At 37.9% G+C, this 1,153,433-nt stretch overlaps 4 protein-coding genes across 6 annotated transcripts; 1 reads left to right on the forward strand and 3 right to left on the reverse strand.

Annotated features, from left to right (window-relative positions):
- Positions 1-268: 268 nt before the first annotated feature.
- Positions 269-14,277, forward strand: RIOX2 (ribosomal oxygenase 2). 3 transcript variants are annotated; one of them, XM_080363685.1, is made up of 9 exons: positions 269-701; positions 2,024-2,143; positions 3,369-3,497; positions 6,452-6,555; positions 9,814-9,916; positions 10,593-10,758; positions 11,279-11,367; positions 12,601-12,711; positions 14,032-14,277. In XM_080363685.1, the coding sequence occupies exons 1-9, from the start codon at positions 270-272 to the stop codon at positions 14,191-14,193; spliced, it is 1,416 nt and encodes a 471-aa protein (XP_080219811.1). In that variant the 5' UTR covers position 269; the 3' UTR covers positions 14,194-14,277. The 3 variants fall into 3 exon arrangements, with proteins under 3 accessions (XP_080219811.1, XP_080219812.1, XP_080219813.1); XM_080363686.1 differs by having other exon boundaries at positions 14,035-14,277; XM_080363687.1 differs by having other exon boundaries at positions 10,596-10,758.
- A 777-nt stretch (positions 14,278-15,054) lies between these two features.
- CRYBG3 (crystallin beta-gamma domain containing 3) lies at positions 15,055-108,925 on the reverse strand. Its single transcript, XM_080350358.1, has 21 exons — positions 108,734-108,925; positions 93,699-93,777; positions 81,186-81,622; positions 61,675-66,655; positions 60,228-60,343; positions 59,023-59,170; positions 51,961-52,100; positions 50,505-50,619; positions 49,287-49,322; positions 48,075-48,208; positions 46,119-46,245; positions 41,497-41,639; positions 40,382-40,508; positions 39,370-39,402; positions 35,400-35,509; positions 34,728-34,854; positions 24,951-25,090; positions 21,553-21,676; positions 19,224-19,382; positions 18,474-18,633; positions 15,055-17,026 (listed from the first exon to the last, which is right to left on the reverse strand). The coding sequence occupies exons 1-21, from the start codon at positions 108,856-108,858 to the stop codon at positions 16,938-16,940; spliced, it is 7,650 nt and encodes a 2,549-aa protein (XP_080206484.1). The 5' UTR covers positions 108,859-108,925; the 3' UTR covers positions 15,055-16,937.
- A 13,163-nt stretch (positions 108,926-122,088) lies between these two features.
- On the reverse strand, positions 122,089-140,153 carry ARL6 (ARF like GTPase 6). Its single transcript, XM_080344889.1, has 8 exons — positions 140,090-140,153; positions 136,942-137,092; positions 134,423-134,484; positions 132,617-132,685; positions 130,057-130,151; positions 126,192-126,321; positions 124,772-124,827; positions 122,089-122,280 (listed from the first exon to the last, which is right to left on the reverse strand). The coding sequence occupies exons 2-8, from the start codon at positions 137,062-137,064 to the stop codon at positions 122,255-122,257; spliced, it is 561 nt and encodes a 186-aa protein (XP_080201015.1). The 5' UTR covers positions 137,065-137,092; positions 140,090-140,153; the 3' UTR covers positions 122,089-122,254.
- Positions 140,154-155,856: 15,703 nt separating this feature from the next.
- EPHA6 (EPH receptor A6) lies at positions 155,857-641,163 on the reverse strand (the record flags this gene model as incomplete). The annotated part of the gene is made up of 19 exons (XM_080364048.1): positions 155,857-155,971; positions 158,852-159,001; positions 161,997-162,190; positions 172,588-172,737; positions 209,851-210,060; positions 221,411-221,468; positions 237,368-237,494; positions 262,760-262,945; positions 271,573-271,698; positions 275,467-275,537; positions 279,538-279,646; positions 289,789-289,951; positions 290,377-290,424; positions 310,871-310,995; positions 389,746-390,081; positions 397,985-398,140; positions 524,280-524,943; positions 608,195-608,259; positions 641,061-641,163. 19 exons carry the CDS (start codon positions 641,161-641,163, stop codon positions 155,857-155,859), a joined length of 3,156 nt encoding a protein of 1,051 aa, XP_080220174.1.
- Positions 641,164-1,153,433: the final 512,270 nt, after the last annotated feature.

Raw genomic sequence — 1,153,433 nt, forward strand, 5'->3', positions numbered from 1 at the left:
CTCAGCTGTAGGGTTTGAGCTTCTGCGAGCAATGGCTCCCAGTTGAGCCGTTTGGAGTTTGCTGAGGTTTGAGAGAGGATTGGAGGCCTTCTGTGGGCTTTCCTTTTTCTGCTGCTTGAAACAAATAGTGAGCATCTGGAAGCAGAGCCATTCCCAGTGTACTCTGATATCCTACTGGAGAAGTCAAAAGGAGCTGCTTTGGGCCCACGAGCTCTTGAGGTTGTGTTTCTGATGGACTGTTTTGGTCCTCTCTCCTCTTGAACAGGAAGATGCCCAAGAAAGGAGGGAAGCAAGTTGAAATGGGAAAAGAAATGCAGACACCGTGTAAACGAGCAAAGGTGGAAGCAGCTTGTTCTCCATCAGTCATGAGTTTTGAGAGCCCAGACAGCCTCTTCGGAAGCTTGATCTCTCCCATCAAACAAGAGGTGTTTTTCAGGGAGTATTGGGAACAAAAGCCACTGCTCATTCAGAGAAATGATAACCTGATGGCTGCTTACTACCAGTCCCTGTTCCAGTTCTCGGATTTGAAGGAACTGTGCGGCCAGGGTTTGTACTATGGGCGAGATATAAATATCTGCAGGTGTGTGAATGGTAAAAAGAAGGTTCTAAATAAAGAAGGCAAAGTGAATTACATGCAGCTGAAGAAGGACTTTGACCAGAAGAAGGCAACAATACAGTTTCATCAGCCTCAGAGATTTAAGGTTGGATCATTTCATTGAATATAATTAATGCATGTTGTTTAATATAATATATTTTGCTTGAGTCATGCTACATATAGCTATATCTCTGTCCCAAATAAATCCAGGGAAAGCAGCTGACATCGATGACCTGCTAAAATCTTTACATGACCTGTATTAAATAATGGTGTATGCTTTTGGACTGCCCTCCATGTTTCAGTGCTCTGCAGTAAGAAAGAAATCTGGTACATGCTCTAAAATCAAGTATTCCTTTAAAAAAATCTGCTTTGTCACAGAAAAGTTTAGAAAAAACTTGAGTGCACAAAAGTAGTGATTATCTACCTGTGTCTGCTTAAATTATCCCTTCTGCCCCACTGTTTCCTTGTGCAAATAAGAACTTTTATACTGCTTTCCTTTAATGGAGGGCTAGGTGTGAAACCATGTAAAAGATTGGATACTCCACCTTTCTTGCCAATGGATTGGCTTTGAATTGCACCACAGAGCTGTACCACCTCATTTGAGCTGGGTGTCCACTCTCTGTTCTTTTTGATGCCTTTGCAATCTTCATGCATGAGAATGAGGCAGTGCTGCCTGCACAGTTCTGTAAAGGACTCAAATACTTGTAGGTATTTGGATTTAGGTAGTTCTTTTTTTGTCCCTGGGTGTCAACACAATTTAATTGTGAAGTTGACTGTAAAAATGCAAATACACAGCTGAGTCCTGAGTATGGTGTCTCTGGCTGATCTCATATTGACTGTAGCTGTAATGTCCGGTGGCAGGGGCATCTGCAGGTGAAGTTGAAATGTTGCATGGCTTATGCTGAAATCTAGAGCTTGAGCCTAACATACATAAATTCTGATTGAAGTTGCGCTTGGAGGGATCTGGTAGTTGTCATCTTCTGATATGAGAGCCATCCCTTTGGTACATAGCCTGTCACATGTTAGATGTGGATGAGTAAAGTTTCTTCTTGAATATGCCGAAACAATTGGTGTCACTGGAAAAAGATCTCTAACCTTTGCATGTTCTCTTTGATGCTAGCCCATATAATGCAAGTCCTGCATGTGCTTATTGTCTTAAGATGTTTTGTGGTTCATGGCACAGGGAAGACAACAAACATCAGCGCTACGCTGGGGCAGCAGACTTCTTGGCTTACTGATTACTTCATGGCAGATCCCTTTTGTGCCTACAGTGCTTGCTTTCAGCAGGAACACTCAGAGCATCTGCCTCCCTGTGGGAGGTGATTTTTCACTAGAAAAACGTCCCTGTGTGGTGGGGAGGCTGTGGGCTGGGCAGTGGCCTGGCTTGGCTGAGCTCTTCAGTCGTAACAGCATCATTTCTTTTTAAAGGAGGAGCTGTGGAAGATTCAGGAGAAGCTGGAGTGCTACTTCGGGTCTCTGGTTGGGTCTAATGTTTACATTACTCCCCAGGGGTCACAAGGCCTTCCCCCTCACTACGATGATGTTGAGGTAGGATCACACAACCTCGTCTGTGAAGCTATGTGTGGGCTTTTGCTACTGACAGTGGGTACCTGTACGTGCACTTTCCCCCCTCGCCTCTCATAAAATAGCTTATTAGAGAAAAATGGTTTTTTTCTGCCAAAAGCTTATGGCAATTGATTGCAAGTGTTTATAGTAATTTTGCATGTATAATTCAACTGAAAAGGTACTAATAGTAATATATAATGGTAATGTAGTGTAAACTGTGCTTTCCAGACCTGGTTATTTTCATTAGATGAAAAAATAATTTGTTTTCCCAGCTGCAGATACTTTTTAGCACCTGTTTTTCATTTTCATTTCATTCAGACACCCAAGAACCTAGAAGTCCTTTTTACTATACTGTAAGTACTTGCTCTTTCTTCAGCTGGACAGTGGAAGCAGACTGGTTCTGCTGGTTCCTGTTTGTGAATTCTACTGTTTTTAAGAAGTTACTGATATGATGAAGTCTGGTGGTCCAAATGCATTTTAAATTAGCTTCTAAAAGAAACATTCACATAGACACTGCATTAAAAAAAAAAAAAAGGTGGGCTATCCCACTTAAACAAAACCAAAAACCCCTTTACATGTATTTTTTGTTCTTTATTTTTTCTCTTTCTATTAAATATATCTGCAGTTTCATTTTCCTTATGTTTGTTGTTCTGCTGCCCCACAAACTGCATGTTCTGGTGTATGTCATCAAGCCCCAGCTTACAACATCCCCTAGATATTTCTGATGCTCTGTTTGTTGGTGAATGGTAATAAGACCCCTCTCACCTGATATTTTGAATACTTGTGCAGCAGACATTACTTTTGAATTTGTTGTCTAGCACCTGTTTAGGTGACTGGAGAGAAACAAGGATTTCCAAATGCCTGCCTTAGGATATAGTGGATCACACTTCACAACTCTTCCCTCTGTTATCTCCAAGTAGAGCTTAAAGCAGTAGTTCAAATGTAAATTTGTGCATTGTAGACATCTAAAAATTAATGCGAGAAGGATCCCATTTGCCATGCTGCGGAGTAGCTGAGAATGGGGAAGGTCAAATCAGTTCCTTGTCAGAAAACCAACCTGTGTCACTTCTGTTTGTTTTCTATCCCTGATTTCTGGTATGGTTCCACAGACTTTCCAAGTAAGAAGATGACACAAAATTTCTGATCAGTTGGATGTGTGAGGGGCAGCAAGGCTTCCTTATGCATTTGGATTTATGGTCTTTTGCAGGTGTTTATCCTTCAGCTAGAAGGTGAGAAACATTGGCGACTTTATAAACCAACGGTGCATTTAGCTCGGGAATATAATGTGGAATCAGAAGATAGGATTGGGAATCCCACACATGAGTTCATATTAAAGGTATTCCAATTTAACTGCTTTACAAGGTCTGGGCTGTGGTTGACAGAAAAGTAGTCATGTTTAAAGCAGTCTGTTTCTTGGATGAAATATTGTGAATACTCATGGCTGTGAAGTTGAGGGGTGGGCTGGAGAACAAAACATGGAGCACAATAAATACTGGTGATAGTTGCCTAGCCTATCCTTTTTCAAATATATTACTTGCATTAACATTTAAATAACGGACTGAGAAACCAGTTATTCTCAGAAATTCTCCAATATACTTCATTTTTTGCACCCTGAATCCTGGGTTGTGTTTGTGGAGTTGTGTGCAGAAAGGCCATTTGGTTTATATATAGTTATGAAAAATTTTTATGCTTTTATGTGCTGTCTATGATCAGTCAGCTTAATCCTTCTACGCACTAAGACTTAACTGCTTTACTGAAGTTTGTCACTGATCTGCTGAATTAGATTTGTATATTATCCTCGGCTGATAAACAAAAGCATGAACTAAACCCCATATTAACTTGCTGTATTAAATGTTTGTTCTTTTTCCAAACCTGAAAATAAAGTGTTTGGCTGGTTTTTTTGTTATTTGGAATAAAAAGAGCATTTCCTGAAGATTAGTGAATGCAGCTCCTGTGACAGCAGGGCATCTGTTACTCGTCCTGCTCTCGTTTACATGCCTGTGCTTTTGAAGCGTGTTATTTATCCAGCAGACAGGGCTGCTCTGTGTTGGAAGCCTCATTAGTTTCTCTGCCTTGTGGCCTGTCGCAGGGCTTCTCTCTGCAAGGTCTCTGCTCTTCCTGGTGTTCAGACCTGCCTTTGGGTGTAGGTAGTTCAGGAATAGTGTATGACACACTGGATATGATACTGACATCACTAGCAGTGTAGTTTGACAGATGGCAATATTCAATTGTCATGATGTATTGGGTGATGCCTAGTAAATTACAGTTCCCTTTTTAATTTCTGGGACATTTGGGGCTAGACTTCAATGTCTTTGATTTTTATGGAATAATGTATTCCTCAAGCCATTTTACTGACAACAGTGAACTGAAAATATTGGCCTCTGAAAGGGCTTAAAAATGATCTAAGTTTTTAATTCATTTATCTTCTGTTTGATGATCTTCCTTTCCCGTGACCCATTTCTTCTGAGTGGCTGCTGTCAGATTTTGGTTGTCTGTCTGGAGCTGTCTCTGACAAAGATGCTGTCAGATGCCTCTTATTTCCTCACTAAACATCTTTCTCGAATATTTTCTTTCTCCTTTTTTTGCATTTCTGTCTGCCATCTACCATCCTTGGGCAATTTAGCAAACAAACTAGTTAGAGGCTGTATTGGTGGTATCCCTTTACACCAAAACCAGGTAGCTGATTGAGAGCAAAGGCACGCTGGTTTGTGTGTAGGGTCCCAAGCTGCGGTGTGTCTTGGTGGCACTGTCTCATTTTGTGGCCATGGCTGGTTTGCTGCTGATGTCAAGCACAGAGCTTATTTGGTAGCTGGCTATCTAGCTGCCTTCATGTAAGATTTTCTATTTAATTTGTTGGTACTTCTCCTTTGTCTGCCCCTCCTTTCTCCAGTTCAGAAGTAAGAAGGCAGCAAAGTGATCAGATCCGTGTTGTCTCTTGTCAAATGCTCTGTCCTTCCCTAATCTGAGTGTTGTCTGTGAAGATTCTGATTATTTTAATTGAAGAGTGTGGTGCGTGCTGGCACATGTGAATGATGTTGATGAGACTACCCAGCAGATAGTATCAATAAGAGTTGGACTTTGCAATGAAGACTGCTTGGAAAAATCATGATCCTTGCTCCTTAGTGGTAGGTGTGGGGTGCTACAGCATGAAAGAATTTCTTTTACAGATTAGTTTGTCATCATTCTGGTGGATGTTCTTGGCTCTTACTGTATGTAACCAAACCTCCCGTTTGTCTTTTTTTTTTTGGCTGGGATTGTGAAACATAGCAAATGTAGAGAATTCAAAATACTCTTAGTTAGTTAGTGTAGTCCTTACGCTGGTACGTAAGCCAGTTTATTAATGGCAGAGAGAGGCTTGCTTCAGAACAAGTAAATAGTACATAACTGATCTATGATGCTTTGCAGCTTGTTATAAATAGATCTTGCCAAGTCTTGTGAAGCCTCGTAATCTAAAGAGACTTTTCAATTCAGTGAAAAATCAAGTAGTAGTCACTTGAAATTTGTCTATATTAGACAGTTTGGTAGGTGCTTGAAAGTAGGTGACATGACCAGATTTAAGGAATGGTAAAATTAAAATGGAATAAAATTTCATCATTGTTTTATGAATTTTCTCTTTGATTGTGCCACCTCACTATATACATGTTTATAGGAGAAGCCATAAGTAACCCATTTTTTCCTTCTTGGAGGCAATTTTGCGTGCTTTGTACTTCTCTCTTATCCTGACGTTCCTAATCTAAATTTTTCATCAGTGTAGAGATTTAATTTAGATAGGTGAGAAGAAAGATAGAGAGGAGACAGGTTGAATTTTTTTTTAAAATGTTTTAACTGAAAATTTCAGACAACAGTATTGTAACAGATTGCCATCTTTATAGAATATTTGGCTTTTCTTGCAGATTACTGGCCTTTTCTTTTGACATGATCTGACAAACATGTTGCAGTGGTCCTCCGCTAGCCTGCTGTATTGTCAGCAGGTTCATCTCAGCAGCTTTTTTGTCCCCTTAATGCAGCTGAGTTGGAGTGTGCATGTTCTATAATGTTAAAAGCTTGCTTCCTGTTTTCAGATACGTTTATAGTAAATATTGATAGTAAGTTGGAAAGTTTAAGGTATCTGACTTCTGGCTTAGAGTGCTTTATGTTATTAAAGCCTGCAATGGAGGATCTCTCTATTGTGTAATTTTTAAAAATATATGTTGTTACTCGGTCTGTTCAGAGAGTATTTTCTCTGTTTTGACTACAATAAGGTTTGACCAGGTGCCCTACATTTATCAGTTCTCTTTCTGTTTCTTGCAGCCAGGTGACTTACTGTACTTTCCAAGAGGGACTATTCACCAAGCTGATACTCCTCTTGGGATCTCCTATTCTACACATGTGACCATCAGTACCTACCAAAACAAGTAATTATTCTTTGCTTTTTTTTTTAGTGTGATTTTTCTTAAAATGTCTTTCCTCTGCCAGATGATGTGTGTGAATAGTACAGACCTGAAGTTGATATTTCAAGGCAGTGATGTACTGTTCATTACAATGTGGCTATTATTTTTAATAATCTCTGCTTAGCCCTTTTCTGTAGTCATTCTATTTAGCTCTTGTGTGGTTTGTTTTTCTGTGAGTAATACAGGCATGTCACCCTCCCCCCAGAGATGTGGTGACGTAGAATATATGCAGGTACCCCACTATTATTTATGTGGCCTTCAGTAAGAATCTAAGCTAGTGTCAGGTACCAGTAATTGAAGTTTCGAGATTTGAGAGGAAAAGGGGAGCAAGACCCCTGTTGTTTGAAGCAGCCTGTTTACCAGGTTTTAATGTAGCAAGATGCTTGCTTTTTAATTGTTGATTTTATTATTTACCGGATGTAGGCTTTAATGTGGAAGAAAATGTTACAACCGCAAACTCACTGTTGTGTTTAAAAAAAATATCTCACTGGTGGCTAAGTTACTGTTCATTCCATAACCCAGATAAAGAGTCACAAGTTACTCCTTTTGTCATGTTTTCTTCTGAGTCACCCACACATATTCTGACAGACTTGCTGCAAATTCTTCCTTTGCAAATATTTTCTCTTTATCTGTGTTTTTCATCTCCTACCCTGTACATGGGAGTCGGGTTTCCTTTGACACACAGCTGAGCCTTGTGCCCACTGAAACATTGTCAGCACACAGGGAAATGCTGCTGCCACATAATTAGTCTCTCACACACTGGGTTTGGAGTCATTGGCCCAAGTTAGGAATTGGGAAGTTTTTCTGTTAGCAGGGCAGAACCATTTTGGTCATGTTCTAGATGATGGTGAGATGAATCTCTAACCACCAGCTGTACCATTCTGGAAGCCCAAGACGTTGGTACTGCTGGTAACTCTTAACATGGCCAGTTATCCAGGTTGGAGAGTGGGTTAAGATGAAGCTGCTCGAAGGTGTGACTCTTCATGAAAGTTGGGTTCAGCTGATTTTAATTTACACTCGTGCTCTTTTATTTGGAAGGCAAAGGAAAAAAAGAAAGCTATTTTCTGTAAGCATGGACTGCTGTTGTAAAAAGTGTTTGACTTCATTTGTTATGGAGGAGGCAATATTAGTGCTGAGCCACTTTGGCAAGTTTGATGGCACACTCAGGTGATCAGCAGTGAGCGGCCTCCAAAGGGATGTCCTGATCCTCCTTCCTTCCCCTGCCTTTTTTGTCCAACCGCTTCCTTGTGTTGACCTGATGCTCCTGTCGCTCTGGTTTAGTGAACAGAACAGACACAAGGCTGACACTAGAAGCAGTGGGGGTTTGGTTTGTTGATGAAGGCTGGACTGGAATGAAGTTTTACAGACCAGTGTCTAGGAGTCTTCCTGAATGTGCAGAACACGGTTTGTCAAGCCTGAGCCATACAAAGTTACTGGTCAAGTAGTGCTGATAGGCAAGAATTGGGATCCATATAACAGGGTCATTGGAGGCCTGACAGGCTTGTGTGGAGTCAATGCAGTTTCTCCATGACAGTGTTAGCCAAATGCCAGTCCCAGTGAGTTACTTCGGAAGCTGTGCTGTTGGGGAGCGTGTGCCCTGGGTGCTTGTGTCAGAATGAGGAGAGGAAAAAGGAAAAGCTTGGAAGAGTGCTGTTCTTCTAAGGATAAATGTGGAATCATCATCCATTAAGGTTATTTGTAATGAAGTGTAAGAGCCTGCCTCTGCACCTGCTTTTGGCATGCTTAGGTAAAATAGGCAGCAGTCCTGATACAGGCAGGTACTTTGATTTGGCTTGCAGGTGGAAGTATGATTTGGAAACATTTCATTGGAAAATTGAAAAGTGCTCCTTGAAAATGGCTAGGCCTTATTATGGATGATGTTTGGGTTCCTTGTGATCACTCTGGAAGTGGCATGTGCAGAAGGAGCTGGTAGGGGGAGGAAGCATCACTTTCAGGGATTTTTAGGCACTGAGACAATGGCGTGCTGGATGATAGTTCCTCTGGGCTAGATCCCAGCATGCGGAGAAGTGTGTGTGTCTAAGTTCATTATAAGTAGGGCAGTTTGGAAAAGCAATGAGTAGCTGAAGATAGTTGCTGACAGATGGAGATTTGGGAAAAAAGAGGGGAAGCAATAAGAGGTATAAGATGTCTAATTCTATTTATCGGCCAGAGTCCTTCTCTCCCAGTGTGCAGCAGACAGTGGAACACTTGAGACAATGAAAAATAATATAAATGAGACTATTAACAAGTCATACTTTTTTTTTTTTTTTAAGCTAAAGTATTGTCTAGAGATGAGTGCTGAAAGCGGGGAGTGCTGAGGGACAGCAAGAGCAGAGGGTGAAGTTGGAGGACAGGCCCTGCACTGCTGCCTGCCCTAGCTGGGTGAGAGCCTGCTGGCACTCTTGGATGCCGGGCACTTGCCCTCGTTTGTCCATTAAATCAGCCTCTGAGGGTGTGGTAGGGAGAGAGGCTGCAAGTGGACAGGACAGCATTTTGGTGGGAGGGGCAAGCTTGTTGAAGTGGTTGACTCAAGCTAGGCCAAGAAGGTGCAGGCAGTAGTTCTCCATCTCCTCAAATTTATTCTTATAATTGGGTAACAGAAGCACAGAGAACAAAGGCTGAATTTTTTTAAAGTATGTAGGCTAAGAATGGGGACTTAACACAAACGAGACACCTTTGGTATGGCTAAAATCCCTGTAGAAAAATGTAGGGGTCTTGTTCCTGGGGTCACAATTAAACTTATAGCAAAGGTAAAAGCTGATGCCATGTTGGATTTGATAACCCTGGGTACATTTCCTCCTTCAATGTAAGTGCCTGAAAAATCACATTAATTGACACAACCCCACACACTTTGTTGTGTGCAGTGAGGCCATATGTGCATGCAGTTGGCCATTAATGTACCTGGTAGGAACTTCTTTGTTCACTGAGGTGAGCTTTAAGCTGAATCTCCTGGTAAACAGCAAACACCTGAACCAAAACAAACTGGACCCTTCTCAAGCCAGTTCTTTCCCTCTGTAGGAGTGCCATTGACCCGAAGCTAGTGAGGACACACATACATGATGAGAGTGATCTATTGCGTGAGATTGCAGAGTGGTGATGGAAAAAAACAGATTTGGAATTGGAGCACCGAGTTTCCAGCCCTTGACATCAGTGAAGATGTCTGTTTTATTTCAGTGCAACTATTTCAGTAATACACTTTTTTTTTTTCTTCCTGTCCTTCAGCTCTTGGGGAGATTTCTTACTGGATGCAATTCCTGGCCTTGTGTTTGATACAGCAAAAGAAGATGTGACGTTGCGGACAAGCATACCAAGGCAACTGCTTATGGTAAGTAGGTGGGACTAAGGCAATAAGAGTGCATCCAGCTGAAACTTCAGCACTGAGGCAAGTGTGTATCATCTTGTTGATCTGCTCCGAAAGCTCAGTGCAATGGCATTATCTTGTCTAGCAGCACAACCACTTCATTTTTGAAGACTTCGTGATGACTGTTCTGAGATTTGCTCCATCTGAAGCATTGACTAGTTCATTACGCTACCTTTCTTTTGTATCACAGTGTCCTTGTATGGCTTGTTTCCTTCTAAAAGTAATGGTGTTTGCTTTGGAGGTGTCAGAGCAACATAGTTCTTGTCAGGCCAAGCTTTTGAATCCTTAGAAGTCAGCAAAACTGTAAATTGTTCTGTAACCTCTTTGTGGTAGTCCAGTTGTACTGGTGAACATCTCATCAGCATGCAGAAGAACAAGTCTCTCAACTACACTTGCAAGTCTTTTTAGCACTGCAGGTAGGCCCGGAGTGAGGGAAAGTGACCATCAGCTTTGGTGTGTGTCAACAGCTCATGGGGAGTGTGTAAAAGCAACAAAACTTGTTGTTTTGGGGCTAAACGTTAACGTTTGCAAAGATAAAAGAGGAGTGTCCAGATTTTCACTGCATTACTGCACCTCTTTCTCTTTAGGCTAATCTGTTTAGCTTGAATTCATGTGAGAGCAACTGTGTGTGAATATTTAGCAGGTGGATATAGCTGACTCGACAAAGAAACTGAGTAGCCTTCTAAGGCAACTTGCGGACCGCCTGGAAAACACCAGAGAACTGAGATCATCTGACATGAAGAAGGATTTCATTATGAACCGGTTGCCACCTTACTTGGGATGCGACTCTGATCCTTTGATGCCAGGTAGATTTCGAAGTTACCATAACTGGCTCATGTGATGATAGAGCTGTCACTAACTCTGCCTCCTATGACTTCGGTATTTGATAGTAGGCAAAGATTACAGTCTAGCATCAGCCTCATGTTGTGCTAGGCTCTACATGTGCATTTGCACATCTCGATTATTCCCCAGTGTCTAGTGGAAGAGTTGGCACATCTCTCTTAAGAGTGAATTAAAAGGTTATCCTAGACTGAAATTGGCAGCTTTAATAAACTAGTATGTACTGAGATGTTTAAACTGGTAGAAATTGTCCTTATGCTCTAGTGGGCTATTACAGTTACTTTTAGACTCTAAAGGTGAAAGGATAAAAAAAACCCCTCCCTTTCCCCTTCTTCCGCAATCCCTGAGTTTGAGAACATATGGGTGTAGAAACAGAGGTTAACAAAAAAATCTAGCCACAAGAGAATGAGTAGTGAACAGAGGGCTCAATTTCCACTGTTTGTCTGTTTTGATTTTTTTCTAATAGATTATTTATTTTTTTTGTAGGTGGGAAATTGCCAAAAATAGACAGCAAAATCAGACTGCAGTTTAGAGATCATGCTATCATTACAGTGGAACCAGATCAAGAGAACTCTGTAAGTATAACAAAAGCCACCCTTGTGTGCTTGGGGTAGGGTGGGGAGTATGAGGTGTGTAAGCCATCGCTCTGATGTACTGGTCTAGCAGGGTCATGCAGTTATACTTAGTTGGATCCTGCATCCCATTAGGGCTTGTGAGGAGATCATGCAGTTGAGCAGCAATATGGCACATTCCTGGCTTCTGGAGCAGCGTACAGAACTAAATTTAGCCTGTGATTCTGCATGGTAGGTGCAGATGAGGTCAGATGGGCTACATCATTACAGCTGCCAAACGGCCTCTATAGCTTTTCATGGTTTTGTTTGTTTGTTTAATACTTTGTATCTAAAAGCATAAATAAGTTATAAAAATAGGTTCCCTCAAGAGAGGGAGTTATCTTGGTTGCTGCATCTACTGGCTGTATTCAGCTTTAGTCTTCACCTCTGAGTTATCTTTGTACTTAAACGGGTGCCAGTGCTACTACTAAATCATTCCTCAAAACAGATGCTGGCATCTTGGATTATCTTGTGTCCAGACTGCCACTTATCTATGAAAGTTTGTTAGTATGAAGTTGTAGAAGTCCTTTCTGTTGTTTTAACTAAAAAAAAAAAAGTCAAAACAGAAAAGAGGGGCTATCTTGTACAATTTTTTTTCCCTCCAGGAAAAACACTGTAACTTTCTGATTTTTCTCCGCTATTTTGTTTGTGTTCACATTGCTGTGAGAGTGTGGGGGTTTGGGACACTTTTTGGCAACTTTTTTGCTGCCTCACCTTCCGTTGTCCTGCAGATAAACCTTAAATGACAGCCCAAGTGCAAAGATGTTTCTCAACAAATTCTGAGAGGTGTGCCCACAGAGCTCTGAAATGGTTTGCCCATCTGTGATGGAGTGAGTGAGTGAGCACAGTGATTTTTAAGAGACTGATCAGTGTCATGATGGAAATCTATCAATGCACATGCCTTTATTAAGATTTCCTAAGAGATACACCTTAAATGGCATGTTTTCTATGCAGCTTCAGTCCTGTGAGTCTAGCAGAGGCGGTATTAGGGCAGAAGATTATAGGTTGCAAATACATTTTCAAAGCAATTTTGCAGACTCCCTTATTTCTGTAGTAGATGGCTGTTGGATCATTCTGTTAGGAAGGTGAATTGTTCTCATTGATTGTCCAGTGGACTCCAGAATTAAGGAGCCAACATTGTCACTTGAGATGACTTTGAGGGTGTGGAGTAACCATATTCTTCCTGCTGTGTTTTAGGATGAAATTCGCAGGGAGATGGTTTATGTGTATCATTCCTTAAAGAACAGGAGAGAAACTCACATGATGGGGACAGAAGATGATACAGCTAGTGAGGAAGGCACAACACAGGTTTGTTCCCGTTCACACGTAAATGCACAACAAAAGTGAGGTTGCCCTGTTCCATTTTGCTATGTTCGATGAGCTTGATGGAGATGGTAGCAGAGGCCTGGGTTCTGCTCTGTTCCTCAACACCCAAAGCATTTCTGCCCCTTCCCTAAGTACCTGTGTGAGCTGAGGCTGCATCACAGAGACAATTAATAGCAGAACTAAGTAATGTAATCTCATGCTTAAATGTTTGAGATGTTAACAGGATTTGTTATATGTGCCTTATGTCCCAGCTAGCAAAGCTACTGCAGTGGCTAGAAGTATCTCTTCCTTGTGTGTCCTTCAGCACAGCCTCTATTAAGGCTACTGGATACACCAGCACAAGGTGAGGACTGGCAGGGGTCAGTGCACTTCATGTGCCATGTTGATACCACGTCCATCCTTTTTTAGATTCTGCATCCACTGGATCATAATGCAAGATAAGGGTATTCCTTGTAGGGTGGGCTGGGTCAGTACTAGGAGTAAAGAGTTTATCACTCAATTGTAATATTGTGAATATGTTTGCAGATGGTTTGTCTCCATTCTTACTGAGGGTACATACAGTGTGCTTTTGTTCAAATTCAAAATACTCCTGAAGAGTGGCTGTGAGCTTTGGAACTTTTTGTTCCTCTTTATGCTAGTAAGATGCTCTACCTTAGGTCTGTGACCTGAAACTCTACACTGTAGAGGCAAAGCAGAGCATAGCCTGTTCTTGGCTTAGTAATTACAGCAAGGCTTTTTGCCTGACAGTTCCTTACCTTTTAAGATAAATCTCATTGGTCCTCTAGAGCAGAGAATGGGGGTAGCTGAGGTCACCCACTGGCACCTGTGAAGTATGTGCAAATCACAGAATATACCTTCTTGCCCTTAAAATTGTCCATCCCGTGTAATGGAGGCCCTCTGGGGTTTGCCAAAGTATGTCCAAAGACTGCATGTGCCAAATAGAAAGAAACTTCTATGGCCTTCCAAAATATAACAGATAGCATTAGGCTAGAGTGTAAATTTAAAGTTACTCCATGCTTCAGCATGGAAACCAGCTGAGAAAGCCCCACACTGTAAGCCTCCCTACCTCGTAAGTTGTGCTAAAACATGTAAGAGATGTCAGCTATTTGTCTAGTAAGAAAACTGGCAGGATGATACCACATCTTTGCTTGATGATACTCTCAGAAATCGCAGGGTGAGGCGGGAAAGGAGCAAATACCTGATGATCTGTATCTACTGCCCAGCACACTAGTGTGTAATAAGGGACACTGCACTTAGCCAAAAGATACTTTTTTTTTTTAAATTACATTTTTTTTCCCCCAGCAGACTCATGGACTGCGGTTTCCTTTGTCGTATTTGGATGCATTGAAGCAGATTTGGAGTAGCAGCACTGTTTGTGTGAAAGAGCTTAACCTTGTCTCAGATGAAGAGAAAGAAAACCTTGCCTTGTCCCTATGGACTGAATGTCTACTTGAAGTTATCTGATTACTTTTTGAATGAGCTGCACTTCATCTAGTATGTCTGGCCATTAAGAATCTCTTGAGAGAAAGGCTCATTAAATTACTTTTTTATCCATCTGGCTTTTGGTTTGTATTGCTGGCTAACAAAGCATTGATACATACATATATATATATATATATACACACACACACACTCTGCTACTTTCTGGTGCCAAATGTTACTTTCCTTAGCTTTTGGAAAACTGGCATTGCAAGCAACAGGAAAGCTGCTCCTTGTCCAGTGAGCCACAGCTCCATGGCTGTGGATGCCCCCAGTGCTGTGGTATTCCCTTTTCTCTGGATATACACCTTGGTAGAGAGGACAGCTACAGGTACACATGGAGCAGGACACTGAGCAAACACCAGTAATGTCTTCTTTCATTTCTAAAGTTCACCAGCAAGAAAAACAGTTTGTTCTGTTTGACCTGAGAGAACAAAATGTTCTCAGTAAAAGCTGTGCATGTTGTTTCCCAAACAGGTAAGACTTTGCCCAAGAAAACCACTTTCCTCTTCTATGCAGCTACCTCTGGAATAAACAAACAATAGTATTTAACCTCAACCTGTTCCAGCACCAATTCAGTGTGAAAGTAACCCAGACCTGTAAATGGAATCCATATCTTCAATGCTTACTTGAGTGGGGTTTGATGGGATTAGTGCAGTTATTTTAATACTTGAACATCAATGTTTAATATGCAAACTCATGTAGCAGCGCAGTCACATACTCAATATACTTTTATCCCATTTTTCTCCATTTGTTTGGAGATATTTTGCAGGAAGAATGTCCTTGATGTCTGCTAAAAACTGTGGGGTTTAGTTTAAGAAGAAAACAAGCAGCAAAATGTTCCTCCTAAAAAAAAACTTTTATACAATTAAAACATACATGTTTAGCATTTTACATTCCAGATCTCTTAAGTACAAAAGCCTGCTTTACTGAGTCCTTCTTCGTTTAAAAGGTTAGAACATTTTACACAGGCTTTTAAAATTTCAGATGGATAGCAAGTCACATATAGAACATTTGATATACTGACTTACATACAAAAAGCTAAACAAGTGCTTCAGTTGGAAAAATATATACATATATTTGAAGGTATGTTACTTAAACAGTAGATTTATGATAATTTTAGAATGTAAAATAGTAAGTGCAAGTAGTTTTTCTTCTTAAATAGTACTATACAGAACTCCATTTCATACAAAAATAGACATCCATATATTTTTTTTTCCTGTGGCAAATTTAGGGTTATGTGTTTGTTTGGGGATGAATCCTTTTTGAATGCACAACTGGAATAGTTACAACTTTGGGAAACTAAAATACTGGCTTTAGCAAACCTAAACTCTTTAAATAGTTATAGAAATACATAACCCTGAATATACAAATAAGGAAAAACCCCTACATTTTCAATGGCGTAGATCAATGTAGTGACACTGAAATCAAATCAAGTTACCAGTGAGTGAACTAAGGGACCTCTCTTCCATGGCAGGTGCCCACAGCCCTACACACATCTGCAGTTCCCTCTGTATTTGTCAGTGTTGTCTGAGGAACCTGCTGTTTGAGGCTGCAACAGCTGCAGCGTGGCCAGGTCCCTGGCTCTGGCTGTCTCAGGTGACAGCTGGTGTGCTGACACTGCAGCAAGCAGAGGCAGGGGCAGGGACAGGCCCAGCTCTGACCCTTGCTCCGAGTCTTCAGCCTTTGGGCTAAGACATAGATGGTGATGAGCCACAGTAACATTTAACATGCAGTTACGCTGTTCTTTTAACACGAAGCAAGCATTGAAATGCAGGCTGCTAGCACCTTTGAAAATATATACTAAGGCAAAATATTTTCTGAAGGAAGATATGTTTTCAAGATGAAATTACATTGTATTAAATTAATCTATATACATCAAAACAAAATACAGCTAGAGTTAAAATCACGACTGCTCTAAAAGCATGTAGCCCTTGTAGAAGTCTAGCCTGACCCAGGACTGTTTATTCTCTTCTAATACATGCACATATGGCTCCATGTTAAATGTGACCTTCAGTGATAACTCCCAGTTTCATGGATTGGGAACAGGCCACGGGTCAACAAAACCAGTTCCTGAATCTGGAAATTTGGTATTGCTGAAAGTAATAAAAGCAACAGCCTACCAGTAACATTAGGGATGTGCAAGTTATTTTTTCTACTGCTCGATCTTACATGCTGAGCTGGTAACTGCAGTTCAAAGTTGTCTTAATGAACAAAATAAATTGCATTTTAGCAAGACATGATTTCAAGTTCAGGATCGCTTGGAGCCTGCACCGTTTCACTTGGGATACAATAGTCCAACCCAACATTTTTCAGGCTCATTAGTGCATTAATTCCTCAGTGAGCTTCCATCAGTTTAAGAGGAAGGTAAAGACAACACTTCTATAGAGCCTTTCCCATATTACCATATTATCTCTTGCCATTTGCATCCTGCAAAGCTTATGTCTGGTCTTTTGCATTCACTGTCAATACTTCAGATGAAGAGTAATGGTGACTTTCAGAGAAGTGGCTTCTAAAGAATCAGCTTCCCTGCAGAAAGACATCAGATCAACCTCCCATCTTCCAGATTTGTGCAAAATTCAGTTATTTTAGGAGTTGGTGCTTGGCTTGAAGGAAAGTAGAGAGGAGTTGCTGCTTAAGGTTCCAGTGGTGTGTGACTTCAGTAGTGTGGGTTTTTTGTCTCCTCTAGGTGTTAATATCCCAAAGTCCATCTGCGTGGTGGGTTTTACTCACAATATTTCAATATCCCATTTTTGTGACTGTTTGTCATCTATTGGCTGATTCATAATGATGTGATTCTTGTCATAATAATTTCCTCCTTAAAAATAAAAACAAAATCATGAAGGGAAAATTTTTAAAAGAGATGCTCAGAAAAGTCTATGCATAATCTTTAAAAAAAAAATGTAACCAAGTAGGAGAACTAGTTGAAAAATTCTGTGAGGTAGGGGGCTGATGTCCACCCCCCTGCTTCTGTGTCTCCTTCAAATGGTCACTTGTCAGCCTAGGCCCTGAGGCGCTCCCTGAGTTAGGAAGCAGAGTGCACCACAACCTGGAGTCCTCAAATGTACCGTTGTGTGCAGAAGCAGCAATGCTAAAGAGATTTTGCTTTTGGCAGATTCCAAGCTCCTGCTGCATGTCCAGGTTTTTAAGGCACATACTGCTACAGAACTACAGAGATTCATAGATACACGTGAGATCATTTGTTGTAGCATACTCATTGCAAGAATAAACTCAGAAGTCTTTAAAATGAAATTTCTCTCCTTTGAATACATATAGCATAAAAATGACTGCATTTTTTTAATCATTAAACTATAAATAAAAATCCATGAAAAACAGGTGTTCCAAAGAGCTACCAAGTGGTTTCTCACGACCTCAGCCATCAGCATTATCTTTTGCAGTGACCTGGGCAGCACAGCTTCCTGGTAATGTAAGAGTTGCCAGTAGTATTACCAGTTGTATTTAATGGCTTTGTACTAAATATTTATTAATTAGTCATGGTGGTCAAACTCCATAATTCTGGAAGCCAGGAATGCTCTGTGAATTCAGCATCAGGGGCTAAGAATTCATTATTGGTAAGTTTGAGCTGCAGAGGTCAGATGTGTAACAGCCAGTGGACATTCACTGACAAGGCTGATGGCTTCACCTGTGGGATGTGCCCTTACCCTGGGCTGGAACCCCTGCAGGGCTGCCCGGCCACTGATTTACCCAGGCTTTCCATCTGAGAAGACAGCACCATAGAGCCCCCAACCTCACAACCAGCCACTGTAGCCACTGCCCTGATACCTTTCCCTACAGATAAACCCCTCATGCCAGCAGCAGGGCTTGAACAAACTGTGTGTGAGGAACAGGCGTTCTCCAGTGGGGCAGTTCTTCAACAATAGATAACTTCAGCCATGGGAATTTTAACCAGCCTGAAAACATGAAGAGGGAGCACTTTTCCTGAGCCACCCTTATTCCGTGGTTGCTTTTCCTTCACCGTTGCCTTTTGTAACTTGTATTTCTTGCCCTCAGCACTCCTGAAGTCTCTCAAGTAGAGTCATTGATCTGATAAAAATAAACCTCTGGGACCAAGAGAGTAAATTTCCCCTCACCCTGTTGTTTCTTGTCCCACTGTGAAGCAACTGGACATAAACCTAACAGGGAAGACAGGATTTGGGATGTAACCTAAAGTACAAAAGAGTTGGAATACTGCAGTTAACTTCCATGAAAAAACGCACTTAGAACATGTAAGGTTTAGTGGGTTTTGTTGTCGTTTTTCAAAATACCTTTAATATCAAGCACCAGTTGGTCGCTGAGGTATGAACTGATGGTTCCATCCTCATTGAGTCTCCACTTCTGTCTGTCCTTCCCGTGTTCAGCCCAGAGCACGACTTTGGCCCCAGGCACGTCTCTGCCACCAATGACATCCAGACATGCATTGTTAGCCTAAGGAACAAGATGAGAAGTGAGATGCAGGCCACAAAGCCTCCATTTTGTGTCTGACTTGTGTCTGTTTCAGGCACCGAGCGAACTGCAGCGACGATGCTATAGCTGGTAGCAAGCCTGGCAAGCGAGCTCAGAACAGGTTATTCAGCGATTGAGCAGCTGCTTGGTCAAAGGTGGTAGTCTTTGTTACTTCACGTGCTTCTCACGTTATATCATCAGCTTTTTACATTAATAACAGCCTATCAAAGAACAGCATTAATACCCAAATTACTTTCTTTGCATATTACTTTGCAGAGAAATTCTTAACTCTTTAGAGGTAATAAGCTTAAACTTGTGACTTCAGACAGGTTTCTTTTTCCAAGAACACCAGTCCCATTAGACAGATGTGAAAAGTTGTCCAGCTTGCCAAAGCAGACGTCGCATCTGTCTATACATAGCAAGAGGATGTAGATTATCAGAGTTTTGGTTTAAGATGTGTGGGAGAGGCCAAAAACTATTTTGGTGTTAATGCTAGCCAACAGTAGAAGCGAGCAACAGTAAAAGGACTGCAGGTGGTACAACCCACCCCCTTCCAGCAGCTAGAGACTCACCTTGGATTTGAAGAGTCCACGACAGTAGTGCCAGATCTGGGTATTCTTGCCATTATACGGCGCCGCGCACACTGATGTTGCTCTTATATCTGCCAGGCTTCCAGCGACCGTCAGATATTTACCTTGGGCTTGGTTCTTCACTCTGACATACACTGCCGGCTGAAACAGTGAGAAGAAAGAGAGTTACAACACTGAGACTAAGAAAGTCAATGTGAGAATGCCTCTCCTCCATCTTATATCAGATTTCTAAGGTATATGTTACAGTTCCAGTTTCAGACAAGGACGTGCAATAGTTTTTTTGTTGGAAAAGCAGCAATGGCAGATAGTTGTGGTTTTTGTAAACATTTAAAAAATTATTTATGTCTATAGAATTAATTGCTGTGATATGCAAATATCTCTAGTTCAGCACATTTCACTCATTCCAAGGCCAGTAAATGGGCTGTACTCCACAAACATTTTATTCTCAGGACACAAAACTTACTGAGACACGTATTCAGCAACTTCAACCCCCATCAACTGGAATATATAGCAGGGAAGCTACTCTATCGCTTTTAAACACACAGGGAAAACAGAGTACTAGCTTGGCATCCCCTTTTTACTCAATAAGGAGATTTTGCAGGGCTACTACAAGGTTCAAGCTTTTGCTCTGCTTTTCACTGATTTTGGCGCAAATGAAGAGCAGTGAGCTACAAAGGGCAGCTCTGCTGGAACCCCAACTCGAGCACAGCTTTTCCTTCTGGGAGTTTTAAATCTCTCCTCTTTTTTTTTTTTTCATATTAAAACAACCCCTAAGGTACAGACAATAAAACCTCTCTCCCACCAAGCATGCATAAACTCATGGGTATTAGTATAATGTATGGTTATTCTTTACAAGGAAGGGATTATATTATGAAGTCACTGAGCAAAATTTGTGTGTTTCATTTTGCCCGAGTTACAAATGTTTCGCTTTTTCTTGTACTACCTCTTACACTGGCAGACTTGCCTGTTTTTGTAATTTGTAATGGAGCCAGAAGGAAGAAACAAAGTGGCGTAGGTTTGTAGTATTACTCCAGTCTCAAAAAAAAATAAATGAGCATATGTCCACAGAAGTATCAAACACAGCTAACTGACTGCACAGCCTCAAGGAAGCCCCTCAGTTTGCAGGAATTTAAACCAAACAGAACCAAACAAATAGTCACACAAACCCCAAAAGCCAGAAGTCCCAGCGAAGTAGCTGAAGTAGGTCTTGCAACACTACTCACTGTCGCAGCGTAAAAACAAAATAGATGCTACCAAATACAAAAGCTCCTCAGATTGCTGGCTGAAGAGAATTTTTCAGCTCAAATTATTTTCGTTATTATTTGCAAAAAAGAGTGGGATCTTTTGGTAGTTACCACTTGCAAAGAATTCTACGGAGCTGTCAACTTCTTAGACTAAGAAATCACAGGGGAAGCGGAAAGGCAGCTTTACTTTTCCACGGAGTGGGTGGGACAGGTAATGCATAACTAATGCCGAAGATGATTATTTTTGTTCACTGTAACCCTTCCCCAGTTGAATCTAGTGTTTAAAAAAAAAAGTGTCATTTTCCACTAGGTGGAAATGAGCTGTTCTGCGAGAAGCAGAGCTAACAAAAGTCTTTTCCAGTGGAGTTACTGCTCCCATTCCCTACTACTCTCCCCTGTCCTTTTCCTACCCCACTTTGAGTGGTTTGGAGCTTGTGGGTGTCACTGATGACCTGATGCCTCTGGGAAAGGCAGAGCAGCAGAACTGTACCTGCTTTTCTTTGAACGAGGGGCATTGATCTCAGTCTTGCTTCTCCATGTACCTTTCACAAAGCTGCTAAGAACCCTGTGGTTTTGAGACCTAGGCCTTTGAATTAGGTTGGAATGGGCACTACTTGGGGTGAGGCAGAGAGGGAAAACTGGGTGGGGCTACATAAACTTTGCTTATTTTGGAAATCCAGGCTACAGCACAATAAAATTTGTTCTTGCTTCCATTTATGTTAATTATGAAACAAGCTAATGTAGAATTGGCTCTCTCATTATTATTGTTATACAGCAAAAATGTAAAAATAGAGCATCTACAGAATGTGCTAATGAGCCATTCAGAACAACAAAACTTGGCTCCAAGAAACTAGAAATTATTCCCTTTTAGGAGCCTAATATAGATCTCCATAATTGCCACTGGAGAAATTTGCTGCTTCAGTAATCTTCCAGTAGGTCCCTCTGGCTCTCATAATTTGGCCTCATTGAAGGAGTACAATGCACACCATTATACTTAGTGCTAGAACTGATCCTTGTGCACTAATCCCAGTCCAAAAAAATATTGTCCTTGTACACTGTTACAGTACCTGCTTCATGGGACGAAGGGAGCCAATGACTTTCCAGCCGCTGTGTTCATTCCAGTTTGAAATCTCACTGGGCTCCAGGAGAATCTGCTTCCCTAAAAAATTACATCCTTCATATGCAATCCACCTGGATACAGAAAACAGAACACAGAAGACTACATGTTAACCATAGCTAAACTAAACTACGGGCCTGTGTTCAGGGCTGTGCTCTTGAAAGCCCCCAAACCTCTACACAATAGTGCTAATATCAAGCCTGTATTACTGTGGCACAAAATGCCATCAATTTCAGTGGTTTGTGACCTGGTTTGTGTTTGTCTGCCTAAAACTCGTGAACTCTACTTCTTAATTATGAAAGGATCTTGTCCAATGCTGTCTTTGTTATAATTAAAGCTTTCTGTAGCTATTCCACTTGTCTGAAAACACATACAAAATATTTACTCTGAAACCTATATATTGCCATAACAGACTTTTCCTGTAGCGAACACATCTGATCAATGGACACAGCAAAATACTTTGTTAACACAGAGTTAAAGCATTGGCACATACAGATCCCTTGTTATCTAGACATCTGCTCCATAGATGATGTGTTGCTGCTTACAAAGGCAGCCTCAGAATCACAGATCGGTTTTGTTTATATCAATAGGCCATTGTTGTGCTGGCTGGCAGTGAATCCTAAATGCTTGACTCATTAACTCATCTGAACACAAAGCGAATCCTGGTTTCCCCATGTTACCTGTTTTACAGGTCAGCTGCCAGGAACACTGAGTGATGGCTGCACTCTAAGTCAGTGTAGAAACATCCACTAACAGTGCTCATAGCACCTGTAATTTACTTTTCTCCCTATAGTGCATAATTTGGAGAAACTGACAGCTAGCCTCACTCAGGACTCCATGGAGGATAAAATGTGCCAGCTGTGAACTGCCTTGTGATGAGGCTGTACCACTGTTTCCTCAGATTAAGTCACACCCCTCCTGACCGTTCAGAGCAGCCTGACCACCACTGCGTGTTCCTTATTTTTCTAACACATTCCTGACCGTTTTCTTATGATGCTTTCTGTGAAGTCACTGAGAATTCACTGTTAACATTCTCCTCAGATCATCGAACAGTCTCATTGGAAATACAGCTTCTGTTGCCGAAGGAGACATTTATAGGAAACAAGGAGGAGAAGGACTGTTACAGCACTAACCACCTGAAGCCAGGTTGGACTTCTGACACTCAGCGACACAGGCAGAGCTCATTTCAGCTCTCATGCAACCAGTGGCCTCTGCTGTGCCACCTTTCCTACACCTTGGGGGTCCTCAGCCCCCAGCCCCTCTGCCAAGCCACAGTCCAAGCCTGCACCATTTCTGACTCAGGTGCTCAGTTGGCTCAGGAAGGATCCTCATAGCTAAGCCTGGCAGCAAGATGCTGTTGCTATGTATACATAAACCTTTGTAATTTGTCTAAGGCTGACAGCAGGCTTTGGAGCAAGAAGCCAAAGAAACCTCTGTATTTGCTTTCCTGAGCTCTTGATCACAGGCAAAGCAAGTAAACCCTCTAGGACATCCCACAGACTTCCTACGATCACCTGCCACCCTCAACCTTTAAGCCAGCTATCTGCAGTGTGGGACGGGGACAGGCCAAGGAGCTCTGCTTCCCGGAGAGCACCACAGGAGCTCAGAGAAAGCCCAGCCTTTCTGCCCTGCCCCTTCCCACAGACGGGGAACGAGCTAACCTGGCTTGGATGCTCACAAATGAGCAGGAAGATGCCAAAGGGCCTGGATCGCTGCACTCACTCTCCTGTGCTTTTCTACTCTGTGGTCCCAAAGCCATCACCCTTTATTTACAGCCACATGCACAAGCAAAGCGATTTAATTTCCAGTTGCACAGCCCTGATGAGAGGGCAGAGAAAGCTCATAAAGAGATGTTCCCCACTAGGAAACACTTTATACTGTAACACCTCCACAGGTTTACACACTCCCACCAGAAATAAGTCAGGTGCTCCTCACAAAGAAGGCCTTTCCTCCTCCAGACCAGCACAGAGTGCATGGGAAGAGTGGATGCTGTTCTCAGCCTCAAAGGGCAGTTGTTGCTTGCCACTCTCACCAGGGCACCTCAAGACAACAGCACCAGCTGAACACTTTTCTATACATTTTCAGCAAGGGTTCATGATGGAAGTGGCAGAGATGACAGGGACTAGGGTTTCCAGTGAACTGGCAGAGCTTTGTGGGGAAGCTTATATTCACTATGGGCCCACAGCCAAAGTCAACAGCTACTGACTGCTCTTGAAGAAAGGGAGGTTCAATCTTTAACCAACCTTTCAAGGAAATGGTTGCGTGAAATTCCTGAAAGAAATACATCCATGGTGCTCTGGAGCATTAGCTAGGTTAGGCTTAGCCTTTGTACCAACCTCAAAAAAAAAAAAATCAGAGGAGCACTCAGTAGTCTTGTTACAGATATCCATAGAGGGGTTTGGACTTCTAGGTGGTAGACTTGAAACATTTGAAAAATTCATTGTATGAATCACCACACCTAAACTGTGAACAGCCTACACTAAATTCTTTGCCCAATTAAGTTCAAATTCTGTGTGTTTTTTTGTCATCCCTTAAGACCTCTCAAGAAAATTAAAACTTACAAATTTAAAAATAAACACAGGAAATGTGAGTTGCATTAGAAGAACAGCAGTGACCAGTTAGTCTCAGTTGCAGGATGAGGCTCTGCAAGTTATTTGTTATTGCTGTGGATGTGGAGGATGAAAACGTGGCTGAGACAGAACACTTGGGAATTTCTCCAAAAGGTAAAGGGGGCAGATGTGGAAGAAGTTAGAAGGTCACTTCTACAGATGTAAAATGGTTTTCACAGAAGACCCTGGGTGTGTGTTCACACTCACAGAGAGGGGTTAAACTAATAACAGAAGAAAATTACTGTTCCAGCTGTCAGAACTGCCCCCAGCTTCTCTCAGATGTTGCTGCCTCTTTGGCAGCTGATCAGCATGTCAAGCTTCACTGAACCGCTGCAGCGGTTTACATTAAATCACTGCACTTTATAGCTGGTATTTTACAGCTGGTTAATAAAGGCAGTCCAAGTTTACTCTGCCTGTCTTTGTTAAGTCAGCAATCAAAACTTATTTACTTTTGGTTCCTGGCTCAAACAACAGGCTCTATTGTTCATTACCGTATAGGGATAGAAGACAATTCTTACAGGGAGAAATACACCCTTTGCCCACATTTTTGTTCATTTTGGGTCCTGATACAAAAAGTGGGTCTAGCATTCAACTGCATTTTTGCATTTTGTATTGTCTCAAAATAGAAATTAGAATGTAAAACACATCCTATGTAAAGAAGCAGTAGTCAGGAGAAAATGCACGTTCAGTATTAGTTCCTGTAATGTAAATCTGTCAAGAGTATTGCTCTTATACTTACAATCCACTTCTCACCCATACAGACTGAGTGTAAAAATGAAGGTCCTCATTCAAAACAGAATTGACGGGTTCACTGAAGTGCAGCTCTCTGCCCTTGCAGCATTCCAGAGCGAATAGATTGATGGAGGGCTCAGCAAAAACCTCAGAGGGAAAGAGAAAAGAAAAAGCAAAGTTTTACTAGGAATAGTCCAACTTCAGTTGTTAGGCATGATGCACATATTTGGCCACTTCAGTTTAATTTCCACGTGCTTTTGGGTTAGATCATGCTCCCTTAGCAAATGTAACAGCAAAGAAAAAATGTACATCCACCAAAGCAGCACACAGAGCTGAAACATACTGGATTTATCAGTGGCTTTGTCATCAGAGTATAGTGCCCCACTGACACAGGCCAGACACATGGAGTTGCTTTGAGATGCAGAGGCACCTCTGTTTGAATTTGAAAAATCTCTTTTTGATCCGATCTGTACTATCAGGGTCTTGATTACTTTTCACAAATGTAGCCTATTTATTTATTGATGTAACAGGTTACAGCAGTAGTTTTCAGGTGTGATCTGCAGATCACACCTAAAGTAGTGAGGTAAATCACAAGTCCATTGTCCACAGACTTCAATTAGCAGTGGTTCACTGGAAAAATCTTAGAGATCTACAAATTCGAAAAGGTTAAAAACATCAGAAATAAAAACATTCTCAGTGTTTTAACAGACATTCCTATTTTGATTCTGGCAATCTTGAAGAAACAGTCTCATCTAGAACTGAAACATTTTTCACTTAATGTCCTTTTCTACAGCCAAGAGATTGCCTATGAAAGGAAATAAAAAGATCAGTTTGCACGAAAATGTGGTACAGCTGTAAGATCAGCAGAAAAGCACAGAAGGAACAGATTTAAATACACAAAGTCTGTGACCTAGTACAGGCAACACCTGTACAATTTTTCAGCATAAGGGAACTTTCCCCATAAGGGAAGTATCACAACCAAAATCATAAGCACTTGTAATTTATATCTTGATGCAGCTGGTAAAAGAAGAGGGAACAGGTCGAAATAACTGCTTCAATTAGCAGCCTCTCCAGGGAAGGCACCATGTTCTTAGGAGATGTTACCCCAAGATAGCTGGCCCAGGCAAAAGGTAGGATCTATTCTGCAGCAAAGACATGGCCTCAGGTGGAATGAATGAAACAAAATATTGAATTCAAGCTGACACAGGCACTGAGTAATTAAGATAACTTAACTTTCATATTTGAAGAGGCACATGTATTGTAGTGAAGTGTCTCTGAAGAGCTCAGTGGTGATTCAGGGCTTACAAATTTACTGGCACTGACTTTGTGCACTTGATATGTAGCCAGTTGTTCAAATCCTGCCTCAGAGAAATTGCTTCCCTGTGCCATGGAAGGGACAGCCAGTGCAGGGACAACGCCAGTTGTGCAACACTCCATGGACAGGGAGTTTGCTGAGACATTTTAAAGAAGAGGAGGGGATCATCTGCCTGGAGAGATTTTTAAAGCCCACTGCACTCCTTAAAAACTAACGTTACAAACCAGAAAGAGATTAAAACCCATAACATTTTTGTTTTGAAATGCCATTTTTTCCCACCTGCCTTCTGCTGGATGAGGTGGATCAAATTTACAGTGTGCGTCTAAAGGCTAAAAGCAGACCTAGTGTAGGCAGCTACTTCTCAGGTTGCTTTGCTCAGCAAGGCAGTGTCATCACTCTCCACTGAGACCAGAAGCCGTGTCCAGAACAGGTCCAACAGGAAGAGTTTCCACAAGTGCATTAGTGAGCATGGGAAACACCATTTGGCATCCTTGTTGCTAGACACCGTTACCAAAGTCTACAATTTGTCCTGCTGTTGCAACGTTCAGTACCTTAAGACACAGGGATGCTACACAAGATTGACCAAGTCACCTGATACAGCGTATCCATTTATACACCAATAATCAGAACAGCAAACTGGTGAAGTCAATTAAAATGACTCTCGCTCTCAGGTGGCTGGGACTGTTTGAACCTAATGGGCCTGAGAAAGCGCTGTCTGGTTTCTCAGAGGCTGTTGGTGCACAGCAGATAACACATCTGTGAGACACACACACACAACCCATCACAAGGACCGATACCACCTTTCCAGTGAGACCTCAGAAGGACTCCACCAATCTTGGCACAGATGTGAAGCACAGAAAAAAGAAAACTCGCTGCTGTCTCAAGCGCTGAAGCTCCCCTATTTCCATAACCATATATAGAGCAATGAGCTGATCACTCACTTTATATATACCGTTTTACACCAACAGCTGGCAGCAGTGACTTGGCCTGGTTTTTTTCTCAGATTTTGTTTTCATAGCTCCATGGAAACTATCAACAGTAAAAAACAAGGTTTTGAGGCTATGCTGTTACACTTACTACGGAGGCATCTTGCTCCCAACCCTTCCTTGCGGAACACTGAGAGGCCCTTTCACCCATTTTCAGGCTGAAGAGTCATCACTGACAGATAAGTGTGAGCTTTGACAGGATCAGCTTTCTTCACTGAGGCCCAATCCTGACAGGCCAGAGAGGAACGGGGCTCTCCAGGAGCCAGAGGAAAAGCAACTGGGCTGAGAACACAAGAGGGGGCAACCTCAGACTGTGGGGTTGCTTTAGGTGGACCCCAGTCCCCAGTTTTGAAAGATGAGCTAAAGACATCTACATAGTAAGTTTGCAGATGACTCCAAACTGTGCGGGAGTGTTGATCTGCTGGAGGGTAGGAAGGCCACACAGAGGGATCTGGACTGGCTGGATCGTTGGGCTGAGGCCAATTGTATGAGGTTCAACAAGGCCAAGTGCTGGGTCCTGTACTTGGGTCACAACAACCCCAGGCAGCGCTACAGGTTTGGGGAACAGTGGCTGGAAAGCTGCCTGGCAGAAAGGCATTTAGGGGTGTTGACTGACAGCCGACCAAACACGAGCCAGCAGTGTGTCCAGGTGGCCAAAAAGACCAACAGCATCCTGGCTTGTATTGAGAATAGTGTGGGCAGCAGGACTAGAGAAGTGATTGTGCCACTGTACTTGGCACTGGTGAGGCCCCACCTTGAATCCTGTGTTCAGTTTTGGGGCCCTCACTACAAGAAAGACATTGAGGTGCTGGAGAGAGTTCAGAGAAGGGCAACGAAGCTGGTGAGAGTTCTGGAGCACAAGTCTGGTGAGGAGCAGCTGAGGGAACTGGGGCTGATTAGCCTGGAGAAAAGGAGACTGAGGGGAGACGATATTGCTGTCTACAACTACCTGAAAGGAGGTTGTAGCATGGAGGGTGTTGGTCTCTTCTCCTGAGTAACAAGTGATAGAAGATGAAACAGCCTCAAGTTGTGCCAGGGGAGGTTTAGATTGGATATCAGGAAAAAGTTTTTCATGGAAAGGGCTGTCAGGCATTGCCCAGGGAAGTGGTGGAGTCACCATCTCTGGAGGTGATTAAAAGGTGTTTAGATGAGGTTCTTGGGGACATGGCTTAGTGCTGGAGTTAGGTTAGGTTATGGTTGGATTCCGTGACCCTAAGGGTCTCTCTTCCAACTGAAATGATTCTACAATTCTGTGATTTACCCACAACTGCCAAGTCATTGCCATTTCTAGGTCAGGATTACCTTAGCTTCCTTTCATGGTTATTTCAAGGAAAACACCTGAAATGTCATCCTTTGGGGAAAGCTTGCCGATTGAAGAATGACAAAGCACTTAGATAATTACTTAACCTGATCTTTGTGCATTGAGGAACTTATTGCCTTGCTCAAACCAGTACCAATGAAATTTCAAGAAGTTTTGCTTGTCCTGTTTTTTAATGCCACTGTCCATGGAGAAACTTGAAGAGATTTAATATATTCAAGAGGCCGGTGATTAAGGAAGGCTATATTTACACAGCATTTCAAGGATAAGCAGCCTTGTGAACTGTTAAATACAGTGATATTCTTTACTTAACAAGTGTGGTAGTCTATGGCTAGCACAGCATGTGATGCCATGAACATGACACTGCTTTTTTCCTCTCTACACTGTGATTTCAGAGGCTGAACAGTAGGCCAAGGCAATCAACTCAACAAAAATCTCTCACACAGTTCAACTCATCTCAGGTTTTCCCCTCAGTGACTTCTACCTATTTTTAGCAGAGAGAACTTGTGCACCGCAAATTTTTCACAATTCAGAACAGAATTTTACGCTTTACCAGTTCAGAAAAAGGTGAAGTGTTTGTTATGAAGGAAAAATCAGTGCAAGATGAGCTTCCTTTCAAATGCCTTTTGTTTGCAGCGCAACGCTTAGGTGCTTGACCTACTGAAAGGCAACAGTGTACAGACACAAGGCAGCTAACCAAAAGGTGCTACAACTGAAAATCAAGCACACAAGGGAATTTGCATGCATGTTCTTAAATACAAACAATTATTGTTTCAGATATGGATAACACAGATAATTTTTCATAATGAATTTTGTGAAAATTATTACTTTATCTCTCTTGAGGAGGGCTCACCCCAAATTATAATTTTCATTACACTTTTTTTTGCAAATTTAGATGCGAAAGCCTAATAAAGCCAAGACAAGAAATCCACAGGGCTGGACTAAAGCATGCCTGTAACCCAGTAATGGCCAGGGCTGGTGCATTTCCCCACTTCACATCCCCGCTGACCTGTTGCTATGCAAACAGCATTTGCCAGAGCCTCAACTGGAGGAGCCTCCACAGCTGTATTACAACATCCTTGGGAAAAATCTTTACTCTTCAGTCTTGGCTAACTCCTCATTTGCAACTGTCTTTACTGAAGCTGTACTCACCGGGCTACTCCCTTCAGTGTGGGATGGACTCCTGGCTGAGAGAGAGAAGCACAGCGCTGGGCGGCAGGAACACCCACACTCCGGACACAGCTACACAAAATGACTCATTGCCTGACCCTGGGAAACACCAATTAATATTTTGTATCTAGTTTCATTATTTCCCCTCACTGGAATGCTGGGGAGATTAGTTAACACCTGTGTTTAACTTAGAAAAGATAATCAATATAGAAATACAGGAATTATCATGATTGTGCAGTGCAAAGGTAAGGAATGCCTCAAAAGGGGGAAAAAAAAAACAACAAAAGGGTGTCGTACAGCCTGCAACCCAGATCTCATTTTTGTTTTTAGAAACTATAAGAGTGGTTTAACTTTAGGCCTGAAGTTAACATTTCAGAAGGAAAGCTAATTGCTCACTGCAACAATCCTGGATACTCTTGTCCACAGAAGTCACGCCAAATATTACAGGGAGTTTAACAAAAAACATGCTCGAGAAAAGGCAGCACATTCCTGTTTTTAAGAACATCTTGTCATGGTTTCTATTCCAAAAGCTTAACCTCTTCAAGCAACAAACACTGGGCAAAAGCCTCAGTGAGCAACCCTGGCCCTGTAAGTGACCCAGCTGACTTCACCCGCTTTCCTGACACCAGGCGAGTGCCCATACTTTCCTCTTCATGAATTCATGGCAATGCAAAAGGCAAGTCCTTGCTGATGCAGGCACAGATACTTGCACCACTGCAGCAAATGCAGCACCCCCTAACCCATGCTATGCTCTTACCTGCCCTCAGAGTGGCTATTAACAACACCAGCATGTTTGATCCACAAGCATTTACTGAAGAGTGCTTTGGGATTTTTAGATGAAAGGAGATGATGAGAGACAAGTTACATTAGTTCAATGTTCCTAACACTACTAATGTTAAGTGTGTAACTGCCTGTTCACTTAAATACTTTCTAGCATATTTTCTCCGCTCATAAAACAGTACACAAAAAGGAGTCATTGGTCTTTTAGACCAATTCCATTAGGGAAGAGGCCATGTCACATGTCGCTTTTCAACACGCCATCTAGATTAATACATGGGTATTGTGATACTATTTTTCTTCCCAGAATATCAAAACCTAATGACATTTTCCCATTATCAAGGTACAGATATGTTTTGTTCTTTCTTTATATCCTCTTATTAATAGATAGCTTTTCCTAAATGCTCCCAGAAGGACAAAACTGTCCAGCTTGAATTAGAGTGAAATGGTACAGCAGCAGAAAAAACACAGGCATGGTCTCCTAAAGATTTAGTTTGAATATTATACACTTCTGAGAATAAACCAAGATGGGAAAGAGGTTCCTAGAAATAAGGGAACGCCTTCCCCACTCTCCTCACAAACCTACACTTTGCTGCTTCCTGAACAAACAGTAGAGGAAACTGTTTGCAAAGATGTGCTTAAGTCCTCTGTGATACTAGTGCATAATAAATGGGGAAATAACCAAAGTGGAACCATGTTAATTTGAATTTCTTGACAAATAGGTGATAGTGTGTGTGGAAGGGGTAGGGACAGCATGTCATACTTAAATAATGACAACTTCACTTTTCAGCAAAGAACCCATAAAACACCCCTCCAAGAAGTAAAGGTTAGAACAAAAGCTAGCCAACCTAAAATACTGTCACCATGGTGAAGAAATCAGACCACTGCTAGCCTGAGTCTGTTTTCTTATCCAAATTCATTTTGCATTACCTTGAAAGTTCTGGGCTTTTTTCTATATGAATTGGGCCAACTCAGTGATATAGAATGAGATTTTTCATTTGGTTATGTAGTTAAGCTCAAACAAGCAAACTATATTTCTGGCAATTTTCAAACTAAAAACTCAGAAGCTTACGTTCCTAAAAAAAAAAAGAGAAAAGAAAAAAAAGAAATCCTTATTTTTTTTCATTTACAACATTTACCATGTTTGTTTGCATCAAAGGTGTGTTTTTCAGAGAACAAACTATTGCCTCAAATCCTTTCCTTATCTTCAATTGGTTGATCTATTTTTTAAAAATATCAGTCAATCTTCGCAGAATTTCTGAGCTGTTCAGTTTAGATTAAGGCATTACTGTTACCTTACTCTGTCACAAAAATCCTACTGCCACCTTAGTGTTGTTCCATCAGGTCACAAAAGCACACCCATGCTGTGAAGAAGCACTACACACACGTAACTTCAGTCCTCAAACTCTCCTTCCAAAATGGAGAGACCAGTAATCTCACGGCAGCTGATAACATCCAAAAAGCCCCTCAAAGTTGATGAAGATTTTAAATGAAAACTCAGAAAGTTACACTGAAGGTATTGCTACATGCAATGACAAAAAACATTGCTAAGTGTTCCTTTCAGTGACCAGAACAGACAGGAACAGAAAGGGCATCTTGATTCAGGGTCAGATGCAGAAATCAGCATGGAAGCCCAGCCAAGCTGTGCATCCCGCAGGTGTCAGTGGCCTGTGCTGACTGCTGTGCTTCAGAGCTGATTTGGAGTTAGCCCCACACAAAGAATCTTACATTCTTACACACATCCCACAGATAAAGGCCCAGAGTTGACGCTTCACTCAGCTGTACAATATCAAGGTTACATATAGTTAATTATCATTACAATCTTGCGAATCAGAAGGGGAATACTCAGAACCTGTGTCCTCATTTCCTCCAGCAGATTAGTTCTCTTATCCCCAAACGACTGGCTGAAACAATCTGCTTCTAAAATATACAGCTGGACCGCACCTACATCAGTCAAGGGATCTGGACTGTTTTCAAAGGCTGGTAATGAGCTAGCCTTAGGAGTCCTTTGTACTGCTAAAAGCATTTTTTTTTTTCCCCTTTGCCAGTGCCACACATGGGCCCATACTTCTAGTCAACATCTGGGACACAGAAACCTCACACAGCGAAGCAACACACAGCTCCCCTCAGCGTGAGAGTCCTTCCAACAGTGACACTTGTAGCAAATATATCTTGCTTAAAGAAGTGCACAAATGAGACAGTGCACATTCAGGGCAAAACATTTTCCCTCTTACATGTGAGCTATCGAGATACATACCTTAGGTCCAAAACTGGGCTGGTATTTAGAGCTGAACAATGGAAGGGGCTCGCAATGTCACAACTGAATTCAATACAGCTCTGCAAAAATTCCACTTGGGAATACACTCACTGCTCTAGTGAATGAGCTAACAGAAATATCTTGTAATAAAAAGGGCTCTGTTCCAAGAACAGTGCCTTGCGGACAATGCACAGAATTAGCTACGGCTGTTTCTGACCACCGACCAAACTCACTGCTGCTGCATGCTGAACATCACGTCTGTGCTGCACAACGCCTGCAAGCACCGTCACACAGCGTTGTGGGCTGATGAGGGCATTTCTATTTGTAAAACAGGTGTGGTTCAATAGCATTTTACACCATTTAGTGCCTCAATTTTGTGAAATACAAGGCCTCCTATTTGCAAAGGAGGAACTGAACTAAGAGGTGCAGGGCACTTAGCACAGGAAGATGTGTGTAAGCATCCCACACGCAGTCTGCCAAACACGCTTCTCCCAGGGCTTGGCCCTCCACAATCATGGGCTGCCAGTAGCTTCCTACAGTGCCAAACTGCAGTTACTTCCCTGTGAGATTACAGGCTGGGGGATTTGGAGGAGACCTACCATTTCATGTCAAAACTTCGCTCTGATTTAGCAGAGCGCAGTCCAAAAGCCTAACGTGAAAAAAGAGTTCTTTAATCTGAAAACCAGGCTCTCAGCAGATGGGAAGCTATAGCTTCACTGAAGTCACTCTATCTACGTAACCCAGTATGAAGACCAGCTTTGAAACCTGAGCTGTACATCCTTCCCACCACACCCATAGCTGCTTTTTTTTTTTTAATCCGTTCACAAATAGGAAAAACGACATTAATACTTGAAGAAAAATGAACTGAGCCATCTTAACGTCTAGTTTCTTAATAGTTACGTGGAAGGACAGATGTCACATAGACTGTGTGTGTGTGATCAGGGAAGGAGGAAGAGTTTTAGAGAAGTTGGTCAGTGCTAGAGAGGCATGGGAAGAACAGCCACTTGCTTCTCTTTTACTGAGTTAGCATTATGGGCAGCTAATCTTTTATGCTCTTGCATACCAGAATACTAGGATATAAGACAAAAGCACAGACATGACAGCAAGACTCCAGAGACCTATGTCCTGTATGCAGGGTTACGAAGTTGTAAATATCTTTTACTGGATAGCACAATGCATTCCTGTCCAGTCTCCTGACAACAGAGGACCTTGTATGTCACCTTACTGCTACAATAGGTCACTTGACTGCAAGTTGAGTGCTTGGGTAGCACAATCAACGTGACCTGAAAGTCACACAAAGACTATATATACACATGTAATAAGTACTTGTCCTGTGTCTCAGAGGTCACCAAGAGCAAAGATGGCCACATGAGCTTTGGACTGGACTGTGTGATGTGTCATACACAGCTCAGGCCACATGCGTGGGTATATTACACCACTTTACTGAACTGTGATTTGAGAAGCCATTAGGAGGTGAAAACCTTTTAAATATTTCTGTAAAACAGTAAATTAAAAAGATTATGGCAAGTATATGCTACCTCATAACTTCAATTTTCATGTCTTTTGTGTGTAGCTTGCTTTAAGACAGAACTTTCACTGTGGGCTTAATAAAAGAAGTCCCACATGCTTAGACAACGTGACAAAATCCACGTTTCTCTGCGTACTAAGCTTGCTGAACTGTATAATACTGGTTAGAAAAATGCCAACCAGTACTACTCGTACTAAAGAGAACAACTTGGAGCCCAGAACACCCAAGAGCGTGTGCCTACAATCGACCACATGCATGCATGCACGCAGCCTGGCTTGATCCTAAACCAAAAAATCCCATCAGCCAAGAAAACAAACTTCACTCTTTTCCCCGAGTGGGAGTCTGTTTAGTGCAAGCACTTGCTTCAGACATCTGACTAGGAAAAGAGTTCCAAAACTTTTTTTGTTTGTTTGTTTCCCAATAAAGTCCTTACATATTGAATAGGCTTGAGGGATTTGATTGTAGCAGTCGGGCAGCCACAGGAACTGAGGTCAACGTAGAGGCCTTCTTCCAGCACACAGTGATTGTCAGCGATTTCCCCTTGGTAATACAGGAGCCAACTGCAAGAATAACGTAACAGAAAAGATTAGCTGCTCTAGCTGCTTATTAACAGTAAGGGTTTGTTGTTTTTGTGGTTTTTTTTTTTTTTCCCAAGATTTAATATTTGCTAGGGAAATGAGGAATAACAAATTTGTTTGTTCTTGTTAAGCTTAAAAGTAAGGCGGCTTGAAAGGCTATGCAACAAAGCAACCAAAGCAGCAAAATCCAATCATGTGGTACAGAAATCTCCGTTCCAGAGTCAAACGACGCAAGTGGAATGCAGACACTTTTACTGTACCAAGTTCTGAAAATCTGGAATAAATTCTAACTGGAGTTAACAAAAAGAATCACAGTAACTGTGCAAACTTCCCACAAGGAAAGCAAAATGCATACTACCCAAAATCAACGACAGGACGACAGTTACTGAGATGCATTGCAAGACAAAGCGTCTAAAACATGATGGAATATGATGGGTGTTATGCACTTTCAGCTGCCTGAAATTTAGCAGCGTTTATAAAAATTTTCATTTTACTTAAAATGGTGGCATGTAAAACAACAGACTTACCATCCACGAAGAACCTTAAAAGAACATGGTATGAATGATGTAAAATCAGAAACTTCTGCTGTGAAATCTATACATGCTCCTTGGAAATGTGTATTACTGAAAGCTTTGAGCTACAAGAACAAAACAAAACAAAACCAATGACTCGTAGGAAAACTAACACATTATAATTTATGTAAACAGAGAAGTGCTCTTAGAGAAGTATCCATTCAGTTCACAAAGATACAATAAATAAAATGAATTCTCATTTAAGGAATCCTTTACAGCTGCATTATTTTTAGAAAGATCAAGTGTTTTATGGTCTCTGGGACCAGTACAGGATGCTTCCCAGTGGTGTCAAGCATAAGTTCAACTGCAGCAGGAGAGGGCCTAGAGAAAAAGAGAAGGCTAGGACTGAGGATGTTATCTTCCATCCGAAGTACCCCTGAACTGCAGCTCAGCCTTCCTACCGTTCAGCAATCCAGTGTTCAAAACAGGATGGAGAAGTGTTGGTCAAAAGCTACAGGGCTACTGTTGACAAAGTGCCTTGAAATCTGCTGTGACCACAGTGATCACAGGTAGCTTCCCATTTAAAAACTAGCAGGAGAATTTCTGCACAGCCTGGTAGACGTGCCAGAAACTTGTGCAGTTCAGCAAAGCTGTTTTTACAGGTCATGGTGAAGAACTTCAAGCCCCATTGTACCACATCCCACCAGTAAGATGTAAGATGATCAACTCACTCTGAAAAAGCAATAAAGTTGAAGTGTTGCAGTAACAGAAAAAAAGAGGAAAAAAAGTCGTATGATATAGCCTATGATCTATAGCAAAGCCACCTAGAATTCTGTGCCCTTGGGCCGCCACTGTGTAACTGAGGTGAATTTCGCCTTAAAGCCTGAAAGAGAGACTGGGAAAGAATGAAAAATGTAACTGTATCAAGAGAACAGCTCATATTCTGTAACAGAAGAAAAACACGATGGCTGTTGCAAGAGCTGCTTTCCCCTTCATGCCCCAAATCGCCCTACCTTCCTGCCAAAGAAAATAAATCAAAAGCTTTTGCCAGTACCAAGCAAGAGCGCCAAATATGAGTATCAGCAAATGATTTTACGGAAAAGCTCAGTCTATGTTTTTAAAAGAAATGAATATGTTTCCTGTTAGAAAGAACAAGAAAGGCCTAACCTGGTCTTGCACACTGTAACTGCAAATTGGAGAACGCAAATCTGGTACAATATCATGAATAAAGGGTAACTGACTTTTCTGTAAATATAATTGCTACATCACAAAGTATCTATTTAAGCTGTAATTGTATGGTATTTTCTAACCACTTATCTCAAATCTCTTTATAAACTAATATATATATGCACACTGTCTTTCATAGGTCAGATGCTATGCAAGGCTTTTAAAAGATTGATAACTCATTTTTATACAGAATACATCTAATAATGAATGATGGTGTTAATTTGACAAAAGGTGGGGTGAAGTGCTGATTCCTCAGTGAAAACATGCATATCTGCAATTAGTCTCAAACTGCAGCTCTCTCTACTTTGTCAGTGTTTGACATTACTATATGAAGTTTTGCTTCCTGAAAAGTCAATGGACAGCATTTTAAAATACAAGTTATGGCAGCAATTATCTCTGCTTCCTAAATCATCTGTATAAGTCAGCTGCTATTGAAAGAGGCTTTGTTCTTGCTTGGCAAAACCAAGTTTTATTTTTAATGAATAAAATGAATGACTTTTTGGAGTTGGTGATTTCAGCCATTCTTACGTTATATGTATTTTGTTTACTAGGGAGCCTGGCAGGAAGAAAAGGTCAGAGGAGTTACTGAGACATTTAAGAAAATGTAATTGCTTTTCAATTTTTGATTAGCAACTAAAACCAGGATTGAAAAAAAGACACACTCTCAAAGAGTGAAAACAGTTCCCTTAGCTCAGACATATGTTTATTAAAGGTGGGAGAATGTATAATCATTCAAAATAACCAGTATATGGGGCTTTTGGTCAAACATTAGGATGCATAAGGATTTGCCAGCTCATAAGCACCATGTTTATGAGTTCCAAACTAAGAGACCGTTGCACACATGAAAACTTTTATTTAACTTTGAATGGGAATTTTTTTGTATTTATCCAAAAGACTGTCCTTTCCTTATCCTAAATGATGAAACGTCTTTCCATAAAAACTTACTCAAGTATTTTCTGTCCTAAAAGAACTGTAGCAACATGAATGATATTCCTCCTTCCCCAGCTTTAGGGCAGAATCCTATGAAAATCAGTGTAGTGATAAGTCAGGGTAGTATTTTTTGAAAATGGCATTAAGATTTCTGTATATGAAGGTGACTGTGCAGATACACACACAGATGTGTTTGGTTTTTTTTCCCCACACATCACTGGAAATAAAAAAAACTGTAAAAGCACAATTTATTGAAACTTCCAACGTTTAAATTGATCTTAAATGTCTGCAAAAGTGGATTAAATCACTCAAGAATAGTTTTTGGGAGATCCTGAAAAAGTAGGAAGGTTGAAGACAGAGAGAAAATTATTTTAACTGTTTGGATCCCACTGTTCTCCTCTGAGTTGGTTATTTTATCTGGTATCATTTACCAAGGCCTTACTGTGAACATACTTGCCAGTGTTTGAATTTGGCTGCAAACTACCATATGAATAGGTCTGGCAGGAAATCAGTGTTTAAGACTAAAATAATACACCAATTATGTCTTCAAACAGGAAACATTTCCTGTAGTCCTGGGTTAATAATAAAACCGTAGAACTAGAATACTTGTAGAAAAAGAAGGGTGTGGTCAACCTGCCAAGTAACACAATGTATTTCCCATGGCCCTACAGCTATTGTAGCCATCAAACAAGAAAGAACAAAATTGTGTCCAGATGACAAAATTCTTAAGTTTCAACAAACAGAACCATTGAACTCTAAAGTCTCTTGAGTCTGAAAAAAATGTCATGTTTCTTGAAACAAAGTTTTCCAAATTTGCTTAATTAAGAGTATGTCATAGAGCAGTATAACCACTTAGATCCTCACCCATGCTAGCAGCACACTCCAGGGTAGAAAAAATAAATCAAACAACTAATGCAGGCAGGCAGGAGAGCCCTGTAGGGACAGAATGTTGCAGGAAACACAGATCATCCTTGGTAATGAGCAGAAACACTTAGAGAAGGTTTCTGGTTTTGAAAGATACCACAAAGGTACATTAATAGACATAACCTTGTAAGACAGCAACCGAAAGTGCAAAGCCCCAAACTAACTTGTTCTTGAGACTAAAAGTGAATTACAGGGACCTCTTTCTCCTTATAAGTTGTCAGCAAGTCAGACACAATTTCCAGGGAAATAGTTAGAATGTATCATAGAAGAAATTTGTCACGGCTATGTTATAATCATGATGTGTTCAGTTACAGTTATATGTTACTGTAAGGAAAAGGGAAGCATGGAGCAAGTCGTGTCTGCTGCTACACAATTGAGAGACTATGAAAAGCAGAGCTACCAGCATCCGAGACTGAAAAAACCCAGCTTCCCCAGTTGATGCATCTGCAGGTTTGAAGCATGCAGTTCAATTTTTTGCAGTTTATACTTTCTTCTTCACCTCATACATAAACAAGATAGCGACACATCAGATATAACGCAAAATAATGGAAAGAATATATGCCACAAAGGATGAATGCATGTAATAGCAAATTTCCAGAAACAGGAAGGAAAGAAGAGGAAAATAAATAGCTACAATGGCCCAAAGTCACTCAAAACCTACTGAACTGCTTGCATTTTTCAGAACAGAATACCAAAAGGCATAATCTGGAATAAAAGCAAAAAGTAGAACATTAGCAAACTTAACCTTTATATATCTACTTGTTTCCTCCATCAATGCTCTGCTGTCTGGAGATGATAATAATGAGATATCATCTTAAGTAATAAAGCAAGACATTCAACATTACCTGTATTTAATTATTAAACATATTTTAGTACTAGAGACTGTTACATAATGTCAACATACCAAATGTGGAGGCTCACTCGTTCCAAGTGGTTCCTGCAGTAATAAATACATATACATGCATATAAGTAAAGGAAATTAATTACAATTAGTTTCCTAGAAGACAAGTCAAGTTCCTGAAATTTGTTAATTACAAACTTCCCATGCTCTTGGCACAGTTCTCCTCCCCAGTCCCTGCCATCAGCTACCTGTGAGCTCACGACTACCTGCCTGACTGTTCAGTCCTTTTTCACAGAGAGAGCTTCCATCAGCATTAATTAGTTCACATAACATGGATTAGAGCCCATGTAAATGTCTATTTATTTTTGAGTCTACTTGTTGAAAAAAGATAGAATTAAAAACAACAGAATACTGGGATGCCTCTTTCAACACATTGTTAAGGAAAGTTTCTATTTCCTAACAATGCGCTCTTCAAAATAAGGTTAAATGTTTGTTCCTTCCCTATTTTCACTGCCGCAGTATCATTTAGTACACACTCATTACTGAGGATTGCCTTTGTTTTGCATTATAGTTTTGACAGCCCTGGCACTAACCTATTTGGGCAAGTTGCACTACCTTGGACTTAGTAATGGATTAAAAATATTTCCTATCTTTATTCACTGGGTGTATTACAGATATTTTAGCATAAAAATTAGGGGGGAACAAACCTCTATTATACAACAACAATATGGGCCAGAAATTCTGAAGTATTTTTATATCTATTATCAATTCAGCATTATAAATTACTACGTTTTAAGGCAAATTAAACTTTCCAGGTCAGGTTATTATTTCCATGAATGCAGTCTGCCAAAGGGAAGTTCTTCTTATGAAGTTTCACCAACAGTTTTCTCAACAGATAAGAAAGATCCAGATTGTCCACTTCAGTCTCCATCCTAAATAGACTTATTGTCTCTTTCCAAGTAAAGAGACAAATTGATTAAATAGCATAGCCTCCACAATAACGCTATTGTATACCCTGATCTCCAAAGGTATCATTTCTTTTAAGTTTTGCCCTTAACAAATTCTGGTAACTCACCAACTTAATAGGTCGAATTGACATGATGATTTTACTAGATCCTCCCCAGTCAAAGAAACATTTGTATTTTCCTTTCTCCAATACATATTGCTCTCCACAGAAATATTTCTGCTGATATGCGACCCACCTGGAGAATGACATAAAAATTAAACTGAAAACAGAAAAATGTGCTGTGTAGTTTGATAAACATACTAGTAAGTTAAACAGAACAATATTCTTTAGAGTTTTCTTGATATGCCCATCTGACAGACAGTGTACCACCAAACCCAACAAGAGGCACAAAATTTACATTGCAAACATCACTTTGACAAACAGGCAGCTCTGGGTGGCTGCTTTTCTATCAAATATACATTCAGCATGAAATGATGCCTTGCTTCTAAGCCCAGAGGAAAGACACTTAAGTGACAAGATTTTGAATCTCTCTCAGCTGAACCTTTACCTGTTCAGCACCCCTCACAGATAGGGCTGCACCATCAGTTAATGCTGCGTGTCTACCTCAACAGACATTGCAGGCGGTCTAATTACCTTCCTTATTTATTGCAATTATGCTCTTTATTTTCCTCATGAACTTCAAAAAGTCAGCTAAGTCCACCCTGTAGGCTGTATCAGCTTCAACCATTTATTCTTCCACACCTGTTGGTTTAATGCCCTGCTTCTAGTTCGGGTAGTTCTCTAAAAACTATTTTAATTGTCAGTGCCAGCAGCCCAATGTTGTTACAAATAAGGCACAGCCCATCCTTTCTGTACAGGCTCCACCTGTCCGAAACGGTATCCCAGTTCTTAAGACAATAGAAATCCCTCTTTTCATGACAGCCAAAGCTTCCTTCCTGCTACCATGAAACTACAACAGTCTGTGTGACCTCTGGAGGAACACCACAAGCTTTCTCTAGTAACAAGGAGGAACAGATCCAAGTCAAGGTGTAGCCACGAGATTTAGAGAAAACTAAGATTTATTTTTTTTCTTCCACTTACCAAGAAAACAGAAAGAAACATTATTCTGCCCCCAATGTTTACCATCTGTATCATGTGAAATATATTTTGTCAAAAGATGTACCCAACTCCAACTGTGCAGAAAAATACTTAATAATTTCATTCAGATATTTCAGTGGACTTACACTCCACTCTTCACAAGAACCGATCTTGTCTCTGGACCAAATCCAGCCAGTTCCAAATCAGGGATTTCTTCATTGACGATGTCTAACGCTTTACCATCTTCATCATCAGACTGAAAAAGCGACACTGACGACTCTATAAAATCCTAAGAGGCAGCACAGGAATTAGAAGACAGGTTGTCAGAGCTCAGTGACACTTCACAACAAAATACTCTGGAAGAGAGCTATAGCCTGGAAGTCAGTGTTTTATAAGGCAGTGAAGTAGCTTAGGTCCCTTGTGAGGATCTATATTTTGGCACTGAAGCGCCTAGCTGGAAGCATGGCACTCTGATATGGCTTTCAGCAGTTTCCACTGGAGAGAGAAAGAACCTGCTGCCCCTGAGTACCATCCTTTCCTCTATGAGGATGACGGAGAGCGCAAAGATGCCTGTGTAGAAAGAGAAGGGTTGGGGACTTAGCACTGATCTTCTGACAGCTTCACAAATGACTACTCTAAGCATTACCATGACTATAGTCTTCAAGTTCTGCTTTCTCATCCCTTCCCAGCAACAAGGCAATAATCATGGAGAAGATGAGATTGAGTAAGGTCACCGTTCCAGCACAAAGGGGTTTGTAGTTTTTGGATACATCCGTTGTATGACTAGTCACTATAGCTATAAAATAAATCCCACACAACACTGTCATGTGCTCTCTTATATAGCCATGTGACATTGCTTATGCTTTCAGCTAGCACAGTTGCTTGACCAGATTACTTGGACGCCTTCAGATTATGTGAATTTGGGTTTCAAATCTCCAGTATCTTAACCACTTAGCAATTTAAGCACACAGTTCAGTCACTGCTTGCAGAAATAGAAAACAACAATCCATTCACTTTCTTCCTTTAACTTCTAACAAAAAACCCCCACAAACTCGATTCAATTTCAGTGTTTCTGAAACACTCAGCAATGTTATAATAAGTTGAAAATAAGCAAGTCTTGCAAACAAGAGAAAAGACTACCAAGCAAATACAGGAGCCAATGCAGATTCACCAACATATTAAGGACACCATCACAGGAATTATTGCACTACATACATGCTGCTGAGAGCAGCATGCTGAAGGCTACACTGAGAAAACAAAGACTTAAAACAATCAAAAAACACTTAATTAAAGCCAGGCCAAGCATGCAGCCAGATTCATTTGGTCAGGTTCACCTGACTAAACAGGCTCTTCATAAGACAACATGCCTTTGTATAGGATTCAATCATAATGAATAAAGAAAACCAATTTCAGAATGAACACTGACGTGGCTCACCCTCTCTGCATTGTTTACAGGACACTAAAAAGTGATGGAACAAATGCTGTAGTAAAACTGGTTTTCCTACTGTGTTAACCACCTCCTTTCATTTATTTAAAAAGTTGCAACTACTTCAGGTATACACTAGAAATTCAAGTGGCAGGTCTGGTAAAATCATCATGAACAAAAACTACAGCTTCAGACTACTATTTAGAAAAACAAAACAAAAGCCACACATAAACTAGCACAGTGTTAAAACAAATGAAAACCAGCTACCCTTAACAGTCCTAAAGCAAGGACTTAGTAAGAGTTCCTGAAAATCCATTTAGACCAAAACTGCACATAATTTATTTGACTAAATTCAAATTACTGAAACATACCCACAATTGTAATTACATTTAAAACATGTTTCGAATTCAGCCATCAATTTTTCCTTCCTAAATTTTCACGACAGCTTCTTTTACAATAAGCAATAGGAAACGAAAAAGGACTTTCCCACCAAAGCAAATAATTTTCGGCTTGAAAACAGTGGGAAAGCTCTGAAGGCAACATGCTCAGCTCCACTGAGACTCAGCAGCTTTGCTCTTTCCCTGATCATGACAGCCACGGGCAAACTCAGCTTCACAGGTTCTCTCACCTGACACTAGAGAGAAGAACTAAATGCCCGAACCAGCACACAGTACAAACTGCTGTGCACCCTCCAGAATGAGCCCTGTATTTGACTTCAGTGTGTCCACTATAGATGCTGATAAGAGAGCTGGGAGTACACTGGAAGATATGATTCTACAAGTTTTTCTATCTCTGCTTTCAAAACACTTCGTGAATCCACGCATTAGAGCTTGTGACTGTTCACAGCAGAAATATTTAAGATGGATGAAAAGTGAAAGCACTTACAGTATGCCTACATGCATGTACATCTTCACCAGTGGATGGGGAGGGGCGATTTGCAACAATCCCTCTTTTGTGCGTGATGTCTAACCTTTCTGATTTGTCAGGAAATTAAATTCATGCCTCAGCTCAACTGTAGTCCCTGGTATGCATACAGAAACGCTGGCTGGATTTTCCTAGCGCTAATAAGCTCCGGTGGAACCTGTCATGTTGAGAGTCACAGGGCAAAAACATTTGAATAGCTTTGCATAGAACTAAGCCAGGACGACAGAGCTAGTCCTGACCCAAGCTAAGCAGCATACTGTACCCAGCCTGGCTCTCTGCAGAGCCATTTACGTGCTCCTGCACCACGCTCTCTGCTCTGGGAGCACCACAAAGACACTGGATCTGACTCTGCCTGGAGCTGACTCAGGTACACGGGGCTCATTAGCTTTGGCTTCAGGCTGTGGTGAGCCAGGCTAAATTGTTTTCAGATCTGGGCTGTCCGTAAAGTCAACACAATCAAGGTCACCTGGTATCATGCCCCAGCAAAAAACCAAAAAATCAAACAAAAAGGTCTGGGCTGGATTGGCCCCTACATGAGGCCACACCAGTGAGGACATAATAAAGGTACCTAAGCTGACCATGAATAATTCAACCTGGCCACACTTCACAAAATCTTTAATCATCTAAAGACGCTCTTGAATTTGTCTTTCTAAACCAGAATTTCTAGGGAAGAGCACTGAAGATCTGATATCCAGCAACATCCCTGAAGAGTCCAAGAACATTCCAACCTTTACTGCACTTCTCCTGACAGAATTCCTGAGATTACAGGGAAGAGCTAGTAAGCTTGCTGTGCAGCAAGGGGCCTTAAGTGCACAGAAACTAGTTTTGGATTTTTGCCCAGGTCCCCTTGTAAACAAGAATTTGTGACTCAAATGTTTTAAAAATCCAGACACAAAGTCACAAAGGCAGCATATGGCAAGCCTGAACACTGACCTATGTATTGCACATCAGAGAGAGGTGGCCAATCTGTTGGTCAGGCTGAACAACAAAATGCCAGTGCCATTAGTTAGTTTTATTGGCAATGAGCTCATTGCCTTTAGTTATGCTACAATTTGAGCAAAGGTATTACTTATGCTTTTATTATCAATATGTACATATGGGTGTATATTTATATGTCAATTTGAATGATATACAAGTGTGAATGATACATGTTTTTAACATGTTAATGAGCATCCTGACTGTTCTAGGTGTGAGTCAGATGAAATACATGCATATACACGGAAGGTCATCTCTGCTAGGTACGTGCACAACTTTAAGCTTGTATTTATGTCCTTTGCTGAGAGGAAGATTTTAAAAGATTAATTTAGGTTACCCAAGTATCCTATGTATAACTTGAAAAGAAACTAAGGTTAATCAGTAACTGAACAGGATTCTGCACATTCAAAACAAAGAGTTAGAAGAACATCTTCTCAGAAACATGAAAACAAACTAGCGAAGGACATTTTTCTTCAATTTAGTTTATTTTCCTCTCTTTAAGTTATATGACAGATTCCGACTATAAAAACAGCTTTTCCTAAAAATCAAAATTTCAAATTGTGAATTTAAGCATGGCTTTTTTGTTACCATTGAATTTTTGTCTTGTTCTTATATAACGACTGTTGAGACAATGAGGTTACTCTAAAAGTTTGTCTACAAAATTCCTGCTTCAGAAATATAAAATCTCATCAGGAAGACTGGGTAATCTCAAAGCGAACACACTACTTCTCAAAAGGAGCCACTCTTTCCAGTTGTATTTAGAGCTCACAGAACTCCTATTATAAAGAAAAAAAATCCCCAAATCCAAAAGCAAAAACCCTCCAAACCAAAGGAAATGATAAAGAGGTTCTAATTCCATGTTTTCCCATCACTGGAAAGTCAAACTTTGTATCCAATACTGGAGTCTGGTATAGTTTTTATTATTATTTCATCTTTGCCCCCACTGATCACATTTTAGTAGCAGGGATTTTTTCACCATGATTGTTTTTGCTGCCAAAATTTTCTGGCACAAAAATCACAGAGACAGAGGGTAATGCTGTTTTAGGGCTTGTGACAGCTGCTGTGTTGAAAAGCTATTTTTATTTTAATAAAGAACTATACTGTACAGTTATGCATGTTAAATATTTAAGAAAATTCTGTTCCAGAGATGCAAACAGTTTGAAGTGCAAAAGTAAGATGCTTGGAAAATCTGGCAGGAAAACAAGGAATTCTGCACTATACATTCTTTGTATAAACTTTACAAAGGCTATTTAGAACCTGCTTCTGCTTTACATTGTATACAGTGCAGTCTACATTTCAAGCAAGTCGGAAAAGAATGAGAGTGAACTTGGGCAAAAGATGGAATGTCCAAACCCAAGACAGCTGTAACATATATGAAGAATAACCTTCCTCTTTATGTACAGAACTGTGCATAACTTGTGTGAAATTCATAAAAGTACTTACAGCCTGAAGGAACCGGAAAGACAGGAGGACACTGTCAGTTCCCCCCCATGAGCGTCTGTCTTCATAATCTCCCTCCTCCAGCAAGTACTGATGGCCTTTGTACCGCTCCTTATCATAGGCAACCCATCTACAGCAACCACACAACAGAGGAAAGAACTAAAAGTAGAACAACTGCATACGATTTCCCATAACAAATAAAAGAGGAAGAGAACATCCTAAGAACGCTGAGTATCACAGACTCTGCTAAGAAACAAAACAATGCTTGTTTGAAATCACAACAGGCACCCATGAAGTGTTCTTTGTGGATCGAAATCCCACCATGTGATTCTTTCTCCAACAACAGTTTATTTGTGTAACACTTCTCCATGTACCTCCTTGCAGTCAGCCATAGTCCCGATACCAATATTCGGTCCTACAGAGGCCAGTATGCATCTAGCGGCCAAAACACTTTAAGTCACCAATTGTCAATTAGAAAAACCAAACAGAAGATCCCTTCTATAGCTTAATAAAGGACAAGATTCTACGCTTGCTGGAGCTGGTAACAGAATTAATGGATTGCAGTAGAAAAAAATGTCACCTGCTTATTTTGTTTCCTGCTCTAATCTACAAACACAGCTATGAAGAGACAAGTGAATTGAATATATACTATATATTGCACATGGAATATATTTAACACTGAGGAAATAAAACTTCATGAAGTATTTTAACAAATAGATAAAGCTCAATTAAAAGAAACCCATGACATAGACTTTCAAAGCTCTAATGGATCTTAATTTGAAAAAGTGCTTTCCCTCCCCAACCCTTATTTCTTTCTTGTAAGCATTTCTTTCATGAAAACTTCCTTCTAAGTACTGCTGTATGAATTCTGTCAACACTGAAATTTATCAGGCAGGGATAGCTTGACTTGTAGTACCATTTGCTTTACATTAACTCAGCTGTTTAAGTTACCACAGTATTAAAAATAAAAGCTGCCACAACAGACAGAAGGATTATTTTTAATAATTTGAGGCTTCCCAGATAGTGAATACATAACGTATTTATGAACAGATCATTTGAGTATTCACAATCAAGTTTATGTTGAATTTATTGCTTGTACAATTCTGACAACAGCCTGAAAGGATGTATGTTATTGAATTTTTACGCTGAAGTATTAACACTGAAACCCCCTAAGAAAAGAAATAAAAGTTTCTGAAAATTATTTTTATCGCTGAGCTTTTTGGCACAGGCAACCATCCTGCACGCTGTCAAACAGCCCTATCCTTGCTGGGTGTCGGGAGAGGCTGAAAAAGCACAATGCGTGGGGTTGGCAGCCCTGTGGAACAGCTGGCTCTGAGCCCACCCTGTGCACAGCCCACCCAGGGACTCTGTGCCACAGCCCTTTCCATACTATGTGTGTGTGCAGGTACCACAGAGGGAGAGGCAGGGCAGAGCAGAATCAACCCGAGGCCTCAAAGGAAAAATAAGGGTGGAGTCTTAATTCCAGATAAGGTGTGACAGGTGGCAAAGGAAAACCATTAAGACAATAAAACAGTTTACAGATTTCAGAGGCATTAAAATCTGAAACTGAAGACTGACCACACCTACCCAAGGCCACTTCAGTTAATTAAATAGAGACTATCAGAAGTGTAAAGCAATATAAATTAAAGCACTGTATGAATGCTCTCATTAAGGAATCAACTGGCCTAGTTTATTGGAATCCAAAAGGTAAACGCTGTCTACACATCTGTTTCACACTTAAGTTTTATCTTCCTATATTCTCTTAGATCGAATAAGCCATATATATGGACAGGTGGTTTTATCCAAGGCAAATAACTGAAAAAAAGAAATATATATTCCTCTCTTTTCAAAATATTTTACCAGTGAGAGATTCTAATCACCCCTTGGTTAGCACTTCTTAGTGTTTAGTTATGATTTCCTATTTTAAAGCAAATAAATATAGAAGTGAAACATACTTACACTCCACCAATTACACGTATTGATCCAATTTCCTGAAACTCTTCTTCACTACCAAATAGGGCTGGGACAGAACCGATATTTTCTGAAAACTCTTTGGACCATCCTCTGAAGTGCATTTTCTCATATATTATTATCTGGAAAACATGATGTTGAACAATGCCTTGAGTATGCCCTACACAGTAATTTGAAGTTTGGGTATGTGTACTGCTACAGCATGTGGAAGACAGCTTTCTTCCCCCTCCAACAAGCCATCACTATGAAAAAAAATACAGCATTGCATTCCTCAGCCCTTCTGATTCCTAAGTGCCCCAGAAGCTGAAGAAACTATATTTGAATTTATATAGGCCTGTCAGGCTATTTGCAGACATTTCTACAGAAGGATGCTTATTCACACAATTCTGTTTATACAAATGCACTCTGCAGCTATGTGACTGTGATTTATCCTGTAATCCTGTGTCTGGGCAATGTATATTAGCCTGCAGTGAATCCTACCTGGTCACAGCTAGACACACTGAGTTTAATCCTTCAAAATTAGACAAGAGGTCTTTCTCTGTACTCTGCTGAAGTTATTTCAGTGACTGTAGCTAACACTCCCTTGAGGTTTCTCAGCTGCTGTATCACACAGATCAGCTATTAATATTCATTGCAATATTTATTAGTAAAACACTCGAGTCTTGCAAGTACTTGTATAACTAAAAGTTAATGTAAAGCATGAGCATTTTTGTGGATAACTAGAAAAAGGATGGAAAATGAGTGATAACTCTGGATTAGCTTTCTGCTCCTCAAATCAGAGAAGGGCCACGGTCTCACTCATATTGGGATTGGGTGTAGGAAGGAAGGGTCTTATTCCTGCCCCCTTCCACCTCCATCCTTTTTTTCAAACTTGGTATGTTAAATGTGAAAATCTCTCCTGGTGCCTTTCCATTACAGTGACTAATGTGTCTATCAGGAAAATACATTGTATTTTGTAAAAGCTTTACAATTATTCTATAGCAAATTCACGTTCTCCTAATATGTAAAAAAACAAGCTACTGCTACTTTTACATCTCATGGAACCATGGAACACTAGTAAGAGCATCAGTGAATTTTTCTTCAGCAGCAAACACTGAATACTTAATCAAACCACATACCCAACAAAAATAAAACAGCTTAAATAAAGGTTTTATATTTCAAATGTGTTCACATTTTATTCTCAATGTCCTCAGTGCTTACCTTGACATCCATTGGCATTTGTACCTTTAGTCCACCCTAAAAAAAAAAGATGGGAAATAAAAAAGATTTTATATCTATTTATATACAAAACTTCAAGTTATGCTTTGACACGTATTTTATAGGACTATCAGAGTGTGAAGTCTTTGTAATTATATTCGCTATTTTCAGTATTGGCCAATTCAAACCCTAGTTTAAATACTCTCATAATTCATAAAGGCCAGAGACACTATAAACCTGACCTACAAACAAACTGGTGTGTTGCCAAGCCTGTAGGGGTGCAATCAATTAAAAAATATTCCTTGTCTATTAGAAATCTAAAGCAAATATTTACTATGTGTTTTTAAACTAATTTATACTGACGAATTTTAAGAATTAACTTTTAAAATTTTGCTGTATACATTTCAAGTTTCTTAAGCACAAATAGTGGAACACTAAGAAACACCAAAAGAGAAAAAAATATAGGCTGACCTATTAATGTCTACAGTCCAAGAGCAAATACAGTAAATGCATTTTCTCTGGAAGTGTTAGTGAATGACACTCTGTGAGAGAATAAGACACCTGCTTCCCATAAGTAACTAAAACAGCAGCTGCTAGGTCTTACTCCTTTGTATCTTTTAAACTCTCTTTCCATAGGCTTGCTATGTATATACAGTAGAATAACGTGTTACACACTTCCACATCTCTTTCATATTTAGATCTACAGGTTGTCTATCAAAACAAGAACTAGCTGCACCTCCCAATACTTCTGTGTGATGTGTGGTCACAGGAATACTACTGGGTAATAAAATCCTCACCTGGTCTTCCACCCCCAGTAGACTCTAGCTGTAGCATTAAAAAAGAAAATAAACAACTTCTGAAGAGCTTTTTAAGTTAATGAATTTGTGTTGGCTGCAATACAACTAAGAGCCTTTTAGTTCTGTCTTATTTGATCTCCACTCAACAACAGCAGTTTCCCAGGAAGATGTTCTAGTGAATCCTCTGTGCTCCCTCTGACGACGTGGTCTTACTTGGGCAGATGCAGAAGCCCAGCAAACAACAGTAACCACCGTGCCATTACAGCACCGCAAATATACCGTGGCTTTAGATGAGCATTACATGTACAAAGATTAACCCTGAAAGGGCGTTAGAACCTAATTTATATTTAGACTAAAACCTTTGTGGGAGCAACAATAGGAAAAGGAAGGCATACAACTTATTAGGGAATTGTGAAGTCCTCACCATTTTTAAGGGACGCAGAGATTTTACATCTGCTGAAGGAATTTCAGATGGTGAATTGCCTTCTTCCAAAACCTTCATCTCTCCCTTGTAATTGAAGTCTGAATAAGCAAGCCATCTATAACAATAAGGACAAAGGACTTATTAATCTCATTAGATAGATTACAAATAAGAATATCTTATTAAAATTATTTTCCTTCTTGTAAGAGCTAAACAATGTGTTTTAGATACTGCCAGCACATCAAAACAGAGCTATATTTAAACACACTGGCAACATCAATGCTAAGATGATCTCAGATACTTTTTCTCAGTTCAAACTAAACATAAATGAAAGAGAATAAAATTAACTATTTCTTCACTTACTTTTAAGAAACCAGTTTGTTACACTATGAGTCTACAAAACCTATGCCAGTGCAAGACAAGACATTTGCATCAAATTTTACCTAGCATTGTCACCATTGCAATTAAATGTTTCTAACATCAATCTCACTTCATTTTTTTCAGTGGAAGTTGTTAAAATAAAATGATTTACAATACTCCTTTGGAAAGCAGGCTATTGTAATTTTAACATGAAGATTAAAAATGCTGACACTCCTTCAGACTTCTTTAAAATAAGGAAGAAAGCTGAATGTAGGAGCTGGACACAAGGTTAGTATACCAAATAAGGAACAGAGAAGGAGTCATGGAAAATTATTTTCTTAAAAGTACACACACACCATAAGCAGTTAAAAGTTATACTAAGTTCTATCCAAACTAAGACAAGACTCTGTTTACAATTCCTTTACCACCTCAAACTTGATAGACAAATCGTGAGATTGTGGGAAGGAATGCTTGACTCACGTGGAAAGACAAGCTCAAGACTTGGAACAAAATAACTGATGTCATTCTGCAATGATTTACAAGAAGAGGCACAGAACTCTCAGACTTCAGGAATTGTGAAGTGTGGGCCATTTACCCAGGAAACAGATTACTGTGCTCAATGCAGGAAACGCTTGGCTACCAAGGGCCCTGTATTGTATTGCATCACCTCTCCAGAAAATCAGGATATGGCTGTAGCTTGAGAAATGCTTGGATGATGTAATATTCATTTTCTGGTATTCAGCCATATTGTTATAGTAGGGTGGGTGACTATGGAGACAGTATCTATTATCCAATGAACTAAAAGCTAATTATAGCTGAGCTGCCTCTTCTATTTATAAAGCTACTCAAGGACAGAGTTACAGAAGACTTCTACCAGCAACTAGAGGAAAAATGCCTTCAAAAATTTGGTTCCAATACTAGGACCCATATAGCATTACGCTGAAGTGTAGAACTAGGAATATCTAGTGTATGTTTTGTATTTATGATTTATAGCAAAACTTCCCAAATATTGTTCCTATTGCTGACTGACTTTCATCCCATAATGTTCCTCCTCCTCCTCACTGTTGCCAAATTGCTATTAAAAAGGTCCAGTACTCACACTCCTGATTTGACTTTTATATAAGGGTTTTTCTCAACATCCAGTTCTTCTAAATTGGCAACTGCACTCTGTATGCAGATTGGAAGTGCCTCTGTACCGCCAGCTGCCAGGCAGAACTCTACCTCTGGAATGCCACAGTCCTGCGGAAACAAATCAAAGGGTCAGGCTTATACACAACTTGCAGAGTTGGCCCCATCACAGAGGGGGAATGACCAGTAAATGTTTCCTTTTTTCTCCCACCCCGTCTTCTCACCCTTCAAACCTAAATCCAGGCTTCAAATGACGGAAGGATTTTTTTTTTTTTTTAAAATGAAGACTGGAATTTTTAGAAAAAGCTAAAGGAAGTAAAATTCCAGCTCCCACTAATTTACACCTGTTGGGCCACTTTCAAAAAATTCATTTTAATACTCTACAAGTACATGATCTGACAGACAGACAAACCATGCATATAATACTGCTAACTTTTTTTTTAAGACAGTGCTTCCATAGCACACATATAGATACATATGATGCACGCAAAACCGAAACTTCCTGGAAATGTCTACTGCATTCCCTCCTCCATCCCTCAGTCATAATTAGGTTCTGTACTGCATTCTGTACAGCCGTGAGTTCAATCTTCTGTCACGCTAAACAAATCTACAGCATTTTAGACAAAGAACAGTAGTAGAAAATATTTGTTTTGTTAAGTAGATACTTTATCAATTTCCTGTTCCTACAGAGCAACCTCTGTTACCTTACTGAAGGTCTTCTACTGATAGACGCCATGCTGGAGAACAACTTCTTGAACACAAGATCTTCTCTAGAATTTGCAGATATTTTATTGAACCACAGTCATTTCATAATATTTATATAAAATGCATTTCCGACACTTTCTACCCCAGCATTTATCATGAATCTGTGAGCATCTTCTGTTACAGTGAAAGGCAGCTCTTGTGCTTATAGAGTTTGCCCAGCTGTGGTTGGAAACCTCTAGTTCTCAGTGACATCTTCACTGAGATGTCACTTCTCCTTATCCTCCTGATCCATAGGCCCATTTGTGTTAGGTCAAAGGGCTTGGATAGCATTAAGAGACCCTGAAACTCCTAAATGTGGCTGGACGAAGATGCCCCTTGCATGTGTGCTAAAAGGGATGAGAAGCTGTCCCCGAGGGTGCCCTCAGAGAAGCTCCTGGTTACTGGATTTGTTGGGGACCCATGCAGGGTCACATCGTAAGAGATCCCACACATGGTCCATAGCTTCTGCCAGACCCAAAAGGCAAAAGACAAGAGCTTGCAGAGCAAGCCAGCAAATGGGCACAAAAGCTCTCGAAGTTCCAGCATCACGTCTCATGACAACACCTGCACACTCTCCTTTTTCACAGAGGCTTTGCGTGGAACTTTCAAATGATGGAGTAACATGCCACCTAGAAACACACCTCTTCTTGGTTAGCAAAGTTCTTTCAGAAGTCATTTAACTGTCAGCAATAAATGTGGCAATTATAATAGATGGACTCCAGGGTATTATTTCACCTTCCTCCAAGACCTGACGCAACACAGTATACCGTTTTGGCAACTCTCCTTCATGCACAATCGTGTTTCCTCTGTATTGTACCTTGCAAACAATGCACACTGTTTGTTTTCACAATAATAACTACAATACCAGAATTTTTATTTTCAGATGAGCAAAACCAGAAAGACTAGGTAAAAAGACTTTCTGGTACAATGCTAATTCATGGCAAAATGTTAAGTAACACCATTCCTCAACTCTAAGGGTATTATTGCCAGACAAGTTTAAAGAACACCTCCTCACAGTTTTCACATGCATATGAACTGTATCAAATTACAGTTAAGAAATATTTGAATTTTGTTTATATTTCTAATAATACCTGAACAGTGATACAGCTGAAATCTGTAAATCCGACAGTAAAGATTGATACATAAAATCAGAAGATGCACTTATAAGAATTCCACAAATAATGACGCTAGACTCTTAAAGGCTTCAGATAAATTCTGAAGCAAAGTACCTACAAGACTAGACAAGCAGCAAAATAAAGTATCTTTGCCTGCAGGCTCAGACAGAATATGAGACAGAGTATGTTTCATTTTAATTTAGCAGGAGGTATTTTTTCTTCATTTGAAGATTAGAAAAAGCCAGTCTGTATTTTCTTTTCAAGTTTGCTTTCTTGACTCTGAAGTTCATAAAGCAGGCTCCGCCTCAAGAGTTAAAGAATGTAGCAATTCTCCAAAGGGTAGGTAAAGCACAGTACTCACAAGAGAATCTCTCCCATTTATCACACTCTCTCTCCAGCCAAATTTTGACAGTCATTAAAAACCTCATTGTAATGGCATTTTTGTGTGCACTAGATTAAGTCTATAAAAACCTTTCATGAAATGTTCCATAGTAAAGTGAGGTCTTAATCAAAAGCAATTCAAGTATCTATTTTTAAAGGTAAAAACATGTTCAAGCAAGAAGTACATTACGTTTTAAAATCACAAATATACATTTTGTCTAAAATATTGAGTTCAATTTAAATATATTAATTTACAGATTGCAGAAAATGGTAAAATCTAGTACTGCTATATGAGATACTATTTATTTGTAGATGTACACTCAAGTACTATGTGATTTATTTATGTAATTTAAGCATGTAAACTTTAGCTTGGTAAATATTTGCCCTAGCATGTTTGTATTTGCCTGAGCATATTTAATAGGCATCCTTACTTTCAGAGGCTTCTTAAACATTCCTAATAAAGCCATCAGCTTTAGAAATTAAACCAAAATGACACAAATAAATATGATAGCACTCAGGTTGAGAACTAGACCCTTCAGTCCAAAGCCCTTTCATTTGCAAGGCGTCAAGATTTTCAAATAAGATACCCACATGCATAACTACTACCATGCAAAACTATTACCACAGCATTTCAGACCAGATACAAACCAAAGTTTTCTCCCAATACTCCCCCAGCCCTCCACCCCCATCACAAGGAGCCAAAACTCAAGCTGTATTCATTATCCTACTGAGACACAAGACAAAAATAGACTAAAAAGCACCACACACAGATTAGATAGTTGTGTTCATTTCCAGTGGTAACACACAACCAGCAAACGCTCAGGTAGGTCACAGCCTCCAGGCATCCCACTTCCACTATTCTGTGATCTCCTCCTACCTCCACACCACCATCCTGGAACACCCGTGCTTCCCTCACCATCTTTTAGGAGCGGACATGTTTACAAAAACACATACTTGCACTAGCTTGCAGAGAACAGGCACTTCAAAAACAGCAACAGGACCTCAGCAGAAAAGTTGTAGTCATTATCACTTAAAAGAAAGCATTGCGCCCTAAAGATATGTAAATTCTCTCAGTTTTGGTCAGTCTGCTCCTCTAACAAAGATGAGAGTGACTTGCAAAACACCTCATCAGAAACTACAGAGACTACTGACCTTGCAGCTTCAGACGTTTTGAAGCCTGCACAATTAGTTTTAACACATATGGAGGCTGTTGGATAAAGTGTCCTTTAGCTGAACATTGCTCATCATACACTAAAATGATTATGTAACCAATATGCAAACATCTAACCAATAGGCTCTTCAATGAATGTAGTGATAAGATTTTGTATATACTGGCTGTTACTCTTCTTGCTGGTGTGCTGGCTTTATTCCAGCATCCAGACTTGCATAACTCTTTCATAAACAATATCTTGTCTCTTTGTGCTACAATTTGCCTTTTTTTTTTGCACACCAGGTGACAGAACCCTGTTTTTGGGAAAACTAGATTAAGGCTTCTTCTGAAGAGGGTTAAACTGACCCTCAAGACCTTAGCATTAAATATTACTCTTCGGTGGCATCTCTTTTTTTCCAGTCCAATCAAGAGCTCCACCGTAAGTGGAGAGCCTTCATAAGAGACTCAGAGCCTTCAACCCTCTCTAGGTGGTCTTGGCTATTCACTGTTCTTCCAGATCCAGGGTTACAGCCCTAATAGCACCAGCAGGGTTAGATAATTCCAGCACTCCTAGGTCTGTCTTCTCCTTGGAGCTGTAAGCTGTGGTGACTGAATTGATCAAAATAGCCTATTCAAATGAGGTAGTGTTTTATGTCAACAACAGAACAAAGAATGACTAAGGTCTGGCTTCTTAAGCTAAATGTCAAAATTATGACAGAAGAGTCTATCGAAAACCAGGACTAATTAGTTCTGGTATCCACATGATTGCTTTTTAATACAGTCTAGACACATATTAGTTTTGATACATAGTTTGTCCTTAGGATGTGTCAGCTTTTGCAGCATTTTTTATTTCAAATCTTACTCTCTGTTGGTCCTCCAACCTTTTATACTTGTTCATAATTCTTTCTCCCTGTTCTCCTGCTCTGTACCACTCTTGCTACCAGTCCTTGCCACCAAACCACAGAACTCAACAAGACTGGTAGTAAAATAAAATAATATTAAAGAAATTAATGATTACTGTCCTGTAAATACAAGCTAGCAAATGAGACCATCTGAAGCTGCTGGCTGTCTTCCTATGGCATCTAACAAAGTAGTCCCTTCTTGAACTAATAACTTCTTTTCACCTAGCAAACCATACGAACAAAAGAAACAAACCTTCATGTAATACTGTGAACATTCCCACTACAAAAGAGCTTTTCTTAAGGAGAGTCCACAAGGAATCCAGTTATTCCCTGCCTAACCATCGTGCAGACAGAGATAATAAACTGCTGTTTCAAATCTCTTGTCACCTTGCAAAATAGTTGTTTACAACCTTATACTAGAATGGAAACATCAACAACTCTTCTCAGCTCTTATTTTTGGGAAAGTAGCATTTAGCACCCCCTTTGGGATTCTAGAAACAGAAAAGGTTCTTCAATTCTGTCAGATCAATATATGCATTTGCAGGAGACCAAGGAACTGACTTGGCTAAACAGCTTGTGCTGCAGAAGCTGCAATGAACCTGCATGTGGAGGCAGATTTTGCTAGCTTAGGCTCATGTTGACTTGCCTTGGTGGAATTCAGACCCCTCATTACTTTGAATAGGTCTTGGCTTTACTAGCTGCATGATCTGTTTGTTCCTTTGAGATCTTCCCCTCTGCCCCCCAAAGTTCCTTCAAATTAAACACACATGGATACTTCTAATGCATATCCACAGTAAGTCAAGCCACAAGCTAACCACAAAGCTAACAGAACCTTTGCTTTTTGCAGATGCTTGAAGCCAAATCAGAGCACAAAGCTACAGGCAGACTTTCTCAGCAAACTAACATCTGCCAGTAAAAAAAAATAATATTAAACATACCTCCTACAGTTTCTTTAGTAAACATCTCCTTTTCTCTTCTTGGCAAGCCATTTTCTGCTCACATATTTAGCCAATTTTCAAATCTGATAACTCATGGCATCTGAGCAGCCATTAAACAAGCACCTTAAAAAGCCACTTGATGAATCACAAGACAAGCCAGGACAGCCTGGACACACAGACACTATGACAAAACGAGGCAGTAGAAAAGCCACTGAGCTACCCAGCCTATGAAAAAGAGAACGACAGTAAAACATACCATCCTGCAGATCACACACACACAAGCTGCCTGAAAAAGAAACATCTATTTGTCAATTAAAATTAATGCCTACATTTTTCACAAAACTAAACCAAAACAAAAAACCCCAAGGTAAGGACTTTGGCAAACTACCTTCTAAAAGTAGTTCCACAGCAGCTGAAGTACAACCTAAAAAGGAGGGATGATGTAATGAATCACGGCTTAGATGACAAAGCCCAGCTTAGTGAGTTGCACACCCACACTGGCTCCATACAGCCCTACAGACTAACTGCAAAAGTCTTCCCAACCAACCATACCTGCTAAAGATTTAAGTTACAGGAGAAACAGTGTTGATTACCGAAGTAATATACTGTAACAAAGCTTTCTGTCTGTGCTCTACACAAATGAACCACATACTGGCAGAAGAAAAACACTCAAAGCTACTTAGCCACGTTACAAAGATTTTTATGCGGCATGATGAAGCTAACCACAGTCTTTCCATCTAAGGCTCTTCTCTGCTACTCACGACACACCCAGCTTCCCTCAGCTTCAGATCACAGTTCCACATGTTATTGTGGTATTTCTTTAATTATTTAGCTGCCTTCCATATTATTGATCAATATTCATATTCCACATTGGTCAAATGCTTTTAATTTGTTTAGCTCAAATAAATGTTAACTTCATTTTTCATGCCCTCAGCCAGCCTCTTTTAAATTTATCTTTAAGTCTGTCAGAGAATGAAAATATATTTCTAACTGTTATGACATTATGCCCCTGTACTGACGACAAAAAGTTATAAATTTTAAAATAACCTCTACACCTGCAGAGAACAGAGAAACACCACTTTTTTTTTTCTGAAAAACTTTCACATTGTGATACAGATAATAATTCCCTTGCAGTAAAGGGCCACTGCCCTGTGAATAACTGGAATGTTATGCTAAACAACAAGAGCACCAAGTCATCTTAAATCACAAGATCTGGTAAATATATTCCACATTCACTGAATAACAATGGATGCATTGTACTCAGTTTTAGGCATTTGATTCCTGTCTTTTCAACAAAATGCCTTTTAAATTTCTGGCTGTAGGCAGAGCCAGATGCTGTAGGTGTACCACTTGTCCATGTGGAACCCCTACAGATGGCACAGAGCTGTAGAGGGAGCAACAATAATTTTTTGGAGGCTACGCTGTACAAATGGGATTGAAAACCCAACTACCACACAGGCACAGTAGTTAGTTTAAGCTTAGATAAACATTTCTTCAATAAATATTAATTGATTCAATTTAATTCCAATTAACTGGACAGGTAAACATCTAAAAGGAAGGGAGTCACTGTATCAGATAAAGGTGGTGGCAAAGATACATAATCCATCTGGTCATTACCTTCAGAAGAAAGGGAAATTTATCACAGCAAAAGCCTTGGAAATTATCTTGAAGGCAAAAAATGTGACTCATAGCAAATCTGTATAAAATCAGAAACATACCATACACACATTCTCTATTGCTAGTAATACACCACTATTGCCAACAAAAATTATTTATGTATTTATGTATTAACAAAGTCTATACCTTTGTTATATGTTTGATTGAACCAACTGTGAGGTTTCTTCGACGTTGTTTCATGCCTGGAAGATCCCAAAGGTGATCCAGCACAGTCTCTCCTTCTTCTAGTACATATTTCCGACCCTGGAACTTTGGCTTCTCATAAAAAATCCAACTGTAATAAGGATATCATGAACTCAGTTGTTGCTCTTGGTTAAGACTGTCCTTATACAGCACATTTGCTGGAAAGCTCAGTAATGAGCTCTTCTTATCAAGCCAGCTATTGGACCTTTCTTACGCTATCGCTCAGTAGTCACATTCACTTTAGATAGATACAGGGCTTGTACTTCTGTGCTTTAAAAGTAGAATAAACTGTTCCCCTCCAGGATGTAGCCTAACATAACTTAAAATATTAACTGTATAAAAATACAGCTAAACCACTATGTAAGTAAAAAGCCTTATTTTACCACAACAAATATATTAACTGGGACAACAAAATACGTCTGGTTCAGGCAGATACTATGCAAGACATAAAACATATACATACTAATAATGGCATTCCATATTTCTTAGGGCATGAAAGAAATGTATGGAAAACCAAACAAGGCTGCCTTAAAACTGCATAAATGTGACATGCATTGTTACTGTGGCTGACAGAAACATTCACTGCAAGCAGCACCAATTAAATTCCAATGCAACAACTGACATGGTCCCAGCCCCAGCTTCCCAAAGCAAACCTAGAAACGCTTGGAAAATCTTCCTTAAAGGTAATTGTATATCCTTCTGCATCCACATTCCTCTAAATGCTACATTACAAACAACAGTTGAGATTGCTTATTTTATAGTCCTTTTTCAACACCTACTGTTTAATGAAACTGAACTGTAAAAAAAAAAAAACCAAAACATTTCCTTGGCATACACGTGATTCTAGTCATGATTATGGCTATACTGTCTCAGCACTTCAGGCAGGAAGTCTAAACTTACTTGTGGTTCTATTAGAAACTTTCAGTTTGAAGCTAGCTCCCAGGAGAAACAATATATTTTGGTTTTGTACTGCAGCATTTGAAGCCTTGTTTCATGTTTTTTTCATTGTATCAGTCTAATTATAAAGAAAGAAAGAGACACTCTTGCAGATCAGACTTATGTCATAAATAAAAGAAATGAAAATACATGAGAAACATATGCACAGTCTTTTGGAAAGACTCTCTTTAAATATGACCTGGATTTCTTACCATCCTCTAATTATCCTAAGTAAGGCTCCAATGGGAAAGATCCAGGACGTGGTATCTAGCACATCAGAATGAACTTCTTGTTTACTTTTATCGCCATAAATATCATAAATAATAATCTGAAACAACATACAATGCATACAACTGAGGGCTAATTTCAACATGCAGTGCAGACAGTTATTTTTCATTTGGAATAAAACCTATTCCACTTTGTGCCCACTCAACTGATACACTACGCAGTTTCTTCTTTTATGAAACACACTACTGAACTAAAACAGCAGTTGCTAACAGAAATACAGTAAAATTCCTAGTTGCAGGATTTTTAATAATATTATTTCATTATTAGCATATGCACCATTAAAATACAGAAAACTAGACTAACAAGTTCAAATGCTTACCATTCAAAAATTTTGCTATAACAACTTATTCCATATGTCATATTGATCTATGTGACACAAATTCTGCTCACCTTTCCCGGTCTTGGATTGTATTTGAGACTTGCCCTGTCAATGAGGTTCTGAAATTACAAGTACATGGAAAACAACTATTAAGATCCACAACAGTAGCACAAACCACTATTCCTATAAACATGCAACTGTCACTAGCTGAAACAATCAAGATTTGTTTCACTGTCATTCAGAGTTGGTGCAAATGGTTTAAGAGAATCAATCAGCAGAAAGCAGCAAGTGCTAGAAAGGAAAAAACTACTACAGAAGGTGTAACCTCTGAAAATGTATTACCCTTTCCCAGCAATCAATAAACTGCATGTCTTAACAGTGGTAAAACCAAAACAGACCTCTAACACAGACTGAAATCCTCCCAACATCATGGAAGGACTTTATTCTTCAGTAGCGCATTTAGTCTATGCGGTCTTTTTAATTTCTAAATATTGGAAGAACAGTTTCCACAGCCTCATCTGCCATTGCTTCAAATAAACTAAAAAAAAAGAAATGCTAATCTATGGAAGTGGCTGTCTTAGTTTCTTGCTATCTGACCTGCTATTTGTAGAATACTCTGTGATGGAACAACCAAATAGTCCAGTAAGCAGATATTTATATTTTTTGGACAATACAGCTCTACTAATCTCAGAAGTGCAAGAAATGAAAAAATCATTTTCATATAAAAGGCAATTTCATAATCTTCACATAGAAATGTCCCTAACATGGACAAGTCTCTGTTTTGCTGTTATACAGACTCACTATTATGCATATTTTCCTACTGTATTTTCCATTAACATCTTCTGTTTTACAATCAAGTCACTTTTATCTGTGTGCTGAACAAAGAATACTATGGTTTTAAAATTATTTTATCAGATTCTTTTTTTAAACTATGATCTTAAACAGCTGAACTAATTTTGTTTGTGATAAAGAATTAACCTTAAAAAGGGAGGAAGGGGAATAAGGAGACAGCAATCTTGAATCTGGACTAATCACTTGACATGACATCTTACCGCTGACACTTCTCCCAGTTTTGGCATGGTGTTGTCCTGAGGCCAATGAATCTTTGGCTGTAACATATCCTGGAGAATGCTTCCAAACCTGGTTCCCTTTTCAGAGGAGCAATTGCTGGCAGATTGCAAATACTGGTAGTACACACTTGTTGAAGGACACTTCAGAGCAGCATCAGCTTTCTGTGAAACTGGCTTACAAGGTGTTTGACTGAGAGAAGCCTCATCTGGAAACAGTTCTGGTTGCTCCTTAGGGTCAAGCTGTTCTTCTGAAAGCAGAGGTGATTGTTCAGGAAACAAAGATCTAGTTTGGTCATTTGATTGAAGGGTTGTTTTTAAATTCCCTCTCCACTGAGTGGAAAGACATTCTTCTTGTCTCTCAACATCAAGCATATTTTCTTCATATGATGATTCTTCCTCCTCCTCGTCCTCCACTCCCTCCTCCTCCTCGTCTTCTTTACTGAACTGAGTAGTGAACTGTAGTCGCTCAGAAACCGACTGAAGAAGTGATAGCACAGAAGCATGGTCCATGTTATCTTTAGACACCCCGCTAGGACGGCCTTCTGGCGACACATCTGTGGAAAGTAAGTCTTCTTGGGAGCTGTCGTCTTCGTATATTGGAGACAAAGAGAAAGGATATACTCTATAGCGCTTGGCCTCTACACTCAGAAATGACGCTGAGCTATGACTATCTGTTGCTTCAGTTAACTTGTTATCCTTCCCATAAAGACAGGCTGGCTCATGTTTATTCTTCGCTCTTTCACCCATTAGATGACCTATATTATCCAAAGGCAGAATAGAAGAAGAAAGCAAACCAGTTTGCATATCATCAGTTGAGACAGACTTGTTCTCAGTTTGAAGGGCATTTTCATAAATGATAGTAAAAGAATTGTTTTCCCACTGTTCAATTTGTGGAGAAAAGGCCGTAAGATTCGTCGATTCCTTCACATTATTGCTACAGTCCAGATCATTTTCTTCATGCTGATCGTTTCTCTTCATGTCTTGATCCTCCATTTGTACCTGCTTCAGATTCTCATTATTTTGGACAAAAATGGTGTTGAAGTAGCTTTTCCCTTCGCTGTCCTCTACAATCACAGACAATTCAGGTACAATGAACTGTGTTCGTAATCCATCATTAACCTCTGCTATCTCACTTGCCCCTTCTGCTAGTTTTTCTTCACTCTCCACTGCCTTCGAATCTTCTAAGGTTGCTTGTACTTCTGCAGGCACTTCTTCTGCAGCCCCTCTTCCCCAGTCATCATATGGACTGTCCTCTGCACAGCCTTCCAGAAAACCCCAAGGACTGCTTTTGTCTTTTGATTCACTGTGCATGCTAGTACATTCTTCATCAGGCATAGAAGATGACAAATAAATGTTTACAGTTGGCAGCAATGTGCACTCTGGCACACTTGTATTATTGTATGAATCTTTTGTCTGCAATGACGGAAGTATCTCTTCAGTCACAGTTGTGTCTCTATGTATTAAAGGTGAAGATCCATTAGTTTTGCTACTAGTTGCTGCTACTCCAGCTTTGCCACACAACTCTGCTGCAGCCGGATGTTCACACGTCTTTCTATCATACTTCTCTGTGGCTGGTGTCATAAGATCTGATTCTGGCTTTGTGAAACTACCAGTGGGTAGAAATCCATTTGTTTGACTTATAGATGCATTATTTGGTATCTTTTCATCTCTTTGGGACCAATCTATGCCATTTTCCATACTATCTGGAAGTAAAGGAAGACCTGAGCAATCTGCCTTTTCACGGTTTACAACTACATGCTGAGTTTTCTCCTTCTCTGTTGGTTCCTGTGTTTTGGCTGGTAACTTCATATCCACGTTTAAAATCTTTGGGGTTTCTGCCTTAGGTTTAGGCTCAATCTTTTCAAAAGACCTTTTGCTTTTGTTGCCTTGCCACTGATTGGATGCCAGTTTTTGTTTGGCTGAATAAATGACTTCATCAATTATTTCTTTTGCTTTTAGTGCTAGTGCACTATGTAGGTCAGTTTTATCAGGGAAGGAAGATACTAGCTTTTCATCTTGACTATTTGTATCCACTGTTTCATGTCCTGTAAATGAAGATGGGCCTCCTCCACTGCTCTCATTAAAATGTTTTAATGACTGCACAGCTGACTGGGTTTCTTCTGCTTCCAGCTGTCCAGTTCCCGCTTTTCGATCGTTTAGAATATCTGTATTTATTAAACCATCCTTGCTCCTGCAAAGCTGGCAGACACCAATGGCTTGTTTTGCTATTATTTCTTCTATAGCCAAGTGTAAAACTGAGTCCACAATTTCCTCAGCCTTTTTAAACAAAACAGCCACATCATAGAGTTTAGTCTGTTCTTTTCCCTTCACATTATCATCTTCACATATCTCCTCAGAACAGAGCTCATTTGACTCTGAAGGTACAGCAGTTGTTTGATCATCCATCACAGAAGGGGCTTCTGAAACAGCAGAAGCACGGCGACCAAGACTCACCTGCCCCACAGCATTTCTGTTCGCACCCTCAGTACAGAATGACTGTGATGCCATTTCCAAAGATTTCAAAGGATGGACAGGTGATGGCATTGCCTCTGCCAAGACACCGACATCAGCCTGTTGATCGGAGGAGCCCTCCTCTGCCTCATCACCAGCTCTGGGCCTGGAAGAATAACTGTTCCCTTGAGCAATGTCCAGCTTTTCCAAGGCAGGAACGGAAAGGCTGGAGGCTCCTCCGGATCTCAGAGCAGGTGAAGAGGGCCTGGGGATGCAAACGCCCCTCACACCTACTCCAGCAGCAGAGAGAGGAAGCATAGCTGGAGTAAGCTCAGGTTCCAGAGAGCCAGCCAAGCATGAAGCTCTCTGGTCTCCTGAGCAAGGTGGCACCTCAGTCGTTCTGTCCTCAGGGATTATTCTCCTGAACTCAGCAGGTGGAAAAATAAAGCTGTCCTGTTCAGAAGCAGCATGCCATCTAGCATTCTGGCCATTTTCATGGCTAGTGGCAGGAAAAGGCATTTTTCCTTGGCTGCCAGACAAATAATCTAGTCCTGTGGGTGATATCCTAGGGTTATTACAGTTTTCCTTCTCGGAAGAAAAATTAATACACCTATCTTCAGAAACAGGTGCAGATTTAGAAATTATGTCTACATCAATAACTTTTTCACATATAAAAGCAGAATGGTTGGTTGAAGGTCTTTCTCCATATCTTAAGACAGAATGAGAAACTTCCTGAATGCTTTCTTGCGACTTAGAAATACTAGAGTAAAGTTCAGAGACACAATCCTTATGCTTAGAAGGAACGAGAGCAACCTCAGTCGTACCAGTCTTGTCAATTTTAGAAGCAGCAAGAGTATTATTGTCTGTCCTGTCAATGCTGACTGAAGGGCAAGGTACAGGCTTTGCTGTGTTATCTTCTTTGAGTGTAACTAATGCTTTGGCACCAATGCCTTGAACAGTTTCAAGGGAAACACAACCACAGTCGTGGACAGGAACTGGGCTTTCCAAGATGCTCATCTCTACAGGCTCAAAGGATTTGTTCTTCTCACAGTCAAGATCGGGACAAGAAGCAGTCTCTCTCACATCTTCTAAACTGACTTCTCTTTTCCCTATAGTTTTATTTCTGATCTTGCAACTAGGATGAAGAGAAGTTGAACAACAGTCTCCATTTTCAAAAGAAGACTCAGAAGAAACAGAGAGAGGTGCTGTCAGCTCATTGAAATTAGATTTGGTACTCTCACACCTGTGTATGCATGATGAAACATTGGCAAGGCTTTCCACTGCATCCTCAGGTAAAACCTTCATTGTTTCCACACTCTCAGTTTCTAGACAAGGTAAACCAGTCTGCAGCATGGCAGTATCCTTAGAATTCTCCACATGGATGAACTGGTGATTATTTTGTACATGTATTATTTTCCCTAACTCATACAGTTCTTCATTACAAGTCCCCCTGCCCATGACTGTATCTTCACTGTTTTTAATAGATGACACCGAAGCAGTTAGATTACCTGCAGCTATGCATTTTTTCCCCCTGGACTCTGCACTTAGTGAAGTGGGTACTTGTTCAATAGAAGGTAAAAGTGCAGTAGCAATACAGTTCTGTGAATTGTGCTCTCTTTCCACAGTAGCCACAATTTTCTGTGTATCACTTTGTCTTGGATCATTATTGTCACTTGCACTAACTGTACACTGATCTGCTTGTTGCTGAAATGTAGCGCTACTGGAATGATGCACCTGGACATCCAATGTTCTCTCCGAGTGACTATCCATTTGATGATTGCAGCAATATTCTCCCTTACTCATCTGTAGTTCTTCATTAACTGTCTTATATTTTGATTTGAGTGAATGTAGACAATCATCCTGCATTTCTTTTGTGGACTCCTTATTAGCTGCTTTACTACAATTATTTTCTTCATCAGACTTAGAAGTGGCACTTTTCTCTTCCTGAAACTGAGCTTCTGCTCCTCCCAGCAGTCCAGCTTCTTTTCTAACCAAATCTCTTGTAGAACTTACGTGAAGCAAAGTAGAATTAGTTAGGATCTCATTGTTTCTACTGTTAGATGACAGTAATGAATCTAGTGAATATGTCCTTTTAACTGTTGTTGCAGCTATCGTAGGTGTATGTTTTAAGTCTATCTCATGAGATGACTCAGTAGGTGGAGTTTTGGTCTTTGAAGTCTTTGAAGTTTTTTCATGTTTACTGCTACCCAAGCAATGCTGAGTTTTATGAGACTTTGCCATTCCTATTTTAGCTGCAGAAGAATTTACTATGACATCATCCTTGTGATCTTTAACCTCATCTTCCCCATTTTCCTTTAAGTGTTCTGACTTTGGTGAGACAGTTGTTTGGATTTCTCTATTTTCTTTGACCATTGAACCATTTCTGTTCTCAGTACTTTCTTCTCCTTTTCCAGCCATTTCCAATTGATTCTTCAGTAGCTGCCTAATCCTCGCAGAACCTCGATATGTCGCATAAGTGACCGCAGGTGCTTCTGGCTTCCGTTGCATCTGCCTGTAACAAGGATCATCATTATCAGCACAAGACAGACTAAATAGCTAGTGTGATGATAAAAGTTAACACAAACTGTAGATGCACAACATTGTTTCCTTCCATAGGTTAGCACAAACTATAGATTGCATGCAATACTATTTTCCTCCTTTTTCTGTTCTTCCTATATGGATTTGTGTGACAGATGATGCATACGCTACCTTTTACTGAAGAAAAAACAACTTAAACTACAAGCAAAAAGCAGATGTTGCTATAAAAAAAAGTCTATATTTTGCTTTCTACTAGACAATGGAATCACTATTTACAAATGCCACTGCAAGTCAACACTTGCAGTGACAGAAATAAGTATACTTTTGTGAAGATGTTATACCCTACTAAAGCAGGCCTACACTTCAAAACCAAAAAAAAGTTACTGTACTAATATTCATTAAAATATTGAATTGAAATTTAAATTTTTACCCAGGCTCTTGCTAGATTGGTAAGGAACAAAACTAAGAGAAGCAAAAGAAAGTGAATGAAGATTAGGTAAGAATGATGACTGCTTGAATGCTGGAAGAAATACTGAAATAAGAAGCCTAGAAATGCGACAAGGACTTGGTAGATCTATCCATTCATCAGTCTCACATTTAGTAGCAAAAAAACCTGAATGCAAAAACGTACAAACAAATAAAATCACGATGGAAAAACATTGATCCTGATCCTTCACTGCTCTTTCTGATACACTAATGATAAATTGAGAGCCTGTCACTTTCAATTTTCTGAAAAGGCAGTTTTTCTTCTTCTTTAAAACTAGCAGACATGACAAATACTCACCTTTCTTTCTAATGCTTCTGTCCTTTCCCCCTACTTTTTTGTTGGTTAAAGAATTATCAGCTTTTTCATTCATCCCCTTAGGATGAAGTATATGCTCAGACTGTGCTCAAACTCCATTCTGCCTCAGCCCCCACCAAAACTCAGAACCTTTCAAACTCTTATCCAGTCTGACCCTATTGTCTGATAACCTGGTGGCTGGAAGTGGCCACTCATCTATCTGGGAAACTGTCATACTTCTTTCAGAAGAGTCTCTTTAAAAGAAGAGTTAGCTAACATTTTGATTTCTAAAATAAAAGCATTGCAACAGGTAAAAAGAATCTTTAAAGCATTTTAAAAAGCTCTGCAGCTTACCATTAGTTCACATTTGTTAAAAAGTTATTACAGCTCTAGATTTGAGGACAAATAATTCAAGTAAGAAACAGAACAAATTTACTGTGGAAAATTGAACAGCAAAATAAATACTTTCATTTATTTGAGTATCATTGAGTTACTATAACTTCTAATACTGTCAGTATAGATTTTGAGTGTGTATTCTCTCAGTGGGTACAGAAGAATACAAAAAATGGAGTGGATTTACCAATCTAAAATAGAATCTCTTTTCTGTCAAGGTTTTAGAGGCCCCGATTCTTACTTCAATATTAATTTTATTTTGAAGAGGGAACATAATAGTATTTATAAGCACAAGTGAACTCCCATCTTGTACAGTATTTGGACATGAAAAGAGTATAAGCAAACTAAAATTGAAAATATTCATATCCATAAACATCAAAACACTGATTTATATGCATGTTTTACACTGCCAGGTACATTTAGGCTAATGCCAATATATTTGGATATGGGAACACAGATATCATGAGAACTTCAAAATTAAGTTTTTATTTGGATTAAATTCATTGTAATCCCTGATGAAGGCTATGGCACATGGAAGTCATATATAAGCACCATGTCTCCCAGGCATTTGCAAATTTAGATGCCTACATTTAGTCTTGTATATCACTGGTTTGGTTTCCAGAGATACTAATAGTGGTAGCTGCTAAACACCCGCCCCCGCCCCCAATCTGTTTAGGTTGCTGTTTTCAGCATTCACACCTCTTCAAAGAAACATACACGTTTCTGAGTGGAAGAAGACAACACACAGCTGCAGAAAGTGTAGTAGAGAAAAAAATGCCAAAAATTGTTTTTGTTTTCCTTAAAAAAAGAAATTACATTATCTTCCACTTCCTTACAGAAAGCTTTCTTCTACAGTGGAAAATAGTTTCCAAAGCTCTAGTGATCCTAAAAATCTTAGGGGAAGGATTTGCTGACTTCTATAATACACTATATTCACTCATCAGTCACAGCCATAGTAAAACTAAATCTTAAGAATATAAGACCTGATCATGCTCTCATTCAGAATCAACCTTACTGAGTAACCTCTCCTATTTCAGCTGAGTCACAATGGGATCAAAATGTTTTAAATAATCACTATTAAGCTCTTACAAAATCCATCAGCTCTTCCATGCTTTGGCCAACCTTGATTCTTGAAAATGAAAACTGTAATGATATGTGTTCTAAGTGAGCACAGTAACCGTATTGCAAGGTACCAAACACATTTCCACTACAATAAAGGCATTACTTTGAATAAATGGCTTGATAACAATTAACTTGTATTGAGCATTTTTCATTCTGCTGTTGATATATTGTCTGATACACAGTGGGAAGAATTCAGAATTTATCTAATAAACACATGGGAAAAACTAGTGCTCTGACAAACCTGGAAAATATCCTTCTGTTATCTCCCACACAACTTTGCCTTCAAATTTCTCCCACAAACTCAGCAATTCTTACACCCAAAGCATCCAAAAATGGGATGATTAAGTTAATTTTACAGAATATTGCTACACAGGGATGACAAGGAGAACCCAAGAACCCAGCATGACAGGGGCCCATATTCACATTGATTTGAGCCACAGATCCTAACAAAAGTTTACACCATTTATAACACATGAGGAGGCAAAACAAACACACTCAGAAAACTCTCTTTGCCTATGCCTTTTAGCATTTCTCTCAATTCCTTTTGCTCACCATTTGTCATCTGAGGGAATTTTATGCTCTGACTGATCAATGTGAAGTCTGAGCAACACTCAGAACAATCTGCCCTACAGAGCACTGTGCGCAAACCCAGTCCTGAGTAATACTGGCTACAGCACCACTTCAGCCTCATCCTGCAGTTGTTCTCTGCCAGTGTCTCCTAACACACTGCTCTGCTTTCATAGAATCGTAGAACCATTTTTGGTTGGAAAAGAACTTTAAGATCATTGAGTCCAACTGTTAACCAAGGACTCCAAGTCCACCACTATACCATGTCACCAAGAACCTCATATAAGCATCTTTTAGACCACCTCCAGGGATGGTGACTCCACCACTTCCCTGGGCAGACTGCTGTAGTGCCTGACAACCCTTTCCATGGAAAAATTCTTCCTAATATCCAATCTAAACCTCCGCTGGCACAACTTGAGGCCATTTGCTCTTGTCCTAACACTTTCTACTCTGGAGAAGAGACTAACACCCTCCATGCTACAGCCTCCTTTCAGGTAGCCAGAGACAGCAATGAGGTCTTCCCTCAGCCTCCTTTTCTCCAGGCTAAACAGCCCCAGTTCCCTCAGCTGTTCCTCATCAGACTTGTGCTCCAGACCCTTCACCAGTTTTGTTGCCCTTCTCTGAAGTCTGGCCAGCACCTCAATGTCTTTCTTGTAGTGAGGGGCCCAAAACTGAATACAGAATTCAAGGTGGGGACTCACAAGCACTAAGTACAGTGGCATAATCACTTCCCTAGTCCTGCTGGCCACACTATTCCTGATACAAGCCAGGATGCTGTTGGCCTTTAGGCCACCTGGGCACACTGCTGGCTCATGTTCAGCTGGCTGTTGACCAACACTCCTAAGTCCTTTTCTGCTGGGCAGCTTTCCAGCCATTCTTCCCCAAGCCTGCCTCAGACTCGCTTCTACCAAGAATTTCTGCAATGGATGCTATTCTAAGAGGGAACCAATCCTTCCTCTGCAGACATGGCAACTTCAGGATCTCTGACCTTTGATAAAGAATTTGCTGCTCACCTTATTATAAAAATTTTGCCAAGAGACCTGTAAGTCCTAATGCATTTACTTTTAGAGCACTCAGAAGCATGTTCAATCTGAACGCTCACATGTGACAACAAGAGATTTAAAAAATGAGAACCCATGTTCCTGTGTAGCAGCAGTCCAGATCTAAGTCTTATGAAACACATTTAGAAGCAGGCTCTGTCACAGAAAATCTTTTGAAAGTGTCACTAGAGACTTGTCTCATAGACATCATAAAGTAACAATTCATTTCTGATCACCAAAAAAATACGTCAGCTCAGAGCTTACCTTAAAAACTCTTTGCAATTTTTTTTTTTTTTCCAACTCATATGAGGATACAGATGAAAGCCTGATTATACACAGAACCCAGTGTGTATTCTGTCACATACTTCAAACACTGGGAGATTCCTCTTTTCCCTTCTTCACAGGAAGCTATTCAATTCCCTATAAAGCCTTAATTCAAGTTCACAAAAGACTGTTTGACAGCAGCAAGAGAGGATGTCAACATGAGTTACATTAAATTTGTCAAAAGTACGTGCTTATAGAGATTTTATTCTGAAAGAGGAATAAAAAAGTTCAAGGGGAGCTAAGTCAAGGAGGAGAGGGGAACATTTTCTACCATCTCATATGACAGACACCTTGTGTAACTTACCCATAAAGTGGCATTAGTTATAAAACAATCTTGTTAGTTTCGAAGCCCTGAAGCAGGAGTGAACCTGCTACCCTGAATGCCTCATCTCAGCGCATCCACAAAGACTACGTTATTTGCATCTCTTTCAAGTGTATGTCATCAAAAAGGTGACCCCTCCCATTGTTCGTACTTGTGCCAGGCAACAATGCAGAAAGCAGACAACCCTGGACTGTTTTCAAAGAGATGGAGAAAGATCACACAGTGTGACACAGCACTACATGGGTACAGCATCTCAGACCCCTGGGCAGCATAGCTTCACTTGCACAGCACAGCGTCCACACTAGAAGGACTTTATAACCAGCATCACCGCTTAGCTCCAGGCTCATGAGCTCAGGCCCAGCACTGCTAAAGTGCAATCTGACTGCTGGCTGGCCTGTTTCTGCAGTATGCAACACTTGGCTCTCCCAGTTGCCACTTTTTTCTCATACCTCACTCTCCCAGATATTTTCTCCAGAGCCCTGCAGTCTCCAGCTTTTTCAAGCATCCACGTGCATGTTTTCCCCTAATCTCCTCTCACAGACACCTCAGAAGAACTCCCAGAGCAGAATGATCTGCAGGCTACAGGCTGAAAACCACTGATCTAAATCGGTATTCTCTCTTGTGGTTCCTGTCTACCCCTCCCTGACGATTTTAAAATTATGCTATTGTTTATTTTAATTTTTTCCACTTAGTTTTTTTTTCTACTGCATACTTAATTGACAACTTCTGAAAAATTATGTTAAGGTCCTTTGTCTGGAAACAACTGTCTTTAAAATCACATTGAAAAACCTCCTGGTAGAATCCAACTTACTCAGCTAGCTGGTTTATACACTTTGTCAGATCTTCTTAAATGGAAAAACTAAAAGCCCTATTTAAAAAAAAAAAAACACTGTGGGCTAACTGAGAAGTTGCCATATACAACTTAGATGAAAAAAAAAATTAGTTTTTAGCCAGAAGGGGTAGCTTCATGATTTAAATCTGAAGTTTGAAATACCTAGTGTCCTGGGACTTCACAATGTACATTTCAAAAGATCAAAAGTTTGGCTAAACAAAGTGATTTGCACACTGTTGATTCTGCAGAAAATTTCAAAGCTAATGTTCCATGAGGACAATGAGGAGACAATGACAATTTTAATAAAACCAAATGTAGCCTCTGTGACCTTGGAAGGAGTGCCTTTCCTTCCTCTTGCCTTTCATGGTGCTACTTCTTGATTATCTTCTGTATCTGAGAAAGCAACCCTACTCTTTGAGCCTGAAGGAAGAAAGCACAGATTGAAGACGACTCAAAACACTGGCAGTTGCAAGACCATGACCAACATGAAGGGCCTGAGATGGCTCCTGGTTGCCATCCCTCCCTGGTACCCAGTAGCAACTGACCTTTCTGCCTCATACCTGTGGGAAGTATCCATGCACACTCGCCTGCCACCTGCACCCCCCAGCACCCCATGTAGCTCAGCCAGTTCCCCCTCTGTCACACTCAGATATTCCGCTGCTCAAATGCCTTTGACATGCTCCTTCCAGGGAGCATGGACAAGCATGGGCTATGCTGCCTCTGCAGCAGTTTGCCACGTGCTGCCTCACGCTGAAGTGCAAGGAGGGGTTGTAAGATGCTGCAAATCCCAGTGAAAAGCAAATCACACTGACAAGCTGGATGACAGAAAGTTACCTTGTAAAAGACAGCCTTGCCTTCAGGCACAGAGTTGTAATATAGGCTGGAAAGGACTGTGGGAGATCATCCGATTCAAACCCTGCTCCAAGCTAGGCCAAACAGATCAGGGTGCCTGGGGCCTTGTCCTACTGCTTCTGAGCACCTCTGAAGATGGGCCTTTGGGGCAGGAGCCCTGTGCACACACCCCAGGGTTTGATGACCCTCCTCACGGTGAAAACACGTTTCCCAATATTCTGTGTTACCATTTCCTCTCACCCCAACAGCACATGTCTCTGAGAAGAGTCTGCCTCCATCTCCTCTAAGGCCTCCAGGAGAGACCCGAGGACAGCAGTAAGGTCTCCCCTTAGCCTTCTTGAGGCTGAAGAAAGCCACTCCTCTTGGCCTCTTCCTCATATGTAATGAAGAATGAGAGCTAGGACATCCCTCTACTCTCAAACAAGAGTGTAGCTTCAGAGGTGTTCAAGAAAAGAAAGGGTTTGACTTCCAAGATGCCAGAAACAAAGAGATTATCTTTCCCTTTCACGTACACTGATGCTGGGGGGAGTCAGGCAGATGTATCAGCAGGAGATTGTCATGGGATCTGCATGTGAGTGTATCACAGGTGCTGCCTGTGCTCGGAAGAGGCAAACAAAAGGGACTACATGTTCTAACAGCCCAACTGGCTAATTAAAGCAGGTACCCACTGATGCCATCCGACGCTACCTGCCACCCCAACAACAGTGAAGATGAAGGTGTGAGGATGAAACCCTTATTGATAAGTAAAGGCCTAGGAGGCCTTGTAGGTAGCGCCTTGACTTCAAAATCCCACTGCAAAATGCTGTTTCTAAGAAACAGTCTCTGTTAATTGAACACATCGCACAGCTGAACAACTCTATTTAAAAAAAAAAAAAAAAAAAGTTCAGTGGAAAAAAACAAAAATGACCCAGTGAATTAATTTTCAGTTTAATTAATTTAGCTCTAATTTTGTATCATGCATCTGTTATGAATTACTCTTAAACTAAGAAGCTTTCATCCTTCAGAAACACAGAAATCTTTGCTTTGGTGCCAACAGGAACCTTTCCTTGGCCCACGTCCCAGCTCTGGGCAGGTACTCTCTGGCAGGCAGGCCTGGGCCTGCATTTCTCCTGCAGCAGAGCCCTGAAATTCACCCACACCACTGCTGGAACTGGTGGTGAAATCTCAGCGCAGCACCTACCTTGGCAAGGTCTCAGTTGATCCACATAGGCTTGGGCTCCTGTCAAAATTCGAAAATCTGTAAGTAGTGCTAAAGGGGAATTCGTTCAAATTAAGGTATGCACAGAGATGTGTCTGGAAGAAAAGGTGTACAAATAATGAAGCCCTCTTTTTTAGTGACCTAACACTAAATCCAGTTTAAGTTGGGTAATGACCTAATAGAGAGCAGTGTAGGGGAAAGGGACCTGGGGGTCCTGGTGGACAGCAGGATGACCATGAGCCAACGCTGTGCCCTTGTGGCCAGGAAGGCCAATGGCATCCTGGGGTATATTAGAAGGGGGGTGGTTAGCAGGTCGAGAGAGGTTCTCCTTCCCCTCTACTCCACCCTGGTGAGACCACATCTGGAATATTGTGTCCAGTTCTGGGCCCCTCAGTTCCAGAAGGACAGGGAACTGCTGGAGAGAGTCCAGCGTAGGGCAATGAAGATGATCAAGGGAGTGGAGCATCTCCCTTATGAGGAAAGGCTGAGGGAGCTGCGTCTCTTTAGCTTGCAGAAGAAGAAACTGAGGGGTGACCTCATTAATGTTTACAAATATATAAAGGGTGAGTGTTATGAGGATGGAGCCAGGCTCTTCTTGGTGACAACCAATGGTAGGACAGGGGGTAGGGGGTTCAAATGGGAACACAAGAGGTTCCACTTAAATATGAGAAGAAACTCAGCAAGGGTGACAGAGCACTGGAACAGGCTGCCCAGGGGGGTTGTGGAGTCTCCTTCTCTGGAGACATTCAAAACCCGCCTGGACACATTCCTGTGTAACCTCATCTGGGTGTTCCTGCTCTGGCAAGGGGATTGGACCAGATGATCTTTCGAGGCCCCTTCCGATCCCGAACATTCTGTGATTCTGTGATGAGAGTTTGGGCATAACTCTGCAATCACTGCTGGAGGCCTCCCTCCACAGTCCATCAAGAGAATTTAGGGGCAGGATGACCCTGATCCTTCTCCAGGACAGCCTTTTAAATCAATTTTGGGCCGTATTTGGCTGTCCTAGAAGGTTAGAGCTACCCACATAACTTACACTCAAGCGATAGCAGGTCACTTTTGGCAATGACTCCCTGTTCACCCAAGCACCAGCAACTGGACAATGCTGCACTTCCACAGTCAGTTTCTGAAGGCAGAAGCCAGGAAGCCACCAGGAGATGAATTACTGTGTCCCCATTTCCTCACCCCACGATGCACACTCCTGCCCCCTCCTCCTCCTTGTGCTGCTTCACGTGCCTCCATAGCAAATGGTATCAGGGAATTTAGACCAACGGATCTAGGTGCAAACTGCAGGGCTTGCAGGCATGCAGGGCACGTGCTGACAGGACCACCCAGGGTCCACAGCTGTCCTAGTGTCCCCCAGAGATACCACCAAGGCAACCTCTTCCTACAAAGAGAAGCAGGCTGACAGGCTGTGTATTACTATAGAAGTATGTATATTTGTCTGTGTCATGGGAATCTTTATGCAGGTATTATTGTAATAGAAGTAATCAACAGAGTGCTCTTATTTTCCTCTTACTGTCATCACCCAACAGATGCTTTCAAAGATGGATGGACACTGCCATGCTGTGTGTACACTTACAGTTTTAAATGTTCAGGTTCTGTACGTAAAATAGGTCCTGGGTAGGCAATTAGACAAGGACACAGGTCTGACCACAAGATAAGTATGATTTCAACAAATGCAGCAGCAGCAGCTTCACCACTCTTCTGCATCATTCTTTAGTAACTACTTGGTGAGACCATCACCTGGGATTAAGTGATTAAATTTCCATTCATTTATTTTTGATTGTCTGCCAAAGGCATCCATACGGAAAGATGAATGCTACCACTGCTGACTGAATCAAAACCACAATACACAATCCATCAGACAAATTAAGGACTATGTTACTGTATCACCACAAGCCTGCATCTGACCAGTAACACAAAGGTGAATGACAATCTCTGAAACACATGTTAACCAGAACTATGTAGACCTGAAGGATTTTATCAGATGTATTTCTAACAGAGCAAAATAAAAGGACAGGGTTTTTTGCACCACTAAGATGGGAAATACTATGCCATTAGAGGTATAATAATAGGTTTACTGAACCTTAAAAAAAACAAAAACCAAACAAACAAAAAAAACCACCCCCCAAAAACCCCAAACCAAACAAACAACCCCACACAAAACCCAACAATGTATAATATAGGAGAAGTGTAAACAGCCTGAAATTTGTCTCTCTTCAAGGCTACCTCCCCTTTCTGAATGAAATAGTTTGCCACGCTTTCCCTAAACTATTAGGAGGACTCAGTTCCTTGGTAGGGTGAGAAGTGTAAAAGCAGACTGTTTTGAGTTTTTGCTTTTGAAATCATCCCCTTTCCTCTTTTACCTACAGTTAGAAAAATCTTTGCAGCTGTGGTATTGAGAGTTCTTATTCACTTCCAAGTCCACAAGGTTCATAACAAAAGGGAGAAGTCAGGATCTTAAGTATTTTCTCAAACTGAGGTATTAACATCTTAATCAGCAGTCAGGTTTTTAGAATCAAAACATTTAGAATGGGTACAATTTTTATTTTCATCTCCTCAACCATGTTCAGCAATGCAATAAGGCTTCTTGCTAAACTCCAGAACAAGCCATGCAGTTTCACAAGTACTATTGTTTTGCACATCACTATATGCAACATCCAGGTATTGATAATGGATACTACAAAAAAAAAAATCTACTAGAAGACAGGCAAATGGTAAGTAGTCAGTAGAACAGATCTGGGTCATTACTTTTTTTTTTTTTTTTTTCTGGGGAAGAAAAAGAAAAATTGTCAAAGTTATTTTCTCAGTCATCTGTAGAGCGTACTGCCAATTACCACGACTAGTATTCTTGAGAAGGCGGCAGGTGGGTACTACCGGAGTCCATTCTTGGGAATCTTAGAGAAACAGCCTCAATTTTGCAGCCAAATGATTGCTTGTTAGTGAAAGACAATATATTAGTAAGTAAAATATTTAGATTCTAGGAAAGAAAGAATGTGGGCAAAGCCATGTTTTATATTTGTCACCTACTTTATGAAATCTCTTTCATGTAGACTTTCAACAGAGATAAATTAGGTGAAGTGCAACCCTGCTGTTCTACGGTTTTACTTCTAGGGCTTATTTCATCAATTAAAGGTTGGCTATTAACATCATTAGGAAGGAGTGCAAAGGCTAAAACTAAACATGAACTTTTCACTTTTATATTTAATGTTCTGCCAGTGTGGACTACTCTACACACAAGTTGTCATCTTACCTAAGAAAGAGATTTTCCACACTTAGTAGCAAACATCTCATTTCGCATTTTTTTCCTCTTACAGCTGAATAAGCATTACTTTAAAACTGTATTTTATATTTTACCAACCTCACCCCTTCACCATTAACCTTCTATAGAACAATACCAGCCCAATTGATTGCTTCACTTCTCAGTGGCAAGGAAATCTTCAGCCATCCCAGACAAATGGAAGACTAAGGGTTGTGCTAACTGGAGACTAAGCCAACCCAACTCTCCTCACTCATCTTCCACGCTGCAATTATTATGCTACTGCCCACAGTAACTGTTATCTAGAGACTGCACAATTTATCATGGTTTTGTTCTCTGTGCTCCTCCTTTACCACTTGCCACTGTATGGATTAAAGGAGCAGAAGCCCTTGAGGTACAATCACCTCTGAGCCATTCAGCCAGGGTGACAGAGGAATAACGTGACCTGCACGTTTTGTCCATCACAAACACGTACGCCACAGACTGAGGTCACGAATTCCACTTTCTTTGGCTCAAGGCCTGGAAACTTGAGTCTTTAGCAAGTGCCAGGCCTCCCACTGAGGGCAAAATTAACCTCAGCCTACAGGTCAGCATGGCCCAATTTCCTCGTATTTTGCAAAATATTGCTTTAAGGATATGAGGTTAATGAAGTTGTCTGGGTAGAAGCATCTACCACATTTGGTAGGTATTTTAGTTCTGAAAGGTGTTAGTTTTGGTTTTTTAATTTGTTTGGGGTTTTTTTTTTTTGGTTGGTTGGTTGGGGTGTTTTTACAACTCTAATGGGGATTATGCAATATAACAATTGTCCCTCTTTCACTTGCCATTGCAACCCCCTCCCCTAACCATACATACCCTCTAATTCAACATTTGACAGTAGTTTAGAATTAACAAATTCATGCAAATGTTCCTCATGACAGGGGAAACAGTTGTAAGATTAATAACGCAGTGGTCTTAAGGATTTGTAAAGCTCTCAGCTTCAATTTGCCTCTACATTAAATGCTAAATTTGAAGTTTAACATAACAATCAATGGAATCAATAGTACTTTTGAATCTGTATGTATCACTAGCATTTGTCTTTTGGGACCAAATCTTCAAGAGATTAGCTAAAGTCTACTCTCACACCATCCCTTCCCTTCATGGTATCCACTGACCTTCCTGTTCCTTTGTCCTTCATCTTTCCCTGCCTTCATCATTATTTGTGTGCACCCACTTCCAACTACTTCTTAGGACTTTCTACAAAACTATCTAGCCACTACTCAGTAATCAGGAGCATTTTACAGTTTAACTATGCCAAGTGAATACCAGTTAGTTAATATTTAGTAAAGAAGCTAGCTAATGCTGAAAAGAAAAAAAAAAACTGCTCTACATTCCTTAGACTTTTATAAACTAAAAAAGAAGAAATCTGGCATAATCACATCCATAACTGAAAAAAAGAGGTATCCTAAATTCAAACTTTTTAAAAAGTAAACAGAGCAAACCTCTGCTTCTAGATTGTTATTTCAATGTCTCGTTACTAATTGCTTCAGAAACAGAGTTCACATTGTGTAGTCAGGCAGAGAAAAACATACACAGAAGTTACAGAGATTGTCTTTCCAAACTCTGTAAGCTTTTATTAATGCTGGACTTATTAATCCACACTGTTCTGAAGAATTCACAAGAAGTAAATGAAGACTGAGACCACCTGACCCCCTAAACTGTGCATATAGACTGCCTAGCACCTTACCAGTTTACTGCTTAAAGACTAACTTTGTAAGGGCTGACCATGGCTGCCTCTCATCCACTTATTGCAGGCTCCAATTGCCATGTTTAGTTGACCACATATTTGGCCTTCAGTTTATCCTCCAAGATTCGTGTTTGTCTGAATAGACAGCAGAGACTCAGTGTAAGAGGACTGACTTTGTTGGGGAGGAGAGTAAGAAAAAAAACCTGCATAGAGGACAGATTACCACTGCAAACTGAACAGCACAACTATTAGCTGTGCGTTGAGAGAGCAAGAAAGACAATAAGGAAAAAACTACATGGAATGGAGCAAAAAGTGAAAAAGATCTACTAATGCCTTATGTCTTTTTTGACTAAGCTCTCTTTGAGGCAAGGAGTGACTTTTTTCTTATCTCTGCATAGCTCTTGGCTATGCAACAGCACACGACTTACCTGCCCATTTCCAGAGCATACTACAGAAACAGCAAAGAGCATCAAGAGAGTGATGCAGCCAGCCTGTCCAATGGGTTTTAAAAAATGCAGAGTCAGTTCAGGAAACAGACTGAGTAACATAATGCTCCTAGGTCTCTCCAGATAACAACTAAGGGGAGGAGAAATTTTCTTCTATATCGATCAATGAAGTGGGGGTGCTGGGCTGCGACACGTCATTTTGGAAAAAGGGTCAGTCAGGTGTGTAGTACCATGATAAGAATCTGTAATAAAAACCAGTCGACCACGTCATGGACCAGAGTACTCATGAGAACATAACCATTATTATTATTAATTACAAACACTTGTACTTTGGCAGTGGAAATACAGTCTCAAGTTCAGAAGAATGGGTATCACATCTCCTATTCATATCCTGATCAGCCATTACATTTATCATATAAAGGTGAAAGACAGATGCTTCAAATCATTAGACCATTGAATAATAAATAAGAACAGAGTGCTGGAGACATCTCAATATGGAAGTGAAATTCATTAAGCAACTACTTTGGGAATCTCTGACCTCCTATATGGAGGTGAAACACTTCACATGCCATGGATAAATATACTGAGTACAACTCAAATTAGTTTTAGAACTTAAAAGTAAAAAAAAGTGGTTCTTCTCAGTACATCCTCCCATTCTGTAGTACACACAGGAGCATTGTGATAGAATTATTGGTTACTCACATCATTACTTTTGGCTTAAGTTTCAAATAAATACCCTGGGCAGTATTAAAAATCTGAGTAAACATTACTTACAGATTCATTGCCTGTGGACAAGTTCATATTCTAAATACCTATCAAAAACTGGACAGGCAGCACACACATACATACATACATACCTACCTAACTCCAAACCTGTGCTGTACTGGCCCACATACACTCAAATATTCAACAGAACAGCTACAAATGGTTTCGGAATACTATTACCTATGATTATGCCATGATCAGAGGGATTTTGTTACATATAGTGTGGACCACAGCCAGTGTTCCTGCTTTTCTACTCTCATTGGTGCCCTTGGCACCATTTTTTTGGAATTCTCTTTTAGAAATATTAAACGACTGTTAAGGATGATGCATATTTAAGCTAATCGAGTATTTTATATAACCTTCTTTAAATTACAGGAAAACCCCAAAGACAAAGGGTAAACAAAATGCATAAGCAAAAATCACCAAGTCAAATAAACCACGAAAGATCTTTTGAAAATGAGGAAATCTTACTTGCAGAAGTAAAACCACTGAACTAGTCAGATACAAAAAGGACAAACATCCAAACCTTTATTTAGCTACACTGTGGACAGAAATAAGCTCCTTACACTTTCTTTTTTTTTAAGTAGATCTACAATACTGAACATATTTCTAAATGCCACATCCTTAGCCTTTCTTAATGCTTAGATGCATAGTCATGAGAGTCCTAGAAAATCTTCTTTAAAGTTGTATTTTGTCACAGTTGACTTCTCATTTATTAAAGGTAGTTGCACAATGTAGTTTTCACAGTGTCGAGTCAGGGACACTCCAGTCATCCTTAGAAATTACAGTCATTATTCACACAGCAAAATTAGGCAAGGTAGATCTGTGCACACACAAACAAACATTAACATATTTAATACTGAATTATAAAACTTACTTTTGTGCATCTGCAGATCGTTTCCAGCTTCCTTGCAGATCCTGTGAGATATCTTTTCCAATATTATTTAAGTTGGTATCATCTTTATTTATAGAATCCTCTTTTATTCTAGCTGTAGAACAGATAGGTTCTTCAATTTTTGGACACTTTGGCTGCATGTCCTCTGGAAGGGTATTTGTGTTCTGTAAATCCTTTTCACATCTGTTGGGCTCATTTTGGAAGGTAGAAGGTTTAGATTCTACTGAAGATGATTTTGTTGCAATGTTAAATAAGCTTCCAAGAAAATGAAAAAAACCTTCTCGGGGTTGCTTGTCTTTATCGGCTGCTTTGGTTCCAGGAGTCAAACTAGGAAGGCTATTAGCCTTTTTCAGCTCCTCCTGGATTTCAGACTTGCTAAGTTCTTCTGTGGAATGGTTCTTCTCTTCATTTTGACAAACCTAAGATAAATACAAGAAGTGCATAAGGAAAATGTTTCCTGTCATCTTCATACATTTCCCAATTCCTCAATTTGTTCCCATGCATTGTATTCCTTTCAGGACATCTGTTGTTTAAAGGTTCATTTTAAGATCAAAGCCCTGTACTCTCTTTTTGTACTAAAAAGGTCCCTATTCTACAAAAAGCCAAAAGGACTACATAGGCCAGAAGACTCACAAAGCAGCTGCTGGAGAAGAAAAGTACAGAAGGACAGATGGGGAACAATTGCTTCAATTGGCAGAAAAAAAACCCAAGGAAGAAACAAGGAACCATTTTTCACGCTTCAGACTCTAATCTGCCCAAAAAGCACAGCTTTACAAACAAATCTGTATAAGCTTGTGAGAGGAACAGTTTTCAGCTTGCAAATATATGAGGAGCACCATAGCAAAACACAAGCATACTGTAGCCTTAAACAGAGTAACCTCCACTTGCAAAAAACCTGGGAGAATCAAGAGCAAGATTTGGATAAACCAAACTCAATTCACATGCCAGAAATTAATCCTACCCGCTATCCTTAGCAACCCCATGTTGCACCCTTTGGCCAGCTTTCCGTCAACTCCACAGGCAATTAACTGCACGGCTCTATTTTCCAACCTGTTTGTAGTCTCAGCTCCACGGTTCACCACGCTCAAACTGCAGAGTTTTCCACACAGCTGAAGTCCTACACACGGCTACTCCTGCACTCATGGCCTTCTGAACTGCCTGTCACCTAACTGAAAACAATTAGTACTAAGGTAGGGATTCACCTCATGTAAACCACCTCTTCATTTCTTCCTTCAACTCAGCTGAGCATCTATCTTCAGGGGCCAGAAGCCTCACCAATTTATGCCCTTGAACTTCCTTGGTGCCAGCTTCTCTTACCGATCCAAGAACTGCTGCTCAAGCCCATGCTACTTCTGCCAAGACCACCTGCCCCAAAATATGATGCAACTTCACTGGCAGGCTTCACAAACACCACATGTAACCACATTTTCAGCCTCACAATCTAAAATTGCTTTTTCCCTGGACCTCCCTCCCATCCTCACCCTTCATTAGTGGGTGTCATTTGCTATTGCTGCCTATTATATCTAAACAGTACAACACTTCTAATTTCAATTCCTGTTTCAAGCCAATTTACTAAAAAAGAATAAAGTTAACCCAGCTTTTCTTAAATACAATCTATTCTGCTCAACAGGAGTGGGGAACGAGAACATTAACAAAAGTCCCATGCAAATTTTAGTTGTGTCAATAATATCTTAGGATAAAAGTAATTGATTCAAATTGGATAACACCTACCCATCCAATCTAAGCAGAAAGCTACTATTTGCATTAGGTCGCTAATCCTATTTCAACTTGAAGATATATTTGTTTCAAGTAACCTAAAATAAGCAAGTAGGCTTATTTGTTAATAATCCATCTAGGATCATGTTAATGATGAAAAAACTGTTCTAATGAACACAGTTTAATCCTTAGGGAACAGCAATTTCTTAAAAACTTGCAAGTTATACTTTGTGATACTGGAGCAGTGGTCTTTAATCTTCTATCTTCAAGCAATATATTTTCACCTTTTCCATATAAAGAGTAGATGCAATTACTTAATATTAAGTGATCAGACATATGTGTTGAAAATTGAATTGTTTATGTGAGGATAGAAACTGAATGGCATTAATTTGTCCTTGGGAAATCCATACAACCTCTATTTTCTTCACATAGGCAAGACACTCAAACAAGCACATTAAACCTTCAAGTAAACTTTCAAAAGCGGGCTAAGTCAAATACCAGCCTTTTTCATCCCATCTGTGACAAAGCCCACCTGTCCCCGCACACCACACTAATCAATAGCTGATGCGTCACAAAGGGATGTAGTCACCCCTGTAGTATTCAGGGATTTACTATTTGCAAATACTTTACAGGTCAACTCTACTCAAATACACTCCTGGAAATGAAGATGACAACACTGCAGCTTAGAGATGTATGGTAGTGCTGGCTGGGATCTTCAGCACTAGGCAAACTATGAAAGTAACATGCAAACCTGGGATGAATCCCTTGAGCAATTAACTCAGTTTCATAGGAACTAAGTACTTTGCACAAGTAAATACAAAAAAGAAATTACGACAACAAAAAATCCCCAAATTTTATAATATTCATACATGAATGACTCACCATAGCCAACTTCAAAATTCTACTGTCATAGTTTCTTTCTTCACTTTGATACCTCAGCATTCTTCAACACCAGTTTTTGATTCAACTTTGAGTGAGGGCATTTCTCCCTTGTTCTGTGATTAGTATAATTCACGCAAATTTCTCAGATTTAAAAGAGCATCTCAGTGCAGGAAGTGCACACAAATCTTATTTTCTCTGCAGATAGAACCATCATGGGCTATAAACATTTATATTATTACAATCTCTATAAAGTTAACAGCTAAATGCTCGACCAGAGAAGAAAATATTACATTCAAAACTTGTCAACAGTTCAGTATCCTGGGGTTTTGTTGTTTTTTGGTTGGGGTTTTTTGTTGCTGTTTGTGTGTGTGTTTAGTGGTGGTGTTTTGTTTTCGGTTTGGCAATTTTCCTTTTTTTTTTTTTTGGTGTGTGTTTAAGTCATTTGTATTCAGGAACTAGTGCTCAGGAACTGAGACTTCAAATATGGCTAAATCTCTACATGTGAAATTCTTCCACTAGCATCTCTGAGACATAACGTTTGTAAAGACTGTGCTGCTTATTTGTGAGCATAATTCATGCCCTGCATGAAAAGCTGTTTTGTAGTCTCTGTTTCCAGAAACAGAAATCTATTTAGACTTTCCTTCCTCTTTAACCTTCCTTTCCTTACTTAACTTTTGGTAAATCAAAAGAACAGGAAGTTTTAATATGAAAGTGTCCTTCCATACCTTTAACCATAAATAGTGTCTTGCATTAAAAAAGCCCCGGAGAATATTTACACTGTGCTTACTTGAAGATATACGTGGGTAATTAAGTCCCAACACAGAAACTATGCAAATATTTCTTCCTTTCAATATAATCAACCCTACACTACATATATTCTCCCTTCTACTCCACTTTGGCTTTGCTATGAAAGACAGCAGAAGCTATTGGTGTTTTATCATTTACCAATAAAAATCTCAATTCAAAGTTTAAAGCACTGTTTAGGCATTTGACAAAAAAAAAACCCACCTCTTCCTGCTACAGATTTTGGAGTTTGTGTTTTAAGATCATGCTATATTCAAATTACTGAGACAAAAGCACATGATCTGTGAAGCCAGTAAGCTTTTAACACAGCAGAAGCCTTCAGGCACAAGCACCTGACAAACACAGTAGCATGATGGCAATTCCACGAGGCAACAACACTGTAACTTTCACTTATTTCCTATGCCTCTCTCTGAGCTTGTTTCTGACAGAAGCCCCCAGCAAATGCTATGGGGAAAAAAGGCAAGGGCGTTGGGTATACACAAAGTAATCCTTTCCCTGGTATATCCCACCAGTTTCCAAGAGTCAGGGCTTTTAGTTGACGTTGACAACAGCAGTTGCATCTGTTCCCCAGTTAGGCTTGAGCAGCTTGATATTCGCAACACTGGAATAATACCAGTGACTCTTGTATCAGTTACATTTCATATAATTGGTTAAAAAAGGAAAAAAAAGTCCTCCTCCAGTGTCATAGAATCATTTTGGTTCAAAGAGAACTTTAAGATCGTCAAGTCTAACCATTAACCTCACACTGCCAAGTCCACCACTAAACCATGTCACCAAGAACCTCATCTATTCATCTTCTAATCACCTCCAGGGATGGTGACTCCAACACCTCCTTGGGCAGACTGTTCCAGTGCCTGACAACCCTTTCCATTAAGAAGTTTTTCCCAATATTCAATCTACACCTCCCTTGGCACAATTTGAGGCCATTTCTCTTTGTCCTATCACTTGTTACCTGGGAGAAGAGATCAACACCCTCCATGCTACAGCCTCCTTTCAGGTAGTTGTAGAGGGTGCTATGGTCTCCCCTCAGCCTCCTTTTCTCCAGGCTAAACAGCCCCAGTTCCCTCAGCTGCTCCTCATCAGACTTGTGCTTCAGGCCCCTCACCAGCTTTGTTGCCCTTCTCTGAACTCTCTACAGCACCTCAATGTCTTTCTTGTAGTGAGGGGCCCAAAACTGAACATAGTATTTGAGGTGCAGCCTCACCAGTATCCAATCACAGGAGGACAATCACTCCCCTAATCCCGCTGGCCACACTATTCTCAATACAAGCCAGGCTTACCATGCAAGCAATAGTTTTTAGAGTAAAACCCACCTGTCAGATCCCATTGAGATCCTTGCTGATGCAAGGAAAAAAGGTTTCCTGCTGTAGTGTCTTTCTGCTCCTTTTGTATATGGACTGTCATCAGTCTTCCCCTTGCCTCCCCCTTTCCCACTCTCTGTGAGCTCTCCTGCTTGTGACACGCTTCATAAAGCTTTAATTCCTCTAGCAACTTGTTACTCAGAGTTTCACTGGGTAAGCTCTGGGTAACCTGGCTTGACCTTATAGCTGAGCCTACTTTAAGCAGGAGGCTTGGCTAGATGACATCCGAGAGTCCCTTCAACCTGAATTATCCTATGGTCCTGCGACCTCACGTGCTGGCGCAGAGGGGAAGCTTGGCAGAGCGTGAAACAAGGTTACGACTCAAATCAGGTGACTGAAGAGACTGCAGCTATAACTGATGCCGTGTCTACTGCGCACTCAGGTAGTGCGGTCCCACCTTGCTGAAGCAACCGCTGCAGAGAAGCTTGGCAGTTGGGACTCAAAAGACAAGCCCACAATGTCTTTTCTCAAGTATGATTCTTATCTGAGCTAATTTATTCATCGTTAGACTAGGTATATTTTCCAGGCTGTAATCTACTCCTGACTGTAGCACAGACATACACCTAAAGCGTAATTGCACCCACGCAGTCAGAGGCACAGGGCTTGCTCCCGGTGTGAACAGACCCCCGCAGCGCAGAGAGCAGCTCCAGCAGCACAACAGCCCCCTGAGGAGGGATCGCTCTGCCAGGTTTGCCTCGCCTCCCATACCAGCTGGGAACAGCCACCCTGGTCCCCGCCGTCCCACAGCAGTTGAGTGGCAAAAGTTCAAATTGCCAGAGGTTCTCATTCGGCAGGAGTTACTGCCTGCCAAGAATACAATCTCTTTTATTGCCCTAATGAGTGAATGAAATGAAAACATTAACAGCATTAAAACACAGATCTCCGCGAACAAAGAATTAGCTTCCAGCCACAAGAGCCAGACGTTTCTGATGTCGCTCCTCATGAATGAACACTCATTACAAAGCAGAAACTCCAGACAGCTGCGTGGAGACCTCTCACTGACCGTCTGTCCTGCTGTGCTGGGACCTGCGGATGGAGGACATTCTGGGGATCATGTGGGTACGCTTGTGCCCTCTAACCAACCCATCTCACCTGCGGCTGTGAGAAGACAATCAGCCAGCAGAATTTTAGGATCATCACTGAACCACCCCAGGGACCTTCGACAAGCCTCAACATTTAACCCCAACACTTCAATTTACTCATCTGAGAAACAACTTTAACCCAGAATTTCTGTTTGCTAGCATATAGGAGGAGTTTAATAGTTTCAGATTAAAGTCCTGGGTGCACAAAGTAGCATGTTTAAGCATTGCTACAACTAATCCTGGAAAATTAACCATGTTCTAGCTTTAGCTTTGACCTTTCAACATAGCTAAGGTGGCTGCATTTCATTTAACAAATCTGAGCATCCCGTTTAATCTGAACAGCAATAGTCTGTAAATTTTATATGCTAAACAAGATCCACACTGAGATAACCTGAGTTGCAGGCAGACCACTACAACCCCACAATGAGGCACTACTGAATGTTTTTCAACACATTTCATTTCTCTAGGAGGCTAAAGTATCTGGCATTATCTCCCACTTGTTTGCAATGGGTACATTAAATCCACATATGAAATAAGCTTTTTTATTTTTTCCAGCTACTGTGAGGAGAAGAAGTTAAGCATTCTCAACCAACAGGAGTCAATACATACAGAAACCTAACGAAACCAACCAAACATAGTGACACGTAGACTAGGAACAAGACTTGTATAAGAAAATTGGAAAAGTATGAAGAGAAATTCAGGAAAAATTACTATAAGAAATCAAAATACTCGATAGATATTCCTCGATAGAATTCCTAGAAGTCCACTGTTGCTAGTGTTAATGACAAAACCAGATTCCAAATACTTGCGGTTGAAGTAGGTTTTTCCTTTTTATGCCAGCAAAGTGGTGATGAAGAAGACGCAAAGAGTTACACCATTGTCAAAAACTATTAAGTCTTAATTAAAATAATACCTTTTAAATAATCAGAAAAAGAAAAAAACCCACAAAGATAAACAAAGACAGCCTTGGGGTTTTGAGGGGGTTTAAGTCAAAGGTGAGTTCTGTATCTCTACACATAAATGATGCTTTGAACCTCTGAATACTTTGGTTTTTTTTATACTGTGAAGTTTTCCTTCCGCATCCTCCTTTCTCTGCTTGTTTTGACATGAAAAAAAATCAGGTCATGACAACCCTCAAAGACAAGAATAGCTAGAAGATTAATGAAATTGTAGCATCTTCATAATCAGGAGTAAAAGTTAAGCAAGAGGAAGGAACTTCTAGTTGAACTGTATCAGGTTTGCATTTTAAAAAATAAACCTACTTAAATTCAATGACTATTTAACATTTGGAGATGCAACTGCATCTGTCCAAAGTTCAGCAATGGGACTTTAAAAACTTGTTTATCCATTTGAATTCTTGAAACACCAAGAGTCCTTAATGTAGATTTAATTTGTCAAATGAGGAAAGAAAAGATGAAACAAACTTTCTCTGAAACTCTAGTGTTCACCTAAAATCTGCGGAAGTATCTAGACTCACCCTCCCTGGCAACAGAACAAAAAACAAGGCGTTAAGAGTAAACACTTCAAATGAATAGATAGAGAAAAAGGAGATGCAGTTTGAAATAAAGTTTCTGCTAAGTCACCTTTATGGGGAATTGTAAACTCTGTGAAAGTATCTAGAATGACAAAGTGAACTTCATAATTTAAATAATTCTGTTTACACCATTTGCAGAATTACTTCAGAATTTTTCCCTCCTGAATTTTCTCCTGAAGTTACTGTAAAGTTCTTATTTCAGTTTAAAGATTCCTGTGTAGTTTCATCTAGGTGTTTCTGCTCTGGCAGGGGGATTGGACTAGATGATCTTTTGAGGTCCCTTCCTATCCCAAACATTCTGTGATTAGTCAGTTCTCAGTATGTAACCATCACCTTATTTCTGCAAGGTCCAGTAAGGAGCCAGAGAGAAAAGAATTAAATTGTCTATCTTATTTCTGCTATTTCCTCTAAATTTTCCCCAATATTACACTTTCATTGCCTTTTATGGAAAATGTTTTCATAAACATTAAATATTATTCCTCTCTCTTACTTGACTATTCCCTGGCATTTGAAAATAAATTAAAAAACAAAGGTGAATTTCATCTATTCAATGAAGAAGCTATTGCACAAGCAGGCAGGACACCCTGTAAGAATAGCTACATATTTGCAGCAAGTTCATGGAACTTTTTTTTTAATATATATAACTTATGTGATTTCATACATTGGATGAAAAATGATGTGACAGAGAATTACAGAACAAGTTAGGCTGAAAAGAATGTGGCTGGGGAGGTCACGTAGGCTAAGCTCCTGCTTAAAGCAGCTCCAGTTAGAGCAGGGCTTCATCCAATTGCATTTTGAGTAATTCCAAGGATAAATATTCTGCAACTTCCTTGGGCAACCTGTTCCAATATCTGACCACCCTTACAGTAAAGGGGGAAAATAAAAGAAAAAAGAAAAAAAAAAAAAAAATCAATGAATGGAATTTCCCATGTTCCAACCTGCACCCATTGCCTCTTGTCCTATTTTTCACAACTCCAAAAAGAATCTGGCTCCATCTTATCACATAATTGCAGTCTTTGACATCAAATTTTAATACTATGTCTACTGCTTAAACACAGCCGTCAGTATGGTACCTTGAAATTAAATTCATGTGAGAAAGCGGGGCTACAGAATGATCTCTTCCCCATGTTCACAGTATACAGGAATACTTGTCAGATGACAATTAGCAACAAGTTTAATTTGTAGCAAGGAAGCTTTAGATGGGACATTAAGAAAAAGACTTTCTAATTATAAGGTTTACAAAAATCAGTAGAACAGTTGTCTGGTGAAGTTGCAGAGATCTTAGAGATCTCCATCCCTGGAGGTCTTTGAGAACAAGTTAGACAAACTTCTATCAAGTATGACATGATACAAAGATCTCACCTTGGGGCAGAGGAGTAAACTAGATAATCTTTGCAGTAGTTTCTGCCCCTGTGTTTTCTATGAAGGTTGAGACTGCCTCTGGCTAATCCAGGTGGCTAGCACCCAGGCTCAAGCCTATGGGCCAAATTATAAAATATTTAATGCCATTAAAATACTTAAGTCTAAATTATATGTTTGGTGTATTGTATTTGTACCTACTTTCTCAAACTTTTGCATTTGCCTGACAGAGCTCACATAGTAATTCCTGAGTTGAGATGCTTAAAAATTCCTTCCTAATCAGTTACAGGAGAATGTGCTATTTCCCCCATACCATGACAGGAAGGATACCTGGGGATGATAGGCAGACAACTGACAGCTCATGCTGTCACAGCAAAGCCATCACTTGGATGAGAACCTCAGGCAGAGTACACCTGGGACCTAAGCCATTCACTAGTACTGGAATCAACCCCAAGCGCTTACCACCACTGGTACTGCTACAGTACGGTAGTACAGGTAGAAGCCCGTTTAGGTTTACGCCACAAGCACATCCAACAAGAGTGTTGTGTGATTTCTTCAAAACTGTACTAATATGACATTCCTAAAGTAGCAGTGTCAGCTTATTTGGCAGCTGTTCCACACAATCCAACTAATAACTATGTCCCAGTCGTAAACCTCTGTTTCAAGGGCACAACAAAAAGCAAAAGTATGTGAAACATACTGCTGCAGGAAGCACTGTTGCAATATTCCTTTTAAAAACAAAGTCCCTGTAGCACTAAAAGTGAGGTTGATACACTAACATGTACTGGACACTATGTAATGTAGATACCCAGAACACTAAACGTGAAGGTGCAAGACCTATTTACATCCACACAACCATCTGTTCAACAGTCACATTGCTGAAAGAAGCATTTACTCAGAAAGAGCACTGTTTACAGCTCTAATTCAAAGAAACAGAAGCAAACCAAAACCTGTAAACAAATGGTGGTGGGTGGTGACGTACTTTCTATCAATGAATTAATAAATATGCCAAATATATTTCCATAATGTTTTCTCAAAAGTGATCAAATGACAATTGATAAAGTCACCATGACACAGAAAGATTAGGCTTCATATTTTCATAAGGTATTAAAATATCTTTTCCTCCTGTTATGAGCTAAATATTTAATCAGAGGGAAAAAAATAGCAGGGGTAAAGTACAGAACTGCTAACTAAAGTGCTCAGAAGAGCCAAACGGCTACCACAGCTCAGCACATTTCCCAGCTCCACTCACCCAGTCAGCTATAATTTAGATGTCTGACCTTTGCTGCTAAATCAGACTTACAGTTCCCCTGCTATTTTGCCCCTGGCCTCCTGCTGAGACCTCCAATGAATATACGAAATCACAGCACGTAAGTCTACGTGTAAGTCTATCAGAAACATGATAGCTCATTAATTTGGTGAGAGGCAGAGACAATATGGTTTCAACTTTATTCACCACCCACCCAAACTGACTAGGTAGCAGCACAGTTCAGAGACATAGGCATGTACGGAAACCTGCCCAAGCCTGATCCATGTAGGTATATAGGTTTAGACATTCCTCACAAAGTATACTTTCCATAACAACAAAGTATTTCCTTTTAGCGCATAGTAACCTTGATGACTCAATGAATAAAACTGAAATGTCTTTCAATACCATACATTACCCCTTTCAAATGAGACAGTCTCAGTTATCTCCAACTGTTCAGCTGCATTCTAGTGATCTTTGTACAAGACAGCTTGTTTTGGTCAGTGTCAGGCATTGGACAGGATGGTGTTATCAAAATGCTACTCTGCATAGGAGGGACCAGTGGTAAGGAAAAAAAGAGAAAAATATTTTCTTCCCCCCAAAAAAACAGCAGGGAAGGGAGGGGGAGAGGAGTAGAAAAAACTTTCTGCACCTTCTCTGAATCTGTTTTTATTATCTAGTTGTAATTCCAGTGCATACAAGATATAAAATTCTTGTGCTAAAAGTACCCACTACTATGCATACCAAACTGTTCAAGAGTATCAAAAGATTTTTGATCAGCTTAAAAAAAAAGGAAGTAAGTTAGACAAGAAGCCCTCAGTGCAGTTGAACAACAAGTACATTCTAGTAATATGAAAACCACACCTTTCTTTTAAAGCCTATACAAACAACAGGTATTATTTCAAAGATAATGTAATGTACACTGTAACACTTTAAACTTATAAACATAGGTCAAAGACAATATAGTTGAATAAAAAGTTATGGCAAGACAAAGAAAACAGATCAGATATCAGGAAAAAAACTTCACAGCATGAATATTGGCACCAACTTTTAGTACAGTACTACAGAAACATAAGTTCTGAGTAGAAGACTTTAGTACAACAAATTTACATTCAGCTGGAAAGATTCCGAGTTTGGGCTCTTTTAAATACAAAAATAAATGAGATTTCATTTTTGGCAAGAAAGAGACACTTAAACCTGCCATGCTCCCTTTGCTCCACCTTCACATCCTGCTTGTTCCTTGAGACTTGGCCCTCTTCGTACTTCCTTTAAGAAATTCCTGGTCTTGAAGTCCTACGCACATATGCTAAATAATCCCCCTTCCCCAGTCACAACCTTCTTTGAAAGGAAAATCTGGTTTAGAATTTTTCATTTGTCTAACATAGAAAAATAAGAATTTTTTAGAATGCACAAGGATTTCTTCCATTATAGTAGGATCTCCCCCAATTTATCAGAATTCTTACTGATTTTATGCCTTGAAATGCAGGCAGAAAGTCATGATTTATAGTAACAGGAAGACATCCAGTGGCATTTTCCATGAGCTCAGAACTGACAGGGCTGGCTTCTGAACAAATGTCACTGCATGTTTCCCACCTTGATGTAGATAAACTACGTTCAACACAGAACTGAATGGAGGTAACAACTCTGTTGGATTGAAACAGGTCTTTGTAGAGGCAACTGCACTTCAGCAAAGCCCAAACAGGTTGTCCCTGGATACTAAAGATGCAACAACACAGACTGTAGGCCATACAAGAAGACCACCGGTTCCTTCTCTGTACATTGTTAGCTCTTGATAAATGCAACACAGGATAGAAATCTCAGATTCAGCATGTTAAGAAACCTACTGCACCCCCAAACAAATGTGGCAGATCAGTCACGGCCCTTTCAGGGAAGTAGCCACAATATTATATGCATTAAATTAAAAGTACTAGGAAAAGGAACAAAAAAACCCCAAGCAACAGTGCTTACTGAATGAATCACTGAAATGGCTCTGTGCAGGGCATGATTTGGCAGCAGCAAAGAGTTGTTATCACCAGGTCATGTCCTGTACATAATTATTTATGATATTTGACTAAATCTAAACACAACTTTATAGGCAACCACCACTTTGTGTCAAGTGACATAGAAGAAAGCCTTGATCACAGAGAAGCGTGTCCTTTTTTTTTTTTTTTCAGTAAAATGCTGACAGGACAAGACAAGCATGATTAACACGGATAACACTGGTAAAGAACAGCCAACACACATACAAATGTCAGCAGAAAAGTCTTAACAGTACTTTGGCTGGCTACCAGTGGCAAACACTTGCTGCTTAGATTTTTGTAAGTTATACAGAAATAGTGCTTTAGAGGAATGTCTGAAACCACCTGGCATAACAGACCCTCACCCAGAATATGGCAACCAGGTGCTAAATCACAGTGCAGGAATACCTCTAACATCAGAACACAAGCAAGTAGTCACAAGCAAAGGTGGCAGGCTATAGCTTAATTAAATATTAGTAAATAAAAATCATACCTTCGAAAATGCAGGTAGAGTTGTGCTTTCCTTTTGGTTGCTCTTTATGTTTATGGCTTCATTTCCTTTGTTTTCAGAACTGAAAAACAAACATTTTTTAACACTGAGGACCTGCATTATTCAAATCTGAGAGCCAACATGTTATCATTCAAATTCAACACAAGAGAGCATTAACTTGAAAGGACAGAAGAAAACATTTTCCAAACCATAGCCCATATTCTGGACATATTGCAACTGAAAAAGCCATGCCAAAAAAAGCTGAAGATGGAAGCAAAATGCATGTTTCATCTCATACAGAGGTTTTCAAACTCAAGCCTTCAGAAATGGCACACAGTGTTCCAGCATGTCCAGCTGAAAAAATGCCAGGTTTTCTGTGCATATGTGCTATTTTCTGCTGGAAAAATGATACTATAGTTTATCAATCATCTGCTACCGCAGCATTCATTGCCGTAGCACAGCTACGAGGTACCCCCAGTCCTTCTACTGAGGATGGTGATTGAGTTGAGCATACTCAGGGCAGATGGAATCATCACCAATTGTAGCTACTACATTTAACATGTCTTCACTGAACATACCTAATGAGCGTTTGCAGGCAAATTCAGAAGAAATTTTAGAAAGGAGACAACAGGCATGTTGTTATTACCAAGGCAACACCCACTGCTCCATTTTGAGAGTCAGAAGTCCAAAGTCATGTATGTCCTTATTGCCAATTTACCTTGGCCAAAATTTTCTTAAGAGTCTATCTTTGGAATTAAGGGCATCATTCCCCACCCACCTCCTGCTCCTGATTCTTAAGTGATCCTTAAGTAGAATCCAGCAGACATTTTAATCAAAGCCTTTATGCTACATGCAAATTAAAAGCAAAAACATATCAAGGGAAACATTAGATGATGTTAATGACAGACATCACTCCCAGCATTGCATATCACAAGCTGAAGAAAAATAACTTCATACCAATATATCATGTGAGACATGCTCAGTATTGCAATGAAGAGATAATCACTTAAGAAACCCTGTCTCAACAATTTTAGAAATTTAGCTTTGCTACTGACAAATGCACAAGCCCTTATTTCTGAATTTGTATGAAGAGATGAATGCCGTTTAATAAAAATTTAAAAAATAATTATTTTCATTTTAGTTAAATTCTGCCAGGATTTAGAGAAAGGATTTAGATAAACTGGTTCTCCTATCACTACTCAGTAAGACTTCTGAAAAGAAAGGTTTTCTTCCTATTGTGGATTAAGTGTCTGAGTTAAATATATGTTGATATATACACAAAATACAAAAGGCCAGTGTGATTAAATGTGAAGTTCCCCTTTCAGCTGCTCAGAGACAACATTCCCTGACAAAAAGTAGAACAGAACTCTTCTGCAATTAAGTTTTTCAAGATCTTTCAGGTCTTTTTAGATGCAACAAAAGAAAAGCTCCTTCCTCTCTCTTATAGATACTCTTCTAGTTGAAAACCATGTACTTTCAGATCACCTCAGGTTCTCTTTCATAATTCATCCATAAACACAAAGATGCTTTTTCAGGGAGAGCATCAGACAAAGTCTTGGCTGTTCCTTGCTTCCCTATAAGACAGAGCAGATGAATTAATATTCTATCCTATTAATTTATTCTGCTGTTAATGTTCTTCATGAAGAAGATGCCACAATCGCTTCTGGGCAACCTGGCACTCTATGTAACCTGTTTTCTCCCTCCTAGGTTGTTTGGTTTGAGTTTTTTTTTATTTTTGTTTGTTTGTTTTTAATTAATATTAAATAAATACCCTTATCAGATCTGCATAGCTTTTCCTGATGATGATACACTTGACATGAGCAGGTTGACCTCCACCAAATGTTCTTCTTGGCTTCAAGTATCTTTATGGAACTGCTCTGCAGACCACAAATGAGATCCTTGCTTTCATTCAGTATCACCAGCATACTATTCTTTTATCACTTTGTTTTGCTCATATTCTTCCCTTCACATCATGTTTTTTCCCCAAATTTTTTTCACTTTCCTGCTTCTTGTTTATATTTGAAATACATGCCTGTATATTCTTTTAGCTAGCCAGGCATGGACAGATTGCTATGAAATTCCCTAGTGTACGTACGAAAACTGAAAAAATGCAGTTCAGCAGATAAGCATCTTAAAAATAATGAGTTTAAAAAAAAAAAAAAAAAAGGTATCAAAACTTTACTTTCCAATATAAAATTCACCTAAACCTGGAAGCCATTCTATATCCTTTCATGGTTTATATTCTAGCATTTCTACATTCTTGAACCTTTTTACTTTAGGGTGTAGCTCCTCAACAAGCTGACTTTGTCAGTAGGACCAGCTTTACAAATCTCCATACCTTCCTCCTCAACCTCAGCTATCTCTTCCCATCCTTAACTCAGCCAAGCAGGGCTCCCAGCAGGGTCACAGTCTTGGATAAAATCAAGGAGGGGATCAGAAGTTTCCACCAGGAAAAACCCAGACCATGATTCCATCTAGAGTGCAATGACATGTAACCAGCACAAGGGAAGGGGCACTGAATGCCACCCAACAGCAGGAGCCAGCAGGCACGCACCGCTGCAGCTCACTCTGCCAATGACGCTGCTTTCTGTGAACCACTTCCACCCTCAGCCAGGGCCCCATTTTAAAAGGACCTTTGGAACCAAATGACTCGTGCTGATTGAATGAGATCTACATCAAAAAAAGCTCGCTTCGCTGGAAACAGGCTTCTTGGCTTGCTTAGGATTAAATTGTTTCATTTTTCCCAAAGAGTCAAGATTACCTTCTACAGCCTAAACACCACAGATGCTGGTGCCACATGCGGTACTTGGGACTGGAGAACAGGCTCACTGGGCTTAAATGATGCACCTTATCACTTCTCACTATCAACCCCCCTAAAATCTTAAGGGCTTTCCTCCCTCTCATCATTGCATTAATCATGTAACAGTCACTAATGACACATTTGGGAACACTATACAGTGTTTTCTGCACAAATTCTCTGAAGATAAACACAAAATAGTAAAGTTCATAGGCCCACAAACCACCTTACACTCCCTGTTAATAAAACAAACAAACAAAACCAAGGTGAAGCGAATGTAATTACACCATACATTCTTATGTTGCAACATAAGCCCATGTTGTCCATAGGGGTCTATACTCAGGGCTGCAGTGAACACAATTATTAAGATATAGCATTCACAATTAACATTGATTCTTAGGCAAAACATAAGACATTCAGCATTTATGCTAAAACCTACCCATTCTTTTTTTTTTTTTTTCCCCCAATATGCTTATGCAATCCAATTGTTAGTATCTAGATGTTTTACAACCTGTATTCTAAGGTTTTTTGGTGGTGTTTTGTTTTTGTGGGGGTTTTTTGTTACTTTTTTGTTTGGTTGGGTTTTTTTCCTCTCTCTCCAAGACAAAGTCTGCAATTAAAAACTGTTACAAATGTTGCCTCGGTGGCTACATTATATCACACCACCTAATTGTTACACCTTTGCTAAGAACTGAAAACAGACTAGTAGTATATACAGGTTCTTCATGAACTAGGTATTGTCACCCCCCACTTTTGGTTATATCTGTATTATTAAAGTTTGGCTCCACTCATCTTCATCCTTGCCTTGAGCTTTTCTGGAGTGGTGCATTTTCTGAGTGCTTTGCCATGGCAGGTACCAAGCATGCCATCTCCAGTCCAGCACATCTAGAGTTAGGCTTGTGCTTAACCACCCACACGGTTTTGCTGGATCAGCCAGCTTTCAGAGAGCATTTCAGCATTTGCCCTTGCTAGATTAGGAAGATGAACCTCCCAAGTCTTCAATTATATGGTTGACAAACTATTGTTTTACATTATACACCCAGCAATAGGACTCTACTACTCCAGGTTTTGAATTTGTTTCGTACTTGCTTTTAAGTAGTGAGAGAGAATAGCATGATCCCAGGAATATAGAAAACACCTCTGCTTTGCCAGCTTGCTTCCATGAACTTAACTATGCAGGCAGTCATGTACAAATTGTCACAACTACTCATTTCCGTATTTACACAGATTTTACTTTCATTTGATAGAATTAAAAAAAAAAAAAAAGCGTGGAAATATTAAATAATGCTCTGAGTAATAACAACATTGTCAAAATTAAGACTAGAAACTAAGCCTCTCAACCACTTCCAAAATATGTAATCTACTGCCTTCCTGCTGTTTCTGCCAGACATTCCCCTTTCTCTTACGTATGAGTATATCCAATGTGGTTGGGTTAATCTCCAGCGAAGGCAGAGGGATCTCTCCTCCTCCACTGTCTTGCTGCTATTCCCTACAGTCTTGCCAGTATGCCTAACCTGATTAGCATCACTCCTGTTCTTTAAATAATCAAAATTAAACTCAAGGTTCAAAAGATCCCGTTCTGTATCTTCTGCATAAACCTTTCTTTGTGTGATTTTCCAACACTTTCGCTCCTCTGCTGCTGAAAATCTGTTTCAACCTTTCTGTAATAACTTGGACAGGTGGTGTTTGAATCAGAGGCATATTTGTGGTCCAAGTTTTTAATCATTACACTTATGCAGAATTGGTTAGAGATTCTTACATGGAAGACAAACGTTCATATTCTGCACTGCTGCTCAAAAAGTAGACATACATAAGCAGAAGTACTCTAACTCAGGTTAGGAGGGGTTATGGTCAAGAAAAATATCGATTTAATGGAACAAATTTAAGCACATGGTTTGAGAGATAATTTTCCAACTGCCTCTAAAACCATAACAATTACAATCAATCACATTTTCAAAAGGCCCTCATGGCATCTCCATATGGTGTGAGAAGTCTGCTTCCTCCAGCCTCATTCTTCGTAACAATCCCTCGGAACTTGCAAATTAAAAGCCCATCCCCTTCTTCCTTTATTAATCAACCCCACCCATGTTATGCACACATCAGGCTGTGAATGTGTTGTGTCAGATAAAAAAAAAAAAAACACACTACGGCAGTGTGCAAAAGCAATAGAGCACAAACACGCAAGTTTTGATGAGACTGACCAGATGCAGAGCTCATCAAACTGAAAGTAACCACTGTGACATTTTAACAAGGAGAAGGTACAGGCTGCTAATTACTCTTTGCGAAGGCAGGAATTAATGGCCATTCTCCTACGGAAACAGGGACAGCTGGCTAAAATTCAACTCAGAGAGCACTTCTGGATGTCTACCCTGCCTCTTTCTCCCTCTGCTTAGCGGCAAAGTCTCTTCCAATGCAGCAGCTCCAGCATTTACTTCTCATGCGGTTCAGATGTCATCTCTCTTTCTCCCTCTTCATGGACAGATGACTCCCCAGATACTCAAACCCTCTTTGCTACTGCATTAGGCTAGCATTATTGTTTTTAACTTCTCTTCAGATTAACTCAGAAACCATTTAGCTATTTAATGTGATGATTTTTCATAGAATAGTTCGGGTTGGAAAGGACCTTCAAAGGTCATCTAGTCCAATCCCCCTGCAATAAGCAAGGACACTTTCAACTAGATCAGTTGCTCAGAGCCCTGTCCAGCCTGGCCTGGAATGTCTCTAGGGATGGGGCATCTAACACCTCTCTGGGCAATCTGTGCCAGTGTTTCACCGCCCTCATTGTAAAACATTTCTTCCTCATGTCCAGCCTGAAATCTCTCCTCCTTTAACTTAAAACCATTATCCCCTGTTCTATCACAGCAGGCCCTGTTAAAAAGTCTGTCCCATCTTTCTTATAGGTGCCTTTTAAGCACTGAAAGGCCACAATAGGATCTCTCCAGAGCTCTCTCTTCTCCAGGCTCAACAACCCCAACTCTCTCAGTCTGTCCTCACAGCAGAGCTGTTCCAGCCCTCTGATGATGTTTGTGGCCTCCTCTGGCCCCTCTCCAACAGGTCCATGTCTTTCCCATACTGAGGCTCCAGAAATGGACACAGGACTCCAGGTGGGGTCTCACCATAGCAGAGGGGCAGAATCACATCCCCTGACCTGCTGGCCACGCTACTTTTGATGCTGCCCAAGATACAATTGGCCTGCGATGTGATCGCAAATTGCCAGCTCATGTCCAATCTTTCATCCACCAGTAACCCCAAGTACTTTAAAATCCATCCGTGTGAGAGTCTCCCTGAAGAATGCGAATGAGCAGAAAACCATGAGTCTAATAATACTATCAAATACAGATGTGGAAGACCAAAATCTCCATGAAGTTTCAGCATATTACAGGCATTCTCAAACCACATCCACAGACCAGTAGTAGTTAGGAAGTTTTCATCATACATGTGCAAAGAGCCACAGGTTAGCTAGTATTGGTTTCTTCTCTATTCCAGCTTCCAAGTGGTAATTAAAAAGATGACTGCCAAAAATTCAGACCTTTTGAGTAATATTATTTCTATATGTACCAGTTCATCTAGATTAGGAATTTCCACAAGGGCAACCTGTGTCAAGCCTTTAATACCTGACCAAAAGACAGGAGTTTTGATTAAAAACCATCAAGCAATGGAAAATCTACCACATTTATAAATAAGACTTTTCCATGTAACTGCCATTAAATTAACTACTTCAAATTAGGTTTACTAGTCTGATTTGTCAAGCCTCATCTCTCAGATACAGGATCAACCTTCCTCTATATGGGACAGATTACAAAGGCCTTGGGTTCAAATATCCTCTTCAAGTCACAGGTCTTCTATGACACGAAACACTTAACTCTCATTTCCCTTGCAGTTATATAACTTGAGGCAGAGTCATTCCTCAAGCTGTAACCCTGTCATTTCAAAACCTTCTCTTAGACAAACTAAATACTATTGAGCTACTTAATTTTATCCTGTGAGGGAGGTTTTCCAGACATCAAATTGTTCTAAAGCTCTTCTCAGAGCCCTTTTTCATAACGAATTGTGGACACGACAACTAGATTCAGTACTCTAGTAAGCAAAATTCATTCACAGAATACACATACTTTGATATTTATACATCTAAGAATTATGTTTTCTCTCCAAGCTGCCACTTTGCTTTGGCTGCTCATGTTCAGCTGATTGTCTACCATGGCAACTTGGTCAGCTTGGTTGTCATCTACATGGCGATGCCCATACTTTTCACTCTACTTATCTGCAAGCTTCACAGGCTACAGGTTTGTCCTCTTTCAAATTATTAGTGAATATATTAAATAAATTGATTCAAAAACACATACTTTTCATTTTCTTCAAGTACATCAAGTAGAAAATTATTTTGCACATCTGGTCTTTTTACATCCCTCCATATGTTGATTCTTAGTCCACTGTCGTTACACTTAAAAGTATTTTAATTGGAGCACCAGCACTAAATCAGATGCCTTAAAAGAGTCTAAGGAACTACTTCAGCAGTTTGTCAACTGAAGCTGTAATCTCATAAACAAAACTGAGCTTAACATTCCCATGCTCCACTGATGCTAGGATCAACATGACATTTATTAACTTCTCAGGAGCCTTACTAAATCAACTTTTCAATCCTTCCCCTTTAGTCTGACCGAATACAACATACTTAAAAGTAAAATACCAACACTTTACTCTAATGTCACATTTGTGAAGCCACTCATGCGCTGCGCGGTCAGGAGAACTATCAGAAGCTGATCTACAAAGACAAGTCAGACAATTTCTTAAGAGTCAAACTTTTGGCATGTATGTTGAATGACATGAGCAAGGATACGCTAAACATTTGTTAAATGAAAATGAAAGGAAAACTTTAAAGCCCAGTGGCAACAAGATGCATCTTAAATTTGTAGATGAAATTTATGAACATGCCCAAAACCTTCCTTCTGCATCAAAGGACAGTTTAAATACATTAGTATTTTAACAGAAAATAGTAATGAATAAAGAGCTCTTTCCTCCATTCCCCTTTGCCCCAAAACAAATTATTTCCTTTTCTGAAAAGCTTCAAAATGAAAAAAAATCATCCAACTTTTCAGCAAGATTCCTGAGGCTACCACTGTTCCTGGGAAACCAAATGGTAGTAGCAGTGACAAAGTCTTCTCCTAGTCTCCGGCAAGGCTGTCGGGGCTTGTCTTAGAGAGAGAGGGAGTATTTGAACAGAAATTTGTATGTGAAGTTTCTGGCTTTCATTTCTGTGCTTAAGCTTAGGCCACACACATAGCAAAGGAGCAGTAAAGACATTAAGTTAAATGGAAATTATAAAAACAAGTTAGTTTGAAATTAGAGGGTTAAAGGAAAGCAAAGCTGCTATGCCTTTTAAAATAAATACAAAGGGAACTGGAGGAAAACTAACAGAAAGCAGAGAAAGGTAAAGAAGGAGAAAATGGAACCAGAAGGAGGGGGAGGCAGGAACTTAGGCAATGCAAGAGGTGTTACAATCAGCTGATTAATTTAAGTGTTGGAATAGCACAGAATGTATTATATTCAATTAAACTATTCCACTTCGAAACTGGTTTGATTACAGACAGCATTAAGCAATGCAGATTGTTTTAACTGAAACAATTTTTCCTCTCAGACCTGTTTATGCTGCTTATTTACATACTGTTCTTTGCTTGTGTAGCAAAGCTAGGTCAGCTTCATTTTCTGCATTAGCAGCACTGTGTCACATAGACTATGTGACCTAAACAGCATATGTTAGTATAAAACAGAGATTTTTTTTTTTAAATCCTCTTTCAAAAAGCAACTAAAACATAATGGAAAATAAAATGGTATAAAATCACAGATATGCCACATTTTACAATGAAAACGTACATGAAAAATGCAAGAACCAAACCATGTCTTTACACTGAACGTGTACCTTTAAGTTTAAGGGCTAGAACTAAGTGAAATAAGTACGATGGCCCACGATCATCCTTGCTGAATAACTTAATCTGTTTTACATGTGAGGGAATTGAACAGCCATACAAAGGCTAGGGGAAAGAAATATAAATGTTTCTGAGTGAAGCCTACTTCGATATTGGACAGTAGGATTATACCAGATTACATCAAGGTTTTTCTTCTGGCATCTGTCAAGCATAGTAACCAACATTAATGTAGAATCTGTTCTATATTTGCCAGTCGGTTTAGGTTTCCAACATTCCTATGAAATAAATGTTACTGGCCACTAGCACATAAACTTGGTACAATATCAGAAAGAGATTTGTAAATTATTTAAGTTTATTAAGGCTAAAATTATTGAATTACTAGATAATGGAATAGACAACCCATCATACAACTGTTTTCAAATGGCACATTTGCAGGGTTGGGGATCAACAAGAGTACTTACAAATGGCACGAAAATAAGAGATATTAAAAAAAATAATCCAGTAAAGCTTCAAAGCAGCAGCAACTGCTGTCCTCCCAATAAGCAGAGCATAACAGAATTTTTAAAAGATGTCATTAAGAAAAAGCACTCAGGAAAAAACAAGCAACGGAGACTGGTGTCACCAGCAAAATGCAGTGAGTTCTTCTAGCCAAGCTGAAGTGGAAAACTCTTGGTAGAGGCACACAAGGCTACAAGTTCAACACAATAAAATACTTCTCTAGTTCTCCCATTTTTTACTCACAAAATAAACACTGGGAACTATCCTACAGACAATTTCCAGTCATTATTAAGGTTTCCTCCTTTGTGTTGAAAGCACGCATTTTCCATTCAACCAAAATAAACGCTACAAATTTAGCCATCAAATTTAATTGACGACTTTTAAAAGTCTGTTGTCACTGCAATTCTTTCTGCATTTGGTCTTTGTGCGTTCAGAAGAAATACTTCCTCCTCCATTTTTCCGTACACAGCACTGCCCACAGGTGAAGAGCAGATCCACAATGTTCATACACTGAGGCCCCAAGACCTCCACACTGCTTAAGCAGATATACTGCCTTCAGTAAAATATTTCAGCAATTTAAGAAACACTGGAACACTGAAAAACCAAGACTCTGCTTCAAAATAAGGCAAGTCACGAAATCACATTAACACAACAAAATTAGAGGCTGTATTTCATGTTGCAAAATTGATATGAGAAACTGAAATGACTAAGGAAACCCATGTTTCTGATCTTAAAAGTATTAACATCCCCTGGAAAGCCTAAGCAACATAGTGCTGTGCTACTTTCTGGAAGTATAATAGTATATACTGAGTCATATGAAATCCAAATACCCCTCAGAAAATAAAAGCAGCAGCTGGATTTCCATCTGTTTAAGATGTTTCAATAATCGGAAATACAATCCGCACAGTAACATATCTCTGAATTTTTTTTACGTGTGTGTGTGTCCCTTTTTCCACCTGTGAGCCTTTTCTTCATCATGGAAGATGACTTAGGAGTTTTCATCTTTGCAAAATTGTTCTTTGAAACCAAAGACCCGTAGTTGTTCTGGAAATATTTTTGTATTAACTCTAGTACTTATGCCAATACTTGGAAAGGAGACAGTGCTGTTAACATTTAAAATAGTGGAAAAAAAATATTTTCCTTTGTTTCTTCCAAGGAGAACTACCATTATAACTAATACTCTAGTAACATTTCCTTTGCAAAATGTCTCCTCCATACATGGCTAAATGCTGGGCTTGCTCCTTCTGGTCTCAGCCCCATGAGATGTCTATAGGTATGTACCTAATTCTAATCAAACAAGCAGTTCCATTATAGTGCACAGAACTATTTACCTATTTAATTACAGGCAACGAAGCTGGTACTCTGCTGAATCAAGGCCTTTATTACTATTTTGAATTACTCTGCAATAAAAGTCATAATAGGAAAATCCAAGAAGCAAAAAGAAACAAAAAAACAAAACCCCAAAATAACAAGTCAACAAAAAATATTCATAATCTATCTTGCTTAGATAAGCCTTATTTGAATTCTTCTGTGTGGCTGGAGTATTCCCCTTGATGGTTCCACGGGCATCCCTGACAACAACAGATCCTGCTCTGCCATTTGAAAGAAAAAGTTTCTTTATTAGAAAGCAGAAACTGATTCTTCCAGCAAACAATGGATTTCTTCAAAGATGCTAACAGTATCTGAATCAAAACCAGCCAAGAGGTAGCAACTTCAGAAAAAATAGGTTTAAAATGTATTACTCCCCTTTCAATCAATTACCAGCAGTCCCCAAATGCACCGTTTTTTACAGGGACAAGAATACATGTTCTTTGTAAACAGCAACAATGACTGGCAATCCCCGAGGAAGAAAGAGACTCTCTGATCTCTCCTCAGGCAGAATAAACAAAGTTCTTCCATCTCTGAAAGCTCTTAGTTAGAAACTAATGGATTAACAGAACAATAATCTCAGCCTGGGAAAAAAAAAGGGGGGGGGCGAGGAGAAAACACAACAAAAAAACAAGCAACAAAGCCCTCTAAAACAAAACAAAAGATTGCTCTTCCTGTTTGATGTATCTGGTACACTTCAGTGATGCAGAAGGAACATCTGGACAAACCCCACAAATGCCCACTTACACTGGCAGTTAATTGACCGACCAACCAACCAACAGCACTTGGAGGGACAAAAGATAAACCTGAAATGAACCTGCTAAACAATATACAGAATAACTAATAAAATATGCCCATAGTTTAAATGAGGAGTTGAGGGTAGCTCTGGGTTAAAGTGACCAGTGAAAATTGTCACACCTCTTTAGCAGCTTCTAACATGACCTGAAAGGTCATGTTTACTTGCAACACAACAATTGCTCAGCCATGGAAGCTGCGTATTTCTGAAAGAATCCACAGTGGACTGACTTAGACTCTAAAAGCTGCATCTTCATTCAGATGGACTACAGAAACATGTATTTAAAAAAAAAATAAAAAAATCACTCTCATTAGAATAGTGAAAATTCAATGGGATTTTTTTTTTTCACCCTGGGGATTTAGACTGCTCCGAGACAAACACCACGGTAACAAATAATCAATTTTGTATTATTGAAAATAGCAAATAACAGAGTAGAGCATAATGACTACCTTAGATAGAAGTTAATGATAAAGAATTGGATGAAAAGCACCAAAGCCTTCGTTCAAAGCAGCCTCAACTCTGAAGAACACACTTATGCAGGCAAGCGTTTGGTGGGAGATACCACACATTTGCCTACGTTTTATGTAAAAAACAAGCCCTTTTACACATGTGCTGTGCTTTTTGCTGCCACGAAACTCACAACTAATCTGCGTGGGTTATTTTTTCCACAAGCAAGCAAGCCTGCAGCAATTCTCATGTTCATCGAAGCTACAAATTGCTGTGAGGGCAAGTTATTAATATAAGCTCTTCATCAAATGAGGTTCTCAGAAGCGTCTAAGGCACTGATTAACAAACAGTGTAATTCCTTCCTCCCCTTCCTCCTATTCTAAACCAGGGCCACGGTAGGTTTGGGTTTCGGTTTTCCAAAGCTAAGCCTGAACAAGGTGCCTGGAGCAAGAGAGGGTGAAGAGCTCCACACCCCATTTAGCTGAGAGGCAGCTGTGGGAAGGGAAGGAAAGGAAAGGAAAGCTGGGGGCTTCCACCCAGCTGCTGCTCCCGAACTTGCAGAAGCAGACAGAGAATGACTTTTGGACATACGTAGTCTTATTTCTGCACATTTTTAAAATTTAGGAAGCCATTGCATTCTGCACAAGCATTAAGCATGATGTGCCTCTCCAGAGGTCAACACAGATATACCAGGGATATACTTGGCCCTGCACAACATACTGCTCCTTCTCCTGCCCCCTTTACTTAGGTGTCCTGCTTTTCTGAAACCCTGTCCTAGGTAAAATATCTGCACACCAAAGTTTCTTTTTATGTATTTCGGATTTGATCTCGTTAATCTGAACAGGAAATTTAAACCGTGCTGGTGTATACATTTCTCATAACACTTCACAGAAGACGTATTCCCCAACTTGCCTCATGTACTCCACACCTTAACAATAAACATACAAAGCAGCCTCGGCCCCCCCTCCCCACGCACACGCTTTGTTCAGCGATCCATTTTTCTACACAGCCAAGTTCACTAAATAAACATGACCAGCAAACCTGTGGCACTCATCCCAGCCCAGCGCTGTTCAATGTATGCAATTACGCTCATCTGTGAAGAAGGCTACCGGTGGAAACCAAAGACGAGAACATCAGCATTCCTGACTAACGTGCCACGCCACAACCCAGCGCAACAAAAAAAGCTCCTTAACATACCAAATTAGACTCTTCAGAGCAGAGGGTTTTTGGTTTCTCCCACTCCAGAGCAGAATTGTGGCTACCGCCCTGCAGCTAACCGTGCCAGGAGTTTGAGAACAAGGCCAAGAGGCCCGAGCTGTTTCACATCTACATGGACTGTCCCAGCTTCCTAATAAAGGAAAAGCTCTTGGCTGCAGGAAATGAAACTGTGATTTAGATAACGATAACAGTCTCCAGCCCCAAGTTAAGCGGCACAGGTCTACCGTGAGTGCTACCTACAGATAGGTCATTTAGTGCACAAACCACTGAACTAGCATCACCCTGCTCCTTAACAAAGTGACCGCTATGCTTTTTTGTTTATTCCAAACCACAGTCGTGGGGAGCTGGCAAGGAAGCATCTGGTGAAGCCTCTCCTATTGCCTCTTCAGGTCTCCAGACAAATGCAAGCCTTTTCCTTCTCCTATATATTCACTCTCCCTGTCAGACATTACAGTCACGATACTCCTGCAACTGTAAAGATGCTCTTGCTTCAGCAGCCTTGCTTCCGATTTTATTTTTTTTCCAGGAAATAAAAAGCAATGTTTCATGCTCATAAAAGGCTGGTGGATATTTGGTGATGCACTGGTGTGTCAAATGCTTACAGTAAAACAAAACCCCAAAAAGTAAAAGCCTTCAGGGTGCATTTATGAGACCAGTTGAGATGAACAGTGTAAGACAGCAATACACTTTGGATTTTTCATGATTGCTGAGAACATACAGCACAAGATCCTAAAGTTTTTCACTGAAAGAACTACTGTGATATCCACTGTCTACCTGATGAAGCTGTACTGACTTCTCTTCCATTTTAAACATGAACCTGCGCAGTATCAAGAATGACTCAAAAATTAAAAGCAACATGATAAAAGCAAAAAATAAATACTACACCTGAGGAAATAAGGCCCACTCAGTCGCTCAACTAGGGCAAATATTAGGCTGCGTGAGAATCTGAAGGAAACTTTATCTGTGCTTCTTTCCTATGTACACACAGAAATCAGCCACTAGACCAAAAAAAAAAAAAAAAAAAAAAAAGGAAGAGGAACAAATACACAAGAAGTTTCCAAACATTTTCATCTTGTAACATCTCCCTGCACTAAAAAAGAATTATTAATAACCGGGTTTCCATAAGCCACAGATTTTGCATTGAAACTTAGACACATCAGTAATATTTATATTGCATTAACATCTGATTTACACCAAGCCAAAAGAAAACACCAAGTGTCAAAACTGAAAAGAAAAAAACAGACAAACGAAGAAGCCAACCCCCTCACAGACTTTCTGCTTTCAGTTTCCAAGGAAGGGGCTGAAACACGAGGAACAGGCTGAGACAGCCCCACCGCCCTGAGCAGGGCAGGGCAGCAGCCCCGGAGCCGCCTTATCCATCGCTAACGCGTCTTCCACACAGCGCTCCGCCGTCTGACCGACTTCAGCTGAACTCCGCCGGGCCGGGGAAAGCGGTTTCGCGGGGCGCCGGCGCTCACCCGAGGGCCGGGCAGACACGCAGCAACAACCCCTTCACGTCCCGCCGCCCCAGCGCCAGGGCGGGGACCTGCCCCGCACCGCACCGCCGCGTTAAACACATCCCCACCGACACCACCCGCTCCGACCGTGTCAGCAGTCGGAACATCCCCCCGCTTCCCACACACACACACTCGCCCCCGGTTCCAAACTCCGTGTGACAAGCCGCCGTCCCGGCTTGGGGCCGCCGCTCTCCACGGAGCGCAGCGCGGCCGCGCCAGGCCCACGACCGGCCGAGGCGCCTGGCGGCACCTCAGCGCCGCGGCCGCAGCCCCAGCGGGACGTCCGGGCCGGGCCTCCCCCGCCGCCAACACACCCGCTCCTTCGCCCTCCCTCACCCACCGGTGTCGCACCATCTCCGGCACGGTCCCACGTCCCTCATGGCTCTCCTCTGCCGGGGGCAGGTGGGACGGGGCGGAGGACGGCAGCGGGCGCCCGACCGCGCCGCACCGGTGTGGTCCGGTCCCCCACGTACCTGTTCGCGCCCGCCGGCCGCCCCGGCGCCGCTGCCCCCTCGCCGGGTGAGCTCCTGACGAAGAAGCGGGAGAAGGTGCTGTGCCAGGAGGGGCCGGCCCGCCGCCGGCTGCCCCCGCCGGACATCTCCGCTGCCGTCCCGAACGGGACACTGATGGGACGGGAGCCGCCGCCAGCAGCCACCCGGCACCGAGTCCCCGCGGCGGCGGCAAACACCTCCCTTCTCTTCCGAAGCGGGCGGCCACCGCCCGCCCCCGGGGAGGAGCCGCCGCTCCGCCCCCGCCCGCCCCTTCCCGCCGGCGGGGCGGCCGCGGCGGCAAGGGAAGGGCCCCGGGTTGGCGGGAAGGAGCGTCCAGGGGCGAGGGGCGGGAAGGACAAAAGTTGCGCCCGGGGAAGGCGGGAGGCTGGCTCCGGCGGGGAGGCTGGGGCAGGAGAAGGGAGGTTCACCACTGCCTCTGCTCCGGCACCGTCCTTCCTTTCGGGCAGGCAGATCCGGGACTGGCTCCGCCGGCAAAGGCGCGGGGAGGCAGTTTTTGCCCTGGGGTGAGCACAGGGCTGGGGGAGGAGAGCGATGGCTACAGGGAGCGAGTGCCACCAGCGCACGCTGCCTGCCGCCTTCTCCCGTGGAGGGAGGGTTGGGTTTTGCGTTGTGTTTTTATTTCTTGTTGTTATTTGTTTGTTTTCTTTTTTAATTAACGTGGCATAATTAGTGTGAACAAAGATAAAAGATCAGAAGAGAAAACTAACGCTGTAAGAAAAAGGACCGACAGCTTTGAGAATTTCCACTTCTGACTGCACATACCAACGATAGCTTACGTGTGCCAACTCTGACCTACTACACATGCATGTCAATGCAGAACAAGTAACGAGCTTTGCACTGTCCTAGGCCAAGCACCATCTGGCTGCCACATAAGGTATATGCCTGTCATGCCAGCACAGTAAAACATCTGCATCAGATGAAGGTACACAGCAGCAGCACTGTGGCTGTTTTACCACTCAACTCCCTTGCTTAGTTTGGGTTAATTTTAGACCATCCTTGCTGACAACAACGAGTGATTTGGAGAAAGGGGATTCTGCCACCTTTTAAAAATATTTCTTCCTAGAAAGGAGTTGTATTTGGAGGTGGTGTTTTTTGTGTTTGGGGTTGTTGGTTCGTTGGGTTTGATTTTTTTTGTTTGTTTTTTGTTTGTTTTGGGGTGTTTTGGTGATTGTGTTTGGTTGTTTTTGGTTTTTTTTAATTTTTAATGTGTTTTTTGTTGTTGCTTTTTGTTTTTTAATACTGAAACCTTCATTTTTCTCTGAGGACTGTGGCACCCCTTGACTTAACATCCGACTATCCCTACCAACAGAGACGACCTTGCCATTGCAACAATCTGGTGATAAATATTATCTCCATTTTATAGATGGAAGTGATGCACAAAATCTTAATGATTCACTGAGTGTGAATTACTGGTAAAATAGATTATCCTTGATGTCAGGATTTAAAATACACAACCACACTTTCTTCTTGCTCAGCTGCTGTTCTTTGTGACTGCCTAAATGTCACACCTTTTTATCGACTGCTTTTTGCATCATGCCATCTCACAGAATCACAGCGTGGCTGAGGTTGTAAGGGACCTTGGAAGGTCACCTGGTTCAACTTCCCCCTCCTCAAGCAGGGCCTTCTGGAGCAGGTTGCCCAGGGCCATATCTTTTGAATATCTCCAAGGATGGAGACTCCACCGCTCTGGGTGACCTGTGCTAGTGCTGTCTTATTTTTTTTGTAAAATCCTTCTCCATTCATTCACCTCAAATCACCCCCTCAATACCTAAAGCCTCTTTTCCCATATTGTTTACCACTGTGCCACAGTATCAGCCTGCTGTGGCTGCAGCTTGAGGTAAATGTGAAGCTGGTACCCTAGGCCCATCTGCAAAGCAACAACAATAAACCAGCCTGGAAATAAACCGCTGGCTACTTTGCTGTCTGCTTGCCACTGCCTCAGCTATGAGCAAAATATTTCAGAATTGCACAGACAGCTTCCCCTCATATTGTCCAGGTCTTACATAGCTTTCACGTGGAGTTTCAAAACAAAGACACAGGTGGATATTGGATGTGTACTCAAATCTTTACCAGTCTGTCTGAGCTGGGACTAGTAGCTTTCTTATTGTATAATTGCCAGTCACAAACCTTATTCAGGGGATGAGCACTTAAGTACACAACAAGATCCTGCCTAGTTTTCAGTGTCCAGGCAAGAAGCAGACAATTATCTCAGTCACACTGATGTCTCAAAACTGACACTAAAATATTAAATGTTTCATTCCAGAACAGTATAGAGAAAAAAGAAACTACTTTTTGTGAGTACCTACACAGAGTAGCCCATTCTCAGGGAAATGATAATCAGGGTTAAAACTACAAAATGTAACAGCAGCCCCCATGGAACATTACAGAGGAGACACTCTCTCTGACATACCAAATAAAAGTAATTAAGGCTCCAAAACCAAATTAGAAGAGTGGCAATTTATTAAAAGCAATTAAATAGGGCTGCACAAACAGGCTGCAGGGAAGCTTAGGCTCTCATTCACACTTATTTCTTTTAATTCATCTTTGCCATGTGCATCTCACAGATTCCCTACCTATTGCCTGAGTAAGGCCTAATCCCTAAGCTGTAGCAAACCTGAATATAATAATTAGCATTTATAAAGCATCCGGTATCTTCAAAGGATTTAAGCATTCATTAATCCTCATAACCACCTCAGGATGTACTTAAGTATAATATGGTGAGTGGTTTGCACACACAGAGTCAGTCAAAACATCTAGCTGCATCCAAAATCTGTTCACACTCTGCCAGAATAGCACCCGGAGGGGCACCACAGTGCAGCAGGAGGCACTACCAGGGCTGTGCTTGTCCAAGAACAAAGAGCCAACCTAATCAGAAATGCTAATCCCAAACAATAACATTTTATACTCAAATCTGTTTCTCTTTTCTTCACTGCATGTAAAAGCGGAAAATACAGAAATGTACCAAAAGGCATTTCTACCAGAGGCACATAAGTAAATTCTAATCAAACTAGTAAAACTATATGAATATAAAAGATGAATGTGGCCCAGGTTAGATAATTACTTTTTTTGCGTTCCCTGGAGTAACTGAGTACCACATGACTTAATAGTAATTTTGACAAGTTTAAAATAATAAAATGGGAACTGCTATCAGACTTGCTAACAGGAACCCAGCTTTAGCCATCTACACCTTCCACAAAGGGAGAAAAGTCAGACTTTTACCCAAAGATGCAATATCTACCATGTGGCAGGTGGCCTCGCATATTAACACAGCTGTCAGCATGAACAGCAGCACCAACACATGCACGCCAAAACAGATGGGGGAAACAGGTTCCTTTCCGCCTCAGATTAGAGTACTCACATGTGGCCCATATGAGGTAATATTGCATCGCCCAAGGCAGTGAGAAACCTTTAAAACACAGTTGCAGAGGGAAACAATGGCACAGAAGAGGAAAACATCTAGCTGAGGCTCTCAATATGTTTTTTTCTACTTCATTCTGCCCAGAGTTCCACTTGAATCAGTATCTCAAATGAGGGGAGAGTGCTGTACCTATTTCAGATCCACTCATTACTGCAATTCAGATTATAATGGTTATGCATAAGAGAAACCTCCCCCTTCTCCTCACTGCTTTAAAGTGAGCAGATGGTGAAATTTTAATACTGCTTTCTGAATTTCCTCCCTTTTATGGGTCTCCAAAATCTTGAGTTAAATCTATTGTTTTGTTTGGATACCAAAAATGAAAGGAAGTTTTCATCCCACTGGTTTATGAAGAGCCCTCCTCTCACACCCAGTTTTAGAACTTTTCTGAAGTCATGACTAGGAGAAAAATGTAGTCTTAAACCACCAAACTAAATATTTTCCCTGCAAGCAGATTTTAGCACTATTAAATGGAAAAAAAAAATTCTCAAACTGTTTGCATTGTTGGACTGCTACAGTAAGAAATGGTCTCATGTTTTGAGGTACAACCCTGCTAACCAAAAGCACAGTTCAGTTTTCTGCTTCATACATGTCTAATGCACTTATCTCTAAGAATATTTTGTCTGGCTTGGCTACTTTTTCTTGTTAATAGGCAATCCCATTTTCCAAGCTCTTACAGAACATCTACAGGTTGATGTGGCACAAATAGCAATAGTATTTTAATAATTGATGGTCCCTTACCTATCTTTTTCCTTTCCAATATGTAATAAATGATGGCAAGGTTTCTAATAGGTAGCATGAAACAGGAATGAATACACATAATGCACTCAGCATGTAATATTTCCTACACATTTTTGAAAATGTTAGTTGTCCAGATGTTGAAACAAATACTGACAACTTTAAAATCTCTATGTTTGTTCTAAAATGAAGGCAAACAACAGAACTGAAGGTTTGGATCTTGAATATGCTATTATATAGATGAAGCATGTTAGAAAGGATTTCTAGTATATATTTTCTATCTAGTTATGACCTTCTGCTGTGAAGTATGCACTGCAAAGCTTCCAGCAATCCTCATCCTTTAACTGTGAACACACAGTTCCTCCTCCATTTGATTTAGTGAAAATGGTTTATAAGAGAGCCACAGGGTCAGCTGCTATTGTTCAAATGCCTTAATGTCTGGAGAAGACAGCTGGAAATGACTCATGGTGTTAACTGCAGTTACTGAGAGCTGTAACTGTGTTCTTTATTATTTTGGCTAAGATTTAGACACTGTGCCACCTATGGCCAAAGTTTAATGTACTAATTAAAATCTTTAAATCAGCTTTTTCAAGGCTTCCTCTATTTGTTTTCCACACTATAATTTGTGATATTTACATTTACCCAGTAGCTAAGTGCTAAAAAGCAAACAAATTGTAAAGAACAAAATAAACAACACACCTACAGAACCTCTTTTAAAATAGGCTTTCGCTGCACTTGGGCATGGCACAAAAAGCATTCAGAAGCCTCATACTACAGTGGTACGGTATGCACTTAACTACTCTAGAGGAGGACCAAAGTCCTTTTCATTAATGCCAACATAATTGATAACTTTCAGCTGATTAGCACAGCTTGTCTGGAAGAGTTTCAAGACATTTTTGATAGCACCTCATATCAGTTACACTTGTGTGAATACAAAAATGAAGCTCACTTGTGCTTTTTACCAATGCTAAACATTGCAAAACACCCTACCCTAACTGGAGCTCAAGAAAACATCCATTTCATATAAGGAGGTCTCTGTAAAACCATCCTGCTTCAGGTTATGCTTCTTTGTGAAGCTGATCTGTCTATTCACCAATACTCTTACTAGAAAAAATATGGTTAAACAAAGTGCTTTGGTAAGCTAATTTCATCCAACTTCTAACATATATTGCATGCCTGGTAAAAAGCAGCACAAATAATTTAGTGTCCAGAAGAATGCAAGGGCTTTTGAAAGGAGGTGTCTTACATGCAAATAAAGGAAATCCATGAAGTACATAACCAGCAACTTGTGCACTGTAATTCATTTAACACTTTTCCATCTAGGATGTCTTTTGAATAGCATATTTTTAGTTAAATAAAGAAATATACACATTTCTGTAAAAATCTACACGCTTTCAAATATCAATTCAAATTACTAATATCCTGAATGCTTGCCCTATTTCCACGCAACTACGTTTTTCAATCTGCAGATTACTAAGCAGTTTTGGATTGTGGTGCAAGCCTACGTACAGTAAACTTAAGCCTCTGGAGAGCAGATGTGCCTTTTTTAGTTACCTTTCAATGATTTCTTACAAGTAGTCCCTGGACCCCAAGGCTTCCTAGAACCACTGACTCCAAAACACTGTCAGAGACACATCAGTTTCACCCCTTTGTCTGTCCTGCTGGATTTCATAACACAGAACATTTTTTAACCCAGTGATCTGAGCCCTTTTTAAAACATTTTTCAAACATTTGAAAATTATTTTATATATGTATATACATATATATATGTGTATATCAAAAAATAAACCCTTACCACATTCATCTCAAACACATGTATTGATATATTTCAAAAGGAAAAATTATCTTCAGTGTCCAGAGAAATACACTACAAAACATTCTGTACGTAAAAATGACTGTAAGTACACCAGTGTCTAACAAACAGAATTCTTACAGATTTGAGCCAAACAGGATCATAAGAGCTTTTGGCTGAAAATGTTGCAGAATCCCATCTGGTTTCATGGAACAACTTGTCTTCCTCTCCATTTAAGCTTCTAGAAAGAAATTAAAAACAGAAAAAAAAAACCTCACAAAAATAAAACAAACCAAAACAACACGACCTTTTCTTATGTATACAAATTATATCTGTAAGTTATTCCAAACAGGCAGAAAATACTTCAGTCTTATTACAGAACAAACAGAAAAATAGTGTAATTCTTGGCATGCAAGTTTCACATAACAGTAAACAGTATGTATACCATACAGAAAATTGGTAAGAAAGAAATATTAAAGCCTAAATTTGTAGGAATACAAGTGAAGTCAGAGAAGAAAATATTTTTCAGTGGAATAAACACCATCATAAGGAAACGTGTGCTAATGAGAATATAAGTCTGGAACTCAGTCATTTTATCTGATGCTGTTCTTCAGAAATATTTTCTGGATGTAATGCACAGCTTTAGTCCAATAAAATATGAGTAATAAGACTAAAGGGGTTTCCCCACAACGGAAGGCAGCATTATATAGGATGCACTTAGTGTGCAGTTTTTTTAAATTTTGTTCGGGGTGTGCTGAACTGCTGCTGAAAAAAAAGGTTCACATTATCTCTTCATTAAATCAAATCCCTGAATAAAGCTGTAAACTTTTCTTTATATTAGGAACTGATCAAACTGCTTCTGTTCCATATTATGCCAACATCATATCAACTGTCATTCATTTAACAACTTAGGCATTACTACAGCCTTGAAGAAAGCACACAGATATTTTGCATCCTGCATAAATCAATGACATTATAATACATTACCTGAAATGATGGCAGCACAATCACCTTGAGGAAAGCATGGCACTTAGTACCTATAAAAGGGGTTTTTTATTTTTTTTTGAATAATTGCATGACATACCAGAACAGACAGTGAACTAAGTAGCACTTGAACAGTTATGAAATGAGTGAAAACAAAATTTGATATTCAAAAATATTCGTACAACCTAAACTTGCTGATTTTGGAAATGTGTCTGTTCATTTCCAGAAACTATAATGCTACAACACGAAAGGTCTGTACAGATGCTAATAGTGCTAAATCAGCAATGAAGTGGCTATTCTGCAATTATTTTCTAATATAAAATTTATTGTTCTTATTTTATAATGGTACCAATTAAAGAAATACTAAGGCTCAAACCTTAATTTTAGTAAGTAGCAATACTTTCTAACCACTAGATTGGATTAGTTTACAGATCAATTCAGCCTCCTTTGAAACTGCTGCCAACATTTTTTTTAGAGAATTAACTTGCTCTTAATTTAAACCTCAGCAGAAAATTTAAAAACTAGACAATTATTGATGGGTTCTAGGCACTTCAGAACAGGGTAACACTTTCCCTTCAAAAACTATCTTAAGAATGTAAGAGGTCCCCTAACAAAAGGGGTGGAGACAAGGGGGAAGTGATACAAGAGAAAAGCAGCAGCTTTTCCAGCAGAAATATTCTACCCTTGAGAAGAAACCCTTCATCTATTCTTACTACTCTAAAGCAGGAATGTACCTGGTGGCCAAAATCACTTCACATACAAAAATGTTAAATTTGGACCAAGTTTCTTCTATGTAATTCATTGATATAATAAGAAATAGTGGAAAGAATATTGAAATAATGTTATCATTGAAAAAAACCACATACTTTCTGGTTAATTGAATCTATTTGTTACTTGTTACATCAATTTTTAGACACTGTTTTCCCTAGTCAGTTTATGCTTATAAATGTTGGTGGATAAGATTAAAGAATACAGAAATTTACCTGCAGAGTAAGATTTTACGTAAAAAAAAAATTGCGAAGTTTTTCCCTAGTAGCACCACTGAACCTGTGTGATCATAAATACAGACAATGCCAGAAACAGCACCGATGCCTGACAGTCAATATTAACTCATTTTACTCATGACTGCCTATTTTTCACAACTCACATTATGCCATTTCCTCTAAATTGGAAGTGCTACTACTTAATCCCTGTCTAAAGGTTATATCCTTGATTTGTGGAATAAACTTTCCCAGTTCTGACTGGACCATACTGTAAATTTGTACATTTACTAGATACTTCACTGGAAGTATTCCTGGGGAACTTTGGTGTTCAGAGACCTCTTGCCAAGTTCTGCTATTCTTTTATATGGTTTCAACTCCATGGTTTTAAAACTTTGGGATTGTGTCCCTCTTAAGTTTGTACAGGCATGCCCACACTAGTGTGTTAGTTCAGGTCACAAAGGTACTTTAAAGATCATCCTCACTGACAGTGCTTTTGTTTCCATCACAAAGTAGGCTGGGAGTATGCAAACCTGAATTCTTTAGGGATGAAACTAACTGGAAAGCTCAGAGGATGCCCAATGTGCTCCATCAATTAAGAGGCCCTCAGTCTGGGGTGGAGCAGAAAAGAGTCCAGCTGAAGGAAACTCAGAATGAGTGGAGACATTGGGTCCTCAGCACCAACTATCATGCTCTACAACAGCAGTTTGATGGGACCGCTTTCCTTACTAGGGAACCTGTATTGCCAAGTATCCACTTCCAGCATTTATCACACTTACTTCATTCAGCCTCAAGAGCCTTGGGTCTCTTTAATATTTTTTAGCATTAGCATGACTCTACTTCAGCCCAAACGAGCTTCTTCCATGCATCCCAATTTCCTTGATTTCTTCCCTTTACTGAGACCTGTTAGGCAACTCTTCAGTAAACTAAACTGGCTCAAATAAACATCTTGGTAGGCCTACAATCTACTTACTGATGTCCAAAGACAAAGTTGTATTTAAAAAAAACCTGCCTGACATGAAGTTTCTAAATTTACACTTCTTTTACTAAACAAGATAACCTAATCTTCAAAGGTGGCCACTGAATCACAGGGAATTAACTTGCACCCCCCTGTGAGTCAGTGACCAAGTAATATGATTGTACTACAATTAAGTTCATCTTCTGATAAACAATTCGTAGAACATAAGACAAGAGATATTAAAAGCCTAGCTTTCATTTTAAGGATTGATTTTGAAAAAGTTTAGTGGGAGTGGGTTTCCTGCTATCATTAGAGAAGTGGAAAAAGTAAACATGGCTGATTTGTTGGGGAGATCCTGGCATCCCCCAAAAGAGAACCATACCTTACCACATATGCACTGTACTTCTGAGAATAAGAACTTCATATGGCTAGAAATATTCAACCAATTAAGCAGCAATCCAACTGATTTAACACTGGTAAATTAATTACAAAGTGCTGGTTCACACCAACACAGATGCTTTCATGATGTAATTTACTGTGGCAGGAGCTACAGAGCCTCAGAATGGTTAGAGAATATTACTTAAAAAATCTGGCATTTGTTCTGAGACAGCATTTTAAGTCCTAAGTTCTAATTAACTAGTACACATAATATTACTTTTGCACAGTAACAGTGCATTTTACAATTTAAGCAGTCAAGCATGGGCTATGCAATAATAATAATAATAATAAAAATCAAGGCATATGAAGTTAACCTTTCAAAGCAAACTTTCCTGACCTTTCTGAAAGAGAAGGGTTGAAGCCTTTCCTCAGTAGTCCCCTTTTTTGCTCTTTTATTCTAGTCTTCTGTGACCTTCTCTCATTAGCTATTTTGTTTCTCAAAAGAAACAACAGTGGAGGGAGCTGCAAAGTTTCACTAGCAGAGTACTCATCAAAAGTTAAAAGGAGCAGCCAGAAAGTTTACAAGCAAGATTTGTAAGATTTTCTGTAAAACAGAAATCAGGTAAGCCAGAAAGAATTATAGAAATGGCTGACAGAGATTCATCATAAGGAAAGTGATTTCCTGAACAAGTAAAAAGGAACTTTTAAGATTAAACTGTATTCCTTGGCATAAGTGTTTGCTTTTAAGGATCCTGAATCATCGTTAATTTTACTTCTTATTAGCAGCAAAATGTTATTTCCTAGTTAGAGCTTCTAAGGGATGAGCTGCTTTGAGAGACAGAGGGTTGCATGGCTGTTTTAAGGAAGCATTGAAATGCAGCATTCCCATTCCAAATCAGAATGCCTTCCTGTAGACAACTATGCAATGCAGCTGAGCTGTTACGTCTAGTCTTTCACAGCATTTTCTCTTTCTTATTAGTAAATAAAAAAGAACAAGCACATAGCAGTTAGAGGGCTGAGATTAAAACTGCACTTGTTTAAGAGAAAATTGCCCAGGAGTGTTCAGGCCATGGAGACTCTCAGCACACCTGCAAGTACTTAGAGTTTAGACATAAAGTTCCCATGGACTCATGTCCCAAGTACCAGAGATGCAAGGCTAGAAAGAATTGAGATTCACACATTTACCTGATAGCCCCTGTTTGTAAAGAAGAGATGTAGATGGCAGTACTTTGTATGTGAGAGTGTTTGCCTCAGATTTCCACTGAAAATGCTATAGTCTTATGCATTACCAGGCATATTTTAAGGAAATTCATAAATACATAGGAATGCAGTGTGCTTAGTGCACAGAAGCAACAACACATATCATTCATAGAATCATAAAATCATTTAGGTTGGAAAAGACTTTTAAGACGGTCAAGTCCAACCATTAATCTAACATTGCCAGGTCCACCTCTAAGCACTTCCATAAGAACTTCATCTATATGTCTCAAACACCTCCAGGGATGGTGACAACCACCTCCCTGGGCAGTGGGGTGTCAAGACCAGACTGAGTCTCTTTCAGTCACTCCATTGCCTATCAAGTTCCCATTTAATGCACACACCTACAGCAACATGGAGAAAAAGGGAATATTCTGCAAGTGTCATTTAAACCTCCAAAAGCACTTGTCTGCTTTGCCTTTAAAGTGCAATGAACTCATACATGCACATTATTTTGGAGCATCCAGGTAGAACTCATTACTCTAATTATTTTAACATCCTAAATGTAATGGGAGAACAGCATTGAAGACCAGCAGCCACTGAGCCCTCAGAAAAGGACTCCAAAGCAGCCTTTTTGTACAGATCCATTGTGCAATGTGATTTTTTGTACCAAATTCAACATTATTAGAGCAGCTCAAGGCTGTAGCAACTGTGTATGTTATGGACCAATGCCTGTGAACCATGGGGGCGAGGAGGAGTGAACATGAAGACACCTCTGCAGCAGTTTTATGTTTAAAGAACAATCACAAATGTTCTACGAGAGAGACAAGTAACGGCTGAAGCAAAAATGGAGGGGAAAAAAAACCCCAAAAACCAAACAGGGTTGTCCCCATTCCCACACCTTCCAACAGGTCTCCATCCAGCCCAGTGTCCTGGTAGGAGAGGAACAGAAAGAGCTCCTGAAGAAAAGCAGTAAAACAAACAAAACAAAAAAAGAAGGGAAACAGTAATCAACATAACTGCTATTTTCAAAAAGGCCTTATTAACCACACCAGAAAGCAAAGAGTAAAAAACAATATGGTACTTTCCTCAGATCTGTGGGTGGAAGAACAAAGCAGCAGGTTCAAACAGCTTCCCATTATAGTAAATGCAATCCATAAGGTAAACATAGTACTTTGCTAGTCCAACATAAACAACAAAAATAATCATAAAGTCATCAAGGTCCAGATTATTCAACAAAGTCAGAAATGCAGATAGACTTTATGTAAAAACTTAGATTTTCTTTGGTAGAAAAAAAAAATAATGCCAACTTAAATATTTCATTTAAATAAGCCATATAAGTGAACAAAAATTATGAAATACTTATACTCAGCAAAATTTGTTTCCAGTATTATTTTTGTTACCACATTATCCAATGCAAAGTAAATCAGAAAATTATCTGCCCCATAATTCAGTTAGAATAACATTTCAGAATGCTATATGATTTTTCCTCCTTTGCATTTACTTTTGTATAGATATTGAGATTCAGAGTTGACACAGGGCCAAAGATGTCATAGAAAGAGACATGAAAGATGAATACTTTCATGACAAACTGATCTGTCAGAATTACGGCATCCTGTAACAAAGATTTTTTACAGTAAGACTTCATTCCCTCTAGCAAAGCATTGGAGTTAAAATTAACTGTTTAATAATAACTGAAAGCACATTTAACTGCTCTACCATTTCAGGCAGGTCCCTTGGCTCCAAATATTCCTCTATTAAGTGAGCTCTAGAAGGCATGCTTACAGAACATCTGTGTGTTTTATATGCTAATAAGGGAGGAAAAAAAAGCTTTTGGAAGACCTACATATTACATTTCCCACAGGAATCAGCTAATCACTCAGTTTAATACAGTCTTCACCCTTCCCAGTGCCAGTCTGCTTGTTTCTTGGATAAGGGAGAAGGGATTAAAGGGGAAGAGGTGGCATGACACAAAGTTCTTGGCATTGGCTTAATTTGTTACCTATGGTACATCTTTGAAGTCAGAAAGTTTATTAAAAATTATTCTTGACAGTAAACCAGTTATTATACACAGAGGTGTAAGACACATTTCATATTAATGATCTAGCAAATTAGTGAACTGTCTTTTAACTGTGTTTCCAAAATATAACTTTCAACCATATGTTCCTCAAATATCTGGAAGAACAGCCTAGTTTATTAGAAAGTGTAACAAAGATATGCAAATAAAAAAAAGCAGCTTGGCAAAAGAGATACCATTTTATTAGAGTATACAGTGCTATTTCCATTGGAAAATGGACAAATTCCAAATGAAACTAACAGGAAAACAAAAATCTCTAAGATGTAAAGACCATCAATGAACATATTTAAGTTAAAAAGCCCAAACCATGGCATGTTGTGTATTTGAAGTTTTATTGATGGGAATGCAAATATAACCATGGCATATCACAAAACCAATTAACAACATTTCATTAAAAGCAGTTCCTTAAAAACATCTGCAATCATCTGTAACAAATACACTGAATACACTGAAGTCAAAATGTTCTTGCAGTAGCCTGTTGTAGATGGTTACTAAAAACCCAACATCAAAATTTACAATTAAAAAATTGCAGAAATACCTAAAAATGGGCACCTAAAATCAGCTCATGCAGCTGTATTTCAGGAAGTGCTGATTATTCCTTCTTAGGAAAATAAATATTCCCATTTGGTCAAAAGGTGTCCCCCCAAAAACAGAGGGCATTTCCTGACGGTTAATTACGTCCTAAAACTCAAACGAATGCAGATGTTTATTGTTAACACAAATTTTTTTTAAAAAAATACGCTCTCCGGTCATAAGATTCCATTTAATTCATCAGTGTGCATACCTGAAGTGCTATGTTGCCTACATTCGGTTTTCTTGGAAGAGATACTAAAAGGACACGAATCAACACGGTGTATTTCAGCTGAACCATTCCTTTTATTTAAATCATTCTTTCTTTCCAAGGAACTCATACACCTACTGACAAAGTTTGTAAAAGAATGCCATCCATCTTTTATTTCTCTCTCATGTCTTCGTTGCTTGGATCTGATCTGTTAATAAAAAGAAACAGTCTTAATACAAGTAAGATTAATTCTTGCTGTATTTTGCTTTTTGAAAACATAACCCAGCATGTCCAGGTTACAGAACTACACCCATAGATATTTTGGTGTAGTTACAATAATGGGGGACAGTGCAGTTAGAGAGCTGTTTTCAACTTGCTCTCTCATCCACTTCTGAAATTCCTCCACAGCCAAGTTGCTTTCCCTGAATGTTGCTAATTAAATGGGAAGACTCTTCCACATAATTCAGTTTTCATCTTTTTCAGGGTTATAAGGCAACTTTGATGAGACTAAGGCCTGGAAGTTACGAAGTACATATTTCAATTCCTTCTACACATTTCAGCTTCCACATAAGTAAACATGAACTAACTCCCCAACAGCAAGGGATTTAAAGTTTGGTTTTTAATAACTCTCATGAAAACTTCTTTGCTATGAACAGCCACACTTCTCCACACTGCTGCCCGACTGCCACTTCTAAATTCACTTCCGACATTGCCTTAGTTAGCAAAAATATACTGCATCCCCATTGCAAATTGTGGAAATCAGCACAATTTTCCCCACTAATAGGGAATGTGAGTTCAGTTTAAACTGTTGTGAGACAGATTAGTTTCACTCTACTGAAGATGTGTTGGTTGCGATAGTAAGCCATTACAAAATGGGGAAATATGCAAACTTGGCCTTCTCTAGGGAAAAAAGGCAAAACCTCCTGTCCCTCTCTCCTCAAACCTGTGAACTACCTGTAATGGGTCTGCAAAAGGTAGATAAGGAAGCATGGCTGTTTACAAGAACTGTGCATTCACTAACCAGGTGTCATTTCCTTCACTGAATTTTATGGCACCCTCAAGTGCCATAGGGACCCTCAAGTGGTCTAGGAATGATCAGGAGAATCACAGTAAAAAATTTCTTTTAATATCGAAGCCTTCACCCAATAAAAGTATAATTGCCAAACTGCATGTGCTTAGGAAACAACAGTTTAAATCCAACTCCTCTTTAGCTTCTGAGGACACTGAGCCAGGGAGTTAAAAGCAATTCTTTTAGATAAAGCCCATTGATTATCAGCTCAGAAAATTAAGTTTAACAACCCATGAGAAGTGAATACCTATGAAGTGAATAGCTATGTGAGTGACAGCAGAAGCACCTGCTTACCGTGCTTAAAAATCTACATATACAGCATCAATATTTTGTCAGAAAATAATTAGACAAGCATTTGACATTCTTTTAAGTAGTTCGAAGCTATGTACAAAACCATCAACTCAAAATTTGGGTCAAAACTTAGAAGGTTTCTCAAAGACAAGCAGAAAATCACAGCAAAATATTACAAAACCAGAATGATATCTGAAACTAGGAAGTAATATCTGATTTGGAATCTCTCTATGATAGGATGGTGGAGGATGTACTGCTTTTCTTCTGTAGGGTAGTAAATCTCTTTGTAAAGATAAATTATTGGCTAGTATGCCTTCCTCAGAAAACATGACCAAATGTTCCTGTAGTCTGTAATAACACAGCAAAATAAGCCATCTCATTCTAATGAGCAGTAAGGATTCTAATTGGAAACGACAGTCTGGTATCCACAGATAAGTGGAGATATACAATATAGCTACATTTTGAAGGAAATGCAATCAGCGGCACCACCCCTGGAGCATCGCTGACATTGTGCGGCTGCCACAGCACAGAATGCCCCGGGACAGAGACACTGTCTTGCAGGTTCTCACTCTACTACGCTACCTAATACACTCACAATGTAAGCATGGTAAATTAGGGAGCTAAAATTAGGATGAGTCTGCCAAAACAATACCACACGTCACTATTATATACATATAGCAGTATACCGGAGGAGGAAAGAGACCAGATCCTTACAAACATACAACAGAAGGATAAACAGCATCCATACCAAGTTTGTCATTAATCTGTATATGTAAAACATCATCTAAGATGGATCTGATACTTTTTTTATGTAGCTGAGAATGTCTGTGTATGCTATATCATTATAATGTAAGCTGTTCTTATTTTGGCTCTAGATTAAAGAACTGAATAATCAAAACTAGTGGATTTGTCTGTGTACTTTGCTTATTTTTCTAGCCTGCTTATTCACCATTTCCTGAGACATAATATTAAGATATGTAAAACTCAGACAGGAAGAATAAATTAAAGAAAAAAATGAACTACCACAATAATAAACTGAAGTTCAGAAGCACCTGGCATTGTTATTGTCTACAAGAAATGGTGTTCCGCTGTTTGCAAGGGTATGCATTAACATTTCATAGCACACACTTTTGCCAGAGAAACTGACATGGTCTTTTAATGTACATTGAGGAGGTAAATGAAAGGCAAATATGAGACAGAGCATTAGTACTCACTGTGTAATTTGATCTGACAGCAGAAGTGGACAGAAAGAAAACAAAGGAAATAATAAGGGAAAAACCTTATAAAATGAAAAAGTTTAACAGAATGAAATACAGCAAGAGAATTACACATGATATACCTTGGAGCCAATCCACACCTTCTTGTAATCCTTCTCCTTTAAGAGCATCACTGGCACTGAAAGAAACAAACCAAGTTATGAAAACATTGTGAAAATACCAGTTTTAGAGGAGTCATTGCTATACCTGTAATTTATAGAATTACAAAGTAACATCAAGTACAGTTTCCTTCACATGGAGAAGGCTGCTTCGCAAATGACATATTCTAGATATCTTCCCAATATGGAAACACCATTTCAAGATATGATCTATTTTATTGCCAGTTTCAAGGCAGAGGAATCATTCCTAGAACATGAGGCGTTCTGGAAGAGCTCCGACACAAGGCAGCCACATTGTTCTGCAGCACCTCCACGTAGATATCTAACTCCCTCCTCAGAAAATGGTAAAAAGATATGTCTACTGTTTACAACAACAGCAATGAAGCAGCACCTTTCCTCCACCCACTCAGTTCCTGTATACAATGAGGATGTTGCCAGTACTGGAGAAAGAAAGTATAGTGCCTAAATAGATCATGGCAACAGCCAGCCTAGGAGTGTCTCTTAATGTATATTAAGATTAAGCTACACTGGGAACAGTGTAAATCTACCCTTTGAATCACAAGGGTGTAACTGTTTAAAGGCCCCTCATTGTGCAGCTTACAAAAACTAGCACCACAGTGAATGTGGACTGTTACTGAGGTTAGCTATAAAATTATCTTTCAAGTAGCTTGGCAATTCATCAGTGCAATTTCTATGACAAAAAGCAGTGAGCCCAAAACAACACCCCAAGTTTAATGTTAAAAGGCTTAAGATGAAAATTGTGGTTTTCAGCAGCATTTAGCTGCTGCTTTCATATTTATTTATAATATCTGAGGATTTGAAAATGTACATCCTTCAGAAAGACAGATACTAACTCCTATAACTAAAAAAAAACCCCAAATATCACAGGGTACAATGAGAGTACAATGTCACTTTGAGTTCACACAAGAACAGGTTACTAAGGGGCCTTTCAACAGTAGTTTACTAAAATATCTGCAGAGTGGAAAAAATTCTAAAGGTTTTATTGTTGATATTCTGAAACCTGCAAGGCACACTAGCAGAAGAACTCTGATAACAATTCTACGCAATTTCCCAGACAAAAAATAACAGCAACTATTCTTCTGATAAGAAAGCTGCTTTCTGATTTCACTGCAAGTCCTCCATTTAATTATTTGTGTAATAGTTCTATTCTGAAAATTTTCAAATCACAGTCTACATGAATGCACTGTGCCTTTAAAACAAGTTTCATAGTAGGTATTGTAATGTTACTACTGTTTCCACATGTGGTGTCACAGCATTTTATCTGATCTAGTTTGTTATATAATATTGAGTGGCATGACAGAACTAAAATCTGAATGTAGAAATTAATACTAATTAAAGGATAGAAATAAAAAGGGAAATTTACCAGATATGCCAGGGCTTGTCTTTGATGTTTTCTAATGACAATAACTGAGATACTTTCACAGATGATATTGCATCCCTGAGGTCCATCTTGTTAGCGAAGAAGAGAATGGGCAGTCGACGGTGCTTAACATCTAGGCATAAGAAGAAGTAAAACTATCATGACATCATGCAACACTTATTAATCTCTGCAGGTAATAAGCTACAAAAAAATACAAGAAGATAGTTTACTCACCTGTAACTGCACTTCTCTGAAGGTTGTATCCTACCAAGATGCAGACTGTTGGGGCACGTGGCCTCTGGTTCATGCTTCAAGAACACTCAACATTTCTGGCAGGCTTTGGGATCTTCCACCCCCTCTACCACTAACCTTATACATACATTTAAAGCTGTAGGTATATATTGCTAGTGAAGCTGAGGAACAGGAGAGCAAACTGCCTACAAATACTGAACATCTCTGCTTACTGAAGACTGGATGTATAAAACACAAAAAAATTATTTGTGTTCATTCATATCCTCACAAAAGCAGTTGCATAAGGGTAGTCTGAATTATCCTTTAGTATCCTGGAAAACATCCATGAATTCATAAAATAGGAAAAAAAAAATGCACACGCCTGGATGTCCCTTATCCTACCTTAATTTGAACAAAGACTTCTTTTATAGAAGCTCTTCTCAGCTAGCAGTGAGAATTACAGACAAAAACAAGTAGCCTGACAATTTCTGGCACACTTAAACATGTAAAAGCATAAGCCTCTCTGATTACCACAAGGACTAGCGAGTCATTGAGAAGGAAACCAAGTATATTCTCCTCAGCCTCGCAGATGTAGAGCTCCTGAAACATTACCAGCTCTAAGAATTTTTCACATTATTTAAACAAAGGGTGAGTTACAGGATTAGAGAAAATCTAAAATTGAGTCTATCAATCAATTCCTGACAGGAAAGGAACTTAAAACCCCCCTATGATGAAAATTGCTATACAGGCTTTTTTTTAAAATAGTAAAAACAGAAGCTTATTTCACACAGGAAATAAACTAAGTATTTATTTAAGAGCTTCAAATATAAGCTACCTGGCCCCTTCTTGAGTAGGGAAACAAAACAAGAAAAACCCAAAAAGTGTCAACGCTGAAGTGGTTCCAGTCTTCTCAGTTGTGTTCTTTTTAAATCCTCTATGAAACATTTCCACAAAATCAGTGGAGATAACAATATTGCCACCGCTACTCAGAGATCATGAGTGCTGACTGAAATGCTGACAATTTTCACAATGATTTACTCTACTGGAGCTCTAACACAAATCAAAGGCCTCAAAATACAAGAAAAGAATGTAATTACAACTCTCTTTCGATTGCATAGTTGAATAGCTTTTCTGTCCTGACTGAAATTTCTACACTAATCTATAGTATAATTCAATGAACCCTGCTACCCACAGGTTGCAGGTCATGAATACATTAAACCCACAAAAATTAGTTGACATCACATATGCAAAGAGCCAAGTTAATAAAGGAATTTTCAGTGCTTTTTTAAAGCAATTTAAAAGTGGTACAACCTACCCACATAGACTCATAAATGTATATTTAAAGTTGTTTGCTAAATAAACAAATGGTTGCAGATACTTAGATTATTTCCCACCTTATGACATTATTTCCTATTATGCAGTATTTCCCTCTGCTATGTTTTTTACGGTTATTAATGGAAAGCTAGTATTTCCTAGTTGCAAATATTTATAACACATTAAAAAAATAATCAACTGTACACTAGAAATGCATGATGTGTAGTTTTATACAAGTAATTCAAATTTCTAGAAATTTCATTTTATTTTAGAAGCATGTGCTTGAGGTCAAGTGACCCAAAGGTTAATATCTAAACAAGTAATCTATAGACTATCATCTTACAAAATGCTGAAGAATGAATCTTGCTAAAAAAAATAACATGATAACAGTGATCATTAAACAAGCCCTTATTTGTAGAGTGCATTGTCCACTACATAAGTAAAAATAATTTATAGTTCTGATTCATAAAAATTTCCCAGATAGTATAACTTCTAACCCCATTGATGCTTCACATTACACATTCCCTTTCACCAGAAAACCTCAGGTAAACTCTGAGAAAAAGAGAGGGAACTGTTTTACTGAAGGATCGCTAAGATTTTCAGAGGCAGGAGTTGATTCAAGGTTGTTATCCTGCATCCATTTAAACCTTAAATAAACATGTAAATTTAAACCAGTCCAGGAGGTTCACAAAGGCAGAAGCATAGATAGGGAGAAAGTAGGGTATGCAGGAAGAAAAGCAGAATAGTAATACAAATGAAAATATTGATATAGTAAACCTGTTATAAATTGATTCGGGTAATAGCTACTTTTATCAAACATTACCACTAGAAGAACTTTTTATTCTCTTTGGTTCTCTTAGATGTGACCTATCAAAATCCAAAGCAATACAACAGAACACTCTTGCTGCACTTGAGCTAAGCTCCCTCAAATCAGAAATACAAAACTGCCCTTTCCTGGTTCTAGGGAATGTACTAGGTGGTCACAGTGTTGTGATCTCTCAGAACTAGAAGACACAAACACATCAACAACTGAACAGCACTGACCTGCTAGATCAGCATTAATAACCTATTAATGCCTACATGAAAAGTCCCACCTAACCTTGCATCTCCTCAGTTTCAACATTTTCACTCTTTTGCCTTCTAATAAACCAGTAACTTAGTACAGCAGGCTTTACCTCCCACCCTTGGTCCATTTTACCAATGGAATCACCTTTTACTGTGGTTAATACCTTTGGTACAAAGTTTCCTGGTTTCTAAATAATCCACCTGCAGCCTCTGGCTCAGCTCATCCTCTCCTTTGACCTTTGCAAGACTGTCTTTTCACCATCTGCATTTGAAGTGGCCCATACCCTTGAACATGGAATTAGGAGGGCCAAATCAGCTCACATACACTCTACTACAGCTTTTTGGTTGAAGAACTAATCTATTATATGCAGTCTGCATGGAAAACAAAAACATAGTAACATAATTGCCCCTTTCATGGGTTAGAAACACAAGTCAGCTTCTCATTTCTTACTTTCAGCATGGTGAGCCCTTAAGACTCTACAAGCTTAATAAATAAATAAGAAAATACAGGATTATTTCACTTCTAAATTTTACGCATGTAGTTTTATAGTCTGGTTAATCAGAGCAACTAACTAAAGTGCTCAAAATCAAAGTCAAAATTGCTTACAAAAAGATTCCAATAATGCTGGCTATATGGAAGAGGAAAGAAGCGAAGTATTGGTTGATCTCAGAACTTAATTTAAAATGTGTCCCCTCATGTAAAAAAACCCAAATCAAACACCCTATACCTAATCTCACAATCATGAATTGTCTCATATTCTCTTCTATTCCATGTATCCTTTTATAGGCAATTGGAACTGACTGGTATAATTATCCATCCTTATTTATGAAGTGTAATAACAAGAAATACAACAAAGATGAAGAAAAGAAATTAAAAGTAATGCTACAGGAATTAGCTGTCTTAATGGAAAAAAATGGACAGGGAGATTCTTTTTTGTATGTGTTTGTCATCATATACAGTGTCTCCAGCTTCGAAAGCGTCCAAGTCGATTTTTCCTCAAACAATGCACCTTGTGCTCTATATTGACTAATGAGAGACCAATCCAAGTCTTCGCAGGCAACTGAAGTATGATCAGTTTGCAAATGTGAATAGGCATTAAAAAAACCCCAAACTTACTGAAGACTATCAGTGTTCCAGTATTCATGAATGGCTAAAATACTTGTAAAGTACTCAGAATGCAGAATGTGTCAAATAAGAAGGGTTTCCTTAAGACAACATAACAAATATGGAGACAGAAGGGGAAAAAAGCCTCCTTACCTGGATGATTCAGAAGAGTGTTAAGTTCTTCTTTGGCCACAACCATTCTTAATTTGTCACTGCTATCAATAACAAAAATAATGGCTTGGCCTTCTCTGCATAACATAAAAAGAGCAAAGAGGCAAATCATAGGTTCTCTTAAACTGTCATTAAGAAAAGACTTCAGAAGAAACACCAAAAAAAAAGCAAACAAAACTGATTTTTTCTCCTCTAATTTTTGTTCTTGTTATTTACCATTAGCATTTGAATCCAGTCTTATTTCTGAAATTCAACCTTTTGGTAACCTGCATTTCTCTTTTTTTTTTGAGACATGAGGTTGTTAGCTGCACAACTTATACAAGGTTCCATCTACACGGACCCTTCAGAAAAGCTTCATTTATCTACTGAGGCTGAAAAATGAACTTTGAAAATGTAACCAACTGCTATTCTGACAGTGCAGTCAGACAGACATGTTTTTTGTAGAAATTATTTATTTCCCACACTAAACCAAGTTTATGTAGAGAAAGGTCAGTTACCTTTTTTGAAAAAAAACTGTTTGCAAAGCTCTTTAACAACTAAGCATATGCAGATTAATTTAGCTTTTATAAAAGTATGCATAAACAGGACTTTTTTTTGTTTTGAAAAACAGGTATAAACTTTCAACTATTTCAAATTACTAAGATTTTTTGCTAGCAATATGACCACAATCACAACATGCATACATGCTGTTCAACTCCTATTTCAGGATATTAGTGATATTTTATGACTTGATGTTTCATTTATTGAAATTTATTTGAAAGAAAAATACAGTCTGACCAATTCAGATGAACATTTATAAACACACACAAGAAGTATTGTTAATTTACATTTTAATGCAGTATTCAGTTCTCCTTCGTTTTAGGTTTCTCGGAGACACCATTGCATTGTTCACTCTCTAGCACCATCTACCTTTGTATTTTGATAAGAAACAGTCCTAGACCTACTGAAAACCAGAAATAACTTGACCAACCTAAGATTGTGTGAGAAGGCCCATTCTTTTCTGAAGCACAGTGGAACTTTAACAGCAAATAAAGATTTTCCTTATTAGCTGAGAATGCTTAGGTATTTTTCAGGTTTCGTGGTGTTTTTTGTGTGTGTGTTTTGTTGTTGTTGCTTTTGTGGGTTTTTTTTTTTTTTTGTTTTTGTTGTTGTTGTTTTGTTTTTTTTGGTTTTTTTTTTCCCCTAGAGGAATCAAAAGTCCCAGCATGTATTTACTATCAAAAATAACTTCAAAACCAAGTAACAGTAATAGGGACACAACATAAGTTTACATTTAAGACAAGTGTACTTTGAGGACATCCTAGAAGATAGCTTCAAACCAAAGAAAAGTACTTCAAGTACTCTGAAGCAACTGCTTAGACACAAATACTTCATCAGATTGGATTGCCATTTTGCAATTCTTGCAAAATTGTATCTTCCTTAACTTTATAAACTGAACAGTTATATCATTCTTAGAAGTTAATCTTAAATACATGACTACTGTACCAGATCAGGAACAGAGGTGGATACAACCACACATTTCTCTGTCAGCATGACCTAAGAAACTTCCCTTACTGTTAAGAGGAAAAAAGCAGTTTATGCAACACAAGGGATAAGTTACTGTGTTAAATACAGCAGTCAGAAAGATTACTTACTTATGAAGCACTCGGCTGGCATTCTGAGAGCAGCCTAAGGGCATCAGTTATTGATGAAAAGTTTTGGGAGACATAAGTCTAACACACTTTAACAAAGAAGATCTCCTACCCACATAACAAGTTTTCAAATTGCTAAAACATTTTGCACAGAAAGGAGATAAACTGTTAATCCTCAATTAAAGACTACTTTAAGCTCTATCACATTAAATACTAATATTTAATCAATATTATAATATTCAGAATTTATCTGTTCTATTTCTCCAAGCTATTTCTGTGTTGTTTACCACGGTTCACCTTATTTAGATCAGCAGCAGGTATTACAAAATAACAATGAGAAAATTTAAATGAAGATTCACATTTCATTAGAAGCTAGAAAAACAGAAAATTGTGCCTATTACCAATAAGGCTACCATAGTGTTATGAAGTACAGTGAATATACAGCTTAATAATAATATCTAAGAATACTTGGTCAAATTTTTAGTTACATGTGTCTTACTCTTTGAGGTTAATTTCCCTCGCCTCTAAAAATCTCAGCCATCAGCCACTATCTTTTGGCACTTAAGTCACTTACCTACACAAGAATAGAAAAATAGGAAACTTAACTCATCTCTGTCCTTTCTTACAGGATTTTTTTTCTGTTTTCAACATTTAAATTCCACCTCCAGTAAGCTCCCTCAGTCTTTGAGTCAAAAAGACCCCAAAAGGATGCTGATTAACAAAAATATAAATATTTTCATTTTTTAGAATGGAAAGAAAAGTTGTATTTATCCAGAATGACCTTCCCAAACACCAGGTGTAAGTCTTCTCTGAATAATTTCTAGCCACTAGGTACTATCGTACTTCTGTTTAAATAACATACACAACAGCTAGTATGAACAACAATGCTTTAAAATAAGTGATAGGCTTACTTGTAGTAATGTTCCCAGAGGTTTCTGTATCTCCCTTGACCTGACATATCAAACACTGTAAAAGACAAACTGCAAAGAAAAGAACTGTATGAGGCATAGAAACAAAGAACAAAATCCAAACTCAAACTGTTTTATTTGCCACCCTGGAAAAGATTCCCAAAGGAACTCCGGTTACTCTATCTACCCAGTTTTGCCATCTTATAGAAATATTTCACAATGGAAAATGTGTTTATTCTCTGAATAAAAACTAAACCAATTATAAAAAGTTAAATCAAATACAAAATAAGCTCCCATTCAGCCTCTCTTTTTATCATGTTAGTATTGAATATTATTTATAATGTTGAATAAATGAAATTCAGATGAGCCATTACTTAAAAACCATAGCCTGTCTTAAACTCTGTCCCTAGACAGGCACCAATAGCATCCAAAGGTTTCTGTATGCAAAATAAAAGGCTTAAAAAAAAAAAAAACCCAAAACGCCATAATTCTACCTTCAGAAACAAAAATCACATTCCTGTAATAACAGGTTACCTCAGACGACAGAGCTACAAAGGGTAGTCTTTGCAACTTTGATATTTCACCCAAATGCTAAATATAGCAAGTCAACTTAAAGAACATTATGAAAAATTCTGATCCAGTCCTGAAATGTCTACAGAGGCAACACTGAATTCCTTATTAGGCTTTCCTGATTCGAGTAGTCCCAAAAAGCTCCCCAAGTAGAAGCCATACCAAAATCAGGAGGTTTAGAGAAGGAAGCTCTCCAAACATCCTTTCAGCTCTATATCCAGGCATCATCTGATTCCACACTAGCTGCTCTGCCATGTATAAAGTTAGTAGCAACCCCAAACAATGTTTTGATTGTAACAATAGATCAATAGTTTTTTGGTTTGGTTTTTAGTCATTCTACATGGTGCATTTGCAGGTCTTCTCTCTTACTACAGGATCAGAATAAAGGAAAGCAATATAAATAGTTTCACATTCTCACACAGCCAAATCCTAAACGTGTCTTATGTGCTTTACTGAGACAGAATACGGTTGTTGAGCCTCCTATAAAAATATGAAACCTATCAATCCCACATGTCAGCTCAAGGAAGAAACAATTTTCTCACAGACCTCTCGTCATCCAGTGGGGCATGCTGCATGTTTTCAAGAACGACTGCACCCATTAAAAACATGTTGTGAAGGTTACATAATAATAAAATAGCATCTAATGTTACCTCCTTAAAATATCTTCGTCTCATAACATTCTTCAATCTTAGCCTTCATTCAAAGAATGATTTCTTCCTCCTTTTCCTGACCTTTGCCCCTGTCATCTTTACATTGCTATGATTGTAGGCACATCTTTCATTTAATGAGATTAGACTGCAATCTCTTCAGACTTCCTCCAGTGAGAGTGCTTAATGGAATATAGGTTACCATCTAAGCAAATGTCTCTCCTCAAGTCTGTAACAGCACTCTATTCTAAAAATTCTTAACAGACAGAAATAAGATGCTTATGCACACTATTGCAAAACTGTATTGGTTTTTTTTGTTTTGTGTTGGGTGTTTTTTGTGTATGTGTTGTGTTGGGTTTGTGTGTTTATTCTCAAACACAGTTTTATAGCAGCACAAAATATACAGAATATATGCTAACACTGTCAGTCCTGGATCATGATTAGGACTCCTACGTACTACAGCATTTGAGTAAACTGCATGTCATGTCATTATACCACCACACATTATACATGCAAGTAAAAGAGGTAATTAAGTCCAACTATTGTATATTAATTACTACTGCTAAATGGAGAAAATGAAAGAAACAACTACCTCGATGTCTTGAATTTCTCTATACTGAATCCTATTGTTGGAACGATGTCCTGAGTCTGAGCCTTTAAAAGAAAGTACAAATTTTACAATCAAGTTAGAAAATGTAAATACTGAAATATATTTGAAACATGAACACATTACAGATCTATTTTTCCCCAAACTGTGCAATACAAAGACTTTCTACAAATTCAGATACTTTATACTGAAAAAGTTCCTAAATTCAAAACATCAGGGGTTTATATTTTCTAGGAAATACAGTGAATGCATTGAAGTTGAAGCCTTAAGAGTTAGATTCTACCCTTTACATTAGTCCTTGTTTACTATTATTAGTATGGGTGGATATTACCTATGAAATAAAAAGTACAGAGGCTAAGATGGAAGATAATAGCTTGAAGATTATGACTGAGGTCAAAGTTCACAATATTTGTGCACTTTGGAAATCACAATGTGAACCCAAATAAGTCTACACAATACCCCAAGCCTATCAGATAAAAGAGGGTATAGTTCTATCAAAATAGTAGACTGGCCATATCCCCAGCTTCTATCCACAGGCTGGAGGAGCCTATTTGACTTTGGGAATTATACAGCAGACATTACACAATGGCCTCAGCATAACTCTATCCAAACTACCAGACCACTGGAAGAAATCACCATTTACCACAGAGGAACAGCCAAAACATAAAGCATTATTAATAGATCAGTCTGATAACCAGGTTTACTGTTGAGCTAGCCAAGGAACTTACCAGCTAAGTTGGTACAACAGAATAGCTCCTTTAAGAAGCATTGATACTGAGCAGGGAAAAAGGTCACATTCCTTTGAGCTGTCTGGGAAAGTGACATGCAATCCTTTTACAGACTTTCTAGAGCCCCTTATTAAAAAAAAAAACTATAAGCAGTTGACTCTTCGCATTCAACAGAAGCAAGCTTAGCTTGTTCACCTGCAGCTTCAATATGAAAAGGGCATTCCACCATCATAAACAGTTCAGCCAGTAGTTCCTGTCACCAAGGGAAAATTTGTGCAGAGTAGAAGAGGTGTTATTTCTTTAACATTTATTTCAAATGGATTTTTCAAGCCCAGAAGAAACAACTGCAAACAGATGGAAAAACACTTGTTCTTGCCAGATATCTAATACATTGCTTCCAAGGCAAAGTAGCAGTTCTTCTTAAGAAGACTGGGTTGATCTAGAGCCCAAAATCACCTGTCCATTGAACTTACTAAAAACAAATTAATCAATTCTGATCTCATGACATTTGTTGCACATTAGAGAATGTCAAGTCCTGCAAGGATAGGACTTACACAAGTTGTATGCAAAGGTACCCACATGTGACACAAAGCATCACATTAAATAAAAACATTCAGAAGTAAATTCTCATTATACGATTTACAGTAAAGCAAACAAATTCTATTTATTCTACTTGTGTGATTCTTTTTGCACCTTCTCTGATACCTATTATTGTGATAAATCTTGAAGTCTGTGTTAAACTTTAGTTAGGAATCCTTTAGTACTTAAGGCATGACATAAAAGTCCTGCTACAACAAACGTCTCAAAAATTACTTAAATATATAATTTGGCTGGTACAAATTTTAGCATTTCCTCAAAATGATGATTGGCAGCAGACAGTAAGCACTTCATAGTCTTTCTTTATAAATCTATTTAGTTTTCAGCAGAAGAATAATTGCCAGGAATGGAAGAGTAGCAGACTCTTTACCATGTTGCATTTTTTAAACAATGTCCAGTGGTACTCTTCAGGAAAACTTCAATGGAAATTAAAAAACAAAAGTTGTGTCCTGATGCAAAAGATGCATATAACCAAGAAGCACAAGCCTCTGGCTTTGCACATGCCAACCAAAATTCATCTATTTCTGTTCTGTAAACATACCTAGAAACAAGGTAATCCTGCTTTAAATTTTGCTCAGAATAATATGCACTCTTAGTGGCCTGAAACACTTTTCACTGGATTAATGGACTTTAAGTATAAATGCTACTTATTTTTACAGGTATTGTGCTTTAAAAATGCTTAAGGCACCACTGTGTGCATCTTCACGTTATTTCCTATTTTATTATTTATTATATACTTACTAGTTTTCAGGAAGAGATTAAAATAAACATGATGAATTTAGAAAAGTACAAATTCCTATACAACTGTATTAATCTCAAATGTTTGACACATCACTTGTAACTGCAATCCTGTAGCAATTATTTAAGTGACTTATGAAAACTGTCTCAGATCCTGATTTCAGCCATCATAAACCCTTCCTTATTATGTGATCTTAGAAAAAATGTGCCACACTGACAGTGTTTTTTTGGGAAATGTTTTCATAATATGCATGTGGGTGCTTACATTTAGTTTTAGTTAGTTGGAAACTCTTAAAACAGATTTGTTTAACTATACTAAATAAAAAAATCTCTTCACATCTTTTCCATAGTAACATTTAGTATAACAGCATGCAAAACTAGTTTAAACAAACATCAGCTCTGCAGTAAAAACATCAACCGTGTACTAAATAGGCTACTTACATTTGAAGGTTTAAGTTTATTTATGATAGTTGTTTTGCCGCTATTGTCCAAGCCAAGGCACAAAACGTGAACTTCCTTTTTCTTCAGCCCCAGCCATCCCGCTAGCTTGTCAAACAATCCCATAATTCTGGTTCAAGTACACAGGGATCACCTGTTGTTCAGAAAATCAGAGAAGGAGATAGCTGTTGAAAAAGCTCGACATGTACGGCAGCGCTGGCACAGTAGGTGGGCATGGGACTAAGCAGTTCTTAAACTTTTAAAAGGACAATGTGAATAAGACACCATACAAACACTGTCACAGCAGGTTTCCTTGGTACACTAAGCAAATGGAGTGTAAGCTGATTATGGCGAAGAGGCCTTGATACAAAAGTAGATTGGCCGTTTATAGCCCTGTCTATATAATGCAATGTCCTTGATTCACTGGGTAGCAACGTTGCCATCATTCTGAGCAGTGCAATCAGGAGCACAACTGCAACACCCCCTTACCTTCCACCAAACTGAAAAAAGGGAAGACCATTACATTTTGCTTCAAATTGTCAGTAGTCCAGTCAGTCATTATAATTTAGATGACACAGCAAAACAGTATTTCCCTTCTTCAGCACCTGCTATGTGATTTAGTGAACCCCAAAGCAAATAAAGTACCCTCTGTCAATTCAATTCAAACTCTAATTGTAATAGGCTTTGTTGACATTAACGCGTATAATTAGGAACTAATTCACTACAAATAGAAACTGAATATAATAGATCCAACAGACACAAAACCAGACACCATAACGTTCACCCACACCTCAGGTAGATGCCAAACTCCTACTCCTGCCCAGACACCGATTGAAGTTACCTGGCAGCAGCATATTCGCAGGAGCTTACAACACGTGTTCCCTTGTGGTACCTGGCTGAACACACTCTGCAAAGAGGATAACCCTTGTATTTCAGCAATCAGACAGCTGAAATATTTGTGATACATTCAATAATAAAGCATTTAATTAATGCCAGAGGAATTCTGTGGAGTGGTGAAGGCTGTTTTTTCCTCATAATAAAGAAAAAACACACAGCACTGGACAACTTAGATTGTGATCTTAATTACCCCAGAAAATCATGGCAGAATGAGGAAGAGGAAAAAAGATCAATGATAAATATTTGGTTTCACTTCTTCATTAACTGATTACAAAAGGATGATTAACTGCATTTTAATAGAAATAATTTTTAAATCTTTGAATTTAATGAAGTCACGTAAGCCATCACCATTGTTTACAATGTATTTTTCTAATTTTTTAATACATGTCCTTTTAAAATCTCTATCTAGTGCATTTTGATTCAAGACTGGTAGCCATCTACAGAGTGCCTATGTGTGTAACAGCTACACAGAGTTGTCACCAGATTAAAACAGGTCCAACATGAGGTATAGTAATTCCTTCAGAAAAACAAACAAACAAACAAACAAAACAACAACAACAAAAAAAGCTTTTTCTTCTAACTCTCCATGTTTTATGCCCCACTCCTTTTTTAATATACATACTACTCTGAAAGCAGATAAAGGCTTACTGTTCATTATCAAATTAATCTGACAAACCCTGCTCCAAAATGCATTACTTTCTAGTCCAATCAAGATCCTTATCTGCATACTCTAGACCAGTGGCATCAAACTCATTTTCACGGGGGGCCACATGAGCCTCACAGTTGCCTTCAAAGGGACTAATGTAATTTTAGGACTGTATAAAAAGTGTGAAAATTAGTTTGAAACCTCTACTCTAGACAATAAGGTCAAAAAAACCCCTTACAGGTACACTTAGAAAAGGATTAAATGCAAGCATTTAAAAGATATTTCTAGGGATTTACTTTAAACCCCAAAGCCTAAATACACATACTTTGACAACAGTTCTAGAAACATTTTAATTACAGCCATTTTTTGTAGGAATTTTTTCATAACAGTTGGCAAAGTCATTATTTAAGAATATAACGAGGAAAAACGTATCCCTGACTTCTTGCCCTGCCCCTCTTCTCCCATTATTTTCCTCAGTTGTGGAGAGTTACAGCAGTTACAGCTGACACAGGTTCCTTTTTTTGACAGCTGATATTTAGTCTACAATGCTATATACCACAGGCTAGACAGGCACTCAAATTATTAAAAGTTTTGTCCAAGAACTTGTTATCAGAGTCCATAAAGCTTTACTGAGAACTGTAAGCCTGTCCGAAGCATGAGAGATTAACGCTTGTCGTGAGTACCCAGGCTGCAAAACTCTCCAAGATAAACCAGTCATGTAAAGCGTTTAGAGAAGTGGGGAGCCGCTGCCAGGCAGAGGTGCCTGGGCACGCACGGTTGCCTCTCTCTAGGGGCTGCCCAGCAAGAGATCACAACACGCTGTTCCAGTTATCAGCACGCTGAGCTGAAAGCGACAATCTGGAGAGTGACACATTAGTACATATCGCAGCTTTGAGTTTTTGAGTGGAATAGGCGGCCTGCAGAGGTCCCTTCCAAATTGAACGCCACTCTAAGTCAGGGGTGTCCAACTCGTTTGCACCCGGGGCCACAACAGCCTGGCGGTTGCCTTCAAAGGGACGAATGTAATTTTAGGACTGTATAAATGTAGATATTTATAAATCCTTATATAAAAGGCAACCGCGAGGCTGATGTGGCCCTCGGAGTAAATGAGTTGGACACCCCTGCTCTAAGCCCATTTAATTAACGTGGATCGCCCAAACGTAAACGTTGAGATACCAGGGCTGTCCGAGCCACGCACAGGAGACCCTTTCAGTTCAGCATCATTTAAAAGTCTAGCTACAGTTTCTCTCTATTTTTTTTTTTCAGGACTCCCGAATCCCACCGCACTCGGGGTGAGCGGGCAGGGAGCCAGGGCCCAGCACGACCCCAGCAGCGCCGGGAACCACAGCCGGGAAGCCCCCGGGCGACTGGGCTCCTCACCGCTGCCAGGAGGACAGACGGGGCTTCACTTCCCGCCGCCGAGCCCCCCTGGGCAGCACCCCTCGTAGCGGGCGCTCACGCCCCGGGCAGGGCGACAAAAGGCAGCGGGTGCGAGTCCCCTCGCCCAGGGTGGGGCACGGCTCCCGCACACGATACCCCACAGGAGGTCAGGCCCAGGCAGCACCCCGCAACTCCGGCTCCCGCCCTCCCCGCGGCCGCAGCACCGACCTCGGCCCGGGAGAAGTCGGCCGGGCCCGGCCGCCACGAACCGCTGCCGCCTGCGCCGTTGCCGAGGAAACCGCCACCCCGCCCCAACCAATCCCTGCCCAGTCGAGGCGTTGCTCCGCCTCCCCGCCCTCAGGAGCCCCGTCTCTTCCGGCGACGGTACCGGCGCGGCGGCCGCTGCCGGGGTTGAGGGGGCGGCGGGGTCTGGCGGGGTCTGGCGGGGTCTGGCGGGCTCGGCCCGGGCTGGCTCTGCCCGGGTCGCTCCCGGAGCCCCGGCTCGGGAACCTCGTCATCTCCGACAGTTCTGCGTGTTCCTGTGTCAGCTGTGCCCGGGCGCCTGTCTGGTACACCGGGCCGGCGTCGCAGGCTGATCACGCCTACGAACCGCGTTCGAGTCCGTCATGCTCTGCGTCCCTGGCTGTTTGTATCCCCACCCGTCTGCTTCTCTAGCGCAGCAGAGGAAGGAGCGCTCGGTCAGATAAAGCCTCTTGTGAAGAAAAAGCCCAATAAAACCATCACCAAGGGTGTCCGTTCCAATCTCTAACATTCCGTGGTTCTGTGTGTGATTCTGTGTCCATAGTAGCTCCTGTTCCTGCCGCGGGCAGTTTGGTGGAGCACAAATGTTCAGGGAAAATGTCACGCCCAGCTGGCGCTTTAGGTAATTACAGCAACTGGGTTTTGGGGAGGGGGCAGCTTGTTTAAACCGGACACAGTGCCTAGAGATACACTTTGGTAATTTTTTGCTGTGTAGCGCAGTTCAGTCAGGTGGGTTCTACGTCTGCTGTACAAACCTTAAATTACTTAGGTTGTCTTGAATTGGAAGGGACTCACAAGGATCATCGAGTCCAACTCCTGTCCCTGCACAGGACAACCCCACAGGTCACACCACGTGTCTGAGGGCCTTGTCCAGTCTCTTGAACACTGTCAGGCTTGGGGCCGTGACACCTCCCTGGGGAGCCTGTTCCAGGGCTCCACCATCCTCTAGGGGAAGAACCTTTTCCTAATGTCCAACCTGAACTTCCCCTGGCACATCTTCTGCCATTGCCTCGGGTTCTGTCACTGGTCACCAGAGAGAAGAGATCAGCACCTGCCCCTCCTCCTCCCCTTGGGAGGAAGCTGTAGCCACTATGGCGTCTCTCAGTCTCCTCCAGGCTGAACAAGCCCTGTGACTTTAGCCGCTCCTCATATGGCTTTCTCTCCAAATCACCAATTTCGTAGCCCTCTTCTGGCCACTCTCCGGTAGCTTATTTACTTTTTATCCCGTGGCACCCAGAACTGCACACAGTGCTCCAGGTGAGGCCGCACCAGTGCAGAGCAGAGAGGGACAGTCACCTCCTTCGCCCGGCTGGCAATGCTGTTCTTTAAATGAGCTCCACACAGGACCAGATATAAACTAAAACCCAGTCTCTTTTCTACCATATACTTAAACTTAGCTGCCAAAGTTGTTCTCAATTCTGTGAAAGTGCATGCTGTGACTTGCTATGTGCTCGCAGGTATCAAATGCAGAAAAGGCTCATCCTGTTTTTTACTTGGAACAGGAGCATGAGTTTTCCTCACTCTCACACTTCTATGGAGGTACTCATAGGATGTAAAAGGTTATTCCTATACCATTCCCTGTGTCCAGCTCAGTACCTGACACTGCAGACCCTAATGAGACCCTACATGGCCAAGCAGAAGTTGAGGCAAGGAAGAGCTCAGCATGCTGTTCCATACACATCCCTCACGGGCCTGCAGTGCAAGCCAACGAGCTGGAACAACTCGGTCCCTCCCACTCTCCTCACTGCAGTCTGATAATTCCCATAATTGCAGATTTTAAGTGTATCTTTGGGTTTGCCCTTCACCTCTGAACAAAGATAAGCAATGAGTGAGGGGTAGAGTGCACAGTTCTGCCTCTGCTTCTCACAGGGAGGTCTGTACAGCTCCTTGGCTTGAAGAAGCAATTTTCCTTCATGGAGCTTCACCCCCGTTTTGAAAAACTCTAATGTTTAACCTATGCTGAACATAGCTTTCAGTCTGCTACCTCACCTTCTGCCATGGGCAGAGAAGTGGAAATAACTGTTCGATAGCAATGTGGACAGTTCTCGCTAAGTTAGAAGCTCCCAGTTAAAATGCACTTGTCATTAAACTTCAAAAAAATAAAAAACCTACAAGCATTTTGTCTATTGCTTGGCTTTCTAATTCTCATTGTTGCTTTCATTATTATTAAAGGTTTGAGGTAAATTGCAATAATGATTTCCCTATACCCAAAAAGGTTCCAATTAAAATATGAGATTCCCTCGTAGTAACATTATGAGTCATTAAAAGAAAAGCAAGTAGCCTAAATCTCACAGTGAAATTCTGGGTTGAAGCACTTTCTAAAAATGAATTGGGTTGTGGGGTAAGTCGGTGTTAGGGGAGGGTGTTGTCTCCTACTTTTTATACTGAAATCAGTCTGCATCTAAGAACTAGTTCTAAACTCAACAAAGAAGAAAGAATGGCAGAGGCATTTCTGTAACCATATCTAAAATGCAGTATTCATTCTTCATCATAGACACCATGTTAAACCTGATGGTCCCTAGCAAGAAAGCTCTTCCCATGTAAAATATGCAGGATGTAATGGACTGTGGACATCAGACATTCATTTCCTAATAATCTATATATGCTTCTGTTCGGTTATGTATTGGATGCATATTATGTTAAGAAATGAAAGGCTAATTATAAACTTTCTGAGGTAGGGTCTGATTACTGTATATGGCATTTACTTCTTTGTGAATCACTGTGTAGTATCCTGGCATTATTTACATAATACGATCAGTTATAAGACTGCATTTGTCAGTGAGAGTTTGGAAAAACACTAGAGAAGGACTTGCATGAAAGGAGTTGCATGGCTCAGTGAACCACCATAAGGAGCTTGAACAGTACTGCAGAATCTTAATAGCACATCGAGATCTGTTTAAAATTCAGATTCCCTGTGTTTCTGAAGAAGGAGAGAGGGCTGCTGTTTGGAACTTTTAATGTGCACAGTTTTTTCCTGATGTTGTTAACTGTATGTGCATTTTGATAAGGCATTTATCAGAGCATAAAAGCTCAGTGGTAAGCACAGAAGAGGCCACTATGATTAAGCATTCTTTAGCTGAAAAAAAACACCACCACCCTGAAGCATCTCGAGTGTTAGAACATTTTGCTGGTCCATCTTTATTAGTACACCACGCTGTGTTAAGCAGCTGGGGTTTTTTTGCATGATCATGTATGACAGGCTTCACTGTGTATCATTATATTAGTAACTTAAGGCAAAACAAACACCATTAACTCAAAAATAACCACTAGTACTGTAACTTTTATTTGCTAATAAATATCTTAATAAACAGGCTTACCCCATCCGTAAGACCTGATAATGCCTCTTAGGAAATCATAGAAAAATAAAATACAATAATAATCAGTAACTTGTACTTTGTACAAAAATCTTATTATGTTGCTCAGCAGGTAGCTTTGCCAAACCCCATATTCTTTCTGCAAAGAGATGGCATATGTAATGCAATTCACCTTAAAAACAGCCTAATGTTGAGAGCTGAGCATTCTATTAACACTATTAACTTGTAGGCATGCCAGCACATGAAAATTTACATGGAACATCATATTATCATAGGAATAGAATAATAATAATAAAAATAAGATAACACTACTTTTCAGTAACTAATAACAACTTTGCTTCAAATGTAAATTCCCCTTGGGACTGCAAATCAGTATATTAAACGTTTTATTACATGGCTATTTCTACAATACTGTTATAAACTGGCAAAAAGGCAGAAATAAAAATGCAGTGGGAACACATATGGGAGGTACATTACATGAAGAAATGTCATTCTGAACAGTGAGGCAGTCCCAGGGGGAAACCAACAATACCAGCTGAGAAATGTTCAGTCTCCCAGAATGAGTAGATGGTGCTTGCTCTGTGCAATGCTACACGAGTTCAGACCGATGAAGACACAACCCAGAGGTACGGTGCCACGGCTGCTTTTCTGTGAGACGAATGGCGAAGCCTGAGCCACAGGTAGTTGTCATTATTAACATACGGTTCGGTAAGAGGAAAAGAAGCAACAGCAAAACAAATGTTATCTGGGGGTCTTTAAAGACAAGGTGGGTTTCAGACTACTGGTAAGGATATGAGATCTGTGCTGAGGCCACGGTTTGTTTGTAAAATAGTTTGTGAGTATTATGATTATACTGTTACTTTTGCAGCCATCTACCTTTAAAGTTTTGACATGGCTGCTTATATATATAATCTAAAGTGTCTGTCATCCAATAGTTATTCATATATACACATACATTGATACATTTTATGGCTATGCTAGAACAGCAAACTATGGAGAACAGTCATATTTAATTGTATACAATCTAATTTCACAGAAGAGACAGAGATTAAAACCCCTTTTAATTGAGATACTTTTAAAACCAACACACAGAAATAGTGACTATCCTGAGAAAACATACCAACCATGTTATAGGAATATAGATAAATTGTCCGAGCAGCCAGGGATCAGGTTAGAAAAAGTAAAGCCCTGATAGAATTAAATCTGGACAGGGACATCGAGGGCAACAAGAAAAGCTTCTATAGGTACATTGGTGCTAAAAGGAAGACTAGGGGAAATGTGGGCCCTCTCTGGAAGGAAATGGGAGATCTGGTTACCCAGGATATGGAGAAGGCTGAGGTACTCAATGACTCTTTCTCCTCAGTCTTCATGGGAAAGTGCTGTAGCTACACCACCCAAGTCACGGCAGGCAAAGGCAGGGACTGGGAGAATGAAGAACTGCCCACTGTAGGAGAAAAACATGTTTGAGACCATCTAAGGAACCTGAAGATGCACAAGTCCATGGGACCTGATAAGATGAATCCATGGGAACTGGCAGATGAAGTTGCTAAGCCACTATCCACCATATTTGAGAGATCGTAGCAGTCTGGTAAGTTCCCACTGATTGGAAAAGGGGAAACATAACCCCCATTTTTAAAAATGGAAAAAAGGAAGACCTGGGAAACTACAGGACAGTCAGTCTGATCTCTGTGCCTGGCAAGATCATGAAGCAGATAGATCCTCCTGGAAGCTATGCTAAGGTACATGGAAAATAAGGTGGTGATCAGTGACAGCCAATATGGCTTCACTAAGGGCAAACTCTGACTGACAAATTTGGTGGCCTTCTACAACAGAGTTACAGCATTGGTGGATAAGAAAAGAGCAACTGACATCATCTACCTGGACTTGTGCAAAGCATTTGACTCTAAAGTCTTGTCTCTAAATTGAACAGACATGGATTTGATAGATGGACCACTCAGTGGATACAGAATTGGCTGGATGGGTGCACTCGAAGAGTTAGGCTCAATGGCTCAATGTTCAAGTGGAAACCAGTGACAAGTGGCATTCCTCAGGGGTTGGTGCTAGGACTGGTGCTGTTTAACATCTTTGTTGTTTAACATCTTTGTTGGGATTGAGTGCATTCTTCGCAAGTCTGCTGACAACACCAAGCTGTGTGGTGCAGTTGACATACCGGAGGGAACGGAATGCCATCCAGAGGGACCTGGACAGGCTTGAGAGGTGGGTCTGTGAGAACCTCATGAAGTTCAACAAGGCTAAGTGCAAAGTCCTGCACATGGGTTGGGGAATTCCCAAGCACAAATACAGGCTGGGTGAAGAATGGATTGAGAGCAGCCCTGAGGAGAGGGTCTTAGGGGTGTTGGTTGATGAGAAATTAAACATGACCCAGCAACCTGCACTTCCAGACCAAAAAGCCAATTGTATCTTGGGTTGCATCAAAAGGAGCATGGCCAGCAGGTCAAGGGAGATGATTCTGACCCTCTACCATGCTCTGGTAAGACCCCACCTGGAGTTCTGCATCCAGCTCTGGGGTCTCCAACATAAGAAATACATGGATCTGTTGGAGCAGGTCCAGAGGAGGGTTATGAAGATGATCAGAGGTCTGGAGCATCTCTGCTGTGAACACAGGCTAGATAGTTAGGGTTGTTCAGCCTGGAGAAGAGAAGGCTCTGGGGAGACCTTATAGCAGCCTTTTAGTACCTAAAGAGGACCTACAAGACAGCTGGAGAGGGACTTTTTACAAGGGCATGTAGAGATCGGACAAGGGGTGATGGCTTTAAACTGGAAGAGGGTATATTTAGCTTAGACATAAGGAAGAAGTTCTTCACCATGAGGATGGTGAGACACCGGAACAGGCTGCCCAAAGAAGTTGTGGATGCCTCATCCCTGGAAGTGTTCAAGGCCAGGTTGGATGTGGCTTTGAGCAACCTGGTCTGGTGGAAGGTGTCCCTGTCCATGGCAGGGAGGGTTGGAATGAAATGATCTTTAAGGGCCTTTCCAATACAAACCATTCTGTGATTCTACGATCTTCCAAGAGAAAAATCCAAGCTAATTTTTGGAAGGTAGTAAAATATTTTTTTTGCATCTTTTCTGTAAGTGAAAGTGGTTTGTATTTAAAAAAAAACAACAACCCTGATGACAAAATTAAAACAATGAAAGTTGCTTTGCTAGAAAATAAACTATTGCCTCTCAGTATATACGGTTTCACATAAGCATTTAAAGATTTTTTTTCCTTGTTAAACTGCAGATGCAGTCCTGAGAAGTGCAGAGTACCTGTTGTCATTACCAAAGTCAATATGGGTTGTACCACACCAAAAAGAACAAGCCCTTTTTGTTAGTGTCCAGGTTTTCAGACACAGCATCACCGTGCGTGATGTAACTGATACCATCACAGAATTTTGATATTGGCCTCAACAGAAGCAGTCACAAGGCTCTAGGTAAGAACAACATACACTGAAGTACTGATTGGATCCAGTTCCTTCACCAGAGTTAACCAAGAAACTTTATGTAGAGAAATTGGAGGAAGACATTGCTGCAAAAGAAATTATATTAAAATGCTACACTGACAATTCAAAGCTAGCTGCTTCTTGGGAAGAGGCAGACGGGTTATCATAGCCATAAGCTTCAAAATGCTTATGCATTTACATGTTAGGAATTTTAGAGTAGGATGTTTTTCTTGAGATAGGGAACTAACAAAACAGTCCAGTAAACAGAACCACTAGGAGGGCATTAGTTATTTTATTTGCTACTGTGCCTTTCATTAACTGGCAAATCTCCAAATTTACACTGCAATGCACTAGGAGTATAGAACAGCTTGTTCAAAGAGGCAAATGATCAGATAGAACTGTTACTATGAAGGGGAGATCATATTGCATAATGCCATATCTTTATGAAAAAGGACAGATAAATCCTATTTTTTGTAGGTTCTGTTTGTTTGTTGGGGATCATGGTTTTATCCTGAATTTAAGTGCAGGAATTTGGAGAATTTTCTAGCAGAAACCAACCAACCAACCAATCAACAAACCCCACAAACAGACCAATCAGCCAGAACCAAACCAAAACCAAAAAAGAAAAAAAAAAACCTCAACCAAACAAAAAACCTCACCAACCACCACAACAAACAAACAGAAAACATTGATGTTAAACTCTCTATTAAATAATTTTAAATACTTATTACAAACTCAGAGATGGTGGCCCATTCCAATAAAACAGTGCAACAACCACCTTTCATGCCTTGCAATTCAGGTCCACCATGTTGAAGGTAACCATAATCTATTTCATCACATCCCTGAGGTCATAGCATTGTCTTTTATGCTTAGTGCACTCTTTTCCCCCTTATTAAATGAGGCCATCTGTTCCATGCAAATCTGTAGAAACTCTTAATCCAAAACCTGTTACAGTCTGTTGACATCTTACGCATTTAACTGATTTTGGATCAAGCCCTGAATGACCAACCTACATCTCAACCTGAAACTCTCAATGGAGAAATTAAAACTAGCAAAAAAGTTTTAGCAATACATTTGAATGACAGGACAGTGTGTGTCCTAATAAGTGCTGGTTCTCTTAACAATTCAAGCATGACAGTAGCGGAATGCAGGGAAGGAGAATTTGTTTGGAGACCTGAATGCTACATAATGTATGTATAACATAGGGCTTCATCTCACTGCCAGTGAAGTCATAACAAACTCTCATGAATTTCGATCACAGCAAGACCATGCCTATTGATACCGAAACAGTTAATTCCTCAGTTACATCATTGTCCCAGGAATTACTCCATCAAGAAGTTAATTAAAAATTTTCAGCAGGAGTTGGAAATACCAGGTGTTTTAGAGCAGATCTTTTCCAAGACAAAAATCGAACTTCTAAAGTTGGCATTTAGTAGCTAAAATAATGTACAGATTTGAAACATTTGCTGCACTTTGTCTTTCTCAGCTAACCCTATTGTACATAAAGGGACTGTAATGGTAAGTTATAAAGCTCAGAGCATTCAGCTTCTTAAAAAATGGTCCATAATCTGAGGAACTATATACAACCATAGCACTCATGGATGAGCAGTGTGTGCTACTGAATACAGTATATGATGATAGAAGGTATTTGTGAGTTGTAAGTGCATGGAACTGCCTTATACTTGTTGTTATTTTTCCTTAGCACAAGATGGACTACAGGCTCTAATCTAAATGATGATAATTTTACCAGTTTTTTTCGTAGGTGGGGCCCTGGAAAACCAGCAACTAGTTTATTGCCTATTACTGTTGTAGAGGAGCCTCAGAGCATTACACTGTGATGATGCTATGAAAATACTCCCTTGAGTGTTTCAGGGGGCACTTTTTCATCATTCACAACCAGAAATTAATATTTGGATTCCAATGCAGATTTCCGTCAAATTCGATTTTCCAGATCCTAGGTTCAAGGTTGCTTTGTACACAACCAAGGCTTCAGGCATCACACAGTTCATAATATAGAGGGCTAGATTTCTCTTTGATTTGTGAATTTTCAGTCCCAGGGTTTTGTCTTATCTGCAGCTCAACATACATGCTGCTGCTTGGCAGTTTTTCACTCAATTGTCAATAAAAAGAAATTTATTCACAAATTTGTTATCAGCTTGATGATGCACATGTTAGAGATGAATATTCCTCAAAATGTGTAGTATTTCCCAAATGAAGAAAAAGGTCAACAATATCTTCTCACATATGAAGAACAATGTGCGGAGAAGGTTTTGTCATAGTATCAATGAATATACTGGACTGCTGAAGGAAACCATGTGTGGTACTGAAGTTGAAAAAAATGACAAATATATCTTATGCTGCCTTACAAATATTTTACAGGGACTTGGATTTGCAAGTCTTTTATGCCTAACTCTGCCCATGTAAATAGTCCCATTTCTAATGAGCCTCCTTATCTGAATTAAGCCATACAAACATGGAACTGTTTATAGATTGAGGAATTTCTGAATATGGCACAGTGGCACAGTACATACATCATTACTGAGACACATGTTTAATTACCTGCTAGTCAAAGTGCTCAGATGCTTAGATATAGGTCAAAATTTTGGACAGGAACAAAGTAGAACAAGTGTGAAAACTTCCAATGATTTTGAGACTGATCTTTTAAATGTATTTTTTCCCATATCTTCAGTTTCGTGACTTGGCATTTTTTATTCCAGTTTAATTACATAGGTGTGAAAAATCAGACAATATGCTAAAACCTTCTGGGAGAGAAAGGTACTTGGGAAATCTCTTGCAGGAAAGAAAGGTTAAGAGATACTAATGTAGAATATTTAAAGAAACATACACACAAATCGATTTCACTGAACTGGCATTATATTATTTCACATATAAGATATGGAAATATATTTTAACTCTAATCTGTTTTTTAACTTCATGTTTTTTATCAGGCATTTTTGTTAGTTTTTCTTTCTAAAATTTAGCACATCTTTTTAGATTATAAAATGGCATATCCTTACTCATATTCCCTTGAAAATGTCTCTCATTTTAACCTCACAAGTGTCTATAAGTGGCTATTTAAAATAAAATAATTCATATACTGTTTAAATGTATTTGGTGACTTCAGCAGATGGACTCAAGCTTTTTATAGCATGGACTACCTCTTACTGGAGATGCTGGCTCATGGGTACCTTGCTTCCCCTTTATGATCACTGATGATTTCTACCATAATTAGTCATACAGAGAAGAATCAGTAGAAAGGGGTTTGGTGTGGTGGCAGAAGAAGCGTCAGCATCAGGTGACCAGGCAGCTTTCTGTAAGCCAGTTTGAGAACGCTTTTCCTGCCTGTGGAGAAACAGAGTCTGTCCCTTTCCAGATAAGAAGCCAAGGAAGTCTGGGAAGTACTATACACATACAGTGCATGCCATTAAAAATTTTAAAAGTCAATGGGGCAGATCAACCCCATTATTGGGAGTTACATAATTAATCCTGTAGGTTTGAAAAATCTCAGATATTATGATACATGTTATATTTACAATTCTTTCTGTACATATAGACAAATATTTTATATCCATAATGTGCTTAACATATCCTGGTCCATAATCTGAGGAACTATATGCAACCATAGCACTCATGGATGAGATGAGCAGTGTGTACTACTAAATACAGTGTATGATGGTAGAAGATATTTGTGAGTTGTAAGTGCATGGAACAGCCTTATGCAACACTTTTCTTTCTTTCTTTCTTTTCCTTTTCCTTTTTCTCTTTTTCTTTTTTTTTTTTCTTTCTTTTTTCTCTTTCTTTTTCTTTTTCTCTTTTGGTTTGGTTTGTTGATGCTCCCCAGCACAATATGGACAGTTCTTCCTGTTCACCTTATTGTAGGCTTTAGGCATTTTTTTTTTTCCCTTTTCAGTGCTGATTCATTTGTCTCTCCAGGAGATTTCAAGGTCACTGTCTTACTAATTTTTAGCTCAGCCCAACACATCTTTCCCTCACTCTCAAAAAATAATAACAGTGCCATTATAAAAAGAAAAAAAATAAGATTATCTTTGCCATTTATTCAGGAAAGATCAATTACACTTGGCGAACAAATAAGAGAACTGTTTAACAGAATACAGTGCTCTTCGACCATGTGCAAGTGTCAGAAGTGAAGTACCTCTATTCTTAATATTTTTCCTAGAAGATGCAATGGAAGACAGACTTTTTATTAGTACTTTAACTTTTGTTACTCTAAAAGATGTGTTGGAATGAATTGGGAGCCCTCCTTTCCACTCTCTGTGGAACATATTCCAAGACAGACTGACCCCATGACAGGGTAATTACAGGTGCCTTGTGTTCACAAGAGAAATTCTCAGCTGCCAGAATGTGTCCCATAGAACCATTCCATCCGCTCAGTTAAAACAGTTTAACACATGTTTCAGTTTGCAATGGGGCCAGCTGAAATTTAGCAACTAGTCCTCAATACAAGTATGTTCTATGCTGCTTTACCTTGGTGGCTGATGCGGTCCTATGGGGTCATTCTAACATGGATATTGCTGTGGTTAATAGAGTCTTACTAGGCATCTCTGCAGTCCTAGCTATTCCATATAGTAAATCTCTACTGTGTCTGAATAAAGGGTATCTGTATGTTACTTATGACCCACCTTTGGATCCTGTATGAATCTGAAAAATAAATTCATGGAGCCCAGTATTAGGCTCGTCATATAAAAAACGGAAAATGGAAAGTCAGTCTTAAATTACAGAAGAATCAAAGTACTACAGTGTATGAGTTCCATGTCAGAATAATCCAGATAATACCTGATACAATTTTGGACAGAGAATGCTTTGTCCAGAACAACTAGTCTATTTGCATTTATAGTTGAGTGCACTATTTGCAGCTTAAAAAATTGCCTTATGCTGAAAAGTCTTGGCTGATGTCTTAAAGCATAGCATGTGTCTAAGCTTTTATTGGACAGACACTGAATTTACATTCATGGGGAACAAAAAGGGTAACTTTTGTTTAAGAAAAAATGAAATTACATAGCTCAATTCTCTTTATTCCATCTAATGGAGTCCCATTGCTTCTCAGTAATTCCAATGTGCAAACCCCTCCTGAGCAAAATCTTCTAAACCTTCTGCTGTTACTTGTTCAGTTTTAACACCAGCACAAATTCTCTCTTTTCTCATAGGTGCAGCATAAGGACTAGATACAATCAGTGCATGAGATTCATCTGACCAAACACAGATGCCTGGATATGAACTAGTAATTTTGGTCTCTTTGAATGCAGAGAAACAGGTGCCTCTTTGGCACAATTCATCTAACCAAGAAATAAATAATTACATTTGTCAGATGACTCGCATCCTACAAGGGCCCACTTCTCCTCATAGATGAAAAGGGAACCTCACATGACTAGCTCAAATGCAGACCTCCAAGATTAGGTGAGAAGAATTCCTCCCAGTAGGTCTCCGGGCTCTAAATGATAAGTGCATGGACATCCAAGTTGCTCGTCAGTCAACTTTAGAAGCGCTGCTGTTGGCACATGATGGACAAGGGCAGTGCACTTGTCAGCCAAGAGACACTAACATGGTCCTGCTCAGCAGTCAAGGCCATCACTTAAGCTGTGTTTTAGGCGCTTAAGTGATATGCAAGTAGTCATAGCAGTACAGATAGACAGATTATATTCTAGATTAATGAGAATCAGATCTGTGAGAAAAATCTACACATGAATATCACTTGTAAATAACTTTGAACGATTTCATTTCCTTATGTCCACATTTTAATGCCTTTTTTTTTTGGCTTGCATATCATGCATACGCACTTCATTTAGTGGACTTTCAATGACTACTTTTAATCATGAAGCACTCCGCAATATGGCCAGATTCTCAAAGACAGCTTACTAGATTTGCTTCAATTTGTTATATTTAAACTCTAACTGCACATTGCAATATACAGCAAAACTAAATAGAGCTAATTTTCACCTGAAGAAAGTATCCTCTGTAACAAAGAAAGTTGCTCTGATTTCACATATACATTTGTGGCCTGCACGGAATTAAGCTCACATTTGGAAAATAACATCTATTGTTTTTTTGGGTTTTTTTTAAATGAAAAAATCAGGAAAACCAAAACAAGAGTAGGCTTGGAATTGGAGCAAGAGCAAATAAAATGTTTCCAGAATGGGGAAAATGTAAATTTGATCAAGATAACTATTATGGAAGTGTCATACTGCACCACAAGAGCAACAAAAAAATCAAGCTGTATAAAACCACAAAATCCTGGATTTACAATGTTTTTAATAAATGCCCTCATCCAAAGGATACCTTGTTCTTTCCTTTCTTGTTACCCAAACTCTTGGTTATATAAAAAATATATCTGATTAATACATGTTTTAATATTGTTTTTTTTTCTATTGAAAATATATTTTCAGTAGTATGATAAATTTGGAAATTGATGTCCATGAAATATATCTAGGTTGTGTGCATGTAATATACCGCTCTGCATTCACACTACCAGTAATGAAAAAAACATGCGAAGGAGAATTTAAAAGTGCACATACATGGTTTGGATTAGTTATGAGTAATTTTGAAACCCCATTGACAAATAACAGACTCATACCTCCTTGGCAGTGTATTTAATTGTGAGAGAGACTCCTTGCACAGATGTCATGTTGTTGGCCACGGAAGCAATGACAGGCAAAATGGATAACAAAATGATAAAGGAAAATCAACTCCTAAATTATGCTGCGATGATAGTATTTTTTAAAAGGCTTCAGGTAAGTGTGGTTTTCTTTCCATAAGAGAACTTTTACAAAAAAATTATTCAGATGTGGAACTGGGGCAGAATTTTTCAAGTGAGAGTCACAGAAAAGAACAAATGCTTTTTTTCCCACTGACGGCCTGTGATCTTGCTAAATGTACATGCTTGTACAGTCCTGCTGAGTTCAATGGCACTACTCATGCTGGCAAAATTACCTTTGTAGCTAGAATAGGATTGGTACTGCTCTTAATTAAACAAGACCATTAAATTAGCATTGCAGAACACAAGTGAATCCTGATCTTTAGAAAACTTGTTCCTAAGTTAATTCCTTTTTTTTTTTTTTTAATGAAAGAAAGGAAAATTTACTTGGTGCACTACTGTCATCCCTCTTAAACTAATGCAATTATTCCAACGTAAAGTGACAACAGAGAATCAGGCCTAGCATGTCTTACTGTGTGAACTGGTTGGAAGCATAATCTTCTCTAAGTTGCTTTCTGATTTTCCTTCTTCGCCACTTGTATACAATGGCAGCCTTTTCCAAGAGTTAGGAAATACATTTTGATTTACAAGCTGTAAATTAAGCAGTAAATATAATTATGATTACATAAAGTATTTAGTTCATTTTGATATACACATATATTATAATAATTACCCAAACGCACGTTTTAACAGAAAAGTTGTAAAGCTTGAGTATATTGGAATGACACGTAACTCAAAAACATCCTCCAAACTATGTATAAATCAACAAAAGCATCTGCATCCAGTTTACATGTGACATGCATGTAGATCTGCGCGTGACTTCTACAGCACACAGACATGCGCTTGTTCCCCTGTTTCCAGAAGCGCATATCTCATGCAAATGTTTGGAAATGTAGCCCCGCACGTCTGTGTAAGTTGTCCGAATAAAACATGAAAGCTGTAATTCTTAAGAGAGGTACAAATATTACGTTAGGCCTTTGCAGCCATTTTCTTGCATGTAAATATGGCTATTGAAGAGTTCTAAAGGTAATGGTCATCAATTTCATTTACACTAAATGAAGATCCAGCCCACAGTAACCAGAGCTCCATTTCAACAGAGTCTGCTTTTTACTTCTAAAGCAGTTAGAAGTAGACTCAAGGCAACATATTATTACACTGCTGTCCTACACCTCCTCTTCTGCCTACGTACAAGAAGACCAAATACCGCAGCGCGTAACTTCCAGCATTAATTGGTTGTACCACTGCCCTCCACTGGAGGATGATATGGCTGGCCTGCTCCCACAGGAATTAGCACATCACCCTACTGTTGGCTGGCCCTCAAAGGTCTACTACCACTGGTGGAAATTATGCTTAGTTCATGCCTGCATTTTTGGAACAGAAAGCTTTCTGAAGTCTATGTGGCCACGATACAGTTGACAAGCATGTTTTACACGTGGTTATGGAAACGTTACAATCCGTTTTCCAGTGAATACTTGCCACGTAGTAGAAGCAAATGCTGAGTACCACCAAAAAAAAAAAAAAAAAGAGTGGTGAAGAATTCCAAGGATGAACACGTTTTCCAACCTAATCTAAAATTTAAAGCATAAAAAGTGTCAAGTGCTAAAGTAATTAAAAACCAAGTACCTTAAGATTTCAAAGAGATTTCTTTCACTGTCCTCTCAATTATTCACACAACAGAAACTCGCTACATAAAATCATCAGTCATTTCTGCAAACAATACTAACATTTTGAGGCACCAACTTACCAGCATTTAAACTATTATAAAGTAATGTAACAATAGGACCCATCCATTTGGATTTAATTAAGAGATAAAATAAATATATATGCCAAACTTCTTCTTGATTGCACATTTGGTATTGGAAGTTACATGGTCACAGAACATGAAAGAAGTCAAATACTTTTTGATCTACCAGCAAACTCTAAATACATCGATAAAGAAGCCACACCAGGCCAAATAGATTACTACTTTCAAGTAAGTTCATGAAAGTTTCCCGAATACTGTTAAACAAAGTTACACGTCCATGCTGAGTTATTCATCAATGTGTAGCGAGAGTCCTGCAGTAGGCCAGGATTTTATCGACAGGTAACTGGCAGAGGAGCTATGCAGTGTGATTAAAAATTCCTGTTTGGAAGCATTAACATAGAAGTACTTTTATAATCTGAACAGGAGACTGCAGTTCTTGAAGTTGGGAAGAGCAGAAGGGAAGAATGAGATTATTTTCCATTTTAGAAATGCTGAGGCACAAAACACAGTTGATTCTAGTACTTTCATACATGAAATCCTTTCTCCTGTATGTGCATCATTTGTAACCGCAAAGTCTGTAAACTGCTGACTATTCGTCTCTGGTGTCCAATGAGTACAACTCCAATTCTTCTAATGTCACTGCAAGATAAAAAGTTTCATCGTGGATGCAAGTATAGTAAAGTCTCTTGCACACAAAAGACTACAAATATATGATGAATTGCTCTACTTCAGGACAGTTTATTTTCCTGACTGGAACATACGAGAATACTGCAAATGTTCAAGTTTTATGCACCTGTCAATTCCAAATTTGTATAAAGGCAGCCATATAAGAAAAAAAATCTTAAAAATGTTGTAGTTAGAGCACCGACATCTGTTGTGATACTAATGGTCAAGTAATTTTTTCAACTCTTGAGGAAGAATCCAAGAGGAGGGTTCTAATAGCCCATTTTTAGCAATATGTTAGTAGCAAATGTTTTCCACTTCACTTACAAAGGAACAGGGCTGATACACTCACTTTTGCAGTCCTGAGGCTGAAATATCAATAACAGAGGCTGTGCTTCGGATGATTTGGGTGGTGAGAGGTGGTCTCAAGATCAGAATAGCACTGAATCTTAGAGCTCCACCCAGATTTCCCTCCATCTCATCTAGACCAGCACCCTGGAGGTGGTAGGTCACCCACAGAGCCTGACTCTTTGGCAGGAATGAAATCACCAGCCCTCAGCGTCTGGCACCATCCACTAGTTCCATTGTTCTATAAACATCAACAACTTCAATATGCTGAGAAAGATCACAGAGGTGGTGAGGGCAGGAAACTTCAGATATGCCTTGTTTAATTGTGCAAATCCCACACTGGGACATAGCATAGATACCACTTCTTTAGATACCCTCAAAAACTGTTTGACGATACAGCTAATAAAGGAGCCTGGGGGATGAGGCATGACCTTTATGAGTTTCAGGTTTGCAGTTCAAGATACCTGGCTCTGTATCCTCCAGATGAAGAGCAAGTATTATGTACTTGGGCTTCGCATCCACATGGGGGATGATACATAACGCTTAAGGTCAGCAGGGACTATGCAAAAATATTGAGCATCTTAGAAGCTAAAAAGGGTCAGCTAAAAGAATAAACCTTTACAGCAGGGAGTGGTGTTAGAAATGCGGGAACGATGCATAGCACATATCAAGGAAGGCCTGATAAAACTGAGAAGGATGCCAGCAGCCTTAGGGTAACAGAGGTTGTTTGAAGAAAGAATCTTTCAAAAAGCTGAAGTGATATCTAAAGAAAGAAAGTAGGAAAGATTATAACCTTAGGCAGATTATCTTTAAAAGCACGGTAAAGCTAAAAAAAAAATAAATAAATAAACCAACTTGAGGAACAACCGGAAAAAGACATCTAGTAATAAGACTCATAATACATTTTTTTGCAGGATCACTGGGGTACAAGAAACCTGCCAGAGTGCCTGTAGAATCTAATGATGATTTGGGTATAAAAAAGCACTGCAAGACTGGCCACTTCCAGAAGACTGAACCAATTATTTGAGTTAATATTCACTGTGGAATAAATTGAAGTGACTCCCGTGCCAGAACCTTTATGAGGTACTTGTCAGAGGATCTGTCTGAAGTTGAAGTGACTGCAGGAGAGGCTCTATAACAAACTTAAAAACCAAGCAACAACCCACCTCAAGAATAAGACTATCTTTAACAAAGAGTTTTAAAAGACTTAAAGGAGGAAGTAGTGGGATTACTAACAGGGGTGTGAGAGAGTGATGTTTCAGCTCTGTTCCACTTGCTTAAAAATTTCTTGGTGCCTGAGGCATGGAGAGTGCTGCCAGGCAAAGTAACAAGTTTTCAGGGGAGATGTGGGAACTACGGACCTGTGAGCCTGAAATCATTACAGTGCATAACAGAAACTATAGTAAAGTACAGAATTATGGGATACCTGGATAAGTTATCTACTGGAATCACTATGGCTTTGCAAAGCGAAACTCTATTTTATAAAATTATTTGTTTCCAACGGAGGAGTCAGCACACACATGGATGAAGGCATTTAATTTGATACACCCTACTTGGATTTAAAAATCTTTAGAGAGGATTCCTCATCAAAGCTTTATAAGGAAAATAAGGAGCTATGGCGTAAGAAGGTGTTTATGTGACTAAATAACCAGTTTAAAGAGAGGAGGTTAGGAGTAAGCTCCCAGGATTTGCAATGTAGTCATGAATGAAAACCTGCAGGGTAAATGGTCTGGAGAAACAGGTGAGCACAGAGGCAAAGAAGTCAGTTACTGAGACTGAATTGTTAGAGCAGTAATGGAAAGAGCCAGCTGCAAAGAGTTTCAGAAGGATCTTATAAGACTAAGTGACTATGCCATAAAGCAGCAGATAAAAGTCAATGTAGGTGAATGTAAAGTGATACACATGGGAGAAAACCAGTCCTAACTTCACACGTAAAATTACTGAGTTTTAACTGACCACTACTATTATTAATACAGACAGTCTCAGCGTCAAATAAAAGATTATGAATTAATGGGAAGGGAAAAGAGAACAAAATAGAATGTATTATGCTACCATATTAATCCATAGTTTGCCCACACTCCTATATACTGGGTGCAGTGTTTTCATTTAAAAAATGATCGAGATGGTTGAAGGACAGCAAGCTGTGGAACAGCTTCCATGAGGACTGACATGGGGTTGAGGATTTTCACAGCAAAGTAAAAAAATATCTTTACCACTGATTTCAGTGGTCTAGATTAAAACTGATTCCCCAAAAAACATTTAAGAATGTTCTCTGCTTGACCTTTGGCAGTGTTTGGTATGGTCACAGAATGAAATGTCAGTTCTGCATCTCTTAATCACATCTTTCTCCTGCATCGTTTTGGTAAATCAACTGTATTTGTCTTATTAGCTTAGATAGGAAAGGAAATGAAAGCACTGTTCCATACATGATGATAATTACATCACTGCAGCATCCAAAGAAATTCAGATTGATTAAGTCACTGTAGGGATAATAGATTGCATACTTACTCAATACTCATTCTTGAAACCATATCCAAAGTTGTGAAACCTGCTGCCATGAAGTTATTTTTATACTGACCCATTTTTATGGAGTCCAGCCAGTCACTGACTGAAACAAACAAAGGATATTCTGGAACTTCACCAGGTGAATCTGGCATTCTGTAAAAACATAATGTAAAGGTTACCAAAGCAGTACAAAATATGACACTTGGTTACTCTGGTAGACAGAAGGCAGAAGGAATGAGAGAGAAGCCTGTGCTGTAAAGGTCAAATCTTAACTGCAGATCTCTTTAACCTGTTGTCTAAAACTTAGAAAACATGTTAGTCTGCCAAGTTACACTACTTAAACAATATATTCTTTTAAAGCTCTGCAGCTCTGTAAAAGAACAAGGAACAGACCTCTCCTACTGTTCTTCTCTTTGTTCCCATAAAGCATTTCTTTACAGATCTTACATCTTCAGGATGACAATAATTTGTAGATACAGGAGCCAAAGTAGAGGACAAACAAAATTTAGCAGGAGACAGAATTTAAAAATACTAAACCACTGTAAGATTATTTTAACATTTCTCTCCAAAAAAAACCCCAAATGGCTCCTTATTGCTATACCATTGTGCAATGGGAACACTTTGATTACAGTGTTCAAAACCTAAAAGAAGCAAAAAAATTAACATTTTATATCTTTGCTTTTATATAGAATTACATAGAGTAGCAAATAAAAACAAAGGAGCTAATTTAATCAAATTTCTGTTTCAGTTGTTTTCCTGAATATTATCACAACTGAAACAGGTGGGAAAAAAAAATATTCCAATTTTGGCGCATACATTTCCAGTCTTCTGTTGTGTACTACACTGATGAGGGCTCACAACTTCCATTGACTTTGTACATTTTATGTAGAGAAACTGTAGGAACAGAATGTAGAAAAAGCACACTACTATTTATAAAAGCTTTATGATAGCCTCTAGGAGAAAGATGTAATTTATTGAAAATGAAAATTTAGGCAGCAAAAGCCAGCCAACATTAACTGAGGGAACATAGCTTATGTATACTTGGGAAGTGACACACCCTAGTATCTTAACATACTGAGTTTCAACCACACATATTCAAATACATTAAACACACTGATTTTCATTCACATTATCAAAATAACAGAGAGAGAGACTGCAGGATAGGAGAACATTATTAAGTAGAAACCTCAATGAAACACCTACCTAGGTTCCTTCCAACCCGAATTACTCTATGACTGTATAGAATAACTGCCAACCTCGTAAGTTAAGAGCAACACAATAATAATTCAGATTGACTGCATCAAGCATTGCCAGGTGAATGGAAAAACTTTCCCAAGCAGGTGAGCTCAATAAGAGCTCGACTGCAAGAAAACAGGGACAGCAAGATACCAGCCTCAATCTTTTCCCTGTTGCTCAGCCCCTCTTCAAACCATATTAAAAAACATCTTAACCCACTGAGGTTCTCAGCAAGACCCACCCAGGCATTGAGAACCCTTTAGAAACACAGTGGGGGTGTCTCCATGAAAGCACCTGTATCTTAAGGTGAATTTCAGCTACTGAAGACACTGAGGCCACCTGGAGCTTCACTGCTTTCAGATGATATCCAGGGACAGTATGGATTAATAAGCCCACAAAAATTGAGAAATTCTTCCACCACAGGCTTGCTTCTCCTGTGGCTGCATTAATTTCTGTAATATTATGAATGAAAAAAACTTTGGACAACACCATCAATAATAATTTTTTTGTGGAGTGGTAATAGCACCATCTCTTATTTGGTCATTGTTGCCATTTTTCTGCAGATAAATACAGATTTAACAATCTAAGACATAACTACTTTCTGTGGGGAATTACTCCTGGGCAGTTCAGAAATTGCTTGGGCACTGTCAGATGGAGAGACAGGCTGTTGAACAGAGAAAAAAATTACAAAGAGAATACTAGCATATAGGAGAAGAGCCAAAAAAAGCGAACGAAGAGATTCACAAAGATTAAGGATAGACAACACACAAACAGAACTCAAACAAAAACCAAACCAAAACAAAAAAAAAGAAAAATACCTAATATAACCTGCATGACTTGAGGAAAAAAAAAAATGTAATGGAATCATTGAATACCAGGCCGGAATGGACCAAAAGGATCACCTGGTCCAGGCCTTCTGGCAAAAGTACAGTCTAGAAAAAGTGGCCCTGCACCCTGCCCAGCTGAATCTTAAAAGTGTCCGATGTTGGGGAATCCACCACTTCCCTGGGGAGATTATTCCAATGGCTGATTGTTCTCATCATGAAACATTTCCCTCTGTGTCCAATCAGAATCTCTCCAGGATTAACTTGTACCCATTGCCCCTCATGTTTTCCATGTGACTCTTTGTAAAAAGGGAGTCTCCATCTTCTTTGTAGCCACCCTTTAAATAATGGAACATGGTGATAAGGTCTCCCCTAAGCCTTCTTCTCTCAAGGCTGAATAAGCCCAGTTCCCTCAGCCAGTTCTCATGTCATGGCTTCCCAGTCCTTTGATCATCTTTGTGGCCCTTCTCTGGACCTTCTCCAGCCTGTCCACAACTTTTTTGCATAGCAGGGACCAAAACTGAACACAGTGTTCCAGCTGTGGCCTGACAAGCACTGAGTAGAGTGGGATAATGACTTTCTTGTCTCTGCTGGTGATGCCCTTGCTAAAGCAGCCCAGCATCCTGTTGGCTTTCTTTGCTGCAGCAGCTCGGTGTCCACTCATGTTGAGCTGCTTGTCCTCCAGGACCCCCAGGTCCCTGTCCACAGAGCTGCTCCCCAGCCAGGTAGATCCCAGCCTGTGCTGCACTCCTGGACTGTGTTCTCCAAGGTGGAAGACCTTACACTTGTCCTTGTTGAACTTCATAAGGTTCTTTTTAGCCCTCTTTTCCAGCCTGTCCAGGGCTATGCAGGGTGGCTCTCCCTTCCAATATGTCCCTTCTCCACTCTGTTTAGTGTCATCGGCAAGTCCTTATACAACAGTTCATTAACAATAAAGCAAACCTTAAAAGAGGCTTAAAGCTATTTGAACCCACATAACTTCATGAATTTAGAACTCTTCTGCTCTCTCCCACTCCTACTTAATGCCTTAAAACATCTAATGATAGCCACCATCTATTACAAAAAAAAAGTACCAAAAGGAGTCTTACACAAGTACATCCTCCACTAAGGTATGAAGGGTGCTAGGATTGCGGATCAGTTTGTCTAGAAAGTTGACAATGTCACCAAACTTTGGACGGTGGTTCCTCTCCTTTTGCCAGCAGTGAAGCATTAGTTGGTGAAGAGAAGCTGGGCAACCCATGGGTGCTGGAAGCCTGTAGCCTTCTTCAATAGACAGTATAACCTAAAGAAATACAATGCATACGATCACTGGATATTAAATGCTGAAAGAACAGTGTAAAGTTGACAATTAGAAACCAGTGATAATTAATGGCAGAGGCACCCTCACTTTATGTATTGCTGGGGCTTCACTCAGGAATCAGGACTGGCAGGAGTGTGACCAGAGGAGATGCGAAGTGTTTTGTAGGCATGTGAAACACAGCAGGCACTTTTTTAGGCTCTCTGGACATCCTCTTCAAATAGCCAAGAAAGGAGGAGGAGAGGAAAGAACTAACCAGTATCACCATCTTTTTTACCCACCTGCGTTTGATGTTGTACTGAATGGAGTCACAGGACCACAAACCAGCCTTGTATGGCTGCTGCTTATTGGGATGCTCTAATATTTATGTCCTGACAAAGTGTTAGTGTGTGGAGAAGTGACAATACAGGGTGTTTCAAAAAGATGGACCCAATTTGAAATCACTATATCACATTTGTAAGTTTATACAAAGGTTATAAAAAGGTTAGTAAAACTTGGCAACTCATTAAACTGTAAATTTTTGTGTAACATATTGCCATTGTGAAACATACTGCTTTGAAATTGGGTCCATCTTTTTGAAACACCTTGTACAATCAAGCACTCCAAATGCACACTGTAGCACCTGGAGACTTTACTTGGTGTTTGCTTGCTGTTTCTGCTGATGTTAGAGTATGATTCATTCAGGCAATGTCCCACACACCAAGTTACAGTGAAGAACAACACTATTTTGCACAGCCTGTCTCAGAAACCTGGATGCCCAAGCTGTTTATGACTTAATAGAAATTAATAAAATTGTGGTGTTACCATATACCCTAAAGTGAGTACAACTTTCCGATTCAGCAGATGTGGAAAAATGTGTTTGGTCAGGATTTGGAAAGAAACAGATCTGATACCACAGATAAATCATTTGTATGAAAAATAACATTTGATTAGAGTTGAAGAGAGGCTTGTTTTTAGTAACACTGGTAACAAAAAACACGGTCTGAAAGGGACATTATTAGCCCTGTGTGATAGGAGGTAGAAAAAGTGTATAAGGTCCTGGATTCATTCTGTGTAAGATTTTTAAAAAGAGAGGAAATGTTACTAGGTTCTGCACTGAGTGGTGGCAGCAGTGCAGATGATGACAGGAATGACATAGTCAGGACTTCTTTTATATAGAGTAATGGAAAGACAGTAAATGGATGATCAAGAACACAGCTAGGAAAAAAACCAACCCTATCACACACACACAACTCTTCCACTTAAAAATCCAATCAATGCTAAATGTTCTCTAAAGTACAAATAATTGTATACAAAATTTGTAATAACACAGTGCACTTATGAGAAACATACCTACTGCATTTCTACCCATTCTGCTTTAAGGACACATTTATCATTTTCATACCAATATGTGTACATACTGCAGACTTATTAATGCAGCTGGAAGGGGGTACATTAAACTGTTTACAGCAAATCAATGTTTTATAGCGCTAGCTGTAGCTTCAATATATTACATCTTATTATCCTGGAATATATCCTTGTTCTCTTTTTGAATTCTGAATTAATGTTGTTGGCTCTGTTTAGCAATGCCTAATACTTATGCTGCAAGCATGATGCAAATAAATAAGAGTCATGAAGCTATATTAGGACCTTAGGCATGGCATGGCATGGCAGAGAATGGAACAAGCCTCTTGCAGCTGTACACAGCTGGGCATTTGAGTTTTATAAAATCAAGTGACTTGGTCCTACAGTGTGTAGCCCTCTTATACCCTGGCAGAAACACCTATGCGTGAAAAACAAGTGTTTGCAATGTGCCAGGGAACTGGATTTGCACAGGGGAAGTTTCAGACCCATCCGTGACAGCACCAGGAAGCCGAGGCAACTCCAAAGGCACCATCACTCGCCATAGGGATCTCTGAAAATTATGTGCCTGTTGAGTATTGACAGACCCCATACATACAGATGGGACTTGCCATCCAAATGCTGAGGTGGTATCTAGAGGTAAATTATATGTCAATATATGCATCTAGAGGTAAAATATATGTCAATCTTTCCATTTGCCTTTCCGGCTGCTTGTTTACGTCCCTGGGATTTACCTCAATGGTTCAAAATCTGAACAGCCAAAGTGGCTGCCATAGGAAAAAATACCATCATATTGCCTGACAAGTATTTCCTCCAAAGCCTTGCCTCCTAACAATGAATATGCCCCCAGATTGCTCCTGTTACAGACTCAGGATGAGTGAAATTCAACCCCATCTACATGACATTTTAATCACAAAACTGTCAAAACTCATGTATTTCAAGTAGTTTGGCAAAAGTGGCTTCGTAAAACGTAGGTACTTGTTACAATGTGGGGTATACCTTAGTTGATACTTGTCACTGAAGAGGCAATCTTTAGCAGCCCAGAAATGCAGATATTGTAGTCTTTACATTTAGCTGTACCTGTTGCAAATGGTGGGTTCAGGAAATGTAGTTTGTTTTCAAGGCAAAGCGAAAGTTTCTCTACTTTTTTGAGACATATAGCATTTGCTCAACACAACAATAGAGAGTTGATGAGGTTTCCCAGAAATAATCTATTCAGGAAAGTACCTAAAAGCAACTGCAATTTTCCAGACATTATATTTTCTCTGACATACTGTACTTTGCTACATCTTTGAAAAAGAAGTTACAGTGCATTTTGTTTCCTCTCTTGTTCAAAAGGAACACTTCAGTATGAAGAGAAATGCCAGCTGGTACTGGGATAATTATAATTTCTAATTAATACCAGCACATTTTAAAAATATACTGCAAATATTCCCTCATTAGTATCCCTTGTGAGGCAAGTATTATTTTTAGAATCTAAGAAGCAAGAGTAAAGATGTGATAAGTGTCTAATACTGCAATGGGAATCAAGTCTTAAAGGAAGTAAGACAGCTTTTTAGTTCCTTATTTATTTATATATTTATCTACCTATTTATTTATTTGATCTTCTGCTTTGCTGCTTGCATAGCACTTATCTCTGAACAGAGGAATTAGATATCCATATATCTAAAAGGGAAGAAGTATCACTTTTTTTTTGGTAATATAAAATAGTACATAATATGTAAAGATTATACATGTTAACATCTTGTAAATGACTTTTCCCTTACCAGTTTAAGGTTGAAGAAGCACCACATTAGTCATGAAATGGTCTAAACATCTGTATGTACAAGAAGGGTACAGCAACAGCTCTAGCAACTGGCGGAACTCTTTCCACATTGGCAAATCGATGTCCCATCTACTTCAACCTGAAATAATAGCTTAGTTTCTATGCAAATGAAGCCCTGTGTCTGCTAACAAAAAGGCTGATTACTGCTCTCTAGTTCTGGTTTTGTGATGGAACACTTGATGGGTATCAAAAGGAGGAAAGCATGCAAATATTTTGTGCTGCCATCAAACACCGAGAAAGAGGCTGTAGGTTTATTTTCAGCTCTGAGTATGGTTAAAACTCTTTAGAAGGTCTTGTGGGTCAGTATTAAGGTGAGTAAAATGGGCAGGGTGTATTTTTCTAAGTAACACCTTTTGGCAGGTAAGAATACAATCTATAAGGGCAAGGGAATATGTTTTACAGTTATTATAGCTAGTTATTTCCATGCTTCTTAATGCTTAGGCTTTTATTTTTATAAAGGGGACCATTCTTTTTATATATTTTTGTACACAGATGATATTAAACACTGGAGCCTGTTAAATATGTTTTGTCATTTTTGTTTAATGTTACACATTGCTGTCAAGGTGGAGACAGAGTTAATATTGAATATTAATTATGATACCAAAATAATCTGAAAAATACTTATGGACTTCTACATAAAATTTATGCATGTTTAGTTTCAAAATAATTTGAAATTGGCAAAAATGGCATCTGAAAATTAAGCTGTAATCTTTCTGATAGTTTCATTATTAGCAGTAACATAGATTTTTGCTTTTGAAAGCTAACTGACAGATTTTTTAATGAGACTGAGACAGAAGAAAGTCCAGAGGGACATTGTCCCTGTGTTCTGCTGACATCTGAAATATCTGCCAGGAAGGAGAGGCAGCTGCTCATGCCTCATGATACAGAGCCAATCCTAGGTGCCTGCCAAGTGCTTTGATATCTGTGGTTTGAAATAACTATATTAGGCTAAGTTATTTTTATATTAAAATAAACTTTCATAAATTTAAGGACTTTGATTCTGCTTGCTACAGTAGTTTTCTTGCATATTGATTACAATCCACTAAGTATTTTTTCTTTTTATTTTTTTGAATACTGTAGTTCGGCAACATGCACTAAATTATACAGTGGCCTCTAACAGGTGTCCCAGTAGGCTTCACTCACAGCTGTTCTACAAACCAAATGCATGGAATATAAATCTTCCTTTCCTCACATGAACATTAGCAAGCCAGGCTCTTAGCACAATCTGTTCATCAGTACACTAGTTTCATTGGAAAGTTCAATATCTCAGCTAATGTTTATTAATTAAGCAATAAGACGTGACAGACTGTGCAGCAGCCCTAATTAATGGACACCTCTGGTGCCTGCCACACATCTAAGAAGTGCATTAATCAGCACCAACACAGGTCGGAAGTGACTTACCACAATAATAAAATGGTTATTTACTTAAACAAGAACATTTCTCAAAGTTAATAACATTTTTAAGCCTCTGCATTATACTGTGTACAGTGTTAAAACATTTATGAGAGGCATTTGCAAATTCAGTTGCCTAAAGTTCAGCTTCCCAATCCCTGCTTAGGAATATAAACAGAGAATGCTGGATTTGCAGAGGTGTTGAGTCTCTCTGGCTTGCTCTGACCTGATGGGTACTCGTGAAGAGCTGCACTCTCTGAAAATCAGATGGGGTTTACTTAAGATGGCAGGTATGAGTTTAACACCGCCCTTCACATCAGCTGGGTCTCTCTGCTACCTGTGCTGGCTCTGCGTGATTTGATTGAGGGCTCAGACAGGAGACCCTGGTGCCTTCAAACAGGCACCACACCAGCACTGAACTCACCTCTCCTGGAATTGCCTCCCTTTTGGTAGGGGTGAGCATATCATTGGCTTCTATGCTACACATGCAAGAAGTCAACATTTAAGTGGCAGCCACTCAAAACATCACTTACTTAGCCATGGTCTAAAAAGGTGAATTATTTTCCCAAAGTTGTTGAATTAGAAAAGCAATTTGTAAGGTGGAATGTGAAATAATAGATGTGGCTCTGTGGAGTTTATACTTGGAAAACTTCTGGTACTTCATAAAAACTCACCCAATTAAATAAATATTGCTAACTAGAGAAGAGTTTTATTATAATCAAAACACAGTAAGTGTTATAATGTTAATGTTGCCAGACATTTTGCTGTAGCAGAACCTCTGACTATACTTACATAAGGCCTTATTAATGGTTGTCTGCATAATGTGTCACTTCTGAATCTGTTTAGTGTGTGCCCCTCTCTATTACTTTCCCAGCCATATAGTATCTCTGATCTTTGGGGAAGTCCTATTATTTCTGCAAAATAAGCTTGTGTGAGTTCAGGTAATTTAATGCACTAAAATAAATGTCCCAATACCCAACAAAGCTTTGCAATATGTCAAATAACTTGAAATTTCCCAATGACATTTAGAGTCACTAAATGTATTTAGAAGGTCACAGGGGCTCCCTGTTAACATTTCAGCACTAAAAGCCTGTGGGTAGGACTCTTGGTAAAAGGAATCCTTTCTGCTGTGTGTTGTTGGACTGCAGGGAAAATCCCCAGGAGTCAGCACCATTTGCATAGGCAGCATCCTTAGGGCCCGCATCATTATTCTGTACTAACATATACTTCTGTTTTGGATGTAGAGGTAATTAAATGTTACCATCTTCATGCTGTAGCAGAATATTTAATATACTCTAAATGAAGGGGTTGCTTTATGAATTCTCACTGGTGGCATGTCCTTGAGTAGATATGTCGTAAGGTCTGATAGAGGGGAAGAGGGCAAGCTGCAGCCAGCCTTGAAGGGAGAGGCAGCTGGAATGAAGTCGTGCTGTGAAATACTGTGACCTGGTGACTTGGACTCTATGTGAGGGTCCTACTGGTCATTCCAACCCTCTTCCCAGGAGACGAATAGTGGAGCTAAATGGACCTGATATAATAGAAAGCCTCTATCTCTTGTCCCATTCCCAGTTAGAGGTAACAGCAGTGGGACGGTCAAGAGCTGGGCTGGTGCTGGACCCACCTGTGAGGAGAAGGATTATGATTACAGAGTAAATAAGAGAGATGGTGGCAGCTGAGTTCCTCATAGAGAGTTGATCCAACACCAGAAAAATCACAACTGGAGTAGAGACTGAAATTCCCTGTGTTGGACCACAAGATCACATCACAATGGAACATGGTGATACAGCAAAAAAGCATCTTCCTTCCTCCCACCACCTCGAGCTGCAGTCACTACCAGCTACCCATCACCTGCAGCTGGATAAGCAGGCTGGCAAGATGAGGGGCAGAGGCAGAGTTACAGAGAGATGACATTGCAGTTGGAAGCACTGGAACTGCACAGAAGCCAGGCACCATGGTAGGACTGACTTTGTTCAGAAGTACCTCTGGCTTTATGGGCTTCTTTAATCTCTAAAAAAACCAGACATGAATGGGGTGCTGCAGAGAGAAGGGAGAAACAAATAACAGTTATATAGTGAGGAAAGCCAGGCAAAAGACTATTGCCCACAATACACTCAGAGGATGTGCCAGTGGCAATTGATGGGGGCAACAGAAGAAAGGACTGTGAGCCATTGCTGCTTTTATGATTAGCACAGTCCCTCAACCAGGCGGTGCTAATGGGGGTGGAAAGGAAAAAGTAACTGCCCAGTGAGGTTTGCTTGTAAAGGCACACATGGACATTGTACTTACTATTCAGAGTGTTGAGTGGACAAGAGGCAATAGGCACGAACTGAAAACCATGAAATTCCATCAAAATGTAAGAAAATACTTTTTTATTGTGTGAATGACTGGCACAGGTTGCCCAGAGAGTTTGTAGAATCTCCATCCTTGGAAACAGTCAAAGCCTGACTGGAGACAGCCCCGACCAAACTGCTTTAGCTGACTGTGCTTGAGCAGGGGGCTGGAGTAGACAATCTTCAAAGGTCCTTCAGCCTCATCTGTTGTGCAATTCTGTGATCTGCTAGTACCTTTTCTACCAGTATCTTGTTCTGTTCAATCTCCCTGTAAAAGAAAGCTCACAGCGAAACTAATCATTGCATCTATTAGTTTGGCAAGGCAGAAAAATTGAGGCAATGTGTGCATTTTCATACAAAGTGCATTCCATGCAATGCAGAGTAATCAGATTTTGCAACAGCATACTAATGATGAACAGGCAGCTATTGCTATGGCTGTGTTTCGCTTTGCTTCTGAACAGATTAGCTCAAGAATACTGTCCTCTGCTATTGCAAGGCTGATGTCCCAACTCCTTAGCATTCAGCTCCTAAACCACCTGTGAGAGTCGGTCTGAAAATGGAGCAGTATTTGCCTGAACATTGCCATCAAGAACTTAGAGAACTGACCCCCTGACAGAAAGAACGCATGGACAATGACTTGGAGAGAGGCTCGAGGAGAAGCATTGTGTTGCACTGGTTTCTCCGATATGAGGTGGCTGCTACTAATAATGACTGCTGTGTGGACTTCACCTGCTGCTTCAGCCAAACCAGCCCCACCTCCTGAAAGTTATTGTTCTGAGGGTCTCTTTGACCCAGGGACAATAGGTGCCGTCCAGAAGATGTGTTCTCACCTGCAGCCTCAGTCACACGTGTCTCCCACCTGCTCCCCCAAACAATGGCCAACAAAAAGGAGCATGCCCAGAAGCTCGTCAAGGGTCCTGAGGTCACCCAATGGACCAGAGAAAGACCCCTGAATGCCGGACACGTAAGTGCTGGCAAAAGAAAGCATGAATCTTTCGAGCCTGCACAGTTCAAGCCTGGGTTGCGAAATCAAGGCAGAGGCTGGCCTCAAACAATGGGAGCAAGAGGGGTGAAGAAGCATAAAAGATGACTCCAGAATGGACACCATTGGAGATCTTCCCACCAGAGGATCCCGAACCACGACGGAGGACCGGCAGGACTCTACAGGACTGGAGACCAGAGGGACGCCTCTGAAGCTTTACTGCTGATAAACGCAACCTCTTTTCTCATCTTTACTTTTACTTTTTCCCTGTTTCTTTTCCCTTTTTCTTTTTCTTACTCTCTCTCACTATCGCGTGCTGCTTTATGGACAAATTAATAAAGTAACACTGTTTGATTGAATTACAACCCCTTGGCATTTTGGTTACCTTAATTTTGTGCTTCAAGATCAAGGTAACAGAACCATCACGAGTCCATCACCAAATGGACCGTGACCCCACCACATCTTAAAATGGTGCTTTTTAAGGAAAACAATGGCAGTTTGCCTTAAATTAGTTTGCAGACTATGGTAGTTCAGGAGCTGATAAGTACCTCTCAGTTCAGACAAGAAAATAACTGGGGTACTCATACTGTTAGTCAGAGCCTGCCTGTTCATCCTCTTTTATTAATTTTGTACACATTGGCCCACTTGAATCAGATTAGATCAGTGGTGTAAGAATCAGCAGCTGGCAGAAGTATAGTTAGTTGTAGGACATAGAGACTAATATACATGAGAAATCTCTAACACAGGTCATTTTACACTGTGCCACATGGAAAAAGTAGCCTTAATTCAGTTGTCTAAGCATAGGTATCTAATTTTAGACTCGCTAAGGTATCCTGCTTGGCCTTCAATTGTTGCTGCAGGAGAACTCTGCTCCCCCGCACATCCTGTGTTAGCTGCACGTGGAAATCTTAGTTACTCTAGGGCATCTCAAATGCCAATGGATTACTAGCTGTGGGAAACAGAATTGAGCCTGCTGGGTTTATCTGCTCATTTCACAGTATATCTACAATCTGTTTATATTTCAGATAGTACCAAAATAACATCTGCACGGAGTTCTACCTTAGCTCAGTGGTTGCTTGCTCTCTTCAGATGGGCAGCCAGTCACCACTGCCTGGTCAATCAACAGAAACATGGCTCAAAACCAGGCCCAACACACATCATCCCACACCTGGTGTTAATTAAGGGGCACAGCAGGAAGCAGGGCTGCTGGCAGGTAGGTATGTGGAGGAGGGTGGTGATTGTAGGCACTGCTAGAGTGGAATGATGCACAAGAGAGGTGGTCTAATTCCCAAGGCTAAACTCACAAGAGAAATGCTGGAGAGAAGTTGGATTGCAGTACTGGTGAGGCTGCAGAGGACAAATCTAAAGGAAATAAAGCTTTCTTTATTTTGCTAGTCTTCTCTTTTTGTGTGTGTGTATGTGTGGTTTTTGTTTTGTTTTGTTTTTCTCTTCCTGAGACACTTAGAAATGTTTTTTGGTTTTTTTTTTAATTAAACTCTCTCAGATCCTTATCCCCAAATGACTGATCAGCCTTAACAAGCAGCCAGACTTGAACAGCTGAATAACTTAGCAATGATATACAACCAGTCATCTGGGAAAAATCTTGTCAGCTCTTCAGAACCAATGCAGAGGTATTCTAGGCAAATATATGAAAAAGGTTATGATGGGTTGCCTGATATTCTGCATTTTGACATAGAGATAGATGGCTGATATGAAGACTGAGTATACCAGTTCGAGCTGTCAAGAGGATCCATCAAACAAGAGAATTAGTGAAAAATTGGAATTGTGGTGAGAAAAAAGCATTTCCTGTTTCCCATGCTTCATCTGCTAGGACAAGCCCTCAATTTTACTAGAAGCAAATGTGTCTTTTTAATTGGGAAGGCTTATTCAATGGCAACGTTTGCAAAAAAAAAGTCAGAGTAAAGCATAACTTTCTTATGAGGAAGGACCATTGTCCTGCACTGTGGTTAAGCCTATGCATAGTTTTTAAGGAAAACAGAATGCATTTAATTCCTAGAAAGAAGAATTGGCAAATACATTTCTCATGGCAGCTTGACTTGTTTGAGAATTTAACTGCGTAAGCCCATTGAAGGGTACTGCTAGACTACGCTGGAGACAATGGGCCAACTTTATAATCAGAACAGTTCCAGTATTCCCTCAAATTTTCATTTATAGCTTGACTGAGAACTGCATCAACTTACATACCCAATGCAGATTCCCAAGGATTTGGGTGAAAGCCATGTATAGTCAGAATCAGAACCTGGCAAGCTGGCTGTGACTCTTTGTAACATGTCTTTAACCCATGGGAGGAAGCTAGGTAAGGTTTAGTTATAGTGGGCTAGGTCTTCAGATTTCATAAATTGTCACCTAGGACTTCATAGAGTCATGCTGATTTAAATAATATGAGGTTCCACCCTATAAAGTGAATGAGAAAGCAAAACAGGGCAGGATGTGACAATCATTTTCAAGGCGCATTTCAACAACTCACGGATTAGTCCTCGTCAGTACTTACATCCTGGTTGGACATCTCCCAGTACGGTCTCTCACCGTAGGACATCACCTCCCACATTACAATCCCATAGCTCCAAGCGTCGCTTGCTGAAGAGAACTTCCGGTAAGCTATAGCTTCAGGAGCGGTCCACCTGATGGGGATTTTTCCGCCCTGCAAAATATGTTGACAACTTATCAATATGACCAGAATAAAGCATATATTTAAAAGAGAAGAAAACAAAAGATATCCTGGATACTGAATTCTGCATTCTGCCTTCTGTCAATTTGCCTTGTCAACTTGCTGCAAGTGGAAAAGATGAAATATACCTTCTTCAGAATTTGATAAAAATTTGGTTTCATTTGTAGTCTATTTCACCAAGACCAGTACTTTGTGAAAAAAAGAAATGTCAGTTCAAAGAACAGAAAGTGTTCTAGATGATTCATATTTGTTCAGTCATATTATTAGTCAGAACATGCCTTTTGATTGAAAACATCCCAAGCCTGAAATTCCTAGCACATTGACATTCAATCTCTTTTTCCTTACATGGAATAGAAACATCTATTGCAAAATACAGCACTGAAAGCACTTAACAAAATCGTGTAAGCAGAAAGGAAACGATAGCCTTTCTATTATTTTTTTACTCCTGATAATCTTTTTACATTTTTGTTGTGCCCTTTAAATATCCAGGTAGACAGCGTGCTTCTAATAGGCGTTTCCTTAGGATATTGAATAATTTCATTCTTCAGCTTTCAACTTCCAAGTCCAAGTGCTACCACACACACAATATCTGTAAGAATTCAATCTACAAACCTGACTTGCTCTTTACTAACCACAGTATACAGAAATTTTCTCTGACATTAGTAATTTATACAATTGAACCTGGTTGGTCTGTTCTCCCATAAATAGTTAATGTATGTGTCCTGGTTTTGTTAAAAACAAGACTAGTTCCTCTTTCAGTGAATTCTCCTTTCAGCGAAGTTCTTCTAAGTAACTGCAGTTTTCCGAATTTGGCTGCTTGTTTTTGCAGACAGCAGCTGATAACGTAGCAATGGTATGCAAGGTCGCTGATAAAAATGCACGTCCCTTAAGTGAGAGGGGTGTATTTACAAGGAGGGGCAAACTGAACAGGTGACTAAAATTGACCAGATAAGTATTGCATTCCATCCACGTCACACACCCTATAAAAGTGGGAGATCACGAGGGTCTCACTCCCTTCCACTATGGCTGGCATCTGAAGAGGACCCTGCCTGTTGTCCCTGCAATTTGAGGCCTGATTCCAGACCCTGCATCCCTAAATCCAGTTCCAGTTTACTGTGGAGTCCAGCCCAGTGTCCAGTCCACTCCTGGTGCTGGCTCTGCAGCCGCTGGAGCAGAGCCAGCTCTGCTGAGCTGTGCTAGGAAATTCAAGATTGGTTTTGTATATTCTGTATTATTTTCTCTATTTTATTAGTAGCATTAGTAAAGCATTTTTAATTTTTTCCAACTTGCAAGGCTCTCTTTTCCTCCTATTGGGGGAGGGGAAGGGTAACAGCGAGCATCTGCCATGTTTTATTGTCACCCTGCATTAAATAGTGATAGTATGAAACCTATTTTCCCTTTTCACAACATAGTATTTCTTCTCCAGATACATTTATACTTTCAAGAGCATACATATATTATCATTCTCCATATATAACTCCTTAAATAAGTACAGTGAGAGCAGTATGCTTAAGATGCCACTAGATGGTAGAAGGAGGCAGCCAGTAGAGCTGAGCTCACTTAGCAGTAATTGCATTCAACAAGCAGTAATAGATTCTGCTCAGCATTATAATTGTATTTCTGACAGAAACAAAATAAGAAATGAACTGGAACATCCATTTGGCAATTGAAGAGAAGCCACAGCTAAACACAAGTATGTAAATCTCGGTTAATTTGCTTTGGATATACAAAAAATTGTGTGCAAGTTGTTGAAGTCTAACTTCAACTGACTGAGAAGAGGCTTCTCCTACCAAAAAAGTGTTCAAAGGCAAAGCTCTGTGTCTGTGGTGATATGCCAGTCAGATAACTTCTCATCACTGAGTCTCACCTGCTGGTGAAAAATCTATGGTTAACGTTTATGTTGTATGATGGTTAAGATGTCTATTGTATGCTGTTACATTTTTTGTAGCTGCATTTTTAAAGCCTTTGCTTGTTCACTTGTGGCTGAAGTCAGTGGCAAACTGCATCCTGACTTTAGGAGTAGTAAGGTAAAGGTAACAGTTTATTTTGTATTTTTGCCCAAGCACCTCCTTATCCCCTTTTCTTAATCCAGTAACCTGGTAGTGAGATCACCCCCCGGCATGTCAGAGATGCAAAGAACTTTACCATCCCACCTGCTGCCATCTCTGAGCCTGCCCTAGCCAGCACCGCAGGGTGTGATGATCTTGGTTTCTTCCTGGTATGGCACTTCCACTTAGGAAGCAATTACAAATGTTTTTGGGTGAGAGAATGGAGATTTGTGATAGGACATTCTCCAAGGAAAGAGCAGCCTAATCCATTGACTCTTACCCAGGCAATATTTAAAACCTTCTAAACAAACTGGATAAGAGCATTTGGTGTTTGTTCTCATGGTCTGGTTGCAATGGTGTCTTGGGGAGATATGAGAGTCCAAGTTTCCTGAGGCAGTGGAAGACTGAGATATTCAGTGCCCCAAATGTATGCTGCACACTGGGCTGCCCAAACAAAAGGATGTCTCTTCTGAGAAACAGACCGTTTTAGGGTCCAACTGCAGACTATAGTTCAAAATGTCTCATCACACAACAGAGTTATCCTTTTTACTGCAGTCTACAGTTTCCTCACAAGCAGAGGAGGAAGTGTTGGTGCTGATCTAATCTCTCTGGTGACCAACAACAGAACCTGAGGGAATGGCAGGAAGATGTGCCAGGGGAGGTTTAGGCTGGACATTAGGAAAAGGTTCTTCCCCCAGAGGGTAGTGGAGCACTGGAACAGGCTCCCCAGGGAGGTGTCACGGCCCCAAGCCTGACAGTGTTCAAGAAACTGGACAGCGCCCTCAGACACATGGTGTGAATTGTGGGATTGTCCTGTGTAGGGACAGGAGTTGGACTCGATGATCCTCGTGGGTCCCTTCCAACTAAGGACGTTCTGTTAACACTTCTGTGAACACTTCTATACTGGATCAGGTTTAGTCCTTTATTTTTAAACATTTTATAGCCAGATGTATGTAATTCTATCCTTAGACCCCTGGCTTCTGCAGAGTTCTGGGGATAATCAATATTTGCCTGGCATAAGCCACAGGCTCATAGCAGGCATTTAACTCCTGCTTTGGACATGGGCACATGCACTTTTTAAAAGGTAAACAACATTCCTGCTGATTTGTATAACAAGAGACACTGCCCTGGCAACCCTAAAAGCTCTTCCTCAGCAGCAGCTTATCAGTTGAGGCTGAGAAATGATACAGAAGATGATACACTTGTTCCAACACAAGAGTTCACTGTCTAAACCTCATCTTAGCAAGGAATCTCCCTTGCTGTCTTTCACTTTATGTCCACTCAAGATACTTTCTGGAGTGCCATACCAGCATTAGAGAGAGAAGATGCAAAAGAAAAATTCCATATTTTCTTTCCTTATCACAAATCTTGGGAGATGACAAGAAAAAAAAAAAAATCTACCAGTTTAGATGGTTGTGTTACTGTAAGACTTTGTTTATAAAGACAAACTGATGAATCAACAAATTTAGTATGAGCCTACATTTCTAATTTGGAGAGTTATGAATCATTTATTATTTATTTGAATTCTAATGAAAAGTCTTATGTTAATAATTAAATCAAGTTGCAGCAGGGGAGGTTTAGATTGGATATTAGGAAAAATTTGTTCACAGAAAGGGTTGTCAAGCACTGGAACAGGCTGCCAAGGAAAGTGGTTGAGTCACCATCCCTGGAGGTGTTTAAAATACGCATAGATGAGGTTCTTAGGGACATCATTTAGTGACAGTGTTAGGTTAATGGTTGGACTCAATGATCTTAAAGGTCTTTTTCAACCAAAAAGATTCTATGATTCTATAAATGGCTACTTGTAGGGAAAACACAAATCCATACATGCAAATAAAAGGTATTTGGATATTTATAGATTTTACTTTAAATGTCTATAACATAATAAGGATAACATAATAGGAAAATTATTTTTTAAAGTGTGTTCTTTTCATAAGTCTGATTAGGTATTCCCAAATTAGACTGAAAAGAGAAAAAAAGAGGCCACATCTTGAGGAGCCTTTTCAGCTAGATTTGTGAGTATTGGTTAAATATAAACGAGTTTTAAAGAATCTGATTAGACTCTGTGACTAGTTTTATGATGCAGCTTTACTGACTGAGCCTTTTTCGACTGAACCAGTAGTGCCTCATTGAGTGTGAAAATGAGAATGGAGAACAGAGTCTTGACAAAATTCAAGGCAGTTCACATTCAAGGGCATAAGATGTGCTCAGTGTTGTAATGTAAAACAAAATTATTTTCTGCTAGCTTTAATGACAAAGTGAAGCAATACCTCTAAAATTTTTACAATTGATCCATCTTATGTATGAGGATGGATACATACAAATGTAAATTTCAATACTTAATTATGTTTGCAGAATATATTTTTATGCAAAAAAAGTGGGCTTATTTATTTGAAAGCCATTCAAAAGCAGAGATTGCACTATGACTACCTTAAGAGATGTATATGACAGAACAGTAGTAATAGCTGCTCATGCATAATAAAAGAACACATAAGGTTTAAATTAGCTGAAAATATATTTCCTGTTTCTGATTAGAGCAATAAACAGTGTTACTGATATTGAACATGCCTTTTTAAATTTTGATCTAACTGGGAAAATAATAAATGCAGTACATACTGTTTACACAATGCCCCACCTTCAAATTAAGATAATTTATAAATCATCTACATTTTATTACTGCAGTAATGAAATCTGTCACAGCTCCCTGAATCAGAAAGCCCTTATGCAAGCCCATTTTGATTTTATGTTATTCACTCTCTTTTGGGGGGTGGGGGGAAGGAGCAGGAGGTGTGCTAGGAATCAAACTGTATTTCTGCTTCATCTCATACATTAATAATGATATCAGTGATAAGCTAATTTTATTTTCACATAGTAAAAGAACACTAACACTGCTATTCAAATAATTAGAATTTTTTCCCATATGCTGCCAGCTGAATAGTGTCTATCTCCTGATTCTTTTCTTGATTGTAATTTAATAAGCAATTTTACTATTCAGTGTCAAGGGTCCCCTTGGGATTAGAATATTAGGCTCACATTGCTTAGCTTGTAGAACTGTTTAGAGATCAGCCCTTGAAATGAAATTTACTCCCTCACCCACCCACACATGCTCACTCTCCCTACAGAGTTGGCAACAGCACAGTTCACCACACATTTAAAGGCAGAACTGGAACTACATGTTGCAGAATGCCTTATTCTTTACCTCAAGCTATGCACGAGAGAGAGATAGTCTTCCTAAAATGGCATCTCTTTTTGAGCTTACAACAAAAAAACTGCTTATGATGTCTTTTGTGAAAACACCCCAGCAAGGCAACTGACAGTGACATTACTTATGGTCCAATGGGCCACAAACGCTATTCATTCCTCTGCATTTTTGCCATCTCCCATTTGATTTTTTTTTTAATTTTACATGTAAGACATTTTTTAAAAACAACAGTCATTAGCAGTTTCTTGAATTAAATATTTAAACATATTTTAAAACTCCAGCAGAAGAATGTCGCTGGTAGCTATGACTCGTATTTCTATGAAGATGAAGGTTAGGATGTAACAGCAAGCTCTAAATGTGTGATGCAAAAAATGACAGAGGGCACAGAACTGAAGAAGGAAGCCTGTTAGATGCCCAGAACTTCTGACATACTCTGTTAGCTAATTAAAGTGAGGAGGGATACCACTGAGAACCTCAGATATGAAACTGAAGGTAAGATGTATGAGCTCCCACTGGATGTGCAAAGACAGCGATACATGTAAGCAGCCAGAAGCAAACACGGTACATCAGGCTCACAATGTCCCAGAACTAGGAGTGATGTGAAACAATGCCTGTTTCTGCTGAAAAGCCTGTTCTGTTTTTTTCTTGAATGACAGACATGTCAGAGGGACTGTTACAGAGCTGGCTGCAGCTATACTAAATGCTGAAGTCCAAATCCATCAGTTCCAGACGCAAAGACATCTAGAACTGTCTATTTCTTGGACAAAAGTTACTGAACTATGTGCACCATTAGTCTAATCTGGCACAGTATTTCCTATGCATCTGTCAGTTACTATTCCTTTATGCTCAGTGTTACTGAATCGTGCAATAATTTCCTATGACATGAGTGTAGTAGCTGTCTTTTTCTCCACCCCAAATGACAGAAATGAGAAAAAAAAAAAGAAAACATCTAAGTGAAGAGAGACAATAATAATGAGAGATATTAGTTTTAAATACTGGACATAATTCATCATTCTGTACGAAAGCCCTATGCCACTTTACTGGAGCGATGCTTTTATTTGAGCATATGAATCAAATTTTTCATGTGGAAAGTTATAAATAGTTAGAATTTAGCATCCTCAAATAATAATTTAGAACTATTCAGTATTATTAACAGTCTTCTCTGGTGTCTATTGGAATACCAGAGAAACCATGTGGCAAGATAACAAAACTGCTCTGAAAAGGCATTTCAGAATTTGCTCTCATTATACCCTATTCCAGTCAATTCTACCAGTCTTTCATTTCCCTCAGAACTGAAATGAACAAAACCCCTTGATTTTCAAAAGGACTGGATTTTCTTTTAATCTCTGGGAAAACAGTCATTTTCTTTCAAATATCCTGATTAATGATGCTAAACATGTGGAACTTGATTTTTCACCCCTTAAGTTAGCTATCACTTTTTTCAGAAAAAGCTATTTATAATTTTGACAATGTCATTTTATGAATATTAACCCCTATCGTATGCATGTATTTGTGTCTTCAAAAAGGGGGAAAGCTGTTGATGGATGGAAAGAATCAGCACTTAAGATACTGGCAAAACTATAACATCCAAGATAAGACTTTTGTCCACAGATCATCAGAAACACTTAAGGTTAACTGGCATTAACATTAGTGGGATGCTTCTCCAAAATACTTCACCCACCCTATCATTCTGTCTCCCTAAGGGTCATCAGTAAGATGAATAGATTAGCAGTATCATACACACAAAAAATCAGAAAAACAAATATATCATATCTCATAATCTTTTAGTTCAAAAATTAAAGAATTAAAATACTACTTTGTTAAAAATTGAAGAATTCTGAAATAAAGAATTCTCTCTGAAACAGCTGTGATTCTCAGTAGTAGCAATAGTAGCATTTCCTTTGAAACAAAATACTTCAACATGCTGTCCCTTGCCTGATTTTCACTTGGGTTGAAAGATAATAAAAAGTCTGATAAAAATGCACAGCTTTGACCCTCAAAATCCACAAAAGTGAAATGGTAGTGAATATTTCTGACCACTTACATCTGTCCTGCATTCATGTTTTCTTGACAGTGCAATTTAAAGAACTTTATACAATGACAAAGACACAGCAAACTACCTAATACAAGTGTTGATACCATTGTCTCTTGTTTGTCTAAGTGGACTACAGACATCTTTTCTTGTTAGCCGTGATGCCTTCATCTACAGGGTGCTCACTGAAAGGCCAGAGGCTTTTACCCATTTATTTTAAGAACGTATATTTGTTTTGTTTTTAAACAAAGTAGTTCATTCCGGATATTGAGCAAAAGGAGTCTGTGGCTGAAAATGGGCAGAGGCCCCACTCTTCCAGAGCTGAAAGCTCAGTGTGCTTTTTTGAGGAAGGAGAGAGAAGGAGAAAAGGAAGAAGGGAAAGACAGAAAAGAGAAAAAAAGAGATTCAACTTTCAGAAGTTAACTGCTTTACACATCAGCTAGAGCTGTCAGAGAGCAGCAAGATCAGGACTGCTCCTTATGGGTGGGGGAGCCAGGAGCAGCTGCCACCTGCCCTCACAGAGTCTACCCCGTGGTGCCTGGGAGGACAGGCAGGGCAGGAGGGAGACAGCGACAAGTGCTATTGACAGTCCCATGAGCATCAGGCAAAGGCAAGGTAAGATGCCAAGGCCAACATGAACCCAGCAAATCTGAACTCCAGCCCAACAGCGCTGGGCCTGGCCTGCTGCAGTGTCTCTGGAGCAGAGATTGATGGACACAGGGTCCTGAGTCCATGGGCACTGGGGGACAGCCAGGCCAGTGAGGACTGGTGGTGTCCTCAGAGCACTAGTAAGAAGCAGACAATTGTACAAAGACAGATAAACACAAATGTTTTGCCAAACCTCCTTGAGACTGCTCTTCTAAAAGGTAACATTGAGACTGGTGGGGCCGAGGAATCTCATAATGTTTTAGAGAGTGGGACTTTGCATTTCCCTAGGGTTATGAATGCACCAGTGAATTTTACAGTATTGGGTGCCTGGCCCTCAATAACAGAGAAATCTCTTCCTTTTCTGAAATTAAATATCAGAACCATGCATCTCTACCAAATCCAGTCCAGAAACTATAGCATTAGTTAACAGCAATGGCAGGAAAAAATGTCAGTTTTCTTGAAACTAATATTTCTGGCAAAGATCTCTCTCTTTCAAGAGCATCAATTTCAAGCTATCTGCCAGATGTGTCAGCACAACTCACATTACAGCCGTAACCGATTTCTTGAAAGTTACTCCTACAGAGTCCCTCAATCTGTACATCCAGAGCCTATCCACTTTGCTTACACAAGTAGTCCTACTGAAGTCTACGGAAAAGGTGAAAAGAATTTGTTCTGAGATGCTTATTTGAAGGATGTCTTACGTTGCACAACTTCATAACAAATAAATTTGTTACAATGTCCATTCTTACTAGAGAACCGAGTTACTGAATGCAAATATTTCTCTAAAACTAAGTAATTTAAATTGAAAAAAATGTTACTGGGCACTATGCTTTCTTAAAAGCATCAACAAAGACTTGTCTCTGAAATGATGGCTCTGACTTGCCCAGGGCTTCATGAAGTGTTTATTATTGGATCAAAGCAAACCGTTACCATGCGCTAGGTGAACACTTCATGTCATTATCATTAGCAATTTCACAGCTAGTGATTTCCACACACATATTTAGTTGACATGCACAACAAACGGTTCCCATATCTCAGTAATCAAGTGGCCTCTCTCTGTTCTGCCATAATGCCTAGATTATTTATCCTTTGCTGCTGTGCCCCTGAACCCCTGCCATAATTCCCTTCACACTATGCAATTTCAAGTGGCCAATAAAAACTCAGAAGCATATGGAAACTTGAAAATGGAGGACAAAGTGGAATGGATTTAAATGTATTATTACATTTTTTTTTTAAATGAGGAAACATAGCTATGGGATGTCATGGACTCTAAAAATACAGCCATCTCCAGAAGTAACTAGACAAACTTACAGAAGAAATATTAATGAGAGATATTATATATAAAGACCTACCTCTGATTTAAAGTCTTTGATCCACTGACCACTAAAAGCTCAGCAACCAAAATTGTGAATGCATAATTGCATTGTGCACTCTCTTATTGTAGTCTTCCTTGGAACCTGCTACCTGCTTGTCATTTTGGAGACATGCTACTGAGCTCACAAGCACTGCAGCTGAGTTTGATCATTATTCCCTTCCTATAATTTCAGTTCACTTGCAGGTAAACTATAACCACATGGTATAATATTGTAACAGGAAAAATGTAGATGATGAACAAGTTATCAACTTTTTTTGGGGAAGTTAAAGTGTTAAAAAGTTAAATTCAAAGACGGGCACCTGAAGTGAGGTGTTCTTTGATGTGAGACAGTATAACTGTAGATGGCTATCTGAAGGATCACAAGACATTTGGTTTTTTGTTGTTGATTCTATTACTAGATCTCCGTGTCTTTGTCCAGGACCCCAAAGTTTATGACTAAACCCTCTGACAAAAGTAACTAAATAGTTCTACTGTTAGTAAGTTTTGGCAACAGAAAAGGGAGATAAACTGAGGAGATAAACTGGCAGACTGCTATCTGTAAAAGTACTGCCCTGGGAGACTGGGAGCTGGCTACTGAGGAAGTGTATGGAGGTCTTATGTTTGCTCCATGGAGGGATGACACTACCTTGTAAAGATTTCAGTCTCTTATCTTTCATCATCAATAAATAATACCACTTAGAAAAAAAGGGTAATAAAAGTACAACCAGGCTGTTGGGGAGCATGCAAGTTTCATGTCTCTGAGTCCACACATAACTGCATTAAAATAGTTTTTATACATTGCAGAGGAGCTGGGAGAACAGATGTTGATGAAACTGAAACAGCTGAGTCCAGAGCCATGGGTCAAGAAGCATGACAGGGGCCAGGGACCTGTCAAATACTGGGCACCATCTCCTGCCTTCCCATCTGGGGATGCGGGGGGAGGAAGGCGAGGAACAGCTTCCTGAGGACAGGTTCGGCAGTGAGGCTTGGCAGAGAAGAGGACGGTAACAGCCATTTCTCCTGCGCTGGACCAAAATACTCCCAGTGCTGGTTTGCAGAAGAAATGAAGTGTAGGAGCCACAGCTGCGCTGCCGGCACATCTGTCTGTCAGCCAACCCACCAGCAATTTCAAGACAAGCGTGGAAGACATCAAAGGTTAGATTAGATCACCTAAACATGGTGTCTCCAGTCCCTTTAGGCACTGTCAGTTGCGCACTAGCTGTCATTTTAGGAAGATGCAGGTCTCCCACTGTCTTGTTTCTGCCAGTCCTCTGCAGAGATCTCAGGCTCGTGATATCTCAGAGGGCACTGGACCTCTACATTTAGGCAGCTGATTCCTTCCTGATTTCCTGCATATTTAATGAAAAACAATATCTAAGGAAAGGAGAGAGATGACAGTATTTCTGCTGATGGAAAGGCAGAAGGGCGCAGCTGATCCTCTGGACCAGCCAGCAGCTAAAGGGCAGTAGCTCAGCGGCCAGTCAGGCTGCACAACGTTGGGCACAACATGCTGCCACTTGTCCAGTTGGCAAACTAGGCAAATATTGGGGCTACTGGGGAAGTAGATATAGGGATGTGGAAGTGGCTTGTGAGTAATTTGATACTGTATGAGGCCATGGGGACATGGGAGGGATCGGAGCTTTATCAGTGAAGTGAAACTGGTAGAGTACAGTGAGAAGCTGGAGGTACTGTGAAGGTGCATTGGGAAGACTGTGAGAAGATCAGAAGTTATGCTATTGAGGCTGCATAAGGACATAGGGCTTCATTAATTTCCTTATTGTGAAATAAATTTTTCCCTATCCTCTGACCAAGGAAAATATCTTGTTACAGCAGAAGTTACAAAGCATATTACCAAAAAATTGCAGAGAAATGAACACACAAGTAGTTTTCAGTACAAGTTAGTGGCCGCTTCACAACACAGTTTATCTGATATTTCTATTTGGTTTAGTGACATACTGGTATTGTCCACAGATCACTGCAGCATGGCAGCATGCAAATTGTTGAATAACAGGATAACCGTCTGTTTTGCGATAAATAGTTTAGCACATAAATGTGGTTAGGCCTTCCTGCAGATATACATGTTCAACTACCTCTCTGTCAATCGTTTGAATAAAGGACACTGAACTTCAAGATAGTTTGACGGTAGATCCCGTCAAATTAATGACAATGAGGATTTAATACATAGCGTTTATACTAGTGCAATGTTGGTTTACAGACACGGAGAATATACTTCTGATGTTTAAAATAGTGAAATTTCTTAGTATTGCACTTCCTTGACTTCTGTACTGCTTTTCTATATCTTGATAGATTTTAATTTAGGCTGTTTATGAATTGTGGCACTAGGATACCTTTTGTCCTATAAGTCAGTTGAATTTACTCCTTGTATTCCCCAGATGGTATAAACTTTTGAGTAATACACTAATAGATTACCTTTTTTAGATGATGCATCATCATCATTTGACTGATTATAATAAAGAGAGAATAAAATAATAACATAATTTATCATCCCTGTACCTTGCTCAGGGGATATCTTACTTTATCATATAGTATATTAGTTGCCACTTCCATGATATATTACAGTAAGACATCATCAGAAAGAAACATTTTGATGAAGTACTACTTAGCAGTAGAGACTATTATCTAGGGATAAACAGCCCTCGGGGGTACTTTGTTTAACACAATATTGTAATACAAAGGTAAGAAGATACATGGCATAATGAGAGATGTGATTATTCTCTGACATCAGACTTGCCACTGGCGCTAGACCAGATGTGGTTTTTCTTGGAATAGTAATTTATATAAATTGCTGTACACCCTCTAAGCTTTGGTAACTTTTGCATTACCTTTGTGAATTCACCAAAAAGCTTCATCAAAGTAGCTGAAACTTGTTTTGACTTTTTAGTGTGTCTCTATAGATAAAAAAAACCCCAATGTGTTCATTTCACAAAAAAAATCTACCTAGTTCCGAATAATGAAAAATGAGACTTTAGTTTTAATTTAGAAATGTTAATTTAGCAGAGGTAGATTGGCAAATTATAAACGTTTTTTAACCACAAATTCATGGAGAGAGAGAGCCATTTAAATAATTTTTAGCATTCAGACTTCATGCAAATTAAACATACACATCTTGCCCAGTTATGGAAAAGCTGGCTAAACTTCTACCTTAAGGCACAGATGCATGACAGTCATGTTTACATAGCCAGCCTGCGTAATATATAAGAGCAATTTCTGCAGGAAGTCCCTTTTTGTGCTATAAAAAAAATCATACGCACGTTTTTCTTTTTCAGTCACCTCAGTTACATTTATGTACTGCAAAATGAATATATTCATGTATATAGGAAATGGGTTTCCAAAGCTCTTCTGTTGGACAGCAAAGCAATATGCTACCAGCACAGCTGTGTCTGCGGCATCTGAAGGGAAACTCCTTCAGATTACAGCACTGAGGAAAGGAGAGTAAATGAAAAGTAATTAAGCAGAACTTAATGACGTTTTAAGAAAAAGCATTTTCCTACTTTGTCTATAGATAGTTGACAATTTACTCTTCAGTTTATGGCTTTGCTGCCCTTGGTTTCTGGATTATGACCTTGTCTACTTAAGGAAATTAAGGCCATCTGGTTTTGATGTCAATGAAGTACGAAGTTATGGAATACTAATGCATGGGTTCGATTCCTTCTTTTTAAAATCTGCTGTGTAAAGTGCTAAAGTTCAAGCCTATCTTCAAAAACAGAAATACATATAACTTCAACAACCAGAATGCTAAACAAAACACTACCTATTTTCCCACTCACAATGAAGTGGTGTACATTTTATAGCACATGCATCCCTCCATTGCTTTTTTCAGTGTAGACTGGTGATCATTCTCAGTAACTCCTACCAACCCACAAGTTCCCTTTGAGGAGCTTGAATCTTGCAAAGGATGGGTATCATACTTACACCTGGTAAAAACAGACAAGATGAAAAACTTGTCACATAAACTCAGCGTCCAGTGATTTAACACCACTAAACAACACTGAAAAGAAGCAACCCTCCTTTATCAGCTATTTCCAGAACACTACTTGATTTATTTCAGGTACGAAAGGGCTCCCTAATTACAACATCAACAATGTGCTCTGGGAAATTGATCTAGATGAATCATCTATCCTCCTTAACAAATTTCCACACCTTTTGGCATACTCTCTAAAACTTTTCCTTTGGCCAGGCCATCAATTATCTCCACAACATGTACTCTTACATCTAATGAAAGGTAGACTAGGATGCACTTTTGGCATAGCTCAGCCTAGCATAAAAAAACCCCAAAGCAATGTCCCTCTATCCCCAATCACACAATCACCTAGAACGTAAAAATCAATTCAAAGTAAAAATCAGGCATACAAATGCACTGTTTTCTTCCTAGGATGGCTTGCTCTTTGCTGCACCCCCCAGGTCATGCACAGGGTACTCACTCACCAACATGGTCATTCTCTTTGTTGTCACGTATGTTGAGTCTGTGTAATTGAGTTGCTCACTGGGCCCTCACATTTCAGTGCCTGGATTAAATGTTTTTCTCTTCATATCCTTTCCTCTGTTCTGGTATGATGTGCTACAACTGATCTTTAATTATGGATCTTCTGCTGTTTCTGAAATACAAGTGGGCTGTAGGTAAAAGCCAAAGATCTTACTGCTTCTTCTGATTTATCTTGGCTGAGAAGAAGTACATCTCCACTCTTTATCTGTCTGGGGTCATAGGACTCAGTCCATCATCTTTCTCTCTTTTTCCATGGTTTCAGGCATTTCTCTCAGTGGTAGTATCTCAATCACTTCTTTTGGCCAAGCAAGACTGCAGAAAGGCTTTAACTGTATTTTCTAACTTTTTAATTGGTTTTCTATACAAACTTGAATTTTGGTGCCAACACCAGTTTATGCCTGTGTTTTTTTTTTTTAATAGAAATCCAGCACTTCAGCAAGTTGTGTTTGTGCATTGTCTCCTTTTCAGGGTGCTTATCATGCACCTGTCTATTCACATCCTCACTTTCTGTTTATAGATCTTGATAGGTTGCTGCCACCATATTTGATGCACCATGTGAAGAGGTGTTAATGTGACAAACATTCATGTTTTTCAACATTGCTTCAAAGACCTGTATCAGAGAACATGCAATTGTAGCTATCTTCCTAGCCATCCACAAACAAATAGATGTTGCCTTGCTTTCTCCGAACCCTCTTTTTCTGAAGCTCATGTTTTCCACACCATATTCCCTTTGGGATGCTAGGATGATCATGATCTCATTTATCTATATGAAGTTGTTGATGGCATATTCTTGGTCTTTCTAGCCCTCCCTCTCCATTTCATTCACAGTTTGGAACTAAGATAAACAAAGAAACAAAAAACCAAGAATCACGGAAAAATGAGTTTTCAGCTTCTCACAGCTATACCAAATTAATGGAAGCAATGGATTGATTTTTTTTTTTTTTTTTTTTTTAATGTGTATTGCTTTTACAATAAACAGAAACAGTGTGTCCATGGCTAAAGCCATGATATTTTATTGCACATTTGGTCTTTTTAAAGGGTTGAAACTGCCTTCTTTAGCTTTATGGTAATCCCAGCAAAGGTACCATGCAAAAATCTTGATTCAGAATAAAAAGCTTGGTTTTGTATTGTTCCCCAGTTGTCTTCACAATTACATAAAAGCCTATAAAGCATTTGATGGAAGTACACTGACCAATAATGATTTTTCCAAGCACTGTAACCAAATGAGGAAAAGTTGTTTTTCACACTTCGTATTTGATAAGTATTTCCAAAAACAAGAGGTATTTTGCTGAGATTTGTTAAACATTAAAATGGTGCAATAACACTGCTTGGCCATTTTGCTCTTCAGAGTGCTTTTTGGCTCATAACCAATCATTCTCATGGCAACCCTCTGAAGAAGCTACTGTCTCCATTTAACAGTAGCAAAAACAGAGACGGAGGTTGAAGACTATCAAATATGCTGAATATCTGCAACTCCCACTGGCAATAACTGGATTTCTAGATGTTCACTGTTACAGAAAACAGGTTGTAAATGATTTATGATGGGTAAAACTGCATGATAAAAGAGGAGGAACCTCTGAGATAAAGTTCCAGCTTATGCAATTGCTCATTTCCTGGACTGTGTCTTTGTCTCACAGTGGAGAGAGCTTTACAATGGATTTTGTACTTATGAACATAAAAGAACAAATTAATGGTCAACTACTATGAATGATTATATAGACAACTCCTCCTTTGCAGTCTCTTCACTTAAATAAAAAATCAACATATTGATTTGTAAAAATGAAATAATTACAGACATAGAGCAACCAGTTCTGTTTCAATACAGAAAAATCAGAATTATTCTCACAGTATGCACCTCACCAGGAAAGGATGAAGTATGGTACATAAGGAAAGGTAGTATCTCTAATAATTCCGCCTTGAAGCAATCTTTAAAATACTTACCAGTCCTAGCATTATATTCCATACACAATTGAGAAATGCTGCTAAAGCTATTAAGAAACAGCAACATATAAATCTCTTGCCTGTTAGAGCATTAATCATATTCACTATAATAACTCAAACCTTCTCCTCAGTACAACACTGCAGTGCATCTACCAAAGTACAGTGGTGTTGCTGTATCTCTGATCTTCGTGAACACTACAAAACCAGCAGAAAGGTACTTAACCTCTAAGAACACACAATCTGTTTATTTTTCTCTCTTTTTTTTTTTTTTTTTGGCTTAGCTCACAAGATCAGAAAACAACCTAATAATAACTTATCTTTTTTTGTTATTCAACCTGCATGTTAACTTTCATAATGAAAACTCAGTTTCACATTTTAGGCTTGCATTTATGTATTTTTTTTGTTGTTTGTTTTTATTAAATTTTGTTCCTCTTGTCATTAATTTGATTAAACATGTGTCACCACTACTAAGCTGCAGGAACAAAATGTTGGCTTTAATGTGTTGCTCTGGGACTTGTCATCCAACCAAATTCACAGATGTTCCAATGAACACACAGCATTTGGTCCATTTCTAGGATAAACATCATTGTTTACTTTATGTACAGCGTCATGATCCTGTATAAGTAATGAGTAAGATCAGTTAAGTCCCCTCACCTACTCTGTAGCTCTAAATTTTTGATTAGCTGATGCAAAGCAGGAAGAAAAAGTGAAAAATTAGGGAAACAGGAAAAATCCTTGTGGTCTCTATGCCTCATCATGAAAGAGCTGCTTCTTTGAAGATTCCTTTGTAGTTTTGCCTATTGTGACAAAATGTACATTTTATTATAAACAATGAAGTAGGCAGAAGTACTTAGAAGTGGGAAGAACTGCAAAATTATATTTAGTAGCTGGATAGAAATGATATTATCATATGGCTCAAAAGTGTGGGAACAACCCTCCCAGAATATTCAGGAGGTATTATCAGCTTCTGTTATGTTACTGAAATATATTGACCTGTAAAAACTTAATAGGACAGAAAATTGGGATTTGGTATTTTGCAGCAGTCTGATAAAGGAAAGAACACATGTGCATATGTGAAGTAATTGTTCATGAGCAATAAACAGCTAGCTCCATGGACATGTGAGCAACACAGAAAATGCAAATAAAAATGTGTGATGCTTATGAAACCTACAGGAACACTTAAACAGCTTTGAGTTGCTGCTCACATGGACTATAAAACTGGTGTTGTGTGCATATTAGCTATGAAAAATAGCCTTTTCCCACAGAAAATGTACTAAAATACACATCTCTCTAATAACAGAATAAGATCTTGGGTGGAGATACATAGGTTCCCCATAAATGCTTGTTCCAGTTTTGTCCTCCTTGAAAAAATTATGACACAAACTGCAAAAGTTCACTATTTTTTAACAAATATTTTTGAGGAGGATTTTTTAAGAGACAAGTTTTGAAAGGTTTCTTACTGTTACAAGAATTAGGACAAGAAGAAAGCATCAGTATTTCAGTCCCATGATTATTCCATCAGTTGATTCTTCTCCAAAAAAGATAACTCAGAGTAAAAGCATACATACTGACAAGTGGGATGCTACCAGTTTGTGGAGCCCAGCCTGTGTGTCTGCTGTAATTGAATTTGTACACACAAATTGGAGTGTGCAGTGTTGCTATTCCTCTTAATGGGATAGACTTTCTGAGCAGAACTTTTAAAGCCTGAGTTAAATTCTTATTCTATTTTAACAAGTCTTCAGTATGTAACACCAATCTTTACTTAGGACTTCATGTGTTTTATACATTTTTACCACATATATTACCAAAGAGTTGATGTATAGGTGGCAAATACAAATACCTTTTACTATTGGTAACAAATAAATCTGTGCAAAAAGCCCAGGACAATACAGTACACTACAGACAGAAACCCAAAAGCAAAAACTCTACAAGGTTGAACAAAACCAATATTATGATTTTTATGTATTTGTGGTATGCAGGATGGTATTATGTTGCCTCTATAATAATTTTTAACTTTAATTTCAAATCCTTATGTTTCAGTCTTTAAAATTTGAGGGCACTACAGAATTATTCATGTGGAAAGTCAAGTGAAAAAATGTGGCAGCAAAAGGCTTTTTCTTGCATTTCTCTAAACACCTCATAATACAAAAGATCTTCAACTCCAGTGTGGTATACACAGGACCAGAAACAGGTACCTCTGCACAGAGGAGATACAGTTTGTTGCATTGCAATCTGCAACTCTGAGAAGAACTTAAGGATCACTCATATAATAGCTTGATTCCACAACACCTGGTCAAATGGCAAGGCTGAACTGATTGTTGCATGGACTTTAAAAAAATAAGCAGCAAACACATTACTTGGCCAACTGCTTTGTAATGGAGAAAGAGTAGCTACCTTTGCTCTGAGGTTCCACACTGGTACTATCAAGGATATGAAATAAAAAGAAAAAAAAAAAATCACATGCAAAAAGACAAAAACTATACCAAGCAACAGTCCTCATCCTCTTACAACTGGGAAACTGGCAGGAACTGAGGAATTTCTTTGGGACACAACATGCACATGGAAAGAAGTGTCTGTGAGTCAAATACTCTCATTTGTGTACCTTATTTATGAATGAAAGTACCTTTCACCAAAACATAACATCTGCAGCAATGAAATAAGATTTCTGATGTGACTGAATGTGTATGTAGGGCATTTCAGGTAATGCAGATGGATAGCGTAGCAGGTTCTAAAAGGTATCACACCACATAGTCAAACAGGCTTCTTGTATAATTTTGCTATCTTAGGTAAATATAATAAAAAGTGTATTAAAATAAGTAGGTTCCTATAAATGAAACTACAATATACTTTAATTGGGACTTGGCTCTGGCTTCAGGGATAGCCTGAGAAAATGCATGCTTGAAGAAAATACAGAGCTTCACTGCTTCGCTCTCTGAGAACTTTTCTTAGACATCCAGTCAGGAGGAGTAATAATAGGTCTTTATAGAAGACGATACAAGAAAAAGGTAACAAACCTCTATATGACAGTTATTTTGTGTATTTTTTCATTATTTTTGTTTATAATTATTTATTGTGGAGAAGGGAGGTGAAAGCCCTGGGAGAGGGGCTATATTACCTGCAGTTCTACTTCTGATGGAGGCCCCTTGGCTTGGGGTGCTATTGACTCTGCTCAGGGAGAGATGTGCTGGGAGAAGGTATTATAAGATGTGGCAGGCAAGAGACAGCCTTGAGAAGTTCATGCTGAGCTGGAAAGATGCGTACAAAGGAACAGGCAGCCAAAACTCAGATTGGAGAGGAAGAACTTCTAGAGATGAAAAGGGGTTGGTACAATTCATAAAGTCATTGACTAAGCCGAACCTGCAAGCAAGGTCTACATCTTTACGTCAAGTTCTGGCTGACTCAATCCTGTAACAAACTTTTCCTCCCCAATTACCACTCAGGACTTAAAAGTAAAGCTCTGAGAGGAAGGAAATCTAAAAGAACTCTCTGCTGATACTGAAATATTTAAACACAGAAACACTGTATCCACTGCATGTCAGATTACACTGTAGATGATTCTGTCACCTACCCATAGCAATGCCATACTACTATTCTGTGGAGGATGGTTAATGCCAACAATATATACAACTCCCCCTCATTATCCTTTCCTAATTAAGAAGCAGATGTTACTTATGGTCTTATTTGTGATGGAGGCCAAATGTTCTAGATGCAATTGGAAAGCAGCAAACAGATATTAAAAACTCAGCAAACTACTAAAGCTGTGGATCCCAGTATATTTCCTTTCAAGAAGAGTGTAGCTGATCTGCTAAATAATTTCTGAGCATGACAGTTTCATGAACCTTTGGCAGCTGCCATTCAGAAAAGACTTTGAAAACAAAATCTGCACACATAGTGTGCATTAATTTCATTTAATAATTTACAGTGTTTATGGTGTGGGCTCCTCCCCACCTTTATTTATTGTATGAACTGGGCAAATTTCAAAAGCAACATGATAAAATGATATATATGCCTCTCGTTAGTCACAGTTCTTAGGTGTATCTTTCTACTTGCTCTCTCTTTCCTATACCTCCTCTTACTGTAATGTTGCTATACCATGATCAAGAGACTAAAGGGATCCCACAAAGATTTTCAATCTTTCTGATAAAGAAAAGCGCAAACAAACAAACTACTCCAGGAAATTTATTGCTTATAACAAATAATCCATTTATATGGTATAAAGTGTCTCTTCCTGTTTTAGCTGGGAACACCCAGCATCAGCACATCTTCAACACAAAGCAACGCGGTGCAGAGATGAGCTCTTGAGAAGCAGGTAGGCTAATCCATCTGTCATGCCTCACTGATGGGACAGCACTACAAAAACATAGTCAGAAATGGTGTTGATTTACTGCAGCGCAAACTACAAGAGCAGGTCAGGAGCTTTTCAGATTAGCGCCTGGAATAAAGTCCCAGTTTAACAAGGCAATTCAGCACCTATCCATCTGATCCTAAGGCCAAGGGAAACTGCAGTACTCCTGCTTCCATTCTTATCCAGAACAGTTTGCTAAAGGAATATTGGTTTTTTACATTATACAATAAACTAAAAATTCTATAAAACAAAATTTTAAAGCTACAGTCAAGCACTCAAAAATTAATAAAAGACAGAATTAAATGTAATAAGCTTCCTTGACATCCCTGGATGCTTTCAAGGATGGCCTGTTAACTACCTCCCTGTTTTACAAGTGCCAATGTTTAGAAATAACTAAATAACTTAATAAAATGTAAACTAGTCTATATCTTTTTCATTTACAGTAATAAGACTGAAGCAGTTGTTACTCAAGACAGATACACACAGACTCTCTCAACTTCTGGCAATATGTTTCCATTCATAATCAACATCCGTACATTTGAAAGACAAGTATCTTGAGTAAACCAAAGCTCCAGCACAAGAGCTGTTTACTTTTAAAATACACTTAAATTACTTCAATTCCTGTAACGAAGTACTAAACTTATAAGGAAAAGATGACTCAGAGAAAATTATACCAAAAATTGGAACAAGGGAACAAAGACCAAGTTAAACTTCACATCAAAAACATTTACTTAAAGCTGCCATTGAACATATGATTTGGGAACTTGAATTAATTCTTCTAGCTTATTAAAGAAAAGGTTGAAGGGAATCTCTTCAGGTTAGATAGTTTTATGAAGCTAATGATGTTATCAATATTTTGCTGAAAAATTAAATAACCAATTCAGAAATGTGTTTTAAATAAATACTTTAAGCATAATATGAAAATGCAGTTACAATGGTTGTGCAATGTTAATTCATTGATACATACCAAATCTGGACCAGACTGCTGGATACCATGCTTCTCCAGGAAAAAATGAGTATGAGCAGAGAACGCCAGTATCTTTATCAATGATCTGGATGAAGTGATGAAAAGCACCCTCAATAAGTTTGCAGATGACAAGTTGGTTGGGAGTGTTGATCTGCTGACGTGTAGGAAGGCTCTACAGAGGGATCTGTACAGAGGGATCTGGACTGGCTGGATTGATGGGCTGAGGCCAATTGTATGAGGTTCAACAAGGCCAAGTGCCGGGTCCTGCACTTGGGTCACAACAACCCCAGGCAGCGCTACAGGTTTGGGAAAGAGTGGCTGGAAAGCTGCCTGGCAGAAAGGGATCTGTGGGTGTTGACTGACAGTCTGCTGAATATGAGCCAACAGTGTGCCCAGTTGGCCAAAAAGACCAACAGCATCCTGGTTTGTATCAGAAATAGTGTGGCCAGCAGGACTAGAGAAGTGATTGTCTCCCTGTACTCGGTGCTGGTGAGGGCCCACCTCAAATACTATGTTCAGTTTTGGGTCCCTCACTACAAGAAAGACACTGAGGTGCTGGAGAGAGTTCAGAGAAGGGCAACAAAGCTGGTGAGGGGCCTGGAGCACAAGTCTGATGAGAAACAGCTGAGGGAACTGAGGCTGTTTAGTCTGGAGAAAAGGAGGCTGAGGGAAGACCTTATCACTGTCTGCAACTACCTGAGAGGAGGTGGTAGCGAGGTGGGTGTTGGTCTCTTCTCCAAAGTAAAAAGCAATAGGACAAGAGGAAGCAGCCTCAAGTTGCTGCAGAGGAGGTTCAGATTGAATATTATGAAAGCATTCTTCACAGAAAGGGTTGCCAGGCATTGGAGCAGGCTGCCCAGGGAAGTGGTGGAGTCATCAACCTCAGATGAGTTTAAAAAATGTGTAGATGTTGTGTTTAGGGACATGGTTTAGTGGTACATTTGGCAGTTCTAGGTTACAATTATTATAGTTCCAGTCAGCAAGTGATATAAAACAAGATACGATGAAAAGAGAAAATAGAGGAAACAGTAATAGTTAATGCACCAAGAGTGAAAACAGAGGCAGATAGATATTAGAGTAGAAATGAAAGCAGAGTTAGTGATGTGGTGTTATGGAAAAGAACGACAAGTCTCATCTCAAAATGCACTTCAGCTCATTTTGGAAAATCAATGCAAAAATGTCAGTAGTCATGGCCACATTACTAAGAAGAAAATTCTTCCAAGTAGTTTCAAATCTTTATATGCCCTTCTTTATTTCCAAATACTGTACATTTCTTGGTGAGGTCAATTAAGCATGTTCATCTAATGGCTTCCTTGCAAAGAAAAATTATTTTAAGAAAGGAGTGAAATTTCTCAGATTTCCTTTTCATGCAGTAATACAGAGTGCATCACGCAATACACGTATATGACCTCATTAATGTTTATAAATATGTAAAGGGTGAGTGTCACGAGGATGGAGCCAGGCTCTTCTCAGTGACAACCAATGACAGGACAAGGGGCAATGGGTACAAACTGGAACACAGGAGGTCGCACTTAAATATGAGAAGAAACTTCTTCTCAGTGAGGGTGAGAGACACTGGAACAGGCTGCTAAGGGAAGTTGTGGAGTCTCCTTCTCTGGAGACATTCAAAACCCGCCTGGACACATTCCTGTGTAACCTCATCTAGGTGTTCCTGCTCCAACGGGGGGACAGGACTAGGTGATCTTTTGAGGTCCCTTCCAATCCCTAACATTCTGTGATTCTGTGAATTTTTGGAATTACTTTAAATATAATAAATACGGAGTTGTTTGTTTTCTAGTATTCTGACAATGAAGATACACTTTATGTCAGGAGACAGAAGATTCTGCCACCTTTTTAAGCTGCTGATGATACAGCCACAGCGGGGCAGTCAAGGCCAAGACATACAGTTTGCTTCTCGAATAAGTCCGAAGTGCAAAGAACAGATCAAATATCTTAGTATCTAAGGGCAAAATCCCACAGTGCTTAGTCAGGCAAAACTCCTGTTGAAGCCAATGGGAGTTTTGCCTGAATAAGTACTGAGTGAAGACTATGATGTTTGACCTAGATTTATCAGAGTCACACAAATCTAGGTCTAACATGTTTTTAAGACCGACAACCACTGTGCCACAATATTCCTGCAGCATTCTGTTCAAAGGAAAACACAGTAACAGTAAGCTATGAATCATCTGCTGCACCCCCTATGTATATAAAGGAAGGCAACAACTTGCAGCTGGGCAAGGAGCTGCTATCTTGAAAATCTGCCAAAGTGCAAGACTGAAAAAAAAAAGTTTACCACTGTAAAGTTTTGGAAATCCGATAAATACAGAAAAGTGCGCAAGTGAGATTCCCAAGAGCTTCTGTGTGATTGAAAATAATCTGTCTTTCACTCTTGTAAGCAAACCAACTCATAAGCAAACAGGCAACAACAAATAATTCCTTTCTGTAGTTATCCTTCTCATTTATGGCAAACTGCAATTCCTACATGGTCAGCGGAAATTTCTCTAGCTGATTTCAACGGGGATTAATTTAGGTGAATAACTAGGTCAGTCTTGTTTCTAAGTTAACATTTCTATTACAGAAATATGAAAGTAGATTAAGTATAATGTATATGTATATCTTGCATCAGAAACTTCCTTCTGTAATTACAGAATCCCATTTACAATAACTTTGATGTCATATACAAGAGAAATATTAGAATTAGTATCAAAGTGAGAAGAAAAATTCATAAGCAGGATAGACAGGCATGTTTTTGACTTCCTTCTTCTATCTGAAGCAAGGATCAAAAACTCTGACACCAGTAGCACTTGAACCAGAGAATCTCCCTGAAGGGTGAGGGGGAGACAGTAGAATGTGTGTACCACACATCACAACACACAAGCCAAAATCATACCAAGCTATAACTCCATCCTTTCATATTTAACTGGGTCTACCCTTTGCAAAATTCCCTTATATAAAGAGCAGTAGTTAAACAATGTGAAAAGATATTTCTTTTTCATCTGAGATCTCTTCCATCATTAATGAATCCTAAACCTTCTGAGCTGTGCAATATTACCCAGAGAAGTGAATAGCTGTACTATTCAGCCAGATAATAGCTTGATACCATCTTTGACTGTGAAATTAAACTTAGGATTTTTAAAGAGCAGGTCCTTGAAAATGAAAAGCCCAGAACTTCTATCAAGTGTCAGTCTAGGACTTTTTAATCTTACAAAGTAAATACTAAAACTCACAGTCAAAGTTCAGTCAGTTCCAGGTTTTGCCACCAGATTTGGAAGAGTGGTATCACTTGCTTTGCCTTTGTTAAACTTTCAGGTGAGGTAATGAGGTGCCACAGAAACAAGAACATACAGCTTATTCTCTTCAATGAATACAGCTATAGAGAAAGTGAAACTCACACTCCAGAATACCACAGCGCAGAAAACTACTGCAGAGATTTTCCTCAGTGGAGATGTTTCAGCATCTCCATGACACTGATGCATTTCTACTAAAGGCCCCGCTTCATCTCTTTATGGATGACTATCTTAAACAAACATTAGGTTACAAAAAAGAAAAACAAGAAAAAAAAATCAGTACTAATTCTCTTTACTTTCAAAATTGTCAGGCTTTCTGTCCTCCTTTGTATTCCTGCAAGCCCTCTGCTCCTCTCCCTCATTTCTTTATTGCCTCCTTTTGGTGACATTATATATTAATATTGATCCTCCTTCAAAAAAAAACCAAACCCACAAATGAACAAAACACCCAAAAAAGTCCTTCCAGGTGGAAAGAAAGGAATCTTGTTTTTCCCCAGATCTGCATCTTGAAGACTGGATTTCAAAATTCCAGGCTAAAAATTAGGGTTAAGTCCTTGCTATAATAAATTAACAGAATTTGTTTTCTATGTTAACCATTTATTTTCATGAAATAAAAACATAAATAGTGTCTCTGAAATTTTAGTGCCTCTTTCTAATGTGGCAAATTTGAAATTGATAAAAGTCATTAGGAAGCACAAGACTAGCCAGTCACATGCGAATACAGCATAGGATATTTCCTCAGGAACAAGACCAAAAAATCCCACAGAGAAAAAACAGCACATCCAAATGCTGGATCTTTATCAGACAGGAATTCCCAGTTCTAAAAAATAAATAAGACTAAATCATGGTCTACCAGTGTTCCTGAGAATTTCTGGTCTCTTCCAGTGTCATAACTGTTTGCTCTCCAGTTCACACAGCAGGCTCAGTGCAAAACACAATACAGCAGGAGAAAATGGAGACAGAAACATAAGCAATCTCCTGTAGCATCTGAAGACACAGTATGAGCCTCCTCTCAAAGCTCGTTCCCTGTGTGCTTTGAAATATGCATCTGACCATGCCTGACAAACTGACTGCTTTTAAATAAGCAAGTCTTACAGGTGGGATATTTGTTTTCTACTACTCTTACATGGGACTAGAATCAGGAATTAATTTGACTATACTCATGAACATAACACAAAGGAATTACATCTTACTGTGGAATATGTCAAGATTTAATTATGAAGCTTTACAAAATCCTGGTGAAGCCAACTGCTTCAAATCTTTGACCTGCTTCAGATTTTCAACCCAGAAGTTTTATATGGCTAGATGTAGAAAGGTTACTTTTTACTGCAGTGTTTCATGAGGAAAATAAATTCCCATGGAGAGTGGTGCAACAAATGAAAAGAAAACCAATCATCCAGGTCTTATTTCCTTCCACCTAACAACGGCTAAATAATAGAGTTGGAGCACAGTTGTTTGGATCACTGGAGCTGAATGGTTTTATTTTCCCAATGAACCGCTTACCTCTTCTGGCTTCAACAACACACAGCAAAAAAAAATAATTAGTTTCTTCTTTGAAAGGTATGAATAATTTCGAATGAGGAAAAAAACCAACCAACCAAACACCACCACACATATGACTAAGCTACATTCTTTTTCAAAGCTTTGGGGTGGGGTGGTTCTGCTTGTTCTACATATCAAAATACTATAACCTACAGTAATTATTGTCAGCTGACGTTCTGCTGAAAGCAACAGTTCTGACCATAATGGAGTGAATTTAAACTCATTAAACAGTATTTCAAGAGCTCTGCATACTGCAGGTATGTTCAAATGTATTTAACACACCAGGGATATTTTATGGTACACCTTAACTTGTTCAATACCTTGAATAGTAAAACACCAATGTGGTCCATTATTAGCAACAGCCTAACAAAACAGATGTTCAGGACTGTATTCATTCACATAATTAGCAACAAAGCAGTAACTCTGATTTTATGTCAGTACTCCTACATTTTTAATCTTAAGTGTGGATAGTATCATTCTAAGTGAATGAAGGAATTGGTAAAAATGTATAAGTATGTTCTGCATGTTTACAATAGCTTCAATTATCATTTGAAAATGGCAATTCTGATTAAAAATTTAAACACTTATAAATGCATGCAATCAAGTCCATATGCAGCTAAAAACCCAGCTGTGTTTGAAATCAGATTAACATTGTGATAGCGGTTAGCTTTTAAAATATAATCTATCAGCAGTATGAGGAATTAACAATAAAATACTATGACTGCTTATATTATGAAGTATATAGTACATACATATATATTAGCCTACTGCTTAATTTTATTAGACTTATTTTCTGGAAAGGAGGAGAGCAGTGAACACAAAAAGAAGTTTCCAGGGTTCTCAGCTCCAGCTGAAAGTTCAATAACTTTGGTGTCTTGACAATTTGTAATCTTTCTGAAAACATCACCAGTAGCTCTCTGAACTTCATAGTCTTCACTTAACTGTTCTTTCAGAAATTATTTTCAAGTGCATTGTCTTTTTCCACCCTTCTCTGTCCTTGTATATCTATTTAAGATTTGCTCAGAGAAGTGGCATTGCCTATTTTATGGGTTCAATACCAAGAAGTTTTGAATCTTATACCAAAGACACACTTACCGTTTATGATTGCGAGATAACACTATCTGTGGGAGGAAAAAACAAATTGCCTCTTTTTTCTTTGCCCTACACTAGCTATATAACAACAAATAATGAATCATCAGTTTTCCCCCAAATAACTTTCTAGATGTTCTATCAGTTATACAATACCAGCCTTGGCCATGTTAAAACCAGGCAGTGCTTTGACACACTTGATGAATAATTAGTCATTCTAGGCTATAACAAAAGTAAAACATATTTATAATTTTCCTCTGGAAGGTATTATTTAAGCCCTGCAGGGAAATTGACCCTGTCTCTGCCCTCCCCAAAGTACTAACAGATCATTAGGTACTCCCTAAGCAATGGCAATTATAGTTCTGAAAATAAAGAGGTTATTTGTTACCTTAATTTCAAAATACACATTATCTGGAGAAAAAAAATAAACAAAACCCAAAAAACTAAACAAACAAAACAATCCTAACACTTTGCAGCTTTATGCAGACATTTAATGACAACTTTTTGTAGAGATAAAGAGAGACAATCAGCAGGCTATTAAATACCCCGAAGACAACATTATGGTCACAAACAGCCACCTTTTGAAGGATGCCAACTCTAGATGCTCCCCAAGCTTATCCTCATTTATTTCCTAAACAGTAATCTCTCTTTACAGTCATGTTTCTTTTGCATACCCTACCAGCAAGGACTCAGTGGTGCTGTGACCACCTGTGCAGAAAGAAGATTAACAGCAAAATGGATCTGCTGAAAGAGTCTCTTCCCTTTGCACAGGTAAGTCATTGTACAGCTGCTTCATGTCCCTGGCAGGCCACACACTGTCCAGCAAACAGATACTTTTCATATCCGTTAAAAAAACCAGTATCTCCTAGTAATGAAACCTGGATTTCCCAAAGAAGAGAAAATTGCATATTATGGGATTAAACTACAAATTGGAAAGCAGCTTTTTAAACACAGATACAGGACACACAAAGTTACATCAATTGTTTTCTAAAGTTTGTCTTGAACCTAACAAGAAAGAATGAAATACAGAATCACGGTCCCATAAACCCCCACCTAGCCTTTAAAGACACATATTTTGTTTAGCATTTCTTCATATCTGAATTAAAAAAATAAAGCCAGGTGTTATTTTGTTATTTCCCTATGGTATGTGACAACTACAAAGCAAAATCAGAAATCCAGGACTGCAGAAAAATGTAACAACTAAAAACACTTTTTTTTTTTTTTTTTTTTGTCTTTTGAAAGGAAACTGGGGATTGATTTTATTTTAAAAGGCAAATCGTATCACCGCACTCCAAAGTTAGGTAACGAAACATGAATTAACTCAAACTACATTTTGAGGTCAACATCCTAACATTCAAGATCTAGATGAACTTAATCTTTCGTATGTTGACTCAGAAAAGCTCTTGGCCTGGTGTTTTTCATTTGCTCTATTATTGCTTGCTTTGATCATAGCCAAACTACAGAGAAATTGCAGGTGCATTTTTGTAGGCTAGTTTTCTCCTCAATTCTGTTCCATGACCTTCTGTTGTGCTAGCTGTTATTTAAGCTGATCATTAAGATCCACTCCAGTGTCTTTTCCTTACAATTTTTTTTGAACAAAGAGGTTTTTGCACCAGTCATTTTTATCTGTAAAAATTACCTTGGCTAATTTTTGTCACTATTTGCAGTGCTAAAATACTAAATGATAGTCTCTGTCACCTTACATTCTCTTATCCTTTCTGTTCTCTGCAATATTTCCCCCACAACAGTGATTTTACTTACATTTTATATTCTCTATTCCGTTTCAGTAGTGACACATAAAATGTTTTAAACTTCTGCAAAGTCGTATGCTTGCCCCGGTCTGCCTGTTTTTACTGCTGTACACTACTTCTCAAAATTATTCCTAGAGTTTTTCTGTTGGATTGTACTCAACTACATAACAGTTTCCATTCGGATGATGATACCTGCAGTCACATTTTGTCGTTGCTTTCACTAACAAATGCATTTGGCAGAATTACACTACTTAAAAGCAATGTCTTACTGAAAAATCTTGACCATGGGATGATTTGTTTTGCACCCATGCAGCGCGTGGCACAGAATGTCACTGTGTGAATCCTGCATAGCTGCTTTTGTATGAGTTGGGGCATGTTTATCAGACACGTGCAGTTCTGATTCAAGGACTTCTATAAACAGACATCCTGCATATCCACAGACAGTTTGTTTTATTGGTTCGAGCTACTCTGACTGTCAGAAGCAAGAATTGCCATACTGAATCAAACCCACGGCGCTCTAATCCTTTAACCTGTGGCAGTAACAATATCAGGTGATTCAGAGAAAGGTGCGAAAACTTGAAAATAATCTACTCTGCCACTTCTCTCTTTCACATTTGTTTTCTTCCTGCCCTCCTTCCTTCCCTAAGCTGGAACATGAGATTTCATATCTCTTTAAAACTGTTATTGAGTGTAGTAACTGGATATTATTTCTTCCTAAGAATATTCAACACCATCACTTTTTTTCTTTTTTTCTTTTTTTTTTTTAATAAATCTTTGTAAAATCTTGGCCCAAATGGCTTTCTGTGATAATCAGCTCCATGGTTTAACTACACACTGTGTGATACAACTATCTCACATCTTTAAAATAGTTTTGAATTTCCTATCTTTTAACTTAATTGGAAATACCTTTATTTCTGTACTTTATGAAACAGAATTGTATATTTCAGACTTTGACCATTCATTATTCAACATACTGTCTTTCCAGTGTTCATTTAGGCCAAAAATTTTAGCCTGGATATAAGAATTACTGATATGAATATTCTGCATTGCTCTTGTCATCTCTTCAATAGACAGGTACATTTTCCTGTTAATCCTCTTGAATAGCGGCTGGTTTAAATGCTATTCACAGTCAGAGCTAAACAGATCTCTTCTGAGTGTTGGGATACCCTCTCAATGCTAATCCCTATGTCTTTCCTTGCTACAGCAGTTACCATAAGTTCAGTAAAAAGACATATGCAGTGAATCAACAAAAAATACTCCAATAGTGGAGTGGGTTTTCAGCCTGGAGTATATCAGCCCCTGAGAGTCTGTGGAATACTTTACAAAAAAACCCACAAATGAGAAGTTTCTAACAAAGTCTGCATCACCACTGGACAAATTTCAGGAACACATGCACTGAGGAAGGTTGACAACCACTGCACCAAGATATGCCTTACTGTTCTTAGACAATATTATTCCAACAAATAATCAGTACAATCATGATCAGTATTATATTTTACAAACAGATTCATAATTTCTCTCCTAGATGCTCCTTCCATGGCACTGATGCTTTAGGTCTCTAAGAAGTTCATTCTCAATCCTACTCTATAAGTCATTTTTAAATGCACAGTTCCGTTTCTCAAAAACACTCTTACAGATGACCAGAGAACCAATCTGAGAAATAGCAAAGCACATACGTGCAGAGTTTAATAATCAAATTTGTTACTATGAAAATGGGAGGAATCAGACACAAGAAGTTGAAATCCAAGCTAATAGAAAGCCAGAGCTTACAAATCACCAAAGAGGCAGCAATTTTTAGATTGATTACAGTACAATTTCTTCTTTTCATTGAAAATTAAATTAGCTTGTGATGAATGATGGGATGACGCTTTGAAAGTCATATTAGGAATGGAGTGCAAAATAACACTTTTTTTAACAGACAAGATGTTAGGGCATACTTATGTTGAGTTCATCAACATAATGATTTTGAACATGATAAAGTGAAATGCAAAATTTCCAACTGTGCTTCTCTGCCAAATGTATATTTGGAGTTACTACTTGGGGTGGTGAGGCAGGAAAACCAGGGATGAGAGAGCTATTAAGTTTTACAATTAAATTCAATCATTTAATTTAGAAATCTCTCTAAAATTAAGCTGCTTTTGATCTTCTAAATGCAAATTTTCATGCTTTTTTCCCCTCATACATTCTCAGAGTTCAAATGACAGCTGTTACAGTGAGGTAGAGAGTACTCATGGAAGCAGAACATTAGACAAAACATAGAGAGAGAATGTACGGAGAGACAATTTTATATTTATGTCTCGGTGTTGTCTTTGACCTTCCACCTAAAGGTCTGCCTTTGTTGTAGTTTTTGTTATATTCTGTTAAAATTTCTATTGTTACTAGCTTTCAGGAAGCTTAAATAAACCAGAAGACCTCTTAATTTAACTTAGGATCATGGCTAGATAAAAGTTAAACAAAGCATCTAAGAGAGTGGATGTATTAAATTGCTTTGACAAAGACACATATCCTCAACTTCAGGGGCTACTATAAGTAAGTCTAGTAAATAGCAGCCACCATGCCCTATACTGAATGAGTGAGTTTGGGACTTTCTGTTCCTTTTAACATGTAATTACTCATTAAAAGTCGTCACACCTCACACTGTTAGAGCCCAGAAGGTAACAAGTCTTTTTATCAACACACTCCTTCCTTACACCACTTCCTTTACCCGCTGCCTCTTTGCCCTTGAGCATAACCCGAGCACATTTTATCTTTGTCTAGGCAAACACAACAGAAGACAGAGGCCTAAAGGGAGCACATGCAGGTCCTCCAACCTCACGCATCCTCTTAGAGCAGGGAATGGGTCTAGCTGAAGCTGGCAACTCATGTGAAGGTGATTCATCTCACCACCACTTGATACAAATCCCATCACACACTTTAAGTACTGCATCTCCCACACACTGGTGTAGGCTGAGCACATTGGCACAGCTCTAACTTGCTTCTTGACTTCTTACACACGCTCTGAGAAATTAACTACTTTTTCAACAGTGTTCAGGCAAGGTACCCATACCAGACCTCAGCCCAGCAAGATGAATTTGCAAAAGTTGAGGAGAACAAGTATTACTATTCTCACAGGGCATTAACTGGTTATAAACCCCATAAGCGCCCTCATTTTTTAGCCAGTCTCTGGTGAGATCAAACATAAAAGAACCTCTAGATAAGGAAAACCTTGGTGGGATTCTACATCATATGCCTGGTTTCAGGCTGAGAACCAAACGTGGTCATGATGCATCAGTAGGTTTCTCTCAGTTCAGTGATGACAAAATGTGCTGTTGTCACCTCACATACAGAATTAGCTGTTTGACAAGAGCTGTGGTCAACTTTATATCACCAGTTAGTTTTCAAAAAAATAGGTTAATACAGAACTTTAGAGTACACAACCTCTTTTTCTGAACAGCTGCCAATAATCAATTAATTACATTGTTTCCAATCACATGGATTTCTAAATATCTAGGTAATGCACTTGTCGTAGCACTCAGGTTGTTCAGAAACTACTGTTTGACATTCCACATTAACTAGAAAATTATCTGCATCTTGTTTCACTTTTTAGCTAGTTAAACCCTCTCCCTGCCACCCTCCCCCCATCAAGCCATTATTTTCTGTACAAGTAAAAGCAAATGGAAAATGTCTTGACATATGTAAATTATGTAACAATATATAATAATATAAAGTCATCATCCTGATCCTCCCAAAGTTTTGCTTCTTGGCAGCATTTATACAGATTGCTGGCATCAATCTGCTTTACTTCTCTAATGAATCTAATAAGCTAGAAATCTCCAGAGATCAAGTATTTTATCCAACTGGCTTGAGAAGAATCAGACCTGTGAAGTTCATCAAATGATTCACTAGATGCAATGTAATAAACTAGTATTCTGGAAGTAAGAAAATATTTTCCATATTAGGGCTGAATTCAGAAATACAGCTAATAAGAGAGAAATCTAGAATATGTGTCATATAATTCATTAGTAGCAGCTTTTTCGCTCACTAAAAATAATATTTAATACAGAATATTAAGGTGTCACCTTTAACAGAAATACCAGTTTAGTCCTTTGTAAAGTAGTGCTACAGATTCTGTTCTGGTTATCTAAATATGTACACATTTTGCTAAATGTAAAAAGTTTTCCTGGAGACACATGTTTCTTTTTGAAATACAGGTGAACCCTGACTATGTTTTAAATTAAATTAATTTACATCATATAACAGTCTATCTAAAAGGAGACATGCAAGAGCCTAGATGTCCTCTGCATTGGCAGGAATGCTTGTTTATATACTAGAAATGCCTTTTTATGAGGTACTGTTGCCTTGGAAACCACTACTAAAAATGAAAATTTTGTCTTCATGGGAAAAACCCCCATGCTATTCAGTTATTTACCTTATATTTTTCCTGTTCAGTTTGAAACTCAAAGATTGGCAGTTGGATGTTACTAGCGCTTAATTCCTCCTTCCTATTATAAAATTATATCTTGCTGTAACTTTTGTGATTCCCCATAGCAAACAGAGGCCAATCTCTTATTTCCTACCAACCCTCTTATAAAGAAACACATTTACATTCCTTCTCTTGAGAGGCTGGATGAAAAAAAAAAAAACAAACCAAACCAACAAAGCTTTCATGGAAATCAGAAAGCTGTTTTCTGAGATTTTGATCTTTTAATGTATTGTTTAAAGCATCCAACAGCTCTTTGACCAATGTCAGTCCAAAATTCTTAGGAAATGTAATGACCTTTAACGGCATTTTTTTATGTGTTTCTCAGCTTTGCCATCACTACTTAATTGAATATAATCACCTAAGTAGTGTTTTAGTGTGAGCACAGAATGGAGCCATTTTCTAGGTGGTTTCCTTTCCAGATTTTCTGTCAGTGTTATTGCTTTTCTCAGACCTCAGTTCCCAATTTTTACCCTGCATGTTGGAGGATGTGCCAATAGAAAGGATGCAAGATCTATTCTAAACCAGTGAGAAAAAGGAAGATATGTATATTAGATGACAACGGGAAGACAAAGCAAAACATGCTGATCATGACTCAAGGCTGCCTCTGCTCAGACATGGTAAATTCACAAGTTAAGAGGGATTTTAGGCTTATTTCTGTGAGGATGTGACCTGTTTTGCCACAGAGCATGACTGATTTATAAAAGTTATTTGTCTTTTGACTCAATTTACCATTTTTATTCCTGGGAATACTTTCACACAGTATTGACCACTACATCACAGATGTGTGGATATAAAAATCCAATTTTGGGCCGCTGATTCGCTTAGGTTGTATAGTAGCTCTTGTTTCCAAATCAAACATCCAATTGTGCCATTCAATTTCTGACATAAAGACTAAGACCAAAAGGGGAGAAAAAAGAATCACAGTTTCCTCTGAGCACTGACAGACAGTGTTGTAGTAGGAGGTGTGTAGCCACGGGTGCTGGGCTGTTATAATGAAAAATCCCTGTGGAAAGGAAATGCGAATTCTATAAGCACCAAAACTTTTGTGAAAACACTGAGGCTTTAACCTTCATATGGCACAAGCAGAGTATGGAACTTAATAGATGCTATAAAAACCTCTAGCGATACACATAGCCTGCTGTTGTGAAGATGTTCATGATGAGAAGGCCAATGACATAATGATGGTCAGTAAAAGCTGCAAGAAGACATGAGATCCAGAATGGGGTTCTATTCTTTTCTGTTACCATGGAAGACTGCTTAAAGTGGTCCTCCACCACCACTGTGATAAAAATTTCTTTCTTTCCCCATCCTTAGGGCCATAATTGTGCTGTGTTCCTTTAAAAACATGACAAGACTATTGGAATCCCTACAGGAAACATCTGCTGGACCTGCTCAAGGGGAGCAAGACTCAGAGGACAGAGCAAATGACAGGCAAGAACATCCCACAGGAAGCTTGGCTACCAGCAGGTCATACAGAATGAACATAAAACAGGGATTGGAGCAGTCAGTCTTCCCACACAGATGAGGAAAAGGCACTTTCCCAAGGACCAGAGGTGATTGAAGAGAACCGGGCAGATTCAGCCACAGTGATTGAAAGTATGGATGTGAAGACCCATTTGCAAGAACAGAAGGGGCTGGAGTTGAAGGAATGAGTGATTTAACATGCTTTTACTTTCTATTATGCCTGACTCTGCTCCTTCATATTTACAAATGTTCTAGTTCAGATTATAATGAAATGTACCATATTCCCACATGAGTTTCCAAGCTTTTTGTTGGAGTTCATGGTCTAAGCAGATTCACCTTAGGTTCTGCCACTGGCCATCAGCCTCTGTAACATCCCCTCCTTATTCGCAGTATCTTGATGGACATGCTATAGACACCTGCTTCTGGTATAGTGTGTGGTTGCAGCCTTGGACTGAAGCAATTTTGGCTCTAAGGAGTTCCACCTACAACAGCTGCCTCATAGACTTTGACATTAACCAGCTAGATGAACCGATAAAAAAAAATAGTGAGCATTTCATCAAAGCCTGTCCTACCTTGTAAGAAAATCCATCAACACAGATATATTGCCCCTCACCAATATATATATATATATATATTTTTAACAACATAGCATTGGCTGATTAAAAGCAGCTCTGGTTATGATGAAAAGGGCAGACACTAAGTATTCTGAAAAGCTAATTGTTCAGTATTGGTATCTATCAGAAACTTACAGGACAAATAATAGCTGAAAGCCTCAAATTATCATTTGGTATCTTTTCTGAACCTAACTGGGAGAGACTGCATGGCAATTTCCAGTGCCTTCCACCAGCTGAGCTGATTAGCCCATGATGAGTGCTGAGCAATGTAAATTAACTTGCCAGTCACTGGGGCATTTGCTGCAAGCTGAGCATGCTCACACAGACAATTAGCAAAGCTCAGCCAACATGTGATAACTTGTTAAGTTGCATTAATATTTATTTTCCTTTCCAAGCCTCATACTAAGAAGCAGTGTGAAACAAAAGAAGTTTTAAGAAATAAAGCAGGGAAATCTCTTCTATAAAGGAAAAAACTGTGACTTTCTTTTTTTCCTTCCCTTCTTGCTTATTAACACTGATTCATTAATCTTGATAGAAAGCCTTGCAAAGTGACTTGTTTTGCTCTAGTCAGCTGGCAGTTTTGCATAGACCTAGTTCTAAGAAGTGGAATTTACAGTGGAATTTGTCAGAACATCCTTATTTTGGGCTTAAACCAAAGATAATAAAATGTAATATATAAAAAAGATCTGTAATCCCATTACAATAGCTATATTGGATTCAATAGATACACTAGAGTACTCACTACAATACAGTTAAATTAGACAAGTTCCTCATTTTGGTTATACATCACTTCTTACAGTGAAATAGAAAAAAAAGGTTGAAATAGGTCAAAATAAATTATTTAATGCTAATTTATTATCTCTATTAGAGTTCTGTCACTGTGCCCTATCATGGGAACATGCAAATTCTAGACATTTTGTGAGACTACTAATGAGAATGCAGTCAAACTCTGAAATAATTTCAGATAGATATGAAAGTTACTTGAAACCAGCTTAGAATTAGATAAGATTCTTAATGTTGTGGTAATCATCATAATAGGAACATAACTGAATATTTTGGTATGGCTAAAAAAATCTGCATTTGAACTTGTAATTTTATTAACACCAACAGACTCCTTCCCCTACTTTCTTCATACTACAGGTGCAATTTACTTCTTTCTTCTTTCATGTTCAAAGATTCTCACTTCAGTGGAACACCTCCACAATAGCAGAAACAAACAAAAAAACCCCACAACCCACCCAAAAACCATTTTTGCAATAACTATTTACATAAAGAATTTAAGTATTAATGAAATGAAACTTAACCCTTGAGAGAAACGTCCTACATAACCTGTTAGAAGGGAAGCTTAAGTGAAATAAAAAAATAAATTTATGAATAGAGGCTTGACACTATGCTTCCAATAGCAGAACTGGTGAGATTTTCTCCTCCCCACCCCCCTCTTTAAAAAATATATCTTTGTAAATCAACACAAGTCAGCAGAAAAAAACACCAACAAAGCCCCAAACCTAAACAAGAATGGAAAAGGTCTCCCACTTATACTTGCCCATTTGAAAAACAAAACAAAACAGGGCAACCTCCCACCAAACAAAATTCCCCCTCCAAAATGAAAAAAGAAAACAACAAACCCCAACCAAAACCCCACAACTATTATTGCTAAAGTTTATTTTACATCTCTTACACAGCCAAAAATCAAAACAACTTCCCTGAAACACATTGGCAATGCTATTACACCACATGGAGTGGGAATGGAACAAAGTGCTATTCCTGTGGCACAAACAAATCTGAAACCAGAATAAAAAAGGCATCAGCTGTTCAAATCAGATAAAACAAACTTACACTTGTTGTGTAGGCAGCTTCAGGATCGTCCTCTAACACTCGTGACAAACCAAAATCAGAGACTTTACACATGAGGTTGCTGTTGACCAAGATATTACGGGCTGCCAGATCACGGTGCACATAGCCCATGTCCGAGAGGTACTTCATGCCAGATGCAATCCCTCGCAGCATACCAACCAGCTGGATGACTGTGAAGTGGCCATCGTGCTTCTGCAAGTAAAGATGCAAGTTCAAAGAACACAGCTAGTTTTGAATAATTTCATACTAGTGATATTAAGTACAGGTCATATTCAAAATATATTTGTAACCCATCCAGCCAAACTGCCTGCTGCATCTTGTTTTTTCAAGTATTTAACCTGGTCAGCAGTACAAGCTATCCTATCTCTCAATCTCTCATTGTGTAGTTTATCCCTCTTTTCTTCTGTATTTTCAAACTCCCTACAATCTTTCTACTGACAGCATATAATGTTTTTTATCCTCAATTACTAAGAGCACTTTCCCCAAACGTTGCTTTTTAATAAAAGAACCACAATGCACTGAAAAAATCCTCTCCATCTTTTACTCCATGGCCTCAGGCAACAGAAAACCCTCTTTCTGTTGCCTCAGCCTTGATTGTCTGCATGTATTGCTGTTAACTCACTTTTTTTTTTTTTGTGGGGTTGGTTTGTTTAAAAATAAAAAATTAAAGAAGTTTGGGGCTTCACCTCACATCTTTTCTGCACCTAACACCATATAATCTCTGAACAGTTGATTAAAAAGGAGAGGTGTGCTGAAATTCAGAGGTTATGTATCTTTTCCAAAGTCTTCCTGACTAAGCCCACTAAGCTCAGAGCCATTAATGTATTAAGCTGATTAACACCTGCTGAAACCTAATGGAGTTGAACATGTAAATAAGAATTACGTTGTTGACCATGCTCATCCATCTGGTCAGTCTTGGTGGGCCTCAGTTTCCCCTCACCAATATTGAAGTTGATGCTCCTGTACTTCCTACATCAGAAGGCTCCTGAACTATATGACAGTGGGGACAAAGTGAATACCCATACAGAAATCTGATTGTCGGCTCTTTGCCTGGATTAGCTCTACCCTATCTACCATTGACAGCAGACTGCTTGCAGCAGTATTTGTGTGACCTCAGCTGGCAGGCATTTAGCTTCTCATGGATTATTCAGTGAGCCAGGCTTTCATGTTAGAAGGAACAGCCAAACAAAAACAAACAGCTCTTCCCTGCAAGCAAGTTAACTTTCCATTTTCTCTTTCAACACCTTCAGCACTGGGCTACAGAAAAGCAGCAGTGTTCTGATCAGTATTCAGGACATTTCTGTTGCTTAGCTCATACATTTAAACAAGATGATTTTTGTAGGGGAGAAGGTTACAGTAAATTCAATAAATTTATTAGATTCAGCAAAGCAACAGGCTGAACTGTATGGATATGTTTAACTTTATCCCTGATCAGTAAAGTATTTCAGTGTTTTCATCACGGTTCAATGATTAGGGGTCTGTTTCCCACTAGTAAGGATATGAACACTTGAAGAAATTGGGAACTACTCCTCAAATGTAATTAAGGTTACAAAAAATCCCACAAACAAACGACAAAACCCCAGACATGGATAAGTTTGCAGTCACTTGCTTCTCATGTTATTAATCTATCTTCTGAGATGAAGCAATACTAGACCAAGAGCTGCCTCTAATATAGATTGTACCTCTACTTAAGTCAAGAAATTATACATTATTAAATGATAAATCAATTAGTGTGCAGAACAGGCTTCAAAACTGAAAGTTGTCTGCCTATGTAGAAGTTGGAGGAACTAGTTCCTAAAGCCACTACTATTCAGTTAAACTCTGTTGGGTACAAACAGAAAGAAAAAAACCCAAACAACACAGAAATAACATGAATTCTGCAACTTGTAGAACTTGCAGAGCGTCTTGAAACTTTTTCAATTCCTTTTGTAAAATTAACTGTAAGAAAAGCCCAAGCACAGCAGTATATGAAAACCTGCATGACAGGCAACATTCACCAGTTACTGACCGGTGTTAGGTTATGTCAGGTTATAACACAGCAAGACAGAAAACAAAAATAAAATAGTAAAAGGAAGATCTGCAAGGTTGCTACAGCTGCTATTCTAAGCCAACATACCAGAGTGCAAAAATTCAGGTACTAACACACCTTGTCAGCTAGAACACCTCACAGATGCACCATATTTCCCAGCAACACTTGCATTTAAGGAGGCACTTCCACCAGTAGCCAAACACCACAGGCATCTCACAGGCTTCTCCAAAACAAGCATGTTTAACAATGCTACTTTGAAATAAGTTATTTATGACTGATTCATAGCAACTTTTCCCCTCGAATCTTCTCACTGGTCCTCTTGTGTCAGTACTCTAAAGTCTTTTTGTCTCTAAATTCCCTGTGCAATAATGTTACTCGTATAAGCAATCCCCCTTCCTTTGTTGTCTCTGTCAAAGCCACTTGTAAGCAGTTACTTTGGCAGACAACATTCAGCTGAGGGTCAAGACACAATTGTTATAACCAGACATCCTACAAACAGCCATCCCCTGCTATGGGCCTAGGACATTCTCTATCATAGGCTCCTACCACAAGGATAAAGGGAACCTCCCAGAGTCCAAAATGTGCCAGTGATAGATATTTTAAATAAAAATTTTCCATCTAGCAATAAAGCAAAGAGAGGCAAAAGAGAATGTTACATATTTTAAGCCTCTTCCAATAAAGGAAGGACATGAACTCTATCCAGTATTCTATGTAGTGAAGCCAAAAGAAATTTGGGTTTTGCCTTTCATTTAATAATTTTGAATGTTCAACTGACTCAAATGTATTAAGCTGGTTGCAAACAATTGATACTCTTCACACTTATGGATAACTATTTTTAGCTAACTGTAGAATTAAGATTTGGAACAAAGCACCTATGACTTACTTTTGCAAAACAATCAAACAAGTCCCCCATGCAACAAAGCACCAAACAAAACCAGCCTCCCAATCCTCTAGACTTCACCTCCTCCTTATCATTGTTAACAGCTCCATTCTTTCAGCAAACCTCAGAGTCATCTGCAACACCTCCCTTAACCTTTTGTCTCCTTGGATCACAAGCATTCATTCTTCCCTTTTAAAATACTTGTACTTTCAAATCTAGACCATGCTTGACTGATTTTTCATAAAACATAACCATTTTCTGCTCTTTCTAAATCTCAGTATTTGCCTTACCAGTATAGTAGAAATGCCTGAGTTAAAAACAATCTCATGCTTTTGCCATTCTCTCCCTCCTTCTTTCAAATTTCTTTGGGCTTCTGCCTTGCCACAAAAGGTTCAAGCTTCTTATCTCCACCTTTGAAGAAATGACAGATTTGCTAACATACCAGATGCAATTTTATTCTGTCCTCCTCCTCCCTCTGTATATTTCTCTGAATCCTCTTCTGCATCTGTTCTCCTCTGTCCCTTCTCATGTTTGGCTTTATATAATATCATTGCCAGCCTTGCAGTTGGAACAACTATATTTTTCCTGACAGCAAAACAGTCTTCTCTCTCTCAAGTCTCTCTATAATTACTTCTATATCAGTTTCCATGCCAGTTGTATTCCCTTACAAGCTATACGCCATTATTTTCCAATATATCAAAATATTTGTCTGATTTAAGCTGATCAGGACAGAGATTATGGGCCATATTTAACCCTTGGAAAATTCAACTAAATTGATGAAATTACACCAGGTATGAATCTGGCCTCATATTTTCAGCATCTGTAAATGCCCCTGAACATCTGAGTCAAGCCAATCCTTTGGCAATTTTCCATTATCTCGTTTCATTCACTTGTGATATAGGAACATAAACCACTCATCTGCATGATATGGCAGTTGTTATCCAGGGCTTTATGCTGATCCCCATGGCTTAGATTCGAAATATGCTTTTGATAGGATTCCCACTGGGGTGTTAGGGGTGCTAATGAATACTGGCAGTAATTCAGATCTCAGTGGACTTCCCACATTTATCCTATTATCCCATCAAATTTTAATCAGGCTTTAATGGCTTTGCTAAATAAACTTTTCTTGACGGCTGAGTATAGATGCAATATCAGTTGCCATTGCATTTATGCAGTCCTGAAAATGCCCTGCAAAAAACATTGTTTTTTCATTCAGTTGCAGTTTGCTTTGCAAACTTCTGTGCATGAAATATTCTCTTCTTGTTACAGAACTTTCAATAGCACTGATGTATAATGGGCCAGTGAAGAGGGTCAGTTACTGTAGGGGAGGAAGGATGATATCCTAAATTTCTCTAATTGCTTTTTACGCATGAGTTTCCAGCTCTAGCGGGCCCTTGGTCAGTGCTTTTTTGTGAGGCCACAGAATTTTTCTTCTTCATAAGATTTTTTCCATTTTACTACAGAGTAACTTTTTGGAGGTGTGGTGGTTGATTTTTTTCTGTGTTGTTTCTGGACTTTTGTCTATTCCAAAATCCACTTCTTTATTTGCCCTTTAAGTCAAAGCACTTTTATGCCCTTGTATTCTGAGAAATGTATAGGACTTGCTACAAGTCTAAATATTTTACCGCAGACGATTCAGATTATATTTTAGATGGAAAATAGCATTGAAAATGGTGTGTCCATGTCTAACTTAAATCATATTCACCAGTGACAGTTCCTACTGGTCACTACACGAAAGATGCAGTTTTTGCAATGCATTTATTGTTACTATTCTACCATTTAAAGAAAATGGTAGAACTTCATCAGGATAAACCTTCCAAAATTCAAGTTTCTACATGGTATTTCCTGGAAGTATAACTCATGCTTCATACTATCATGTGGATACACTCAGGTTTGTATTGCTGGTACTGAATAAGGTCAACAGTCAATTTTTTTTTAAAATCAATTGTTACCAGGGTTCCATACAATTAGTAATACTTAATTTCATTAAATCTAATAAATAAAAAAATGAAAATAATTCAGTTCATTTTAAACACTACTAAGTGATCCTAAACAAGAATCTAAGTGTCCCTTCAACCATTCAAAATATGGGAAATATTATTATTATTGAAATGTTGCAAGATGAAGAACTTCCAAAGCTTATTTTAGGATTCAACAGCCGTATTTATCTAGCTGCTCATAAAGGTCTCATGTTAGAGAGTTTTAAAGCCTTACTAAAGTCAAGATTTATTATATCAACTGCTTCTTCCACACCCACAAAGCCTGTGCCCTGTTACAAAAGGAAACCAGACTGTTTGACATAATTTGTTCTTGACAAATCCATGTTACCTTTATCTCTCTTTTATCTTTGAGGTGCTTATAAACACTTTTTTGATAATTTGTTCCAGAAATGTTACAGCAGTTGACATTAAGCTGGCTGGTCTGTAATTTCTTGGATTATCTTTTCCCTTCTTTTTAAAGACATGGATGACATTGGCTCTGTTCTGATCTCCTGATTTCTCATGTATTCTCAACAAATTCACAAAGAGCACAGTGAAGGTGTCCACATTACCTATGAATTTCTTTTTGGCTTCAAATACAAGATAGTTTGTAATAAATTTCTTGTTGCTCAGTAGGAAGAATATCTACAGTGACTAAAAATAACAAGCATTTCCAAAAAAACTTCTCACAGCTGCATCAGAAATAGTTTTCTACCTCCTTTTAGCAGGTTAAAACATAGCTTGAGAACAAACACGGGCTCTGTAGTATCAGTGACAGCTTCTCAGCATAATCTTAGATGATGTAGATACATGCTGCTTACAATTTTACTATTAAGGTAATGAATTAATTCAAACTCTGTTTCTAATTGCTCGATCTGGTTTTTGGCCTTCCAAAATATTGGAATCAGCAGTTTCCAGTGCAGGTAGGTTTTCTTCTTCACAGATTTACTTTTGAAAGCAAAATTCCACCTTTTTTTTTTCTACCAAGAGAGGAATGTGCCTTCAGTAAATAAAAATGCACGTGACTGCTATGTGTGAAAACAAAAGGAGGAATATTAGTTATGAGCTCTAATGTTTTGCCTCTCTGGATGAAGATAAATAATAATGGGAACCATTAAACTTAGAAAAGGCCATCTGGCCTCTTTTTCCCAAAGCTGACTCTGTCTAGTGAGGCCATGTTAGATGGATATATAACATATACTTTACAACATTGTTTTGTAGAACTTTCTACAAGTCTTCATTTTTCTCTTTTCTCTCTTTCCCCCAAACTCACTAAATGTAGGTGTCTGCTGCAGTGTCTAAAATCTAGTTGAAAAAAGGGTGAGCCTGATAGTAAAGCTGCTCTGAGAATAACTTCATCATTATTACTGCATCAAAGAGCAATATATCATAATATTTTCTCCTCTAGTAACATTTTTTCCACACATTTTTACACTTATCTTAGCCTCTGCTAGACAGACCTCAAGGGATTAAAATTTGGTGATGAATTCCAGGGTTTCATTTGCTATACAGTCTGCTGCAGTAAGTGCTCCAAGGTAGTTAAGCATACTTCTTATAGAATCTTTAGAAAATATTTTCTTTGGAAGAAAAAAAATAGTTTATGGCATTTTTACATACTATGCATGCCTGTAAATAAATATAACTTTTTTTACAAGTATTTTAATTTTCAGAAGTGAAAATCACAAGTGAAATCAGTCATAAGTTTTTAGGTAGGAAGAGGAGCAAAAACTAACAATGAAGAAAGCAAGGTGACCCTGTGATTACCCTAGGTAAATTAATCCCTTCCTCCTACAGCTCAGAGATCCACAAAACTGGGCAAGACTGCATCATCTTTCAAACGTAAACATCTGTCTCTTCAGGGCAAAGTTAAGGGAGTATGTCGCAAACCCTGAGGAACTTTTTTTCCAACACTGAACCCTGGAGAGTGCACATTCCCTTTCTAACAAAGAATGGTGAGTAAACAGAGTGCAGTGGATACAGCTGATAAAATATTTTAGTATCAGGCCTGCTACAGGACTTGCTGCAATACCATGAGTTCTCATCTGATTAATACTACTGCGTTCTTGGTTCTCACCTCACTGCAGCAACTGTTGATTAGCACACCTCGGACACCATAATAAAACACTGACAGCAGTCTGGTAGTCTACAGCTATGGAAAAATACTGAAAGAAGTTAAAGTGCTCTGGTGACATTTTTTTCATTCATTTTACATTATTCCACATAGCCAATCACAAACAAGCAACCTCCAAAGTCACCTTCTAGCAATGTCCCTTTTCTGTGGCTGAAATCCATGCCTATACTGAATGATGCACAAGGAGGGTGAGTGCAGATTGCAGCCAGGAGGTGCTCTCCAGACACTATTCTGTGCAACTGAACCCAAGAAGAAATAGCCCCCCCAAGCACACAAGTCACCTAGCCTCCCAATCATCCTGTTCCTCTCTGTGTGATGCTAAATTCAATTTTTTTAGCCAAAGACTGCCCTTCAGATGGAGCCGTGAAAACAGGAGATGAGATTTAACTCTTAATAGGTCCATAAGTCTGCAAGGTGACTACTTAAAGAGTGGGCTGAGGCGGGGAGGGTATATCAGGGTGAAAGCACCAACCTCAAGGCAAAGTAATTTTAGAGGAATGATTGCAATCATCTGACAGTCAAGACTGGGAGAAATGTTTCAGTGTCACAGCATAAACAGTGAGGGAGGGAAACTGGGATTCAGACCTGGGTTATATTACTGCATCACCCTCTAAACTGCTGCATGGGCTTGGGTGCAATGTGACACTCATCTCCATTTTCCCTCAGCAAAATGGGATTGCATTTATGTCAGGTATGAAGCCTGCAGGATCACCAAGCAGTGGTTCAATACCCATCTGCTTTACTTAATCATGGCCATGCTCAGAGAACAGGCATCTCAAACTCATAGCAGCAGGAAACTTCTTGCCAGAAAGGTTTTAGGGTTTGAAGGCTGCTTTTTTTTTTTTTTTTAAAAAAAAAGTTTTATTATGCATCTCTCTTGGTTGTCTTTCTTTTCATATCTCCTACAGTCTGTATCAACAAGCGTGATCAAACATATCTGCAACTATCTTGTGTAATTACTAAGTATATCTTTCTATCAATAGAAATAGCTGCCCTTTCAACTTCTTGTGTGTTTATTATTTTCCTTATATGCTTGCAGAATAAGTGATCTCCATGACACAGGCAGGTGACTGAAACATAAAGACAATATGTCCCATCCAAAGTCTGTGTGTGAAGCTGATAACAGGAACAGGTACCTGGATCTCCTCAATTCCCAAGCTGAAGTATTAGCCACTTTCTTTCCAAGCACAGATTACTTCTATCGGGCAGCTGTTGGAATAATACTGAAACAGGAGCCTGTAGCCCCTGAGAAAATACTAAGCTGGAAGCTCACCTCCTTTTTCAGATAAATCTCTCCAAGTGTTTCAAGAAATGAAGTCACATATACCTTATTTCTAGTCAAATGAACATTTTTTGACAGCAAATTTTAGGTATACTTTTGTGGTATGATTATCTTGAATGCTTTGATCTGATATGAGAAAAAAAGGCAACTGAGTTTCATCTTATGGAAATGAACTTTATATAATTGCAACAATAATGCAGGATTTCTGCAGAAAATTTAGTGACAAGTGTCTCCAGCAATTTAGGATGTCTGATGGTGCACAATTTCCGTAATTAATTACTGTCATCTTACAGAATTGGTTCTAAAGCTGCTGCCTTTCCACTAAAAATATATCTGAAGCATCTTCATATTGCAAATGCATGCCAAATTTTTACCCAAAAGCTCAAAGTTAGCAACTAGTATACAGGATATTTTGTGGGGTGGTGAAGACATGATCTAGCTGAGCTTGCTCTTTAATTAACACAAATAGCAGAAAGTAAGGCACTAGTCTGGGGACTTGGTCACATAACTGCAACCAAAATACAGCACTAAATAAGATGAAGGATGAATGTAAGCTGCTGGCCTGGGATTCAGGGGAACTGATTTCATTTCTACTTGCTGCTGTGCATTTTGTGCACAATACTGTGCAGATCACTTAAAATCTCAGTGCTTTATTTCCCTATCTGTAAAGCAAGGAAGTAAAGGATATTGAAATGTTAGGGTTTAGGAGTTTTACTTGGAGCTTATGACTCGTGGCACAACTCGTACTGGCATGAAAGCTAATATCCCACCAAGGCTGTGGGGAGGGTGATGGCAAATGTCTTCCATGAGGAACTTTTCTTCTGGTATACCCTCACATGTTCATCACAGAGTCTTTCTTTGAAATTGCAAGACTGAGCCATTCCTGCAAGCATTTGAAGAAGGACAGGTTGGAGAGACGTGCTGGTTAATTTTTGCAGGTTGTGGTGTGGGGGGAAATATTTCTTATGGTGAGAAATGGATTTTGTTCCCCCTCTGTAAAAACACTTTGCAGTGTAACAAGTGATTCCTTTAAATAATAAGAAAGATAGACTATCTTATATTCCTTCTAAATCTCACTACATAAGAACTGTTATATTCACTGAAAAGAATTTATTAGGATTGCTAAAGATAAACCATCTCTGCTTCTTTGTATCTTCACAAAATCTTTTAAAAGTGTAGACTTATGTCTACAGGAGACAACTATTATTAATGAAACAGCTGGATTTATTTTTAAATAGGCTACTTTGCAGCCATTTGCTCTGCTAATTATCAACAGAATTGCTGATGATATATCTACAGTACTTTGGGATGCTGAATATTATCTAAAGTCCTTTTAAAAAGCATTTTAGAAGAATAAACCATATCTGAAGTTGTGAATTGAAACTGTAAAATAATATACATGGAAACCAGCTGCAGAAATGATTAGCTCGCATTTCCCCTCAGCAGTTTTGCCTACAAATATATCTGATGCAATGTAAGAAGTATTGCTTCACAGTAACATCATAATTTTGCTGAAGTCAGTTTTTATTAAAGTATCCTAATAAGTAGTAACTATTCTGATAAATAAATGCATGTGAAGAATAATTGGACTATAGATATCATACTAGAGCGATTAAGAGAAAGGTAATTCTCATGAATTATTTCAGTATTTCGTTTTATTGTCTTCGATGACATGCTGCACACATGCATGCATGTACATGCACAGAGCAGAGTTCCAGGCCCAGGCAAGTCTTCCTGAGGCACTGATGAAAAATTACAGACCAGGGAAGCCCCAGGTACCCAAATCAGTGTCAGTCTGTGTGCTGTAGGTAGATAAGACAGATGAGCCAAAAAGGCAAGATGGGTGATTTCTAAAACCAACCCAGTTTCTAAGAAGAACTTGATGATATCAAACTCTCCAGAAAAATAACCCAATTTTGAGAGATCAGCAAATTCTCACCAGAAACTGCGGTGCTGGTATGTTTCTGAAACATAGCAGGTATCAGCCATGTGTCTTGACAAAGGAAAATAAATTTATTTGAAAGGGTTGCTGAAGAGGACATTAAGAAATGTTAGAGAAAAAATACTACAAAATAATCAAAACCAAAAGGAAGGGAGAACCAGTGTCTAGAAATATCTAAGATAATGGCTCTGATGTGCTTTCAGAGTAGTATCCTCTGCTCCAGATGCTCTTCTCATGTGGCTACCCCTTTTCCCAACTGGCTGTCAAACAAGTTTGTTTGTTCTGTATGACTTTCTTTTTCTCTCCCTGATTCAAGTCTTTCTAAAGTGTCATTTGGTTTTTTCCCACCTGCTTATTCACTCTTTTTCTCTTAGAAGTTCCTTCTTGCTGCTATCAAAGCACCCTTGAATCATCTATATTTTTGTTCAAAATGTTATCACAGCTCTGTGTTGAACAGCTTTCCTTTGCACTCGGCATACCCTTTCAAGCAAGTTCATGAATCCATAGTCCCCCTACTCCCTGCCCTGTGCTTGGCTACAACCCCAGCTTTACCATTCTGCAAGATGGCAATGGCAAGGCACTGGGCTAGTAAGGGCTGACATTTAATTTTTAAGGCAAATTTGAAATACTTGACATTCAAATCATTCATGTGGGGTCTTATGAGCATTTCCAGGGGTTCTGTTAACAAAGAGACTAATTTAGGATAAGTTTAGCTTAGGGGGTGCATTCTCCTTTTCTTAGAAAAATTAAATACAACTGTGCCAACAGATGGTTCATGATTTCTGTATCCCTTCTTTAATGTTTGTTAGTGACCTCTGAGTGTTAATTAATGCCAGGAGATTTCACCCATGAACTGTTTTCTAATTCAATTAGTTAAATGTAAGTAAACATAAATAATTATAAATCAATTACTGAGTCTATTCTATACTTCACCGAACAAAAAAATCATAACCAAGTATTTTTGAAAGTGATTGAGAAAAATGAATGGCTTCCATAAGACTAGGGATTTGTGTTTCTATTTACCTTTTCCTTCATAAAACACTATTTGAAATGCATTTTGCTAAATATGAGAACTGCTTCAGTATAAGAAATCAATTATATTCTTAAGTTTAAATCTTTTTTTCCAGCCATGCTCTAATCTATCACTGTACCTCAGAAATGTACCCTGGGGAAAATTCTTCTAGTCTTCACTGAAAATCCATGAATAACATTATGTAGAAATTAATTTATGATAAATTATTTAAAATCTTAACCTAGAATCGTGTCTTATTCAAATGTCATCAGAAAATGGCACCTCACCCGCAGAAAGGAGTCAAGGGATCCATTCTCCATGTACTCAACAACAATCATTACTGGTCTGCCTGCAAAACAGCGAAGAAACACATTAGGATTACAGACGTATTGTGTGGCTTTTATAAATCCAGGTGTTATGCAGAGATTATTCACATTGGTTAAATATGTTACATATTTTCAAAATCCTCATGTATATCACAGACACAATTGCCTGTGTTATTCTTTAAGAATTGGTTTTTTTTTTGGTGTTGTGCTGGATTAGCTGAATGTGCCTTGTTTGGTCCAGTGTACTCTCCCCTTAAAAAGGATCAAAGAAGAATCTACTATTTCCAAATAGCAACACTTGCTGTGTAACATTTTGGAATATATTTGAGTTGAGGCAAAAAAAAAAAAACCCACCAAAACAACCTCACAAGAAATTAAAAACTCTCAAAGAAAAAATCTCAATGATTTAGGGGCATACAGATAGACAGAAAGAAGGAGATGTCAGAAACAAAGCTCTCCTAGATTTGGTGTGTGTATTAGGTGTGTATAATCCTGTAAAACGCCAAATTCATATGTTTGTACATACATAACATATACATCATATCACTGAAATAAAAATTTTCCTTAATTAGCATAACTTTCCTGTATGGTTCCATGGTGGGATCATATCTAAACTAAAGTAGAATAACACATTACATTTATTTCTTAGAAGAATATACAAATCTGAATACAAACTTTTAAACTGGGTACTTAATTAAATACCATTTCACTGTTGATACCCAGGAATAAACTAGGGCTCTAGAACTGCTTGACAGGGGAGGCCCAATTAGCATGCTAATCAGGCTATGCAGCAAGAAGGTTTTTAGAATTGTTAATATTACAAAGGAGCCATTTTAATACATGCAAAAGTAATCTAATGAATAAGTATGTTACTAAGATTGGGAAGGAAGTAAAAAGTCTTTAAATGGCAAGCTTTTCTTTCCCTGAGACTGCTGGTCTCTTTCGGGGTTTGTGGGAAACCAGAGGTATGCCAAGTGGTGACACCACAAGTCTGCCCATTTCACTTTCTCAATACAACACTAGCAGTTCCACTGCCTCTTTCATGACCTTTTTCTTTTTCTGCCTCTCAAATTATGTTTGTGTTTTATTTGGATGAGGGGATGAGAAACAAACACAGTGTCCAGGCTGAGAAGGGCGTTATGATCCCTCCAGCACAACCGTCCATTTCTGTACATGCTTTCTGCTTTTGGTTAACAGTGGAAGTGTTAAACTATCCCCAGTATATAATTAGCCACAGCCAGGTGTTTCTCCTGTTACAGCTAACCTTGAATTCAAAACAGTGAATGAGTCACTTCTCTGTTCTTTTCCAGCATGTCAACTTGGAGTTCCATGTACCCCGGAACATAGTTTAGTCTAGCCTTTCATATGTTCCTTACAATATTCTCACATTTCTTCTAATAAAATTTAGGATTCTTGCTGTATTCACCCTCATGTTTAGGTCTTCATTGAATAAAACAGTGTTTCATAATGTCGGTGCAGTAGTACATTTTTTTTTTTTTCTGTCTGAAACTTCTCAGATGCCTTAACAGTCTTTTTGGATAGACTTTCTGAAGTGTGAAGAATTATCAGCTTCTTTTTTTTTATTTGAATATTTGTTCTCAGCTGTAGATGTGCATCTGCCACCAAATCAATTTATATTAATCTGTGTCCATTGGTTATACCCCAGTTTTGCACTATAAGCTTAAATGCAACATCATTTTTAAGCTCCTAGAGATCACAGCATTTTAAAAATTAATGATGTTTACCTCAGCTTGCTAATGATGACTAGTCGTACAGCCTAGTCTCTTTAATTTCAAGCACGTGAATGATCTAGATTCCCTTACTTTTACTATCTGCTTATTGTCAAGGGGCTGACATCTCCATGTGAACAGAATACTCTAGAATCTAGAGAAGTAATCAAATGGCAACCTAATGCTAGACGATCTTACTAAATGCAGAACTCTCTCAAGCAAGTAGTAATTTCTAAATCATTGCAGACAACAGCATCTTGCAATAAATATGGATGTAAAGATGGTTTTCAGATGGTATATTTGATCAGGCATACGTTATTGAGAAATTTATCTTTTTGGGTAAAACAGCAACTAAAACAACTTTATGGAAGATTTGCATTTGAAGGGAACAACAAATAGAGCTGTTACACTTCAAAATAGTGCCCCTAGTTTCCCATTAGTTGTCCTTTGGTGCCCTGCACTTTTTGGAAGCTATTTTGTAAGGCTCTCTAGAGGTTCATAGGCTCTTGTTACATATTTATACTCCTCAGATTCACATCCTTCAACACAAATTATTTTCACACTTATTTCGTAAAAGTAACTTTTAATTCTTCTACGTTCTCTCACAAAATATTCCCTCCCCCCTAAAAAACCCACAACAAACTGTACTTCATTGTGCTCAAACCAATAGTATGAACCTCTAGGTAAAGTAATCATCAAATGTATCTATATGTATTTACCTGTGGATTAAAAAAATATTTCAGTATTTTTTACTGGACAATATTTATGAGTTTTTAAACTGCTCAGTGTGTTCCTTTAATCACTTGAAATGATACACTTTAACACAAAACCAGCTTTTGCACATGACAGCACAGGAATGGCATGATCTGGTAAATACACCAAAATAAGTAGCATTTGTCTTCAAACAGGTTGCTGTATATTGGTATGGAATGTATCATTAAGTATTCAGGAATTTTGGTGAACAACAAATTTAGTCATTTAGGCTGATAGCATCCCACAGACTCAGCCTGTATCCCTCTTCATCTTACCTAAATCTCAAATGAACTGGGTGCAAAGTTGTGTCAAGACACCACAAAAATGAACCCAGCTCCATTGCTTGATTTCGTAAAGCAAAAATATTAAATCTGGAGCCTAACACTAACTTCTCTTCTTTTATGTGCCAACACTTGATAAAAGCCTTCCTATTTTGGCTGCAAGTTTAATGTATCACTGAAGATATTTATATATTCCAAGCTGGACTGTGACAGGCAATACAGTGAGACTTTTACTCAGTATTGTATTTGCCTTTGGAGTATCTGTACATCAAAAATGTCTCAGCTGTTGTTTCCGTTGCTTGAAGACACAGTAAAAACTCTGCTACACAGCAGACTCCAGTGAGTACATATATTATCAAAACAGGTTCTATTCCAAACAAACAATCTCTGAACATTTTATAAATGTAAGTATATCATCAAGGACATGCAAGGTAGGACACATCTTGATTTCAAAGGTGTGGTAGGGAAAACAAATTCAGAAAATCAGTGTCCCTCTCCATCTAGTCAGTATAGGATACCAAGACAGGCTGTGTTTGGTTACCAATACAAAATGCTGTATTTTCTTCTCCAGCTCAGTACCCTGTAGAGACACCTAAGTGATTCCACCATGTATTTAGTGTTGCATGAACAGAGTTTGTAGTTCATGAATGTTTGAAGGAATGGAACTGGCAGTCAGCTCTGGAGAAGCTGGCGAAGACATGAGGAAAAAAAATAGGAAGGGAAGGGAAGGGAAGGGAAGGGAAGGGAAGGGAAGGGAAGGGAAGGGAAGGGAAGGGAAGGGAAGGGAAGGAAAGGAAAGGAAAGGAAAGGAAAGGAAAGGAAAGGAAAGGAAAGGAAAGGAAAGGAAAGGAAAGGAAAGGAAAGGAAAGGAAAGGAAAGGAAAGGAAAGGAAAGGAAAGGAAAGGAAAGGAAAGGAAAGGAAAGGAAAGGAAAGGAAAGGAAAGGAAAGGAAAGGAAAGGAAAGGAAAGGAAAGGAAAGGAAAGGAAAGGAAAGGAGGGGAGGAGAGGGGAGGGAGAGGAGAGAAGAGGAGTGGAGAGGAGAGGAGAGAAAGGAAGGGAAGGGAAGAGAAGGGAAGGGAAGGGAAGGGAAGAGAAGGGAAGAAGAGAAGAGAAGAGAAGAGAAGAGAAGAGAAGAGAAGAGAAGAGAAGAGAAGAGAAGAGAAGAGAAGAGAAGAGAAGAGAAGAGAAGAGAAGAAGTAGACTATAACTTAGATTATGAAAATGTATGTTGCTTCCATTGTACTAACAAAGATTAATTCTTCATCCTCAAAGCAAGGACAGGAATGAAAAAAAGGAGGGGGGCTGAGAAATCTTAGAGATAGAGAAGCAAACTTTGATTATTTTATCGCAGGTTAGGCTAATGCAATTCTGGAAGGCATTGAGTTATTTTCCTATATTTATGATCGCTTACACATATGAAACACAGACATCTTTATGTGAAGAAACAAGTTTAAGGATCAACAGGAGTGGGAGGTGGTATAGATGGGAGTGGGGAAAGCCCTTGGGGCTCAGAAGGGCGGCAGAGGCTGCAGATCAGAGGGAGCCGTGGGGAATGAGCACCTGCGAGAACTCGCTCCTGGCCTCAGGGGACTCTATAGGCACCAAAAGGCATCTGTGACCGATGACAAGTCCCCTTGCCAGATAGCTGTGCACCCAAACTCTAGTTTAAAGACTTCACCAATTCAGGTGAGTGTCGTCACATGGATACAGGCCGAGGCACTAGACAAGCGTCTGAAGAAGAAACGGGTTAATTTTACAGTCAAGATCCACATAAGGGAAGGGATGGAAAAAGGACACTGAAAAGGTGTCAGCTTTGGCTGAGAACTTGGAATAAAAGACAGAGGTTGAGAGCATCTAGGAGCTAAAAACTGCAGACACTGCTGGAGGAGAGCACACAACTTCATGTTTGATTTGGGAGTGGATAAAATATACAAAGGTCTGAAGGTAGATTCAATTAGCAAATCAGCCAAACAAATAATTCTTGCAGCAGCTTTAGATACCCAGCAGTGCTGGAATAGGGAGTATGGAAAGAAAAAAGCCTTTTAAAGTAAATAATTATATAAATACTGTTCTGGGGCAATAGGTTTTAAACCTAAATATGGCTTTCACACACTATGTATATCACATTTAACATTTGCAATTGCTTAAAAAATTTATTGTTTTACTACGTACTTAACAATATGTATTTATACATTACATATATTGATATCATAGCCACATTAACTGTTTTCATAATTCTAGGAAACTATAAATATTCTCACACTAGAACATGTGTCTGGGATATTGGCTAAAGCAGTTTCCCCTCCTTGCACAAGGAGTAATTCTGGTTCTAACAGATCCATTTCAGGCTCTCAGCATCTCAGAAAGCCCGATGAAAAAAGCAAGAGCAGTATCAGTGCTTTGCATAATCCACAGAAAGGACAAGAATTTCATTACTCAGAACTTAGATGAAGCTGTAGAAGGTGCGGGGATTATTCATTGCCTTGAAGCAAATACTATCTTGTGACAAGTATTTGACTAGTTTTGACAAAATGTTTTTTAATTTTTTTTCCTGAGAAAGTTCTTTCCCACTCAGTTGTACTGTAATGCCATTCAAAGAAAACCAGCATAAATGACAAACATTCTGTATTGATGTAATGCCACCTCAGAATATGTTACAATTTTGTATATTCTATTGATCAATCTGCTTGACATTTTCTTTAATAGGCAGAAATGCAAAAAAGGAAAAAAAGCTGTATATTGCAGAATAATGTAAAATACCAATTACACTTGAAACTCACATTTTTAGTTCTATTTTTTTTTCCCACAACACTAGATTTTGATGGCATGTAATTTAATTGAGAGGTAGAGTGATGAATAAGGAGGACAATTTGAAGTGTCATATCAATGACAAAATATTCAGCTTGTTGTCTTCTGTTGTCATTTAAAATAATGCAGCAAAGCCCACTTTAATGAATTTTTTATGTAAGATTAATCCTCCAAAAAGAATGCAGTTAGCACATGCTCATTTCTACAGTCTTATAGTGAAATCTTTAACACCCACCATGGGAATAGATCTTTTAACATAAACAGGGGATATTTATTCTTCCACTTAAAACAGCAAAGGCTTTGACTATGCTCCCTAGTTCATATAAGAAAATACTGCTCCATCACTTCTTTAGGTCAGAATTCATGTGTCCAGGTAGCCTCTGAGAAGTCACTTGTATCAGGTATTTTTTCACTCCGAATCCATGTTCTGCTCTTATTTCCCCACTAACTTATCTCTGCTAAAGCTAATGAGATAAGACTAACACAGCATGCACTCAGCATGCAAAGTGCCCACAGGCAAACCCTGTGTCTCTCACTGAAATGCAAACCCTGTGTCTCTCACTGAAATGCCCAGGGCTTGGAGGGCATTCCTAGATCTCACACTAGGTCTGTTCTTTATGTATCATTTCAAATAGCGTCAAACTCATTTTCACCGGCAGCCACATCAGCCTGGTGGTTGCCTTCACAGGGGCAAATGTAATTTTAGGACTCTATAAATGTAACTACTCCTATATTTTACAGTGAAAATGAATTTGACACCCCTGAAACAGAAAAACTGAAAAACTGCTTGCTGTGGCACTGCACCTTCTTCATTCCTCCTATTAATGATGATGCAGTTGTATGCATCAGAGGAGAACTAATTTTAGAAAACAATGAAAAAAAAAGTTTCTCCCATAACATGAAATTAAGAAAGGAAGGAAGGACGGACTAATGAATACACAAAAAGCAACTGAAAAAAAATCTGTTGGGTTTTTCATTGTTAGCCCTCATCAATACTCATGAAGCCAATGGGAATTTTGCTGCAAGCCATCTCACTTGCATTAATGACTTGCATCCTGAAAAAATAGAAGTTGCCGTTCCAACCCCATTCTTGAGACTTTAGAAGCCAGAGTTTGCAAACAATATAAGACTAACATATATACATCCTGCTGTTACAGGAAATCACATAGATATAACCTACTTATCTTGCTGTTACTGCTCTTCCTATGTTTCTGTATCTATCTTTTAATTAGTTTAGTTTAGTCAAGGGAAGATACCTTTTCAAAATCATTTGATAAAAATGCAAAATACATGAATGAGCATAAGTTACTGTTTTTTATTTGGCAAATTAGGGCCATATAGCTGTCACTACTAGCTGAAAATGTTTATCTGTAATTTTATGTTGAAAACTTTTATACTCACTACCTGGTAACCCACTGGAAAGAATTTATGCCCTTTGGTATGACTTGGAAGCCAGGAAAAGTCTGTATGTATACTTGTAAAATACCTTCTCAAATCCTCTGGCCTAACTCTCCTGCAACAACAAGCAGTGGGAACAGTTCTCCTGTTTTTCATATGGCAAGGGGAGAATGTGCTTTTGACAACAGAAGTTTTAACAATCTCTGGCATGCTGCTTCTGCATCTCCTAATCCACATCAATCCCCCAGTGTGCCTACAAAAGATATTCTGGAAGGTTCTGAGAAAAGTGGAACTTTAACAAGAACACAGTTGCACCATTTCCGTTATTTGTTTTCTTATTCTCGTCTTTCCATAAGAGAAGCAAATGGAGACCAGTAGAGGGTAAAAGCAGAACAAGTAGTTCATCACTAGTTGGAAGTTGGGTAGATAGAGGCTAAAATTATACCATGGAAATACAATAACTGGCCTCAATTTTGATATTTTCTGCATTTATACTTTCCAGCCATGTATCTTAAAAAAAAATCTGCATTTCTTCAAGTTTCCATGTGTTGGATTGGTTATCGGTATTATCTCTTTCTACATACTTATTAGCAGTACAAATACAATATGGATGAGAAAAAAAACCTGTTTTTTTCCTGTTGCTTATGTTTACATGAATATTATAAGCAAAAATAAAAAAGAAACACCTTCATCATTAGGGTGAGATGGCTTAATAGAATTCAGATGTACACATGGAGGGGAACAAGAGCTGGTACACTTGGAGATCAGCTCTGAAAGCTGCTATATGAACTTCTCTAAGTACATCTAATGCATCTAATTTGAGAGTCTTCGACTATTTTTCAAATACTAATCTACAAACAGATAAATCCATGGTATGTATGGTGAAAAGAGAAGAGGAGGCAAAGTGACTTGGCTGAGGCATCACAAAAACCAAGTCTTTAGCCTGCAAGAAAAATCTGTGGAAACCACCATATCTGCAGAAACTATGCACAAAGAGGCTTTGAATTGTCTACATGGTTCCCTGATCTTGAGAGGGCAGTGTGCCTGCCTGGGCCCTTGGGATAAACTGATGTACCTTAAAAAATAATTTTAATTACAGCATTTGCCCAAGAACTTCCACAGTTCATTGCAACAGCTGTTTGCATCAGAATCTTGGTCATGTAGCCTGGACGCATTCTATTATCTCCATGCCTTGTAAGGGCCACCTTATACTGATGTGAAAGAGGTTTTAAGAGATGATAAAATCACAAGTCAGAACAATGAACACAGCTCAAGGATTGCATTTTGACCACACTATCTCAAATACTAGGTTATATCATCTCATTTTAAACCACGAAATCCCAGCGGTAGTCTTAGTGTATAACTAGGAAGGAGAATGTAGATTAGTTTCTTTGCAAGAATAAGCAATTTCTTAATGACCAGCCACAAAAAGAATTTGGCTGTTCTGTTTTAATTTAATTATGTTTGGGGCTGGGTGGGAAGTAAGTTTCCATAGAAGTTATTCTGGCATAAGTTTTATATTACTTGAAATTTGACTTAGAGCCCTAAAAATTCTAGCATTTTCACTTTAACACTGAATCAAAGCACAAATAAAACTCCAAATCTATAATAAATAACAGATTCTGTTCAGATTCAGTTTAAGAGGGATACTTTTGCCCAGTTAGATTATCGAAAATAATTCACCTCACTTTTTTTTTTTTTTTTAATTACTGAATTTCAACATATTTCACTTAATCTAATGCATTTCACACTTAAGTTACTCGTAACAATTTCAGTGCTCCTTCCACTCTACATCCTCTTGTGCAAAGAGCAAGGGATGTTCTTTGGTTCAAAATTTTTCCACAGAGTCTGACTGCATCAAGGATCATTTGCCCTATTGACCCCAGAGCATGTAAAAGAATTTAAACAGAATTAAGTCTGTGTATCAGGGGCTTCTGCACTTCATCATACATAACAGGTACTTATGGAACATAAGAAACAAAGCTTAATCTCTATTGTGAATTTTCCTATTATCATAGGTACGGCATATTTAGAAGCTATAAGCTACTATAAGTAATAAGTATAAGTAATAGTACTATAAGTACTATTTTAATCCTGTTCTGAAATGTCAGAGCATTTTTTGATTATTCATTACTATTCCTGACTCTGTTCTTTATAAGATTCTGTCATGCCTTGCGCTTTAGAATATCCTTTATGTTTTGTTTGTTTGGTTGTTTTTTTATCCATTTATGATTTGAGTACATGTGTTTTGTGCCTATGTCCCTTTGGTCTACATAAACTTTATACTTCTGAGATATACAAAACTGATGCTCTACCACCTCTTTCATTGAGTATCTTGCTGCTTTCTACACATGAGAAAAGCCTAATTTCTCATTTCAAGGAGTGGAGGCCACATATCAGTACTCCTGTAGTTTCTGAAATCCACAAATGAACATATGTGAGTTTCTAAACCAAAAATTAAGAAAACAAAACATCAAGAGTCAGGGCTCCAGCACATAAATGAGGCACTGGACCTAACACTGTGACATCTTTGTGATATTATGGTAATTTTTTTCTGATTTGTCTTCAAGGTTTTGTACCTTCAGGACATGAAGACACACACAGTCAAGCTTCTCCCTTCAGCTCTGATTTTGATCATGAACAAAAAACAAGAGTTAAAATGAAGATTGGTCAAGCAGCAAATTTTAGATGCACAGGTATTTAGACAAGCATGTACCTCTTGGAGAAATAAAAAAAATATGGAAACTCATTCTCATGTGAAGAAGAAAACCAAAAAGCATTCATCTCCCATAATTTAACTCCTGTAGCTGTGGAGACATCTCTATAGCTAGCAATATCTAGATTTTTTCCGAGAAAGAAAATAGGCATTTCAAGGGAAGGTGTCAAATGTTCATAACTCTGTGTCACAAACAGGTCATATGAGTCAGTCCAAAATTTTCTAGTCTTCACCAACTGTATAAGGCACCTGAACAGGCATGTTAAATATCAGTGTGTAAAATCCAGAGTTAGGCAAACTATTTCCGATACATGGTATTTGGACCTGGGAATGGTACTTCAGCAAGTTGAATTTGCTAAAGGTACACTGGTTTCCCACCTAAAACAGACCAATGAAACCTAAACATTATTCAAGTTAACTATTCCCTCCTCTGCCACCCCACAAAAAGTCAAACAACTCTGAATCTGTTTTCACATCCAATGCTTTATTCCTAGGCCAAAGGGGAGTTCAGATTTATTTTTTTCCCTTTGAGCTTCAGACAAAGAATAACTGTGTGTAGCTTATTTACAAATACATTTCTGTGTGTATCCATCAGGCTCCTCCAGCTCTCCTTTTCCTATCTTTCTGGTCCTGTTATTAATGAACAACAACTTGCTTCAATTCACATGCTTGTTACAATAAATCACCACATTTTCTCTAGTCAAATTTTTTAAAAAATATGCAATAGTAGTGTATATTATGTAAAAATGAGCACACATGCAAATAAACTTTCCTGAACTTCTAGGGCTAAAATGTTTGGAATTGTTTCTGATTACTATCTGAGCATGAAATGAGCTATTTAGCAAGGTTAGAGAATGAAGACCTCCTTTTATCACATCCTACACTCAGAGCTTAATGCCAGTTCTACAGTTCAAGCTAAACCTTAATGGACCAGCACAGAAATAAGAGTTTCTCTCACTATTCATGTTACTTACTGCTCATCCATATTTTGGCTCTGTAGTACTTCCCTACCTGCCTAACAGAAAAGTCTGTATACATTTGAATGTCTGTCCTCAGAAAATACATGCCCTTATGTATTAGTTGCAGGGTTTATAGGCTAGACATACCAGTGAAATAGCACCGAGGCTGGAAAAAATAAACTGGAAGAGCCATTTGGCTCTGATATCCTAGAAAATATATATGCAATAAAAGAATCAATTTGTTAGTCACTGAGAAAGGATTAGCAATTTTCATTGAACAAAAAATACAGCAGTTCAGGTGCTGGAACCCAGAATAGGAGAAAATGCATTAACTGAAAAAAAAACCAGAAGTTACTTTTCTCATTATTGGAGTACCATAAATATAGCTGAGTTTCACGATGAAGAATTGCTCCTAAATGGTTCTTGTTGACTAATTTTGTTCAATAAGGGCCTGTCAATACAATTTGCTTTCAATTGTCAGTTTATACAATATCAAGAATAATGGGCTAACTCAGGTGCACTTGGAAATTGTAATAAAATATTAATTTTGGAGAAATGAAAACCAATAATCATGTGGTTTAGTATTCTACAGATATGTCTGAATTTTTTGAGGAGCTCTCTGTAATAAATGTGAACATTACAATGTATATTAGGTAAACAGTCATAGACAATCGGGCAGTAAAACACTGAAAAGGGGATGTCCTCTGTATAATGTACTTTATGTGGAGGAGGAGTTCTGTCATTATCTAGTCCAAGACAGCAGTCAGCACTGTCCTGTATCACTTCCAAGTTTCTGGAAAGTAAGTGCATCCTCTTTTCTTGCATATAATCTATTTTCTGAGGTTGACAGAGGTGGATTGTTTTATCAAGCCCATTTTCTTTGCTTCCATTTTCCTAAAAGGTAAAAGAGCTGGATAATTAACCCTTGCAAAATAAGTGGTAGGAAGTAACTGATGCTTATACTTCATTAAAAATGTCACATCAAGATACTTTCACAGAAGCTTCCGAGAGGTGATGTGTCAATGAAATAGGGGGCAATGATCCAGCTGCTGACTACATGGGGAGATCAGAGGAGTCACAATCAAATCACACCACTGATGTTCATAGATGGGTGTGCATAGAGAGAATAATTTTCATGTTTTTCGCCCTCTCCTGCTAATGTAGTTTGAAGGCTGAATAGGATGAAGGGGATCTGGGAGGTTTGCTTAACAGGAACTTCTACATTGTTTCTCATAACCTGACACACATCTGTAGTTGCTCTTGTCAACAGAAAAAACTCAGGAGTTTAGCTTGAAAGAAACAGTAGGAGAGGTATTTGCTTCCCCTCCCTTTCCAACTCAGCAAGCTTGGCAATCTGTCTGACACTCTTCAAAGACAGAAGCATACTGCCGATCTTAACTTCTGCCAGGCAATACGGGTATGCATTTACATAACAAACCCTTTACATGTGACTGAAATCAAGAGCTGCCCATAGACGGCAAGAGTATTAAGCTAAGAATTACCCCAAAATGGAGAAAAGAACACTGTACTTAGTTTGGAAGAGCTGGAATTTGAAGAAATAAATGCAGTACTGGCAATTTAGATATTGGGGTCTTTTTTGACATGTGTATATATGTGTATGTATGTGTGTATGTTTAATTACGAAGGAAGGAGTAAGCTTCCACAGCTCATGCCAGTTTAAGTATGATAAGGAGTGCAAACTGTTCAGTGGTTCAAGAATTCTATGTAAGATATGCAAGGATATCACTTGAGAAAAAGTACTTATTGCTTACGTGAATCTACCTGTCATTATAGATCTACATCAACCGAGTTGTGAATTTGTCCTGCTAACAGGTGGGATACCTAGAAACTAAGTAATTTGTAACATAAATGATAGCTAAATCAAATGGAGGCTTTTGTATGAAAATGGGCTTGTTTTTGCAGAAGTCTAGGATAGGTATTTGAAGGCCTGCTGAAAGCTTTGCTTCTAGTGAAATGGCTGTATGGCAGTGACAGACTTTTGATGTAACTATCACATAAGCACTATTGCATTAGCATAGTTATGTCTAGGCTTAAAAAAACACTCACATTTGAGGCAATCTATTTATGCAGAAAGATGTAATGCCCCATGCTAGCAGCATAGATTAATCTTTAGGTTAGCTAAATGAGGATACCTTTTACATAAGTGAACCTCAGCACAGCGCAAGAGCAGACATCAGATTACACAAAACTGAACATCAGCTGTCAGTGCAACCATAATACACTCCCCTGATTATCAAGTGAAAGGGAGAAAGGGAAAAAAGGAAACCAACAGCTACATCACCCTGCCAAGCTGCTTTCCAGATACTTATTTATGGTGGGTTTTCTAGTTTAGTTCTGTGTTTCACTTAAAACATTTGTGGGGAATTTTGTAGAAAAAACATGCAAATGTATTTTGTCTTTAGTAAGGGATAAATTTTCTGACTGTTTTGAAGTAAATCTGCCACTTAGCTTGGAGTTAAAGGTTTCTGTAAATAAAACCCACCTCATTATCTTTGTTCCTAATGACCTCAATCACAGAATAATGAAGGCATTTTAAGCCTTCCATGCAGTTAAACTCACTGAAATCTTACACATAAGCTATATGTGAAGCAATTAGATTACAACTCAGCAAAGTTATTAAATATTAAGTACTTCTGCTAGGCTAATGAAAGCTACTGAGCCGTATGAGCCCAGCATCTCAGATAAGGGAGGTGGGGTCGCTGTGCTGCTGAAGGCAGCACTGGATTGTGCTTTGCCCCGGTACCCCCACACAAACAGCCACCCTGGCACTGCTCACGACAGCATCAGGACTGCCACGGGCAGTTGTTTTTGCCCACCTGCTGCCATCCTAGCAGCCAGAGGCTGCCACGATAACACAGATATCACTGCTTAAATATTATACCTTCTTGGAGCACTGTTGCCTTGGGTATCTTGGTTCCTTGGTAAAGCAATACTCAGGAAAAAAGGTCAGGTGTTTAGTGCAGTGGTTTTTGATACAAAGGAACAAAGGGTGCGTCCCTTCTCTGTGCTAAAGTGATTAAGGATTCAAGGATAAACCTATATTTTCCACTGAATCATGCACAGTAAAAGATTCAGTTCTGAGTCTCTCACATCATGGATCAGTACTCTCTTCAACAGATTTTTCTATTTTCTTTACAAAAAAAGTAGTACATGTATGGGGTTTTTGCTCAAGTGTACAGTAAAGCCAGTTTCAGCAATTTGAAAAGTTATCATTAAATGGAATGGCATCCTCTGGTCATCTCTGTAAGAGAGAGGCAATTCAGAATTAAGATTTTGCTTAATGTAAATACAAATATGACAAAGTAAAAAAGGAAGAGTTAAATAGCAGCACTACAGATAAGAATGTTGGGGTACATTTGTTAACAGCAATTTCTGACTTGTCACTTGACCCATCTTGTCTGTTGGATTTATTACAGTTCTTCATTGGCTTTAGACTACCTGACAATCCTTACTTTCCAGAAGATGTGCATTCTCTCCCTTTACGTGGGGTTGCTGCTTGGATAATTTGTTGTTGTTGTTGTTGACATGATCAAACCATAACATTTATTTCCATTACCTTACTAAGGTATATGTTGCACATCAGGTACCTGCATTTCAATTTTTTCCCTATTTTGAGTATTATTTCATCAGATTGAATCATAATTCTTAGTAAAAGACATTTAATAACAAGAAATTATGAACCAGTTTTATTAAACAAATCACATTTAAGAGTTATGATTTAAGTAAAAAAAGGTGATTAAAAGCTTTACAAGCACTCAGAAAACAACAGTTCTGAGTACTTTATAAAATGAACTTTTAAGTAGGTATGTAGGTGAGAAGTCAGTTCAGGAGTGCAATTAAGCCATTTGTAATTTAATACAATCAATGATATGCTATACATAGTACTATGTTGAAAACAGAGAATTTTATGCGGCCTGGAGTATTTCTATTTCCACAGTTGTTTGGTTATAGATACTATCCCAAGGAGAAAAAAAAAAGTATTTTACAATCTGTTGACAATAGACACTCAAACAGTCATAAGAAAAGACATCAAAGTTGCTGAGAAGCTTCTGTTCAACGAAAGAAAGTAAACAATGAAATAAAAGCACTTTTAAAAAAATCACCTTGTGTTAATGAGTCCTACCATTATTGCAATACATAAAATGGAGCACAGAGAAGTAGAACAGTTTCTTTTGTATAGAAAATCAATAACATTATGCAATTTTTCAGTTTTCTCCCTACTTTTACCATAAGACATTTTTCTTCTTTAAAAAAACCTGAAAGTAATATTATAGGTGAGATGGCCTGAAAGGATACAAGTGTGACATTAGCCCACGTATAGATTAATTTTACATAGAAACATGTGGTGTGGAAAGGAACAGAACTGAACTTTGATTCGGTTTTAACTATAATTAAGATACATGTATTCATTCTTAATTTATTAGCGTTGATGGAAGATGGTGCTTAATGGCTCCAGAAGAGAATGGACAACACATACAGCCTTTCTGGGAAAAAGTGCCTCTAACCTGTCCTACTTCCCCGTTTCAGCCCAGTATCTGACAGCAGCCCACCCACTCGGCATGGGGGTCTCATTCTTAGCCTACACTCAACCTCAAACCAACCTCTGGAGTCCCTCATGCCATCACACAGCTGTGGCTCTGCTGGGGACGTCACCAGAGGCGGTGTGGAATACTGTGCTGGCAGCACAGGCAACGGGGTTTTCTCACGCATTTTAAGACATTCATACTAGTTCAAATTGTGATAAAAGATATTAAAAAAATTTAAGGCAGCTTTCACAAGCCACAAGTTGCAACTACAGAAGCATATAAAGGATTCAAACACTATATCAGTACATGATTAAATTTTGCCTTTCCAAATTTGTTTTGCTTCCATGTTTTAGCAAGGGAATTTTTAGGCAAGAGTCATAGAGTTACATAAAATCTAGGATTTTATATAGACATTTTTGAAGTTATGACTCCCTGGTGTGCATGGGCATGCTTCATGGGGTGCATGGACAGAAGATACCAAGCCTTCTCTTTCTATATATAGGCTGACCACTTAACTACAGATCAGTTTCCCTCACAGTTTCTCCTATGCATTGATTGAGGAAAAGTAATTTATCTTTTCCATTTACTTTCAGTTCAGCTTTTTATTGGAAGGGGCATCTAATCTCCCTGTCTGACCAATACCATTTTTTTTTTTCCCTAAGATGTGTGGAGAGATGGGGCAAAGGGTGAAGGGAAAAATCGATGTGGGGGAATAGGGTGGGATACCTACCAGAGGAAATGCTGGGGGGTAAAGATCCACCCCCTGACACTGGATGTGAGGCCAGGATGCTATTTAAAAATCCCGCCCTCAGGAATCTCGAAAGAGACTTCACCCCAATGGTCGGAAAGGATCCTTTCAAAGAGATAAAAATTATCATTAATCAAATGACTTGTTCTTTGGCTGATAAAAGAAGTTGGCTGTTTAAAGAAAGAGTAACCAAACCTGTAAAAAGTTAACCGTGGTTTCACTGGAACAGATATTATAAAAAACAGAGAAAAGTTTATATTTGTGTGGTTTTGTTTTTGTTTTTAACCAGGTCATATAATACACAGATTTAACCAGAAGGAGCTTGTTTTCTGCATACTTTACAAATGGAGAATTCCAGCACTTCTAGGATGAATGGAAAAATTTGAGATTTTAAAGGCAAAATACACCTGTTGGATATTCATAATGCATTCCTGATGACTCTACTATACACACATTTTCCAGTTTTGTACGTAAATCAAAGAGAGACTGGTAGAGTTGAAGCTATACCATCAAATCTGTGTTTTGTACCAGCATCTTAAAGCCACCTGACAAAAGTCATGTCAGGCAAGGAGAGAAAGGGAACCAGAATTTGCAGCTATATTACTCGCTTCTGTGTCAGGGCAGTCAGAGCTTCTATCACGTCTCCCATCATCTGTCAATATACTGATGCAGGCAAAAGCCAGGAGTATAGACATGGCCCCTTTCTGCTTTGCTCTCATCAGAAGCTTTACACATTTTACGCTTTCAATAGAATAAACTCTATTGCCTAAATGTACAGCTTTATTTCTGGAGACAGAGATTATCTCATCCACCCCTTTTAAAATAAGTACTTGTGACATATCTATTGTAGTGATGATAAATAAGGACTCTATATCATTTGATCCACTGTTTCAGCTTTCAGCATATGTACAGAGATCTAGGGGCATCATTTCAGCTAGCTCATGTTAGTGTTCAGTGAATGCCAGCGTCAAAGACTAATATGAAATGAGAGCTCTACACATCAGCTTAAAAGCCCAGAGTCAAGATTCTCCCACCTTGCAATAAATTTAAATCAACAGCCAGAATGATTTTTTGCATTTTTACAAGTATAATCAAGCAAACATCCTTCCAAAAATTTAGGCAATGGTAAGTTTGTTTACATCACCTTACAAGTATTTAATATATGCTCTTTTAAGAGATATAAAACATGTTAATATTGATATACGATGAGAAAAAAAATGCCCCTCTTAAAATTTATGCAACAGTTGGTATTTTTTTTTAACTAATAAAAATGTAGTGAGGAATATTTAGCCTCCAAACACACATATGTATTTGCTGGACTTAAAGTAGTGTAAGAGATCTTTGGATTTTTCTCTTGTATTTTTGAAGAGTACTACTGTTTCTCCTCAATACACTTGCCCTTTAAATTTGTTATTAGACTTGCTGCAGTCTGTGGAAAAATAATTCATTTAATTAGTGTTGTGGATGCAGCAGTTTTATAACTGATGGCTAAAGATAAAGCATAAAGGTTTTTCCTCTGGCCACTCCAGTAAAGCATTTGGCATTCTTGCAAAAGTGTTTCTAAATTCCATGGCTTTAATTTTAAAATATTTTCAGAAGCAATCATGGATAGAGAGTCTAGAATGCAATACAGAGAAATTCAATTTTAAAATGGGAAATTGTCCCATTAAGTCCAAGATGTTTGGTACTAAAGAGTATCTTAAAATGTGAAGGCTAAATAATGAACAGATGAAGACTTCTCAAATAAAACTTTGCTTCTCTGTTTCAAAATATGAATTATACCAACCATAAAGTAGGCCCGCTGTGAGTCACATGCCATATGCGCAGACCTTCACAAAAGCCAAACAGCTTGAGCTTCACCGTTGACATTTTCCTACATTTAAATGGTGTTAAATTGCAAATAACTCATTTCCTTGTAGTCTTACAATAACGTTGTTATAGAAAGTAATGAAGGTAAAACCAAACTTATTTCACTTATTGTACATATTCAGAGAGAAAAACAAGGAGCAGGGAATTTTGGAGAAATACAACCTGTGAATATTAAGAAGAGAGCTAGAGGGCTAAAATTATTAAGGCTTTATAAGCAGCAAATTTCTAAAAGAATACATAATTCTTCTTTTTCTCTCACACACTTAAAAGGTAGGATTCAGTTGCGTAAGCATAAATGCTTTGTGTCATTTGAGATGCTCTAGAAAACCTGAGACATGCACACTCGAGGGGCAGACATGATCTGCAGATCTTTGAAAGTGACCGCAAGAGGCAAAGCAGTAGTTAGGTATCTAAGAGTAGGCACCTAGTGTCATTTTAGGCAACTGAATCCCATCCAAATAGTCTACTGTCACCTCAAAAATGTCTTTCATTAAGTAGAATACAGCATTACAAGAACAAGACCTCATTTAATCTCTTCTAAAAGCCCACAAACAGCTTCTGAAAAGGACAAAGTAGGTAACCTTCAGCCCTGATCAGTAACCATTGACATAAATGCAGACAAAGGAGAGGCTGAAAGTTCATTCATCCTAAAACATGCATGATCGTAAATTAAAATTCAGCATATGCCCCACAATGAACAAATAGGTGTTTTTGGTATTATCACCTGAACAACGTGATTAGAGTACGAGAATCTGTTACATGCCTATATATGTGGAAGTTGATTATTATTGCAGGTAGCTGAGAAAGAAAATTAATTCTCATAACTCCCATCAATCACCACCAGAAGGACAGAAGTTTGATAAGAACTTTGGGCATTTACAGTAATTTAGAAGTTTTACTCAAATTTTTACTTGTTTGGATAAACATTCATGAAATATTTGAAAGAAAATCTGCAATTGTATTCAAGATAGAAAGGAGGAAAGGTCTCTGCTAACACAACAAAGAAGAAAGGAGGTGGGAGCATGGTATTAAAGACAAAAACCTTCTCAGAAAGATTATAAAATTCTGTGTGGAAATCAATGAAGAAGAATTGCATTTCATTCTATCTGAACTTTTTTTTTAATTGGACAATGAAGATGTGCTCTTCCCTCTCTCCACCACCCTCCCCCCCCCCCCCCCCCCCCCCCCCCCCCCCCCCCCCCCCCCCCCCCCCCCCCCCCCTCCCCCCCCCCCCCCCCCCCCCCCCCGCCTTTTTTTTTTTAAATTTTATTTATTTCCAAATTGGAAACATGCTTTGCTAAAAAAAAAGTCCACAAAAAATGTGCCTGCTGCTTTTTATCCCTCTGCTTTATGCTCCAAATTGGAAAAGCAATATTTGTTTTTCAGAGGTGTATGCTAGCAAAATAAATCTTAATGCTTGACTTAAATAATCTCTTACAAGCAACCACACTGGACGCTTTCAAGATGCTGGGATATTATTTCTTTAGTTGACAAACTTTCTCGAGAAATGCCATTCTTTCAGTGCACATCATACAGAGACTAGTGCTTTGCACCCATTCTGTTGTTTTGCGCAAAAATTAACACTCATTATTTTTGCAGTAGGTGCAGTTACACCAATGGGAAGAACTTTTGGTATAAGGTATAATTGGTTCTAAATTGAGAGAAGGAGACATGAATATTAAGCCATGATTCCTCAGTGCCCTGAAATACAACTGTTCTTTAACAGTTTACAGGCATGGTCTTATTGAGAAAAATAACCCACCTTTCCCTCCTCCATAGTTATGACATATGAAACTTATGCCACCTTAGCATGGGAAACTACATTAGTTACAGATATTAATTGGAAAAGTGCATTAAAATAGTAAAAATAGATGGCAATATTCTGAAAAGCTGACAGCTCATGAAGTATACACCATTTACTGAGTTCTGTGATACCAGCTTATAACTCAGTGTAAATTCTTCTGTTTCACAATTATTACAGCTAAGTGCTTGCGCTCAGAGGCAGCGGGGGAGGGCTGAATCAATTAGCCTGCCTTCCTTCTTCATCTGTTGTTCCAGGGGGAATATCATATCACAAATGGTAGAATTTGATAGGGAAGACACTGGTACAGCATCCTAAACTGGTGTGGTTTTAGTGGCATATTATCACACAGAGCAGAAAGGCAAGAGTAGATAGTTGGGTAAAGGAAATACATCTGCTTAGTTCAGCTCTGGAGCACATACATTAATTCTTACGCATTTATTAGCACTTGCATCACAGCATCACGGCCAGCCAGAAAGAACAGTCATTTCTCTCCACAACAAAGGCACATCCTGTGGCCTAGGGCTAGCAGCATTGTAACTGTGCTGAGGAGTCCTAGATCTACAAAGGAGAGAAAGTTCTGCCATGCGTCAATACAAGTACTGGCGAGATGAAAGGATGGATGGGTGGATGGATGGATGGATGGATGAAGAGAATGGCACCAAACACACCCAGTGCAATACTGTGGAACACAATGGACTAGAGTGAAACACAACTTGTGTTTGAATGGGGAGGGGTGGAGGAACTATACTGAGAAGCACATAAAAGGAACTAAGTAACTTGCACTTCAAAACTCTGAGGGAGTGAGCAAGCTGAGGAACATTAACCAGCCATCATCTTTGCTGCAGACATAGAAACTTCCACCAGAGTACCCTCAGAATTTTTCACAGAAATGGAACACAGTTTTCTTCTGTCAATGACAGTACAAACCCATTCACATCCATCTGCTGACTTGAGTGCAAACATTCCCACCAGTTTCGTTCCCATATACACTACAGTGCCAGCACAGCACCAGCCACCAACAGGGACCCACATCCCACACTTTGCTCCTCGTCAGCTGGTGGCTTCTTTGCCCCACTACCATCAGCAGCACTTGAGATGATGCCATGGCAGCCTCTGGGCACACAAGACTTGCAGAAATGGGATCTGAAGCTGTTAAATTGTGCAGGTACAGGCAGACAGGGCCGTGAGGTTGTTCTGTTTGTGCCAGGATCTCTGAGCCATGCTGGGGGCAAAGTAAGTGCTTTTTTTTTTATTCACTATAGCAATTGTACTTAGTGCAACTTGTGAGATTTGCTTTTAAAAGGGAGAACATTTCTAGAGTTTCTGCATTGTGTCTAATGACTTGGCTGAAGCAGGTTATCAGAAAGCCTACTGTAGATGCAGACTGCTCTTCAGCCCTGTTATTTGTTGTTGGTTCTTATTTATTACACTTTAGACTGATCCAATACTTTTGGTAGGTCAAATTCACCATTTCAGGTGCTGTGTCTTTTCAGGCATCTAACAGCTTCAAAGTCAAAAGCAGCCCTTTGGCAGCTTAATTTAATAAACTGGAAGGAGAAGTTCTAGAGAGGTCACAATTACTGTCAGTTATTTATTTTTATTAGTGCCATCTCTTTGATAGTACCATCAAAAGAAGACTTAAGTTCGTTATTCCTTTCCTATAGATTTTCTTTAGAATTTGAAAAAGAAAAAAAAAGAGGAAAAAAAAAGCACAGTGTATTCAATGTTAAAAAAGTGGCTATTCATTTCTATATAGTCAGTTGTCTTGATGATTTTCTTACAGGGATTGTAAAATATAGCTAAGAGAAGTTCTTAGGAACTCTACAGATGAAGGCTTTGTGGAAGTGAGTCAAAGGGCTATAATGAGCTTTTTTTTCAGTTTGGCAGGAAGCAACTGAATGAATTCAGCATGTTTTCACTCCTAACTGCACCCTCATGAAGGCAGAACTGTAACATTTAGTAATGAAAAACTAAAGAACAGAATGTAGAAAGAGTTTTCCTGTTTCTGAATAGGGGAATTACCCAATGTTATCACTCAATGTCTGGCTGAGGGATGGCTTCTGTTATGAGCACCTTCCATTCTAAAATAAAACCTGCTTTTTATAGTTACTAGTGTTTCCTCAGGGAAGCTAGAAGAAGGCTGAGAGCATTTTTTCCAAAATTATTTGTAATATATCCATTACAGAAAGCACTGAAAACTGGTCGACTTTTCTCTCACATGATTTTATTGATTTATCCTTCCTAGACCACCTGGAATTGCACATTACTTGATAATCTTTTATGAGGGAACATGTGGAAGGTTTTAATGAGGAATAGCTTTATAAAACTTTGAAATTATGATGTCATATTCTGTAGAGCATTCAATATGCTTGACTTGGAATGGAAAAAAAATAGATCAGACACATGGCTAAGATTTAACCCTGGTGAATTTGTTGGACCATGTTTTCAGTACCTTTGGAAAGCACAGATTTATACAATTAATTTTAAGTGTTTTAAATGCACTAATTTGGAGATTTAGGATAGGCTTTTAATAAGTTATTTTAGAACTTTTTGACACACACAAGCAAAAATGATAGTGTTATCCCTAAATTTTTACCTCCATAAATTATATGTCTTAGGATCACTAAACAGTGTTTTGCAATACATATCATAAAACATTAGAGCACAACAACAAATAACAATAATTAGTGTGCTTACCCCTACTGAAATCACAGAATAACATAATGTTTGAGATCCTAAGGGACCTTTGGGGGTCAGCCAGTCCAACCAAATCATGGGGAGATTTCCATTACTTTGCAAATAATACAGTGAAATCTTTTGAAGGCTAAATTTTGCCCTTGGATACCTAAGTCAGTACAATCAAAACCTCTATGAAATGCATTTTGCTCTGCAGAGGGAAATGTGTACTCTAACGTTCAGCAGATTTTCAAAGGGTAGTCTAATTTCGTTTCCCCACATTCCACTCGAGTAAATGACATCATTTCAGAGCACTCACAAATAATTCTGTCACTTTCAAAAACTTGTAGGTCTTTATCTGCCTTTGTTTGAGCAACTTTTAAAGCAGTCTGAATTTTTAAACTCACTATTTTAAAATCTAGACCTTGGAATCTTAACTCAAACGAGAGAGTACCATTAGAATATTTAGATGTCCTAAATATGCAGCCAATATAAAACTCAGAATGTTCTTCATTTACTAAATAGACTTTGACTAATTTAATTAGAAACAGTAATTTCCTGACGTGTTCTCAAGAGAAATTATATCATTTATGCTAGTAGATTTAGCAAGATACCAAGGTGTATGAATAGAAGAAACAGGAAAACAAAATATAAACTACTGTTGGAGGGATGCAGCAATGTCTCTATTACAAAACGAGGGTGCTCTTGCTAGTCCTTAAGATTGGAGATTAACTATACCGAGGGATCACTTCGGTCTTAGGATGTGCTGTGGATATATACTGCTGTCCAGACACCTGGAACAATCCAAAGCTCCTTTTGTCTGCCTCTGAGTTACTACCTCACTTCACTGGGTTTCAGCATCTCACTTCAAAAGATGACCCACATTTAACTTTAGTTCTGTGGCTTGAAAAATGGAGAAGGATCACAGGAACTTGTCTGCAACACCATCCATCAAAGCATGACCAGTTGCTTAATTTTTTGGGCTGCAGTTACGTAGCCATTGTTGGTGATTTCATCTAAGAATAAACTGCTATGCGTTTAAAATTGAATTCGGCTCATCTCGAATTATGAGTATTACTCATGAAAAGTAAATGGATTTTCTGAATATTTGTGAGCAATCAAAACACACTTCAGGAAGAGCTCTCTAAGAAATTGTCATGGTTTAATTGCAAGGTGACAATAAACCATGTCAGATGCTCTCTGTTAACCCTTCACCCTCCTCGCATAGGAAAAATGATAAGGAAAAGGAAGGGAGACTTAGACTTGCAAGCTGGAAGAAGTTTTAAAATGCTTTACTAATGCTACTAATAAATAGAGAAAATAATACAAAATATACAAAACCCAGTCTTGAATATCCCTGCTAGCAGTCCCAGGTCTCAGGCCTCGGATTGCAGGGACGGCAGGCAGGGTGCTCTTCAAATGCTGGCCATGGCTGAAGAGAGCGAGGCCCTTGTGATCTCCCTCTTTTATAGGGTGTGTGATGTGTATGGGATGGAATACTCAGTTGGTCAGTTTCAGTCACCTGTTCTGTCCGCACCTCCTTGCAAATACACCCCTCTCAATTATGGGATGTTAGTAGAATTCTTAGTTGTTATAGCAATAAATCTAAACATAAGCCTCTCCTGCATTCCATTGGCTGCTCTTATGAGTTTCGGAGCGCTGTGTCTGAGAAAACATGTGGCTAAATTCAGAAAAGTGCAGTTACTTAGAAGGTACTTTGAAGAACCGAGCTGAAAGGAAAAATCCCTAAAAGAGAATTGGTCTTGTTAACAAAACCAGGACAGAATTTGAACAAGCTTCATCACATATTTCTCCTCAATAGTCTTAAAAAATGGAATATAGGATGCTTAAAATTTCTCTTTTTGCTCTATCTTAGGGAAGTTGTGTGCACTTGAAAATTTTATTTTGGAAAAAAAGGGTCATTTTTTTCCCTGCTGTTCTGCATAAGTTTATCTCAGAAAAGACTGAAGAGTAACATCCTACTGCACAACATCCCCAGCAGGACAGCTCTTTTTCAAAAGTCAGCTGCCGTCATTCTCAGGACAGCAATTGTATCTTGCCTACAGTTAGGTGATTTTTCTGAGAAGTGCATCAGTCTTTCAAAGTACTCAATGAGCCCAGATTCACAAACGGCTCTTAAAGAGAGCCATTAGATCGCTGGAAACAATAGGATGCAGTAGCCTCCTGCAAAAAAATGCTGTAACCAAAATATCTGTGGTGCAGATGTGCCCTAAGAGCACACATGTGGAGGACAACTCTAAGAAATCCATGGAGCAGAAGATTGTGCTTTTGTTGAAGAATCAGCTTTCAGTTACAAACAATGGAAAAAGGTACTAAAACTTCCTAAAGAGCTCTTTTTAAAAGCTTTGGATCAGAAATACTTATTAGAAAAAAACAGAAGAGAGAGGAACACTAGAAATACATCTATCTGGAAGAAGGAAAAATATGTAGGGAGATATGTGTGCTTCGCAGAAAATAAAAGTGCAAGCAAAAGGGGGGGACAGAAGGACTGATGAAAGATCTTAGCACAGAGGTTTGGAGGAGATTTGGATATATATTTCCCTGTTTTGGATCGGCCTAGCTGTGACAAACAACTGTATATTCAACTTAATCAATCCATATGTTCTGGCTAGCTTGTAACTTGTTTTTTTCTTAAAATAAGAGCTTTAATAATTTTATTAGAAATGCAAGGAAATACAAAATGAACATGCTCTATGATGTTTAGAAGAAATAAAGATTACAAAGCCTAGAATAATTTTTAGTATTTTGTAATTCTAGGACTGTGCAACGATTTTGAAGGGCCTTATCTGAGATTTTTAATATTCAGCAATAAACTGCATTTAAAGTATTAGGAATTACTGTAAAGATTTCTTAACTCTTATTAGTCATATTAATATTTATATAAGACTGGGAATTTCCATTAAAAAAATACTTAAGGTTTAACCGGCCTTATACAGTGAAGTACACTCATGTACTTCAGTGAACCTGAGCCTGCACCTGCAATGTGTATTATGAAACACATGAAGGAATTTTAATGTTAACTCTCCTTCCTTTTCTGCTTTTGCCCGGAGGCCAGGGGAGACTTAGTGTTGGCTTTGTTTGATCTAGTGTGGGGACAGAGGCACTGCCATGACACCAGCCCTGCTGGATTTGTGATGGCCTTGTGGAAACACTATACAAACGCATAGGTTTGTCTCTTTTAGTATCCAAGCAATATTCTGGGGAAGAGCAGAGAAGCTTTCTGGCACCCAGCCTCAACACAACAATCTGAAGAAGGATTTGTGTGTCTGAAACCATTTCTCTTATCTTCTCTACCGACAATAAGTGATAATAATGAAAAAGAATGTTTTTCTACAAATGCTGCTTTGCTTATTTTCCGTATGAGGTGTTTGCATGATAGCATAATGAGTAGTTCAGGTGTATGGATTATTTATTTCCATGTTTTTTTGGGTTTACTTTTCAGCTTCATTTTAACTCTGATTTTCCTTAATTTTATCAGTTTGAGAATAATAAAAAGCATCTACATGTTCTGGCCTCATTTCTGAGAAGCAGACCACTATAACCTAGTTCTTGGTAAAATATTTTAAAAGGTCTGCCCTGCCATATCAAGTCCCCTAATCTCTGCTCTGGACTTAAATTTATGGGGGTCTATCTGTAAACGTGAAGAAGATGAAAACTTGGAAGGGCAAAACTGCTGTTCAGGTCTTCAACCTTAATTAACATAACCTTGAGATCCTTGTGAAAGACAATGCTTTCCTATGAACCTGAAGTGCTGGAGTTCTCCTAGCTCTTGGTTGGCAGAAGGTAATAAATCCAGATTTAGGAATATTTACTCAGAAAGAGACTATTTTAGGAAATCCCATATATACCAAGTTTTGGCTTTACTTATGACTTCTCTGGGAGAAAAAGCAAATGTTGAAAGAAGCTTACAATTCCTAGGGAGGAACTGATGGAAGTTACAGAATATTTGAGTAGAATATTAGCATCTAATCTAATTTCCCCTGTTGCTTCTAGACAAACAGGCAATTTGGGGAAAAAAAAAATGAGGGAATTGTTTGAAAGGACTTCTACAAACGTTATAGCCATTTATTTTGTGATGTGTTAAATGCCTATGCATACTGAAGTTCTGGTTGCTGAGAAGACTTGGTGTGACAACATTAATATGATAAAGGCTTTTAACAGCAATAACAACTGTTGTGTTGAATCACCTTTGTAGTCTTAATGGAATAGTAATTGGAAATACCATTCTTCTGTTATGGGATAAGACAATCTGTGTATGTTTAAGCTGTCTCTTAAATAAGAATTTTTTCAGTCAGTGCTTAAACTGAAACTAGCTTTAGTACAATGCTAAGCAAGAACTCTGAAATTTTTATGTATTTATAGTTATGTATGATACCCAGAGCACTATTCCAAGTATTGTATGCTGCATTGGATTTAACAATCATGCATGTATTATCAAATTAGATGGAAACAAAATACTTTAAAATTACAGTGTTCGTAAAAGAAAAAAACAAGCCTGCAATATTGGCCCAAACCTTTGTGATTAATTTTGTTCACCATGACTTTGGGAAATGATTAACCCATTAGTAATTAGCAATATAAATTTCATTTCAGTCATCTTTTGATTAGCCAGGTTTGGTGATTTTGGAAGGAAAGATTCTGAGCAAAATTTGAGCAGTCCTATGACGTGGAATTCATCATTTAAGGCAGGAACCTCCCATGTTGATGAAGTTTTATAAATGGGATCGTTAAGAACTTCCAGGGGCTTTTAAATTTTTAGATGTCCTTTTTCATGTTATTTCCATAAAAAGGGAGATAATAGGTTTTAATTTTGTACTGCAAGTTTAACAATTTCAGTGAGTTTTAATTTTGTGAGTGAAATAGCTTTTAATGGGTGACATTTGAAGATGAATGAATTCATGCAGCCTGCTGTATATTTGTAGTTCTGCAATTAAAGCTCTGATTATCTACTCTTTTAGCCTTGCTAGCCTGTAACAGTATGAACAAGGAGTAGGAGATAAATGCTTTCCACTTTTAGACAGTAATTAGTATCATTGAAAAAAAAGCTTATGGTTTTTAGTAAAGAAAAACACTTAGGGCTGAAGCTCCAAAAAAGTCAATTGACTAAAAGTTATTTTTTGTTAAGCAAATGTAGAGTATAAATTCAGGGTGAGGATTACTTTCACAATTCACATTTCACTAACATAAATGAAATTAAGTACAAAGTTTTGATTTTCTTCTTGGTTACAAACACCAAGTGACTCTCTCAAATAAGTGATGCCAAGATTAGAAGCAACAATAGTCTTACCATTATCTTGACCTCAGATGAACTCTTTAATTAGAAATGTATTATATATTGCTTTACATTTACAAATCTATATGCCAGATAACAAAACCTCTACGCCTATGCTCAGTGAAGGTGTCTCAGCCCACACCTGATAACCCATGTTAGAAGCCAGGTTCTAGGCAGCTCCTGTACCTATCTGATGGGCTTTGGCATATGCACAGGCATTCTGCTTCCTTTTTTTGTAAAATACTACTGACCCAAGAGAATTAGTTGTGCTTGTTACTGATTTCTTTGTGGATATCAGTGTATTCAGAGGATTTTTTTTTCTCACATTCAAAGACCACTTGGTGTTAAGGGTGAATGCCATGTAGTAAAACCTCTCTCATTTGATCTTCCCTGTGCTAGTTTGGCAACAGTGATTCTGGCAAGAATAATTTTGTGCAGTCAGTGACTACATATGCACGAAGTCATAGTTTTCAATTCTTATAAAGGCATTTATTGAAAATTGGAATTGCCAGTCCTATATAAAAGAGCAGAACAGTGTTTTTATGCTGAAGAATGTCCTCAACTACAGCTGGGAGGAGAAAAGCAGAAAAAAGAGTAGAGACCCCTTTCCAAAGTGGCAAGCTACTATCAGTCTAGGGAGAAATTAACAAGTTTGTGTTGTTTCAGGAAGAAAGGAAATAAATTACGTGAATTCAAGCAACAGTACAGTAGTTTGTTTCAGATTTCTATTATGAAAGTTCTGTACTACGCTTCTCTAAATGAAATATTGAAATGAAGTAATTATCAGTTAAACTGATTTACTTTCAAATTTTATTCTGCAGAAATTACCTTGTTAAAGTTTAGTAGAAGAATGACAATATTTACCGATTTACGTAGTCATGAATCTATTCTGGAATGTCAGACTGAATATATGTGAGACTTAAAATGTGTTTACAGGATTGCCATTAGTGTTTTGTGCCTAAATTAAGAATATGATTAAACTGAAAACTCTTGTACTGGTTTTGCTGGGATTGAGTTGATTTCCTTCACAGTAGCAAGAATCTCTTACTTTTAATATCTAGCACCATCTTTGGTTTGTATTTAGTATGAGAATAATGTGATAACACACTAAACTTCACACACCTTTGCCTGGCATAGAATTATTTTTTTCTTTCCAGTAGCCAGGCGGTGTTTTGAAGCTGGTATGAAAAGAATGTGTTGCCAAGGAGACCAAGGAATTTTTCAGATTCCCAGCTGCAGGTGCACATAGCAGCTGTGAGGAAGCACAGACAGGACAGCACCTAGACTGACATCCAGGCTGGCTAATAAGATATTCCCTACCATTAGCATCATGTTCTCTATATAGCTGGAACTGTCTTTTCTGCCTTTCTTTTCTTTGGGGATACACTGTTCAAGACTGAGGTGTTCTCTTTTCAAGGACAATTGTGTTCAGCATGAACTGCTGTCCAGGTCTTCATTCTTCCAGGATCAGCTATATGAGACCAGTGTTCATGATCACTGCTTGGGATTGCGCTGGGTATCACCAGGTTATCAACAATTGCCCTGTGCATCACTTGTTCTGTATGTGGGGCTTTTTCCTCTTCTTTTGCTGTCCTGTTAAGATGTTCATATCTCAAGCCACGAGTTTCACTCCTCCATTTCGATTCTCTCCCCCATCCTACTTGGGTAGTGGGGGGTGAGCAAGCAGCTGCATGGTCCTAGTCACTCACTGGCATTAAACCACAACAGCTCTATAAACTCACACCATCTAATTATAGTGTTTATTTTTTTTTTCTTTTTAAACATTCTTCTCTTTCAATTGTGTCCCCCTTAACAGTTATCCCTCTTAACGGTTTATCATCTACTCCTTATTTATAAGCAGTGGCAAGGGTATGTTTATCTGTGAAGAAATGAAAGATTTAAGAAGCGGTATTTTTTACAAACTGTATTTCCAACCAAAACTTCAAGAGTCTGGAATGGATCCCAGACAGTTTGCATCTACATTATTGATTCATCTGGAACCTGAAGTATGTATGTATTAAGAATCAGAAAGATAATTATACTCTGTGAAAAGGATACAGCAAGACTCACAGTAGGGAGGAAGTAAAGAAAGGAATTTGGAGGTCAGGAATACAGAAAGAACATAATGATGGGCTGAGTTAATAGATTCTCAATAAACAGTTTATAGATGAAAACTCTATCAAAATGATGGCAATACATTCTGTGAATGCTGATGACAGTGCTAGAAGAATGGTGGATACAGAAATAATTTATCTGCCTTGGTTGGCGCTGCAAGGCTGAGTGAGATCAGGAAGCAAAATGTGCGGGTGTGTGTTCACTGCAAACCTCTGTCATTAAAGTTCTCACTTGCTTTCCAGACCAGAACACAGAAAACACATGGCACTTTTCAACAGATCATAACTCAAACAAGTCTGAACAGATTTTCATTGCATTATATGATTGTTCCACTTCCAGATTTCAAAGATTTCTTGCTAATTACTGAAAACTATTACTTTCAGCTGCTTTTACGTCTGTACACTGGAAAACTAATCTGCACATGGGAAGCATGGCCCAACTTGCAATATTCCATGCAAGTGCTTTGATTCCTGTGTGAGAAGGATGTGTCTGGTTTGTGATGAAGAGAAACTCTTCCTTACTCACAGAAATCTCTCTGAAGTTTGCTAAGACAAACTGGTATTACCTCCTTCTCAAGAAGTTCCTTTCCTGTTGTCTTCTGCTCTCTTTCTGTCCCATCCAAAGCATTACAAGTGCAGTTGTTTATAACAATCATTGCATTAGAAAGATGATGTTGTAAATAACCAAAGGTTTATTTTCCTCATATCCAACTCTCATGTTCCCACAAAATATCAGATCTTTTATATGAGAAAATTACCAATCCATACTTTAATTCTTCTTCTTCATATGAATCTGCTGCTAAAGATATCTCACGCTTGTTGTCTTCCATTAGAAATTTAGGTATGGCCTGTTAAGCTGTAGTAAAGACAAACTCTTGAGGCAGAGATTTATACAAGAGATCGTGGGTGATATCTGGACAACCACTACCATAACTACCTGATGAACTAGCAGTTCCCTGGGGCTGATGGTCTCCCTATTTTGGGGTGACAAGACTGATCACAAGGCTCTTTCTTACTCTAGTTCAGGTAAATCTACGGACTATAACTTGTCCTTACATATTAACCTGTACCACATTGCTGGCATTCTCCCTTAAACTAATTACTGATGTTGGCCTTGATGATTTTAAAGGTCTTTTCCTACCTAAATGATTCTATGATAAATGACTTTGTAAGTCTCCACAATAACCTCTTCCTATATGTAAAGCAGTAGGCTTATCCCAAGAATGAGAGAAACGCAAACAAAACTGTGAGGGTGAATGGGAACTCTTCACCCACAAGGAAATTCTAGGCAACATGAAGTTAATACACTGAGATTAAATTTGTGTCAAATTGAAAGCACCAGGGATGTATTATTAGTTTGATGTACACATGTAAGTTTGAGTTTAGTTAAGCCAGTGAGAACAGCAGCTGTTTCTCTTAAAAAAAAATAATAACAAAGTAACAATAGGGATTTAACAGTCACCGTTATTATGTCTCCCATCTTTCATCTTTTGACCTCATGGAGAAGCTGTGTTCCTTGGTATCAGACATGAATCTAGACCAAACATCTGCCACAGGACAGAAACATAATATTATCTCTATTATTTTGGTATCTAATCTAGATTTCTCCCATAAAAGTACAGTCTTAGTGTAATATCTTAACTCAAAAGATCATGAAACAGGGAAAACTTGATATGATATGGCTTCTACCCTAAGCAAGACACATCTGTTAGCTTATTTTCAAGAACCAACTGTAATCCATGAAAATATAGAAATATATTCCCCTAACTATGACAGCCTTCCTGGTATAAGTTCTTATTTCAATGCAGCCTACAGTAGCTTTATTGCCAGTCTTTCATTCTTTAGGTGACTGGTAATACAAGAACTGCAACTGGAAACTAAGAGACTAATGGCAGCACAAAAGAAAGAAAGGTAGTAAGTGAAGTACTTTAAGGCAATGAGCCATCAGTCCTGACTGCATTACATCACAATCCATACAAGCGATGTGATTTAACTCTTTCTTTAGTACTTTCCTCAAATTTCCCCAGGCTAGAGTATCACAATTGAGCTGATAAGGTGTAAATAAGGACTTTCATTTCCTACTTTCAGATGATGTAAACACTCTTGTGATTTGAAGTTTGGCAGATATGTGCTAGATGCACAAGACATTCATCCACAAGAACGCTGTTAAAGTTGTAATTCTTTTGTTGCTCTGTGGCAGGAAAATGCCCACTGATGTTTCTATACCATGGCCAAATTCAATAAAATTAATTTATCGTGGCAGTGAAGAAATGAGTTTTAAGTTTGATTTGATTTTTGTTATTGTTGTCTGTACTAATTCAGTTGCCTTATCTTCCACACTTCGTAACTATCATGCCCCAGATGAACAACTACTAAATTCCTTGTGTCTGCACAATGACTCATTGTTTCAGGATTTTCTAATTCCATCAATATTCTCTCCAATTTTATGGCTTAGTTTATTTATTCTGTCTTGGCAATTCAAAAACATTACCCATTTATTTTTCTGAGATTTTTACCATTCATACCTGATTTTACATGCTTTGCAACCTCATCCTTAACAGCTCCATGAGGAACTTTCAGAGAAATCTATATTTGCAAGAAATTTATGTTATCATTTGAAGGTCTTGTCTGAATTTGCAAAATAGAAGTTATTAAGAAAGAAGGGTTAATTTTAATCAGCTATTGCAATGAATATAGCGGTACGATTTTTTGAAGTGTTTTGGCTTTTCTGGTTTTCTAATGAACCAGACATGATAACATGTGAATTAAGCAATGTTCACTGGCATTTAACTAAGCTACATCTCCCAGAAATTTCACTATGCTGGTACTGTGGAGATATTTCACAAGCATATACTGGGCAGTACAGGTGGATGTGTGTGACTGCATATGACAGTCATGATGATCCCTGAAACATATAATGACCACCTGTCTGTATCCTGTAGATGGAATTAACTGAAAAGATGAAACAGAACACACAACTATTGCACGTGGTAATAACAATTTGATTTGCAGTTCACTCTTTTGCTGCTGGTCTGCATATGTTTTTAGAATAACAAAAAGTTAAAAGAGTTGTAAGTATCAAGACTTAAATCAGCTTCAGTTTTACTTGATCAAGTTATGCCTCATGAAGTTTACCACAGCACAGTGGATTAAAAAGGAAAGAGGACTCAGTCAGACTAACTCCATTCATTAGAACCAGAAATAATAATTAAAACATTTCCAAATACAGGATGGCAAAGTGGTATGTGACAACCTGCATATATTTCTCAAGAGCAAATACCACACCAGCCTAATTTCTGCCCACGATAAACAGCTCTCACAGATAGGAGTGGCAGTAATATCATATATGTGTATCCCAGATGGGTCACAGTCAAGAGAACGAACCACTGTTTCCTATTCAGATGGAAGTACTGCACATTCAGGGTAATAACAGCTGGGGAACTGTCCTCAGTGGTTCATTGGAAAGATAGGAACAGTATGGTCCAAGGTTTTGCTACTGTTCTGTTTTCTCCTTAATGAGTGTGATACAGGAACTGTGTGTTTCTAAATCTAAGAAGAAACAGCAAAATGGAAGGAGCTTGTGAAGATAAGGTTCAGAAGGCAAATTGACTTAGCATGCCAGGGAAATGTGTGAGAAAAGATAGAACAAAATTCTGGAAGACAAAGCAGGTCAATGGAGGTGGCAGTAAACAACCACATGAATACATCCTGGAGGAAAGACTGGACAGCCAAACGCTTCACAGAGAAGGATCTATAGGTAATAATAAATCAAAATAAATCCTAACAATGGTTGCTATTGAAAACCACACATATTTAAATACGAGTAACAGAGTTTACATTTAAAACAATTATTTCCTGTTTGCTAGTGGAAGGTAAGGCTCATCATCCACTGCATCCACTCTTGAAAGCCATACTCTGAAAATATATTAATTGTCTGGAAAGAGTCCAAAGGAAAGCATTAAGAATGACCACAGATCTAGCAAACATATACTATGAAGAAAGACTTGAGAAAACCTGGGTGATTTACTGAAGACAGTAGAGACATTAAAATGGTCTACAAATGTAAAATAATGTTGCAAAGAGGAAAAGCATAAACTCGTCCACCACAGACAGGAGAAGAGTTAATGGCTTTAAGGTGCAGCAAAAAAAAAATAAAAAAAAATATTAAAAAATTCAATTTAACACAAAAAAGGTTAAGTTAAACATTCAACAGATTGCCCAGGGAGCCTGTGGAATCTTCACCAGCAGAGATTTCTAAGAATAGGATAGGCAACCATCTATCCAGACTAGTTTAACTATAATTGATTCTGCTTTGGGGCAGGAAGCTGGACAAGATGACCTGTCTGTGTCCTTCACGGCCCAATATTGTGAATTACAAAAGAATGATTTGTTGTTGAAAAATAGTACAAATGTTATTGAATTTGGCTTTTAAAAGGACACAACCCTGTTTCAGTTTTGGGCAGACTGTAATATTTTACAATTAGGTTGAAGCTTACCAAATAATGGTTCTGATATAATCTGACTTTACTGGGCTCTAAAATATAGCAGAACTCTTAGCTATCACTATCAATTATTCTCAAACTCAGCATGTCCTGGTATTAATTTCAGTGAGAACATCTCACTTCTCAGCCAAGATTTAGCAATAACAAAGTTGCAATGGGCCTTTATCAATACTCAGTCACATATTTACTAGTGTGTTATCGTCTCTATAAAGAATAAGAAATTAATGTAGAGTTACCAAAACAAATTAATCAAACACAGCTTGTGAATCAGGATTATGGATTGCTTTATATATACTCCTTAACCCCCTCACTCCTTTAACCGTCAATTGCAATTGTCATTTATAATCATTCTCCTCATTGCTTATATGGTTTTCCTGAACAGGCAATGAATCAGCCATGTTGTTGCTGCAAACCTGTTAGCACAGTGCAATCTTGTTTCCCCCTGTTATTCATTAAATTTTCTGATTACAGTTGTTAAAAAAAGCCCCCACCCTTCATATATCATGTATGTCAGAGGTGTCAAACTCATTTTCAGTGTGGGCCACATGAACCTGGTGATTGCCTTCAAAGGGCCAAATCTAATTTTAGGACTGTATAAATGTAGGAGTAGTTGCATTTATACAATCCTAAAGTCACACTGGCCCCTTTGAAGGCAATTGAGAGGCTGATGTGGCCTCTGCTGAAAATGAGTCTGACACCCCTGACCTACACACTATAACTATCTTACCCTTTAAGTTATTGTACCATATTCTTCTCCACTTTCATGCTGGAGGAAGAAATTGCGTACTTTATTCAGAAGATATGTGGAAACGCAATCACTTGCAGTTAATAATGATGCTAATTATGCAAATTGATGACCATGCCTTTCCTTAAAAACGAAAACAAATATTTGGCTGTTTCTTATCTACAGGACTACCTTTTTATGGCTGTTTGTAGGAATGATTTCTGTCACCTATTTTTCCACTGGAACCATATCTCACATCAAAGCACCTAAATATCTTTGAAAGTCAGGTACTACGTGTCCGAATACAGACATCTGAAGGTAAAAGATCTCGTTTCTCAGGTGTAACCTATAAAAGTAGAATTAGTTTAGTTTAGTTATGTTAGATACTGTATCATGGTCAGATGAAGCCACTGCTAACAAATATTAGCTGTTCAACTGTTTGACCAAATGGTATTTCTTCATTGCTTACTGTCCTGTGAAAGATGTTACAGTAGAATTGGCTCTTATAATGTATAGCTTGCCAGCTGCAAAACAGAAAAGCAGAATACAGAAATGTAACTGATTTGAACTGCAGGAAACCATAATGGCCCTCTGATTTTTGAAAAAAAAAAATAAAATCTCAGAATGTAATGAATGAAAGAAAAATTTTATTTTTAGGGGATAAAATCTGATTTGTTTTAAGTATGAGTCATTCAGAACAAACAACTATTGTGTATTCTTAATTTTTGCCAGCAACCTGTAACAAACAGAATGCATAGTAGTTTGTTTGCATTATTCGAAATATCTACATTCATGCATGCATGTATGCATAAAAATAACTCAGTACTATAAAGATTAATTACATTCCTGGAATACAAGTTCATGAAGGGTAACCTGTTTTGCAAGAAAACTGCAGATACTTTGTTTTCTTTATGTCGCAGCAGTCTTTCAACTCTTTATTTTGGATGATATTTTAATAAATTGAACTAGTAAATTTGGGTCATAGTGTGGGTGGTGATCGTGGTTTTTGCATTAATTTGCTGGCTACAGCAACACTGAATTCACTATTGTCTTGTGATATTCATGTATGAAACAGGATACAAAGGAAAATAAAGGTAGTAAGCCAAATTCAAATTTGCAGCTCCACTTACTGAACAACTTATAACACAACTGAAATTCTGCTGTTTTGTGTATTTTATGTGCACAGCTACCATATGTTTAATCAGAAAATTTAGCTTTATGTCTAATGCCATGTAAAGTCCACAGGCTAATATGACACACATACAGTCTCACCACCACTCTGTGTCACAGTGGATTGTCTATAAGCAGAATAGAAGATATTCAGGGATGAGTAATGTCTTCAAATCCCGCTGTGCATCTGTCTTACATAAGGCAGGTGCAAGTGCCTGCCAGCGTAAGGGGTGGGTATGAAGCCATTTTGGCCCCCTATAAGTACATCTGTCCCTGCAGATCACAGAATCACAGAACGTTAGGGATTGGAAGAGACCTCGAAAGATCATCTAGTCCAATCCCCCTGCTGGAGCAGGAACGCCTAGATGAGGTTACACAGGAAGGTGTCCAGGCGGGTTTTGAATGTCTCCAGAGAAGGAGACTCCACAACCCCCCTGGGCAGCCTGTTCCAGTGCTCCATCACCCTCACTGAGAAGAAGTTTCTTCTCATATTTAAGTGGGACCTCCTATGTTCCAATTTGCACCCATTGCCACTTGTCTTATCACTGGCTGTCAGTGACATCTCAGTGATGTACTGACATTACTGACAGAAGTAAATGTCAAGATTTGAAACTGGTTACACTGTAGGTTACAAGCAACATTATAGTGCTAACATGGAATTATTAACTTTGTATGTTTTGTGTTGACCCTAAAGGTTTTACTTTTCAGAAATCAATTATAAATACTGTAATGTAGGTCATATTTTTTGATGTATAAGCTATCACAGTGTAGCCTATTTGAAATAGTCACAACTCTTAAAAGGTCAACATCTAAACTTTGCACAATCACATTTCTTGGGAGTACGATTTTGCCATCCATGACCAAGGTAAGAATGATGCAAACACTGCCACAAAAATTTGCTCAAGCCTTTTGCAAAATATGTCACCTTTCAAAATGAATTCTGAATTCCATTTATCGTTCACCACCCATTAACAGGTTGGAGGAAAGGGCAACATTAGATTCATGACACTAAGGGCTCAAAGGCCTAGAAGACAATGTCTTGTCTAAAAAAATAAAAAAAAGATCATTGTTATCTCCTGCATATGGTAAATTTGGTAAATAACAAATGGGTCAGTTATGACTCTTCTTGCACTGAATAGGTTTTATGTAGTCATTTAAAAAGAAACTCAATGATTAAAGCTTTGAATTTGGTCTGCCAGATGACTGACTAAAGATTTCAGAACTGGGATGGCATTCACAATTTGAAAATCACTAAAGCAGAACAGTTGAAGGTGTCATTCTAAACTGAGACTTGATGTTATGCTGATGTGAGCTTACATGGACCCAAAAAATCTAGGTGGTGTCTTCATTTGTCCTCCATCTGTGAAGTGATTAATTTGAAAATGATTCTGCAGAACAATAATATACATAATATTGATAAGGAAAATGAATGCCTTAAAAAATTCCTCTTGTACATGTGACAGGTGCAAATGCTCCAGTAGTCAAAGTTCATAAAAGGAAAGCAAATCCTTACAAATTAATTTTAACAACTGAAAGTTATTTAGGGTAAAGTCTGAGAGGGAGGGGAACAAAATTAATATTATGGCTACAATAAAGCCTTTGCATGCATTGATATCTTGTATTGACACAGTATTACAGAGTACTGACAAAGCTGTGTTTTAAACTATTCTGTACAATACCATCAAGCTAAACAAACTATAGATTCCAACTTGGCTAGTGTAACACCAGTGATTTCTTCCAGTACAGTTACAAGAGTCAGAGACCACCTTTTCATGTCTCTTGTAGATATAGTTATGTTGGCAGGTGTTTGCTGTAAGCATAGCTTTAATTTACTTTACAGACTTCCATAGAAAGTCTTCAGCACAGACTTTGACATGATGTAGAAGTGGAAGATGCATCTTCTATATACCACAGATCTCTACGTTAGTTACATAAGTTCGCGCTGGAGAAAGAAGTTTTATTTTTCTTATACCTGTTTATGAAATAGCAGCAGCTTGGATAATGACAAACAGCTCAGCTGAGCATGCCCTGACACACCCCAGAAGAACTCCCAAAATTATCACTGTGCTAATATGACCTGAACGGGAAACACAGATGTTTATATCAAGTACCTAAGCATCTCTCATAAATTTGCTATGCAATTAGCAGCCTTTTATGGCAAACCATGCAAGGAATGGTGTTGCTAAAACAAACCAAACAGGAATAAAGTTTCCCTTGTGACTTCTGATTAGCAATATAAGCGAACAACCAGATCCAGATTCTGTGCTATGGCATATTTGCCTTGGCCTGGCAATTGCCCTTGAAATGAACTCTCTGCTCACAGAAAGTGTGTGCGACAGCAACTGTTCTGCCTACTGCTCTCTGTGATTAAGGATCACAGTTAGGACAAGTAAGAAATGAAGCAATGAGAAAAGGGGGTTAAAACTCTGTTTCAGACCTACTTTTGTGCAGGCTTAGTTTAGCATTTTTTCATCCTGTACAGTACATATTCCACAGCAATTTCAAAAACAGTATCATTTGAAAGTTAACATCTGCTTAGCTGGTAGCACCAGATAAAACCTCTCATTTGCAATGAACGGGCAAATTTGTTATTGCCACAGTCAATAGCTATTGACTCAGTAGAGCACTTCTGCTTATTACAATCAAATCCTTTTTCTTTTTTTGTTCAATAGTCAATGACACTGTAGTGGAAGGTACTGCTTACAAACTGATGCAATATATATCAGTAGCTGCTAGAAGTCAATGACTGATCTTTACGAAGACGAAACCATGTGCTAAGAACAGCATTACACATCTATTAATCAATTTTAGTGCACCCAATGTGCCTTTATCGGTTAGTGGAACTGTAATGTACCTCAGATAAATAGATTCTGCTGTTATTAATCTAAGTTTTAACACAAAACACCTTTTAATCATGCTATCATTGCATAAATAATTTGGCTAGGACAAGGTTCTGTCTGACTTTTACAACACTTCTTTTACTTATAGGAAATTCCTGTCCTGCATTGGCTTGTACAATCCTAGATTTAGGATTTAGTGGAATGCAAAGTAACTGTTCTGCTCCCAGCTGAAGCCATGTTATTTTCTAAATACCACAGGTGGGGCAGGATAAATGCAAGGCAACACCCTCAAGACAAACTGGCAAAACAGAAGCATAGCAGAGTGTGCGTGTCCATTGCTCAGCCTGCCTCCTACTTCATAACTGCAGTACAGCAGTACTGCAAGACTTTGTTCTTTACACTTTATGTAACTTGCACTTTCCATGCCTCAGGGTGAAGTTTGTTGACAACTCATGTATCTTTTAATTCTATGATTATTGATGTATAATTGTTTTATTTTTTAAACCTTCCTGACCTTCAAACTTTCAAACTTTCTCTATGTATTTTATATCTGAGATGCATATTTTTATAGGACGGTGTGACTATAACAGTAACGCTCACTATTTTTATATTACTTCTAAGCAAACATTGCAAAAACAATACCAAAGTTTGTTGACTCTTTAAAGAAAAGCAGAACTGCTAATGATGATTTCTTGACTTATAGTTGTCTATAATCACTTTTCCTGTAGAACAGGAAAAAAGACTCTAATGTTGGAGCACTGATTTATCTGTTTGTTTCTCTTTTCTTAATGCAATCTTCATTTCTTTCTAGACTGATGGTGAGACATTACAGAAAGAAAATTTATAAATGTGGCAAAGATTAAACAAGCATGCCATTGCCAAATGCATTATACTGTACTCTGTGTGCACCATCTAATTGGATTTAAACAATGTTCATAAATCACAGTCATTAGCCTTTTCAGAAATGAGACAAACACTACTAGATCCACCACGTGAATCCTAGCCATACCGGTGATACTGGTTCATAAACTGCCCATGCTGGTGAAGGCTGGTGGAAATAAATTGCTGCTATACTGCCCATTATAAAGCAAGGAGATAAATTCAATTAAGTCCCTACATATTTACATCTCTTGACAAAGATGTCCAATGCTGCTCAACCAGTATTAACTTGTGTTCTTGTTTGTTGTAAGCAGAACAGTTACTGATGAGGGAGTAATGGAGGAGACTATGTCAGATATTTCCAGAAGTCCACAATGTAATGGATTTTGTTAGTTCAGTAAACAAATTTTCCTAAATAATAATGGTTTTATCTGTGGAATACTGTGTGAAGAAAAAAAAATACTCTTAATCTTAATTTAGAACCACAGAGAGACAGATTTGAATAAAGTCATCCCATAAACCTATTGAAATTCCATTCTAATGACTTGAGTTCAGGCACTATACTTCCCTCTTCATTCCAGTACATTGTTTTAAAAACTTAGCTTTTAATATTCTAACAAGGTAAAACCAGGAAATACTCATAACATATTTATTGTGTTTACTGTGATGGTAAGAGACAATTGTTTTATACAGACAATAATTGATCTGTAAAAGAAAAACATAAGTACTGCAAATAAGCAAACAACATGGCTTAGTTGAGGCAACGATTAGTTTTGAGAAGAGCATATCTCATCAGTTTTTTAATTCATCACTGCAAAATGTTGGCATTAAAGAACTTACATGCATGTAAATAAGACTTCATAATCAAATGATATTTGAGCATTTCAGAAAAGCCCATAACCCTGCTAAAAATGCCAGATTTCAGAGGCAAGGGATATCGCTTTGTAGCTGCAACACGTATAAAGAGTAAGACATTTCACAGATTATTCTGGAATTTTAGTGAGTAATTTCCAAGTGTACAATAAGGTTACAAGAGTTTACATTTTATTTCTCTAAAATAGGAAACCGATCTTTTCTGGTACCAAAATAGTAAACCACAACAAAATAAAGAGTGCTTGTGTGAAAAGAAGACTTATAACTGCTACTTTGCATTATTATTTGACTTAATTGTAAACTCAGTTACATTTATGATTTCCTCTACTGTATTTCACTTGCCTATAAGCCAACTCTACAGGCCTATTTCATAAGAATCTTTAAAGACTTTATTTGAATGAGGAGGATTTTTAGTTTAAAAAATAAACATTAAATATTTCTAATGGAAAATGTATAGGCTGTGCATTTCCTATTATGGTCCCAAGCTCTACAGTTTCTGCTGCATTTTATGATTTGGATAATTTTGGAGAATTGCCATCCATTTTGAACATGGAAGCAATACTTAATTTTGATGCTAAATGACACAGAATGGGAAAAACAACAAACAGCTATTAATAGTAACTTACTTTTTGTAACGACTCCTTCAAGGCGAATTATATTTGGGTGATCAAATTGTCCCATGATGCTAGCCTCTCTCAGGAAATCTCTTCTCTGCCTGTCCATGTAGCCACCTTTCAGAGTTTTAATTGCAACAGGTATCTCTCTTTTTCCTGGTGTTTTAAGACGTCCACTGCATACTTCTCCAAACTCACCTTAGACAGATAAAATATGTGTTAGGTCATTCACAGTGACTGAAGGACTATAGTACAGTTTGTATTGCTGAACTTAAATGCCTTATTTTTTAAAATAACCTTCAATAGCTGTCTTAAAACCTGACTTTTTTAATAGTTCAGAGTTACATGTAGTCATCAATGAAACAAACACAAAACTATTCAAGAAACTCACACATCCTGTAGAAGTGGGAGGAGAAATAACAGATGGCATATTCAAGTTCTCGAGTTTCATCACATCCCAGAAAAGCAAAATATTCAGTATTACTTCACAACAAATAATCACCTTTCCTTTGTGCCATACCACGAGATCACGGGGACTTGTACTTTCAATGCAACTGCCAAACCATCTGCCCTCCACAGTGTGGTTCATCTTGCTTTACTAACACTTTGAACTCCTACATCAATGCTTGTGAAATAACTGAGCATGCTATGAGGAAGGAACGTAATGACACTTAGATTTTTGTTCTAATGTTGGCAAAACACCTAAAATATCTATTTATAGCAATATCTATCTATGGAGTGTCATCCACTATGACCTGTATAAAAAGAAATGCTGTGAGAATATAAGAATATCTGACTATCCTCCAATTGTAGAAAGCGTTTAAAATGTACTCAAGGCTATCATGCCCCAGAAAAGCACTTGCACATGATTTACTTACATGGACTCACACACCTGCTTGAAATGAATTACATATTTCACTCTTCAAAGGCTAACAATTTCAGCAAATCAGGACTGAACTGAGTAACGAGAGGAATCTCAAAGCTTGCTTCACACGATATTTTCCTGGGTATTTAAGTGCCTTTGAAGAATGCATGTCTCCTTACGTTCCCTTTACACATTTACTAATTAAGTTTATATGAAAATCATAGCTTCCCTTAGATCTTTAGAGGAAACAAGTTCTTACCACCTCCATTGACTGCTGTTTGAATTAGTTTTCCTTAAACTTCAAGGGCAGAACAAAAGAAAACAAAATAAGAGAGCTCGAGCCTGTAACAATGTGTCTTCAGATATGAACTGAAGCTAGGAGAGGCCTTAAAGGTAGAAGCTTCACTTCAGAAAATGATCACTCCCTATGTTAAAGGATTACAACGGATATTGTCATACAAGTTTTATTTTGTTAGAATCAGTTGCTTTCACTAAAACAAAACAAGGTTTTATTAGCCAATACGATCCAGGAAGAGTGGAGGGATTAAAAAGCCAATTTCATAGCTTGTCTTTCATTTCAAAACAGAGACATCCTCAGGTGTAAGAGTACAATTAACAGATGCTGAACATATCCTCTGAATAACTTAGCAGCTTCTTAAACAGCTACCAAAGCCAAGTGTCCTAGATTTTATTTCTCCAAAAAAACCACCACCCATTTGTTTTATTTCTACTTAATTTTTAAAAATAAATGAAAGCAAATGCTTCCCCGAAGATGTATGCATATGTGTGAAAATATATGTCATCAGACTAATGCTCTGGGAATTTTGACAAAAGGTGAAGTTGGGTAGGAATTTTCCTATACAATTTTGCTCCTTTAGCTCTTAAAAAGGCTCTCCTTAAAAGTTTGTTTGTCTGACTACTGCCCCTGAAAAAGTAGCTAGTTTGGACTTTTAAAGGTCTACCATAAAACAAAGTCATGAAGCCTGAGTGATTTGGAGGAAACATGGTATATCAATCTTCTATTCTGTGAAACATCCAGAAGTGCTAGAATGTATCTCTAAAGTCATGACCTTATTGCACCTGACTGGCCTTTCAAACTTAAATGCCTAAAATGAGAAAAATTTCCAATTTCTTTCTTTTGAAGAAAGAGCAAAAAGCAAAAATGCTAGAGCCTCAATATCGAGTTTTAAAAAGATATTTCATAATCAATATATCTGCAGAACTGCAAAATCTCATTTTTGAGAATAATTTGGAGAGCATAGGTTATAGAATAAATCATTTTGCTATTATAGGATTATACAAGAGTACTACCATTTGAGAATTTCGGAAATAATGGCATTAGTACCTCAGGGTCTGTAAAGGACTGTTCACCAAGTGTTTTAAAATGGATTAAACAGAAGGAGGCAAATGAAGGACTTATAATCCCAAGATTTATTATCTGTACAACATCGTGTCTTTTCCCTGACCTGTTTCTTCCTCCCTCCCCCCCCCCTTTTTTTTTTTGATTCATGATTTGTAGAGGTAGAAAGAAATTTCTTTCCCCTTGGATATTGGGATTGACAAACTGGTGAACATAAAGACTAACCGCAATTTTTTGTGATGTGATGTCAGACAGTAAGTGATCATCAGCTCACAGAACAGACAATTGCTGCACTTAGAAACCTACGGTATGTGTAATAACTTCTAGTTTTAGTTTAAACTAGACAGAGATCAAGCATACGAAGCATTCAACTATTTACACTGAGAAAGAGTTTGATGAGATTTCATCCCAGAGTATTTTTCTACACTTTTGTTCAGATAAAGAATTTTGAATGCTTTTAAAGTCAAAGGGGAATGTATTCAAGAAAAGTGTTTTTTAAAATATAAGTTTTATTGCTCAGGTTTGAAGATAAACAAGACAAATGTTGACCTCGCAGCAGTAAAGGTTCATGACTGCATGTGTAATAAGTAGAAGCTAACAGCCAGATGTCAATGAAGTTGACATCTTTCTTTGCTCCAGGGAAAAAGCCGGTGATAACTACAGAAAAAAAGAGAGTTCATTGTCTGCTCAGTTTTAATAAAGTGTAAATAATCCGTGGTTTAATCGCATAAACCCCACATCTTACTGTATGGTATACAAAAGCTAATTGAGCAGTCTAGGAACTAACCCTGCGCAAACCACACATTGCTTTTCTCATTCAGTCATAACACATGTGTTATTTAAAATGAAACAGAACAGTCACTTAAAAGTCTGATATGCAGTCTGGTATTACTCTATGGGATCAAAACAAATGTCTTACAACACAGACAGTTGCTGTTGATGCAACTGAAATGTCACAGCACCAAATACAGTTCAACTACTTTTTCCCAGTTTTAGTCATTTGACCTTTGGGAGAACTGGCAAAGAATACAGCGTACTCAGTGCAAAATCGAAGACTTGGCCTCTTACCTGAGTGTCAACATTTTAACAAAGAAGATAAGAGGATAATTGTAACTTTTAGGACAGATTTGACAAAGTACATACGGGAATTCCTTCCATGAAGAGGCAATGAAGCCTTAAACCAAAGAGCAAGAAGTGATGGAGCAGAAAAAAGTCTCATGGACAGGACAAAATCAAACAATATACCATGTCAGCAGGTGCAGCAAACTCAGTATGAAGAGTGGCTGAAAGGGATCATCTGAAAATAATCTACAGCAATGAATAGATGGCACATTGTGGGAACTGGCAAAAATGCACCCATTGATCTTTACAATGAATCAATGTGAGATCTCATGGAATAAAAGTGATTAAAAAAAAACTCGACCAAGAGTTTTGAATCCAAAAATATAAAATATCAAATTAAGCAACAGTAAAACTTTGCTGTAAGAACTGGATAAAATAAAAGGGATTGGATTAATCAATTTAATCACCAAATAAACAATAACTATTGCTGCAATGGGAACTTTACTCATACCTGTTTATTTGATTTATGTTATCATGAGAAACATCAGCTAAGCACTTCCAAATAGGTTCTCTTTGCCTTTGATATTGCAATCTGCTTGCTATTATGGACATGTGATCAAACTACAATTTCCATTTTGGTTCTAAACTGTTTCCCCTACTGCCTTTACCCTCCAGTTTGAACCAAGATATCAGAAGTTATTTAAAGATTAAGAGACCATTAATGGCTATTAACCTGGATAATATTTCATTCAATCAAAAGGTCTACAAAATAGTACTTTTTCAGATGAACCAGATGTAAGGCAGAAGATGAGGGGAAGCCACTCACCTTGGATCTGGATTTATGTTCAGATATTGTTGCTTTAATGCAGATTTCTTGCATCTACACGTCGAGTAAGTAAAGCATGAATAATTTAGAAAGGACTTTGCAAAGGACTGTATTTTAGTTGCTTTATTTGCACCAAAGCACCAGAAGGAAGGAGAGTAATTCAGAGAGTTTGCAGATGTACTGAAACACCAAAAGCATGCCAAAGGCAATGACTGGGAGAGCTGAGATCAAAGTTTTAATTAACTGGCTCCGTATAATATAGTGGCTGCTTTCAAAACCACCACCTCAGTAAATGTCCACTAGGAGGACTTGAAAAAGGATTTTGATGAGAGATTGCAGTAACTCATTTTCTACCAAAGCAATCTCACGAGCTCAGCATCCTTTCTTAACTTGTTGCTGCTTTGCATTTGTTATTATCTGCCTAATGATATGAACTTGCAAAAGGAATGTTTATTAAATCTACAACTGAATGCACAAATGTTCTCTTTTTAATTTGGCTATGATGTCTTTGACTGTCTCAGGCCAAGTGTTATCTTGATCTTCACAGCTACTAAAGGCTAGTTTCCCAACTGCTGTTACTGCTTGAAGATCTTGCTACTTTGTCAAGTTGACCATCTTTTCCCACCTTCTCTGAACTTATTTTTAGCATCTGATGGGCAAACATCATTATGTGGAGCAGTCAGTGTGTAAGCAACAATTTTAGATACTTGCTCTTCTTTTAATGTCACATAGTACTACCCCTATGTTACTGGTGCTTAGCACCAAAGGAACAGACTGAATTGTCTGCATAACGTGGCTAATACATGATTGCAGAGAAATCCCAATGTCTTGTGCAGCATTCAGATGTACCTGTGCAACAGAGGGTGACAGGTAAATACATTCAGTAGCTCTTAGATTTTGCATTTCTAAGCAGAGACTGAAACACAGGACAAAAATAATTAATACAAAGCCTTTTTTTTCACATCTATAGTGGATGTGTATCTGAGGTTAAGTGGAGTGGTTAGAAGATTTTAACTTTCAGTGATGCTGTAACCAGAAATCAGATTATCAGAAGTTTTAGTTGAAAATACTACTTCTGATTTGATGGTATCATCCTCAGATAGATGCAAGAGATTACTCAGCAGCAAATAATATGATGTACATTTCCAGCTGACTTTATCCAAGATTATAATTACCATATACTTCAAAAGATAACTTGAATACAGAGTTGGGCAAGCTGAAAAAAGAAGCTAGAAAAAATACTTCCCTTGAGTGTCAAAGCCATCTGCACTGCAACTAGTGAATCGTCAAGAGCTTTTGGACATGACAGTTTCCACTGCAAAAGTGAATTTGAACCTGCTTTCAGGAAAAGATTGTTTTCAAAAATCTATTGAGCAGAAATGCTAGGAAGAAAGTTTCAAACATTTGTAATGTTTCACTTTGAGATTTTCAAAACTAAAACTTTTAGTTCTTGAATACAAATATTTTTTTCTTTTGAAAAATTAAAGATATTAAAAATTAAAATAATTGATCAAAATAAAATGTTCAAGCAAAGCAAATTTACAAATTGCATCTATTAATTCACTTCTTACATTTTATAAAACATTTTGATTTTTTATTTACTTAGGTGACAATTACAAACATCTTCTAAAATTATTATCTTATGATAAGAAATCCATTTTATAACCATTTGCAGAGTTTAATACAGAATCAGAGAGGCACAAAGAAAGGCTTTAGGACTTCTGTGAATTATAATATGTTACGTCCCCTAGCAGCTATTGAAGAACTCTGTGAGAATTTGTACTCTGTGCCTCAGGCAGGGTATTTAACCTGTATCTTGTCTGCATGGAAACGGGTTTAAATTTCATTACAACCAGTTTGCAAATCCTGCTAGGCAAGTATCTTTGAAGATGGCAGATTACCCAAGTAATTTTAGAAGATAAAAAATATAAAAATAAAATATGTCAAAGCAGGCAAAGATTCACTCCCATGCATACAAGAAAAGGGAGACACAAGCTGAGTAAAGAATTTTCATAAATGAATTAAGTTGAGAATAAGGACACAATTTTCATCTAAACTAAAATCAATAACCTCAGTCCTTGTCTGTTGCATTCAACTCCTTTGAAATCAGCAGTTATACTAGCCCTGAATGTAGTTCAATATGGTTTATAATCTACAACATCAATATCTATAGTATGTCTGAAGAAAAGGAAGAAATAAAAGAAATCAGATAGAATGTTTTCTGCAGCAGTCAGCTCTCTGGGGGCTCTCTCAAGATCATAATTCCAATGGTGCACAGTGCCAGCTACATATTACTTAGCTTAAGCAATCAGGTGAACTCTAAAGTACTCTGGTGATATGGACTGCAGCAGGAAACGGAATTTTTTCTCATACTTTCTGGTCGATACTTTCTCTCCCCTGTTCATTAACAGACCAGGTTTTATTTTTGTTTTATTAGTTGCATGATATTTTCTAGTGCATAAAACACACGTGAGCAACACTAGAGACATTGCCATTGCTATCAGTGTAGAAATGAATCATTAAATGAGGGATCTCAACTGAAAGATACGACACTTTTCTTGACTGACTAAGATATACGAAACAAAGATAAAAAAGAAGGATCACAGTGTCACACATGTCTTCTGAATGTAATTTTCCTGACAATACCAGGTAGCATGAGTTCTTTCAAAGTCTCACTATAAGTAAACTGATTTTTTTTTTCCACTGACTCCTTTCCACAAAATGTGCTTCTGATTTTTGCAGTCTGTTGTACTGTGAACTATTTTATTATTTTCTTGATGGCATTTTAGTTGATGGAAGTAAATAAAGGGGAAAAAAAAGGCATTTGTATGTTATAATACACTTAGCAAGTATTGCAAAAGAAAGCCAAGAATGAACAGTGCAATGATGGGCACTAGAGTATGGAACGTACTAATTGTTGCTACTGAAATAAAATTACAGTGAGGTGAAACCAAAACATCCGTGTGGTCAGTATTACAAGTACTTTTAAAACAGTAGTTTACAAAACTCAGTCACTCTTAATATCTTACGCACACAGAGAAATATCCATATTGTATTAACTGAAGACAGGTAAAGCGTTAATGCCTTTCACAGCAGAAAATGAAATTCCAGTGCTGGAATTAGAACTCAGGATTCTGTTCCTATATTCATCAAAATTTCTGACACAGACTCTTAGCTCTCCCACTTTCTGTAGGGGATGAGAAATGATTAACGCTCCTCGGGAAGTGGGGTGTGCGGGTAACAACAGAGAGGATGTAATGCACCACAGGAACTTCAGACTCTCCTTGCCAGTCTGTTTTTTGTTTTAATCTGTTATAATTGTGAGAAATGGTGGTAGGCCTTCTGAATGACATGTTGATCACAAGCTATGCATTGAGATCCACTAGTTAGGGATCTACTAGTTAGGCCCTTTTCTAGCCTTGTCTCTTTAAGTCCTCAGTACACTACAGCTGGGTAAAACAGAAAGCAAGCCATCTCAGGATCTGGTCAATAGTGAAATACTATCTGCCCCAGAGAGTCAGAACCCAAGTTACAAGAAATGGTTTTACAAGACTCTGATCTTTTCAAGTATTCCGCTTTTGTTGTGTTAACTGCAAAGGTGTGTTTTCTGAACCACTGAGCTGCCGCCAGGACCTCCAGTGAACTCCAGACAGCAGCCATGAGCCTTTATCTGACAAAGGCTTTCCAGAAGTGAACGTGTGGCAACACTTGCACAGCAGTTTCCTGAGTAGTAAAACCTGATAATTAAACAAAAGCTAAGACAGGGAGATAACAGTGCGCAGAATAGACATGCCTATAAACATAGCACATAAGCAAAGGGTAAGATCCCTGAAAACACAAGGTGGCACGTTATGTCCCTTAGAAAAAAAAATATACATACAGGATTAATGAGTTTCTGCAATTTATTATCAACTAGCTGTGAAATGGCCCACAGCCCAAATGAGATATTCTCAACTGAAGGTAAACAACCTCATAGGCAAGAACAGGGTCTAAACCAACTTCTTAGATGTAATTTTAGTCTGTTCCCACCATGCACTTGGGCAAAGACAAACAAGGATGTAGGAAGAGAATATGCAGGTTTTTTTCCCATTCATCCTGCTTCCTAGATCCACAGCACCTTTCATACTATCTAAACCTTTTCATCAGAGCTTCGTTTTTTACCCTCGCTGCCAATGACCCTCCTCTACACAGCTACAGGAAAGCCTGTCCCAAGCCAGCCTCTCCTCTTCCCGCTTGTACTCCTCTTATCCTCCATTAGAGAATATTTTTTTGCCAAGTCTTTTATACTCTGATCTTATCTCCCCCAAGAAATAGATTCTGATCTAATCTCCCTCTCAGTGACAGAGAACATGTGACACTATGGCAAATGCTGAGTGACGTAGTGTTTTGATTATGTTTGGAACAGAGGAAAACAAAACCAACCCCATCAAAAAAACAACTCTACTCCAAAAATTGGTAAAGCTTAAAAAAAAGTTTGGGATAAATCTATTACTTCGGACAATCTGCCTCTCAACTCCTTATTTGAATATACCCACATTTAGAACATAAGACAAACGCAGTATCTCATGTACACCACACCTGAGAGTGAACTGGTGCTATCAGAGAAATATGTCCACATTTTGTACTACACTTGACCACTTGCATTATCCTGGTAGCTTGAGAAAAGCATCCTATCCATGCTGAGACATTTTTTAAAGTGGGTGTACTATTACCTGCCCCAATAACTCTCTCAATACGAATTCTCGAAGGATCTATCTCCTTTGCAAACTCATGGACAGCAAGAGATGGATCTTCATATGTGTCTGGATCAATATATGTTTTGATCCCCGGGAACCGTACTGCAAAAAAAAAAAAGAATACTAGGAATCAAGCATACTTTGACATTCAAGCACCGCAATAATATGGTTTTCTAATTTACTTTTTTTTTGATTGATTAGACAATTGAAACAATTGGAAACAACACACTGTATCTTCAACATTTTAAGTTCCAGAACCCAGTAATGACCCCAAATTACTAATGCTTGCTACTGATTTCACAAAAGCTGACTGCAGAATGCACGAATTGTCCCCATTTGCTGGCAGCACTAGGCTTTCAAAGATTGACTAGACACAGACTTAGCATTTCCTTTCATCATTCAAGTGGCTTTTTAAGGTGAGACGTTAAAGACATGGGTGTTAAAGAGCACTTGAGAGACCTGGGGCTGTTTAACCTGGAGAAAAGGAAGCTGAGGGGAGACCTTATCACTTTCTACAACTACCTGAAAGGAGGCTGGAGCATGGAGGGCATTCGTCTCTTCTCCCAAGTAGCGAGTGATAGGACAAGAGGAAATGGCCTCAAGTTGCACCAGGGGAGGTTTAGATTGGATATGAGGAAAAAATTCTTCATGGAAAGGGTTGTCAAGCACTGGAACAGGCTGCTCACAGGGCAGCGGTTGAGTCAACATCCGTGGAGATATTTAAAATGCATTTAGACAAGGTTCTTAGGGACATGCTTTAGTGCTAGTTAGTTTATGTTTGAACTTGATGATCCTGAGTCTTTTCCAACTGGAATGATTCTATGATTCTATGATTATAACTCCATAGACAGAGGACAAGCCTCTGCCAACCCAATACTAACAAATGCTTTCAAAAGTACTGGCTGAAACTGTGAGCAAGGTCCTGCTGGACTCTGCTCAAACCTCTTGAGATGTTCTAGGAGACCAAAAGCATGGATACTTCTTCAGGATTGCTGCAGTGCGCTGATACATCAAACATCCTTTCAGCTTGCAATGACAACTAATAAATGGTATTAGTGTAAAGAATGAAGAAAATACTGGTACTAGTTTCTCTGAAACAGGTCCCAAAGTCTATCCTGTCCCACAGGAAGAAAAAATCAAAGACATTTGGTAAACTCAGTCTTTGCTATTCAACTGATAAGATAGCGTCAAACTCTTATGCTGTTTTCTCTTTGTGTCACCTGAATGCAAGCACCTCCTGAGGTATAGCATTTCAGACAGGAAAATTAAGAGGACAATAAAGCTTTTGGAAACTCCTCCTTAAGAAAAACTAACAGCCCTAGCTAAGTTTTAAGGAAAATGCTATTTTGGGTAAGACTTTTCTTATTGTAAGCATTTCCTTTCCAAATGCTTTTGACTGGTTTAGTCTGAAGAGGCTCCTTAGTGTCTCTGCACTTACCTGCCATCCTTAAGAAATGCTTCAAGTACAGCTGGTAAATCTGGAAAATGCAGCAAGTGACAAAAGAAAATATGAGTTCTGAGCTGGTCCCTTGAAAGAGTGTCTACAGAGACACCAAGTGAGGACTCAAAGATATGGGGAAAAGAAGATTCTGAAGACCAACAGTGATTACTGCCAAAGCAGTTTATATTCCCCTTTGCTGCTGCTTGGACAATTTAGGCAATCTGTCCTTTACTTTGAAAACAGTGCCTTCTAATTCACTCCTTTTATTTACAGGCAGATGGCTGAACATTCCTTTTGTGAAACAGGTCCAGTCTTTGAGATCCTTTTCCCTGAGGATGGGTCCTGGAGGACTGTGCTGCTTCATTCTCTTCTGATCAGCTTGAACAATTCGTGAGCCAGGTGCAATATAGGAACAAAAACATCCAAATCCATTTACAAGGCTCTAATAATTTCTGTCTGCTTCCTTGGAGATGACCGTGGCAATAGTGGGTTGATGCCAGATTGCTTTGGCAGGGTCCAGCAAGCCATCATTTTCTGGCACAGCTAATATCCCTTGTGTTCTCGAGTATGGCATGTCCAAGAACTTACATTGTTTCTCTTGGACTATCTGGATGGGAAAATTTTTAGGCTGCTGCCATGTGGTGATTAAGTTCTGGAAAACTTTCAATTCATTAACAGAAGTTGACGTAGATAATTCATCAACTTATCAGGATAAGAAGAGGGTACTATGGCTGGGTCCAGAGGACTTATTTTAAAAGAATTAAGTGTGTCTCAGCCTTCTTCCTGTTAACACTTGGTAGCTGAGTCTAAAGCAGCTCATTATTTGGTGAGCCTAAATGCATTAGGTGAAGAACACATGTTCAGGATATATTAATATGGCTGGGCTTCACTAAGTAGCGTGCAAAAACTATATGGACAACTGCCAACAGAGTACCCACACCATACAGAACTGGGGAGGATACCAGGCATCATGGGATGTCATGTTACCAGCAATATCACAGACCCCTTTCTAACTCCCTTCAAAGAGTTTATTGCCTGAAATCTTCTGATTCACGCTGAGCTCCCAAGGGAGAGGGGAAGGAGGAATGCAGCAGAAACAAGGCATGTAAAGCATGGACACGACAAGTCTGGAAAACAGGAACAGGTGACGCTAACCGGTGCAAGTTTGCAGTGGAGCTTCTTTTAAACAGCTTCAGCCAGTCTAGGAGTGGCCACTTTCACACTGATCCCAGCAGAGACTGTGCAGCTCCACATATTGTTTCAAATTGAGATACTGAATACCAAATCGATAGGTAGTCAGCAGTCAGAAAAACATTGCTGCTACTACGAAGCAGCTTCTGATGGAGGCGCTGACTGCTCAGTGTAAAGGACAGAGTATTATTGGCAATACAGTCTTAGCTGCTGGGGTAAATCACAGTAATTCCTCTTTACCCTTGGTTCTATGGAGCACATACAGGAGTAGAGACTTGCCCACTCAAGTTTGATGCTGAAATAACTGCAAATGAATGAGAAGGCTCTGAGATGAAGCTTTGTGTCAATGTGAAATACAGTCATCATTTACCCTGTCCTGAAAGACACTGAGTGAGGCTTTGCTCAAATTCAGTCATGGTCTCAGAAGCATATATCAAACTTTCAATCAGGAAATTTTTCATCTTCTTTCCTTTCTGATGATGTTTGGAAACAAATGACAAACAAATCTTCCTAGAAAGTATCTTTTTATCGAGAAATGTGCCCTCTTCCTTGACAGGAAGAGCCACTTGCCTGGATATAGTGGTGAAAAAAGATTTTACTTCTGGTGACTTAGCTTCTGTCTGGATCACAGTATTTCCAAGGATGTTATCAAAATGACAAAAAAAATGATAAAATGTAATGCCCTTTTATAAAAACTTTAAATAGCTACTCCAACATAAATCTGTGAGGTTAGCAATTTAAACCCTGTAGCTAAACTAAACTAAATAAACTAGTATGCTCCTCACAAGAGATTGCCAGGATTTTCTCTAACTGTACTGATCAGTGAGCAGGAACATGAAGGAAGGCAACCCATTCTACTTTTTATTTCTTGGATGGCTGGAAGTGTAGATCCCTAAAGCCAAAGAGAACTGGATACAAATAAGCCACACAGCTAGCAAGAGCAGAATTTTGAGGCAGAGATTCAATATGGTCCAGACCAACGGAGGATTGTAAGAAATATATGTGAAAAACTGATAAATATTTTTAATAGAATAGCAAAAAACCTTATTAACTAGACTGAAGTCAGTGAAATTGTTCAACAGGACATACAAATAAAAATAAACACCCTTGATAGTGCAGACAATAAGGAACTACTCAAATGGTCAGATTAAAACATCAAGGGCAAAAGCTGTACAGAAAACAATGAACATTCTTCATTTAAAATTAGATAATATGTAACACAATGTTGAACTACTTACAATCTCCATTTTGCAAATGAGCCCTTCTTTTCTCTTCAGATTTCATTTTGGCCTTTATATACCACTGGCATCTTTTAAGAAAAACAAGTGAGGTTTTAATTAAAAAATACTTGTAATGCATAAAATAAATGTACACTAAGTTTCATCTGCACTTTTATGAAAGCCAAAATTCTTTGCATTTGGAATACATATTTAGTTGTGAATCCAAGGAGAGAAATAAGCATGAAGAACTACAAACTAGATACAAATAAAAATAAATCATAGTTGAATGATTACCATGAAAATGACTACTTAGGTTCAAGTTTGATGCAATATTTTATTTCCAAGTCTGTCTCCTCCAAAGAATCCTGACACTTTAATAAATTATCGCTTCCTGCATTGTTGTTTGTTTGCATTGGTTTGTGCTAATTAAACCTTACCCTACTAACTTTCACATCCAGTGGGTCAAAAAATGCATATTTTCTTTATAAGAGAATAGTTTCTATGACTTCACTATGTTTCAGGAATGTTTTTTTTTTCCCTGAGTAGCTCTGTGCAGCCTGAGCCAGGCACTATCTCGTGATTTCCTCTAAGACAGCAGGCATCATATAGGATATATAATACATAGCCTGCTATGTGAATATGATGATTTAACATCTGTTGGTGTGACTGCTATAAAATTGCAAATCCTTGGCAAACACCAACAATCTTTGTGGATGCTCATGAATTGTGAGCAACTTTACCTGCAAATGCAAGGGTATCTTGGAGAAAACTGCCACATGGCAAACTTTCAGGTTCCTTGGAATGAAATCTGCCCCAGCCTGAATGCTGCCTACCTGCAGGGCTATTAGTGCTGATTAAGAGGGTCACATGATAGGAGCGACTGTTTCAGTCAAGAAAAAGCAAAATATTTGCTCTCAGTCTTAAGGCTCTTTCTCACTTACTGAACGGCCTAAGAAGTATGACTTAGAGGGAAATCTTTTGGTCTAAGGGCTAGGCTAAGGGCTGTTGGGGCACTGACATCAGTGAAGAGCAGCAGTGTCTGTGGACATGTGGTTTGGTGTACAGACATTCAGCTCCAAGACCAGACTGAAGAAAAATGACTAGCCTCCGTGTGTTCACTACCAGACTTATTAAGTAAAACAAACTATAATTATAGATAGTATATCCAGTAAAATACTAATAACAGAGATATCAGAAATATGTGAACATGAACACACGCACTTCATTTCAATGATTCATTTAAACTACTGAAACAGAGTACGATCACTCATAAATTCATTCATTGCTACAGAGGAGATGATGAACACCTGAAGGGCAGAAACTTTGGAAGCTGTCATAATTGGCTGTGATTTGTAAGGCCCTTGTTTTCATAGTTATGCACCCTTACAGAAGGAAACAGCAACCAGCAGATTCTCAGCTCCTGTGGGAATCTTCAGACTGTACACTGGTTGCTGGGACCACTAAGTGTGCCAGTGCCATTTTTAGGACCTGAACAACTGGTCTGTAGGGTGCCAACTGCCAAGAACACTGAGCACAAGCTCTTACACTTCAAATGTCTGACAGAGGGAATAGTCAAAGAAACAAGGTTTTAACCCTCTGAAGTATGCATATGGCCCCAACATTTGACTACAGAAGCCAGTGAGTAATCACCAGCAGAGGAACCTTCCAGCTCCAGGTCTCCATTCCCTGTAAGTGTTGGCTACAGAACAATTGGAGGGGAATAATTTCTGTAATGATAAGGATAAATCATATTGAGCTTTAACACTGCATTTTCTGGAATTCAGCCAAGACCCTTGTCTCACTGCATATCCCGCACTTTCAAGTCACTTTCATTTTCATTTTTCTATTTGTGATCGACAGCTCTGCTTCCTGCTTGCTCTTGGTGGATAATCACTCAGCGAAGTGCAGAGGCAGGTGCTCATTTAACCCAACCTCTCCACTCTGAATAGACTCATCAGCAGCCCTGTGACTCGACAGCTCATCAAATTGCTAATTCCAAACAGTGAAGCAGAGCACATCTGTAGGGTACCAATCCCATTTTTCATGCAGAAATTTGCCTCCAATCCAAGAGTAAATTGAGTATTTATTCAAAATTTTCTTGCTCTGTCTTCTGCTGAATATACTCCTATTGCTGCATTCAAGGAGCACTTAAAAATGAATTCATATCTTACATAATTGAAATGGTCCCATTGAGTAAGATGTTAGAAAGCTAAGAGAATCACTGATATATTTAACATTAGCAAACAGGAAGAATAAACCTGGAAATAAACTCATTTCCATTTTTTTTTTTTTTCATTCCTGATTTTAGTGCATCTTTTTTAAAGGAAGAGTTTGTGTTATGTTTCAGGATTCCACATAAGGATTCCACACAATCATTTCCACTGGTAGGACTTCACTTTCTTTTCAAATGAGGGGTAATGCTATACCAACAAAACAGAAACTTAATCACAAATCTGAAAGTGCAGCACTATTTATTGAAATCAGCCCCATCTGTGACCACCATTATCACATTCAGAGGAGTCAGTATAACATGTTTTCTCTAATGTGTTAACACTGACTCTAAACCAGGACAGGAATATTGCAGAATCCCATCCCAGTTCTGGATTTTTTTCTGTCCCCAAGCCAGGTAAGAAAAAAAAACTCCATAGAGAATCCTCTTCACATAGAGGCTCTTCCACTGGATGTGTTTTTGCATCTGAAAGAGGGCGAGGGGAAAAGGGTAGAGAGGCGCCAGAGCCCACACAACCCCCATATGGAGGTTATTTCAGGAGCTATGAGCCAAACTCATTTGTTCAAAGGCCCAGACCTCTACAGAATATCAGTCTGGTTTGGAGTCTTCTTGATCCACGGCAGAATTGTAGTGTCACTAATGTCTCACAGAGGAGACAGGAATATAATCTCTTTGTCCTTTTGACTTCTGCTTTGCTTGCCGGCGGAAGCAGGTGAACTCCTGAAATCACACAGGAAACACCCAAAGGCTCATTGAAAATGGAAACAGGCACCATGGAACCAGCTACGTCTGTGAGAATCCAAGCATGTGAATGGACTGATGTTCCAACATCTATGTGCATTTTTTAGCAAGTCCAATTAGAATTTGTGAGATCCCATAAAACATTTGGTGTGTAATTGAGCATGGCACCTGGCCATTCAAATCAAAATGCTTTCTCATCCAATTTGCCTAATGGCATTATTTGATCCTGAGCAACACATCAACTGAAGGAAGGTAGACAATCAGTGCTGTACTAAAAGAACTGAAAGTAAAAGAATCAGGGTAGTTATAAAAAACAATCATTGTCCAGACTGGTGAATTCCCCTACCACTGCAACAGTACTGCTGTAACATACACTTAATTGGGATATCTTCAATCCAATTTAAAAAAGAAAAAAAAAAGCCAAAAAGCAATAACACAGGACCTTAAGAAAGCTGTTTTGTTTTCATCAGTGATATCACAGGCAGTAGAATCATATTAGTATTTTGGAGTAAAGTTTTCCTTAGTTTAATTTCATTATATAATTACTATATTTTCTCTTAACAGACGCAGAAATGTGCATATGAAATAAATACAAAATTGTGCATGATTTTTCCTACAAAGTTAATATAGTGCAAGTAATGAAATATTGTCCACTCAAGTGCCTTTAGCAAGCTACACTGACAACCACAAGACATCAAAAATTCCAAGGTTACAGTCTTTGCAGCTTTGCAATTGACAGTTAGGAGATTTTACAAAAAAATACTGTGTTTTTTTAATTATTTTTTGTCTTCTTATGTCAGTCTTGAGGGCGCAGGTACATTGTATTTTTAAATTCTTGCTCTCCAGGGAAGAGGACCAGAAACTTATTTTAAAAGCAATCAGGCTATTTCCTGATTTCACATAGTTGCTAAGCTCCTCAAACTGGGTTTCTATGAAAAACAACACTAACAGAGAACTGTGAGTATGAGCAGTGCTGAAAAAAGAGGACATTCACCCTGCTATGCCTAACCCTTATTTTACCACTGAAAATCTGGTGAATGACTTAGCTATTATTCTCAAATTCTTAGTTTTGGATGACTCTAACCCTGAGTAAATGAGAACACTGTAGTATTAATTACCTCCCAGTGATCAGGAAGAACAAAGTGAGGATGACCAAGAGAGTGAATCCACCAACAGCAGCAGTAGCGATTACAAGAATTTGTCCCTGCTCCGCAGCCATATCAGAAGCTGAAAAAGAAGCACAAAGAAAAGAGGTTAATGATCCATATCCCAGGCTTCTTGAAAAACGGATGCTAACATTCCACTGGTCAAATACTGCAATTACTCTGTAATAGTTTCTTCAGTGCTTGGAATGGACAACAGATGCAAATGCGCCTGTTAGGTGAAAAAACATAATCCATGTCTCGGCTATGATGAAAGGGAGAATACGTTCACAGGTTTTTAAAAACAGGAGCTGCAATTATCAGGCAGTTTTCATTTACTAAAGTTTGAATATAACAGTGTTTTTGGCACAAAACTAGAACGTATCTTTCTTTAGCTTTATTTAGCTTTATCTTGCACCTGCTTCAGAACTCCTCTTCATCCAACTGTCCCAGTTAAGTCAGCAGCAGTGCTACATATGCAAGATATATTAAACTGGCTTCAGGAGAGGGCAAAATAGAAAAAACACACTTAATGTGTAGCCTCACGCACTCTTCTGTATGTCTGGTGTTTATTTTAACTGTCACAAAATGCATATGGTTTTACCTATTGTGCTCTGGTGACTGGCAACACTGTAGTTGAAAACATGAAAAAAAATTATTTTGTTATGCCTTGTTTTTTTCTCTGTACTTTTTGTAGGAGGTTTACGAATTAAAAAAAGACCACTTGAAGTTATCCAGTTTCTAGGCACCTGCCCTTTTCATTAACTTATTCTGTATAATATCAAATCTCTACACTGACAAAGTACCTACTTACAGTCTGGTTAGTCCTCACTGTCCAAGTACTATATAAGCAGAAAAAGAATTATGCTCAGTTTTATCCTATTCCTGTCTTTTTACTCCAAGGCTTTATTTCTTAAACTGAGTTACACTTGAACATGTCCACCACATGATGTTTACCTAATTCTTACTTTGTTTCCATGAGAAACCTAACATTGTTCTGAAAGGAGAACACATACTTCTATTCAAAAACCTCTGACAACAGTAGTAAACGTAGAAAAGAAAATAATTTTTACATTTATCAGGAATGTAACTTTGATTTTTTAAACTTGCAAACTGTTCTATAAGAAAAATCTTCAGATTTCTTTAGGCACCAGATAATTAAAACTTAGGGAAGTCACCTAGGTTGCTGCAGAGAAAGCTCAGCAGACTTTATTTTCTTACTTTGCAGTAGATGAAGCCCAACACAACGCACACATTGCTGCCCAAAGCCTTATACAATGCTGTTTCCAAGAAAAAGATTTGGCTTCTAAATAATATTTGTGAGTGGTTTAGAAATTAGCACTGTAAACTGGCTTTGTAATAGTAGCAGAGCAAATAAAACCAATAGTGATTTATGTCAAATTTTCAGCAAAAACAACTTGTTAAATTTCTGCCATTATGTTTCTGTCCCTATAATTTAATGGAGATATGCACAGGCAGTAAATTACAAGGCATTCAGTATCACTGTTCATAAGCTCTCCACAGACAAGTTAAATACATACATCTTCCAGTAAATGATGTAGCAAATACTCACTGAATAAGTAATCTCCAAAATAGTGATATTATAGGAGTGGATTCTAGTTCTGCATTGTGTTACGTTCCACGGGGTCAGATTTAGTTGGGAAAATACAACATAACAAATACCGTGTCACCCAAGTAACAATGAAAATAATAACAGGCTCTCAAGATCAAAAACTGGATATTATTTTCAGATTATCAGGGGTTGTGCTAAATGTGGCAAAGATTTACAGCTGGGCATGGTTAGAAGTTGTAAATGGAGGAGGAGGCTTTAGATGAGACTCTTGCCAATCTCTGCAATGGAAGCAAGAGGACAAACTGCAGCCCTCTTTTTTCTTTAATAGGAAAAAGATGTGCAAAAATAGTGAATTCAGGAGGAGAAAATCAAACTCGGCTAAATTAGTTGTGGTTTTCTTCAACAGACATGCATTGCCAAGGAGACAACCCAAGGCCTTTATTCATGACTAATTAAATGTGCAAATGTAGGGACTTATTCCATGGTCCAAGGAAGAACTCTGCAGCTCTTGAGATGAGGGAACTCATGTGTCCTGGATAACTTGTGTTGAATATAACTACTGTTTCTTAGTGTTTTAGCTAAAATAGAATGCAATATATCAGTTTAATAATATATATTTTCTATCAGGAACCAGAGTCAAATTAAGGAAGGGGAGAAATTACAGACTCTGTTAGTTCTTTCCACCTCTAAGCAACATGATTAGCTGAGACTGCTCATACTTAAAAAGTGATCATTCTGCTTCTCTTGTTCATATTTTACTGTGTTGCCAGAGCTTCCAGAGTCTGATATATTAGGATTTTATTTTCAAGTAGCCAAATAACTGTGAGGGGCTTTCAAGCCTGAAACTTACCAATGACCTTAATTTACTTGTCAGATAAAAATGTCAAATGACAGACAAGTATAATTGGAAAATGCGGATTTGTTAAAAACTGACAGAGAGACAGGTAAGGCAAAATGATGGAAATACTTATTTTTGCTTGAAGTGATCCTTCTAAAAATCAATAAAGGCACAGTGCTGTGAACAACACATATATAAGCACCTGCATGTGCATACACAGACTCCTCACACGTAGGTAAAAGGTTCCATAATCCACTATCTAGGCAGTGAAAAGATATTAATCAGTGACACTCAAGAATTATAAATTTTACAGCATTTTGCCACTCTAAATTAAATTCAACATGTCCCTTACTCTCTGTATTGTTTCATTTTGTTTTAATTTCTCCAGCTTTCTCTTAAGGTAAGGCTTAAGTTGTAAATAACAAGACCTTTAATATGTATTTTTTTCTGTTATACATGTTCTTGGACTTTTTTTGCCATATCCTGCTTTTTCCTCCTTCATTTTTCCTCCAGCTCCAGCTCCCCATTCCCTGTAAGTGTTGGCTACAGAACAATTGGAGGGGAATCATTTCTGTAACAATAAGGATAAATCATATTGAGCTTTAACACCACATTTTCTGGAATTCAGCCAAGACCCTTGTCTCACTGCATATCCCGCACTTCCAAGTCACCGTCATTTTCATTTTTCTATCTGTGATCAACAGCTCTGCTTCCTGCTTGCTCTTGGTGGATAATCACTCAGGAAAGTGCAGAGGCAGGTGCATATTGGTGTATGACCATGTGTTCCACCTTAGGACTGTTCTTGATTATGCAAGACAGAAAAATTCAGTTCAAAAAACAATTATGCTAGGTTGCAAAGCCAAGGAAGTTCCCATGACCTTATTTCATTTCTTTGTGTACACATACTAACTAGAGTGTTATATTTAATCATAAAGTAGTATACAACAAGGAAAAGGGAGGATTTATTACTTATTCCAGCAGAAGATTACATAGTAGACTATAATGTTTGGGTGTCAAAACTCTTCAAACACATTGTAGTTGCAATTAATGTGATTAGTCAAAGTGGTGATCTGATTTTAAAGCTGCAGCATGTATCATACATGTACCCAGAAGTGTATTATCCAATTAAAATCTTCACTCCCATTACTCTTCATGCTAAATTCAGGTTATATGCCCAAAATGACATCTGAAATGTCTATCTGCATTGTTTCAGCTTTCTTAACACCATGTCCAGAAGTTCCTTCTGCATTCAGTCTCATGTCAGTTCTGTCCCCACCATCCACTCTTCACATCCACACCCTGTCTCAGCACCACTCTCAGTTCTTGAACCAAATGTGTAGAGAAGGAGCTGGACTTCCCTGCCTCTCTGGGCTCAAAGAATATATCCCGAGTCTTCTTCACTTCCTCACTGGACAGACTGGAAGAAATAGTGCAGACGTTTTAGTCATGGTGCAAGAGGATGAAAGACAGAGCATCTTCCACCTCTGTTCTCCTTTCTCTTCTTTGAGCAAATTTCTCCAAAATATTTTAAAAGGTTGTGTATTTGGTATAAAAGGGCTAGAAGCCCTATTGACATCTGTCTTCTTTTTCTTAGCTACATCCTTTAGTTATTTCAATTTGATATCTATCAGGCAGCAGACCTTCCAGCAGACTGAAAGATAACAAAGTGACAGAAAGACAGCTAGACAGATAATAGTGATTTGCTGTAAGACAGATAAGTGCGAACAGTGAGAACTGGAGCTCTAATAGACAGGAGCTGGCTGTCAGATGGATTCACAAGGCATTGTAAACAACGGTGCTTAAGAAGAATATGAAAGAAAAATATAAAGTCTAATTAGGATAACCTTTACATTTTCAGAAGTGCTGCAGTTCTGTGCGCCAGTGAACTGATGGGCTCCAGTCTATGTGGGAAAGGGAGAAGGCAATGGACAGGCAATCTTAAAAATTACTTTTAAAAGGGAAAAATAATGTCAATAACAGCATAAGAATGCAAAACTTCTTGGTGTGTGTTCACCTGAAAAGGCTTCTTTCAAGTGCTGCCCCTAACAGTTGCTTCCTGACCAGTGTATGAACGGAAAGCCTGTGCAAGCAGTTTGAGATGTGAGCAAGCATGTTGCTCCTGTTTAGGAAACACAGAGGAAAAGTAAAGTCTCTGGGGCTTCTTCTGGGCACATACAGTAGAGAAATCAGGTAGGCCAAAGTGAACAGGTCCTCAGTACAGGGAAGACATGGACCTATTGGAGAGGGTCCAGGAGGCCACAAACATGATCAGAGGGCTGGAACAGGTCTCCTATGAGGACAGGCTGAGAGAGTTGGGGTTGTTCAGCCTGGAAAAGAGAAGGCTCCAGGGAGACTTTATTGTGGCCTTTCAGTACTTAAAATGAGCCTGTAAGAAAGATTGGGACAGACTTTCTGGCAGGGCCTGTTATGATAAGACAAGGAGTAATGATTTTAAACTAAAGGAAGGGAGATGCAGGCCAGACATGAGGAAGAAATTTTTTACCATGAGGGTGGTGAAACACTGGCCCAGGTTGCCCAGAGAGGTGGTAGATGCTCCATCCCTGGAGACATTCCAGGCCAGGCTGGATGGGGCTCTGAGCAACCTGATCTAGTTGAAGTTGTGTCTGCCCACTGCAGGGGATTGGACTAGATGAGCTTTGAAGGTTCCTTCCAACTCAAAACTATTCTATTCTATGAAATCTGGAGAACAAATGGCTGAAAATATAAAACACAGTAAGGAAATACTTCAAATGAGATGTTCTGAGGTATCCAGCGCTGACTACTACTGAATGAACAGTAGGACTAGGTAGACATGGGCAGAGATCCAAGAAGACAATTTCTAAATATGAGATATGTGCCACATCATTTGTTTCAACCAGAAATTTAATTTACTATTGTCAAAACATCAACCATTTTAACAACAACAACAAAAAAATCTTCTTTTTGCATTGGTAATTCAGTGTATTTCTAAAGATCCTAGGGACAACTTCTCTGTTGTGGCATGAATCACAGCACGTGCTGGAAACAACATTGGACCTCTATCAGAATCAATGATTCAGAACCCCCCTCTTGAAATTTGGAGTTCTTGAAAGAATGGAGCTCAAGGTTTAAATCACATCTGGTGGCAAATCCAAACCCACGTGATTTGAGTCTGAAAAGTTAAAGATGGATTTTGTGGATGTGGGCAGAAGAGGAAGAATGTGAGAATTCAGTAGATTTGGCGATACAAGCAAGTTATCATCTGTGCCTGTGGTAAAGAAATTAAAGTTATTGTTTCATCAACATCAGATTTTCAGGCCAATTCATTTTTCACAGTCCTCAAATTTATAAAATACTCAATCAGATATTTTATTAGCATTTCTGAATTTTTTTTTTTTAATTGTTAATATGATTTATGTGAAGCATGCAAAACTCTACATTGCTTTCAGATTAAAAATCATCATGTGCTTATATTTATCACCCTGTTTAGCCCAAGCACTAGTCCACACTGCACACATTCTACTTTGCCCCTTACGTCTCTTCTGGAACAAGCCAACTAGTTCCCTTTCAAATTTTTTTTTCTAGTGATGGGAAAGCTGACATGGTTTCAAAACAAGCCCTGCACAAGAGAGCTACATCACGAAAACACTGCACTGCCTAACGGCTCTAAAATGTTCAATATTTTACCAGTTCCTCTAGGCACAAGGGCCTCTGAGGTGATATAGTAAAAAGCAGTCCTCCAGGAAACAAAACAAAACAAAACAAAAAACTTTGGATCATCAACTTTTTATTTAAAAAAACCCCAACCAAACAAAAAATGTCTTCCATAAACAGCTAGTTAGAAGAGAGAGAGGGAAAAATAGTGAAGGAGAGAGAAAACATATTTGCTCTGGGTGAAATGATTTTTTATTCTCAGAGTGCATTTTATTTTATCCTAGGAAGGACCAGAGTTTTTTTGTGGTACCCCTGATACATAAAAACAGGACCTATGAACGATGTTATGCTTCAATTTATAGGCAGAGTAGTGGTACACGTATGTGCTAGAATGCATGAAATCCTGCAAGTTTTGCCTGTAAGGTGCTGAAATAGGGAGAGTGAATAAAATAGCAGTAAGTAACATGGTCAAAAGCAGTAGTTACAATGCTTTGCAAAGGTATTGTTTCCCAGTAGCAACCTCTTAGCTTTAACAGCGAAGAAATGTCCGACAACATCCATTCATCCATTCTTGCTTCCTTTAAGAGACTTTTTCTACCTTTTCTAGGTAACTCCTTTTGCTTTCATGAAGGGAGTACAAATTTTACACTTTCAGATGTTCCATTTATTGGTTTCTGCAGCAGGGAGAAGAGTTCAACAGCAAGATGCTTCCCGCGCAACGGCTGCCTCAGTCTGCCGGTCAGAAAGTAAGGGTGCTTCCCAAAAACCAGATGAGCATTGCATGATTAGGTACCTGGTTTGTCATTGCTCCTAAGAGCTTGCCTTTCTTCTGCTTCATGCTCCATCATTAATAATTACATCAAAAAGTCTTGGTGTTCCTAGTAAGGATGTACCTAATTTTGCCCTATATAACTGAAGTGGCACACATAGTGTTTCAAATAGTAAACTGGAGATGTTGTGACATTGATATACACATCTCTCAATTGATGAACCATTGCTTTTTTACCGCTTGTCTATCACTTTAAAGAAAAATCCAAATTTTGGATTGCCCACTTTACCACTACTGAGTAACAAATTATGTCAATATTTAAGCAGGGTAGATGGAATAATCTTGTATGTTCACCTGCAACTGGTCCTGGAATCCTTCTTTAGATGTTAAGACTATAACGTGTACAACTAACTGGTAGAGCTGAAGGATGTTACTAGCTAATGTCAGTTGAGAAGGGTTTTTGTCAAATACATTAAATATTTTTTTATCATTTTAATGAGACTGTTAGTTGATAAATTTTCTGTTGACAACACAGACTTTTAAAAGACTATTTTTCCCAGCCTTCTGACAAAAACATTAGATTTATATAAAATTAGTATAGCTCACGTGAAACTAATTAAAATCTGACTAACAGAAAGATCAGCAAATGTAATTGCAAATGTGGAATTTTCACCAAGTAAGTTGTTTCTAATGGGTAGAGATGGAGAGAGCGGCAATGGTCTGTACTGGTCTAATATTATTTGGCATCTTTCAGAAAAATTGAGAAGAATACATATTAAAAAATCAGAAATTTTTCAGACGAGCTGCATGCTGCCAGAGTAGTAAATGATGAAAATAGATTCCTTCACAGCTTGACTTGGACTGGTCTGTAAGATAGATGCATGCCAGCAAGGGCAAATTGACATTTACATGTACTGATATAACTATGCAGTCCAAGTCTCAGCACAACCCTCCCCAATCCTTCCATCTAAATGTAGGTCAGCATCTTGGAATACAACTGTACTAGCAAACACATTGCTATGTTATTCAGCTGTGTATGACAATGCTCTAGTTCAGGCAGCAAGTGCTTGACCTGTAAGTGAAAGAAAACTGAATTATAAGGAGGTAAGCGGTGTTAGGTCTGTTTACAGCATCATAAACAAATTTAGTTTTCCAGTTTAATTCAGTATCAGGTTCAGCTCTGTTGTAATACTTCAAAAGGGATGGTAAAATTTTGAAGAGCTACAAAATGATTCAATGTTTAGAAAAACTGTGGGTTTTTTAGTGTGAGAGCGCATTTATATCACAGGAAATACAAGAGAATTCTTAAAAATGGCATATTTAGGTGAGGAAGCACCTTTAGGTGAGGAAGAGACTTCTGATAGTATTTAGCTTTTTAATTTGGCACAAAAGGGTCACAAGGCACAAGCTAAATGAAAATAATCAGGCTAAACATAACATGCAAGTTTTTAATGACAAAGTTTAAGCATTGGCATTAATATGGTGAGCTCCTCACTACTCAAAGACTATAAATCAAGACTACTTGTATATGTTACATGTTACATTTCAATCTATTTTCATTAGGTGTCTGGAAAAGTTACAATTACAGACATTTGGCCCATGTTATGAGAGGGGTACAAAGAAATGATCATAATGATCTGATACTGCCTCAAAGTTTAGAATAGGCCAAATTTCAAAATACTGCTGTTAGGAAGTAAGATATTTGGAGTTGTAACAAGGCAACATTTGATTGGTTGCTAAGTACTGCTGCCATTGGAAATAATATTTACCAGCAGGCTCTGACATTGCTTCTTAATTTTTTTTTCCCCTTTGAAATCTAAAGAAGTACTGTATAAATATTTGAATAAGACCACAGTCCTTTGAACTACCTTTTAAATTAAACTGCAGTCTTTATCTAGCTCCAGGTACCATTTCCAACAGTGGCAGAATTTCTCTTGACCTCCATCTCAGTTGATCATAAAGAAAAAATTCTTCCATCTACATTTCCTTTCAATCACACAATGATTTATAACAAATCAAACACTTCTAGCCAGGCACAAGCTTAAGCAATAAATGTTGGTAAACAGCAAATATGTAATGTCTATTTATGTTTCATTAGCAAGATTCACACTGAGTGCTTAGAAGTAATAGAGGTAATAAATGTTTAAGAGTGTCGTGAGCTCATCATGCAGCCCAAGGGCCAGTTGCATGAGCACAACTGAGAAGGAGACATGAGGCTGGGAGGAGTGGATGGAATCTCAGTCTCACTCCCAGATGTTTCTATCAACAGTGCCAATGAGAGAAATGTTACTGGGACCACAGTCTTCCTGATTTAGATGGGCAAGTCACATTTTCACAAACACGACATAGGGACATAGAGGTTTAAGTAGCATTTACTTTTTATGTGGGTTATGTCCCTGGGTGCCTAAAGACTAGTATTTATTGCATCGGAAGATGTGGACAGGACATATTGGAATTCTTGAAAGCACCCAAGTTGCTAAACACCTATTCAAAGCAATTGGCTTAAGTACCCAGAAAATTTTTAAAAGTCAAATTGGGCATTAAGCACCTGGAAATCTATCCCTACAATATTTTTGAAATAGAAGTTAAGAAGCAATGAAAATGGAACACAAACCCATGGGTGCTCTTGAAAACACTTATGTAGTTTTGAGTTTGTATTTTAGCTTAAGCAACATGAATTCTAAAACACTAATGAAAAGCATGGTATACATAACCGGTTAATTAAAGTAATTTCATTAATGAGTGTTTAGTGTTGTATCTTCTACACTAATTTTATCTCAAATGCTTGTAAATACCTTGTTTGCAGTTTCTTTGAACATGGAGGGTGATACGTGTCTTAAATATAAAATTGTTCAGAGCATGAACATCATACATAGCACCAAGGCTTTTTGCATATTCTGTAGGAATATGTGGGCTTTTTACTTCTTACTGGCAAATTTAGCAGGCTTACTGAGTGATGGAAATGCATATACTTCTTTTTAATTATTATTATTTTTATTTGTAGAGTCTGTGAGCACTGAAAACTACGAGAAGAGACTCCATCACTGTGGAGTCTTGGAGCTGTGTTCTTGGAGCTGGCATGAAGCTGCCAGACTAACATAGAGCCTGACTAAGGGTATTTCTAGATGTCAAAAGCAAGACTTTATTTAAGCAAAGAAAGGATCATAGAATCATAGACTATCTCAAGTTGGAAGGGACTCATAAGATAGTTTTGCAGAAGAAAACATTCTTCTTTGCTGTTATAAATCCAGAAGTCTGAGGCTGAGGCTTACTTGCTTTTTATCATACAGCAGTGGTCATCTTGCGATAAGCAAATGGAATGGATTCAGCCATTCAAACTCTCAGTGTCTCACTGTTTTAGAATTAGATGCTACTTCTATTGTATTTGATTTTTTTTCCTTCAGTAAAACTTACTTTCATCTCCAGTTTCAAATTCAAACTTCTGGCTATAGCCGCTGTATCCTGCTGCCGTCCTGACTCTGATATGAAATATATACTTGGTGGCTGGCTTGAGACCTGTGACGATAACACTTGGAGCCTTGGACCTTGTGGAGGAATAGCTGAGCTGCTCATGCTCCTGAGGGACAAAAGAGGGGAGAAATGATATCAAGTTGAGTGGTACAAACTTTGCAAAAATGATATAGCAGAACTGAAGCTCCACTCTCTTCTCATGAATGTAAAACGTGTTTATAAAAGGAGGTGCAGGTATGGATTTCCATACTTCAATTTTGTGCTGTAGTCATAATGTACAATACGGCCTTGACTTAGATTTCAATTTTTTGTCTTAAATCTTGCTTATAAACATATCACATCTTTGTGTCTTGGGTTAGTAATTATGCTGTAGTCTAACCAATATGGAATTAGTACAAGACTACATCCACAGAAAATGACAGCTGAATGGTAGCTTATTATTTTTGGGCACAATGGACAAACTAGGAGGTCATTAAATACTAGTAAGCCATGAAGTAAAGATGTGGGAGTATTCAAATACCCGCTACTCACTTCTACCCGCAGGTAGTGCCAAAATGCCGGCGCTATCCGTGGGTAGACCTGTGGGTAAAAGAAAATAAAAATTAACTTTTTCTTTAAAGTCTGTATGTTCAACTGCTTCAGTGCTGTTGAACTTAATTTGTCTTTCCAGGTAGCTTGAATGCAGTTGCATGTGAAATTCCCTTTCACACTCTATAAGGAGAAACACTCTCTACAAAATTCCCCTGCTTATCTCCTAGCAGCTGATCCTGGGCATTTGCTGAGAATTCCTGACTCTTGCAGAGATTGCTGAAAATTATGGTGTGCAGAGATTACCAGCAATTACCACTGCAGACCAGCTGATGTGGTACGGTGACCAGACACATTGATTGTTTGCAAAAACTAAGTGCTGCTTTGCTAGAGAGGTCATTGACAATATCTTTACATGAGAGGATGACTTAAAAGAAGAGAGAGGTTATTCCCTGTCATTAGCTACTGTCACTTGATAAATCAGTAATCTGTAACACTTTATATGGTGCCTTAAGGTTAGCTTTATTTCATTGCAGCAAGATTTGTTGCCAAACTGACATATAAGCAGAAATGTCCTTGGCATATGCTTAACAATCCAACTGTGATGCCGATAAAGCACCATATACATTTATGATATCATGCAGTAATATTAGAGTATATGTAAGTTATTCAAAGGGTGCTTCCAGCCTGTTAAGAAGGACACAATCTGGTTGACAAAAGAGATATAACCAGGAGAAGAATAGTTTTCAGTTAGATTCTGTTGGACTTTTAACGTCTTCTGAGGAACATACATATATTTTTATATAGAACAAATAGATTTATATGAAACATGATGAATCAACTTAAGTCATGATGTAACAAAGTCCTATTAGCATAGAGCAGCAAGTATTTCGGTATTCCCCCAGTAGGCCTAGAAGGAGACAGCTAAGAAAAGCAAACTAAAAAATGAAGACATTAAAATAATGTAATGACTTTGTTAAGTGAAGAAGGAAGGCAACAATGACCAGCATCTAAGATAATTTCATTTAAACTTCAAACAGTGGAAATACTTTGAGAAACTATAGTAAGAGGAAGTGTTGATTTATTTTTGCAAATTCCAAAACAGCAAGAAGTGTATATTTAAATTGAAATAGTAAGACACAGTGTACATTTAATCTTATGGACGGACACCACAATTAATATGCCACCTAATGACTTCTATAACTATCAGAAGATTTCTTCCAGTTACTTGAAATGTTATAACTTCACATTGAACAGGTTAGCGGATTTTAGACATACTTTATTAGAAATGACAGAAAATACCTATTTTCCTTTGAAAGAAGGCCAACCTGTTAAAGTGATGGATATTTTTTTTTGCGATTAAGCCTGTGTCAACTTGAAAAATAGCATATATGTGACAAAAAAAGGTATAATAAGTTAATACTCAGATTTGTAAGGAAATAGAGAACTCCTACACATACAGAGGAGTTTTCATACTACTTTACTGATATTTCAATAACAGTGTGTCATAATTAGCTAATTTTTATTCTATAGTGTTGGTATATGTGCAACTTCCAGGCACTTCCATGTGTAGAGGTGTCATATAACTTAACATGTAACTTGGCCAGGGTACGAAAACTTGGAGAACAAAAGACCTGAATTTATTTAGGAATGAAGCTACTGAGTAGAAGTGTGTACATTTCCATCTCAAGAGACCAAGTCTTGCAGCATAAGCTAGCAACCAGCTCAAAATCAATCAAAGAATTAGGAAAACAAACCAAACAAACAAACAAAAGAAACCACCTGATTTTGCACTATCCTAAGACCACACTGAATCATAATTATGGCCTGGCATTTGTGATCTTGTTTGTTAAATACAATATCAGCATAAGACTCACTTCAGTCCAGGTGAAGACATGACATCCAGTGAAGGAAACATTCTGGATATGTTCATTAAGGGTTATGTGAAGAGCAAATGCTTGTTTTGTACAGGGATTAGTATGCTTCAGTTCAAAGTTTTAGTGACTACTACGTGCTACATCTGTCATGGTCCAGATCACAGGTGGGCAGAGAGCTTGTGCTCTGGAATGCTCTGGAAATTTTCATTTAGGCTCGCAACCGGTAAGATAAGGCAAAGACTAGCACCTAGAGCAGGGGTGTCAAACAGCTACATGTATACAGTCCTAAAATTACATTTGGCCCTTTGAAGGCAACCGCGAGGCTGATGTGGACCCCGCTGAAAATGAGTTTCACACTCTGACCTAAGGGATTTCACTGAATGATGTAATAGTTGCAAACCATTTCCCTTCTCCAGACAACCCTACTGCTTGAAAACAAGTTTTAAGCATTTAACAATTTACTGCTTTTTCTGACCTCCTGCAGAGACTGCAGAAATAAAGTTTCAAAATAACTTGAAGGAACTGTAAAAAGAAGTCATTTCCTTCAGAGGGGGATGCAAATGGAAATTTTGTCAAGAACTGGTGGAGACTCTCCAAGATTCAATGGTAAGATTTACTCCCTGAAGCCTGCAGCATAAGGCTAGTGGCAGCAAAGAACTGGGAATAACCTCTGAAAAAAAGCAATCTGAGCTCTATCTGTTATGTTTTATCTGTTATTACAAACTAACTACTGCCGTGTAAAACACAGCATTTAGGACACATTGGCTCCCTAGCCAGGGATACGGACAGACAGTTATCAAGTATAATTTGTTTTATTTTTAGTTGGTCAAAGATAATGAGTGTGACAAGGACTGTGGTGGAAACATTTAATCAACAAAATGGGTCCACCTGCCTGTGTGGGCAGGCTGGGGCTAACAGCAGCTTCCTGAGACTCAGGCATCCCTGCCTGTCCCTTCTGGGTGGTGGAAGGTATTCTGGTCACCTCCAAGGGTTGTCTGGCTTGCTGCCCACTCACCACCTGCCTGGGGCCATCTGTGAGAGGCCCTGAGGTGTCCCATCTCCACACCCTCCCATCTCCTTGCTTCTTTCTTATCTGCAGCCTCTTATGCCACCCATCACAGTCGGAAAAAAAATGTTTAGGAGCACACAATCATAAAAGTGCTACTGCTGTCATATGGGAAAGGGGGTAGGATTTGTTATTACAAGTGAAAGAGGGGAAATGGAACCTATCGTCTTGGTGTGTTTGCAAAAAACACACCTGAAGTTGTACCTGAGCAGACAATTGCTCAAACTCAAGACAAAATGATTAATAGCTATAAACTCCACCCTGTTTTATGTGAATGCTTCATATAAAGAAATCAGCCTTTTTGGACTGGATTCATATATAAGACAATTCTTCAGACAGTGGATGTTTTGCCATTACTGCCTTCTTATGACAACAAAGTCTACCTGGAAAGCCAGAGCTTTCCACAGAGACACAATTTGAGGTTGATGGGGTGGCTTTCAAGGTTGGTCAGTCCTTCTGCCATGATCTTTCCCAGGGAGGCTAAAGACGGTCTCAGAATAAAACAATACAATTCTAGTCTGCAGAGAAGTATGAGATACTTTGTTATATTCTTGCCACAGACAATATGCACTTACTTTTGAATGGATTCTAGCTTCAAAAAGTGAAGTTTAAACTGCAAGAATTCAATGTACTTCCTGGATGTTAGTGCATGCTTTTACCAGATTCTGATTTTATGTTTTGGGAAAATTTAGACATCTATTTGCCCTTCTGCCATGCACCCTATTTCCCATCAAAATGAAGCATGGTTTTGTGGGCTAGAAGGAGCCACAGAGATCTGTGACAGATCTCTGACCTGGACAATGATGGGACGAGGATCAATGGGAAATATCAAAGACTACTCTGTTCTGTATTTCTTGATAACTGCAGAGGACTACCACAAAATCTGCCTACTGTAAATTTGTCTTGGTGAAAATCTGTAATGAAAACATAAATATAATACAAATGTCAAGTGATGCCCATGTTATTATACAGTATAATACAGAGCCTGTAACTAGCTATCAAAGTTAAACAGAATTATATTATGAATTTTGAAAATCTCTCTGGCTAAAGAAAATGTATTTTTCTTTTGTGTGATTCTTATCAGTGGATTCAGTTCTGACTATGACAATGTTCACAAATCCTTAACAGTTCAGTCTGTGCCTGAACATGAGCACTTTTTCTGCACTTTTCAGAAACTCTGCATGAGTTTCTGAATCTGTATCTATCCTAATTTTATATTGGGCTTTATAGTCAAGATATTTTTTTAATATCTAAGGAAACAGACCAACTGAATGGAAGTTACAATGGAGCTAATGGTCTAATTGATTTAATGGAGTAGCAGGATCAGAATATAAAAAAATAATGAAAAGCTTTCCACCTTTGAAATGCAACAGAATAGCTGGATCCATCCCATGAACATATGCTATAATGAAATATTTCCACTGTGTGATATCACAAGATTAAATGACAGTTCCTTATTATGCTTCACTGAAAGTAGTGTTAGGTTAACAGTCGTACTTGATGATCGTAAAGGTCTTTTTTAACCAAAATGATTCTATTATTCAATGAGTCTATTCATGAATGTCATATCCAATATCCAGATGTTACATTATCATAATGAGTATTAGCATTTTTCTCATATGCTCAAGAGAAAGGAGATTCCCTCTGATGAAATGAATACTTGTAAACAAACAGATATACCTCCATATGCCACACCTATGTGAACATGCTGCTCTCCAATTTTATCCTCATCTTAATTCAGAGGAAAACAGCACAAAAATGAAGACCTTGTACACATATATGAAATAAAATATTGATAAAGAAAATGTGATGACCTTTTATCACTTTAGACTCATACTGCATTTCAAGAGTTTACATTCTGATGCTATGGGTGAGAAAAAGTATATAAAGTTTAAAATGTTTAATGCAAAAAAAGATTAATGGAAATAAAAGCCGAAATACAGAATTTTGCTTATAGTGCCCAAATAATCTTTAAAAGGTTAACTTTTCCAGTAAAGCACTGATAAAAATCAAAGCACGTTCAGGCAGTCAAGATTTGTCACCGTTAATATTTGAGTGGGAAAGAGAACAATGGCTCTAACCAAAATAATACCAGTTCTTATTTTAGCAACTGCAAAAGTTAACCAAATATCATTTTCTACAATTTAGAACATACAATGGGAGCTCCAGGAGTTAACGCTCTCTTGCAGTTCACTTTAACTTATTTTATGAACGACAATCGAGGTATTGAGTTCATTGAGTCCCATGAGTAACTGAAAAGGCTTCGTAAACTGACACTGGTGAAAGGGTTTTCAAAGGCTTTTGCCAGCTGAGAACATACTTATTGTGTACCTACAACTTCCAAATGTATGCGTGCAGAAAGAATCCAGGGAGATAGTAACTGAATTTACTATCAACTGCTTGCAAATACATTTTCTAGTTTATATCCATTGTCCTCCAACATGAAAATTCTGTACTTAAGCTGTATAATCCTGCTTAGCCTTTTTGGAATGCTATCACTTAGCAGAAAGAAATACTAATAGAGATTCAATCTCTACACCACAGAGACCAGGTCTTTCTCCTGTGCACTAAAGCACAATGTCAAAGCTGAATAAGTACCACATTAAAGAAGATTCAGAGTTCCATGGCTCAGATATTATCAACGTTTAAATAAAAGCACTGATAATAAAAAAGAATCTTTTTATGAGACCATTTGGTAACATTTTTCCTCTTTCCTAGATATATCAGTTTGAAGGATATGCCTACAGAGGAAGCATCATTATTTTAAAGGAATGGTCACAATTCTGGGAGATAGGCATTTTTATTAGTCATAGCTCTGGTCCATCATGAAATGAAATCTCCAACCCCTTCCTTACTTTTCTCATGGATTCAGCTATGATGGCAACTAATTGCCTCCAGGGTCAGCTGAACTTTAATGTTGCAATACACATTAGAATAAAACAGTAGGTAATTACTAGGTATAGCCAATATGTGATTAATCAGTTTAAAGATAAATAACAGCTAACTGTGGAGTTTGTACATACTGTCTGTGTTTTCCAATAAAAACATAGCTCCCATAGCTCTAGTTTAATGGAAATTGTCTTTGATTTATACTGTCTATATTCCTCTCATAACTAATTTGTCCCCAGTAAATGTCAAAAATTATTTTATTTCTTTGCAATAAAATATTTCCATAATATGATGGCTGAATGCCTATTGCCCCTAGTCATATATCTCTCTTCTCATCTTACATAGATTGTTGTAGATGAAGGGTAATTACACTGAAATCAGTAAAATTAACTAAACCTGGGAAACTCTGTCTTTGAAAGCTTCTTTATTTTTACTAATTTTGTGTACGATTTTCTTTTAGATTACTACTTTGACCTGTAGTATATCTATTAACATAAATTACATCAGTAATATTTGGAAGATATTAGAGAAAAGACTTACGGGGTCAAAAATGTGCTTCTAACATTAACTAATATCTTATTATGATCAGATCAACAGGATTAGGTAAATTCTCATTGCAATATAGAGTGATAAAAAAAATTACAAAAATAGAAATAATAGTCAAAGATAACATTAATATTCTTCAAAAATATTTCCTAAAAATCTTGTAACTTTTGTTTCCAGCTGACCAATGAACTCAATGTAAATTTAGAAAAGTAAGTACAAATATCTGAACAAAGATGAAAATTCTAACAGGAGAAAGTAGGGCCATAGAGAAAATTGCTTCAGAGAAGAAACCTGTAGCATTTTAAGGCATCGACCACTTCAGGGTGTAATCTTTTGCCTTCCCTTTTTGACCTCCCTTGTGATTAATCTAAAATGCTGAAAGTTTGGGGAGCTGAAATACTAGTGTGCTTTACCTGTCTGGCCTTTCAATATTTTATATTTTGATTGCCTGTCAGTCAACTCATCACTTTCTCCATACATAAAGTGAAGCTGTCAACAAGAAAAGGGAAAGAACAGATAACCAATCATAAAGAAAATACAGAAAGGTCAAAACCCAGCCAAACCTGATTTTAATTGGGTTATATAACTGGTAAGGCAGAAATGAGTTGATGCGAGGTGAACCATGAAAAAGAGAAAATTAAATGAGGAGAGATGAGGACAGCGTGACTCTAAACCAGTGTTAACTTTCTCGCCAGCCTAATGAGGGAAGAGGTGGGCTGAGCAAAAGCTGTGTGGTTGACATGGTGGGCCCAAGGGAACACCAAGTGGGGAGGCAGCACACAGGACACTGCTGGTCATACTGACAAGGAGATTAAATCGAAAGGAATAAAAACAGGTCCGTGCCTTAAGTTGGTGATGGAACAAGGTGCAATTCAGAATATAATAAAGGGAGCTGGGGAACATGACTTGAATTATCAGATAAGAGCAGATACTAAATTCCATCTTTATAGCAGTTAAGAGCTACTCTGATAACATTTGTTTTCTAATTAAAAATATTTACCAGTGAAAACCTCTGCACCAGTATCTCCAGGAGTCTTTCTAACTTCAGCATATAAAAATGTCAGCCTCTCCAGTTGTCCCTGAAGATTTTTCTTATTTTTTCACTCATTTTAATTTTATTTTCCTCTGCTCTGTCTTTTCCTGCTGGGAAGAAGCAATGAGCCACTGCAAGCATGAACTAGTTTCCTAATGTTAAAGATCAACTCAACTAGTATTTACAAGCATTGCTATCTTTGGACAGCAAAGCAGAGTTTCCTCTGAGATACCTAACACTAAGGTGTACTTCATAATGAGATAATAAACCCACTGACAAATACAGCTCTACAGGAAACAGACATAATCCTGCAAAATTTGAAGATTGGAAGCCTTCTGTGACTGTTGTGAAGCAAGCCCAGAGAACTCTGTACAGCCAGCCGGTGGGCTAATTCCCAAGTCATTCATTTGGTGTATAAGATTTATAGTTCAAATTTCTGAATCGAGTCCTATGTATGCCACTGCAGACTTGAGACTCCACATAAGCAATACAGGTTCTTTCTCCCCATGCTCACCTTTAACTCTCCCTCAGAGTCCAGCAATCTGCAGATTAGTGGGTTTCTGAATTAAATAAAATTGCTTCATTATGTCTTACAGCTCACGGACTTTTCTTCCACAAATTTACTTAATTATTTTTTTTAACCAATTTTGCTTAGGGCTTCCAAAACATTCTTAGGCAACAAGTTTAATTATAAACTCTTTTTTAGAAATACTATTTTATTATTTTGTTTCACATCTGGTTCCTGATTACTTTGTTGAATACACTTTAGTTCCTCATCTGTAAGAAATAGTGAATAATCATGAATATCGATGATTTGTACAGTCAAACTCAACATATGTCTGTGTATCACAGAACAGCACTTCTAGTTACAGATGGGAAGTAGGTCACTGGATAATGAAACTTTTAAAATGCAAGACCCTGGGGGAAAGATTACAAAAAGGGACAACTCATGATGTAAAAAAACCTGTAGCCACAATACCTGAAAGTCTCTAAGTAACAGGACACTGGGTAACAGAGCACTGGAACCGGCTGCCCAGGGAGGTTGTGGCATCTCCTTCTCTGGAGACATTCAAAACCTGCCTGGACACATTCCTGTGTAACCTCATCTAGGTGTTCCTGCTCCGGCAGGGGGATTGGACTGGATGATCTTTCAAAGTCCCTTCCAATTCCTAACATTCTGTGATTCTGTGAAGTTGCTGAGATATATGGCAGTCAATCTCACACCCAACATCATCAGCACTGGAAAAATCACAGAAATGCTGTACACACAAAACTGCTGCATTCCTTCATGGTAGAATCCAACATTGTGGTTCCCCTATTTCACGTTGAAGCCTGAAGATGTTTTTAGCATAAGGAAGCATCCTACAACTGAAGTGGAATTTCAATACAAGAGCAATGATCTGATTTTTCAGAAGACTTCTACAATGATGGTTACTTGATACAACACAATGTAGCCAATGCTCTATTTTGACAAATAAAAGCACAACATATTTTCAAAATTGAGAAATTTAAATGAGTCTACCAATCCTAAAAATGCAGTATAGCACCGGGTCAGCTACAAAAAATCTCAGCTGTAATGGTCCTGAGGACTAAACCTGCTTAATTTACCTAATTGCAGAACTCCTACAATATCCATAGGTAATGTAGGTCCAAGATTTTGCTTAGGGCTCCTGTTTTGTGCTGGATATACACAGACTGAAGCACATGAGGTTCCATCTGAATATGAGCAGAAACTTCTTTACAGTGAGGGTGATGGAGCACTGGAACAGGGTGCCCAGGGAGGCTGTGGAGTCTCCTTCTCTGGAGACATTCAAAACCCGCCTGGACACATTCCTGTGTGATCTGCTCTGGGTGAACCTGCTTTAGCAGGTGGGTTGGACTAGCTGATCTACAGAGATCCCTTCCAATCCCAACCATTCTGTGATTCTATGATATTTTATCATGTTTGTAACACCTTGCTGAAAAATTTTAAATGCTGTGTGTAATGTATGCATCTTTACAAACGCCCTTGCAAAAAACTACATACTGTATTAAATACCTCTTGAGGCAAAAAGCCTTTCCAATTTCTTTTAAAAATCTATTTCAGTCTTCCAGGGTGTTAGGACAGGTCGAGTAACTAGGCTGATTTTAAGACTAATTGGAGCCTAAGTCTGGGTTGAATCTTCTACATAAATATACTTTCTTCTTAGAAGAGCAGACTAATGTACACTTTTCTGTTTTCATTTGCTACAGAATATTTCCTACCTGGCAACCACAGAAAAGATCTTTACTGATATACACCAGCTCGGACACAAGCCATACTTAAAGTAAAACTATTCATAGTCGTTTACTTGGTTCACAGATACACATAAGAGAGCTGTTAATTGTGGTTCAGTGGTATTAATAAAGCTATCGCTTTTATTTAATTAAGCAAAATACCTATGTTTATAGATAGCATTGATTCAGGTCGTTATGGTGAACCTGGAGTAAATGACTAAAGTCATTAGGATTAATTTAAATCTCCATGAATGTTATATGATAATGAATCTTTCACATGCTGTGTATACAGTTTTTTGGGACAACTACTTTCCTTTTCAGAGAAAATCAGGACTTACTTATAAATACAGAATAAAGTTGACGATATTAATACAGATTTCAACAGCACACAATAAAAATCAATCTTAGAGGAAGAATTTTGGCTTTAAAATACAACCTCTGACACTAACTACAGTTTTACTTGTATCACTCCAATAAAAATAATAAATGAAAGGGAAGATGGAACTGTGGATCTATATACAGGGACAATCCTTTGAGATTGTGTAGCATTTTTCATGATGCAAACCTCTTCAGATATACGTATATCAATAGCTATTGAAAAGTCATTGAAATATCATGTTCTCTGTGTATTTGTGAACATGTATGTGCTTTTTTTGTGTCTCAGTGAAGGCAAACAGCAAACATCTATCTTATAATGTTAATTCAAAAGTTATGAATTAACCTCTAGTGGCATGACTGTATTGCAGATCCTGGCATTACATCACAAATAAATATAGCACGTTATTTAATTTTATGTTTTCTTCAAACACCTCAGTGAGTTAATAGAGGAGTATAAAGCAAAAATGGAAATACTTCTCCAATTGGTTTAACATGAATTTCAAAGGACAAAGTAAACAATCTAACAAGTAAACCACAATGCTGATTTTATACTTGCAAAACTGATGAAGCAATTATGGTTCCTGGTTTTGTATCAGGGAAGTGCCCATTTCTAATTTAACTGACTTCAGCAGAAATAATACTTTTGGTGTTGATAAAAACAGATTAAAAAAAAAAAAATTTACAGACAGTTGACAATACCTTTTTTAAAAAAAGGAAGAGCTGTCTCAATCGCTAAAGAATTGCCATTGTATTGATACAATATGTTAGTAATTCTGGCAGCATAAACAAGAAAAACAGACAGTTTGTGCAAGATCATTGCAAATACAATGTGCATCAACCTGGTCAAGTTCCTACAGCAACATAAATGTTTTTATGAGCAGCAGGTGAATTCCTGCAAAAGACTCTAAAGCTATTAACAGCTCAGTAAGGAGTGCATAATGATAGGCTGTTAACTCTGCTTCCCTGACAATGAAATGAAGAAAGGGTGCTTTGAAACTACTAATACTAATATATTAAAAAGAAAAAAAAAAAAGTAATTTTTACATTATGTTTCCTGAAATCAGCAAAATAAACATTAATGATTTTATTAGGGTACAAAACTAACAAAACTACATGAGAGTTTCTGAATAATTATTTCTATGAATTCAAGTTGGCTAATGAAATAATGCGTTTAAGTGAATAGCTCCTCTAATGTGCATTTTTCATTCCAGCAGCCACCCCTCACCACCACCAAACCCACATCTTTTATTTAATATAGGGTAAAATGCTTATACTAATATTAAACATGTAAATATTATGTTTTATGGCATGAAAATTGAATGGCTCTCCTTAAAAGAGCATCCTCTTTCCCTTTTGACTTTTCTCCCTTCTCCCAGAGTGAGTGCTTTGGGGACATCCCTACTGAACAAAGAAGAGGCTGCCTATATGATGCAATCAGTGACTTCGTCTCCATTTAAGTGTGAGAATAACATTCGAAGTGGAAAACTAATAACAATTGGTCCTTCTACGTGGTTAGTGTGCAGTTGGAATGCAGTCTCAGAAGAGGGAAAAAAAAGAACTTTCTCTTTTTTTTCCTCAAAAAAAGGAATGCATGTCTTTTTACCTGTATCTCCCCAAATATCTCCTGAATGCATCAAGGATTGCAGGAAAAAGCTGGAAGTGAAATGATGCTTCATGTTGGAACATTCCTTCATTTAGGCAAAGATATAACCTCACTTAATGTCTCAAAGCACATATATTCTTGATTTATTCTGTGAATCCAGCTTTATGGTTGTGAAAGAACAACTTATGAACAGTAAGGAGTTTGTGTATCATGAAACACTGTCCCAACTTCAGTTTTTAAAATAGTCTGGGCTCACAGATGAAGTCTTTTGGGAACTTTTAAGATAGTTCTTGTTTTAAGAAGGTCTAAACGAAACACTGACAGATTTTAGCGAAATGGAGACCTGGACATTGTATTTGACTCATAAATAAGTAAATTATTTTTGTTTCGATGGCCATGTTCTGGCAGCTACACTAGTTATATTTAGATCATTGCCCATGAAACTCACCACTCATGGGGTTTTTGTTTTGTTTTTTTTTGTTTGTTTGCTGGTGGTTGATAATATTGTTTGTTTTTTGCTTTTGTTTTTTAAATATGTCAAACTTTCAAATGCAAAGTCTGACTCTTGAATGTGTGTTAAGGTACCAGAGGGAACTACGACTCTTAACTTCAGATACTACTAAAACCTACTGCATCTAAACTCAAAGGTGAACTCTGAAACTAGTTAACAATAACAGCAATCACAGCAATAACAACAATAACAAAATAGTTTGAGAGTACATTCTCTACTTTTTAAATTCAGGATTAAACGTCAAACTTCTTACCACTTCCCTTTGTGCAATTGATATATTCTATCTGAAGAGAGAACATTTCTTTTTTACAATATGTTCATCAAAATTATCTGAAGTTTGTCCCCAGGAGTGAGCTGAAACTTACTGCATTATAAAATACCTGCATCTGATTTTTGACCTCACATGCTTAACAGCTAATTCCTGTGGTTAACATTATTATTCTTGCTGTGTCAGTAAACTATTTTTAAAACAACTTTTTTCTGAAGTTCAAATGCCAAATGGCTAGGAAAAATGTTGAATAATTCCTTTTATTAGCAACCAACCTCTGCTATCAGTGGATTCAGCTTTCTTAGCTTTTTCTGAGGTATGGAACAAGCTGCGTGGTGCTGTTTGTTGCCTTGTAATAGTTTGCATACCTCCATTGCCTCTGTCCTTGGAAGAGTTGGAAAACCATTTATTCCAAACCATTAATGCACTTTTACTACATTTGTGCAGCTCTTCTAGCTTACTGGAATAAGCATAGTACAAGTAATTTTCCTTGGGGAAAATGGTGTTTGCTACAGACAAGAACATAAGATCAGCAGAGACTGAACTATGTTGTTTTTTTAAATCAAATCCACCAGGCCTGCTTAAACAGCATGATATTTCTCATCGAGATTTTTTTGTTCAGCAGGAATGACAATAGTAATAGCTCTGTAGGCTACTTTATTATTAAACACAATGGTTTAGAAGCTATCTCTAAATAACTGACAACAACAATTAGGAGAACAGCCAAACCAGGCACCTAATGGAGAAGGCCTTGCTTAGAACTTCTTTGATAAACCCTCTGCTGCATGTAATTGATATTTAGAGGCCAGATTTCTTTCTCTCCTAATAGTAATTATATCAGTGTCATTAATAATGGCTGCTGCAAGGTCCTTAGGTTCTTTCCTGCAGGCAAAAATTAAATCTGGTCATAGAGCCTTCTAATTATTCAATGTGGTTTTCGAAAGTTCTGAGACCTATATTTTTCTCTTTTTTAGAATCTAAGGCTTTTACAGTTCTTCCCTTGGGAAACTGGGTTAATAACAGCAGATCAGGAAAACTGAGAAGCTTGTTTAACATCAGTTACTATGCTAAAATAAGCTAGGAGATTTCGTTTTAATGGTTATCTCCCAAAGCGCATCTGTAGCGATTATTTTTTAAAAGCATTCACCAGACATGGTTTGTTTCCCAGGAGTTCTGAATGGCCAAGAATGTCAGAGGTGCTCTTTGGAGCCCTGGCGCCTCACTGACACTTGCTGACCTGTTCCAGTAGCTATGGTCAAATCTGCTATCAGAGCATGATCAATATCTGCTTAATACTACTATCCAAAAGCTCTTATACATCCAAATTATTCAATGGTATTGTTTTAATGAGAACGTGCTGAAAATGTAATGAAAATGTATTATTGCATGAGCCCTGCATTTCCTGCTTTTAGTCACATCAGTAACATTTTACTTGTAGGCAGTAGTTTGCTACTTATGCCTCAGATAATTCTGATAATTGAAAAATATTACAGGACCGAAGTGTGCATTTTAAAAGAGAATTATTTCATGAGGCTAAAATATTGCTCAGCTGATTTTTCAACGCTAACAGCACAGTGCTTGCTATTTTATATTGAGTATACTCACTGACTGGCCAGGCTCCTGAAGTGCTCACATGCTCATCCCCACTGTCACAAGCCTTTTCCTCTTCCCCAACCTGTCAGTGATGCTGACTTAAAAATTAAGTCAGGAAGCTTGCAAGGATATCAAGTCTGCTACGGTAGGTATAGCAACAGTAACAGAAAATGCCTGGTGAATGAACCAGTACACGCTAACAATCCAGCCACAATGGTACCAAATGAACTACGCCTGCTCCTGTATAACGTGACACAGTCTGAAGGTTCCTTGCAGCCTCATGTGTATTGGAGCTGGTGCATGTATTATTCTTCAGGATTTAAAAACCTAACCTAAAAGCAAAATCTGAACCAAGAAAGTAATAGCTGGTATTTAAGGGAAATAAGGTAGTTGCAACATAGTTGTGTCTGAAAAACAGTGATCCTTCTAACTTAGTTAAACATTATGCAAAACTGTAATTCAAGAGGTGGAAAGTCTGCTTTAGCTATTTAAGTAGTAGGGAGGTTGAGTGTGAATGAACCTCATACATGCCATATAGACCACACAGAAAGGTATAGAGCTATAGGAGAGAAAAGACTAATTTTACTTCACCTTTCCAAACTGTCACCCAGAAATTTAGAGGATTGTCTGACCTATATGATGTGGCTTCTTTTAATAAATGTCTATATCTTGCCTAATGAGAATATGCATGAATCCTGTTCATTTAGGTTAGATTCCAGCTGATACTCAAGTAGGGCCTGGTTTTGCCTGAGCAGAACTGAATTAATCTGAGAAGGTCATGATGAAATATCTCCTTAGCTGGAGACAAACATCAGTTGTCCTAAATTGGGATGAATCACACACCTTACACTGGCAGTTCACATGAGAATAAAACCTGGAATGAAACAATTTGGGCACATGTGTGAAAGTGAGCTTGATGTTCCCTGGGCTCCCAGTCCTGTTACTGCTGTGCTAGTCTTCAGTGTGGCACTGAGCAAATCACAAGATTATCTGTTCCTCAAAAAGTGTTGCAAAAATGGCAAGGATATCAGTTAATACCTCTGTACACACACTACATCTTTTTGTCATCAAAGTGGAGAGTACATAATCTATTGCATTATATATATACACTTCTGTTGTTTTGAAATAATATGGTGCACATATTTCTAGACAGATAGATTTGCTTTAAATTAAAGAATACAATCATAGGCAAACAATTCTGAAAGACACAATTACTTTCTTTTTTATAATTTTCCATATTAGTTTTTGTAAAAATAAATCTGTCATTCAAAACATTATGCATTGATATTCTTAAATCTTCACATTATTCTTTTCAAGCCATTTACCTGAAAGTCTCTTATGTATTTTATTACTCAAATTCAGGATGGCTTATTTTAATTCATATTAATGAGTATTCAAAGAAATGGCAGTGTTTGTTTTAATATTAGATCTTAAGAAGGAACACCATTTCTCATATAACTGAATTCAGCTGTAGACTGATAGAAAAATTAACAAGGCCATACTGCTTGCTAATTCTTTAAATCTGGCACCTTCCTCTATCTCTCTGCTTCATCAGCTCCTCATCTCTTTTTAAAATCTCATTCGAAAACTAATTTCCCCCTTGCCTCTACTGCTTGGCTATTTTCTCTCTTTTATTTATTAATTCTACTCTAAATAATACTGGAATAGGGGAAAAGTCATATCTAATATTATATGTATCCTGTCCACTCACTGTCATACGGAGGAACATTAAAATTTTTATGTGAAAACTGCCTGTGAGTTGCAAATTGAGTCTGCCAACAAAATGAAGGATTTTGTTACAGAGATCTACTGTAAATTTCATCAAAAGACAAGCAAGCAAAGAAACATCAGCCAGTTCCTCCATCCTACATCTTGCTTCAAAAGATATTCTCTGTTTGGAGATGTCATTGCAATGCCTTGGGACATTGCTTGGGTACATCCCATTAAAATCTCTTCTTTATAGACAGGCTTCCTCAGCTAATTATATATTATCTTGTGTGCAACAGAAAATATAATCCAGCTGGTGTATCTGGGCCATATGGGAGAACTTAATAGTTGCTGATATGTATACAGCTTGGTATGCTTAACACAGCTCTCAGGAAGCATTAATTTTTTATGATTAACTTTAAGGGTTTGAGTGGAAAAGGGGAGGAATAAGCATTTTCCAGTTCAGCTGCACAACCTTAAGTGCAGCTGGTGTAGTTTATACCCACTGTGTACTGTGAGTACATCCTACAGAAGGATTCAGCTTCATTACACGGCTGTAACAAGGCCATATCTTATCCCACTCCTCCATTTGACTCGCATATGTGACCTTTTTGGTGAGAGTTAAATAGATTACAATACCCTGCAACCTTTCAAAAAGTAAAAGCTTTGGTCAGTGTCTGAGTATTACTTTTAAAGTATAAAAGCAAAGTTAACTACTGTTAGCAAAGAAAATGAGGTTATATTGATATCTGGAGTTTGATTTTTAAAGGGAAAGATAATACTGCCTATGACAGATATTTTTTTTTCTTTTAAAAATACTGGGCTGTTTGTGAAAGTTACTAAAGGATTATAAAATAGAATAGATAGATAACAGATTGCAGAATAGGGCAAACATCCTGTATCAACAGAGATAATTTGCAAGTGTGTATTCCAAATAAGGTCTATGAAGAAATGCTTTTCAGAGTGCACCTTAGACCTCTAAGGTCAAACATTTAAATAATTCTTTTTGTGTTGCTGTAAAGACACACTTATCATCTAAGGCAACAAATGTTCCCAACTGTTTAGTTTTCAGAATGATTCATAATCACCAGAAGCAAGATATTTCAACTACAAGGCCTCAACATACAGTATTATTTCACAATAATTATATTCTCTCCCTGGTTACATCATGGTTACATTCAAGCAATAGAAAACTCTTCCTCTTTACTGTGACAGAAACTCATAGCATCTTGGACTGAATGTCTAGGAATTTTTGTTCTCCTCACAGGCCAAGTCAGCTCTCTAATTATGTCCTAGGTCAGCTTATCTTCACTGCATTTTTGGCTGAATGCTGCAGAACAAAATGACCTCTTCTCAGCCAACCACATTAAAATGTACCAGTGTATTCCTAAATAAGAAACTAAAAATCTGTACAATCCATATAGAATGGGCTCACAATTAAGTTCTGCTATTTTCTCAAGATTTTAATTTTCAGAGACAGATAGAAATCCAAACAGTATTTTGTTAAGTTATGATTCTGAATATTTTGCAGCAATTCACTGAACAAATGAAGGTCATACAGAAGAAAATGCTTTAAAGTAGACAAACTACTGAGCTACTTTATTATATTTTTAAATTAATGTATGTGTTCCATAATTGTAGCTTATTGACAGCCTTGTATAACTTTCTTTCTCTGCTTTATTACTGTATTATTTGGTCTTTCATGTCTTTCCCAGAAGACATGAACATTTTTCACACAGACAGCTTGATCTTTTGATAGTTCTCTGTGTGCAATTTGTATTGCACAAGAGCGCAAATATAAGTTTCTTGCATATTTAGCACAGTCGAGCCTCCTTCCCTTGTTCTACTTGTTCTGGATGTATGGAAAGCTGCATCTCTGTGTTCTGGGTTTGCCGTCACTAATTCATCTTACTTATAAAATTGTTGGAAACTGCCCCATTATGTGGAGTGCTGACAGTAGTTTATTAGACAGCTACTTGATTTCCATAAGTTTACATATCTTTCCTAAAACCTTGGGAGCATGTGACAAGATATTACTTTCATTTATGAGCAGAATTCCTACTGGTTAGAATCAAAAGCAAGCATGCTCCCCTAAATGTGCTCCTCAATGTCACCTTGGCAACTTTGCAAATATCAACGAAGTATCTAATAAGAAACAGCACTTCATACTTGTAAAACTTTTGAATTCAGCAGAGTTCTTCAGAGTTTCACTAAGTTAAGAAATGGATACAATCAACTGAATTTGGGGGAACTGAGTGTATTTGGTGGAGACATTCAATTTCTTACATTGTATATCAGAACAAAACCTCTTTTCTTTTTAAAACACAGATGGCAGCTAAAAAGGGATAAAGACTGGAGTGTAAAAGCTGTTCCACTTTACTAATTAGGGTGTTTATTAGTACTTAAGACTACTGTTTTCTGCATTTTTCTTGACTGCTTAAGACAACAATAAAATTTCTGAGCTCTTGATACTCAACATGTTCTTGAACTTCAGCTGCATACTTTACTCTCCACTAGAGGGCTGTCTTCGTGGTAAACTAAATCCTGTGGACAATTATTTCATATTTCTCACATTTCATGTGGGTATGCAACACCATCCTAGTTGGTCACTGAGAACATGAATGCTGGTATTTCCCTCTTTGAGGACTACTGGGAAGCCTGAAAGATTACAGTTTTACTTGCTACATCTACCCCTAACATTACACAAACTATGCAATTTAATACACAGAGTTTCAAGGCGAAGAAGAATGAATTTAATTTAAACTGTTATTAATTGAATTATTTGTGTACATTAATATTTTCTGGCTTCGAGGTAGGAAACATGTCTCTTTCTTTTCAGTATACAAATCCCATTTCCATTTGGCCACTATACTTACCAGTGTTACAGTTATAACGTATGTTTCTTCAGCACTATTTAAATATAATTAAAGTAGTATAAAATCACATTTTCTATTTAATACTGCAAATCAGTGGACTGACTTGCAGTACTGGATTTTTCACCTCTCTGCTCTAGAATCTGGTCTCCAGGAGAGTTATTGAAAATCTGTCACATGCTTATTTCTCTGCTCAAACAAGTGATCTTCTTACTGCTATTGCTGGCTTATTTGTCTCCCATTCTGCCTATCACACAGCATTGCCAGAGAGCATGCCTGTTCTAACTTACTAACAGAAGGTGTATTCAAGAGCTACGCATTTAGTTTAGTTAGTGACTTAGGGAAGAAAATAACTGCTGTGCAACAGTACTGGAAGATGCCAGCAATGCGTTTATATTCCCACATCTAAGAAGGAAGAGAAGTTTACAGTTAGAAGATATTCCTTATACATTATAAAAAGTGAAAACAGGAAATGGTTCATTCTTGGTGGAAAAATGTAGGAGTGGTTTAAACTGTATATACCGAAGAGCCATGAAGCCTGTGTGTGTAGTCTTGCTGCACGATGGACAAGACTAAGTAATATGTAGACCTCCACAGAGAGCTATTTTCCATATCAACTCGGTATTGACAAATATTGGCAGATAATCTATTGATTAAGGACTTTCATAAATATAATCTTTATAATTATCTATATGAATGGTTTTGGATCTCTGAAATCCTTCCTATTCAGTTGAATAAAATTTCACTATTCTCTTGTTTAATTTACCTGGTTATTATTTTAATATCAACCAACAAAACTAGGGCAGTGCAAGTAATAATGTGGCTTACTACAGTAATAGATCAAAACCTGTAGGAATGCCATTAGTGCAGGAAAATAAGGTTTCCTTGCTTTGGCTACTAAATGTACTAAGCAATCTGTTTTCTCCCTCTAGCTGTGCTTCTAAAATTGTTTGGATTTTTTTCCCAGTTTACTCTTTTTTTTCTGCATCATTAAAGCTGCATAAACTCAATACAGAAGTTCAGCCAAGGAAGAAAATTCTCAGATATTTACAGAACCTATCATACCTAGATCTTTTTTTCATTATTTGGCTTATATTTCTGTTCTTTGTGGTCTTCTCACATATCCCTTAGTTCCATTGTGGCTTTTGGATGGAGACAGAGAAACAGCAAGAAATGACTTAGTGGGCAACTGTACAGACACCAAAAATTTCCTGTCTATGTCTTTAGGAATGAACACACTTATCAGCACTGAATTTTACACTGGTATAAGGCTCTGGGGCCAACTGGAAATGAAAAAATGTGCTTTGTGCTTTGAGAGTAGCAGGCTTCAAATTATGCTTTCAAAAGACATGCTGTGTGTGCACCTTGTACCTTTACTTGTAATGCATGTTGTTCCTCTCTTTTGTGCAAAATCACGTAATTTTGACAGAATGCCAGAAATTTGACACAAATGCCAAGCAGTTTCTCTCTCTTGTAACCTTTTGTAACCCTCTAAACAAGGCTGGTGCACTCTATCATTTAAGCACAGATTATCATTAAATAATGCCACAAATGAAATCACATTGACATTCACCTTAATTGTTTCAGTGTCACTCTAATGTAAAGATTATTTTACAGTCCATAAGTCAAAATACGTTCAAGTATATGATCCGTTTATCCATGTTTGCAAAAGTAGTTACTGAGACAGATACACCTACTGCCTGCTTGCTGCTCTACTTGATTCTGATATGAAACAAGACAGTCATTAACAACAAAAAAATCAGTACAAAAGAAAACGTCTACTTACATAGCATTGTATGTGGGATCAAGTGAAAAGTGTAAAGTATTTTTTAAATATTAAAAATAGAAAACATATTGCTCTTTAGGATCTGAGCTTGGGTGATGCTGTGAGACCTACTTTCTCATAGTACTTGATCTCGTAGTCCAGAATGGCTCCGTGGGGAAAGTCCGGCTCTTGCCAGGAGAGGGCAATGCTGTTTTGGGAAGCCCAGTCCTTCCTTACCATACCTATCAAGGAGGGTGCTGAAAAGGAAAAGGATAACTACGGGTTAAAGACGAAGCACGTGGTTTATCCTTTCAACCTACTGTCTTAGGATACCAACCCGAGGTAACTTTGAGTGACCTCCAGGCGGAAAAGCATGACAGATGGCAATTCTCCGGGAAACCATATAACCTGGAATTAATGTCTCAAGTACATACGAGTAACTCCTTTGTTAAAGTGCAGACCAGCTTCTGAAAAATGGCTGTACACAAAAATACAGAAAGAAGCGCCGGTGCCAGTCCCACCGCCGGCTGCGCACAAACAGGTTGCACTGCTGGTTCCGAGGACATCGTGTCCAGCACTGAACCCCATTTCAGAGACAGCAAATTCTACATTCAGGATAACTGCCGTTAAATGCTATAACTCAACTGTGTAAAATGTGCATTCAGTTTACTCTGTGGGGTAAAATAAAGTGACACAGGTTAAAACAGACGCAATGAGTCCTATTTGTGCTAGCTGGGCTGGCAGCAGCAAGGGCATTTCAGCCCACTGGTGAGGTAGCTGGGTGCACGAAAGAGCCAGATCATTAGAGGAGGCCAGAGGCAGGGACTGAGTTACGGACAAACTGGGGGGGAAAAGATGCCCCCAAAGCTACCTGCTGTAAGTGATACTGCAGGTCTGCAGCAGTGCAGCAAGTAGGAACCGCTTCCAGCAGCTTTTGGAAGGGGCCCAACATGGGTGGATGGACCCAAGAGCCAAATTATCTCACTACAGGGTTAACTAATTTTAAGAAATGAATTTTCTGCCCTTTTGGAAAAGAAGGTGCACTGGTACCTGTGCAATAACTTGAAATAGTGCAAAAATTACATTCTAGTAAATGATCTTTGCTTATTTTATTCATCTGGTCAAGCATGTCAAAGAAGGTCTAATATTCTCCAGACAGTAATGCTGTTTCTATAGTATTGATGTGCAGCTTTCCCAAATGCTACAACAAAACCAGTCATGTTGTTCAATAGTCTTGAAGACAACTGAGTAAGCTGAACAAACCAACTACCATAAAACGTAAAAAATAAAATAAAATAAAAATAATAATAAAAAATTCTTCCAGTGGTTCACAGCTTTTGCTATTTGTCTTTCCACTAACAAATATAGGTTCACTGTATGCCCTCCCCCGTTCCTCTCTATTATGAATCTTACTTAACCTCTTCTAAGCTTCTGAGGAGCTGTCTCCTAAAAATAACACATATTTACGACTTCTGTTTTTATCTTTTGAATGAAAGAGTCTCCATAGGAAAATGAAATAAGAATCTGCTTCTAGTCACAAAATTCCATGCCTCAGTTTTCTTTCCTGTAAATGTTTCAGGAAGTTCAAGAAATGAAAACAATAAATTCTAAAATGCATAGAGACACCAAAGAACAACAAAAACTGCTTTTGTTTTCCTTTGAAAAAAAGCAAACGCTACACACAGTCATGCACATAACAATCTCTTTCTCTGTGACATTGCATTTATTTGAGAGAAAATAAACTTCCATCCACTGTCAGTCCTCCCTGTGGATAACTATTCTGTGGATAACTATTCTGGACTATAATAGTCCATTCCTCTCTGATGTGAAAAAAAACAACTCAACATATAACACAATGAAAAAAAAACTACCAAAAGTATTAAGCAGACAAAACAGAGCTTACACAGGAAACTGTCTTATACCTGTTCTATGCAATTTTAACCACAGGTCTGATGCAAGGGAAGGAGAGAAAAAAAGAATTCCTGCTACGCTGATGAAAGGATTTTTCAGGGAGTCCTCAAACAGCATAAAGTAAATGAACAGAGCAAAATACAAATAAATAAATAAAAAGCATTCACAGGTTCTGGGCCAAAATGTTATCCCTGGGTATGCATAACTATTCCCTTGGTTAAAATGAAATTTTTAACACTTCAAATTAAGGGTGAAGCTGAGCTCTTGCAGTATTTCTCTGGGGTAAAATCAGCTATTCCAAGCTGAGAACAAAAATGGGTCTGTTTAAAGGAAAACAGGAGCTAGCAAACATGGATTTGTATTTGCTAAACACTGATCAAGGGCCTACAAAGGCAATTGCTCATATACGTTGGTTTACTATTTGCTGTTTTGAGTCATTCACTGGCATTAAGCTGTGATTTACAGGTGAGGCTGAGGGAGCTACAGCAACCTTTCAGATGTGCCTGGTACACCCTGTGCACCTGCTTACTGATGAGGGACATCAGCTGAGCCACCTCCCTCAGCACATCACGGCTTCATCTCACTGCATTTGCTGTTCACTGATCAGACAACCAAATCCTTGTAAAATGACTGAGCTTGATTACAGAAAACACCAGGTTAAACTGTGGATACAATTATATTCTCAGCTCTTCTAGGCTTTTAAAATATAGATTACTGCTCTTACATTTCTTCACAATCTGACCTGACATTTATAAGCTTTTCATATGTACTGCATGTTTTGCATTTTTCTTTGATTTCTGAATTCCAAATTTATATAGCACCTCATGCATGTTTTCAGTCTGAGCTCACTGCAGTAACTCTTCCATTTGAGGACCCCTGTGTCAAAACACAGCCCTGGCACATGAGAAGATTCTCTCAGAAGTTCAGTATGAGAAGTAGCCCAAGTCTTCTTCCTGGGAAACAACTCAGTAGCAAATTAATGGAAGAAAATTACTTCAGCCCTCTGCTAAACCAGCCATGCTTGACCTCAACTTTGCTTGACCTCAACTTTGCTTGACCTCAACTTGAAAACGCTAGGCTCACATCACACCTTTAGCACTGTGCCAGCACTGCATCCTCCAAATCAAAACATGTAGGTGTGCAAAAAAGGCTGTGGGTATGAGAAGCATATTTGTATTAGAGTACTGATTAAAAAAATAGTGCACTTTTTAACAAAAAGACACAAAAGAGCCACCATTGACCCTTTCTTATATGTTCGGGAGGATGATCCTCTATTTGTCATACAGAAGTTATCTATTCACATCGCAGATGAAATAATGACTTTTAGGAAAAGGATTCCAGTCAGAAATTTTTGTACAAAGAAGGAGACAAATACAACCAAGTAATTAAAAGCTGCAGCTAGCTTGGTTTCTGTTTCCTTAGTTGTTGTGAAGTGCTACTAAAAGCAATGTTTTCTATGGAGAAATTTCAGCTTCTTGTAACAGCTGTTCACTAGAGCAGAAGTTATTTAGACTCTAAAGGTCCTATCCACCCATTGTCAAAGCTCTTTTTAACTAGAAATTTGTAAGACAGGTAAATCCTATCTGCCCATTCATAAAGACTGCTCTAATGTTGCTATGATGAATCAATGGGAAGCTCTTTTAATTAGTTGTTACAACTCCAGTAGGTGCAGGAGTGCTCTAATTTGGTTACCCAATGAAACCATTTGAAAACGTAAAAAAGAGGGAAAAAAAAAAGCTTAGAAGCGCAGCTTGGCTTTTAATCACTTTAATGGCAGCATTTTCTTGCCACTGGTATTAGGCTGAAGGATGGTTTCTGGCTCTTGAGCTCAGTGCTGATCTCTGTTTTGCACAGAGGACTCTTTCCACCATCTGCTCTCTATGTTTTCCCCTACACTGTTATAAATTTCTTGAATTGCGATGAGTCATATACAATGCTGTGAGCTCTTCATTTAATGTAGCCTGATAAGTTTCTTTGTCTTTTCAAATTTGTATTGAATAATTAAAGTTCATTCCTTAATTCAGAGCGAGCTTATTTTATTATAAATCTCTTTGGCTTCTCTTTTTCAGAATCCCTTTTCTCTTATGCTACACAATGGACAGAAAATGTGTATTTTAAATCATTATTGGATTCCAGTGTCATTTCTCTAGAGACTTTCTTTCCTTCTGAAGTTGATTTCCATAATCTGTAACTGTCTAATTTCAAAATAGGTGATCTGCAGGGTTTCTGAAGCTTTTTTCCTTTCATCTATTTTACTAATTTTCCATTTTCTAATTTCATACTGTTTAAAGTAGGCAAAGAATGGCTAGTATTTCTCCCTTGGTTTCCAGGGTTGAACAACTTTGACACAGTGCTCATCCACTATGAAGAAGCTTTAGACCCAATGGCATCTGATGACAAAAGCTCACCTGATGTCTGTCTGCACATGGAGCCCTCTGATGTCTCATTTCATATTTTATGTATTTGGTGAAGACAAACCATGACAGCTCAGTGGCCTTTACTGGCTGGCAGAACAGGCTCTACTGTATGCAGAATCACTTTCTTGTTAAAAAATCTTACATCCAACAAACAAGAACAGCTGCATCACCATTGTCCTCTTCCCTGCTTCCACTCTGCACTGTCTGTTTTGGCCAAAGCTGATGAAGTGCAGATACAAAGTTGGAGGGGAGGGAGTGGAAGTGGGATCTGAACTGTACACACGTTTGTGGCAAGGACTGAAACTTGACTCCTTTGGACGCCACAGTCACGAGAAGGCTGTGGGTCTCAACGTGTAAAATATTTGGCATAACATGGTCTAATTTAGTTAGATGTTTTCTATACCTCTACCATTACCAATAATAATCTGAATTGCATAGTAACAAGTTACTCTTTCCTTGAGACCTCTGCCTGCTTCAAGGCATCAGGAACACCGTACTCACCAAAATATAGGCCTTTACAACATGTTTTCTGAGTAGGGGTTTCCCCATAGAGGAGGGAATCCAGCCCCTCCCTCCCTCCCTCCCTCCCTCCCTCTTCTTTCCTACATCAGCTGCTTCCCAACTGCAGTTTTGGGGAAATACTTGCTGAGGCCCACTCAGGAACTTTGCTTCTCTTTGAAAACTCATTAATTGAGCCTGCCTAGTTTCATACAGCATAGTTAGACAAGGAAACCTGCTGCAACATCCTGCAGGGAGCCTGCATTCCTCTTGTTGGGGAACACTTTCAGTAAGGGAAGGAGAGTTGAGAGTGGAAAAAATACCAGTGCTGTGAGGACTAATCTACATTGACTTTGGTTTACATGCCTGTGTTGGTCAGAAAACTGTTTTCATGTTCATTAAGAGAAAAGGACTTTTCTCAGCTTATATCACAGGTTAATGGCATGAACTAAATCACACAGTAAACTATACTAACTCTATGAAAGCTATGGTTATCTGATAATCCAAAACACATTCCACAAAAAATGTTAGGAAATTAATGAAACAGGATGTGGTATAAGTACATTTACTTTCAAATGTTTTCTCCTTTTCCTTAATTGTAACACTAGAAAGTTCTTTTGTAAACTACTGATAGTATTAGATTGAAAAGGAAAAAGTGGTTTAGATTTCTGTTTCTCTTCATATATATACAGTTACACTTTAAAAAATCCTATTAGATTTCTGTCAAACCTTACATGTGTGGTATTGACAATTGTTAATTATAGAGATGTACTGAGGTACAATTTTCAAGTGCTTTTCTGGATGGTAAAAACAACCTTTGCACCTTTTTCTATACCAGAAAATGCTATTATACTGTGTTTTGCCAGTAGTTCTGTAACTATATCAAAATTTCTAGACTATTGGACACTCAGTATGATTTTATATAACACATCGGAATAAATGAAGTCTGAGATTTTATTCATGATCCCACACTTGGAAAAATCATTATTTCAGGGCACAGTAAGAAAAATATTGATTTTACTTCTGATTCTAGAAAGTCTGCATGAAAGGTAATAAGTAATAAAAAGATGTTTTCCCAGGGAAGACATTTTACTCCAGTAACGGAACTGAAAGTAATGAAACAACATTTCCTGATCAATGATGCCTCTAGTATTATTAGTATTTGAGCTATTTACAAAGGAAGGATTTACCGGAGAAGCTTTTTTTCTTTTATGTTTGCTTGTTAATCTTTCTGTTGCTACCTTTGAAGGATAAAGGAAGAGAGACTATGTTATGAGTAAGGAATGTGATATGGATTCAGGAGACCTATGTTTACATTATTTTATGGTTGTGCTCTAGAGATGTTTTTTAGTCTTTTTGACTATCGTACAATGTGAATGTCAGTACCTTCCATTATTTCCAGTATGTGAGCACCTTCATGCTACAAGTGTGTGTGCACGTGTCCATGTTAAAGACTCAAAAGTAAGGTGAAGTTTATATGGAAGAAATGATGGAAGAATAAACATAAATTAAACTTTTATTTTAAAAATCAGTTAATAACCCATCTCTCTGTATTTTAAAGATGTCCATGTGGCTGAAACATTTTGGGGTTTATGCTGAATTCAGTAAGAATTCTTTTTTTTATCATACAAGGCTGTTTCCAATTAGTACAGTGACTAGATAAGATATTTGTTCTTCACATAATAGAGTCTCTTATCTTCCTAATCACTTCAGTGGTAATTCACAGTTAGAATGCTTGGAGGGGATACTACTACTGACACTAGCCTTGGAGTTCAAAGTTGAGCATGGAGTTTTCCTGACAAGGCATTAGAGCTAGCAAATTAACAAGTTTGGGGTGAAAAACAATGTTTTTACTTATTTTCTTACACTTGTTCCCTAAAGGTTTGAATTCAAAAGACAGCATAACAGTATGCTTCTTTTGAAGCACTTCATTTACCGAAAAATAGGCCTCCAGCAAGTTATAATTATCATCTTTCTCTCCATTTTAAATTCTTTCCCCTTGCGGATTTTCTTTGCTTGCTCAGAAATGGTGGATGGAAGCCAAGTGTACATAATACCATTATAAAAAAAAATGGATTTTGCTACAGTGTTGTGGGATAAAGGTCATGATAGATGCAATCCCCAAATCTCCTCAGGCTAAACGTAGATTCAACATAATTTTTTTCCTACTGTGTTCCATAATGCAATTTTTTCTTTCTTGCTGTTAAATTTCTTTCTCATCTATTGTTGTTCTTATGTATGAAGACAGTAATTATTCACCCATATGATTTTGCAACACTACAGATTTTCTTTCACTTACAGAGTGTGCTGTAATTCATTATTTTGCAAGCTTCAGACAGAAGAACTCCTAGAGCTTTACTTCTAATAGGACTTGCTCAGTCTCTCATTCTTCAAAATGGATTATAGTAGAAGTTACTTAAAAGCAATAGTATAAAATAAAGCCTTACCACCTGTCAGTCAGCCAGTGTGGATGTTCTTTTCTCTCTGCTGAAGTGTACGTGCAAAACCCTCAATATTAAAAAGTATTCCAAGATACTTGACATAATTTATAATCCACTGAACAATTTTGAAATATTTTAATAACATGCTTCTTTAAATAACAGTAGCTAAAAAAAAATCACACAAATGTTTCCCATATATGTATATTAACTTTATATGCTCTGTATTTCTGAAGCAAGTGGAATAAATTTACTTCAAACAAGCTTAGTGAAAGCGTGTGATTCCAGGAATCACATGCAAACTAAAAAAGACCGTCAAAACTGAAAAGGGTTGCGTGTCATATAAAATAATATCATGTCAAATCAATGCCTTTTGACAACCAAAGGGATCTGCATCAGAATAAGCAGATTCTTGGCTCCCTTCCATTGCCTTTTATTGCTGGAGCAGCAAGAGACAATAAGTGGCTTAATGACCTCATGGGTTACCGGGATTTCTGAAGGACCCACTCTCCAAAAATCAGAGCTTCTCTGTCTTTGTTTGGCAGAAGACAAATTTATGGTTGTGTGGCACTGGTGTATCAGCTCACATCAGGTAGCAACAACATATGTGGCTGAATGGTACAGCAAGTGCATGGCATCTGGGAAAAACAAAACAAAACAAAACAAAAACAAACAAACCCCTAAAACAAACACCAAAAAAACAAAAACAAAAACAAATCCCTTCACTTCATTTGCCTCTTCCAGGCATTTTGTTCTGGATCAGGTGACAGAATATTTGATGGCACAAGGAAGGGTACAAGATTTGCTCCCCAAGCAAATCACTTCCCTTCACCTCTCCTGATGATTGTGGTACCTACAGCAGAAGTAGGAGAATACTGTGTTCTTAACCAACAGATTTGCTGCTTCCACAGACTCACTCAAATGCTGTGTGTTGTATCATTCACTGTCTCTCTTGCCTCAGTAATTGTGGCATGTCACTGGTTGTCGGCTGGTGGCATGTACCACGTCAAATTGGAGAACGTGCTCCTGGGGACCTACTCCTGACATGCAGGATTCCTCTTAAAATGAAGGTAGATTGGCTTATATGGCTTCTTTTTTAGGAAACCTGTGCTAAAAGAGAAGGAGGGGGGAGAAATTGGTTTATCAGCAGATTTCTACTATAATACTGTTAATAAGCATGAAAAAGACGTGTTCCAGCCAATACATTACATAAATTACAAATATCGTGCCATTGCTATGTGCCCTATGATCTGGGGAAAAATACATGGTGACACTTCTCTGAAGAACGTTGCAACCTGGGAATTGGTATAAATTTATTGGAAATACAACTTGAGGTTAAGAAGATGCTATTTATTGCAGTAAGATGTCATTATGGAAACAGAGCTGTAAGTAAGTCTCATTCAGCAACAATCCCTCCAGGGTCAACTGGAACCAAATTGCTCTGCAGAACTTCCTGCTGCTAAATTGATCTCAGAAGTTTGAAAATGAAATAAGCAGGTTAAAAGCACTAGGAAATCTGCAATCTTTTCACTCCATTAATTGCCACTTATCCTGCAGTGTAACTAAGACAAACCTAGAATGTACACTCATTTGGGCAAATCTTTCCTGCTCTTGTTTATATAAAAATATGAAACTATATCAGATTGTAGGTCATCTTCTGTCAAACAGTACTTTACAGGTCTGAAACAGGTTTTTCTTTTAGCAAGAAAATAATGAATATTTTATTTGAACATCTTCTGTGAACCTTCTGTAAAAGCTGTGTTTGTCAGCATGAGCAGAGAATGTCGGAGCTACTGTACTTCAACATTTTGAAGGAATATGCGTAAGTGCGTGGAGACACATCTGATACTGAATTAAAATGTATATCTTCAAACAATTTCCCCACAAATGCTGATCTTGATAAAGCATTTTATAAATCATAGTGATGGCAAATAAGTATGCCTTCATAAATTAATTCTCCCAGTGATGTTACAAACAAAATTATAAATTATATATTACAGAAATGAAGTATAATATATATCATTATTATGTATATGCTAAAAAGATTCCAAAGGTATGCTCTTATCTGTTCATTACAAAGAATCATTAGATAACAATAAACGCTGTGGTTTAGTCTATCTCCATTTTACATAGGGTCAGGTATCTTTTAAATCTCTAATATGTAGACCTACGCAGAAAAAAGCACACACTTTTAAACTCTAGCATACAGACAATGAGAAATGCTTCTAGAAGGCCACCAAGTCACTGGTTTGTACTTGATGCACATGAATCATTGAAAAGCACTGTTGCTGTCAAAAGTATGTTAAGTGTTCATTTTCTAGTCAAGTAAGGTGGAATTCATTTTACTTGACTCAAATAATTTAAAAACTGGGTTTTACTTTGAGCAAGTTTTCTTAATTCCCTCTGTAGTTAGAGGGAGATAGACAACTCCAAAGGACAGTTTATCATACCTGTCACAGACACCATCTTCGGGTGGCACAGATTGCACATTGGAGCTGTCTGTTCAGATGCTGAACTTTGAGATGGTTTTCAGTAGATCAAGCGTAACCCCTAGTTTCAGCCACAGCATTCAAATTACATGCATCACTACCATTAGCAGAGAGGCTTAGTACAAAATCAGTCATGGATCTTCTTTAGAGGGGACTTCCAGAACAATGCAAGAGTATTTTAGATACGTCAACATCCTAAAAGTGGTTTTATTTTCAGTTAGGTATATTTATATGACCCAACACAGTGTCAGATGGACATACCTGAGTCAGCCAGTTAGTTTATATACTGAAACTAATACACAGAATCATAGAATCATAGAATCATTTTGGCTGGAAGAGATGCTCAAGATCATTGACTCCAACCATTAACCTAACTCTAGCACTAAACCATGTCCGTAAGAACATAATCTATATGTCTTTTAATCACCTCCAGGGATGATGACTCTAGCACTTCGCTGGGCAGCCTGTTCCAAAGCCTGACAAGCCTTTCTGTGAAGAATTTTTTTCTAATATCCAATCTGAACCTCCCCTGGTGCAACTTGAGGCCATTTCCTCTTGTGCTATCACTTTCTACTTGGGAGAACAGACCAACAGCCTCCATGCTACAACCTCCTTTCAGGTAGTTGTAGAGAGTGATAAGGTCTCCCCTCAGCCTCCTTTTCTCCAGGCTAAACAGCCCCAGTTCCCTCAGCTGCTCCTCATCAGACTTGTGCTCCAGAGCCCTCACCAGCTTTGTTACCCTTCTCTGCACTCTTTCCAGCACCCCAATGTCTTTCCTGTAGTGAGAGGCCCAAGACTGAACAAAGGATTCAAGATGCAGCCTCACCAGTGCCGAGTACAGTGGCACGATCACTGCCCTAGTCCTGCTGGCCACACTATTCCTGATACAAGCCAGGATGCTGTTGGCCTTTTTGGCCACCTGGGCACACTGCTGGCTCATATTCAGTCGGCTGTCAATCAATACCCCAAACCACTCTCTGCCAGGCAGCTTTCCAGCCAATCTTCCCCAAACCTGTAGCACTGCCTGGGGCTGTTGTGACCCAAGTGCAAGACCCAGCACTTGGCCTTGTTTACCCTCATACAATTGGCCTCAGCCCAATGATCCAGTTGGTCCAGATCACTGAGGTGAGGTTAAGGAAAGATGATGTGCACTGCTTACGTGCAAATAATAGCAGTTTACAAATTAAGTTAAAGTAACTCTCTCCTGCTATCTGTGAATGGCAGAAGGAGAGAGTTAATGAATAGAAGTAGCACGGTCAAGTTATGAAGAAACCAATATAAAATAGCAGGGAACACACTCTGTAGTGAAAGAGCATTTGCGTCTTCTATTGGTTAGATGCCAAGGATGTTTGCACACATCCGAGGACGGGCTCTCAAGGTGAGGGATAGAAGCAGTGACGCTTGAAGGCATCAGGGCAAATCAACTCTAAAAGCAAACAGCAGCCAGGTGGAATGGATGGATAGTCTTTCTCACCTCTAACTTCTGTTATGTCTAGGATCTGAGGTTCAGATGAGGCAATGGATCTTTCTGGACTACTGTACTTATATATTCTGAAAACATGCCACACTAATATTAAATGTATTTGAAAAATAAATGCCTCTTTTGTGTTTTTCTCTTTCAAGAAGATTAAGCCCCTTTTATTCACAAAGACAAAACTCCCCAGAGTTAAAGAACCATTGGGAGCTAAAGAGTTTTAATCTTTCTGACTTGTATAAAAAATTAGAACACCAAGAAAACAGAGCAGCCTAGAAATCAGATCAGAGAATGAGCAGTAAAAGATGTTTCAAAGGAAGATTTGTGGAATCCTGGACAACTATAGAACAATGTTTCAAAAGGGAAGCGTCTTCAACTACTAGCTACTAGCTAGCTCATGCCCTGAAGCTTGTGGTTTTATAGTTATTACACATATCCATGATTATGCACTGATATACAATCTCTTGATAGAAATCCAGGTGAGAAAGAAACCTGAGCATTCACACTTCTAGATCAGTGAATCACTTAGCTTAAGGAGCCTGTCTTTTATTTCCAAGAAATTAATTATCTGCTAACTGCCTTCTTAACAAGAGCCTTTGAATTCTCAGAACTCTTCTATTATGCCTCTTTCGTATATTTGTTCTTTTCCTTGGCACTGTCTTTGTGTTCTTCAACATTCCGTATGCTGGACTCTGCCCTTGTAGTTTTTTTCCAAGTCTTTTCTTCATGTCCTATCTCTGTGTCAAACCAGCACCACAAAGGTGCTTCCTACAGAAAGGAAAAGCAGGAAGGTTTGAGGAGAGAGATGGAGCACCGCTGTCCTTCCCTTCATAACCTCTTCCTGTCCATGAGAAGTCTAGGTGACCGGCTGACACATGCAGAGTTTGCACTGATCATTTTCTAAAGGGGACCATAAAAATTCTGTGGTCTCCAAAAAGTTAGGTAGTTGACAGACATTCAGGCAAGAAACATAGAAAACATGTCTTATTAACTAACATGCTACTGAACACTGCAGGGAGTTGGAAGAGTGATTTTCTTCTATTGGGGCTCCTTGTTGCTTATTGTCAGAGAGAAAATAATGGACTATTTAATTAGAGAGCCTTCTGTTTAACTCAGTCCCAAGCAGAAAGACAAGTTTGTTACACACAGTTCTCCTCTGGAATATGCTTTTATCTGTCCCTAAATAGTCTCCTGCACCGCAGAAATTTTACAGCGAGAAAAGACCCAGCTATGTAGCTGAGGTAGTTGTAAAAACTAATGGCTCATAACCACACAGTACATTAGCGATGTGGAGCTGAGTGCTTCAGGGTGTAAGTTTTAAGTGCCTGATCCTCAGAATAAGATTTAAATTATGCCACGTTTCCAATCTCCTTAATGCTGTCAAAACAGAGGCAACCCAGAGCATGCACAGAAGCAGAATTTGAGAAGACAACTTGCAGACTGACAGTTGATTTAGGTATACATGGGTGTTAAGCACCATCAGGATTAGACACTGGGATTTCACTGTTGCTTACAAACAATATTTTTACACTGGAATAACCCACAAAATAATGCTCTCATAAACAAAATATTGTTCAGCCTCTTTTAGTTTTCTCATTAAGTAAATCTTCCTATTCAAGTCCTCCTTAAGTATTTTAAATAATTATCTTTTTTTCCAGTATTGCACTTTGTTTTGTGATTAAATTGTGAGTCTGGAGTTTGATGAGAATGTTTGAGAAATTAATGTGTTCATACAGGATATTTAAAGGTCTTTGACAAACAAACAAATAAAATCAAACAGTAAGATCCCTTAATTCAGATTCACATCTCAATAATTGGCAATGATCTCTGTTTCCGTCACATTTATCTTACAATAGTCTAGACCAGGCAATTATCTCAAGTCTCTCCGCAGTCAAACATATGGTGAAAACTATGCAAAACCACCACTAAAACACAGGAACTATTAAGACAATCTTTGATATAGGAAAAATATTCTCTACACATGCAGCAATTCCTTCAATGTCTTCTAGAGGACACTATCTGAGCATGGCTATAAAAGGATCCTGACAAATTCAGATGTGTGCACTTCAGATCTAATAGTTCTTTATATATACTGTTGAGAAAATAAGGGTTAGTAAAGTGTGATCAAATAGGAAGTTTAAAAATATCAACAAATCACACAACTTTATAATAGTTTACTAAAAATATTATTTTGCTTGCAGAGAATAATTCTGTGCCTATAACCTTATGCAAAAGAATTAATCACAGAATCACAGAATGCTAGGGATTGGAAGGGACCTCGAAAGATCGTCCAATTCCCCTGCCGGAGCAGGAACACCTAGATGAGGTTACCCAGGAATATGTCCAGGCGGGTTTTGAATGTCTCCAGAAAAGGAGACTCCACAACCTCCCTGGGCAGCCTGTTCCAGTGCTCTGTCACCCTCACTGAGAAGAAGTTTCTTCTCAAATTTAAGTGGAACCTCTTGTGTTCCAGTTTGAACCCATTACCCCTTGTCCTACCATTGTTTGTCACTGAGAAGAGCCTGGCTCCATCCTCGTGGCACTCACCTTTTACATATTTATAAACATTAATAAGGTCACCACTCAGTCTCCTCCAAACTAAAGAGACCCAGCTCCCTCAGCCTTTCCTCATAAGGGAGATGCTCCACTCCCTTCATCATTTTCGTTTCCCTGCACTGGACTCTCTCCAGCAGTTCCCTGTCCTTCTTGAACTGAGAGGCCCAGAACTGGACACAATATTCCAGATGTGGTCTCACCAGGGCAGAGTAGAGGGGAAGGAGAACCTCTCTCTACCTACTAACCACCCCCTTTGTAATACACCCCAGGATGCCATTGGCCTTCTTGGCCACAAGAGCACAGTACTGGCTCATGGTAATGAAAACAAATGGGCTATTTATGTATTGCAGTCTTTCATCTTAAAATATACGTGTTATCATTTTGATGAAGCTACATCAATGGTATTAATTTGCTGTGACATCATGCTAACTCTGCCATAAATCAGAATTTTCTATGCTTCATTAATGATTATGATCACAAAGTATTTGTGGTGTGGACTTAACTACTCATGCCATAAGTGGTCAGATACATGGTGACTGGGTTTGTAAATGTTCATGTTATGCAAGTTGATCTTCCTCTGAAATGTCCTTCCAAAAATTTCCACTTTGACTGAACACATAAAATCTTGAGGAAGAAAGGGTGTTTTGATAATTAATTCATTTGCTCTGGCTGACAAGAGAGGATTTGGCTTCTTCGAGTACAAACTTCTCTAAAGGTAACAGCTTTGAGTTTGTCAGGGTTTTTTATCAGTCCTCACTTGCTGGTCAGTTCCGATTATCTTTACATCTACCCTCAGTTACTTTAGGCATCTAATTCAGTGGGAACATCTAAAGTCAGGAGCACCAAGATAATTTATAAATAGTGCAGCCAGATAGTGCCTCCAGATGGAGATGCAGAGCACCCATCTTACATGTCTAAAGTTACTAACACCCCACACCTTCTTTGGTGCTCCACCAAGTAATTTGGGGTCAGAAACACCCCCAGGAGCTGTATGGGATTTTGTCTTTAGTGCTGCTTTCCCAGATACATGATGACTTTCCCTTCCTCCAAAAAAAGTCCTGCACCATTAACTTTTCCAACAGCAAAACAAGACAAGACCTTAGAGAGCACAGTAAAAGCCCATTCTACAGCAGAAACACAGCAATTTAATTTATTATGAAGATTATAAAATGGCACATCTTAAAAGTGTTATGACCCCAGCCTGTCTGGTCCATGCTCTGCATCTCTTCTCACCGGCTAGACTGGAAAGGCAAAGCTGAGATGCAAGGTGCCTCCTGGTTCTTTCTGCACAGATCACAATGAGTAAGACAAATGTTGCTCTTCCCCCACCTTGGATCTGCTAATTGCTGAGTGCTTTCTCAAACATGCCATGAATCTCTGCTAATGCACCTCTTCAGCTGGAAGCATCTCCTGTATGGTATGGTCCTAATTTGTCTCTCAAGCAGTGAGGTCAGTGGAGCTGCACAACAGAACAGCAGAAGGAATACAGCTATGATGCGTGCACCTGTTTATTTAAAACATACTCTCTATCTCTGTATTCATGTATGAGTTTTATCTTTGAGCTATATCTTCCACACAAGCATATCTACACACAAATAACTGCACTGACATAAAAGCTAATGGGTTTTGTCATAAAAATATAGAAATTTTTAGCTGGGAGAAAAGGAGGCTGACGGGAGTCCTTATTGCTCTCTACAGCTACCTGAAAGGAGGTTGGAAAATGGAGGGTGTTGGTCTCTTCTCCCAAGTAATATGTGATAGGACAAGAGAAAATGGCCTCAAGTTGAGTCAGGGGAGGTTTAGATTGGATATTGGGAAAAAGTTCTTCAGAGAAAGGGTTGTCAGACATTGGAACAGGCTGCCCGAGGAAGTGCTGGAGTCATCATCCCTGGAAGTGATTAAAAGATGTGCAGATGAGGCTCTTAGGAACATGGTTTAGCACTAGATTTAGGTTATGGTTGGACTCAATGATCTTAAGGGTCTCTTCCAACCAAAATGACTCTATGAAATATGGAAAAGCCTATCAATCACTGAGTTCTCTCAGCTGGTAGAAACTTCTTGCCTTTAATCCGCGTTCACAAAACCACCTTACTTTTTTAAGATAACAATCACACCAAACCTACTGTATTCTGTAAACTTTGACATCACTATGTAATTTCTTCAAAAAAATGCATTAAACATTTCATAATGCAGTCTTCTGCAACAGAATCTCCCATCAGGTATTCAGGTATAATCCTGTCATAACATCTGTATACCAGTTTCAAAGATGTTGCTTGCTTCCTTTTAAAATAGGTAGAAAAATAAGCTTGGTGCTGCAGATTCCAAAATAACAATAATCACTATTACATGATGGTTTTGTAAGTACATAATCCTGAATACAAAAGTAATATAAAATAGCTGACGGGAGACATTTATTAGCATATTAAAATAACCACAAGTAGTGAGGAAGACAATAGTTGATATATTTTAATGTTTAAACAGCTTGACAAAATAATTAAGAAAATTTTATATATTTAAGAATGACTTGTAGATACTTTATGATTCAGAATAACAGTTTTTAAATATAACTGTTTTATGATACATAATTGACATATTATTATCATAATTCTATTTCAAATGTCACATATACACCACTCTCAGTGTCTAAAACATGTTCATATTCTACATAATCAATTCACAAGTTTAAAGAATTCTCCTATGTGCATTGTTACCAAGCTATCTCAAGTTCTTATCTCAGTAAGGTAATAAGTGAATGTAATATTTTTTTCTATGTGAATGCCTAGCAGGGAGCTGCTTGTGTTTGGGTTAGTGGCTTGCCAGATACCTGTGATCTACCAGGGAGGAGTAAATATGGGTTTTTATAAGGGAAAGGCATTCTTCACGACCTACTGGAGTTGTTTGAAAGTGTCAGCAAACATATGGTTAAGGGGGATGCATTTAATGTAGACTATGTGGATTTCTTAAAAGGCTTTGACAACATCCCTCACCAGTCTCTTAAAGAGAAGGAAAGTCTTTGTATGGATAGATAAATGGATAAAGAGAGAAAACAGTGGGTAGGAATAAATGGTCTTTTTGTTTACAGTGGAAAAAGATCACCAGGAGCCTCCTGCTGTACATTTCACTTATCCTGTGCTGTTAAGATGCTCATAAATGATCTGGTGAGATAAGAAAGCCTGCTACACTTATCGGAGTAGCAAAAAAGGAGGACTAAGTGTGAAGAACTGTGGAAGGAATCATTAAGATTGAATGACTTGATAATAAATGGCATATTAAATTCAGAACGGAGTGATGCACATGGGAAAAGAAACTCTAATTTCATAAGTAACATGAGACCTGAGCTACCATTCCCACCCAGGAGCACGATCTTGGAGCTATAATAAACAGAACTATGAAAATGCCAACTCTGTGCTCAACTATAATAAAAAGATTAAATGAAATTTAGGGACTAAAGAAAGGGAAAGAGAATAAACCAGAACTTCATACAGCCACAGCACTAAGTCCACATTTCAAAGACATTCTGAATATTGTATGTAATTTTGGTCCCCTCATCTCAAAAATTATATATTAGAACAGGACAGGGTTCAGAAAACAGCTAAAATAGTACATCAGAGTTGTGGAATGACTTACACACAAGTACCTCCAGAAAATACTTGGGTTTTCCAATCTGAAAAGGAGGATGCAACAGAAGGTTAAAACATGAATGATATGGAGAACATAAGGAGTGATCATTGCTTCTTCCAGCACAAAAACTAGAGAGTCGAGTGAAGTTGAAAGGAAGAGATTCTTAATAAAATGTGAAATTAAGCTGCAGGATTCATTGCCAAGGGATGTTTTAGATTCTTTTTTAACATGCATTTCATAATAAATTATTAAACTGCTACTGAGCAAGGAAATCTCCAAAGAACAACTTGTCAGAAGATAGGTGACTACTCAACGAGCACATCTTGTAAACCTTTTTTCTTACTCATCTCTATTCTTCCATTTTTGGCTACTGTCAGAGAGAAGATATGAGGCCAGATGGGCCAATGGTGTGATCCAATACAGCTGCTCTTCTGTATAATCAATAGGAATAGAAAATGAGTGTATGAGGAGGGCAGGGTTGCTGCCTGGCTTGTTTCAGTACAGAGTAGCTTGAGTCTTATTCTGTTTTTTGGGGATTTTGATCTTTGGCTGTGCGTGTGTGGTGGTGATACGTCTGCCTTCTTCTCATTGAATCCACTGTACATGTGTGGACAAACTGCTTCCATCTTGTATACTGTAGTGGATCCGCATGATCTTAGTAAGTTTGCAGATGACACCAAACTGGGTGGGAGTATTGATCTGCTGGAGGGTAGGAAAGCCATACAGAGGGATCTGGATCGGCTGTATCATTGGGCTGAGGCCAATTGTATGAGGGTAAACAAGGCCAAGTGCTGGGTCCTGCACTTGGGTCACAACAACCCCAGGCAGTGCTACAGGCTCAGGGAAGAGTGGCTGGAAAGTTGCCTGGTAGAGAGGGGTTTGAGGTATTGATTGACAGCTGACTGAATATGAGCCTGCAGCATCCTGGCTTGTATTGGGAACAGTGTGGCCAGCAGGACTAGAGAAGTGATTGTGCCACTGTACTCGGTGCTGGTGAGGCTCCACCTTGAATCCTGTGTTCAGTTTTGGGCCCCTCATCATCAGAAGGACACTGAAATACTAGAATGCAGAGGAGGGTGACAAAGCTGGTGAGTGGCCTGGAGCAAAAGTCTGATGAGGAGCTGCTGAGGGAACTGGGGCTGTTTAGCCTGGAGAAAAGGAGCTTGAGGGGAGGCCTTATCACTGTCTACAACTACCTGAAAGGAGGTTGTAGTATGGAAGGTGTGGGTCACTTCTCCTGGATATCAAGGGATAGGACAAAAGGAAACAGCCTCAAGTTGCACCAGGGGAGGTTTTTAGATTGGATATTAGGAAATAAATTATTCAGAGACAGGGTTGTCAGGCACTGGAACAGTCTGCCCAGGGAAGTGGTGGAGTCACCATCCCTGGAGGTGATTACAAGGCGTTTACACAAGGTTCTCGGGGACGCGGTTTAGTGCTGGAGTTAGGTTAGATTATGGTTGGACTCGATGATCCTGAGGGTCTCTTCCAACTGAAATGATTCTATGATTCTATGATCTGTGGCACCACAAGTATATCTCAGACACACTAGATTCATTCAGCATGGAGTCCATCTGCATGCAGTCAGCAAGTGTTTCGTAAGGAGGTAGTAGTCAGTTTATAATAAATTGTCAAAGTTCTAGCCATGCATGAAGTTACAGGAGTGAGCTACACAAGTAAACCTAAAATGCAGCACAATTTCACTTGATCCCATGTACAATATACAAAGTAATTCTTCAGCTAATTTGGAGGCTGACGCAGTGCATGCCACCCTCATAGTCAGGCAGCCAGCAAATCCCTGCACATCCATTCTTTGCACAGCCAGCCTGTTATGCAGACAGGCTGGCGAATTGTGAGAATTTCAACAAATAGCTACATGCATTTGGCTGGCTCCCTGCAGGAGGTTTGTTTTGCTCCTCTGGGCCTGGGGCAGAGTCAACGATGGACAAATTGCTCTGGGATGGTCAGGAAAAGGAGTCCTCTCCATACTATCTGCTATCCATGTTCTGGGACTGAGGATGAGGGAAGGATGCAGGACATGCATTGAGTGAGGGGAAATACAGAAACAGAAGATATTTCAAGACACCAGGATTACTGCAGCAGCAAAGAAGGAAAAGATCCTACGGAGGGAAGCACTGCCATGAAACTTATGGAATGTTTGCAGGGAGTTAGTCGTACCAAAAAAGGGATATGCTAAAATATTAGCCCATCTGTGTGAGTTATCCAAGAGACATGTGCGTTGCCTGCGGATTTTTATAACCACACAAAGTAGGTGCTGAAACTAATAGACCACTGGATTGATCTTTTTTCATGTCTCAAGAGTGGCTGAGACATCACTTTTTTTGAAGTACGAGCTATACTCCTCAACACGACTTTCTTAGTTAAAGAACTCAGCACTGTCTTAAGTACCAACACTATCAAAATAGAAGCCATTTAATTCAATAACTCTGGAACTGGGTTGAAAAAAAAGATTTATTGCTTAATAAAGTTTGCATAGCACATTTAGTCTGGATGTAAACCATAAATCCTTGACTGTGCACTGTCTATTTCCCGCAGTACATAAAGTAAGAAATATCTTGTCCCCTTCCACAGGTCAAAAAATAATAAACATGTTTTTGCTACTGATCAAACTGAAAATATGTAGAGCTTGAAGCTGTGTTGTGGCAGCAAAGTGGCAGAGGCATGTTGCAACTGAGCAGCTTGAGTCCTGCCCTGCCTGTGTACCAAAAGGCACCTATAATCACGGTAGCTGCAGGTGGGTAGGCATCTGCAGGCTGAGAGACAACGGTGGCATGTCAGGCTGTCAGCTGCACCACTGACTGATGTGTCATTGCCCACAGCCATTTAAATGCTGTGCCCACACTAGTCCAGTGGATCACCTATGTAGGAACTGACTTGTCTAAACTGCCCAGAAAGCAAGGCTCCATAGGGGTTGTTTTTAAGACTGCCTGGCATGTGAACTTAAAAATGTATAAAAATAGGCAGCTCCTGGGTGGCTTTACAATGCATTACATTTTTTTGTCATTGTGTTTACATGTATATCTATGGCAAACTGTTTTTGGAATGGACAGATGACTCAACATGTAAAAAACCAAACCAAACCAAGCCAAGCCAAGCCAAGCCAAGCCAAACCAAACCAAACCAAACCAAACCAAACCAAACCAAACCCCACAAAGCAACACTCCTAGTCCCACGTTTTCCATTCATAATTATGCTACAATCATGCAATGGAAAATGAAGAAAGACACAAAACTTCTTTGGAAGTTTAAACTGAGTTTTCCTTTCCAGTGGTAAAAACCAGCATAAATATAGAGACATGCTAAATGGCTTCAGTCAAGTTTTACCAGTTTACTGAAATGCTGTTAGACAGAACATATGAAGTCTGAACCTGATGTTCACTGCATGCTTATGAAAGTCCGTTTGCATTACTTAAGAGGTGTGAAGCAACCATGGTGATATAAGAAGAAAACACAAGATGAAAAACAGACTTCTGACAAAAAATATTAAAACTACAAAGGTTTTTAGAGTCAGCATTTTTATAGCTCATTTTAAGAAGTTATTTTCACTTGTGTTTGCAGCACCCTAGTACTTTTTTTTTCAATTTTTGCTTCCATTTTCAAAAATATTTTTTTTTTTTTATTACAAGCATATCTATCCGTAACACTTGTGGAAACTCGTATGAGTTACTTCTTGAAACATTTTTTGCTGTGAATGAATAATGATTTTAATTAGTATAGATCAGAGTTTATTATTGTTATCTAACAACTGTACTGGATAATTGCTCATTTTAAAAGTAAGCGCATGTAACAATTTTCATCTCAGCATGTCCATTTACAATACAAATTTAACCTTGTGAACAAACATATGCTACTGGTAGGATCAGCCAGGCAAGCAACCAAAGGAAATATAAGTCATATAGCCACAAAATTCTAGTTATTTCTCTTTCCATGTGGCTTATTTTGACCATTCGAAGGGTACTCTGTGTAAAGATGGCATGCTGTCAAAGTGGACAGTAATAGTGCACAGAAAATATTTCTGTCCTTAGGTTTCCAACATAGAGTCCATCCTAGTCCCTCTCTGTCTCATCTCTGAAGACAAGGGTGTTTTCCCAACCAGATAAAATCTCAGCAGAAAATAAAGCTTTTTTTTGTTGAAATTATCTGCTTAAGTCTTTGGGTAGAAAGAACAAAAATGTCATAGAACTCAGCCCATAACCGTAAACGTTTTATTTTGGGAATGCCTATAGTGTTTCATATGAGTTGCTGTTCAGGTGTGTCATGACTTTGTTCCATTGTCAGATTCCCTACATGCTTGATAGTTTCCTCCCCTAGTTGTAAAGGAGACTAATTCTTGGGACATCAGGTAAATGTGACAGTGTCTCATGGAAACATAAGAGGGCAACATGAGAAAATTAAAACTCTAATGACAGCCAAACTTCCTTTTTCAAACTTGTTTCTTAAATAGAAAGCAAAAGCTTTCCAATAAAAACAACTCTGTATAGATACAAATGAAAGTAATGATCATTTTAATGAAAAATCTTTGACCAGCCTGGCTATGGTTACATCTATTAAATTTTCTGCTTTCTCCCTGTATGATATACTTACATATTTAAACGTCAGAATGGCAAAATATTTGGATGTCAGTGAACATAGGTTCATCCTGGAGTACACAAGCTTTTTTTGGAATATATATGTGAGACACAAGCAGATTACGTTTTCTAAAGAATTAAAAAACGCACCAATCAAAATGATGTACTAAAATCCTACAGATTTTATACACCACAATGATCAGAGATTGCCGATTACAACTAGACTGCTGAATTCATATTAATGCCAGAACTCCACATGTTGGGTTCACCATAAGCATTTCAAATGAGACACTTGATGAGTGTGGGGAATTTTCAAAATCAGACTAAACTAAGAATCTTATTCCCGAGACAGAACAAATCTAGCCTTGCACAATTTACATGGTAAATGGAAGCTTTTAAGATATGACAGAAGGAAAAACTGGGATTGTATATCTGCATTCTTAGTCAATGAGGTCATACAGATTAGACTCTTACCAGGCCCGAGTCTCAGATTTACCGCATTTGGAAACTCTGGTAAAGTGTAGACAAGATAAATACTGGAGATGACACTGGCAGCCAATAAAAGTACTTCAAAGTGCTCAGCTGTGATCCATTATTTATGATCTAGCAAGAGAAGTGTGAGTAGGAGGAAAACATCCTTTTCACAAAGGCTTGAGTCCAAGAAACGAGGAATGAAAAAACAGAAGGGCAATGAACATTATTTCCTGAGTGAGGACAAAAACTGTGTTTTCTTCTTACTCATAGAAGGCTATCCCAACGCTTGGAATATGTAACAACATTGATAAAATTAGTTGAAATTCTCTGAGACCATTTGTATCCTAAATAATGCATAAGCAGTGCTGGTTACTGTTGGGATTATTCTGGACAAACTCAATGTCAGAAGCAGAAGCAGAAGCAGCTGGTTATTGGCCCCTCTGCACACTACATTGAAACTGCTGCTTGAATAGAATGGCTTAGGTCCAGGATCCCTTGCCTTACAACTGAAGGCATAACCTGCTACAATTGAAGATAAAATGTAAATTACTACCAATTTTTAAATACATGTACTTGGTAATATATCCTGGATTTTCAAATGTACTAAACTCTCACAACATCCAGATGGAGTTACAGCTGCCCAGCTTCTTTGCAGGTCAGGTCTCAGGCAATTAATTAGAATTTGGAATGACAGTAGACGCTGCATGTTTAGAGTGACTGCATAGAGTCAGCTGTCCTTAAAGCTACCTATAAAAAGAAATGCATATAATGTTTGAATTAATCTTTCCAGAGCAGCTCACACAATTATACTGAGATTCTAAGACTTCTGTTATGAAAGTGGACAATTTATCCTAACAGTGATTCTTCCAAAACATAGTTTGAAATACATCTTTCTTCAGTACATGAAATCTTCAGGTTCTCCTACCATAATGAAAAAAATCATATAGACCCAAAAATCTGGGTTTGATGCTTTGACCAAATATCAACAACAACAAAAATTCATCCTGTAAATTAACAGTTTCAAATTTATCAAACTACCTTAAAAGACAGGAAAAGGTAAGATAATTTAAAGGAAATTTTAATACAGTTCTTCACTGTGCATTGCAATCAGCAGGAGTATTTTACTCAGTTACATTTGTTTACCCACTCATCCAGAATATGTTGCTTCAGTGTGTAAAGGCAAAAGAAATAAAGTGACTCCATTGTTACACAGCAGAATTTGGACTTGATGCAATCAATCATTCACATTTCAATGATTTTGAAAACAGATTCTGATCAATGAATTGCAGCCAAAATGCAGGGACACTGAGGAATTTTTATATAGACTTCAGCGGACAAAATTCACACTGCTCCTTCATTTGTCTCTACAAAATGCTGAAACGATTCCCAAATTTAATGCTTTCAAAATATTAAGAATAACTTGCGAATCACCGACATCCACTCCTTTCATCTCTTTTTGGTGGCAGTTAAAAAAAAGAAAGAGCAGTCTATTACTTAAATACTGAAGGGCTATGTGCAAAATTTGAATTAGTTTTTCTCCCCTACAGCTAGAGGTTTCAACCTCCTAAATCTCTTAGTAATTGCTGAATAAGCACCAGTGTTCATCTACCTTCCTCCTTATTCTATCCCCATTTTTGAATAGGATTACGGCTTTCTAAATACTGTTCATTCATTTGTTGCTGAAATATATTGCTTATTGTACACTGCTATCACAACTCCTTCCCTGAGTCTTGCAAGACTCCAGGTATGTGAATCCTCCTGTTTCCCGGGCATGGCTGTAGAAAGCACAGGGAGTGTGAGAAGGGACCAAGTGGGGGTGGGTACTTGTTCCTCTGCTGTGGGCAAACCACAGGCAATGACAGTGACAAGTGACAGTCAGCTGTGAAGTGCCTCCAGGAGGAAGAGCACATCGGCCAGCAGAGTGTCTCTCTGCATTTCTACCCAGTGGTCCCAGGGAAATCCCCCCAACCAGTTCTGTAGCGTGATGCTCCATCTTCACTCATCCCCTTGCAATATGGTGGTGTTCACTTCTGCTTAGAGAGGATTTAAGTTCCTTTTAAGAAATATGTACCAAATTATAAATATGCATAGAAAAAAAAAATACTCTGGCTCTACAAGAACCCACATGAAAACAAAAAGTGTCCAAAATATTCTTACTTTGATAAAATTATTCTGACAAAACAGGCATCTCTCTTTGTTGTCAACATGTCCACATATTTTTATTCATGCTACGCTGTAAAGCATTTTAAATTGTCTATGATGGGGTGGTGGGGGTGGGGAGGGAAAGGGCAGTTTGTTCTTCATGCCACCATCCAGGTGGCCTCTTAGCAGCAAGTTGGCTCAAGCACGCATTCCAATCTCTAATCATTTTGTGTATACTTCTGTAGCATGCTAAGCAAACCCTGCCATCCTCTTCCAGCTCTATCAGCTAAGCATCTTTCAATCAACAAATTGCACTTTGGCATGAACAGAAGGTTTAAGATGGACTCCTGCCACCCTCCCAGTCTCAGTCTAAATAGCTATGAACATATGCAGAGATTGTGTTGTTCATTTTTAGGGCTTTATGATGGCACATTTAATTGTACTAAAAGTGCAATTGATGGAAAGCGAGTTACAGATTGAATAGGCAGTGCAGCAGACGCACAAGGTCATTCAACAAGGACTACTCATTACTTCAAATTACCACCCTGAGGAGAAACTATAGTATATGTCAGGATGGAGCTCTTTCTCTGACACCTCATCTTTCAGTTTCATCCCAAAGGCCATCTTTGTTTTCTTACAGATAACATTTCCCAATTAGAACCTGCTTCCTTAAGTTACAATGACTCGATTGCTATGTCTAATGTCATTCACATATGTGAAGAATGCTATTGCTGCTTCCATCCATTTTAAGAAAGGTGATTGCCAGAAAGGGCACACAATATGTTTGTACATCCACAGACCTGTTTTTCTGCCCCATTTGACAGAGTGATGAAAGACAGATGCCTTGTTTAGTTTGAAATCATATTAGCATTCTCTTTTCATTTATCTTTTACTTTAATAACTCCTCATTGAATCACAGTCTGACAAAATTTGTTAAAAAAAGAGCATAACTTGCTCCACAGTTTACAGGATTTGGCCATCTTCTAATGTTTGCTGCTTCATTTTTGGCTGTGCTGGCATTCATGAACAAAACCAAGTATGAGATGGACTTTGTTAATTCTTCTGGGAATAAAAAATATTTTATTCAAGATAGTTCATGACCTTTTCTAATCGACTTCTGCCTCCCAAAGAGCCGCTATCACAGCTTTCATACTTTTCAAGTGATTTCCCAGTGAGCTAGAAGGGAAGCATTGCCATCCCCATATAGGACAGAATGTATGTTTAGGTGACATGACGTCAACAAGGCATTCATTAAGGAATGCTCTTTCCGAGACTTCTTCCGATTCTATTTAGCACAAATTCAGCCTTCCTGTCAAAGGAATATCTGCCTGAAGCAGAAGAAAGGGCCAGCAATTAGCTCAGCCCTCTGCAGCGCTGCCTTACACCTGCAGCACACTCCCTCACTGACTTCTTACAGGGAGGAAAGGGTTACCTGCCCTGTCCACGCCTTCAGAGGATGCTTTACTGACTCTTTCATGCCCCTCTTTCAAATCCCAGGCCTCTTTCTGGGGAAGACCTTTAAAGAAAAGCTTCTATCCAACCTGTCCTCATTTGCATTTCAAACAATTCTCTTCTGCATAGCAAGACTTTTTGTTTAACAAATGTATGCTGTGATGGTGTATATCACAACATCAATGAATTTCTTACTGTTTATTTTTGAAGCCATAGCAGAGATGTCTTCATGCAAGAATGTAAATAGTCTTTCACCATTCTCTGAAGAAGAACTACATATTGGAAAAAATGTGGAAAAAAACAAGAGACAAATGTGAAAGCCCAGGACTTAAGATAAGATTTATATTTAACTACTTGCCTTCCTCAAGCAAAATCTCAGAAAGCTGGCAAGTTAGGGCCCTCCACTTCGTATTTTTGTGCTAGAATTTGGTGTAGAGATGTTGATAAAGGAACAGAATAAATATCATATTTACGTATAGGAAAATGATGGCTGTTCATATCATCTTCCATCTAGTCTTAAAAATGCTAATCTAAAAAATGCCATGGAATGAAAAAGATAAAGTTAAACTGGAGATCAGTAGCAATGTTGTTATTTGCAAACAGTTTATCTGTAGAAAATGTCAACCTTTTTGACAAGAATAATTCAAGATAACTGATTCAAGTAGCTCTACTTGGAAATATTGTGTAATAGCTTCCAAAACATGCTCATTAATTGTTGTGAAAAATATGGAAAAATACAGGCTTTTGTCTTCAAAATGCAAAAGAGAAAGTGTAGGAAAATGATGCACTGGGTACATTTAGTAATGTAACTGATAACACCCTGCATGGTTACAGAACACCCAGTAATTACGAAGAACAGAGTAAATTTTTCTTGCTTATTTTCTTGGCATCCTGTTTCTTCAAGATTTGGCATCAAATATATTTATGAGTGGTCACCTATGAATCTCATGATAAAAACTGTTTCTCACAACCTAACGTGCTGAGATAACACATTCATTTAACAAACTATTTTTATCAGTGTGCTGTGCACATCACTGTGCTGACCCACTTTTACTAGAATCAAGAACTATAGGGCCTTCAAGAGTATCAATCAGTCAGCAGATACACTCACTGGAGGCTTTATTGTTTTTTAAAATTGCCCATAATGCATGGACTGCATGGCTGTCACAACTGATAAGAGCTTGAGTCAGTGCTGGACATATCCAATCTTATTTTGTTTTTCTTTCCTCATTCTTTGTCATGGTTTATCTCTGTCTTGCAACACTTAGTTCTGTAGTGGACAAATACAGTTCCTAATATTAATATGTTTTTCTGCAAAATGTTAATTTCAGAGTGCCAAAGTAATTCCTTTTTCTTTTTTTTTTCTCCCCTGTCCACCCCTGTTTTCCCTGTACATCCAACTCACATACCATTTCAAAGGCATCCATTTCTGTATAACCCACAGCAGTACTATGTCTTTTGGTTTGTAAGATGCACTCTGCTCAAGAAATTGTTAGAAACAGTAATGGCAGTAGTGAAATACTGCAAGAATTTGAATGAGAAATATTTGGGATCTATCAGCATTGATAGGATTCCTTTAAAAGCAAGCTTTAAAATCATTTAATAAGACATGAAATCTTCTGCTTTATTTTTCACAAGGTGCTCCCCATTCACTTCACAAAAAGGCATTAAACATTACTCAGATTAAAAGAAACTAATGAAATTACCACAAATATAAAACTAACAATAAAAATAAATAGAGTTCAGTAGTTTAGTTTAACTTCCTGATAAACAGACAGGCACCCCGACTAGCTGCTATGAGTAAAGCAGAAGTTCTGACATAGATCACAGCACCACAGAATGGTTTGGGTCAGAAGGGACCTTTAAAGATCAACTAATTCCAACCCCACTGCCATGGGCAGGGACCCCTTCCACTGGATTAGGTGGAATGCTCTGGATGAAGTCAAAACACTTTCTGAAACGATCCGTTTACACTGAAGTCAAATTATGCTGATTGGTCACAGTCAGAACTCAATGTAATTGCACTGGCCTTGTTTTCCACAGGAATATGAACTCAGTCTCAAATTCTGCTACCTGTAATCTTACAAAAGCACTACAGTCACTAATGCAATTTTTATAAAGAGAAAACCTTCCTACATTAGCAAGTTGGTAAATGACACATTATTTCTACTGGCTATTGTTTAGCTTTCATAATGTTCTTGAATTTTCACTTTGTTGTGCTAATTCCAGCTTATGAATACATCAATAGTTTATGAAAAAATAAACCATGTTCAAATTCTCATTTTGAATAAACCTACTATCTATCCTCCAATTAAGTATACAGGTGTGGGAAAGGATTTTCTGGGTTTCTATAAAGAATTCTTTACTACTGTAATGATACTACTACTATTAAATTGTTCTTCAATAAATATATATTTTTAGTTTGAAAATGCATACAAGTTGTTCAGCTACCTATACTTTTGTTTCCAAATTAACCCACAAAGTACTTGGAAATGAGAATACTGCCAATATTAATGGAACAGTGCCACAGACAACTAAGTAGCTCAATATGTACATGGATAATCATTAAATAAACATCTATACAGCTTGACAAAAACTGATGCAATTCTGAGTACAATGAAAGTTTTTTTTACAAAGAGAAATACATCACTCTATACCTATGAAACCTCAAAGTAAGAGATTGAATAATCTCATCAAAGGGCTGACTGTTAGGTGTACTGGAGCCAGCAGTTCATAACGTCTTGTATTTCAAAATTAGATTAACTTATTTTAAAGAATATTAAATTTTTATTTGCTTAGGGGCATTTCTTTAATGTCACTAGAATGTTAGTAGGAGTTAATAGAAGAAATTTTGAACCACCAACACTGAAGAAAATTGGATCCTAGCAAGTGTATTGAATAATAAGATGATGAGGACACAGGAACTGGACAAAGCTTTATGCAGCTAGCACCGTGCCCAGGTAATGCTAGATACATAATAGACAAAGAACAGTGAAGTCTTTCAAAAATTAATTAATCAACCTTCAGCCCACTGAGATAATACCTTCTTTGAAATATGTTTTATCGTGGTTCTTCTGACAGCTTCTGCTTGCATAAATCACAACCTTAATTTCAGCTCCCCCATAACTTAAGTAAACCATATACACTTCACTGTTTCAAAAGACATTTCCCACACCCTATTCATCATATTACCTATATAACTTCCACTAAGACATTTAAAGCACAGGATTGCTCTGCGTGAGACATACCTCTCCTCCCTCGCTAACCCTGAAGGGAAAGTTTCCAAGATTATTCTGCCCATTAGGGAGTAACACACTGGAAAGGACAGCAAGAGACAAGCATTTCAGCAAACGCCGAAGGTAAGAAGCAGCGGCTCATCTCAGCTTGAAGGAAGACGCTGTGTTGTGAGGCAGGACAAAGCCACGATACATACTACAGGGAACTGTGATGTAAAGAGAGAGCAGACTAAATGCATTAATTCTGTCAGATACAGAGGCGTCAGTAAAAATTGATGAGGAAGTGAGTGGTATGATCTGGAAATGAAAAACACTTTTCGGATCAGATCTGTACAGACTAAAAAAAACTTCCATAGGCCTGAGACCAACCACAGGCTGTTTGAACTGCAGCAGTACCGAGGCACAGGTGGTTTTCCACAGGAGTCACCGGCCCTGAGGCTGCTTCAGGAACCAAGCGAGCAGGTCCCACATGGTTTGAGGGCAGCTACATCTCCTGCTTGGCAGTGGAGCAGGGCTGCCACAAGGGCTGCTGGACAATACAGACCCACAGCAGTGGGAGAAAGCGAGACAGCAATGGGCAGTCTCTCTGGGTTGCCCTGGAAGCCGGATGTCTCCTGATTCCTGTCCTGTGTCAACATGAAATCCTAAACATGGAGAGAGCCTCTGTAATGTCCTGGTGGCCAGCTCCTCTCTGCTTTCTGAGGTGTGCACACACCTTATGCCTCTTAATAGGTCACACAATTTGGCATGTGGCTCTGAGGGTTTGCTGGGACACTCATGCAGTGAACAAACATCATAAGCTTTATTTTCAGCAGCTGTTTGGCACTTTAAATGTGTGTTGGAGCATCCGTTAGAAGGAAATTAGAGGCTGCACTGTGTTTTGGAAACTCTTTGGCTTTCAGTTCTATGCTACACCTGGAGAGCAAACAGGAATTAAGTTGTATCAGCTCCATATCACCAAATTCACAGTGCTGCTTACATTTTTCTTTTGAGCTCAGATGGCCAGTTTCCATTCAAGTTCCTGCTCCTCTTGTGCCCCATGCATCTGTTGACTATAATTCTAATTATTAGGTGCTGAATAAATGTCAAGAAATGCTCTCTGTTATTCCTGCAATATAGACCACATTAGTATGTTCTCTGCTTGCTTTCTATTGCTTTCCCATCACATAGTGTGATGTTGCATAAAGGCTTTTATCCCCAGAGAGTTTTTTTTTTTCATGAAATGTGCTGAGATGCTGGAAATCTATTTGAAACACTGCTGCTATCTTTGACTTCCCTGCAATTAGCTACTCAGTAGAAAGGCACATTGGAATACACTATGAAAGAAATAAAAAATACACTCAGTCAAATCCAAGTTGATTCAGTGCAGATGTGTTTAGCTGACTGTCTGAAAAAAAGATAAGTAGCAAACCATTTCAAAGATTACTCTTCCCAAACAATAAAAAAACTACCTTAAACTTGACATTTCCAAAATGATGAATCTTGGATTAAATCATGTGAAATGTCAAAATGAAGAGGAAAAGAAAAAAATCAATAGCTGTGCAGATGAAGCAATGTGAGGTCAATTGTGCCGTACTGCCAGAGCCAGGCCACCCATATCTTCCTAGTAGCAGTACTTTTAAAGTGTACAATACCTGAAAGGCAGTAGAGATGAATTTTCAAGACTGCATCTCCTCTTAACAACACAATTATTAAACATTTTGTTTTCAGAGACTGGAGCAGAGGCATAATAAAATGCCCCATTTCAAAAAAATTTTTACTGCCTCCTTGAGATAAGTTCACCAACATTACCCTCAGCATTTCACGAATTTCCCTTTGAATCGGATATATTTTTCCTACCAGGTAACTGAAAGCTTTAATCAGAGGAGGAAAAAGAAGGCTTAGAAATCATCGCTGCTTTTGAAATGTGTCCTGAGCCTGCTGCTAACTCTTTTAAGACATAGGTTTGGCATAAGTATACTGGAGAGTACTGTAGGGGTGTGTTCTAACTCAGGCATATCCTGAAGGAGCATGTGCCTCTCACACCCAGGTTATATGGGGAGCTGAAGGTGGATACTCAAGCTCGCTGTCTTGAGCTCATAATGGAGATGCCCAAATGTAAACAATATGAATATTCTCCATATTGTATTTCAGTGTGTATGGTTAAGAAGTAGACCTAGGGCATTTGATTTTCTTTCATGTACTAAAACCCAATTTTTTTCCAAATTTATTTTTCTTTTTAAGGTTTTACATATTGATTATTTTCTTACTAGTTTGGGTCTCAGCCACATTTACACTGAGGTGACATGAGCTCCCAGGAAAGTCTTCAACATTTGGTACTCTGCACATACATAGGAGGCTTTCATTCCATTGTACTGTGGTTTTATAGGCCCAAATGCAACCAGTCTGATTATGTGATTCCTAATACACTGGGAAAGATGACTGAGAAGCTGGTATTGCCCTTGGACCAGCCAGAGGAACTTGGTAAATAATGACAGCACAATCACCAAGTGGGAAAACCCCTTATTGTTCTAGAGAAGTATACCATAATGATCTTCCTGTTAACTGCAATGGCTGTTTTTATTTAGGTATAAAAGGCTTCTCAATTAAAACATAGCATAGACATGGAATATTAGCAGACCTGTTTGTAGTGCAGCACTATTTACATTTCAGGAAAAAACGAAAGTTTGGTTGAACTGGATTACTCATGGATAGTTCTTTAAGAAGGAACTGAGAAGAGAGAAGCTTTTTCTTTTGTAATCTGGTCAGTGGGACAATATTTATTTGAAAGAAAGAAAAAAAGGAAATTGCAGAGCAAATAGGACATTTGAACTGTTATTAGAGACTAGACTTATAATGTTGTAAACTACATATAAACTCCTAAAGCTAAGTTCTCACTCTAAAGAAAAATGGCATTAATTCACAATATCATCCCTAAACCTCTCCAGTCCTTCTAGGACCATATAAAATGGTACATTTTTAAAGCCCGAGTTGCTTCATAGCTTTAAAATGGAGACTTAAACATTTCATAAAATACAGTTAGTGCTAATAAATGAAAACTGTCTGTGAAGCTTTTATTTTAAGTTTTCCTACAATAGTTGTTATAGATATATTCTATTGCCATTTAAAGAGAAAGTGAGGGAAAATTCTCACTTCAAAGGATATGAGTACATTATATCAAAAATGGTTTTTCATTTTAAGACATTTTTACAGCTAGGATAAAAATCTGCTAGTTTTTTAAGTGAGATTTTTCACTCAAGTACCCACTGTAGAGATGAGACATAAACGTGGTGTCGAACCACACCAGGCTATATCAGTTCTCTTTGTAATTACTGAGCAGACAAGGACATTTCAGAGCATGACTGATGGTTTGATGTTTCCCCAAATCTGGTAGTGATGTTATTCAACCAAATGTGGTTGAATAGGCAAAATAAGATAATATTTACTGTCATTGATGAGCTGATGGTTAAATAACTTCTTCAAAAATCTCAGCTTTTGCAAAGGCAATACATTCAGAAACTTGCCTTTGAAGAAGGGAGAAAAAAGCCCCAGTTTATCTTTCTGTTATCACTAAGTATACAGAAAGGCAAATATAAACTGCTTTATTCAAAACACCTTAAATTTAGGAATGTAACTGTTACGTATGACAACCATAAAATAAAAATCTATGAAGACAGTGCAATGCACAAGATAATACATTATTTAGGTCTGCACTCATACAATGATTCTTAGAAATCACAGTGACTGATGAGAGGGAATGTTGCTTTACAAGAGCTCAGATGAATCTCTTAAAAATCATTTCATCCTTGCATGATTTTTTTTTTTAATTGCTTAAAAACAGGAAATATTCTTCACCTACCCAATTCTGGCAAGAATGCTGTGGAGAACACAATATATGTTCTCCAAGCTAGTGTTGAAGGAAATCAAGGAAAGGGCTCCCAGGATTGTCCATAACATTCCATAACATTCCTGATCCATGTAGCAGAGCTGCCTCTTTGAAAAAATAACCAATGTATTGCACAACCACTTGGGTATGTTTCTACCAGTGTTTATTTTTTTGATGTTTATAGGGGAAAAAAAAAACAAACAACCAGGAAACAGCATTCCTCTGTTCGGAACTAGTTACTTTCTTGCCAAATAAAAACTAATTAGTTAATGATACCTGGGGACAAACCATGAGAGGGAGATGTGTGAAAAATCAAAATGTCAAATTAACTGCACCGTCCTATGGGTAAACTCACAAGCAATCCTAGGGAAGTGATGTTCTCAACAACCTCAGCTATAAACTACTCTCCTATACTGTCTCTTCTACGTAAGACTCAGAAACACATAGAGGTCTCGTAATTACTGCACTGACATATTCAGAAATCTTAATTTCCCTATTTAAACTTATCTACTCAAAAGTCTGAAAGCAAAAAAAAAAAGTCTTGCAGAGGACTATTCATTCCTCTTTTTGCTTATAGACTAACTTTTGAGATCCACCTGTTCCTGTAGAATAAGCATGTAGCAGATGTTTGTGGAAAAAAAAAATCCTGTTAATCAGTTTAATTAAACCAATACATTTTATTGCATATTTTTGCTTTTCATCAGTGTTCTGTAAAATCAAATTGCAAATGCTAATTACATGAGCCAAAACTCAAATGCAAACAAAAAAGCTCATACGACTCTTCTTTTTGTTGTTTTATCCTAAAAATGTAACTTGTATAGCCCTGTTTATTGTTAGCTTAGTATTATAGGAAAAAAAAAAGACCACCATGTCCTGCCATATATATGCTTGTCAGCATCTCCTCAGAGGCTTCTGAGCTGCTAATCAAAGCCAGTCAAGCTGGACATGGAAACAGAGAATAATTTGGGATGGAAGGGACTTTGGAAGGCACCTTGTCTGACCTTTTGGTCAAAGCAGGGCCCAATTACATCAGCTTTTCAGGGCTTTGTGCCGTCAAGTTTTGAATATTTCCAAAGACAGGGTACCAGTCTTCAAGGTATCAAGTTCCCATAAGCATTAAGTAAGTAGTTCAGCAGAGTAGAAAGCTTTCATTAATGTCCTTCACTGATAACAAGGCTGCTCTCAACCCTTATGAAATGCCAGACAATCCACATGAAGCTTCACAGGGCTTTATGCTTTCAGAACTAGGTGCTCTGCCCGAAGGACAAAATCTCACCAAAAAAATGACAAAACTTTCTAAAATCTGTGCCATAGCCAATGATAGTATTATATTAGCACTAAAGCATCACTTAGATATGCTAAATTATGTTAATCTAATAAATGCATGAGTGAATGATTACTTGATTGTGAATTAAATTAAACTACAGATTTAATGTGGAAAATACCTGTAATGAACCTAAGTTTTCAGTCAGTGTATGTAGATCAAACAATTTTCAAATACCCAAGTAGTTCAAACTATGAGGTTTAGCTCTTCCATATGATCTGGAACTGGACTCTCTAACCATGATTCTTTTATTCTGTTTCTCAGTGGAAAGAAAAGTATTTAAACCATTTGAATTATCAGAGATCTTAATATGAAAATTAACAGATCTACGAGGTATGTTTCTATTCAGATCTGCCATTGAACCATTTGTAGGTCAGTCTTAAAAGTTTGCCAAGTCCTTGACAGCCCAACTGAGTAAGTGAATTAAGCATTGTTAAACCTGTTGTTCAACAAATCACAAATCAACTCTCTGGAGAAAGACTAAGAACCATGCAGTTTTGTAAACAACAAACCCAAACCTTTCAGGCAGCAGTGCTAAGATTTTATTAAATCCATGGTCACTACCTTTCATCTCCAGTTCTGCTGGCTATTTTAGCCTCTCTCCTTAGTGTTCCTCACACCAGCAACACTGCTCTTCTTCAATCTAACCGTGAGGCAATGCAGACACACAGGCACAGCCTGGAGAACTTGAATTTCTGGTTATATGTCATCCTGGATGTCATGGAGTTGCCTCAAACATTTTCTCTATGCTGTGTACAATGCATTTCTCACCAGATACAGGTTGTCCAGAAGAAAGATTTAATCCTTACAGGGCAGAAGACCTCTGGCTGATTAAATAGGTGCGATTAAAAACCTCTACTAATTAGAATACCTATCAGGAATACTTTGGAGAAAAGACAAATATAGTGTCCAAGTTTAGGTTCAAGTATATCTTGCAAGTCTACTACTTTGTGTAGACTTACAGTTCAGTAAATATGATGTTGCTGTTGCTTGTGACAAGCTAGACTTTGGGCTAAACTAACAACACAGGTCTCTGGACTTGTCTTACCTGAAGCTCGACTTCAGCTTGGTTAGCTGTAACTAGTGCAACTAATCAGAGCCTCTATCTCAGGACTAAGTGACCAGGCCTCATCTAATTTGTTTTAGCTTTTGCTTAGCTCTGTAAGATAATCTGGTGCAGTGTGCTGTGTCCCATATATATATTATTTTACTATCAGGCGGTAATGACAAGGAGTTATTGTATATTGAATTGTATATCTACGACCTCAGAATTAACTGCAGCATAAAGGACTACAAGTATAGGATAACAGCAGGGATCTTCAAAGTATAGACACGGATGACACCAGAAAGGAAAGGAAAGGAAAGGAAAGGAAAGGAAAGGAAAGGAAAGGAAAGGAAAGGAAAGGAAAGGAAAGGAAAGGAAAGGAAAGGAAAGGAAAGGAAAGGAAAGGAAAGGAAAGGAAAGGAAAGGAAAGGAAAGGAAAGGAAAGGAAAGGAAAGGAAAGGAAAGGAAAAGTATCTAACACACCTAAAATGCCCACTTTACTGGGGCAAATATCACTTAATGTCTTCATTAACAACTTAAGACAATGGGATGGAAGAAGCTGCCAGCAAATTTGTGATCAATACCAAATCTGCAGGTGTAATTGATGCACTGGAGGGAAAGGGCTGCTAAACCCTGGGATAGCTCAGGGAAGGTGTTATTGCTGTTTACAAGTACCAGAGAAGATGAAGCCAGGCTCTTTTCATAGCCACACAGGGAAAGAATGAGAAGTGATGGTTGCAGCACATTACGTTTTGGTTAGATATGAAGAAATATTTTTTCACCATTTGAGTGGTCTAATATTGGAATAGGTTGACCAGAGAAATTGTAGTATTTTTATCCTTGGAGATATTCAAGACTCAAATGGCCAAAACCCTGAGCAACCTGATCCCATTAGATCTGTTTTGACAGGGGCTTGGATCATATGATCCATAGATGTCTCTTCCAATCTAAATTATTCCAAGATTATGAATTATGATAAACTGTGTAAGTTGGTAATGTTGTATCTGTCTTATTATCACCAGTATCCATATATTAAATTATGTTTAGAAGGTAAGATTACAGAGCAAAGTATTCAAAATTTAGAAGAGTTCAGAATTATGGCTAGGCATCAACTAAATTAAATGCCATGCTTTTAAACCATGATACATGCATGAATCTATTATTCCATGACTTCAATTACTGAATAGGATGAATCATATTCACTGAATGGGATGTCATTCAATATCTCTTAGCTTAAACCAGCATGGTCCAAAATTACATTAATATTTACTGTGGCTCTAAAAGGCCACGTTTCCATTCTAGTATTTTGTAAATGTGGTACCAAAATACAGTGTCAAAATTAGTTTTGTGAGGTGAATTGGTATTAGTTTCTACATTTTACAGGAAAAAAAAAAAAAAAAAAAGGTGAGGCTGTTTGTTGAAATGTGTGCATTATGTTTTCGACACAGCAGAATCTACATGGTGATAGGGCATACCATAAGGTTCCATTACACAATATAGCAGAAAAAAAAATCATAACTCACAAGTTTTACGACATGCTGACAACTAAACCAGTAAAGCATATCACACATTTTTCTGAGATTCAGAAAATACCAGTTCAACACCAGAGACTTAATTTATGCCTGATTTATCTTAATCAAATGCTGGAGTGACCTAGCAACATCTGATATTGGGAATCAGAGCAGAATATCCTGCTTTCACATATGGGCTTGCATGCCTTAGTAACCTATTTCCTTGGTTAACACAGAAGGGCACAAACGATTCAGAAGCGCAGATCTAATAAAAAACAGTCCAAACAGAAATTCAGCCACAGTATACACGTTCTTCAGTGATTTAGTTACTACCTGTGAAGGGATGGAGCTTTAGGGCTAAAAAGCATGAAATGCTGACACACTTCATGCTGAGATGAAAGGAAGAGCAGGGAGAGAAACTCCAAACAAAGAGAAAATTAGAAGACAACAAGCAGAGAGAGTGCCCATCAGTAAACCTGGCTGGCGGGGGAAGGATGTGGAGTAGGTGAGCCAGCTGATTTGAAAGAGAGAAGCTCAAAGGCATCTGAAGACGGTAGTTTTTTATCAGTTGAAAACTAGAGGATGAAAAGGATAAAAACACTATTGTGATGACATGTCAGAATAGGACCTAGATTAAGAAAGCACTTAGACATTTCTTTTGCTTCAAGTATTAAACAAAGATTAAGAATGTATAATTCAAGATAGCAAACCATATTCTTCAGATAGCACAAGTCCCAAAGATAAAAGAAAATGGCTTGCAAGGCAAGGAGGACATGGCCCTACATGAATCTCACCTTTGCCTAGCATTTGGTTTACATTTAATTAAGACTGCATTTTGAACAAGAAGGCTGCTTCAAGAAAATAGTCTACAGAAATCTGAGATATCCCAAGTCATACATTATGGAATTTGTCTTTTTTCTTTCTTTTTATTTTTTCATTTAAAATTTGCTTCAGTTACTGGCGTTCACAGCTCAACGAAAAACGTATACGAAGTGTTAGCAAATGTCACTGCGTTGCTTGAAGAGAATAAGGGGCTTATTGACATGCCAGCTTCCATCGTAAAATGTCATGATTGCAGTATTGACTAACAGCATATCAAAATAAACATCTTAAAGTTGAAGTAATGCTTGGAATTACTGAAGACAATCTTCCTGAACCACCAGCTCTGCACTTGAAAAAGAACAGCAAGAACAACAACAACAAAAACACAATAAAAACCCACACCTTAACCACCTTCTGAAGCATTTTAAGATATAAACTAGAAATTCCATTTAAGTGGTTAAGGGACAACATAAAAATTCTATCTGTTTAGACTTCTGTCTTTCGCAATTCAGAATTTGCCACTTTTGCTCTGTGTCTTCAATAAGTAACATTCTATGGGCATGGCAGGAAAAAGTATTTTGACTTTTACTTAATCAGAACTACTTGAGAAATTGTCTTGGAAATGGCATTAAGAGTGAAGCAATATACAAAACAATAAATTGCCTCTGCTACTGATTACTAAAACAGCACTGAAATGTTTATAAAAGTAAAGGCCATTCATCATCAGCAAAATCCAACCAACTCCCCTTATTTGTATTGTACGTGACATAGGAAAAAAACCAAGAAGCCACATTATAATGACTGTCATATGTCTTCACACACAAGGGTTTGAAAGTACACTAAGGCTGTTGCCTTGTCAGGCTTCCCACTGACATTAGTATTGGCGTTTGCCATGAATTAATTTGTCCAGTAGAATAAAAATCCTGAGCAGCAGTAGTGGGTTTGGACAGAGTCTCCCACAGTAATATTTAGACTCATCTTTAGCCGATGATGAATGTTTGAAATTCGTTCCTGTAGTTAATCTGGTCTCTTAATCCATTTTTTTTAATTGAAGTAAAAGGAAACATGAATGGTATGGCAGTATTATTTATCAGTTTTCATTTCTTTAAGGCAATACCAAAGAATTAGGTCAATCTATGTCGCATACATATATGCAGCTGTTTTCTATTATCTATTTCTAGGTTAATGCATAGGTTTTGCTTTTGTGGCTTTTTTTTTTTTTTTTTTAAATTCCTGAAGTCCTAAAATGCACCTATATAATAGAAACTAGTCAAACCCAGCAGTTTTTAACTGTTTAAAGACTTCTAAACATGTAACTTACTAGACTCTTTCTTTCAACAGGACTTTCAAAATGTTTGCTGCTACAGGAAAAGGATTCAGTTGAGCTCCGAAGTACAGCCTTAGTTGCTAGAGAGGAGGAAGGGAGCATAATGCAAGGTCAGATTTTAAACTGTCTTCTTGAAGTTTATGTGGTGTCGCTCTAAGTCTGGAATCTCACTTGCCTCATGCCTCTGTGCTTTAGCTTTTCTATCTATCTGTAAACCTGAGACAAGGACAGTTTGCAATACAAAAATTCATAAGTGAATGAAGACTAATCAGTGGCCAACACATGGACATATCAACCATGTGGCATTTGCTATATGTGCATTCTCTTGGGGGCTAGGCAGAAAAAAAAAAAAAAAGAGTATGAAATCTCCTTTTTTAGAAATTGGATCTATAGTCTTGGAAATTGTCTTTGCCTGTTTTCAACGTAAATAATTGAAGCCTATGTCTTGAAATGCAGTGCACAGGATTTTTTTTTCTTCAGGGCTCATGTTGTTGTATAAATAAACAGCTTTTCATAAGTGCTGCGAAACCACAGCTACCTAGATATTTACACAGGTTAAATATGGGCAGATTTTTGTGCAGTCCGCAAAAACAGGAGCTCACACCAGCCCCAATTCATTCCTGCCTATAAAAAATATTATTTGAGGTCAAGTCACATAAAATTGCTCAGCTGCTTGTGACAGACTTAAGCTGCAGTCCAGCAGCCTTCATCTTTTTCAAAGTAGACAATCTCCATCTTCACATAGGCTGATCCATAACCCACAGCACCTTTCAAAACAGCATGAATAACTTCACACAAAGGAGTAACTTTAAATGGTATCAGATGTGATCTGGTATTGGTGCCATACAAATCTTGCTTTGTGGACTGGCCTGGCCTTTGCTTGTTGTGCCGCTCTCTATTCCTACTGAAGTTAACAGCTGATACATTTCTAAGTTCATTTGGTGAAGCACCATGAAAGTGTCCTAATTTCCCAAGATCACTAGCTTTCTTTTATGGCAGATATCTGCACACTGAATTGGGTCAAACAGTGCACACTGAATTGGGTCAAACAGTCAAGTATGAATTAAATTACTTTTTCTTTTCTCTGACATAAGTAGCTAACCCAGTTTTAATCTGCATAGAGATATCAGCAGTTATTCAGATACTATGCTGAAGAAATCTGAAACCTTAATTCATTTTTTTTACTTGACTGAGAGATATATCACTGTTTCATTGCCTAAAAGAAGATTCTTTACCAAAGTTATTGTCTCTTACTGTGAAAGGACAAGGCTTTTTTAGTTGGAATTTAATCTTAATTCAACTTTGATATTTCCTTGTAAGGGATTACAGGAAACAAACCTGATTATGTATGAAGTAATAATGAGATAGGAAAGGTAGACCTCAAACCAGAATAAATCCTACTAAAAATTATGCTCTTTTACACCTGTGAAGCAGACAGACATCATAAACTGATAGCCCACTGAGGTAAATAAAAAAAAAAAAAAATTAAAAAAAAATATATATATTGGGGTTTTTTTTACTATTGTAAATATGTTTTTGTAGCTACATGGTACAGATTTACCTGTTCAAAAGCCTGAATTTATGAAAACAGTAGATGCATTCTGGAGGAGCTTCCAAACACTTACAAACTGTGGACCACAGACTTTGTCAGTCGTTTCTTGGTGAGAACCTCTGTTGAACAATTCCCTGGCTTTGCCTGGGTCTGATGACAGGACTGACTTTGAATGCTCAAAGGGAAACTGCAAACCAGCTCCCGCTACAGAGGGTGAAAATTAACCAGCAGTAGTGAGAAAAGCAAATTCTGGCTATAAACCAATCTGCTGTCTTATGAAAACTAATAAATAAACGTCATGTCTGCCACATGTTAGGAATTATTCTAGCAGAGAACTTAGGTGTACAGAGGAACCCTTGGCATCCTTAGATGACCTGACTGCCTGCCTATATCTCCAAGGATGGAGACCCCACCTCCCTGGGCAGCCTGTGTCAGTGCTTGGTCACCCTCACAGTAAAAAAGCATTTCCTGATGTTCAGACAGAGACTTTTATGTTCCAGTTTGTGCCCACTGCGTTTGTTCTTGTCACTGGGCACCACTGAAAAGAGCCCGACTCAGTCTCCTTTGCACCCTCCCATCAGGTATTTAAAATCTGTATTTATTTTTCATCCTACAGAACAGCCTATCTTAACTTAGCAAATGCAGATAACAATTTTAGCATCATTATACTGCATCCTGAGGAGAAAAGACTACTAAATGAGAGCAAGAATAAGTTTTGATGGCTCATCTGGCCCCCACTCATTTCCCAAATGTGTGTTTTTAAGGCCTCACATTTTAACTCACGGAAGAGAAATAAGTCCAAATGCCAGTACTATTAAACTTGAAAGAATTTTGCTTGTGAGAAATCTGCTTAATAAATATGAATAGAAAAGAAGCAGTGTCATGGATTTTTGAACTAAATTAGTAATAAATTAGAAGTACAGGATAAGTGGAAAGTAAACACGGGGTGAGCAAAATTCTATCTCCATTACACGATGCAGCCCAATTAACTCCACCAGTATTGCCCATGTAAAACAGAAGAAAACTGACTGGCATGCATTTTTGTACCAAGATACCACTTTCTTTCCTTCCTTCCACCCAGAAACTTGTGCTAGAAGGGAAATGACAGAATTGACTGAATAACTGAATAGGATGCTTATGATATATTCATTGAACATCTGCAAACCGTTCACAAGTGGGCTTTGTTTATATTTTATTCTGAGTAACTCAGTGACACTGATCACAAAACACATTTATTTCCTTGAATTGCTGGGGAAATGAAATCTCAAGCAGTGTTTGCTCACTAAATTAATACACATACAGATACTGCACTTCACTGGGTGAGTATATCTTAGTATGTCTTTTGCACAATTGGTGGTAAAAGTGAAACATTTTTCTTCACTTGGAACAGTGATAAGAAGCTGTCTATGTAACTGACCTCACTAGAATTATTATTAAAGAATTAGCTATTTAACTCCCTGTGTGGTTGTTCTAGCTTAGAAAAATTATTTTTTCTTTGAATAATTAGTCAGAAAATGCAATAACTCTTTCACAATAATGTGTGTATAAAGACACGTACTGAGGAATAATTTATTTTGCAATAGCTATTCATATAATTTCCAAAGGTAGATGAGCTATTACACATTCTTCCCTTTAGGAAGACAAGGTCACTTCTCTCCCAAACCTTCCCAAGTCACTCACAAGAGGAAATCTGAAGAATCTCCTAACTGGGGAACCCTTATGGCAAGAGATGGAAAAATTGTCATGGATCTCCCCGGACCCTTTCGTTTCAGTGGCTTCATAATATGCTACTTTCACAATGATCGGAAGCGAAGGGAAAAAGATACTATGAGAAGACAAATGTTTACTCTGTTTTGAGGCAAAAGTGCCAGCTCTGTTGTTGGCCCTTTAATCCCTACCATTTCTGGGTTTTTGTTTGGTTGGTTTTGTTTGTCCAGTCTCCAAAGCAGATGCTTCTTCTGAATATGTATGTAACTTGCATCTTGTAAGGGAGGAGAGGAAGGGAATTGCCCTGTAAACCTTGATGGGACTTGTTTTTTGTCCTATCACTATCTTTCCTGCCTGTGAACTGCTCATTTGTTGCTTTACCTGAGAAGGATTTGTCAACCTGAAGAGTTTCTTGTAATGCCAACTCTCTTGACTCTCTGAAGTACATCATTAACCTGTGGCAGTGCTTCACAGGGAAAGAGCTTGCTTACTGCATTTTAACTGGCAGATTTTTTCACATATTCTGCACTACTCATTGCTTTGCCAGCTCAGAAGACAGCTTGCATTCCCTTAACTCTGATCATGTCTGGACACTTCACCAGCTTTGGTAACAACAATTAGTTGTTGCCCAACGCTCATTATTTAGTTGGCCAGGTGATACATCAAAAGGATTTCAGCACAGGAGAGACACCAGCTGGGCTCTTGGCAAACAAAGGTAGATTTTCCCAGCCTTAGTTCCTCTGCAAAGATTATAAGCACTCAGATCTGAAATGTAGGATAGTTTGAGCCTAAATGGCAGGAGAGAACATGTTGCTTCTAATACTTGCAAAGGTGCAGGTTATTACTGTTATTTTCCATTATATAGGAAGAGCCTCTTCACTTACTTGGCAAAGTGGACCATGGGAATTTGTAACATATAGACCCAGGGCTAGAGTAAGCATTGAAACAAGTAACATTTGGTTTGAATCACAGACTTCCTTGAGCTGAATCTAAATGAGCATGTGTATTAAATGTAATGGAAATATAATTTTTAATATTTAGAGAGTTATGACTTCTAGACTAATCCTTAGATCCTATTATTAGCATCACACTGAGTGAGGCACTTAATTCATATAATGAAAACACTATTCTAGAAAGAACTTTAAGTAGAAATGCATTTATATAAAGAAAACTAAGTGAAAATTTAAAATATGGATAAGTTTATACAACTTTCCACAGCAGTTTTGTAAAATTCACGGGTTTCAGACACAGCTTCATCACATAGGAAACAAAACTTGAGAAATTTTCCCAGCAGTGGCTACAATGACACAGCTAAGCCTACTGGCCAATACAAAGTGCACACGAAAACTCTCACCAACAAAATGCCTCCCTCTTCTTTCTTATCACTCTCATCCTACAGTAAGACCCTTATCATCTCCCCTTATCTTCCAGCATTTAATACATTCACATAATTTTCATTTTTTTCCCAATATGTTGCCATAACACATCCATAACACATATGCATTCATTCCTGCATAACTATAACATTACAATAATTTAAGAGTTAGAGAAGAAAACTTAGTAGCTAAAATTACTCTGAGAGGGATGCCAGCATCCAATATATATTGGGTTTCTTCTAGGCTGCTGCCAGCACATGGTCTGGGAAGCACAGCAGCATCCTGTGTGCTCACGGACTCGCCCAGGCAATGCAGTGTGTCCCGTACCATACTGAACAGTGAAACAAGGGCTTCGGAGGTTTAATTCTACATCTTGTGATGATAATATTTTTGTGGATCTCAAAGTCTTTTAAAAACCATGTTTCCTGTTTGTTTGTTTGTTTGTTTTTTGTTTTTTGTTTTTTTTTTTTGTAGGGATGCAATGATCATCAGCTACAGAGAGAGAGGAAAAGGGCAACAAGATGAGAACTATCTAAGCACTCTTAATACTAAAGTCTTCCTGATTTTGCTCTACAATGGTACTGCTACACATTGCCCTTCAGCTAAAAAACCACGTGGTCCCAGAGTCGAGACAGCCCTATTGTAATATTCTCTATTTCCAGTCACTAGACCATACTTTGTTAATGCCATCACTCTGCTGTTGCATTTTCAGTGCTTTCATGCAAACCCCATTTTATGTGATGTCCATGAAGACATTTAACAAACCATTGTCTGTAGAATTTAGGCTTCACTTTCGGTCATGAACATCAGCACTTCCTATTCTATCAGTAGGGCATGAATTCAGAGTGTTTCACTCCATACCTTCTCTCACCTCTTTGGACATACAGCTGAAATGCTAATATATTTATGAGGCTGGACTAACACCTGCTGTCCTCAGAGGAAATGTCCTATTGACCAAGACAGTGAGTAGGGGAAGCCTCTCCTCACTCCACCAAAGCCTTCAGAATACTATTTTTTTCACAGGTAGAGTTAATTTCCATGAACATTAAGTGGAATATGCAAAATTATTCATACTAAATCTGAATAAGGCACCAGGCACCTATAAAGGGCCCTACAATTCTGCAAAAGCAAAAACCGGTCCAGTGCATTGGAAGCCTTCAGTAAAATGTTCTGTTAATAATAGTTCTCCATCCTCCCTCTAAATAGCCTTCTGGCAATGATTTAGGGGTTTCTTTGCTATTCAACCCATTTTTCCTTTTTTATATCTCTTCTTGATGCATTTTCTATGTCAGACTTCCCCTAGATTCTCAGTCCTACGAAGGCAGTTTCTCATTAAGTCTATTTTCATTAGCCACTTCCTAGCCTAACTCTAAGATTTCAATAATTGTTCATAGCAGACATTCTTGTTGCCAAGACACACATATTATATTTTTCTTTTTTCACATAAAGTTACTTTTCCTAACAGCTATCGTAGAAATTTGACAGCTTAGAGGAAAGGACTTGCTTAGAAACCTTTTGCTTTTAACTGCTTTTTTAAAGCTATGAAATACACCTTCCTCATAAGCCAGCATCAAATAGTTCAATTTCTAGCACATGTTCATTGATGTAAAGACGCAGGTACAATTTCTTCAAAAAAAGCCCTGAATTTATCCAGACTTTATATGGCCTATATATTGTTTAATGGATGACTACTGTAGCACATTTTATAATGAACAGTAAGATAGAACTTAGTTCTTTTCAGAATATGAAATAAAAAGTTTCTGATCTGACAGGAACATGATTTTTCAGAACTAGGCTTTCTACTGCTGATCTTGGTGACAGTTCAACAGAGAGAACAGTATAGCAGTACTGGTTTAAAATTCATTTAGTTTAATTTTGAATCCAGTAGGAATTATGAGATGTTTTCACAAAAATAACTCAGTCAGTAGTAATCTTTCCATCTTTTGTTCTCCTTTCAGTACTTACGACTACGTTAAAACGAAGAATCATTTGCAAGATAGATGCCACTTTAATAATTGATTAAAATTTTGGAATAATATAAAGAATTGTAAAGAACATGAAAATACATTTATTGATTCTGCAGCAATTTTTAGAACCACTTAGTCTTAATGAATTAATTCTCCTTCCTAAGTCGAGCATCAGACAGTGTGCGCAGTGGAAGGAAAAGATGGGCTTCATATCACTGGGGCAGTCTGGGTGAGGATATTTGGCCCCCAGGGCAGTTAGGAACAACAACAGGAGCTGTTCAGCCTTGACACAACCTCTAACACCCTGTTTCTGCTCAGTATTTCTGGCTGGCCAAGGAACAGTGTGGTCGCAAGGCTCCCAGGAGGAAGCTCCTGCATGACAAGGAGATTCCCAAAGGAGTTGTTCTGTTTACACCATGCTACAACATAAGGGAGAATAGGAATGAGAGAAATCAGCCCTACTGTATTTACATTTGTGACAGATAGATGACACTTGCGTTGGTAATTTAAGCACTACACCTTACAACTAAGTCATCAAAAATACTGCTTTTGAGGGCATTAATAAGAGTTTGTTACAAACATACATTCTGCTTTGGTTATATAGAGAATGCCCTGAACTGCAACACTGATCCACTGAGTATCAAACCTGCCCCACACCATCACTCTTAAAAAATCTATTTACTTTGTACTTCTCAGCATTCATTTGTTTGAAGGAAAGCTGTACACATGGATGGCTTGCAGAAATGTGTAAGACTTTGCACAGCCTGTATTGGATATCTGTGACATTATTTTAAAGAATGGCATATTAGCAGGACTGTTCCTTGAGGAGATACTGAGTCATTCATTATTGCAATGTATCTTCTGTAAGTACTGATATTCATGCAGTATGAGAGCTAAATGACATCAGCTCAGAATAACAGTATTTTCCTTTCTCTTTGCAAAACTGTACGTTTCTACACAAGGTAAAAAGCAGTAAGGGATCTGGCCCTAATTTCCATGCGCTTTATTGCTACTTTTCCTTCTGGCTGAAACCAAGTGTAGTCGTAAGTACAGAACCTGAATCATTATGTATCAATTGAGAATATCCTCCAGTAACACTAGAGATACATTAAACTACCCAAAATGACTATTTCAGCAGTATGACTCCATCTTATGATCAGAAATAGGAGGTAGCAGTAAAGCCATTTCAAGAATACACATCTCTGTCTTAAAACTGTGTTCATCGTTTAGCATTAAGTAATTTGCAGTTAAAAAATTCTTAATTGTGTCCACCACTTAGAGGGCTGATATGTCATGAAAACTCTTTTGCTGTCTCATCTAAGATTTAAACAATCAAATCTGGTAACTGCACTAATCACGGACATGGTTTTTGCCTGAGAACCTTTTTGATGAGGTGCTGAATTAGGATTCTCACCTTCAGCTTTTTTCTTCTCTCTTTACCTTCATGCCTACAGCAATACCCCTCTCACTATCATCTTGTCAGATCAGGCCAGTAAGACTCGGAGTAAGGTATAATACCTCTATAACAAATTCAGACAGTGAAGAAATGTGTTTCTGATTGCTCAGTAGTTACGACTCTCTAATCAGTACTGAGTCAATGCTGAAGTCACCATGTGCCATTTCTTTCAGCCGATATATGTATTGAAGCTTCTGATCACTGAGGGCCAGTCAGCTCACATTAATATTTTTCATTAGCACTATTCAAACTGCATTTAATTTGAGAAAGTGTGCTCTTCCCACTTCTGCCGATTACTCTCTCCTTCCTTTTCTAAAACCAATGGTTTGATAGGTCCTCCCTAGACCTTGCTGCATTAATTTTGACTTTGTTTTGGGATCTTTTTCATGAGATCCCCATGTTAAGTGCAACAGTACTACTTCTCAGTATTGAGAGCAAACCTGCATTTTCTGAGTGTCTCATTTGTGTGTGGACAATATACAGTGGTGCAGACTGAAGGATCATCTTATTTTCTATCCAAGCATATTCTTAAAATCTCTTTTCCTCTGGCAATCTCCCAACATACTGCTCCATCTTTCTACTTTCTTGGCTTCTCATTTTGTAATTCTCTTTTGTAACTGTGTATGTGACATTGATACACTCCTAGGAGCTAGGTTATGAAAAATTAAGCTCTGAATTGCAGAAATATGCATATGGTAATGACACCCTCTCTCTCATGAAAGGCAGTAAACAAATTAACCTGCAATACCTTATAATTTTGTAACATTCCCACATGTCTGTAAAAGCCACCGGTTGCACTAACATTTGCAATCTTTGCGTACATTATTAAGTTTTCTTTATTAGCCTCTTTTTAATTGAGAAAATGTTTTCTTAAAACACCTATTATTTGTTAAAGAGGATGGAAGCAGAAATTGCAACCTATGGAATATTCCCACTTGTCCTCTATGGAGAGGAGTATGTACTACAGTTCATTTCAGTTTTCTATTAGCATCATTTTACATGAAAAACATCCTCAAAGGCCTGAAGCTCAAAATACTACCCCAACCTGATAGCATCTTAATGTGCTCATGTAATGGATTCTGGAACAGGTGGCTAATAAATTAACCAGAAGTATGCAATGTATTATTGACTGGCATAATTCCAACTACATAGCTCTCAAATGACAGCTTGTTTCATGTAAATTTTATTGTACTGAAGGTTCCATTTGTTACCAAGAGACCTCCTTATAAATGGAAAGAAAATGCAAATAATATTTTTCTACTTTACATAGAATAACGCTTAAAAAAAAAGGAAAGTAAGCAATATTTTCCTCTGGCCTTTTAATCTGTAGGATGTTAACTAGCAAAGTAAATATGTTGAGAACACAGTAGTTTGGTAACCAAACAGATAAAAAACTAATATAAAAAGCTAATAGTTACCTGTTTCAGTGCTTTTTCACACTACTAAATAAAACAACTCTGTCTGAAGCAGGTCATGAAGCTCCGCTCCAGCAGATCTCTTAGTATCACAAAATTATCTTCATTTTGGCATGTAATACCATATAGATTACTGAGTACATTTAAAATCCCCTCTTACACTGAGCCAGATAGCCTCTTCGTTACAGATCTCTGATCTCTTATCACCCACTGATACTCATCCCTGAACAAGTCAGACAAAGGCAGCTCTTCTAAGTCTATGCTGTCCTACTTGCTGTCTCTGTATTTCCTTGTGGATATGAAGCCATGAGCAGAATACTAGCAGGTAAGCTATTCTGGAAAAAGAGATTCTCATTCATGAAGGACAGCCAAACTCTCTCCTTCCAATTCCTGTATCAGCTTGAAGGATATTTTCTTGCAGAAATTCCTGCAGGACTGTAGGAAGGGCATGAAATGGGCCACATTAGCTGTGCGTGTCCAACTCATGTACAAGGACTGAAATCACAGAGTTTGAGTGTGATACATAAAATTTAAAAGCAATACAGGACTTAGTAAAACAGGCACTCAGAAAAGCTGCGTATTTTCATGAGTAGCAGGAAATTCAGTCTGACCTTGAAAATGATAGTAAAACCTATTTGATTTTGTCTGGAGAGAAAATGAATTAGAAGTTAGTATTTCAAGCATGTATCATATTACTTATATATTGTTGGTGTGTTTTTTTTTTTACACTTTACGACTGACATATACATATGTCAATATTCTAACTTTAATGTGAAAGGAGACAAGCAGATAGACACTTTCTTCCTGTAATAGAGCTGAATAAACACATTCTTCTGAATTGATGATTTCCTTTGTTAATTCTTTCTACCTAACGATCCTGCCCCAATAAATCTGATGAACAGTCAGCTAAAAACAATTCAAATATTTCCACAGATATACCTATCTTGTCCTTTAACCATTATTTTGTTATTTATTATTCTATTATCGAATTCTGGATTTGGAAACAAGAAATTATTTCTTTTATGAATTGCAGTTACTGAATCGGTATTTCTCTGTCTTTACTCACTGATTTTTTATGCTGATTCCCTAAGTCTTTTAAGAGCTATATTATTTTTAAGAGCTATATTATCTTTTAAGAGCTATATATTATAGTCATTTACAGAAAAGTCAATTGTTTATAAACACAACCTGATTCTTTCTTCCTCTTTCTTCTTCCATTGAGAAGCATACATGGAGAAGAAAAATATTGATATTTATGGTATTTTAAAAGTTGTTTTTAACTTTTTCATTAATATTTGAGAATTAAATACAAAATACAAATCATTAACCGCATTTGTTTTTTTAATGCACATTCTGTGTTGCTGTGACAGATCTCAGAAAATCTCTTCTACCCTTTGTTAGTGTAATAGCTACTTGTCTTGAGAGTTGCTATACGAAAGGGTTCATCAGTTTACTGTTCAATAGAAACTTTTCCTCCCAAGTATTGTCAGGCCTAGGACAACTAATTCTAATATCCAAGGGATAAGCCACATGCCAGCCATACTAATGTAAAGATTAGCATCAAGAAGGGTCAACTGCTGCCCAACAACTATTCTGGGCTGCTGGCAGCTGATGGAGTTTTCCATATTTTCAGTTTGTTCTGGTATTTACCACATACGTACACAGAGATGATGACAAAAGCTGGCCTGTTGTCATTTGTTCTCTTTCTGTGAAACCCCCCTGGGAGGTTCCCTGAGGAATTAAGGCGAGGTGTTGACTTTAAGAACAGTTTGATCACATGCACAAAGGAAACCACCTGGAGACGTCTTCTCTGAAGTGTAATGCTGAAGGCAAAACCACAGGGAAACCTAAACCTGTCAAATATATGTTTAGGAGTTTCACTAAGCAAATAGGTTCATAGAAAAAAAAAAAATCCAAAGTCACTAATGAAATTTGTCAGTATAATGACATTAAATGAAAAAAAAAATAAATCTGTGGCATATTATTTCATAAGACAGCACATTTATTCTTACAAACATTTTGCAGTTCATGAGTCTTTGAGATCTGTGGGAACAGGAAACATTCTTTTCCAAAGACCAGTTCTTCCGTTTTGAATTCTTTTATCTGCCTCCCTACTTCTATTGCTTTTGTACCTCTCTTCAATGTGTATACAAGTTGGATAATCATAATGATTCTTTGCTATTTTTGATTTATAAACAAAAACAAAGGCCAGCAAAATGAGCTATCTTGACATTCAAACAAAATGCAAAAATTGAAGCCAGCTAATGGTTTTGTACATATGGAACCTGTAAAGAAACACCAACAAAGCATAACTGAGTTTCCAGTGGGCTGGGGAAGCCAGCTGAGTATACTGGAGATAGATAACTTCCATATTAGAACAGTAATACATGGAGTGAAACACCTACTTTCTAATTAGTATTAAAATGTTTTGTGTCATGTCAGTATATCCTTTGTTGTCCACATTTGGGATAACACGTCTGCAGAGGTAGTCATAGTTACTCAGAATACACTACAGGATAGAGCATTTAAAATGAGAGCAACAGAAGTGTTGGCAAGTCATCTGTTTTTTCTCATCAGATTAATTGCATTTAGGATCTACTATAGTGATCCTCACACAAGTGCATCTTCTCCCCACAAGCCCTGAGTCTCTCTCAGAGAAGCACAGGTAGCCCTGGGAAATTATACTTGGTCCAAGACATCTTGTACCTCTGAAAATTGGATTTACTTTCTGTCTAATTTCTAATAGAGAGTTTATGATTTCTCAGATTTATATTAATCATAGGATACTGCATGAGTGGGATCAGAGCCCTGTAATGCAAATGAGTTTTTCACAGGCAGACAGGGCTCCATTTAGCTCTCATAAATAATGCAGAGAAAACTTTAGCCAATTTTTTTCACTTTTCCTTCTTCTTTCATGTCTTTTTGTTATTCTTTTGAATTCCTTTGTATTCTAATCATTGTTTATTTTTGCATTAAGTTGAGATGCAGTCCATTGCCTGTCATCTTTCCTGTCATTTGTTTTCCGAGTAGCTATATCAAGCCAGGTATTAGTAATGATCAACTTATTAAAGAGATGTTAATGCTGCGAGCTTTGCTGATACTGTTTAGGAATGCTTTTGGAGTATGAGGTTAGTCTTATTCTGCAGAATTCTTGAAACTGTTACCTTACTTATGAGTACCTTTTGTTTTATATAGATGAAATTAAATCTTAAATTGCATAACAGCATTTCATTTGAACTTTTGTGGTTTTAATTTCAACTTCAAAACTTCATCTTCTTTGGTGACCTCTAGCTCTTTCCATAGTTACAAGTCTACTATGAGAAGTCTTTTTGGCAGGAAAGTACAATACTAAATGTTGTCCAACAAATATGTTGATGTAATGATCTAATAATTGTACAGTTACACAAACAGTATGATTTACTAACCAATGTGTAATTAACTTGAAAGTTCTTAATCCTGGAGATGTCTATATTTCATTATTGTTCCTACATTTAGAAAAGACAAAGGAAAGATAAAATAGTCAGAAAGTAGTCAGATGGTCAGTTGTTACCGATTTGATTGTTCTGTTGTTCTGTTTCATTGTTCACCCCTTTGAGATAAGAAATACAGGCCCTACCTATCATCTTGTTAAAACGAAACCTCAAAAATATTGTCAGGGCAAATGGTAGGTTGATAACAATCTTATTAGCTCATGCAATTATACCTGTCTGCTTTACCTTTCCCTTCACCTTTTTATAATTCCTTATTTACTTGCTCCTTATTTTTCAGAACCTAAGCTGCAGCTTCATGAACTCTGTTTAACGAAGACTCTCTTCTTTGCTGATGTTGTGCCTGCCCTATAGAAACTTTTGTTCTTATTCTAGGTCACTGAGAGCTAGCATGGTAAAAATAGATATTCACAAATGCTGTATAAAACACTTGGTAAGTCTATCAGATAGCATTATTGCTACATTTATCAGGTTGACATTTAAATTATCTTAGTAATTTTCAGTACAGTGTCATCAGAAAATTTCAAACTGCAAACAGTTCAGGTGAAAATGAAGATAACAGTACAGAATATATTTAAGAAACAGTTAAAAATAATAGGATGATGTAAAAATGTCTGCATTATTTTTATGCAAGTGAAGAATCCCTTATTCTGAAAACCATTTACACAAAAATCAAATAGTGATAGACTGCTTGTCTCGTAACTTGATAAATGACTTGTAAAATGAAGTAGTTTTGAGATTTTACCACTAATTTTCTCGTCACTGCAAAGTACCCTACCACTATGGGCTACTTCTACCCCACTGTGATGAACTGGCACCTCAGGCTGCTGTGTTTCTTTTGTTGTGTAATATCAGCAGTAAAACAAATAGAAGAGCCATTAAAAAAAAAAAAAAGGCAAAATAAAAAGCAGCTTTTTAGTAGATCATGTAAATATGCTCCAATAGCATACAATTAAAGAGAGCAAGCAGAATTTAAAAAAAAAAAAAACAAAAAGGGAGGAATAGGAAATGATAACTGAAAAGGTGTTGAAGGAGTTAGCAAAGCTAAATTAAAAAAAAAAAAAAAAAGCTTAAATAAGCAATAAACCAATTAAAAAGTGTAAAAAGTGTAGCCCTACTGCCTAGGCGAAAGAATATACAGAACGGTCTTGCAACCTTATGGAGAATTTTGTTTCACTGTATCATCCCACAGTACTTTTGATTACATGTGCAGGCATTCCGGTAACCTCCTGAGTTTGAACTGTTCCAGACAGCAAGCAAGACCTTCTCAGTGAACGAACGCTCCAGCTCTCGAAGTCACTCACACCTTCAGCCTCTAAAGGCCTAAGCTTTACTACAAGTTTTTTATGACAGTGAACAGATTCCAGGCTAAGTCTTTGACAATCATAAATGTTATGACTTTTTTTCTTAAATTCTACTGCAAATAACAGAGGGCAATGGGAAGATTTTTACAGAATGAGGAAATATTTATCTTTCTAGAAGGAAAGTCTGAAGTTTTATTTCTGTGGTGGTGAGGATTTCACAGTGTTTCCTAATGATAGTTATACGGCTACACTATCCCAGCTAGCTTCCAAAGGGATCTAAATCCCTCTGAAATCATAGCAGTCAGATGCAGGAATAGGAGGATCCCATCCACCCTGGGCAACAAGAGTGCCATGGGTGGCAGCATCACACAGCCCTTTGTACAGATCTGTCAAATGCCACCTGGAAACTGGTTGGTGTTTTCTTCCTAAATATTACAGAATCACAGAATGGTTGGGGTTGGAAGGGATCTCTGGAGATCATCTTGTCCAACCCACCTGCTAAAGCAGGTTCACTCAGAGCAGATCACACAGGAATGTGTCCAGATGGGTTTTGAATGTCTCCAGAGAAGGAGACTCCACAACCTCTCTGGGCAGCCTGTTCCAGTGCTCCGGCACCCCCAAAGTAAAGAAGTTTCTCCTCATATTCAGTTGGAACCTCCTGTGCTTCAGTGTGTGCCTGTTGCCCCTCATCCTATTGTTGGGCACCACTAAAGGAGTCTGGTCCCATCCTCTTGACCTCCACCCTTGAGATATTTATAAACATTGATGAGATCTCCTCTCAGCCTTCTCCAGGCTGAACAGACCCAGCTCTCTCAGTCTCTCCTCATAAGAAAGGTGCTCTAGGCCCCTCACCATCTTTGTAGCCCGCCACTGGACTCCCTCCTGTAGTTCCTTGTCCTTCTGGGGAGCCCAGAACTGGATGCAGTGCTCCAGATGTGGCCTCACCAGGACAGAGCAGAAGGGGAGGATAAACCTCTCTCAGTCTGCTGGTCACACTCTTCTTAATGCACCCCAGAATGCAGCAAATTACAGAACCTACAACAGTGGAAATCCTCTGTGTAATCATCAAGCTAAAAAAATCCTTGTGGTCTTTTGTGGCCTTGTGTTCTAAGTTTTTATGAAATGAATGTCAAATAATAGCAATTCAACTCAATCTGTCATAAATTGTTATTAGCTAAGGGTAAGTGCTTACGAAATACACCTAAAACAGACTGGTTATTGATATATAAACAACAATAAATTCTAAAGCAAATGAACATTTTTAAAGGGATAAAATATAAAACATACTGTGAAATACAGGACAATTCACTTCAGATGATGATCTGCAAATAGTTCTTGAATTTTCCTGTGAATTACCTGGTATTGATACTTGTCAGAAAAAATACTGGACTAAGGGGATAATTTATTTGATCTGGTAGAGCACATTTTCCATGTTAAGTTGGGAAAAAGTAAAAAATATAATAATATGCAGTATTATGTAAATACACTTCTCTTTAATGTCAGTCATCAAGTCCTTGAAATGTTGAAATTCTGAACTTTCAGAAGAGAAGTGACTGCTTTATAAATCACACACAGAATCACAGAATGTTCAGGATTGGAAGGGACCTCGAAAGGTCATCCAGTCCAATTCCCCTGCCGGAGCAGGAACACCTAGATGAGGTTACACAGGAAGGCGTCCAGGCAGGTCTTGAATGTCTCCAGAGTAGGAGACTCCACAACCTCCCTGGGTAGCTATCTCTGTCCTGCATATTTATTGCCATGAGAAATTTACTTTGTTAATCATATATACAGAGTACACTTATCAGGAGAAATTTCCAGAAGGCAAGATAGATTTCTTCATTTCTCTGTGTAGGCAGGACCTAATGCTACAGGTTCTAAAAGAGAAATTCCAGGACCCATCTTCAGGGGAAGCAAAAGGCAAAAACTTCCCCGCGTTCAGCAGTGACTGGAACCTTACAGTCTCACATATGCTGCCAGTTACATGCCAGCTGCATTTTTTTCCCTTTACTTCTAAATAAATTTCCAAAGTTACTCTTTGAGAACCAATGTACAATATGGAAAAGAAAAAAAAAAAAAAAGGCTAGTATAAATCAATCATCTTGTAACTTTTGCTTAGTGAATGACTGACACTAAAAGGTTTCATAATTGCTAAAAATGAGAACCCATTATTAGGGAATGGTGTAAAATCTCTGTAAACAAAGAACAGAACCATGACAGGGTAATGTCACATTAGTTGTTGGGTTTTGTTGTTGTTGGTTTTTTTTAACAGCAAATATATTTAGTGATTTATTTATCAGACAGAAATCTGAGTCATTATTGGCATTTGGCAGAAATCACTGGCTATAGTATTTAGAGCTTTTCAGGCCTATCATTTACAAAACCTGCAATTTTAAATGGATCCTCCAGCATGTCTAACACCTAATTATCTTGTCTAAGTGGTTTTGCCAGGCAAGTAAGATAAACAATTAGCATGAAGGGTGGTGAATTTAGAAAGTTCAAAAACTGATCAGATTTGAAGAAAGAATAAAGCTTTGATTCCTACCTGCATGCTTAAGTTAAAACTATGGTTTAGATTTTTTAAAAAAATATTCAATTAGTCTAATTTTATTTCAATATTCATTATGGCCAGTGAGATGAAAAATAATTAGTCACACAGCTTTGCTCAGGAGACTTCAATGGTGATGTGCTGGGATATCATGAAATCACATGAAAATACATAGGGAGAAACTTCAAAGGCTTTCCATATTTACTTCATCTATGAGATATAATCTGAACTTGTATATCCTCTCAAAAAAACATATTGCTTTTAGTTAAAGCTCAAGTGGTTTCCTATTTCTATATCCTATTTCATATAATTACCCACTTCTAAAATCTCACACAGTTTCAACTGTTTAACAGCTTGCTGCCTTTCTCAGGTCACAACTCCCCGCGTTTTCCAAAGTGTACATTTTTGCACATCAATTTGTTATAGCCGTGTTTTTAAACTCTAGAAAAGAATATGTAAGCATACCAAGCTTAAAGAAAATCAATTGTACCCTTCATTTATTTGTGAAAAAACTGAACTAGTACATAGGAGTGAGAACACTTGTACCTAAAATTTCCTCAGTGGCACATTTGTCTGAATCAATCATATTTCAGAGCGCATTTCTGACTAGTTACGTTGCAAGTGCCAATAGAACTATATGTCTCCAGTCACTCCATTCCATCCCTCAAACTTCAGTGCTTTTGCCTTTAGGCACACAGGACCTTAATTAAATATACTCCAGTGAAAGTGATGAAGCCTGCACAGGCATAGTGCTTTATTAGCCAGATAGCTCTCCGCTTTACATCTACAATAAAGGTGTGCTATCTTTACATTATTTTATCTGGGCACCAATTACAAGAAACACTCAACTCATCAGAAAATTGTATAATTGGACTTCAGGCTTTAGTGTTATATTTTACTGAAAACAGAAGAAAAGCCATTTCTTAGGACAAGAACTGTTTCAAATGTCTGAAATTATTTCAAATGTCTCTAGAATTATTTAAGCTTAGAAGTATGTAAATCCCTGACATGTGTCCTTGCAGACATGAACACAAAGTTCAAAGGACGATGGCTAAATGACAGCATGACCATCCCTAACAGCCCAGCATGCCTCAAACACTCTGCCAAGGTCCCAGTGGAGAGCAGTGACATGGCAGCCCACCACTGGACATTTAATGCTGTGCTAGCACACGATATATGTGTGCATGCTCAGGTAACAGACAGAAGCACTTAAGATAACACTATGGCACTAAAGACCATCCTATTGCACTTGGGGTAGCCTGAACAGCTCGTTTGATGGTCTAGAAAGGGTTCACTTAAAAAACTGGTGCCCAAATATTGATTGCCCCACTTTCAAACACACTGGCAAGGGTACAGGGACACCATCTACAGGAGACCTGTGAGCTGCTGCTCTGTGTCCAGGACACACTTCTCACCGCCCTTGCAAATCAGAAAGCAATTTGACACCGCTGAGAGGGTGGCTGCTGAGGAGAATCTCACTAGTTCTGGAGGAGGAGAGGAGAGATCAAACAAACCTTCATCTCCTGGCATGGGCACCATCACTAGCAGCACCAACAGATCACAGAACTCTTTCAGTAATGCATTTCGTTTCAGAGTTTTGAGAGTATACTTAGAAGATATACACAATCACCTCCCCACAAATAACTGCTAATTAATAAATGAAGTTAATATTATACATGGAAGTCTAAACCAGGACTTCAGAAGAGAACTACAGCAAGTAAACTGACTTGTAAAAAAATACAGTAGATGTTCAGAAAACAACAGATCTTCAGTTTGCACAGCAGAAACTAGTGAACTGCTGTGTAGGTTTATATACAGCAACCACGACAGTAAGACCAATATGAAATGCTGCTTCTCATACGATTCTTGTCGAAAGAAATGTGCCTTTTACATTCAAGAGATATTGGGCATGTTGTGAAAACATAATAAAGTATTTTTGAAGAATTATGAAGGTAGTAATTTGTAGAGGATTATTCTTCTTATCCCTAATTACCTTTTTGTCCTTTCATTGGTGAGGCAATTAAAATTTTAAATAAAAATTGAATAAATGCTAGTGAGTATAAAAGCAAAACACATGAAGATGGAAACGTTTAGCACTCTATTCTAGTAATGAAAACTGTGTCTTACAGGCAAGCAAAGGTCTCCTTCTGAACTGACCTAGCCTGTAATCCTTCCAAAGAATATAGGTTGATACAAGTAATTGGCTCAGCCAAAGAACTAAATAAATGCCTATACAACCAATTCCCAAACTAGGATTTAGCAACTGAAAGAAAAATGTTCTTGAAAAATGTTTATTTGCAATGGAAACTGGATTCCTGGCCTGAATTAAAGAATTCCATCAACAATAAGTTTAGCATCTCACAGCCTGGTGGGAAAAGCATAACCCAACTAAGAATTCTTCTATTTTTTCTTTAACACTCAAGCAGCTGACTGTTCATAAGGATCATAGGAGGGATGGCGATACTTGAAACAACAGCAGTAGTACCAGTAGTAGCAGTAGTGGTAATAAAAATAATAAAATAACTGCTGATGTGCTGCATTCTGATTACTGAGGATTTTGCTAACAAGCCACAAATTGGAAAACTTACAACTTATCCGAACCCCACGGGTCTAGAAATCAACACGAAAATGCCAAGATTATCAGAACTGTCACAATCTCCACCATGCAGCATACATAAAACCCAAAATGTCTGTAGCTCTTTGCTCTTTGAGGTATCTCTGTTTCTGCTTTGTGTTTAGAAATACAAAGATGTCGTTCACTGTTTTTCCTGGCTGCATCCATTCTCACAGCCTTGTTTCCAGAGCTCCAAGGTGCCCAAAAAATGACTCCTGTGTAATTCAAGAGTACAGAAAATGGGCTCTGATAATTTCCAAACCTACAGCTTTTGGCTCTAAAAATTTAATTTGCACAATCACACATAGCTTGCATATGCAGAAAGCTTCAGAACTTAAAGCCATGGATTTGGTGGTGGTAAAGGGCCTGTCTTAATAGTTCTGCTTCATGAAGGTCCCTGTTTATCTGCAATAGAGCAAAAAGACAAGATTTCCTTGTGTGCATTAATATGTTCTAACGCAATAGATCTAGCATGGGGACTTACTGTTTTCAGGACCTATGTAGCTGTGGGATTTCACCTTGTTTTTCAACTGGTGACAAGTACAAGAAAGTATTTATAGAGGACAGGAGAAACGGAGACATTTGCTGAAAGAAAAATGTACCCCGGTTAAACACAAATCACTTTCAACTAAAGTTTTCTGAAAGGATAGCAAATACAATTCAGAAGCTCTTTTTTTTTTTTTTTCTTTTTTTTCTTCCAGATTACAATGGACTTATTTCAACTGAATTTAAACCAGTACCTAATTAACTTAGGTTAGTCCAAACCAAGTCCATTTACACATTAAGTCATGGATGAGTACCAGACAAAACTTAATTTGGGCAGAAGGAAGGTTACATTGAAGATGCCACATCTTTCAGAAATGACCTTGTCTGATTCCTCAGGTGACTTCAGGGTGGAACAAGAGTCACTCCTCAGAGTATGGAAGTGTGAGGCTTTGACTGATAAAAGTCAGAGGGTATGCAGAAATCTCAGCTCCCAGACCAATGCGCAACCCTCTCCAGTACAGCAGCTGTGCGAGGGTGGGCCTCTCCCTTCCCACTTTCCCTGAGGTCTGACACGACATGACAGATCTGTCACCTACATGACTGTGAGGCCTGACATCCTTGCATCTGAGGAGACAGAGAAGAAGCCCTGCCACCAGCTGGCAGCGAGCACTGGCAGCCACCCCTGGGCAAGCTGCCCGGGCACCCCAACTGGCTGCAACAGAGCTGGAGCTTGGCCTCTTCCTTCAGCTTTGGGCTCAGACTCCTGCTCTTACTCTTGCCATAGCTCCACGGGACGGCTTTTGGAGAAAAGGAGTTATCGCTTCTTTTCTGACACTGCTGTTCCGAGCTTGCCATGATGAGATGCAACGTAATAGAACAAAAAGCTCATTCTCCAAATGGCAGAAATGTCTCTGTTCCCTAAGCTGATCTTTTAAAATAGCAAAGGTGCAGAGAGATGTGGAATGGCACCATGCCATGGCTCAGAGAATAAAGCTGGTATTGGCCAAGCATTGCCTGCAATGGCAGGCAGAAAGCATTGAAACGTGTCAAACTTATTTTTAACTTTTTTATTTTTCTCTCTCTCTGCATAAATATACATATATGCATGCATACATATTTTTATGTATGTCCATATGTTTGTTTATGCACAGAAAATGCAGACCTGACAGGAGTGAAAAACTGTAATGAATTTATCCTCGCTTTATCATTGCCTGTGTCTTCAGCAAAGGAAAAAATAATACTAGGTAAGATGAAATATTGCCTTTTAGAATTAAACAAAATTTATCTGCTGCAAAAGCAGTTTATGGGAGCATGCTGTCTCCTCATCATCTGTCCTCTTGTTGCTAGTTCTTCATAAACAACTTTGGAGGAACCAGAGAATTTCAGACAAATTCAGCGAAGTCCAAAATTATATTGTTAACCTTTATGAGAATCAACATCTGCATAAAGACAGACCCAACAATAAATATGTAACTGTGAGCTAGTCGCAGCAATTATTGCCAATATTCCAGTCAAATCAGTAGGAAATACAGGAAACAGCCCCAACAGCACATTTGAAGGAAATGCTCCTACTACAAATCAGTTTGTTGTCAAGAAAAAAAAAAATTATAGGTGTTTTTACAAAAACATAGGGGTAGCATCTATTAAGAAGAAGGGAAAAGCTGAAATTAGGTAGGTCTGACTTTGCCTAAAGACTTCATGAATGTCTTAATTTATTGCTTTCCTATATCCAGTCAGTGACATGATAAAAGTAATTTTTAAAACTTATTACAAAAGAAAACCAGAACTTATTAAATTAACAAAGTTCAAATTAAAGGCCCGTACTTTTGAACGAACAGTACAAGGATAATTAAAATTTCCAGAGATAAATTAAGTGGAACCAATGTTATTAAGCAATGTCATCTCTTTTAGAACTGAAATCAGAGTTCAGTTGCCAGCAAGAAAAAAAAAAAAGAAAATATTGTGATTTTGACATCACTCTTAAGTCTTTAAAAACACCTAGCTGATGCCTCACTTCTAAATGAATGCAGAGTGGTTAAATCTCTTTGCTGACAAGCATGCCGGTATAGGGTTATTCACAGACCTTCACTGAAAAATCCACGGCAGAATCTATGAGACTCTTCAGAGTCTGTAAGGAGAATCTATTCCAAAACACGTTTCTTCCAAAAAATAATGGTTTATATAGAACTACTCAGGCACATCAAGAGGAGCAGCATAAGCAGCAATCAAATGCCTGAAACCAATTAATTTAGACAACAATTAAACACTTACTTTTGAACTGTAAGATATACTGACTACAAACTGCCCTCTTCACATTCTCTAACATTTGCAGGATTAAAATAAATTAATTGCCAACTGAGATAAGTGCATGATAGGAGGCTTTACATTGGCAAACTCCTGCATATGTTAATATGCTGCATAATGTACTCGGCAGATCAAACCAGGGACCTCCAATTCACTCTGCTCTCAGAGGACTGAAAGGCTGTATTTAGCCAGCTCACCTCGGTGAGCTTGCAGAATATTTTCAGATGCTGAATGCAATATTTTCTACTCATTCAACAAGCACTAACTGGATTAGACTCTTTTCCAGATAATTCCAAATCACCAGCCAGGAACCTGCCCATGGCCCATAGATATGACCACCAAAGGGGTACACAGAGTCTCCACTGCTCACAAAAGACATAATGAGTTATTAAACATATTTTGACATAACCATAGCAGAATTGTCTGAAAGAAAAATATTTAACATATTCTATCTAAGTGTAGTTACACGACTTCAATAATTCTGTAAAAATTAATTATAATTAATTATAATACTGTAAAAATTATATTTCAAAATGGTGATTTTAAATGCTTCAAATGATGGACTACTGAATTTCAAATCATGCTAAAAATACATTCATGTTTCTTATAAATAGAAAGGTTGTAAAAAGAATCAAATCTTTTATTCTATTAGTGACAAAGCAACTAGTCTATCTTCAGTCTCAAGACTGAAAATCTTAAGTAGTTACCAAATGAACGAGAATGTAAACATATACTAATATTTGCATGATTCTCGAGTGAGCTCATGGACAGCTACGTGAGCTTCAGTGAACTGCATGAAGATTTCAAACTTGGCCTTTCAAGATCTGAAGCTCCCTTGTTCTAGCCCTAACATTAGGGTTCAGATAGTACAAGACACCAGAGTTTAAACAGGGCAGAAAGCTGTCCTTCCAATGTCCAGTCAGAAGTTACAGCTTTCTATGCAACCCACACACAAGGCTTTGTTTTTTATTTTCTTTCAGTACTCAATTTCATTTAAGCAATCAGTTCTTGTGCATCACTTGCTGTGTCGTTACTATATAGTATCTTGCAACATTTATTCTGCTGCAAGGCAAGTTTTAGTTGTGCAAGAAGAGACTTCCGAATCAATAAGACCTTCTCTCTGGTCATGATACCAGACTAATACAATTATTTTAACAGTTTACTAGAATTGGTCTGAAGCTCTACAACATAATCTGTAACTTGAACAAAAGCATATGGTTGAATCTTAAAGTTTTGAAAATGTGTATGGTAGCAATATTGGAAGATCATTAACTATATAAGTAGAACGATATAGCATAATAACAAATGTTTGTTAAAACTGTACAGCTCTCTCCAGAATAAATAGGGCTTGCACACTGACAGATTGAGAGTATCCAGCAGCTTCTGACAGATTCAGAGTATCCAGCAACTATCTCACTTCATGATCAGCAAACTGGTACAAGACTTACAATTGCAGAGGATACTGAAAGTATGCTGTGCATTCATGTCACTCACTGATGGGCTAAAGCAATTTTTAACTCTAAGGCTGTGCCATTTAGGAATATGTAACATGTGGCAACCTTCCCATGACAACTGACAATGTATATAGGTATGAATGTATGCATTGCCAGTCACTCCAAGGCAGAACAACACCCACAAATGACACCATCAACTTTACAGTGGGAGAAGAAATCAAGCATGAGACCAGAAGGGAAGTGCATGGGTAGAAAAGGGAATGTCAAGCAGGTAGCTTGGTAACAAGGAAAACAAAGAATTCAGTTCAGTATTCATATTTATACTTTCACCTTCACACTGAGAGCTCTATAGTAATTCATAATAAATGTTCAACTTCAAATACTTACGTATTTGTTTTAGGAGATAAGGACTCATTTGTATTCACTTCAGCTTTTGTAGCATTTTTTAAAAATACTGAGGCAAACAGATAAATATTTCACCAATTTATATACTACCAAGGGCCTTTTCATACTACTAACGAGTGCCTAATGTGTTGCTAGAAACAACAAATATCTGATTAGTTGTGAAATAGTCTCAGTGATACTGAAAATAGCATTAAATTTGAAACTTTAGAAAAGGGAAGCTGTTGTCCAGTGAATTCCTGAACATTGTTTTGTCGGCTTTTATACCTGTGCATAATGGACACAGAGTTAAATAAATGAGAGACTAGTTAAGGAGATATAAAATTTACAGCTCCACTTGGTCTTTGAGGTCATACTCAAGGAGTAATCGTTCATCCTGGCACTTGCTGCCACTAAAATAGTTGACAGGAACTCTAATATCTAGTCAGGACTGATAGAGATATATGTACCTAACCCCCAACAACCTACAACCTAGTGCAAGAATGTCTCATGCATCTTTCAATTTGCTCTTACATTTTTAAGCTCGCAAATGTGTTCTCAAAGGAAAGTCACCTTCACATACACACAGCTCTTGCGACAGATATTCACACCCATAGCAAATACCTGCTTTTGCAATCAGACTAATTTTTATCAGTGTCTATTTATTTTTTGCTATGTCAGATAGGATTGTTGCAAAGTAAAAAAAATATTGGTTTATGAGGCCTTTTCCAACCAGCATCATCGTTTTTGTTCCAAGCTAGCAATTCACTTCCTGCCTAATGTGTCACTCTTAATTTAAAATGAAGCATGGAGCAATGTTTAGAGCTACAGTCATGGCATTTGTGTTTGGCTGAGGTAGTGGTCACTAGCAGTCTCAATTTATCACTTTTAATTTAAACTCCCATGTCAATGATTTTCATTCTTAAAGCTATGACTGGCACTTATGGATTTCAAAATCAAAGCGACAATAAACTGCAGTTAAGAATTCAACCACTCAGATCAATAAAAACCTGTTTTATAACTGAGTGTGCCCCAGTTAAATCCTAGCTGCCAGACAAATAATTTAATGTTTCAAAGAGTTCTTTTCCCACTTAAATACTCAGAATAACTTTTTATTGCAGCAGTAAGCCACTACTTGGTGGGCTGAAGTGGACTATTGATGTTATGTTCTCAGGAAATACTGCAAAGCGAATTAAGGAGAGTGCATTACTGAAAGAAAAGTGTTCTAATATCCAAATGGCAGTCCCTGGACTGATTGCTGCTAGTGTATATTTTCTCTTTAAAGACAGTCGACACTCTGTATTATTTCACTGTTAGAAGTTAACAGCAAAAGCTTAAGAGAAATTAGTAAACAGAAGAACATACTTTATTAAATTTACTATCATGAAAATAAATGTCAGTTATGTTTCTAAATTTATGTGGAGGTGAACAATGTGGATTATTTGGTTCAGTATCTCAGAATTAGCAGTTAATTTGAATTGGAATTATTTTATATCCCTTTAAAAAGTTAAATAGAGAGCTATATAATTTACACTATTATTACTTGCTAACATATTTACTAAAATAAATATTTTTTGTTAAGAAATAAAGACTGCATAGAGCCATCCACATATGTCTGTGTCTAGTGCTGGCATAAACCTACCCATCCATCCATGTCAGTAAAATACAGAATGAAAGGGAAAAATAAAAGTCCACATACTATCCCTTACTACTCTATATCATGGAATAAGAAAATCCTACCATTCTTGTTCTATGGTAACTAGGAAGTAATTTTAAAATGTTAAAAATATTTCAGTTGGCTATTTTCTAATCAGCCTTTCCTCAATCACAATTTTCCATCTAGAAAGAGACTGTTACAATTTTTAAAATTTAATAATAATTGTTTGGTGAAACAATATTTTTTGTTTAGAGATCACTGGCGTCATCCAAACACTGAAGCCTTTTTCACATTTTAGGTCTGCGATAGCCAAAGATGATCTGAGGGCAATTCTCTCACTCATTAGACTCCCTGTAGCTCCTTGAATTTATGGGATTATCAGCCCTACTCTGCTACTCTGAGTTGCTTACTTTTCCAATTTATCATTCAGTAAAGTTGCCAGAAGCAGCATGCTGCACTTCGTAACCAAATTTCCCATACACATAATATGCTTCAAGAAAAAACAGAGTAAAGCCATACTAACTACAGAATTGATCATAACTGTTTTTCCTCAGTAAAAAGAAATTAGAATTTTTCAAAATAAATCAACTAAATTACACGGTAGCAGTGATAATTTTTCTCCTTTTTTGTATACAAACAATGGGTATGCTTAATTGCCAGTGAAAGGTACAGAAACCTCTGAATTCTCCCACGTCCAAAAAGCAGGATATCCTCATTCCAAGGGAGCTGTGCTCACCTCATGGATGGTTATGCCCTACACATGGTTTTATAGGCAGAGACTTATTCCTTGCCTTCTAAAATGTGAGTAATTCTACCCACTGGCCTTCAAGGGTCACTGACTTAATGTTTGCAATGTGTGTAAAAGCAATCAAACACTACAGCATATGAATGCAGCAGAAAAGCTACAATAAAGTATATGGCACATGAAGGCTAAGCTTTGAGAAATTGGGCTAAACAAGGGACAAAGGGACAACACACACACTGACAGATGAGGATGATGTGAAGTAACACTGACCTGTTATCAAGGAGACTTGACCAAAAACATGTAGGCCATTAGACTGCATAGTAAAACATAAAACATGATTCTGAACTAACGTTTCTTGAATATCTTTGCAGTGATTTAATTTGCAACCTTATATTTTTTAGTGAAGATTTTGATAGCAACTTGGGTGTGTGAATTTAATATCTAATGTTTTATAGCTGAATAAAAATAATTTCTCAAAGAACTCAATACATTATTTTGCATAAAAATGGCTGTGAAAGTCACCAAAAGTAAACCAACCTCTTTTATTAAAATCTGCAGTATTTGTATTACTGACAACAAATCTGTGCTATTCTTGTTTCCTGTTGCAAATGTTGTAATTCTTACAATTCTTCTCATATTGTTTTAACACAGAATAATGGAATCTTTTCATGCTTTAGAGTTCGAACACTATACTGTAATAATATTACTCTTCTTAGATCTTAAATTATTGTAAATGTATCTAAACAAACTCAATAGATAAACAGGAAATTCTAAGTAGGAAAAAAAAGAACAAAAAAAAAGCAAGAAACCCAAATCTATAAGCTGATTTTCTAATGCTTTAGGAAACAGAAAAACCTGGTCAAAACACTGGCCGCCTCTTAATAAGGTTAAGAGTGTAAAGCTTGTAGTGTTGAGCATTTCACCTTATATCAAGAGATTAGAAGTACTCATATAGCAGACTGTGCTTAAATCATTTACTTTCACAGTTACTCCACACTTCTATCAATGTACGAGATAAAACGTGGCCCTACATCCTTCTGAAATAAATGGTACCTTTCCAGTGAATTTTATTGATTAAGAAAGAGCTAAGAGTCCAGTTTGTAAAAGAAGCCAGTTTCCATTCAGCACCTTGGTGATGGGGCAGTATTTTCAAAGGTGCTCAGTGACCTGCAACTCTCGGTGCTTTCCTTTTGCAGAGATGCTTAATGAGCCCCGAGTTCCCTGGAAAACCTGTCAGTCCTAAGGAAAACATGCTCACACTTCCCTGACTCACTATGTGTACTCTATCCCTGGGTGGAGCACCCTCAGTGTGCATCGGCAACTGTGTGAGACGTACCCAACTTCTTGTGGTTAAGGTCTTTATTTTCTACAGCTGTCGAATGTTTGTTGTATCACTACTTAATTCACAACACTCCATCAAGGAAATAGATTGTACCTATATCAGGTATCTAAAATGTTCACCTGCAACTGCAAAAACTGAAACAGAAAGGTGGAAAGACAGTTTAAATACAGTAATACAGAGAGTAAGGAATAGAATGCATCTCCACTATGAACATTTTTTAAAGTGTTGGGCAGTTTCAATGAAAACGTAACTTTAGTGTTACACAGAAATGTAGCTTATGTATCAATCTGGTAGATATTAAAATATTATAAAATTATTAAAATATTTCAACAAAGAACAATGACGTTTTCTTACAGCAAACAGAAAGACATTAACATATCAACATGCATTTAGTATTACACTAATGAATCAGCGGCAAATCATTATTTTCACACTATTTATACATATATTGAAAGACAGCTTTTATAATATATAGACTCATATAGAAATAAAACTATATATAGCAAATAGTATGCAAATTTTATCCTTTAAATTATATTTAATTACAGAAGAAATTCCAGACTGATATTTTAATTAATTTTAATCCTCTATCAACTCAGAGACTGAATAATAGTGACTTGCTCATCAAAACTGACACATATTCCACCCACTCCAACAATTTTTGAAGAAGGCAGTCTTTTTTCTCCCTAAAGCTGCATGAGAAAGCCACATTTTTAATGTCTGACAATATAATGATAATCTTAAAATGGAAAAATTGAAAAAATAAGATTTTTTTTCCACACTGCTGCTTAAGAGAGCTTAGATTTATTATGCTTATGAGAATGTAAAGATTATCGAGAAAGTTATCCAGAATGCTACTGTATATACGAATATGGAAAAACAAGATCTGAACTGATTTTTCATGTAGTATGCTGCATTTTGGAGTTGTCCATCAGCCAGTATTAAGGCTAACATCATGGGTGCTTACCTGGAAATCTCAGGCCATCTTCATGAACCAGTTGTGTCACACTTTAATGGTTATAACAGGAAAGTAAAAAATTTAAAGGGGAAGATAATGAAGCAAACATGATGCTAGATAACTTGGAAAACAGATAAAGATATCCTGCAGTATGTTCCTCAACCTGCACAGAATTGCACTGATACCTACTTTGGAATGTGATGTAGAAACATTGCAGTATCATGCTAATGCCTTAGCAGTATGTTTGGTGCAGGTGGTCTATGGGATACAGAAGTTCTATGGGACAAGGGCAGAGGTTTTGGAACACAACTTACTTCTTTTAACATCAGCTCCTATGGGTTGCAACATGAGAAAATATTCACAGTGACGTTCAGCTTCAAAGACTTTGCAACCATCCCTTTGCTCATCTGAGATGAATCACTTTTTCAGTGTTACGGTATGTTGCTCATATCAAAAGTTACCATTGAAACTGGTACCACTGAACCCAATTGTTTCAGGAAAAGGTCAGGGAGATAAATGCAGATAAAACTATGCTCTTCTAAAATTAATCTCCCAGCACCAAAATAATATACACCAGGGAACTAAGTTAATACAGCTTCACAGTCACACGTTCTCTGAATAGGTACAGACTTCGATTTTCCATTATGTCAACTTCCTTCTTGACCATACAAAATTTGTTTCCAAATACAAGCAAGCATTTTTAAAGATAAACAGCATTTAACACCACATTATAAAAATGTGATTTTCTCTATTTCCTCTCTCCAAAGATTTCATATTCTACTCAGAATTGCATTATTTATGAACTGAAATCAATACTTTCAGTAAATTGGCACAGAGGGATGCTAAATATCTGTTAAAATATTTGTCCTTTATTAGAATAAATCGTATATATGAATATATGGCAATGAGATATAAAAATTCACCTTATGTCTAATTAGTAAATGACATTTCTAGCTTGACAGAAAAATGCACAAGTTGAGGGAAGAAAGCAGACTCACATCTTCCCTATTGTTGATAGACCGTAGACCATCATCCTTGAACTATAGACTGAATTTCCTGAATCTCATTACACAATTACCCTACCCTGTAAAGAAAAATTATTTTAGTCCTCACTGATCTTCAATTACGGGATAAAAAGAATTGTTAGATAATTTTAGGAGAATAACATAATTTTGAAAAATGGAGCTTAGAGTTTAATATTGTGTATATATGAACCAGTCATTGGAATCAGACAATTTGTTTTCCAGACAGATTTGAGTTAATAAAATAAAATGATCATTGATTTCTAAACTGTAATATACAATATTGGAAACTGGTTGAACAACTTGTCAGTAAGTTATGGGATCGTACATCAGCTGTTTGCAATGCATAACAAGTTAGAATTTATGAGTCACTTACATAATGCACATGAATCTCTAAACACTTCAATACAATTATAGATCAAGCACAAGCACACAATTTAGAAGCTGCTGCCTGTATTATTTAAAACTATACGGAAAAGTCAAGTTTAAAAATATTACTTTATATTCAGACAGAATAAGCACAAAGAAAATTCTTGCAAATACAGATTAATTCGATGAGGAATGAGATTTAATTAACACTGGAGAATTTATAGGGGTTGCCATTAACTTCACCAGAAAAGCTGTGATTAGTTATCTGAGTACTGTGAATGAAGGCAAAAGAACTAAGCGACAGTAGGGGAGACAACAGGAGTGTTCAGGAAACATTAGCTGAGCCAGGTCTCCTCTGCTTTTTTTCCAGTGGGACACCTGGAACTGATTTCCAGTAAAACAGTTTTGGGACATTAGATCTAATTTTGCAATCAGAGATTTCTTGTAAATATTTGCTTTAAAATTCCAGTTTTCAAATAGTGAGTATTTTAGTGTACAAGATGCTATTCCAAGAAAGAAATATGGTGATCAAGTTGGTCTAATTTGCTGAATACATATTTTAAAAAGTTTATTAAACTTAACTTTTTAAGTTTGTTTGTTTGTTTGTTTTTTTAATATTATAAATTATATTATTCACATGCCTCTTCCATTTGCTCATGTTTTCTTTGGGAATGGTTCTATGTATCACCTTCCTCCTCTCCTTTTGGTTATCGTGACTCTACATGCAGACAGCAAATTCAGGCATTTTTATTTAATGCACTGTTTGCTAACTTCTGTGTCACTTTAGTAAGTGAAAACAACTGAGACAAAATACTCTGAATGGTTAGTCCTGCACAGAATTGATTACACTCACTCCAGAGGGTCAACAAACTATGAAACTGATTTTAAATGGATTTACTGAAAAAGTCCACTTTAGAATCTGTAGCCATGTCTTGAATATCTGATAATAGTTCTGCTTAAGTGCAGGTTTTAGGGGAAGTCTTAAAAGAGGATAAAAAAAGTATTTATATTTAATATGCAAAAATAGCTTCTGAATGGAAACCAGAAAGTGCATGCTAGATGGAAACAAGATTTAGCAGATTAAGGGTGTAATTTTTTTCCTTCTTTTGTTCTGGCCAACCAACACACCAGCCAATCTTGCCATTACTAGTCAGCCCCTGCTTCATCTCTGTCAGACTAGGATTTGGACTAGAATATGAAGGCTCATTTATGACAGGGGTTGTTAAAGGTAACATGCATTTCTAAACTAAATATTAAGTGTGCATCTCCTGGCTAGTATAGTCTTTTCAGAGGAGCAATCTTTATTTTTTGTTCATTGGAGAGTCAGTACAAATTCTGCCACAGTGAGAAAACATTTAAATATGTAACACAGATGAGAAGACAATAAAAATATGCCTCTCATTGTTAGTCCAAGCAGAAAAAGGTAAAAGTATATTACTAGAAATATTATCTTGAAGCTAACACGACTGTAAAATAGACTTCTGCAGCTTAGGAAATGATGCAATTTTGAGTTCTGCTCTCAACCTTATTCTGGTGTGCACAGCTTAATGCCATTATTGTGTACAAATGAAAACTATTTCTAAACTGTAAGCCTAAGGCAAATGCATATGGAAGAGTCATAGAAGTGGAAGGAGAAGGGTTGTTGAGTGTAATGAAGAAACTACATTTTGAGAAGCAAATGAATCGGAGCAACCTGCTCCCAACATAATTGTTTTAATGACCTCACAGCATACGCAAACATCAGCAGAATTGGTTTGTAATTTACCACGTCCTTCATTCTGAACACGCTCCCTAAAGGTTTGCGTGAAAGTCACGACATGTACAAACACAATTAGTTTCAGATTGACTAGCTGTGATGAATGTCTTCCTTTAATACCCTTGACCAAATTCACTCCTCTTGCCAGGAATGCAACAGAAGTATTTCACTTGTCATACTCTGGGAACACCAGAGTTCTGGTTGCTGGTGGTTTTTTGTTTATTTGTTTTGTTGGGGTTTTGGTTGGTTGGTTGATTTTGGTGTTTTTATGTTTTTGTTTTGTTTTGTTTTGTTTTTAATAAAATTAAATAGCTTTCAGAAATGTTTAGGTAAACATTGAAAACAGGAGGTTCCTAATGTAACTCCAAAGAATTTCCTAAGTTGGTCAATTAACATTTGTGGCAGAAGCTTCTAATTACTTAAGTTACCAGTTTATATCTGAATGACCTTGCACCCTACCTTGACTAGAATACTAAATAATGATTCTTCTAACTACCATTCACTGGGAGAGGTTCCAGCTAACTGAAATGTGCGTGATTATCCTAACACAGTTCTTAGCTGAGTGGTGTGCAGGTAGCACCAGCAAGCTTCAAAAATCACCCAAGTCAATGAATAAACATCTTATTCTTAAGGGCCTTAATCATGTGTGGAATGCCCTTTGCAGCTACTGTCTATAATAGGAGCAAACAAAATAAAGACATATTTCTTATCCTGCTGCTGTATGCCTACCAATTTTTGTGTAACGACTAATTTACATTTTTGTCCACAAATGTCCCTTTTACAAACTGAAATAAACTATTATTATTAAATATACAATTGTTCCAGCATTTTGATATGGTGTTTATTGACCACAACTTAAACCAGAAACTTGTTGAAAAATGCATGTCACAGACAAATTCCCAGTGGTTATAAATAATAGTGTGCTATGCCATAAAAGAAACTATTATAAAGCTGAAAGACCACACTGGTAAGTATATTATGGGAAAAAATACTTTACAGTATTGATTAACATTTCCCCCCTCCTACTTCAAACTAGAATTTAATTTTGTTCTTCTCATGTTGCGTAACTTAGAGAAACTTATCTTAAAGCTAAGCATAGTTGGACTAGCATAATGTATAACACTGGTGAACGAGAAATGAAAGTAAATGGAATCAGGTTGGCTTTCGTTGCATTAAAGAAACGTCTGAACATATCTGCCAGCAGAAAAAGAACGTATTTGTTAAAGAAAATTTACAAGTATTCAAAAAATCTGCAGGATATAAATCAAGATTGTTTTAAAAGCCATTTTTCACTTATGATTACTGTGTAGTAATCAGGCATATGTGTAAAGAAACATCAGCAAAAACCAGTCTAAATGTACAGAGGTGACCAGCAGTTGAAAATCTGTGGGTAATAATTATGCTGCACAAAGATCTTGCCTCAAAACTTTTGCAAGTCCTTAAGACTGTTGAATAGAATGGTAGTTGAATAAGTCTGGCAACTGAGATGTAGCATTGTTGCCTTCTGGTATTCTTTCCAACTATAAATGCAACACTGACATAAATATGCATATACATTCATACAGTTAACAGACTGGCCTGAATATTCACTGTATAATGCTGAATGCCTTTTTAAAATGTATTGTTCAGAAGTGACTTCAAATAGGGAGTACACATCTCAAACATTTATTTTTTTGGTTAGTAATGCCTCTTACTGTTGTGACATCACATTCAGTATGGACATTTACAGACTGTCCCTAGCCAATAACCAATGAGACAATATTTCTCTTTAATTTTTTCACACAAATAGCAGCAGCAGCACTGTTCTGTGTTGCTCCCAAGACAGTACAGGGCTTGGCAGAGCTATCAATACAGCTGTAGGTGTCAAGCAAACAAATGCCATAAATTTTTCATTTATTGTCATCTATGAAAATTTCATGATCTTTCTTTCATGTGGTTTGCACTCTGATGGAGGTTGTTTTGTGATTGTTTCATAACAGGCTGTTATGTAACCTGCCATTACATTTTGACAATCAGTGAGTAGAAGTAGCTGCTCCTTTAGTTTTATAAACCATTAACTTGAACAGTTTGGAAGATAGTTCAAATGGCTTCACCATGTCATTAGAAAAAGAGAAGCTTTCTTGACTATTAACTTATGAAGGGCAATCACATCTGCAGAGATGTGAGACTCAGGAAAAAAAAAGTAAAGCTGCCTTTTGATTAGGGTGAAAGTCTGATGCTACTATGGGAAGCAACTCAGGATGAGTGAACAGGGAATTCCCTTGTGACCCCAATGAGCATCTTGAAACTATACTGTCATCAGCCAGAAAGATTAATCCTAATAAACTGTCTTGGTAGTGCCACTGAGATGCTTTCCTAATAGTTGGATGAGACTCTCAACAATTTACACCATCTACATTGTTACTATACTGATATATGCCATTAATTCAGGGTGATAAGGTCATGTTTATTCCTGGAAGAGACACTGAAATCCTTCCATGCATTCCTGAGTTCCCACAGCTCTAAGAGAGTGATAACAGGCTGCTGTTGGTACAGACCAGCCCCACTGGGTTACAAATATATCTGAGGAGCCACCTCTACTAGGAACAATGAATTGGCTGTAACTTATTTGTTAAAAGTAATAAGATGAAAGGCAATCCCTTTCAGACACTGGCAAGATTTTGCCATCAGATTAGGATGGTAAAATCCAGGGATATATCTGCCAATGGCTCACAAAAAATAAGACATATTAGACAAAGGAATCCTGCCATATTTGCAGTTCCAGAGTCTGCCTGAAAACCTCAGCTGACCACAGGCTGCCAACACCGGACAGATACAGCAAAACTAGACAGGTCTCTAGTACCGAGATAAGGTGTGTGCCTGGACAGAGTGAAGCTTCTAATGTCTCAAACTTTGTCCACTGGTGGCAGGTCTTTCACATCACGGAGACCAGAGTCACCCACAAACTGCAGAACTGAGCGGGGGAGAAAATTACATGTCTGGGCTGCAATGGCAGAAGGGCTGAAATGGCAGAAGGAGTATTCCTCTAGTGTAAACTTTGCACCAAGGCAGGAAATATGCTGAAGAAGTCTGCAAATGGAGCAATGCCCGTGAGGTGTCCCATGGCTGGACAGTGATTTTAGGGGAGGTCACAGCTGTGGGACTGACAGGTGAAGGGTGAGCTGGGGGCTGTCAGCATGGAGTCCCATTGGAGGGACATGATGTGGTGAAGATGCAGGCTGGACAACCAGGAAACTCTTCAAGCCAGAGAAATGCTATAGCTATGGAGTGCCACCCCTCAGTAATGCAGTTGAAATGGTGGACTGAAATGGAGCAGGTCATGTGGCTGTATAACCATGTACTCAGGATATATCTCACAACTCTACTCCTCTGCACAGCGTAATGTTGACCCCTCTGCTCTCAAATAGTAGACCATATGAATGCCCACTGAGTGAATGTGTATTTGGACTACTATTTGGAAATAGGAACTATTGTTTTAAGTTTGGTTTTATTTAATTATTCATTATTTACTACTTTAATTATGCATGAAAAACCTCAAGTAATTCTGTATTTTGTTTAGGCAATGCAGACTCTAAGGCATGCTAAGAAAGTTATAGAGTGAGGTGCCTCTTCCTTCCATTAGTCATAAGAGAAACATAAATTACAATTCAGCATATAACTCTCTGCTTCTTCACACAATGATTTAAAGTCGATTGAGTACAATTACTTCATACTCAGCATATTTACTACTGTATAAAACTTTCTTGCTTCCATAAAGAAAGCAGGCACTTTTCTGAACAACAGTATTGTTAAATATTTTTGATGAGGCTTTTTTTGAAAACATGTTTCACCTTTCAGTTGTTTACAAATTACTTTGGCAGTGATTTGGGAAAGCACTTAGTATGTGCTGATGTTCTTCCTTGAACACGGACTTTGCTTAAGTGCTTTTCTGAGCAGACTCTGATTATGTTTATCTGTCCATTTATCTGAATTTAAAGTAGGGATTATTTTGATATCTCAAAACATTCTGAAACAAAGCTGTGCAAGAGTAGCATATAGCTTCATCCCCTCATCTCTCTAGCTGCAACATTTACACTTCCTTACACATTCCTACCTCATCCTTGCTTGCCACACTTGCTGGACAAGGCACAGCACATGCTGTGGTCATACAGCAACTATATAAATTATTTCTTTACTGACTTAGCTAATAGACAGGTTAAGTGGTCGGTCAGCTGGCGATTCTAGTCCAGTAAGAAAGCTTTACATAGCTGAACCTTGTTTTTCAACTGGCAGATGCAACCAACACCTTGGTGACTGTAAGTGGTTGTTTTTCACACTTCTATTGAGAGAAGATAGTATCTGTGAAATTTTCTTCTCTGTTATCAAACTCAGGATGGCTAATGGGTTCACAGTTCTTTAGGGTGCCTGACAATGTGACCACAGAAACTGTTTCCTTACAAAGCCGGGAGTGAGAGGGAACCAAAATCATGGCTATCAAATGTATGAATACTTGTACAAAATTAATAACTAAAAAGCTGTGAACACTACCCTATTAATTTTATATAACTTACATTAATGTTAATGCTTTTTTTTTTAGTATTTGATCAGATCTGGTAATAAAATTGCAGAGAGAATTTTAGGATGCAGTTTGCAACGCCTTTTCAAAGTATTATTTTCCTTTAGTCTGCTTCTCGTCATTTCTAATGCTGAGCAGTGTACTTAAATCTTGTCAAGGCCAGTGACTGCATGAGGAGGCAGTTTAGATTTTACTATTAGTTGTGGCAGAGAACTTTGCATAAAGATGAGCCTTAATCACTTCTGAATTAGTTCATTTCTCCTGTCAGCAAATATTCTCTTTCTTTGATGCTCTCAGACTAATCTACTCACTAACTGTCGTAGAACACAATTCTTCAGTTTCTACATATGCCCATGGTACTCTTCAATGCATTACTTTAGTCAGCAAAATGCCAACAGCAATACCTTCTTCAAAAAGAGAGGAAAAGCCCTGAAGAATAAACTAATATTTTTGCATGTTTAAAGAAGAATCTGTTAATTTCACATAAACCATAAAAAAGAAAGGGCCACTAGAGGGAACTAAATCCAATATGCATGAAGAAAATAAAATACCAGCTCCTCAGCTACTGTAAATTATTGCAGCTAACGGAACGGTCTGGATTTACAACAGCTGAAGATATTGCTCTGTATTCTTAACAAAGATATGACAATTCAAGAAAGCAATTTATATATTCATAAAAAGGTCTATAACTTCATGCAATCTGCACACCAAATACATGAAAACAATATGTATGAAAAGATTACATATAAAAGGTAGCATGAACATGGGATAAATATGTTGTGTAGGTACAATATATGATAGATCTAGATCTTTCATATTAGATACACATCAAAAGAGAAAAAATAGCTTTAAACAAATATGTTTGGACTTCTGGTAATGCAGTCCTTGTACACATTAAGATATTTTTGATTTGTCGTCACATCATACATATAATGTTGGATCTTTGTTTTATATGCACATGTGCACAAACCTGCAAGATCATGCAATAAGTACTTTCTGTTTCAGTATAATTAAGATTATAAGGAAAGATTGCAACAGTGAGTTTACTGTTCCGTAGTATAGCTAGAAAAATAAATGCAATATAAAAGTGAATATTTAGTATACTATATGGGAAAAGCAAAACTATAAATTGTCTACTAATAGCTGGCTAACAATAAAAACAAAAAGGTCGCTAATCCTTTTATCTGAGAACTTCAATGTGTTTGACAAACATTAACAAAGTCTCTGCAATGTTCTGAAAAGCGCTTCCGTTCTACAGCTTCCTTTCCTAATGTTACATACCATAACCTTCTCTGTATTATTTTTTATTTATGACTAAAAGTAACTCACAAAAAATGTTTCTTGTCCTCTCAATAATTTCCATCAACCAAAACTCTATTTACTTTCTTCCATATTTCATATGACATCTTTTTCTCTGTTACTTCTAAATACATAGTAACCATGCTTTTGATTTTATAGAACTACACAGTTTCTAAGCCTACAAAAATTGTTTTATCTCTGTAACTACATTTTATAAATGCCTCCATTTAATTTATTACAATACTTTCTTCTGCAAAGCTGTCTTTTTATACCCAAATAAACTGAGAGATATTCTGGAAATCCGGTCTTAAATTCTCTTAAGCCCTTCCAACAGCATTTTTAGTAATGTAAGAATTATTATAGGGAATGCGAGGAGCCTATAGAGTTTACCGCCAGTGTGTCACAAATTATCAAAACATTGGTCTTTTCCCTGTTTTGAGTAAACTGCAGTGAAAATCTATATCCTTAAAACAGGAACAGACAACAGCAGAAGAGACAAAATTTTTTAAAAGCCCACCACTTAAACACACATCACAAGCTGTGTTCACACAGCTGTCAGCCAGTTTAAAACCAAACCATATCTCCGGTGACCTCCACCTGTGTGTGCTTGGTGACTTGCATTTAGCACCCACATAACAAAACATCTAAAAATAAGTATACATTGCAGTAGTTTCTCGTAGTTTTGGGTACCATGTTTTTTTTCCCTTAATGAGAAAGGAAAAGAGAGATACAGGTTCGCAACATGATGCATAGCCTAAGAGCCTAAGGCAATTTTCACTACAAGGCATGTATCATTAGGTGTCTTATATATAATAATTAGCCTTTCTGTTACCAGCATCACATCAATGGTAAGTGACTAGTTGTTGGGCTTTTTTTTTTTTTTCATTTTCATGAATATTATTAGTATTACCATCATTGTCATTATCATCATCATCATCACAGCAAGCTGTTAATTTTTGTATGCCCAGAGGCAAACAAGTCATTACTTACTCATCAGGAAAACTACTTGTCCCAGATACACAGGTAAGTAGATTTTTCCTAGGCTGATCACTGAAAGAACCCAGGGCCTTCCTATAAGTGGAACATAACAGGATCCTCCTGAACATTAGCACTTTTACTAAATACTTTCATATTATCAAAGGTCTTCTACTCAAAACTGTAGTTTTGCCAGTTCAGTTCCTGTTCTACATTAAACACTTCAGCTACAGTTGCAATGTCACTGCACAGTAGGTGAAAAACATTTCTGGGACAAATGTCAGCAAGGGATAATTTTGAAATAACCTTCTCATATACAGTAACACAAGCCAGAAGATAAAACTGCTATACAGGCTACTTTGTTGGTAACCTATGATGCTGTTTCCTGGCATAGTAAGTATTTCCAAAGATGGAGGAGGAAAAAGTTGCAGACATAAACAGAAATATAGAGCTCTTTTCATTTTCCATGTTGTTCCTCATAAAGGTCAGCCTTGGACATGAATTTGAACTAAAACAGGGGGAAGAAAAAGCTCAAAACCAATAATGCAAAGTGGACAATTAAAGGAACAAAAATATCTATTAGGACACCTCACCTAAGGAAATAGTTCATACAGATGTTAAAATATCTTACAGGGAAGCATGCTGTATTAGTATTATGCAACCTGGATACTAAAGGAATTGAGTTCACTTTCATTTCACCTTTGAACTGTGAAATAGCAATACATAACGTGGTGTTTTACTCCTTCAAAATGGATATCACAAGGAAAGACTTGGAAAAGCATCAGATGCAGACTCTAGTTCTGATGAGCCACTGATGCGTTTAGTCCCAGGTAGTTAAAGCTCGCACATAATTTTAAACTGAAGATACGTTTTTGTGCTCTGTGTATTGAGGTCAAGGGCCAACTACCAAAAGCATCTAATTCCCTCGTCAGCAGAAGCTGTAAGTCATCACCAAATGCACTTAAAACGGTGTAACAACCTGCAAAACATCCTAACGTGCTGACCTAGACTTCGAAGAAGCAAAACAATCCACCTAACAAATGCAGAGATGACAGGGCCATGGTAACAGACAGGCAGTGCTGGGACTTACCATCTTGGTCTGTGGTAACCGTGATGGCTGTGAACTGCTTGGGAGAGAAACTCAGCTCCGAGACCCCATTCGTGGCTTCTATTTCGAAGGTGTAGTTCACGTGCGACACGAAGTCGAGCACTGTCACAGAGGAGTTGATGAGACCGGTGTGCCTGGGGATGAAACGGATGCCTCCCCCACAAATCTCACACTGGCTGGTGTCTGACCCACATTTCTTACAGATGACGCTGTAAGTGAGATCTTTTCTTCCTCCGGTATCACTTGGGGGGCTCCACTCCAGCATTAGAGCTGTTTCATTAATGTTGAAAATCACATTTCTTGGAGCGGAAGGTGGCCCTGCAGAGAAGGAGGGGAAAGCCTGTTAAGTGACAGTTCCCTATTTTGGAGGAAAAAAAAAAATAGAAAAAATATATTAGTCTTAAGACAATTACTTGCAAATAGAAGCTACAGCAGTTACATTGCAATAACAAATTCAATTGAAAAAATAAAGATTATCTAAACACTTACAATCCTTGAAAAATAAGCAGGAATAATAAATAGATGAGATCATAAAAGATGAATAATCTAAATAAATTAGAATTAATTCTGAAATAATTTAAGACAACATAAAAACTACTTGGTAATGTTAAACCTAGATTTGATAACACAATTTTGCACTAAATATTGTGTGTTCTTGTGAGATACTGAGGTGGAGCTTTAACCACAAAATTTATTTCTTTATGTCTAGTAACGTGGGCTTTTCTGATGCTTATAATCTTTGACGTTTTATAAGAGATAAATTGAATAAGAAATAAGGAACAGCTTTGGAATAGCTACAAGAAGTGAAGTTGTGTTAGCTCTATAGTGCCAGATATTTTTTCTATCCTTCACTGCTCTTCTCCAGGGATTTCTTTGCTGCTGCTCATTAACAGAGTTAGGTGGCAACCGGCCAAGACCATTAGGCACAAGAGACAGTTTACAAGTTTTTTCTTTCCTACCTGGCACCTCATCATCATCAGTGTAACAGTGAAGACATCAACCTTGCAAGCTGAAGATGTAAAAGGATGGCCACAAAGCAGGAGAAAAAATAATTCCTGAAGACTGTGGGGAGGGATGCAAAGACAGAGGCAGCAGGCAGAGCGCAGGAAAGCTCTCAGCTGGCAAGCAGGTGGAAAAGCCCTGTGTACTGTCAGATGAACCACGAGTGACCCATCTCCCACAGACCACACAACAGCCAAGGTCTGTCCAACAAGTTTTAAGCTGTTATGCTGACTTACTCTGCAGGATCACTCATAAATCATCTGAGGCTTTATAGATCAGCTTCCACAGTCCGATCGAAGAACTTTAACACCTAATGTTTTTCCAGATAGGAATGAGTGAAGGGATGAAGGAAAGGCAGAAATCGTTCATTCAAGTATGAATAATTTTTTCACCGTTTCTTATTATTACAATCTTCTTCTACTTAACATATTTCAACCAAGCATTTACAGAGACACGGTTTTCAAAAGCAATTTGTATACAGACCCAAAATATGCCCATACTTCAGGTGTTGATATATTTAAGATGACTGCGTGTCCTGGTTTCGTTAAAAACAAGTTTCTCTTTTAGTGAATTTGCCTGTCAGCTAAAGCCTTCATATTTTCCTGAAAAGTCAGAGACATGTTTTGGTAGACATAGCAATGGAATGCGAGGTCACTGATAAGGATGGATGTACATCTCGCGAGAGGGGCTACGAGAAACAGGTGACCAGAAACTGACCAACGGAGTATAACATCCCATTCGTGTGAATATTTCATATAAAAGTGGGAGATCACGAGGATCTTGTCCCTCTTTCCTTATGGCTGACGTTAGGAGAGGACCTTGTTAGTCGTCCCTGCGAACTGAGGCCTAGTGACAGACTGAATCCAGTTCCGGTTGGCTGCAGAGTCCAGTCCAGGACTTTGGGTGCCGGCCCAACATCTGCCGGAGCAGTTGCCGGGACTTTCAAGATTGGTTTTGTATATTTTGTATCATTTTCTCTACTTTTATTAGTAGCATTAGTAAAACATTTTTAATTTTTCCAACTCTCTTCTCTCTGTCCTTCTTTTCCTCCCGATCGCGTGTCTGCAGTGGGAAGGGAGGAGAGGGAGGGGCTGAAGGGGGTTAACAATACATCTGCCACAGTTTTACTGTCACCCCACAATCAAACCTTGACACTGTGGTAAACTCAACTGGCGATCTCTGGGGTTTTTTGAGCTGAACGAGTTGAATAAGTATTATATCCCCAGCTCTCAACATAAAATTACAGTGCACATGGATCGCTTAGCCAATGCTCAGCAGAACTTTGAAAACTTTCAGCTGGCTTTGCAGTTTTCCAAGATTTATACAACCTGCCAGCAAGACTTAAGTATAAACTTTTGACTGAGATACTGGTCAAACTTCAAGGGAGCTTTTCATTACTTCAAGGCCTCCCAAGCAGGCTGAAAGACTATATGAAACAATTGCAAATGACATCAGCTAATTCTTACACAAAGTGTATTTCACCCAACAAATTGAGTCACACAGTAAATCTGTGAGAGTCAGATAATTAGAAAAAACTTTAAGACAAGAGAGAAGAACTAAACAAACCAACAAAAATATTAACACTCTTGCAAATTGCAATTCAACAAATGGTAGGATGAGGGCAAGACCTTGTGCCCAAAGGACGGTCAGATAAATGGTCAGAACTTTGCATTGGGAAAGAATGAAAAATCAAAGCTCCTCCTAACGTTTCATATATAAATCAGGATCTCAAATATCAGCAAAAAATATTTTAAAATATACTGCCTTTTTTCTAATAATTCAATTTCATTATTTTTTAAAGATCTTTAATTACTACAGCACTGATATGCTGATTTGATTTTCAAACTTTTACCTATTTATCTGACTGAAAAAAATGTAGCGATTTTAGAAATCAAGCCCATGAGTGGTTCTGAAATATGCACCTACAACAGAGATAAAACCATTTACTCAAGTTGTTAATTCTTGAAGATGACCTTGAATACTCAGACTGTACTTTAGCAGAAAACATTACTGTATCCCAAACCCCCCACACATTGTCTCAGATTTACAAATCTCTAAACGTTTCATAAAGTTACTGTGAGGCTGATGGTTCTACCTACTCTGGAAAACAGTTCTGAGATCTGAATAAGCTTAAACTAGCACAGATTACTTCAGCTTCAGCTCTTATTATTTATGTGCAGAAGACAGGAATAATTATGTTTCCTCTAAAAACATGCTGTGAGAATTAAATAATAACCGGTCTTAACAAATTCCCACTGTTAAAACCAAAGAGGAGTTTTAGGAATATGGAGGATGAGCCTTAATCACATTTACGTATGTGCATAACTTTAAGCAGATCAGTAATCCTCTTGAAATAATTGGTAATACACATGCACTTAAAACTAAGCATGTGTGTAATTGCTCGGAGGATTGGAACCAATGTTTTTCAACTGGCTTAAATTTAATCTTTCATAAGCTATAGATATTATGACAATGGGTCATCATAGCTCAGCTTTTTTATGTTACTTCATCAACTTGGGCAGGGCAAAACAGGAATGAATGTGAATCCAGGCAAAAGGAGAGTTTTGTTTGGCTTTGTAAATTTTAATTTGCTGTCAGATTTTCATCATACTATATGTAGACAGCAGCAGCAGAATAAACAATACAGTAGATAAAATACATTTTTTTTTATTTGTACTAGACAGTGAAGGTTGTTATATTCATTATTTGAGACTTAAACCTCAATTGTAAGAGAAAACATGAATTGTTGTATTTTCACACTTCAATAAATAGGGAAAATATTATCAATTATCTTAGGGATGTCTGAAAGTTTACGACTGTCCGCCTGCAAATACTGAAAAAAAACTCAGACACCCTTCATACTCATGGCCCCTCATGCCAATTTGCATGATGATTAAATAGCTTTTTAATTGCTGTTAAATTATGCCAGTTAAACTGTGATTTCATGCAAATATTAAGCTGTAATGACATACAGTGAATCATTTACTAAGATTTAGAACTTGAAACAAAGAGAGACAATTAATTCTAATCCTCAGATTCAGCTAAATTATGTGTCACTGGGCTTTTATGAATGTGGCCTAGTTGCTTTGTTATCATTTATAAATTATACAAAGATTATTTGACACATTAGAAAAACTTGGCAGCAATAACCCTTCTGCAGACATTTGTCTGCAAAGCTCTCAGGGATTTCTTTCTACTGATTTTTAAGGAAAATAAGTATATTGGTGAAAATTATGGATCTTTTCCTCACACCAAAATTTGTGACTTTAGATTTTAAGCAAAAAAGTAAAACACAGTTCAGATGGACAAGCATTTTAAAAAAATGCAGCTCTTCTGCTGCTTAGATAAAACACAGCCTGAGTGTGAGAAATGTCTTTTGCTTCATTTACAAATGACAATGTAAGATGTATTTCTACCCTCTCCCTGGAGTAGACGTATTGATGTCTTATGGAGAAGCAGGCCCACTCCAAGAGAAACAGAGCTATGTTTATGTCTGATGCACCTCATCTTGCTTTGCATATCCTCTCCCTGTGTGACAGTGAAGTGCATTTTGCCCTTTACGGAAGGAAAGAGGAGCAAATTTAATGCTGCAGAGGTGTAGTGAGGGCAATGCGGTATTTTAGACACTGCAGAGTGATGACTTTCTGGAAAACATTATGTTGTTTTTTAAGTGAAAACTGTCCATTACCAGATATTGGACTCTTAAAAGTGTGACTTATTTGACTACTGAATTTACAGTAGAAGGGCAAAAATTAACCATAATCTTCCGCGAATACACAGAATCAGCATCTGGCTGTGCTTTGAGTTCATAACTGCTTTTTTATATATATACATACATGTGGCATACATAAGTAGTGTCACTTGATGTAGAATGCTGTATTATATTATATTTTTTTCCTTTTCATTTATTCATTTTCTGTGAGGCAGGCAGGAAGAATGGAAACCAGTGACTGCAAACCAATACCCCAAGTCTGAGCATAACGATAAACTGCAAACAAGTATATATATATATAAAGTAACAATAGAGGCAGTAGAGTCAAAGAATTCAAGCACTTTGCTTAATTTTGCTGCTGGAATACAGTATTGACTCTTAAAAATAGAGGATGCACTTCGTGGCAGGGGTTATTGAACAGAGCATAAGATTTTTGGGTTCAAAATTGTTTAAGCATAACTTGAAAAGAGACTCATTCAGACTCAGACACCCAGTACAAGTCTGCCTGCCTTTGACCTTGAAACAATGGATCAATTTATCCAATTACACTGTAGTGGGAAATGTTAGAGTTTATGCACAGAGTAATCAGACAGGGGATTAGATATGATGCTATTTGTTGCTCACTGTGTATGCAGAAATCACTGACAGCATACTCGCATATGGCAAAGAAATACAATAAGGAGAAAGAGTAGCAGGAAGAGATTGATAACAAGCACCCATCGAATAGAAAAAGGCTAGGAGAAAGAGATGAACAATATATCCAAATGTAATTTTCTTCCCTCTTATTAAAATAAGAATTCTATTATGCTTTTCTGCAACGTGCACATTCTTCCTTTACAAAAATGGGAACTGTACAATTTTGGAAAAGCATACAGTGTGCACTTTAACAGAATTAATGAAATTAGATTTGACGCTCATCCTTAAAAAAGTGGATGCCTGAAGCTAAACTCTTAAATTCACAGTCTTTTAAATCAAGGTCCTATTTTCCGTAATGCTGCATACACAAGTTTTCTGGTACTGAGGAAAAATTCTGGAGTGAGGAATACTGTCTAACCCTACACAGGAATGAAAAGCTCTCATTTTGGATATTGCTTTGCAGGAGCTGGAGACACAAATGAAATAGGTATGAATTCAATTGGGTCACAATGTTCGAGGGTGAAGACATTTTAAAGGGAATCCACTATTCATTCTATGTTTGATTCAAGAACAACTCTCATTGTAAAAGTCAGAATAAAAATTTCTAATCTCTTATGCCACATCTCACATGTCAGGATACAAATTTGCAAATGAACATCAAAAATGCAGACCTGCCCCCAAAGTAGTTATGTATAAAAGGCATTTCCTTACCACATAACCTTTTCTCTCTCTTTAGGCAAACTGGCTCATTTTTTTTTTTCTAACTTTTGAACTTCTTTTAAGACAGTAAAGCATGAGAGCATAGAAAGAACAATCTAAATTCTACTCTATCTCATATCTGTATTTTTGTTTATTAAATTTAAATTAGCCACATCTGCACAGACCCACTGAAGGCAGTGAGGTTGTATTTATAACAGAAACATAATTTTAATAACTGATAGCATAATTTGGAAGCAGTGGGGCTAAAGATATCACTTAGGGAATAATTTGGCCCGCAGCCTCTTCATTACTGATGCTGTGCAAAAGAACGCAATCTGCCTGTCAAGAGTCTCAGCGTCATTTGCAGAGCTGACAATTAGGGAAATAATAATCATCATAGGTATAAAATGAATACATCTGCTGTTACAGTCAATGAAGTACTGATACTTTGCACTCCAGGCTGAATGGGAGGCAAGGCATGGTGGCACTGAACCAAGAGCAAGGCAGAAACTAGAATGTGGTTCACTGTCTCCCTTATTTCTCCCAAGATGGGTTGAGATGGGGCACTGGTACCTCTGTTGTGGTTGATTTCTTCGCTCCCTCCACCTGGTTGCATTGTCTGACATCCTCAGCAGGAATGGAGAGGTCTGGCAGCAAGTCTTCCCCGACAATTTTTGGCCAAAGCAGCTCTCAGCATCCTGCTTTTGCCAGGAAAGCACGAGGGTGTTGTAGGTACCTGCTCCCCAATGCTGCAGGGCTCTCATGCTCCTCCCTACGCTATCAATACTAATGGGCAGCAGGGCTTAAAATTGTGCCCTAAAAGATAATTATGGAAACATAATACCACGTTTGAGCATAGAAGAACTGTCTTTTGGAGATGAAACATCAATGTCATAAATAATACAGAATCATGCCTGCATGAATGAAACCATCTTTCTAAGCATGAAACTGTCAAGAGCACCTGGGATGTGTGTTAGCTCTGCGGGTAAGTTTTTAAGGGCCTGTGCTTGGGGCACTCATTTGAGTGGAATTATCAGTATTCACCATTATCCTGCAGGAAGTCTGGAACAGCATTTTTTATTCCCTCATATATTTTGTGCAAAAAGACAGGCCTATGTGCTTTGCTCCAGAGTGAGCGGACAGCAGATTGTGTGCGTGGGATTGGGGTGCCCCCTGAACCCTATGTCCCTTAAGTAGCTGGAGGCTGGGATTTACCCTTCCCATCTGAATATCCTATAGTTAGATTAGACAACTTTCTGCTAAATGCCTTGGATCTGGGGAAGGACATTTTCGGGGACCATCACTCCCATTTACTGGATGGACAATGTCATGGTCTACATAATCACCTCAGTATTACAGAGTGCCTATGACTTTGTAAATCAGCTCCAAATCACCTGGCATATTCCCAGTTTGCCCAGTACAGTGCCATCTGGAGCGACTAGCATGAACACAGGAAGTAGTTCAATTCTGCTAGTGTCAGCCCAGTTATATTTACATGCTGCTGCCTTACACAGGGTAAACACACCAAAATCATGAGTATACACTGGTGGTTATTGCAGCAGTGCTTTGTTTTCATGGTCTTATCTCTTAAGCTTTTTGCATATGTAGTCTGTTAAAATACTTAATGCACTTAACACCTTAATTTTTCTAGAATTCTCTTAACAAGAGGACTGTGGAAAAAAAACCCATACTTGAATCAAATCCTCTACCAGAAGAGCTTTTATTTGATTATGTAGAGATTATATTTGTCTTATAATTTTAATTGAAATCTTGGGAGACAGCAGAGTGTGTCATATCAGTTTTTTTTCTTTATGTGACTCCTCAGTTTTTTGAAAATTTTTGTACAAGCATATCTTCATGTATTTAAAATACATACTGGTAGTTAAAACTCAATGTTGTTATCTATCTGAGAATGAATACATACTTTGTACTATCTCTCAGAAGTAGAAGTTAAAAAGTCACCAAACAAAGAAACACGTTAGTATTTTTAGGGATATCTAGACTAAATGGAAATGTTATGTTTGAATTTTTATTTTAAATTTCTCTTGTTGTTATCTTGAACAGGGTTGTGCACAAAATGTACAATCTCATGTCATTTTTAAAAAAATACAATAATAAATAAATGAGGCACAGGAGAAGAGAATTGCAGACACTGGTACTGATCAGACTTACGGGTACATGCCATAGTTGGTGGGTCCTTCTCAGCTCTGAAGTAACCTTTCTCACACTGACAGACAGAAGTTGCTTCTACGTAAGTCAAACTGTGTGGAGGGCACTTGGAGCATTTTACATTTCCAGCAAACGCTTTATAGAATCCAGGTCTGCAAGCTGCAAAACAAGAAAATAAGTTTCATTAATAGAAGCAAGTTTTAGTCACAAGTAAAATCTGTTCCATGCAGTTATAATCAATCTTCTTTCCTTTCCAACCTGGATATATATGCTATTTTGTTAATAAAATTCTTCCCAGTTTTTATTTTGGTATATGGATTTAAAAAAAAAAAAAAAAAAAAAAAAAAGTTGTTCTTGCAATGTAATTGGAAATCACTAAAAGACACAGAGCTTCCACATTTAGAGACAGTTCTCACTGGTGCTTGAAATTATCTAAACAATTTCACTAATATCACTAACCAAAAGTACATTATCTATGTTTTATGCAGGTTCCATCTGTTAGTAAAAAACACTGAGATAACTTCTTATTTGCCGAAGTAATGGAGACTTGCAATGCTTAATATGTTTATCCTCACAATGCCTTGATGACATCCCTATGTATTTATAGACGGGTCTGACTTGCCTACAGTCCCCTGAGAAGCCTCTGACAGAAGGGCTGCACCAGCTGGGTCTTCTGCAACCTGTTGGCATGAGAGGCTGGGAGGTGCTGCTATAACCATCTCCAGAAGTGTAGGAAGGAGATGCTGATATACCCTCTAGTGCAAACTACTGCAAACCTGAGGCTACTCTTAATTGTGTCAGGAAACAACCTGGACAGCAGCTGCCCTGGGGATGGGGGATGTTGTGATGGTCTGAGCTCACCGTGCCTCCCGTTACTTGGAGCAGGGGTCCCTGTCGTCCTCAATCACAAGAACTTACATGCCTTTTTGCTGCCTTTAAAGCAGAAACATTTTGTTCAAACAAATCATCATAAACCTGCCAGGTTTGCATCCTGAAATATAATTATAAAACCATCCTTGGACTTCATCACACATATTTAAACAGAGATTTCTTTCTTTCCCTACAGCTACCACAATTATACATGCCAGCATGTATTGCAGTTACTGTCTTCCGGCTTCCCAATCCAAAACCAGAACTGAAACAAATTAAAGAGCAGCTCAAACACGTATACACTGTACAGAATCATATTCCTTCTGACTCCTCCAGCAGTATGATAGAAACCATTGCTATAAATATTATTTCGAAGATCCATGTGGCTTTTTCTCATTTTGACATATTCAATACTATTTTCTTTACTTTGCTAGAGAAAATAGGCATCACTTCCTTATCTTGTAATAAGACACAATAACTACATTCAAATGAGTTGTTCTTTAAAAAATACCCGAAAAGTATGCATTTTATGGATTGATTGTCAGCACATATTGAGAGAATTATTTAAAAGTATTAACTCATAGATAACATATACACATCTGATTCCAAAGAACGTGCATGCTATAAAAGCAGTTTCATTAGTAGCTGAGGGAAAAGGAGTGAGAAGATGGGACTGAAAAAAACAGCAGTGGATTGCCTATCAGAATCCAAGGGCCAATTTTTAAAATGTAATTTTAAGAGCTTAATTTTGACCCAATAGTTTCAGCAGTTCTCCTCTCAGTGTGTTCTGACTTTGCTGAATAGACATAAGGGTGGAATCCCGCCCTGCTATCACTGAGGGGAAAAAAAAAAAAAGGGTAGTATTTCTGGTGTTAGAGATAAGAGGGATGGGAACAGCAGGAGTTTTCCCTTTGAAAGAAGGCTACTGGTCTGATACAATTGTGATTACAGCAAGTGCTAATTTTCTACTGATTGGAAAGACAGCAGGTTTGGTGCATGGAAGAAGGCAGCATTGTAGATATAGGCCATAAGCAGTGACTGCTCTTAGCTTTGCTGGAAGGAAAGGAAGAGAGGAGGTAAGGAAAAACCTGGGAAGGGTGATACGCTTGCCTGCTCCTTTCTTCTTTTCTCATGCCAAAGTCCTGCCCTGACTTATCTAAGGATGAATATTAAATTCTTGCTTTTAATAGCTACCTTTCATACACATGGTGTGATACAAAGAAGTTTGTGATTAAAGAGCTGGCAATTCGAGGTTACAGTTTCAGTCAAAGCAAAACGAGCGCTCTTAAAAATCCTTATTACTTCTGAAATTCATGTCTGTCAGTTCTTCTTTCCTTCAGTCCCGTAAATGACAAACCACTTTGGATCAAAAGAAGCATAGCATTCTCTTTCAAGAGAAATATTTTGTCTAAACTTAAGTCAGGTCACTATTCCAAAATAAAACTCAAATAGAAGATTAATTTGCAGTTTAACAAAGTAAATATTTTATTCTGAAGAGGTATCCTGTAATGTAGTTAAAGCAATTATTGTTTTGATATGGCATGTCTCTCAAAAGCAAGCCCATATGTACTCACGGAAAAGATGGGAAAAATTATGGATGAATAAGTGCATAATTTTATTTCTTTTGAAGCCAACCCAAATACATTTATCCATTAAACCAGGTATGTACCACAAATTCTGAGGCAGCGGAACGTATCAGGGAAACTTTTCTATGGATAAATTTACAAAGCTATTGATAACCCACTCCCCATCCAAATGTAGAATCACACAACCATGATTATTGTACACTTCCAAATAAATCACAGAATCACAGAATGTTAGGGATTGGAAGGGACCTTGAAAGATCATCTAGTCCAGTCCCCCTGATGGAGCAGGAACACCTAGATGAGGTTACACAGGAAGGTGTCCAGGCAGGTCTTGAATGCCTCCAGAGTAGGAGACTCCACAACCTCCCTGGGCAGCCTGTTCCAGTGCTCTGGCACCCTCACTGAGAAGAAGTTTCTTCTCAAATTTAAGTGGAACCTTTTATATTCCAGTTTGTACCCACTGCTCCTTGTCCTTTCATTGGTTGTCACCAAGAAGAGCCTGGCTCCATCCTCATGACACTGACCCTTTATATATCTGTAAACATTAATGAGGTCACCACTCAGTCTCATCCAAGCTAAAGAGACCCAGCTCCATCAGCCTTTCCTCATAAGGGAGATGCTCCACTCCCTTCATCATCTTTGTTGCTCTACGCTGGACTCTCTCCAGCAGTTCCCTGTCCTTCTTGAACTGAGGGACCCAGAACTGGACACAATACTCCAGATGTGGTCTCACCAGGGCGGAGTAGAGGGGAAGGAGAACCTCTCTTGACCTACTAACCACCCCCCTTCTAATACACCCCAGGATGCCATTGGCCTTCTTGGCCACAAGGGCACAGTGCTGGCTCATGGTCATCCTGCTGTCCACCAGGACACCCAGGTCCCTTTCCCCTACACTGCTCTCTAATAGGTCATTTTCCAACTTATACTGGAACCTGGGGTTGTTCCTACCCAGATGCAAATCCAGCCCTTCATAAACACGATAAAATAAAACAAGCTGAAAACCCCCAAATGATCACAGGCTTGGGACAACTGACCTCCCTGGATAACTCCGTGCTGATTGCCAGCATTCGAGGTGAAAGAAAACAAACTGATACTCTATCAAAATAAATGAGTATGCAGCACGAGTCTGAAATACAGCACTTCAGCTGCTGTACCTACCTAAGCTTGGAACCTCCTAACAAATACTGTGTTTCAGTGGCACAATTAACAAAAACATTTGCTCAATTTACCATTTTCCAGATAAAATCTGCAAGCACTAGAGTTACTACCAAGGTTTTTTAAAGTTAATTTAGGAAATGCCTCAACTGCTATGATTTCAGAGATATGTCTCCCTCTGAAGACAAGAAAAAGAATCTCTCTCTTCCTTCAGCCTTAGGTGCCTTTGTAGAGCTTACGGCTGCATATGACCCCTGTAAAACAACTGTAGCTCACAGCAATTCCAGTTAAAATTTTCAGAAAAAATGCACAAAGGAGTCAATGGTATATGTATTCCATTGTAACTTCTGACTTTTGCATAACAATTTGTAAAACTGGGGTTTGCAAGTGTTCTGCTATGAGATTGCAGATTGCATGCAAATCACTGTGACTGCAGCTTGTGATACCACACCATACACAACCACTAGCTGTTGTATTCAACTCTAGCATCCTAAAGTCACATGCTATCTGAATTAAGGACTAGGATACAACTCTGTAAAGGGATTAATCAGTAGGCTTACTTACATGCTTAACGTTAACCATGTTCCTCTGATTTTGCCTGGTTTCCTATTATTATTATTGCTGGTTCTCCTGTGGTGGTTTCAGCCACACCAAATTAGGTAGTGCATAAACGTCCTGATGGGCAAATAAGAAACTCAGAAATTTTTAATTATGAATGACATGTGGTTTTGTATTTGGAGAAGGAAAAAAGTAATTTCTCCATGCAAAATCATACCCTATGTAAATTTATTACAAGTAAGTTAAAAGTTTGATCCAGTTGTTTATGTTCACAGAAAGTTTCGTTTTATATGGGTTGATAAATATTTTCAAAGTGTTTCTCATAATATTTTCTTCATTCAGCTAATAGTTAGCTGAATTTTCTTCATTCAGCTAATAGTTATTGCATCTATCATTTTCACAAATTATTTGTGCATATATTAGTGTAAATTAAAATGTAAACAATGAAAAGCTACCATCTGAAAAAGCTTCTAAAGATGACTATTGAAAAAAACCTGCTTTGTTTTTATCTTTGTTACCACATTTTTTTTCTAGCTTCTTAATCACCAGGAGGTATCTTATTTTCTCTAACATTATCTAACAGAAGTGACTTTGTGAGTTACTAATTATACAAACTGTATGAGATTTGACTTTTGTAAAGCCTGAGGGAAGATAATATATTGTCTTAATGGTTAAGTAATTAGCAGGGTATCTGAATGAACAATTCAAAGACACTAAAGTTTTCTCCAATGAAATACCAGAGATCATGCAGAGAAGCACTGATAATTTAATTGGCTTCCTGAAAGATAACACATCTATAAATGTCCTTTACCACTGCTTTATCAGGATTTGACTATGAGGTTTTTAAATTATAGAGACATTGTAATTAATACCATTTTCCTTATTTAATGTTTAATATGTGGCATTTAGTTTTGTTTGTATTTTGCACAGATGCATACAAAGAGAAATTAATGGTATGCAAAGTTCTGGTGAACGCTTAAAGAAAATTACTCATGGCTTGCTAGCCTCCCAGTCTGGGCAGAGAGTGGGACAAGGCATTTATCAAGCAGCTGCAACAGTTCAGCACTACTGATGTTACTTGCAGAGGTATTAAAATGGACTGAACAAATTGGAGAGGTGCATTGTACACTTACTGCCTAAAATGAGATACAACTTCAGCTGTTCTGAATAGGATCCTAGGTGTGTGGTGCAAGATGCTGTGGGAAGCCACCTTGCCCCGTGCACGGCTGGTCTATGGCCATTACCACTCTTCCTAGCACATCCCCTTGCCAGGGCTCTGGCTCAGAGGCAGGGCAGCTCAGGGTGGCCCCATTCCTCTGGGTGAATGGGGAAAGGATCCCTGACGGAGCAGTCGGGAAGTTGACTCGTGCCGGCGGGAGCTGCTTTTGCTGAGGGTTTGCTCCCTGCCTTGGGTACAGCTCTGCCCAAGGTGGTGAGACAGGCCCTGGCTGCCAAGACCTGCCTGGCTGCCCCCAGGGAGGTGCTGGCTGCTGTGGTACCTAAACAACCTAAACCAATAGCTGGATATATATTATAGGAAGTGCAGAGAAAGCCACACTTCACTGAGATCCATCTGGGGAAGCAGACATAGTTCCAAACCCAGGCGAAGGCAGATGAAGGCTGACCTGTGTGGAGGCTGCCGGGGCTGCAGGGACTGGTCTCACAGCATTATTCAGGCAGTGAGGGGTAAGGGCTTCACCTCATCTTGGATGGGACAGTGTTTTAAAGGATCTTCTTGAATTTCCCAGAGTAGTAAAGGTCATGCGTCAATTACTACAAAATCCAGTTGTGGGCTTTCTTGCACAAGAGTCCTTACTGCCAAAGACTGTTACAGCCTTTAAGTTCTTCCCCAGTCTGGGGTGGGTACAATGTATAGACAAAAAATCTGAAAAATGCAAATGTAGTGCTCATCTTCGTGGTTATAAACATTGTTGCTTTAAAAAGGGGACATTTTCACTGCTCTGTGGGAGCATGTAATTGTGAAATAAATAAGATGATTCTGGTTTTGAGCTGTTTCAGTTTTACGACTTCAAAATCAACCATTATTGTGTTAGCTGAAGTAAGGGGAGTCCAAAGCAAACTTAGGATCAGCTTTTAGGTATGTCTGACACTTGCTGGTCTGTGTGCGGGAAGACATTTCTCATGAAAATGGGCCTTTTATAGCTTGCTGAGAACTCATCAATCAAATTAAAATAGAGAAGACTGTTGTCATTTACAACGAATGGTAACCATGAGTAGCTGTGGAAGAAGTCTTTTAATCTTTCTGAAATGCATAATTTGCTATGTTTTTCCACCTCATACATTTTTTAGAATTGCTTACTGAAACCAACTAATGCACTATGATACTGACATCTTTCATATTTGTTAAATTCTGTCAGCATAATTATTCCAATTTTAAAGTCTTGCCTCTCTGATACGTGATCACTTTATAAAAAGTGTGATCTTATAAGGCCTGTCCTATTCTACTGCTGTGCAGAAATAAAGAACCATAATAATATTTTAACCAATTTATATTTTAGTAAAAGTATATAGAAAAGAACAAAGAAATATATAGAAAAGAACGAGATAAAATAATGTAATTAAAGATGCCCATTGTATATTACAAAAGGTGGAATACAATCACAAAGTCAAGGTTAGGAGATTACAGAATTAAGACAATGAAGCTATGATGACAGCATTTGAATGTGAGTAATTTCATGCCTTTTTTTTTCTTCACATGATTCTTGCTTTATTCAGGTCACGAATGGACTGTGAGAAAAGAGAGGAGATTCACTTTGGGTCATGTTCAAACTGATAGCGAGACTATGCAAGAAGAGTCCGTAGAAATGTGAGGCATCATGAGGAACCCACTGGAGGAAAACCAGCCATGATGTGGAACATGCTGGATAGTTGAAGCCACAAGCATAATGATTATCCTTTTTTTGTTTGTGGTAAATTTGATGGACTATATTTCTATGCACCTAGATACAGCTGTGTTTGTATGATCCAGTCAATTTCTTCTCTTGCCAGTGTCTTCTGCTCTCTAATACTTCTATTCTTTGCGGTGGAGAACATATAACTGCATTATTCGCACACTTGAATTTGGGGAGGTACAAGTGAGAGGAAAGAAAGAGAGGCAGGTATAAGGCTGCTTCCTCAAATATAACTACATAATGAAGACAGGTAAATGAAATTAATTGTTCTTTCTCTTTGTGATAATTCTTTTTTTCCCCCTGTGACTTATTTTCTGTCATTCCCATATTTCAATATTCTATTGATGTTGCTTATTAAAATGATTAGAAGAAATGACAAAAGACATAATCGGTATACAACAAACAGTATTTTCAGTTCACATCAATGCAGTTTTTCTGTGTATAAAACATCAGTTGCAATACAATAACTTGAGAAATTATTCAGGTCACATAGCATGTCTTTAAAGAATCTGTGTTTATCCAAGAAAAGGCGAACAGTTAATGATATTAATTTTATCACTGCCTGTCATAACAGATACAATTCAATAGCTCATCAAAGAGCTGGGATCTGTACCACACAGCACAGGTGAATACTATTGTGTCATTCATAAGGTGCTGTCAGCTACTTCTCAAAGACTTTTAAGTTGTCAACTAAAGACTTCTGATAACAACAAAGAGAAACACCTTGTTTGCCACTGAGGTGACTCAAATAGCTTTTGCAGTGTGAACACAAACAATCTTATTCAATTTCGCTTTTTGCATACAGAGCAATAATTGCTGAGTGACTTAAGCTGCTTTTCTTATTGCTGCTGGAGATTGTCATGAAAGTCATTGCCTAGTAACAGAAGGATTTTCAAAGATCTGGGAAAAAGACTGTCCATATTCTGGCTTCCCCTTACAGGCAAGATGGAGACAGGTGACTCTGTAGGCATAATACATATAACTGGTGCTGTTTGTTAGTCACAAGCAAAACGGTACTTTCACAGGTCACCTACTCATTGTATTTGTCCTCTTACTTATACTTTTTTTTTTTTCTTTCCTGTATATGTATATTCTATATTGTTAACCTCTTCTTTAAAAACTCTTGACTAATGACTCATTTTTGTATTTCCAAAAAAAAACAAACCAAAACAAACAAACCAAAACAAAGCAAACCAAAAAAACCCCAAACCAAAAAAGAGCATCCTGAATACTTTCATATATACTAGAACTTAAGAATATGTTTCTGAATACATTAGTACCACTCAAATACAAAAATGGAAAATATTTTCAATACTGATAAAACTTTGTTTTTCACTTCATTCTTAGAATAGCTGAATTATTTTTTTCTGAAACTAATATAATAAATGAAATTTACTACTATAACATGTAGATGGCAGGTGAGAATGTGTCAGCATGAATACAAAACTGGCAAAGTTATAAGCAGCTGAAAAGAGGTTCACTTGATTAGAAATATAAGGCATCAAAACTAAAGATCAAGACCATATTAATAAAAATAAAAACTATTCATAATGCAGGTTACACTGCTTTACATAGGGTCTGCAACCTTTTAAAATTAACCTAAAAACACGTTTTATAAACCGTACTGATGAATCAATATAGTTAATTTTTTAGAGAAAGTTGTTATATTGCAACTGAGTGTAACTTACATTCTCTGTGTGTTTAGCTCAAATACACCTTCTTAAAGGTAGGCCCAAAGCAGACCACACAGTTTCATTTTGTTAGGTTCTTTTATGTACGCCTGTATAAGCTCCAACAGTGAAAAACAAACTCAGGCTAAAAAGAATAGAAGCTTTCATGCCACTTTGATTTATCTGGAAGAAATCAGTTGTGATTATTCTCTGAATAGTGAAGATGTATCAGTGATTTGAGTGAAACATATTTGTTTCTGGCATGTGAGTCAATAAGAAGGCTGCCTAGGGTGAAAACCAGAAGTTATTAGAATGGGAGACTCCAGTTTTTAACTGCACAGACACTGCACTACCACATTACTGCAGTGCTGCATTACTTGCATTATCACAAGGAACCAGCATTAAAAAAACCACGCATGACCTTTACAAACTTTGGCTCCAAATTTTCAAGCAGGATCATCAAAGCTGTTTCACTATTTACAGTGGCAATGATCTCCGATTCTTCCATGCAATGAAAACCTGCATGTCTAAATGTACTGTAAAGGTTCTGTGCGTGGCCATATAGACCTCTTGTTAAATGGTAAAGGTGGTAGATGGAGAATCTAGCTCTTAGTTTCCATAGTTGTTGCTGATCTCTGTCAGCAGTTTCTGGCAGGGACACTGATGCTGGAAGGTCCTTACATGGCACTCTGTTTTATAGTTGTCTCCAGAGTAACACACAGGCAGGCTGTGATTAGCCACAGAATAAAAATACATAAAGTTATATTTGTGGAATTTGGAAGAACAGAAAGTCAAGATGTTTCACAGAAATGGCAAGTGACAAAAATGGCTGTAAGACGGAGGTACTTTATTTAGTGATGGAAGAAGAGACAAAAACAAGCGGATGCACCTCCCTGAAAAGGCAAGCAACTATTTTTCACTGCTTTGTGCTGCTGACTCTGTTGTAGGGATCACTGAAATTTAATAAATTGTTTGAGGTGGGAACTACACATACTCAAACGCACTGCTCCATACCCAAATTAGTATTTATTTCTGCTGATATTTTATGGATAGACCCCATAGAAAATCTACAATTAGACACACTTCATAAATCTTCAAAGAAGATGGTATAAATACTATTTTCTACGCTGCATAATTTTAAAAGGAACATCACTGTGTTTTAGGAAGATAGTGAACAAAAGAAATCAGTCTGGCTAATTAAGGCACACAATAGAAATGGTAATCAAGGAACATGACAGCAGTGAAAAAGAAGGGAAGTAATTTCCTGCAATATACTAGTGCATACTCCTGGGACTGTGAAGGTCTGCAGGAAAAAAAATGGAAGGAAAAGATCATTGCACCTCCAAGCATTCATCTCCAGCATCTCCAGTAACCACCTCACCTAGAAAAGCAGGACAAAGGTAACCCTGAGAACACTTCAGGGCAATGCAGCACCAGAGTAAAAGGCAGAAGTTACTCACTGAGTCCAAAAATCTGTCCACACTGGCTGTAAAAACCTCTTCATTTTAAAGTATAATCTTAATAACGCGTTTTATTAATTTTTAATCATTGTTCCATTCTTGCAAAGCTTTATTTTCAAGAAAATGCTTCCTCCATTCCTTCAGTGCTGTCCAGTAAAAAGCTGGTATCTGAGTGACCGGGAACAATGTCAGTACCAAAGAGCATTCTTCACCTATGCAAATCCTGAAAGCTGAAGTACTGATCCCTGGTATCATAAATATGTTAAGGTAGTGGCCAATGTTGTGTTGGTTTCCAAAAAGATTTTTCTCTATGGGAATGTTAAAGAGCTCTCTGAGAGTAACAATAACAGTTATAAAATCATCATCTCCAATGTTTAATTACTAAATGCTAGAAGAACACCTCCTACTATTATAAAGATTCAATGTGCTTCCTACCAGATACATGCACAAAATCATAGTGCTTTCTTACTAGGTATATGTACAAATATTTTTGAGATAAAGAAAACAGTTTGTCAATCTTATGATATCCTTTATTAAATGCTACCACATACATGTTATTTTTCCTCTCTACTGATACTATAAACTGATATTTCTGTCTTATCCTTCTCCCATTTTCTCTTCCGTCTTCCTCCTTCTAGTACGAGAAACTTTTCTGTTTTCAACTCTGTATGTATGTTAGGTAGTTCTTCATGGATTTCTCTCTTCCATGTGCAAGAAAAGACCATTTGAACCCATCAATGTACTTTTCTCAGTCCATAACAAATGGATCTGCTAGCCTGGGTTAATTAATTCCTATGATAGCAATTATTTCATTTGTTTTGCAAGTGCTTTTATTTTTGGAAGCAATTTTTTCTGAAGCTGTTAGGTTTCAACTTTTGACAAGTACCAAAACTCCTAGCCTGCTAGCTGTTGCAATGACATTTGTTGGCTGGCACTATGTCAGACTGATTTGGTCTGTAAGAGTAGTATGCTACCAGCACACTTCTCAAATAATTAATGGCACTTGGCGTCATGTCTCAGAACACACTCAAGGTGTACACCGAAAGCCTACTAAAGCTCTCCCTGGCATTACTTTATTACAAAACTGTAGAACAGCTTTCTAGAGAAGACATACCTTGAAGGAATGTAATATTCTTGCAGGCAGTTATTAACAATAAAAATCTGAAGAACAAGGATACCATTTCTTGTTATGGACTAATAAGTCCATAAGACTGTAGTTTTTAAGGATTTAAGGTCTCAATGCTCATTTTTTGATTCTACTTCACTGGCCATTGATTTTAACACAAAAGATCTTTATTTTTGTGTTATCAAATACTACTGTCTATCTTTCAGAAAACTGTTCCTTAATTACAGCTAATGATCAGGGTTAAAGCAACTGTGTTCATCTATTGCTCACCTCGATAAGAATTAGTTTTCTAATTAATTGAATCACTGAATATACCGTATTTTGCTTTCTGAATGCTGACTATAGAATACTGAAAAGCAATGTTTAAGTGAAGCCTTGGCTTTATGTAAGAACTGCAACCTTGTCCTTCCAATGAATTACAGGTAAGGAAACATTACTGTTTCATTAGAAATAGTAAAACAAAAAAAGCTTTAAAGTTTAATGTTTGCATAACACATAGACTAAAACTTACAATTTATTAGTATTATATGCAATAGCAGAGAGTAGTGCAGATAGTGTAGACAGATGAATAGTAACTAACAATAGAAGAAATAATGAAAACCAAACTTCTGTTCAATAAGCCTTTGTCAGCTCAGTCACATATTTAAATATTCTGTACAGGGTGTTCATACGTTTCTTTCTGGTTATTCCTGTTTTTATATATATATATATATATACACACACATAACAAAGGAGAAACAGAGAGAAGCCAGCAGACAAATTACTCAGTAGTCTTGACATCAACATTCTTGTATTTTTTTTCTTTCATAACACTCCTGGTTTCAGCTGGATTAGTGTTAATTTTCTTCCTAGCACCTGGTATTGTGCTGTGTTCTGGATTTAGAATGAGAATAATATTAATAACACACTGATGTTTTAGTTGTTGCCAGGTAGTCAAGGACTTCTCAGCTTCTCATGCCATGTCAGGTGCACAAGAAGCTGGGAATAGCCAGAACAGCTGTCCCAAGCTGGCCAAAGGGGTATTCGATACCATATGACAACATGCTCAGTATATATTTTAGGGGAAGAAGAAGGAAGGGAGGGATGTTGGCAGTGATGGTGTTTGTCTTCCCAAGTCACCATTATGTGATGGAGCCTGGCTTTCCTGGAGATGGCTGAACACCTGCCTGCCCATGGGAAGCACTGAATTAATCCCTTGTTTTCCTTTGCTGGCATGTGTGGCTTTTGCTTTACTTATTAAACTGCCTTTCTCTCAATGCATGAATTTTCTCACTTTTTACCCTTCTGATTCTCTCCCTCATCCCACCAGGGAGAGGGAGTGATAAGCAAGCAGCTGCATGGTGCTTAGCTGCTGGCTGGGTTTAAACCACAACAAAACCCAAACATTTACAAATTTCCCTAACCCACCCTCACTGCTGCCTTTGGATTTATATTAATGTCAATATATAGCCAATGCCTTAGTAACCCAAGGGAAAGCTCTGAATACTGTTGCAACTATTCCTCTATTGGCCTTACAAGACAAAAATAACCAAATCCTTTGGTGATGTAAATCCAACCCCATTTCAATAAAACAAAAATCACGAAGGTGCCCTTTAGCAGAACAGGGTTTTTAATTTGTGTTTCACCAAGGCAGTTAACTGGGATATATCTTCAATCCTTGTGTCTAGAGCATTTCACATGATTGATGACAAGTATCAACGTTATGTATTTCCACTGAACATACTAAGATATTTCACAGGAATCTCACAGAAATAAACCATTAATTTTACATAATTTCTCAAATAACCAGGTTGCTTCCTCCAATAAGGCTTCTGGTGTGGACAGAGAAATTTGAGCATAAGAGCAGAGGTACTATAAAAACATATTAATTCTGCACAAAGTCTGAATGTTTCTTAGGTTTGCTGAAAAGGTACCAGAGTAGCTTATTTCTAGTTTTCAACTATATTGGATGCACACTACAGTGTCAAGTGCTTTCCAAAGGAAATAAAAATCATTATCCCCATCCTCAAAAAATCCCAACTAAAATCTTAAGCTTAGAGAAGTCAATGTGACTTTATTCAAGGTCTTCTACCAACCTTGTAGCAGAGAGAAGGTCACACAGCTAATTATCCTAACTAAAGGTGCAAGGCCCTCCTAAGTCATGGGTCAGGCAGGGGTGTAGCTAGCTAAATGAAGAGCCAAACACCACAGAAGAGTAACCAGCACCAACAGGTCAGCCTATAACTGCATTTACTTTTCTTTTCCAGGCAAGTAGGATTGTGTAGTTATGATATCCTCCCATTTTAAAATATGCAAATTCACATGACAGTTTTAATTCTGAAAACAAAATGTTAAATTTTGTAACATGCATACGTGTTATCAGTGAAATTTCAGGGCAATCACACATTTTTTAAAAACTGACACATTTTATATAGAGAGTTTTAAATATTTCTCCTTTGCCTTAATGGGGAGGGCAGTGGTTAATAGAGAGCATCTGCCACCCTTTATTGTTGCCCTGCAATAAATGGTGACAACAGATGATCAGACAGATCTGGGGAATATGCCCTAAACCAAAAGACAAATATGCACAAAAGTAGAATTACATAGTCTACAACACTGACAGCTACTGATGCTGCATCCCTATTTCTCATCAGATTGTGAATTTAATTCTAGTGTAGTTTAACTCCATTTCAGCTGTAAAATACTCACTAAGAAGCCTACAGGATAGTTAGTTTTTGAGTTCATAAATATCTGCTACTCAACCGGGGTGTAGATTCACACAACACGAAGCAAGAGAGTTACCACTCACGCACTGAACTGTGGACCCTGGTTGTCTCTTATCCTTGGAGCAGTTAACATTACATTTATTTCGCAATTGGGGGTGTCAGATTACTTGTATGTGGTCGATTTTCACCTTTTTTTTTCCCACTTATATTCATATTTATCGTACTGTGAACAAAATGACTGGGAGACAGAGGTCAGGGTCTGCAGTTCTGATAGTAAATGAGACACTACTGCTATCGTTGTTCAGTATTTTGAACTGTAAAATTCAGTGACTTGTGTTTATCAAAAGAATAACAATGGACTGTAACACTTAGTATTTTTTTTTTATATTATACTGTTTTAATTTAATAGACTCATTTTTTGATAGAAAATTGGAGAGGGACAAACAGCTGTCACTTAACTCAGCCACAACGCTGTAACTTACACTTGCCATCTACATTTGCCATTAATACATAAAATCACAAATATTCAAGTCATATAATGTTTAGTTTCAGAGAAACATGTAAATATTGGTCAACATTTTGGCACAGCGTTTAGAGAGTATTTTAGTTATAACCTAGTTATTTTAATTGTACTGTATTGGCGCAATTAAAATTGTTATTACTCATTGGTAACTATCACTGCAATCACCTACTCTGTATTATTGCATAATAGATAAAATTTTAGCCTTGCTTAGCAATTTCCAGATCGATTTCAAATATCACGTGTTTGAGAGTGACACCATGGATCACTTGTTTTATTTGTTTCCTTACTGGTTCCATTCCAAGAATTGGAAATTTTTCTTGTCTACCATGATTACATTACCTCCCAAGCTACTTTTTCTGGCCTTTCCTTCTGCTATTATTTCAGAATCTGTTTTCCTCCACTACTCAGTCTGTTTTTGTGAGTATCAGGGCATATCAACTCATACATATTCTTTACTGAAATTCTTTAATGAATGCATTAAAAAAAAACACATTGTATTTGAGAGCTAAAAGCTAAAAAAAAAAAAAAAAAGGTTTTCGTGTTGCTTTGTTTCAAAATATTCTCTCATGCCTTCTTTGCCCTTCTTTTCAATTTCTTCTAGCTGTATTCTGTGTGACTGTGAATTATTATCAGTGCTGTTTAAGGCTAGGACCATGGATAAATAGACTGCGTTCCCAATTTGAAAAGATCCCATAAGACAGCAGCTGTTCTCTGTGGTTTTATAAAAAAAATATGTTTATGTGATTACTCAGTGAAAGCATATGTGCATCTTGATCAGGTGCTACAGGAGATAAAGGAGGATAAGTGCTTTGTTCCCTGGGAAGTATAAACTAGACCAGACTTTAATCCCACTGCATCACAGGCAGAATCTGCATTATACAGTATCTGGAGCTCTGGCTGAGACTGGAGTCTTCATTGTGCTACACATGCTACAAACAGGGATTGTTTCTGCTCCTCACAATTTGTGTAAGTTTTCTGAAATAAAGTTCATTTGGAAACTCAGAGAAGCCAAAAAGCAAAATTGAGATCTTTCCATTAGATGATGCATAATGTCGTTTACATGACACACAAGAACATTTTTCTTATGAAATGTAAACATTGATTAAAATGAAAAGATTCTCCTATATTACCTAAGGATAAGAAATAACAACCCACCTCTTCATATTAGATTTATAATTCTTAAAATGAGAAATGTTTTAGGGGTCAAAGAAAGCAGCAGCTTAGGTCAAAAATGAAAATTAATATGAGCAGTCTCATCTCAGTTATAAATTTGCCTGTACACATTTCAAATCTGTCACAGCTGACAGAGAAGAACTTGACTGGCAGTCCAATTAAGAAAGGCACAAGACTGGACTAACAGGTAGTTTCATTTACAGGTTGTATTGGTCTGGGAAAACATAAACAAGGTCTCTGATATTATGCTTGATATCCGCTCATTCTACAAACCTATAATCTACAATACTCACAATAAATAGGAATTAACTACAAGCTCTCTGTCCTTCTCCCTCTTTCTTCCATTATGTATTTTAAATAATGCATTTGCAGAATGGACCCTAATCAGTCTCTTTTAAGTAGCAGAACTAAGCTTTCAAGGTGTACAAACATCACACAAACAGGCCTATCAATTAGACTCCCCGTCACTTTTGATAATACTTGGAAGAAAACAATGAACTCACACCCTCTTTGAATACAGACTTAACACAGCAAGCACAAAGTATAAGAACAGGAAAAAGTCAACAGAAAGGGGATGTCTGTGAGTTACTAAGTTTTGATATCGCTGAAATATAAAACGGGAAGTACCCTCTATTCAGTAGCACATTATGTGTTAGGGTTCATAATGCTGCTAGTACCTCCTTCATGATCCCAATTAGGTCTTTAAAATTTCATACATAATGTTGGAGCTGCTTCTTCATAGACTCCTTTCTAATGCAAAATTGAAGTATATGCAATCTTAACAACATTTGTGGAATAATGAGATTTGAATCAACTATAAGACTCTTAATCTTAATTGGCAAGAGGTGTGGGAAGATGAAAAATCTCCTTTCACTTTAATCTAATCAAACCCATGAACAGCAGCTTTTAGATTGCAACATCAGCCTTTCCACTGAAGGGCTGAGCAGGAGGTTAGGAAAGAATTAATTGTAGACATTAATGTAAATACCAAAAGTTCATACTGGTCACACTAGGTAAGCCACCTCCGCAACATTTGTGCTCCTGCTTGTAGGGTCTCACCTGTGTTGCTGGCACTGCTTTCAGCCTCCCTCCCCAACAGGCTGAAGTAGGAGCTGTTCTCTGAAAGGCTTCCCAAGAGGTTGGTTGAAAACTCGAATTACATGTTTTTATGAGGAGCCCACAAGAACTCAGGAAACAGCATCACTTTCAACTCATTTGAGGATGAACCTTAAACTCCAATTCTCAATTCAGAAAGAAAATATTTCTGCAAGAGCATTTAGAAAATAGTCCCTATTAGCTCTCACTGTTGCAGCAAGACAGAGGAAAGGGCTCCTGTGGTGTTTGTGGAAAACTGGAGTTTAACCCTGTGCTGATACCGCATTATGGCTGCAACTACCTTCTGATCCCTGATGCTGCTGCTCATCAGCTGCATCAACACGTCACGACACTGGGGACAGACAGACATTGTCCCTGAATCCTGATGAGTAGCAGTCATAACTCACCCCTAGCAAGCAAGAGGAGACCTTGTCTGAAATTCTAAGAGCTCGCTTTGACATCAGTACAGTACTGTAGCCATGAAGATGAGAGCACTGTTCAGGACAACGTGACTTAGCCAGCTAACATGCTTGAGAGAAGTGAAAGACATAAATAGTGTCTTTCCCACTCTCTTCAATAACTGTCAAGGAGCCTGGAAGGCAAGTTGGGGAGATGCTGCACCACTGCTACAGCAGTTTAAGGAACCATCAAGATTCTTGGATTATCCATTCTCATAGCCAGTAGCGAAGTGCTAGAATTCAAAAAGTAACCTGACTTTTCAAAAACAGCTACAAGGGAGAAACTCTCTTCACATCATAAACAACAGCAATCCCTAAATGGCTCTTTAAGTCTATGTACGCAAGTTCATTCAGGTTTCTAAAGCCACCCCACAAACCACAAAAAGATTAATATATACTTTTTATGTTATCCTCTGCAGAGACAAGGGGAAGACTCTGAAATCCTCAAGACAAATCTCCAAGACAAAGATGTCTGTTTGCCTACAAAAACATTTCAGTGACCACTAACAGTATCATCTGTCTCTCATCTTTTTTATATAAAACATACAGAAGCAAAGGTGAGGTGTTTGATTCACAGAGGAGTGAGAAAGCAACTAGAATTACTGCAATTTATTCAGAGCCACCCAGCCAGGCTGTTGCAATGGATAGTTACGTATTTTAGCACAGCCTGCAGTTGGCACATTGTTTAAATAAAAAATACGATGCCTACTCATTCAAAGCAATGACCAAGAGATAAATGATCAGTTTCATAGGAGTGGGCTGTAGCCTCCTAATTATTATTTGGATTCACTTTTTGATAAGCTACTGCTGGGTTTTATTGAGTATTATATTTTATGAAATACATACTTTATTATTTAATACCAATCATCTCACTCTTGGAGTGATTTTAGATAAACTGTATGACTGCCATTCAATGGAACACACCTTTTATGCACTAACCAGAAACATGGAATGCAACTGATAGTGCTAGCAGGTAGCAGTGCTAGCCCAACCTCCTGGTGGTTGGGCAAATCTGGCAAGTGTACCATCAGGTTCAATGTTAGTAGTGCAGTGGCCAGGATTTAATATGCTATAACAAACTGAACTTTATTTCAGATGCAGTGTGCCATGGCATCTATCTTCACTTATTTCAGTCCACTAAAATAATTCAAGAGATATGGTGTTACCCTGCTCTCTACTCCACTTAAGTTCAAGCAAAGCATACAGAAATAGAACTGACCTGAACAAATGACTGACGGTTTTCTCTTGGGCTTCAAAGCCAAAAAGGTTTTACAGGAAAAAATGCAGCTGTTCACTGACTGTGGACTCCACACAGAATAGAACGGACAGAATAGACAGAATTTGTTAGTACTTGTAACTGAAGATACACTCCTGGCAACTGCCAGCATTTCCTTTGTGTGAGAGAATTCCTGAGTACACCTACATGTACACTAATATGTCCAGCTGTCAAACTGCAGTAGTATGTATAAACCATAACCATTAGATTTGCAACCATTTTGAAACCTATGAACACAGACTAGAAACCGTTTTCACTAATCTAGTAAATTATTGTGAATTTATTGTGAACTTGCAGAAGATGCATCCTGCATTTAAGGCATTCATGGTCAGGGAGGAGGGTGCAGCCAATGGAACCTTTTGTACCAAACAACAGTGGAAACAGTAGAAAGAAAAATTATTTGGGGTTGTCAGTACAGGCAGAGACCTGGACACCTCATGTAAATACTGGAAGAGAATATTAACTATGCTCTGCTAAGTAAACAGCCACTCTAAATTTATTGTGGAAAATTATCAACTAGCCTAATTTATTTTATTTTTCTTCACTGTATGCCAGATACTGGTGTTTTATTTTAATGTATTATTATTATATAACCTAGTGTTTTTATTTCTATTTATTTTTTAAGCACTACAGTCCAGTTTTGTCCATCTCAATTTGGTAATTAGATAGCCAGTGGTACCACAAAATTCCCTGTGACTGAATTCAGTGCATGAACATTGGTCGCTTGCCAAGCGCTCTTGTGTTGTAAGAAAGTTTCTTCTGCAACCTGCTCACAAATGAAGTGCAACTAACCAATCCCTCTTGGACAAGCTGATCACCTGGAAAGCAGTAAGTCAGTGAGTTTGTTCTGTCAGCCTCCAGGATATGACAAAAGAGTAAATATAACTTCCAGCAAAAGTAGCACAGAAAGCACATCTATGAGGCAAATATCTGTAATGCAGATATAGGCAGCACTGAAGCACAGAAGTTATTGTTACTCTCCCAAAATGCTCTGCTGTGACAGGGAAAGCACAGACTTCTCTATTCTATCAGTCAATGTCTCACAGAAACTAATTTTCCACCAGTGATCAGGAAGCTCAGAGCATTCTTTCCTCAACATCGAGGGAGCTGAAATAGATCCTGGTGCAGAACACTTTGCCCTCTGGTGATGTAGTTTGTGTTTTAGATTTTGTTTGTGACAAGCTTTGCATTTTGCTTGGGTATTAACATGCCATTACAGCGGAGAGGTGTTTCACTTTGTTACTGACAGGTCCAGAGATACTACAACCTGGAAAAGAAAAACAAGTGCCTGAAACAACTGATTGACAGGCCTAAAACACCTGGGAGAAGACTATCGCACAAGAAATAATGGCTTAGAGAAAAACAAATTAGGAGCCGATTTATATTCCAGGAGACATTTTATTGCATGCCATTCTCCATCCCACTGAAATATTGTGATGGGTTGGGGTGAGTGAACAGAACTGCTAGGTGCTAGTAATGGCAATTTGGACTATGAGGTGGAGGAAACATATCATGCTCTGCCTCTTCCCAGAACATGGTTAGCTTATTGTGGAGGAAATCAAGGAAGGGAATATGACCCACTAGTCACTGGAGACACCTTGGGATGTGTTTCATATGCACATTCACACTGTGGGCATTGAAAACCCCAAATTCTGGCCAATTTTAAGGTCTGAATTCTAAGGTCAAACTACTAAGAGGGAACTGAAGACTGAAAGGAGATTAAAAGGAGCTCTACATGTTTTCCACAGAGCTGCAAGCCAGCCAGCAGTTACTTGTTAAAGCATGGGAAGAGATCTAGCCCACTTCACCTAAAAAACCTTGGTAAAAGAGATGGGAATATGCTTTGAAAGTGTTATTAAACATATTTCACCTCTTTCTATGAAAAAATTGTAATCACTAAGTGACTATATGCAAGCTGGGCCACTTCTGAAATTACGCTGCTGCAATTACTGTCATCATCATGAACCTGCACATACAGGCATCTGCCTTCTGAAGATGAGTGCCAACCCTGCATTCTCAATAGCATTAGGGAATAACCAGGGTAAGTTGTCTTTCATTCGATACAAGAAAACCAAAACCAAATCAAACCAACCAACCGAAACAAAAACAACCTGTCCCCCCAACAAAACAACAAACCACCCCAACAATTTCTTGGTAACATCTAGAGCCAGAAGACCAGAGTTTTTTCTGCCAAATGAAAGTGGTACCTGAAAAGAGATGGGAAGACTGGGCTAGGTAGGTAGCACAGGCATAAATTCAGTCATGGCTTTTCTTTAGAATCAGTGGTGAAATTCCAGTTTGGCCTTACATAGTATATTACCACAACAACTTTCCAAAAAAAAAAAAAAAACGGAGGGAAACAGAAAACAGAAAAGGATCACTGTTTTTCAGCACGTTGTCATGAAGGGAGATGGTTAAAAATGTGTCTAAATTCTTATTGCAATGGAGCTCCTAGTGATGCTTCTGACATCTCCAAGATCTATCACAAAGAGTCTGAGGACAGTCACAGAAAGATAGTCTTTTGTTTTTTACCCTGGGAAGCCTGGGAGATTTCCAGGTGTTTCATGCTCTTTAAAAGTGTGCATATACTCCATTAACCTGACTTGCTCAACAGTAGGTCTCCGACATCCGCTGGCTTGTCACTGGGTGGAACAGAGGTTTTCTGTGCCCGTCCTGCTCAATATGAGCTATGAGATGCATCTTCAAGCAAAGGTGGTCTGAAGTGACATTCAAAATGTCAAACTTGAATCCTTTTAATGTCTCTTGAAGAATGTCCTCTCAATGTCTCAAAAGAAGAAGATTTGAGAAGACAGATGTGCCTGTCAGGTCAAGCTGTGGTAACTGCTGATATATCACAGTAGAAAAAGGGCATCTTGTCTTACCCTTCCATCTCATGGGGACCAACTATGGCAGAGTCTAAGCACTGAGCTCGTTTAACTTGCTACTGCCAAAATTAGAAAGGATGGGGAAGAAGACAAAAAGAAATTCAGATCTTGACAGGGAGAAATCCAACAGCCTTTGGGATTTAAGCCCTTCAGGAACTAGCTTTGTGTTAGGCAACAGCCTGTTATTTTTCCAGGGTTAGCCCAACAATTGTGTTTTATTCTCTACAGTTATCTGAGTCGCATGAAGCTACTGGTTTGCCTAACAATGCTCACTGAAATATAGAAGCCTTTTTGAAGGGATTCTGATATTTAATTTGAAACCAAATGAGTGCTCAAAATACCTGGACAGTGGAGAAACAGATGGCTGGGCTATTTCGGCTATGAAGAGAAGAGACAAGCAGAGAGCAGGTAATTTCCCAAGAATGAGAAAGGCTATTGAAAAGGAGCCCAGAAAACCTCCTTCTTTGCTACTATGTGATCTGGGGAAACCAAGAGAAGCACAGAGGTGAAAACTTCTGAGATCTCTTCCCTCTGAGGCCAGCTATAACTCTAGAAAGAGGCCTGTGGTTACATGGACAGGAAGGTAAATAACAGGAATCTTCTCACTTGCAGGGACCAGTCAGCCAGCACTGACACAACTACTTCCTTCTTAATATTTTTGTGATCCTTGTTGAAAGATTTTTGAGCAATAAGAAATAAAATAATAAATTGCCAGAAGAAACAGAGGAAACAAGCTGAGGGAGAAGACCTTGGGAAAAGCGATATGGGTAGAGAGTTATTCTCTGTCCTGGCGTTTTTGATGACCTGAACTAGATAGCACAGCACTCCCACTGAAAGACAAATGTCTGGGTCATACCATGGAAGAAGCAATGCCTTCCTCATGCAGATTTCTACAATCTCAGAGACAGACTGAGCCTCAAGACATAGTATAAGTGGGGATGAGAGATCAAATAAAAAGCTGACTTTAGAAAGCACCCAGAAGTAAAAAAAGAAATCCTGACAGGAAAATCTCAAATCTAAGGAGGCTCAACAGTAAACAGACAGAAATACTTTGAGTCTTGTAAGGACTCAGTTTGTGCCCATATACCACACTAAAAGCAGAGTCACTATGTGTTTTTTCTCTTATCTCTGACATTTCAAATCCAACAGATTTGTTTTGGGGAGAAATGAGGAGAGGCTAGAATAGAAACTGGTCACCATGTGAAGGGCTTGATTTTGCTGGGGAAGATATCCTGGTGGAAGAGATTTTTCCTAAATCTTAGAGAGGGTGTGAAATATCTCCTGTGTTACTTTTCTCTTTGGGAGGGAAAAAAAAAAGTATGCAACATGTGTGCCAAAAGTTGAAACAGCTGAAGCAAAATTTGGGAAACAAGGAAGAAAGGTTAACAAACTTCAGTCTCATTGAATAAATGCCAGATGTGCTCAGTGAGTAAACAGGACTCCAACTCAATCAGGCCACTAAGAGACAAAAGGATGGGAGATACCCTTGTCCCTCTCGTACTACTTGGGCACAGCGTGCTGCAAGGCTGCAGAGGGTCATGGATGCCACTTAAGGACCATCACTGAACTGCTAGAAAGCCTCCTCTATGTGTTACGCAATGACAGAAGAAAATACTTTATTTGCCCTATCATATCTAGTATAGCCGACCACAACTCTATCTGTTTTATGACTAGTGGTTTGTTGTTGTTTTCTTTTTAGTCTGACTCTTACAGGACATCCTGTTCTTAAGAATGTTTATTAAACATTCACTTCCCACAAATAATCTTTAATCAGCTCCTTGACTGACGAGTTACCATATCACATTGTTTTTGTCATTGAAATGAACATTATTTAGTATTCAAATCAGTTCTTGTAAATGAGCAGACTATACATATACCTAGAGGAAAAAAAACCTTGAGCTTCTACCATCATTTGCATGATTCTAACATCATGTGCATTGTGGAACTTAAGTTTAATCTCAGATGTCTTTTCAGTTAGACAAAAATGGCTCTTCTAAAAAATGCTATCATGTTTTAGAACGATGCACAAAATGTAATGCCCATAAATCCACTACATTTAAACCAGACATACATGAGAAAATCCAACTTGCAGCTTTCCAAGCATTTTTAAGTTCTCTATTTTCCTTCTCTCACTTGGACATACTGATGTTTTTACAGATTCCCCTGGCTGAATGATACCACAAATAATTTCTCTCTAGATTCTAGTAAAAGTCAAGCAGCTCAGGTCAGCATGTCATGATGCTCAATATGAGTACGTCAATCCAGCCTAATGCGTTTAAGAAAAGCAACTAGGAAACAAACATTCTGTAGAAGACAATTGCTGTAAGTGACAAAAAATGACACTGAATTGAAGTGTGAGAAATCACAGAAAAATAAGCTTCAGTTTCTAAGTAAAGGTTTTCACAAGGCCATCGGATAACTGCACAATGGCAACCTTGAGCAAGGATCTTTGACGGACAGTTCTGACAATACTTTACCTGCAATAATACCTTCATTTCTGAGAACCCCTTTCCCAGAAAGAGCTTAAGCAGTTGCAATTATTTAAAAGAAAAGCAATAAGAAGAATGTATTATGCTCCAGAAACTAACAAAGATTAAAATAGCCAAATATGAGGAGCTTGGCTAAGCAGCCAACACCAAAAGAAGAGGAAAATAGTGTACAAATACGTAGAGCATATAAACACACTGAAGATGTAATCAGTGAGTATAAAGTGGGCAATAGGTTAGTGGAGTAACAGTACAATGTTTAAGAAAAAGGAAAACAAAGGAAAAGCTATAATCCAGATGATAAGAAAAACTTTTGAGACAGCAATATTTATTTAGCTGTGAAATATTCTCCTAGATGATAAAGAAGTTCTATAACCTAGGACATTTTAAATCCACTGTAAATAATTTGCTAACGTTGAAAAATTATAATGTAGGAAACTTTTGGCCCTGGACAAAGTGACCTGTCCACTCATGTATCTTAAATGTTCAAAATTCAATGAGCATTTATATTATCCATTTCTCTGAAGACTGGCCTCACCAAATATGGAATTTCTAATGTTTCATGACCAGGTAAATCACAGTTCTACATATGGTACTTTACATGTTCACCAGTCAACATTAATAGCAGAATTTTCATTATGTAATACTGATAAGGATATTTAATTTATATAAAAGAAAAAGATCTGAAAATGTATTATCCAAGACACAAGTGTGCTGTGAGGTGAGAGTGCAATTATCAAGATCATTATTATAGTACATTAGTGTCTAATGATGTGTGATAAGGATTGTAAAATCCCTACTATGTACTTAGCCATCTTTCCTTTGGCATTCAGTGACTAAATGAAAATGATCTGTATTGTGTGTATACACTGAACAACTGAGAAAACAGAAAGCAGTATCAAACGCTTAGAGATGTAGAACAGAAAACCAACAACATATAAACAGGAAAAACAACAACAACAACAACAAAATCCCTCCAACTCCCCTCCCCCCCCAAAAAAAAAAAAACAAAACCCAGAAAAAAATATTACAAGTTTTTTTCATTTTTATCAACAGCAGTGCCAGCTTTGGAAAAAAAGGACCCATAAGAAGGTGCTGAGACGGTGTTTCGAGTAAAGCAATTTGTGTTTCCTAGAGTCTTCTAAAAAAAAAGGCGGTAGAATGTGTCACACACATGCACAAAGGACCATCAATTTTACATACAATTTTTAAACAAAATTACTTTTCTTTCACCACCATGGACTTTTTGAGCAAAAGATGCCTGGCTGAATCAATTTAAACAGCAACATGGGATTTGGCAGCAATCCATTTCTGCTGAGATTAAACCAGCTGCTACCAAACCCATTGATCCTTTTAGCTATTGATTTGTTAATTTAATAAAAAATCGAAGTTTTAGAATGTGAACAAATTCACAATGCTGAGGAGACAGAATTTTGATAAGCTCTGCTGCCAGACTAAGCTGGTAAGACTGTCAAATAAGAAAATCACACATGATTTAAAATACTGAAGATTTTCCATGTGGCAGGTTGCTTAAAATATGATTCCAAATAGAAATGTGGCCTGTCAGAAAAAAAACTTTCATAATTAAGAAGGATAATCTTAAAACCACAAATCTGCTCCCTTTGTCTTCTCTATCTACTAATATTAGTGATTAAAGCAATTTTGCCATATTTCATGCTCCTATTTGCTTTGAAGAGACAAATTATCTTCAGAAGAAAATAATAGCTTATATTCTTATTATAAAGAAAATTAGCACAAGTGTTAACTAAGGATTAGGTCCTTCCTGAGGCAGCTCCGTGCCTCAACAGTCCCCTCTGTGCAGCTCCCAGCTTTTGTTCTCAATCAAAAGAGTGGATTTCCAAACAGGTAAGGACTTCGCAGTCTAAACATGCCATGCTCAATCTGTATCGTGGGCACTCAGATTGCTGTCTTGTTCCCTACTTGAGGCATTATATCCGTTAGGATGTACTCATTTTCACATGAATTCAATCCACATAAATGAATGCTTGCAACTCACAGGGCCATAGCTATAGCTGTGTATTAAGACTGCCAAACTCAGAGTGACCTCTCCTGCTGGTGGTGATTAGAGCAGATCAGCAATTTACCACCAAAATAGCTTTTCCATGGAAAATGCTAGTTGCAGAAAATTGATATTTTGGGGAAGGAAAGAAAAAAAAAAGTATCAAATCTGTAACAACCTGCCTGTTTTCCTACCAGTCCTCCTGAAGAACTGCTGGGGATCTCAGGCTGGGAGAGCTCCAGCAACAGGCTAACTGAGCACAGAGGTACCTTATAACAATTTCTAACAGCTGAGAGATGAATTTGCTGTGTGGACTGCATCAGAGGAAGGAGGACAAGGAGGACAATCTGGTAACACATGACCAAGTCCAGCTTTATCATGGATTTCCTGAGGAAAGGGAGAACACTAACATTGACATTGTCAGGCTTTGGCTGCTCAAACTATTCTCCAAAATCCATTCTCACTGTAAAATCAGAGAATTTTATACATACAAATGTACATATAAACACCAAGTTATTATTTTTTTTTAATTACTGATGAAAAATCCCAGTGCACTAGATTAGAAAGAAAAGTTGCTATTTGAATGGTTTTCGTTAATTCATTGCAGCCTTTACTGAACTTGTTTTCCACTAGAACAAAGAGGACACATGCACAGCGAGTTGTAGGGAATATTAGCAATGATACACACCTTTTCCTCCAAAATTAAACTAGAAAATGTGAAAACTGAAATATAAGGAGAACAAACGCTGGACAACTTCCACCTACAGAAATCTGTTCGCTTTACGTATGGTCTAACTATTCCTTTAGGACTTGGCTCATTCTTACTACATCTAATATTTATACTCTCCAAATAATATAGAATACCTACGCAGTATTGATATAGAAGGTGTGTAAGATATATGTAAGATTAATATCTTCTCATTCTACAACATGCTAATAGTGCCAGAATTCAAAGAGCAGTCTCCTGGGTGGTCAAGTGAAGAGTTTGAAATAAAACATTTGCATACCATGCCAGCTGCCGAGAACTCTAATGAAAAGGCAGAGCAACAACGAATTAATACACCACTGTTGAGATAAGCACCTCAGCAAGTTTGAAAGCATTGTCTTTCAACTTTTCACATTTTCCATTCTATACAGGTTTATTCTATTACTGAAAACATGAACATCGGTAAAGACCACACTAGAGAAACCAAACTCAAGGAAAACTCAATATGTTTGCAGAGAGGTACATGACATGTGAAATAATAGAAAACTACAAAGCCTGAGAAATCTAGATAAGTATTAATGGGAGTCTTGAGGAAATCCATATGCTTACAGATCTTCACTGGCCATGAAGTTCCAGTCTAAAGAGAAGTAACCCAGGGTCAAAGCTATGAATGGTGTGCAGCCTGTGTAATAAAAATGTAAATATTCCTCATTCTATGAAACTGTAAATGTGCTTAGTTGCTCTATGCAGCTGGTCATCTGCACAGCAAGGAAGACAGAGTGATGAGTCTGTTCGTCATAGGCAGCCAGTTTAGATATAGATCAACAGAACTATAGAAAATGCAACTACTGCTGTAATGGTATTTCTCTGATATGTGCACACGCCACATACAAATAAACCTGTATGGTTCAAGTAAAATAAGGAGAACAAAAACTAGACAGCTTATTCATAGGCAACGGTAGTGATTAGAGGGCTGACAAAATACCTGGAATGATTTTGAACTAATTAAAATATATTTAAAAACTATCTACTATTTTTCTGTCTCTGTTTATTGGAAAAGCTACAGGTTGGAAATGTGATATAAGCAAACCAGCTTTCAACTGGCTTAAAGTCAATTTCCCTTCCTAGTCTTGGTTCAATTTAAAATATATTGTCCTTTTGCATGGAAATCTACCTTCATGTGAAGATGGTTGAAACTGATAGTCATGCCAAATTCTAAAGATTTCCATGACACAAGGGTTTACATTTTGAGTTCTGCAGTGCGGGGGCTATTCTTTCTGGGATCTTGAGTGACATAAACTTAATGTGAGGTTGGGCCTTTTACACATCTGCCATAGCTACTCAAAATCATATTAGCACTCAAATAATGACACACGCTGTAAGCTCCATGGATCTGATTTTATTTATTTCCCTTCAAACTTGATGCATCCCAGAGCCATCAATAAGAAAGTAAATACCATTGTGAAATGAAATAGTAGATGCTATAACACCTAATATAAACTTCTCTGCCACTTTGAGCATTAAATCTTACTTAGGATAAGGTATTGACATGACAATATACCAATACTTCCTACATTCTTTCAAAAAAGCCATTGATTGCTCTGCTACCTTTCATGTTTGAAACCGAAACATTATCTTACTTTCTAAAGACTGGTGACTCAATGTATCTTTTCACAGAATCACAAACCGGTTTGTGTTGGCAGGGATCTCTAGAGATCAGCTAGTACAAACCCACCTGCTAATACAGGTTCACCCAGAGCAGATCACACAGGAATGTGTCCAGATGGGTTTTGAATGTCTCCAGAGAAGACTCCACAACCTCTCCGGGCAGGCTGTTCCAGTGCTCTGGCATCCTCAAAGTAAAGAAGTTTCTCCACATATTCAGATGGAACCTCCTGTGCTTCAGTGTGTGCCTGTTGCCCCTCATCCTATCGTTGCGCACCACTGAAAGGAGTCTGGTCCCATCCTCTTGACATTCACCCTTGAGATATTTATAAACATTGATGAGATCCCCTCTCAGCCTTCTCTTCTCCAGGCTGAACAGACCCAGCTCTCTCAGTCTCTCCTCATAAGAAAGGTGCTCTCAGCCCCTCATCATCTTTGTAGCCCACTGCTGGACTCCCTCCAGTAGTTCCTTCTTTCTTAAACTGGGGAGCCCAGAACTGGATGCAGTACTCCAGATGTGGCCTCACCAGAGCAGAGCAGAGAGGGAGGATAACCTTCCTTGACCTGCTGGTCACACTCTTCTTAATGCACCCCAGGATACTGCTGGCCTTCTTGGCCACAAGGGCACACTGTTGACTCCTGGTCAACCTGTTGTCCACCAGACCTCCCAAGCCCTCCACAATTCTGCTTTCTGGCAGGTCCACTGCTAACCTGTACTGGTGCCTGAGGTTATTCGTCCACTTGCCCTTGTTGAACCTCAGGTTCTTCTCTGCCCAGTCCTCCAGTCTGTCCAGGTCTCACTGAATGGCAGCACAGCCTTCTGGTGGTTCAAACCTTCCTCACAGTTTGGTATCAGCAAACTCGCTGAGGGTACCTCAGTCTCTTCATTCAGGTCATTGATGAACAGGCTGAACAGGACTGGACCCCGTACTGACCCCTGGGGAATCCCACAAACTATAGGCCTCCAACCAGACTCTGCACCATTGATCACAACTCTCTGAGCTCTGCCATCCAGCCAGTTCATGATCCATCTCACTGTGCATCCATCCAGCCCGCACTTCCTGAGCTTGCCTATGAAGAGGCTGTGAGAGACGGTGTCAAAAGTCTGGCTGAAGGCATCCCACAGTGTGAAAAGCAAGCCCTGAGATCATTCTAGATGATTGGGATAGAATGATTCCTGTACCTGTTATGTTCTTCAGCATCAGGAAAAAAAGTCTAGAAACTAATCCTGAAGCATAATGAAGAATTAAAGCTTCATATGTTTAAATTTAATATACAGTTTGCAGTAGAAGCAGCCAACAAATTTTCTTCCAATAGAAATTAGTAACTTCAATATATATATATTTCAGAAACAATTTGCCAGTTCTGTCGTATTAGTTGATGCAATTACAATAAGAGGTTTTCAATGAGTTTGTATTTCAAGTATGATTGTGCTGAATTGAATTATTCCCTACTTATCAGAAAAATATTGGATGAACATTCCTCACTTTCAACCCACACTTTTAAATAGATTTCCATCAACTTTGGCATAACTAAATTTTTAAAATAAAGTAGACGGGTACTTTACACTCTCGATTGCTGTCACAATCTGACGTCGAATGTAAAAGTAACTGACTGAAGTCCAACTTGTCTATACGAATATGCAAATGGCCACACATCTAAGGGAGTCTACACATATGGTCATCAGTTCTCTAGCCCAGAATTTGACTCATGCAGAAGGATACAATGTATTTTTTAAGGCCTTTCATTTAGAGATATTTAAATATTGAAGAAATGATGTTGATAAAGTTCAAGGTGATATGGAGATGAAGACTGTAAGAAGATATTAAAGCAAAGCCAGATGAACTGGATAATGTGATTTTTTTCTCAAATAATATGCAAAGATCAGTTCCATTCCAGAAAACATAAGAAAACTCTCACAGGGATACGTAGTGAAGTACTCAAAAAAACCTCAAATTACCTTGTACAAACTGTCTTTCCATGATACAAAGAAATACCTCTTATAGCTCTCCAGCTTCTCACAGAAATGCTGACTGATTTGTAGAATTCTGCCCCAGCTGGTGGAGTGAAAATGTCACTTTCCAGAGAAGCTAGCAGAATGTTGAGGACACAAAACCATTTTGCATAATAAAAATCATGACTGCTTTGTAACGCGAAGCTATATAATTAATGCATATGTAATAGCAGGGTTTCAGAATAAAAGTAAGGCAACATTTGAAACTCTTTAGCACATTAATGACACCTTTTATGAAAGGATAGCAAAGACAGTTTCAAGGCTAATAGTTTCAATTCCTAAACATATTTTTGTGTCTAGTATCATGAAAAATAATTATTGTCATTAAAAGATAGAGAAGTAGAAAATCAAGAGTTCTGAGAGACAAATCAGGTAGAGACTTATTTACTCTGATTCACATGGTACTCATTCATTTTCTGCAGGACTGAGGAATGAGACTCAGGTATACATACAGCATCAAATATTGAAAAAAAGAGATGCCTCTCCTGCACAGTGGCACTCAGGAAGGTGGCAGTGAGGAAGGTGCCACTTCTCATGTGGCACATGGAGACAAAGCAATCCCCTTGGTGGGTTCAAGTACATTTGCCTGACTGGGGCTCAGAAATGAAATAAGGGTCTGACAAACATCTTAGCAATGACAACTAGCGAGCAGCAGCGAGAAAAAAAGGCAAGTAACTTTTGAGAAAGGCGACCAAAGCCTTTGGATTTGTACACAGATGTTTTCCTCAGGCTTTCCCTACATACCCTGGCTTGCAGAAGGGACAGCATCAGCACATGGGAAAGCCCACAATGAGGAAACAAAGCTCCACCTGTACAGGACAATTGCCTGCACGGCCTTAAGTAAAGTCAAGAAGCACAGTCACACTGATCTTTCTGAGGCCATAAATCTACTTAGCACTGCTCTTGTGTGGACTTGTTTTCCTACGTGGAGGTGTGCACAGGGCTGGCAAATACAGCACAAGACTTGTGAGATACCGGTGTTTTTTGGAGAAGTAGCTGGAGACCAGAGAGAATACCTTAGAGAAGCAGATCTTGAAGGCATACCAACATAACCCTGTTTGAATCTGGTTTTAAATGCTCTGCCTATGTGATTATCATAATTATTCTTAATAACAAATCTGAAACAGACAACTCATATGTTTCCTATAATGAAATACATCTGTATTAGGTATTGAGAGAGTTCTGTGAAGTATGTATATATTTTTTATGCTGCGACCTGCAAACTTCCTAATGAGAATTAAAAACCATGAATACTAACTCAGTATGACTTCTTATTACATGCCAGAAATATTCCTAATTCTGTTTCTGAATATCAGGAAGCAGTGTTCATTAAATCCACCTTGTTTTTCACAGTCAGCTGCTGGAGGTTATAGTCTTCTGATATAAACTTTGACTGTAATAAAAGCATGAACATAAGGCCAGATGAAAGAGGGGCTGCTTTGCTGTTCTTTGAAAAGGAGCATATGCACTCCAGCTCTCAAAGCTGATTAGTTATATGGACAGAGGAGAAAAAGAAGAACTTAAGCTGACACCACAACCCCAGGGTTGAATACTGTTAAAACTTCATTAGTTCTGCGTTCTCCAGAAACTCATTATCTGAAATAACATTTGATATTTCACAAGTCAAAGGGAACAGAAGAGCCTCTCTAACTCTCTGTCCTTTTAAATTTTCATGAACAGTCTAAGTGTATTCAGCTTCAAAAATATATTTTAAATTTTTTGCTTCTTTGTTTTTTCACAGAAGATGGTTTAAGTCAGTATTAGCTGGCAATAGTTAAAAAAAACCAAAACAAACAAAACAAACACAACAAAAAAACCAAAATACCTTATCAGAAAAATATTCCTCATTCATAAAATCACAAAATAATTCAAGTTGGAAGGAATCGGTGGACACATCTGTCCCACCCTCAACGGAGAAGTCCCAGGCAGATCAGTTGCCCAGGGACTCATCCAGTCAAGTTTTAATATCTGCAGGCATGGAGATTCCTCAACCCTTCTAGGCACCTGCTTGACCACCTTCAAAATAACAGGGAAACAATTTCTCCTATTTCTGAACAAATTTCCTATGTTCAAGTTGGCTTTTGCAACTTGAATCCACTGCAGCTTTTCTTTTGCCTGTGCAGTCTTTAGAGTTTGGTTTTGTCTTCTCTATAATGGCCACCGTTAGTTGGCTGACTATATGTCCATCAGCCTTCCCTTCTCGTGGCTGAACAAGCCCAGCTCTTGCAGCTTCTCCTTGTACATCCTGTGCTCTGGCCCCTGACCAGCAAGGTGCCCACCACCGGACTCGGTCCAGTACCTCAGCCTCTCTCGGGTACTGGGGAGCCCCAAACTGGGCACAGAGCTCCAAGTGCAGTTTCACAAGTGTCAAATAGAAGAGAAAGATCACTGCCTTCAGACTGCTGGCTGAAGTCTTGCTAGCATCACCCGGGAAGTGGTTGGCTTTCTTTGCTGCAAGGGCACACTGCTAGCTCTTGCTTAACCTGCCATCTACCACTCCTTTTCTGCAAAGCTGATTTCTTGCCAGTTGTCACCCAGTCTGCATTGATGCTTGGGATCACTCCAGTTCAGATGCAGGATTTTGCACTTGCCTATGCTGAACTTCGTGAGGTTTCTGGCAGTCTGTTCCTCCAGCCCATTGGGGTCTGTACTTCCCTGCAATGTGCTTTCAAACTCAGTGTTAAATTTGGAGCTTGCCGAATGTGCACTTCACACCATTGTCCAGGTGGTTAATACAAATGCTAAATGGTCTTGGCCACAGCATCAATAGCTGAGGTGTACCACTGATAACCAGCTACCAGCTGTACCTCAAACTGCTGATCTCTACTCTTTATGCCCAACAGTCAAGACAGTTTTCCACCTATGTGGTGGTCTGTCCATCCAGTCCATAAGGATACTACCATATGGCCTTGCTAAAGTCAAGATAAAGCACATCCACTGCTCTGCCCTTGTCTGCTCAGCATCACATACCATTGTAGGCAATCATCAATCAAATTGGTCAGATACAATCTGCCCTTGATAAATCCATGATGGTTGTACCAAATAAAGTCTTGTTTTAATGTGTCTGGATATGGTTTCAGGAGGAATTGCTCCACAGTCTTCACAGTGACTGAAGTGACACCAATTGGCCCAGATCATCTTGACTTTCCCTCTCTTGAAAACTGGTGTGACATTTTCTTTCTTCCAGTCATCAGGAACATCCACTGATCACCATGACTTTTCAAAGGTGATAGACAGCAGCCTTGCAAGGGCATCTCCAAGATCCCTCAACATGCTTGAGCATACACCCTTTGGTTCCACAGGCAAGTGTTTTCCAGTACTATGGATGATACTTTATTCCCAATGATGCTCAGAGACTTGGGAGGGTCAAGAGCAGATCTGGCCAGTTAAGACCAGTAAAATAAAAACCTGGCTTTTTTTTTTTTTTTTTTTTTTTACCTTTATGTAATAAACATATAGAATCATAGAATCATTTCAGTTGGAAGAGACCCTCAGGATCATCAAGTCCAACCATAACCTAACTCTAGCACTAAAGCATATCCCTAAGAACCTCATCTAAAGGCCTTTTAAACACTTCCAGGGACGGTGACTCCACCATTTCTCTGGGCAGCCTGTTCCAATGCCTGACAACCATTTCTGTGAAGAATTTTTTCCTAATATCCAAACTAAACCTCCCCTGGCGCAACTTGAGGTTATTTCCTCTTGTCCTATCACTTGCTACTTGGGAGAAGACAACAACACCCTCCACGCTCCAACCTCCTTTCAGGTAGTTGTAGAGGGTGCTAAGGTCTCCCCTCGGCCTCCTTTTCTCCAGGCTAAACAGCCCCAGTTCCCTCAGCTGTTCTTCATCAGACTTGTGCTCCAGAACCCTCACCAGCTTTGCTCCCCTTCTCTGAACTCTCTTCAGCATCTCAATGTCTTTCTTGTAGTGAGGGGCCCAAAACTGAACACAGTATTCAAGCTGGGGCCTCATGAGCACTGAGAACCTACATTTTGAACTGCCTATCACATTTGACCTCCAGATGTCTCTTTGACTTCTTCTAGCACTCCCTAGTAACCTTAAATGTTTTATCACTGCTCTATGTTTTCACTTGTTTCCCATTCACTCTGAATAGGAAAATAAGTCAGTCCTTTCTATCATATAAAATTATTCACATTCTGAGTTCAAATGAGTCTTCTAATAAAGTCTTTATACCCACAACAGATACAATAGGCTACACTTGAGAAAAGTATCTTATACTTTTTAATGACATGTTATCATATGCATAGATTTACTATCTAACCAAACACTGCAAAACATAGACTAACATTCATAATCAGCCCATTTTCTTGAAAACTCATGTTTTTCAATACAGTATTGACTATAAATATTTTGGTCATATCCTACCATCTGCAGTGGCAATAGAAGCAGCTCACAGCCTCTCTCCTCACCTAGTTGTATACTCAGAAATAAACTGCTTGATACATGGCTTTCACAAGCACTTTGAAGTATGTCACACATGCCAAGTTTAAGAATATTGGATCTATGTTTCTTACTAATTTGTTTCACTCTACAGAAAAACAGAGTCTAGGAAATCCCCTTATTCAATCTGTTAATTTTCTATGCTGTAAATTTGGTTAGGGAATGTATGACTTTCTATGCTTGAGTCTGTCTAATCATACCAAAAATCATCAACCTCAGTCTGTTTATGCTCCACATTTAAGTGCCTACTTCTCTGTTCATTGAACGTGAACAATCTCCTGCAGGACACAAAGTAGAACATTTTTTATTACCCAATTTTCTTAATGCCCATGCAGTTTCATGCTGACTCAAGAGATGGCAACAGCTTCATTTTTCTCTTTAATTATTTGTGGCCATATTTTATGAGAGCAATAGTTGTCACTTCAGTTCTGCTCCTCAAAGTGATATGTACAGTCTTCCGTTAACGACTTACTGAAGTAACTGAAGTACTCAATACACTTCAGATTTGCATTGGTGTATTTGTAGTTTCAACATTTCTTTTGTGTCGCATGTTTAGATTTCATGGCAGTGGCTCCACGTTTTCTAGGAAACTTTGCATTTATTCTAATAAATTTCCAGCCAAATTACTGCCGCATAACTAGCTGCTACCCAAAGACTGATTAACTGTCATGAATACAAGTTCTGTATGCCATAAAGAAATTACATATAGACTACTCACCTACTCTTGTTTATACTACAAAACAAATTCAGGGAGACACTTAAAATTTATATCAGTACCTTTTCCTGTTACTTGTTACAAAAGAAACTTGAATACTGTTTGCAATGAAAATTCTAGCAACTATAAATACTTTAACTCTTATTTTTCCTAACCATTTGAAATCTTGTCTCTAAATACAATTATAACCTATAGATTGAAATATTTTATTTCTGTTCTATATTCTGTTATGATATGTGAGCTGTTCTAAATAAAGTATCAAAGACTATTAACTTATTTTACAACATAATAAAAACCATGACTCACAAATCAACTAAATATAGAAGTATGAAGTTAAAGGTATACTAATTTAATGTCATTTAAAGTATTCCATAAAATTACAAGTCATATGATTATAACACATCTCTTCTGTTAGTGTCCCATCATGAAATGTCACAGATTTAATATGTATCCAAACAAGAAAAAAAAACAAAAACAACAAACTTGTGATTTTATTGTTCTATTAAATTAGTGGTTTGCAGCTGTCCTAGGATAGCTGGACAGTAAATGCTTTTGTGCTGATTCACAAAGAAAAGCAATGTCGAACCATTCTCTGCAGTAGAAAATCTACATTTTGTCAGGTTGTTGGGCATGGTGCACCATCAGGTCTCTGGTCTGATGATAAAAGGAAGCTCACACCGGGAGCTTCAAATGCAAGAAAATGGTTGGTATCCTGATCAGGGCAGAGTCCTCCCTTTTGCTCTCATGAACTACCAAAATGCTAAGTGCCTTGGTAAAAGAGGCAGCCTGAATAATTTTGCCTTGTGAAAGAATCAGAAACTTCTTTAATGACAATCTATTTTAACCAACTACCAAAAGATCTGAAGATAAAATAATTCTTTCCTTTTGCAGGAACCACTGCCCTTCCGCTGCTGGCAAGCAGAACAGTATTTCATATACAGGGATAATGGAAAAGTTCTTCGTTTCCAATTCACTCACAGTGAGTTAAAATATCATTTTAAACCAGTTTCAAAGCCTGATGGCAGTGGAAAACACACTCGTAAACATCATTTAATCATGAGGCTGTGTTCTCAGGTGCATTGAAAACATTGCTTTTATTTTTGCTTCCTGCTAAAGCGCGGTGAGTTTATCCTTGCTGCTCTAAAAGCAGTGAGTTTAGACAAAAAATCTGTTCCTTTCTCCTAGAGATGATGGCACTCCAAAACACTGTCAAATTCAAAATCTCAGAAGTGGTCTATAGTTTTCTGCCAGGTTTCTCCTTTATTTATGCCACCTGCTGCTGCTCTGTCACAGCACAGGCACAGCAGGAAACATGATTAAAAAGAGCCACAAACACACATGGCGGGATTGTGTTTTCCCAGTGGAGCAGCAAAAGGTAAAAATGGTAGGGATTATGTTACCACTTGCCCTGAGGCAAAATGTTAACAGTGGAGGAAGCAGCCTTACGCTTTCCTCTCCCAAAGGGGGAAAAAAGGGATCTTTGATCTTGGGAAATTGGGGTTTCTCTGCCCCTAGATGCTGCTCACTAGCTTATAAATGCATATTACTGCATGGGATCATTAAAATAGCAACCTGATAATGTAAGGGCTAGATTTTCATCCAAGGAATTAGATGTGCATGCCTTCCAGGATGGCATCAAATAGGTTTTTCAGATAATCCAAAAGAGGGGGTTTTATTCCAGCACAGCTTTATTGCTATGGCAAGTTCTTTTTTTGCCTTGATATTTCAGGATTTCCACATTAGGTAAGTGCTTAGAAAATAAATACTACGGTCTGTTGTCTGCAATATTAATCCATATACATATTTCAATGGAAAGCAGAAATAAACTCACTTGTAACTCACTAAAGTCTTACAAGTCCAAGTCTAGATACTAAGAAAATAGATTCCAGTGGTCTTAATCACTTTCTCTTACTAGAGCATTCTTGCCAGTTGCCATTCAACTTTCCATAAAGACTACTGAGCTTGCAATTACGAATTCTGAAGGAGGCACAATTAAGTACTGTGTTCCTTTTTGTTGGTAAAAACAGGAAATGTGCAGCCGCAAAGACATGTTCTGGACTCATCCCAGATCAAACAAAAATCATCTTCCCTATTTCACAACAGTAAATCTTCACCCAATATCAATCTTGAAATCCTAAAACATAAGAAAATGAATCACATAAGACAGAAAGGATTTCCTCTCCATGAGAGATTTAGAATGACTGACAGTACAAATTATGCTTTATTGTTACAGTGCATAATCATTGCTGTCTCCAGTAAATCTGTTGATAAGAAATATTTTCAGTACCTTTGCTACCACTTTCTGACACTCAACAGGAACTCGCAAAATTACAGATATAAGAGGAACCCTTAGCAATTTAGCCCTAGGATCAATGCAGTTGATTTCCTCTGCGTGGCTTTGTGTTGTAGCAACTTTTTTGCTCATACTTACTTTATACTTCTAGTCTAAGAGTCTGTGTACATAATTGCCTATCAGAATTACATGGAATTAAGAACACTTATTGCTGAGAGAAGAGTTAGTTTACTATGTTAATCACAGTCAGAAAAACTACCGACTCGTGTCCAGCACAATATGTTAAATATGATAAAGTACAAAAGTTTATTACAGACTGCCATTCTTTTCCCCTTCTACTTTTTATTTTGTTAGGGTCTTATAACAGAAGTAGTTTTATTTAGCTGTGTTATGTTTTATGTGGGGAGAAGACCGTAGAAGCTGCTGGTCCGGAGTGTATAAAGATAAAAGAAATTTTTTAAAAGTCATATTTTTATCATTCTAATAAATTAAGGCATTGCAGAAGAAAGTTATGTCACAGGATAGCTGGCAAATACTTGCTTTTGGTCTGCTTTAGAAAGAAAAACAAGGTCAATCTAATCTTTACAACTGAAATTCTACATATTATCAGCTTTGCTGGCTATGGTGTATCCTCAGTTCTCTTAGGACCTTATAAAAGAAGCTTTAAGGTACACATTAGCTGTCAGATTTTCTAAGAAACAACGTATACACAGTGGACAAGCTATAGTTGACAGATGCAATCCTTCAGAAAAAGATGCAAGTCTAAAGTTCCTATCATATGTGAACTGCAAGCAGATTGTGGAGGAGAGGCAACCAGTTGTAGGTAGTTTGTATGTTGAGAGAGCCTGAAGAACTGAATACCTCAATGGAAAGAACAAAATTTCAAAGTCTTTGCAAGCCTGATTTAACATTTTAAATATTACTTCTGCATAGAAAGTGAGGTTTTTCTTTCTTTACATACTATTTCAGCAGGCAATTCTAAGGTGTAGCTCACAGGACAAGGCTGCTTCTACTGCTTCATAAGAAAGGCCATTTCTATTTGTAGTCTGCATAGTTTAAAACCAGCAGCAACATACTGTATGTAATGCCTGGATGGCTTCATCCTGTCTCAAAGCCTGTTCCTCTCAGACCTGCTCTGATGTATGCAACGTGCGCGCTTTCCATTTGGGACATCTGAACACTGTCAAAGTGCGGACTAGCGGATCTCAGACCTTGCTAACTGTCTGCATGTGAAACTAGGCGATGCAACTGGTAGGAGGAAGAACCATTTAGCAATCACAACCTTGACAGTACTAGAAAAAGCACATTTTTGCCTGTCAGTGGAGAAGCTATTTTTAATAGACCTTTGGTAGCAAGGATGCAGCAGCCCTGGATGGGCGCAGGCTGCCATCACTGGCTGCTGTCAGTGCTCGGCACGAAGCGCCCGAGAGCGACGTTTTGGTGAGTGCTGGCAGCGGGAAGCACGCCTTGTTAGCTCAAACAGACTACAACGACAGGACGCTGTGATACTGCACGGAAAAGCCAAAGGTAGCAACACTGAACAGGGAAATGCAGACTTTTATGCTGTTTGTTATCCTTCTCATTACACTTAAAATTACAGCCAAACTCCAGGCGAGAGAGTACAAATTGCATGTGTGATGTCTTTCCTATTCAGACCAACAGAACTTCGCCTTTTTGTATGATCGGAATTGTCAACACAAAGTTGTGTATCAGCATTTGCATAAAAAGTAACAACAGCTTTCCCCATATTCACGTTGCTGTCTTAGGAAAGCATACCAAAGGTGTCTTCTTTGGTAGTGGTGTTCTAGTTACCTGCGAGCCTTTCTCTTCTTGCTTTTATAAGTTTCTGATGTTCCGCAGTTTTTTTGACCTCACTTTTATTGGAGCTGATCTAGAGCTAGGTAGTCCATTCCTTCAAGAAATGCCAGGTTTTTAAGACATTCAGGCCATTTTTTTATGCGAAGTTACTTTAGACAACTAAACAACGCTCATGAGATGCATCAATTTTTCTTACCACTGCCCTCAAAATAGAAAGCATAAGTTTTACAGGGAGTGGTGGATGCTGTAAGCAGCATTCATCTGAACAAAAAGAAATGTTCATGTATTTGCATCTGACTTGAAACAGTCACTTTCAGAGACCTTTTCTAGGCATGGAGGGAATCAAGCTGTGATTCATCTTATCTTAATATACATATTCTTAAAGTAAAAATCCAAAATAAAACATTCTGATCTTGCACAAGAATAGCCTATTTTTATCCACTGACTAGAAATAAAACCTCAGCTGCTAGTTCAGATGTAGACATCTAAAGCTGGGTATGATGAATCTCACCCTGTTAGATCATAAAGACCAGCTAGTCAATCAGTTCACGCCACTCATAAATTACTATTACAGAATCAGAGCTACATAGCACTCGTGGTCCAAATAATTAGTGACTATAAGCTTGTGTCTATGGTTTAAGGGACAGAATAACTTACTGTGATGTCTCTGCATGAATCCCTGATTATTACACTGAAAAAACAACATATCTGATTTCCTTGACAGTAACATTGTATTTTCAAATGCTGTTATCATGCAGATAGAGCCTCATGGTGCCCTCTGTTTCCTGCACTCTGCAAAGGGGGCTCCACCCTGGGCTGCCACTCCATACCCACCCAGCTGATGCCAATGGCACAGCATGGAGAGACCACTCAGCACTCCTCCATGTGTAGCCATCACTGTGCATTTCAGTACTCACAACAGTGTAGATGTTACATACGCTTTGCAGCTGCCAAAATGATTCATTAAAAAAAAAAAAAAATTACTTATTCCTTTGTTCCTGCATTACAGGTACTAGCAGAAGCTCCTTCAGCAGCCAGGTTTCTTTCCTTATCCTTGCAAACACACTTAAGAAAATATATGTCCTTTGATGCTCAGTGCTATATTATAATATTAAAAAGCTGGAAAACTCTGTAGCTGAGAGTACTCCACTAAATATATCAGTATGTTTGGATTGTGAAGTTTAGAATTTTTCTCAATTCCATGGGAAAAGGTGGCAGAACTACTTGCTTCATTTATCCTTATAAACAAGTCAGAAAAGGAATGGATGATAAAGTGTATTTTAGAACATTAGAAATTATAGTTTGAAAAGCATTTTTCAGATCTATAGTTCATAATGAAGTGTGCAGAATGATGATAAGGATGAGCTACCCTGAATAAGTGCTAATTTCATTCCTACTTATCAGTCTCTTTTCTGTATCATGGCTTCAATTTTGGGTTATGATTATCTAGATTAAAATCCTTCCCTTCAGATACTTCATCATTTTGTGTATATGTATGTGCAATGCAATTATAGAAAAGATAATTTGTTTTCTTTTGAGTACAATCTCCACGCCAGAGGTACTGAACTAATAAATGAGGCCAAAAGTTCATAAAATGAAAAATTGCAGGAACCCTTGCTGCTGACTTACTTTATGAAGAAAAAAGAAAAGAAAAAACAAAAGGAAAAGTGGAGAAGAAACAGAAAGAGTTGAGCTAAGCATGTGTTGTAAGAAGTCTTGAACAAAGTATCTTGATTCTTCCCAGAGAAAGAATTGAGCAGTTCGAGAAGAAACAAAAAAACTCCTTTCAAAAACACTGGAAAGCGGAAAAGGAAAAAAGTTGGCTTGAGAATGCAAGCTATTTTTTTGCTGAGTGATCCTAATGGCACAAGCAAAGTGCTAGAATGTTCTGGATTTTCTGGAAGAAAAAGTGTTGCACATAGAGTTAGCACGATGATATGCAGGGCTGGTAGCACCTGCAGTCACTCCCAACGCCTGCAGATCAGATACGCAAAGTAGACTGCTGCCCTGTCAAAAACGGATTACCCATGTTTCTTTTATTTCCTCTCTGAACTTGGCTACTTTTAGCAGACCTCTCCCTTGCATTAGATTTAATTGATTTAATGAGTACGCAGTGAGCTGGGTCAGTCTGAAGAGTTAAGAGAAAATTTTTTTTTGACAGGTTCATTTTGTGTCAGTGAACAACAGAGCTGACCTTGCTCACTGTATGCTTGCCAAATTACTAGTGCAGATGACTGGGAAGCCAGGACAGGAGCATCTCATGGCTGATGAGGTAGGCCATGGCTTCTGAGAGACAGACAGCTGGACTGGTATAAGGGCCCTGTGAAGTGCAACTTCTTTATTTTTTTGAACTACAGAGTTCTTGTGCATGAGTCATCACAGGTATCATCCCCAGAGAACATGATGACATGATTAAGGCCAGGGGTACAACAATGAAGCTAGAGCCTCCTTGTACTGGCTGCACCTTTGTGACAAATTCTTTAAATAGGATCAAGAGGTAAGAAAATACTACTGTGGATATTTGTGGAGGTGGGACAATCATTGAGATCCAATGAGCAGCTGGAGGACAGAGGGAACAGTTAGGACTTAAAGGCAAAGACAAAAAATCAGGGAAGTGGAAGAGAACAGAACTAAATGACAATTTTGGAAAAAGGTGCCTCTGGCTGGGAGCCAACGAGAAAGGAATGCAGAAAAAAGAAAAAAGCACATAGGGTTTCTGTGTAAGGAAAGGGACTCCGTAAAGGGACAGAAGAGGAGAACTCCTAGAGTGTGTGAAGATCAAGGTGGACCCAAACAATGCAACTTGAGATGAGAGATAGGCATTGAGCCCTGAGAAACAGAGACTGGGTTTGGGAAAGAAGGGAGATGAGGACTGCAGCAAGGTCTCGGTTGAAAGAGCAGGATGGTGGCAGACTGGAGAATGGTGAAGAGATCCAAGTCAGCAGAGGAGAGAGAGAGGGGGAATAAGAAATGTGTGCCTACTTGTCCACAAACATTACAGTGTGACCCAGAAATTCAAAACCTGCTATTTAGTTTCAGCAAACTGGTAGAAAACACTGTGTTGCACATTTTCATTTCAGCAGCATATCCACCAGAAAAGGGCAATCCCTCCTGCTCTCTCGTAGTCAAAGAGAAGGGGGAGAGAGAGAGAACAGAGAAGAGCTGAGACAGCAGGTAACAGCAGATCTTGTTTACACCAGCAACTCAAACAGCCCAACGGGCATTCTGATCTCTTGCAATTTGCTTTCACCTGGAACTGGCCTCCTTGAGGGTACACATAGAAATCAATAAGGAATATACTTCTTGGGCAGCATCACAAGTAGTGTGGCTAGCAGGTCAAGGGAGGTGATTCTGCCCCTCTGCTCTGCTCTGGTGAGACCCTACCTGGAGTCTCTTAACTAGACAGCTTTATTTTTAAATATATAAGTTTTTTGCCCTATATTGATATAAATTGAATAATAAATATGTTTACTGTTATTATTGTTTAACAGGAGCCTGCATTATGACAAAAATGCATATAATTCAAGATTACAAAATCAGTAAGCAAAAAAAAATCAAAATTTCTTGTATAAAATATAGCCAAATTTTCTCTCATTTTCAGACAGAATCAAATTCCACAGCCAGCCAGCAAAAAATATTTTTAACAAGTTGTGCTCCTCAATAAGAAAGCCAGCATAAATGGAAGAGTTGTCATTTATTTTACATACTTTCTGAAACATCATCAAGCAAACTGTGACTGCCAAAGCAATAAACCTAAGTATCCAGAACATTTTATACATGTAATATTTCTAGTTACACAAACCTAACAGCACACTAAATGAGTTTATTAGTTTCTTCTGTATGTATTAAAGGGGGAAATATGCTGTACCCCAGACTCACTCTCCACGAAATTAGTCCACTGAGGCTATAAGCAGAAGGTGTATATCAGAGTGCATCTCAGGCTGATCCAAAGCCTGTTGAAGTCAAAGGAAGCCCTTCAATTGATTTTATATTAGATTTGGCTCAGTCGCCTAAGTTAACTCACAAGCTAGGTTAGCCGGACAAAAGAGGCTGAGAACATGAAAAGGTGTTAGATGTAGACCTTAAATAGAACATTTTAGTTCTAGTATATGTTTTGGATGCAACAAAATGTTTAAGACAGAGATCCTAATTGTTTTGAAAACAATTTTCTCACTTTTACTCTATCAACAGCTTAGTTATGATCATACTGTAGCTATAATAAGCCATATACCTGTTCAGTTGTTTGCAGGAATTAATGCAGTAAATACTGTAGAAAATCAAGCAGTAGGAAATATCAAAGATATTTAAAATTAGCCTGCCTTTTTGTTTTTTTTTTTTTTAAGAAACACTTATTCCAAAATCCACAAGGCTGAGAGGTGTCTAAAACTAAAAGTCTTATTTCAAAGTTTGAAATAAGAGAAAAAAAGTCTTATTTCAAAGCATATTGATTCATTTGTACACCATCACGATCCATTGTTTACAAAAACCCAGAGAAACCTGGTTATACTACAAATGTGTTACAGAGAGACCTTCTGAATGCTTCTTATCCTCTGAATTCAAGTCTTGATTAAAAATTATCAGGTTCATAGTACGTTTGCTCATACTCATTTATTAAAGCCTCTTGCCACAAAATACTGGAAAACATACTCTGGCCATTATGTTCACCTCTGAGCTCAGGGGCCACTGGATTCAGAGTCTCCTTTCTGCAGATGGCTTTGGCCAAATGATCTTGTCGTCACAACTACAACATCTCCAAAGTATTTCATAAACATCTTGTAATTATCTCAATAATGGGATTTGCTAGCTGTAACAGATACATGGTTTTTTTGTAAATAATCCACCCAGGAGTGTGCCTGCACAGTCCTAATCTTTTCAGCTGCTCAGAGGTAAACACACAGATGGGAAGAAAGAACAGGCTGCTGTAATAATTAGCCTTGAAAATTCTGAGCATGGAAAATACACCAGCCGCATGTACTGAAAATATAAACCTATGGGTTTCAGAGAAAGCTCAGTTCCTCCTGGTGCTTCTGAAAATTGTGTGAAGTATCAATTCGCACCTCCAAAAATCTGGCTACTCAGTAACTACTTCCTGAAGACTTTCAAAAATATATATATGCACATCAAATCGACTTTTAAAAATTAGACAGATGTGCTTTTGACAATTTTACTGTGATCCCAGTTTTTACACCCCAGAAATTCCATAATTTAATCCCTATGCTAAATGCCTAGCAACTAGAGATTTGCTATTTTTCTTTCTGTATGTTATACACAGTAACTTTTCAGGAAATGTGCTGTGCAATTGCAAATCCAGCAATAACATTTTCCTAAATTATTTTAATTTGATAATTTAAATTTAAAATACTAAGGGATATTTAACTCAAAGTAACTGATTACCTTCTAAAATGTAACTACCTGCTAACCTGTATGCGACTTATCACAGTTAACCATTGCTATGAAAGGTTTTACATCCATAACACATTAAAGGAAAAAATATATATATGTATAGATAAATAACAATAGGATTTACCTCTCTTCTTTAGCAAAACATACAACGAGGTGTGTCAAAAGTGTAAAGATCAAATGTTTTATGTCCTGGAAGAATAACAAATATATGTGAAATTATATACTGTGTTTGGGTCCAGACTGGAATGAAAATAATTCATTATTAATGTCACAGTATGAGCTTACTCGAGTCAGTCTCTGTTCCCTGAGAGTCTCTGTAAACATTTATTTAGAGACTGCAGTCCTTTCCAGGGGATGCATGACTCTATATTTGGCTGTTGCTCAAATACACCCCATTTACTGTAGCCCAACTGGGTATGACAAGTCACTGAGCAGCTTGGAAACTCTGCTTAGTGTCCTCATTTGACAGGAACTGTTCTTCATAAAACTTTGTCAGAAACTTGTCATATCAACTATATTTCCTCAAACACACCTGCTTCCATAGGTTACACAATCGTTATATATTTAATACGTATATACCATAGTGATTTGCATTGCTCTTTTTCCTTCATCAAAATGTTGTGCGGTGTCAAGTCAAATACAGAAGAGCAGAGCAAAGACATGATAAAAATGAGGTAATGAACACTAAGGGGCAAGAAATCTTGGAAATTTAAATTCTTCCTGTTTTATAACTCATTCACAGTCAATGGACATTAAACATGTCAACAAAAGTTGACAGGTATTGCTTCCAAACAGCAAGCAGTATGCAGATGATGATTGTTGCTTTAAGATCTGAAATAAATAGTTTAGTCATATTTCAAATAAAAAACATTTTTATATCAAAAATTTTCAGAATAATGGTTAACAAAAGCATTGGGATGTACAATTTCATGCTCTTAAAGTTTACAGCAATCCAATTATTAGATACACAGATAACAGCTAATGTGAGGCTGATGATATCACATCAGTGGAGATCTTAAACTTCCCTCTGAAGTGTTTGATATTGGCTTTATCAAATAAAGGAAGGTTGAGTAGCTGGATGGTATCTGAGTCAGCATGGGGACTTCTGTTTTCCTACTAAACGAAATGTTGTGACCCAGCTACTAAGAAATGACTTCCACTATAATATAAAAATCACATAAGTAAAATCTTATTACAGCTCAAGACAGATTTTTTTTACAAAAATACACAGGTGTTTTAAAAATCAATGAATATGTGATAAAGATTTCAGTTTCTCACAAAAAAAGCTAGGAAATGTCACTGGTATATTTGCATGACAGCCTGAACAATCATCTAGTGACAAAAACTGAAACAGTTTAAGGCTAAGATTTCATCCTGCAAACAAATTCATTGTTTTTTGATTAAGAGACCCTCACAAGTATTTGTTATTTTCCAGTTCAAGACATCTGCCTCATTAGCCACTTGTAGTCTGAAGAGCCACTAATTGTAGCATTTATGCTATAAATAACTCTCTCAAACTTCACAGTATTGATTTTCACAATGTAGGTGACTCAAGATGGCTTTTACTCTTTTGGACTTAAAAATAAAAGTTTCCTCATCCCAGTTCTTCACAGAATGGCTCGAGGTAAAAAATAACTCCTTTTACTTATTGTTTTATTAAAAAAAAAAAAAAAAATCCTCCATGTTTGACTGATCCATACATTTCATCTACACTCACTTCTCCAACCTAAAATGACAGAAAATATGTTGTTCGCTAACAGATTCCTAAGAATACAAACGTTCCCTGTAAAAACAACAACAAAAAAATAGATGATGTTATATAATGTACAGAAATTTGGGGAAAAGGCAGGCAGAAAGATAAGCTGGAGTCCTGTCAGCAGTGTGGTTTTGGTCTGTAGTCAGGAGCTGCCTGGAGCATTGAACGTGACCCACACCCGGGTAAGCGGAGACTGAATGAGGGTAATTTACTGAAGTCTATTAAGGAGACTGCAGAGCCGAAAGCATAATGCACTCATCGCATTTCACAGTTTCAGCAGTTTGTTTCCTGAGACCCTCAACAATTAAGGTCATTCTTTGTTCCATCTGACTATTTCTTAAATATGTGCAGTCTTCTAAAAACCTTTTTATGAACCTGATAAGCATGCACTGAACTGGCTGCAAAGAAACACACAACTCTCTAGATTTTCTGCAAACTATTAAAACTGTTTAGAATATGTTGTGGTTTAGGTATAAAGGAAGACTCCCTAAAGCTGTCATCTGAATAACAGGAGGGGAACTGCCTGTTAGAGGCCTTTGGAAAGACAAGAAATTTGTACCCCATCTAAGAATCTGTGGGGTCTAAATGCATCCTTCACACATGTTGAAAAGTGCCCCTGACCTCTGTGCTCATGAGCATTAATCTCTTTGCAAAACACAGTCATCATTTATTAATTAGCAATGGTAATTACTTTTTTATGCCACAGAAAAAGGAGTCTGTTAAGTTAATCAGAATAAATTTTTACTTCTCAAGATGATCTCTCTTGCTTTCAGTCCTCCAGCCATTATACACTGTTTTCTGTCTATTCGGTATGCTATAAAAAAGAGCTTCAAAGATTGTGCTAGGAATCAGTATTCACCTGATTTTTCTTGAATTAAAAATTCATTTAGTAACATCCTTCAAAATGCATATGGAGATTTTTTTATTGCATTGTGTCTGACTGCTGAAGCATTTTAGTTCCAGTTTGTTAGCCCATCAGAAGAGAAAACAGATGATAAGGAGCCATCACAGATTTACTTCAGTAGGAACATGAAGGAACTCTGAAAACTCAGAAGCCAGATAATTTATTACCTGCACGTAAAAAGTGAATTTTAATCCTTGCTATGCAACTAGAAAAGGGGTGATGAATATAATGGATAGAATCTGCTTAACATGAACAGCAATGGAGCACTAAAAAAAACTCTCAAATCTTCAGCACAAAACAAATATACTGCTTCTAATAGGGAATGCTTCAGTCACATGAATTAGAAAAAACAGTGAAATGTTTTACAATCTGACTACAAGATCATCTGCCTTTAATTAAAAAGTTATTCTTAGGAAGTAAGGTTATAAATGAGGTTTAGGATTTAACTTATTTCATTTTTGACCGAGAGGCCTTTTATTTGAAGACATGATGAAATTCAAATGACACTGCACATTTTAAGCTGATGCAAATTGATACAACTGAAAGAAAATCTGTGGAGAAAAGAGTGTGTGCAAAAGAATACAAAATTGTTAATGCTATTCTAGCAATACTATAATGCAGATGTTACAAACTAAACTTTCATATCTTGATTATGAGAAGTAATGCAAAACAGTGTTGAACACCGGTGTAGCAAGAAGCACTGGAAGATCTATTGCTAGGAAGGTGGCAATATTTCAGATACTTTGTACTATATTTTTGTTTGTTTTATGAGTGTATTATATTTCTTTACAGAGATGCTTCGTATGGTACTCATACACCCAGCTGAGTGGTACCACTTCCTTTTAGTGCCGGACCTTGACTCTGACTCCCAGTTTCCACCTCCATCTGAAAGGACAGAATGTCAGGAAAAACCCTGAAGAAAGTAAAAAATCATAAGAGAGTCAATAAAACCTGCAAGAAATGGAAGCTTGGTATACTGCTAACCTCAGCAACTACAATATTTCCATCATGTGTGTTATAGAAACTCTAGTTTAGTCAGAGGCCTCGTGCTTCACAGTTTGAACTAGAAGCATTTTAATACTTACTATTCATAAATAACTTGTAAAATTATAATAGCACAGTGCAAGTATTTCTACTGAAGATTTATGAAGAGAGAGTGTGAATTTTCATGCCTGTATTTTTCAGAATAACTAATCAGTGTGCATCTACACACACCATATACTTCGGCAATATTTGAAGGAGGAAATTTTGATTCCCAAATCTGTCTGCATCTCTGAACACTGGTCAATGCCATAAAGAGTCTAGACAAAGTAATTTAGTGAAACAAAAACTTTGCTGAAAAGTCTGAGCTATCAGCTCTATACAACCTGATGAAAAACAACTCGAAGTATGTCTAATTTGACAAGACATATTTTCATATAATTGTTTTTCTATGGAATAGGTGATTGGATTAGTCTTTTCCTTCAAAGTTACAATTATGTTAAAAAAAGTTTGCTATAGCCTCTTAAAAAAATACTGCATAACATTTCCTGCCAGTTAACTATAGTTTAGAACTTGTTTCCTCTTTTATCTTTTTAAAGTTCATGTCATATTTTGCAGCGGCATTACAGCACATCTCAGATATGCATGGGATAGTCCATTTCACACTTAATATTATAATCAAGAAAACATCCCAACCTTTAGAAAACTTCCACAGTCCCTCCAAGTAATGGGTTGATCTGCAAGAGTTTAAAAACTGTTACCTAAATCTAATGTAAGATTTAGTACAATGTTAAAATGTGGTGCATCTTTCAGTATTATGACATAATAGCCCAGGAGATACCTTTTTACCAATGTCATTACACCATCTTTTCTGTTGTCTTTCATTACAGCAACATTATCTTAGAGTTTCTTTGCTGCAGACGAGTCAAGTCATTGCTTAGAATAGCACAAGAAAGAGATGGGAACTTTCTTGTTTGTTCTTAGTTTATTTTGACTGAGAGTTGTACAACCAGAGCAGAATTTGACTAGAGATGAAGCTCAGTTCTCTCACAACTAGTTGATTTGTTCTGATTTCAAAGATTCTTTAAGGTTGCTTTTCTGTTGCAATTTCAATACAATAAAGTTTCTGAGGAACAGTCTACTTCTTCAGAAAAAATAGTATTAATTCAAAATAAAGCTGCCTTAAGGACCAATATCATTCCAAACTATATAGTTTGTCTGCCCTTCCTTTAGTTCAGTCAGCAAGATAGGGGAGGCTTGTAGAGGGCAATCGAAAGATGCATCAAATCTTCAAACAAGTGAGAAACAAAAAAGCAAGAAAAGGAAAATAGCAATTATACAGCAAGTGCACAAATCCATTGACATTTTTGAAGCTTCACACATCTAAGACATATGCCATCATCTGGAGTGACTTAAGCCTTTGTCTCCTAGATGGCAGGTATCAAAAATAAGCCAGAATTTTTCAAGAGAGGTGCTCAGGGAGGGTGAAACAGCTATGTTTTTATACTATTCAGCAGAAGCCTATAAACCCCTTACATGACTAAACTTGAATAGTCTTAGAAAGACAGGGAAAGATGGATGCATAGCTGAGTGTAGCTGAGTGTAGGCGGAAGTGACAGAAAGTGCACATAAGAACCCCAGAGCAGTGGGTGCCATTCAGGAACCGCTGCATTTGTTGGGCCACAATAATCTGGGCAAGGAGCACTATAAAAGAAAAGCTCACATTCTTCTGGCAGTCATCTACAGATACTTTGTAGCAGGTTTCAGTAGCACGAAATGATAAAAGGGGAAAAAAGAAAATGCAGACTGAATGTCATTTGCTGAACTTTGTCTCATGTCACATAATATTCTGAGAAAAAAAATACGTGCTTGTTTTACTGAGGTAGCAATCAATCTCCAAATGAATCAAAGCGTTCAGCAGTTAACAGACACAGATGGTTTCCTATTCACACATTTTTATTCATGAATTCAGTTTTGGATTTGAAAACCAGTGTAATTATTGGGAAGCAATGGTCAAACTTTATTCTACTAAGCTGTCAGTTGTAATGTTGCCATATATTATTGATTTCTTACCCGAAGGAGTGAATATGTACATAACAAAGTTAAATTATCAGGGCAAATATGCAGAACTAAAGAGCTGAAATAGTTGTATATACTTAGAAGGGAGGCTGATTTCTGCTACATGAAGACCTGGATCTAAATGATGATCAGAATCAGCTTCATGATCTCATTAGCACGTGCACCCCTTTATCTCTATCTGTCACCTTAAAGGAAAATCTCTTGAATGTCGTACCACATATCTTTAGCAGACTCTTTACATTCATATTTAGTTTTTATGCTTTGTATAAAAACCGAAATTAAGATTATATCAAAATAAGTAAAAATAAGTGGGACAGATTAGGGACAGCTTAGGGACACTTCATCAATTACTCAGTCAAAACTTCAGAGAAAGTCAGAATGTATTCTAGTAGACTGACTGAAACCCAAATTAGTTCCTTGTTATTACTGCTTTTAAATATAATTAAAAATCAATGCAAGAGCAATTCAAGAATGTACTTATACTGCAGAAGGTGCTGATTATTCAATAAATAACACTGTCCAGAATCAGGACTAAATAATTATCTGGAATTGGCACTCATCAGTCAACACAATGTTATGAAAGTCATGCTGAGGGCCATGAACTTTATCTTTCAGCTCAATATTGACATAGAAGAAAATGCAACAAAACTGAGAAAATAAAGGCAATTAAATAATGTACACTGAAGAGGTTAAGCTTTATTATCACAGTGGATCCAGCTTCATAATCCAACATAGCCATCGTATCCTAATCTAAGAAGTATAAATAGATCTCATGAAGGCTGTTTATTTTATTCTTCAGGTTAGATGAGTTTTATTTCTGTATCCTGATGAACAGAGTAAGATAAAATGTCCATTCAAATATGGACATTTCAGATTGATTCATTTTCACTTCTAGTTTTCCGTTTTATCCAAGACAGTCTACATAAGCTCAGCATCCTAGAATGACTGACATGCTTCAATCAGTTGGCTTCAGATATTTTATATTCTTATTACAGTTGATAACACTGAAAATGTTGCTTATTTTATAATTGAAATATATACTGAACATCATTTGTTTTTAACAAGGCTGCTAAGTGTTCTGACTAAATATCTAAATTGAGTTTTGTTTTCTGTTGATAAACATATAAAGACTAATGGCAAGTTACACTTGCACAGCAGTGTGGAAACCAGGCTGTCACTACTTGTTGTGATCCAAGTTTAGGTAATAGACAACTTGGGCTATTTATTTTCTGCATCTAGGAAAGTAACATGTTGAAGCTCTGAGGTATTGCTTTATGGGCTGTAAAAAAATAATATGTTGCTATTTTGACAGTGTAATGAAGCAAGGATGAAAACCACTAATGAATCTTGGAAGATTTATCTCAAATAAAAATCATAATGATAAAGATACAAAATCTCCATTCTTACAGAGCTTTTTGACCAATACAAGGCATTTTAAACAACCTCAATGCTTCTGTTTTAGGGAATAGAAAGATGCTATCCAGTTAAAACCAATAAATACCTTCATACTCTGGCAAATTGTATAATGGAAAACAATTTCCATCAATATTTAAATGGAGAAAGCTTGAGTTTTATCCTTTAATGGCCAAAAATTTAGTTGCTTACTATTTTATAATGGCTATTGCAAAATATGTAATAAAACATGACTAGATACAGAAGGAATTTAATTTGAGAGAGGTAGAAGCGTAGGAAAGATTGTTTAGTGTTTTATACGGTGACAGAAAATCTGGTAACTGAATAAGACAGCAAATCAAGTTGAAATACATTGTGAAGTGTGTGGTTTTGTGCAGCAGGAAAGAGCTAACTACAGAAGATAAAAAGGGTGCCTATCTACAGAAAGGAAGAGTTGAACATGTTATGAAGGAAAGCTTAGTAAAGATGCCAAAAATAAAGATTATAAGAGTAAGTGACAAGATCTATACAGCCAAATTTGCCAGCTGCATGGGTGAAGACTCAATTAGTGAAGCCTGGAACAGACTACAGAAGAGAGTTAAGGGAGCGCTATGCAGGGAAGAGTCATCTTTGTGAGGAATTGCGTGGCATAGAAAGAACTAAACAGACTGAAAATTTAAATAACAACCTAAAAAGATAAACAGAACTGAAGCAAGGACTGACTTTGTGGTTAGAACTTGACAAGCATCAACAAGGGAATTCAAATTACCTGCCTGCTGCTCCTCCACATATGCTGCTACAAACACAACTTCGCAAGATGAGAAAACATTTAGAAAGTTTTACTTTATCTGCACGTTCATTCCACAGTAACACTACCTGCTGTCCTTACGTACTGCTTTATTGCAAAATAGCATATTGCCATCTGAGGAAAGGTAGTTCCCACCACATCTCCATTACTGCAGTCCCTTCCCCGTGCTGAGTGTGGGCCTCGGACTCTTAGTATCTCTGCTATGCTGAGACAGGGAGGCTTCCCTTCTGACCTCCACTGCTGAAAATGCCCCAAAAACATGACTGATACATAAAGCAGAAAAAACGCGGAAACCTTGTGTCAAAATAAGGACAACACTAGGTAAGGCTACAACATTTCTGGTATTGATGGTATTCTTGCCTGAGTTCTTGCCTCAAAGCCAAGTCAGACATGCCAGGGAAAGGCTGTCCCCACTGCCCTCCCAGGCCCTCCTCAAGCCCCTCACCTCACAGATGAAATCCTACAGCATATTCTGACATCAAGTTCCCTGGTATTTCTTCATTTCGCCCAAGTCTGCATTTCATAAAGGTTTTCCATCCCAAGGGTCTTTATCCTCCCTTATCCTAACTTCCTTCTCCTTGCAGACCTGGCTGCTTAGCAGCTTCATGCTCCCAGATCAAAACTTCTGTTTAAGACTCCCATGTTTTCTTCCCTCAGATCACCTCCTGTTAACTGTTGCTGCCCTAATACCCTTTCTGTCCATTTTTTTAATTTATCCTGCTGTACCTCCAGATCAACCCACTCTTACTGGCCACCAGTACTGACCATTGCCCTCTCCTTGGCTGCCATGTCTGGCCAAACCTATAATGCTGTTGGTCCTCTCTGGCAAAGAAATACCCCGTATTTGTTTCTGAAATGAATTTAAAAGATTTTTAAATAACCATCCTGGATAGGACACAGAAGGGGAAGGCAGCAGAAAAAAGACTATCTGGAAAAGCCTCACAGCAGCCCTACCAGCATAAGACACAAAGTGCTTTGTATATTCATAATTTCCCCATACATTTTTTATTTCTTTCTTTATATAAGTAGACAAATCCACTATAATTTTTTGCGATATAAACAAAGCGGTTAAGTGTATTTTTCAAACTCCTGATCTACTGCAATAGCTGGCCCAAAACTGAAGGAATGCTGGAAGTTGTCTGCAAAGTAGAGGCCAATAGCTTCACTACTTCCTAACACCACTGACAGCAACTGCTATAGAGCTTACCACATGTGTAAAGGTACTTTTGACAGTTCACTAACCATAAGTACAGAAAAGCGGCAATGAAATTAATTAATTATTTTTTAAAACCTCATTATATCAAAATGGTTTTGGATTCTTTCCTTGGTAATTATTTCACTGTCCTTCAGCATTCACCTTTTAAATGTTAAGCATGGAAAGAGGATACACTTTAGTCTTCTTCAGACAGCAAAGGACAACCTGCAAATACTGCAGGCTGCTACTGCCAAGAGACATTTACATTTTTTTAACTGATGCGGCTGTTTAGCATCCTCTTGCAACTGCAGAAGAAAAACAACCTGACACTACAGTCACTTGCACGCCTCAGTTGGGATATATTGCTAGCATTAAAGAAATTTTCTGGAAGCATCTTAAGTATTTGATATACTAATCTCGTATGATCCATTATTGAGGAGTGATTCTAAAGCCCATTAATTGCATCTACTTCGTATTAAAAAAACAGTCCAAAGGGAGAGGGAGTGGGAAGAAGAGAAAGTTACAGTGCAGTAGTTACTGACCAAAGGTGGTTCTTGTTGGCAGTTTTTTTAATGTAGACATACTCAGCCTCATGTCTTACACCCTGAGCAGAATTTTGTGATTGTATCTCTAATGTGTTGAGTTCTAGACTTCTGAGAAGTGTTCTTGTATATCAGAACAGTCCCCTATGTATCAGCATACTTGCTCGCTGGCCTGACTGAATCAGAATAATCAGCAAGACAGGAGGTGTCCTGCTTTCCAAAGACCCCCGTTTCAATTGTGTATTATCTGTATATACACATAGAATCATGTTGTAGGATCAAAAACTACCTAAGAGGAATTTGTCCTGACACCTGAACCATGATGGAGTATTCTGGAATAACACTAAATATATATTCATACATCAAGGCACAATGTATTACAAATCTTTTCATAGAGCCATCTCACTACACAAGATAAGAACCTGAATGTCCTCACCTGTTCTTTTTGCAAACAATATACTAAATGAAAATGGAAATTGCCTCTAGTAACAAAAAAACCCCACAAACTATTTTTAATACATGGATTTTATCATAGTCTATAAAGCTATTTTTATAATTGTATATTCTTCTTATGTTTAGTCTTTGCAATAATTTGTTTGTTGCAATCCATCTCTAAATTTAAAATGTGTTACAGCAGTTTGATGTGGTATGCATATATTGTACAAAAGTATATGTATTTAGCATAAAAAGATGTTAACAACCTGCACTCAGTTAAGACTGGTGCTTGGTGCACAGCAGGAAGAGACAACCTAATTCAGATCTCCTATAAATATATATTTATAACATATTTTATTTATCTATGTTTACATAAGGTAAATAGACAAATTCAGATTGAAAATAAAATTTGGCACATCCTTAACAAATCCCTCTTTGAAGTCAGGCTTCTGCACTGTTAGTTTGATTTTCAAGAGTCCAACAGTCCCCAAAGTAACAGTAATGAGAAGAGGCTGATCTTCAACATTATAGAAAAAAATATTTAAATTGCCTCTGTGGGACAAGTGAAGGGATCTCTCTCTCTTTGGGGGAACATGGGTATTTAATGGCCATTTGTATCTGATTTTGCAATCTGTCCAGTGTCATTGAGATGCAGTGCCTCAAATTCACATTGTATCAGCTATCATTTAAAACTTTTACTTCAATCCAATGATATACTAGTTCTCCTTTGGCCAGTTTTGTTAGGATCCTGCTGACAAGTGGAGGCTTTAACACCGGGTAATAGTGACAACCAAAATATCTGAAGTTGAGAATCTGTGCTGCCAGTCGGACTATTACATTTTTTGAACTATGAAGAAAATGTGTGATGCATTGGCTAATTCAGCGAAGCAGTGCATGAACTGTCCATCACTCCCATCCAAACAGCGGTTTGCTGTGGGCATGGAGACCTCCCTGACCCCTGACCAAAGCTTGCGCTGGACTCCGGGAGAGGGACACCAGCTGGTGACAGGAGGCACAGCCGGTGTCTCTCTGTTTCCTACTCAGCTGCAAAACTGCTTCATCTCTGTCTTCAGAAAAACAGGCTGATAGCCATTTTTAGAGCTTGAGGATCACTTCTTTTGGAATTACACCTATCAACGCTGATAAAATGTTTTGCTGTTGTGGCTGTCCCTCTTCAAATACAATTTAGCTTCTAGGACTTCTAAAACCGAGAGCCAGGTTTTTAAGGGGATACGTAATAATAAGCAGTTTTTCAAAGGCAACTGCTTGGAGTTATGTAAAATAAAAACATTAGGCCACAGGCTCAGATCTCTGCTAACAGCCTTACTCACTCCTTGCTGTAAAGCTGGTGGGGCACTGAGTGCAGCAGGCTCTGACCACCCCATCCACATACACTTCAAGATGTTTTTAATCACTGAGTTTGCTAATTCACCACTTTGCTGGTCATATTTTGGTCACTGAGACTAAAGGGCAGAATTATTTTTTTGTCCTTGGAAGAAGGCATAGGATCCTGAATCCAAACAAAAGCTTCACACACAGACAGTTCCTCCTCTCAAGGTACATGACAGCAAATAACCACTTTTTCGAAAATCTATTCCTGAAAACAGAGGTATTCAAAACCTATTTGAAAATAACATACTTGTCAAACTATACTCTCTTTGAGAGACAGAAGCCAAATTGTGTGCATCGTAGCTACTGCTAAAACAAACAGGAGAAGGTAAGTCTTCAAAAATTAGTTGACCAATACCATGACAGATTGTTCCACTTGTTCTGTTTGTGAACATAAACATATTTTAATAATCCAAGATCATCAAATTCCTTCAAGAGTTACATTTCAAATTATAACTCTCACATGTATTTTATTACAGTAATGCATTAATGATTTATAATTTTGATAGTAAAATCTTCTTGGGGCTGAAATTCAGCACATGAGAAGTAAGACATAATTTAGTTTTTCCTTTATTGTTTGGAAGGTTCTTGCTTTTGGCTATGTGTGCATATTTAAAATTTCATATACATGTTCAAACAATACACTGGCATAATATTTTAAAGATGAAATTTTTCAGACAATTACCTCATAGTGTTATTTATTTCCACCTCAACATTCAGTTACGATTCCTTTCTCAAATTTTTCACTTTTTCATCCAGTCACACAAGTGTGGAACAACAGGTCCCCCACATTGCCTTACCTATAGGGCTGCTGTAAATGCATCAGCCCTCTTAGCCAAAGGTGGGGTTTCACAGGGATGCCAGTGCTCTAGGAGTTGGCAGGGAGAGGGGTAACTACTTTCTTTCCTCCCATGTACCTGGCAGGGGTCCCCTGCTGTCATCCCCTCAGGACTCTCTCCCACATCCTCTCCTGCTCCTCAGCTTGAGCCTCTAGGTGCTTTGGAGAATTAAAAAATTAGGAGGGATGGGTGAGGGATGGGACCTTCTGCACCAGTGGAAAGCAGGTGGTGGGGAGGAAGGATCACAGGAGGACAAGGTGGAGAAGCACCTGCAAACAGGTTTTCTGCTTCGAACAGCAATGCATGGAGATTCTGTGATCTGGACCAGGGGTTGCCACCTCTGTAATCCAGACTTTTCTCTGCAGAGTGTAGGGAAGCCCTTTTTGGGGTAGGGAAGATCCAGGACCCATCTCCTCAGTCACAGGCACAGCAAGTGACCTGCAGCTCCCTGGGGCTGCCCTCACAGACATCTGCCCGCTCCTGAGCTGGCTCTGATTTGCCTTGAGTTGTCAAGGAGCAGCAGATCCAGGTTTTCCTCATGGGGAAGGGAACCTCCGTGTGCCACATTGAACGGAGAGAATAAACAGTAAAGACCAGGAAAATATTTGTACATATGTCCATGCTGAAAAGCAACCAGAAGGACACAGCTGATAGTGAGCTTTTAGACTATGTCCTTTAGTACCTCACTTGCGATTCACAAAACCCTGGAAAATCAGCTCTCCACCACTCCCCATTCCTGGTGACTTACTGGGGATTGAAGCTTACTTAAAAAATTCTACCTTGAGATTTTCTAAATCTCAATAACAATTTTCCTTTTACCTGTAATGAAAAAAATGGTTTAGTTGATTACAGCCAGTCCTAAATCTGACTGTAAAGACAATGGGAACTGCAAGCATTGCCTAAAACAAAACAAAAAAACCCAAACCAAAACAACAAAACCAAAACCAAAACAAAACCAAACAAAACCAACCGAACAAACAAACAACAGCAACACAAAAAACCAAAAAACAAAAAACCAAACCTCAGCCAGTCATAAGAAAAGTGCTTCATAAACAGAGATAAAACTGAATTAATCGTATGTTTGATTTATGGAGAAAGCAAGTATACTAGTTTGATTACTAATGGGTAAAGTTTTTCTAGTAGGGGTGAAAAATCACTCCAGCCCCAAACTAAGGTGTGTTTTGCTGACTGCTCCCAACCGTCTGTTGACTGTCACTTGGCTGCTGCTTAGACCCATGTGGTAAAGGATAAATGTATGACTGCTGCGAGAGCCCAGCTGAACCAAGCGAGTGGAGGAGGATCTCAAGGATCTCAATGATCTGAAACTGCAGTGCAGAACAAGACACCTGTCATGGAAAGAGTAGAAGAATTGTTTTCAGCTGACAAGGTTGTAAAATGACAGACCTTTTCTTGGTGAGCTGGAAAGCTGGTAGCAATTGTCACTAGAGGTATCTGTGACAAGATCTGAATGTATGAGACACATCAGCTCAGCCTGTGGCTCTGGGAGGCACTCATGATTACAGATCTCTACCATCTCAAGGTTCTTTAGTAAATTTTTCAAAATATTATCAGTAACATTGCCAGTCATTTTTTTGTAATATTTAAGAAACATGACAGAATTTAAAGTGATAACCATTCCCAAAAATAATGGAATTCCAGGAGTCATTTATCACATTTCACCGAATACACTTATATTCCAGTTAAATTTGCTGTATTTACTTTTATTTCCTCTACACAGGCTCATGCACTGAAGGGTTCCTATAGTAAGAGACCTCTTAAAATGACCAATAAAATGTACAGAGAAATAGTGAGAAGAAGGGAACATTAGCTGAATTTCTGTCCTTGCACAAAAACAACCTCTGTTAAGATCTCCCAAGCTAATAAACCAAAATGAGTAGGAGATAATTCAAGGCATAGTGGGTTTGGACAGGAGACCCTGCAGCTTTATAAGAGGTTACTCTTCCTTTAATCCTTTTAACACATGTACCAACTTTCTGCCAATGTGGTGCTTTACTTATATATTTCAACAAAATGACTGGTTTATTAAATAAAATCCAATGATGCAAATGTTACAGTATTATACAGAAATAACTTTTATATTTAAAGTCATATAAGGGAAAATAATTTTCTTTTTCTTCCTGGGGAAAATATTTTATATGCCTAATTTAACTTACAGTGACCCAGATGCCCAAAGGCTGCCTGCCCATCTTTTGACCATGCAATTTATCAGTAGATGATAACATGCTTGGCGTGTTGCTTCTTTGCTATCACTATCTACTTGGCATAAAAATAGATACTTTGATAGCACATACTGTTTATTATGCTAAAAGCTGAAGTCATAGTAAATCCCTTTGATTTTTGACAGCTATCCTTATAATTCATGGTTCAGTTGCAGATATGTGGCATACCACATAGAGACTGAAAATCTTTTCAGCTTCAGAAACTGGAGAGATGGCATTCACAGAATCACAGAATGGTTGGGGTTGGAAGGGACCTCTGGAGATCATCTAGTCCAACCCACCTGCTTCACCCAGAGCAGATCACACAGGAATGTGTCCAGGTGGGTTTTGAACGTCTCCAGAGAAGGAGACTCCACAACCTCTCTGGGCAGCCTGTTCCAGTGCTCTGGCACCCTCAAAGTAAAGAAGTTTCTTAGAAGATTCTAGTCAGAACCTCAGTCCTACTAAATCAATAGGATCTGAGAGTATTTGAGCCCTCATTTTCCAAGCTGCTGTGAATCAGAAGCTGGGAACCCTGAAAACTGAGGGTCCTTACAATCTGTAAATCAGTTACATTCCCCTGATGCCCCCTCAGCGTGTTCATACACAAAACCCTTCCCTCATGCAGAGTATGGCATTACTCAAGCACACAATAACGTCGTACAGGCACATCACAACTGGCATCTCTACAGTGACGTGCAACGTGGGTACCCACAGTGACAAGGATATTGGTAGTTCTTCTGTCACAGCGTGAGCTGCAGACTGCAGCTGTGGCAGCACCAGCTGGGTCACTGCCTGGGCTGTTCTGAACTGATGGACTTGGTCAGTGATGGCCTTCTCCTACTTTAATTACTGACTTGAGCTGGCACATCGCTCTCTTCTGTTTCCATTTTGCAGAGCGTGCTAAGGTGGATGGATATCAACTTTGCATCTCTTCTGACTTTGAGCTGTTTTAGCATCTGAATGGTAGACTTGTAAGCACCAACACCTCATTTATTCCACATGTCTCCAGGAACAGAAACTATATGCTGTCAGTGTGGTTTCCTATTCTAAACATCATTTAACACTACAGATACTATGGTAGCCATTGACAGCAACCACAGGTTCCTATGGATTGTACATTTGCAGCAGGAACCTGGTACTTTGGATGCTTGTAAGAACAAATCAAACTTCTGAAAACACTCACATAAACATTCCAGTATAAGTCCTGTCTTGTTTGAATCAGTTTGTAGTGTTGTTCAATTTTTCAGCTGTAATTCAGAAAGGCAGTCATGGAAAACAGACTTTTTAGATCATCAGTTGCATATCGAGAAGTTTCCCAAGCACAGCAGAATCACAGGGGAGCTCAAGACATTTTCCTAGTAAAATATATTGGATATAGTAAAAAGTTTCTACTCTTTTGAAGTGTAGAAGTAGATGCAAAGTAGTCCCTAAATCAGTTGAGAAAAATGAGAAGCTGTCCTTCAAAAAGAAGTAGTTAGAATGAGTCAAGTTATTAGTCATACTAGATCAGTATTTGCCATTTCAAGATATTTGAAGCTAAGCCTTTTGTTAATGCACAAACTATTTAGATGGGGGGTACTGAATCATTTGCTGAATAATATTGAACTAATTTCTAAAACAGAAAAGTTTTCTGAAATGTAGTAGTAGAAGCACAGACAAAAAAGGCGACTTTTTCATAGCTGAAATATACGATTATCCATCTGCCTGTTTGGGCCTTCTTACTGAAATAATGCTGCCAGTGATGGCTCTGCCAACCACATTTGCAATTTTCTTTCCATTTTAAATAGCAGGCAATTTTAGATCCCACTTACATTACTCATATGATTTTCTGCAACTGAAAACCCTTCTGTTACTATTTTCCAGAGAAAATATTGTTTGATACGCAATCTGTTCCTCGCCTTCCAGATTTCAAATTTAAGCCCATCTCAGCAATCAGTTTGCTATTGTCTTTTATAAAACAAAACCCCATCTCACCATTTACGGAATAGAAGCAGCATGAGAAAAGTTATAGTTACTGTAATCCCAACACATGCATTGCTACTGTACATCATACAAACTCTATCTAGGAGAATCTGCAGAGAGGTTTATTTCTATAGTTTGTTATTATACATAGTTATTTGAAAAAATGAGGAGCTTAAAATACCTAGTAGTGATATAGCTGTGGCACTAAGCACAAGCTAACATATAGGCTTGCTGTAACAGGCGACTTCCTCCATGTGAAGCCCCAGCCCAAAGGCACTCAGTCACCAGGGGACAGAGAGGAAGCTGGGACCCAAGAGTTGCAACTCCTTGAATAAACAAACCTTCAGATTTTCTAAACTCTGCTTTCCTAATAGGTGTTTTCCTGAGACATTTAAAAGGCAGCAGAAACACAAAGAAGGCACAAGAGCATTTTGATTTTCGTGCACAAATACTGTGCAGGATACTCTCCGTCTTTTAGCCCAGCAGACTTTCAGATGCACGAAATGGATGAAACCTTCTTCAAATGGTTTAGGATGCAGAAATCTTTCCCCCATTCCCCAACATTCTCTTTGTTCCCAGGAATAAAACAGGTCACATCAAACAAACTGGACACAGCCTACACCAAACGCTTACAAGCTGTGAAGGACTGGAATGGTAAGAATCTATAACTCAGTAACTTTATGCAACTAGTGAGGCAGAACACTGTTTTGCAACCTATGTATCTAAGCATATCACCTAAACATTAAAAATAAAAGCTAAGAAAAACCATTAACATCCTCAGAAACAACCTAAAGAAGATACTGAGCTAAACTTTATCATTGTTATAATCTCCTTGCAGAAGCAGCAATAGCAGAATTTGTATATTAACTGCAACATTATTTTTTTTTCTTTATTTCTTTCCAATAGCTTTGTGGATCACCAAATAATATCTTATAATCTATATGTTGAGAAATTTTTGGAAGATTCATCTGCTTCAGAGTGACAAATGGGAAAGATCTATTTTGCATCCACATGTGAAGGGATGAGTGCTGATTTCTGCCCCCGAGGGTCTTGCTGCTTTTCTTAAGTTAAAAATATTACTTCTGTGAATAAAACAAAGTAATTTGAAATTTTTAACTACTCCTAAACTACTAATTTTCTCACATGGCTAGAACAGGAAACAGGTATACTCCCAGGGAAAGTTTTAATAGTCAAAGAGTTCCATCTAATCAATACCTAATAAAATGTTTGTCTAATGTAGTTGCCACTGAGAGTAACCTTTTGCAAATCTTGCAAACAGAGAAGGGTATGCTTCCTGAAAATGCCTTTTTTGTTAAATAAAAAAGAAAATGCTGAGCTACAAAAAAAAGTTTTGTACAACTTGTATAAGTTCTGTCTGGTTTTTTTATATTCATAATTAAGATAATATTAGTTACCCAGATGGAATGTAACTTTTTCATTAAAGAAGGCATCTTAAGGGGAAAAAAAAAAAAACCAACCAACACAACCGACCCACAGAATTTCAAAGCCACTTTGTTAACTCTTGACAGAAGAAGAGTGCTTGATTTAGGGCTGCAGGAGCTTAAAGTCATGAGTTGCAGCTGCAATGACTGTACTTACAGGCTACGAAGCAACACAAAATGAGGAGCTGGCACAGTCCCTACGACCTTGAGCTCTTCATTTCAAACGTTTTCACTGTGAAATATTTTTTCCTTTTTTAGAACAGAAAAATAGGGCAAATACAAGCAAAACTGTTACCTTCCATGTCATACACACCTGCGACTCCTTTGGCTGCTGCCTCCACCACAGCGTGCCCACCCCGGGCAGGGCAATGGGAGTGCAGGTCTTACAAAACCAGGCTGGAAATTAACTGCTGGATGCATTAGGCTGGCAATGCACTAACTGTGAGTCACCAAAGTGGCTTTGTTCATGTTAGTAACTATGGTGTTTTCATTTCTCTATTTATTAAATCAAGGTGCAGCTCAGCTTGCAGCCAGAGGAGAAATCCATGTTATTACCAAGGTGATAGGAAGCGCTGAAAGGAAGTGCTGTTTTTCTCATTATACCCACCTGATGCTGCTTATCCCAACAGCAGATATAAAAAAATAAATAAATCTCTAATAGTGATGACAGATTGAGAAGAGTAAATTTAGAGTATAAATTCACCATCCCATGCATAAAAATACTGTATATTTTAAATAAATTATAGAACAACTCTGGCCATCAGACTTAGTTTAATCTACAGAAATAACATCAAGCTGTCTTGCTAAATTTAAGAGAAACCTTTAAGACAGACATTGAATTTCAGAGATGATTTTAATATTTCAGCTTCTAGACTGCCTGACATCATTAAATGTATCAGTAATACACAATTTAGTAAGTGTAAACGGCAATTCAGTCTGTTCACCTTTAACACAAATAGCTTAATCCTAATGAGAAAACACATTTGTTGCAGTTTCTCCCAGGTACATTTGAATTACATTGGAGCTAAAGACACAGCCTTGATTTTGGATTTCTTTATGACATCTCATTAACAATGAAGCTGAATGGAAACTTGTCACAAATAAATGTAAAGGACATTGATGTGGGGAAAGATGATATTTCATTAGTTGTGCACTCTTGCTACACACAGAATTAAAGAGGAGTTTGTAGTTTATAAAAGAATAAACATATTGTAAGTTTGCAGTAAATTTAAAATTTTGTAATCTATTCTGGTTGTCCTTTACATTGACCGCAATATAAGCATCTTTTTTTACAGAAACAAATTTAATGTAACTATCCTTACTGCCAGTGCAAAATGCTTTAAAAAAAAATATTACTTAAAAAAAGCGCCTTCAGCTGGAAGTCCTAAACTTAGCGTTAGGAAAATAAAGTTAACACTAAGAAACTTTCTCAAGAATATGGTAGCTGTCATTTTGGCAAAGTAAAAGGCCCTAGGGTGGTGTTCTGGAAATAGATAACCCAACCAAGATTAACGATGAGGAAATTTATTCTGAATTAATAAATAAACACGTTGACTTTCAGCTTCTATTCACGGGAACAATGACTCCACATTAACATATCAACAAGCAGAGTTTCAGGTCACTGACTGCCTCCTCAAAAGTGCTGCCTCCCTCCCAACCATAAATGATCTTCAGGCAAAACTCTTGATCTTATTACGTTGTTAACTACGAAATGAGGCTTTTCATACACCAAGATTTAAGTGTATGGATGGCACAGATAAAAAGACATGCTAAGAACAAAGTTTAAAACAGCATCACCATGAACCTGGTGCCCAATGGCAGTCATTAATCAGCAGAATCAGAGGGAGCAGGTGACGAGGCACTGTGCTGCACAGTTTTGAAAATTATTTTGCGTTGCGTAGCCCCTCTATTTTATTTCTGCTGATTTTTGTTCCTCTTTAGAGTTTCTTGTTCCATTGTGCTTTGAATTAACTTTTATGTAAAGATCTGGAAAGGGTGAGGACAAGAAGATGGTTCTGGAAAGGGCACTAAGGAGCCATTCAGTGAGAGGCCCCCGGGCTCGTCTATTCCAGGCTATGAAAAGCAAACATTACCTGAGTTTGATCAATTATAATTTCCCATCCAAAACTGGTTGCTTAACTAAGATCATTTTTCAATATGTAGATTTCTACCTTCCTGTAAATCTCCCAGACAAATGTGGGAGCTTTTCTATCTCAAAATGGGCACAGACAGCAAAGCACCTGCATACATCTAGAAGTGTTGATAAACAGATGCCGAAATAAAATTTTACTCTTCAGCTTTCCCTCTAGACTATTTTCTTTACAAACTGCCAGGAAATCTCTCTCAATTACTTGAATGGGCCTCAGGAGTGGGCAGAACAGACCTTTCATTATCTTAATTTAAGGACTGAGAATCCAATGCTCCTGTGGGATCGGGACTAAGAAAACAGCCTGGCTTCTCTGACTCTGATGGCCTGAGTCTCTCTGAAAAGCTACTAAAACTGAGATACATCTTAGCAAGTAGCACAGCTTATTACACTTGAATCTTCTTATGCAGTTGTCTAATTATGTTACTATACAAAAATCCTGGACTAGTTTGCCGTGCAGTCATCTGTTCTTCCTACAACACCTTCAGAATAACCAAACATAAATACTACTTTTTTCCCCAAGAAGGTGATGTTGTTTAAATCTGTTTAGTGCCAATGATAATGACAGAACAACAAAAAAAAGCCACTGAAAAACAAGGACTGTATATGGCCAGCACTAAGTATTATTAACTGCTAATTTGCCTTTTGTTAATCTCTTTCTCTTAGTTTGAGGTGTTTTTTCTGTACAAGATCATCAGAGGAAAGATAAAGGGTGTGTTACATGCTTCTCCTGAAACCTGTTTCAATTGCTTCCATTGGAAGTAAGGTTAAAATCGTGGTGTTTATATTCTGGAGTGTATTTTCTGAAGTGGAAGAAGCACAGTGTACAGTATGAGCTAGAAAATAAATATATATGCAAATAAAAGTAGCAGTTCTCAGAGTTCTACCATTATTATGCATACCATTTACCCCAGTTAAGCATGTTTCCACTACTTAGCTTTTTTAAACAAAGGAGATTTTGCTTTTAAAAAAAAACCCACAAAACTACTTTGAAATTAATTTTCACACCATACCCACCCTGTTAACAAAGCATAACTTAAAAATGACCAAAACCCAATACACTTGAAAGCTTAAAAATCAAACCCTAATACACTTAAAAGCTTAAGATTTAAATGAGAGAATGAAATGGCCAGGTGGATATAACTAAAAATGCACTTGAAACTTCTATTTTTGAAATAGTGATATTAGAAGTTCTGTTAACTGTAACAATAATGCTCATTGCCAGATAAGTTTTATGGAAAGAAATATTACCGTATCGAAAGAAAAGCTTGGCCTTTTGCATTACAGAGAGTCGTTCTCCTTTGAGAGCATGACCACAGTGGGATAATTAGTCTGACATTTACATGTTTCTATCCTTTTAAATTGTTTATGTCCTTTAAACAAAACAGCTGATTATGAACTTGAATATTTTTTATCAGTCTAGGGAGAGTCCTAGGTTGTCAATATGTAGATAACTCACCAAAACAGATCCAGCTAAATAAAACCTACTAAAATTTAAGTCCTAGTAGATCTTTTTCCCTTGACAAAGCAAGTCTTTATTGCCTCAAGTCTATCTTCAACTAAATATTGTAATGGCTAGTAGGGAACACAATCTCAGTAAACATTGAATGAAGGGTAGTTCAATAAAGCAACTTTAATTTAAATAAGTATCCTCAATTTGTATGATATGCAGGTTTTTGGCACATGTTATGGAATACCAAGTGTAAGTAAGTGTAAGTCAAAATGTCAAAAATTGAGAAATATGTTGTTTAAGGAAAATATGGGGGGGCAGAATTTATTTTTGACACTTTACTGGAAGTTGTTCTTTCACATAAAGACACACCATTAGCCACCTGTCCTCATTCAGAGGGCTCCTGTCTTGTCCTTACTGCAGGAAGCAGCATCCCCATCACGCCGCGCTCCACCAAGGGCGGAGTGGCAGAAGAAGCTACATCACAACCCGGCTTTCCTGCTCCACCTCCTCCTTCACCTGTGGGAAGACTGTGGACAACAGGCCATGGCCCTCCTCCTTGGAAAGACTGGGAGAAGGGAAAGAAAGAGAGAAAATGCAGCATCCCAGGAAGAAAACAGAATTTACGTGTAAGGACTAACAACTAACAGCAAAGACCCTCCACATGCCTTGTCCCTTTTGGATTCCCACCACTCTCTCTCTCTCGTTAGCCACACAGGCACCCCATAAACCTGGCAAAAAAGAAAGAAGGTTGCTTAATAAATGCAGTTTCTTCTCCAGCTATGTCCAGCTGGTCTATGAAGGCCACAGGTATTTCTAAAAGCAGCCTGCAGCAACCCTCTAGGACGTATAGAGCATCTGGCAGGGAAGCGGGTGCTTTAACCTGACCTGCAGCAGCTGGGCAGCCGACTCATTTGGAATCAGCACAGCTGTCAACACATTGGAGCCAAATTCCCCGTTCTTGAGAGGCGACATTCAATGTTATTTTTTTTATGCTGACAACTTAGAAGTCAGCCACGTGCTGTTTAAACTATTCTAAATCCAGACTTTGCATACATAGAAAGCAAGAAGGGTTTCCACTGGTGATATGCTAAGGCATTTTCATCTTCAACTACAATTATTTCCATATAGCCTGAGGCTAGATTACCGTTATCCTAAGAGGTCTTGCATACTCTCAGAGCTGAAAAGTTTTCTTAAAATGAATGTAATGTGAACTTGAAGAAAAAAAAAGAGCTGTCTCCTAATATTGTTTTCTTTTTATTCAGAATCAGTTGTGCAATAGGGAGGATACATACATATTTAACTAACTTTAAATAATACAAAACGGTTGTCACCATTCAGAGAACATGTCACTGGCCTCTTCCTAGATCAGATTAGAACTACCATTAATGCCAAAAAAATAACATAATCAAAGTTATGCCTTGATATAGAAAAGTAATTTCAGTGCCAATTTTTGATAACTCTTCCTTCCCCCATTCTTCTTTTCTTCTGCCCCCTCCTTCTCTGTAACTATTCCACAATATTTGGCAGAAGAATGGGGCACAGATCTAGAGAAACAGACTGCATTATGGAAAACGATGACTCTAAAGTAGGTATAAGGGTCACAGTTAACAGATGCTTCTATTGAGAAGCTAGTATAAGAAAAGCACAATGCAGCTCTTGTAGGTCTTGGCAAGTGGGTCTTACTACTACTTCCTATACTGATCTGACGACCATGTTTTGAAAGGTGGCTGAAAAGCTAGGCAGTGTGCAGAAAAAAAAAAACCATAAAGCATCCAGAAAACCCATCTGGAGAAAATGTCCTATGATCAGAGTTTTAACAAGCTCAATCTGTTATTACAAACAAGATTTAGTGACGACTTATTTACAGTATATAGAACTTCCAAAGGGAAGAAACAATGGGTATTAAAGAGCTTTTTGACGTACTGGAGGAAGCAAGGATAGGACAAAACAAATAAACACAAACCAAAACAACCAAAAAACCCCAAATGACCAACCCCCAACAACACACCAAAAAAAGTCCCCTTCCATTGGCTAAAAATAAAAGCTGGGTAGATTCCACCCAGATGTTAACAGTGGATTAACCACTAAGACAAACCAGAGGGGGTTTCTTATTCCCCAGCACATCAAAGTACAGATTGGATTCAGTTCAAGGAGACTTGTGTTAGCAAAACACAATGTATACTTTACTTAAACATCCACAACTAGGCTCCATATAGGGCTAACGTTCTGGAAAGCGTAAGAGTGCAACTGGTCAGTGTTCACAAAATGTGCCTTTAGCTCTGGCTTTCTTGAGAAGAAAGAGGAGCTACTAACCTTCCAGAAAGAGGAAAAAAATATTTCAAAAATTGATTCAGAGTAACAAACAACAGTTATATTTTCTGAATTGATTCCATTCTCCTTTCTTGGCTAACATGACCCTTTGTAAACACCACTAGATAACAACACTATAGTCCAGTCTGGCCTTAAAGAAGTGGTTCAGCCTAAAAGGCTTTAACATCCCCAGTGAAGGTGGCCTTACAAACACTGACAATACAGTCAGAAATGGTTCTTGCACATGGCACTGCTCTTGCAAGTCTGAAGACAATTCATCACCCCACCCAAATTAAGAAGGACATTGCTGAAAAGTGTCTTAATTCACTAAGATACCTAAATAATTATTCATAGGGCAATTTCAGAAAAATACTGCACAAAATCTCAGTATTTTGAATTAATATTAAGAAGCACGTAGTAAGCCTCTCCTATGTTAACACTCATTTATTACTAGTTAGACATTTTTTAAAAATAGATACAGAGTTACTGAATCAAATCAGATAAATAAAATGAGAAATAAAATTTTGAAAAGTCCTTTGTCTTTTCAAGGAATGGTCATAGCATCACCCCTACAGCTACACTGGTGGAAACCCTGAAGCCACTGACATGGCTCCCTTTGGCATGGAGTGTTTCTTGAGTCTGTGCTACTCACATTGGTAATAATAGATTTAAGTACTGCCATGGGAAGACCTCCTTGAACTGGTAAAATACAGTTGAATTGTGGGTTGTTATAAACATGGATACGATGAACATCTGGGAGTCACTAGGGTTAATAAGTATGTGACACAGCAAGGTGGATTGACTCACGCATGCCTTAATTAACACATTTATAAATATTCATAGGTCAGCTAGATCTCTAACTGGTCCCAAAGACTTAGAGAAGCCTAATCTTCTAATAAAACCTTACCCTTTTATCTACTAGGGTTTTTTTGACCAAACATTTAATATGTCACTTAAAAAAAAAACCAAACAAACACCAAAATACACAAAACGAAAACAAAAAAAAACCCTGCAAAACTATGAATTAGGGACTGCTCATTAGAATTTGGAAAACTCATTCAGTGAGAAGTTAATTGAAACAAACTGAAACATAAACAGCATGGTGCAAATAGCTGAACAAGGAACACTAATAATAATCTCTTGTTCATATTCTTCACGCTACTGTAAAGCTTGAGGCAAAAACTAAAAAAGGACTTACTGTTTTATTGTAGAGATACATGAATGTATCTCATGAGTCTACATACATATCAGCACGTGGCAAGTCTGTCCATATACTGCATACAGATGAATCCATTACTCACCATTTTGTTTCCTTTCTCCACAGTGCCTTGAACACGCCATTCCTCTACTCCACAAACAATCCCAAGCCACGATAGGACCTGCCTGACAGTGTGCCAGAAAAGCACAGACCAGACTCTGTTGGAGGTGCTGGTAGAGCATCCTGTCCCATAGAGTCCTCTTGTGAGGACTGTGACTCCTAGGCATCCGTAGAGACTTTGCCCTACCTAAGAGCCATGGGATGGAGGTAGGAAGGGTAGAAAGATGCATTGGATGCATGTTGGAATATCAGCCAGACAAGAGAATACACTGTGCAGAGGACAATCATAGACTAGCATAGGCGATTCCAGAGCATCAAAGTCTAGAAAATAGGCAAGAAATAGGTAGAAGAAAGGCAAAAATCCATAGCTGTTTCAAAAGGGTAGAAAACAACTCCCCTGTTTCTCGTAGAATCAGGCAAAATAAATTTAACTAAATTGCACGTAATTTGAGCTGGAAGACACACTGCTGAACAGGAAAGGCACTTCAAAAAATCTTACAAAGACTACAGAGGATGCACTTGCAGTGAGTAGGAAGTCAGCAGAAGTGTGACTCTCGAGAGTCTCTTTTGATGATAGAGAACTCAAACACAACCCAAGAGTGAATTGTTTCTTTGCCTAGCCAAAGGCTGCATACTGGAAAAAGAAGGCAAAATGCTAAAAGACTAGTGAAAACAGTTTGATATTTTGCAATGAAAACATTTGGCAAAATATAATTTGGTATTTGTGTTTATATGACTTACTGAAGAGAGAACTCACTGTAATGAGTAATCAGGAACTTTTGTATCTTCCATCTTTTAATTATGAAGACATTGAGAAGAAATTAAGTATCAACTTTGATATTGGTAAAACATCTAAAGAAAGAGATATTAAAACCCTCATCAGCATATCCGCAGCTAGTATACTACTGTTTGGGTGGTCTGCATCTCCGAATTCCTTTCCTTGAAAAGAGGGTATTTCCTATGATCCTTTTTCTTTTATTCACACCTATTTTTCCATTATATCCTGCTTCCATTCTCTCTCATAAATTTTTCCCCCTTTTCTTCAGTTCTTTCTCTTTTAATGTTCTTAAGACTATACAAAATATACGGTTGGCCTATAAGCATTTTATTACCAAAAAATGCATTCTGCTAGAACATAATCAGCTTGCTAAAAGTACCCTGGTTTGAAGACTTCAGAAATTACACTCATATAGCAATGATAGATAAATACAAAGCAATGGAGAGCAATTATATCTACAGGCATCCAATATGTAGCAATTATTTCTTTGCCAAGAAGCACAATCTCACAGTGCCTATATTGAAGATTGTAAGCTATTATTGAGTGTTATGTGCCATTTTATGCACACAAACATAAATTAAATTTTGATACTGCATACAAATTCAGTTTGAACCTTTTTGAAGTTCACTAAAATACTGTAAACACAATTATAATTTCAGAAACTACATCCAGCCTCACACTGCTAAGCATGCAACCTCCAAGTCAACAAATACAAAATGACACTTTCTCAGTCATGGCCATTTTCCTCATGGCAAACCGGCCATGTTCCCATTACACAGCATTTGGCACCCTGTATTTTAAAATACAGTTGTTCTATTTTGATGTTGCTTCAGTTTGTAATAGCTTAGTTAATGTTAGGGCTGAGTAAATGAAATAAATCTCACCCATTGTAGTTACTCATGAAGACCTAACAGCAAACCACCACTAGAATTGCAATAAATTTTTGTTTCATAGGGAATTAGTTGGTTGGCTTAATGAAAGAGTTGAAAAGAAAATAAATATATTTGTATAGTGGGTGCTCAGGACCAAAACTCAGGACAAACTGACGAGCTGATTTTTGACCATATGGAAGTAATTGCTCTTATTTTGGGAAATAAAATGCTGAACTGCTTTGTACATTTCATGGTGCAACTGGTATGACTAACAGGGCTTTGGAAAATACTAATTTCCTTTCAAGAGAGGCAATATGAAAGAAGAATTAGTGAATATTAGACAAAAGACATGGTATTGTGATACAAGATGAAACAAACCTCTACAGAACAATAATGATTGATAAATACTGTACAAGGTTCACATGTAAGGAAAAGTTAAAGGAAAAAAAATTGTGATCACAAACAAGGGAAGTTAAGCAAATATGATGACACTTTAAACAAAACCGCAGGATTTCATACAGTGAATTAACGTTTAGATACAGAGAAGTACAATGGCATGTCAGAAATTTTACTGCAGCTTTGTTGAAGGCTGTTGAAATTCCTTCATCAAAAATAAATCAAAATTACAAAAAAAAAATACATTAACTATTGTAAATAAGTATAATGAAAACCTTTTCAGAAATACCTATAAATATTTCAGTTGAATTGTAAACGTGAATAATCAAATGCTGATGGGGTAAAACCCATGTCACCTGCAGCCAGGCTCAATTTTGCAGCAGCACTGTTTCTGGGAATAACAATCTGGAAGTGCTGGGATTCTGGAAATGGTTTTGAGGACCCCTCCACCAAACCAGGAGTTTCAAGATAAAAGTTTGTGGCTTTTGCCCTTTGACACTCAGTACAAAGTCTTGTTTCTTGTACAAACTCTAAGTTTCAAATGTTTAGTTGCAACACACATACTGACTTTGTACTAAAATGAGACTGTTTCTAGAGTCAGTTGTTTTGTTTCAGTCATGTCTGCCAAGAAATGGGAGATTACAACTAAAGACAAAGTTGCAAGCATCACAAAATCATCTTCATCCCTTTCTAAGGGAGAATTGTTTGTGAGACAATTACCAAAACAAAGAAACAAAAGTATAAGAAGAGGAAACTATTATTTTTAACCAACAAGCAAGCGAGTTCACTACATAACAGTTCTTTGTATCCGAATTTGGTACAATTGTCAGCATTTTCCCAAAAATGACTAAGGGGCCAAGAGAGAAAAGCTGACTCAGGGAAGTGGGATGAATGAAAGATCTATATGAAAACATCATATAGTCATATCTCTTGAAACAGAGCTTGGTCTGTGACTGTGTGGAGAACTAGCACTTGGTCCCTGATTCAAAAACAATTAGAATGGCTATGCTTAATAAATCTTTTGCTTTTAGCTTTTAACATAATGGACATCTCTCTACTGTGTATCTGAAAAATCAGTAAGTACAGACCAACAGAAATGCAAATATCGACATTTTTTTGCCAGTACTGTCTATGCAGGGTTTTTTAAACATTGTTTCATAACTTTAAGTAACTTTGAGAACCATCCTGACAAATGAAGACCAATGAATGCACTGAACAGGCAGGTAGAATTTAGTAGGTTACCACCCCTTTCCATCTTATGCTCTTTCCTAATGGTCAATATACCTTAACAGTGTTGGAGAAAAGAAATGCATGAACCCATCTTTCCTACTTCAGAACTTGCTGTTGAAGACAAAGAAAAAGCTTTCGATTCCTAACCATAATTCAGTTCTTCTGAACATAGTATTCAAAGCCCACCAATCAGATATTCCCAGAATTATCGGTGAAAAATAGGCTACGAAGGAGATAAAAATGACATGTCATAGACAGGCTAGTAGATACACTTCTGCAAGCAAGAAGTTACAGTATTTACTACAACCTACCAAAAACATATTTAAAAATATTATCAAATATATACTAAACATTTCGTAGACTTTCTCAGTCATGGCATTCTTGACTGAACAGAACCTACAAGCCATGCAACACTTTCTTATGTTTCAGATACGTCAGAAGCGCAGTGAAGCACAAGCACCACTTCTGTCCAGGCCAAAAAGGCAGCTGTATGTGCTGTCTTGCTGTAGCACAGCATATCTCCTCCTATCATTCAGCTATGCACTTTTTTTTCCTCATTGGAGTTATTTTACAGTTTAAATGCTAATGACATATTTTTAAAGAAGGCTGTCCAAATCAATAAGCACCTGATTTTTTTTTAGTTTTCAGTCCTTCCATACTAGATCTTGATCTACTCTAAATAATACTGCACCAACTACTCAACCATTATGAAAATCAAACAGTTCCACCCTAAAGACTGTTAATGATGATCCAGGGCTAAATTTCAAACAAATTAAGAACCCTCTATTAACTATAAGAGGGGAAATCATTCAGGTACATTTCAAGTAAGGCAAGCAAAACCCCAGTGACTATTTCTGAATATTTGTTAGTGCCTTAAAAAAAAACAAAAACAAAAACAAAAAAACTGTATCTAATTTCCCTATGCATTATTTGCACAGTGGAATAAGAGTGTCACTGATAGACATCCCTCTTTTATAGGTTTTATGATAAAACCTGAAATATCTGTTCTAACACTAGAAATAGTGAACGCTATCTTAAATGCATGCTGTGTGATGCTGATTTAACTAAAATATTTGTTAATGTTATGAATCTATCAGCAGAGTTCATATTTAATCAGTGATGTAACTGCAATCACAAGTGTAATTGATGATTATTTTTTCAAGTGCTGGAGATATCTTTTTGGATAAAATTTGAGACCAGAAACAAGAATATCTGGTGTCTGCTCCTAGTTTCGGGAGTTTCATTTGAACAAGCCAAGAGGAAAAGTCACCGCAGGCAGAGTTCTGAAAAACTCTCTCTGTTTCACACTGCAATGGACACCTATTGCAAATTGTAGCCCCCAAAAGAAGCAGTCAGTAGAACAGTTTGTCTCAAAAAACCCTACGCGTGATGGGATCATAAACAGTTCTGTGAATAAGGCCCTTAACATCTCTCTATTAGGACAGAAGATACGAGTAGCAATTATGATAATTAAATGTAATTACATTAAAAATAATTAGCACTTTAGCTATCAATTGCTGTGCACTCCACAGCAATTAAAAACAGACCAAAGTTTAGTATAATTTTTATTACTCTGTTCTTCATTCAAAACAGTAAATGGTAGAGAGTATTTTCTTTTCATGTGTGCTGTGCTCTCATTTTAGCAGGCACTGTCGTCATCTGAGCAGAATAAGTACTACCAGAGGTAACATAATTGTCAAAACATTACAATTTGGACTTTTTCACAAAAGACTCAAGCAACTTATTTTAATATGTATACTTATGAGACCATGAACAAAAGATGCCTGCCATCTAACTTCATGGTTTAACAGACCTCTCATTAACGATATTTAAACACAATTAAAATGGATGATAGGATCAACTGAGTAAGCAAACTTTTAAATAGCCTTTATTACTGATTGATTATAGCATTAAAAATACTTTAGCACACCAGTATCTTGTGAGAATTCAGCTGGAGTGTTTGTACATATCACAGAACCACAGAATGTTTGGGATTGGAAGGGACCTCGAAAGATCATCTAGTCCAATCCCCCCGCCAGAGCAGGAACACCTAGATGAGGTTAATAGCAAAACACATTTTTAGCATTTATAGAATCTAGCTGTTTGGTACTAACTCAAACCAAAACAACATTATCTTTCTGGATCTATGAAATGGTCCTTTCAGACAGTACATAACATGAGGTCTTCATAACACATAATCTTCTGAGCAAATGACCCTGGCTTGAAGTGCTCAGAGCTGAGACTGATGAGAGACCAACCAGACTCTGGGTAGAAGTGAACTTTGAATCTGCTTCATTGACAGAGGGTTTCGCCAGCCTTGCTCATGGAAAGACCCCTCCTCTCCATGTCCCATTTTTTAGGAGCAGATCCTTCTTTTCTTACATAAAATCTTGGGCTACTGAAGGTGATTCCATTCTTAAAAGAAACTAACCTTTGGTTTCCCTCACCTATCAACGGACAAGAATCAACCTACTGGACCAAAACATGGACAATAGGCAGTACAAATTATTTCCTTCCAGTTACCAGTCTTCCAAATTCAACTAATACACTCAAAATTCAAATTCAGTTCTTTCTCAAATGATGTCCTAAGAAACGAGAGCAATCCTGCTAGATCCACGCGGTGACATTGGACCAGTTTGATTTGGTGAGCACAGGAGTAATAACATAATAATGTATTCATGTACCATTTCTGATTTAGATACAATTGAATTGGAAGAAATAAATGAAAAAATATCTGGAAAGAAGTTTCAACTGTCATCCTTAAAATGACTCTGGCAATAGAAATGCAGAAATAAGAAGGGAAGTCATTCTGCTTTCACACAGCATACATTATCTTTATAAAAGCGTAATAGACACAGGACAGATTGCAAAAATTTGCAGAATTTACCTATCAATGTAAACTCATACAAACACACCAAGTTAAACAAAATTACACCCAAAGGAATCAAGGAATAAACAGGTCTGAACTGAGCTGGCCAGTATTTACTGTTACCAAGGTACTTTTAGATATCCCATTGCCTGAACACCACTTCTAAGCCAGGTCCAAGACAGCCCTTCTCCCACCCTCTGTCTGTCTTGAGATGACAAGTACTGCAGGGCACCAAGTATTTCTGTGTGTGCATTTGTGCAGCACCCAGTACAACATGAATCCCATCTTGGTTTGACAAAGGTGTCACAATTAAAAGCATGATTAATACCTACCCCTGGAAGACATTTCTGGCCAGTTCATGAGCTATTTACTATCAGCATCATGAATTCTACAAGTAATTTGAAATGTTCTCATTAATAATTAACAAATATTTGCTAGCCTAGTCAGGCAACTAGGAAGCAAATGTTTATCTGTGTTAAGAAAATCCATTATTTAAATACTGTCTAAACACCTGTGTTATTCATAAGCTTGTATCACAAAAATAACTCCTCCCACACTTGGCACTTGCATTGCTCTCCACCTCAGAAAGACCTTCTAAGGCCAAACCATTAGCTGCTCACTCTCTTCATATCCCTTAAAGACTACAGCAGTGTTAGGCATATGGCTCTTTCAAGCTGATTTACAGCATGTACTCCACTTCTAATGGAGTGCCTACAGACCTGTGCTTTTAGGGGTTGCAGCACTTAAATGCATTTTAAAGAATATTAAACTTTTATCTATCATTTCTTCTATAGCACATTCAACTTCTGCCCTCTATCCCCATAGTCCTTACAGGTCTCTAAGGGAATTCTGGTTGACTGGCATAATTAGGGTGCACACATGGGATAATGTCACTGTCCTTCCTCTCAGAAAAATACCAGAACTAGCCGGTCAAGAGAATAAATCTCATGAGGAACTGGGACTCTGGAGGATAACGGGGTGGGAAGAGAGAGAAAAGAGCAAGGGAGAGAGTATATCATTGGAGTTTGTTCAAGTCTCAGGTTTGGAAAATGTAATCTTACACTTGGTAACCTGAGATGAGCTGGGACAATACTGCTTTGGCTAATTGGCTAAGTGAAATGATTTCATTTTGAGCTGATTTCAATAGATCTTAGTTTTTCAGTATAATGACAAAAATCTTAATTCAGGTCAAATTTGCTTAAAACTTTTTTATTAGACCAGAGTTTCAAATGACACATCACTTTGAAATGAAAAGTCAATTTTACTTTTTTTCCTGTTTTCCATTTGGAACGATACTATGAACTCAACACGAATTGATGAAACATGATGGTTGCACTGAATTATACTCCTGGGGAAAAAAAAGTCTAGACCAAAACCCTTTTTTCATCAAATTTAGTCCACTAACTTAAGTCTATCTGTATAAGACCTTCTCTCAGGAGGATGCACAACTCATTTATGCACAACTCATTTTAGACTACAACAGGCAGATGGAATTTAAATAATTGTATACAGACATGCATACACGCATACATAGTATCTAAACACAGAAATGCTTAAATTAAACAATAATTTGATCACATATCGTTAGCTTGCCAAGACACATTTTTACATGGCCCTTGCCTGAAGTTATTTATGAATCATATACTTTTAGACTGCAGAATTAAACAAGGCCTTTACATCTCTCTCCAAAATAAACCAAACCATTAAAATCTAACTTTAATATCTATGTACATGGGTATCTTTCAAATCCAAGTTGATTTAAAAATAAAAATTCATGTCTCTGGAAAGTTATTGTTGGATTATGCTCTTTGTTGACAACTTTCATTGTAATTTGTAATTTAACTTATTCATTTGCCTGTGTGATAGCTGGAAGACAACAAAGTGACAGAACTAGATTACAATGAGTTCAAAATATATAAGTCTACACCTCTAAAAGTATACAAAAACCTGAAAAGAGGTAAGAAATTAAAAAAAAAAAAAAAAAAGTAAGAGGGGGACTGAAAAACTAAGGGTTTTGGGTATGAAAAAGAGGGAAGAGGAGGGATAAAATAACCATTCATTTCTGTCATGATACAGAGGATGCTACCCAACAGAAGGTGTACAAAAAGAAAATCAGCAACAAAGAGAATTAAGGTAAATAATAGGGAAACCTGTTCTACTCTTACGATGACAAAAGGCCACAACAGGAAGCTTGTCACTTCCTTCAGTGAAAGTTTTAGACATCTTAGACCAGAGGTGTCCAGCTCATTTTCACTGGGGGCCACAACAGCCTGGCGGTTGCCTTCAAAGGGCCGAATGTAATTTTAGGTCTGTTTAAAGGTAGGAGTAGTTGCATTTATACAGTCCTAAAATTACGTTTGAAAATGAAAGTGAAAATGAGCTGGACACCCCTGCCTCAGACAAAAACTCTTTCAGTGTTGGTACAAGCACAGTACATTCTGCAACAATGACAGCAGCTGAATTAAATGACCTCTGAGGGTCCCTCCAAGCCCCACACTTCCATGAGCACTGTGAGGTCTGCAGAGAACTCATTAGCACATGCTATTACACCCACTTGGTGTTCTGGCTACAGCACTCCCTGCAGGGCAGGAAAAAAGGTAAATCCTGGATTTAAGCCATAGCCAACACCTGTAATACTCTTTCTTGTATAGAGTTGAAAGGTGAAAAAATGGCCACAGGAGTGTTAATTCCGTGGCCTACACTTGCATCAAAGTAACACAAACTTAAGTGATGGCATGATATCATCAGCGGTACTATCAGACACTGTATTTGTGGAATACTACACATATATTTCATGGGGCTGGCCTTCAAATGTAGAGAAATGTATATAATTTTCACCCCGAAGCCTCCAGCCTGAGACACACAGTCAATCAAGAATTTATCAGAATTGTGCTGCTCAACGGCCATGGGAATTTCACACATAGTTGCATATATTTACTAAGTCCTCTTTACATACCTAACACTTTGCCCTCTTCGGACTGTGCCTTTGTGAGTGGATGAGAAGCAGAACTGATATCTTTCTGCACGTAAACATTGTGCATATATAGCAACGTGCACATACATACAGCAGATGTCCAAATGATCTCTAGGGCTTTATTCACACTTCAAAGTTTCGCACGAACATATGTGAACTAATAGAAACGCAAGCGTACGCCAGACAAAGTAAGCATAATGCACAACACACAAATGCCACTGATTGTATATTATCCTGTTGAATTAGTGTTATTATTATTATATGTTTGGATTACAAAATATTGTATAAACAATGTCTATGTTGCTGTATTATGCATTATATATTTTTATTTTATAAGGTATCATATTGCTCTTGCTATTTTATTTTTGGAAGCACCTAAAGTTCCTGCCTCCATTTATAATTGTTATCATCTCACAAAGCAAAACCTGAACCTCTGGATTTTTGCAAGTTAGGCTGCTGACAAGCTAATGTCATGCTCCTCTAATGCAAGCCATATATCATAAGAACCACACAGTATTTTTCAGCACTCACTCACGAAGCAGCTTGCCTAAAGCAAGGTCATATTCAGTCATTTTACTAGCGAATCCTTCTACACGAACACGTCAGCTATGTGGTGTGTCACTTTACGTTTATAGCAGCATTACTCTAAGTTTGATGCAAATTTTATGACCCAGAAGGTTATATCACTTAGGCACTCTGTCAAATATCTTCAGCCACATCAGTCAAGCTATTTTTTGACAGAAGAAAGCAAAGCCTGCACGCAGAGCGGGAAGACCGAAGGGTGTTTGCTGTTGTTCTGATGTGGTTTGCCCCCAATGGATGGAGCACTGCAGCTGGTTCGGTTAAGGGCTTGCTGGAGCAGCATGCACGGAGCACTCCGTGACCTTACTTTGGAATTCACTTCTCAAGGTTAAACCACATCTGAAAAGCAGCGTGTCATAGAATCTGCCATCTAAAATAACATTAAATGACAAGCGTGCATCCTTTCTGCCACATCATTTCACAAGTCAGCTGTTGGAGAAACGTGAATCATTTGTGTTGCGCTGGGAGAATGCCAGAAGCACTGCCTTTCCAGTTCTCTCTGCCAAAGCAACGGAGAAAATATATACATACATACCTACACACTCAGGCAGTTTTTCCTAGTGTACTACTGCCAAAATTAGTAAATAGGCAGATGTCAAGATAAATTCAATACAGATTTGGGAAAAAAAGTTTACCCTACGGTTCATAATAAGAAACTGATCAAAAAGAATATTATGTTGTTATGAAAGCATGTTCATGTATCTTTTGCCTCATTTTACCTTTCCATCTTTTCATAATTGGATATTAATTCCCCACCACACCTATATCCATAGGTTTCTAAGTCACTGACAGCCAGAAGATACATAGGTCTAACTCAGGGAATCACGTTTCCATTAGCCCCAGTTCTGTTCACACCAGCATAAACAGCAGCATGCAGGGAATTGAGCCATTAGTCTATAACACAGCACGGAAAAATAGAGTTTATAATTTTGGTAGAAACTATCTGCCGTACTGTGGAACACTCCCGACACCTGTTAGATGAAGAAGGGTTGGAAGCACTTCAAGCATAAAAGCACAGCACTGGAACAAAGTCATTATTTTTAGGTGAACTTTTGATATACGTACAGGACCGTGTGACCAACTACCCTGAAGAGCTTGCTAGTGGGTGCTAAATAAAATCAATAGTATGTGGTAGAGCTTTTGACGTGGCATGAAAAACCTCAAATAGTACTGATGATGTACTAAAATCAGAGAACAAAGATAAAAGACCACATTGCTAGGTAAAGGATTTTATTTTACAGATACCAAATGCACGACCCACTTGTCCTTAGTTCTATCTTATTTTAAATAAAATTGATAGCTAAAAAAGACAAAAGCAAAGTAACAAGCTGTAAATGCAGTACTGATGCGACAAGAAATTCCATAAAGTAGGAGACTCTTCTTGTGAAGCAGGTTTTACTCATTCTGTGTAAGTGATCAGCCATTTTAAACAATTTTGAGACCAGATAAAACAAAACTGAGCAAAAGGACACCTAAGTTGTTTCACCCTGATAACCTATTGGAAAGAAAGCCTGCATACACACAAATACAACTTTGCAACAACATAAGAAAGTGTATACTTCATTACAGGAGAACCAGTGACCACGAATGGTAAAGACGCTATAAGCTCCATCTTAATAGATAATAAAAAGCTATTTGATTCCTATGTACCAATTAAAATTCTGGGAAAACTCAAAAATCCACAGATATTTATATATAGTTATTTTTAAACAACAAAAAAAATCCCAGAAAAAACTTACAACTCTTCCATCTGAGTGACCACAAATTTCAAGTGGTCCAAGTTAATTTCTCTTGATAGAGAAACATTAGTATCACAGAATCACATTTATTAAACTATGTTTATTTCTATGACATATTTTTCTCTGTTATGAACACATCTCATCTGAACTTTCATGTAAAAATGCAGTTGTATGTACAAAATTTTGCAAAATTCAGTTAATCTATCTTGTTCACTGTTCTGACCTCTTCTTCAAATGTGCCTGTCCTTGAACTATTTTCTTTCCACTTCGTGAGCAAGAAAAATAGCAGCAGACTCAAAAATATGTTTTACTTGATACTGCTCAGCAGATTCATTCCTGTGCATATTCATATTTAATCAGGATTCTACCATTTGCAGTATCAGTATTAAACACTGCCCTTTTCCTTTCTGAGCACAATTATGAATGATTAACAAGACTTACAGTTATTACAGACTTGTAATACAAGCTATTTTTCCAGTGATCCATTTTGTACATTCAGCATTATGCAAGTTTGGCATGACAGTTCACAGCAAAACATTATCAGTACCCTAACTTTGCTGTTCTTTCAATGTCATCAACTATTGGAACATATGGCATTAGTGAATAAATATGATTAAGTAAGAGCCTGGATGTAAAATGGAATCCAATGACCACTGTATTGTGGAAAACACAAAACAGCCTATAGCTGGTGCTAAGAACTTTTTACCATACAGCCTGATGTATCTGGAAGGACTAACATCACCTGGACAGTACACAGTTTGTATAATCACTGCTAGTTTCTGATGCTGTATCAGCACTTAAGGAAAAAAACAAACCTGACAAATCCACATGAGCTCAGCTTCACCTCTCCACTTCTCTGTTAAGTAAAACAGATTTGTGAGAAATATCATAGCTCAGAGCATCGTATATTTTACGCTTCTGTAAAATTTTTGCTGTGACAGTGCCTTGAAATATTTGAAACTATTTTGTGTTCTTAAAGCATTACAAATGCAATACTTCTTAAGTCTGTAGGGTAAGAAGATAGCAAAGTAGTACCTCTACATTACTTGAGGCTGAAAGCCCCTTCTTTCAAAAAATACAAGTTTTGCTCAGATTGCCTGAACTGCTGTGAAGTGCGGTGCATCTTCGGTGGCTTCAGACCAGGATGTAAATATGGGATCATCTTAGCATTTGAAGAGACATCAGAAATGTGCTTGGTTCCAATTATTCCTTGTGAATTCACTAATAAGAGTAAAGAAAAATATTAATCTCCAGAGATGTGTGTAAACTTAATGCATGTGTCAGCATCTACCATGCCTTTCTTGTCATTACTAGGACGTGGCAAGATCCTTATCAGGAGGCAATTGAAAAAAAGGAAATAAGTGTTTCACTATGAAGCAGGTGTGGAAGATATGTGCCCCAAGAAGAAGAAACATTGTCAAACCATCTCACTCAAGACACCTCAGGCCTCTAGTAGACACGTTCAATGAAATATCTCTGGAAGAGGACTATGTCTTTTGAGTCAACAGAGCCAGGAACACCTTCTAAAATGTTAATGACTTAATTGAGTACGATAAAGATACTTCTATGGAAATAGTGTCAAGGACCGGGAGGACGAGGCATTATATGTTGCAAGGATGCAGAAATGGGAGAGGAGAAAAATACTGCTCTTCTGTAAGGGCTTACAGGCACTCAAACCTTCCTTCAGAAACCTGTCAAGAATTCAGGACAAAGACTATGCTTATCAAATATCACTTCACATTTCTTTTACAAGCTCAGTTAGTAGCTATACTCCTAAGAAATGTCCAAGCTACTGCTCCCTTGTATTTATGGAGAAAGGGTGATGTAGGGATTATACAGGCACAGCATGATTCACTCAGACACTGTCATATTCTGCTTAGAGCTACCGCTGTGTAAACAATCACTAACACTTGGGAAGAAAAAAACACATGCATCCAACCAAACCCATTTCTTTTTCTATTGAAAGAGGTTTGAAATTGGGCAAAGTTACTGTTAACACCAATATATAATATATGGTTCTGCAGAAGTTCAGATCCTTACAGAATTTTTTAGTAAAACACTGAAAACAAAGAAACCAAAAGAACATAATAATTCGTATAAAATTAATACTTCATTTCTGGCTGATAGGATTGCCTCCTAGGAGTTCTGAACAAGAGTTAGCTACTATTTTCTTACAATCAAAGAGCCTTTCTGCAAGAATTTGCTAAACATCTGCTCACATCTTCTAAATGTCTGCTAAACTGTGTGACTCCTCCACTCCCACAGTTGTTTCAGAGCTCAGTCGCAGCTTTGCCACCCTGCTTCAACAGATTGCTCTGCTATAAAATGAAACTTCATGTAAACCAACAAAAGAACTTCAGGCACCAGTTCTGAAGACTGGAGTAGGAACACTCAGGAGCAAGTCAGCATTTACTAAATACAGTTTTTGGCAGTGCACTATTGGACTGTCAGAATATCTGAGAGATTTGATGGGTTTGGCATTTAAAATGCCTATTGTTGCAGTTTTTAAGTTCTCCTGTTGTTTTTTAGTACTTAGGAATTAAAGAGAGGTGAGAAAAGGGTATCAGAGAAAACACAAAATGTTTGCAGCTATCAGCAAATCTCAGGTATAAGATACACAGATACAATCCAAAATAGGACATTTTCATCGTGTCTTTTCTCTTATGCATTAATCACATCTATTTACTTACAGAATTCTTTTAGAATTGCTCCATTTATTTTTTAACTTATCAAATGCAATGATTTTTAAAAGTTAGTATTGTACTTTTTTTGACAATTCCCTTTAAATAATTGCTTTCTTAAAAGGTCTACATCCAATTCTCCAGATATAATCCACTACCACTAAACCACAAAAATATGCAGGTTAAGACCATCACCACTGAAAAAAGGATTAAATTGACATATTATGTTCAAAGATAGATCACCGCATATCTCATGAAAACTTCGGTTCAAGTTTTTTGGAAAATTGGGTGTTACTTAATTTGGCAAGCACTGGCTATGCAAGTTAATGAACAGTCGGACAATTTAGGTTTAGTACAGAGAACCTTGTATAGAAGTAAAAATGTATTCTGATGGGATCACTTCATAGATTCTAGCTGTAGCTGGAATTTATGTTAACCACTTATTCCATTCTCGCTTTTAGCTAAATGGAAGCCTTACAAGTAAATACTATAATGGAGATAAGGCACTGTAAAATGGTAGAATTTCAGCATTTCTATTGTTATGTTTCATCCCTTGATGACTGTAAAAGGAATTCTCTAAGTGATATAACTTTTTGACTGAAGTTTCAATAACTGAAATTTGTTTCTCTGGAGCTAGTCTAATTTCAGGTTCCTTTGCAGTCTCATTTAGTGCTCCAAGTGACACTAGCATTTATTTATTCTTTTGTTCTCTCTGATTGCACAAACCTACAGTGTCATAGGGAGAAAAAGCTACAGAACATTTTAATAAGGTAGAAGCACTTTATTTGAAACTGTGAGATGAATTGCTAAAGATAATTTAAATTGAAGCCTCTAAAACAAAATTCCAGGCAGATAGTACTGTAAGCTCAGATTAAGGCTTTAGGCTTTATAATGAGCCTGACTGAACCTCGAATATGGATCTGACTCCTCCTGGAGCATAAGACTTCTAACTCTGATCAGCTGCTTGGACATTAAGTTTTTCCTCAGGTCTGTCACAGCACTCATTCCTTGTTATACAGATGTAATTTATAGGCCTTTATTACTTTAGTTTTCTACTCCCTCAGCAATTTTCAGTATCTTCAGAAGATTCTTCTCACACACCAGTGCCCTCCCAGCCAAAACCAAGTTGTTCTGCACCAGTCTTACCATCATTTGAAAACACTTACCTGTAATTTTGCTTCTATTTATTGGCACCTGATCCTGCTCTCATTGCAATGTCAGCAGCAGATTTGCCACTAGCATGAACATAAAGATATATCTTCTGTTTGTGTTTTCTCCTAATTACTTTTCCAACAGCAGGATATTATGCCTTATTTTACTTCTAGTTTTCCTTTTAGTATTTAATGAAATTCTTTAATTTTTCCACTTTTCCACTTGTTGCCTTTTTTTTCCCCAAAGTGTATATAAAGTCTAGCGAGTTTTTTTTTTTCTTCCTAGAATCTGAGAAAATATTAATTGATTCCACAGAAATGTCATCCTCCTCTTTTCCTGCTCTATTTCCCTTGACTCCTCTTTGTAGCAATTTTACACTGATCTTGTTTCTGAACACAGTATATCAAAGAGTTAGTATGAAAATAGGAAACAGTCAGTTGCCTTCTGTCCTGGTTTTGTTAAAAAACAAGTTTCTCTTTTAGTGAATTTTGCCTGTCAGCTAAAGCCTTCATATTAGCTGCATTTTCCTGGAGAACCAGACACATGTTTTGGTAAACCTAGCAATGGAATGCAAACTTATTGATAAGGACAGATTCACATCTCAGGAGAGGGGCAACGAGAAACTGGTAACCAAGAAACTGACCAACTCTGTATAACATTCCATTCACGTGAATACTTCATATAAAAGTGGGAGATCACGAGGATCTTGTCCCTCTTCCTTATGGCCGACATTAGGAGAGGACCTTGCTAGTCGTCCCTGCGAACTGAGGCCTAGTGACAGACTGAATCCAGCTCCGGTTGGCTGCACAGTCCAGTCCAGGACTTTGGGTGCCGGCTCTGCAGTTGCTGAGACTTTCAAGATTGGTTTTGTATATTTTGTATTATTTTCTCTATTCTTATTAGTAGCATTAATAAAACATTTTTAATTTTTCCAACTCTCTTCTCTCTGTCCTTCTTTTCCTCCCAATCGCCTGTCTTTATTGGGAAGGGGGGAGAGGGAGGGGCAAAAGGGGGAAGTGGGGCGGAGGAGAGGGGCTTAACAATACATCTGCCAGGGTTTTATTGTCACCCCACAATCTAAACCCTCGACACCTTCTTACACCTCTTTTTTCACAACCAACATTATTTCCCCTATGATCATTCTTTTCAACAAAACTAAGAAATAGTAGCAGTGGCTTTCTTGTTTAGGGTTTGACCAGATGCAGATTTTTTTTTTTCCCGTTTCTGACTGGAGGGTTTGTTCACAATCGTCTGTGCAATCTTCTGTCACAGGTTCAATTCCTGAGACATTATACACAATTACTGCATTGTAATAAAACTTACTTTTATGGTCTTTCGTCATTCACAGCACTAGTATTAGCATCAGAGGACCGTAAGTAGCAAAAACAACTACACCTACAAACCACTCACACTAAAAATGTAATGAATATAACATTTTTAATGTATTTTCCATCTTGTTCTACATATCCTATTATAATAAAAAATAATTATCTCCCTATTGAAAAACACATTTTATTCACACACACAAAATTTGTTTCCTGCCTAAAAAAAATATGAAGAAAATTACCTTGCATGCTCCCATCCTCTGTGCTTCAGACAACATGGTGAAGTTCAGTGCACTGATTTTAGAAAATTTATACTCCGATTACAGTCAATATATGACAAACTCTAGATCAGTAATATTTACTAACGTAAGCTCTGACATTTGTTAGAGATGGGTGATTTTCCATTTGACCCTGGAAGGATCTTGAAATAGCTCTTAGACTAAAGAGCAATGGGCTCTCTGCGAGGATCACTGAAAGGGCAAAAGAAATCATCCAACTTCAATACCTGTAAAGTTGTCTCTACTAGTCAACTTTTATCATTTTTTTCTAGCGCAGTATCAAATGCACTAAGTAAACATGCTCTGTCACTGCATGTGAGAGACTGCTATGTGTTGAGTTCTTGTAGCATATCAGGACACTTTCCATAACATTTCTGCACCATGATTAAAAAAAAAACCAACAACAAAAACCCCCCACTATTTAGTTTCCTCATGCAAGCAATCCAACTGCACTTTGTATACATTTAGCTTTGCATTTTACAGCCTTCACCTATTTGAAATCAATGCCTGTTACTACTTTTCTGTACCTGACAAACCAGTCTCCAGAGAACCTGCTTTTGCTCACCTAAACAGGTTACTTTTGAAATCTTTTTGACACAGGAAGTCTGGTCTTTTTAGCTTTTTTAGAAAGAAGGAGAGCAGTGCTACTTTTTCAGGTACTTTCAAGCCTGCTGCCATCTTATACTTTGGATAAGATCCAAAACGCCACAAATCACACGAAACAGAATTTGTCACTTCTAGTTAATCCCAAAGGAAGTTGAAGTGTTAAATATTTTCTTCATAAACAAATGCTCGTAAAAAATTACTATGAAATTTCAAAGTAAAGTGTCTCCATGCTTTTCAAACTAAATTAATAAAATATTTTATTGCAAAGATATTTAAATTTTCATTTTGAAAATAGGTGCTACACTAGCAGGATGCCAATACTGAAATTTATACTAAAGACAATCCAAATTACAGACGATTAAATAGGTATCACATTTTAGGTCTACGCTAATTTAATATGAAAATCTCTCATCACCTTAGAAGAGTATTATTTAATTCTTAAAAGCACAGAAGGCGAAGGCAATAGGTGTAGGTTTATTTCATTTAATTCAAAGGGTATTATTCTCTGAACTTTTTAACTGAGTTAGCTAAAATGTTGAATTGTCAAGATTAAAGTCTTTAAAACAAACAGTCTCCAAAGGATTATTTTACCTGAGGGGAGCTTTCTATTAGAGAAGAAGAAAACACAGAAATCTTAGTATATCTTCCCACACCTGCACAGCCTGGCTCATAAAATGACTGGAGGCTTATCAAAGAAATTTCACACCAATCCCTTCACACAGTTTAATTTAGCATTTTCCCCTTTTTCTTATTCCTATAAGAACTGTTTATTGTACCTAAAACTATAAAAACCGCAATGATTTTCTACTACTATGTGTATTCAAACATTAGGAAAGCTCTTACTTTAACAACTCATTATATTATGTACTGTGCTTCTAATTCTTGATAAAGGGCAGCAAATGTAGGGTTAAGTGAACCATAACTGAGAGTTACTTATGTGACTCTGGGAATGTGAAGGTAATCTTTTCAAAGGAGACAACAGCTTCAAAATCATTAACTTCTTGTGAAAACCTTGGTTGGTTAGGGATGGAGTTTACTATCTGTGACTCTGTCACAGAACTAACAGAGAATAAATAGATGAGAATGGGCATGAGAACAGAATCAGTGACCACCGTTGTTTCCATAAGGATTTTTCAGTTGTTGAGAGCAGGAACCCCAAGGTAATATCTGCCTCAGTTCTGTACTTGAGCCAACAATACAATCATCTTATCTTCTACTTGAATATACTGGAATTATCATTGCAGAAAGTGAAGTGAGGAGTCCCCTGGTAATTTAACAGCAGAATCAAATTCCTGGAATATTACAGATCTTTCTAAAACCCAATGACCCAGTCAGAAAGTCTTTCTATAAACAAGATACTTCAGTTTGTGGCTATTAATTGGTGTAGACTATCAAATTCAAATGCATTAGCTGTTTCTAAAAGCATCATCTGTGCATCTACTGAAAAATCAGTAACTATGGATGTGTCTATAATGTCTTCCACATCAGCTGCACCAGGAAATTTCTAGCAAAAGTAGGCTTCTCAGCCTAACTATATTTTATTAAAATAGTTATAAAAGCTGATGTTAACTATCTGGAAGTTGGAGAGGATGAAAAAAAAAAAAAGAGGTTTGCATTCAAATTAAGTTGGTAGGATCAATCATATAAACAACAGTATCCATTCTTCTTTCAGTACTACTTCTGTGAAAGTCACAGAAGCAAACTACTACAATAAGTTGAAAGATATTAATATTGCAAGAATGCAAGAGAACATTCAAGCCTGCTGTCTCAGTCAGCTTCTGATCATGGGAGAATTTCAGCAGCTTCTTTGAGCAGTGGTGGTTTTGTGAATTACAAATCCTGCTCACTGATTTCCATCTTTATAATTTAAAAAGTGCTCACAGAATACTGGCAATATAACGAATAAAAAAAAAAAAACTTTGACTTTCAGATAAGACAGCGTAACCTAATCAGAGAGATAATACTTTTTTGACCCTAAATTCTTTGACCTCACAGCAGATTTCATCTCAAATTTTTTATTTCTTTCTTTTCAATTCTTCTCATACAGATGTTTACTTTTTTGAGGCAGCCTGTTTATCCAGAGCATATAGTTTCCATTATTATTGCTACTAGCTGTACTGCAATAGTGTCTTCTTGTCCCAGCCTCAGGCCAGGCCACATTACAGAAAGTCACACCTGTCCAGAGCTCTTCCTTTCAAAACATAATAGTCAAAATACTGCACTGGCAAATGGAGCTGTCTGGGCTGCATGCAGGGATGTGAAGGAGGAAAATGAGGAAGACCTTAGATTCTCTTGAACAGTGGCTTCCAGCTGTGGGAGGCAACAAAAGGAAAACTCCGCAGGCATTGAATTGAAAATGTAAGTGGACAAGGAGAGCTGGCATGGGACAGACAAAGCCACCCAACACGGTTCAAGTGAGCACAAGTGTGGTGCAGGCAGACTCTAAAGACCTTCATAGGTGAAAGTAGTTTTTTGGGTTTGGATTTAAGATATACAAGACAAAACTAGACTGAAATGACAATACAGCCGAATAACGCAATATGAGAGTTGGCTTTGCGTCATATCTTTGGGTCTCTGAACAGAGAAGACAACCTTTGTGGTCCAAAGAGTTGTGGAGTAAATGAGCTGCAGAGACTGTGGAAGACAGTCGGATGAGGGGTTTACTTATATCCAAGTACAGAAGTAACTGCATTACAGGCATCTCATATCAAGAGAATATCCAGCATGAAGATGAGAAAAGTCTAAGATGATAAGAATAGCGATGAAAATATGCAAAGATGAAAAAAAAGAAAACAGCGGCTAGGCCCTGGCGCAGAAGACTTAGCAATACTGAGTTTAATTTACTGAGAAATGCCAGAAAGTAGACATTTTAATTTGATGCAGAAAGATAGAGGGGAGATTTAGTGAACACCCATGCCTACCTTCCTGTCCTTCCCTGTTGTAAGGCAGCACTGAATTTGTACAGGTGTATCTTACACAGAACAGTTTAAGTTTGGCAAAGTTGTGAAAAGACCATCTTTATTGTAAGAACTGGCAGCCAGCACTGTTTGCATTTGACTTGTCATACAACTACAGGAAGGGAATTCAACAGAAATAGCTCCTATGAAATAATTAGGTATAAAAGCATATAACTGATAAAAAAATATACACAACTCTCAATGCCATAAGAGACTAGTATACCTTTCCCAAAGTTGTAAAGTAATACAATTTTATTGTTTGTTCCCCAGGATTATACCACCATTAGTCTTAGGCAATATAAAAATTAAACTAAAGAGATAATAAAACCTCTGCTCTCTCCTGCTGTAGTCTTACTCTGAAATAGAACTTTGGAACTGCAGTAAAGTGATGAATAAGCAATGCAATCTTAATGGTAATTTTTCAATATCTAAGGCAGCAAGTTTGTACTAAAATGTTCAGTGAAGCATCCATTTAACAAGATTTTGATAAAAAACATACTCTCATTTTTATACTGCCTCAAAGAATATGCTTGAGAATTAAAGTTTTGAAAATATTGAAGTTTCATACTTAAGGAAAAACTCAATTTTGAGGCAGAGGGTTTCTTTGCTCTTAAGTATTATCTCCATTATGTTTTGTAAACTGGAAATTTAGAAGCTGGGAAAGTATAGAAAATTCAGAATCTGCTTGATTTCAGATATCCTTTCTTAATTTCTTCATTAGGAAGACACCTAACAAAGTTGCTGACATCTATATTTTGTGAAACTAATGTTAATGTGTGTTTTTAATGAAGCTGCTATAATTTTTTTCTCCCATATGCCCACTCATGGTAGGTTCTTTTCTGCTTTAAGCATGATGTGTTGTTTCTCCTGAACTCGTCTTTTACTTCAGTCCTACAGGGAATGAAATGTGGAACTGGACACTTCAGAAACAACATCTAAACTGAGAGCAGCCTACTTCTCTAGTCTCCTTGGCTACAAACTGCTAAATAAAAGGAGCGCTACCCGTACCTGATCCCTAATGGCTCTTACTGGCTTTATCATGCTGCTTATACTACACAGGATTTCTTTTTGGAGCGAGCTTGCTATGGTCCAGATCTAAGTGACAGAATGAGCTGATGGTTAAGCATTATGGGCAGTCAGGAGGTTCACTGTGTTCCTAATTTTCTGAGTGACATAGAGACATTTGGAATTAAGTCAGTTTGACGTTGAACACATTTTTTTTCATAAATTCTGTTGGAGATCAAGATTATATGCACAACCTGCAAATCTTCAGTTGTGTAAAACAATGACAAAGCGTATGTGCTGTTGCAAAATATTTTGTCTTCAATAGCCGTAAGACAGTGTTGAAAATACTTAGATAGGGTGGTGAGGAGTAATACAGCAACCAGACTGTGTTTTGGGTGTTGAACAGCTAAGGGAAGGCAAGAGTTTGAAAGCTATGTTACATTCAGCTGACAAGGTGGCTGGGGACACTGCAGGCTGGTCAAACGTTACAGAGGGTTTAGTAGCAAGGGATGGAGAAGGTTGCTTACATGTGGCTGCTTCTCTCATCAGCCAGACTGAAGATCCCCTCCACCCTAGGGAGAGAGGAGGGCAGAGGGTCCTGCTCTATCAGACAAGGAGGCTTTGCTGGAGCCCTTCCAGCCCACACCTTTGCTTGCAAAGTGTTTGCTTCTGCATTGGTAGGCTGTGGATGCTATGGTGTACACGGTTCCTCCTTATCACCTCTGAAGTGGGATTTGCTGGAGTGCTGAGCAGCAGTGAGTGCTCCAGCTAGAGCAGGCAGGAGGCTCCCAGGTTGCGGTGAATGCTGCTGCACGTCTTGGTGCTGCCACTGCCGGCTGCGCTTCTTAGTTGAGGTTGGCCAGATGGATGGTTAGAGCTCACAATGAGATAAATAATGTAGACAACGTGCCTGAAAGTAGCCCATGCTGGCTAAAGAAAAATTGCTAGCATTTGGATTCCTTAAATATATGACACATCAATATGAGGTATTTCCTGGGCCATTCTCTCAGAATTTTGACCTTTTCGTATGAAAACACTGTCCCTAGTGCTCTTTTCCGTAATACAGTGGGAAATCAAGTGATATAAAGATCAGCTGACATACATTTCACATTTTGAGCAGGAAGCACTGTGAAACAGTAAAATGAAATCAGGATTTTTCTTTTTTAAGCTAAAAAATTATTTCCTTCAGATATGAAACTCTATTTAGCAAGCAAAAGCAGCATTTTAACTGCATAATATTTTTACATGGGTGGATTGCAACCATTTAATGAACTATGGATTTGAAACGTACAGCATACATTGTGTTCAGGGGATACCAGAAAGTGAAGAAAGATGAGAAATATTTTTGACATTTTGTCATAGTTCTGGAAGACCCATGCCAGTCTATCCTATGAAGTATGATAATATCCTAAAGCTACAGAAAGGTGACAGAACTTACCTTACGTTTATATTACAATGAAATCAAGTCTTTCAGTGAACAAAGTTCAAAAAAATGAAATAGACAATAAGCAACACTGTCAAAAGCATGTTTCCCATGTTTTAAAGCAAGCGATGTTAACAGTCAGAAGAAACCCAAATATAATAATAAAAAAATACTGCACATATCATAAAACTTGAGAGTAATAAAACCTCTGGAATACATCTGATAAAACCCTACTGATGTAAAATTTTTTATTCTAGTATAATAAAATTATATCAAGCCTAGGACAGAAGTAATGACTATCCCATCAAATATAAATCTTTTAAACTGTTCTCTGGTTGAATTAAGTATTTCTTCCCATGAAAACAGGAGCAATGCATGTGTGAGTATGCACATGAAAGTGCATGTTTTTATATATAAATATAGGCATAGGTATAGACAGACATGTATCTACACATTTAAAAGATACTAGCATTCTTAATTATGAAGATTCCTTTTCACTCAGAATGCCCATATTGAAAATGAGTCATTAAATTATCATAAGTGAATAAGGACTAATGAAAACTTTGGCATATCATTATATATTACACTATGTATTTCCTTAGCACTACAATGATCATGCTGTTGGTCTCAGAAATTACTGAAAGTTCATGAGTCAAGATGATTCTGTAGCCCTAACCATGCAATGCCCTGGCTGTTACAGATTTCTTTCCTGGAGGATTCATGTGTAAAATTTTTCTGGCATTGTTCTGGCATTTTTGCAGTAGTTCCTCCCTCTTGGGGATCAGTACCAGACAACGTAAATAAGAACTTGTTCTAACGGCCTGTACATTTTTTTAGGCATTACCATAACTCTAAATATTCTCTAAGCAGTTTTGATGGTTTTAGCAATAGTATTTTCACACTTCTCCATTAAATTAAAGGTCTATACTTTTAACCTTCATTTTAAAGTAGTTTTTAGTGTACATTTTCTAATAACTTTTTAAGAACTAATTAATTTACACAGGTATATTACAAAACCCTGTAAAAACAGTAATTGAAAACTAGGAAAGAATTTAGAGACATCATCAGTACCCGCAAACAGCAATCACAGTACAATAACTAAGTAAGCTGGGTTCACAGCTGCTCTCTTGTCATCAAAGGAACACTAAATAACTTAAGTACATTGATAAATATAGGACTTCATTTATAATCATCTAATTGGTCTGTATCATTTAGCTATTTTGGAGTAGGAGGAGGGTTGGAAACTAGGCCAACACAGCTTCATTCTTGAACCTCAACATCTCTTTTCACTGATAAAAAGCCAAGTCAATGCAAGCCAACCTCAGTCAGTTGCCAAGTACGTATGTAGCTAAATCTTCCACTTAATATTTCTTCATATCATACTGTAAGTTTAGGAAAGAATCCCATAGCAACTGATACAATTTTAACAATTAAAATTGTTTAATGAATGAAAAACATAGTACAATGGATGTGACTAGCTCAACAGTTAAAGAGTTAGGAGGCACAGGAATAACGTGAGGCCAACACAGCAAAATAATATAAATACATCTTCTCAACTCTGTATAAAGTAGAGGTATAATAGAATCAAAAGAGCCTAGCACATTTTAAATCTGAGTGTATCTGTCTGGTTAGCAGAAGTTTTACTTGTTTTTCCCCTATTTTAACCCTAATCATCTCTCATTTAGCCTAATAGAATACAGATAGGAATGCTTGAAAGTATAACACTAGTGAAAGACAAAACATTTGCAAGATGTTCAACAGCAGTTAATTCAATTACACTTTCTTGGTCTTCATGGTAAACAATCACATTATTCTTCGAGTATTAGGTGAAAAAGTATGATATTGACAAATACAATTAGAACGAAATTATTCTCACTCCAGTGACCACTCAACAGACATAACTGTGTATTTCGATCACTACAAACAGGTTAAAATCAATTAGAATTGATCAGTGATAATATAATTTTCAAAATTATCAAAGAAAAAAACCGCAGTATCGACAAGGTTCCAACACTATGAATATTCTGTCTAGCCCATCTGATCCTAGGAATCCAAATCACTAGTTATCTCATTAATTTACTCTTTGATTTCACTATATCGCTTTTTGTTTATCAAATTTTGTACCAGTCAGGATTTTCCACATAATACTTCAATTAATGTATATTTAGATGACTATTTTTCAAAAGTGTTGCTCAAATTAAGATTCAAATTAGTTATAGATTTTGTGCTTAGTTTGAAATATCAGTGCCATAAGCTCCATTCATCAGATCCCAAAGGAACCCTTAGCATCTTATTTGATACTGGGGTCAGTACTGAGTCAGATTATTGCATGGGAAACACAGAAATTGTCTGCCTCCAAACATGTACTCCTTTCCCAAGAGTCCTGTGAGGACATGTCACATCACCCTTCTGATTATGAAGTCTGTCACCTCAGAAGCCCCTTCCTTTCCTCTCTCTTCACTTTTCCTGGTGATCCCCTATTCCTTTTCAGATGATTTCTCCTGTAAAATACTTCAAAAGTGCAACACTAATATTCTTAGGCTTGGTGTTGGCTGTATCTAGCATTTAACTTCCACTTCTTCACTTCAGACTAGGTGCACAAAGATAACCTTTGGTAAAGGTAATCTCAGTGTTCCTGTAGCATTTTAAGTACAAGATAGGTGGGATGGAGTTCTCCAGAACATGTCACTTTAATCTTCCAAGTGTTAAAGGACTAGATGATGTGCAGCATTTAGAGAGCCAGAATCTTCAGTCAAGATGTGAATGTACAGTTTTTTTGGGTACATTGAGGTCCCCTTAAATAATTTAGTTCACAACACTAAGTTAAGGATTTTCTGCTTTGATTTTCTGCTCTGTTTTGCATGTCAAGTGCTTGTTTATGAAAGGACAACATGAAAAAAATTCAAGTAAGGCAAGTTTATAGGTTTATGCAAACTCCAAACATTTTTCTATATAATGCAGATTCACGGTTAGGCAAACATAGGAATCAAACCAGTTGAGACAGTTCAGTGATAAATCCAAGATGATTCCTACTCTTATTTTACATGCATGGAAGTGACAATTCTTCACCACCAGAGCTTGTTAGCTGCTAACCACATACTTCCAATCAACACTGTAAGAACCAAAATAGGTGCCTAAATGCATAGCTAAAGGCCTTGTGATATTGCTCACGAAGGGAAGAGCTTCGCTTCTTTCCTTGCTCAGAAGGCAAAAAAGACAAATTTCCAAGTTATATAAAAGTTGGAAAATGGACAGATTGTTTGAAGGAACCCCGGTCTCTTCTTTGAGACACATGAGCATCCTCGGATGGAGTGTGACCAAAGATGAATTTGGATCCACCCATGACCTGCAGCTAGCACAACCTGACTACAGAGCACAGAGCTGCTGGAGTTATTTTTACCATCTCTTTGACCAGGATGCTCCCAGGAACTGTGATTGTTCTTTGCGCAAATCAAAAGCTTTGTCACTGCTCTGCAAACCCACAGTAGAAACATTCCTGTCGCCTGGGCTGCCACCACGAGCAGGAGGCCAGCACCAGGTGAGACAGCCCTGCATAGGCCTTGTCTGGCTGCTGTGGTGACATGGGCAGCCCTGTTCCCCTTTAGGCTCAGAGCGTGATGGGAGAGGAAGCCCAAGGAGCTTCAGAGCCCTGAACAGGCTGAACAGAAGAGATGAGCGAACAGACACAGAAATAAGGAGAAATAGAATAAAACAGAGAGGTAAGAACAGAGAACAGCCCTGGATACTGCCTCAGGAGCTTGTAATATTTATAGACATATTATGGACTGCATGGATGGACCTGAGAGGAGGGCAAGTGACCAAAGATGTGTTTGCTGCTGCACAAACTGAAGCAAAATCCTGGCAGACTCAGCCTTTTTTCAGTCTGTACTGAGGAAACACCAAGTGCGGATACTGAAAAATACTTCTCTTGGTTGATGCACTGGATTGATTTTGATAAACTTTGATAGCCAGTGGAAAAAACTGAGGAGGTGCCAGTATTTATACTCTGAGTTCTTTATGTTAGTATCACCAATAGTTTAGGTAAGCTCAGGAGGACCAAAGGTTGCAATTTAATACATATTGTCATAAAACCAAAGGAAGATTCTGTGTGACCTGCTCTCCCCTTCGTACTTGTGCTGGCAACAAGTCATTTTGGTGAAGATAACAGATAAAAATGAAAGTTTCCATTTCCATTAACATCACCAGGAATGTCTTTATGTTACAAGTTAAAAGTAGAAGGTGCAGAGACTGATCAGTAACAGTACAAAATAGCTCTTCTCTCTATAGTATTGTGTATGGTATCAGTCATTACCATCTTCACACACTGATCTTTTAAAATTTGCAGTGTTTTCCTTGTATTTTTGCAAAGACTTGGGACGTCTTTTTATAAAACAAGTGCTGGTGATGAGAATAGTCTACTTGCAATGGCACCACTTACAGCTAGACAGAGGCTAAGAAATGCTGTACAAACTCTCTTACATGGTTCACCAGTGTTCCCTCAAGGAATTAAGTTTTATTCAGGACAATCTGTGATGACAGAAACAAAGGAGAGCATATAGAAATCCTCTGTTGAAAAGGACTCCATGTGTGCCTTTTTAGGTCCCAGTATCATCAGCAGTGATGTGAGAGGAAAGGTTTCATTTCATTTCAGTGGGACATAGACTGCACACCCAAGAAACAACACAGTCCAGTCTCAGAATATACAAAACAATATTCACTGCATCACAGATCGCTGTTGTACAGAGGCAGGATGAAAAATTAATGCCTTAGGTCAAAAAAGGAAACTCTACCACAGAATAGAGCATTCCAGGAACAACCTTCATACTGAGATTTAAATTCAACCAATAACACGACATTTTTGGAAAATGCAGATAGAAGCATGCTACAAATCAAATTCAGACCCCTGAAAGTGTGCACCTTATTCCTGGAAAAATGTATAATCTCAAAGTAAAGGCTAAGTGTTACACAGTAAAATTGATATGGGAAATGGCATTTTCTCGCTCACAGATCTTTAAGTAACATTTGTGAGTGTTGTGCTCTTAATACCAGTAATATTTGTGTAGAACAAGGGCTTCACCTTGTACTGTGAAAAAAATCAAACCCTTATTTTTTGGAAATAAATTAATCTTCCTAGGTAGACATATGTAGAATTTCAATTAAAATAATAAAAACATATACACTAAATGCAGGATTTTAAAATACAGAGTGTTTAAAAAAGATGGACCCAATTTCAAAGATATAGTGATTTCAAATTGGTTCCATCTTTTTGAAACACCCTGTACAATAACTTCTAGTGAAGTAATTGAATAGATTTCCCTTTCAGACTTAATTCAAAGTTACATGAAAGTAACTGGAAGTTTTATATGGACAAAGACTGACAAGTTAAATTTGAACAAGTTAAAATAACTGGCCCTACAAAAATGTTTAAAATACTTCTGTAGTTTAGTAGACATTTGTCAAAATGAACAGCCTGAGCTTAAGACAAAATGACAATACTGAAGTTATTTGGAAAGCATTGAGGACTACAAGCATGTGTTATGAGAGCACTGAACAATAAGGATGCTTTGGCAGAAGTTCCACAAATATTTGAAAATACAGTTTTGCAAAAAAAAGCCCCCAAAACACAAGCCTCAGTCTCAAAATCATGTCAATTCTTACTTGATCCATCTAAATCACACAGTATCCCCTGTGAAATGGAACCCAATCTCTTTATCTAATTGCTATGATAATTATTCTCTGATATTGTAAGAACAAGAATGGTCCATCTGTGAAGGAATTCATTGCTGCATAACATAAAAGTAATTTTGGGGAAAAAAAAAAAAAGAATAGGCTCAGTATGTGGGAGAGTGTCCATATATGTATAACTACCTCTGTATGGGTAATTGTTTTTAATATACTCTCAGAGGATCAAAATACCCATAAGTATGCCTCTAAATAAGAGAAAATATCAAAAAATGACGTACTGTCAAGAGTTTCCATAGTGTATAGTAAAATAAACAAGTAAGACAAAGGACTACTAGCCAGCAAAGAAAAGCATAAAAAAATTAATCCTTCTTTGGAGTCATATTCAGACAAACTTAAATATACCACTTTAATGATACACAATGTTTCGAAGGCTATAAGTCCGTCTTCTTTTTTGGAACTATTGTTCTTACATAAAGTGTTCTATATATTAAAAATTTTCCTTTTTGCTACTTAATCCTATTAAGTTAAAAAAAAAAAAAATCACCATTTTTAGGATGATCTAAGGAAGGATTTTTTGATAAGTAGGCCTAAGGCCACTAAGTGTTCCTTTCTATTTCGATCAACTTAGTACAAACACAGCTTTATGCATGTTCTTCCTACCCACTTTTGTGATAGATTAAGTGATGAGGCTATTACCCAGTTCCTGCTTTCCCCCTGCACTGAGACAGATGTGCCGGTTTTTTCCTATTACATCCCCAAGACATCTGTACATTTAAGTTCATTTATTAAGAATGAGTTACTGTAGCTCTTCCTTTCTTGCCTTGACAACACAATTTACTCTGTTCATGCCTGTTCGAATACTACTGCAAAGATCACCTCTGCATGCTTTTGCATCCCATCTTTTTTCTCCTTCTTCCCTCTTTTCTTCCCTTTTTATAATATCAGGTATAAGAACCTTGTCTTCATGAGGGCTGCTTGTGGTCTACCCAAGGTCACTTATCTCAGCCTGCTACCAGCTCTGCTATCTCTAGGTGTCTTCAGATACCAACCCTCATTACAACCCTGACACTTTTCCAGTTGGGCATTTTTGTGCTTACCTGATTCATCAGTACCTGAAGAATAATTTCATTATTCCTGCTGAGAACCTCCCTCATTTTCCATGAAGTCTGCAAATTCTCTAAAAGCTATTTCCCAGCTAAGACTGTAGACACTGCACTGCCCAACAATGCTTCATTGATTTCTTTCATTCACTTGTATTTTTGCACCCAGAGTGTAACTCTATTTTCAGGAAAGTTCTTGTGGTAAATTTTATGCAGCACCTAGAAAAGCAGGTTTTCTGTTCTATCATTGGAGCACTTGGTAAGGAACACAATGAGAAAATACGGTAAGGGGTGTTACATTTTATCATATATTTTCTTAGTATTGATGTATGTCTAAAGAACATCGCTATTTTTTTCCTTGATGAACACAAACCACCTGGCTCCTCACTTTGGTTCTGATTACTCCACCATGCTACACAAGCTGTAATTCCCTCTAGCAGTGATCAGTTTGTATTATTTTCTCTCTTCTCAAACAAATTTCCTGTTAAATGTGAAAATCTCAATCCTCTTTTCCTTCAGTTGCTGGCTAAATCAATACTGTAATTGATGTACTCTCCTCACTTTTGACACTGCAATTGGCTGATCAAATGTAGGCAGCCCAATTCTACAACACTGTTGACCTTGTAAAGCCCCAGATTTCTGGAGCTATTGTATGATCTTCCAGCATTAACCTCTAGGCTAACAATTTATGTTAAGATAAATTCAGCCCTGATGGATAAGATCAGTTTGAGCTGTTTCATTGTTTGAATAATTCAGACAGATCCTTTATACTTACTGCTACAATCTCAATGTCTTTGGAGGGGGTAAGACTGCTAAAGACTTTTTAATGCAAAACATATGCAACTCCTCTAATTAAGATTACAGTGTTGCCAGAGATTGTGGGGTACCCTGCTGACATACAGAGGTGTGTAAAGAAATATTTGTGCAAAATCTTACCTTGCAACTTAAAACTAGCAACATTGTGTTTTCATCTAATCCACATGAAATTCAAAAGACAAAGCTGATGTTTCCATTATCAACAAGGCCTTTGATAAAATTAACTTAAAGTTCAGGAAATATACAAAAGACAACCCATTCTTCTGGCTCAGAGCTGCTTTTTAAATCTGCCAATCACGTTGGATACTATTTATAAGCCATTATATTTGACTGGAATCTGTTAGATTTTTCACAGTCCTGAAGTTACTTTACAACAGAGACTAAAAGAAATTATTAGTGATGTAGCATTTAAAACCAGTTCAGCAGCAGCAGGAATAAATGAAGGATATTGATACTCAAGACAATGTCTCTATGTTTGCATAATGTTTCTTGGCTTTGCTGCCACCTGCAGCAAAACACAGGATAAATCTCAGTTTCGATATTTCTGTTGTTTGCATTATTGCTTTCCAGTTCCTCTTAACTGAATGTACTGATTTTCGAAGCTTATGAGAAACTAATACGAAAGGCTGGCTTCTAAACTAACAAAGACCTGACTGATATGCACATTTATTTCACTAGGTCAAAAAGTGACTTGAAATCATGTGGAAATGAAACATGCATACTTATTTTGGTGCCTGTGGTGTTTTTTAGTTTTTGAGGTTGGTTGGTACTTTGGTTTGTGGTTTTCTTGTATTTTGATTTTGCTTTTTACAATAACAAATATAAATTTGCCATCATTATCTTTCAGTATTTCATTCAGCATTCAAAATAAATGCTTAATTTAATTACTTACTCAAATGCTGCTAAATAGAATATAATAGTTCGGTTGGATGGCACCTACAACAATAATCCAGTTCAGTTGCCAAATACATACTTTTGAAAAATACCTGTGATACATGTATGTCTTCTTAATGCTGAAACAACAGGTAAAAAAAAATCTTTCCAATGTTATGTTTAACATAAGTCACATCAGAACAAAAATGATTAACACTACAAAGGAAAAGTAGATGGTCCAGCATGAGGGTGGCTTCACTCATTCTTCTCAGCATCAATTGGAAGTTTTCACATACTTCCTTTTTCTCAAAGACCATCTTTTGTGACTTCCAGAGTGAAAAGCAACCAGCTCAAGTAAAACAAAAAGCAACATATAAGCAAGTTATCACTGAAAGGGACAACCACCTGGAAGTACTAGCCAAGATTTCTGTCTACCTTTTGTCAAAATTCTTCTAGATCTGTTTGTCATGATAAAAATACAGAGTCATCTTGGAGGTTTTTTTTCCCCACTTGAATAATCATTTGGTTTTCCAAGTCGTCTTCTTTTATCTCCTGCTTCTTCGGAAACTTTCCTAAGAGATGAAAAGTTGGTTGTAAATCACCCAATAAGTAGTCAACCTTCACTGTAGGTCACTGGAATTCACTATATCTGAGTATTAATACAACATTGTAATGTATAAACTGTGGTTAGTAGGAAGTGTACCTACCTTTTCATGCTTGAGTTCACACTGATAACATCAGTCCTATACTTCATATCCTCTATCAAGTTCTAGTAAGAACTGAATGCCACTTTACATCCCTGTGCTAATTTATAAAGCAACCTATATGAAGCAATCTTCATGTTGGGTCACACATGTCACCTTCAAGCAATTCAGAGGACAAAGATCAAGTTATGGCACCCAAGACCAAAAAGTCCAGGCATGGAACAAGTTTCTTCATTAGGAAATACAGCAATCTACTCATCTAACAACCATTCCCTTATAAACCCTTCTGTTTCAAACTCTTACTTTGAACAGGTCCACCAGAATAAAGCCTAAGAAAAGAAATGCCAGAAATTGCACACATTCCACTGATCATTTCAGTATTGCTGTTGATTTGGTATGAGAAGTGCCAAGCAAAATGAAAAGGAAAGCAGCAAAATGTCCTAAGATACACAGGTGTTATTTGTGTGCATTCTGCTGTATTAGTGACCTATTTTTGGCATATTTGTCATAGCACTTAAAAAAAAGAGAGAGATACCGTCTAAAGTAGAACTTGCTGGATTGCATCCCTACTCAGATGACAAAAGATAATTTAGTTCAGCAGCTTCAGACCGGACACAAAATTTGATTGATGACAATTAGTTGAATATTTTTCTTCCACACCAACCTTTGTCAAAGAGACAGCTTCAAAAGACAACAGAGAGTGAGTCCTTTGACTGCATCCAGCATTCTGATCTGCTGAGCAGATGTCTTAGAAGCTCGTAGCTTTAAAGTACTGCTCAGAGACCCCAGCTGAGGTTGTGACCCTACTGGACTCAGTACTGTACAAGTATAAATGAAAATGTGAAAACCCCGCTCCAAAGAGTTTGTGAGCTCATCCTCTCTATCAAAATAAATTAACTCTTTGACAGTGAATCTAGATTTGGTTTCAAACTAAAATAAAAAGAAATCTCAGCTGATCTTCTGTTTGGTCTAACACAAAGAGCTTCTGCCAACTTACAAACAGCAGAGCTTTAGAAATAATACAAAGGGAAAGGAGAGCAGAAAACAAGCACTGAATCTGGATTTTCATCCTGCAAATCATATGACGCAAGCTGAAAGGGGGGAAATGTTGCTTCCACGGAAACACATACCAAGTTGGGAGAGAGTAGAGGACAAGTAGTATTTTCCCTGCTGAACCTGTGGAGACCATCGCAGAAGTACTAAATAACTAGAGGAACTGTTCCCTCGAGATCCTCCTGTAGCTGCTGCTCAGCCCGGTGAGACCTTCCTAGCGCCAGACTTGTTTACACTGCGCTCACCTAAATACTCCCTAAACGAGTAAGTTCTGCTTTCAAAATAAACATGAATGCACACACCGAGAATAGTGGCAATTCAATTTCTCCTGGAAATCTCCAATACATTCTTCATACCAGATTTTGGACAGTTTCATTCCTTGAAATTACAAAGAAAAATTTATATTGGAAACTAATGCAAAAGAAGTGAGAAATGAAAACAAAAACTGTTGTAATTTCAGTAGACACCAAGGCATTATGCCTGCTTTAGAGACAAGTATTAAGGAATATAAAGACTTATAGAATTGAGCTTTTAATGGAGAAAGACTGAGGACATTCTGAAGATTTTGTTTTTGTTCTTTTTTTAAATATTACAAAATATAGAGTTAAGAAATGAAAAAGGAAGGTGTTCTGTTTTTACTCAGAAGTACCACTTCCTCAAAGATTACTGCTTTTATTTTTAGGATAGTTTCAATCAAAAGACCTTAATAGAAAGAAACACAGCTATAGAAAACTGTATCTAGGCATCCTTCATAATTCAAAGCAAAATGGTATAGAATTAAAGGACAAAGAATAAGCCTCTTGCTTGCTACACTGTTCTTATTTTCTGTCTCAATGGGAAGAGAATGACAGATGGAAGTATAAAGTATGTTTACTCATATCAGGCCTTTGATATGCAAATGTGTGTTCTGAAAGAATGAGAAATTCACTGACCAGCAGACATCCCCTTAGAAGAGGAGCATCACAACCTGAGGGAGAAGAGAGATAAACACTCCTTCGCAGACGCATTATGAATACTGACTACGCCAAGTTCTCCCATAACACTTTCCTGAGGGAGGCATTATGTTTTGAAACGTAACATCTTGACAACATTTAAATGCAAAGAGTGAAAGAAGAGTGAAATATCTCAGGGACATCACTAATAAATAAAATACATTCATTCGTGCCTTTTTTTTATTTATTTCAATGCACTGGTAATTCTGTTATATAACTCCTAAGACAACATAGACAAGAGCTAACTTCAGCCTCATAAGGTTTGCCATGAGAACCTTTTTCTCAGGCCATAGAAAGAGAACAGTTGATTCAAAAGAGATGTCAGTGCACTATGTTTGACACCTGCTCCAAATCACTGGCTGGTGAGTCCAAACTGCCTCCATTAACTGTGCAGAGAATCAGAGGAGATCGGCCTCTCACATCTTCCCTTATTGTGCATTTCTGACAATGATGCTATAAACATTAACATTAGCTTAAAACCTCATCCAAATGGTTTCAAAGTTTGCGACCTGAAGCTCAGAGTACAGCAGCAAGGTACCATTTTAGAACCAATTTAAAAATTAAGCAATACCATTTTTAGCTGATGATTTTGATGGGGTATTAAGGAAAATCACTTCACTTAAGATGGTAAAGCCCAAAACAATACCACTAAATTCCCTTATATTTAACACAATAAACTGCACAGTGTACGTTGTGTTTTTTTTTTTTTTTAAGGATTCATTACACTTCAGTACTAATGATGGCTGGAGTGGTAACAGAGAAGACGCTTAAAGATTTTTCTCAAGTTATCCCTTTTTCAAGATACCTGCCACATCTAATTGTTCACAGTGGAATTGAGGTCATGCATGCATTTATCTGAGTTAAACTCTTTTTTGACAAAAGGAGATACCAATTGTTATTTTAATAGCTTAATCATGGAGTTTTCTCAGTTATGACAGCTATTGTAACCATCAGTTTGTTCCTTAGAACACCCGTGTTTTATATAACTGCTGTAGTCCTCATGAAAAACAAAACAAAAGAACACCTAAGAAAAGCCCACAAACAAACAAACAGACAAAACCACCAAAACCCAAACAAACCAACCCGCAAAGCACAACACCCCACCCTTCAGAAATGGAAAACAAAATACCTGCAGAAAGACCTCAGAGAATACGAGTAGAAAAGTAAAAGTTAAAAGTTAAACCAAGCTAAACACTACATTAATATCTTTAATATTACTACTACTAATTTCTGAAATAACAGAAAAGTTTCATTGTGCTCTTGTCCTTGAGCTGCAGGTTAAATTGCTCTGCTGATGCTATTAACATTTAGGTAAAGAGGGATAAGGTATAAAGAGCCAATCAAATACCAATTGCTTACATTGCTTCGCTAGTAAATATACTGTAGGGTTTTTTTTAGATGCAGGCAACTGTAAAAATCACCAAAGACAGAGATTTAGTCAAAAATCAATAGGTTGCTTTATAGCTACTGCACCTTCATTTCTTTCAGGTTTACCTAATTTATTCCTAAGAAGTAGGAAAGTCCATAAATCAGAAACAAAGGTAACAGTTTTACAGGTTTCTCTTGAAAGAAAATACCCTTTTTTTAATTACTATACACAATTCTTTTTCTGCTAACTGTAAATACTACTGTCCAGTAGATTCCACCATTGCTTGCTATTCATTACAAATTATATTATTTTTTTACAGATACAAGACTGGATATTACTTCAGAGAAGAATAAATAAAGAAAAAAGAAAAAAGGTAAAAAAAAAAAACCCACAAACAAAGAAAAAAAAAAAGACAACACACCAGAAAACTTTAAACATTTTAAATTAGAGCTTACATGCTGTGAATAAAACACTTCTTTTAATCACGAAATGACAGCTTTCAACATATGTTTACAATGCAGCATTTTCTAGCTATGGAGAAGCAACTTCATGCAAAAGAGCTAGTACCACAGTTGATAATCTCTGCTACGGGGATTTCAGGACCAGACATGCTAACTGGTCAGGTCTGACAGAAAACAATAGCAAAGAATTCAGGTGCTGAAGCACTTGCGGATCTTGCCAGGACACTCCAGCACTGCTAAAAAGAGGTGATGGGTAAAAAGACTGATGAATGAATCAATAGTGTGTTGACACTGTAAAGTAACTTAGTTCTCCATCTCAATTCTAGGTCCTTGTCCATTCCTGTCACACACGCCAGGTCCCTCCTGGTCTTTCCAAGAGGAAACCTTGGTCTGACCCCAACGAAGGAGGGTTTCTTGCTGGGGCTGCTCCCAGGCAGCAGGGAGCCCATGCCAGCCCCCTTCTGTGGGAACTGCCTCCATTACAGCAAGGAATGGAGGAATAATTGAGGCAAATAAGTTGATTCCCATTGAACACCCAGACAAGACCCCACTTTCCAACAGAGAGCATCTCCCAGCAGCCAGCCCTGGTCCCCCCTGCCTGCCCCTGTACACACAGAGGGATAGAGACCTGTCTGCTGCATTGTGGATATGGGTTTGTCAAACATACTACCAGGAGACACGTACAAAACTAGCACCACCCAGGCGCTGGTACAAGAGTGGTACAGTACAAAAAAATATTTCTTCAGATCTTTCTCCCTTACAATACTGTCACACAGAAATGTATTATAATTCAGTACTCATGGGGTAAGAGCAATCTCAATACTGCCTTTTAAAATGATGTGGTTAGTTTTGGACCATTAGACTAGGCAATATATTTCAGGAAGGCTTATTTTATCTGCAGACAGCTTGCAAGCAACATTTTTACGTTTACTGGGGGGAGAGGGGGCGGGGAGAAAGATTATTTCTCTCTCTAGGCTATGGTGATGAGCATAACCTATATTTTTAATGCAACAGAATACGTCCACCAAGAGCAATCCCACAATTATTTGTAGAATTTTGATTTATTGTGATTACTACTTCTGCTACAACTATGTGGGACATGAGTGAGTTGTTTTAGAATTCAGTCCCCTTTAGTCAGGCCACCTCTTCCTTTAGAGGAAAAAAAGAAACAAAAAAAAAACCAAACACCACCACGAAACAAACAAACAAACAACCCCAACCAACCAACCAACCAAAAAAAACAAAAACAAAAAAACACCCATAAAAAACTCGCATGAAGAACTGCTGCATAAGTATTAAATCACACTAATGGAAAACAATGAAGGACATTGTGCCTGCTGATCCCTATAAGTGTTGTCTTCCCTCTGATCTGAGCCTGTACAAGTATTTAACAGTCATGAAGTTGATGACTAGAATATTTTGTGATTGTATAATTGTATTAGTACACGTAATTACATAGTCAATACTTAGTCAACCACTGACTTGATACTGATTTGCATAACCTCAGTGGAAATCAGCCACTACTTTCCTTTTGAAACTACAAAAATTTCACTTGCCATCCCTAAATTGCGTCATCACGCCACCACCAAAACAATTACAAGAACACCTTGTTGGGTTCATAACCCAGAGCCACTAACAATGAAATGGTCTGATACTGAAAATTCTGAGTTTAGCCTGTAGTATTTGTACGCATACACATCAGTACTGTAGGATCCAAACCAGAGCCCTAAACTCTAACACAAATGGTAAAGAACAAGCGGCGTGTTTTAAAAGTTCAAGTAGTAAAGGACCTGGACAAATGATGTTGGCTTATCCTTAGGTTCATCCTAATTACTGTTTTGGAAAACCAGCTCCAGCAACAGAAGACAACAAACTCAAGCCTGCTAGCCTGATCAGTGAGAAGAATTCAGGCACACAACTCTCATTCTCTGCAAACAAACAAAAAAACCCCAACTCTCTAAAATACATATTTGTTAAAGGTAGCATGCACATCAGTATCTGGGTTTGTTCTTGAGTACATGTATGTTGGTGTGTCCTTGCCATAGCAAACATGACTAATCCTACAGTTTGAAGAGTCTAGTGGCTATTAATTTCAGCTATAAAGGCACATGGTATTTTGTAGCTTTCCCAGTTTGAACCTTCTACTGAACAGGCTCCATCTTATAATGACTGTTCAAAAGAAGCATTTCAGAAAAACTCTGAGAGATGTAATTGGCCTTGTTTTCAGTTTATCACTGAAATTTCTAAACCACCCTTTAAATCTATAGATCAGAATAAGTATACTTTAATAACTTCTTTGCAAGTCTATGTCATGTCTATCTTGAAATACATATTCAGTTTCCTTTGTATGGCCCTGTACCATTTCATTCCTGCTATCAGATTAAAGCCTGGGTTTCAGAGCCACTAAAACATCAATAACCAATTCCTGCACTATAATTATTTACTGTAGAAAGCTCCAGAAGTTCACAGTTTACCAATCATAACTACACAAAGTAGAGCAGAGAGAAAACATTTTCTCTATCAGACTATCTTTCAATGTATTTCTTTAATACCTTATCCCACTTCTTTAATACCTTATCCCATTATTCCATTCCACCATTACCACTATTGTTTACATTATTCTGTTATAATGTAACTGATAGTGATGTAGCTGTAGAAGGGGGGTTTGCATTCTTTTAACTGTTTCAGTGTTCTCTGCTGCAGTTCGCTGAAACACCTGCAGCTATCCAGAGTAAATAGGGATAGCAAACTTCTCTTTCTCCGCTTTCAAAATTTCTGAACCAAATTTCTTAGGTTATGGTTGGGACTTTTTTCCTAGTTAGGGCAGCTAGACCTCACTCAGGTTAGGGTGAAAACCCTTTACCCAAGAGGAAGGTTTTGCAGACTTCTCTGAAGCTCAGGCTCATCTGTAACAATCATTTGGCTATAAAACTTGTGTGAGGTTTCTTCCCCACATCTTGTGGCTTTTATTCCACAACTGGTAATACCAGCTGACAGACATGAGTGTAGAATTTGGTGGAGGTTAACTGACTGGGACACAACAGCTAATAAATCACTGATACATTAGTTGCATAGAAGAGGAGAAAGTCAATTCTGAGACTGCTGGCTCTGCTTCCACTCCAACATACTTGCCAGGATCTGTAACATACACAAGACACCAATCTGCATTTTGCACTAGCATTATAGCACAGTATTCACATTCACTATATATTTGTATATTAACTCATGACAACTTTTCTTCAGCTAATCTGAGCCACTAAAAAACAAAGGCTGAGAACACATAGCAAGAGGAGCCCAGCCAGTCTCCCACAGACTGACCAGGAGACACCCAGAGACCTCAACCACTTCAGAGCACCATTTCCTTATGAACATTAAGATGTGAACAGGTTTCTTCTTCTGTCCCTATTTGTTTTTCAGTTAGAAACAGTTGTTTCTTATTTGACTTTTCACTAAAACTTTGGAATTTCAGCAAGCACTAAGAACTTTCACATAGGGAATTTAAATTCAAAATTTGAGTCATCTGATCAATTTACAAAAACAATATAGCTCACACAAACCAAGTCAATATAAGAAAAGGAAAACAATGTATGTTTGTTTTTAAAAAGAACAATCCCTCAAAAAACATATTAATCACTTGTCTTTAAAAGATGATTTTTCTGATACAAATGGAACATTTTACATGGTTCTGGTAAAATAACTTTAAAAGGAAAAAAAAAAAAAAATCCAACAATGTCCAGATATCCACAAGCCACTCAAAAGACAGTTTTGAATTTTATATACTGTAGTCACAATCCATTTTTTTTTTAATTTTGCATCATCAGTATACTAAAGTTTTCTTAAGGAATGCATTTTAAAAATACAAAATATAGAAGGAAAAACATAATCTTCTCATCAATCTAAATTCCCCCCTAGAATTTTCCTTTGAAGATAATCCAGATTTTTATTTAGAACTGGAAAAGATATTTTGCAAACTCAAATTCCTTCACAACACACAGCTCCTCTTACTAACATGGTTTGTTGTGACCTGGTAATTGCATGCATAATGTCAAAAACTGAGATAAAAATGCAAAATTATAACAATGCATAGTAGTTTACAAAGAGAAGTACATGCAGAGGTAATCAAATGTATTATTGATTTACTGTGAGTCAAAGTACCCCTGATTTTGAAAAGAAAATGTATATATATATCCTCTTATTCTGAGATTTGCCTTTATTGGCATCCTAAATGATACAAACCAACCATGTCTTCCAGCATTTCCCCAGGTTTCTCCTCAGTATGACTTCGTGGCTTCTTTTATGTTTTCTGTTAAATGTGGTGGAAAATTTATTTCAAGTTACAAATAAAAAACTGCTTTTACATCTTTAACTATTATTCTAGCATCTGATATCCCAACAGTTCAACACTAAAATTCTCACCACCCGTATGAAGGCATCTTGAAAGTACACATGTATAAGGTTTCTCCATAATGCAATATTTAATATTAATATTGAAGTATGTTACATTAAAAATGTGTTTTCTCAAATACTGTTTTAAAATAATTGCAACAAGCAAATATGACCGGTAAGAACATATTCATCACATGAAATAAGTATTTCAGGACTGGCATACTCATTAAGTTTGGGAGATGTTTCTTTCCCTCAGTTTCTTGCCTAAATTGCCAATAAACATATATACTGGTATGTGACATACTGCATATATTCAAATGACTTTTGAATACAAATTTTCAGAGCTTTTCTATCTTGACTACTCCGTTTTTGCTTGAAGATTGTTTTACAGTAAAACTGAAATCTAAAGTTTGACTCTGCATGGAAGATATATGGCTATTAAACTTACTGTTCCACAGGGAGTTTATTAGGGCTGCTACTGAACTGCGCATCATTTTAATTAGAATTAACACTTTCATCTTGTTTATGAATATATGTAAGATAAGCTTTGAAATATTTAACATCTGGGAATACTGTCAAGCTGTCACTGCAAAATTAAGACATTTCACTTGCATAACTATTATTATATAATAGCCAGATACCAAATAACTAAACATTCATTGTTAGCATTTGGAGTATAATCTCTCTATGCATACATTTCCATGTCTTTTGGGAATGTATTCACGCTTTGATCATTATCCCTTTGAAGCAATGCTTCTTTAAAGAGAGACATTTCAAGTGCAGTCCTTGACTCGGTTAGATGTCTCACTGGTAGGTACAAGACCTATTTTACATAATTTATTCTACTGTTAGCAGACATATCCCTAGCAGAGCACAAGCCTACTGCAGTGCGTTGGTTCCCAAGGATCACCTTCCTTTGCCAAGATATTTACTTTGCAGGAGAGAAAGATTCACAGACATTACTGTTCAAAAGACCACCATCACCAGGTCAGCTACCTCTCATGAACTCAAGATTCTTCCCTGCAGAGTATTCTCCTGTGGCTTGATGGGACTCCTGAAAGCAAAATTAAGGTGGAAGAAAGGGGAGGGGGAAAGAGCCAAACCAACCTAACAAAAACCAGATGCCCCTCCATTGCTCCCCACCGCCCCTCCAAAAAAAATAATCAAACAAAACGATGACACTGCAAAACCCTTCAAGAAACAGACTTTCAGCACATCAACTAATTCAACAGGTGACTGCATTTTGGAGACGTGTCAGGCAGTAAGCCTTTGTTAATTCAGCCTTTGAGATTTACTTCAATCACCAAAACCTACGCATTGCCACTTTTGGACTATGACAACTCTTAAACATGATGGACACGTGCCAGGTGAGGTTCAGGTGACAGGTAACAGCCTGGAGATCAGGTCTGAGGCAGAGCCTGTGTGAGCTGCTGGTGGGGGAATGCAGGGAGCAGGGACCAGCTGCTGGCACCTCAGAGAAGGCACAAGACATGGGAGACCACCAGCAGCAGAGAAGGGCTTCTGTGAGAGGAATGCTGTGAGCTCCACAGGTAACTCAGCCACTGCCCCCTGCAGCTGTCAGGATATAGTAATTCCCATGATTGTTAAGAAGCTGTTGTGAACCATCATCTGTAAGGGCATTATATAAAATCTGTATTAGAACAAAATATCAACTGCATAAACTGCATAAAGGGAAAAGGTAGCATACAACAATTAATATGAATTACCTTTAAATTCTATAGGCTATGTTTTCTTCTATGCCTTTGCAGTAGGCACTAAACACCTAATAAACGCCCGAGTTCCTCTAAAACTCCACAGAACTAACTACCTTGTGCAGTTGGACATCAACATTCAGCACAGGAACATACCATCTGGATGTTGAAACAAGAGAATTTGTGAATTATATTTGGAATATTTTTTTCTTTACTCCTACCAATATAATAGCCTAGTCTCATTCTGCTAAGTCAAACAATTTTTACATTTATAAAACATTTTTATCTTAAAAGTATGTAAGAGAATAAAGAAACACGTGTACTCCTCAAGCAATAAGAAATAAATTATTCCCCTTTTACAAACTGAACTTTTTGGCACACTATAAATAGTACACAACATTAAAGGACTAATTTTTTTTTTTTTACATAAAAGCAAGTGGAAAATGAAGTATGAGTAGGAAAAAAAGGTTACAAGACAAAAAAAACCCCACCATATAAAGAGGGATACACAAACAACAGTAGGAAAAATTGCAGAGAAATGCACTCAATCAAATGTAATCTTTTTGCTTGAAAGACCCTTGGATGCATCCACTACTTAGAGTAGAATGATACAGGAAAAATGGAACATAAATATATTCCAGCTTTCTGAAATTTTTTGTCTAAACCACTAGATACCTGTTCAACACGTATTCTGAAAACACTGTTTGCACATATAAAACATATTCACTGTATTCAGTTCAACTCTTTAAATGCTACAGTCAAGCTTAGCCACTAATCAGCATGAGGACTATTTCATTTGTTCTATTTATCTTTAGAAGTATTTATGTTTTAATCAACAAAACATTGAAAACCTTACTAGAAAACTTTCTGCCAGTGATTTACCTAAAGGAAGAATGAAAGTAAGACTTTTGGGATATACACATGTAGACCTGTCACCAGAACCTCCCAAAGATTTCCAAACAAACAAGCAGTTTGGGGTTTTTGTTTGCTTTTAAATGTTTGCAACATTGCATAGAACTGTACAAAACGCCTTCTGTGTGTCTTTTGCATATCTACATAACATTATTTGAAGAAATCTAAATTATGTGAGATGAGAGCAGAGATAGACATGAAGATCTGAAAGACACAAACTCCAAAATATTTACATAAACACCAGCAAGACTGATACTGAAAGAGCAGTAAACATCAAAAAAGCAAACTGAAAGTAATGGTAGAATCATGACCATACTTGTTCAGAGCACACAGATATGGGAACTGAGATGCTTAGCAAGCAGGGATATTCTAAAAAGTAGATCATGAAATAACAAATGGTTCTGCAAGCAAACACTTGCTGCTGCCTGCCCAGCACAGTACCCAGTACAGGCCTCCCAGCTCTCCACAAAAGACTGTAAAGCACTGAAGACACTAAAGCATTATGGCACTACAGAGACAAAAGAATCAGAGTTTCCTTTTCAGAATTTGGCATCCAAAGGTAATACAGCAGATGATCCAGTTACTGATCCTCTCCTCTTGCCGGTAGACCTGCAAGAGTCTTCAGACAGCACCGTGGTTCCAAAGGCATCCATCTTCATTGCTTCTCATGAAATGTGCAGATGAGAGCTACAAGTCACAGCAGAGAACTGTCATTTGCAACTCCACCGAGCTGAAGGCGCTGAGCTTTCCCTGCACAACAGAGGTCAGGGAGCAACGTGAAGCCCTTGTTCCCTGACCCTGCAGCAGCTCCAGGACATGTTGCGCTCAAGCAGCGGCGTGAGACAACAAGCTGCAGGGGTTGTGGTTTTGCTTAGAGAGTAGCTGTGACAGCAGCCACACTTCTGCCCCCTCAAGAAGCACCGTGCTGTGAACCCTGATCTAAACTATTAAGGACAGAGACATATCTGTAGCTGGCATCTCAACTTTCAGGGGAGTTTTCCTTCCTCTCCATTTTCTCTTATACAAATGTGTCAGTCATAAATTCAATCATAAATCTTGAAGTTGGTAGAATTGCATTTGCCAGCTTTTTTTTTTTTTTTTTTTTTTTTTCATTTGGCAAGAGCTTAAGCTTATGAGTAACTTCCAAACTACTTTGCTCAAGTGATGCCTCAGCATCATACAAGTTCTGGGAGGCAGGGGGAGGGGGGAGAGGTGGGAATGATTGCTGAGAATCTTCTAAATACTATTGGCCTTGAAATTTAAGTTAATCCATGACACAGAATCAATCTTGCTATGTAAAATGGTTACTTTTGACATTATTTTTCACCTTAAGTTTCAGGTAGGAAGGGCTAAGACAGTTGGTCAAAGCAAATCTCATTTCACTTGCATTCTTACTGAGATTAACAAGACAAAAATGCAGTTCAAATTTTTAAATACTCATACATGTTCTTTATATTCAAGACAATCTTTCTGTCATAAATGGTCTGTGAGCAGTTACTTAACTCCTGCTTGTGATTCCCAGGCTACACCATGCAAAGGGAAATCCTTTATTGACTGCTTTTGGAATTACATTTCTCAGCATAAATGCTTTAATAATTGACTGAATAAAATGATGGGTAACCTCTGTGGGAACAGTTCCGTTACAGAATGTGTTTTATGGCTTATTTGTGAATGTTTTACTCATTAATAACCTGCCTCAGAGGAAGTACAGGTGATTATCTCCAGATTTTGGAGATCAACTTTATGAGTTCTCACAGGGACATCATCTATATAATAATAATTATATTCTAAAGTGTTTCCATTTTTTCAGACTATAAAGTCAAGTGCTCATGCACAGTAACATCATGAGAAAACTGAAGTTTTTTTAAAAAAGTGGATTAATTCCTGAATTCCAAAAATCTGAACCAGAATTATCGTTGAACATTATATAAGCATACATATCTACTTGAAGTGGTAAGACTTAAGTGAAATTTATTATCATTATTAAAAAAAAATAAAAATAATCAGACAGCCTACTGTACTATAAGAACTTGGAAACTTTCACTGAGTACCCTACTATTTTTTTTCTTAGCTTATATTTATTGTTAGTATTCAGGGCTCCACAACAAAAAGTCAGTGATGAGCAAACATTCTAAAAAGTGAGTTTCCGTAAAGACAAATATAACAAGCACTTACTAAGCCAGAATTGTTACCTGTTACCTCACTGAAACAAATACCTCTGGACGTCCAAGACATGATTTTTACATCATCGTGCTGTACGCACAAAGTGTTCCTTTGTTCAATTAGTGGAAAAGTTTGTACATAACAGTTTCCTCATAAAGTAATTCCTTTTCACAACTTTCAGTTAATTCAATGCCTGCATTTTGTATCAAACAAATGTTATTAGGTCTTTATACATGAACCATCATGGCTTTAGTTTCCTTCATCTGCTAGTCACAAAAGATGGCTTCAGAACTCAAAGATGTGCATTTTTCAGCATCTTGAGAAAACCTACATACTAAAGAGAATATTCTTGACCATAAGAAAATCCTGAACTTCTTTTCCAGCTGGAAGAAAACCTCCTACAGCTGTAACAAGCAACCAACACTGAACTTTTACATCCATTAAATACAGCAGGTCCCAGATTTCACTCAAGCAAAACTCACCTACATTCAATATATTTGATTGTTGAAACAGTTAAGGTTGATCATGTGTAAAGCGCAATGAACATTTACCAAGTCTAATTAATCCAAAACAACTGAGCTCAAGCTTTATCTACTGACTCCCAGAACAAGGAATGAAAATGTGGCAAGCAGGAAAAAGCTGTAGTACCCAAGAACTGGAAAGTGCTATTTCTGCTTGTCTCTCTAGGATGCAACATGTTGTGAGGCCAAAAGCCATCATAGTGAGAAACACAGGACAGGAACACAGGTGCCTCCCTTCTTCATCTCTTGCCATACTGTCAGTCTTTCCATTATTCCCATTTTTACCAATATGAGAGGAACTTGCAAATTAGCATGCATCTATCTATTTCTGATAGATAAACCTCTTTGAATTTGTTAATGCCAGATTTTCAAAAGTCTGTTTTGAACAGGCAAGCCAAACATAAGGCTTGACCAAGAATTCAATTATGACTAGATTGTTATCCTTGGAAGACAGCGTCTTATCATATATAGGGAAACCCATCTGCACACAGAGTTACGAAAGATTTGCGAATGAGAACTACAGACTCTGTCCTCGCTTCCCACTCCGGCTCCTCAGCGACTCACATTTAGAACAGCACAAGAGCCCCTCGCAAGCTCCCAGTCTATATGCATCAGCCCCTTAACACCTATAGCCTGTGAGTCTGGGGTCAAAACTGTCACTATCTCCTGTATCACAATCCCAGGACACAGCCCCACTGCAAAACCAACAGTGGGGAGATGTGCCACATATGAGCCTAATGCACAGGGACAGAGGGAAGACATCGCAGTCGCTGAGAAATCTGCAGAGCAGGTTAGAAAACAGTAACAAATTAAACAGCAATTTTAAAGTGTATTCATTCTATACACAGTTGAATACATTTGATACACAAATACGCTTGTATTTATATGTACATTTTATAAAACTTAATACTACTGGAAGCATATTGTTTTAAAAGTTTTGCATGTGATCATCACTGGAGTGTACTTCTTTCAGCAAAGAACAAATAATTATAATTTACTATGGGCTGCTGCAAACATCAAATCATGCAGCTACATTACCGAGTCATACACAACAACAACAAAATCCATCACTGCAGTCTCTTTGACAATTTTTGTCTACTGTTTATCAAGGAGAGCTGGTAGGATCAATATCCAGCAGTATACACTAACATGAAACCTGAGGCAAGACTTATCTCAGTAATCAGTGTGCTTTTGCTTCTGAAACTTCATGTTTATCTGTACAAACAGAAAACAGTAACAGTTTTTCAGTTTGAAACAAGCTATTTAATCTAAACCGGCTTCCTTGTTTCACCAAAGTAGGTTTCACATTAAATGCTGCAATTCAACGCACATTTTGGAATCAAAGTGAAAAATAGTAATTTCCTAGGATTAATTCAGTTTGCAAATAATAGTTTTCCCATATATGCATACTTTATTCAGATGCAGTTAGGGAAAAAAAACTAAAAATCAAGACTTTTAATTTTTGCCATTAAATATACTGGAAACCAGGTTATGGTGGTTATTATCAGGTTCTTTATTGCCCAAGATAAGGAAGTATGATGTGACAAGAACATGCAACTTGTGTTCATTCAGTATCAGAGTAGCTTCCTTGCTACATAAAAATAAAATGAGAAGGGGTTTTTGCCCTTTTTTTCTCTTACATCCTTCCTTCTGAAGCAGCACCCCTTTCCAGCTGTTTCACCAAGTTTGTTGTGTTACAATTTATCTGGCAGAACAAATCTGCAGATGTCTGTAGGTTAAGTAAAAAGGGCTGGGTCTGTAACAAAACATGATTTTGTATGGCATTGACATTTTTCTGGCTGCTAACCAGTCACCGGCAGTCATCAAAAACAGGTGCCCTTAGGTAGTTATTTAATTCCTATCATTTTGCTGCAGTAAAAAAAAAATAAAAATCCTTTCAGTAACAAACTTTGGAAAAATCCTCAGTTTCAACACACTGAAAAAAGATGATATGACACTATGATTAAAAAGAAGCAAAAGCAGACACACACACACACAAAGTCTTATCTTTGAACACTTGCAGGTGCTAGCCTAGTAACCAGTGTATTAGAAAAAGCATGAACATAAAACTAAAAAGAAATGTAAAAGCCAGGGAAGTAACTTAAAAACATTGAGAAAAAGGCTGAGTGATTAAATACAGCAAAGTCAGATCTCTTCAGCCTGGTCCAACTCACAAAAAATTCGTCTTTCTGATAGTAAATAATATCCCATTGATTTCACATGGTCCACTACACATCCGCTTCCTCCTCCATCAGCTAGGCAACAATTTTATTTTTAATCCACACTAATTGCAAGCATTAGGGAGTTCTCCATGTGCAAGTAGAAAAAGTACAGTAGAAATGAAAGAGAGATACATTGTGAAATTGCTTGGCATATGACCTGACATTTTAGGAATTAAAAACAATATATGTGAACATAAAAGTGATAGCAGTACTGTTGGTAATATCCCCTTCCCCACAGATAATCACTTAAATTGTAATCTATTGTAAATACACACTTTTTTTTTTTCTAATGTATACAGTTTTTGAGTTCAGATCAAGTCCAATTTTTGCAGTATGTTAGCAGCTGTGATTAAGTCTATTCAGATGCTTTGAATGAGTCATTATCAATTGCTTTTCTATACTGTTACCTACAGAGTTGTGATTATTCACAATTCCCAGTTTTTCCATGCATGTTCTTGAATTGTATTAAAACCTCTATGTGGTGGTTCACCCTAAAAACTGAATTTGGAAATGTCTAACCACAATGCCACTTTATCCATATTCAGAATTCACATTAACATATGCAGTGAGTTTTCACAGATGTGTAGCCTTACATAGGCTAAAGAGTAGATTTTTCAATTGAAAATACATATCACTAATAATCACAAAGGTCTTAAGTATGTCCATTGAAAACACAAATCCAAAACTCTTTGAACTCACATAAATTAAGTAAACCATCGTTTCTCAAGTGCAGTAAAAATGCACAAATCCCTTCCAGAGCACTTGCATTTTCAGTAATTTGCTACAAATTACAATTAATTATATGGTTGTTTACTTTAAAATACTAATGCAACTATTAAATATTTTTTTTTAATTGGACAGCAAATCACATATACTATTATAAAAACAACAAAAACATTTAAATTCTCTCCAGTGGTAATCAGCGCAGAAGAGAAAAGTGATATACAGCACGGTGCAGAGGAAACAAAGGATAATGAAGAATAGCCACTGAGTTGATACTGACAGGTACATCGTCATGCCTGACCACTCTCTCTGACCTTCTTCATGTCACCTCTGGTGTCACCTCTACACATGCTCCCACCTACCTCCCCTTCCTCCTCCTTCACAAATTGACACTGGCTTTCTGCACAACATTGCTGCCTGTGCACACTGCAATGACATTTAACTTTGAGGCAGGCTCACTGTGAGGTTTCACTTGAAAGGAGGAAATTGAAATCAAAAGGAGGAAAGGGAAAGGCTTCAGTTTCAGGGGGAAAATGAGGGTTCAATTAGGATTTGGGTTTTTATTTGAACTTGCCTTATTCTTCCTACTTGTCTGCCCTAAATTTTGAAAGGAAGGAGGTACTTAAGGGTGTTGAAGCAAGTTCTGTCTGCAAGAAAGTCACTTACAGTGGTCTAGGAGATGGACTGCACCAACTAATTCAGCCACGTAGCTGCAGGAAGGCCCCAGGACCTTCTGCACCTGCCCCATTTCACCAAAGAGAAAGAACAGCCAGTGGATCATCTCAGTCCTCCACTCATTCAGCCTCCCTCACATATTCCTGTCTCTGGCTATCCAATATAAGTTGGGGAATGACCTATTAGAGAGCAGTGTAGGGGAAAGGGACCTGGGGGTCCTGGTGGACAGCAGGATGACCATGAGCCAACGCTGTGCCCCTGTGGCCAAGAAGGCCAATGGCATCCTGGGGTGTATTAGAAGGGGGGTGGTTAGCAGGTCGAGAGAGGTTCTCCTTCCCCTCTACTCCGTCCTGGTGAGACCACACCTGGAATATTGTGTCCAGTTCTGGGCGCCTCAGTTCAAGAAGGACAGGGAACTGCTGTCTGAGGGTCCAGCGCAGGGCAACAGAGATGATTAAGGGAGTGGAGCATCTGCCTTATGAGGAAAGGCTGAGGGAGCTGGGTCTCTTTAGCTTGGAGGAGACTGAGGGGGGACCTCATTAATGTTTACAGATATATCAAGGGTGAGTGTCACGAGGATGGAGCCAGGCTCTTCTTGGTGACAGCCACCGGTAGGACAAGGGGTAATGGGTTCAAACTGGAACACAAGAGATTCCACTTAAATTTGAGAAGAAACTACTTCTCAGCAAGGGTGACAGACAGTGGAACAGGCTGCCCAGGGAGGTTGTGGAGTCTCCTTCTCTGGAAACATTCAAAACCCGCCTGGACGCCTTCCCGTGTAACCTCACTTTGGTGTTCCTGCTCCGGCAGGGGGATTGGACTAGGTGATCTTTTGAGGTCCCTTCCGATCCCAAACATTCTGTGATTCTGTGTTAAAAGAGTTGGCAGGGAATTGCACCCTTTGTCATAGGGACCTACTCCAGCACAAGAGAACTGTTCCAGTTCTGCTGCAGAGTTTCTCTCTGAGGTGCAAAGTTTGCCTCTTAAAAAGATAATTTGCAGTCTTCCCAATTAAAATTTCATCCTGTTTCCCTCCCCTTTTATTTTTCATGGTGGTCCAAATCTTCCCAAATCTTTTCCTTTACAGATCTTCCTACAGTGCCAATGGGCTTGCAGAGAGTAGATCTCATGAGTAAATAAATACCTGGGTGAAAAACCAAAAGCAACCATAGACAATACTGAATTTCTGTAACTATTAGGAAACTTGCCATTTCAATATACATATTTTTTTTCCTTTTCCTATTTTCTTGCCAGCAGACAGGTAACTAAACAGCATGACTGTATTATTAACTTCTTGGCTTCCCTGTAACAAAGACATGCTACAAGTACGTATACGAGGACAAAGATCATACTTGCAAAAGAAAAATATTTCCTAGTTGAATCAGATGAAATAGCTGAAGATAGGTTGCCAACGTAGAAATCCTAACACCAAAATATTACCACAAATTTGAGTAATGAATAACAGAAAAAAAAAACATTTGTTCAATTAAACAAATTCTCAAAGCATTCCAGCATTACTATCCCTAGGAAGAGTGGTTCAGTCAACTCAAGTTCAAAGAATTGAACTTGACATTCCCACTTCTCATTGCATTTGTTTTAATTGAAATAAACAAGGTGAATTTGTCAGTACATATTGTTTTACATTTTAAATGTTTCTTCAACCATAGCACATGATATCCTTTGGGAGGCAGAGGGTCCCTGAGAATATTCTTAAAGAACAATCAACTTTCCAAAGTTAAAATACATTTCTACATTGTATATGATCAATTAAGACTCTAAAATAAATTCTGAAATTACTGTCTTAGTATTTTATACATATATAATAGATTTTTTCTCTGCAATTAATTGCTGACCTTGAGTAATTCAGATAACTTTTGGTAAATCTTTAAATAATTAGAATTCTGTTAACAGAATTCACCTGATTATTACTATATCACTCCTAAACAAAACTGTGCAATTGTATTCTTGTAATTAAGTTTATAAAGTGTTCCTTCTAATGATTTTTTCTATGTTTAAAAACACACACACACAAACAAAACCAAACAACAACAACAAATACCCAAAACACCACAACAAAACACACACACACAAAAAACCACCCAAAGCCCTGATATAGCCTGTATATATTATACATCTGTTAAATTTAGTACAACTCCTGTCTTGGACTGAAAATCAGAGAAGATAGACATTGAACCTGCTCCTTTTAATTGATGTTTATTAGAATCCCGTGCAGCATTGTCCTGGTTTTGCTAAAAACAAGTTTCTCTTTCAGTGAATTTTGCCTGTCAGCTAAAGCCTTCATATTAGCTGCATTTTCCTGGAGAACCAGACACATGTTTTGGTAAAACCTAGCAATGGAATGCAAACTTATTGATAAGCATGGTTGGACATCTCGCGAGAGGGGCGAAGAGAAATAACTGACCAACTGTGTATAACATTCCATTCACGTGAATACTTCATATAAAGTGGGAGATCACGAGGATCTCGTCCCTTTTTCCTTTTTTCCCTATGGCCGACCTTAGGAGAGGACCTTGCTAGTCGTCCCTGCGAACTGAGGCCTAGTGACAGACTAAATCCAGCTCCGGTTGGCTGTGGAGTCTAATCCAGGACTTTGGTTGCCAGCTCTGCAGTTGCTGAGACTTTCAAGATTGGTTTTGTATATTTTGTATTATTTTCTCTATTCTTATTAGTAGCATTAGTAAAACATCTTTAATTTTTTCAACTCTCTTCTCTCTGTCCTTCTTTTTCTCTCCCGATCGCCTCTCCTGAGTGGAAGGGGGGAGAGGGAGGGGCAAAAGGGGGAAGTCGGGGGGAAGAGGGGGTTAACAATACATCTGCCAGGGTTTTATTGTCACCCCGCAATCTTAACCCTCGACAAGCATCTCCTCCTTCTATGTGGCTGGTACCACCGATTTAGCAAAGCAAGCACTTCATATTAGAGACATGCATGATTAGCATTGCCAAATTATTGGTACCAGCTCATTTCCTAATGCATAAAGAAACAGAATATGTGAACACTGCTGCTATTCCAGGATTTTGAGAAAAACAAACAAACAAACAAAACCTTGAATGTAGACTCAATTCCAAGAGTTCTAGATTGTTTACACAAACAATTCAGAGAGTGTGGTATTTTTGACAGTTATGCCATTCAGAAATACAAGACACTCAAAATAACTGAACCTCTTGCAACCAATGGGACTTTTTTCCCCCCGGGCTTCAGAAAAGCAAGACAATCTCAAAATTATTGAAAAAGTCTCTATTAATATGTCTCTGAACTATTCTAGACACATTGGGGCACACATTAAATAAGTATGGATATTTTAATCCGATTGTGAATTCTTCTCATACACTTTCACTCTGAAATGCTGCTTTTAAAAATAAACCCAACGGATAGGTAATACTGATAAATTCACAGACTGAGATACACATAAAACTGACATATATTGAAATAACTGAAATGTTGCCAGTTAGGTTACTTTTAACTAAAAAAATCTACTTTACTTGCTTCCCTAGGATTTTAACAGCAGTTCAAATGATCAAAGACTTTTTTTATTCCCATTCTTGCTGCTTTGTGAAACTCATCAATGACAAAGGCAGAATATTATTCCTTATGACATTTAGTACTTCCTGAATAAAGAGCACTTATCTCCACAAATATCAAAACAGAAATTTACTTTTTAAATACTACGGCAAATAAACCAGACTTATCTTGAAGAGCTTATTATGCCTCTCTGAACCACATGCTGGTGTATAATTTAAAGTTTGACAACAGTTGCAAGTATGAAAAATATCCAAGTACTAGCAAGTATTGCCCACCACCCAATTACTTGTCAGAAAAGATTTCTAAATACAAAATAATTATTTTGAAAGCTATATTCATGTAGAAGACAAAAAACAGTTATGGGTTTTGAGTATGTCACAGAGTATGCCTTTGAGAAGCACTGACAGAATGGCATCAAATACTTCCAAGACGCAGATTTGTAACTCCAGCAGTGGAATGAGAGACATGAAAAGGCTTTATGCTGAGATTCGAGGAAGGGACCTAGAAGACTTGAAGATTGTATAAATACATCTCGGGTCTTCTTAGCAGACTGAGATGTAGTGGGTTGCTCCTTTCCCCACGTCGCACTTGTACAAAAACAAGCTACATGTAAATTTTACCATTTTTCCCTTAGAAAGTTAACAATGTTCAGGTATTTAACAATTTCATGGGTATGAAAGAGTTCAGGATGTATTGACAAGTTAAATATCTTTTAAACTCTGAATTTCTGATTTGTGCCCCAGCCAAGAGGCAAAGTCTCAAAATAGGACATTATGTCTGTCTGAACAGTTGCCGTCAACATACGTAGTGATCTCGGCTCAGTTCACAATGTTCCATCAGTCACATTGTAAAAACGCATTCCCAGCTGCCCAAAGATGCATCTACACCAGCAGCTTTGGCACAAAGGGAAATGTGGTCACTCCAGCAATAACCCTTGTAAATCACAGTCTAAGCGGGAGAGCTGGAGAGTGGGCATTAGTGAAATTAAATTGCTGCTCTTTAGTTTTGAACATATCTTTGGCCTTGCCTTTCGTGTAGCGTTCATCAAGGAATACATGACAAACATAATGCAAGAAGCTGTCAGAAAATTAGCACTAATATTACAATATGCTGAAGATTACTACTAAATGGACAGCATCAGACATCTACAAAAACAATTTCAAAACACATATGGAAGCTCTATTAGATTATAATTTTCTAAAACAGTAATCTGTTACCCTTGGGGCAAATAGATAAGAATACGCAAGCACTCATAGCTTCAGGTATTCCATTTCATTTAGGAGTTACTTGTTCAGCAGCAGCCTGGACTGCCAATTGAATAAATGAGCAGAGTCAATGCACAGCAGAAAAGTTTCCTGACATTTTTTTGTGGTCTTTGGTTGCTGGTTGCATTGCTCATATACAGTTCTAGTGTATGACTCACATAATGTGCAGAAATTCATTAAATGTTAATGTCTTGAAGAAAATCCCTATCCCATTAAGAAAGAAACATTTTGACCTTACATGGAAAATTACACTTGCTTCCAGTAACAGCAATGTCAAGTTGTATCTTTGCAATGAGTACCTTTTGGTAATTAACACCAGGAAGATCAGACAAAGTAAGTGAATTTAATTTTCTGATCACAATGCCTAGTGTGCTTTTAATGCTCTATATTAACCAAGGTTGCTTGGAAGTTTGCCTAATACCATCAACTCCGAGGAGCTCTTCAGCAAAATATTTGGGCAACAGCAATGTCACTTGTGTAATTTATGGATATGGAACTCTTTCTCTTTTTTTGCTACAAAAAAAGTGCTCAATCAAAGCAGGCTGGTATCTCAGTGGCTACTGAGACTTTCCTTAGAATCCATTACTGCAGGAAAGAGTACCTTATTCTCAAGTTGTTGTGAAACTGTTACATACAGTAGAAAAAGAACTTACAATGTCCACGTCCTTCAGTAACTCTGAAGCTGACAAAAAAACTAGTTACCAAGAACCTCTGCAGTATGAAAAAAACGTGTCTTTTATGAATAAGTGTCACCTGTCCAGTAGTGCTGACATTCACATTGTCCATGGATATTAGTCTCAAATCAAATCCACAAAAACTCAGAGGGTTGGGCTATACACAAATATACTATGGCATTCACAAACTTTTAGCAATGTATTCATGTTATAAACAGCACAAGAGTCGTAGTCATGTAAATTTTTCCCATTTGTGCACGTAATCCAGTTATCACAAAATTCAGTAAATGCAATCACTCTTTCAAAATGGCAGAAAGAGGCTTAATGAGCCTCAACAACACTTGGAATCTGCAGAACATGCTTTCTGCTCATGAATGTATTCACTGACCTACCTATGAAAGCGAGTGCCTGATAAGGGAAGAAAATGAATTTTCCTTTTGTATTCAACTCCAAGTTGCTACCTGGATTTGCAACATCTTTAATTCCCTGTAATGCTGACAAGGTGCAGTGCTGTGTTTTCCTACATACACCAGCACAGAGTGCAGTCTCTGCAAGATTCTTGAAAAGAAATCACCAAGTACAGCTATCCTCAGATAGAATTCTTAAGATACAAAAAAGTGGCAAACATTCAGTAACTAATTGGTGTACTGACATTCACTTCATAAACAATCTGTCTTACTACAGCTGCACAAAAATCTTTGAAAAAACAGCACTAGATATATAGCATTACTTAAAAGTGCTCAAAATGGTTTCAGCACAATATATGATTTTAACCTTTTGCATTAATTCTGAATAGGGACTCAAACTTCGCTAATTGAACTTGATATCTAATGAATTTCTACCACCTTAACATGCACGTTTATTTAAGGAGCCATTTAAAACCCCTTGTTTTACAGAAGCGTGGATAATCATGTTACCTCTTCAGGTGAATTAATCTCCTTTACCTTTATGTGCCTACAGGAAAGACCTGCATCAGAGTTAATTGACTAGATTACCTGTTTAGGGATACAGAGGAAAAAGACTTTTTTTTCTTTCCAGTCACTGCTCATCTCATCCCAAGACAGATGCCTAAAGCATGGTAGAGGAATCTTGTTCCAAAGCATGCACTTATCTCCACTAACTACTGGAGTCAAGGTGACAAGCTGATCTATACGCATGTGCATTTTAGACACCTAATTAGGCAAAATGGAAGTTATCTTTAGTAACTGTATGTTGTCTTAGAAACCCACAATATCATGCCTTGGCTTATTTCTGGGCAAGAGGCATTCCTTGAAAATGTGGTGCAGTATTTCCAATATACAATGAGATATCTGCTATGCATATAACATCATAAGACTTTTTAAAAATAAATATAATAATCAAACAATGTTTTCTTACCATGGCAGGAGCCATCCACTTCTTCATATCCTACACTACAGATACATCGTCCTAGAGGCACAAGCCAATCCCCATCTGCTCCGCAATACAATTTTGGAGTATCACGTTCCTCAGCGCTTTTCACACAGGAGCCCCGTACTTCCACCAAAGACGAAGAATCAACCCTTGGAATAGTATCAGGAAACATAGCCAAGTTACGGACTGTGAAAGGACACTTTTTGTAATAAACACGGACTGAAACCAAAGCAATGCATGCTCCAATGTCCTGAAAAGCAAGATAAAATCCTTTCTTGTTTATTGGCCCAACCTCACGAACTTCTGTGTTGAGTTTAAGAATGCGGTCACCCAAGTCCATCTGGGTAAAGCTCTCATCAGCTGCAATAGTATCAATTTTAGTGTACTGGTTTGGCTTGAATTTTACTCCATGAGACTCATCTGACTCCATGTAGTAAAGATTGAAGGTTTCCTTGCAGGTTCCTAGTACCCATGGAATACTGTTGCAGTCCCTCAGGGTAAACTTCATTTCCACATAAATTTTCTGTGCAGCATCACGGGAGATCCAGTTTGTTCGAAGCCAGTTGTTTTGGTTGGGTTCCATCACATTACACACTTGGTAAGTATGAATGGGACGATTGTGTTCATCCATTTCAGTTATGGCATCCCACTGAAAAGAAAATAAAATTGATTGAAAACTAAGAAAAATATGTATTATGCATATACACAGAGCCCATGTATACACACACAAAACTGCTCCAGGTATGTCCACTTATGGCTTAACTAAGAATAATTCTTTACTTAAAGTTTAGTGGAAAGACAGTAATTAAAAGCAGATATCAGCCAGAGAATGGTACAAGTTTTACTTCAGAAACTCTATGATAAATTTAATAAAAACATTTAAAAATCAGTATGGTTCAGGAGAAGAGGGAAATACCAGCCATGTTTAGGCTCGCAAATTTAATAAGTTTGAGAACATTCTTGAGCATATAATTCAATAATTTATGCCATTTATTGCTAGAACAGTCCTGTATCCTCCAAGTGATTCCACAGCTCAGGCACATGGCACCATCCAGTCACTGGTAGCACTCAGCAGCTGGGATGTAGCCACTCTGGTCTGGTGCATCTGAGATGTTTGGTGTAGGTTATCCTGGTTTACAGAATTGCCCCAGAAACATTTAACAGTATATACAGAGACATTCAGTTTCTGGTTCCATAGGGTCTGTATAACATCTTTTTCTACTAAAAAAACAAAAAAAAACCAACAACAACAACAAAAATCCAATCTGTCACAGACACCATGCCATTGTTGTTGCCTCTATCAATCCTATTTCTTACAGTTCAGAAGTAGATATTGTGTGAAGTTTCTCTCCCCCTCTTGCCCTTCTCCCCATCCCCAAGCTTTGCCATTTTTATACAATTTAAAAATAAATATATAATCACCGTTTAGAAGCTCTGTAAAAAGAAAGACTTCATTGGTTCATCTTCTTCAGTGGAAGAGGAAGATATTATTTAAGTTAAGTCATCCTAGCCCTAAGGTCCAGAACCTGTGGCCCCATTAGTCGGAAAACTGATTATAAATGGTGGTTGGAATTCATGTGGAAAAGAAAAAATTTCAAGTGCTGCCAGATGTGATCAGCACATTGAGATTCCTGGTCTCTGTTGGGTGCACTTGTGAGCTATGCAGAAAATAGGGCACGTGAAGGCTTTTACAGACCATCACTTTTGGGCTTCCTTCCTATCACAGCACGAGGGATAACCTCATCTGAAGGTCCTGTCCTAAGAATCACAAAACATACTACCTACATGACAGTGGCAAATACTTGGCAAACAATTTGCTGACTGTTAAGAGATTCTTATATAACCAAGGGCTTCCAGCCTGTACGACATTCTGAAAGGGCAAAGCTGCTACTCCAGCGTTCACGGCAAAACCAGAACAATATCAGATGGCGTCAAAACTGTATGATGAAGGACTAGTTAGCCTAAGGCTTCTTGTGCCATTGCCCCCAAATTGTTTTTTGAACTATGATTAAAGCATCCCCTGTAGCAAGCAATAGAATGCCACAAACAGATCTTAGCTTTGGGAAAGGAAAAGGTGACTTCCATGCTCTGGTGGGTCAGGGTTCTTCCCTTTTGCCAAGCATGAACCCACACAGCTTGAACTGATTCAAAATTCCACATTCATGGAGGACTCAAAAAAAAAAAAAACAAACCCAAAACAAAAAACAAACAAACAAACAAAAACAAACAAAAAAACCCCAAAACAAACAAACAAACAAAACCCCCAAAAAACAGGGTGGGGGAAAGTGGAGAGGGAGGAAATGCTTTATTAAAATCCATAGCTCCGAGTCTTAAAACCTCACCAGAAGTTCTTTAAAAATAAAACTGAAGTTTCTATATTTTGACTATCTGTTATATGAGCCAGGGACATAACAGCGTTTTCTTCATATATAAAACATGTACTATAAAGTTTAAGCATTATTCTGCAAATTCATGTTATAAGCAAATATCACCGCAATATAGATGAGGAAAAAATAAACAGAAGTGCAAATGTTTTCTGCACTGTGTGTATCAAACCACATTTAAAAGAGAATGTGCTATAAGCTCCAGAGAGGTCTCTTACAAAAAAAAAAAAAAAACACAAAACAAACCCAAACTCAATCCAGACAAAACAAAAAACCAAACAAACAAAAAAATAAAACACAAAAATATGATAGTAAAGATAGTAGTAGGTGGGATGACAATGTAGTTCTTGAAATACCATGCAGTCTTCAGAACTGGAATAAACAAGCTTAAAGCAAAAAAGCTTCACCACACTACTGCCTCTTCCAAATATTAACAAAACAAAACAAACAAACAAATCTACCTAACACATCCTCCCCCTACCATGAGGTTCTCTTCAGAAATATATATGTATTCACTGTGAATCAATATATCAATTTAAACTTAGAAGTTAAAGCCCTGAAGTTCACTGCTAATCGTATAGTTAATAATATAACTCTGTTACTTCTGTAGGAAAGTATATGCTCAGCACCTCAATAACCATTTTAAAAGAAATAAAGAAAGATGGATTCATCAAACGTGGACAGTAATTTTGTTCCTTCAAAGGAGACCTTGTATGCTTCATGCCCGTGCCTTTCATTGTGCTCCCAGATAGCCTGCTCCGCACTCCCAACTTGTAAAATTCATACACTGGCCAAGAGAAGCACTTAAAAGGCATTTGCAAAGATATTTAATGAAACAGAACACTTTCAAAAATGGTAAACATCTAACATCTCAACATAACCATTACACTGAGATGTACTCTATAAGGTATGCTTACAAATACAGCTGTGAGTTTGACAGCATGCATTCTTAATTAGCAGTTCTTGATATTGAAGTGTAAATGAGGTGAATTCCACCACCCTAAATGTCAATGTAATTTGCTGAAAAGTCTGATGGAACTCCATCTGTGATAATCTCTGACAAGGACACATTCTTCCTGGGTGAAATACAATCTGCTTTTAATTTTACGCAAGTGCTACATTTTTCTTCTGATTAAAAACAAACAAGCAAACAAAAAAAACCAAACAAAGCAAAAAAAAAAAACAAACAGAAAAATACGACACAAGAATTAAATTAAGTGCAGAGAACAGAAAACAAATGTATCAAGTACACACCAGTTTTCTTTTGGATGTATTTCATATTACAGCTCCCAGTTACTCAAGTGAAAAGCACTTATAAACGTTTTAGTCGTGCAAAACCATTCTTCACTTAAAGCTTAGAAGCAAATAAAAAGAAGCATTTCATCAGTGATGTTTGCATGAGAGTATAGTAGGTCCCCCAAGAATACCAAACTCGACATGTGTGTTGGCTTGCAGAAGCTGCCTGGTCTAGACAAGCTGACAGTTCATACTGCTTCAAACTGAGCCTCTTGACATCCCAATGCACTGCATTACTTTCCAAATTTTTGATGGCTTTCCTTTCAAATGAAGCAAACCTCTGATAATTTTGATGGAAGCAGCAGTATAAAGCCAATTTTTACAGCTAGAGTTCCAGGACTTATGATGATAAAAGGTCAAAAACAGTTTGAAGGAAAGACTTCAAAACTCTATTTTAACATTGTAATCAAGAGCAGTGCCGATTAGAGTTTACATTTTCCTTTCACATGTGGCATAAACCAGGAGTAAGTGTCACTAAAATAGAAGAACATGGAATTTGAAGATTGGTAAAGAGAGGATTTTAAGATTACTTGTCACATTCAAGTACAAGATACGAGATTAGGCTACAAACCACGCTAAGATTTTAGTCAGATCAAATCTCAGCTGTTTTCACATCTCTGCAAGCTACTTTACAACCTGTTTCATTTTTAGAACTTCACTAATATTTAACAGCTGTACAGAGAAAAGTATAAAGAGCAAATTACCTATTTTCAATCTTGTACTAGCTATATATAATTCTGAAATCTGTTTTTAGTGTTCCCCACTTTTTTGTTACTCTTATTTTGAACTAAACACTACAGATTTACAAAATCAGCAGAAGCTATTTATTACAATTCAGTAGGTTGTATCACAAAAGGTTGTATCAACATTACAAAAACAGAGATTGCATTTCACGTATTTTATGCTTTTTTTTAAACACAGTACTGTCTGATAAGAAAATGTCTTAGTGATACCATTCAAGAGAGAAGTAAATACAGTGGACCAGTTTCAGTCTGATGGAAGCAGTCAACTTCCCTGAAGACACCAGAGTTATTGCAACAAGTTCTGAGTCTTGACTATTATATTTAAATCACTATCGCCCTTTGAGGTGAGGGCTTATTGAGGTTAGATTGTGCAGCCCTAGACACATATAGCATTGGATTTAAGGGGGGGAAATGCAGAACAGAAAGGGCTGAGAGGACATTCATTAGCTCACCCTGTTGTCAACTCCCAGCCCTCTGTGGTGGCACCATAAAGTTGCACGTTCTTTAACCCTATGGCTCCTCTTTGACTTCCAGTCCCGGTTGCTGCAGGCCAGCAGTGGAGAGCAGCCATGGCACGGCACCAGCATCAGGGCACCTTTCCCTTCTGAAGACCCGCACCACAGGCTCTTCTCCACCACATCACCAATCTGGGTTGTGCCACTTGCTTTGAGACAAGGCAAGCAGACTCTTCAATTTTTAGCAGCAGCCCTATTTGCACTTGAATAATTTATTACAATATTTTATTTGTATGTCAAACTTTGCTATAAGAAGCTTTTCCAGTTACTAGAGGTAGTTATATGAAATAGACATTTTAAACAGCTTGATAATGAGCTGATATTTAGATAACTTCACATGTAATGAAAGACACTTTTCCCACAAGTCGTCACAGGGATTCACAAATTAATAGTGGGTTCTTAATGTCAGATAATTATTCAGACACCGATGCCAGCAGCATTTGGTAATCTAGGACAGCAGCTTTAGCATCTTGCATCGCTCAAGATTATTTTTGTTGACATTTTACCTCATTTAAAGGAAAAGGTAGGAATACTGGTTACTTAGGCCCACACCCTTACTCAGCAGTTTAAGGGATGGAAAAAACCATCTGCCCTTACAAATTTTGCTACATTTGTACCCTAAGCTAGCAAGTTCCCTCACCTTTCTCCTTATTCTTTCAATCAAAGACTAATTCTCTAAAAATGGAAGATTCTTCACTTAAACATACCTAACCAGTGTACCTTAGTTAATTCCTGAATAAGAAAACATTGTGGCAGACTTAGCATTTGGATATTAAGCACAAAATGGGAACTTTGGGTAAATCACTCTACTGGTAAGTACCATCTTTCCACGGAGAGAATTGGAGGAAAAAACTGTCTCAACAGAACACAGGACAGGAGATTGGGAAGTGAAACCTGTTGACTTCAGCCACTCTGCATTTGACAATCCCCTAAGAAAACACATCTGTGAAAGGCAAGTTCTCAACAGTAATAAGTCTTACTACTTCCCTTGCAAAAGAAGAAAGATTTCCTTTTAAATCAAGGAACAAAATATGTAAAGTTCACACTATCGAGAGATCTGGTTTACTGGTTTCAGAGAGCTCGGTAATTTCAGAAACACAACTGTCAACTGCTTCTTATAGAAAAACATAAGCTAGCATTTGAACCTGTAGAAATAAAATTTACTTATGTATAACCCCCCTTGGCCACAGATCTCCACTTGGAACAAGTCAAATGCCTAGCACTGGAAGGGATAGATTATGTTTGTTATATAAGCCAGCTGCTGTTAAAAAAAAAAAAAAAAAAAAAAAAAAGTCTGAAGAAAGTTACAAGTGTGTCCATGAAACCCACATACTCAAAGTTAAGTCAGAATTTCATATTTATGTCATCCAACGAGGACAAAAAGAAAATATATAGTATTTTTATAACATTTTAATTGGTTCTTCTATATTTTCATTTTTGTAAATAGTTTATTGCTCATTTTGGTCACCTGTATTTGCAGTTTTCAGCTGGGACTCATCTAATGAAACCTACAGGTGAATCCTCACTTTCAACTGTCAGCTACTGACAACCTTTTAGATCTCATTTCCATGGAAACAAGCTGAATGGCAAAAATGAAGAGATTTTTAAAAAGTTTTTAAAATTCCCTTATACTATCTCCAGTGAGATGATCTCCATAGAAATGAGATCTAAGCTAGGAAACAATACAGAAAGACCTGCACTTGGCCTGCACACGTGCTGGCTGCCACCTGCAACTGCAGATTTAAGCATTTACCTGCTATACTGACGTTCAAGCAAAAGCAGCTATACTAGGTAACAGAACTGCAGGGGGAAAAAAAACCCCTTCTCTCCAATTAACATGATTAGAAAATGAGCATTTGAAAACACAGTTGGCATTTAAAACACGACACTGAAAGCAGCAAGACTAAAGCATATAAAATATTACTACAGAATTACTGTAAATTAAAGGTATTAAGTTAATATTTTTCCCTGGTGCCCTTAACTGATTTTTTCTTCACCTCCACCTTTTTTCAAGATCTACAACTCTGTATGTGACAACAGATACTCAGACCTTCAAAGCCCAAGATGACAAGTGATAATACTGACTTGCAAAATGTGCCTATTAAAAAAAAATTAAAATAAAAAAAGGCCGACAAAAATCCACAGCTACCATGTATTTCCTAGCAAGTGCAAGGTGGCAAAATAAAAGTATCTAGCAAAATAAAACAGCAATTAAACTACTTACAGTCTGACATCTAAGTCAAGCTGATTTAAAGTTGCTTAGGGAATGCATATAAATACATAGCATGCAATAGATTAGCTCTGTAGAACTGTAAGTGAAATTGCAACACAAGTTCAGAAGAAAATCCAACATCTGTTTTCTACATAGGCAGCAGCATACAGGCACAGACTAAGTCAATGGCAAACCCCTCATAAAGTCTGTAGAAGTAATTAAAAGGGAAGAACAAAACCAGAATTTAAAAAAAAAAAAAAAAGGAAAGAAAAAGAAAGAATAACTAGGGAAATATAAACAAGAGATTATAGGAAAGAAAATGGCAGATTATTTAGCCTGTTGTGTTCTCCAAATGCAAGCATTAATAGGTCTCAGGCTGTGGAACAGCAGCTCTATGAAGTGGCCAGGATGATTCAAAAAGCTGTTAACGCACTCAATATTTAAAATCTAAACCAAGTCACATTTCTGTTGGTTTGGAGTTTTTTTCTGTTTGATTGGTTGCTTGCTTGTGTTTTTTTGGTTGTTTTGTGTGTGTGGTGAGTGGGGGTATTTTGTTTGTCGTGGTTTGTTGTTGTTGTTTTACATGAAGCACTGAATACTGAACAACCGTGAGGATGAGCTGCTCCAGATGATGCAACTTTCCTCTGTGCTGGAAACTGTTCTGGTACATATGAATGTTCTCTTCAGGCTAGCAAGACGGGGATCTGTTGGGATTTGGGAGATGAACCCAGGAATCCCAGTGAGATCGACTTCAGACATGGGGAAACAATTGACTGTCACTTGTGGATTAGCATAGGACTTTGGGATCAGAAGGCAAAACAGGACAACCCCGCCCTAGCTTTGCAGAGTGCATTGTGGCTGTTGCAGGAAAAAAAAAAAAGGGAGTCATAGGTCCTGAACATGGACCTTTATGCACATACTAGAAAAGATCAAGATGCCGAGAAATGCTGACGTTTCAAAACGTCTGGTCTGATGTAGGGCTCAAACAACTGTGGCTGTCAATCCACTCGACTGACCAGCATCTAGACAGAGTATCATAATGCATCAATGAAAGTTACACATGGAATAAGGTTTCTGTTGTCTGGATATGGCAGAGAAAGTACAAAACAGGAGCCAGAAATAATAATATACCTTTCCTTCCAATCTAGATCATTAGAAGGCAAAGCACGTTCAGAAAAGTGATCCCCAGAAAAATGGAAAGAAAAAGGAAAAAATAATTCACATATATATGCATACACATGAAGGCTGTTTATAACAAACTGATTTATAATTGAAGCTAACCACTAACACATGAAATGCCATTCTCCTCAGTACTCTGGAACATAACCACTGTTTCCCTGAATGTGTTATGGGTTATAAAAGACTCAATGACTTGCATCAAGGATCCAAGCATAGCATGCCAGACTATAATTTTCTTCTTAAATGGGACACACTACTAAAACCTCAGCAGGTGGATAGAGATACCACAATTCAGTGGTGAAAAGTTCCCCTAATCACCTTTCCAGGGGCACCTTATCCCAATGCAGGGCAACATTTCTGATGTATTGAAAACTGAATGGATAGTGAGAGCAGAAAATCTACATGTTTTCCAGATAATGTGCCTCTAAGCACTCAAGCCTGCTGCACGCCCTTCAAAATCTGCCTGTGCGCCATCTCTGGGACCTGCACCACAGCTTGCTGACCTCTCTTTTACAGAGGAAAATAATAGTAATAATATAAAATGGTAGTTTACAGGTATCTGCTACTAAAACAAAGCTGGATCTAGCCGATGATAAGAGTTGTGTGCTACGATCAACAGCCAGGCTGCCAGCAGCTACAGCGTCCCTGTGCTAAGATAGAACACAGAATCATGCTGATGCTGGCAGGCTAATGAAAACAAAGAGGCTAGCAACCCTCTACTGGCTGAATAAGACTTGTGAGAGTAACTAAGAATACATGCAGAATGCAATAGCTCTGAACAGCGATGCTTCTGTCATGAAATAAACAGGTCTGCTGTGAAATAACTGATGTGCGTACTTAAGACATCAATTTCATCACCAATTTGTAAAACACAGATATCATGACTTAAAATACACAAATGTAAATTTTTGTACTTCCTTATAATTCAAATATCACAAGGACTGAGAAAAAATTGCAACTAAAAAAAAAAAAAAATAATCCAACCGTAGGCACAGTTCAGTCAGGCTCTAATAGCTGTTTAATAGTGGAAAACTAATTTCCTGCTGTGTTGCCTTATTTCCTGAATATGGGGAACTTGGGCAATCCTGGCTGTGCCCCTCCCAGCAACCAGTGAGATCAGCCCAACTGGAGCAGGAATTTCACAATACCGTTCAGTGAAGCCACTGCGGTAGGTACTTCAGTAATGCTGCTGTACTGGGTGCAGTGGCAATGCTGCACAATCACAGAATCACAGAATATTCGGGATCGGAAAGGACCTCGAAAGATCACCCAGTCCAATCCCCCTGCTGGAGCAGGAACACCTAGATGAGGTTACACAGGAAGGTGTCCAGGCGGGTTTTGAATGTCTCCAGAGAAGGAGACTCCACAACCTCCCTGGGCAGCCTGTTCCAGTGTCTGTCACCCTCACTGAGGAGAAGTTTCTTCTCAAATTTAAGGGGAACCTTTCGTGTTCCAGTTTGAACCCATTAACTCCTTGTCCTACTGGTCGTTGTCACCAAAAAGAGCCTGGCTCCATCCTTGTGACACTCACTCCTTATATATTTATGAACATTAATGAGGTCACCCCTCAGTCTCCTCCAAGCTGAAGAGACCCAGCTCCCTCAGCCTTTCTTCATAAGGCAGATGCTCCACTCCCTTCATCATCTTTGTTGCCCTGCGCTGGACTCTCTCCAGCAGTTCCCTGTCCTTCTTGAACTGAGGGGCCCAGAACTGGACACAATATTCCAATAGCTGCCTGCATCAGCTATGTAGCCTAGGGGAACTTGCCAGATCTCCAAAATAGCAGAGATAACGTTATGGTAAAGCTTTCTGTGTCCAGAGATATTTAGAAACACAGACTTGAACGATCTCTCTCTCAATAAAAAAAAACCCCAAAACCAAAAAACACCCACAAACTAACAACCTCTATTCTTCTAGTTCAGAAATTTCTACAATTTCAGAGGTCACCTAGGTCACCTATTAATCTTACTCAGCTGTTTGTGACCAGCTCTGTGTACCTCAACCCTGCAAATTGGTCTGGCCTGCTGAGGAGCCGGAATAACATCAGGGCAGGGAGAGACACTTAGAAGACATTCTCAGGCCTCATACTGAGAGCTGACCTTGTCTGTTTTATGATTTAATGCACACAGTACTATGAGTCAAATGACCAATAGCTTTAACCAGTTAACCCCTTAAAAAATTGTGTATTGCATCAATTCACAAACCTGACTTAAATGCACAAATTTCCAAACATTAGTTCTCTTTTACTTGTTCTCCGGACTTTGAATGTTCAGTTCTAATATTTGAAAATCCCCTTTGGCAGCAGGTTGCCTTTACCACTCCAAGAAGCAGAGCTTTAAGCAAATACCACAGAATCAGAACACAACAGCAGTCCTGGCTATGCGCACCCAGAAACCAGGCTATGCCTCAGAGTTTCCTGACTAATTGCTCAGAGAAAAAGCATTTCAGTACCAGTGATGGCAGAAAATGCATAAATACTCTCTAAGCTCAAAATTTTCCCACTGAAATGTGGAAGATCTGAGGGTGTGGTTTTATGTGGACATTGGCATATTTAAATTACTGCAATTAGCAAGCTGTCAATGAGGTTAATATGGATGAAGTAAAACCCATAATAATATCTATCCATTCCTTCTTCCTGTCTCTCCCATTTTCTTTTCTAAAGTCTCTGGTTTTTAAAAAGAAGGAAAAAAAAATCCTGTCATTTCTACTTCTTATTGAATTAGTACTAGTCAATTAGTGGTTTTAATTGAAACTATACCAAATGGAAACAATTAAAAATAATAATTATACAAAGCAGCTGTACAATAATTCATCTTTGGTGGGCTTCACAAACACTAACACATTAATTCAAACTAAGACATAAAACTAAAGAAGCAAAACTAAAGATAATGTGAGAGGAAGGTTAAGTGACAGATCACTGATTTTTACCAACACGGACTGCAAGATATATTAATGAGGAGCTTGCTCTATCAGTGTGGATGCCTTTTTCTGGCATGACACAGGCACACGCAAACTTAAGTGATGCCACTTCAAAACTTTACTGCAACACAACAATATTGCTTTAAGCATGCTACTAATAGGCTCCTTCAGAACTGCCCTTCATTCCTCTCCAACTGTTGTGCTACCAGGCAAAATGGAGCCCACTCCTGTAGCACACACCTGCCCAAAATCCCTGCTACCAAACTGTTGATGAACAATTGAAAACCTGCATCTTTCACCATCATCCTAACAAGTGTTATCACTACGTACCAATAATGTGATTCATAACTTCATTTTATTTCCAAATTACTTATCCCTTCTGAGCAATCATAGTTATCAAAAGGGGGAAACCAAGATTGGAGCTATGGGAAGTATTTACAGTAAAAAACTTATATATATTGGCTTGCAAGGGATCATGTTGATACACTCAAGTAAAAGCCAAAAGCAACAGCCTCACATCCTGCCATTTAACTGGCCCCAAACAAAAGTTCTGGAAATGAAATCTGAGAGGTGAACAGAAGAACCAATTATTGGAAGAGAAGCAAGCTGAATAACATAAGTAGCAGCTCAATTTATTTGCATATAAGTTCCTAAGTTTATTTGCATACTCTAGCTACATGCATTGCAACTTTACTCATTTCCCAGGGTTAATCAGAGTGGTGCATAAAAATTCTGCAGAATAACTTCCATTACAGGTCGGAAATATATTTAACAAACTGTTGAAAATATGTATAGAAATAAATACATAAAAATCAGAAGTCTGCCTTTTTTTATTTTTTAAATAAAATGCTATCCCTATCAACCTTATGCATACAGTCTCTGAACTCCAAAGCACAAGCAAGGGAGGAGAAAGGAAAATAGAACAATAACCAATGTTTTCCAGCAAATCAGTTTGTCCATGCTTCCCATGTAATTGCTTATTTACTGAGAGCTTGTAAAGCAGCACTGTCTCCCGGGGAGCCCAGGCTCAACCATACTTATTAAAATGTACTGGAAGAAAACAACCTGCTACCTTTCCCCAGTGCTCCTTCTTTTCATCCCGTTTCTGAGCACACAGATGGAGAAAGTCTCAAGCTCTTAATTATCCTACCATACAGAGAAGCTGATATTCAAAACACTCCATTCACTAGAGTTGAATACAGTATCATCAGTGCAACCTCTAAGACATCTCCTCTTTTCTACATTGTGCAGCATCCTTCAGATATGTATAAGATATGAACTACGATAATTAATAATTCATGTGCTCTTTCAGCCACCCCCATCCCATTACCCATATCTTTCATTAAATAAAAAACAAAAATACTTTCTAAATCAACTTTTGGCAAAGATAATGATAGTGAAAGAGAAAATTTCCTTTTTTTCAATCTTGGTTTATTCTGGTAGACTGAATATAATTTCTTAACATTTCATAAACTCTGTGTAAAGTGGATTCTCTCTGTTGTTTGTGTTGCATCCCCAACTTTGAAACACATAGGTACATAATGAGCACTGTTTTGCTCATGTCTGTATATTGGGCAGAGTAGGCCAGGCTATCTTCTTATGTATGTTTGCAATCTCTTTCAGTTCACGCAAATTAGAAAACAGCTAGAAGGTGTTAGTTCTGTGAAGAACTTCCTGTGATGAGGCACATACAAATCTTCAGTAAATATATTTTTCTGTAGGTTTGTTGTTCAGATTTCTGAAGGAAAAAGCCCTAGAGAGCGAGTTGGAGAGATGTATCTATTTATTTGCTCTATTCTTAGTTCACCAAGCACTGTTTCCTTAGAACACATAATTCCCCCTAAGATACATAGAACAAACTTTGGCTTTCCTAAAGGACCTTCTTTGTAACATGAGGCATCATGTGGGCACTTTGTGTTAGGCGAGTGCCCTCATCAAGTCAGCTACATTTTCCAGGAAACCATTTTACACTGATGGATAAAGGATGTTTATGTCTCCATCTTTTATCCCTGATAAGTGATGGGTTGAACATAGAACTAAAAATAAAAGCTAGAAGTATCTCACCATATCAAATGATTTACCTCAATTGAATGTGACGCCTAATGAAAGCATCCTCGCTGCACTCTTACTATTCTGTGGCTGAGATTTTGAAGCTTCTTCAGAGACTTATGGTGCCATCAAAATTATCACCTTCTGGTTGAAATAACATTAAATGTCCTAGCCCTTCAACTAGTTAGCATTTGTTTCAGCTTTGTTATATCAAAATAAACCCAGAACTTAAAATATTTCTAGCTGTCTAGTGTCAGTGTTGACAAGTCAAGTCAGCAACATGTGACCATCTTGCAATTCAGCCCACAAGATGATTTAGGACCTTTTTGTGAGCACAGACAACACAGTTTGTGTCATGTGTCTGTCTGGTACAAAATTCTCAATGGAATTTATAAGGCTGAAAATTGCAAGTCAAAGGGAAGATAGTAAGAAAAAGCATGTAGCAGTAACAAACTCGTTTAAACATTCTATAAACTACTAGGCAATTCAGTAAAATTCTGAGTACTCGAGGTCAAGAGCAACTCCATATTTGAAACAGGATAACAAGCTTGAGCCACAATTTTCATTTTAAAAGCAAACAATTTAGGGTAAAGATACTTAAATTTTACATATTTTTATTTGCTTTTAACTCTAGGACATACTTAAGCATGTGCCTATTTTTTATCTTGATTTTTTTTTCTATGTTCCAGAATTTATAATAATTATCCGTATGTTTTCCAGATTCTGCAATTACAAGGGTATCAGCTGACTTTGTTATCTTAAGTACAATAAGAGTTTTCCACCTAACTGAAACCTGGAGCCACACTTGTACCCCAGTGTAGAAAACTTGGTTTGCAAACATTTGGAGCAGCCACAAGCTAATGACAAATCACTGCAGCTATGGGTAGTCACAGAAGGTCAATTATAGGTCAAATTAAACATCAGGTTCTTTTATGATCTACCAAAAGAACGATTACACTTTGCATGGTTTTCTTCTTCTTCTTCTTTTTTAGCTGTCACAATTAATTGCCCCTTAAAAGAATGATACTTTATTACATTATAATTGAACATAATTGTTGACATGCTAGTCCATTGTCCCTACTTAATATATTGCCTGCCAGCAGGATGTCCTTTTAACATGAAAATAAAACCCCTCCATGTATTTCTGAGCAGCAAAAAGAAGGAACATGGGTTTTGGCATATATATTCCCAGGGGCTTTTTTTTGTTGAAGGACAGTAGCAAGACTTAGATTTTTATTTAGAATTTCTAAGTCAGTGCAGGTCTTCACATATCATTTATTTAAAATACAGAGTGTTTCAAAAAGAAGGACCAAATTTCATGATGGCAACATGTTACACAAAAATTTACAAACAATTTAATGAGTTATCAAATTTTAGTAACCCTTTAATAAATGTTCTATGTTCCCTCCATGTTCTGTTGTATGGACAACATTAACGATAGCTGAATTCACCCCAAACACCTCTCAATTTGGTCCGCCTTTTTGAAACACCCTGTAGTTCTATGGCTATTTAGTCTAACTAAGAAACATTGAAGATAGCTTTCATAAAAGTTAAATTAATATAGAAATGTAGAAAGAAAGCACACCAAAAGTAGAGAATCTTTATAAAATATTACTAAAAATCTTCAACTGCTTTAGCGTAAACTGAGCTCAATATTTGCTGTGAAACAACTATTTCATAGGGTTTTTTTTGTTATTTAGATTATGCTTTTAACAGATGTTCCACTTTTCTAGAACCTAACTGTTGGAGTGCTCATGTGGTCAGGGAAAAGAATGAAGTACAACTCAACTTTGAGAGTTAGGAAGAGAAATTCCATCCCGTTGAATTAAAAGTTCTGCAAGAACTGAAAGTCCAGGGAAAGGAGGGAAAAGACAACATCATGTTCAGTTCTTCTCTTCCTGATCTGCTCTTACTCCAGGAACTGCCCTAGGGACCACAGCAATTACTTCATCTGTATTCCGGTATATGATGTGACTACTCTCCTAGCACAGTATTTAGGCCAAGAAAGGGTCTTCAGGAAGTTGCCTAAAGTCTGTTCCTCGATTGCTTATTTAAATAGAGGATTGTCTCATTATTGAAGTATTTGACAACGTGGTACTGTAGGACTCTCTACCATTTTTGTAGAGGCAAAATATCTAGCACACTGTTGAGTACATAAACTATTATCATCAAATGATTGAACATACGAAAATTGTTTAGTAATTTTCTGACGTTCATAAGTTATTGCTTACTTTTTGTTATTGTAGAACAATAACCACAGTGAAACACAACACTCCCAGTTCCTTAAAAATGTACTTATCAGCCTATGATCAAATTGGAAAGTTGAGTTCTACAATCCTTCATAGCAACAAAATGCAAAAGAAACCACGAACAACATTTCTCCCTTTTGACAGACATGACCTCGCAGACTTTAAAACTTCCTGACTCTGACCCTTCTGTATTTGGGACAAGACCTGGAAACACACCATCTCCCTACAAACCCTGATTATTATGGGAGCCTCTAAGAAAGGAAGAAGCTGCAGGATGCAAGTTTCCTCAAGTAAAGGAGCAAGGGACTGAGACTACCTAAGAATGAAGACACAACCCAGACAAGGTAGAAAAGAAACATCTAGCCACATACATCAGAGATCAATCTGTCATTCCTTCATCACACTTTTCTTCCCTTCATCAATCACAACCCTGTAGATGAAGTAGACAGACAATGATCATGTATGATTAATTGAAACAGACTGTTCCTGTTAACTTCACATAAAAAGTTACATTATTTTTGCTGCATTTTGTTATATACAGCCACCTAAACTGCACATTTTTCTTCTGTACTCCATCTTCAATCTCGTTCTCATGAGAACACCTATCTCAAGATTTATGCCCTGTTTTATCAGATGTAAGAGGCTCACATATGCAATGTAGGTAAAAAAGTAATTGAGATATATCATCTGCTAATCATAGTCTCATAATCACTTCTGTTGAAATTATATGCCTACAAAAATAAGTACTTCCTTAGAGCAAAGTATTCAAGTCCTTTCCCACCCCTTACTGTCCCTCAAAACACGGTACAAGTCTTCTGTAATTCTTCCTATTCTGCTCTTCTGCAGAAGCAAGAGATGGAGGACAGCCAAAAGGAAAAATGTTTTTGTAAATGGAATATTCACCTGCAATCCCTTCTCAAATTTGCAGAATCCTTTCTTGACGCAGATATGTAAAAACAAGTAAGCATGCTTTTGTGTCTATATCTGTTTTCTAATGAGATCTGATATCATAATAAGTCTGCAGGAAGCTGGGGTATTTTAATATACTTCCCTCCTTGTTTCTATGCAACTTTATAATAAAGTTTCATTAATCTTTGCCACCACCAACAAGAAAGCAATGAAATATGTATAATAAAGTAAATAACAGCACTTAATAACAGTCTGCACCTTCATTTCAGCTCCAGTCTTAAATATCGGTTTCTGAAAATAAACAGGCTACTTTCCAGAAAGGCTAATTAGCTGGTTAGTCAGGCTGTTCAGGTAAGCTAGGTACTCTGAAGTTCACCTTTTATAGTTGCTGGAGATGAAAAGTATCAGATAAAATTTTTGGAACAACATGGGAATTTGATGTGAGTTGAAGAAACACCAGTTTTCAGTATTTACTTTTTTTCATGCTCTGATGAGCCATTGTTCATTGAGCTCATTGTTCTGGCCACAGCTAGAAAACTTGATCTTAGCATTGTAAATAAAAAAACAGTAGATGATTAACCAAAGCAGAAGACACGCACAGAATGAACTGGAAGGTTGGATGTAAGACCTGTGGTATGGAAATAGAAAAAAGAAAATTGTACTAAAGCCTCAAGCTCACCAAACCACAATAAATACACACAAATGAATTAAAAACTCCTCAAGTGTAGGGTTATTTTTTTCTGTTCAGAGTTAAAATAAAATTAATCTTTTTTCCCCATGAAATGGGATTTCTGCATCCAACTTTATATAGAAGATACTTATTTAAAACGTTATACAAATACCTACTATAACTTTATAGATTCCTAATTCTTTAGCCTGCACCTTTGTAGGGGCAAAAGAAGCACTTGGACCCAGGATTAGGAAGGTAAAGGAAAAACAAACAAACAAACAAAAACACTAAAAAATTTCAGATGAAAGTCACTTCAAGCAGCCTCTATCTGAGAGGCAAAAACCATTTTCTATAAAGACTGAATTATAAATCTTACCCAAACATTCTTCTACAAAAAGGAAAACCATGGTACCCTACAGAAAGTTCACACTGGGTCTAGGAAATGCTGCAAGATTTCTGTATCAACTCAAGAGCTCTTACGAGTTCGTAGGTCCTCTCTATATCCTAATTCCTTCATATAGTGTATCATTAATGCTGACTCTGACATTTGATAGCTACCTCTCTTTTCACTCCACTGTCCCCAAATACGTTACAGAACACTTGTCAGCACTGCCTACAAACATAGCTCTATCATATTTGCCAGCCCTAGAGCGACAGAGGACCCTAAATGCTGCCAGAATGCTAGGCAGAAAAAGTACTGAGTCCTGCTTTCTTATTTATCATACAATGATGTCACTTTGATTATGATTTGTCCTAATTTTTCTATATCTTTGAAATCAAGGACTTAAGTAATCTCAAAAGCTCCAGTGTACAGAAACTGTTTGGGCCTTGTTTGGTTGACTTGCCTTGCCGAAGTCAGCGGGTACTTAGAACTGAATGATGAAACTACGTAACGTACTTTAAATAGTACGAGCAAAGTTTTTTGGAGACAGAACTGAGTACACTGTATAGGTTCTTGCTTTTTTTACCAGCATTTTTTTTAACTTTTATTTCCCCACAGAATATTTGGCCTTCTTGCTTTCTGTAATTGCTTTGCAACCTGTACAGGTGAAACAAGACTCTACTATTTGGGGTAAATACCATTGAGCTATTTAGTGATATGTAGTGCAGTGGAATTGCTTGTGTTCAAGATTTTTCAAATTCTGTTTCTAGCCCTGCCACACACACAAGCAGAGTGTAACACCTCCTGGTGCACTGCAGTTCATCACAGTTCACTTGTTCTGGGCTGAAACAATTGCGGTGCCAGGGAGTACGCCACAAGCCAAATGACTTTTAAAATATCGGCCATTCCTTTTTGAGTGCATTCCCATTACAGAAGAGTTATTTTTTCAGCCATCTCACCAATATGATTCACAGTAAACTGTAACAGCACGATTGAGAGAAAGGAAAGAATGGAGAGTGGTGTGGCAGAAGCAGCTTGAGGCATAAACTTTCACATCTTCATAAGGTATCAAGAAAACCCTGAGTAAGCAGTAAGAGCTCACTCCCCCTTTCTTTTTCATGTACTGTTACCAGCGTGTATGAACTAGGCACCTAACATCTCTTTAGCACTGAACATCTGGAGTCCTGACTCCACACTGTTTTCTTTATAGAGAATGCTTCATTAATTTGATGTTATACAAGATATCTATTTATACTGTACGTATAAGTAGTCATATTCAGTATAAATATACACACAGATCTTACGATCACAAAGGTGTATAATCAACGGGTGCTTTCTCACAACCACTACTACCTCAGCACATTGGTACTGAGCACTTAAAACAGTTGTCCTTTTTGTGGATTTTCAGCAGGTGGGAGAACGACACGCAGAATGACAAGACAACAGTCAATCTAGTGAATGCAATGATAAAACAAAAACAAGTCTCTGGTACATAACAGCTCTTCAGTCAGCTCAGGTGATTCAAAGGCTCTGTTGGGAAGGTCAAATAAATGCAGGGCTAAAAAAGTGGGTAAAAAAAAGAAAAAAATACTTAATTAGGAACTTCACATTTGGCATCTTTGATAACATTGATATCACGGGCTTCCCCAAATAAAGTCTTAAGAAAAATCACAGGAGCACTAAAAAGACATTTCTAGGCAGCTCCTCAATTTTTAACCTTTTTCATCAGTATGCTTATGCCATTTAATTTTTTGTACTCTAAAATGTATTACACAATTGTGTTTTAATAATAGTTTGAGGTATTTTATTCTGATAATTTTAATCTTAATAGCAGTTTACAAGGGAACTGTTAATGGAAGGAAGATTGATGCCCACAAGAACAAAGATGAAAAACCATAAGTAAATGAATACTAACTCTCAAAATATGGGTTATAACACAAGTTCTTGTTATGAGTACATTCCTCATCCCAGCAGGAACACAATAGTTTATGCTAGTATACATCACAAACCCTACAAATTCTGTCACAAACAAAAACTTTGGTATGCAAAAATAGTTTGGGAAATATTGCACTAGATTTAAAATCACCCTATGTTAACTAAAATATTTTGCAGGAGAAAATAACCAGTGAACACAGGAAACAAAATATTAAATGTGTGCTAGAGTGTAATCATTCAAAACTTGAAAAATTACAAGGGCTGATTTGTTAAGTATGCACTCCAAAGAGTCACTCAGATATTTCTTAAGAAACTCATGTTCTGTCAGATGACTTCAGCATGATAGTATCTGCTTACAAATAGTAACTTTCCAACTACATATATTTCAACCACTTATTTCCCAGTTTGCATAGTACTATATCAGGTTTGGTTTTGTTTTTTTTTTTTAATTAGGCATGACTTCTTTATCATTTGTCACAGTCCTAATGCAACTATTAGACCTTCCCAGAGCTTCTTGGTTTGGACCTACCTCTTGAGAGGTACTTTCAGGGAAGACATAACCTGCCAAATAACCCATATGAAAGCCTCCTGTATCAAGTATTGAAGTTTTAATATACATGTCAATACAGACACTACAGCTACTTACTCATTTTAGTTCCCAGAGAGCAACTACTCCAAGCTCTCTGGTTCACTGCTACTTTTTGAGAGAAAACTGCAGTGCCAAAGAACCTGTAGGTATCAAAAGATATCAAAATACACACAAAATCATAAAATATTGCCACGCTCATTCTTGAACCAGATTCCTGAACTTTCTTAAGCATTTTCCATGACAGATGATCTGTCTAAAACAACAATATTCCCTTCCCACAGGTTACCTCTCATTTACAGATGAGTCCTTTCATCCACTGAGCACATTTTACTAACTTTAAAACAAATAGAAACAAACCCACATATATTCCAAAAACCAAGTCACCCAGAAGTGTTTACCAGCTTCAGAGAAGTTTAATGGGAAGAAGTGTTAAGTTACTATAACGGGTATTTTTAATATTGGATACTTATTTATTTACGACTTGGTACGCCTAAGATTTCTATCACAAAAGCTTTATAAGGAAAGGGGCAATGACACCTCAAAAAACTCCCTGAAACTTGAGCCAACACTGTCAGTATTACAGAAAGACAGAATTAGTCACAGTTTTAAACCCTACAGAGCAACAAGAAACCAGTAAAATAACTGGGAATGGGGGTGAGGCAGGATGCATGGAAAAAGGTAGAATGGCTTGTAGTTACAGTGCAAAGCCACAGCTGCTTCAGCATCCTACCCCTGTAAACAGCAGATTCATAGAGAAATTTAAGAATGGGGTAAACAACCAAAATTACAATCTGAAGCTACAGTAAAGAGCGAGAGGAAGAAAAAACAACAAAAATGATAGACAACAGAATACAAGAGCCTTGATTTGGCTGGATGGGATAAATAGTTAATTGCATAGTTGAATCTCATGGCTTTCCAAGTCTGCCCTTATCTACGTGGCTAAGCAAAGATGAATAGTACTGTAGGCATGTCCCAAGAACAGCTTTGCCACGTTTCTTTCAATTCACATTAAAGTCTGTGTATCTCCGTGCTATAGTTTCAGTGAAAGTATCTTTATAAAATAGCAAATGCAACAAAAAAATTGATGTTCTAAGTCAGAGAGTTGCTTCCCAGGCATACTTGGAAGTAAAAGAAAGTCTGATCTATTGTCTTTATTCTTCTGAACAAAAGAATTCATACTCCACCATATTTTTGTCTCATAATATTCTTATATGAGAGTTTCTAGGTAGAGGTGGCTTTAAAAAGCACATAAGGCATGTACAACTAAAATATTTTCAGACAAGTGTAACTGTTGCTTTTCCCTTCCATTTCTGTAAATTATTTTGTACCACGCAGCCTTATCCTTAACATTCTGCATATGTGTTGCAGATAACTTTTCACAGAGATAAGATTAAGTTTCTTGGTTTCTGTGTACACACAACATCAAGAGAATAGCTACATTAAAAGATCAATGGTATTTTCAGTGGCATTTCATTTTTCATGAGGCTGATAATAGTTGGCATGCATTTGTACGCACAAGCACAGTTTGTGTGAACAAACATTTCGACGAGAATTTTCAACGCGCATGGGTTATAATACAGCACTTTTTCAAGCAATAAATACTTGCTCATTTGCTCCTTTTAGTTCTGAAAAGTTCAGGAATTATCTCCTTAAGAGCCTTCATCCAGTAATTGATATTATCTCCCCCCAAAAAAATATAAAGAGTGAAGTGCTTCCCTACATAAAGAAATGACTGTTCAGCTGCACAGGCTGTGTCTGTGCGTGCACAGGTAGCACCCGCAGATGCTAAACACCAGCATTCCGTTGTGTTGAGCCAGGAGGATACCTGGTGTTTTTAATTAAAATGCAGTCAGCTGAAAATCATTAATATTGCCTGAGAAAGAAAAACAACCTTTACTCCACTGGGCACGGGTAATAAAGTCTTGGATTTTTAACTTGCCGAGCTCCATCTGTGAAGGTTAAGATGAAGGTTAGCTCAGAGAGGACTGCAGCTCTATTTTGTAGACCCTATGGTTGCATATCATTCTACACGTACCAAAAGCATGTACCTCTTGGAGGTACCAAAAGCTGAATCACAGATTTTTATTGAAAGATTACATCTCTATTTTTCTTAGAAATCAACATTACTTACTCTCTGTAGTAATAGAAATGTAAATTTAAGGCAGGCCATCTAAATAGAGCATGCTTAACTTCAGCATACTAGGCAGGACTACTGTAGACCTTTGATACTTTAAATTCTGACAACGTAAGAAAACTGCAATTGATACTCTGCATAATGGAACTAAACCGAAACATCAGTATTCTGATGGAGACTGGAAAAAGGTAAAGATACTTTTATTTAAAAGTTATGTTTTCCAGTTTAAATTTTTTTCATTTTGTGAAAATTCCTGTTTATTCATTTGTTAAACATAGGAAAAAAAATTAAGAATCAGTATCTACCACTCTTATTTGTCAGGGATTTGCCTGGGACACGAGGTTGTCAGTGCACACCTACAACTTTTAACCTCAGTGAGGCGAATGTCTCTCAAAACTGAATGCACAGAAGCCTTCTTTAATGTTCAATACCCACAGAGTTTACCTGGATTTTCACCTAAACTTTTTTCCCTAAAGTTACATTATACTCCTCACTCCAACAATATAAAGATTATAACTAGTATTTGCAAAAAGTGTTTGAAATGCAAGACACATACAAATGTTACTGCTCATGACACTCTTACAGTGCAAGCTTTTTCACTACTTAAAGAAACACACACACACACAACCAACCAAGAAACCCCCACACAAACAAACAAACTACATTTGCTCAAGTTTCGTTAAACTAGAAGAGAAATATGGAGTCCACCCATGATGTCTTCCTTTGTGAGGGTTTCAAGTAACAGAAATTCAAAGACATTATACTAAAAGACAGATTCTGCATCATACCCTCACATTCTCTATTTAGGTGACGTAGCAACAGGAAAACAGCAGTACAGCAATCTGCTGAAAGCTAGAAGAATCATTTGGGATCAAATGGCTCAGCTACTGTTTAGGAAATAAGGACAGTATCGCTTGTGCTGCCAAATTTCTCTGGAGCAACTGGGCAATATATTTAACCCCTTTGTGCTCTAATTCTCTGTTTAGTAAAACTGGAACGCTTCATGTCATCAGTCTGCAAGTATAGAGATGTATGATTTGAGCCATAAAACTACACAGTAGTTACAGTTACTACATAAAACTACAAGTACAACAGTAACAGGAAAAGTGAGAAAAATCCAAGCAATTATATATTCAGTTGAGCTTTTCAAAGAAATCTTAGAATGTTTAGGAATTTCAGATATCTACCCAATATCTAACAGAGTTTATTTTTTCTTAAACAAAGTTATTACAAAAGTAAACAACAAATTTAAGAATGTGAGTATAATAGTTCTGACTGCAGTACTTACATTTAATCACTATAGATACACTTGTGCTTCTGCACCTATGGATCTCCAGTCTCCGTCCACAGATTTCCTGTTACAGCACACACATCTCCCCACCTACAATCTCAAAGCCAACAGCATCTCAGTTTGCTTTTCATTTGTGAAAGTCTGTTCTCCCTTTATTTTCTTCACGAAAGGAAAACTTCATTAGTCTTTTCCTTATGTTAACTTATTTCCAATTCAAACTGTTGTTCCTATTTTATTGCCCTTGGTGAAGAATATTCTGCATTTTTCACAACTGCAAGGATAAGGCTGCTTTGTAGAGCTGACTAATATCCTACAATCTGAAAATTCAATTAATTTAGAATGTGTCTTAGTGATTAATAAAACCTTTTACAGAATTGGGTGTTTCATCTGTATTCATAACCTGACACTAATTACTTTCTTAATTCAGCAAGTTATGCAGCACAGACTATAAAACATTTATGCTAAGATATTGTAAATTTAATTATTAAAATCCGATAATATTATCAAAGTTTGTCTCATATTCTAGTCTAGTTTTATAATTAAATGCTACACATCTACAGGCTAAATGAACTGGGCAAGAGAAGTAGACAAAGTTTAGTAGATTCTTGCCCCTGCAGAGAAATTGAGGTATTTTGTTAGGAAATGACAGACTTGATAGGACACTGATGGAATTGTTGTGGCAGCAGTCAACATGAAAACATGCAGCATGTGATGTAAAGAAACCATGACTTTTGAGGGCATATATTTTTTCAAAATATACATTTGTATGCATTTTTGTAATTTTATGAAAAAAAATCACATCAGTGTTTTGGATTGACATATTAGCATGGTCTGATATTTGTACTCACAGAGAAGTGCTCGGAAGAGTCTGAGCAAAGTGCTCAAAAGGGCTGTGAAGCTCAACTCAAAACTGAGAGGAATTTGCACAAAGACATCCCAATTTCCACTGCAAACTAAGCCCTTGCTTGTTTAATAACATGAGAAAAAATACTACTTTTCAGTCTTTTTTTTTCTCCAAATTAAAACCAAAAGAAAACCCATATTCAAATGAGCTTTGTGATTGCTGTAACATGCTGACTGGATAAAAACCAGATAGGTCCGTCAGTTTTTCTACCACTAAAGTGGAAAAGCAAAAAACAAACCAGAACTTTCTTCAAAGAGTGACAGTTATCTACTGTTCACCAAGTGACACTTGTCCCACAATTTTATCTTTAATCACATACAGCACATATATCACTGCCTTCAATAAAATCAAATTCTTCTTTAGTTTTGTTGTAATCTTGACAAAAAAAACGTGGTCAGCTCATGCCCAGTTTCCAAATTCAGTACTCATACACAGTCATCACAGGTTCCAATGCTTAAAGAAAACTCTTTGGTTTTTAAATCATGCTTATTTTTCATCTTTGTAGAGATACAGTTCACAACCACACCTTGCACTTCAAAATTGTATTTATTCAAAAATAAACATTTTATTTCACTTGCTGATCAAAGTCTGTCTCTTCCCTCCTATAGCAGTGCTGCAAGTAAAATAGCCTCCGATATTAGAAGTATATTTGTTCCAGTAAAAGTGCATATTGTTCATTTTTAACAGAAATAGACTAAAAGATGTCAGTGACTTATCTATTTCTAGTTCATTCAAATGGTACTTTCCAGTGGCAACATGCAAATACCACTTCCAACGTACATTTAATGCAGGTTTTATGTTACAATGCACGACATAAACCACAGCCTTGCAGAATGACTAAGCATCCATAGCACTCCTTTATTTGAAATAAGTGTTTCTGAAAAGAACTTAGAAGACAAAATGAGCCACAACCAGCATTCCTCAATGGCTGTTTGAATTTCCCTGTACCATTTCACAGCTCTGTACTTCCCAGTGATCATCTACAGATGATGCTGCTGGCAGTTGATCCAATGCTGGATCAACTTCCTCCAATTGTGGATATTGTATGAGCAATGAAAATCAAAATACATCTTTAGCAATGAAAGTCAAATAGTAAAGTGGTAACATCTATCATTTTGTGTTGGTTTGACTGAAAATGGGTAAATTTTCTTTGTGCAGTTAGAAACCTTTCTTTTTCACAGCTAGCACACTCACTATTTGCACTTAGTTTGAGAACAAGTAGATAACACCTCAGCACAGAGCTGTTTTTAATTGCTCTGGTCTGAGAGCCAAGGGCATTCTGAACACTCTGCCCACAGGCGTGAGGCATTGAGGAAGGAGGGCAGAGATGGGGCAGAGCTTGACTGACATCCAGATTGATCAACAAGGGTATTCCATCCCATTAGAGTCATGCTAGTTATGTAAGAATGTCAGGGCCTTCTGGTTGGCTCTCTCTTGTTCTTCCACTTCCTCTTGCTATAAAGCTGGGGGAGTGCAGCCAGGACATTTAGTCCAGTCTTTTGCCATCCTGCAGAGGCCTCTAGGCTTTTCTGCCTTTTTCCTTTCTTTTTCTCTCTCTGGGATCAACCTTAGGACCAGGCATGGCTCGCTGGGATTTGCTGCTCAGTTGTGGACAGAGTTAATGAGGAATTGCCTTGAGTATATTTTATTTCTATTTTATATATATTTAATAGTAGTGTATTAGTATTTTGTTATTTTTATTAAACTGTGTTTATCTCAATCCAAGTTTCCCCCTTCCCTTTTGATTCTCTCCCCTGTTGGGAGGGGTGCCCTAGTTTTGTTAAAAACAAGACCAGTTTCTCTTTCAGTGAATTTACCTTTCAGCTAAGTTCTTCTTAGTAACTGCACTATTCTGAAGTTGGATACGTGTTTTGGTAGACATAGCAATGGAATGCAAGGTCACTGATAATGATGCATGTCCTGTAAGTGAGAGGAGCAAGGAGGAGCGAACTGAACAGGTGACTAAAACTGACCAACTAAGTATTCCATCCCAACCACATCCTAACACCATATAAAAGTGGGCGATCACGAGGGTCTTGCTCCTCCTTTAACTATAGCCAACATCTGGAAGGACCCTGCCTGCCATCCCTACAAATCTGAGACCTCGTGACAGACCCTGCATCCTTGAATCCAGTTCCACTTTGCTGCAGAATCCAACCCAGGACTTCCGTGTGTCAGCTCTGCAGCTGCCAGAGCAGCGAGTGCTGAGCTGCGCTGGGAATTTCAAGATTGGTTTTGTATATTTTGTATTGTTTTCTCTATACTATTAGTAGCATTAGTAAAACATTTTTAATTTCTTCCAACTTGCAAGTTCTCTCTCTCTTTGCCCTCCTATTGCCTTTCCTTAGTGGGCAGAGCATCTGCCAAGGTTTATTGTCACTCTGCAATCAAACTTTGCCAAGGGGGAAAAGGAGAGGAAGGGGCGGGGAGTGAGCCAGTGGCTATTGTGGTTGTATTCCTAGCTCAGGTTAAACCACAACACATTTGCATTTCTTATTTCTCAGTATAGACAAATCTACAGTAGAAAGGAGACCCTAAGGAAATAAAACTAGGATAGTTTCCTCTTAGTTAAATCTTACTTCAAGAGTTTTCATTACCATTATGAGTCAATAATCATTTATCTGTGTAGAAAGAATAATGTTACACAAAACTACTGCAAGCGTTAAGAACATTTTATGTGTTGGAAGTAATCCGGGATAGGAATTAACATGTGAGATATACTTTTAATCCAAAGACCTGCTACGGCACATGCGTGCTGCAAGTGTCAGGGTATCCCACACAAAAGTGCTTTTTAGAAGCATATGCACTTCGGAGTCTTCTGTATTCTTCAGTACGGAATCTGGTTACTGCTCAGAATTAAACAACGGTTTATTCTGGTAGCATCTTAAAAGCCAGCATACTTGTGATAAAACAGAACACTGAAGTTCATGATTTAAAAGCATACCTGCTCAAAACAAGTTAAAAACAAAACAAGCCCACTACCTTCTGCTTGCTTAGCACTGAAGAACTGAATGGGAAAATAGCTGACTAACTTGACTAAAGTTTCTTCCCTGAAGAAAAAAAGCATGGTTTCTGTTACATGTGATAGGATTTCACAGAAATCTGAATTTGGCTTTAACAATTTTATTTTCAATATGAGTTACAGAAGGTACTTCAAGATGCACTTTGTAAGTGTAATAAAACAGAAAAAATGAAAAGTTATTACTAATTAATACTGCCTTATGATTTTTTTCTTTCTTTCCCCTAAAAGAACAATAACTATAAGGAGTGGTGAAGCACTGTAGTCACAGCTATAAATACTTCTCCATCATTCTAAGATTCTAGATGTATCATTACTCAAAATCCAGAATAAGTGCCCCAAACCAAGAAGTTTGCACGTGGTGTTTGTTATTTAAATTTTCATATTTTAAAGCACTATGAGCCAGCTCTGCATACATGTGTCTTCAGTCCAGCATGGAGCATATATAACACTAAAATAGACTTACTAAACAAGAGTTCAGCAAGTCTCAAGCTGGTTACATATCACACAAAACAATGCTTTTTACTACAATACAGTTAGCCCACCTCTCTACAACCCACCAGTAGTACACTGAGTAAGTTCTCCCTACTCTTCTTAAAAAGTTCGCCATGCTACAGAACAGTAGTGGTGGACTGCATGACCACAGGGGAAGGGAGGGATAAATAAATAAATGAATACTTGAACAGGCATCTGGAGGTCATCTACTCCCACCTCTTCTACCCAGCAGGGCAAACAGCAGATGAGGGTGCATGGAGTCTTGCTCAGCTCATCGGCTCAGTTGGTCCCTCACATTTTCTGTACACATCTGAACACAATTTCCAGAGTTAAAAATCAAACCTTTCCACACGCTATTTTTAATATGCAGTTTGCACACAGTGACCCTCTTCTGGAAGCTAACAGACTTCAAAATAGCTGCAAGTTATTCCAATGAACATCCCCAAGCATGTTTGATTTACTGCTACTGATGTCTCCTGTGCTTCCATTACATTATCTTAGGGACTTAACCAAAGACCACACTTATCTCTCTTTGGTTAATATTAAAACAAAAAAAAAAAAAAAGAAAAAAAAGAAAAAAAAAAGAACAATTACACACTCATAGCTGATTTTTTGTGATAAGCAAGAATAAAAATGCTCCTCTTCTGTCATCAATTTTGTAACACCCATATTGACTCATATCTATATTCAGTTAAATTACATCAAGCAAGAGCAGGGAATCATACTGAGAGTCACTTGGTGTCACTTTTGCCCTTTGCCATATACACTTGGGAATGTACTTCCACTGCACAGACAACTGTTGATCCTCAATACATCCTGCAGTAATAACAAACTGTAACCATTTTGCAAACTTTACAGGGAAAATAAGACTGTAATAAGACCGGTGGTAAATATATAGCACATTTAGTAAACACACAGGAAAATGCAGTTAGACAACAGAAGATACCAGTTAAACACACTATTCCCAAATTGTGTGTTGGAAGATCACTTCTCTTTTTCAAGTTTCATCATGAGAAACTTAAAAATGCAAATACTATGAAACAAATGAAGTGTATTTAAAAATACATCCAAGAGAACTTTTAGATGGTACTTTTTCCTCATTAATGCCTACCTAGGACTTCTATGAGCAATACAGAAATTTTCCAGTTCCCTGGGAAAAATAAACTCTCTAGCTGAGACTTCATTCAGTACTGTAATTTTTCATAGAAATGTTAAATCTAAAATAACTTTTAACATTACTTTACTGAAGAGCTACAGTTAAAATTCTCACATCAAGATATCTAACACTGAAACACTCTCCTTACAGTCCACAAGTTTAAGAGGAAGAAAATCTTCACAAATAAAAGATTCAAGTAGGATTTTTTTATCCTTTGCAGTTATTATGCTGCTGAATATTGATTAAGCTGTACTTTTATTTTAAAGCTTTATTTTTGCTGAAACATGTGTACTAATAATTAAAGTGTAATTAGTGCTTTAGCACTTGTTGCTTTAGCAACAAGTTCATACAGTATTTTATTTCTTTATGTTAAATAGCAACTCTGTCTACAGGATTGTTTTCATTTTACTTAAGACAGGCGTGCATTTAAAATCAAAACACCTGAGAACTAATTAAAAGTAAGTGCTGTCCTATAACTCTATTTCCATTTTAATTATTTTTCAATAAACTGTTTAAAATCAAAGTTTAAAGTCAAATAAGACATATAAGGAAGGCTACTGCTGGTGTTTAAAAAAGTTCTTCAAAGTTAATGTCATTCTCACATTAGCATTCTCCTTTTACAATACAGTCCACTATTTTCCTAATACCAGATTTTAGAACTCTCTTGAACATTGACATAATTGTCAAAATACTTTGCCTTAATTAAAAAAAGAAAAGAAAAAAATGAAAGAAAAACTAAAACAATGCAACAAGAAATATAGTTGTATGTGTTAGCTCATTTGGGAAAAACAAAATTATGATAGAACATAAGCTAGGAAGTCAATTCCGTATTTTAAAGACAACTGGAAAGCTGTCTAGCACCCACGTAGTATCTCAAAAGACAAAATAAAGAGGTATGCTTAACAGATATACAAAAAGGAGTTGAAAAATATTTCATACATGAAATAGACATATTTGTGGTAACCACCAGTGTTTGGACTCAGAGTTTCTGTTCCTCTCCAAGAAATCACTGAGAATGCAGTTTAGGGAGGTTTAAAGCTGTGGTGGTTTGAACCTGGCTGGATGTCATGTGCTCACCAAAGCTGCTCTACCACTCCCCCTCCTCAGTTGGAGAGGGGAGAGAAAACACAATTAAAGGCTCATGAGTGGAGATAAGGACTAGGAGATCACTCAGCAATTGCTGTTATGGGCAAGACAGATTCAACTCAGGAAAATTAGTTTAATTTAGTACCAATCAAATCAGAATTGGATAATAAGAAATAAAACCAAATCATAAACCACCTTCTCCTGATCCCTCCCTTCTGTCCAGGCATAACTTCACTCCCAATTTTCTCTGCCTCCTCCCTAAGTGGCACAAGGGGATGGGGAATGGGGGCTGTGGTCAGTTCACCACATCTTTCTGCCACTCCTTCCTCCCCAGGGTAATACTCCTTACGCTCATCTCCTGCTCCACCATGGATCCAGCTGTGCAGCCCTTCAGGAATAGACTGCTCCATGGAGCCACATGTCCTGACAGGAGCCTGCTCCAGCATGGGCTTCCCATGGGGTCACAAGTTTCTTTGGGCATCCACCTGCTCCAGCATGAGGTCCTCTATGGGTTGCAGGTGGATCTCTGCTTCACCGTGGACCTCCATGAGCTGCAGAGGGACTGCCAGCTTCACCATGGTCCACACCATGGGCTGCAGGGGAGTCTCTGCTCCAGCACCTGGAGCACCTCCTCCCCCTCCTTCACTGACCTTGCTGTCTGCAGAGTTGTTCCTCTCATATTCTCACTCCTCTCTTTGGCTGCAGTTGCCCTTGCACAGTTTTTTCCCCCGCTTCTTAACTATGTTATCCCAGAGGCACTACCACCATCACCAACAGGCTTGGCCTTGGCCAGTGATGGGTCTGTCTTGGAGCCAGATGACATCATCTCTATCTGATATGGGGGAAGCTTCCAGCAGCCTCTCATAGAAGCCACCCGTGTAGCACCGCCTACGCTACTAAAACAAACACACACAAACAAACTTGCCATGCAAACCAAATATGAAAGCAATATACAAATGCTGCTGTCTTTAACAGATATCAATTCTTTCAACTTTTTTATACTCAATCATTTTTTATTTTAACATTTCTTTTTTAAGAATTTATTTCTCTACAAACAGCATGATTGTCAACTTTTCAAACAAGATTCTGGTTTTGTCTTTATATGTGCAAGATTGCCATTTTGTGGTGTGCTGAGGGCACAGCCATTGCCAAAATAAACAACTACCAGTTGTGTCATCTGAGACAACATTAGTGCTTTCAGCTGTACTGAAAGATGGCTTACTCTGATGGACAAAAAAGTCCTAAATGAACCATTCTAGATGAACCCTTTGAGACTGCACCTCAAACCCTAACACAATATTTCATAAATGTCCTTAGAACATGAAGGATGCTTTGATATTGGCTTACTGGGAGCAAGGGACTGTTGTTTTGAGCCTATCTTCCCCATTTTATTACTTCTTTTCTACAGCAGTCCCCCAAAGGAGCTTAACAGTTCTTCTGGTGTCTTTAGAAATCACTGTGCGTATTGAACTGATATTTGTAGGTATTAAATAGATGTACCAAATCAAATGGTTAATGACCAATATGACAAAAAAACTACACAGAAAGGTTTGAATCCCTTAAGGAAATACCTGTCTTTTAAGCAGCACAGTTGCACTGGTATTCTAAATATTGATCATTTGCAGACAAAACAACAGAAAAGCAAATTAAAGTTTATCAGGTGGTGAGAAACTGACATTCTGAATCAATGAATCACTCTGTTACATTTAATCCCAATTGATTTGAGTAGTTCAGTACATCTTCCAAGCTTGTCTTTATGTCATATCGTAAAGCGTAAGGCAAATGGAAATTTATTAAGCTATGAATCCTTTATTATTAAATTCAATAAGCTCTAAATGGCAGCTCAAGTTCTCCACGTTTAAATTTTTTAATACAATAAAAAGCTCTAGCTGAATTGACACGGTGGTCTAGCGGCAGCATGATGTACTGCAGTAACTGCAACTAAAGCGTAAATCACTGCTTGTAGCTCCAAGCAGAGTAGCAAGGCCATAGGGAGTGTGGACACAACCCAACAGAGTCCAATTGTTATCCCTGAGATCTTTAAGCAAAAGATGAAGCTGGCAGACAGAGAGAGAACAACATCCTCCCAGCAGAATTAAAATCTCTAAGATACCATATAAAGATGAATTTATATATAATTTCCTGGTGAGGAAGCAACCAATCGCTAATTACTGTTTTGTTACCTAGATGGACCCAAATGATAGAGACTACAGAATTAGATGTTAGAAAATGACCTAAGCAAAGAAATTAATAAAATCTTGCAATCCAACATACTTCCCATCCCCTCCAAATTACTGCTTATACAACTGGTGAGTATCAAGCAAGACTAACTTGAGTAACAGCATTGAGTATAATAAAACATGTAATAAGGATGCCTTCTTTCATCCAGATCAGTTCTCACAGGTAGCGTTGTCCTAATGAAGAACAGCAGATGCAGCTGCTGCCAGTTTTGTCACCTCCTCTGGTAATCTCAGCAATAGAGGCTGGACTGTCAGGAGGTCATGACCACCAGAGCATGCAAGCCTCACTGAAATGGAACAAGGGTTGGTGCCTAATGCCTACCAGCTGCTGCAGAAACCCTCATCACAACCATTAGCTAATGAAGAGGTGAAATCCTTACGACTAGACAGCATAGCCATAGCTGGTGATACAAGAAATAAACAACAGAAGCTCTTCAACAGGTAGTAAGAGACAACCAAAATGCACATCGGGAACACTTACATTCTGCACTGAACTGTTGCAGCTGATAAACAAGCACCATTTTCATTTAGCTCCTGTACAAAGACAACTTAGCTCTTGCAACTCACTCAAATGCAAACAAAGCAATGTAAGAAGCCAATTTTGAAACTAATTGCCTTTTGGATCCAGTTCTAAATTAATTTTCATATTCACAGCACCTAATAAGCAATATTGAAGCCCAACACGGAATAAGTTGTAATACTTGGAAACATCGCTGGTGTAATTCTGAAGTAAAATAATGTAAAACACTGCGTGAAGAAATAGTCTTAACAGCATATTTGGAGGGGGTTGGAACCAAACAAACACCACATCACACCTAAACAATGACTCCCCCCCCCTCAAACACCACATTGTCTACTTCTTGGAAACATATCCAAACAGACTCAACTGGAGTAGCAGCATGGATATCCATAGTAGAAGCAGGGTCTGATGTGGAAATTCTTCTCAAGGTCATCTTCATTTTCCCTCGCTTTTGAGCAGTATAGAAAACAGGTCTGGAAAACCACAGAAAGCTGTATCAAATATATATATATATTTTTTTAATGGGGCTTATTTGGTGGTTTTTGCAACTTTGCACGGAGCAGTAAGAATGCTGCATGGCACCACGTTGGCATGGTCACCAATGGTCCTTCTATGCCACATCATCCACTTTTTCACATTACTTAAACAGCTTACTACACAGTGACTGATATAGGAAGATGAGGTAATGAATACATACTACAGGAATTTAACTTTTGGTATGTGCTAAATGCCAAATAAATTACTGAATGCTTTCTAGTGCTTGGGTATATAGTCACAGTACCAATATTAAGTGTATGTCAGAAAAAAATATGCCTGGAAAGACTCAGTTTTCAACTAAATGCTGATCTAATTTTCACTGTCAGAAACATCTAGGAACTGATTAATTTTGTTATTAGCCTGATATTAAATCCATCTGTTGATGTTTATTTCTAATACAACTTATCATGATACTGTAATAGAGTGCAGTTCTCTACAATTCTAGATGAAATAACACATTGTTATCCCAATGAAGTAAATGCAAATTTTGTCATAAATTCAGTAGCATAAAATATTGCCCAAAATGTGCTATTCAGAATGGACTTGCTAAGCCTTCATAGAAACATGCTTAAAATAGACCAAATGTGAAATTCTAGGCCAGCAAGTCTGTGAAGCTTTTAGACAATTTCTTCAAGAATACCTTCAGGGGGTACATAAGCTATTGCCCTGTTTGCCAACAAAACCAGTCTTCACTTATTATTACGACAACGCACCTTAAAGCCAATTATTCTGTCATTTAGTGGCCACATGAGGAAGAAAACTGGTTTGGGATAAAATAAGAAATTTTATCTCTGTTGGCAAAATAATATAAAAATATATACACAGATGCTTTTGTCAAGTGACACAAGAATATTCTCCTCACTCTGAAATGAATAGTGGATTAAAACAACCCATCCTATTTTTCTTTTCACTTTTTGCAAACTAGATCTCTTATAAATTATATATACTGAAAACAAATCAGTATTGTTTAGAATATACAAAAGCAAAATATCCATATTTTCAAAATTAAGTCATTATGCCATGCTTTTTCTGGCCAAGAGCATTTGCTAAACTGAGCAAGATAGTTCAAAGTTTGAGTCATTCCCTTTAAAAACCTATGCTTAGCAAAACCTTTAAACAAGAAATAAACCTGCTGCATTTTCTATATTAAGAGAGTCTTGTCCTATTTAAGGTATCTTCTTTTTAAAGATGGATCCCACTTGCTGTATTCATTTTCAGCCAGGAATCTACATTCAGTTAAGTTTTACAGCAAATACAAATGAACTGTTTTGACTTCTGCTTTGCACACTAACATTTGCCTTGAACTGTGTCTTTAATCCAGAGTTTTCTTCCTGACTTGAAGCAGCCGAAAACTAAAATACTTACACTTGGATTGTTCCATAGGTCTCATTTGACATTCAATAAAAAGAAAGGAAGAAGAGTTTGTTGGAAGGGATATTTACTAGCACTAATATCAAGATTCAAGTGTGTTAAAGAGTAAATGCTTTAGAGTATTCAATACCGAGTCCCCCTGAACTTAAAGAGTTTTGAAGGTTCCTCCCCCAACTTCTTTATACTTTTTATACTTTTCACCTAGAGAAAGTTTGCCAAATCCTAGTCCATGTGCATAAAAATAATAAATGGTTACTCAGTTTCAAATAAAATAAATATGTTGATATTGAAAAAAACCACCTTAAGTAGTACTACTTCACTGAAATGCCAAATGTCACTGTAACATATGGGAAGAGAACTTCGGTCTGAGATTTATTATATATTTAAATCTAAAGACAACAAACAAAAAACAGCCTTTGAGATCAATATGGTGCTATGTACAGAAGGCACAGAACCACATTTCAGGTGAATAATGCCTCCCAGCTTCAGTATACTTCGTTTTTAAATCTTATTCTCTCTTACAAAAGAAATAAGGGATATATAAACTGAAATGTATTTCCAAGTGCATGGATATGTAATGGTCCTTTATCAAATTATAGCCTTCTCTTCTAAAATGTCAGAGGAACTGCTAACCTAGAAAATGTGCAAGAGATTAATGAAAGCGAACCTAGAAATAAATACTGCTATAGGATATACTGCTAACACTGTACATAACTTAATATTGTTAAAACAGAAATGCTATTCTATTCCACTTCAAGCTCTCTGAACATGAATTAAATGTTCGATGCTGTGGGAACATTTGTATTTTATGATTCATTTAGGACTATAATTAATCAAAATTACATTCAAGACAGACTCCTCTTCCTGTGGTTTACGCACAACATTATTGCTTATGAGCATGCATACGACTAAATATATTAGCGTTCAGATATCTTTCCATCTTCTATATATTGACTCCTAATTTTAAAGTCAATCCAAGGCTTTTCTTCTACCTTTTGCACAGTCCTCATCATCAGCCTTTTTATCACTCAGGAACGTGAATCTGGACACTGTTTATGCTTTGACTGCTAAATCCTTATATCCAGATACACTTACTGTGTCTGGTTATGAATACATTTCACCTTGCTGACTTATTTCTAACTTTGACCTTTTTTTGTTTGTTCTCATCATCTTTTTGTTTTCTCCTTAGTTTGTAAACACTAGGATAGTGATTATCATCTGTCTTATCTTTATACCACACAAAGCACATTCAGACCTGATCTGTAACTAGCACCTCTCTTGCAATATAGGAACATGAGCACAAAAAGTACCATGGGTCATTTTCACGGTCACACTCTTACAGGAACAATCCTGGTACAGCCTGAGCAGTTAATAAGCAATCCTGAGGGAAAAATAAAAAAAACAGCCATCCCCCCCCTCCCCCCATATATATATATATATATACAGCACTGTATACTAAATTAGAAACTGAAGCTATACGTGTCTTCTGAGTCATCCACAGGAATGTAAAAAGACAAATATGACTTCAAAGAACCCAAAACCTCTGCTTAAAGTGTAAGAAAAGTGCAGATACAGGCAAAGAGAGATAACTCTGATGCCCCCTTACTTTTCTACCATTTAGTAAGCAGAGTGGTTTGGGGTTTTGTGTGTGTGTGTGTGTGTGTGTGTTGTTTTTTTTATTACTATTATTTTTATTGGTTTGGTTTTGGTTTTTAATACCTTCAAGTTTTACATATAAACATACTGAATGGCGATCAGGACGCTGCCAGAAGGAACTAGTGATACTGCATGTGTTAAAACAAGGATAGAAACTGGACAAAACTCTTAATATAAAGCATTACTTCCAGAAGATATTAAACTCAAACCCACTTCTTTAGGTTGATGCTGACAGAATTAAGTCAGAAGAATACAAAGAATAATTTTAATTTGGAAATGTTTTTTCCAATATGGAAAATTATGTTAATATGCAGGATCACTTAAATATTTAAAATACTTAATACAGAAAGAGGTTTTGCTCCTAGTTTTTAGCTACACATTTCTGGAAACTTTTCAATTTTTGAAAATATTCATTGCTTTGCCTTTTCATCCTTTCTAGGATTTTAATATGCTTTGTAGCTTAAATATTCAAATTTCCCACAGGTCATAAATTGTACTTTTTAAACATCTCTACTGGCAGAATTCAAGACTAGAATGAGATTTAGATTACTTGCATCACTTTCTGACAATTATTCACCTATTGCTTATTCACTTGAGTTATCCAAGTGTTATAGCAATACATGAATACTTTCTACATGAGTTGATATGCACCATTTTTCAGTTGCCACCATGACAAATAACTGTATCATAACTTCTGTAAAAACTTTTTAATCAGTAGATCCCACAGGTCTTTATGAGAGGGAAAACACTCGGCATTTACCATAGGTTTAGCAATTCATTACTTTTTCACAAAGAATCAACTTGTGGAAACAAATTGTTCACAAAACAATTTCTGATTTCATTTGCCTGATTTCCCAGTCTGGCACTCTTAAGGATGGTGGGAAGAGAGGTTGCTATGGGATTTTTTTTTTTTTTTAATCATTTACTTTTTTGGCACGTTAAAATTTTGCTAATATTCTAAAGTTCAGAAAGTTTTCAGAAAACAAACAAAAAAACCCCTAAGGGAAATGTTCTGACAGAGCAAATTTCTTTAATGTTTTGCTCTGTAAATAAAAAATATGAGATTTTATTTTTCTTTCCGGTATGAAAGATTTATCTTAGTGTTCCTCCTGGTATGTGAATGCAGCATGCCCTCTATTACCAGTAAGCACCTCAGCCTCGTGTTGTAGATGAAAGAATAGAGACACAGAGACCCCTAGAGTAAAAGCAGAACAGAGAGAGCAGAGACCTGGTGTTCCATCTCTGCCAGGCTACACCACCTCCTGTGGAGGTACACATTTACAGAAATATATAAATGGACACTTGCAGGTTGCATTTTCACATTAACAGAAGACAGTCATGCACCCATGAAAACCTGCAGTGCAGTTATATTAAGTGCCTTAAAAGAAAGACTACCCTACAGTTGCTCTCTTTTCTACCCATCTTTCTTGAGAAGTTATGCTATGAACTTCTCCTACTCTGGACAGACATTTCAGATAACCCTTGAGATCCAACACCTACAAGTGTTCTGAATGCACACCTCACTCTCAAGTGTTCCACACACAAAAATGTAGCATTCCTACCCCTTCCCTCTAAAAAGAGTCAAATGCCTTACCTCAATCAACTCTTTAAAGAGAATATTTTAATAACAGATTTTTAAGAGTACTCATTCACAACAGAGCAGTAAGCTTCTGGAGGAAATTTTTTGAGAGGTGAAAGAAGCGTACATAGTGCTATTACAAAGCTTTTTTGTATATTAAAGTCTACCAGCATTGTTGTGCAGAAAGGAGTTGGTAAGTTGCACCCCTACACCTCAAAACACATGGAAAAACTAGGTAGTGTATTATGGCTTAAACGGTAACAACAAAACTTACTTCACTTACAAAATCAAAATGTAGGATAAGGTGGAGCGCAGAGCTGCAGGAAATGAAAATAGCTGTTATATCACTGCTGAAGACAGCAGAACCAATATAAATAGGACAAAAAGAGCAAGAACAATTTTGCTGAAGTTTTCAGTCCAGCTAAAAGCCTTTTGATAATAGTTAAGAGAGAAAGCCTAGCCAGGAAAAGCAAGTTACACAGGCAAAACTGTCAAAGGGCACCAATTAAAGAGGGATATTAACATCGTTTCAGGAACTTCAAAAGCAGATGTGTTGCCTTATTGTATTCACACAGGTAGATCAATTACTCCTACCTGAACTTCACAGTCTACTAGCGAAAGCAATTGCTTCAGGAATTCAGCCTTTCACCTCAATAGAGGTTAGCTCCCAGCTATTAAGTGACTGAGAAAAAACTTCCTCTGTGAAGGCAGGTGACAAGTATGCTAGAACTACATTATAAACTCTTTGAAGCAAGGACTGAACCTTACTATGAGTTTATTCTGGATAGATCCAGACTCTGTTAGATACTGAACTGCAGCATATAGGCACTGCTGCAATCTTAATAAAAATAACAGGAAGGATTTATAATAGGTGCTAATATATCTTCACAGGACATAAAAACATAAACACATAAATTCTGAAGGAAACTGACCTTCAGCTAGACTTTAACAGCAAAACATCCGAGTGACTTACAAATAGGTCATGTAGCTAAACTGAGATTAAAATTCATATAAGCATCTTGAAAAAAAAAAGGGGGGGCGGGGGGAAACAAGCTACTTACTCAAGAATCAAAGCACAGAATTAAACCTACAGAAAAAATCACTACAAACACAACCCTCTCTTTACAACACTCATTAAACTTACCTACATGGAGGAAACTCTCTAAGAATATAAGTTCAACATTGTGTCTTATAAAATTACATTCTAAACCTGCCCCTCAAAACATCAAAAAAACTTCTCCCTGAATTCAGCATGCATCTTCAGTCACCTTTGTTCCCATCCTTCCAGCCTGGCCAGCTGCAGGCAATGCTCCTGCTCGGGCAACCCCCAGCTGTACCTGGGCCAGCCAATCAGACCTACTAATCAGGGAGTTACACTGCAGCTGTACCCCTGCCACTTAAAACTTGCCTTTCTCACCCCCCCTGCAACCCTCAGTTTTCAGGAGGCATGTAGGAATTGGAGGTCCTTGAGATTTTTCTTGTCTTGACATTGGAAATTAGCTCTTTATCTTTCTATGTGCTTTTGTTTGTCTCCTCACAGTAGTAAAACTGACATGGTGCTAAAACTAAAACAAGCAGAAAGGAATTAAGAAAAACCTCTTCTCCCCAATTCAGTATTAAGAAGCTGTAGATTACCAGCTGGATGATGCTGCATTGACAAAAATACATGCTTACAGCCTTCGAAGGTCAAAAGATGAAAATGTTAGCCAATTAATTACTTGTACTTCTCCTAGAAAAGCTATTTGCTAGTTTTCTGTAACAGCAGAGCTGGCATTGCCTTTGCCTTCTGAAAGAGGGCCAAGAAATACAAGGTAGCCATCCCTGGTGAGTTTACTTGAACTCAGCCAAAATAGGGGTGAGGGTGCTCACAGTGAAAGGAAAAACAAATTATCAAAATACTAACAGAATATTAAGCAGTGATCTCTGAAAAATATCAAAGATTTAAACTAAGACGTTTAGAAGTGAAAGAGTAAATAGAACTTGCATTGATTCACTCTCTAAAAGCAGAAATGAATAAGTACTTTTAGAAATCTGATGTGTGCAATGAATATTGAATGTCAAAAATGTAAAGTTACATTCTTGCAATCCCATCAGCTTAAGGCAGTAAATGACATTTCTGATTTATTTTCTGGCAGAATTGGTGACAAAGTTCCCTTCGAAAGAACCTTGAGTTATCTGTCTGACCAATTTTCTCCAAAAAGAAAGCTGTACGTAAAATGTTTTTCTCTGGGGAAATACAAGAAGAATCTGATGAAGCAGTCACCAACATTCATGACAGGTTATGACACATGTGAGTTTGTTGAAATCTTGACAAAAGTAGTATGATCTTTCCATCAACCAAGCTTTGAAGACTAATTTGTATCAAACCACGCTGGATAATAGGGCTCTTTTGAGCTACAAGACTGGCCAAGTAATGCTATCTAAGAATGGAAAACAAATATTATTCTACATGTCCGTAAACCTGTAGCTCTGGAAAACCTTGTCTCAAGTAGTAAGCTGTTACTACACTTAAAGAGTGGGCAGATACTTCCCCTGAAGTATGATCAACATTTACAAATCACTACAACAAATCCAATCAGAAAATACAAAATGAAGTCTCATGGTAACAAGCCACTCTCCCAATGATGACACTCAAACACTAGCCAAGGAGAGAAATTAGGTTTGGAAAATATATGAGCAATTGTAAGTAGACCAAGCCGATCAGACAGGAAAACCACACATTTGACATGTGACAGAAAGCAAAGCTCATCTAGGTGCTTAGAGAATGCATTTACAACATTGTATTAGAAAATAAGGAATTTTCAGGGCTCACTGGCAGTAGTATGCAGATTATATATGCCCAAATTAAGTCAAACTAATATTGCTGCAGGAAGCAGCAAAATGAAGAAAGCTGAAAGCAAAACGAAGACAGCTAATAAATATGAAAAAACAGAATCAAGAAGTTTTACAGTGTTGGGCTGCAAGAGGTACGCATTAAGAATCATAAGACCGCTCCTTTCTCTCTGCTCTAGGAAGACTTAAAGGATGATATTACTCCATCAGGATACAGTAATATGAATAAACTGTGCTGATTCTGGGTTACCAAAAACATCAGGGTTACAAGGAACTTCATTCTTGTTTATTTGGTTATTACATTTTTGGGGACCCTTTGGCTAACTTTGAGCTAGATTTTCAGGCAGGAATGACACAAGGCCATTGTGTTTGTTACATGAAAGGACTTAGACGCCCTCTCCCACCACTGTGCACTCCTCGGACATCTGCAGAACAAGGCTGAGGCTTCTCTCTCTTCGTTCCTTTACCAAGCTGCGTGATGACTCAGAAGACAAATCAGTTTGGCAAGCACCAAATTACACACTCACATGGAAAACTGAAGCATATTGATCTGGTGAAATCTCAAAGATAACCCGTTTTGCCCGCGCACAACTGGATGGTGTCATGTAATTGTGAATGTGTGTGTTGGAGGGAAATAAAGACCCTAGTGTAGTAACTTGAATGCCATCTTAAGAGTTATTGTATAATTAAAATTCATTCCCTGCCATGACATTTGCAACGTGACAGGATGAAAAATAGGGAAATATATTTAATTCACAGTATGAATAAGAAAAGTCCATTCATTATTTCATACATACTGTATGCTAACTGGTCTAAATGATACATTGGCAAGTTTGATTGCATATCTGTTAATCCTTGAAAAAAAATGGCACTAAAAAATTCGGTTTGTATCAAGTACATGATGTTCACTGAGCTTTCATAGTATACAGGCTCTAGGTACAGAGTCACCGTAGGCTATCAAACTCTCCAAGTGTGTAGAGTTTTCATACTTCAAGTCTGAAAAGAAAAATCCAGAGAGATTCCAAAAAAGCATTATTTTCAGAAGACTTGTAATAAAAAATGTTGAAAGTTCATGTTTCCTTTTCTACACCAGCTCTTTAAGACTTTAATATACTTTGCATATCTGCCTTTACCAGAAATACTGGCCAAAAGTTTAACAAATGACATATCTGAGTCCTGAGAAAATACTACAATCAAATGGAAGTTCTAAACATAAAATAATTCAGTGACTAGCAATAAGCTTTGCATGTATGAAGAATAAAGGAGGACTGTGGGTTACTAATTTTCTTAAGGCAAAATAGGATTTCTCTGTGTGAAAGTAATTTACTTCACAGTATACATGTACCTCCCTTTACTAACAAAAATAATATTTATGAGTACAGTCAATATGGGTGATTTCAATATTCCTTCCTAAAGAATAACAAAATGAATGCAGGTCCATGTTACAAATTCAGAACTACTTCATGGCTTTGTTACGTTTACTACCAAATAAATCTAGCCACATGATCTGCATTTTTCATCTCTGAATTGGCAACAGAATAGGTACGAAAATATTTAATGTGGATATCTCAGTTCAAGCAGTGCTGTTCAACAGTGTCTGTTGCCTACAGTCATCCAAAGCCTTGTTTACACTCTTCAAAATCTCTTTTTCCTAGAGTAAACACATAGGGAATACAAGACAAATCGATTTCACTGCAACTCAAATCAAAAACAGTCAACCATAAGCCAAGTGTGAAGTACGCCACATTAATAAAACTGGCATGTGTTTTTACCTTGAGATAATTGTGCACGTTATAACTAGTTCATGCATGAACTAGTGGTAAACCACCCCCTCTTTAGTCAGTGAAAACAAAGAATTTGTTACAGGGGCTCTTGCTGCAGCAGCTCTTAATTAAATTCGTACATCTGATGAGTATAACACCCTCCCTGCCTCGCTGGCAAAAATGGCTTATACAAGTGCCCCCAACCATTTCTATTGTGCTTATTTTTCCTTCATAATTTACTTTGAAATCAGACAGAAATTCTAACTAACATGAGAGGTGCTCACACCTTCCACTGACAATTTGAGCCTTACCTTCAGCACTAGTGATTAAATTAGCTAGCAGAACAAAGTCAATGTGGGAGGAGGAACCAAGAGATCTTTGCTGGACCTTCTATTCCAAACTAACTATGCCACATTTTGTTTTTAAAACACTAAATGTATTGGTCTAAACAATCCCTTTGACATTGTTTTCACAAATAAGTAATTTCACCTATGGACATTTTTCACAGAGCCTAATCGGCTAACATAATGAAGGGGACAATTTGGGGGGGGCACACAAACAAACATCAGTAACTTCCAGACACTGGCAATGTGCCTGTTCTTTACAAACCCAATCTGTCCTTTGTTTATTAAGATGGACAAAACATTCCCTACTTGTTCAGCCAAAGACATTGGCAAAACAAGGACATTTATTTTAACAACATTTAATTCAAGGGCAATCCAAAGATAAAGGAGCAGGAGAACAAACTGCTTCATAGAACATTACAAAATCCATCATACTGACAGAGCTCTCTTCTCCAAGGAGCCAAGAAAAAATTTCCAAGACAAGGTACTGAAGACAAGCCTACTCCCAGATATTTGCATCACTTAGAACTGGACAGCGAAACAGATTTTGCATTTACTTAACTATACATTTCATTTATCCCTGTGTTCATTTAGACAGTTCTTAGTTGGCTTTAAGTAGTTATCTGGTTTGCTTTGTGAAAAGGCGGTAGCTGGACTACCTTCTCTTATTTTGTTTACAACTATTGTTATCATTTATGTCAAGGCACTTTATGTCTTCATGTTCACTTTTCATTGATAAACTTCCTTATTTTCTTAGTCACAAGAGAAGCATAATCAAACAAGTCACAGTTAAGGAAGAATATATTTTAAAGTAACTGTAGCTTCTAGTGTTGAATGCAAACTTTGTTTTTCTCTAGAAAATCACAACTTTTGCAGTAGAGAAACAGTTATTTCCTTGGACCTTAACATCTACCAATTTCTGGTCGTTTTGCAGAGTCATCACAGTCCTTTCCAACTGCTTTCTATTTCAGCAAATTTGGCTGCGCTGGTTTCTTCAAATATGAGAAAAGCTTCCTTTAGGTGAACATGCATCTCTTGATAGAACACAGCTTTCAGACAACATCCACTTTTGAGTTAAGCATGCCTACTGATAGCAACAAAGCTACTCTTACTGTTTAATAAATGATCCCGCATTATCTCCTCTGGAACAGATCTGCATCTTCAGTCTATATTTCACAGGTCTACACTAACCAAATAAAGCATCAATTGAGGTATTAATAACTGTGGTGACTCAGGGTTTTAGTGAATTAAATTACTGTAGAATCTTATATACAAGATCTGTCAAAAAATAGAATATTCTATTTATAATTATATTCTACTATATTCTATATTCTATTCTATAAATATTCTATTTATAATTATATAATTTGATCTTCTGAGGTCCCTTCCAATCCCAAACATACTGTGATACTGTGATACCTGCTTAAAGAAAAAAAAGAGTACATTTACCTACATTTCCCTTCAACATTTAGTTTCAGTGGAAGGACTGCACGAACTTGAGTAGCAAAATTCTTCATTGCAGGAAGCAGAAAAAGATGACCAAAACTTTTGTCCTCAAGGGCCCATCACATTTTCAATAGAGTAACTTTTAACAGCAGAGCTATACAGCTCAGCCCATTGGATATTTGTGCTGAACCATTTCCTCTTAAATAAATGATTTTTTCATTTAATAACGGCAGTACAACATTGCCCATTGGCAGTGATAACTACTCAGCCTAAGTTCAAGGTTACTGAAGCAAAACTACTGATTTAAATAGAAAGATTGTAGAGTGAAAATTATTTTTATTTAAGGCAGTTACATTTTAGATATTTAATAAGCATAAAAACATTAAGCCATGCTGTACATTTTAGCCTGGCTACTAAACCAAAAGGAAAGAATTGTACAAACGGTATGAAAAAAATTAAAAGCTAAATTTTCCTTGGGTAAAATGGAAAAAAAAATCATAGAAACTACAGCAGCTCCAGCTTGAAACCTCGGTCATGCAGACAGATATAGTCATCAAAAGTTTTTATCCTCTTCCACTGAAGGGGTAACATCAAAATATGTAATAGCTGTATAAAGAACACAGTTTACATAGTTTGTATAATAGAAAAGCTTTATTAAAAGTACTATGTGATGGATTACTTAGGCTAAAAGCAGCAGGCAACCAAGTTGGAACAGAAATATTGAACAGAACTAGTTAAAGAACAGAAAATGGAGAGTATAAGCAAAAGAAGATCTGTATCTACCAAAGGGAAAACACTTAGGAGTCCTACTGCACATTGCAGCATTATGGCAAGAACAGCATTTCTGAAGATAAAAAAAAGAGTGAACCAAACATACCCAAGGATTAAAAAGCAGAAATGTGGACAGGTAAAGAAAAAAAACCTTCATCAACATAGCAGAAAAGACAGTTGTAAGGGAATGGGCTGGAAGCAGGTAAAAGTACAGAATCACTTTGACTTCCATTTTAAATAGAAAAATCAGATGAAATAATATAAAAAGATACTAAAGAAAAATACAGTCCAGACTTCAACAAGACAGTTTATGAATTAAAAATGCATATGGAAGCTTCCATGTAAGATACAGAATCTGAAAAAGAAGAGAACAAAACTTTATCCTTTTTGCATCAAGCACTACAACAGTTTACAGAAGGAGAGCTACGAGCCACTATAAATCAACACTGTAATGCACTTTAATGCAAATTTTCCCTTTACATGTACCTCATGTGAATGTTGGTAGGATAAGAACAGAGGTTGGTTATGGAGTGCAAAATATGTATTTTTTTATCACTATGTTTGTTTGTTTAAGGGAACAGTGGAATTTCTGTAAATAGAACTTTGCCCATATTCACCAGGAAAGCATGAAAGATTTTACTTTGTTACCTGAAACAGCATGTTTCCCTAAAGCAACAGATTACCTCAAACAGCAGTCTTTTAAAACTGCTTGATTGTCACCCTGGGAAAAGAAAGACTTCAGGGATGCCTAACACCAGCTACATTGTTGCTTTAAGTCGTTTATTGTCACTATATCTGATATCAGTGAAAAGATCTATACTTAGCCTAACTAGATGTTTTCATCAAGTGTATATGATAACACACAGATTGAAACAAACCAGAAAGGTCAGTCATGAGGGTACTTCATCCTCAAAGATGGGGAAGGAGGTGGGAAGGGATCAGCCCTACCTATGTGAGGAACTCCTCAACAAACCATCAGGTACCACTGATGTCTTACAAGGAGGCACTTGCAGCTACAAAGGAATGAAATGCTGCTTGGTGTGGGTAGAGGAGTGCTAAAACTGAGGAGTGCTACCGTTGGAATAAATTCAAATTAAATATGTTTCAAGAGGAAGGACTGCTTTTGACTGCATCTCCTAAAGGATACTGGAAAGAAGGTAAGCCATGAAGGTTTGCATATTACACTGATATATAGCACTTCTTGGCAAATACAGTTGATGCAGGAAGATAAAATCCCTATAAAGATGTATTTCAGGATAGGATCAACAGCAAGTTAGCAGAGTGTTTATCTGGGACACTATTCTGGCTTAATCCAGTGTAAATACACGAAGTATTTACAAATACAGAAAGCATTCTTCCAGTTCTTTATTTATGTCTATTATTAAAAAACCAAAACAAAACAAAACAAGGTTGTAGCTCTGCTGTTCAGATTAGATATTGAAGATAAATACTTCTCAGGGTATTTTATCTAAACCTGAACTTGAGTCCATGGTGAAAAAGTGGCTAACTGGCTAAAAGCAAGGTATTCTTAGCCTGAAGTCTGCACTGCAGGGTGCTAGAACATGTCTCAGAGGCTCAACTGAGAGCTGGTACATCCACAGTGAGGAGCAGGAGGGTGGGTGCCTCTGTGAGATGACACGGAGATGGATCTGCAAAGCAGCACTGTAGCAGGAGCTTGTCTGACTCTCAAGGAGTCTAAGGATACTGTTACAAACTCCTTTGGTTTTCATTTGGAATCACAGGAACTTTACTGAGACACTGGCAGTAAAAAAATCCTAGCCCCTCATCTGCCGAGTTGTGAATTTTGTGGCATATCTCTACTGTTAAATATCAGAGTATTTTATTCATTTTTTTATCATACTTACCTATTTCTTCCCAAGAATGTAATGTAAAAAAAGAACATTAAAAATTATGATGAGACTTCGGCAAACCATAATGAAAACACCTTTCCAATACTGTCCCCTCAAAGAACACATCTAAATAAGTGCACAGAAAAAAAGTGTGAATATTTTGTTTTGTTCTCATTGTTACCACTGATAATAGGCTACAGGTCTCATAGCTAAACTAGAAAGGTTTAAAAAACTGCCAAGAGAATGTTTTCAGCCTCCAACATGTGAAAAAACCCTGTGGTATAATTTCCATAACCAAGTAGGCATACTTTATGGGTAAGATTAAGAAGACACAGAGGCTTATCACATTGTGTATCTTTTCGGTGGTTTATTGGGACCAAAGGAGCCCAAACTCCCGCTTAGAGTGGAAATATGTTTGGTTTTGTATTTTCACAATACATTATGAAAGTATTTGTTGCTCTAACAGTGGATATAGTTAAAGGGGCGAAGTTTCTCAGAACTTTAAAGGGACTTAAGAACTGTGAAGCACAGATCTCCAATATTCCAGTAAGCAGTATTCAACTTCATTCTCTCTTTCTAAGTATATTTCTAAAATATTTGTGTAGGGTTCTATCTTCGCACCATTCACTTAAACCAATGGCATGGCACTTCTCTTCTACAATTTTCACGTATCTGGAGATTTTAAAGAATATAAAATTTACTAGCAGGAGGTCTGGTGTCAGTCAACTTGTTAAACAAAATAGTTCTCTCTGCATGATTTTGAAAGTTGTATTTAATTCTACATCTTTTGTTTCTAAAATGAAATTGTGGGATTAAGACTGAACCTCTCCTTCATAGTCTGAATTTTCACTTCTTCCCACTTTTTCATGCAAGTCACTTCATTTTTCAAATGAAGTTACCTGGAACTCTGGAACTTTGGTATTCAAATGAAACACAACCATTTGCCATGCTGAAAGCTACTATTTGCTAATTGCTTTGGGGCTGCTGGAGCAGAAGAGGGAGCACTAGCATCCCCTGTGCTCCCACCCAGAGAGCAACAGAATTACCACAAAATGACCCATCAGTTCAAAATGTATCTTCTTTACTATATTTAGTTTAATTCCTTTATGTAATATTATGTGGCAAAAACCATAAGAAGAAAATTAAAACAATAACAACAGCATATATAGCTATGTAAACTTAAAATATCAGAAACTGCTATTTTGGGATTCTTTATTTAAATAAGGCACATACAACCTCATCACCATGACCAATAACTTAATATGATGCATGATGACATTTCCTAGCACGATACACACTACAGTATTTACTGTGAGGAGACAATGCCTGAAATAAAATCTTCCCCACTCAACTTTTCCAACAGGATGAATTGGATTACCTTCTAGTACAATAATTCTTAATCCATTCCCTCTGGTGCAGTCTAGTTGGAATGCTTGGTGGAAGTTCAGTGTTTTATTTGGAGTGCTTTACAGTGTACCACACCAATTATCCTGTAGGGGCTTTTTGTATTATGCTTCTAAGGATAACATGTCTAAAAACCTTTTCATAAGACTAAGTTAAATGTACTGCTCGTAAGATAATTTGACAGAAAATTGTACATATTTAACACAACTTTTAAACTAATCTGTTCCCTGCATCGAATTAATTGATCTAATCTAATTGAACTTATTTTTTTCTAAAACTTATTTATCAACAAGTAGTTTATGAAAAAACCTACGACGATCCCTCTCTGAGGCATCACTGAGTGAAAACATTCTCTTAAACATACCACCTACCAAGCTGTATTTTGATTTTCATTGGACTTGTCACAGATGTTAAGGTTACAGAAAAAAGGAAACTCCATGATATCAAGGAGAAATTCCTAGTAATTTACATATGGCAAACTACTGAAGCAATTGCTGTTTAAAAAAGATGTTGTGATTGCTATTTCTAATTAAAGCTTTTGAAAACAGATTACCATTTGTCTAACCTTCTTTAAAGTATATATTTGAAGATAAACTGACAATACACAACAAAACTATTTGAAGAAGATGGAGTCTTTTAAATGTAATGCAAATGCTACCTATTGAAAACACTACGATAAAAGAAACCAATACTGGCTCCTCCAACTTGGTACATTCTGTGAAATTATTGGTAGAGGAAATACAACAGTCTGAGGATAAACTGTTTCAAGATGCTGAGCAGTCTAAGATAATTTGTCTGAGATACAAAGGATCATCAATATGGAATAGATGATGATCTATTCCAAAGAACAGATTAAATGATCATATGCTGAGAGAGGTGAACAGACTTTCAGGATTGGATATCACTTACTGCAGATAAAGCAAAAAATTCATCTAGCTAGGGAGAGATGCAGACCTATTATGTATTACATTGTTGAAATATGCATTTACAGTTTTACTTCATTTACTTTCATGCCTTCTTTACAAATCACAGAAAAAACATTAAAATGAATTCCATATGATTTCACCTAAATATCTGGAAGGAGGGCTCAATATTTACCCCCACTCCTACTTGTGCTACATTGTCACTTGAACCTTTTTTTCCCAGTACTTTCATAATTTTTTTATTCCTTACTGTCCAAAGCCACCTTCAGGACTCAATACCTGTGTTCCATTACACTGTGTGCAACTGACTTTATTGATAGCTCTGCCACCTCACATCAGCACTTTACAGGCACTGAAATGACTTTGACTGAACTTCTGCAATAGTATTTTAACTGGAGTGTCTCATCCACCTTTTACTGAAAATAAAAGAATGGGAGACTTTAAACTAAGAACAGAAGATTTCAACCCACTAATATGTGGAAGAAGACAGCAAACCTCCTAAAGAAATAAGGTTTCCGTGACTGCTGCCCACCTGTCCATAATTCCTTCCATTAATATCTGTTGAACCTCTGGGCTTTTCTTACAGAGAATCTCCGTGCTACACCATCTCTAAATACTTTCTGAGAATCTGAGCACAAAAATAATGACCCAAATGAAGGAAAGCTCAGAGTGCAGCTCTGCTCTTTAGTCTCTCCTGCATGCCGGCTGGCAGAGAGCACGTGTGTCACTGGCACTGGCTACAGCACATCTTGTTTCTTGCCTTTCCTGTGGTGTAACTCCGGCACAAAACTTGTGCTGCAGAGCATGGGCAGTGGGATGAAATGAAGTTGTGGAACACAGACCTATAGACAACGTGGTTTTGCTGCTAATGTGTCTCATAGATCAACTTACTCTAAACCAGGTACTTTTTAATAATTCCTCTCTTCCTTTAGGTATGTAAGATATTTTATAATATACTAAAAAAAACCTAACAGGTGTAAGTGACTGCATTAACCACACCACACAGAAGGCACTACATTAGAATGTATACTTGAAGTCTCCACTAATGAACCACACACCTCAAGAAGCTGGAGACATGTTGAGAGGCACCCAAAGTTCAAGTTATTAATTCTGTAAACTGTGCTTTATATTTGGTTATACACTTTATTTTTCCTATTTGCTAGAAAGCAAGATGCAGATATCCCTTTTATATATCTCTGTACTGAAAGAATTTGCTTTCTGGCAAGCTTATGCTGGAAACTATTCCTCTCAACTTTTAGTCAAAAATCTTAGCATCTAAGAGAAAAAAATCAAAGATCTTTTTGCTGTACACAGAATTAACACATTAATCCTCATTTAGGAAATAAATGCATATTCATCATCACTGGCTTCAATTTCTCTAGAATCTAGTTCTGTGAAAAAATATCTGAGTTAGGTAATTTTGCTGAGATTTATAAATGTGCCATTTAAGCCTGTGGATAATGAAACTGTCAAGGAACTGAGTATGAACACACAACCTCACACTTAATTTTTCATGCTTAACGTTAAAAAGCCATGAACATACAAGAAAGGAAAGCCAGTAAATTGCCAAGAGAAATTCCTTTCAGCTAACTCATGAGATTTTCTGAAGAAATATTTCCCTCTGTTAGGTAAAATGTCTTATCTGAGATGATCTTATGTATACAGATGTGTATATATTACTCTTTTTCCAAAAACTCCCAGTCAATACCAGACAGGCACTGCCTGCCAACATTGCAAACCGCACTTCGGTTCCAGCCTTCAGTTTCTCAGTGAGTTAGAAGCCTTTTTATCACTGTAAAAACGTTTTCAGTACACTTGTATGGGACTGAGCTGCTACAATGGATCATACCTAGTTGGTCTTTTCCCACCGTCTTGTGGTTCACCTCCTACAATAAAGATACTGCAACAGGGAAATTAAGTAACTTGTGTAAACAGCAATCTATCCTAGCCCGCTTCCCTAGAACAGCTGCTGAGATGGTGGTATTTCAGACCCAACCTACAATCTGTCATTTCCCCTCAGGACAAAGGTAAATAGCAGCACCTCATATTTGTTCTGACATTTACTCATCTGAACAAAGACAATATCAACAGTGGTTAAAAGCCACCTGTCTTAGAAAGAAGAGGCCTCTGTAAAGACAGTGTCCATCTTCTATGTGAAATGGCACATTGCCATAGCACACAACACTAAGGTATGTCAGTTAAGATACCATTTATCATAAAGTCCCTTGACACTCTATCAACATATTTAACCATTTTCAATGCATTAACATTTTGAAAACCAGGCATGGTACCCCAACTATCGGGACAAGATCTCAAAAGGAAAAATGTGGATTTGAACCAAACCAGTACGAATTCATATTATCTTCTTGTCTGCTTTGTTGTGCTGCTGACTATAAATAAAATTCTTCAAAATATTTTCTACCTTTTAGGAGTCAAAACAGAATAGATGTTCCAAAGTTATCAGACAAAGAAATAAATAGTGTGTGCAGCTACTGCCTGAGTATTGGACTAAATACAAACCCTAGGGGCCTGTCCTACCACGTTCTATTCTCCAGGGATACACAGCATTGCAATATACAAAAATCACTTTTCTGTCCTTGCAACACTTACTTAAGTCTTATCTACTACTATGCACTAAAAGTCTTAAGCCAGTAAAATCACAGGCTTAATGTACAGTAACAGAAGTAAATTATATGTATGTCTTTTCCTAATATTTGCCGGTCCTTGCCCTGTGATTGATTACAAGTAGAATGCCTGTTTATTTACAGAGATTAAATAGTTCTCTGCATGTACTGGCCTCAAACCTGTTCTATTTTTCTTGCTGACTTAAATAGGAGCAGGATTAAATCTCTGATGGAAACTGTACTACATAGGAAGCATTGATTTGAGAGATCAGCAATACAATGTTGTGGCAGAAGATATCCTTCATCACAGCTAAGGAAGAAAAGGTTACAAGACAGTCTGTTGACATGCCTTATGTGTTTTCATCGGCCTGTGTAATTTTTTTCCAAAGTATACTTGATTACATAGCCTCATTTTATCAGTAAACTGGAACGGCATTAAGTAAGTAATTTGTTTGTGCCATGGAGTATTCCAAGGACAAGTAAGAAAGGTATTTTTTTCTTATTTGTAAAAGAAGACAATATTGTTAAAGCTGCATACTCCTGATTTAGTGTATGCCATGACACAAATGTAACACTGACATGAAGAAAACTCAAACCCAGCTTCAGGGTTCCCCTGTTAAGCACTTACCTGGAGTGCTGTTCCAGTTAGATTGAGGTATTAGGTAGAAGGATGCTGTCAGGAATTTCACATTCCTTTTTGGCAGTGACTTGCAAAGAAATGTTGTGGCTACACATGGATAAACTTCTGTCAAACAAATGGGCCGGTATGTTTTGCACTAAGCTGACTATGTACTGTAGCAAATCAATCTTTTTTTCAAAAACTATACTGAATTTTAGGAATACAGAGACCAAACATTCTATTTTTGCATGTACATATTTTCATATATGCTATTCTGAAGATACATTTCCCTCATAATAACTACTAAGCGGGGTACTGAGATCATTCTAGAAAGCACTCGCAGGGGGCACAAATGTGCAGAAGAGAACACATTTTTTTTTGTTACCTCTTCCTATTGATTTTCATCAGAAATCAGAACCAGACTGCTGCAGTCTTTGCTAGGATGGTCAGAGACATTTACATTGATAAAACTGAGCCACAAAAGTACACATTTTAAAGCAAACAGTTCCTAAATGTAAGAAAACAACTGAAGTGGAATGATATGACTGGAAACACCAAAGGTTCCCGAATTTTCACAAAATCACTGTGTTACATATCTACAGAATGGTTTAAGATATTTTAATTTTACTTTATCATATGGATTAAAGCACTAGACTCACACTACATGTCAGAGATACTTAATTTTTGTGATACATTTGTGATCACAGAGATGTCTAAGGACCATCCCCTGCATTGAGATATGAGCAGTATTAGTAAAACATAAGAGAAATACTTGTATAATCAGCATACAAATTTGAATGAAACTTTGCTCCTTATTAAGGGCTTTTCAAAAATAGCTTGCTTTAATCTGTCCAGCTCCTTCCTCAGTTCTTTTTAATCTGTGTCTGTTTAGGGACTACATCAATAATTTCACTGGGCCCACATACACATGTGTTGAATTATATCTAATCAGCTTTTTCTTCCAAACTATCTTAATAAAACAGGACAGTTGTTCAAAAACTTTTTTATATGTGGTCCTCGTGTTCCCACAACCAGCACATTTCATGGTCTCAATTTTCACTGAATTGAATGGAAATGTGAAGGAGCCTTAAGTTATACAGAATCTGGGCTTCTGATGCCTGGTTACATCTCAAAGGGGTGCAGATCTGTGGAGTAGCTTGAGTTGTTTAATATGAATGAGCAATTACTCATAGCCTACACATTCAGCCACACTCCAGTGAGCTTGTCTCTCTACTTCTGTGTCAAACTCAGCTTTTTCTAAAAATGTATGATCTTTTTTAAGGCTTTATACTGCAAATAGTTAAGAATTCACTAAAATGTGTAGTTAGTTCTATAAAACCTCGATATATTTAAATGAACTTAGGTTAAAGATTTAATTACTTACAACGTAGCACAAGTTACTCCCACAGAGATCTAGATTTTTATTATAAATGTGTATTTTATGCCAACTAGATCACATTATACATATTGAAACTTACAGTTTTATTTAGTCCCACCAAAGTATGCAAATTTGAAAGATTTTATTAAATTGAGAAAAATAATACTGTTGAAACCAATATTCCAAATGCACTCTTAATTACCCAGTGCTTAACTAATTCCTGTAGACAAATAATATTTAGTAGCTGTTGTATTTTAAGAATTTCCAATAGTTGTGCTTTGAGATTTTAAAGTTTCTAAATTTGCATCCTGTTTAGATTATTGTTTAGCTGCTTGCACTTTTACATGTTGAAATAAACTATTTTATTACATGGACAACAAAAGATTTGTAGGTTGAGTTTATAGATTTTACTAGACTAATTGATATCATGGAAAAAGGAGACAAATTTTCTATTCTGTCTAAAGCACAGCAGAAGAAAGGCTTTCATGCATGCAAGAGTGTGTGCTGACGTAGTCTAATGAATTAAATTGCCTTCACCTATAAACTTTGTTGAATTTATGTCCACATACCACCATCACTTTAATAACAGTACTACTTACACTTTATATGTAGTGATAACGCATCTCTTACCAGTTGCTTAACCTCCATCACTGTCCCAATAGCCATCCTATACTCTCAGTCTCAAAATCCGACAGGAAAATTCCATAATTAGAGATAACACCTGGAAGCAGAAACTGCCCCACTAAGGCCTGTGGTTTGCCTTGCAGTGGGGAGGTTTTCAGCCAACTCTGTATTTTGAGTGAGTGAGGTTTTTTTATGCTCCACTTGTAACGTTTGTGCAAATTATACCTTCTGGGATCGAATTCTTCAGATTTGTTCTGTGTTCAACTAACTATATTACACTGCCGAAGACATGACACATCAAATCATCATGAAAAAAAAAAAAAAAGGTCATTATTTCACCTGCAATTGAGTAAGGGGCTTTCAGCTTTTAATACAACACTTCCAGCACATTAATGCTGATGTTTCTCTCAATATCGAAAACTCTCATTCTGTTAGTGAACAAATCCAGCAGTATTCCTCAGTTTAATAGGACAGGAATAGCACATTAAATACAGCACAGATGCTCGGGTATGCACTTTAAGCTGTGACAGAACTTTAGTAATCTTCAGCCTCTTAGGGACCTTTGACCTTTTTGAACTTTATTTCCCACAACTCACTAGGAAGCCTAATTTGAGAAGATTTGGCCCATAATCTATTAAAAAGAAAAGTTTTAAATGCTGTTCTTTGCAGAATATTAAACTTTAATAAAGCCATTTTTCCATTTATATGTATATCTAATTTCTCATTCTTTTACAAAATCTGGGGGCTGAAAAGGAAATAAAATTAAAAGATTAAAATATTACAAAATATTTCTAATCCATCTATTCCACCCAAAAGCATTAAATCAGCCAAAATAAATTCCTACATAGCCACATTGGAGCACCTTTTCTTACAGACTTTAACATTTTCATTGCAATTCTGGGAAGCAAGTTGAAATCTCTATTTCTCTATATGAGTCAAACTATTTTTCACATTTTATTTGTCAGAAATATTCACATGACACATTTGTTTTGAAAAGGACCACTGGAAAACAATCACATTTCACTCATATTCCTGTGTTAAATATATGTGGACTTGCAAGTACATCTCATATCAGATGAAGAGAGAAAGTCTTTATCTAAATGAATTCAAATTAATTCAGAACCTCTCACTGGCAATGCCTGTTTCTTTGTCAGTATAGATGTGACTGCTGTTTACTGTGGCTGAAGAAAATCTGAAAGCAGTTGTTGTAATGTAGAGCTCCTGCGATACACATTTCACTATTGACACCATATTTCTAAAAGTCTTCATCCAAATTCTATAGTTCTGAGCTACAGGTGACGTGATCTTTGCAACCCACCTGAGAATACCCACGGTCACTCTTGGCACCCATTTGCAGATCTTCCTTCAGTTTCCTTCGGCATCATCAAGCCTCTGATGAAACAACATGGTTGCTGATAGTTGTTTGACACACTATGTTGAGCTTTGTACTCGAAAGTATGCTTCAAATGAAGCAGGGGGAAAAAAATCGCTTTTGTGATCCTGTGAAACAGAGAAATGTTCATGTGCCATGGGTCAAAAGGATTAAGTTACATTGAAAAAAGGCTCTATTATGATAGATTAGATGTTTTGACTAAATTTTTTAACCTCTTGCAGTACAACCAGTTTTGCTATAATCTAGTGTTGTTCTTTAAACAAATGCTCTCTACCTAAGTTCTCACTGCAATAAATACTGGGTTTAAAATGTCTAATTAGAACTCTGCTAGAGTCTGCTATCAGTAATTGTAAAAAGTGTCTTCTTGTAGAGAGGCAGATCATTGTCCAGAGTGTAATGATGTGAGAATGGGAGAGAAAGGAGAAGCTTTCCTAAGCGTTAAGAGCTTCTTAATTCCAAACATGGTTCCACTACTGGCTGACCCTGAGGTAGCTTGAGATAAGCCACTTTTTTTTCCCCAACTATGATTTTATCTTTTTCATGGGAAGAATTTGGCATTATTTCATCAGCGTTTTCTTGATCTCAGCAAGTCTAAAAGGTTAAAACCTGTTTGCTTCACAGAAATATCAGGTATACGGAACTCTTTGGAGTGACAGAGTGGACATCCATGGAACTGTCGGCTCTGCTCCTGTGAACACAGCACATGCTGCGAAGGTTCAGCACTGCAAGGACGCATGGCTGTCCACCAGGATGGCAAGTCCCGCTCAGCAAAGCTGCCAGCCAACCCATCAGTACTCAGCTTGTGCCATTGCAAGGGGTTACTCCCTCCTAGCCACAGAACTTGCTTTTGTCCTTCTTCAAGCTCCTGTTAGCACGTTTCTCTACCTTGCCTAGGTCCCTCTGCATGGCAGTCTTACTCTCAAGAATTTTGACTGCACCCTCCAATCTGGTGTCATCCACAGCCAGGTCCTCCTCCAGGTCATTGATAAAGACATTTAAAAGGATAGATCCCAGGACAGACCCCCAAGAAACTTCCCTTATAAGCACCTTCAAGGTAGATTTTGAACCGTTATCTAGTGTTCTTTGAGGCCAATAGTTCAGCTAGTTTTTCACCCATATGGTAGTACAGCCCTCTACACTATAATGCCCAAGCTGGATATAAGAACACTGTGGGGATACCATACCAACACAGAGAATTTAAAAAATCAAAGTCTCATTTTCTCAGAGTAATCAGAAATGAAAATTCATTAATACCATTTTTTTTTCTCTCTCTGACAGACCTCCAGGTAATATAATTCAAATCATGTACTAACTCAGTATTTACTACAAAAAATCAGTTTTCTAAGAGATTACACATCTTCATTTAACATTATATTTCAATGAATTATTTATTTGGGAACCAGTCAGCAAGTACAAAAAATACTTCATGTAGAAGAAAGCAAAGTTTTAGTTTACATAATCTAGAGCTTCTGCATTTTGTACGACAGCCTTAGATCCTACCTCTAGCAATAATTTAAAACAGTTAATAATTATCTGTATAAACAGTTCTTAATGGCAGCATATTTTTAACAGAGCAAACAGTTCGAAATTTAGTTTCCTGGTAGAAAGCATAGTAGGTTAATACAGATAGTTAATTACTTCTTTGATGAAGTCGCATATCTTTTCAAAAGACAAAAAAGTACACTGTTTCTTTGGATGAGAATATCAATCAAGAAACAGGACATACTGTCTTTCTTCTAAAGCACCTAGCATTCACCCAAAAATAACCTTCTACTTTTTTTCAAGACCATGTTTCTAGTGCACCTGGGAATATCTTAATATGCTTGCTATCATCTTTCTTAAGCTGTTTTATATAGTTATGCTGTTTTTTGGCGTTTTTTTTTCAATATTAAGGTTCGGGGGTGTTTGTTTCATTTGTTGATTCCCTCTTTTGCAGCCTCTCACAGAATAATTCTTAAAGAGGTTCCTTATCTTCTTGTTCCTTACAAGCACACTGGTGGAGTGTGACTGGTTTGATAAATACTACTATCATTCCAGTTTCATGGTTTCTAATGACTGTCTTAGGAGAACCACAGTAGTTACAATCAAATCACATGAGTAAACTTGAGTCATAATGCAGAACACAGTATTTTATAGATTAAAATAAGTCTTTTATTTCTATTTCTTCATTTAGTTCAGTTACTAGCTGATGTTGAATATACTGCTCTTTTCATCTCTTGGAATCCACATGCAGTCAAGAAGATGTAAGATTCTCATTAAATATAAAGATGATAAAGATATGAAATGAAAGGTATGTCAAAATAGCTTTAGACTTGTGGCAGAATCAGGGTAAAAACAAAAAAAAAGACGTGTCACACAATGACCACAAAATCCATTATGCTTAAACAATATATTCAAATAGTGCATTTTGCAATAATAATAAAAAATACAATTATTTTGCCTTCTATGAGCTAAACATTACTAAAATCACAAATACCAAAAATCCAATCAAAATATCTAAAACCTAGCAAAAACTGCAAAACCAGTTTCAAAACCTTAATAAATTTAATCAACATAGGCAAGATCCCATATCTACAAAGGGCCTCTAGTTAAAAGTGAGTTGGAATAAGCTTTGTAAGGTTTTTCTTTTACAGAAATATAAATAAATGTTACCATCATTGCAATAATTCATATTTATATCTTTATAGTAACTAAATATATTATTTTTCATAAATATTTGGTTTCTTACTTGCTTGAGTAACACTACTAGCAACAATCATAACACTGATAATATAGTTCACTTGTTAACAATATCAGGATGAAACTCTATTTTAAAGACCTCATAAGTATTCTAGTACTCGGAAATACGATTTTCATAGGCTTTGACATGAAGGAAATGCATCTTTTGTTGACGGACTTGAGTGAAATTTTGGGGCAGGTCTTCTGATTTCCAAATTTCTATGCCTACAGTTTCACCTGTTGCTGTTAACACATTGTTACTTATAGTTTTAGTATCAAAACATACATTATTGGGCCAAAACTAAAAGCATAAAATTTAATTGACCTCTTGGTAAATTACTGATATACCTGCAACACTTATTTAGAAAACTTGAAGATCCTTGTTTGTGCCTTGTTAAATCTGTTGATATATTATCAGAGAAATAGCTAACAAAATTCTCTGAAGCAAAGAAAGGAATTATTTATATTAGGAAGCTCACACTTCCCCATCAAGGTGTCTGATTTCTAATACATGATTCAGTCAGTCTCTGAGACTGGAGTATTTAGTGGGGTTTCTGTACTACTACCTTCTTCCCTGTGAATTCATACTTGTCTGAAGTGTAGTCTTAAAGAAAAAGGACAAGGGGATAACATTTGAACTCCTGCATGCCTGAGAAGGAAAGTAGGAAGGTCTAATTATGTCAGTATCTTTTCCAGTAGCTCTTATAAAATCACACAATAAAATTTCGTATGGGTAATTCCATCACAATGGCATACTCCTAGTTTCATATCTACATATATGTATGCATGTGTTTATATTGCCACATAATCTTAAAATTGTAAGAATACTGTAAAAAAAACCCACAGTCTTTAACATTGAGAGCAAGTGACAAGATTCTATCAGTCTGAAAATATTTCTCTTTTGCAACCTCTGAGCAAGAAATTCAGCTGCAGCTGAATATAGGAAGTGGGATCTGCTTTTTCTGTGATCAAAATTATGCACTGCATTGCCTTCAGTGATTTTTGTGAGAAGCTGTAACAACAACAACAATGACTACTTTTGTGTTCTTTCCCTGTTAAGCTGGAGGTCTACTTAACTTCTAAAGGTGTATTAATTTTACACTGCATTTCCTTTTCCTCTATCATAGCTAATGAGCATGAAAACTTGTCTGTTCGGGATATTGGTATAGGTCAAATTAATTTGTTACAATTTTTTTTCAACCAAGGACTTGTACAAAAATTCAAATGATTTAATGTTTTCAGATAAGATATAGGAAAAGTGCTTAGCTTTTCTCAGCTTACTCCTCTAGGCAAAATATTTTTCATTCATCTTTACATGACTCAAATCTGCCCTGGTATTCTAGACTGGTCTCCAATATCTGGTTGATTGACCTTTTAGCAGGGGAATGGGCTGTTGCAATGTACAAGAAGCCAAGCAGGTATGGCAGAAGGTCAACATGCAAATGGGGAACTCCTGACTGAACTCATGCACAAAAAGGAAGTGTATGGAAAATGAAAACAGGATCGAGCCATCCTGGGAGGAATACAGAAAGGGTATGTAGGAATAGAATTAGTAAATCTAAAGCCCAGAAGAACCTGGAGTGGGATGTAAAGGTTAACAGCAAAGGCTCCTATAGGTACACTGGCAATAAAACAAGTAAACGTGCGCTTACTGCTCAATGAAGCAGACGACTTGAGGACAAATGGCATAAAAAATGTTAAGGTACTCACTAAATTTTTTGCCTCAGTCTTTACTGGTCTGAGCTCAGAATGAAAAAAACCAAAAAGCAAATGTCTCACTCATCTTCAAAGGGCATAAAGGAAGATTTTGAGAACTACAGCCTGATCAGCCTAACTTCAGTCCCTATGAGGATTATGGAGCAAATCTTTCTCAAAAGAAGGCTCATGAAGGAGAAGAATGTGGCTGAGAACAGCTAACACAGTTTTACGAAGGGAAAATTTTAACCAATCAACCTCATTGACTTCTACGATGAGATGAGTAGCAGTGTAGCCAATGGGATAGCACTGGTTGTTGTTGACCTTGACTTTATCAAGGCTTTTGGCATGGCCTGTGATTTTATCTGTGGATAGACAGCTAGTTTGCATATGACACTTGGGTAGAGGAAGAGGATGATTTTATGGAGCGCAGAGCTGTCATTCAAAGGGATTTTGAGAAATGGGCCAACAGAAATCTCTAAAAGTTCAACAAAGGGAAGTCACAGCCAAACCCTGCTGTGCACACAGTGAAAGAACACAAGGGAACTGTCTCTCACGTCGCCACAATGAGAGGTCTGGTCAGGTATGAAGGAAAAAAAAGTGTTCACACTGAAGACAGCCGAGCACTGAACTAGGCTGCCCAGAGACTGAAGAATCCCCATCCATGGAAATATTTAAAAATTGCTTGAAAGCCCTAAGCTACCTGTTCTAACTTTGAAATTAGCTTTGCTTGAGCAAGGGGTTGGACTCCCGAAGGTCCTTTCCAACCTAAATTATTCGGTGATTTTATAATTTTATGAGTTTTCTTTCTTGACTTGCAGGCATTGCCTTGACCAATCTTAGCATTGTCAAAAGATAATATGCCATTTACTCTTAACAGTGACAGGATCTGTCACTCAAGTGTCATCTGACTGCATTCAAATATCGATCTCTTCCTTAAAGATCATGGGCACAATCCCTTGTCTTCTGAACTTTGGAACTCATCTCTTAGAAGGCAATATTCTCACTGGTACAAGCCCATTTCAGTCTATGGCTTCTTTTAATTGCCTGTTGCTTTGAGCCTGTCACCCCCCACTGAACATCTTTACTGGCTTTCTATTTTGTTTAAATCATATCAGAACTCTGCACCTCCTTCTCTATTAGTGTGTCTAGTGTCGTGTGCCTACCCAAATAACTAAGCTGTTTGGCCTTTAAACCATTTCTCATGACTCATTTTTGCCATTCCACTTGTAAAAGATTAAGTGACTAATAATAGCTAGAGGGACAATAGGAAAAATGGGTTAACCATAACTATGAAACTAAATAAAGCCTTTGTTGCAGCTTAGCTTACTGCATACTTACATCTCTTCAGCACAGGGAATTAATTTTTCTGTGTGATGGCAGGGACCTAACATCAAGTGGGAAACATGAACAAAACCAAATTCTAGAGCTCTAACAAAGACCAATTATCTCTATATCACAACTCTTCACATTTATAAGAGACTCAGACTAATGTATGCTTCCAATTTTTCCTTAGGTGTCGAGCCTCAAAAGATCCATATCAATAAAAGCAGAGATAACACATGGATATGACCTTTCTGGTCATATTTCTGTCAATGTTAATCTGACATGGTCAAATTTCTGATTTTGGCCACTGGAGGTGCCTCTCACTACAACAGCTATTTATAAACATACACTTTTTGCAAGACAGATTTCTGTTCTCTTGTAGCAAAAAGCTTACAGCTAGCATAATCACATGCTGTAACAAAAACCACTACGGTGTTTTTATTTGTTTTCAGTAAGTGTCCACTCATCACATTATATGATAGCTTTTCCTGATCTCCATAAAACACTTACAGTAAAACCTTATTAAAACTCTGGTGTATTTCATCTGTTGTAGGCACTGTATAAGGCAGTGGTGAAGCAGTGAGAGCAAATTCTCCCAAAGGCGAAAGCAGAGCTAATCTGAACATTGGGAACTTCTAGTAGCTTTTAAATGAGGTACAGTATAGCATACAGTGATTGCGTATGATTTCTTTTGTTTTGTGACTGTGCATAACAGCATGAGAATCATTTGCAGGCTGAATGTAAACAACTTATTCATTTTCCATGGGACAGAGAGAGATTGCAAATTAAATGAACCCTCTGCAAAATGTATAAATTCTGTAATAGAATATTTATATTTCAAGAATATATATGTTTATAGACAGTGGAGACATAATGCATACTACTAAGCATCACAACTGTAGTTTGAAGGTGGAAAAATTTCTGTGATGATGTATTACCACATATGTAGCATTTTATCTCATTTGTTTTTAAAAAATCTCAGATAATTTTTAAGGCTACTTCTTCAGTTTGATCTTCAAGTTTGATCTTCAAGATCCTGTTTTCCAAGGTACCTCCAACCTGCCAAACTGATCTTTTGCAAACTTAGTAGTCTTTTCTATCATATCACTCATCATGGGAATATTGGCTAGATTTTCTTGGTAGGAGAAAAAAATACATAAATTTGCATTTACTACATTTGTTCTAATAATTCTATAATCTCATAGTCTTCATAAATTTATGAATGGACCCGACTCCAAAATTGTACCTGTGTTGTGCCAAAATCAATTGGAGATACCTGCTCTACTGATCTGAAATATTTCTTCAGTGTATTTTATCACCTAGTCTATCTAAAGAAATACCTTACCATCACTCTTTACGAATTTTTTGATGCAATTAGTCTCCCAAATAGCAACTGGTCTGTCAAATTTATATTAAAAACATGTTCTACAACTAAGCTTTATTGAAATTCATACTGTATCGAAGCATCAATGTATGCTTTTCAGACCAGTATATTCCACTGCAAGCTAATACACTATAACATTCTGAAATAGTGCTAAAAGTAATGTCTAATCTATATTGCATCAAGTTTACCAATTGTCCTATGTCACTTTCATGCACTCTCAGATTACTTACACTGATTACCTTTACTCACTTTTCTGGCAATTTAGTTATATTATAGATGCAATTTTTCGGAAGCACTTCAGACATCTGGTAAACATTTGACATGACGTGTTTTATCTGATTTTACCCATCAGCCTGAATAAAAACTAGAATTCTAATGCATGTCTGCATTTGGTAATAAAGTTGTACATAACATAAAAAAGTAACAGCAATATTTACCAAGATGAGAGGATCTCATCATTCACAAACTTTAAAGATGTGATCATGTTCTCATCTGTTGGAAAAAATCTCTTATGTTACACATTTTTTTTTTCGCCCTTCAAATGGTGGCATCCTCAAAATCCCTGTATTGTCTCTTTCTTTCAGTATGGATTTCATAATTTAAACTAAAGCAGCACTAGCCTAGTTGACAAAATCTCTACGTATTCTCAGTCCTTAAATAACTGACCAAAACCAGTGGTTCTTAATGACTCCTGAATGCGACACATGAAATATTACCTGGTTGACATGACTTAAAAACAGATGCATCTCTTACTAATACCTGTTTCTTAAAGCAGTTACTGTAATGAACATTTCTAGCACAAATTTAATTCAAAAGGCCTTCCTAATGAACAACCTGAGCACATCTTTTATTCAAAAATTTTCAAGGGAACATTTTAGTATTAATTTGCTGACATATTCTTAACATAAATGCATAGTTGTTAGAAAGAAGCATTTAGGATTCTAAAAGTAGATACTATCATATAGTATCACTATGCTAATTAGATAAACATGTCTCTGTTTCCAAATTCCAAACAAGCATATTTGGTTTCAACAAACAGTTATACAGAGAAAGGCCAAAGGTTTATGTTTAGGGGGTATTGGGCAGTTTGTTACTGTTCTGAAAGGACCTTTTTAAAAAATTTTGAAGTATCTACAATGCTTTGAAGATATTAACTGATATATATTTTAGAAATGGAGATTTAGAGGTTATGCTCATGATATGAACATAATAAAGAAAAATAATTCCAATGCTCAGAATTGCAATGATACTTTAATACTGTAGTAAGATGACACACTGATGACAGGATATTCTCAGCTGACATGCAAAACTCAAACCACAATCAATGGATATAGCAATATGAAAATATGTGGGCACTAAAAAACCTCCTAGTTAACCTAACTTAGATGATGTGGACATGGGAGACTGGAGCAAATCCTCACTCAAGTGTCTGGTAACTGGGATCCTGACATCTCAAAGGCGAGCTGTAGTTTTTGATATTTTACAGATAGTGGTGAAACTTTAAAGATGAAGACTACTGATTTGAGTTATGAGATATTAGCATTTTCTAAAGAGCAAAATTTCACTCTTGTCTCAGAAAATTCAATCATAACACTGTTGCCATAAATGAAGTACTTTATTATTAAATTATCCTTTCTAGGATTTGTCATTTTGGTTTAAGTACATTAAACTAATACCATAATTCCTTAGTTGTCCCATTTTCCAGCTGACCAACTGTCAGTTACTATTTCTAGACACAATTACAGATTCAGCACAGAATGTGGCAAAGTGAATGCAGAGCAGATTGAACACTGAGGGGAATCTAACCGATGCAGCTAGCAGAAATGAAAATGTTGCAAGCCTGCTGACAGATTGGAAAGGAGTGGAAGGAAGCCAAATGAACTGACAAATGCAGCCAGAAAACTTGTGAGACGGCAGGGTACAAAAAAGCCAGACTTACAACAATTGTGATATTGCGGTAAATTCTAAAGTGCAGCGCAACACAAGACATGCATGATAATAGAGAACTACCTCTAGATAGTAATAAATTACCATCACTGCTATTAACAAGTCAGCAAGTACTTAATTAAACAAATGCTCTCTGCATTTAACACGGTATTTTTATTATTTTAAACTGAAAGCATGAAAACTTAAAATAGTGACAGTTACCTTAACCACACTGAGTTTTCTGCTCGAAAATTTATTTAATTGTATGTCTACAAAGAAAACCAAAGTTAAAATGTGGCATGCGTTGATCACTCCTTTATTCTTGAACTAATTCCAGGATTCACACAGCAATATTCATTCAGTACTTTTGTGTAGTTGTATTTTTTCTCTTAGGTACCAGAAGTCTAAACCTTTCAACAACTCTTTAACAAGATAAGATACCAGATATAAAAAAACTACGTTGCCACATATCTTGAAGACTGTTACCATTGTGTTTGAGACAGCAAAGAATGCACAATATTTTTACCGGGGACAAGAAGACACCTTTTAGAATTCTCAAATTAGAATTGGATTACGAGAAAATAAAATCTTATTATTTATGTCATGTGTCTATAGGGTATTTAAAATTAGATTGAGCTTCCTTTTTATAAGATATGCCAATTTATCAATTCACTTAAGAAGAAAATCCTCTTTTAATTTTATTAAGAAATTTTATGGACGTGAAAATTCATTTTCAGCTAAAGTTTCTTATTCAATTCCCTTGTCCTTAAAACGTCAGTCCTTCCAGTTGCACGCTGAGCAACACTGTTGTACACTGGTTGAGATTTCTGACAAAATGTCCTTTGGCTGTGTAGTCTCCATTCAAGGCAAATGAAAAGTTAGATCTACAGATGCATACTGTAAACCTTGGGGGCATTTAAAGAGCCATATTTTAAATTAAAGTTTCTGATTGTTTTTACATGTATACAACTCCTGTTCTGGAATCCTTCCATCTCTGATAGAAAATGGAGTAAGTACCTTGTCAAATTAAGCTAAATGCCCAGTGTAGTCCCAGGTAAGCATGTATTTATTCCATAAACAGGCCCAAATATTTGTGGCCCACTTCCAGAAGCAGTTAACTGTAATACTTCTTTGCTTTTGTTCATATTCACTGTCCTGCTTTCGTTGTCACTTTAGGTAGAAGATTTTACTTTTGGTAAGACATACTTCAAATATGCCACTTTTATATGCCAGTGGTTCTGAGATTTTTGTTATTGCAGTTTCTGTAGGGTTTCACACATTTTGGAGGCATATGCTGTCCGTATCACCTATGTTTGTGACTTTAACAGGTACAAAAGACATAGTCATGAAACTATATTGCATACATTTTTTGGTTGAGGAGAGCAGAGAAATCCATGAATGGTAAGAATTTTACATTTGCCTTTGACTTAAGGTCTTAAAATGTACTCTGCTCTTAAAAAGGATTTTTAAAAATCCTGGGATTAAGAAAGTTGCTGTCTCAAATATCATGTCAGTCAGTATTAGCTGTGGCATTACTTTAGACAAACTAAGACTTTGAATAAAAGTATTATTCTTCTAATGTCATATTCCCAAGAGCAATTAAAGTAATTACAAACTGTATCACACAAAGCTATGACCTTTACAGGGCTGTGTTTCCTTTGCTATATGAACCACATCACATCTAAAAATTGTAGAATTCCATTCCCAAGGAAACCACGTGTGATGTAGTTGATGTAGAACTTCTTTTATGACACTGCTCAACACTATTTAAATGTCCTATGCCAAGGAACTACAAGAATTTTAAAAATTTAAACAAAGCAGCTTTGACATACTGGTACAAATGTAAGCAGATTAAAAATGTGTAAGAAACGTTCAACTCCAGTAATGAAGTGCGATCTGAAGAAGTCAAAACATAGGAAAGAAATAATCAAAAATGCTTCTATTCAAAGTAACTGAAAGACTGTATAAAATTACCCACAGAATTGCACAGACACAAATTTTTGCTAATCTTCAGAAACAGTTTTGGTATCTTTGTTACCTTTGACCTTATTCATAAATCAAAACTTAGTAGCTAATCCATTTCATTTTCAGTACAATCACAGAAAATAGTAGCTTGAGCAAAGTACGTTGCTTTTTAACAAGTAGTTTAACACTTAACTGCACCCTTCTTCGACAATATTTAATTTCTTCTACATAGTACGTACGATATTAGAATTTATAATTACAACTCTAAAAAAGGAATTAGAAATGTCCTTCCAAATGCAACCATTTATTTTAGCTAAAATTTAGAATCTTTCCAAAAGCATCCCCTGACTTTCAGCTCTTGTAAACATAATCATAACAATGTTTTTTCTTAATATTACAAGAAGATAAATTAAAAAATCACACCTAGGCAGCATATATAATTAAATATTTTGAAATTCTATGCATCCTGTGAGTCAGGAGAATGTAGGTTAAATTTGTACACAATTATAAGGTTTCCTTCAAGTGTTCACAGAACATCAAAAAGCTAAGAAATTTCAGACTACAGCTCGTAAAATTAAACCATGCCAGTATTGCTCTCAAAAACTGTCAAGTCTCTACTTCAAATTTGTGTTGTGAAACTTCCCAAGAGTTGGTGGTAAGTGAACTATGGCGACCACAACAAGGTTGTAGGTTTTTTTCCTTACTGGCATCATATCACCAATACTTAATTGATTTACTTTGTAAAGAGAAGAAAAAAGAGGGATATTGAAAAGAAAAAACTTATTTTCAATGGAGCAGTTTAAGAGAACATTTTGGCTAGAAGCCAAAAAACCTTTCTAGACTGCTTTCCTCTGTATAATGTAATGCAGTTGACTACAATCATGTATTATAGTTACTGCTATTATCCTATTTTTTGACATTTTGTTAAAAAAAAAAAACCCTGCAATTCATTATTCTTAGTAAATGTTCCTATGTATAAATTTGTCGTCCCTGAAGTTCTGTCTTTTCTCTGACTACCCTAATTCTGTGTGCACAAAACATACGTGATGAAAATTTTAAAAAGCTGTACTATGTACAGCAGTACTATGCAAAAGGCATAAATCTGACAGCAGTGAAAAACCTGTCTCAATACTCCATAAAGATTCAAGCTTTACTTTGAGACAAAATTTATCCCATTGCTTGTGGTTAATTTGCCATCCTTAGTACCATATTTTATTGTATATTCACAACTTCAAAATACAGGCAAGAAATTACATTACTCTAAGAGAGTCAACAAATAAAAAATTTCATAATCTCTAGCTCAGGCAATCAGGTTGTAGGTGCATGATAATTCCCATGAGGAAGGAATATTCAGATTAAAGCCATTGCAGTAACCTGTTATCCTGGCTCTTACGTAGCAGTCAAAGAAGGAAATCCTTCAGCCTTAGAAACTGTCATAAGTATATAAATCAAGTTAATTATGAAGAAAAAAACATTTTCCCTCAGGAAATTTCCTGCATGGGCCCAAACGGGCAGAAAAAAAGAAAAAAATCTTAGTTGTTTTCCTCTTCACCCTAGTGTTATCTTATATTGTGGGTAAAATAGCTGAGCTTCGGTTAAAGCCAAATTTGCCATACTACTGCTACCTCAAACACATTACAGAGAATTTGATATTTTACTGAGATGGTTTGCTCTGTGTGTGTCTTAACATGCTACCGTCTATTCCACAAAAAGCTCGGTATGTACAGTATTTGGCAGGTTAGTGTTTTTGGAAGAACTTCTCCATTTCATTCTTCTTTTTCTCTTCAGAAATGTGCAAATTTTCATAAAAACCACCTTTACTTTCTAATTGTTTTGTTGCGTTTTATTCTTAGGGAAAGATATCACAGCAAAAGGCCCTTGGAAATTTAAAGCTGACTTAGGGCACTGAAGGGACAAATTCCAACACTGAATTCTCCTGAGCTGCACAAAGTGCGAAAGAAATTCCAGAATGTGCTGTGATCTCAAAACAGGTAATTGTACAACTCAGGGCACAAAATCTGAGCACATACAGTCCTAGAGGAGCATATGTCTATTTGCGCATCTCTCATGTTCTTATACAACCATGACTGTACATAGAAGACTGATGTTGCTGCACAAATAACAGAAATAACCAGCTTTTGAGCTGACAGCTAATAACAGCAGCAGGTACCTGCAGGAATAGTTCTTCTGTATCCCATTGTGGAGGACCAAAACTGGAAAACAGCATGTGTTTTTGCAAGTATGCTCTTAAGAATGCTGTCCCCTAAGGCTCTGTGTGTACTAATACAGTAGATGGGGGTAGGGCAATAGTCTTGAACACTGATGCAACATCATCCATACTGCTTATTTGTTGGCAGAGCCACCAAGTGTGGCCTTGGTCTTTGCCAAGCAGCACTGCCCTAGACATTTTCTGGGCCTGGTGCATCTGGATAGCACACATCAGGCAGGGATTGCTTCCAGCAAGTAGTACGGAGGAGGCCTGTAGTGAGCTGATGGCTATTAAGCTAAAAGCCAGCATCTGTTTTATTCTGATTGTTTATATATATATGTATGCTGATGCAATATAGATGCACAAGGCCAGCTCTTCACAGCGTATAAGCATATTTTTAACTTTAACACCAGTTAAAAAGAAATACCCATACCTTTAAAGACAGACATATGTTAAAGAGCTTCGGTAAGCAAAAATCTAATTTTTCAAGCTTTTCACTGCCACTACAGAAAATAAAAAAAATTTAAAAGATGTAAAAATAGAATGTCGAAGAAAGATGCTCATTAGTTTCTGTATTTATAGACTAACAACTGCTCATCCCCTAGACAGAGACTCAGATAAGAGCAAGTATTTAAAAATGGCTTTTTGGAGACATCTGCCTTCAAAGCCAGAGCACAGATCCTGGTTTACTTAACAGCACAGGAATACATTAATTAGCTGTACATGAAGTACTTGTTTTGAATTTACATATAGACATCCCATTTGCTTTGAAGAGGTTTGAAATATTAATTTGTGCTACCTGCACAATACAATGTAGTACAAAGACCTCAGAGCTTTTTCTACTGGAACTGGTCTAGTCACAGAAGCAACTCTGCAGAAGCACAAGGAGAGTTTCTGAGGGCACTCAAGTCCAGGGTCTTGCTCCCTACCTAACAAAACCTGCCCTTCCAGAGTGCCTGTTGGCTTGGATTTGGTGCCACACTGAAATGGCTCTATTATCATAAAATCAAAGAATCATAGAATCATTTTGGTTGGAAGAGACCCTCCAGATCATTGAGTTCAACCATTAACCTAAGTTACTTGTGGCTCAGGTGATACTGTCACTGGACTTGACCAAGAATCTCTGCAGTTTTGCTCCAACAAGCAGTGTAAATAGTCTTCTGAGTCCTTAATCTGCAGCTGAAGCTCATGGTCATATTCATTGCCAGAAATCAAATACTGCATTAGATAGACTAGCAGTGTGATTGGTTATGGAGACTCCTACACTTGATTTTATCCAAAGAAATACTAATGTTTTGAGTTTCAATGAGGAAGAGAACAAAAACACATGGAATTTCATTACTTCTCATTGATTTCCCCTAAGGGATAAAAAATTCAGTGTGGGCCATGGGCCTTCTAATTGCAGGGCAGAATGCTTGAAGTAAAATGACTTTGGGCAGTAAGAATATAGGAAAAGAAGACTGAAATAAGAACAGAAAAGGCAAGAAAAATCGCAACCACATGGGCAGCGAAAGCAATTGCCCTTAGTTATTGTGTCACAGAATGAAAAGCTAAAGCTAATCTCCTTAGCTTTCCCACGTGAAAGTGGAATCCAAAACTAATCCTTTTACAGTAGCTATACCACATGAAATGGGGTGTTTAAACAAATCCCCTTAATCATCATTACAAGAATCAAGGAGCTGAAGTCAATCCCCTTAGCTATCCTACATGAAACAGGGAACTAAAGCAATCTCCTTAGTTATGCTAGTGTTAATAATGAACTCTATCAGCCTATTTTGATATAAAATTATTAGTAGCATTCTTCTGACATACGAAGACCCAATGCAAGTATGGAGTAACATCTATTGTACAGTAACATGAACATTACTAGACAAATTTTATGGTGTAAATTACAGGTCTAATGTTCACCACTTCACGAGTTACTAGTCAAAGGCATAAGGCAAGATAATCCATGCATCTATTAGCTGAGAGGCAAAAGAAAATGTTTGACCTCTTCCATAAGAAAAAATAAGAAAATGGAAGTATTCTTCAGAGTATGCAAAGCTGACAAAAAGTACTAACAGACATGCAGAGAAATCACTGAACAAGGCCATATGAAGCATATCATCACATTATTAAGTTGTTTTTCCTGCTAACTTAAACTTTGTTACTTGTTTTTTATTCACTCTCCAGTATGCCCAGTTCTTAGCACTACTCAAATCACAAAGAAACATTAATAGACTTCTTAAAATAACTTTCTAGTTGAATTCATATAGATTTGTTCCATTTAATGATGGCTTTGTTTGGGAGTCTTTTGGTTTGCCTTTTTTTTTTTTTTTTTAAACAGGTCTGGTTGGTAAGATCCTTCCCCAATATTAAGATACCCAGAGGCTGCTTCACCCCCATCTTAATCTTGTCCTAGTGCGTCCACTGGAAAACTTTTCATTGTTTCTAAAACAAAACACAGGATAGTCAAGCCTCCAGAAATACAAAATTAAATCTGTACCTTTTTCACAAATGAGACCATCCATTTCTGTTCATTTCAAGGTTACATGGTTGTCTTAATGAAACAAAACATCAGCTAGAACATCTACCTTCTACATCTCAATAGCACTTGTGATCTTTCAATTTATTTATCCAAGTCATGTATTATGTTTTAAACCCTTAGGAAGGGATTCTTTCGATTAAATACAACAAAGGAGGATTATCCTCTTAAATCTGATATATAGTTGTAATTGTTATCCACAAAGGTCTGGCTTTTCTACTGGATTTCTATTTTGTTCTCCACAGAATTGTGATGATTAAAAATAATTTGGTTTCCTTGCTAGTAGTCAATAAACATATCTATAAACTATCTATTTTCCATGTTTTGAAGTAGCTTACTAGGATTACATGAAGAGTTTCCAATTCTGCTATGACAGCTTATATATATACATAATCCATGTAGCAAAGGCCTCTGTACTTGCTTGGATCCCTTTGCAGGGTATGCACATTAAATCATGTGTGCAAATTACTGTGTAAAGTGTCTCTTCTTAAATCTGAAGTTTTCAGTTCTTTGTATTTTGGAATTGCAATTGCTGCACACTTGAAATGTTAACTGTTCCTCAGAAAAGTTTTCAAGCTCAAGAGTGTACTAGAGGTTGAAAGACGGACATCTACTGGAAGAGAGAGCAAAGCAGAGAAGAACTTCCTCAACACTATATTTCAGTCCAGCTGGAGTAATTTTTTCAGTAGTCTCAGGCCTAGTTTTACTACTCCAATGTTTATAAGAGAGCCAGGATCTCATCTCAGCCTTGCGTTCATGGAAGACTTGTCTTGGAGACAGCAAGTGGCATCACTTCCAAGCAGCTAGGAGGAGGAAAACAGGCAAGGAGTGTGCACAATCCAACACTACTCCACTAACTACTGCTTCTTGGCCATCTTGTAGCTAGCAATAGAATCACAGCCTATACATGTTGTCAAGTTTTTAGCAGGAATTCATGGACAAGGAAGGACATGTTACTGCAGAAGCTGGTAAAACAGGGACCTTTTGACAGAAGATAAAATAGAGACAAAGGAAAAAAAACGGAGCAAGGAAAAGCAGAGAGAAAATGGTATAAGGAAGAAAACCAAATGCAATAGGCCCTTGAGGACTGCAACTAAGACTGCATATAATGTCAAAATGGTAATGACAGAGTCCTTTATGTCCCATACTTTTTCAAAAAGAAATGGAAAATCTCTACAAGGGAAAAAATTCTGGGAAATTCATTGGTATTTGTGACCCATACTGTTTCTAATTGCTGTACCAAAACACACTTGGTGAGGATTCTAGCAGAGCAGAACAACTATTTGTGTACAATCTTTCCATCCTTACAACTGTTGGTACCCAGATTACATCTCATAAGTTAAAGCGCCATCAGAACATAAATCTTAGAATCATAGGAGGATCATAGGATGTCTGGACTTGAAGGGACTCACAAGGATCATCGAGTCCAAATCCTGTCCCTGCATATGACAACCCCACAGTTCACACCATAATTTACTGCAATATGGAAAGGGGACTATGTGTGTGCTGAAGTATCTAAAAGGGGCTGAGAGAATGCTTTAAGCTTGCAGATTTCTTGATAACTTGGTTACTTTTCTGTAAAATCATTCCATATATGTAAACATCTGTGAAAGAAATATATTTTTTAAAACCTTCCTGCTACTTCTAAGTAAAGGCTTCCAATAGAAGGTCAGGCTACCATTAATACTACATTAATTCTTCTGTTTTCATTTTACATAGAAGATTCATTTTTGGAAATTAAATTATTCCTGTCACTAAAAATAACAAAGAGAAAGCAGCAGTTTGCCTAGTTTTCCTCAATTAGGAAAACTGAGCAGCATCTGAGTAAAGAGAAGTAACTGGTCCTGAGACAGAGAACCGTATTTTGCTGCTGCCACTTTTAACTTTTTCTCAGGGAAAAAAAATCTTCTGTGGCTTTTTAAAAATCCAGAGAGATTTCTTTTCAGAATACCTAGATATTTATCAACTACTTAAGCATTTATGAGACCACTCCCTAAGCATACAGGAATTCCATGGGGTATTTCCCATGAGTTCAGTGTAGTGGTTCTTAGTCTCTAAAAATACAATGTTTTTTAGTAAAAATACAATAGTGTTTAGTATGCACCTGGTATTTCCATAAATATTGCTTTTCTTTCACTTTCCTGTTATCCTTTCTTTTCCATGATTTTGTAATGAAACTAACATTCAATTTGATGTTCTTTGTAGCTCCGTGTGTGTACAGTGAATGCTGAATTGCATCAGAACAATATCATATTTAATTGAGAATGGATACAACTGAGTTTTTTAATTTCACAGTATTTACCTGTTGTCAGAAACCATAAAAATTTTGCAATTCAATGCTGCTGAAAATATATATCAGAAAATTTAAATGAACCATTACACTTCTGAATGCAAGACATTAATATGAAACTTACGAAGAGTTAAAAGCTACTTTTCATGCACTGAGTATAAACATGTGCAACCCATGTATGGTACTCTGATTTATTTTAACTTCCAACCAATGTATTTTTGAAAATACAAAGCTGGATTTAGCATACGTTTTGTGGAGCTGTGCAACTGAAAATGTAAATGTTTACCGTGCTCCACTACTTACACTGTTTCTCATAGCTACAATGAGAAACATTACAGAAAATATAATTACTGCTACTGCCACTACTGTGCCCTCTTTTGCTATATAATATATAACATACACTGACAAATAATCAATTTTCTCTGTGCATTATAACTAAAGGACATGCGTTAAACATGGTACATTAAAAATCAGTATCTTAAGAAAATGAAGTAAATAGTTCTAAATTTGCTATTTGGCAGTTTCTGGGTATTAAGTGCATGAACTGGTTCTAACCAAAGTATAAACAAACTTTTTTACGGAAAAAAAGGTTGGTATTTTAAATAGCACTTCTCTGCATCAAGAATTACAAGACTGTCTGCTTTGTTTCCTTTTTATTTATTATGCTCCTGATGCTACTCGAAGTACTTTAAAAAAAAAACAACAACCACACACACAAAAAACCAACAGAGTTTGTAATGATCATGACACAGTAAAGCAAGAAAGCCAAGAGTATTTGGTGTGAGGAGAGGATCAAGGAAGTTTGATCTTGGGCAAGAGCCAAACTCATCAAGGATCATACTGTTTCATTATTAAGTCAATACACTTGAATTTCACCTGTGTGGCTTCAACATGGATCCCCCGCCCCCCTTGGTATGTTTTATGTTAGATATTTGAATAGTCATGGAGGATGAAATACAGATTACAAGCTCCTAGCTTGATATCCCAGTAAAAGGTTATCCTACTAGAAAACTAGTAAGAAAAATGCTTCTGCTTTGCAGACAGCCCATAGTTCCAACTATATACGAGAAATTTTACCTTTATTACAAGTATATTTGTATACAACACCATCTACATTTAACAGGAATGGAAAAATAGTGCCAAAATTACATGCAACATTACTATCATGAAGTTCAGACTTACTACATAATACGTTAAAAATATAAGAGACTGCTTTTGCTTGAGTAGTTAGAGACTACCTCTACTGCTTTACTGTTACAGATTACTACTTAAGTATATAGCTGTTCTGTACTGCACCACTCAAATATGTTTATGATCCTCCATTATATCTGCTTTTCTACAAACATTTAGGTGTTTTTGTTTTCTTTGTTTGTTTGTTTAATTTACAGTAAATTGTATCTCACTGCTTAGGCTATGAATGCTTTAGCTCTGTGACTGCACAGTGGCAAGCACAAATGGGCCCAAATGTGTTTGCAATATCCAAATAAGAACACAACGGTCTACTTTGCAAATAGCTGTCCTCTGTGGGATCTGTCATTAGGCATTTCACACAAAATCAAATGAAAAATAATCAGGATACTGCCTAAATGTATGTACAGGGAAAAGAAAGGATGACAAATAGTATCTCTTCTTCACAGTGCCTGGCACATCGTGTGAATTTAACCATTTCGGATGGAACATGCTCTGTTGTTAACTCTACAACAGATACTCAATTTGCCAGCATAGTCACAACTAATTCTGTAGCCAGGGTTTTCAGGTTACATATGCAGACATACAGTTTCCAGGAAAACCTTTTATGTTCTAAGAGATGCTCCTACAAGAAACATGGAAACTTGACTCCCCTAGGCAAGTCATCTCATAGGAGCAACAGAAGTTCCTCTAGAAAAGCTCTCCTAGACAATTAACTAGATCTTGAATATGCCTAAATGTTTAATCCCTGAAGATGTAATTTAACCTCAAAAAATATCCCTCAATTTACCTTTTTCCTCATGCAACACGTCTTGACCATCAAAAAGGATTCTACATATGGCATTGCAGAGCACGGTGTCTGATTATGTCCAAATTACAGCTCAAATACGTGACTTCAAATATTTTTCTTAATGCCATCTCTGTAAATTTCCCATGTTGTGTGAAAATCTAATTAGCTTCTTTCTTTTTCCTTCCACCCTGTTAAATGCTCTGACAGCTAAATCCCTACCTTCTATTAAATTCGTTATTAAAACTACAGCCTCTGTGACTCCTCTGAAATCCTGCTGGTGAGCTTTCATAAATGCAACTACATATCCTTATTGCAGTTGAACTGCAGTAATAGAGGGAAGAATTTAGACTTTTGGATGCATTTTTTCCTCAGTTCTCAGTTAGAACTTTGCTTACTACTTCTGCAACACCTATCCACACAGATGCAATTTTCTGTTCCACAGACCATTCAGAGCTATTTGCTTGGAATAAAAGTGAAACACCTGCAGATACAAGTCTTTTACTGGTATTGACATTTTTTCCCCTTGCCTTTCACACAACTTTAATTTTAAACATGTTTTCTGGCTTTGGCTGGGATCGAGTTAATTTCCTTCATAGTTGTCTGCATGGTGCTGTGTTTCAGACTGGTGACCACAACAGTACTGATAACACAGCGGTGTTCTAGCTGTTGCTGAAAAGTCCTTGCACAGTGTCAAAGCTGTTTCGCTTTGCCTTCCCAAAGGGTAAGCTAAGGGTGGGCAAGAGGTGGTGACAGCTGACACAAACTGACGAAAGGAATATATTCCAGCCCATATAATGTCTTGCTGGGCGTATAATGAGGTAGTTTTTTCAAAGCAGCTATTGCGTCGAGACTGGCTGGGTATCAGTCTTCTGGTAGGAGGCCTTTGTCTTGATCCACAAGTTTTTGCCCTTCTGATCCTCTCCCCCATCCTGTTGGGTGGGAATGAGCAAGAAACTGGGTGGAGGCTTAACTGCTGGCTAGGGCAAACTCACCACAATATGCCATAAAGCAGCAGAGGATGCCTTTGAACTACGACGCCTTGCTCACAGAGTCACAGTTCTACAAGCACAGAGCAGACTAGGAACTGATAAATACAATTAGATTTCTTAACTCTCGTTTTAAATGCCCTATAGTATCTTATTCACCCCACAACGCCTGACCTTAAGCTGTGTTTCTAAAGATGGTTTAGTGAACATAACATTCTGTGACCCTTTTCAGCCATTAGACCGGGTATCATGTGATGCATGAATAAAAGTAGTTTACAATGTTCAAGCAGAGATTACAGAGTCTAGGAACTATTATCAATCAGCCATATTATAGAATAAACATCATGTACTAGCTATCAAAAGGAAACACTGAAAGTTTTTTATAATCAGACTTTTCAAAGATAAGTTTTTCGGTAATATTTAGAACACAAAAGTCACACAGAATGATATAATTTTTTTTTCAGGAACACTTATTGGAGGATAATGCATATTACATATCTAGGAGAGGGAATACCACTTTTGCCTAACAAATAGATTACTATGTGGTATAAAACTGCAGTTCTAGAAGACAATTATGAGTCACAGTGAGAATCAAACATGAGCTCCCAATATTATTACTGTAGTGAGAAAGTCTAGTGAGATCTCTTTGATGGTTAAACAGGAAAAGAGTAAAGAAAAGTGGCACGATGATTTGTAACTGTAAAAAATACTGAAATTTACTGTAAATACTACATACTTGTACCCATATTTTCAAAAAATAAGAGGCGCACAATGATTCAAACTTCAGAGACATAGGAGGAGAACCAACAAAGGACTTAATCAACTTTGATTCAGTATGAGGCTGAGAAAGAAGAATCTCACAGTAGGAACTCTTTTCTAAACAGTGATGTAACTAATTAAGGCAACAAATTACCAAGGGAAAGCATGGTTTCTCATGTCTTTTAAAAACATATACTTCAGTGAAACACTTGTTACTGCGTAAATGCAATAGCAAGGCTTGAAATCTCATAGTCTCCGATATGAGAGCCACCTGACGAATTGTTCCTTCTGGTCATAAATAATTTATGTGTTGAATTCTAATAGTTACAGTACTAGAGGTGAAGATTAGGAGTACTGGTAATATCATAATTCACACTGCTACATGGAATGTTCAAATCACAGTCATCCATAAATGACATGGCGATGTGGATATGTGAATTTATATGTTTAGAAATACACATAACTTATCTGGTTTCTATTTCATAGACAAATCCAAATGACTGGGAACTAGAGTTCAGAGGATTTACATTTCTTTCATGCTATAATCTGTACTATTTATTTTTGTCTTTTGTAAAATGTAGCTCTCTGCTTGTAGATAACAAGATAATATGAAATACAGAACTAAATTGTGGACACCAAGTATCACCATACACTCTTGATCTTTTTCTTATGATGCCATACTGCTATCTGAGCAGGTTTAATGCACTAACCTAATCTTCTGTTTGTGGTTTCTCTATGCACGCCTTAATCTTTTATCTCAGATACTTGCTTATGTTTTACTTGCTTATCTTGCCATCTTTTACAAATTTCACATTACTTGCTCTGTTCTCTTATTTATCATTTCCCCACCTCATATTCCTTACTATACTGTGTGTGTGTTGTGCCTAAAGGTGAACCTGATACTTGCATTATCATATCAGACAGTGAGATTGTACTGCCTTTCTTTCTTTGTTCTTCTCTTTAAGTCAACTTTCTTAGCTAGCTTCTTATGCTGTTTTCTACTCTCTATGCATCCAATGACTTTGTATTGGAGAGTGCCGATTTTTTTTGCTAATTGCTTCGTTTATTGGTAGTTTTAATAAAGGAACGGGCCTAAGCTTCTCCCTCTCTAAGTGTTTTGGTTTTTAGTGACTCCAAAGAAAATCAGAAGAATTCTAAAAAATAATCAATCCACTTAAGAAAATTAATAGCTAAAAAAATTAAGTACGGTATAAGAATGTCCCAAGACATATTGGTTCAACCACCTCCAGAGATATCACTTAAAAATGAAGGTGTAGATGGATGCACCTACACTGACCCTGGAAAACCTCAGATCATCTCTGACTGAAACATAAAAAGGATTAGTAGGTGACTACTGGTGACAAACACTACTAAGCCATTTAAAAATGTGTTACCGTAAACTATAGAAATGTCTTCTAATTAGGTAAGAAGGAGCTAAAAAGTGAATTGTTGACTGATGTGCGTGCTGTAAAACAAGTATTTTAACAGATGATAGGATAAAAAAATCAGTGCTGTGACAAGTTCAGTCTCAACAAATTCATGGCAGAAAAGAAACACACAACCATATACTAGTGAGTGTTAAAAATCTTAAAAGATCCCCCAAAGACAGAAGATATTTAAAACATAATTACTTCTGTGGGTAAACCAACAAGAAAAATACCAATTAACAAGGCAGCTGTTCAAATAGGTGCTGGAATCCATTTAAAATAGTTTCATCACTCACACAGCTATCAAGTAATTTAGATGACTTCTAGTAGGCTTTTTACTGCTGATGCTATATATTTTGCCTACCAAGACAAGTCAAGGTAGCTTGTATAAGCCACTTCCACATGTAAATAATTTCTCAGAGCCTTGTGCTATGAGTCACCTTCCCCTTCTATGATGGCAATTTTTAAAGATTTCTGGAGTTTATGAAGTGGCTAAACACAAGTTAAAATTTAGACTAACATTAGAAGCAGAATATTTTTTTCATTATTTATTTTCTTCTCCAAATAAGAACAGTACTCCAAATTAAGAGTTGCAAAGTTGATTCAGCTCACGCAAAATAAGGTATTGTTAGGGTTAAGTAGGAGTACTTACGGTAGAAGTTTATCAGGAACAGACAGGCCCTTATCACAGTAGTCTCCAAACCATAGCTCATGAGCAAACTTTGCTCACAAACAAAAACGCAAACAAACGAACTACAAAACATGGTTACATGGAAGTTAGAAGAAAAAAACCCAACAACTGGACAACAAGGCACATAATTGTATTGATATTACTGCTAATGGAGATGTGAAGGTTGTGGATCACTATGTTTCAGTTAGGCTTTTAGGTTTTTTTCTTTCCTCCCTAATTTTCAAAAATTTATTAGCCATTTAAACAGTGCTTAATTCCCTAGAAAAAAACCTGCCCTTCTAACAGTCACACCACCAGAGGCCGTAGTAAGAAAACACGAGAAAAATAACCCTTTCTCCAAGATCAGCAAATTTACTTCAGCTGGAACCCTGGGTAATTGTTAACACACTCACTTGCTCACCAGCTCACATTCACAGCCTCTTTTGAAGCCTGAGGGCGTTCCCTTCCCATTTTTGTACCAATAAAAAAAAAAAATAACTTGTTCCGTATTTTCAAGGTTATGGAGTGACAGTTTGTTGAATACCTTCATTCCACAGCACATGCTTTTTCATAAATCAATCAGTCATTTTGAAATATAGCCCAAGGAGCAGAGGAAGTATCAGATGTGTCCATTATCAAAGAAGAAATTTTAGACAGCCCATCACTGAGAAGCTAAATTGGAACCCAATCAACAAAAGCTGATTCTAGCGAGCCCAAAAGATATTAATGTTTTACACTGTATTTTTGTAGTTCCAAGCACTTAATTTATTACCTGTTCAAAATACAAGGAAATAATTTGACAAGCAAATAAAGAAAACACATTTGTAAGAAAAAAAAATTTGTATTATCATGCTTCAGGAAGGTTGTACAAATAACTGGGAAGAAAATGGAAAAATAAAATAACATATTATATTACCAAGGAACGGATAACACAGTTGTGCATGACTCATCTTTGCAGCTAAATGATGGGATTGCATACAAATGCCACATACAAAACTACTGTGTTGTATCTTTCCTTGCTTGGGTAGGTACCTCTAAAGGTCATCAAAACTGCTGAAAGCTTGCAAACATTACGTTATGAATCTACTATAAATAAAAAGACTGGGAGGTGAAGGTTAAGGTTCTGCAAATTCTAAAAGAATACCTCCTAATTTGTTATCCCACTTCACCCTAGGTGTTAGTTTAAAATCTCTGAGGCATACTCAATATTACTCAAATCCCAAGCATTAATAATTCAGCTGCTATTTAATTTACTGGAAACATTCTTTGTGACTGAGTATGCCAGTAAATTAATGACTTCTGTTAATGCCACAGTCTCAAGAAAACCTATAATCTCCTTCTCCTAACCTCAAAAATGTTCCTCAGAGTAGTAACTATATGTCAATGACATTTTTCTTACACATGTAAACACTGCACATACAGTTATTTTGTAAAGAAAGAAAAAACAAGTTTGATTAAAGTAACACGTAAGATGCATGCAGTATCTCAACAAAAGTCTCTATCAAAAGCACAAACAAACCAAAACCTGTCACTCTCCTCCAAGAAAAGAGAAAGTGCTCATGTGCCCATCATAGGGCAAAATAGGTTCTTATTTCTGCAGTTATAATCTCAATTGCACCAATAATTAGGACATTATTAATTATATTAGGACAGAGAAGTAACTCAGATTAGATAGCACTGTGGACATAAACAACATATTTGAACACTGGCCTTTTGTTTCAGAGGCTGCATACAAAAGTGACACGAAGAATCATACAAATGTCATATTCTTTTAATTACATGAGCACTTTTAAGCTCAATTTTCTTCTTATCTTTGCATAAGTTACAGGATCCCAGAATAATATAAATATAGTAGAAACAGTTTAGAAATACTTTCCAGTTTAGTTCTTAACTTTAGTATCTTTAATATTCTATAAGCCGAAGTAATGTATCTTTCATACTTTAATACCTTTGTGCAATTCTTTAACATGATCAAATATCTAAAATAAAATATACATTGGGTATATTTTAATGAATTTTGTTAGAATGAGACCAATTCTGAAAAATAAGCAAACACCAAGTTTAATCAGCAGTTCTGCATAACTCTCAGTGGGAGAAGTAACTCTCATTTCATGTAAGTCATTCATCTCCACTACTTATTTTGGAGTTTTTTGTTTGTTTCTTCTTTCTCCACTGTTTCAGGGGTGCAGCATTGCCTCTAGGTCCTACTGCTCATAGCAACCTTTACTGGAATGGTGACTTAAGTAATTTTCCTTCCTTTCACCCTGAGAAATGGAGAATCTTGTTTGTCAACATGTCCAGTCATGTGCTGCTGTATATGACCACTGTCTTGTAGTCTCTTTCTTAAATGGATCATGCTTCTCCAAATCATATATTCTCCCTGTACAACTTCCACAAAAGTTTCTTCAAAAACGTCTTTGCTGTAGTGCACATGAACCTTTTTCCAGTTTACAGCTCAGATTAATTCATTGACAGTTCAGACATATTTTCCTCCTTAGTTAAGAATACATGCACACTTCTCTTAACTACCTCTCCATACTTCATTTATCCAGTTCCTCTCCCCTTATAATTTTCACTCTAGCGTCTTCCGTCTAATTTCGTGTCCCAGGAAGCCTTACTCCATACATCTTCCTGATATTATGAAGTGCTCTTCTCCCACATATTTACGCTGGTTACTTTAAAAAAAATAAATAAATTACTTATTTGGGAAATTCTCTAACAATTAAATCCCAAGTACTGACTCAAACATACACTCCTTGCATTCTAATAAGTGCTGCCAATTCTTTGCTGTGTCCTAAGACACCTGAAAACCTCAATACGCTGCAAAACTAATGTTAAGGGTATGTATGAACAACCAAAATAGATTTGTTACAGATACATTTTAAATAAACTCTGAGTGTGGGTCTTCTTGTAATTGTATATTGAAGCTATCATTATTCAAGTATCTGAAGTTTTTAAGAATTTACAGAATAACTGAAATTGTATCTTGTGTGCTCTCACATGCCAGCCTCCTTGCTCAATTAAATGGAGCTCATCACAAGGCTAGAGCACAGAATTCCTTGCTTTGTTTTCTCATCATGGTATATGAGAGTATTTGCTTTTTCTAGGATTTTTGAAGGAAGTAAAACTTTCAAAATTGTAACTCAAATTGCATGAGACTGCATACAAAATGTAAAACACAGAAGTATCTCTAACAGACTGGAACTATTTCTAGGAATATAAAGAACTGGAAAACCCTAAAAAAGAGTAACTCGTAAAGTTGAAAATAGCCTAAGATTAAGAAATGTCACATTGCCTGAAATCTCTGAGGGCAGAGACACCAAAGGCACTTTATAAGAACGGATTATTAAGGTGCTGAGGATATACAATTTCTACTTCCTTCTGGTACAGATCACAAGAAATAAAATAACTAAAACCAAAACTGTTTTCTAAGCTCATTTCAGAGAAGCAAGTAATTAAGAGATAATGCCAGCTAATATATAAACAAGCGATAAACAGTGAAGAGCTAGATGTACAATGACAATAGAACTAGAAGCTGATACAATAGCTGTTAAATGGTCCAGTATACTGTATCTTAATTTAAAAGTTAAACTACAAGTGCCTCTTTGTTACATACATTAGCTGGGTGGAAAGTAAAGGCAGGGTTTGGAAGTGTAGCCAGTGGCAAAGCACTGATGGTTGAACTTCTATGAGTAAAAATATTGTCTGACCACAAAATCTCCCAGTACACCAGACGCCTGTAACACTCTGGAGCCCCGTACACAATGTCAAGTGCCTCCTGTCAATCTATACTAAAAGATCAGTGAACCTGTGTAAGACATAAATCTAGAATAGTGAAGTTTAGGCTAGAATAGTCAGTGCAGCAAGAGAAGGACATAACAATGCGCACTCATGTTATTTTTGCATCTGTTATTCCTATTCACAACACAGGCTGCTCCAGTCCTGAGATCAACTAAAATCTAATATCTAATATCCACTGAGGTATAATAGCCATCCACTTCCAGAGTGTCAGAATGCCAAAATCAAGACAATAAAACCAAAATGGTGACTTACCCCATTTAAAGGAAATGTTTTCCATCCTAGTTCTCCGATGGCAGCTGTAGTATCAAGTAACACAACTGAAAATGGAAAAAGAAATGGTATGTTTGCGGAATTGCTTGGATTGGACATATACAAGATAGTAGAGCGTAAAGCTGGTAAGAACTGAACTAGCCATGTTAACCAGGTACATCTGCTTAAAGCTATTAAAGCAATTAAAATGTTAAGAGTATGAATCAAAACAGAATCTAAACATTTAGGCTTTCATGGCTTACATATCTTTACCAAATGCCTTGGAAGATACCACTCATAAAAAAATAAATCTTTTGCAGAAATCATTGTCAAATCACAATACGCTACCAATGCTTAATAATTAAAAGGTAACTGAACAAGCACGCACAAGTCTGCAATTCCTTGCCTGGAAATCTAGAAAGTCTGCACATGGACTTAAGCATTACAGCTAATAAAATAAAGAAAAACAGAGCTTCAAATGAATGGGGGGGCGGGAGGGGGAGGGAGAAAGGAAGGGAAAATGAAAGAAACCTAACCATACCAAACCAACCAACTAAAAAAAAAACCCAAACAAACAAAAACCACAAACAAACAAGCACATAAACTTCCCACAAATAAAGTTGTACAATGCAAAATTGTATAATGCAGAACTTCAGAGTTGATACTTTATCTGGAATATCATAGTGCTGAAAGCTGCTACATATATTTCCCATCATTTCTGCCATATTAATTTTGTCTTTCTAATATACGACAGGATGTGCATTATTGTACTTGTATATTATAATACAGAGTGTTTCTGCATTATTTTAATATGTTGTTACATTAGCGTAATTTTTCTCTTCCACTAATAATGCAAAAACTATACATAACATAGCTCATAGTAATAGGGAAACTGACTGCAAACTAAATATTTATTACATGAGACATTGTACATACATGTACTACTGCTCTCTAATGGATTTTTTTCATCTGGCCCTCTCATTTAAGAAATCTAAATTAGAATTCAAACATAAAATTAGGCATTGTATAGGGTAGGTATTTTAATTATCAAGCTACTGTGTTCTGAATGCTCAGTTCCTCCTTACAGCCCACAAATTCCATTTTTTTCTTTGGATGGTTAAATGATGGAGAAAAAATGAAGCTATTGGTTTGGAACATGACACCACTATCCATACACTTGGGGGTTTTATGCTTTTGCACACTACCTTCTACCTCTTACCTGTCCAAACAATCAATGTACAGCTATATATAATGTGTTTCTATAAAGCAATACAGCAGCAGCAGCAACAGCCAGGTCATGTTTTTTTGCCTTAAAGAAAAGACACATTGGCATAGAAACTGTGTGAACTCGCCAGCTTATTAGAGGAAACTTGACCTAGCATCTTCCTTCATCTTCTACATTAGTGACAATTAGAGTACCTCTATATTTGAATGAGTGTTGACTTTTAACCTGAAGCCAAAATAGTCTGATCAGCAAATTTACAGTAAGGTAACAAGTTCAACACTAACCAAATAAAAGTTTAATGATTTATTTGAAGAAACTAATGACATTTTAAAAATGAAACCTTGTGAATAACTTGAGGATAAATTAAACATTTATTTACAAGCCTTGTTTTACTTCCAAAAAATGGAATCACTGGTCCCCCTGAGACTACTGCTGCCTTCCGATTACTTACAAAACTGTGATTTACAGCTGTCATAGTATTTTCTATTTGCATCATGCTACCATATTCATGTTGAAGAGTCAGAAAAGCATCTTCCCATTTGGCCTGTGATGCAGCAGTTTCCTCTGTAAACCTTCAAGTTTTAATGTACTGGAGATCTGTCAATTCCAAAACAATTAAACCATTGTGTTTAGATATGTCCTCTTCATTGAGATGACCAAATGCTCAGCTGGCTTCTGAGAATATTTCAGTTCATTTTAGGAGTTGGTTTTCTTCTCTCCATCTCTCCTCCCCTCCTTTCTCCACCCAACAAATATGAACTATTTGTAAATATACTTGGTTTTCAGCTGAGGCTGTACATTGCTACATATCAAGTGCTATTTTGATATTTTAATTCTTTAATACAGAATTAAATAAATAATCAAATTAAAATCACTGTGTGTTACTGCCAGACCTATGGATCTGCAGGCTGAAATGAACTCTTTCAACAACAGCACCAGAGCTTAAGCATCATTTTCAGTTTTACAATTTTTGTGGTAGCAGGACCACGATTTAATAAACATCATCCAGGTATTCAAAACTAATACTTCCAAGGAACAAGTCCCAAAATACAGGAAGGAAAACTAATTCATTTCTTCAGTGGAGCCTAAATGAATTAATTCCTTACCTGAATTAATCAAATGCTACTTGCAAGCTCAAAGCTCTACATTAAAAAAAATTAAAAACTAGAGTAAATTCATCACTGAAAGTATATTAAGTTTAAATTTAGTTGAACCATGATCTAATATTATTTCGTCTATATACCTACCAATGATCCCCATCAAACAACTGAGTTTTGCTAAATAAAATGCAATTTTTGGCACATTTTACGTATCTGGCATCTTGTATGCTTACACATGCTCACCTATAACCACCAAATCTGTTAGAACCTCAAACTGGAGAATCCAAACAAACAACTACTAATGAGAATTAGAATGCTATCCCCTTCAGAGTCAGAAATGAAAATCATAAAAATTAAAAGACTATCTTTCCAACAGTACTTGGTGTTTTAAGACATAAAATAATTATAAATAAAAAATGAGCAAATACTGGTAGATCTAGTAAACATTATGTTTATGGCAAAGAAATACAAACCCCAGCAAAGCAGTGAAATCAACAGGGCTGGCTATACAAATGAGGACGCAAATGAAGTAATAAAATCCTCACACACTTCAGTGATTTGGAGATATCTACATGATAGACTTCAGTGTGGGACAGAGATACCCAGGCTGTCTTTAAATGAGGTAATTAAGAAGCAGTCTATCCCCAGCAGCACAGACCTGATGGCAGACAAATTTGCACTGCCAAGAAGCTTCCAACTTGCAGCTCCTTGGCAGAATATTCACCCTGCCAAAAAATCCAGCCTAAGAGGAATGTCCACACGTATACATCTGAATTACATACAGCAATAAGTGCTTCTCCTCTGACTGGAGAATAGTGAAAGTTTTGAAAGAACGGGAAATTCACAAGCAAAGAGACTAGAAAGAGATGATGGACACTACACATATGATGTTTAAAATGAGAAATGAGAAAATTCCCTAAAAAGTTAATGGAACCATGAAGCTATATTTAGTGAGCTTTGTTCCTGCATTTACTTATTTATCCTCCTTTATATATCATAAAAAGCCCCATTCCTCTCAAATGAGATTTCACACAAAGTGGCCATTATGGACAAGCCATTAGCTGCCAGCATAACCAAAAGTGTGTGTCTGGAACTACAGTAGTTATGCAAAAAAGCTATAAATAAATTGGTTGCAGCTAGGAAATGTTATGGACATTTCTGACATGCAACCTCAACTTATAGCAGTCAGGTTTTTGAGATGACGTAGAGTATAAAGCTTGCAGAGTGATCAAGAGTAAGAGAGTGTTGGTCTGCCATAACAAACTCATGTCACAATTTAAAAGGACCTCAAAGAATCTTTTAAAAAATCTCCTTGGATATAAAGAACCTGGATTTAGCACTTGCCTGTCCTTCCTTAAATAACTGAGCTTGGAATACTGTCACTTGCCCAACAATAATACATAGACTTAAACATACAGCTGTAAACCTATTGTTTTAGTTAACTGCACAGCTCCTACTTAGAATTTGAAAGTGTTTAGCTTTGTTTCCCAGTACGTACTTGAACATATATTACATTATTATAACTCATTATGCCATATTGAGCTCCAGATTCCTTTTATTTTTTTTTTTGACATATCTTACACTGCTATTATTAGACTTTACAATTGAAATTAATCTTTTCAGAAATTTTGCCCAGTCCTGAGGGAACTGTTTTATTTAAAATTATGATGAGCAGAGCTCCAAGGACTGACAGTGTGGAATTTTAATTCTAATTCCAAAATACTGTTCTGAAAATGAACTCTACAATCTCGTCTGTACAATCAAAGAAAAAAGCCTTCCAAATATTAATTTCATTAGTTTCTTTTCTCCTTCCTTTACACATCTCTAACAGTCTGACCTAGTAGTTTTAAATGAAAAAAGGATTTTGGCCAACTTCACAGAATCATAGTCTGACATCAGATCACTCAGCTTGATCTACTGCTCATTGTGGACTAATTTCACTCTTACCTCTATAGAGGGTAAGGCAAAAATTTGCAAGGAAAATGGAACAACAGACAATAATTTCTTTTGACAACACTAGTAACCCAGGGAGCTGCAGAAAAATACCAGTGTGGGAGGAAAAAAAAAAAAAAAATCAAGAAAAAATGCTGTAACTCAGAAGAAGACAACTTGGCAGGACTGCAGACCAGCTCACTCCACCCCATCCCCCCAGTTCATATTTGTAGGAGAAACACACTCAGCTGCTCAAATCTCTCACTTCCAGCCCCCAAGAGAGTTTTGGCTCTCTTCTGAAGTGTCTGCACTTTTTTCCAGGTTTTACACTCTTTTTCATTAAAAAAAAAATATAGTAGCACCTGCAGTATAATGAAATCATTCCTTCTAACAATATACATTAAGATAAAGAACCCTGCCTACTTTTATATTCTGTTTATATATCCAAGGTCACATTAGCCTATTAACTGCTGCAGCATTGCTCTCATAGGCAGTTATCAGTCCATCAAGATCACTGTTCTTAATAGAATCACTCCTTTCCATCATTATTCTTCAGTTTGGGTTGCATTTTTGCACAATTTTTGTACAATGACCCATTTGTTTATATTAAAACAAGTTTTCACTTTTGAGGGGCTGACCTTTATTAAGTTATAAAGGCTGTTGCCTGTCTGCACATCTTCCTTATCTACTCACTACTCTGTTGTCAGCTACTTATTTTGTATTTATTTCCATGTTACTAATGAAAAACGTTGACCAGTCAGAATTTTGAATGGTATATAAGGAATATCTAAAATTCTGCGATTTAACAGTCACTGAAAACTACTTTAAGGTTCCTTAGACCTCATTTTTTCAAAATCCATTTACTAAAAAATTTGGTAAGCTTTTTACTGTCAGAACACTTTGTGATATTTTGTCATATTTACAAAATCTAAACATGTTAGTTCAATGGCTTGTCTGCTTGGGGAAGACAGGAAGAAGAGTGAGATTTGCAACAAGTTACCTTTGGCAATTAATGTGTAATCAACTGGGAAAAATTATTTAAATGCTTAGGGGTTTTGACCAGGCCTGTTTTCCATAAAACAAATGAAATGGCATTCATTATATACATATCAATTGAATCCTTTTCCAACATTTCCATTATTTTGCATGCAACAGCTATCTGGTTTAGGCAAGATTAACGAGCTGCAGTAATAAAGGATGAGGAGCACCTGTCTAGATAGCAATTCTGCTGGGAAAGTATACAGGAGTCATGGCAAATCATAGAGTAAACAAAGTATTGACAATGCTGTTTGACTGAGATAAACAAACAGGATTATAGCCAGTAAAATACATAGAGTAATCCTTCACCTCTCTGCAGCATTTATAAGGCTTTAGTGGCAGTGCTGTGTCTAGTTTTCAGTGCCTTACTTCAAAGGATGCCTGGATCAGTTGCAAAGACATCAGAAGTGAGCAGCAGGAATGATGAGGTCCCTAGAAAGGCTCTGGAAGGTCTGAGAGCACTGGAGTCGTTTACCTCGGGGGTTACATTAGAAGGATCAGCCACTAACAATCTCTTAGGGTGTAAAGGCTGTTCAAGGCACAAGAGAGTAATTTGTTCACCATGTTAATGTCCAAAAAGGAAGGAAGAACTTAATTTAAAGTGAAAAGAGTTTTATGTTGAACTTCAGGAAAATCCTTGCTACTCCTACAGTTGTAAAGAAGAGGGATAGTTGTGACTAATTGGGAAGCTGGGGAATCTCCACTATAGGAGGCTTTTAAAGCACCTTAAACTCTGTCAGACCTGGTTTCTACATCAGCTCACATTGCCTTGGGGCAGAACAGGGGAGCTAAAGGACTTCTCAAATCCTCTCCAATGCTGTGATTTTTATAAAAATCTAGTTACCTGGTTAATGGCGCTTTGCTTTTCTGTTCAAACCAGTACTAACACCTATGCTCTTCCAATATTCTTGAATTCCCTGAGTCCCCAGACTCATTAAATTTACCATCAGTAGCCCAGAGATCTCCTCAGCCAATTCTTTCAGGACTCCTGGAAGAGAACTATTTATGCCAGATGGGGAGTACTTCATATTCTTCATGTTATGTGAATAAATTACTAATTTCTAATTTGCTCAATTCTGAACACCTTATTTTCTGCACCTTTCTAAAAATAGTTCAATACCATTCACACAAACATTTTTATTCATAATACAATAGGGAAACTCTCATTATCCTGAGTACTGTGAGACCTGAGCTTTTCCCTAAGTCATTTAGCTCCTATTTTCAATTTTCTACACTTCATATTTTCTAATATGTATTGATTTCCACATGTATCCTCTCTTTTCCATTAATTATTACAAGTGTTTGTATTTCTAGTTTCTTTTTTCATGTTAACTCTAATGTAGGTTGAGCTGTTATCCAGAACTGGCCTTTTTTTATTGATCAATGATTTTGATCAAGAATTTTTAAAAGGAATTTTCACTTTCACCTTTTTCATCTCACATTTGCACACTCATAGAAACTTATTATTAGAATTCTCCTTGAATGAATGAGAACTGGTCAGAATAATTTTTCATGTACAAAACCCAACATGTCATTCATGATAAATTCACATTCTCAGTACTAAGAAGTTTGCAACATTATTAGATTGGGTGCAATATTTTTAATGTTGGATAACTGTCTGCCTAACTTGGTGGTGTTCTACTCTCACTTATATGAGGTCTCCAGTGAGCATCTTCAAAAACTAATTCCCCGACAGCACTGTTTTTCTTTCCACATATTACATACAAATGCTTAAGGAATAACTTGCCCTATTTTCTAACTTTATTCAGTTATCTGTTTCAGTCTTACTGTTCCCTACTATGTGGGCAAATATAATTTTAAATCCTGTTACCTCGAGCTAACAATATCAAAACAAACAGTGGTTCTTTCGCATAAAATGCCACAACCCACTTTTTTTATTTAACCTTTTTTCCCTAGAGAACCTTTTACTTATTTCTTAGCAAGATCATTTTTAAAAATAAATTAAAATTTATGCTCTTTGCTATATCATTTTATGCTTTCCTACACTTTCATAGTGCTCCTGCTACTTTCGAGCCAACATCCTTTCCATACCTTACGTGCAAACACGCATAATCTTCCAAGAGTGGAAGTCTGCTGTAATCCTACTGCTCCATCTTTCACTATCATAGAATGTAAGCTAACATTTTCCTACCAAAAGCTTGAGTTTTACATTATCCTTTTTCACATTGCCCTTCTCCCATTCTCACTTGAAAAATCAACGTGAATCCCTTTATTCCAATGCCCCACTATTATCAGCATTGTCAACCACTGCAGAGCCCTCAGTTACAAGAGTAACTTCACCAGATTAAGTGTTAAATAGAAAAAGTGAAATTAAGCCTTGATTTACTTTACGTTACTTAGAACAAGTCATGAACATTATATATGATTATATCTGTAGAAAGCGGAGTTATATCAACATCCACTCAACTTATATTTGCACGAACAAAAATCCAGTTTTACAATTATTTCCAAATAACAAGGCATATAGCCATGGTAGGATGAAAAAATACTCTGATTCTAAACAAATAATCTAATGTGTGTTTCAGAACCTCCAAAGTCTCTATTAAAAAGATGTCAATTTTAATTAAATCCAGTGATACTTGACACTCAAAATTCTACAAGAAGGCATTATTAATTTTATTACTTCTACAGCACCATGGGATTAAGGTATTTGTCTTTTACTAGCATCTTCTAAGACTTTGTAAATGGTTTGCTTCACATCTAAATTCTCTTTATCTAGAAATGATTGTTGAAATCATCACTGTAAATTTTGATGGATTGCCATAAAAATCTGCTCTTCTGTAGAAAGCCTTTGGCTTTCATATGCAGAGAACTATAGACGACAGGTGTTATTTCAACAATAAGAAGACCGTAACTAGAACATATAGTCAGCTAGTAACCTATTACATTTACTGTGGCTTGTTTTTAGTATTTTAACATGTACCTTTCTGAAGGCAGGACAGAGGATTTTGAAAAAGTGGTGGGTCTGTGGCTGCAGTCTGCCAAGCTTTACATTAAGTTTAGGCTTTAAAGTATCCAACCACAAACATTTCTTTTTTTAACAAGAGCATTTATACTTCCTTCCTAATGCCACTTTATTGTAAAATATGCCATCACAGTACTTTAAACACTTGTCAAAATGCTCTGATAAGCAATTATTGTAATTTACACTTTATAACTGTACACAGCCCATTGAACACACCTGCATCCTGTCTTACGTCTACTTTTAATTGTATGATTGATACCTACAATTTTTTAATTTTAGGATCAGGAAACGTTTGAAATACTGGACAAATTAAAATATCTATAAAGTTGGAGCTTAAGACACAGCAAGATTAAAAAAAACCCCAAAACTGAGATGGACAGACTTATTTTCAGGAAATGAGAATCCTTACACTCGAAAGAAATAATAGTAAAATTTTATGTTCAGTTTTTGCCATTGTTTTGTAGCCTGTTTTTAATAGCATGAAAATTACTTAGAATAGTGCTAAAATACTCATTAAAAACAAACCAAACAAACCACAAGCTCCACACCAATGCAACCATCTATGCTTTAATGGTTTCTCTACACATGCCAATATGACCACTTTGATAGCAAATGTCTCTCTAAAGTAACTTATGAAGGGCAAAAGTCTTTAAAAGGATATTCTACTAGGATAACACATTGACTGTCTTTTTTCAATATCAAAGTGCTGTCTTGTCATACAACTGTTTAGAATATAGACAAATATTCCAAAGAAAGAGGAGAAGTTAAATTATTTATCAGTCACTGGCACATAACACCAGTCAGTAAAAGATATGGTCTTGCCTAGTAAGGCAGGTTCCACGTTTCATTTCATGAATACAAAGTGGAGCCTTGGGAATCATCCAGATACATTCAGTGGCACCAAATGAACCAAGCATGTAGAAAATGTATCTGGCAGTGCAGAAATACATGACAATTTCTGCACTGAAATCTTTCTGGGATAATAGATACAATCTCAAATTGTACACATTTAGATCTTAACGACACATTCTGCCCCTTTGCAAGTTTTTTGCCCTAAGACAACTGTAAACATTATGTATTTTGGGGCCTAAAATAAGTGCTTGCTTCTCCAACATGAGTCTTACTCACAAGCATGAGAAAAAATTACTGAGGTAAAGAGAAAGTATAATCAGATCTAAAAGAAATAGGAATACTTCAGAAATAGACAAACCACCAAGTTTTCCTCAGGTAACTGTGGAATGGAGAGTGAATAGGCAATACCCTACATCTCCTAGCCTGTAATACTTTTTTTTTTTCCCGCAGGAGCAGCGCCAAAGTGATTTCAAAGTGATTTAGTTGAACACTGCACTTCCAAAGAGGGGGTAAAACAAAAGGAGGTTCTCAAATCCAAAGATCAGCCAGAAGGGATTAATTCCTACATTTGTAATGCATCAGAAGGGGCTGAGGGCTGCAAAGCCAGCCCTGCAGGCAGGCAGCAAACACAGAACTGAAGAATAAGTCTGGATAGGTAGAAGCAGACTGCTCAACTTTAGTGGACTCCTCAAAGAGAATGATGGGAAAAAAGCAGAACAATCTGTTCTCAACCAGTGACTCAGCTTTCGTTTCTAAAATGTTCCTTTTCAGCAGGGATTCCTGTTAAAATGAAGTGAGATAAATTAATGTTGTTCACAGGTCGAGAAAATAACACCAGAGTTGGTTTATGCCACAAAGCTGTATTATTTTCCTAAGCTTGTGGTTTCACATGTGAGATACATGGAAGTCATGAGCTAATCCTGATAAAAATGGGAATCACAAAATTATGATAGGAGCTCAGCTGCCCTACGTAATAATTTTCATTCTGACTTGAAAAAGCTAATAGATACTCAATTCAGCATCACGTTCATGTCAGCAGTAGAGTTTTGGGTAGATTTTTCTAAATGAACATGAATACCTGACAGTTTTGCCAGTTCTGTTTATTAACCTGAGTACATCTTCATTAGGGAAATCAGAAACAAGTGAAATTCAGACAAATGGATTTATCTTTCCTAGCAGTAGTAAAGTACAAATGACTTGTGTGTTGAAGTCAATCCTGTTATATTGTACTTGGTTTTGGAATCATGATGCTAGACTTAAAATTCTCCACTTTGCTGTTAACCTTTCATTTTCTGCATTCTTACAAGGATTTGCTTTTATGTCTTTTTTTTTTTTTTTTGAGTGGTGATAAAATGAAGAGCTTACATGAGAAGCACCCATAAGTGAAAAAAACATACAAAAGCTTCTAGAAAAGTATAACACCTATACATATCTGTCCATCAGACTGATTACTTAGCTAATAGTTCCATATTTACTGCTCCTATACTCTGCATTTCTCAGGATTTCCTCTTCTAGGGGGGCAGAAACTTCCCACAGGAGTCCACGGGGATCATCAAACCCACCCTGCGCACCCATTCCTTCTTGTACTGCCCCAATCCAAAGACCCAGCCTCTCTATTAGTAAAGTGTGAAATGGTATTGCAAGGGTTTGTTGCCGTTGCTTCACACACAACTGAGAAGGCTGGTACAGAGGCACCTTTGACCAGGTCATCTGTCTCTTTCCAAGTAGAATGAGAACCAGAATCAATACAGACCATTTCCACAACAGTCCTTTTAAAGAAAGAAGTTTTGAAGAGAACAGCTGATAAAGTGACAAATAGGGGCTGGGAAGACAGATGGCCACTGCTTACTCAAGTAGTTACTTAATAACCATAATGAAAAATTAGCTGTTTAGTGACTCTAAGGAACAGAATAGACAGATGTTAGGAGAGGTACAAAGGCTGAAGCAACTAAAGAGAGTTTGTGCTTGACTGGAGCACAGCCCCATGAAGAGCTGTTTGAGAATCTCTAGCTCAAGAACTGAGGCAAGGGACCAGTTCAGGCTCCCTGGCAAGGCCTCTGAGGGTGCACATTCTCGGAGGTGTGGTCAGAGCTGCAGAGCGTGCTGCTTTCAAACAGGCTGAAAGCAAGAATCAGGAGGCTGAAACTGACATAGAGGCCAGTCAGATGTGGGAACAACAGTCAGTGAAGTCTCAGGCATGAAACATGAAGGCATGTACTTCTGTGGTGGCACAGACCTGTCCACTGAAGCCAAAGACTCTGTACTACTCTCTCTCTTTTCTGCTGGTTCTGCAGTTCGGCATAACTTCTTAACTCCAGGCAACTAAGTAAGGGTTTACCCACTGTGCTGGTTTGACTGAAAGTGAGTTAATTTTCTTCATGCAGTTACAAACCTTTCTTTTTCATAGCTAGCATGGTTGGTGTTTGAATTTAGTTTGAGAACCAAAATATAACATCCTGGGACAGAGTTAATTATTTTTAGTTGTTGTGTGGGGTCCACGAATGTTTTGACCGCTCTGCCCACAGGTGTGAGGCAGCTAGTAAGGGTGGCATAGATGGGGCAGACCTTGACTGACATCCAGACTGATCAGTAAGAACATTCCATGCCATTAGCATCATGCTTCATGTTTAAGGAGACTCGGGATTTTCCGGCTAGGGAGAGAGGAGACAGAGACCCATTCTGGTTTCTGCTCCATTTTGGTGGAGTTTTGTTTGAGAGTTCTTTCAGTTCGGCCTTTTGCCATCCAGCCATTTACAGAGGCCTCTCACCCTTTCTACCTTTTTCGGTCTTCTCTGTCTCTGGGATCAGCTTTTCGGGACCAGGTGCTGCTTCCTGGGACTGGCTGCTCAGTGTGGACAGAGTTCATGAGGAACTGCATTGTGTATCTTTTATTTTATATTCTATTTTCCAGTATATTTGTGGTAGTATTAGTAGCAGGATATTAATATTCTTTTATTAAACTGTGTTTATCTCAATCTACAAGTTTCTCCCTTCCCTTTTGATTCTCTCCCCTATTTAGAGGTGGAGGGAGGGAACTGAGCAAGCGACAACCTTGGTTTTGAATTGCTAGCATGGGTTAAACCATCACACCCACACTCAGTCCATATTTTTACATCACAAAATGAAAGGCAGTCATTCCCATTTTGCAGGCAGAAAAGCTACAGTATAGAAAGCACAGAGTTCATATAGCCCATAAATGACAGATCTTGACTACCCTCATTTCCCAAGCTAACAATAATGCTAACAATGTCTCTACCAAGTGCTACAGAGAATGGAAAAGCACAGCTGTTCATTCTGTTACATTGTTGCACTGTTGCAGGCTGAACTACCACCCAGAATTTATGCACAAGTCCTATAAATGAGCCCCCAGAAGTGACAGGACATTATTATTATTATTATTATTATTATTATTATTATTATTATTATTATTGTCCACTGCAGACCTGTCATATAGACAGGATGAAGTTAGTATTTCATACTCAAATAAAAGGGCCTGCTTCCTGACCTCCCTAATGACCTAACAATGCAAGTGGCATACAAAGGATAGGGGAGGGCTATCAAGGCCACAGTTATATTTTTTCTGCTTGTTAAAGGTGATGTGGTTAGTCATGATTTTAGCTGCCAGCAGTTAAGGGAAGTCATCTGTAGAGCCATAAATTGTAGGCGTATCAATGCACAAGCAGTCATAACTTTCAAAGGTGTCAATGCTCTCAAGCAAAATGATCAGTGTTTCTCCTTCAATTTAAGTGGAATCTCATTTGCTTGATAAGTTATCTACTTTAGAAGGGAAATATAGTTTGCCTTACTTCTGTAGTCTGAAAGTGATCATGATGTATCAAAAAGGAGTTTAGCAGAATTCATATTAAAAAAAAAACTTCCAGGAAGGTACACAAAGGCAACTCAGAAAACATGAGGCTAACATTTGGCTATATTAAATGCTTTTTTTAGTGCAGAGTCTCAAAAAAATATATCAAAGTAAATGCTTATTAGAAAGAAGAGTTGTTCCACTCATGACAAATACTCGCAGAGATATCCCCAGTTTATATTCATGATGATAAAAAATGTCTTATCTCCTTTGATTAAATATCCACACAGCCAATCACTTGAATGTTTTTCAGCTTTGTAACTCTGAATTTCACTGAGAGTCAGTCTGTCACTTTTTCCACTAGCTCTTCATTTATAATTTGTGGTGTCAAGTACCAAGCTTTCACAGCATGAACATTTTACAGGTGCTAGGTCAGGCTGTCAAGCTAAAGTACATGCTAATAATTGGTAGCTTTGAACGTCTTGGCCTCTTTACCTACAGTGGAACATCAACATGAAGGCTCTATTGTTTTTACAAAATAATCAGCTTTCCACTACTTTTAACGTTATCAACAAATAAATATACAACATCCTGTCATCCCTTGACAGGAAATAAGTTTTGCCTATCTAACCAAAGATCAAATTGCTTTAAAAGATTGGACAGCACCGAGTACTCTCTTTGACTATGTACAGACTTTGAGCTTTGAATGATATACTTTTAATGCACATATACGGAGATTAAAATTTCAAAGATAACTGAAGAGCATAAAACAGATCTAAGAATGCCATCATTCATGTAGTAAACAGTTATTCCTGGTCTGGTGAATTACTGGTCTCATATTAAATGGTATATAGTTACCCACTTTTTTCTTTTGTGACTATATGATAATCTAACCAGAGAAAACTTATTTTTTTTTTCTGATTTCACACTGAGAAAGTAAAAATACTGCTTTTCCTATTATTTTATTATTTTTTTCAAATTTTCTAGAGTGCAAGAGATGATATGGATATGATATAGGAAACATTTTTCAATCTATCTCTTCCTCGTCCATAGCTCCTTAGACGCCAGCAAAAGAAAAAAGTGGATGGAAATAAGAGCATTATACTAATACTTTTTTTTTTTTTTTTTTTTAAATAATTAAATGAAAAAAAAATCTGGTAAAACAGAGTAAAAACATTCACTTCTAATATGACTGAAAATAGCTCTTTTGGTAACAAGGGTTTGTTAAGTGTAACACACATGAATGTGGAAAGCATTTGTGAGACTTCCACTGACCTGAAATGAACACATCTTGGGCACAATGATTTGGCAGGTGCAGCACTGCATCACTACTGCTGGAAATGCAGCAGCACTCAGTGCCTGACTTAGTTCAAAGCACTGCTTCAAAGGGCTACTTGAAACTCAAGTGCCTGTTATACAACCCAGTGATGCAAGGGGAATGTCACCGATGATCACTGAAGCACTGCCAAGGGACTCTGAATGCAATGCCAAATACAGACTACACAATACTACATCCGCAGTGTCACTGCAGAAAACGGCAACCTTTGTATTTGAATGATTATCGCAAAGTTAATGTTTGAATTAAAATTTCCTTTATACCATTTTTCTTCAAAACTTTTTTACCCTCTTTTGCCATTCCATCTGAAATGTCTGAGCCCAGAAAATATGAGAAGGGGACAAATAGCACCATGACTGTGGAGAAGAATTACTCTATTCAAGGGAAAAAAGGGGAATAATTTAATATTTTTTTTTTGCTCCTATATGAAGATGACAATATAGTGAAAATGCTCAATCTGTCCGGGAAGGCTATCTAGTATGTCATAGAATTATAGAACTATAGAATGGTTTGGGCTGGAAAGGACCTCTACAGATTATCTAGTCCAACACCCCTGCTACAGGCTGGGACATCTTTCACTAGATCAGGCTGCTTAAAGCCCTGTCCAGTCTAGCCTTGAACACTTCCAACAATGGGACATTCCCAGCTTTTCTGGGCAATCTGTTTCAGTGTCTCATTACCCTCATCATATCCAATCTAAATCTATTTTCTTTCAATTTAAACCATTGCCCCTTGTCCTGTCACTACAGGCCCTGGTAGAAAGTCTGCCCTCATCTCTCTTACAAGCTCCTTTTTTATAATGAAAGGCTACTATAAGGTGTCCCTGGAGCCTTCTCTTCTCCAGGTTAAAATGAAATACTTTAGGATGAAAATTAAGTATACAATTACATCCCTAGTTTAAAAAAGCAATGATAATTGGAAATAACAATTAAAATGGAATACAAATTTATTACACATTTCATAAATCTATGTTGGCCTATGGCCTCTTTTCTTACAAGAGCTATGACCACACCTGAGCCATTCAAAAAACTGTGCTTGTTACTCTCACTTTCCCACTTGTTCAAAATCTCAGTTCTCAGACTATTAATATAATACTATCTCATGGCAGGTTACTCTACCCTCTACATGAATGCAACCAATTATGATGTAACATTGTCTGCTACCAACAATAATGCATGCCTTGATCAGAATCTCGATGTGGTTTTTTGATTGTCCAGAGTCTCTTCATTTCCAGTGCTTGCTCTCAATCAGAACAAGTGATTCAAATCTCATATTTAATTTAAAACAGATGAAGGGGGAATTTAAGATGTTTCATTCATGTAAATGCCAAATTTATAGCAATGAATATTATCTTTTGTATTGCTATACAGCTTAATTTATTTCATCTAAGAGCAATAAAACAGAGTAAGTACTAAGCAATCCTAATAGCCAAGCAGAATCAAAATATGGAAGAAAAAGCTGAAATGTGAATTATAATGCATTAAGGTAAAATTACAGCTGAATTTGAGGACAATTTAATTCCATTTGACTTTGAGAATGCATTACTTTTTCAGCCTTATTTCAGTATTAGACAAACTGAAAAGTGTTTTGACTCCGCAAAAATTATGAAATATGATCTGTGTTTTTATAGTAAAGATATCATTAAATTACTATTTGTGTGGCAACACCATGTTGGTAGTGAACATTATAGCTTATCATGTACATTTTGTTGTACAAATATCCGAAATAAATCTGGGTTAGGAAACTGAAACAAGTTGTAAAAGTTTTTAGCTGCTTTAAATAGAGAGCAAAAGAGGTGACTAAGTGCATAAAAGGCATGCTTTTGAGAGAGACAGTATTTAACTGTGCAATTCATAGTGCATTTCTTCAAATGTCAGTCATGACACTGATCTTATTTAAGTAATGTCCTTGGACAAAGTAGGTTTGTTCTAATGAGATTATTTTCCTGGGAAAGCTGGGAGGCGTTGTCAACACAACTGAAGGATGGAACTCTATGTGGGGGGCTATGGGGAGAGAAGAAATGATTCTTCATATCTCAGATAATAAAGAAGAGAGGACATTAAACACAAATTATAAGACAATCCAAAGGGAGCTAAGGAGAATTTCATTTATGAAGTGCAAGCCTAGCAGCAAACAGAGAAGCTAAGACATGCACGTATTAGCTGATGACAAGCCAACCAAGGTCCAATCAAACAATGTGGGAATGAAGGAGACACAGGTCATCATAGAAAGTGTCACATATTTCTCACAAAAATACTACTATTGCACAAAGTACCTGTAAAATATCACCAGCAAAACTCCACATGCTTCTGGCCACCTTTGTTCAATAAATAATAAATTAAAAAGGCATGAAGGACAGACAAAGGCACCTGCAACTGCCACCATGATCAGATATCTCTTGAATGAGATGTGAAAACAGTATGCCAAAACCCAAAAGAACAGACATGATTCTTCCTACAATAATGTAGCTATTATAGATAAAAATTGACAATGGAAAGATTATGTTCTTATGCTTTGGTACAACACCAATGCAAGTATAAATGAATAAGCACTGTCCACTAACAAATGCAGCTTATAAATGCAATTTAATTTCATAGGACTGAAGTTCAGAACAACCTTCCAATGGGGGTTAGTAAGGGAACATCACTTAACTAGATCTAAGATGAAAACTAATCACCTTTTTAAACAGCATCATAAGAGGCATTTGCTTGTGGTAACAAGAGCTCTTTCCCAATCCTGTGTTCCAGTTACAATCAAGAGAACCACTGTGTGAACAGTCTTAGCACGTACCACAAATGCAAATACTATTTTTTCTGTCAAGAACAATTAAAAAGAACTTTCAATGCCAGTAATGCTACAGTAAAATATTTTCTTCACCTCAAAGGAAATTAAGTAATTTGCTGAATGATAAACTGGCTCTTCTGTTGTCAGTTTCCTTTCCTGCCTTTGAGGTCAATATTAACTTCTACCCTCCATCCTACTTCCTTTTGGAGCAGAGTAACAAGTATTTAAATACTTCTTGAACTCTCTTAACAGAACTACAATATAGATCTTCCTGAACTGCTGCATTTATCTTTAACATAAGTCTCCAAAGGACATAACCCACATTATGGACTAACAGCCTGTAAAACTGAATTTTATGAACTGTAGCAGTTTGAGCAATAAAAATTGAATCAATGGACTCAAGTTGATGGCAACTCTTCCCTACTCTATGGAGGAATTAATTTATTTTTTATATTTTTTTAAAAAACAACATACTTTTCAGTGTTAGCACCTGCTTGGAGTCTAAAAACATGTATGCTTACACACAGAGATAACATGTTATTGAACAAGTGATTTTTTTTTTTTTTTTAATTTTGTAAATTAGAGTATTCACGTAAGAGAGAGTCAGAAGAACTTGACTTTTAATCTTATCTTCCTTCTTCCTATTTTATTCTCGCCTCTCTGATAAAAGTGTACCATTCCATCTTATTACCTGAAAAAAGGGGATATCCCACCACCATTTTAGAAGCTTTAGTCATAAATTGTATGACTTTACTGCAATGAAAATCACACTTATGGTCCTTAAAGCAGCACAAATATGTTTACATCTGCTCAAAGAATACTACCTCCATGAATCTCACCAAGAATCTTATTTTATTAATAAAGCATTTAATATCAAGTTTATGTCTTAATTTCTTTTCATGGTTTTCTCTTAATTTAAACCAAACCAAAAAAATCTTTTGACATATGTTCTATGCAGTAAAGACCCCAAAACCCAAACATTCAAAGTAACTTTTTTGTGCATGCTGAGTAACTGTGAAGTCAACCTGAGCCAGTACCTGGCAGCTCAAATAATCAAGTCAATTGGACAGTTTATTCACTGAATCACTGAGTTTTATGTAATCACAACTCACTGGACGTAAGAACACCAGATATCAGAAAAAATTCCTTAGATCAGAATCAAGCATCCACATCACAGCTGAAAGTTTAAATACATTAGTGCAAAAGAATGAACTCTTTACACACCTTAAATACCAACTCACTAACTTTTTCCTTTCCCAAACACACTATAAGAAAGAGGACCCTTAACTAAATACATGCTTAACTGAAAGGTATTATGAAGAACCTGTCAATAGCAGGACTTTATTTATTTTTATTTCTTTTAAGACAGAAGTCCTTATGAACCTAATAAGTGTTATTACATGCTACAGTGAAGGAAAAAATCTCCAACCACAAACGGGTTTGGCAGTCTCATCTGACCTGGAAAGACAGAAAATTCTCATCTGCTCACGTGGTGGCAATTGGTCTTACTCTGACAATATGAGCAAGACACACAAACCTACAACCTGCGAAGAGATTTCTCCTTCTACAGCATGTAAAACACTTCACTCAACCACAGTATTCATTTAAATTAATTTTTAGTATTTCAAAGGCAAAATAAAATTCCTAAAACAGAAAAGTTGTAACAAGCTTCTGCTTAACAGCAATAACCCAAACAGACAATTCTGCTTCTCTGCCTTTATCTTCCATTCCTAGCCTTTGATATTGCTTTGATACACTTTGGTATTGGTAACATTCACAGCCCATACCATCAGCATGGTCTGGTAAATGTCTGGTACTTAGATATGAGTTCTGTGATGCAGCACCTACAGTTTGACCCATTCTCTTTATGCCTTTTTAGAGAAAACAAACACGGCACCTTTGAATCATGGTGTATCTTTAATTTTATTTCAATAACTGAGTGCAGCTCTGGATGACTCACTTCAGCCATCCTTGATTGCAAATGGACATATACTATGTTATTTTTCTGCTGTGATAGAATATTGCTACTTTGGGATTTTTTCATTCATTCTAACTTCTGGAATTTCAGGTTAATTAATGGGACCTTCCAACTTCATAGGGTGAGTCCTTTACATAAATGAAATAATCTGATTCCATCAACACTGACATGCATAGTTATTAAAGTCACTGGGAGCTCATAAGGAGCTGTACAGAACACTAATGTAAATTTTCTGCTAACAGAGCATGTTGTCAACTCCTATTCTGAGCTATGTGTGGAGGTAAAGAAGACACATAGGCCAGACATTTCAACAGGGTCTCAAAATGACCTTTTTTCTCAAAAGGCTACATCTCACTTTTATTCAAGTAACATGGAAATAATACTAGCACTGAAGGAGAGAAAACAAAGAAAATTACCATAATCTATATTAAAGTAACCAAGTCCCAAGATATGATTTAGTTTTTCAAAACTCAGCATTTGTAGTGGGCTATTACCCAAGAACCTTGGGTTTTTTTCTCTCCGGCTAGATGGAAAAGTTTGAAACTATCTACCACATTTTGCAAGACAGAAGAAATAAAAAGAACTCTATTTCTGGCTCTGCTTCTGATTCTACCTGACAATATTTGGAAGTTTGGGTTTATTAGAATCCACTGGTATGTACAATTGACTTCTATCACCAACCTTGGCTTGGCATCATTCTAGTACAGTGGATGTTAAAAAATTCCCATTCTCTATGGTGTGCCTTATGATACCTTCTTGAGTCACAGATGATCTAGAAGTCATTGTGTTTCCCTGGGGCACCGCCTTCCAGGAAAAAAAAAAATCTATCTATCTATCTATCTATTTATCTATCTATCTATCTATCTATCTATATCTTGTATATTCATTATGTGACTATTATCTCTCCAGCTTTGGTCTTGTTTTTCTCCTCTGACACCCAAATGGTCCAGCTGTCCTTTCCTACACCTTCCTTTAAGAAAGTCACAGTGCCTTTCAATGACACACAAGCTTGTTTCTCTCAAATCCAAATACTTCATCAGTGCGTAGTACAATTATGTCCTAACTGGTTCCTCTTGAGTTGATCCTACAGAATGTGCCATAGTGCAGAAGTATCTGGGAGAACACTGATTAGTCACAGTTTCACTTTCACCAAAGCAGATTTTGATGCTGTAATTATTTATCAATTCAAAAGGGCACACATCAGCCTATGCCAGTCCACACAGAAGGATGAAGAGAACAAAACATATTAAAAACTACAAACATATTATTACTTAGGAGTTTTTTGTTGGTTTGTTGTTGGTTGGCTGGTTTTGTTTGTTGGGGAGGCAGGTGTTTGGTTTTAGTTGTGTTTTTTAAATATCATTACAGAGTTACAATTCAAAGAAAAAGGATTAACTCACTTATTTCTAATCAACTTTCTTCCTCCATAGATGTTCCTTCACTGTCCAAGGCCTTTACTTAAATGCAGTGAAAAGCTTAGAATTCACTCATCTGGAGTGAAGAAACAAGCAAGAGACAAGTCTGAGTGAAACAGAAACATTCATAGCTAAAATTTCTATTGCTTAGTGATATGTTTTGCTGATTCACAGAATGGCTGAAGTTGGAAGGGACCTTTGGAGGTCATCTTGTCCAATCCTCCCTGCTCAAGCAGGACCACCTACAGCAGGTTGCCCAGCATCCTGTCTAGACAGTTTCTGAATATCTCCAATGTGAGAGACTCCAAAACCTTCCTGGACAACCTGTGCCAATGCTCAAGCACCCTCACAGTGTGGTGTTCTCAAAAGCCAAAACCACCACAGTGTGGCTGAGAAACACCACAGTGTAGTGTTTCTCAAAACACAAAAAAGTGTTTTCTGATGTTCAGACGGTGCCTCCTGTGTTTCAGTTTGTGCCCGCTGCCACTGCTCCTGTCACTGAGCACCACTGAAAGGAGCCTGGCTCCGTCTTCTTTGCACCCTCCTTTTGGGTATTTATACACATGGATGACATCGCCCCCAAGCCTTTTCTTTTCTAGGCTGAAGAGCCTCAGCTCTCTCAGCCTCTCCTCACAGGAGAGATGCTCCAGTCCCTTTATCATCTTTGTGGCCCTATGCTGGACTCCAGCATGTCCCTGTCTCTCTTGTAAAGTGGAGCGCAAAACTGACCACAGAACTCCAGGTGTGGCCTCAACAGCACTGAGTAGAGGGGAAGGATCTCTTCCCTCAACCTGCTGCATACTTTGCCTAATGCAGCCCAGGATACTCTTTGCCTTGGTGTCCTCACCAAGGTCCTTTTCTGTCAAGCTGCTTTGCCACTGGGTGGTCCTTAGCATGCACTGGTGCATGGAGTGGTTCTTCTCCAGGTAGAGAACCTGGCACCTCCCTTTGTTGAACTTCATAAGGTGTCCATCAGTCCATTTTTCCAGCTTGTCAAGGTTCCTCTGGATGGCAGCACAAGCCTCTGGCATATCAGCCATTCAGTTTTATGTCATCAGCATCCTTGCTGAGCATGCACTCTGCTGATAAGGAAGTGATCCCCTCAAACTCCAAAAGTGAGGTTTAAATTAAAAATATAAAAAAGTGCACATACCAAAGTGCACATGCTTCAGTTCTTGATCAGTAGCAATAACACGTGGTTATTGCTTCAAACTATTTTTTGTTAAAAAAAAGTATTTATTGGAATTGAAAGGGAGAGAGGCAGGGTTAACAAACCTCTTGGGACTTTTCAGTCACTTTTAGTTATGAACTGGAAGAGGCTTAAATTTTTGCAAAGGCTGATCAGGAGAAAAGATCAATTTGGTAATCCTGTTTAGGGAGATAAAAGTACTGTTCTGTATTAAAAACTAACTAAGAAGAAATATGAAACAGGAATAAATAGCCAGATATTGCTGACAAAAAACTACATAGCAAATGAAAGAATGCTCTATATTAGGATTACTGATGCATTTATTAAATCGAAAGGAAGGAACTAAAGACCATGATCCTCACTCTCTACTCTCTTAGAAAGAACATGTCAGGCACAACTATGCTTAAACTGTAGCAGAGTAAAAACAAGTGTATGGAGGAGAGTAGGACAGAAAATTAGTTCATAAATTACTTCGGACTCATCTAAACACTCAAGCAATTCAGAATTTCATATAACAAAAAAAAATTAAACAAATTAGGTTACACATAAGACAAACTAGATTATAAAATATTCAGTCCTCCAGGCTAAAGCCTGAACAGTCAGATGAGCTATATGGTAATTTGTTCATTAACCTTTATAATCTATGTACCATGACCCACTTGAACCAAGAATGGAGGTACAAATGCAAATCCAGAAGAAGACTGCCTGTTGTCAGTAAATTCTAACATTGTCTGTGTGCCGTTCTAAATGTCAACATCTAATCAACCCTAATCTATTATTGATTTTCTCTTTTGTTTTCAAAATACCCATCTGTGGCACCAATTTCAATCATTTTTTATTTCTTGAGACACATCTCTCAAGTATAAAATACTTCCATCAGACTATAGCTATTAAAAATAATGTCCTAATTTGCCCTAATATGATGGAAACCCACCAATGCTAAGGTTTCAGGACATTACTTAAAATCAAAACCATTTGTTACAAAATTAGTAACGTAAATTATTAGTAGTAAATAGGCTAAGCATTACTGGAACTTTGGATGTACTGTGTCAACAACAGGTGTGCCATGAGAAAGGAAAAAAAAGGGAAACTATTTAGAAGTGTGATCTTCATTCTAACTATGGTTAGGCTCACGTTACTTAACTCTCTCATCTTACAACACAGTTTCTTATCTTGTCAACATTTTACATACTAAAAAATCCTATGCAAACCCTATGTTAAAAGTGAAATTCTACAAAACCAACCAACCAAACAAAACCATTCAAACATTTCCAAGACCAAAACAAGAGAAAGTATATTTTCCATCTTTACTTAAAGAACACACATTTTTGTGATTTAAAGCATCTTGATAGACATTCCCTGATGTCCTTTGCTGTAAATTCACATTTAACCAAATTGAACACGTTCACTATAGCAATCTGAAATTTTGGCACTGCCAAAACTTATCTGTGCTCAGCATATTCTATTCTTAACAGAATTTATGTATCAGTTTGACTGTCCTGATACTGTTACCGCAGAGCAACTAAGCATACTCCTTACTAAGACTGTGAAGCTGCATAAGATGGTCCTCTCACTGTATCTTCTGGCTTCCAAGTCAACAAGTACAAAAAGCTTTCACCTGTATTCTCTCATCTCCTACAGAGCTCAGAAAGAGTAGAAGGTACAAGGAAGATAAACATCTCAAATGAAATGCAGCAAAATAAGGAATGGAATCATGAGAAACAAAACAACCACACAAACAAAAACAAAAACAAAACAAACAAAAAAACCCCACATAACAAACAAAAACCTCAAAACAAACAAACAAACAAACAAGAAGAAACTGTGCACATTGATGGACAGACGCCAACTAGCAGAAGAATAAGGTTAAGAAAGGTAAAAAGAGGAAAGGGCAGGACAACTGAAGTAATAAAAAGAGCCACCAAATGGCAGGTCATAACCATTAGAGCTCTTATGCAACCTAGAGAGGAAAACCCTGGTGTGTGACCTGAGAATGAACTTATTTTTCTTGCAAGTTTCAAAATTGCTTTGCTGCTTAACATTATCTAAGGGCAAAACACACGCTTGCATTACCATCTAACACTCATGTCATAGAAGATGGCCTCTTTCTAACCTTAAGTACTTCAAATGATTCAGTAGAGGATTACACTGTCAATCTAAATAAACCATCATCCTATATGAATAGGAAGAAAAAAAAAAATGAACTCTTTAAAATATAAAAATTGCAGTCGGAAAAGAAATTTCATATGAACTACATTTTTACAATAATGGGATGAGCAAGTTTTATACTTAAAAGTTAGGAAAAGCCAGACATGAAGCAGTTACCATGGCTCACAGTCTGCATCCAAGATAGCTGGTTTCCAAGACTGTAGAGCCGAACAGCACCATGAACCAGCTGGGCAAGGCTTCTGCTGGAGGACTGAGGCTTTGACTGCAGGAAGGCTGTGAACAAACCAAGCGCACAAAATGGCAAGAAATTTTCAGATCTTTAATTTGTGTGGTACAAATCCAATTCATTTGCATTCACCATTTTGATAAACTGAGTTTGGATAGATCACAGATTTTTTAAATATGAACAAAATGTTCCTAGCAGAAAACGACTTCCTTGTACAGGAAGAAAAAAAAAAAAAGAGTTCACCTGAAGACTACACTGAAAACCAAGATGTTGTATCTACCTCTGCCACCTACCTCTCAGCACACGAAAAACTATTTCCTTGGAATATGCAGTGGGTGTCATGAAGTCATCACCTAAGCAAAAAGCTTTGGCCCTTAAGTCTTCTCTGTATTTCAGTGGTTATAAAGACATAGAAGGCTTGCTCAAAATAATATTGAGAAAAATAATAGCTTTAAAGAGATTCAACATGGAAAAAAATAATTCTGTGTGCAGCCTGACGTTTGCACAGAGCCATGTATTAAACAATGGCAGTTGAGAAATGTTAGATTCTTTCTAACAACTAGCTAACATTTCTCCATACTAGATGAAATGGCCTTGAGATAGCCTATAGAAAAACAGAATATATGATAACATCATTGTATTCATCTGCATCAGAGGAACCATTAACGTGACATGGAATACCATCTGATTTCCTGGTTGAATTTACAATCCCAGATTTCTTCAGAAGTAGTTTTTATATAATACATCTCTCTAGTAGACTTTTTTCTTAGTATACAGAGGCATTCCTCTGCCTTTGAATACAACACATTTTTATCACTTCCAATATACACCATTTTACAAAGGCAAATTCTTACCCTTACCATAAGATGTTTCTCTATATTTCTTAAAGAAGGAAATTAAGCTAACTATTTCTGAAAATTTTAGTCTGAAAATCAGTAATTTAATTATGTTTTCTATGACATACCAAAATCACAGGGTACCATTCCTACTGTTGTCTCAGTAGCAGCAGAGTTTGGGTTTCCACTGCATCTGATGGCAGCCAGAGTGCAAATCTGGCTGAGAAGCTCATGGGTGCCACACCTCCCTCATCATGTTTCATCATTCCTAAATACTAACAATATTCATACTTACCTAAACTAAATGTTCCTCTAATAAATAAAGTCCACTAAACTGAATGACTAAATCAACATAACCCTGGGAGTGGGTGTTCCTGCTGTATCATTCTGGCAAGTGAGTGTTTAGCAACTTCAGCAATACGAACAAAAGCAATTTAATAGAGACAATATCTTACATTTTCCTTACTTTCGCCTCCAAAGATCTTCAGCAGCCAGACACAACAGAGCATGAAGGACTATGCCGTTTTATATGGTCCCACTTTGTTCAGCAGAAAGTGCTGGATTCAAACTACATTTTGAAACATGAATTCATCATCCAGATGCTTTTTATTCAATCAATTTTCAAGAACAAAAAACAGAAGCACCATGAAAAAAAGGCTTGGTGTCCCTTCATATTTTTTTTATATGTCCAAAATATATTTGAATGATTAAATTTTAATTTTTAGCAGATTTTTTCCTATAGAATTTGATTTTAAATCAGCAGCTGGAACCCACTGGGAGAACTGGCCTGGGTGATTTCAGACAGATAATTCCTTTTACTGAGATTAAAATGCTAGTGCATGATTTTACAGAATGCTTTCTAATTCATTCTTTTATTCCTTTATTTTAAGCTAAGAAGCAACCAGCAGCCAGAGAATACAAATTACAGCAGCAAGTGCACTCTAACCAAGGGTCCTCAGCCAAGACAAATCACTCATTACATGCATCAACGAGACTGTTTGCTATATGTGACTTTTCCCCTTTTGTTCTAGGTGCAGAAGCCATTAAATGGATTGAGACGCCAGAGCTTCCAGTAAATACACCTTTTACTATGTCCTCATTCTGTATGTGTACCTTCACAGTGTTTGTTACACATGGTGCCTACTGCCTACTTCTTGCATTGAAGTGACACAGTGCTGATTTTATTCTAAGCTAAAACCTGTATAATTTCAAAAACCTGTTACCATGGAGGAATGCTATATGATTCTAAATGCAGTTAACATACTTGTATGTTAAAAAGTTCACTCTGGATCGCTATGCTTGTGTTAGCACTTCTTGCAGAAGTATTGCCTGTGCTCTCCAGTAGAGATCTTTGCATCCAGCCCTCACTAATCTGCTATTGCTCTTCTTGGGGAACCTGTCAGCAAACAGGAGCCGCCTTCAAAGACATAGTGATAAAAATGAGAACGTAGAGAAGTATTATGTTGTGGATGAGACAATAAAATCAGAAAAAAGATTCCTACTGGGTATGAAAAACTTTAAGGGTTTTTGGTTTGGGTTTTGTTGGGATGGTTTGGGGTAGTTTTGAGGTTTTTTGTGGTTTTGTTTGTTTGGAGTTTTTTGTTGTTATTGTTAGGGTTTTGGCTTGGATTGTTGGTTGGTTGGGTTTTTCTGGTTTGTTTGTTTCATTTTGTGGTTTTTTTTTGTTTTTTGTTTTTTGTTTTTTTTTTTTTTAGTACAATGGAGTAGCAAACTTCAGGTATCCACATAAAACAAGCAGGTGATTTAATCCTACATGTGTCTCTAAACTGTGTTCTGTAATGCACTAAAATTAGTACTTATGTTACAAATGCTTGCTGGATTGAGGTGACTTCTCTTTAAAGCCTACCTATTTTGAACAGACTTGTTCTTAAACGTGGGAAAGATCAATAGCCTACCTACACACACAAAAAAAAAAGTGTTATAAGACCGATAATGAGAGCATCCTTGGACTAGTATAAGGATTGCTGAAATAAGTGGTAGACTCGAAGACTAACAAATCCATTCCAAGTAAGAAGAAACAAACATTACCAGAAAAGTTCTGAATTTTTACACAAGTCAACAAGACAGAAGTTAACAAAACAAAAACTGATAAGGAAATGGCACTCGACAATTAGAAAGTAATCTAAAAGAAAGGTTTGCAGAATCATTTTCTCATGAAGTTGAGTAAGTTGATTTGTATGGATGAGAAAGAAATCCTGCAAACCATTTCCCATTCTTATCATGTAAGAGAAACCTTCTTTTCAGTAGCAATTCTCAATTCCAACACCTTATCATAAAGATTGGCACACCATTTACAGATTCAAAATCAGCTTCTGAAGATGCAGCGTTCACAACAGGTTTTTTTTGTTGACCTCTCCTATATGACAACATGGGTCCCAGAGGTCAGGATGGATTTTGGACAAATAATTTTTTTCCCTACTTCTCTATTTCCAAACTATTTATCATTCTGTCTCTGTGACACAGAGTTCAGCATATTAACAGGCATAAAAAACAGAAGGCCAGCCTCTTCTTTGTGTCAACATCAAGTTAAAGAAAACCACTGATCCTAAGGGAAACATTCTGTCTAACACACACAGTTGAAATAAGCATATATCCTAACAAAGCTATGCTACATTGGGGAATAAGAACAGTAAAATGCTTCTCATATTGCACATGTATATCAGTTTCCATAATCAAGATGTCTAATCAGTTAAAGGAGATTTTAAACACGTCAGGCTGTTCACTTTAAAAAAATGTAGCCAAACAACTGGATACTAACCTACTCTATATCTTACTGACAAACAACTTACTTTACTTTTCTAAAATTCTCAAGTGAAAAGTCTTAACATCAGATACCCTAAACAAATCCTCAAGTAGAGTTCATATCTAAGTAATTACATTTATATAATCAGATCTAAAAACACGTGTCTGGAAACACAGAGCACATCTCCATAAGAAAAAAACCTTAATTTCCTGCATGTTTTTTTCTTCTCTTATTTGTAAACTATTTGACTTGCCAAAAGAAGGCAAGTCTGGCCAAAAAATAACTGTTACATTCACAGGAGAATAAGAATGGTCATCCTGGATCTAACCCAAGGTATATCTGCTTCACTGCTGAAGGCTGGTTTGAGCGCAGCCAGCAGTGGATGCTCCAAACAGGACCTCAGAAGAGTCGGCAGATGCGGGACAGTCGTCTCCTCCGCGCTGATATCAATCTGGTTTCCAGGAACTACGCTGGCTTGTTTCCTAACACAGACAAGATGCTGGCAGAAACTAAAAACACTGATCTCTGAATAAATCATGAGAGATGAAAAAAACACTGCTCACTAACTGTCAACTCCTCAGTTTATTTTTCCATACTTCCTTATAACACATAGCTTAAATTTGACTGGCTTCCTTTCTGAGTAAAGCCAAGCTGTACGCTTTTGGAAATTCTTCAGTTTCTCTATAGTGTTTTCACACCCTCGAATTACATGTGAACTCCCATACTGACTTGGTTTTAAACTAAATCTGCCTAAGCAATACATTTTTTAATTTTTAATATTTACATACCAATCATTCATCCAAAAAAAATTAACAAAATACTCTAACAGCATTCAACACTGCCAAATAGAATACCAGGAATATATTATGAAGCATCAACTGCAAATCTGTCCATCTCATACTTAAAATATACAAGTTGAAGCTTTTGGATAACAAGTCATTTCATGTATATCTACAACTGCAGAGGTTCCAGAGTTGCCATTATCACTCCAGTCTATATGAATGTGGGCCACGGGAATAAAAATATTTTTAAAAATTTCTTAATAGCTTGAAACAGAACTATGATTTTGCTCATGAATTTACCTATACACTTAAAAGGGAATGACATACTTTTACTGCAATAGTTTTGTTTATTTAATTTTAACATTTTTCCATATTGAGGTAAATGCTCATACAAAATTCTAGCTGGACAACAGAACAGCAGAATCCACCAGGACAAGCATCGTACAGGCAACGGCACACTTTTCTTCATAGTACCTTAAATCCACAAAGTCAGAGATATCTTCTAGCAGTAGGACATCAGTTTCTTTCAGAGAGAACTTCAGTTTCTACAGACACTTAGTCCTTGGTCTCCTTATTGCTACAGGAAAATTCCAAGTGCAGTATTCAGAAGGAGTGCTTATGTGTGATGGATTGCACTTACGTAAAAATAAATATATGAATAAAAATAAGCCAACTTCTTTGAACTGATGAATAACTGAAGGTCATTAGTAATCTGAGATTCTAACACCAGAATCAAAAAGCTTTATTACCTCCTTTGAACTACCCAATTTACATCAAGTGTAATCATTGTGAAAATAAAGGCTATACAAATTTTGAAACTGACATTTGACATTATTTCTTCCCTCATTTTTTCGAAAGAGGAAAAAAATTAGTACAGGTGCCTTTCAGAAAGAAGCATAAAAAGACCAATCGTGCACAACCTGACAAGATGTATGAATACCCGGTAAATGAAAAAGCAAGAACTTCTTTCTACAGTTCACTGATAGACGTAACACCTTATAAACTCCACAAGTTCTAGAGTTTACGTCGGTAATTAATCTTCTGGTGACAGACAATGGCAGATACAGCTTAAAAGAAGCCAGGGTACAAAAATTGTTTCTGGTTTACATACACATGGAAACACACATGCATGCTTGTTGAGCACAGGATACCATCGAACCTGATGTGACCTTTATCTTAAAAGCTCATACATGGTTTGCACAAAGAAGTTCACACCTCAGAAGTTACTATCTGTATCTATTTAGGTTTGAGAGTAATTGCCCAATTCATTGTGTTCTGGCAACCAAACAACAAACCTAAAACACAGACTAAAATCTTGCATAATAATGCAACTTGTTCATAACTGGACGTCATGGACAATTAATGAAAATTTAGACGAATATGCAAGCACTCACCCTACACCACTAATTGAGGCTTATGTTTCAAGTATTTCTGTTTAAGACTGCAGCAGTACATTGCTCCTATGCAGCACCATGGACTTGCCAACTCACAGGGTTTTTCTTAGCCTTGAAAACTAGCCCTTGGCATGGGCATAATATGGTTTTGAACTTACTGCTCCATTAAGATTAATAAGTTCACTTTACTGTCAATAGTATTGTTTGTGTTTGCCCTGCTACAGACACTGGAAGACACTAAGCACTGATTTACTAGGTGAAGAATGACAACGTAAGAGTCTTGGAACCATACCTAAATATATATATATATATCTCTGTTTGGGGGAAATATATATATATGAATCCCAACACAGCAATAATTTATAAGACTAGAATATATTAATTATCTGAAAAACCCTCTTTCATAACAGGAAAGAAACCATTAAGGATTAAGTGGAAGGACAGTTTACTGAGTGAGATTAATAAATTTATTCCCCTTCCACATTTTTCCCCCAAACAATCAAGAAACCCAAAAAAAACCATTCCTTTGCAATTTAGTCTTAATGCTGGTATGTTTGTAAATACTACAAGAAGACCAAATATATCAGATAGAAAAGACAAGCTAAGCTATAGTTATAAATATTATTTGTGAAAATCCGACAGTAATTATTGCAAACATTCTTCCTACAACATACATTCATTTTCATACCTTATGAAAATTAAAGAGATGTTTTTTCCTCAGTTAGTTGCATAAGATTTCAAAAAACTCTTCACAGCTGGGATTCCAAATGTTAGTAGCTTACACATTCAAGCGTTTACACAATGGGCAACTTCTTTATTGTACTCATTTTCTTCTATGCAATTCTTCGATTTAGAGAAAGTCATAATTAAGAGTAGACTCTCTTGCTAGCATTTTATTAATTGGCTAGGGTGTGTATTTTCAAGCACCTTGTATTAATTCAGTAAATTTTCAGTTCGCATGTGTTTTGTTGAGTTATATATTATTTGACTTCTATCATACAATGACAGAACCAAAGAGGTCACTCACTTTATTGGAAGTTTTGAAACAAGGTGCAGAAAGAGAAGTTATTCAGAAGTTAGGTAATTCAGTACTCTATGCAGCCAATACCTCAATACCTGAACTTGTGAAAAGTTACATCAACATGAAAAACACACTTCATCTTTGACAGACTTTTCTTTGGGCTAAGCTTTCGTGGTAACTATTTTCCCCATTTTTCACCTGCTTTTTTAAACACTATTTAAATAGTACTAATTTAACCCCAGGAGTGTCTAATAATAGTTTAGAAATCTAATCTAACTTGCATTACTCAATGCAAATTCTTTACCTTTGATGCATACAGTGTGTCTTGGTTATTCTGTAACATATGCAAATAGATTTTTTCAAACTGCATTCATGTGTCTTGTCAGGCCTTGCGGTATTGTAGTCTGCACTAATGAGAGTGACATAAAAGAAAAACTGTGTTGTGCTATTGTGGAAATCTGATGTCTTCAAAGACATGAGTAAGGGCAAAACCTAATACAGCATTGATATGATGGTATGTTATACAATTCACAACTGAAATTATTCATCATATTTAGTTCAGAAGAGATAAAGGAATAATACTAAACTTGCAATGTCCCTGCCATAACTGACCCTGATTGTTCAGGGTGTTTGTGGCCATGCTATCTTATCCTGTTTTCTATATATTTTCTCTTCTTACTTATATAGATACAGGAAAAACTGAAAATGGATTGTAAAACGTAAGTGTGAAAACATACTAACTATATATTTGATGGTACTCCACGACTAAAACCAGTTTTCTCTGATCATTACTTTCCACCATTCCATTTTTCTGTGCTCCTTTAAATAACAGTGGGTAAAACAAATTCTGTCAGAAGCAACATTTAGTGCTACCCTTCAGTTCCCGTATTTCCACTCATACCACACTAAAATCCCACAACACGAAACCTGAATTGTTCAAAAATAACATTAAAACTAGCAAAGACTTTCCTAATTTGGGAATAGATGCATCCTACATCCTCCGCAACCTGAGAGATGTACCTTAAACAAATAGCTCAGGAAATACTCTGTTCTATCCAGATGTTCGATGACATAACATGATGTTTCACAATCAGTTATGGATTTCTTCCAGTTCGTCGTAACAAAATTTTATATGTGCTGGACGTGCTATGCGTTTATATTTTTACTTTTCTAAATAGGATGATTCCCTTAATCCAGAGGCATTTTTCTTAAATGCATACTTTACAACCCGAAGAATTAAAATACTGTCTTTATTAAGACCTGACGAACATGCACGTGTGACAAAGATTTTAAATGCGATTTTTTCCTGACAATCAGACCGTAGCACGTAAAAACTGGGTGCTAATGACAGTCAGGCACCTGCCAACAGCTCGCTGACGAGCAGCAGTTTCCCTTAACTCGCGGTGAGCTCAAACCCATTCTAAAGACGCTTTGCGTCCGGAAGGAGTAAAGTAAACCTTAAAACCACAGTTCAAGTAAAAAGATGCCACTGCTCCATCGCCCCGGGAGGTAATTTCCAGTTACCTACCGTTCAGCAGCTCAGCCACAAACCCCGGCGGCAAGGGGTGACTGTGGAGAGCCCGTGGGCGCCCCAGCGTTATTTCCCTGCCCCGGCGCCGCTCGGCGGGGGACGGCACCTCGGCCCTCCCGGGGACACCGCCCAGGGAGGGGGGACAAGCAGCAGAGCCCCCACATTCCCCTATCCCCAAACACCCAACTTTTGCGGGGTCGCGGGCACAGGCGGCAGGAAGGGGTGGCCGCCGACCGGCCGCGGCGCCCGGCTCCGCGCTCCCTCTGCCCTCTCAGCGGCCGGGAGGGGTCGGCTAGAGCACAGCGCCCCGCTTAATGACCGCCTCAACACCACGACAGCCGCCACAGACACCACCCCGCTTCCCCGGACCGTGGGGCGCTGCCAGGCACAGGTGCGGAGCCCCCTCCCCGCCAGCGGCCGGCCCCGGCCCCTCGCACTCCGCGGCCCCCAGAAAGTTGTCGGGAGTCCGTCCGTACCGCATTCCCTGGCCCCGCGGCCGCCCTTACCGTGGTTGCTGGCGACGTGACCGGCGGCGGCGGGGCGCCCTGTTAGCAGGGGGAGGAAGAGGCCGACTCTCCAGAGCAATCCCCTCACCTCACAACACCCCATGGCTGGTGACCGCCGAGGGCCCCGAGTCCTCGGCCCGCCGAGGCTCCCCGTCCTCTTTCAGGCCAGCAGGGAACGCCGCCGCGGCGCCCCCGCCCGCCGGGGTCCGGAGCGGCCCGGCGGGCTGCGCTGCCTGCACTGCCGCCCGCGGCTGTCCGGGCCGGGGCGGGCGCATCCACCGGCGGGGTCCCGGGGCACGGCGGCGGCCCGGAGAGCGAGGGCGGGGGGGGCGCGCCGAGAGCCCCCGCTGCCGCCCTGCCGCGAGGGGCGGCGGCGCTGGGAGCGCTCCGGCAACTTCGAGGCGGTGGCGGCGATGGGGGTCGCACCCCGCTTCCTCTGCCGGCTCCGGCCGGTGGCACCTTCAGCCCCGCAGAAAGGCCCCCAGCAGCTTCAGCAGCCTCCTCCGCGGGAGCAGCCTCCTCCCCCGTCCGCGCCGCACGGGCCCCCGCATCCCCGGCCAGCGGCACAGCCGAGGGGATTCAGTTTCCCACGGTGGAGCGTCTCGCCCCCGCCGCCCAGCTCCTGAGGGGAAAGGGGGAGAAGGGCCGGGCGCCTCCTCACGCTCCCGAAGACATCAAGGAAAACTTGCGGGGCGGCACCCCCGACCCCGCCGACGCCGTCCCCGGCTCTGCCGCTCGCCCCTCTCTGTCTCTATCTCTCCCCCTCTGCCGCGGAGCAATCAGAAACCAGGCGGCTCTGGTGTGATGCTCGCCGCTCCTTCTCGGTTTGCGTGCCGCGCAGCTGGCTGCAGGTTGGGGTTTTTTTTGGTGGTGGTGCCGCCGCTCCCCTGCCGCCCGCAGAGCGATCGCCCCCTCCGGCGCGGCCAGGGGGGGCCGCCCCGCTGCGCCCACCCAGCCCGGCGGGTGCCGGGTCCGCCGGGAGGCCAGCGCGGCCCCGCGCCGGGGGCGCTCCGGCACACGCGCCCCGCCAGCCAACGGGCGGCCCGGCGCGTGCGAGGCGCGGGTCGGGGGGGGAAGGGAAGGGAAGGGAAAGCCGCTGGAGCGGCGGCCCCTCCTCAGCCGCCCTCCTGAGGGGATCGCAGGGCGGGCGGCAGGCGAGGAGAAGCGCCCCCCTCGCCGCGCCGCTGCCGGCAGCCCGCGGGTCACATGCGGCAGGTTCAGCGCTAGAGGGGGTTAGTTGACAAGGCAAGGGGAGGAGAAGGAAAAAAAAAAAAAAGCAACGGAGAGCCCGGCCGGTGCGCTCGGCTCGGGCTGCTGCGGCGGCTGGCGGGGTTTCGCCGTTACCGGCGTTTAAAGGCGGGCGGACTGCGTGGCGGAGGCCGCGGCCCGGGCCCCCACCCGCAGGTAGCGGCGTGGGCGTGTCGCAGGAGAAGGGAGCGCGAAGCGCGGTTGTGGCTGCCGGCGAGGAGCTGCTGCTTAAAGTTACGCCGAGGGGGTACGGGAGACCAGCAAGCGTGAGGCGGCCGCCTTTGGGCATCCCCGGAGCACTGCTTCTGTTTTTAATTTCTCATTCAGGCAACAGGAGCCTGTGCAGGGTTTTGGGTGGGGCAGGCGACTCGAGTAGGAGGGTGGCAGGTGTGTGTCCCCGTCAGGTCTGCTTGCTCCTGTCACCCCTGCCAGGGGTCCGTGCTGGCGGGAGGCAGCGCTGACGCTTGGGATGCGTTCGGCCTTACAGCACACCCCAGGCATGGAACCTCTTTCTTACTTGTTTTAATCTATCGAGCATTTCGATTTCTGGATTTGTACAAAGTTAAAAAAAAAAAAAAAAAAGGAAATGTTCTCATATCCGTATTTCTGAATATGACTTCCGAAAATCAGATGTGTAAATCCACAATTAGAAGGAAAAAAAGCTGTCTGATTCCCGAGGCTTCTGAGTGTCTGTAAATCCCACTGAAGTCAATGGGTAATACAGCTACAAGGTACTGCACCAGAAGATATCAAAGTTCCTGCTGAGGTGCCTAAATACATGTTCAAAGAAGCTATATATGGAAACAAGTACTTTGTAATGCAAGAATAAAGAGTATGTATAAAAAAATATTCTTTTCAAAGGAATTGAACGACCAAATCCAAACCAGATACATATATTTGTGGGTTTTTTTTCAGAAAAATCTTTTGAAATTACAGCAGGCCTACAACAATGCAATATTTCCCATATTTAGCTGTTTTAACATCACCCTATAAGGAAATGAGCCTTTATTCAAAAAGAAGGTTAACAGGGAAAGCTTCAGAAAATACCTATGAATAGTGAAATAGTGGTCAGTATTTTGCCTTAGTTTCATGGGATAGGTAAAAAGATAAAGTTCACTTTTTAGAATTTCCTCTGAAATTCATTATGAACCATTACAGTTTGTGTCACAGTACTGCTCTGGTTTAGAATTGACATGGTCAAAAGGAGAGTAGCACTGACATTACAAGATGAGCTTTTGGGGGTAACAGGTGAGAATTCAGACTTCTGCTTCAAGTCTTGTTTCAGTAGTATGATATGATGCTTCCCAACCAGACTGCCAGAAGAGACCAGTGCAGAATGTCATACATTAATATAAAGATCCCTCGAATTAAGATGAGTCATTTGAGTCCCACACACAATCAATACCACTGCTTATCTGCAACCTTTGAAAAAGACTTTTTGTGTGTTAATGCAAAAGGGCAATTGGCACAGAGAAAGTAAACTGAGATTCCTTCCCACATGTCTGCTCTTGCATGATACAGGTTTGGGCTTTTTAATAACAGGTTTGTCTTAGACAGCCCTAGTAAGACATGCATATGTATGTTTATATGCATGTATGCACTCTGCGTATAGTTCTGTGCACATGTGCATCCCCATGTACACCTTCTTACATATTATATGGGCACGCTGCACATGCTGCATCCTTACTTGCCGTTAAGGAAGCCAAATTACATTTCTTCAAGGAACTTAGAAGGTCTGGCTTACCACTTCCTTTGCTCTTACATGTCATATCAGACTATAGGTGAATACAAAAAGGAGACAGCGAAAGACATGACAGGAGCATAGACAAAATCTTTTTCATGCTTCCTCTCACATGCAAAGCACATCTTTGCCTCCTAGTAACCTCAAACTCCAGAAGCCACAGGAAATTGTTAGGTAACAAAACAGCTAAAAGCGGTGGCATTTTCTCTAAAGCGTCCCTTCACTAACTTTTAACTATGGAATTTCCAGGGGAACAACTTTGAAAAAACAGCATTTATTAATGTACACACAGATTAAATTTTTATAACCTTGTGTATTATCATTAATTCTAAATTGAATCTTAACCACCATGCTTTAATCTTTCAGATGTATGCAAACATGCTAAATGTAACAGAAGAAAGCAAAAATAGTAAAGATGTAAAGGTAGAGTCCTGTTTTTTTCTGAAATTTAAAGCCACTTAGTGTTGTAAACAATGCAACAATAAATTTTGTAAGGGATAATTGCACAAAGAAGAGGAGCCACAGTTTGAGTACCTTCATCCTCAGATTTCTACAGTGTATGTTTTTATAGAAGTAAGTAAATCCATGTATCGCCATTCTTAAAACAAACTAGAATTTGGTCTGTCCTGGGAACAGAAAAATACCTATTCGGGGGGTGGGGAGATGTATTTATTTGTTTGTTTGGTTTTTTCAAATACAGGGATTCTCTTAAAAACAAACAAGAAGGGAAATATAGCATAGACATAGAATTACATGCAATAGGCTCTTCTTTCTTCTTTGGGTAGACATAGTTTATCTTTAATGTACCACAATTGTATTAATTATAATAAAATTGTGACTTCCTGTAAAAAAAGTAAACTAATTCGTTTTGTATTTAAGTTTCCCCTAACATAGTGTTGTGTTGTGTGTTAGTCCTTTGAACCATCATTCACATCCGTGTGTGGTTTAATGTGATCAAAGTAAATGTTTTAACTAAGGCGCAGACAAAGAACAGATTTACAATAAACTTAAAACACATTTTCCATGCAGAACTCAATAAAATTAACTGATTTCAAAATTACTGTAGTATTTCCACCAAGACACTTCCATTAGGATTTTTTAGAAGAGCAACACTTGTGCATACTGACCTAAACTGTAACATGTGTGCTAAGAAAAAATAAATGTAATATTGATCCCTTAAAGCCAATAGCTTTTTTTAGTGAACAGAAGACACTGAAGATTTGGCAGTCTAACCAGAAATGAACCTTTTAATAGTATCTCTCTCATTTAGGGTTTTAAATTACACTTTCCCATAAAATTGAAAATTAATTCTATTTTGTTCTACATTATATTCTTGTTTCTGTAGAATTTTGCAACCTTTTTTTTTTTTTTTTTCAAATGAGTGAGGCTTTTAGTTTACTAATATCTTTAATTTTTAGCATATTTAATAACAGACTGGCACTAGATCACTACTGATACTTTTTCCTACCATAGTCCCCAAATATGCCTATGGTATGTGCAACTGTTCACATGAAGTTTTTTAAGTATTTGCAGATTTTCAGAGTTTTCTGTGTTCAAAAATCCACCTCCCAACACACATCAAGGGAAAAAAATGAGAAGGTTAATAAGGTCTCAGGATTATTATCTTCGTTATTATTGATACAGAAAAATATAATGAAAGAAAAAGAGCTGATAGTCAAGAAGAAAACTGTATTCAAACAAATCTGCAAGAAAGATAAAAATACTAAAACTAGACTGAATAAGTATTTGACTTCTGATATTTAGAATATTATTTGAATTACAGAACTAATATCAACACTAGTCATGAATCAACTATGCTGCAGAATATTTTGTTACAGACAACAATTTCTACACCTACAGGATCCAGGAAAGTCATTCACCAAGTCTTGCCTGTTAATTATGTAAGATATGTTTCTAGACTAGAGTTGGCTTGTGCATAGGATGGACCTATTCTGAGCACACTAATTTTAATGCTCTGCACCATGTAAGAAGGTGCAATTTCGTTAAGTGACAATGAACCAGTTATACTGAACAATGTTTTAGGGAAATTACTGACAAAATGTGCAGTTTGGTTGGTAGTTTCGTTCCCATCTCGTTACATGCAAAAATTTTGAATTGACTCAAATTATTTTTTGCACTAAATCTACTGAATCACTATTATAAGATTATACAGCATACAAGATTGTAAAATGTTACACATTTTTCAAAGTTTACACATAGCAGTTACAGAAGAACCTTTATGACAACCTTTCTTCATTTCCAGTATTTCCTTTTGCTTTTCCATATTAATTTATAAACAAAATATCTACGTTTTAAAGGATGAAACACACAAATCGGTTACCATGTATTTCGCCTGCAGTTTCTTCAAATATATCTAATTACTTGGATTAATAGGCAAAGCAAAAGATAGAGTGTAAGAAGTTTATGTTTTGCAGGAAGATCTAAAATAATCAAATTATCCTGGAAATTTTTCAAGAATAACAAATTGGTTGGCACTGAATATTTTCAATATTTTAATTTAGTGAGTGGAATCTTGCTACAGAGGGTCAAAGGGATTACAGACAAAGGCAGTAGAATGAATTAAGTCACATCCCGAGGGAGAGCAATGGAAAATCTAGACCACAAGGATAAGTATCATGACATCACTGACAGCGAATAAGCCAAAATTTTCCTCATAGTGTTGCAGACATATGTCAGAGGTGTAGGTACGACTGTGCTTTAGTAAAGCATTTGAATTAAAATGCAAGAGACAGCAGAATTACATACTAATCAAGCTCGGGACTCCAAGACAGGTAAGCTTTTATATAGGGGCTTTATCCATCTCAATCAATTAAATAATTACAGCTGAATTAATTGCAATTTGAGTTGGGTCTCAAAATGATAAAATAATTTATTCAGGAACAAAATGCGTTACGAGAAAAAAAAAAAGAAAAGTGGTTACAAGAGAGTGAACCAGATTCTATTCTCACTACCCAAATAGATTCTATTTGCACCACCCTTTGACATAACAGAGAGCGATGAAGTGAGGACAGACTTCAAGGCTGTGTCTGAACTGTTCGTCTCCCGGAAGTTAGAGCACATACATTGCACTCTTAACAACACATAAAGCTTCTTAGGTTATTTTCTAAGAATATTTAAAACCAATTAATGGTCGTAGTGGGATATTTCTGTAGTAATTAGAAGGAATAGTAGATACAACCATAACTGAATGTATAATGGTAATGCTATAAACTTTCTGGGTTACATTAAAAAGATTTTCTGACCAGTTTTAATGACCTACATTTCAAATTACTGTTGAAATATTACTCCTAAAACTTTTTTTAAAAAAATCACAGCTTTAAAAGATACTTAAATTTGGATCCTTTCATGAAGAGACAAGAACTTAAATTTCACATCGTAATAATAAAAATGGTGAAAACAGAAGTAAGGTCAAAAAGATTAATTCATGTTGCAGACTGTGATAAAACTGGAGCTTTGCTTTTGAATGGAGTTAGCTATGGACAAATTGGAGTTGTCTGTATCTCAATACTCTACTTGAGTTTTATAATACTTTAGAAAAATGAAAGAATTTTCACGTGCTTTAATATATATTGCTTTGGAAATCAAACCCTGTGGCTGTACACTATTTTACTTGAACTAATACTGTATCTACTTAAAGATTTGAATCTTCCTGATTGTTTTTCCCTTTTGGTACTGCTGCCTTGTAGCTGAAAATGACAAAACACCGAGGTTGGCTCCATACAAATAACGATAAAAGCAAACAACCAGACTTATTATAAAGACATATCTTTTTCCCCTTAGCCAACATACAGCTTAATGCAGAAATTGCTTCAGGCACAGGAGCAGTCGTGTTTATCATTAGCACAGATTAATGTTCTGTTTGAACAGTAGCTCCTGTTCATGCTTGCATTGTCTTAGTAACTGGTGTGATGTGATGTGTACATTTCTGCACATCAAGTTGAGCTAACCCCCGCTATGAGAACCAATTGTTCTCATGGAAAACTAGCAACAGGATATACTAATGATATCATACGTGGGACATGAGTGACAATTATGTCAACATAGCTGATATAATCTGAACTCCTACCAGAAACGATGAGTCAAATTATTTCCAGTTATATGCAGTGGTCCTTCATACCACCACCAAACTCACTTGCAATCACTTAGTCTTAAATTCTACACAGAATATTTTAACTGTAACTAATTTTTAAATAGTGTTAGCATCAAATAAACAGTTCCAAGTCTGAAAACGTCAGTGCTTGGCACACACTCAAAATGACACATAGGAAATAGCCATTTGTAATGACTTCAGTAAATTTGGACCTCTCAGGCAACCTTTGCTATTTACTACAACCCTTTAAATATGAAAAAGGTGCCTGGAACACAGTCGCAACCTATGAATTGAACTTTGCAAAATAGCATGATGTCATCAAGTTTATTTACTTAAAACATCCACAAAATATCCAACAGTTTTAAACACAACATTTATTAGTGTCAGAAGCCCTAAAATTGAAGTTTTGCTTGGACATCATGCTGCTTTCCATCAGCAATGACAACTCATTTATTAGACATTTGAGCAATGCATTTGGATGTACAAGGGAATTTTGCACATAACTGTACTTGGACATGGGATTACACCTTCATACCTACTGTTAAATATTTATATAAATGTATCTATGTGTGTATAAATGTATATATGTACATACATATTTTAGCACATATGCTAAGTTTTCCAAATATGTGACATAATGCTGCAGTTCAAATGGTTGCTCTTGATTTTGGTGATCATAAGAAACAATTTGTTTTGGGAGGATAAAAAGTAGCCTGCATATTCTAACTATATATTTGGCAAAATTAACATTTGGCGATTTTTTAATTTTCAAAGATTTTTAAATTTTAAAGATTATAAAGTTGATAACAACTTGCAGACTGGTATTAACTGCTCATCCTCAAAGACTAGCTACTTGCCTAATTTTCATATGTGAATTTCCCAGCTTTTTACATTCTTATTTTTATAAATTATGTATTTGCGTTATTAGGTGCTGGGTTGAGACACTGTGATCAACAGATCCTTTTCAGTGTCTGTGCATACAGCTGTATTCCTAGCGACATCTCCCTTTCTAACTTAGTCTGAAGGTTCCCCGTATCTGTCTGGAAATAAAGCACATAAAGTGGGAGTGGGCTAGATGGGACTACCAGGCAAATTCTTCAGCTTAATGCTTTGAGTGGACATCCACAGCACCCTGAAAATGCCCAAAAGATCCATGAAATTTATCTTCTACTCTATTATTTTTCCCTTAGACTACAATGATCTAAACTTCTTAGGAAATGAAGTTAGGGTAGCAGGGTAGGAGTCCAAATGCTGTTCATTATAAAGAACTAAGAGAATTGTTAAAGAATGTTACGTGCCGACAAGCCTTTTTTATAAATCCTCAGAAATGCCATTTGTATTTAAAAACATAATTTCAGTTGAAATGACAAGGACTCAATTGTTAAAAAGAAAGGTTTGAGACTTTTGTCTTGTGAGTAAGTGTTGCATATTTTTTATTTTGTTACTATAAACTGTTTTAGTGCCTGATCCCTGCTTCATTCAATGCACAGGATTAGTAGCGTTGAGGACTGTAAAACTAGGCAAGGCAGCAAGGTATTGCAAGTATCACTTGTGCAACTTAGGATGTAGCCTTCAGGAAGACAAACTCAATTCTGTCTTGACCTTTGCCACAGCCTTTTACTGTGACACCAAAGTCACTGAACTCAATAGCAGGTAGCTGCACTGATCATGTAGGTGGGACTTGTCAGTAATGGATGAAACAGGTAGTAAGCAAGGTCACAGAGTTTAATAACAGTCTCATCCTTTTGTCCTGACTATGAATGCCCCTCTCCCTGTCTATTTTTCTGTAACCTTCTGTCCTAACTGCAATCCACTTTTGTTCTATGAACATAAAGGGTTTGAATATATTTCTTGCCTCCTTGATCAGACACAACATCAAGGAAACATGTGACGTACTACTGATGGGAAGCAGGAAACAAAAGACCTTCCTAAGTTTTTCAGAGCCAAAACCATTATAATTTTCACTAAAACTTTGGTAAATGAGAAATAAATTGCTATACACTTTCTGATGTGACCCACACTTAGCAACTAGTCTATGGTACAATGTGATGTGTCAGATTGCAGTTTTGTTCCGTTCCATTTCCAACAAATTAAAAGGACAGATATAAAAGGAGTCTTTGTAACAGGAGGTTTGCTTAAACCTTGAATAAAAAAGGAGATGCCACTTTCTTTTGTAATAGATTATCGTTTAGGTCTCTTCAGGCAGGTGTGACAGGTTGGGTTAAAATAGAGCAGAAATAAAAAAGAGGAGCTGTTGTACCTGGCACAAACGAAGTGAGATTTATCTCATAATACGTCACTACAGAGAAGAAAACCACCAAAATTACTAAAACATGCATTATTTTGAAGTCATGGTTCTAATAAGAAATCAATCAAGAAAATGCACATATTGTCAAAACTCTATGAGAAAGGGTTTAAATTTCTTTTATCAAAAATTCAAGTAATGATAATAGTAAAAAATGAAAATCTAAGGTTTGTGTATGACTTAACTTTGTGCCAGTAACACCTTAGAGGGCTTCCTTTGAACTGTGAAACTTCTCTGCTTACAACAATTGTCTCTATACAAGTATCTGTTGCTTTATCTTTTCTATGATTCATTGTTTCCTAAGAATTTCTGCCTGACTTTTCGAGTTAAGATCCTTTGCTGCCACAACTTCAGCCGGCCACCTCTTACTAATCCTGGCAGTGTTTTCTAATAATGTGGAACAGGATTTGAACACCTACTTTCTAGATGCATGGTTGCTTCTATTCATCAGGGTTTAATTCACAGTATAATTTCCTATGGTGCTGTGTAAATTATATAAAAAACACTTACGTGTATTGGCTGTTTAGAAGGTCTCATCCAGGCTTAGGGAGACTGAGGGTAAACAAACAATTTTATTTAGGCTTTGAGGAACAAATGTTGTCAACATTTTATTCCATACATTTTATCTAAAATCCACAACACACAAGTCTCCTACTGCAACCATCCTGTCCACTGATATGAGTGAAAACAGAGATTTTCAGTAAGACTGTGGTTTCTATCTTTAAAAGATGATTTAAAATAAAACAAGACAGGTTCCACTTTGGCTCCTGAAATCTACTCATTTGGATCACCTTAAATACTTTTTCAGCTTTGTTAATAATTATTAGATAACGTAAGAATAAGTGTAAATTATAATGCCCTCCAGAAAGCCCTTCAGAAGTCCTTTACCTGGATGCCACAATAATTTTTGTGAACCATGAGATATTTCTGTAAATACATGTAACTAAATATATTTGTTGTAGTCATCAACTACTGATGCAGTAGGGGAAAACTATAATAATAAAAGGTAGGTGGTATATCTGGGAACCTAGCAACTGAGTTAGTAGCTTAAATCTTTTATAGCATTATACAGTATGAATCATACCATCTTTTGATCTGTGATCTTTTTAAATTCCAGAATCTGAAAGAGATGTGTAATCACTGGCCAGAAAATGCAATAAATGGTGATTAAATAAATGTACAAGTAGACATTTAAATTTAGAAATGTAGCTGCTTCTAAGAAAAAGGAGTTTTTGCAAGAGAACAAATCTATTTGAACTGCTGATTATGGGATAATCCGTCCATTGCAATAACTCAAGAAAGCATTTGAAATATTTTAGCACTTGAAATATTTTAGCACAGATGCTTTTAACAATCTGAGTCTAAATGTCCAAAGCATCTTTTCTAGGTGGACTACTGGTAATTCTGAAATACTTACTTGATGCTGTATCAAAAGTAAACAGCAGACAGAAGTTAATGCATTTTGTCCTTAGAAGTGTTAGGATAAATGATGTTCTCATGGAGATGAAAAAGATGAAATATAATAGTGCCAGTGACACTGCTTTAAAAATTCTGTCACTTCTAACTACTTTGAGCAAGGAAGAGTATTTTCAAAAAAGCAGAATCCAAACCCACTTAAAATTATTTTATAGTCAGAAGCCACAAAAGAATGAGAAGAGGGAGTCCTTAACTTCTTAATATTTCAGAACTAACGACCAGGTTTTCAGGAAAATAAATTAATCTTAAGGATGTGTAGCATGAATAACATGAACACAAGTTGAACTGTTACAGGGACTACTAAATGAGTTGAAAGCCGAATGCTGTTCTACTTATTCATCTGATGGATTTGAAGCAGTATATGGATAAAGAATGAGAAGCAGGATTAAGCTTTTATGGTTATCTATTACATACAAGATGCCACTAGAGGGACTTGTACAGCCAAGAGTAACTTACATGAGCCTCAGAAAGAATTGTGGATAAATTATTAACAAAAATGGAAATATGAATAGGAAGTAGTTATAGCTATATTTTTAATCACACCTAAAAAGAACTCTGCCTTTCCATCTCTGTCTTTTCTTGGCAGTATCCTATTTTTTTTTTTTTGGTAATATTAACATCTTAAAAGACAACATCAGGAGCATACCTTTAAGTTTTTATCACATAGGTAAAAATAGACACTGTTTTGACTTCTGAATATGATTTAAGTACTTTTAAAGTTATTCTCACTCCCCTTGATTAAAATTCAATTTGTGAAATTTAAACAGTCCATTTGTTCCTGTGCAAGCAAAGGAATGTAAAACAGTATGCATAGTTCACAGAAAAACCTCATATATATAGACAATGAATATTCCATGAGGTGAAAGGATTGAAGAATTTTCAAATGAATGTTGAGAAGAGGTCTTTACAGTGATCTAGCTGCACCACATGAGTAAACTGCTAAAATGGGATAAGGAATTTTCCACCCTGTACATATAAAATGAACACTTGAACTGCAGTAAAAAGATACTTCTGTCTTTTCAAGTTTTTCTCCAGATAGTAAAATATGCAACATTAGTCCAAGAAGAGAAACATTGTGTTGCTATAAGAAAGAAATAAATTCACAGTAAAGAATGCAGCCAAACGATCACAAAAATGTATTTGTGTAATTGCCTGCTGTACAATTTGAAGTGTGGTTAAAATACATTGATAGTTGGTTTCATATTTATTCCAGACAATGCCCCAGTTTATATTAGCTGATAGAAAATGAAGTAGGTAACAATTTAAATTCATGAGAAACACATTTCATGTGACTGTTTACCTTGATCATTGAAGGACCAACTGTAATTTTAGAACTTATAAAAGTGCACTTTGAAAACCTTTAAAGTCAGTGTTCTGAAAAATTCCAGACAGTAATGAGTTGAAGGTATTTAAGAAAACGATAATTTTGTGCTACTCAAATATCCAGATCTAACTGAAAGCAGAAAGTATAACCATCTCTTTCTATTACCTTCTAGTTGATGCAAGCTGTGTTTATTGTATCTGGAAAAATATTTTTTGGCAGAAAAAGAAACACCTTTACAACTTTCCAACTCAAATTTGAAAGTAATGTTATATTGCACAAAAATACATGTTATCTAATGCCTTTAAAGAATACGTTCTTATTTTCAGACTGAATCTAATGGCATTAGTGGGACAGTAAAATATTACAGTAGAGAGAATGTTAGAATCAGTCTATAAAACTTTATTAGTTTAAGAAGAATGCAGAAAATTTCAATGTGTGGTTTTTAAAATGGAACAAGAGGACTCAGAAAAAATTTTGCTAGTTTGATTAAAAGTTTGTTGTTACATAATTATCTCCTCTTCATATTTTATTACTGTTTTCTTTAAATTATCTTTTTGCTCATGAGATACCTAATGACAGATCCAATATTTTATGTGTGTGTTTTTTCTGCTAATTCTTGTAAGAAGAACTGCAAATTTGACAGTAGAGCATTAAACTAAATAGATTACTGACCTTACCATACTCCACGGAAAGAAAAACAACGAAAAGAAAAATTGTGTCAAACTTAATCTAGAACGTTTTGATTCAATCAATAGCATAAGTAAAGCTTTCCCACAAGGAATTTCCAGTCACATATGCTAATATGCAAGAAGTACACAATATGGCAAGTTCTGTACTATGGAGCTTACGTGAATTCAGAGGCAACACAAACAAACTTCAAAGAAGACACGTTTAACATCAGGAGTAAAAATTACTAACATTTCCCTAGCAGGACAGTTACATTTTAGGGAAACAACTGTGTCTCTAATTTACCTTACCAATGAAAGTACAGGAAGTTCTTGAGCATCTGCAAATGGGAATTTGTAAATTAAAATTGGTGAAATGACAGAGAAATGTAGTTATGGCATACAAATGAAAAAACAAAAATCTTAATGCATACAACATAATTTGATATGACTGTATCATTGTACCCTAATCTGAACACAATAATGTATATTTGTTAGCTACAGGACACTCAGGTGGTTTCTTTTAACCTTTGGTCCATGAAAAGTCATCACTCACCTTTACTTCACATCTTCTGTATTTCATGAGCATGTAACATAAACTTAGCCTGGAAAGATAAGTTTACTTTTGTTGTCTGTAATAGCCACTCATATATACAAAACTACTACACCATGTCTGACAATTATAATTTATTTTTCTCTGTATTATCTTATTCTAGCTACTAATACCTGGATTTACTAGAAGAGGATTAAATGACAGGTGTACATTCTGACAAATTCAGATTATTTTTCAGAAATTACAGGGCAGGGTGAATACATGTATCTCCTGAAAGGTTACACAGAGCAACCCTGTCTTGTAATATTTCAAATCCTATTACAGCTTTAGTTTTTGAATATAATTATAATAATCAGAAACTAGTATGAAACCAGTCATTTGAGAGTGACCATGTAAAGAAGAACTAAATAAGAAGACCTGGCATATGAATGTATCAACACAAACTTAGATCTTAACTAAATCCAGCCTGTATTAAAAGCATGTATAAAAATTGTTTCTTTAAAATGGTTCCTATTGAAAAGAAACATTATTTTTTTATATTTATTATGCATCTTAAAGTAAGAATTTATTTGAATAATTCCACAATGTTTTAGAACTTTCAGTTCATATTCATATATTCTCCAGCTTATGCTTTTCACGCATGATTATCTACCCACGTAGGATAAAAAAATGTCCCAGGAAGGTATTATTTTCCAAAATTCAGCAGGATCATACAATTATCAATCTCAGACAGTTTCTGTATCACTTTTTCAGGTAACTTTAAAGGCTTGCACCAGTGAACACTACTCAGCCACATGTTTTGGGGTTTGGATCTGATGCATGCAATGGGTACTCTCTGCTACAAACCACACTAGCTGTTCAGCCTGATTTACCCAGCCAAAAGTAGCACTAATTCCTGAGTCATGGACGTCATATCTCCAGATCTTTCAATATTCATATTTCTTTGACATCCATCCAGATATTATTTTATCAGTGCACATTGTGAGAATGATACTGGTGAGTTAGGAAATGAACAAGGGAAGAAGCAGAAAGCAGAGCCAGCATCATAGCACCAGAAGAACACCTTGTTCTCCTTAGAACTGGCTAACATCCTTTATCATTTGGCCCTCTAGCCCTCAATCACCTACTTATCCACATACCACCATTTTTAACAGCTCACCAGTACTTGAGTTGCTAGAATTCAGGCCCAAAATGGCAGATTTTGATCGTTCTAAGCAAGTAATGTAAGCGCTTGCTATGAAATTACAGTATGGCTGCAGGAAGGCATCATGGGTTTATGCCACACATTTCTAAGCTCATGCACAGGTGGGTATGCATTGCTTTAGAGAGGGAGGAGTGATCTCAGTAATGGCGTCAGTCAGGGACACTTACCTATCCCAGGTCCCATAAAAGGACACAATGTTTAATTATAATGATCAAGGTGATAATTCACTGAGTTTCTGGTCCTCAGCAATCACAAGTGGTAACGTGAACATCAAACTTCATCTCCATTTTAAGAATGTCAGCATGGCCCAGCCTCACTCCCCTACATGAAGTTATCGAATTTTTTTACCAGTATTTGTGATTACGGTTTGCTGCCATACTATGAGTACTGCAGACCATAGTGCCCCAAGGAAATGCCACTATATTCTCAATGGCCTACAGGAATTAGTCAGATGACCCTTTCCTTATGTGATATAAAACCAGCTGACACTACCTACAAGCTCAATGATGCTAAGAATAGTTCTGTTGGTTTCCTGATGGTCTACTGCAAACCATAAAAATCTAGGAGAGGATTGGAAAAGCTCCTGGGTTTATGAAGGATGCTGCACTGGGCTCTTTTCTAGTCAGATACACAGTACCAGTTCAGCTCTGACAGTATCTGTGGCAGTTATTTCTGTTTGTGTGATAGACTGCCTGAAACATCAAGGAAGTCACTCTCTAAGCAGGACAGAAAGCTGCAAACAACCATCCTTCTATTTCAGCAAAGCTTTGATAGTTAAGTAGCTACCAAAATGGGATGAGGGCTAAGGAGTGAGCGCTGGCACCTGTATGGCCCCAGGAGCACCTCTTCTGGGGGTTTGCTGCTGGGGGGTCAGGACCGACTTAGAGCGCAGCTGACAGCTGCCTTTCTGCTAGTCAGCATGGGGAAAGTCCCCCAGAGAGCACTGCAGGGAGGGCTCAGCCAGAGAGAGCCCCTGGCCCATGGGAGCTGCTTTTAAGCTGAGCCTCTAAATCTTGGCGCCCACCTGAGCTATCACTCCTGGTGCATTGCAGCCTGTGCAAAGCCAGGAGACTCTGACTGGCAGGTTGCCTTTCTGACTTCACCCAAACCTTCCATGTCACCATGGACCTGCCCCTGTCACCAGACTGTGTCTGATCAGTTCACTGACTCTGGGCCTGATCCTGACCCTGACTTGCTTGCTGATGTTCCTGCCTCATCACAACGGACATGTCTGATTCTCACTTGAACAAAACTGATGTCCTCCCTCTCCTTTAGGTTGGCCAAGGACATCTTGGGGCCAGCAGGGCAAGACCTCACCTGTCAGTGAGTAGGGCAGGTGGGAGGACAGCTGGTGGTAGCCCTAGCCCTGGGCACTGGGCACCTCCCTGGGGACTGTAGGTTGGGTTGGGATCAGCACTGGGCTCAGCAGGACCATGTCTGAGCAGGGCAGGACTGTGACGCAGTGGGGCTGCAGCTGAGGTAGGGACCAAGCATGAAAACCTTGGCCTAAAGCAGCACCTGACTCTGACTGCAGTGTCCTTGCAGCCTGATGCTGTTGGGGATCATTTCCCCATGTCCAGCAGCAGAACAAGGACCTCCCTCAGCTACACTGGCTCTGAGCTCAGCATCACCCTCACCACCTTCCCCCAGGAGGGTGGATGCTGTCAGGGCCCCTCCAGCAGCCTACTCTGAACCTTGGACTTAGGCTTGTTTCTAATGCATTTTTCCTAATGCTGGTCTAACTATGCCATAGCTCAAATATTTTCAAAAAATCCCTTGGGAGACCCAGATTACTTCTCTGGTTATTTTGAAGCATCAGTGACACCTTTGTGAAAGGCAATATTGGCAATGTTATTCTTCACAGAGCTAGGCACTCTAGACAGGGGCAGTCACTGTGCACGTGTAGCCTGTGTAGGGAAAAAACGCTCACATTTCACATAATACTAAGTGGCCATAATGATTAGCACCTGTGCACTGTAAATTCAAAATCCATACTGAGAAATCTTGTAGCTAATTTCTGCAAGCATCGGAAGTACGTGATACTGTACTATTTAAACATACACTTCATAAACACATGCTCATCTTCCAAGAAACAGCAATTCAAACAGCAAACAGATCTCTTTTCTCTGCTGACAACACTACTTGTACAGTCTCTTCAAGCTGATCTCATCTGCCACAATGTGTGTCATGATGTACACTTTCTCCCTCTTTCCCACTCTACCTAGATGGAAAACTTACCCTATAAAGAGCAAATGGCTACACAGGACATCCTCAGCTACAGTTTTTTCAAGCCAGTTAAAGAGCTCTTTAGCCATTCAGGGTAGCTGTACTGGAAGGACTAAAAAAGATCTAAGTACATTTTTTTGACATACAAAGTAAATTTTACCCCATTAGGCATCCAGGAAAAGCAAAAGATAGTACCGAACATCTTTAGCTTTTAGGGAGTTGCTGAAACTTTTATTTCAGAGATATTAATCCAAACTTAATTTTATAATGTTACAGATATCTGAAATTAGGAATAGGGAGCATGCATAAGTAGAGGTTTTGATGGAAAGCTATAATTAATATAATTTTCATTTTTAAGTGAATTAAATGGAGCAGCCATTTTTTGACATTATATGACACTTTTAAAATTAAGAATGGGAGAGAAGTTGAACTGCTTCTCTCACATTTTTTCACTTTCCCCACTTTACACTCCTTTAGTAGCAGCGACTTTTTAAAAAACCTCTTCAGAGGTGAAAATTCAGAGAGATCACAGCATACAGAAACAAAACAGGGAAAAAAAATTACTCAGCTAAATACTAGCCTTTGAACCCAGCTTCTTTCTTTCAGATAACAAAATTAATAAAGTACTAACAATACTAACTTTTACAAGCAATAACATTTATCAGGAATTGGAATGTCGGAAAATCTTTTTGACACTGGGAATTCAAGAGCACGTATTAAGACAAGCCACTTTCTCCACCTAAGAATTTAACGGTCTCACATTGTCTTTCTCTCTGGCCCTTTCCCCATTTCCTGCTCCTTTCATGGAGAAATCTGTTAGTGTTGAAATTCCAGAACAAGTACCAGACATTAGGTCTTCTAAAAAAGTAAAAAGTTCTAATAAAGGTAACAGGTTTAATGGAAACAAATCAGTTTTGCAATGTCTTCATAATGTTATTCATCATTTTACCATTGATATTTCTGAAGCCAGAACTTGTGTTCTGAATAACTATTGCCTCCATAAGGATTTGACCTTAGATTTTAACCCTAATCTTGCCAAGAAGAGCGTATAGATAGGCTAGGCTTCTGAAAGTGATGTGGAAAAATTCCTGCTGAGGACATACACACATTTCTTGATCTGATAATGTAAGGGGACTCTTACATGATCTGCTATTAGAAATGAAATTCTCTTTTCCTAAGTCTTTTGTAGTATAACTAGTCCATGGTTAGTAAACTTTTCATTTACTTTGCCAAGTTTTCACATGAAAAATATCGTTTTTCCTAATACAGTTTTCATTAGCTCAGGTTTTGCTTGAGATTTTTGAGCATTTTTCTGACCCTAACTTAGTAACATGAAAGTTTTGTTACCAAACAAAGACATGTATCCTTCTTATAAACATATGAAATCTGGAACAGGTATTTATTTGAAAGGATCTTTCCTTTTACAGTACAGTGCATATCAAAGGTTGTATGTAATTGTATTTATACTATCTTCAGTTTCTTTTAAGGCTTTTAGGTGATGCCAGGACTTACTCTGTTGTCCAATGTTTTCCAGTGTCTTCTGATCTTTTGACCCAAGTCACAAGCATCAGTTCTATAGACAACAGGAGATTTGTTGATCTACATTACAAATGTCATTTTGGTACTGTTAGCAATGAACACTCTTTGGCCTATCCTACTTATCCAGTACTGCAATTTTTGATAGAAAATTCTTTCCGTTATATTTTTTCTTTTTGGAAACTCATACACTCACAAATGCCTCCTGACTTGGGGAATCTATAGCGACTCTTATCAAGACATTCACCATCAAGTCAGGGACTGACAGAGACACAGTGCAATCATTAATCCTCCATGGGATACACAGCGACATAAACCCCTGCTTTACAAGCCGCAGGGGACCACTTGCCTGGCGTGCTGCTGAACTGCTGCTTTTTGAGGAAACATACAGTAATCACAGCTCCTGGCCGTAACAGGCTGTAACAAGCTTTCAACCTTGACCTCCAGAGAGTCTCTTGTGCATTTCCTCATTTGCTTTGTCCTGTGAGAACAGAGAGAGGATGTATTGTTAATCCTACGTCTCATAGTCTGTTTTTATCCTGGATGCAGAGCATAAAAACATCTACAAGCTCGAGCAGCACTGAGTCATGAGTTCGGTATTTTAGCACAAAACTTTTAGGGACTGGATCCTGGAGTGGAGTTTACTTTTGATTTAGGCACATATGATTTCTAAAATGCATATGGGAATAATGAGGCTCTTTGAATGGAATTCACAACAAGTAACACACCAGGACATGTCTGAACTAGCAATTGGAAATGACAAGAAATTCTGGACTTCTAAAATGCAATTTTTTCAGCTCAGACTTTAAGTTTCTTGATGCCACAGGTTTGTGGGGTGGGGTGGAAGGCAGGACATACTGGTTTGTGTTTTGCATTGCAGACAGGAGAACTACATCCTACATCTGTAACGAGGGTTGCTTATCCCTTGAATGATTCACATGGCTGCTTTATTTTGTAATAAGCACACTTAGTGAGATACAGATTTTTCTCAGTTTTGCTTTTGTTGGTTGGTTGTAGTTTGTTGTTGTCACTGTTTTTAACAGAATATTTCTATTTTTGTAGATGATCTATGTATGAACAGCAAGGAATTTCAGTTCCTGGATATTTATGTTATGGACTGATTCCTATGGACGAGGCTTAAGAGAGAATGGGGTATTTGGGAGAATATTTTGTCTCCTCTTTCAGCTGTTCTCATCATCCACATTAGATTTTATCCATTTAAAACTTCTAGAAGCCATTGAGGTTGCATACAAATTTGTAAGAAGAAAAACAAGTGCTACTGCATCTGATACACAGCACACTGGAGAATGTCTTTCAAGCCGCAGATAGAATCTAAAAGAACTATGTCAAATGAAGAGATTTTCTAAAAATTCCTAAATTTGCAAATGTAAGCCACTATATCTCATGTGTGGCAATAGTAAAAGGCTATAGAACTGAAGAGAACAGAATTTTTAGCAATATGAAACTCCTTGAGCTCCTGCTTGTAGCTAAGGAGCCTTTAAAGAGTCTTTAGGGAAAAAAAAATCCACATTTTCATATCTTAAAAATTGACCATGTTAAGCTTCATTTCCTTGCTCACAGGTTGCTTAACTTCTGCAATGAGAATGTAGATCCTTAATTATGTCTTCTCACAAGGGAACACGATATACTTTTCCACAGACACATGCTATATGTGACACTAGGCAAAACTACTCCTTCTTAAAATTCTATTCAATTCATTTTATGGTAATGTGTCATCTGCCATGTACATATGAAAAAAAAATTTCTGACACATTTGTTTAAACACATTTACATTGTGTATATGCTATTGTTGGACAATCACATTTATGCATTATCTTATTAGTAGTACTTTTTTATTATACTTCATATAATATTTTCAGAGCTTCATAAAAACTACTGTGAGCTTCAAAGGTTGTGAAAATATACAGCCATTTATTCTCAGTGTTATATTCCTCACAGAGATTTTTTATGACTTAAATAGGAATTAATTATAACTTAGAAAGTGGCAGTTTCATTCTGTAGTAGGTAATGTACTTCCTAAATTTCTAAAAAGCAGTACTCCCTTAAGATATACAGCAGTCATTTGGCTTATTAGACTTTGTTATCTTTTAAAAACAAAATAAATTGCTGAAAGGATAACATGTATGAGCATAGTTTGATAACAGACTTTAATTTCTCAAGTATACCATATTTAAGTATCCACGATATACTGCAATATTTTGGTTTTTTTTTCCATTAGAGTTTGCCTATTACACAGTTTTCAGACTGTAAATTATTTAAGTTAGTTGAATATACTGCCTTGAATAATTTATTTACTATGAAATTGTAAATTGGAATATTCTGTCAAATTTCAGGCAATCCAGTGAAAATAATCCAATTTATTGAGGGTTGATGTTATTGGTTATATGAACTTCCCCAGTGACTGGTAGGAAACACTAAGGAAACTTTATTATAGTGTAAGAAAGGAAAATACAAGAGTGAGCAAAAGTCAGGAATTAAACAGGTCAAAGGTTTTTTTTTTGTTGAGACAAAAAAATCATTGGCATTCCAAGTACATGAAACTTAACATATTTGCCATTTAATTTGTTGTAACGTATCAGAGATTTTGATTATACTTTAAAACAATTGTCTTTTTATTGACTGTGTTATTTACATAGCGGTTACTGACTGTAATAGTTAGCTCTCTTATGAAAATTAGTGTACAATTTGCATGAGTTAATAAAAAAATTATATTCCAAAATGAGACTGTTTGATTTCTTTTTCAAGTAAAGGAAAAGATATGTTGAAAAAATAACTATAATCTTTCTTACCTGTTTCAGCCTTTGTGAAACCATGACAAATAGAAAGCTTGGATGATTTCCAATTAACCATGGAAAATATTACTTTCTTAAAGTTAGTTCCAATAAACTTTCTGGAAGAAATTTTTTTGAGTAAGACAAATAAGATTTGGCCAAGGAAACAACAATTTTGCATCCTTTGGAAAAATAAATTAACAGACAAGGTTATTCATTCTATCCTGCTGAAAATGTAATTAGCTATGCTCCTCACAATCTTATGTTTACTTCAATACCTAGTTTTTCTGTTTGAGGTATGTCTCACATATCCTAATTTTCCATTTAAACTAGACCAATGCAGAGTAACCATCTTGAAAGTCACTGGATTGCAGTAGGGTAATGAACAGACATGAGAATCACTGTACACCGTTCCTGATCTGATATACACAGATTGGATACCAAGAAGATGAATTATTTCTAGAAATACAGGACTAGTGTTCTTTAAATGGCTTTCCATTAATGTTGTGTTATTTTATTTATTAAGTAATTTAGTTTTAAATGGAAGATGATAGATTTTCATCAGACAGGGTCAGGTTTTCCTTACTAATTGCAAAGTGGATTATGTTGTCTATGAAACTATGTCTGCATTCTGCCTTTCTAGAATAAAAAAATTTGAAAAGTAAAACTGCTGCACATTATGGCAAGATATCCAGATACAGCTATTCCTATTATTCAAATGGCTTCTAGTGCAACCAGTTTCAGCTTCTTCTAAAAACTCATTTCCATCTACTTTCGAGAGCTGTATCAACATTTTTTTTTTTCTTCCAATGAAAAATGAATTCAAATATTAGGTGTCTTAGTGCTTGTCTTTCTTCTTGCAGATCTGAAACGAAGGAAAACTTCAGTTATTCAAAACAGCTAAACTATTAAAGTTACAAGAAAATCTGAACTGGACACCAATTTGTGAAAATAGAATTTACCCCTGATTCCTAGTTTTCCAACCACTAGGGGGAAAGGTTTTTGTGTGTCTTTTACCATGTGAGAAAATATTGCACTCCAAACATAGAGCCGTTATTTCCTTTAAAGCATATATGGCCTTGAACATGCCATTCTACCATGTACATCTGAACCTGGATCCTTTCATCACTGTTGAACAGTGATATTCAAAGAACAAATAAAGTCACAAGATGTCTACATAATATGAGGATTTTCTTAAGTGGGTGGTCATAGTAAAGAGGAGAGAAGAAGATAAACTCTTATTTGACATCAACCTATGTTAACGCAGTTCCTCACTTGAAGTGTGCAACCTGCACCTTTGTGTCAATTATGTTATTGAATTCTTAAATACATCAGGGCAAATTGGAGTAAGCATGTCAAGTAGTTACTTCAAACGTCTGAAATTTGAAAGATGATGTTTATTCTGAGATCAAAAAGGTTGATACCATTTTAATCAAAGGGAGTATCTAACCTTTTCTTTGTTTTTCTTTTGATTGTGGGTTTTCCCTTTTTTTTCTGAAGCACATGTTTCCACTTCTCCCAAAGATATATAACCTCTCACTTTTTCCACCAGAAATTTAATCCAATTTTTATTTGGTATTCTAACACTCTGATTTTTAACACAATCTGATTTTTGTGTGTGTAATTTTTAGGAAAATAATGTCTCTATTTATGGACATTTATGATTGATCTTCCTATTTGCTACTTCTAGACAGGTGGAATATTTCAAGGCCCCATTCTGAATGACTATTTTAAAATCAATAATATTCTGAGATCTTGTCTATATAGCCTGTTTGGAACACAGTTGTCATTGCTCTTTTCTTGATTATCTTTTGTCAGGTCCCATTGCTAGCATAAATTTTAGCATTGACGACTAAAGCATTGTTGAGCTGAGTAAATCTCTTGAGTTATTATCACCTTTCTCAGAGCTGCTCCACCTTCTTTGATAATATTTTGCTCCGAATTATTTCTTTATGTTATTCAGTCCTTTATACAATTCTCCTCTGTTTTTCTCCTAGTAGATTTTTTTTTTTAATGGTGTTTTTGAAAAGGAAGTATTTCCTTGTATTTTCCTAAATTTCATTCAGCTGTACACTAGATTTGCTTGTCTAAAAAACTGTCTTCGTGGCAGTGTTATGAATGGCACACTGAATAAAGCAACCCAGCATTTGACTGATAAATTTGTAAGGATAAATCTAGGTTTTGTAACACTTAAAATATTTTCTCGAGTTCAGTTTGAAAGAGAGAGAGTGTTGCCTGTGCATCCTTGTGGTTTCTGATTTCAATCTGCAGTTTCTCATAATGTCAGTTCTGTTTTAATTTCACATACATCTCAATCCCTCCCAAAACAGAGATGACTTGTGTTCTTTCTGGTAACATCCATGTGATGTTAGGCTATTTTCTGGAATGCTTAGCCTGTGGAAGCTGCATTTGTGCATAGAAGAACCTGTGTTGGTGCTGGTCAAGCTTCTCTCACAAACTTCAGACCCATGGCCTTGGTGGCTCTCACACGTCCCTCACTGCCTCAGCTGAATCTCTGTCTGGAAGCTCAGTGGACCACATATTGTCTAGTACCTACTCTTTGATTTGGTTAACATGGACTAACTATTTGCAGGGAACATTTTAATTTGCACAGATACTCAAAGCTATGATGTGGTCCTCAAGAAAGTCCATCAAACAGATATATGAAACAAAAACACAACATGAATTTAAGTGAGAAAAAATCCAGAAGCAGATTGGATTGCGCTGTAGGAAAAGCTATGACTATAAGGACTGGAAGATAAAGGCCACAAGAGTGTCTTAGCTGCCAGATACTATTTTTTTGTCTTAATATATTACCTTCCCTGACATAACTTTTTTAACAGATAAGATGGAAAAAAGACCTGAAACCATTCTATAGGGCTAATATTCTACCCTGGAGAGGTGTTCAAGCCATGAGTGCCGTAATATATCTGCAGGAAGATATTCTGACTATCAGTATCCCTGTCAGGTCAGCAGACTTGTATGGTGCCAGTGATGAAACCAGTCTAAGTATAAAGATAGTTAAAACTTTTACAGCTACCACTTAGTTTACCTGCAACTACTCTGAATAGCTGGTACTGTCAAAAGTGCGGTTCTCCAAATGAGGAAAAAATTAAATATAGCTTTCAAATAAATATTTTAAATATGATTTTCAAATCAAAATGTTACACTTCCTGAGTAAATCTTATTGCTTTACATGAAAACTTGAACAGTGGGAGACCAAATAACAGAAAAGGCTGAACTTGTATTCCAGTCTAACATTGTGAGTTGTATATAGACTCAGCAGAGAAACAGTAAATTATCTCAACTGAATGCATTACTAATACCAATCTAAGAAGGAATCATTCTGTAACATTCAATATAATAAAATATAGTACAGTATGGTATTTAAAATACCATATGTAAAAATAGAAAAACATATACACTAGCAATACAACAAACATAAGTGTTGATTGTTAGTTGGTTAAAAAGACAAGCAAGAAAGGTGAATGCATTTATTCGCCACCACCTACCTCCTTAGATATAAGTCATACTTAAGAAGTTTAAGAGTGTGCCCTGACTTTCTTTAGTTGATCCAACTTCCCCATAGGTATTCAAGTCATACAAAAGAGGTTGTTGCTGATAGTTTTACTTGCAGAAGGAAAACAAACTGTCTTTGTAAAATAATTTGCAGCGAGGATCTAAACGTGCTTCTACTGCACATACAAAATGACATGTTTCACTAAATATTGAGAGCGATACAAACCAACCAAATTAAATGCTGAACATTAATGCTGAGGCTGACTCTCTGAGGCAGCTGAAGTCACTGGTCCCTTGCAGTGAAGGCAGGAGCCAGACTTCATCCAAACCAAAACCCGTGGCAGCACCTGTCCAGTGCTGGTTGATGAGCAGAGCATCTATTACTAATCAGTATCAAGGACTTGAAGTAGCAGGTCAAGTAACAACAATCAGTAGTGCTAAAAATCAATTGTGTTAACTCCCTGTGTCAGAAAATCCTCCTTTTGGCACAGTTGCTGTTATAAAAAAAGTATGAGCATTATCTCAGTGGGACAGCCAAGTGTTCAGTATCACTTGGCTGCTGCTCTTTGCTGACTTTGCCCCATCAGTTCACCATGGATCTCAAGAATGATTATGATGGTATCAAATGATGCAAAGTTATTTGAGATGTAGCTGAAGATGGGTGAATGAGACAAGAAGTTTTCACTGTAGTCACTCATGTTCTATGTGCTAAAAAAAAACCCCCACAAAATCCTCTGCAAGTAAGAATTTATATGCATGACATGTGCTTTCTACAAATAGAAGAATTTCATTGTTGTACTTGTTAGAAAGCAGTGTGAAATAGAGGAAGGAAAATCTGCAGAGCCCTGGTCAGACATTTTTAAACAGAAATTCTTGTTCACCACTCTCAACTGCTTTCAGAGCATCATTAGATCTATTCCTTCTTATGGTAATAAAAGACGTGAACTGTTTCTAGGAAAAACTACCTTTTCCCCCATCCATTAGTCAGGTCATCACATTACAGCAAGAAACAAATTATCATTTTTGCTCATATAAAATGTGTGGTTTAGCTATCAGCCCTTTTAAATCTGCAGCACCTTTGATGAAATTTCAGATAGTTTTGTGTATTAAATAATGTGTAAAGAGTAATATTAATTACAACTATTTGCTCTCTAGTGTATAAGACAGTCTCAAACTTCATCACCTTCAGCATGTAGTTAATAGATTCTACAGGAACAACCAGATTAATTTTGTGTCTAGTAAAAGTTACAAGTATAATGGCTTTGGTTTGATCATAGCATTTTGATTTACATTTTGATTCACTTAAGGACAAAATTATGACTGTGTTTTCTTTTTAAATAATAACAAAAAAAGTAAAAAAATACTTTGTTCAGACTAATTAATATCCTCTAATTATTGCATTTTTCCACTTGTGTTTATCAGGACTTAGTGTTTTTGGGTTTTTTTCTTCCAAAAGGACTTAATAAACTCTTTTTAAAATGCTTCTGCTTCTCTCAGTGCTAAAGAAAATCTGAAAACTAAAGGGTCAAAATGCAGCATCATGAAAAAACAAGCCATCATTTTGAACTTTTAATTTCTTTCCAAGGAACTGGTCTTTGATTTTTTTAAGATATAGGGTAATTTCCTCTCTTCCATTTCCGTCTATTCGTGAAATTGCTTTCAGCGTTTTGCAGGTGAGTTTGCGCACATGTCCATATATGATCATGAACTGACGTGAACTGTTAAACACAGTTCACGTAATGAATTAACTTTTTCTCAGAAGGAGAAATTTCTAACAACTTTTCTTCCACTACAGTTAGAGATGATACAAGGTATCTCAAAATGCAACAGCTATTCAAATAGTGAGTAAGATTACGGGTCCTGCAAGACTCTGCAAGAACTGAGCAAGATTAAGCTACCTGCTAGCTAGAGGGCAGTTAATGGACAAAATCTTCCTGTCCTTATGCACATGAAGATGAATTAATTCCAATCACTAGCTACAAGTTGTGTGTGTGCAATTGCCATATCTCACCAGAAATCCCAAAATTCTGCTCTTTAGTCAGGCCAACTATGTGAAACCAAATTTTCATGGGTGACTGGAAAAATATAACTTAATTTATATTTCAAGCGGCTTAAAATGAAAGCAAGACAGAACTCCAGATACATTCAGCAAAGGAATAACTTACTATGATCCTTTTAAAAGCAAGCATAGGATTACAATACACTTCAAATTAAAAAATTAAAAAGTTCTAAACAGTGCCCAACAATTTTATTCAATAAATTTTACAAAGACAATGGCAATGAAATTCCAGCAGGGAAGCTCTTGCTGTTGTTATAACATACAGTATCAGGGACATATGGACATGTTTTGCAAGATTTGTATTCTTTCTTTTCTATCTCATTTACAAATTCTAGGTTTTAAAGTCAGTTCAGTAAATGCTGATGTGCTTCTCCAAGATGCACAGTAGCTGTATCACTGGTACAGGGGCATGATTACTCTTACATCTCAGTGTTAGCTGCTCTCCTAATGAGCCAGGATAAAATCATTAAAAAGTAATTGTGTGCAGGTATTACAGATAAGTCTCTGCTCTGGGACAAGGCAATCCTGACAGACTGTAATATTTCTAAGACAATATACTCCTCCCTTCCTGTTTAATGAGCCATAGATTTTTAGTCTGGGAGTTTTGGTGATAGGCAGAAGGAATGCACAAGTGGTTGGTCTGGAGGCATCTGTATGTATCTGCATGTTATACATGGTTGTATTAAATATAGACAATGAAAATATGGTAACCAAAACCAGCTCTTAATTGCCCCAGAAGTTCTGTGTTACTGTCTGTGTCACCATTTCCTTTGATAATTTTCAATCACAGTACAATAGTCCAAATGTATGTTTGCTTTCAAATGATAGGCCTTATTTACTAGTACCATTTAATGTAAGTGAAAGTATACAAACCCACGTCTTGAGTTACCACAGCAAAACTGGAAGAAAGTCTAGTTCTAGTTTGTAAAATTATTAAGAAAATAATATCAGTAGAGGATTTTCTATTCCTTAAAGACAGAATGCAGTTATACCATGGATGTATAAATGTCAGTTTGTGTGACAAAAAATGAAGAGGAAGTGAAAGATAGCTATTCCTTATAGGAATTGAAATATTCTTAGTATACTACAGAGTGTTTCAAAAAGACAGACGAAATTTGAATTTATACTGCTTTGAAATTGGATCCATCTTTTTGAAACATTCATAATTAAACACAGTCCATCCAACAATCATTTTGTAATGGCATTCTGTGAAAGTAGGAAAAATAACAGATGTAAAATAGGTAAGGTGTCTCCCAAAACATGTTGAGAAAAACTGCAATGTATACAAGAAGATAATGACAACATTTAGAAGTACCTGGTGTGCTTTTCGAATCATAAGCATGAATTACTTCATTCGAGCAATCTGACACACAATGCATTCTACTTCCACCATGCTACTAACAAAATTTCAAATTTTTAGCATTCACTGCACTGCATTTTCTCCAGTGCACTGTACCTTCACTTTGCCCACTTCAGATCATAACCTTGTCATGAATGGACATCCAGTGAAATATTTTGGTGAGTTAGAAAAAGCAAATTTAAAAAAATCTTTGAAGCATCACTTAGCTGTAAAAATACAAGCAATACATGGCAAAAACAACAACAGTACAACAAACAGTAAATGGCATTGCAGAGATCTGAGTAAAGATATTTTCATGCAAGCTGAGTCAGCTTATTGTGATTTATTATGTAGATGTTGGAGAATGTCCCAAAAATGCAGGCACAAAATGAACTTGCCCTAACTCCCCTATGGGGAGTATATTCTGTGCAATGCTTTTATTTAAGTGAAAAAAATCCAGAATTTAATTTCAACATTCGATCAGATGGACTCCCTTTTCTGAAACACCAAAGGAAGAGTTTTCACTTAGCAGGGAAGGTTGGAATTTTTTACTTCCTCCAATGGTCTTTACCACTTTTTCTTCTACAGTTTAGATATGGAGGGAGAAAGAGACAACCCATAGTGCCTCAAACCCTAGTAACAATTAAGATTTTGGGTTTACAAGGTCTCAGTTTGGAGTTTTCAAAGCCAAACCATGGGAAGCTATGGAATTTCAGTGAAAACTTAAGAGTATGAAAAAAACCACATGTATAGTTATGAGAATGTCATTAGTTGATACTGTTTCTTATTATATATATTCACATACTTGGTCTTGTACTTGCTTAACTTTCCAAGTGAAAGAGCTCAAGTTACCCTGAACCCTTTCAATGAAAAGAGATTTTTCAGTTACAGTTTTTATGAAAATGTTTAAGTCCCTTCTGTCACACCGCAGGGCCCATTTAACTTTCCCAATCATTATAAAACAAGTGCTGCTTGTTTTCTCTCACATACTGTCTCTCACCCTCTCTTACCCATTTATCTTGAAAGTTTTTCTTGATATTTATTATGATAATGGCATCTGTGCTGTCCGATGCCCTTCTCCTTCTGTGTTTCCACCCCTCCCCATCACCAGCTCATGCTATACTACAAAGCACTGCATCACAAAAGGGAAACACTTTGACCAGGCCCTGATGCTGCTTATTCAGGGGTTTCTTTATGAATCTTCATCTTAGTAGTGGAATATTAAATCAAAAGAAAGAGATTTTCTCATTTGTTTCCCTTACCTTTAGAAAATAAGACAATTTGATATGTCAAATGTGAGACCATGTTGTAATAAATGAAATTGTTACTTCTGGCAAGAGGCCTACTGGAAAAATGATCAAAGTCTGAAAGGACTGGCTATTTTTAGCATGCCGTCTAAGCCTAAAGCTAAAGAAGACTGTTACATTCGAGGAAGTATGCACCTCTTGCAGTTTCTCAGGGTATGGATTTGATGGCTTTTCTATCAAATACAACACCACATTGAATTTACCCCTTACGGTTGAACACATTTCTCCTGTTACTTGATCTAAACATTTCTCTTACGCTACACTGCAGGTCTACTAGAAAGTCATTTTATTAAAGCAGCATTTTTCTAAATGATGCTATTAAAATGGATAAAGCAATTTATTCAGTCTTGTTAGCTAGACATGCTATTCTTAAGATTAAGACCAGGAAGAAGTAAATGACTAAAAAACTGGGATGGAAACAGATTCTACTTTTGCACCTGGTTTCAATAAATTTTTTTTATGTGTCCTTCAACAATTCTCTCAACAATGACACATTTACCCCTCTGTATAAAATATGGATTACAATTCGCTACATCTTTGCATTTTAAGAATTGAGGCCTTGTCTTACAATGCCCTCTGCACATTTCAGGCTTTGTTCAAGACTGACACCTGACCCATCTAATACTCAGTAGATACAGGGTAGTTTAGGGAACAACACATTTGTGAGTTCAGAATCCAACAGACACAAAAAATTTAGATCTTATATTATGATCCTTTAGATCAAACTGAAAGGGCAAGCACAGTAAAAAAAAGAAGCATTTGTACTTTATCTGAACCATTTTGCCATTATCCATCTTATAAACTTCAGTTGAATAAATATATTTTAATTATTCTTCTATATTCCATTTTTATTCCTTGAGCTACCTAATTTTTAAGTCCACTCATGTATCACTGATGTTATAGGAAAATATGATCAGAATTCATAAAGACAATGCACTGTTGTAAACTTAATTGTTTTCTCATTTCACCCCTGGAGGATTTAGCCCTTATCTAGATAATTGGTGACATTTTCAACAGTCTCCAATCTCCACTGGTGTTGGGCATTATAAATTGCACACTGAAAGTTATTGATTACTGAGTTTCTTTATGCAACTGAGAATGTTCAATGCCTTGTAGGAACTAACCCTAGCTCCTCAACCTTCTGTTTTGATACTATATCTAGACTATCCACCCCATAGATGACATCATCCATCCTGTCAACAATCCTTTGAAATGTGGAAGGTTTCTACAGAACCATGTAACGTCACTTTAATAAATCTGTTCACCTTCAGGGTAGGAAAAGAGGATATGAAACTTAGATGAACTAACTTTCCACCAAGACTGCAGCTTAGTGCGTGCTGCTCAATCTGTTCCTCTTCAGAGTGCCTGCCTATAGAAACACTGTAATAGAATCTCTCTGTCTCTGTAGCCTGTAGGAATGACTGCATCTTATTTCTTTTTCTGTGTTACAACACTGAACAGGCTGAAGCAATGTCCCTGGTCACAAAGATACACACTCATGTTTCAAGAGCACTGAAACTTTCATTCTCTTCAACATTTTAGGCTTTCAGCTTAAAGAAAAAAACAAAAACAAAGATGAGCATGAGTGTAAGAAAGTTAAAGCAAATACAGTTTCTGTAATTCAAGGAATATTTCAGCCAACACATTTATCTGTTTGCATAACAAAGAAGACAAAGCTTTCCTAGAAAGCAGTTAATTTCATTTCTACTGTATGACTTTCAAGGTGAGCTTATGGGTATGGCAGACTTGTACTACCATATATAATTCCTTGTTCTTCCTACCTCTGCCATAAGAAAAGTAGAAAGGTTCTTTTGTTAAAGAAACATAAACTATTCCTGCAAAAGAGACCTAACGAAATCTCATGCCTGAAACAAAATATAACAAATCTTTATCTGCTCCTGTGTCGGGAAGCAAGAAAGTCTCTCAATTTCTGTGGGTGGTGGAAAAAAATTAATTGCAGGTTCACATTCAAGCCATACTCTTGTTCTAAAGTAGACATATTCTACTTTACAACAGCTATGTTGCATATTTTAGTCAACTGTAGAACTTGGTCATCTGCTTAAATTTCATGTAAATGAACCTCAATGAGTAATTAGTGTTCAGCCTCAGTAAGACGGAGATGGACACACACGTGCTCAGATCACAAGTCTCAGGAGAAATGTGTCTTGTCATTGAAACTTGGCCATAGAAATAGTTTAATTTTTGTTCAGACAGTACGTGAAACAAAACATACATGCCTGCAACTTTTACCACCAAAATGACAGAATAAGTTTTATTCATACAGAACTTTCTGAAATACTTATTGCCTTTTGAGTTTATGCCAGTAGTTTATTGTCTTCTTTATTTTTCTTCTATGACTTTGAGTTGTATCACTCCACAGAATAATATATCCCTTCGAAAAAACTGACTAGAAAAGACATAAGATTTGTTTCTGTTTGAAAACACAAAACCTTTAGAGAATCTCCATTCCATCTGGATGGATGTTTTGAGCTTCTACATTGCCAAACTGATTTTAAATAAGCAGCTTCCTTCTGTCTGCTTCCTACACATACTGATGTATTGTCATAGAACTTAAATTATATTTGGACTTTTGGTGTTTAAATAATTTGTTTCCAGAAAGTCATTAACAGGCATTAGTCTGACAGAAAAGAGGAGAAAAGCAGAATTAGCATTAATTAAGTGGAATAAAGAAAAACAAAACAAGTAACATTTATTATACAAAATGGCTTCTAAAGAGCTATGACTCTTTGTCTGTGCCATATAGGAAGGGTAATTACTGGCAAATGCAGTGGAAAAAAAATCTCTAAAATGGTCTGTCTTATAAAATGTGTTGCATAAGGAATATTGTTTTCTGTTTTGTTTCTGTGAGCAACATTTTTTTTTTTTTGTTACAAAAATAACAATGCTCATTTCTTTTGCAATCTAGCAGTATCTTGAGTAACAGAGATATAATTATTGTTTAAGAGTTTTAACTAGTGCTAAGTAATTATTTTTTATTCCTCATTTAAAACCCTTTTAATATATATCTCTGTTCTGCAGCCTATCTACTGGGCTTTTTTGAAATAAACAAATTATGTTGAATGTGGCTGCATAGAAGTTGTTTCGGTATGTTCATTTTGCCTCCATCATAAAGTGTAAGTACTCAACTTAAATGAAATTTGGGCAAATTTGGAAGTCAGGAATGCTGTTTGCTGGAATTATTTCAAGAACTTCAGGAGCCACAGACTGGATATTAAGCCAGCATTTCAATAAGCTAACAATTGTTCTCCCTGAAAAATTCTGAAGAACATCATCCCCCCAGGAGCAGAATTTGGACCCAGACAAAATATAATGAGCTACACCACCACTGACACCATGCATGCTTCTGAAAATGCAGAGCATGCTCAAAGGCCTTTGTCGTAATGTTAAGCATGGCTGCATCTTGTACAGTTGCACAGTAAAACATGCCACTCAAGAGGTGAAGCTGGAAAAAAAGTTAAGGTTTAACAATGTCCATAACAGTTCCAAATTAATCCCTGATGTAAGATGCCAAGCTTTTAGGCCTGCCATAAGGGTTTGGGCATACACTTCACTGAATGGCAAATCCAAAACCCAGGCGCTTTGCAAGAACATGAGATGCTCTCTACAAGAGGCCTATCAAAAAGACATCTGTAGAAAGATCAGAACATTTCCACAGTGGCTATTGTTAATGACTGTAGTATGAATACTTATTCTACTAGAATAAGTATTGATCTCGATTCACTGGTGTTTCAGCTGAGATAATTCATATATTTTTATTAAGGTCAGAAATCTAGTTCATTTCAGTATTTGATTACACCAATACTGTGTTTTAATGACATCATTTGAATAAATATTGCTCCGCTTAAATTGGTTGGAAGCTGGATTGTAAAACCTTTGCAGTTTAGTTACTTTCACAAACTGACTCTTTTTTGCAGTTGCTTACTGCCAGTTTATTTTTTTTTTCTAGGCAAAGTATTCTAGCTTTGCATGACAGCCAATATAGCCTATTCTGGTGAACCTGCAAAAAGGTGAATGAAAAGGCAACATCTGATAGCACCTATCTATACTGAATAAGTCATCCACAATGCTCCCAAACTGACACACTATCTGAGAGCTGTGAAACCAGAGAAGACTTGGCACATGCCTGCAGGTGTTAAACTCACACTCCATTTCCAAGCTTTTGATTCCCCTTCACTTCTACTGTAGCAATGCTGAAAGAGTTCATGATTAGGATTGATATTAAAGGCTTGTTTTCACCAATTAACTGCTGTTGGAACTGATATGCAATGTTTGCGAAGCTACAGTCTGCCATTTCAAGCAATATTAGTATTTCCTGTCACTAGATTTAAAGCTCCTTATAGCAAGGCAAGGGTTAATCTAGTCAGCAAGTTAGGACTGCTGGAAGAGTATTGAGAATTACAAGATAAAAGGCTCAGTAGGACCAAAGAACAGAAGTCATCTGGACAGCACAGCCTCAGAAATACTCAGGTGGAGGAAATAAAAAGGCACTAATTTTCAAATGATGCTGACAACTCTGTATGTCTAGGGTGAAATAGAAGGCCTAGAAGGAGGTTCTGTGAGATTAATATGGTTAATGTCTACTGACAGGAGCAAATAATGATAGTAATGGACATATGGTTACCAATAAGACATTCCAGCAAGAGATTTTTTCTGTATTGCTTAAGTCACTTAAGCCAGACCTTCATATATTAAGGCCTCTATAGCTATCACAGTAATATAAAAAAGAGCCAGATTATTCTATTTCATGGATGTTGTTACTTCAGCAAAGCTTTAGTACAGGTTTGTCTTTTTCTTTGTGTAGTCAGAATTGTTTTATTAAGCATATAGATATTTTGTGTTTGATTCCATTACAAAAGGAAATTAATGTCTTTCTCAAGGGTATAGTTTCCAACAACTTTATTATTGAGCCAAAACCAGATCTTATGACTGGAGTGATATGATAGCATGAAGATGAAAACATAATGGCTGTAATTTGTTCAGGTAGTGTTTCTGAAAGTGGCTAGATGCAGAATATCAGGCAATAAATCTCTAGCAGCCTATAGATATTGCAGTATCAAATGCATTGTTACATTTGCAAAGACTTTTTCAGATACTCTACAATGACTTAATGCACTGTTCAGCAACAATATGGAAACAGCAATTTTGAGTTTTATTATGGAGCCACAAAAGATTCCTGGTCTTTAAGATATAAGAAACTTGCTGTATCTCAAATGTCCCATATATTTTGTTAAATACAGCTAAGAAAGCTTAAATGTAGCTACAATAAGGCTTTATTTTTCAGTCCTGTTAGTTCTTATGATGATTTCAACAGTGTTCATCCCAATTAGTACAGTATATCGAATTCACTGGACTTGTTATTTGTGACACTGTGACACATTTGCATTCAGTACAAGCCTATGATTAACCATTGTAGAGGGCTGATTGTTAAATAATCAGATTATAAGTGAACAGCAGCTTGAAGTCTCTTATCTAGACTTCCACTATTCTGAAGTTCAAAAGAACTGACTCCCTCTAACAACAGAGTGGGAATGCACCAGAAACTTGTGTGGAGCTTGTCCTGTACTTCTCTTTAGTAGCACCACTTACAGACTTAATTATGATCTTTACTATCCTATTATCCTTTGCATTTACCTTCTTGAAGACTATTGTATAGAGAATCTGTTTTCCCTAACTCTGTTTCTTAAGAGAGAATCCGAACATTGTGATTAACTCCGAGGCAGTCTTCTTGCAAGAGGTCAATAAGGAGGATTTATTTACATTGGCTACTTGTTCCTCTGAAAAGTACAGGAAAAAACAGTTTGTGGTGTACAGGGTTCTTTAATTCCCTTGAAAGATTGCTTATTTTAGTGATCAGGCCCTAGTGACAGCTTAATGTAATGAAGGGTGAAATGTCTCCCAATACAGAAAGCTGGAATTTGCCCACTCTGCCAGGTATATGCCTTCACAACATGATGAGAAGCAAATAGTTCCTCAAAACTCTTGTAAAGCGATGTCGTAGGTGTTTACTAATGACAGAGTGATCTGAACCCAAATGAAAGGGAAATATTGGTAAATATTAACTAGTATCAATTTTGTCATAATTCTGGATCCTTCTCATCCACATGGATTGTGTCGAAATGGAACCACTATAGTCAGTTCCAGAAAAAGATTTTGAAAGATCAGATTTGTTAGATGTCACGTATTGGTAGGCATGAACTATCTACGGAAGAAAGAATCTAGTGCCTGCAGGTCTTCTCCCAACCTATGCCACAGGAGTCTGGGAGGCCACATCTCCCCCTTTTTACAAGCCAGTAAAACATGAAAAACTTTATCCTCCCTGTTTATGCAATGTGTACCATATTTCTGTCTTACAGGCCTATTTTATCAGAGAGTATATATTCTATTTAACATAATACCCAGAAGCCAGGGAAGTGCTTAAGTGTCAAAACCCCTTCTACAACTGGTGTTTTAGAACTTTATCTCATATTCTTAAGTTCCACAGCTATTTTGCTCCCACGAGAAAAAAAGTCATTTAGCCTCGACATTGAAGCACAGTTTCTAGAATATATTCACAGTGACTAATTAGTGCTGAAGAAAATACTAAGCTGTAGTTTCATCCTCGGAACTATGGCCGTGACATGACTTAAAGTGCTATTTTTTCAATCTTGACAGTCTTGAGTGCAAATTGCTCAGGGCGGAGGTGGCAATCAGAGTTAGGTTTCTCCATGCAGCTGCACATGATGCTAGATTGCTCCGTGCGCCAGGGGCTCATTCAGTCCCTGTGTGCCAACTCATGGCTCACACCAGGAGTCAAAGCCGAGGCCGAGGGGCGACAGGAGCCTGGCAGGTCTCTGTCTCTCCCGCAAGGCTGCTGAAAACGTCTGCTTTGCCCCTGTATGCACCCATTGTGGAGGGAACTTGAAAGCAAAGCGAACCACCCCTCCTGCACTTAAAATGGATACAAGCAACAATTATTCTTAAATCACCAAGGCATTAGGTCTGTTTAGCATTAGTTCTGAGGAGGGAGAAACACCAGTTTTCAAGATGCATTCAGCAGTCAGAAGTGTGTGTTTTGAGGCAGCCTGTGCACCAGTAGCAACTCTTAAATCTTGACTAAAATTCCAAGCACGAGGGGGGAGGTTGTTTCAGAATAAAGCCCAAACACTAAATGGCACTAAAAGCCCTGGGTTGAATCTGCTCCTGCTCTGCCTCCATGCATTTAAAACTTACCTTGATGTGAGGAGCTGGCGACTGCCACGGCTGGCGATGGCTTCTTTGGAAGACAGAATGATAGAATCATAGAATGTCCTGAGTTGGAAAGGACCCACAAGGATCATTGAGTCCAACTCCTGTCCCTGCACAGGACAACCCCACAGGTCACACCATGTGTCTGAGGGCCTTGTCCAGTCTCTTCTTGAACTGTCAGGCTTGGGGCCGTGACACCTCCCTGGGGAGCCTGTTCCAGTGCTCCACCACCCTCTGGGGGAAGAACCTTTTCCTAATGCCCAACCTGAACCTCCTCTGGCACATCTTCCTGCCATTCCCTTGGGTTCTGTCATTGGTCACTAAAGAGAACAGTTCAGTGCCTGCCCCCTCCCCTTGTGAGGAAGCTGTAGCTGCCATGAGGTCTCCCCTCAGTCTCCTCCAGGCTGAAGAAACCAAGTGACTTTAGCCGCTCCTTATACAGCTTGCTCTGTAAACCCTTCACCAACTTCATAGGCCTCCTCTGGACAATCTCTAGCAGCTTAATATCTTTTTCACAGTGTCACGCCCAGAGCTGCACACAGTGCTCCAGGCAAGGCCACACCAGAGCAGAGCAGAGAGGGACAATCACCTCCCTTGCCTGGCTGGCAATGCTGTGCTTGGTGCAGGTGTGCCTGACCCAGCAGGGCCTATGGCTGGGCAGGGCTGTGGGGAGCTGGAGACTGGCCCTGCTGTGGTGTTGCTGGGACAGGGGATGATGGCCCCAGGGGGCTGATGTGGGGTTCTGGGCTCTGGGCAGAGTGAAGGAGCCCTGGGAAAAGCTGTCCCCAGCCAGGAAAAGCCAGCCACCCAACCCACTGCTCCTCAGTGGGACTGCAGTGGGATTGCCCACAGTGCAGTCCTCAGGGTACCTCTGGCTAGGAAGGGAGCAAGAAGGAAGGAAAAAGTAAGTAAATATTTACGTACGTAATGATATTTTGTTGTTAATAGTGGCATAATAATCTAAAAAATATTTATTAAACTATTACTAGTTGTTTTTATCACAATAAATTAGAAATTATAGATTGATATTGAATAAATAATTGCCTTTGTTTCTCTCAGCACTCTTAGAGAAAGGCCTCAGACAAGTTCAAGGTCTTTCCTTCAGTGAACAACCTCCTCTCTGCGTCGCACTGAAGGCTCCTTTGGTAGGTCTTGGAAATTAGGCAGCTCAACACATTATGCTGTGGTGGTTTTGTGTGGTTTTGTTTGTTTTTTAAACTGGCTGCCCACCAGTTCTGCTGCTTGCATTGGTTTGTCCAGAGTTACACATGCTCCATAGCTTTCAAAGTCTGAGCTTTAGCCTGCCATTTCTCTGTTCATATGTTTATTCCTGCCTCCAAACGCCAGTGTCATGCAAAGCTTTAGAAGGAAACTGGTTTTTTTTACAGTTTCACCAGTCTCCTAAAATGTGCTTATTTGAGAGGATCCATATTGAAAGTTAATTATCCCATAATAGTTATGACTGAATATACTGCATGTCTGCCTCACTAGACTTTGGGATATTCAGTGATAAATCAATTTACTGAACTCAGTCCACAAATTCTACACAAAATTATACTTCAAAATCATCTTCCCCTATCACCCCTCCCAGAAATTTTGCTGCAATTCTTCCCTTTTCTGTGGCTTCTGGGAGTGATAACTCTATTTGCTGGATCTTGAGTTAACAACTATGAATTCATTTGCTGGCAATCAGCTGACTTCTGCACAGATCTAGGCCAGAAACCTACCCAAATTTGTTTAACAACAAAGAATAAAATCAGTTCAAGCAAGAATCATGTCTAAGACTACATTTTAAGTTATTACTCCTAAAAATTCCATCCTGTTCTATTACTACTTTGTTGCTTTCATTGTTTACAGCCATTCTGAAGTTTGCCTGTAACATGCATAAACATAATTCATGGAATACCTTGCTTTTTAAATTCCTGCTAGTAGATATAGGCAAAAAGGTTATTTTGAGTGAATTAAAATAGCATATTAGTTCATGAGTGCACCAAGCAGACCTGGAGTCATTCCTCAGCTTTAGTAACCTTAAACTTCAGAGCAAAGAAAGTATCTTAAAATAGAGTCCTTTAGACAGCAGTGGAATGTGTATGTTAACATCTCTGGAGACATTCAAAACCTACCTGGACTCATTCCTGTGTAACCTGATCTAGGTGTTTCTGCTCCAGCAGGGGGATTGGACTAGATGATCTTTCGATATCCTTTCCAATTCCTAACATCCTGTGATTCTGTCATTCTGTGATCACTCTACATGCTCTAGGCACCTGTATAGAATTCCCTTGCAATATAGTTATTAAAGTATACACAAATTCTAATAAGTTTTTGTTTGATGAAAACACTCTTTACCATCAGAGCTCAATAATTCACTCTCTTACCTATGAGAAAGACCCATAGGTTTTCCATACAGCAAGTCTTCTGGCTCAGGAAGAGAAATGGCAGTCAGCCTTGAATTCAGAGTTATCGGTAACTGATATTCACCTATGATAGCCATAGTTAGGCTATCCCACTGGCCTCTTTTAAAAAGCTTAATTTTATTTTGCGACTCTTTCCTCCATCTTCTTTTTGTTTAGTGTCCATGTCAGCCTCTGGATTTGCTGTCATCTAATAGAATAAATCCCTACAAGCATTCATTATTATACTGTGGGAAAATAAACAACTTCTTGGACTACTTCATTTTCATGGAAAACAAATGGTGCAATATCAGTAATACCCCTCTGTGAACTGGAATATACAGCTTAAGCCCCTGACACTTATTTTATTTTCTTTAAAAGCTTCTTTATTCAAAACATATTTTCCCACTGTCATTAAGGAAACAACTGCTTGGCTACTTTGTATCTCACAATAAGTGTCACATCTTTTGCCAAGGAAAGGGTTACCCCATGGCAGACAAAAATGATAGAGATCTAAAGCAAATTATTCAAGGCAATATGCCAAACATAGTCGAAATTAAAGAAGCTGTGAATCAGCAATACACTGACATACATAAATAATTAGCGGAATTTATTTTGTTTAGAAGAAGCAAACAATTCTGCAGCGATGTACAATGTATTCAATTATTTTCAAAAGCTGCTACTTCACAGGTACCAATTTACTAAAATGACTCTGAGCATCACTATCTTTGGCCTTGTGCTCCATCTTTAGAAAAGTGTCACAGATTTACATTTAAGATGTCCCATTAACTTGGCAGAAAAACTTCTGATTTTTGTTGCAAATTCTACAGTGATTTTTCAAGAGCACAGATGATTCTTTCTTGTAACCTTAAGGTATCAATCAAAGAAACACTGTTATGCTGTGTTAGTAATAATAATAGTTCATTGTTTCACCAATGAGATAAAATGTTGCTATCAGAAGGGTGTCTGACTATATGTAATTTTGTTGTATTTATATTTTATTATATATGTAATTTTTAATTATGTGACTGTATGTATGGAGTTAGGCTTCATACCTACACTATTTTAAAGATTCTTATTGAACTCTGTGTTAATGCTTTACCATCTTAATTTTAATAAATGCTTTAAAATATTTTTATTTTTCCTGTAGATAAGTTGTGCATAGCAGTTGATTAAAACTGTTAAATGAAGCATTTAGCATGAATTTAAAGTCACATGCCATCTCATTTTCATCACTTCTCAGAGTATGTAAAATTTTCATTTAACTATGAATATTAACACAGCAGTATCTAAACACATCATTATACTGTATTCTTAGCTAACACCTGAATCAAGTAGCTTTTAATTTCTATGAAATATATATATTTTTTTTCTTTAATATTTGATTAGTTTGTTTTCTCACTGCACTACAAACAATGTTTCCCACTAGTCAATGGCAGCTCTATGACTATGTTATGGGAACAATTTTGAGGGTGAGCTATTAGACTGCAAGGTGGAAGAAGATTCAATGGTCACACAGGAAATTTAGAAGAGTGTTTAGATTAATCTGTATTTCCAAGACTGTTTACTGTGCTAATGAAGAACATGTGGTGAAAATTGTAGATGTTTGCAATACAATTTGGCTAACACTTTGTTTTAAATTATATCACATTTTCCCAAATCCACCAGCAACATAAACAACACTGTAAAGGAAACATATCAAAGCTGGCAGAAGAATGGGTCCAAGCAGCAAACTGTTGTCATTTCCATTTGTTATTCAGTGATTCATAGGATTAGTAATTATAATACTTTTCTGTATTTGACTGTCTAAATTTCCTCAAATGTTGTGGGAGTTGTACATAACTCTTCTCTGGTTTGGGTTTTAGAATTTGTACTTTTAGAAATGAAAGGTAGGAGAAAACAGCCTGGATGGTCATTATATGTTAAGGAAAATGCAATGCAGCCTTAAAATGAACTTTTTAAAAGCAGTTCAATTGAGCTATAGAAAATAGCTAATGCAGAAATTGTCATTGGATATATTCTACGGGCTCTGACATAAACTTGCAGGTAAATCAGAATAGAAGCTGTCTATACACAGGTTTACTACTTGAAAATATTAATTAAATCTTCCATACATAAGAACTTTAGGATTTACTGTGAAAAGTGTCAAAATGTTGCATAATCCTTTCAAGAAGCTGAATCATAGTAGCACAAAGCAATGAGAACAACATTGTGTATTCTTTAAAATAATTCTGTAGATGGCATTTTGTATCTCATTTGTCATGCTGAGCATATGACATTTGTCATTAGAAACGTTTGTTTTTAGAAGTAGATACAGTTTTCTTCCATGGCCTGTTTTTAGGACTGTTCTCCTTAAAAAGATTAACTAAAACAAAAAATACATGGCTGCTTCTTTTTCCGCATGTGGCTATTAAGAGTACATTATGGGTGTAGCAACATACTTTGCTTATACGTTATTTTCAAACATGAAGTCTCCTAGATATAACTGAGGGTATAACTTGGTAATAGAGATACACTAGACTTAGAATCAGAGTACAGGCTGAGTTTGAAGACGTGACAATTAAAAGATATTTAAACTGAGAATATTTGCCTTAAAAAGATATAAATGTTATTTTGTACAGTATTTTGACAAATGGTAAATATTACCAGGGTATTAACTGGTATTCAAAGACTAATCTTGGAACTCATCATGAAGTTCAGGCCATGTGTGTGATGTGTGCAGATGTGACATGTAGCTGGAGAGGTTTTGTTTGGTAATTTTATACAGTCTGTGTGGACAATAAAGAAATGACCCTTGACTGGTGCAGAAATTGGGCGATTGCATGAGTTTTCTTAAGAGACACAATACTGGAACAAAAGTTTGCATTATACTTCCGTTCCTCAAGTATAGATATCTTATACTGAAGTATCCCACTTGTTTTAAAGATAGAGCATCACACTTGCACAGATATACCTTTAAGCAGCTGAGCTCAAGCCTTAACATGAAATCAAATACTACAGATTTGCATCCAAGCCTTGCGTCTTCTGTTTCATCAAAAAAGCACAGATGGCAAGGGATTTTGTAGATTAACAATCACTTTCCTCTGTCCCTTCTACCTTCAGAGTAAATTGCTGATAAGTCTTTCTACTGGTCTTTTAAAAGCTTTTAAAAAGAGAAGACACGATATATGTACAAAGTATTTTAAAATAACACTTCTTAGGAAAAAAAGATTCTGAAGTGCTATTCAAAAGAGCTATTCACTTAATGTGAAATGATACTGTGTGGAAGTGCTACCACTATGCCTCAAGTACAGACTGGGGAAGGTAATGATTACAATCACTTAAAACGACTGTTTTTAAGAAACAGAAGGTCACTGCATAAGTTATATGATTGATTTTTCTTGTGGAAAATCATGGTCTAAAGACTCTCTAACTCAGGATTTGAGACATGGATATTTTTACAGCTCCATTGAATGATAGCCCAGAGGGTCTTAATTTCTGAGCACTAGAATTAAGTTTTAAGTGAACAAAGAGACTGCATTCATGGGACCAAACCTTTCTGAAGTGTCTTTTAGGGGTTTAGAGTAAGTAAAGCTGTTTGTACAGATAGAGCTGTAGTATTACTTACTATTACCATCAATCAGTGTGACAGAATTTGACCTAAAGGTCCTGCAGGAAGCAATTCTAAGGTAATAACTCAGTTTATTTAGCTCAGATTCTAGTTTAATAAAGATCTTGTGTTCATAGAAAACTGCATATTTAAAAACAAATTTTTGTTTCATAGATACAACACTTTCTGCAAATTATTTGGAGGCTAGGGGACATTTGTGCTCTCTACACTAATGCCTCAAGCTTCTCATATTTACTGAGCACAGAGGTTTGGCCGCAAGCCTGCAATATGCTAAGGCTTGCTGATCTTTTGTTTGTATCTTTTTTGTATTAGTGTAATTCCAAACTGCTCTCTGCAATTTACCTGTCAGAGTGCAATTTTGCCAATAGAAATCCTGTACTCTGTGTTAGTCAGGAGTCAAAGGGCACCTCCCAGCCATTGTGAATAGAAATGGTGTTAGAACTGCTTACTTCTATGTGCCAGAAGTAGGAATGTTTTTAATGGTCTGCTCACGTGAGAATTAAATACCTGGGGTTTTTCCTGTTCAACAGCTTCTAGTCAGGATGTAGAACAAGGTTTCATAATCTTATAGCTATATTAATCTCAGATGCTGTTTTTCTTTAGGACTGGGTATAGATTTTCCTTTTGTTTCTGGAGCTATTGGTTCAGACAAGACAGAGCTCCAAGAGATGGAGTTCTTGCAGTTCTCTACAATGGATTCTCTATGAGAACCCACTCAGGAGAACGAACAAGTTAATATCTAATTATTGGAGTGCATCATATGACATTATTTATTCCAGATTCATTCACAAAAAGGCCAAGCTGAGTTAAAAATTGACTTAGAGGAAGGTTTCTGCATAAATTGTCTAAATTCCTACCATTTAAAAAAATCTGAAAATATCCCCTCTCATCTGTGTTAGAATTAGACAAGAAAACAGCAGGAGCATCCAAGGGGCAAAAAAAAGAGGAAAAAAGAGAGTGAAGGTGATGTAGAAATTATTTGTATTTTACAGCTTACTGCTGGTTAATATCAGATAAATTGATAAATGTGTCATCTTGTAAATCCCTCCCTTGTTCCTTGTCCCAGAAATGAAGGAATATTGAAACAAAGCTTTAATGGAGGTGTTCTTGACTTACATGGGAGAACCGGGACAAGGAAACTTTACTTTAAGCATTAGAGCATAAATAAAAAAAACAATAATTGCTGAATTTGCAGAGAAAATTTTTGAACATGGTCTTGTAAAACAAGATTCAATCCTCTTCCTTTCTCAGTTCCTTCTGATATTTTTAATACACATGGAGCCTGATATTTGAAGTTTTTTATTTTAAAAGATGACCAAGTTTCCCAGCTTATAAAATTGGCTATGAATTCCTGGAAAAAATTAAATACTCAAGTTGTTAAATAGCATTTGCTGAACAACTGTTCAGGTTGACATGCTGCTTATTTTTGCTTCTAAATCAAAATCTTTCAACTGTTTTATTATTTGCTCAGTTACCTGCCACTAACAGTACTTACACTGGTGCCTCAAGCTTCTGTAGGTCTGAAAACGTAGAACTAGTTCATATTCCTCTCTCTTTCCTCTGTTGCATATTTTGTCTGGTGAATAGCAAATTATATCAGAGCATCACAGAAATCTTCAGCTTGAAATGATAAAAGTGAGAATAAAACAAGAAAAAAATGTAGTAATACTAGCAGGACATTATTCAGGTTTTTAGAGCAGGGCAAAAAACCCCTTAGTTTGGATATTTTCATTTACCTGAATTGCACATGCTACAGGGCTGAAAGATGTAATAAGTTGGTACTATGTGCTATTGTTTCTCATCCTGATGATTGCCTTGGTTCTGTCTCAGACTACAGGTTTGTTGTGACTTTCCTTTTTTCTTGTTGTATTGAATTGCTAGGACTTCTAAGAAGCAGCACTGGCAGCCTATGAGTTGGAATACAACTTTCTGTTCCCGTCTCTGATTTTTGCTGTTTGTGCCTGAGCATCCTGGTTCTTCACCTCCCATTGTGGCTGTTGGAGGTTCACACTGTTGGCTCCTTTGAGCTAGGCTCCTTTCTGGAGTCATCCAGGAAAGTAGAAGAAAAAGGCAGAAAGAACCCGCCTATGCTAGAAGAGTCACAATGTCTTTGAGCATCTGAAAGAGTCTACTTCTGCTTCTTCATGGATCCTCACTTAATGAATGAGTACCTAGTCGATCACTGAAAATATACATCACAGGTACTAAATGTTGCATCGAACAAGCTGTGAAATGTAGCAACTTTAATGAAGAAATAGGGAAAAGATCAGACCTGAGACCTGGTAGACCCACATGAGTGAAAAAAATCTATCAGAGAGTCGAGTTTATTTTGCCATGTGAGCTCAAATGGCAAAATCAACAGAGATTGGGTAACAAACTCCTATACAACATTGGTGTCTGAGTTCCCAGACACTGCCCTCTCCCTCTGATATGCAACTGTATACAGTAGTCAAGTCAAGCAACATATAAGGCACAACTGTAGCCCTGTGTGTGCAGACAGATCAACAGACACACAGAAAGAAGTGAAAGTTTTAATAGTTGAAGGTGTGGGAACAGGAAGTATAGGGATAAGGAAAGGGAACATCAGTTGGCACCACTTACCTATCACAAACTGACTTATCATATCAGTGAAAAGTGAAATACATTTTTTCTGCAAGACATATATAAGCAATGTTAATAATTTTCCCTACAGTCAGGCCCTGATACGTCAATAGTTTATATTCCAGACATATAGTGAAGGTTCAAAGACATCTGGTGTCCCATCACACTGTGGTGAGAAGGACTCCCGAAGACAATATCTCCCCTGTTAACTTGTCTGTCCCTTCAGCTTGTGCAATACAAAAGAGAATTTTCCAAGTTCACTAAAGAAAGAGTAAATATATTGCTTTGCCATGGGGAAACAGCATGACAAACTTCAGAAATTTATTTCTATTAGTTTTGGTTCTCTACTGTGCTTGATTCCGGGACTGTACTTGCCTATACAGGCTGACCCTAGGAAACTGCACCTAGCTGAGGTTTGTCTTAAGCTGATACATAGTTCAACTTAGGCCTGTTGACCAAAGGTGATTGGGTCATGGATCTGACAGGGTTATTCTAGCTTTCTCATACTTCCTGCGCTGCATGGGAAACAAGAATAAACTACAGAATTTCTGAAGCCATTCTGACCCATCTGAAGCAGCTTCTCTATTGAGTTACTCCCCGTGCACATACATGCTCCTGGATTCAGCATGATAGGCTGAGAAATGAGGCTTGTTATGTGGAAGAAAAGTCCATTTAACAAGACTGAAGAATGACTCTTGTTATTCTTTCTCTATGGTAGCAACAGATTTAGAGAATAAATGAGGCAAATCTCCAATGAGGTAAGTAGTAAATGGGTTTAAATTAGGTCATATAGGTTAGGGCTGGGATGGCCATACAAAGATGATCCTCATTTGTGGGCTTGATTTCAGGTTTTTTGAAAATGCAATATGTTTTTATTAATGAAATGTAGAATCAAGCACTACTACTACATCTACTGTTTTTTGACATTCATCTTAATCACAATAAATGGATTGTCTTTGGAAGATTCATAAGTGGTGTGGTAAAGTTTCCTGCTCTGTTTTATAGGAACAATGTATTGTTTTCATGATGATAAAAAAAAGAGAAAGTTAGTAAATTTTTTTTATTCTGTGATCCAAACAACTTTTCTAGTTTCTAAAGATTTGTTCTGCTTTTAATTGCATTTTCTACTGCACCAACTGTTCATGGGTCTGATAACAATGATATTCGCTGAAAAATACGGGGGTTACATGGAAATAGTTCCATGTATTCTAATACGAATACATAAACAAATGCTACTGCAATACAATGTAAATGAATTTTGTGACCGGAAGAGGAAAATCAAACTAGCAGCTTTTATCTGCACAAAGGTGTGTTATTAGTACATGTTCAAAATACATATTTATGCACAAGTTTTTAAAGATTAAATACAAAAGTGTTTAATCAAGTTTAACTGCTCTCATTGAGTCTGAATTAGTGCAGAGAAATGAAGAGTCTTATCTGAACCACAAATCTGCTGCTAACCAAAATCAATGGGAAGTACAAAAGTCACCTGAATTACGAGCTGTCCCTGCTAAATAGGACTCAGGCGACCAGCAGCAGATTTCAATTATTGGATCAACTCTAGGATTGGATGCATACTTTACAATTAGTTATTGATTTAGTCAACTTTCCTACATAATTCTTTTGTCTCTAAACATAATGGTTTTGTCAGTCTTTTCTAACTCCCCAGTTGTTGTACAGCTAGACTTATTTCCAAGCCTAAATGTTGTTTTTCCAACATGATGTATCCTCTAGTACTGGGTGACTTGTCTTATAATCACTCAGTAAAGAAAAATGAGATTAAAAAGTAAATAATTGGGGCTGTTGGAAGGGAGTTTATAAAGCTAGATAACAGGGCATGTTGAAGAAATTAAGTTCTCTTCAATTAGAACCAAAGTGTTCACTTTTTCAAAGGTATCCCTTCAATGGGCAGAAATACTCAATCTTGTGAATAACGTTCTGCAGTGAAGTCTCTGAGCAGTACTTTCAAATGTAAATGAAAAAGGAGAACAAGTACATTGTGAATAAGATTATTGTAGTGAACTACATTTTTGAGGTATATCTGAAGGCTATGGACAATGATGTTTCATACAATAATAAAACAAGCTACTGCATGGCACAGAACAGTTTTATTGCATTGTTACAAGTGCCTTGTGCTTGTCCTGAGAGGTGTTTTGCGGGAGAAAGGCAAAGCCAGAGTTGTCATTGTTCCCAGCTGAAGATCTTGAAAGTAATTTTTCACCCACGGTTCTTGAAAGCTATGACAAGTCTTGGCTCTGGAATAAGTGAATAATAGTAAGCAGCAAGCTAAAAATACAACAATGAAATGAATGAATGCTGAAAACAACTAGCAGAGGGGTTTACTGTTCCCTTTTTTGATTTTTTATCTGAACAATTGGAACTGCAATACGTGCTTAGAAAGTAATGAGTACATGCTTGATTATACTGATTAGAGCACCTGATAGAGCAGTCTTTTTAGCAACAAGAAATCAAGCAAGCGTAAGCACACACTGTATCTTACATGTTCAGTGTATGTGGCTAAGAGAAGAGAACGTTGGAGAAAAAGACCTTGATATCATCTGCCTGTTGGTGTGCAGCGGGGTCTGACAGCTCCCTGTGGGTTGGGGTGCCAAGACAGGTAGTGGGGGTCCCCATGGTGAGAACCAGAGCAAAGTCTGGCAGCCAGGGCCTGTCCCACCACCCCCAACCAGGGAGCAGGGCAGGCTGAGGGGCAACTGAGGGCAGCTCACCCCTAGCCACTGAGCATCTCTGAGGCTGTATTGAACTCAGGATTGGGTCTGGCGAGGGAGGTTGGGCAGGACCAGTATGGACAGTTAGTGCTCTCAGGGCACTGACATTTGTGACAGAGAGCTTTGATTTCATCTGGAAGATTCTTATGCAAAGCTCACCTTAATTGTTAACTCTCATTGGAACATCAGAATTCTATGGCATAACCTTTTTCAAAACTGCAAGTTTGCTTTTGTAAAATCATTAGTAGTTCTTAGAACCAGATGAGGATTTTATCAAAGTTGTGTAGCCCCTTACTGTTCTGAGGTCCTGTAGTAAACTTCCATGTGCTTATGCTAAAAGCCATGGAATGGTCACTGGCCTGAATTCTCTGTGGCAATATTATTACAAAACTTGCTCTTTGGAGAGTATCAGTTACAGGTAGGCCACTAATATTATTTTTCTGATCTTCTTAGACTGGCTTCCTTTCAGGTGGATTTGATCAACAGAGTGCATATTCCTTCTCACAGTGAATGGGACATCTGTGTAGTACTAAAGTGTTGCAAAATCACTTATAATGAGAAAGCTATGGTGAAGCATCTGTACATGCTTGTTAATGTTTTTGAGAAATCTGTTCATTTCCATAGATACCTTATTGAAACATTACAAAATACTAGAAACCATAGCTTTTGCACATATTCAGCTGAGAGCGAAAGGCTGGTAGGAGTTATTAGTTTATTTAATTGTGAATTTTGAAAAATGTTATTTTCTAAGGTGACTATGTATTCCCAATTTTACCAAGCTTCCTGAACCTATTACTTTCTGAGCTCTTATTGTCTGGTACATCACTGGCCATCAAAAATTTTGACATGTACTCTTTCTTCCAGATAAAGTGTGATGACTTGAAGGGAGTTTGAATATACCTAGTAATCGAACAGGGATTTGGACTTGGTTTTCATTATTTTCCTTCGTGAAGATAGGTGGCTATTCAGGTCTAGCAGGAAACCTGAAGAATTTCTTGAGTACTATAGGAATAGCTTATAAAACTTGCTAATGTGGTGATGGAAGAAATTCAGTCTTATTTAAATTGTATATGTCCATACTAGTATCTAAGTACCTTTTGGGTTTTCCAGTCATTTTACACTTCATTGCTCTAATTGCACTACCTTGTCCTAGTGAGATTGAACATATTCCCGAGTGTATAATCTCATTTTGCTCATAAAGAAATCTATATCCCAACTTTCTATTAATTATGGTGGAACAGCTGGTGACTAGTTAATTTTTATGTATTACTAGCTGATTGGATGAACTCTACCTTTGTCATTTCTTCATCTAATGTGAAAGGTCTAAGTGATTTACAAGTTAAATGAACCCAGTAGTTTATCATAACAAAGTCTAATGGCATAGTCTGATTTTAAACGATGATGTTGTTTTTGTTACCAATTAGTGTTATATTTCTTTACCACTCTTACTTGATATTTTAATTTTTAGGAGTGGTAAACAGAAAATGGAAATTGCATATCTAGGCAGACTGACAAGGGAAATAAACAAGGAATAAGTTTTTGATGCTTGACACATGTTACCATAATAGAAAATAATTGTAAGCAGACAGAAGTTTTAATAGATACCCAACTGAAGTGTTTATCAAGATTCTTGAGAGTGTGCTATGCCAACAAGATTACTTTTTCATTAATTTAATCAAACAATATGCTAGATTTGGCAATGTGAAACAGAGCAATTGTATCTAACTTTGTAGAAGCAAACTTTATGCTTATTTTGAAAACAGTTTCAGAGATGAGGATAAGCTTTCTCAATAGGTGTAACATTGCTTTCACTGGATTTTTAAATAAATGGCGTGAAATGGCTGCTCAAAAAGTGTTCCTATTTGAGAGGTGAATGAGATGATGATTGGACCACTGATCAAGGTTCTTCAAAAGAGAGTGAGAACAATGTCTTCTGATTTTTTTTTCTTTCCTGATAGAAATCCCTGAGCATTTTTTTTTCTTTCGAATGCAATGCTTTCATCTGTATTTTTCCACATCTCTTGTGCCACTAGTGAGACTCTTGAACAACTTTCAAAAAGCACTGTGGGCACACAGAATTGAACTGGTTTCTGCCAGAAACTTGAATCTAAACATTCACTGCTTGCATGCATAGACTGACTATTTGAACTCTATACCTTAATTGAGCTCAGGAGTTATAAGAACAGGCAACATGCTTTAATAATTCAGAAAGGAAATGAAAAACAAAACCTAGCTTTGGGAACCAAAATTTTCTTCTAATTAGAAAAGAAAAAGACTACCAGATGTAATAGCTTTCTAGTTATTTTATTGCATTAAGTTATATCTCAGATTGTACAGGCTTTTAGAGCTTGAGATGTTATTTTCTGAAGTGTTTAGTTGCGCTGACAACATTCAGGGCTAATGTCCAAAAGGATATACATTATAATCTGTTAGTCAGTATTTAAATATTTGGAAATTCCATTTATATAAAATCAGATTTTCGTAGATTTTGAACTTGCAATGGAAATATCACTCCCCCAAATCAGTACCAATGAATCTAAGCTAATTCAGATTTACCAAATGTAAAAAATGCTTACTGACAATAACTAAACCTTTTTCCCCCAAATCCTTTCTCCTTTTCTCTATCTACTTGTCTAAGAGATGTTTTATTTGTTCCTTTCCATTGGGGCAACATGTTTTACAACCATTTTCTGTATTGTACTCACCCATGCCTTTCACAACACTCCTGCTCTGCCTTGTGATGTCTATTTTGTGTCCAGTTGTTCAGCTTCTTTATACTACAATCTTTATTTTGTTCCCTTTCCAGCCTACTACATGAATTTATATCATGTTTGTACTTCCCATTTTCCTCTCACCTGTGTCTCCCTCACCACTTCAACTGCCTCTTTACTGACTACTCAGATTAAAGCACTTAGTACACAGAAGCTTTGTCTCCCACTAACTTAGCAGTGATACTTTTTTTTGTCATCACTGCCTCACATGCTATTCCTCTCTCACTTTGTTCCACACAGATGGACTTTCGAAGTTCCGCGTACATGTCCACATTGTCACTGAATCTCAAGCTTCACTAAGCATGGCTCTTGCTCCCTGTCTTACTAATCAGCTGGTCTTAACAATATTGTCCATCAGCCTCTTCAAGCCTCCTATGACATGGTTATTCTAGTATTGTACTGCATGAACATTACATATTCATAATCTGCTCTAGCTCTCTTTTTGCCCTGGTTTGGTTCAGCTGTTTCCTGGCTCCTTTGAAGCTTCTTGGTTTTGGGTCTTTTGCCCTCTTGCTGAATTTTATGATTGCTAAAGCCATCTCTGGCTTCACTTCAAAGTGCCTGTGATGGCAAGACCATGCACAGATAGGTGTCTCTTTTCCTTTCTTTCTTGGCCATCTTCTTAACAAGAAACTTACTCAAACCAGTTTCAGCTACTTTTTGTCTGTTATTCCTTGTTGTCTGCTTCCTCTTTGTTTGCTGCACAGGATTTCATATTTGGGAGGAATTTTGACAAAAATGTCATATGAGTTTTGTCTTCCCCAGCTTCCTTTCCTTTGCAATGATTCCTTCCCCTTTCTCCATCTCCCTCATGTCCATTCAATCCTTCCCTTAGAGTTGCCAAGTGAAGAATACAAGTGTCTTCCTTTTTTAGATATGTTTTAGTCTTGCCTAAGAGATACTTTGTTTTGTGTGTGTGTGTGTGTGTGTGTGTCCTAATATGGAATTTTATCCATGGACATAGAGTCAACTACTGTTGCTGCGTTGCTGACTTTCACACTACTCTACATCTCTCTTTTTCTGGCCATTTTTCTTCTTTCTTTTTGATTGACCCTATCTAAAATGAACACATGCAAATCTAAAATCTGATTGCAGCTGGGATTCATGGATATAATTGCATTAGATAAGGCTTAGTACTTGAAAATTTAGTATTTTGGATTCTTTTCATACTGAGAAACGACTTTGCTGCAACGCTGAAGTCTATTATTTCTCTCTTATGCCTTCCTTTTAAAGCTACCAAGATGTGCTTTTTGTTTGACTAGCCAACCCAACCTCAAACAAGGTTTTCTACCTCAAGCTTGAGGTTAGAATCATTTGGGTTTATTCCTGTAATATTTGTTGGCCCTTATCAAGTTGAACTTCCAATTTGTAATTAAATCAAAATAGAAAGCTATGGAATTATATTTTCCTGATTCAAAATGGTTTCTATTTAGATACTCTTTCTTCAAAGAGAGTAAAAGTTGTACCCTGGCTCTGAAATAAAACTACTTTTTGTCAGAAAAGTGCCTCTGTTAAGACTGAAAGACAAATTGGTCCTACATGCCACTTATAATGAAAATAAAAAACCAAATAAAATAAAGATTACTAAATATTAGGATTAAATAATTATAAAGTTTTACCTACACATAGAGTTTAAGTCTGTCATCAAAAACTAAGTATTTGTAATGCTGATCTACTGAATCTTCTGAACCTTTGGTAGGAAAGTAAATGTAAAGCCAGAGAACAAAAAAGAAAGTCTGGAATCCTGAAGCGTAAAAGTATATTTTCCTGTTTCTGTTATGGTGTAGTCACACTTTTCTGTATCTGTCTGGTATAGAGATGAGCAGAGTAGTAACTCAAGCTGAGTACACTTGTATGACTAAAAAATCTGAAACCCATGGCTAATCCTAGTTAGAAATTTCATAAACTGCTTAATTGCTGCTGTAACTGCAGTTTGACACTTACTGTTGCGTTTTGCATATGGTATGAAAAATATGAATCATAATGGCAGTTTTATCTCCCCCCAATTCCTTTAAATCCCTTTTGCAAGACACCCCACTGCTTAATTTAAGTTATATAGTTACTGGTTAGATTATACTTAGTCATACCATAGTAACCGCTTATCAAAATTCAAATAGGTTCTTTCAGAACAGATCCTAAGTGAAACAGCTGAGTTAAATTTATTTATTAAATTTATTACTTAAAAGGGAGAAACTGGTAGTCTTAGAGAGGTCTGAATATCTTTTATAATGTTATTCAGAGGGAAAGAAAGAAATGAGGAAGTGAAGGAAGCTTGTGGAGATGATGCTTCCTCATGGTAAGCAAGTCTTTAAAGATCATGATATGCATCAGGCAATTTTTGCTGGTTCCACTACTTCCCTGATTCTCCAGCTGAACAAAAAGTTATTGTGTTGCTTATTTCATAACTTTAATAGCAAGAGTGTACATTTTAACTGGAAGATGCCTCTGGATCTCTGGAGTGTATGTATGAGTCACTGTAAAGGAGAACAATCATGTTCTAATTAACCTTTAGAGTTCAAGAAAGCCTAATAATGGCTGGTGATGAACAGAGGGAGATGAAGTTGATAGTAAGGTCCAAGTGAATGAAGTCTGTACAAGGGAAGTGAATAGGGATGTTTTAACATGCTTCTGGCAAAGTAGGAAAACTTGTTTGTTTGTTATCTGCTAGAAAAAAATGATTTATTCTTGGATAGGTAATTTTCTTTGATACCACTCAATTTAAAAACTAATCACACTACAAGAGTATTCTACTTTTATGTTGGGTAACATCATTATTGCTCTTTACTGTAGATTATTTGGATGAATACAATGACATATCATGTCAAAGTGTCTGATGCTGTGCTAGATAAACTGACTGTGTTTCTCTTATCCTGTGAACCAATTTTTGGGGCCATATTTATAAATTTTTTTTGTGTTCTGTGGCAAAGTAATCTTCATAGACAGACCAGGTTCCCTTTGGGACAAAGTTTGTAGCTCTCTGAACCTTTTGAATCACATATGATCTACCACAGTCTCTAGCTGATGTATTTCAAATCCCTTGCTAAGCTGCTACTGTTGATACCAAGGAAGAATGACAGTGGTCAGCATACTGGTACTTGCTAGAGAGTAACAAAGAACCCAACCTCCTGATTGTACATCCTTATGGAAGTTTGGAGTAGTAAGCTTTTTGGAATAGATGACATCTCCAGCCTGTAAGATAAAGCTGAATTAAAGCAGCAGGGCAAGGCACAGTGAACTTTCCACAAAGAGTCAGCATATTTTATATGTTTTCCTCAGCCAGCTCTAGTTAGGGGATGACAAATGTAAAAATGTAGTGAGACATTGCAGGGAAATGTAGTGAGACATTGGAAGGAAAAAGGGAGAATGTGACAAGACCGAGGAAGAAGATAAGAAGAGGTTCAAGTGAGGAGTAAAACCACTGCAACAGAAAAACATGAAGAGAGGAGGTTGGATTGAAAGGGCAGTCAGCATAAGGTTGAGAAAATATAATCAAGACATTCACTCAACATACAGAGATCTATACTTAGCTATTTTTCACAACAACATCTCTGGGCTGGAATTTCTGGCTGGTTCTTCCCTGAATTTTTTCCCTGAAGCTGTGTATTAAAGAAGAAAAAGTGTCACTTCCAGCATCAACCAGCAGTGAAAGATTAAAACAACCTTTCCCCCTCACTTCTTCCACCTCTGACAGTGAAAACTCAGAATGAGATCTTTATTTGTTATTTTTTCAAGGCAATATTGTGAAACAATTGCCTTATCAATTTCTATGCTGTGGCACAGCAGTATGAGTGTGGAACACTGAGAATTAGCTAGAGCTTTTTTATACAGCAATTACCATTTTTCATGGAGCTTTTGCACTAGTATATAGAAAATGAAGCAAACGTGTTACTTATTTTCCCAAAAACTACTTTACTGTAATGAAACATTGTAGTAGTGGCAACAAATCACAAAGGGTAATTTGCACTCACTACGCAGCCAATTAAAATTCAGTGTAAAAACACTGGCAAGATAATGTTTTCTGTCTAATATCATAGATTTTGCCTTAACTTCTCTTGCTCTGGACACTTTAAGTGCTAATGCACTTATCTTTCTAACATTTATTTGCTTGCTTGTCAATAGATTATTTTGGAGATGTTTTACATTCTCCAAAGTTTCTGCAGTATGTTGAAACTACCGATTTATATACTTTCTAACAGATATATAAAATACTCTAGTCTAATAAATGTTCCACAGAAATTATTACATAATGCTTTCAAAATTATTAATTAATCATCACAAACTTTCCACAGATTTTAACTTAATTGGCAGTCTGGATTATAAAAAATGATGACTAGAATTAGTGTGATTTTCTAGACCAGCAATGCTAAATAAATAAATATACAAAAAGAAAGCCATAATGTTAGCTTTTTGCAATAAGTTTTGGATCAATCTGTCCTTTATTTTCATTACCACGACTCCAAAGATCATCACCAGGGAAGGATTTTGTTGTTCTTTAACACTTCGCAGTGACTACTCTCCTCAAGTCCACTTAGTTTGCACCATTTGATATAGCAAAATATGCCTCTTTTAAATAACTGTTCTTGAGAAAAGAATTGCATTACTTATAAATGGAAAATTCTGTTCCACTTTTCATGATGGCAAAAAGATCTTAAAATATGTCAAGAATTTAGATATATGTTTCTTTTGAGACAAAGTACTGATGAGAAAACTTTCGCTGGCACTCTAAGAGATGCTCACTAGAGAACAGATGCTGTTGCACAGGGCTCTGTCAAGTGCTAGCTCCATGTGTGGAATCCTCCAAGGAGTAAATTCATTCCTACCTCAGCAACTTCTAAATATAATGTATAGCATGACCATGTTTGCACCAAATAGTCATTTTTGCAAATCTTTATTTCACAGAATGGTTGGGGTTGGAAGGGATCTCTGGAGATCATCTAGTCCAACCCACCTGCTAAAGCAGGTTCACCCAGAGCAGATCACACAGAAATGTGTCCAGTTGGGTTTTGAATATCTCCAGAGAAGGAGACTCTACAATCTCTCTGGGCAGCCTGTTCTGGGGATCTGGCACCCTCAAAGTAAAGATGTTTTTCCTCATGTTCAGATGAAACCTCCTGCGCTTCAGTCTGTGGCCGTTGCCCCCTATCCTATCATTGAACACCACTGAAAGGAGTCTGGTCCCATCCTCTTGACCTCCACCCTTGAGATATTTATAACCATTGATGAGATGCCCTCTCAGCCTTCTCTTCTCCAGGCTGAACAGACCCTGCTCTCTCAGTCTCTCCTCATAAGAAAGGTGCTCCAGGCCCCTCATCATTTTCATAACTTGCCACTGGACTCCTTCCAGTAGTTCCTTATCCTTCTTAAACTGGGGTGCCCAGAACTGGATGCAGTACTCCAGATGTGGCCTCACCAGGGCAGAGTAGAGTATTTAGGTGAAGTTTTGTTCATGTGGTGCTCCTGGGGAATAAAATTCTATGGAATAGCTACTGCTTGTAATAACAAAATGAGACACATTTTGTGCAGAAGCACAGAACACAGATAACTGTCAAGTTCTGGGAGAACCACTGCATGGAGCAGTCTCCTAACTGGCGTATGGCATGCCAAAGTGACTAGAAACCCTTGCCAAAGATGACTCCTCTCTCTAATTGGCACTTCATATATCTGGCTTTCGAAGCTTAGAGAAAAAGAGACTGAGAGAATTATGGGAGCATTATTTTGGAGTGCCTGACTCAGAGAGTGGAAGTTAATCTATGCTGCTGGGTTTATTAGGCCTTTGGGAAGCCATGAGTTTGCCAGTAGCCCTGAAATAATAGACAAGTTTTGAAATAACTTAAAAAAAAAGAAATCCCACTGAATTGCAAAGTTTAGTCAGCAGTTATTGTATTTGGAGACAGGCCCAGAAAAACTCCCCTCACTTTGTACGGGGTCCACACTGTTTTTCTACAGTGGTTTCTGTGTTGTCTTCAGCTACAGACTCTTAAGTACAGCCAGAACTCCCCAGAGTCCAAAGATTCAGAAAAGCCCTTCAGAAATGCTCAGAAAATTAACAAGGCTTTGCCTTTCCTAGGTTTGTCTGGCAGAGCCTTGGATATACTCCTATATTTTGTGTTCAGGAGGCTCTGAGTTTGGAACCCTTGGTCTTGACAAATGAGTCAGGCAGGAGCATCAAATGATGCTCCACTCCATGGCTGCTCTGCATGTATCTTGTCTGATAGGGTGTCAGTCATGATTGCTATAAGGATGCCTGCCCTTGCTGCTCTATTCAGTCCATTTCAAAAGCTCTCTGCCTACAAGCAAACCTTTCTTGCCATATAATTGTAACAGAAAATTGTGGCTTGAAGCTTGACTGAAGCATTAAAAAAATAAACTGTAGGAGTGAAAATCTTCCTTTTTTCTTAGAAGAAGACCTACACTTTCTGAGATGCTTTAAATGTTCAAGTGCAAAAGGTAGCGACTTGAGAAACTGAAAACTGCATGTGGCTAATGCTTATGTTTCAAGAGATAGTAGTAATGTCAAAGAAGTCTGAGATCGCAGTTTTTGAAACAAACAGCTACAAACATGGCTTGCTAGATTTGGGAAAGGAAACATGTTTTAGGATGCCCTGGCAACACATGACAAGGAAGTAATCTAGTGAAAATGCAAGTGTCAATGTTTATGCACCTCATTCACTGTAGTAGTTGATTGAAGGCAAAATTTTAGGCTGCAGTCCATAAGGGATGTTTGTGTGGCAGTTTCATGAATCCACTATTTTCTTTAAACTTCCTCTTTGTGTGCTTGTTCCCTCCTTTTAGCAGCATCTTGACATTTTTTGAAACACAATTGCTTCCACTGAACAAAAGATACCATGCTTTTCTTCACCTCCGCTTACCCTGAACACTTTCTTCTGTCTACTAATGCTCTGCATGTCACTTCTGTCTCCGCCTCTGTTTGCCCTCTCCACCTTCGTTATTCCTGATCTCCCTTACTAAACTTTCTTCTCTTTTCAGGGTGCCTGCAATCCCCTTGAGATTCTTTTCCTGGTCACAGGAGGTACTCAGGAGGACTGTCAAAGCAGAATAAAGCTGTTTCATCCAAGGACTTTTCTTAGGCTTGCTTTGAAATGGACTATAAAGATAGGGTAAATGTCCACGGGTCATCAGATACTAATTGCTTCCCTAAGTTCTGTGAGCTGGCAGAGGAGTGACACTGCCACTTTTCAGTTTTTGCACTCCCTTGTGAGTCATGTTATGTTTCTTGTTTTGCTTTTAACTTCCTGCATACAAGTGATTACATGATTATGTAATCCTGTGGTGTCATTCATACTAAGAAAGCATCTATCCTTTACATATATATTTTTCTATCCTTTACATATATAATTTGAAGAAAGAATGGCAATCCTAAAGTTTCTATACCATGAACCAAATAAAGACCAAAGTATTGATTTGAAGCACCATGACTTTTCATCCAGTGGTGATACAGGTTAGAGTCAACTTCTTTTAAAAAGTAGAAATGGTAGGCAGTACTGAGGGAAAAGTGTTGTTACTTTAATGAAAAGCTAATATTAAAAACCTGAAATAGCTGTGGTAACCCTTTGCTAACCCTGGTTGCTACTTCATCCTCTTTGGCTGGAAGCAACATGTTAAACTACAACATCTGTGACTTTAGTCCTTGAATTCTTTAAAACAGGAATCAGATAGGTGTGTAGGGATACCTGTGTCACAGAGACACAAGATTGTTACATTTTTTGTCCTTGCAATACTGTATTTTACCTTGCCTTTTCAGCTTTTAAAAATTAGTTTAACAACAAAATAAAATATAACAAGTGTCAAGACAGACTGTGTTTCTTTTTCCTAGCTCAAGCTAAGGATACTCTGCATTAGCATCATGCAAGATGCTGTGGGTTAGAGCAGAGCTTCTGCAAGACTTCTGGTAACACTGAGATGAGATACAGAAGCAGACTATACATGTCCTGCTGTGCTTTCTTATTCATTTCCCAATTTATCTCATTGTCAGTTTTTAGGGTAGTAGTTTGGGATGATTTGAGAGTGCAGGCACAATACCCAAACACAGAATCTATTTACTTCTGTATGTTCTCTGAGCATGATGAAATCAAGGAAAATAGCATTGCAGAAGCTTCGAGGTGCTTAAGTATCTGGCTTACACAGTTTGACTTAGAAACTGTGTGTGAGATAAGGGACATTTCATTGATCAAGGAGAAACACCATTAGGTTTCTCTTAGTGTTCTTCAAGTAAGAAGAAGGAAATAAAACCTCAGATATGATAAAGAAAATAAAAAAAGAAAAGAATCTACATAAAATAACTCTGTGAAAAACTGCGTTTTGAGTTACAATAGACAGAGGACCTGAACAGTCAAAAACAAGACACCATTAAATTCTGTTAATAAAGAACCCATAAATATGTCAGCTAACTAAGCTGCCATCAGTAGTAGATTCAAGTAAGTCATTAAGCCACAGTTTTCTTTGTGCTAATTTCAAAAATTAAATGATTGCTGAAAACCATGAGTGATAGCTGGGAAAAAATGGAAAAGTTGGGTAACTTCCCCAGGTAATGACATCTTGCTCTGTATGAAGTTAAATGAATTAATCAATTTTCAAAATAGCTAACAAACATTTGTAGAAACCACATTTTCAGTACATCACTGTTAGGTGTAATTAAAGCAGCTACATTAATGTTTCAGCACGATAGACTTAGGAAATGATTACTGAGTCTGGGGGGTGGTCCACCTTAATGCTGGGTAAGTTTTGACTTCTTTTATTATTCTATTACAATACTTCAATGGGATATTATAAAAGGCTATATAAGAAACATTGAAAGAGTATTTTTCCAGTAGTTCAGAAATGCTTTATGCTTGCAAAGGCAAATGCAGCCCATTCAGTTAAATGCATTTGGTGGATACAACATGTGAGTCTTTAGGCAGGGTCTGAAGTGATCATTAAACTGCGGGTCTTCTCAAGCCCTTTCCAGGTTCCCACATGTGATGTGTTCTCCAGCTCTGTCCTGCCTCCAGGTGAGACAAAGCTCCCCTCACACGCTTGATTTCCTTGGGAAGGCAGCTACCTTGACCAGAAGGTATCCATGTTATAACCTGGCCAGGGTCATGGTTTTGACAGCTGGGGGTTCGATGCCATGCGTTCTTCTTGCCTGACTCTCTCAGTGTGACCTTTACCTCTGCCAAAGTCATATTCCATCTTCAGTCAAAGTTTGAAAACTCTGCCTGCTTAAAACACTTTTCCTCTGAATTACACCAATCTGTGTTTCTATGGCAATAGAAATGAAAATCTATTGCCAGCTTGTAGTCAGGCAGCAGATGACAGCTCTCAGTACCAGATTTCAGCCGTTGACTTTCAAGTAACAGTTCCAAGAACCCACTGCAATAACAAGCACAAAGATTTTAGTACAATATTGGCTCCTTCTGTACTTGCTACTTAAAAATAGAGGGAACGTGGCTTAAGGATAAAATTATTATTTAGAGGAATGTTTATGCCTCTCTATTGACAACTACTTGCTTGTGCTTTTTGGCTTCAGTCCTGCAATGTACACAGTGTGCATAGATGTAATGATATACTTTCTATGCCATACCTATGTGACAGTGCAATTTGTGATAATCGAAGAAGATATTTGGTATAACTAAAGAGAGATAGTTTAGGCAAAGAAACTTGCATAGGGGAGAAAACCTCTTCAGGATATCAAAGAGAAGATCCTCACAAAACTTTGGGGAGGAATTTAGTATGTTTTGTCATGGGACTTGTCAAATGTAGATTCCAAGGAAAATTCCAAGAAGGAAATCTATAAAGAGAGAGGAGGTGATCTGGGGATTCTCTGGAGAGCTTCCCAGGAAGGAACACCACAGTAAAGCACCGTTAAAGAACAAGTTTTCACTCTGCTTGAGTCTTCGAGGACTGATCAGAAGCAACGACAGATAGTCATCTTGTGGGTGCTAAACCTGCACGCCCTTTACAACTGCATTTGCTGCCGGCGGTAAAGCTGGCATTTTTCCGAGTGCCCCTGCCTAGTGTGGGATTTGCAAGCTACGACTAATTTGTAAATCAGATCAGGAAAAAGTATTTCACTGTTGTTTTCTTGTTCCTTCTAGAGCACAGGTAGTGAAGATGTTTTCCTTGTTAAAATAGAGTTCTAATTAACTGTCTTGCTATAACTGGCCAAGATTTATTTTATCCAGAGCTGAAAAACTCTGAGCCAACACCTGCTTGTATATTTTATGAATTTTCCTTTTTATATGGCTTGTATTAAATTCACCTTTTGCAGAGCAAAAACACATTAGTTGACAGTAATTAAATCTATTTCAATGATGTCAGTATTGCACAATCCTTGTGGAAGCCGCCCATTCATAGAGAAATTTCAAAGCTGTTTTCTTTCTTGTCATTCTGTCATGAGTGTTTCCAACAAGGTCAGTCTAGTAAATCACTTCTCATGAAATGCCTCAAAAGCTCTGAATTGTTAATCCCAAACTCTTCTCCTTTTCTCCAGGATTAGAAAAATGATATGTGATGCAGTTCCAGATGAAGAAAGATCAAAAGTCAGTGTATTGCAGTTGGCTATTCAAGAACATTTACTTCTCTCTCTGTTGCTTGAATAACTATGAATAATGATAAATGTTTTGGAGAAAAGAGCAAACCAAAAGATTTCTCCCAAAGGAATAAAAAGAATAAAGGGTGATCATCACTGGCTAGGTGATGCACTACGATTTTTCAATTTCTCTGGGTAATACTATTTTCTGTGGCATACCACTGCCTGAACATGTACCCAAACAGATGATTGCTCTTGATAGAAAAGTACAGTTTTTTCCTTGCATCTGCTAGTGCTTTGCTAACTCACGGTTCCAGCTTCTGGCCCTTCTTGGCTGCATACAGCTTTCTCAGCCTACTTTTTGTCTCAAATAAAGAGGGTAAAAGACAGTAAGCTGATCCTCCATGCATGTATTCATGTCGCTATACCTGGTGTTTCTCAGGAAATAAATATATGTATGAAAAATCTCCTTTCACCTTTTGCCCTCCAAGTAAGAGGCAATTAATCTGAATTCATGAATAGAAGTTTTTAACAACTTCCCTGCATCCCAAATGTCTTGATTCATCAGTATGAATGTCATGCTGCTTCTATCGGAAAAAAGCCTTAGCAATTGTACTCCTGGCCTGAGTGTCCTGAGTGGTCTATTTAGAAATAAAGGCTATGCTTGGGAGTCTTCTGTTTCTGTATACTGCTTAGCCTAACATCATTAGTTGGTCCCAAAATGCTTAAGATTAAAAGAAGAAGTTAAGTTTTCATGAATGCTTCAGCAGGGGGAAAATAAAGATGCCATGTATGTTCCAAAGGCCAGAATAAAAGCATTTACAGAATTATTTCCAAATGAGATACTTCCCTTCCCTTCCCTTCCCTTCCCTTCCCTTCCCTTCCCTTCCCTTCCCTTCCCTTCCCTTCCCTTCCCTTCCCTTCCCTTCCCTTCCCTTCCCTTCCCTTCCCTTCCCTTCCCTTCCCTTCCCTTCCCTTCCCTTCCCTTCCCTTCCCTTCCCTTCATTATGCAAATCTTGACTAGAACACTCTATATCCTAAGCCAAATATTGATCATTATGGGCTTAAAATAGGGAACTAGAACTATACTGAAGAGTTAGGGCTTCAAATAAACAGAGTTTAGGTGTTAGGCCACCTCCTTTAGCCTTGCACATGACTTTTTTGTGCACATAGGTGCACATAGGCTTTTTTGCATGACCCTTTTATATTTCAGGTGTTGGCAGATTCGGCTTTCTGAGGAATACTATTGATATTCAGCTCAGCCTGATTTCCTAAATTATGATTCCTTGGAACTAGCTCCTGAGGAAAGAATGTCTTGTGCCTATAAACAGAAATCTTTATGTCGTAGCTGTGAACCTCTGTCATGGGAACCATTCCCCACAAAGACCTTGATGTAAAGCTCTGGGAGCTGGTGCTGTTTGGACCTTAAAACAGGAGGTAGCCAAATTTATTATCTATTAATTTTATTCTGAACTTCCATCTTCATCCATCTGCAGTGTCAGGGACAACATGTTGAGAAGTATTTTCTTTTATAGAATTGTTTGCCTGTTTCTTTAAAGGTAGACAGCATATTTTATTGTCCGCATTTTTAAGATCCAAGGCACTAACACAACATATTGTGCTGAGTTCGCTAACTGCCTGATACTTTCAGATGAGGGCATCACAAACTGTTCCTTGAAGAACAAAATCATTGAAGTACTTTGTTAAAAAAAACCTTTGACTCACTGGGACTGATGCCAATTGAAAATCTGAAGTTGTTCTAATAGAGCATGAAAGGTAGCATTAAACAAACCAAATACTGCACTGCTAGAATTAAACACACAGAAAGCACTGCTGAGCCTGTAAGGATGCTGTCGGGAGACATTACACCTAAAGCTGAAATACATAGTAATAAACATGGATTCTGATGCCCTTGTTAAAAGAAAATTGATGTTATGATTTTCTCTTTGTAATGTGAGGGGAAGTATACATATTGAAGTGAATAACTGGGATATGCTAAACTTATTATCATTTGTTAGTGTCCAATGTCCTTAATTAGAATGTCAGTAGGCTTCCATAAAAAGGAAATGAAGAGAAGGAAAAAACTTTTTTTGAATAATGAAGCTTGTTGAATCCAGACAAATATTACCTAATCAGCCATCAGTCATTTGTGTTTCAATTATTGTCTCACGGGTACATGTTGTGGCTGCATCTAATAAATACTAAAGCATAAATATTACTATGCCAAATTGATGTCCTCCTAAGCTACACGTTTCCTCTTGTCATTTATATCCAATCTTTTTCACTGAATCACGATTACTTGTTTACAGGTGCTGTTGTTTTATTCTCTCTTTTTGTCTAATGAGGCAATAAAGTTAACTGCATATATAAGAGGCCCAATCTCAAAGTATTTGTTAAAAAGGATGTCTGCCTCTCTCATACCTTTCAGCATGGCAGGAATTTCTCAGAGTGGCCTAAGGGCTACAATTGAATTTCTCTGTCTTCTATGGCTGTTAAGGCAAAGAGTAAGAGAGAGAGAGGGAACACTTGATGAGCTTAGAGATGGACATATCAGGAAATGTTTTTCTAAGAAAACAAGCTTTCACTTTTGTATGCTGAATGCTTTACCTCCAAGAAATGCACATAAGTGGAAAAAGCTCTCAAGACAACTTACCTCTGTTTATATTAAGGTCATGTTTACAATACAAGATTGTTCTTTGTGAGAAAGTAGCTAAAATCTTTAATATGCTCAAGATCTTTACTGTCAATATGGTGGCACATGCAACAATGAAGCCAGAAATTGGCCCTGTATGAGTTAAATACCCAGATTTTATGTTAATATGCACAGTCTGTTTAATTGATATATAATACTTAGGGGGTTCTAGGGCCTTTTTTTTTTCTTTTGGTTGATTTTGTTTTGGATTTTTTTTTTTTTTTTCTGAGTTTGTAAAAAGAGTCAAGCTATTAAAGTTTAGGAAAATAATAGAACATATTGAGACAATGCTGATAGGCTGCAATGCATACAAGTATATTTACATGTTGACAGCAAAGACAGAATCTGGAAGAGAAAGCAGTATAAGAAATTAGAAGGGATGAGTCTGTGTCCATTGGCAATAATTTCTGTAGGCCACTCAGTCAGTTGACATCTGAGAATTTATACTAGTGAAAAAGAGCCCCAGAGTTCACAGCCTCAGTATACTAAAGCTTTATTTTATTACTTCTGTAATACTCTGATGTGTACTTTTCTGTTGAGATTCAGTTAAAATTCTCAGCATTTAATGATCCTTTAAATTAAATTACAATATATGAAAATGTTTGCATATATATGTCTCTCTCTGTATATATATTTATATTTTCTTGCCCCCGCCCCCTTTAGGGTGTTCTAACACCTAAAGCAAGAAAATATTGAAAGCCATTAAAGTACCATGTGAAATAGCATGTTTTAAAGTTGTGCACCAGGACTTTTAGGAAACTAAATATGTATTATATATATTTTAAAGTAAAAACCTGGCCCTTCTATGCCTCTGGAGCTGTTAAACAGCTAAAAAAAAAGCATATCAAAACTCAGATGTCAAAACCCAATTCTGCGGTATTCATCATGAAATTAACTTAAAATTTTTGGTGTTGCACTGAATCTACAGAACTGGAACAAACTACATCTTTGAGATGGCACATATTAATACATACCATAGTGAAGGCGAGTTAGTGTATACTGTTTATTACTCCAATCCCATCTTTCACACCCTGTCAATAATTATGAAAACACTAGGTCCTGCAAAAATCCACTGTATTTTTTTCCTTTTTTTTTTTTTTCTCTTTTCTGATAGCCCTCACAGTGGTGGTGTACCAGGGCTGCTATGAGTACATAAAGACTGGATTTTAGATATCAGTGCTTTCATCAGTTTTAATTATTCCTAACTATGGGGAAAATACTCTCACGACAGAAAAATGCCAATTTGTGAAAAAGCCATTTTTAAGAGTAGTTTTTTGTGAATTAGTGAAAAATGAAAATATTAGACACATTTGTAATTTAACTAAATGTACTGTAACTTCTAAAGAAGTTACATAGAAGACTTACAATGAATAAAAAATACAATGACAATCCAAACTCCCCAAACTTAGAGAAGTACGGGCATAATAACAAGAAATCTAGTGAGATCATTCTCATTGCTTTTTTCATGAGGTATTACCATCCTGAAGCAAAGAAGTAGGTGTTCCAAGTTATTGTTACGAGCAATACGTTTCATTTCCATGGACTTTCAAAATCTAAGGTTAGGCTTTGCATTGTATGCTTCCCCGGGAGATATAACTTTGATTGCTTTCTTTTATTTGCAGTAATATTGCAGAAACTTATCATGATCTACCTATTATAGCCCACTTATCCTTATCCTTTTTTTTTTTCTTGAAATAGGCTTTTCCTTCATCAATACTAATTCTTTCCCTTTCTTTTGCCATTATTCACTCTCCTTTCTGTTTTAAATATTTTTTCCATCCCTTTTCATTACTTGCTGGATTTAATTACGATATTTTGGCCACTTGTCTTTGCCTTTATCAGGCTTGTCTGTTGCTTCTGTTGCATGCAGCTTTCTCAACATTTTGGCATAAAAATTGCAACATAAGTTAAAATTGCTACACTGCAGTGTGCAGACAAATGATCCAAAAAGATTCTTTGGTGGGTTGCTGTTAGGAACTGGAAGAAATTTTTACAACAGAAGTTTTGACTCTTTTCCCAGTTATAACTATGTAAATCTGTGTGCAATACTTTTATATTGAACAACTTCATTATACAATTTTGTATATTTCTGATGTTCACTTGTATCCTTCTGTGATGAATTCTATCCTTGTTACTCCACTTTTCTCTTAATTAAATGCAGGTTTTCCTCATTAGTATTGGAGTGTTATCTTGCATACACCAAAATCTGTAGGATAACAGAAAAATCTCACCTATTTAAGAGTCTGTTTCTTTGGTACATTTATTTTTATGTTGTTAGTTTATGCAATGACAGCACAACTTTATTTTTCTTCCTGTTCTTTGCTTGTTCTATGACAGTTTTATATTGATAAGTTATAGTGTTCTACAGACAAGTCAATTGTTCTTACATTTTTGTGTGTGTGACAAAATGTTGAGGAGCTTAAAATTATTTCTCATTTTACTGTTGCTGAAGTAGGCAGCAACAAATGCCATATTATACAGTGCTTATTATTGAAACAGAATGGCAAGCAAAAGTCAAATAAGTAAATAAAATTCACATATAATTTATTTTAAATGTATTTATTGTGCAGCAGGATGCCAGAGTTTTTTCTACTTGACCAAGTAGTTGGATCATTCTTTAGAAACCAAACACATCATAATGTTTAGTTTCTTATGGCAAATCTCTCACTGATACCCACTCGCCTCAGTATTCAGTGTTCACCTGAGGATGACAGAGCTAACTGACCTCTCAGTGTTACCACATGGTGGGCATCTGTATCACTCAAACTATAAGCTGTTTTTCATTATGTCTTTCCTCAGCAGGAAATATTACATTGGTATCAGTGTTGATTAATATTTTTGTGTTTACTCTTAAAATGTGTAAAAATGTAGGTATCAAAACCTCACATACTTGATACTTTGAATGTTTAATTTTTTGTCTGCTATATTTTTCAGCAGACAAATGAAGTATCTGTGCTTATTTAAAGGAATGGCTATCTGCATGTGTTAGTTAATTTTACGATCTGTACTACTAAGGTTTTGCTTTGTGCTCTGCATGTAGCTCTATGCTAGGTGTGTGCTGTGTGACATGTTTAGCTGCGCATTGCTGCAGTGGGGCTGACTCACATTCACATTCCGAAGAATTTGCATGGGGGCTAAACAGATTCTGGCACTAGGTTTTTGGAACTGAACTACCTAGTGTTAAGGGGTGTATCTGAGCATAATGGCATCACAGTGGGAAAAGGTAATGCAAATAGCTTTTGACAAAATAGCAAGACCAAAAATGCTTATATGTCTTACAGGATTTATAAATAACTTTGAAAAGATGAACCTGAAGTGTACCCAGGGATGCTGAATGGAAAGTGACAACCAGTCATAATAATTATTCTGTGAGAAAGAGCTTTAGGGAAGTACTGAAGGTGTTCTTGGTAAAAACGCAAGCATGCACTTGAGGTCACTTATTACAGCAGCCTATGGCAGACTTTGAACAAACAGGATTGTCTCACAGTATCACAGTATGTTTGGGATTGGAAGGGACCTCAGAAAATCATCTAGTCCCATCCCCCTGCCAGAGCAGGAATGCCTAGATGAGGTCACACAGGAACATATCCAGGTGGGTTTTGAATGTCTCCAGGGAAGGAGACTCCACAACCTCCATGGGCAGCCTGTTCCAGTGCTCCGTCACCCTGACTGAGAAGAAGTTTCTTCTCAAATTTAAGTGGAACCTCTTGTGTTCCAGCTTGATCTCATTACCCCTTGTCCTATCATTGTTTGCCACTGAGAATAGCCTGGCTCCATCCTCATGGCACTCGCCTTTTATATACTTACAGACATTAATAAGGTCCCCCCTTAGTCTCCTCCAGACTAAAGAGACCCAGCTCCCTCAGCCTTTCTTCATAAGGGAGATGCTCCACTCCCTTGATCATCTTTGTTGCCCTATACTGGACTCTCTCCAGCAGTTCCCTGTCCTTCTTGAACTGAGGGGCCCAGAACTGGACACAATATTCCAGATAGGGTCTCATCAGGGCATAGTAGAGGGGAAGGAGAACCTCTCTTGACCTACTAACCACCTGCCTTGTAATACACCCCAGGATGCCATTGGCCTTCCTGGCCACAAGGGCACAGTGCTGGCTCATGGTCATCCTGTTGTCCACCAGGACCCGCAGGTCCCTTTCCCCTACACTGCTTTCTAATAGGTCATTCTCCAGCCTATACTGGAACCTGGGGTTGTTCCTGCCCAGATGCAGGTCTCTACACTTTCCCTTGTTAAATTTCATCAGGTTATTTCCCACCCAACTCTCCAGCCTGTCCAGGTCTCGCTGGATGGCAGCACAGCCTTCTGGCGTGTCAGCCACTCCTCCCAGCTTCGTGTCATCAGCAAACTTGCTGATAGTACACTCAATTCCCTCATCTAAATCGTTAGTCTCATGTCAGCTGTAGTCATAGCTCTGAATGCTGTATACAGGGAAAACCTCCTATACCATTTGTGGAAAGAAAATCCATAGCTCTCTTCATCTTGTTTCCTTCCCAGCGTAGCTGTACAAGAAAATACAGGACTTTGCTGCCAGTACAATTCTTAGTGCTCACAAAATATTAATACTCTCTTCCTTCAAGAAACAACATAGTAAGCAACTTTTTAGGTTTTAAATATTGGAGGCTGCTGTGTTATGCTTACAGTCTGGCAAGGAAACTATGAAGTCAGTTGTTACTGGTCTCAGGATGAGCCTCTCAGCTAAGGATTCTGAATTGAAAAAATAAGTGTAGTTCTCCTGCACTGACCTTGTACGTTGGAAGTTCTCTGTCTGTCTCATTATCGGGTAGCATGTTAAGTAAGAAGCACTTTTCTGGAAGCTAATCAAGAGACTTAAGTGACAGTCAATTCTCTTCACTGGTGCCAGTAAAAAGGACAGCAAAAGACTGGAGATTCTGAAAATTATAACACTGCATATAAAACTGAAATTGTTGGCTCATAATGAAGGCAGTACTACAGGTTTGACTAGACCCCCATACACTGCAAGCCAAATCTTTCTTACAAAACAGTGACAGAATTAATTCTGAAGAGTATCTTAATGTATCAGGCCACTGCCTACAATTGCATCCACCGTATTGTGTGTTTCTATTTTGCATCCTGCATATTAGTCCCCTCAAATTTAATTTTGTCTAACACCTTTAGCACAAATACATATAGAATAATATATTTTTTTTTCATTGCTTTAGAGTGATGTGATACTCTTGGTCCTCCTGTACTTTCAAGATCCTGTGTGGATGAAAGAATTAGCTGCAGAGCTTTGTGCTTTTATTTTCAGACTTGGTCAATAATAAAGCACCTATTTCAGATTATTATATAACTATTGTTACTAATATGCATCCAATTACTATATTTGAACAACTCATTTCTCATCCTCAGTTCAGCCATTTAAGCTAGGATGTTATTAGCCTCAGGGTGCAAAGGAGAAACCAATTGAGTTTGCCATGGTTGTGGTAAACATCTGGTCTCTGAGGTTCTAGACTAATGCTTTCACCAAAAAAACTATCCTTCCATGCTATATGGCACTCATACTTGCTTAATAGTTTCCTTCAGGACTGTAAGACTAGAGTACTGATTCTAAAATTTTTGTATTAGGTTTCCGAAAGAGGATTCCTCTCCTTTGCAAAGGAGAAATTGAACAGGGCACTGTAGGTAATTCTGTGAAGGACAGTATTTGTTCTCTTTTTTCTTGGTTTGGTGTTGAAATTTATTAAGGAAGAAGACATCTTGAAGAAGAAATGCCTTCAAGAGGGGAGAAAATTCCTTGCGAGCAAATGGAATAGCTGCTGGGAGAAAAGCTTCCAGGTTCTACATGAGATGGAGTAGGGAGCAAACAGGAATGGGAAGGCAGATATTTGGTGTCTCACAAAGCAGCTGGTAACAAGAGTGGGGAGCATGCAGTGAGATGATCACAGAAAAAGAAACAACTTTCTTTTTGAAGCACTGGAGTGGTCTGTGAAGCTGTAGCTGTGATTTGCAGAATGACAGAAACAAAGTCTGAAAGCCAACTTTGCTTGTAAGGACACGATAAGGACATGAGAAGCACTTTTTTTTTTTTTCCCCTCTGAAATAATTACAGTTTTCTCAGGAAAAAAAAAAAAAAAAAAAAAAGTGCTCTTATAGTTTAATAAAACCTGGCTTTTGAGTTTACAAGACTTTTCAGTCTTTACAAAATATAGAATATGAGAAATAAGCCAAGGTAGATTCATCTCAAACCTCTTGATGACTCAGTCCCAACATAAGAATATTTTTCTGGTTTTATTATTGTACTATTTGAAGCAAGTTCAAACCATTAAATAGTTAAAATATTTTGGTCAAGATTTTCATCCCCAAATTTGGACAGCCTCTTCATATAACAAGATGGCTACAGAAAGCCTTTGTGGCTGTGCAAAAAGGAAACAGAGAAATTGCCTTGGAGAGTTCATTCAAGAAGGCACAATAACATTGAGGAGTGGAAAGGAGGTGAGGGGTGGTTTACAAACAAAGTTGGGAAATTATCTACAGGGAATCCAGTACAACTCCATTCCACACAGAGACTTAAGAGATGTCTACCTACAAAGTTAACTAGGTGAAATATTTGGAACACATTTAAACCAGTCCAGCCCCTTTGAACCACACTGTTGTCGTGAGTTTTCTGATCACAGAGTTACTGTAGAACCTTGCTCTGGTGTGTCATTTATTATTAAGACAAAGGCTAATGCGTGTTCTGATCATCTCCATCTAAACACAACCTCATATCCCAGTTTATCACTCTTTGATGAAGGGTCATTTCTTAGACATGCGAATTAAAAATATATCTATTTCTGCTATGTTCTGAAACACTGTGAAATGATCGTTTTCTGTTAGTATCCTTATCATTGACTTCAAAGTGGTTTCTGAGGCCTGAAGATGTAATATTGTGTGCTTTTAAATGTAACTAATATGTAACTAATCCTCAGATTGCCCTTATGCTCTCTCTTTCCTAACTATGCTTTCTTCTGAAGTGCTTCCAAATGAAGTAGATGTAAATTTATATTGAATATATTCTTTGGTTCTTCAATTATTACTAGTTCTGGCCTTTTATTCAGTAGGTCTTATCTTAAACGAGAATCTTAAAATCTGATGAATAAAAATAACTTTTTTCTCTCTGTAATTATGGACTTCACCCACTGCTGGCTCCTGAGGCTGTTAGGCACCACAAGCACACTCTGTAAGGCAATTTTTGGCAAAATTATTTAACACAGGCCATTAAGTAGCTGTAAAAGTGTAAGAACACCAGCAGATTTAGCACTTCAGCATTATCGTGAACCCCTCACATGTGGAGGTACACAAGTAGAAATAAGATGATAGATACATAAGACAAATTGGGGCAAGAAAGATGTTGAAAGCCCATGTAGAACCTATTGACTATAAAGTTTCAGGGAATGTTCATTGCAGGAATGAGGATTGCATAAGTGTCTGGGGCTGCACAACCAGACTTAGGCTAAATGCTAACTGAGTCTCTGTGTCTAAAATTTTCTAAGTCTTCACAGGTAGAAAGCCAATAGAAAATGCTACCAAGTAGCTTAGCATATAGTTACCTGCAGCCAGCTGACAGAAAATCTAACAGGGGACCCTAAATGAGGGGCATGTATTTTGAATTTGGAGCCCACCACTCACTATCTCAGCAAAAAAAAACCAAGATGGCCTTCAAATTTAAAAGCCTAAGATTAATAAGCTTCAATCCCAAGTTTGAAAAACTATATTCCTCCAGTGAATAAAATCAATATGTATTTTATTTGCTTATGTCATTTCTCTTTTTTTCTTACAGAAGAATGTAGGCTGTTTAAAGCACTGTGTATCTGTACTGTAGGGAGAAAGTGATCTCTTTTTTTTTTCTAATATTTTCTTCCTTGTAATGGTGTTTATTAATTTTTTGAAGATTACAGTTAGAAACTTAGTGGCTAGCACTGTACTGTAAATCAAATTTATTGCAGCATGCTTTACATGTGTCTACTTGCACACTTCAGTCTAGTTTAGTAAAAAGTTGTCTTTTCCAGAATGAAGTTTGAAATACCACCTGAGAGTGATGGCACAGGTCAGAGAAAAGTAGTAAAGCCATGCTGTCATTGCTTAGGTGAGTGCATCTAAGGGAGGTTTTGGATTATGATAAATTGTTTTTTAACAATTGAAGTAGCATCTTACTCTCCAGGAAGAACATATATCTTGATTTGTAGTCAAGCTGTAAGAAAGACAGTGCAAATCCATACTGCACTGAACAAGAATCATGCACATGCATTTAAATCACTTAATCTAAGTTTTAAAAGTGTGATTCAGTATCGTATTCTTTTTGTACTTGTAATTACAGGGTGGTACAGATGTGGAAGGCTTGGTTTAAAAAGAAATGTCCAATAAGTAATTTTTTGGTTTTAAGGTGTCGCACACCTATAGTAAAGATTTTATCCTCTGATTCAGATATTTTTTCTATTCATATCTATTCTAATATATTAAAGCTGTACAGGATTACAAAGGATTTATTTTGGGAGTGCGCGATTGTTCTAAAGTGGTTGCTGAAATATCCACTTGAAATTATTCTCATAATAAAGAATTTGAATTCTACTGGTCAGTTCTAACATACTTAATGATTCCCAAATGATGGTAAAGACTTCATAGTTCTTACATTTAGATGCCCATATACTTGAGGTTTTTTTCCCCAGCATATACCATAAAGCTGCTTTTCCTATAATTGCATTGATGAAACTGAAACTCTAAATACACTGGGCATTCATGGTTAATCATACATATACACTAGGTAAACAAGAGAAGAAATTATTTTTAAGGGAATAGTTTCCAGGTCTGTGAAGTAACTAAACAATTATTTTGATTGTGAAGTAAGGAGAACCTATTTCTAGTTACTACTGAAACCTAGAAGGAACTATTAAGAAGTTATATCCAATGAATATTTTTGAACAGCCTGTTTGCTGATCAAATCTAAGTGCAGTTTGCCTTTTTCTTAGGCTAGTACCAAAGGCTAAAATGCTAAGCCCACACATTTGCCATTACCCTCTGACAATTTTTTAAATGGTTCTTAAATATTTTTCTTTCAAAAAATGGTATACTTATATTTTGCACAGGCATTATGTACATATCACATCAGAGGGAGGAATCATATTCCACATATGCTGTGGAAATATGCAATTTTCTTTAAAATAGAAAGGCGTTATACCCTACCATTCTTGTACTTTATCCACAGATTATGGTCTGTAAGAACTAGAAAAGCCAGAAAGAGAAGGCTGCAATCTTTGTATACAATATAAATGTGAATTTTCATCCTAAATTTTATGCATATATGTTTAAACAAACTTGCTCTTTGAGGTCTTTGTCAACACTAAATACTTGTCATGTGATAAATAAGAGAAGGTCATTAATCTTAACTTGAAACACTTGAGAATGACAAGCACAGTATTAACTAGGAAAAGTAACGAGCCAGAAGGAACTCTTATGGCTAATTGAGAAGTCTGGCTGTTGGCAAAAGGCTATTGTGGCTAATATAGCCTCAGGAGTGGTTTTATCATTGCAAGGAGTGAAAGCATCTTGCTACTGGCAAAAACTACCTTTAAAAGTCCTCACTGCTATTTCTAGGTATTCTCTTGGATGTTACCTCAGTTGAGCAGTAGCAACCTTATATTTAAATCGCCTTGATTTAAGGAGCAAGGAAGAAACTTGCCTGACTAAAAATTATTCTCAATTCTAGCTCTGAAATCATGCCTGCAAGGACTCTTGAATATGTTCACCAAGTAGTCTCTTTGCTTGTTAAAATGCTTTTAGTTCAAACAATCTCTTCTCCTTGTTCATCAATATTCCCCACAGCTTTTCACAGCTTAACTTTTGTGTGTGTATGCTGTCCAAAGGGGGGCTGGATTCTGCTACCTTTATTCATTCTGAGCAATCCCTTGAAACAGCATTAAACCAACGTAATCAACTCTTACAAGGTCTCATCCTAAAGCTGAGGCATTTGGGTTGACTGGGATGGTAACTGAACTTCGAAGCATTTATATGAGTCCTTTGAAGTCTGCCCAGCATTATTAGTAGCATGTAAAATCCTTCAAAGCCAGATGCAGCCATTTTCCTGACATAGAGTTGGAACTTCTAGAGGGATATTATTAAACTGGCACCAGTGAAACTACTGTCACCGTGGATAACACTGTCAGAGTCCAGCCCTATTTGAGTTTATAAATATAATTGCAAATGCATAAAGCTAGATACAGGTCAAAATTTAGCCAAGGGAGGATGCAGGGATCAGATATAGAGACAAGCTGGCATAGGAAAAGAGGGAAAACTATGCCAAATCAAGAAACTAAGAAACAATATTGTCCTTCCAAATCAATTATATTTGGCAGTAGAAGAATGAATGAGAAATTTCTGCAGCGTTAATCATGCTTTTTCCTCTCTAGGGACCTACTCATTCAAAGATTGACCCCTTGTCTGGTATTGTGTGACGCGTGATTTTGTTAATTAAATACCAGCCTCTTGAATGTGCTGGGCTCTTCAAATTAGCCTATTAGCAGTTTAACACAATTAGATGAATTAAAAACAGCATCCCTGCTTAAATTAAAACAGCACTTGTTCTTTCTTTATAGCCCTTTTTGTTTCCAGAAATACCCATATCCCAGCTGTTTTAAAATAACATGTTGGCTTGACATTGCAAAGGCTGTTCTGACTTCTCCCAACAAATTCTGCTGTTCTCAGAGAGCAGCTCATCTTGAGCCAAGTATGGCTCTACAGAGTTGAAGTGGCAGAATGGGATCCTTGCTGAAATTATGTTTTACGTGTGTTCACAACATGGAGTTTTGATGGGGGAGATTGTTAAGCTATTTTGGTGAAATTTTTGATTAATGAGACTTCCTGCAGCAATCATTACCCACAGGGCCCCTAGCAGCCAGTGCACATTATTAGCGGAAGCTGTTTCCAAGAGAGAATGTAGATGTTTGGAAAATTAAGGTTGAAAAAAAAACCCAACAAGTTTTGTGTTCTCATTTTGTATTTTAAAAAAAATAATCAAAATAAAAGCCTAAATAACCCTTCATATGTGATAAGTTCATGTTGCTCTGTCACTCTGCTATCTGAATTATTTGAATGTATATGCAGGATTGGGGTGGGGGGGTGTGAGGGCAGAGGTGGTTTCATGTCATGTAACCCAAAGAAATATTCTTTGAAGAGGCTTTGAATATGCAGTAGCTAGCATTTTGAAACTGACAGATTTTACACAGCAATTCTTGGCAGCTTGAGTGTGATAAATGAGCAGGCTAAGATTTGAAATGAGTTTTTCTTTAAATTTCTGTCAATACAGGTACTGTCATTTTAGTCATATCCATTGAAAGTACTCTTCTTTAAAAATGGGCAAAATTATAAAATTAAAGTCTTCTGAAATCCTGCAGTTGCTTGCATGGAAATTGATGAGAATGGCTTACAGCTATGTCACCATTTATTGCAGGGCAACAATAAACCGTGGCAGGTGCTCTCTGTTAACCCTCTGTTAACTAAGGAAAGGTAATAGGAGGAAAAGGGAGAGAGAATTACACATTGGAAAGTTAAAAATGCTTTACTAGTGCTACAAATGAATAGACAAAATAATACAAAATATACAAAACCAATCTTGAATTTCCCGGTGCAGCACAGCAGCGACGGAGCTGACATTGCTGCAGCCGCTGCATGGCAGGTACCTGAAGTTCTGGGCTGGACTCAGCAGTAAACCAGAACTAGATTGAGAGATGCAGGACCTGGAACTAGGCCTTGGTTCACAAGCAGAACTGGCAGGGTCCTCTTCAGATGCCGGGCGTGGTCAAAGAGAGCGAGACCCTTGTGATCTCCCACTTTTATAGGGTGCATGATGCGTATGGGATGGAATACTCAGCTGGTCAATTTTGGTCACCTGTTTTGTCCCCCTCTCCTTGCAAATATGACCCTCTTACTCACAGAATGTGCAAAGTTTATCAGTAACCTTGGTTGCTGTAGCAATGTCTAAACTGGGGGCTCTTCTGCATACCATTACTACCATTATCAGCTCTGGAGTGAACAGTGTCTGAAAAAACATGCAGCCAAATTCAGGAAAGTGCAGTTACTTAGAAGAACTTAACTGAAAGGAAAAGTCACTGAAAGAGAATTGGTCTTGTTTTAAGCAAAACCAGGACAAGCTAATAACTAAGCTTAGAAGACAAGTAAACCATTAGTAATGAGGAATGGTTATGAAGGAAGAAACACACTCATGCCTTTCAACAAACATTATACACAAAGATAACTTAATAAAATTTGTACTGATGCTCCTCTTTACGACAGCCTAGGCTTCTGTCAAAAAAAATTAGTTTGCCATGCTAGATTTTGAAGCTGTACTTTTTGAGTCAGTGTGAGTTCTGCCAATCATTACAGGCTAGATCAGGCTGTATTTACAAGTGCAGTTAATAAAACAAGTCCAGTTAAGCTGTTTTATAGAGACCAAGTAGAAAAGCCCATTTGTGTTTTTGGTGTGCAAAGACTGAGCAGCAGCACCCTTCAGTATTCATTGTGCCTTTCTCCTTGTGAACATAAAATGCTAAAATTGTCAGTTACTCTAACATGTGGTGATGGCATCTTTAAAGAACAGATAGCCATAAGGACAAGTTATAAGGCCAAAGTAATATACAGAAATACAGTCACAGAAGTTTTTTCCTTAGATACCAGCTCCAATTTCTTTTAATGTGTGGTGAACACTGAGACTCACATAGAAGTACCAGAAAGACCTGAGAAGTTATGCACTGTAATTTGTACATGTTTATTGTCTCCTCTGTCATACTGCATCTGAGCCATGAGCATCTACAGAAAGTCTTGCAATGATAATTTTGGAGAACTGATGCCACAGAAAACTGGGCTTTTCTATGGGTTGTTGAAATAATGGAAAACTTACTACATTTTATCTTCAGAACTTCTGGAGTTATGATTGAACTAAGTTTAACTCTTGTATCCAATATGTTTGTTATCTTCTATGAAGTTATACCATAGGTAAACATATTCTATAATCTTCATTTAATTTAATATTGTATATTCTACTTGTGAGCTAACTCATAAAAATGTCTTCCCTGGACTTGAAAACATTGAAAACACATGGTCTGTCTCCCTCCCTTTCCTTTTCCCCTATATATAGGTATATACTTATATAGATACATTTATGAGAAAAAATACTGGGTTTTGTTACTTTTATGATAGGAAATAATCATGCTTTGAGGTTTGTTTTCTTAATTTTCAGTTGCTCTATAAACAAAGAATAGGGAACTTGTTGGTAGTAAAGATCTTATAATCTAATAGGCAATGGCCTATTCTTAGATAATTTTGATCTTCTTTAGAAGATTTTTCTTTTAATTTACATGGCTCAGTTGCAAATCCTCATTCTTCAGCTCATGTATTTCACTTTTCTTCCTATGGGCCACATTAATCCACCAGATTACAGTTCTGATGCACAATTATCTTTAATTCTTATAAGAAAGAAAATGAATTGCAATACCTCAAAAATCAAGGGCAGAGGTAGTTTGAACTCCAGCCCACTCCTCCTTCTCCCCACAGATTAGGGGCATGAAATGCTCAAACTGTGATCTGAGACATGTTCTAGGTATATTTCAGAAATTAAGATTAGAATTTTTTCCCTGAAAACTGAGTCTCTTTTTTTTTTTTTTTTTTAAATGAAAAGTGTGAAGATTTTGGTTGAAACCGCAATTCTAGTACCATCAGCTTTCATAAAATGATATCTTTTTATTACATCTTATTCCTTTGATTAAAGGTTACTTTATAATTATTCAAATTTTATTATTATAGTGTACAGTCTGAAGCTCAGTAAATCTCATGCTAGTAAGCTAGGCTCTGTTTATGCTGGCTTTCAACCACAGAAAGGATTTTGCTGATGTCCTGTGGGTAAAGGCTGAAGATTTTGTCTTATCTCCAGGTTTATACATAGATTTTTTTTTTTTTTTCAGAGATGACTTTCAGAACATTGTCTGAAATTTCACTTCACTTTGTAGTCCACTTTTTGACTCCCTTTCAAGTCATCTGCAATTTGATTTTCCTGTTACACTCTGTATGTACAGTGTAATCTGCTAGAGGTATAGCTGATCTCAGAATAATTGATTCAGCCATGCTGACAGCACTTGTATTGTTAAATATTTTTGTCATCAACTGTAGAAACATGTTAACGGAAAGTGCCATACTGATAGTGACAATGACAGGTGAACAATACATACAGACGAATCTACAAAAGCAATAGCTTTCCATATTGCACACATTAAAACCAAACACCTAGTTAGAAAACAAATATTAAAAATGTGAGAGGGCAGTAAAAATCGGAGTCTGAAAAGGTGTGGGATGGAGCCAGAAGCTGAAAGGCCGGATTATTGTTTAACATGCTAACAATTATTTTTGTTCTGTATTAAACTAGTGAACATTTTCTATGCTTGAGGCAAGGTTAGGTGTGAGACGACAAAATACTCAGTATTTGCATATGCTTTCACTGACTATGGATATGATACATGTTTGAATGCCATGCCCACTAGCTAAATTGGTCATGGTGCCGAAGTGTAAGTACTCCATAACAGCTATCTGAGACAACAGCTCATTATGTTGTTCTAAACCACTAAACTTTGGTCATCAAACATGGGGCAAATGGAAGAGTACCAAAATACAGTAAAGCTGCTAAAGGCATATGTCTGTATATTAAACAGTTTCCTTAGATCAGAATTGAATGGTAAATATCCCTCCCCTGTTGATATATTATGCTATTGTACAGTAAGAAAAAATTGTCAGCTTTAGATACCGTGAGCAGGAAAGACCTCTTCCTAAATCATAGCTCTAATCTATATATTCTGTCCTGTTCTGCTCCTGAAGAAAGGGGACCTCTCCCCTTTAGAAGAGGATTCTTAGTTGTCAAAAGCACCTTAAATGCTAATTATGCAACCCACTGAATTTTGACTAAATTGACAATCTGTATTGTGATACAATGGGCATGACAGGTTGAAGTACCCCTGGATTTTAGCAGTGCTCTAAGATATTGACATAAATTGAATTCAAAATGGAAGAAGTGCTGTCACTTAGCTTGCATGATAATGTCAGATCATCACCATAGACATAATCAGCAGTACAAAGTAGAATGAAAGGCATTGCTTTAGCCCCTACTATCAATGGCAACATAACTTGATTTACCGTCTGCAGCCTTTCTCCACAAATCTTTTAGGATGAATGTACAGTTCTTGTACTACACTGTCTAAAAAACAAGTACTGAATGCTTACATTTTGCTGCAACAAGCAATCGTGAACAGAGTATTGATGATGGTGGAACTGGAAAATAAATCCCAAGCAAAAAACTATTTGTCAGCAGTAGAAAATAAAATTTTAAATTTAATTTCCCCCAAATTGGAATGAGGGCAAGGATGTATGTCCTGAAGTTCTATATGAAGGACAGGAACATAATTACTATTAATTCATGCTTCTAATCTTAAAATAATAATAATAATTGGTAGTGCTTTGCTATTCTGTCTGATTTATACCAGTTTGTGGCTCTGTTTCAATGGAATTTTAAGTGTATATAGAGAAGTGAAGTGCATATTAAAATACCTTTATGCTTTGCAGCACACAATGGCCCTATAGCCACTTCAGCAGAATGAAGTGAACAATGTTAAAAGCATTTTGTAAATATCAAATTTCGTTTCAAATTCAAGTTTTTAACATTATTAAAAGACTGTTGTGTTCATTTTGCATGAACTAGTGCAGTGTACTTGTTTCAGCAGTGAGAAACAAAAAAACCCAGTTTGGAATAAATTAATGTTTCAGATATTATTATTGAAAACTGCACGTTATTTACTAGTTATGAAAGTCTTTAAGTCAGTGAACAAAGACATCACTTTAAAAAATTGGACAATTATTCACATGTGTGTTTCAAAAACCCTGTATGATTTACCAAATGAAATAAAATACTGTAAAATAACCAGTATAGCACAAGTTAAGGTGTCTAAATAATGACAATGTCACCATTTTAGAGGTCAGCCCTGAAGAAATTAATCAGATAAAAAATTAGAATACATAATCATTTTGAGAATGTTATCATTTTTGCAAGTATTTAATGAATAGAAATCAATAAAAATTACTATAATACATACAATGAGTAAAGCACATACAAAATATGTTTTGCAAGGGTTTTGCAGTACCTTGATGTGAATTCTAAATATGCAATGAGACTAATAAACGTCAAAGGCTGGATGTCTTATATATATAAATATTTTTTGAAATGCTCTTGCTATATTCTGAGGCAAATATATTCTGTGAATTATCTCTGATATACCACCAGTACAGCATCACTGAGAGGTATAAAAATTTATGAGACAACAAAATGCAAAAGTTTAAGGTGCAGAAGGAAATCTGTAACTCCTTTTTTTTCCTTCCCCCTTTCTATACACTTGATACATTTATACTTCTTCAAGACTGACCACAACTTGGGAGCACTTTTAATATTAAAATGAGCAGCTGTGATAACTTGCTAAGAAGTACTAGGAGCTGCCCTGGTCAAACTAGGACTTTTTTTTTTTTTTTTTTTTTTTTTTTTTTAAATTGGATTAGCCAGTACAGTTTGTATTACAATATAAAGAAATAAACAACAAAATATTTGGAAAACCAATGTCTTAGTGACTCTGTGGTATGCCTTGTCTACCTTGTTACCAGAGAAGATATGATCCATATAAGATAATAGAGACAAGGAGAAGGGAAAACCACAATGAAATGTGACAGACAGAAGTGTTGTAACCATAAATGATGAGTCATTTTAACAATAATATTGCCACTGCCATACTTGCTTGGCTCATGTTTGGTACATTCTGCTTTCTGAATAATGGATTCTTAGTGATTTAGCTATTGAAAACACATAAGCTAGTTAAAAAATGTATATCTAATGTGTACTATGCAAGAAGTTTTTGGTCCCTTCTTAGTATGGCCCAGAATTCTACTTCTAATACTAAAATTGATTTTAAGGACAACTACTGAGGATATTTTTAGAAATGCCCTGCCACCCATGTAGTCTTCCATTTGGTCTTATTTCATTTCTTTGTGTTTGTGGGAGGAAAACGTTTGGTGGTATGGAGTATACTAAGGACAGTACTGCCTGTTGGAATGGTTTATTTTCATTGTAACTTAGATATTTAATAAGAGTTTAGAATTTTGGTAATATATAAAAAAGAAGAATAACGCTATAGTAACTAAGATAAACGTTTTCCAGGAATGAGACTTACAGAATCAGCAAATTAGTTTCCCAGAATAAAGGGTATTAATAGGAATATACCGCATGATAATCTGATTGCATGACTGTTACCTGTTACATTTCTGTATCAGTAATAGGAAGCCTACAACAGCTGATTGATGCTTTTCCTTCTCAATGCCTTGGGAATGTGTTAGGTTAATCATCCTCATGACAGCATGCCTGAAGTAACCATGAATTATTGTGATATCTTGTTTTATTTGTAATAAAACTAAGATAGAAAGGCAAAAAGACATGCTTTAGCTGCCAGCAAAGCTGTCAAGACTTGAAGGTAGAAATCATATCTTCCTGATGGCATGATTGATCGACTGCATATACACCGTCACTGAAAAACAACAGAAGATAGATCAGTGACATGGAAGAAAGTCAATTCAAACATGAATTTACAGTTGAATCATGTGTGTCCAGACAGGTGTTCTGGTAATCTTTCTCACTGCTGAGTAATGGTGTAAATCTTCAGACACCTAGTACATGTGGGAGTTGCCTTGTCTGATGGATGACAGATGAGAATACCATGAGTGTTGAGGATAAAAGCTGGTAAAGCTTTGACCACCTGTTTTTCCTCTGAGTCTCTAGGCAAGGAACAGCATAGCACATTTCTGTAACATGCAACACCAAACTCCTCGTGACAGGTCATCCTTCCCATTTCAGTCTCACTTAAAGTGTTCCGAGGGAAGGCAACACAAGATTTCAGAGTTACAATGGCTCAAATAGCTTCCTAGCTCTTTTCTGCTTCCCAATTTTGTATATTACAGCCCTTTCTAATCATGTTTAACATCTCCTAGAATTGTATTGTGTACCTTACTACAGATGGGACTTTAAGGGAAGTGCTATCTACTGACTGTATATAGAAGCAAAGCCTTCAGTTTGTTACACAAAAAAGAAAAAGTTAAAAATTAGAGAAAATCCTCAAAATAACGTTCCGTAGTTCAAACTGTGGCTATCTCAAAAAAAAACACAAACAAACAAACCAACAACCAACCATAAACCAAAAAACAAAAAGAGGGAAAAAAAGAAAAAGAAAATTCAACATTCTTTACATTTTAATGTCTAATTATTTTAAAGGCAATGTCCTAATTCTAAAAAGCCCAATTCTTAATTCTGAAGTATTCAGTAATAACAGTCCATCATATCAATATTATCATTAAACTGTCTTGCTGTGTCATCTCATCTGTGGCAGCTACTTTTAGGTTTCTATAATAGGATTAAACATCATGTACTTGATTCCATCTTATTCTCTTCTCCTTTACATGCTTTCTTATTTTACCCATACTTCTCATCCAGGCACACAGGAATGATTATCCATTCATGTTAGAAAAAGAGTAAAACTCAGAAAGTTTGCATTTAAGTGACTGATTCTTTTTCCCCCTACAATGCCTGTTCAAATGTAGAGAATAACTTTTACATTTTGATCTTTTTGTTGTTGCTTTGTTTGTTTGTAGTTGTGTTTATTTTGTTGTTGATGTTTTTTTTTTAATAGCATGGATTGCAAAAACTGAGAAATGCATGAAAACCCCCATATATTGGAACAATCAAAGCACACTATTATTCAGTCCTTCTGTTCATCAATTCTCTCATTATTTATACAGGTAAATACCTACATTATTTCCTTCCTTTCTTCCTGAAAATTTCCTTTAATTTTATGCTCTTACCTTTTTTTTTTTTTTTTTTCTATTGGGCAGGGGGGAATGTTTCTACCATGCTTTTGTTCTGTTGTCTACTTTGCCTACTTTATGATTCTTTGTCTGCTTCTCTTCACCTCTTTTTTGTCCCTTCAGCAGATGTTTCTTTCCTATGCCCAAATTCTGGTTGCTTCTCCTTTCCATTTTTCATTTATTTTCTCTCTATCCTGCTAGCAGACAGATGGGGGACGGGCTGCTTGGCACTGAAAACGTTATGGAGAGGTTTAGTTCCATCCCACTATGAGAACAGGCTGTTCCTGTGATATTTCTTTGCAAACAGAACACCACTCTGGAGTACCAAATGGCACCTTCCTGGGACTGCTCTATTTTCATGATGTTCTGAAGAGTCCTCAAAGATGTTTGTGGAAAAAGATGATATAGGACTGACAGCCTGGATTTGACTCCTTCGTCATCCACACATTTAGTAGAAGTATATACCAAGTATCTGATGTATTCAGCATTTTAATTTTTGAATGATGCATTGAAATAAAAAAATGTGAAAGAATAGCTGGCTTGTATTCTTCCAGTATAAGCCTAGAGTTCTCAAATCACAAAATGTTATTTCCAGTGAGAAAGAATACTCACTGTATATGTTGATCTGGAATGCTATCTAAGCATACATCAAAGGCTCATCTCATATGCTGCTTCTAATGGAGTAACCTGGCACCACAGCCATACCATTAATGTGCAACATTGTGCACAGATAAATGCTATGGAAAACTTCTCCCACTTTTTTGATGGTAGGTAAAACAAGTTGTGATTTTTTTCTTTTTCCAAAGTTCATATGAACTTAATTTGAAAACTAAAATAAAACCCTGTTCTTGCTGAGATTGAAACACTGTCTTCATTTGGAATTCAAAAAGTTGAAGTCCTATAAATTAAAAGCCTTTATAGTTTAATGGACTAAAATACTCTAAAGCCAATGATTACTTTATTATTTGTATTTCCTTTATTCATTCGGTGGTGCTTTTCTGTTAGGAAGGGGTTTGAAATACTGAGGTCTGAATTTACTTTGTTAAAATAATTAGCTGAATTGGAAAATAAGGAATTTGTCAGCTTGTGTCTTAAGATTCATTTAAATTGTCTTATTTGCAATTGTCATATTTGCAATTTACATATGTGCAATTTTAATCAATTTGAAAGCATCATAGTAAGACAGCACTTGAGGCAGATCTGTAGTTAGGAGCTGGAAAAGTCAAAACATATTCCTTGCTTGGTCTCTTTTGCAGCAAATGAATTTGGACAGACCTTGATGGATATAAGTTACAGTTGACATTCAAAGTCTGAAGCATATTTTGTTCTCTTTGCAAACCCTGCCAATCACCTTAAATTTCCCTATAATTTTGGACACAAGAATTTTACTGGAAGATAGCATCCTAAATCCCTTAGGAAATCTATTTGTTTTCCTGAGAAAATTAAAGGTTGAATTTTAGGTCTCTGATAAAGAGTGAATATGAACATATTCAGTCTTAGTTTTTCAAGGGTTTCCTATATGGTTTAGGGTTTTTTTGTTGTTGTTGTTGTTTTTAGGTTTTGGTTTTAGGGTTTTTTTTTGTTTTTTTCCTTTTTTTTTTTTAGGGAGCAAGGGGAGGGGTTTTGGGGAGAGGTAGAAAGGTTGTTCTTGCAAAGAAAATTCCTTTGAAATTCTAAACCTTCAGGATCTAAGGACGTGTAGGGCTAATTACTGTGTGCTATGCAAAAAACTCATGCCTGTATTTTTCTTGTGTGGTCAATATGAATCTACTTTTTGGTGAGCTGAATGCCAGGACTACAAAACCTTGGACTTATGTATATTGTCTTACGTAACTGCATTTTAGTATAGACAGTACTAGAGAGTGGTCCATTATACATATTTTGGTAGAGTATCACAAAATCACAGAATGTTCGGGATTGGAAGGGATCTCAAAAGATCATCTAGTCCAATCCCCTTAGTGGAGCAGGAACACCTAGATGAGGTTACACAGGAATGTATCCAGACAGGTTTGAATGTCTCCAGAGTAGGAGACTCCACAATCCCCCTTGGCAGCCTGTTCCAGTGTTCTGTTACCCTTACTGAGAAGAAGTTTCTTCTCAAATTTAAGGGGAACCTCTTGTGTTCCAGTTTGAACCCATTACCCCTTGTCCTACCATTGTCTGTCACCGAGAAGAGCCTGGCTCCATCCTTGCGACACTCACCCTTTATATATTTATAAACATTAATAGGTCACCCATCAGTCTCCTCTTCTCCAGGCTAAAGAGACCCAGCTTCCTCAGCCTTTCCTCACAATCGAGATGCTCCACTCCTTTAATCATCTTTGTTTCCCTGTGCTGGACTCTCTCCAGCAGTTCCCTGTGCTTCTTGAACTGAGGGGCCCAGAACTGGACACAATATTCTAGATAGGGTCTCACCAGGGCAGAGTAGAGGGGAAGAAGAACCTCTCTCGATCTACTAACCACCTGCCTTGTAATACACCCCAGGATGCCATTGGCCTTCCTGGCCACAAGGGCACAGTGTTGGCTCATGGTCATCCTGCTGTCCTCCAGGACCCCCAGGTCCCTCCCCCCTACACTGCTCTCTAATATGTAATTTCCCAATTTTTACTGGAACCTGGGGTTGTTCCTACCCAGTTGCAAGACTCTGCACTTGCCCTTGTTATATTTCATTAAATTTTTCCCTGCCCAACTCTCCAGCCTGTCCAGGTCTCGCTGGATGGCAGCACAGCCTTCTGGCGTGTCAGCCACTCCTCCCAGCTTCGTGTCATCAGCAAACTTGCTGATAGTACACTCTATTCCCTCATCCAAATCATCGATGAATATATTGAATAATACAGGCCCCAGTACTGACCCTTGAGGCACTCCACTAGATACAGGCCTCCAACTGGACTCTGCCTCATTGATCACAACTCTCTGGCTTCCTTCCTTCAGCCAGTTCTCAGTCCACCTCACTACCCAGTTGTCCAGACCGCACTCCCTCAGTTTAGCTGCAAGGATGCTGTGGGAGACTGTGTCAAATGCTTTACTGAAGTCAAGTTAGACCACATCCACCACCCTGCCATCATCTATCCACCTCATTCTGTCCTCATAAAAGGCAAGGAGGTTGGTCAAACGTGACTTCCCCTTGGTGAAGCCATGTTGACTGCCCCTAATGACCCTCTTATCCTTGATATGCTTTGAAATGGCACCAAGGATAAGTTGTTCCATCACCTTCCTGGGAATGGAGGTGAGGCTGACCTGTCTATAATGTCCTACAGAAGGTGCTGCATGATGCTTCTCTGTTTGCTATATTTCCCTTTAAACAGTTTAACCAATCAGTTAAAAGCAAGAAAGATGCAATCTGCTATGGGAACAGTCTAAGATGAGGAAAGAATGTGTTGAATGAATGAAACAAAGAGTAAAAATAACATTTTATTAAATTTTAGTTAGTTATGCAAATAAAATGTCATACTCCTAAAACCTGTCTGTGCTGTTTCAATTGTTGAATTTGTGCATTGATTTAAAGGATGGTGATACAGGTAAGCAGTATCAAGGACCTCTTTTTTCCCTCTTTGTGTCTGAAATGAGTCTGAGACTGGTCTGATGAAACGGTATTCAAATACAAAAAAAAAATTGTAAAGGTTTTTAATAATGTCAGAGTTCTAAATGTCTACCATATTGAGTAATTTAAAATATTGAGATGACTGGTAATAGGTTAAGAGCTTTTCATGCCTAAGGTGTTGATACCCTAAACTTCAACTTTATTTTATCTATATTCATGTCTATTCTCTATAAGGTTTTATAAAATTTCTAGTCTTGATTGTTCTAATCTAAAAGTCTCCCCCCCAAAAAAACAATCACCCTCCCTTCTACTGGCCAATATTCCTAAACTGTTTCTCATTTGAAATTATGAAGAGTTTGTACTAACTCATTTTTCATTACATGTTTATTAACACTAGTATGTATCTTAAGAAATGAGCATTGTTTAGCATTTTTGACTTCTGCATTTTTCAGGGCTCATGAATAAATCAAATGGGGGAGAGATTATTAATTTAGCTGGTCTTCAAAAGAGGCTGGAGATTTTCCTGACTATTAATTTTACTGTAATTTCAATGCATTTCCTGTTAAAAATATTATGTTGCAGTCAGCTAAAGTAAAAAAACCATATATTTAAGTACCCTTTGGCATAATTTTTAAAACCTGAAGATGTGACTTGCAAATGAAAGCCCTTTACTGTGGACCTTATGAACTGTGGCATTATGCTAGAATTTGAGTTTGGTGGCCTTTGTACAAGTGTTTAATCAGGTTGTTACTTTAAAATAGTGTAATAGAAAGGGACAAATGATGATGATTTATTCTTTTGTATATATTGCCTCTGAATGAGATAAGGCATCAAAATGATGCAGTTTAATTTATGGCTTTGATTACTTAATAATCCAGATTGCAGTATATATTTGGAAGGCATCAATCTCAAAACACAGGGGTCACACGTGCTGACTGATATGACTTAATATGCAAGAATGGGACATTTGTGCTGCCTGTGAGAACATACCACGATTCACTTTGCAGAGATGTATGCTGGAGAATACATAATACAAGCTGCTCCCAAAGTCAATGTGAAGTTAACATTAAAAACAAAAGCTGTTTAGGTAGATTATTTGTATGCTTTGCTGTGCAATCATAGCCAAGGACGTAGCTATGGTTAAGCTCAAACAATGAGGTCATCTCCTCCTTTCCTACTTCTGCTCTAAAATCTCTGTAGAGACCCTTGTGTCCACTTAGTTAGCATTTAGAAGGCTATTATTTTCAATTCTGAAAGCTAAACATCAAGCTTGAATTTAAAAGTGTCATAAAAAACACACACCTAATGGGTTCCTCCTGCACTCCACCAAAAACTGAACAGTCACTGTGCCACACAAGTAGACCCAATGACTTTATATTTCCAGGTTAATTCCTGATTTCTTTTTTTCTGCTGCCTACAATCTCTGAACTTTCCTGGTTTAGATCCATCACCATTAATACAAGGGCTGTAGCTCCTCCTTTAACTTGCTCGGGAGCAGGGCTTGTTCTTTCACGGAGATTCTTTTTCATGGAATCTAATCTGATCCATAGGATCAATCCAGAACTAATAAAACCCATCCATATTGCTCATAGGTCAGACTTTATCAAATCTGAGGCTTGCCTGATAAGAATAGACTGTGCAGGCATAATACAAAACAGTTACTACTTCCTTCAGTAATTTCTTCTTTGGCAGAAAAAAATAAAGAAACAATATATCACCTCCTAAAAGGCATTATTTCCAACTAGCAAATTATAACATGAGCACATGTAAAATGTTATAACTCAAAGTCCCTGAAATATATAGGAGTTTCAGAAGTGTTTCACTGGACAGAAGGTCAAAAATACCTCAGGGCCCAATCCTAATGAATCCTTCAGCTTTTATACTCCTAGAATCCTAGGGATTTAGGGAATACAAGAAATTAGACAAGAAATTAGGGAATACAAGCTGATAGACTTAAACAGCTAGCTTGGAGCTGGTGGACAATATTTTGTAGAATTTTAAATCAAGAAATCCTTCAAATGTAAGCAACTTTCTCTTTATGTGGTTGAATTTAATAGAGTACGTATCTATGTCACACAGAAACAATTGTTGTGCTTTTAAATGTAAATATTTATAAATTACATTTAGAAAAACAACAACTACCATACCCTTCCTTATTAATTTATCCTTATAATGCACTAAGTAGATAACAAACCAGAAAAAGCTTCTGATATAATAGTTTTTGACAGATTTTTTTGTACCTCAGACTGCAAGGTCTAGGGCTTGATCATCACAGTAAATTTGATGATCCAATTTGTATGTTTCAAGGATTAAAAGTAAATCTAACTCTGTTTTTATTTTAGTGTTGTTGTTTGAAAAGCTGGGTCAACTCTTACTTCAAAATGATCCAGTTCCATATCCTTCTGAAGACTGTGAAATGCATGTTCTAGCAACTAGGTATGTACTTTCCAAAAAAGACAATCTATTTGGGAGCAGTGTGCCAGTTAGCATAATGAAATTACTGTAGAAAAATGAGAATCCCAGCAGTGTTTTCTGATGCTCAGGGTAATCTCTAGACCTTTTCAACATTCTCTCTTCACTCCTTGTCAGCCTGGCTGTAAATTTTCAGGTTATGAACATCCCAAGATGGAGACATTTAGGGAACAGTCACCAGATTAGGCAGCTTTGTTGATGGGCAGCTACCGACCTCTGTCAGCCAGACTACTTGCCCGATTATTATTTTTGACACTTCTGCACCTCCAGAAGTCTTACAGGCACCATGCTGCCTTTCTCCGCTACCTGTTCCATCCCTATCTTAGTGTCGAGGGTTTAGATTGTGTGGTGACAACAAAAACCCTGGCAGATGTATTGTCAACCTCCTCTCCCCCCCTCACTTCCCCCTTGTGCCTCTCCCTCTCCCCCCTTCCCACTAAGGACATGTGATCAGGAGGAAAAGAAGGACAGAGAGAAGAGAGTTGGAAAAATGACAGATGTTTTACTAATGCTACTAATAAGAATAGAGAAAATAATACAAAATATACAAAACCAATCTTGAAAGTCTCAGTAACTGCAGAGCCGGCAACCAAAGTCCTGGATTAGACTCCACAGCCAACCGGAGCCGGATTCAGTCTGTCACTAGGCCTCAGTTCGCAGGGACGACTAGCAAGGTCCTCTCCTAATGTCGGCCATAAGCAGAAGGGAAAAGGGAAAGGAAAAAAGGATGAGATCCTCATGATCTCCCACTTTTACATGAAGTATTCACATGAATGGAATGTTATACACAGTTGGTCAGTTTCTTGGTCACCGGTTTCTTGTTGCCCCTCTCACGAGATGTCCATCCATGCTTATCAATAAGTTTGCATTCCATTGCTATGTTTACCAAAACGTGTCTGGTTCTCCAGGAAAATGTAGTTAATATGAAGGCTTTAGCTGACTGGCAAAATTCACTGAAAGAGAAACTTGTTTTTTAACAAAACCAGGACACTTGCCCTAATCACACTGAGTTTGACTTTCAAGTAGCTTGGCTACTGCTGAGCCATGTCATTTCACTGAGGAGAAGAGACTGTAGTGCTCTCTTCTTCCTCATGAGGTGACCTTCACACAAACTTGCACTCTCTCTTCTAAGGATATCTCTCTCTCTCTCTAATTGTTTCAGGTGGTGATCTGGAGAAAAATAAAATAAATCCATGCAAGACAACAGGCATACCTCATGCTGTCGGGAGTACAGCTGAATAAGAACAACAAAGCCTCCGTTCTAGTAGAGGAGACCCAGTTTCCCTTCACTGATGGAAAAAGCACAGAGGTAGCATTTTGGATTTCCAGCATGCAGACCAGTTTACATCTTCAACCATAACTCCATCCCAATTGGTTCCATAAGCAAGAAAGAATTAATGGAATCATAGAACGGTTTAGGTTGGAAAAGACCCTTAAGATAATTGAGTCCAACTATTAAACTAGCACTGCCAACTCTACCACTAAACCATGTCTGTTAAGTGCCACACTCACCACCATCAGGCAAGCAAGATCTAACCAAGGGGCAAATAACCAGCAGAGAACCCCTGGCACGGTCCAGCATAGTCTGCTAAGACACAAAACCCTAGAATCATAGAATATCCTGAGTTGGAAGGGACCCAGAAGGATCATCAAGTTCAACTCCTGTCCCTCATATGACAACCCCACAGTTCACACCATGTGTCTGAGGGTGTTGTCCAGTCTCTTCTTGAACACTGTCAGGCTTGGGGCTGTGACACCTCCCTGGGGAGCCTGTTCCAGTGCTGCACCACCCTCTGGGGGAAGAACCTTTTCCTGATGTCCAACCTAAACCTCCCCTGGCACATCTTCCTGCCATTCCCTTGGGTTCTGTCATTGGTCACTAAAGAGAAGAGTTCAGTGCCTGCCTCTTCTCCTCCCCTTGTGAGGAAGCTGTAGACAGTGAGCTGGACTTGATGATCCTTGTGGGTCTCTTGCAACTCAGGACATTCTATGATTCTATGTCTCTAAGATTCAACTCCTGATGTCATTTCTCTTCCAGAACTGGATGTAAAGAGACAGAGCTGTACTCTGCTTCACAGACACACTACTGGTTTACCGTTCAGCTGTCATGTCACCATGATATTTGGTGGGCAGACTCAAGCCTTCCCTGCCTACAATCTAGTAGACACTGCCTGTCTCTGCCTATGCCCTATGCTGCCCAGGGACATATGGCCTCATTACTGTGGTGCCATAACCTACCTAATATATTCTGCTACTGAACAGAGCTTATCAACTTGGCCTCAGTTGAAACTAGCAGAAGCCACACAGCTTCCAGCTGCCTTGGAGTACAGAGTGAGTACACAATCATCTGTGAAATGGTTTAAGTCCATAGCCCAACTTAATGATGCTTACAGAAATCACTTTAAGTTGCATATAACATAGGTGGGAGAAAGCTTGCAGAGATCAAAACTGTCTTTCCTCCCTGCCTCTCATGAAGCACTCAGCAGTTCTCAGTATAGATTTATAAAAAGGCCATTTATGAAGTTTGTATTCGTCAACTATTTTACAGCAAAAAACAAGTTATGCTGCTGAGTAGCACCGTAAGAAACAGAAGATAGCTGATACTAATATACTAGAATTATTAAATGCCCCCTTTTTACATGCCATTCAGGCTTCAGTATGATTTTTTCGGTGACACTCTTACAAGCAAAACTGCTATTCTTTTCACTTCAGATCACTGTACGTTATTAGAAACACCTCCTATTCTTTCTGAAAACATACCAAGAAAAAAGCTGTACAATCCTAGCTACAGTGGAAGCTTTCTGAAGTCATCACCCAAAAAAACCCCAGGAGAGCATTATCCTAAACAATTCATCTTACATTCCTAAATTATTGATAATTAATTTTTACTGAAACAAATGTCACGCCTATTTTCATAGCAGGCATCTCTTACATTACGAATCAAATAAAAACTTCTTTTTCCAAATAACCATACCGCCATTTGAAAAATCATCACATGTAATGAATGGATCAGCTTTCTCTAATTTCCACAGTAGTCTTGAAAAGTGGAAACTACATTCGATCCTTATACTGGGATGTTGAAGCGTACATTGGCACATAAGCTCGAAGCGTGAGTTAGTCAAAAAAGGTTACAAAAAACTTATATAAAAAGGCTTCTGGAAGTTGTGTACTGTTTCTTGAGATAATAGTATGTGGGATGTTGCAATTCAAGTAGAATAATATCTTCAAAAGAATGATGTGACAGATTTTTTTTTTTCATTAACCCAGACTCATTTCTCAAAAAATCACTTCAACACTCAGATGGCTAAATGACAAAACCTTTTGAGGTCTGAGACCCTCAGAATGAGTGACACAGGATGAATTTGGCTTCAGATTTTAAACATTTCTTACATTTCCTCAATTTTCAAATATATAATTGAGAGTGACATATAATCTATGACCTATTAGATTTCAGGAAAAAGCATCTGTATTTTTTTTATGGATTATAGAAATATTTCTGTATTCCTGAAAAAAACAGGGGTAGGCTCTAGTACTGAAAACTCTTCAAGAAACAAAAATGTATTATTTCCTCATGAATGAAATGTTCTTATTAGGTTGCCTCTCCTGAAGAAAAAATTGCATCAGAAGAAAAATGGCAAATATAGGTTTACAGTTGCTCTGAAACTTTAAAAGTGCTATTTACACTATCTCAAACTGGGGACAGGAACTTTACAGTTCAAGTCAAACATTTATGAAAACATATCTAATGGAATAGTTCTGCATATCTTTCTACAATATGCAACTTTAGTACAACAGATTTGAAACAGCTAAAACCCAGAAATTCCTTATGGCTGTTACTATTTGTTAATAACTGAAGGAAACATAGAAAGAGAGACTACTTTTACAACCTCTTATTTGATGCTTATAACAGTCTGTTGATCCCAAAACATTTCCTCTGTGTATACTTTACCATAAAAAGGCATATAGTTGTATTAGTAGAATAACCAGTAACACTAAGCAAATGGTATTCAATTGGGATGCGAAGTCCCATACTAGAAGGTTTTTCATTTATGTTTTTTCCTCTTTTTAAGTTCCTCAACTAATAATCTTTTGCCATATGATATACATAGAATAGTGCTATAGAAGGGGGATATTAGAAGAGGTTTCATCTTGTTATTTCCTTAGGAAATATAGCTTGCCTTGTAATACCTAACAGAACTAAGAAAGTCCTCAACTAGAAACAGGTAGTCTCTGTTACAACATGAAATATGCTCAAATTTCGTGGCACTAAACCACCTCACTGAGAGGGGTATTTAAAAAAAAAACCAAACAAACCAACAACAAAATCCCAAAAAAAACCAACCAACCAACAAACCACCTCCCAACCAACAGCTTCCCCAGAAAAAGTAATGTAGCTAGAAATCACTAGATAGCAGCAACAAGAAGAGAGGGAAACTTGCTTGCAGTAGGAATTCACTCCTTTCATCCAGAAAAAGGTTTCTACAATTGCAGATCACAATCAACACTTTTTACTCCATCACTCCCTCCAGACATTTTAGCCCGAGGTAGATATGGGGCAATCAAGATAACTGCTCAAACAAGATAATTAACTGAGATTGCTGACACATGGAATCATTCTGCCAAAAAATACCCACCTCAGGTGACTGCTATCTTAAGTTTTTGACTTCCCAGGTGGATTTGATCTCTGTGATGAAACAAAACTTGCCCCCAAGCAAGCTGCAGAAAGAACTCTAAGTTTGGCCACAGAGGTGTTTGTAAGCAGTTGTTTTAAATGGAGGATTTTCAGAAAATGTAAGTACTGCAAAGAGGGCATCAGGAGTGAAGTCAAAGGCATAAAAAGAAAAATGATTTTTTTTGTGTGTGTGGCATGATGAGTGTTCAGTAACTGTGAATTTTTCAATTGTTTTCTTAAATGCAAGTTCAGTGATTAGTTTACAGAACTGAAAATAGTAGCCTTCTAAATGTGAGCCAAGTGAGCGTAAGGTTCTTTACGTGATGCTGAGAGTATAAGCAGTAAAGGAAGATGTGATTTGATCTTATTATTTAGAAGTAGTAGTACTAATGATGGAAAGAAATTCTAAAGTATTTGTATGTGTAACCTCTGTCTTCTGGAAAACTAAACTTGCTAAACCTTGGGAGTATAAATTTGTGTACTACAAATAATTTTAAAAAAATAGGATTAACTGCTACTGGTTATGTAGGATTGGACTAGACAGGGAATGAATGCTGATAACCAGCTCAGCGATAAGAGTGGAACCATGTTCTCTTAATGTTCAGATCTCTTGTCGCATAATACAGAGAAGGCAGTTCTGGTAAAAACTTGGTAAGAAGTAGTCTTAATTATACCAGTAAATTACTCTGAGGTTTATTTTGCTTTCAAAAATCTTATGTGAGGAGCTAAAAAAAATCTTCCAAAGTTGAGCATCTAAGGTTAGATTCCCTAAACTTTTCATGGTATGCTAGTGCTTTGTTCTCAGTAAACAGCTACACAAATGTTGATATAAGTAAACTATCAAGTTGCTTAAGTGACCTTTTCAATCTAGTCAAGTATAAATTTTGGTAAACTTGCATTTTCCTTTATGTAGAGTATTTTTTAAAGGAAGGAAGTTACAATTGCTTGATTAAATCTTTTTGAATGTCCTTTGCACAGATGCCTTCTTAGTGTTTCTGTTTGTTTAATTGTTCAGATTACAGTTCCATTGCCTTGTTTCTTGAGACAGAAGGTGGCAAGTAAGGGAATGGAGAAAATGGAAAGCAGAGATAGACAATTGCAGCTACTGTTTCTTATACTTTCCTTTTTGGTTTTGAACCCATCACAGAAGCAGTAAATGACTCACTTCAAAATTCCTTTTCTCTATCAGCTCTTGGGTATTCAGAGAGCTTTTACTTTCTTCTAACAAATCTGTGGTATCTAAGACTTTTACCAGGATCAGATTTGCAAATATCATTTTTAGATTGGACACAATCTAGCAAGGGTTAGGGTGTGTCCAAAGAGAGAAGCAGAAAAGTAGAAATGCATAGGAAAACTTAGCGAACATAGATAACCCTAAGAAAGATAATGGGAAGTTGATCCATATTTTGTGGTTTATTCACTAGTGTAAAAACAGAAATGGCGATATTATTTCTTTTTGGCTTTCAAGACCCTGGGTTTGGAAGTGAAAGGATGAAATGTGGTGAGTAGGTTGAGGTGGCAATTCCACCTGCAGCACTGTAATATGCAAATGCTTGCCTTGGTTACATCATCTTGCTTTCTTCCAGTCACTTGTGACAAAACAAGATTTCTTCTAATGCTAACTTTATTTTGATAGAGAAAAGAGTTAACATTTTTCTTCTGAAAACATACCCTTCGAACGCTCTAACAGTTGGAGGACAATTTACATTTCACTTGGTGGTCTGTATCAGTTCACTTGATGTGGTCTAGTTCTGTGTGCAGTGTCTTTCTAAAATTTGCTGGAGTTTTTAAGGTTATCTAGTGCTACTCTCTATTGATTTTTCTAATGAGATAAGAACAAAAATATGAAAATTCAAACTGCACATCTCCTAGCTTATCCCAATTCATTCTTTGTCATTTTTTACAGCTTAAGCATATTAAATGTTCTCTATTCACATGCCAGTGAGATTCTGTGTGGCTGCACGAAGGCATGTTTATTCATCAGTGTACTTAATTTTTATATTAATGTGTCAGAGACATAAGCATGAACTCTTATTGTGTCTTACATGTAATGTAAACAAGGACCTAATCAAATAGCAATCTGAAGGTGTCCAGGAGTTTTCCTATTATTTTCAAATGATTTCTTCCAAGTTTTTTTTCCTTATTATCATCATTAGCTGTGGCCTCTCTCATGTAGTATGGAGCTCTGAAATCAGATGGACTGTTTTCCGTTTGTCAGTGTAATCAACACATCTGATATTTCCTTCAGTTAGAGTTTCTGTCTGGAAGACTGGGAGAGACTAGGCAAGGAATGCTGACAAGTTGAAGGGAGTTCCCTGTATATCATGTCCTGGATTTGTGCTTGTCTCTCTTGTTAGTGTACAACAGCAGATTGGAGATTGTAGGAAAGCTTGAGTACCAAAGAGGGGTCTGACATAGCTGTATTTGTTTCTTTCTGCAGACATGGAAAAAGGGAGAACAATAATGTGGGCTAGTGACATGATGGATTGGAAGGAAATGATTGTAGTACTTTTTGTTTCTCATACAGTTTTCGAGTCAGTAGGTTGTTTTTCTTCCCTTGCCCCCCCGCTCTTCTTTCTTCCATGGCACTTGGATGATGTGTGAGACAGATGCTCAGCCTCAAGCCACTGTCCTCCTGTGGCTTTCATGCCTCCAATTTGATTGAATATGAGCACAGCAATGCTTTTTCTCCTTGAGACAGTCTGACAAATGTTCTTTGTGTGAATGGTGCACTTGGTTGCTCTAGTAAACTGAGTCGTCTTTTTATGCAGATGTCAGGAGAAGCGATGACTTCCTCACAGTGCACCAGCATTGTACCATATCTCATTTCTCTAGGGAACTAGATGCTACAGATGTCATCTGATATTTCTTTTGGCTGATTCAGAAATGTTTACAGTTAAGCTAAGGCCAAATGCTTCCTTGTTGTGGAAAACCTGTAGATAACTGCTGTTGTTCAAAGGACTTTATAGCATTCACTTTGTGGAGTTCTCAGGAAATGCTCCCATCTGAGGGGAGGCATTTTCAGCCACACAGCTCTGTAGCAGGACAAGCAGAAATGCAAGAGCTCAAGCTTTTAAATGAGGCATAACTGATGAATTTATAGGCAATCAAGCAAGAGCTCTTGGATACTCTGAGTAATCAACTCTTGCATTTGCTGACCACCTCTCTCATAGTCATTGTGCGGGTTGATTTCTGGGGGTTCCATGCTAGGGCCTCATATTACAGCTTCTGTGGGTGAGAGAAAACATGTAGAAGTTATCAACACACTCATAGTCTAAATTTTTTTTCCCTAGGAAGGGAGAGCTGTGCTATCAAGTTTGATGTGCACAAGCAGGGTTTATAAGAGATCCACATACCACTGTGATTCAGTGTAGCAGAAACGTGTTCTTTTTCATCAGTGGGTTCAATTGTTATTTCAGGATCTCAGGAATATACACCTGTGTACTGTGAGTTTGATTTTTTTTTTTTTTTTTCCTTTTGATTTTCTTTTAGTTTCTCTCTAACTGGCTTTGCAGACATGTCTGCCTCTTCATTTCTGATAAGGAAGTGAAAAGGGGATGTTTTAATCTCCAGCCAGCACAAGATCCAGTGGCGGAAGACTGGCCATGCTGTGTTAAGGCCAGGGCCCTGATGTTCAAAATGTTAAAACTCCCTTGCTGCAGCCTTCCTGGCCTGAACTTTGCTTGGTGGGTGAGACATAACAGTTCATCTGCCTTCAGCTTCCAAGGCTGAGGTTGAAGCTGTACCGGGAATTGTTTTTCATTACTTGTTGGGGGGGATGGGGAAAGTTGGTTACGTTTTTGGTGTTGGTGGTGGCTTTTGGTTTGGTGTATTTTGTATTTTTTTTTCCCCACAAAATGAAAGGAAAGCTTCTTTTATTCAGAGTGCTGTTTTCAAGGAATGGGAAACAATTCAGTGTGTTATTGTTAAAGTATGAGCATATTGCTAAGAAATACATTGTTGAGAACAAAAGTCTAGCAAGCCACACAAGTGAGATGACAACTTAAGTATAGCAAAATAAAGAGTGTTGAGAGGACTTTGACAGTTTTCATTAACAGTGTTGTCTGAGGCAAATGCCTGCTTTGCCAGTTTTGGCAGCAAGTCAAGACAGCAGTATAAGGAGTGTAATTACCTTGGGCACTGAGCCAAGTAATTTTATAGTAGGATTTTCATGCAAAATATATTAAAGATTTGACATAAAATAGAGAATATCAGTATACCCTCTATTTTAGATGTCATGTTCTTGACTTAAAACTACTAAAAATAGCTTAGAGGATCACATGTGGGAACTTCTTAAACTAAGCAGTTGTACTGTCCAAAGTCTGTTAGACAAAGAATTTTTTTTGTTTGTTTCAGCTCTTATTTAAAAATGGTGTGGGTGTGTGTTTGTTTGTTTGTTTTCTGTGAAAGTATCTTACGCACTTGCTGTCTCTTTCTGACTTTCAGCAATCATATGGCAGAAAGCTAAAATTACCAGAGTTCCACTGATTGGAAAGGTATTGGATTTGCATGGCAAGATTTTGGTAGCAGAAGGGCTACAGGGGTGGCTTCTGTGAGAAGCTACTGGAAGCTTCCCCTGTATCTGACAGAGACAATGCCAGCCGGCTCCAATACAGACCCACCACTGGCTAAAGATAACCCCATCAGTGATGGTAGCAGCACTTCTAGGATAACATAGTTATGAAGGGTGGAGGGAACCACATAAAACCTGCACAAATGCAGACAGGAGAGATAAGTGAGAGAAACAACTCTAGAGGTGCCAAGAAGGTCAGTGAAGAAGCAGGGGTAGGAGGTGCTCCAGGTGCCAGAGCAGAGATTCCCCTGTGGTGCAGACCATGGTGAGGGAGGCTGTGTCCCTGCAGCACATAGAGGTCCATGGATCCACCTGCAGCCCAGGGAGGTGGATGCCCACACCAGGGCAGGTGGATGCCCAAAGGAGGCTGTGACCCCATGGAGAGCGCACACTGGAGCAGGCTCCTGGCAGGACTTGTGACCATATGGGGGACCCACACTGGAGCAGTCCCTTCCTGAAGGACTGCATCCTGTGGAAGGGAACAACACTGGAGTGGTTTCTGAAGAACTGCATCCCATGGGAAGGACCTACATTGGAGAAGCTGATGGAAGACTGTCTCCTGTGGGAGTGACCCCACACTGGAGCAGGGGATGAGTCTGAGGAGGAAGGAGCAGCAGAGACAAGATGTGGTGAGCCAAGCACAACCCTTGTTTCACTACTCCCCCCCTGCCATGCCACTTGGAGAGGCAGAAGGAGGTAGAGAAATTGTGTGTGAAGTTGAGCCTGGGAAGAAGGGAGTGGAGGGGGAAAATATTTTTAAGACTTTGGGTTTTTTCATTATCCTACTCTGATTTGATAAGCAATAGATTAATTTCCCCAAGTTGAGTCTGTTTTGCCTGCAATAGTAATTGTTAAGTGATCTCCCTGTCTTTATCTAAACCCATGAGCCTTTCCTTATTTTCTCTCCCCTGTCCAGCTGAGGAGAGGGAGTGATAGAGCAGCTTTGGTGAGCACCTGACATCCAGCCAGAATCAACCCACCATAGTGGCCTTCAGAGGTTCCTATCATTTTCTTCAGTCATTATCCTGAACTTGTAGGCAGATAATGCGGCTTAATTACTTGACTGAAGACACCTACTAGTATATTCATGCTATAAATTATTATAAATTGGATAGTTCCATGACATAATCCCCCCTTCTCTCAAATATAATTCTTTTGCAGTAGAACTTCAAAACTGTGGGAGTGTATGATCAGTCATTGTGTACATGCTGGAATGTCACTGTGGTGATTCAGTGATGATTGTTCCTCTGAACTAGGAGTGTGGAAAAATGCATTTCATATAGCTATTTTGGAAAGGAATGCATTAACTGCGTGCAACTGATTTGATTGCTAAGCTCTGTTAGGACGCTACTGATTTTTAGTGGAAACTGGGTGGTTTTTTTTCCCTAATGTGCTGGTTACAGCCTCTGGTTAAGTAATGTGCATATGCCTTGCTACACACACAAAATTTTCCATTGGAAATGAGAGCTTTAATAGAGGCACACTTGACTTGACTGAGACCCAACAGGCTTGATAAACTTGGACATATTTTGGAGCACTCTCTATGTGGCCATTTAGTTTACAGTACAAGTGTTTGACTTCTTAATTTTCTTTCTACTTTTCACTTGCTTGAATCCCGGGTTTAAATGAATGTGGGTGTGGTATTAAAATACAAATCTGTTGGGTAGACACTTGCAAATTATGTCTTCTACTGGAAATATGTGAATGTGAAGTACTGAGTGTTAAACTTGATGTACTCCCCCTCCTTTTTCTTTTTTTTTCCCCTTTTGTTAATACCATACATATGTATGCCTGAACTTTTTGTCCACTTTCTTGCAGCAGGAATAGCATGTGCGTAATTCTGCCACCAACCCAGCCCAGGGCTCTTGCCCTTCAAAACAAAGGATTGGACCATGAATTTTGGATCTTTACAGGGAAATGCAATACAATTAATCTAAAGTGAAGGAAAAAAGATAAAAAGATTAGCCACTTAAACCTTTTTTTTGTTGTCCACAATTGGCATTGACAGAACAAGATTAGCTCAAGCTGGGTTCTGTATTGCAGTGAGCTTCCTGATAACTTTAAAATTTCAACTAGCTTTCACTCTAAGTATTAGCAGACAGGATGTCTTCTGTGAAATGTAACTGTGGCCTAGGGTAAGCTTTCTATGTCAGGTGAAGTACAAACAAGGTTATAAACTCCTTGCAACTGAATGTAACTGCTTACTGCTTTTTTTTGTGCCGTGACATAACAAAGAAACTGGCTAAAGATGTCTGGATGACTTGTGCTGCATTTTCCAGCCTAGCTTTGGTAATTCATAGAAAGCTGGAAATGTTTTTTATATACTTCCTGATGTTTGAGATGTTTGTGAATGAAAACCACCCTAATAGCTGGTTTCTGACTGACCTTCAGGTACTTTGGTCAGCAGATACTCATTAAAATAAAAAAAAAGGTCTTTCAGGCCAACATTTTCTTTGTAGTCCCTTGGAACCTGAGGATTCTGCTTCAGTCTAGATAACCCTGCAACACCAACCATGTTTTGTAAGGCATCTATCCAAAGGCTTTGCTATGGTGCTGCTGTGCTGTTGTGTTGTGAAGCTTGTGTAGGTCTCATGGGAATGAAAGGAGAGAGTGTCCATGCTGCATTGTCCAGCTGTACTATGCAATGTAAAAGTGTGGGGACTGTATGGGACCTCACTAATGGGATGGCCATAGTGGCATTTTTGGAGATCTTTCCAGGTTTCTCATCTTCTTTATAGCCCTCATCCAATTTAAAAAATGTCTTTGAAATGTCAGTGTCTACATCAGAGAATACATACATTTTTCTCACCCTGTTTGTATGGCAGTGTCAAATCATCCTTTTCAGATGAAGATATACAAATTATGTTAAGTAGCAGTTAAGCTCCTCAGAAGAGCATTTAGTTACAATGCTAGCATGAGCTTGTCTTTGCAGCCTTCTGTATTTACAGATGTCACTGTAAATTTGCCCATTCAGTTAGAGCACCCATTGTAATTGCAGGCTTTTCAAAAGACAAACACAAACAAATTCAACAGAAATTTTGCATTTATGTATTTATGGCTTAATGCTTTTTAAGCAGCTATTTTTTTCGTTAATGACTTGTTTCCTACATTTTGTTCCGAAGTATTCTTTTATAGTTTTCCTGCTGTGGAGTCTTTCATATTGGCAGTCTTATTTTTTTCTTTTTAATTTTTAAGGCTGCAGACTTTTTTTTTTCTTTCTTTCTTTATTTTTATGGAAATGTATGTTCCGACATAACTCATTAAGAGCTTTCTTTAGTGCTGTTGTTTGATTCCCTGCTGTGAGGAATTGTTTTAATAAATTATTTTTCTGAAGATGATGGTGCTTTTTTTTTTTTTTTTTCCTGCTGGAAACTACAAACCTGGTAGAGGTGCTTAATATTTAATGTATTTGACAACCCCAGGCAATGATGGGAGACCTGTGCTCTTGTGGTAGAGATCTAATGATGGCTCACAAAACCTCTTCAAGGGTTATGATCAGGCTTTGGCTGACAATAAAACAATGCAGAGGCCTGAATAAGCCGTGCGTTAAACTTGTCTTGCAGAATAATGTGAAATAATCCAAAGTGAAGAGACGTGCAAGTGTTTTTTTGGGACTGTGCTTAGTTTAGAGTGATCCTACAAGAAAGGATGTCCTTTTGGGTATACCCAGTTAGATCTGGGATCAGGCTTCAGGCTCTACTAGGAACTTCAACCTCAGATACCTCTTTGGCTTCAGCTGAATGATTGTCTGGGATTCACTGGCTTTCTAAGGAGAGCATTACAGTGAGTTTCTGAAAATTACTCTGAGTTTCTCAATAATAACAGGTCTTCTCTTACTAATGTGTCATGTTTTCCTATCTGTAGCTACCTGCTGTTGGTCACATTAGGCAGTTTCTGGTCTGCTGGAAGAGATGTCTCTTATATCCACTGGCTGATTGTAGAAGCTGTTGCCAACTCAAAATCAAGCCACAGGGCTGTTTGAAACTACCATTCTTTTTTATTTATATTTTGAATGACTTGGGCGTTTAAAATATGTGTTTAAAAACGAACAAAAAGTCTTGATAATCTGTCCTTATTCACTTCCTGATAAGTTTTTCTCCACAGGCTTGCATTGACTTGCTGCCTCTGATTACAAGTCTTCCTGAGCTTGCTTCTAGAACAATAAATTCTAGTTTCACTGTAGCATTGATATACCACAAAGCACTTGGTCACTTTTCTTCAATATATTCATGCCTGGAAGGCACCTAATATTGATTATGAGAAAGGAGTTATTCACCTGATACACGGAACTAGCACTTCTATCAGGCAGATCCATACTGTCTGCTTTACAATATGCTTGATTTATTAACGTACAGCAGGCAAAATGACCAAGCCTTTAGCAGAGTAGAGGAATGAACCAGTCTTCCAAATTCTAGTGGTTGAAGCAAAGCATTCTTTTCAGTTTTAGTACAGATGCTAGCTCTAGAGTTATTAGTTCATCTCACTTTAGAAATCTAACTGGTGCTATCATACTTGCTCAAATTCCAGAAAGCTGCTATTACATTTGTGGCATGCTACTCTATACCAGAGAATCAGCTTAGCCTATGGTACATTGTATTTCCTTTCCCCCACTTGGTTTAAGTAGAGCGAGACTGCTTGCTTTCTTTTTGAAGCCTGTTGTTTCAATTGTTCTATGTCTTCAACTTTTTAACATATATGTTTTCTGGTAGAAATGGGTCCTTCTGAAACTCTTCTTTAAAAGCAAAGCAAAACAACAAACCCATGCTACATATGGGGACAACACCAAAGCTGAAATCCCAGCCACTTTGTGTGATGCCTGGAGTTAGTCTTTTACAGCATCTTGTTCAAACGATTGTTTTTATTTTAAGGAGGTGGCTTGGCTGAATACCCAATATCGTTGGAACCATGTATCATTGTACCTGACCAAAATTTTACCCTTGTCCCTGGTGATAAAAGGTGTGGTGGCGTCTTTTTGTTTGTGTTTTTGTTTTTTCCTACCTCCTTCTCCTCTTTATTGGCTGCATTCCCTCAGTCTTGCTAATATTACAGTCTTGCTATGTAACATGAACAGGATTGTTCCAGAACCTGGCTTTTTGAAACAACATTTTATATGAGTTTCAGCTTTATCTCCCTGTCCCGTTTAGATACCATAATCCAAATACTGTATCAAAGGAATAAGACACAGAAACGTGACCAAAAAAAAAAGTCATTTTTCTATAGATGCATGACAGCTTGGGGACTATTTTATCATGCTTTCCTCACAATGCACCTTTTTGTTATAAATATTAAATGACCAGGCATATTTGAATATTCACCCAATATTCCAAACAATAAGTATTAAGGCAAAGGGATTTTTTCTTACTCTTGCGTGGTAAATAAGTATTTGCAGACAGTTCCCTTCATTTGTGATATACTCTGCTTGTAAGGATAGCTGCACCGAATTTAACCTGTCTTTAGGCAGTTCACATGTGGTATGAAGCTGTGTTTGGATTGTGGTTTGATTCCTTTGTATACTCTAGCACAATCTGGAACAGACAGATTGTGTATAAGTGGAGCTACTTGTATACTTAGTTATGATACCTTAGTGTATTTTGCATGCAGAGACCTCAACTCTGTGGGAATGGCACCAACCTTCATATTTTAAGTTAGAGGGAACTGTAGATGTCATGCTAACAGAAGTGTAGAGTTAGCTTTCCCCTTTTTTAGTTGTGTCCTAGACTGTGAATTCCATATTGTGATTCATTGCAAACATATATAGTTATTTTGTTAATATAGCTGGTTTTAGAATATTATAAAAGGAAACGGCCTGTGAAAAGTACAAAACTTGTTTTTTCTCCAAAATGTCAGTGTGCCAGGTAATTCTTCATGATCAAATACAGTAAGAACAGAGAGCCTGAAATATTTTAATCTGTGAGTGGGATTCATTTGTTATGTAAATTAAGTAGGGAAAATTGTGCAGATGTGTGAATAAGAAGTTTCATGTTCTAAGTCAAACTTCTAATGTCTTTGCACCAGTTCATCTTTTATTGAAAAATTCATTAATTTTCTGTTAACCTTAATAACAGATATGAAGAAGTTCATAATGTAATTGACGAAAGGTTTCTCACTTAAAATCTATATGTATAGTTTCATACATACATAAATATGTATGTGTATATGCATATAAATATAGAATAATTTTTTGCCTGTTTTTTTGAGTTGTTAATTTTTTTTTAAGTATTCAAAGCTGTGTAAGACTGTAGCTTTTCACCTCACTCATATTTTGAACCTCTCCTCTTGCAATTTGTTTTTCAAAATCTTTTATGGACTTCCCTGAAAGATGGAGACAGAAGACTAATGTGGACACACACTGTGGCTAGTAAGGCAGATGCACTAGGTAAGAATAGTTAGATGATTAAAATCTGTTTTTCCTTGAATGCAGGCCTTAATGAGTACATGAGGTAGAGGACATCACCCTTTGCTTTGTTAGGTACTATTTTGAAGTCTGGAGGAGGCTTTGTTAGGTACTACTTTGAAGTCCGGAGGAGCTTGTGAATTCAGGTAGTATTACAGAAAATAACTCATGGTTCTGGACTGAAAAAGCCAAATCAGTCTGAATTTTGAACTTTCAAATGTGCAGTGATTTGTTTTCTTCCATAACTTCCTTGCTTATCATCTGTCTTGTTCTTTTGCTGTCTGAATAAGTCTACTTACAGTAGAAAGAGTTTCAGCCCCACAGGTTTTAATATCAGTACAATTTAGATTTTCTTCTTCAACCAAGGACTTAGGGTAGCAGCCTCATGAAGAAGGCTAGAATAAATTGGGTATGTACACCATAGGCATAGGTGAAATAATTACTCCTTGAAGTGACTTGCAGTTGTTCAGTAGCAACACAGTGTTTAAGAAACAATTCCAGGCTTTATCTGACCCAGCAGGAGACAACACTTTTAACCACCTTTCATAAGGAGGACACTTCTTGATTATTGCATCCTGGTAGCAAACCGGTACATTTTCAGCTATGTGAGTTCATCCTGTGCTTTGTATACAGTATATTACGACATCTTTTATTAACTAAAAGCAGATTCTGACCCAAAAATCAATTGCTCTCTTCTTGAACAACAGATGAGAGTTATGATTAAATCATGCTTCCGACTGAATGTGAAGTGGAAATGTGATAGGCCAAACCCTCTCTTGAGGTGTCTTGATGTTTCTCTCTTCATATGTTACTGAAAACCTAGTCTGAATCTGAGGGAAGCATAAATTTTCAATGGGTACTATATTTGTTAGCTATGCACAGTCCGTTTTGCTCGTTGTACTGTTTTAAAAGAATTATTAAACTCTATCTCCTCCTGTTTATTTAAAACAGACTATTTCATAGCTCTCAAATTATGAAAGCTTTGTAGGCTTTAAGAATATGTATTTGACTGTTAAAGCACAGCACTTTTGCGGAATTTACTTAAATGTGTCTCCCAATGATCTTTCTACTACTCTTACTGACTCTCAGCTGTGTGGGCAATACTGTTTTGCATTTCTAATATGTAGAATTTTACAGACTATATAGGATACACTCTCTTTGATAGAGAATATATGGGATTTATAAAAGTAACTTCACCTGAACTCCTACTGAAACTCTGTACTGCTGAAAAGTCTGAAGTGATCAGTTAGGAAAAGTTACTTTCTCATTAAAGCAATGAAAATATATAACTAGAACCAAAGCAGCAGCTGTGTAAGGTGTGCAGTCATCTTTGGAATCTTCATGTGCTCTTTTCTAAGCTTACCAACAGTTATTTCAACTGGTTTTGTTGCTCAATTAGTCCATAAAGAGATTAGCTGTAGCAGATTCATCAAATTGTCAGACTTGCTATCCTTCCTATCCTTATCTGTTTCCCTTTCCCCCTCCCTCTCTCTTTTTTTTTTTTAAGTTATGGAAAGTATCTGTGTTTGAATACAGATAATAAATCTCTAGAGGTGTTTTTGGGAGATGAAGCTTCAGGGCTTTGAAAGATAGACATTTACATCTAAAGTGCAAATTATTTGGGCTACTGGGTTATTATGTCTTCAGGGCTATTTCTGTCAGTGTTTCTCTAAATGTGACACATGGGACTGACTTCTTCAGCCTTAATAAAGATGGAAGTTACTAGAGCATGAAACTTTACAAACAAGTTCTATTGATGTATGTTGAGGACTTTACTCATTTCCATTTTAAGTGGAAACCAGTTTATAGCCTTGTAAAATGAGCATCCTAATCATTGTTTCTAGCACTAAAAATAATTGATACGGCTGTAAAGTTACATGTCACTTCACAGATATAAAGTAGGAGCTACCCTGAAACAGCTCTGAAGCTTAAGTACAAAACACAGGCCTGGCCTTGGAAGAGAGAACAATATAGTAAAAGAGAAAAAAGAAAGAAACAAAACATTTTATTTTAGAGGTGAGAAAACAGTTGGGGAGGAGTAATCATCAAGAGCAGAATACATAAAATAATGATGAAATAATAACAGATTCTGCAGATTACAACTATGGTTTTCCTATCCATAGTTTATGAAAGTAAAATTTAAGATTAAACAACTCTTCAACTTGAGATAAGGAGACTAAACCTGGCATAAAAACCTTTGTGGAAAATGTGACGCAAAGGGAGTGAAAGATAAGAAATAAGGATTCATTTTCACTAGTCTTAGGGAAAGAAAGCAAAGAGAATTGGTGAAGGCAGACATGCTTGCAACAGTGAGAAGTCATATTGAAATTATAACAAATAAGCTTAAACAGTTTGAGTAGTCAGTCTGCGGACTTTGACTTGCATATTTGGTATGTGTTGCTTTTTTTTCTTCTGTATCAGTGGTATCTTCCTCTTCCCTATTAAACGTAGATGTGAAGTTAGATTCAGATTCTTGATGCCTGCTTTGACAGTTAAAATTGGCACTATTAACTTAGATGATGATGTACTTTAGTGGAGCAAGAGGAAAGTTAATAGAGACTGAAGGGATGCATTTATGCTCAAAGAACTTCTGATGAACCCTTAAAATGTGGTACCAGTAATGTATATCCAAATCAAGTAAACATAGTCTTCAGAGAACGGAAAACACATTTGATCCTATACCGTCAAATACTGAGTGTATCTTCTGCACTTCCCTGCACAAGAGTTCTGAGATAGAGATAACAGCAGATATGTTTCCACGTTCTACAGTCTCTGAAATCTTGCCCAGATGTATTAGAGGAAAAATATGGACCTGGGGTCTTCCAGTGCAGACTAGTAACCAAACACCACAATATCTGTAAAAATGTGTAGGTATTTTGCAGGTTCTTATATTGTTACCAACTCCTTTACAATGGACCCACTTAAGCCCTTGAGTATCTTGGCCTTCTAAAGGTCCTCTTGGATACAGACATGGCCTCAACTCGTGTACATGGCCATTTGTAGCTGTCACTTTGTGAGACAGGAATGAAATACTAAAGCCTTGAGGCACTAAGTGTTGGGTGTTTGATGTAGGCTGGGTCATTGAAGGAAAAAATGTGAACAAAACCTCTTTCCCTCTGTGAGAATATAAGGAACAGGTTCCTCTGCTAATGTAAAACTCCAAAGACAGACTAAAAAGGGTATCTCTATGTGACTTGAAAGAATAGTGTGATTTCATGGATGCTCTATGCTGGGTCTGACTGAGCCTCTAAGAGTCTAGTTAAGTGTAACAATCACTCAAATGCCTTAGAGAAATACTCTGGATGTGGCTTGGGCTTTGTTTATGGTTTGGTGCGGGGGTTGCTGTCCATGCCACTTGTCTCACTGATTTCTGAAAGGCAGTGGGAAGGTGAGAGTTGCTACAGATGGTTATGCACTTGCTTTCCTGTGCTAAGTAAGCTTTCTACCCCTGTCCAACCTTTCTCCCGAGCTTTTGCTGGAAAAAAAAATTCTCTTGACGAGATTTCTGTATTGCTCGCATCAATAATGTATAATGTTCATTCTCTTGCTGCTCTGAAGAAAGACAGGGAAAGAAGGAGGATTGCAGTAGAGGGAGGCAGAAAAGCAGGTTATTTCAGGAAAAAGGACTAAGAGGTAATATAATCTAAAAATGGATTGTAACTGCTCTCAAACTTGTCTTTATTGCCCTGAAGCCTTTAAATTATCTTTTCATAAAAGCCTGCTTCGGTAAGAGGTATTTTCTATTCCCTTTCTGGTCAAGAGGTCTTAAATTTCTGTGCCTCAGAATTATTACCTTGATGGTCAATAAGCTCACACTAATCCATCTGAGAATACCCCATTTGAAATTATTTACTTACTGGAAGGGTGCTGAATGTGACAAAGTTAAGCTGAAATTGGAAGAGATATGTTAAAGATGCATTTATTTCTGTTACCTCTTTCTGAGAATTTTGAAACATGAGCTTGTTCTAAGAGTTCTATGGTGTGCTGCTCCAAGTAACTGCTTGGAGTGGGAGGGAAAATTCTCCCTCACAAGTGAGGGAGAATTGTTTGCCTGCTGATTTGCCAACAGATCCATGCTCTGTGGAGGCTTTGGTCAGCTAATGCTTGCACCACCATCTCTTAAACTTATTTTCCTACAAGAAGCAGGCATGAGAGAGATCTGTGTGGTTCCATTTTCATAGTAGAGACATCACAGTTGTGCTCAAAATCCTGGCTCTCATGATCACTGTTTTCCATTTTGCTGCCCCTGCTGTAGGCACCTCTCACCACAAACACTTCATGTAAGTTTGAACAGGCTGTCCACCTGTGACTTAGTGAAATGGGAACACAAAACTGTAGCATTGGTTTACATTTTCTAAGCATTCTGGCTGCATCCAGGGATAAATGGCTGGTAAGAGAAGATTAACCTGACCAATATCAGTTTCTTGAGAAACTGTCATTATTTGCATTTACCTCTATACTATTTCAGAGTGAAGCTCTGAGTGGAGGGAGCCCTTAAGAAATACTTTCTGTATGCTAAATATTTGTTGAATGTGGTTTCTCAGGCTTAGCTCTTGCATTCCAACACTGTGGGTTTGGATTATTTTTTTTTGTGACTTTCCTTTTCTTCCTATCTGTCTGTCCTAAATGCCATAAATGCCCTTGGTTAAGGGTCTCATTTCTTCTATAATTGACTGGAGTCAGGTATCAACTGGTGCCCAACATTGATACCACTCAGGTACCAATCTTTTTCTCTGGACCTTTTGAAAATCACAATGTGAATAAACTGAATGCTCTCACACCCTTAAGCAAGCTTTTTGACAGGAACCATAAGATTACAAAACCTTATGTTAAGTTTCTCTAGTTTCTGAGGCTTTCCAAATAATCTTTGGCAAATTATAGTACTTCAAATAAGCAAACAGCATTTCTGCCCACCCACCCTTTCATATTTTTGCTTAAAGTTATTCCATTCGTGTTTGTTGAAGACTTGCTGCCTCTGTCTCCCTTTTACCAAAGTTTGTTTTGTGGGAGAGCTATTATGAGAAGCAAAATGGTGCATAGGAGACCTGGGTGGCATGTCAATTTTTTTTTTTTTTTTTTTTTTTTACTCACTGGTTTATTCTGATTGCCTTGTGTGGTGTAAAATTATGGAGATTTGAGAGGTCTGGCTAAGAAATTTATCCTAACTAAAGGAACATTCATTTTCACTAAAAGCTGGCAATTTGTGATTCTTTCCAGCCACCCACCTCCGTGCTAACGTAATACTGGATGTGCTACTCCTATAGGCTTGTTCTTACCTTAGTGTTTTACTTCTGAGAAGTGTTGCAGTTAGCAAGCTCCTGAAAGAGTCAGTCCCTCCTAGGGATAGATACCTGACCTTGTTAATATTGAAATGATTAGATTTTGAGTGGTTTTCATCCTTTTTTTTTTTTTTTTTTTTTTCTCCTTCTGAAACAGTATAAATACTGGGTCTCTACAGTCACTTGGCAGAGAAGCAGAGGGGAAAATGCTGTCCAAATGTTCTCTCACTATGATCATAGCTAATAAAGCTTCTGTCTGACCTGTCCTAAATTGCACTTGGAGGTCTCAGGTGTCCAACACTTGAAAGCTCAATTTCTCTGCTGGTGAGTGGCCACTAATGATCTGCTGTTCTAAAGAATACTTTGAGAAGTTTGGATGAAAAATGTTATCAATATGGTAGTAAGACACTTGTTATCTGTTCTGCAGAAAAACAGAGGAAAGAACTTAGTTTTCTTCTGAAAACATGTATTTGCATTTGTATGCACATATAGAGGATTAAAAAAGGGAAAAGAGCTGGTGAGGTTTTGTATGTATAACTTTCTGAAGCTGTTATTTCTGGCTTCTTTGACTTATTTGTAAATCAAGACTTATAGACACACACAGATTCAATTTATAAGACAAATCTTGGATCATGGTAATTTTATTGACTACTGAAACAGTGGGGGAAATACCCTTCCATTTCCTGAGAGCAGGGCTGGGTCCATAAACAGGTTTCATCTGTCTAGCTTGATGTAAATGATAATGTTTCTCTGAACTGTGATCGATTCAAGATAAAGCAAGCCTTGCTCTAGGCACATCAATACAGATTAAAATATGACTTGTTATAGACAGTTTGAATGCCAGTCAAGGTATTGCTGACTTCTAGAATGCAAATAACTTCACTTCTGCACAGATGCTGTCCATTTCACACTCCTTTCTAAGCAATTTTTCTGTCCCTGGCACCTCCCTAGACTCATGTATCTGCTGACAATGAGGCTCATTAACATTGCTGCATGGATCACCCAGTAATCCACCCATCCTTGTTAGTTAATTGCAGGAACATCTGGCTGTTTGGAGGGTAGCTTTTACACTGTTTCTGCCAGTTCCACTTGAATGTAACTTCCTGCCATCTCAATCAAAAGTGAATCATTTTACGCATAAGTCCATTTCAAATTAAGTTAATATCTGTTCCAGCACTGCTAGTCCTAAATGTTGAATTTAAGTGTGATGAGACTGTAAAATTGGGATTTTTATTTATGGCTGTGTGTATGGGTTTCTTTCATATGTACTTGTTTTCTATTATTTCAGTCCTTTAACTTTTGGAAGGAAAAGACTATTTTTTTGTTTTAGTGTGTGTGTTTGTTTGTTGTTGTGTGTGTGTGTTTGTTTTTTTTTTGTGGGTGGTCATTCTTTTTAGTGTGTTTTTTTTGTTTGTTTGTTTTTATTACTTGACTCTGAGTGGTGAAGCTTTAACAGTGAAGGCTAACACACAATGCTTAGTGAAGTTGCAAGATAGGGTACCCTTGATAGTGGTACAGTGTGTATTTGGAATCAGAGACCTAACTGCTTGGCCTGTATTACAGATTGTATAAAGTTTTTCCAGAGGATTTATTTTCCCAAAGGAAAGACTGATTCCAGTAATCTCTCTGACATTATCTTCATTGTATTGGCTGAGCTGAGGTCACTGCAGGTGCCCAAGGCGAAATTCTAATAGTATAAAAATAAAGAGAAATAAGGGAGGGAAATGAAGGGCTAATGTTAATTATATGCTGAGGTTATTATTTAGTTCTGGCTGAAGAGGAGGTAAGGTGATTGTGAGGATGAGTTGTGGGGATGAGTTCTTCCCACTTTGCTCTGAGAAGCCTTGTGGACTATGGGATGACTTGTGGAGCTCAGTGGTAACACATCAAAGGTATGAAGGAGAGCTAAGGAGTTGCTTGGCAGGTATCTTACTATCCAATACTTTGCAGACTTGTGTACCTTGGCACCTAGGACTATGGATCATGAGAGGACTCAAGCCTTACTGAGCTCATGTCTGTATGAAGGATCAGTTTCTTAATGGAAGGAGCACTGAACTGGACATTTACCACTGATCTGATTGGTAGCTTCAGTCAAATTATTTTGTCTCTTGTTATCTCCATACTATGTGCTTTCTTTGTGGCATCATACGATCACCACAGTTGAAATACAAGTCTCTACTGAGATATATCTCTGCTGCTTACGGAAGATGTGTAGGAGTTTTCAGATCTTCTCCTAATTAGTTGTGCTCCTGCACCACAAACCTGCATAGGTACAGAATTCCATTAACTTCAGGTCAGATTGCAGTCTTCCTTCCTGCATAACAATGGAGAAGCAGAGATGTGTTCTGTCTGTAGCACCTTGGATTTGAGGAAAGTATTTTTAGTAACAAACCCCAAATTAGAAATAATATTTTTAAAGCAAGTTTCAAATCACATCTTTTTCAACGTAAGTTCATCAGTAGTCTCAAAAAAAACCAAACCAAACCAAAAAAACCAAACACAAAAAAAAACCCCAAAAAAACCACCACCAAAAAACTATCTCTGAATATTTCTTTGAGATTCTCTAAGACTTTTGTTACAGGAATTGCATACACAATTTTAATTGAGTGTCTCTCCTAAATACTTTTAATGTACTATCAACTGCTTTTTCTGCATTGCTATTAGCAGAAAGTAAGTGACCTCAGTATTAGGGGGTGAGTTTCAAAACTGTGCATGTGGAATTGCACATTAAAAGTGAAAAGAGAGCAAGTGAGTTGTGTGCATAATTTCTCTTGAATGTTTTAAAATATATTCCTGCAGGGAAAGAACTTTTGAAAATACAGCAAAAACTAAGGGTATTTTTCTCTCTCATTCTGTCTCTTTATGCTATCTGTTGAAAGACCTTTGGGGGGAAAATCAACAAGAAGAGTTTATATAAATAGACTAATATTCATTGAAAGTCCTTATTTCATCATTTCACTAGTCATATGCTGGAGAGCACAAAAGCAGTGATAAGACTCTTACTGGTTTTTAAGAAACTGCTGGGTATGCTGGAAAAAAAGGCCTAATTTGTAGACTGAAAGCAGAACTTTTCAGTTCTGGGACTATTGTATAATCACTTACAATTTTGACAGAGTTTGCCTGGAGCAGAATTAAAAATAAGTGTAGAATTCATTTCTTGTATAATTTCTCTGAATTAATCAGGTATGTTCCATATGAAGCCAATGGGGAAGAGAGGGATAAAACACCCCAAGATGTCCTTAAATGGAATTTATTTTGCACTGCCTATGTTTTTCCAACTGTAGTGTGGACAAGTAATGGCTAGAAAGACTTCCTTGTAAGTAGTCTTTTCTTGGAGATCCCACTGAAGTAAAGAGCTTAAAATACATATATATATATTTTTTTTAGAGTTTGTGAGATGATAATTGGGTTGTCAGAAAACTAGTAAGCTCTGTTGTGCTTTCTATTGGACACGCTGGTCTTCTTCTACCTTCCTTCCTGTGATGTGAAGACCAAACATGTTTCACTGTGGTTGAAAATAGTAATCTGTGAAAAGAGAAAATGCTCTTAGTTTGAAGGAGATGCTTGGTTCAGTATCAGTGGAGCTCACACAGTAAAGCCCAATTTCTATAAATGTGTTTTGTTTTTTAAAAACATAATTAAAAAGAAAATATGTGGAATATGCCAACTACACACTACCTGGACTGAAAGCTGCATCACTGACAAATGTGAAAATAAGTTGTGAATTGAATCTCTGTCAACAGCCAGAGATTTAAGGTGCCTCCAGAAAAAATTTCTGAGCCAATAGTATTATTATCGACAAAAACTGGCAAGTCAGATTAATATTACAGAATGATCTAATTCTTGGGTTAATCCACCATAATTCAGCACGTGTAATACAGCCCGGTGTAAGCTTATGCATTGCAGAGCATAGAATGTGTGCTATGCATGTGGGATGGCTGATTCAGAAGGACTTAAGGGTGATCACTGTTGAATTTCCATAAAAGTGAGAAAGACATACGAGCACTATTGACAAAATTTGAGTTGAGACTACTCTGCTTCTTAAAGAAAAAAAAAGGAGGGGGGGAAGGGGGCAAATACTCAACAGTATAAAAAAACCAAGCCACTAAAATGATTTAGCATAATATTTAAGGAGCTAGAGTATGAGCTTTCTATTAGGAATCTTCAGAAACTTGTTCTGTTCAATCTATTGTAGAACATCCTCTCTTGAAAATAAATTCAAGAATGTTAGATTTGGGGATTTCAGACAGAATTACAAGAAAGCTTAGTGCCTGATGGTTGAGCTTACATTCTTGAACCTTGAAATTAAAAGGAAGTATCCAGAAGTATCCAACCCATGAGGTTAATTAAGCATCAAAAGCACTTTTGTGAGTATAGACTCTAAGAATAAGATCTCCACTGAAGTGTCTAAAGTATCAACAACCAAAAAATCCTTCATAAGTATAACCTGTTTTTTATATTTTAACTTAACCTAATGTGAGGAGAGCCAAATCATCAGATTAAATGATAATAGTGTTTATTTGTGACTAGAAAGTCATGGCCCTGTGAGATGGGTCTCTGGCCAGCAGACCTTTCAGAACATTCGGGGTGAACAAATACAGACTAATTGCTTTTTACATTTAAATAGCATCCTCATATCAAATCTTCAATATCTTTTTGAAGTGTCATACTTTCTATTACTCTTTTGTGTTCCTTAGTTTCTATATATATATATATATATTTTTTTTTTTTTTTTTAATAATGTCTTCAGGGATGTTTTTTTTAAGGTATTTTAGAAAGGAGTTCTTGGAGTTCTTTCCATGGTTGGTGTCATATCGGACATCTTATTGACATCAGTTTGTTTTAAGACCCTTATAGCTTTCCATCCTAGTGCAATAAAGCTGTTGAAAGCCTAAGTAAGCTCATAGTTCAGATCCCACCTTCCCCTAAGTGTGAAGCACATTTGCAGCTAACTCTTCCAGGCATTCTAAATTTGCTACATGCAATGTAATATCTAAAAACAGAACGGAAGGAGAAAGTAAGTAACATTAAATATGTTTCTGAAAATAAATCTCTCTCTTTCTCTTGTTTGTTTTAATATTAACCTATCTGTGAGTCTTGGGAAAGTCTCATGAACTTGAATCTCTATTGAAAATACGCAAATTCATATAGTTATGTACATTATGATATGCTTCTCACTATCCAAACTCTCTTCTTCCTTGCCACTTTGAGGTGAAGTCTTGACTCTAATTCTGCAGGAGTTGTGAATTAATAAACCTTATTGGCAAAATAATTTTACTGACAGTTAATGTTTTCCAGTTTTCAGACTCTGAAAAACAGTAGTAATAAGTTGCCGCCATGTGTAATTTTTTTTTTTTCCTTGGACTTTCATTGTCTTTGAACAGGGCCTTAAAATGAACCTTCTTGACAGGTAGACAAGTATAATGAAGTACTTCTAGGGCATAAGATGATATTGTTCTCTAGATCATGTTTGCTGCTTTTGGGGCAGCATGTAGTATCTGAATAGTTTTTTTGCCTCTTCTTCCACACTTGAATATATTATTTTAATTATTAGGATGAATCTGTGCACATGCAGACCTCATTTGAAATATACCATTTTTCTGTAGCATACATTTGGATAGGTCTACTTTTTGTTATCCATTAAAGAGGTTTTTTAAGTTCTACTGTCAACATAGCTCCTCTTTTTTTTTTTTTTTTTTTCAGTCTCCAGTTCAGGGGATGAGGTTGTTAATTATGAAGTTAATTTCGCTGTGCATGCATGTACCATACTGCTTTTCTGAGGTGCAGTTCAGGGGGTAAGATTGTTAGCTAGAGAAATAATATGACTGCAAACTAAATCATTTTTGTATCTCAGCAAAAAGATATTAGTCTATGGTGATGCATTTAATAAGCTCCTTGTATTGCAAGGTGCTGTCCACTGAAGATGGTATTTACTTTATTTAAAAGTATACTAGTCATATAGTTAAACAAAATGACATATGTTGGTAATCATAGAATGAGTTGCTGCTCTGAGCTGATACTTTTTTTTTTTTTTTCCATCTTGAAGAGACATAATTTTTTTTTACTCAGAATTTTGGAAAACTTTAAGATGAGGAAATAAAGCAATGGGCAACTTTATAGTCCTTGTTGCTGCTGCTTTGAAAATGCTACTGAGATACTAATATAGGACTTCGGGGAAAATTTTGTCTTGAACAATACTGGCCTTGGAAGCAAGGAGAATGGAGTTTCATATGATGCCTTTCCATCTTCTGATGTGAAATCATTGGTAGTAACTAGTGGTGCTTTCCATCACAATTTACTCCTTCTTATTGTAGTATGCTATTTCTTTGCCAGTTTCTTTGAGACTTCTATGTGGTACTGTGATAAAGACCTTGCTAAAATACAGATGAATTATGTTGACACTTTTTTCCTTTATCTGTCCAATCTACCATTATGCTGAAGAAAACCAAAACAAAAATATCCAAACAAAACAACAACCAAATGAAAAAAAAACCCAACCAAACAAAAACCACTCACACACACCACAACAAAAAACAAAAAACACACACTCCCCCCCAAAAAAACTGCTTCAGGTTAGATTGTGTCAATATCTGCTCCTCAGATTTTTATTTTTTTTTTTTTCTGAGATTTGGTAAGATCTATAGAGGATGCCTAGAAATATAGTCATAGATTTTTATTATTGTGCTTACTTAGTATTGTATCCTTATTTCAAAGCAAGTTCAGAGGTTGAAATGCCTTTCTGAAGCATGCTAGACATAAGCATTAAGACAGAGTTTTGAATATGCCTGAGGGATCTAAATGCCAATGTCTCATTAAATTGAGAAGGAATAAACTGTCTTGATTCCTTAGTCATTGGTTTGCACAGAACTTAATATTCAGCCTAATAGCAAAACCATCTAACTTCTCATTAAGTTACATTTGTGTCAGCATAATAGTCTTACAGTTTTCTGCACATAAAATGCCATATGCTGAAAAAGAGAAAGTTCATCTTAAAGGTCTTCTTTGTATTTTGCCTTGGGATAAACTGGAATTCTAGTTTATAAATGTTAGCACATTAAAAGTCATTCCCCCTTCTTCTTTGTTTCTGAGACTCCTGTCCCTTCCTCCAAAAGTGTGAGGCATCACCTTACAGTAGCAGCAGAAGCAGCTGCTGTGGTGGGGGCAGAGTCTGTGGGGAGAAGGCTGAATGCACTGAGTTAGTGTTCAGTAACTTCCGTAAATGTCAGATTTTAATTTGTTTCTGCATGTAATCAGAATCTTCAAAACTAAAAGACAGCCGTTTCTCTGGGGAGACACTGTGCCTTGGGATATGATGGAGAACTGAAGCAAAATGTAGTCTTTGGTGCAGAGGTTTGTTCAAACTGCCTAGGGAAGGAGCTGTTCAAGACAGTAAGCTTATTTATAATACTGTGTCCCTTAGCTTTTCATTAATGAATTGGGTGTGGAGCTGTCTGAAATGAATATGGAAACAAGTAGCTGTTTTATTTTTATAAACCATCTTAAAATAGAGTTGCATTTGTTAAAACATCTAATAAATTGTTATTCATGTGGCAAACCCCAACACAAGCTTTTATGCTGTGAGAGAAAGATTTATTTTTTTTTTTTTTACTAGGGGACAAAAAAAGTGTTTTTCCCTGAGTGGAATTATTGTCTATGTCACAAACAGGGTATCTATCATCCTGGTCTTCAGTCCCACCTTTGGGGAAAACATAAATAAGCCAAGTCTTGAATGTTTCTATAGAAAATATCAGCTTGATTAACAGCTGTTCCTACAAGATCATACTGTCACGGAGGCACCCCAAAGTCAGTTTTAGGTGGACAGCAAGTTCCAAAACGGACTTTATTCTGGCCAGAAAAGTGCAGCCAATAAATAGACTAGAAACAGGGTTTATACAATTAGTTATCACTCCGACAACATAAAATAAAGGTTCAGATATCAGTTGAGGAGATAATTGGGGTGCAGCAAAATGAGAATGAGGATCCACAGTGTGCATGCACACACTCACAAGAAACACACCAGAGCCCTCCAACTCCCAGGTAAATTATCACTCACCTGGGTTAGGCAAGGGCTCATTCAAAGCTATATTCAGCAAATTATCACTCACCTGGGTTAGGCAAGGGCTCATTCAAAGCTATATTTAGTAAATTATCACTCACCCAAACAAGGAGGTGAGTCGCGTCCAATCACGGCAACTTTCCTTAGAGGGTGTTCTCATCTAAGGGGAGGGCACTGGCCCAGCAGACCTGCTGCTCCGAGAAGACCACACAACGGGAATCTTTGGCGGGAGCCCCGTTTATAGTCTGATCAGATCTGGCTGTGGGCATTCCAGAAGCTTCTCAGCTTCTCTGGGCCCCTCCTCTGCTAATGACCCTGTCAACCAACTCCAGGTCCCACAAAAGAGCCATTAACTGCCCCATTGAAGGCTCCAGTTCTTGGCAGGGGAACTGCAACTGCCACACATACGAACCACCCTGGCAAGATGATGACGATGATAGTCTCCTAAAATGTATTCTTAAAAGTGGTTTGGTATGTAGCAACACACCATTTTTGCTAGTTTGGATGTATGAACTAATACTTTAGCCTGTAGTTCTAGAAGGAGAGAAAACAGACAAAGGACTCAATTACAATAGTCTTTCCACCAGAGGACAAATATTTTCTGCTGTGTGGAAGTAATATGAAGCGTCCTAATCAAAATGACAAGCTTTTAAACAATAAGTCTATAAACCTTGAATATGTACTAAAAAAGCAATATTTTTTTACATGAAATAAGACAAAAATTAGTTGTCCAATCTTACTGTGTTTCAGTACTTCATCCGTGCATGTTTCTGTATAGTATTGTACAAATAAAACATTCTTCCTATTTTAAAGATAGGTCCATAGTTTTTTCCTGTCTGTGAACAGGCATTTAATCATGCATTACAAAATGTTTTTAAAAACCAGTAATTTTAATGGTTACTAGTAAATTTTTATATTTACAGAAATTTTCAAAACAAACTTTTTCCAGTAAAACTTTCTGTAAACTAAGTGAGGCTTAAGAAATCACAAACAGATCTTCTGATTCCTGATTTGTTATCAAACCTTCATAAATATTCTCAGTCCATAGGAGTGTCCTGCCCTACTTCCAAGGATTATTAAGTGAGGAGAGATTTATCCACATAAGTGTCATGCAGATCTCAGGACTCCGTAACAAGTCCAAAGTAGCATTGGTAAAATACAGTGAGCTTTTCATGAGTGGTAACAGATTTCTGTGCTTTTTTTGGTGTTCACTATTTACAATGAGAAGAGTGGAATGGTGAAACATTCTGCTTCTTGTTGCACAGTAATTTTAAACATGTACTATTCTAAAAAGAATGTGCATCTTTACTGCTAACAGATCTTTTATTTAATTTGTTTTTTCTACAATAGTATGTCCAAAATAGCTCAGTCTTCTCTGTTTTAATACTATTGGGAAGTACTCTGCAATAGTAAATTGTAGTAAGTGATAAAATCAAAAGGTAAATATGAATGATTAACAGTTTTGTTGCAGCTTTTAAAGTACTAGCAAATATGTCTGTCAGGTGATTTGGATCAAAAAAGTATGTGTCTAATCTAGTATTTATTGATGCTGTAGTGCACAAAATCTTAGACAACTCTGAAATGAAGGACAAGTGATATACTATACTTTTCACACTTTGGATTGCCTACTAATGGTATTAATACAAAGGAAGTAATCTCTGATGGAAGTCTGTTTTCGATGGGCACTGATTATCAGAAGTATTTCTTGAAGCTTTATTTAGATTCTCACTATCTTCTCTATCATGGAGCTAGAATTTGCCTCTGAAGATGGCAGAGTACAGCAAAAACAGCTAATAGCAGCTGGTATAGATCTTACTATGTATTTTTTGATTTAATTCTATTCACTGACTCGATTTGGGTACAGAAAAAAAAGCATTTCAAGTGGCACTTGTTTTACAATTCCAAGGTCACTCTAGTGGAATTTTGGAAACAATACAACTTGCAAGGACCAGTGGTTCATTTACAATACAATAAAATCAGTCTTTGTGTGCAAGTTTTGGATACTATGTTTTATTAATGTTTATAATGAAGCTGCTTTTTAATATTAATTATTTTTTTGTTTGTTTTTTAAAGTCTAGTTGAAATTCCTATCCATAGGGATGCGAAGAGTAAAAAAATCTCAAATTCTATCTAGCCTTTGATTTGAAAACATTTAGTTTTCTAAATGTTTGCTGTATTCCTTCCTCAGTAACTGGACAAATATTCCTGAGATGAGATATTGTTCCACATCTAGATATTAAGCAGATTCATTTTTTATGCCTATTAAAATATTGACAGTACTTTTTACTTCAGAACAACTTAATTGTTCCTTTCCACTTCAGAAACTGAATCACATGTGGCTAAATACTGAACAAGTCCTTTAAAGGCATAATGCCTCTGAGCCATTCAACATTTTGGCAACTCTAATTCAGACTTACATAGTTCCTACCTCATGCTACATGCACAGCAGACAAATATATCAGTGAAGTATCTCAAGACATCTTATCAGTTTATCCTTGGCTAATTAAAAAGTAGTTATCACCATGTCTTTTTGCAGCTAACTACAGTGATGTTGTTCTTGCTGTTCTTTGGTCACCTTAGGTTTTCTCAAAACGCTGTGACTCTCTTAAAACAAAGCACTGCTTACTTGATGAGATGACCTAGTAAACATTTGCCTATGAAGCCTTCTTGCTGTCAGAAAGTTTTGGTTCCACTAGCTGTCTCCAATTAACCAGACGTCATGACTCACCATTATTCCAGAAATGGAGAATAAAACATTTTGCGTGCTGTGCAGCTACTGGTCACTGGCCATACTTGGCAGCTCACCTGCTGTCCTTCCTATTCCCCAAGCTTCTCAGTAGAGTTATTTATTCTGGTGACTTCTTCTACAGCATATTTGGCCCTGTAGCCATGTGTCCTCAGTCAGCTCCTGTGACATCTTTCATACAGCCTGTGTTCCAGTGGGGAGGTTGTATGGAGAGCAGCCGCAGTTGCATGCAGGAGTGTTGGACATGGTGACTGGGAGACTGCTCAAGTAGCTGCTGAGGGGAGCGTTGTTCCAAAAAAAGCCCACTTCATTTTCAGTCTGCAGTGCTGCGGGGAAAGCAGCAGGCAGGGGTGGGCATCTCAGCTGCTCTGCAGCACCAGTGACGGGATTGCCTGAGGCAGAGTGCAGGAGAAGTGGAGGAAACCTTGACCCTGACTCAGCCTGAGACACCTGTAGAAACAGCTGAGCTCTATAGGGAACTCTACAGGAGGCCACAGATATTTTTCCCTATCTCTCTCTCTTGAGAGTCATCAGGGGCTTTTTCAGCCTTATTTTACTTCTTCCGAAGTGGTGACTTCTCACTGCCCATTGGATCATTTTCTAGCAGTCCAGAAGATCTACTCAGACACTGTTCCTCACTTCCTCAATGATACTCCTGTACTAGAATGCTGACATACTTGGGTTTTTTCTTTCAATGGGTTGCCATAATGGGACCTTCAACAGTGTGTGGCTCTCCCTGTCCAGCTGTGGAAGGCCAGTCTATGGATTGTAAAGGTTTTGGTCTTTTTTTTTGAATGACCAGGAATAAATAAGGCTTTTTCTTTTTGTTTTCTTTTCCTTCTTTGCTTTGCTTTTTGCTTTTTCTTCCATGTTTATTCTTTCAAGCTGTTACTTGTAGACAGTAACTTTATTTTCTGTTAATACAGAATAAAGTGTGCATCCAGTTCTGTGACTGACTTTCTGATGTGCCTTACATATCACTTTGTATGCTTAAAATACCACTCTTCCTCTTTTGAATTATTGCATTTATCTAAAAATACTTCTGTACTCTTTCAGTTATCTACTGTTATCTTTGGCTGCAGCACCAAACACTTCAGAAGAGAGGGTAAAAGCCTTGCTGTGGGCAGTACTGAACAATCTGTTTACAGAGGAAGTTTTCTGAATCCTCAGGACTCAACACTGATGTTTTTAGCCCTTACTCCAATGTAATCTTGAAGATTCCTATTTTTATTAAGAGTAATCAAGGATCTGTGGATTTCTGCTGGAAATTGTGATCTCCAAATACTAGATCTGACAATAAGTTTTGCTAATTACTCATTTGATTTTTTTTTTTTCTTAAAAAAAAGTCTAGTGGGTTTTTGTTTTGTTTTGTTTGGACTGGGTGGGAGGAGAGATTTGAATTTCGTATGGGCCTGGTTCTATCATATTCTTGTTCTTGTGCTGTGAGTGTAAACATAATACAAAAATACAATAGGTAAAATTAAAAGGTAGATTGAACTTCTTCTCTATGTCAGATACTCTCCTTTGTTTATTGCCTACCCAAGGTTGGTTTTCCTGCTAAGCAGAACACAGAAAACACAGGCAGGCATAGGTCTGCTTTAGGCAAGGTGTTTGCAGCTACCACAGTTGTTAGTTGCTCAGAATCTTGCATCTTCCAGCTATACCAAACCAGTTCAAATAGATTTTGTGTTATTTATACTTCCTGCAAAATTAAACCTGCTTATTTAACTGATTTATGATGTAATGTTTCAAGGCTTTGAGGCTCTTCAGGAGCTGCAAGAGCCAAGTACCTATTCCCTGCTATTTTGATACAATAAAAACATTCCTTTCTCACAGCTTCTGATTTCATGGACTACTAGGTTTTGCTACTAAGTGGCGGAACTGTATAAGTGTCTGCTTTTCAATTCTGCTTCTATAGGAAGGATAATGCTGACAGTAACTACCATATCTAGATTTCTTTTATTCTTTTCAAAAGCCCATGTTTACTGGCAGTATCTCTACAGCAATTTATTTCCAATATTTTTTGCCTTTTTTTCCCCCACATTGCCACTACACACAATTTTCTGAGAAACTTACTTCAAACAAAATGTTTTGCTTTCAGACAGCTAACTAGAAATCTTATGCTATTCAAACAGGATGGTACAACAATATGTGATTGGCAGCTAGGTCACTAATGACAGCATGGTGATTCAAAGCTGTAATGGTTTTAAATGGTCTGAATATAGAAAGCTTGGATTTAAAGGATTTTATGTGACTGAAGAAAGAAAAATATAGAAAAAACTATGGTAATCTATTTTAATTAAAAGCTTAGATTGTGATCAGGTCATGGATGCTTTGCTGCAGCTAAATAGCTTGCTGAAAGGATTGTGTGTGTGTGTGTATATATATATATTTAAAGTGAGCATTCAGATAAAGGAATGGTATATTTCACCTCAGAAACAATTTTTTTATTTTTTTTTTTTTTGTTATTGTAGATATGTCTTGTCTCTCTTATTTTGGGTTACCAGGAGACAAAAGTTTAGTTGAAATCTAATGAATTGTTTTCATTTGTTTGCTGTTATTCCTACTGACTTTACACCAGGGTTTTCTTTCCTAGGTGGTTTGAGCTTCTTAAAATTAGCAGCGCTGTCAGGTTTTTAGGAGAACTCTATTGAAGGTATTAAAGGAAGAACATTTTTGGTGGGCAAGACAGCTTTGGAGGACACTGTTGAATTTTTAAGGATGGTCATGTGTGGCAGGGATTTGTTAACTTGTTATTAAATGCACAGAAATATTTCATAAAGTATGAAGAGTCCCTGATTCCTATATGTAGCTAGTTTGAAGCAATTGCACGAAGCCTGTTAAGATTAATGATAGTATAAATAAAAATAAAAACTTTATGCATACCCCTTTGAAACGATTGCCTAATAAGCCTAAAAATTTAGGTTATTGAAGAGCATCTTACTGAATGCTGTTCTCAGGGAAACCAAATAACAAAATCATTTTTCATTTATAAAAAATTGGACTCTGGGACTTGTAAAATATAGTTTTGACTGGAAAGAACAGTAGTTTTATTACTTTATTTATTATTGTTAGCTTTCCAGAACTGTTAAAATTCAAATGACTTAAACGATGAAATTTTCAACTTTCTTTTTTTCAAATGACCATCAAGAACACTTAAAAGCAATTTGAATCTGGGTTTTGTGAAAGAAACATTAGTTTCACCTTGCTTGATCTCAGTGACTTAAAAGCATGTCTTTGTGGTCAGTGGGAATCTATTAGTATGTAGCTGGTAATGGATGAAGGAGAAAACAATGAAGGGCACTGGTTCTGTAGCAGATGGTTTCTATTTGGATAGTTGTTTTCCTTTGCTTTGAAAGCCCCTAAGATATAGGTAGCTTTTAGGCTGTGGCTAGGTGGCAAAAAAATGTGCTCACTGATGGGCTTATTTTACTATTTTTTAATAATTTTAATAATTTTAATATTTTTTAATATTTTTTGTTGCCCCTGTCAAAACCCTCCAGTGAACTGACCTTCAGTGCAATGAGCTGGTCTTTTCTTTAAGGTGTTGGTGTTAGTGCAGTGCCAAGAAACTGCTATGTTATTGTGGGAGAGGGGGGGAAATTCCTTCCAGAGGCACCAAGGACTGAAAGCAGAAGAGACTTACATGAGATTTTTGGAATTAATGTAGTAGGGAATTTTAGTATTGCTATGATGGCATTAGAGTTTCAGTGCCACTGCTGCAGTAGAATCTCTCCTCTGGAGACAGGCACTGCTGAAGAGTGAGAGATGGAAAAGGAGAGAGAGAATAGTGCTGTACTTTTCCCCCTTGTTTGTTTGGGTTTGGTTTGTTTTGGTCCTCACGCTTTCAGGATAAATGGACAATGACTATGCCTAGTTTCTTAATCTGGGATTTATACCAGTCTTAAATGTGATTAGTGCAACACTGATGAAAAGATGGGCTGTATATTCCTGGCACCTCATAAAGAAATACTGTGAATGGCATTCACAGCAAATGTTATGTGCTTTAACTATAGTAAATAATCTTAACTGTGATGTCCAGTTTTTTTATCCTTTAGGATAGATACTATACTTGCATAAAATCTTCAGGTGGTTAAACTTTATATAGTCTTTTGAATAAAAAAAATACTATGTAAGCAATGTACATTTTCTTCAGTGCTTTATGGGCTCAAGTAACTGGTTTGGCTTGTGTAAAGAATATAGTTACTGAAATCCAACAACGTTTTTGCATTTATTTTATTTTGTTTTATTTTTTTTTTACTTTTCACCAAATATTTACCTGTACTTGTTTGTTTGATCATCCCCCTCTGTCATGTCATTTGTCATATGTAGAAAGGAGAATATGGGGTAGAAGACTGAATGATATGTATCTATTGTGTTCCTTATAAGAATAAAATACTCCTGAGCTAACTTGTTTTTCTGTTTTTGAGAGGTGCAGAACTACTGTGCTAAATTTAACAATGTTTTGGAGGTAGAGAGGTTACTTTGATTTAAGAGAAGTATTTTGGTAGACAAGCCAAAGCAATAAGTCAGAATATACCAGTGACATTTAAAGCAACGTTGGACAAATACATTGTCTAGGCTGTGTTGGACTTAACAAAACACATAGAATCAGAGTGATAAAAAAAAGCTTCAGTTATACGTGTTTGTAAATATATCTATACTTATATTGAAAGGATGTATAGCAAAAAGAACCTGTGATTCAACTTGATGTGTAGTGTCTTAAAGTATTTGACTTGTTTTTAAAATATAGGAAGCAAACTGTTTAACTGGGAAGATGTGAGGATGTGCATGTATCTACTATAGGTTGTGCAGCAATGCAAACTTTCGTTGCCAAAGCAGACTGAGGAGTGTTCTGTTTGTTGTTTTTGTTGTTGTTTAGTTTTTGTTTTAATGAAAAAACAAAAGAGTAATACTGTTCCATATTTATATACGAAATCTAAAGAATATGCAAGATTGTAGTGGATTTATTTGGTTCAAAAGGTAATACAGGCAGAAAAGGCTGTGGTAATTTCATATGTTAGTACCCACTGAAGATCTGTTACTGTATCCAATCTTACTTATTCTTAAAACATGATAAAAGATTTGAAAAAAAAGTACTTATCATCCTTTATAATGAAGAATTTTTTAAAAAGTTGTTTGTAGTGTTTTTTAATTTTCATGTGATGATTGAGCATCTCTCTAAACAGCTTTCAACAGTCATTTAAACTGCAATGGTTGAGTCAACAGTGAAGTACATGGGGAGTGTTCCTCTCATGTTTTGTGAAGATCCATGTATGTGGACCTGTGCAACTCCATGAACTACCACAGCTTGCTTTCTACCCATTGTGTAGCTAATTATTAGTACATGTTGCTTATTTGGAGTAAGGCAAATATTGAACCACTATAAGAATATCCCCATGTGACTTCACAGTGGTGTAGCTAAATGCACTTTGAAAATGGCTTTAAGTCAAAAATAGTTTGAAATTAGTCATGTAAGCTGAAGTTGTGTTGATAGTCCTAAAATAGCATATTTGAAAGAAGCAGAGGTTGATTAGAAAATGCCTTTTTTTTGTGATTGTTTGCTGCATTAAGTCTGACATCTGGCAAGTTCTAAATAAGGTGACAAAATACAAATGAGTGAGTGCTTGCTGCCAGCACTGGTAAGGAGGCCCCACTAGGAAGCAGGGGGATGCATAGCCAAGCAGATGTGCCCTTCATTCAGAGACAAATTTTTGATGCTGTATTGGTAACCCTGAAGCAGGACACCAGCAAGCCTCCCTGAACTGGGCAATAGCAGCTCTGGAGCAGTGTGTGTGTGGCCCCCACCCTCGTTCCATCCTCAGCCCCTGCAGAAGCATTTGCTGGAGCAGTGTGGACAGGTCACTGAAGGGAGCTGTAGGACCTTTGGTTGCATGGTGAGATGAGGAGATGGCAAGCCCCCATACCAGGGAGAAAATGGAGTTCATAGGCTGAGGAGTTTTATTTGGTTCTGTTGGAATAACTGGTTGCTACAGACGTGACAAAAAAGAACTGAAAGGTGTCCACTAAACCAAGAATAAATCTGGCTTCCTCATTTGGAGAACCGGGTTTACTTGAAATTTGGCATGTATGTGCAAAATCAAACAGGTTTTTTTTTGTAGGATGTAGAAAGAACAGATTATAAACAGTTCAGGATATCTGTTTTCCTAAAGTGCTCCCACAAGGAACAATATCTTTCTAAAACCCCCAGGTGCACACCTACCTCAGTTTCCCTTTTCCCATATGATGTTGTACCAAATGCAGTATTGTTGCTGCTTTGCAATTTTTACAGTTATTTCAGACTTTCATAGTTCTTGATCCCATGAAGTCCCTGCATCTCAGAGTCCCAGCAGCAAGTTCACGTGTCTGAATAAATAAATGGTGCCTTCAACCTGTCATTCTGCCTGCTAACTTGTTTTTGTTCCAGCCTTTTTTGGACTTCAACATTTCTCTTGTCTCCGTCTGTCCTTCCCATGGATGACATTTAGGTCTTCATTTTTGATCCAGTTCAGCTGCTCCCACATTTCTTGCCTAGATTCTAGCATCGGATTTTTTACTTTTCATTTTTCCTCATGGAAAAAGATCATTAGGAGCTTTGCTTCTCTGCAGGCCTCTCCCTGACTAACAGAACCTGCCTTTCTATTGCTGCTAAGCTCCCATGACTGATTTTTATAACACCCAGGTCACGTGCTCCACCATTTCCTTCCTTATGTGTTTCAAAAATTCTGGCTTGTTTTAAAATTAAGGTTGTGGGTTTTGGTTTTTTTTTTTTTTCCCCTTCAATGGGCTACATCTCTATCAGTACTTGTTCTTTGCTTTCACTCACCTGTTACTGAGTAGATGGCTCACTTATCCTGCTAATTTCTTCAGTTATTGTTCCTGCTTCTAAACTCATGTTTCTTCCAGTTTGGGTAATCATCAATTTGGGTAGGTGATGGCCACCTGTGCAGCTTGAATGGTGAACTGCAACAGAGAAATCTTCCTGGATCTACTAGTTGGAATTATTACCAGAGCAAAGTGCAAATAATGTAAGCAAATAAACAATTGTGTTTTTGCCACAGCTCTTTTATGTACCCGAGAAGAGGGCAAAATTAGACAAATGAGTCCGTGCAAAGCAACTAGTTCAGCTGCATTTAATCTATTACAGTGTAAAAGAAAAATGCCACTAAATATCTGAAGATCTCTGAAAATATATTAATTGGCCTTTGCAAGACATGTTTCAAGTCTTATTTTTCAGCACAAGTAAAGACATCTGTGGGACAGACTGCTAATACAGTTCTAACATTCTGGAACCACTAAAAAAAGTTACTAAAACTAGTATGAAACTATATGATGGTAGTAATGATGGTTTTACCTTTATGTAGTTCCTTTCGTGTCAAAGGTAAAGTTTAAAGGTATTCAAATTAAGTGCAGGGATCATTTCATGCACTACTGAAAAGCTGTGAGACAAAGGGACTGCTTAGCTGCACAGCAATCCAGTCTGATCTGCATGAGAGGTTTAGGTTGGCAAAGTAATTACTTGAAGTTGAATCTGGTGAACACACCAAGATTTAAGAGTCTCGCCCTTAAAAAGAAACCCATGGGATTTTTAACAGTATCTGTAAGTAGCTGGGATCTTGGTTTCGCATCTTGTGTTTCTTCTGGAGGGACAGGTGGCTATATTCCCCCTGGCGCCACAGCAACTGAATGAACACAGTCTGGAGCTCCACATGCCTCCTGGGTTGGGCTTCAGATCACAGGGCACAGGACAGGTGGTATTTGTGCTGTCTGGGAATTAGGTGGTGCAGGCAGAGCACGAATCTTGGCTCGCATAGCTGTGCTGGTAAAAAAGTAATGGGACAATTTTGCCATTGAAACTGGACTCCATCATTACATCTTGTTTTTGTCTGAAAGGGGGGTGAGCTTGAGGTCCATCTGATGATGCAGAATTCAGCCTTGCTGTGTCTGCATTTAGCATGTAATGAAGTATACTGGGACAGAGGTTACCTACTGCTTTCTCTGCAGGACACTTTAATTCTCTCAGACCTGCTGGTGTGAATGCTACTTAATTGGTTTTGGTCAATGTGAGCCTCATTTAGCAAAACCAGACTTTTTGAGCTGTTGAAGTACTCTGGTGCATGCTGGCTGGGAGAACATCGGGGTAATCTCACAGGCAGCTCGGTCTGCAGGTCAGATAGGTGGGAGGAAGGACAGCAATGAGGTCCTGGGCCACTTGCTGCACCTGTGTGGGAATGTCAGTCCTTGGGGTCTATTGCGCACTGCCAGGTCCCATCCCCAGAGCTCCTTTAAAGGCAATGCATTTCTGATGCAAACACAGCCTCTTCACCTTTCAGGAAGCTACTTATATATTTTTTCAAAATGAACTTTTAGCTAATTTGCTTAGTTAATTGTCAGTTTGGTTTGGTAGGAGGTGCTGGGTAGACTGTGTGAACTGAATCTAATGCTCAGCCATCCTGATTCAGCAACTTATCAACTGGGTCAGTCATGATACAAAATAAATACACTGTGAAAACAAAATGGTTTTAGCATATTGGGCCTTAAATGCCTTTAGGGTTTTACATGCTTTGCTAAATTGAAATTTCATACACAGAGAATACCTCTAATAGCACAGTGGCTTCTTAATCCCATGCTTTTGTGATAACTTCCTTCCCAGAGAAGAAAATAAAATGTAAACTTAATTGCTTAAACCCTGAAAAATGCTTTTCTTTGAACTCAATGAAGCACAAAGATGAATAGTTTATTACTAAAGGGAATTTAGCTCTATTTATGACTGCTTGTACTGTGAAATTGGTTGTTTGTGATCTCTAAAGACTTGCTTTCTTATCAGGGATATTATGCTGTAGCTCAGACTATAGTGGAAAGCCAGACTGTAAGAAAATTACAGTCTCTAGGACAATGTGTCTCTGTATTTATGGAAAATAAATACGGAACTTTACCACCTTTAGGATTCAAAGCAGTGAACTTCCTAAAAATCACTGAAATATAAACTACTAAACACTGGAGGTCTTAAAAGCAATGATACTGTGATAGTAGATAAAAGCTGTTCTAATAATGCCTACTACCTCATTTATGTGCCCAACACAGCTAGACCAGCTTTGAAAAACAGTCTGGAACATAGATATAGTGAAGTAATCCAATGTGAAGGACAAATACATCCCATGCAAAGTACTTCATGTATTTGTGAAACGTGTACTTGTGACTGATGTCTGGAAACCTACTGCATAGCAGAAATGTAGGCCAATGATTTAGGACATGTGCATGAATTTCCCAGCTATTCTGAAGGTTTCTGTCTGCATATGTGGCCAAATAAAAGAGTAATTTTTCCTTGTGCAGCAGGATAAACCAGGATTTTTAGGCATACTGGCGTTTTCTAGGACATCTTAGCACATAGAAGCAACCTTTGAAAAACACCCTTCATTTTTTCTTTCAGAACAGATAAGGAAGCCCAGAAAGAGGAACACATAATTAGGAGGGATGTTAGATGTATTAGAACGAGATGAACTGCTGCCATTCTTCAAAGCACTGGTAAGATGTCATGTAGAACATTGTGTCCAGCTCTGGTCAGCTTTGCTCAAGACCAGCTTTCAAGGTTTCCTGCATTCAGGGAAGAGACAGTGGGCTGCGCAGTGAAGCAGTGAGCTTCTCTTACCAAAGGAGACATAAAAAGCCTGGTCTGTTCAGCCTTGATGAGAACAAAGTGACAATCTTTGCAACAACTTTCCAATAGAAATGGGTGGGTGTGGGGATATTGGAGGAGGTAAGAAAGCTGACACTTCTTAAGATAGTGTTTGATAACTTGATAAGTGGGATTATGTGAAAAGGGTAAAACCACTAAAATAGCAGAGCAGGGAGCCTCCTGATGCAGGAGGCACATTCCAGGTCTCTAATCTGTAAACAGATTGTCTTCAGCAAATAATTCTTCAGCAAAAAATATTGAAGGGCTATTGGAAAAAAAAATATATAGATTTAAGGTAATGCATTTCTAGTTTTCTGATTTTTTTTTTTTTTCCTTGCCTTGCAAAGAGCCTGTTTCAATGACATATATTAAAAGAAGTTAAAATTTGGCATATACATGTTGCCTCCAGAGCAAAGGCTAGCGTGAAAGTCAAACAAACAAAAATACCAAACAAACAACCACCCCTAAAACAACGAAGTAGTTATGGTTCAAGTCAGCCTTGACCATACAGCAATTAGTTGCCAGTACCAGAATCTTGGCTTTACTTAGTTTTAATTTATACCATCAGAAGGTTTTCCTTTTTTGAAACACAGCTCTGAACATAGACAATGGGTGATAAGGATTTCTGGTGAGAATTCAAAAAAAAAGTGGAACTGTCGTCTGCATGGCAATGAAAATGAATATTGCTTTCACCAATTATGTATGAAAAATAGGTGAAACTACATGCACAGTTCCTAGTGTACTCACCATACTAGTCTCAATAATGCATGATACTTGCCAAACTAACTGAAAACAGCCATGCTCTAGATCCATAGATACTCCCTGTGTGTCACACATGTTCTTCAAAGAACCTGAATGTCTTGTTTTTTCTGCAAAATAGCATGTCATCAGCTGTGATGCTATGTAGTTATCTTTCAGTGAAAGACTGAAACAGTAGATTTCATACAAGGTCATCAGCTAATTAGATCATGCCAATAACACTGTTTTGGTGTAAACCTATTAAAAAAAAATAATGCATTAACCCACTGCCTAATGTATTGTAAGGGCCATCAGCTGCGAACATATTGCCAATTTATTACATTTAAGTTAAAGAATAATGTTTGCAGTACCTCCAAGTGATGCAATATGAAACCTGCTTTCAAAGACCCAGAGGACCTTGTTGTTTGGTATGTTTATGCTGCTTGGGTGTGTTTTCATCCTTTGTCTTGGCAAGCAAAAAGTTTGTTTCTCCTTTGGGAAGGTGGATCATACTATACTATTCTAACTGGCTTGGTCTTATCCTGTTGCTTTTGCGGACATGTACTTGGTGTTTTGGTCTCAGAGATTGTGCCAAGCACGCTCACATCTGTCTGTGGAATGGAGTATTTTAAGTGTACTCATTATCATTGCACCTGTAGCACTTGTTTCTTATCATGCTCCTGCTGCTAGGCCTATAATTGGAATTTTAAGGCAATAAAAAACAGTGCTTTAGTGAAATCATATACAACACTTACAGAGAAAGGTGAAGCAATTTTTGAATTACCTTGGTATCTGAGGCACTGTTTGTCAAAGGGGATAAATGGCATTGACTGCGATACACTATATTAGCTTAGAACTCTGGTATGGATGTTTTTGCCAAGTAATCTCAGTTGTAAGATGGGTTGTGCCCTAGAAAAGTGGTTCTATTGTCTAATGGAAACCAGAGTATTTAGAAAGAAATATGATGCTGTTTGATAAAATGCCTAAGAAATGCTAAATTTACAATTGGTAGTTCAACAGCAATGTTACTGTATGTTCGCAGTTGAAGATTCATTTTTATTTTTCTGCTGGGAAATTGTCAAAAACAGTACAAGAAAAACAAACCATAGAATTTACGTGAACCTTTCCATTGCATTAACATAGCTCCAGTCTGTGCGAAGAATGCTTTATAACAGGATAGTAGTCCAGTCTGAGATAGAATAGAAACTGAGGAACAACAACAAAAAACCTAAAATCAAGAGTGCAAATGACTACTCACTCATGCACACGTAAAACTAAAAGAAGGTATTGAATGTAGCTGCATGTATGTTTTTCTGGGATTTAGGAGTATTCAATATGTTTTGTTAATTTTAGGTGGGGTTTTGATTACTAGAATTTGCTTATGCCATCAGGTGGATGAGAGCAAAAAAGTTGGTAGGTGGGATTAGAATTTCAGGTGATCTTGACATGCAAGAGATATGGACTTAAAAAAAAGTAGGTTTCAGTTAGGGACAAATCCTAAAGTACAAACAGAGGTTGAGAAACAGACTTGGTACTAGTTTTCTATGCTATATCATGAAATAAATGCAAATCAGCACTGTAATAATGTGGCAAAGAAAAGAAATGCCAGAGTGGGATATGGGAAGCAGGAGCACTGTATGCTCCTCCCAGTATAGAACATGGAAGCTAGTATGGGAACTACATTTCCAAACAGATGTAGGTTAGTCAATAGAAGACCGATAACAAAGCTTACAAAACCAAAATCCCTAGAAAACAACGGCTGCAAGGAGTGCTTGAGTCAGCTTTAGGACTGAAAAGAGAAATTCAGTCTTGAAATATTAATAAGTTCTTCCATGAAGAGTGAGAGGACAACGCTTTCACCCTACACATGGTGAAAAGGACAAGAGCAGATTGTCACAACTTGCCACAAGGATAATATGAAGGTGAGATATTAAGAAAAGTTTTTATAAATTTTATGATGCTAGAATCACCCTTGGCTCACCTGTTTCAAGCTAGTCTCATGTCACAAATGATTTGCAATGAAGTTCATGTGTTATCAAATACGTTCTTTTATATTCTGAATAGTTTATTAAACAGTAGAAATAAAGGACAGATTTTGGGTTTTCATAAATCTAATAGTCTGTGTAAACAAAAAAAAATTAAAATCATTGAGTGAATTAAAAAAAAAAAACACAACTCCCAAGCAGAAAATTAGAGCAAACTAATTGAGTAAATTATTTGCTGTGAATCATACACTTTAGTTTAATTTCTAAGTTTGCCTATTATTGATCCTTAATTAAAATAATGGTGCTATAGGCAAAGTTGTTTTTATTATCACTCTGAATACAGGTAGTCACTCATTGCTTTAAAAACTTGCATCTTTAGATATATTTTTAAACAGTCAGTTTGCATATTTATAGCTGTTAATGTTATGTTAAAACCCATGCAGTATCATTCTGTGAATACTGGAAAAGTAAGGGTAAATAAACATGATTAACTGCAGACTGTGATGCTAAACATATTGAATTATTCAAGCGAATGTTTCTCTCTCTTTCAGCTAATGAGAAATTTATGGATCAGCCCTTTCCTCCTTCCCTGGTGGTTATTCCCTCCTATTGTTATGAAACCAGGGGATAATATAATGAGATGCTCACTTGATTACTATCAATAAGACTTCAAAAGCAGCCAAATTCATCTCAGGTGTAACATCAACAAAATCGATAACTTAACAGTAATGAATATTGCTAAAGAAAATGGCAATGTGTCTGTATGATCATTTTGATTTAGAGCATTTTTTAATTTACCAAACACCTTTTTAAATGCCATTAAATCTTGCAATATTTATGCAAGAGCTCAGACCAGGAGAGAAACAAAAGGGTCTATAGAGGATGTGTGTCAGCATATTCATACAACATACAACTTTGCTGATCTCAGTATGGGGCTGCCTTGGAAGGGTCAGGGCCCAGTCTAGGGCTGTGTATTATTAAGGGCTGCAGAGCAAGCCATGGCCATGCTCTGCATGTCTGGGCAGTTCCCACATGCAAGATCTTCCAGTGGGGGAATTCCATGTGGTTCCCTGGGAGAGGCTGGAGTAGCTGGGACACATGGGTGAGCTGCAAAAAAGGGGCTGTGGTGGCTCATGGAGACTGCAGCATCCACCGCTCAACTGAAAGTCAAAGGGCCCCCTCTGGCTCTGGGAGTAAGTGCTGTGCTCATAGGACTGAACTCCGGCCATGAGAACAGACTAGCCTCTTCCATACTGCCTTTTGGGAACAACCTCTGGCCCAGACTTCACCCACACACTGGCTATTCCTGGGCCTTTTCTGGAAGCTGTACCAGGAGCACGCTGATGTTGATCATGATATGCAACCACCGGGCAGTGTTTGAGCCTGCACCAGGCCTTCAGGGAGAGATGGGCCCACAATTCTCACACTGACTGCAAATAGTGAACCCTTCTGCCTCCTGGCATTGCTTCTGCCATTTCCTTTGAGCTTTCAGACTGGATCTTAGCCTGAGGTCCCCTACTGTCCTCAGCAGATGTCATGTAGACCTAGGACAGGAACTCATCTGGAAGTTTCCATTGATGTATCAAATAACCAGCTGAACTTCTCAAAGCAAAGCACCTTTTTGGGAAACAAAGCATCTCACTATAAAGCCTTATTTCATAAGAAAGGTTTATTTTAAAGCCTTTCCCTGATTTTGTTTCTTGGAATTTCATTTTAACACATGGTTTATCTTAAAAAAAAAAAAAAACAAAACCAAAAAACAAACACCCCCCCCCCCCCCATTGATATGAAACAAACCTGTCATGAATTTATTGCTCATTTTTTAATTAAAATTTTCTATTATGTAAAGCATGAGTCTTAGGCTGACTGGCTATCATTCAAGCTCTCGGAATAGAAGATCTTAGCACAGGATCATAGAAAATTCAGTGAGAGCCTCCTGCAGGAGTTCCCTTTCTCACAATGAGATTTCTGTAAATTACACTATTCCTTTCAAGAGTAATTGCAGTAAATTTAATATGACCAGCACACATGAAATATGTCGGTATATCACTGTTCATTACAATAGGATCTCAGTTGTGGACTAATAATAAATAGTAATGCTGAGATAACAACAAGAAAATGTTATGTCTGAGCATTGAAATAACATAAATAAGGATCTGAACTCATTGTAATCCTGTTCTGAATAGAATAAATGGATGCCTGTGGACTTCTATCAAAGTGATGGATGAGCGGGTTTTCTTTTTTGACTACTGAAAATGCAAAGAAATAAAAAAAATGTATCCAACCCCCAGACTTTCAGTCCTCTCCCTGCATTTGTAGCAGCTCACCCTTCCAACAAATGATTGAGGACTGCAAACACAGAATGTGAAGGACAGCCTGCTCCAGCAGGAATATTTGAGATCATAATCCAAGTTGTAGCAGCACCTTCGGCACTTAAAGGGATATGGTAAAATAATTCTGTTGTGGTTTTTGTTCTGCTTTACTTTTCAGTGTTTGTAAAAAAATCATGTTTTCTGGAAACCATGAACATGTTTTTTCTTTTGTTCTTAGTTTGTCATCTTGTTTGGAAAGCATTGATTTCTTCCCACCGTTTCTTTTTGGAGCACAATCCAATTTAGTATGTTTTTTTCTGCAATACTGATCCTGTCAATCAATAGCTAGCAGTTATACTCATTTTTAATACTATTTTTTTCTCTTTCAAGCAACTCTGCCTAAGCACTCTGAAGCCTATTTCAGCTGCAGCACGAGACACTTTATTTTAATCTTTCACTGATACTAGCCGATGCACAGAAAATGCTACTTACTTGCAAATTATAACTGAATAATTTAAAGCATGGGCAGATTATTATTGCGAGCTCATGAAGGAGAAAATTAAAGGTTTAAGGGGCAAACTCAATTCTGATCTAAAACTACCATAACATGTGGAGATAATAAACATACATCAGTAGTGAAATTGGTCCAAATATCATCCCTGAATTGGCAGTGTGCATGGATAGTCTTGTGATAACATTTTATTGTTATTCAGGCTGAAGGAGAAGTAATCAAAGCTCATTTGTCAAGGCTTTTTTCTTTTTAAGAAACAAACAAGCCAACAAAACACCAGACTTTCTGAGAGGAATGTTTCTTCAAAGTTACAAAGAAAAAACAAAATCTACAAAAAAGCAGGTGTATTGAAGAACTTTAATCTTTTGAGGTATATGATACAGGACAGAGACAGGACACCAGAGCTAATTGATGAATGGTATGACCCGTTATGGAAAACTTCCCTTTATTCTTTATTTTCAGCAATTTATAGCTGCTTACAACTTCAGAAGCCTTTAATCATTTATGATGCTATTTTCTTTGCAGAAATATTGCTTGTGCAGTGCTTCAGTGTAAAATAAATATTATTTACCATGGATATATTGGTTTAACATTACAATTTCAAATAATTCAATTATGTATATTATACTTAACAGATAAAGCGCATACATCTATTTCAAATTTCTGTTAAAGCAACTCAACTTTAGTGGCTCAACAGAAGTTTGAGAGATGCAATGGCTTGGTGCTCGAATAAATTTTTTATTTAGGCAGTTGGCTGAATCTAGGAGGGTTGTTTTGCTTTTGCAGTAGTTGCAAAAATTAATTATCTTATCCCCTTCTCTCTTGTCTGAGATAATAGTAACTTTGTTACTTTCAGAAAGTCAGAAGGAACCATGAGGTGGGGCTGAATGAAAAATCCCGTTGTCTGGGATCCCAGTGCTGTAGCTGATTGTTGGACAACAGGCCTGTTGATTTTTAGAGCTGACATGCATAATGCTTCAGCAAACGCCTGCTCTAGGGTTGTCCAGGTGTTAGGCTAATTTTCTTCTCTTGTGGGTGCAAAAATTTTAAAATCCAAAATGGTCTGCTGAGATTTCCTGATCTGGCATCCTGGATGACAGAAGCTGAAAAACAGAAGCTGCTGATTGAAATAACAAGAACATAATTGTGGTTGGAACTTGGGCATGTTTACTTCTTTTTTTTTTTTTTCCTTTGTTTTTCAGAAAGATAGTAATCTGTGGAAAATTCACCTCTTCTAAGCCTGTTTCCTTTTTGCTATTTTCATTCCAATGCTTATAGTCTTAGCATTGGATAAAATTGTTCATAATTCTTTATCTAATTTTATCTAGATCAATCTTTGACCTTGTCATTGAGTATTGTTGTGTCACTTCTGACTGGTTTTTGGTATTGTAAAACTTCTTCCTGACTAAACAGTTGCAGACTGTGAGGAAGTTTCCAACTTACTCATCTGTTGGATAAAATATAAGTTTCCAAGCTTGTAATTGCTCATACAGGGCATATGGTATTAAGACACTTCCCCCCAACTTTTGAATATTCAATGCTAGAATTTACACAAAAGTAATATATATTTTATGGTTCTGACTTGATAATTTGTTCTTCAAACCTGCCAAGAAAACAAATAATTGTGAAGAATGTGACCATTGTTTTGGCTTTGGAAGTTCTTCTGCCCGTGTCTGGATTTTAGCCAGGATATCATATTAGACTGTTGAGCAGATGAACTCATCCAGGCCTACTGTCAGCTGTAGAAGATGGGGAGGGACAGCTCTGGATTGCAGCTCATCTCTGCCCTCTTTCTAGAAGTTATTGCCGTCTTGGTTATGCTGTCACCGTTAACCAGTCACTCCTTAGTTAGACTAGCAAAGACCTTATTACCCAAATTGCTGAAGCTGATTTTCATCTCCATCAGCAGGAAAGAGAGAGTATCATGAAGAAAATCCGCTGGTGGGTCTGAGACATCCCCACTCCTCAGTGCGGGGACAGTGAGGAGCTGCAGTGAGAAGAGATATGAACTGGTACCTGAAAGATCTCCAGTTGCAGAGCACGTTGAACTTTTTTTTTTTTCATACTTTTTCCATCATCCTCAAGTATGTTTATACCAAACCCAAATGATTTCACTTAATGCTGGAATTTTTTAGAAATTGAGTACTTCAGATTACAACATTCTTACCACCTAGAGGCACTTTTCGTATGTTTTCTTCTCCATTTTGTTCTCTGAAGGAAGGTCAGTCACATCTACTTTAGTTTTTTATAAAATTTATTTTTAAGCAGTGCCATAGTTCTCAGCAGAGAGTTCAAACCAGAGCTGCATCAAATTGCATTCTGACCTCAAGGTATTACCCTCAAACTGCGATTCAAGGTGCTTCCCCTCATTAGTTTAATGAATGCTACAGCAGTTTGTCTCGGTTGACTTTTTTCATAAATAATTTGAAGCCCTTTGTTGCCACGGCTTAATATAATTTCATGCCATACCCCTTAATGATTCACAGACAATTTGTTAATCTGGAGAACCTATTTTCCCTGAAACAGTCCTGTCCATAGTGATTATCTCCATAGCTGCACCAAGATGATTGAGAAGTCAGGTTCCTGCCTGGGAACCATTGGTGTATTTCCACCAGAACAAATGTTAGGAAATTTGTTACTTTTCTCTCCTGACTCCTTTCAACTAGAAATTTTGATCATGTTCCTATTATATGAACAGAGGGTTTGACAGTAACTAATTTACATTAATATACGGATACTTCTGTATATGGATATTTCTGATCCGTTAAAGTTATAGATTCAGTGTGCTGCCTGCTGGCTCAATCTCATTGGCAGCTGCTCCACTTTTACAAAGCATTCATGTTGACTCCTGCTGAAACTCCTGTAGGACTTAAGTTGTTGAGTGAGCTACAGAAAAGGAAAAATAGACGCTTTTTGCTAATTAAAAAAAAAAAAAAAATATATATATATATATACTATTTCCAAAGACATTTTAGTGGTTTCTGATTTTTCACAGACATCTCTAACACAAGGTTGCAGAAATTTCCAAACTTGCATCTCAAGAGCTATCATAGGGTACAGTGGATTCAGATGTCAAATAACAAGTTGAGATTTAGTTAGTTGGTTTATGTGTTACTTGGGTACATATGTATGTATTTGCGAATGTACATTAGCACTTCAGAACTGGGCCTTGGAAGGAAGTCTTCCAGTTGTTCCCACTGACTGCACTCTGAATCATGGAGTGCACACACTGGATTTTATTTGGACCAGAACAAACTGAGGTGTGCCTAACTTATCCCATTAGATGTCATGGGCTTACCTCTACTGGTGACCAACTGCTAATGACCTGGTAGACATTCAGTCCAGGAGATCAGGTAATTGTCCTCACCTCAAAATACTCTTTGTGTGGACATAAGCTGCTCAGCACTGCTCTAGGGCACTGTGCTTAGCTCTGCAGATCGATTGCTGTTGTGTTCCACCACGACTTATTGTAGGCATTTTGATATAACCAGGGAGTCTGAAAATCAGAGAAGCGTGAACTGCTTTTCATTTATTTTTGAATGTTTCTCCTGAATGCCAAGAGGATGTGGCTATTAGTACCAATGCTGGAATAATCTGAAAATTTTTCAAGCCTTTTGTGAGCATGCATTTTTATCCCTTTATGGTAGTGACTGTGGATTAGTGGCAGTGAAGATCTGTGTCCTAGGTGGATTGTGTTGTTTGTGTGCTTGAAAACATTGGCAGCTTATTTTACAGTATGTTGTGTTTGAAAGGAAGAAAATGTAGTTGAGAGACTAAGCAACACTTCAGAATGTGTTTACAAGTAAATAACAAGTAAACAATATATCCCAGAATGACCAAATCACAAATAATACTCAGTTTCATCTCTGAAGAAGTATGCAGACTTCAATGACCGAGGATGTAACTGAAGGCTGATTTAGTGCCAACTACATAGCACAAATTGCAGGAAAATAGAGACATACGCTTGTACTCTCTGTTTGCAGAAATAAATTCCTGAACTAAAATGCTTTTGTGGCCCTGTGCCCACAGTATTCCAGTTTCTCTTGATCACTGTAGTAGAGAGGTGGAGAGAAAAATAATAAATTGAAGCCACCAGCCTCTTTATGGGACATACTGATTCATGTACAAAGCACATTGATGCCCTGTTCTTTTGCACTGCCAGAAAAACAGATTGGTACTGTGGAACCCATGGGCTGTATGCTGGCATTAGCTTTGGTGTGAACTGAGTGCTTTAATTACTTAGAAGAACATTTTTCCATATGTTTGTAAATTTAAAGTGATACATTTTAATAATATAAATTATGTGGTGGTTTTTTTTTTTGTTTTGTTTTTGTTGTTGTTTTGTTTTTGGTGGTGTTGTTTGTTTTTTATTTTAGTGTGTACATGGTGTCCTATAAATTTAATTCACAGTACTCTGGCTAGTATTCTGGATGTATGTTTTTAACTTAAAACAACAACAAACCCACAAAAAACCCCCACCAAAACCCAAACCAACAAACAAAAAAACCCAACAACAACAAACCTGTTCACCTCTTCTGGATATACCCTTATCCAACTTTTTCTAATATGAATGATACATTATTTCTGTTGGCTTATGTAGGATTTTTCTGTCTCCACTGGACTGGCACCAGTGTTGAATGCAGAACAGTCTTTCTTATTGCTGAACTGAAGAGGTACTTCTCTTCTATATGATACTTAATACATGATTCTCTTTGTTGTGATGGATTTTTTTTTGTTTTGTTTAATTATCATTGATGGCAGCTTGGAGAATTATACCCTCCGTAAAATGGCCAGCAACTGAAAATTAAGCAATTACAAATCTAAGCATTAGCAAACCCTTAGCAATTTAAAATGTGTGTACACCCATACTTTCTACACTCCAGCAAAATGAAAACCAACCTTTTATGCCCATGTATTTTATGGATTGACATATTGTTATTCCTATGCAAAATATTTATAAACAAGCCAGTGAATTTTAAATCCAGTTCAATATGGATTACAGAAGAACTAAGGAGGTTTGAATAAATCAATAAAATTCTCATCAATACTACCCTCAGTGTGAAAATATTATTAATACAAAACAGTATGCTTTATTTACAAATGAAACTGTCATATTATTTTGTCTCTTATACCACTTTCTACTCAGGAATTATTGATCTATCAGCATTAAAATTCTATAGATTTTTCCATATAATACCAGTCATTTTCTAACGTAGCATTAGCTTGTTATTTCAAATCAAGATAATCTTGTAAAACTATATATAAAATATGTCTAAATTGTGAAAATGTGAATAGATATTACTTGCCTATGGGTTTGATAAACATAGTTATGTGCCTTTTAGTAGATGGAGGTGGGTTTTTGTGTATAGTGTGTGATTTTATTGCAATGGCACAAATGAATGCTACTTTAACTTTAGGTTTCCAAGCTCAGGCAGGTAGCTTTACTAGAATTACCAATTTCAGGGAAAATGTGGTGTCCAACTATGATATGCGTTAGAAGGAAAACTTTACCAAATTTGCAGCTCTGCTGTTCTTCTGAGCCCAGGGTGAGTGTAAACTACAATCTCAGTTGAGGCAAAATGACCTCTGCCCTTTGTAAGTACTTAGAAGAGAACAAAGCTGCTGGATATGGTGAATTAAGTAAAGAACTGCAGAACCTCACAGATGCACAAGACTTGAATCAGCAGGTATTCATATAATTTGGGGATTCATCTGTATTCCTGTCTTTAAAATTAGAATGCCTGAATGTGTCTACTTAGGTTTGGTTCATGAACATATTAATTTATTTTTACCCTGTTCTTCACAAAGTAGATGATTTTTAAATAGTGTGTTAAACCGCGAGGCCAGATAACGTACTTCTGTGAAGGGAGCAAAGGCCATACCCACAAGGTGAAGCTAGTCAGAATTAGTCTACGTAGACTCACACTGTAACTGGGTTATGGCTCAACTTTGACACAAACAAAAGCATTGCTGAGCCAGGTACAGTTCACTGCAGACAAATACCTCAGGTGGTCAAGCGTTAGTGCGATCTTTGCTGCTGCAACGCTTTTCTGCCATTGCTTATTTTATTTTCTGAATGAAAAGTAGCTTGTGTTCTGGCTGAAATCAGGATACAGAAGATGACCAGTCTAATCCTGTAGGGATCTTCATGAGGTGTGCCTGCATGAAAGCACTTTAATGTTCATGGGGCTCAGCAATTTGGTATCTAGTTCACATCTAAACCCTACTTGCTATATCAAGGAGACATTTCTTGTTCTTAATCTCTTTTAAGGCCATAAAATGCAGTGATGCTTGCCTCTTTCTTTTACAGCACTTCCACTTTAATATTCATCCTTGGTGAGTACCAAGGAAGCAGGTTTGTCTGGCCTTGGGAATCCTGCATGCTGGCCCATGCTCTTCTACTGTGAGCCCTTGTTTTTTGGATTCATCAAAACACATAGCAAACACATTTGACATATAAAATTAAAGAAATAAGTTGTGTATGTCACTCTGGAAGAAACTGTATATCAATTATAAAAGGAATTAATGGTAACCAACTCGTATATGAATATATTCAATTACTGACATGTAAAATCGGATGAGCTGAATCTCATGCTGTGTGTCCAAATCAAGACTATGAATTCTCCTGTAAGACCTATAACCTGAGAGGCAAATAGTCTTAAGGCTTAGGGACTTGCTTATTTCTTCACAAATTTTTTCTAGAGAGCCCAAAGAGTTAAGTTAGATGAGGTCATCTTCCTTGCATGTGTAGGTACATTACAGTGGGAAATAGGCAAGAAAAAAGAGGGAATGCTTGAATATCCTTGAGACACAAATTTTCCAGAGGGGCTGGTGGGTTTATTAGAGTTCTATATCCTGTACCCAGGCACCTGTGGCAATATTGTGCAGATTCCTAGTCATCTGGGGCAGGAAAATCTACTGTCCTGTGCAAACCACTCCAACAGCAACGCAGCTGCTGCCAGCCCTGCGCCCCTCTCACCCCTGCTCGTTGGCATCTTTGATCCTGTACGAGACTGCTTTTTGTGAAGGGGGAAAAAAATCCTCATTAGGAGAACAGCTATGAGGAAGGGAAGAAGAGGTACATCTTAGTTTTGGTATGTCTGGGCACGTTGCTGGTTATCTACAATCCCTGGTTAAGACTGTTTCAGAGGTTGAATGTAACCTCAGGAATATATGGCTCCTACTACAAATGAGCGTGGGAAAGTTTTGCATCCATTAATTAGATCTCGTTTTACAGCATGCTGATTAAAAAAATAAAATAAAATAATAATAATGATAATAATAAAAAAATATATATAGCTATGCTCTGTGTATTGACAACTGGGCAGAATGAACTGTATCCTACATTAAGGATGCTTTAACCACAGGAGTAACTTGTGCCTGTTGTGTCTGATGCCTTAGGTGAGGGGTGTTTCCTTTGGTAGTCTTGAGCAGGAAATTGAGGCAGTAGAAGGGCAGAGCTGAGAACTCTTGGCTTTTGCTGTTTTGAGGCAAGCTAAATATGTTTGTTTTCTTGGTCACAATTGTCTGCAGTATGGTAATGTATGCTGCACCTGAGGTTCCAGATTTATTTATGGAAGACAAGCACTTAAAAGTCCCTGGCTTTTAGACAGTCAACTAGATTTCACATTAAAAGAATAAAATCCCACATAATGACATAGTGGAGGAAAATATATGTACTGTGTACACAACTGAATATATGTTGTCTAAATAATTCATATGAGGATCAGAAAACTTGACAGATATATAAGTGACTTAACTGAACTGAGCTATTTTTCCCCTACAGGTCTTTCTATTATTGAAGTAGACATAAATGGGAAAAGGTCTTATTTAAAAACACTTTTTAAAGTAGCAATCATTATATAGAAAAGAAATCCCTTAAATAATATGTCTATTTGTCACTACTCTAACAATGATAATCAGCTAATGTACTGAATGTGCAGATCCACAGTTCTATCAAGAGTTGCATTTGATGCCCAAGCTGCTCTAATTGCAACCTGTGTAATTGTGTAACTCAAGTAAATTACTAAAGACAGGTTGATTTAAACACAGTGTTAAAACTTGGAAGGAGTGACAGTACTAATAAGCAAAATAACCAGAATGGATCTATGTGACAAAGCCAGTAATTATAAACTTGAATACCAATTAGTTTTGAACAGGTGGGTTTATTCCAGCTCTTTCATTGGACTTCAGAATAATTATATTAATTTTCTGAAGTATCCAAAGCATCCAGAAAAGTAAAGCAAGAATTCATTATGTAAAAAACCCACATGCCTAGCACGTGCCTTTTCAGTGTTTCTATTTACAGCCATAATGAAAATACACATGCTGGTAAATCCATCTGCTCAAAATAGACAAATTGTTACCCCTTTGTTGAACTTAAGTAATGAAATCTATCAGCGAGAGAGTTCTGCAGGTGGTAGAGATCGATCCAAGTAGGACAGTGTGAAACACTGATGGAAGAAATACTAAGAAGTATTTTGAAGATATATTGACAATGCATCTGCTTTTCTCACAGCAGTTTATCTCACATTTGAAGCTATTTCCTTTAATGGTATAGTCACTATAGTAGTGGCTGCTGATTTTCTCTTGTGAGTGGCACATCATCTATCTATCATTATTTATTTTTAGTAGGGATATGTCACGTTGTTTGCCCTCTTATTTCCTCTGGCATTACCATGGGGAACAAGTTAAATTAATTAAAATTAGAACTTCATGGCTTTTTATTAGCTCTGAAATTTAAATAAGCATCTGTACTCTCTGTAACCATGTATTAGCTGAACAAATACAAATTTGCATAATTTAGAAAGAGTATATGTTGATTGCAAAGTGTAATGTTGCAGCAGCAAGACTTGTTGGAATAAACTCTCAAGGAGGAATGAGAAAAGTCTTATTGCTTGTGAGATCTTCAATTGAGCTAGAAAAAGAATTAACATTACAGTTCTTTGTGCTCAAAAAGAGATGAAATTAGCTTACCCGAAACACTAGTAGGCCTTTTTTAGCAATGTATCCTGCAAATTTTGGCAGGAATGAATGAAATACATACTTTCCATGTAATTGAATGTATCACTTTGGCTAAACCCTTGAAAGTGCTGTTATTTTTCATTCTAGCAACTGAAAAATATAAAGTTAAATCAATAAAAATATGTGAGCATATTGTTGTCCTTACTATATAAATTCCTTGCTTTCCTGATTTTAAATATATATATGAGGAAACATTTAATGCAAGAGCTCTGTTAAATATTTTATTTTTTTTCTGGAAAGTAATTAATGTGAGACAACTCTTTGGTCTGAAATCTATACTAGTTATTGATTGTTCAGGAGAAATGGACACTAAAATATGTGTAGTGATGCCACTCTGTCACTGCAAAATTTGGGGTCTTTTTTGCTTTGAGCATATATATTAGGATTAGGTGCAAATACAGATTTTGCATTCTTTTTGTTGGTTATAACAGCATGTCCATGGCTGGTAATGCCTCATTTGTTTAACTGTTGGAGTACTTAATACTGGGAAGAACATGAAAAAAGTGGATTATGGAAATAAACAACCTTTCAAGAATTTATTCTCCCAAACAGTTCCAAAGTTTGTGCTAAACATTTTGAAACGTGGCTCACTATCACTTCTAAATGCTTTATTTTAAGCATACCAGGCATAGCCTTACCAAAGTGAAAAGACTGTTTATGAATTACTAAAAAAAGCCTGCACTATCACTTCTTTTTTTTTTTTTTTCAGTTGAACATTTTCTATTTTCTTTTTCAAAAATATTATAGCATAGAGATTAGCTGCACGAAAAAGACCAAGACATGGATTCTCTCAGAAAGTCTTATTCCAAGTAAGTGAAAGGCTTGTTGAAGAACTGGTAAAAAAGCAACAGAGAAAGAGAGAGATGATGGATTTATAGTGCGTGAGGGGTGACAGGTTTTAGTAGGCTATGGGGAATGTTAAAAGTAAAATCATTTCATGCAATAGGTATTTTGAATGAAGATTTGCAACAGTGCTAGAAAGGAAAGTATTAGCTTTGTCAAAATGTCTAGAGTCATTCTGAAGATTTTGGTTGTAGGAATATACCAGTATGGGCAGATCTGGGAATTTTCAAGGAAATGGTGATGATGAACCTAGAAGAAATCTCTCCTTTGATTTGAATCTTTTTTTGATGTTTAACATCCTAGCAGAAGTTACAAGTTATGTTGGCATCAAGTCTTTGGTGTTTATGGTTTTCATGGATGTTGCTGACGTTTTCCTTTGCAGAGTAGACAAAATTCAGGAGGAATCTATTGTAAATAAATCAAATGTGTTTTTTCTTTGTCTCTTAACAAATGTCTTTTCTGAATATCAAAAAGCTGTAAACGTTACACTGAGCTTTGGAAGTTAGCTGCAGTTCTCCAACTCTTTGTACTCAGACATTAGATTCCCTAAACTAGAAACATTAATTATGCATCTTGAAATCTGAGGTATTTTTAGCAATGGTCAATAAGAATATCTACTGTGACTCTTGTAGTGACAAAGGCACTGGTTAAGTGCAATAAGTAAATAAGGATTATGTGTCCACGAAATAATTTTTTTCTTAAGGAGACATTTCAAAACAGTTATGGAGAATTCTGGCTTATCAGGTGTACAAATACACCCACAAACTAAAAAGCATTTTTTTTTTTTATACACAGGAAGGAACTAAGTTGCTGGTCTTATGGTACTAGTAAGAATGCTGCTGATCTGTTTTAAGGAAAAGTCACCAAGGGGATGATTTGGACACAAGTGCCAAGACTGAGTTGGAAACCTTTTAATGTTTTTGAAAGCTAGTTTAGAAAACGATGTATGTGCTAGGTTAATTAGATGAAACTTGTGTAACGATGAATGTTTGCTCTGTCTAAACAGTGAGGTAAATCACTGTGACAAGAAAATAGCTCAGTATTTTGTTCCACAGACCTCAAGATTTGCTGCTTGGAGGAAGAGAAGGGCATCTTAGAGCAGCAGCATTCAACCTTTTTTCAGTTTATAGGTTCTAAAATTTTTTTGCAATGCCTGTAAGGAATTTAAATCTGACACTGGGCCGTGTTTTCCTAGTTATATTCAGCAGAACATGTAGTACTTACCCGACATGTGAAATGTCCCTGGTTCGAAACCGAGTGGAAACAATGACGGTCTGACCCTTAGACAAGAGGACCAACCATGTCCTGGGGTGCATCCAGCACAGCATTGCCATCCGGGCCAGGGAGGTGATTGTCCTGCTCTGCTCTGCACTGGTGCGGCCTCACCTGGAGCGCTGTGTGCAGTTCTGGGCAACACAGGATAAAAAGGATATAAAGCTACTGGATAGTGTCCAGAGGAGGGCTATGAAACTGGTGAAGGGTTTTCTGGGGAAGCCGTATGAGGAGCAGCTAAAGTCACTTGGTTTGTTCAGCCTGCAGGAGACTGAGAGGAGACCTCATCGCAGCTACAGCTTCCTCACAAGGGGAGGAGGAGGAGCAGGTGCTGATCTCTTCTCTCTGGTGACCAGTGACAGAACCTGAGGGAATGGCAGGAAGATGTGCCAGGGGAGGTTTAGGTTGGACATGAGGAAAAGGTTCTTCCCCCAGAGAGTGGTGGAGCACGGGAACAGGCTCCCCAGGGAGGTGTCACGGCCCCAAGCCTGACAGAGTTCAAGAAGAGACTGGACAGCGCCCTCAGACACATGGTGTGAACTGTGGGGTTGTCATATGAGGGACAGGAGTTGGACTCAATGATCCTTGTGGGTCTCTTCCGAATCAGGACATTCTATGATTCTACTTCTTGTCCATCCAAAAGTCCCTGAGAGACTGCAAATGACTGCTGTAGCAGATAAAAATCAGCATCACATGTGAGTTTACATTTATAAGTTACAGGAAACTGGAATTGCTATTTCTGTATCTTATGGGATAGAACCACTCCTTTATGTTTCAGATTTGTTGCTTATTTATTTTCTTCCATCACAATTCTTTTGTTCTCTCTAACTTTTCTTAGATAAATACAGGCTTGCATAGACAAAGGTAGGAAATAAAATGTTAGTTGTTAATATAAAGACACTGTTTTAATTAAAGAACTCGAAAACGTCTCACATGTAGCATTTGTGCACATTAGCTGCTGTAAATTGGTCTCTATTAGATTTTCTGTGAAACTCCAAAGAATAGAATTAAAACAAGAACTTCTAAGAGATTTTATCCTTGAAATATTAATTTTTAATGATGTATTAAAAATCTTATGCTTCTTATTAAAAATTACATTAATGGTCAAGACAGCAGAACAAAGAAGTGCCTCTGTATTGGAATACATTATACAGGTCATTGTTTTGAATAAAGCTAGATAATTCAAATATAAATATATATATATGAGATTTTAAAAATATATTTTGTAATATATTCACTTCCTCAAGGATTGGAAGTGAGTGGAAAATTGTTTACATGGCAGATGTTGTCCTTGCACACCTTAATATTTTACTGTTGAGGCAGTGACAATAAAATTTAGCACCATGTGAAACTCACTGGGTTTTGTGTGAAACTGTAACTACAGGCTTAATCTGCTGGGGCTAGGAAGAAAGGGGTTTTAATTAATATCTGTATGCCCAAGGCTTTCACTTTCAATTATTACTTTGAATTTGATCTAAGGTTTTTTTTTCTGAGAATCAGTCTTTAAAAGAATCACAGCTGATACATTCATTCCTGCAAGATGGTTAGTGCCTTCATTTCTCATCAAAGTCATTGTAAAATGAATGAATGCAACAGATTAAGAAATTGAGTCTTAATTATTCATTCATTATTCACAGGACAGGGAATTTCTGCCGTAGCTAGGAGGATTCATGAGGGGAAAATACAGGATACTGTGGGAATTACTACGTATTTGGACATGAACTTGAAGTGGCAAGGTCAGATCACCAACAAACTAAGCAAGTTCAAGAACTGTAAGAAAACAGTGTGGCAGAATATATGGTTGAAATAAAACTTTAGATAAATATGATTTAGTGTATGTTTAGTTTTAAATTGTAAAGTTTGAGGAATTCCTTCCAGTAGTTAAAACTGAACAAATTAACTGCAAGATAACTGAAGATGGAATTATTACAGCAACAAGATTAGTCTCTGTTGCTCAGTAGCTTGTGGTAGCTGCAAAATACAGCCAAAAAATATTTATTTATGGACAGCTCAGAGAACTGAATTTTTCATTTGGAATAATCATATAAAGGCATATGGGAGTACAGAAAGTTAAATCATTAAAAACATTCTGCGGATGGAGAGATTGAGGACAAAAGCAAACTGAATGTATCAATCACTTTGAAAGGGATGTTTTAATTATGGAGGTACATGACTGGAGAAGGTACATAATTTTATATTAATATAATACAATTTTATGTCTGGGTGGGTCTTTGTGTCCAGGTGCAGATTCATAGGACTTCATAACTCTGCAGGGACTGATCCAGACTTCAGGGATAACAGTTTAAAAGCCAGGACATTTTTCATTAGTCTGAGCATACAAATCATCCTCTTCTGCAGGCTTTCCTTCTGATGGTGAGATAAAATATCTGGATCCTTCATACAAAAAGATTTCTACCAATATGTCTCATGACATAGATATTTTATGAACAAAATATCCTGGTTTTCACAAGCTATTTAAAATAACTGTTAATAGTTTTGAGATTGTTTCAGTCAGTTCTCTAAATGTCCTAGGATGAGTATTTTCAGGATCAACTAAGTGAAAAACATCAACTTATTAGGTATTGTGGCTCATAAGCATTTCTTTGTGCTAGCCTCTAACTGGTGCTAGTTGCCTTACGTGTATCCTCACAGTTTTCTGGTTTTAGTGAGGACTAACTCATAAGAGCCTGACACAGTTATTTTACATTTTGGCATGATTGTGGCCCACTCTAAGGTGGGATCTTTTCTTTCCTAGGTTTTCGGTATTTGTGAGGTCACCAAGCCCCATTTACAAGAAAAACGGAAACACAGCACTACGTGGACACAAGCAGCATTTATCCATTACTATTTTATTTCAACTTTCCTCCAAGTAGCTTCTGAAACAGTGAACAGCTGCTACCTTTCTCAAGACTTTTCTCCTTTTGGCCTTCCTGAGAGCTGTAAAATGCATGAGCTGTGTTGATGAAGTTATGATGTGGTTATACCACAGTAAAAAACTGTGATGGGGTCATGAGCTCATTTCTATGTATCACCAAACTTCAATCAACAGAAACAAAGCATTTATATTCCTGGTACTTCTATCCTGTTACCGCTCTTGTGAATCCTTAACAGAGAACAATGCATTAAAAAAAGTTTTAAAAATCAGTCATTTACCATGCTTGCAAAAATAAAAATAATCCCTTTAAGTTGTTTTTTTTTTTTTTTAAATAATTTACACAACTTCATGCTACTTCTGTCATCACTCAGACCTATAATGTTCATATAAAATAAATATTTCTTCATAGAAATATCCTTTAGTGTACTGAATTCAAGTAAAGTACTGGCAACTTTAAGATAGCTGCTTAAAACTTGAAATAATTATTTAAAAAATAGGAACAGCTTATGTAGTCAATTCTTCCACTACAAAAAGTGAAAGACAAAAAAGGAAAAATGTAGCTATTTTTCATAAGGAGAAGAAGAATGAGTTAAGGCATAAAGGCTAAGCTGATTTACCTATCTTTCCCAGAAATATACTGAAATTCATGGTTCAACAAAATATTTGTTAGCATCCAAAGACATGAAAAAGATAAGAATCTATATTCATTTATCAAGATAAAAATCACTTGAAATCTACTTAATTTCCTTCTAAGACAGAATCATAACTCATTGGAAAGGGGAGAAGAAATAGATGTCAGAAATGTGCTAAGGTCTTTGGCACTGTATCAGATGACATCCTTACATGCAAAATAAGGAAATAGAATCAAACAGGAAAAAAGTGTAAGTTCTGTGAGAAAGTATTGGGAACTCCAGAATGAGATAATCATTGAGGTTTGTTGTCAAAATGGATGGGTACCTGGAGCGAGGTTCAACAGATCTCAATATGTCTTGAAATTCTCATCAGTGACTTGGGTAGCAGAATATGGAATATACTCGTCAAATTTATAGATGATGGGAAACTAGGGATCTAGCAAGCACAATGCAGAATACTATTCAGATTCAGAGTGACTCTGCTGAAGTAGAGAAAGGGACCAAACATTGCATAGTACGGTGAGACAGTACAAGGCAGAAATCTTTGCAACAATACAGGCCAGAGAATGACTGGGAGTTAATTTTGCAGAAAAAAAGCACAACTACCAGGCAAACATAAGTTAACAGTATTACACTCTTGCAAGAAGGACAAACGTTATAACAATGTACATAAATAGGACTGCCTATGCAAGGCACGCAAAGTAATCATTTTGCTCCACTTAGCACTAAATACTCAGCCTCCGTTGGAGTTCAGTGTCCACCATCCTGGAAAAATGTGAAGTTGGGGTTGTTCAATCCAAAAACATTAGCAGTTTTTCTCTCCTTTTACCTTTATTAATATTTTCTTCTCTAATTTCTATTTTTTTTTTTCCCTAGTGTGCTAATTAATAATGGACATGTTTCTATTTCTACTCCGTGTCCCAGCTGTATTGGCCCACCAAAGCCAACAGCCCGTAGCAATTCATAGAGAGCAGTCTCATTGATTCAAAAATTTTACAACTCCTGCAAGATCCTTACTTGCTTAATGCTTCATCTGATCAGCTTCCTGAGCAGGTGATGCTTGTGCACTTGCCGCTAAGGTGTCTTTCCTCCGTACTGAACAGTCATATTTCTTCTCTGGCTTTTAGTGTATGTTGGAATATAGGCCTTTATAATTTAAGGGCCTTTCAGCAGCTACACTTACAGTGAAAAGCCTAGGAACAAAACACAAGCAGACTTAGCTCCCTTTAAACAGCTCCAGAGATGGAAACCTACACAATGAATGTCTAACTGGGTAGAAATATTCCTTTCCTAACTGGCAAATTAATGTCACTTGTTAATCCTGGTTACAACTTGTTCAGTTGAGTATTATTTCACTGATTAATGCTAAATGAGAATTAACTATTTCTGACAGCCTAGCAGTACAATAAATACTGTGCAACGGTCTCACTGCATTTGTTTCATCTCTTGCGGCCTCTTCTGGGACAGGTAGGAGCCTCTGACTACTCAACTGTGAGAGCACTTGCTCTTGAGCTGCACATCAGCTCCAGCAACCAGCATGTTTTGGCCAATACATTGGACATCAGAGAGGCAGCTGGTGGGTCACACCAGCACCTCCAGGTGTGTGAAAATATCAAAGCAGATGGGGTTCTCTCCTATCAATACCCATTTAATTTCCACTTTAGTTGCCCTTGTTCCTTGTCAAGTTAATACTCAACTTTATGGTTGTTGTTTTTATTTTATTTTGCTATCTTTGGTATATTTTTCTGGATAAGATAGTTTTCACATTATTGGCAAGGAATTTGGGGTGAGTATCTGCTCATGTGTTTCTCCTGACAGCAGGAATACTCTCCCTAGTTTGTCATGCAGCATTTAATAATTTTCCCCTTAAATCCTGAGTTTCTTGAAATGGGCTGAAATCTAAAAATATTTCTGGCAGAAGCAGTTACACCAGACATCTTAATTATTATGTTTCCAAGGGAATGACAGCCTGTGTAAGGGAAGTTGACATGTCTCCCTGCAGCTATGTGCTTTTTATATTGAAACTTGAGGCTATTGTAAATTACCTAGGAGCAAGACAGGCATGAACACATTGCATCAGATTTACACCAGTTGCCACGTTATGTAGTAGGCAGGCTAACCCTTTCAACTCTTATTTATTTCTGTGCTATCGAACTTATTGACGATAGTAGATATCTTAAATAGATATCAAGGCATGATGAAAACAGCTCCGCTGTTCACTGGTCCACAGCTTGATTATCTACAGTGACCACAGGGAAGGCAGAACTCAGAAGCAGAGTGGAGCAGCAGTGGTGATGGAGTGGTTGTTAAAAAAAACCCAACACAACCTGTTTTTCTTGATAACCACCGTTTGTTTTTGAGGTACTGCTTGTTATACCAGCTGCCAAATTTTCTCATCTGTCAGGGCATGGGAGCTCTGCACCTGCTGCCTCCTGATCAAATGGGAGTGGGAGAGGCGTTTCACAGACCCCACATACTGCAGCTGTTAGGCCAAAGAGTAGAGATGAAAGTAGATTTAGAAACAGACCTTGCTGATCAGGTATTGTGTGGCCATGTTGCAGTACACTGCCATCTAATTATTCAACCAGTTTGTTCAGATGATGCTGCTTCCACAGGAAATATATGACAGGGAAAGCAAAAGGGGAAACATTTTATTGTCCAATATTGTGTTGTTAGGATTATTCTGCTAATCTTAAACTCCTCCTAAGAGAGAATAACCTAGTTAAAAGGACAAACAGGCCAATGCTAAAATGGGCTTCTTATATTGTCAACAAAAACACAGAGATCTCTGTATAACTTTGAATAAATTTATTACTAGAGAAAGACGGAATCATTTGAAAAAAGTGCTATATCATATTTTATGTAAAGGCTTCTATGCAATTTTGAGCAACAAGCAGTTGTCAACAGCAACTGAAATATCACAGTTATAAAACAAATAGCTGACAGTCAGTAATTTGCAACCATGATATAACGATATTGATGTCTGATTCTCTCCAACTGTTACAAATTAACTTATCCACTTGTCACTCAACTCACTGTTTTCATTGCCACTGCCTTCAATGATGTTCATGAAGCCCGTTTGCCTGGATATTCAACAAGGTATTAAGTTTGTGTACTGACTTTTTGAATGCATGAGCTGTTAGGTTTCCTTCAGTTCAACTATTTTAGTGCCCTCTGAATAAATCACAAAGTCATCACGGATGCCCCAGTGGGCATACATTTCATTTTAGGAGTGTATCTCTGTAGGGATGTGCAGATCAGTATTAAGACACTTTCAAAGGCAAATGTAAGAGATTAATAACATTCAAACTTTGCAGGACTACTTGGAGAGCTGGGCTGAATATAATTTCCTATGGTAGGCATATGCCTCACACTTTTTGTTTTTTAGGCACAGAAGACTTATGTAGGCCAACAGGCTGTGGCTCTACTTCTTTTCCCCACAAGCAAGTGAATGGTAACAGCACAGAGATACTTGTCATCAGCCCTGAAATCTCACCTCTGCCAGGAAACCTCAGTAAGTTTTCTTGTAGATGCAACTTCCAGCGTAATGAATGTTGGAAAAATGAAATACCAGAATGCTAATAGCTGTTAAGGATAATCTAGGAACAAGATCAATATGAAATTGAAAGTCTGCCTGAAATACCTGAGAGAGGGGTTAGCCCACAAATGAAATGTCTTCTAACTAAAAATGAGCAATTCAACTTAATGAATAACACTGTTCCCTTTACCTTCTAAACTGAACTTTCCTCCAAGTTTTTATGAAACTTCAAACCTGACATTTCTAGCACAAGAATGCTTTAAAACTATTTTGAGATTTTTTTGCAAAGATATGTTTTATTAAAGAGAAAATTGTATGATGCTTATGTTTGAAAGGCATTGGTAATTTCCATCATTATGTTGTCCATCATATTTCAGAGTCTCCAAAATATCTCTGCAGACTTTTCTCTAATGTCACAGATTTGAAAACTAGGATGCCCTAAAGAAAACCAGGCAGGAAATATGTTTCTAAAAAATATTAACAGCTAGCTATAGTCATTCGACATCTGTACAGACAGATCCCATTAATTACAACTGCCACTGCTGTTATAGATAGCATACACTTTGAGGAAGACTGCAGCAAAACAACCACTGTGGTTTCTGAAAATCCCAGATACTCCATTGCTTTTTAATGAGGACCATGCTAGGAGGAGATCGCTAACTGATGTGGCTACAAATAAGAATAAGTGTTGATTTCATAGAATAACCCTGCAGTTTTGTCAGGACAGCTGGAGTTACTCAAAAGAATGGATAGATTTGTTCTTATGTGGTATTATTTCATTTCTCACTGGTGAAACTTAATATGAAGAAGTAGAAGCACTGCTGGGAATCTGTCTCAGCTGTGTCCATTCCTCTGTGCACAGGGAGCAGACTGGTTGCTGGCCCCCCTAGTTTGCAACCAAAGAGCTTCATTCCTTGATAGAACTTCTGTTTGCAAGAGCTTGTTTGGAGAGAAAATAATCAACTGTCACCCTCTACTCACTCTGCGGCAGTCTCAGGCAATGAAGTGCTTGTGGTCATATAAACACATCATGACCTGTAGAGGAGAAGGAGGGTGACGTCTGTACTGTTAGTGACAGTTTCGTCCCACCATGTTGCAGGCCACCTGCTAACGTGAGCTTTGGGCATCCCTGAAAGACACAATAGGACATGCTGGACCAGCACGTACACTGAAGCTCTCTTCAGCTGTTTGCTGAGACGTGCTATAAACATGCAAACAGGCAGGTACAGCTCGCCAGGTACCTGTCGTCTCACACCCGCGCTTCTTAGCCAAGACTTAATTATAGACTAGTAGTACTCCCAGGGCAAAGCCGTGCAGGTTAACTTGAAGATACAGCTGTGGGATATTTAAATGAGCATATTTATCTTTGACCTCAGAGAAGGTGCTGACAAAGCTGGGGAACTGGTGAGCAAGATTTTGGAAAGCTTCAGAAAGATTCAGTTACTCAGGTCAGTTTGACTGCAGATTGCCTACTGAGGCTGTGCAGAGAGCCAACCTGCTTCTGGCACTGAGGACAGCTGTTGAGTAAATATTTAATATTTGTTATATATTTAATATTTGCTACATTTTTGTAATATTTGACCTTGCATACTTGTCTGTGACTGCATTGTGCGCAGAGAGAGGAGGCCAGAGGCAAGAAGGTGGTGACTAAAATGTCTAAGCCCAGCAGCATGAAAAAATAATTCATTGTGCTTCTGCCTGGGAAAAGACATAATGAGACTTTATAAGAACTCACGTGTGCATGAAACAAAATGTCTTTGGGGTGCCAACGTTCATCTATATTTTTCATTTTCACTAACCATGAGAAAATCCTATGTGTATGATTATAACCACACATATACCACAACATATTGTAGCCACTATGTTGAGTATAATTCTTTATATTTAATTAAATTTTATTGTCTTTCCTTAGGAAGAGATGCTGCCGTACTGTGGCAGATCAAAGCTCACAAACTGAGAATCAACCTGGGTACAATCAAGAATGGTTTAAGTACACAATAAGAGAAAAAGAAGACATTATATCTTTGTTCTTGATTGACAGATTTTTTTTTTTTCCTTTTCAATTTAAGGTTCCTGTCCTGATGATCTTACTAGCTCTCTGGACTATTTTTGTATATCTAGGACAATGGATGAATTAAGGGTTTTTTTACCTTTACTTTGACAGGATCTATCGATTTGGGAGAGATTCCCTGCACTTGTATTTACAAGCACCACTGGAACACCAGCTGTCAAAATGGAAGAAACGTGTCAAAGTTACCCATGCATTTGTCATTTGGAAGATGAATTACTGCATAGGGCTACAGGTTAAGGAATGTGTAAACTGTGGTTTGCACAAAACACAGTGGGTGATGCTATAAGTGGTATTGATTTCATAAGGAAGAATGTAGCTGCAGTCCACCCAGGAGTCAATGGACAGGTAGTGCCAATTTTGAAGTCATAAGTACTAGTTTTCTAACATGCAATGTTAATTACTTCAAGTTCTGACTGTTACAAGGAAAAAGTGTGTCTGTCATGTGTCCGCCTTGTGCTAGGGAGTTCACACTGAGGCACTCTCAATTGGACAGGTCTGGGTATCTGCCTCCCCTTGGAAGAGAAGAGAAGAGGAGAGGAAGAGGAAGAGAAGAGTCTTCCCTAGACTTGCCTGTTGGCTGCAATTTGGTTAAGTGCAACTTTATAACCCTCATATGTCGACTGTATTGGGTCCTCATAAAAACTGGAATGTTAGATTAGGGATGAGAACAGTTTTTGGTTTTTTTATGTGCTTGAGTAAACAGAATCAGTGGCAGTTTAAGAAGTATATAGGTTTAAAAACAATGATGCTGTCATGTTGATGGGCTAATTGGAGCAGAGGGATAGTGCACCAGAGGAGACTGGACTCTGCTCTGCATTCATACCTTGGTTGTACCACGGACTTCTTGGTCAAAGCCTTTAACTTCTCACCACATTGATACTCAGGTGTAAGCTAGAGATAACAATCTATTTTGCCCACTTCAGTTTTAGGGCTTTTAAGAAAGAAAATCCATTACTCTGTGTTTAAGGATATCATCTGGCACTTTTGGTTGTTGTTGTATAAAAAAGTCACATTACCTGAGGGAGAATGTGTTTTTCCTTTGTAACTGCCTCCTTTGACCAACAAAGTCAGTGCCTGAGGACTTCATGGTGGCTGCTAACCCTGGAAGAGCTAGACTGAAGTATTTTGGAAGTCTGTCTGTGCTTGACTTGCTTTCTGATGTTCACTAATATAGTTAGATTTCTTCTGCAGTGAGGTTAGATTTGATGTGGAGCCTGTTTTGTAATTTGTTTGAATGTTCCATAAATATTAGCTTAAGTATCACAGAGTAAAAACAAACAAAAGCACACCACAAAACAAACTATAGAGTTTAAAGTTAAAGATTTTGGGTAAGGTAGTTGCATCCACTGGCTCACCCTTTTCTTTGTAAATATTTGTGCTGAAACCCAGAAACTGTACTTGTTTTGAATCCTTTGAAAATGTCACCAACTCTTCAACTGCAGAAAATTACACTACATAAATTTGTCCAGCCTTTTCAGTTGTCAGTTCTGTGAAATTAATTTACTTCGCAAGTTATTCTCAACATCTCCACATCAAAATTTTATCAGATACCTTAGATATCTAAGGTATGTGTTAAAAAAAAATACTGAACAAAACCAGTCTATGTGTAGCATTGTTTTTTGCTAAAAGGAAGATAAAAAATACATTTTAATCTCCAGTAGCAAAGAGTTCTGAATGTGAAGATTTCTGACTGACTGTCTGCATAAATAGGAAGTGCAGCTTTTACAGAGCGTAGGGATTCTAGATTTAAACATTCACTGATATTTATTTGATAAATTTTTGTGCGAAGTTTAATACCTCAGTAATTGTAAATAAAGCAATGGAAATTCTAAATAACCCTAATGTGCTAGTTGTGAGTGTTGATTTTGAGCTCCAAGTGTAGATCCGAATTCTTTGATTTACAGAACAACAATTTAAAGTAACCTAGTCTCCTTTTCTTTTTTTTTTTTTTTTTCTGTTTTCCATAGGCATACTAAATCAATTGAGTCTTTTCTATGATTTTTAAGGGAAGTTTGAGCTAATTTAACTTTGAATATATTTCTGTCCTCCGTAGCTTAGCAACAAGTGAGGAAGAGCAAGTCGAAGATAAAGTCTTAGGGTCTTTGTTTCTTTTGGGCACCAGTTTCTTTGTATGCTAACAAAGAAATCCATTTGGTCTCTCTAGAAGTCAAATTGCTATTTGTGAAAATGGAGATAAATGCATTTCATGTCCCACAGAGGATAGGAGGAGAAGGATGCATTTAGGACTGTGAGACACTCTGATCATACAGCAGTGAGGCCCTCCAGGTATCTTTGATTTTTAATAACTTTTATTTCAAGCTGTTGTAATGCTGTAAACTAGCAATTTCCATAGAAATCAAGTGATGCAATAATCTCTTTATCTATTAAAGGCATCCCTGTACCTCTTTCTTGCTCACCAGGTATAGATTCTCTAAATGTGCATGAACATTTTTTTCCCCAGTCTCCACTTCTACTGCCCTCAGTTGCATTTATGCTTTAACCAAAGATGGAGTGTGGAAACAGCAGAACCTGTAAGGGAGTTAGGTGAAAAGAAGAACAAGGCAAACTCCAAGCCAGGGAAACCCTGTGTGAATACCAGTGCTGCCTGGAGTCTGTCATACCCTGAAAACTTCTCAGGAAAGATTTTGTTATCTAAAACACTGGGTCAGAAAGCAAGCTCCCCTTAAAATACTCCTCGGAATAAATGTATAAATACACCTCTGAGCTGAACTGTAGGTGCTTCAGTTGGATGTCTAAAGTCTGATGAAATGAAACTGAACTAAACACTTTACAGTTTATTCTCCATAAATCAATCCCCTGCTAGGGCCAAGAGGCAACAAAAGGTGCCTATTGCACTACTATGGCACTGGCTGGCTGTAATAGTTGTACGTCCTATGTGTGATGGGAGTTTCATGAAAATTTCCTGCAGTATGATAGGAAAAGACAGAATTCAAACCATGCTTATGAAGATACTTGGGGAAATTTTACTTATCTTCTGAATTTAATAATTATAACTTAGCATGACTGATCTCCAGCTTGTTTGTATCTTGTAGAAGTTGAGGGTTGGCAAACTGGATTTTCATGCTGAGAAATCTAATAAAAAATGTTCTTATTGTCTAATTAAAAAATAAAACCAGTTTATTTTCCAGGATGATTCCTTTCTTTTGCTTTTCTAGATACTAGGCAGACAGGGAAGTATAATCACATCCATTTACCTGGTAACTAAGATGGAACAACTGGATTCCCAAAATTCATAGTTTTTAGAGTATTTATGTTTTTCAGTAGAATTCCTCTATCTGCATCTACTTGCTCTGACACCTTTCCTTTCAATTCTTAACCTGACAAAATGCAATTTTGTAGTATCATCAAATATACAATTTTAAATTAAGTTTTGGCATATTACAGTTGACTTTTGACAGATGGAACATGCACTAGCTGGTCACTGACACAGGTCGGTGCCATATACGTTTTTTATTTGTTAACATATACACTTGTAGCCTACTGTGATATATAAACACATTTTATCGGTCAATTTTGTTTCTGGATGTCACTCTAAGTAAAAGAGGAAAAAATGATACTTGATACAGAAAAAAATTAATCCAAACAGAAAACAAATTCTTTAAAGAGCCAGTGTCTAGAACATTATGTAGAGAAGCAGGTTGTGTAGTGCATTTAGAATACAAGTAAGGTACAATCTTACTGTCTGAATTGGAAAGAATGCCTCCAATAATGTTTTTGGTTGTAATAGTCTACATGTAGATGAGAACATTGCACCCATATTTAAAGATTTTACCTTGTGTTGGAATAACTGTGAACTTGCATGATTTGCCTTAAGTCACTTTCTCTGGTGATCTGAACTGAGAGTTGAGCACAGCTCTACCAGGATGAGTTTACTGGGGTTATAACTCAGTTTATTCCCATACGTCATCACTTCTTGCACTCACACCACAACACTAGAAACACATGTATGGTGTCCACTGTTTCTTCTCAACTGGGAAAAAGGGTGTGTGAGGGGCAGCGGGTACACACTGAAGCATAGGAGGTTCCATCTAAACATCAGGAGAAACTTCTTTACCTTGAAGGTTACAGAGTACTGGAACAGGCTGCCCAAAGATGTTGTGAGGTCTCCACTGGAGACTTTCAAAACCCATCTGGATATGTTCTTGTGAGATCTGCTATAGGTGAACCTGCTTTAGCAGGTGGGTTGGTCTAGATGATCTCCAGAGGTTCCTTCCAACCCCAAACATTCTGAGATTCTGTGCATAGAGACACAACTGCACTCCTTAGAAGTGGAGCATGTGGGTCCTACCATGTCAGCATCTTCCTGTCTTCTGATTTAATTCCAGCTCATGATCCCAAAATGTCATTGGGTAAAAATAGGCAGCAAAATAAATTTCCTGAGTATAAATAAACAGATTGTGTGTATACATATTAGACACGTACACAAAAATAGCAGTGTAACAGGTGATAAATTATATTGACGATAGGTATTCATCTTCATATGTTCATAAATTTCTAGGCCTTAGTTCTTAAAGGTTTACTTACAGGTTTTTGGCTTCTCCATTTAAGATGCTTCTAGAGTAGAGAGAACACAGATACCGACATTCATTGATCACTTTGAAAACTGAGGTCATGTTCCTTTTAAAAAAATAAAAAAACAAAACCAAGAGAACTTGCCATTCAAGTCAGAAATCAAATTGGAGTAATTTATACCAACTTGGCTCTTTTATCCAGGCAGGAGCAAGTACCGATTGCCAATCATAAATAGGATAAATATATTGGAGGATGTTTTCCCCATGAGAATCTTGTGAAATCCCTCAAGGATGTCACATAGGCAATAAGTATCCTTCTGCAAATAACTAGCAAAGTTAGCATAAATTAAATCCTTTCCAAATTCTCTCAGTCTCAGCAATTTGCTCATGATCTGGCAACACAAATGACATCTGTGCCTCTTCATTTGTCAGATAGTTGAAAGATAATCTAGAGCCTATGTTTTCTTCTCCCCAGCCCTGTTTTCTTGCCTCTGTTCTCTCTTCTTTTTCTCTCTTTTCTTATTTTTCCCTCCTTCAGCTGATGCACAATTTCCTCTCATTTGAGAACTCTGCAGAGTAGTTGAAAAATGCAGTCTTTGATATCCCTCTTGACTTTTCTTGATGATTTCCATTTGATGGCTATTCTTAAATCTTCCTCTACTCTTATTAGACACTCTGTCTCCAAATAAACACGGAAATGGAAAGTTGTTATTTGGTGCTAAGCGACTCATTACTTGCCTATTTATACATAAGAACACTATCTGCTTCTTAATTTTCTAAGCATTCATTTTTACTTCTTTCAGAGTGCTGAGAGATATCATAGAAAAGTTTAGATCGGAAGGGACCTATGGAAATCATCCAGTCCAACTTGCTGCTGAAAGCAGTGCCTTAGATTAGCTCATCTAGGGTCCTGTTGGCTGAGGCATGAATATTTGCAGTGATAGAAATTCTAGCATTTCTCTGGGCAGCCTTTTCCAAAATTTGGTTGTTTTCATGGTAAAAATAATTTGCTTATATCCCAGCAGAATTTTCACTGAAGCAACTTACACCCATTGCCAGTTGTCCTGTCACTGTGCACAACCCTGTAAAGAGAAAAACCTTCATCCTCTACATACAGCTTTTAGGTAGTGGAAGACTGTGATTAAATCTGCCCCAAGCATCTTCAGGCCAAACAACACCAGTTCCTCCACCTTGTTTTCACATGCCACTTCTCCAACCCTTTGGTAATCTACTTGACCCTCCACTGGACCCTCTCCAGGTTTTCCAAAGCCTTTATTCAACTTGGGGGCAACAAAACTGTACGCATTATTCCCAGTATGACCTCAGTGTCACAAAGAACTGACTGATTCCTTCATCCTTCTTCTATTTTCCTTAACATGGATATTTCTCAATTAAGAACCTCTACTGAACTTCCAGCTGGATTCTTGATTCTCAGATTAGATTCTCTTTCCAAACCAAACCAATCTTTTACTTATTCCCTGGGTGATCAATGTCAATTTTTTAGTTTCTATTTAAAGGAAGCTCAAAGGTTTTGGGGCCAGTAAAACTGCTGACAAACAAGTTGGCCAGATCATAGAATACCCTAATGGCTGGGTGCATCAAAGATGTGGATTAGATTAATTAGGTTGTTGGTTTCTATTTCCAAACAAAAAGTTATAATAAATGTTTTTAATGGCAAATTTATGTAGCATAGATGATTACTGTTATGACCACGTGTATCTTCTAGACTACTTAATCAAGCAGAAATTCGGGTGCGTTTATGTGACTCTTGCCCATCAAACATGTAAAATTAGCATCTTAACACACATTTAATTTCTTTTCTAAAATACATTTTTAATAAAGATTCTTTAAAATAAATGGCTTTTAGCCACAGTTTTACACATCTATACACACAGTGGTGTAAATCTGGGATTTTGGTTCCATGGATTACAGAGACTTAAACCTTTTAGAAAACCCTGGTTTTGTTTTATGTCCCTCACGACACTTGTAAGAAGAACCAACTTTTGGTAAGGATCCCCTTCTAAGACTTCAATAACTGTAAGTTAGGAACTTCGGCAGCTAGGTTTGGGGTTTGTTACTAGCATAAAGCTAAAATGTGATAAAAAGTTAAGGAGGAAAACAAAGCTAAGTGATATCACTTTTCTGTCATTCCCATCAAGTAAATATTGTATATATATATTTTTTCCTCTCAAATAAATAGGGGGGTGTGGTGGTGGGGGGCTTGTGATACTCAGTGTATCTAGTTAAGAGGATATACCTAAGAAGAAAAATACTGCAGTGGCTAGCTTATTAGATGATTGATCCTATCTTTTATCATACTTTGAGAGAGAGATTATACCTGTAGTGGAGTTGATCTCAATTTCTGATTATGATTAATAGAGCCTTTTTTTTGGTTAGACCTACTATGTAGATTCTGTTCCATATTTTCAAAAGCTTTAACAACCAAAAGGTCTTCCAGAACAAATAGAATTGAAAAGTAAAACAGCTTTTTTTTCAGCTGAGCTTCTGCATAGGTAGAAGCCACATGAAACACAGATAATTATTCCTAGATAAAACATCAATTACTTTTTCCTTTTTTTGTACATCAAATCTTCTTACCTTACTATATGCTGATAAAAGAGGACAAATATTTTCCAGAAAATCTAAATCTTCTTGTTACCCAGCAGCTTAAATGTCTAGACTGCTTGTTAGACAAGGGAAGGGGCAAGAGAGCAAAGCAGTCAAGCATCTGCCAGTTACTTCTCTTAACTAGGATGACAAAGGAGAGGTAAACTCATGCTCTGCAACCAGGCTGCACAGAGTTCACCTGCCTCTTCCTTTCTTCCAGGCAGCTTTTTGCAGCACTGATGAGAGCTTATCTGGCTCTTTCAATTAAGGGCAAGAACAATTTCCACAGAAACTTTGAGTGAATTTACTGATCTTACACAGAGAGCTGTCTGGGAATTGGACTCTGGGAGGGATGGGGGCCTAGATGGTAGCCCACTCCCAGCTCCAGCACATGGTAATATCATTGTGATTCCTGACAGATTTTTGCCAAGACCTTTATTATTATTATTATTATTATTATTATTTTTATTTTTATTTTTATTTTTATTTTTTAAAACTGGCTCCTGCAGTGAGAAGTCCATAACATCTCCTGCAGTTTCTCTTGTCACTGTGCTACTCTTCTACTTAGCTCAAATTTAGCTCAAACGTAAACTGACAGTTTTCCACAAATCTTTGTGGAGAGCAGACTATCTCCTACCTTTATGCAGCAGTCTTTTATGCCCTTTAAGAGATGACTCGGCCTACTTCTGTCTCTTCTTTTGACTGAACAAACCCTGTTGGTTCAATCTGGCCTCACAGCTTTCATTCATTTTGGTTTTCTGTGAACATGAAGTGATCAATGTCTTTGTTCATGTATCCCAAATTACACAGAGGTATTACTCCAGCCAAAGTCTCACTAAGGCTGAGCTTAACAGGGGATTGTTCTGTGTCTTATTTGGCCTGGTTTTATTTCCCAGGATTATTATTTTGCTTTTGTCAGCAGCATGACATTATTCATTATGGTATAGCCCATGAACCATTTCTATAGAACTGCTACTTAATCAATGGCATTTGTTTTGGTAGTTATTTCTTCTGGAATACAATATGTTGATCCTCTGGAACATCACAATATGATTTTTCAGACCCTATATCTAATATGTTGAGACAGGGCTAGCATTCAACCTTGTCTTCCTTGTGGTCTGTGTTTTATGCACATTTAGTATTCTAGTGTAGGTCTCCCTATGGAAAACCATCAACTGATACCAAGGCACTTGATTGGGAATTACTCATGTTTGACAAATGTTTCCCAAATTCAGAGCCAAGGTCTGAGCTTTTGCCCAGGTATCCATCCTCACTGAAGGCTCCTGGCAGTACCATAATGGCCTGGGCCAAGGATGATGGAGGGCCTGGCACTTCTTTGGGGGAAGTAGATTCTCCATCCCTGACAACCACAACAGAGTCTTACTGAAACATCCCAAGTGTGGGAACTTACAGCTCACTGAAAATTTTTAAGAAAAATAATTAGTTTAATTTAGAGTGATTATGCATTGAAAATATTGCTTTCCCCCAAGATTACCAACAAGCCAAAAACTTTAAAAAACCCAACTTAACTACCTTTGATAAAAAGGGGCATCTCAGATGAAATGAAAAAAGATACCTTCAGATCATTTATAGATTCTGCTCCGATAGAAACTTTTCTTTCCTCTCTCTTCTGCCCACAATACTCTCTGTCAAGTGACCTACGATGTCAGACCAGTGCCTACACCATTTCCTGGTGGTCAGATACCTACATTAAGAAAATACAGAAGTCCATCTCTGCAGAAAACCACAAGCTTAGTATACAGTGATCACAGAATTAAAACTGCCTTCTTAACCTTAGAGGGTACATATCACCCAAGTCCTGTCAAGATGTGTGCAGAGCACCATAAAGAAGCCAAAGTTCTTACTGAAAGCAAAGAACCCAATCACAGAGCAAAGTGTGCCAAAGCTGAAAGACTCTTTGTTGACATAACTGGATTTTAGTTCTTGAAATTCTCACTATAAGTACTTAATTTGACATTGAAGGAAGAAAAAGGTATGTTTGAAAAATGTGTACCAATGTCTTTCTTTGTGAACATGCACTGACTGCAAGAATCTGATATGACCTTGGTTTCTCATTTCTCACTTGTACTATGTTTCATCACTAATTCTTCCTTTAAAAGTAGGATTTTTCTTCTCTTGATTAAGGAAACAACATTTCTAAACTTAAGCATCTCTTTTCCTGATGTTACAGTTGCAATTATTTTGATATATGCTCCCAACCTTTTGTAGCTTACCTATAAAATATTTGTTAAACAAATGCTACCTTTCAATCACATCTTCTTGCCTCCTTTATTCTCATTATTCAAGGTTCAAATGTATTTCTATCCTTACATAAGCCAAACTCTTCCAAGGACATCCATCCGCTGCCCACTCAGTGTACAATTTTCTCCTTTTAATCTATTTTTGAACCTTGTCTGACAAACAGAACATAAATTCTTTCTAATTCAGATGCGACATGGTAGTTACCTCAACATTTAATTGCATTTTGCTTTTCATCTTGGTTCTCATGTCTTTACTGGTTATTTAATTAGCTTTTGAAAACTATATAAAAAAAGGGTTACAGTAAATTTACAACAGCCTTCAGCAACTTCTGTTCCTCCTAAATTACAGGACTCTTGCCCCACTTCTGACAGTGGAGAAATCTGTGGCATTTCTGCGTCACCTGAAGAGATGATGCTAAGTGCAGATCCTTCTGGAGAGACACTTGTTAATTAATTGCAACCTTAGCAAAGATATCTGAGGCAATCCGTGCTATTTCCTTCAAATATTGCTTGTGCTATATCTCAGTGTTGGGCAGCCATAAAGATCCATGTCTTACATCAAGATATTTGAAAAGAAGAGTCTGGCATCCTGAGAGGCAAGTTGGTTGTTTCCCATGAGAATCACAGTTTTGAGAAATCTACATTATTTTGTGCTGTCCAACATTTTCAGGCTTCAGGCACAGGGAGGGTTGAAGAAATGTGCAGTGCCAAATCCTGAACTGTCTGCTATGAGCATTCAAGGACTGTGTAGAGAAGTTATGAATTAATTGATATCACAGATCTATCATATAGCAAACTCCAGGGAAAAGCAGCTGCCAGTTGCATTGTCAGAGGCAAGTGGGAGCTGACACTGGTGGCCCACAGCACCCAAATTATGAAGGCAGAGCAGTTTGGGTGACAGTAACCTGGATCAGCTGCAGGCCAGTGATCTTGGAAGAGGCTGCAGAGCCCATGGATGGTCCTGGAGTCCCTGGGTACATTTTTTAAAGTGCATGCATGTGATTTCCTGGGCTGGCCATGCAGAATTTTTCTAGACTTGGTAAGAGAGGGCTTCGACAATCTTTTCATACCAAGTCTGGCATAACGACTTAGAGAAGTGGATTTACCAGCAAGTACAAAATGTTTTCCTGCCCCAGCATATTTGTAAATTATAAATGGTTTGGGTGGGAAAATCTTATTTATTTACATGTCTTTTAGATCAAGAAGAAAATTTTCACGTGTTACCATAAATGGCTTAAGATCTCAAGAAAAAACCCTACCAGTATTTCTGTCCTTGAATAAATAAACACTGAGTTGTTCTAGAACTTTGTAGCCACAATTGGACTGTGTGAAGCTGAAAACCCATTAGTAAAGTTATCACCAGACGTATGTTTCCAATTGCTAAACAGCTTGAGCATTGTCTGAATCTCTTATCCATAAAGTATTTAGACTTTATAATTAGATTTTAGAAAGATATGGATTGATTAGCTCTTATCCTCATTTGGGAAATGATACCTCCTTCTGGATTTTAGTGTCTGTTTCCACTAATGTCTACAGTTTAGAATCCTATAATATATTTAACTCTGACCTATCTATACAATATCTGTAATACAGGAAAACACCATTAAATTTTAAATGAGCTGCATTCCAGTAGGTTTTCTTAGCTTTACGGAAGTTTCAGATACTAATAGGTTATAAATTTCATGCCTCTGTTTCACATAGAATAGATGGGATTTCTATAATCCTTTGCTCCTCTGCCATCTGCCAATAATCCAGCCGTCTCATTCCAAACTTGGGCTGCATGGCTACTTGGTTTCTCTGCTTTGTATGAAAATCGTGTTTCCATGAAGCTAATGAACAGCCTTGGTTTCCAAATGCAAGGCTCAGGCTGAGGTCTGAGTTTTATGTTCTTAACAACAGATTTTGGAAAACAATGAAGAGACAAAGTAATAAAAATAGGGGGAGGAAGGGTGGAAAAAGGGGTGGGAGGCTTTGGCCAGAACACTGGGACAAACAATCTTGTGCTTCGGAGGATGCAGGAGAAATTCTAGTAATAGATATGGGCAGAGTAGAAGCAAGGATAAACTTTTGGAATTCCAGACAGGAATAGAAGGTGTAGATCAATCCTGTATTCCACTCATTACAAGAGAGAAACTTTCTCTCAACTGGCATAAAAAGAGTGGAAGGAGATAAAGGATTAATCAAGTTGCTATCTACTGAGAGCCAAATACAGGAACCTTCTCTCCTACAGAAGAAAATTATTACTTACCTACTGGTTTTATAGCAGCACAGAATTACTCCAGTGGTAACTGGGGTTTCTGGTGGTGATCGTTGCTTACTTGTAAATGACAAGTGGTAATGGCAGTGCCAGTCACAGTGATGAACACAGTAAAAGGGTATGTAATAAGAAAAGAATAAATACTACTAATGATATGTTAACAACAGTAGCAGAAATATTTCACTGCTGAAATAGCCCATATTTTTTTTGTTTCTGCCAAAACTATTCTTCCTACTGAGCAGAGAGACAAAGGCAGGCAGGACAAATTCTACCTTTCTGAAGAGAGACCAAGCAGAAATGGAGTCCTGGCACCCATTAACCTGACCATGAAAGCTTTGTCATGGGAATACACATGGCTATGTTTGAACCACAAGCAAAATTAAGTTCATATTAGCTGATGGTCTTAGACCTTTATTGTCTGGGCAAGCTAATTAATTTACTACTTTAATAAGGAGCTTGTAGAATGTAAAATTTTGCTTGTTAGCTTGTTAACAAGGCTGTAAACTGAGTGCTCTCTTTAGATTGTAATATAATACAGCCAGCTTTATGAGAGCAGGATTAAAAGAGCTTCCTCCTCAGTGCATATCTGATTTAAATTAATAAAAATACTAATAAAAAATTATATTGAGAATGAGATAATAGGCCTGCTATGAGACCTGCAGTACCCAGTCTCCATGGAATACAGATGCTGAAAATCACAACCAAAATCCATTGATGTTCACTGAAGTCTTTAGCATCAGAGCCTTCATGCTTAAACTCAGAAGTGACCAATTCAAGGCCTTCAGCATTTCCCCAAAGACAAATTAACCTTCACACTCTTTAATGATACCCTAAAAACCCTGTATCTTTTCTGCCTTGCATCTACCTTGTTTTAGCTGCAATACCTTTTGTCCAAGAGGGAATTTAATTTGTGTTAACCAGCCAGAGTATCTTCTGCCCTTCCTTTTACTAGTTATTAGTAAGCCACATATATTACTGTCATTCTTCATCTCAGTCTGGACGCTATTTGGCTTTGTAGCCTGGTAGCCTGAGGCTTTGGCTGCATGCAGGACCAGAAAGGTAAAGGTCAGGATAATGGGTGTGTTTTATGATCTCCTTGTAGGAAGCTGAACAGAGAAGCCTGTGGGCAGGTCTGGGTCTGTTAAATTATGTTTCTACTTGACAAATCTTTTGGCCTGTCTGTTAAAAACAGCTACACTCTAAACTTGAAGGAATGGTGTTTTTTTAATTAAAATGCTGTAAAAAGGATGGTTTGGGTTCAGTTACATCCAGAGTGTTTCGCCGACAAGTTACTCACTAATTCTGTGAAGAATTAGCTGTGAAGAAGTTGTGGACAGTGCAGAATCTGAAAAAGAAGAAAAGGTTTACTGTAGAGATGAAGAAATGTGACTAATCCTTGCTTGGCACCATATGTTTCTCGAGAACGGAGTCAGTGCAGCAAAATACCATTGAGCGGGATGACCCATAGGATGAGAGCAATAGCAGGGAAAAGCTGCCCGTAAGCCATTAGCTGGCAAGGCCCAGCAGAGTAGAGCAAATTGCCAGCCAAGGCCCAAGAGAGCTTTACAATTTTGTTGCATACTTAAATCTGAATTTACCCAGGATTTGAGCTGTGGCCCACTGAAAGGTAACTAGGTTTCTTAAAGGTGGTAGAGGGTTCATACTGAATGCTGAAGATCCCTTTTGCACAGGAGCACATGAAGCACCCACAGCCACCGACTCTTTCAGTCCCCAGGGGATTTCTTCTATGCAGCGTAACAGAGAGAAGTTGGTATCAGTAGTGCTTGTGTATTTTGGAGATTATTTAAGGTTAGGGAAGGCAGCAATATAAATGTTAATGAACATTCTACTCTGTCACAAAGTTTCATCCTTGTTTTGGTAAGCAGTTTCGTATTTCATATTTCCGATTATTTACTGGATGAAGACACGCTCCATGTAATTGCCTGGCAGTGCTGTCTGGCATCCAACAGCATATTTTTAAAGTAGCTCTTCTTATTTCTGTTGCCCAGTCTTCTTCATTATTCTTTACCAGCTTCAAGAAACTGGCCTTGCTAAGCCGTTCAACTTTGGCAAATATTATTTTCATTCAGTGAATAATTCTATTTGAGCCAGCACAGCAAACTTCAGTTTGGATTTGACTGATAATTTTCTGCATTTTAGACAGGTAGTTTTCCTAATTTTTAGAAATATCCCAGGAGTTAGTGACAGTAAAAGAACATCATACATTCTCAAATGGTTATTATTTCTCTTTCTGGAGAAGATGTTTAAAGTTGAGGTTTTTTCACTGTCTAATTTGGGTAGCACAACTATCACAGTATCACAGTATCACAGTATGTTTGGGATTGGAAGGGACCTCAAAAGATCATCTAGTCCAATCCCCCTGCTGGAGCAGGAGTGCCTAGGTGAGGTCGCACAGGAACATGTCCAGGTGGGTTTTGAATGTCTCCAGAGAAGGAGACTCCACAACTCCCCTGGGCAGCCTGTTCCAGTGCTTTGGCACCCTCACTGAGAAGAAGTTTTTTCTCAAATTTAAGTGGAACCTCTTGTGTTCCAGCTTGATCCCATTACCCCTTGTCCTATCATTGTTTGCCACCGAGAAGAGCCTGGCTCCATCCTCGTGGCACTCACCCTTTATATATTTATAAACATTAATAAGGTCACCCCTCAGTCTCCTCTTCTCCAAACTAAAGAGACACAGCTCCCTCAGCCTTTCTTCATAAGGGAGATGCTCCACTCCCTTCACCATCTTTGTTGCCCTATGCTGGACCTTCTCCAGCAGTTCCCTGTCCTTCTTGAACTGAGGGGCCCAGAACTGGACACAATATTCTAGATGGGGTCTCACCAGGGCGGAGTAGAGGGGAAGAAGAACCTCTCTCGATCTACTAACCACCCCCCTTGTAATACACCCCAGGATGCCATTGGCCTTCCTGGCCACAAGGGCACAGTGCTGGCTCATGGTCATCCTGCTGTCCACCAGGACCCCCAGGTCCCTTTCCCCTACACTGCTCTCTAATATGTAATTTCCCAACCTATACTGGAACCTGGGGTTGTTCCTACCCAGATGCAGGACTCTACACTTTCCCTTGTTAAATTTCATCAGGTTATTCCCCACCCAACTCTCCAGCCTGTCCAGGTGCCGCTGGATGGCAGCACAGCCTTCTGGCGTGTCAGCCACTCCTCCCAGCTTAGTGTAATCAGCAAACTTGCTGACAGTACACTCAATTCTCTCGTCCAAATCGTTAATGAATGTATTGAATAATATTGGCCCCAGTACTGACCCCTGAGGCACTCCACTAGATACAGGTCTCCAACTAGACTCTGCATCATTGACTACCACTCTCTGGCTTCTCTCCTTAAGCCAATTTGCAACCCACTTCACTACTCTATTGTCTAGACCACACCTCCTCAACTTAGCTGTGAGGATGCTGTGGGAGACTGTGTCAAAGGCTTTACTGAAGTCAAGGTAGGCCACATCCACCGCTCTGCCATCATCCATCCACTATGTCCTAGTTCTTACAATAAAATGGACTTGCCTATTAGATTTACTCATACCACTCAGAGGAGTTTGTAATTTAGCCCAACTGAGCTTGTGACCTCATTAAACGTATGTAATATGTACATGAACAACAACATCCCTATCCGCTTTCCTCAAAGCCAAAAATAAAACCTTGCCACACAAAACTTCATTGCTAAGCAGGCCAGGGAGAAAAAAGGTAGACTTAAACCTTACATCTGGTTGGGATTTTTTTTCTGGATAGGGAAATCAAGTCAGAAAATTCTTAAAATACCTTGCAGAAATGTACAAAGGCTGTTGAAAAACAGATCTTTGAAGAATAAATAAATAAATAAATAAATAAACAAACAAATCTACCACCACCACACAAAACAACACAACAAACACCCAATGCAGAAGTATACTGAAAAGACTAAGAAATTCACATCCACCTCAAAGCTTGTAGTAGTTTGCACCTTTGAAGAGTAAAGGCTTGAGAACATCTTACACACAGGTCAAGGAGCCACTAGACCTCAATTCAGAAGCTGAAAGAGCTGAAACAAAACACTACTGATGAGTACAGGGACAGGAGCTGAAACTTCCCTGCATCTGGCAAACATGAGAGGTGTTGAGGAAGGAGTCATGAGGCTCCAAGTATGAAGGTTCAAGAAAAGGACTGGGAAAAGTGTAGAAAATACAGTAGTCAGGGTAGGGTTTTAACAGTGAGAACTAGACATTTTAATGAGTGGGTGCTGTAGCTAAGCACCTGAAAAGTGATGAATAGAGCCAGGCAAAGTACTTCAGTGGAAAACACAGCCTGGAGGCAATTTTGGCAGTCTCCCTTTTTATCCTTGAAGATCTAGATGCTATAACTGGAAATAAATTTAGAATCCTGTAGGGAAATACTGATATTTTATGGAAACAGTATTCAGGCTGAAACAGTACTCAGCATCTGTTCCAAGGAAACTAAATCTGTTTCAAGGATACAGTCACGGTTCCTCTTCTAAAAGTTTGATTTTATTTTGATTTTCCGCCTTCTGTAAGGTGCTCATGTCCCTCAGGAGTCTCCAGAACTGGAAGAGCTGAAATTCAGACAAAACTATCTCCCTTGTAAGTAAGGTTTATTGGCAGTGACTCTCATCCTGTGTGTTAAATAGCCCTCTGTTAAACTCTTTTCATCTACTTTCACATTATTGTGCCATGTATTTCACATTCTTTTACTAGATTCTGTACGTGCTCTAACTGAAGTCAGATTTTATAGAATCTGTGACAAAAAACAGTAAGAGAGAAGCAATTTTACTCCTGAAGGGAAAAAGGAAACTGATAGTAGACACCAAGGTAAAAGTAAACCCAGAGGTTTCTACTAACCTGGACCACCAGCAGCTGAAGAGTAAAAGGTTCTGCCTAAGTGCTCCAATGAGCAAATCTAGACTAGAGGGACTTTTGTTTCCTCTCTCCTTGTTATTTGAGTTACCTCTTTTTATTACATGACCATTTTTAAAAAATTTGTCCAGACTTCTAATTAGCATAAGAGTTTCTGAAAATGAGAATTTGTATAATTGTGGGTTGGCATGTTTTCTTTATTGTCTTTAAATGAAAGAAAAATTGTCATGAAATCCTTCTGATAGTTTGTTTCATGGAAAGGAACCATTTTGCATAGGTAGTAACTGTGAATCTGACCAGGGAAGTTCTGTCAGGTGGGGCTGGTCCTTACATAGGAGCCAGCAAAAGGGTGCAGGCAGCATTGCTGCTTACTGTACTGTTACAAAGTTAGTAGAGGATGTTACTTGAGATTTAAATTGCCAGGGTAATCAACTCTCCTGTCAATTTTTTACTAGAATTGCCATATATTTCAGAGAGAAGACAGCATTGCTGAGATCTGCCTTCAGGCAGCTGTTCTAGTCAAGATTTCATGTTGTTCTGAAGCAGATGTAACCCTTCCTCCCACAAGGCCGCCAACACCTCTGGGAAAACAAGAGACAAAAGGAGGGAAAATGTTTAAGTTAGAGACCCAGAGAAAAGCTTTCCACATGCTGTGCATGTTTTTTTGTTTTTAAGAGAGGTTTATTAAAGGTCTTATGTTAATGACAATGGTTGTACAATCAGCCTTTGGATGTATTTCTTATAGGAATGATAATATGCCCTTTACTGTGGCTCAAAAGGGATTCTTATTTTAAACTTCATGTGTTAATAGAGCAACCTTGCTTTTAAGTCAGTGACCACTGCAAATATCAAATGTATTTATAGATGGGTACAAATATGCGTTTGTGAACTGCCTGTCAACTTGTTCTCTTTCAGCCTACCCTAGGGTTTAGGGAGATCACCTGTAATGTCACCCTATCAACTAAAGCCACAATAACAGCTAGCCTGCTTCTGGAGATAAAGGACCAAGAAGATAGTATTTTACTTTGCAGCAGTAGCTGATGCAGTTTCTTCCCTTCCCCTTCCCCTTCCCCTTCCCCTTCCCCTTCCCCTTCCCCTTCCCCTTCCCCTTCCCCTTCCCCTTCCCCTTCCCTCCCCTCCCCCCTTCTCCTCCTCCTTCTCCTCCTCTTTTTCCTTTTTCCTTTTCCTTTAATATTCTCTTCGACCTGCAGTATTCCTTATAAATCATGCTACTTGCTTTATCATCAGGCCGCAGTGAGATAAGAGAAAGAAACCTTCCTCTAGAAAGAATTTCACTCCCAAATGAACAAAAATAGAAGTCTTATTTTCATGCAGAAATTCATTGTAACAAGGAAGATATCATGGAATAAATTCTAAAAAATAAGTCCACACCTATGTACACCATTATTTATTTTCCACAATTTTGTAACTTTTATCATCTTCAGCAAAAACAGCACTTTTTTTTTTTATAAATATATTTTTTTCTTTTTCATTTTCAGTGACATTATTCTAAGGTTCAGTCCTTAATGGCAAGTTTTGGAAAGACATTTCTTCCTGGTCTCCTCTCTTCCTGTTGAGAAGAGTCAGACAAACAACCTGCTGAAATCAACAGTTCTTACCTCTGGCTCTGGTGGACTTTGGGGGAAGATTGGATTTTACTAGGCTTTCACTGCTCAGAAAATAGTGAGCTGAAATCCCCTTTTGGTGAGTCAAAAAGGAACCTCTGTCATTGTCCTTTTCAAGACAATGATTACACCTTTCTCAGCTTCTACCAGTCACTAGTGAAACATTCATGTCCTGTGGACTCAAACATTGCTCCTTGCAACAACATTTGTAATACTTGACAAAAATGGATGAGGGCTTAGTTGAACACATCTGTACATCAGAGAAAAATGAAAGGAGGTCTTAGCTTGTAACCCAAAAGCCATGATGTTTATCTCTGTCTCTCTCTTACACAGATTTTTTTTTTAATCTTTGGGTACATTAGACGTTATATTCAGCAGCTCCTCATCTATTTCTTATTTTCTGATTTCTAATCCATCCAAGCTCTTGTGCAGAAATCAGTGTATCTCTAATACTTTGGGAGTGTGTAGAACAATAAAGCCATGTAACCAGCACTCTGTAACCAGCAAGGAAGGGGATGTCTATGAAATAAATCCATATCTGTTGTGTATGATAGGCCTTTCAAAATCATTGCAAACATATTTTGAAATTGCCTGAATAATTAAATGTTTTCCTCACATTCTCTTTTTCCCTACACTCCACTATTTGGTCACTCCCTCATTTTCCACATGTACCACATCTGAAAACATGCCACTGGAGTCAGAGACTGCTTTATCATTCATCCTTTTCAGAACAACACATTGAAAAACTTGAAAACATCGCCTAAACCCACACCTGGAGTTTTAAAAAAGAAATAACTTCTTGCAGAGGTGTAGGATCTGACTCTGTTCCCACAGAAGTAGCAGAAGTGGGTTGAATGTGCACAACAGTATTCTGAAAAATGATTTGGAAGAAACAAGTGGTGACCTGTGCTAATCCATGCAGTTTTGTCTCTCTGCCATGACATGTTTACACTTTTCGATGCAGCACAAGTTGGCAGGATTTTGTCTCATCACACTTATGTGGGAATTTTCTGTATATTTCAGTCACCATCATGAATTTTCCCTGACAGTAATTGAAAGTCAACTTCTGTTCTGATTTCTGCTTCAAGTTAAACCAGGGTAACTCTAGAGTAACTCAGTTGAAATAATTTGCTGGATTGTATCACTGTATTTCTTATATTTCACATTTTCTGACACTAGAGAAAATGTCTCTCTTTTTAATGTGCTTGCAACCACATCACACGCAGCAGCTTGGACAGGTATTGCCTCCCCCCAGTCCCTTTTTAAAGTAGACTATGAGCAAAAAATTTGCTTGTTTTGTAGAATATTCACTGCCACACCCTTTGAAAAATCAGTATTCAAACCAGCATAATTTTACCAAGTCATCGTGTGTTTAATGAATTCAAAGTCCAGAGGCTGTGAAAGTTTTCAGCTCAGAAAGGCTGGAGACTGTTGACAGTTTCGTTGCAGGATGGGGTGTTCTCTGTCCCCTTCTACCAGTTCTGGTCTGTGTAAGCAGGAGGAGCCTGGATGCAGTTAGAACTTTGGCAGTGGGACAGGAGCCTGCATTTCTTTCACATAATCCAGAAGAGACAGAAAAGGCACCCAAGGAATGCCAGAAGCTCAGAAAATGCAACTGGAACAAAAGCCTTTGTCAAATACAAACTGTTGCCTGCCCACCAAAACACATTAAGAAGTTGTACAGTTTGTGGTATAAAGCAAATTGAATTTGACTAAATCTGAGCTTCAAGAAGGCTTAGAAATTGATTTTATGAAATTTCAGTGAAGTTATTTCATTGTTTTTCCCCTGCCTCTGAGCTAAAAATAATGTTCTGACAACAAAACATACAAATCCAAGTTCACATCCAGGTACAAACCCCCAAACTATTCTACTATCAAGATCAAGTGTTTCCAATTGAAGGCTCCACTTTTTAATGTTATTATATTTTGTTCAAAACCACCTGGCTCTGTTCTTCTATAACAAAGAGATCTTTTAAAAAATATATTTTAATACCTTTTCTCTACCTTGCAATCCAAACCTGCTGTAACTGAGGCAAGCATTCTCTGTAGGACACAGATCACTGGTATAGTAAGATCTTTCCTTCAAAAATGCTCTTTTACCAACATGTCAGCTCCCAAGACTTTTTTTATATGAAACATCTGCTAGGAAGCTATGTGAATGCATAAAAAAGCGAAATAAACATCTATGTGTAGTACTCCCTCATACAGATTGCACATTTCCAGCAGGGTGAACTACTCACTGCTAAAGCAAACCTCCTCTGGGTTTCTATCCTGTGAGCCAAATTCCCTTTAGCACTCTAGACTTCCAGGTGCATCCTTCTGCCAGTGCAAATCCACATGAATACATCTCGGTAAAGACCTCTGCCTAGCTGCTTTTTTCAATAATTTACGCGTGACTTTTCAGTCCCTTCAGAGGAGCTATAGAAGAGGCACAGGAATAACATAAGATGAGTCTAAAAAGAAACTGTGAAACACAAATATAGATACAAGTAATAGCTAAAGGCTGGTGGGATCACTGGATGGGGAGAGGGTGGGGAGGGAAAGGGATTATTTTACTAAACTTGTCTTTGTGTTACATCGTAAAAGACAGTCCCTGTCCCCAGGGACTGCCAGCATAAACACTCCAGGGAACAAAAGTCAGACAAGGAGGAACAGCTTGCTCAAGGTCATGCTGCAGAGGCAGAACTTGGAGCTTCTACCTCCTCATCCAACATCTGAGTGCCTCAAACTGTTTGCTGAGGCTCAGATTTGTTGTCAGTTCTTTTTTTAAGAGGAAACACTATTTCAGCAAAATATTTCAAAATTGATTTCATAGTATTTGAAGGCAGTGGTTCATTTTAGGCTACATTATATATGCATTATTTCTTAACTTATGCTGATTCTTTCTGGCCTGTAGAAATAATATCATCTGTACATCTATGGCACGTGCATACATTACTTTAGAAGACAGGAACATAAGCAGCATCTGCCTTTTTTGCTTGACTGATTGCATTAAATTTCATTTCACTCTGTGCTGCTTCTGCTTCTGTTTATTATAGATTACACCTTACCAGGAAGGCCCGTTTGGCACCAGATTTTAAATGTGACTTATATTGCCAGTAACTACCAAGCACTTTCCCCTTTAGTCCCATTGTAACTCATGCAAAGACCACATAATCCACTTGCTTTTGAAAAAAAAAAAAACAGTTGCTCTATTACAAAAATAAAATAAAATGGACAATTATAGAGAAACAGTTATGTTTCTGGCACATGCTTTAGCAATGGCTGTTGCAGTATCAAGAGAAAATTGCCCTACTAATAATCTCCTGTTAAGTGCTAATTACAGATGATGTGTAGCAGGCAACAGCTCTGGTGTCTTGGAGCAATTCACACACACAGAGAATCTATTCTGCTTTATGGTTAACAGGTATCTCTGAGGGACAGACTTTTACTTAATTATGACACAACAGAAACCCTTCAATTCTTACAGAATAAAAAAAATATTCTTGACATGCACAGTTCTTGTGATCAGACCTTCAAAAGCTCATGTGTTGTGTTTCTCAGAAGTGACTAGCATTTACCATTGCTGATAGATTTCTACCAGTTAGAATTATTCGTGTCCTGCAGCTTTTCCTTGCATTTATGCTGCACTCTCTTAGCCAGGCACAGGTTTTGTTGTAACACAATGCTAATAATAAAAAATTAATATAATTTATGCCAGTTTGTATGGCAATGAAGCAGTACATTTTATTACTATGGAGGAGTGCATTTTCAGAGTGTTGAATAAACCATATTCACAGCGGAAGGAATTGCAATGGGGTCACATGTGTGACAGCTTCAGATAATGCTCCTAAACTTGCAATAGGTCCTGCCAGTGTCGGTGGCATGCTTAGTGCTTCAGCTGCAGTGGTTCATGTACAAGCTGCTGCTTGTTGATCAAGAGCTTTACTAGCAACAATACTCTCAAGGGAAATGTGCATGCCAGCAGTGCCATGGCATTTTGTTCCTCCAAATATACAACATTCTTGCTTCACATATGCATACGCGATGTGCATTTTAAGAGTCAGCACTAAAATTCTTTGGGAAGACAACTTGAATTGGGTTTTCTGCTTTAAAAGTTTCATCTTATACACAAGGACTCTGAAATGGCGACTAGGTAAAAGAAGTTTCTCAGAGCAAACAAACCAGCTAAGTAACATCTTGAATGATTCCACTAGCAAGCAGGAGTGCCATACCCTGCCAAGGACACGTGGTAATGGACTCAACTTCCTCCAACACCAGGCATTGCTGTGTGGTGGCTTAAAAACCTTGCACACAGTGCTATGACCACCACAAATTCCTGTTTGGGCTGCAATTTGAAAGTTTTGCGCTTTGGTGCAATCTGTCAGAAGATTAAAAACACCAGTACGGTCTCGTAAGCTGTATGGGGCAGTAACTGCTTGGCTGACATGTGTCTAACAGCAGGGAGACTGTGGCACTGCTTGGAGCCTTCCTTTGCAAAGGATTGTCATCAGGGAGTGGGCAGCCAAGGTCTGACTGTGACAAGTGAGGTTTTTCCTGCTCTCTGGTAAACTTTCTTCTGTGTTATGTTGGTGCTGGGGCAGTTTTTACATCCTTCAAAAGGTTGATTAAGCCTGCCTTGAGTTGGTATCAGTGCAGAGCTAGCAAGATTTGTGTTGGAAGAGTTGTCACTAGTAGCTGAGGAGCAGATACCTGGTGCCTGAAGGAGCTTTCTGACTTGCAGTAGGTGAACATAATTACATCCATCCTGATGTACCTCTCCAATTTTAGCTCCTCTGTCTCATGTTTGTTACTCCTTTCCTGTAGAAAGGTGTGGCTGCTCTACTTTTCTTCCTACAGGTTAATTGTACGTTTAATTCTCTGCTTCCTTTACTAATTTAAGTAGTACGTGAAGTCAAAATGCAGCTCTAATAGATTATCAGACTGACTTCTTCCAAGCTTTCCTAAGCCCTCCAAATATATTAAAAGGAAAATGTTCATTTGTGAAGTTGATGAACTGGGAAAGGAAAAAAGAAATGCTTGGGAATACACCTGTATCTTGACTATACTTGCTGCCTAAATAATCTAGCAAACAACTGAACTGATGTTTTTTATTTGACTTTTGCTACATCTACTGCTGACTTTTGTCAGGTTCATGTTTACATGTTCTTGTTTACAGTAGACACCACCCAAATTTTGTTCCTTACTTAATTATCGGAACTTCCATTTACTTTGTATACAACATGTTCTCTATCCCAGCTCTAATTAACAGTGCCATCTTTATGACAACAATTAGCTTATGTGCAATGGTAGCTCCTCCTTGGCTGGGAAAGGGGAAGAACAGTAGTTCAGGTGTCCTAGAGACAAGAGCAGCAAATGTCCTGCACTTTAGTCTGTTAGGGCAGAACTGATTATGATACACGTTTGCTTTTATCCTAAAAAGAGGCTCCCAAGCCATGAAGTTGGGATTTGAATCTGATGTTCCCTAACACTGTTGTACTGTAAGGTAAGATTTTGGCCTAAAAGTTGCTAAAGGACTTTATAAAAATGTCTACTTTTTACATTGTATTCTCACTGAATTAGTAGAATCCATAGCTTTTATATATATATAGTGTACATATATATGTATACACACACATTTCATGAGAGAGAGATACTTTTGTGTGACTTTGTTTTGAAAGTAATAATTGATAAATGTTTAGAAGGTGGTATTTGGCCTATAGACCTGCTCCAGTCGATGCATGTCCTGGTTTTGTTAAAAACAAGTTTCTCTTTTAGTGATTTTGCCTGTCAGCTAAAGCCTTCATATTAGCTGCATTTTCCTGGAGAACCAGACACATGTTTTGGTAAACCTAGCAATGGAATGCAAACTTATTAATAAGCATGGATGGACATCTCACGAGAGTGGCAACGAGAAACCGGTGACCTAGAAACTGACCAACTGTGTATAACATTCCATTCACGTGAATGCTTCATATAAAAGTGGGAGATCACGAGGATCTCGTCCCTTTCCCTTTTCCCTTCTGCTTATGGCCGACATTAGGAGACGACGACCTTGCTAGTCGTCCCTGCGAACTGAGGCCTAGTGACAGACTGAATCCAGCTCCGGTTGGCTGTGGAGTCTAATCCAGGACTTTGGGTGCCGGCTCTGCAGTTGCCAAGACTTTCAAGATTAGTTTTGTATATTTTGTATTATTTTCTCTATTCTTATTGGTAGCATTAGTAAAACATCTTTAATTTTTTCCAACTCTCTTCTCTCTGTCCTTATTTTCCTCCCAATCACCTGTCCTGAGTGGGAAGAGGGGAGAGGGAGGGACAAAAGGGGGAAGTAGGGGGGGAGAGGGGGTTAACAATACATCTGCCAGGGTTTTATTGTCACCCCGCAATCTAAACCCTCGACAATGCATGAAGCCCTTTCAATGACAGGATAATGAGTACTGGTCCACGATTCACCACAATTATTGAAGAAGAATATTTGATTTCAGTTTCACATCCACTGTACTTTAAGCGACATTAAAACACAAGAGTAAGTAGAGAAGCTGGGATTCTCCTCTTGGGTATTTTGAGGACTAACTGTTCAGCTAGAGGTAAGTGATTTGGTCTCCCTTTCCTCATTATTTTGTTTTCCATGTCATGCAGTTTTTGAGAGCCTTAATTTGTCATTTGGAAAGTGCTTTAAGATCCTTTCACGGAGCTGGCTATAAAAATGCAAAGTATTAGGAAACAAAATCCCATGAACAATTAAAAATTAATCACCTTCAAGCCAGAGCTTTCAGAGAAACGTCCAGTGGAAATAAAAGGACAACTTGGACTTGCAGGAGGAATGCTCAGTTTACAGGAAAAGTGAAGAAAAATGACAACTACCAGCTGGGGGATGTTGTTTTTCTCCCCTCTCCCACTGCCTTCTTTTCCTCCCCTGCGGTCCCCTAGAGGTTCGCACTGCCATGAGAAGCAGAAGGCTGGAGGATAACCTAATGAAATTTAACAAGGAAAAGTGTAGAGTCCTGCATCTGGGCAGGAACAACCCCAGGTTCCAGTATAGGTTGGGAAATTACATATTAGAGAGCAGTGTAGGGGAAAGGGACCTGGGGGTCCTGGTGGACAGCAGGATGACCATGAGCCAGCACTGTGCCCTTGTGGCCAGGAAGGCCAATGGCATCCTGGGGTGTATTACAAGGGAGGTGGTTAGTAGATCGAGAGAGGTTCTTCTTCCCCTCTACTCCGCCCTGGTGAGACCCCATCTAGAATATTGTGTCCAGTTCTGGGCCCCTCAGTTCAAGAAGGACAGGGAACTGCTGGAGAGGGTCCAGCATAGGGCAACAAAGATGGTGAAGGGAGTGGAGCATCTCCCTTATGAAGAAAGGCTGAGGGAGCTGTGTCTCTTTAGTCTGGAGAAGAGGAGACTGAGGGGTGACGTTATTAATGTTTATAAATATATAAAGGGTGAGTGCCACGAGGATGGAGCCAGGCTCTTCTCGGTGGCAAACAATGATAGGACAAGGGGTAATGGGATCAAGCTGGAACACAAGAGGTTCACCTTAAATTTGAGAAAAAACTTCTTCTCAGTAAGGGTGCCAGAGCACTGGAACAGGCTGCCCAGGGGGGTTGTGGAGTCTCCTTCTCTGGAGACATTCAAGACCCACCTGGACATGTTCCTGTGCGACCTCACTTAGGCGTTCCTGCTCCAGCAGGGGGATTGGACTAGATGATCTTTTGAGGTCCCTTCCAATCCCAAACATACTGTGATACTGTGATACTGTGACTTTGCCTGAAAAACGTGGAGATGCCTGTGCACTGCCCACCTGCTGGCAGCCTTGGGCCAGGCTCTCCCCATGAGCAGTGGTTATTTAGACCTTCTGGCTCAAAACAGGGGCTGGCTCTCCCTGGTGGGGAGACATAGAGGAGCATTTAGGAAGAGGGATATGAATCTGAAAGGGAGAAGGCGCATAAGGGGCTGTCAGAGTCTGGTGTGCCTGGGGGAAGGTGTGGATGGAAAGTGCTTGATGTGGAGGCAGGAACAGGGGGGAGTAAGTATTCGGTGCTCAAAGGATTATCTGAAGGCTGCTCATGGGAGGTGTAGAAGGAAGTTCTTGTTTCTTGGGACAGGAGGAACAACAGCAATGTGAGGATGTCACTCCTTTGTCTGTCTTAAGCCTCAGTCCTGAGGTAACTCTCATCTCTGCACTCTCCTTTGTCAGCACAAACCCAAGGTTTCCCATAGGAAATCACTGAGCGAGAAGAGTAGAGCAAGTGCCAGAAGGCCCCTGAGGGGATCGACTGTGCTCATAGAGGCTTGCTGATCTGTCCCTGAAGATTTCCAACAACTGAGTCTCCACAGATTTCCTGGAGAGTGTCTTCCATGGCTTTGCTTGCCTCATCTGTATAGGACTTTTCCTCGTCTGAATGTGTTGCAGTTTAAGCCCACTACTTTGTCCTACATGACATGTTGCAGCCACACTCCTAGGCAGTAAATTGACAGAAGCACAACATTGGCTATTAAAAGGCAGAGTGAGATTGTGTGTATGAAAAAGGAAAGACTGTACGCGGCCCACTGGACTGCAATGGGGTATGTACAGGGCAAAGTAGTGACTGAGAAGAGTTTATTTATAAAAAAGGTATTTTGGGTAGTTGGATTTAAAGGCAGCAATAAAATAATTTAAAGTAAAATAATCTGAAGTCAAAGATTCAGCATGCTGATTGAACTAATATTCGACTTTAAACATCAGTTAAGTATATAGATCAGTAATAAAAATCCCAAGGAAAACTAACTTGAAGCACAGAACCCAACTATCATTGCTCCAAACTAGAAGTGCTTGTGCATGTCACCTGGTTATCTGGCTGACTGTGGGACACTCATCCCAAACTCTCTTTATGTTTTAAAACTTTCCTTTGTCTGTCGTCTCATTATGTCCTTCTTGGCCTTTTGCTATGGAAGTAAAAAACCAGTCATTTTATCTATTCAGATTTTTTCCCCAGCTTCAATTATTTTTAATGGATGTTTCAAGTTCTCCTTTTACAGAATGTGCTGATAGCTACTATTACACTAGAAAAAAAACATGTTTCAGCAAGCAAGCTGTAAGTGCAACATTTTTTTAATGGTAAAAAAGACTAACTTTCTGAATCTTCATAGCAGTAGTTTTGCAAACCACTTCATGGAATGGCTTTTTTTTTTTTTTTGAACAAAAGTCAAGCAGTCCAGCAGTCCACAGGCTGCCAGCCCAACAGTGTAAACAAATCTGTTTTTCTGGGTTCCCTTTGTCAAATCAGCCTCCAGCTAACACACAGACAGATTTATATCTGATGAAATATATCAGGCACATAAAGCAATAATTATAGCTGTCTGGTCATATGTTAAGAATAAAGACCCAGCCTTAGGTCAGAGTCAGTAATAGAGGGTGCCTAAAATGCATACAATTTTTGAATAGAAGCTGGGAGTATGATTTCTTGATAGACAGACATACAAAATGGCAGTGAGCCCAAGCCTAGGGAATATCAATATGTTAGGAAGAACACAGTAATGAATGAGTTGTAGAAATAACTCTCAATATATCTGGAGAATTAATTTTCTGGCTTCAGCCACCTGTTGTTCTCAAACACTGTGAACTAGACCTCACCTGAGAGCCACCCTGCCCAGCCCTCTGTCTTGGGGTTCACATGCAGATCTGCAGAGACAGGGAGAAGCTTCCTCAGTGTGCTCGTGACTGAACCAGCCTCACAAAGGGCACTGAAATGCTTTGATAAACTTTCATATCTTTCAGGAAGACTAACCTCTTTGTTCCCAGAGGAACATTAGTAGAGGAAAGTCTAGCGTAGGTCTGTACTGAATAAAATCCCTTCCTAAAATCCTTAGCAGCAGGTACTCCAAGTTGTGACAGTTTGAGGGTGACACTATGAACCTCAAATAATTTGCTGTTTCTGAGTGGTTTTTAATGCACCCTTAGGATCAAGCGTCTTCATCGCCCAGTGCCTCCTGCGGCCTGACTGTGTTGCACGAGGTTTATGGAACTTTTTCAGTTGAGTAAAGAAGCTGGTTAAAGCCATCGTGGCCTTGACCAAGGGTCATGTTTTAGAATAGCAAGGTGAATCTGTCTAATGGGAACTGATTTCTTCTTAAGAGCCACCAAGGTAGTGAGAATCTATCACAGAGGGCATCACAGCAGTGACTGTGAGATGACACTGTGTCATTTAAATCTTTCTGGAGATTCCTCAGTCAGAGAAAATCCTTGCAGAGTGCCTGTCAGTCTAACACGGCTGCCAGATCTGCAGTCCAGGAGAAGTACAGAGGACCCTAAATAACACCGCTAGCATGGCATGGTGCATAATTCTCAATTCTGTAACTGAGTAATCCAAGCGAGTCCCCTGAGGCAGTCAATGACTGCAGAAGAAATCAAATTATTTAGTGCTTTCATGAAATAAGGCCATTTCCACCAATCGGAAAGGAAACCAGAAAGTAAGGATGAGATCGTACACAGTGGCCTTTCCTCAAGAGTTCATCCTGACTGTTCATTTAGGGAGTGCCTACACTGACAGTTTGTGCATTTTATGCAGAAATCAGTGTTGTGAAAAGAAATGAAAACGGATGAACCATGATGGTGTATTTGTTTGAAGGCCACAATTCTAAAAGAGATGTTAAGATACTGCATTTAGTACCACTCCACAGGATAACTTAACGGTGTTAAAAACTATATTCTTTGTTTAGCTTATCTTCTTGTTCTCTGAAGTTTAAACCTACTCTGAATAATTGTGGAAAAAATGGGCAAAAGCAAAGCAAGGAGAAATGCCCACAGTTGGAATCCAGATACCCTCTGGGTTACTTTGTTTCAGGTAGTTTTTTACTCTAGTGCTAAGGACAGTGTTTAGTTTGAATATGTAGGTATTATTTAGAACATCTCTTATTGAGACTACCACTGTACTCTGGGGAAAAAAAACCCAGAGAACAAACAAACAAAACCTCAAGCCCGTATTATTTTGTTTAAAAGTCCTAAGTTTCCATTTGGCAAACAGGATTTGTTTTGAGCTAATCTGAAATTAACAAAAGAGTTTTTAAGTTGTCAACAGCTTCAGTATTTGACTGTCAACAGCTTCATTTTTCTACAGCATTAATGTGAAATAGCATGACTGATGTCTGCACAGAGCCATACTTAATTGTTGCCATAGACTCAGAGAGGAAAAGGTATGGATTCACTAGAAATAGGGTGGTGGGGGGGGAGGGGCGGGTTAGGCTCAATAATGTAATTAAAATTATTTTCAAAAAACACTGAATTTAGAATAAGTCATCCTTTACTCATACAACGACTGCTACACTAAGCTACCAGTTTGAAATACCAATTTTTAAGATCCCTAGAACATTGTTTTTCAATTAGCGGTCTGCAGCCTGTGTTTCCTGTCAAGTGAAAATTAATTCCACTGTTTGTTTATTTCAAAGACTGGCTGCAAAGTCGAATTTCTGTGCTCTCCTGCAGAAGCCATGGTGACACCGCCACTCAGAAGTCTCCTTCCCAACTGCTTGGGTGCAGCATTTGTCCCTCACTCCAAATCTGAACGCAGCACAGCAGCCAAGTGTCATTGTGCACCAGTCTTGCTACCGTGGCTGCGTGCCCACGCAAACTAATCCCAAATGCTTTTTTTTTGCTTCTGATTAAAATCTGGCATCTTCTTCCTCATTCTCCTTTCCACGTTTTTTCATTATATAATTTTTCTGTGAGGAGCTGATGTGGGACTGGTTTTGAGTTGATTAGTTGATTTTTGTGAGACTATAATCCACTTACAGACAGGAGAAAATGTTTCATACAGAGGGAAGGATCTGAATTAGAATTGCTACTTAGAGCATACAAGGTAAGAAACTTATTCAAAGAAACAAATTGAGTTCTCTCATCACCTAAAGCATTCTCAGTTAAGGGGGGGAAAACTGCTGAAGATTTTTGCTGTTCTCTGCAAAAGGAACTGTCACAGTTGGACATGGAATAACATTCCTCTCAGCTGGAAGATTAGTATCACTGCACCTCTTTTATACATTATTCTCATCTACTGTGACAAACAGAAATTTGTATCCACATATTTTGTGAGGAAAAGAAACATTTTTGCCTTTTGAAAATAGCAATTTAATTTTCAAATTGACCATCCTCCTGTACAGGTTTAGTATACACTCAGGTTGAGAGTTCCTTGGCTTCTGGCTTGAGGATAATTATTTTGTACTTATTATATTGCTGTATTTATTTTTTGCAGGGCCTGGTTTTTATGGTGTTCTGCGGCATTGCCAAAAATTGCCCACTTCCTCTGGGAATGGCAATGCTGTATTTGAAATCTTCTAATCTTCTTCAAATTCAAAGAAGTCTCAGGAAAGCCCTAATTTCCATGGAGCTGAGAGTGCAGCAGAACAGGAGTTACATGCAGGGTCTTGTACTGAAAAGTTCAAATAACTTATAATTTGTCAAAAGCTAAATAAAAAATCTGATGAAAAAGTAGCTTATGCAGAAACTGAGGGCATTCCTCAATCCCACATGATAAAATTGAGAATATTTCTTATGTCTCTTAGTTTAGGATGTAGATTAGTCTCTGATCCATCAAAACAAAAGGGATCAAAATGTATGTGGAGCTATACAGGACTGTAAGCTTTTTTAGGTTTGAAGTTTGTAAAACAGGAATTGTTACTCATTCTTTAAAGAGGTTTTGGACAGCGGGAATTTAAAACATTACCATTAAGCTGCTAGACACAGGATACCTCATGTTCTCTGAAATCTGATTTACTTTACAAAAATCTAAAAAGTGAAGGAGGATAAAAGTACGCTTCAAAGTATTTTAGCAAAACATGCACTGTAGGGAAGAAGACAGAATTGAGTACTTGGCTTGTTTTCACAGTTCCTATTCAAGCTTGCCTTTACATATTATGATATGCACTATCTGTATTTCCAATGGCATTTTTCTTTGAGTGATGGGTTTTTTATGCTTAATTTGAAAGACATTTTCTCCCTATTTTCCCAACATTCCACTAAAAAGTTACTTGTGCTATTATTTTTTGTCTGAAACAATGTATTTTCTCTGTCAAAACACTAAAGAATGATGTGTTCTTTTGACTTACATTTCTGTATCTAGCTAGATGACTTTGCATTTAGGCATCTCAGATTAATGCATTTTTCTTTTCAGAAATTAAGAGCAGCTCAAAAATCGTTTCATAGGAATGAGAAACATGAAAAACCCTCCTCAAAATTTATCAGCAGGTTTGAACATTCTGTTCTGGGTCAATAATTTGAATCATAAAAGGCTGTGAAGTTGTAATTTTGTTAACATTTATTAGAGGTTTTCCCTTTTTGTTAAAGACATTGTCTTTGGTTTTCACCTTATCGTCAATCAATTAGCATATACCAGGTGGGATTTTTTTTTCCAAACCAGTACATTTGCATGGATGTACTGCCTACAGGCAGAAACTTACACTGGCTGTGTTTGTATGCAAGATCTGCTTTTTATTTCTTTATTTAAGTTAGGTAACAAACATCACCTTTATCATTAGTGATGGAAAAAGGATTCTGGGTAGATTTGTTCTTACTTTTGGGTTTTATTAGCAGAATTATGGAGTAAGGAGTGTTCGAGTTCTTGGTGGCATGTGTTTTTATCTAATTAAAGAAATGCAACAGCAGTTTTTACAAAATAATTTCCTAAGCATAATAATAAATTAGTAGAAAAATTTGAAGAAAGGGTTTGGTGGGGTTTTTTTTTGGATCCAAGCTTGTTGAGGTGGTTTTTTTTTTTTTTTTCTTTTTGTACTGACTCAATATTTGGTAAGCATTTACTTACAATTATTTTTTTCTCCAGCTGATGGCATAAATAATTGATCTGATAAAAGGTTCTGACATGTCAAATCAGTAAACAACCTTCAAGATGAATTGGCACACATCCAATCACCCACACACCCAGCAAGTGTAATTTATGCCAATTAGACCCATGAAATGTGTTTGTATTTTTTGGCCTATGATAGCCAACCTACATGGGTTCAGTTGTCCCTAAAGCAGTCAGAAGGATAACTCGCATTTAGCCTGTATTGGGGTCGTAAGAACTAACTGAACGCAGAGGTTAGAAGATGATATCATTGGTCTCAGTGCTATGCTCAACAGCCATGGGATGGGGATGTTCCCCAGGGTGCAGGGAATCCTCAATTACATCTCTCCGCTCCCTGAGGGGCTTCCAATCTGCATCTCCTCCCTCCTGTGAAATGCCCCCATGACAACATTATTCTGAAAAGGAGCTCTCAGGTGTGCCTGTCAGTGCTGTCAGACTTCGGCATCCACTGGTATATGACCTAAATCCAGGTGAGTGTTCTAATCATGATTCCTACCGACTGCAGGGGGAATTTTTATCCAAATATTATTCATTCTCTGTTAACTCCTTGCTCCAATAAATTGTCATTCTTGCATAGCAAAATACTGTCAGTGGAAGGGATGCAGAGGTGTCCCTCCAAATTCTTCCTTTTTTTCATGGTTAGTACAGGCCATCAGATATTTTAGTCTGTGCTTTTTTTTTTTTTTTTCCCTCCAAATGTTACTCTGTTTACTTGTTCCAGTTTTCATTTCATTTGGATTAAGATAATTTATTTTTGCTTAGCATGAAACAACAGTGTTGTACTTCTGGTCTGACAAGATCTGTTTTCCAGTGACTTGAAAAAAAGTGAGGTTAAGAAGCGTTTTCTAAATATTGCAGTGGATATATAATGTAATATTCTTCAGAAAAGCCACTGCAGCTGAAGCTTTATGAGGAAGAAATGCTCAGTTGTCATTTTAATGTCCTCTTGTTTTATTAAAATTATTAGTTTCACATTGCCTTCATTTACTACCTAATTGAGAATGTCAGAATTTTTTTTGTTCTTAGCAAAAAATCCACACTGGCACAAAAATTCATATATGAGATACATTACATCAGAAAGCTTAATTGCAATGTGAAAGTAGCAAATCAGACTATGGCTGTGTCTTCAGTAACATCTGAAATAGCTCTTATTTTGGTATTTTTTTATGAAGCATGGAATTAACTGTTCCATTGACTTCAGTAAGGGTGGTTTTGAACTTGTCGGATTTGATCATGACAAGGAACCAACTTTATTTCAGATGAATTCTGTTAAGGCATTTTGCTCCAAGAGCATGTGAAGTGTCATTCACGGCTGGGAGCAAAGTTGTGTGTTTGAATGAGGCAGCTACTCAGGCACCCAGCAGAACTGGGTACAGGACTTTGCCACAGTCTGGAGCATTCCCTATTTACCTGATTTTCCCCATTCTGTATCTTCTGAAGATGATGGCTCCAAGGAAATCTCAGGTGACTTATCACCTGTTGATTAAAAGGCTCAGGAGGCCTACTCAATGTTGCTTGCTACTCCCACTAAAGAAGTCTCTAAAGCTCAACAACTTTACAAGGACTTCTAGCCCCACCGAGGGCCTTCCAAATAGAATTGGGGCAGTTGGTACCTTAAAAATGTTACCTTAAATATTTAAATTGGATATAGGCATACAAAACATTACCTCTCATGGAAACATGCTGGAGTCATAGAGACTTCATTCCCATTTCTTCAAAGAAGAGCAGCAGTCTGTTTAAAGGCATCTAGAAATCTTCGGTTCTTTTCATGCCCGATTATTTTCCAGGTTACGTATTTCTGGTGCGTAGAGAATCGTGTGCCATGCACTTTGCTCTCTCATCCTCTGATCCCTGAGAAGACATGTCCAGTTAGGCCCTGTTCCTGTGTTGGGCCAGGCTGTGAACTTGGGAGAGCAGATTGCACAGAAATGCAGCCAACCCACAATGTGTACGTGGCCATCATATCTGCTATAGAATAGAATCATAGAACCATTTAGATTGGAAAAGACCTTTAAGATCATGGAGTCCAACCATTAACTTAACAATCTCAAGTCTATCACTAAGACATGTCCCGAAGTGCTACATGTACTTGTCATTTAAACACCTCCAGGGATGGTGGCTCAGCCACTTCCCTGGGCAGCCTGTTCTAATGCCCAATAACCCTTTCAGTGAATAATTTTTTTCTAATATCCAATCTAAACCTCCCCTGGCACAACATGGGGCTGTTTCCTCTCATCCTATTGGTTGTTACTTGGGAGAAGAAACCAACACTCCCCTCACCACAACCTTCTTTCAGGTAGTTGTAGAGAGCAATAAGGTCTCCCCTCAGACTCTTTTCTCCAGGCTAAACAGCCCCCGTTCCCTCAGCCGCTCCTCATTACACTTGTGTTCCAGGCCCCTCACCAGCTTCGTTGTTCTTCCCTGGATGCAAATTGTGCTGCTCTGCTAGCTTCATCCCACAAGATTAATGTGATATATGTTACAACAAGTAGACTTAAAATCAATAAGAAACAGTCTCCAATGAAGCTCTTGAGACCCCATACCCTGGGGTAATGAGAGACTAGTTCAGCATCCTTCAAGATCAAGCTCTACATCAGGAAGATCCCTGCTAAAATCAATGGAGCTGAATCAGTAACCATTTCAGTACTGCCATCTCCAACATGACACCCATGCAACACATCCTTTCACTGCACCGTCAACAGCTGACAGAGACTGTTATGAGCAAATCTCAGTTTCCCCGAATCGCTGCATATGAGCACTCCTCAGCATCTCAATAAAAAGCCTCCCATAAGAGTACACAAGCTATTTCTTTTTCACATCACACATTCATATTTTTACTTGTACGATTTCCCCTTTTATGGAAAAGTCATTTAGACTAAACATGAAGGCTAAATGTAAATCTAAATACATTTTTTCTAGGTTTACAATAAATGCATACATTTTTTTATGTTTGACAGCTTTTTAGCTATACACCATGATATCGGCATAGTGAAATGAAGTGTATAATGCACCGATAATTCATAGATCACTGGAAGTGGCTTAATTTCCTTGCTTAGCTGCAAAGCAGATTTTTACTTTTGCCCAGCCTATTTGTTAGAGCAGGGCATGTTACTACTCACTTCTAGCTGCTATTCCAACCCTCTGGCACATTTAGGAGATAACAAAAGTCATAAAACCATTCATTGCAACTATGTGAATCAGTGTAGTTTTCGTTTCTGGTCAGGGTGCCAATTATTGGACACAAAGCAGAATCCTTGTCGGAAGGCAATGAAAATAAGGTGGATTTATCCAACTGTCTACCACACAGTGTGACAGGAAAGTACTGCCATATTCAGAACTACTCTTAATTATTGATGAACAGTTCAAATGTCTTGCATCTCCTCTGCAAAGAATCTAAATCTACTTTTTTATATTCACACTGATCCAATTTATATAATCAGTAAGGTTTTTTACTGAAGGTGTTTGCTAAACAGGTATTTAAGTTCTCTCAATATTTATTACTCCTTCTGAAATACCTGATATAAAAAGAGGACCTTTTCCAAAAAGATTATGCAACATTGTTGGCTAAAACACTCAAGTACACAACCTTTCTCAAATAGAAATTCCCCCATTAGAAACATACTAAAATTTGGTCCATGAAGAAGTTTTTTTTTCACTTGCTTTATCTCAGGACAAATCCAAGATGTATTTGTGTTGGAGCTTTTCCTTCTTCATATCTGTTAGTCGTTTCTTTTTCCCCACAGAAAAAAAAAGAAAAAAGAAAAAAGAAAAAAAAGAAAATTAAGGATCTCCAGTACTTTTTTTTTTTTTTTTTTTTTAAAGAAAGCCTTTTGCAAAATGAGGGAAGAAGTGTACAAACTGAAGTGTCCAGAAACAAACCCTTAGAAATTCTTTCAATCTACTTTTTCCAGTTTGATTACCTTTGACAGTTAAAATGGGCATCTGAATCTACCAAATGCATTTGGAAGCAAAGAACAGCAACATTCCCAAGCTATCAGGTAGAAAGTCAGCCAGTGCAGGGCTTGCTGCTAGAACAAGACTTTGGGGAAAGGGTGTTTTTTATGAGTGCCAGGATGCATTCAGGAACATTGTTTCCCGCTTCCCACTAGCAAGACCTGCAATATTCAAAAATCTTGTACGGACATGTGTGTGAATTCAGTCCCTATTAGATTTCCAACTCTACAGGTTGCAGTCCAGAGGAGAGTGCTGCCCAGGCAGAGTTCTCTGAGCAATCCCATCAACCTACCTCATTCACAATTTGGAAGACGTGTGCCATAGCTGGCCAGTGAAGTCATCTCTGTAAGGTTTTTTTCTTTGCTAGAGTTACCCATGAATATGCCAGCTGCAGTGGTGGTGACTTGGAAGGTAAATATATCATTCCTGGGAAACTGAAACAAGACCATCCTTTTTGCTTCATACATATCCCTTATCATACATTATATGTTAGCAACATTCAGTCATCAGTAACACAGTCAGACCTTTAACCAAAGAGTGGTATCTGTTTTATATTGTACTGCTAGGAAACAACTCGGCCTACATGAAATACTCCTGTGGGAAATCTCACAATAAAAACTTTCCTACCTCTTTTTTTTTTTGTCAGCAGAAACCCAGAGCAGGAACTCATTAACATGGAGGTAACAAAGCTATACCTTTGCTGTGTTCGAGCTGGATTCACCAAGTGTTCAGAAATGAGCTCAAGAGAAAGCCAAGGCAACGAGTCCCATTCTGAATTCTCATCAAATGGCTTCATAGAGTCGGTAAGAACTGAAAATTTGTCTGTCTGGGAATATTTTTTAGATTTAAGCACTAAACTATGGAGAAACCCAGGCAGGAAACTCATTATAGCTGCAGTTGTATCCTTAGTACACTCTGCAATATTGTGCATAGAGTACAGTTTGTGAAATTGCTTGCTGTTCAGAGACCTTTTGGATCTTCACACATTATGTTATGCTACAGAAAAAAAATGTAGAATGACCTTTGAATTTTTCATGCTTCAGTTCGCATAAACTTGCTAACTATGTAAAGAGTGATTCCTTTTATTCCTTTTTTTTTTTTTTTCTAAATAAAAACAGACATGTATATGGAGGAGGAAGTAGATACAGGAAGGAGTGCAAAACTATTGATATAGTTTTGAAGGTATTCTTCTAGTAAATCAGTGTATATCAGTGAATTTGAGTGGAACAACCCATTTCTGAGGGAGACAGGCTTGATTTCAGGTTTGTGTGAACCCAGACCAGAAGAGAGCTTTGAGATCATCACCATGAGAAAAGGCTACTAGTTCTGCTGCCAGGGATTACTGCAGAGCTATTGCCAGAGAGCCTGGATATAAAAAGATCCTAGTTTATTGTATTTGGCTCTGAAGGGAAGGACAGTCTGCAGAATGCAGCCTGGAGAGGATCTGGCTGTGAAGGCGAAGCCTGGCTAAAGACATGCCCTGAGAAGCTCACGGATTGTGGGAGTGTGGGAGAATGATAACAGAGGACATGACTGAGGTTTAAAATGTATTAAACTTTAAATAAATAAGATCTAGTCCCCAAAGAAAATAACCTGAAATAGAATGGCTGGGAGGTATTGTTTGATGCCTCAGTTAGCAATTTGGTCTAGAGGCACATAAGAAATGTTTGTCAAACAATTTAACAAAGTTTTAAACATTTTGAAGTTTCTCGAAAAGCAAAATAAAACTCATAATAAAAATAACTCTGTAACCCTAAATTCAGTACAGTATCTATTGATAACTGGCGATAACCAATAGTTTACCATTTCATACTGCAAAATTAGTCCAAAGATTTTTGTAAGCAGTCACTATTACACCAACGAGGTGCCCCTTTAATCACCTCAAACCTTCCAATAGTTTGAACTGTGGTGGGGAAATAGACCTGCTGAGCAGAACGAAAGAGTCTGGAATAAGAATTTAGGAGGAAAGTATGAGATATCTGCTAAGTCTTTACAGGTATTTTTTCAAGGGCAGAAAGAAGTCTTCAAGGCTAAGGCTGAGAAAAGTGAGGGTAAAATTAGGGGCAGCAAGATTAAAATATTACTCAAGGTTACTCAAGATTAGCTGTATGATGAATGTTCCACAGAACGCTACATAAATCAAGATAACTAAGATAAATGGAAGCCTAATTTAAGGAGTGTGCTGTCTCTGGATCAGAATTGGAAGGAACCAGATGCATGACTGACAGTTTAGGAGGTACAAGTGTGATACCCAAATCGGGACAGATCTGTATGAGAGGCTCTGGTTCAGGATACTAAGAGCAATGGCTGTTTCCTAATGTCTCTGCCAAAGATGATAAAGAAAAATCAGCTAGGCATTCAAGCTGAGTTGTAGCAGCAATTTTTAGTGTGCATTCTCTCCCACAGTAGGGAACTTCTGACTTTTTTAGACTGGAACTTTTCTTCCTTGTGACAATGACCTGGCTCTTTGCTACAACCTTCCTTTCCTACGCCTAGCTGTACATCAGTTTCTGTACTTCCTTCTCACTGCACACCCAAACCTCCTCTGTACTTCCTTCTCACTGCACACTCGAACCACCTTCCTTCCTTCCTTCCTTCCTTCCTTCCTTCCTTCCTTCCTTCCTTCCTTCCTTCCTTCCTTCCTTCTCTCCTTCCCTCCTTCCCTCCTTCCCTCCTTCCCTCCTTCCCTCCTGCCTTCCTCCCTTCCTCCCTCCCTTCCTTCCTTCCTTCCTTCCTTCCTTCCTTCCTTCCTTCCTTCCTTCCTTCCTTCCTTCCTTCTTCCCTCCCACCCTCCCTCCCTCCCTCCCTCCCTCCCTCCCTTCTGTCCTTCCGTCCTTCCGTCCTTCCCCTCCTAATAAACTTTTTGAAGATATAGAAGATAGGATCAGAGGGCCAGGACTCCTTAGCCTATTATGTTCTGCAAGAACTGGGGAGCTTGTATTTTTTAAGCTGAGGTGTCTTTAACACTTGCATTCATTTTTAAAAACGCATTGACCAGAGAATTATTTTCATTGTGCATGAAGAAAGCAACACCCTGACCACTAGTGAGAGGACACAGAACCTTGTGAGCTCAGAGAGGGGATAAAAAGCCTGTCTTCTGTGGGTAAAGTCTCAATGAAAATACTCAGCAAAAGAAATCTCTAACACACTAGTTTTGTCCAACAAACCCAAACGATACTGGAGCTACTGAAAGAGGTGTACCAATGGAAAGTTGGGGTGCTGACAACATTTGACAAATGGCTGGGGTAAAAGATCTTCAGGCTGGGGTCATCAGCTGCACCAGCCTTGAGGAGGCATTTGAGTTGGGGGTCCAGGTATAGCAGGGATAATAAACTCTACATCCCTCGGGAATGATAAATTGGGGCTGCCTAAAATCTGGGGTTTCTGAGCACAGACTGCAAATTGTGATCAGATGATAGCTGCTAGAAGGTGATTAAATCCGAGTGTCTCTCAAATGGAGGAAGACTAACTTGGGATTATAGCCAATGCACTCTGTCCCAGGGAAAAAAAATTCCCATTGCCTATCCATTTTTCCAAATGAGTATTTTTTTTTTCCCCACACCTTCTTCACTGCTTCCTCCTTTCCTTGTCCTGCAAAGGTTTCTGTGTTTAAAATCACTGCTGGTGCACAGGGAAGTATCACCAAGACCTCTGTCGTCTAGTTTAGTTTCTCGGATTTTTTTGCTGGGTGCTTCAATCAGCAACACTTAATTTTTTCCTGCTTTTTACGCTTGAATCAATGGAGACTGAACCCATCCCTTTTCAGTACCCATAAATGCCCAGCAATAAGCTGACATGCTAATTTAAGGAGGTTAATTTTACTGTTCTATAAGCCTAAATATGGATGCACAGTGAAATCCAAGCAACGATTCCCACTTGCCAATTGTTTACAATTATGTGTACTAGACCATTGCATTCCACTTATTAATTTGTAGAGAAGTGTTGGAGAGTTGAGCAGTACCTATTCCAGACGAAAATGGAGGGGAAAAACCATCCAGTCACAACTGGCATTACACTGATATTACCTTCAGTAACACGCAGAAGCTATTAGCATTCACCATATAACTGATAATTAACTAGGAAGCATAATTTCTCTGAGGCTCCTCTTTTTGTTCACAAGAGCCTTAAGGAAGGGAGACTTCCCAAAAAGCAGTAATTCCAGCCACAGCTATCCCTCCAAGATGCTTTCTCTTTCCGTCCTTCACCTCATCCACAGTCTTGTGTCTTTTTCTTCAATTGATGTTAATAAAAAAAATCAGGAAACATTCTGACATCATCAAAACAATATGATTAGACAGATGAATAATTTAGTTTTATGAAAACTTTAATCAGAAAGTAAATGTGTTTACAGGGATTTTCAGAGTTCCTTCAGCTTAAGAACTGCCTTCTCTTTGCCTTCCTTCCACTTACTGTTCCCTTTCCCACACCTTCCAGCCAGTCACTCCTGTCCTTTCTCCCATCCCAGAGCCTGTGGGACTGCAGAGTGAGCCAAATGACAGAAACACTTGTGATTAAAAAAAAAAAAAAAGAGAAAAAAAGAGGTTGAACAGCAGTTTTTTCATCTGCCTGGTAACCAGTGAAGAAAGGATTCAAGTATTACAATAAAACTACTGTAAACCTGCATCATATTAAGGGTAGTCTTATCACAAATATTCTATTCACTTAATTTCTCCTTCTTAAAGAAACTGTATTAGAAATAGATACAAGTCCAAGGAAGAACAATTAAAAATATCACAGACACAGAAGGACTTTTGCTGTTTAGTTTACAGGGGAATTATTGCAGACTATAAACTAATTGAAGTCTGCTCTTTCCCAATCCTCAATGTTATGTTAGTGGCCAATTTGTCCTTTATGGAAAATTAATACCTGCCCTCCAGCATCCGAACCCACCTGCACTGAGCAAGTCATTTGATTACTTTGACTTGGTACAGCAATTGCCATGTTCCTTCACACCAGCAGTTTGGGGATTAATTTTTATTTGGAGCTTGAAATAGGAGAGATAAGGGGGCGTATCTATAATACAATACACATATATGTACCTGCCTCTCCCCTGGTAGGTTATTCAGTGCTTAATGCACTATAATGGAACTGTTTATATTTGTTAACTATAGAGTATTGCATATTACATTTAAAAAATCTAGCACCATTCATAAATCATACTTTTATTCTGTACTCTATTTAGCCCAAAACATGCACATATATACAGACACATTTTATTTCACAAAGGCACTACTGAATGTAAACAGAATATTTATCAAACTTCAGATTAATGTGAAAACAACATTGTGCAAATACCTGATTATGCCAACCCACTGGCACATCCTCCACATTTTAAAGTTTTCTGCCTAAAGCAGCATAGCTGAAGACAACATTAGTGGGAAGAAACAGGTGAAAATACACCACAGGTTACACAAGTAGAAGGAAGAGAGACAGCAGATGTCACTAAGATATTAAATCCTTGCTGATACTCCAGGGAACATTCCACTTAAATGACATTTAAAAATTAGTAATCAAGTACTGACAAACTAAGGGAAAGATTGCATGCTCAGAAAGGAGACAATGTCTCACATACATCATGGTCTCTGCTAGTATAAGGAAAATTACCACAACTTTCATGAATGAATTAATGGTTTAAAACAGAAGATTAAGCAAGAATCACACAGCATATTTTAAAATGTACAACTCTGTCTAATGTATTTTGTATAAGCAATAAGCATCAGTTGTCTACACATGGTAATAATGTTCCAAGTACTTTCCAAAACCCCTGCAAGCCGTGTCAACACAAAGAGAAAGCAGCCATAGAATACGCAAAAGGTAAGGAGTGCTGCCAGGTGCTCTAACCTGGGCATTACAAATATCTGAATTCTAGTGACTTTAAGGTTTAAATACTTACTTATGTAAAAATAGTACAGGTTTAATTGCAGACAAACAACATTGGTATTCTGACACTAACACCTTCTTAGTAAAAGACCTTGCTTGGTCATTAGGTTGGCTGTTGTAATTGCAGAACAGCACCAGCTCCTGAGGCCGCAGCATACAACCACTGGGTCTCCTCACTCCTTCAGAAAGAGGAGAGAACTTAAAGTTCTTGCACTTCAGCTGCAGAGGATCACCTTAAAACCAGTTTTCTTTTTAAAGAAGGTGATAGTGACTCTATCAATTTCACTAAATTACTTAAGCGACAGTCTTAAGGAAGACCATGAGTTCTGTGAAAGGACACACAACTTCTCTATGGTATGCCAGCAGATGACAGAAATGGAAGCTAAATACTTTTTTTTCACACTTTTTCAAACAAGACAAAAGATTTTAACTCATAAGGTAAATGCTTAAGGTTAATGTGAAAAGGATATTTAGCCTTTCCCTGTTCCACTAGAAGCACGCCTACTTTCTCCATGTTCTACTGTCATCATCTATATTTGTGAAAGGTGAAACAGAAGCAAGAGGAAAGAAATAGAATATGATAGTTTTTAATTGGTTCTGTTTTGTAGGCACTATTGTAGAAAATGAGCTTGCAGGGAATGGAGAGGGGAGGGACCGTATAACTCCAGACAAGTACATGCTTTCGGTATACAGGACAGCAGCAAACATAGCAGGTTGATTTATTAATTCTGAAATGTTTATAATGCTGCTCAGCATGCACTTCAAAGAAGCCCTGGCAGTAGCTTCAGTTGAAAAGGGAGAGAGAAGGAGTAGGGCAGGATCCCACCAAGCAACAAAATCTTGTCATTTCCACTGAGAAGAGTAGTTCACTGTGGTGCAATCGGCAGCCAGATCGAGGCTTGCCTTCCATCATTAGTCCACACTGGTATTTACAGAAGCCAGATAAGATGTAATGATGGAAGCTTCTGTGAAAAATTCCACAGGCCAAAAAACAGCTAACTTGACTGAGATTTATGTGATAAAATGTTGCTAATTAGCACACAGAAAACTGTTGCACTGCAGGGCTGCTTGCCAGGTGCCATCATATCTGCATCAAGTTCTTATAACAGATTTTATGCTTTTTGTCAGTAAGCAGTTAAGGGAAAACAACTGTATAAAATGAGAGATCTGTTTAAAAAAACTCTAGTGTAAATAAGGGCAAGTAAAAAGTTATTAAATCATACAACTCTACTGTCAAATTGCCTGTTTCCTTGTTTTGTACATCAGTTGACATCAGTGCGGGAATATCTATTAAGAACAAAAGAGAATAAATTTTGCCACCTCTCTCTGAAATATATGGGCCCACATCACAACTGCTTTGCTTTATAGGTCCTGGTATACTAAGACCACATCTCAGTCCTGTGAAACATAGTTCTGTCAAAGCACCTTGATTAGTTGAGTAAGGAATTGAGAGTACTTCATACACACTGCAGCTGGAGTCAATTCTTCATTAGAACAAAGCTCATAATTTTAGCAAGTACATCTACTGTCAGAATTCAGCCTCAAAATATAATGAATATCATGTCCAAATGCTAATCAGCAAGATAAATCTAAAAGCAAAATTCTCTCTGAAGTCTGAACCCATGATGATTTGAAAGGGAGTAACCAGTGACACTGAAACAATAAATGTTATACTAATAGGGGTTTGCTCTTTTTCATTTGAGCTCTGACAGCATTTTAAAAAAACAACATACACAACTTTATAGCCTGATCTTACAGCTAAGAAAGTTCTCGGTAGCTGACAATGAAAACAATGCAATCTTCTATATCACCATCCCACAAATAGATAAGTTTACTTATTATACAGACTTTTAAAACCCTTTAAAATGTTAGATAAAGTGAGTCTGGAGTAGAATTTACAAATGCAGAAGCCAGTGGCCTTGACAGCAGTTTATTCATGTCCCACTCTTTGTAGCTTCTGTGCTCTTATTCGATAAAGTACAATCATACATTTGTAGAACTTTTCACTTTGCTTTGCTATTGCTGTGGGAGCTCAGCAGCTTGTTAGAGCAGGAACTCTCAGTTAGAAAGTCTGGGTTCAGCTCCTGACTTATGAACAGTTTTGATATGCAGCCTTGGAGGAGATACAGCCATTACAGATGAGATGGTAATCTGGAGATAGTATTTTATATCTTGCAAAAAATAATGCAAGAATTAATTACAGTTTGCAAATGATTAGGAGATCCTGCGGCTGAATATCCTTTGGAACTACTAATGATTTATCTCTTCTATTTTTGACCATATGCACACAGTCAGTCAGATGTTTTTTGAGAAAAGACTAATCTTGTCAGAATTACAAACTTGAGCTCTTCCTTATTGCTCCATGTCACAGCTTTCGACACAGAACAAAACTAGCTGTAATTGATGCAGATTTCCTGTATTAATTTTCTTGGTTCTTTTCCTTTTGTTAAATAATGTATGTAAATTTATCCCCTACATTTATGAAAAATAATTTGCTCAGTACTTTTCCAATTTCCATTGTTGGATTTTATTTCTTAATCCAGAATTAACTGGTTAATGAATTTAGACACACATTTGATCTCTCATATTAAAACATTTGCAATATGCCAGAAGGTACAGCCACAGAAACTATCTTGGGGCTAATCTATTCAAATGTCAGTAAAGTGAAACAAAAAAAAATACACTTGACAGTGGCAGCAAACCATAGTAAACAAGGAAAGATACAGGTGTGGCAGAGGCATGTGTCATTTTTATGAACTATAGACAACGCAATTTGAAAAAAAAGGTCTATTTTACGTACTAATCAAATTTCTGGAAGACAATATGGCTTTGAGTTACATATTACTTTCATTCCATTAGTTTATTGCATCTCTGGAACTCCAGGAACATTGACTAAGTCTTAGAAGAGAAAACCAAGAAAGAAAAAAATGGGTGCAACCATTTCATTTATCAAAACTGGGATCTGTAGGCTAAACACCATGTTCATTTCATATAATCACAGAATCATAGAATACCAGGTTGTAAGGGACCTCAAAGATCATCTGGTCCAACCTTTCTCGGCAAAAGCACAGTCTAGAAGAGATGGTCCAGCACCTTGTTCAGCTGAATCTTAGAAGTGTCCAATGTTAGGGAAGCAATCTGTGTGAACAGTGAAGTCTGAGGGGCACAAGTCCATGACTGTTACAGAAAAAAGTCAAAACTGAAGTCCAAAAGACCACAAATGGATCAATTCACATGCTGAAGGCATTACCCTGCTGAAGTCAAGTCACAAATGGCCACATCCCTTGTAGGTGTAATTTTCTTAATGAATGAACTGAAACCATTCTCAGTTTCATGCACAATTTCTATTCTCCAACTACAGCTACATTGCTATCTTTCTCTTCAGCTTTAGAGTGTATTATACAGTTACAACATCTTGATTTTTGGTTGGAGATATCACTCAAAAAATTTACTTCCTTTCATGATTCCAGTGTAGCAAGGACAACTTTGGAGAAAGGATCAGTCACCAGTTCACAGCTGCAAGTTCACTGTAGATGTGATAATGGAACTTGATCTTGACTGAAGGAAGGAAAAGCATGTCATACCCCAAATGAGTAATTTTTGCACTGTATAGTTATTAGTCAGTTTTTGCTTGGATTTTGGGAGCCAAAGCTTCTGCTTTTGTATCTTTTATAGTGAGAGGCTTAGGACAGTCTTTCTACTTTATGTTTGAGAGATTAACCAATCTTTATGGTCTTCTCCTGTAAAAGAAAATAATAACTTGAGGCATGTGTGGATAAAGGATATTGAAGCAGAACTGACTGAATTTTTTCACTCAAAGCTCTTTTGACTGAAAACTTCTATGTTCTACTGACAAACAACAATTTTTCTCAAAATATACTTTTATATAATTGTTCAACTCTGAAAAAAATGAAAGCACAGAAATGTTCTGTCAACACATTAATTTTAGAAAGGCTCCAGCATTGTAATATGGGCACTTCAGCTCTTCTTCAATCAAGGCTCTCCAGGTAGAAGCCACTTGCTGCTGTGCATTGCTGCTTCCTACCACTGGGGAGAAGTCTGATGTGCGATTTTCATTTTCCCTATGCACTGGTGTTAGTGTCATTGGAAGCCCTGCTCCCGTTGAACACCACAGCGGCATTTCTAAATCAAAACAAAGTAATTTCTGATTTCTCATTGAATTTTGCAACAGAGTGAGCCTGTGTGTTTATTGTTGCTTCTGTGGATGATAGAAAAACATATTGTCCTCTTGACATTTTTTCACATGAAAAACAATTTAACAGTTCTCATTCCATGGATTGCTTCTGCTTTATTTTTATAAATACAAAGGCAGAAAAGAACAAGCTTGGTGGTGCTTTTAATGGTTTTGAACTTGTTGTGATATAGCCTTCATTCTTTTTTTTTTTTTTTTTTTTTTTCCCACTTGCTGTATCTCAAAATAATGACAACACATTGTAATGCTGGGTACCATTAGGTACATTAAGTGTCCAAGTTTAATGAGTCAGTGTTTACTTTAGAAGACAACACAAGTGTCAAAGAACACAAAGATTTGTACCAGTCCTCCAAGTCCTTCCTGAGTTCTGGGAATAATAACAGATCTTTATTTTAGTCTTAAATCTGCTTGCTGTAGCACTTGAGTGTAAAATTGGGTAACCTTATACAGTCTGATTAGCAACTTGAGGATGAAAAAGGTGATGTTTGCACAGCCATGGGGGAACAGCAAGTCTCAGTGGTGATCCGTTAACCTTCTCCAAAGGGTGGAGTTCAGACTCAGATGCAATCTGTACGTGAAGCACAATAAGCCATTGTCAGACACATGGTCGGGAATTTTGTCTTTGTGAACCATTGTCAGTCCACTTAAAGTTCATGGTTGTAAATATTCAATCATTATACCCACCGGGATTTACTAGGAACAACACACATCAGTCTGTGGAAGGCTGTGCCGTATTACAGCAATGTCAGCTTGTTTGGTTTGTTTTTTCTTTCTTTTCTTTTCTTTTCTTTTCTTTTCTTTTCTTTTCTTTTCTTTTCTTTTCTTTTCTTTTCTTTTCTTTTCTTTTCTTTTCTTTTCTTTTCTTTTCTTTTTCCTTTCCTTTCCTTTCCTTTCCTTTCCTTTCCTTTCCTTTCCTTTCCTTTCCTTTCCTTTCCTTTCCTTTCCTTTCCCCTTTCCTTTCCCCTTTCCTTTCCCCTTTCCTTTCCCCTTTCCTTTCCCCTTTCCTTTCCCCTTTCCTTTCCCCTTTCCTTTCCCCTTTCCTTTCCCCTTTCCTTTCCCCTTTCCTTTCCCCTTTCCTTTCCCCTTTCCTTTCCCCTTTCCTTCCCTTTCCTTTCCTATTGGAGACATACCAAAGAACAATCCTTTGGAGCCCGGACCAAACTGCTGCTGATTTGGCTGGGCAGGGGTCGAGTGCATACACCACAAATCCCACCAGCCAGCTCAGTTTTCTCAGCATAAACAACTCCTTTTTTCAGAGCGTGGCACCAGCACGGGCGCCACATGGGTCTGCACACCCAGCCCTGTGCCGGGACCCCTGCCCGCTGCAGTGCCCCTGGGAAGGTCTCGCATCCCTCCCAGGGCAGGGCCCTGGGGAGCACCCCTGAGCATGGCACTCTGTATGCAATTAATGAGTTTTGCTGGTAATTATGAGTTAATTTATAAGTTTTATTTAGAAAATAGTTTATAATTTATAATAATACGTTTTAAGTTTTGCTGATTACCTGTTTTGCTGCCTTGGCAGGAGGCAGGACAGGCAGTGCCATACCCAGGGATGGCAGTGGTGGCGCGTTGTTTTCGGGAGAGGGTGACAGGTTGTGTCCTCAGCGCCCCTGTGCAGAGCTGCCAGTGACCACCCTGCAGCTGACATGGCAAGAGCCACCGTGTTTTTGCTGACTCAGGAGGATGAGAAACACTTTGACAACGAGACACACATGACGACTCAAACGCACGGGCAGTGCGGGGCTCACTCAGCCCTTCCTCATAGCCCTGAGGGCACATGCTAGCATAAAATCATAGAATGTCCTGAGCTGGAATGTGGAATCTTAATAAATTATCCGTTTATGCCAAAGAACTTGGAATTGAATTTTAGTTCGTCATATATTAGTGGCAGGAAGATGTGCTGGGGAGGTTTAGGTTGGACATGAGGAAAAGGTTCTTCCCCCAGAGGGTGGTGGAGCACTGGAACAGGCTTCCCAGGGAGGTGTCACGGCTCCAAGCCTAACAGTGTTCAAGAAGAGACTGGACAACACCCTCAGACACATGGCGTGAATTGTGGGGTTGTCCTGTGCAGGGATAGGAGTTGGACTCAGTGATCCTTGTGGGTCCATTCCAACTCAGAACGTTCTATGATTCTATATACCAATTTATGCATTCCTGGATGAGTGACATATAATGGGCACGTATTTATGTGAGGATCTAGTGCATCTGACTTCCCTCTGTATGAAGTTTAAGTGGGAAGTAATGGTAACAGCAGCTGTGGGTATCACAGGGGACTGACCCTTGTCTTGTAACACATTCACAACTGGAATCAGTATCCAGAAGTTGATGAAGGTACTGAGGGGTGAAGGCAGGTTTCTAGCCAACACTTCTGTGTCTCAAGCACAGTTATACATTTCACTGTCATATTTCTGTCCTCCAGAACGCACTTCTTAGTATTGAAGTGAACAGGCCAAACATAGTGTAGTCACTTTCTGACTGTATTCCATAGATATTCAAGGGCAAGGTAGCAATTAATATCTAAAATACATATTACACGATTGTATAACAATGGCTTTTTGAAGAGTCAATTTTGACTATATGCAGACATACAGATAAATGGAAAAAGAACCATTACTGAAAGAACAGAGGTGTTGCTGCAGCCTTCAAAGCTGCAATATTGCTGGCCTTGTGGACTCAAGAACTTAATAAACCAGAGGGTGATGTTCCAGCAGATGAAACTCTGCATGCAGAAAAGTGTGTTCCTACTGTGGGCCCCTCTTTTTCCAGATTTAACATTTCAAGTAATAGATGATCTTGGTGCCCTAGGAAAGAGTATATTCAACACCAAAAATGGCCTGGTTTTGGTAGCATAGCTTTTCATGAAATCACGTAAAAAAGCGGATAGAATCTGCATTTGCTTATGTGACTTAATTGTGTTCTTACCAATCAGAGGGCAGGAAAAAGAGAAATGCGGGTGGCTAATAATTATTGGTAGTAATAAGGCCCATATGCATATAGGCATTACTTATATATGTGGTGTCCAAGCATTTGTTGTATGTGGATTTTACCCCCTGTGGACCAGCTGTTGTCATTCATACACTGGAAGCATCCTGTTAAAAATAGGCTTTGGAATTCAGAATGGGTGTAGGTGACCAGACATGTCTGTATATAAAAGAGACTACAAGGCAATAGAAGTGCTTTTGCTGGGGATGGTTTTGTGTTCAGGAATTGAACTGAGCTTCCTTTGTGTAAAGAGATATGTAAATTAAAATCAGAATGCTTATTCCATTTTCTCTGATTGACTTACTTACCTTTGGCTGGTGTCTGGCAGCTTCTCAAAAAACCCTCAACATTTTGCCTCACTGTTCTTGGCCTGGAGAGTACAGAATTGATATCCACAATCAAATTATCATGGAAAATGACAGTGTTCTTGTCAATGTCTAGAAAGGTTTTCTGAAATTCTGATTGCTCAGATTTGGATTTAAAAAGCTGTCACATTACAGGCAGGTCAAGAAATGCCAAATATTTGCTCTCAGGCCCTGTTTTTCACTCTGCTAAATTCAAGGTGGCAGTGATTCTAGTTACTCATTTCATGCATATACTCCAGGCTCTTGTGGTAGGACAGCCATTTCAAAGGTACGTGTTAGAGAATAAGAAAAATAAATACCAGCAGGGAATTAAAAAATAAATAATGTTCCTGCTAATCTAAAATGGCAGTCTTTTACATGAGAATCTGGCATCAAAAGGAGGGAACAAGCACTGCTGGGAGCTCAGTATTTTTAGGACTTGCAGATTACAGACCAGAACAGCACATGAGAAAGTTGTGAGTAATACCCGTTGTATGCTTACTGACGTCTGGATGGCTGCCAACATCTCCGTTTCAATAATTGTGTGTTCTCACCAATTGCTGGACTATGTCAGAAACAGATCCTGGGGACACTGAGAGGGAAGTGTACTTCTCCCAGTCTCGCCCCCCCCCCCCCCCCCCCCCCTTTTTTTTTGTAGGTAGTTATAAATGACAAAGTGTTGTATGAAGAAAGACAATACAATTTAATACTTAATCCCAGGAATGCTGGTGGGATCAGGATTAGTATTATATGAGGCAATGAATGTAAGTAACCTTAACTATTGACTCAAATATTTAAATTTAATTGCTTGAACTTTTGTTTGTTTTTGGATTTCATGAACAGATAGGAAATGGGAATTTTTCTGGAAAAATCTGTTTTCAGCATATGGTAATGTGTATTGGTTTTGGTATAGTTAAATTCGTATAGTAAACTTTTTGTCAGTAAACTACTGGTGTGCAAGGCAGTCCTACTCATGTTTACTATATCACTTTTTTTTTCCCTCACTGAATGTGTCACATAGCCAGCTACTCACGGATATCAATTTTTAAATACCTGTGCATGCTAGTTCTCAGAAGTAGGTTATGTTCATCCAGTCAGGAAACGGAAAAATACCACTTTATCTTCCTTTGAACACAGCTCAATAACCATCTGAATATTGGTGTAGGGAAGTGCTGCAAAGAGATTTGGATACATTTGAATAATGCAATTCCATGCACAGTGTTCTAAAGAACATGATGAAAAGAGAGATGCTAAGTTTGTCAGATGTATTATTCGTGGCAAATTATTCATTCAACTTTAACAAGCCTACAGCAGCTGCTGTACTTTGCATGCTGTTAAAACTGTTCCTTAGTGACTCCCTCTGAAAGGACTTGTATTGGGGAGTCTCCATCCTTACTCAGCATGCATGTGAGATCATCACAAGTGTTTTCCCATAGCTGCAGGCTGTACCATCCTTCCCTATCTTATCCTCAGTTCAATTAAGACATGATACGCTTTTCCTCCTCACTGCGCTTCTTTTATCTCCCCTTCTTGTATTTCTGCGATATTGTTTTTCTTCTTCATACTAGAGTTGGTTCTGAACACTGATAAAGTTAAATTTGCTGTAAATTACTGGAGAAATAGGATGGCCCTGTGATGTCTGGTACCTTACAAACATCAAACTTTTCATGTTCAGAGAGTTCCAAGAACTGAGTTTTCAACCTTTATTTTTCCCAAGGTTTAAACCAAAATGCTTTTTTTTTTTTTTTCCCCCCCCCTCTATTTGCAATGTTTTCTGGTAAAGACCCAATGGAAAATAAACTGAAATTATATTAGGTCTCTTCATTATTAAAGATCAGAAAGCCTCAGAAATCAGTTTGGCCCAATGAAGCGTTTCCTGCTGTATGGTGGTAGTACAGTTGGAGTTGATTGGTTTGATGTTGATTTGTTTTGTTCCTCTTTTTTGATTTTAATTTTTGACTTTCAAGTCTTTTGGCCCTTGTGGTGGCATTTCTACTCAGTGTTCAAATGAAATAGAGCAAAATTGAAAGATGAACTCCTGAGTTTGTAATGATGCAGGTGTTTCAATATAAGGAAGGAAAATTGCGGTTCACCTCTGCCATCAAAAACCCCGATGTTGTTACAAAATTACTTCAAGAGATCAAGCTGAGTCTTGTAGCCTCACAGGCCAGATTTATGGAATGAGTTCTCATGCTGTTACCAGTAGTTAGTTGTTCAGTACACACCCCTACTGAAAAGTGCCTGTGCACTTTTTCTGATATGAGAGTTGCCAGCCTTGGCTAGCCAATAATTTAATTTATAAGTTTGTGCCTGACTTCAGATGTACTAGTTGGGTAATATACAGAAGGAATATTAGAGAAGCTCCTAGGTGCTAATATGATTAGAATAAATTTGTTTTTCCATTGTTATTTTTAATCACTAAGTTATTGTTCTTTTTCTAAATAGTCAATTGCTGAAGGTTACGTACAGTTTTTTTCTAAAGGTTACTTTAATGTGTGCATAATTTACAGAATAACCTTCCTGATGAAGAGTGAACTACATTGCTTGTTATTAGAGAGTAACTACACAGAGTATTTGTAAACACACTATGGAAAAAAAAAACTTTGCTTTGATAGTGTACAGGCAAAACGACCTTTTATGTCTCCAGTCTTTGATGTTGGGCTTATGCCAGTGAAACACTTGTTTATGTATTTGTACAATAGAACTAGTGACACTGTTTTAAAAAAAAACCTTAGTATAAAATATTTAAAAATATTTTTAAAAGTTAGTTTTAAAAAACTCTGCTAATGAAACTATCCTAAATTTTTTATATGATCACAACATAATAAATTAAATTAATTAATTTTTTTAATATTTGTATTCGAAATCTCACAAAGAGTTAAAGAGATTATCAGGTCTTTAAACTTGGCAGGGAGGCTGAGAGTAGAAATGAACTCGTTTGTCTTTGAAACATGTATTTTATGTAATGGAGCAAGCCTCAAGCTTCATATAAAAATGTATCTGAGTATTGTTTATATCCAGGTTGTTCATTTTGTCTGTGTGTGCTGTGTGTATGGTGTTCGGTGTGGTGGTTTTTTTTTTTTTTTTTGTTTTTTGTTTTTTTTTTTTTAATTGTTTGGTTGGTTTTGGTTTTGGTTTGGTTTGGTTTGTTTGTTTGTTTTAATTCAAGAACATTTTATTGTGCGGGAGGATTAGCTGAGGGTTGCCTTTTACTTCAGGGACAGAGGATGTATTCATTGTGCCTGTTAATTTGTTTATAAACCTAACTGCTTGTTTTGGTTTGGATTTTTGACTTGACAGAAACAAAACAGTAGCAGCAGAAGCAGCAAAATCAGGACAGCATTCAGTCTTGTCCAGTTGTAGTTTATTTTGGTTTATTTTATTTTATTATTATTATTTTTTTTTAATTACTGCAGCATTTGGATATTGCTTTCAAGAAAGCACCCTTTTATCTTTTGTGGCTTTCAATGTTGTTGAAGTTCATATGTGACCTCTGCTTATAAGAAGGTATTGAAAAAGCTAGAATTAACTTGCTAGTTTATGGTCTTTTTTGTAAGCCTCATGCTCAACCTATTCAGACTGTATAAAATGCAAACCTGTGCTTAAGTTTAGGTAATGTTGGAATGCAGATGATTGATTTAGTAGCATTTTATCATTAGAGTGTTACGTTTTGAGTAAAAAACAGTTGGAGGTAAGATACGTACCTCAATAGAGGTTGAGAATTCAGCCTATCAGCAAATAATTTTTAAAGCAACATGAAGTATATCTGGGTATAGCAATGAGAAGGATACATGGAGTCTCTGCAGGTATCCTATCCTTCCTAACCAAGCTACAAAACCGTACAACTTTGGTAGACACAGCTTACAAAAACTTATGAAAATTTTCTTGAACTATCAATAGTGTTCATGCAATCTTTTTGAGGGATCTATGTGTTTCAGAGCATGAAGTATTTGGGAAGTTTGTTGTGGGCAATTCACTCAGTTTACTTTAATTTCCCGATTCATTCTGCCAGACAATATTTATCCGTTTCTGCTCCAGTGATTCAGGCTTCTCCCATTTACTCAATTCCCTACTTGTCTTTAGCGATTTTAAGTATATTCATCTCTACATGTTGCTTTCTGGAAACAACCTGAGAGGCCATGCTTATCAGAGAGTGGAGACTGAGCAGTTTCTGAAAAACTGGCTTCTTGTACATTTCCAGGCCTGGCATTTGTCATCATTAATGATTTCTGGAGTTGCTGATGGCATTCTGCGTTTGTTTTGCAAAGCAAACTGTATGTTCTTTTGTGGTTTGAGAAACTTCTTATGTGCACAGTGATACACCTAAGTTCTCACTCTTCTGTTAGTCTGGATGGAGTAGCTATGCGTATTACCTGTTCTCGAATGTTCTGCTGTCCCTGCACTGGTGGTATCAAGGACGGAGAGCTGCAGATTTCAGGTGCTAGTGTAGAGAAAAATGGGTTTTGTACACATAGATTTCAACTTGGCAGAAACATTGAGGATTTTGGTTTTGTATCACCTTACCTAAGTGAATAAAACGGAGCTTTTGCTGCAGTGGCCCTTCAGATCATGCTTTGGGTAACTAAGAGTCAAGGTCCTGCTCTGGCATAGAAGGTTTTGTGGTGCTTCCGTGAACTCTGCCACGGTGACCAGGAAATTTCATTTGGTGAAATCAAGAGGGCATACACTTATCCCAATTTCCACTCTTTTGAAGGCTGAGGAATGGGTTATCAGAGGTTCCTGGTGCTTTGTCTCACCTGAAAGAAGTGGCTGGAAATACAAAATGACACTTCTTATATGTAATGTAGTAAAATCTGTGTGTGGCTGAGAGCCAATGCGTGTAGCTTTATTCCTTCTTTCTGTGATCGTTGGCCACAAGGCATAATAGGAGTCTAATCAATTGTCTGTATGTAGGTAGCTTTACTGTATGTGTAGTAGTAAGTATAGACTCTAATACTAGAAGTTAGAAGAATACAATAAATACTACAGTTTATTTATATTTGAGTTTACTGTGCAGCATTTGGCACTAGTGATAATAACACTAGTGTTTTAAAGTGCTTTTAATTATAGCACCTGATGTCTACCATCATTTATCTCTTAATTTTAACCCTGTATCATTCAGTTTTTGATTGCTGGTCTAATTAGGAAAATAAAATCCCTAGTTGGAGCACTAGACAGGTGCAGTATCTCTCATGGGTTTAACTTGCAGCATCCTGTCACCTTGATTTAAGTGGGTTATACATACAAAACTGGAATAATCTTGAGCCTGTGTTGCACTGAAAAGAAGTTCCGTGTAGTAGCATGGCAGGGTCCTCTCTGCTCCAACCCTTGCTCTCCTGGTTGCTGCTTTTTGTAGCACCCTGTTGATGAACTTGCCCATGCAAAGGGAAGTCATACAAATTCAAAACCAGCTTTTGATTGTTTTAAAACTTTTTAAATGGTTTGAAGTAAATTCTGAGACATCCAGTTTCTAAAACTGTTTCAGGTGGAAGGTAGTTGGTCTTCAGAAACTGATATCCTTCTCTGTTTAGTTTTTTTAGTATAAGCCCATACCGAGGAAGCAGAGAACAGCAGCTTATTGAATACTGTGAGTTTTTGCCATTCAGAAACAATTACAGAAACCTCTTCCACTAAATAATTGCTGTTGATGTACTGTGAAAATCCAGTGTCCGATAGCCCTCAGAATTTCTCTTTTCTGTGCCTGTGAAGTTGTGTGGAGACTTTACATTTGGTCTAGTGTGACCAATAACGGCATACATACCAAGATTAAACTTGGCAGGTTAGTGGTGTTTTGTATATATATATTTTTTTTTAATTGGGATGCATGAAGAGCATTTCATAGTAAGGTAGAATGCTTGATACAAAGTTTTAAATCTTTCCAAAAGCCAATTTGTCTAAGCGGGAGATGTATGTCCAATAATTTGTCCAATAAACTGCCTTTTCCTGCAAAATTTGGTTGCTTCCTCTAGGGTCAGGTTCAGAACTTCACTGATAGAGTACAAAAATAACATGGGAATGTTACTGTGCTTGAGTAGTTTAAATTGCTGGTATTGGAAGTACACTGCCAAAATCACATTATCATTATTGAAAATTGCTAGTTGCTTGCGTAGCGATAAGCAAAAGTTTTAGAAGCGATGCAAGTAAATGTTGGTTCAGTATAAATATAAGTCCTACAGTGTTCAGAAGGAGATGATCATTATGCTTAATATCGAAGCACATCTTCCTGTATAACTTTTCTAGGTTTTTATGGGTAAAGAATTTATGTCTCTTTTATGGCATGATGGCATGTTAAGATGTTCCCTGAGATAAACCTGTGGTTTGTTCTGTGTATTTGTTTTTTGTTTGTCTGTTTGTGGTTTTTTGGTTTTTTGTTGTATTTTTTTTCCCCTGGTTAAGTCGTATTGAGATTCGAGTTTTGCGTTTATGTATAAATTTGGAGTTCTACGTAGTAATAATTTTAAAAACTATTATTTAGGCTCCAGCATTTTCTTTTAAACAACAAATCTCATAATTGGTAGAGACTCTGCAAAGTAACCCTTGTAACGTGTTAAGAGTGTTCTATTCCCATCTCCTTTTTTTCCGTGACTGCTGCATGGAATCTGGGCTGATGCTAATCTAGAAGGACAGTCACACCTCATGAAAGAATTATCACTGCTAATCAAATCAGAGTGAAAACCCACCACTCTGCATCACTGGAGATGTTTCATACGCTGAATATTTCATGTACCGGGGGCAGTGGGTGTAGACAAAACCCTCTCAACAGCTCCTTGTTGTGTGCAAATATTTACTTGAACACTCTGGCGTGGTTGAATTGGTGTGCAGCAACACCAGGAGGTCTTGAGTGATCCTTATAAGTAATGGTAATTACATGTGACTCCACAGATGCTAGGTCACAGTGGCTTGCAGACAGCCCTCTGCTTTGTCAAAGCTCCCCTTGCCTGCATGATTAAGTGGGCAGTGTGCCACAGGAAATTTGATGCATACAGGATGACAAATGTCTGTTTTGGCTGCTGAGAATTGAACTCAATTGTAGATCTGCAGAAACATCAAAACACAATCAAGGGCTGACATCAAACCCGTGAGCCAAGAGAATTCCTCAGGCAAAAAGGGTTGAACTTTTGAAAGTACAAGAAAAGAGTGCTTTAGTTTGTACGCTAATACACCAGTTTGTTTTTACTGACTTGCTACAAGGAGGAGTGGAAGAAGTAACAACCCAGAAAAATGTGTGTCTCTGCCTTTCCAGTTATTCTTTACATTAAAGTTGTAGTAGTGGAGTGGCAAAAGAGCAGAGCAATACAAATCAGTAAGTTTGCTTTCAGTTTTTATATTTAGCCTTTTAATTTTTTCTCTACAGTATACGATAGTCAAACGTGGATATCTGTACTGAAAAGCATGCTTACTTCTTGGGACTACCTCCTTGTGACATCCGGAAAATCTCCCTGTCAAAGCAGGTGTGCAAATGCTCTACTCACCTGCTGCTTTTGCAATTGCTTGATCTTATGTGACTGCTTTAAAAAGCTGTCCTGTTTTGTTACTTGCATGTTGCTCGTATTTGGTATCATGATAAGTGATGACACAAAGAGTAAGACTGTAGAGTCAGATTCATTCTGTATGTCCTAGTAGAGGTAAGGGTTGAATTAATGTTGTTTTCAGGTCTTAGGTCCATACAGCCTGAACAGTCCCTTAGGTTGATGCATGTGATGGAATCCACTTCCAAGCTGGAAGCAGGCATTAAGTTTGCAACACAAGCACATCATCTTTGAGTGGAAAATAGTGACTGCGTTCCTTTGTTCTAAGTGAGTGATGGCAGAGGTTGGTTTTGGCTAGTCGATATTACATCAAGCTTGCTCTGTGGTCTTCATTTTAACTATGACACTTACTCAGTATTTCTGGTGCTTACAGACTTACAAGGTTTATAGCCCTTCCTGAATGCAAAATGGAGACATACTGTAGAGCTGCTGTCATGTGTCCTCTTCCCTCCGCTTTTGAAGTACTACTACCTACACCAGAGGTGGAGACAAAATGCTTGTCAGATGTGCTTGTCAAATAATATTTTTTTTTCCCCAAACAGGAGTTCAGTTGTTGTGAAAAGAATTTGCTGAAAGAGTTATTTGCTGAATTTGGAGAGTCTGTGGAGCTGGTCGAATAATGAACTGCTGAAAGGAGTTAGAAGCAAATGTCAATATTTGTCAGATAAATTGCTTCCAATAAATAATTTTTTCCTGGCTCTAGTCATCTGTTGGGACACTTGGTGATGATGACTCAGAAGCAAAGCCATTCATAAAGAGTACAGAAGCACTGCAGGTAGGGATGCTTCCAAAGGCAGTCTCTGTAGAGCGGTGAAATTCCTCACAAGGAAGGCAGCATGCAGTTTCTGCCCCATCTAACTTGTATGTTCTGCTGTACAGCTCTGCTCTAAGGAAGGAAGGAAAACTGTACCTGCTTCCATCCCAGTCTGAGTATCCACAGACTCTTTTGGGTGTTGAGGCTGTATCTGTCTTAAATACGGAGGATTAAGACTAAAATGTTTTTATACTCTGTGCACTCTGTTTCACCTGCAGTGGCCTGATAAGTAATAAGGACAAACATCAATAACTGGTAATAGAGGCCATAACTGTTTCAGTATAGTCTGGGGACACAGGATTCACCCTTTGCAAGTGAAACTGTCACAGCCTTAAAAAAAAAAAAAAAAAAAAAAAAAAAAAAATCAAACTACAAGCAAACAAAACCTCTACAAGCAAACAAAACCTGAAGAGTAGCCCTGCAAATACACAAAGCAAGCTCTGAAAACCACTTTTGTCATGCAGGCACCCCGAGGTTAGTTTAAGGGACAACAGGGTCCAAAATGACTTTTATTAAACCAGTGAGAAACAGGGTTTTAACACTCCAAAAGTGACTTAAATAAAGGTTCGGATATCAGTTGAGGAAAATTATTAAGGGGCAGTAACTAATACAACAGGAGGTCCACAGAGTGCATGCACGTGGCTTCACCAAAACAATGCCGGAGCCGCCCCTGAGTCCTGGACAAGTACACACTTACCTGAACACAGTGTGGGATTATTTTAAAGAGATACACGTACTCGTAGTGAGTACGGAAAGTGTACACTCACAATTGTACGAGTAAATAGTTTTACACGTGCTCATATTGAGCACGGAAAATACACGTGCAAATGTGCACGGAAAGTATATGTACTCGCAGTACTGCCAAGGTTAATTTACTTACACACGTGGTGGCAAGGCAAGCAGAGTCTCAGTCCCCGGGAGCGGGGCGCCGTGGCTCCTGGCGGCAGTGGCTAAGCTCGTGCTCCGAGAGACCTGCGACAAAATGGGCTGAGTCTCGACGAGAGTCCCGTTTTTATTGGCTGATCAGATCTGACTGTAGGCATTCCAGAAGCTTCTCTGCACCCTCACACTGGCTGTGGGTGCCCCTGAAGCCTCCAAACATCCCCCACACTGGCCGCAGGTGCCCAGCGGCTCAGTGGTGCCTTGGCACTCCCTTCTCCTAATGGCCCTGGCCAGGGTGCTCCAGGGCCAAACAAAAGAAGCTGTTAGCCTCAAGTAGCAGAGAGAGAGAGAGATGTGCCTACTCCTTCCATACTGAAGGAGGGATGGGGAGAGAGGGGGGTTTGCATCCTGCCACAACTTTCTTCTAAGAACAACAGATTTACTTTCTGGATGTAAATAGCTAAATTTGTCACGTTCCCAAGTGCTGCCTTCCAGTGTGCAATCTGCTTTTGCATGCAACGTCATGAATGCTACTTGCCCCAGGCTTATAATCTTGAGGTTTTTCCTCTCAGTGCCTCAGACCGTAGTGGTAGAATGAAAGTCTGTTGATACTGGTTTTGTCCTTCCTCAGGAGTGATCAGTTTTGAGGTTCATCATTTTAAAAGAGTCTAGCTATGGAAATTCTAGTTGCACATTACAAGCTGGTGGTTTAGATAGCATTTATTTCCCCCTAGAAATAACTGATTTTTGAATGACAGAACTCGCAATTCAGTACATGTATTTTTCTTTTCCAGAAATGTTTTCTGTGTGAACCGGGACACTTTGTTAAATGGTGAGCATGATTTTTTCCTGCTATTAGAAAAAGGTCATTTGTAAAGAAATTTCTCAATGTGTAACGTGTATACTCATGTACAAAATTTTATCAGAAGGTCAGTTTTACTTGATGTGGCTTTACTATGTTTCCTTCTGGGTGGATTTACACGATGTCAGCCTCTTCAAACTACATGGAATATGAGAGAACTGGTGATTATTATCTTTAGAGATATGCCTCTGTTCTCCTTGTTTTTCAGAAATATCATTCAAAAAAAGGCATTTTGAAGGTTTATACTTTTGAGGAAACATGTGAACTCCTGGGTAAGCAGCCTGACATGCTGTTAGGCTTTTTGAAGAATCTCTTACACTGTGACCTTTTCAGGAATTGTTCCTCCCCTCTGGAAGGGGATACAAATTCATTTTGTTACTATCAAGAAATGTTGCAACACTTATGTGTTGCAAAGATTTTCTCTGGAAATGAGCTTTACTATTTGAGTTTAATAAAATCAAATCCTGGTATGTACTGCAAGCATTCACAGCATCTCATGAAATATAAGGAATGAACATGTTGCTAGTCTTGATGCTGAGAGGCTGAATGGAGTCACTTAATTCAACTTTCTTTAGAATTTGGTTCCTTGCCATTTGCTTCGTACCTGGAAAGCAGTGAGTGGTGGTTAAAATAAGTGTGTGATTCTACAGGCAATATCACGCACAGCCTGTCTTTTAATTTTCTTGCTTTTTCTTCTATGTTTTCCTTCTTCATTATGGGTCATAAAAGTATCTCAGCCTGGAGGGTTTCAGCTGAGCTTATCTGGACTTCTGCTTGAGCAAGATAGCAGGTATATGAGTAAGAATTGCAGAATGTTATCTATTTTTATTAAAGGTTTCTTAAATGTGAAAAGGAATGTTGTATAGTCCTTATTGTACTGCATTGTTGCAAATAAAAATACATAAGATACAAGGAACTCAGGTTTGTGGTTTTCTGGCTGTTTTCTGTCTGCTTAAAACAAACACTGAGTGTTCTGAAATAATGTAATTACAGTTTCTTGGGAAATGTACATTGTTGAAATCTTATTTATGCCTGAAGTCTTATAATCAGGAAAAAAACATTGTAATTTGTTTGCATCATCAGTATTTGCCCTCATCTTCAGTGCAAGATCACTGAGTTTCAAACCAGTTGTTACATTATGAACTTACTACATCTTTGATAATGGCTTGTGTACATGCCATATCTGGGCTACTTACGTTCTGAACTTCAGCTAATTTTGAGAACTGGGAGTTACAGTGGTTGTCAAATTCATTCAAAAAAGACATGGAGTAATAGCTGAAAACCCTTGTTTGGTTTTTTTGTGGTTTTTTGTTTTGTTTTGGTTTTTTTATTATTTTTTTTTCCTTGCTTAACTTACCTAAAGCATCTTCACCTGTTCTGATTTTAGAATTGCAGAGTAGAGAGCAGTGTTTACTTGCTGAAAATCCAGGAAACACTGAGTTGTCAGTCCTGTTGACATCTGCCTGCCCTTATGTATTCTAAAAATTGGATAAAGAAATGGGAATGTATTGTACTGCTCTTGTTTTTTAATGGGAATATCTCAGAAAATAAATCACTTCCTCCACTCTTTTTCTATGAGGAATGCAAGGGTAATTCAGGCAGAATTGGAGTAGAGGCTCTGAGTAATTGAAGTTCTGCTTTATCTGTTTTTGATTCCCTAATGGACCTTCTTCCCCAAAGACTGAGATGAGATGGGTATGTTCTGATTAATGTGGACTATTTACCATTTCTGCTGATAAGCTGGGAGGATGCATTAAATCTGCCTCAGCAAGTGGTGGTGAAGTTTCAAGTGGTAACGAGGACAGCTGTGTCTTTCTTTGACTCTTGAAGGTCAAGTATTTCTAAATCCTTTCCCAGCTTATAAATAAGACTGCTGATGCGATTCAGTTAGTTACGGAAACTGTAACCTCAAGGATATTTTCAGCCTTTTGTGTTGGTGGAAGTACTTTGGCTGTAATTATAATGATATTCTAGATAGTACTTTACAGTGTTTTTTGGACAGTAGCTCGTGTCCAGCTAGAGACATATTTTGAGTGAGTAGCAATCAGATCTTAAACTGAAAGTTGGAAAGTTGGAGTTAGAGCCAGACTCAAAGGTGACAATTACATGAGGCAGAGCTAGGTAAAAAGCCCTCAGTTTCCTTAGGCTTGTGTATTTCAGACTCTCTGTTTCAGTGCTGCTTGTGCTTAGTATCTGAGACAGAAACAGAAGTGATTACTTGGGAGATTATAAGCCCTTGGTGTGCCTGTCAAGTTTAGGATTTTTAGCTTGATTTTTTTTTTCTTTTTTTTTTTTTTTTTTTTTTCCCCTGCAGTGGTATTGAAAAGCTGTGTAACATTTAGATCTCAAATGCACCTGCGTAAAATCACCACTTGAGAAGAGAGGAGAGGGAGATGACTAGTACATTACTGGTTAAAAAGAGGGAGACTAAGAGCAGGGTCTGAGTTGCATGCAGATGTTTTGGCCAGTTTCCTCTGGTGGTGTTACTGTGTCACAGCCCAGAATGCCAGTCTCTTGCTTGCAGGACCTCTGCTGCTACTGGGGGACTCAGTGTATGGAGCAATGGTCATTATTTTCCTACTTTTTTGCATATCTTGAGCAGCAGTCTTGTATTTTGCAGGTCTTATATGCGCTTTTGTTTCCAGTCTTACAGCCTTGCTACCCTTGTCCCAGCTACTTCCATTGACCTGATTTGCCGCTGGAGGTTGTCAGCCACCTCTGATTCTTCCCTGTTTCCTGCTGCCTGTGCCAAAGCTGAATTTTGCCTCCTGAAGGATGAGAACAGTTTCCTTGCTCTATCGTAAATTATTTTTATGCTAACGCTTTAGAAAACTTAATCTGATCAGTAAAACTTACTTTACTGCAGATTCCTTCTTTTGGAGTTCGCCCTAGTGCTGTGTTCCTCCTATGAAAGTACTCTATCATTTCAGGCTTTAAACAAAAGATAAAGTACCTGCCTGTGCAAAGGTGGTCAGTGCTACTGTCAGAGCTGCCCACCTCTTCATGAATAACTTTCTTGCTTTTTATGTGAGCTGCTTTCTGATCTGATATGCATATTTCAAATGCTTTGAGGATGCCCCTGAACTTCAGATCATGATGATTTGCATACAGGGCAACAGTCAAAGTTAGTTTAGTTTAGTGCTTTGTCTTTGGTAGTGGCCAGTACTACATTTATGAAGAAAGATTGAAAAAAAAAAATCACAAAGATGCACTATAAAGCTACCTCTGTGGTTATATCTCAGTTGGATCTTCAGTAAGTAGGCATGGATTTATCATGTGGTGTGGGAGGTGTTTACTGATCCATCCAATAAAATAGAGTTGTAACTCTAGAAAGTTTAGTTATTTCTCTGTGTGTCACACCTTTTAAATAATGGTAAGTTCTTGTGTCTCTTATCGGAGAATTCAAACTACATGTTGACTGAAAGCACATTTCCTTTTATCATTTACAAAATGTCAGTTTATCACATGCCAGGTCTTTCTGTATAGAGGAAATGAGTGTTTTAAGTTGATGCCTTTACAGAGGCACCAGATTTAGTGGACTAAGGTGTGGAGAGACAATTGTGTAATTGAAATCATCTGGAGTTAGTGTGGGTCTTTGGTTTGCTTCTGGGATTTTGGTATTGCTATGGGCCTGAGAATACTGTGGCTCCTTTTACTGGAAGTGATGTCACTATAAAGGTAGAGAATTACAGCTGTGTAATTAGGTTTTTTTTTTTTTAATGCCAGTTCTGTTGCCATATTTTAAATGCCATTCCAGTAGCTATTGGTACAACAGAGAAACATACGGGTAGTTTTCAGATGCCCAAAATGACAGTTTTCAGTGAAGAGCTGACTGGTGTGCCAGCACTCCTCTGGTCTTTCTCTTGTAAAACAGGAAGGAAAAGGGAGGAAAAACTTCAAATCAAACTGGTTTTTGTTTGCTTCATCAAAGTGGACTCAAATGAGTAGATTACTGTTGTCTTCTATTTTGTAACTTGTTAATTTTTGAGAGATCTCCTGAGAAAATATATAAGATTTGGGGCACTGGGAGCTGTTACTTCTGAGAATTGCAAATGAATGATGCTCTCATTTGCCAGAAAAAAATCCTGACATGCTGATGTATGACCAAAGTGATGTGCATCCAGCTGCTGTGAAGCACAAGGCTTTATGGAAAGCCATTCAGAGCACACTGAAAAGACACCTGCTGGTCAGCACTCAGATTTAATCAACTGACCAAGTCATTGTTCCCGAGGTCCTGCTGCGCGCACATTCTGTACGCCATCCCAGCCAAAACTGGGATTGTCTTCACTCAGCAGGTGTTCTGCCAGCAGAACTGAGTGGCAAATATCCCCTCAAGCAAGCCCTAGATGTCCTGGTAAATGTCAATGGCATATAATGTATGGATATGGTTAATTAATCATTGGGTTCTAATAACACAATAGGCCTTCAACTGAGTTCTTAAAATGTGGTTTTGTAAGGCTGACTGTATGCTTCTGTAAAAGTGACATAGATGGTGGGTCAGTACGAGGTCTGTGCCGTAGAGCACATCTGAATTCATACAAAGATTTTCTTTAGGTGCCAGGACTTCAGTCAGTCAGAAATTAAATTCAGAGTCTGTGCTACAAAGATTGCTAATGTTCCCTGGCTTATGGAGAATCAGACCAGGGCCAGATAGAGACACCCTGCCGGTGTACTGTGCTATGGTTTGGAGCAGGGTGTTTACAGGATTACTAATGATAGCTGGAGGGCTGAGCAGGCTAAAATCCCCACAAACCACCGTTTCTGAATTATATGTAAAGAGACCAGTGCGCTGTGTCCACACGTTTAGAAGGAGGGCTGTGCAATTTTGAGATTAGGCTCTTCTGTTTTACGAAACTAGGAGTTTCACAACGAAATCTGCAAGATGCCTGTGGTCGACCAAGAAAATGCAAAATGAATCACATAGGTCTGTTCAGTGTAGGCGACGTAGCTAATCAGGTAAGTTAAAAAACCAACCAGCTAACCAACCCCCTCAAAATCCCCCAAAACAACAAAAGAAAACACCAACCAAACACTGCTTCCCCTCCCCCGCCCTGGGAAAAAATAAAAACCTGAGCTCATAGCACTATGGGAGAAAAGCAGACAGCTCCCATAATTTTGGTGGTAAGTCTTTTGTTGGAGTGTGGTGCTTTGTTTGTTTCTTTGTTTGTTTTTTTTTTTTTACACTTTGATTGACTCTTCTAGGTTGTCAGTATTGGGTTACAGTGTGATTTGGTGCATGGCATATGCGTGAGGCAGTTTGAAACTTAAATTATGGTTTATATTTGTGTCTAGTTGTGTCTGGTATTTTGTTTGTATCTAAACAGTTACACTGTTACATTTCACATTATCTTGGTTTACTATGGCCTCCCTTTGTAATGATCTGCTACACTTTGTATTTGAGTAGAAGGGGTAGGGAGCAGAACTGTACAGGTGCCTCTATGTCAAGATCCAAATCCAATGCCTTCACACTATGGTCCCAAGCCTAATTTCTTACAGTGCTGATCTTGGTGGCTACATTCCTTCAGATCAGAGAGGCAGAGGAGAGAGAGTTGTTTTTTCTGCCTGGACAGTTTGTGTGTTATCTCCTTTGTTAATCTTGCCAGGGAGGCACCAATGTGTGCAGGATGTTCCCGTGCTTGGTCTACCAGGTTTCCTGCTTGTGGTCACAGGCAGGCAAGCAAAGAAGAACAAGACAACACCCTGAGGATGAGGTGAAGAACACTGGACTGTGGGCCCAGGGCTCTCCTGAGCAATGGAGAGGCAAAGATTGTGTTTACCTTCTTTTTGCCATGCTGGTTTTCATGGTTCTGTACAGGATTCCCTTATAGCTCAGTGACAAACTGTATCCGCATTGCTTCCAGTTACCAGTCCACCTTTCCCGCTGCACTCCTTATTTTATGCTAAGACCAGTTGACTCCTCCTAGCCTGTCCTTCTTCCTAAAAATGCAGGGTAGAGACGCAACTCGTGGAGATGAGAACTGATAGGTTTTTCTCACTTTGTATACTATTTTAAATGTACTGTGGAAAAGAACAAGGCATACAGCTGCCCATCGGTTGCATGAACTTGTTGTCATTGTTTGACATAAGTGAAAAAGAGCTGTCAGTCATTACTGTGAATACATATAAAATATTCTTGTGTGTCCATGTGGATGTGATCTTCCCTTTAACCCGCTAAAATGAAGCCTCTGATACTCTGCTGTATTAGATGATTATGGATGGTGCAGCAGATCTTTCCTTCTCCTTGTTGACAAGGAGGAACACTTAGGTGCCCTGGGGCTGTAATGTGCCAGCAGAATTGGAAAACAAGATCAGCCAAGACGGTCTAACCTAGAGAGTGTGCACACCATGCATATAAAACAGAGCACAGCTGCTCTTCGTGGGGAATGGAGGACAGTTACACCTATTAGGTCAGATGTTGCTGTTCTTGTGTAGCTTTGTACAGAGGAGTGAATTTATGTAAGGGTGATTCTAGTAGGGATCAGGTTTGAGAGCTTTGTTTTTGGTATGTTTAGTGTCTGTTATTAAAATGTATTTCTTCAGATGTCAAGTGACTTCCTCATTTTGTAACTGGAGTTAGCTCCTCTCAAATCTGTCACGCAGTTGTATTTTATGTCTTTAGAAAGATAGACTGGTAAAAAATGAGACATAGAATTATTTTGGGCCTTGAACTTTCCGTTTTTCATGTCCTGGTGATCTAACTGCGGTAAATGTTGGCTGTTAAATGCTGTATTAAACTAATCAGTACAAAACATCAAGTGTCGTATTCTTGTATAGCTGTTTATTCTTATATAGCTGTTTCTACATTGCAAAATCTAATCGTTTCTTCAAATTAATACTTTTCTACAAGCCAGAGACTGCACATACATAGGTACTCTGCTGTAGTTTTCAAATTCAAGTAAAGGCTGTGGGAATGTCAGTGGCTTCTTTTTGCCAATTCCAAGAGTTCATGACACTGTTTCTTTTTTCCCACTTTGAATTTGTAATCGTGGGTAAATGCAGATATATGACCAAAGTTAACTTACCCTGATCTGTAAAACTTACTTCTCAGAAGTAATTTGAGAATTGAGATGTCTTTTAGCCTTTGAAATTGTATAGCAAAGAAATGATGTCAGTGTTGCACCTCAGAAACCTTCATAATGACAAATGAAAAGAGTAATACCTGTTCCTTCAGCTGTGAATTTCCTGATGGCAGTAATGCAAGCTGAACAATAACATTGACTCTTTTTTTGGTCAGTATTTTTGGTGTGTAAATTCTTTTGGATTTGATCCTCTATTTATAGCTTTGGCATCAGGTTGAACACACTTATCACACCTCATTGGTTGCACATTTTACCCTTAGAAAGATTTTTAGGAGTCATTTTCCTATTGATTCCCAAGCTGAGCAATTTCGTTTTTTCTTTTCATACCTTGACCTCTGAACCTGGGATCCATTAGGACACGGAGCCAGCAAGGTGTAGACACATCAACTAGAGAGGGAAAGAACTAAAATGACATTGTCTCCAGCAAGGGATGCATTAATAGATCTGAATTCAAACATAGAAAAGGCAATTTTTTTTTCCTGCTGGGAAGCAGAGTCCTCAAGAGAGTCATCTCAGACTGAAGAACATGATATGAAAATCAATAAAGGCCCTATTGTACTGGTGATGTGTCCGGGAAGTGTCATTTTTTATCTTGTTAGTGGATATCTAAAGGAAGTTAAAGCTACTTTGCTCATAATAATTGGATAAGTCCTCTTTCATCAGTGGTCTATTTTGCTGTTCAAAGTAAAAGTGAAAAACAGTGGAGAATCCAGTTTGAAACTGGATATGATGAAACTGAATGAAGGCAATGGCTGCTAAGGGTGAGGTGTGGGGGTTTTTTTGGTTTTTTTTTTTTTTCTTCTTGTTAGACTGATACTGTTTCCATAAATGATTTCCAGCTCTTTTTTTTTTTTTTTTTTTAATCAAACAGAGATATAAAAGAGTAATTAAAAATAGAAGGCTTTCTTCTGTCTAATTGGAAGAAAACTCTGCTCCTGACATTTTTACTATATTAATGCTCCAGATAAACTGTAAATGCACCAGTTGCTTTATTGCAGTTTATGAAGGAATTATGGGTCTTGGTTAAGTTAATCTGCATTATTAATGCTATAGGCTGCATAAACTGAAATGATAGCAGTGATAACTGTAAACACAGCCCTGGATATAGTTGTGGCCTCACAAAATTTGCAACAAGTATGGTAATATTATTATAGAAGTTTCAATTAAGTTATTGATTAAAAAACCCCATGCAGTTGGCAGAACGAATAACCTAACTGAAGGAAGAAAAAGGAAGAGAGTGATTGCCTATACTACAACTCAGTTTTTCAGTTTATTTCTTTGAGTAACTGACATTCTGCAGTTGCTCTTCCATGTTATCATATGAAATTATATGTTGGGACTTTTTACTTCTGTGTCTTTCAAGCCAGACTATTGTTCATTTTAACATGAGTAATTACAGGGGCAGGAGTTGATTGAATATTGAAAGAGATCGAGTAACTCTATGCGTAGTCCTGGTGGCAGAATTTGTAAAGGCACTGCTCTGTTCTCTGCTTCCTCTGGGAAGAAATATGCGAGAGTTGAGTAATCTTTCTCTCTCTCTGAAGTTTGGTTGATATGACTGTGTCATGAGCTGCTTCACTTTGCAGCTTTCTGAATGACGACATAGACCTTGTTGGAACTGTGTGAAATTCTACTGATTTGCAAAACACTTATTCCTCCTACCAAACACATTCAGTGATATTCTTTTTGTTTTTCTTAGTCCTTCCCTTTTACCCAGTAGCTTTTAACTTATTTTTTTGATGAAACTGAAGGTTCCACGATCAGTTTGTCTTTTGGACCATTTTCTCACCTTTGTCTCTCCAGTGCATCTTTGTGCTTTGCATTGCTGTTTTTAGGTAATACTTCCTCCACTGGGATTGTTTGGTGGCTTTTTTTGTGTTTGTTCTATTTCATTAAAATATGTGAAGAAAGATGTAGAACAAAAAGCTCCTCTTTTCTAGGTAAGTACTGTAGCAAGGTAGAAAGAAAGGTGGTGTCCTACCTGCAGGGCTGTTGAGTGGATCGGTGGTACAGAAAAGCTGACTTTTCCCCTTACAGTGTCAGCTTTGTTTTTTTCCTAAATAGTGTGATATACTGTTTAATGCGTGAGTACAACAGGAGGCAAAGTAAATGTTAAGAAACAGTGGGGTTTCCATGTTTACCCTCCTCCCCCGCCTCCAACACACATACACTTTCTCAAAATGAAGATGTGAAGATGTTGTGTTCATCAGTACTCAAGAAATAATCTGTCCCAGCACCCCTACTGTCGAGGGTGTAGATTGCGAGGTGACAATAAAACCCTGGCAGATGTATTGTTAACCTCTTCTCTTCCACCCACTGCCCCCTTTTTGCCCCTCCCTCTCCCCCCTTCCCACTAAGGACAGGCAGTCAGGAAAGCAGAACATTTACATAAGCAGAAGGGACGAAGAAGGGCAAAGAAGAAGGGAAAAAAGGGACGAGATCCTTGTGATCTCCCACTTTTATATGAAGTATTCACGTGAACGGAATATTATACACCATTGGTCAGTTCCTTGGTCACCTGTTTCTCGGTCACCTGCTTCTCGTTGCCCCTCTTGCGAGATGTCCATCCGTGCTTATCAATAAGTTTGCATTCCATTGCTATGTTTAGCAAAACATGTATCTGGTTTTCCAGGAAAATGCAGCTAATATGATGGCATTAGCTGACAGGCAAATTCACTAAAATAGAAACTTGTTTTTTTAACAAAACCAGGACACCCACATATTTAGTTTTTTTAATATTAAAGTAGTCTTAATGATTTGAATGAAAATCCTACTGAAAACAAGGAAGTCACACAAGTGAAAGATGTGGTTGGACAGTTGTTTGTGCTTTAGTAGCACTTGACCTCATGTTTTTGATTGGGGTGAGATACGGTGACAATTAAGACCACCTTCATTTCTAGGGTTTTGTTTGATGTGTATGGGATCAGAAGACTTGATAACAAATACGAGGCCTGACTAACAGAGTTTGGTGTAAGATAAGCATACTGCAGATAAAAGGTAGATCTTGAACGGGCTTTGAATGAATTTTTTTCAGCCTTTAATAGTAGTGTCATCAATGCAGTATAGATGGCTTTTGCCATCTACTTCCAACCTTGCTAGACTATATTCTACAAGAGTAGTACTTAGGTGACTAGGCAATGTGAAACTACTGTAACCTTTAGATGTAATCTTCCAAAAGGTATATATATCAAGTACAGTAACTCCTGCTATTTTTGCCATCCCTGTAAATATTTAGTCCCTTTGAGAAACTTGTTAAGTTTGTGACGTTTTATAGAAAGACATTTTCTTGCATGTTTGTCTTCATTACAATCGTGGGTGTGTATTATAAATATGTATTTTTGCACTCATGTCCCTGCATGTGCAAAATTTCTGTTGTTTTAATATACCTGTATATAAAATGTTGCAGGTTATTTCTGTGCTGCAAAATACTGTTCCCATTTTTACTTTTGTATACCTCCTCTCTTTCACACAAATTCATTTGAACAGTGGAGCTCAGTTAACATCTGTTATTGAATTTCTGTTCTTGGATTTAAATGACTGTCCTAAATCTCATTAATTTGAGTAATGCATTTTATTAAAGTTGGACTCTAAATTCAGCACTATTGGTGCCATGTTGGCCTCCTTATTTCTCCCTTCACATTTAAAGGATGTTTTCTCTAGTAGTTGATTGTGCTTGGCTGACCCCAGCCAGCAGTGAAGCTCCCACCCAGTCACTCACTCCCTCCCAGCAACATGGGGGAGAAAATTGGGCAAAATTGAGAAATGTGATTTGATCCTCCTCCTGCCTCTGCCCTGACGGAAAAAAAAAGATAGTGACTTTCATGGAGTTTAGCTGCCTTTTTCATAAAGGCACTGGAAAGTCACAAGATTGTAAGTTCAGGTAAGTTTTTTAAAATAAGGGGATGTGGCTTCTCCTCATTTCTTTCATCCATCCTCTGGGACTGTGAAGTGTAGAACCTCCTTAAAATCCTGCTCTGATCCTGAAATCCTTTTAGTGTCTTCATGCAGATAGGGGAGGTTCAGTCAGTCTTTGACCAGTGATTAATTCCTCCTCAACTTCTCACAAACAAATACTGTCTCCCAGTGCTCTTGGAAGTAGTAAACGGACAATGCGGGTTAAACTGGCTGGCTGAGAATAAAACTGCATCTTTTATTACCTTTGTAGGTCTGCCATCTCATTGCTGCTGCCAGAAATGCTTCCTTACATTCATGTTCACAATGATGAATCCCCTTGGAGGAGACAAACATTGCAAGTGAAGTCACCAGCAGTTCAGTGTAAAAGCAGAGCCTGAGTTTTTTTGCAGAGTATGTAATAATTTTGCATTAGAACTCTGTTCAACACAGACCTGTGCTGGTCAAAAGTGATTTGCATGATGTTCTTAGGGAAAAGATACTTCTTTGTGTGGGGAATGTACGCATCAAACCAGCCCACAGATCTCTTCTTAGTGTCCCAGAAGATACAGTTTCCTGTGCCAGGAGAGAGATTTCTTTGTGGATTTATAGGTTTTGCTTATAAAAAACCAGCCAAATAAAACCAAGCAAGTCCAACTACCCTGCTCCCCAGAAAACACTTGAGCACAGGGACTCCTCTGTACTTTTCAGTGTATTCATTAACAGAATACCATTCCTCTTAAATGACCTGTCTTGGAGCCATGTCTTCATTTCAGGTCTTGGAGCAGTTAATAAGATCAAGCTGCGCAGGGCCAGGCTGATGCCTTGGTGTGATGGAAGACTAGTAGGTGATTCAGTGCACCAGGTCCTTGCATCTAAAATAAATCCATGTGAAAAATTGCTATAATTTGGGCTATTTGTCATACACTTTCTTACAAGGAAAAAGTAACTGCTTTGTGTCTATGATAGCTGTTATTTTTATTTTTTTTTAATTAAGTTTACTAAATAGTCTGTTTCAGTTGTATGTTTTCTGTATTGATAAACAATATGTCTTGAAATAGACACTAGGGACAAAGGAATTTACTCTAGTGGTATTAAGAATAGATAGGAATGTTCTGGATTCATTCTGCACATCTTCATTTGTCATTGCTTTGATGTTTACTCTTGTCATTATGAGTGAAAGTATTTAACTGCATTTTCATAAGCTGTACAAAACGTCACCTTTTAGCCGTAATTTAAGATTTATGTATTGCTTTAGTACTAGAAAAACAAGAAATGAAGTTGAACATTAATATAATACTTTTTTGAAAGCTCTGTGGACTGTAGTATTTCAGCTGCATGACAAAGAAGTTCTGTAGTAACCAAACAATGTAAAATGTAAATATAAACTAGAACAAGAAAAATTGAATTTAACTATTACTAAAAATAAAGGAAGCATAACCTGATATACACAGAAGAAAACTGGGAAATCTCTTTGCTGTCTTACCCTGAGGAAGCCTTTTTTAATTTCTGGCAGTTTATCTGTTAAAGAAAAGTATTGAGCGATTCTTTCTGTAACTTTTAAGCATGTGAATCTCATGCTGTCTGTGCTTCTGGGGCGTATCCCACAGCTATAACAAGAGATGAGAGGAATCCTCCTAGGCCTTGGTCTTGTTTCTCTTGTCACAGACTGAGGTTTAGTTGCAGGTTTTTGTGGTGTGTGTGCACTGCACAGAGGTGCAGAAGCAGGTTTCTACTGCACTGTGATGGGCTCTGTCAGCCTCCTGATGAACATTGAAGGGCCTCAGGTGAATTCTGTAGAAATAAATGGGGCCGCCTGGTCATCCTACTCTTCCCAACTGCTGATGTTTTGGGGCACCCCCAGCTGCCAGGAGATTTATTCTGTAGGTGATGAATAAGGTTTGAGGTTAGTAGTGCTCAGTATGGCACTACTGATAGTATGCATGTTGTTCTACTTCCCTCAGTCTCATTCTTCATGCACCCATGACTCTTAATGTCACTTGATTTTCAGTATCCTTTTTTCTTTGAAAAGAAGCTACTGCTTTTGAAAAAAGTTTTACTTATTTAATTCAGTAGTAAGGATGTCTAATGTAAGTTGTTAATTACTTCAGCCTGAGGTTTTTGGACTGTGACAATGGGAGTCTGGGATTTAACTTGAATTTAATTATTGGTAGTTATGTCTTGCTCTTAGCAATGAATGGGAATGCTAAATACAGGGGGAACTTTCTGCAATAGGCTTTACAAGCTGGGGAAGAGAGTTTGGCTTTGGTTCAAGCATTTGCAACCAACCTCTTCATAATTCTGCTCATCACTTCAGTTCCATTGAAGGCACTTGAGGAACATCCCTTGACTTTCCATGGGCAATTTACTATTTAGTATATTTTAAAAAAATCAATGGAATGTAAAGTTTGTCCAGCATTTGGGGACTATTTATTTTTTACTGTATCTTACCTTTTTTTTTTTTCTATTTTATGTAATGTAGAAATGGCTTTTACTGGCTTGCTGTTGGTATTGCCTGCACAAATCATTGGAACGTGAGTGCTGCTTCTGCAACTCCCCAGCATTTGAAGACGAATACAACTTAAAACGCAAGAAAAAGCCGGTTCTGAAAAGTCTAATACTAACCTCCTATTGGAAATTTATTCAAATTCCACAAACAACCTGTGGTTTGTACTATATGCCTGCTGAGCCTCAACCCATATGCACAAACGAGGCCTTCCTGAATTTTGTATGTGCTCTGTGAATCACAAAATTAGCAGTGTGGCAAATTGTTAGCTCACAGTTAAAAAAAATCCATACCCTTTTAGCCCTAATCTCCTGCTCTTCCCTTATCATATTGACACTTGCAGACTCTGATCTAATGCTGTATTTGGTTTCCATCTTTCTTGAGCTAGGAAGGAGTTAGTGCTGTGGAGCTGTTGGGAGTGAGTATGCATATGTTTTGAAACTCTGTGGCACGGGGCACACCCTGTTTCAGAATACAGTATAGATTCATGATTAAGCAGGAGTTAAAGAGACAGCTTAGTGTGCTCAGTTGGTTGTGTATTTCGTCTCCTGTAACACCGAAGGTGTATTGCTCCTCAGTACTACTCTCAGATCTAAGTGTTATTCTCCAGTTCAATTGGTCAGTATTTTGTCCTGTCTTCTGAGAAGAGAGCCCATTACTCATTTTAAATAGTGACATAAGTTCTCAATAGTCTAGATGCACAGTTTCTGATTTTCAGGATGAACAAAAACGTACGTTCTGTCTAGTTCAGCAAACAACTGCTGTCTTTCTCATGTTAAAACACTTTTTTTCTCTAAACACTGAAACTGAAAAAAATGGGAGAGTTTGTAAAGAAAAATACTATTGAAATGTTTAGTATTTCCCATCCAGTAAGTACAGATGCCTCCCAACACAAAGCGAGGGATTCTTCTTCTCAGTGGGAGAAAAGGCACACAAAAAACCCCAAACCAAACCAAAACCCAACAAACCATGAAAAAATCCTATCAAACAGCACCCCCCCGCCCCCAAACAAAAACAGACAAAACCAAAAACCAACCAAACAAAAAAACCCAAAACAAAAAAACCCCACCAAAACAAACAAAACACAACAACAAAAAAACCCCTGCTAACTAGAAAAAGCCCAGCAATCAGGAGGTTCTTGAAGTGGGAAAAGGTATTATTCTGGAACAACTGATTTCCATGGATACTTTTTGACTCCTCTATTTAATGGTTTATAAATGATTAAGATGCTAAAATTTTGGAATAATACTGTATCTTGAAGTTACTTGACAGCAGAAGCATGCTGATATGTGTAATACATACCATGGGGATGAAGGACAGTCGTAACGTGTTTAGGTTTAGGTTTTGTCAGGCAGCTCCAGTTGTTTGAAATGACTGGAGGGCATTAAGGGCGACCATGTTGTTGGAGGAACCACTCTTGATGCTGTCTAGTAAGCTTTAGATTGTAGATTTTGTCTCTCAGCTGAAAGGATTCCTTGGAAATTGTGTCATGAAATAATGGTATTTGGAGCATGTTTCTCATTCTGTATTTTACATTGCTGTACTGCAAAGGTAACAGCAGGATCATGACATTCAGAAGCTCGGCTTTAGCAAACCTTATCTGCAAGCTGCTAGTTCAGGAGCTGCCTGCATGATCTAAGTGTTAATTATACTAGTTAGTACTTGGACATCAATTTAGGTTTAAAGGACTTCAAAAACAGTGAGAGAAGGGTATTGGCATAAGTGGATTTTTGAAACACTGCACTGCTGAAACACTGAGGGGTTGAGAAAACAGCTTCATGTGTTTTGTGTCAAAACCTCTAGAGGCCTGAGGGACTGTGTTATTTACTGTGTCTAGGTAAAAATATGAGAACCCCTACACACATTTTACATTTTCTGGGCTACATAAATCCTCCTAGTCTCCTAAGGTAAGAGACAAATATTTAACCTAAAAGGAAGCCAATACCTTTTAAGTACACCAGCCTCTAGAATATGTAAACCATATACTTTGGCTGCTTGCCAACAGAAGGACCTGAGAACTTTATCCAGCCTGTTTTCCTGTTAACTCTGCTGTGGAACCTATTCACCGTTGACTTTAATTACATAAAGTCAGTCAAAGTTAAAGAAGACAAACTATTTTACCTGAGAATTAGTTCCAGTCTCTGACAGAAACAAAGAAACCTAAGTGCAGCTTTAGATCCTCTTGCTCGGCTTGATTTAGGAGTTGCCTTTTTGCTACAGGCTTCCAGTAATAGGAAGAGGAGGGCTTCTGTTAGGAATAAATCAGGCTTTTCAGGCTCAGGCTGTTGTAGTAACAGTGCTGTGGCTTCTTGTGATTTAATCGCATAATGCAATGTTTTCTCTTTGGGCTCCAGCTTCTGTAGCCAAGGATGTAAGAATTGCTACTGCCACCGTAAAAAAAAAATTAAAAAATCTCTTCTTCTCTTGGTTGTAGATAAAACCTTGTAAAGCATATTAAAAAGCAAAGGAAATAAGTTTAATTTTAACCTCTAGGGAAGGTGTATAGTTAAAAAGCTTTTCAGTGCTGTAACTTTCCTAATGTTAATGCATAGCTTAAATATTTGCTTTGGGAGTGATTAATAAGAAATGGAACAGAATAATACATGGAAATATTCTGTCTTGTTCCAGTGTGCAATTACTTGTATGAATATACAGAACCACAAAGAGAAAGGCCCATGGAATTTCTAGCAGGAGCGAATACTAAAAGAGGTGGTTTAGTAGAACAGACTTAGGCTTTGTTGCATTTAGGAGCCTTACTCAGAAAGTATCATAAGCAAAGTAAGAAGGAATGTTAGCAGTGATACAGGAACAATGCTTCAGTGCTGAAAACAGATGAGAAGGGAGTTGAATCTTTGTGGAATGTGGCAGACTTTGAAGGAGGGTAAAACTGTGGAAAAGATGAGAGGACAGGTAAAAATCTACTTTTTACTAAGTTGCTTCACCTGGAATGTTTTGTGAACAAAAAGAATAGTAAAAGCATCTGTGATTAAACTAGAAAAAATAGTTGTAGCATGGGAACCTATCTGAAACCCTCTGTTTTTGTTTCTGTAGAAGGTAAAAACCAGACATGCAATGGCTTCTTGCTTCACTGGATTCACCAGCGTTATCGTTTAGGTATTTTAGTTTATGGAACAAATTCGGGAGTGAATGTGCGTTGGCATGCGACAGAGCCTCACTGCAGCCCCCAGGGAGCCCAGTGAGCTGTTGTGATAAATGGATCGTGTCAGCCTCTCCTGACAGTAACAGCCAGAACTCTTCTGGAGACTAGGGCTTTGTTCCAAACTGGCTGGGCCATGGTCTTGTGATAGCACATCTGGATCATACCAATCTTTTTATGAGAGGGTGTAAATATCATTTTGGTTTACAACTTTCTTAAAAATAGTACAAAACAGAAGAGATAAGGAAATAGTATTTAGTCAGGAAGTATGTTTCCTGTTTTATAAACTTTGGAAAGTCTAAGGTAGATTTTGGAATCTAAATGACTTAGAATCATAGAATGTCCTGAGTTGGAAGGGACCCACAGGGATCATCGAGTCCAACTCCTGTTCCTGCATATGACAACCCCACAGTTCACACCATGTGTCTGAGGGTGTTGTCCAGTCTCTTCTTGAACACTGTCAGGCTTGGGGCCGTGACACCTCCCTGGGGAGCCTGTTCCAGTGCTCCACCACCCTCTGGGGGAAGAACCTTTTCCTAATACTCAACCTGAACCTCCCCTGGCACATCTTCCTGCCATTCCCTCTGGTTCTGCCATTGGTCATTAAGGAGAAGAGTTCGGCACCTGCCCCTCCTCCCCTTGTGAGGAAGCTGTAGCTGCCATGAGGTCTCCCCTCAGTCTCCTCTTCTCCAGGCTGAACAAACCAAGTGACTTCAGCTGCGCCTCATGCAGCTTCCTCTGCAAACCATTCACCAATTTCATAGCCCTCTTCTGGACACTCTCTGGTAGCTTTATAACCTTTTTATCCTGTGGTGCCCGGAACTGCACACAGCGCTCCAGGTGAGGCCGCACCAGTGCAGAGCAGAGCAGGACAGTCACCTCCCTGCCTGGCTGGCAATGCTGTGCTTGATGCACCCAAGACACGGGTGGCCCTCTTGCCTGCCAAGGCCCACTGTTGGCTCATGTTCAACTTGCTGTCAGCCAGAACCCCTGGATCCCTCTCTGAAGAGCTGCTCTCCAGCATCTCGTCCCCCAGTCTGTATGTACGGCCAGGGTTGCCGTGTCCCAGGTGCAAAATCTGGTACTTACTCTCGTTGAACTTAATGTGGTTGGTGGTTGCCCAGTTCTCCATTTTTTCCAGATCTCTCTGCCGGACCTCTGTGTCCTCAAGAGTGTTGACAGCTCCCTTCAATTTTGTGTCATCAGCAAACTTGCTAAGCACCCCCTCAAGTCCTGAGTCTAAGTTATTTTATAAAGACACTGAAGAGCACTGGTCCTAAGATGGATCCCTGCGAAACCCTGCTAGTGATTGGTTGTCAGCCTGACATAACCCCATTTACCAGAACCCTTTGAGCTCGGCCCATCAGCTAGTTGCTTACCCGCTGCACTGTGTGTTTACCCAGCTGTATGCTGGACATCTTGTCCAGGAGGACACTGTGAGAGACAGTAACAAAGGCTCTACTGAAATAAAAAAAGATTGCATCATGTGTCTTCCCTCGGTCAACTAGGTGGGTAAGTTTGTTGTAGAAAGAAATTAAATTAGTCAAGCAAGACTTTCCCCTCATGTACCTGTGCTGGCTGGGATCAATGACTGCATTGTCATTCGGATGTTTTTCAATAGCTCTCAATACAATCTTCTCCGTGATTTTGGCAGGCGCAAAAGTGAGGCTGACAGGCCTGTAGTTGCCAGGGTCATCCCTGTTGCCCTTCTTGTAGATGGAACATTTACCACCTTCCAGTCAACTGGGAACTCTCCATATTCCCAGGAGCATTGAAAACTCACAGAGTCTTGCTACGACGTCAGCCAGCTCTTTAAGCATCCTTGGATGAATTCCATCAGGCCCCATTGACTTGTAGGGATCTAGTTGGAGTAGCAAATCCTGCACAAGTTACAGACTCTTTGGGTTCTTGTGTTCTGCTGGAAATTTTACGCTTAAGGGCACAGTTAACGTGAAAGCTCACTTTAAAATTAATACTGCAGAAGGTAAAGGAATGTAATTCCAATATGGCTTTAAAGTTTTGGTTTGTTTTAGATGAGTGTGGAGTTACTGTTGAGAATGTTTCAAAAGTGTTTTCAAAACACACAAATGTACTACATGGAAACTGAGCACAATGCCTGGATGTGAAAGGAAAGCAGAAGCTGGTGAGTACAAATTGAAGGGCGTCATGCTGAGATTACAGACTGTGCCAGCCATAGACCATTTGGAAGACTGTGTTCACATCTGGCTACAGCACTGCAAAAAATGAGAAAGTAAAAAGGATTATAGCACTTACAAATACAGCAGAACAGAGAAGGTCAGAGTCCTGATGGTAGGACAGAAAACTTCATCCTCCATACAATTTAAGAAGCAGCAGCTTTAGGAGATATGATTGTTTTGAATTGCCTTGTGCACCAAATACCAACAATTAGGCATAGTTCAACAGGTATAATTTGCTCTTAGATAAGCTTTTATCAGATGTGATAAGGAGTAAGAAGGCAGTAAGAGTCAGAGGCATTCATACACACAAGTTACATGTAAGTCCTTCTCTTGATTCCCTCTGTGGTTGAAAGGTGTATGTAAACACTTCAGATTGTTGTATGTTTGTAATGTTTCTACTTTGTACAACAAAAAACCCACAAACAAACAAAACCAACCAAGCAAGAATAAAAAAAAAAAAACAAAACCACACACAAAAACCCCCAAGCAAAACAACAAAACAAAAAAGCAAAAAAAAAACCCCACCACAATTCAGCTAGCCTTTCAAGAAAGGAAAAGAAAATGGTACTCTTAGGACAGTCTGATTCTTGAGGTGGTTTTTGAGGTAATTGCTCATTTGTATTATGTTTTGTGTCCCTTGTGTTTGCCCAGTAGTGAAAGCAACTTTAACCCAGGCTGGTAGAGATGCAGAGGTCTTAGTGTTAGACTGCAGGTGCTGTGATGGAATAAATCCCAGTCAGCTGATGGAAGAAATAAAGAGACTTGCTTGACACCAGAAGATCTGCATATAGTTAAAGGTGTCATGAGTGTCCCGCTTGTGAGTTTGACTCGGCCTCTGGACATTAATAAGACTCTAGAAAACCCTTCTGTAGGGATTAACTGAGAAGGTCGAAGGGAGAGACTAGAAAACCTGAACTTCTCTCATAAGTCAAACTGATTCTGAAATGAATTTTAGAGGATAGAGGACATTGTGGATATCATAGTTTTAGTTTTACGTGTTAAATATTCTACCACAAGGAAAAAAACATAGAAATACTACAGTCTTTATCTGGCTTGGCCCTAGCCCAAGCAACTGAGCTAAGGTTTAAGCATGTTTGCAATGTCTCTGGGTAGTTAGCTGAAATAAAGCACAGGACCATTATTATTATTATTATTAGTAGCCTTATGAGAATTGGAGGATGGCATCTGTGTGTGTAGCTTCACAATGCGTATTTTAAGAAAGAGCAGGTCTGCAACTTTCAGATGCCAAAATGCAGTTCATTACACTTTAGATGAACAAATGATTATACTAATCCCTTTTCTAATGTGATCTAATGTGAGCTGAAGTACTTTAACTTGGTTCCCAGTCATCTTAAGAGCAATTTGAACATACTTTTCAGAAAAAGAACTTGAATAGCACACAAAAAGGCTAACTGTGGAGAAGAACCTGACCAGAAAGGATGCCTTGTTAAATATAGTATCATGCAATTTTGTAGTTCCTAATACATATTTCTGGTGGCCTGATATTTCAGAGGGTTACAAGATGTGGCATTGCTGGAGTTATTTATGAGAAGTTAGATTATTTTCTTGTGGTAAAGGAGAGTCTCTCAGCTGCAATGGTTAATGAGGAATTTGGCTTGGTTATAATCCATAGATTTTATAAGGTTTTATTTTTTTTCATATTACCCATACTTGTACTACAGACATAAGAATGGTTGTAGTGGTAGTTGTTCCCTTAAACAAATTCTGGGCAGAACTCTCAACTGTAAGATGAATAAATAGTCTTCTAAGTATGTCTCTGTTCTATTTGCACATTTGTGATATGAGACATTTAGAAATATTTGCATTGTGTAATAAAACCTAATGGACCTCTCATGGCCTCGGGTAAGAAGCATTAGTCCAGCAGATTTTCCTAATACTGAAACTGCACAAAATGCATCATGCATGCTGTGACATACAGCATTAAAAATCATTAGTGACTGCCAGAAGACTGTCTTTGTGGTCTTCACAAACAAGTGATTTTACTTCAGCTCTTAGATGGTAAAGCGTTTACAGCAGTTGTCTTAAATGTGATGTTGCACACAGTCCTAAGTTAGTTTGAAAGGATAAGTAACGTAAAAGCAGGTATCATCCTCATGTCCTGGTGTGCCTAAAAGCTGTACAGCTTTTCTTCCTCATTATAAAATTTTAGCAGAGGTCAGAGTATGTCAAGGGACCAGCAGTGGGACAGACAGCCTTTCACTTTTTACCTCTAGGATTCAAATCCAGCCAAATCGTTAGTAGCTGCAAGTTGTTACCACCCGGTGGCTAAGCGCTCAATGTAAAATTAATTTGGTAGTCTCAGCCCAGTTCTGAGTAAACACATTTCCACTTTACAAATATGATGAAACCTGGCACTAATTGGCACCTTGCTAGCAGCCTCATCGGAGATGCCAGAATAACTGAAATGTTTCTTCTAGTGGTGGTCTCTCCAGGTCAGCAGTGAAATAGAGTGATAGGGCAGCATGGAGAAGAGGGCACAGCTGTTGCCCTCGCTGTTTTGTGGACTAAGTCTGGAAAGTTGTCTGTCTGGTGCATTTCTCATGCCAATCTATGAAGAGTTATTAGGATTTTTTCACCGCTGTTGGTGCACTTTCAGGAGTCTGTTGGCAGTCAACTTAGAAATCCTTTTTGCCATCTGTGGGGTTGATGCAGCGATAGCATAATAGCTAAGTGGTTCAAATGTGGGTTTGTATGGTATATTTAGGAACTCAGAATTACAGCTGGTGTAGGCAGAGCATACTGCTGACAGGTAGCTATTAATCACTTTCAGCCATTCTTTTCACTGCAAGCTGCTTTGTAAATGAGGATTGGCACATGGTAGACAAACACCTCCTCATTGTCCAAAATGAAAGGAGTTTGTACCTTGTTTTTATTGGTAGTAACCACCTAAATGTCAGCAACTCCAAATGGAGATCACAGACTTCAAAGTGAGACAGTGTTTTAATGTGTGTAATGCCTGGAAGAATACAGTTTTGGGAGAGATAAAGAGGGTGAAGGAAAATTCTTCTATGTTTTTGGAGAGTAACAGTGTGTATTTGATAACTTACTCAACTGAACAGAAAGTCAGTTTGTCAATTGCAGTCACTGACATCTCCACCACAAAAGATGGAGGATTTGACTACATTCATAAAACAATGGTGCCAGTGTTGCTAGGGAATCCCCCTTTGCTCTCAGTGGCAGTTACAGTAATTCATCTGGTATACTAGCTGCATTGTAAAAACCTCATGAAAATATCAATATATAGATTGCTGCAAAAAGTGGTGTTGGTAGTTCAAAAAGAGGCAGGTTCCTCTCGAGACTTGTCTGCTTCCTTCAGAGTGGCTGCTGCTCTGCCAGTGTTTTATGTGTGGTTAATGTGATAGTGCCTCCACGAAAATTATGCAAAATGAAGCTCCTGGCTCCTTTTGGTAATTAAAAATGCCATTTATATCTGCCTCCAGTTGTGAAGTTCTCAACTCTGACATGCGTACGGTACCAGGTAACATTGGAAATTTTTACCTCATGTTTGAATGGCCTGTGTTCAGGTTGAAAGTGCACATGGTACAGTTACAAGAGTCACACTAATCAGGTTTTCCAGTAACGCTTTTGCACAGTAATGCTTTTGCTTTTCCCTAGGAAAAAATTGCATCTTTTAGGGCTACTTTTGCATGAAGTTGATTATGGTACTTTCCTTACTCAAGCCTTTATTTCCATAGTTTAGTTTCTTTGAAATATAATATTTCAAATTTGTTCAAGTTTTCCTTCCAGAAGCTTTGGAATCTACGATAAAATTGTGCACACTTACTGCTTTTCTGTTATAATATTTTCAGGATGAATATACTGCCTTATTCACCAAAGCTCTCAACTTCTATCGTGAAGTCAAGAAGCTTTATAGATATGCAAATATCTATCTCTGTGTGGATAGATAGTGTATTTGTTTTGAAGGGAATGAAGAAGGTAGTATATTCTGTCTTGAGAAACAGATCCAAAGGCTTGCCCTTTGAGGAACCACCAGTTCCATGATTTTGATAGAGGTATGTCAGTTTGTGCTAGGTAATCACCCAGCTCAGCTAACTGTCCCTGCTCTGATTTATTTCATTAGAACAAAAAATGTGATTATGTCTGTCCTGGAGTGTGGGGCCTCAACTTCTTGGGCTTTTCTGATGGAGGTTGTAAAAGTGTATAGATGCTGGAAAGATCAATAAAGTTCATCCAGAAACTACTCACACCATAGACTGCCAGAGACACAATTAATTTACTTCTAGAGAGAAATTACTCTGGAGATCAAAACCAGACTGCACAAAGTGGTAAACTGCTGAACCCAAACAACTGAAATCTAACAGGCTGTTGTGCATTGCCCTTGAGATCTTGGTTTATGAACATGCATACAATAGTACCTAAATGCCAGTTATGTATACTCATGATTAAAAACTTCCTTGATTTTTGCTTAACTGAGTATCTTCATGTCCTTTAATTATATGGAAAGGTGAACATAAAATGGCTGTTCTCTGTTAACCACATTGTTTGCTATTTTGTATGCTTTTACTAAGCTGATGTGTATTCTTGAAAGTACATAAAGCTAAACTTTTACAAGGAAGTTGGGCTATGCCCTTTAGGCATTCTTTTTAGACTGTTAGACTGTTTTTGAACCACCTATACCTGTGTACACATAGTAGGTCAGACAGTAGCATTGCTCTGTGAGCACTGGCTGAAGGATGGAAGGTGGAGGGGTAGGGGCTGTTCTCAATACCGTAAAATGTGCCTTCTCCCTCAGTTCCAGAAAGAAAATATGATAATAGCAGGCATGTTTACATTGACAGCAGCAGTAGGTGAATTGCTTTAAAATTAGCTACTTTGTAACCAGGCAGATTCTCACTTTTGCTTTTATACCTATGAATGTTTTTAATCCTTATTTTCTGAGAGAAGTTGGTACTGAGCTTCAGAGGTTTAGTGAAATCGAACACCTTTTGCTAAATGGTTTTTGAAAGCTTGTTATCCTGTGATCTCACAATTTACAGGCATAATTTTTAATTTCTTTTTAGTTTATTCCAACCTGATGAAGTACTCAGCCTAAGTAAGACATGCAGAGAAGCAGAATCCAAAATAAAACCATCTTTCCTGTGGACTAATTTATTGATCAGCCTTTTTAAGATGACCTTGTTAAAGACTATCAATGCAAGCAAAAAAACAAGTATGGTCTAGTAATAGCATTTATATGGGAAAGATGGACTGTCTACCACCTGCATTTTCAGCATACGCGTTGCACTTAAATGACAGTCACATCAGTGCTTTTTCTCTGCCTCTGCCTGTGTAGTTCAATGTAGTCTTCACTTATTTTCATAAACTTTTTCAGTTCAGCATTCTCAGCTATTTCTTAGCTTGTGTAATATGCAGCAAAAATGAAATCTGAATCAGTGTATGTCATACCTGGTTAGAGACCAAAAAAATAGAAGAATATTGGAATTGGAACAAGCAACACTAATGTAAGTTATGTGTGCTTATTCTTGTCATGTGCTTTTACTTTGGCCCCATAGTTTGAGTTACAGTAGGTAAGGTCCTAGTAAGCATTAAAAGTGGAGTAATGGATTTAATTTCTTTAAGTAAAAGGATATCTAGTAGCAGTTAAAGCTGTTCAGTATTTGAGTGGGGTTGAGATTTGTATTTTAAACTGTAGTAAAAAAGTGTTTGACTACAAACTCTGCTCTGAATTTGCCTTATACATTTCAAAAAGTAACTCATGCTATAATAAATACATTAATGAAGGGCAGAATTGCATAAGAAATTAATTTCTTTCTAGCTAGTGCTTAAGTGATTTTAGTGCATGGATGTTTTCCTTAAGTACGGTACACTGGAACTATTTAACACAGTGACTGCTGCTTTGTCTAGAAATTTTTGATAATCAAACCAGATGAATAAGGCATTTGGGTTGTATGCCATGGTATTTTTTGTGACTTTTTTCTAACTACTTGGCATTCAGTTTGTTAGGTAAAGTGAGAATGTTTGAGACCTATATTAAACATTTCATAGTGCAAATTAATTTTAATGTGACAAAGAACAAAATATCTATGAGAACTCAAAATACCCAGGCACAGTTAAATTTTGGAATCAACTTTGGAGTTACAATAATATGCAACTAAGGAAACATTTTGTGTTATTAATCTTAGAAGCTGCTACAAAATGTTTTCTTGCTATTATCTGAGCCTGGTATCTGTTCAAATACCACAGTTTTTCCATTCGTTTGTGAATACACAGAACCGATTGGAAGAACAATGTGATTGTATAACAACGTTAATGGAATATGTGATATAAATTAAATGCAAGAGGTATTAGAAACATTTTTTTTTTAAATCAAGCCTTGAGTTTGGTATATGATAGAAAGCAAAATACTGATACTGGTAGAAATGGAAACAATTAAATCACTCTCTGTAGTTAGTTGCTGTAATTCATTTGACCACTTCAAAAATTTATTCATTATAAGCCATTTACTCAACAATATTGATTTATCCAACAGTATAATTCATTTGCTGCTTTATCCATTTACTCAGTGTAATTAAGTCTTTGGAATGAATGTATTTGTAAAGATTCACTATCCTTTTATCAAGGCATTAGGATGTTTCAGTTAAGTTGAAAGAAAAATAAAAGTATGTTGTCATAAAGATTAGCTTCTTCACAAACAACTTCGGTTGTGTTTATAGCTCATTTTCTATCCAAATTGATACCAGTGGTGGTTGGAAAGCTCCCACTCCCAGGATAAGTACAAATAGAGTGTTAGTTTTTTATCTAAGAACTGCGTGTTTGCTGTAGCCATGAATCATCAGTGTGCTTACGTGTCCTTTCAAGACATTGTAAAGCATAGCATGCACCTGAGAATAAAGCAATCATATACCAGCTCCAGCCTTCTTGCTGATGTGTGTAGAGATGCCATGTTCCCAGGCTCTATACGAATGGTGCAGACTGTGTTGAACACACTTAACTAAATCACTAGGTGTGGTCAGCTAAGCCAGAGAGCAGAGCGTGAAGCTGCTGAGGACAGACCAAGTTCAATGGCTTTTCATTTGTTTGTTTTTTATTTAAGTAGTTTCTGTTCTGCAAGTGTCTTCAGGTTTTACTGGTTTGGGACTTTTTTTTTTTTTTCCTTAATTCACCTCCAGAGTACAGAATTATAGAACCATTTTAGTTGGAAAAGTATGGTATTAGTCTGCAGAACATTAGCATACTAAAATATAGCTGCTTTGTCCTTGCTTGTTGTCCAGGGAGCTATTGAAAACATGCCTCTGAAGTGCTTCAGGGAGACTGGGATTAACTGCCTTTTGGGAAGGCAGAGGGAATATCCATTGGTAGGAAGGCAGTCGAGGTACCTGTTTCAGATTGGCCATCTAAGTTCTGCTCCCTTTGCAAAGGTGTGACCAAGGAGAGGTACATTCACTGGGCTTGGAGATGGCCATTTGACTGGATATCAAGAATGAAAGTTGGCAAAGTAATAGTACAAACACCTCTTTATTCTTTGCTTTACCTGAAAGGCCTATAGTGTTACTAATGCAGTTTCTGGTTGTTTCCCCACTTGCCAAGCCTACAAAGCAGACTTATCTTTCACAGGAGTTAGTAAGCTCCTTGTGCTTATAAAGACGTACACAGTGTAGGTCGCTATTTACAGCAGTCAGATGTTCTGTTCATATCAGGATCTTGGTTCTGCCTCCCTCTGTTACTCCAAACTTTTTAATTTAAGAACTATAAGGCAAGGAAAATCTGTAAAGTGAAATGGCATTCAGTAGGTCTTCTGCTTGATCACACAGCTTTAGTGTAGACTTTCACCTGTTTCCAGGTCACTGGACTGTTCTTCCCTCTGACACAATACTTCCTGAAACTGTTTGGTTGTCTACTGCTCTTTTCAATGCCCTTGGCCTTTTCAGTTTTCCAAGCCACTTACCCACTTGCCTTTCTGTTTTCAGTGCTCTTTTTTCTCTGATCCAAAGTGCAGTTCAGGTGCTAATGAAAGAAGGTGGTGGAGGCTGGGTGGTTGGCTGGCATGGAGTACAAGATGCTTCAGTCTCCAACCTCCTGCTGAGGTGGTGTGGTATGTTCCTATTCCTTCCTGGGAGAAGAGGTAAATGCCAAATAGAGGTCTCTATGCACATGAAATATTTCTATTTAAAGTGAAGAAGAGAATACATAATCATGTGACGTAGCTTAGTGAATAATATAAAAGCAGTGTAGTGTTATGATGAGGTCATAAAAAATCACACTCACATGAAACTGTCTTTACTATTAAATTATGCACATAAAAATCAAGATTAATGGCACTAGCACTATTCTTATAAAATGGATTTAAAGGGAAAATACATTTTCATGTAGATGATAACTTATATATTTATTTTATATTTTTGGGATCTGATCCAATTAAAGTTCTTAGAGTTTGCTCAGTAACAAAAAAGAGTACATGCACATAGTTAAACGTTTTTGTAATAATGTTACATGTTCATGTGATTCTTGGGATAACAAGTATTATATTAAGCAAAGGTAGAATGTACAGTGCTAAAAGTAGTGTTTGACATTGAGAGGTCATAAGTTTTAAGACTATGCAGCTAAGTGCTTTATCTTGGAATATCTCTCTAAGAAAAGCTGTGAGGCAGAAAAATTTAACAGTTTATCTCAATACAGACTGAATCACAGTGGATGGAGTGAGCAGTGCATTTCAAAGTTGTGGCTGCAAAAAATCAACAGGTGAGTGAAGAGGTATTGAGATTGGTACTCCTTTTTGCTTTCAACATATGCCCAACCAAAGATACTCTGAAATAGTAGTGAGCAAAGAAGTGGTGGCATTTGGGGGGAAAACAAAACCAAAGCCAAACCAAACACCCCCTCCCCAACTCCACAACAAACCAAACCAACCGATCAACCAAAAAATCCAAAACAACAAACCAACCAACCAACAAACCAAAGACCCACCCCAAACAAAATCCAAAATAATAGGCAGGTAAGAGCAAAGAAGAGGTTCAGCAGAAACAGCTAACTGGTGCATTTGGTAAGTTGGAGTGGTTCAAGTGCAAGATGGCAGCACAACAGAAGCGTTTCCAGAGAAGAAGTAGCGGTTGATTCTGCCTCCTGCTTCTTTTCACCTTTCCCCCTCCCGGCAGTGTGCCAGATACAGCGTCATGCAGAGCAGATGTTCTCCTAGGAGCACAGGTGAGCAAAAATGAGAGGTGAATAAAAATCTGTTAAGTTTACTAACAAGTGTAAGACTTGGAGTTATCTAGTAGCAGGATGACACATGGGACCACAAGTGAAGGGATAAAGAGGAAACAGAAATCCTAAGTTGGAGTATGGCATGTGGTCTTAGAGGCAAAGGAAGATGTAGACAAATGGTCAGGAATTCATTAGCTCTTGTAAGGTATATGGCTTTTTTAAACACACTTTATCTTTCTTTTTTGTCTCTAAGTGAACCTTTAAGCCTGATATGAAAAGCTTGGTGAATGTATTTTTTCTTTATATTATATTTATGAAAAACGAACTCCTCTCCCCCACCCAAGATTCTGTGGAACTGTGAAGTCTTTTCCTAGAGCTAAAGGTAAAGATAAATTATATGAAAACTGTACACTGCAGTTGGTTTTGGATTTCTAATAATGCCCAAGTTTTGAGCAAGCTTAGAGGAGAATAATGATTGTGTTCCTTATCAGATAAGGTATTTTTATTGTAGGTGAAGAAACCTGTTCTGAGAGATGCCTGTAGCCCTTCTGGTTGTTTTCTTTGAAAATGATTGCACTAAATATTTTTTTTTCCTCCCACCACTCTTCCAAAGATGAAAATTTAGTGGAAGGATTAACTGAACTTTCATTTTTTACTATTTCTTATTTTTATTCAAATTTCTTCAATTTTAGTTAGGCAGTAAATTGAACAAGTTTGGGTGGTCTTTTTTGTTATCTGTCTTCTTCCTCCATTTTCCTTCTGCAATTTAGTATCTTCTCCAAATTTCCTTAGTTTTGGAAAAACTATAAGGCAGAAAAATTACTATCAGAACCATTTGCCAATAAGTGCAGTAGCTGTTGCCAAGGCATTCATTTAAAACCAAAAAGTTAACTTTTTCTATTAAAAATCCGGTCCTGTACCTTACATACATGAACATCCAAGTAAGTATTAGTAAAATCGCCTGCATCTTGTTATAGTTATGAGTTATAGAATATAGGAATAACAGTGAGAGAAGGGGGAGATAAAATCAAAGAATATAGTGTTTTTAGCTCATTCTGCCTTAGCATCTTTGTTATCTTTTGTAGTATAATAACTGTATGATACTTAAAAAGCTTGTTAATTCAGTGTTACATTAAACTTAACTTACATTTTAAAAACTACAATGAAGAATTACAGAATCACTTCACTTACATTTTTATACATTTACATTTGCATTTCTCAGTATCTTCAAAAAATGCAGTGCAATTCAATTCAATTGAAAGTCTCTTTTGGCTTTGAATTTTTGAATTCTGATTTCTAAACATAGTCACTATTGGGAAGATTCTTGCAGTCAGGAATAGATTTTTTTTTTTTTTTCTTTTTTCTTTAGGATGGTTGATTTCATGGTGCCTTGACTCTGGAGCATATCTACTTTTATTTCAAAGGGTGAGAGAAATCCCTTTTCATCTGAAAACTCACGAAAAACTTTATATAAATATATGTATCCTTGGCAAGAATGGTTAACAGTGACAACAGCAACAAAGATGTTTTAGTTTCTCTTATTCTTTCTTTCCCAATACCTTTCTTTCAAGCATAAAGCCTCCCAAACCATAGAGTTTGAAATATGAGAATAAAATGCCATAGTTTATTTTAGGTAGTCACAGCCCCTAGCTAGTGTTGTGCATTTGTTTAGTAACTTGCGACAAGAGAAATAATTCATTTTTCAGAGATTAGATTTTTCTTAGCTGTATAATGTGAGGGTTGTTGGGTTCGCATCAGATGAAGTATAACACTTCCAGATTCATATAGCTCTGAGAAGTTTAAATAGTACCAGATATAAATAGAACTGTATCATTCTGAGTTTTATTTTGCAGTTCTTTCATTCTTTTGATATGAAAAGCTGTTACAATTCATAATCTTGGCAGAAAGCATGCTCTAAGGATGAAACAAGTTGTGATTTGAGGTGGGCTAAATCAGAATGGAAATACTTTACTACAGGAAAGCTGCAAGGAGCAAAAAAAGAGTAATTCTGCTATTAGAAAGTTATTTCCAAAACCAATAACCTTAATGGAGTCATCACGCCTTTGATTTAGGAAGGCATAGAACTGCAACTTTAAGTCTGAGACACTGCTACAATATATAACAAAAAGAAATAATACTTTGGATGAGAAGAGGTGTTTCTTACTACTTCACACATCAGCCACCCAAACTTTTTCCACTTACTTTGGTTTATGGATCTTAAAGTTCATGACACTTAGGAGCCAGAGTTCTCACAGCTCTGGGTATGTTTGCTAAACTCTATAGACCTGGAGGATTTGAAACAAAAAGGCAATTCTTATCGTTTCTATAAAAAAAACCCAAACTGTTTTGAGAATGACAGATAAATGGTGCCAGAGCTGTGGCCTTACGTTCTTAGTATAAAATGCAAACACAATCTTTTAAATATTTGTAATACATACAGCGAGGTGAATTAACATTACAATGCTAGATTATTTTTTTCTTGAATACAAGAAAAGGTCAGAAGAATTTTTCTTATTGTACTAGATGGTCTTTAATGAATAGACAGTTTGTTCCTTTGAGGATCCAGCCTTAGGCTTTGACAAGAATGAAAACATGGTGTGCCATTTACTGTCTGAGATAAATACAAAATACTTAGCATTTAATTTGTATTAATTCACTCTATGCCAGTGGTAAGAAAAAAAGTCCTGCTCTTTCTTGCAAGAACCAAGAACTTCAGTGTGCTTTGAAATTTACTGTGTATTTATAATTAGAAAAGGCTTATAAATGTAGCAATCCAAAGTACCATTTTTGGCAACTCTATATGCTGTTGATTTTTCATTGCTGCCTGTTACATTGTACTGTAAATCAGTTAAGAAGTTATTTGATTAGTTTCTCCATCATGATAGTCCTATCCCACTGCATTGCTTTTTACCTTTATTCATTTCTGGTTGTGAATTCATTCTTGGATGAAGTTGAATGCTTTCAGGGAACTCGGGTGTAATCTGAAGTTTCTGAACTGCACGCATGCAAGCTACGCTTGTTTGGGATGCTGGTACCTCAGCAGATTTTGGGCAGCTTGTCAGAGGAGCAGTAAGAGGAGGAAAGACTTGGGATATGATGAATACTACTTCTGTGATGGGTTTTTGCTTTGGAACAATGAAGAGTCTTAAAGCATAAGAAATAAAGAGTGACCTGGGTTTATTAATTTATGTATTTTAGACTTGAAAACTACTGTCAGCTTCTTTAATCCTCATTCCCTAGAACAAAAAACCCAATTGCTCAAGTTTTTTTCTGTAAGTAAAATCCAGTCCTATTTTCACCTGAGAAGACATAGCCCAAGTACTCAGTGTGGCAAAGATGCAAGTAGCTGAAAACACTGTCTTACAAGAAGACAATAAAGAGGCCATTCAATTGATAAATATAATGGGAACTATATGGAGGAGTAAGTGATAGAGTTGACATCCAAGTATCATTATCTAGAGAGCTGGAGAGTTACTAAACATGAGTAAATTTTTTACTGGAATAATTGCTAAATCATTATTCATACTCCCAAAACTGATTATAAATCTTTAGTGATGGAAATTATAATCCCTTTTACCTCTAAAGAAAACACTTGAGGCCCATGGGTAGCATTCCATCAGACCAGTCTGTGTAATAAATGGAAGCTGCCAGCCATGAAACAAGCTAAACAAATTTCCTATTTTTTTTCCCTGTGAGCATTTAAAAGCTTATTTGTCACTCATCTTCTTATGGGAGCAGAAGGCTCATATTTTTTTGTACTGTTTCTTTGCTGTGTAGCATTAAGGCTGTGTTCTAGAGCAATTTGCTTGTTATCCAGTAAGTGGAAAAAAAGCAGGGAAACATATTCAGAAAACAACTTCCTGTCTACAGAATCCTTAACTGTTGCCCTTACTGACAGAAATGAACGTGTAATAGCATAAGTACCCTTGCTGGCTCTTTCAGAACCCCTTGCAGAGCAGTCTCCTGCTCACTATGAGAACAGACACTTGACCACAAGGATTATATGCAGTTTCCTCTCATGACTATATACCAGTGTTTGAGCATATATTTTCTGTACACCTGCACAGAAGCAATAGATAAAAAAAAGTGAAATGCTTGGGTTAAATGCAGAAAAGATTTGCTGGAGCCTGCAATCTGCCAAAATAGAAATATTTTTCCAGAAGCAGGATTCTGGTCAGATCTTATTTGCCAGGCAGGATTTTGAACCTTACTTGTGTGTTCTGGTAGTTTGTCTATTTGGATCCATGATACTGGATCCTGTGGCTCCCAGGTTTCATATCTCTGGGTTAAAGAAGATTACGTAGAAGCTGGGACTAGTTTTTTCTCAGATATTTTAAATATATATATATATAAATATATATATAAATATATATATATATATATATATATATATTTCTTCTGAATTAGAATGCAAACGTGTTTTGAAATGGCAACACTGTAAAGAGAAATTAACGTTATTCTGTATAGTCCTGCTAGTAGCTTTTGGGAGACAGATTCTTCTTGTCTGGTTCTGTATACATCTCCAGTACATGGTCAGGTGCACCTTCTTCCTACTATCCCTTCCACCAGTGCTGGAAAGCTGCCTCTGGCCCCTCAGCCGTGCGTATGCAGTGGCCGTGCCCAAACACTGTGTATCACTGTGGGTGGTCAGAGGTGGTTTGGAGCTGCATGGCCCACAGGAGAAACCAGAAGGGACTATGTTTCGGAGCTTTCAGTGCTTCTGCTGAAGGTGCCTTATAGGAATATGTATACTGTCATGTGCTGATGGGAACAAGATGGTTTTCCAGCCAAGGAGGATGGGAGGGACTGAGGGCTTCTTGCAGCAGCCTGTTGCTGTGGGTCCCTAGGGGAGGGGAGGAGTAGGGTAAAACATCTCGCCATTCAAGGTATGTTGAGATTTGTAAGGGCTGATGCTCAGTAGCTGTTCAAGCAAGGGAATATATATATTTTTTAAAAAATATTATTTTAAAAATCCATCTATTTATTTATTTTTTTTCTTGCATGGCTACAAAGAGGCCATGTATAATCTAGCACCATGTCAAGAATAATTTTTGTCTAGAATAAATTGTGGGGCTGCTCCTGTGTTTTGAATGGAGTCATGTTTCCAACTGAGAAATTCTGTGGAGCAGATACCACTTTGACAGTTCAGACTCTGATGCCGTTGTCCTTAACTCCACCTGAAATGAGTAGGACCTAATGAAATAAATTGGTGTATATTACATTGTTAAAGTTCATGGCATACTGCATTTCTAGCTCATAGTGAAAAATTATGAACATACTCTTTCTATGATTCCATGTTATTATACACATATATCCCTTTAAATCCTGTCTTTTGATATTTGCCTCTTTTTCTTGATGTCTGAGAGTGGCAGGGGAAGATTTTGGGCATGAGTTGCTCACAGCACGAGAATGAGTTAAGCCTGTTGGACAGATTCTCAAATGTCTCTGAGGTGGGCTTAGCAAAGTTTCTTAAAATGAGAAAGAGCTTCAGGCCATCAGATCCTGTTTACTAATCAAACTGAATATGTTATGTCCATTGATGAGTATTTCAGTGCTAGTAGAAATGCATTAACATTTATTGACTGACAGAATTGTGAAGGAAAACATAAATTATGGCAGAACAAAGTTGTGTCTGTAAGCAACCGGAAAATGTGTAAATTGGCATTTGAGCAGAATAGCTCCCTAACAGAGAATAACGGAGCCATCTGATGACATTATATTACAGTTTAGAATTATCATGGAGACATTTCTGTATTTCTCCATGGTGACAGATGAGTCTACTGATGACAGTACCTCTGCAACTCAAGTCTCTGTTGGATAAAAACAGCATTGGAAGTGCAAAGAGCTCTAGCACTGGTTTTAATTTAAAGCTAACAGATGTCTTTGTTCTCTAAGTGTCTGTTTACATACATGTTATCTTTAGTCTTGCTTTTCTTAACTTTCAAATGTTTTAACTCAGTTTTTGGCGGAATAGTTTCACTTTTAAAAAATTCAAGAATAAAAATATTCTGTGTATTTTGCAAAACTGTTTCTAACAGAAATGTAAAGAACATCTGAAAGCTTTCATACAGAATGGTTTCCTTAGTCAATGTTTTTTTTTCTTCAGAAATTAATTTTTTAATTTTATTTAAAAGTAACTGCTATATGGCCTTATCAAGAAATAGTATTTGGCATTCCTTGATAGAAAAAAAATATAGCAAAATAACAAATTTAGGTAAGACATCAATGCGTTTTTATAGCAGTACTTTTTGACACTGCTAGAGAACTGGAAATGCATTCTCTCATCCCTAATAGTTTATTTTCATAATTAATAGTAGCATAGTATCAGACTTTGATGACCAGCAAGGCAGTGAATGAATTAAAAATAAAGTTTGGTATTGATACACCAACGATACACTAAGCGGAGGGGTGTGGGGTGGCGCAGAAGAGGAATGGAGTGAGAAGGGGGAAAAACATCAGCAATACTGGATGTTTTCCAGCTGCAACCCCCTGGAATAACTTTTACATTAGCACAATTTATTATGACTAGTAATTTAGTTTTTCTTACAAAATGACCTGAATGCAGTGAGTAGAGCTACTAATTTCAGACATGTGGGCCTAAAAGAAGTGGGGAGCAGGGGATAGCTAGGAAAAACACCTTTCAGCTCTCAATTGAGAAAAAAAATCCTGGAAGTTTTATTCCACTCTTTCAGATTTTTTTTTCCTCTTTCTTAACATTGCATCTCAGCTGCTACCCCAGTGGGGAAAAAGTACACCCAGGTTGTTATTGTCTTTGCTTTGCCATTTTGAACAGAGGTGGTAGTTCTTCATAAGCAGGTTAAGCACTGACCTTCCTTACTTGCAGGGTTAAAAAGCAGACATGAACTGGATAAAGCAGAGATTATTTTCTGACTGAATTTTGTCTCGAGTGGCTAAAGAAGCATCTGCCAGCGTGTCAGACGTATCAGAGGCTCTAGGGAAGGCTTCTGGCCTCTCAGCTCAGCCACAGACCCACTCATGGCTGGGGGTGCAGGCTGTGCTTGTCTGCAGCTGGCGGCATCACCTCCCACTAACCTGAGTTTCTAATACCCACAGTTTCCAATGCCTGTAATTGCCCATTGAATGTGAATTAAGACTTGCATAAAGAGGTTTGCTACTTGAACAAGCCCCCTGTGAAGTATGTCTTTGTTAACAGACCTTTTCTGCTTTGATACTAGAGCCAATGACATTGGTGCACACAATGTGTTTGGTACACAGGGCAGGGATTTACCCCAGGGGAGCCAATGGGCCTTTATCCTTCCCTTTACCATTGCCATGGTAAACAGTCTTGTCATCCACTCTGTAGATTGGCCTCTCCTCCAGCTGCTGTTGTCTACAACATGGTGGCACAGTCATTCTTCAGAATGTAATCTGCTTGATGGAAAAAACAGTACTCTGTAGCTTTCCAACATAATATTCTGATATTTCTGTCTGCTTTTCAGACCTTTTAGACAGTATGTCTCTGTCTGAACTTAGCTAAAATGCAGCTTGCTCTCTCTCTTTCTTTCCTCTCAGCTTCAGTGTTGTGGTGTGGACAGTGCCCACTTCTTTCATGGATTAAGGTGCAGCTGTATGGTGAATTCTTCTTTCAGGCAAACTGAATACAAACTGTCAGACCATTACGGTATTTTTTAAAAGTTCTGTGTAAGTAAAAGTTTCCAGATTAGTGCCTTTTTTCTTTCGTGCATGTAAAATATTTGTCTAAACTGTCACGACTTAATTCCCTTATCTGTGTAGTGTAAGGAAGCACTCTTCAACTGTTAAAATTACCATTTTTGTTCACTGACCTGGCCATGTCTCCTCTCTTTTTTCCTCTGATATGATCTGCAAATGAAAAGTGTTAGCTCATCACAAGTTGGAAAGCAACAACATGTTTGAAAGTTCATATGCCTGTGGAAGTTTCACAAACAGGAAATACAGCATTTTTGGCTGTGTTCCAGGTCACTCATATACTACTATTGTTGTCTTTTGTATTATCTGCTCATTATCTGCCTGTGGCTTTAGAAGGTAAATCCCTTTTGGAGAAGGTGGCTTTGGTTGAATCCTGAGTCCTATTTCCTCTAGGGCATTCACAAAGTCCAATGTTGTGTATGTTCACTGTTCTAGCTGGTTCAGAAGCCCCACTTCTGCCATTCAGCTGATGTTGTCTAGGGACTGTTTTGGCTGGTTACCTGTGTGTTGGTGAATTGGTCACTGTGAACAATATTTGAAGGATTTACTGTTTGGTTGCTTTGAGTTGTCTGCTGTGTCTCACAGGCTTGTGTCTTTTTTCCTGCAATGGCTGGTCTGAGATCTAGGTGATATTTCCCATTAGTGTCATTGAACATTTAATATTTAAACAAATCTCAGTGGTTTGCCCTAACTTCCAATAATTTTAAAGCTATTATTATGAAACTCATTATTTTCCACAAGGATTTAAAAGCATGGATACAAGTGGACTAATCAAAATGTTACTGCAGTGTTCATATTTGATTTTCACACTTAACTGTGTTCATGCACGTAACAAACAGAAGATGTGTTTAATTAAATTGGGGTTGAGTCATGTGTGTAATGAGCTGGAATTCTGGTAGTATGGAACTTCTTAGAAGGTGCTAAATCTAGTGAAATTTAAAGCATGTTTAAAATGTGGATGCTTAGAAAAAAATAGTATCATGTCCCATTGTCTGTACAAGACAGAAACAAGCAATCTGAAGTATGAATACTGGTCTGTACCTGTTTTGCCCAAGGTGTTTCAAACTAGACTGGAAAATTTCCCTATGTATTAAAAGTGAACTGTATTTTGCAAGCCAACAGCCTCTGTAAAAGCATCCATCTCAATGCCCCAAAGCTGGTAAAAATGCGTTCTCAGAACTACTGGAGAGTTTCTAAACAAATTAGGTTAAAGGGACAGAACAAGTGTAAAACAACCCTACTTTGACCCAGGGTTGTGTTAAATGCCTTAGACTTATGTATTTCCTGTTACATAAAAAGATTCTTTTATGCAGAGTTACAGCACATGAGCCAATGCACCATAATGTCTCTCTGAAGTTTACATAAAATTTAAGTTTGTTCAGCTGCTTTCTAGGAGAGGTCCCAACTTCAAGAGTATGTCTGTGTATATTAAAGGAAGAATTTGGTTTAAAAAAAAAAAAAAAGAAAAAAGAAAGGAAACAGATTCCATAACAGATTCCATGTATGGACTTCAGTGGAATTCATTAGGAACTCTCTGACGATCAGAATTAAAAAAATAAAAAAATCAACCTCTTGTATGAAAGAGAGTAGCTAAAACATAGAGTAAAGTTTTGGGTTCCTCTTTCACTAATTGCAAATTCATGTTCTAGCAATTTGAAGTACCACTTTTGGCTACAAAGTAATCCATTCAACAACACAGGGAGCTCAGTGACAAGTCTGTTTCCTGAAACACAGGTTTTTAGTCTGTTTCTTCAATTCCTGGATCACTTCGTCTTTTAGAAGCAAAAGGGATTTACTGAGAACTACTTTATTCTTTCCTGAAGACTTCATTGCAGGCTGTAAGGGTCTGTTTCAAGCAGGTAACAAAGATGATTTCATCTAGCGAAGTGTTTATAAACTAAATCCATCTTTCAGGCCTACAGAGTATTGCTGAGTTGATGCATTCAGCTTGTCAAAGCTATCAAAGGGCATCTGCCTCTCTGATGGCTAAATAGCTTTTCCGTCAACTTACGTGAACCTTCTCTAGATAACCTCCCTGTAAAAAAAAAATGCTGTAATCTTTGTTCTCTTGGGGGCTATGAGATTTCCTGTAATAGCATCAAATTTAGGGTACGTTATCTGAGATAATCTCAAAGAAGACATCCAGACTTTCAAGTACACGTATAGATCTCTGGGAGTGATTGGTAAATGTATACAAGGATACTGTCTTGTCTTGATTTGAAACTCAGAAATCACAGTTAAGCTGAAAATAGTTGCTTACAGTTTTGCCTTTCCCTTTGGTGTCAGGTTTATACAGAGTGACAAGACTGAGACGAATTTGTATGTTATACATTTTTTGAATTCCATTTGCCCTAATCACAGGGCATAACCTCTATCAGATAAGTGCTTTGGGGATAAAGAATATCTACCAGACTTTATCTTGATACTGTAAAATCTGCTCCCTTTAATGGCTGTTAAATAATTTCTTACGAAGAACAGAGATACCTGACCTGATCTATCATAGTACTTAACTCTAAATACATTTAGCATGACAGATTATTAGTTTATCTAAAAATTCTTAGTGTCATTAACTTAGCTGAGAATGTCTCCATGGCATGTTGCTTAATTTTTTTTAGATTTGATCTCTGTCTAATAATACTGATAAATAAAGTTACAGTTGTAGTCAAAGATGTCTTTTATATCCAGTATGTACCTACAATAATATAAAATGTGTTTATATTGTCTCTGTCTGCCCTTAATATAAAAGCTATGATCAGTAAAGTGTCCATATTCAAGAAGACCTTTTATCTGGGCGCATGCCAAATTTTAACTGCATCATGTTTAAAAGCTGCTCTTTTTGTTTGTGTTTTCTTTTTCTTTTTTAAAGCCAAGGCTAAGATGCTATCGAATACTCCAGAATGATTATATCTGCATTTCCAGCATGGATTATTGCTTTTAGAATTCATTTTTGTAGCAGCTTGGTAATGAATACTGTTTGGTATAGTTACGCTAAAATAACCAAACAGCTGGAAACCTCACCAGTCAATAATGCTGCTTATTTTGGATGGTTGTTTCAAACTCATTTCTTTGTGTATCTTATCTAACAATGCTTCACTTCATTTTTAATTTTTTTTTCAGAGTTTTGCAGAATATTATGCAAATATAGTTTTCTCAGATGTTAAGGTTCTAGTCAAACAGGACTTGGAGATAGAAGTAAATAAAATTTAAGAACACCTGAAAATTACATAGATTATGGGACAAAATCATATAAGGCCATGCTTTGGACCTTACTGACCTGGAATCTAATAGCTGTCTGATGCTGATACACTCTTAGACTGGAAAATATTTGGCATGTGGATCAGTGGCCGTCAATAAGGAGAGGATGTCACTTGTGCCCCTTTTAGTAGATGCTCCTTCTGGCAGCTGGTATTGGGCTAATAGCAGATGTGAGTGCAACTGCGGACAAGTTCCTCCCCAGAGGATAACTTGTATTGTAGAGAGTTCCACAAAAGCAACGCTGGAGATGGAACTGGAGCTTTCAAAACACACTCCTGAGGTCTGCAGTATGTATGGATGTGTTTTCAGTTTACAAGTCAGTGGGGGCTCTTGGGGTTCAGTCACACCTTTAAGCAAATAGGGCGGGCTGTCTTTAGTTGATTAATTATTTTTTAAACTCTCAGATTATCTTTGAGTTGTGCCTCTTAGCTTGACGTTTTGCAGTTTAAGCAGGTAGAGTTTATCAGGCTAAATGAGAAGTTTGTAAAAACTGAAGTTTTGAAATTAGAATTGCTGGCAACATCAAAAGACAAAAACAAAGGCACTTCCACTAAATATGTCAGAATTTAATGTTATTGAATATGATGGTTAAAACTTGATACTAGCATTTTCCTTAGTTAAAAATAAATCTCTAACTCCTTCTTTTTTAATAATGTTATTCAATTCATCTCTTAGAACCCAGTGGCAGAGCCTTTTAAAACAGCAAATTTACTTTTACCTTATGATATCTGATACAACTCTGGCGTTGCCAGTGCAAAAGGGTTTGAAACTGGTGGCTATGAGTGACACTACTGATAATCAGTGCTGCTCCTGAATTTAGTGTTTGACCACAGACCATCAGTAATATTTACCTTTCATAATCTTCACTATCTATTAAAATGAGATTAGCATCATCTGTGAGGGGTTTGTTTATACCTGTGTAAGGTACGTGCTGTACCTGGTAGTTATTTCTGTGTGTCTTTATATATTGAGTGAAAAAATATGCTTTTCCTCTGTCTTAATTGGCGTAATACCAATGCTTTTTACAGGCTACTTTGAAAACAGAAATGAGGGACACTCAGAAGAGTCCTTGGATCCCCAGATTAGATACATATTTAAAATCAAAACTGGTTATAAATGTATGTTTCATAATAATGTCCCCAGATTTTGTAGCTGAGTTTTCCTTTTAGCAGTGGTATTTCAGATGACAGCATGTTACTGGATTGCATTGGTACTGTTGAAAACATATGGGGTATGTCATTAGTGTTTCTACTGTTTGTAATTTGTTTTCGACAGCATAGTTTATCATTAAGTACCTGGTAATGATCCATTACAATTGTTCTCCAGTGAAAGGAGTAAGTGCAAATACCTCCATGAGGAAAACAAAATGAATTTTTAGCTTCTGTGAAATCTCTGCTTTCTGTGCAGGGTCATCTTTCAGTCATTCTAAACATACCATTAAGTAGCACTCAGGGGCAAAACTGTAAGAAGTGGTATTGAAAATGTTCCTGAATGTGAAAATGGCTTTAGTATTTCAGCACTTGTCATGTTATCATAATAGCTGTGTCTCCCCTCAGATGGGTCACTTACCTTTTCATAAGTGCAGACTGTAGTATTTTAAAGAATAAAGTTATTATTCTGGAGTGTCAAAGATGTCACTTTTAAGTACTTTGGAAAATGTGGTATAATTGTGTGGCAAATGCAGATTAAGGGATCCAGTAGCCATCCCCTTCATCTCATTAAGACCTGGTTCCTGAAAATTAAATTATTTGCTTGAAGCAAAGATTTAGTCAGTCTTCAACTTAACAGTTCATTTTACCAATTTTTCAGCATTGATTTCTTACCTCCTGTGTTGCAGTACACACTGCCCGATGCACGTCTGATGGGAAAAAAGACTTCAAAAACATTCTGCTAAGTCAAAGGATGAAGCAAAATGTGGACAGCAGCAACAGTTTAATTTTTAGAAGTATGCAGACATTTTTGTTCCCCATTGCCAGCTATAGTGTTTGTTGATACTCAGTCATTCACACACTTCGTGACTTGTTCAAGAGGAAACAGCAGGACTGTTCTTGTCTGGTGCAAAGATATTTGCCAAAATCTTTCAGTGCGTTCCACACAATTTATACCAAAGGCAGTTCTTTGTTTCACTAGAGATACAAAACATGCAATAAATTAATTAATGTGGTCCTGGTCTTCAGCTCTGCGACTTGCTAAAAGAGGAGTTATGTTGGGGTACCCTGACCAGGTACCTGACCTGAGGTACCTGTAGAACGGCCGTATAGCTTTTCTAGAGAAAGACAAATTGAGATGTGGTGAATAGGAAGAAAACTTGGCTGCAGAATGAAGTAAATATAGGCCCCAGATTTTAAATAAGATGATGTAAACTTCATTCCATGCCAAGAAATATGCTTACAAGATGTGCTTTCCCAGTAGCATCAATAATGGAGCCATAGCTCTACCAGAGGAAGGAGCCATAAGATCAGTTCAGAGCACTGACGTGAGCGAAAACCCAAGAGATCTATATTGTTTCTGGGAAAGGGTCTAGGGGGCAAGCAACCAATCCTGTTCTGTATTGGGTAAGTTATTATCTTTAGCCGCTGTGGGAAATTCAGCCTTAACACAGTTCTACCCATACCTGTCAATTTCATCTAAGCCCTTTCAGATGTCACCATTCTCCCCTTTGTCACAGAGCTGAATTTAACCTTGACATAGAAATGTGTATAGTTCACTAAACCAACACAGGGCTCGTAAATTGCAACTCAGTATTGATGGAATAAAAATGTATATTAAACACTTTGGCTTTCAGAGAAAAGATAATTTATTGCCTCCAGATAGTCCTGAACTAATGTCACAATGTTAGAAACCATGTAAGTGGAACGATTAGCAAAGAGAGGAATAAATCAGACGAACCTACGACAGCGAAATAAACAGTTCTATAATAAAACCATGAATTCTCTGTTTTCGAGAAATGACTGTCACACCTGCCGCATTCAGATTTCAGTATTGCTGCCTACTGCGCAACTGCTAAAGTTCTCCCGTCTGCCAAATACTTAGAAATTACTTTTACCAGTTCCTTAATTCTGTTTAGAGTGGTGTAGCAACCAATTATCACTCTATGTAATTTCAGGTCCCATTCATAGAATTGCAAACAAGAAAGTGTACAGAAAAATGTATACATCTGAAAGTCTAAATGCTTGAATAGAAATCTTTCTGCTTTGTCTTGTAAGACTTTTGCTATAGGTAAATAGAACTTTGAACACAGAGATTCCTACATATGTTCAGAAAACTCCATCAAAAATTAGAGGCTGCTTGAATGCTATAACAGCTATATTTTCTGACCCTCCGCCTAGATGAGCCCTGAAAATCTCATTTACTTAGCTATCTGTCAGGTTCTTCCTTGTGTAGCTCATTTGATTTTAGTAGAATTTCACCACTGGGAGCAAATGATGGATTGATTGGATCAAATGACAGCACTGCACTCAAGCACCTGGGGATCTTAGACTGTGGGAAATTCTTGGTAGGTACAGCTCTCATCGCTAGTGCTTTGGTGAGGCTGGGTTAGACCTGATCCAAAGTCCGAAGGTGGAGATTTCACATTAACTTCAGGGGATGCTAGATTAGGATGCAAAGCATTCTTTCAGCGAAGCACATACAGTTGCATTAAGAAAGTGAGCAGGCCTGGTGAAAGTGTTAAATATTTAGGTGTCTTCCTGGTGTGGAACTCAGTTCCTTCTGTGATTCAGTTTGTGAATGGACAGTGATGCATGCTTTCTGATTAGTGCTACAGAGACAGTTCAAGCAGCTGCCATCTGTACCTTCTGCCGGACTTGCTACCACTGTAGTTAGTGAGATGGACTTCTGACCTAACTTAGTATGGCTACTGTATTTGTCTTGATAGCTTTGCTTCACACCTCTTTAGTCTGTATACATGCATTCCTTGCCTTGCCTCGCCTTGCCTCATACAGGCCTGTGGCAGACAAAGTAAATCTTCAGGCCAGGAATATGTGCTACTTCCAGATATAAAACAATTTAGGTTTTTCTGAATGAAATCAAAAGCCTCAGTTAAAAGAGTGGACTCTCTGAAGAGTCACATACACTTACATTTTCCGTTCCCAACAGTGGTGAAATACAGTGTCCCCTAAAATTGACATGTAAATAAACTTTGACTTGATATCTTAATGATGAGAGGACAAATACAGTCAGAGGAGTTGATGCATATGTTCTTGTCTTCTGTTGCAAAACTGTACCAAAAATCTGAAATAAATGTGAATATTGGACTGAATATTAATTCCAGAGTAAGGAAAAGATCTAGGTAATTCTTGTAAAGACAACTGCTCATTATAGTTCTGTTTCTGTGTCAGTGGAGGCTTCTCAGGGTAGGTTGTTCCTGTTTAGTTTTGAGTCATACACACTAAGACTTTTTTTTTTTTTTCTTACAGCTTTAGTTTGGTTCTGCAGACACATTTGCAAAAGAGTTTTGCCTACAGAGCTTTAATTATCACCATCTTTCCACAGTATTGTGCTCTGTATGAAGTGCTCCTTGCCGCAGATATTAAGTACTGAGTGGGAAAATGCTATTTTAGTTTAAACACATGTTCAGAATCTGATCCAGAGGAAATAATGCAGTTTAGCTGTTGTAGGTGTTATTTTTCTGTCTTTTGTAAAATGATGAACTTGAAGAGAACATGTACTTTAAATACCTCACGCTTCAAATGTATGTGCGTGAATAAGAGCTTACATACAAGTTCACACAAATGAAAAAAGTCTTGACAGGATCAGGGTAAATATTCTGCTCAAATTGTGAGTTTTGCAACACGATGGTTGCTTACGGTTGAATACCCCTCTATGAACAGATTCTTCGAATTTGGTCCACTTCTACATGTGCTATTATTACTTGGGTAAGAAAATGGGTGGCAGGCCAATAGATCTGAAAATATGTCACTGTTTACTGCAGGGTGACAATAAACCATAACAGATGCTCTCTGTTACTCCCCACACACACCCCCCACATAGGAAAGGTGATAGAAAGGAAAAGGGAGAGAGACTTGTAAGTTGGAAAAATTTTAAATGCTGCTAATAAATAGAGAAAATAATACAAAAGATACAAAACCCATCTTGAATTTCCCCAGGGTAACACAGGGTTGCCTTGGAGAGCTGAGTTGGCGTGACTCCTGCAGCTGCAAGGCAGGCACCTGGAAGTCCTGGGTAGGACTTCACAGCAAACCGGAACTGGATTCAGGGATGCAGGGTCTCAGGCCTCGGATCGCAGGGATGACAGGCAGGATGCTCTCCAGATGCTGGCCCTGGTTGAAGAGAGTGAGACCTTCTTGATCTGTCTCTTTTATAGCGTGTATGATGTGTATGGGATGGAATACTTGGACAGTTTTAGTCACCTGTTCTGTCCGCCCCTCCTTGCAAATATGCCCCTCTCACTTATGGGATGTTCATTTTTATCAGCAACCTTCGTCGCTATAGCAATAAATCTAAACATGGGCTTCTTCTGCATTCCATTGGTCATCTTATCAGCTTTGGAGCACAGTGTTTGAAAAAACATGCAGCTAAATTCAGAAAAGTGCAGTTACTTAGAAGAACTTAGCAGAAAAGAAAATTCACTAAAAGAAAACTGGTCTTGTTTTTAACAAAAACAGGACAACATAAAAAATGAATGTGTTAGGATGATATGGATGCTCCACTAGTAAAGTGGAGATAAAATCTGCTGTATGATAGTCTGTTTGTAGCCAGAGTTTCATTTCAAAGTACAGAAAGTGCAAGAATTGGATAATCTGTTTTTCATGACTATACACAGTAATGCAGTCCATTCATTGTGCTTCTTTCTTACTTAGGAAATACTTTTGTGTGTGTGCTTCTAATTAGTGTCATCAGCACTAAGCAGTGCATGGATTTTTATGATGAGGTCAGTATTCCAGGAATTACAGGAACAGGAGATGGTGGAGGTGTGGTGAGTACAGCACAAGTGGAAACAAGCGTGCAACAGAAGGGGAGGATACTTGTTCTTGTTTAGTCAGCCGCTGGTTTGAAATTAAACTGTGAAGTAGGAGAAATAACTGTCAAATGCCTAGATCATATTATATTCATAATGAGATGAATAAGATTAGCAAATAACTTTCAAGTGGAACACACTCAATGGAAGCTAGTTAAATGAGATAAAAATCTAATGAACTTTTTAATGTATGTGTACTTTATATTATACCCAGTTTACTAATAGTGGCATCTTAAGTATTTTAGAGCAGTGCTTTCTGATTCAAGTTCTGTTGAATTTAATTAAATGGAAGTTAAGGTGCAAATAAAGTGCATCTGTATCATAGTTTGCCAGTAGTCCTGGAGTCCAAGCATTTAGTTCACATAAAAATCTAGGTGCTTTTCTATTTGAATTGTGTTTGTTTTTTTAAACAGAATGGGAGATTACCTTTCATCCAGTAGAATTTAATGAATCTGAGAACATATACTGTTAGATTCCATAAAAAAGAATACTGTACTTAGTACACAATTAAAATAACTTACTACCTTTGATGGATAATATATATCACTTCTTTTGAAATGTTTCCGTTTAATGTGCACACTTTCATTGGAATTAAATAATGAAGGCAGACAAGTCTAATGAGTGTCGTGAAATGGGATTTAGCTGTAATGTGTCTGCTGCTTTCTGAAGCAAAAAGTACCACAAACATGTTAATTAAGGAAAGCTGAAAAAAGAGGAAAAAAATAAGGGAAGTCAAAGTTATATACATTAATAATTAATATTTTAGTGTAGATTATAATACTGTTCTCAATATTAAAACTATACTCAAAGTGAACTGCTGCTAGACCCCAAATAATTAGTTGTCTGTATTGGTTTGTTGGTAGTTTGGTCCTTGCCATTGTTTTAGCCTAGGCCATTACTCTTTGAAACAATGCTCAGGTGTGGCTCCAAAGGTTATATGTTCCAAAACCCATAGCTGTAATCAGTTTGGGCATTGGTATTCTTGTTTGGGGGAGGGAGGGGAACAAAAGAGGAAAGACTTCAGCAATTCTGCAGAGTATTCTCTTCCTTGTTTGATTTAGTAGGATAGAAATAGCTTTAGATGGTCAGTGCATGTCTATAGCTCCAATATGAGTTGCCTCGATTATGCAAGCACTTCATTACAGTTCTGTTCTGGATTTTTAAAATGAGAGTACGCTTGTGCTTACTTAAGGACAGACCTGAATTCTGGTGTCTGACCCATGAATGTTTTCTGTATTTCTCAGTGAACAGCATTCAACAAAATAGAAACAGCATGTAACATAAGAGCCACAACTCCACTGTCTGAGAAAGTTGAAGGTGAAAAAAACAAAAAGAAGAAAGTGGATATAGCTGGAATTTCACTGTGTAGAGGCATACATGACAGCTGAATAGATCAGAGCTATCACCTTAGGGAGACTCAGCTACCCAAGCCTCACTTCAGATGTCTGTGTTTTCTTCTTGATGAATTGTACTTGTGGGTTGGATTTTTAAATATCCTGTGCAGTCTTTCTCCTAAGCAAGAAAATATTGAGCGGTACTCATGTCAAGAGCCATTAGATGAACCTAGTGGGCCAGTCTTGCTTATCAGCTAATATGAGGATGTGTCTAGCAAAAACAGACAGATAGAAGAGGGTCTTAAGGATAAATTTTAATACAAGAAACTTTTATTCATATGTTACAACTCCTTGGAAAACTATTCCTTATTCAGGAGAAGTAATGCATCATCTTTTTACTGTCTATAAATCTTAATACTGTTTTTGAGTCAGTGAGCATTTTCTGTTTTTTGGTTTTTTGTTTTTTTTTTTTTAAATGTGTCATACTTTCTTCAGGTTTTCAGTTATTAGTGCACTGTGAAATTATGCAGTTTTTCAAAAGAGTAAGTGTTGAGCTAAACTAAGACTATATTGGGAAGCTGTGACCCCAGCAGTTTCCTTTTATACAAAGAAGGGAATACACACTGTTGCCTCAAGAAGGGCACTGGAGTCATATATTTCTCTGGTGGTGGAAAATAAGCACTCATTGAACAGCTTTTTGGATTGTGTTCACCTACATGATACACTTCTATCTACTTGTTTTTTTTTCTGCATATTTGCATCTGGAAGGAAATACATTCTGTAAGTGCTTGTGTTTTAGAAATTCATTGAGAAAGGCACTTTTATCTGTGGTGCAGTTTGAGTACAGACCCAAGCCATGATTTTCATCTAAACGCACGTAGCATCCCAAATTTTTGGACTCAAGTATGTATTTAGACATGGGCTTTGAATATTACAGTATTGCTGAGGAGTAATTTAGCATGAATTCTACTATTGAGTGCTCCGCTTCAATCTGCAACCACATGTCCAAAAATGCCTTGTGGCTATCAAAGGTACGTAGAACATGCTAATGAGTACATTTTTGCGTCCGTGCTTTGTTGAATAATGCAGACAAAACTAAGTGACTGTAGTAGCATTTAACCCCATTTTAGTCTGCTTCTCTGTATAGCCCTTTGCTTTTGAATATTTTTGGGCTGATCTGCACCATTGCACAACTTTTACTTTGCTCCTTCTGCACCTGTTTTTGTAAATTCAAGAGACTGAGTCATCTGTTCTTCTCTGCTTGACTTTGAGCTTCAATTTGCTGCCTTGTGCCTCTTGCCAGAAAATGCAAGAAATATTTTTTGGGAGAACTGGGAGACTTAGTGTGTTTTTTTTCTTCCCCTGTTGTACAGATTTTTTTTTTTCCCGAGGAACTGTTTTCTTGTATGTGCTGTTGAAGAATACATTTAAAGAAAAAAAAAAATGATTCCCTCTATTAGACCAGTTTCCTGTATAGGTTTGAGAGGTAGTCATTTGAAGCACTTACAGTTCTGTAAATTTTATCCTGGACACTAGTAAACAAGGCCATATTTACCCCAAATCAAGCAACTAATGTTCGCTAGAAGTCTTGTCTTTAGATTTTTCCATGCAAATTGTTTACATGTTCTGGGACACTCACAAACCAAACATTCTGCTTGATGACAAATCTAAGTTTTGTTGTTTTTTGGGTGTCATTTCTCCTGGGATTTGTCAGTCAGTTTTTCTTCCTAATGGTTCTATAAAGACCCTACATTTCTAAATGATCTGTCAGTATATCTTTGGAAACTGTCAATTGGAAATTTTAAGATTATCAATAACATTGTTATGACACAGTCACACCCTCCACGTTCAAGTGACAACATGACATCATGAGGATAAACATGGCACTGCAATAACTTTTGTACCAAGTTGACTTTGTATCAAAAGTTCAGTGCAACTTTAAGTTGTCTAGAAAGTCTTTTTGGCAATGTTTTTCTAAACTGCTGCTGGTAATTTAGTTGTTTGCATGGGATGGGTGAAAAGATATCTCTGCATACTAGCACAATAAAATTTCAAAGTCCAAGTAAACTCTACAAATGTTAAATTGCATTTCTTCCACCGCCCCCATCTGCCACTTACATTTCTTGATGTACAAAATTGTTCTGGATACCTACTTGTTATTTAGAAAACAATTCTAAAAGCAGTGCTGTTGTCACTAAGAGAAAAATACTGCTGCTGTGTGATATGCCTGTTTCAGCATACTTTTACATTTTGGATATCTCAGTTTCTTTTCAGAAGTTGGTATTGCTACAGGTGGCTCTTTCATATTTGAACACTTTTCAGGTGTTCTTGAATTAATGCAGACAGTGAAGAGACAGTATTAATAATAATTTCTGGGAATAAATATACTGGTGGTGTTTAGTGGTGATTTTGTTTTGCTTTTTATTCTTTTGCACAGATGCCTCAACTGGTGCATAGCCTTTGTGCCTTGCTTTGTCCATAGCATGAATTCACTTACTTTAACCAGGCTTTTTTTTTCCACTTGGATAAGCCTTTTTAGTTACTGTGGATTTTTAGTCATGAAAGGAACTTCTGGGGACAATTAAAGGTTCCACGTCTTTAGTTCTGAGGAATGAAAAACAGAGGCATTACCATATTATATACTATATATACTATATATATAGAGTATAGTATATATATAGTGTGTATATATATATATACAGTGTGTGTGTATATATATATAGTATAGTATACTATATATTATATATACTACATGTGTTATATATGATATACAGTATTTTTAATAGATATCTATAATACAGGCATCCTCACTCTGCTCTTGCAGCCCAGACCATTCTGGTGGAGGGTATTTTAAAATCTTCAATAACTTCTGGGATCTGAATTCTTCCTATGTGAATGAATGACTTTGGTATTGCCTTCTGTTTCTGTGAGACTGTGTGAGCTATTTATTCAGCATACTTTATGCTTTCCCTGATTGTACTTTATCTATTGTTACAGCTTTATTTGTTTGTGTTTGTTCATTATTCAAACTAGCATGGCAAACACATGGTATGAAGATCTCTTCACAAATAGCTATCTTCAGCTATTCTCTGTTTATGTGCCTGTGTGATTGGTCTTCTTGGTCATATACTGTATCTGCTTGCCAATTTCACAATTAAAATGGTGTAAACTGAAAAGATGAGAATTCCAAATATCTTTTAGGGATTTCCTTAAATTATATGATTTTCTGTGAATGCTCTTGAGACATGTAAATAAGTTTTTATATCTACAGAAAGCTTAGTCATGCTTGGTGGGGGGAAAGTAGGCCAAGAATATGCAACTAGAGTTTATGTACGTTCATCTCTCATCTGCAGTATTTTTCTCAGATGCATCCAATCTTTTTTTGTACTGGTAGAAGTATCTAATGAAGGACTAAGAAGAGAAATGACCAGATGGTGTCTCTGTCTCCTGCAGTTCCTTATTTTTGGACAGTGGTTTTGTGGGGTGAAAAAATTTATCGGGTATCTTTACAAACTTGTGTGTGTTCTCTATCCTGGTGACCAGGATGCTTATCGCAAAGGAGTAAAAGTACAGTTTCCAGATTGACACCTTACAAAGTGTTTCCCTTTGATAGAGTTTCCCTTTAACAGAAAAAAAAAATACATACTTCATCACATACCTTCAGTTCTACTTGAAGGGAAATGTTGCTTCCCTTGTCTGGTCCTCTTAGTCATTAAATGCACATTTTTATTTTCAGCTTCTCTCTGCAGAAATTCATGGCAATGTTTAGTCTTGATACAAATGCCTATCACCTATCTTAACAAAAATGTGGTGCAAGTGGCACAACAAGCTTATCCCTGCAAGAATGTGCAGGCTTACGATAAAGAGAGGGGAAGTTTATATATTGACCAGTCAGCTAACTAGAAGTGTTAGGAGGAAGATGCCTGTTTTGCATAAACCACAATTCGAACTTTAGTGACCTTTGGCCCTAATGCACATGCTTAATTGCCTTATACATATTGACTTCTCCACCCTGAGATGCCAAAAGTAAGATATAATGAACATAACATGTATGAAAACTCACATTGTGTGTTCCGTGCAGTGAGAGTATTGGAAAGTTGTAACCTCTGAGTACCTCAGCTAATGGGGTAAGGAGGAGGGATCTTGTGGCCAGGAAACTGGGATAAAAGGGTTTTGGATACTCCTATGTGTCTAGACACCCCATGGGGACCCATTAGTGGACTGACCCCGTGTTCGAATAAAGTAAGCTCTTCTACTCTTCTGTCTCCTTTGTGAACACTAACCTCTAGTGCTGAGAATTTTCTGCAGTCTTGATGGCACACAATATAACTAAAATGCTGAAGGTTGTGTGTTTGTGGGTTGTTTGCTATTTGTTGTTGCTCAGTGCATACCCTGAATGAAATGCCTTGAAGTGGCTTAGTTTTTGGAAAGGGCTAATTACCCACTGTTTAGTAAGTGGCGCCCAATTTCAGATTTAACAATGGACAAACATAATCAATCTGTTTGCAGGAATCTCAAGTGTAAAAATGTATACTGAAAAAGGATTAGAACGGTAATAACCAGATCTTTATTTTGATGTAGCAGTTTGAGCTATGGTCTTCAGCAGGAAATTTCTTATCAAAATACACCCCTGTGATTTCTTACCAGGGAAATAATGTTATTTTCTGTGGACTGATGGTGCCCTTCTTTATAGTAGAAAGTAGCTGTAATTCCAAATATACCAAATATGCTTTTTTTGAAGAGGAAAATACTAGGAAAGGATCACCTAGGAAGCTGTATATACTGATGTTGGGATATGCCTGCACAAATAGTCTTACAGGAAATGCATATGTAAATGCTAATTAAGATAAACAAAAGTGATCACGGTTGGCTCTTTTAGTAGAGGCACATAGTGTTGTAGTCATTACCACTTAAAAGAATGAAGCCTGTCAGCAGTTGCTAACATAAAGATACGTAAATCCTCTCAATATTACGTCAGTCTGTTCTTCTAACAAAGGTAAGAGTGATTTGAAGAACTCCTTATAACCGTTTTTGTCCTTGCAATGTAGAGATTCTAGAGCCTGCACAATTAGTTGAGTCTTGTTTAACATCTGTCTCAAAACTGTTGCATGAAGTGTCCTTTAGCTGAACTTTGCTTATTATATGCTCGTATAATTCTAAAAATCACACTCCCAGGAGGGAAGAACCAGGCCCACCCTGAGACTCCCTCCTCAGGGAGCATGGGTAGTGGTAAAATGATTGTGTAATCAATATGCAAATGTTTAACCAATTGGCTCTTTAGGACTGCTCTGAAGGTGTGATAAGATTTGGTATATAAGGACTGTGACTTTTGTCTTCTGGTGTGGTGGCTTTGTTCCAGCATCCAGACTTACACAACTCTGTAATAAACAATATCTCATCTCTATGTATAAAATTTGGCTCAACGGCACACTGGGCGAAGAACTCTCATTTTGGAATGACAATGTGAGTTCTTGTCTGCTCTCCAGAATGTACTAAACTTGCAGTATTCGGAGTATGTTGTGAGATTTTATGGTTGCCTGGCAGAGCTAACTTCTGAGAGAAGAGCTAACTCCTCCGGATGAGTCTACTCACTCATGTAACCACTGAGGTTTCTGTGGTGAAGCTCCTTCTGAAAGACCTTGCCTGGGACTATTATTGAAATGGAAATGCCACATCAAAAAAGAGAGAAGTGGGGAAAGTTTCAGTGTATCTGCACATACATTGCTAATACATTGACTGAAAAATTGCACTGCTATTCCTTGGCATAGACCTATTGATGATAGAAATCATGGCCTAGATGTTGTATTAATTCTTTGTGGTTGGACGTACTGTAAGGCTTACCTCTTGAGTACTACAGAATTGATTAAATACAACTTCTACTGCTAAGAGTTAATATTTAGTTTTATTCTGCTTTATCAAAACACTTCATTTGCATATAAATACCATAATGTTTTCACCCTGTTTTGATGTGTTCTCTTTGTTTTGCGTAAGGTTTTATTCCATAGATGACCATTGTACAACCATAAAGTTATCTGTGCAGTGTTGATGACATAGGAAATGAGTAATTGTTGTTGTATTGGCTTCAATCAACTTGATTATAATTGAAGTAGCATTCTTCTGCATCAAGTGAAGCACTGTAGTAAGTGCTTATTCATCACCACCAGACTGAAAATGTTAAGGTACGGTACTTAAAAGATCAAGAGGACCTTTGAATTTTTGTTAGTAAGTTGTTGTAATAATAGGTTACATAAAAATGCATTATATTTAATAATATGGCATATGTTAATATCCTTTATAGTAATAGAAGTTTATGCAATAGGGTGTAACCTTATGCATAAGTAAAGCATGGTGAAGAGTATAACTTAATCCTTCACTTATTCCCATGATTTGGTCAGTATAAGTAAAAATATTTAAAAAATTGTCCATAAAATACAGAAATTTAAATTTAAAGGTGTGTTTTCTCAGTACACTGAGCTATCTAGACATATAATTAAATTATACCCTTATGTAATTTAACAACTCAAGGAAGATATATGTTATATGTTTTAAATAACTCGTTATAAAATCAATATTCTAAATGTTGATCTTTATTATAAACAATTTTTTTTAAAAACTACTCTTAAATTTGGATATTGCTAATACCAAATTTAGTGTTTTGCCATTCAGTGATTTATGTGATAGCTGGTACTTAAAAAGAGCTCTTAGACTCAAGCATTTTTACTGCAGCTTTATAGTAGTGTAACTAAATGTTTATCCATTTGCTTCTAAATCCCTAATACATCTTTGTGGTTATTGTAGTTGCATGGCAATCATCGACTACGGACAGAGCTATTCAACACCTGCTGTAGTAAAAGTCTGCTTTAAGTAATTTGGCTCATTTCCAGGTTCTAGCCATTTACACTTCAGTCTTGCCTGCCAGGTATAAGTCTTGGGTAGTTTTCATGACAAAGGTAAAAAAAAGACAGGAAGAAAAAAGCCAGTTCAGGGAGGAAAAAATGCATTGAATATTTCTGCTACTTTCTTTGGATTTAGAAAGGGAATGCCATGCTAAGTGAAACATATATCCATCTATCCATGTGTGTTTGAGTGGATATATATGTATGTATGTATATCTCTATATTTTTCTGTTGAGTGGAAACATGTTCCAGGTGGATAAATATGAATGGCTGTACTAATCTGTTGTATAAATAGTAGCTATTCTTAGAGCTTGGTAACTACGTTTTCTGTCATTACTGAGGTACGTTACCTGTGGGATTTGGGGAATATCTGCTCTCAGTGTTCCCTTGGAAAGCCTTGAGTATGAGGTCTAATCTGCTCTAACAAGTTGCCTACATATTAGATAACCCATATTGTTTTAGTCTGAAGAGTTACATTTTAACATCCTGGTGAGGGATTTTTAGATAACATTATATTGTCTGGAAACGGTGTGCTGCCATCCAGCGAGACCTAGACAGGCTGGAGAGTTGGGCGGGGAATAACCTAATGAAATTTAACAAGGAAAAGTGTAGAGTCCTGCATCTGGGCAGGAACAACCCCAGGTTCCAGTATAGGTTGGGAAATTACATATTAGAGAGCAGTGTAGGGGAAAGGGACCTGGGGATCCTGGTGGACAACAGGATGACCATGAGCCAGCACTGTGCCCTTGTGGCCAGGAAGGCCAATGGCATCCTGGGATGTATTAGAAGGGGGGTGGTTAGTAGATCGAGAGAGGTCCTCCTTCCCCTCTACTCTGCCCTGGTGAGACCCCATCTGGAATATTGTGTCCAGTTCTGGGCCCCTCAGTTCAAGAAGGACAAGGAACTGCTGGAGAGGGTCCAGCGTAGGGCAACCAAGATGATTAAGGGAGTGGAGCATCTCCCTTATGAGGAAAGGCTGAGGGAGCTGGGTCTCTTTAGTTTGGAGAAGAGGAGATTGAGGGGTGACCTTATTAATGTTTATAAATATATTAAAGGTGAGTGCCATGAGGATGGAGCTAGGCTCTTCTCATTGGCAAACAATGATAGGACAAGGGGCAATGGGATCAAGCTGGAACACAAGAGGTTCCACTTAAATTTGAGAAAAAACTTCTTCTCAGTAAGGGTGACAGAGCACTGGAACAGGCTGCCCAGGGGGGTTGTGGAGTCTCCTTCTCTGGAGACATTCAAGACCCACCTGGACATGTTCCTGTGCAACCTCACTTAGGCGTTCCTGCTCCAGCAGGGGGATTGGACTAGATGATCTTTTGAGGTCCCTTCCAATCCAGAACATACTGTGATACTGTGATACTGTGATATATTTTGTGTTAATTCTCACCATTTTTTTGTCGGAGCCCAGGAACTTTTCAAGTCCTACTTGAAGTCTGTCAGTGTGGGTAAAAATATATGCACAGACAGTAGAAGTCTTGCAGCTGTCACCCTATAAGAAATCTCTCAGGAACAAAAAGGTGATAGGGAGATAAATCAGGTGACAATATGTGCTTAGCACATCCAAGGATGCATTGCTCAAGACTTCTAGATGCCTGCAAAGAGAAAATGTGTAATAATATGGAAAGTATGGTCTATATCAAAATATCAAGTAATATTAAAGGGCAGTGGCTGACAGTCAGGACAGGACCAGAGAAATATTAGAAATGGAGCATCACTGCAGAAGTTCACAGTATATGTGGGCTAAGAAAATAAGGCATCATCACAGGCTGAAGCAGCTTCCTGATTTGGAGATAACGCTTTGTCGTGGTCAGTAGCTGATGTTACTGATGGTAACAAGAAGGTACTTACTCTTTTGACCTGCATTTGGACAGCAGAGAGAAAATTCCATGTAAATAGTAGCAAGAGGGCAAGCAGAAGGACACAACCTACTTGTTTGGCTTCTAGCAGCGTGGAATGGGGAATCTGGAAGGTGAACCGCTCCTGGCAGTGAGGATCAAGAAACCCAGAAGTAGAAAAGGGGTGTGTGAACCAACGCAGGCACGTTGCAATAGGACCCAAAGGCCACGAATGCATTTGCAAAGAGCAAGTTTTATTTTAGTTACCTCACTACCGGGGGACATCTGAAGTAACACCTAAGCTGCCATGTGGAGGTGACACAAGCAGGGATGCAGGCAGACAGAGTTCAGCTCTGGTAGAAGATCACTGGGCCTGCTACATTTGCAGGAAAGAAGCAGCAATTTTGGAGGCTTTCTTTAGGTGAATAGGTCACCACCACTAACTTGTGTCTTACTGCATTTTGGCACTGATCCAGATCCCAGAATTTGAGTTATGCTGTTCCTGCATCATCACTGGACATCTGTGGAGTATTTACTGGTGCAGAGTATGTGCCATCCCTTAGCTAATGCTGACCTAGAAAAGAAAGCAACCGGTCTGTGAGGTAATACAATAACTGGTATCTGTGCCTAGGATGTAAAGATATGAAACTTTTACATATGTTGAATGCAGTGTTGAAGTAGACAATTAGAATAGTAGGCTGTAGGGGAAAAAAAGAAATGTTGAAAAGGTTTTAGGGAGAAATGAGGAGTCAGGAGAAAGAAAATACAGAGAAGAAAATTATTTGAAAGTTAATTGTAATGCCTCACAGAGATATAATTTCTAATACAGCTGTTAAAGCAGAATTTTATAGTGCATTTTTATAATGTGCTTAATTTACTTGGTTCTTCTCTCTCCTGTGATGAATAGATTATTTTTTGTTATTTTAAAGGGAAGTGTTTGACAAAGGACAGCCCTACTGCATATTCAGTTTTTTAGGGACTCTAATAAAAGATCACCATCTAATTAATTTCCTGCTCTGTGTTTTTTTCTTTTCAGTTATTAATATACTGTTGTCTAAGCAGACATTATTCAGAAGTACAATATTCCTCTAAGTTGTTACTTCCAGTCACCATTTATGTGCTAAATATACAGTATTGTTTTGGAGAGTGAGGTGCAGTAAGATACAGTTATCACATGGACTTTGTTGTATTTGTGCAAATACTGTCCCAACTTATTAGGGATGCACAAACTGCTGGTGAGTATTCACAAGTCTGTCTGATTTTTAAAGCTTTTAAGTACTTAACAAGTTCATGGTTGTTTTTTGTTTGTTTTCCCGTGAGGAAGAAAAATTTAACAACCACTCTCATTGATGGCTGTTGCTCAGAATAGCTGTTGTTTCTGTCAGCATCATTCAGGATTGGAGCTTTATTGGCCTTTTTATGTCTTGAATCTCAGAGCATTGAATGAACTTTTTGGTTTTGGGCTCTTTGCAATTAGACAATCCCTCACCTGTCCTTATTCTGTTGTATTATTGTAGCTACAAGCTTTGAGATCACTTTTCCTGAATGCGTACTGCCCCAAGAGTTACACATTCACATCCAAGGAATAAATGGTCTATAGCTGTCTAATTTGCAGATTTAATTGGGTCACAATACATTTGTCTTCATTCACTTCATGTATATTCTGGTTCCTAAACATTAGGTTCCTTCTGAATTCTGAGTGAGTATGTAATGGCTGAATGAGTGTGTTTAGTGGCTGTGCTTAAGGGCATGAAGTCTTTTGCACACTGACTATAGTTAAAGCATAAGAAATAAAGCTCTGATACTATTGTGCAGTTAGGAAGGATGTTATTGCTTTAACTGTATCACTATTTTTGTGGTAATAACACAATCAAGTTCATAACATGATTAAACAAATATGTCTTCACCCCTTGTCTATGTATACTCACTATTTTATTTTTCCTCTTTGTAAAATAAGTTGCTACCAGTTCTGTTTCGGGGCACTTTGTTGGCAAAATGACATAACTCAATATCATGTACTCATTGTTAATGAATTCTTTTAGCCATTATTTGCCCTACTTTGGAGGTTTAGATGAAGCAGTATGCATCCAGGCAATGTGCTGCCACATCTCAGTCACATGTATGTTGTGCTACATAAGAGAGGACAAAATAACCAACTAACCAAACAAACAAAAAACCCCAAACAAACAAAACCAAAACAAAACCTAAACCATGATTAAAAAAACCAAAAAAACAAAAAAAAACAAAAACCACCAAAAATTGAAAATAAAACAGTTGAGTATTAAAACCAGTACTCCAACACTGTATTTCTCCTGGCATTAAAAAAAAAAAATACAATGCTATACTTCTTTAACTTCTATCAATAAGAATGAGAGAATTCCCCTTTCTAAGGAAGATCTATTACATTTCTGTTTCTCTGTCTAGATGATTTTTAAGCTACTCACTAGCATTAACACTGGATTAAATGTAGCCTTGTTTTAAACAAAATAACTTCTGTGTTGAAAACTCAAAAATCTTAATGTCATAATTTAGGTAAACTAAAAGTCGATTATTGGTTTAGAGAGCAAACATATTGTTAGAACATTAATGTCAGCTACATTTTTTTACATCACAAATATTGTCTGTATCTGCACAGATTTTTCTTCCATCTGATAATAAACTTTACAAAGAAATTGTTGACCTTAGAACACTTTTAAACCTTTACCAGAATCCCTTATTTCTAACCTGTAATCAAAGGTATTTCATCTCCAACTGGCGTAGGGAGAATGTCTCTCTAGACACGTTAAATCATAAAGTGGTGCTTTCTCTGTATTTTTTTTTTTTCTATTTTAACATCAGTTTCCACACTGACAATACTACAGCAGTATCTTTTACAAAGGGAAACCAAACCCTATCTATCTTCCTTTCCACTCTTCTTGCACAGTGGCTCTTACTTTTTAACCTGGAAACTAATATAAATGTGTGATGAGGTAATTAAGACGAGCACTTGTGTTATTTCCTTTAGCAATCTTATCTTTCACACAGTTTTAGCTCTTGAAACTAAATGCTTTGGCCAGTTTTCAATGCAGTTTTCCTACTTAGATTGTATGCATGCACAAAGCTTTACCTAGTCAGATTGTATGCACAGAGACACTTGCAACCAAATGGAAATAACTTGCTAAATTTACTTGCATGATTGTTTTGCACAGGAAATTGTGTGTGCAAATACTTTGATTAAATTCAGGTTTCTCATGCTAAGTTCTGAAAATCTGTTGCTGGAAAAAAGTAAATTTACATTTAAATGTACTTCTCCTAGGAGTTAAATCCCAATTTAGCCCTGTCAACAAAAATTAAGCTTATATATACAAAGGAGTAGTCTGATAGATTTACAATCAGGTATGATGCATATGACTTTGAATGTGATGTTAGTTAATGCTGTCTGAATAGGCAGATAATTATAAGTTATAGACTGAAGTCTCAGGAACGTGAATGATGTTATTTAAAAGTTACTAAATTGAGTTTCCCAAGTTTGAGATGAAAAGGCTGTCTTTGATTAGTGAGTAGATAAGTTTACAGGAGGAAAAAAAGAGATATGCAATATGTGAAACAAAAGAACGGAACCCAAGTACTTATGATCATATTTCTAGGAAGCAAGCTACAAATTACAATTACAAATTGTTGCAGAAATTGTTTTAGAAATATGATTCCAATTTTCTCTGGGCATCATCCAGCTTTATTGCATTTTTACCGAGTCAGCATTCTTGATTCTGAGCAACATTGATACTGCAAAAAGCAGATAGAAAATCTAATTTCTTTCTGATTCCATCATCCCCCTCCCCTTCCATTAGCTTTGTGAATTAACGGTTAAGTTGGGCAGACAGGGAAGGGATTGAAAAAGAGAAGGGGAAAAGCTTTTTTTGCAAATGTAGTTCTGAAGAATCAAGTTGTGCTCTCATGTCATAAGGAGACACCAAGTAAAAATGGTACTTACCTAATTGCAAAGATGGTAATTACACACTTTTCACTTTCTGTATGCTTTGATCATCAGTCTAACAAAAAAATATGGTTGATTCATAATTAAATTGAAAGTATATTGGGACCACTGTTTAGAAAGTGTAGTGTAGAAGCTGAATGCTTCCATCTTGGTTCTGGAATACAGCAGAAATTACAGTACTTGAAATATAGTCAAATTAATGACCAAATATGGATTAGCTTGTCTGTATACAGATAGTTACTACAAGTAGATGAATATTTCCTTAAACATTTGAGACTTGGTAAAGTGGATCACATATGGTCACGAGGGGCTTATCCATAGTAGCCAGTTTCTGGCAGCCAGCTTAGAAGGCTGATCTCTTTTAAGTGATTAGACCAGAAATACGTTTCTCTAGAGGACAATTCACTTCACCTTTTCAATTTAGGCGTTTTGTATGGATACCTCTTTCCCAATACCTCAACTGCTGCTTTTTCTGAAAAGACCTGTGACCAGAAATACACTACCCACCCCACCATCCCCAAGAAAGAAAAGAAAAAAACCATAAAAAGAAAAAAAAAAAAAAGAAATGCTACTTAGATCACTTATTCATAGAAATATTGATAAAAGGGTGACCATCTATACTTGGGTGTATCTCTGTCGTATCTCCTTACAGGAATACTTTTACAGTTTTCACTCTGTCAGTCACCTCTCTCCTTTTGGATTGTGTAGATGGACCACATGGGCAAACAATATGTATTTTGTATCTATTTGTGCATAATTATCCACATCAGTAATCACCATAGTCAAGAGAGGCAGAAATCTTGTTGGTGTTGTTGGACCAGTCAGTAACTTTCTACAATTCGTAAGAAAGCACTGCAGGAGCACCCTGCTGAGAGGAGCTCACAGAGCCAGTATCTTGGGGTCCATCATGGGGGTTTATGTCACAAGAGCTTTCACAGAGTCCCAACACAAAGGTGCTGTTTATCTCAGCATGTCAAAGCATTGGACGTTTTTCAAAATGGCCTGCAGTTTCTGCTAAATGGATGCTAGTTACTAGTCTGCTTCATAGTAATAGATGCGGAAGCTGTTACCTGTTTTCATGTGGCACTTGAATGACTTTGTTTTCTTTGAAATACTTGATTTCTGATAGTTTTAATTCTGTCATGGCCTACATATGTAATCAATACAAGATTTGTTTAGGGAGGTCAGACCTATTGTAATTGACAAAATACCCACCTTTCCACTCACCCCTGTCCCTTCCTGAATAACCATGGAAATATTTCAAGTACTTCTGGAAGAAGCCATTCTGAAATTGCTCTAAATTTATCTAAATTAGGTTATCCAGTTTGACTACATGGATAGGAAGAGAAGCTTTTTAGTAGGGACAGCTGGTTTAGAAAGGACCATCTAGCATATGGGGTTGTCCCTCTCTAGTGTGGTATCTGTAGTGAGTTGTCAAGAGTATAACCATCTTGACTCACTGTATGATGAAACCGTAAAGTAAATAAGTGTTTTTAACAGAGGATGGTGAAAAGTCAGTATTTGTTTTGTTTTGTTTTTAGTTAAGGATACCCAGATGAGACTATGTTATTTATTATTTGATTTTCAGCTAGTAACCAAAGATGTACCTTGGGAAGCAGATTGGAGGTTGATGTAAAATGTAATTTCACCAGACGAGTGGGTTCTCAAATTCCACTAGTATTTTCAGTGTTTCTGCAATACAGAACCATAACATTTCTACGAAGACTGAGGCTAATATGAATTTGTTCAGCCTCAGATACTGGTCTCAATAAACAGAATAGACATGACGTGAGCACTGTAAGCTCTCCTGCATTGACCTGTGGCGTGCCTTGATCTTCTTCCTGGGGTTTGCTTCCAGGGTGAGGAATTTACTCTGTTGTGGAAGCCAGCCTGTGTCCAGACTTTTTGAGCTTGCAGGTAAAAGTGGAGTTGGATTTTTTTTGCATGTGTCAAAAAAGGTTATTAACAGAGATCACTGAATTAGTTTCCTTAGGTACCAAACCACTAGCACATGGTAATAACTATTATTCAGCAATAACCTGGACTGAATCAATGTGTGTTACAGTTCACGTGAAAGACTCCTTTTACTCTTCTAAAAGGTCAGGCAGGCAAACATTTTTTCATTTCTTAGTTGTCTGTGATTTGGTTATTAACCAAAATTAATTTCTCTTTGAAAACATGAAGGGAAATAAATACAGTGTGATTATTTTCTGTACAATGCTATTAGGAGTGTAAAGATTGAGCCATAGTTCCATAAGGGAAAACCTTTTTTTTTTTCTCTTCTCTCCAGTGTTTGATTTATTTTATGTACTACAGTTTTTTGTGCACTTGCATTAGGGCCATTTGTGGCAGATTTTATGTTCTGCTTTGCAAATTTACTTGATATTTCATTTTGAAATAAACCATTCCATGTATTTCCATGTTAGACAAGCAGCAGCTTGTCTGTTTCTAACTGATTTACTTCAGGCAGATCAAAACTGTTAAGATGGTAGTTACAATACTGTAAATTAGAAAATAACAATATTCTTTTACTTTAAAATAAACATGTCAATAAAATGATTAAATGCCTCAAAAACTATAAATGCTGAGGATGATACCTTTTGATGAATGAGAAAATTAGGCAGTTACAAGTAGTATTTGAGATATTTCTAATGTAGTTTATATGCAAATTAATAACACATTTACAGATTGAAAGCACAGCCATTACATGGACAGAGATTGTCAAGATATAATTAATACTAAATTTTATCTTTATCAGACTAAGCAACAAACCAAATGCAAAAATGTTAACACAGTACTTTTGCCTAGTAACTCTGTTCTTGTATTTTATGAACTGTGAATATTATTATTATTTTTTTTTTTAATTTGAAATTCACTCTTACTACAGGCAGAAACCATGTGGTATTGCTTATTTTTCCCATTTGAGGAGGCAAATGACACAGTGTACTCTGAATAGCACAGACTGAATATTAACAACAAATTGGTAAATACGTTTGAATATCATGAAGAAAATGTTCTGAAATGTGCTTTCTGGTCAAAGAATCCCTGTGGATGTTAAATGAAACCTAATAAGGCCATCGTGCATACTTGTTGGTTTGTAGGCATGTTTGATACCTATTTTGTTATACTGAATGGGTTGTTGAATGGACAAAGATTCTTGTGTTTATGTCTGAATGCATGGTAATAGATTATTAGTATTGCCATTTGTATTTTGCCTTACATTGCTTTTTTGTACTGAAAGAAGTGAGGGCAGATTAAACAGTTGACTTATGACAGGAGGTAAAAGAAGAATTTTTGTAAAATGCTAAGGAAAACGCTAAGGAAGAGTGCCTTAATTGTGGATTGGGGTGGATGGTTACCTTGTGACAGTGTTACTACTTGAGCAATAGGAATTTAGAAGTCAACTAAACTCAAGAAAAAAAAAATTTAGATTGCAGAGAGATGTCAAGATAATACACTTGGGGTTTGGCAACAGCAAGGAGTGATGTGGAAAGAATAAAAAGTTTATGTCATGGAGGTACCCTGAGGTTAGTTTAAGGGACAACAGGGTCCAAAACAACTTTTATTAAACCGGTGAGAAACAGGGTTTTAGCACTCCAAAGTGACTCAAATAAAGGTTCGGATATCAGTTGAGGAAAATTATTAAGGGGCAGCAACTAATACAACAGGCGGTCCACAGTGTGCATGCACGTGGCTTCACCAAAACAATGCCGGAGCCGGCCCTGAGTCCGAGACGAATACACACTTGCCTGAACATGGTGCGGGATTATTTTTAAAGAGATACACGTACTCATAGTGAATACGGAAAGTGTACACTCGCGATTCTGCAAGGGTAAATTTATAATACACTCGCAATCCTGCAAGGGTTAATTTACTTACACATGCAAATGTGCATGGAATATTACACATGCTTATGTGGAAGCACGGGAGGAAAATACACTCACGATTGTGCGAGGAAATAATTTATACACGTGCTCGTATTAAGCACGGAAAGTTACACGTGCAAATGTGCACGGAAAGTACATGTGCTTGTATTAAATACGGAAAGTACACGTGCAAATGTGCACGGAAGGAAAATACACCCACGATTCTGCGAGGATTAATTTTACACGTGCTTATATTGAGTACGGAAAGTTACATGTGCATATGTGCACGGAATAGTATAAATATACTCACAATCCTGCAAGAAGTTTTACTCACACTCGTGGCGGCGAGGCAAGTGGAGTCTCCATCCCAGGGAGGGGGGCTCTCGGCGGCAGCATCTTGCTCGTGCTGCAAGAGACCCGTGACAATGGGCAGAGTCTCGACGAGAATCCCGTTTTTATAGTGACTGATCAGATCTGACTGTAGGCATTCCAGAAGCTTCTCTGCACCCCCACACAGGCTGTGGGGTGCCCCTGAAGCCTCCAAACATCCCCCACACTGGCCGCAGGTGCCCAGCGGCTCACTGGCGCCTCGGCACTCCCTTCTCCTAATGGCCCTGGCCAGGGTGCTCTGGGGCCAAACAAAAGAAGCTGTTAGACTCAAGCAGCAGAGAGAGAGGGAGATGTGCCTACTCCTTCCATACTGAAGGAGGGATGGGGAGAAAGGGGGGTTTGCATTCTGCCACAGTTTATAAAGGAGTATATTACAGCTGTCATGATCACTGCAGTTCTTGGGTATTTTATTGAAGAGGAGTCAAACATCAGTATTTCTGGTCCTAGTTAAAGGGTAGCTCAAAGTAGCAGTCTACTCATATTTTGGGTATGGTATTTTATTCCTCTTGCTGCTGCTCTGTAATGCATCAGTACAGCCCACAAAAGAAAGGACCTTGTTCCCAGGTGGTTGTGGAGCTGATGGCAACAAGCAGTCGGGGATGGTGTTTGGGGAAGTTGTCTTTGTGTTGAGAACAGTGGAGAAGTCAAATTATTAAGGAGCAGGAATGTGTTAAATGCAAGTTACAGGCTATTAATCAGGAAGCTGACATACACAAAGTCTTTTTCAGTGGGAGGGGCCATGTGTCTACAAGGAGGTGGACTTTGGTTTCTTTGCTTACTTTTAAATAATTACATCAGAGATTTTGATTTCTGAAGCAATATCCTGTTTTCATCAAAAAAAGAGAGGATCAGCATGCAAAACCAGAAACTTCAAAGTACCTGAAGAAAATAGTTCCTTAAAAATACTGTGGGACAGAGAAATGATAGCCTCTGTCCTTTGGTGTTGTGTTCCTTGGGGCTGGATTGTGGAACAGCTGACACTGGACACACACCGGAGAGCTCACCAGGGGATGCTTCCAGTCTCCTTTAGAGCCTGTTTTTCCCTGATATCAGTCTTTGGCTTGTCAGAATAAGAACTAGAAAGACTTGCTGATGAATAATTTTCATATGTACATTAAAATTTACAAATTAATATTAAAAAGTACTGTAAAAAAAAAATAAATGCTGAGGAAAGTATTAACAAATTTGTCTCCTTTCTTGAATTTTCTTTGCATTTATTTATCAAATAAGCACATATTTTCTAGCTCCTTTTGATGAATTTTGCCAAAACAAAATTAATATAACAAAATCCTTTGAACTCAAAAAGATCTGACCGAGGCTTAGTCTTTCAAATACTGAATTTTTAATCTATTAATTCTAACACAAAAAGAATCCGTGGAGGCTTTTATTATAAACCTACAAGTTTGTTTGGGTCTTTCTTCTCTTTCTGATATTATACCAGCAAACACTTTTTTTTTCCTTGACAAATGTTTTCTAAGATAATGTTACTTGTAACACCCTGCTGCCAGTTCGTCCTCTTATATTTTTATGGGAGGAAGGACAGATAAGAATGTTTTATAGCAAGCAAATTCAGCCTTAGCAATTAATTCCTAAACTCTGAATCTGCCTCATGACAAGTGTTTATAAAGCTGTCATTGCAGCCTAGTCCTGGTGTGCTTCTTCGGGTTTTGCATTTTCTGTGTTTTCGTGGTGTAGTGCCTTTTTTTTTTTTTTTTTAATAGGGAATGACCTATAATGCGATGAAACTACTCTTTATTTTTAAAATTCACCTGAGTTCAGAGGTCGCAGTAATTTGGATTTGGAACTCAAATGCCCTGTATTGCTGGATTTGCAGATGCTTTGCAACTTTAAAAATGAGGTTACCTTTTACACTATGTGTGTAAAGGGTGGAATAAGTGTATCATAACTTTTGGCCCTCTAGTTTGATTATTTCTTTTTAACATTTAATTTTGTGAGAAACCATTTTGCTGAAGTTCTATTCCATACAGTGGAACTATAACCTCAAATGGGCCTAAAGTCTCAAATGAGCAACTGAGATGTCCTTCAGCTTCCTAGAACTTTTTGAAGAATAGCATCATGGGATGATTCAGGTGGAAGGAGGTTAACTTGTGAGATTTCTAGTCCAGCTTCCTGCTCTGCCATGTGGTCAGACCAGAGTGCTTCCAGTTTAATGCAATTGCTTCTTGAAGCTGTCCAAGAATGGGGACTACACAGTCACTATGAGCAGCTGCTCCAGTGCCTTACTGTCCTCATGGAGTGGGAAGGCTGATGTGAGGTACTTCCTCTGACACCTCTTTCACAAGCCAAACAAGTCCCGTTCCCTTTGCTTCTTCTCCTTAGTCAAGTGCTTCAGCTCCCTTACCATCTCAGTAACCGTCAGCTGAACTTGCTCCTATTTATTGATGTCTGTCTTGTATTTCTTTGGACCTAATTCTGCACCTTCCTTTTTATTAGCAATGGGAAAAGGAAGTAAGTATAAACTCACAATAGCCAGTTGTGCTGCCTCTGCTTACTCATTTGTCATCTGTATTTTAGATATACTTGAATTTTTACCAATTGTTCTTAATCTTGAGAAAAGTGTGTGATGACTTATTTATTAAAATTCAGCCACAGCTACAATATAAACATTGAACTAATAGCACGAAAGTGCAATTCTACTTCATTGTTCATTAGGGCAGGAAAATAAACATTAAAATAAAATGCATTTTTCTTTAATCACAGTTGGAAAATAACAGAATTTTCACTTCTTTTTTAAAAAACCCACATTATTTCTAGAGGCAAACCAACCTCCTGTGTGGGGTTTCATTTGTTCATCTTCTGTTTTCAGATCACGGTTCTTCAACCTTGTTAGAAGAAAATTCACTTTGTGTTGTTCTGCATAATAGTGTAGTCCTGATGTTGTTGCTTCCAGTTGAGGATATTTTATTTGTTAAGAGATGCTTTCTTATGAATGAGAGTAAGACTTCTGGAAGTTGGGGCTGTGATGGCTGTCAGAATTCATGAATCTTGGAGACTTTCTAGCACTGTTTCATCAAGTTGCTCTGTCAGCGAGTTAAACTTGGCCACATGTTGGTGTTGGGCTCGGGCCTGTTGTGTTCCAGTGTGCAGAAAATACTGTAACATTAACTTTAGGGTCAGTGAGTTTTAGACAGTGATGAATTTCAGCTCTCAACTCCTTGGGAGCTGTGGTTTTGTCCCTACCTGTGCTAGAGGTTGCTGATTCTCAAAAACAAGTGTGGGTGTTAAACAGCGTGAGCTGTGACACAGGATACTCAATGAAATAACCTGAAAAGGTACAATAGAGAATAAAGATTCATGTGTGCATGTCCAAGATGGGTTCTTGGCACCAGAACAGATCTACCTTCTGTCAAAGGGAAAGGTGGAAGAAAGATTCTCCTCCCTTGTATTCAAGTCTTTAACCATTCTGTAAGTTTTTGGGACCAGAGGTACGAAGAGGTAGCAGGCGACTAGTGGTGGATCACAAGATTAACTGATATTTAAAAAAGAGGACAAAGTTTGTATTTTGCTCCACTTCACAATAAATTGGCTCAGGCAGCATTCATTGGAGTAGGGATTGTGCTGGGGCATGTAGGTAAGTGGAGGAGAAGATGCCATATTACACACACACACAAAAAAAAAGGAATCTGCTTAAAAAAGTATGTCTTTACAGTGTGGAAATAAGAATGCTTTACACCTCTGGCTTAAATATTATTTCATGGGCTAAGTGAACACCAATGAAAAGTGAAAGGGAATAAAACCCAGTGTTGCATTACGTTCCTGAATGTGAATACCTATGAATTTTTATGCGCGTAGGTGCTTGCTTGCCATTTACATATAGCTAGTGCCCTGGCTCCAAAAAAAAGGAACAGGTACTGCAATGACAAAGAGGCAGTCACATGGATTTATGTGCTGGAGTTATGCATTATTCATATAAGAACAAGGTCTGAAAACGGAACATATATGATTAACTGCAACCACAACAACAGCAACTTGCAAGCTGATAATTTAGATTAGTTTTATAGTTACTAGTCACATTTACAAAATAAGAGTTTTTACAGTACACCTAACAAATGTCACATTACTTGGTGCTTATGATGTTGTTAGCTATTTGATATGATTATGGGACATATAAAACTGCACAGTTTGTTCCTTATCCAAATTGAAGAGTCAGATAATGCTCATCTTCTTGGAAAGTGACTAAATATTTAAAGCAGGTTATTTCATAGAGCTTTTGCAGTTACATCAACAGTTCAGTTATTCTGTGTACACAAATAATCTGTTTCCTTAATTGCACACATGTTGAACTGGAATATTGCAGTTAATAGTCAACTGTGTGGACTGTTAAGATGGTACCTGACTTAGAGAGTACATTGACTTGAAAGCGGAAGATCAGCGCAAAGGCCATGTGTGATTTAAACTTTGTTTTGCAGGGCTTAAAGCAACACTCAGACAATGTATTCAAGGGGTATTCAGTTGCAGCACATAATTATAAGGAGTAGGAATTCCACACGTAGGAATCTTGGCAAATTTAATTGTATATTCATTGTTGCTTCTGTGATAAATTTAGCCTTTCACAGCTTTGTCAGCTGTGATGACTCTAAATTGTTACCAAATGTATTTCCGTGGTCTTGCAGAAATGCATATGGTTTTCCAAAGTTTCAGCTCAGTGTTGACCTCCTGCAGTCTAGATGTGGTAAAGAGTCTTGAGGATAAATAAACCCTGCACAGATAATGTTTATGTGAATATCTTCATGTACTCTCAAGGAATAGCTTAAAGTGGTTGAAACAGTCTTGTTGCATCTCCCTCCTTCCACCCTTGGGGAAGAAAAAACCTTTGAGGCATCATTTATTTTCTGCTGTATATGAAAAAAACAGAGCATGGAAAGGGAACTGAATCAAATAGCAGATACAGTGGAAAATTAACAAGGACACAGTTCTTCAGAAATTGTAGTCCTCTAAAAGCAGGAATCTATTTTTCCTTAAGCTTTTCCTTTTAGCACTGTAGTTACTAACATGAAAGTGAAACAAAATGAGTCAGCGTGCTGTTTAATTTTTGCTAACCAGATATATTCTGCATTTTTCTCCTCCCACGCATGTGTCAGAATACTACAGGTAACTGGTGGCATCTGGTATAATTAAGGTATCATGGAATTTCTCAAAGTAGTTGATGCCTGGTTGTGCGAAGGGTAGCGAATGTTTCTTTTGGGAAGAAAATGTTTATTTGGGGAAGAAAAGTACAATCTTTGACTGAATGACCCAAAGGCTTTACTGTGTGAAAGTAGCACATTGTATTTAAGTTCATGAACAATACCTCTTGCCTACTCAGTTGTTACTTTCTTAGAGCTACTGGCTCTTCATGTGTCTAGTGTTTGCTCGTAGCAAAACAAAGCAAAAAGAAAGGAATTTGAAGCATTATTATGGGAAGCCCTGTACAATATGTGATGGCCCTTTTGTCTGCCCAAGTAGGAGGAGTATTTGTTCTGTTAAGCTCAATTTTATTTTTAGTTCTGCAGATCAGGTTTTAAAACTAACTTTTTACTTTCAGTTTTCTGTTTTTCCAATGCTCTGCATGTTATACTGACTAATTATTTTGTTATAATACCATAATTTTTATTGAAGCTTCAGAGTGCTTCATAATTTTGAAGGCATTGTAAAGAGCAATTCTCCCCAGAGGCAATGTTAATACTAAATACGCTGTGTGAGCAGCATTAGAACGAAGGCAGGAATTTTCAAAGTTGTAATATCTCTGGTAGGGTCTCATGCAAAGCTAGTCAGAACCAATAGCAGTCTTCTATTGGATTCATTGGGTATTGACCCAGTCCCTGCATGATTTACTGCTGTTTTCTGACATCTGTATATCTTTACAAATACACTCAGTTAAATAGTAAATTGAAACATTCATGTTAATGTTGCTCATGAAAGTCAGTGAGTGGATGAAATAATTTTCTATGAAATAAAAAACAGTAAAAAAATAGATGACTAGGAAAGAAAAATCTGTAGAAGTAATGTTTTGGTCTTGTGTTCTACAGCTTTATTAAAGATATCAAAAATGTCACGGAAGAACACTGAGGAAAGAAAATTATATGAGAGATTTGAGACTGCAATGATTGCAATGGATAATTATTCCTCTTTATACCATTGGAGTGTACATTGGTTTTGTTTCAGCTTGCAGTAGTGTTTGGTTGTTTGATCAATAAGCTAATTAACAAACATAAAGTGCAATCTCCAGGAATTCTGAAGTTGCTTGCTTGACCTTATTTCTAAGCTAGGTATGATGGTCTCCATGATTATAACAAGAGGTGGGGCAACATTAGTATCCTGACCAAATATCACCATTCTCTTAATATGTGGTAAGTAATTTAATATACAGCCTCAATAGGTTTTTTAGTCTGATATCTATAACCTTCTGCAGTTAGATGTAAAGGTGAAAATTACACCCCTAACATAAAGACAATGTGCCAGTCAAAATGCCGGGGAGGATAATACTAATATTTACTGGGTCCTGATGTCACAGTGAAAACTTCAGTGCCTTTCAGCCTCATACAGCATCACATATGTAGGATGCCCATTGTCACTCCCGATGGCATTGTTTGAAACAAAGTGTCAGAAGCAGTTGGATCAGAATGGCTGGATTTGTGTAACTGATCTGGTTTTACAAGGAACATGAATTTCCAGACTAAAACCCAGACTGTGGAATATGTTTCTTGAATGAGCCTGAAGCTGAATCTGGGGCTATTTCTGATGGTGAAAGAGGAGTTTTTGTCTGGTTTGAGTCATTAACAAGAGTAGCAGCTGATGATCTGAGCAGCAGAGCTTTTCTGAACTTCCTGCATTTTCCATGGTGAGTCTGAAGGAGGGAACTGCAATTGATTTCACAGACAGGTAACTGCTGTTACCTGGGTTAAAGGGATTTAATCAGTATACACAAAAGGATACGTGATTTCTCTTAGCAGTCAGCAGTTTTTTTAAATAGTTTGAAGACATTAATAGTGCTCCTGGTTAATTCCTAGTTGAGGAGTATATTTCACTCCATAAATACCTTGCCTTCTGCTAAAGTTTTCATTTTACATTTTACTTTTACTCTTCAAGATCTTTCATGACCTTAGTCATGCTGAGCTAAATTTTCGTTTCTTCCACATGTCATCCTGTGTCATGTATTTAATAGATTGTGATTTATTAATCATCTCCAAATGCAAATTGAAGATGTCAACTGCTGGAGCCCTTGTCATCTGTTCTCTAGGGCTTGAAATTCTCTGCCCAGGGTGTTGGATCAGCAGTTCTGTGACTGTGCTGAAAAACTAGACATGAGTACACAACCAGTATCTCAGGTGTTTCAGGCAGCTTAGCAGAACTGTGAAGTCTATTGCTGGATTATTTTTCTTCCCCCCTTTGTACAATGCATTGTGATTCTCCTCATGAAAGGTACCTTATAAATGTATGCTGAATAGTTAAATACTGAGCCAATTTGTAAAACATCTTGATAATATTTTAAACCTGAATTAGGTTATTACCTTGATTGCATTTGACTAATGTGCCAGCTCATTAGGAAGCTGGCATACGTAAAGCAAGCATATTATGGCAAAGAATGAATGAAATTTTACTCACATCTTTTAGAAAGACATCATGTGCAGTGTGAAGAAAGAATATAGTCAGAATCAAAGCACACACTTACTGTAAAATTGTTCTCTTCTTTAGTTCAATTTCTGAAGTAAAGAGTTGATAAACAAAAAGAAGAGACATCGTTCTTATTCAGTAAAATATCTCCAAAGCCTTTTCCCCCCTCTTCTTCCCTTCTACCACACCTCGTGAAAAAAGAAACAAAACCTAATTTTGATTGACGTGGCCAAGATCCTTAGCAGCATGACTTTACTGCTCTCAAATGTCAAGTTCAGCTGTGAATTAGCAGATGTAATGTGTGACAGGATGACTGCACATTTTAAAAGAATAAAGGAGATGTGTGGTCACCCTGGAGAAGCCATCAGAGGGGTGCTCTTGAAGTAGCAAAGTAAAGAAAATATGGGAATCTTTTTTTAAACTTTTTAAGAGGTAGCTCTTTTGCAGATGTTTTTCACATGAGGACCAGAAGAAGCATAGTTGACATAAAAGCGAAATGAAGTAGAAGTATGGCTGACTAACAAAGAGACAACAGGTACTGCTAAATGTGTCCTTAATTCATTATATTTGATAATCTTCAGATCTCCAGCTTTCTTTGTACTGTAAAGGAGATCTCTTACTCCTGCCAGGCTGTTCTACCGTACCCCTGTTTGACATAAGGGAAAGCCAAATTCTTCTCCAAATAGTTTCATTAAGAAATGGTTGATGGTACCTATAGGTGCTGCATATGGAAGGAGGTTTGTATCAGAGTTGAACAAGTAAGTGAAGAAGAGCTGCTGCTATATCCACCTGCTTTTCCTTTTGGCTTTGGATGAGAGAGGGAGGGACAGAGGCATATTATAGTTGGTTTGATGCTATAGCAGACAATGTCATGTTTCACATTTTTGTGGTTCTCAGAATTTAGTGTCTCCTAGTGCAAGAGAAAGCAATGGAAGAACCATGATATGAAAACATTAGGACTAGTGTTCCCTGGCGGTACTGCCCATCTGCCAAGTCCTTCCCTAATCCACTAGTATCCCTGTTATGCCTTCAATGTGTTAAGGTCTGATCTTTGTACTAGAGAATTCAGATTAACATGTGCATATGACTTTTTTGATGAATGTATCTTGATTTTTTACAATGCAGATCTACATTGCCTTACATTGAAACCCATTACATTAAGTGATGTTGCTCCACCAATATCGAAGATGGGGGTTAAGGCTCAGGTCTGATGAATTCAGAAGTGCATAAAAATATGTAAATTCCAGGCAAGTTTGTTCTTGCTGAGGGTGGTATTGGCAGTATAACCTAATGAGTTTAATACTGCACGGCTAGTATTTAATCATGTCATGTTCTGCTGTTCATCATTAGTTAATGTATGTCACAGACTAATGAAAGTGTCAAGGTTAAAAATATATTGGTAGTACATTGTGCTGAATGGTTTTTGGTCCTGGAAATAAGTTCCATTTCATTTCTGTAATTCTTTCTCTCTCTCTCTCTTCTTCCTCCCCACTCCCTTCTGTTTGTGTGTTCTTGTGGGGATTTTTCTTTTTTTTTTTTTTTTTGGTTTATTTTATTTTTGCTTTTTTTGCTTGTTTGTTTTGTTTGGGGAAAATATTGATGTATCTTTTGTTTTTAATTCCCTTACATACCATTTTGTGATACTCTTGATTATCTGGTAAGAGAAAACCAAAGTTGTCTCTAAAGAATCCCATGCTATTACTGGGCTACACCACTGTGACCTCATCTGGAATAAAGTTCTCTGTGTTTCTTTCATTAAGAAACCCTGGATACCTGTAGACATACTTGTAGAAATACTATTAGAAATATTTGTAGACACTGCACAAGGAGGAGGGGTTGTTTCAAACTTGAGCAAGTAAATGGGGAAGAGCTGGTGCCGCCCCTACCTCCTCTTCCTTGGTATGTGAGAGGAGACATAAAAGAGACACACAACAAAGCAGGAACTTCATGCAGTTTAAGTTCTAAGGTGTTACTTGATCGTCATCTATACTAAATGTATAAGCTCTTTGAGGGGTCAGTAGGTCTGCCCCAAAGCTTCTGTTTTGCGTAGTTAAATGTGAATGTGTATGTGTCTGTGTATGTCATTAATGGTCACTGATATTCATTATTTCATAGAAGTACTGCAGAAGTGGCCTGTTAGCTGGTGTCACATTTCTTTTTTGGTAGACAAATTAATTTTGTTTGGGAAATGATGTATTTACTCTTGTGAAGTCACCTGCGTGGTTCTGCCCGTGTGATGGACTCACACCTTAAAGAACTTTAAATTCTGCTGTTCTCTAAAGGTGACTCTGGCAATGTGGGAGCTACTGTAGAGTGCATAATCCTGTGTTTTGAGTGAAGCTAAAACCTCAGCTACTGTTCTTATTTACAGATGCTTTAACAATTATGCAACTAAGTGAACAAGCTAACTTGCTGTTTGGAAAACATCACTAGGCAAATTGATGGGAAGAGATGATTAAGCTCCTGAATGAAAGCAAACATCAATCACACGTAACAAAAATAAGGACCTAATGTGAAGACAGAGATATTTTTGACTGAGATATTTTGTGAGTTTACAGTGTTCAGTATCCTCACCAGACTGGATCAGGCCTGGGTAGCCCAAGGGCTAATTGCTGTGAGAAAGGTGGGTTGAAAAGGGGTTAAAATTCAATTACTTCTGCTTTGATTCTCAAAAAAAAAAAGTCATGGAAGGGTTTTTTTGGTTTTTTTTTTGTTGTTGGGGGTTTTTTTTTGTTTGTTTTTGTTTTTGTTTTTTCTTTTGTTCCAAGCTGTCATTCTTGAATTACTGTTATTACAAAAATTAGTTCTTTTTACAGGGTTAGTCTTAAGTATTTCTGGTGTGCTTGACAAGGTAATTTTTACGATAGACTTTGCTTCTGTTGTCCTGTGTTTATACTGTTTTGCTTTGTATTCTGTACATTAAGCTTTTAAACGTCCAGTTGATGTGGTGTAACAGGAATAACATTATGAAATATGAAAGGCCTGGATGTTGTCAATAAGCTTATAGATCTCTAAATTATCTGATCTACTGTGGAATTCTCCATGACTTCATCTTTTCACCCTCACATTAAATGAAGGTAAAACAATTACTGTTAGTGTACAACTACTCCCTATACTGTAACACATCAAAGAGCAATCTTGATTAAATAGAATTAACTCCTCCTCACAGTTCTGGAGTTCCAGTGCCACAATTTGTGCCTGACAGCACTACCTGTTCGTTAATATTTTTTTTCTTCCTCCCTACCCTTTGTTATTTTTCTTGCAGCTGATTTAAATTTATGGCTGACAAATGTTTCATTGCTAAGCTATGGAATTCAGCACTTGGATTCTGGTATGCAGTGTTAGCGTCCTGTAATTTCCCCAACAAGCAGCTTGAACTATATGAGACTTTACGCACTCCTAGGATGACTAATTAAGGTTTTTACTGTAGGAACAAACATAGCAAAGCCATAGGTAGCTTTCTCACAGCAGAATAATTTGAAATGCTGCAGGTGGACACCTTTGGTGCCCAAGAAATTTCAGAAGCTGTTGCATGAAATGTCCATTCTGTTACTGATGTCTCATATGATCCTTCTAGCTTCAAGAGGTGCTAGATTAGAGACCATCTTTCAACACATAAAAGTGAGATCTGGGTAAAGATTATCATAATCACTCAAATGATTGCCTTGTTAAGGGAAATCTTGTGTCAGATGATCGAATCACCTACTATCAGCCATTGGGGATTGCAGTTCTCCTTTCTCAGAGTTCTTATAGTTCTGGGGAAAAGCTGAAGACTTCAGTTTTGTGCTTGTTGCTTCTAATATTGACTATGAATAAAATCATCCTCTTTATTTTTTGAAGGAAAGTTAAAACTGTTTTCAAGTTGGCTAAATATATGACTACTTATGAGCTATAGCAGTGTAATCATGAAACTTGGGCAACACAAGAATATAAATATTTCATACATGATTTTACTTCTTAATAGACAGGAACATCTTTAGCACATTATTTTACATTTCCGTAGTTTGCTGTGGTTTTTCTCTGTATCTGAAATAGAATAGTTAGGACAGACATGCAGTAAGACAAAAAATTGATCTTGTACTTCTCTGTCCTCATCTTCTTTCAGTCTGGCATCAAATTCATGTTCAGTTTTCGCCATACCCGTTTCTCCTTTCTGTGACTGAAGACAAATTGTTATAAAATAGCTGTTTGGAAGGCTACCTGTTTAAGTGCACTAGCTGAGAAAGTCTCTAGTGCAGAGTATCAAGATACCTCATTATCTAGGGTTTTTGTTTGTCTGGTTGCTTGTTTTTCTCTCTTGGAAAAGTGACTGTGAGCAGTTACCACCATGTGGTCAAGTGTTCAGTATGTAAATGCTCCCCGGCTTGCATTCCAGAAGATACAAGGAATTCAGTTGCCTGTGTTCATAGAATGCAGCAAGAACAACATAATGAAGAGATGTGTCTTACTTGACCAAATAATATAAATAAGCTTTGATTTTTTTTTTTCTCCCACTGATGCCCAAATCGTTTGGCTTCCTGAGCATCAGTTTTTTGCATAAGTAATTGCTGACAATGGTGGAACAGGTCTCTCTTACATAGGACTACTTGAATCAATGGAAATCAGAAAGCATGTTTTCACTTGCTGTTACACACATGGGATCATGTGACTATAGCTTCAGCCACTTTTAAGTAATACAGGGGCTGTATTGGAAAATCAGTAAGGAAAAAAAAAAAAAAACCACCAGCAAATAACAGAACAGTGGTGTTGTCCTAACACCTTCTGAAGACATATTTGAAATCTGAAGATACATATCATGTATATATGTATTTTTAATATTGAAACTAAAAATTCCAACAGTGACTTTTACTGCTTGTGTATTTTTATTTCTGTAGTGTATATAAGTTTTCCTGCACATTCCTTTTCATCAAGTTAACGTGGACTATATAAGACCACTATTGGAGTTTTGAATAAATGGATCTTTTAGAAATCTAAATACAATTATGGTGGTATTGAGTAGATAAGTAATATGAAACTGAGAAAACTTGAAGTATGTGAAGGACAATTGCAGAAATTTCACAAATGCTGAATGTTTTTCTTAGTATCCACTCAATACATCCAGGGTTTAGACATTTCATACAAATGAAAACCAATGGTGTTAGACTTCTGTATCTTGAAATCATAGAACTACATTTGTAGGATATAGGTTTTTACATTTTATGTCATTTTTTTCACCATTAATACATACAAATTACAGACCTCTTGCAAAAGTGCTAATTATCTTCTAATTTTGCTGAATAAGAGGCATCATATTCACCCATGAAAACCTTAAAAACCAGGAGCATGAGGAAAATGTTTTTATGTTCCTCTTGGTCTGTTGTATAGTGCACTGACAGTTCTATTTTCCTGACAGTATTCTCTTATTTTATTTGTCTTCAAACTTTGCTGTATTCCAGCTTCTGGAATACCAAGAATAAAATAAATATTTATTTTCCTTAGGGATAATTGATTCATGAGGGTAGGAAAAAAGTGGCTTCTGGGTTGTGAATGCATGATCATTGCAATATGTGCATCATCCTACCAGTGAGCACCACCTTGCCATGTGGTGGCACAGCTTTGATCCCTGTTAGGGATCACCTTTCTGTCAAATATTATGGAAACTTGCCTCGGTGGTTTTGCTGTCTATGATTTTGGCCAAATTTTAGCAGACTCTGAGAAAACAGACAGTAGCATGAAGGCTGATATTACTTACCTAAATTATAGGTATTTTTTTCGAGTATAAAACAAATATGCATTTTTGAGTTAGGGTGAAACCGTTGAGCTTACAGAAGATCTGTGATTTGTGCTGTGTAACCAGAATTTTTCTTTGGGTTCTGGGAACTCCAAAGCTGGATTTAATTTGTTGTCAAACAATAGTTTGTGACAAAGAGTACTGCCAAAAAAAAATTAATCATCTGTAAATATTTCAAATACTGGGAAGGATAACTAGGTGCATATGTTTCTTATTTCAATCTGGGACGATTTCCCCTCTGTATAATTACCTGAACCTAAAAAAGATAAACTTTATAATGGAAGTGCCAGCTCAACGTAATATCAAGCTACAGTCACAGTCTCTATAAACAGCAAGTGAAGTGTGAAGGATTAGTTTGAACCCCAACAGACATTTATTATGGTGATGAAAATGAAAAATTGGGGGAAAAGGATGAGAAGGATTTGTCTAAAGCATTGCTGTTGCTCTGCTGTGGTTTTAGAAGAACGTAGCAGATGTGCTTGTTGTCTTCAGGATTTTACTTCCGAGTCTCTCGAAGTGTGCTGATGCCATATGTATTCTTCTCTCGCTTTCTGTTCTACAAGCAGACCAAACTATGGAAGGTGACCACCACGCAAGCATCATTATCCTTGAGGCATTCAGCACCAAAAAGAAGCAGCAGTGACCCAGCTGGCCCTGAGACACATCTCTGGGCTGCTCCTGTCCAGTTAGGAGACGAGGGCACATCAGTCCCAAGCCCAAACTCTTTGATCTATTGTGTGTAAGGCTGGCATATATGTCAATGTAGATGTTGTGCTGGAACAGATTCACACAGGAAAGGGAAAGTTCTTTGAGACAGAATGCTTTTATTTAACAAGATAATTTATCACCTTTCATCTTTTTCTGAGATTTTGAGGGAACAAAAAGCTCTGTAGAAACTATAGGTGTGGTGTGAGCTAGTGTGTGCATGTAGGTAACATCTACTCTGAATATGCAGTAGATTCAGTGCAGATATTGCTGAAACATGCTATTCTAAATACTCAATTGCATAGAACAAGACAGTTTCAGATTTTTATTAAAATTATATTTATACTTGGTAGATGTGCATCAAGATATTCTTTCTGCTTTAAGTGCTGTAAATGTGTGAATTTTGTGTCTTCTCTAGTGCAAGAAAACCAGAAGTACTTGGTATCTGCCACTTTGAATTACTAAGAGCAACATTACTTTGAATGGCAGGAGTGATAGCTCATTTTTAAATTTTCTCTCTGTAACTTTTATTCTTTCAACTTTTTTTTTTTTTTTCTGACATCTCTATTATAATGTCATCAGATAAACTGTTTTCTGCATCCAAGGGAAAGTTACCCCGTAACAGTACTGTTCTATAAAAATGCCACACTTTCTGTATGCATACATGGTTTCCAAATGTAACAAATGTAAAAGATGTGCTGTTATGAAGGTTCCTCAAGTTTTGTGGGGCTTCAGATTGCTCTTGCATTTCACCATCTCTCTGCTTGGCCAGGCATTGTTTGATTGTTTGTACAGGAAAATGAGCTTTTTTTTTTTTTTTTCCCTTTCCCTTCTCTAAAGGAGGAAGGGTAATATTGTGTTGTTTTGAGGTGTTGAGCTTGGAGGCCTAGAAGCTGCTCTGAGCACAGAGGAATATCCCCCTCTTTTGTGATGTCAAAACTGCAGCTTTTAGGCTAGCTTTGTTGTAATTACAGTTGGATATCTAGCCAACCGTCACGTCAGTATGTGTTTGGCACATAGATCAGACAAGGTAATGCTTCTTGCTGTGTGCAAGCCAGTCTCAGTACTGCACACACAGAAGAGCCAGATCTGTGAGGTGAACACTGAGGAGATTCATCCCAGTTCAGTGACATCCTCTCAGATCTAAATCAGCTGCTACAGAGCCAGATGTCAGTTCTGACAGTGACAGAGTGATGTGTATTTCTTGACAGTGACAACGAGGGAAAGAACAGGAGGAGCAGTCTGCTGGATTTATTCAGCCTGACAATATTTTCTTTGATATAAAAGTTGCCTGGGACTAATAATCAGATGAACTTGGTCTGCTAGAGCTTTCCTGTTATATGCACCTACTCCTACTCATGTGTTAGATGTTAAATCCTGAGCATTCTGGATTATTCACTTCCTGAAAAAAGTGTGAAATTCACATGCATTGGCAAAAGTTCAAGTGAATGTACTGTATATTGAGTAATCGAACAAGTGCTGAGGGCAGCGCATTATTCTATGGTTTTTGTTTTGTGGTAGTAGGAAGAATAAATTTGAAATGCTCAGGAGCAAATATACTGCCATCTTTCGTTTTTGGAAATGATGTTTAGTTTACCAACTTGCTTGGTGCCAGATGTTCTGCAGAGCAGTCCTATCCTATGCAAAGAATGAATAAGGGCCTGTAAGGAAAAAATGTAATCATGTAATTAGGTAGTATGTATATTTGTGTGTATCTATAGGCTTGCATGACAGAGGACTAAATTAGAGGCACTGAAACAGCATAAATGCAAATAAAGTTTAAGTCACGAGCATGTGGCTTTGCAACATCTGCATGGCTTTTATGCAGTACTTTACATGCTGCTATTAACAGCAGATTTAATGCTGTCTCTCTACTTCTGAAATACATTGGTGTTCTCTTTAAATTACCATTGCATCTCTTACCTCAGAAACGTTAGATAGACCTTTTGCAATTTTTGCCAGTCTTTGACACTCAGAAATAGCACTTTGATATTTAGTATGGTCATAATTTTGTTCTGTTCAGTTCTGGCAAAAATCTCATGCTCTTGAAATTGAAAACTTACTGTCCATGTAGGGGATCTTCAATTCCCAGATGACTGAGAAGAGTTAAGAAGGAAGGTGGCTAATGTCCTTCTCTGTGACTAGCAAGGTGGTTAGAAGCAGTTGTGGGTTTTCTTTTTTTTGTTTGTTTCTTCATGCTCCCTTGGCTACCACTACCACATCTCTTACATCATGTCAGGAAACAGAAGAATGTGTCGGTAAGTTGTTCAGAAGCAATGAGATTGGAGAACAGTAGAAATTCTGACATGAGTAAAGAGACTAATAAAGAAGAGAATTAAGGAAAACAGCAAGTATAAATATTAAGGGACAAGACAGAGCAGTTTTCTGCAGCTGAAGGCAGATGTTGGGTGGGATCTAAAGCATTCCACATGCATGTGTCTTGTTCCCTCTTCCCTTCTGGAGACTGAAGAGATGGCCCTTAAACATGAAGTGGAGGGTTTTAAGATTTCTTGCCCAAGAGCAGGTTCTCTGCAGATGTTGGAGGGGAAGTAACTGTTTCTGTCTGTATGCTTTAAATCTATAAAAATGCCATCTCTGTGAGTGATATCTTCTATGTGGAAAATGTATCTTGCCCAGTTGGTTACTTTGTTAGCTGCCTTTTCCCTACTCGGAAAGAACCTGAAAAAAAACTAAAGAAAAAACATGAGAAAAAAATTAGTAATTCTGCTTTAATCAAAAATTATTACACGACTTCTGAAGCTATTATTACAAGATGTACTTTTAGGCCTTGATTAATCTAGAGTTCTAGGTGTGAAAGTGTGAGAAATCAGAAGTGGTATTATGGATCAGTGGAACACTGGGTTTTTTTAAGTGTTTATTTTGGAATATCATTTACTATATTTAGCGAGAAAATAATTAGCACAGCTGGAAATATTTTAAAAGAGAATAAAAAGGATCATACCTATGATTAATTGCAAAATATCTGGTAGTTCTGTTGTGAATCAAAATGAATCTGCCAAGAATTAATTAACTGGAGTCTGTGAGTTGGATGATAACCATAGTATACTAATGTTACAGAAGCACAGAATCAGTAAGGTTGGAAGGGACTTGTTGAGATTATCTGGTCCAAGCCCGCTACTCAAGCAGGATCAGCTGGAGCAGGTTGTTCAGCACTATAAATATCTCCTGGGTGGAGACTCCACAACATCCCTGGGCAACCTGTTTCAGTATTTGGCTAACTTCGCAGTGAAAAACTTGTTTACTTGTGTTCAGATGAAACTTCATGTGTTTGAGTTTGTGCCCATTGCCTTCTTACCACTGGGCATTAGTCTTTTCTCCATCTTCATTCCCTCCCCTTGCTTACCACATTCTCCCTAAGTTTTCTCCAGGCTGAACAGTCCCAGCTCTCTCAGCCTTTCTTCATGGAGAGATGCTTCAGTTCCTTCAACTTTGTGGCCTTGCACTGAACTGGGTCCAGTAATTACACATTTTTCTTTTACTGGGGACCTCAGAGCTGGACTCAGTACTCCAGTGGGGTAGAGAGCTACTCTATATTCCAAAACCAATCTGGCCAGTAATAAAAGGTAAGTACTGGAAGGAGTCACATTGTCCCAAGATCAATTTCAGAAGCTTCCTCTGGAACTTTCTTTAAGGCTCTTGAGCTCTATATCACAGCCCTTATCTTTAGGTGAATACTTTACCTGCTTTCTCTGTATTTGTGTTAAAGGTACAAGCTCCTTAGGGTGAAAGGTGTTTTCTGCTATGTGTATACACAGTGCGCAGCACTGCAACGTTTCTCATTGCAAATGACCTACAGTTTTTAGCATAGGTACAAGCGTATGGCATATCTCATGATCCACTTCAAACCATTTTAGAACTGCATCCAAACCACTGAGACTGCAGAAAGATCTTAGAAAAAACCTTGAAGGGAGTACAGCATTTTAACTTCTGAACAGTTTGGCTTTTGAGTCTTTAATGTGCTTTTGTAAAATGAAGTTCATGAACTAAGAAATGTATTTTAATCACATTTATTCTTGCTTTGCAAATACCCCCTGTTAGGTCTGTTTGCATTTCTGACTAAGCCATGCAAGGAGCAGACGTTATTTTATTACTGTGTCTTAAATCTCCACATTTGAAGTAGAAGTGTGACAAATGCTTGAAATTTAAAGTTCCTCTGAAAAGGAATTACTATTAAAAGAAAATTCATATTTTCTTTCTGCATGCTTAGGGGATCTCCAATTCAAGCACATGCTCTCTTATCATAGCAGTAGATTTTACTTATATTTGTAAATGGCAACAGCTGTGTCATCCTATTACAAACCTACTGAGAAACTGTGTCACCGCCAAGGTTCTTGGTGTTTGAGAAAGTGTCAACTACAGACAGTGTTTCAGTAAGCAAAGGTTAGTGATAGATTAAACTGGTCTGGGTGGACAGAACAAGAACATAATCGTTTCCAGTTTCTAAGGTCACACAGAACTTAAGGAGGTATTGCATGTCCCTTTTCCATCATCGCCTCAAAGTGGGTTGTTTTCACTTTTTTTGTGGAGATGGATATATTTCTCCTTTAAGAACATACAGTTGAGTAGCTGGTACTAGATCTCCTTTACAAATGAGGAGAAAGTGTCAGTGACCAAGTTGATGCCTCACTACAAGGTTTTTTAAATCTTGAAATTACTATTTCTTCTGTATGTGGCTTGCTGAACCTGTGGTTTTAGAAAAGTATAGGAAATTTAAATTGCATGAAGTTACCAAGTTACTAAAGAGTGAAGCCCAACAATGTTTTTATCCCCTTCCCTTGACTTAGTCATCAAAAGCAGAATACTGCAATATTTACAGCTGAGGATTATTTTTCTTTTATTATGTGAAAACCAAACCAAAACAAAAAAAATACTCACAAACAAAAAAATGAAGCACAAATAGTAGTAGTGAAAAGTTATGGTCCTCTATAGGAAGTAGTTGCAGATGTATCACTGTCTTCTAAGCTGGAGACAAAAGCTGGGAAATATGGTTTGAAGTTGTACTAGTTTTAGCTGGTTTGGCTTTTTCATTTCCTTCACGGCAGCTGGCATGGTGCTGTGTTTTGGATTTGTGATTAAAACAGTGTTTATAGCACATGGATGTGCTTAGTTATAGCTGAGCAGTGCTCAGGTAGGGCCGTGGCCTTTTTTGATTCTTACCTTGCCCTGTCAGTGAGTGGGCTGGGGGTGGGCAAAATACTAGGACGGGACACACCTGGGACAGCAGACCCCAAGTGACCAAAGGGACATCCCAGATCAGTATGACATCGTGCTCAGAAATAAAAGCTGGAGAGGAGAAGGAGGAGGAATAGGGCATGTTCAGAGTTATGGTGTTTGTCTTCGCAAGTCACTGTTACACGTGACGGAGCCCTGGTTTCCTGGAGATGGCTGAACAGCCTGCCTGCCCATGGGAAGCAGTGAATGAACCCCTTATCTTGCTTTGCTGGCATCCCCAGCTTTTGCTTTATTTATTAAACAATATCTCCAATTGCATTTTTTTTCACTTTTACTCTTTCAATTCCCCTATCCCGCAGGGGGGGAGTGAGCGAATGGCTGGGAGGGGCTGGAGCTTTGCTGCTCGCCAGGGTTGAATTACAACAGAAGTTCAGCTCTGACTCTTGAAAGGGAGTACTGAACAGTCAAATGTATTTTTTTGGCATATTTACACCAAAGGCAGTACAGCTCACTGAGTGCAGCTGCTTGTAGCAGGGATGTAAGTTCTGGTCTCTTGAATATGCCTGGAAGTGTAGTGTGTAGTCAGTGAGCTTGTGTTGTTTGCTGTGCCCAAGCTTAGAGCATGAAGACTTGCTTGAAAGTTTGTATGAGGAACAGAGAAGTAAGAGCAACTTGAGGAAGACCAGGACTCTTACTCCTCATTCTCCTGTTGTTTTTTTTTGTTTTTTGTTTTTTGTTTTTTTTTTGTTTTTTTGTTTTGTTTTTCTTTTTTTTTTGTTTTTTTTTTTTTTTTTTTTTTGTTTGTTTGTTTCCCACCCCCTTAGATCAAACTCTGAGGGGAAAGAGGCAGCAGCACTTCTTCCTTCCTGTCATCCTTGCCCCTTGCAACTCCAAATTTCAGACTAGGTATGTAAATAGAGACTGAGATGAGCTAGCTGAATTTCGAGTTAAAAGGAAAATTTGATGTGTTCATAGTCTAATTTAATGCAAACTTCAGTTTTTAGATTTCCTTCAAAACAGAGCTCAAGGGGAAAAAGATTTTCAGAAACACTGACTCTTGATACTCCTCACTTGAATTAATTGAAAATAAAGAGATTTTATTTTTTTTTTTTTGGTGGCTCTTAAGTCAGATCATAAATCAGTTTTCTTCTGTTTTCTTTTTTTTTTTTTCTCATCAATTTTTCCTATTCATTTCACTGTAACCTTTACTGAATGAACCGTGCACTTCAGATGTCTTCTAGGAGCTTGAAAAGGCCAGAAGTTTTACTTTTGATGACCACTTTGATTTCTTGGAGTTTTTTGTAGCTCCTTTGAAACTATGAAGAAGGTTCAGATCTCCAGATGACCTGCAGAGTGAAGTGCTGTGTGCTGCATTTTGCACTATTGTCACATTTTGTCTGCCTCCTGGGCCTGGGACTCAGTTTTCTTGATTATTCTTCTGCAGATTGTCATCATCTGTGCAACTTTCAGTTTGTATTTGGTAAAATAAAGGGAAGAATACATGGTATTCTCTTAATCTATCCCATATTAGTGTGTGATGTTTTATTTTTCTTCGTTTACTTTTCGTTGTGTGCATTTATATTGAAGCATACTGTGAAGTCTTTTGAGGACTATGATGCATCCAACATGTATTTAGCCCAGAACATCAGTCAGAACACCTACAGGGAGAAAATGTTGGTGAGCCTCAGGGTGAGTTATAGACCTGTGTACTTCAGTATGTTGTCAGTACACCAAGACTGAAGTTTATAACTTATCAATTAGGATTTGGCATTTTTCAGTAGCAAAATATGTTATATCCTGGTATTACACTTTGTATCTGTAGGCAACCGCAAAAGACAGAGATGTGAGATCAGTTTAGGGTAATTATTTTCTTTTTCAGCTGAATTTACCTCAGCATAGTAACATGATTTTAAATATCTGGGATAAACTGTTTAACAAAAACCAACATTTGGTAGAATTTGCTTAAGAAATTGAGTAAGAGAGGTATAATTGAACCTGGAATTTGTGCTATTTGCCATCTGTCTGCTATAATGAAGCTCTATTAGTATAAACCAGTTTCACACTGTAATTGCTAAATATCCATCTTAATGGTTCTATTAATACAACTTAAATGGCTTTGAAGGAAAGTGAATGTACATGGAACATAGTTACAACACTAGCACAAGCATCAAAACTAACGAAAAACATAGGTCAAAAGCCATAGACCTGATGCTTAAAATTGAGGTTTGGGTAATATTGCTTCTAATAGTTGTATGAGAAATGCAGAAATCAAGACATTTTATATCATCTTTGCATTTTTTCTATACTAATAAAATGGTACGGGGAACTAGAATCACTCATGTAAAGCCAAGTATCAAATCTCTGCAGACTTTCTCAAAGATTCACTTCCAGAATCTGTCCTCTGCCCTTCAGTGTGTTTCTGATTTAGAAAACAAAAAAGCTCTGAAATTTATCTAATGTTATAAAACTATTGGACCATGACAGTGTGGTGCAAACTGTGGGGTATGTGAGCACTTGAGTCACTTCAGAGAAACTGAGACTTTTTATCCTTGTAAAGAAATGCAGGTAGACTTGTCTGTTGGCCACTTGTTTACTCAACACTAGGTTTTGCCTGAACAAACTTGATACACTGTCAATGTATTCTCAATACCTCCTGATCCACAAATGTTTTAAAATTATGATAACTTGCATTTTAATTCTCATTTTAACATGTAATAGTTAACATGAATGATACTGAACCTTTTTGTGTGCATGAATTGCATTATATCATCTGTTTCTCTAGACAAGTGAGGTGATTGCATGTTACAAGATAGGGATTGCTGCAGCTTCAGAACTACTCAAATTGTAGCACACCTGTTTGGCTGTGACAAAACCTAAATGTGCAAAAGGGAAATTGCTGTTTCATGTTTCACTGACTCCAGGACTTGGATTCCATATGTCATGTTAATCAGCATCTTCATATGCTGTAGAATGGTACACTTGTAGAATGACATACATTATAATAAATATAGATATAAATCAGTTCTGTTAAATCTTGAAGTGGTGATGAAAACCTAGTACCCATAAGTTACAAACTATCTAGTGTCCATAGATGGAAATATTTGAAGATAAATCCAGCAAAAATATTTTCAGTTGTGGTCAGTACTTTCCATTTTTGCTACTTCATTTGTATTTATTATTTGAAATACAATACTCCCCCATCTAGCTGCAGCTTTGAAAGAAGGTTGTCCTGAGGCTCTTAGTAAGAAGCCAGACATAATTGGTGACTATCCTATTGTTTGCACACACTCCTGGCCACGCTCCTGTCAAGCCTCTGGGTGGAGTTCCTTCTCTCATTTCCTGGTGTGCAGCATGCTGCTGCCTCAAGGACATAGTCATTGATTGGCTTTTGAATATTGGGGTTTTTTTTTGGTTGGAAAATGTCAAATCAGGTTTCCTTTATTTATAAATTCTCATTTACATATCAAATATGTTTCATAAAATCTTTCTGTCACAGCTTCTTGAGAAATATATTGTAGGCCCTGGTTTTTCTTTAATGCGGTTAGTACTTAGTTGTAAGGACAGTTTCTTTTCTCAAATAAGCGATCCAATAAACTTGTCAACTTGGAAAAGTTGTTTGTCAGAGTTAATTTTGAAATGCAGCACTAAGCATCTTTAAAGCTCTTGTATTATGATCTAAGACCTTGAAAAAGAGTGGAGAACATAAGTAATTTCTTTTTTAAAAGGTGGCAATAAAACAAGGTGCCATTATTCAGAAATATATTACATTAGAGACTATCTGAGACCACATTTTCTGTGGAAAAGATTTTCTGTTTAAAATTCTAGTAGCTGAAACATTAAACTGACGGGAATAAATAGCTTATTTGTCTCAAGTGTCCAAATGAACGATGTAGAAAATCTATTTTGGCTAAACAAAGAACAGATGGAGAATAGTGTGATTGCATTAAAATGACTATGATAGTAGTCACCACATAAAAATAAGCAGTGTGCTGCCTTTTTCTGAAATCTTTTTGTAAAAGTCTGGGGAGAAAAAATATCACAAGAGAGTAAGCCCCTTACATTTATTTTATTACCTTCCCAGAAATTGGCCTTATTGTAAGCATATATGTAAAAGAGAGACTGCAGTAAGTCATAACAGGCAAGGACGATTTACAGAAAACATTACCGTTGTCATTTTCTTTGAAGTCTGTGAATGCAAATGAACACAAAGGATACTTAATAAATAGTTTAAATGAAAATGTTGTTCAGCTACATGAATACAAAAGGTCTATTATTCCAATGCTTAATTAACTGAACTTTTAAAGGCAATTTTGTAGATTGCTAGCAGCACTTGGGACAGTTTTAAACTCGCTGTGATACTCTCTGCTGCTTTGGCTCTGGTCCCTCTACCATTTTGAAAACAAACATTCACATAAATTCTAAAAGAAGTTTGATAGAACAAAGAGTTTTGACATAAGACAACTTGTATTCTTCTCCAGTTTACCATTGGTACGAGTGAAAAAAGGGCAGCTTAAAGGAAAGCTAAGATTAATTTTCATAGTTTTGTTACCCATTGAGGGTTAAAAAAAAATAAAAATAGAATGTTCTTTGAATCCTTTACAGGAATCCCTAACCCCAGTTGCAGGGGACAAGAGAGCAAGAAAGCAGTATTTTTGTTTTCCTTGCGCTGTGAAGCTGGTGACATAGGATTTAAAGTTTGATGCCAAGCAGACACAGATCCTAAAGACCTGAACTTTATTCTTAGAGGCTGTCAAAGGCTTGATTGAATGAGGACAGAGCAAAACCAGAGACTGACCCCAGGTTTTCCTAATGGTGTTTTTTGGTCAGCTTGGGCTTCTGTCTGTGTATCTAAATGTCACACTGTGGAAAAAAAGTGTCCTGTGGGCAATACCTTGTTCATTTGTCAGGACTGTAGAGGAGTCAATACAGTGGTTTTTCCCAGTGCCTGACTTGGCACTGGTTTTTATATGGCACTGCAGTTGTATCCAGGTGACGCTCAACAACTGTGATTCTGAGAAGAAAAGAAGGACTTTATTATGTGTTTTGTGGGTTTTTTGTTTGTTTTGTTTTGTTTGGGTTTTTGTGTGTGTGTGTGTGTTTTTGTGATGGACTTTTTTTTTTTTTTTTGGTGTGTGTGTTTTTTCTTTTTCTTTCTGTTTCTCTCCCCCCACCCCATTTGGCTTTGTATAATTTCAGGCATCTCTGGTTTGGGTTATTTCTGGAGTGCTTTGTGGGAGCGAAGAGGGTGAAAGGTAATTTCATTATTTTTGTTTTTAAAAAAATTAAATACTGCTTTTGGAAAGCAGTGTGCTGTGAAGAATTTTGCATTATCTTTGCTCCATTACACTTTTTGTCTCTTGAGAAAGATACTAGAAAAATACGCTAAAAGAAATTTTAGTCATTTGATATTGGACATAACTGGAAGAAAATTGATACTGGACATATCTGGAAGAAAATTAACTTCCTTGCAGTCAGAATCTTTTTTTTAATACTTGAAGATTGCTGACATGGAACAAGAATGATATTTTTTGAGACAAATGGTATGTCTACATCTTTTATGACTGGGGAAATAGAATACGGCTTTAGAATTTCATTGCAGTCTGGTAATGAAAGGTTTTTGGGAAGAAGAGTAGAGGTGTTTTTTGACAAAAATTTACAGCCTCTGAAGTTCTCTGCCATGCTAGTGTGCAGCTTCTCACTGCCCTGGATAGTTTAGTGTACTTGGAGTTTTTTCTGACTCCTTTCGAGACCTGTACTGAATATTGCCCAGCACTCATCCCAGCACAGCTTCCTGCAAAGACCTGTCTGTTTGATTCAGTACTTTTGGTCGTCCTCATCTGTGGCATGGCAAAATGCAGCGTTGCCTTGGTAGCAGAAGGCCCTTGATGTTGGCTTAGTGTGGCCTTTTTCTGTTTGATGATGAAGCTGTGATTTTGGAAACTCTGACATCCCACTGCACGTTGCTGGTGTGGACAGGTGTGTGCGTGTCTGGGTGGTTCCAGCGAGACACTGATGCCTGCTCACCCAGAGCCTTGCTCCATTTTAGGTACCTGTGCACCCTGTTCTGTTGAAAGCTTATGGATTGACGCCAGGTCAGAAAGAAGCTCAATAAAAACGTTCCCTGTCTATGAAATCCAAAAAGCAAACCTAGGCGCCTTCTGCTGGACTAAGTAATTTCTTTATAATGTGCAAAAAATCAAAGCTGACTGAAAGAGACTGCTGAAAAGGAAAAACTGGTTATCAGACACACTGGTCTTGGAATTGCTTTTGCCTTTGTATTAGATCAGAAATACCAGAGGTAGCAAGCAATTAACTCCGTAGAGTTGCAGTGTGCTTTATTGCTTTGAACCAGATGAGATTCTGCTGTGATACAGGTCTGTACTTTATAAGCTTAATGTGAATAAGAGTTTTCAATTTAAAATAAACTTAAGAGAAACAACGAGGACTTAGGAGTATAAAAATATTTTTGGATTCTGGGCTACAATATACTAATATATCCAGTGTCCTTTCACTCAAGTGTGATAAAGTAAATTAGTGAGTAGTATGATAGATTAATTCTCAGAATACTTCAGATCTGTAGTAATATATCTTTGGTCTGCGGAGTAGCATTGTCTCATTGTTTTGGTTTTTTGTCTGTCAAAATGGTAACAATAACTTTGTAGGTCATTTTAAAAACTATACTGATAGCTATTCAGGAAAAGTACTATTAAATCAGAAGTCTTTTATTTCTTTATTATTTATTTCTTAATTATTTATAATAATTCTTTGTTGTTATGTTGACATACAAAGCCAGAGAGAATTACTTATACAGTCAATTCATAGTATTTGTGATTGATGAAATAGCCAAATACTGTCAGAGGTAGACTTGGTGGATAATGTCATTCATTTGAGTAACTTTGTGAGTAATTCCAGAGGAAATAATCTTAACTCTTTAGTGGAGTGATGTGTTATGCCTTTCTTTCAGACCTGTCTCTTTTTTATCTTTCTGTGAAAGGAATGCTTAGGTATTGTAAGTGTCAGTACTGTCCTTTTTCTTCCTGCTCTCACTTTAAAGATGTGAGAAACTTGCTATTCAGTTATAGTACTATTGAGAAAATTGAGGACACTTAACAGTACGTGATAATTAAAGGAATAGCTGTCAGAAGACATCTGTCTCTCTTAGTGTCGAGGTGTTTTATGGTCATACAAATAATTGAAACTTTCAAGGAAAGGCATAATGAGGAACTTTTAAATTACTAAACATTCTAGACTCAGATTCTGCTTTATTATATGCAGTGCATTTTGGGAATAAGTCTTTAAAAAAAAAGTGAGTTTGTACAAATATAAAACGCGGTAACTGAAATTATTCATTTTCAGTCCTTGTGTTGGTAGCATGTGCAGTACAATTAAAATACTACATTTGCTTGTTTACATTTGTTTGGTTAAGAAAATAGGGTCCAATGAGAAAAGTTCATACTATATGGTTGTTTATTGGAAGAACTTTATTGGACATTTTTCTTCTTGCAGTTTGGAGTCATAATACTGTTTATTTTTGAAAAAGTTCTTCATGGTAAGTACTTTCCTTAGAGGTAATTTTTATAACTTTAAGATACTCATTGCTTGAAATCCACATTGCTTTGAGTAGACATCTTCAAGGAGAAAATACTGTCAAATATTCTTTTTAGCAAGAAGATCACAGAGCAATGTACTAAGTAGCTGCTTAAAAGAAAAAAAAAAAGCGCCTGATATTTTTCTGTGTCTTTTGTTTGCCTTTCCGTTAGAAAAATCAGTAGCACTTAGCTTCAAGTAAGGCCTTCAATTAGTATTTAACTGACTATAAGTATCTAATTATGTTGCAATTAATTCCTTATCTGAATCACTTAATTTAAAGTGCAACTGAAAAACCTTAGGTTTGGGTAAGCTTGGGATAAGTAATCAGAGTAAAATCCTAATAGCAATTAAAATCCAGGTAGTTAGATATACCACCCTGCAGGTATTGACTTCTAGGGCCGTGTAGCCAGAAGTGGCTCATTGTGAGATGTTCCTCTTGTGCCCATAGGCTTTGGGCGAGCAGCCTGTGGCACATCCTTCTGGAAGCGATGTTCCTCTGGTGTGCTTACTCTTGTTCTGCCAGGCACATGGCTACAGCCCATTAGCCAGTGGCATCCATGGGGTGCACAACATGATGTTGCTTGAATAATTACTCTTGGATTTGAGATATTGCACCCTCTTTTGCCCACGCAGTGAAGAGGGGGGGAAGTAAGTGTGATTGCGCATGATTTTAGCTCTTTGATGCTCTGTGACTATAGGGCTAAGTTGAAGGTGAGTTACGCTATATCAAAGAAAATGTTGGTGCTCTCAGTGAACTTCAGGTCTCACTGGGTTTTGTTGCGGAGTCATGAGCTTGCCTTGGCAGAAGAAAATCTTTCTTCATGAAACAGCTTTCTCTTTAGCATCGAAAGTTTCATTGTGACTGTGGGTTAGGCCAAGTTCTGATTCCAGCTTTTTGAAAGGCTCCTTTACACACATATATATATATTTTTTTTCCATATTGAATTTTACTTTTCATTATTAAACAAAATGATAACACACTTCTGTAATTAAGAAGTTGGTCAACACATCTAAAAGTTCTTATTTGTTTTCTGCAGGTAACATTGAAGGTAGCTGAATATGAAAGTAATATAGAGGAATCCTCAGGAAACAGAGGTGTTTTAATTGAGTCCAAAGAGAAAGCAGATGATAACTAATAAAAGTTGCTATCATTAATTGTGGGGGGGAAAGGTGCATGCAGTGTTAACTTGAAATGAATTTCAAGCAAAACAGATGAATTTGACACTTGCAAATGTGGCTTTCTGTAGCACATAATTAACCTGTGGAATTCATTGCAAGAAGGTATCACACAGGCCAAGAGCTTAGGAAGATTAAAAAGTGATTCAATATTTTTATCAGTAATTAAAATGTCCACTGTAACATTTTGTGGAATACAAATATAAATTTATAAATAAATATATAACAGTATGAGGCATACAATGTTATAGGCCAAACAGATGATAATTTTATGCATATTATTATATCAATACCTGTAAGGTATTTTAACCTTTCTCAGATGAAAAAAAAAAAGTAACTTCTGCAAAAGTCAAGACTTAGAATTAAATGTATAATCCATTTTTATTTCTATATCATGAAACCTTTTTTCTAAGCAAAATTTAGGTGTGTGCACAAAAGCTCACACTTGTCTACAGTTCAGTGGATCATGTGAAGTATAGACTGAGATGAGCAAATCCTTGTATATCTGGCCCAAAAAAGTTAATTCACACCTCTTTTGTGAATGGCTTGGTGACTGTTACTTTCCTATTGAAAATAACACCCTGGAGTTTGTCACTGTTTTTTGGCATGGTGCTTTCTGTCAGAAAAATAATGTTTAGAATCTGTATTAATAGAGGGAGACTTAGTATGCCATTTCTATAATGCCTTATTTGTGGAAAAAATGAAGCAGAGGTTTGGATTCTGTGAGTTTGGGTTTTTTTGCTTTGGAATATGTGGTTCTGAAATTAGTAATACTCACATAAACTTCTTTTTATTATATTAATAAAGCTAGTACAGAACAGAGAAGAGGTTTCTAAGACATGCATATTCTTCTTTGTGATGAAACTGTGTGTTACAGCCGTAATTAGTGTGATGTTGTGTGTTGTTGCAAGTGTCTTCAACCTTTGCTGCCAGGGTGGGTCCAATCCCAAAGATATGGATGGAGTCGGTCCTCTTGAGGAAGGCTTCCCACACACAGGGTGATCCATCCCTGGCTCACAGCTGAGAGGGGAGTTTTACAGCTGTGCAAATGAGAGCTGGACCTGACCTGAGAGGGAGGTGCGGTGGAATCATCTCTCCAGAGAAGAGGTGGATGATTGCTTGCCTGGTAGTTGAGAAATAAAATGGTCAAAGAAAAGTAGAGTTGTCTGTTGCCCAGAGGGATGAAATCTTTTGTTATTAGATTCATTATTTTGGAGAGGTAAAAGTGCCAACTACACATGCCTTTCTTCATACTACTTCTTTGAAAGGGTGTTTAGTCAGGTTTTACAAATTAGCATTTTCTGACTGTGGAACGTGTTCCCGTTTACTAGATTAAGTGTCCACATTCCAGGGTTGGCGTCAATTTAAATAATGAATCTGTCAAACCATGCTAATGTATAGTTTAATTTCATTGTGAAATGCTGTTCAGGGGCCAGCAGAACACACTAATGTATTTTTCCATCCTTAAACAAGAAATTAACAGGTTAATATAATGAATTGCTTTGAACTTTGTTGTTGTTGTCCTATTGTAATTTGATGGGAGAGTGTTAGTTATTGAAGTATCAATTTGACTTAGTTTAATTTAGACTGAAGACTTTATATTAATTATTGTACCTGTAACAAATCATCTATGTGATAATTCTGTACACTGTGGAAAATGAGCACAAGTTGCTCATCATACTTGGTTGACTATGTTCATGGATCTTTTCTGTGAAGTAAAATGGTAGCTATACCAAAATAAAGTAAATCAGGAGTAGTGGTTGTTACAAATTATTTATATTGGCTTTGGAGAAGTACATAGAACACCCATTGATAGACCATAGAAGTTAAGTCAGGAAAAAACATTCCTAGGTACCTGTCTGCTTCAAGCTTGTTTCTCCACTCTGTGGCTTGAGCAGAATTGTTGGCAGAAGTTTATGGAGTTCTTATCAGTGTATGAGATCCTTAAGAAATTCAGAGTGCTGTTATCTGATGGTGCTTTGCTCTATTACAGATAGATCCATCCTCTAAATCGATCTCTCGACTACAATCTGTCGCATTATCAGTAATTTATTTTTGAGCAATATTTTTGTTATGTGAATGAAATTGGAATAAAGACAAATTACCTGTAGGTTTCTACAGGGAGATGCCTTACTTTTGGCTGAAATTAGGTGCCATGTTGAAAATGTGGAGTTAGTCCAAAAGGATGCCTGTATAACAAAGAGATGATTTGAATCCTTACTGGGCACAACAGACCATATATAGTGAATGAAATGAGAGTCTGGAAAAGATTTGCAGGAATAATTTCATTAAGTATAAGCTAATCACTTGACGAATTATTATTAAAATTATAATTACCTGTATTTTTTTTCTGCTACGTGATATTTAAGTGTCAAACTGAATGCATCCTCCAAGAATAAGGTATGTAATCATATAATTAAAGAAGGATGCCTGAAGGAATAAGTGGGCACTGCGTGTGTAACCTCACATTTGTTCCAGTACACACCGGTAAATTTCTCACATTGTCTTTCCCTGCTATCACTAATCTGATGGCTTTATAACCATCAAGCATGTATGAGCTTGTAGGACTGAATGTTCAAAGTGCCTTTAGAGATAGATGATAGGATATATCATATGACGTACGAATAAAACATTAAATTTCCTACCTTCAAGTTTTTGTTTTTTTTTTAAATACTTAATATTGTAATAATTCTGATTTTAATTGCTTTTAATCTTAGGTGTTTTTCCCCCAGTTTTATTCTTTGTGGAATGAATGGAGAGAATGGAAACAAGGTTTTACGCTGTTGTGTGCTTCTGAAACTGTTGATCTCAGTGTTCACAGCCAGGTTAAGATGTTATGACCAAATGAGATTGTGTGTGCACTGAGCATTTTTTTTGCCCTCAACTCTGTGGGAATGATGGGCTAATTGAAGATTGAGTGGGCTAAAGACAGTGGAAGAGGAATGTGACAGAAGGGTTGAACTTGCTTGCCAAGTAAACTGACTATTAAACCCGAGCCTTCATATTTTTTCTTGCTGCACAAAAACTATTTTCTAATGGTCACTCTGCTAGTTGAAATGGCAGAGCTGAATATTCGAAACCTACAGTCTGGACGAAGCTAGGGTAAGTTGGGCTCTGTATGCAGGCAGCTTTGTATGTGTTAGAATGCGTTATAAAAATGGAAAAGTGTTCATGTTAGAGGTGTAGAGATAAGGTTAGGAAATTCCAAAACAAGGAATCAGGTGAACATGTTACAGTTGCCCCAGGATAAAATTGTTACATCCCTGTCTGTGAATGAGGCTGATTTTTCTCTCAGGCTGAAGCAAAACTCTTAGAAAACTCTTAAAAAAGTAATTGCTTATGGTGTTTCTGTTGCTATTCGTATTTTGCAAATACTAAATAGTGTGTCAAAATGCAGATTTGAGTTATAAACTCAGAGTATTTCTGGCTTTAAAAAAGTTGAGTGCAATTTTAGAGAATTGAGTTCTGTATTACTTTTGTCATTAAATTATATATTAAAGCAAGATGTTTCCAGCTGGTCACAGATGGAATGTGATGTACAGCATTAGACAGTTGTGGCTAGATTTACATAGCATCTAAATGCTAAGGGCATTGATTGAAATCATTTTTGGTAGCAGACATTTAGTTCTTGTGGCTTGAGTTTGTTTTGTACCTAATGTTTGTGTCAAACCTTAGTAATTTTATTCTTCATTTCTCCCTACTTGTGTGCATGAAAAGAAAAACAGGGTAACAGTACTCAAACCTTTGTGAAGATTAACTGGTATCTAAATGCACTATGACTGGAATAGTAAAGAACTCTCTGAAGGAACAATTTTGCATGAGTATTGTGTTTTAACAGTCTTTGGTAGGTATAGCCTAGTTCCACAGGAAGTACAAAAAGAAAACCAATGTGTAAATGTTTATTAGGTGAAGTAGATTGTGCATGGATTGTATCACTGTATATATGGGTGTGTTTGTGTGAGCGCATGTGGAAGACGCAGATTTCAAATACAAATAAATTCAGTTGTAGCACTCCCTCTTACAGGGATTTATGATGTGACTAGTTCAAAATAGCATTTATAGAAATTAAATATCATACTGTCAACTCTGTAGAACAGATTTCTTGGTAGGATTATTTTTCTTTGAAATTTTTGGAGCATCAAAAATTATGTGATGACTTCTACTGTAGCCACGTAGTCATGTGTTTTGTAGGAACTTTTTCCTTCACGTCACGGTTTTTAGAAATATAACTATTAAATTGAGCATTAAAAAACCTGTCCTTATAGTGCAAACATTCATCAGATTGTTCAGTGCCATCTTTGTATTTTGTACCAGATGTGCCTTCAAATCATCCTGAAGCGAAAGGAAATTTTTTTAAAGTTACTCCTTTTTGAAGTATGGCATCTGTCTAACAGGATATACCATGTAAGTAAAGCTTTCTCATGGTCTGTTGACAGCAACCAGCTGACCTATTGCAGCCTGGTTGCCACAAAATTACAGATAATGAATCACAGAATGTCTGGGGTCAGAAGGGACCTCTGGAAATCACCTAGTCCAACCATCTGCTAAAGCAGGTTCACCCAGAGCAGATCACACAGGAATGTGTCCAGGCAAGTTTTGAATGTCGCCAGGGAAGGAGACTCCACAACCTCTCTGGGCAGCCTGTTCCAATGCTCCGGCACCCTCAAAGTGAAGAAGTTTCTCCTCATATTCAGATGGAACCTCCTGTGCTTCAGTCTGTGCCCATTGCCCCTCATCCTATCACTGCACACCACTGAAAGGAGTCTGGTCCCATCCTCTTGACATCCACTCTTTAGATACTTATAAACATTGATGAGATCCCCTCTCAGCCTTCTCTTCTCCAGGCTGTACTGTCCCCAGTGCTGTGGCTCTGGCACTTTCCCTGCTCTCCTGAATTTCTTGCTTCCTTTTCTCTATCATATGCTCCTTTCCCTGACTGCTGGCTGGGCAGCAGCAGTCACAGTCTATTCCATGCCACAGGCAAGCAGCTTGGCCAAGCAGTGCCTGTGCAGGGTGGCCAGGTGCCTGGAGGGACAGAGAATGAGCCTGTGGTTGACAGCTAACTCATGTAATTTTGGAGGACACTCTTTCCTACCTGATTTGCATTAATTTCGTAGAACTTTCAATATCTTTGAGATTTACTTAACCAACAGGTTAAAGGCCTTGAAACAATATATAGCTCCATTGCTTGTGCTTCATCTCCTTAGAGTAAAAATAGATATGCAAGCATATATGTGAAGCTACCTTTCCTTGAGAAGAAGTTTTTGAATTTAAAATATTTTGGAACTCCTTATTTCAGGTATTTCATTTCACATATTTTGGAAATACTTTTTTTTTTTTTTTTTTTTCCATTACAAGTACCAATTTAGATTAAAGCTGATGTAAAGCAAGTTTTAGAAACCACATTTGCTTGCTAAGGAATATAGAGTTATCAGCAGAGGGTGGTTAGATAATCAACCATAGGAAAGCTTCCATTATTTCAGGAAGTTTCTCAATAGGAAAGTTGCTTTTAATTGTATTGAACTATTTTGTGGTTGTATATTAAAATACATGATTTTGGTCTGCCATTGGTGAAGGTAGTATGAATTCAAAGTGCATCTATTCTGAGATCTCTGAATGAAGGCTTCTTCAGAAGCAAAGCTCTGAAGGCAGAGGATTCTTCTAGACTGATGAACATTTACTGTCAGTGGCAAGTAAGCACGCACATGTAACTAAATGCATTTTGGGGAACAGAAGAATTTCATAGCCTTAAATGCTGCATCAGTTATGTTGAATTGTTTGTGTAATTGGATCTTATGATGAGACAGTTCCTCCCTCATTCTAAATACTGTTCCTGCCAGAACAGCTCTGCAAATGAATGAGGTATGATAGATTATCAGCAGAAGTTGTGCCTGTGAAAAGCACAATAATATACAAGGAGCACTGAAGCTCTCAGCGCAGGAAAGACATGGACCTGTTGGAGAGGATCCAGAGGAGGCCACTAAAATGATAGGACAAGAGATACTGGCTTTAAACTAAAAGAAGATTCAGACTAGATATCAGGAAGAGATTTCTTGCCATGAGTTTGGTGAAACACTGGCACAGGTTGCCCAGAGAGGTGGTAGATGCCCCATCCCTGCAGACATTCCAGGCCAGGCTGGACGGGACTCTGAGCAACCTGATCTAGTTGCAGATGTCCCTGCTCATTGCAGGGGGGTTGCACTAGATGAGCTTTGGAAAGGTCCCTTCCAACCCAAATTATTTTATGATTCTATGAATTAGTCCCAGTTCTCAAAACCTTGTGATTCCTTCTCCCTCCCCATTTTCTTCTGAATAATGTTACTTGCTCATGGGAAATACAGGCTCTAGTGGTGCTGCATTAGAGAAACTTAATTCCAAGTAAGCCGGTCAGCTTTGGGAATGCTTTCACCAAGTGCATATGGAGTGTAAGTTACCGATTCAGAGAACAGTAGAGCTGAGACAGATTGGGATTTCTGGAAAACTTGCCCCTCTGACCTGGAAGTAAATTCCTCCATTTGATGCTGCATTGAAGGGTCATGGTTGGTTACATGCTATGTCTCAGCTGGTCTTAAATGACCAGCTGCCTGATATATCCTGGTCTTCCTTTTTGAAAACAAGGGAATATTACTCTTTATTTTTGGTAAATAGGTGTATAACAGATCTGGACATTCTCGGTTTCCTCAACATTAAATATACTTTTGAGTGTAAGAACTTCTTGCCTTGTCAGTGCTGGGCTTTTCTTCTTAACTGATAACTTCTCAGACAAGCTAAGAACTCATATTTATTTGGGAATCATTCATGTCACTGAATTTCTAGAGCTCTGCTTTGATGTGTGTACAGTGGACTGAGTGTTTTAAATATTTGTCCAGTTGCTTCAGTGTGCAAATGGAAGATGAAGAGTTGATGGTTTTGGTGCGTTTCATCCAGTTACAGTAAGAGGCATCCACAGAGCAATCGATTTCGCTGAGCTTATATGATCAATTACTTCAGATAGCCAATAAAATAAAAAAGTGTAGACAAACAGCAGTATACAGCGATAGTAGTATTTTCTTCAACTCTGTTTTTTGTGAGAGGAGAGAAGGGTGAGAATGGTTAGAGTTTTCCTGAGATGGGTGGCTGGTTTTGATTTTTTGGTTTGTGTTGTATCTAGAACATGAGCTTTTTAAGTCTTCTGTGTAAGTAAGATAGGCAACCCAAGGTTTATTTATATGCACTATTGTGTTCTTTTTTCTGCAAAGCAAACATAAACAAAAAAAAATCTAATGAAAATTTTATATCAAAAACAGTCTTAAAAGATAAACAATATAGATAATTGCAGAGCAGTGTTTTAACACATTATTAATCTGCTCACCATAGTTTTCCACACCATTGTTGTCTTGACGACATGGAGTTGACAATGGAACAATATTTGACTTAACTGCCCATTTCTTTCATCATGTTGAACTTTTTCAGCTGTGGAAATATGGTGGTGACTTCTCTAAATGGTGTAGAATATAAATGGTAATACTGGAGTCCATCCATGCAGTGATCCTGATGAAAAACTGCTGTTAGAACATTATAAAGAAATTGTTTCCATGTATTTGGGATATCAAATAACTGTGCCAACTCAAAATTAGTGGACACCTTGTGTTCTATTATATTAATTGCAGATGTTTCTTCTTAAGGATATCATTTGTTAATACATTTATAGTCCATTTCTTTTAAAAAATACTAATTTTACTTCAGTGTTTGTCTGAACAGCCAGACTTGAATGGGTTATAAATCTGCTGTGTTCTTCCCTTCTAAATTGCGCATTGTAACTGTCAAACTTTCATTAGTATTGTGTAAGAAAAGAAGGGTTCTTATGTGTGGTTTTCTTCCCACTCTAAAAAATTGGATATATTTCATTAATCTAAGATAATTTGAGCTTTTTTTAGTGCCATAGACTTATGTAAAGATTTACACATTTATATATTTAATGCTGAGTAAGGAATGTGTGCGCTTACTAATTTTATTCCGCCTCCACTAAGTAATACTGCCTTCCTGCTTCAAATGTATTCTAATAGATTATTTTAGGAACCCATAAATCTGAGAAAGCTAATTTACTGCCTGGATTTGCTATATGTCCTGTTGTCACTGCTGTAGCTGCTGCATGGTTATGTTTCCCTTTAATTCAATAGAGAACCACAGTTTTGTTGTCGTTACTACTGTTGTAGGATAAATATTACTCTCTCAAAATCTCTTATGGTCTGTATTGCACAAATATCGAGTATGTTTTCTTGTTTCATTTGCCCCTTTTCTAGCAGTTTATTTATTTATTTTTTTCCCCCTGAAATAAATTATGTTTTGCATTGATAACTGTTAAGTTAAACAGACTGACATCAAGGGCCAGTCACTGAAACCATAGGATGAAAGTAACCTCTCCAGAGAAGGCAAGAGATTAATATCTGTGTGGAAATTGCTGCTCATAGCACAGGACTGTCTTTCTCAAAATGGAAAAATTACCTTCATCTCTAAGATGTTGACAGGGTTCCTAGCTGGATGCAGAGTTCAGGTTCTGGCTTCAAGCAGCTGGACTTGGTGCACTTTACCACCAAATATGAGGTTGATCATTCTGAACTGAAGTTAGCTCTTGAAAACTAGTAGCTGATAACCAGATTCTGCTATAGCTTGGTGGAAGCCTGTGCTAGATAAGGATTTGAAGAACTGAACACTCTTTTAAATGGTATAGGAGGGAGTAGTCCTTCCTGGAACCCACCCAAGTAGTTTATAAATGTCTCCGTTTATAGAAGTTTAAGTTGTAAATTCCTAATGATGCATGTTTCTCTCCTTAAAGCACTCTTTGGTTTATGAGCTGTCCTGCTGAGATCAATCAAAGCCACTCTCAAAACCACCCAAAAAGCCCTTCAAAATAACACACACACATACACACAACTTCACAAAAAATACCACCACAATTTGGTTTTTTGTATTGCTTTGAGCCAACACCTATTAACATTGCACAGGTTGCAAAGGACATATGACACCGTAACTCTGCAGTGTATTGCAAAATGCTCAAGGATAGTGATTAATGTTGCAGATACAAATTTATTGGCTCTAAGAGGGTCAGGGAAAAGTAATTTTCCAGGGAAGCACCAAGTTTAAGAGAAAAAATGTAGGGACTTCTTTGGACTTGTAGCTTAATTTGCAAATCTGGTCTTTAAGTAGGGCTGCTAAGAATTTTGGCTTTCTGGAATGACCTGTGTTTCTTGTGTCTCAAACACAACTTCAGGTTCATCTGATGTGTAGCTATATGTGTGGTTCTGTTTCCATGAATCAGGTGACAAGGCTCGTACTCTATACATTTAAGTTGTGTGTACATGCACTCATCCAGATGTCTGATTCTTTGCCTCATCTTTCCATTCATATTTTCTATAACAGACGGAAAGGTAGGAGAAGGCTGGTGCTCTGAAATAAATCTGCCCTGTTATTTTTTTTCCTTTAAGGTTTAGAGATGGGAAAATATTCCATGCTACTTTTGATACAATGGCAAATTGAATAATAAGGGAAAATCTGTGCAAGCACGTTACTTTGCTTCTTGATATTTTTAGGAAGTTTGCTGCTCAGATATAACTAAGTTGCAACCATTTCACATTAGGTTAATAAGTAATCATAATGGAGAATAGGGACACTAGGAAGTAATGATTAAAATGTGGTCAGTTCTGTCTCCACCATATAGATGAATAGCAATATTAGTTCAAAACCTCAAGTTTCTGGAAAAGATGATGCATTTTTTTTTTTCCAGTGTTGTATTTTCTTATCTTGGGTCACTTGATTATTGGTGTCTCAGAATGAATTCATGTGTCTAAGAACAAGGAACCCAATAAAAAGAGTTATTGCTATATGCACATTTCTTGTAGGCAGATGAGGAGGTTTCCCTGGCAGCAGAAATTATGTGTTTCCAGTTAAAGATGTCAAAAGCATCAGGCCCAGGCAGTAGGATCTCTTGTATGTGCCAGTTACTAGTAGTTTTTCATGAAAAACAAGTGTTAATGGAAAAACGGGCTCTTTAAATAAAGTAGGGATGGTATTTGTGAGAGTAGTTCTGTGAAGGAAATGACTTCTGCCACTTCTTTGCTGGAAGAGCACTACTGACCTTTGAGCTGATATTACTGGGTTGAAACACTATCTCCATTGCGTGTTGATAAGTAAATGCATATAAGTCATTTAGGATTTATTTTTTTGCTGAAATGTCACTGAACTAAATATGCATAATTTTCATTTGAATGAATCTGCACTGTTTGATAAAGGAGAAGTGGGACTACTTAAATGTAAAAATTCTGGTATGAGTATTGACATTGTATGTGTAAATACAAAGCTGAACACCTTTGTGTCACAGATGAGTTGGAAGCATTTTTTGATACCTTAAAGAGCCTGAGGATGTCTTGCTTGTCTTACACTGTATAACCTTTTTGTTTCCACACTGTCATGGTGAATGCCTTAATCCACCAAAATTATTTAGATGGTTGTTCTAACAGTTCTGTAACCATCCTTTATATTGTTATAACCAAGGCCATTTTGTCATCAGCTTTTCAATTCCAGAGCCAGCACCCATCATTTATCTGCATAACTAAAACCAATGGTAAGCACATTTCTGCCAGAGTGAGACTGATAATGGTTTCTGTTAAAGTCTTTTTAATGATTCATTTTGAAGCAGTGATTTCCAGAGGAAGAAAATTCCATTTGTTAGAGGTCTTTTACTTGTTCATTTTATGAAAAATGTAGCAGAGAATAAAAAATAAATTCTCCTTTTAAAATTTCTCAGGCTTGCAAAATAGCTGCATCTAGAATAGGAGTGTGTCATTAGTCCCCACTTCCAAAAAGAAGAGCCTTGTTTGTGGAATTACATCGATGTAATTGCAGATCCTACAAACTCTCTTCTGTTCTAAGAAAATTCCGAGTCTCTAGATTCTGCATAAATTAACTGACATTGCTTACATGATTTTAATCATGTTTGTGGTTCCATGTTACCTCAAATTGGAGAACAGTGGTTTAAATGACTCCTTGTATAATATACAGAGCCTTACCACTGTGCTAGTAAGGTAATTATACTTGTGCTTGAGCACAGGAATAAGCATAATGAATTTGCATCTGAAGCATTTACTGTTCACTTGAGTTCATACAGGTGGCACATGATTTCCCAATGCTAGCAGCCTCCACCTCTGCAGTTCTCCTGCCGTCACTGTTGGCAAGTTTTCCTGATCCTAATTTTTAGTTCTATGCAAGTCTATAAAGTGATTAAAAAAGGGAAAAAAAAATCAGAAATGTTAATGAGGAAACTATATTCATGTGATGAGAAGTGTTATTTATGAAACATGTAATTTGCTGTAATTCGGGCAACAGAATGCAGGCAGTTTCCCAAACTTACCTCTAAGCAGTGTGTGACTGGGGATGGTTTGGCTTCAGTAAATTAAGTCCCAAGTGTGGCGTGTGTGTGTGGTTTTGGTTTTCTTTTGTTAGTTGTTGTTTGTTTTGTATTTGTGTTTAATCTGTTGCTATGGACAAATGCGAAGCACTGAGATTCTCATCTTGGATGCTGACCTTGATTTAGAGGACTTCTGCTCAGACAGTGGAGTCAAGATTTTATTTATTAGGATGGGAGTTTGTATATGTGTACTCTAGCCAGCTTAAGATTATGTTTTTGGTTTTTTTTCAATAAAATGGGCAATGCCCGTAAGATATCTCCATCTATTTGAAAATCTAATGATTCTGGTAAAGTTTTGCAGGGAGTATCTTACGTGCATGGACCATCCCAATAAACAAATCTCCACTTGCTTTAAAAACCTGGGCAAGGTTGCATCATTTTCAGTTCCAGAAACTCTGCCACAGTCTTTGTTTTTCAGTGTTTGAAAGCCAGTGGCAGGGTCTGGAGGATTATCGAGGAGACTGCAGGTGCCTGTCTCCTGGGCCAGTGGGTGGCTTTCTGTGGGGGCACAGACTGCACAGAAGCCTTAGGGCACATGAACGGAACTTCTTATCAGCAGGTCTGTTTCCTGTGTTTAAAGACGCTGTGGTGGTTTAAATAGTTTTAGGTTTTTTGTGGGACCCAATCTTCTTAGTGAATTGAGGCAAGTGATTTTATATTCACGTATACAAGACAGAGTAAAATCTTTCCCTTCCTAGGGGGCTGGACTCCTAATAACTACCTGTACGCAAGTTGCCATGCTTTGAGGTACCTGAGAACAATCTGTCTTTAAATATATCATGATGTGTCTTCTCAAATCTACTTAAATATTTACAAGTTATTTCCCAAGTAAAACTTCAGAGGTTCATTCCTTTCTGTTTGTGACAGTTACAATTAATTGTAAAATGGTGTGATGAGAAACTTATTGTATTATTATGACACATTACTAAGCAGACTGGATAATGTAATCCTACTAGTCTCTTTTAGTCTGAAATGCTATAGCTCACTCTCAACTGATCACATGTAGAGTTAAAATAATTCCTCTTTTCAGCAGCCATAGTTTGCCTTGTCCCTTGAGAAGCGAAGCCTTTTAAGCCGTGGACTCAGGTGACCACGCAGTTGAGACAGTTGCTGATCCTCAGGACTGGTCGCTACTTGAATACAAATCCGTCACTTCTGGAGCTGCTTCAAATGGGAGAAAGAAGAGTGGTTGTGGAGAGGAAGTATAAGGGAACAGGCTGTCATCTTGTGTGCCAGACAATTATTCATCGTGTCTTTGTATTTATGGCATCCACAGAAAACCCTTAAAAACATTTCAGGTCTCAATTTATCTTTTTAAAGAATCCCTAGGATGATCCCCAGGCTGATTAGCATTCAATACTTCAATGCCACTTTACTGGTAAATAATCTTGTTTACATTTGAGTTCTAATTTTTTTTTTCTTTTTTCACTGTGTGGGCAATGGGAATTTTGGCAGAAAATAGAGTGAGGGAAGTTCTCTGTGTCCCATCTCATGTGAGTGAGAGAGTTGTGCCATTGGGAAAAAATTAAAGGAAAAAACTGCCAAAGGAGAGCAAACTTGTTTCTTTATTTTCCTATTTTATGTATTTTATGACTTAAAATTTTTAGCTCCATGCATTGCTTTAAGCATTATATAAAGATACTTCCCAATATATATAAAGAAACTTCCCAAAATCTGCATGTCATGGATGTTTGAAAAATGAACAAAGATACAGTGTTCTACAGCCCCTCATCCTCTAACATTTTGTTCCAGGTTCAAAATCACAAATTGTTGTGCTTCCTTTTTCTATGTTGAACAACTGCTTCTCAGACTGCTCATTGTGTCTTCTCCTATCTGCTTTCAGGATTGCAGGTATCTCCCAAGTGAAACTAATAGGTTCATTGCTTTTCATTTGTGACAGTGTGACAGTGTATTCTCACCTCTGATCACTTCTTGTTCTACACTGTGGATATTTCTTGTTGATTCTCTGCCATGCTCAGCTTTCTGCTGGTTATAGCAACTTTTTGCAGTTAATTTCCTTTGGGTTTTGCAGTTCTTAATTTGGTAGCTACTGTCTGAGCCCCGATCTCTGTTTTTTCTTGCTGACTTTGGCACTGTTAGGGTTCTCAGTGCTACTCCATGCCTCATCAGTGCCCGTTCAATACCAGTTAGACTTTTGTAACACTACCTCTTTCCTGCTTTCCTATTTGTGTATCCTGTGAGGTTACATTTTGGACAGTAGGCTATTTTATAGCAGAACCATTGCACAACAAGAATGAACCATGATGCTTCTCTCTTTAATAACACAGTGTTGAGGTTTTGAAGATGTCGCTGGTAAATCACCCAAAAAAACCAATAAGGAATCAAATTATTTGTACCTTTGCTTGAATGTATCACAAGAGGTCAGGTGCCTTTTTCAGACTTTTTCTTATTTGAAACAGATTTTTCTGTTTCTGCATAAACATGTCACCATCCTTGACTTCTTTATCTCTTTCTTGGTGGACTAAATCTTTTGCTTTCTACTATTTCACAGGTTCTGGGTTTCTTTCCCATGTTTAATGCTGAAGCACCTTTTGCTCTCAGTTTGCCAGCTTTCTCAGCTTTGTATCAAGAGGATCTGTGTGTGCATGCATGTGTATACCTGTACAGGTCATTGAAAATACTTACAAGCAAATTTGATATGAAAAGACAATTCATATTTTTCATAGAACAAATTACTATTCTCCCACATTTCAACAATTTATCTTTCTTACTGTATTCTGATAATTAATAAATAAGACATGGCAGGGCATGAATTGTGTTGAATTAATGTATACCTGGTAGGTTTTTAGCTTTGAATCTGACATCTGAATGCAGTCAGCAGAGCCATGCATTCATTAACAAGATTCTTGTGGAAGCCCAGCAGTCTAAGTTTATAAAAAATACACACATATATATGTTTTCATACTTATTTTTCTTTATATTTACACACACATAGACACATGCCCCTGAATCTGAAGTAAGTGGGTAATCACTGGCGAGAATCCCATAGCCCATTTTTCTCTGCAAATTCTATGGGAGGTTTGTGACGTCTCAGCTAGTCAGTACAATATTCAACTCTGTGTAATGAAATGAGCAATTTACAGTCACAGCTCAGAATTATTACCAGTCATTCCTCTAGATTTCTCCTGCCTCTTTTATAACAAGAAATATTTTTGTGGCCAGAACTATTGCTGACAGCTTTGTTGTGAGCTTTCTGACAGTAATAAAAAAGCCCCTCCAGTACAGCAGCTAATTCAAGATTTATGAAGCATGTGGAATTCTTCCTTCTCAAAGACTGAATGTGCACATAATCAGTAAGCAGAGTCTGAATACAGGGAAATTGAGGAGGGATTGCCCCTTGTTCTGCCCAGTGGACTGTATAACACCTGCTATTATGAGAATCATACCCCCAAAGAAATTTGAGCTTTTTCAATCTAGTATGTAATTTTTAAGCATATTTATAAACACTGAAAAGGCATGAAGGATCAAGAATATGTATCTTCCCTATTTTTATTTTTTTATGTCAGTCTATTTCTCACAACCTGTTGCAGGTTTTTGTATGTTTTCTATTTCTTCTTGCCACTACTTTAATCATTAAAATGTACTTCCTAGTATGTTTTTTGTATTGTTTTAGTTTGGGCTTTTGAATCATATATTAGTATTCAGATTGGTTTGATGATCAGGCCTTTCAAAAGCATTTGAACAAAGTTAAGATTGCAAGTCTCATTTTTAAGATTCTATTTCTTTTGTGGGCTTTGGAAATTTCACTTTACAATCTTTATCAAGACTGATGCTTAACAGCTGTTCTTATGTACAGCAAAACTAGTGAAAAATAAAAACAACCCAGACTTCATAAACATCATGTCGCTAAACTCGTGACTCTTCCTCCTTAGTTCACTTGGTCAAATTCAGGTACATGCTAAATATGCACTGGGTGAGCCAGTGCATAAAAGGAGTTTGACCAGATGGCTGTTGTTTCTTGCAGTGGGTAGAGTTTGTGCTAAAATTACCTGAAGCAAGCGCCTGACCTGGAGACAACTTCAAGACTGGAAGCTTGTCAAAAGTATAGAATTAGAAAGGTAGTGGGAGCGGAGCCACTTAGTAATGTGAAAAACAGTTCATTGTTATTAACATATCGCCTTATCACAATAAACAGTTGCACTTTTGGTTTCCTCCTGCACTTTCCCAGGGATGTCTTTTGCAGACTTCCAGAGGATTTTGGTCTCTTCTTTCACCGGTTTTAAGTTTCCTGCAAAAGTTGAGGAAAAATTGTGTAATCCTGCAGACAGCAGTGGTTATTCCTGCTGAGTTTATTGGACTTACCATCTGTTACAGGTAATTTTGGCCTTGGGGTTTGAACTTAATGACCTTAAGTAGTTCTGTCCTGTCTTATATTTCAGTATTGTAAAAATACCAAGGCAAATGAAGATGCAGATAGATTTTTCCAGTCTGCTTAGACTAAAATCATTGCTAAGCTTATCCAGTGATCTTTTCTGTGTATTACATTTTTGCTTCCTTCAGTTTTGCTTCTAATGTGTCCCACTTCTCTTTCATTCTGCCTTTGGGCCTTTCTTAATTTTTTAGTAAGGATGAGTAAAAGGATGTAGTACTTGACAGAGTGAAAGTGAATAATTTTATTAAAAGAACTGTGTTTCTGTTACCCGAGCTTATGGTGTGAATCCCATGGTGTGAAGCCCATAACCTTGCAGGCATTAGAGGTGTATGTAGGTCGCTCAGCATTTGATGCGTAGGTTCCTTGGCTTACAAAAGCTTGGGGTTTTTTGCAAGCCCAGAGAATCTCAAAGGCTGCAGACAAGTGCTCAGCAACATTGAATCTAGCTTACATCTCCATGTTCCCCTGCAAAAGGCATAATGCATTTTGCGGCATGTGTAGTAGTGAGAGTAATTCATACTTCAGTCTTGTATTGCTGAAGGAGCAGCATGGGTGTGTTCTGTTTTTCCTTCTGTTAGGGAAGGGTTTCCTTCTGTTAGGTTAGGGTTTCTTCCCAGTTTAAGAAGGCCCAACATGTTCTTCCCTCCTCTGATCCAGAAGTACAAATCCACCTCTCACCTTTGGTAAGGACCAACAAATTACCTTGTGTTGCATCTTGGGATGGGATGCAACATTAGCTGTAGTCAGTGGCCTGCGTTTGCTTTGGGCTATCAAATGGATAAAAATTCCTGAGTCTAACCGTTGAGCTGCTGAATAAAAAACAAACAAACAAACACAAAAGACCAAGGACAGAAGCAGCAGCATCACTATAAATAGTTGTGTTTGAAAATGCAACCAGCACCATTTCACTGAATTATTTTTTGAGAGGATATGTCATCCGTCTTCAGGGCAAGCTCTAGCCTGTACATCTGAAATGGAGTGAGTCCTTTAAGGCTTAGTAATTTAAGGTGTAATATTTGAATGCAATTTTTTGTTGTTGTTGGTGGTGGTTTTGGTTTTTTTTAGCATTTCTCTGCAAGTTGGCTCAGGCAGCCATCTGCCAAGTGTAGCATCCTTCCATGGATACCATTCTAGGTGCCCAGCTTTATCTGTGAATTAGATGCAACCCTATGGTATAATGCTTTTGGCTTAAAAAGTCAGATATTGAAGCAGTGTTCTGTCTTTTAAATTTCTTTGTCAGATCTGAGTCTCCACATGAACAGTTGCGTTGCTGGGAGTAGCATATGTCCACGAACTAGGGATACATGTTCTTGGATGTGGGTGATGACTCTTACCTTGGGCTGCATGTGGGAAGATACAAATGAAGTGTCGTTAGTCACTATCATGTGAAATTTAGTATAATTTCATTGTAAGATGAAATGAGAAGGCAAGAACACCTTTTGGTGCGTGGATCAGTAAGATAGTTAGGGACAACAGTAATTTATTAATTTCTGAGTTTTAATTTATAAATACTGAATAAATAAACATCTCAAAACTTACTAGAACTTCTTTTCATTTCTCTTTTGGGAGGATATGTATAAAAAGGCACTGAGAAACATTTCCTTCTGTGCACACAACTAAGCAAGCAACTTAATATTAAAATATGAAAGTAAAAATGTCACTGGCAGATAATTCATATTTTAATATTGATGGCAAACATTTTCACACTAAAATATGTATAGAAAAAATGAAATTGACTATTAAAGATATATGTAAAGAGAAAAATGTAAATGATATTTGGAAAATGACATGCCAAATATGATCTACCCTGACAGCTTTTCTTTTTAAATTTGGAAATTTGAAAGAAAGAAATCAGATTACAAGAAAAACTATTGTGTACCACAGTAACACACAAAATATTATTCAGATCAGTAGAAGTCCTTTGTTGCTAATACATGCCAAATTAAATAACAAATGGAAATATATTGAACAGTCATACTGCAGAGAATGAGAGATTGAAATCTGACTCAAATTTAAAAATAGCCCTTCCTACTCTTGCAGAAACTGCTGTGGAGAGACACTTCTAGGAGTAGCGCTTTGCATCTTTCCCTCCTGCACACCATTCTGGTTGGCATGGGGTCCACTAAAGTAACAGCATAGAGAAAAAAATTTGTCGATAGTAGCAGGTGTTCATTGTTCTTCAAGATATTTATTTTGCATAAACCCTAGCCTCAGGTGTTATGGGGGAGTAAGAGGACTTCAGCACCAGCCCACACGTGGGCTCAGGTGCAGGATGCTTTGTGGTGCTGCAGTTTCTCTCCTGTCTTCCTTTTACCCATTCACATTGGGTTGTATCACTACCTGTTACTGTGCTTTGTATGTGCAAGGTATTTCAATGGACATACAGACAACTTCAAATGTAAGTGAGCACCTGTTTTCTTTAGCATTTTAGTTGAGCCTTTGTAGAAGGATGCTTTGTTTCTGCGTGTCGCTGGTATGTGTGCAAGCTTTCAGATGCAGAAGTAGAAGTGAGGGTTAAGGTAAATTTTAAAAACCTAGGTTTGTATCATAGCTTTTACTGTGCAAACAGTAAAACAATTTTCTGCTGGCTCTCAATTCTTGTGCCTGCCTCTGAAGTCAGAGACCTAAATAAATAAATTTCCATGGTAGGTACTGGACTAGAACTCAAAAAATACCATAAAAATGTATGTGTTTGAGGAAGTTGGACAACCTGAGCCTCCAGTTTTCATGTATGTGGAAACTGTAAATATTTTGTGTTTTTTAAATGTTGCTAGCTTAAGAAAAATAGATCCTCATGGCTTGATGTTACTATTAAATAATTTTGTTGTTTTCACTGTTTGAACACTTTCCTCTATTATTCATTAAGAAAAATAGATTAAACCTGGTCCTCTATTAGGATTTTTTGTTAGCAATAAAAGCAGTTCGGATAAGCAGTGAGCCATTCAGTTCTTCAGAGTTGTGGGCTTCTTCCCAGGTATTTTATGTTCGGTCAGTGCCTGCCTTTCGGGTACCTGAGCGGCAAATGTAGGCACTGTGGGAGGTGGTAGCAGATGTGGGTGAAGTGTTTTCCTGCGGCTGCTGTTTTCCAGGAGACTCCTGGCACCTACAGGGCAGCAGGGTGAGTTCAGATCCCTGCGGGGTTCCTGTAACTCTTTTGAACAGATGGATAAATTTGGATTCTTGTTTTTAGGTAGAAGTTCAGCTCCCCTGCTAACTTGCATCCCAGACTCTCCCATCTGTCTTATTTCTTCCTGCAGCCCTACTCTGCATGGAGAAACTGGTGAGCTTTAAGGGTCAGTGCTTCCCTCCAGGCTGACTCATCTTTTTCCCTATGCTCTTTGAACTGGTGGTATTTAAATTGTCAGTCTGTCTATGTGGTATCTGTCATGGAGGGACTCCGAAGCTAGTTTCAGGTGGACAACAAGGTCCAAAACAGGCTTTTATTCCATCCAGGAAAGTCCAGGAAAACAATCAATTAGAAAAAGGGGTTTATACAATCAATTAGCACTCTGATAACATGAAATACAGATTTGGATATCAATTTGAGGAGATTATTTGGGGTACAGCAAAATAAGAATAAAGGAGATCCACAGTGTGCATACATGTGACTCACCAAAAACAATGCCAGAGCTGTCCCTGACTCCAGGAAAAATACACCCACATGTCTAGTGAGGAATTATATTAAGGATATATGCTTGCCTGAATCTGGTGAGGAATTATTAAAGAAAATACATGAGCTTATATTTAAGCACGGAATACACTCACTGGTCCAGAGAGGAAAGTACTAAGTTATTACTCACCCACACGTGGAGATGAGGCAGTCCCACTTTTCTTTTGGGAGGTTACCTCAGATGGCATCCCAGTCCTGGGAGAGTTCTTGGTGGCAACATTTGGCCCACCACTCCAAGAAGACTACACAAAGAGCAGCCTTGGTGGGACCCTGTTTTGTAGTCTGGTCAGATCTGGCTGTGGGCATTCTAGAAGCTTGGCGGCTTCTCTGCACCCCCCTACTGTGGCTACTCCACTCCTCTCTTCTAACGATTCTCACCTGGGTCTCACAATGAGAGCCATTAGCTACCCCATTGAAGGAAGGGGGGTGTTATGCACACATGCAGCTGCCACATCAGTTCTCAGAGGGAGTGGGGCAAGAAGAGGGGGAAGCAGGAGAGAGTGTACTGCCACAGTAACTTGCTCAAAAACTTGGAGGAGATTCTCAACTTAATACCTTTGATTGATTTTTAGCTCTTCTGTGGCCTTACAATCTTCTCTTTTTCCCTCTGGGGACTCGACTGGATGTAGGAAAGGGGTGAAGCAGAAAAGTGGTGGATGACCATGTATACCTGAGCAGCGTGTGGTTACATTTAGGTGGTCTCTACTTGAAGAAGCTGTAACAATGGCCAAAGCACTGAGTCAGCACAGGAAATCATGCTCCTGACAGTTGCTGAATTTCCCTGAACTTGGTATTCAAAAGGGTCAATGTCAGTGTTACCCAAGAGCTGCGTGAACTTTCTACATAAAGCTCTGATTCAGAAATTTACTTTTAATGTACAGTTAAGTTTACTTTGGTCTAGTAAAGCATTGGTCTGCCATGCTTCGGGCTCCTAGGTTTTACGTTCATACTTATTTGCTTTTCTAAATTAGGATGAGATGGTGTATAATCAGTGAACTGAAAAAGCAGATGAAATTTGAAAGCTTTTACTTATGCGCTACAGGGAGAAAGTAATGAGGTGTTCTGCCTGAAACCAGATTAATTTAAATGTGTCAAATTGTTCTACAGACATTTCTTATCAAAATAACCTGCAAGGTGAATTTTACAAGATCTCTGATTAGTACAAGTTACCCTTACCAAAGCTGTTGATATTTTTTTTCCTTTCACCTCAGGTTAAATACTATCTTTATTACTAATACAAAATTATTTGTTATTGAATACTGTACTCATGTCTGTATGGCACATTAATTAATTAATTAATTAATTTTGTGTCATACAAAAAGTTATACTTGAGCACACATACCTAATTGTCATTGTTCACGTGAGAAGGTGTGTGTATGTTAGTACCACAATGCAAGGTATGTCTAGTAGAACTGATCATGCTACATACATTAATTTCTAGAGCATTTAATATAAAGTAGCCACTCAGTCTGAGGATCAGACCATTATATCACTATTGGCTGTCTAGGAATGTAGTTCAAGTATCTGATGGTCTGGCAGCTGGGAACAACCCCAGGCAAATTTTTCAGAGGGGTTTCTTACGTGGGAATAATTGTCTAATTTTTCAAAAGCTGGAGAAAGCTAGTAAGGACAAGAAAGAAACTGGAAATGTGAAGGATGAGTTTGACCAGGAAACCTTACTCCAAAAAGAGGGAGCCAGTGAAGTATCTGCATTCTCATTGCTGCTTGATACAGCACACAATGTGTTGAAAAGGGTGCTAATCCTGTTTGAGGATATGGATACCTAGATGGAGGGCAATGGTTTATCCAAATATATATGTAAAGGAGGAATATTTTGGGACTACAGATGTCTTGTCTGGTATGATTTTTTTTTCTTCTTCTTATTCATTTTTGAGGGAAAGGGAAATAGATGATAGCTTTACTTTGTGCCATTTCTGTGAGGCGTAACCGTGTTTGAGACATACAGGTGAAGAAAGAGGAGGGGACACTGTCAATTTAATTGTTGAGAACAGATGGAGAAGTGGATAAAAGGAAATTATCATAAAGGTGGTAAAAGGCATGTATATAGCACAAAAGTGGTAACTAACTTGAAAAGCAGGCAAGGTAAGAGCAATTACTATTGATTGTTATTTAAAAGTTAAATGGGTCGAGGTAGGCACTGGCTTTCTTTAGCAAAAAAATCCCCGAAGTAGTGGCTTGGGAGTCTGAGAGATTTTGCTTTTAGAAGTCTTTTGGAGTTTTATCATTCTTGAAATAATATTCTAATAGATTTCAAATAAAAATGGTGTCCATGTCTTTCTTACTCTGAAAGTTGGTGTACAATGTGCGATCTAAAACAGAATGAAAAAAAGCTCCAATTATAGAGGTATTGTGTTTGTCGCATTGCATTAAAAGGAAAACATAATGGCTTTGTTTGCGTACTTTCAGAATAGGAGCAAAATTATTTCTGAATGCTGAATTTTGATAGAAAACAATAAGCATCATTTATTTGTATGCAATTGTATCTATTTTGATGGTGTCTTTCACTGTTCTGATTTTGCCAGTGCATTTGTTTTTCCTTTTTCTTTCTTTTTATCTTCTCTCCAATTCACTGTTTCCAGGGTAGAGTTTCCAGTGATATAAATAGACAAAGTTCTTCAAAAATTATGAAGTAATGTCTTCATTTAAAATTGTAAGGAACTAACCTCATTTGTTTAGTTAAGTAATAGCTGTTTTTCTCATTGTAAGCAATGGCATTCCACTTTTTAAATTAAATTGTTACTTTTTAGTACTTGAAAAGATTGTGACAGCAGTTGTTGAGACAGTGGAGTCATGCCGAATTTGTGATTTTCATCTATCACTAATAGAAGTCATATGTACAGAGCAAAAAGAAAATATAGTGCTGCTGGCAAGAATTTATGAAGAGCTGTATTCTTTTGTTTTTATGCACACCACAGTGTGAGTTAGACAGATGCCAGTGTTAGTAGCATAATATTTCTAGGAGGAAGGATGTGTTTGTATTAGATTGGTGCAAAAGGAATTGCATTTTTTTTCATTGTTGAAATTTGCCATTCGATATTGGAATACATTCTTAAGTAAATGTGGTTACGTTATACATCATTTTAATGCACTTTTCTCGCTTTATGGGTTTGGGGCTTTTTTACTACTTGCTGTTTATTTTATATTTATTTTAAACTATGGAAATGATGTTAGATGAAAAGCAAATTTGAGCAATTTTCTTATTCGAGGTCAAAATGAGTCATAAAGCAGTGGAGACAACTCTCGATGTCAACAACACATTTGGCCCAGGAACCACTAATAAACGCACAGCATGGTGGTGGGTCAAGAAGTTTCACAAAGGAGATGAGAGCCTTGAAGATGAGGAGCATAGTGACTGACCATCAGAAGGTGACAAGGACCAATTGAGAACTGTCATCACAGCTGGTCCTCTCACAACTACACGAGAAGCTGCAGAAAAACTCAGCATTGACCATTCTGTGGTTATTTGACATTTGAAGCAAATTGGAAAGGTGAGAAAGCTCGATAAGTGGATGCCTTGTGAGCTGACCAAAAATTTAAAAAATTGTCATTTTGAATTGTTTTCTTCTCTGCTTCTATGCAACAACAACAAACCATTTCTCGATTGGATTGTGACGTGTGATGAAAAGTGGATTTTATATGACAACTGGTGGCAACCATCTCAGCGGTTGGACCAAGAAGAACCTCCAAAGCGCTTCCCAAAGCTAATCTTGCATCAGACTGAGAAGTCTGCTCAGCAAATGGATGAAATGCACTGAAAACTACAATGCTTGCAGCCCACACTGGTCAACAGAAAGGGCCCAATTCTCCATGACAATGCCCAACCACACGTCGCAGAACCAACACTTCCAAAGTTGAACAAATTGGGCTATGAAGTTTTGTCTCATCTGCCATATTCACCTGACCTCTTGCCAACCAATGACCACTTCTTCAAGCATCTTGACAACTTTTCGCATAGAAAACGCTTCCACAACCAGCAAGATGTAGAAGATGCTTTCCAAGAGATCATTGAATCCTGAAGCATGGATTTTTATGCTACAGGAATAAAAAAGCTTATTTCTCATTGGCAAGAATGTGTTCATTGTAATGGGTTCCTATTCTGGTCTACCATCTGCATGTTACATTAGAGCTCATTGTTTTGTATGTGAAACATGATTTTTTTTTTTTTTTCCTAAAGTACGTTTACTTCTATTTTCATATATTGTTTTTTGTCTGCCTTATATTGCCCAGTTATTCAGTATTGTCAGGTCTTCCGACAGCTAACACACATAGGGAGAGCTTTTCTGCAGAGGTTTAAGAGCCACAAAGATGATTAAGGGAGTGGAGCATCTCCCTCATGAGGAAAGGCTGGGGGAGCTGGGTCTCTTTAGCTTGGAGAAGAGGAGACTGAGGGGTGACCTTATTAATGTTTAGAAATATGTAAAGGGTGAGTGTCACGAAGATGGAGCCAGGCTCTTCTCAGTGACAACCAGTGATAGGACAAGGGGTAATGCGTACAAGCTGGAACACAGGAGGTTCCACTTAAATATGAGAAGAAATGTCTTCACAGTGGGGATGACAGAGCACTAGAACAGGCTGCCCACGGAGGTTGAGGAGTCTCCTTCTCTGAAGACATTCAAAACCCGCCTGGACGCATTCCTTTGTAACCTCATCTAGGGGTTCCTGCTCCGGCAGGGGGATTGGAAATCCCCAGAAATTTGGCAGACTTATCCATGTCTACATCTGTTTAGCAGGAAACAATCACAAAGAGGGACTATAAACACTAGGCAGGGGGAGGTAGGGGGAAGTGATAAATTAAAATCAGTACTGAAAGTGAACAAAACAATAGTAAGGCAATACAGTAAGGGAATAATAGTCTATTGCTTATTGTCCGTGGAGCATAAGAATATGGAACAATTCTTTTTATTTCATGTATTTTTTTCTGATGTGAAATTCCTTGTTCTTGCTTTTTAGAGGTGTTTGCTCACTGTCAAATCTGTAGGTTTCTTACTGGTTCAGTGTATTTAAGAAAGTATTTAGCTGAAAATAAATGGGCACAATAATGATGAAGATAGTGGCAAAAGAAGTTTGTAAATTAAGAGAGAAAGCACTATCCTTCAAGGCTTTGTCAGTACCCAATGCATATAGGACCCCATAGTTGTTTCTCGATCTCTCTTACAGCACAACTTTTCAGCAACATCCATAATACACAGCATTAAGTATTAATTTGGGCTTTTATGCTCCAAGGAATTTGCATGTTAGTAACCAGTCTATTATCCACATATTTCTGTTCTTCCTGCTCCACCTCACACCAATAGATCTTGCATGTTTGTGTTACTGAGGAGACAGTAGGTAAAGTAGGGACATCTGAGTATGCCCTGACAGCTTTAATATCGTCCTGAAAATGAGCTGTTGTGAATTGCTAAAATTCTGAAATGTAACTGTTCAAATTTAAGCAGAGGGGAGAATCAAATTGCTGTATCCTACAGGTCTTCTTATGCCTTTGCTCCTTAAGATCTGAGCAGTGCCTTTTTCTGTGTCTGTCTGTTGGTATGCTGCATTACAGGGCCAGGACACTGTTCTGATCAGTCTTAAGCCTTGTTTGTGTTGCTATTGTTTCATTGCCTATCTAGCTAAAATATTTTGTATTTTTAAAGATCCTTTTCATAGGGTTGTTTTCTACTCTTCTGAGATACCCAGAATACTTTTTCTTCATGTAGTGTTATGTGATGAACTGCTGAATATCTGCTGTGAGGTGCTGAATGTCCTCTCCTCGCACTGATTTAATTGTGCTTTAAGTTCAGTCACCATGAAAGAAACTTTGGAAGCTTACCTCCCCTGTCAAAATCTGCCTGAACCTCTAGGTCACACACAAATGTGGGCTAAAAAAGGAAATTGTCTGTGGTAGCTCACCTATGCTATTATAACTCAGGGAAGGAAAATACAGAAAATGAAGCCATCCAGTCATAGTTGTTCAGCTTGGAGAAGAGAAGGATCCAGGGAGTACTTAATAAGGTCTATAAGAAAGATGAGGACAGACTTTTTAGTAGGGTGTGCTGCCATAGGATAAAGTGTTAATGGTTTTAACCTTAAAGAGAGTAGATGCAGACTACTTGTAAGGAAGAAAGTTTTTACAATAAAGGTGATGACACACTGGAACAGGTTCCCTAGAGAGGTGGTAGATGCCTCATCCCTGCAGATGTTCCAGGCCAGGCTGCATGGGGCTCTGAGCAACCTGATCTATCTGAAGATGTCCCTGCTCATTGCAGGGGGTTGGACTAGATGAGCTTTGAAAGTCCCTTCCAACCCAAACTATTTCATGATTGTTTTGAAAGTTCAGATGGCAGGTGATTTCCTGTATCTACTAATTAACTCTGTGGAGAGAATGAGGAGCTGAATCCAGTGGAAGAGCTATCAGCCCCTTTCACAGCCAGAATTCTTGTTTCCCGAGTTGTGGGGAAAGTTGCTAACTTGGAGCCTGATGTAAATCTGTGAAAACTTCTCTATAATTTGCTGATCAGACATTTCTGTTTGTGTACACGCCCCATCATTGTGATACCTGTGATGCACCAAGGGTAAAACTCCCATTTTGTAAAAAAGAGGATTCAAATGAGCGTGGACCAAAACGGACAACTGTATATAGGCAAAACAAAACAAAAAATCCTCAAGCTATAGGTTGATAGTGTTTTCAGCATGTCCATAAATTGAATTAATAGCAGTGTGGAACAAAATTCTTTGGCCAAAATGATCTTCATCAAAATGAAAGGCAAATTCAGGCTATGCAACTACGTTATACATTTGTTCCGAGTTTAATAAACTGATGTTGTAAAAATATAAATTATCTCTTAAGCAAAGTTGCTTTTGCTTAGTTTTTTTATTTGTTTGGGTTTTGTTTGTTTGTTTGTTTGTTTTTTATTTTTTTTTAATTAAGACACGAGATGTTCAAACCAAATAAGGACAAAATTGTACCATTTATGTCAAGCCCAACAGTCCGAAAACACTGTTCTAGATTAACCTCAGATGGACAATTTTCAAATAATCTGAGTACATTTTCTTCCCCATTTTAAAACAGATTGTTATTGTTTAAATTGAAGTGCCAGTCATCAGAAGTTCAATGTGTTGAGAGTTTTATAAACACTGAACCACAAGATGATCTCTTTCCTTAATTTACCATTTACTGTTTCAGTGAAAGTATTAAATAGTTCATGTTTCAGATTAGGGTTTAGTAGTCTGATGTATTCAGTGTTACATTTTAAACTGATTTGTCTGGGTAGGTAAATAGATTTTAGCTAAGGACAGCTAGTGCCTTGAGATCTTTAATTTCCATAGACAGCAGACAGCATGTTGCTTGCAAATACTGTCAGAAAGAGATCTACCTCTAAATGAAAAAAATATGCTGGAATTATGAAACAGTGGTCATGAATGCTTGCTTTCTCTTATGGGAGAAAACATTGACATTATATTGATGTCATTTCAGTAATTTCTGTTTTGGCAATGCTGACTTTCTGTGGGCAAGAAATGCCTGTTGATTTATACACTCGTGCAATTAACTTCATACTTGATGTATCTTATCTTAGAGGACTGACATTCTGTTAAACTAGCCTTTAAAATAATACTGTCATTTAAATGGTCAGCCAAAAAGTCATTAATTATAGATCCCATTTTACACCTCATTTAATTTATTATTTGGTAGTTATTTATTTTTGCTTCTGGCTAAAAGAGAATAAATCTACTCATTCATTCTGCATGGTGTTCTGTCTGCTTACTAGAACAGAAACATTAAATATCAAAACACTTTTTTGTGTGTGTGAAAAACTAATTGATTTACTCTTTCCTTCTTGCAGTTTGTAGATTTTCTTTGATTTAATGCTATGCAATTAGCAGCTGTGGAAACACTTTACATGTCCATCTTCTTAACTCATAGCTGAAATCCCAGAATTTCTGGATGTTAATGGTTCCTTTGGTTTTAGATTGAAATCAATCACTTACCCATGCTACACTGGTGTATTTGAGATGTTGCAGAATTATCACAAGAGGTAGCCCTTTTCAGGAGACATAGAATAGACTGTTTCTTTATACATATTTTCATGATATCTGAAGTATCATCGTCACTGGCCTTTAAGTTGTTGCTGTTTGAAGTGAATGGGACAGCTGGGAACCCTTTCTTCAGGCAGTTTGAAAACTCAGGGGGTTCTTGCTGCATCTCTTCCACTTCCATCCTGTGTTTTCCAGATGTAAGGAAGGTTTACCACTGATGTAAAGTCAAATCTTAGGTTGCCTGTACTCTCCTCCTTCAGATCTCAACAGGAATGTTTTATCTACCTTGGGAAATGCTGGAAACTTTTGCTCTTCTTTCCCTGAATATTTGCTATTTTTAAGTTTCATAGTACTGCTTGTACTTATTGTTTTGTACTTCATGCTTTCTTGTAAGATTTCAACTTCTAAGTGTGGAAAGAGGTTTAAACTGGAACTGTGATAGCGGAAGGTTGGCAAAACTCCCAGAAGGTGGCATGTGAGCCTTCGTCAAGGTAACATGCTCAAAGTTTTCTGTTTTCTCTTTAAATTGGAGAGAGAATTATATTCCTTCAGTTTTGAGTCCAGCCAACTTCAAAATTGCTATGAATTTGTCCCAGTGCCTGAAGGAAAGGCAGAAGTGAGGAATGTACAACTTTGTAAGCAAAAGATAATATCTGGGAGTTCAGCTCTTCAGGTGCTGTGGTTCAGGTTGCTTCTCAAGTTATTCTCATTCCTTCTCTTCCTCTCTCTCAGTGTCTACTCATCTTAAACCTTCTTCCTTTTGATGCCTGAAAAAACTTGGCAGTGTTTATGAAATCTTTGTGCTGTTCTGGTGAACTCCAATGTGTCGCTTCCCAGTGCTTCCTGTGCATCAGTCTGCATGTGCCTGTTGTCCCTTTGGTCTTTTGGAAGATCTTATTCTGTCTATAATTATACAAGAAACTTCCCCAGTGGAGCCCTGTTTATGTTCCAGATATTCTGTGAATGTAAAGCACCCTGTTTTCTGATGCACTATGCAAGTCTGCTTTGACTCATACAAATACACTGGTACTGATGGCAATCAAAGTAAGGGGAGGAGAATAGGGCTTTTAGAGGGTGGTTTATATACAGAGACCTTTTTACCCACTAAATCTAAAGAAGAGGAATACTAGTTTTAGGATTATATATTAGGATTTCCCAAACTTAAACACAATTAGTAAAACAGTGGCTTGAATTAAAGTTCATGTCTTGATTTTCCTTTTAATGGATATGATTCATGTTCACTGAATGGATAAATGAAGATTAATGAGCCCTGGAAAATATGTTAATTATACTCATAGGATGAAATTACCTTATGATGAAACCATCATAAAAAGTGTTTATAGACTGTAAACAATATGCTCTAATCTGTACCATGACTCTTGCCTCAGAGATCTGCAGCATGTGTTTTTGAGGGAATAACGGTTCAAAAACATTCAAGACAACTAGATTAAATTTTTAATAGAGAACACATTACATGACTGATGAAAACAGTGTGACAGTCCTCAATTATGATTTTTACTTTGTCATTGGATAAGGACTCACAAAGCTGGAGGAACAGGAATTTCAGTAATTTTCTGAAACTTTGAATGTAATAGTAATACTTGAAGATACATGTACAGAAAAGTGCCCGGTTGAACAAGAAGGGTTAAACCTTTAGAAATGTGTACATTTGCTTTTGAAATAGAAGACAAAAGGTAGTGCCAAAATTAAAATAAATACACAAGGGGTGAATGCAGGTAATTACAGGATTGCCTGCTCATGCTTGGATAAAGAAGGTCAAGATCAGGACTGAACTCCAGAAGCTTTCTGCAGTTGAAACCTATTAAATAGTCTGTGCACCTTTAATGTGTTAAGTGATTTTTTTAAATTGTTTTTTTTGTGTTAAATGTGTGTTGCTATCCAAATCTGTTGGTCTCCACAGAACACATACTGCCTCTATCCCCACCAAAAGCAAAAGCAGGAAAAAACACTCCATCTGAGAGCAAAGTGAAGTTGTGTCTTGGGATTGTTTCAAGGTGGGTTCCCGTTACAAAGGGGATATATCTCATTCTTTTTGCATCTGCATGGGTTTCTTTTTTGTTTTGGTTTGGGTTTTTTTTGGCATCTAGATACGTGATGGCTTTTATTTTTATGATTTTGAAAAATGTAGCTATGTAACTGTCCAAAAAAAACGTGCTGTTGGTCCATCTCTTTCCTTACAACTCTTTGTGTTGTTTATGTTTTGTTTACTTTCTGTGTACCATGTCATCTTTAGCCAGTGTCCAGAAGATACAAGCCATTGTGTATAAATGTTGATGCTTTTGGTGACTGGTCTGACATTTTCCAGAATTAGAAGTCCCTATACTCTGTCACTGTTCCCTCCTTTGTACAGTGTAGCTAGGGAATAAACCACTGCTTTGTGTTGCAGATTCAATGTATGAAAGTTTGAGAGACTGTTCTTTTGCCATTTTAAGGACTACTTCGAGTGTTTAGCCATTTATCCCCAAATATCAATGGTTCTTGTTTTCCTGGATCCAAGAAAGAAAGTTTTGAAAAACTTTGCTTTGGCAAGCTATTCAGTACTGCCTGTTCTAGTTGTCTCTTTGCTTATGTCTGTCACTTATGTCTGCTCTCTTCTACCTTTCCTAGTCTAACAGGGTGGTGCTGTGAGTCTGTGCTCAGGTTGCTGGGGAGACCCCTGGACGATTCCCCATTGAATTCTGTGAATTGTGGTGATACAGAAAGCTTCATAAATACTCTGACAAATGATATGGCTAGCAGAAAAAGCAAGGGGTAGATGAAAATAAGGTATTGGTTCATCTACTGCATAACCAATGAGCTTCAAAATGTTTAAGGCAGTGGTTTAACTTTTTTTTTTCTTCCTGTCTTCAGCTTTTTTTTTCTCTTGTTGTTGTTTTCTTTCCCCCCCCTCAAATGGTATTGCAATTACAGAGTATTACTGACCTGGTTTTGCAAGTGCCAGAGCTTTCTCTCTTTTGTGTAATGCACTTGCTGATAAAGATGGAATATATTTTTACAAAGCATTTTTTTTTCTAGATATATTCAGTAAGACAGCCTTTTCATTAGCTGTGATAGTACCTAGTGAGCTAATAACTTTTGTATGATACACACCTGCATCTGTGGTCATGGGTTTTTACAGCAAGGCCTCTTTGGATGCTCTGGTTTGCGTTTTATCATAAGTAGCTAAACTTATCATGAGTGGCCAGGCTCACTGGAATTCCAGGCCACATATTGTGAATTTATCTTAACCTGGTTGCTTGGTGACTGGGTCCTTGAAGACCAGTAAGTACCAGGAGATAAAGAGGTAGCTCTGTCAGTAGAGGCTGCAAACCATCAAGATAAGAACAGTAAAAAAGATGCCTGGAGGGTGGAGAAAGAGAATTTAGTAGGAAACGGAAAAAGCCCCCAGGCCCAAAATTACCATTGGACCACAAGGTGTGTGGGCAGTGAGTAAAGGACATGTGAAGAATGGGTGCACAGATTGTGAGGGTTTAAAAGCCCAGGCCTCTTTTGTCTCGGGGTCCATCCCACCGAGAGGCACCCAGTCCCAACTGTTTTTTTGCTGTGTCTTTCAGTTTGTTTTATCTTTTGATTAAATTATTTTTTTAAGCACAGACATCTGAGACTACGCTACAGGAAACCTAGGGTCAGAAACATTTCTTTAACGTCCCCATGGATCTGTCATGTGACTTACCTTGGTTGTGCGGGGATGCTGGGTCTTCCAATACCCAGTTGCAAGGCAAAGTGATCCCAAGTTATCCTGTCCTCTATTAGTCCTCTCCAGCAGCAGAGTACAGGGTACCCTCAAGTACCTGCTGTCCTCTCTCCCAGAGCATCTTCTACCCACAGGTCTCAGAGTCACGGCAATTGCTTGTACTTATACTGTATGTGGATATTTGCTTGTGGATAGTAGAGACTGCATGATAGAACATCCTGGCTCATCATATTACTGCGTGTAACATGTAGGGATTAGGAAGACTTCCAATATAAATACCTGTTCCTGAAGAGTGATTTATTGTAACAATTCTTTGCTGTTAACAGCTACTGTTAAGCAGCAGTGATTTTCATTAGCAAATGGCCTTTTTTTTTCAGCTTGAAAGCAATGTAATTAATTGCAGCTATCATTTTTATATTGTTTGAGGTTTCATTGCTGATTCTTAATTACAGTACGTCTCTAGGAGAAAAAAAAATTTAAGAAAGACTTGTATGGAAAAATCCTGTTGCTACACACATCTCCACAATCAGTTATATTTGCTGGTTGCGATTTATGAATGTCGTTGCCAGAACAGCTATGCAAAAATGTTCTGTACCATAGCCCTTTCCTGCACTGGGGGGGCAAATGAAACCACTGCAGTTTTGTTAATTTTAATTCAATTTCTTTTTACTGTAACCCATTGAAATATAAGTGATGTCATCTCAGCTTCCTCTCAGTAGGATTCAAAAGGACTTTCCAGTCGATGTTGCTCACAGAAATGGCTGCTCCAAAATGGGCAGAAAACTTTTTTCTTCTGTGGAGTTTTTCTTGCTTTGACCTCCATAAAAGAAAATCCTTTCTAAAACAAGCCATCTGTTATGGGCCATTAAAGTGACATAGTGTAGCGCTGAGGAAGTCTGAAGCATTTGTCGAATTATTATATCAATAATAACTTTTTAAAGCAGAAAAATAACTTTATTGCATTAAATGATATTGCTGCAATTTAGCTAGAGTAAAATGTTAATGCAGAAAACACAAATGGGAAACATTTAATTTTTTTTTTTATTTGCTTGGGGTTTTTTTGTTTGTTTGTTTGGTTTTTGTTTGTTTGTTTGTTTTTTGTTTTTTTTATCTCAAAGAGAGCTGGTAACTGTGATATGCTTTGAGTCTTGCTCATTGCTCAGAGGGAGAACTGACCAAGGCATGATTAGAGTGCTTGGGGAGAAAGGAAGAAACATTGCTGCTGAAAAGAGACTGTTTTTTCCTGAGAAGGTCTTCCTCAGCTGGACAGGCATTTCAGGGGTTCCCCAGCAAAGAAATACATTGCTGCATGCAGTGAATTGAAAAGCCATTTCTTTTACGAATCTATTTAGAATTCAGACCACACGTTTGAGTCTCACACCAGTGTGGTTCTGGTAGTTGAAAGCAATGCCTCTAACAGGAATTTTGGGCTTTGTGGTTGGAGTAGAAATTTAATGTTGGTTCTTGCTCATGCCTGCGTGGACCCAGACAAGCTACAGCAAAGGAGATTAAGATCAGTGGTTGCTTCCATGCTGAACAGAAAATGGCCAAAATAAGACATAAGGGCACATAAAGTCTTAATAACTGACTTTGATCGGATTGTCTATTCTTTCTACTGCCACTCTTATTTCTGGCAGTGATATTTTCCCTATTGGGGATATTTCAGTCATGTAAAAGGTCCCCATATAGTTGTATTGCTACAATAAACTCATTCTGGCTTTGCACATATACCATTTCTGTAATTATTTTGTAGGATTATGCATAGGGGCAAAAGGCATAAATGAGTGACTGTTGCCAAGCGGATTTTCCACTTTCCAAAGCACTCTTGATGACTTCACTTGTCTGTGTGCTGTTCCGAAGGAGATCCTTGTTTTACAAATATTAGCAAGTTCCAGATCAAGCCTGTTTGAGGTGAAGCAGAAATGGGAATATATTTGCTGTGATGGAACTTGTGATAAAGTGCTTTGAACCCAAGGAGTCTGTGGCTTCAATCAAGAAAATTTTCCTTAGTCTGAGAAATGTTTTAGTATTTTTCTGGCAGAGATAAGTTGGGTCAGGTTATTAAGGTTAAAGTCTTTGTTGTTGAGATCTTGTCTTCTCCAACTACATATGTTTTATTTTACTGCAGTTGTTGTCTTGTGTACCTTTCTACTACAGAGTTTTATACTCATAAATGGACTTTATCTTTTTTAAATTATATATTTTTTTTAAAGTGCCTGACATGATTGCAGTCTTTACACTAACAGTTGGACTTTGAAGACGTTATAGTGTACTGTTCTTTTTTTTTTAAAAAAAAAAAAAAGTTATGAGTATATTTTAATGGTATTCAGAACAATGCATTCAATCCTTTCTTGCCATCATTCTAGGCATAATATTTATTGAATATCTTCCCTAAACAAAAGCTTAACATCAGTTTTACTTGTTTTTTAGGCAACTGTGTTACTGGTAGTTTTTTAAGCAACTGTGTTACTGGTAGTTTTTTCACCTTTAATCCTGAAATGTTGCTGAAAGATTCAATCCCAGATTCATGTCCAGATTTCCTCAAAGCACAGATGATTTACAGATCTACGAAGGCACTTTGTCTCTGAACGGGAAGCTTATGCTGCAAGTTAAAACTTGCACTTCTAGTGTATGGCCAAGTAAAGGGATTTCAAATTGTTTGCAGATTGCAGGCAGTGATGAGTGAGCACTGAAAACATTTGAACTGCTTTGCTGTGGTATCAATCTGTTGTGTTAAGAGAGAGCATATGGCCACGTCACGCAGGCCCCTCGGCTATTGCGAACGCTGGCACCTCAGCAGATTTCTGATCAGGGGTGTCTGATAATCCACAGGTGCTGGTGATGAGTTGTTTGGGATTCCTGCTCCTCCTATTGACAGCTGGCATAACAAGATATCCAGGTAACTTACATGCATATGGAAATGTTGGGTTTTTTTTCCTTTAACGGAAGACAGTCATGAGGCTGTTTGTTTGTGAAGTGGAATATATTATGGTTTAACTTTTGTGAATATAACATCTTAAAGACTTGGACAAATTTTAGGTAATTTTGAAATTATTTTGAACTTAGCCTGGTAATGTGTTTAACACAAGTTTCTAACAAGCCTAACAATTTGCCTTATGTACAAATTTTCCATATAGCTGCTATATCCAACAGTAAACAGACTGTATGTTCTAATGTAATCCAAATTTTAGTTCAATCATATGGTGACACCATGGTGATAATTTTCTTTGTGGTCTAGCAATTACACTTGGCATTTGCTGTACCATACAAAACATCTTAGTTATACTTGAGTAGACTTTGTTGGGTTTTTGGGGTTTGTTTTTTTGTTTTTTTTTTAATGTGTGGGGTTTTTTTGTTTGGTTTTTTTGGTTGTTGTTGCTGTTTATTTTCTTTTCTTTTTGGTGTTTCTTGGTTTTGTTTTTGTTTTTTTCTTTTTAGCAGTAGTATTTCTAAGAGACCTTTACCATTATTGTACAGATATGGTAAAGAACTGATTTGTTTACAGTTAAAAATACAGCTCTCCCAAAGTGATTCTGATTATTGAAATTTCTCATAGCATGTGAAGGAAAAAAATGTTCTTTAAGGAAGAAAACCTTTGGCTTTGTTATGAAATTCTTAGGTAATCATGAAGACTATCTCATCCCAAGACTTGAAAGTTTGACACTTATATCTTTTCATGCCATCTTAATAACTTTGAAGACAGTAAGTGGCTCATTCTCTGAAAAGGTAGGATGAACAAGACGAGAGCACTTCATGAATTAGTTATTTTTCCTGTTCATTGTATTTCACTGGTGATATTTCAAAATACAATGAACAATTGTAATAAGAGTTACAGGGAAATTATCTGTAATCCAGATAAAGAATTATTTCAGTTTCGAACACAACCTACCAGTTTAAAGTTTTATGGTAGTGAATATGAGACTATTTAAAAAAAGGCGGGGTGGGAAGTGAGGGAGCCTATTTTCTTCAATTCAGTCTTTTAGACTCCTAGGCATCACAGAGAAAAGTAAGTAAAATAGAAAGGCTCTGTGTCTTCTTGTGAAATTGCTGATTTCTGCTGCCACGATTCTGCATCACTGCCATTAGATCTTACCCATATATATTCCTTTTCTCTGTGAAGTTTTTGTTATGGATGTGTTCTTATTACCAGCATAGTAACACTACCAGATATGAACAGAAAATGGTATGTTACTGTACGATAGCTACTGGTTACCAGAAAAGTGTTGAAACACAATTGGTTTCTGATTTTACAGGCCAGAGACTATTAAAGCATTAAACTAATAACATGCGGGGCGGTGGGAAAGTTGTTGATGTGTTACTTGTTTCAAACAGTAGAAGAGAGCACAGAGCTGGTTTGTGTAAGGATGGAGCTTTGCTGAGGGCAAAATGTGGTGCTTCAGTGTCCTGGGTTTCTGGTGGGTCAGATGCTTTGCAGAAGCCGTGGCTGATGCAGGTCCAGCACAGTGAGCAGGCAGGCTGCGTCTCTTGTTCCCTCTGAGAAACATCACTGATTTGGTCCCCATTTCTTTGTCTGCCAGCCAGGGCTGCATTTTAAATGAGCTGCTTTTGAACATCTCACTTTCCCATGGGAGTGGTGTTCCTTTTGCTCTTGAAGCTGTTATGCTCAGTGTCTCATGGCGGGTGCTGTGCGGCTAAAATTCAGGTGATGGTTTAAGATTGCCTGATCTTTATGAAGGACAGCATGGAGAGACAGCTGCTAAAAATGAGCAGGAAAGGGCATAGAAAGGTAAAAGGAATAGAGCCTGTTGTGTGTTGGGCTCCAGAGGTGGTGGCTTGTGAAGCGAAGCCCTACAGGGTAGGGAGAAGTAAGGAGTCAGGAGGTTTGGTTTGATTTTGCGGTAGAAAACAATGCTACAGGGAGCAGCTAGAGCCCTAATAAGGGTCAGAAGAAAAAGGTGTGATCTCAGAGGTTGAACTTTTGTTGAATAGTCTTATTTTGAAAAAAGAAAATTGGAGTCCTGGAAGAAGAGAAACATGCTGTCCCATGAGAGCATTCTTTGGCAAAGAGATCATTTAATTAATCAGATGTGTTGCACAAGAAAAAGCTCTAATCCACCTCTTGTATGTGTGTTCAAAACCAAACAAATGTAAAGCAGTTCTCTTTGTGTGTTATTTATAGCTGCTAGTCATTGCAACACACTGTTCCTCTGTGATAACCTTAGGTTGCACTTTGGCTTTTCAGACTCCTAGGAGTTCTCTGGAACAAGCTTTCTTTTACAGCAGCTCTTAACTTTGGTTACTGGCACGCTATGCACCTTGCGAGTCTCAGACCATCGGACTCCGCCGTAGTGCTGCAGGTGAATTGGATGTTTTGCGGAACAGAATTCAAGCCTGCAAGTGACTGGAGGCTGTTCTGAGGTTTATTATTTTTATTGGTACATGTTTTAAGGCGGCCAAGATAGTAATCTTTTGGGAATGAGTGGCAAACAAACTTTTTTCATGGATAGTGCAAGAGAAGGCAGGGTAGGAGAGTGAAAGGATTCCATGTTTCTGTCAGAAAACGCCTGTGAAATAGAAAGCTGATGAAAAAATAACAGAAGCAGTTTGGGCACATGTCATCTGCTCACTGTCTCCATTAGCTTCATTGTGGGTCCAGCTCTGTAAACAGGATGATGACTGAAAGTTGTTCAAACTGTTATTGTGAATATGCCTAATCCACTGGCTTTTCCCTTGCGTCTTCTTTACTGAACACCAGTTCTGATTTGGAGGTAGTTTCCAGGCAATTGTTCCAATCCATAAATAATGTAACAAAATGAGGCCATTTTAGAGTTTGGTTGAAATGGGGGACACCTTTATAACATGGCATAACAGCTTTCACGTAGCTTAGTTGCCATCATTAATTAACAGGTAAGTCCTATCCCCCAAAACAGATTCTTACTGTGCGTGTTAGAGATTTTATTTCAGCTTGGAATAAAATCAAGACTTCATTACACACTCCTAATTTTATTGTATGTTTCAAGTTTGTAATGGTTCACTGTACAGATAGGAATCCAAAATTGCTCCCTACCCTGTAGAGTTATTGCCCTCTTGTTGCTTTGTTTGTTTAGAGAATGTTTTGGGACTTGTTCTCTTGGTAGTTGTTTTTTTACTTACTCATTATAAGGATCCATGGATTGGTTTGAGAATAAACCCCATACTAGCTTATTTCTTTCATACAAAGTGTTTGGTTGAGTTCTTCTGAGCATTCCATTAAATGGCAAGATATAGGTCTACTCGGTCACAGACTGCTGCTCTTTAACCAGAAGTCACGAATAAGAAATGCAGACCCTGTGTGTGTTACTGTTCATGATCTGCTGAATATTCTCATAAATTATGCTTGTCTATCAATAGCAGATACTCAGGTTTCTGGGAATCAGAGATCAACAAAAATTACAAAGATGTGTGTAACTGGGATTTTTTGCAAAATTGGTCAGCCTTAAAACATTTGCTGGTATTTCTGCTGTGTTCAGAGCCCAGATCTATTCTGTTTTATTCTCATATATTTAAAACTGTAGGACCGTAGCAGATAGACAGATACTTCCAACTAGAGACCCAGGTTATCAAAAATTTGAAGAACTATTGCATGATCTTGTTGAGATGAAGAAAAGATACTGGAAACAGAGTTCTGCTGTGTTCCTCTTGACCAAAATGTGATTCCAAAGCTCTTCAAAAGCAAGGTTAATGGCTGTTTTCATTATATAGCCTGGTTACATTTCATAGCAATTTCAGATTGTATCTACCTGAAGCATAGCGCAAACATGTTCCCTGAAATAATACGACACAAGTAAAAAGTCATCGTGCTAATAACTTCAGTTTCCATTTTTCTCTAGTTTTTTTTTTATGACATAGGTTATTACGCACAAATTTGTATCCTTTTTCTTTCTTTAAAAAAAAAAAAAAAAAAAAGAAGTTTTGTCTGTTTTTCATAGGTTTTACTGGAAGTTTGTAATGGATTAATTGTAAGGCAATAGACTAATTATAATGTGATCAGCAAGTGACTGTTGGACTTGTGTTACATTAGGCTGGGGTAAAGGAGGAATATCTCTTTCAAAATAAAATCCATTTATTTCTGCATTTAGGTACTAACTTGCTTATGGAGATTTTTGAGGCCATCTCCTCAGTTCATATGGTGCAATTTAAGACCACCTAGACCTAAGTCTTTAGGTGATTAAAATTACTGCATCTAACAACCAATTACTAGTGAATGGCTACACACAGAGAAATAATAAGTTTTTCTCAAAGAAATGATGTGACATTTAGGTCTCAGCACTTGATTAGGTGAAAAATGTCCTAAGTGGACTTGGAAGTACCACAGAGCCATAGGATTGAGGAAGAAGTTACAGACAATGAAGAAAACTAAATCCAAATATTTTTAAGGAATTAAGATATAAATCCATGTCAGAAATACCATAGCAGAACTAACTAGCAGAGTGCACACAAGGTAACAGGCTAATCAGAGATAAACAGGTTCCCTGTGAGGAGAAACTGGGACTTAACATTCTGAGAAAAATGCAGACACGCAGAACGGGACAGCAGTGTAGCCTACACTTAAGGTAACCCAGATCTAAGCCTATTTTTCTTTCTCTTAGGTATTGTAAAATGGCCCAGACTGAGAAGTTGAAATTGCAAGACAGTTACCTGAAGATGAGCTCTGCCTGTTGGTAGACAGAGTTCTCGCCTCCTGTGTGTTCTCAGCCTTGCGGGCACATCACTGGGCTGCTGCGAGTTCCCTTGAAAGGCAAGTTTTCTCCCTGATAACCTGAATTATTGAGAAGAAAAAAAAATCCCCAAATGTGTCAGGCAGCAAGAGCCATGGGATGTGTGTACTCCAGGAGATGAGCACGGGAACAGCAATGGCACAGCAACATGTTTGTGACCTGTGAGGGGCAAAGCTCTGCTCTAGTTGCTTTTGCGCATACCTATATGCCATTCTCCAAAGTAAAGGGTGAAGGATGTGGGATATAAACTGCTGTTGGATCACTGAGAGTTCCAGAATCCCTGTGATGTTTTGAAAATGATTTTGAAAATGCATTTAGATTCCCTAGCCCTTTTTTCTTGCATGAGAGGATATCGTCATACTCTTTTTTTCCTGTGTAACAAAAATATTTAGAAGATAAAATTATTTGCTTTTCCTGTATTGACTATTACTATTTTTAGAAGTTCTATGAAGATAAACACAAAGCCTATTACTTAAATTCATAATTGGTGAAAAGAAACCAAGCTAACAGTTGCATGTGATGTCTACAATAGAGCTGTATCTTCCTCATATTAGAAAAATCTTGAGTCTGAGATAAAAGATAAAATCCAAACAAAGAGTATCCCCTCCCCTTTATAAGAAACTGTTTTAGTCTCTCTGATTAGGCATATTATTTTCAGTTTAAGCAGCTGCATTTAGCTATGCCTTATCAATACTAATTTGAAAGATTTATGCTCTGGAACAAATCTAGGAATTGACAGTTATTTCATATAGTACATATGGGTATCTTTATCCATAACGGCAAATATATATTAAGTCTTGAAGGCATATTATCCTTTGATGCATGCTTAGCTCCTGCTACTATTAATGGGAATTAAATATGTTGAAAGAAGAAAATACTCTCTGGTGTGTCGTTTTGAAGACCGCAGCTTTTAAATGCCGTGCTTTGTAGAAGTGGCTTTTCTGTTTTGACCAGCGGTGAAGAACGTTTACAACATTATACATGTGTACATTTTTAAATACCAGCCAGAAATAATTGTTTACTTGGAGAGGATAATGTTGCGGATGTTGCAGTTGTGGCATTTTCTGTTATGAATGTAATACAAGTGCAAAGTCTTAGCAGTGGCAAATGTACAGAGAACTCATGCCATATCCCTGAGCACTGCCACCATCAAACAGGAGCTCCAAACTCTTTTCTCGTCAGTATCTGTGTTCAAAGCTCTCCCTCAGGAAAGTCATGAGAGGAGGGAGAGAGGTAGAAAGACTTTTCTTAGTCCTTGTTCTGGCTGCCTTCTTGGATTTTGCCTTTAATCTCTTTGCTTCACTTTGATGCAGATACCTAGGCAGTTCCACCAAAAAGTACTGAGAGGAGCTCTCTGCCAGCTGCCTTCTGTGTTTGCTTTCTCTTTGGGCCTGTCACACGTATCAGTGCTGCACACAGTGGGCGGGGGGGGCTACTGCTTCAGCAGTCTGGTGGTGAATGGCTTTCTTGCATTTCTCAAAAGTGGAGTGGAGAATGCAAATTCCAGCATGATCTACCTGAACTGTGGCAGCAGAGTCTTACAGCCCTACCTGTTGTGTCCCTTTAGGTGCTGATTGTTAGGAATTATTCTTTGGAACAAAGTCAGTTGTGTTTTCAGGTCACTAAATATTATCTGTACTATTTAAAGCTCATCTTTTATCAAAACAGAGTTCAGTTTCTCAAATTTGAGCTACAGCTTGTTCTTGCAAGTATTTGTCTAGCCATGTGTTGTATGGTGCAGTGCTTGCAGTACAGTGTTTTGTGACATATTGTGTTAATATATTACCTTGCAGTTGCAGTTAATATTTGAAGCAAAATATCTTTTTTGTTGTTGCTGTTCAAAATTTGTGAGTTCATTTTGAAAATGCAGTCACTGAACCTTTATTGAGCTGTCTTGTGAAATTGTCTTGCAGGTTATTGCATACTTATGATGAGGAAACTTAGTACTTCACTGTATCTATTCAAATAATAAGTCTTCTGGCAGAGATTGGGGATGTTTGACAAAAAAACAGGTATGGCATCTTTGTTCCTTGTTTTTTATTAATGAAAATGACAAGCCTGTATAAAACATATTTTTCTAGAATAAGCTGCTAGTAATAACAGGAAGGAAGAAGGTAAGATCAAAATCCAATGTGATTCAGGGAGCAAAATTTGTATATTCTGGACTCCTTGGAAAAATTAAATCATTAAATTCTTGTTTTAATTTGAACTTGATTCTTTAATTCTTTTCACATGCTTTTGCAGCAGCTTTTAAAAAGTGATAATTTAAATTCACCAATTAATTGTAGCAGTGTCCTTTTAATCAGCAAAGAGGGGGAACTGGCAAAATTTACTTGTGGGATTGCAACTAGAACTTTGATGAATGTGTGCATTGTGAATCAACACTGAAGGGACAACTTGTGAATGAGATTTCTTAGTATTTAATTTAAACTAGTTACCTCAGAGGCTGGTATCAGTGTAGCCACATCAGCATGAAGCCTATATCAGATAGTTAGAATCACAGAATGGTTTGAGTTAGAAGGGACCTTAAAGGTCACCTAGTCCAGCCTCCCTGCGATGGACAAGGACATCTTCCACTCAACCAGGTTGCTCAAAGCCACATCCAACCTGGCGTTGAACACTTCCAGGGATGAGGCATCCACAGTTTCTCTGGGCCTCACCACCCTTGTGGGGAAGAATTTCTTCCTTGTATCTAATGTAAATTTACCCTCTTTCAGTTTAAAGCCATTAGCACTTGTCCTATCACTATATGCCCTTGTAAGAAGTCCCTCTCCAGCTTTCTTGTAGGTTCTCTTTAGGTACTTAAGGCTGCTATAAGGTCTCCCTGGAGCCTTGTCTTCTCCAGGCTTAACACGCCCAACTGTCTCAGCCTGTCCTCACAGCAGAGCTGTTCCAGCCCTCTGATCATGTTTGTGGCCTCCTCTGGCCCCTCTCCAACAGGTCCATGTCTTTCCTGTACTGAGGGCTCCAGAGCTGGACATAGGACTCCAGGTGGGAGCAGAGCAGGACACCAGAGAGGAGCAGAAGGGCAGAATCACCTCCCTCGGCCTGCTGGTCACATTGCTTTTGATAGAAACCAAGATATGATTGGCCTGGGCTGCAAGTGCACATTGCCAGCTCATGTTGAGTTTCAAGGCCTTGTAGACTGTACTAAGTATTATCCTTTGGTGCTCTGTACAGTTGTGAATACATTTGTTAGCTGGTTAAAGCAATATCCAGCATATCTGTTGAAGTTTTAAGTGCGCCTTTACAGCAAAATGTAGACATACTTGAAGAGAGGTCAGGTCTTTACCTGCTCATCTACAGGGTCAGAATGCTTTCTTCTCCTATCCTTAATTTTAAAGTTACATGTGTGATACAAACTGATAGAATTTAAACTTTCTGGGATGATGTATGGAGGCAGGTCTCTACTTACCTTTTAGTTACCATTTTGCTTCCAGAGCACTATGAGCAGTGTCCCCAGCCTGAGATACCTTTCATGTCTGTCTCCCCTCCCTGTCAAGTCTTTTCTGCAAATCTCAGAGCTTTTGTTGGGATAACGTGAAGAGGCCTCGGTACTGTGTATCTGGAAGGTTTTTCCTTCTGGCCACCTGGACTTGAAGATCTTAGAATTCTTGTTATGTCCTCATTGTCGTGGTTGAGACAGACAAACGACATAGACCAAGTTCTTCCAGTATGAAAGTAGTAGATGCCATTTATTGCCACAAGTGCATTTTTATACAGTTTTACCAATTCATGTGTCTCTTCACTTTTGGTTACAAGTTACAGCAGTAACATCTTATTGGCTAATTTTGCGATCATCAATGTTACTCTTCTACTCCCTTCTCTCTCATGGGTACATCCTTAACATCTCCGGATATTCCTTTACTCCCATCTTTCTCACGGGTAGGCCTTCATATCTTCACAGCTAATTTCTGTTCCCATGTCCTCCGTCAGGGAATCCATAGACCCACCATAGTCCCCCACACCTCATGCGTTTCATCTTTTAATACATCTGTATCTCTCTTTGCCAACACCTTATTGTCACAGCCTGTGACCTGTGGACTAGACCTCAAGCGAGACCTCTCATCCTGTATAAAACCCCCCCAACCCTGAACAGTGTTTTTGACAGGGCATTGCCCATGCAGGTGGCTTTGTCTTGAAGCACATCACATTCTTCAGGGGCTGCCATGAATTATTTGAACATGTTTGTTTTGTTCCTCAGGACTGCAAACTGCTGTAATTTCAAGTAAATGTGAAACAGTTATCTGCTTTGTGTTTAAAAGGAAAATACAAATTTTCCATCAAAAGCCTCATTTAACATTTTGGCAGGAAATGTACATGTTCAGTTTGGAAATAATTCTGTTCTGATTCTTAATGACATCCACCTGCACAACCTGATTCAAACAAAACTTGTTTTCTTGCACCCTAGGCCAGTATGCCTTTTTTGACACGTACAAATACAGGCACACACATGCTGGTGGTACTTGTATAAGACTAAATTAGTCTGTCTTTTTTTTTTTTTTTTCAGTATTTTTCCTATTTTAAGTCTTGAAGTAAAATTGGATGAATGTGATATAGTGTAGCAGCTTGTTGTTGAATGATACTGGATCCTACTCCAGTTATTTCAAATAGCTTTGGAAGATACAATTAACTACTACCTTTCTAGTTAATCTGTCCTTCCGTGCAAGGCGATATGTGTGGGATTTATTTCCAACAGGAAAACTGAAAAAAGAAAGGGAGTTCTGTTGCTGAACTGGACCCACTATGACTGTACAATTTAAATTTATTTTTCTTCAGTATGAAATCTTTTAAAATACCATGTTAAAAATAAATATGCCTTGTCATTTTCCACCCACTGGCTTTCTGTTTCTGGAGCAAGTCAGGCACATCACTTGTATCAGCGTGCATCTGGGACTGAACTCCCAGTGTATGCTTCAGTTGCTGGCTGTTTGTGGAGTTTCAGGAGGGCAAGTTCAGAAAAACTGTAGAAAAACTACTGCTTGGAGGATAATTTTTATTCCTCCAGAGTGCAGTATTTTCAAACTATGAGCAAAATCCCTTTCAGGAAAGTTCAGCAAAATGCTGCCTCTTGTGAGGAAAGAATAAAATTATTTGAGATAATAATAAACTAGAAAAAAATCAACATCTCACAAGAAGTGGGATCCAACAAGAGTCTTGAGATCATTTATTTTGAGAGAAGATTTATCATCAGTTTGAGGGTACATGAAGGTGGAGGAAAGAATTTGAGGAAGCCAGCATGGACCTTTAAAATAGGGAAACTTAGAACTAGAGGTGAAATTCTAGGCAGGAATTAAAGTTCTTTTGCCTCTTATGATCAGTCCCACAAAGCTGTGCCACTGATGTGTCCTGGAAGCTTTCCTCAGCTTACGTGCCTTGTTTGGCTACTGTGGAAAGATCATCAACACTGTTTTGTGTATATTGGGATATTACAGTGTTGTTTTGCTTGGTAAAGGCACATTACACATTCTCGTCCTCTTAGGATGAGATACATGCTTTGAAGAAAAGAGCTGCATAGTCCGTGAAATTTTGTTTGATGTGGGCACCCTTTGTTCAGTTCAATTTCTTTGATTTAAATAAATGGTTTTAATCACAAACCCCTTTCCATCAATTTCCTTAATTGATTCGGTGAAGAAGCTAAAAAAGAACTGAAGATTTAGAAAGACAGAGAAATGGGGACTTGACGTATAATCTGAGATTTCTCGTAACATCTGAATTACCTGAATTTGGGGGGGGGGAATGTAGTCACAACTTTAAACCTAAAATGATCTCTGTACAGAGCCCATGTGTTGCAGCAGCTTGCTCGTCAGCCTCACTCCAAGGTGCAGGAGCTGTAGCTGTGCCATAGGAATCTGTGTGGTATCTGACATTCTTCATGTTCCCTTTTTGGAGAGCTCCGCAGCCTTTCCTCACCAGTTGCATAAAGTCTTTTACACCTGTTATACAGGTGCGGTGCTGGTAGGAGGACTGGCTGATGAGTGTATTTTGCACTTGTCTTGTTGGATTGTGGTGTTGCTGAAGGGGGAGGTTGCTGGATGAGAGTAGCTGTCATGGTGGTATTTGATACAAAGATAAATGCAAGTAAATGTTTTTGAGAAATGCAAAGTTATTGCTCCTTCTCCTAAACTCGTTCTTTGCTTATATAACAAAGATCTGGATTAAATACTTTCTGTTTTGTATGCAATAAAGATTGTGTAAACAACTTTTTCCCCTTTTTATTGTCAGTGAGAGGCTTTATGAAGAGCAGTATTCAGGTCTTAAGTACTTCAGTACAGTGTTCAATAGCCTATCTAGGAAAAGCTATGGATCACAAGGTTTATTGTCTACTTGTAAATTTGAGCTATTGCCTGTCACTGGAATATCTGACCCTTTTGTTTCTACAGAAGTTAGCTCTTTATTCAGATTGGTTGGGGGAGGTGTATATATATATATATATTTTTTTTATATTTATTATTATTATTTTTTAATTTAGACAGTGGATTTAAAACACTTGAGGCTCTTTTGCCCATGAAATATTTTATGTAAAGGAACAATAGAAGCTGCTTTTCCTGCATCATCAGTTTTAATGTAAATGCAAAGGGAGAGTTTTACACTGTGCTCAGATTTCTATGAAGATAATGCTACACCATGACAAAATACATAGTGCTGTTTCATTTACTGGAAACAAAGCTGCAATAACTTTCCTTAATTGGGGTGATTTTCAGTCTCTCTACTTGGTAGTAGAATGACGGCATAAATAACAGTGGAGTACCCTTAGGGTACACTTTCTTTAACTAACATACTCTATGCTTTCATTCCTTAAGGAATCCATATGTTTGAAAATTAAAACTTGTTTCTTTAGCCAATTTTTCTGCCTCACACTTCCCAGGGAATAAAGATATCTCAGTACTGAGAATCTGAAATACGTATTTTAATGATACATCCTGGGAGGAGTTCCCAGCACATGCAGCACACGTTGGAGGACTTGATGTGGATTTGAATGCAGCAGTATGAACAGTGATAGAGGCGCTGCCTCACTGGTTTTGCTCTTCAGCTTTGAAGCAATTTGTGCATTTCTTGGGGCAGAGACTTTATGGGACATCTGGTATAATGGACCCTTGAGCCTTTATAGTTTAACCAGACATCATAACCATAGATACGAGGAAGAACAGAGGCAGTAGGTGTGTCTGCAACAACAGCATTTTATTAGAACAAGTGAAAATACTGTAGTCAAATGCTGTATGGGCAAGTCAGGTTCAGAATTACACAGGTGAAAAAAATAGTTTCAATGAAAATGTAATCTGTGTGCCTTCCAGTGCAATTTGCTACATGACCTCCTTGTGGCAGAGGCTGTAGAGATGAACCGATGCCAGCAGCCCTTCACTAAGAGGTTCCCTCTTTACCATGTGTTTTATCCTCAATGTAACAGCCCTGAAAAACATTGAGTAAATATTCCATAGATTTCTGGGCATGTAAGTTGTTTTTTTTTCAATAAATATAAATTGGACAGTGCCTGGCTGAACCCAAATAAATTAAAACAAAACAAAACAAAACAAACAACATTCCTGTGATGGAATTAGCACTGTATTGAATATTTTCTAAATAAGTTTGTGGGTTGTGTTTTTTTGCTTTGTTTTGTCTTTCTTTTTTGTTTTGTTTTGATTTGTTGTTGTTGTTGGTTGGTTGGTTTTGTGTGTGTCTGTGGTTGGTTGGTTGGTTGATTTGTTTTTAATGTAGTTACTCTGTGAATATTCTAATGATCGGGTGATTGGGTTCCTGTAATTGAAAAGATCTGAAGCGCCAGCACAATAAGAGGTGCCTATATAAGTCATCTCTTGGTAAACAATTGAATGTTTCTAACGTAACAGTCAGAGTAAAAATGAGTAGTCCAGCTCATCTTTCTAGACACTCTATCAAACCAACTTTAACTGGAGAAAAGGTGGTCTCTGAACACAGAAGAATAAGGAAAGTTAACAGTTTAAGAGAAGGCAAGCCTGAATTTAATCGACAAGCAGTTGCTGTTGAGAGAACTTGGTCAACTCTTTGTGGTGTCTGAAAAAGTCAGATGGCCATAACAATGATATCTAAGTATATATTTTCTTATTTGTACTCCCAACCCCAATCAATCTAGCAAACAGAGTAACTGAGAAGTTAGATTTTGATGTCGGTACAGGTATGAGGTCAAAGCTTTGAAGAAAGGGTGCATCTTGGGAAGTATAGTGATATAATTGGTTTTCCAACCCTAGCAATTTTGGTTGCCACACAGCAATACCTATGTTTCCTTTTTGTGGCATTTTACCTGCTTTTTTATGTCAGGAGAACTTGCCATTTTATGGTGCTTTAGATAAACCCCTACCAATTAGTTCATTCTCTGGAGACATTTGAAACCTGCCTGGACACCTGTGTAACCTCATCCAGGTGTTCCTGCTCCAGCAGGGGGATTGGACTAGATGATTTTTCAGGTCCCTTCCAATCCCAAACATTCTTTGATTCTGTGTATTTTGTTCATGTATATTATTTTGAAACAAAAATTGTCAATAACACATCAGGTCTGAAGTAATGTGAGTTATCTTGGGCTTTAGCTCCTCATTCTTTATACAGCATCTTTATCTCCATGGTATGTTAATGAAAGAATTAAAAGTAACGGGGTTGATGAGCGTGATTCTTAAGTTTTGCTTTGAAAATACACAACTGAAGTCTGAAAAGAGGGAAAACTTCTATATGATATCATTACTATAAATGGAAACATCCCCATGATCTGAAATAGGATGTATTTGTAATTTGGTGCCTGTAGTATGTGTGGGCACTTGCAGGAAAAAAACCATACAGACTGTCAGTTTTTAAGAATTTGTGTGGTGCAGTATTCATTCATGTTAGAAAGGCAGTGTGTAGAAATTTTGGACCTGTCAATTCGTATGAATGTTTTTGTAGAGTGTAATGAATCAAAGAGAAATATGTTTTGGCACTAGTGAGCATCAAATGGTTAAAAAAAGAGAGATTTTCTGTTAAGTATTCTGACTTTCCCTTAGTGTACTTATGTTCACTTTGTCTGTTAAATGCAGATTCTGTTTGTATATTCTTTGATGTAGTACCTAAATAAGGGAACATATGCTTAGGTTCACAAACTGTCTTCAGGTGATACATTACTGTGTTTCAATGATGTAATTAGTGAATTATTTGAATATAAATGTACTCTTTCTGAGGTCATTTGACCATCTGCAATCAAGAGCTCATCGAGTTATTGTTGATGCACAGGTGTCAAGTTAAGCATTAAACATCTCCGCTGGTAGCCGATCTACAATCTTACTTGGCAGCTTGCTTCTCTATTAAATGTGGGTAGAGGATATGTGGCCTAACATATGACAGTATCAAGACACAATGGATTCTCAAAAGAGTCAGTGCTAGCACTTAATTTTAGTTGTTGAAAAGCAACATCATTTTTGAATGAGAGCCACCAGCAGCCTAATTTTTTTGTGAATTTTACATAGCTGTTTACAATTCCAGGTGACTTTAAAAGTAGCTTATGTATGTGTCTTTATCAAGATCATATTTGAGGCTTCACTTTGCTTCTTGCAAAGTTTACCTCAGTCTGAAATTGTTACTGGCTGCTCTGTCATGGCCCAGAGAAGGAGAAGGCAGCAAGTAATGGATGCTTCTCATTCTGAGTCAACTTAAATAACAACACGTGATGCAGGCTTAGGGCTCTCTACATAACTTGTAGTTGTCAGTGTTTCCTAGATGCACAACCTCTCTGTGAGTTCAGTTTACTCTACGGCAGGTGAAATGGCGAAATGGGTTAGAAATCCTGGATGGAGAAGGGTTCTCTTACTCTGGTTGTGCACACAAATGGGTCGTGAAATAAGTAGTTGTACATTCAGTGTACTTTGAAATTTTATTGTTGCCTTTTTTTTTTTTTTTAATGAAGGACAGAAAAAGTAGAGTCTATGTTTTATTTGATTGTTTTTTGTTGTTGATCATTTGTTTGTTTGTGTTTAAAGGATCTGGGAAACTGTCTCAGGTGATTATAGCCATTAGTCAACTGCAGCAGGAAAGCCTTAGGAGTCCTTTTTGGTTTTTTTAGGAGGCTATAAAAGGGATAAAAATCTGCCTGAGTTTATTAAACATAAGTCTTTGTAGATGAACCTGAAAACTGGCTTTGACAAGCCCTCTTTTTTTTTTTTTTTTTGAGACATGGGAAATCTCTTGAATCTTAAACTAAAGACTGAGTAAGTGGTAATTAGCTGAGCTGAAGAAATTGTGCATTGATATTGATTTGGGATGGTAAAGAACAGGCTAAAGGGAAGCTGTCAGTGGGCTGTATTAAAAAAAAAAAAAAAAAGGTAAGTAGGATCAGAGGGAAGTTTTGTCTAATGTTTCTGTTACAGACTTGGGCACAAACCAACATGTGTATGATGACCTATAAAGTTAGAAGATGTTTCTGAAGTAGGAAAGGATGAAAATAAAATACAAGAAGAGCTTGGTAGTAAGGCTAGTAAAAATGGTATGTAATTGAATGGTGCAATATTAAAGGTCAGGCAATTATTAATCTGGAAATTCCTCAGCTGGAAGCAACAGAAGTGAAAAGCTTGTTAATATTAGTTTACTGAGTTGCAGACTTGGTATGATGAGATGCATACAATCTGAGGAGATGTTGAACAAGGTTCTTTTAGGCAGGAGAGGGAGCAGGTGTCATGGCCAGGATGAGGAGCACCAGTCGAGGGTCCCTTGGGTAACCTTGTGCAGGTCTGGTGACACATAAGGATGAAAGGGAAAGCAGGGCTGGCAAGTTGGGCAAATGGGAGAATATTTTCCTTCACACTTCAAAAATATAATCAACTATTACTGACTGGTGGAATTATTACTGAAATCAAATAGTGATCTTGGTAAGAGCTTCTTTCCTTCTTCCACACAGATGTCTGTGTCAGGGTGCAGCAAGGGACCAGCTGCTAACTATATACCGGGAAGCTGGGATCTCAGCACAGTGACTCAGCCAGCAGGGCAGTGTCCTCACCAAGAGGGGCCCAGATCCACACCATGAGCCTATGCAGCCCTGGGAAGGGCAGCCAGGTTCAGCTGAGAGTCCTATTGCTGGGCAGGTCTGCGGTGATGAGACAGGTCTAAGGCCAGGCTGGAAAATCAGGGTCAGTATGGTAGCCAGGGCCAGACACAGCCCAGCGGCAGCTGAGCAGGTCTGTGGTGGCAGGACAGGTCTGAGGAGAGGCTGGGACGTCAGTCTGGACTGTAGGGTCTGGTTTGGTGAGGTGCCTGGCCAGGTAGGGGCATGGCTGTGACACTGCTGCGCTGTGGTACAGGTGGGGTCCTGGGTAAGGGCCTCAGCTTTAAAGAAGCTCTGAAGGGGAAGAGAAGGGTAGCCTTCAAGGAGGCTTCTTCACAACAGCTTTTTTTTGAGGGTGTGCCTGCCAACACTGGTCCTGAGCCCAGGCAGCCAGACTCCAGAGTGCCAGCGGGATGCTCCCATGGGACTGGTGCTGTGAGTCTGTGTTAAAAATGTTTTCCTTGAGCACTTCCGTATTACAGTACCTGGTGCATTTACAGCTGTCCCTTAGCTTAAGCAGGTGGCCAAGATCCTCCCAGAGGAGCAGCACCTAGGGAATGCTGTCAAACCCATCCAGTTAATTTTTCCAATATAAGATACTCTTAGAAGAAAATGTTCTTTAGAAATGCTGCCTTGTCAGCACCTGTTCAGTGTACCTTGCTGCCCCATGGAGTTTTGCTGGTTGAAGGCTCAGGACCAACTTTGACATGGCACAGCTGCATGACCTTGAGAGGCTCCAGCAGGGCCCTGCCCTCCCTTGCTGTGGAAATTATTTCAAGGTTGGGCTCTCACTTTTGATGTCTGCTTGAGCTGTGGTGCAGCCATGAGTGTGCCTGGCCTTGCCACCTGTTGGTCTGGACTCATAGAATCATACAATCTCCTGAGTTGGAAGGGACCCACAGGGTCCAACTCCTGCCCCTGCACACGACAACTCCACAGTTCACACCATGTGTCTGAGGGTGTTGTCCAAATACTTCTTGAACACTGTCAGGCTTGGGGCCGTGACGCCTCCCTGGGGAGCCTGTTCCGGTGCTCCACCACCCTCTGGGTGAAGAACCTTCTCCTAATATCCAACCTAAACCTCGTCTGGCATGTTTTCCTGCCATTCCCTCTGGTTCTGCCATTGGTCACTAAGGAGAAGAGTTTGGCACCTGCCCCTCCTCCCCTTGTGAGGAAGCTGTAGCTGCCATGAGGTCTCCCCTCAGTCTCCTCTTCTCCAGGCTGAACAAACCAAGTGACTTCAGCTGCTCCTTATACAGCTTCCTCTGCAAACCCTTCACCAACCTCATAGCCCCTTCTGGACACTCTCCAGTAGCTTTATATCCTTTCTATCCTGTGTTGCTGTTGTTTCTATCCTCATGTTCAACTTGCCATCAACCAGAACCTCCAGATCCATCTCCATAGAGCTGCTCTCCAGAATCTCGTCCCCCAGTCTGTAGGTAGGACTCTGATCTGCACATCCAGCTCCCCAGCTGACTTCAGGCCTGCTTTGTCACTGGGCTGTTGGCTGGTCCCTGTGACCATCGCTGGACCAGCTGGCCTTTGTTGCTTCCTGGTACTTCATTTTTCACTTGGGCTTCTTTCTATATCAGTCTTAGGGTATCATTCGGAGGCAGGCCACATGTTTTAGGTGTCAAGGTAGGAAGAGAAACAAACTCATTTGATTTGCATCCTCTACACACATCATTTCAGATATTATCCCCTCATCTGATAACTCTCCCTTCTAAGACAAATAATTCTAATTTGTTTTCGTGCTCTCTTTTTATGAGATTCTTTCCAATTTATCATAATAATCCACCTATCAGCTCTTGACCTTAACAAAATATCTGTGCTGGATTTTTTTTTTTTAATATAAATCTTGATTATTTTAATGTCTATGTCCAATAATTAATAGAAGAGTTGGGAGATCAAGGAGAGACTATCTTTTGTCTGTAAACTGAATGACTTATCTGTAGTATATAAATCTGGTAGTTTACAGCTCCTTTTTTAAATCCTTTCCGTCTCATGCTTCTCCTGAGTGAGACTCCTGTTACAGGAGCCCTCATTCAAATTTATACCTAACAGAAAAACTTCATAACAGAAAAATACATCTTATTACTGTTCTTGTTTGTTTGTTTGTTTCGGGTTTAACCCAAATAAAATCAGTACTGTCTTTTTTTCCAGCTATGTAAGTTTTAGATTATACTTGTCTCTTCCTGACTTAAACATACAGGGAAACAACAGTTTAGAAAACCTTAACCTTGGATTGTGAAACTGGGAGGCTGAGATGTTCAAGAGAGAGACTGGACAAAACAAGGGAGATACTTTGCAAAGGATAAATTTACTCAGCTTGGAATGTTAGTAGATGACATGTTGTAATGGTACCACTCAGTTGTATTAAATTATGCCACAGTGATCAAAACAAATTCCACTTGTCTTCCTGGGCAAAACTGAGCTGGATTAACTAGTAAGAGACCAGCTTAGGAGAGGAACATGAGGAAGAGTTGGCTGCCATCTTGAAATTTATAACCCCTTTGGGAGAAAAGGAAAGGGAAATCCTTGCAAATAACTTTATGCATTGGGGGGGGGGGGGGGGGGGGAGAAATCAATCAAACAAAACAAAACAAAAACCACACCCCCCAAAAAAAACCCACCATGGGGTTTGTTTATAACAGAAAGAGCTAAATTAAGAAGCAAACTTTTTGGCTGAATGTACATTCAGAAGAGAAACCACTGCTTTCCCACATCTGGCACAGTTTTTTTTGACCAAGTGTCCAAGCAAGGACTGAGCAAGAAAAGGATTGTGGCAGTTCTTGCAGAATGACCTTAATAGAATTAGAAGATTTAGTAGATGTGCTTGGAATTTCCATTCTGCTGCATACTGTTCTTTCTTCTGTTGCGCTCTCTGCTCTTGTGATGGGAATGTATTCTCATTGAAGATTTTGAGTCAGTATGGCAAACTTCAGGTATAGTTTTTTAGAAACCTAAATCCAGGTTAGTAACTATAGGTGTCACTAAATTTGCTAAGCATTTAATTCCTGGTTTAATGAATGTAACATTTGGTTTTATCCATGCATTTTTATTCTTACCTCATTGAGAACCTAAAGGATTAACAGGATGGGCACCAACTATAGTAATTTTTATTCTGATATACAAAAGGTGCTTTCAATTTGCATTTTAGCTTCAGTTCTGCTTTAACACTGATAATGCGCAAAGCCCTGTGATATTATTACACTCTGACAGTGAATTACCAGATAAATGACTTGTCAGAGTTCATTTATGTTTCTGAATGTTTGGCAAAGAGTGACAGCTGCATAGAGCTTATAATTCAGTGATGCATTATCTCAATGAAATAAAGCAGCTTCCCCTGAAAAATACAGGCAAAACAAAATCTTGGGGGTCTAGATAAGGTGGTTTTAGATTCAAAATGTGATTGTGTGCCAAATAAGAGGATTAGTTCTAGAAGTCAGATAATGCCAGAAGAAAAGAGATATGGTGGCTTGTCCCCTTTTGATTAAAGAGTAGAATTTTGGAGAAATATCAGGCACCTGCACTGGAAAAAGTTTTCTCTTCTTTAAAATGGAAAAAGCATGAAGTTGCTGATATTGTTAAATTTTGTGTTTAGTATGTGCTGGTTCCAACTTTTTTGATATGCATGATCTCCACACTCTGCCAATAAATGTGATGTGACTTTTCAAAATATCTAGGAAAAACTGAGGACAGTGAGTAATTTTAAAAGATCTGGTGCCACACTGATTCAAAATAAAACTACTGTATTTCAAATTCAATGTCTCTTAAACGTGTGGGAGACATATTCAAACTAACTTCCAGGTAAAAATGGAACAAAGACTAAGTCACATCCTGCTACCTCTCCTGGTCCTCTTGGCAACTTGTGTCAACTCTTGTGTCAACTCAGGGCTGTTTTGCCTAAACCTCTGTGTGCAATGCACAATGTCTGGATTTTAACAATTCTTTATTTGCCACATTCTCAGATGGAAAAGTTAACTAAGCCCTCCTTGTTCCCCTTCTGCTGGTACTAAATGTAACTGGAGGTTGTGCTGCAGCCACCTGTGCTGGAGAGCAGCACTGACACTGGGCAGGTGTGTGGCTGTGAGTCAGACCCAGGTGGGAGGACCCACCATGAGGGGGAACCTTTTCCTCAACAGCTCTGCTGGGACCAAATACCTGCCTGAGCCAGACCTGCTGCCTTGACCCTGCTGCATTGGTTTAGGCCCAACTTGTCACCAAGGTCTTTCCTGGTCATCCCTGGGCTGCTGGCCACCCCCAGTTGCCATTACTGGTCCTGCTCTGCTTTCTTTGCTCCAGTGCAGCTGTTACCATTCTGGGCTTCCCAGTCCCTAGCCTCTGCAACGCAGCTGGCCTGTGATGCTTCTGACAGTAAGACAGTGGCTGTTCTTCTTTATGGCTGTGGTTGGTTTACCTTTGTTGTCTACTCTTGGATGTCGTAGCTGTGATCTGGAGTAAAATGTGAAAAGGTTTAATTTTGGATTGTTTTTTTTCCAGCCTAGTAATGCAACAGAATGAAACAGTACTACCAATGTTGGTAAAATTTTAGATATTTTAGATGGCAATGTGCACCCCTTGTAACTGGAGAAAAGTACTGAATGTGTTTCTGTTGTGGTTTTTTGTGTTCTTTTTTTTTTTTTTTTTTAACTCCATACAGTTGCAAGCTTGCATTAATATCTTCTTTTACTTCTTTAGCTACTATAAATGCTCTCATAATGCCTGATTGCCCGATGTTATTATGGCCTGATTACTGGAATTTTCAGCCCTAACTGTATTAATTTGCAGCAAGAATTTTATAATTATGTATATTCATCAGTTCAGTTCACGAAGGACAATGTGTGGCTTCAGGAAATTAGAGCTGTGGAGATAAGAAATTCTCCCTCCCCCACCTAGCAACTGTGTAATTAGAAGTGCTCGTTTAGTGGATCAGTTCTCAATTATCCATTAAGTGTAAGTATTTGAGTTAGATATGTTCCCTTGTCTAACGTGACTGAACATAATTTAACATAGAGTATGTGAGAAGTTGGCTACTGAAAGCAAACTGACAGATGACATTTCTTATAAATTGTATTTCTGGATATGAAACTTTGTACGTGTAGTCCATGTTTATTCTGAAAGGGAGTCAGAAGTAAATGGCATAGCTAGAACTGTATAATGTTCTGTAGGGAATTCTTCCAGGGATGTGCTGTATAGTTTCAATTTGTTACAATGAGGTTTTGTTGTTATAAATGCACATAGTAAATTGCATAGGAGGCATCACACAGGATTGATATTGGCTATAACAACATTATGTTTATGAATAGTTACATAGAAAGAATCAGATGCTGCCAGTCTCTAATTCGAGTACCCTGCTGTTGAAAGGAAATATCTCCCAATGCGGGAGATCACTGCAAAAAAATGAAATCCACAGGAGAAACCTGTTTGTGTGTTCATGTTGTGAGTTTTCTGGTTTGGGTGTTTTAACCTCCTTCTGTACATATGGGTTTTTTGTGAATGCTGTCACTATCCAGTAGAGTCTGTCATTAGTTGTTGTAATATTTTAAACTGTAGCCCTGGCTAATACTTTTTACTTATTTGTCCAGCTTCAGTCTTCATTTTAAAATATTCTGAACATCAAATAAATGGCATTACTGTGAAGCTGAGATTTACCAATACAGAAGCATTTCTGCAAAGGAAGCTATCGGGTGAATTTATAACATGCTCAAGACTTTGTCCTATACAATTGTTATTTGTTTATTTAGAGCTCAGTAAAGGTAGCATCACTCAAGGTAATAGGGCAGGTACGATCTTTTCAGCTTCAGGAGAGCTTGAGCGCCACTGCTTTATAAAATCGGAGGCTTGTTTAAGGAAAATGCATGAGACCTGGGCAGCTGGTGCAATGGACTGCCCTCGAGCAAGGCAGGTTATTTTTGGGTGGTGTGGGTTGCCTCCTTCCTTTCTTGCAGGCTTCTCCTTCCCGCAGTTCAGGCAGGTCCAAAGGCATTAATTTAGACTTCTTCTCTAATAATCCTTATTGTCCTTGAGGATGTATACTAATCTTGTTTAGCTCTCTGGTTCCTAATCTATTAATCTTATTTGTAAATGTGTTAAATATTGGACTGTACCTTATCTGTAGCAACCTTATCACAAAATTCAGGCAACACCAGATAGAACATGAAGTATTGGATAACGAATTCAACAGGCAAAATCAGCACCAGTGTTTCTTTTGCATATTGCATATGTATGATTTTTTTTTTTTTTTTTAATTTTCAATGTCAAGTATTGAAACACTAGAACAGGTGTTTCTGTCCATAAGACCAGCTTTTACACCTACAGTGAGAAAGTTCACCTTAGAATGGAAATGCAGTAAACTCCTTATCACCTCTCCCCTTGTTACCGGTGTTGTTCTGCTTTTTATACCACCTGTGCTTTCTCTCTGATAGTTTTGATTATTTAGTAGGTTAAAACTAAACTTATGGCAGCTGTTCTCAATTGGAAAACTGCTGCTTCTGTTTCAGAAGTAAAAAGCTTCCGAATCCTGATTTTTCCCCCTCATCCAATTATATTAATTGCCTTAGCAAGAGATACCTCCTTTAGTTCATACAGAGCTACTAGTAGTAGGTGAAGAGTAATAAATGCAGTAGTAAGCTGTAAATTCATACCATGCCTTTTTCACGTAATACCGCACTTTCAGGGTGAAGTCAAGTGAGTCCGAGGCAGAAGGAGTGTGTTGATACTGGATTGTCTCACATAATACAAGAATGATGTGTTTCTCATCTAGAGCTATGTAGTAGCAGAGGTCTTTTGGTGGTGTACAAAAATACATGGGCATTTTCATTCAGAACACTCAACTTCTTGATAAACTGAAGTACATAAAGGAACATAAAGCCTGAGGAACTGAGGAATTATGCCCAGTTATCACATCCTTTGCCTCAAACCCTCTCTCATCACTTAGTTTAAAACCAAGCTTTAGAAGCAGATTTATTTTTTCCACAACCCTTTCATACCATAGATACAAAGCAGAATAATTATGCCTTTTAATGGTCACTTGCTGTTGTTTTGCACAGATTTATTTCAGCTAAGTGGTTCTCAAATGTATACAAAGAATGATAAGAGAAGGTTTTACTTGAGCACTTAAACTATAAACTATCTGTCTGTGAAATGCAATGTTGGTTTCCCATAAACCTTTTTTAAAACTTACTGATTGCTTAAAAGCAGTAGGATAAATTAGGGTATGGTGTAATATTCCTAAGTAGGTTTGTCTCAACTGCAGGAAGTATGTTAATTTTGAAACAGCTTTAACCTCCACACAGTGCATTTGTGTTTTTCATTAACATGTCCAAAGAGACATTCCATTGTATGCTCATCTTTGTACTGTAGGTGAACCTCTCTCTGTTATTGGTTATCTTGGAAACCTTTTGTATGCTTTTTCTTGCCTTACTTTGTTTCTGTGGTCTTGTGCATGTAGGTGTATGTCTCTCCACTGCCCTTCACAGAGTAGTTTCCTGCCTTGTTCCTGCAGCACTTTCTGATGGATAAGGTCGTATTGGTTTCATGATTAGAAAGTAAACTTTCTTTAATGTATGTGAATGTTAGGTCAAAACATGGTATTTTCAGTATGAACAAATGCATCACAATCAGGTTAACTCTTCTATCTGCACAGGGAATAGCTGAGAATAGATAGCAGTTGCAATTTGTTAGATTTGTTTGAAGTTGTATTTCTTTCCAAGTTATTTGGTAATTTGGGACTTCTGAAAGATTTTTTTTTTTTTCTTATAATTTGGGGATAATTCTAAGTCATAAGTGTAGTACATGTTAGGAATATTTTATTTAAGGAAGAAAAAAAGAGATATTTGTGAAAATCCAGTGAAAAGAGGATGCAAAAAGGACAAAATGGCGTTATCTTTAATCCAGTGGAGTACTTGTGTTACTTTTCACCATACAACTCCAATAATTGGTCAGTTTGATGCATGATTATGCAAAGCAAGGATGGGCTTCTTTTGCTTTGTGATGACTCCTTTGTATAACCATCCATCAGTAGGGCTAATCCATGATACCTGAATGTCATCATGTAAATGCTACTTTCCATCTGAGCATTGATAATACAAGATGTTTCATCATAAATACAGAATCACAGAATGTTAGGAATTGAAAGGGACCTCGAACATCATCTGGTCCAATCCCCCTGCTGGGGATTAGCATGTTCATTAGCATGAACACCTAGATGAGGGTACACAGGAAGGCGTCCAGGAGGGTTTTGAATGTCTCCAGAGTAGGAGACTCCACAACCCCCCTGGGCAGCCTGGTCCAGTGCTCTGTTACTCTTACTGAAAAGAAGTTTCTTCTCATATTTAAGTGGAACCTCTTGTGTTCCAGTTTGAACCCATTACCCCTTGTCCTACCGTTGGTTGTCACTGAGAAGAGTGACACTCCATCCTTGTGACATTAACCCTTTACATATTTGTAAACATTAATAAGGTCACCCCTCAGTCTCCTCTTCTCCAAGCTGAAGAGACCCAGCTCCCTCAGCCTTTCCTCATAAGGGAGATGCTCCACTCCCTTGATCATCTTTTTTGCTCTGTGGTGGACTTTCTCCAGCAGTTCCCTGCCCTTCTGGAGCTGAGGGACCCAGAACTGGACACAATATTCCAGGTGTGGTCTCACCAGGGCAGAGTAGAGGGGAAGAAGAACCTCTTTTGCTGTTCTACTACAGTAGTTACCTTCTCCAAGTCTGTGAAAGAGCTCATTCTTCTAAGTTAAGAGTGCAAACACGAAAAAGCTTTTATTAATTCTCAGAATAGGTTCTTATTTGGAAGTTACATATGTTTATGTAACCTCTATGAGTCTTAATAGCTCATTTGTGATAAGCCTCAGATACATGGGCTTTAGAGAATCGTGGGCACATTACAGCTCACTGCAGAGAAGCCTGAAACTTGTAAGAAGGTAGAGGTGGGCTGGAGGCCAAAGCCTCTGGAATGAGCCTCACGTGGGGTTTCATTCCAGTACTGCTTGTTCAGACTGCTGTATCTGGCTTTACAAATTGGAGTTGGGATCAAAGAGACTGAAAAATTGCAAACAATAGTTGTAGATAACTTCCATCACAGGCTACAGAATGTTTATCAAGGATGAAAGTTACTGATATGCATATTTCAGAAAGCAGTTAGTCAAGTATCAGGGCTTAAGGGTAAGAATACTGTAATATGTAACAACTAAGAGACAGAGGCAGTTTTCAGTTCATGTAAAAATATATGGTAATTCCACAGCCTTCATTATGACAATTTCGCCACAGGGAAAAATCTCTCATTATATGAGCATTGACATGCTTTGATTAAAATTTTAAAGATATGTGACAAGTGAAATTTTTTCCACATTGCTGGCATGTGAAGAATCTACAGGAGGTTTGAGGACCTTTTTGAATAGATGAATAAACCTTATTTTACTAGAACTTCTTAATGAAGATGTTATATCATCAGTCTAAAAATTAACTTGAACTCTAGTTACCCTTACACTTACCAGAAAAGTGTGTAGATTTCAGCTTCCACAAAACAAATCTCCATGTACTTGAAAATATAGAGAAAACTTTTTCCCTATGACTTGAGAGCAGGGTTGGGTCATTACAGAGGAGTCTCTAAGGTGAAATCAGTAATTGTCTGGGTAGGTTTGAATCTCAGATATAATAATTATCGTATGGTGTAAATATCTGCTTGTGCCTTATCAGATCACAAATCACTATCCTCCTCTCTGGTTTGACTTTAACTTCATTTTTCTGGGGAGTATTTCAGCTCCTGGAGATGGCCTATGTATTGTATGTACTAAATGTAATGGTTAAACAGGAGTCCTAATAGAGTAATATTACTTTCTTACAGTTTAAAAGCTAAAGCAAAAGGACTGAATTTTAAGTTGTTATTCAGAATGAGGAAGAGAGGCCAAAAATATTTTAGGAATTGGTACTATTTGGTGAGGAGCAAAGGAACTGAGGCTGGTGTTCAGAACAGCAAGGCTGATACTGTCAGCCACATTTACAGTTATTTTATTATCAGGTATATTTTTCTCCTTGCCAAGAAAAACACCTCCAAACTCAGAAATCTATGATTTACTCAAAATTAGAAGATACTAATTTCATTTTGAGAGCAAAAATGTTTACCTTTATATTTGCAATTTTAAAAAGCGCAGTTTACACTTGATTCAGAAAATTCGGGGGTTTTCTCAGATTACATATGCACATGATTGAAGAATATCAGTTGTAACAGGACTCAAGTCCTGGTATGTTGTTCTTGGCCACAGAACTTAGCAAGCAAATCTGAAGTGCTGGTTAAAAAGAAAAAAAAAAGTCTCTTCTACATTAACCTGCATTGGTCACTGTGTGTATATGCATAATAGGCACATAGTAGTGTTATGTGGCTAAAATTTTTGTAGTGGTAGGTATTTTTGAATTTTACAAGTGAATAACAGAACCCCAAATGTTACCTAGTTCTTTTAAAATTTAAACCTGATGTGTACTCCTCTAAGCTGACATCCTCTTGCAAAACAGTCATTTAATTAAAACTGTATTTTGATTGAAAATATGTTATTTTTGTCTTCCTCTTTCCTAGTGAGGGCTTTCTGAGAGTATTCAGTGAATATCTTGGAGAGAAGAAATAAATCCAAAGCATTTAAGGGAAGCTGGGAAATACATTGCTGCTGTTCTCCTCTTTGCAGTATTTGTGTTGCTTCAGCTAAAAGAGAACTTGAATATTAGGTAATAAAAGCGTGATGGCCATTTGTCTGTGGTTTCACTGAAGCTGTGGACCTCCAGAAATCTGGGCTACAAAAGCTGACAAGATGAAACCAATAATGGATGGGTTTAGCTATGAGGGAACTGGAGACAGTTTTAAGATGTGACACCACGTTTGAAAACTTCCCTGCATAGGATAGCAGGTGGGGTGGTGTAGGCAGTGCTATGGCCACAGCCAAACGTTTTCTGTTGTGACCCTGGCTTGTGCCTGGCCAGAATGCACAGGTAGAAACTTGAGGTCATATGGATGGATGACTCTGATCACGCTGTTCTTATTTTTGTAGAAACTGCTCTTTGAGAAAAGTGCTGTAAAATACTGGTGATATGGGTGCAGTGTGGACTGTTATTTGCTGCTTTTCTGTTTAAAGATCTCAGAAAAGCGTAGATTTTTATGGAAAAGGACGTTCTCTTTTATTGGAAAAAACACTGAAGTTTGCAGCTAAAACACCTTGTAGATTCTAACACCATGTGCTTTTTTCTTTCTATGCGATGGTAAGTTTTGACCTGACATTTTGATGACCATGACCCTCTCTATCCCATTCTAAGAGCCACTCTCCACAGTAACTGCTGTACCTGTCTACTGAATACTAATAATAAATTTCAAATCCATCATTATATGGTATTGTTTATTACTTTTTTCCATTTTCATTTATTAACATCAAATTTTGTTTGGCATTTTTGTCACTCATTCAGTAGTACAAAACACTGCCATGCTTTGTAGTCTGCTATAGATTTGACTGTTGAAAATACTTGGTATAATACACAGGTCGTCACCTTTTTCAGACCACAAACCTTTGTTTAAGATACTGATGCATCTCACTGACAACCACACTCTGTTTTAGAAAAGAAACAATGATGTGATTAACCCAGCCTTTGGTGTCTGTCTTTGTACTGCACCAAGAGCGGGACTGACTCATTTAGAAGGACTTGAAGTCTTTTGAGGGACACTACTGAAAACGTTTGCTTTCTGGTTTTAGTTTGAGGTTTTTTAACTTATTTTGAAGGTGCAGATGAATAACTGTATTAATTGAAAATCTGTTCATCTAAACTTGTGTACTTTTTTGAAGAATTTAAATACATTTGTGAAGTAGTGTGCTTAAACAAAAGGCATGTGTTTGTTTCCAAATATTTTTAATAATTTTAATAATTACTCTCTGTTTTCCCTGAACAAACCAGACTTCCCTGTAGTTCTGTGAATAGCTTTGTGTATTAACCTTTATGAATATTAGGATTGTGTTAGTGATATTTTGTTCATTTTTTGCAGGATGATGGTGGTAGGAGATGTAGCTGTTATGAGTATAGCACCTTGATATTGTGGTTCTTGTGCAATTACTGGTGGAATCATAATCTGCTTCTGAAAGACTGTTGCAGCTGTTTGACATTTCTGTTTAAAAATCACTTCTATTGAGCTACAGTTTGAGTGAGTTTCTCAGTGATTGACTTGGACTGTGGACCTCCCATCTTCTTCTGTAGTGAATAAAGAATTTGGTTATACATTCAACAACAATTTTAATTATTTTTATTTTTTTTTTTTTATGAGCTGTATGTCCCACTGAGTCTGATAAGCTTCTTGCTTTTGATGCACCTGAAAAGCTTTTCTCATCTAGTTTATTATGACTTAAACATTTTATTTTTTAATTTAATCTAATTATTTTCCTTTCTATTTTCCTCATATGTAAGCTTGCTTTGTTAAGTAATAAATGCCTCCTTCGTGTGGCTGTTTGAACCATTGCTTTCCTCTTCTGTTTCTTGGATAGTACTCATTCTAAACCTTCAACAGAGTATTTTTAAACTGAGACCATTTGGCTCACAGAAGTTTATTCTTTTAGGTGATACATTTCATTTTGACTACATTTTTCATATGTAAAGCTATACATAGCTTATAGATACAGTTTACCATATATAATCCAGTTTAAATTACTACTCTAGTAATTTGCAGTACTGGTGCCCTTAATGCTGAGATAATGTGACTATTGCTGCCAGCATTACAGAGTGGCTACAGTAATTTTTGTGCAATACTTTGGACTAAATCAATAATTTTTTTTTCCTTCTAAATTCTCTGCGTAATTACATCTAAAAAACTTGTTTATAGTGTCTCAAAACTTGATTTCTGTTTCAGTCTCCACTGTGCCTTCTGCTTTGCCTGGAACTATAATTTTCTATTATTGTAGAATAGTGGAATTGAAGCATTAGTAGGATTTTCCCCCTTTCTGGAGATGGGATGGTGATTCATAGTGTTTCTCGTATGCTGTATTTGACTTCGACAGGAAAAATATCATTTGAATTGTATATACAGCAACCAAACTCAAATATTAAATAAAACCCTAAAGAAGTACTAATACCGAGGATAGAATTAAACAGTCCTGATGGCACTATCTCAAGAATGAGCAAGGAGCAATGATAAATAGTGTAGAAGTGTAAAGAGTAGTCTTTTTTACTAAAACAACAAGAAGTGCAAGACTTTTTTGTTTGTGTTTTTTTTGTTGTTGTTGTTGCTGATGATGTTCAGGCCTTCTAGTAGTTAATTAAATTTTGCCTTTGGGGAAAAATTAGAGGAAACATTTTGCAAATGAAATCTGTCAAACGATTTGCTGTATGTTTTCCATCAAGTCTATCAATCTTTCTTTTCCCTAGAAGAGGCTGAACAGACTAATTTACATATGTCAAAACCAAGAGTAGCATCTAGAATCTACCAGATGCTTTTATATATACTTGGATATGACAAGAATTTAAATATATATATGTGTGTGTGTGTGTTTTTGGTGGTGATTTGTTAATTATGATGTTTACTTCAGACACTGTTGGAGTAAGAGTTCATGTAGTATGTATCCCAAGAGCTGTTTTTTTGCTGGATGTATACCTCAATTATTACTGAGGAAAGACAAGAAGGAGCAGAAAGTAGACAGAGCAGAGCCCTGATAGTCCCCAGCCAGCACACAGAGCAGTAAGACTTGGAGCAGGGGACTTTTCTCTGGACTGCAGCCCCCTGACAGGGCCCATTCTAAGGCTGAGAGAAACCTGCCCCTGGTGATACAAGCCTATTGCTGAAGGGAGTCACTGTGTTCTTGGCAGTGAACCTCGTGACTTCTGTTTGCTGAATTGGTCTTTGCCCTGTTGAATGACTGAGGCAAATCTTTCTTTTGAGTATTTTACCACTGAGTGAAGTGTTCAGTACTTCTGGATAGTAATTCACCCTTGTTTCCCTCATGCCCTGCAACTTTCTGTTGACCAGATTGAGCTCCCTTACACCTTTGGTTCATATCTGTGCTTCCAAGCTTTATGTCTGTGAAAAAGCATTTGCCTCTGAAATAGGACTGAAAACATGCATGTGAAAGTTGAATCTGGAGGTCTGCTAAATAGAGTATTATATGTTTAGGACGGTTTAGCTGTAGTTGTTTACTTGTGTGACATTTTTTCTTAGTCTTCTAGGAGGCCATTGCATGTTAACCTTCTGGTACAACTGGGAGGTTCTGGTATGACTCCTGTCTGTGGTGTGTGACCTTGGGCTGTGCGTGTACGAGATTCATAAGGTTCATGATTTGTCTTCTTGCAGGACTCCTGTGGCTGGTGGAGCTGAGGGAGGGTGATAAGATGGAGCCAAGGTCATGTCAGCTTTCTGGCTGCAAGTCTCATGAAGAACCTTCAGTAACAGCAGGACATGCCTTGTTGTTCAGTGTGGGTGATATTCCCTGAGGCTGTTCATAGGTTCAGCAATATTTTACTGATATGATGATGAGGGGGGAGCAATCCATTCCAGCATAGTCCTGGACATTTCAAATCCTCCGGGTAAGGTACCTTAAGGAAATCACAGTCTTTTGTTCCCCTGCTGCCGTCTCCTTACCTTTGAATGCCCAGAGCCAAGAATTCATCCAGCGTTAGTTAATACAGAAGTGTGGATGTAGCATCTGATTGAACAAGTTCTGAAATGATGGATTGCTTGGTCAGGGCAAATACAAAATTACATTACTGTCTGTATACTTATTTTTTAAGCGTTTGCTGTTGGCTACCATTAGCCACAGGATATTGGGCTAGGTTGTCTGTATTCAGACCCAGTGCAACCATTCTTTTATCCTTATGTACAGGCCTAGTACAGTTGTGTTTGCACTTTCCTGGCCTCCAGTTTCACTGCAGTAATGGCAGGTTGTAGATAGTGTAGAGCAAGATCTACCTATGAGAAATGATTGTCTAAGTTCAGTTCCCAAGATTAAATAACTCAGTGGTGCAGTGTTCTCCTTGGTTTATTAACAGACCAGCCTGTTGAAAGGCCTTTGCAACAGCTGCTTTATTAGACCCTATTGGCAAAACTCAGCAATTTTTTTTTTTTTTTTTTAATTTTTTTTAATATATATATTTTTTTTAGGGTAACAGTTTGACTCTTGTTGCAGCAAAGCTGAACTTCAAATACCTGATTGCTTGTCAAGTCTTGTACCTGTCCAGGCAGTAGGACTCCTGCAGAACTAGCTGATGCCTGACATGTAAATACTTGGTTTTTAACCTTTGCATAGGTTGCAATGCAGAAATCAAAGTGCAGAAGTTTTGTCTTGACAAATGCAGTTTTTGTCAGTGCTAAAAATCAATGGAGTTTCACCTGGGCAAAAGTGGTGTAAATTAGTAGTTGGATAAAGACCATTACCCCTTTTGTCCTGTAGTATCTATTCTGCTATTTCTTTTCTTGTTCATGGAAGGTTTCAGATTAATATCTGTGGTTCATTTAGCAAGGAAGGTGTGTGGATTTTCTTTCTTTTTGAAAAAAAAAAAAAACGCTGTCAGTACCATGCCCCCTAAAGACAGAGGCTTATCTGTGAAACCTCCTTACAATTATTGTATAATGAATTCCAACCAGTTCATTGAAAGTGGAAATCACCAAAGAGACCTTTTATGGCTAATCATTTATGTTGTATGGTTCCATCTAAGTACAGTGAAATCTGAGGAGGCATGTAGGACCTTGTCTCTTTGGTAATCTTTTAATATTGGTCAAAGTGTTAAATAAAAATAGGCTGAACATAAAATTCTGTGTAATTCTCATAAAGCTACATTGAATGAAGGACTTCATTTTTGATTTGGGTAAAATTAACTTTTGTCAACAAGACCATCTATCTGACTCAGTGAAGTCCTTAGTTATCTACATACCTGTCATATTTGTGGCAGGATGAATAAAACTTCCTTGCAAGAAAGTTGTTTGTTGTGTGATTTGGTTTTTACTAACTGTTGAAGTTGACATAATTGTTCCCTAATTTAAAACAATTTCCCAGATTGTAAAGTAGTAATTTAAATTTTCACCCTCATATTCACATACTTGCTTTCTGTAAAGGACTGAAGAACTGAATAGAAATTCCAGTTCTTCAGTCCTTTACAGAAATAAAGTATGTAAATATGACTGTCCTTTCCCACCCCCTCTTCTTTCTACCCACATGAGTGCTATACCTGGTCATATTGCAAATAAAACACCAGCTTTCTCCTGTGGTGCAAAAAAGTAGATTTGAAAATGTGGATGGGACTAATCGAAACTCATACTTTCAGTGAGGTACAGTAAGAACAAAATATCTTGTTTGAAAATTATATTTTTCCAATGGGGAAGAAGGGGAAATTTTTTGAACATTTGCAAGAAGGCCAAGTGGAGAAGCACAAGAACTGTGATGGAACATAATTTATAAGTTGCTATTAACAGAAACACTTATGCTTCCATCTGTTATGCTTTGGTGACCCTGACCCTGAAATAGTAGCAGATGTACATTGGCACGGAGATGATGAGGATGACTTTAAAAAAAGTAAAATCACAAAATGCTATTACACATCTCATTACTGAGAGGCAAGTGTAATAATTTGCTGTTTGGCCTCACATATCCAGTTAGTTCACTGAGGTACTGAAGCTCACTTGGGTATCTGTCACACAGTATTAAAGATTCCTCCTGTTTTGAAAAAAATAATAGGTAAATAAAATGGTGTTATTGTGACAGGGCAGGCAAACCAAGCATCTTGATCTTTTCAATGTACAGCGAGTAGATGGCATGCTGTTGATAGGAACTGATTTGTAACTTGTTAACGGGAAGCGCTGTTCTCTGTGCGTTGTTCTTACTGTTCTGAACTTGCTGATGGTTTTACGTAAATATAGGTGCTCTGACGGGTGTGCCTGTGTTATCAAACCCTTATGTGCCAGAATGAAGGTTTGCATCTTCAGCAATGTTGATTTGTAGCTTATGCTGCTACTAATAAGAGTAGAAAGGGGCACGTGAGGTCCTCTCAGTGACATTCTCCTTTCCTGAAACTTGTCTCCTTGGAGAAGGACCCTGCTTCCTTTAGAGGTTTGGCTGTTCATCCATTGGCTAATTTTAGTGCAGACTTGCCAGAGCCTAATTCTCAGCAACCAGGATATCTGACTCCTATACCTGTCACCATGTGATAATGTCATGCTTCCTCTAAATACCCAATTCCATAGCTTTTGTAAACAGGCACCACCTCTCCTCTCCCAATTTCCAAGTTTTCTTAGGGGCTTGTGGTATGCTTTTATTTATTAATTTATTTTGGACCTTTTTGTTTTATTTTCCATGTTTTTCAAAAGTAACAGTTGAGTAGTGTGGTCTGAGTAGAGCAAGTACTGGTGAAATGGGACTTGAAATAGCCATTACTGCTGGTCAGGGTGGAAGATGGAAGTACCTAGTGAGGTGTAATATACGTTTGGTTTTTTTTTGTTGTTCAGTAATTCAGTATGAAAAGAATTAAAACCAGTCATTGCCATCTTAAACTTCTGCAATAAATTCATACCCACTTCTCATGTCAGCACAACCCTACATGCAGGACATGCAGGAATCCTTTTCACTGTCCCTACTGATGTTTAATTAATTTTAATTCATCTGTCATTGATATCTAAATACAACCTTTATTTTGAAAACAAATATTCTTCTTGAGCAGACTTGTGACGTGGGCTTGTGTTATTGGAGTTCTGGTAGATCTCTTTTTCTCTCTTCCCTCTTGAATAAATCCTCCTCCTACACACGTGACTGGAATTTAGAGCTTATATGAAAACTATTGAAACATACCACAGTGGAAATAATTTCCTTACCTCTTCTGGAAGTTATTTAAATTATGCAACACATGATGCCACTGGCCTTTTCACAGACATGGTGTGTTTATGCTCTGGATTAACCTTGCTCTTGAGTAAAACACAAACTTTTCTCCAGTGCTGATTTTATAACAGAAATACAAGTTTTCAGGCTCCAAGTAACCTTGTAAATACCTTTGCATGATTTAGTACTTCAAAGTCTATTCTTTATTATTCTAATCTTCATCTCCTTCATGTTTAAAATTCCAGTCCTTTCCTTTGAGTGTTCCTCTCAATTTTGTTTTCCAAGAAATTTCATTGCAGCTCTTGTCCCATGTGCCTAGGTGATTTGTGAATATACTAAATAACATCAGGAACTTCAGGAGCTTCACTAGGTGGCTTCCAGCATTGTGAATCTTCAAAGGAAGATGTTTTTGTTTCTTCTTTAACTAATTTGCTATTCACTTTAAGGATCTTTTACTAATATATTTAATCTACATTTCAATGATGAACCTTAGAAAATGTTCCAAAAGAAAATGTAATGTTATAGTCTGGACTGCAGAGATTTTGTCTAAAAAAGCTGTTCATGTATTGTCCTATTTTTGCTATTTTAACCCCTTCCCACCCCCACATTGTTTTCTTCTTCAAAATTTGATTTTAGGGCTTTTTTGGCTACTTATAATCACATTGCCATTCTGACTCATACACTCTTCCCTGCTTTCACCTGCTTTCTTGCATTGTTGGCATCATTTTAGGATAATGCCATATTTCACTAAATTCATTAAAAACTATACATTTGCTCTACAATTTTATGTCCTGCTGTGTCCAAATTTGTTGTTTTGGAGCTGTTTGATCAGTGTGTTTTGTGCAAGTAGAACTTTAAAACATCAGTTTCGTACTTCTGTATTTCTTCCTCCCTGCCCCCATTCCACTTTTTCCTCCATGTTCAACGTCACCTGCTGTGCATTTTACTGTGTAGTTTCCATACATTCTCTTTAATGCTGCATCATCATTATGCATGTATACATACCTTTTTTTATGGCTGGATAATTTTTTCGCTTCATTTGTAATGCAGAATATGACTCAGTCTGTCTGTGCAATTCTTCCTCTGCTTTTACTTTTCTTCATCTTTAAGATATAATATTCTTTAAGTCCTTTTCTCAGTTGCTTGATAAGACCTCTGTGTATCCCAGTATTCTACTATTACTCCATTTGACAAGGGGAGGAGCATGTGCTTGGGACACCCATTGTAGGCAGCACTTTTACCTTTTTGTCTTCATGAAATCCAGAGTTTCCTCTCTGCTCTGAAATTCTTAGTCCACTTAGTGCAGTTTCTCTAAGTTTATCCAATTTACCTCTTTTGAAACAGTGGTTCTTGATAGAGCCTTTTAAAATGCTTCTGTTGAAACTGATCAAATCTGATTGTGAGCATTCCAGCTGCAGTTAGTCTGTACAATGCATTTCAATTTTTAGCTTTTGGTAAGTAGCGAGGGCGTTAAGGGTAAGGGCAATAAAATTATCAGTTCAGAACTAATTTTTAAGAAACCATTTCTTGAAAACATCCTAGTATGTCCATAGTAATTCAAAAAGTGGATTTTATTAATAACATTGCTATCGCATACTGAACGTTTTGTGTGAGAGCTGATTTGAAAAAAAAAAAAATCATTTTACAGATTCAGCCCTGTGTCTTGAGGTGTTTTTTTTTTCTTTGTAAACAATTGTGTAATTAGACTTCTGGAAATCCATAGACACAGGTAGGCAGTAGTGAAATAATTTAAAAGATGATGTTCATATGGAAACAAATAGTGGACTCAATTTCATTCTGATTCTAACTACTGAAATGAGGTCAACTTGTCTTCAGTGTAACATATTTCATGAGGGATTCTTTTTCTAAGTAGTAAGACATAGAGAGCCCAGGACTGAGAAGACGTGCATGACTGCTGCTTGGCACCTCCTTCGGTGGCTGGAATGAAGTGCCTTTTGCTGTGCAAAGTCATGTCTTACTCCCAGACTTCAACTTAAATCTTCTTGTTCCTTGAGATTTCAAAATACAGAAATCAAATCGATATGATCGAAGTACACACGTCAACCCAGTGGGGTTTTCATGCACAACTTGAGGTGTGTTGCTTTTGTGGTGTATTTGTTTGTTTGTTTTCCCTGTTAATTCCTGATCTTTCTCCTTATGACTGAGTTTTATGTAATAATGGAAGCCTCTGTGGTATTTGAACAGAGCGAGGGGGAACATTGCCTTCCTTGTGTTGTGGAATTAAAAAATCCAGAAATGACTGAGGAGCATCATCAGGGAATTTCCCCAGAGAATTAATGTTTCATGCTTTTGTTTTTTAATGGCAAAACAAATCTAACTACCAAAATTGAGATATTGTCTTTTCCATTTTAAGTACTGGTATCTGGATGACTATGCTAAACTTAGTGAGAATGGCTTGCCAGCTCTGATCTCTCCTTGATGATTCTTTATCTCATCAATAAAGATAAATTGCACTTTCTCTTGGTACTTCTGAGATAGCTGTTTGAATCTGGTGTTGTGAAGCATGCAGATTATGCCTGCTTTTCAATAATGTTCAGAGGCGTGGACTTTCAACTTTCCTTACACAGCTTGAAGTGTCTTCATCTCCATATTTTTTCATTCCATCTTTCTGATGTCTTTGAGGTAGTCTTGCCTTTTCAGGTCAACATAACAAGAACCCACTCATAACCACAGGTTTTGGCTGAGGGTTAGTGAGGAGATGAGGACATTTCTCGCATTTCCGATGTCTTCTGTGCCTACAGTGCTCACCTGTCATGTGGATTCTTCAATGAGCTTCCTTGTATAGGTGGACACAGCATCCTCCTCTGGTGTTTTGGAAGACCAGGGAAACATCATCTGGCTTACACTGTTGAGAACTGGTGTTCAGTGGGGTACCCCAGAGAGAGCAATTTTTTTGCTGTGAAGTACACTGATGCATAAAGAACAAGTCATATGTGCTGAATGCGTGGAAGTGCAGTATGACAGTGGGCAGGGCTTTTTTCCTTTTCATCTTGTGGAGTCTTTGACCTAATATTGGCATAATATTTAGTGAATCCTTATGATGGGAAAAGTGCTGATAGCAGTCTTACTAAAGTCAATGTCTGTTCACCCTTTATGACTGCAGGGCAACAAGATGAAGTGCAGGTTTCCTGTAATTTGCTTTTCTGATATTTTTTTTCTTTTGTAATGAACAGGGTTGTAAAAGAGAAGGTAGTTCACCAGTAGAAAGAAGAAATATCCAAGAGCACAGGATAATAGACTTCCAGTGTGCACACACTGTGGGAATTGTTGACAGTGTTTTCTTCTCCTATGTAAGTGTTGGCAATACTCAAACATATTATCTGAGGAAGGTCAAGTGTGTGGATCAGAACCTGCTTCTACAAGCTTAGTCTCAGTCCAAGCTAACTGGAACCTGTTTCTTGCAAAACTGAAGATATGAGAGTGTTCAACAAGCATTTGGGCTTTCTGTTACTTAAATTACTGAGCTTAATTCATGTGTCTCCTTTTCTCTGGTAGCCATTAAGTAGGTTTGATTCTTTGCATTCTACTTGGAGGTTTTGTTTCAGTGCTCACCAGTTAGTCCAGTAACTTAGAGGACATAATATCTAGTCAGGTGGAGTTTCGAATTGGGCCATGTGTGGGGTTTGATGTTACCAAAAATACGTAGCTTTTTCCTGAATTTCTTGCCTCCTCCTTGTTATCAAGTGGGAGTTTGAAGAGAAGAGCTTTATTCAGTTGTGTTATTTCAGTATCATACAGTATCATATTTGAGACTGGAGATGAGACAAAGGACCTTTTTTTTTTTTTTTTGGACAATGTAAGATATAATTTGTGAGAGTGGATCATCCACCATCTTCCCTTGTTTCTTTTTTCTTAAAGCAAAGAAGAATCACAGAATTGTCTTGTCCACCCTCTCCCACTGCCTCTCCCCACCCCGCCCCGCTTAACCAGGTTGCCCAGAACTGTGCCTGGTCTCCAAGGATGGAAACTCTGCAATCACCTTGGACATCCTGTTTGATCACCCTCAGAGTAAAAATGTGTTTTCTTGCATTCAGTTGGTATATCCTGGATTTTAATTTGTGCCTGTTGCCTCTTCTTAGTTGGGCACAACTAAGGTGAGTCTGGGTCCACCTTCATTCCCTCAACAGTGTTTATACACGTGGATGAGATTCCCTGAGCCTGCTCTTCTCCATGCTGGGCAGCCCCAGGTTTCTCAGCCTCTCCTCATAGAACTGATGCTTCAGTCCCTGCATCATCTCTGTGGCCCTGCACAGGCCTTCCTCCAGTGTGCCCGTCTCTCTCTTGTACTGCAGAGCCCAGGACTGGGCACAGCACTCTAGGTGTGTCTCACCAGTACTGGGTAGAGGGGAAGGATCGCCTTCCTCTGCCTGGAGTGAAGAGAGAATGGAAGTGGGGAAGCATATAAAAAAAACAAACCAAAACAAACAAAACTAAACCAAACAAACCCACAAAACCCCCACAAACAAAACAAAAAAACAAAACTGAACAAAAACCCAAACACAAAGAAACAAAACAAAAAAACCCACACACACAAAAAAACCCCAACAACCAAGCAAAAAAACAAACAAAAAAGACCAAAACAAAACAGACCCCCAAAAAAACACAGCCAAGGAGAGGAAGTATGACCCTAACATTTCATGACTGACTTTCTTGTGCTACTTCATCTGAAATACCTGTTCTCTCAGAATTTCTAATCCGTTTATCCCTGCAGCATTTTTTGTATGAAAGAATATATTAAGTGTATCCTGAGACTGCATAATGATTCCAGATGGATTACTAAAGGCGTGCAGTAAGCCTCTTTCATGGAGGAAGCAGGACTGGCTAATCAGTTTCTTTAAAACCAATTCAGTAACCCCTGGAGTTTCACTTGCCTTTTGGCATCTGTGTGTGACCTCTTGGAGGAATCTCAATGTGTTGTGTATTCTGCACCTGGTAGTATGTCAGCGGCTTCAGCTTTAGTGGATGACAGTGTAACCTCTTTGAAATAAAAGGGAAAAATTATTTTCATTTAACAAGTAAATAATATTCTTAAAATAAAAGGCTATTTAAAACAATTTTGTTCTTGATGCTACAACTGCAGGAATAGTATCTTGAACATTGTAACTGGCTATGTTGCCTCTGCACTGTCTGCCAATTTTTATTTTATGGCATGACATTAGCAGTTTTCATGCTGAACTTCAAAGCTTAGGATCCATCAAGTCTCTAAGGTGCTTACCAGAGCAAATTAAGCAGTTTTATTATTTAATCTTCTATTTTGGACCAACAAAGTTTTGTATTTTTTGTTTGTTTAGGGGAGGAAATTCATCTGCTTTGTTGTTGCTAACTATATTTTGATGACTGGAAAACACTTAAATACTGCTCAGTTTGCAAATTGGTGTGGGGGGGAGTAGTTGCTGCGTCTGGCATTCCTAATTACTTCATACATTGCAGCTCAAGGCTCTGGGGTTGGCCCACTTGCTGTCTGCCTACCTATTACCTATCACAGTAATCATTTACACTTCATACTGTGGAAATCTAATGAATCCTTAGTGTGTGTGGCTAGGCCATGCACAGCTGGTGTAACAGAAGATGAAGTTGCCCATACACTAAACGAAATGATTGATAGCCACGGTTTTCACCTCACAAAGTACAGTTTTGTTACATAATTACAAGAATTATGTGCAGCACTAAATCTATTCCCTGACTATGAATTGAAGGGTTGTTCTGACTGAGTTATGAAAGAAATTATAAAGTAATTTGTGGAAACAACATCTGTTGTACACAGGCAAAAAAAGCTCTTGGAAGAAATAAAGAGAATTTATTTCCATTTGCAGCTATTTATAAGACAAAAGGAGAAAACATGGAGTATTACAGTCAGTACTTGTACAACACATGTTTATGTATGCAATCTCATTTTCTGAAAAATAAGAGGTTTTGTTTTTAAATAGGCACAGGGACATCAAGGGTCGGAAAGATGCATTGAGTAAGATACAAAGAGTGGTAAGCTATTTCCATATCTGTTTGGCACATGGTCTGTTGAGCTTGTGAGATCTTTGTCATTAATGTCACAAACCTGAGATGAGGTTACTCAGTAATTAGCACTGCCAGAGACTAGAACTAAAATAGTGAAGACTGCGTGACTTCTGGGAATATGTCTCCCCGCTTCTGTGCAGTCTGTTGTCTGAAGCAGATAGTTACCCAGCACTTTAAACAAGAAAATGCTTTCTATTTTCATTAGATAACATTTGCTCACTTTTGGCAAGGGTGAACACAAAACTGTAATTCCCTCACTGCCTAGTCACATCTAAGACAAAAAAAAAAAAAGATATTTTGCATTTTCACCTGCCTTTCTGGGACTTGGAAATAGCAAAAAAAGAGTAAAAGAGTATGGAGATTTACCACAACCTGCACTTTTACATGGTTTAGGTGATTCTTTCCAAAGACAAAATGGTATGACCAGTGAGAAATTTTGAATGCATAGTCTCCTGGTGTAAATGCTTATTGGAGTAGTTACAGTATAAGGGCAGGTTCTGTGTATATGTTTTTACTTAAACGAAGATATCATCAAGGATATTGGAGGTCAGTTACCAGTCCAGGCTAATTTAAAGATGGGTGGGCTTTGTTGCAGCTACAAGTGAAGTTCATATTTGTGATGGAAATGTACCTTTTGAGATGATACAAAAAATCATCATTGGGATTTGAGGAATACTGGATGAGAGGGGTGAAGAGGAGGGAATAGTCAAAAGTGGTAGCAGTGTTATCAACCCAAGCGTGTTTTTGCTTTTTTGTTTGTTTCATTTGTTTTTTGTTTGTTTTGGGTTTTTAAATGTTTTTGGTGGCTGTGGCAGCAACAAATACTCTGGTTTACAAGGGAAAATGAATTCATTTTTGGCCTTGTGGAAACTGGTGATGAAGTACCAAAAAAGATAGTGAACAGAGGGAGAAACCGTTGCATAGTCTAACCAAGATGCAGAAGTACCAAAAGCATAGACAGGATAAGAGCGAGGGGATCAGGGATCACAGCTGTGGCTGTGACTCAGGATGCTAACTCAGTACAAACACTCATATATTTGTGTATCTTTAGAGTTGTCAGTTGTCTTCGTGTTTTTGTTGGGTTTTGTTTTGGGTTTTTGTGTGTGTGTGGTTGGTTGTTTTTTTTTGTTTGTTTGTTTTTGTGGTATGTGGGAGTTTTGTTGTTGTTGTTGTAGCCTATCATCTGGCCCATCTATTTGAATATGATTTTGCTTCTGCAAATGCTTACATCTACTCTTATTTGCCCACTGTTAATTACAGGAATTAATGTCATCACTTTCATATAAGGTTTGTGAGTATGATCAGATACTGTTATTACTAGCAGTAAATGAACTAAATTATATCTTCAAAAATGCAGATTCTTTACAAAGCAGAAACAGCAACCATTAAAAGTAATATTATCCTTACAAATGCTAGCCTGGTACAGATTCCAGTGTTGGAAATGAAGAACTGAAGTCACGAGAAAATAAGAAACTATTGTATTCTGTGGCATCTTGTCTCATCTGCTAGCAGAGCAGTCTCAACTGAGTAAATAGTGAAAACTTCTCTAGGTGTTACTAAATAATAACAATAATAACCGACGAAATGTTTCCATCAGATAATGGGATTTCTTATTTCCTTTTCCTCTGATCAACAACTGCCTTCATAAATTTTACCAGTAGAAGTTTACTGGTTGCAGTTCTTCTCAAGGCTACTCTTTCCTTCCTCCTTATGGCTTACATGACGACAATTTAGATAAGTACAGTCAACTTGAAAGAGCTCTGCATTTTTACAAGAATCATTTACAGAAAAATATACTTGGGGAGAAGTAAAATAGCTGCCTAGCTGCAGTAGAAATGTCTCAAGTGTACAATTCAGGGGTATAGTAAATTATTCCTTTAATACTATAATGTATTTGCTATGAATTTTCTTCCCCACAATCTCTGAAAGAAGTATTAAAGAGCTGGGAGGACACTCTAGTATCTTTCTATATTTCTTGTTTTGCTGTGTGTCTGTACAGTTGAGACTGAGAAGCTACAAGTGCCACAGTAAAGTAGAAAGTCGTCTTTTCTTTGCACAGAAAAGAAAACATAGAAAAAGTTTACTTTCTCAGCTTTATGTCAGATGTATTTGTGGGCAGACTGGTAGGGCATTAGCCGACCTTGATATGAAGGTCTTGTTTAACTGTGCAGGTAGTGCAGCTCTCTAGTGCTGGGTAATACCACTTCTCTGAATTGTCAGTCTGTGGGGTAGGAAGAAAAAAAATAAATGCTACTCACAGCAGAAGTAAGGTTTTCTTATTTGTTTTTTCTATTACTAGTAAGCTGGAAGAGAGAGCATTACTGAGACATGGTACTAGGTGCTGAAGTAAGAATACTCCAACAAGCTTTTGCATTAAGGATGATTACATCACTTAAAAAACTAAAACAAAACAAACTCCACAAAACAAAACAATAACCAGCCTACAAACAAACAAACAAACAACCTCAAAACAAAAACAACAAACAAATCCAAACCAAAAATGCTCACTGAACTGGCAAAGAAAGCTGAAGGCCTCGGCACAGCTCTCTGTGCCTGCCCTTCACAGTGTCTGGGTTAGGGGGCAGCTGGGTACCCCGTGTGTGCAGGAAGCTCTACAAGGTACCCTGGCTTTTGCTTTTTAGCCTGTGGCAAATGCTGAGAAGAGGGTCTTTTTATCCTCTGATGCTTGATCTTCCAGTTGCAAGACAAAGTTTTGCGTTCCGTTTCTGAAGTAATTTAGGAAGGTCTGTGGGCAGCAGGACCAGTGCATCTTGGTTTGCCGTGCTTTGGTTACATTGCAACAGGTCAGAGGCAGGTGATCCCTGTCAAAAAACAAAAAGCTTGAAATGCAGGAGAATGTGTTTACTTGCACTACTGTCAATAGCAAAGACACACTTCCATTTTACTAAAATAGATTATATTTGCTGATTTGATGTGGTATTAAGAAAATTTAAGCTGTAGCAGGAACCTTAATTTTTGACTGAAGAGAATATAATATTTACTTTGCTTTTAAATAATATATAATTATATAAAGATACAATATAACATTTATAAAATTCATAAACATTTTAAGTTTCTCCACTACTTTGTGTTTTGTGGTTAGCTGTACAGGTGCATAGATTCTAATGCTACATAGTAGCCAGTTAATGTTTAATTTCCAGTTGGACATTGGGAAATGTAGGAATCTTCTGTGATTAACTGCATCATTGTGTTATAACTGTCATCTTCTTGAGTACTTCTTTTCCAGATCTTGATATAGCCATATAATTATACTGTTTTTCAGAGTTTTATTCTATGTTGGAATATCCTCAACTAAGGAACTAAAAGAAGAAGGAAAAAGGTTCTAAGATACTTTAATACATATAAGTTTACAGTTCCTGTGAATAATCCAAAATGAAGTATATAATTCATTGTGAGTTGTGTATATCCTGTGGAATTTATCTGATATTCAAATGAACAAGCACACCAGTAAGAGCCACAGTGATCTTGTAGACTGCACAGGGATGGGGAGGAAAAAAGACCCTGCGTCCTGGTCTAATATTCTTCTAGAATAATTTCTTTTTTTGCTCTTACACAATCTATTCATGTAAGATTGTAGAGCTAGGACAGTAAATATTAATACTGCAGTAAAAATGATACATTTGGCATGCCTACTATAACCTTTTATTGAATAGCTGCAAAGACTGAACATCTAAATATTGCAATATTCTTTAATGTAGAACTGTCAGATACTGATATGAAACTGTATACACTAGAGTTTTTCCACTGTACTTTCTGTTTAAAGAAATTAATACAGTTAAAATGAGTTACAATGAGTTCTTTATCTCACACAAATGTAGGGCATAATGTTTTGATGTGAGGAATAAGGAATAATAGGTTTACACTCTGCATTAGTAAGGAGCCATGTCTGAGAGGTACAGTAACTATGGACCAGACTACCTGCACTTAAATAAAAAAATCTGTGTTATGATTCAGTATTAATTCTGTCTGATAGTCAGAGAAGAGACGCTGTGATCAGAACAGCAGCCAGTGGTGTGTAAGGAGTTTAAGTGTCAGGATGTTGCTGATATTTCCTCGCCAGCCTTAGTCAGTGGGTTTGCCTTGTGTCAGGGAAGCTTCTGGTACAAGCCTTCTCTTGGTGGTTCTTGATCCATGTGACGGGCGGAGTGGGATGGCAGGTCTGGTGGTGCTGGGAACTCCAAGGCAGCTGGGGAAGATGGTGCTGGAAGGGAAGGGAGAAGCCCTGCCAGAGTGGGTGCTCTGCACAGCACTGCAGCTCTTCCACACTGATACATTTCTTAATTGCCCTTTTCTTCCTTGTTATTTACAAACAGATTTTATGGACCTTTTGCGTTTTAGAGAGGAACATCTGCAGCCTCAAGTACCTGCTGTATTTTAGAACATTAGTAATATGAAAAATGGGTATTCTTAGAGATGCTAATAAAACAGTTATAATAATTGAAATATTCCTCCCTGCAATTTTTGACCAAAATGTGGTAGCAAGAAAAACCTTGTCATTTATTTTCATGAACTGTATCTGTGTAATACGTGATCAGTAGGTTTCATTTAAGAAGCCAGTGGTTTTGATTTGTTAGTGGAAGGACTTGAAGAGGGAAAATGTTTGACTTAAAGGGGGGGAAAGAAAATGCTTTCAAAGGATTCAGCATGAGGAAAAGAAGTTGCACTTTCTTTCAGTGGGACTGTTGTTCTTCAATCTTCTTCAACCACAACTGGTCTGTCTGCCCTCTGGTAGCCCCAGTGTGGTTCTTAGGGATCAGGCAGAATTTAAAGGCATCCCTTCCAAAGTGCTGTTCTTGATGCGAATAGGCGAACTCTTGTAATTTGTTTTCACTGAAGATATCCGGAGAGCTTTGGCATTTCCAGTGCTTCCTCATCTGGAAAAAAAAAAATAGTCTCTGATCCATAGCTGATGCAAGTACTTTATTGCTATTCACAGGGAATAGAACAAAAGTTCAGAAAGAACAGTGGAAGTGAGATTCAAGTCTTTTAAATAAAAGGTGTTAACGTCGTGTTTTTCTCTTGAAATATTTACTGTGAGTTTTTACAATGAAATGTATACCACCTCATTCTTTCAGAAGTCTTTGTTTTTCTTTAATTTGGAACCACGTTTTTGGCCAGAAAAGCTTGTTGGAACCTTTCTGGCAAATTTGTGGAAGCTTTTATGCCTGCCAGAAGTCCACCTGACTCTGAATTACAACCTGGAATACAGATTCACTGAGAACATCAGTATTCCTTGTATGTGCATTCTTTACTACTGCATCTGATTGCCAGTTAGTGTGAAGGAACGTAATGCCTTGCCTAATTCATGGCCTTGCTTAAGAAGCTAGCTGTACCTTTATCAGCATTTAAAAGGAGTCAGTGGCACGGTGTTAAATTAGGCAGTTGCCCTGCAGTGTAGAAGTTTGGTTTGTTTTTGTTTTTGTTTTTGTTTTTTTTATAACTTCTCCCTTGAAAATATGTGTATGTTTTACTATTGCTGAAACCACCAGGGCCCAGAAAATGAGTTTTAAATTTTCTGTTTAATCTGCATTCTGTGTTTCTGAATTTTCATGCTGCTTGTTTTCAAGGGCTGTCTGAAATTGTAACAGATTCATAGATTTGAAACTCAGATACCTGTGTAAAGCACAGTCTCAAAGAATGATACAGATAAGAATATAAACCACTTGAAATGGATACTTGGTTGTATATTACTAAGAAATGAAATCAGCCTTCAACCTGCCAGCGGAACTTCATCAGGGACATCATCCTGTTCTGCGCAGAGGAAGAGTTTGTGTTTTTTGTCTGAGCAATGGTGTGGGTGGTGCTCTCCCTGTTCATTGATGACCAATATTTACTTGGAGGGAAATCTAGTTAAACCAGGCTTTGATAATGCATTTCTAATCTCCTTCCTATACTTTAATACAGCTGTGAGCTTTGTCTTCAGTTTAACCAAAGAATCAGAAACCAAACCCAAATTTGTACTGTGGTTCTCAGGTGTGTACAGACAATGCTCTAGTAGTAGTTTTGCTTAGAGGGAAAACAAAGGGAAAATGAAAAAGCAAGGGAACATTTATGTCAGATAATTCTCTAAGATGGCCTGTGAAGTGTGACTGGATCACATTTGTCACCACAGGATGCTGGATGAGTAGTACCTCATGAGGAGCTCACTGAAGTCTCTACCTTTTGCTTTCTGGCTCCTTTGCACGACCTCCCAGGTGGACTAATTTGGGTGGGAAGGGGAGAGGGGCAAGTGTGAATGTGGGCTGTGGCTTCAGAGTGTAGACAGTTGTGTTTCCTCTTCATTGGAGGCTCTGAAAGCACAAGCAGGCAGGCAGGGAAACACATCTCTCTGGGTTGGGTGTTAAATGGTTACCAGCTGAGCAGCCGGTAGCCTTATTTTTATCTCCTTCTGTCGTCTTTGCCCCTCCAGCCCTCAAAACTTTCTCCTGTTAGAGTTGTGTTGTGTTTTTTTTTTTTTTCCCTCCTCTCAGATAAATAGCAAGTTACTTAATTCCTTAAACTTTTTAAAAAATATACCCTGTAATACATGAGTTAAATCTGAATTCTCCAGATGTTGCATAAATTAAATAAGTAAAGTATTAGTTGCACTGTAAGTTTATACAAGATTTCACGTGCATAATTGGGAAAACTAGTTGCAAATTTGGCATTTATGACAGATATTAATCAATATATAATAATGTTGATTAAAAATCATGAGACACCTATTCACAGCTTAAGTAAACTTGGTCTTACCCTTTACTGTAGTAGTTCCACTCAGATGTAAACCATTTAATGCGTTTGTGTTTGTTTTGATGGTTATACTGTTGTAGATTTCTTTAAAAAAAAAAGTAGTAGGTGTATTTTTCTTTTTTGTTAGTATTTACCTATATGTTAAAACTTCAGATGTTTCTTGAAAATATTAAAGACTCAGTCCTGCAAATCCTTACCTGGTAAGTTTTATTTAATTCAGCAGGATCTTACCCTCTGAAGAAGGAGCTACTTGTTTGGGATCTAAGCTTTCAGTGAGCTTAAAATATATTTGAGAATTACAGTGCTGAATCATTTTATAATTTAGCAGACAGGAAAACCTTCAAATGTCCGAGGAACAGACCTTCCAAGGATTTTGATGGTGATAAAGTACAGAAGTGGCCATGGTCTCTTGTGAGACAGCATTGCGTTGAAGGGTAAAGGGAGAACGGAAATTCTGCTGAAGCAGCAAGAGAGAATTCTTCAGGGAAATGATAGGACATTTTGATTAAACCAGTTGAAGAAGAAATTTCTCTGCTAAGGGGGGTTGGGGGGAACTGTTTCAGCTCAGTGGTGTTCTCCCTTCTTTCATCTATTCCAGGTAAGTCAAGTGTATAGAGGGTTTTTAATATTCTTTCCACATTTATGTGTCCTTTACCTAATGAAAGCATCACCTGTATGCTGCATTTAGCAATATCTTATATTCACAAAGGGTGATAGAACTATTTAGCTAACAATGATGTAAGAAATTATTTTCTGCACACCGCTCTTCTACTTTATAACCTCCATCATCAATACTTCCAATGCTCTGTATGAAAATGGTGTTATTTTTAAAAAGTATAGGGGCTATGTTTGTGATAAAACTTGATTGATCTGTCATAATGATGGGGTGTCCCAATCAAAATTAATGTGACACAGTACTAGGCAGTCTGTACATGAAATGGAAAGATTGTTCTGCCCCAAATGTGCCGAAGGTTCTTTTCCACAGAAGACTGGCACATGATAAATGTCTTAGTATGTCAGATCAGTATTATTTTTTTGAAAGATGTAGTGGAGGAATAGTTTGTCCTCCTCTTCTGTGGCAAATAACTCTTGTCTGCTAAAATATGTGAATAATAGGGAGAAGCTGTCCAGCATCTCAAACATTATGTTGCACCATCTTAGTGTGAGTGGAGATTTAAGTTGGAAGTGGGAATGGAAACAGATATGCAAAACTAAATTTTGTTTGATCCTGCCCAAACTCCAAACATCTACTTGAATTTAACTTTTCCTCCATTATTATTATTATTTAGTGACTGTTGTTTTTCTTTCTCCTGGGAGTGCATGCATCTATCTCCAGGAAAGGCAGTTTATTAACATGATGTTATTTTATTTGACTTCAGTAGTACTTCATAAAACAAATCAAAGTGCTTCAGAAATATTTATTAAACACTGAAGCCCCCAGCTATGAAAACAAGTTCTCAATTATATATCAGAATCATTGAAATATATCTAGTATTTGGGGTTTAATAGTACACATAAAAACTACAAATGTAGACGACGACAAAATATTAAATAGTAATAAGTTTTTGATGTTGCTTTTTAATCATGCTATCAGAAAAATCTAATGGTTTTGGAAGGGTAAGTGAACATTTAAACAACAACACGTTCCTTTAAGTATTACAAGTCTAAATCCATCCAGATTAATGTAGAAACTGATATTGAGGTAAATTTTTTTTTTATATAGTAGAGGGACAGCGTGAAATTAGAGAGTCATCAGTCTTCAGCAGAGTTAATTTCATTCCCATTCTGTTCTGTTTTCCCCCATTCCCATTTTGTAAGAGCATTTAGTCTTACAACTAAAGCAGTAGTTAAAAACTCATGAATCTTGATTTTTATTTCCAGTTCTATCAGAGATCTCAATTGCAGTGCTGCATGTACAATTCTCTTTTAAAAATAAGTTCTTTGATGCTATTCTGCAATTATGCAAATTATAGTGTCAGGTTTGTGTATTGTCTGCTGTTTTTTCATTGCTTAAATTCTCGTTACTTCAAATAAAGCTAAGGCTCAAATTTCATTCTGATTTCTTTACATTTTCTTATGAAATTACTATTTCCTCTCTTTCTGATACAAAACAGAGCAATCATAAATACATTGGTGACATTTGGAAGAAACTATCTCCTCTAAACAGACAATGTCTCTCCACAACATCCTAGTAATTTCGAGACAGAAGGATTCAGTGTTTTAAATACCCTAGTTTCTGGAAAGGATCATAATGCAAGTGGCATTGTGAACAGGAAAAAACAAGTTACAGGTCTGGTATTTTTTGTGTATGTTCAAAAAAATCTGGATAGTGTAACAGAAGTATTCTTAACTTCAGAGTTAGGGGTTTTTATATTGTTTACATAGGCAATGTAATACAAAGCATGGAGTTTATACTGTAGCTTACTGATTTGCTGAAATATTTTACTTCTTCCTTTCCTGAAAGGAACTGTATGTACATAAAATGTATATGTAAAAATACATATAGATAGATGGGTATACATATGTGTGTCTCAACTTTGGAGATAAACTTGTAAGGAAAAATAGTTCCTTGTTAGAAGGATATATGGAGATCAGCAAATGTTACAACATCAGTTGGACCTGAGAGAAGTGTTTAAGACCTGCACCTTCCAATCTTCTGCTGAGCTTTTCATGCATTATTTGGGTCAATTCAGATATTTTAGTATTAGATGAATTACCATTTTGCTTTGGAAAAGTAACATATCACAAGAAACTTGCAAGGGGATGGGTCACTGAGGTGTCACTGAGGATTCCCAACCCTCCTGGAACACTCTTGCCACCATTTTTTTGAGGGGACCCCAGGCACGGAATGAGGGGGAACTGGAGCCCAAGGCTCCTGAGGGGACTGGAGGATGGTTTCTGTGCCCAAGGGGCCGCCTTTCTCTTGGGCAAGCAATGTGGCAGGTGAGAGTGAGTCCCAGGAAAGGGACCCTCAGACCCTGCCACCCTCCTCCTTCTCCCACATTTGAGATGGTTGATGGAAGAGACTGGGGCACAAGTTATTTTCTCTTCCCTCCTTCTATTTTCAGAGGATGACATGGGGTGGAATAGAAAGATCCAGTCCATAAATGCCTGGCTATGAGACTGATGCTACATGCAGGGTTTGGGTTCCTTGATAACGTCTGGTTTTACAAGACACCAATCCGGTCAGTGATACATGGGAAAGGTTTATCTCACAGGGGCAAAAGGATGCTGGGACAGGAATTAGCAGGCCTCATTTGGAGAGCTTTAAACTCAATTCGAAAGCAGAATGGAGTTGTAGCTGGGCTTGCACCAGTGGGGCAGCACTCTAGAATTGATGAAGACTGGGAGGCCTCCCATCCCCCTAGGGTGAAATCTGTGTGCTCAGCTCATTCTCTGAAATGCCTGTACACCAATGCATGCAGCATGGGGAATAAGCAGGAGGAGTTAGAAACCTGTGTTCACTTATGAGATTATGATCTGGTGGCAATTACAGAGACATGGTGGGACAACTCACATGGCTGGAATGTGGTTGTGGATGGCTATGCCCTTCTCAGGAAAGACAGGCCAGCCAGGCGTGGTGGTGGTGGTGCTCTTTATATGAGAGAGCAACTACAATGTATTGAGTATTGTCCAGGGTGGATGAGGAGAGAGTTGAGAGTCCATGGGTGAGAATTAAGGGGCAGGCTGGCAGGGGTGATGCTGTTGTGGGTGTCTATTATCGGCCACCAGATCAGGGTGAGGAAGCTGATGAGGCCTTCTACAGGCAGCTGAGAGCAGCTTCACAGTCACAGGCCCTGGTTGTCGTGGGGGACTTTAACTACCCTGATGTTTGCTGGAAGGACTACTCAGCCAGCCAGCCACAGTCCAGGAGGTTCCTCCAGTGCATTGATGATAACTTTCTGATACAAATGGTGGATGAGGCAACTAGAAGAGGAGCACTGCTGGATCTCATCCTCACTAACAGTGAAGGCTGAGGGCTGCCTTGGCTGCAGTGACCGTGGAACAGAATACAAAGCAGAATCATAACCCTGGACTTCAGCAGGGCGAACTCTGGCCTTTTGAAACAATTGCTAGGGGAAATCCTGTGGGACAGAATACCTGAAGGTAAAGGGGCCTAAGACAGTTGGTTAGTGTTCAGGGACTGTTTCTACCAAGCTCAAGATCAGAGCATCCTGGCATGTAGGAAGTCAAGGAAGGGAGCCAGATGGATAAATGGGGAACTGCTGGGCGATCTCAAATGGAAGAGGAAAATTTACAGATCATGGAAGGAGGGGCTGGCCACTTGAGAAGAATATAGGGTTGCTGTCAGAGGGTGTAGGGAGGTAACTAGGAAAGCTAAGGCCTCCTTAGAATTAAACCTGGCAAGAGGGGTCAAGGACAACAGAAAAAGCTTCTTCAAATGCACAGCAGATAAAACTAACACTGGAGGCAATGTAGGCCCATTGATGAACGAGGTGGGTGCCCTGGGGAACAGAAGATACAGAGAAGGCAGAGTTACTGAATGCCACCTTTGTCTCTGTCTACTCTGCCAGAGGCTATTTTGAGGAGCCCTCTACCCCTGAGGCCCCAGAGGAAGTCAGGACAATGGAGGAGTCTGCCTTGGTTGATGAAGACTGGATTAAGGACCAGTTTAGATATCAAGGATAAGAGGGTCATTAGGGGCAGTCAACATGACTTCACCAAGGGGAAGTCACGCTTAACCAACTTCATAGCCTTTTATGAAGACATAACAAGGTGGATAGATGATGGAATTGGACTAGATGATCTTTTGAGGTCCCTTCCAATCCATAACATTCTGTGATTCTCTGAGAAATGACCGCTTTGCAGACACAGGGATGTAACTGAGGGTAGAAAATATTGATCTGGCCAACAGTGTAGCAAGAGATGCATAAAACATGGAAACGTTTATGTAAATTTTCAGCATTGTGAGAACTTGACTTTTTTCAACTAGGAAACCAAAAGTTGAAAAGTATTCTTTGTAAAGGCAAATTCTACAATAATCCTGGTTGAATCTTAAGAAAATTATTTTTACAGTGCTTCCCTTTTATAAAGGGAAATGCATAAATAAGAAAACAGTGTTCTGAAACATCAAGCTTGGGAGCTTGACCCTGAGTACAGTTTCTTATTTTATTACAAAACAGAGTAGAGATGGACCTGCTTTTTCTTTTAGAGTAGTTCTATTAAAGTTTCTCTGATTAGCTCTAATGATAACTATCCAAAGATAATAATGATAACTACATTGCTGATTTGTATTATAATAGAACATACAGATTTCAATTAAGATAGAGATCCATCTCATTGTTTTAGGTCTTTCCTCTGTAAGAAGCATTTCTTCCTTTATGTTCTTAACTACTGAAGGATAGAAAGAGAACAGATGTGGACATTAATCGATATGTCAAAGGTTTTACAGCGGGTCAGCAATTAAATAAAACATATTCTGAATGATGATACAGCTTTCTGTCTACATTAGACCACAAATCTCTGCCCAATGTGCCAGCAAGCCTATCAGAAAGGTACTTAATGCACTAAATCTTTCAGTTGATGTAGTAATGATTTCTTTTTAAATCATTATTCCAAATGAGGCACAATTCCATGGGCAATTCTTTCTGTAGTTAATAATGTACTAAGTAGTCATTGTGATACCCTGTGCTGCATATTGCTGTTCTGCTGCGCAGCTTTGGAAATAATGAAACACTGGATTTCCAGGAGGGAAAATCAACACAGCACTTCAAGCTATTTTGTGTTTTGTTCTACTGTAAATTCAGAGTGTGGTTCTTTCATCATAGTGGTTACTGTGTTGAGTTGAAAATGAAACCAATATAGAATTTCATTCTTTCCCCACTAAACAGGCATTTTTCTTTATTCATGGTCTTACTCCCTTCTACTTCACCTTGTTTTTTTCTGAGTGCCAGTGTACATGTTAACCAGAGCTCTATGTCCTAATGATGTGGGGGGATAAAAGTAAGACTTTTACGTTATTGTTTTATAGATCATGTTTTGTAATTTAACCTAATCGTTTCAGACATTTTCCAGAGTGCCAACATTAAAAGCTGTTATAATTTGCAATAACATCAGTGGTGCATTTTTCTAGAAAATATTGATGTTTAAGATTATTTTAATGATAACTTAATGAGTGGCAATAAAGTGTATAATAAAAATACAGTGCCAGACAGTGTTTTTGTTGTAATAAAATAATCTCTGAGAGGAGAAGGAAGAAATATATGTATTTATCCTTGGCATGTGAGGACCTCTAGGCTTCTACTGGAATGAGACACCGAACATTAAGTAGATATTACAGCTCATAGGAAAAATAAGAGATGGGGAAAATATCAATAGCAGTTAAAAGAAACCAAACTCCAGAACAGTCATGTTAGTATATTTGATATAAAATTACCTTCAGGTTTTGTGTGCTTGAAATTTCGTTATATCCAGAGACAACCAGAGCATTTGAATCTTTGTAGTTGGACTTAAGAAATATAGTTAACTCTTCTGTAATTCTTGAACTGTAGTTAAAAGTTATCTGAAGATTCTTGGAAAAGTGTCTCTTGTAGGCAAAAATTTGGTAAGGTCTCCACTGAATTATTTTGTTAAATGTGCAATTACTATAGGTTGTTACTGTCCAGAGCTCTCTAATGATGAATGTAGCCATGCTACAGTTTTCAACTCAATAATGTGTTATGTGTCTGTCCTGTTCATTAGTCAAGAACTTGTTGCATGGGCTGATGACACCAATCTGGGAGGAAGGGTTGGTACACCAAGAGGTTGTGCTGCCATTGAATGAGACTGTCTGTGGCTGAAGGTGGACGGCATGGGGTTGTGTTCTCCTGAGATGGCCCAGTAGGGGGAAGGGTCCAGGTAAGAAACCCGTGCATCCTGTGGGTGTTCACCTGATTGTGCAGCTGGTGTCAAATTGAGAGCTTTAGCTTCTGTAACTAAGGGACCCTCTGAGTAGTGAAGGCTGCTGCAGAGACAGGATCCATCTGACAAAGTGAGGCAAGAGTGTCTTTGCCAGCAGGCTTGTTAGCCTAGTGAGAAGGGTGTTAAATCCTCTTCAAGAGATGGAGGGTCATCTCTTCAGAAAGGTGATGAACAAGTAGAAGATTGAAGATGCTCTATTGTATCTGCTGTCCCATCCCAACAGAAGGGATGAGGAATGAGTTAACTCTGAATGCGACACACGCCCTGACTCAACAGATGAGATTGGGTGTGAGTTAACTCCAGGTAATTCTGCACGGCAATGCGAAGTGAATGACAGACAATCACTCCGGGGGTCCAATTATGAAGTTACAAAAAGCACATGGTGGTATACAAATTACAGCAATTAGTGACTTGGCAAAAGTATGTTATAGTAACACAAAACTTATCAATACATTGATGTCAAAAGCCCTTCTAAAAATGGTGGATTGGCAACAATTAGTAACTGTAATGCAAAACTTAACAAGACTTTAACAGCCGAACTTACAATGATATTACTTTACACGTTTAAGAAAAACGAAGATAGAGAGAAGAGGAAAACTAAGATATCAGAAAGAGAAGGGAAGAGAGAGAGAAAGATATCACCACTCCACAGGTACAACAGTCCCACAATGACCTCTGGAGGAGGGAACTTGTTGAAGATTTACATGCCACCACCCATATCATATGTGAGGTTGTTTTATAACCCAGTTTGTTTACATGCGAGATAGTAGAAGGCGGTTCATCTCCTCCTTCTGCTCGCTCTTCGTGCTAATTAGGAAAACTCTTCTGGAAATGGATCTGAGGTCTTCAGACTAGGGGAAAGTTCACAGTACTGACCAGAAGTGAGTTGCTTGCCCATCAGGGGTAGCTGTTGATTCGTGGTTTCTTCTGGTAGTTGGCTGTCCTACAGATGGTTTATCTCTATCATCCCAATTAGGCCATGAGACCTATTACAGCAACACCATTAATTGCCCTTATCTTACAAGGTGTCTACCTTCATGGCCATAAAACTTCGGGAAAGATAAGATGAGGTGTCATCTATCTTTTCCTCCCAAAGTAACAAAAACCAGACCTTTAAGGCATAACAAGGTCCTTTGTTCTGCTAAGGATGGGAGGTACACTTCAAGGTTGTCACATCTGCTAACCATAAATTTAGAAGAACTGGTTAGGGACGTCACGGTTGTTGACAGCCTTGGCTACAGCAGCCATGAGGTGGTGCAGTTCATGATAATGAGAAAAGTGAGCAAGTTGAATAGCAGGATTTCAACCCTTGGCTTTGAGACATTGCCCAGGTAGGGAGAGATTGAATGTGGAAAGGCAAAGTTCAGCCAGATTTCCCATTAGTGAGAGAGAGCTGTCCCGGTTTCAGCTGGGATAGAGTTAATTTTCTTTCTAGTAGCTGGTATAATGCTGTGTTTTATACTTAATATGAGAAGAATGTTGATAACATAGAAATGTTTTGGTTGTTGCCAGGCAGTCAAGGACTTTTCAGCTTGTCATCTTCTGCTAGGTGCAAAAGAAACTGGGAAGGGACACAGCCAGGACAGCTGACCCAAGCTGACCAGAGAGGTGTTCCTCGCCATATTACATCATGCTCAGTATATAAACTGGAGTTGGCTGGGGGCAGATACTACTCCTTGGGAACAGATGGGCTACTGTTGTCATGGGTGGTAAGCAATTGCATTGAGCATAACTTGTTTCGTATGTTCTATTATTATAATTATTATATTTTCTCTTCATTCACTGTCTTATTAAACTGTTCTTATTTCACCTCACAAGGTTTCTTTTTTCCCTTTCTGAGGCTTTCTCCCATCCCACATGGTAGAGGGGAGTGAGCAAGCGGCTGCTTGGTCCTAGTTCCTGACTGGGTTTGAACTCACGACAGGGGATGCTCAGCAATGCATAGTCCATCTAAGTGGCTGGCTAATAGTGTCTTCTCATCAGGAGTCAATGTTGAAGCTAATAATATTTAGCCTAACAAGATGGATGGTGGGACAAATTGCCCTTTCAACGTTGTTACATGGTACCAAATTGGAAGGAGCACTGGAGAACAGGGCTGTTCAGGAGGATCTCAACAGGCTGAAAAGAAGGGTTAATGAGAATCTCATGCAGATGTTGAACAGACTGACCCAGTGTGCTGTTGTGATGGAGAAGGCCAACTACATCCTGGGCTGTGTTTGCAAGATCAACATGTGTGGTACTATGTCCTGTTTTGGCTCCCCAATATAAGACAGATATTGACATACTGCACTAAGTCCATTGGTGGGCAAGAAAGATGGTCATGGTGCTGAAGTGGCTGATGTATGAGGAGAGGCTGAGGAAGCTGGGTTTGTTCAGTCTCCAAAGGGAAAATGGAAGGGAAATTTCATGGCTGTCTGCATCTACCTGAACGGAGGATCTAGAAAAGACAGTCTCTCTTTTGTGGTGTGAGGTGGAAGGAGAAGAGGCAGTGGATGTGATTTACAAACAGGACAATTCCAATTAAATACAATGGAAAAAAAAATAAAAATCGTGAGAGTAGTCAAACACTGGAACAGGTTGACCAGAGAGATTGTGGAGTCTCTGTTATCTATGATATTCAAAACTTGTCTGGAGGAGACCCTGAGCAACTGGATCTAAGTTTGCTCTGTTTTGAGCAGGGGATGAGACCAAATAATGTCCAGACATCCCTTCCAATATAAATTGGTCTATGAGTCTCTAAATTTACTATCTTTTTCTTGTTGACAGCTGAAGGAGGTTTACAGTAGTAGATAAACCTCAGCATCTGAATTCCTAAATTCTCTGGATTTACCACTGAATGTTTTGCTGTAGTTTATACCTTAGATTATTAGTTTGTAAAATATTCTGCAAATAAAGCTTACCCACAGGGAGACTCTGGGATTTAATCAATGTGTTTGACAAATGCTTTGGAATCCTCTAAGGAAATATATTATTTCCACCTTTTCCCTCAAGACTGTTCTAATTTATTATGTGGATATATACAGTGTTTTTCCCTTTTTTCTAGTTGATGAACACAGTAATGACAGATGGGTCTTTTTTTCAGGACAGCAAATCTCAAAGTGTTTCACACGTGAGTTATTGACAAATATTGCCCTTAGTTTGTTTGGCAAAAGTAAAGATGTTGATGAGCGTGTGTGTGTTTTAATGGCTGTTGTTGATACTGGGATGAACAGACCATTTTGGCATGGGGATTCTAATTCAGGCACATGAAAAACAGAAGGAGCAGATGTGAGTTCCAGCTTGAGCAAACTTTGGAGTGATGTTGTGATTGTTTATTTTAGCCAAGTTCTACCTCAAGAACATTTTTATCATGCTCTTCAAATTTAAGTCTTGGTATTTTTTTATTTAAATATCAGTTTGTTTAACAACTGTGGGCCTGCATGTGCATTTGGAGTTTAGTAAGACATTTACCCTTAATGTGAACTGAAAATAGTTATTTAAAAAGTAATGGTGTCTCATCTGCAATTTATTTTTCACTGACAGCACTTGTCCAGATGGCACATAAGTGTAGGTGTAATTGCTACAGCACACTCCATTATTGTAAAAGCAGCAAACAGCCAGCTCAGCCTTGCACGTATCAGCCACATTTCACATGAGGGGGGAAAAAAAGTTGTATATAGCAGATGATTTCTTGAGAGAGCTGTAAAGGCCACCTGGTGTAATCTGAGTTTGGATGCTGCAGAGGTCTCCTCACTATGATAGTGGTGAGAACACTGAGAGTTTGGAAGAAATTCTGAAAAGAGACAGGCAGGGACTGATTTGTGAAACTAGGTAGTAGTTGTACTCTTTGTCTAAATTATGGCAGTGGGCTCAGCTGAATTAAATGGCACTTGTCTCCATAAAGTGCTCACAAATGTCACAAAGGGGACAACAGTGTGTGGTTAAGGGAAGGAGGAAGTAAAATTGCTTGTAAACATTGGAGCAGTGCAAAAATGAGGATGCAAAGTAGTAAACAGGTAAATATAAGGACATGTGGTTAGTAATTATGATAAAAAACTGTGAATTAAATTTACTGGACTTGGATGTTTTATAGTGATGTTGTTCATTATAGATATAATAGAAACTGTGGATTCTGTGTCACATCAGCACTTTGCAACTGTAATGTAAGCAGGGATCATGAATTTAATTTCATTTAACTTAGGTATCAAAAGTGTGTATCTTCTGGACTGATCACTCTTAGTTCCTTTGTATTCTCTATAAACAAGCAGTCCTGTTTAGGATGCAACTCATTTGTTTCATTTTTAGATGTTAACATTTGACAAATCGCACCTGAGATACTGTTGATTCTCTATTGAAGAGGTCTCTGCCAAACTGCAGAAGCTAGGGCTAGTTCTGATGCTGACATACACACTTATCCAGAAGAAATTCGGTATTAGTCATAGTCTCGTGATGGATGATAAAAATTAGAAACTTAATTCAGAGCTTGTGAACAATTATTACATTTTACCATAATGAGAGACTTTATTTCCAGTATAGTGTTGTCGAGGATACAGAACTGAGAGTTTGTGGCTTGGCTGTATTATGTTTTGTCTTCGGGATGCGTTTAAGTAACTTTAGGTTTGGCCAGGCTATCTATATCTAATGACTCATGTAGATTAAGTAGGAGACTGGAGGTCTGCCTGTACAGAGAGGATAGTGGTTTCCTACTTTCTACTTAAAAGAAATGAGATTTTAATCAGGAGGTTGTCTCCTGCCTATTTGTAGCCCAGGCAGATGGTGCACTAGTCATCCTTATGAATATAGTGTATTGAGCATAAATAATGTAAAAAACAAGGACTTTGAACAGATAATTCATTAGTTCTGTAATCACACTGGGAGAAACATTTCCTCCTGCCACCCTGTGATTCTGTCTGGGACACAGAGCAGTTGAAAGAGCTGCTCCACCTTGATTTGACAAGCTGGATTTGGGTTTTACAAATAGGATTTCATTCTTACTCTAAGTAGGTGTACATGTAATATATGTACTTCCATTGTTTACATTTGAATTAAGATCCATCTTCTGTATTTTTCCCCCACAGTGGCATTACAAATTTTAAAAAAGAACAGCTTGAGACTGTATTTCACCAAGGAATATCTTACAACAGAAATCTGGACAAAACTCTCTGATTTGCATCCTGTGGAAGGGATAGGAGAGGCATTTCAGTAAATTTTGATTACATTTGAGGTCCAAAAATACATTAGATCTTTTAATCTTATTTCCTCCGAACCATAGGTTGTTAAATTTGTGACAGATACACTGTAAAAATCCAAACAATATATTTTGGATTTTTGAAGATTAATCTCCTAGGTGTCTGAGATAAAAAGGCAAGCCTACCAATATACCAGTAGGAGTCTAATATGTAAGAGGAATCCTGATAAACCCTGTAGGCTAGGCGTGCCTTAGGTTACTGAGGAAAGCAGGAAAACAAAACAAAACCTTAAACCCACCCTGTCTATACTGTTTTATTCTGGGAATAAATTCTGTTATGACCTTCTAATGTGATGACCCATTTGGTCTATGCATGAGAGCAAGATAAACTGTCTGTGTCAAAAAAAAACAACTCATGCATGTGACACCTTGCCTTCAACATATTCTAGCCCATGGTCTACTAAAATTGAATTGCCTACAATTTCTTGTGTGTATTGTGTGACAGTCAACCTTTGTGACAGCTGGAATACACTCTGAAGTATTTTTTGTCATAAATACTCTTTTAATATACAGCTGTAGGTGTTAGCTTTTTGTGGAAATTAAGATAGCCCTGACCTTCTGCTGGTCTCTGAGGGATGGGGCTGAACAACAGAAGACATTTTTAACCAAAATTGACTGTTGGGATTAGCTAGTCCATCTTTCTCTCTACACTTATATATGACTTTAAATGTTTACATTGGCGTCTTGATTAAAGCATTTATTTTAAAAATATACCCAATACCTTAAGTGCTTACATAAATGTTACCATGAGAGCACTTCAGGATTCACTCTTGGTTGGATCTGAGGTCCAGGGTTTACATGTGGGATAGGACAATAAGGACTTGAGTGTTGCTTGTTCCTGTGATGTAGATCCTTCTGAGGCCATATATGTTTTTCATTTATAGCACCCTGTGTCAGAGAATTTAGCAGTTTAGAACTGTGCTTGCTGGAAATGTGCTCCCTGTTGGCGTATTGACTGGGAATGCTTTAAAAAAAAAAGTGTGGATGGTATCTAACTCCTGTCTCTCGTTCTTGGGCCTTGATGGACTCTTTTCAAAGGCACAAGGATCTGCTGCTTTCTTGATGGGAGGAGTGTGGTTGTTCTTGTGTTGAGTACATTTCTTGAGTAGTTGGTGATTTCTGAATCTTTCTAATGGATTTGGATATTGAATGGCTGTCAGCTTATGTTAATTAAACAACATCCTTGTGATCCTTTGACATTGATAATTGCAAATTTAATTGAGGGTCAGTAATTGTCATTCGTAGTTATGAAGCAACTGAATGGAATGGCCTGGATACTTCCTTACTTACAAAAAATTCAGACTATTAGAATGCATGGGTTTTTTTGCTTTGTATTTGTTTATCAATTCCTTTCTATTTCCTAAAGGGTCATTTTGTTAATGCATATCATTGGTGGAAATGCATAAAACAAGAACCAAATCTATAGTGTTACAAAATCTCTGTAGTTAATTAAAGGAGGGAATGAATATAGAACACAGGAGAAGGTGACTGGTTGCCTCGGGTCAGCCTGCCACTGTAGCACTGATTGTGAAAATAACATTCAATTTCTTGGTAAAGTACACCAAGCCACCAAGTGATAAGGCCGATGAACTTTGCTAGTGTAAATCTATATAAGCTGAAAAAAGCTAATTTAAAAAGCACAGGTTCCCTGTTGATTCCTTCAACAGGCTACATGTTTTGAGTAGTACATCATTGGATCAACACCACTTCACTTTCAAGGTGCTGAAACTCAATTTGTTTGCAGCACCATGAAGTCAAATACACTGCAAAACTGTGCAGCTCAGTGGTATAAAAAATAACTGTAAACACAGACTTTGTGGAAGAAGTTAGGTGATGATGTGATATGTGCACATCTGCTTCAGTCACACTTGCCTAAATTCAAATTTCTTCAAAATAAACACAAAAATTGATATACTACTTCCTGGGTTTTCTTTTATTTTTTTTCTCCTGCTAAGGAGCTTTGTACCTAAATGTTGCTCTGTCATCTGGTTTGGATGAGTTAAAAAAACTTTTAGAAGAACGATGGGAGTGGAAACAGGGTTTTTAAGCTCTCTTTAAAAATGATAGGCAGTTCCCAGTGTCAGCAGGGAATGAATCCAGCTACACTCCTAGCAGTTGATGTGCCGATCTACTTGGCACAGCCCGAGGACTCCCAGTGCTGTGGAGGAAACAGACAAATTGTTGGTTGTGTTTCAGTTTTCTTACTTGCACTGTGAGCATAGTAAAGCTTACTCCCTCAAAGGTGTGTTGAAGCTAAATCAAGATGTTTAAGCTAGATATTCATCTATGGAAACTGCTAATAGCATGAGAAACAAAGCAAAACCTGATGAGAAAGCTAGGCTTCAAGGGGGGACAGTGGAACTTTTTCTAAACATTCAGGACTTTTAAAGATGCATTTCTGAGCTTGAATTGGTGAATATTAATTAATATTTTAGCAGGACCTAAGGAAGGACCAAAATGACCTAGGTTTTTCTAAACACAGTCTACTGTCCTATTTTATTTTCACCAATGTTTTGCAGACTAGTTGAGGTGAAATGAGATCAGAGATTAGCCTTTTTGGACACCACAGGGAAAAAGTAATGGCTTAATATAAACCTGGTCACTTATATTAGAAATAGGCCAAATGTGATACTTCAAATGAAAACTTTCTGGAAAAATTTAAAGCTATCGTTCCAGATACCTCTTTGTAATTTTGGGATTTCAACTATACACCAGACTATATTCTGAGTTATTTGATGCTAAAATCTCTGAGAAACTTTTTTGTCTTCATGTTCTTCACTAAGATTACCTGGGTGGACATCTCCAATACTACTAAGTCAGCATCCTTCAAAGTGTAAAAACTTGAATAGATAATCGCTTCTGCTCGGTTTATCACTATATTTTTCTAAAATCAGGCAAGGGTAATTTGGAAGGTGAGGAGAATGTAGAGGTGGCTGCACTGGATCCTGGAAGGGGAGGTTTGGACTGGGGATGGCTGCTGTGGTCCATGGGAGTACCAAAGACTTTGAATAATGAGGGAATGGGGAAATCCCTGTTCTCAGTATCACACCCACCCTTTCCCCTTCAGTTTTTCCTCTGCACCCCTCTAAACCATCTCACAACTCACACCTGTTCTGCTGCTATTGTGAAATTGTACTGCACCTGCATCACTAGAAAAATTCTGGAGTAACTGGTCTTTTTGCTTTCTTCAGTGCTATTTTATGACTAGATAGCTGTAACAGAAAAGAAAAAAAAAATACATGCACTACCTTACTGATGAGAAAGCTGTTACCTGTCCCCTAGGCAGTGTGTTACTGTTCTTCTGTGATCTCTCATCTCTCTTCTTGTGAATCCTCAGTGGAAGGAAGTCACATAGCCTAAGTAGCAAACTCTGTCTTTAAATTGTTGACACACACTTTAAAGTACCCTCTGCAAGAGGATAACCTAGAACATCAGTAGGACAGTTGCACTAGAAAGCTTCTCTCTTGTTCTGTGGAATGCAGGAATCATTTTTTCTGCTTGGGTTTTCATCACCAACAAACCTCATTCACTAAAATCATCCAGCTACTTTTCTGTAAAGATTAAATAATGGAATGGATGACATATTTACCACCTGATTATCTGCCATTAATTGTTTTTACATGATGATACTGCGGTTTGAAAACCCTAATTAAAGAGCATCAATGAAATATCAATTATCTTAATATTGATAACAGTTCTAAATTATGTCTCTCATGAAAAAAAGATATTTGTTAGAATTGTCTTTCTGCTTCCATAATGAATTCATAGGTAGGATTCAGAAGAGCCTTATTTTGAAGAGTCGTGTTTGTGTTAAGAGTAAATTTTTTACCAGATGAACCTTATGTATGGTATAGTGCATTTTCTCACCTAAGGTCAGGGTATATGAATGAGGGTCTTCTGTTATACTGGAATAATGGTATAGTGACAGAAAGTTGATGGGATGCCTCAAAGAGGCTCCCCAGCACTAAATAAGGGTAATGTCACCCGCAAAGACAGCCCTTCCCAAAATTTCTCATTTGTGTCATTTGTTTATATTGCAACACTTTAGACTCTAAAGTTAGTTAAAAAAAAAAAAAAAAAAAAAAAGAATGGGTTATTTTTATAGAAAGGATTTTAAACTTCGTATTATTGTGTCAAAATGACTTGGAGCAGGAGGGTCAAATGCACAAGGCAGGACTACATTATTGTGACAAACAGTGCACCCAAGGAACACAGCAAGGAGGGAAGATGAATGTCCTTTTGCCTAATAACAGGGAATTGACTTTTTCTTATGTGTATTTTTTAAAAAATCCTAATAGAAGTTTTCTGGAGTCACGAGGGTGTGTGCATCTAATGTTATTACAGAATACTAGGAACACATATTCCAGTTTTAGTTGAATGATAGTATCAAGGAAAAGTCTCCTGTTAGAGCTATCTAAGGAGAAACAGGACTCTGACCTGGATAGATGTTTGAGATGAGAAGGTCTAAACTTTCAATAATGAACTCTGCAAAAAGATCAGAAAGAGCTTAAATTCAAAAAGCTAAGTTTAAGATAAAAAATTGATTTGGGTTTGGGAGGTGGGTAGGGAGGGAGGTTGAATAAAAAGAAAACAAAGTTTTGAGGTAAACAGGTAATTTGTCTGAAGAACTTCTGCCCTGCCTGCAGTGTCCTTGCAACCATACTCTTGCATCCTAACTTGGTTTCAGGTCAGTGAAAAACAGAATTTGCAGCTTCCTGGGTTGCAACAAATTCTGTCTCTCCCTCACCCCACCATGTCTTGCCATCAGGCAGCTTTTCCTCCAAGTGGGTCTTGTTGCCCGTGAGGGAAGGAGCAGTTTCCTTCCTCCATGTCCCCTCCTTCCAATGGAAACATGACATCTGAACTGAGAACAGATAAATCAGATGCTGACCTGTGTGCTCTGTGAGGCTAGGGTCGGCAAGCAACGCTCACTCTTGTTTTACTGAAGGACATGGTTGCCAACAGGAGGAGCAAGAAGGAAGTGTGCATCTGGGGTTCCCTGTCTGTGAGGCAGCAGGGCCACCTGTGCTGTTTTGGCTGCAGAAGGAACACTGCAGCCACTTGGGAGGATCATGCAGTATAGTGTTAGGAATACACTTTATTATTTTAAAACAGTATCGGTTGTCAAAAATACATTTCTTCTCAATGGAATAAAGGCAATTTGTTAGTAGCTCTTAGTTAATAAGCAAGCCTAGTGACAGTCATGAGGAATTCTCTCGTCTCAGGTTTAAGAGGATGCAGACAGTCTCCTGGGGTGCCTTTCACCAGCCCTAACTCAGGAGTCTCTGAAGAACTGGAACAAATACTTGTCACCTGAAGGCCAGTTTGGTACCTGCAGTCAGCTCCTCTGTCAGGTGAGTGGTGCCCCTGTAGTGAGCCTGGCAGTTCTGCCAGTGACGCATTTTCATCACAGCGATTGTGTGTCATGTACTGCCCTTAAATAAGGGTACATGCCTACTGTTGTTGGAGCGTGTCTTTAATTTCATAATCTCTCGTCTGCCAGGATGGACTCAAGGGAGTTACTCTGGTATGAAATGAGCTTTGTTTAACTATCCATGCCTAATTGCAGATCACTCACTGCAGGATTTCTTCAGGAGCAAATGCCGTTAAATGCTTTGAAAATACAAGGTATAGGGGTAGAAACACCCAAGGCCTCCACAGCTGCCCTGTCGCATGGGACATTACATTACATTAGAGACAGACTTTTTAGCAGGGCCTGCTGTGATAGAACAAAAGGTAATGGTTTTAAACTAAAGGAGGGGAGATTCAGGCCAGACATGAGGATGAAATTTTTTACAGTGAGGGTGATGAAACACTGGCCCAGATTGCCCAGAGAGGTGTTAGATGCCCCATGTCTGGAGACATTCCAGGCCAGGCTGGATGGGGCTCTGAGCAACTGATCTAGTTGAAGATGTCCCTGCTCATTGCAGGGGGTTGGACTAGATGACCTTTGAAGATCTCTTCCAATTCAAACTATTCTATGATTACATTACATCCCTTTGCTGTTGCCACACAGCTCCCAGTAGCACTGGGTGTTCCACTGGCCTGATGCATGCCTTGAGGAGGGAGAGGGGTGGATGGACTTTGTATAGAAAAGAGATGCCCATAGCTTATGATGGAGAAAGCAAAGGTTTTGATAATGACGACTCTGTGAATTAGGGGAAGCAAAGCAAAGGCAGCTGTTCCTTTGGCAGAGGCCTAACTTATTCTAATGAATGAAGAGAAATATCCTGAAAGCTTTAGAAGGAAAAAGATTTCAAGCTGAGCCACAGACACAGGGTCACCCAGGGCAGAGGACATAAAGGGTTCAGTCCCTCCAGTATGTAACACAGCAGTTAAATTGGTTGAACTAAGCTGGCATCTTCCTCCAGAGGAGGGATGTTGGAAACAAACCAATTAGGCAATGTGACAGTGATGGACTGCTGATCAGCCTGCACTGCTTTTGGCCAGGTGAAATTCATTAGGGATTTAAAGGAGGAAGAGGCTGAAGTGAGACCTGGTGTGGCTGTACCTGTTTTTCCTCTCTCTCTTTTTTTTTTTTTTTTTTCTTAAAATAGAATGGCTCACTGAATTTTCATTACAGCAATAGGCTATTGATGACACATTTATCTACCTGTAAATCACAAATTTCCTGTTTTGTAGCTAGATCTAACCTACAAATCTAGTGAAACTGTCAGGCATCATATATATGGTGGCTGATGTTTAGAGTAGTATATTTGTAGGATTTGTAAAGGGAAGGGGAATGGGACTTGTTGTTGTTAGCAAGTGGCTTCTGAGTCCTTGATTTAGAGCAACTGTCTGGGTGAAATGGGAAGAGGGATGTGGAGGACCCCCATGCTGAGGCTGAAATGAGGTCGTCTTTGGCTGTTTCCTGATTATACTGAACCCAGCAATGCTCCGATTTGTCTCAGGGTCTTCTGCTAAGACGTTAAGGAGGAAGAAGGCCTTTGTGCTCTTCACCTCTGTTCCGCATTGGCTGCAGTGAAATAACTGAGAGTCTGTTGTATAGGAAAAACCATACCAAAATTATACAAATGTGACATAGTGTTCAAAGGTTGTAGTGTTACTAAATTTTATCCATGCAAAATGGCAATTTTATTACTTTGTCTTCTGCTCTTTGAGTCAGTTTTGAAATTCATAGTCTTCTACTTACTATTTAAATAATAGTAAACTATAATAGCCAAGCAAATGTAGCAATAATATTTGAAGGAGATGACTTAATAGACAATGTAATTTGAATATGAATTCTTTTTGTTATTTTACTTTGGAGCTAGCCCCAGAGAGCTACTGATGGAAATGTGTAAGGTCATGACTGACTTGATAGTGTAGTTATAAATTCCTGCTAAACATTAAGCACATTGCTATTCCTCTCATCTCTGTTTGGTCATTAAGGAAAGTGAAGAACATCACATGGAGAATGAATTTAGGAAGGCTTCAGAAAAGGTCACAGAAAATAAAGGGAAGGGGAAGAAAAACAAAAGAGGAATTGTAGCAGCTTGAAGCTTTATTATACGCAGTTTAGAGGTAAATTTCTTACGTTAACTTTTTTAAAATCTCAAAAGTTCATTGCATATCAAGTGTACCCAGAGAGCATCCTTTCACTGCAACAGCAAAGATGCAGAAACCTGCTTCGGTTAAATTATGTCTGCAGCCTCCCAAGTTTTTCAAATAAACAGTGGGCAGAACTTAGCAGAAACAAAGCACTTGACAAAATTACAGGCAGACTTTGACACAAGCAAGATGAATTTTACATTCTAGAGTCCTCCACATTCTGTCCTTACAGAGGCAAAACAGTGTGCCTTTCTCTGTCCTAGAGTACGGATTGTTTCCATTCTGGAAATGTGTGAATGTTGCTTTACTAGGAGTCATCCCTCCCACATAACTGGTTAGTAAAATATCTTGCTTCCCTGAGGTCAAAACCTTGTTTCCTTCCCTCATTAAAGTTTGTTTGTTTGTTTGTTTGTTTGTTTTTTCCCAATGAACATTACATTTTATATCAGTTTTTACATTAAAAGCCTTTGTGATGTGAGTGTCTAAACACTGTAGTTGTATGTAGCTTATTGCTGAGTCTCAACTTGTCCAAGACAGTTGGGTGACAACAGGCTTGAGATGATGCCTGCCTTTACCTTTACAGGCAACCTCTAACCTGTTCCCCAACTTGTGAGGAATTTATGTGGCCCTTTATATTACTAAATCACACTCAATTTAAACTTGCCAGTTTTCAAGGTTATCCAGTGAAACAGGTTCTTACCTATTCTTCTGAGCTTTAAAAATGAGACAAAGTGATGAGGTGATGACTTGTAAATTGACGTTTTTACTAGATCAGCTGTTATTGAAATTGAGTAAGGACATAGTTGATTAATGATCAGTAATAACTTACAACTGTTCATTCTAGTATTGGTTCTCTTGTCACGCATGATCTGGTTAATTAGTATCGTCACGTTTTAAGAACAACTATGCATGGTGCAAATGAAAGTAACTTGCTTTAGAAAGTAATGCATTAATGCTGTGTTGTGTTGCTGTGCTATTATGCCTAGCGTACAGGCTGCTTGCTTTAATGGAAGATGTGAGGATTTTTAAAATTTTTTTTTTAATAGTGACCTTTTCCACCAGGGCATGTGCTAAATGGCAGCCAGCTATGCATCAGAAAACAATTATGCCTGGCGGTGCAGCTGTTCCTATGTTCTCGAGGTCTTTGAGGTCTTTAATTTTCCTTGGCATTTAATCTGAACTGTGCACTGGAAAGGAACAAGCTTTTTAAGAACAAGCATATAAATGCTTTTGGAATGATGTTGAGTGGTCATTTTTATATTGTATGATGTCTGTAGAGATGGCTATATTTTCATTGATCAAATACATTGGTAAATGCTTGAGGAATTTTTGTTGCCATTTATTTCCAATTTCAGAATTGATTTGATACCGTTAGGTAAATTATCTGGAGGAAACATTTTTCAAAGGCAGATGTAGAAATAGGTACTAAATCTCAGTTAAAAGTCAACAGGAATTGGGCACTTACTTTTCTACCTTTTTCCATGCAATGACAGCCAGTGGACTTATTTCTTGAGTAACTTCTTATTGTTCTTTGGTATGATTATATGAGAAATGCATGCTTAGAATGATTCTAGTTATTTCCTTTTTCTATTGCTGTTGATCCAAGGTCATGCCTCTAAAAAGATGAATTCGACTTGTTGTGGAGATGGAGAGATGAAACTACTAGTGGCAAATTTAATCATTATTTGTTATATACTGGAAAAAGATACAGGTGCGGTAGTGGTGATGGTGTTATAAAACCAATCTAGGACAAGATAGTGCAATGGGAAGTGTCCTAGAGACACATCTGCATCCTTCTTCAGTAAGCTTGCCCCTCCTGTCTTCTCAGATACTCTTTGTTGGCAGGTCCTAAGCGTGTGCTTATGTTACTTCTTGAATCAAGTCTTGAAACAAAAAATTTCATACTTAGGAAATTCCTTTTGTTGTTAGTTACGTGCTGTATCAAACGTATCTAAGTGTTTTGTATAGAAAAAGGAACGCACTGTCACATGATAGTTGCTGTTGCACTGAGCATGTATTTTGTGTGTATGTGTTGGAGGAGGGGAGTGTCTCTCCTTTGAGCTGAGCAGCCACTAGTTACCAAATATTAAATCTGTCTTCATGACTCATTCTTTCCAGTGAAAAGGTTACTTCATCTCAGAGTGGAGTTTTCCTGGAGAGATTCAGGAGGGCTTGGAAGGGAAGTTGCTTCCTGATGATGAGTGAGGCTTTTGGGAGGTTGTTCATTTGTTTTTCAGGGAAGAAAAAGGGGAGGAGGTGATTTAGGAGGGCTTTTCTGTTTTTTTTCTTCCAGGAGCTACAAAAATGCTATGTATTTCATTGTAAGGAGAAAAGACTACTGTGGTTTTATGTTGCAGTATCGCTACATAGAATTGACTAATAGGTTGAAGTGTAATACTAGAAATGTTTTGAGATGGTTTCCTTACAGTTCTCATTTATAACAAAAGTCAAGGCTGTATCTCAGCAGGACTTTCTAGTTCTTTGCATGTGTGAGATCAGTTTTATTTGTTCTTTTAATTTACATGGGGATTTGGGCTTGTTATTAATTTAGTAGGGTCAGAAATCCTGTTGTTGTGAAATCCTTGGTTTTACAGATAAGCAGCTAAAGTAATAAAAGGTTTTTTAGTTTTGTCATGGATATGTTTTCTTTTCAGATGTAACCTGCTTTGCAGGCACTGGATTTTAAGCATTTAATTGTTCTATTTCCATGACATTTGAATTAAAAAAGAAACAAACTACTGAAATGTTTGCCTGTAAATACATGGGTAACTATTCCGTTTGAATAGTGATATTCAGTACTTTGCCAATGAGAATGTTACTGTGTAATAGCACAAATTTACCAGCTGTTCAAAGTATTTTGGTGTGTTAGTTGTTTTCTTCAGGTCCTGCAGTTTTTAAACAAACTGTTTCATTTATAGTTCCTGGCTAATATTTCTTCCTTTTTGTGAGTTAGAATGCTACAAAAAAATAAATCAGTATCAGATCTAGTTGGGAACCCCTGTTTAAGTAGAAGCAGATAAAACAACCGGTAAAAACTTCCTTTACAAAAAAAGACAAAAAATAAACACCTCCTATTCAATTTTCTGATTTTTTTTTTTCCAATCATACCCCTTACTGAGCAAATACATGGTTTTCCCACTCAAGATTTAAAGGACAAAGCTTTGTGAAAATGAAACGTCCACAAATACAAAGTATCTACTAATAAACCATCTAAGTGAGGCATTTCCATTTAGCTCTGAATAACAGCAGTTGCTTCTTCTGCTTTTCCTTTTCAGTGGGGTATTTCTATAGTTAAAATAGTACCTTGCAATATACAGCTATATCTGCAGTAGGATGAAGTACACCTACATCCTATTGCATAGGGTGGATATAACATAGCACATTCTTGGTGGATATGTTTCAAAAAATTTTTTCAATTGTGAGGCAAGAAGGAGCAACAGAGAATGAGCTTTTTAAATGCATTAGTCTGAATAGAGATTATAAAGGTTCTCTTCAATTGTTAGCCATTGAAACTAGGCCCAAAAGGCTTTATCTTAAGATCCAAATCTCTCTCTCCTTTTTTTTTTTTTTTGATCCCCTGAAAATTCTTTGTGGGAAATTAATAATAGGTAATGAAATTGTAGAATTCATTCTTCTCTTTCCTCCTTGTAACCTCTCTGCAAATGCACGTTGTTGCAGAAGCGTGTGCAGTATTGGAAATGGTCTCACCAGTGATTGCTAAGAAACTGAGCATGATGGCTTTCAAGTACTTATGTTTACACAGAAATAATCAGTGATCAGAGTGAGGTAGTATGTGATGGTTTACTGTAACACTAATTCTCAGAATATCAAATATATATATAAATATATAAAAATATAAATATATAAAAAGTCTCTAACCTCTATTTAGAAAAGCTTTAGTAGATTTTGTACAGACGTGCTATATTCTGCTCCAGCCAGAAAGACTTGAGTTCCTATGTTTCCTTTTTTTGTTTCACCTCATACAAATAGAAGACATTTGGGGTCCACCAATGAAATAAAACATGTTTTTCCCAGTTCTCAGCTGTGTGCCATGTAACTTCTGATACTGTAATTAACAGTTTTCCATTGTAAACAAATTGGGTTAAGTAGTCTGTTCTTATGCTATGGTGAAGATGAACTTCAAAGTTGCTGCCCATTGATTGTATTGTGTTCTAGTGGTAATTTTTCAGGAGAATTGATAAGCAGCATTGGAATTGATCAAATACTTTTTTTTTTTTCCTGTCAGAATTACTAGGATGTCTGCTTTATTTATGTGTAGGTAGGTAGCTAAAAATATGCTTATATTTATTTTCATGTGTGTGTTATCATGTATGTTATATTTATAGTATACATGGCAGAATAACAGAATCTTTCAGTCTGTGCATCTTGTGTTCTGTTTGTTTTAATTATAAAATTCCATATCTGTGGAGATTTCTTTCCTGTGCATTTTGCAGTTTACACCACAGTGGAGTCTGAAGTGTGTTGAGGTGTCTGTATTACAAACAAGCAACACAATTTGGCATCTGAGCTACCACATCCTGAGAAGTTAAGATGTCCCTTTCCTTACTGCCCTTGGATTACTGCTGCCTTGGCTTTCTGTCACTGAACGGGCTGTGAAAGGTTGCTTTTCCTGTGACGGGTGCTGCCTGTTGTGCTGCTTTTAACTGCTTTTAGTTCCAGGCCAGTGGGCTGGTTTTCCCAGTTAGCTACGGGCAAATGCCAGCTGACCATGAGAAGAGACTCAGCTCGGCAGAACAAATTACATTTGGTCGCAGTAGACAGTGAACCATATGGAAATGGCTTTGCACTTTTCTCCATGTAAACCTTAGCTGTGAACGCTTCTTAAAGATGTCGCCCTTTCCTGCCAAATCATGCAGGCCCATTGACCAGCAGCTTCTTGGAGTCCCCTGCTTCTCTGTGACCTGACATTTACTTCCCTCTGATGTACAGGAGCTGGCCTTTTTGCCAGCTTTTTCTATATTAGAAAATGGAATATAATGTGAAGCTAGGGAAAAAATGAAAATGATTGTTTCATGGAAGGCTCATTGAAGGTGTTCATGCCTAGACCCTGCGAATGGTGTGACAGGACTCAAAGCAGTATGACACAGTGTGTCAAACATTTCTAGAACTTGCTGTGGAAAACTTCATTTAAAGGGAAGCTTTAGGGAGAATACCTGTGCAATTTCTCTTCTTCTGGAGGCAGGTTGCTAGGGCCAGCATAGTTCTCCTGTAAGATGGTAACACATCAGCTGCCTGCAGGAAAACAGAGCACTCTGACTTCTGTGCTCTCATGTGACTTTAGTCAGGATCCACTAAATTTCAGAGTGACTTCATTAATATCAATAAGTCTTAGGTCAAGCCTTAATTTATGCCTGTGGACCTGTGCTTCTAGGTGGTCTTTCCCTCCCCTGCCCCGGTATATCTGTTGAATTCACAGATTTACACTAGCAACTGCTAATGTGCTAGTGCACTAGCAGTATGAACAAATACACTGAATCTTCTCCTAGTTTTTTGGTAAGGGTGACATTCAAATCTCAGGTGTTTAGAGTACAGGGCTTAAACACAGTAAGACGTGGCTTTACAATTGTAGAATAGTTATTTCCTAAATTGTGTCTTACTGTCTCTGTGGGGATTATTCGGCTTGTTGAAAATGAGGCAATCAAACCCTGTACCAATACAGTTCAAGTTGTCTTTCTGTCCTTACTACGATTTTAGGTCTATCATTATTGATATCTTACAGCAAAGACTGATAGCCTTTAATCTTCCCTGAGCTTTTGCCAGTTGATGACCATGGTGATTTCACTTGTCAGTCTTACAGCCATCTAGACATAAATGGTTTATAAGCCCATTCTTTTGTCTTTCATTTTTTTAAACTTCTCTAATTAATCTCAATGTCATGGGGAGAGTAGTTGGGGGTGGGGTTGGCTTGGAAAAACCTGGAAGAAGATTGCATTGAAGACATTTCAATTTGCTGTCAACTAGCAGCTAATGCCACCCACGCTAATCCTTAGCCCTGTCTTTTAAGTTGTCTTCGCCTTTGATTTATATGTCAGCTGACCTCGCTGAACCCTGTCAGCGATAGTTCAGAGAGGCTCTCACAGAAGAGGGGCCTCTGATCTGACAAACTGATTGGCTGAGAGGGAAAGTTTAATGGGGAAAAGTTCTCCCTAACAAGGGCTGCAGCCCTTTCCTTGTGAGGATTTGGCTGTGGCTCAGCGGGGAGGACGCTGTGAGTGCTGGGGAAGCTGTCAGGCTTGGGTGTGAGGGCCCAGCGTGAAGAGGTGCAACAAAAGGCTCACAGCTGCTCGCCTAATAAGCCCCACAACAGAAACAACTATATTTAATTTGAAAGCTGTTGAGTGGAGGTCAATTGCCAATAATTGTCTTAATTAAAAACAAATAGTGAAATGATATTATGAGTCCAGCCTGGACTCTATTGAAGTAATGTAATTAGGAGATAGAACCATCAGTTTAAATCTACAGGGAAGAAGTTGGTATGGTTAAGGGACAAGCTACTTGAAAAACAATAAAATCAACTAAAAATGTGCATGGTAGTTTGCATAACTCCTCATTTAGCATCAAGTCTTTATTTTGAAAGCAGATGCTGTTACTTGCAATAAGCTGTAATGTTATTTTAATTCTATAGCCATAAAGTAAGTAGGACACTAATTTGGAAATATATTGGTCGATACACACTGAAGCTTGCTTAATTAGCGTCACTAAAGCAACACGTTAGCACATACAGTGTTCCCTATGGCAGAGCCATATAGTCCTTCTTCTGAAAATATTTACATACTATGAAATAGGGACCTGTATTCTTGTATAAACTTCAGTTCACAAGTAATTAACCTTCTGGACTGTACTCCAAAGTAAATGCATTTACTGCCTGGGATCAAGCTGCCTTGAGTCTACTACTTCAGCAATATGGATAAAACATTGCTATGCAAAGTAAAGATTTAGAACTAGAATTATCAGAGCAATGACTGTCTAAACTATGGAAGTCCTACAGACAGCTTTTTGCCAAGAGGTTTTAAGTCACCTACAGCAATTGTAAGATAGCATGAATTTCTCTGCTAGAAGGTAGGAGAAGAATAAAATGGTTTCTTGTATTTTGAAATGAAACAATCTCAGAAAAGTCAACAAGTTTAACAAAAAGGTATGTGTAGCAAACAGTAATATCATGCTTCTAGTACCTTCTATGGAGTATAAAACTCTCACTTTGTATCATAAAATACATAATTTGGGACTGTTCCTGTTTATGGCTTTGTCAGAAAAGCTAGCAAAAAAAGCATTCCCAGTCTTCCCTGAAGTGAATGTACGTATCTGGAGTTTCTCAGTTATTCCTTTGAACAAAATAATCAAAAGTACACACTAAATCATCTGTTTCCCACTATCACAGATCGAAAGATTCTTACAGCATCCAGTTTTCTATAAGCATCTTCTGAGCACCTGATGAGAGTGTGTCAGTCTCTGAAAAGTATAGAATACACATAAAAATCATCCAAGAAATATTATTTGTGTAGATATGTATCTATACTCATCTATGAAGATAACTGATGGAAATGACAGACTAGTGAATTTTGCACAAACTGGAATAAGGGGAGTTATACTGCCTCCTGGCTCACAGCTGATGGTCTCTGGTGTTTCAGTGCTGCCTGAGGAATTTCCACAGCTGGGGTTTGGTGTGTCCCACTCTCCCAAGGATGTTGGGGTGTCTCATGAGAAAGGACATGCTTCAGCTTTTCCTGGCACTGGGGCACTGCAGAGTTGTTTGCTTTTCCGCTGGACATCAAGTTTTGCAATCGACTTGTTAGTACACATGTTAAAAATAGATTATTAGTAGAAGAGGTGTTTCAGTCTTCTAAGATGCTTACAAAGTACAGTGAAATAGTTATAGTGCTTAGTTTTGTATTTGGCTGCATCAAAACATGGGGAAGACAGTGGGCATTACTGGAGAAAACAGGATTTTTATTAAGCCACCCCCCCCCTCAAAACAAAACAAACAAACAAAAAAACCCGCCAACCTACCTACCTATGAGTCAGGGGAAAGGCAGCAAAACAAGCATGAGAAAATACTGAAAATAAAGAATATTTTTTTCTTTCCTCCATACCCTGATAATACTCTTAAGCTTCCTCTGCAATCAAAACAAGAGTATGAAATTAAACTGATGCAATTAGGAACTTCTGTTGTCATCCACAAATAAAAATTAAAAAAATAATTTAAAAAAAAAGGCAGGTAAAGCCTAAAATAAACACAGGTCTTACAATAAATCTGAAGTAGGAAAAAGCCTTAATAAATAGGAAAATGAAATTTTATGTGCTAATGGCACTGTCCCTCCTTCATGTCACTGAAATTAACCAGCACATTAAAAAGTCTGCTGCGACACTAAGGGTATCTTGCCATACCTCAGTGGTGCCCTTGTCCCATCAAACTGCCTTGTCAACTGAACCACTAAGTTCCAAAGCTCAAAGCTCCTTGAGAAATGAATCAAAATGTATGTTATTGTATTTTAGCCTATTTGAAATGAATAGCTTATGATACTTTAACACTCAAGTAAAAATAAAACCAGTAATTAAACTGAAGCATATCCACAGCTTTTCAGACATCTGTATACATTCAAAGATACTCTTAGAGTAAGTATAGCTGATTCACATGCAACTTAATATTTTCTTGTAATTTCTGGCAGCTTAATTATGTTGAATTATTTTGTTCATGTGAGGTTAGATAAACAAGTCTTGAATAATTATTTTTTTTTATTTTTTTCTCCCCCCAAAACAGCAGAAACAAGTTATTGTTTTCTTTATATTAATTCTATCCCTTTTTTTGAATATGTAATGCCAGTGTATTTGGGAAAGTGATATTCAGAGCTATAGTAGAAATCTGTAGTGAATTAAAGCATATGAATGCAAAGAGCAGCTTTTTCTAGCCTTGCAACAGTAGCAGCACACTTAAACTGAAATATTCAGACACTGAAAATATTTTATTGAATATAATCTGAATGCATCAAGGCAATTTGAAATGACAGCAGTATTTAGGGTTTTAAATAACCCCAGTGCTGTTGTAACCGATTCCCATCAGGACTAAGATTGCAGTGTGATTTGTTAAATACTCCCTTTGGCTTTCTTTTGTATCTCTCTCTGCTTCTCCACTTTGTAAATATATTGACTTTTACAGCCATGTTAACTTTTATGGCTTAAAAGTTGTCTTTGTTTGCTTAGCAGTAATTACAGAGGCTCCTTAGCTGCTGACAAGACTGAGGCTTTGCAATAACTCTGCTGCCTGGTGTTGTGCGTTGTAGGAACAGTTTTCTTCTGCCACGCTTAGGCTTTCGCTTTGAGTACAGTGGTGCCTGGTAGATTACAGTTCATTTCCCAAATAAATGATTAAACAATACTATCATAAAGTTGGCAGGATGTAACTAATGAGTCCTGAGTTTTTTTGAATAATAAAGGTTCTAAGTGGAATCTTGCTAAAAAGAAATGTTTGTCATTTTACTGTTTCTTTTCACTGCAAAATGTGTTCTATTCCCTATATTTAACTCATAAAGATTCTGTGCTTAAAAATCCTTAGTGAAGAGTGCACACAGCTTTGGGGTCTCTGTCTTTACCATAAAAATTACCACTACAGGTAGTAAAACAATTATAATGATTTGCACTTCTTCAGTTGTCTGTATTTTCATAAGTAACACTGAGTTTCGTAGCGATTTCTCTGTCTTTTTCATCTTCAATGATGAATTTTCAGACTTTTATATTGTCTCATTTGCAAGTTAGAATCATAGAATAGTTTGAATTGGAAGAGACCTTCAAAAGTCATCTAGTCCAACCCCCTGCAATGAGCAGGGACATCTTCAACTAGATCAGGTTGCTCAGAGCCCCGTCCAGCCTGGCCTGGAATGTCTCCAGGGATGGAGCATCTAACACCTCTCCGGGCAACCTGGGCCAGTGTTTCACCACCCTCAGTGTAAAAAATTTCTTCCTCATGTCTAGCATTCATATTCCTCATACAGTGTAGTGCATGCATAGAACACAGCTTGTGACCATCATTTTTACTGTTTGCTGATGAGAAGAGGGCACAGCAGGTACAGGAACAGTCCTCAGCCCTGCAGAAAAAAAGACATCATCTCTCCACTTTGGAGGCAGTGGAGATAAGGGAGAGAGGAGAAAGATTTTTGGGTCTGTAACTCTGTTACTCCAGTCAAAATAGGTAGAGTATGGTTGTTATTAACATTTCTGTTTTATAAATAGCAAGAAACTGGGACATGCAGATGTATTAAAGTGTGTGACACTTCCTGGGGAAGGAAAGCTTTGCACCTCAGGCTGGTCTCCAAACCTCTTACGTCCATTGATGATGCTATAAATATGTGTTATGTGTGATGTAGCTAACAGTTGATAACAGGTTTTTGGGTTTCCAGTTGCAAGGGGAGAACTGCCTATTTGTTGCTCGCCATGCAGCCTTGGCTAGATGTGGTGAGCTTTTGGCAAAACCCAGTGTTGCAGAAGCGTGCCTTACAAAAAGCCTTCAGTAGAAGATAATGACCAGTTATCTAACAGAATCTTGAGGTGCAGCAGAACATAACCTTGGCTATTTGGCAGGACACTGATCACAGCTTGATTTTGCATTCCTAATTTGAAGTAATATATGCGACATTTTTGTCCAAGGAGAAGTGCATACTTTTTTTTTAAGTCTTTGTGTGACAAGTCTTCCCCTGGGTAAGGGAATGCTCTGCTGAGTGTTCAAGACAGGAAACCATTGCTGTTAGCAATTTTTACTACTCTAAAGCTGTATTACCTTTCTGATATTAGAAAAAAACAAACAAAAAACCAGAACCCAGACCAGTAAGATAATACTTTTCACAGGCTTTATGGTTTTTAAAATATTTGACACAGAATATGTATTAATAATTAAAACTAGTTGTGCCAGGTAGAAAGTATTTGTGCTTGACCTTATTTGGAAAGCTCTGTTATTGCAGTAGCATTTGATTGTGGTTGCATATTTTATTTTCCTGTAAAGTACATTGAATGCTGTGTGGTAGCCATTAAAGTAATCACTGCAGCAATTGTGCTATGTTTCCAGTTGCTGGGTTCTACTTATGTATGCTTCCCAGCCAGTAATAATGTTAAATCATTAATTTACATCATCGTGTGTCAGGCACCCCCTAGGAGCTAATGTATGCCAAGCTGCCAATAACTTGTCACAGATTCAGCATCAGGAGTGGTCACCTCAGAGCTAAATGATCCTTGGGTGGTCCTGACATCAGTAGGAGTAATCATTATGTCTGTCATCATTTTTTTATGAGGTACAGCATAAATCTCTTCCATGCTTCATCCTGTTATGGTCATGAAGGTTTGGTGAAATCTTGCAGCCAAAGTGCTGCTTGGTAAGGGGGGGAGAGAGAAAAGTGGGGGAACTGGTAAAGGAAAAAGCTGCTGTGCTTTTGTTAAATAGGGGTTTGTATTTTTATTTTTAACTAGTTGATGGTTTGCCATGCTCTCTGTCATACTGTAGTTTTGATACAGGATATAAAGCCTATGGACTTCAGGAATTTCACTCATAGAAATAGTGAAAAAAGATCAATGAAAAAGCCACCAGGTATAATTCCCAAAATGCCATAAAGTAAATGGTTTTGACTGACAAAAAATACTCTAGATAGTTACATAGCTGTGCTTAACAATAGTGCAGTGATGTTCCTCAGCACACAAATGGATGAACTTTCAAATACATGGTATAATTGCTGAATACATCTCCATTGGGACTGGGAGTATACGTACCACAGAACAGTCTTAGAATATGAAATAAGACAGACCTAAGACAGACGTTGCCTACAGAATGGCTACAGATTTTCTGCTAAATTTGAGAAGAAACTTCTTCTCAGTGAGGGTGCCAGAGCACTGGAACAGGCTGCCCAGGGAGGTTGTGGAGTCTCCTTCGCTGGAGACATTCAAAACCCGCCTGGACACATTCTTGTGTAACCTCATCTAGGTGTTCCTACTCCAGCAGGGGGATTGGACTAGATGATCTTTTGAGGTCCCTTCCAATCCCAAACATACTGTGATACTGGCTTAAAATAGAAAATCCACTACTAGATTCTCATCCAAAGAATAACCACAGGGATCTGGAGTGATGTACATATGTGAAAATACATACGTACTATCTGACGTGCATGCCAGTGTCTCCATGGCCCTCTTCTTTTAAAAGTACTTGTTATTTTTCTATTATAATAAAATCGTCAGGTGAAGCTCTTGCTCCATGTCATGCTGGGTGTGATGTTACCTGACTCACTGCTGGCATGCTGTTTGCCTGCAGACAGAGATATCTTGGAATCGCTCATGTAGCACATAGCTACCAGAGTTGGAACCTGTTTGTTCTTCCTGCTTCAGGGTCATTTCTGCCTAAATCTGTGAAGCTGGCAGAGCTCCCCATGATTTGGCAGTAGGGGATGTGTATGGCCGAACGCTTGTGCAGACAGGGCTGTGTGTGTATGAACAAGCAGCATGTACGGGTAGAAGCTGAGCAGGTTTTAATTGTTTAATGCACTGTGTCTGAGGGATGGTGAAAGTGACTGGATGGCATGCTGTCAGTCAAGGTGAGCAGCTCTAGACCACCTCTTACAAGAACAGAAAAGAGGTAAAGGCTGAGTGAATGAAATGCTTTGCATTTTGTAACATTCTTAAATGTTGTTTTTCTTTTTTTTTATAATGCCTTATTAAATATAGCCCTTCTTAACATGGAACTAAAATATTTATCAAATTCACACATTTAAAAACTTCAACATATTTAAAAAAATACGGCTGATACCCAACAGGACCATGACTTTTTTTTTTTTTTTTTTTTTTGACAGGCAGTACCTGAGACCTGTAATTGAATAAATGAAGTTATATTTATGACTGTTGTTCAGAAAAATGCATATCATCACTGAAGACTGAAGAGACCTGGTTGACAGGTGTCAACTCCACCAAGTGTATTATTAGCAAACCAGGGCCGAAATGAACTGCTCCTGTGCATTGGGCAAGCTGAGACAGAAAGTCACCAAGAAAAGGTAGGCAGATTAAACAAAGAGGAGCAAATTATTTCTACTAGTGCTCTGTTGTTCTCTGTTTTACCTAAACATCTGTAATTGACAGTACCAGAGCACTTTCCGTAGAGTCAAGGAGCATCTTTCAGGGGAAAGGTGTCAGTTATAAATATCTGAGAAGCCATGAATGAACTTCCACAGGAGGCACTGCTGCCGTCTGATCTCTGAGATGTGTGTCACATCTGCAGCTACTAATAAACTTGGGAATTAAGATAACCTATTATGTGACCTCTTGGCCCATTATAATATCATTATAATAAAGCTTCGGACACTTTTTGCACTTTGGAGCAACATATTTGTGTGTGTTTTTTGGGAGGTGGGGTCGTTGGAGCTGTCAAAATAGATGGCAGTTGATGCCCACCACAACAAAGTAAGTGGTGGTAATAATGCTGCCTATGGTGCTACTTTTTTTTTTTTTCAGCTTATTAAATGTAAATGCCCATAATCAGGTCAAACCTATTTTCTCAAGGATGGATTGGTGGTAAACTAAATGTACTCCTTTCTCTTTTGTGCCCAGCATAATATAAAATTAGAGTATTAATATCAGATATAATGAGACTATAAATTGCCTTTTCTGTTCTTAAGAATTATGTTGAAACACAAAGCTGTAATAGAGGAGTTACCTATTTTGTGAGAGTGAAAGAATATCCTAAGATGCTCAAGACAAAAAATAAAACAACAAAAACCATGCAGAAGTGGGATATAAAAGTCTCATGCGGGTGCTTTCCTAGGAGAAAACAATTTTGGTAACATCATGAATTACAGAAATAGTAACAGGTGAATCTAACACCCTCTGTGTCTCTAGCAATAGCTTAGCAAGATTAAGAGAACACATGAAATTCTTCTTAGCTGATATACAGGGGACCAACTGTTCGTTTGATACAGCTGTTCATCATCTGCCCTGAAAGCTTTAGTTATGTTTCAAGGATTAATGGGTCTAAAATCCTGTGGAGGCTCTGGTTTGAGGTTGTCAGGTAGTTGTTTTTTTCTTTTTCTGCTGAAGATGTTCACTTACTACTCAATTGTTTTAGGCAAACACATGGGTAAATGTTTTGAATGTGATCAAAGGCCTAAAAGAATATTCATCTTAGTAGGGGATTATTGTTGTTTGTGTGTGGTGTTGTTTTTTGTTTGTTTTTTTTGTTTGGTTTTTAATAAAGGCAATTAAACTAACATGGAAAAAGTAAAGTGTCAATACCATACAATGACTGAAACCAGTAGTGCATACTTCTTGGTCGGACTCCACAGTAGTTGTGCAGCTGTAGTCACATTTTGCTTACATAATTGCCACTAGGACTGTTTTCTGATGTGTGTGTTTGGGATTATCTCTGGTATCTTTCAAGTGTTTCTGTGAGTTCTCTTTTAAGCTCAGTTTGGTATCACACAGCAGAGCTGGGCTTCATCCTATAAAGATGTTGGTGTGTGAGTACCCAGTGCATGTGAGCAGTTCTACTCATGCAGCAGCTTGTGTAATGGAAGGGACCTTTCCTCAGTGGCCTAAGGTCAATGGCTCTTGAAAAAAATACAGCTTTTGTGTTGATGTAAACATGGCATGGATGGTGTCCTCTGTGCACCTTCTTTTTTTTTTTTTTTTTTTCCAGTTTCCCATACTAGCTGAAGACTGTAATGTTTGTTGTGTTAGAGACCTTGGCAAGATGACTGTGCTCCCTTCTAGGTTTGCTTTCACAGAGGTCATGGTACAGCCTCATTGAGAAGCTTTATTAAGTGAGTCTTACCTAGTATCACTTCAGTTTTGTGACTCATATCTCACTTACCAAGACCCTATCTGGATAGGATTAAGTAATAGCAGTCTATTTATTGCTATTAAGAAACAGGAGAAATAGAAAACAAAAAGTGAGTTTCAAACTATTTCAGTAGTCTCCCACTGAGGTGCATACCTACCTTTAAAAAAGAAAAAAGGTACGTGCTGCACCTAAAATGTCATGAAACAAAAAGGGCCTGAATGTCAATTAAGTGAAATGGCTGTCCTAAGAATATTTAGAGGGACATTTACAGGAATGTCAGTCATTTAGTTGTGAAAGCTCATGTTTGTCAGAGTTAACTTCATCATAAGGATCAGGAGCCACAAAGCTTGGACAAATTTTGGCTGGGTAAACTATCTCCACTTTAGTCACTGACATCTAAGGTTCTGTATTTGAGTCAGTCAGAAATAAGCAATGGTAATTTTAGTTTGACGGGCTTAAAGAAGAGGAAATGTTAATTTGGAGTGGTTTTATATTTAAAATACCAGTTCTCATTAGTAATTATAACTGTGTTCAGTTATGAGTAAGACAAGTAATGATTTCATGTGGGTAAGAGATTAGAATCAGGTCCTAACAAGTGACACTAACATGACCACTCATGTAGTTTGCAAAAGTTCAGTTGCCTGTACATGGTTCAGATGTTGTTGGTGAGATTTATCTAAAACTGGTTCCACAACTTATTTAAAGTCACTGTGAATTATAGTATTAGAGAGGTGGATAGTCAATATGACCTTTTGAATGATGATGAGAAGAAAAAAAAAGCCTGGCTTAATCTTATTAGGAGAAGTCAAATGATTCAGAAAGTGACTGAAAGCTAATCAGCCCTGGGGATTACTGTAAGGCTTTGGTGATTAACATGGTGCTGCCTCTTTTTTTTTAAAAAAAAAAAAATATTTTTTCTTTTAAGGTTTTAACGTTTCCTCAGCCTGTTCCACTGTTACGGCAGAAGGAGTGAATAAAGCGTACTATTTGATCTAGTTAGTTACTTGAGCCTAATCTTATTATTTTTAGCCAGATTCACATAATCATATCAGAATATCTCAGTCAGCAATGTATAAAAGCTATTCCCTTTCAATATCCTTTCCTGTTAACTATGTTCTTAAACCACACACACACACACACACGCACACAGACAAAAAATCAAACACTAGTATGAAGTGAAAGAATGAACCAATTGTTTTTGGACTGAAATGGAAGGCAGTGAAAAATTATTTGTCAAGGGAATGAATTACAAAAGGTGTCACTTTGTCTGTGTCTTCAGTTCCTTAGTCACCAGATAATAGTTGTAGAACAAACTTTCCATTACAGAAAATAAGAAGTTGAAATAAGAAAAGATAAATTATGATTCTCACCCAAACTCCACCCAGAAGACAAAATGTATAAAGTTTAAATACTAAAAGGGGAATCTACTTATTGAGTATTTTGGGGAGGTGTGTCGTACTACCACACAAGCTCAACTTGGTTCTTGAGGCTTAGCTTTGAGGCAGCTGGATTTGGATGAACTCCCAAGGCTGGACTGAAACAGGCGCTAATTGTGCATGTATTTAGACCCATTGATCCCTGAGACATACAGTCACATCAAAGTCTTCTTTTTTTCCACTCTGGAAAATAAAAATTGCAAGTCCCTTCATTGGAAACACAACTTGAAGTTGCGCCCTCTCTCTTCATATGAGGGGCAGGGAAGGAGTGAGTGAGTGAGTGGCTGAGTGGTTCTTCCTTGTCAACTGAGGTTAAACCACAACATACACTTATTTCTGGTTTTACTCTGAAACCTATTCTTGATTTCTGGAAACATATTTACATTGCCTTGCCAGCCTCTTCTGGCTTGTTTGAATGATCAAGATGATTTGCGATGGAATTTACTTCAGCAAAGGACACAGTCATTATGCCAGCGTTAGTGGATAATGATTATATTGATTGGTCTTGAGTTTGGACCAAATATGTGAAGATTTTGTTCTGGCTGCATTGTAGAGATCAACTGTAAACTGTTTTGAATTTTTTTTTGTTTTGTTTTTTTTCAGTTTCAGGTGAATAATTTCTATTGAAATTCTCATATACGAAAATATTGTGCAGCACTAAGGAAGGGAATCGGTTTCTTTTTTTTTGGTCACACAACACCACAAATGTTAATCAGCTTCCAGTTGTTTTTACAAACTGGTTTTTACAGTACCTAACACTACCAGCATGTATTGCTAAGCTCCTTTTCCTGTTTCGTACTGCTGAGTGAGAATTCTGTAGCACAGTGAGGAAAATACATTGCTTGCATTCATTAGAGGTGTCCACCAGTGTGGTTTTTAGTGGGATGGAGCCTTTGCTTTACTTTTCCCTCTTTTTTCCTTTGGTCAATATAAGAAAGGAAAGGTAACAGCCAAGCACATAGCATGAATCAGAACACACAGACATAAGAACAAAAATTCAAGAGCAATAGGGATGAGTGTGCTTTTCACTGGGTAAAAAACTGGCTGGATGGCCAGGCCCAAAGTTGTGGTGAATGGAGTTAAAGCCAGTTGGTGGCTAGTAATGAGTGGTGTTCCCCACGGCTCAGTATTGGGACCGATTCTGTTTAATTTCTTTATCAATGATGTGGACAAGGAGATTGAGTGCATCTTCAGTAAGTTTGCATACAACACCAAGCTGGGTGGGAGTGTTGATCTGCTGGAGGGTAGGAAGGCCATATGGAGGGATCTGGACTGGCTGGATCATTGGGCTGAGGCCAGTTGTATGAGCTTCACTGAGGCCAAGTGCCGGGTCCTGCACTTGGGTCGCAACAACCCCAGGCAGTGCTACAGGTTTGGGGAAGAGTGGCTGGAAAGCTGCCTGGCAGAAAAAGATCTGGGGGTGTTGATTGACAGCCGGCTGAATATGAGCCAGCAGTGTGCCCAGGTGGCCAAAAAGGACAACAGCATCTTGGCTTGTATCAGGAATAGTGTGGCCCGCAGGACTAGAGAAATGATTGTCCTACTATACTTGGTGCTGTTGAGGGTGCATCTTGAATCCTGTGTTCAGTTTTGGGCCCCTCATTAGAAGAAAGATGTTGAGGTGCTGGAGAAAGTGCAGAGGAGGGTGATGAAGCTGGTGAGGGGTCTGGAGCACAAGTCTGATAAGGAGCAGCTGAGGGAACAGGGGCTGTTTAGCTTGGAGAAAAGGAGGCTGAGGGGAGACCTTATTTCTCTCTGCAGCTACTTGAAAGGAGGTTGTAGCATGGAGGGTGTTGTCTCTTCTCCCAAGTAACAAACAACAGAACTAGAGGAAATGGCCTCAAGTTGTACCAGAGGAGGTTTAGATTGGATATTAGGAAAAAATTTCTTCATAGAAAGCATTGGAACAGGCTTCCCAAAGAAGTCGTTGAGTTACTATCCCTGAAGGTATTCAAAAAACATGTAGATGCAGTGCTTAGGGACATGGTTTAGAGGTGGACTTCGCAGTGCTCGGCAGTGTAATGGTTGGCTTCAGTGATTTAAAAAGTCTTTTCCAAGCTAAAAGATTCTGTGATCCCAAAGACAGCAGAGCATTATGAGGTTGAGCTGGGGTACCATCTGGCTTCAAGCTCCCCAGCGCTTATTTTCTTGATCTTGTCAACAGGCATCATAAATCACCATGGAGGACACCGCAGATAGAAAAATGGATTTACCGAAGAAGATAAAAATCAAAATGCAGGTCTCTGACTGGAATAAGTTTCAACTGCACACATATCACATTATCACATGTGTTTTATCAAAAACAAAAGAAAAAAACCCCATAAACAAATAAGCAAAAAACAAAACAAAAACACCGCAGAAAAAAAAACCCACACCGTAATTGTGTAAATTTAAATGGTGTAACAATATTTTTACTGAGCTAGAATTGGCATTCTTACTGGGTCTTAAACTCATTAACAAATAAATGAAATCCCAACATTTTAAATCAATTCCACTGAATTGTGTCTCTTGAGAAAAGCCTTAGGGCATTTGTAAAGGGCCAGAAGTTTAGAATTTGAGGTCTCAATGTGACAGTGAGGTCAGGCTGAGATCAGTCTGGGATTCTGCTGGAGTTTGTGTATGCTATCCATGAAAAGCTTTCTTTAGGACCTTGGCTTCAAAACATCACAGAAAAATGGATCACAGTTGTATCACTTACCACTGCTGAAAGAATGGCTGAGTAGGAGACATGCTGTGCGCTCATCTCTGCAGCCTCAGTCACCAGAAAGGGTTCCTGTGGGGCCATGTTCATTCTTTGCCATGTAAGACTTGAGAAATAGAATATAGCTGACAAAAGTAATTTTTAATATTTTGTGTTTTAGAATTTATCAGACTATGCCACATTTTCCTTACAGGCTTGATACACATGGTGATAAGAGAGGAGAACAAGAGAAAGCTATAAAAGAATTTTAACATTAAAAACACACAGCTAGTCCACTGGACTGTTTTTGAATGTATTTGATCACTAAACATTCTTTTTTCTGTCTTTTGAATGTTAATTGGGTTTGCTACAGGTTCTATGACATGGATTTATCCAGGAAACATCAGTTACATCACTAAAAGCAATAGTGAATAGCACAGTCTAATTATGCCTCTATGCATTCCTTAACAAGCTGGATCTAAATTGAATTGCAGGTTCTATAGCACTGGAGGAAATTCTGTAACCTTTCTGTTAGGGGAAAAAGGAAAACATTGAGCAATCTAAATAAACAAAAATACCTTTAACATACAACAGAAATAATTCTCTGATTTTCATACTTAATCCAACATACCTTACTTTGGCCTATGGTTATAGGTATTAATGTGACATGAATTTTGCATAGGTAATACAGCATTGTATGATACTAACTCTAAAGCTTAAACTAAAATTTGACAGTTGTTTGAGGTACTAATTGAGTTTCTTAGCTCCTTGACAAGAATCATGCAAGCCCTTACTTTCAGAGTTGTTGTGTTTTTGTTTGTTTGTTTGATTTTTAATTTTAGGGATTCGCTTGTCAAAGATCTCAAAACTACTGTTTTATCCACCCTCCTCTTGGTTCTTTTTCTCTTTCTGGTATACATCTTCAGAAATTGCACATTAAAAGCTTCATAAAAGCATTCACCTGAAGATAGAGAATAATTTTAAAATAAATCATTCAAAAGTTAAAAGAGGTGTTTGCCTTTCTCATGCACTTTTATTGTTTGCGTCAGAGGCCAATAGAATTACTGATTTATTTTTTTCCTTAGAGGAAAAAAAAGCGTCTTTGAAGATTTGGTCTGACCTTCTGCATAATGTAAGTCACATAATTTCACTCTGTGAATTGAGCAATCATCTTTTCTATTGGACTCAGTTACTTCTGGTAAAATTTCAATTTATATTTTAGAAACACATCCATTTCTTGTAAACAAGAAAGTATCCAGGTACTGATTAACATACTACTTCCTTTGGTAAATTGGCCTAATTTATTTAGGCCTAATTATTTAATTATGTTTAATATATGAAAAGTTGCATCAAACCCTAATGTGAAGCTTTCTGCATTTAGCTGTGCACTTTTCAAGTCCTGCCTTGGGACATCTCTTGTGGTTCTCACACACCAGTGCTGTCTTTAGTCCTTGCTAGGAAAACCATAGAGAGACAGTTTTTTATCCGAGTTTCTCTATATACTGTAATGTCAGTTTCAGAAGGGCTTTCAGTTTATCACAATCTGGACAGCAAGTAGAGAGACCTGGAGGACACATGCTAACAGCATGGGCCCCTCTCTAAGCTTGGCTGATTTCCCCCGGTCCTCTTTGTAAGTCCTCAGCCACACAAGGCAGATGTGTCACTGAACGACTTCAGCACTGCAGAGTCCATAGCTCTGGAGGCATGTGCTGTGTGGGCCACCTGAACTGAAACTGCGAAGATTTTCTTTTACTGTAGTATTCTGAAATATTCAGATTTTATTCTGAAATTGAAGGAAACCTTGTTTTGGAGAAGTAGTAAAAATTTTCAGTGTTATGTCTTTATCCTGGAGAAAAGGAGGCTGAGGGGAGACCTTTTATAGCTCTCTATAACTACTTCTAAGGAGGTTGTAGCATGGAGGGTGTTGGCCTATTCTCCCAAGTAGCAAGTGATAGGACAAGAGGAAATTGCCTCAAGTTGTTGCAGGGAATGCTTAGACTGGATTTAAGGAAAAATTTATTCACAGAAAAGGGTTGTCAGGCATTGGAACAGGCTTCCCAGGAAGTGGTTGAGTCACTTTCCCTGAAGGCATTTAAAAGACATATAGATGAAGTTCTTGAGGACATGGTTAAGAGGTAGACTTGGAAGTGCTAGGTTAACGGTTGGACTCAATGATCTTCAGGGTCTTTTCCAAAGAAAATCATTCTATGGTTCTATGATCTTAGTATTTGAAGTATTAACTACATGAATGAGTCACCAAATCAAAACCTAAGCTATTAGTCTCACGTGCTGTTCATGTTCTTGGCTTCTTCTGAAACCTACTGGCAGTCCAAGGCAGGGGACACCAGCCTTCTAGAATAAATACAAGCTGCCCTTCCTGATGTGGATCATGCATGGGGTATCTCTAGGTTGTGCAAAAGAAGAAAGCTGGGAGGGAACAACTAAATTGTCAGAGAATATCCAGGAGCTATGTTGGAGAAACAGATCCATTGCTGTAACTCACTGTATGTCTGCTCTTGACTTGCGCTGGGAAATAGATCAACTTACAGAGTCTCAGCTGAAGGATTTTGGGTAACACCAGAGATCAAGGAATGGCCAAAACCAATCCAAATGCAGAGGTCAATGAATAACCCAAACCCAAGGTGGCTGCAGTCTGTCCAGTAGAAGAGTTAAGATATTTTGAATGGGAGTGTTTAGTATTTATAACCTTTGGCCTTTCTTTGAGTTGCATGAGTATCCATGCCCTCTGCTGTGAACAAAGAGGCTGGGTAGGGGAAGCCCTGTGCCCAAGCTTGGGCTCAGCTTTCTACCTTAAAATACCACCAAAATCTTCCATGATGTGGAATTGCCTTTCTCCACACAACCCTAGTTCCTCTAACACGGTTACGAGGATGGCAGTCAAAGATGCATGTTCTGATACATTAGAGGTCAGGCCCTTGAATGTGAATAATTGCTTGTAGGCAGTATGGGCTGGCTTATATTGGGATTAAAAATGACTTTGACATTCTCTCAGCCTCCTTGGTTCTACAGCAACGATATATTAGGCTGTGCGTGAAATGCATCATTGGATATGGCTGGGAGTGGATACCAACTTGTTCATCTCCTTGATTATTTTCATTCTATTTTTTGAGATGACATTGATGGTAAATAGGCTTGTTAGCCAGAGGTTAAATAAGAATCAGTCTTACATAAAAGTATCAGCTTGCAGTAAGAGGCAGAGGTGTTTTCCGTTATGGGTAAAATTACTGTGTGGAAATGTGCCCAAACAGTATATACAGTATAAAGCAAAGACCAACTTAAAATTTGCATCATAGAGTCTTTGATTTTTTTTTTTTCTTTTACATTTCAATTATAAATGCACTTGTCTTTGCTAAAATTCACTTAATATTTCCTGGAGAATTGTTTTTGGTGTAAATTAAGGTTGATTGATCTTCAAAACTCTTGGATTTGAAGTCCGTACTCCTCCACTTGCACATGTTAAGGACAACAGGACCTAGGGTTTCATGGGCATTTGCCCACCACTGCTGTCATTTTTACACTACTTATGCAACTTCCCTAGTGACTTTGGACAGGGATTTGATTCTAAGATGCACTTTAATTCTCTACTGGTTAATGGTTAAAATTTGCATTACAGCTTGTGAGTCTTTTATCTTGAAAGAAAGTTTCCAGAGTTAATAGCATCTATTTATTTGTAAATTCACCCTCCCAGCACTTACATGTTGTAACAACTCCATATAGAAGAGGTCACATCCTAATGGCAGCTCCGTGGGGGATCAATAACTGCAGCAATACAAATCATTTTTAAATGATGGCAAAAATAGACGGCAGAAAAATAATTTGTTAGAAAGGACAGCAGTTGCTAACATGCAGCCATTCTAAGTAAAGACTGAGTGGGGCTGGAATGCATTCTTCATGTATTTTTCAAGTCTAAGCACTGCTTTGTCTCCAATGTTTAAAATTGTCCATTTCCATGAACCTAAGATCCAAAGTCTTCACAAGGACTGAAGTTTTTCTGTTCTCATTGGAAAAAGGGTTAATCCTGTGTGCTCCTATGAGGACTCTACAGGTGAGTTTCCCAGCGAAGCCACCCATTACTTCAATGGGACTATCTCAGTTAGAAATCAGACAACTTTGTAGTACTGGGACCTTAAATCTATTCACAATGTGGATAATCACTTTGGAGAAATCCTTTACAGTAGGTAGCTGAAGGAGACACTGATCATCTGCAGGACCTCTATTTATTTGGAAGTCTTTTTAACATGACAGGGGTGTCCTCTGTTGCCCCATGATAGGCCATGATACAAGGGAGATAAACCAACAGCTGAAACTTGACAGTTTGAACCAAACAAGCCATGTGCACAGAAAAACATAACACAATGATGAAAATAAAGAAGTGTTTTTCCAGGAAAAAGGGTCAGACCACTTGTCCTCTGAAATAGAAAAATCAGGTTGATGATAGGGCAGATATAAGCAGCTCTGTTCATGTCAATATGAGAAAAGGGTTGATAGAAAAGAACTCGCCTTAAGTGGTCTCACACGAGAATATTACAGGAAGCTGTGTAGTCCTAAAAGTGCATGTACGTTATGATGCAACTGCAGAAATGCATTTTAATTTTTAAAAATAATTAACAGACAGTAGTTCACTAAGTTATGTTTCATTTGGTTTTAGTTTTGTTTCAGGAGCGTTCTGTATTGCTGTGAGCACTAGTCACACTACAGTTTTAGTTAAACAGCATTTCACTTGTATGCTAATGGAGTGTTTGAATCAGTTTAAGCGGGGAATACTCAGCAACATCTCGTGTTTTGCTAAAAATCAAACTGGTTTTTGAAATAAAAACAAAAAGAATGGATGGAGATAGTGTTATTTTTATACTGAATGCTGTTTTTGCAAGTTTTTGAGCTTACCTCCACAGATCAGATAAGGTCAGGATAAATGCTCACACTTTCAAGAACTTCTATTTGAATGCAAAATCTAGACTGTATCTACCTTGCTCCTTACTAGTTAAAAGTGTGTTTTAGCATAGATATGGAACTCCACAACACCAGGACTAGGCAGTGGCCTGCCAGTCAAAGTGTAGGAAAACAAAAATTGAAAGGTCAGTTGAAACATAAATCAAGATGGGTCTTTCTGCATTTTTCTGTTGAATTTTTGATAGCCAATAAAAACAGCTGAAAGTCTAATGACCATCCTCTTTGTAAGAACAGGACTTCTTTGCCAGAAGACTGCAAATAGTGAAGTCATGGTATGAATTCTCCATACTTGGAGAAGTTCAGAACATGCTTGTGCAAGACCCTGAGCAATGTGATCTGGCTTTGAAGTTACCCCTGCTTTGAGCAGGTTGTTGAACTGGAGATCTCCGGTCATCACTCCTAACCAAAAAATTTCTAGCTTTCTATATGACGGAGAGAGGGTACAAAAGGAAGATCAGCTCTCAGATGGGTGTGTGCTTATTTGTGGCAGTGTGGGTTGGCAAGGTGCAAGGTTAACTTCTTGATAATACATGCCATGATTTCAGTAATATTTATTCCTTCGTTGATGTCAGTGATGTAAGCTGTAGGCAAGACCACACTCTCTGCCTATAAACAATCATCAGCAGCCTGTGGTTCTGTCTGTAGAAAAAAAAAAAAAAAAAAAAAGTCCATCTGGGCTAGATAAGAAAAGAAATAATGACATCAGACGAAGAAACTCTGTACTTCAATTTTATGCATGAGAGTTGCCCCACTGAAGTCAAGATGGCTGTGTAAGGGACTGGAAGTTTGTATAAGGTCTCTCTGAAGAAGCAAACCTAAATGTGTAAATTGCCAGGGTAGCTCAAATGTGATTAAGAAAAACATCTTAGAAAAGAATCTGTGGAAGGACACGCTACCTATGCCACTTGTTGCTGTGAAAAATGGAGGGAGGTTATTCCCTTCTAATATATTATCACACCAAACAAATTGTTTTTGCAATTAGTTTTGTTTTCATTCAGGCAAAATTATAGTGGAAATCCCCATGATGATGAGTATGACATGCACATTAATATAAAATGAATTCATTAGGATCAGTATTACTGCAGCAGATTCCAAATGAATTAATAATGACAGAATAGGCAAAACAAAGTGGAAGGACACTTAGTTAAAGGCATAACATGCTGTTAATGACACCATTAAGCAGGGGCTAGAAAGCATTAGAAATATGCTGTGGAAGGAGACTGTAGTCTTGGGTACACAGCGCTTGTTTCTATGTTTAGATTTCAGCTAAAACAGTTGGTAAAAATTACTTGCTGACCAAGGGAATGTTTTTGCTTTAACACAAGGTAAAATAATTCTGTTTTATATTGATGTTTTGGAAATAAACTTTAGTGAAAACTTGATAAGTTGTTCAGGGTGAAAAAATATGGCATTTCACCTGGACAGTTTTAAATATGTTTAGTTTTTCTACTAAGGAAGACAAATATATGTGAACGTTTAGATTTTTTTTTTTTTCTTTTTATTCTGCATTTTTCCCACAGAAGGTTTTCAGTAAGTGAAAAACACACAGGAACTCTGAATTCAGGAGTGTGTAAACCAAAATAGCAGCTAGCAGTATTAGTTCAGTAGTCCAAATAATCTAATTACTGGACACAGCTAAGAAAGCTTTAAGAAGCCTCATTGTTTTCTTACCTAAAGCTATTGTTTTTATAACTAATACAAAAAAAAAAAAAAAAACACCACTATCTCACCCTAATTTATTCTTCTGATCATAATAGTACATGGTGGAAATATATTCTTCTAGCTATTAGTAGAATAAAAGACTTTTGGCAACTCTTTTCCCTAGGAGAACTCAGTTGCATCAGATTTTGTAACAGTTTAAGTTTTATTTAGCAGAAAAATACAAGTAAAAAGTTCTTTCATGAAAATACTTCAATTTCTTCTCAGTGAAACATTTACATTTTCGCTGGGAAACATGTTCAGTTTTTAAATTCTGCTTTCATTTTCAGCTTCAAACCTGACGTTTCAAATTCCTTAATGAAATAAAATTTAATCTTCTCCTTACTCCTACCTGTTGTTTAAGTGAGGAAAAAAGCAAACCTTTACCTGTTAAATTTCTTGCCTTTTAGTGCCATTGAGGTAACCATTCTTCCTCTATTATTGGACATGACAAATAGGAGCATCTCCACTCCATTTGTCTTTTTTTATAACAATCATTACTCTGTAAAGTTCTAGTGTGTCCTCTCTTATTTGTCTCATCTATAGACATCTCAATCTTGGCATGCTCATTTCATATGGGGGAAGTCTTCTCATGCCTCTAATCATTTTTGTCATCCATCAATGAACCTTCTGTAGCACAGAAGGAATGTAATGGAGAGAAGACGACCAAAACTTAATGATTCCAAGGAGACACCATACAGCACAACAGCATTTAATATAGCAGCATTAAAACCATCTTTTTCTACCCTCTGGTTTATACTAACATCAAAGAGGACATTTCTGGACTTACAAGCTTACTTATAAAAGCAATATATTAGAACTGTTCAAAAGAATATGCACATTCATTAGAAATATTCATGATTAATGATCACATTCCATACATCTCCGCAAATAACAGTTTTGGGGGAATGCTTTTCTCACAGTTTGGATTATGAGTGCTTTCCTTTTCAAAAGTTTTATCAGTAGCTAAGTATAAAAACATACCCTAGTAGCCATTCTGCTGCACTCTGAAATCAGTATAGTTAATTTTACTGCAGAATCTGAAAATCAGATCGAGAGACTCAGCTATACTACAGAAAATAATGCTCAAGATTACCTCTGTTTTCTAGTACAGCTGAGGTCAATTCTTTAATGTTTTTGAATGCAGTGATAACACCTGCTTTCTGTAGCCTTTGCTTCTCAACTGGCAGAAAATTATTATTAATATCATATTTGGACAACTATTATCATTGTTATCTGTGATAACAGACAGGAGAACCATTGTCCTCTACTGAAGGGAAACTGTTACAATCAGGCAGCTCTTATCACCGAATGTGCTAAAATTCTGCTTTGCATCCAGTTTTCATGATCACTCTCTCTACATTTTTAATTCTGAGCACAGGATCTGCTGTTAGTTCCTGTTGCTAAGGCATTTTCTCATCTTGGTTTTCTGTTTAAATGTTCAAGAAACTAAAGAAGTAAAGTTTACCAAGAATGCTGGAAATGATAGAGTCAATGGATGTAACTTGTAACCAAATCATAGTAAATAATCATACGTATATTTATGTGTAAAAATAAGGCCTCCACTTTCTACATGTTCTACAGACTGGTTGACATTGGAAAGCACCTCTGGAGGTCACGTGGTCCACCCTTCCCCTGCCCAACCAGTGCCACCTATATCTGGTTGCCCAGGACCATGTCAAGATGGCTTTTGTAAGCAGCTCCAAGGATGGAGAAACCACAGACTCTCTGGAGGCCAAGGAGGTATGTTCTTCATAGACCCTGATCACTGAGTATTGGAAGAAAATCTCATATGGCAGGGTTGTCCTGATGCTGTACTTCTGCATGATTGGATTTGGGCCAGTGTATATTCTTTTGGATTTGGGCCAGTGTATATTCTTATCCTTAAACCTCTGCTATTTTTGTTACAAGTTCTCAGTGCCTTACATCTCCAGTTAGACGTTAATTACATTGGAGGACAGCCCTTTGGAATTTCAACCAAATTATGGATATGTAAAAATAGTTTTGTAGGTAGGCTTTCGCAGTTGTGATATAGACTTTTCTATTTGAGGTGGTATCTATCTTTGGTTTAATGTTGTTTTCTCTAAAAGAAAAAAAAAAATGTAGGTGCATTACCATTCATAAAATATTTAAGGCAATTTTAAAAATAGCTCACAAAAAATATAAAATAATTAAATAATTTAAGTATGAAATGCTGAATTGTCCTTATCAGGAGCAGGTTATAGGACCATTTTCTTGTGTTACAAGAGTCTCACTTCTTGTCATGACTTGTAAGATCCAGATCCCTCAAACTCCACATTTCAGACTTCTTTCGGGCAGTAGTCGCTGTCATGCAGAGATGCTCATCCTGTGAGATCCATGGCAAGATAGTACTTCTGATTTGCAGCTGCCTTCATGGACCCCTGTGTCAGAGATCAGGTGGAGGGCTAGGTCAATCATTTTGGTAGCAGCATTAGTTCAATCTCAGAACTATAAGCAACAGGGGAGGCATCACAGGTAAAGATATTGGCTGGGAATGAGCTCCTGTTACAAGAAATATTAATTGTGCCCACAATCAGCTTCCTCACTTTTTCCAGTGAAAAATAGGTAAGGTGGCTCATGTTACTGTTGGAGACTATGATATTGAGGTTAAAAATGAAAAAAAAAGGTCAAAGCCATACTTAGGATTGCCGTTTTACTGCTTGTTCAGCATGTGAATGTCTGTGGGCTGTCAGGCAATGCTGAAACCAGAGGAGTGCTGTGCAGCTGCTGTGAACCAGGTGCAGAATTACAGCCTAGATATATATGGTTTCTCTGGGATACAATTCATAACAGCAAATTCATCAGCATACAGGATTCAACTTCATATTCTATAAAACTGTTGTTGGTGGTTTTGTTTTTGTTTATTAGTGTTTTGGTTTTTGGTTGTTTTTTTTTTTTTCCTTTGTTGTTTTTCAGGTGGGATCTTGCATCTGAATCATGAAGAGGCAGGTTTGTGTATGTGTTTAAATTCAATATACCAATACATTCACCGAATGCAACGTTTTCTTGTGAGAAAGAGGTGTCTAAATCTTTCTCAGGAAGGGCAAGAGCCAGCAGAGAGCTGGGGACTAGATGACCCATACCTTGCTCTGCCTGGTTGTTAGACATGGTAAGCAGCCTCACACAGAAGAGTTTGAGTGCTCTCCTGTCTGCAGGGAGGAGCCTTGGCTGGAACTAAGGTGCATCTGGGAAGTGCGCCTGCAAAGGTGCTGCCTGTCACACAGTCCTAAGAAGGTTTGATTTGTTACATAGGACAGTTTAAGGCGTCCTTGAGATGGCTGTGATGCCTCTGCCTGATGATGGAAATTTGATGACTGATATTGCAGTCTTGCCCTTCAAGGGTTGCATAGCTGCCACACACACTTGTTTACACCTCAAGGTTTTGACAAATTTGGGGGAGCAGAACTGAACTTCCTGTTTCCTCTTTCCCATCCTCAGGACTTTGCAACATCCAGTTAGTCTCCTTTATCTCCACCTGCCTCTTAAAATGGTGGGCAAAAAAAAAAAGATCTCAGCAAGCTGTGAACGGTCTCTCTCCAGTTCTGTTTTCACAACTGCACTTCAAACAAAGTGCAAATGTTCAGCTTTGTTGTTGCAAAGTAGCAATTTGCAGTAAAGATGCAGAATAATCACTTTTGAAATGGAAACAAGTGGGATCCAAATTGGTTCCTCTGACTGTAAAACTGCTTGTAGGAGAATTTTTCATTCTCTGATGACTTCGTATAGTGGAGCTAAATAACACTTAAAAAGTAATTAAATAAAAATGTAATCTTCATGAATGCTAGTTGTACTAAACTCAAGTCATTTAAGTCATGTAAGTAAACCTCGTTCAGACGAGTCATCTGTGTGCTCTTCTGGCACTCAGAGGGATAAGGATCGTTTTTGTGATTTGAGGCTTTGTGGAGCCCTAAACATGCATTAAAAAGAGCTTGTCAACATGTATACCTTGATGTTGTAGAGCAGTAAAACTGAATGATCCTTCTGCTATTTCTGTGTAATGTAAAATGTATCTCTGTAGCTCTGGTGATGCTATCCAGAGAAAGTGAAAGTTGTGATTCCTTTAGAAGGTTTGGAGTAGGAATTCAATGCCGTAATGTTTCTGTTCATGTTAACAATTAATTAAATGCTGTAGGGGAACAAAGGTCAGTAGATTAAGGTGGTTTGTGCTGAGACCCCTAAAACTCCTTCACATGCAATTCAGGGAGATTACTTTAAAGTAAGGTTTGTCTGGTTGCCTGGGCCAGACATCTCACACCAGAGCTAGGAGTTTGAGTCAGTGATCCTTATGGGTCCCTTCCAACTAAGGCCATTCTGTGATTCTATGATTGATTCTATCCCTTTCTCAAGCCAGAGTACATTTGGTGCTGATTAGCAAACTCCAAAGCTGCCCAATGAACTGAAGCAACATGTGGTTAGTAAAGACAATGAAGGATTTGACTTCAAAACCACACAGCTGCTCCTAACCATGTTAGACCAGCAGAGGACGTCTTGAGCAGGCAGAGAAGAGCAGCACTGGGAGTAGGGAGGCAATGTCCTCATGGTTTAATTCTGAAACAACTATTGTCTGTTTGCCACAGAAGAATAAAACTATTAAGCTCTTCATCATGCCTGAAACAGTAAAGTCCCTGTCACATATGTGGCATTAGTAAATGGGCAGGTTGAGGAGTGATGATGCAGTGATGTGGCTGTTTTCTGTATGTTCAGTTGAGATAACATTAGAGAATATCTTTGCTTTGTTTTGTTGCATCCCAGATTGACTTAAAATCATTTTGGTTTACAAATATTGGACCGTCTTTCCATATTTTGATTTTTCTAGTGGCTCCACTGCAGTCTATGTAGCTACAGTACAAACAAATGAAATACTAGAACTTCAATAGAGTGGATAACCACTACTGTGTTAATCATAAATAATTTCTCTGTATCTGATTACTTAAGAATCAGTACTTTAAAAAAGGACCCTCATTATCCTGTGGATGTGTTGCTGATGTCACACTGCCAGAATCAAGTTTAATTTCAGTTCACTTCTTTAACTGAATGATCTTTTTTTCTGCCAGTGTATTGTAGATGTAGCTAAATGAGTACCCTGAGCTACCCAGTTGATTTGCCTCTTGTTAAGGGAGTTCAAGTGGGGTCCACTCCAATGAGAGTCCTCATTGAGGCAGACAAATATTAAGAAAAAATGTATTGATTGTATTGATTTAAATACAGAGATGTATATTTGAAGCCAGTTTAAGGCAATCTTGTAAAAAAACAAACCAAAACAAAACCTAAACCACAATGCAAACATCTTTCATATTGCACAACAAGTAAATTCATCCCTTTAGAAATAAATCCTAGGTAGCAAAGGGGACTGTTTTGAGAATCTCTTTCTTCAGGATATGTCACAGGCATCTGAGGTGCAATTTATTCATGCAGTAAATTCATGTAGTGAAATAAAATTGTTAGTGATGGTGAAGCATCTTAGTGATGCTGAAGCTCTATTTTAAGATGTCTTGCATTCCTTCTTTCTTTATCTCTAAAAAGTTCTCTGTTTTATGGTTTTTTTATTTAAACACATGCACATTTGAAAAAGAAAATTTAAGAGAACCTCTAATATATAGTTGTATGTCTAAACAGGTTAAAATTTAAGGTAAACGAAGGTGAACAATTATTAGAATCTTGAATATAATTCCATTTTATGTTGATGTTTTATAAACATTTGAGTTACTTGTTTGTAGGCAATGTTAATAAGAAACCTAGTCATCAAGAGTGTTGCATAAGCTTAGTAAAGACAAGATATTCCAACTTGGGCTAGATTTGTTTATTCATTGATACTTTACTAGTTATGTTATATAGTTGTATGTATATGGTGCGTATGTGAAAATTCATATGTTCTTACAATAACTTTCACTCAAATTTTTCAGGGCTTTTGCAAATAGCTTTTCATACCATTGTCTTTTTCTTTTTTCTTTTATTTTTTCTTTTTTTTTTTTAATTGACTCATGATATCAAACCAGTAAAGTTCAAGAAAATTATCATTGCAGTGGGTTCTAGCTAAATCTCCTGGCATATCAGAGAAGAGAGCAATTTAAAAAATAGCAGCCTCAAAGACATCTTTGGTTGTAGTACTCATAACCTTAAGCTTCTCTAACCAAGCTGTCATAAGGGAGGAAGAAAGAAGTGTTAAGTTTATAAGCACTGCTGAGATAATTGATTTACTGAATTTAAAAAATAATCTCAAGAAAAACAGAAATGTGGAGCTTGTGAATTAAATTCCTTTTGAACAAACAAAAAATTGAAAGGAGTTTGGAATATTTTTTATTTGAAGTCTGCCTTTCAGTGTTCCTGGAATTGAGCTTAGGTTTACTCTTATACCCCAACCAGATTAGGAATCGTGCCCTGTGCATAGCTTAGTGTTAAAGGAACTCATTGTCTCAGAATGGATAATCTGAATTATTTGCAATTGTTATGTTATTTATGGCTGGAGTCTATATTTATCGATGAAATTTGACTCCTATTCAACAAAGTATTCAAGGATTTTCTTAACTTCAGTTATGCTGCTAGTGTTGAAAGTCTTTTCAGTGCAAATAGAACGTGTTCCATGTTGAGCATATTTTTTGGTATTTTGCTGAGCCTGACTACAGAAATTTCATGGGATTAAACTGTTGTTTCAGATGGCTTTCTGGGAAAACACAGAAGGGCTGTGTGTATGACCTTGAATTCTGACAAAATCAGAGAGAAACAAAATCCAGGCTAAAGAGAGAATGTCACTGACAGTTTTAGGGACTAGTGGCTTGACTGCTCACTGAAAGTTCTTATCAAAGGAGACACCTTCTTTACACAAGCCACAGAGGACCTAACCCACAAATGTACTATATAGATATACCCATCATGAACAAAGCATAAATTGCAGTTTGCATAGTCACCATTTATTTTCTTTTAGAATCAACTTTTAAGAGAACTTTATATATGGCCACATAAATTTTAGGACAACAGGGACTAAGGCCCATATTTTTGAAGTACTTTTTACCCAGGTCAAAAAAGTGTCTGAAAGACCTAAAAATGGGATTTAGTCAGCTAAATCTATTAAAACTGATCTAGGGTTTGCCTGCTCTGCTGCTGTTAGTATTACTGCCTATTATATAGATACATGCAACAGGATTCTGCCATGGGACTTTGTGTTACACAGTGGTGTGATTGTGGTACTACAGAGCTCAGCTGAAGGTAGCAGGATAGTTTCCCACACTTGGGGAATTTCTGCTGAGCTCAGCAGTTGCAGGTTGTTGTTGCTAGCCAAGCCAGATAGTTTAAAGGCCGTTCAGATGCATGAATGGAAACCACATTCACATGCTGGATTACAGTGGGTGGTGATACAGACTGTGGGGTACTTTAGTCTTCCCTGCTTGTCTATAATTCAAGTCATTCCTCTATTTCTGCTAGAGGAAATGAAGACAAATGTATGTTTTAATAAATACACCTTAGGAATGGTCTGTGGTTTTCAAGGGAATCAACAAGCTTTAATCACTGACCAGTGCTATGCATAATTTCTCTTTGCTTTCTAACTCTGGTACAGAAGGTGTCAGAAGCTGTTGCTCTTATTGTTTGTTACTTCTTAATTGGGGCACATAGGATAGTGTGTATCGTTTTAAACTTGCCATGAAATGGTTATAATACAAACACAGATTATAAATTAAGTATGAACTTCCCTTATAATAAATTTACCAAGTATAAACTTACTTTACAATCAATAAGATTCTTGCTACCCAACAATCAGACTAATCACATGATTAAACCAGTTGATAATGAGCATAGAGCAAGCACAGAGCATTTTTTTCTCTTTTTCATTTTCTTTTTAATTGGTTTTCTGCTAAAAGCACTTTTGGTGGTGGTTAGTTACATGTGTTACTACATTATATTTGCTAGCCTCCTCGGAGAACATCAAACTAATTAGAAACTCTGAGCTCTCACTTGTAATTTATAATCTGGCAACAGAATCAAAGAAATTAAAAAGGTACTAGGAGCAGACCTCTGTGACACAGGCCAAGGCAGTACTTCTTTACAGAAAGGTCAATATCATTGAGAGGCTGAGATATTATAGGTCTACCTAACTTGACACTAAAGCATCAGTAACAGTAATGAGTTTCTTAGTCTGCACTCGAGAGAGTCTAAAATTAACCTCATATCATCTTCAAACTTGACCTCAATCAGAGCAATTAATTAACAGGCACTGAAAGAACTTTTAAGCAAGGAGATGAGTGAAAGGACTCTGAAAGGAGCAAGAGACGCTTTTATTTTACTGTTCAGCACATTCTTTCTTTTCCCAGTAATGATATTTTGGTGAAATCCTGTAAGAAAATGTTATTAAGACCAAATATGTTACTTAATGTAGACTGAAGACCAGGATGTTAGTGTTTAACTGTGTAACTCAATTATGTGCTTTTTAAAGTCAATTTATTTTCTTGTGGAAAAAGATATGACCATACTTGTGGAGTCCAGGAGGTTTCTGCTGAAATGCTCACGAACACACACACACATTTGAAGACAATCAACAGTGGCATCAAAACAATGGCAACAAAATCTATCCTGAATAGAACTGTTGCTTAACTACACGGCTCATTTGCTTTCTAGTGTCTCTGCTGAGAGACTGCCAGCCAAGCTGCCTGTTAATTCTGACTGTGATGGTGGTATTTCTGATTGTCACCCTGCCACGAACAAAGCCAAGACCCAGAAATTCACCATGTGAGGACCAGGGAATAGTCAGCACAAAAAAATCTCTAGGTTTTGCTTGGTACTGCTGTTGGCCAAGGTATAGACCTCACAAAAAGAGGTAAATTGTGACAAAAACTCCACTTTCTAACAAACAAATATTGCTTACTATTGGAATGTCTTTTGACAGATTTACTCATTATAAATTTGGAATTATTTTTGTGGCAACATTTTCTAAATGAAATACGGTATTTTCTAGATTTTTTTTCTTTTTATCATACATAGGCTGAACATCTTTTTGAGTTTACATTGTCTGCCAACAATGAAAAAAATATTCCAGTGAATTATAAATGCTTTTTTTGACTTAGAGATATATTGATTTTCCAGCCAAATTCCCTTTGAAATCTAAAAGCTTTTATTAGATGGAAAAATTATTTTCCACACAGACCCAAACATCCACTAAGCATAAGTATATTCAGATCTGTTCTCAAGATGTGTAGGTGAGGCTTGTCATCAGAGTGAAGGAAATGAAAACTTGGTTTTGTATCTTGCTTGAGCCATGTCAAATTCAACAGGGGGTCTTGAATATCAGTTTTTCTGTACTGATGCTCCAGTTCAATTATACCAACTGTACAGACTCGCTACCTAAATCAAAGCTCAGACAGGTTACTTGTTGAGAACAGTCAAACTTACTGTCCATTTGAAAAGATACCAATCAGTGGCACTCAGTAGACAGTCTTACTAGAACTTCACAAAACATTATTTTTTCAAAATCACTTTGCAGAGTTCAATTCTTGTTTTCTTGGCCAAATTTCAAGGCATGGTGACATCATTAGTGAGTCTGGAACAATTACTAAACGAAAAGACTTAATTTTTTCGTACACCGATCTAGAGCTTAATTCTGTAAGTGTTTCATATTCAAGGTAAATTTTCCTCACTTTTAATATTGAAATAATTCGAAACATACATTATTTATAGTTTAACATGTAGACAAATATCTTCAAGATCAACATTTTGAGTACATTGTTTTCTCCAAGATGGATCATCTAGAAATAATGATTATTTTCACTATGTTATTTAGTTCAAACAGTTTGCCTGCTGCAAGAACTAATATGATTATAAGTATACTGTGTGTAAGAAACCTGATGTGTTTACAGGAGATTTGTGGATTATCTGGAAAAACTAGAACTGGGTTTTAGTTCTCACTAATGTCACAATTTTGTACCAAATAGATTTTTTTTTTTTTTTAATACAACAGGGTTTTTTTTATATTTAAGGATTTGTTACCCTGTTTTTGTTAGTATTGCTTTTAAATTTGTGTGTTTTGACAATATTGGTAATTATTTGAGAAACTGGTAAGACCATAAATAAGAAATAGGAATGCTGTACAAAGTAGTTGCAAGGTACCACGTATTTATTTAAATTATTAAAGAAAATATACCTTCAGGAAAAAAAGGAATCTTTAGAAATTTTTTGAGGAGACTTACTTTATCTTACAAATTTGAAATTCCACGGCGTGATCTGCTTGTGTTGGCAGTCTTATGTTCATGAAATTGATGCTGTGCTTCATGAAGGGTGTTCTCTACCTCTGTAAATATCTAGGACATACATTGAGCTTGGGGGAATGAAAACAAAGCAATTCAGTTTCTTCAGTGCTAAGTCATATGCACGCCTTAATAGTAATAGTGGTGGAGTTGCTCTCTATGTGAGAGAGCAACTACAATGTACTAAATTCTGCCCAGGAGTGGATGATGAGCGAGTTGAGAGTGTATGGGTCAGGATCAAGGGGCAGGCTGGCAGGGGTGACACTGTTGTGGGTGTCTGTTACAGGCCACCAGATCAGGCTGAGGAAGTTGATGAGGCCTTCTATGGGCAGCTGAGAGTGGCCTCGCAGTCACAGGCCCTGGTTGTTGTGGGTGATTTTAACTTCCCTGATGTTTGCTGGAAGGACCATTCAGCCAGCCAGCCACAGTCCAGGAGGTTCCTCCAGTGCATTGATGATAACTTCCTCATGCAGATGGTGGAGGAGCCGACTAGGAGAGGTGCACTGCTGGATCTCATCCTCACTAACAAGGAGGGTTTGGTCGAAGTAGTAAAGGTTGAGGGCTGCCTGGGTTGCAGTGACCACGAGATGGTGGAGTTCAGCATCTTGTATGGCAGAAACAGAATAGCAAGTAGAATTGCAACCCTGGACTTTAGCAGGGCTAACTTTGGCGTTTTCAAGCAATTGCTGGGAGAAATCCCATGGGCAAGACTGCTTGAAGGAAAAGGGGCCAAAGATAGCTGGATTGCATTCAGAGATTGCTTCTTCCACGCTCAGGATCAGAGCATCCCCACACGTAGGAAGTCAAGGAAGGGAGCCAGGAGGCCTGCGTGTTTGAATAGGGATCTGTTCGGTATGCTCAAGCAGAAGAGGAGATTTTACTGGTCATGGAAGCAGGAGCTGGCCACTTGGGAGGAATATAAAGCTTCTGTTAGAGGATGTAGGAAGGCAGCTAGGATAGCCAAGGCCTCCTTAGAATTACAGGGGTCAAGGACAGCAAAAAGAACTTTTTCAAATACATAGTGGATAAAACTAATACCAGAGGCAATGTAGGCCCACTGATGAACGAGGTGGGTGCCCTGGTGGCAGAAGATACAGAGAAGGCAGAATTACTGAATGCCTTCTTTGTCTCTGTCTACTCTGCCAGAGGCTGTCCTGGGGAGCCCTGTACCCCTGAGACCCCGGATGAAGCCAGGTCAATGGAGGAGTTTGCTTTAGTTGATGAAAACTGGGTTAGGGAGCAATTAAATAGTCTGGACATCCATAAATCCATGGGTCCAGATGGGATGCATCCGTGGGTGCTGAGGGAGCTGGCTGAAGTCATTGCTAGACCGCTCTCCATCATCTTTGCCAAGTCTTGGGAAATGGGAGAGGTGCCTGAGGACTGGAGGAAAGCAAATGTCACTCTAGTCTTCAAAAAGGGCAGGAAGGAGAACGTGGGTAATTATAGACCGGTCAGCCTCACCTCTGTCCCTGGGAAAGTAATGGAACAGCTTATCCTTGGTGCCATCTCAAGGCATATCAAGATTAGGAGGGTTGTTAGGGGCAGTCAGCATGGCTTTACCAAGGGTAAGTCATGCTTGACCAACCTCATAGCCTTTTATGAGAATATAACAAGGTGGATGGATGATGGCAGAACAGTGGATGTGGTCTACCTTGACTTCAGTAAAGCCTTTGACACAGTCTCCCACAGCATCCTGGTTGCTAAGTTGAGGAGATGTGGTCTAGACAATAGAGTAGTGAGGTGGGTTGCAAACTGGCTTAAGGAGAGAAGCCAGAGAGTGGTAGTCAATGGTGCGGAGTCTAGTTGGAGACCAGTATCTAGTGGAGTACCTCAGGGGTCAGTACGGGGGCCAGTATTATTCAATATATTCATTAACGACTTAGACGAGGGAATAGAGTGTACTATCAGCAAGTTTGCTGATGACACGAAGCTGGGAGGAGTGGCTGACACGCCAGAAGGCTGTGCTGCCATCCAGCGAGACCTGGACAGGCTGGAGAGTTGGGCGGGGAATAATCTAATGAAATTTAACAAGGAAAAGTGTAGAGTCCTGCATCTGGGCAGGAACAACCCCAGGTTCCAGTATCGATTGGGAAATTACGTATTAGAGAGCAGTGTAGGGGAAAGGGACCTGGGGATCCTGGTGGACAACAGGATGACCATGAGCCAGCACTGTGCCCTTGTGGCCAGGAAGGCCAATGGCATCCTGGGATGTATTAGAAGGGGGGTGGTTAGTAGATCAAGAGAGGTCCTCCTTCCCCTCTACTCTGCCCTGGTGAGACCCCATCTGGAATATTGTGTCCAGTTCTGGGCCCCTCAGTTCAAGAAGGACAGGGAACTGCTGGAGAGCGTCCAGCGTAGGGCAACCAAGATGATGAAGGGAGTGGAGCACCTCCCTTATGAGGAAAGGCTGAGGGAGCTGGGTCTCTTTAGTTTGGAGAAGAGGAGACTGAGGGGTGACCTTATTAATGTTTATAAATATATAAAGGGTGAGTGTTATGAGGCTGGAGCCAGGCTCTTCTCGTTGGCAAACAATGATAGGACAAGGGGCAATGGGATCAAGCTGGAACACAAGAGGTTCCACTTAAATTTGAGAAAAAACTTCTTCTCAGTAAGGGTGCCAGAGCACTGGACCAGGCTGCCCAGGGGGGTTGTGGAGTCTCCTTCTCTGGAGACATTCAAGAACCACCTGGACATGTTCCTGTGCAACCTCACCTAGGCGTTCCTGCTCCAGCAGGGAGATTGGACTAGATGATCTTTTGAGGTCCCTTCCAATCCCAAACATACTGTGATACTGTGATACTGTGATACTTTCTAGACCATGACAGCCTCAAAGCAAATGCTTCATTCTTCAAGAAGTGTCTTTTGCTGGGGTTAACATTTTGCAAGTTATCTAGAATTGCTTATCAAAAAGAAAGAACCTTGGTTACCAGAGGTAGATAATGCACTATTTTTCAGCAAGTGTGAGTGTTACAGAGCAGCCAGGGGTGATGAATGAACACATTTGTGTAAAAAGAAACTATTAAAAAAAAACCCAAAACAACAACAAAGTGAAAGTGCTTCAGGTCTTTGGGTTTGAGCTGGAAAATGAAAAACTCCTGACATTTTTGAATTGCATATTCTACAGTGCTAAAATTAATCCAAAACACATTTTCTGTTCTGAGTAAAATTACATTTTATATGTATTGCTGCTCTTCTGGTTCATTCTTTGCTCTATGATTTAGCGGTGGCTTTAAGTTACCCTGTTTCCATTGAGCCTTAGATATGACAGCAATCTTATTCACATAACATTATTAGTGTGCTCCTTCATGCCCTCCCACTAAAAAGAGTCTTACTGTTATGTTATACATGTCTTACATGTTATACAGGTGATCTCACTGAGAAGTCTATTCTTGTGCTATTTCTGTTTGTGCAGTTGTGTGAGGGTGGCTGAGACAGACAATTATTCCTGGGTTAATGGGCTACTGACAAATTACAGTGTTCTATTATGAGAAAAGCCAATAATAGCAGTTTAAAGAAGTTGCAAAGCAAATCTAGAAGCCATTTTGTTGACACTTGTCAGACTAAAGGCACACTTGTTGTGAACATGACCCTGGCAGTAGTTCTAGAAAACACGGTAACTCATACATCAGGGAAACCTCCCTTGGTGTCACTCACATGGCAGTGCTTTTGTTCTTCTCTAGGTGAAAAATACCCATGCTACAGAACATGATAGTGGTAAGAGCTGGATGTCATTGGCGTAGCTTTTTCTATTCATGCTTCCAAAACCTGTTTTTGTTCTAATTATTATGGCATGCTACATACATATCGCGTCAGGGATTTTCTGGAAAAAAAGAAATAAAACCAACTAATTCTCCCACTAGAGGTAAAATTGGCAACGCTGTAATTCAATCACTAGCCTTTGTAGGAAGTTTTGAAGCAGTCTGTGTTTAAGGTTCCCCAGTTTCATGGTCAGATGCAAATTTATAAGCGTGTGACTGATGATGCTCCTCAGGTGCGTATGCTGGGCAGAAGCATTCTGGGCTACCTCTGTGTTTCTCTTGATCTCTGTGTTGACAGTGAGGTTAGTTTATAACGCAGAACATAAGAAGTCTTTACTGGCAAGCAATCTTTGCATTTTGGAGGAAAAAGGAATTCCAGCAGTATTTTGTTCACCCACAACTGTTTGATAAATCAGTTTTAGATAGTGGCAATATATCACTTGACCAATTTAGTGTTTTTGGTGACTGCTCCATCACCCTGTGCTCAGATTACCAGGCAGGTTTCCCCACAAAATTTGAGTAAATAAATAGTTGAGAAATGAAGATGCAGTCTTCTGAGTTTCCAATGCTGTACAAGGAAATCGGTGACAATTAAATGTATTTTGTTTTGCCAGTTCTCTACGGGAATTAATAATTTATTATATTAAAAATGTAAAACCTAGCTTGAAGTGATTATACTTATGGAATGCATTTATTTTCATGATCCCGCTAATGACTATTGCAATTTAAAATAGCTTTATGGAGAGAAGTATACATATAAATATATATATTTATGTATAAATAGCTGAGTAGATAGGTTACACTGTAAGACTAAGCACAAGGAGTGCTAGATCATTGTTAAATTTGCTCTTTAGTATAGGACTTCAGCAAAGAATGGACTAAAATGCTCTAATGCAATACTTCATTTTTTCTGTAAAGTTTGGTACTATGCCTAGATAAAGTCTCTCTATCCCAGCCTCTTACAGCGTGGGATATTGTAGTGAAATTCTGTCTCAGAGGATAAATAATGTACCACTGGGAATTAATTTCAGAGACGCTAAGCAGGAATGAAGCAAGGCTAAATGACTAATTGAATAATCTGCCTAAATTCTGGGTACGATAAACTGAGAACCAAAAATAATTGGAAATTGGATGGACAGGGAACTGTTTCTTTAAAACATTAAAGATGTGACAGTCATAAAATAAACTGGTGGAAGAATTAGCTATTTAAATTACATCCTGCTTGGAAAAACAATGCTATAATTATTTTTTTTTTGTAGGTTTATGGTAGAGCTATTGCTTCCACAGAATTAATTGTTATGTCTTTGTTTAGATTTTCCACTTCTTTTAATGACCTGTGTTAGTGTTTTGTGTGGTTGACTACCCCAGAAAATTAGGAGTGCATTAGTGTATAGATTAAGTTATGCAGATTTGAAATGTTGGATGGGCAAGGGAAATTCACATCAGGGAATAGAATTTATTGTCAGAGTACAGCTGAATGAAGTGCAGGAAGATAGGTTAAAAGCAAAGTTTCTTTTCCAGGTGATTCAAATTTTGTGGTGACTGTGGTAAAGAGTATAGCTCTTTTTAGACCCTTTACTGACTGTTGCTCTCAGTGTCATCTTAATTCATGAAGCCTCTAGGGTATTTTCATAACAGCAGATATATTTTTTCATGTTAATATTTTAATTTAAACAAAACTTTGTTGGATAATTGAAAATATTTTTTCTGGTTAACTGATAGTTTTATCAGCTATGAAGTTGGACAAATGTTTATCTTTCTTGATTATGTCCAAGAACAATGTCACATTTCTGGTCAGCTAAGCAGTATATATTTCCAACAGATTTGAGGTAAAATGGTGCCAGAGGATTATATATCATTGATTCTGGCTTCCCTTTGTTTAAGCCACACATCTTGTTTTTAAGTCAAAGTGCATGCAAGGAATAGAACAAAAAAGCAGCCAAGACCAAAATACTTCCAACCTTACAAAATCCTCTATTTTTTCCAATGGGCTTTGAAGAATAGCCTATTGCACAACAAATAAACCTTTTAAATGCCACTATAATCTAAATAAGTGTTACTGCTGTCTAACCTAAGCCTTGCTCTGTTGCTATGTTTTGAATATGTCTTCTAATTCACCGGAGAATGTCTCCAACATATGGAACACATCCACCTAACAAGACGTACCATCAGTTTCACTGCAGCAAGACAAACTGGAATATGGGAATTGTTGCCATACTTTCTGAGCATATTTGCTAAAAGAAATAGAAGCATTGTGATAGCATGGTGGCAGTCAAGTACTCATCATGTTTGATGACTTTAATACTTTGAAAAGGTATGTGGCCATCAGGGAATAAGTGACTCAGCTGCTAGGTTTCTCTATGTAACACAAGTAAATTTAGCTTTAAGATCTAGTTGTGCAATTTCACAAAATGAAAGCTTTTAAATTGAAGCTTTGAATCCTGAAAGCTTCCAATCAGTTCTCTCTGTTCATTAACAATTCTGTTTGATGTGATACTTTTGAAAACATCTAAATATACACATTTTTATGGCTGTAATTGCTTCCATCTGATGAGCTCAGCACCTAAATCCCTCTTAAGCCCAATGAGGAGTCTGAAGCTGTATGCGACTCTGCAGGGATCCTTGATGAGTCCTAATGGGCATGATAGCTTTGGAGTGAGTTGAATCTGTGCAGGCACTACTGTGCAGTTCTGGTTGTTCTGTATAAAATTGCAATAGCAGAAAGAGAGAGGTGGTTTGCTGTGTTTTAACCTCAAATACAAACCAGAGAGACAGTTTTTGGAACAGGGACCAGATTCCCAGACATATCTTTTTCACACATTTTCAGTTCTTTTCAGCAATATGTCATAACTTCACTGAAAGGAATGTAGGTAGCTCTTTCAACTTTGTGCATTGCCTGATGGTATATATCCTCCTAGGAAGCTTAGAGATGTTGGTTTAAGCTCCTTCAGGCTGAGATAAGCATTAGTTCTCAGTCTTCAAGTAGCTGTGCAAATGCTCCTCATTGTGAGGTATTATTTAAATGGTGATTGCTTTCTTTTTTCAGGTTACAATCAAAGAACAGCTTAATTTGGGCTTTGGCTACTGAGTGTTTGGTTGAATGTCTCCTGACGCCCTGTTTCTGTGTTCAGGCTGTAAATGAGGGCAGGATTTCATGAGCACCCCTGTGCTTGCTTAGTGGCTCCTTAGTTGTCTAGGAGTTGGAAAAGAGTGCCTTTTTAAATTTCATAATCCCTTCATGTACTGCATAGACAATATCTGCTGCTAACACGCCTTAGGCTGCTCTGCACCCAAATGCTACATGTTAGGACAACAGCACTGCAGGTATTAAAAGTTCTTTATGAATAAGGAAGTCAATGTCTATTTTATAATGCAATGTCCAAGTCTGCAAAAAGATCTTGAGCAAACAGTGGTATTGATAAAATGGCATCAAATTGTATCATATGGGGAGATTTTTTTTCATAACTCCAGTGGCTAAGAAATGATATCTCAAAATATAAATTCATCAATAATGCTTTAAAGTTCAAATCACAACTAATATTGGTGTATCATTTGTTTTAGTGACCATTTATGCATTAAATAAAAACTTATGTAGAGCTGAATCCCATAATACATCCTCATTATTGAATGAATGGGAATTAATTTGAATCTACCCTTACAATCTCTATGTAATCAATATGATCTTTATAGGGTATTTGGTGTTGGTCCTCTGGCTCACGAAGCTTGCAGTGCTGTTTAAACAGAAAGATAATATGGCTGTTCTTGCTGGAGATCCAGTCTTGGGTTGAGTTGACCTTGGATGGCTGCTGGAGGCCCCCATCTGTGCTGTCACTCCCTCTTCTCTACAGGACAAGCTGAGACAATAAGATGGAAAAGATCGTGGGTGGAGATAAGGACAGAGAGATCATATGACAATTACTGTCACTGGCAAAACAGACTCAACTTGAGGAAAATTAATTTGTTGCCAGTTAAAATAGGTTAGGGTGGTGAGAAACAGTGACAAAAACTAAACCACCTTCCCTCAACTGCCCCTTTTTCCCTGGCTCAACTTCACTCCTTCCTTCCTGACTCCCCAGGCCTCCTTCTCACAGCCGCCAGGTGGCGGAGGAAGATGTGGATGGTGGGTTATGGTCAGATCATAACACTTTGTTTCAGCTGGTCCTTGCTCCTCACAGTTTTCCCTGCTCCAGCATGGCTACTCCCTACAGAGAGCAGGTCCTTCCCAAACTGCTCCAGCGTGGGTCTTTCCTGTGGGCTACAGTCCTTTGGGATAAACTGCTCCAGCATGGATCTCCCATGGGCTGCAGGGAGGGGAATCCCTGTTTGGGTGCCCTGAGCATCTCCTTCCCTCCTCCTGCTCTCCCCTGGGAGTCTTCAAGGTTGTTTCTCATATATTTTCTCCTCACCCGCTCACTGCTGGGCAGTGTTTTGCTCTTCCTTAACCAGGCTTTCCCTGAGGCAGCACTGCAGTGGCTGCAGGGCTCAGCCATGCCCTGCAGTGGGTGGGTTGAAGCCCACTGGAACCAGCCATGTCGAGACTGGGGCTTACATCACGGTTCCTGGTTTTGTGCTATACTGTTAGAACGAAGTACAACTTTAAAGGTATTGCTAAGCAGCTTGGGAGAAAATGACTAGATGTGATGTGACCTGTTCCTGAAGAGGTTTCTAAGAGCGATATGCAAGAAATATTTTAGTTTCCTGAAGCTATTAAGAGCAAAAACCTGATGTCTGATGACAAGCATTTAAAGATTGCCATGGCACAAGCTCAAGTAGAAGGTGAATGCAACTTGTAACTGAAATTTATTCACTTGCTTATCATTTTTTTTCTCAGTTCTTCACTGCAAATTATTATTAATTATTCATTATTATTATCATTATCTCAAAAGAGTGAATGGCTTGCTGCTGCCTTGTGATGTGTGGTTGTCACTTGTGACACTGGCAGCAGTTTGAAGATACTCTTTCTGTAGATAAAAGTATACTTGTATGATGATTCATTACATAGATATTCAACTCTGCAGCTAGGAGAAGTCTGGAGAAGGAATCTGTTGTTGTTAATGTAGAGAAATACATGGAATAGGTAGAAAAGGCTGTTATAATATCAAGTTTGTCCTACAGATCTAGTAGTTCATTTTGGAAGTAGCTCGTTTAGAAAATATATGATGATGTTTTAGAAATGGTCACAGATGAAAAAAAAAAGCAGAAAAAAACAGGTACTGGACGTATTGTAGAAATAATGCATCAAGCAGGTGTGGAGGTGTGTAATTAAATGCAGATCACTTGTGGATCACATGTAATAGCTTGCATGTGGGATTGGTATTAGTGTGTGTAGGATCCTGACCTTGTTGAACAGAAAGGGAAGGACAGAGATGAGAAAGAGAGAGACTTAAAAGAAGAGAGCTGAGAACATGGCATGAGAAAAGTGAGATAGAAGAGGGAATGAAACCAAATGATGCACCTGTGCAAGAGACCATGGGTAATATTAAAGGGTAAAAGATGGAGGAGGCAGAAGGTGCCTGGAAGGGGACAGACAGATAATCTCATGAAAAAATTTTCCTCTGCAATTCTTAAAAATGATCAAATTATTCTAAACCTCTGGCTTCCTGTGGTATTCTAGGTGGTAAAAACTTTATTTCTATAGAATAAATTATGTTCTGCCTTCTGTGACAGGTGTATAAAAAAGATAACAGCCTACTTCTCCTACAAGTTATTCAATTAGCAGAAGTGGTAGAGAACTGCTCTGGGATCTAAAATTGCCAATTCAGCTAATGAACCATGTAGGTGTTCAGGTTGGTTCCATGTGACTTGTGTAGGAGAGAGTGTCTTTTAACTGTTGCATTTTTTAATTAGAAAATTTCACTAATGAGCATGTTAAAAGGGCATTTAAGTCAAGAATCAAGTTAAGGAATGCCAGCATCAGAGTGTGTTACTGGCATATTTGATGGGGTGGGTCACAGAGTCAGTCTCCACTTTAGCTGGTAGTTGACTCATTAATAGATTTTCTTTGAAGAAAAGTGAAGTTTCAGTTTAAAAAAAAAAAGAAAAAAAGACTCTCATGGTCTTTTAGAATGAAGATTATCAAAACTTCAGCAAAAATACTGCCATTTCCTGATTTTGTGACTGCCTCAGTCCTGATGGCCTTTCTTACTGCCACTGCCCTTCTGCTTAGAGCAGAACCTACAGATCTCCATGACTTCCCACCACAACACTGCTCCTTGCTAGTCTCCTCCTTCTCCTTACCATTGCCCAGACAATACTGCACTGCTTTAATTCTAAAAATTAAGAAGATTAAGCTCTAATGAGAACTGAACAGATTAAAGGAACCAAGAGGCTCAGTACTCAGATTTTAGGGTGGATAGTGAATGGTGGCATGGTCTGGATTGAACTTTTTTGTCTAGATGGGGTATACTATAAGCCAAGGCATCAGTTCAGAGAGGACTTGGAGAAGTTGAGCAAAGACTTTTCTGAGTCTTGTTTCCAGCCCTGTCTTATTTCACAGGATATTTTGCACATTTGCATCAGCTAATTCCATAAGTCTACTTTGACATAAAAGAACATATCCACACTCACAAACACTATGTAGGGCTCCTCTATTTACTCTCATTTCAGTTGCCCCAGGACGGATCCAGCCTGCTGCCTCTTAGTTCTTGCTACTCTCCTCAAAGTAGACTTCATTTTCTTTTATGTGTTATCTTATATTGCAGAATACTGAAAACTGAATCACAGTTTTAATCTTGGTCTGCTTAGTAGTGGCTACCTACTATAAAACTATTACAGCTGGCGAGAGGGGTCAAGGACAGCAAAAAGAACTTTTTCAAATACATAGTGGATAAAACTAATACCAGAGGCAACGTAGGCCCACTGATGAATGAGGTGGGTGCCCTGGTGGCAGAAGATACAGAGAAGGCAGAATTACTGAATGCCTTCTTTGTCTCTGTCTACTCTGCCGGAGGCTGTCCTGGGGAACCCTGTACCCCTGAGACCCCAGATGAAGCCTGGTCAATGGAGGAGTTTGCTTTAGTTGATGAGGACTGGGTTAAGGAGCAATTAAGTAGTCTGGACATCCATAAATCCATGGGTCCAGATGGGATGCATCCGCGGGTGCTGGGGGAGCTGGCTGAGGTCATTGCTGGACCGCTCTCCATCATCTTTGCCAAGTCTTGGGAAACGGCAGAGGTGCCCGAGGATTGGAGGAAAGCAAATGTCACTCTAGTCTTCAAAAAGGGCAAGAAGGAGGACCTCGGTAATTATAGACCGGTCAGCCTCACCTCTGTCCCTGGGAAAGTAATGGAACAGCTTATCCTTGGTGCCATCTCAAGGCATATCAGGGATAAGAGGGTTATTAGGGGCAGTCAGCATGGCTTTACCAAGGGTAAGTCATGCTTGACCAACCTCATAGCCTTTTATGAGAATATAACAAGGTGGATGGATGATGGCAGAGCTGTGGATGTGGTCTACCTTGACTTCAGTAAAGCCTTTGACACAGTCTCCCACAGCATCCTGGTTGCTAAGTTGAGGAGATGTGGTCTAGACAATAGAGTAGTGAGGTGGGTTACAAACTGGCTTAAGGAGAGAAGCCAGAGAGTGGTAGTCAATGGTGCGGAGTCTAGTTGGAGACCAGTATCTAGTGGAGTGCCTCAGGGGTCAGTACGGGGGCCAATATTATTCAATATATTCATTAACGATTTAGACGAGGGAATAGAGTGTACTATCAGCAAGTTTGCTGATGACACGAAGCTGGGAGGAGTGGCTGACACGCCAGAAGGCTGTGCTGCCATCCAGCGAGACCTGGACAGGCTGGAGAGTTGGGCGGGGAATAACCTAATGAAATTTAACAAGGAAAAGTATAGAGTCCTGTATCTGGGCAGGAACAACCCCAGGTTCCAGTATCGATTGGGAAATTACGTATTAGAGAGCAGTGTAGGGGAAAGAGACCTGGGGGTCCTGGTGGACAACAGGATGACCATGAGCCAGCACTGTGCCCTTGTGGCCAGGAAGGCCAATGGCATCCTGGGGTGTATTAGAAGGGCGGTGCTTAGTAGATCAAGAGAGGTTCTCCTTCCCCTCTACTCTGCCCTGGTGAGACCACATCTGGAATATTGTGTCCAGTTCTGGGCCCCTCAGTTCAAGAAGGACAGGGAACTGCTGGAGAGAGTCCAGCGTAAGGCAACCAAGATGATGAAGGGAGTGGAGCACCTCCCTTATGAGGAAAGGCTGAGGGAGCTGGGTCTCTTTAGTTTGGAAAAGAGGAGGCTGAGGGGTGACCTTATTAATGTTTATAAATATATAAAGGGTGAGTGTTATGAGGATGGAGCCAGGCTCTTCTCTTTGGCAAACAGTGATAGGACAAGGGGTAATGGGATCAAGCTGGAACACAAGAGGTTCCACTTAAATTTGAGAAAAAACTTCTTCTCAGTAAGGATGACAGAGCACTGGAACAGGCTGCCCAGGGAAGTTGTGGAGTCTCCTTCTCTGAAGACATTCAAGACCCACCTGGACATGTTCCCGTGCCACCTCACCTAGGCGTTCCTGCTCCAGCAGGGGAATTGGACTAGGTGATCTTTTGAGGTCCCTTCCAATCCCAAACATACTGTGATACTGTGAAACTATTATTTACAGCATTTTTCAAGCATATTTTCCAGCATGGACTTAAACTTGGCCCTGATGCTCCTGCAGTAATTATAATCTCATCTTGCTATTCATCTGTTCTGTAACCAGAAGGGTTTGGGGTGAGTTGTTTCTTTTTTTCTGAAATGCATTGGATGAATTCAAATACAATCAAAATCTTGTCTTCCCATGAGTCAGAAGATACTTTTTACATGTACTTAATACTTTAAGGCTGGCTCTTACTTTATACCTTATTTCAGTGCCCTGATCCAAACTCCAGTGCAATAAATTTTATCACAAACTCTGGATCCAGTTCTAGTAATAGTATATTGCCTGCTCTTTAAAGATTATCTCCCTGGGCTCTGTTCTTTGTTTGTTTTTATTGAGCCATGTCTTCTAATGCCCTCGGCACAAAAAAGGTAAGCACATTGGAAAGGATTTAAAATGCAGGATGTATAAAATGGTGTTATTGCTGAACCATGGAAAAACAAAGAACAGTTTCCAAATTATACCTGTACAAATATAGGGATTTTTTTTTTCTTTGATTGTAATCAGAAGAGTCTGTCATTTGTGAGGTTTCTTTCAGGGAGCACTAGGAAGGTACCCAAGCATCAGGAAACATCCTTAGCTATCTTTTAGTCATTGCAGTTAACCACTGTATTGGCAATATCTGCATTGCATGTGACAGACAGATTCAATGGCCAAAAAGAATATAATCCACTTTTTCATTATTCAGAGCAATAATGCAATGTTGTTCTTCAGAGACACCCTCATAAAACTTTAGTTTCTGACACAAATGATAATGGAGGGGTGAGCTAGACTACTAAACAATGGAAATCTGGTGATAAGAATATTCAATGTGGCTCAAATAAAATAATATCTCCAGCATAATATGAGGGAAGTGTATTTTTTACAAAAGCAAAAGCCAGCAAGGAAATGAGAAGTAGGTTCTTATCTTCATTATCTCCTCATTTGGAATTTTTGCCTTTAGGTACATATAAAGGCATGAATCTGCAAACAGTGTGAACAATGTACCTTCTAGTCCCCTATGTCCTGTTGCATATATCCCCATTTGATAGAGGATTTAAGAGACACTTTGTGTGTCCCCCTGTGAAAGAGTGCCTTACCTTCTACTTTTCTGCAGGCCCAGTGATAAACTGCAATAATTGCAGCAACTCTTTTGCTTTAATTAGCCCAGGGAATATTATGCGCATGGTAACTACTGCATTTCTAGCCTCTCTAGGAGCCCCATTCATTCTACTGTCCATTGTTGCTTAGGGGCAGCTCCAGTTTCCTCTGGCTCCAGTTCTCTGAGGTGCTCATGCTCCCCAGGCTCTGAGAAGAGTTTAACGATCTGGCAAAGCATAGAAAGAATTCAAAATGCTTATTCTATAGAGTATGTACGTGAGGATGCTAGTTAAGCTTTGCCTTGAAGTCTCTCCTGGATCATATCCCACCTTCTTCTCGGAGCAGCTTACTTCCAGCTGCCTACTGCCCAGACCTAAAGCCTCTGATGACTGATGTGGGATGATACTGATGCAGCCTTCAAAATGCTACATGTGCTTATGGTGCAGAAGTTGCAGCAGCATGGTGTGGGAAAGCTGCCTGTGAACACCCTGTCTTGCCTCAGGATGTCCTTTGGTGCAGCACCACCCCCAGAGCATCTCAGGTGACAACTCTGTTAGCGCATGTGGGAGTGTGCATATGAGAGCTTCTCCCTTGCCTTACATCCCCCAAAACACTTTCAGTACATATTTGTTGTGTATGTCACATATTTTTACACTTACAATCTGACACCAAGGAATTTCATGGCAGATCTTTTGTTAGGAGTTTCATCTCCTAGCTAAGCTGTTTCTCTCTGCCTACAACGTGGGTGCAAAAAGTGGTTTTGACTGTTTTCCACATGTAGACATTTATATTAGCAGCTGAGTGTCAAAGGGTAGCAGTCACCCTGCAGCTTTCTTTGGCTCCATGTATAGTCCTTCAGTGCCTCTTACTTTGGAAGCGATAGATTTCCTTGTCATGTTAGGGGTCACCTTGAGAGGTTAGCCACTTTGATGAAAAAGAATTTAACAGTCAGAGCTGCATGTAGTGTTTGATTCACCATTCAAAACACTTTAAGCCCTATTTTATATTTAATGTATTGGACAATCTCACCTTCTCATACAGTATTTTTTTACAAGACTTTTTTTTTTTTTCCCCCCCCATTATTAAGTTGACAGCAAATAGGTCCCTTCTGTTTTTTAGCTACACAGTTTAATTCCTAGAAAAGGTTTCTGTCTTTGAATGCTGCTACAGTCTGGAATCGAGTTTTAATGTTTAATGGCACACGTGTGTCATTCTTTGCAGGGTCACAGCTGAGGCCTGATTTCTTCACAGCCTGATTGCAGGTAATTTCTCCCAGTTCTGTTATTGTCTTTTTAGGAGGATGTGCCCAGGAATTTATGCAGAAGCCATTTTTAATCATTTGGTCTACGGGAGCTGTATTTGAATTAGAGGAACAGCCTCACAGGGATATATTTTTCTAGTTTATGAGTTTAGCCTAAGTTGGATACTTAGTGTTATATTATGTTTTATACGGGACTTCTCACCTGGGAGAAAGAAAGGAATTCTGGTATTGTGCTGGGTACCGCATCCCGTGAAGGTCTCTGATATACAAGTAGGGATAATGTCCCTTGCATTTGGGAAATGCATTGTCTCTTTTTCACTATAACTTATTTGTATCAAAGTGGATAGCAATATCAGTGGATTTACTGTTGCTCTCATTTGTTTCCATGGAAAGATTTGTGTCAAAAGCAGTTTTGGCTCAATGTGGCAGCAGACATGTGGAGCAGCTGTCCTGTACAAAAGCACTCACTGGTTTAGCTTTGGAAGAAAAATCTTAGGTGAAGGAGGAGGTGAGGAAGTGCTAGTTAAGGCACTGTACATGCAAGTCATGGAGAGGTGTGGAAGTTGTGGGAAGGAAGTGTTGCTGAGGAGCACTGAAGTCAGTTTGTGAGTACATGACAGGAATGGTAGCTGAAGTTAGTCCTCCTACAAAGAAATAATTTAATTTTACACTTGTGGTCTGCCTTTGTGCTGTTTGCCCTGTGTATGGCCCATAAAGTACTAACCAGCTGGCAGCCTCATGCCAGAACCAAAGAGGAAGGCATGGTAAGGCTGCTGCATGCTTTTCTGTGTGTTCCTTCTCTAACGCCAAGCCTCTCAGAGGAAGGGAGGGTCAGAAAAACTTTTCATCAGGCAAAGCCTGGACTGAAAACCAGAAAAAAAAGAACAAGTAAGGGACAAATGCAACAGCAAACAGATGGCAGTACCTGGATACTTGTTACCTGGTCTCTGGATTGCCTTATCCTGTGAGCAGGATAAATCTGTGCAACACACTCGGGAAGCAGGCAGGTCCACTCGGTATGCTGGCGCTTTGCACTCTGAGTTACGAGCATTGGGTGGGAATTTAGCAGAGTGAAGGTTCCACTCTCCAAATATATCCCACAATCCTTGTCTTAGTGGAAATGGTAAAATGGTCGTGCAAATTTAAGTGTCAGGTATCTGAAAGTTTTGTGCAGCAAAAAAGCAGTAGGCTAGATTTTCTTCTTGTATTGGTGTATGTTGCAGCAGTGTAAAGGATCAGTTTTGTCTAGCTTTTTTCGCCTAGAATATTTTCCTTTCAGCTGCAGAATTGCAAGGTAAACATTTTGCAGTTAAAAAGCTGTAGTTTTACTTAACTCATGGCTGAAGCATTTGCATTTTCACTACGGAACAAATTATCAAAACAGTGTAGTAAAGGCTTTTATAGGATAAGTTTTTTCTTACATATGAAATGCTGTAGGTCAATCTTGTGGCAAAACACAGTGAAAATTAACTAATGGTTAATCAACTAAAAAGTTTAATTATCCTGTTAACCAAGTAACATTCAACACAGTTTTCAGAAAGGATTTTTTTTTTTTTCAGTATACGTATTATGATGAAACTATTTAATGATAAACTGGGAGGTACTACTTTCTTAGAATAGCTGAATAATAAGGCAATCATTATACTGTGGATTTATAAGCCATACTTCATACCAGAAGTATATTTGTTTCTGCATGTATTCCACACAGCTAATTCAAAATTGCCCCTTTTTTTCCTTAAGGTAGAACAATACCTTACACAGATATTGTATTTTCAAAATACAGAAGTCTGTTGTATGATTGCTACTTTCTGGAAAAATCCAATATAAATGTTTCAAATATAGGAGCTGTTTTTTCTTACATTCATAGTTAAGCTCTCTTTGGATGTTCAAAAATAAGATGCAAACAGAGCTACAGAAATGTATCATATGCAATTTAAGTTAAATCACTGTACCATATCATTTTGTGTTTAAAAATAAGACTTCTATTTTAATGAATGGAACTAAACAGCAGATCTTGTAATTTCCAAATATGTTCTTTGTTCCCAAAAGCTATCTTCCACCCTTTGAATAATCAGCAGCTTTTTCCTCTCCCCATGAATTCTCAAAATCTACTTGGATCTTTCTAAGAAAAAAACAACTTATATATTTGAATAAGAAACATGCAAATATGAAGATTTAACACTGTGCCTATATAGTTTTTGGTAAAACTGCAGTTCAGCTCTGATTTTTAGGTATGATATTCATTTATTGAAAGGAAAATAAAACATTTCAGTTATACCAAATTGAAAATATAATCATGTAGCTCAATCTGTGAAGTGTTGCTGGGGCTCTAATCAGAAAGTATTATGTAATAAGCTTAAGTGCATTTCTGCTGATATTCTCCTCATCAGTGCCTCTGATTTAATTTCTGTATCTGATTAAGAAGGACAATGATGTAGGGACTGATATAATTTCAGAAAAAAAAAAGTAAAGGATGAATATTTTTATGATGAAAAAGACCTGACTTTTAAAACTTTTGTCTGCCCTTGCTATTTAAAAATATTATCCTACATTTTGTCTTATCACTCTGCCCTAACCTAAATGTACATAATTTCAGATCTGTATGATTACATTAAAGAAATAACAAAGATGGACAATTATTTTGGTTTAAGTAGTTGTTGGCCTGATTCCTACTTTACATTTGTTTGTGCAGCTAAAGATGTGCTTGTCTGAGGGAGAACTTCCAACATTCAGCGGATGATTAAGGGCTTGGTTTTCATTGACTCAATGCAATTCAAATCAGTAGAATGCTTAATTGTCTTAATAATCTAAATTTTTGAAAATTACAATTCCAGTGAGATATCTATGTGAAACGTGTATTTCATATGTCTGCTTTCTGTCATATTACTTATAGAGACAGGACTCTGGATAGTGGAGAAACCTAGACAAGATAATGATTCTGCAAGGTTTAAGGTGACTGTAAATATTACCTGCCAGTAGAAGTTCAACTGTCACTCAAGTTCTGTTTCATCTTGTGTCCAGATGAGTGATGTGTCTGCCCCACGCTCTCCTGTGATTCCCAGCAGGTGCTGCTGGGCAGAGGGTGGTGCAAGACAGGTGGACATGTATTTGCACTTGACTCCTCACCTTCCTGGCTGAGAGATCCCTGCAGATGATGGGGCACTGCCTTGGGGAGATGCTCCTTATTTTCAGGCTGTGGTGCCAAGACGAGCAGTCTGGCCATGTGTTGGGACAGCTTCGCCTGGCTGAGCTGTAGCATCAGGCCCATGAGATTACATGATCTTGCTCTGTCCTGAGCTGGAAGCAGCCAGGCTGTGTTCTGGGTCACACAGCAGCTGGAGACTATGGTGGACTGGAGGTCACTCTTTACTTCAAATGTGAATAACTTGCGGACACAGTAATGGAGACATGGCTAACTGAGAAGTTTAATTTTACTTGTCATTTCAAACCTTGAACAAGATTGAGACTTTTGACTCTTTAAGAAAGGAAAATACTTAGTGCTTGAAACAGTAACCAAGCCATGCAAATACACTTGGAGCTGTTGCTGTAGACAGGCCTAGAAAGAACTCTTCACAAAAGACCTTTGTGAACTTTTCTTGGTACCCAGTATAATTTTCAAATGCCTGATTTAATCTCAATTATTGTACTCCCATCTATTTAGTTAAATGCTCCTCACAGGAAATAATTAGTATGTCATTTTTTCTGCCTCAAATTGCTATTACCTGATTGCTGAGAGATAGTTTGATCTTTCTAACAGTTTCCAATTCTAAGAAACACTGGGAAAAATACATATATACTTACAAATAAAGCTTTTTATGTATAATTTTCCTTCTTGCAAGCATAGTTATTTACCTGGTCATTGCATCCAGTAGATTACGGACCTGATCAAGTATCTACAGACTCTAGTATAAGTATCTTCATTGGACTGAGTGGATAAAAATAAAATTCAGACGGCAGTATGCTAGTACTAGCAGTTTTTAATTGCAATATGGGCTGCAAAACCTTTTCTGAACCAGAACTACTTCTCTGCCTTACAGTACTAGCAATTGTGAATATAAATAGATCTTGCAAGTTCAGAGATAATTCTGATACTAGGTTGGATTTAAAGCCTTTAAGGTGTTGATAAAATATATTTGAAGGAAAGCATACATGTAATTATGTATATGTATGTGTACTTTTCTTTAGCAAGGTAAGGCAATGCTTGTCAGCTTAAAGCTCTTTTTGCTGTTTATATTAAACATCTATGACTGCATCTTTTTAAATAAGGAAAAAATAGCTATAGTGGGGGAGGGTCCAAGTGTTGTTCAAAGTCCACTTTAATTTGGAGCTGTCATGAGGAAGAAATAGAAGCATCACTGTAAATGAAGTCGGTGATAGTTGTCAGTCGGCTGGAATCACAGTTGGCATAATTTAGCATATGGCTCTAGATTGAATTTCTGTCAGTTAACACTGTCAGACACCTTCTTCAAATACTGAAAGAGACCTGGGAGTACCTGTTTTCTCACCAAGGGAACGTAGTGTTGATTTTATAATTTTGTAAGACTATATGGACTTCTATTTAAGTCAGAGTTTTACCATGAATGTACCTGCGTCAATGTAAGGTATACATATTAGGTTTAATATCTGCCAGCGTCCATAATGGCAGTTTGATTCCACTGCACAGTAAAATAACTGAAATGTCTCAGATCCACTAGTTTTCATGGTTATTGAATGGTGACTTTTTAACAGCAACTGTAATTTCAAAATTCACAGCTTTATCAAAAATAACTGCTAAAAATATATTATGTACAGTAAGTTAACTAATTTTACAGTATTATGGTGAATATATACAGAGAATAAATACTGCAACAGGAGATGTGGAGATGTGCCGAGCAAATATTATAAAACACTTAATGATGAACAATAAATAATACATAGTAGTACTGTATATTTCCAAAACTCAAATGTGACTAGGCTTAAGTGAGCTCTTTTGAAATCTTTATCTAAAGAATAAGTCTGCATTTTTCTCACTGATTTAATAGTTCACGGAATCTCCTAGCATTTTTATAAATAAGACATCCTCTCACTTTTTCTTTCCAATTTTTTCTCATCAGTATAATTTTCACAGCCTGCATGATCTTTAGTCTTAAATTGTTACATTTCAGTCCTTGAGCCAATGCACTACACCTTTCCTCCTACTGTTATTTCTTTTGCCACACTACCAGATTTATGGCATCTGAATGTATGCTCCCAGTGTTCACATGTTTCTGTAAAGCACACTTATGTGTCTGTCTGTTTGCCTAAGGGTCTGCTACGTCTAACTTAATTTTTAACTTCGTAATTTTAATCTTCTTTTTGTACTTAAGATCTCATGTTGGGACTGGTACTATGGCAGGAATATTTCCGGCTCCCTTAGAAGCAGTTAAACAAAAAAAAAAAAAAAAAAAGAAAGGAAAGTTCAGATCTTACTTAGGGCTGTGTTTCCAGAGAACGTGTGCAGACCTCAGAACTGGGACAATCTCTGAACTCCTTTGTATCACCTGAAACCAGCCAGTTCCTTCAGCTCCAGCGCTGCCTCTTTGACTTGGAACAGCTGCACTGTCCCTTTCTTGTAGCTGCCTTTCCTTCCCACAGCTGCCGTGAAGCTTCCACAGTGCAAAGGCATTACCATCTTCAAGCTTTCGGCTTAATTTCTTTCGAGGCGTAAATGGCAACAGTTAAACCTTGGAAGCTAAAGAGAGAGCTCACATACTGGTGTACAAGACACACAAGGTTATCTGGCAAATACCAAAAAAACAATTCAGAAACATCTGTCTGTTGTGTGATAAAAGAAACATTTCTTAGAGCCATCCATCTGCTTTTGGATTAGCTTTAGATTGTGGAAATAACCTACTTTTGATTAGGGTGATGGGGTTATTTTCCTTATTACACCTGTGGTGAAATTATAGATGGATTTAATATGATGTATAATGATTCTGAAAGGGAAATATGTTTGTCTTAGATTAGAAATAATGGAATAGATTCAAGGAACATTTCAGCAGTGAATCTCTTCTAGGAGTTTTGGGGTTTTTTCCTTTGTTATTTTGGAACATTTTTACTACCAGACTTGGGGAATAGTGAAAGCAAACACTACTTCATCAAAATTTGTTTGCTTAGTAGGAATTCAAAATTATCTGGCAGATATTTGTTTCCTGCAGGGTTCTTTTGTTGTTTTTGTTTTGAGGTTTTTTTGTCTGTGTTGTAGTACTGGTGAATAGTTTTGTGTGGTGTTTTGTTTTTTTTTTTTTTTTTGAGAAACTACTTTGTCCTGGTTTTACCATTCTAAAGATGCCTGAATTCTTGCACGTTAGACGAGTGTCTTGTTTTATTTCCTCTGCTGTTCATTGGAGTTGAAGCTATGCTGGGTGAGGAGAAGGCATTTTTAAACAGAAGCAGCCAACAAGAATGAAAAGTGACAGTAAGTTGGAACTGCTGTCTCCCTGATGCAATGGGAACAGCAGGTGTGTTTTGTTTCAATTCTAAAAGGGTGGTGACCTCACTGAGAAAAGTCACTGCTGCTAACCAGGCTTGAGAGAAGCCCATAGTGTATGAAAATGCTCTTAGCACCATTGAGGAGTGGTTCTCTCGTATCTACAGGTGAGAGAAATGAGGTAGTGGTTGGCTCTTTTGTGAGTTCTCCTCGGCCTTTGAAATTACACCTCTTCAGTAATCTTTTTTGTTGTATCCCATTGTTCTTAAATGGGTGGGAAGAGACCACAAAGAAGTTCAGGATTTTTCTTTATGAGGATTTGGTATGAGTGTATTATTCTGAGTTACAAATGGAGCGTTCCTAGAAATAATACTTTGATTTTCTGATTATTTTCTTAAATTTCTTCTTCTTACTGTCCAAATGGCCAAAATGCAACTTTTGCTATGGCTACACAACTTTTTTTTCAGGGTGCTGGATGACAGATGGAGTTACTGATTATAATCTTATTTCTAATGAAGTGAACTAAACCAAAAATGTCCAGTTACTAAAACCCTAGTCTGGTGTCTTTTTAAGCCAACATTTTGTTATTCAGCTCTCTGATAGAGCACACTTTGAAGAATCTTCTATTGTTTTACTGTAAAACAAGCAACTGCAGAGGTGAGAATGCAATGTCAGCATTGCATAAGTGGTGAAGATATATATATATATATTTACAAACCTTCTAGCAAATAGTTTTTGTCCTGTCATGGTAGAGCTGTTGGTATTTAGTGTGGGGTTTTTTTGTGGGTTTTTTTGGTTGTTTGGTTGTTTGTTTGGTTGTTTTTTTTGTGGGTTTTGTATGCGTGTGTGTTTTGGGTTCTTTTTAATTGTTGTTTTTGTGTGTGTTGGGTTTTTTTGTTTTGTTTTTAAGAGGACTGTCTGCAAGACAGGAGAGATTAATGTGGCTTCAACTCAAGAACTGTGAAGAACTAACTAGGAATTCTGTAGGATTTCCTTGCAAATGCTAGCTGTTAAATAGTATAATGAAGAATTTAAAGTTGAGATTCATTCTTTGCAAATCATTTTTCCAGTAATATTTGTAACAGATCGATTTCAAAATTTTGTGCACTTTTATTGTAGCTGATGTTAACAAGACATGGTAAGAGAATATTTAGGTTGGTTTCTGTTTCTAATCCGTATCCTATGTTCTTATGAAGATTATGCTCCTAACACAGTGTTCCATAGAATAGATTCTATCATCTTTCTATTATTTGTTTAGCTTCCTTCACTTCCTGACAACATTTGTCATTGTTTCACTGCTCAAGAGTGTGAAATTCCTAAACAGTGACCTTAATGCCTAAAAAGTCCCATGTTGACACAATCTAAAAAGGGGCACTCCTGCTCCTAAATGAAAGGACGGTGTGTAAATATACATGTAGCTGTGAGAATTGTGCTTCTGAATAGATTTTTTTTTTTTCTTCCATGTGGCTCTTTTATTGTACTTCAGTTCTGTAGCCAAACAACATGTCACTGAACCGAGCTCCTATCTCTTAGTAGGTGCCTTCCAGCACTGTTTCTACTTTTCAGAGTCTCAGTTCATTACTCTAACAGGCACACCACATCATTTTGCATACCCCTTACATACTTTTTCCAAGTAAACATCTCCTACTTCCAGGCCCATCTGCACTTCATCCTAGCCAAGAACAGTGCTTTTGCATTTTAAATTGTTCTGGCCAGACGTGTTGACCAGAATGTAGCTCCCCTGCCTGCCTTGCATGTGGAGTCAAAACCCTGTGTTTGCTGTCCTTTCATGCCTTTAACAAAAAGAGGCTGTTCACAGGTTTTATGTTAAACTGTTGCAAACAGTAAATGAACTACTAACCTTTGTATTTACTGTAATTTTCTGCTTAAAACAGGGTACTTCCATATATATCAGTGATAAATGAACTAAAAAGTGTGCTTTTAAAGGGTTATCCTATTTTACTTTTCTAAATTTCCTCATTTCTTTCCTGCAGGCAACTTTTTAGGATATTTTTCCTATTACTGCTACATTGTGTCGGCATTGATGTAGCATGAGGTATTATGTACATTGAACAGAATGTCCACCCTATCAAGCTCTAAATGGAGAATTCATAAGATACGGTTTCTGTCCTCAAAAGCATAACATCTGTTAATAAACCAAGGAGTGAAAAGAAAAAGCTGAAGAGTTCTTATTGTTTGCTTTTTAATTAACTTGCTGAAGATCATAAAAAGCCCTGGCAATAATAATCTCATTTCCCCGCTTCAGAATCAGTACATAACCATAACATTTTTAACCTCTGACCCAACATATTTTTTAATTTATAATGATACTGTTAATTATGAAAAAAAAAAAAAAAAAGGTATTTTCTTAAAACTAGAGTAAAATTTGTGTCAGATGATGATAATAGCTAGATTCAGGAAATTAAACTACTTCATTGAAGATGTTTCGTGAGTCAGTATCATTGCCATTGAGTATTTAAGAAGTTTAACTTTGTTTTTGTAATAGGTTTGAAGAATTAATGTAAGATGTTTTTCATTCTTAAGAAAGAAATAAGTTTGCAGAAAGTCTTTGAAGCTATCTGGCTTAAGCAACTTTAAAGTCCTCACATAAGGAGGTTTGACATGGCTGTTCTTATTTAAAGAAATTAGATTTGAAGAAAATAATATATGTCTTATTGGCTGGAGACTGTGTAGTAGATTCCCTAAGGCAACTGTCCAGCACAAGATGTCAGAAGCTTTGAGTTGTCAAAGCTGTGAAGGGCTCTGAAAACTGCCTGCAAACTGGGCTGCCTTTTTTACAAAGGAGCTCCAGAGTTGGCTCTGATGGCTTCAACCCTAGGAAAAACAAAACAAAACTAAAAACAAAAAAAAAGACCCAAAATTCCAATAAAAGATATATATGAGGATCAGCTATTCCAACTCATTGTCCCTCTGAAGTGATTTATTGCCTCATGCCAAGCTTCACTCTTGAATGAGGAAAGAGCTGTACACATTCATTCTGCTGAAATGTTTGAACCATTCCCTGAAAAAATTTGGTTTTCTGCTGTGACAGAAAAAAAGAAAAAAAATAGTGACTCCCTTTTTAGTGGAACAGTTATCTGCCAGTTATTGACCAGAATCAGGTCAGCAGAAGTTCGTATGAGTACCAGAACCAGAAACAAGCACTAAGAGGATGGAGGCGGGGATGGGATGAGTGAGGAATCAGGGAGCAGCAGCAAAGTGATAAACCAGGATTATAACCTCTGCGTGTCAGACTGGCACACCGGGGTCTTAAGGTGGGTGTCAAAAGAATTCTACCTGTCATTCAGACAAGGAATTGTTAATTATCAAATTATGTATAGAAAATAGCAACTTGATGTTTTCATTTCCACAGTATTTTCATTTAAGTTGTGCTATCTAAAAGATATAGGCCTAGAAGCAAACCACTTTTGTAGGGAAAGAAGTGAGGATAAATTAATTCTATCTATGTTATTTCCAGAAGGAGATGAGTTATAAAAGCTCAGGTGTTCCCCTTGGGAATGCGTTCTTCCCAGCAAATGCAACCTGAGCCGCAGACTGTGAAGGAAGATAGAATCTCTCTGGAAATGTGTATTGGGAAAATATCTAGTATCAGCAAAAGAGCTGGATACAAGGAGAGAGAGACCTTTTGGATTTAATAATAATGTAAAACTTGTAGTTTCAGCCATCTTTTCTGGATGTTGTTGATACTTCCATTAGCAGTTTGTCTGAATCTGGCTTTAAAGTTTGACTTAAACATCAGTAGCAAGTTGTTCCTCACCCATTGATGGAGTTGATCATTTGGGAGATAAAATCCCAGTAGAAACAAAAAACCGTAATTCACCGACTGTTGAGTTGACCTCGTACTTTCCTTGGTAGCCAGTTAATATTTGTCTCCTTTTGCAAAAGCAACAGCTTCAACAGAGCACACAAAACTCTCAATAAAAAAAAAAAAGTTCCTTAATAACACTCAGGCAGTATATGAAGGAGCCTGTCAAGCTGTTGCTATATCAAAGGTTAGAGGGATGATTTATGTCTAGTCTTTTGTGAGCCAGAGGATCAGAGAAAGAGGAATTCTCCCTGGATCCTTTTTTGCAACGAGATATGACAACTCTTGGAAAGCCGGACAAAGGAAGACTTCCCTGTGGGGCAGACCCTCCAGCTGTTGCCAGCACAGAATTTCCCAGTTGTCTCACACAACTGAGACAAATGGGATCCTCCATCGAGAGAGCGGAGTGGGCACCATGTGTCCACCATGGGATGTGCACTGGAGAGCAGGGGTCTTAAGAAGGAGGGAGCACTGCCTGTTACTGTGGTTGTCCTCTCAGTCTGTTGGAACTGAATCTTTACAGTGACTCTTCTGAAGACACAAGAATCCCCTCTACAGAAACTTCAATTTAGTTTTATTTTAAGCTTATCTGGTGGAGGCATCCAAGATGCAGTCAGAGACATGATTCTTCATTCTTCATCTGATTATTTCTTTAGGAATGTGAAGAAAATCAGTGTAATGGGTATAGCATTTTATTCACTGTGTGCTTAGAGTGTCCTCTGAATATTCCCTGGACGCAGCTGCTATGTGGCCCTGCCATGAATACAGCTATTTTACATAGCAATGGCTATTAGGGTTGGTGTGGTGTGATGTTCCTGCCAACGGCAGTCTCTGCCTCTGAGTTATCTGTAAGGCTGGTGGTTTCCGTGGGCTAGCAAACACAGCCGACACTGGGTAAACCTTGAATAGTTCTGAAATTAACCAGATTTTGCCTTCTACTGTTACATTTTTTTAAAATCGTTTATTTTAATTTTTATTTTCTGTTGTCCCATTGATTTTTTTTTTTTCCTTCTTTTTAGGGGATATATATATATATATATTAACTCTGGTTGGAATAAAATCTACAAGATGTTTGATTTTTGTATCTCAGTTAAGCTTCTGCTCCTCAATTCCACATGCAGAACCTTGCTTGTTAAAACAACTCTGGGGCTATCTATGCTTGCTGATGTCAGGCTTTCTCACTTTCTTTTTCCCCAAACCCCTTGCAAAATGTGGGGGCAGATGATCACAATCACAACTTCTGTGCTGAAGGAGAGGTATGAGGGAAATGGAACATGCCAAGGTTTTGTGGGAGAAGAGGGAGAAATAATGTGGAAGTAATTTCTGACAAATTCTGATCCTTTATCCCATTGCTGATGCCTTCTTATTATACCTTTCTTATTCTTTGAGGGGGACAGGGGTTGGGGGAGAAAGATCACTTCAATTTTCTTGAATTTGTTTTTGATTTTTGCAGAGCTGCTTAGGTTTTATGCCCTCCTTACAGTTGCAGGAAAGCGGCTATGATGAATATTTTGAAAAAAATGGAGACAGTGTCAAGTGTATATTGCAGAGTGAGCCAATATCATTTGTTATTTGGGATTAGTGATATGTCCTTCAGTTTAGTCCATTCTGCCAGGGGACCACTCTCCTGCTTCTATCGTGGCGCTAAATAACTGTTAAGGTAAAGAAGTGCAGTTTCTAATGTCTATTTAATATAGTCAGGAATCTGGTGTCTGCTTCAGTCTCTGGGTTCTAAGTTGACGCAACTGTTATTCATCCACTAAAAGCATTACAAAATTCTCTATGCACAAAATGTGGTCTCATTACAACTGTGCTTTCTCCAATAAAATGTTCCCATCTAATGCTCAGCCAAGTAGAATGGCTTCTTGCTGACCTGTTTCTAGATGCTTTAGTAAACATGTACTTTAATATTCTGCTTGTCTCCTAGAGTAAGTTTTGTGCTTTCTTCAATGTGGCCCTTCTGGGTGGGAAGTTTCATATTGATGTTCACAGAGGCAATTGATGTCCTTGATTTAAAATAGTCCCAAAATGTCTTGTCATTATAATTGTGATGAGCACTGCAATAAAATCAGATTTTGTCTTGTGACTATTATTATGTTGTTTAATACTGGGCAGGCAAAAGTTAATATCTTCCCTTGCTTGTAGTGGGAAGAGCCTATAGAAGTGTTACACATAATCATAGCAACCAGGAGACTTTGAGACAGAACTTCCCTTAGTGATAGATCTAAGATGTACTGTAAAGTCTTGCTACAAGAACTTACTGTGATTTGCTCAGAGCAAGTCTATAAGCCTCAGTGTCAGAAGTTACAGAATTGGGTTCTTTAGTTTAGAATCACTACTATTTCTGCTTGCTCATTAGTGTGCACACATTAACATATTTTGCTGGATTTTAGATTTTTTTTTGCAACCAGGTGGCAGTTTGGAAATTGAACTAACACTTATTCCTAAAAAAAAGTTGATGTCATCCTTTGGCTTTATACCACCATGCAGGGCTGGGTGGATTTCTGCACAGAGCAGGTGCCTGGTATGTCTTCTCACTTCAGTTTCACAAACCGGTTCAGGGTGTGCTGTTCCTTTGTGAGACACATGTTTTCTCAGAGGGGCAGAAGTCTCTGTATTTGCATGTTAGGGACACCAGATGCTCATAACCAAAATAGTTGTGAGCAGGCTGGCACTACATGTATGATGCAGATCAGAGCCCTGCTTGAGTCTGCTAACATGGGCATTTTCTATCCAAAATGTCATTAGAATAATGGATATATGGCATTCAGATACAGGATATGTGTAGCAGACTCCTTATAGGAATTTACAAAGAAACTTCACAGCTACCTGATACACACTATTAATGTTCTCATAGAAATAAATAAAACTGTTTGTTCCAGGCCATGTTTCAGTGCTTCAGCTGACAAGCTGATGACTGCATTCAGAAGGTCACTGATCATTCAGCCACACAAGTGGAAGAGGCAGTTCAGGAGAAGTGAACGGACAACCAGTGCTTTATTGAAATTATTTTTGGAGAGAAGAGGAAAGAATTTAGATGGCTTTAACAATTTCAGGTGAAGACAAACAGTAAAAATGATGTAAACTAATGCAATCAGTAAGTTATTTATTCTGTTGTCTTTTGTTATATTGTCTGCTGACAATAAATAATTTGAAAATGTTGTCAACTGATAACTCAAGATTGATCAGGCTGAGAGAGCTTAATATCCTTTGAATTTTGAGTTCCTGCGCAGCTGCCTCAAATGTGAAGGTCCCATGGAAATACTGAGTATGAAAGTGGTGACAGGTTTTGGCTCTATTTACGATTGCATGGTGTGCAAGCACATAAAAAGCATGTCAGAGTGTCTCAGGGGCCAGTGGCTCCCTGGGGCTTCACTGGCTCTGGGCTGGCCCTGAGCCTCCACAGCCAAACCTCCAGCAGGGCGGATGCACGTGGGGCCCATATACAGAGTCCCCTGAAAGCTTCACCTCAAACAACTGTCTCTCCAGCAAATCCTACAAAAGCAGTGTTACACAGCTGCAGTATTTTAGGAGAGTAGAGACAACCTTCATCCTCCTCCTTCAGAAGATATATATATATATATATCCTCAGAGAGGCCATATGTCCCTTGCTTATTCTTTGCTATATCTTAGTGTGGCACTTGCTAGACCTGATGGGACATCCAGATGTGGATGTGCTGGCTCCTTGATCTGGTTGATTTCAAGAGGCAGAATTCTCAGAAACGGTGGGTTGAACATTTTTTCTTTGAGTGAGAAGCTCAGAAGTATGAAGTGAGTTGCTCAAGGACACATGGCAGGTAAAGAGGAGGAGGGATCCCAGACCCCAGTCTTCCTCCTGCCTTGCCTGTCCCACAGATGTACCTGCCTCTTGCTAAGAGGAGAGTAAAAGAGTCATTCTCTTATTGAGCAAATCAAGTATCTCCAAAGTAGAACAGACACTTACTTGGTTCTGTTTGCTCGGCTGGATACAGTGGTGTATTTGCACAAATGGATACAGTGCTGCAAGTAACATAACCATTCCTATAAAGAACTTTCTCCTAAGAGCTGTTGTGGAGGCTTTTAAGAACCTAGGAAATGCTCATTAAAATAAGGTACTAGTCCCTCTTGAAGTCACCAAAAATGTGAATTTATTTTCCAGTGAGAAAGACAACAGTTGTTTTGATTGCAGTCCCTATAAATGATGTCACAAAAAGGAGATAATAAAAATAAAATGGTTACTGTGCCATTTATTGTTATTTTTCCTACCCTCTATTCGCCTTTCGTCTAAGACAGTTTCTTCCTTTTTTCCTTAGGGAGGGAAGGAGGTGTGGGAAAGAGATTTACTGGGCTGAGACCATATTTCTGCTGTAAGTTGCTCTGCAGCTTCATCTAGAAGAGCTTATTCCTGTTTTTCAGCCCCTCAGGGCTGACTGCCTTGGAAAGTGCTTTAGATAGGAACCATGATCCCTAGCTGAATTACAGCTCCTGCTCACAGTTTGCCCACAGATCAGCTGTGGCTCTCCAGAGCCTTGAAATACTCATATGCTTTGTTCGGGACTTTGGGCTCACTTTTTCGAGACATCTGTTTTTAATAGAAAGAGAGGTATTATAAGAAGTTGATACATACTTAAGGCTGAGGTAGAAATCCTTTTCAGTAGTCAGAAGTTTCTGTAGTTCAATTTGCCTGCTTGTATGGAAAATCTTTGATGACAAGATTTCTATATTTTAGCACATTTGGTGCCTGCTCAGCTAAATAAGATAGAATTGTAAAAGCCATCACTGTGACTTGCATAATTGCATGACAATCCACAAAAGAGAGTTTATTGGAAAATAAAATGTCAACAATGTAATTTTTAATAGCAAGATAAAATTGCTTTTCACAGTAGTGGCTATCTATGAAATGTTTCAATCTGCATTATATGAGTATATTTTTTCCTGTATGAGACATCAGAGAAATAAAACTTTAATACTTTATTTAAAAAACAAAAAGTATATTACTTTAATACTTTTCCATGTTGGGGTGCTAAGCTTTATTATTACAGAGGCAGACACCAGGTTAAACTGCATAGAATCTAGTGTCTCTTCAAGTATACAGCAGCATAGCCAGAAGCATAATTTTGTACCTTACCAGCAGCAAAGTGTTTTGGAGCTCTTGAAATATTTTTTGTTCTAAAATGATGTTTTGACTACTGGAGCTCTAATAAATTGTCCCTTTTTTTTACATCTTTCTTTCCACATTGTCTTCAGACTCTGAAAAATGTTAATGTTAGAATTAGGATATTCTGACATAAATTACTTTTGTAAAGTTGCATTTGGGTAAGTTTACAAAAGAGTGATCTGTAAAGCACCTGCTAGCTCAGGCTGGAGTCTATGTGCTGATAAAAAGGCATAAGTGTTGAGCTGATGAAAAATAGTCTTCAACCGATAAAAAAAAAAAAAAAGAATGAAAGGTTCCTTACTGGTGTATTAATTTTTGTTCAATAATCAGTTCCCCAATTTTTGCAAGTAGTGCACTGAAATTGAAAAATGCTAATGATTAATCATATGTTTCATTACCTTTGATCCATGGTCTGGTGCAACTGTCTTAATTGATGAAAGCTTGTATCTTATCTTCTGCAGGAAGTAGTTTAGTTAAGTTGTTCAGGATTGCTTAGACAGAATTCTGTTGCCTTGGTGCAACACTTCACTGACACATCCAAATAAATGCAGCAGCACTTCTCATGTTGTGAAACTTTAAAAATGTTTCACATCAACCCAAGTTAATATGAAATGGAATCACAGTTGAATCCCTTCAAACTTTTGGAAAATACTTTTCCAAAATAACTGCTTCAAAGAAATTGCAGTCCCTGACAGGTGCCAAAAAAAAAAAAATAAGGCATGTGAGTGGAGGCAATGATGGAATTTAGTCTACTCTTAAACATTTCAGACATCCAGCAGAATAATTTAATCTGCTTGCATAAGTAATATATTATAAAATTACATCGGAGTATATATAACAAAGTAGTATGCTAAACATTCTAATATAATTGAAATACATCTGATCAGAGGAAAATATGCTTTTTATATTTTGAAGACAAATGTGTTTTTAATTTTCTCTAAATGTAAAAGAATTTTTAGAACCCTATTCCTTACTTCTTCAGGAAATTTCTCCACACTGAAAAGCAAAATTTGAAGAGTTGGGCAGGTAAGAACCTGACTATATGGGGCAACTTGGGTGTCTGTGGATGAAGCTAATTCTGTCATGGAGGTAATCTGTGAAATGCAGTATAGGAGGAGAGAGTGATTGACACCAAGCATTTTGTGCACAAACCTTTCTGAGAGTTTGAGTTTCTGAGTAGCAGCAACAGCAGCAAAATAAGTATCAAATGCACCAAAGCCACCAAACGGTGCAGATTTCTTATTCAATATAGGGTGCTGCTGGAGTGGTGTGACTGGTCAGCATTTTGTTTTAAATGAGTGCAAGGAAGAATCTTATTTAGAGCTCACTGAAATCGAACAAATAATGATCCATATGCTTTGCCTTGAGGGTGAAACGTAATGTTGAACTGCATTGCAGGTTCATTAATGTTTTTCTTAAGAGATCATATGAACTCCTTAAAAACAAAACACTCTCAGAGGGTAGATGCAAATATATGCAGAACTCTTGGGCTACTTATACAAGCTGAGACTGGCTTTGCAATATTTATAAAATTCACAGAAGTTCTTGCTGACCCCTAGCAGCTCCTTGTAATTTTCCTAGGGAGTGTAAGCAGGAATAGTTTCTAACCAGCCAGGTCCCCACTGTTGGATTTCTCATGCCGTACACCATGGGGATGGGATCAAGTCTGTCCCAAACAGCACTGGACACCCAGCACCTTCTGCTATGTTTTGTACTGCTAATGGCATCAAAACTCTCTGCCTGTAAGGTCTGGTTTTATACTCCTTGAAGGGGTGATGGTACAGAGGCAAGGAAGAAAAAGCCCCTCTGTTACATGGAACTAGTGTGAGGAGGTCTCTCTGTTCTACCTCCGGTGCCTCACTTATTCCTAATGGCAAGTCAGTGTGTGGTCCCCATTGTGCCCTGGTCACACTCCCCCTGACTAGGTCACTGATGACAGTCCTGATGATGACTGCCATGTGGATTAAGATGTACCCCTGTGTAGTTTCTGCATGTGTAGAGCTGAGGAAGTAGAGGGAAAGGCAACTATGGAAATTAGGCATAAATCTGATGTGCAGAATCAGGTCTTTCTCTGGATGCTTTCTTAAAAGTGGAAATAATGATTTCTTCTTTGGCTTTTTTTTTTTTTTGAGCCTTCTTTGAACATCAGCTTTTGACTGTTACAAACAGAATAAAAGCACTATGTTGCTTCATGTAGAGCACTGAAAAACCGGTGGGTGACAGTGGCCTATTTCATTTTTGACTGAACTTAATTAATTCCTCCTGGTGACCAAAAAGGGAAAAGCTCTCTATCTGTTAACCAGCTACTACTGCCAAGTAAGCATAATCATAATTAATTAATTTCTTTGAAGATGCATGCCTCATGACACTTCTAGGACAAGAATTATACTTAAAAAAATAAACCAAACAAATAAAAAGGATTCCATATGACCACAACCCCAATCTGGGACTCATAAAAATGAATTTCTGCCTAAGTATCATTTGCATCATTATTACATTAGCAATTGCAATGTAATTTATTTACATCAATATTACAGTATGATACTGATCTACCAAAGAGTGTTCTTTGGCTATTACATAATCACATTTTTTTAACCATGTGCCTGTCAGTTACTAAGTTAATATCCACAGCAGATCTTAGGTCATTAGTTATGTCCTCAGATAATATCTCCTAACTGACTGCTACTCAAACCACCTCATTTTGTTAACTTCTGTGTGTGTGTGTGTGTGTGTGTGTGTGTATAGGTATATTAGAAGGGGGAAAAGCATGTAGTTGTGAAGTTTTACAGCGTACTCTAGAGCAGGGGTGTCAAACTCATTTTCACTGGGGGCCACATCAGCCTCGCGGTTGCCTTCAAAGGGCCGAATGTAATTTTAGGACTGTATAAATGTAGGAGTAGTTACATTTATACTGTCCTAAAATTAGATTTGGCCTGTTGAAGGTAACCGCGAAGCTGATGTGGCCCCCGTCGAAAATGAATTTAACACCCCTGCTCTAAAAGGTGACGAGATCCGACTCTGTCAAACCAAGGGAGGAAAACCATTTATCCACCTGTTCTTTGTAAAATGTTGATTGTTCTTTTATATGTGATAATACCCAACATCCATTGTGACTGCTCCATCCATATTGATGGTGCATTTGGCTCTTTGCGGTGTGTTCCTTTTTTTCAGCTTCAGAGTTAGAAATCACCTGTGTTTTTCAGATATGTCATCCCTTGTTAGGTTTGTATATAATTTTATAAGTCCAAGTCAGTTTCTAAATTAATGCTACATATTAAGATCAGTTATGATATTTCAGTAAGTTCTGTTGGCTTTTATACATTTAGTTTTTACTTACATTTTCTGTCTTTCTTTTGAAAAATGTACTTTCCATCCAGCAACAGTATGTGGGAAAAAAAACCCCTGACTTCTGTGTGTAGAGTACAGAAATAATTCATTTGTGATGCATGTGCACTCTCTGTTTTGCCTAGAAAATACAGGTTTTGAGTTGGACTTGGGAGAAATAAGTAATTTGCTTTGCTTTGCTAGTCTTAAATTTCATTTTTTACTAGCTAGAGGCATATGCGCCCTAAATCTCAGCTTGTACATTACCCCATTTTGAAGAGCTTACTTGTGAAAAAGAATGTCTTTTAATATATTATTTGATCAATCTGGAAGTCTGTTCTGAAATATGAAAAAAAAAGGTGCTTCTAATGCTTTTGTAATAATTGAGTGGATGTTTATTTGAACTGTAGTGTGTATCTGTATGCAAGAATCTGCAAATGTAACAGAAATAGGCAAGAAATCAGTGGGTAAACCAGCCCCTCCTTTACACAGGCACTCCCAGTACAGTTTCCTCTATTTGCTATAACATTAGACATGTGGCAGAAACCTCTGGATCCATAAATATAACAGAAATACTGTTACACATGTTGTGATGTTTACTTCAGTGACATGACCATAGTTTGGTGTTTAGTAATGAGGGCTGGCTGGCATGATTTTGGGGATATGGAGGAACAAATGAGGTCCCACAGAGCGCATGTGCCAGTATGGCCACTCAAGCTACAGCCAGCACGGCCCTTGCAGTTGCAGCCAGCTCTGAGAAAGTCCTTACTCTCCATTCATGTTTCAGTGGTGGAGCAACAAAGGCCATGGCTGGACCAACCTATTGGTTCTATTTTTAATTGTCCATTTAAATTTTTTTTTCCAATAAAAAACATGCACATCAGCTTCATGTGATGACAACTGGTATTTCCTAGGTGTAGACGATATTCTGAAATTAATGGTTCTGAGTAAGTAAAGATAAATTGTGAATCCTTGCATAACATGGAGTAAACAGCTAATTTTATCTGACCACCATTCTGTGATTTTTCTCTCCTTTGGCTGCTTTCATGTGCTCCTTTAGATGAGAGTTGCATTTGTGTGCAGAAGAGAGACGACAACGCAAACAGTCAGAGCATAATAGTCTCTGTGAAGCTGCAGGGATTCTCTCTTGACAATCCCAGTGGAAGCATTAGAGTAATCTCTTGGGTACCTGTGGAGGAGCCTTAATGTCTGCAAATGCGTGGTGAATACATTAGTAAATCAGACATGGAATTATCTTCTGATTCACTCCTCCATCCCTCTCTCGCTCCCCTTATTGGAAAATGACAATAAGCCCTTCAGCATGCAAAATTTAGTATTTCAATCTACCGAAACAGTTTGCCTGTTCATCTTCTCAGCAAGCATAACGGCCCAGTGCATTTGAAGGATGCTACAGTATCGCTTACCTGTATTTCTTTATTTATTCATCTTCACATCAAGATAACTCCCACTTAAAAATGCTGTTGATGTAAAGACATAAGAATTAAGCATAAACAACTAGCACTTCTGGACTTGTTTCTCCCTGATAGTCTAAGACAATCTGTACAAGTGCTACTATCCATGCAGACAGGTATTCCTGGATGTGCTTTTTATCCATATGCTAGACTAAGGGCATCCCTCATCCTATCTCTTACAATGATGTCAGGTGCTTTTTGGTTTTGCTTCCTCAAATTATGTTGGTGGTATGACCAGGAAGTTTCAAAAGTTGTGAGAGAAATGGACAGAGCAGGTAGGTTGCTATGTTTTGATAATGAGGATTTAGTGGAAAGGGAAGACCTAATAGGGTACATACTCGAAAGGTGCTTGTGCACCTTTCCTTGTTCCTTTCTGGGAACAACATGTACATTTTAGGTATTTGCTTGCTGTTTTCTCAACACTTAGCTGTGTTCCACAGAACTGCTAAATGTGCAACTGTTAGGTCTATGTGTCACCACCTTGCCATCTCTGTTTCTTTGGACAGGAATTTGAGGCTGCGCTAGCCCCCTCCATTTCCAAAGTGCTTGAAAGGACAGCTGTGTCCCAGACACTGCCTCACTTGGATGAAAGGGAAGAACATCCTCTTGTACTATGCTTGCCACCCCAAACTCTCTCACACTCATGGGAAAAGTTAGGTAAAATGTGGTCTATAATGATCCTGTTAAGTGTGGCCAGTCCACAGGTCACTCTAACAGTAGAAAGTAAATACATGTGGTGAAAATATATGTGTATGAGAAAAAAGTAACTAAGAATATCAAAGACTCTCTGACTGTTCTAGTGAGTGGTGTGAAGTGGTTAGAAAAATTGACTTATAATTACAACAGCATTTTAATTTGCTCACAAATAGGAATTTCATTCTAGCTTCAAGAGAAATATTTTTAGCTTGGTTTCTAAGGAGATTTGTTGTGTATGAATGTGCTGTCTTTGTCCATCTGTCTGCTAGTTCTTGTATGTTCCCAGTACATATTGAACCTGTTGACAGATTTCCACTTCAACAGAAAAAAGAAATTTAGAGGATATGAAATATCATAGATGCTAGTGGCTGGGTAGAGGCCACTTAATATTTGTACAGTTCAGCATCTGCAGGGAACTCGCCCAGTGCAATATGGGGCAGAATGAAGTACAGCAGGTTCTGAAACACAGGAATTCGAAGGGACCAGAGAGTTCTGTGTTTCAGGCATCCTGGGAAGCAGCTAAGGGAAGAACTGAGTGGAAAGCAAAAAATCATGCATACAAAAATCATAGTTAAAAAGCCAAACTACCTGTTGTTTATGGAACGTTTGATGAACATGTGGTTGTAAGTAAGCAGTTACACACTTTGTATGATCTAAAAAAGCCAAACAAAAGCATTAGGAACCAAGTTCTATCATGGTCATATACATATGGACTCATCTTTTTGTGTCAAGAACTTTCTGAGTGTATGGCCTGTGTGACATTGCCTTTTGAATACTCTTCAGCTGATTTACTGATCTTGAGCAACTGTCATCACCTAGGCAGCCATGCTGAGGTTCTGATAGCATTATTTCAGAAAAAAAAAAACCAACAAGTTTAAGGAAACACCAAGTTTTCTATATTTGTCTGAGCTGGAAGAGACAGCTTATCTGGGTCTGTGCTTAAAATGTAGTTAAGCAATAGCAAAAATCCAAAGTTCATTGTGCAATTTGTAGGACAAATTTGGAGAAACGGAAGGCTGGTAATGCATGATTCATTCATTTCCGTGGCAAATATGTATCCTATAAGAAGATGCCAGAAAGGAAACCAGAGCAACAAAAAGTGAAAAATTGCCGCTTGATACAATGATTTGTCACCTGTTGACAGTTGTGCCTGTTGGCAGAAAAGTTCATTATGAATGATAAGTTGAGGGCTCAAAGCAGGACAGATAGAAGCCTTGAAGATTTGTCCTTGAAAGCTTTTGTTGTACAGTATATTTTCTCTCTTGCTCTAATGGAGATTGCTGTAGTTTTACGTGATTGTTGGTCTATTTTAAGATATTTCCAATCAAAAGAATTACAGAATGTAGAATGTTCATAATTAAGCCATATTGTGACAATACGGGAAAAGTACAATGCTCTGCAAATATTTTTACAAATACATAGAGAGAGGGCTTTAAGTATGAAGAACTAATGAAAGTCAGAGTACCTGGTATTGTAAGCCTAATTTTCATTTTTTTGTACACTGTTCAGTGTAAAAAAGCACTTGGCTTAAGGACTGGGAAATCAGCATTTGGCCCTTAGAAGGCTTTTCCTTCAGAAGAAATGAAACTTTGAAGAATGCAGCAACCTTGTGATAATCTTTTTTAAAAGACTTTTTAAGTCCAAGAGAAACAGGGTAGTTTGGTTAGCGTGGGAATTCCTAATTCACCTTTTTGTTTAGTTACCGAATCACCAGCTTATGTCATTTTGATTGTTTTCTTCCACTGTCCCTGCCCAGCTAGTACTTGCTGTCTTCCTGCATTGTTTGACATTGAGTAGCTGTGCATCCTCCTTCAGGCATAGTTTTTAACAGGTAATTGCTGGAATAGAAGAACAGACTACAGTCTACACAGTTCCAAGCTACTGGCTGCCGAAGTAGCTTAATGAGAAGTACGTACAGCATCTTATATTTCAGGCAAGAGGTTACATCTTTAAAACTTATCCTAATTTATTTGCTGTTGTTCAGCTGTGCTTCCTGTTGTGGTTGCTTCTATGCTGAAAAAGAGTACCCAATGAAACTGTAACATTGTCTTTACTATCAGCATTAGACTCAGTTGTGTAGGTTTAGTTATGAAATTTAGTGAAATTATGTGATAGTGCCATATGCCTCCTGCTCTTTCTGAGCGTTGGCAGGTTTCTCACATATATTATATCTGATTGCTGTAACTACACAGAGATGGAGCAGATGGAGCTACTCTGCTTTTAGACAGGGAACACATTTGCTTAGGAATAGCATGCATTTGTTGTTTCATAATTTTGGGAGGAGAAAAAAGCAAGTTTTGCATGTTATTTATAGGATCCTTTCTAAGTGGATGAAAGCAGAAATGATCAGAGAATAACCATTCAGGGAAGTATTTTGATAAGAATATTTGGTAGGAAGAGTTGAGAAGGTGAAGGGGAAGATCCCACAGGGTTGTTCCATGTTTGACCTTCAGGATGAGAGGATACGGACAGGCAGAATGAGTCTACATCTCTTGTGTAAGGTTGCCATGTGTGCATTTCAGCTTGGTTCTCTATTTAATCTCTAGATAACTGGTTCACTAATTGATATACAGTAAACAGTAAGAAATAGAACTAGTTCTGATAGTGGCTTTGATTTTATTCCTGATGTATGTCTTCTGCTCTTCCTATTTAGTAATACTTGCATAAATATATTTTGGAATATAAACCCTGAGTTCTGTTTTCTAAGTATCAGAGAAGACCAGTTTTTTAAAACAGCTGATGATCTGACGTTGTGACATCTCACCACATCACAAGGACTATAATGTCAATAGGAATAACAACAGTATCCTCTTTTAAGTTGGAAGGATATTACTAAATGCGATCTTCCTTTAGCTCTGTTTCATTATAGGTTAGCCTTTAATTTGTCAAATATGCATTCTTCTTTTTTTTATAGGCTTCTGTAATTTTCATGTCATCACCTGCATAGTTATTTTTGAGGGAACGTTCTGATAATTATATTGTTAATAAAAGACTTGCATTTGCTTCCCTACTTGATGTCAAATTATGTCATACAGCATAACATATACTATACCACAAGTTCTAAATAACTCAAGTTATTATGCAAAACACACCGGAATGTAAGAACATACAATGTAAATATACATTGACTAAATTAATTTGGGGGACAAATTTGAAAGGGATGTATTTTAAAAATCAATACATATTTTGGAAGGTCGATTTCAATCCTAATGTCAAGAATATAGGCTATGGTTTAACTGAAAAGACTGAGAACAGAATATGCCCCCAAATGACCAACACAAAGTGACGACTGACTGGAGCCACTCACTCATCACTGCATCTTGTGAACCCTCCCCATGCTGATGCATGGTTGTTTTCTAAGACAAACGGTATTTGTCTTCTAATGGAAGACAGTGGAGTATACTTTCATTATCACAGTTCCCTAGGATTTGTAGGACAGAAAGGATCAGTTAAGCCATCTCACTTTCAGAGCTGTTCACCCTTCCCCTCAATTTATAATAAAAAAAGTCTTCCAGTGCCAAAATTACACATTACCGTTTCCAGGTTTCAGACAAGTGATTTAGAATGGAGAAAATTATTGAAAATGGAGTTATTTCCTCACTCACTTTCCATATTAATCAGCCTTTGTAGAGGAGCAAGTCCAAATCCCACTCCCAAAAGGTATCTTCAACATGTCAGCTGCTGTATTGTCTCTGGATTGTCAGGATATTTGCAGTGACTTTTCTGTAACTAAATAGGAAAAGTCCCATCAGTGAGAGGAGTAAGCAAGTGACGTCTCCCAGGGTTCTTGTAGGAACAAGCAAGCACTGGGAGAGGAAACCTCCTCTCCCACACTCTGCAGCTCTACCTAGCAGATCTGTGACAAAGACACTGGGATTGACTGATGGCAACTAATCTCTCTACTGGAGCTAACAAAGAACCAGGAATGACTTAAACACACACAAAGGGATGACAAAAACCCCAGCTTGGCCACAGTACTAGCCCTGGATGCTCTTTCCTACTGCATTCTCCCTTTCAGTAATATCTTGGAAAAAGCTATTAATGGGCTGACAATAAGAAAATGCTATGCTTGCTGGATAATGTTGCACTAAAAGAACTAAAGTCCCATTTTATATAAAAAAGCTGAAATTAAGCATCTTGAAATTTTGATAGGCAGGCGTTTTAATGCATAATCAATGTTGTCCATCTGCAGCAAGAATTGATATAGAACCTGCTTAGATGTGCTTCCTGTAAGAGTGACTCATTCCTTGTTCACAACCCCGCTCCGAGATCAAAAAGCCCTCTCTGTCCCATTGCAATGTTTTACCATTTATTTTAACTTCTCTGCCATCATGACCCCTGGCTTAAAAAAGTATCTGTTATTCTCTCTTTCAGTATTTCACAGTTCTTAAGAACCTTATTCTCTCTGGTTTTATATCTTTTAAGTCTCCAAACTTCCAGAACTGCTATGCCCATTTAGCTGTAATATTATTCTTTGTTTAATTGAAAGTTTGTGCACACCAAAATGGTGAACTTAAAGACATTTTCATGAAAATCTGTTATCTCTTCTGAGGTAAAAGGGACTGTGAATGTCCTCATAATTACTTTTGTGGATATCTTCCTAATAGCCTTGGGAACATACACAAACATTTAATTATTAGGAAAGAAGGTAATACAATGAAGAATATCATACTAATAATGAAGCTTATAAATACAGAGAGCCCATTAATTGATAATTGTGTTGAGAGATAAGCACAACTCAATTGATTTTGCTTTAAGCAAGGAGTTTCTGCAGGTGTTTACTTAGGAAGAGATTGTGAGAAATCCTCGTATATGCTTCTGTGTCAATAATTTGCTTCTTGTCCTTGGTTCTAAACCAGTGTTGTTTTAGTAGGGTTATTTTGCTCCCTTTTTCTTCCCAAGTATGTCTTTTTCCTTTGCATGCCATTACAAAAAATAAATTAGCACATGTAGTGGGAGAGAGCCTTAGAACTGGCCTGTATATCATGAGAGAAAGCCAAGGGGAAGACAGGCATGCAGAAGGGCTTTCAGTGGAGCCGTGTCCCAGGGGCTCCTTACACTGTGACCTGCTCAGCCCCAAGGCTGCTGTTAGTATTTTATGGATGCCACGGCATGCACCAGGGAATCACCTTGGTAGACCAGAAACAAGGCTTTGCCTGGCTTTTGTCAGCCCGTGGGGTGTCCCACCATGGGGTAAGAAATAATCTCTCTGCCTTTGGGTCACCTGCCCCGTGCCCTCAGATTCCTCCATACCTGCCCCAAGTGTCTTGAAGGCTACTTGGCTTGTGTAGCTCACAAACACCTTCATGGTGGCTAGGCTCCCTATGCGCAAAGTCCTTTATCTCCCTAGAAAATAGCATGTAAATGAACATTTAGCTGTATTTTCATATTGCATCAACTTGTACTTTCTTAGTTGTTTTAGTAATCAAGCCAATTGTAAGCTACATATTTAGAGTTAGTTGGCCATAAGCATGCAATACAGAAACCCAGTCAAGTGCTCTCCTCCACATAACATTGGAGTAAAGGAGGTAGAGAAAATATGTTGTTAGATTTATTTTATTCAGCTGCAGAGTAAGATTTTTCCTTAATATTGAACATTTCTAGGGACAAATTGCCATATTTTGTCAAATGCTGGTTATATTATGATCTCTAACTTAGTAATTTAAAGGAAACTATCAAATTTAATCGGGTGTCAAATATAAGTCTGTAAAAACACATTTTTGTGAGCTTTTTGTGACCTGCCCACCAGATTTTAGAGATACTGTTTTAATCATGAGATGGCAAATACCTATTGGAAAAAATCTTCTTTGAAATGCAGTGTTTAAAATGCTTGAATTTCCTCAGATTTCTTTGAAAATTATTTTTCTTTTTAAGAAGAGAATATTTCACGTCAGCATTTGCAACCCAAATAAAATATTAGTACTATAGATGGGAAAATGCATTCATAAAAGCAGTAGATGTTTGGAAGAACTGCAAGACTTCAGGGGTGCTTTACTGAGTATGCTCTGTTCTTCCCAAGCTGCCTCTTAAGCAAAAAAGAAATCTGACATTACTTAGGAGAGATCACAAAAATCGTACAATTTGTGATTGTTGTTTCTAAAATATGAGATTGAAGATGACAACCCTGTTTTCCTATTTTCACACTATTTTATTTTCAGGTAAAAAGTATTGGTGAATGAAGAATTAGGACTACTCCAAACTGAGATGGATTTGCTGCAAGATGGGAAAGAACTGTCATAAGGAAAACAAGTCTGTCAAGCTGGTTTGGTAAGTCCCAAGTTTATTCCATTTGTTTAGAAAAGAGAAAGGAGCAAAGGCCAGATGTACTTAATGCATTTTTGGCATTATATCAAAACCAAAGTGAGGGGAGATTTTCAGTATTGGAATGCTTTGTCAGCTGAAGTCAGGCTGTGGCTCAACTATAGAGGGTACCAAGTGACAGGTACTGCAACTGCACAGTGCAAAAGCATTGATCTGCAAGGAGCACCCTCTGTCAGTTAGATTTTGTTCTGAAAGTGCACCAGGTGATGTCTGACTTGCCACTACAAGCAGTCAGTTGGCTGATTCCCTATCATGTGCAGAGCATATTTCATTAAAAAGTCCGTCATGTTGCCTGCCATCACTGAGCTGGGTAAAAATGTTTACTGCTGGTATCTCTTACATGCAAATCCAGTACTAATAATGGGGGAATCACAGCTCTTAAGCTCTCAGCAGCATTGCAGCCTGACATGTGTCTGTGTAATGTACTGTAGACATGCAAATCAGTGTCATTAATTATTGTGGAAAACTTAAAAAGTGTACCACTTGTTAGTTTTTCAGCAACAAAAATGCACAAAGAAAATATTCTTTCTGAGGAGGCATTGTCTGATATGCAAAATAATAACAATAATAGAATCATTGGGCAGGTTGCCAGCTGTGAGCTGTTTCAAGTATCAATTCAACATGTCAGTTACATTAATATGTCCCATATGTCCACTGACTAATGATTTTGCAAAGTGCAGGGGGTTTTTTGTTTTGTTTTGTTTCTTTTGTTTTGGGGAAATATTGAAAAAAATAAAGGGTAATATGGACTTTGAAATAGCAAATTATGTATTGGGTGGCTGTATAAAGTTACTTTCGAGAAACTGTGCATTAGGTAACGAGTCTATAAATATAATCGTGGTGGCTGAATTAATTTATTTTGACAAATTTTATTCAGGGTATGAATTAATCATTTTGGAAGAAGGTAAGATAAAGACTGGATTCTCAGTTTCATTATGTTTGCTGTAGCTCTGCTCGTGAAACAAGCAAACAAATAAAAATATGTCTTTGCTTGCTGCTGGGATCAGTAGCCTTCAAAAATGGTTGCAACTGCATAATGCAAGTGTTACCTCTCTGTGAAATGCATGTAATATACTACTTCTCGCGGAATTGAGGGCTCTCACCTGGTAACATTTTGTACTTTGTATCTACCTGGACAGATTTTTGTGCTTTTGTACTTACTTGTAAAGAATTTGTCAAGCTGGAAGAAAGTGCAGGTTTCAAGAGACAGTTTCCGGTAAAACCCACCCATTCCATGTCCCCAAATGCAGGCCCAGATTCAGTGTTTAAGTTATCACTGTCAGAGCTGAATTTAATATTCAAAGTTTTGTCAAAATTACAAATAAAAATAGAATTAGATTGCAGCTGCAACAGAGCTTACTACTGCTTTTGGAATTTGTTCCCCTAAAAATGCTCATATCCTCTGTGAGGATTCATTTTAAGTATGGGGATATTCTCCTATATATTCTGCAAAGTAGTGCTAACCAAGTATATTTTTATTGTAAAGGCCACGCTAAGTATACTTAAGCACTATCACATTAATTGTCTTCTGCTATCTCATCTCATCTTTTTTTTTTTCCCCTACCTGTCTATTGAACAGATGGCCTTGAGCTTTATGTAGGTGATTAATTAAACAGCACATAACAGGAGTGGTTTTTGCATGCATAAATTCCTCTTAACAAGATTTTAAGTTATTTTAGCAACAACTGTACTCTGGGGTTGGGGAAGAATATTTCTATCTTCTCCACTTTTCTTTTAAATACATGTCTTAAAATAAATGTGTCTCTGTGTTTTGCCAGTTGGTAGAAAAGGCTTAGGCTTCAATACTGGTGGCTAGTAAAACATAACAAGGGTATCAGTAAACTGAAAAGTTTGGATTCCATTGCTGAGAATGTAAGAGACTTCTGTAGATGCAGTATAACAAATGGCAACATGCATGGGAGAAGTCAGGCATTGCTCTGTCTGACAGGGTCTGTTTAGGGCACAGGAACTTGATCTCAGCAGCCGCACCTGAACTGGCTGCAACATGTGTGAGAGAACTTGCCCTGAAAGAAGAGGTGACCTTGTGAGGAGCTCAAATCATGAGAACAAACCTTGCACAGAAATGGCAGCAGAAGTTTTGCTGTTACAGGGCTTGCTGCATGTACTGTTGTTTCTCACATAGGCCAAGAAGCGTTTTTGCAGGTTTCTCATTCTGCAGTCATTGCTGACCTCATGTTCCTGGGGGTTTTAATTCTAAGGGATAAAATTGCAATGCTTTAAAATGATGTTTTCATTTACCTTCATCATGATTGTTTTTCATGGGCTTATTAGCAAGAGCCTGATGTATATTATAAAGTGATTGAGGTAATATAACAAACAGTTGCTCCAAATTCTAATTACATTTGCTTCTCTTGTATTGATGCAGCTTTTATCAGTGACTAGTCTACTGAATGAGTTTTTTTCACAACAATACTCCTGGGATTGGATTATGCAAGGCAGTATTTTGAGAATTCCATGGACATGTTTCATAAATGTGTTCCTGAATAAAGACATTCATTTTCTGTTGTTATTCAACAAAATGTTTTAATTTGAACACTTGATGTTATGGGTTAAAATGTGTGTCAGGGTCACCAGCTTCAGTGGAGATACTAAAAATCTGCGTGTTCTAAAGAGGATTTCAGGTCTCCAGGAACCTCTATGTTGTGTCTTACCAAAACAGGTTTGGTTTTTAATGCTGAATGTGTAAAACAAATTATATGTGACCTGCACATATATGCAAGGTTCATTTGTAGAAATAACTGAGCAAATGATTTCTGCTAATGAAAAAAAAAATAATTAAAAGCAAGAGAGGGGAAGGAATGAAATTTCAGATTTGGTAACATCTTTTTAACTTGAGTCTACTTAAATAATTATTCTGCTGATGTACTCTGCTGGACAATGTCCTAGAAGCCTGCAGTAGTAATTAAAGATGCATGAAGTTATGTAGACAATGGTTGCTGTAGCAGTGCATCATTGCAGTTACAGAGGCAGAAATGTGGAAATCCAGTATGAAGGGTACATGTGTGCCTTTGTCTGTGTATGTATAGGTATGCTAAAAGACTTCTTGCTTTTTGTTCCTTCCACATTTTATAACCATGTGGGAAGGAGAGCAAAAGGGCAGCTTATCTTCCTAGGCAAGGAAGGTTGACACAAAAAGGGAATTGATTCTCCTCTCAGATAGGTGGCCAAGGATAACCACATATCTTTAAAGTTCTGCTACTGTATTCTCTGGCTTTACTGTACATCTATTGATAAACAATCTGTGATACCTAACTATGAACATACGCATACCTGAGAAGAATGAAATCTTGTGAGGTTAATCCATTGTAATCCTTTGGTTGACACCTTTGGCAGCTTTTTCTTAAAAGTTTTAAATTCCTTAGGCAATCTTCACATGTCCTCTTTCCTTTTCCACTGATAACAGTTAGAAAAAAATATATATATCTTTTCAGAAGGCAAAAATATTTGGAATTTGGTATACTCCAAAGTGTATATATTTGAGCCTCTTCTTTATATTTGAGATATATTTTGAGGATATTACAATACCTAGGCGAGCTTTTTCCTTTGTAAGATCACAGCAGAAAGAGAGTTTGGTGGGGTGGGATTGTGGGAAGGCATCAGCTGGCACTGCGTATTGAAGATGTATATTGATTGGATGCATACAGACCTTCTTAAAAACTTAAACTCTATGACACTTTAGTGACAACTTATGGAACTAAATGTGCAGCCTTGTTTGTCATCCTGCCCTTCATAGGCTGGCTGGATGTTTTGTTGAAGAAGCTTTCTCACTTCCTTCTTTTCTCTATCCCTGCATTGCCATTATTCTACGTTATTATATGTGGAGAAGTATAATACTCACAGCAGTTGGCCTGTTGTGCTGATCTCTGAACAGTGTCTGATGATACAAGTACGTTGTGCCAGAATGATGCCTTGCTCTCTTGATTCCTTTGGCTGGAACATGAAATAGGGGTCAGAGCTGGGCCCACTGATTAGCTCTTAATCATGTGGGAAGCCCCATTGAACTGAACTGCTATTGCTCACTGTGACTTCATGTATTGTCACTTATGTGTCCTAAATTAAAAAGCTTATAAAAGGCTTGGTTTGATATGTCTCATTATGTATCTTAATGCTTTGAAAAAGCTGTAAACATTTTTTTTTTTTTTTTTCTGCTCAAAGGGCAAAAATAATACATGCAGCTGCTTTTTTCCTTCTGCTTATTAGCCTTTACTTTTGATGATTTTTACTGTTGTTTCTGTATAATAACTGGTTAGGCCAATTTTCCATGGATGTATTAGCACTTCAGGTCTACTGCATCTTGTCACAAGAGGTGGCATACTTGAGATGAACTGTGCACAATGCAAGAAGCCAGAGAGCAGCAGTGAAGTAGTTAATGCCTCTTGGCCTCCATTACAGTGCAGCTGGCCCCAATCAACGCAGAACATTTGTAGTACAGAAATTGTAACAGCTCAAATCAGTCAGACTTCTGAGAAAAGAATCAGGGTGGCCTTTTTGCTAGATGGGTAGGTTAAGTTGACCCACTTTAACTGGATGCCTGATTTAAGGGGAACACTCTTGTTTAATACAAGCTTCCTTTTATCTTAATGGTATTGTCAGAGCAGCCCATTTGTCTCAATTTCCTTCAAGCAACAGTTCTTAAGCCAAGCTTTGAAAGCTGCAAATGCTACTGTACCTCAGCAAAATCATATGCCTTGGTCTTACTCAGGTTTCTACACAAGGTGACTAATTTTCTGTCTCGTCTCTTCCTGATATTAGACTAGAAGAACATCAGTAGCATTGATACTTTCACACCTGGAAAACAGATGAAAAAAGCTTTCTGGTTTGCTTTTAAGTGCAATAACGTCATGGTATTAATACTTTGAATGTAATATGATTTGCAAATTCCATATGATTCCCTTATCCAACCTAAATGATCAAATAAACACAGTACTTTTAACTGTATTAATGTAGCATTTTCCATTGATTAAGAGTACAAAATGCAGTGAAACTCCTAACACTGTTCTATTTTGATTTTGAATAAATTTGAGATGAATAATCAACATGTTTACAACAACTTTCAGATGAGATGATCAACATAGTACAACTTGCTGCTGTTTGCTTATCAATAAATGCTCTTTTTATAGCAGAAATAATACTTAAGTGATATTCTACTGTGAAATATTTTACTTCCAATGAGGTTTTCTATCATACATGTTATGGTGCATTGTTTTGAGCCTGTAGAGGCTTTCTTGATAAAAGTCTCCCTTTTGGCATTTTACTGCCAACATAAAATGCCAGAGGATGTTTTAATTCATCCCTCAAGAAAATTAGTTCAGGCAAATTCTATAAATATGAATTAATTACTTTGTTTTTACTATTTTTATGTACTAATTTCTAGACCTTAAGTATGTACATATGTATAGAGGGAGCTAAGTAATTTAGATACATTACAGGGGAACTTGCTGTTCTGCACTGGCAGAGTGAGCAGGAGCAAGAGGGAGAGAAGAGGGGTAGAGAGAGAGAAGAGGGGTAGAGAGAGAAGAGAGGTGGTGCAGTGTTTCTTTCTGGATCTCAATAAGAAATGCCTGACAAAAATCAGCTCATTAAAACAGCTGTTTTAATAAGACAGAATAAGAGCAAATAAAACCTATGTCACTTCAGACTTTGGGGATCCCACATTCGCACAGCATCAGAGGACGCTGGGTGGTTCTTTCCCACAAGACACTGTACACATTCTGTCCATCAGGAGAATCTTCTCCTTTTTGGTCATTTGTGCTATTAAATGGTTTTCTTAGAAAAAACAACTCTGTTCAGATGTTTGTGCAGCACAGGCCTGGCTGTGCTCAGGTAAAGACTCTTGTGGAGCACTAACTCCTCAATGTACAACACTTTCCCAGTCAGGATAAATGCCTTCCACTCTTTGATCCACGCACAGTTTATCTTTCCCAAACATATACTCTAAATTACAGTTTATATTAATATACTGGGAGGCATGGGCTGTTGGAGATCACTGACTCCTCAAAAATGGTGCCTTCTGCAAGGCACCCAGGCACTAGTCCTGCCATGGCACAGGTGAGATTTGCCATATAGAATTTGGTTATTGCAGGAGAAAGTGTCTTGGATCTATGTGCAGGCCAGAGAGTTATTTCACAACTATGGAAGTTGATCTTGTCATATGTAGTTTCGTACATCAAGCAAAGTGCAAGTTTCCATCAATATACAGTTCCCAGCATGATGAGACTCATTCTGAAGAAGACGTCTTTAGATTCATAGAGTATTGCCTGACAAAGGCAGAAAAAGTATATTTACTATGCAGAATGTAAAATTCTGTATATAATTTCCTACTTATTATGGTGAAGGTTTCTCTGAAATCAGACTTGTTTGGGTTTTGTTCGTTTGTTTTTGTTTTCAAGGGAGAATTAAGCTGGGGCTGAAACAACATACTTAGGATTGTCAGTATTTTCTTTCTTCCTCAGTCTCAAAAAAGAATAACCCCAAACCAATCAACCAACCAACAAAACCCAAACCAGAACAAAAAAAAAAAAACAAATCAAACCAAACCAAACACTAACCAAACAAATCCCAAACAAACAAAACACACAAAACCAAAAACAGACCAAAACAACTTGTGATCCTCTTACAAGGTTTCAGAATTTCTGTGTGAAAACTTAAAATTCAGAAGGATTAGCTGAGCTATGTAGCATTTCCTTAAGAGTGTCCAGCCTGCAGACATTGAGGATTGTCTGATGGATATATCTCTTGATACACTGAATCTTGGATACTTATTGCCTCTTAGCAAATAAAGTTACATCTATACTAGTAAGTTTTTCAAGCTTGAAATGGGTTGTGTGATTGCTATACTTCTCCTCATTAAACAGAGAAGACTGAAGTATCAGGTAATGATGAAGTATGTTTCTTAACATATGTGCCTCCCTTTCTTGATATTCTTCAGCTGAGAACAGCAGGATCATTAATGCTCTGTATTTCTGCTTCAGTACAGCTGTTCAGATGCAGGAAAAATTCCTAGAACAAACTCAGCCTTGGATATATCTGGACCTAGGTCCATTGTAGATTTTTGCCAGGGCTTGCTGCTTTCTATTCTTTGTGCTGATCTAATTATAGAGTTTTGATTATCTTATTTAGTGGAGCTGTGCCTGTTTCTGCCAGAGCTGCATTTCGCTCTGTGACTTCAGATGGAGACAACTGAACAGAGTTCTCCCAGGCTTGGCCAGAATGTGATTCCCCTTTGACATTGCCACAAAGATCCCAGTTTTATATGCAATGCATCAATACATAGATTGCACACAAAATGAACTGACTCAAGGCAAGATTTTATAAACTTTACTAGATTATTAAGTCTAACATACCATTTTGCCAGCAGCTGGCAAAAACAATAGCCTTGAAAATAAATTCAGGTATCAACTTCACTCTTAAAAGGTGTATGAATATAAACTGAATACATGAAAATACTTTAGGTCAGTCATGTGCTTTTTTGTGGAAAAGGTAGCTTTATCTTGTATTGCTTTTTCCAGAGTATTGTGGATTTTAAGTAGTTTATCAAGGTAGATGTTTTGTTTCTGGTTTTTTGTTTGTTTGTTTGTTTGTGGTTTTTTTGGGGGGGGTGTTGTTTCGTTGTTTTGTTTGTTTGTTTGTTTTGTTCTTAATTCTATTGAACATTTAACAACTCATCACTTGGGTGAAAACACTTAAGTACAGAGGGGCACCTACTGATGATACTAAAGCATGAAACATAGATTACTGGGATTTAGGGACACCATTTATTAGCTGTTTACAAACAAAATAATTCCAGGAAAACTAATTTAAGTCATACAGTGAAAGGAAAAGTGGAGGCGAGGGAAAGACAGGCAGTTGTACAAGCCAAATTGGCTGGCTTCAGAAAAACAGACATGTTATCAAACTATTATTGCAAAAGATGTTTCCAATTTTTGACCAGCTATCTTACATGTCCTGCATTTTGCAGCTGTAAACAGCAGGCACATGGGTTAGACTTCTGGCCAGACTAAGTGGAAGAGCAATGTACCATACAGGCTTGGCTCCTAGACAGCATTGATTAATAAGAAGGTGAAATGCTTAGTTGATCACAATAAGCCAGCATAGCCAAGGAGGTAATTTGTATAAGCTTCTGATGATGCTCACTTTGGCCAATGTCAGTGACAAGCTCTTAAAATTTTTCCCTCCCTGACAGAAGAACTCTGTCAATTCTTGAGTTTGGCTTAAAGGATCAAGGAGCTTATATAGCATTACTGTCATTTTCTGAATGCAGATCCCTCATATGCCAAACCTGCCCACCCCGTTCCCTAAGGGAAGATCTGCATGAACAGTTAAGACACTTAAATGTAGATTTAAGTATCTCTGTTGAAAATAGAAAAGAAGGAAACTCTTGAAACTTGTTTTCCCAAATCCGACTTGTATAGGGAGAAGGAAAATATATTGATGGTTCAGGAATGCTTTTGTATGGTGAATTTTATTTATAAATGTAAAAAGTACAACTTATCTTTTTAGCACTTCAGAATAGAGCAGAATCATACATTTAATTTTATTTTCCAATAATTTGTTACAGTCTTCTAAATGGAACTAATTGCCCAGTGTTTGGTTGCAAAACTGTTTTTGAGGGATGTTGAATGCAGTCTTCTATGGTGACTTTTTGCTGTACCTGAAGATGAGGAAAAATAAAAGTAACTCTGAAAGACACATTTATCTTAAATACAGTACAAAACCACTAGCTGGGTTAATAATTCAGGAAGACTGAGTGAAGGAACTGACCCTGTGTATGTAGCAGTAAACCTGTTGCCCCAAGCCTTCATTTCATGTGACTCTGGAATTTCAACAAATGATACCTGAGTGCTCTCTAAGAGTTCCCCATACTAATCTGTCTGGTTTTCTCAGGATTTGTGCTTTTCTTTTTTTCTTTTTACTTTTTTTTTTTTCCCTAGCCCATGTATAATTTGCATATTTTTCACGTACTGAGAGAATGGAAATGCATTTTTAAGATTTTAGTGAAGATCCTTAGTGTTGATTTGCAATACAAATTTCTCTGGCATTGTGAAGGAAATTGAGACTCCTCTGTGATTCTAAAGGAGCAGGGAGCATTTGGAGTTGAGGGTTGCTGCTCTGTGTTGTTGTTGGCAGACCTGTTACATGTTTTCCAACTCTTCGTTTTGGCTGTGGTCCAGGATCTGTTGTTCTTCATCACAGGGAGTAATTCCATTACCTTTTACCAGTAGTTGATAAGGCTTTTTTAGACTTAAGAATAACTGTGCCTCCTTCTGGCAACTATTACTAGTGTGATAATCCATAGCCACGGAAGTTCAGCTTTGGAAACATGTCACTGCACGAATGAGCTTGCCTGAAATTTCAGAGTTTCCTGGAAGAAAACAACATGCTATCTCTATGCCATCTATTACATCTTTCGGTGAAAGTTAAGATAAAATTTTATGCCGAAGATTAAACATTTCTTAGCTAACACGCATTGAATGAATTTTTTATGGCTACCAAGAGACACCACCAAGCTCTGTTACTGTGTAATCTGTAAATGAAGGGATCATCCTATCAAGGGCATAATTAACTGTTTTCTTTGTTTAAACAGCAATACTGTGCACAAATACAACCACTAAAAAATAACCCCATAGAGAACAAGTACAGTTTGTATTAGCGTTCTGATGGCTTCACATGAAACAGTTTTCCAATTTCATCAACATACTGAAAAAGAGTAATAGTTATTCTGTTGAAGTTGGGAAGTTGCATAGTTTTTCTTGAATAGATGAGGCTGTGCATACTATCTACACAGTGTTACTGCATAGCAGAGTTAATGAAGCTGTTAGCATGATCTGTCATGCCAGAAAAGATCCTGAAAATAATTAGAAAGTGACTGTGAATATTTAGGTAGGGTACATATTAGATATGCCGCATTGTCTTGCAGAAGGTACAAGTTTGCATGTAAAAATATTCAATGACCTCTAGCAACTATTATATTTAATTCAGAAATATGGACTGCATGGAGTCTGTTAAGCTCCCAGTGTCATCCTATTTTAGTAAAAGGCATGAGCTGCTATGATATACTGCTTATCAGTTGCATACAGTATTCACTAAAAAAAAAAGCAAACATGATTTTTTTTTTTGTTGTCATTGTCATAAGAGAGCTGTCAACATAATTTTCCAAATAGATTTGGTAGGTGCATGTCTATCAATTTATGCATTTTTATCATGTGTGTTAATTAAATACTGTGCAAAAAAAAAAAAAGAGACAAAAGCACATTTTAGATGGGCAATATGTGCATCAGCTAATGGGGATGTGTAGGTTAAACCGAAAAATGAAAAAATAATAAGAAAGGGAATTAAGGTTGCTGCAGAAATAACAAATTTTAATAATGTGTGTTTAGAATGTTGGTTCCATTAATGATGACAAATTGCAAGGGGTGTTTTCATTATCTGCAAGTTCAGATCACCTTATCTTTATCTGATGGGGAGAAAAAGCAAATTGGTGGGTATCATTACATCTTCTCATTGTTTTGCCTTTAACTGCAGAGAGAAATTATAGCTAACTTGCTACATGCATCTCAAGATTATTTACTTAAAGTTGCTTAGGGATAGGTGAAGATTTCAAAAAGCTATTTAATGTCGGTACTTGGGAATAAAGAATTAATTAGACCATTTCCTATTTAGAAGGTAGACATTAAGAATACATTGTAGGATTAAGCTTTTACATATAGTGAAACAGAGCTTAAATTCACTGAAAGAAATGCTAACTTTCCAGAATTAAATGAAACGGAAACCATGGTGAAATTCTCAAGAACTCTGAAACTCACCAATATGGGGTCAATGTTTTATTAGTTTTAAATTATTTTAAGATAATTCCTTTTTTTTTTTTTTTTTTCCTACTATAAAACAGCATGAAAAATTAATCTTGCAGGAGACATATTACATTATCAAAATGTAATGCTCAGAGGATTATGACATGCATACTGGAGAGCTTTTTAATGGTGTGGCCAGATGATCACTTGTGATTGCATCAACACTGTTTTTGTAGTTACCTATCCCTTGTCCAGCTTACAGTAAGCAATCTCTCGTGTCCTGCAGTGCAAGGAAAAAGGTTACTTAAAGCAACACCGAAGGCCCCACACAGCTGGACAAAACCTGTTAAAGTCATTTTGAAGATCATTACTGTGGTCACAAGCAAGTGTCTGCCCCACAAATACCTGTCACGACAAATGAGCCTCTCAGTTTTGCGGTAGCAGTGTACAAGTTACACAATGGGTAACTGAGGAGAAAATGGTGGTTTTGTGCTTGTGGTCAGAATTCTGCTCCAATGCTGGTTTAATACTGTTTTTTTTTTCTACCTTTAGCATATCTCAGTGTTAGGTCACTTCTGTTAAACAGATACAAAGACACTGCATTAAAGCACAACAGGATGGTTAGCCCATCAGTACTTCCTTAATCAGAAGTCTGATTTTGTTTAATTTTGAGTAAGTGGGTAAAAAGCCCTAGGAGAGGGCAATGCCTGAATGCTAAATAACAACTATTAAGAAAAAATACTGATATGTTAATATCCAAATTTTTTATAGTCTTCTTGCTGTTCCAAGGAGAATTTACTCAATGCAAACAGATAATTTATGATCAATGGGTAAGTTATAGGATAAATATGTGTCACTAAACAAAATTGATTAAAAAGAAGCACAGGTCATTTTGTTTAGTACCCTACAGGTATAGTGAAGAAAAATACACAGGAAATTAAATTGTAAGGTGAATTTGATATATTTGTCATCTACACCCGCCTTTTTTTTTTTTTTTTTTTTTTTTTTTAATATGAAAGCAAAAGAACATCCTAGTAGCACAGCAACTGCAGTATTGCCTGGACTAGGAACAGAGCACAGGCTTTGTACTGAAGTCCCAGACCCTCCAAACTGGAGTTTGTCAAGCTTACTTTGTCCGAACTGCCTAGAGTTTTGCTTTCATTTGTTTAGATGTCATAGCAATTTTCCTAACAGTCAGGAGGCTATGCCTAACTTGTTTTACTTTGCACAGAATCACAGACTCATAAAGGTTGGAAGTGGGCTCTGGAGGTCATCTAGTCCAACTTCCTGCTCAAGCAGAGCCAGCTAGAACATGTTGCTTAGGACAATGTCCAGTCAGGTTCTGAATATCTCCAAAGATGGAAACTCCACAGCCTCTCCAGGCAACCTGCTCCAATATTTCATCAGGCTTACAGTCAAAAGAAGTTTTGTCTTACGTTGAAATGGAATTTCCTACATTTCATTTTGTTCCCATTGCTTCTTGTCTATTTACTGGCTACCTCTGAGAAGAGTCTGGCTCTGCCTCTTTTCTCCTCTCAGTAGACATTTATGTACATTGATAAGGTCTGAACCTTCTTTCTGTAGGTTGGACAGTCCCAGACCTCTCAGCCTCTCCTTGTATGACAGATGCATCAGTCCCTTCATCATCTTTTGGGGCCTGAGCTCTCTTCAGTATGCCCATGTCTCTTGTACTGGAGAGCTGAGAGCTGGATCCAGCATTAAGACTGACCTCACCAGTGCTGAGCAGAAAAGGCTCACCTCACTTGACCTGCTGGCAACGTTCTCCCTAGTGCAGCCCAGGGAGCTCTTGGCCTTCATTGCTGTGAGGGTACACTGCTGGCTCAAGATCATCTTGGTGTCCACCAGGACCCACAGGTCCTTCTCTGCAGAGTTATGTATGTAGTTGGTCAGACCACAGAGTGTACTGGTGCCTGGGATTTTTTTATTCCAAGGTACAGGACTTTGCATTTCCTTTTGCTTATCTTTGTGTGGCATAGCCATGATTTTTACATTGACAGTAGCAATAAGAAGTTATTCTGTGTAGACTGAAATATTTACAGTAGTATAACAACAAAATTATCTCCTTTTCTCTCTCTGTAATAATTAGATGTGATTTAATAATAATTGATTAAACGATTAACTGTTTCAGGCATAATAACAGTACATTCTTGACTTTATGTATAAGGTATGTTTTTAGCCTACAGCAAGCTTTTGACTGTAATGTGTCTCTGTGATCCCCCTTTTTATATAGACATCTTTGTTGACCCAAAGCACTGTTCAGAAACCTAAAGGCTGGTTCAAGCCTACATCTCCTTTTGTTCCTGCTTGAAAGAGAAAAAAGCTGTGTTACTGCTTTTACATGTCTCCTTCTAACCGTAACTGAATATACTCTCAGTTCTATAATTGTGCTCGGTTCCATTAGTGTCTGTGGGTGGGAAGATGCATGTTCTCTGAAGAAATTCCTTCTGCTACCCTATCTGTAAGATTAATTCTATGTTGGTATGTAGGAACTCAAATACTTAGTTCATTCTCTGCTTATTCAGGCTTGGTGGAGACAACACGATGTTTGTAGGATGTTTCTAAGTTCCATCTCAGAGCAAAACTCTCTTATTACACCCTTAGATCTTTTCTCTCTCCCATCTGGTAAAGAATCACACAGAATAACAGAATGTTAGGGATTGGAAGGGACCTCAAAAGATCATCTAGTCCAATCCCCCTGCTGGAGCAGGAACACCTAGATGAGGTTACACAGGAATGTTTCCAGGTGGGTTTTGAATGTCTCAGGAGAAGGAGACTCCACAACCTCCGTGGGCAGCCTGTTCCAGTGCTCCATCACCCTCACCATGAAGAAGTTTCTTCTCAGACTTAAATGGAATCTCCTGTGTTCCAGTTTATACCCATTGCCTCTTGTCTTATCATTGGTTGTCACCAAGAAGAGCCTGGCTCCATCCTCGTGACACTCACCCTTTATATATTTATAAACATAAATGAGGTCACCCCTCAGTCTCCTCTTTGCCAAACTAAAGAGACCCAGCTCCCTCAGCCTTTCCTCATAAGGGAGATGCTCCACTCCCTTAATCATCTTGGTTGCCCTGCACTGGACTCTCTCCAGCAGTTCCCTGTCCTTCTTGAACTGAGACGCCCAGAACTGGACACAATATTCCAGGTGTGGTCTCACCAGGGCAGAGTAGAGGGGAAGGAGGACCTCTCTCGGTCTACTAACCACCCCCCTTCTAATACACCCCAGGATGCCATTGGCCTTCCTGGCCACAAGGGCACAGTCCTGGCTCATGGTCATCCTGCTGTCCACCAGGACCTCCAGGTCCCTTTCCCCTACACTGCTCTCAAATATGTAATTTCACAACCTATACTGGAACCTGGGGTTGTTCCTACCCAGATGCAAGACTCTACACTTGCCCTTGTTACATTTCAGACCTGCTCAGGTCTCGCTGGATGGCAGCACAGCCTTCTGGCCTGTCAGCCACTCCTCCCAGCTTGGTGTCATCAGCAAACTTGCTGATAGTGTACTCTATTCCTTCATCCAAATCATTGATGAATATACTGAATAGTACTGGGCCCAGTACCGACCCTTGAGGCACTCCACTAGATACAGGCGTCCAACTAGACTCTGCCCCATTGACCACAACTCTATGGCTTCTTTCCTTCAGCCAGTTCCCAGTCCACATCACTACCTGATCATCCAGTCCACACTTCCTCAATTTAGCAGCAAGGATACTGTGGGAGACTGTGTCAAATGCTTTACTGATGTCAAGGTAGACCACATCCACTGCTCTGCCATCGTCCATCCATCTTGTTATATCATCATAAAAATCAATGAGGTTGGTCAAGCACGACTTCCCCTTGATGAAGCCATGTTGACCGCCTCTAATGACCCTTTTATCCTTGATATGCCTTGAGATGGCACCAAGGATAAGTCGTTCCATCAGTTTCCCAGGGATGGAGGTGAGGCTGACTGGTCTATAGTTATCTGGGTCCTCCTTCTTGCTCAGTCCTCAGGTACCTCTCGCATTTCCCACGATTTGGCAAAGATGATGGAGAGCGGTCCAGCAATGACCTCAGCCAGCTCCCTCAGTACCCACGGGTGCATCTCATCTGGACTCATGGATTTATAGGTGTTCAGATTGCTTAATTGCTTCCTAACCCAGTCCTCATCAACTAAAGCAGACTCCTCCATTGTCCTGACTTCCTCTGGGGCCTCAGGGGTACAGGGCTCCTCAGGACAGCTTCTGGCAGAGTAGACAGAGACAAAGGCGGCATTCAGTAACTCTGCCTTCTCTGTAATTTCTGTCACCAGGGCACCCACCTCATTCATCGGTTGGCCTACATTGCCTCTCGTGCATATGCCTTATAAAATGCAAATGCATATGCCTTATAAAATACTACTACATTATATGTCTGATAAAAATGTTTTAAAAGCCCTGACATAACCAATGTTAAATGAAATAAAACAGAAAAATAAACTAAGTAAAGGGCATAGGTTAATATTACAAAAGAATAAACATGGAGTTTAAAGCTATTGTAGACTAATCCTCTGTATTTAAATTAAAATTTGCGAGGGTGGTAGGTATTGTAAATGGTGTAATTTCTACTATATTTTTCCTTTTACCTCTGTTAAATTCTGATCTCAGGTAAATTCTGTCTCTGAGCTATCCAGAAGAAGGTAGCCCCTGTTGTTTTGTATGTAAGAGCTGATTATGACAGACTTTATGATTGAACAGCACACATCACAGTAGATTTGGAAATATCATCCTGCACAATATAACTGATTAAAATAAAAATATCTGACACCATCTTTGTACTCATACCACAGTCAAGTCTTTTCCCCTGATGTTCTGCTTACTGCAATCTGCTTTTTCAGAAACAAATGCACAGAACTGAGATCCTTAAAGAAAAATGCTGTGTGAATTAAAAAATACTAGTGCTGCCTCCATCCAGATGTAGGGGAAAAATGGTGGCAGCTTTAATATCTAAGAATATGAAAGTATAAGGAAATTTGCAGAAAGAAGCAAGAAGAATACTTATGTCTTTGAAGGCATGTGAGGCACAAATATCCATTACTTATAATATTCATCATGGTAGAATAAATTATGGTGGAGAAGCTGGATAGGGGAAAGAGGAAAATTAAAATTTGTCAACTCAACAGAACAGTAAACACATGCTACATGCTGAAGATAATAAAGAGTATGATTCTGCTGTTGTCCTAAAAAATGGTAAGTAAAAGAAAAAAAAAAACCCACACACAGTAGTATATTAAAAAGGTTAAAGACTTGATTTTTTCAGGGTAACACATGGTAAATACAGCAATTGAATTATATCAGAGGGCATCCATTCTGTGCAGTGAAATATATTATGCAAAGGCTTTTGACCTTTAAGAAAATGTGTTGATGATTTTCCTCTGCATACAGAAAAATGTCAGCATAGGTGTAAATAAATGTCATTAACTTTGTTTTTGTATTCAGGGTATATCCATAAGGACCAAGATGTGCTGGTATTCAGACACCTGAATGGAGAGCATTTGAACCAATCGTTAACCCTCCCAGTTCACTTGTCTGCTAAGGCTGTCTCAGAGGTGTCAGCCTCTCACATCACCAAAGAAGTGAGTTCTTATCAGGTCTATACAAAATGTGGATGCACGTGGTTTTACTACTAAAGCTGCATGCATCACATGCATTCGTATCATGTTTTGAACAACTGCTTTCCCAAGGACCTCAAAAAGTCCAGTTTCAATTTTCAGTTTTATCAATTGAAACATACATGTATGAAAATTAAAAAATGTTGAAACAGCACTGTTTGTTTTGATATAGGAGTACATGTCTATATACTTCATCCTTTAGAGGATGCATTTTCAGTCCAAAACCTCTTTTTGAACGTTTCCCGTTTCAGAGTACCACCCTATTCTAAGCAAAACATTATGGTCCAGTTAATAGAAAATAATGTCCCTTCATAAACTGGATACTGAGAACATTTCTATGATCCATATTTCTATCTGTTCTATAGTTGCTTTCACCAAAGGGAGAAGGGAAATTTAGTGTGCTTAAAATGCTGGGAGAGAAGCTGATGGTAGTTCTTAAAGAAGCTGAGCTGCAGTCTGTCCTGCTGTTCCAAATGTCTCTTTCAGTCCAAGTAGGGCAGTCCAAAAATACTTTATTTCAAGAACTCACAAATGTTCCTGTATATTTTCACCATTTTATATGTTGAAAATCCAATCTGTTTTTCATGGTACACTGTTGTCAAGTAACTAAAGAATATTTCCTCCCTCCCAAAACAGAGTTAACATTGGTATGCAACTTTTCAGTGTTTTAAAAATGTATCTTTATTCCTTAGTTTTGCAGAAGTGTTCCTGAGAGTAAATGTTATTGCTTTAATAATAACAATGAACAGAAATAAATTCCTGCAAGCAACTTAGGTTTCATCAGTATTTTCATACAATTTAACCATGATTGATTGCATAAATTGTTGACAATTGCAGGGATGCAGCATATTTAAAAATTGGGTCACTTGTATAGATGTAGGAGCCAAATTTAAACATCCAAGCTGAAGAAAAGTTCATGAAGGTGCTTAATTACGTCTTGCATACTAGCCTGTCTCAGAAAACTGGATGCTCAAAGGGTGACCCCATAGATTCCTACTTCTTTGGATCTTTGATTTCAGTAGCAATATGAAGATCACTAAGGAGTTATAAGAGGAAGTCTCTGCAGAACTAATTCCATCATAGAAATCCCCTAAACCACATCAGATTGTACCAGGGCTCATAATTCTGCTTCTTTCTGATACATCTCAGTAACTTTCAGAATGCTGCCTTGACATCCTACGCTATTACATTATGAAGCTGCATAAATATTCAACAAATTTGTTGGTAGAACTATATTGGGATTTTTTTTTTTTTAATAGCTCATTGACACGTTTTGTACCATACTATTGAGAGATTAATAAGGGATTCAATGATGGAAGACTTTATAATAGCTGCTTTGTAGCCATTTATAAATTGTTATGTCTTTCAGTGCATGATTCAATATGAATTTAGTTTTAAAATGTGTTATGAAAAAATGTTTTCCCATTCTGACTTAATTTTCAGGCATTAATAATCAAACCACTCACTCTACATCAAGAGCACCTTCTACCGTGAACACAATGGTTCTGGAAGTAATGCATTTTACCTTTGCTCTCCACTTACATGATGAAGCCTATGTAGTTTTGGAGCATACAAAAACAATAGAATGCTGTCCAGGAATATTTTCCTTTCAGGGCTCTGAGGGAGTCAAGATCACTAGGCAGTGTGTTGTAACAATAATGGATATTGCCTGGAGGATAAATGTAGATTGAAGTGGAAGTTGATAAGATCCTGCAGGACAATCTCTCACATGTACATATGTGCTTATAAATATGTATGTGCATATATACCTCATACAGATGTACACACGCATATGCAGCTGTGGGTGAAATATCTTAGTATGTGCAAGAACACTAAAAATACATCAATAATCACTGATCTTTCTGAAACTTCTGCATTTTAATGAATGCTGTTAAAATATGCTTAATTCTAAAGCATACGGTACTTAGTATGACTTGTAAAAAAGGTTCAGTGATGTATCACTATCCTTTTCTTCAAGGGGGATAAGATCTTGGTCTTTGTTATGTCATTTGGCTGTCCTGAAGTCAATTATTTATATTGGCTTAAAAATCTAGTTTAGAAATATTGCTAACTATCATTCCTTAGTGACCATTGACAATGATTCTGCCAAATTATACAGTGAACCTGGTTTTCAAAATAATGTAGACTGTATTTTTAGAGTTTAAATTAGTGGTTTATAAGAAATCCTTAAAGGTTTTTAGAGTTTAGATTTGGATAAAAGTGAGAAAATCAAGCTTAGCTGAATTCTTTGGTGTACAACCAAGCTGCAGATTGCATGCTTGAAGAAAACATTGGGGAATTCACTTTAATGAATATTGTGTGACTACCCATGCAAAGCAGATTGGATCAGTAGAGTTCAGTGCTGTGTTCCTCAGTATTTTGATTCAGAGATTTTTGAGTACACAGTGAAAAAGTTTTAAGGAGGGAGTAACCTTCAAGATTTATGAGAATATTACATTTTATCCTTCCTTTCAGTCTTCAGAGCTCAAAGGTGTTGCTGCAGTACATGACAAATCAATCTACAGGTTAGAAATAATCACAAAGTGTTCAGTGGAGCCGAACCTCCATGCAAGACTGCTGGTGAGGAACATGTTCTACTATTCTCTGCCTAGTTACAGAACTACATTGTAGTCATATAGGAGAGCTGCTGGCTGTGATAGCCTATATCTTTGAGCTGCTTCAGATTCTTTTTTTATAAGATATTTTTCTGTTGAAAAAAACCCAGTTCATCAAAATCAAGACCTGTCTCAAGAAAAGGTCAACTTTAACAAATATTATCCCTTTAGGAAAAAGTATCAAAAAGGGTAGAAACTGCTTCTCTCACTACAGCAGCTTTAAAATAAATGTAAAATAATTACCTGATCAGAATTTACTTTTGACATTCAAGTGAATGTGTGATGAAATACAAACATTTTAGAATTGGCTGAATGTTTTTCTGTTAGACACAGAATTTTGTTTTATTCTTGGTTCTCAGAAGTGTCACATTTTCTCTGTTCTATGGGCTTTCCCTTTTTAAATTTCCCAAATATCTTTGTAATTTTGCAATTATATTACAGTTGAAAAGAGCCAAATTTGGTAAAATATCAGGCACAGAAAATAGACTACCTACCTAGGGATATGGCTTACTGGAGATACATCAAACATATGTGATTCCTTTTTTGGTACTGGGTAAAATCTCTTCTACATGCAGGAAACACTGTTGTTCAGAATTGCATTTAATTACTGTTCAATAGAGCATGCGTAACTTCTGTGATGGATTTGTTTACTTCTTGTGTCTTCTAAGACCTAGAACAGAGGAAGAGATCTTTGATTTTTTTTTTTTTTTTTATTTTTATTTTAGGAATAGTTCTGATTTTTCTTAATATCCTTTCAAAATATTTGATATAGAGTGCAAGGTTAGGGAAAAGAATCCTGAGCTGGGAGTAGAAAATAAGGAAGCTTGTTCCTTCAGACCAAGACAAAATTATTTTAGTCTTAGACCCAACTGGAAAAAACTAACAACTGTTATACAGATGAGTTTAACCATTTGAAGGAGTTCCCTTGCCCAAGAAGATAATAGTGTGGCCACTTGAATCATAATCTTGAGCTTTAGGTAGCTTTTCAGATCTCTTGAACCAGAAGATGAAGCATAAAGCCTGGAACTGGATTCAAAGCAGAGGTGAGGGTTGAAAAGATGTCTGCTACTGTGCTCCCATGGCAGAATGTGCAAAAAGCTTCATCTCAAGGAATGTACCATGGCTGTAGACTAAGGAAGAAATTAGGAACGTCTGAATAATGAAAAGAAAAAAGGAGAGGCTCAGAGTACATAGCTCATTTTATCAAAGCCACAGTTCAAGAAATTGTTTCACAGAAACTCATGAATTTCCCTCATAAGAGCGGGAAAATCAGTCTGACATAGGACTCTCAAATGAGACTTTGATGGATGTCATCTACAAGCTCAAACTACTGTTTTGAACAATCTTTCTGTTTGCATTGTGTTATGCTTAATAATTTATGGAAAGGGACAGAAAAGATAGCAATGAAGGACCCAGGGTTTGGTTTGGGGGTTGGAAATTTTTAATAAAAATAACACTGACAAAAAAAATCTCTAAAGGAACCATTCAGATATCATCTGGTGTGCAGCCAAACCAACATTGCTGGTTCTTGGAGACCTTTAGGTTTTATTCTCTGTAATGCATTTAATACTATTTTACAGCTGTCTAAGAGCAAAAGGGCTATAAGAATTAGAAGAAACTGGCAAGTACAGACAGAAATATTTAACATTGAAATTTGCTGATTAGAAAACACTTTTTCACACAGAGAACAATGTGATATTATGCTCTTTCAAGCTGTCAAAATAGAAGTTCTTGCAGCTGAGTGTCGGATGCAATTTTGTAAGAATAGGTTCAAATGGAATGAAGTCTACTTGTAAGGCGTGCTTGTGCAACTAGATAAATGTTCTTTGATATCTTGATTTTCATTTATTTTGCACTCGACAAAAAGAACATCTAAGAAATTTTCTTCCTTATTGTAGGAGGGCTTTTTCCTCAAAACCCTTTACTCTGCCACTGTACAACTGCTTACTCTAGCATAAATTAGTGAACAGAAATGGTTTGGAAAACCAATGCAATATTAGATTAATACTCAAAACTTAAAATCACAGGTTTAATAGGAGAACTTTTCCTTTAAATACCAACTACTTAATAGGTTTGACTTGGTAAATACCATTTAATTACAAATTAAATGCATGTTCCTACACATTAGTTGCTAATTATGGTTGATATAGTAGACCCAGAAGTAATTACCTTCAACAAGAACAGAGGTTGTAAAAGACAAAAATAATCTTCTATTTACATGTAACAGGGTATATTCAGTGTTAATCTTCTTCCACTACCCACTACTTAACTTATAAATAAATGATCAATGATTTCAATGCAAGAAAGGACTAACTCAATATCTTTCTTGTATAAAAGAAGCATTATAAATTTGTTTGGTTATAAATTTACTAAACACAAAAATTAAGAAGGCAAATGATGCATACAGCCAAATTAAAATGAAATGTGGGAAAATAATTAAAAATTAATGTGCTTTAAATTTCATTCTAAGTCATTTACCTCTCATGGTAGTTTTATTGCTAATTCAGGAAAGCAAAGGGATGAACCAGGAAGAATACTTATTTTACCCTAAGTGACATGGTGATATAGAAGAAGCAGCATTCAAACATGCACTGTTGTTGAGAGTTAGTATCAAAGCATGATACAATATCAAGATAATATGACAAATCCTTAGAATGTGTGACAGGGCAATTGCATGTGAATTACAACATGGAGATGCGGTGTCACTGTGATTGACTTGTTTTGTTTTTATTTGCTGTACCTTAGAGTTTTATTAGCAAATACAAGATTGAAGACGCATATTTTGCTATTGAAAACAGCTGTATAGATGAGTTTACAATCCACGTCTCCTATTCAGAACCACAGCTTGCTCTATTAAAAAACTTTGACATTTCAGTGAACAAAGCCTTTGCATTAGAGATGCAATACTAACAAATGAAATCTTGACACTTGGAATGTGTTAGTCTTTGTTCTAAACTTGGAGGACTGGGGTCGTTGTTTGCCAGCTAATGCAGCTCAACCAAGTTGTGGGAATAGACAGAGTTGAAGCAGGGTAGAGACTGAATAATTATCAATGTGTCATAAATAGAGTGGAAACTAGTACCGGTGTCCATAATAGGAATGAAGGAGAAAGTGCCAATGATATCTTACATGCATTACCTGGTTGTAATGCATCATTTTCATGGCATCATCATCATTTTCATGGCATTCCTATTGCACTTACATATTTTAGCAGTGGCAATAAGAAGGAAAATAGCATTTATCATTTAATCATGTCTAAGGTGAAGGTTTCAAGTGGCCTTAGAGAAGAAGGTTGGGATTCTGTGCAACTTGTTTGGGATTGAGGAGAATTCTTTGGTCTTTTCAATCCTGAGGGGAAACAGGAATTTATTGAAGATGCCAGGCCCCCAAAGCTCATAGTTTCACCTCTCTGCCCAACACTGCTTTAGACTATCCCCATTCCAGTCCACTCAGTCAACCATACTTTCCACCGAAAGTTAGGATTAGGATCTCAAACTGGAATTGTTGCTAAATAAGGTGAGGCCTTGAAACAAAGGTTTTTTTGAAAACTCATCACCCCGTATTTCCCATCCACACCCTAAAAAATTTTGCTTGATGAATGCAAGCAGAAGGGAAGTACCAAGAAATTGTCTTCAGCCGCCTTGATTTCTTTCCTTTGGAAATCTTTCAAATCTTCAAATTCCAGAAATTTTAATCTTCTCAATAAGTGGGGTAGATTATCAGATTACACGTATTTGTTAAAAAAAAAAAATAGCTATGCAGTAAGCATACTTCCTAAATACGTACCTTGTATTTTAGGACCTAACCTGTATGCTGTTGTTTCTGATGCCTGAACAGATGCCTGAAACATTTCAGTTTTTAGAAAATACATGTTGTATTCCAACTTCTGATGAGATGATTGTATTTTCAAGTACTGTATGAATACTAGCAGCAGTGCACACAATTTCAAATACTTATAATAAAATTTAGGATTACAACCACCAGCATCATTTCTTTATTTTTATTGTGTGTATGTGTGTCTATATTTACAAATTATATTTTAAATGTATTCATTGAACTTTGGGGAAAATACTAAATTTCGGAAACACTGCAGTTGTATAAGCCTGAAGGGCTATGACAAAATGGCTGTATCTATCCATACTTAGGTTTAAAATCAATTCTAGTCTCAGAAACCTTATTTATGCAGTATCCTCTTATGTATTTATCTTACTTGCAGCCATACTATGTAAACATTCCAAACCGTTTTTCTTAGTTTCTCTGCATACACTAAACCTTGATAATATTTTGTTTTTTCTTCATAAAGTCTGAGTATTTAATAAGGTGCCAGTAGCCTGTTCTCTTGAAGAAAAGATTTTGCTTTTCAGACATTAAGGAGACAGTGTTGGAAGCTGGCACTGATTTTTAATACTTATACATGTAAGGAAAAATTATCCTGCCTGGAGACATGGAAGGACCAGTATACTCAGTGCTTCAAGTAAGACAGGTCAGTCTATTTGAGAGTGCTGATGGCTTTTTGCTCTTTTGCCTCAGACTGTGTTACTTTTCCTGTTCCTCAGAGAATTTAGCTACTACTGTGAAAGAATCTTGTAAAAAAATATATGCTAAAACCCCATAATCATTAATGGCCTACCTGGATTCTTTGCCTTTACTCCATACTCAAATAGTCATCAGAAACCATCTTTCATTCAGAATTGGTAAGAAAAAGTTGGTGCCCTCTGATGCTACTTTATTCGATTCACTAATTCTCTGATGAATATTTAATCTAAACCAAGACTGTTGGCTTTAATATACTATTTGCAATAAGACTGATGGAGAAACTAATTTTTTGCCAGTATCTTCCTTCCTTGGCATTATTGACCACTGCTTCAGTAAAACTCATGGCTAGGAGGCAGAAATTTCTTAGCAAGTTGACATTTGAAATCGGAAGTTCCCTCCGTGAGGAGAACAGAATCACTATCAGCTTTTTATTGTCTCACTAAACCATCAATGCCCACTTTTTTCATCTGATCATTTCATAGAATTATACAGTAATTTAGTTTGGAAAAACTTCTGAAGGTCATCTGGTCCAACTCCCCCCTTGACAACTCTGAGGTTATATCACATTGTTTGACAAGTTAAAATTTGAAAAATGCCACAGAAGAAGATTTTATAACCTCTTTGGGCAATCTGTCCTGGTGTTTATCTGTCCTCATAGTGATTTTGTTGCTAATCTCATCGGACTTTCCTGTATTGGAACTTCTGTATGTGGCTCAAGGGTCTTGCAATGTGAATGTCAAATAGAACCATCTGTTTAATTTGAATGAAGGTTTTCTTGCATCTTGGGGAAGTGATAAAAATTTAGTTAAAAATAACTTATACATTATTTTCTACTGTGATAGTGATTCCAAGTTCTAAGACAGGAATGTGAAGAAATACGCTACTGTGACCTCATAGCTACTTTTGACAATTACCTCAACTTTTTGATATCCTACAAGCCTGTAGGTATCTTCACTGGTAGAAAACCAGTGCTTTTCTCAAAATATAGAACAGCTGGTATTTCTTGTCTAATTGCAGGATATTGAATGAGTCATATGTAGCTTTTTGTAAAGAACCCTTTTGGCAAGAGATTTGCCACACCATGGGTAATGTTTGCATGGTTTTGTTGGTTTATTAATTTTATTCTTCATATAAATATACTTAAGGGGTAAAACTTCATAGTTCTTTCTCTATTAGCTGTCTGACTGAATCATTCAAACTGACCTGTATGATTGATTTTGTAGTTGTGGCAGCATGAACATTTTTATTTGTCCATCTATCTAGTTCTGTCTCTTTTACTCCTGCAGAATTACTACGTGACCTTTGAGTGTACTAGGAAAAATGACAACCCACTCTGGGTTGATGTGAATAGTTGGTATTGAAACACTCTGCTCTCAGCTGAGGAAATATTATCACAGCCATCAAGCTTTTTTGCATGTTGATGTGGTGTATGCAATGCTTAATATTTTTCAGAAAAATAGAAAATCCTTTCTGAAATATTTACAGTTGGGTACTTCTTTCCCTAGTCTGCAGAAGTTGAAGAGATTCATTGAGTCATACCAGCTCCTCCAAGGAATGATAATAGGCTAAATCGCTTTTAACGTATCAGAGAACCGGGAAAGTGATCAGACATTACTCTATAATTACAGACTCTGAGGCAGTGCCATCAAATCAGATTGCTCTGACATGTATTTTCTTTCATTCATCAAATTAAATGTATAGAAAACATACAATCTAGTGGAAATTTAAAATAGTATTCGTTCCTCTTCAGTGATCAAAACAGAACGAATTGTTGTCTTCTTAAAACACAAGTGGTTTTCTGCTTCTGTTTTATCTGGAATTTTTCAGTTTTTGCTTCATAGTTGCCCAGCCTACCACATTTCTTCAGCTGTGTTTTGGCTTTGTAACACTGAAGGACTGTTTTAACTTTTATGGAAGTTATTCCCTGTCCCTATTTGCCACTATTAATCTACTGTCGTGTAATTCTCTGTGTTAACGTTTCATCTTACTCTTTGTGCTTTTTAATCAAAACTAAGAAGTCAAAACCACTACATAACAAAGGACAAGCAAGTCATAGAATCATAGAATTGTATGATTCTATGACTTGCTTGTGCTTTGTGATGATGTATCACCACAGAATTGGTTTATTATCAACCACACAAGAAAGTATGAGATGAGCTTTGTCTAAAAATGTTTTCCATGGGAAGGGTAATATAGGTTGGAAATTGGAAAGGTAGTACTTGGATTTAGATCTGGTTGCATCTGCATATTTAACCTGCCAAGCATTGTACATCTTTTCATGTTTCCATCTTGGTGTTTCATCTATATAGGAGAGATAACATTTTAACCCTTGTAGGAGAGATTCTTGGATAAACAGTGTTATTCTGGTGTATTCTGAGATTAGCAACAATAACATTATAGAACCATAGCAGAAAAGACAGAATTATTAAAATGTAGCATTTATTTACAATGATCATTGCTAAAATTATTTTGAATATTCTTGCCAAAGTTTCATGCCAGTTTTCATATTTAAACAAATGGCATGACTTTATGAACTTCTATGTAAAAGTGAATAAATGTAACGCATGGAAGAACTGTATCTAATTTGGTATACTGCATACATAGTACTTGCCTAGTGAAAATACAATCAGCATATCATATGGAAATATTTTTAAAACATTCTAGGTAAATACTATTTAGTGTCATTTAAATAGTTACCTGTACCCACATTTTGCACCTGCAGGAGAATAAATAAAATGGTAATAACTCTATTTCAAATTTCAGAATAAAGCAAAAAATTAATAAGATATTTATGAAGAAAATAAATATTTGGAATCCTTTACATTTTCAGACCAAATACTTTTTCTTTTAGTGTCAGAAATATTGCTTTTGCAATTTCAGTGGAATGGAGTAGATAGCAAGATTTAATTTTTGTTCAGCTTTCCAAAATAAACTATAGAGATGCTAACCAATCACAGATACTACAGGCAGAAATAGCACTTGGAATATCAGGCTACTTAATACAGAACATGACTGCTGCTCACTTTTCTAATAACTTGAGTGTTGTTATCTCCCTTTTGAGCATAAGTGGAGCATTAAAGCACTTCCATTTTTATGAGGAGCACATCAAAATATCAACAGTAGTACTCAGTCTGTCTCCAAGTCTTTTGATATCTGATTTTTCCAAAGGTTATTCAATTCTTTCTTTAGAAATCTATTACCAAACAAAATTTTAAAAGCTTTTTATCTCTGTTTATATCATACTTCTTCCTCAAAGACATAAGTTATTCTTTACTACTTTCAACATCTCATATCTCGTAGAAGATACAGTTTTTAGATTGCTCCAACATAAGTCAACAGTTATTTTTTCCTCATAGCTTGGTTCAATTTGTCATGAAGACTTATCCACCTTAGTGTACAGTCATTGTTTTGCATAGAGGTTTAGTCATTTGGTTTGGCTTTTTTTTTTTTTTTTTTTTTTTTTTGGTATATATTTTTAGCCAGTGTTTAAGTTGAATCACTTTTTATTATTGTTATTTTTTACATAACCTTAGTCATTTTTCTAAATAAGTAAATAGACAACATATTCCTAGGTACTAGGTGTGTATTTTGCTGACTTCATCTACAAAAATCACTGTGTTGGAACCACTTTCTGAAAAGCCAGTAAATCCTTTGTATCAACATCTGTTCCACCGCAAGTACCAAAGAGCCTGCATCACCTTGTGGAAGACTTAAGTATGATGAAGAAAGGTGTCGTAATTCTCTTCAGGTCTTCTATTGTTTCTAAAAACTTGTTAA

The sequence above is a fragment of the Nesoenas mayeri genome (genome assembly GCF_963082525.1).
Source record: "Nesoenas mayeri genome assembly, chromosome: 1".
In the NCBI taxonomy this organism is placed as follows: domain Eukaryota; kingdom Metazoa; phylum Chordata; class Aves; order Columbiformes; family Columbidae; genus Nesoenas; species Nesoenas mayeri.

Excerpts from the sequence above, each read along its gene's own strand:
- ARL6 (XM_080344889.1), bottom strand. The coding sequence starts at position 137,064 with ATGGGATTGTTTGACAAGCTAGCGGGATGGCTGGGGCTGAAGAAAAAG. Across the intron at positions 126,322-130,056 it reads CACTCTTCTGAATCATCCAG|ATGTTAAGCACCGTCGACTG; the intron begins GTAAGGAGGCTT and ends TCTTATGCCTAG. Across the intron at positions 122,281-124,771 it reads AGGTGTGGATTGGCTCCAAG|ATCAGATCCAAGCAACGAAG; the intron begins GTATATCATGTG and ends TTTTATTAACAG.
- RIOX2 (XM_080363685.1), top strand. The coding sequence starts at position 270 with ATGCCCAAGAAAGGAGGGAAGCAAGTTGAAATGGGAAAAGAAATGCAG. Across the intron at positions 6,556-9,813 it reads ATCAGTACCTACCAAAACAA|CTCTTGGGGAGATTTCTTAC; the intron begins GTAATTATTCTT and ends CCTGTCCTTCAG. Across the intron at positions 12,712-14,031 it reads GTGAGGAAGGCACAACACAG|CAGACTCATGGACTGCGGTT; the intron begins GTTTGTTCCCGT and ends TTTTTCCCCCAG.
- CRYBG3 (XM_080350358.1), bottom strand. The coding sequence starts at position 108,858 with ATGTCCGGCGGGGGCAGCCGGCGGCGGGCCGGCCCCTCCTGGCACAGC. Across the intron at positions 81,623-93,698 it reads CTCTACCTGCATTTTCGAAG|GTTTGTCAAAATGAAGAGAA; the intron begins GTATGATTTTTA and ends TATTTATCTTAG. Across the intron at positions 19,383-21,552 it reads CCCTTCGTCCCATGAAGCAG|CCGGCAGTGTATGTCAGAGT; the intron begins GTACTGTAACAG and ends TCACTGTTTCAG.